General features: G+C 47.0%; 2 protein-coding genes across 6 annotated transcripts; one reads left to right on the top strand and one right to left on the bottom strand.

Annotated features, from left to right (window-relative positions):
- The first annotated feature begins 229,129 nt into the window (after nucleotides 1-229,129).
- Nucleotides 229,130-803,543, top strand: CSNK1D (casein kinase 1 delta). Of its 5 annotated transcripts, none has more exons than XM_069655333.1 (10): nucleotides 229,130-229,665; nucleotides 314,678-314,788; nucleotides 315,251-315,399; nucleotides 353,199-353,427; nucleotides 419,615-419,785; nucleotides 449,518-449,666; nucleotides 460,363-460,534; nucleotides 504,120-504,166; nucleotides 679,127-679,208; nucleotides 803,371-803,543. In XM_069655333.1, exons 1-9 carry the CDS (start codon nucleotides 229,590-229,592, stop codon nucleotides 679,181-679,183), a joined length of 1,161 nt encoding a protein of 386 aa, XP_069511434.1. In that variant the 5' UTR covers nucleotides 229,130-229,589; the 3' UTR covers nucleotides 679,184-679,208; nucleotides 803,371-803,543. The 5 variants fall into 5 exon arrangements, with proteins under 5 accessions (XP_069511434.1, XP_069511436.1, XP_069511433.1 ...); XM_069655335.1 differs by lacking the exons at nucleotides 679,127-679,208; nucleotides 803,371-803,543 and adding exons at nucleotides 565,883-565,945; nucleotides 610,374-612,392 and having other exon boundaries at nucleotides 229,131-229,665; XM_069655332.1 differs by lacking the exons at nucleotides 679,127-679,208; nucleotides 803,371-803,543 and adding exons at nucleotides 565,883-565,945; nucleotides 610,374-612,392 and having other exon boundaries at nucleotides 229,131-229,665; nucleotides 504,120-504,259.
- A 168,788-nt stretch (nucleotides 803,544-972,331) lies between these two features.
- Nucleotides 972,332-1,135,111, bottom strand: SLC16A3 (solute carrier family 16 member 3). Its single transcript, XM_069655329.1, has 5 exons — nucleotides 1,134,552-1,135,111; nucleotides 1,026,506-1,026,757; nucleotides 1,025,136-1,025,279; nucleotides 1,019,214-1,019,978; nucleotides 972,332-975,181 (listed from the first exon to the last, which is right to left on the bottom strand). The coding sequence occupies exons 2-5, from the start codon at nucleotides 1,026,726-1,026,728 to the stop codon at nucleotides 974,895-974,897; spliced, it is 1,419 nt and encodes a 472-aa protein (XP_069511430.1). The 5' UTR covers nucleotides 1,026,729-1,026,757; nucleotides 1,134,552-1,135,111; the 3' UTR covers nucleotides 972,332-974,894.
- Between the last annotated feature and the right edge of the window lie 18,322 nt (nucleotides 1,135,112-1,153,433).

Genomic DNA, 1,153,433 nt, shown 5'->3' with positions numbered 1-1,153,433 from the left:
GATGTGAGGTCATTCTGACCCTTCTTACAGGTCAGTGATCGGAAAAGTCACTGAGTACCAAGGATGGTAAAACCAATAGCCAAAATTGAAAAGGATGATCTCACTTATATCCTTGACAGTGGATCCCCAAGAGAGCCAGTATTGCTCTTTCATATTGCTCTGAGGACAAGAGTATTAGAGAACTGGCTCCAGCCAGACTCCACACCTGCAGTGAATAAGAATTTCACAAGAAAATATAGGGCTGTCTGAATTTTTAACCAGGCACCTGTAAGGAAGGCATGGTATCAACAGTAAGACAGACACAAGTGACCACAGTTCAAGGGTGTTTATTGAACTTTCACAAGGGTGTGATAAACACCTATCTAAACCTAAATCTACAGATGGGAGAAAGCTACGACCATCAAAAAATAATGCAGTCCTAGTGGAGTCAAAATAAAAGGGGCCTATACTAAAACAACTATTGCCAATCCTTACCGCTAATTTACAAATAGTGTGGGGGTAATGTTCATGAAAAAGAAAGAAGTGTTCACAAAATGATATGTCAGGATGTTCGGGCCGTTGGCCTCCCTTCCCCACGTTTTCAGCATGGGGAAAAGGCAGTTCACTCGAGCAAAGCACACATTCTGGCTTCTTTGACACGAGGATACCATTCTATTTCCAGCAACAGAGCATTTTGTGCCAAGTCTCTTTGCTCATTAAAGTCTCTTGATTCAGAGGGCCTGATGTACAAAAATAAGATACAGTTCTCTTCTTCTTCCAAGTATTGAACACAGGTACTTCACCCTGGATTCCCCAAAGCTGGGCTCAGATCCCTGTTATTTTATGATCGTTACTGTGGATCCCCCTCTTCCAGGCTCAGATCCTACTTTAGTTTAGAGAATATTAGTTTTCTCAGGTGACTCACGGCTCACTCCGGATCCCCCTCAGCCGGGCTCAGATCCTTCCTCTTTCAATTAGTCTCCCTCAGCTGGGCTTGGACCAATTGTAGTTCATTTTGGTTTATCGAAGACTTTTGAATGTGCACAGGATTTAGCTTGACCCATTGCAGGACCACTTTGATACAAAACGGCTGTTTTAATACAGTTGCCATTAAGCATTGAGTTGGATACCTAACAGAGACCTTCAAATGAGCGCATATGTGTTGCTGGACCACTCTGTATGCAGTATTTCCCTTGAGCTCCCAAAGTTCATTCCCTCCTTTGGTTTCGAATTATATTTGCATCGCTCATCACATGCGTTTCACACACTGTCCTCTTTGGATTTATTCATACAATGTTGCTGCTTGCAACTTTGGTTCAAACACAAGCTGGTTTGGTATCAGGCTTTTCGACTCACCGGCTGTGTTGTCTTTACTGGTGCTGCTTTGTTGTAGAAGCCAAGGACAGTACCACCACGGCAATCGCTCCTCCCCGCCTTGGTTATTGACGCAGGAGATCCCCGGGTATCTTTGATGCACAGCGTAGGTTTGTTCAGCTTTAATTCCCGGTCTTAGGCTTCTTACTTTCCAAGGTTTGCAAAAGTAATAGTCTTTAAAGGTCAAGGGCATCTCCCTCCTTGAAACCCTCTCTGGTGATGCTGGCTTTCCCCTTGTATTAAGCTGCCATCTTGGAACTGCTGTTTCCTCATGGGCTTTTCTTCTCTGTGTGTGCTTTCGTGCTCCGCCTTTTATCCGTGTGGCGAAGTGTGACGGAAGTCAGGTGTGTGTAATGATCCGTAATTGCCTGACCATTGGATTGGGACATGTCAGGTATACAGCTTTGGTGTTAGTCTGTTGTCGCTCTCGGTGGACTATCTGTGAGAAAATGTGTCGGGAAAGGGGGTGTGTGTTGAGTTCCTAGGTAGAATGGGGAAAAGGTGTTACAGGGAAGGGATACTGTGTTTCACCATCCGGTGCTCCACTTCCACTCCCCGAATACCCCTCATCCAGGTGATCCTCCCACACTGGTCCTTCCCCAGGAACTCGATCCAAAAGCGATGGCCATGTACTGACCATCTGGATTACAGATGCCTGGGGACTAGCGGGTGAGACACCTTCAGGTTTCTCACACACCCCACACTAAAGTGTCTGGTGGTGCAGGCAGCAAAATCATCCTCAACGGCTACGGCCTATCCATCTATCCCACCAGATGGGGATGACCACATATTTGATGCCTTCGGGGGGGGGGGGTTGTCAGTGGAGGAAGTATATATAATATAATGTGTTATTTATAACCCGCTTAATACCCAGAGGTTTTGAAGCGGGGACCCGGGGATTGAACCTATGTTGCTCCATGTCGTCTTGCTTCCAAGGCGAGCGTGTTGCCCCTGAGCTATTCTCCTGAGACTCGATTGATGCAAGTATGAAGTATGGCCCTCAAATCGATTACTGCAACAGTACCGTAACAAACCTCTATGGCTTAGAGCAGTCGCCAAGAATTGGGCAGCTCATGACCAGTCCAAAGTTTGCCCGGGGTGCAATGCTGCTAAAGAAGAATTGTTGCACTTTGTTTAATTGTGCCCCCTTTATCATGATTTCAGAAAGAAAACTATTGTGTAGCTGCTTAAAGCTACAAATTTCATGCAAGCCCTTCCTTCATTGATTTATCTCCTGCGTGCAGAAACTATACCAGTTTCATGGTTGCTTGGAATTTTTGAAAAAATCTTGGTATCGAAGAAAGAAAGAAAATTGCTGGAAGGCAACTTTTAATATGCTTGAAGAATGGTTTCTTTCTGTTTTAAACATTTGGCGCATATTCTGTTTTTTTACTGTTTGACAATGTCTGATGTATTTATTGGTGGTTTATGGATTTTTAATCCGACTAAACTTTGATTAATGCAACTTGTGACCTGGCCAGGTACACCCACACCTTGTTGGACGTTATTGCTTTAGCCGTGGAACACATCCCTGAGGGCGAGGAGAGAGAAGGCTTTTTGAATCTGGTGCGAGATGGCAAGGATGCCATGAGCTAGTCTCTACAATCTGGCTTAGACTAAGCAGATTCAGTCAGCAGAGCGATGGCATCCAGCACAGTCACCAGAAGATTTGCTTGGCTTTGGAAGAGGGCCTTTGCACCTGACGTTCAGGCTCGTTTGATGGATATGCCATTTTATGGCTGCCAGCCTTTCGGTTCAAAGGCTGATGAGAGCTTAGAAAAGCTACAAGCATCTAAAGCTGCAGCAAAGTCACTAGGAGCAGCTATTCGCCACCCTAACCAGACTCTGGTGTCCTCCCATGGATGGAGAGGTCAGCCCTTTAGTCTTTACTCATCAACCACAAGGGGAAGGGGCCAATATCCATAGAGCAGTCAAAGGAGAGCTCCCTGTGGTTTCAGAGGTAGAGGAGGAAAGGTTTTCACTGACATGCCCTCACCCACACCTTCAAAACCCCTCTGATCCCTTCGCCCACAAGACTGTGGTGGGAGACAGGCTGTCTCAGCATCTGGAAAGTTGGCAGGGCAAAACCTCAGATGCTTGGGCACTACAGACAGTGGTCCATGGTTACTACCTTACATTTATGACAAGGCCCCCAGATTGTCCCCCGAGAGTGCACTCTGTCTCTGTGTCGGATCCAGAGCCGCTCTTCTTACGGGAGGTTTTTACCCTGTTGGAAAAAGGTGTGAAAGTTAGTACCTGCAGCAGAGGGGGATCAGGGTTGGTATTTTCCCTATTTTCTAATCTCCTAGCCAGGTCCTCTCTTGGATCAGTTCCTTGACAGTCACGCAGCTTTCAGATTAGCGAAGGACAGCCGCAGCACTTCTTCTTCCAGTAGGCTTCAAGGTTAACCATCAGTTTCGTCTTCAGCTTCTGAATGATTTCCATCAGTGAGAGCCCCCCAGATATACTGTTGATCTCCCATTCACTCTGCTCACACTCGGGCAACCAATCATTCAGAAGGGCATTCAGGCAGCCAATCAGGCTCACAGTGCATTCAGGCCATTCTTCTCCATCCAGACACTCACAACACGGAATGTGGATTTGGACAAGCACTCTGCAATTCAGCAGTCCACACTGCATTCGTGCCAGTTTCAGGCAGGGCTGTCTCAGTCATTGCGTCAAACACCAGACACCAATAACATGAAATGCGTAGTCGTCACAAACTCCGTTCACCCAGGTCCCACCCCGCGGGCATACCCACAACATACAGTCATTGGGAAGGCTCCAGCCAGTCTGGCCTGGACTTCCCCACAATACCATATATGGAACTTCCTCCCAACAGCCAGTCAGGGGGAAGGGACAGAGTCAGGGCTTCCCTGGACTTCGGGAATACAAGGTAACAGGCAATAGAAAGCAAGAGGCCACAGGGGCCATCTGGTTTCCCATCAGGAATCAAGTGATTCCAATGGCAGGGCCTGGGTATCCCAAAATGGAGAATACTCAGAGCACCTGTCAAATCCAGCATGGAGCTGCCACCAGCCCATACCCAGCTCTGTGGGCTACACACAGGTGCCCAAAAACCTACACTAGAAGTACAGGGTCGTATTCCCACCCATGGGTGCCATAAGGGTATCCTAATGGTCTGTTCACAAAACCAAATGGAGGAAGAGCCGCACCGCCGGGGGTCCCACATGTAATCCTGTGCGGAAAACAAGACAGAACATGCATGATAAGGCAATAAAGGGCAAGGATTCAGAGGCCCTGTCCCTCTAATGCATTGCCAGCATCACAGGGTGAGAATGTCAATTTACTGGAAAGTATTGGAACGGGAGTAGGAGAGTTGAATGGGAGGGGACGAGCATGGTAGCTGTGTGGAGTTATGCATTCTCGGCACAGGATTGGAGAGGATGGCTCAACAAAAAAACAGGAAAAATGAAAATGGTAAAGGACAAGTTTCAAGGATTTATACAAGAAAGAAAAATGGTGGGGTGCAAAGAGGGGCTGTATTAGAGGATGTGTGCGCGGGTGAAGGAGCGAAGCAGAGCGGCTTACCAGGGAATAAAGTGTCCAGGGATGCTATGGGAAATAGCAGGGTGCATGGATTGAGCTGCATGGACGGGGGTGCACAGAAGGCCCCTGGTGCAGTGCAGGAATCAGCAATGATATGGATCATTTACCAGGGTGAGCATGGGGGCGCAGTGGCCTGGAGAGACGCAAGGGATTTGAACTGCAGGGACTGCTAGGAGTGGGGTCAACAATTGAGGTGCATAACAGAGAGCTGGGGAGCAAGCATTTACAAGGGTGAACATCGGGGTACATTGACAAATAAGTAGGTATTACATGGATGGGCAGGGGTGAGGGGGTGTTAGTTTGCGGTGGAGTGATCATATGGGTAAAGAAAGGGGTTAGTTGCGGGAGGAGTTGGGGGCGGTACTTGTGTGGATAGCATACGGTGGAAAGAGGAGTCCGGGGCGAGGTCCTCAATAATACTCAATGCATTGACACCACGCAGGCCAGGGCTCTTAGTGGGTAGGATGGTGGTAGCAGCTGAGGGCTGGTGGCAGACGGTATCTCGGAGCAGTCAGTAGATGGGCATGGGGAATAAGGATAAGAGGGTGTAGCTCTAAAAAAACCAACAAAAAAAAGAAATCTATTATGGCAAAGGGTCCAATGTTTACAAGGACCCATTAGCACTTCGAAGAGGTGTTTGTGGGGGAGTGAAGGGGTTAGATGGATCGAAAATGGAGGGAAGGGTTTTTTGGTCAAAATGTGGGGGGTTTAGCAGGTTTGAGGGAGAGACGAGAAAGGACGAACAAAGAGGGCGTAGGGTCCAGAAGGGGTATTGCATAATAAGGGTGCGGATGCTGCGTTACAATGGTTTAAGAGTGGGAGGTTTGGGACAGACAAGTGGTATGAAAAATATTAAATAAGTATTAGATAAACTCAATAAATAAGAAGGGAAAATAAGTTGTTTGGCTGCTAGTGGGATTGAATGGACAAGGGTGCCCTGTTATGGAACAGAACATGGGGCAGACAGACAAAAAATAAGAATATGTTTTGGTTATCTGGTCAGGTGGGAAGATAGGACACCAGGATAGGTGGTAAGGGGTTGGGCTGTAAGAGGATAAGCAGCACAGGAAAGGTTACAGTGGTTGTGGGGATTTTGCCACAAGGGTGATTGAGTGTACAAGGAGGTAGAGCAGGTTTCTGAAGTGCAAACAAATATTTGAGGCAGAAGGTAATGTGATGTTATGGTGATAAGAGTTAGGTATGGTAGTAGAGGAGTGACAGAGGGCAGTAAGGTGCCTTGAGTGCAATTACGTATGGTGTTTAATTTGTCTTTTCTTTCACAGATGCGGCAAGAGTGGTGTTCCGAAGAAGAGTAAAAGGGACTGGTCAATGTATGTAGGGTGTTTGTTAATGCAGGGGTATAAAGGTTTTAGTGCAGTTGGGTATGGTGTTTTTTCCCAAGTGAATGTTTGATGGTATGGATTAAGGGCATAAGGGCTATTAGGATTATTTAAAGAAGTAAGTTGGCCCCGGCAGTCGGAGGCAGTTTTAGTTAGTTACTGAAGGGGCTAGCCGGCTATGATGGGTATGAAAAGTTGCTATCGGTAGAAGAAAGAGCATAGAAAAGAGATTTTGGCATGGCGAGCAATTGGAAGGGTCAGTGTTGGAGGAAAAGAGGGAGCCATCTTAGAGCATAGTGACATACGTACTATGTATGGAGGACAAAAACACTAAACCGCTGATCCAGCTTGTAGGAAGGCATAACAAGCTTGTGCGAGTCCTCAGTAATGTGGTACCATGACACCTTCAGTTAATGATCTTACTCTTACCCATGCCATGAGCCAAGGGTGCTTTCTCAAGCCTTCCTGATCTTGCTATGTTCTCACTAGCCTCCTAATATTTTGTAAGCAACTGCCTGTCTGATCTCCCTCTCTTGTCCCCAACCTCCTCCCAACTCCATTCTTTCTCTTTTTCAACACCCTCCATACTCCTCCGTATGTCCACACACTGGGTGAGGCATAGAATGTTGTGCCACGATGCACGTGCGGCTCAGAATGTTGGGTGTGTCTTTAATGAATGTTCTATTTGAATGACTGTTGGGGACTGAGCTGGTTTGTAAAAGGTGGCCAGTGGGTGTCTCCGTGTGCTATGTGTACTTACAGCGTAAAATACTATCTGCTACTGAAACACATAAATAAAGCCTAAGTACACCTTTCCTGGGGCATGCTGCCAGGTCACTGAACTACCTCAGAACACTTAAGATACAATACCTACATTTATGGCCTAATTCACAGAAGTGTGATTATAATGGCAAAACCCCATTAGAAACCGCGCTGTGAATCAGGGCCTTAATGTATTCACCTGCATGTGCTTTGCCTTTCAGACGTGAAGGGTGGTCCAAGCCTTTAAAAGTCTCACCACTACCTTGGCTTTACTTTCACTATTTGTGGGCATGCTGCGGCTCCATGTTCTCCAGCCAGCTCCGCTCTTTGTGTACTGTATTAGGTTCCCGCTCTTTCTTTACACCCTTTTATATTCCTGTGTGATCCGTGGGCTCATTTGTCAACGTCAGGTGATGTTACTTGTCCTATGAGAGTATTTTCTTACGTTACCTTTTGTAACATTACAGAACCTGTACTCTTTACAGAGCTTTTCATTGACTCCATTAGAAGTTCATTTAGCTCGGACAGTATCTATATTGGCAATCGCAGGATTTAAGGAGCTTGCGGCGCGTCAGTGAAACCATAGTGGGCTATCCATCGCTTACCCCGCTAACCACTATGAATTTGTGCAATAGCTCGTTTTCTAAAACAACCTGTCTATTGGTCAGAATGAGGACTCTGCTAGGTATCTTTCCTGGATGCCTCGGGTGGTTTCTCCTTTTTATTTTTTGTTAAACTTTTAGATTTTCAAGAAAATTACAATAATAAAGTGGAACAATAAGCAAGCCAGTAAGAATAATACAACAGCATATCAGCAACAGTAAACAACCACTATATACAAGTGAAGGGGAATAACTGGGAACCAACACGTTATCCATCTGGCCCCAGAGAAGGGATACGATTCCAAAACAATACCAAAATAGCCAAAGAGGCATCACAGCCGATGGAGACTGGCTGGATGTTGGGAGGAGTAGTTACCTAGAGAAGGTGGGGGTGGGTCTTTTCGATGGTGTCCTGGTTTATTGTGGGACTAAATAGACTACTTGAAGGTGAGGACTGGGTGACCTATGTGCGAGGGTTTAAAGTAATTGTTCTCTAAGAAACATGTTGTTTGAAGGGATTGTGTCCTCCGATGTATTCCTTATCTTGATAGATTACATCCCAGCTTGCTGGCCTCGGAACTTTTTTGAGTAGAGGGCGTAGCGCATCAACGTTCCTCGAGCTGGTGTCCCTCGACAGCCTCGGTCTCGGCGCGACGTCATCGTGCGTATAAATAGACTTGCGCAGCGACCGTTGCTCAGTTCCCTTTTTCCGCGCTTCGTGGGCCTCGGAATCGTGTTGCTCAGTTCTTTCTTCAAGAAGATTCAACTTATTCTTCGAAGATATCATCTATATTCGATGGCTTCCTCATCCGAACCGTCAACCCCACGGTCCAGCTTCAAAAAATGTCGTGATTGTGGGAAGAAAATGTCGTTGACGGATCCTCACAGGACCTGCTTGTGGTGCCTGGGATCGGAGCATCATTGTTCGGAATGCAAGGACTGCATGTCCATGACAGCGAAAGCCTTGAAGGAGTGCAAGGAGAAGCTTGAAAGAGGTAAGACTCTTAAAACTTCTACTCCCTCGTAAGTTTCTTCGGCAGAGTCGAGACATTAGTCTCCTCGCCGTCACAGGAAACATTCCCGCTCAAAGTCTTGAAGCGGTTCCCATCAGTCTTCGAGATCGAAACATTATAAGAAGATTGTAGATCTCCCTCTTCTTAGTCGTCTTCTGCCTCCCCGGAAAGGGTCACCTGCCCCACGAAACACAGCTGTCCAGCTAAGTGGGAGGAATTCCGTAAGAAAATGCTTAATGTCTTCGAGAAAGCGGCCTTGACCCCCTCAGAGACGGCTAAAGGTGGTACCCTGGGTGAAAGATCCAAAAAATCAAAACGCAGCGAGTCGTTGCACCCGGCGAAAGAAACTACCGGAGAGCGTCATGAACCCTCGAGTAAAGGCAGTAAATCCGTGTCATCTATGCCATCGCCGAAGGTTTTTCGACTCATAAAGCTGCGTCATCAACACCTTTGTCGAAGGGTCCGTCGACGTATAAATCGGTTGCATTGATGCCGTCTTCGACGTCCATGTCGACGCCGATAAAAGACAGACGTACAGCTGTCGCTACATCTCAGACAGTAGAGGTGTCGAGGACCTTGACCATTACCTCGAGGATGCCATTGACAACCTCGACGACTCAGAGTAGGATTCTGATCCTCTTGAGTACTTTGAGGCCTCTTCTAACTTTTTCAACGCCCTTTTCAGGTTTGTCGAAGCCTTTGACTTCCACGTCAACAACTTCGACGTTTTCTCAACCGGTGACAACCAATTTGGCCCCCTCTCCTCTAGAAATGGATTTTAAACCATACCCTAGGTCTGATTACTTTAGAGCTTTGTCCTCTATATATGAGGAAGGGGAGGATTCTGACCATGAGAGACCTTTTGGTTTACAAAGGACCACAACACCTATACCAGAGGAATTTATCTCTGAAGAGAACAGGTTAAAGCATGGCGCTTAAATCTATTAACGCCACTTGCACGCTTGCAAGATTCAGCCATACACTTTGGGAGTGTGCTTGATCTGCGGCTGACTGTCTCCCGGAAGGAGTGGAAAGGGAGGCATTTTTAAACATCATCAAAGATGGGAAAGATGTAATGTGCGAGTCCCTTCAAACTGGCATTGATTCTGCTGACAGTATCAGCAGGGCCATGGCGGCAAGTACCACAATCCGCAGATTTGCATGGTTGCGGAAGTCTAGTTTTGCCCCAGATGTACAAGCCAGACTTTTGAACATGCCCTTTGACGGCACTTCTTTATTTGCTAAGAAGGCTGATGACAGCCTGGAGAAGTTATAAACATCCAAGGCAGCAGCGAAATCTCTTGGGGCTGCAAACCGACAGATTCAGAATCGCCCCTCAGGAACCTCCTGGAGTGTAGGTCCTTTCGCTTTTACTCCGCATTCGGAAAAGGCAGAGGACAGCCAGCTGAAAGGGGCCAGAAACAATTCACCATGGTGGACGGGGAAAAGGCTCGAGGAAGGTCGACGCACAGCGCCCTGTACTGAAAAAAGTTCTGAGGCCAGCAAGCTGGGATGTAATCTATCAAGATAAGGAGTATGTCGGAGGAACATCCCATCGAAAGAACGTTACCAGGTAAGAGAGTAACTTGTTCTTTTATCCAGAAACATCTTCAAGGGTACCAAACCTTATTTGAACCTGCCAAAAATGGAATAAGGCAAGACCCACTGGCGGATTGATAATCTGGATAGATGCAGGTTTGGGTTGGAGGACCAAAGTAAAACCAACAAATTTGACCGAACTGCAATGGCTGTCTATTCTAACTGGGGACAAGGAACCACTAAACATATTTTATATCTATACTAGGCCTTCCCTTATACCTGGTCTGGAAACTTCATATTCTCTAAGGGATTTCTTCGGCTCAATACCAAGGGTAACCAATAGGGGGCTATGACCATACTAGCAGGCGATTTCAACCTCCAGATTGAACCAGTGGGGCAAAGAACAGAGAGCGACCATCTTCCTCTGTTCAAATTAGTTGGAAGGCACAAAAGGCAGTAAATCCTGCAGTCCTGAGACACGCAGATGCAATGAGGGTGGAAGGCCATGGCCGTAAAACAGTGAAGTGGTCAAAGCTGATGCAACAGAATGGGAAACAAGATCTTTATAAATCAATAATCCGAAATATAGAATCTATCTGCAACCCTGAAACAGATGACCCACTGGTAATAGAGGCTTTTGAAAATAATGATGAATAACCTATTACCCCATATTTCTGAGCACAAGAGGTCTAGAATGGCTAAAAAGGAAATCCTGGGCATTATTGATATAAAGGGGGCAGAAGATAAAAAAAATAATTGCTGTTGGCCTGACTTGAGTACAAAAAGATGATTGCCATTAAAAAGAATTACCATGTACAGGAACAATGGAGGTCAACGTCCGAGGCACTCCAAAATAAGAGCGTGCTATTTTGGCAGTTAGTAACAGACAACAACTTGAGAGGAGAACTCCTCTGGCCCTATACAACAACAATCCCACTTTGAGACCTTTATATAAAAATGCAATAAACACAAAAATACAAATATGGTGGAGAGGTGTGCATCGATCCTTTAAAGGCACTGTTAAAGAAAGATGAGTACCCGAGTGAGGGTGCAGTGAGTGTCTATAGAGGATGTAGTGCTTTCAATGTCCTCCCAAAAAGGGGGCAAGGCAGTGGGCCCAGACCTTATCTAGTGGACCTGTTTAAGGCTGAAATAGCCATATGGGCCCGGTCATGTGCAGGTTATTCAACGCAATTATCCAGGAGGGTGTGATCCCAGAATCTTGGCATAGGGCCATTATAATTCTCATCTATAAAAAAGGTGGATGGGAAAATCCGGCTCATTATCGTCCCATATCCCACCTGGACAGCACAGGCAAATTGTTTGGGAAAATGATCTTAAGGAAATTGCAATTTAGGGCTGAAAAAAACAAGTTGATAAGTGATCTGCAGGCTGGGTTCCGGAAAACTAGGGGGAACAGTTGAGCATTGCTTTTTATTATATATATTGATACAGAAATATACTGCCATACACTCCTGGAAAGTTTGGGACCGATGGAGACGCCATTAGCAAGTTCCAACACGTACTAGCCATTCCGCATCGAACGGTCTAGTTCTTTTCAGGATGGCCGCCTCCATCATAACTATCCTCCAGGGACAGCGTTCAGTGCGTTGCACCTTTGCTCTGTAAGTGCAGAATGCTAGTTTTGTTTCCTCTTGATTGCTCGGAGCCTCTGCTCCTGTGAATCTGTTTTCGCTGCTCTGAGGCCTTCTAATTCGGCACAGCGTTTCGTACGCCGCACTCCCTCCCTCACTCCTTAGCCCCACCTGCTTTTTTACGGCTCACAGGAGTTACTTTCGTATTCCTTACTGTTACTCTGAGTCCGGGGCTCTGCCTGGAGTCTTAGCTCCTACTTACTTTCCTTTCTTCTTTCTGCCTCTTGCGATCTTCCTGCTTTTACGGTGCTTGCTGTATTACGCCACTCACCCACCTGGGATAGCGACTCCTCGCTCCTCATCTGCATTCTGTCCCGACTCCCGGGAACAGGACTATTAGTTTTTGATTGCTGTAGGGTAACTTTACATATACCAGCTCTTCTTCTGAAGACATTCCATCAAGGACGTTACTGTCTGCATCCATCCCAGGGCAGTCAGGGTTTTTTCAGCCAGGAGGCTTTTTCCCTCAATTGGGGCTCACTTCCAGGGAGACCCCGCTGTCTGGAGTATTCACAACCGACGGCATGGCATCCAGAGGAGAGAGACCCTTCCTGCATCAAAAGAAGAGTCTCGGAAGACCCAAAGGCGCAGGAAGAAAGATACTGAGGAAAACTCCACTGAAGATCAAGGTGAGGAGGAAGGGAGGGAGGAGTCCTCAGATCCTGATAGATACGGTGCTGAAGCACATGAATTTATATGCTGTGGTCCTCAACTTGAGGACAGCCTTTGACTCGGTTTCCAGAGGAAAACCTTGGAAGATACACTCCCAACGTAACGCTCCAGACCACTTGATTACTCATTAGGCTACTCTACACTGACAACAAAGCTTCAGTGCTATATGGGCTGTGAGGGGAACTGACATAAGACTTTGATGTGACGGAGGGGATGCGACAGGGTTGCCCAATAGCCTCAATCCTGTTGTATTTATATATCCAGGAAACTATAGAACCCTGCTTACAAGATGCCAGGATTGTAAGGATAAAATCCCTGCTCTATTTTATGCCGATGACGCAGTAATCTTGGCTACAACCACACAAGGGCTGGCAAAGTCATTGGCACTATTTATGCAAAAGTGTGATGAACTGGAGCTGAATCTGAACCCCAAATAGACAAAATCAATGGTGTTCAGGCCTAGGCTTACCAAAATTAGATCACTGAATTTGGGGGTGAACGGCAACCAAATAGAGCAGGTAAAACATTTTGATTTCTTGGGGATCCGGTTCCAAGAGACAGACGGGTGGGTTGCCCAAGCAAACCACTCTGCAACCACCCTTGACGAGTTTCGAGGGTCCACAGCTGCTTTCCATGCAAGGCACGGGCATGGCGCAATTTCACTAGTGTTAGATATGTATGGGAAACAGGCAGTTCCTGCTGCCCTGTATGCGGCCGAATTGTTGGGGCATGGGAATTTACAAAAATGGACTTCCAATGAGGCCAAATTCTTGAAAAAACTTGTCCTTTTGCCCAAAAGCACCCCCACTGAATTGTTGTTTTTGGAGTTGGACGTAACCCCAGTGGCATCTCATGCATCACTAGGCCCAGCCCTATTTTGGCTAAGACTTTGGAAGCAAGAGTGTTTTCTGAAGTATAGAGAAGCACTGATCCATGCAATGTCCTTGGAGGGAGGGAAATCCCTACAGTGTGTCCGTCATGCAAACAAGACTCTCTGGTAACTAGATTGTGTTAAGTTATGGGAGAACCCCCAAAACCAGCCGCCGGGTATTAGAAAGAACCAAAGGCCATTTGCAAAGGAAAAATCAAGGGATCGATTGGTGACTAGTGCGAGGAAGTTAAGACTGGGCCCAGCTTAGCTCAAGCTCCTCTCCCCCGGCAGGAAATCTTACCAAGATTATATTCACCACCCCCCCGCCTATGAGAAAAGGCTCTACATGCAAGTGAGACTGGGGAATCATTCAAGTGGCAAGTTTCACAACCAAATGTAAAGAATTGAATTTTGACAAGTGTCCACTATGTGGGGAGGCAGAAACAATGACTCACTTTGTTATGTAAGAAAACTGAACATCTGAGGAAAGTGTATTTAAAGCCTGTGTTGAGTGCTTTCAAACTTCATAGAGGCATGATGCAGGGATTCCCGCTCTCACCCTTGTTATCAGTTTACGACCCCCAAACGGACGTATTGGTAAAGAGATTTAACAAGACCCACAAAATGATTCAGAGAAAATTGGTAGACAAGGATGGGAAGGACTGGGATCGTATGATCCCTCGGGCCCCATTTGCAGTGAGAAATACCCCTCAGGCATCCACCGGTTTCTCTATATATATATATATGAGGCACCAATTCCCCTCTCAGACAGCTACCTGATTGCGAGAGCACATGCAACTCGTCCGGAGTCTCGTCTTGTCAAACCCAATACTAGAGGAAGGTGTGTCGACACTCTCCCCCTGAACCCCAGAAGTCGACCCTCCACCCGTGATTGGCACAGATACCTGATATATATATAAATACAGGATACCATGTGGCAGCCAATGGGGGGAAGAGGTTGTGGACGGGGAAGGGAATGTTAGGAAAACCGGATAGAGGGTTAGGAAACGCCTAAATTGGACAGGATGGGGGACGTAACCAGGAAAAAACACTGTCTAACATAAGATAAAGTACCATAGAACCTAACCTAAACTAAGGTCAACAATAATGTCCTCTTAATACAGGCCACTACTGCACCTTACTAATGTACTAGCACCTAGTACCTTCTTGCTACAGGTACACATAATACTCCCATTACATGAAGTACATATATGCAAGCAAGAGATGAAACAAACTCATGGGAGAGTATCCCAACATGAAGAACATAACACATGGCCCGATGGGCAAGCAGTAGCACATTGACACACATAAAACATGTAGGCCCAAGTGGTCTGAGTAACAACACTAAACATAGCACTGTTTCTAAGCCCCCACACGGGGTCAATTGTTATTAGCCCTAGCACACAGAGGCAGGTTGTCCTAATTGCCAGGTATCGTGCCTGTCCATCATACAAACACCAAGGGTCCACTTGAAACCATTGCTAATGATAGTTGCAAAGTTCAATTCTGCCCCATGCAAGTAAACGAAAAGAAAACCCAACCAGCACTTATCTGCGTGTCTGGGAAGCTCAAAAGCCTTCCCAGACATAATATGATGACGCCGTAATTTCTGCGCGAGTCAGACCTCCGCCGCCTTGTGTTCTCCGTGCAGCGTTCAGTGAAAGAAAGCAGAGCGGCAACCTCCGCCGCCTCGCTTTCTCTGTGCCAGTTTCTGGGAAAGAAGGCAGAGCGGCATGGGAACAGCGCGTAGCCTCGGTGCGCTGCTCCACCTTATTCCAATTGCCTGCTTGAAACTGCAGGCGGGCGTACCTCCACGAGATCCTCCGGCATGGCTTTGCCTCAAAACACAAAATAAGCCACACCTGCTGTGCACCGTTGAACCCTAATAAGCTGTTCCTAATTACAAGCTGCGTAAAAGCGCCAGAACTACACAATACCCAGAGGCTGCTGGGAAATGTAGTTTTTGTTTGTCATTATCATGTCTTTTAAGCATTCTGAGGACCCTGACACCTCTTCCTCCTCCACCACCCCAAATTCCTGACGGGTCTACATTCACATGAAGAAAACTCAAGACCAACAAAAATCTACCTATGACAAGAAGGTACATTTAAGATCATTTTCCGGGGGACAGAAAGCATTAGTCCTCTTACCTACCTCTGAAAATAAACTTGTCTTAAAGTGGAATGGTCCCTATGAGGTGCTAGAGCAAACAAGAGCCTGTACCTATACAATAGCCCAACCTAATAGAAAACAAAAGACCCACCTCTACCACATAAAACTCCTAAAAGAGTAGAAAGAAAATCCTTCCGCTACTACGTCATCTATATTGTCGTGTTTGGTACCCAAGGAGATAGACAGCTCTAAAACAAACAAGAAACAAGAAGATTTGAACGACCTGATTACTGAATTCCCCAATGTTTTCTGTGAGAAACCAGGGAGAGTCCATGGTACTTATCATTATATCAGAACTCCAAAAGGAAAAGTGGTCCATTTGAAGCGCCAGATAGACTCCCAGAAGCACAAAAGCAGATAGTAATTGATGAAGTTAGAAACATTTTAAAGGCAAAAATCATCGAGCCCCCTTCGAGTCCATGGTCCTCCCCTATTATGTTGGTGATTAAACCTGATAATTCTTGGAGGTTTTGCATAGACTTCAGGAAGGTCAATGCCCTCTCTGCCTTCGATGCCTATCCTATGCCACTCATCGAGTAGTTAAAAGATAAACTTGGAAATGCCACATTCCTGTCAACCATAGATTTAACCAAGGTATATTGGCAGGTCCCTGTACATGGACATAAGGAAAATACAGCTTTCTTGATGCCAATGGGACTATTACAATTCAAAGTCCTCCCTTTTGGACTGCATGAGGCCCCAGCAACTTTCCAACGACTCATGAACAGGATATTAAAGCCTTACTCTGATTCTCTGTGGGGCCTTTATTGATGACATAGTCATTTATAGTAAATCTTGGGAACACCATCTTTTTCATCTTTCTACTATTATGATAACTCTCTGAGAGGCCAGCCTAAATGTCAATGCATCAAAATGTAAGCTGGCTCAGTCGGCCGTGAAATACCTAGGCTTCTTTGTAGGGAATGGCAGTGTCCAGCCACAGCAAGAAAAAGTGAAAGCTGCCCTAGATGCTCCCAAGACCAAGAGAGCCCTAGGGGCATTCCTAGGATTGATTGGTTATCATCATAGGTTTATCCCAATTTTCAGATAGAACAGCCAAGCTGAAAGACAAACTAAGAAATGCAGAACCCCAGATATTTTGTTAGACTGATGAAGATGATGCATGTTATAATAACCTGAAACCAACCTTATGCCAAAATCCAGTATTAAAAGTAGTAGACGTCACAAAGGAATTTGTTTTACAGACCGATGCCTCCCTCACAGAGTTACAAGAAGTATTATCGCAAATATACAACGGATTAGAACACCCCATCCTATTCACTAGTTGTAAAATCTTCCCACGTGAGAAGAACTACTCTGTGTTGGAATTAGAGGCCCTTGCCACCAAATGGGCAATTATCCATCTGAGGTACTACCTTCTAGGGAGAAAGTTCACAGCAACCACTCACCTTTGGTATGGATAAGTCAATGTAAGGACTCTAACCTTCGAGTCATGAGATGGTTCTTAGACCTGCAACCCTACTTATTCACTGTGGAACTGTCATGATGCCTGCCCCCGGAAGACCAGACCAGGCCCAGCAGCCCCGGAAGCAGGCATCATGCCACTTGGAGCATGCCCAAAAGCCCCAGTTAGGGGCTGTTTGGGTACAGTCCTGGCGCCTATGGCGCCAGGCTCATAAAGATAAAGTCAGTCGTGGTGCCATGGGCGCCAGGCTCATTATTGATAACTTACCTGAACCAGACCATGCTGCATACTCACCTGAGGCAGTCCATGCTGCATGAAGACTCAAGCCAAATGAGGCTTAGGAGGGACTATTTTACTGAAGGGACTATTTTGTTACTTGGGTGGGGCTGTGGAAGAATACTTACCTGGATCTTCTTCCAAGGCTATTTAAACCATGCCCGGAAAGCCACACGTGCTTTGCGTTATTCTGCTTGCTGCAGCGTAACGCTCACCGTGTTTTCAGCAGCTCCAGTCTTCAGCCACGCCCGCTTCAGTCCTGGGACTCCTGAAACAAGAAGAAAAGAAGGATAAAGGTTAGAACAGGAGTTTTAACTTTAATCCTTACCTGAATCCTGATCCATTTCGCCACAGAACTGAAAGACAGAAGTCTTGAAGCATTGCATTCCTACGGCGCCGCGCTGAACTCACCTGCTTGGCGGTACTTGAGCATTCCATCACGCTCTCTCCATCTCGTGTCTGCCCTCCGACACCTAAGGAGACAAAGACAACAAGGTGAGCAAGGGGACTCTCTAAGGCTATACAAGCTACCCCCAAAGGACTTACCTGATTTACCACGGGTGGTACTCACCTCATCTCGGGTCGGCGCAGTCAACTCTGCTTCATCGCCGTACCCCGGCCCCTAAGGGGAAAACCACAATAGACTTACCTGAATCTTACCGAGTGCCATTTGGAAATCTTCGAGTGGATTAATCGGCAACCTGCAAGGAATCGGACAGAGTGAAGAGCAGATATTTGAACTCTTATGAACAATTGGACTTTAGAGTCAATACTGGAACTCACCAATTCCTCTGCGCCAGTGAAGTAACTGGTCATCAACGCGCCCCTGCGGTCGACGCAGGATGGAGAGCTCATCCTTCCAAACCATCAGGTGAGACTAAGGAGGGGACATCAAGAGTGATCTGTGGGAAGACGACGGGAATGGGGAAGGTGGGCTGACACTCAATTCCACGGGTGGTTCATTCCTCTTCTCCTTTGCAGAAGAATATTCTTGCGAGCCAGACAAACTAGGCTGAGCGGGCCAGTCCAGTCAGTCATCTCGGCGCTACACGTCACGCTGGTGGAAATAACAGCGGCCCAGTTCCGGTCGACGCCCCCGTGGGAACCAGGTGAGCGTAACAGGAACACAGAAAAGCTAAAGGACAGAGGAACATTGATTTCTTTTCCTGGTTTTCCTGTGAAACAGATGAGGCTACATCACATAGGGGAAGGGTATGTGAGAAACCAAAGGGTGTCTCACTTACTAGTCCCTGGGGATCTCTCTCTCAGGTGGCCAGGGCATGGCGATCGCCTATGGATCCAGACCCTGGGAGTGGACCAGTGCAGGGGGGGATCACCTGGGTGAGGGTTCTTCAGGGAGTGGGGGTGAGGTGAACGATGTTGAGATGCGTTATTTCCCCCTTACCTGTACCCATGAACCATCCTATTTCATAGGATTCTCTGTTCCAACTCCACCCCCCACCCTTCTACACAAACATTGGGCTGAGGAAAAGGGTGACAGAATAAAGAGGCAATCCCTTACATATTACAGTGGACATGTCCCTCTAATCAAGTCAGGGAAAGCTAGGCACTTGAATTTAAGTGCATACATCTGATACCAATTAGCTTTCCTCACACCTATAAAAGGAGGAACATAGAGACGCACTCTAGTCAAGGTGGAACACGAGCAAGAGCAGAGGTTCTGGGGGAGAAGGCAAACCTACTGGAGAAGAGCAAGGGACTGCAGGACGAGAGCAAAGGGTAGAGAACCCCAGGAGTTCCCTGCAGGAGGTCATTGCCTCCAAAAGGCAGCGAATGACACTTGGAGACGGCTGAATCACAAACAAGAAGGCTGCATTGTGTTTCAAGGATGCCAGCGACCCTCCCGGGTGAATGGCATAGTGGGGAGATGAGGCCAAGCCTTTGATACTAACCTTGACTCGTGAATTGAAAAACTGTAAAAACAAGAAAGAAACGTACACAGCCGGTGAATAGGCAAGCAACATGAAAGACTTGTGTGTGTGTTAAGGAAAGATTGAAATTGCAACATTGTATCGTGCAATTGAAGGTGGCACGCATATGGATGAGACGCGAAGAAAGGCTGACCTGTGAATGAACTTTGAAGTAAGGATAGCTGTGAAACCAGCAATACTGAGTAACGGAGTGGTCCATCGAAAGGAAGTAGCCCACTCGAAAGTCTCTGTGAAAGGAGAAATGTTTGTAGCGATAAAGTGAATTAACTGTATAAGCAAAGTGATCACAATTAACCCTGAAAAAAGGAGAGAGTAAAAATGTGAATATTGAACTTTGGTGCTTATGACCTAGAACTACCCAGAACAAGAAGCACTGGGGCAAACAAGAGTGTGAGCTAAAAGGAAAGTCAAAGTGGTCCTCCGGAGGTCTGTGGTAAAAGTCACACACATTCGAAAGTCTTTGACATCAAGAAACGGTACGATCCTGACTGAGGGAGACTGGAAGCGTAATAGGTTAGGGGAAGGGAACCCCCTTTAAGGATGTGAATTAAGCTTAGCAAAGGGAGGTCCTGCAAGTGTTATTGAAATTTTGCTTTGAAAGGTCTGAGCCCGACTGAGGAAGACTGGCGTGAACTTTTTGTTGAACTGTGTTTTGGAAAGCTGGAAAGAGAGACTTTAACGTGGAAGGCCAATCGGGCCTTGAGCCACGCTTTGAACTGCCTTATGTTGAGAACCTGAACACAATGCGTCATCCTGCCTACGGGGACAACCTTACTAAGTGCTGTCTAATGTGGGGAGGAGAGCTGACTCAGCCATAGTTATTCTATGTATTTCAACACTAAATTTCCTTTGCATACATATTCTCCTTTACATACTTTTTGTAGAAGTGATAGGGGAGTGTTGTGATATAAACCATAGACAAACAGATGGGTTTATATCATATTTAAGTTAAACTGAAACAGACCCCAGCACAGCTTCTCCCTTGACCACTCTCCACCGACTGCTGTGCTTAGAATCCAAAACATGAAATACATTCTATATGATACATTCCATATGGAGTGTTGCCAACAGCACACTCCTTACACAGCAGAATACATCATAACACATCTCCCTTCGTTTAACTAACGCACCCTCTTCTCACCACTGCAATCCCGTTCTTGTTCCATACCTGACCACCACTCATGCGCACCCCACCCTTGAGCACAGCCACCACACGGATGGGATCTGAGTATAGTACATCTCTCTTCTTCTTAATCACTCCTTTCTTTATCCTCACCCAATCAACACACTCCACACTCAATTCTTTTTCTCCTCGTCTCATATTCTCATCACCCACCTCTTTCTTTTCCTTTAAGCTTCTCCTCAATTCATCCAGCACACAATCTGACTCTCTCTTTCCAGCCAAGGATGGCTAACCTTAGTATTGGCCTTGCGTCCCCTCATGAGTTCAAATGGACTCACACCAGTTGTGGAATGGGGCGACGTGCGTAAGGCATATAATCTCTCCTAGATGGCCACTTTCTTGTCCATTCCACATGTTCCAGCCATACGGGTAGCGCCCATAACGCATCTATTCATCCTTTCCACCATTCCATTTCCTTCTGGATGATATAAAGCTGACTGCTTATGTTTCACACCACACTCCTTCATGCATTCCACAAAACCTGCACCAGTGAACTGTGTACCATTGTCCGTAAGTATACTTCCTGGGAAGCATTCTCTCGCAAAAATTCCTGAATGAATTCAACAATACTCTCACCAAAAATCTCCCTTACAATTTTGAACTCGGACCATCGCGCGAACAAATCCACTAGCAGCAGGACATACTTTCCAAGCCCATCTCTGTGCCCTAAAATATCCATAGCTACTTCATCCCACACTTTACAAGGAATGCCAAACTCCACAATGGGTTGACCCTTTGCCTCCACGCCTTTGCCCACTTTAATACATTGAATGCAATTAGCCAATCCTCGTTCAACAGCTCCATCGAACCCCACCATCAGTACTCGCTCCTCAAAATAGCCTTTGTCCTTGTTACGCCAACATGTCCGCTATGAGCCATATCAACAATTTTGTCCCTAATTACCTTGGGAACAACAGCATGTTCTCACCGGAATATGATATCATCAACCACACTCAATTCTTCACACACCTCTCAGTTCGCCTTTTCCCCTTGTTGTAATTCCACCTTTTTGGCCCATACAGATTCCATATAAACCTTTACTCGCACAAGGACCACATCCTTGTTGATAGCTTCCAGCTCACAATTCCTTCATAGTTAACAAAAACCATTTCTGATACAACATACTCTTTGACATCTTCATTACATCTGCCCAACCTGGCCAAACAATGGGCCAGGATATTCTCTTTCCCTGGTATCGCTTGCATTTAAAATCTGTGACTTTGTAATCTCGTAACCCAACTCAACACGTGCCTAGATACTTTGCCTAAACCCTTACTCTCAAATATACCCTTAAGTGGCTTTTGATCCGTTCTTATGATAAACTCAGTACCCCACAAAACATTTCTGAACCTTTCAACAGCCCAATGACATGCTAGTGCCTCTTTTTCCAGGACTGAGTAGTTCTTTTCTGCTCCTCTCAAACCTCTTGAAGCATGGACAATTATCTCCTCCTGTTAAGAATTTTTCACCTGTGACAGGACCATACCAATGCCATTGACACTGGCATCTACAGAAACCATACCCATTCTATGTCTATCGAAACTTCCCAAAAGTCGGGCCAAATCAATTTCTTCCTTTTTATCGTGTTAAACTCCTCCTCGCACTTACTATTCCAAATAAACTCCTCACCTTTCTTAAGTAACTTTCTAATTTCATCAACTTTGTCAGTTTAATTCCTCACACATTTCTGATAGAATTCAATCATTCCCAGACATGAATGCAAGTCCCTGTTTGATTTAGGCCTTTCCACCTCTTTTATTCCACACCCCATACTGCACTTAGGTTTCACGCCATGCACAGATACCTCGTGACCAAGATACTCGACTTTATTCACTTTAAATGTACACTTTTCCTCCCTCAATTCTTTTCCCTTATCTTCCAAAATTATAAAAACTTCCTCCAACTCAGCACACACCAAAACACATCTCTCATCCCTTTGAAGAGTTCATCCATTACTTTCTGGAATACAGAAGATGTGGAAACCAGACCAAAAGGCATACTTCGGAATTGGAATACCCCCTCGTGCGTAATGAATGCTATTAACTTTCTACATTCTTCCTCAAATTCAACCTGATAGGCTGAGGCCATGTCCAATTTGGAAAACACAGATACTTGACCCACCACAGCCAACATTTCTCCCATGTTGGGCAATGGGTGGTGATCTATCATCACACATCTATTCAATTCACGCAGATCTACACACCAATGCAATTTACCCAACGATTTCTTCACAATGACCAATGGGGATGTCCACTCAACCCCACCAGCCCTTTCAATTATACCCATTTGTAACAAATAGTTTAATTCCTTTTTTACACCCTCCGTTAGAGCTAAGGGAACAGATCGTAATTTTTCTGAAACGGGCACACTCCCTTACTTTAACACAATTTGAAGTTGCAAGCCACACACTTTCCCTACTTCCTTCCTGAAAAACTTTCTGTATTTTTAACTCACTGTGGACCCCACATACAGAATCTGGTCGTCGGTAATGGGATCCAGTCTTATCATAAACCTTTTCTGCTTGCGCCATCCCAGTAGCTTCCTCCCTTTCTCGGTCACATACACTTTTCCTTGTGCACACCTCCCTTTGAACTCAAACTTCGCTTCAAAGTAACCAAGTAAGTGAATCTTATCCTGGTTTTAACCCTCAGGGTTGACATTAGGGTCTAACAAATTTTGATTATCACCTTCTATATCTTGCTCAAACATCATCCTAGTCATGAGGGATATTTCCGAACCAGAGTCTGCCGTCATTGATATCTCCCTTTCATTCACCCTCACACTTGCATATGGATACTCACACTTCGCCTCATCCACACCCTAGACCACGTTAACGGTATTAACCATAACATTTTCAACATGGCATCCTTCCCCCTCCTCAGAAGATCCATGCACTTCATTTACATACAACACATTTTTCTGATTAAACTGCAACAATTTGCAAAATGTCCTCGTCTTTTGTATTTCGCACACATAACTCTTCTCTGGCACACCGGAAACATATGCATTCTTCTCTCCTCTTGCTCTATTGTTGGTATCAGTTTCCTTTCGCCACAGGCTTTTCCTTCGTTTTCTTCTTCTGCTTTCTGTCCACTATGCTTAACACCTCAAGTTTACTTTCAGCACTCTTTTTTTCCGACAGCTTCGCAATGCAGGCCAACAAGATTTCAACCCGCTTGTCAATGTCTAGCACTTCATCCAACGTGGGGTAATCTTTCTACCACAGTTCTTCTCTGATCTTATTGCAGTTGTTGTGGATCATTAATTGATCACGTATGTGTTCATCAAATGACTCCCTAAATTTGAATGACAGTGCTAAATTCTCATAGGGCCGTCACATACTCCAACACTCTCGCCCTGCTCTTGTAGACTGACACCAAAATTGTACCGCTATAATATGGTGCTTGTTTTGGGGTTAAAATCCAAGTCCAACTTGAGAAACGCATTGTCTAATTCATTTGCACTAGTTATAGGGCAAAGTAGGAGTTTTTCCAGACCCAGAAACTTTAATAAAGGTTTTACAATTTGTACCTTTTGTGTCAGTGTCATACTTGTGATACCATGCCTTTCCTACAGAAGGGAACCCACTTTTTGCAATATGGCTAGAAAGGCCATTTAAAAAAAAGTTAATTAAAGCCTCTTGACAACAGGTCCTCTGATCTGAGGTGGTCTTCTGGCTTGCCACACTGCCATCTCTCTGCTAAAATCCTCTGTGCCGCCTTCAAAGTTGCAACTTTCCTTCTCCAATTGAAGAAACCCTCTGCTGGCATAAATGTCCTGGCGATCTATCATCCAGTTTCCCCCTTCCCCATAATTCAAAGGTCCTTGAGCAAGTGTTCTTCAACCGGATCGTTAAGTACCTTGAGAATAATCTTTAAAAAAAAAATGTTTTATTAAAATGATTTAGTTAGATTACAAACTTTACATTAAACATCATTAGACAAAAGACTTAATTTCCTTGTCAGTTTCCTAGAAAAGAACAAACATTATGTGCAAGTTAATAAGGAGTGTTCAAAGGTTGTTTTATTAGGCTTCTATGTCTTTATGGGTCATCCTCCTTGTGTTGCAATTGTCCATGGTCTCATCATTTCTTTATGTTGTACTGCTGTGAGTCATAATTGATTGCCAGAATTGAATTGTTCTATATGTGAGTACCTTGTTATTCCCAAGGACTATGTATGCCCATCGTTCGTCACAATCCATCTGTCTGGCCTCTTGTGAGAGCATATTTGCAAATATTTGCCTTTTCTCCATCACTGCCAGGCATTCCATAATAAGATGGAAAAGTGATTGGGCATCATTACAGGTCGGGCGGTCCGGAAATGACAGTGACGGTAAACCCGCCACTACTGTTAATTCCGGACTGCCCGATCCCAACTCCTGCAGGTGGGAGGTGATGTTCCCGCCAGGTCAGACCTGGCGGATTTAACACCGCCCGCCAGCAGGCAGACGTGGAAACACCGGCACCATCAAGAGATGGTGCCGGTGTTTCCACTTCCCCATTCCCATTGAGTCCTCTGGGACTCAATGGGAATGGGGATTAACCGAATTCCGCCTCTGGAATTCCCGGGACACCAGGGTCATAATGCCCTGGTATTTCTGGGAGTCACGGAGGCGGAATGGTAATACGAGTCCGTCGGTAACCAGGCGGTTACCGCCGGACTCGTAATGAGGCCCATTCTCTTTGGTCACGCTGTTTACTAAATCTGCATGAGGCTTCTTCCGCTATCAATTACTTGGAGATCATAAGATACTCACGTGTAGGGAGAATGTTCGGTCTTAATCATAGGAACGTATCCCTCCTGTAGAGATCTGGAAACAATACTAAATATTGAAGCAGTTGGTTAAGCGCTCTTGATGCAATAGTTGGATGAATGTCCATAGAATACTGAGCTTTTTTTAGAGATGGTGCCTATCCAATCATTTAGTTGGATTTTGTTATTTACTTTGAGCGGTCGATTAATTAGAATTTCACTTGTTGCTTCAGCGTTCCTCAATAGTTGTATGCATGTCTTTTTCCATATTTTTATCGCTGGAAAATTTGTTGCATTCAACTTATCACGCAAAATGTCAATTAGAGGGATGCTATCATCTATGAGTGTTTTCCTATATAAATCTAGATGCTTCCAATTGACTATTGATTCCAGAGCTTGTACAGCTAGCTCGTATCTGATTCGTGGCATTGGCTAGGATGCGGGAAGTGACAGTATTTTTCTCCAAAAAATGGCTTCTATTTGGTTCCAAATTTGCCAGGTATAGTATTGTTTACCTCCCGTAGGTCAAATTGGCTATCACTTTTTATCGGTAAAATGGCATCACTGGTTTCAAGGAATATTTTCCATACTTTTTGTGAATTGCCAATCTCTCCTGAAGCCCAACCTGCGTCCTATAAATGACAATGTCATCCGCATTTAACATGTACGGAATATCTGCTTTAGACCATTCGGTGTTAACATTTTTGATGACATCACGCCCTCTTGTCACAGCCTCACCCGGATCGAGGTCTGGGAGTAAAGGGCTTGTATAGGTTCCATTATTTCTTTAGGACATTTCCATGCAGCCAATTTTTCCCATAACATCTGGCGGCTTACCGTATCAAATGCCAGTTGTAGGTCTACAAAGATTGCGTATATAGGAGATTTTTTCCTTAGAGCTTCTTGTTTTAAGAGGTTTAAAAGCATTAAATTGACGTTCATTCCTACATTCTTTGTAAAACCAGTTTGTCTTGGATCAAAACGCCCATTCGTAGTAGCCCAGTCAGATAATCGTTTCAGCAAAATCCCAGCAAATATTTTGCCTAATGGGTCTAAGAGGGCAATTGGACGGTAATTCGAAGGTAGGATCCTATTCCCTTGTTTGTATATTGGGATTCGATTCGCTGTTTGCCATGTCTTCGGTAGCAGGGCTAGTTTTTTATTGATGTCAAATAAGTGTCTGGGCCTGGGGCTCTTAAGCCATTTAGATGTTCAATATAATTTAAAATGTCAGCATGATTCCAGGTTATATTCCAGTTTGTTGAAGGTTTTTGGTTTTCTTCTTCAATTCTAGCATTTTGTTTTCCATACAGGTTCGAGAAGTATGCCACCCAGTCGTCCTCAGATACACCAGAGATCAATCTATCAGCTTGATTTTCGTTGTCATTAATTAAATTCCATAAGTCTCTGGTATTTCTTTGTGATGGTACACTAAGCATTTTCTCAGCATCATTTTGCAATATCTGAGCTTGACAATTTCTGATCCAGTTTCTGTATAATTTGTTTAAGGTGTTTTATTGTTATTAGCCGTTCTTCTGTACTCATATTCAAGGCTGTTTTAACCTCCAATCTTTTTTCTTTTTTTTTTTTTGAACGTTCTGGATGTTATACGCATGGGCATGCTTTACTCTGTTTCTGTATTCCTCCTTTGTTTGATCTAAAGGATGTTAATAACCATTCATAATCCAATTTCTCTCTGTCTGCCAATCTCAAGCTACAAAATGCTGCTTTAAACAATCCTAGCTGCAGGTCGGTTATACGTGATCTATTGGACCCATTGTTCAATTCAAGTTGTGGCAATCGCTTTGTTTGTGCTCGTTGGCCTACCGCTTCCCATTTCATCGTAACTTTATGATGGTCACTCGATTGTGACAGAATCACTTCCAGGGATTGGATTTTCATTCTCATAGTATTGGAGATGTACATATAGTCCAGAAGTGCAGTGGTACCCCCACTCATCCATGTTGTTCTAAGTGGTGTATCTTCTGTTGAACAGCCCTTTAGCAAGTATCATATCTCATTTGTCCATTTCATTTGCCCATATTCAAGCTTTAGATTCCAAATTTCCAGGTGGAATCTTCGTTCCATCTGCATTATATAGATGTATATTTAAATCGCAGCATATTACTACTTCTATCTCTGTGTGTTTTAGCTGTAGAGCATCAACATTTGATAGTACTGCGTCGATGAATGTTGTATCTTGTATAGCGGCTGTGCTCCAGTATAGATTTACCAGGGCAAGTCTTTCAAACTTCCTTTCTGGAATGTATCGTGGTTCATCTATCCTTTTCAATGGGTTTAAGTGTAGTATGGTAATTTGTGTAAATGGATTAGGATTGTAAGATTCCTCTATTCTTAGGTTCGCTTCTGCTTTTATAAACGTTAGAAGGCCTACTGAGGGGCGGCCCTTTGCTCTCGTGATCGCCGGATTCATCCTTGTTATATAACAGTCACATGTTGGTTGTTGTGATATCCATGTCTCTTGTAGACATATCAGATCAAAGGACAGTAGGTCTGAATTGCTATTTCCAAAAGATGAGCTGAACCCCTCGTATTCCATGAACACAAGGAAATAGTCCGGCTTGTTGTAGATTGTAGTTTTCTTTTCTGGTAATTAGTTGTTTTTTACTGTCATCATGTCTTAACGGTGTACTTTTATCCATTGTCAAATTTTGAAATACATGGATTGCTTCTTGACTTGCATAATTTGATGACCTTTGTGTTTTTACTTGTTGAAAGTAGTGATAATTTGTTAGGCCGTGGAATCCCAAGATTCACAATTGACTGTAGCTATCCATTACATAACCCTGTATAAGCTGGGTATGGAATTGTACATCCACTATATCCATTTCACCTTTGAAAGGAAATTCTATTACAAGAATATTTTGAGATTGTATAGTCCGGAGATTTGGGATCGCATGTAACAGGCGCAAGATGTTAGTTCTGTTGAGGATTAAGTCATCATCATTTGCATCTATCCATTCAATCCTCGCCTTATATGCCTCATTTTTCTCCCGACGGTCGATAAAGATTGGCAATTTTATGTCATTTCAGAAGCTCTTTTGTTGGTAAGTAACTGGCTCCTTTCATGTTAGTCTTCTAAATGGGCCTTGGTAATCCCAATTTGCACTATGTTGTTGTCGGTTTATCTGTCTACCAGATGTAGCATCCTGTCTCTGTGTGTTATCTGTAGAAGACCATGTTGTTATTAATATCTCTAGATCGATGTCAGAGATGTCTTCACACGAAAGAATGTCATTTACCGTATTAATGGAATGACCTTGCTCGTATAAATCGACAATGTACAATGATTCCTCCTGTTCTTCAAGTGAGATTCCACCACGTTTGGGTCGAATTAATATACTGTCTCTTTCTACAGTGTATGTTGACAAGTTCATTAGCAGTTCTTGGATTTCTTGATCTTCGCCCTTTTTAGTCGCAGTTTCATCCTTAGAGGATCAAATTTGGTAACAACCTTAGCAGTATTTTTGGTTGAACATATGGGTTTTTGCCTTTGCAACTGTGAAGTGGTCTGATTTGTCGGTAATGTCAGGTTGCGCAAAAAGGCGTGTGAACCCCTCGTTGATGGTTTCCCTTTTTTTCGGCTTTATTGTGTCTCTGTATCTGTCTTATTTTGTTTGTGGGATTATCAATTTTCAAACTGCTTGAGTCAAATATTGCAAAGCTCTCGGTGATGGACTGACTGTAACGCTCACCTGGTTCCCTCGGAGGCGCGGGTCTTGGCTGGGCGGTGAAACCGTCTTCAATGTTAGGCGTAGGGTTCGTTTGGCTCCCTGGTTTGGCCCCCTTCTCACCGAAAGCTTGACTTGGAGGGTGAGATGTCTTAAATAGGTGAATGCCGGGCTCTCCATCCTGCGTCTTGTGCAGGGGCTCTGGGTCCAGTTACTTCACTGGATTTGGGATCAGCCTCTTGATTGCAGAGGGTAAGTAGAGAGTGATGCCGCCGTTAATTGCACGAGCGTATTTTGCATATATCAAAGTCCTTAATGTTCTCTTTTAACGTCCCTTTTCTGCAGGGTTCACTGAGAAGAAATGATGGCGAAAGAATGCCAAAGTTCGTGGAGGCACGTATGTAGAATGAATGCCACAGTACTTTAATGCGCACCTTAATGTCTTTTCCTTTCAGATGGAGAATGATGAAGGCGCCGGAGATGATGCCCAGGTTTGTGCCGAAGAGTGAACAAGATGATTGAGCATATGAAGGCACGCAAGTAGAAAGTCTGTTCTAGGCCTTTAAACGCACCTTAATGTCTCTCTTTTGCCTTGCAGGTGGCGGAGTGCGGTGCGAGCTGACTTTGGAGCGTTCGTCGTACAGGTAAGCCGTTCAGAAACAGAACGTTACTAACCAATGTTCTTTTGTCTTTGCAGGGCTCGATGGCGGAGAAAGAATGCGGCAAATACCTTAAACACTCCGGTGGATCGGGTAAGTTGAAGCGCTGACCTTGACTTTGCTAATCTGTGTTTTTGTTGTTTTGCAGATGCTGCTGAAGACTGAAGATTGGATTCTCATCAGGTAAATCCGGAGATTTCGCGTTCACAGGAGCCGGAATGGAAGATTCCCTGGAGCTGACACGGTGAGCGTCCTGCTGCTGATGCAGAATAACGCAAAGCACGTTGCACCAATCGGGTGTGGTTTAAATAGTGCACAGGAGTGCTTAGGCGTCTTCTTCCACAGCCTCGCCCAGGTAAGAAAAAGAGTTCCAGTTTCCAGAAGAGTTCCAGTCCTAGGGAGTGGTGCCAGCCCCATCCAGAGGAAAAGTAGTTCCTGCCAGAAGAGGATGAAGACATCATCTTGTCGGTAAGGAAGCAGCATGGTCTGCTGCAGGTAGGTCCACCCAAGCACTTCTGTATTTGCTATGAGCCCGGCGCTTCTTGTGCCGGGACCAGTACCCACAATGAGCCTGGCACCACCGGTGCCAGGACAAGGCCCAAAAGGTCCCCAAAGGGACTTGCTGGCGTCTGCAATGAATGTTGTGAGCCTGCTTCCAAGGGCGTTGGGCTGCTCCTGACTCCTTGGAAGCAGTGGTCATGACACTGACCCACTGGATTCACTGTATTCTTCTGAATTGTATCAGCATTCCTTTTTTTTTGGAACATGTTTCTTTTGACTAACTATTCCGCCAGGTTGTTTTGCCTGGCTACTTTTCACCATGTTACCAGCCTCCGGATGATTGTTATTTGTCGTAGAAGGCACTAGTTCAAATCCATCTGTCGCTAAAGTTTGAGAAGGTATACTATTATGCTGTAAAGCAATTTGTCCTGTTCAACATTGTTGATTATCGTGTGTCTGAGTATAGACTGCATTGTGTGGCAGTTGTCCACTTTTCTCACTATGGGCTTTAATCAAAACTTGATTACTCTGATTTTGTACTGATTGCACCTTGTATAATCCTTGTTTCATTCATTTTGCTTGCAGACGTAAATTTTCTTTACGAGTTTACAACATAATTTCTGTTAATGTTGAAGTCATAAAGGCTTTATCTGTTCGGTCGCTTCTAGTGACATCAAAGAGTCGCGACTGCCATTGTAGCGAGACGTCCGCCTTTGTGTCTAGTCTTTAGTAGCAAATGTTCCAAAAAGATTGTCTTCATATGTACTAGGGCTAGCAGGGTAGCGTGATCTTTCAGACATTGTTTCCTACAATTTTATGAAGGGTAGTAGAGCATGAGTCGAAGCTGATATTAGTGCATTTTGTAAATCCAGCATCGTCGTTGGTATTGCTGGGTGTATTTTCTGGTGGTCATTAGAACATTGGCAATGCTTGTAGGAAAACGTGATTGTCTCACTGTCACATCTCCGTTGTTGTTGTTCAGGCAGGATCGGTACTGTATTTCCCTGAGGTGGATGATTAGAGTGCATTCTCTCATGGTTAAAATCATGTTTATATTCCCACTTCCTAGGTATAATTTGTGGAGGCCTGTCTTTAGAATCGTACATCGGGGTTGAAGTCATCTCCCTTTCTCGTGAGTGTCTATCTGCAGCTGCAAGGTTGTTAAATAGCGCATGTATTTTTTCATGGTTCAACGTCAGCGATTCTATTTCTGTTATGTCATAAGAAAGTCTAGCCAACCTCTGCCTTGTACCGGTGTATATTTCGTTTGCAGTCTTAGTAAGTACTGAATCTTGATCAAATTTCTGTTGCCATAGGTGTTTGGCTTGAACTGCTTTTTCACATTTAGTTAAGTGCATAGTTATATAGTTCTCAGTATGTTGAGAATTTGTCACAGTCTTTGGTAATATACAAATCTTGGGGCTTTGAGTAGGCTTGCCTTATCTAATGTGTGTTTCAATGTCAGCCCTTACATCAGAGGACCGCTTTTCTTCTGGCAGAAACACCTCTTATGATATGTCATTTCCAGAAACACCGGAGTTCACATTCCTGCTCATTTCGTGTTCAGGTATATCCTGTTTATCCTGATTACAATGCAGTCTTCTGTTAGCTACTGGTATTTGATCATTCCTCTCTCCATGGTGTAGGATTTCACCTCTGGGGCCAAGCTCGTCAGCGTCCTGCGAAGTGCCTAATAGAAAAGTGTCTGCAAGAGTAGTTTGATTTGCGGCTGGTATCATAGCGGGAACATTTTGTAAAGCGTTAAGTGTAAGTGATTTATGCACGGAAATGTTCGACTCATCATTTATCATCAGTATCGGCCACAACCTGTGCTTGCTCCCGCATGGAGTCCTCCATTAAAACCACTATCACAGTGCAGTTGCGCATCTCCACTTACCTTAGTTATGGAGTGTAGGGCGTGCTTCGGTTTCAAAACAGCACTGACCAGTTTGGATGCTGCGTGGATTGGCATGCACAGTGACAAAGAGTCAGCGCCAAGTACTGATTCCGTCTTCGCTCGCTGTCGCATCTGGGGTCCCATCAAGTATACCATTATAAGGAATTATATAGTAGATGGGGCCTCCTCCTAGCGTCTCCTAAAGACTCCTTAAGACTCAGCACCGATGCGCGCCGCGCGGTGACCCTGGTGCTTTGAGTCTAATGTTCCTTCTCTTTTGGTGAAAGTGGTAAACAAACTCACGATCCTGGTAGCAAAGTCAAACAAGAATAGGAGACAGTATTCTGCATGCTCCAACCTCCAGACTCCTTAAGACTCAGCACCGACTCCCTTGAGAATAATGTCATTGGAGAGCCACTTGAATCTGAATTCCAGAATGAAAACTCCAAGACTGCACTTGTGCAGGTCTCCAATTTTCTTTCTGATGCTCACCACTCCAAACTCTCTTTAATACTCATCCTTTTGGACCTACCGGCCGCATTAAACACAGACGACCACTCCTCGCACCACCTCACTCTCCAGGAGCTTGGGTTTTAGTTTTACAAATGTTCTCTTGTCTCGATTACCTGGAAGGTCGATCCTTTAAAATCTCTTGGAACTCGCAACTGCGATGCAAAGAAATTGCTTGCTGATTACCATTGATGCGACCGCAAACCAAGCCCACTAACCGATCTTTGCAAGCATTAAATTCCTGTTGCAACGCGCTCACTGAATCGAACCTTTTGAAAGTTTCTCTTGGTTCCTGATTTTGATGGCCGCCATTCCTGTTCTAAAATGGCTGCTGCTACTTTGTGCATTTGATTGCTTAGCAACCATTCCCCTGGTTGCTGCATGCTGGCACCGTTATAGGCCACCAGCAGGTCTTAAGCTGCCCAATAGGGAGCCGGCAGACGAACCCCTGGCCCCCCACCAAAGGCCCACACTCAAGGCCCCTTACTGTCTGTGGCGGGTGTGCGGCTGTGCCGTGACCACGCTCACTACATCCCACAGTAAGTCAGTAGGCCTGTTGTCTGGTCAGGATATCTACCTAGGCTAGTATGCCCACCATCACTCAACCCACGCAACCTCATCTACTCTGCGTGTCAGCTGAACATAATCACTCAAGGGCAGCTACCCCGACACACCAACAGACTGCCTGGCTATGTTGCCCGCCATCTGGTCTCCTCACGTATTGCACCAAAACATTGCGGCCAACTATTTACCTGTTTCTCCAACTGCCTCACCCACTCAGTCTGCAGTGCCCCTACCCCGTCACACACGCCTGCGCGACCCAGCTACCTGATGCCTTTGCTGCAACTGCATCCCTTAGAATCGGGGGTCAGCACTATTTGGCTGCTAAGGTCATGCTAACGAGACGCACAGCACCCTCTGTGCCTCCTACATGCTCATACCTTATGCACAGCCACTCGTACTCATCCAATTGAGTGCTCTAGGTATCGCTACCCAGCCTACTTGCCTCAGCACCTGGGCACTAGCCTGTAGTCAGTGTGTTATGCTCTCAGAATTGGCGACTATTACTGTGAAGCAGTGGTCCATGCCCATGGGCCCTAAATTTGGCCTGTTTCACCCTGACTAGCTGCGAATATTATTGACTTTGGCACCCTGCCTATTATTGCGAGTACTGTGAATTTTGCACCCTGCCTATTTTGTGGGTACTATTGACTGCTTCACCCTGCCTATTTCATGAATACTATGATTTTTGCACGCTGCCTATTTTGTGGGTACTATTGACTGCTGCACCCTGCCTATTTCGTGAATACAGTGAATTTTTAACCCTGCCTATTCTGTGAACATTGATTGCTGCACCCCCCCCCCCACCCATTTTGGGAGAACCATTGATTCTCTATCTCACCTTGCCTATCTGTGAGAACTAGTGAAAGGGGCACCCTTCCAAGCCGAGGCAGATTTTATTGTACCACCCTCATTAGCTGTATTCCTCCTTAACTAGCGATGGCCCGAATACCGCTTGATTCTAAGGACATTCCACCCATGCCCTTTCTATCATCCCTTTTAAGCTCCCAGACTAACCTGCACACCCGCAAACTATCTTCCACATCTCACTCTAAAAACTATGTGGTCCACAAATTTCCACTGTTGACTGACCACACAGCTATAGCCAAAGCGCCTCCCTCACGCCCAAGGCCGACCGCTAGCAGGAACCACCTACTAAGCCTACGTACTGCCCATCTTACTACTGCCTATAAACCTAAGGCACACACACCACACCCACACAACACCAACCACACCTTCCCTGCATCCACATTATCTACCGGCCGCCTGGCTCTCTATTTGACTTTCAACAAAACATTATCCACATTCTAAGCAACAACATAAAAAAACACCACCAAATCCTTATTACTAGGAGACCTAAACCTAGGCCGCAATGACCCAAAGGAGAAACAAGCAAAATCTCTCGCCAAAGCGCTCTCGGATTTGGGATTCGTACAGCGAATCTCTAGCCCTACCCACTCTATAGGACGCACCCTAGACTGAGTAGCGGATCATAACTGCAACGCTGACATCAGCTCCAATACCCCCTGCCCCCGGACTGACCACCACCTATACACTTCTCTATTCCTGCCACCCTAAAACCACGACACCCATCAATCCTTTGCCACCTGCCCTCGCTAGAAGCGCACATAAACTAACAAAAAATAATATTCTGCCCTTCCCGAGATTGCGGCCCTTAAGCCCCCATTCTCCAAAGACCCCATGGACTTGGCAGATCTTACAATCAGACTATCAAAGAAGCAATAGATGCTATTACCCCTCTGGAAAAAAAGAAAGAGAATATAAAACTACACTCCAATTCTTGGTACACAACTGAACTTAAAGAAATGTGCTCCCTCAAACTCATAGCGCTCAGTAATTGGCAATCTAACCCACAGGAAACCACCCTACTGGCGTACAAGAAACTTGGCACCCACTACAAAAAAAGCATCATAGCAGCCAAATCCACCTTCTATAACTCGAGAATTACCGATGCCAAATCGGAATCAAAATAACTATTTGCCATTTTTAAGGAACTAGCCTCCCCAGACACCAATACCCAAGATCTTGCAAAAGATCAATCTTGGAGCTCGAGTATCCAGTATGCTATGCGCATGTGTCTGAAGTAGAAGTACCCTGAAAAACATAACACCATCCAATTGTAAGGTTGACATCTGCCCGGCTAATCTCATCAAAGATTGCGCAGATACTAACGCCATTCCTAACCGCATTCATAAATGCCTCTTTTGCCGCCAGCACTGTCCCAGCATGCCTTAAGGAGGCCTGGGTTTGCCCGCTCCTGAAAAAACCTTCCCTAGACCCAGCGTCGCCAAACAACTATAGACCCATCACCACTGTACCCTTTCTGTTAAGAATCCTGGACAAAGCTACCTACAATCGGATCCAACACTTCCTAGAATCTAACAGTATCTTAGGGAAGAGGCAGCCAGGTGTCTGCCCTGGTCACGGGACCGAAACTGGATCTTAAAAAACAACTAGGGGAAATAACTGATTAAGGAAAGCCTGCCCTCCTCCTCCTCGACCTGTCTGTAGCATTTGACTTGGTGTACAACTCGAGCCTCTGCAGACAACTCACTAATACAGCCCAATTCTCAAAGGGAGAGCCATGAAAGTATTCTCAGAGCAAGCCTGTGCAAATTCTACTGCCATACACTGTGGAGTCCCACAGGGCTCCTGCACATCTCCAACATTGTACAATCTATTCACCCTACCACTCTTAAACGACTTGAACAATCTCGACATAGCTTACACGAATTATGCCAACGATACCCAAGTGCTCATCCCCCTCACTGGCTCTTATGAGACGGATGCAGAAGCTTTATGTAAAATCTACACCACTGTTCAAGCATGATGGCAGCCCATGGGCTATACCTCAATGGGGATAAAACAGAGATCCTCATAGTAGGCACCAATAAAACTCTCAACTAGCTAGACAAACAGTACAATCCCTTCAGCATTGCCAATTCCCAAATTCCGGTCTCAGCAGCAGTCAAAACCCTTTCGGTGTACATTGACTTGACGCTCTCAATGACGCACCAAGTCAGCTCCATTGTCACCTCAGCGGCCTTCACGAGGAAACTAATAAATGCGGTCAAACCATACTTATCCGCTGCAAACTGCCTCTCCATCGCCAGAGCCACCATTGGAGCCAAATTAGACTATTGTAACATCTTATTTGCCGGCACGTCCACCAAAAATCTGAACTGACTCCAAGTGATTCAAAATAATGCGCTCAGGACTGCCCTCCCCAAAAGAGAGCAAATTACTAGAGCCAGACAAAAAGCACACTGGCTGCCATTCAAAGAAAGAGGTTCCATGTGTTAATATCCCCGCAAAAATATTGCGATACAAAAATATCACCATATATTGACCCATGGACACTGCGGGGGACACCCATGCAACCCCTGCTTTATTTTAAAATGTGCGGGGTACAGCGCTGCAACCCCCGCTCCCACAAATTATCCCCCCCAAAAATATTGCCTATGATGAACCAAACAGCCATATGTACGGCGATATTTTTGGTGGAGATATTTTGTAGGGATACCAAGAAAGAATACCCTTCAAGACGCTGTCCTTAACACACAAATGTCTTTCACTCACAGGCCCCCCCATCTGACAGAGAAAATCACCAGAGCAACATCAGCCAGACCCATTAGGTCACACCACGCCAACCAGTTAAATGTCCCCACCTTCAAAAGGGCCAAAGCAGGAGGGGCCTGCTTCACGATCCTTGCACCCGGGGGAGTTGCTAGGTCTGGAAAAGACCCGGGGCTAAGCTGATGTCGGAACTGTTGGGACTGGGGGCTAGCTAGTCTTTTGGCTGTAGCTCCTGAGATTCTATCGGGGGGCTACAACCAAAAGATCAGGGGCTATAGCCCCCTTAACCACCCCCTAGCAACGCCCCTGCTTGCACCTAAGTATTGGAACACACACCCCCCAAAACCCTTGGAAACGAGAGATCATATCCAGCCTTCTGCAAATGGCTTAAAACTGAACTCTTCAATTAGCTCACCTGAAGATTTGCTCGTCCTCACGACCCCAGGACTCTCTGCCCTCACAGGATGAAATGGATTCTGCAAATGTTGTTATACGTGTCTTAGTTTAGTCGACTGTATCCCAGCACCTCTCACCATCCCTTGTCTTTTTTTCTTTCTGTCTTATGTTCACTGCTTTTCTCACCTGTCTGGCTATGGTTTAATGTAACTAAGAACCACAGACAGGTGCTCCTGTCATTTTCTTTGTAGCTAGGTTAGCACTGCTGTAACAGCGCCACGATGCCCCCAGGCCTCTTTGTGCGCTCTATAAATTCAAATAAATAAAATAAATAAATAAGGTAGCATTGGCGGCGGTCAAGACTAGGTCTCAGGAGGGGTGAGGGTGATCGAAAGCCCACAATGAACACACACAGGAAACACTACATATTACTCGGTCAGGTGTATATATCAAAAATACATATACATTTATTAAAGGCCTTTTAACTCACACAAAGTAATTCTCAGCAATATTAACAAACCTAACACAACACTACCTAGGAAACATATATACAGTAACTATTGGTCTAAAGGAATATTACACAAGTAGAGATCCACAACCTGCAAAGAAAGGGGTCACACAGTGCGAATATACTTTAGGCAGTCCTTCAACAAATCATACCCTCACTAATGGCCAGTCCAGTCCCTAAGAATTGTGGAGCCTTGCGCTCAAAAGTACATTCAGCGCCGGAGCACTCGACTGTGTGGTTAAGTTCAAAACAGGTCTTCTTCAGGGGGATGTACTCACTGGCGTAACAGGGACCCCCGCAGACCCTGCAGTGCAGGGGGGCCCGCTAGCACATGTCCTGGAGGATCCCCACTTTGTTAAAAAATAAATTAACTTTTTTTTCAAATAAAAAAAATGTTTTTGAATTCACTCTGCATTCATAAAGAAATTATTTCTGTAACAGAAATTATTTCTTTATGAAGGTAGAGTGAATTCAAAAAGAAACTATCTTTTTGAAGTCCGAGGGCTCCCCCTAAACACCCCCATGGCATGGAAGACCCAGGCTGGAGGCCCCCATGTTATGGGGTGGGGGAGCCCTATGACTTTAAAAATAAATAGTTTATTTTTTTAAGTCACTGTGCCTTCATGAAGAAATTATTTCTGTTATGGTTCGGTACTTAACGGAAATAATTTCTTTATGAAGTCAGAGGGACTTCAAAAAGAAACAATGGGCTTCATTATAAGTATGGCGATCCTGATCCAACGGTGCTGGTAAGCTTACAGGCACCGTTGTTTCCAGACCAGCATACTACAGGTCTGCCTGCCGGAGCCACTGTTCCCGACTGGTCAGACCCTGCCGGGCACATCGGCCATGGTAGGAAGACTGTTGCAGAAGCACTGGTACCGTTAACAACGGTGCCAGTGCTTCCATGTTCCCCATTCCCATAGAGTCCTATCGGATTCTATGGGAATGGGGAACTACAATTTACCAGTGCCTGACTTTCCGGGCTGCCGGGGCACCGGGAAGTCAGGCGCCGGTAAATCATTCCGAGTCCGGCGGCCACCCGCCGGTAGCACCGGCAGGGCTACCGGCGGGTTACCGCCGGACTTGGAATGAGGCCCAATTTCTTTTTGAAGTAATAGGGCTCCCCTCAATCTCATGACGTGTGCATGTGTGAATGTATTTTGAAAGCATGTACACTTAAATGTGTACGTGGCTGCCTGTGTGAGTGTATGGTGAAAGGGTGTACACTTAAATGTATGGGTGGCTGGGTGTGTGTGTATATGGTGAATAGTGTGTCTGCTTGTGTTCAGGGGCGCAACAAAACCTACATTTCGGGGGGCTAATCCTTCAAATGTTGGGAGAGGCGCTAACTTCATGGGCAGTGGGGAAGGGACACAGAGCAACACAGGTTCGATCCTCAGGTCTGTGCTTAGAAACCTTTTGGGTATTAAGCGGGTTATAAATAACCTATCATATCATATATCATACGTAAGCTCTGGGACAAGGAAGAGGGACATGAAGGTAATTCTGGGCCAAATAACTGATTTTGGTGTTTGGGGTAGGTTGTAGAAGGGAGAGGGGACGGGATTGTGCAATAACCCATAATGGTTGTCCATGTCCAGGCTAAGCAGGCATGATATGTGGTATTAGTGGCTAGAGAGGCATTTTGGTGCACCCAGTCTAGTAATTCCTCAGTTTAGTATGACTTTTTTTTAACTGCACATTTCTGATAAAGCCGTCCTGCTAAGTGTAAATACCCGACTAGACTGGCATTTGGGTGCTGCCAGTCTAGCCGTTTCTTACTGCTGCATTGTATATTTTTCTTGGCATCTGTGATAAAATGATATAAGTCATTTATAAAATGCCTGTACACAAGTAATTCTAGGCGCGACAAGACAAGGGAGGGAAGATAGAGGGAGGACAAGACAAACAATCTTACTATGCCTTGTGTCATTCAGATCGTGTAAGTGCGAGAAAGAGAAATGCAAGGGGAAAGGGAGGGGGAAGTGCAAGGAAGAGGGGAGGGGAAAACAGGGCAGTAATGCTCTGAATAAGTGCAGCCAGGGCAGCCCGGCTCTGAGAAGTGCAAGGAGAGCAAGGGACTGTAGGGTTACAGTTACAGCCCCTAAGTGCCTGATAGGCCTGGAGGCAGTACAAGGGTGACTGATCAAGTAAGAGCCGGGATTCATTGAGAGACTGAGGGTAGCCAAGCAACCAGTCAGTACAGCAGACAGGTAGGTCAGCTTCTGAAACTTCAGGTGGTCCGCTCAACTTTGAGAAAGGCAGGGAGGCCAGAAGGAATGCTGGAATCAAGGTTAGAGAGCAGATCTTCACGGGTGTTCAGGAGTGTAGTTTCCGTGCCTCTGGCAGCTCTGGAGCTAGACTGATGGTAATGTAGACAACAGGTTCAGCTGGGAGATGGCCAGCTTTTCCAGAGTTTGCCCAGTAAAGGGCTGATGGAGATTGGGCGATAGTTTGCCGGGCAGGTAGGACCGGCAGATGGCTTCTTGAAGAGTGGATTTACAAGGGAGTGCTTAAGGGGAGAGGGGAACGTTCCAGCGAAAGAGTGATTGTTGAAATTGGCCAAGGCTGGAGCAAGGGTGTGAATGGGGTCCTTGATGTTTCTGGAGAAGCAGGGGAGCACCTGTTTGGACGACACTTTCATAGATCGGACTTGTCTAGAAACCGCGTCAGGTGTTGTCAGAGAGAAGGAGGAGAAAGGAGGAGGAGAGGTACAAATGGCCAAAGGGGGACCGAGAGAGGAAGGTGAGAGAGGGGATGGAGGACAGGATGTCCTGAGCTTTAGCAGAGAAGTGAGTGGCAGAGCCATACAGAGGGTCTTGGAGGGCACAGGAGAGGTAGAGACTGCAACAGGATTGACCAGTTCCTTGCAGATTTTAAAGAGTTCGTCCATGTTGTTGGAGGCTGCAGAGACCCAGCCTTGAATATGTGCTCTCTTCTTGATGAGTGTTATTGCTTTGACTGACATTTTGGTGCAACCAGTCTAGGTATGACTAAATGTGGCCTGGCATGTTTTACTGTAATGTTATTACGTGTCTACACTGGTCTACATCGTGCAGCCAGTGGGACATGTTTTCAATGTGGCATGGCATTTTTAATAGAAAAGTGAACTGGTTGATCTCCAACCAGCCCTTTAAGATGAGTAGCAGTACCCTTGAGATAGATGGGGATACAGATTCATACTCGTGCATCAAATAATCAAGACAACTCTATAGTTTGGCAAAGTGTGAGACAAGTTCATAAAACGGGGAGTACAACAAACATCAGCAATCGCTCGATCTTCTCGCTCTCTTTACTTTCAGAAAAAACACAATATTTATAGCAAAAACCTGTCATTGCTGACGTACAACCTGCGCACGTATTAACGTCATTCTATGTGGTAACCTTAAAAACCTAACATGCAACGTGATTGGTTATAGAAGGTAACTTAATATAGGTACTATATCTGTATATGGTAACAGGGAGAGGGGATTGGATAATCAATGTCAGGTGGGGCAAATAAGCCCTCCCTTCAAAATGGCCACTATGAACGTCACTAAAAGTACGATGTCCCATTGGCTCTACTCACTATAGGACCCTAGATTACATGGTCCACTATGATTGGGTTGGCATCCACCCCACTCATACTTTTCCATCTACGACTAGCAGCACGCAGAAAGAACATCCAGGTGCAGAGAAGCTCGTCAGCTTCCCACCAATTATGCTACAATCCATCATCACCTCAGTAATCATGTGTCAATTACTTCTTTGTAGTTTAGCCTTGAGTCTGCTCTGTGCTCTGAGAACTTTTAAGGAGTATGGGCATGGCGTGGATCCATGTGTAGGTGTGAAAGTCTCACTCTTCCAGCCTGCCTTTATCACGTTTTGTTTGTTTGTTTTATTTATTTGTATTGCGCGTCAGACCCGAAGGTATCAGGGCGCGGGAGCATTAAGGTTATTCTCAGTGGTGTCCGGTCAAATGTTCGAATGCAAAGGGTCGAATGACCTTTTGATCGAAAGTAAAATGACCGAAAAAAAGGATCGACATTTTTTATTTATGTATATATTTTTTTAGTTTAGCATATATAAAAAACTTTTTCATAAAAAGAAAACGGGGGGTTGGTCATTCCGGTCATTTTACTGTAAAAAAAAAAAAAAGGCATTCGAGCCTTTTGTTTTCAAACATTTAACCTAGAACCATTCTCAGCTTGGTTACAGTGCTGTACAGTAGTTAACAGATGTATACATGGGTCAGGTTTTAACTTCTTTGGCTACATTAATAGGATTGCCATCTATATTGGAGTTGGCGTATTTGTGATCCAATTTGTTTAAGGTAGGGGTGGAACCAAGGATGATGAGTTCGGTTTTGTCATCATTCAGGCATAGACTGTGAGAGGCCATCCATGCCTGGATGATGAGGTAAACCCTGTTCACCAAGGCCAAATCCTTGTCGTAATCTCCCGTCAGCGGGATGAGGATTTTGGGTATCATCAGCATAGTTAGTGTAGGTGATACCCAGACCATCAAGATCGTCGAACAGGGGCTTCGTGAACATGTTGTACAAAGTAGGGGAGATGCATGACCACTGGGGGACCCCGGAGGTGATGGGGCTAGGGTCAATGGAGGCTGAGGTGGAGAAGACACGCATGGACCTGTTATTGAGGAAAGACTCGATCCAGCCGTTGGCCTCTTGCGAGAAGTGGGCTGCCGAGTCTAGGTGATTGCAGAGAATTTTGTGGTCCACTAAATCAAATGCGGCTGAGAGGTCAAGTAGAAGTAGTAGAGCATTTTTCCCATTGTCTCTAAAGGTATCAATTTGAGCTTTAAGGTCGATAAGTGCGTTCTCTGTTCCGTGTTCGGGTCTAAAGCCCGCCTGACGGATTCCCAGGAGATGGTTAGTTTCTAGGTATTGTAGTATTTGTCGATAGGCTGTCTTATCTAATATTTTAAGCAGGAAGGGGACGGTGGTGATGGGTCTGTAGTTCGTGGGTATTGATGGGTCTAAAGAGGGTTTTTCGAGTAAGGGGAGGACCCATGACTCCTTGAGATTGCTGGGGATGGTCCCTGTGGAGAAGGAGGCGTTGATGAGCTTAGTGATGAAGGGTGAAAGGTTTGATGATTTGTGAAGGGCAGGGGTCGCCTTGGCAGTTTGATGGTTTGAGTCTGAAAATGATTTTTTCCACCTCCTAATGTGGAAACTTTGGAGAAGCTGAAGCGAAGAGGGGGTTTAGGTGTGGAGTTTTAGGGGGGGGGTGTAAGACACGTGGGCTGTGCAGACGAGGGATTCTTTCTTGTTATTGATTTTGACTTGTAGGCCTGCGACTTTGGAGAGGGCATTTTGGACACTAGTGCACCATTGTTTGACTTTCACACAAGTGTCAGAGACTAGAATAGGTGTTTCCAGCTCTTTGATGATAGTAAACAATTCTTTAATGCTAGAGTTAGCTTGTGTTATTCTTAGGTTGGATGACTCTTGTTTGGCGATTATAATTTCTTTTTTGTAGAGTGCAGTTATTTTATTGAGGTTCAACTTATTATTAGCTGAGGGTGATTGTCTCCAAGCCTGTTTGTTTTTACGTTTCTCGAGTCTAAGAGATTTCAAATAGGGTGAGAACCATGTCTTCAGGTGTTTTTGGGTTTGCTTTTCCTAAGTTTTAGCGGTGCAATGGCATCTAGAGCTGATCTTATGATTTTATTGTAGCCATCTACAAGGGACTGAGGGTTGTAGGTAACTGATGGTGAGTTCAAGGTCGGGAGAATAAGGGGTATGAGTTTTTCAGCAGTAATGTATTTCTTATTTCTCGTTGGGATGGCTGAGGCTAGTGAGATATTAGTGGTAGGGGTTGAGACCTCGAGGGAGAAGGTAAAGAGGTAGTGGTCTGACCACAGCTGAGGCGAGATGTCGGTGATGGAGGCTAGACAATTATAGTCCGCAATCCAGTCAAGGGTTCTCCCCTTGTTGTGAGTGCGGAGAGTCACTCTTTGGATAAAACCTAGCTCAGAGAGGGTGTCATTGATAAGGGTGGCCTGAGGGTCTTTAGGGTCTTTATAGCCTAAGTTAAAGTCACCTATGAGGAGGCTCAGGGACGTGTTCTTTAAGTTGTTAGTAAGGGTGGTTGTAAGGTCCTCTTCAAATGAGCCTAGAGGGCCTGGGGGTCTGTAGAGTAGATGAATGGTGAGGTATTGGGAGCTAGCGATGGATATTTTAGCTATTAACAATTCGCAAGATGTGGCACGTGACTGAACACCATGAAATCGGCTTTTCTCTGTGTATTTTTGTATATTTGATTTCATTCTACCAGTTATCTGATGTCTGTGGCTTATCTTGACCTTTCTGAATGGGGTCCTCTATTCTCTTCTCCTTAATTGTATCCAATGTCAGCTTATTTCAGCCAGATAAAACCTTGGCTTCTTGGCATGGTCATCCTTAGCTGAGTTTTGCTCCGTCTCGATTCTCAATTTTCTTACTGTGACACACTCCATTTGAGGCCTTTTGTAACCTTTGTTCAATTCTGCTCATATGCGTAGTGGACTTGCATTCATACATAAATGCTTCTTGAGGTATATACTTGTAAACGTTGGCGCTTGCCACAATTTATTGACTATTAAGCTTAAGCTAGCTTCACAATTTCTTTGCCTCTTGCAGTTACTTTCATCTGTACACGTTCAAACTATCTAAATATCTTCATCATGTATGTGGCATACGTTTTTTCATCTTGAGCCCAAGCTGTCACTTATCCGTATTATCACCTTTATATTTTTTCTTTTCAGTATTCTTAGGTCATTATATATTCTATATGTGCGTCAGTTCGGTTTCTTATGACATCACCATTCATCTTCCTTTATTATCTTCTTTGCTTCTTTGAGTATTTCATTCAAACAACCATCATATTGTCTAGGATGTAGATATGGCTTTCTCAATGGATACCTTACTGTCCAGGTTTTCTTGGGTGTCGGTATAATAATAGGTGCTGTTACACTGATAGGTACTGGGCAGAGCCTATGTGCTGCTCTCTGCTGATTACCTGTTCTTCATACGTCACATACTTTGGTGTGAACTGAATAGGCTTTGGGGGGGCAACATGAGTGGGGGGTGATACTCAATACTTCCTCTTCACTCCCCCCTCTGGGCGATTCATCGACCACTCTCACTTCTTTCTTTGCATCCACTTTTTCTTTATCCTTCACTTTTATTTCGTCCTCTGGATACAGACATTCTGGTCTGAAGAAATGCTTCCTTGGGGTCCATATCTTTACGACTCCCTTTAAGCATCCTGCTGTTCTCACATGCTCATCCTTGTTCCATGTCATCAGTTGGCATGCTCCACTTGGACTGCAATAGATTCATCTTCCCACATATTTCCTGTGATCCCTTGGATACAGGAACTTTGTTCCCTTTGGTGCATAAATGCTGGCCTTCACAAAGTCTCTTATTTCTTCATCAGTCAGGTCTTTGGGCCTCATCCTGACTCGACATCAATCATGATCTTCATACCTATGGCTTTCCTTGCAGTTTTCTGGCATTGGGAGATTATTAATTTGATCACACAGAATCCAAGTAATATCATCACCAACAGGGCTCGTAGGAACTTGAATGCATCTGCCATCAATTGCAGAACGCATGAAAACAGTGCTCCAAACCAACTGTCATCATCAACTTCGTCAACTTCATCTATCATCTCATTCTGTCGTTTCTTTAGCATATCTATGGCCTCTGTTAAGGTCCCATTCTCGTTGTCGTGTGAAGGTATAAATGTGCAACATGATTCTCTGATTTTTGCACAAACGCTTCCATCCAACGCTGTGATCATGTCCAAGACATATCTGTTCTGGAGTGTCATCAGTCTGATTGCTCTCAACTCTTCTCTGATTGCATTGAATCATTCTATACTCGTGTTGATGGTCTGCAGTAACTCCCATCTGGTTATCTGCAACCATTTAGTATTTGCTCCAACCTGAATTATTGGCATTCGGATCAAGCTGAATACTGAAGAAGTCTGACTCAACAGTCTGTGTTCATATGGGATAGCATCAAAAGCTTCTATGGATTTTGCAGAGAAATAATTTTCCCTCTTCGTTCTCTTCATAAGCTCCAAACATCTCTTCTTCCTCAGGTGAGCATCTGCTTTCGGGAAACTGTCAATGTTCACATCACTTTTTGGAATCACCAACGCTGGAACATGGACATTCACCAATGTACAAATACCTCCCCAATTTATTCGGCAATCTTATGTATGCCTGGGATCCAGACGCCCAATAGTGATCCATGATTACTGCCGTACCATACATCATTCCTGGAGCATCAAACACTCGGCCACAATTGCAATTCTCTCCCATTTTTCTTGTGCCATTAATTATGAAACAAAATTTAGGGCTCTCCAATGGTACTATCTGCAAGGGTCCTCCTCTGTCCTCGACCCATGTCAGTAGTTTAGCAAGCTTCGGCCATAGTGGCTTGCATCCATTCTGCACTATGTGTCATGGTCAACAGGCCAAGCTTGCTGACCTTACAAGGTCGCGCACACACACAGGGGCCCTGGGTGGACACAGTCCTGGCGCCAGGCTCATAAAGAACAATAAATAAGACAATTGATTTGGGTCAGAAAGCATCTTTATTATGGACATAGCACCTCATTTCTGGTTCACTGTGTGTTTAACAGTGGAACTTTCATCTTACACAGCAGCCCCACCCCCTGCTATTGGGTTGCCTGGCACGTGCTGGGAGTGGCAGGCAAGCCAAGCCTAGTGGGCGTCCCCACGATCACAGCTATATAAGCTGCTCCAATCCCTGAGACAGACGCTTCACGTTATTCTGCACTTCCTTGCAGTGTAACGCTCACCGCCGCCTGGGTTTCAACTTACCTGGGGAAATCCTGTCATCTACATCCATACTTAGCATCTGGAGGTTCCTGCTCTCACCTGTACGCTTCTTCCTGGAACTGCGGCTCACCTGCAAACATCTCAGAGCGCAGACATCTTCTTCCTGGCATCGCGGCTCGCCTGCAAACATCTCGGAGCGCAGACAGCATCATCTGGGAACCGCGGCACGACGCACTCCATCCGCAATCACAGCACCTGCAAAATAAAAGTGAAATACAAGGTTAGACACTTAACAGACATTAAGTTTAAGGTTGCGCTACCATTAAACCTCACGCCTTCTCTTAAACCTTAACTCACCTGTTGTCGGACATTGAGGTTGCCTCCATCTTCCACTCAGCCGCGTTCCGCGCCTCCACAGCAGCTGTTGGGCCGCATTTCCATCTATTTGGGAGAAAACAGAGAGGAACGTTATTCAGGGAAAAACAACAACATTGAGAGCAATAACATCAAGACAGAAACTAGAAAGGGGAAAAGACCAGAGACATTGAGAGAAAGCAGGTCATTATTCAATTAGTTATTATCTAATTGTGTGCTTCTTTGGCTCTTATTCTTTTGATATGAGCTTCCACAAGCATGTCACGCAGTACTTATGTATAGCTCCTTCTTGCTGGAGGATTCTCAGGCATCTCCCTCAATGATCCGGGCGTTTCCATTTGTACTGTTCAAGTAGGAGAAAGTGCAATAAGCTTCATCCTTTCAACATACCAACTAGGCATGAAAATGCCTCTCAAAACTTCTCTCCGTGTCCTCCTTCCAGGCACTGCCCTGATATCATACGACGTAGGATCAGGTGTGCTTGCAGGTGTTGTCTCTATTTGCTTATTCTCTAAAGCCTTTTGTCTTGTTAACAGTTCAAATTTCTACATTTGTGTCTCAACTTCTTTTGGCGTAAAACTTCTTATCGTTGTTTGTCCAACTCCCCCCATTCTCTGGAATGTGATTCTGAAATCATTGATACTAGACCAGGTGTATTTGTACTCATTATCTGTGTAGGTGTAACTTTCATCAATCCCTTATCAGGTTTACTTTGCCGGCCCTGTCTCAACTCATTTGCTAAAACAAGTGTTGTGTGTGTCATTGCTTACCACGTCCATTTCAAGCTCAGTCACTCTATCATTATTTCTGGAACAGGAATGACTATATCAGGTCTGGGCGGTCTTGTAAGTGTCAGGCGTACATCCTCAGGTGGATGCACGGGCATAACACTTGCACCTATTAAAAAAATACAGATCTAATCATCAATGACAGCAATATGATTATGAAAATAATGCATGCATAGATAATACATCTATATGTCATTTTACAGCATTTGTTTCTTGGGCAATATGGATGTCTCTCCTCCTGAGGGTGAACAGCGCTACTGCTTTGACTGCCCATCTTGATCACCAAAGGAAGCAAAAACTGGTTCTTTCATACATTTTCATTATTATCACTTCCTTCTGGGTTCTGCTGTCTCTGCTTCACGGATCAATAGTTCTGGACCAGTTGTCCTCTGAATCTGAATAATGGACTGTCTCTTGTCTTTGGAAATAGTTCTGTTTTTGTTACGCTCACCTGGTCTCTGCGAAGGTGTTGGGGCACGGTTGCAGCCCTCCTGAGGTTGAGGTCATTTGGGTCCAACTCCGCCCTCTGCGCTTCTGTGGTGACTGGTGGTAATTGGTGATGCTGCTCGGGACTGCTTCTGCATGGAGAATAGGGGGCGTGAGTATGCCAGCTTGTGCGCCTGATCCCCTTCCAGACCCCTTCTCCCAAACCGTAGTACCTGTGGGATGCTCTGTCCCTGGAAAACTCACCTGTTGATTAGTTTTGGCAAGCACTTCGTTCTGCTGCTTCTGGCATGAGCGCTTGTATGAACTGGACCGAGTTCCTTCACTGGTCCCTTGCACGTGGTAGTCCAGTCCTGCTGCGACTAAGTCACTATACTTCAGGTAAGTGTTCCTGTTTGCCTTTGTCTTTCCTCGTCTGTTTTTGTTGTATTGTAAAGTTTGTTGTCTTGTATTGCTGTCCGTTCCACGTTTGATGTTTGCTCTTTTGCTTTCTTCCCTTGCAGGTGATGTTGCCGGCACGGCAGAAGCTGCAGAGCTCAAGGTGGCAGCCGGAGGGAATGAGGAACGAAGCTGCAGCGGTACAGAAGCTGGTAAGTTGTTAACTAGGGGGCGTGCGGGGTTCAAATGCAGCGCGGCCCTAGGATGGATGTTCTAACCTTGTCTTTCTTCTTCACAGGGTCCGAGTTTGTGGATGCAGAGTGCTGTGCTGCGGCGTCGGGATAAAGATCACTGGATGTCAGGAGAGGAGTCTGCAGATGAAGCGATGAAGCACTAGTTTCCTGGAGGTGAGTATGCAGGAGAAAGCCTAGCTTCAAAGGTAAGTAAACTGGTCCAAGCGACAGTGAGCGTCACATTGCACGCGAGTGCACAGTAACGGCAAGCACCGGCCTTAATGATGGAGCAGCTTATATAGCTGAGCCTCTGAAGCCACGCCTACCAGGTTCAGCCTGCCTGCCACACCCTGCCACACCCGATGAGTCCGCACATGAAGACCAGGCCTAGGGAGCCACACCCGATGAGTCAGCACATGAAGATGGTCTCTGGAATAAAGGCTTTCAGCTCCTGGAACGTTCTTGTAAAATAAAAGCACTCCTGCACTGAAATAAAGTAAAAGCACTCCTGCACTGAAATAGTGTTCCTGCTCACATCTCTATATGAGCCTGGTGCCAAAGTCCAGCTAGGGCACCTGTGTTTATGGGTCCGAAAGGGCCATAAGTGAGTCAAGTGACCCATTGCCCCCATCACTAGTTGGTGTGGTCTTTGTGTTATGGGGCCTGTGGCCATGACAGTTTTGCAATGTAATGTTCCAACAACGAACAATGACCTTGGCGAGTCTGTAATACGTGTTCCATATAGACTAGTTCCCAGTCTATACCTCAAATCTGCTTCACTCCAGAAGACATGTTGCTTCCCTGTCAGCATAGAAAAAAGTGTATTTCTTGTCAACACTTCCATGATCTGTCCCTCGAATGAAAGTCTCTACACTCTTCTGTGATTTTGATGAGCTTGAAGCGCAACCTGAATAATGATTCCGTTCAGGATTATACTCAAATGTTCTGTGTTTGCTGGATCTTGAAGAAAAGTCAGGACAACAGTGTGTGTCCCAACAGGATCTGGACAGTCTTCAATTAAGCGAAAGAATAGCATGCTGACAAGCCTATTCACTGCTTCTTCTGATTGGGACATTTGGCTTGTCCTCGCTGTACTCCGGCAATAATAAGAACTGTTCTGTGATAACTGTGAGCAAGTTTGATATTGTTTTCTCGTTATCAGGATCTTGCCAAAACTCTGTTATGATTGTAAGTTTTCCTGCCAATGACAGGTAGGACCTTAATACCAATTCGAATTAGGTCAGTATGTTCCTGGTGAGGTCACTATTGTGTGACACCATAAGTAACAAAGACCCTGTATTGAATGACTCGGGATGCTGTATTCTCTTCCAGTTTACATATCCTCAATCAAAATTCGGCATAGCTTTTCTTATCTTGGGCTTTAGAGTGCCTCAGTCCAAAGTCAACAAGCTACTTGTGGCCCAATGAATACAATTCTCTTCTTTTAACCTGCAACTAGGATGCACAGAGTGTTAGTATTTTTGTCCTTCCCTTTTGCTCAAGGGGAATGTCTAAAACGGAGCCACAACCTTATCACAAAGTTTCTTGCTTTTACACTTGACTGGTCATGTGTCCTTCTTCCTCGTCGTAGATCTCGCCTGCACGTGCAGTGGCTCTTCCCCGTTGTCTGTAGTCTCTTTGAGTTGGAGTGCAGGCAGAGGGGTCTCCCTGATACATGGCTTAATGTCACCAAGGAAGATCCAAGCTCTCCTTCCCTGTAACTTGACTGCAGATGGCGTTATGTCCTCCACAATAAAAGGGCCGTGGAACCTTGGCTCATCCCACCTTTTCCTTGTGTGATTCTGAACTAAAACGGTATCCCCACGGTATAGTTGAGGTACACATAACTCCGGAATCTTGTCTGTTGTAGTATTCCTTCTGTGTTCTGTACTGCCCTACACCCTCCTCATCGCTGCAGCTTCCTGAAATTACAGAAAAACCACATGTCATGCAGTTCAAGTAGTTTAGCATTTCCAATCCTAACACTTCTCCTGTTGGCTGAGCGTCACATCTAGCTCTAGTTCAAGGCATTAAAGGCATTTGCATTCTTCTGCCCGTCACAATTTCATGTGGCGTAAGATGATGGTGTCACGATTCGCTCCCTTCACTCCCATTCCACCACTTGGGGGCATGATTTGGGGATTATTCCCTGCTGGACTTTCCTTCCGAACCTTATGCTACAGTGCTGTGATGAATTGGGAGTGCTAAATCCTTATTTTCCAAGCTACTTTCCTTCCAGATCCATTCCAGGTTTTTGGCAGCCAGCCTGCTGCTTTAATCAAATGACTATGCTTCCCAGAAGACCTGGCCCACTGCTTCATCTCCACCCTTGCAGGACAAGGTTGGATGGAGGATAGGCAACACCTGTGGCTGCAGGTGCAGCAAGCAGCACACCAGAGGCTTGTGCTCGTTAAGCAGCTTTAAAAGCCTCAGTTTGCTTCAGTCCAGCGCTGGTCATTGATGCAGTGTTCCTGTTTGTGACTGGTCCCTTGTTCCTGTTTCTTATCTTTGTGCCTAGTTCCTAGTTTCTATTTCTTGTTCCTTATTCCTGGATTTCGAATTGAATGTGCTTAATTGTGATTTCTGCTTCCTAGATTCCCTTTCTGTCTTCCTCTGTTTGCAGGCAGCATTTGTCAGTGCTTTCCTTTTTGGTGCAGCCCAGTTTGCCTGTGTTCTATATTTCTTTGTCTTTGCCCTTTGCTGCTGTAAACCATAATGCTTTAGTCTTTCCTCTTTATAGATTTAGCTTCCTGCCTTTTTCCTTGGATGGGTGGGGGGGGGGTTTGCCTTTGTAATGTCGTTTTCTCTGCTCCTGTTCCTTTACTTTCTCTTGGAATCCATTCCAGGTTTTCCCTTGCACTTCTGCATTTATTTCCCATTGATTATTAGGTGTGGTGTGCTGTTGTAGCTAGCTCCTGTGTGAATGCCTATGTTTTCCTCACTATTCCTACTTGCCCCTTGTCTTGAGTCTTATGTATTTAGTTATCCTCCCATTGCTGTAATAGCTTTTCTGGGTCCCTGTTTGATCAACAGGGTTCATGGGCTTTGCTGACATTCATGTGGTATTTCTCGTCCTCGCAAGTACTGTTTTTAAGTTCCCTTATTCAATACCATCAAGAGTGTTAGCTCACAGATCCTGCCGTTGCTTGCCCTCTATGTGGGCACCTGTAAAAGCAATTGTGGGTAAGGAGCTTGCCTACTTTCCTTGTAATCATAAGGAGCTTCTAAGTGCATACCCCACATCCCATTTCATATATTTGTATTGTTGCCACACTCTATTTGCACTCCTGGGTTTTAGTATATATGACTTGGTTCCTGTGTGAATGTTGTTTGACTCAAAGCTATTCACTGTGTGATCTTGTGCACATTTCCCTTGCAATAGTCACTTCCTTTGTCCTCACCTGACAGATGGTCAGAACCAGGTTGGTTTCTGAGTGCATACAATACCAGTGGAAGGCAGTGCAACATCCTTTCTTCAGAGTGATTCAATTTGGCTATCCTTTCCTTTAACAAGCCGTTGAACTTCTCATATATTCCATTTCCTTGCGGATGATAGGCTGACGAAAACTTGTACTTTATACCAAGCAACAAGCTGATCTGTTCAAATACTGCGTTAACATAATGAGGACCATTGTGAAGGATCACTTCACAAACTCCATCTGGGAAACACGCCCCTCACCAAGATTTTGGCCGCACAGGTAGAGTCTGGGTGTGTTCATGGACCTGCCTCTATACATCTAGAGAATGGACACACTACAACAAATAGATACCTGTACCCATTACATACTTGAATCATATCGACATAGTCGATATGCAAGTGCTGAAAAGGACCATTAGGCCTTGGGAGGACTCCTCTGATCACATGTAGTGTATGCCCAGCCATACATTTCTGATAGACTATGTAATTGATCATAAAAAAATGCAACATGCTCTGCTATGTTTGGTACAAACCAGTCTTTGGCAATGGTTGCTGCTAGATTCTCTCTTGTTACATGCGCTGGATAGTGTAACTGCTCCAGTGCTATTTTCAATAGGGCTATAGGCATTACTGGTTTACCAGTGCTGTCTTGTCGCCACAAAGCCTCAGAGGGGTTTAAAGAACACCCTCTTCACTTCCAAAGATTTTTCTCTTGATGTGGTGCCTCCCCTTGGAGCTCCATTAACAGAGCATTTAACTTATTACTTTAGCCTTTCAGCTCACTACTTACAATAATAATGTTCTCATGCACATCAGACATTTCCATATCCATCATTATTTCATCTTCAGCTGCCACATGCTTGGCTTCAGCGTCTGCTGCTTGATTTTCACGCTAGATAAAATCTGACCCTTTTGTGTGAGCTGCGCATTTCACGACTGCGATGCCCACTGGGAGTTGTAATGCCTTAATGAGCCGGTCCAATAATGCAGCGTGCTGCACTGGCGTGCCATCCACTCGGAGGTATCCCCTCCTTTTTAGTGTGCTAAGCCTGTGTGCACTGTCGACGTCACATAGGCAGTCACTGTACACTGTTACTTCCTGGTGTTCGTGTCCTTAAATTGTGAGTATCAATGCCACTAATTCTGCAGCCTGTGCTGACTATTGAGAGGGTAAACGTGCACTAATAAGTACTCAAAATTCCAGATTTGCTGTGTGCTTCACCACAGCGGCACCTGTATATCTTTGTCCATCTTTTTGATCGATCCTAGAAGAACCGGCAATGAAGACTATTTTTCCTTTTGCCAATGCATTTTCTTTTACTCTGGGGATCTCATCATAGAATTCTTCATAGTTCGCACAATCATGTATTGGCTCTCCATCAGTAACTGACTCTGCTATAAACATAGATGGGTTCACTATTCTACAACAAACTATTTTAATCTCTGGATTTGATATGACCACTTCATAAGCAGAAGCTCTTTGTGATGTCAATGTACCTTTTGGTTTCTCTAAAATGGCAAATAATGTGTGCTCAACGAATAACGTCATTGGGCACCCCATTACAATGGTTGTAGCTTTCTCTATGGCGAATGCGGCGGCAGCCAAACTTTGTTCACACAGGAAATGACCTCTCATCACTGGGTCTAACACTGGAGTATGTTTTCTGTGTAAGGACTGCTGTCATAACAATACCATCCGTGTGTGAAAACAGGTAGAATGCCTCTGCTTAATTGGGAATCCCTAAAACGAGTGCCGTGCAAATGGCCTTTTTTAGTTCATCATACGCTTCCTCCATGGCCTCAGTCCACACAATTTTTTCTTTCGTTGCCTGTGCTTTCTTTGACATAATTGCATAATCCTAGAAAACTCTGCACCTGTTTCATCATGTGAGGCTTAGCTGTTTTCAAACTATCTTCAGCTCTTTCAGGGGTAACCTTCTTTCCTTCATGTGAAATCAGTTGGCCTATGTACAGTACCTCTTGTTGACAATACTGTAACTTCTCTTTGTCAACTGTATATCCTTTCTTAGCAAGTATAGTCAATATTTCAATGGAATCGCGTCAGCACTCCTCTGTTTTGCTACAAACTAAAATGTCATCCACATATTGCAAAACAACACTCTCTAATGCAATGTTGCTCAAGTCCATCTGCAGGACTCTATTGAAAATCGAAGGGGACTCACAATACCTTTGAGGCAGTCTTGTGCTTTTCAAACGAACTTGTCTGAACATAAAATATGTCAAATTCTGCAAATCTTTGTGCAATCGGATTGAAGAATGCATTTTTCAAATCAATCATTGAAAAATAACGTGCCTCAACAGGTATGTTACATAAGATTGTCGACGGGGTAGGGACTAGAGGGAACTCGGCCTCTACTATCTGGTTTATCGACCTCAAATCTTCTACTAGCCTCCAAGACCCTCCCTTTGATTTTTTAATCAGATAACAGAAGTATTGCATGACGATTCTGACGTCACTAAGATGCCCTGGTCCATCAATGCAGAAATTGTCTTAAAAATCCCTTCATCCACCTCCTTAGACATGGGATACTGCCGTGCTTTTGGTAAAAGTGCTCCTGGTTTTAATTTAATCTTCACTTCTCCAACTGCTTTCAGTAAGCCTACGTCATAAGGGTGTGCAGTCCATACTGAGACAGGCACCCTTGCCATGTCATCATCAAAATATGCAGGACGTTTTTGTGCCGGCATTATTCTCTGGGGCCCCTCTCTTTTAATCATTTTCACCCAACAAATGAGGTTTATCTCAAATGTCACCTCACCCTCACCTAGTTGTTCTTCAAACAGATCATCAACAGTGACGTCAATCAGTCAGTCAAGCGCACCATTGCCTGCATTCATCATCACAACCATCAAGCAAAGCCATCCCTCCTCGCACTATGGCTGCTTGTATTGTTAAGGGAAACACTTGTCCCTTTTCCTCATGCACAGGTATTCTTGGTCTGAACAGAAACTCATCTGGGGTTCTCATTGTTTTGTCTGCAAGGCCTGGTAGCCATGACATTAATATGCGCACTCCACATGCGAATATCTAAGGTTCTAATGGAATAGCTCTCATAGCCATTCGTCCTGAGTATGCTCTAATCATTTTGCACACGTTTAAATAGTGCATTCCTGGAGTTGAACACACTATTCCTTCCTCAGTGAACGAGATTGTCATATTTAACTTTGTCAGTCATCAAATCTCGTCCCAATACATTGACAGGGTCGGTCTCGAATACAACAGTGGCACCTTCATGCCACATTCTCCCATAGAAACGAAGTTCTTTTGTGAAAGGAACATGGCTTGTAGCTCCTGTAAAACCTTGAGTATTCATGGCCTTGCTGGACAAAGAAAACTTGCCTTCAGGTACACTAAAAATGAATGTTTCTTACCCCCTATAGTGACATCTACCCTTGGTTCCTCATGAGGGTTTGGTGTCACTGATAGAATGGAATACATCAGGTCTCCCAGTGAGCTGTCCTAGTCCATATATAATCTTGTCCCACAGTTAGTGAATGGATTCCCTCCATCACTAGTGGCATTTCCTGGTCTAGGGTGTGATACCTGTCCTGTGCCTGTAGTCTGTTGAAGTTGCATCAGGGACTGTTGAGGCAGTCCTTGTGGGAAATTGGTCACAGTGTGCTGTGGCTGTAAGCTTTGCTGCACTCTCGGCGCTTGCTGCTGTACAGTTTGATTCTGCACAAATCCATCTCCACCCTGCTGTGAAAATGCACATCCCCCCTCTTGTAAATTGGTCATTTTGCACCATCTCTTGACTTCTGCACATACGCGCAAGATGCCCTGTCATCCCACACGTCCAACACGTTGGAGACGGTCTGATCATTTGCCCATTTAGCAAATTCCGATTTCCGCCTTGCCTATTCTGAAAGCCTCCCTATTTTGCCATCCCCTTCCTCAGGAACCTCTTCCTCTTGGGCTAAACCCATTATTCCTTTGATCGAACTGCCTTTGGTTATTGACCTGCTGCGCATTGGATCCATCTGTGCCTGTTAACATTGCCCATTCAGTGACATATTTTGACAATTTTTTCTGCACTAATTTGACCTCTTTGCCTTTCCTTGCATCATTATTCTTGTGATTTTTCTCTTGCAGCAGCCTACAATCAGCTGTATTTCTGACCATGGCTTAGCCTCGATTCCTACCAACTTCTTGAGTTGCTTCTGCACCTGTTCTGGCAGCCCTTGACATAATATATGGTAAAACACTGGTATAGATTTCCCCCAACATTCACAAGTTTCCAATACCCATGCGTCTTGAAACGTCTGAATGTAAAGCAACGGATCATCTCCCTCTTTCATTTATGCTTCATTATAGCTCCCATGTCAGAAGTGTCCCGGTATAGTACTCGAATCGCTTTCCATACCGCGGGTCTGCAATTGTTACAACTGCGCTTCGTCATGTGCATTGTTGACTGTAGTTACACCAGGGTAACCTGCACATGCCCAAACATCGTCCACTCTATCACCAAGTATGGCAATCAAAAGACCCTTGATATCCCCTATAGCCAATGTATTACCTCCCGTCATTTTTTCTAACTCATGTACCCATTTCCCAGCTCCAGACGTCACCATTGGGAATTTGTTTTTTAGATTATCTCTAGCCACCTGTGGCCATGGTATATACTGTGGCCTTGTCCCTCCCTTCTCTAATAAGGGAAACTGTGATGCACTAAACTCCTTGTCTTCTCTCATCATTTGTCTACCGCAGGGGTAATACTCCCACATCGTCCTTAACCTGCTTACATGTGGCGGGGAAGCCCCCCCCCCCCGTCCCCCCTCTGACCGTGTGGCAGTCCTTCATACATATCTGACTGTGTCACTGACTCTGGTATGTTAGATGCAGACACGGTTGAATCCGACCATCTTATTCCCTTCCCCATAGAGAGACGTCTCTCGCGACCTCACTCTTTCTCTTTCTTCTCTTTCACAGGCTTCCCTTTCTTCGTCTGATATTGCCTGTGCGCAACTAGTGCATCTTCTCTCATTTTCCTCCTTTCTATTTAGTGTCAGCCTATCTAACGACAGCTCTCTGTCTGCTGCTGCATGAAGCATCCTTAGTATTGTATAACTGAGTGCTTTCAAGGCGCTCATCCTTTCCCTTTGCTTGGGGTACCTTTTCTAGTCCCATTTCGTCATATATTCTAACGATTGTCTCTCCGATACTTCTGGTGTCGAAGTCATCTTCTAGATTTACTCTAGACTTGACTGGTACTGAATCGTACTGGGGAAATAATTCTTCTATATCTTCCAATTCTACCACTGGATCGGATTTTCTAACCTCCCTTTCCAGATACTGGAGATCATGCATTCTCTGTCTTCGCTTGCGTTCTATGTCGTCATCAAATTCTTTACGCTTCCTCGCTTCCTCTCTAACCATGTCTTCCTCTTTTTTCTCTTATCTCATCGTTTATTTGCCCTTTATATTTCCTCACCTCTCCATCTTTTTATTCTCTTCTCTCATATCTTTTGCTCTTCTTCTTCTATTCTCCTTTGTTCTATTCTTTCCTGATCATCATCTGTTCTCTGTTTATTGTCGCATTTTCTTTGTTCTTCCCCCTTTTCCTGTTTTTTGACCTGTTCATCATGATATAACTGATCTCGTTTCTGCCTATCCTTTTTTCTTACCCCTTCCTCTCTTAATGGTCCTTCTTTTTCCTTATCTCTTCTTTCTGATTCATCTTGTTCTCCCCTCCCATCCATCCGTTCTGTGTAAGTGCCATCTCATCAGTTCTATCTTCATCTCCTTTCCATCTCTTTACCTCTCTTCCCGTACCTAGAGATGTACTTGCTTGTGCTTGATCACCTTTTTCCTTTTCGCGTCTCTCCTTGTCCCTCAGGACTTTGGAAGTAATATTTCTTTCTTTGTCTTTCTCTTGGCTTTCATCACTACTTTGCGTAGGTGATTCATATGACGGGTTGCTATATCCCGTGCTGCTTTAAGTTCCCTCAATGGGTACAATCCTTCGTCTTTACTAGCTTTGTTTTTTATTTCAGACTGGGTGGGTGGCAGCAGAAGGCTCTTCACCCCCCTCTTTGCATATATTCAATATCCAATCTAACGGTGGCCCCTCCTCCCGTTCTTCCTGCTACATCTTCCAAGTTCTAAACTAGCCAGGCGCTTGTCTAACTTTTTGCCAGTGTACGTGGCATGTAAATATGTCGTCATGTGCTGCAGTACCGTTTTGGATAGCGGTCCGGCTTGGGACCATGGCATAAACATTTTGTCTGCGGTCCCTTTAACCCATTCCACACTGTTCTGTTTATGCTTAGGTGTGTGTTTCGGCAACTGTTTGCACATGTGCATTAACGGAGTGATGTCTTCCATGTTTGACTCGTATACCCCTTATTCATATAACAATGGTTATTTTTTCCACTTCACACTTTATTCAAATTGTGTCTCAAAAATCAACAATATGAGCGTGCACCAATCGTTGCAAGCTCAAATCCCATTTTTCCAACAATATTTTTTACTTTAATTTTGCTAAAAAAACAACCATCAATCCATGTCATGGAATAATTTCCTTCTACAATCGTGCAATTTTCATACCTTTTTTCACATACAAACTGTTTCCGCCAATGTGTCACAAGTTTACTCAAACATATAAAACAAAAGACAAACTCTGGCCGGCCACATAAATCTTATGCCATCTTCTCTTTCAGACGCATCTTACCCCTAATGTCTGTTCCGACTTGGAACTTAAGCCTATCTCTTTCGGATTGTCTTTAATCAATCTGGTCTCCTACGTCATCCTATTTACAGGACTTTAGATAAAGGCTTCTGCTAGCATTCTTTAAAATCTAGGAACTGGGCGTATACTCTTATCGCTGCCACACTCACGGTAGCTCTTTATATTGCTCAGCCACACTCGAGTCAATATCTTTCCCCTTATATATACATTGCACTCTTATTCTGATGTTATATTTTATCCCGCCTCCCTCCGTTACCTTCCCTTGTTTTTAAGCATGCCTGCTTTGCCAAAACATTCAGTCTTTTTTACTCACCGTTCGCATGTTTTTCATCTATGGACGCTCGGGATCACCGCCTTCGTTTCTGCCTCTCTGTTCCTCTCACCCAATCCACTACTAGTAGATGTGGGAGGGGATTTTGGGAGAAAACAAGGGACCCGTCGCACCTAACCTGCAGGGTTTTTCAATTAATATAGCCACTATCTACGGGGAGCTTCTCGTTCTATCAGCCGTATGGCAAAGGACCTGTGATATTGCCGAGGACCCGAAGTTACTTATTTCGACTGTCGATGGGTATCTTTATCTAATCTAACCATCTAACTCTGCTACCAAGTGAACTGGATGATTTACAAACAGCCCTTTAAGATGAGTAGCAGTACCCTCGAGATAGATGCAGATTCATACTCATGCACCAAATAATCAAGACAACTCAATAGTTTGGCAACTTAGTTTGTTTAATGACAAGTTCACGCTCTCTTTACTTTCGGAAAAAACACAATATTTATAGCAAACACCTGCACACGTACTAACGCCATTCTACGTGGTAGCCTTAAAAACCTAACATGCAACGTGAGAAGGTAGCTTAATATAGGTACTATATCTGTACATGGTAACAGGGAGAGGGGATTGGATAATCAATGTCAGGTGGCTCAACTAAGCCCTCCCTTCAAAATGGCCACTATGAACGTCACTAAAAATACGACGGCCCATTGGCTCTACTCACTATAGGACCTTAGATTACATGGTCCACTATGATTGGGTTGGCATCAACCCCACTCATACTTTTCCACCTACGTCTAGCAGCACGCAGAAAGAACATCCAGGTGCAGAGTTGCTGGTCTGCACCCCAGCTTCCCACCAATAATGCTACAATCCATCATCACCTCAGTAGTCATGTCTCAATTACTTCTTTGTAGTTTGGCCTTGAGTCTGCTCTGTGCTCTGAGAACTTTAAAGTATGGGCATGGCGGGGATCCATGCGTAGGTGTGAAAGTCTCACTCTTCCAGCCTGCCTTTGTCATGTGACTGGACACCGTGAAATTGGCTTTTCCTCTGTGTCTTTTCATATATTTGATTTAATTCTACCAGTTCTCCGACATCTGTGGCTTATCTTGACCTTTCTGAACGGGATCCTCTGTTCTCTTCTCCTTAATTGTATCCAATGTCAGCCTATTTCAGCCAGATAAGACCTTGGCTTCTTGGCATGGTCATCCTTAGCTGAGTTTTGCTCTGTCTCGATTTAAGCTTTGTCCTATGCAGAGATACAGATATCTTGACTGGTGGTCATATATAGGAGCCGGGGGCAGCGTTGTTGTCCTATGCATAGAGCGGATGTTGTGTGGTTTGTTGTGTGGTTTGTGCAGAGTAGTGGACTTTATCTCTAGGGGAAGGGTGGGTTTCTTGTTTTGTGTAGACGTAACATTTGGTATTGGGTCCTGTTCCCTACGCTCTCCAAGGGGTTATCAAGATTTTTGTGGATTGATTCTTGCACGTAGATCATTTGTGTGGAGCTTTAAGGGGAGAGAAATGGTGTTTATAAAGGCAGGGTCATGTGGTCCCTTTTAGAGGAGTCTGAATATTTTTTATAAAGTGTCAACGCTTTGTAGGGATGGTTTTGAAAGGTGGCAGAGCATAGGGTGGCGGATGTGGATTTGTAGAGGGGGATCTGGACAGGTTTTTATAGAGTTTGGGTATTGATGATCTCTTATTAGAAGTGTTGTGGAAGAGGCCTTGTACTGGAGGAACATGTATGGACCTTGGAAGTGGTCTAGGATGGTATTTGCTTAAAGGGTATCGGATTGGATGTTGTTCGATGTTGAAACTTTGTAGATTGGGCATCAATATTGAACCACAGGACCATGCCCGCAGGTTTTTGGTTATGCTTTTTAGAGAGGACCTTGTCAGTGTTTTTGCATGGGGTTTTGTAAGGAGGGGTGCATGATTGGACAGTGTTGAATGCTTTGTAGAGAAACTACTAGGATTGGACCTCTTCAGAAGTATCTTGGAAGAGGCTTTGTAGAGGGGCCTCAGGACAGAATTATGTCGGATCGTTTTTAAAAGGGGCTTTATATAGGGGGCCAGGATTGAATCTTCACAGAGAGGGATTTTGAATGGGGCTTTAGGAAGGGTGTTAGGGAGAATTCTCAGAAATGTGCCAATTACCTCTACCTTAGAGACCCCCAGCAACGTTGCTGGATTTTGAGGGCTTGATTTTTTTTTTAACCTGGAGAGAGTGAGACCCTTTTTCCCACCCTCTCATGTATTTTAATGTGATTTTTGTACTCTGTGTTTCTTTTGATTATGCAGTCTGACAAACTCCATAGGCATCATCTTGTACATTGTGTCACACAGCACCTTCAGTGCAGTGACACAGGGAAGTCTTTCAGATTTCCCAAAGGTTTAAATACCTTCTCTGGGATAAACTACTGTTTCCAAGAGCAGTAAGTGAAATTTACTTTACTTACATTTGTAACTTTCTAGACCCAGCACACACTATCTTACAATAGGGTGCTGGAGGGGTTACTTAGTATCCCCTTTGTCTAGCTTGTCATGTAACATTTTTATGTTACCCTTTCCTCACCGAATGGCTGGTGGCAGTGGTTTATGTTTTACTACCATTATGGGATATTACCGCGGACTGCGTTCGCAGCCACGATAAAGCACCCATGGGTGGCATTTTTGTCAAAATGGCGGGGTCTTTTTTTTTTGTTGCCATTTCTTTGTCGAAAGGTCCTTCTTGATATTTAATCTGTGCGCCAAACCAGGTTTGGTCCCTTTGTTCATTTTGTCTTTGCCAGGCTTCACAAGTGAAACCCGCCTCTGGCTCCAGGGTGTCTGGCAGGGGCAGGATGTGAGGGAGGTGCCCGAAACTCCTTGTGCTTAGTCTCCTAGGAGACCCAAATGCACTCTGTAGTGATTGGCCGGCTGACTGTCCAGCAAGGACAGCCACCCTGGTGGGTGACTGAAGGCTAGGCTGGAATGAATGGAGCAAGCTGCATAAAAGGCGAGGCTTTTTGGGTCGGAAGGCAGAGTTGACCACTGGACGATGGAATCCGAAGAAGAACTTGAAGAGAACGCCTGCTGCAACTCCTGGACCGTTGGTTTTCCTGGTGAAGCCCTGCTGCTGTGCTGAAACTCCAAATTCGTATCGACAGAGAAGCTCCTGCAAGGACAACTTCTCCCTGTGTGCAGCCTTGCTCCCGATTCTTTCCTCTTCCCCTCCCTCCACCCATGATTGTCGGCTCTCCAGTCTTAAATGAACCTCCCAAGGAAGCCCTCTGCCTGGCAGCCCCTCTGGCTAAGGGCCCGAGGCAAAGGGCGGCTCCTACACTAGTGGCTCCAAGAGGTGTCAGCAGGGGAAACCAATGAAGCCAGAAGTCAACAGACACCAACAATAACTGTACGTGTGGTAAGTGCGTGACCCCAGAAGCAAGGAAAGTCCATCTCGAAAGCCAGGAACTGTGGTGTTGCTATTTGAGGTAGACGCGAGGAGCTGAGACACTAAACAGCCACTGATTTGATGATTGCCGGTTGCGAGCGGTGACCGTCCCATTGCAGTGCAGGAGTTCCCAGAAGTCCTCCCTCTTGTCCCCATGACTGAAGCCCAGGAACAGTGAGATCTGCAGAGCTGCACAGGAACAGAAGTCCTCTGCTGCACTTTTTCTTCAATCCAAAGGTACTCTAAAGTCTGAGAGAACATACCTCTTGTTGTAGAGATTCTTGCATCTTCTACCCCTCACAAGTCTAATAGCTTGTGGCCCTACATTGATTCTTCTTTTTCCTCAAAGACTTCTAAAACATTGTACAAAGACTTTTCTGACTTACTTGCAAAGAAGTGCTTCAGCTCATATAGACTTTTGCCCATTGACTTTGGCTTAGCCTGTTCCACTGAACAACTCTTATTGGGGTATCTAAAAGTATCTGCCTGCTTAAGAATATTTGTGATCTCTTGTATGTTCTAATAACCTTTTCCTTTGACCTATTCCTAAGCAATTCTAAATGCAACAGTGAAATATTAATGTCCCCAGGACCATAGTTACTGAAATCACCTGAGGGTGTAGGTTGTGTCTGTGGGCCATCCCAAAAGGATCCTTACTGATTTAGAAACTGAAGAGTGTGTATTTTTGGACTGTATTTGTGTGTTGCTTTATATTGCTCCATTCTGAAGAAGGCTTACTCCAACTGACAAGTAAATAAATTAATAATTGTTTATTCAAGAAACCTTGTGTGTAAGAGTTTATTTGTATACTTGTCACTGTGAATCTCTGTGTAACTCCCCTACAGCTCACATTGACCCCTCTTGAGATAAGCCTGGCTGCTCCACACGCTACCAACCTATGTAGTGCAGACTTATACAGAAGGTTGGGTTTCTATTGCCAGGAGGTCAGGGTTGTTGTAGTGCACCCAAAGGATACTGCATACAATCTTGCCTAACAAAGCGGTATGAATGGGGTATTGCAAAACAGCTGGATTGTACTTTGTTGTGCGAGAGATCTGGATGTGACCTGTTACAGTGGTGGGGTCTGTATTTTTTTTCAGGGAGTCTGCATTCGGGTTTGTGAATGGGACCTTTTAGTGGGGTCTAGCCGAGCCTTTTTGGGAGGGGTTCCTCGATGTACCCTTTTTAGAGGGTATGTGGGTGCAAGGGTGGGGATCTAATAAAACGTCTGGATATTGGAGGGAAAAGGGCTATATGGACTGGAGTTGTGCAGAGTGGGATTTTGACAGGGGTTGTGCATAGGGTTGTCTGGCAAATGTTTAGGAACAGCTTTAAACAGAGGTCTAGTTGGGGGTTTCCAGAGGGAAGAAAGATGAGGCTGGAGCATTGTTCACTGGGGTCAGGATAGGCTGTATATAGAGGTTTGGATGGGGGCACTTCCGAGAGCAGCGTGTAGGGCTATGCATAGGGATTTATATGCGGGTCCGGTGCAGCAAAGGGTATGCAGAGGACAGATTGGTGGGAGCTGTGCAATGTGGTCTCCACATTCCCATGGAAAAAATATTGATTTTTAATAAATATTCCCTTTTTGTTATCGACTGGAACTGGTTGAACATTTTAAGCCATTTTCTGAAGGCTTTGCACCAACCTCATTGGCTAGATCACTCCAACCACCAGCCTAGTTATCGGCCATCCTTGCATGGCTTTTTTTCTAGATTTTTTACTCTCCAGTCATTGTTTTGGTTTTGTGTTTGTATTTGATTAGACAGCAGCTTGTGCTTTTTTTACCTTTTTTTTTATTTACATTTTGTATTTTGTTACTCATTTACCAACATTCAAAATGTAAGCCTGATGCCATGTGCAGATCTGCCTGCATTGCTGCAGGGTACAGTAGAATTTGATTGTACTCATACCAAAAGAGGGGGGGGGTGTAACACACATATACTTAGTGTGTTTTTAAGTAGTAGAACAATAGAAAAAATATTTATGGAAATGGAAGTCTCAGCAAATGCAAATGCTACTTTTTACCAGACCGAAATTCAACCTCTGATTCAACTAGAACAAGTGGAATATTCATCATTGTACATGGAGAAATAGATATTAACTATACAACTGAATATTAATGTTTTTAAAATTATCAATTTACTATTTGTGTCTTCTATTTATGATTTTATATTTATCCTGTGAGATGGCATCACCTTTCGAGACTGAGGAATTGCCATCTGGCAAGGGTGCAAAAGCCCTGGCTGTTTTGATTTATATTGATAAAACGATGCAGGCAATTCCATCTCTGAAAGGGTTATCTTCTGATCATAAGCATCATGACAAAGGCATAGTGTCAACCTGTGACCGGCTGCATCAATAGCCTGATGACAATGCCTGCTTTACAGTGTCATATAGCAGGTTCAGGTCACAGGTGCCCTCTTGACAGCTGAAGCGACATCCAAAGTCACTGCAGCAAAGAGGTGGCATTTAAGGTATGCACCCCTGTTACAAAATATTATCATGAATAGTCCATGCTGGTGGCAGGGTAAACTGTAAAGATAAGCCATGCCTTGAGTTGGGGCATAGTGCATGGCTCTATTCATTGCTGCTGCATCCAATTTTTGATATCACATTTGTCAGTTCCTGTGAGCCAGCTCAGCTGTGGAAGGTGATGTGTATTCTGGTCAGACAGGCTGGTCTTTCCAAGTGACAGGACAGGAACCTAAATGGCAATGACTCTTCTTTGATCTCTTGGTGAGGGTAGGTGACACCTTCCTCCAGAGACAGCCACTCAACAGGAAGCTGCACTGGGCCCAGGAATCTTTAGGAGCACACCCGTTCAAAATGAGCAGTCTCACACTAGTGTGCTGCATACCAAAAGGGCATTTGATCCTATTGTTAGTATAGAAAGGGAGAGCTCTGGGACGGTTCCACCATCTTGTTTTTCTCTGCCTCCCCTTCCTGTCACTACCACTTCCTCCAGCAAAAAGCGTTTTGGGTGTAGCGTCAAAAGGGCAAAGTCCACTTCTTTCAAGAGCAGGAATTGGACCCCTCAAGCAGGCTAGCTTTAGTCCAGTCACCTGTGGACTTTTACCTTGAAGAGAAGGGGTCTCGCTCCACTTTTTAGATTTACTCATAAACGACTGAAGAATTCAATTTGGACCTCTGTTGGCAGAGTTGACTTTCTAGAGCCCTCTACCAGTGAGGTGAAGACTTGAGTATCCAAGAAAGAGACTAGCTCTGTTCCCTCCCCATGCCCAGGGCAAATTGGACATGAACCCGCTGCTGGAACTACACCTGCATCTCTCACAGGACCCCAACTTGGTGGTGGACCCCTGAAGCTGCCTCCCTTGCTGGGAGCTAGAGAACACAGACTGAACTTTTTCCTTTGACCCGAGAGTGGGCCTTATAGCATCAGGAGAGCCAAGAGTCCTGTGTTTCATTGCATTGAAGAGCTCAAACGGGTGCCACTGTATTTTGTACAGTTTTTCTATTTCGTTTTCTTGCAGATGGTGTTTTCATTAAAGTATATATTTTAATTGAAACTTGATTGCACATTATATTTATTTTGAGCTGTGATACTTTTCTGTTTGGATCGCTACTGAATCACATTCACACCCCTCTTGAGAGTATTTCTTTCCCTCGGCCCAGATTACCACAAAAGGCAAAGGATGTGTATCGCTTGACTGTGCTTGTTTTACCGTTATGATTGGGATCGCTGTTGGTTCGTAGAAGTGCATGGGCAGAGTAGGTGGTTGATTCTCTACTCATCCCTATAGGCCTGCGGAGCAGAAGTCATTTTGTCATAGAGACCAAGGAGGTGGGACTGGGTAAGTGGGAGCTAGGAGAGGCCACCACGTATGTAATGCTATGGCACATGGAGGTTTCCCCCCATCTTAAGTCATATCTTGGGTGTCACAACCAACACCTCCTCCCAGTCCCCACTTCATTGAGATTGATCTAATATGGCTCACCAGCAATTCCTTCTTGAGATATGAAGCCAAGTCCCCTGTAGCACTAAATTCAGCAATGTGTTCAGAGGTATACAGTAGAAGGGGAAAAAAAACCTGATAAAACTGGTCTCGAGGTGCTCCCTAAGGACAGCATATATGGAAGATCAACCATTTGCTCCACACTCAATTCACGAGTCCATTCATTCATTCATTCTCAATTCCTGAGTCCACTCATGGAGTGGGTATCTTCCTTGCACACAATTCCCTCAGGTGCATTGTGTAGCGGAGCCCGAGGCAGGCAGTCTGCAAGAGAGGAGAGACATCCAAGCAGTGCATATGTGTTCAACACAAACCTGATGATAGTGAAAGACTGCATCTTAGGAGCTGAAACGCAAGGCTGCCATGAATTGTGATCCTGACCCCAAGATGGTGGACTTCTCATTAGAGAACTCTGGCCCGGGTGGCAGGTTCCTGAGCATAACTGCATTGAGACCTAGCATCTGAGTACATGTGAGATGGATTTACACACACACGCAGATACTGGGAGGAGGTGGAATCGTTTAACCTACAATGATCATTTGCCAGGCTGATGGAACTGACCTACCAATCAGGACTCATAATGCAATAATTAGTGCCAAAGCCACAATATTTAAAACATGGCACAAACCACTAAGCTGCGTGTGTGTGTGTGGGGATGGTTTAACAGAGTCTTTTGTAGCAGGAGAAGCAGAGGGACAGAGCAGGAGGTGCCTATCATGTTTGGTGAGGTATGTTGGAATTCCAGATGTAGAGGTGAGCTCATACGACAACCTTCTCAGAGCTCAAATGTCCTTTGCACCAGTCAAAACAGCAGATTACTTTGCACAGACAACTGTGATGACATCTCACTCTGCCGACAATTCCTCACAACACAGAATTGCCTCATCCTAGTTCGAGCCCTCATATTATCAAAACTTGAGTACTGTAACATCCTGCTACTAGGAACCACATTGACCAACCTTGCCAAATTTCAATTGCTACAGAACAAAGCCTTACGGGCAGCCTTTGGACTTAAAAAGGAACAAACATATCTCTCACATCAGAAGAGAAGTACATTGGCTCCCTATCCAAGCTAGAATTATTTTTAAGACTCTGATCACTACACATAAATGTATTACTAATTATGCCCCCTCCTACCTGAACAACTGTTTATCCCAAAAAAGATTGACTAGGTCTTTAAGATATGGATCCAGCACACACCTGAATGTCCCGAGATTCAAGAGTAAAAGGGCAGAGCACTCCATCTTTCCAGTAGCAGCACCAAAGCTCTGGAACACCCTCCCAAGTCACATTAGAAATGAACTCTCGCACCAGCGCTTCAAGAGGCTGATCAAAACATGGCTATTTGATAAATACGACTAGGCTCTTGCTAGTATGAGTCTAGCTTTCCCTCCAGGTAAATTCCATCCACACTGTGCATGAAATATATGATTGTATGTTCTTCTTCTGTGTGTAACATAATCTGTAACTAGCCAAGCTCCTAAGTAACCTACGCTGTGATACCTCTGGGTTTGGGTGTGTAGCAAATGGAATAAATAAATAAATGGAGTCATCACTGATTCCCTGGCAGGGGTCTCCTCCTGTGTGGCCATGGGATGGCAGCTGCTACCTGATCCTGACCCTGGGGGTGGTATTATGTGGGAGGATCACAAAGGAGGAGATGGCTGTGGGGGAGAGGTGGTGACCCCATTAGGAGCGACGCAGTATTTGTCCCTTACAAGAATGAAAACCTCAAATGATAAGTCCTTGATGACTTGTCATCATACAAATCCCTCTTCTTATCAAACCCAGAGAACCTTTCCTGAAAATCACTCTAATCAAGATACCATTCATGCCTCACCACGTATATAACACAACCTAACATCTCCTGTGTCTAATGTTTTCTTAAGTGAAAGTTCTGAACTAAATCACTGTAGAAATCTTAGACATTATGTGCATTCCAACTGCCATAAGGCCCCAGAGACTGAAACGAGGAAGAGGAGTGAGGAGTTGGTGCAGATTGAAGAAACCTCCAATCTGGATGAACGGACTTGCAGTTTTGGAAAATTACAAGTGCGTGGGATATTTTAAAATGCCATCCACACCAATGTTCCCTCTAATTATTTTTCTCTATGTGCGGAACCGGTTGGCTGCTGTGCGTGCATTATTTTCCATGTGCGCAACGGACTAATGAGGTAAGCCACTTTGTGAGCTACCATTGCAGAAGAGACTTTGAATAGGAATTTCCTCTTCCCAGCCACTGAAATTCTTTAAAAATCTTACAACACTTTTTTCCAAACACATAGGGTAAAATAAAATATGTCATTTGTGATTATACAGAAAACTCATCAACCAGTCCAAGACTTCAATATCTGCCACAGTACCTTGCAAATGCACTTCTGCGGACAGAAAAATGTCGGCCTCATTACACTTTGGTGGTAAATGGTAAAGGTGGCAGTATCCCCGTCACTGCCAATGTTACCACTACTCCAAATTACAATTTGGGGCCTGGAGTGGAGAATTTGCCTCCAGGAAAATCCTGGAGGTAAATCCTCCAACTCGATGCCGAAATTGTCGGAATTTCCGCTGTGGTAATTCCGCCAAAAAAGCCACATTGAGTCCAATAGACTCAATATGGACTCAATATGAATGGGGAATAACACCGCCACCACTGATGGATTAATGGCAAATAAAAGCAATGTGTCAAAAACATGGTGAAAGGAGTTCAAGTGCCACTTAAATTATGTAATTGAAGGGCCAGGAGAACATGCAAATAATTTGTTTAAGGATAATAATTTCATCAGAATAACTGCACCTGAGAATATGATGATCCAAAATTCCTGTGCCTCTGCTTACTATCCACATTATGTTCTCCTGTCGGTTGTGATAACACCTGCCGTAGAGCTAAGAGACATATGCACCATGTATTTTTACTCCCTAAAAAAGGAAAATGTGCCTAACAAAAATGAGAAACAATGAACATATCATTGCGTCAACCCACAAAGCTCCACTGATATTTTTTCGAATTAGTGACCAGTAGAGCCGTAGCATAGGAAGGAAGGAACTCTACTAATATTCATGCCCAATCTCAAAAGGAATTTTATGGGGAAAGAACAGTTTAATAAGCAGAACGCACCCCTATTGGCAAAGCTAATTACTTTTTTACTCCCTGAAAAATCATTTGACTCCAAGTAGGGAGCAAATTTTGATTAGTGTCATGATGCATACCCCTGGGCATCCAGACCACTTCCATCAGCCCCGGGAGCAGGCATCATGTTGCCTTGAGAAAACCCAGCAACCCCTGTTAGGGGCTGTCTGGGTTCAGTCCCGGCACCAGGCTCATATGGGACATCAGTCCTGGTGGCATAGGCGCCAGGCTCATAGGTGCAAACTTACGTGATGCAGACCATGCTGCAAGAAGATCCAAACCCATGTGAGGCCTACAAGGGACTACTTTACCTTAGGGACTATTTTGTTACTCGGGTGTGGTCGGGGAGGAATACCTACCTGGGACTACTTTGGAGGCTATTTAAACCACGCCCGAAGAGCAGCACACGATTGGCGTTATTCTGCATCCAGCAGCGTAACGTTCACCGTGCCAGCAGCAGCATCCAGCCTTCTGCCACGCCCGTCTCGAACCTGGAGCACCTAGAAAGAAGGAAAGAAGCAAAGGTTAGAACAGGAGTATTACCTGATTTCTTACTTGATCCCGGATTCATTGCATCTTCAAACCAGAGGAAAGACTTTGTTTTAAATGCGTCGCATCGCAGCAGCAGCGCCGCGCCATACTCACCGTTCCACGCAGCATTTCTTCGATCCGGTGCTGTCTCCATCTTTACATCGCCGAATCCCGGCACCTAAGGGGGACAAAAAACAACAAGGTGAGCAGAGAGAACAGACGGAGACAATCTCTTCAGCTGCCATATGCTTACCTAATTTTACCGCTGGATGTATTATTCATCAGCACGCCACATCTTCTTATGCCGCACCTGTAAGAAAAGGAGAAAGCAGCAAGTTTAAGCCTTGGCATTATTTACCGGACAGTGTTGGGTAACACAGACTTTTACCGGCATGCTTTCAGCAGTCAATCTTCTTATTGGGTCAAAGTTGCAAGATAAAAGAGGAATTGGGCAGGAGTGAATTCTAGACATTTTGAAATCTTACGAACTATATACTTATGGCTCTTGGCCAGGACCTTTTGGAGTCAGGATTCGTCTACAACTCTTTCAATATCTTCAGGCCAGTGAAGTACCTGGTCATCAACGCGCCCCTGCGTGCTTCGCAGGATGGAGGGGTCATCCTTCAACAATATAAGGTGAGATTGCTGAGAGGGCACAGAGGTGATTAGTGGGGAGGACAGTAGGGGAGCTGTCACTTGAATCCACAAGTGGCTTAATCCATCTCTCCACTTGTAGGAGAATATTTCTACGGGTCAAGCAGACAAGATTAGGAGGGCAGATCCAGTCAGTCATCACTGCACTACGCATCACGTGGGTGGAGGCCGCAGCAGTCCGGGCCTGACCGACGCCCCTGTGGGAGCCAGGTGAGCGTAACAGAACGTGAAGCCTACCAAAAAAAAACCCCACCCAGGCGTTATGGAAACCTCTGAAACCGGTCAACTAGCCCAACTGTCAGGGGAACTTAGGGCAGAGGTGCACTCTGCACGCCAAGAGACTGATGCCCTCAGGAGAGAACTTATTTTGTCAAATGAACGCACTGATGATCTTGCTAGACAACTGCTGCAAAGCCAAGCCGGCCAAACACCACTACCTGAACTCGAAGGGAATCCAACTCCTGTCTCTTCGAGCAATCCTGTGCAAGTGGTTCTACCAGGGAACATTCCTTTAGCTCCACCCGAACGTTTTGCTGGGGACCCGAAAAGGTTCGCCGTGTTCATGAACCAGTGCCGCTTGCACTTTCTATGCAGACCAGGAGCTTTCCCAAACGACCAAGCCAAAGTAGCCTTCATACTATCGTACCTTAGTGGCAGCGCAGCAGATTGGTCAATCCCGCTGGTCAACCAGGATGACCCTCTTCTTCGGGATTTTCAATTGAGCATGGACAAACTATTTGCCAGACATTCACAGGGTCAGGCCCTGGATAACAAACTTTTATCCCTACAACAAGGCACTCAGGATCTGCTAACCTATATCGAAACCTTCAACAGGTTAGTGGTGGAAGCCGGCTGGCCAGAGGAGAAAAGAATTACTTTATTTCATTGTGGGCTTCGGGGTGAACTCAAAGATGTTTTGGCCCAAGTGGTGAACCCACCCCCAGGATTGCACAGAATATATAGACTTAGTAGTCCAGTTAGACCACCGACTCCAGAATCGAAAGGCTGATCGAGCTAAATTCGAGAATCGAGTACTGGTCAAACCACATGTTACCTCCAAAGGAACTGACACATCAGAACCCATGCAGATCAGGGGGGGTTAAGGGACCCCTAACGCAAAAAGAGAGAGAAAGAAGACGACAAATGCAATTGTGCCTTTATTGTGGGGCTTCAGGACATTTTCTAAGGGATTGCCCTATTAAACCATCCAAGAAAGTAGCCGGAGTAGCTGTTAGAAATCAAACAGAGCCTGAATCGGGAAACGACCACGCCCGACAAGCGTAGAGGTCCGCTTGCCGAGCTTGAAGAAGGACACTCAGACCTCGCATCTAATCATACCAATGGTCCTCATTGATCCAAGACTCCCATCACGTATGCACGCAGCAAGGGCATATATCGATAGTGGGGCCGTAGGAAACTATATGGACCATAAATTGGCTTCTAGGATGAATCTATCTCTCTGCAAAAAGACCGCTCCGGATGTCGTCACCACAGTCGATGGAACTGAAATTGCCTCAGGGCCCTTTAACTCATTCCACTACAGAAGTGACATTGCTGGGTCAGGACGGGCATCGAGAGACTATTGTGTTTGACTTAATCAAAGCCCCACAGTTCCAAATAATACTGGGGATACCTTGGTTAGAAACACATAATCCTTGTATTAATTGGTGAGAGAAGAGAATAACCTTCCCGGATTGTGCACACACCTGCTACCTGGAAAAACCCTTGAACAAAGGCCTGGCCACATTCACTACTCCAGTCGTGCAGTTACCTCAGGAATACCAAGAATTCCAGGATGTTTTCCAAAAAGAACAGGCAAATACCTTACCGCCACACAGATCATACGATTGTCAAATCGACCTCATCCCCGGTGCACAACCCCCATGTAGCAGAATTTATGCCCTCACAGAACCAGAAAACCTGCCCCTACGACAATATTTATACCAATACCTTGCTAATGGTTTCATTCGTCCATCCAAGTCCCCTGTTTCCTCAGCTTTGTTCTTCGTGCCAAAAAAGGAAGGTGACCTTAGAACGTGCATAGACTACCGCGCACTAAATCAGATTACGGTTAAAAAAACGGTACCCATTGCCTCTGATCACCGAATTACTAGACCAAGTAAAGGATGCTTGTATCTACACTAAGTTAGATCTCTGAGGGGCATATCATCTGGTATGAGTAAAGAAAGGCGACGAATGGAAGACGGCCTTTCGCACTAAGTATGGATTATTTGAGTATCAGGTGATGCCCTTCGGGTTGTGCAATGCACCAGCAGCCTTCCAGTATTTTATGAACAATGTTTTTCGTGAACTCATTGACATCTATGTTGTCATATACATAGACGATATCCTTGTGTACTCCTCAGAATCAGACCATGTTAAGCACGTACGTGCAGTCCTTGAGAAACTACGGCAGCACAAGTTATATGCAAAATTGGAAAAATGTGTTTTTCATGTTACGGAAGTTGAATTCCTTGGATTTATCTTGACTCCAAAAGGAGTCCGAATGGACTCACGAAAAGGTGGACGCAATTCTCAAGTGGCCATTACCTAGTTCATTTAAAGGGGTACAAAGCATGCTCGGATTTGCCAATTTCTACCGCAGATTCATTCCGGACTTCTCACATGCTGTACATCCCATCACAGCACTTTTGCGAAAGAACAAACGTTTCTTGTGGACCGAAGAGGCTGAAAAGGCCTTCCAAGAGCTGAAAGCGAAATTCACGTCTGCGCCTGTCTTAAAGCATCCACGGCCAGAGTTTCCATACATAGTGGAAACTGATGCATCCAGTTTAGCCATGGGAGCTGTCCTGTCCCAGAAGGATCCTGAAACTGGTCAACTTCACCCCATGGCATTTTGGTCCAGAAAGTTCTCGGCACCCGAGTTAAACTATGCGGTTACCGATAAAGAGTTATTAGCCATCAAATCTGCCTTTAAGGCTTGCCGACACTATCTTCTCGGTGCCAGGCATACCATTACTGTAATCACCGATCACCGGAACTTGCAGTATCTAAAAACAGCCAAAGCCCAGTCATCGCGCCAACTTCGATGGGCATTGTTCTTTGCCGAATTCGATTTTGTGATTACTTATCGACCAGGATGTAAAAATGGCAAGGCAGATGCCTTATCCCGAATAGGAATGGAAGAAGCATATGCGAACCCGGAGCCGGTGCCTATAATTTCTGAACAAAGAATTCTTGGCATAACTACTTTACAGACACTAGAAGAAATTCATTTAAAAATCCCACAACTCTTCTATCCAGCAGCCCTGCAGGACTGGGTAAAGAAAGGCCCGGATTACTCAGTCATCAATGATCTACCCTACTATCAAGGACGACTATTTTTACCACACAAGGAATTACAGGAACTTGTCATCTCCAATTATCATGATACCCTGATGGAAGGTCACCCAGGTATCGCAAAAACAAAGCTAAAATTAAAAGACAATTCTGGTGGCCCACCTGGCGAAAAGATATAAAGTCATTTGTGATGTCTTGCGGTATTTGCGCCCAAAACAAAAGTCAGAAGAAAAAACCAGCTGGCCTTTTACAACCTTTGGATATTCCACCTACACCATGGCACACCTTATCTTTAGACTTTATTTCTGATCTGCCTCCATGTAATGGATTTAACACCATTCTAGTTATCGTGGATCTTTTTTCTAAGATGGGCCACTTTATTCCTTTAAAGGGATTACCTTCTGCTTCAATTCTGGCCAAGGAGTTCCTCGAAAACATCGTTCGAATAAACGGGTTTCCTTCCGTATTGGTCTCTGACCGAGGTAGTCCATTCATTTCACATTTTTTGAAGAAATGTTGCCAATTGGCGCAAATTGACGTAAGGTTATCAACCAGTCACCATCCACAGACCGAAGGTCAGATGGAAAGGACCAACCAGACCCTTGAACAGTACCTATGTTGCATGCTTCACCAGACCGAAAGTAATTGGAAAGATATTTTATGGATTTCCGAATATGCATACAATAACTCTGTACATTCAGGAACCGGACAAAGCCCCTTTTACACCATATATGGACACCACCCTCGAACCTGAGAACTCGATTTGCCTCAGCACTTAGAAATGCCTGCAGTTAGTCATTTACATTCTACTATTACACAAGCCTTCAAGAAAGCAACAGAACATTTAAAGCAAGCAAAAGAGAAATACAAGAAAAATGCTGATCTACATAGAAGTGAAACTCCACAGTACCAAATTGGAGATCAGGTTTGGCTAGCTACAAAACGCATACCTCTGAAAGGAACTCAGACTTTTAATCCTAGATATTTGGACCTTACACCATTAAGGCCATTATCAATCCGGTGGCCGTCAAACTGGAATTACCCTCTAATATGCAAATTCATCCTGTCTTTCATGTTTCACTTTTAAAACCAGTTCAACCAGGAACAAGACTAACCAAACCACCAGATCCTATCTTGATAGATGGAGAACCTGAATTCGAGGTGAAAAACATCCTGGACTCGAAGGTGGTTAAATCAAAACTTTTTTACTTAATCGATTGGAAAGGTTACGGGCCACAGGAAAGGTCATGGGAGCCTAGTGACCACGTTCATGCACCATGATTAGTGGCAAATCAGGATCAAGGGGAGGAACGACTTTGGGAGGGGTCTTGAGGGGGAGTGCTGTCATGATGCATACCCCCGGGCATCCAGACCACGTCCATCAGCCCCGAGAGCAGGCATCATGTTGCCTTGAGAAAACCCAGCAACCCCTGTTAGGGGCTGTCTGGGATCAGTCATGGTGCCTACGGTGCCAGGCTCATATGGGACACCAGTCCTGGCGCCATAAGCTCCAGGCTCATAGGTGCACACTTACCTGATGCAGACCATGCTGCAAGAAGAGGCCTAGAAGGGACTACTTTACCTTAGGGACTATTTTGTTACTCGGGTGTGGTCGGGGAGGAATACCTACCTGGGACTATACTTTGGAGGCTATTTAAACCACACCCGAAGAGCAGCACACGCTTTGCGTTATTCTGCATCCAGCAGCGTAACGTTGACCGTGCCAGCAGCAGCATTCAGCCTTCTGCCACGCCCGCCTTGAACCTGGAGTACCTAGAAAGAAGGAAAGAAGCAAAGGTTAGAACAAGAGTATTACCTGATTTCTTACCTGATTCCGGATTCATTGCATCTTCAAACCAGAGGAAAGACTTTGTTTTAAACGCGCCGCATCGCAGCAGCGCCGCGCCGCGCCATACTCACCGTTCCACGCAGCATTTCTTCGATCCGGCGCTGTCTCCATCTTTACATCGCCGAATCCCGGCACCTAAGGGGGACAAGAAACAACAAGGTGAGCAGAGAGAACAGACAGAGACAATCTCTTTAGCCGCCATATGCCTACCTGATTTTACCTCCGGAGGTATTATTCATGAGCACGCCACATCTTCTTATGCCGCACCTGTAAGAAAAGGAGAAAGCAGCAAGTTTAACCCTTGGCATTATTTACCGGACAGTGTTGGGTAACACAGACTTTTACCGGAGCGCTTTCAGCAGTCAATCTTCTTATTGGGTCAAAGTTGCAAGATAAAAGAGGAATTGGGCAGGAGTGAATTCCAGACATTTTGAACTCTTACAAACTATATACTTACGGCTCTTCGCCAGGACCTTTTGGAGTCAGGATTCGTCTACAACTCTTCCAATATCTTCAGGCCAGTGAAGTAACTGGTCATCAACGCGCCCCTGCGTGCTTCGCAGGATGGAGGGCTCATCCTTCAAGAATATAAGATGAGATTGCTGAGAGGGCACAGAGGTGTGATTAGTGGGGAGGACAGTGGGGGAGCTATCACTTGAATCCACAAGTGGCTAAATCCATCTCTCGACTTGTAGGAGAATATTTCTATGGGTCAAGCAGACAAGATTAGGAGGGCAGATCCAGTTAGTCATCGCTGCACTACGCATCATGTGGGTGGAGGCCGCAGCAGTCCGGGTCCAACCGACGCCCCTGTGGGAGCCAGGTGAGTGTAACAATTAGAGCCCTGCTTGTACCTCTGACATAGGGAGTGAAATGACAGTGCACATAATAAAGTGTATAGTTTTGCCCACCCTTCCGTAAAACAGCCTACATAAAATTAAACAAGGGCATTACTGAGGTTTATTATGGAGCCCTGTTGACGAAAATCATACATACATGCCTTTTAAGTTAATTGCATCATTTCATCAGAGATACAACTGATTGAGTGTCTTCTACTGTAACTATGGATCCCTCTTATGTAATTCTTTGTGATCAGTTAAATAAGATGCAGGGAGATGCTAGAGACTGCACACAAAGAACACATATTTATATTGAAAAGCCCCCAGAAGTTGAGCATAGAAAGAAAAAGAAGGTGCTGTTGTCTCGATGGGTACTAGAATTTCCTATCCTTTAGCAAACACGCAACACATTTCCTTCAGTGTACTGCCGAAATGTCTGACTTGGTCTTTGAAATGTGCTGCTTTGTTCATCACTCGCAAGGAGTGATGATTCCACCCATACCATTCCCCGGCCCCTCCGCTTGCCTCCAATACTAGTTGATAGAGCACTGTAAAAAGTGAGGGATTGTAGCAGTAAACACTCACTGAGATATTTGCAGACCTACAATACTTTGCAATAAAGGCATATTTAAATGCCTAAACATATGATGTGCATTTTAAGGTCATGACTCTGCATGTACACAATTCTTTTGCAGTGCATACAAGATTGTTTTCAACATACCCCACCTTTATAACATTGTGTAGGATTACACAAGTGCTCAGTGAAATTGTTTTTGTATCGAAGCAAGTGATTGTATAATGTGTGATGGTCTATGCCCAAAGGAACTCTGAACACTTGGAAACGATGCAGATTGTGTGAAAAGCATTTTCCTGTCTGAACATTTGGTGCCCTGATACTATGGACGAGTAATCCCAGGCATAGTCCATACCAATTATCCCTGGTAGGCTAAGTAAATGACATTGCAATGCTGCTCTCTTCTTACAGGGTAATGTTAGTAATGCTAAAGTAGGAGACACTGAGCATCACATTTGTCTTTTCTAAATTTTTAAAGGCTAAATTAATATTTTAGTTCTATAATGCGTTAACTTACAAGGGTGCCGCTTCAAGGTACTTGCGTGACATATGTACAAAGAAGAGGAAGTATGGATTTTGGTTACACATCCAAGTAGCCTGCTTACCTGTATCTGATATTTGAGCTGGTAGTTTGATTAAATAGTGTGGGTGACGCTTTTGGTAAGGCACAATGAGTAACAGAAATTCTGGTGCCTGAACATTATTCATGTTACAAAACATATAAAACAAGTGGATGTAGGTACACGTCTGCTAACCTTTTGCAGAGGCAAGAGAGGTAGAGTCAAGGTTGTCCGGTAGTATCTTAATGTACTCTGGGGCCGAAGTTAGAGTCCTAAGGTAAAAGTGTGGTGGAGTCAGGTTTAGGAGTCATGGGTGGGGAGGGAACATTTTTGGTTAATGTGTGCAGGCATATCTTGGTTGGATTCTTCTGTTCATGGAGCCAGTTTTTCTTATTAGTGTTTAACCTCTTGTGTTGTATTTTGCTGTTAGGGATTTTAGGTGCATAGTAGTGTAATGCAAATTAGCAGAGTATCAAGACTATATGCTTATTTTAAGAGAAAGAACATTTCAGGTCATTGCTATGGCTTGTGCCTTATTAAATCTTTTTGAATAGGTGGGAATGGTCTGTGTACGCAGCTAAAAGTCTCCTGAGCAGCACCCAGAAGGAAGCTGGGCAAGCGCACATGCGCACAGCTTAGAGGGAACATTGATCCACACTCAACTGCATACTGAGCAGGAGAAGGAAGCGGTATGCGAGAGGACCACACTGGATGAGAACGTGAAGGCAGACAAGTCCAGAAAGCAGCTTTCAATCATCCGAACTGCTCACCGGCGTGGCGTGAGACCATGAGAGACGCTGCAGGGATTGCTGGAGGACTGACCGAACACTGGCTGCAGTAACAGAGCTACCAGAGACGCAATCAGAATGAGAGGCAGCAGTCTTTGATCCCGGTCGCAGAGAGAAGCCGGCGGGTGAGCTGAAAGCTGCGGGTAGAGCCGGTGGAAGGTATGCAGAGTAATGGAGGCTGTCCCAGAGAGGATGTTTTATTGAGATGATGTGCTACGGGTTGGAAATGCTACGGAACACCAGTGAGTCTACCCAAAGCCATAGGGGTCCACTAGGTGTACCGACACGCATGCAAGCCAACAAAACATATAAGAATATTTCACTACTGAACAAATGAAGTACAAAAGCAGAACTTTAGCAAGTCTCTATATATGTTATACAAGGCGTCACGAGATCGCTGGTTACCTTTTCTTCCTGGGGAGCAAGGTGGTGAGGTTGCCAGTCTGTCAATGGTCCAGCGCAAGATGAAAGTGCAACACAGGAAACCGACCCAACACCCTCCTGACAATAAATGACAGGATTGAGCTGAACCAGCTCCCAACGCCACGGGTAGCACTTCTCTGTATTTACGTGACGTCAGGACAGTGTAAACACTGACAGAGAAGGCCAGGTGAAGTCCACTGCGGTACCAGTTGATCGAAGGACGGATCTTTGGTATATCCAAGTTGTAGAATGGCACAGATACCGGCAGGACACAAGACCAGTAGGAAGAATGGGGGAGGCAGGCCCTCCAAGAAAGAAAGGAAAAGAACCCCAGGACCAGACTCCCTTCCTAAACCTAGAATGGGGCTGGACACAGGGATCCCTGGCAGGGACCACCCAAACACCAAGCCCAAGGACAGTCAGGGAACCAGGAGGACAAGGAACCAGAGGAAGACTGGGGCCCAAGGAAACAGGCAAGGAGGGGGACACAGGGCTAGGGACAGCAGGATACAAGAGCAGGAGCAGAGTCACAGACAAGGCAGGACTCAGGAGCGCATACACGGAGCAAACCGCGTTGAGACGTGTTGCTTCTGGGTCTGCAGAGGCTATTTATAGCCCGGGACCACAGCAAGGCTTGAAACGCAAGCCTCTGCCACTGCGCATGCGTGAAACGTCGGATACTGAAGTTCCGCGCATGAGCCGGGAGCCCAGACCGCGGGACGCCGTAGAGAAAGACGCCAACGCGGGTACAGTCTCCAAGAGGGAGACCGCCGGAGCCGAGGACCCTGACCCCTAGAACAGGTAAGTGGCGCGAGTGGCGCGCGCGGCATGACAATATATGGGATGCCAATATGGGAAAGTTGGAGCAAATATAATCCTAAGCAAGTAAATGGTAAAGAAATAAGTAGAGCAGCAGAACTTGAACAAGTCCCCATATATGGGATATCAATGTGGGGAAACTTGTAACAAATCATACCTCAAGCATATAGAAACACAGTAAAGTTATACAACTGTATAGTGTTAAGAGACAGTGAATTTGAGAAAACGTCCTGGCAATAGGAATACACCAGGCTAGCGAACATTTGGGGAGTGGGAGAGACACCAGAAACTTACTTGGTAAAGGAGTGTACCAAACACAATTTTGCCATTGGTAAGGAATTATTGTTTAAAAGAGACCCACTTGCCATGTTGAAAGAATTATTATTTAAAAGAGACACTTTAGTATAGAATTATTGTTTGATATGATATGATATGGCATTTGTAAAGCGCCTATACACAAGTGTTTCAAGGCGCGACGAGGCAGGGAGGGGGGAACAAGGGGAAGACAGACAACGATCCTACTAGGCCAGGTGTCATTTAGATCGCGCAAGTGCAGGGGTAAGGGGAAGGGGAAAAAGTGCAAGGGGAAGGGGAGGGGGGAAGTGCAGTACAAGGTAAGTAGAATAAAATAAATAGAATAGGGCCAGCTGGTGGCAAGTGCAAGGTAAGTGCAGACAAGTGCTGGGAGGTGGGGCTGTAGGGATACAGAGACAGTCCCGCAGTGCAGGGGTTGCCAGGGAGGCAGTGCAAGTGGAGAGTGGCTGGGCCCAGTACCGAGGTCGGTGAGAGTGGCCCAGTTGCAGATTCAGTGCAGTTTCAGTGAAGAATTTAGCAGGGGAGAGGGAGAGAGAAAGCAGAAGCAAAGAGGAAGGTTTTGAGGTGCTTCCGGAACCGGAGATGGTTCTCCTCAAGTTTCAGGGAGGCAGGAAGGCTGTTCCACAGGGAGGCCCCTGCCGCCGAGAGAGATCTACCCCCAGCTCGTTGCTTCGAGAAGTGGCTGACCCTGAGGGAGTTGGAGACGGATGAGCGAAGGGCTCGGGAAGGAAGATATTTAGGAAGAGAGAGTTGAAGGTATTCAGGCCCTAGGCCCCAGCAGGCCTTGTGGACAATGCAGAGGGTTTTGAACTTAATCCTCCCAGCCACTGGGAGCCAGTGTAGAGATTTCAGTCCTGGAGAGATACGGTCCCTGTGCTTGAGGCCAAGGACAAGTCTCGCAGTCCTGTTCTGGATGAGTTGCAGAAGGCGGAGAGTGGATGCAGGCAGATTAAGATAGAGGCTGTTACAGTAGTCCAGCTTTGAGAGAACCAGTGCTCGGGAGACAGTGAGCTTCTGGGGGAAGGAGAGGAAGGGAAGAATACCTCTGAGGAGGTGCAGCTGGTAGTGTGACTTCTTAGAGACGTCAGATATATGAGGAGAGAAGGAGAGTGTGGAGTCAAAGATGACCCGAGGTTTTTCGCCTTGCAGGTAGGAGCAGGAAGAGGGCCAAGAGAGGCTGGCCAGAGTGCTGCAGGGAAGGAGGGAGTGGGTGTGCCGATGAGTAGAATCTCAGTCTTACTGGCATTAAAGGCATGGTCTAGTAAAAAAATGTATTGTCCCTATGGGTCGGCCATGTTTTTTAAGCCTAACGGGCTCGATTTTATAAAACTTTCCTATGGACCTTACCCGAGTTTTCGTCCATTAAACGCACGCGAAAACAGGCACCAGGGAGCCGCCGTTTTGTGATAATCCTATCACTTGCCGCATTGCCCTGGCTGACCTGCTTCTGCGGCACTAAATCAATTCCCCCGCCCATGAGTCTGACATTATCCAAACATTCATATTCCCCGCCTCTCTCCGTGACGTTACTGTGCTGCGTAGGCAAACGCACCCAGTCGTCGTCTACGCGACTCCACACAGAACCCAGAAACCAACACAGACCATCTCACAGCACAGCGCGCCACAATTCGAAATATGAAACTGTACTTTAAAATCAAACAGCAACACGGTACATTTGGTAAAGTACATTTATTTGACATTAAATGTTTAGAGAATATTCAGCAATTGCCATATGAACTCCGAAAGCCATTTAATTTCTTTTATCTGCATCCGCCATGGTACACAGGGTGTTGCTTTTCGTTAACTTTGGAAGCACGGTGAACTGCAAGGCTGTTCCATCAACTAGGCACTAGTCCATCGTAAAGGTTGATATGTTGCTTCTAGCCACTAGTACAGCGTAAGGGCATGTGGGCCCTTGGCGATCGTCTCATAAAATTGTCAGTGTGCTCCAGTTGTTCACACGAAGCTGCAGGTGTCTACTGTAAAAGCCATCTGCTGGTGTCTCAAACCGATGGCAGTAGCAGAAGGGGAGCAAATACCTGTTATGAAAACAAAGAAATTATAATTAGTCTCGCCAGCCGATCTTCATTATTATTACTCATTTTATTTATTACAGCCGATCAGAAACTATTTGCTTGCAAGTATAGTTCAATGGAGTATGTTCGGCTCTAAAATCAATGCGAAAAGTAACGAAATAAATCGAGGCCAACACACAATGATAAATGACAGTTAGTCTACATACGTGAGGAATGATATGATTTATGATATGGCATTTGTAACGCGCCTATACTCAAGTGTTTCAAGGTGCGACGAGGCAGGTGGGGAACAAGGGCAGACAGACAACGATCCTACTAGGCCAGGTGTCTTTCTGATCGCCCATGGGGAATGGGGCTTGGGGGGGTAAAAGTGCTCTACATGGTTAGTTGAATACAAATTAAATAATAGGGCCAGCTGGTGGCAAGTGCAAGGTAAATGTCGGGAGAAGGGGCTGAAGGATACAGAGACAGTCCTGTAGTGCAGGGAAAAGTGGCTGGGCCAAGGACCGAGATCGGTGAGACCAGTGGACCTGCAGGCCCATGTGCCCACTACGAACACGTTCTCCTTGCTTTTCCTAGCTCTTCATTCATTCATTTATTCATGCATCCATTCATTAAATCTTCATTCTGGTATAAAAGCGTGTAAAGATTTACTTACATTATATTTGAAATTTCCATTGTGTCTCTTCGTAATGCAGTCTGTAAAACGGACCGTGCTCTTGACAACGATTTTTCGTATACTGAACTAAAATGAAACTCGGTCTAGTTTCTGAATTTTCTGCCTTATCGTCTCTTACGTTATTGCGCACCCCCTTCAAATGTAGTTCTTTCGGCATGGTCCCTGTCTCAAGGTCAAAAAACAATAGACCTTTATACTTCCAGTGCGACTTGTGGGCCTCATCTGGGCGCGAGCTGAAAATCAAAGCCGCTGTCCTTCGCATTCCTTATTTGCAACATCACATAGTATAGGCATCTGTGAGAACTTGAAGTTTAGAATCCCTCTATGTAGTGCGCCTCAATGTGCAAATGCGAACTGGCTTCTCTCCCAAATGCCACGGCCCGCTTGGCGCGTTCTAAGTGCTCCAATTTTGTCCCCGTTGTCTGCGAGCTTTGCAGCCCAAATTGAGACATTTAATTTTTGGCGGAAGGTCAGGGAAAGTATAAAGTACCACAGGAGTTGAGTTAAAAGTGAGGTTTATTGGTTGTTTGTTTGTTTTATTATTTGCAATATGCAAGCCTCCCCTCCGTTAACAGTGCGCAACAGTGCGCAGCATTTACATTTACATGAGATGAGACATGAGAAAAATATATGCATACACATATATGAGGTGAATATAGAGAATTCAAAGATGACACCCAGCTTGTTCGCCACCCATGATGCTGAAGGTAGGGGTTAGGGTTACAGGTACACTGTACAATAACATTTATTTACAAAAAGACAATCGTATTGCAATTATTTAAACCGGCATTTGTACTTCACAACCAGCTGTGCTTCGGGTGGGCATGGCACAGTCGCAATGTTCGGTGGCAATGGATCACTGCTCTGCACAGAAACTTCCAAAATTCCATATCTGTGCTTCTCTAACACAGCAACAATAAGGCCTTTCACAAAGTCGAACTGCATTTCATCATAGACTGGTTTGATCACCCATTGCTTACTTCGTTTTGAAAACACCTTAGTGCAGCGAGGCATTCTTACTTTACCCCTAGTCCTAGATTGTTCACGTCCGACATTGCTGTTATGGGCCAAGACCGCTAGTAGAGTGCGATGTTTCATGCCCCGAAAGCTAAAATGCAAGCGCTTTGGCCTGTACTTTAGGCACATATTGTGGAACACCTCCAAATCTCCTGTGTGACAGAATTCTGTCAGTCCTCTCAAGTTTTGTCGAAAACAATCTTCTCAATGGTTTTGTGTGTTGGTGAAGATGGAATCAACCACTTCTTCTTCCGTGCCTCCGCTGGGGACAAAGGGCCATGTTCACATTGGTGGAAATGTTAATTTGCTGTCCAGCGGTGAACGTTGGTACAGTGGTGCATCAGTGACCGCCATTTTTCAAGTAGTATTTCCACTGACCCTTCGCAAGTTTTTGAGCTCCACAAAAGATGTTTGGTGATAGAATGTGACCACTGCAAAATACTTTCAAAACCTTGTTAATTCCTGCAGCCGTGATTTTCTTACTGATTGATTTAGCAAGATGCCATACGTCAAATTGATGATTAATATGTGGGAACTGCTCTCTCATTGTCTTGGCAATTGAAACGTGTCTGTCCGTGGCTATGAGGTCGATGTGCATTCCCCTTGATTGTAGATATTCCACTGATTTTATAAATCCTAGTTTCTCCATGGCCACTGACGATGTACATTGTGTTACCTGTACGACCACCAAACTCACAATTTTCTTACTATCCATGTCCTGAAAGTGGTAGGTGCAGTACTTGGCAGAAAATCCAGGGCTGTCGCACTGTCCATCGCCGGCTAGCCTGAAACGCTTCCCTTCGAATGTACTTGCTAGAGACAATTGTTCAATTTTCCAAGCATCACTAATGGCCGGAAACAGATAATCACGTTTGTATATGTAGTACAGCGATTTAGAAATGAAATGGAGTCCCACAAACTGAAAGAAAGCCTCTAACTTTCTAAAACTGGAGCCACTAAAAAGTGATGCAGCTGCACACAGTAGATTGCCTGCTGGCATTTTCGCCAGCATCGTTTGTGCAGACCATGAGAACCTATGATATAATCGACAGGCGGCATTTATTTTGACGTTACTGCCTTTTATTTGACGAGTTACATTAATCAATGGCTTCCCACATACTTTCCCTGTCGAATACAATGTATTTGCTCTCTTTCATTAGACTGTCATCCTGCGTCAACGTTGTTTCGGCCTGTGACGTTGTGGAGATTTCAACACATTGGAAAGTAATATCGCTGATATCAAGTTCTGATGCGTCTATGGATGCTGCGCTTGGTTCATTCTCTGTCATTTCGACATCTATTACTTCAACATTGATGGGAAAACACAACAATGTCGACAGGTTTTTGGGTGGCAAATTTTTGGCGGGTGTAGATTGTGTGAATTGATCTGCAACTACTTCAGAGCTATCTTCAATACATTCAATAACATCTTCGTGTGGTGGTGCGGTCGCACAGTAGCAATGGTCCAATGCAACTTTGCTGTAGTCTCCAAACACAGTTAATTCATGTTCTGGCCATTGGACATGAGCATCTCGAGCCTGAACACGCCTCGCCTCAATTAATAGTTCCTCCATAGTGTACATGGCCTGGCAAGCAACATCTCTCATTCGCTTCACTGTCTTTGTATGTATAGTTCTGACACCCACGGGTAACTGGAGGAGAGATTGGAAAAGGGATGTTCAGTTTAAACACAAGATAAAGTGTAGTCCAATTGACTGGAAAAAAACATAAAATAGTCCCCAGCACAAATATTTTTTTAATGTTATGAACTGTTTGTAACTAACCTTTGTTTGTTTTTTTTTCTTTGCAACTTTTTTGACTCGACCTTCAACATCTGCACGCTGTAGCTCCGATTCGTTTCCGCATGTCCTCCCTTCCTCTTGCGCTGCAACGACTCTATTTTCTGTATCCGCATAGACAGCACGGAATGAGGCTCCATCGTCTCCCTGAAACATAGTACTTTCATTACTATTTATCAAAATATTGTTAGCATAAAACACATGTGAGGACGAACACACGGGTACATCTCAATAGCCAAACATGATTTAAACATTGTGTGCAACAATCAAACGACAAGTATTCGACCAGTGATGATCTATTTCAATGGAGTTGTCAGCATCCATACCTTTGGCTCTGCATGGACTGCCATGAATGGTTGTATCGGAGAAGAGGCATCCGCATCTCCCTGAAACACAGTACTTGCATTAGTATGGTTTTCAACATTGGAAACATAACACACACTTGGGGTCGACGGCACAGGTACATATAAAGAGATAACCACAAATGATACATTGTCTAAAACAATCAAGGAAAATATAAGTATGCAGATTTCATCGACTTATTTCTGCGATTCCTTTACATCTGCATCATCAAAATGGGATGTTGTGATTGTAGTGGAAGCTCCGTCGTCTCCCTGAAACACAGTACTTGCATTAGTATGGTTTTCAATATTGGAAACATAACACACAATTGGGGTCGAACGCACAGGTACATATAAAGAGATAACCACAAATGATGCATTGCCTAAAAGAATCAAGGAAAATCTAAATATCTAAATTGGATGTTGTGATTGTAGTGGAAGCTTCGTCGTCTCCCTGAAACACAGCACTTGCGTTAATAGGGAAGAAAGTATAGCAAATGGAATCACGTTATATGATCACGCATGATGGAGCTGTCAGTATCCATACCTCGTGCTGCTGAAGAATATCTATGGATGTTGCAAATGTAGTGCGCACTTCCGAAAGCTGTTGCGCTGATTCGTATACGCATGATCCCACTTCCACTTCCCCTGGAATTACTTGAATGTCAGGCTCTGCATCAAGTGTAGGGGTTGACGCTCCATCAACTGCCTGAAACATAGTACTTGCATTAGTGAGGATTACAATAGTGAAAACAAAACACACACCTGGGGTCGACAGCACAGGTACATATCAACGGCTATCCACGAATGAAACATTGTGTAGAACAATCAAACGACAAGAATTCCAGCTCTGATGATGACGCTCGATGGAGCTGTCAGTATCCATATCTCCTGCTGGTGAAGAACATCTAGAAATGTTGTAGATGTGGCGGACGCTTCAGCATCTCCCTGAAAGACAGTACTTGCATTAGTATGGATAACACTAATTATAACTGAAAACAAACACCAGTGGACGATAACTAAGGTGTATATCCATTGGAAAGCACTAACCAAACATTCGGTAAAATAATTACACGATAGAATAAAACTATTACTTGACATGCATAAAACAAGTCTGTAGCGGATTAGCCTAGTAAGATTACCTGATAGGTGCTAGAAGTGGTTGATAACTGCGACCACGTCAAGGATGTAGAATGTTCTTGCTTCAGATTCAAGGGATAGTCAAGAAGTTGTAAAGGTAAATTAATGATTGATAATGAAATGCCAATATTAAAAATAGCCATGTAAGGCGACAGAATACTTGAAAAATGCTCAATACAGCACAGTTCCCTGTTCCCATATATGTATATACATTGTGTTTGTGGGTTCTGAAATCGAAAAAAGAATATATTGATAAATGTCATTATTCAAAAAACTATACACTCATATCAATATCGAAATTATTACAAGGGATAGAACACCTACAATATCAATTAATCCATTCGGCTACCTACACACTACCGCAAGGCATAAAGCTAAATCCGGACACTTGACTCACCGGTGGCGGAATGTGGACGAATAGAGTGGGAATAGCGTTTTCGAGCAATTTCCGTGTCGTTCGCCGTTTATTCTTCTTTGTTACCCAAGATGTTGTGTACATGTCCAAGGAAAAGTGCCGGCTGCAGATGCGGTATCGATCACCCCTCTTGTCCTGTAAGACTTGTTGGACTCTACTTTCCAGCTCATCCAGTGGATATCCGCAATGTCTGACCCATTCTCTTATTCGATCAACAGTTTTCAGGAATACATGCATTCTAGTGCCTTCAGATTTCGTATGGGTCTTCGAAGGGCTACCGCTAATCGAACAGGCAGGCATTGTTGATAAATCTGAAAAGTAAATATCGACATTATTATACAATCTTCAAGAATAAAGATTTGATACAAAAGTAAATGAATCATACAATGATCAATGCAAGGATTGTTTTGGTCGCAGGAACTATACCAGTTCATTATGTGCAGCTTAGTATTTGCATAAGTTGCAGAAATGTATAAATGAAGTGACTAAAATCTGAACATGTGACTCGTCCCTTGAATGTTCTGTCTTGCACGAGAAGGAAACATGCTTACATTATAGACTGGACCCCTGAAGGACACAGATGAAAATAAATATATCTATTGATAGCATAGCAATGGAAACTCAAGTCAATAGCAAGTCAATAGCAATGAGACCAATGAACATAGCACTATTGTGTACTCTACTCGAAAATAGATAGAAATTTAAAAATCTGCGAAATATGACTAGGATACATGGCCTTACCTTGACCAACAAATAGTTGGATTCAGCAAGCAGAGCAGTATGTTGCAGGAGAATAGGTGGGTGGCCACAGGTAGCACACTGATGGGTTTGCTCTAAGTGGTCAGAGAAGTTCACGGATAGCACGACGACGAGCAGATTAGCTTAGATCTCAGTGGTTGCCAGGTAGCACGTTCAGGAGTTGACTTGCAAAGCACAAAGATGTTCTCATGAGACATATCAAGTGGTTTATAAAGTATTAGAAACATGGGTGTGTTTGTGAATGAATGACGTATGTATGTCGTGGTCTTAGGGGGCGGCCTGCTTCAAGGGGAGGCCTTGCTGGAGACACGGGGTCTGAGGAGGCCATGTGAGCAATGGCCCCTTGGCATGGGATACCTTTTGAAGTGTAGATGCAGTTTGGCACCTTGGCCTTTCGCGCCCCCCATGCCAGCGCTCATCCACTGGCGCGAACCGCCTTTGATAGTATATCGTTGCTTATCAATAACAAATGCCACATACCGGAGATTCTTGTGAGCACAGACCCACATTTCAACTGGTGTATTATAGTGGTCAAGACCCTAAGGCCTGTATAATCCGATGGTAATTGTTAGTATAGATATATGTGTGACTTTTATAGAGACATAACCTACTGAAAGACTTTGACCAAGTGTTATTTAGTGCATGCATTATCGAGAATATGTTATGTTAGCATAGATAGATAGTGACCACCCTGCTTCACAGCGACCAGACCTTCACCCATTCGGAGCACAGATGTCTGACGTCCATCCTTGAATGGAGACACACTTGATTCATTTAAAAAATCGAAACAACCGTTGTTAAAATATACGTGGTGTTTTATTTTGTATCTTATTTTCATGACACAAAAATACAAGACTTTAAAGATTATACAGGTCAGGTTGCAGCACAGCGAGAGAAAATCCCCTGTACTGACCGCTGTCACTCGGGAACGTTTCTCTAATGGCACGAACGGCACAGGCGGGTATCACTCTTCGAACGCGGTGTCCAAGCCTCGCGTGGAGCCACCATGTAAAGGAACGATAGGCCACCAGCCTGTACCACCTGTGAAAAGGAATGAAACAAACTGTTTTTAAATGACCAAGATAAGTTTAATAAACGTTTGTTGTCAATGACAATTCTTGTAACTAATGGCATTCTGCACGGACAAATGCTATCTAGACAATGCACACTATTGAACGACTTACATGCTTTACAATGATATGTAGATGTAATTTTGGATATAGTAGAAGAACATGAAATAGGAGTGGCATGACAAGCAGAGTATACTTATTTGTTACTCGGATTACGAGGACGAACAGTTGCGCGAAGTTCGTGCATAAGCACCATCATTATCCTCAACACGACCCATGTGAGGCAGGCTGCCCTGAAGTCTGGTAGCTCGGTGATGCATTGCGGTCGTGGCTCGCCCTCCTGAAAATGTAGGCCAGGCATCCCGAGTTTTCTCGGCAGCAGCAGTTCTCCTCCTCGGTTGGCATTAGCTTGCACTGATTGCATGTGCACCAGGTGGAGACGCCGTCCATGCGACTAGGCCCAGGCTCTTCATCTGTTGATTCATCCTGCCAACTGCCGTCCGAATCCACATCGTTTTCGCGTGCTTCCCTTTCCAGTAGTTCCTCCTCGGTATACTCGGGCTCGTACATGTAGGGCATTATTGTAGCCATTGTGTGGTAAACAAAGTAAAATAATTTACCGAGATGGTACAGGTGTTCACACGGGCTACAAGCAGCGAAGGTAGCTGACCAGAGCACAGAAACGAGTCACAAAATACTCTAAGTAACACAGAGAGAGGAATGGAATCGAAAATCTGCTGCTGTGTGTTGTGAAACGGTTTGTTTATACTTATTGAGGAAAGAGGCGTCCTGCCATTTCCATGGCGACACGTCATTAGCTGAAGCGCAGCGAATGTTGACACAAGACGTGCTTTGGTGTTGGGAAATGGGCGGTACGAGTCTGCTGATGACAGGCACAGGGGCGGGGGATATGATTTAGTGCCGCAAAAGCAGGTCAGCCAGGGCAATGGGGGAAATGATAGGATTATCACAAAATGGCAGCTCCCTGGTGCCTGTTTTCGCGTGCGTTTAATGGACGAAAACTCGGGTAAGGCACATAGGAAAGTTTTCTAAAATCCAGCCACTTAGGCTTTAAAAAACACGGCCGACCCATAGGGACAATAAAAAATTTACTAAACCGTGCCTTTAAGGCAGAGGTCATTGGCGGCACACCATTCCTGGATAGCAGACAGACAGACAGTCAGAGATGAGGGAAGGAGAGGAGGAGGCCGAGGGTAGCCGGAAAAAGAGCTGGGTATCGTCCGCATAGTACTGAAAGTTGGGGCAGAGAGCGGCGATGCGGTGGGAAAGGAGTGCCAGATACTGGTTGAACAGCTAGGGAGAGAGATTAGATCCCTGGGGGACACCACAAGATGTCAGAGAGGAAGGACCCCAGTTGGACCTGGGAGAGACCTGGGAGGGTCGATTGGAAAGGAAAGAGGTCAGCCACGCCAGAGCCTGACCAGTGATACCTAGGTTATCACGGAGACGGTTGAGCAGGATGGCATGGTTGACCGTGTCAAAGGCAGAAGAGAGATCGAGCAGAATGAGAACACGCAGAGTGTTGGAGTCGAGGTTCAAGAGCAGGTCCTCACGGATGGTCAGGAGAGCAGTTTCCGTGCTTCTGGCAGCTCTGAAGCCAGATTGATGGCCATGAAGACTACCAACAGATTCAGCGTGGAGGTTAAGCTGGGAGATGGCCAGTTTCTCCAGGAGCTTGCCCAGGAAGGGAGTGATGGAGATTGGGCGATAGTTAGCCGGGTAGGAGGGGTTGGAAGAGTGTTTCTTAAGAAGAGGGTGCACAAGGGAGTGCTTAAGGAGGGATGGGAAGACTCCAGAGGCGAAGGAGTGGTTGCAAAAGTCAGCCAGGGCAGGTGCCAGGGAGTCGATGTGGTCCTTGATAGTTTTGGAGGAACAGGGGTGAACCTGTTTAGACGAGACTTTCATAGATCGGACTTGTCTGGAAACCTCGTCAGCAGAGAAAAGGGGAAAGGCAGAGAAGGAGGGAGGGGGGGTGGCTGCAGAAGGGCCAGAGGAAGAGCAGGGAAGAGAGGGAGGGAGGTGATAGGAGGAGAGTGAGGACAGGATGTCCTGAGTTTTAGAGATGAAGTGAGAGGCCAATGCAGTGCAGAGGGCCTGGGAGGGGACAGGAGAGGTAGAGACTGCTGCAGGGTTGGCAAGCTCCTTGCAGATTTGAAAGAGTTTGGCCGAGTTGTTAGATGCCGCAGAGATGCGGACTTGGATAAGGGCTCTCTTCTTGGTGAGAACGGAGAGACGGTATTGCCTTTGGAGCAGGCGGCAGGCCAGTTTGTCCGAGGATGAACATGAAGCACGCCATTTCCTCTCTACCACCCTGCACTTGCGTTTTAGGGTGACGAGATTCGAGTCATACCAGGAGTTACATTTGGCTTTGGGCTTCAGGTGGATTCTCATGACGGGGACAAGGATATCAAGAGTATCAGATATAGCAGAGTGGAGCATGGAGAGGGCTGTGTCAGGGTGGGAGTCAGCCGAAGGGGGCCGGGGGGGCGAGAAGGTGGCAGCGAAAGCCTCAACTGACACGTGCTTCATGGGTCGGATGACCGAGAAGGTGGGTGACAGTGATGAGGGAGGCTTTGCCTGTGGGGTAGGGAGGGTGAGGTGGGAGTATAGGAGAAAGTGATCACTCCAGGAGAGAGGAGTGGACAGAGGGACGGAGAGGGGCAGGTCAGAAGAGATCAGAGCATCAAGAGTGTGGCGAGACGGGAGAATAGAGAGTGAGAGAGAGTCTCAGAGGTCACGAAAGAGTCCAGAGGGGGGACAGGAGGCATCCAGGTGGATGTTGAAGTCACCAAGAAAGAGGAGTTGAGTGGTTGAGGACAGGAGTGAGGAGGAGAGGTCAGCCCACTCAGAGAGGAAGGAGGACATTTGACCAGGTGGCCGATAGATAGTAGCCAAGGTAAGGGAATGGCTAGGAGAGAGAGAGAGTCAAGACATTCAAAAGAGGAGTAGGTCTGCGTAGGAGTGACAGTGGCAGGAATCCACTCAGGGAAGATAAGGACTACACCCCCTCCTGCACGGTTGGGCCTGGGCACGGCGGGGATCTTGTAACCGTCGGGTAGGAGTGTGTCAAAGCTGGTGACAGAGCTGGCCGTGAACCATGTCTCAGTGAGACCGAGGACGTCAAGGTCCAGTTCCTTAAGAAGGTGACAGATATCAGAGGAATGTTTGATGGCAGAGCGAGAGTTAAGAGTGGCAATGTGGAGAAGGTTGCCATCCTTGAAGGACTTCTGAGGAGGGGTACAGATCAGAGGTACGCCCTGCGGAGGTGAAGAAGGAGGTGTAGAAGGAGCACGAGAGGGGGCAGGCAGGGAGGGTAGAGGCAAGGTAGCCGAGGACAGAGGAGGGGGGACAGCAGGAGAGGAAAGGAAGTTGATGAGGCGTGGGAAGCGTCTATCAAAGAGGTGAAGGTTGGCCTGAAGGCCTTGGACCAAGATTGTCCCACTAGCGTACACATTAATGATGGCCTTAGAGGAATGGAAGGGAGCCAAGAGGACATCCCAGTGGGTACCACCATTAATGGGAGAAGAGGAGAAAGGAGAGAGCACAGAGACCATATGAAGGGTCCATAGGTCAGGCGAAGGGACTAAAAAGAGGATGTCAGTGAGAGTTTCCTTAGAGGAGGCACTAGTGTAGGTGTCAGCGATAGGGAGGCCTGGGCTGGAGACCAGGATGTCCTTTTTAAACTTTTTCCTACAAGATTTAGTGACGAGAGCAGGATAGTCAATAGAGAAGTAGTTAGAGAAGATAGGCGAGATAGAGAGCACCATAGAGTAGGAGGGAGTGGGGGAGAAGACAGACGAGATGAGAGCACGCAGACAGGAAGTGAGCAGCAAGCTCAAGTTTACAACATTCCAGAAAAACAACAGTAAATGCGTATTAGGTACACAGTGGAGAGGCCACCTAAGTGTGAGAGTCCTGCGAGAGGAGAAAAACCGTAGTTTACCACATTTCAGAAACAACAGTAATGCGTATTAGGTACAGAGGCCACCTAAGTTTGAGAGTCCTGCGAGGGGAGAAAAACCCTAGTTTACCACAACTGTGGAACACAGTGAGGTGTAGACACCATGCGAATGATGTGACAAGGTGTAGGGGCCGAGTGAAGGTGGAGATGGCAGAGTGAACCTGGCACCTGGCGTCCCCTGCAGACACCTGCAGACACACAGGGAGCCGCAACCATAGGAACCGCCATTTGCCTAAGTGACACTTAGCCAAAAGGGCTGCCGGGCAGGGGGCTGCCCAGGGGGGTGGGATTTAATGCAGGAGGAGAGGAAGGGAGGGGGGGGTGTGGGCGGGCAGGGAGGCGGGAAGGGAGAGGGCAGAGGCGGATCAGGAAGTGTGGAGGATGGAGGGGGCGGGGGGCAGCACAAGCGCGCACGGAGCGCCAACAACAAGACTGAAGCAAAATATTAAAACAATGCAAGCTTACTGAAGCCCAACGGGGCTTGGATGGCAGCAAACAGCAAGCCACACAGGGCTACGGGCGACCGCTCTGGCTCAACAAGAAGCAAGCGAGGAGAGTGGTCGTCACGTAGTCCCGGAGGGCCTACGGAGACAACCAATCAGAGGGGGTGGGGGGTGGGCGGGAAGGGAAAGGGCAGAGGCGGTTCAGGAAGTGTGACACTTGCCACCCTGAAAGAATTATTATTTGAAAGGGACACGTTTGCCAATTATTGTTTAAAAAAGTCACTTTTGCCATCCCAAAGGAACTGTTGCTTGAAAGGCACCTTTTGCCATCCTCAAGAAATTGTTGTTTCGAAGAAACACTTTTGCCATTCTACCAAAATCTGGGGAAAGGGAACAACCCTCTGGATCCAAGGAGTTCTCCTTGGTGAAAATTACTTCTATTGGATTTATTTGTTTTGATTATAAGCACTTTTTGCCTAGTATAAGAAGATCTTTCCTTGCACCCATAGTTGAATATTTCTGATGTAGGGTCAGATTACTATTTTTTGGAAACAAGGACAATTTATACGTTTTGACGACTTGACACAGAATGATCTTTAGTTTTAGTTTCCTAGGTAGGGAAACTCTTGTGAGGATAGGGACAGAGAGGCCTTCATCCAAATCTTTTGTTTTAATAAAGATGCCTGATGTTAAGAATATTACCACGTTGTGTCCCCCTCTAATTTCTGACTCCTCACAAATATGTGATGAATCAGAGATGATTCCCCCAGGAAACCTGACCTGAAACCCTTTTCATGTGGCCAGGGAAAGGCAGACACTTTCTGAATATGATCCTGGGGCTGGTGTTCTCTGGGAGGATTACATGGGGGTGGGAAGCACGTCAGGAAGAATGGCAAGCCCCCTTGTATAACTTCCCCCAATGCCCTAACCCTCAAATAGCCTATTGTAAAGTAGAAACTGTTATAAAAGCCTATTTTGATATTGTGGACTTCAAGTCCTGCAATTCCAAAAGTGCTGGGACGAACAAAAGAATTGCAGAGACGCAAGACTGCAAATTGCAGCCTATTAGGAATAATGACCCACACCTGAGGAGGACTGAGAGGCATTAAATGCCCCCTCAAGTGCAGGCAATGAAGAAGAAGAGGAAGAGCAGTAGCAGAAGGTGGAGTAGTTTTCCAACCTCCACGTGGCAGCAGAAGCAGTTGTCAGATGTGATCCGAGATGCCGGGGCCACAGTGGTGTGTAAATTGAATGCCAGTCCTGAGAGGGTCTGCTATGCTTGAGATTGCAGCTGCAGAGTTTGCGCAGTGGAAAACGCACCATTTAACAGTTTTCCCCATTGTCAGACGAGCACCGATGGCAGGCGACCTCTGGATTGCTGTGTGGGAGTCAGGAGAGTTCTGATATTGACAGATGCAGGCCATGTGAAGCCGCGACGTAGATTTTGCTGGGCCACGTAGGGAAACCGAAGCAGAACACCCGGAGGCACTGAGGCGAAAGAACGCGTACGCCAGACCCGGTGATTTCAGTGTTACATTGTGACCGCGGAGTGCTTTATAACCAACTGCTTGCCATGTCCAGGTATCTGAAATTAGATAAACAAAGTAATGTTAAAGAGGAAACTTTTTGAATACCAAACTAATATAAAGTAGGTTAATTCTTCTGTTGTGAACCAAGCTGATTTTAAAAAGGAGCAGGTGGCAGAATAAGAAGTTGATTATCATACCAAAAGTGTGTGATTATAAGGGCAATATCCATAGAAGAAAAGACAAACCATCATTGACAAATTCAAAAGAGAAACAAACCCTGGCGATTAAGAAGGAACCTGAATTGCCCAAGCCAAAAGAAGGCAGTTGAGAATTTCAGTGTTGGTAAAAACTATTGCCCATATGAAAAGGAGGTCCTAGGAGAAAATGGCTTAAGCTCACATTGCCAATGCCAAAGAAGTGTGACAGTGAAACAGAATCCTTATCAGCAGTTGGTTAGTGCGAAAGGAGAGACACAAGAGTAGCATGATGGCTGCCCTTCACAATCACACAGGTGTGAAAGACATTACTAACCTGTTTAAGCTTAACCTTTACCACAGAAGTACTTGCAAGTAGTGGTTTATTCTGGCAGGAGAGTACACCAGAGCAGAGAGTGTTGTCTTAGTAGGCCTGGCGGGTGAGTGGACCAGGTGCAAGCCATTGAAGTACTGTGGTCTGGTTAAAAATCTTGAAGAAGTTGAAGAACCACTAACGTGTTTTTGTGGATTAATGAAAACTCATCCTGACAAATTAATATCATTGAAGCAAGTGTTGTGTGAACTGCTGCAGATGTATGCAATATTTAACATTGTCAAACAAGTGGTTTTGTGAACGGGTGCAGAAATATCCTGACCAAGACCTTTTTGATTAAACCAATGAAGTAAGGAAATAGTCTGTGCTGAGGAAAAGAAGTTGTTTCAAGATCTTTGTCACAAGTGAAAAGAGGAAAACTTTGTTGAACAATTGTGTACTGTTGATTGAATACAAGTTGGAACATTTTGTTATCAAAGTGGAGAAAAAAGAGAACTGAAGTGGAAAGAGCTAGGATTAACCTTTTTGGAACTGTTGAACACAATCCTGCTTGGATCTAGGGGAAGGGGAATTCACCCAGATTAGAAGGAGAAACAGTTGCTGGTGTCAATTTAACTGTTATTTGTTGCTGTTGAGCTGCTATATACTACCTTGTTAAATTGATGTATGTTTAAGTGTGAGGGACAGAAACCTTTTGTTAGAGTGTTTCTGTTATGCTCACCTGGTCTCTGCAGAGGTGTTGGGGCACGGTTGCAGCCCTCCTGGGGGTGAGGTTGCTCGGGTCTGACTTTGCCCTCTGCGCTTATGTGGTGACTGGTCGTAATAGGTGATGCTGCTCTGGACTGCTCTTGTTGATTAGTTTTGGCAAGCACTCCATCCTGCTGCTTCTGGCAGTGACTAATCCACTATACTTCAGGTAAGTGTTCCTGTTTGCCTTTGTCTTTCCTCGTCTGTTTTTGTTGTATTGTAAAGTTTGTTGTCTTGTATTGCTGTCTTGTATTGCTGTCCGTTCCACTTTTGATGTTTGCTCTTTTGCTTTCTTCCCTTGCAGGTGATGTTGCCGACCCGGCAGAAGCTGCGGAGCTCGAGGTGGCAGCCGGAGGGAATGAACAAAGCTGCAGTGGTACAGTAGCTGGTAAATTGTTAACTAGGGGTTGAGCACGGTTCAAATGCGGAGTGGCCCTAGGACGGATGTTCTAACCTTGTCTTTCTTCTTCACAGCGTCCGAGTTCGTGGATGCGGAGTGCGGTGCTGCGGCACCGGGATCAAGATCACTGGATGTCAGGAGATGAATCTGCAGATGAAGCGACGAAGCACCGGTTTCCTGGAGGTGAGTATGCAGGAGAACGACTGGTTTCAAAGGTAAGTAAACTGGTCCAAGTAGCGGTGAGCATCACGTTGCACGCGAGTGCACAGTAACGCGAAGCACCAGCCTTAATGATGGAGCAGCTTATATAGCTGAGCTTCTGAAGCCATGCCCACCAGGTTCAGCCTGCCTGCCACACCCTGCCACCCCCGAGGAGTCAGGCCATGAAGACCAGACCTAGGGAGCCACACCCGATGAGTCAGCACATGAGGATGTTCTCAGGAATAAAGGCTTTCAGCTCCTGGAAAGTTCTTGTAAAATAAAAGCACTCCTGCACTGAAATAAAGTGTTCTTGCTCACATCTCTAGGGCCCCTATGTTTATGGGCCCCAAAGGGGCATATGTGAGTCAGGTGTCATGATGCCTACCCCCGGGGTCCCAGAACAAGTCCAGCAACCCCAGAAGCAGGCTTCAAGTTACTCCAAGCAAGCCCAACAACCCCTGCTAGGGGCTATTTGGGTGCAGTCCGGGCGCCTATGGCGCCAGGCTCATATGGAGAGTCAGTCCTGGCGCCAGACTCATAGATTAAAACTTACCTGATGCAGACCATGCTACAAACTTACCTGATGCAGACCATGCTGCAAGAGCTCCAAGCCAAATGAGGCTTGGAAGGGACTATTTTACCTAGGGACTATTTTTTTTACTCGGTTGGGGCTGGGGAGGAATACTTACCTGGGACTACTTTGGAGGCTATTTAAACCATGCCCGAAGAGCAGCACACGCTTTGCGTTATTCTGCATCCAGCAGCGTAATGCTCACCGTGCCTGCAAGTCTGCATCCAGTCTTCTGCCACGCCCGCCTCGAGTTTGGAGCTCCAAGAAAAAGGGAGAAAGAAGGAGAAAAGGTTAGAACAAGAGCAATACCTTTGATCCTTACCTGAATTCCCAATCCATCGCGCCTTCGAGCTGGAAGAAAGAAGTTATTTTATGCGCGTCGCCTCGCCTGCTGCAGCGCCGCGCTGAACTCACCGGCCTTCGCAGCGTCTTCACATTTCACCGCATCCTCCTGCATGTTCCCGCCGCACTCCGGCACCTAAGGAGAAGACAAGAACAGCAAGGTGAGCCAAGGGAATAAACAGAGGAATACCCCCCATAGACTTACCTGATTTTACCACCGGGGGTACTATTCTTCTTCACGGGTCGGCGCAGCTTCCACTGCATCCTAGCCGAACCCCCGGCCCCTAAGGGGAAACAAAGGGACAGCAAGGTGAAACAAGGGACTAACAAGGGGAACCCTCCTCACCACAAAAGACTTTCCTGATTTTACCGCCGTTGGCATTATTTCCCGAAACTTCATACTTTCTCTCAGCGCCTGAATAAGGGAGAAAGCAACAGGTTACATATGGACATTATTTTATCGACCTGTGTTGGAAAATACAAATCCTTACCAGAACATTACCGGTTGCCACAAGGAACTCTTCAGTAGGGTCAAGCTGCAACCTGCAAGGAATCGGACAAGAGTGAAAGTCAGGCATTTGAACTCTTACGAACTACATACTTACGGCGTCTTGCTGGGAATATCGGAGTCAATATTGTCCTGGAACTCACCAATTCCTTCGAGCCAGTGAAGCTACTGGTTATCTACGCGCCCCTGCGCTCAATGCAGGATGGAGAGCTCATCTTTTCAAATCATCAGAAGAATATTCCTATGGGCCAAGCAAACGAAGCTAGGTGGTCCAGTCCAGTCCATCATCTCGGCCCTACGCGTCACATTGGTGGAGACCGCAGCAGTTCAGTCCAGATCGACGCCTCTGTGGGAGCCAGGTGAGCGTAACATCATGTGACCCATTGCCCCCATCACTAGATGGTGTGGTTTTTGTGTTCTGAGGCCTGTGGCCATGACAGCACGCCCCTTCAAGGCCCCTCTCATGGGTGGTTTCCCCCCAGGCCCTGGTTTAGTGGGGTTATTGCGGTAGAACTGCCTGATTAATCGTGGAGTGTGGACATGCTCACTGGGTTCCCAGGTCCGATCTTGGGGTCCATAACCTTTCCAGTCTATAAGGTAGTATAACTTGGACCGGACCATCTTAGAGTCTAGGATCCTTTTAACTTTGTATTCTGGTTCTCCTTCAACTATTTCGGGATCCGGTGGAGTACCGATCCGCGTACCTGGTCTCAATGGTTTTAGGAGGGAGACATGAAACACAGGGTGGATTCGCATGTGGGGCGGTAATTCTAATTTCCTGGTCGCAGGGTTGATCACAGCCTTGATAGTGTAGGGTCCCAGATATCTGGGACGGAGCGCCCGTGGTCCTTTCAGGGGGATGTTTTTGGATGCTAACCAAACCTTGTCTCCGACTTGGTAGTTGGGAGCTTCCCTTCAGTGTCGATCCACAAACTGCTTCTGTTTCTCTTTGGCTCTGGCTGGATGCTCTGCTGCTTTCTTAAAAACCTGGGTGATGGTTTTGTGTAAGTTCGTTACAGCGGGCATTTCTAATGATTTGAGTGAGTTGAAAACGGATTTCTGTGGATGTCGACCGTACACTATGTAGAATGGGTTTTGTCCCATACTGGTGTGAATGGAGTTGTTATATGCGTATTCTGCTAACCAAAGTATGTCCTTCCAGGTATCCTTGGTTTGTTGCAGCATACTCCTTATGTATTGCTCGAAGGTCTGGTTCGTCCGTTCAGTCTGGCCGTCGGTTTGAGGGTGATGGCTTGTAGATAACCGGAGGTTGGTTTTGGCAATTTTACAACACCTTTTCCAGAATGCAGAGACAAACTGAGTTCCTCGGTCTGATATCAATATTGATGAGAACCCGCGTATCCGGACGATCTGTTCGAAAAACACGGTAGCCAGAGTAGAAGCAGTTGGGAGACCTTTCAGGGGAATAAAGTGGGCCATTTTGGAAAACAGATCTACGATGACTAAGATGGTATTGTATCCGTTACAGGAGGGAACGTCTGTAATAAAATCCATTGATAGCGTATGCCAAGGTGCTGGGGGTACTTCTAAAGGACGTAGCAGACCTGCAGGACTTTGTTTTTGAGACTTGTGTTGTGCAGAGGCGCTTCAGGTTGCGATGAACTGGACAATGTCCTTTCGCCACGTTGGCCACCAGTAATTTTTCTTTATTTTAGCTTGGGTTTTGGCTATTCCCGGAGGCGCTTCTACTAATGAATCGTGATAGTTTGCGGATTCTGACATTTCTTATCGGGATGTACAATCATGTTGGTAGTATGGTAGGTTGTTCATGATCGTATACCAGTCTCCCTTCCCTAGCCATTCCTGTAGCCATTCCTGTTGCGCTGGTGGACTCATCAAGTGTTGCAGGTCAGATTGTAAGTTGTCTAGAGTGGTGGTTGTGGTAATCATGCCTTGGATTCATCCTTCAGGTATGATGGCCACAGGATCTGGTGTAGTGAATGCCTCTTCTCCCTCAGTCATGTGAGACAGGGCGTCCGCTTTTCCATTGCATACTCCAGGTCTATAGGTGATGACGAAGTCATATTCCGGAAAGAAGAGAGCCCAGCGGAGTTGGCGAATGATTGCGCTTTAGCGGTCTTTAGATATTGTAGATTGCGATGATCTGTGATGACAGTGACTGTATGTCTAGCTCAAGAAGATAATGGGCCTCATTACGACTCTGCCGGTCCAGAAAGAACAGTGGTGGTAAAACCACCACCACCGTTCTTTGCGGACTGACTGATTAAGAGTCCTGCAGGCGGGAGGTGTCACTCCCGCCAGGTATGACCTGGCGGGTTTAACACCAGCCGCCTGCAGGCGGAAATGGAAACACCGGCTCCATCATAGACGGAACCAGTGTTTCCATTGTCCCCATCCCCATGGAGTCCTATCGAACTCCATGGGAATGGGGATTTACACAATTCCGCCTCCAGAATTCCCGGGTCACCGGGGTCGTAATGCCCCAGTAATTCCGGGAATCACAGAGGCGGAATGGTAATACGTGTCCGGCGATAACCTGCCAGTTTTTCCGGCTCGGTTTCTGCCAGTCTCGTAATGAGGCCCAATGTCTCCTGGCTTTGAGCGCTGCCTTAATTGCTAGCAGTTCTTTATCAGTGATTGCACAATTCAATTCAGGGGCTGAAAATTTGCAAGACCAGAATGCCAAGGGATGCAACTGACCTGTTTAGGGGCCTCGTTGTGGCAGGACTGCTCCCATTGCTATGTTGGAAGCATCAGTTTCGACCACGTATGGTAGTTCTGGTCGAGGATGCCGTAGAATTGGTGCTCTGCTAAATGCTTGTTTTAGCTCCTGGAAGGCTTTCTCTGCCTCTGCGGACCAATTAAATTGTTTATTTTTCCATAGTAAAGAGGTGATTGGGTGGACGATCTGGGAGAAAGATCCCGGGAATGAACCGGCGATAAAAGTTGGCGAATCGAGTAAACTCTGTACTTCCTTTATGGATGTCTTTGTGGGCCAGTTAAGGATAGTGTCTACCTTGCACATGTCCATGTGTACGCCCCGTGGTGTGAGACTAAAGCCAAGGAATTCTACCTCTGTCACATGAAAGACACATTTCTCCAATTTGGCATATAGCCGGTGTTGCCACAGTTTCTCCAAAACTGCCCGGACATGGTTGTCGTGGTCCTCCTTCGTGGTCGAATAGATAAGAATGTCATCAATATAGACAAGAGCGCAGACATCCAACAGTTCACGGAGCATGTCATTCATGAAAAATTGGAACGCTGCCGGGGCATTACATAGTCCAAAGGCCATAACCTGATATTCAAAAAGGCCATATTTCGTGCGAAAGGCCGTCTTCCACCCATCTCCTTTTTTCACTCTTACTAGATGGGAGTAAGTCTAGTTTTGTATATATCTGAGCATTTTTAACTTGATCCAAGAGCACGGGGATAAGCGGTAATGAGTACCGGTTTTTTATCACGATCTGGTTAAGTGCTCTGTAGTCAATGCAAGTTCTCATATCTCCCTCCTTTTTAGGCACAAAAAAGAGGGGCGAGGATGCAGGGGACTTGGACGGATGAATGAAGCCATTTGCCAGATACTGATGGAGGTAGGTTTTTAGATGCTGGTATTCCTGTTCTGTTAGAGCATAAATCCTGCTGCAGGGAACTTGAGCTCCAGGTACCAGATCAATTTGCCAGTCATACGGTCTGTGCGGAAGTAGGGTGTTTGCTTGCTCTTTTTGAAAGACATCTTGGTAATCCAGGTATTCAGGTGGTAGTGAACTGGTGAGGCCCAGTATGGTTTCTTTCTTCGACGAAACTGAATGACCCATTGCCCCCATCACTAGATGGTGTGGTTTTTGTGTTATGGGGCCTGTGGCCATGACAGTTTCATTCGTTTATTTTAGACAGCGACATACTCGTTTACTGAGACGTTTATCCAACCTTTTGAGCTAATAAAATGGCATCTTTTGAAAAACCTTCACAACATGGTCTTCCTCACATTTCTGACCCCTGACACAACCATGGGGGGAAAATTGAAATGCAGGGAACACATCTTGCCTGGAGCCCTGTGGAAGCACAATATCAGGGTGATGCATGAAGGGACTCTCTGGTGACCACCGAAATGGTGGAACAAGGTTCACTGAGCTCCAAGACATACCGCTTGGGCTACCTCAAGTTGTGCAGGGCGAGATAAGGAGTTTCCATAACGCCCAGGCAGAGATTTGAAGTGAGGTTCTGTTACGCTTACCTGGTCTCTGCGGAGGCGTTGGGGCAAGGTGTCATGATGCCTACCCCCGGGCATCCTGATCAAGCCCATCAGCCCCGGGAGCAGGCATCCAGGTATTTAATAAAACCCCAGCAGCCCCGGTTAGGGGCTGTCTGGGTTCAGTCCTGGCGCCTTAGGCTCATAGACTTTACTTACCTCATGCAGACCATGCTGCAAATTAATCCAAGCCAACTTGGGGCCTGGATGGGACTATTTTTCTACAGGGACTATTTTTTACTCGGGTGTGGTTCTAGGGACTTCTTACCTGGAACTACTTTGGAGGCTATTGAAACCACGCCCGAACAGCAGCACATGCTTCGTGTTATTCTGCATCCAGCAGCATTACGCTCACCGTGCCTGCAGTCAGCATCCAGTATTCAGCCATGCCCGTCTCGAATCCAGAGCTCCTAGCAATAGAAAAAAGATGAAGGAAAGGTTAGAAAACAGATATTATTTCAATCCTTACCTGAATTCCGGATCCATCACTTCTTCGAACTTGAAAAGGACATTATTCTACACGCGTCGCATCGCCAGCTGCAGCGCTGCGCCATTCTCACCAGTCCTCACAGCATTTTTCAATCCGGCGCAGCCTCCATCATTTTCTCAGCCGAATTCCACCATCTAGGGGACAAAAGAAACATAAGGTGAGCCGAGAGAGCCAACAAATACAACCTCTCCACCATAGAGTTACCTGATTAACAACTGGAGGCATTATTCTGTAACAACCGCAACTTCTTACGCTGCACCTGTAAGGAGAGAGAAACCAGCAATTTAAACACATGCATCTTTTGCCGGACAGTGTTGGGCAATACAGACTCTTACCTCAACACCATCAGCAGCCACAAGACAATCTTCCCTTGGACCCAGCTGCAACACAAGAAAGGAATGTACAAGAGTGAACATCGGACATATTGAACTCTTTGAACTTTATACTTACGGGTTCTCGCCTGGAACCTCGGAGTCAATATTCATCCGGAACTCTTCCAACACCCTCAAACCAGTGAAGTAACTGGTATCTACGCACACCTGCATTCCACGCAGGATGGAGAGATCATCATTTACAAACATAAGGTGAGCTTACAGAAAGTGAATATCGGTGGTGATTAGTGAGGAGAACAGTGGGGTGCCATTACTAAAATCCACGGCTGAATCCCTTTCTCCACTTGCAGGAGAATATTTCTACGGGTCAAGCAGACGAGATTAGGAGGTCCAGTCCAGTCTGTCATCTCTGCACTACGCTTCACGTTGGAGGAGGTCGCAGCTGTCCGGGTCCGATCGACGCCCCTGTGGGAGCCATGTGAGCGTAACACAAGGTTGCAGCCCTCCTGGTGGTGAGATTGTTCGGGTCCGACTTCGCCCTCTGCGCTTATGTGGTGTCTGGTGGTAATAGGTGATGCTGCTCGGGACTGCTCTTGTTGATTAGTTTTGGTGAGCACTCAGTCCTGCTGCTTCTGGCAGGGGCGCTTGTATGGTCTGGACCGAGTTCCTTCACTGGTACCTTGCACGTGGTAGTCCAGTTCTGCTACGACAATAGGGAAAACATTTCCATTGGAAAAGGTAAAAGGCAACAGGCATATTACAATAATGAGTGCTATGAAGAACAAGGCATTGAACTACATGTTTTGTCCCCGATGATGTGGAAGCCTTAGCTGTGGAAGGGGGAGAGAATCACCTGTAACATGAGAATCACAAGGTAATTCTGTCAGAGTGTGAACACCATAATGGGAAAAGGTCAGCACCATGGCATTGCAGGGGAGGTGGAACTGAAACCAGGGACCAGTGGGCGGCCACAGAACCACCAGACAGAAGAGCATGAGGAAACAATGAGGCCTTAGTGCTCCAAATGAGGACAAATCCTAAAGATAGCAGTGTGATGGCGTAATGCCGGCAGGACCGGGGAGGCAAAATAGGAAATAGAGCTTGGGGGCTAGGTTAAGGGATTATGAGTGCCTGAGAAAGTCAGTTCCAGGAGAGGGGGCACACAGAAGAACATAGCATGAAGCCCCTCCCTAGAATCCAGCGCAGGGGAAAGTAAAGTAAGAGCAGAGAAAGTCCAAAAGAATGAACCATCCCAATGACCAGGTGCTGAAGGGAGGATGAGGCAGACAAGGCACTGGGAAGCTGCTACTAAACCTGTGTGGAACAAATCAAAATAATCCAAGAGAACCTGCAACAGCCAGAGGGTCTCTAAAGGAAATCCTTGCCAGGCAGAGGCCCATAGGATTTACAGATAAGGATAGGAGGGAGAGCTGCTGACCCAAACATGCATCATGACCGACTAGACCGTGATATATATATATATATATTTTATTTTTAAATACCCATCTTGGAGAGGGAACTCCCACGATGGGATTTCAAGCCATGCAATTCCCGCTCATCCTACAACTTCCAAGTTCTGCTATACATGCGTTTACTATTGCGTGTGATTTTCTTATTTCCTTACAGTTCTTCATTGCTCCTATCACCCTCCAAATCCTTACTCTGCCAAGCCAAATAGGCCACTCTGTGAGTGCTATGAATCAGAATGTAGCTAAGCCACACTGCTACTTGACATTTGCACGAGAGAAAAAAGGAAGGAACCTTCTGGGGGCCTTGGCTCAGAATCTGACAAGAGCCAGGGGATATTAAAGAGAAGTAGGAGAATTACCTGTTTGGGGCTCTAACCCAGCACTGGTAATGACTGCAAAGCCAACAGAGGTGAGAGGTTTTTAACTTTGCCAACCTTTGAAGAGCCTATGGCGCAATCCAAGGAGGGCAACCCTTTGCCAGAAGAAATCCTCCACCTGGATAGGCTGTATCCGGATGTCTCAGTGTACAGCTTATTTGCTATGTAGTGAACAGTTTGTGAAGGCATTTTATTTTCTGTCATAATGTTTAGCAATGTGTTTTACATCCATTGTTCATTTACTGCATAATAAAGGTGTTCTGTGATGAATCTAATGGAGTCATCACTGATCTCCCGGCAGTGACCGTCCCCCATGTAGCCAGGGGACGCAAGCCACTACCTGATCCTGTCCTTGGGGGTGGCTATATGAGGGAGGGTCACATGGAAGGAGACAACCTCTAGTGTCTATTTCCTGAATGACAGGTTTTAATGGCCTGAAGTCAAACACCTTATCTATCTCGCTTCCTCTGGGAGCCATCTATGTAAAACCTAAACTGGTCCACCAGTGCTTTGCGGGTTGTTACAGGTGTAGTTACTTGCAAAGTTTGCATTAGGACCAAACAAAGTGTCAGGATTGTTGGTTTGACAAGCAGAACCCTCTGTGGTCCTGCTGAAGAGTTAATTGTATACTTCATAGAGCACCTGGATTGACGGTTTGATGTGTGGATCACTATGCAGTGTTGTAGTTCCTTTGCATCTCTTTCTCTCTCGGTTGTGTTGCTTGCTCTTTCCTTCTCCACTAGACCTTCTTAGTAATGTAGCCCTATGGGAAAAAGGTGTACCACTGGCCAACATTGTGTACAAAAGATATGGGGCAGAAAAAGGTGATACTACGGTTCATTTAGACAGGCACAGGTGGAAGCGACAAAGGCTGGGATCCTGCCAACTCTCACAATTTGCCTCTAAGGCCGTACTGGTTCTGGAAAACCCTGCTAGGCCTCCTGTCCAAGGTTGAGAGGGGCCTCATCCACTGGCCCTTCCAAAACTATTAGAGTCTGACCATTCTGGGGCATGTGTGTACTCGTAGTCACATGCCATTCTTTTGGCAGAGATAGATCGGATGGATTTAGGGAGTATCACGCCTCACAGGGAAGGATGAGCCCATGGAATTTCACTTCATCCACCCTCTGGAAGGCACATTGGGCAGCGGCTAGACCACCCCAATGCCCTGTGGTTTGGCCCCCTCATAGAAAAGGATGGTTAGCCGCATTTCACGTTGTGGCTTGGATTGTCGAAGGATTCCGTGTACTAACTTGATAAGTGGAGATGTATTGAAATGCTCTGAGATAGTTTTAAATAATTCCTTGAGCTATCGAATAGAAGAGGTTCGGAAGTACTTAAAAAAAAATGTGTTTATTAACATAACTTACAGACATTCTCAAGAATATACTTGTCAATGCACAGATAATCAAGTCTGCTTTCCAATTCCCCATCCCCCCCAAAACTCCCACCCGCTTCCCAGCCTATGCTGCATGTATTGCACCACAGTCTATTCGCTGTTTATTCTGTTTATTAATGTCTATCTACTATCTTGTGTCTAGGGCAGCGAGGTTATGACTCCCGCCTCGATTGTGTTTTGTGTCGTAGCTGACATTTCCTGAAGCACCTGCCTCCAGGAATTCAAGTCTGTGTTTTGCTCCCCTTGGCCTAGGCGAGCTGCTTCTTGCCACACTGAGGTCTCTGCCAATGACCATTTCTGGAGGTCCCTCCACCTCGGCTTTGCTTCCGGACCCTTGTGCGTTTTGCAGCACATTGCTATCTTACTTATGTTTTGCTAGGATATGTGCCAGGTCCTTCAGTTTACTAATATGTTTCGCCTGTTTCAGACGTGCGAAAATGCCGAGCAGGCAAGCCATGGGAGACCGTATATCCAATATTATGTCTGCTTTGGTAAGAATTTGAGCTATGTCTTCCCAGTACTGTTGAATCTTTCTACAAGCCCAGAACATGTGCACCAAATCTGCATTGACAGGTCCGAATTTCGGGATCTGCTGTCCTGTTCAAACTTGCAATTTTCCAGGGGGTTAAGTAAGCCTGTGGGTAATATACCCCTGTATTAGCTGAAGTTTCGCGCTTCTGGACACTTTTTTATTGATATGTTTTCGCTCTTTCCCATTCCCTGTCTGTCACTGGTTCCTGCAGGTCTGCTTCCCAGCTTTGTCGGGTCAGCGCCAGCTCGGTAAGCCGCTAGGACATGATAAGTTTGTATATCCTTGATACTGCATGCCCGCCCTCGGCAATAGCATATAGTGTTTCTATCGTTTTGTTTTGTTTTAATTCGCTGGCCTCTGCTGGCCATTTCTGCTTTTGCAGTATAAGGAAAGAGGTGTGTAGAATAGGTTGCCCTAAATGTAATCAGGTATCTATAGTGAGTGTGCTGAAATCCACAGGTCTCCCCTCCTGTAGCAAGTCACCAATTGTTGGCTCACCCCTGGGTTCCCAGTACTTCTGCACATTTAGTCTGGACTGTGGTTCTCTGCTTTCAGTGCCACCAGTGGGATCTGAGGAGAATATGGTGACTCTTTCCCTAGTAATTCGGGGGGATAGCTCAGCGGCAACGTGCTCACCTTGGAAACAAGACGAAACGAAGCAGCACAGGTTCGATCCCTGGGTCCGCACTTAGAAACCTCCGGGTATTAAGCGTGTTATAAATATGCAACTAAGAAACATATTCCTGTAACAGCGCCTCGATGCCCCCGGGCTGTGTGAGCGCTTTAAAAATGCAAATAAATAAGAGACAGGCCCTATGCCATATCGACTTCCCAAGTGTCAGCAAGAGCTGGGGTCTTGGACTTTTTGGTATCTGGATCCATATTACCTCCCTCAGAAAGAATGGAATGCATGCTGGCTGTAGTAAAGATTGTCCTGAGACTGGTCGTCAGACAACCACCTCGTGACAAACTGTAATTGGCTTGCCACCAAGTACGCCTCGAAGTTGGGCACCTTTTGCCTCCTTGGTCATATGGTTTCTGCACTTTTTTAAGTGCTAGTCTGCATCTAAAGTTGCGCCATAGAAACTCCCTACATGTGGTGTCCAGTTTCTTGAAGAAGCTCCTAGGGATATCATAAGGGACATTGATGAAGTAATGGAGGGAGCTAGGGAGCACAACCATCTTCAGTAGCGTGGCTCTACCCATCAGTGAAAGAGGCAGTTTAGCCTAGAAGTGCATCGATTTCTCTACTCTGTCTACTGCTTTCTGTGTATTCTGTGTGTATTCTGTCTACAGGTCGTGGAAGATTTCAATGTTTCCACCTCCCACCTCACCGGTAGTATTGGTAGTGCATTTTTCCCCTCTGTACCCTGCTAAGGGGAACAAGCATGATTTTTGTTTGCTAGCCGTAATGCCTGAAAGGTCGACGTAGCGCTCCAACACGTCCAATATGTATTGCAGGTTATTCTCTGGGTGTTGTAAATATAAGAGCATGTCATCAGCATACAACGCGATCAAATTACAACTACCATGCGTTTCTATGCCCGCCTGTTTGTATTTCTTTCAGAGATATGCTGCTAAGGGATCTGGGGTCTGGAATCTGGAATAAACAACATAGGGGAACATGGGCATCCATGACTCGTGCCACTTCTAGCACCCATTGGTATGAGATCGGGTTACCAGTCTTTACTCTTGCAACCAGCATATTGTATAGCAGCCGTACCCATTTAATGTATGTGGGCACCATACCAAAACTTTTTGTAGCTAGCAGCCATGGACATCTGACTGTGTCAAATGTTTTGACTTCGTCCAATGAGGCTGTAGCGTAATGGTTTGTGATGTCTCTGGTGTAATCGATGTTATGATGCAACCATCTAAGGTTTTTTCCCGTCTTGATTTAGCAGCAGCAGCGCTCTGTACAACCCACAGTCTGTGTTGGGTTTATTTGGTATCAGCAGCGGGATAATGATGGATTCCCTTAGCAATGGCGGGATGACTTCTGTGTCAAATGCCTCGTTCAGCATTGCTAATAGTGGGTGTGTAACTTCTGTTATGTATTCTTTATAAAATTCACTGGGTAACCCATCTACTCCCGGTATCTTATCAGTTGGCAACCCTCTGATAGTGGCTTCTAATTATTTTATGGTTATGGGGGCTTGCAGCCGCTCAGCTGCTTCTGAGTCTAGCTTCGAGAGGTCTATCTGTGCCAGGGCCTCCACTATCTCAGGGGATTGTACCCTGGCTGTCTCTGTAGATAATTTTTTTGTAATAGTCATGTAAGCATTTATTTATCTCCTTCTGCGTCATACATACTGTTCCATCCTCCTTGTGTATTACCCGTATCATATCTCGCTTCAATTCGTCTTTACATAGCCAGGCCAACAATTGACCTGATTTATCACTTTTCTGCATGTTGTTTTTCTGTGTATTTTTTGTAATTCAGTTTCTCTAACCTATCTTTCTTTCTTGAGATCACTCCTCGATCACCCTCTATGCGTTATCTCTTCCAGTGTGTTTTCCATGTTGGTTAAGTCTCTGTCTATTGTAGCCTGTATTCCCTTTGCTTGGGCTATTGCTATTCCTCTAATTACCACTTTGAAGGCTTCCCATAATGTCCCAGCCGACTCTACACTACCATTATCGTGTTTGAAGTACTCTTGGATGCCCTCCCTAGGGTGTTCACAGAACACCTCATCTTTCAGGGATTCACCCCTCAGCTTCCAGGTAAGGATGCATGCTCTTGGAGGGAAACCACGCCAAGTGACTAGTAGCAGTTTGTGGTCCGATAGTACTCTTGCTTTAAATTGCGTCATTGTAAATTCACCCAGGGTTTCCTCCCCCATGAAAACATATTCCAATCTGGTATATAGATTTTTCAGGGCAGTATGATGTGAATAGCCACGTACATGCGGGTGAATGGTCCGCCATACATCTGACAGGTTGAATGCTTGTAACGGTGTGTCCAGGGCTTTAGCCGAAGGGGCGGGGTGCCCGAGTTTATTATCTGATCTGTTGAATGATGGGTTTAATGTACAATTAAAGTCTCAGCTCCACACTAATGTGCAGTTTCTATGTGGGCTAATTTGGGGGTATAATGAGCGGAAGTAAGCTGCAGTGTCATGGTTTGGGGCATAAGTGGTTATGATACATAATTCCTTTTTTTCTAAGAAGCCCTGTAGTGCAACAATCCTGCCCTCCTTATCCATAATTGTTTTAAGAACCCTCAATGGAATAGACGCCTCTATCCATATCAGTATCCCTTTAGCGGACGCCAAATACGGTGAAACAATGGTGGTGCCTCTCCATCATTTGGTGAGAGCTGTTAATTTCTCATCTGTAAGGTGCGTTTCTTGTAAGAGTGCTATATCTATTCTTTGGTGGCACAAATATGTCATTATTCTGTCCATTTACATGTAGCTATTGAACCCCTGACATTCCATGTGGCTATTTTAAGGTTTCATCATAAGTGAGATTTTTTTTGCGAACCTTAGATCTACTGTTTATAACATGCGGCCTCTGTATGGTTGTATAGGCTGTCTCCCAACTATCACCCCTACCTTAGTTCCCTTCCCATCCCCAACAATTGCCCAGCTCAATACCTTGTGCTCAGGCATTCCTGTTTCTCACTCCCATCCCAGTTATCTTGTCCACTGGTGTCTGGAGTGCAGCAGGCGGATACGTAACGGCTAGTATCCAAATAAATGAAAACCAAGCTTGTGTAAGGACGCCTCCTAGGCGCGCATCGACTTATTAGAGTCTACATTGCTTGCTCCTGTTGTCAAGAAAAGGTGTTGGCGCCTACGTATGGCCTAAATATCCCCATGGTTAGTCCGTTCTTGTCCTGATCTTGCTTCCATTGGCTCTTATGGGATTCTCGCAACATGCACCTCAATGTCTCCTGTTTGTCTATCCGCCCCAGATGGGAGGTTTTCCATGTCCAGCCACTTATGTGCATCTTCAGGGGTATTGTAAAATACAGCGCGTCCCCTGCTTATGATTTCAGCCTCACCGGGTACAGCAACATATATTTGAGATTCGATTCCTGGAGCCTTTTTGTTTTTTTTACAGATGTGAAGTGCATCCTTTGTTATTGCACTTTCAGAGTACCATCTGGGTATGATGTAATGTTTTCCCATGCTCTCTGTATCGTACCACCTCTCCTGAAGTGTTCAAGGATCTTTTCTCTGTCTTTACAATTTAATGTTCAGGCTATTATGGGCTGTGGTGGAGCCACCAATGGTGGTCTTCTGGTTAGGGATCTGTGTGCTCTTTCGCCTGTAAATCCTTGTATGAGAGTGCCTGGGCTGATTTTCTGCAATAGCATGTTCTCAATGAAATTTGTGGGTTTCTCTCCTTCCTCACCTTGAGACATGGAACTCGGGCCTGGGGAGTGCCCTTGGATGCAAGGGGGCGGGGCACCAGGGAAGAAAGGGAAGGGTTGGAGAAGGGGGCCAGTAGAGATAGTATGGGAAACAAGAGAGGGGCAGGCACAAAGATATAGGGAGACCTGCACAGAAACACAAGGGGGGCGGGGGGGTCAGGCACACAGACATAAGGGGGACAGACAGAAAAGCAGAGAGGGACAGGGAGGCAGAGGCTGGGAGATCAGAAGAAGCAGGGAAAGAAGAGACAAAGAGGCTAGTAGACCCACCGGTAGGAAAATAGAGCAGGGTTGGGAAGCAAGGGGACTAGGGGAGATGGCTAAGGCCAGACATGTGGAAGGGTACCTCACAGAAGGGCCTCTGCAGCCTCTGCGCCCAACCCAAGTCAGCACACCACACCACCAGCAGCCAATGACAAAGAGAGTAACGCCCGGCCCTCTCTCCACATGCTCATATAAAGCTGCAGGACCACACCATGTGGTTGCCAGGGGAGATGGGGTGCAGGGCAGGCACACAGTTTCAGGAAGCCCGTCCCATCCCTTCCTCAGTAGGGGAAACTCAGAGCCAGCCCCCCAACCCAGAAACACAACATGTGGTTGCCAGGGGAGATGGGGTGCAGGCGGGCACATGGTTTCAAGTAGCCCGCCCCACCCTAATGGGGGAAACTCAGAGCTAGCCCCACCACCCAATCCAGAAACACAGCATGTGGTTGCCAGGGGAGATGGTGTCACAGGTTTCACTTTTTCTCACCTGTTTTCGCTGCTTTGCGGAATCCTTCGCCTTGGGTTTTCTTCCGTGCTGTTCGGGTGTTGTATAAACCCGCTCGGCCGTCTTCGGATTCCAGTATTCGTTCACCTTCTTCGTCCGGGATCATGGAAACTCCAGGAAGACCAGGAAGGAAGGCAGCATTCGGGGCGGACCGTGTGGAACGCGGAAGGATACAGGTACAAGGAGAGGGGAAGGAAAAGGAGTAAGGAATGGGTTCCAGGAATTCAGGAAGCAACTCAGTTCCAGGAGTACGAACTACAACATACGTCAAGCCACAGCTATCGGTAGCGTTGAGCCGCGCGGAGCCGCAGGGGGGTGGCTAATTTATAGAACGTGCTGCCTAGGACGTAAGGTCGATAGACCGCGTTCCATGTATACGGCCATGTTGGGTGTACTACAGCGAGTAACCCCAACGTGCCAGGGACCAGGAAGACCAGAAGGGGCGTGATCGATGGATCATGACAGCATGCCCCCTTCTAAACCCTGTTCCACCGGGTTTGCCTGGATGTATTAGATGGAACCTTCTGAGCAATCTGGGGGAATTTAGGTTTGAAACTGGTTCCCAGGTACGTTCACTGGGTGGATAGCCCTTCCATTCCACCAGGTATTGAAGTTGTCCTCGCCTATATCTGGAGTCACATATTCGAGAGACTTCGTATTCCAGCTGGTCATTGACAATCACAGGACTGGGTCTAAGATTAGTCTGGGTGGTTTGGATGTAGGGCTTCAATAGAGATTTGTGAAAAACCGGATGTATTTCCTTCCCGGAATCTGGTAGTTTGAGTCGAAAGGCCACAGGGTTAATGATTTCTTTTATAGGGAAAGGCCCATAATATCGGGGAGCCAACTTATTCGGTCTGAGATGTCGGGGCAGTAATTTCGAGGATAGCCATACCTTATCCCCAATAGTGTAAGAAGGCCCTGGTCTTCTCCTTGAATCATGCAGTGGTTTGGATTTGTGCCCTTTCTAGATGTTCCTTGGCTTCTCTCTGTACATTGATGAGTGTTTCAATCCAGGAATCGACTATTGGAACTGGTGTAGGGTGCGGAAGGACTGAAGGTAAGACTGAAGGATGGAATTCTTGGCTACAAAAAAAAGGGCTGTCTTAACGGCCGAATGGTCCAAATTATTGTAGGCGAATTCAGCCACTGGTATTAATAGCGACCAATCGTCCTGGACCTTAGAAGAGAAACAACGAAGGTATTGTTCAATGGTTTGATTCACCCGTTCTGTGACTCCATTGGTTTGGGGATGATATCCCGAGGAAAGGGCTTGTTGGATTCCTAGTATCCTGCAAAGGTGTTTCCAAAACTGAGAGATATACTGTGGTCCTCTGTCCGATATGATCTTGGAAGGAAGTCCATGCAGTCGGAAGATGTGTTCCAGGAAGATTCCAGCAAGTTCTGATGTGGATGGTAATTTATACAGCGGTGTAAAATGAGCCATATGAGTGAACAAGTCAATGGTGGCCATGATAGTGGTGTATCCTCTGGATGGCGGTAATTCCACAATAAAGTCTGTAGCGATGATTTCCCAAGGTCTTGTTGGTGGTGTCGGCTGCAATAAAAATTGCGCTGGTTTCTGGTTGTCATGTTTGTTTTGATTACAGACGGTACAAGATCGAATGTACAGTTGAACATCAGCCTTCATCTTGGGCCACCAGAATTGTCTTTGTATTAGACCATGGGTGCACAACATACGGCCCGCCATGCCCTTTTGACCGGCCCGCAAGGCACAAAGACTTTCCTAATGGAGGGCGGCCCGCGGCCGCCCTCCATTAGGAAAGTCTTTGTTGTCTTCCGGGCTGGTGAAAACACTGGCCCTCATTGGCTCAGCACACACACGCATCACGTCGCTCCTACGAGCCACGTAATGCGTGTGTGCTGCACCAATGGAGGGCCAGCACTACGGCTGGCGTGGTCCATAAGGCTTGATGCCGGAAGGCATTTCAGCCTTGGACCACGCCAGCCGTAGTACGATTCCAGCTTACCTGCCTGCCTTCCAGCACGTCTCCGGTAAGTGGTCTGTTTGTGTTTGTGTGTCGGGTTTGTGTTGCTTTATGTTTGTGTGTGTATGTTGCGGGGGGTGTGTGTCGGATGTGTATGGATGTTTGTATTTGAATGTATTTTGTGTGTATGTTGAGATGCAGGGGTGGGGGGGTGTGTCGGATGTGTGTGTTTGAATGTATTTTGTGTGTATGTTGAGATGCGGGGGTGGGGGGGCGTGTCGGATGTGTATGAATGTTTGTGTTTGAATGTATTTTGTGTGTATGTTGAGATGCGGGGGTGGGGGGTGTGTCGGATGTGTATGAATGTTTGTATTTGAATGTATTTTGTGTGTATGTTGAGATGCGGGAGTGGGGGTGTGTGTCGGATGTGTATGAATGTATTTGAATGTATTTTGTGTGTATGTTGAGATGTGGGGGGTGTGTGAATGTTTGTATTTGAATGTATTTTGTGTGTATGTTGAGATGTGGGGGGGTGTGAATGTTTGTATTTGAATGTATTTTGTGTGTATGTTGAGATGTGGGGGGGTGTGTGAATGTTTGTATTTGAATGTATTTTGTGTGTATGTTGAGATGCGGAGGTGGGGGGGTGTGTCGGATGTGTATAAATGTTTGTGTTTGAATGTATTTTGTGTGTATGTTGAGATGCAGGGGTGGGGGGATGTGTCGGATGTGTATGAATGTTTGTATTTGAATCTATTTTGTGTGTATGTTGAGATGCGGGGGTGGGGGGTGTGTCGGATGTGTATGAATGTATTTGAATGTATTTTGTGTGTATGTTGAGATGTGGGGGGGTGTGTGAATGTTTGTATTTGAATGTATTTTGTGTGTATGTTGAGATGTGGGGGGTGTGTGAATGTTTGTATTTGAATGTATTTTGTGTGTATGTTGAGATGTGGGGGGGTGTGTGAATGTTTGTATTTGAATGTATTTTGTGTGTATGTTGAGATGCGGGGTGGGGGGGGTGTTGGATGTGTATGAATGTATTTGAATGTATTTTGTGTGTATGTTGAGATGTGGGGGGGGTGTGAATGTTTGTATTTGAATGTATTTTGTGTGTATGTTGAGATGTGGGGGGTGTGTGAATGTTTGTATTTGAATGTATTTTGTGTGTATGTTGAGATGTGGGGTGTGTGTGAATGTTTGTATTTGAATGTATTTTGTGTGTATGTTGAGATGTGGGGGGGTGTGTGAATGTTTGTATTTGAATGTATTTTGTGTGTATGTTGAGATGCGGGGGTGGGGGGGGGTGTTGGATGTGTATGAATGTTTTGATTTGAATGTTTTTTGTGTGCTGAGTTGGGGGTGGGGGTTCGGGTCTGTATGGGTGCTTGTTTGAGAGTTTGCTGATTTGGGGGGGTGGTGGGGTTCGGGTCTGTATGGGTGCATGTTTGTGTGTGTGCTGAGTTGGGGGGTGGGGTGTTCGGGTCTGTATGGGTGCATGTTTGTGTGCTGGGGTGGGGGGTTCGGGTCTGTATGGGTGTATGTTTGTGTGTGTGCTGAGTTGGGGGGTGGGGGTTCGGGTCTGTATTGGTGCATGTTTGTGTGTGTGCTGAGTTGGGGGGTTTGGTTGGGGGTGAGGGGGCCATGGGGCATAGTGTTTGGTTGGGGGTGAGGAGGCCATGGGGCATAGTGTTTGGTTGGGGGTGAGGGGGCCTTGGGGCATAGTGTTTGGTTGGGGGTGAGGGGGCCATGGGGGATAGTGTTTGGTTGGGGGTGAGGGGGCCATGGGGCATAGTGTTTGGTTGGGGGTGAGGGACATGGGGCATAGTGTTTGGTTGGGGGTGAGGGGGCCATGGGGCATAGTGTTTGGTTGGGTTGAGGGGGCCATGGGGCATAGTGTTTGGTTGGGGGTGAGGGGGCCATGGGGCATAGTGTTTGGTTGGGGGTGAGGGGGCCATGGGGCATAGTGTTTGGTTGGGGGTGAGGAGGCCATGGGGCATAGTGTTTGGTTGTGGGTGAGGGGGCCATGGGGGATAGTGTTTGGTTGGGGGTGAGGGGGCCATGGGGCATAGTGTTTGGTTGGGGGCGAGGGACATGGGGCATAGTGTTTGGTTGGGGGTGAGGGGGCCATGGGGCATAGTGTTTGGTTGGGGGTGAGGGGGCCATGGGACATAGTGTTTGGTTGGGGGTGAGGGACATGGGGCATAGTGTTTGGTTGGGGGTGAGGGGGCCATGGGGCATAGTGTTTGGTTGGGGGTCAGGGGGCCATGGGGCATAGTGTTTGGTTGGGGGTGAGGGACATGGGGCATAGTGTTTGGTTGGGGTGAGGGGGCCATGGGGCATAGTGTATCTAGGGTCAATAAAATATATATAAGTTAATTATACAGGCGAGATACAATAACTAAATAGAAATAAATTATAACAATGGAAAATGTGTAGTACAAAATGTAAGTTTGAAATGCAAATAAAAATCGTTACCCCTCAAAAACATTCTTTTTCCATGTGTTTAGTACAAATTGGGGGTTTAAAAAGCCTCCTGCCATGCCCGCCTACCGCCCCGCCCACATTTACTTTTCGGCCCACTATAGCCCTCATGTAAGGTACTTTCGGCCCTCTGTCAAAATCAGTTGTGCACCCCTGTATTAGACGGAGGGTGTTGGAAATGCCACGATGACTGGAGTGAAGAGTATCAGGGCAGAGGTTTATTATCTTTTGTTGTAGTTTCTACGTGGGGATGACCAGTTTATTATTTTTAAACAAGTATCCGTCCTTAGTTCTCAGATCCCACTGATTCTTTTCTGAAAGACTCTTCCAGAGTTCGGAAGTCTGAGTTTGCATACAAATGTTTTCCAGGAGATTGTTTGCTTGAGCTACAAATATTGTATGAGGAAACATCTTGGGATATGCCCGATCTCCCAGGGGCTCGTAGTCTGGACGTCGAGAGAGGGCGTCCGCTATTAGATTTTGTGTTCCGGGAACGTGGCAAATCTGGAACTGGTATTGGACAAAGAAGGCGGCCCACCGAGCTTGACGGCTATTCCTACATTCCAAGGCCTGCAATACTTGTAGGTTTCGATTGGTCCGTGCGGACCTGGACGGGATGTTTCGCTCCGAGGAGTAGATGACGCCACTCTGTGAACGCTTGGCGGATGGCTAGCAGTTCCTTTTCCAAGACTGAGTAATGGGTTTCACTAGGAGTTAATGTCCGTGAAAGGTAGGCGATGGGATGTTCCATCCTGTCCCCGAATAGCTGTTTTAGAACGATTCCAATAGCGTAGCTGGAGGCGTCTGTCTCCACTATGAATGCTCGGTTGACATCAGGTTGAGCCAGGATGGGGGCCTGGGTAAACTCAGTCTTCAACCGTTGGAAGGCTTCCTCTTGAGCTGTGGTCCAAAGGAAGGGAGCATCTTTCTTTAGCAGGGCAATGATTGGTTGGACTATCTCGGAAAAGGAAGATGAATTTCCTGTAAAAATTAGCCAAGCCCAGGAAGGATTGGATTTGTTTCACAGAGGTGGGGCTTGGCCAGGATAATATAGCCTTAACCTTGGATTGATCCATACCGATGCCTTCTGGACTAAGGACAAATCCTAGGTAGTGTATGGTAGAAGCATGGAAGATCCACTTCTCGGGCTTTGCCAGGAGCTTGTTTTCGCGTAGCCGTTGTAACACTGTCTTAACATGTTCTTCGTGCTTGGAAGGGTCCTTCGAGAATATTAGGATATCGTCCAGATAGACAATCACGAAAAGAAATAACATGTCTGAGAACACCCGATCCATGAAGCGTTGGAAGACCGCTGGGGCATTAGCAAGTCCAAAGGGCATGACCAAGTATTCAAAGTGACCAAAGGGTGTTCTAAAGGCTGTTTTCCACTCGTCTCCTGCCCTAATACGGATCAGATGGTAGGCACCCCTGAGATCCAACTTGGTGAAAACAACTGCACCCCTTACTGCCTCCAGGATGTCAGAGATCAGGGGTAACGGATAGCGATCCTTAAGGGTGCATTGATTTAGACCTCGATAGTCCAGACACGGTCTGAGTTCCTGGGTGTCTTTCTTAGGAACGAAAAACAGTGAGGCCCCTGCTGGGGATTTAGAGGGTCGTATGGTGGCATTTGCAAGATTTATATCCAGGTATTCTCGAAGGGCTTTCTTTTCTGGCTCTGATAAGATGAACATCCTTCCAAAGGGAATCACAGCGGAAGGTTCTGTTTCTATAACACAGTCTTCTGGTCTATGGGGAGGTAGCGCCTGGGCAATTGCAGATGAGGAAACATCAGAATATTCCTGGTATATCTCCGGAACCCGGATAATGTTTGAGACTGAAATTGTACCTTGATGGTTCGTAGGAGGTCCTTCTGATGGTGTCGGAACAAGGTCCGAAATTATGCAGTGGGACATACAAAACTCAGATCCCAGGAACAAGGAACTCGCTGCCCAATTGATGTACGGGTTGTGTTTTTGAAGCCAGGGCATTCCCAGAACCATTGGGTAATGAGCCGACTTGATGATGTCAAATCTTATCTTTTCTCGATGGTGGTTTATAGCGAGCTCGATTACCTTGGTCTGAAAGGTTATGGGTCCTGAGGAAAGAGGTCTTCCATCAATTGCTTCTACAGGTTGCATGATAGTCCGGGATTCGTAAGGAATATGGTGTTTAAGGACCAATTCTTGATCTACGAACACCCCCATAGCCCCACAGTCCACCAGTGCCAGGATGGGAAATGTTTCTTTCTTGGATGGCGATAAGAAGGCCTGTAAGATTACCAAAGAATTTTGTCCAGGAGAGTTCAAGGATGGAATAGATGTGGAGCAGGCATCTCTCTCCCGAACCTGTGCTCCATTTAGGATCGGGAGCTGGCGTTTCCCGACCGCCGTGGGAGGGCTATTGGGCATTCTCTCACTAAATGGTTATCTGATGCACAATACACGCACAATCCGGTATGGATCCTACGCATCCTTTCCTGGGAGGATATAGGTCCACGGAATGCCCCTAGCTGCATAGGTTCAGACTCGTTGCTAGAAGTAGAAATGCCTTCGGGGTTCAAGGGTATTCCAATGGTGTTCTTCTGGAGTGGTAACTTGCTTTTCTTTTTCTCTGCCCTTCTTTCCTGGATGCGAAAGTCAATCTGTAGGGCGAGATCCATCAAGGCTTGATAGGAACTCGGGCGTGCCACTCTGGCTAGTTCATCCTTGATGTCTTCGTTTAGCCCTCTTCGAAATAGAGTAAAGCAAGCTTCAGAGGACCAATCCGCTTCTTTAGCCAGCTGTTTGAAGCGTGTGACATATGTGAGCATATCCTGGGTACCTTGTTGAAAGTCGAGTAGATGTTCCTGGGCACTGTAGACCTGTTCTGGCTGGTCAAACATGGTCTTAAGGGCCTGTATGAAGTCGTCGTAGTCATCCAGGAGAGCATCCCCAGAGTTAACTAGTGGGGAGGCCCAGGTCAAAGCATTACCGGAAAGATGCGAGAAAATAATGCCCACCTTAGCCCTGGGCGTAGAAAAATAATGAGGCTTAAAAGTGAAGTGGACCAGACATGAATCAAGGAATCCACGAAGGCTCTTTGCAGAACCATCATAGTTATCAACAACGCCGCCCAGTATTACACTCTCTTTCGTGGCGGATTCACGGGATAACACCAATTGCTTTAAGGTGGCGTTCTCTGCCTTTAAGTTCTGCACTTCAGTCGTCAACTCTTGCATACCACGCATAAGGTCCTGGATGCCTGCTTCCATGTCAGTATCGAAATCAATCAGGTGGCGTCTCAATCTGTCACAGGTTTCACTTTTTCTCACCTGTTTTCGCTGCTTTGCGGAATCCTTCGCCGGGGTTTTCTTCTGTGCTGTTCAGGTCTTGTTTAAGCCCGCTCGGCCGTCTTCGGATTCCAGGATTCGTTCACCTTCTTCGTCCGGGATCAAGGAAACTCCAGGAAGACCAGGAAGGAAGGCAGCATTCGGGGGCGGACCGCGTGGAACGCGGAAGGATACAGGTACAAGGAGAGGGGAAGGAAAAGGAGTAAGGAATGGGTTCCGGGAATTCAGGAAGCAACTCAGTTCCAGGAGTACGAACTACGACACACGTCAAGCCACAGCTATCGGTAGCGTTGAGCCGCGCGGAGCCGCAGGGGGGTGGCTAATTTATAGAACGTGCTGCCTAGGACGTAAGGTCGATAGACCGCGTTCCGTGTATACGGCCATGTTGGGTGTACTACAGCGAGTAACCATGACGTGCCAGGGACCAGGAAGACCAGAAGGGGCGTGATCGATGGATCATGACAGATGGGGTGCAGGAAACAGTCCGTCTGTTTGATTGGTTGTCAGGGACAAGTTGCATTTGGAGTTTAATTGTAGGGAGGTTAGCTTGGTGACTCAGGATAATTACAGTGTGTGCTTGTCGGAGCCCACTCTACCCATGATGGACACAAGTGGACTGACAGGGGGTTAAAAGCAGGCCAACTGTCACTGGGTAGTTGAGGAGCGTCTCAGGGGTTTTACAAAACTAAACTACGACAGGGGAGTTGGCAGGCCTTTGGGAGGATTGTGACACCTTTGCTACTGGTCGTGAGCAGGTTGCCTGGGAGTGGACAGGGGAAACTGGTGGAGTTCTTTCCAGGGCTGGAAAAATTCCAATAACCACCTAAAGACACAATGTAAACAGCACAGATGTCGGAAGGAAAAAAGTCTGCTGTGTTGCTCGCTTTTCAGGGGAGCTGGAGCCACAGTGCAGGAAACATGAAAGTCACGCAGCACCCAAGCAAAATACATAACTGTGGAAATATGAAATTCATGCACAGCCATTTCCACAGTTCCCTTCCTCAAGACAACCACAAAGTTCATAAGGTCTCAGGCTTTCCCTTCCTCAAGATTTCAGCTTGTTCAGCTTGCCAACTTGTACTTAGTCTCAGTCTCTCAATATTCACAACCAGTTCCAGGTCAACTCCTTCTGGTTTCTTGATAGTTCATACAGATTGCTTTCTTCTGCTTCATTTCAGCAATATCTTTCATACACTTGGTTTTACTCTCTGTATGTTTCTTTGGTTTCACAGATAAGTTATCCCTAGTTTAAGCGCAGTTGTCGTACCACATGGTCCACCCATTACAGGTCACGCAACTGGTAACCTTAGGCTTTCTTGCCCACACCGGTTCTTCTGCATATGCACCTGTATTCTGGTTCATATTCACTCTGCTTTCTCCTTGCCAGCCTTTTAACTCTGCCACAATGCTTTGTCCTTTTGGCCAGTCCCTGGACTTTGCCACAATATGCTCTTTCATACAGTTCACTGTGTGGTGCTCTCTTTCCTTCACCACATTGCCTTCACACTCTTCAGCAATATTCAACCTTTGCTTTTCTCTGCATTTCATAAGATTTGTTTATTGCTTTCAATATGATGTACGTGTACGTCACATACACTTGTCATCTGTTCATCGATTTGCCAAAAGCTTTTTTATTTAGTTCAGTATTCAATAGTGCAGAGCTTTTAGTCTGTTTCTCACAGTTAATTCATCTCATTCGTATTATTCAACACAACCTGTTGCTTTGGGTTTATTACATTTTGCATATCATCTTTCGTTCATTCAGCATTCACTTTTGCTCTCTAACAGCCCCCAGGAGTGCTCGGGTTCGAGTGTTTCCTCCTGTGCACTCACCGGACCTCCGAACGACTGCTTTCTCGTCTGCTGTTCCACAGACACGTTTCCTTTGGATTGGAACCCCACTCTCACTTTACTCCATTCTTTGTGGGTTGCCAGCAGCTATGCTTACTTCACACGGACGTTGCTGGGAGCTTGCAGCTATCAGATTTCTTCTGTGCCTGCAGCTCCTTCTACGGGCATCTGACCAGTGAGGCTCCCACCACTGTGGTCCTCTCACGGCCTACCTGGGCCTCGGGACCACAGCTCCTTCAGGATACTTGCCGGCGTCCTGACTTATCAGAAGGACCCTACAAGGGCGCCTCCTTCTGCACAGGATTCTCCCATCAGGCTCACAACGCGCGGCCTGGCTTCTCTCCTGCTGGTCTCTCCGTTCTCCTTGTCGGCTCCACCTTTTATACACCTAAAACCATTTGACAGGTTGCAGGTGTGAGTCCTCAGTCTCAATTGCCTGACCATAATTAGTGGATTACTCTGGATTTTCCTGACCCTTACAACAGTCTGCAGACCTCTTCCTTTTATCAGTATTAGAGCGGTGAAATTACGTTAGTTGCCTCTTCCTCGTCCCAGTACTATAATGGTATGAATGAAAGGAAATGAGGGGAAATTGATTGCAATAGCCTACTAAGGCAGGGGGAGGGAAAGGTTGGTTCTTACAAGGAAGAGGGGCACACCATGTCTCACCTGAGGATATCCTTTCCCCAATCCCCAAGGATCCTCCACTCAGGTGTTCCTTCCTCGCATCTCCACCCCAACGGTGAGGATCCAAAATTGATGGCGTTCCCTGGCCACCTGAGAAGAGGATCTAAAGGGAGTAGGTGTGATGTTACCCTCAGTTTTCTCACACAAGGCAAACAGAGGGAAGACACAAACGGTCTTGCTGGCTTTGGATACTGAAAAGGCATTTGACAGAGTCAATTTGTAATTTCTATAGATTGTATTACATAGTCGGATTGGGGCCCAGCATGACCGAGATGATTATTGTGAAATATGCTGCCCGAAAGCTCGGGTCAATGTGAATGGAGTGATTACGGACCCTATCTATTTGAGTAGAGGTACGAGACAGAGGTGCCCTTTGTCCCCTATTCTTTTTGCCCTGATGATGGAGCACCTGGCGGAGCGCATCAGGAATTCAGAGAAAATTTAGGGAATCATGGTAGGGAAGGGGTCATAGAAAATCAGTCTATTTGAGGATGATGTCCTCCTCTCGCTATCGGAGCCCATAAAATCCCTCAAGGCAGTCATGGGGGGACTAGACAGCTATGGATCGGTGTCTGGGAATGAATAGCAGTAACAAGGGTAAGGCCCGGGAAACCCTCCTCGGGGAAAAAAACCTGAAGGATGTTGGTAGAGAGTGTAGCGTTTCCTGGTGAATCGTCCGCTGGAGGAGGAGACTTCAAAGGTCTGAAGGAAGTTCAGCAATGCTTCCCAGGAAATCAAATGCGCACTTCTTAGGCAAAGTCTGTATGCAGTACCCTCTGGGAACACTACAAACAACTCTGACTACAGGTATAGGAAACCCAACCTTTGGTATAAGCTTGTACTACACAGTTTTGGTAGCGTGTTGAGGAGCCAGACTTATCTCAAGAGCGGTCAATGTGAGCTGTAGGGGAGTTACACAGAGATTCACAGTGACAAGTATTCAAATAAACACTTGTATACAAGGTTTCTTGAATAAACAATTATTAATTTATTTATCAGTCAGTTAGAATAAGCCTTCTTCAGAAGGGGGCAATATAATAGTAAAACAAAAAATCACTTAAATGCTATACACTCTTGGTTTCTAAATCAGTAATGTCCCTTTTGGGATGGCCCACAGACACAACCTACACCCTTAGGTGACTTCAATAGCTAGGGTGCTGGGGACATTATTATCTTACTGTTTGCATTTAGAATACTATTAGAAGTTGGTAAAAGGAAAAGGTTATTAGAACAACAAGAGACCACAAATATTCTTAAGCAGGATAATACTTTTGGTTCCCTACAGCAGAGATATTCAGTATAAAAGAGTAGGCCAAAGTCAATGGGCAAAAGTCTTATATAGGATGAAGCACTCTTGGTAGGTAAGTAGGAAAAGTCTTTGTACAATGTTTTTGAAGTCTTTGAACAAAAGAAGAATCAAATGTAGGGCCACAAGCTGTTAGACTTGGGAGTAGTTGAAGATGCAAGCAACTCTACAGCAAGAGGTAAGTTCTCTCAGACTTTGTACAGTACCTTTGAATTGAAGAAAAGATGCAGCAGATTACTTCTGTTGCTGTGCAGCTCTGCAGATCTCACTGTTCCTGGGCCTCAGTCGTGGGGACAAGAGGGAGGACGTCTGGGGACTCCTGCACTGCAATGGGACAGTCACTGCTCGCAACCGGCAATCTTCAAATCAGTGGCTGTCCTGTGTTTCAGCACTTCGCATCTACCGCAAATAGCAACAACGCGGTTCCCAGCTGTCGAGATGGACTTTCCTTGATTCTGGGATCCCGCACTCTGTTGAGGGGGCTCAGGCTCGATCAGTCCTGCTTCTTGGGGTTCCGGAGGATCTTCCTGAAGCTCTAGGCCAGCTTAAAAGCAACACACACAATCTGGTGTTCCTTTCCCTGTCTATACAGTTTCCAGCAGCAACTCTGTGGGAATTTAACCAGCTGTGAGAAGGATGTCCAGGTGGCTTACTTTGGAGTTGATTGGTCCCACCAACTAAAGGGGAGAAGTCGTCCTTCCAGGGGCTTCTCTGTCAATACGAATTTGGAGTTTCAGCACAGCAGCAGGGCCTCGCCGAGCAAACCAACGGTCCAGGAGATGCAGCAGGCGTCCGCTTCAAGTTCTTCAATTCCTTCGTCCAGTGGTCGACTCTGCCTTCCAAGCCAAAGGCCTCGCCTTTTATTCAGTTCTCTCCCATTCATTCCAGTCTAGCTGTCACTCACCCAGCAGGGTGCTGTCCTTGCCGGACAGTCAGCTGGGCAATCACTACAGAGTGCATTTGGGTCTCCTAGGAGACTAAGCATAGGGAGTTTCGGGCACCTCCTTCACTTCCTGCCTACCCCAGACACCCTGGAGCCAGAGGCGGGCTTCACTCGTGAATCCCGCCAAAGGCAAAGCGAACAATGGGACCAAACCTGGTTTGGCGCGTAGAGTAAATCTCAAGAAGGATCATTCCACCAAGAAATGGAAAAAAAAGAAGACCAGGGCCATTTTGACAAAAATGGCACACCTGGGTGCTTTACTGCAGCTGCGAACGCAGCCCGCGGTAATTGCCCACCACAGTAGTTAAAACGAAACCACTGCCACCAGCCATTCAGTGAGGAAAGGGTAACATAAAATTATTACATGAAAAGCTAGACAAAGGGGATACTAGGTAGCCCCTCCAGCACCCTATTGTAAGATAATGTGTGCCGGGTCTAGAAAGTTACAAAGGTAGGTAAAGTCAATTTCACTTTACTGCTCTGGGAAACAGTAGTTTATCCCAGAGAAGGTATTTAAATCTTGGGGAAATCTGAAAGACTTCCCTGTGCCACTGCACTGAAGTTGCTCTGTGACACAATGGAAACGATGATGCCTATGGAGTTTGTCAGGCTCCATAACCAAAAGAAACACAAAGCTCAGAAACCACATTAACATACATGAGAGAGTGGGGAAAAAGGGTCTCAATCTCTCCAGGTAAAAAAATCAAGTCCTCAAAATACAGCAACGTTGCTGGGGGTCTCTAAGGTAGAGGGAATTCGCACATTTCTGAGCATTCTCCCTAACACTCGTCCCCCCCAGATTAAGGGACAGGAGGATTTAATCCACCCCTGGATGAATCTCCTTACTCCATTCGGTCATACTTTCCGGCGAGACCATCAGCATTTTGGTGATTACACCCTGACCTGTGTTTAATGGTAAAATCAAACCCCTGTAGGTTGATTGACCATCTTAACAATTTAGGATGTTCCCCCTTTATCTGAATTAACCATCTCAAGGGTTGGTGGTCTGTTTGAATCACAAAAGTAGATCCAAACAAGAATGGTCTAAACTTCTTCAATGACCACACAGTGGCAAAACATTCACGTTCTATGGTTGCCCACCTTGTCTCAGGTTCCTTCAGTTTCTTACTGATGAAGCAGATTGGGTGTTCCCTGCCTTTCTCATCCAGCTGACTCAGAACTGCACCTATACCTGTATTGGAAGCATCTGTCTGTACAATAAAGGATTGGTTGTAGTCAGGAGCTCTTAAGACTGGAGCTTGACAAAGGGCTTGCTTAAGTCCTTCAAATGCCTTAGTGCACTCCTCATTCCACCTGACCTTCTTGTGGAATTTGGGTGAGCAGATCACATTCAAGGGAGAAGCTATGGTCCCATAGTTCTCTATGAAGTTCCTATAGTAACCTGTGAGACCTAAAAAGGCTCTCACTTGGGTTTGAGTAGTAGGGGTGGCCTAGTCTTGTACAGCTTGTACTTTGCTAGGCAATGGCCTTATTGCACCTCCTCTTACCTCATGTCCAAGGTAGACCACTTTACTCTGATCAATTTGGCATTTGCTTGCCTTTATGGTCAGATTGGCCTGCTCAAGAGCCTGCAATACATATCCTAAGTGGTCAATATGTTCCTTCTAAGTAGGGCTAAATACTGCAATGTCATCCAAGTATGCCATGCAGAAGTCATCCACCCCATTCGGAACATGATTCACCATCCTTTGCAATGTAGCAGGTGCATTCTTTAGACCAAAAGGCATAACCTTAAACTGGTAGAGGCCTCCTGGGGTTGAAAATGCAGTTTTCTCCTTGGCATGGTCTGTCGGAGCTATTTGCCAATAGCCTGAGGTTAGGTCAAATGTACTGAGGTACTTGGCTGAACCAGGTTTTTCCACCAGCTCATCTGTCCTAGGTAAAGTATGGGCATCAGTTGTGGTGACTGCATTAAGGACTCTATAGTCCACACAGAATCTCAACTCTTTAGATTGTGCCTTTGGTACTAGCACAACTGGACTAGACCATGGACTGGTAGATGGCTCTATTACCCCAAGATCAAGCATCTTGTTGACCTCTTCCTTTATCTGGGTTCTTGCATGGTCTGACATTCTGTAACCTCTGCTTTTAACAGGTAAACAGTCACCAGTAAGAATCTCATGCTGGTCCCAAGGGGTCAAGCCTGGTGAGAGTGAAAACAGAGGGGCAAACTGATTCAATATAATTCTGCACTCCTCCTGTTGTTCCAGTGTCTGGTCAGAACAGAGATTGGCTCCTTCTATCTTTCCATCTAAAGGTTGCCTCCTGAGGAGGTCAGGCAGAGGTTCACCATCCTCCTCCTCTTGAGCAGAGGCTAGAAGCAGAGCTCCCAGTTCTGGTCTAGAGACATAGGCCTTTAGGTGGTTGATGTGGAAGACCCTGGGGACCTCCTTAGGGTTGCCTAAGTTCACCAAATAATTGACCTCTCCAAGTTTTCCCACAACCCTGAAGGGTCCAATCCATTTGTCCTGTAAGGCCCTCTGTCTTTTTGGTACCATAAATAGAACTAGCTGGTCTTGAATAAACTCAACCATGTGGCCTTCTGGTCATGCCAATGCTTCACCAGAGCCTGACCTGCTTTCAAGTTATCTGAAGCTTCTGTCATCATGTGCGTCATTCTCCTTCAGTGGCCTAACACATAGTCAGTGACTCTCACTGGCTTGTGGGAAGGAGCACTCTCCAACCCTTCTTTGATTAGGGCCAATGGACCTCTAACCGGATGACCATAGAGAAGCTCAAAGAGACTGAATCCAACCCCTTCCTGAGGGACTTCTCTATAAGCAAAGAGGAGGCATGGCAGTAGAAGGCCCCACTTTCTTCTAAGGGGTTCTTCTAAAGCACCTATCATGCTCTTCATCGTCCTATTAAACCTCTATACCAACCCATTGGTTTGGGGATGGTAGGCTGTTGAGAACTTGTAGGTCACACCACAGTTTTTCCACATTGTTTGTATGTAGTGGGACATAAAGTTGGATCCCCTGTCAGAGATTACCTCCTTAGGAAAACCTACTCTGGTAAAAATACCAAGTAGGGCCGTAGCCAGTGCTTGAGCTGTGACAGTCCTCATAGGTATGGCTTCAGGGTGCCTGGTAGCATGGTCTACCACAACCAAGATAAATCGGTTTCCTGAAGATGTTGGAGGGTCTAAGGGACCAACAATGTTGATTCCTACCCTCTCAAAAGGACCACCACTGGGAGAAGCACCAAAGGTGCCACATCCTTGGCTCCACTCTTGCTAGTTGTCTGACAAGTGTGACAGCTTCTACAGAATGTATCTTCATCAGACCCCATCTTAGGCCAGTAGAAATAAAGAGAAATCCTTTCCTTGGTCTTCTTAAAGCTTAGGTGACCAGCCAAAGGAATCTCATGGGCTAACTGTAGAAACTGAGGTCTCACCTCCTGGGGCACTACAAGTCTTCTGTAGTCTCCTGATGTAGACTCAATAGGTTCACTGTAGAGGAGGCCATCCTCCCGGTACAACCTGTGCTTCCCTGGCTCTTGCCCTTCCGGCTGCGAAGCTGTGTGTTGGCAAAGTCCTTCAAGTGTAGGACACTCTCTTTGACCACTGCTGAAGTCTGCCCTACAGGGGCCACCTTCTGCCAGTAAAGACTGCAGCTCAGGGTGGTCTTTAGGATCCAGGTCTCCAACAGGAGGAAGGTCTTATTCCAGCTCTGTGTCATCAGAAGCTGACTCAACCTCTTCTTGTTGGATCTCACACTCAGCCTCAGCTGGTAGAGGAGTCACAGGTGTGACTTTGGACTGTCCTCTTGGGGATGTCCTGGTTTGGTTCACCGGAGTGCTATCGTTCTTTTTTCCTGAGACCTTGGGTTTCCCATTTGTCTCTTTTGTCTCTTTCTTCCTGGAAATAGAAGTTGGCTTTTCCTGTGGACTGGGTGTTATAGACTCTTCTGTAACAACCCACTGAGAGTCATTTAAAGTAAGCTCTTTGTCTTTCTAGTCTGCGCCTGCTTCCTTTTACTGAGAGGCCTGGGGTGCTTCATACAACTCCAAGAGTGTTTAAGTCATTCCCCAGCCGGACTCTCCCAGGCACCTCACTTTGTACACTAACAGGTATTCTTACAGTCACATTATTGCACTGGATGAGAGCTGGTAGTATTGGAACCATCTGGATATGGCCTCCAGCAAGCTTGGTGGGGCCTTTGGGTGCCTTAGCAACATCCTCAGGTTTGAAAAAGGTTTCATCCACCACTGTGATGCTGACCCCAGTGTCTCTAATGGCAGGGGTCTCCTGAGCATTTACAAGTACACTGTCCTTGTAGTATTAGTTTGTGTTATCTGGTATAAAGTCTACATTCTGCTGTTCCCACAGAACCAGGGATACTAAAGAAAGACTGCAAAGACTCCAATGGGGTCTTCAGCCAATAGTTGAAAGTTTCCACTTGCCATATGCACTTCTCCCTCAGGGATGAAGGCTAAGGAGGCAGTGTGGACCCCTGCCAATTTACCCTTGCATCTGGGATCCCCTTTCATATGGTCAGTTGACCCACAAGCATAACATTTTCCAAATGTTTTGACACATGGGGGCTTCTGCTAACCTCCCCCTGGTTTGGCACCAGAGGTTTCACTGGACTGTCCTGGTTTCCCAGATGGCTTACCCTTCTTATGTTTGTGGCCCTCTTTTGAATTGGAGGTTTTAGAATTCTCTTTGTCATCTTTCTTGTGCTGCTTCCCCTCATCATTTTAATGAGTGACCCCAGAATCCTTGTGAATAGCCCTGTTGGCAACCCACAAGTCAGCAGCTTTTGCTAGCTTTTTGGGATCAATTTCTTTTGAGTCAGCCAAGTGCTGTCTCAGCTCAGGAGAGCAGGCATCAAAAATAGACTCCAACAAAAACAGATTTCTCATTCATTCAAAATAGTTCACTATGTAACCCCTAGCCCAACCATCTACGTTTTTCAAACATTCACACACCCAGGTAGCCCAAGGGTTACCATCAGTCTATTTGAGGGTCCTAAACCTCTTAAGGTACTGGGAAGGAGTTTTCCCAAATCTAGCTATCAAAGCTACTTTTACATTTTCATACTCCAATCTTTCAAGTTCACCCACCTCTATTACAACATCAGTTGCAACCTGGGGGAGCCTAGACAAAAGGCAAGGAATCAGCTGATTCCCTGTGAAACCCTGACTCCCATAGTTATACTCAAAAGCACCCAACCAATCCAAAATATCACGTTTCACCTCATACATACTCACTGCTTCTTTAGGCATGCAAGGTCTCTTTGGACTGAAAGACCTAGAACACTCTGGGATAGAAACATTTTCAAGAGACAATTTCTTCATTTCAAGAGCATGCTGCATTTCCATCTCCCTTAGTTTAATATCCTAATGTTAGGTTTCAGCTTGGATTTGTAATCTTTTGAACACTAAATCAAGTCTCATTTTCTCAAGCGACACACATTCTGGACTCAGTGATGGATCTTGTGGGGTTCCTGTGGCTGAAGATTGAGGCATAAGGGCCTGGTGAGGTAAAGAGGGGCTCTCTTCCTGAGACTCCTCTGGCTATTCTGACTCTTCAACAATATTAGAGTTAGACTCTGAATTATCATCCTCATTATCATTTTCCACATTTCCTGGGTGGGTTAGTAGGTCAGGGACGTCATTTAGGGGTCGCCAGAGCTCGCAACTGCGACTTCTGAGGTCTCCCTTGCGACCTCTGCCCTTTAAAAAAAAAATGTTTTGTTGTAATGCAATCTCCTGGGCTGTGGCCAGCACCATGTGGCTCTTTACTTCTGGAGTGGCTGGCTTGCTTTTTCAGGCCCCTTAAAAAAAAAAAATAATAATAAGAACAGGAGTGCCACAAGTCTAACACTTTCAGCACTGACCCTAAATAAGAAAGAATAGGAATACCAAATAATGTGTCTTTCTGGAATTATATACAATAATTGCTAGACTCATTAAGGGTTTATTTCAGGCACACTTCAGGGGGTGAGTCAATGATTTAGTCTGTTCTTAAACGTCTCAACTCAGCCTTTCTTTCTTTTGAGGTTGATAAATGAGTACCAACACAGGTTGAGTGACATTGGGTGTATATTTTTTCTATAAGGCGCTTAAGCGTAAGTGCTATATAATAACACATCATCATTTGGTCATGGATGTCTGCTTGCATTCACCGTAATTTGGTAATATGGGCGTATACACACTGATCTTAACAGTACATATGGTGATACATTCTTGTATGAAATGTATACATCACATTATAGTGATATTGTAACCATATTTTTCATAGTATACAATGCTATGTGATGCCACTTCCTGTTTTGTCAACGGGTGAAAGGTCATGTTCCATCACTTCCCGCAATATCACTTCGGGGTGGAGTCAAATGACATCACTTCCTGTGATGTCATTAGGGGTCAAGGGTCGTGCGATGTCACTTCCGCTACCACTGTCATTTTGGTGAAATGACATGCCTGTAGTAGGTGTGACAGGCCTACTACCCAGACTTTGATTATTAGAAAATCTTGCAATCAATTCATTTTTCTTTCCTTTAATAGGGAGATTCCGGATTTTACACATTTCTTTCAGTTGATCTACTGTTAAAAGGATCAGGGCTGCCTGCCTGAAGTTATCCGTATTTGGCATGTTACAATTGCTTTTCTAGTGGAGCTTAGCCTTGTGCAGGTTTTTAGTTGACCAAAAGCAAAGTAAATTCTTAGTGTAACAACTCTACAATTTATCCCACTGCTGCCACCAGTGTTAGGCAAAGTTTGTATGCAGTACCCTCTGGGAACACTACAAACAACTCTGACTACAGGTATAGGAAACCCAACCTTTGTACTACACAATTTTGGTAGCATGTTAAGCAGTAAGGCTCATCTCAAGAGGGGTCCATGTGAGCGGTAGGTGAGTTACACAGAGATTCACAGTGACAAGTATTCAAATAAACACTTACACACAAGGTTTCTTGAATAAACAATTATTAATTTATTCATCAGTCCGTTACAATAAGCCTTCTTCAGAAGGGAGAAAGGATGTCCAGGTAGCTTACTTTGGAGTTGAGTGGTCCCACCAACTAAAGGGGAGAAGTCGTCCTTCCAGGGGCTTCTCTGTCGATACGAATTTGGAGTTTCAGCAGAGCAGCAGGGCTTCACCGGGCAAACCAACGATCCAGGAGTTGCAGCAGGCCTCCTCTTCAAGTTCTTCTTTGGTTTCTTCATCCAGTGGTCGACTCTGCCTTCCAAGGCAAAAGCCTCGCCTTTTATTCAGTTCTCTCCCATTCATTCCAGCCTAGCTGTCACTCACCCAGCAGGGTGGCTGTCTTTGCTGGACAGTCAGCCGGCCAATCACTACAGAGTGCATTTGGGTCTCCTAGGAGACTAAGCACAGGGAGTTTTGGGCGCCTCCCTCACTTCCTGCCTACCCCAGACACCCTGGAGCCAGAGGTGGGCTTCACTTGTGAATCCCGGCAAAGGCAAAGCAAACAATGGGACCAAACCTAGTTTGGCGCGCAGAGTAAATCTCAAGAAGGACCTTTCCACAAAGAAATGGCAAAAGAAGATGACCGGGCCATTTTGACAAAAATGGCACCCTTGGGTGCTTTACTGCAGCTGCAGCTGCGAACGAAGCCTGTGGTAATTGCCCACCACAGTAGTTAAAACAAAACCACTGCCACCAGCCATTCAGTGAGGAAAGGATAACATACAATTGTTACATGAGAAGCTAGACAAAGGGGATACTAGGTAGCCCCTCCAGCACCCTATTGTAAGATAGTGTGTGCTGGATCTAGAAAGTTACAAAAGGTAGGTAAAGTCAATTTCACTTTACTGCTCTGGGAAACAGTAGTTTATCCCAGAGAAGGTGTTTAAATCTTGGGGAAGTCTGAAAGACTTCCCTGTGCCACTGCACTGAAGGTGCTGTGTGACACCATGTAAAAGATGATGCCTATGGAGTTTGTCAGGCTCAATAACCAAAAGAAACACAAAGCTCAGAAATCACATTAAAATACATGAGAGAGTGGGAAAAAGGATCTAACTCTCTGCAGGTAAAACAATTAAGTCATCAAAATCCATCGACGTTGCTGGGGGTCTCTAAGGTGGAGGGAATTAGCACATTTCTGAGAATTCTCCCTAACAGCACTCAATGCCTAGGAATTAGACACAAGGCCACGTGAAACCTCAGTAGTATTTGAAAAGGCCACAGAGGACAAAGAATGGATTACATGTGCAGCTCTCTGAATGAAATGCACATGAGCGTCGTGAAGCTTAAAAGAGAGAAACGGTGACAAAGGCTGCGAGAAATGCTGTGTTGTAGTAAGGAAAGAAAAAGTTAGTGTGAAGACCGCGGGTCGTGGCAGCAGTTGCAGAGAATCATGGCAGGAACCGTGTGAGTTCTGATCCGGAGTGAAGAAATGGGGAATGAGTTGTGCTCAAATCCGGAGGTAGGTGGGAAGCAATGAGAGAAACAAAGCAGGTAAAATAGGCAAGGAGAGAGAGCAAAAGAGGGAAAGCCACATAGAAGATGCAGAGGGCGAATAGTATGTAGCGAGGAATTGAGAGAGTAGGAAGACAAGACGGGTAGTTTCAAAGGAGCGTTAGGGTCAAGTTTGAAGCAACGCACCGCATTGGGACGTCAGAAGCGATTTATACCAGGAATTCGTTTTAGACGAGAATGTCGGCGGCCATATTGGAAAACACTAGACTGTGTTTCTGTCATTCTTTCTATTAACCATTCCATCGCCATCTTTGAGTGGGCTTGTAACACAACCTATGCCTCTTCTTCTCCATTTCCTCCATAGTCAATAGCGTTGCATGACAGTTTCACTGCCTAAACCCTGCCTAAACCCCGGGATCCCTTACTCAGGTGGCTAGGGCATGGGCATCGCCTTTGGATCCAGACCCTGTGGGTGGGCAAGTGCGGGAGGATCACCTAGGTGAGGGGGTTCTCAGTGAGTGGGGGAAAAACAGCCAATGGTGAGACATGGTATCCTCCCTTTCCAGATACCCTTGTGATGTCCTATTTTCTAGGATATTCCAACTCCCCAGACCACCCCTTGCCTACACAAACACTGAGCCAGGCCGAGGAAGAGCAGGTCTGAGACTGAAAGGAGTACCACCCATGCAATACACTGTACATGCCTTGTACATGTCTTGTACATGTCCTACTAATAGGATAAGGCAGGGTCAGGCATTTGATGTTAATTGCCAACACCTGGTACCTATTGTCTCTATCCACATGGTTAACAGGTGGAACACTGAGACACACTCTGAGCAAGGCGATGCGTGAGAAGGAGCAGTTCTTTCAGGACGATGGCGCACCAGGTAGAGCTGAGAGACAGAACCAAGGTACGGAGAAACCTTGAACACCCTGGCGGGAGATTACCTTCGAAGGGCCTTGAAGGTTGCACAAGGAAGCCCAGCTAGAGAGAAGAGACAAACCCCCTTTATGTTTTGAGGATACCAGCCACCCTTTCGGGTGAATGGCGGAGTTGGGGAGGTATGGCGATAGTTGTGGTATCAGCCTTGCCTTCAGGAGCAAAGTCACGAAAGACTAAACTGAATTAGCATAGCCGGTGAGTTGATGAAAGCAATAAAAGTCTGGTCTGTGTCGAATGAAACTTGACGGCAACAGTATCCGACGAATGAAGATTCCGCGTGTGCCGATAAGATTGAATGAAAGCAAAGCATTGTAAAGAACTGTAAAATAAAGATACAAAGTAACAGAGTGGTCAGGCAAAAAAATATTGTCCAAATCGAAAGTCCCTGTGAAATGTCTGATGCCATAGAAGCAGCAGGAAAAGAAAGAAAATGAGATGCGAGATTTGAACTCTTAGGTTTGATCCCGGCAGAGGGAAGCCTGGATGTGAGAGATATCTTAGAACTTTGAAATAAGTACTGTGCTTGAAACTACATTTACCAAGAGGCCTTGGTGTAAGAGAGAAAAAGTGACGTTTGAGGAAAAAAGGTCAAAGTGGTCATGCCGAAGTAAGAGCAAAAGCCTCGCAGTTTCAAAGTCTTCGATAGCGGAAGGGAAGTAAAAGGAGGATTGAACCAGACCGAGGGAAGCCTATGAAGGTGTGATGGAATCTTGGGGAAGAGAGCCCCCACAAATTGTAATTGAAAGGTTTGAGCCAGGCAGAGGGCAACCTGTACTGAATTGTGGTAACCAGAAGGAAACAAACATTTGTTGAACTGTATTACAAGTTAAATGGTGACCTGGGCTGGAGTAAGATAAACCCAAGAGGTTCAGCAGATAAAATAGTGATTTTTCATGAAGGCCAAGTGGGACCTGGTCCACGAAACAAACTGCATCTTTGTGTCCGATGCCAGAGAGTGTTGCAAGGTCCAAGTGTACACAGCATAAAGAGTTGCAGCTTAAAATTCTCCATAGATGGTACCGCACCCCTGTGAAGCTGCAGAATTTTAAACCAGGAGTTGATAAGTGGTGCTGAGGGGGTGCGGTCAGGAGTGCTCGGCAACACATAGTATGGCAACCTGTCCTAGACTGGAGGAGCTCTTGAAACGGTGGAAGAGTCACTGCTGCAGATGGGAGAGCTCAGAGGTGCACACATCCCTGGATTTATTTTACTCGGATGCACACAGGAGGGAGAATGGGAGGGCCTTTATATTTAACTCAAGGTGGCTGGAGCCTTGGTATTGGCCGTGAAATCAGTGATAGCCTCAAAGTCAGTGCTCCCGTTGGTAGGTCAGTGGCTGCAAAGGTTGTGGGACATAGTGGCCATGGAAAAGCTAACAGCTCTTACTAGGGGTGTAGGCATGCAGTTCGAGTCCACACGGGACCTGTTGATTGAATGGATGAGCTCTATGGACATAGGTGCTCATTATGAGTTTGGTGGTAAGTGGTAAAGTTGCCAGTAACAATGTTACCGCCAACTTTACCACTACGCCTAATTATGAGTTCCCAAATAGTTGGTGGTAACACTGCATGCAGAGATACCTTAGGCGGAATCACCTCCAGCAGTAATTCTGACAATCAGATGAATAATAGCCAGGGGTAATTCTGTCTGCGGAATTACCTCAAAAAAACAAAAACCCATTACCATTTAATTACCTCCCAAAATCGGAGGTAATTCTGTGAAAAACACATCCCAATTACCACCACCAAAAAGGTGGAGGTAAATGCAAACAGGTGTCACAAATCAAGTCCCAGGTGCACCAGATCCTCTCAGGTGGAGTATACAAGGGCCACCCCAACCCACATCTAAGCAACAAGCAGACGTAGATTATGTGCTCCACAACCTGCTACTCTATATTGAGTTACAGCAGCATGCCAGACCACAGCAGTGAATGAGACATGTACAACCAAGAGGAAGGCAGCGGGGCGCACCAATCCCACGTGTCCGGCCATCCCCATGGGCACTGATAGGCAACTAGTCACCTCATACAGAATGGACCGTCTAACCATCGCAAACTTGCTCACCTTGACACAGGCACAACTGCAGAGTGCCATTACCATCAGAACAGCCACCCACCCCCACTGAAACTTGTGTCCCTTCTACATTTCTGCGGCACATGTACCTTCTAGCACACAGTAGGGGCACTGCATGGCATGTCTCCGCCCACATTTTCTACGGTGCTGGACCAGGTCCGGATGCCCTAATGATGCACGCACACCAGCACATCTCCACGCCAATCACCCAGGCACAGGTGCATGCAACAAAGGCAAGGTTGTACAGCATCGCACATTTTCCCAACACAATAGCGGCATTGGACTGCACCCATGTGGTACTGGTACCGCCCTGGCCAACTGAACAGGCATACCACAACCGGAAACAATATCACTCCATAAACGTGCAGATGACCTGTGATGCCGATCTAACCATCAGTCACTGTTGTGCCCGATATCCTGGTGCAACACATGATGCACTTATTCTGCATTACAGCACCCTGCCGGCATACATGGAGAGGCACAGAGGACAGCACACCTGACTCGTGGGTAAGTAGCACTCAGACTTGATTGGCAAAAACACTCATATGCACATGGGGCACATAAGTAGTAATGAAGTGAATGAAACACACGTACCATGATGCAACGACACCTAGAATAGTCCAGGCACCCTGACTGACCCACACCAGGGCACACACTTGACACATGTGATGAATCAGGGCATCCAGCCATGCTAGCCAGCACCATGCAATCAAGTCAACGTACATCCCATGTAAGCATATCCATGTTCCCCACATGTCATAGTGCCAAACCATAGCTCACCAGTCCATTGCCATTGTCACATCATTGACAGACTACACACGACGGGTGACTCCCACAATGCACATGACTGCAGGGTAGCCATGTAGACCATGCCCCAACAACCCCTATGCACACAAGGTGCCCTGTATTCATCCACCGAGCCCTGCACATAGGAGTATGCACATCATGACCATTTATGTCTTGCAGGTGACGCTGGATACCCGCAGTTGCCCTGGCTAATGACCCCTATGCGAAACCCCACCACACCACAGGAGATGGCCTATAATGATGCACAGAGGAGAACACGATCTTGCATTGAGAGGACATTTGGCCTTCTGAAATCCCGGTGCAGGGGCCTACATCACACGGGTGGTGCACTGATGTACAGTCCCGAAAAATTGGGTACAATTATACTGGTCTGCGCCATGCTGCACAACATGTGCAGATGCAGGAATATGGCAATGCCCACAGATAAGGACAATGACCCCCGACCTCTGATGAGGAAGATGCTGGAGGAGTGGACCGAGCACCCTAGGCCCAACGTGTGGAAGCAAGGAAAGGACGGCTGACCTGCCATGAGCTCATAGAAAATAATTTCTGACACCAGAAACATGACACCCATACATGCATGAATGCATCTGAATTGCATTACATTGATACTACCAACATGAAGAAGAATCAAGTGTGTTTAATACTGGCAATAAGGCAATGACACCCCCCTACTACAACCACCCCCCTCACCCGCTCCCCCAGCAACAACTACCACCCCCACCCCCAACAACAAATACCACTCACATTAGCGCTTGCTCTTATCCCTCGTGTCTGTTGGGTTGTCAGCATTTGTGGCACGCTGTTGTAGGCGCCTGGTCGGGGTGCTCTGCATTGACCCCTCAGTAGGTGTAGCAGACTTTGAGCTCCCCTGCATGCTCCCCATAGATGTTCTAGGCTCAGATGTATGGCTCTGGCCAAGGTCTCATGTGACAATGACATTTGTCCAGCCAGCTCCATGAACCTCTAGCTGGTGAGACACAGGCTTACATTGTATGTGACTGTGTCCCTCAAGGACCCTCTGTATGCAGTAATGCATGGCCTCAGAATGCCCCATGTGTTCCTGAGCTATGTTGTGCATTTCTGCCTGCCTCTGTTCCATCTCGTCCAGACGTCCCATATGGCCTGCAGAGTTGGGGCAGGCACTGGAGGTGGTGTTAGCATTTGCTCATATTCCTCGTGCTGGCCATGACGCTGAGCATCCCTGCTCTGATCGTCTGGTGAGTCCTCCGCATAGCGTAGGGCACGGCAGACATCACGCTGGGATGGTGTGTGCAGTGGTGAGAGGCTGCGCAGAGGGAGGACTCGGGAAAAATTGCAGGTAGCTGGATGCAGGGGATGCACTCTCATAGTGATCTACATCTGTGCTTGCTGTGGTCTGCTATGATTGCTGGCTTTCATCCTCACCCTGACCCACCTGGGTGTCCGCAGTCTGGACCGATGTGGCACTGTCCTGGACTCTTCTTGGGGGCACAGATTGCACACCTGGGTTCTGTGTTGGCCCTGTGGGCTTGTCCGCCGGGATGGCAGGAATGTCTGTCGGTGGCCTGGTGGACTAGTGCCTCTTCTTGGGTGGTACACTCCCACTCCTGAACTGCCTTAGCCTGGCTGCTTGCTGTTAGTGGTTGTTGCTGGTGTCCTGGAAGGTCCAGCCTCCGGGGACATTTTCTGGGTGTCTTGGGGTCCTGTTGGGACAAATTGACATGTGCGTTAATACATTGCTGATGTGCCCCTGAGAACAACATTCACTGCCACTTGTACATTTTCATCACTGTGTGTTGTGCCTCCTGAAGAGCTACCATCATCTGTCGGCCAATGTGTACATGGAATACACTGTGTATGGAAGGTCAGGTATGGGTTGGCCTGCTAGCTTTGGAGGTGCATCAAAGGGATTAGTTGGGCCACCTGGACACTTGGTGGCAGCTATCTGGTGCTGCAGTCAGGTGGGTAGAGTGCATTTGGTCATGTATGGGTCAGGTGGGCATGTTGTCAGATGTGTACTCCTCAATGTGTCTCTACATGGGCCATGTTAGCCGAGGTGCATGTGACTGAGACGCAACTATCAAATGTTGTGCATCCATGGGCATGGACAAATTGCATGGTGGCTACGTTGGCAGACCATGGGTGTCAGGTGAGGGGGGGTCCAGTGGTCACTGGTTGCTGTCAAAGGGGCCTGGTGCCCCACAGGTCTGTTGATTGCCTTCTGCCTGCAGTGTTGTGCAGTCATCATTGCATGTGTCACTGTGGTACTCACCACATTCAGCTTGGCTGCTGGCTCCTAGCTCTGACATGCCCATAACCTTGATCCCGCTATGTGCAGTATCCCACTGACCATCACCTCCCACGGTGTCAGTAGCACGGGTTCTACTGTGACATCTCCAGTGGCAGCGGTCTCCCAGCGGTGATTGACAATGAGGGTCCTGACCCTAGACTTGAGGTCATTCCACCTCTTCTTCATGTTTTCTACGTCACGTTGGACGTCCCCTACAGCCACCACCATGTCCCGGATTTCTGCCCATATGTGGATTTTACACTGTTGGTTGGTCTTCCTATGAGATGGGCCATATAGCTCATCTGGTTGGCAACCACTTGCTCTGCCAACACTGTGAGCTCCTGCTTGCTGAATTTTGGCTTACGCTGCCTCATATCGGGCACCCTGAATTTGGCCTTTCCTGTGTATATGCTTGCCCTTAGGTATGATGTGTGTGTTTGGAGGGGAGTTAGTTCCTGGTCTCCTGAGTAAAACATCGTGCCATCACTACAAAGACCAGAATTCCTTGAGACTGTAATTAAAAAGCAATTGGCAACAGATGAAAAGAAACATAGCCTCCCTGAAGAGAGTTGGAGACTCGAAAGTACTTAGAGGAGCAGAACTACTGTGTATTTGAACTGGCAGTTGGGATTTAACCCAGGTATATTTTTTGAACATTTTGTGGCAGTTGGGATTTAACCCTATTATTTTTTAACATTGCTGGGATCAAACCCTGTTATTACTAGTTTACGGATTAAAAAGACTGGGAACTAGAGTGCGCGCCTGACCTTTTCTTTTTTACTTAATGTTGTAGGAAGCCCGGGTCCTGGAGGCAGCAGCACCGGGGTTGTCATGCCCTCACTTTGAAGAGCCAAAATCATGGTTTTTCCCCCTCCCCCAATTTTGGGTAAGATGTGTGTGTTTGGAGTTAGTTCCTGGTCTCCTGAACCAGTGTTTGGAGTTAGTTCCTGGTCTCCTGAACAAAACATTGTGCCTTCACAACAAAGACCAGAATTCCTTGAGACTGTAATTAAAAAAGCAATTGGCAACAGCTGAAAAGAAACACAGCCTCCCTGAAGAGAGTTGGAGACTCGAAAGTACTTGGAGGAGCAGAACTACTGTGCATATGAACTGGCAGTTGGGATTTAACCCTGGTATATATTTTGAACATTTTGTGGCAGTTGGGATTTAACCCTGTTATTTTTTAACATTGATGGGATCATACCCTGTTATTACTAGTTTAAGGATTAAAAAGACTGGGAACTAGAGTGCGCGCCTGACCTTTTCTTTTTTACTTTATGCTTGCCCTTGGCTGGGTGTCTGGATGGCACTCCTATCTCAAGATATTTGATGGATTGTGTTTTTCAAAATGGGTGCCATGTAAATGACTTTATGACAAATTTCCGTATGCGGAATTACAGCTGAAAGAATCTCAGCGGACCGCCATGGCGTTAACAGTAACTCTGCAAATTATAGACAGATTTACGTCGCTCCACAGGGTTTTCAGTGGTAACTCTGTGAGGCGGATTCACCGTTACCGCCATTGCGGTGTGCGCGCGCCTGCCAGATTGTAATTCAGCAGAGATTCCGCCCCGATGCATAGCGCTAATGGTAAATTTGCATCGGAGGATTTACCAACTAATTTCCGCCAAACTTGTAATGAGGTCTGTAGGAGTTAGGCGGAAATTCAGAGTTAAATCCTCCCAAAAATAGCCCTGAGGAATTACTGTTACCGCCACTTGGTCAGGCGGAATTTCCGCCTGATTACAAGTGGTGGTGGCGGTGTAATTACCCATTTTGGGCTTTTTTGCAGAATTACCGCAGTGGAATTTCTGCTGCAGTAATTCCGCTAATTCTGCCGATTTGAGTGACACTAGCCTTGATGCTGTATTACTGGAGGAGTGCTGGAGACATTTGTGGCATGTACTGCAGCATAGTATTGGAGTGCTATTTGTGCCCACAATCTTTAGCTCTGCACATTCTTACTGTTCTCTATGTCTAGGGCTTGTGGACCATCACAGCTTTCCGAATGCCCCTGGAGTGCTGCAGGTGGACCAGGATTTTGGTCAGTTCAACACTGTCACATTCGAAATCCTCTTTGCATGCAGATGGTGTCCTGGAGATGCTGGGTGGTTGTTGTCTAGCTGCAGTGGGGGAGGAGTAGCTCCAAGAAAAATACCCTGCTTCAACTCTAAAATGCCTCCCTTAAGGGTGTTGGTGGTAGATTACCTGTGCCCGCTGCTACGCCTCCTCCAGCTCTCATTCAGCCCCAAAGGAGATATTTGGTGAATCAACCACTGTGGGAGTTTCTCCATAACTCACGAAAGAGGATTTACTCACTTGCATGGTGCCCTTATAGGAAGATATCGAAGGCAGGATTTGAGAAGAGATCCATTAATCATAATTATAAGTATTCTATTGTTGCGCCGGACATCAAACAGCATACATTGGAATCATTCCGAAGGTATTTATATTTCTTTATTTTTTCTCAATAGTTTATCCAATACTTTGTAGTTCATTTAAGAGCCCTTCGTGGTTAACACGTGTTTCGGCCAACAGGCCTTTTTCAAAACCAGGTTTAGTATTCTGATATGTTATTTACTTTCTCCAAATATTAGTTCACACTTCTGATTGTGCATTTCACACACAACACTGTTAAATAAAAAAGACAGAAGTTCAGGGTAGGTGGAAGGTAGGATTGTTAGGAGAAGAGTAACTAGTCCACATACATGATTGTGTTTACATAGTAATTTCATTAAATGTATTGGAATCTGGTGTGTATCCGAGCTTGTCTAGTTTGTCAAGTTTTAATGTTCAAATGTGCTCCCAAATATCCGGGTTAGTTCCCGTTAAAAATATAACCATTTGAATATTATGGAGCATAAATTACATATTTGATTCTTTAAATGTAGATAATAGTTTCTGTGCCCTGGAAGTGCTTTTTGGCTGTTCGGCTGTAACGGCTCGGCGGTGATGCTTCGACGACTTATAACCTCTTATAACCTCGTGTAAGTTTGCCTGGCAAAATCGCATAAACTGGCAAAGAAAGTGTTGCCACATGTACCTTAGTGAGAATCTTATTCCAACATACGGGCCAGTGAATTAGTTCCTGTCGCTGTCAGTTCTGTCTTTTTTTCTAATTTTAAGGCAGCACTGTGTGCTTTTGTTGCTAATTGTCTTGTGAGCACCAAGGCTCGCTCTACATAAATGGCGAATATTTGACTCATCACTTTTTTACTGATGTTTGTTGTTTAGCATGCAACTGATTTGTTCAGAGCGTCAAGGCTACTGGCAGAGACGACATGCCGCCGATTTATCACGGCAATCACCACAGCGGTTGCAGTTTTTTAAATTTAACCACTTGACACTGATCTAGGTGGTGTGACTCATTGTGCAACCACCGTGGGTGGTGGTTTCTACTCTTGTTCGTCTGTAGTTCCCATCCTCCGGCAGAACACCCAGTTTATCGACTGACTTTGCTGTTGATTATAGCTTGCCCTTAAGTATTGCAGATTTTGAATTTTAGATATTAGCATGCTGTCGGGAATAGTGCTGTCAATTCAATTACTGTGTCAGTCCTTTGGTTTTGTGGAACAAGGGGAGTTCTACCTATTACTTCCATAATAGGTTTCAAAGAATTAACAGTATAATGACATGTATTGCGCACTACACATTGCCATTACTAATTCCTACACCAAGGAAACAAGCATTTAACTCTGAAATAAAAGAGGGTACAAAAGGTGGGGGGGAGGGAGAGTTGCTTACAATTAGTTGCTTGCGCCCACTACTAAATGATGGTGGGTGGGCTCAGAAGTGGAAGATGCCTGACTGAGTCTTCAGCGACAAACTCCACAAATAGGACCAATGCACCTCTTTCAACACTCTAGTGGTACACCTGTGATGAATTAACCCATACAAAAAGAATTGCTATCTATTCTGCATAAGGACCCCTCACTACAGGACAAGTGCTTCACTGGCCGTATTCCTACCGCAGTTTGTCAAATCCATACGCCGCTATTGTTCAAATTCATCATTCATCTTCTCCCAAGCTTGACTCACTCTCTCACTCCCTGCATGAAGTGTATGATCTAGATACAACAGGGCACCAGATGCCTTCGGATAACATGGGTAATCCACCACCAACCTCCTCCAAGACATACTCTGTTGAACGTGTGAACCCCTCAGTTTCTGATGTTTCCATGTTAGCCCCGGCCGTCATGGCTGAACTAGGTAAACGGGTTAGATTGTCACTTGGCCCCTCCACACCCGTCAGCTCTTCTCCCAAGTTCAAAAGACTAAATTTGTCTTTACAAAAACACAATGTACAGTACATGCCGATTGCTGATCATTCGTTCTCTGCTGTATCTAACATTCATAACTCTTGTTCACCTGTGGCCAGTTCACTGAATCCCCTTCCTACCAATGCATCACATGAGTCGAATTTACTGGCTCAGGATATTGATGAACAACATTACACTCCAAAAAAGGGTCCACACCACTCTCACAAAGTGCTTTAAGTCCAAATGTTTCGCTATCGAGCATTAATCTATCTCAAGATCTCAACACCCCCGTACATGTACTCATCTCCGGTGTTGATGCGTATTCTCAATTTACTAAATTTACTAGACAAGGGACATGATGTTACCCACTATGAGATTCACAAAAATTAAGAATTCTTTGTCAGATATACTTGCAAAAATGAATAAAACAGAACATTTTATTTTCGCTCTAGAGACCTTTACTAAATCCACAAAGAACCCTGGTATACAACAAGCATCCCCTCTGCCTCCCGAGCATGTCAAACTGTCAACGCACTTAGTTTTACAAAATCATCTCAAACCAGTGATGTTAATATCTTTGGAACACCGATAAAAATGCCACGTGAGAATGTCGTTGGGGACTCTAATCAAGTATTCAATGACACTCTTAAAATGAACACCAAAGATATATGGGAAAACGTTAATACCAATCTGGCCAAAATCATGGAACTTGAGACGAATATTAGAGTTCTTCATAATATGGCCTGAATAAATCATATTAATTGTAGTCAGATTCCCCAAATGGACAAACCTGCACTAGAGCTAGTTTCCAAGGATCCTTATAGTCTGTCCCCATGGACGGACCTGATAGAACAGCTTGACAAGAACCTGGCCGTGACTTCGCTTAATACAAGAAACAAGTTGCACAAAGTCCATTGACTACAGACCAGTTTTTATTCTCGCAGAACTAAATGGCTTGAGCTCAGAGCCTTGAAGAGAAGAGCCAATAGAAATAGTCAGAATAAGGTGTTGAAAACAAAAAATCAGCCTTTGAGCAAAGTAAAAGGACACAACTCTCCTGTAAACAACGTATGCAATATTTCTAATGAGGATGAGATATTGGACTTGAATCAGTTAAATGAAGAAAGTAAACCCTATCTTCAGGAAAGGGAAGGTAGTACGTCGAAAGACTCACAGTTTGTGCCAATCTCTAAAAGTAAAAGAAAGAAAAAAGCAAGTACTAACAACCCTAGCATTGTGATAGGGACCCTATCAGAGGCATCGTCGAGTTTTATGACAATAGACTCGATGTTCATATCTTCTCGTCTTCTGAGTGAGACCAATGGCACTAAACAAACTCAGCTGTCTAGCTTTTTTCCAATCATAGGTAAAAAAAAAGTATGTGGTTCTCTATCCTCTGAAGATGTGCCTCCAAAAAATAATTCCAACTGTACCATTGCGATAGATTTAGAGCTTAAGCCTAATGCAGCCTCTAATATTGTAAGCGCGCCTATCCCCCAAGTGAGTGTCATGCGTACGGGTTCATGGAAGCAGTGGCACCGATTTCGCTGGGGCGGCTATTGAATGTTCCATCACGTTGTTTTCTTGGTGTGGTAACGGTCTAGTCTTTTTTCATTTCCTTTTGCCGGCGCGCGGCTAGCTGGGAGGTACTTATTCCCCGTCCTCCCGGCTACCCGTGCGTTGCAACGTCGGACATATGCTTCCGCTCTCTCCTGTGTTTGTTCCAATGCTCTGTGTTCTTACTCTACACTCCTGTGTAATCTCTCTCTGCTTCGGTCCTCTGACTATTGCCTTTTCTTACTATCTCTTTCTCGTTCGTTTCCATTCATGGCTGTTCTTTTTCTCTTTGCCTCCTTTCTTTCTTCCTTTTCGCTACAGAGTATCCATTTTTACTTTCTTCCCTGCTTACTTTCACTTTCTCTTATACTTAGCTCCGTGTGATCCTCCGCCTTACTTCTATTTCAGTGGCCATATTTTCCATCTACAGCCACTGTCCAATTTACTGCCTGCGTTCCACCTACCTACCTGGATTGTTCTCCGGGGATTCAATTGACATTCCTCATACCATGCCTGCATTGTTCTCAGGGGATTTAATTGACATTTCACTTAACTTGTCTGGATTAGTACCCTGTGATTACATCTTCCACTCATCTCATCAACCCGAATAAATAAGAAAAGGATGAAACTGGCAGTGGGGTTTTTTCAGCCGAAGGCTTTTTCCCCAAATTTTCACCTGTCTCGGTGGAGGGGCCACAGGTGGCCACTGTGGCTTCCTATCGAGATAGGTTTCCAACACCACCTCAACGCCAGTACAGAGAACCAGTTCACTACAACTCGGATTCCAGTTCCACAGGTGAGGAGTCGGAGGAGGGTAGTGGGTCTGAAGAAATTGAAGCGAATTGTGACAGTGAGGCCTACCACGCATGGGACAGACAAAAAAAGAGGTTGCCTCTAAAAACCAGACCACTGAATCAGATATCGCAATGGTGACTGTCCCAGGGCATCCCAGCTTAACCCCCCAGACCTTGAAAATTCTTGGATGGGTGAGTGACTCAAAAAATCAATGGCTCTACCAGAATAAATCGATCTTATATTCTTAATTCTTTCCGTGAGATCTCTTCACTTAGAATTTGAACTCTCTGACATCTACTGGGTGACACTGTCGTTGGAAAACAACAACCGCATAATATGCCAACTGCATTGCCCCATTATCACCAAATAAATTTGGGAACAACTGGTTGATCTCATGCAACTGGGACTTCATCTTAACTTGTTTAATTCCAAGGAGGAAGCCTATGTGTTTATAGAGACCCATGCAAATGAAATTGAGGCACCAAAAAGGGCTGTGTTAAATAATGAAAACTCCATGCTGCCCAACGACAACATGCTCAACCAACTTTCCTCTCTGGCTAGTACTGTGAAGGACTGGTCTTGGGTTGAACCACTAATGAAAATGTTTCTTTCAATCAAGCAAGCCAATACGCTATCGTAGCCTCAAGTCATGAGATTCAAATCTTGGAACTCTTCTGGTTACAAAAACCTATACTCCTCGTTCAACTCTTTTGAAAACAGCAAAGAAACATGATAATCTTAATTCAGGAAACCATGAAACTACAACACTTTCACCTGAATGGTTACACGACCTTTACTTCGCCTGCCACCATGGGCCCTTTAGGCAGAACATCTGGTGGCTGCCTAAAGGTGGCAAGATGAAAGCTAAAACCAAGATGATTGCATCTTGGGAAGAATTGTTGGTTATAGAACTTATCACACAGGCTACTGAAAACACTTCCTATCTTGTCATTAGTTTATACTGGAATCCGGTGAAGATGTCTCTTAATGCTATTCTAGGACATCTTGACATCATTCACAGTCTCTATGAAATGTGAGTCTGTCTCTTTTACTAGGGGGCAAAGATGGGTGACTCATCTTTCGGGATTGGACATACAATTGGCAGAGATAAGCGACAAAGAACTCAAATTCACTTGGCAAAGAGGTATAAATAAATCTTATATAGATTATTTTTTCGTCTCTACAAATTTGGTTAGAAATTGTGATCATGTGACGACTAGCAAACCTCGTCTAGGTGACCACATGATTATTAATCTCAATGTAAATCTACAGTTCACGACACATGAAACCGCTCCTGTATTATCGCTCATAAAATTTAAGCGTCCTGGTCTATCCCTCCGATGGAACACAAAATTAAGTCGACAATTGACCCGCTCTCTCAGGAGTCAAGTTTTGAGTGAGCATTCAGTACAGACTGACAGGCTAGACCTCCAACAAGTGGAGAAATCTATCAATGATACAATCAAAATTCTCCTTAATAATCTTGCTAAAATAAATTGACTAACAATGTACATAACGTCCACACTTTCAATATAGATGTTGTAAATCTAAAACGGCAGAAAAACAAAAACCTTTGGGCTCTTCGTACTCTATCATTATCAGCTGCTCAATATCTAAGCTGCAAAAATTAGATCAATCAGACTTACAAGAACAAAAACAAAATCAATTAAAATTCTGATAGATATTGCTGATTATCAAAAAACTATTACATTTCTTTGCAAGCACAACACAAAATCAATGTGGGCACTCATTAGGGATGCCACTAATCCTTCTGCTGCTTCAATGGATACGTCTATTTCAGCTAATGTGTGGGTAGAATATCTAGCACACACATATCAAATACCTCTTGCATACTCTCAGGTTTTAAAATTGGTTCTTGACAAATCAACTATGGGGTGCTGCCAATAGAATCAGGAGGACATTCAATGGGCGATCTCTAAGCTGAACTATTCCCAAGCAGCAGGCTCTGATGGCATTCCGTTTTGTGTGCTAAAGTCTGATCCTCAGTTTTGGACTACCATTCTTAAAGTCAAATTTTAACTCATCATTGAATCAAAAAGGATCCCTGAATCTTGGCTCCTATCTATAATCATACCCATTTTTAAAAAGGGCAATCCCTCAAATCCCTCAAACTATAGGCCAATTGCCCTTATGCATGCCTCATCAAAGGAATTGGCTATTCTGGTTCTTAAGGGCCTTGAAAAATATATCCAGGATCATGACATTTTTTCACGCTTTCAGATCGGATTCGGCAAAAACATGGGTACGGCTCTTAACGGTAGTATCCTATCTCACATATTAGAAATGACCAAGAAATATGCCAATGGTCCTGTATACGTGGCATCACTTGACATGTGTCATTCGTGAACATTTTTGGAATAAAATGGCCACGTTTGGCATTCCTGCCAATATCATCCTTATTATCTCGATGTTACATAAAAATACCTGTTATCGGGTACGCATGAATCATGAAGGTGAACTATTGGAAGCAATCCCTACATTTATAGGAGTAACACAGGGTTGCAACCTGGCGTCTACCCTATTTAACTGGTATTTGAGTGATCTCAATGACAGATGGGATCATCATAACATCTTTTCAGTCAGACTAGGCAAACTGCTTCGTATTCACTAGATGGCGTTTGCCGATGATTTCATTTTCTTTGACAAAACGCCATTTGGTTTACAGAGCAAACTTCAAATCTTTTCAAGTAATGTCCATAAATTCAATCTTCACCCTAATACTGAGAAATCTAAGATTGTCATATTTGTGGGCAGAAAAAAAATCAGGCCTATGAAATGGACAATGGAAGGTAACACAATTGAACGCGTGTTGCAATTGCGATACCTAGGATATAATCTATGTGACACTTCATGGATAACCATGTTGAAGAATTCTCTCACGCAAAAACTCAGGCCTTTATTCTCACAGATGAAAATAATTTACTAAAAATATTGTACATTTTCCATTACTCCTGCACTAGAATTTTACACCTTAAAAGTGGAATCCATTTTACTGTATGGCCTGGATATGTGTTTATTGGCCATGTGTCAAATCATGCATCAAATGCAGGGATGCATCTGGAAAGAAACTTTGGGACTTGCCAAATCATTGCCCAATCCCATTATTATACACAAATTCGGGCTTAATTCACTGTCTTCAAAATTCCAATGGAGAGTGTTGAATGATTATTCAAAAATGATTAACCCACCTAAAAATTTGCTCTATGTTGACTTATCTCAGATGCTAAGTGACTCTCATCCCAGGTCCTTGACACAATTTTGTGCGATAATGAAAACAATATTGAGCAATATAGATGCAGATGAATTACATCTCATTACACGTCCCGAATTTGTGAAGAAAAATCTATATTGCTTTGATTGGTCCTGCACCATTTACATACTTAGTAAATACAGTATGTACAGGGAATATGCACGCTTCCTCAAAATAATAACACCACGATCATTATATCTACTGTGTTTCCCATGTGAAAAAGCCTGTTCCTTATATAACAGATTTAGACTCCATCAATTCCATACTAGAGAACGAATGAAACATTGGGCCTGAACAGGTGTTGTACAATCAGCTAGCATTTGCCGATTCTGCTCTTATGACAACCAAATTGGAAACATTGAAACATCTTGTCATCATCTGTCCTTACTTTGAACTTGACAGAATTCGACTATTTGGGAAAAATATTATCGGTGATACTCGTTACTCAAGACATTTTCTCTGGCTAAGATGCATGTGGGGTGAACATGTTTCCCTGATTCTTTCACTTACAGGTTTATTGAATATCATCAACAAAGAACTGATGTCAAGGTTGAATATTTAGCCCTGATCTCAACTATCTGAATATTTTGTTACATGCGTTTGAAATGCACAAGATGAGATTTATTTTTAAAGTTTTTATTTGATCGGCATACTAGATATTTTTATTATCTCAGGAGTCTCGGGAGGATAGCTCAGCGGCAACGTGCTTGTCTTGGAAGCAAGACGACACAGCGCCACACTGGTTCGATCCCCGGGTCTGCGCTTAGAAACCTCTGGGTATTAAGCGCATTATAAATAACCTATCATATAATATTATATCATTATAATAATGAAGGCGACTGTGAACTTCGGAAACTGTTTTTATGAGGTACTTTTAACATGTAGATTTAGGTTACTGCGTGTAAAAGATTTAATGCTATGTAATAATATATTATCTAGCACAGTTGATACTCTTGCACAAAAAGTGCACTGCGAGGAAACTGACGTACAAAAATAGTTTTTATGAAAGTACTTTTAATTTGTTGTTTTAGGCTACTGTATGTAAAAAATAAAATATTTGTCATATTCTTCTTGTTATATAAATTTTGTAAAGGTTTTGTATAAACCGTACGCAAATAAATAAAAAAGAAAATAGTTTCTGTGTTTAATATATCATATTATCTTTGGACTTGTCAAATTAAATTTTCTGGTGACGCTCCACATTAAGTAAAAGTTTTTCCCCAACATTTGTAGGTTTAAAGAATATCGTTTATCCATATAAACGCTTACCTTCTGACAAAAACAACATTCCAGTAGCGTGCCGCGTCTGCTTCACGCAGCGCGGAAGCCCTTTTAAATTTACTTTTATACTCAAGGCCAGCTTCCATGCAGCGTATGTTTCATCACGTGCGCTGTCATGGCGTCCACACAGCTCTCTTCCATCCTTCACGTGACTATTCGTTTAATGCTATTTGTAATTATGTAAACAAATAAGTAAATAAGCAACATGGGTTCAGGTTCCAAACCCCATAAGACATTTTAAATATTGAACCTTTGGGAATTGGACCATGTTTCACAGGTAATTATATAAAGCTTCTAATACTTACAATATTTGATACAAATATGACAATTGTAGCGTTTAGATTAAGATTGCTCTATTGACAATGTTTCTCCCAAAATATATTACAATAGCACACTGTTTTTTTAAAACAACTCAAATAATGTGCAAATCTGCTTTCTTTTTCTGAAATGTCAAAATTATGTATATATATTCAAATGTTAGGCAAATTTTAACCTACATCTACCATTTTGCACCATTTTACACATACGGATAGGTCATTTGTCAATCAATATCCTACTTGTTGACTATTTTTAGACCCAAGTCATGGTTGAATAAATATTCCCATTTCATGGTCTAAACTCTGTTGCATGCATCATGTTGCATGCATCCTACATATTATTCTGGCCTTAGAAGGCATTCGCTATCTCCACCTCTTCTTCCCAATAGAATTTTCCTCAATCCAATAAATCTTATATCTTGTTTCATATGCCTTTGGTGTGTGATTTGCCAATGGGAATTTGGGATCCTGACTACCTATAGTGGATATATGTTCTCAAATTCTTGTTTTCAATTCTCTGATGGTACTCCCAATGTAGACCTTATTGCATACACAAATCAATGCATAGACGACAAATTTCAATTTACAGTTTATGTGTTCGTTAATCTGAATTCTCGTTCCTCTTTGATCAATAAATGTCTGTGTGCTTATGTGTGCAAACTTACATAGGGTACACATACCACATTTGGAAAAATCATTTCCGGTTGGTTGTAACCAGGTTACTGTTGGTTCAATGTTCAGGCTACGTAAGTAGGACAGACTTAATTTATTCTTGAGTGTCTCTGCCCTTTTGAATATAACTTTAGCACTTTTGGCTAGATAATTATTAAGGTATTTGTCCAATAGCAGTAAATGCCAATGTCTCTTTAGAATATCGTTGGTCTTGTAATGATTTCGACAAACTTTTGTCCCAAAGTTAATTTTAAATGCCTCTGGGTCTGTTTCCTTTACTTTCTGCTTGAGTGTTTCTATCCTTGGTAATTCTTTCGCTTTCCTCTGTGCTTTCTGGATACTCTGTCTTGGGTACCTCCTCTTTTAGAATCTACTTACTAGTAAATGACATTCTTCCTCAAAAATGTTTGAGTCGTCACAGTTGCGACCGGCTCTTATAAATTTGCTTACTGGTATATTTCGGATTACCGACTGATGGTGGCAGCCGGTGGAATATGTCGAGTTGACTTCAGTGGTCTTCCTGTATGTACAAATTTGGAGACTTGTTCCTGTTGCATAAATGGTAAAATCTAGAAAATTAATCTCCTTTGTTTTATAAGTAGCAGTGAAGGATATTCAGAAAGTGTTGGAGTAACTTCCAAGATGGCCACCGGCTTAGTGTGACCGCGCTGACGGAGCTCCCCGCACCCTAAAAGGCAAGGAGGTGCCCACCACCCCACCAGCGGGCTAAATTACATTAAAAAATACATTTCGGGTTGCTGTGACAGAGGGAGTTGGAGGCGAGACGTGCCGGCGGGCCGACCTCAGGAGTTTTGGGAGAGATGGCCGGCGGCTCTCAGCAGTCGGGACTCCCTGGACTCGATCCCCGTGGGGGAGGCGGAGCTGCTGAGGCGGACCTCTAGCTGGTGGAGGACCCGGGGGGGCTGCCCCTGAAGGGACTGCAGGTCTAGCGAGGAGAGCTCCGGTCACGGAGCAAGGACGCTGGAGCTGCGGAGAGGCGATGGAGGAGCCGGAGCTGCGCCTTCTCGCAGCCTTCGGCGGGTGCCTCGGAGGGGCGGCGGAGCAGTTTCCTCAGGCCGGCGCCACTGGCGGGAGACTGTCGGTCCCCTGCGCCACCCCCTGCGGAGTCTCTGGGGACTCTGGCAGGATCTCGGGGGAAGGAGGGCCCGGGATCTGTCTCCAGTGCAGGCATTGCCGAGGAGTGAAGGATACGGCGGAGGGTGGTGAGTGCGGTGACTTGGAGCTCCCTCAGGGGGGGTGAAGCTCCCGAGGCCATAGTCACGCCCGGGAGGGTGATGACCCCAGTGGCAGCCCGACAGGCACAGGTGAAGCGGTGAGTCATGGAGAGGCATTGGAAGCAGCAGAGTTTGACTTTTGACAGCCCTGGTTCCCCCGGCCCAGGTATTCGGGGGGTTTGGGGTGTGGCCCTGGGGCCCCCGCAGATGTGAGGCGAGAACAGGAGCGGAAGGACTCGGGCGACAGACCCCGGGCGGGGGGGAGCCCAGAAGGTCGCCCCAACGGTGAAAAGGAGAGTGTGAGAACGAGCGACCCAGTCGCTAAGGCGTGGTCCTTTTACAAAGCGCAGCTTGGGAAACTGGCTAAGAAGACTGTTGTGGGGCTGGAGGGTGCCACGACTACGAAGGCCAAGGGAAAAGGTTGACGTGCCCCTCCCAACGCGAGCAAAATGGCACCCTCCGCTCCTTGTGGTCCCCGCAGGACACTAGAGCAGGAGCGAAGAATGACGAAAAGGGGGCAACGGACCACACCCCCTTGGAATCGTCGCAGGGGACTGCCTTAATGTCAAAACAAGACTTCTTGGGCGAGGTACACAACTTGCAGATCAACCTCGCTAAAACGTTCCAGGACCAATTTCAGCTCATGAGAGCGGACCTGAACGAGGCCCTAGGGGAGATCCGGCAAGAAATGCAACAACTGGGGGAAAGAACTGATCTGCTGGAGAAAGGCCTTCAGGATGTGGATAAAGATACAACCGCCAATAGCGAAGCTATTGAAAGACTAGATGTGGCCACTCGTAACCTGGAGGCACAGGTCTAAGATTTGGAAAATAGGTCCCGCAGGATTAATATCAGGGTGTAACTGTTGCCGGAATCGGTTAAGGACAAGGACCTAAAAGAAGTGACCCAGACTATCTTTGCGGAAATACTGGGAATTGACTCCCCGGAGCAGGTTGAGCTGGACCGGGTCCACAGGTTGGGGAGAGCTCCGAAAGGAGCAGCACCAAGGCCAAGGGATGTGTTAGCGGCCTTTGCCAGGTATGCTCAGAAAGAGGCGGTCCTTCGGATGGCACGGCAGAGGGAACCGATAACATACCAGGGCCAACAGATAGCTCTCTATCAGGATCTGGCGAGCAGCACATTGGTAAAAACGCAAATGATGGGTCCCATCCTGAAGGTACTCAGTGGAAAAGGCATCAGATATAATTGGACCTTTCCGTTCGGCCTAGTGTTTGAATGGGAGGGATTGTCAAAGCGCATTACAACGGTACAGGAAGGAGCTGATCTGCTGCAAATCGATCTGGAGGGTAACCCTGAATGGAGCTCCCCTCAAACAAGCGAGTTTAGGCCTAGGTTGAGCCCATGGAAATGGTCAACTGTGGGGGAAAAAAGAAGGAGGCCTCAGAAGGGGGGCCAAGTTACGTCTTGCAGGGACGACCGGGGATGTGGAGTCGGGAGCTCAGGGGGGGGCCTAAATGTCGGGTGTGATAGGGGTGGTGGGCCTGGTAAGGGTTCAATGGAATAGGAGGGGGGGGGGAGAGGAGCTACTAGCGGTGATCAGACCATCTTGGGATGAATAAGGGCAGAAGTGTCCGTGTGAGGTGCGGGGGGAGAAGTGGGGAGGGGGAGGGGACGGACTCACTCTAAGTTGGGCTTGCAGGGCGGGGGGGAGGTGGGGAGGGAACCACAGCTACCAATGGAAGTGGGCAAGCTTGGGAAGATGGCGGGACGGTGATGAGGAGGGTAGAAGAAGAGGGAAGTCTTTTGCACCCGCTCCGGGAGGAGGGGGGAGGTGTTCCAACGAGCTATCTGTCGGGGGGGAAATTCTGCCGGGGTCGGCCGGTCCGTCCGCAGACCTCCGGGCAGGGAGGCCCCAACTCCTCCCGTATATCGCAAAAGAGATAGAGTATGAGACACACGCAAGAAGCAAGGTGACTCTGCTGTTTATTAGACAAAAAACGGCAGGGATGGGTTAAGGATCGTACGCGTCCGTCCTGACACACACACAATCGTAGGGCTCGCAGGCCCTTTTTACCTTAGTATGACGCGCTACTTGCGTCACCTTGGAAAGTTAGCAAAAAACCTATCGCCACTCTTAATTGGTTGCTCGAGTGGTAGGGTTAGTATAGCATACGTATAGAGAACAATATTAGTGGACAAGGGTTAGTCAGGTGATATATCTGGGTTGTCCCTACAATTAGATACATGAGAATTGTTACATGAAGACCCCTGATGATTGGTTAATGTTAATGGCGTCAGTGATAGGAGCCCCATGTTCTGATTGGTGCACCCGCGAGCTTCCCAGCCTGGGACCATCGCTGTTCCCAGCTCTCGGTGTACCTGTCATTTGCAACAATGTTTCACTATGAGTACGTGCAGACAATGTGAGGACTTATTCATAAGCTGGAAGGCCGACTACTCCCACTGTCGCAGATGTCCATTGAGCGTTTTAATTGTATCTGCCTATGTCTTGTAACGAGGGATCCAGTCGCTTCTTCCTCCTGGGCTTGGCATCCTGTCAGGTTCGGCTTGGTCATGTGAGGTGGGACCGTGTTTGAGGCAGAATTCTGCACAATTAATATTGTTTTTCCACTGTGTGCCTGGTTTAATTTGCAGGTGTGACTTTAACGTTGGTGTGCGGCGTGCGAAGTTGCAACATCGTGCCCTTGATGGTCTGCTTTCGGAATGTGGGTTTGCAACATTGCGACCTTGGCTGTTTGCTTTCGCCGGGCTCATTCTGCAGGATCAGCAACCTGACTCTTGTTCTTTTAACGTCCATGGAAGCTCTTGCTTGCGGCCTACTTAGGCCTGGTGTATAGGTGGAACCGTTTGGTGCACAGGCGCTTTAGGTTATAGTACCATATTGTCTTATGACCAGTATCGTGTCTTCATTATATTTCTCATTGTGGCACCTGGTTTTAGGAGAAGCGTAAGCAAGCTCTTTAGATGAGTTCATGATGCGTCTTGCGTTTCTGCATTTTGAGAGCCTATGTGGAAAATAATAAAGATGCACGTCCGTGAGTATGTCTGTCGCCTACGTCATAGCACTGAGTATATTCTTCGTGTAGATTGGTGCGGGAGTGTCCAGTGTGTATATTTGTACAGGTGTGCTGACCGTTGGCTAGGTCGTCATGGCATCTCTAACGACGTGTAGGTTTTAGTCTAGTTGATCCGCGCAGCAGGTGTCGGCATGGCCAGGGCGGGCTGCTGGGCAGGCAGATGGACACATCCGTATGTTCCTGTACCAGGGTATTTGGTCGTCTGGTAGATGGGCAAACTCTTCTCGTGGCGGGTGCCTGGGTCGTGACCCTTTAGGCCAAGCGCGAGAGGTGAAGGACGGGAGCCTGGTCTTCCATTCTCCCACTTCAGTCCCCCCTCTGGTCGACTTGTCGACCACAAACATATCCTTTTCATTATCTCCTCTTACTCTCCATATCTTAGTTATTCCTCCTAAATGTCCATAGTGGTTCACATGATCTTCAAATGACCAATACATATATTCACAGGTTCCTCCAGGAGTGCAGTATACCCATTTCCCTATGTAGCTCCTGGGGTTTCTTGGGTTCTCGATCTTCACCGATGGTGGGTCCAGATGGTTGGTGATAATCTGGTTGCGCAACTTCTCTCTCTCTTGTATGATTATGCCTGTGTGTTGGCCGTCATCTGCTGGCATCAAGGGGTGCATACCGACCATTTCAAGCAACTCGTCAGTGGTGCGTGCCTTCCGGGCCTTCCAAAATCTTATTATGATCAGTGTAGCTCCAGCCAAAATAGTACAACCAACTATAATTTTCAGTCCATCTGACAGCCAAGATGGCATCCATGACCATAATAGTGAAAACCAGCTCTCATCCTTTGTCACATCTTTACTTTCATCCATCATTTTGGAGTGCATCTGGGCCAATTGTGAAACTGCTTCTGTCAGTGTACCATTGTCAGCATCGTTGGCAGGAATGAACGTGCAGCATGATTGTCCTATCTTTGCGCAAACTCCTCCTTCCATGGCTGTGAGGAGGTCCAATACATATCTGTTCTGGAGTGCTACCATCCTTATAGCTCGCAGCTCCTCTTTTATTGCGTTAAATCCATTTACTGTAGAATTGATGGTCATCATTAGTTCTCATCTAGTTATCTGGAGCCATTTTGCGTTTGCGTAAGCCTGCAGTCCCGGATGGATTATTGAGGAGAAGAACATTGCTGCTCTGCTGAATAGTCTGTGTTCTGGCGGGATTGAAGTGAGTGCCGTTTCCGACCTTCCCCACAGGTAATTTCCTGTCAGAGGTTCTCCTTGTCTTTTCCTTCTATTTAGGACAGTATCATTGCTGTTGTTCCTGTTCCCTGGCCCCTCCTGAGGTGGTGCAGATCTCTTCTTCCTCTTGTCCCCTTCATCCATTTTGGGAAAGTTCGCCACATTCACATGCTTCTGGGGTACCACTAGTGATGGTACATTGACGTGCACCATTGTGCACACACCATTCCACAGGGGAGGCAGTGTATGGTATGCCTTTTCTCCACAGGCCCAATAATGGTCCATTATTACTGCTGTTCCTGCTCCCCCCTCAGGTAACTCCATCACGCTTGCACAGTTGGCGTTGTATCCTACGTCCACCTCTCCTTTATGTTGGTAGCATACCTTAGGCGCAGTCAGCGGCAGTATTGTTATTGGGTCTTCATCCGTCTCTATCCACGTGAGCATGGGTACGTACTTGATCCAAGTCGTCCAACATCTGTGGTTGTGTGCATCGATAGTTGAAATAGTTTCTTTTGTTACCATGTTGCTGCCAATCACTCCTATCTCCCATTTGTTGTCCAGGTACACCTTCCCTGTTATCGTCACCAATGGCCTCTCCCAACATCCTGGTTTACCAGGAACTTCAGTGGCGTACCAATCACATGGTAAATACTGCAGTGTTACTTTCTTTGTTTCCCCTTTTGCAGGACCACTTGTTATGTATTTGAATGCTTCAGCATGTAGACTGCTCTTGTGGTAACTCAAATAGGTCTTGAGGAAGTTGTTTTCATATGGGTATGAGTCTCGTGTTTTCCACACCATATGCACCACTGTCCCTTGGAATCTTCCTTTCGTTTGGAACAGTGCCAAGTATATTATGCATCGTGCTGTCTTTTCATCTATTTCGGTGGCAACGAATGTTCGAGAAGCGCTCATGGCGTATGGTATTAATGAGCAAACGTAGCAGCTGTCTTCTGTTGTCTGCTTACCAATGCGGGTCATGTGTTGGTACCATATGTTGTTTGAGACGTGTGCTGAATCTTGTATATAATTATCAATACCTTTATTATCTGAGTATGTGCTGCGTTGAACTCTATTTTGCTTGTGTGCAATTTTACTAGCATCACCTGACGTAACACCTGTTGCAGCTGGGGATGGGGGTGTATTAGGTTTGGGTACAGCAATAATATTGATAACATAGCTGTACTGCCATACAGAGGCAGCCAAGAACCCAGTGATCATCAAAATCCCTATTATTTTTATTACATATGCTAGTTTCACCGGCATTTTGCTCTTACCTTGCTGCAGTCCTGGCAGCGTATTCTTGCGACGTTAAAGTTGCCCGCCTGAAAATTCTCAATATGCTGGTTATTAAATGTTAGTTGTTGTTTTTTAAGCTCTCCCTATCAAATAGTCATTCAGTGCCCAGGCGAAGAGCTGTTCCCAGGCTAATCTAAGCGATCTATCTCTTAGGATAGGCAAGTATGGGTGGAGGTGGGGCATTGAATATTCTATGGCCAAGAGGAATGCTGTGTAGTAGACACGTACCCTTCTCCTTTTCAGGTACGTTGGCCTTTTCATTTCATATACAAATTGGTGTGACAATTCTTCTGGGTAGTTATCGTCTGAGGGTACCATCTACTCCTGGGCAGTGAATTTGTTAGTTATCTATTTTCTTAGCAGTACAATAATACGCAGTTCCTGCATGTGCGAGAGAAAAGAAAAGAGAGCATTCACGTGTTTACATGTGTACGTGTGCAAGGCAATGTCCTTCAGTTCAGTTATTACTGCAGTGGGGATAGGGGTCAATGGGCAGGGGGTTTGGGCTCAACTGGCGGAAGTATTTTTACTCTTTGAGCATGTGACCATGGGGTGGGCAGTATGGGGATCACCCCTTTCTTCTTCAGTTATTGTCTCTGGGGAATCTGGGGAGTGACAGGGTATGGGAACACTTGGGTCGTTGGCTGTGGTAGAACTCTCTTCTTCCGTTGGTGATGTTGTTGCTGTTCTCCCAATGGACCTGTCGGTGGCGCTGGGGCGGGTCTGGAGTTTGTAGATCTTTACATCGTGTAGGTGGTTCCAGGCACGCTTGTCCTGTAGCTTTACTGCTCTCGTTGATACCTCCTCTACCAGATGGGGGCCAGTGAATCGTGGACTATTCCATTTCCTGTTGAAATTGCGAAGTAGCACGTGGTCACCTTTAGCAATTTTACACAGTCTTTCCTTTTCCAATTCTTTATCCGCGTCTTCTTGTTGATTGCTGTTAGACCCGCCCTGTGTGCGCTCGAGCTGTTGAGACACAAACACTACATTAGTAATCAAAGAAGACACATATTGGTACATTTCATCACCAAGAACACTCGCTGTACTTTCGTGGTCGGTAAATGCTCTTGATGTTGGCGTTAGGGGAAGGCGCATTTGACGTCCGGTAACCACCTCGTGAGGGGTGAGGTGGTGGTCGGACCCTGGTCTATTCCTTAGCTCAAATAGGGCTAATGGAAGGCAATATAACCAACTCTTATTTGTTGTTTGCTGTATCTTTGCAATTGCCTCCTTTAATAGGCCATTCAGGCGTTCACATACACCGTTGGCCTGTGGGTGGTATGCGCATGCAAATTTATGCTTTATGTTCAGCAAGGATGTGATGTGCTGGAACATTTCGTTTGCGAAATGTGGGCCATTGTCTGACCTTAACACCTCGCACACTCCCCACCTGGGGAAGACCTCCCTCACTAGGAATTTAGTTGCTCTAAATGCATCTGGGTGTGAACAGGGCCCTGCTTCAATCCACCTAGAGAATGGGCATACTACTACAATCATATACCTATTTCCTTGACATATGTTGATCATATCAACATAGTCAATATGGAGATGCCGGAAAGGTCCCTCTGGCCGGGGTATAGTACCTCTTATCACCTTTAGGGTATGGCCGGCCGTAAACTGTTGACATGTGAGACAATTACTGATAAAATTTGACACATGAGAATTTAACTTGGGGCAGAACCAGTCTTCCCTAATTCGTGCTGCAATTACTTCCTTGCCTGTGTGGGCTGGATGATGTAGTTGGCTCAGGGCGGTGTTCAGTAGTGCCAATGGTATTACAACCTTTCCAGTGCCACCCTGGCGCCATAGTGCATCGGTTGGTGACATTGTGCATCCTCTTTTTACCCATATTTCTTTTTTGGCCATTGGTGCAGCCGCTTGTAGCTCCATAATCTGTGTGGCTGGGAGATGGGTGTACCCTTCTCTTATCAACACCTCCTTAGCCATTCCCCTCCCTCTCCCTCTCTGTGACTCTGGGGGGTTCCATATCTCACCAAAGTATGCAGCATACTTCGCATGTGCGTCTGCTGCTGCATTCCCCTTCGAGACGTGGTCTTCACCATTGGTGTGTGCGGTGCATTTTACTAAAGCTAATTCTTGGGGGTCATTTATTACTTCAATTAGTTCAGCCAATAAGAGTGCATGTTGCACTGGAGTGCCATCAGCTCTCCTAAACCCTCTTCTTCTCCATTTCGACAGCCCTGAGTGAACAGTGGATGTAACATATGCGCTGTCGGAGTATATGGTCACTCGTTTGTCAAAGCTTTCCTTCAACGCCAAGATCAGTGCAACTAATTCCGCTGCTTGAGCGGAGTAATGCTGTGGTAATTGTACACATTTCATAGCCACACACACCGGTACCTCCATCATTTTTACCACTGCTGCCCCAGTTCTCCTTATTCCATCCCTTTGATCGATAGTTGATGACCCATCAATAAACAAGAGCTCACCTCCCTCTAGTGCGTTTTCGTCAACCTTTCTAGTACATGAGTACATTTCAGTTATTTGCGTACAGTCATGGGCATAATCTCCCTCCTCAATTACTTCTGCCAGGAACCTTGCAGGGTTGACCGTGCTACATCTAACAATTGATAGTTCAGCACTGGATAGTATGATCTCATAACCTGATGCCCTCTGCGTGGTTAGGGTGGACTTAGGTTTATTCAATATCGCAAATAGTGCATGTTCCACAAACAGTGTAGTTGGGCACCCCATGGTGATTGCTGATGCTTTTTCCACCGCAAAAGCAGCTGCGGCGAGACCTTGTTCGCAAGGGAAGTGACCTAACATCACAGGATCTAAGTGGGCGCTGTAAAATGCTACTGGTTTGTAGCCCATGCTTGTTTTTTGAGCCAACACTGCTTTCATTACTGCTGAGTCGCAATGTGAAAATATAAAAAATTGTCGCTCATAGTCTGGGGATGCCAGTACTGGAGCAGTTGATATCGCATCTTTCAATTCATCAAAAGCCTCTTTCATTTCCATTGTCCACCCCAGCTTTTTCTCCCCTTTATTAGCTTCCCTTAACGCCTCAAGCAGGGGTCCTATGTACGAACTGTAATCAAATACCCATGCTACAGTAGTTGCACAGCCCCAGGAATTGCTGCAGTTCCCTCACAGTTTGTGGCATTGGAGTGCTTGAAATGGCCTGCGCTCTTTGTGGTGCAATCTTTCTTCCATGCTGGGATATAAGTTGACCAATGTAAAGTACCTGTTCTTGACAGTACTGTATCTTTTCCATGTCTACCTTGTAACCTTTTTCAGCCAATATTGTCAACATCTTTAATGAGTCCTCTCTGCATGTTCTTTCGTTTGTACTGCAAATTATTATGTCATCCACATACTGCAACACTGTGCTTTCCACTTCAATGTTACCCAAATCCATCTGTATTACTCTATTGAAAATTGAGGGTGATTCGCAATACCCTTGTGGCAGTCTGGTGTGCTTTCCACTTTGTGTTTCTGTAAGTGAAGCTTGTCAGGTCTTGTGAGTCTGGGTGCAATGGTATTGAGAAAAAAGCATTTTTAAGGTCTATCACTGTGAATCGTGATGCTTCTGCTGGAATGCCACACAATATTGTGGCCGGGTTTGCTGCTATGGGATATTCTGCTTCTACTATGTTGTTCAAGGGCCTGAGATCCTGTATGAAGCGCCAAGACCTCCCTTTAGCCTTGCGCACTGGGTATACAGCCGTGTTACTTGGTGATTCTGAGGGGACCAATATGCCATTGTTTATAAGGGCCGTAATGGTTTCATATATGCCCTCATCTGCCTCTTTTGATAGTGGGTACTGTTTCACTCTGGGGAGTATTGCACCTTTTTTCAATTTTATCCTTACTCCCCCTATACTTTTTATGCACCCCACGTCATAGGGGCTAGTAGTCCACAATGATTTGGGTACCTTTGACATATCTTCCTTAAAGAAGGGGACTGGGGTGCAGGCGGGTGCCTCAAGTGCCATTGCAATTTTCTGTGCTACTTGTTTGTAAGCCACTCTTAGCCATATTTCCACACTCATCATGAACACCATTTCACCTTCCTCCTTTTCTTCTGAGAACAGCTCCTCATCTGACACCTGGGTGAGCCTACATCCTTCTGCTAGTGCTATCACTGCCCTCCATGCTCTTCCTTCTCTGTCTTGGGCATGTACAGCAATGTAATCAGCTGTTGCAATAATGCTCTCAATGTCCATTAGAACCACCTTTCCTTCTGGTTCATTAACAGGTGTTTCTGGTCTGAACAGATAGGCTGCTGGCCTCCTCCATGTTTTCCCTTCTATCCCTGGCATCCATGCAAATGCCATATCTGTCCCATACTGGAATAGTTCGCCATCTACTGGCTACGCCCTAATCGCTGTCTGTCCGCAGTATGCTTGCATAATCTGTCGTGCTGTGAGCATGTTAATCCCTGGAGTAGAGCAAATTATGCCGTCCTCAGTAAAGGAGATCGTCATATTCAGCCTGTTCATTATGTCTCTCCCCAGTATATTTACTGGTGAGGCACTATAATATAGAAGTGGAACTGACAGATCATAATCTCCAATAGATAAGGGAATGTTATCAGTAAAGGGAACCAACCCTCTAGCCCCAGAGAATCCTTGGGTGTTCATGGCTTCGCCTGACATCTTAAATTTACCTTCCCTTATGCAAGACCGGGTCGCCCCGGTGTCAACAAGGAATGATAATTTCTTGTCACCTATCGTTACCTCTATGCGTGGCTCCTCCACACTATTAGGTGTTACTGACAGGATGGGACACACCAAGGCCGTCTGTGGGCTGTCCTATTGAGGGTACAACGATTGGCCATTTCCTGTGTAAGGGTTGTGTCCCAAGACCGTCACCCTACCCAGTTGTGTTTGTTGTGCTTGGGGTTGTTGTGTCATCGCTACCTGTTGTTGTGGCGGTGAATATGTCTGTGGCTGTTGTTGTGTTATTTGTTGTTGTTGTTGTTCATTTCCCTGTTGCAACGTCTGCTGTTGCTGTAGGCCCTGCTGTTCCGGTGAGGGCCTTGGTTGTCCCTGTTCACTCCATGATGGTGTTCCTGGTCTAACTCTACACGTGCGTGACATGTGCCCTAATAGTCCACAACTCCAACACACCGGTGGTTCCCTACTCTGCCATGGGAAGCTCCCTGTGTTGTCCTGGTATACTGGTTGTCCTGTGGGGTAGGAATGTCTAAGTCCTCCCACCTGCTGTTGGATGTTATATCCGTATCCTCTCCCTCTCATAATTTCTCCTCTCCCCCTGTTATAATTATAATACCCAGCTCCTTGCATTGGGTGTCCTCCTCCCATGTTGGTTGTGTATGGTTGCAGTGGCGGCGCCTGTTGTGTTACAGTCTGTGAAGGTGGTATTTGGGCGGAATCTTGTGCAGCCACTACTTGTGTGGGGCTTTGGGTCATTGTTGTGGGCGTAGTTATTAGTGCCCCTTCCATTGTGTATTTAGTAAGCTTTTTCTGTACTAGTTTAGCCTCTTCCGTTTTCCTGTCCTCTTCCTTTTGTTTCATTTTTCCTTGCCATGTCCTGCAATGATGCACTATAGTCAGTTGTATTTCTGGCCATGGTTTTGCTTCCATTCCCACTACTTTCTTTAGTTGTTTCTGAACTCCTTCTGGGAGCCCTTGTACTAGTATATGATAGAATATTGCTGGTGTTTTATCCCATTGCTCTCTAGTTTCCATGCGCCACTTCTCTTGGATCTCCTGGATATAATCAACAGGATCTTCATTCTCACGCATCTTGCGGGAGGTAATTGCTCCTATGTCTGATGTGTCTGGGTACTGTACCCTCAGTGCCTGCCATAGTGCATGTCTGCAGTTTGCGAATGGTGCCCCATCATGCGATGTGTTTGTTATTGTTACCCCATGGAATCCCGCTCTCTTCCAAATGTCATCCGCTCTATCCCCTAATATTGATATTAAAAGGCCCTTTACATCTCCTACTGCCAGTTTATGTCCTGCGGTGTGTTTTTCCATTTCATATATCCACTTACCCGCACCTCCACCTCATGATGGGAGCCTGCATTTTATATTTTCTTTATCTGTATGCTTCCAAGGGACATACTGTGGTCTAACCCCTCCTCTCTCCAAAAGTGGCATTAAGTTATGTCTCGTTTCACCCTTTGTGTTCCATAATATCGAGTCCTCACACCCTTCCTCCTCTTCCCTTCCTTCTACATCTTCAATTTCGTCCTTATTTCCCCTGCTCGTAACTCTTTCTTCTCCATCTTTTCCCCTTCTTCCATCATTTCCTGTATTTAATGTGGGCATGTATATTCGTCTTTCCTGTCTGCGACTAGGGAGATCTCTAAGCCGACATGCATAGGGTGTCAGTTCGTCTGTGAAGGGCGCGAGTTTTATTTTGCGTAACGAGCGTGAGGTGGTTGAGCATGTTGGGTGCGATGGGGGAGGGCGTGATGGGGATGGTGCGGCCTCATGTGTCTGTCTTTCCGCTATTCCTTGCTCTCCCTCCTCACTTCTCTCCAGCTCATCCTTTCTCCTACTGATCCATGGTGAGTCTGTGTTGGTCCGGGTGAGGTATAGTTTATCTAAGCTTTCCCTTTCACTTTTTCTTCCTTCCTTCTTCACTCCTTCTTCTTCCTCACTACAAAAGTCAGTCATAAACGGCATCCCCCACTCTGTCTTTTTCCCCTTTATTGTTACTGTTTGTAAGTCTATTAGGTCCAGTTCTCCTTTTTCTCCTTTATCAACCGCTCCCCCTTGTGCTGATGTTGTCGCTACTTCTGTGTTTCTATATACATCCCCCCATGCTTCACTCTCCCTACTCCTATCTTCTCTTTCTCCTTCATTTCTCTCCTCCATCTCCCTACTATTTTCCTCCATTTTCCTTTTTAATTCCTCCATCACTTCACTGCTCATCTGTTCCAATATTCTTTCATCCCCTTTCTTCCTTTCCCATTTCACCCTTTCTCTTTCTACTATACTCTCTATCACCCTCCCTTCTTCGTATTTCTTAGTTGTTTCTGATAGTAATCTCCTCTTCCACATTGCCATTTCTTTTTCCTTTTCTTCTTCTTCCCTTTTCTTTTCTTGCAGCACTACTCTTGATACCCTTTCTGCTGCTGCTTTTACCCTTTCAGCTTCTCTCCTTTGCTCCTCATTTCTTTCCCTTATTTTTTCCAATTCGTTCTTACCTTCTTTCCTTTTCCTCGCTCTCTCTCTCTCCTCCCTCTCGAGCTGCTTTATCAATTCATTCTGCTCATCCCTTAATTTTGCTAGTCGTTCCTCCAAAATCTCTTCCTTTTGTCGTAATAGCTCTTCCCCCCTCATTTCACTCTCCCTGGCATTATCCTCATTTGTTTTCTTTACTACCTCCTTCTCTTCTCCTGTTAATGAACCTCGTAATTTTAATAATATCTGTGCAGCTACCCACTCATCATTTCCTATTTCCACAGTCTGGTCTTCTCCAGTCCTCCCCTCCCCTGCTGGCATCTTCCTATGAGCCACATATGGTGGAGGGCTGTATGCCGGGTTCGAGTATCCCTCAGCCGCCCTTAACTGTCCTCTTTCTATTTCTCCTAATTCTCTTAAAGGGTACAACCCCCCTCCCTCTGTTTTCACTCCCTTTGCTATGGGTATATCGTTGCTCGGTTCCTTTTTTATGTCATCTGATGTATTATTCTTTTCTCCTCCCTCTCGTCCGTTCCTCGTGTTCTTTGGGTCTTCACTCCCCTTTTTCCCATCCTCTCCTTCCTCCTTAATCTCTTTTTCTTCCGGTATTTCCCCCATAGTGAACATTCCATTTGGTCCTGGTCGGGACCCTTGGAACATCCTTCATAAGTTAAACACCTCCACATGGTTTGCCAACTTCTTCCCCTTGTATGTATTGTGCAGATGGTTTAGCAGTGAATGTTGGGCATATGGATCGAAGCTACCATTAGGCGGCCACGGTGTTAGCATTTTGTTATCCGTCCCCTGGGTCCATTCTATGCTATACTTAATCAGTTTCTCCCTATGGGGTGGCAGTGTTGTGCATATGTGTTGTAGTGGGGTAGTGAGGGTGTTCCCCCACCCTCCCGATCCTGTCCCGTATGACATAGTAGCGCTCCACTTGTTACCCTTCCCCTATCTGGTAGCAGTTTATCTCACTAGTAGTTTGCAATATACAACCTTATATCGTTACCTGGCCCCGTAAGTTTGGGGACTTACGATAGTCCGCTAAGCAAAATTATAAAAAATATCGTATTTTACATTAGTATATTTTCTTCTGTCTTTCTTTCTTTATACAACACCCTTACGGCCCCCTGCGGCCGAGGCGCACGTAGCCCCCTGCGGCTGCGTACCCCTTATGACGCTCTTATACAGTCGTCCTATTTTCACGTGCTCCTCCCCCTTCTACACTTGCCGTGGCCGGCGTTCTCCGTGCGCAGCCACGTCCCCCGTTTCGCCTTTCCCCGATCAACTCATTTACCGTTTATCTCCGTTTCCACTCCCTTACCACACTTCTCTTCCCCACCACTCTCAAAACGAAGATGCCTTGTGCTCGCGATATCCTATGAAAGCCCTACTGGTGACGTCACCGATCTCTTCGAGCTACTGGTAAGTTCTTCATATATTCTTTAAGTTCAAAATACGCTTGCAATCTACCCCCGTTAACCTTACAGCTGTCTTCCTGTCACTCCTGGAACAAGGTAATCAAATCAATAATATAATCGGACTGCGCACACTGCGTCGCCTCGCGTGTGATACGCCCCTCAACAGGAGGGCTTAACCAGCCAATTATCTTCCGTATCGGGCAACTAACTAGCTACCGCCTACAGGGAAACGTCATCTACCTATCGAGTTTCTTGCTCGAACAATAGGGATCCTCATCTACTCATTGATCAATAAATGCCAAATCGTAGGAAACCACACACACCCACCTTTACACATAGTCGCGACCTAGGCCAATCAGTTTCTACGAGCGGCCGCACGTGATGTTTTCGTGCTCCGCCCCCCTCTCTCGCGTGACGTAGCCGACTGCTCTCGCACTCGTTCGACTACCATTCATTCCATTGCCAACACTAAATTGTCAAACCTTCGTCGCGCACCTGTGCAACACCTCCCACCTCCCGTATTTAATTCCTCCCTCCTCCCTCACAATTTCACATTGCTTGTTGTGCGTGGCATGCTCACCAAGTTCTCTTGATGCGGGGCCGCTCGACTGCGTGCACCCTTCCAAGCGGCTCGCCACCTCCCTTCGTCTGGACCACGTCTGGACACTCGCCAACCGCGGGCGGGATACTTCTCAACCGGCTCCCGAGGGCCAATATCCGGATTGCGCTGTCCGGTCTTCTCGCAGCTCCGCCGGGCCTCCTCGCAACGGGAGTGCCTGGAAAAAGTAAAAATAAAAAGGCGGATCTTAAACAGATCTCAGCACTGCCTCCAACTTGTCGGGGGGGAAATTCTGCCGGGGTCGGCCGGCCCTCCCGTATATCCCAAAAGAGATAGAGTATGAGACACACGCAAGAAGCAAGGTGACTCTGCTGTTTATTAGACAAAAAACGGCAGGGATGGGTCAAGGATCGTACGCGTCCGTCCTGACACACACAATCGTGGGGCTCGCAGGCCCTTTTTACCTTAGTATGACGCGCTACTTGCGTCACCTTGGAAAGTTAGCAAAAAACCTATCGCCACTCTTAATTGGTTGCTCGAGTGGTAGGGTTAGTATAGCATACGTATAGAGAACAATATTAGTGGACAAGGGTTAGTCAGGTGATATATCTGGGTTGTCCCTATAATTAGATACATGAGAATTGTTACATGAAGACCCCTGATGATTGGTTAATGTTAATGGCGTCAGTGATAGGAGCCCCATGTTCTGATTGGTGCGCCCGCGAGCTTCCCAGCCTGGGACCATCGCTGTTCCCAGCTCTCGGTGTACCTGTCATTTGCAACAATGTTTCACTATGAGTACGTGCAGACAATGTGAGGACTTATTCATAAGCTGGAAGGCCGACTACTCCCACTGTCGCAGATGTCCATTGAGCCTTTTAATTGTATCTGCCTATGTCTTGTAACGAGGGATCCAGACGCCTTCTTCCTCCTGGGCTTGGCATCCTGTCAGGTTCGGCTTGGTCACGTGATGTGGGACCGTGTTTGAGGCAGAATTCTGCACAATTAATATTGTTTTTCCACTGTGTGCCTGGTTTAATTTGCAGGTGTGACTTTAACGTTGGTGTGCGGCGTGCGAGGTTGCAACATCGTTCCCTTGATGGTCTGCTTTCGGAATGTGGGTTTGCAACATTGCGACCTTGGCTGTTTGCTTTCACCGGGCTCATTCTGCAGGATCAGCAACCTGACTCTTGTTCTTTTAACGTCCATGGAAGCTCTTGCTTGCGGCCTACTTAGGCCTGGTGTGTAGGTGGAACCGTTTGGTGCACAGGCGCTTTAGGTTATAGTACCATATTGTCTTATGACCAGTATCGTGTCTTCATTATATTTCTCATTGTGGCACCTGGTTTTAGGAGAAGTGTAAGCAAGCTCTTTAGATGAGTTCATGATGCGTCTTGCGTTTCTGCATTTTGAGAGCCTATGTGGAAAATAATAAAGATGCACGTCCGTGAGTATGTCTGTCGCCTACGTCATAGCACTGAGTATATTCTTCGTGTAGATTGGTGCGGGAGTGTCCAGTGTGTATATTTGTACAGGTGTGCTGACCGTTGGCTAGGTCGTCATGGCATCTCTAACGACGTGTAGGTTTTAGTCTAGTTGATCCGCGCAGCAGGTGTCGGCATGGCCAGGGCGGGCTGCTGGGCAGGCAGATGGACACATCCGTATGTTCCTGTACCAGGGTATTTGGTCGTCTGGTAGATGGGCAAACTCTTCTCGTGGCGGGTGCCTGGGTCGTGACCCTTTAGGCCAAGCGCGAGAGGTGAAGGACGGGAGCCTGGTCTTCCATTCTCCCACTTCAGATCCAGGGGTAGGGCAAGTAGGTGGGCAGAGGAAAAGGCCAGGGGCCTTAATAGAGCCTATAGGTGACTAACGCATAACGTGAGGGGGCTAAATACCTCCCTCAAATGGAAAAAACTGGAGCAATTCACTAGATCCCATAAGCCGGATGTGTTGGCGCTGCTCACCTGCTGCAGCAGGACCAGAGCCGCCTGCGCTTAAAAGGCTTCCCACAGTTACTGTTTGCATCAGGCCCGACAAAGAAAGGGGGGGTAGCCCTGGCCTTCGGGAGAGGGATTAACTTTAGACTCCAGGACATCCTTAGTGATAGGGACGGGAGATATATCATGGTCAGGGGGGAGATAAACGGCTCGTGTTATACCATCGCTTCGGTGTATGGCCCTAATGTGGGTCAGGACCAGTTCCTGCGTGAAACTCTGAGCCCCTTAGAGAACTTTGCGAGAGGGCAAGTGATATTGATGGGAGATTTCAACTTTGCTTGGGATAGGGGGCGGGACAGGTCTCTGCAAGAGAATGTAGGTGGCGGCGCGGTGTGTCCCCAACTAAAGGAAAGATGGGAGGAGCCCGGGTTAAGGGATGTATGGCAAGCTCTTCGGGGGGAGGAGGAGGGGTTTACCTTCCTTTCTGACGTCCACAAAACCGAGTCACAAATTGACTACATCTGGGTGTCCGCTAGCTTGCTGGGAAAAGTGGAAGCTGTAGAGGTGGGCCCTCTGGGGATAGCTGACCACAAGGTAGTTCAGATGACCATGTGTCTTGGGAGGTGATGGCCGGGGGTGTGGAGGTGGAAGTTTCCGGGGGAACTCTTGAGGGATCATGTGTTGAGGGAGGAGATTGGGGCCAAGATCCGGCATTTCTTTGAGAGGAACAATGGATCGGATACAAGTCAGAGTACGAGGTGGGACGCCTTCAAGGCGACCTTAAGGGGGGAGCTCATCGCTATGAAGGCGGAAAGAAGAAGGCAGCTGAGAGGGTTGGAGACTCAATTGGAAAGAGAGGTCGAGGCTGCCAGGGCACGGGTACGAGAGACCCCCTACGAGGAAGGCCTACAGGGAGTATAGGCTGGTGGAGGGACAGTTGGGGATCCTGAGGACTAAAAAAGCGGAAGAGGCCATGTTGAGGGTGAGGCAAGGATTCTACGCCAAGGCTAATAAAGTGGACTCGCTTCTAGCCCGCCTCCTGAGAGGGCAGAGGGAGCAGAAGGTTATATCAGCCATCAAAGATGATGAGGGTAGGAGACTCACAAGGGCTGCGGAGATATAGGGGAGACTAGTGCAGTTTTATGAAGCATTGTACTCTTCACAGGGCCCACACTCGCAGCCACAGAAAGATGTCCTGGGGAACCTGCTCCTCCCGCGATTATCTGGGGAGGAAAGTGAAGAGCTGGGCCGTCCCATCACTGAGGGCGAGGTGCGGGCCGTCATCGCGTCACTCCCGCTTAATAAGGCCCCCGGACCTGATGGCTTCCCGGCCTCCTTTTATAAAACTTACTCTCACCATTTGGTCCTGCATCAAAATTATTCAACACGTTTCGCGGCGGAGGCGGGATCACCCCTACAATGGAGGAGTCCAACATCTCCCTGATCATAAAGCGGGGAAAGACCCGGAGGATTGCACCTCCTACCGCCCAATTGCTCTTATCAACACGGAAGCCAACATTTTCACCAAAATATTGGCGAGGCGCCTGGAAAGGTATCTACCCTCGCTAATTCACCAAGACCAGGCAGGATTTGTGCTGGGAGGGTGGCCCAACTGGTAGAGAAGTCCCGTAAGACGAACACTCCGGTGATCCTCTTGGCGCTCGACGCTGAAAAGGTGTTCGATCGGGTGGAGTGGTCGTTCTTATTTCAGGTGATGGCGAGAATGGGCTTGGGGTCAGGGTTCATAAGCATGGTCGCTGCCAATTATAAAAATCCTACATCTCGTATTCTGGTGAATGGGGAGATGTCTAAGCCATTTAGATTGCGGCAGGGGACAAACAGGGGTGTCCCCTCTCTCCGTTGCTTTACGCAATATATCTGGAACCACTTCTCCAGGCAATACGGGAGGCGGACGACATTCGGGGAATACCATTCGGGGGGGCCCAGCACAAGGTAGCGGATTTTGCTGACGACATGCTGCTTACGCTGACAAATCCAAAGGTGTTTATCAAGGCCAGCATAGAACTGCTTGCCAAATTTGGGGAAGTGTCCGGATTGCGTGTCAACCTACAGAAGTCAGAGCTAATGAATCTGTCCTTAGGGGAGGGGGAAGCGAAAGAGACAAGGGTGCTCTCTCCGTTTAAATGGAGTCCGACTGGGCTGCGTTACTTGGGGTCAGGATAAACCCCTCGCTGTCGGGCTGGTTCGGGGCAAACTATGAGCCCATATTATTGGCAATCAAAAAAGATTTAAGGAAATGGGGTGTCTCGAGGATATCCAAGCTGGGGAGGGGGCGGTTCTAAAAATGGTTATTCTTCCCCGCCTATTATATTTGTTTCAGGCCATTCCCTTATCGGTCCCGGAAAACTTCTTTAAAAAATGAGATGAAGCGGTTAAGGACTTGGGCAACAAGCCGCGTCTGTCCAAGCGCTTACTAACTGCATCTAGGGGTTAGGAGGGACTGGCTTTCCCTGATTTTCGCTGCTATCACGAAGCTGCGCAGCTCAGAGTAATCAGAGAATGGTTTGCAGCGGACTATCTCAAGCACTGGGTAAAAATGGACGGAGCTGTAGCTCGGCACCATTTGGGAGAAGTATTGTGGCTCCCACGGAGGCTGAGACCGCCCCACCTTTACTTAAGCGCGATCACGAAGGGAGTGGTGGATAGCTGGGATAGGGCAGTAGTGAGGCGAGGAATTACGACCCTCCCCTCGCCGTTCACTCTGATCTTTAATAATGGGGACTTTACGCTGGGGTTGGAGGAAGGGGCGTTTCGAAAGTGGGAGAGCAGGGGATGTAGAACCCTGAGGGACATGTTCAATGGGACAAGGGTTAAAATGTTCGAGGACTGCAAGTGGGAGTACGGGGTAGGTGAGCGGGAGAGACACTGATACTTCCAGATTAGGCACTGGGTAATGTCTGGAGAGGTGAGAAAGGCTGCGACCCAGGGATTTACCTCAATTTGAACGATTTCTACTAATGCATGAAGGGTATAAGGGGCTAATATCCGACCTATATAAACAATTAGAGATCACCAGTTTCGAAACCCTCATGGGCGTACATGAGTAACTGGGAACAGCAATTGGGAGTCAGTTTGGGGCATGAGGGCTGGGAGAGGTTGTGGAGACAGATCCCGAAAGATGGCAAAAGCGGTGCAATTACAAGAGGCATGGTATAAGTATATATCCAACTGGCATTATACCCCAGCCCGTCTGCATGAGATGTATCCGACTACATCGGAGGAGTGCTGGAGGGGGTGTGGAGAAGAAGGTACTACAGCTCACATATGGTGGGATTGCCCCAAGCTCTGGCCTTTCTGGAGCGATCTCGCACGGGCCCAAATCCAGGCTCTGGGGGAGTGCGGAGGCCAGGATCCCCGCGAGATGCTTTTAGGTAAGGGTGGACAGGGGGGAAGAGGTGGGGAGGCAAGGACATACCAAGGTGAAAGTGATCTCTATTTTGGCGGTGATGGCTCTCATCGCAGAGAGGTGGAAGTCTCCCTCGATCCCGACAGAACAAGATTGGCTAAGGAAAATGTGGGACATAGTCTCGATGGAATGGGCTACATATGCAGCCAATAACAAGTTGGAGAACTTCTCTGCGGGGTGGGGAGAGACGCTGGCCTATTTGAAAGGGGAATTCAGGGAACAATGGTGCCCTCAAAGACTCAAGCCATTGGATATTTACGGTTAAGGGGTGGGAAGGGGACTGACTGGGGGGGAAAACCCAATGGTGCGTGCTGTGGATAGGATAGGGTTGGGTGGGGAGGGAGGGTTATCTTTGTTCTGTGTTTTGGCTTGGTTGTTTTTTCACGTGTATTATGATGAAAATAATAAAAAGATGTTTTAAAAAAACATTTTTTAAAACGAAAGTGTTGGAGTTGAGTTTTTTTATAAACAATTCCAAATTCTTTTGATTTCCTGTCCAAATAAAAAAAAAATGTCATCATATATCTAGTCCACAGACATCGGTTTGAAAGTCTTGATCCATATAGACCACAGTGTCTTCAAAGAGGCCCATAAATAAGTTAGTTGAAGCTGGTGCATATTTTATAGCCATGGCTATAAATAATTGTAGTTAAAGATGAATGTATTGTGTTGCAAGGTTGCTTGCAACATTTCTATTAGCATGTCCAAATATTGATAATGTGAGGTACAACTTTCCCTGAACGTATATTCCATTTTTTTAATAGCTAGATCATGGTGTATCGACGTGTATAGAGCTTTTACATCAAGTGTGACTAGGAGGCCAGATTATATCCTTTAAAGTTGCAAGTAGCTGTGTATTGTCTTTTAGATATGCTGGTAATTTATAAACCAATGGTCGAATCATGTTGTCTAAAAATTCCGAAATTGGTTCTGTTGCCCAGCTGATCCTGCTTCGGATAGGTCTGGCTTCTGGAATCTGTATATTTGTGTATGAATTTTTGGGAGGAAATACATTGTGGTAGGATTGGATCTTAAACACCAAGAAATCTCTTTTCCCCATCTGTGATCATACCTTGTCTGTACCATTTCAAAATCAGGTCTTCCAAGTGTTCTTGTACTTATTTCTTTGGATCTCCTTGCAAAACCTTATAACAGTTAGGGGCATTCAAATGTTGAATTGCCATAGTTATGTAATCGTGTCTGTCCATTATTAAAATATTTCCCTCTTTGTCCGCTTCCTTTATTACAATGGATCCATCACTTGCCAATTTCTTTCAGAGCTGATGCTTCTTTGCTTGATAGACTATCATTTCCTTTAACTTTAGTTTCATTTTGGCTTTCTATTGCTTAATTAATATATTTGATAACCGCTCTCTGAAAAGTATCTATCACATTATCCAATGTCATCTGGGAAATGAATCTCGATTTTGGTTTTAGCTCTATCATCTCTAAATTGCATGGTATGATATGAAGTTCATGAAAGAGATTCCTAATTTCAAAATCTTCTGGTTCTGCCAAGGAGCTTAATAGATATGTATTTTCAATGTCGCTGACTGTGAGTAAACTTGGTTCTGGTTTCGGTATATGTTTCACAAATGTAGGTGCCTGTGTCAGGGAAAACATTTTTAGCTTGAGTTTGCGAGCGATTTTGAATAGATCAATTTGTAATTCAATAGGATCATAGTATGTTAGCGGCGAGAGGTTAATTAAAGTATTGTTTATCTGTTTCTCTTGGTGACTTTCTTCATACTCGCCCTGGTTATCCTTTTGTTAGGATATTGCTGTACGTTTAGGTCTGTTGGGCTTCCTGCCCCCCTCCTTCCTCTCCTCTGTTGTAATATTTGAAACTATTGGTATTTGAAAATGGACTTGCTTAGTTATTGTATTTTTATTCCCACATTTGTATCTTTTTATTTGGTTCATGTAGACTTTCTTAGCTAAGTGATTCTAACTATTGTTCGGATTTGGTCCTTCCTGATTTGATCCATATCCAAGCTCCCAGATGATGTATTTTGGGTGCTGATCCCTAAGTGTGGGTGAGGTTTTTGATCATATTTGTTTTGAAAAGGATATGTAAGGTCTTCTCTAGAGTCCCTCTCATCTCGGGAAATATTTTTAATTTTGCGTAATTTCACTTCGTCTTGATATTCTTTGAGTATGTCATGCATTTTTTGACAGTTTTTCTCTCTTGTTGTTTCTAGGGATTTCATTTCCACCATTTCTTTCTTAATGGATTCTATTAGATCCAGAGCTCGAACATGCTCCCTAGTCGCATGTTCCACTATAAGTTCTAGCATTACTTTTATCTTTTATTCAAGTTTTCTTCCAATTTATCAGCTTAATCAACATCTTCATCATTGGAAAGGTTTTGAAAGACCAGGACTCGTAGTCCTCTAGGGCTCTGATCAGTTTGAATATAGTTTTTAAGGGAAACCATTTCCCAGTATTTGTTGGTTTCCTTTTTGGATATCCTTTCCAATTTTATACATTTTTTCTCATGTCTTCACGATTGTTTTGCACTGGTTGAAAAGCACGATCCATGCTTCCTCTTGGTGAAAATAGAAGATTTGAAGTATCTTCTTCCCTTGATAATAAATATTATGCCATATTTTTGGCAATCTCATCTGCAAGGTGACTTGTCAAACATAGTTGTACAAAGCAAGGTGGGGTATAGAGACTGTCTTCTTGCGCCAAGGATTGGACAGAATGATTAATGATGTCTGTCGCACTTCGGAATACAAAGAAGGAGTGCCCCTTCCTTCATATGAACAATTGTATTTATAAGTATTCTTTTGCTGTGCCGGACATCAAACAGCATACATAGCAATCATTCCAAAGTTATTTATATTCCTTTATTTTTTATCAATAGTATTATTCAATATTCATTTAAGTGCCCTTAGTGGTTCACACGTGTTTCGGCCAACAGGCCTATTTCAAAACCAGGCTTAGTATTCTGATATGTTATTTACTTTCTCCAAATATTAGTTCACACTTCTGCATTTTACATATAGGACTGTTAAATTAAAAAAACAGAAAGTTGGGGTAGGTGGTAGGTAGAATTGTTAGGAGAAGAGAGACAGTGAAGTTCATTACTAATTAATTGTACATAATCCACATGATTTTGGTCATACATAATTGCATTCCTATCTTTTAGTACTGCTTTACATTAGGGATGTAACGGTATAACGGTATACCGTTAAAGATACCACGAACCACTTAATTGAACAATAATAACCGTCACATTGTTTATACCGTTATACCGTTCATACCGTAAAGTGTGCTTTTCAATCTGATTTGGAAAGGCTGCAGTTAGCAAGTGCTGCGCTCTCTTGGTCTTGCACTGTTGGATGTGCCGTCTGCCAAGTAGTTTCAGTTGGAGCAGTTTTTAATGCCATTCCATAAACCACACGTGCCTGACACAAAATCAATATGTTAGCAATAGGAAGAATAGATACAGTGCCAAGAAGGAAAAGGGTTTACTTTGGGTTGGCGGCTTTGGGGTTTATATATTTATAATGGATAATGTTCTCTAAACATATGGCAATCGGGGATTTCCCTGGTTCTATCATTGAATTTACATATAATAAGTCACACTGCGAAATTCACTCATCTCTGTGGGTATTCCCTGCTGCCATACCAAAGGGTAACATGTCCGTAATTACTGAACACCTTTTGGCCCGCAAGTAAACTAAAGGCTGTAACGTAAAGAGAGTGTGTGCGTGCGTGTGCGTGCGTGCGTGTGTGTGCGTGCGCACAAGCGTATACTACCATCAGCCTCCATTGATCGGTGGCATGCAGGTTATCATCATGTTCATCTTCACCAGTAGCCAGTGGGGGAGCATAAAGCCTAAATGACCACTTAAGAAAAGCTATTCAGTTTGCTTTGCCAGTTGCAGCAGGGCTCCCCCCCCCTCCTCTCCACACGTGCGTTTGTGTTTGGTGGAAGCAAGGCATTTCAGTGGAAAGTATGCTGAAAAGCCCAATTCTGGCCCTGGGTGCCTGGTTTTGTTTGTGATGCTAAATCTGTCAATTTATGACCTTTTAGAAAATATTTGTTAAGATTAGTTAACTCCACCTGCTGTACCGCGATAACCATGATATACCGTCATTTGGCAAGAAGGTTATCGTACCGTCATAAAACTAATACCGTGACACCCCTACTTTACATAGTATCATTGTCAAACTATGCTAACCAAAAGAGGCCCATCCATTAATCAACCATATTTATCAATGCAGGACTGGGGAAGATAAGCCGGGATCTTGCAACAACAGATATTATTACCATGAGGGTGAATGAGAACAAAAACATGCTTCAGGATGATTTGGCAATGGCAAACCCCAAACTCCTGAGAAGCATAATGGAGAGAGTAGAGGAAAGGACATTAAGGCTTGTACTTTGCAATTTCTGACCCACATTGATCAAGCTCCATCAGATGAAGAAATCATATTTGACACAATGCACATAGCTCAAACCGCTTTGGTGTTTCTTCCAGGGACAGTTTGACATAGTTTCATTAGTTTACTGTAAAGGAAAGAATGCTCCGGAAACCCAGAGAACTGAATAAGAATGCATACCAAGGACAGCTTCTCTCTATTCATGAAGATCTGGCTCTTACTATTCTGCAAAAAAGGGCTACTTTCCTACAGATAAGCACAGGGTAGAAAATGTAAAATACAAGTGGTCATTTGTGTTCGGGTTGGTTTACACCTATCAAAACAAGCCCATTAAAGCAACGTGGGATGGGTAGTTTATTAGCTTGAAAGCTCTCCCTTATTTTAGACAGCCAATATACTCATGTGGAGGGTTGTTGTCTTGTACTGAATGGAAAGGTCAATGGGGAAGTGCTGAAACTGACCACAGTTTATGTCCCCAATGTAGGGCAGAACACAAATCTGAGAAATGTCCTTCACAAGGTTCAGTCTTGAGCACCAGGCCCACTAGTGCCCGCAGCAGATGTCAATATAGTGTGGGATATAGCTTTGGAAAGACATGATGATAGATGGAAGAAGCCTGCTCAAGTCTCTAAAGACATCAGAGCAGATTTCAGGGACATGCACCTTAGAAATGTCTGGAGAGGGATTTATCCTATTTCTCACATGTGCATATGAGGTATTAACCCTATCAGCCCTAAGATTGATCAGATGAATCTCTCCGACTATGCCTCAGTCTCCTGTTCTTTTGAACAGGTAATGGGGTGATGAGGCCTTACTCTTGGGCTTAACACCATGGTTACTGAATGATTCAATTGTTCTGCATGAAATAAGGACACTAGTGGGGATTTCTTTTTGATTAATCGTTCAACCCATGCTGACCAGTGAGCGTGTAGGGATGCATTGAAGGCATTTATGAGATAGCAATTTATTGAGAAGGCAAATAGGATAACAAAAGCAAGAGCCCGGGAAGAGGAGCATCTTCTTAAAAAATATTGCTCTTCAATGGGTAGCATTAAGAGGGGGTAGAGGAAGGGGCTCTGTCAGCTGCAACTAGGCCTTACAATTCAAGAAAAATGGACACCTAATTTAAAATAATCAGGCACACTATGAGCTATGGCACAAACCAAATAGAGTGAAAGCTAACTGTATAGTCCTGGTATATAGCGATTTGGGCGAATGGGTGCACAGGGACATGGCAAAGTTCAGTTGGTTTAAAAATGTCTATTTGGCCCTCTACAAGAGGGAGAGCAGTGTTTCCTGTGCAGTCCAGGCTTTTTTATAAGTAGTTTCTCCCCCTAGTTTACCTCCCCTTGAAGCTGCAGTAAAATGTTTATAAGAATGCAGAGAAAAGTGCCGAATTCAAAAACAGAATTGTAAAAAGAAGCTAGTGCACAGCATCTGAAAAAAGACACATGCAAGGAAATGTGGGATGATAGCAGCCCATCTACAACCAGAACTTATGTCCCAAGTAACTGACAAAGCCAAGAAAATAAGTCCTTCCAGTTACTAGAAAGTATACAGCAGATTTTATCAAAGGGAGGACAGTGCAATCTAGGATGAAAAGCACAGTATTTCATAGGGGAGTAAAACTGAATTGGGCAATGCATTGTGTAAGAGACATGCAGAGATATTAAAAAGGGAAACCTATCACTGAAGTTTAATTTGAAAGAAACAGTTATAATATTGCTCTGTTTAAAGTGACAATTGCAACGTGGAAAATAAAATGACTTTTAAATGCATTTGTGAATAATACAGCAATTCTGGGCATAGAATGCAAAATTGCATTCCTTCCCACAGCCACAGCAACACAGCAACTGTCAGGGTTTGGTATGGTTCAGACAAGCGAAACCCAGGCCTTGATGCTTGACCATAAACTTTGATGTGGTTTTGCCTTGTTTCTCCAAAACAGGCCTGGGTACTAAAAACAAATGTTTCCTCTTTATAGCTCCCATTGGACACAGGGCCTAGGCTACAAACTCTTAAAAATGCAACTAACAATCTCTAGCTCTTCAAGAAACAGATCTTCCCAACAGTCCTCTCTTCATATGGGAATGTGATTCACACCTTTGGACACCTGGCGTTTGGCGTAAGAAACAGGCAGATGCTGGACTGGGTCAGCAAATAGACTTGTATATTAAAGAGATATGGTACACACACCTTGTTTTGGAAGTGAGTAGTTGGTGATTGTAAAGAAACGTAATCTATTTATACAGGTGCAGGGGAGCATAGTATGACTCTTGTACTAAAAGTCGTTAATATGCAAATGACCCTGCCAGCTTTGTGCATCAAAGAGCTTTTTGACGCTGGTCCCCCGGCAGCCACATTCTCAGAAGTCATAAATGACACAGCTTTAGGTTCAAAATTAACTGATACCATCTTGATGTTACCAGGCCATGAACTATAAATACCATTCATATTTTGTGCAACCCACTACATGTGAAGGAAAATAAAGACCTATTCAAATGTTCTCACTTCGGCATGTGACTTGACTGCATCAATGCTGCCAGTACTTGATAACCAACAGTTCTATCATATACAGAACTTTGTTTCTAAACACATTTTCTAATTTTTAATTATTTATTTATTCTGTCCTTTGCTGTTCTGTTCTCCCTCCCTGTATCCTGTGAATATGACTGCCATTGGGGTATGTGAATCTTGTTACATTCTCAATTTTATGCTTGTGATTTTGAACATGATTTTGTACTCGTATATCCAATTACATGTTGATCATTCTGTAAATCACTACACAATTATTTTAAATGATGTTGTCAGCCTTGAAAACGACGCTCAAGTCGGCTGGCGCTAGAACACTAATAATGAAACAGACCTAATTGGAACCAGAATCTTATCATATTTATATATGCTAATAGACAATTAAAAAGGGAAGAGGGCGATGCATGTCACAACCCCAAACAGTTGCTCTAATTATTAGGTGTTAGCTGGTACGCCTACTTTGTGAACTGTGCATTGCAGCTTAGTCCGTCTCAAAGATTTACGTGTGGGCAAAAGCGCACAGCTTAGACCCCTACTCGCTATCTCATTGTCTCTTTAACCCAGGGCCTTCTTCTGTGCGAATGAAGCTCATATTCACATAGCAACATGGCTAATTATCTTCTGAACCGTGAAGAGGATAAAGCAGCCCTCTTTGCTGCTAGAGGGAGCACTGATAATGCATTTAGGAATACTCCCGGTATATCTGAGTCCTTAAGACAAAAATTTGTTAGACTGGAGAGGCTTTCACAAAAAGAAATTAACAAGTATTGGGAGATAGCGTCTTTAAATAATTACTTGGATAATTCCAAAATACCGAGAGGTTTGAGAATACTCATATTTCCTAATTTTGAACATGAAGATGATAAGGATCTTGCTGATCAGTGGGAAACTAATTTGAATCAAAGCTCGAGAAATATGTTGGAACTTCTGATTTCACATGCTAAAAGGGAACATACTAGGGTTATCAATCAGATTGATATACTCAAATAAGAAATTTCCAAAATGTCTAACCCCGAAGCAACTAAAAAGAAAAATTTTGAGAAAATGTATGAAATCTTGTCTCACTATCAAGATGAAATTAAATTAAGAAAATGTCGAAAATTCTTTAGGGATGCTAAGGATTACCGTTAAGATAGGGTTTACACATTTCAGTCTAAATATGATGATCCAACATCTCGTTCACGTGGCAGTACCCCCATTGCCTCTGCAGTGAGCTCTGAACCAGATTCGGAAGAAGAAACGACTGGACACTCGGCAGACTCTACAGTGAGTGGCAAGAGTATTTTAGATCAGATAAAGAAATACAAAAGGGGCTCTCAAAGAGCGCTCAAACAAGTAAGGTTTCAATTAGATCCTACACCAAATATTTTAACACAAACCACCATATCAGGAGCAGGAGGGGGGTACGAAAGCATAGGCGGAAACACAGGACCACCAGGAATACTAACTCGCTCAGTTGCGAGGAAACAACAAGGGAGATAAATATCCCTAATGTAGTTGTGAATTTATCTAACAAGTCTTTCTACTGAATTATTGGTCTTCAATAAAGGATTGTCCTATGCACCAACCTCTGATACTGAGTTTGTTGAATTTCAAATAGATTTGTTCAAGTTTGTACGAAAGCTTAAACTTAAGAAGTACTTTGATACTCAGGTCAAGATATATTCACCCAAACCACCTCATAATCCTTTAAGTGACTTTACTATGCAACATATAGATGACACCCAACTATTGTTGTCTCTAACGATATATACTGTTACTGATCATTCATCTATCTGTAAAGATTTAGGGATTCAAGAGAGACTGTTAAAACTTCAGGACCTCAAACAAAAGTCCAGATTCACTCCAAATTTGGGCACAGATAATGGTATCGGGACCTTCTATCGAGCTGTCACACAAGATATTCACAAACACATTGATCGGAACAAGACCAAAAGCACTAACAAATACTATAATCTTAGCCAGGAGGAAAGAGTGTTGTTCAATAGATTGGCTAATGACAATACCATAGCCATTAAGGAGGCTGACAAAGGGGGCAATGTGGTGATACTTAATACTTCTGACTACTGAGATGGCAAACAAACCTCTAGCCACACCAAATTGTTATAAACTTTTACGAGAAGATCCACCAAAGAAGTAGTTAAAAACATGCTTGTAATGATTAACGAATGGTACTCCATGGGTTTTCTCTCTGATGAAGAGAAAAAGTGCTTAAGCATCACTGAGCCAACCGTCCCGACAATATATTTCCCACCCAAGATCCACAAAACATATGACAAACTTCCTGATGTCAGGCCCATCATGAGTGGGATAGGCTGGGCCACTGAAGGGATCTCACAGTATCTAGTCAATGCGCTGAAACAATTAGTTATTAAGATTCCATCATACATTAGAGATACTACACATGTGCTCCAAATGTTATCACAAACCAAATGGCAACAACATTACTTACTGGTAAAATTGGCTGTTTCTGCTTTATACACAAGTATTGATCATACTCTGGCAGTTGCTACCACTGATTACACCTATCGTAATGAATTAGCGTCCCATCGCACACATATCACGATGCTCAAAATGTTTTTGAAATGTACCCTCAACAATAATGTTTTTTGTTTAATGATCATTATTATGCACAGGTCAGAGGAGTGGCCATGCGAGCCAAATATGCTCCTTCTCTTGTTAACCTATTCATGGCTCGAATGGAAGAGACTCACATTTTAAATAACACACAATATAATCATAATATTGTCCCCTGGAAGAGATTTATTGATGATGTATTTATGATTTGGTCTGGTACAGAAGAAGACTTTACACAATTCATAGAGTATATCAACACCAACTCATTTGGCATCAAGTTTACAGGAGAATCCAGTAGAGAGTATATTGACTTTCTTGATCTCAGAATCTTCATAGTGGATGGTATGATCAGCGCAAAGACTTTTCGTAAAGCAACCGGGGTCAACTCGTCTCTGCATTCAACGAGTTGCCATCGGGTATCCACCATACAGAATATTCCTAGGGGAGAATTCTATAGAGCTTGTAGAAATTGTAGTGGAGATGAAGACTTTGAAAAGGAATGTAAGCTTGTATCAGAGAGGTTTAAGCAAAGAGGTTATTCTGCTAATTTATAGCTCAACTAATCAGGTTTTACAATCCAGCTAATCACTCCCATTCAGGGTACAAACAGTAAATATAGATTAATAATGAGCCCAGATGTGCATGAGCCACACGCTTTGTGAGATTATTTAAAATATCAAAATGTTTTTCACTTTAACATATGCATTTGTCAACTTCATTATAGACAAATCTTCAATACATAATATGCAACACCATATATGAATGACGGCTATTTTTTGAGTCATACATTTTTGCATCGTTCCATACTCAATTGCTAAGTACATTAAGATATTAACAATGCGTACCACAATCGACAAGCGCAACGCGCATGCATCGCAAACTAGTGGCTTCTAATCAAGACATGCGCATGTAATCACCGGCTCCCTTCCGAGCATGCGCATTTAGTTGCATTATGACAACCAATCACACTCAAGTAATTAGTGGCATCTTTCCGAGCATGCGCAATCCGTTCTCTTTTGATAACCAATCACAATGCTTTATACGTCAGTCACTTTAGATAAATACGGACGGAATGCACGCTTGCGTGTTTAATACAATCTGTGACAAAGGGATTTAGCCGTCAGAATTGGTAAGTACACTTCATCACGTCAGACGTGGAATGTACTCTTGTTATTCATGATCCCTACCAATACTCCCACTCGTAACTCTGGTTATCCCTTTCTCAATATTTTCGATAGATCAACCAGATTAGTATGCCTAACGGTACCACAGCAACATTTCAAGTCACCGCATCGTAGTAATCGCCTCAATTATCGAACCCAATGTTCTGGCCACATTACATTTGAATTGGTTAGTTTTTTTGGTGTTAATTTCTTTAATGCTAAATCAGCATCTTACTAATATTCCAAACATATTTATTCATTATGCCAAATGTTTGGTTCTGTACTGATTCTTTACACAGGTATCACAATAGTTGTGCATTAGAATACATCTTCACAGCCATGTTTCAAGCAGAGATGATAATTTATCAATCAAACTAAAGAAGATAGGTGAGATGAGCACCACTTCCATATATAAAAATGTCCACATGTTCACGCATGCATTCATTAAGGTGCTCATTCTGTCTTCATCGGTGTGCAGATGTTTTGATTACCCAGTATCTATAGATCAGTTTTCACCACAGTTCTTCTGGTGCTAAAGAGTGATGGGCATGTATACACATTCAAAGGAGATATTTCCTTTTTCACAAAGTACTAGGATAATTTTTGTTCTCACTTCGGCATGTGGCTTGACTTCATCAATGCTGCCAGTACTTGATAACCAACAGTTCTATCATATGCAGAACTTTGTTTCTAAACAAATCTTTAATTTTACATTTTTTATTTATTGTGTCCTTTTCTGTTCTCCCTCCCTGTATCCTGTGAATATGACTGTCATTGGGGTATGTGAATCTTCTTACATTCTCAATTTTATGTTTGTGATTTTGAATATGATTTTGTACTCGCATATCCCATTACATGTTGATCATTCTGTAAATCACTACACAATTATTTTAAATGATGTTGTCAGCCTTGAAAACACACTCAAGTCGAAACACGTGTCAGCTGGCGCTACAACACCAATAAAGAATCAGAACTGATTGGAACCAGATTCTTATCATATTTATATTTGCTAATAGACAATTAGAAATGGAAGAGCGCGATGCATGTCACAACCCCAAACAGCTACTCAAATTTTACATGTGGAATAATATTTTTGTTCATACATTTTTAAGGTAATTTCGTAGAAGCTCATTTTTTTTAATTGTTCAGGTTGGAAAGCTCTAGCCGCAGAATTTAAAGTGGTATTTTTAATAGTTGATTAATTATGCTAACTAGGCAAATGTGGATATTTTTGTGCAGAAATGGCGCAGTTTGTGACTCATATAAATCAGCGTCCATGCCAGCTGTGCCGTTATTCTGAGATGGTAAAATAATTTTTGTATAAAAGTATCAGAGGGTAAAATTTAAGAATCTGTAACACTTGTTGTGCCCAGAATTGCATGATTGGATTTACCTGAGTGCAATCTGATGAACCGATTAGTAACATGGTCACATGAAGAACATGACGTTTCATAAATTACCATTGTTTAATGCAGAACTCTCCAAGATGACAGCACAGCAAGTGGGAGGGAAACTGGGTGAAAAGTTCCATCCCATTAAACTGCCTTTCATTAACCAATCACATACACTGACCCATTAGGTCAGAGAGATTATACCCACCACTAAAGCAATGGGTTTCTAATCTATAAAAAGTCCATAGATTCTGTGTACTCACTTTCTCACTCACTGACCGGGATGTACTGATTGACAGAAGGAGAATTAACAACAACAGAAAGGAAAATGGAATCGATGTATTACCTTTTGGCCCATTTTTTTATTACTAGCATTATACTGTAAGAGAGACCTACCTAGACTGAAAGCCACAGGCCTTTTTCTGTGGAAAAGACAGCAACCAGGTAAAATACAGAAAGAAGGAAACCAGCCTGAGAAGGTAAGCTAACTCCCTCTTGCTGACTGATGACCACCTGTTCCTACAGGTGGAGAATTCAACCAGTCCTTAAGAGGGTGCACAGCCGTCTGTGAGACAGCCAAAAGTAGATACCCTGTAAGTATAAGGTGAAGGGGAAATATAATTACTGAATGTAATTTTACTCTAAAAAGGAATAATTTAATCCCAGCCCTTTTTGTTTTTGAAAATACAGGAGAGGGCGGGGGGGCGGTATATAAATTCACTGTACATTCTAGGAAATTAGTAGATATTTCAGAAGTGTATGTGTTTCTGGAATTATAGATATGATAGAATAGGTTTTATAGTGTGTATGCTGGGAGAGGTCCCTGTCTCCTTCTCTTTGTAATGCACAAACACGGAAGAAGTATTTACAGTGACAAATCCCTGGATGGCTTCACTTGAGCCAGGGAGGTGAGGCACTACCCGAACGTCCCCCTGGGGGTGGTACTTAGTGGGTGGATCTCATGGGGAGGGAAGCCCCCTATGGATTAGTGACAACCTGGGGAGAACATGGTATCCTGATGGCCCACCTAACACACCTTCCAACCCCATTCAACCAAGACTTTTCCTACCGTTCCTAAATATTTTTGCAATTCCACCAATATAGGAATTACTGGGACGAGGAAGAGTGTGGACTCCTTAAGGGACATGTACTGAGATGAGGGAGAGACCCATTTTCTCACTGGAAAATGAGGGAGGAGTGCAGAAGCATAGAGAGCACTCATGAGAACGTAAATGAACAGTCTAGTTTTTCCCATAACCTGATTGGGCAGAACTCATTCAAAACTGAAGAGGCATACCGGGAAGGTGAGAGAGGCCCTCCCTGAAGGAACTGCGAGCATGGGGATCTCTTGGCTCGGCAGAGAACAGAAGCAGCTAAAGGAAACAAAACCGGGCAAGCAGAGAGGTTCTTACCTGGTCTTACCTGGTCTGATGTGCAAGGACCATTTGGTGAAGCAGAGCAGCAAACTGAAGACAAGGGTCCATCGCCCTCTGGTGGCAGCTGTGGATCAGGCATACAGAGACTGGAGACAGGACGGAAAGAGACTGGAGACGGGAACCTGGACTGATTTTCAAGACATCCGCTTTATTCAGGCATCAGAAAATAACAGAACTGGGCTCTCATCAGCCTCTTTTATACATTTTGCATTTGGCACAGTTTTCTATTTCATGATGCAGTTCACTCTCATTTGGTTAGACAATCAAAGACCAGCTTTTTCCCCCGTCCAGGGTTGGTTGACTGAACTGTCACTCACCAGGTCCCTAGTCATAACTACACATGCAACTAATTAAAAAATGTGTGAGATATACTTGACCTTCAAAATTAATCCTTTGATGTGTCAAAAAAGGACATCATCCTTGAGAAAATGTTGGCAGGCAGCACCATGTCTCCCTGTCACAGGAGTCCAAGTATGTGCATCAGCTGTGTGCACTGCCTGTGAACCCAACAACTGTTGCTAACTGACCAGCTGTCTGTACTAATTGCTACCTTTCCTTGAATTACTACATGGCTACCCCCAGCTTGTCAATGTCAAAATTACTGCCAAGAAATCCATACAATATGTCCTCGACTACTGAACTTCCAATGAACTGTTTATGAAAAATAATTCAATGACATCATCATGACTTTGTAAAATTCAACCATTTCGTATTTCTAGAAACTATCTTAGGATCCGCCTGACTATGTCTTATTCTGAATGCCTGGTTATTACAAAATGGTTGCCCGATCTATTTTTGATCAATACTCCTGTTCAGTTTCCAGCTTAGAATTTTGGTATATATGATAAATGTATGCTATTTAACATGCCCTCTGCTGTGCAAGGCATTCTGACCCTAAAAATGTATGTCGTCCTACAATGTGCTTGTTCTGGCCTTTTAAGCACTATAATTCTACTTTTCGCAATACTGGAATTTTTGATCAACCTGACAAGTTATCTGCATTCATTTTGAGGGGGGGCGGGGTGGGGTCTACCTTCTATACAGAATGTCCAGGCAAGCCAAGCAGAGGTATTTGGTGGTTGCAGGAAGATGCGCCTGCTGAGAATCTGCAAGTGCTGTGGAGGAGCTGCAGCAAGCTGGAAGAGCGTAGAAGCCAAGCAAAGTCTGAAACAGAGGGTGGAGAGCCCTGAGACCAACCTTGCAGAGACAGTAGGGACCCTAAAGATAAAAGGGCTACCGGGGCAGATGAAAAGGGTACCAGAGGCCACTGGCAGATGCTGGAGCCACGATACTGAGGCATAGAAACACTTGTGTACAGGCGCATTATAAATGGCTTTTCATCCTTTCCTCTCCTTCCCCAAGAAGCTCACTGTCTCCAGAGTTCTGGTTCTCTCTAGGCTGGACTATTGCAACAGCCTCTTTCTAAATCTGCCTGCAACTGCTCTCCATCCTCTGTAGCTCATCAAGAACAGGACTTGTCCTTGGCCTCAAGGCCTGGGATGTAATCTCTCTGGCCCTGAAATCTCTTCATTGGTTCTGTAGGGTATTTTGTGGAGATTTGGGGCCTGACGGTATTTTATTACCGCTGAGAAATAACTTAGCAATAATCACTCTTTGTATTCAGATTTGGCCATGTGCAACAATAATACAATGGACATGCATTATTTCAGCACCCAGACCTGCATATTTGGTATACGTGGTTGGTGGTATTTTGGTGAGCATAATTCCCTTGTTTTATTTGTGGCCCCAATGTCCAGAATCCCTTATCTTCGCTTAGATTTTTCGTGTGATCACTAGAGAGACCTCAGACCTGCATTCTAGGGAAACCACAATTTCCAGGGATAGTGTTGGTGCGCCACCATGGGCAAACTCACTGACTTATTTACGACAGAGAGCTATATGTGGTAGTCTTGTGGTAATTTCCACTACCTTATATACGGTAGGGAGCTATGTTCAGAGAGTCTCTCTTCCCGTTGGCTCATGTACCTCCAACAAGTTATACTACAGTCACTCACAATTATTCATACTGATTCTGACATACACACATCTGTCTTAAAATGACCATTGCACTGTTTAAAAATCTCCCCACATCATTGGCATTGTAATGGTAAATAGAAAATAAACCACCCGTCTGTTTTCAAATATTTTCTGTATTATAAAATTTGCATTTAGACATAATCTCATTCTTTACAGCAATAAAAGGGAACAATCAAAGCATTTTCAATGACACACTGCAATTATAGTGGCGGAGAACAGAACTTAAATTGCAACATTAGCACTTGATTAAGACACGCACGGGACTTTCATTTTTCTACACTGACTGCATACTTTCGTGCACACACACAGCTCCCCCAGTTAGGTAATTACCTTATCTGTTTAGAGGATTCTCTCTGTGAATGTGGCTCTCTTGGCTTAACTCCAACGAAAAGGGACGCTTGCCTTCTCAAGCCGGGGTCATTGCCTGGAATTCTCAGCTTTTTCAGATAGGACAGCCTCTGCCAGTGGAAATGTAATTCTTTCAGCTTTCCCCAGTCTCGACTGCAGCAGGACACCCCCACAGCCAGGTCTTCTCCCCAGTAGTGCAGAAAGATGTCTGCCTGTCTTTTTCCCTGCTACTGCCCACTAAAACTTTCCTCTCAGCCCTCTTTATGACGTGTTCCAATGAAATCCATCATCTCTCATCCTCCTACTTTTAAACAATAGCTTCGCTTATACATTTGCAATTGTTGCAAATCTGACTTCCTTCCTCCTGCAGTTACTGTGCACAACAACACGGATAATCAGGCAGAGAAGAGAGGAAAAATCTGCACACTCATTTAACTGGTTTTCAAAATATGCCTAATTCTGCAGTAGAGAACACATTTTATTAGTGAGTTATAATAAAATAAGGTTTTATTAGTCAGGTTAATGGTTAATATGTTAGCTGTTAATTTTCAAATGTGTCTCTAGCAATATAGGCATTTCAGGTGAAAAATAGTGTGCATTTTTAAATGAACACGTGTGCTTTTAACTGTAAAAATAGCTTTGCATCTTATATGTTAAAATCGTTTTTTGACTGAATAGCCTGTCTTTCCTTGTTAATCTGCTAACCCATATAGCAATGCACCGCACCCTTGTGGTGGTGCTGCAAAAAAAAAATGCTACTTGTGCAGTAGTGCTGTAATGCTACTTGTGCAGTAGTGCTGTAATGCTACTTGTGCAGTAGTGCTGTAATGCTACTTGTGCAGTAGTGCTGTACTCTGTGCTGTAACATGCCAAATATCCTTACATATACCCTCCTTTTGTTTTTAGAACTTGGCTATAATCCAAGCCAATTCCTAAAAACAACTTGTTCTATTTTTTTTTTTTTACAATATAGCAATCCAACAAAATGAATATTCATGTGCATCAATGAAAATTTGCAATTAACATTTCATCTGAGTCCATCAGTTCATAAAATGTTCCACATTTGCCTTCTCAGTGGAAGTGGCATTACTTTAAGTTTAAATTTTCCAAGTCAATTAAAAACAATGAAATAAAACAATTAACTAAAACAAATAAGTAATATAACAAGTTAAAATAAATAATTAAAATAATAAATACGTGGAACTTCATATGCCGGAACTTTTGCTTTGTCTCTTTTGGTATGTCCCGGCCAGCGATGTTATTCGGTTCATTCGAGTACTTTTTCATCTTGGCAATCTTGAATCCACAGTAGTCATCTCTTTTGGCATTCCGGTTATTTTGTCTTCACCTCCACCTGGAGGCAGGCATCTTTTGGTCTTCATCCAGGGGACTCCAGGACTCCATCGTCTCCCGTGGCCTCTGATCCCGGAACCTCCGATCAAATAATGTTAATCGTCTAAATCAAAATAGAAAATAAACAGATTAAGTACATAGCACAATACTAACTTCATCCTTTTGCCAAAAATAAAACATGCTTGGTAAAAATACTTCGTTTTTTTTTTCTTTTTTCTGAAATTAAACACAAGTTAAAAGAAAACAAACACATATAAAACAGCATTCAATATTTAATACACTTTCTCTCTGCACACCAACCACGAGCTTCCGTTATATGTGCATTTATCTATTTATTTATTTATTTATTTATTTATATTATATATTTTCACATATATTACAGTGTTTATGTGCCATCATAACAATCAACTTTTTTTTTTTTTTTTTTTAACTTCTTTGTCACTGCCTCCTGATCACACCCATCTATTTTCTCAAGGGACTCTATCCGTTTCCACATGCTCAAGCTGCCTGATCTCATGTCTGGGATGGCATGGTTTGATTTGATTTACATGGACAAACTGCTCTATTGCTGTTTCACCTTCATTTTTCAAAATTTTATACACTACAGGAGAGACTTTATCTATAATTCGGAATGGCCCCTGCCAGGCTGCCAGAAATTTAGAATTTTTCTGTTTACTTTTTCCAAAATGAAACTTGTACACCTGATCCCCTACATTGTATTCCTTTACTGATGTCTTTTTGTCATAATATGACTTAGCACTGTCAGCAGCTCTTTCCAGATTTCTCTGCACAAAAGCAAATGCATGTTGCAAATGCCTCCTCAGTTCATCAATATATTCATGAACTGTGGATGCACTCACTAGAGTTTGCTCATGTGTTCTGTATAGTAGGTGTTGTGGTAACACCATTTTCCTACCTGTTAAGACCTCATGGGGGCTAACACCTGATGCTTTGGCAGGAGTCGACCTGATTGCCATCAAAACCAATGGTAAACGCAAATCCCAGCTGGAACCTGCTTCTGCCACAAATTTCTTTAAAATGTCCACAACAGACCTATTGCTTCTTTCAACTGTACCTGAAGACGCCGCCCGATATGCGATATGTAGTTTCCTTTTCACACCTAGTATTTGCCATACCTTACTCATTAGAGTACTTGTGAAATGACTTCCTCTGTCTGACTCAATTCTTTGTGGCAACCCAAACCTTGAGAACACATGGTTCACCAGCAATGTGGCTGCTGTTTGCGCACTACAATCTGGTGCGGGAATGCACTCAATCCACTTTGACATCAAACATACCACACTCAAAATATAGCGGTGTCCCCTGCTCGACCTTTTTAAAGGACCTACATAGTCTATTTGCAAATCTGACCATGGGAGAGTTAGGCCTCTTTTCATCAATGGTGCTCTATGCATTGGTGAAGCAGGTTTAAATTGGGCGCATACTAGACATCCTCTAGTATATAATTCCACATCTTGGGACATATGTGGCCAGTAAGCATAATCTTTTAGTATTTCTAATGTCTTTTGTGAACCTCTATGGCCTGCAGTTATGGCATCGTGTGCATGGTGTAGCATTAGTCCTCTGAATGAAAGGGGTACTACCCACTGTATTTGCCCTGTTATGGACTCTCTAATCATGAGCCCATCCTGTAATCTAATTCGTGTTTTGTTCTTTAATAACACCCTCAACTCTTCTTTTCCCATACAATCATTTTCTGTTAAAGGATTTTTTTCAGGATCTATCAAATGATTATAATAGATTCCCAAAATTTGATCATTCTTTTGTGCCTCAATCAAATCTTGGTCTGGCGTGTCATGACTCCACTGCACCACCGGTTGATCTACCTCCTTTGGTGCTTTAGAACGTGTGACTGCATCAATTTGTATTTCACCCATTAAATAATCAATAGGTAGCAATTCTCCCATCACAGCCCCAATCTTAGCCAGATGGTCTGCCTTATCATTTCCCTCCTTATCCTCTCCTGGTGTTTTTAAATGCCCACGAATTTTTCTCCAGTATATTGTTAAATTATTTTCTGACACCAATTTGTCTATGGCTTGTATCATTTTTCCATGTTTAAGTGGCTTTTTGTTGTATGTAATCATGCCTCTTGCTTTCCAACCAGGCAAATACTCCACAAAGCTATTCCGTGCATAGTCAGAATCAGTCACCAAGACAATTTCACTGAACTTTTTATCAACTGCAGTAGCAATTGCTTTATAGATGGCTGCCAATTCCGCCACCTGACTGCTCCTATCTCCAATCCTCATCCCTATACTAGGAACGCCTTCACATTTCAACCAGACATTTCCTATTCCTGCCACTAATTGTTTATTACTGTCATTTTCAATGTGAAAAGCACAACCATCCACATATACAGTTGGCAAATCCTTGCATGTTTTTTCATCAAAAGCTTTGTGTGGTGATTGTTCAAACTCCTGCAAACTAGCTTCCACATCCATTTCATTTGTTATTTGTTCAGCTGCACAGTCATGTAAGTCAGCTAACCCTTGAGCAATTGGGCTCTTTTTATTTTGTCCATATCTTACTTCTACGGGAAAACCTTGTAATGCCAGCGTCCATGAAGTGATTCTGGATTGCGCTAGATTGCCTGATCTAATTCTTTTACTCTCTAAAAATTGCAAAGGTTGATGATTTGTTTCAATAATCACCTTTTCTCCCTGAACAATGGGGCGGAAATGTTGTAGCGCCCACACAGTGGTTAATAGGGCCTTTTCGCATTCATTAAATTTCATTTCAACTTGGGAAAATGCCTTACTTGCATATGCAATGGTTTTGTGATTCAAATCGTGTTTTTGTGATAACACTGCTGACATACAATGTTCAGAAAAGCCTATTTCTATAAAGAAATCCCTGTCCTTTATGGGGTATGCTAAACATGGTGCCTTTACAAGACATTCCTTCAATCTAGCCACTGCATCAGACTGCTCTCTTCCCCATTTCCAGGGAGTATTTAGTTTAAGCAGTTTAGTCAATGGTTGAGTGATTTCTGCATAATTCTCAATGAACTTTCTGTTATAGCCTGTCATCCCTAATAAACTTTTTACTCCTTTCACATTTTTAGGATCTTTTAATCTTTGTATGGCCTCTATTTTCTTCCTTTGTGGATTTAGCCCATGTTCAGTCACTTCATGCCCTAGAAAGTTCACTTTTTTCTTGCACCATTGTGCTTTTTGCAAAGATACTTTGGCGCCTGCTTTCTGCAATTGGCCAAGCACATGTCTTATTTCATCAAAATGGCTTTTAAGGTTTTCATTTTTTATCAAGACATCATCCACATAAACTATTGTCCCTCTTTCCGCTGCATCCGGCATGGCCTTTCTCAAAAATATGCCAAATTCACTCCCACTATTGATGTACCCGAACGGAGCTCTAAGCCAGGCATATTGAGTCCTGTCAAATGTAAAGGAAAATAGGTGTTGTATCTCCTCTGCCAATGGCACACACCAATATCCAGATGTGAGATCTAACGTGGTAAATACATTTGAACCATGTATCTGAGCTAGGCCCTGATCAATGAATGGTAGTGGCCATCTAGATACTGGTACTCTTTTATTTAACTCTCTTAAGTCTGCACACAGCCGCCATTGACCATTTGGCTTTAACACACCTAAAATAGGCGTATTGGATGTGCTATGAATGGGCCTAATTATTCCCCGTGATTCCAAATTTTTAATAATCTCTGCCAATGATTCTAAACATGCCAGCGGTAGTCTATACTGGCGTACAAACACTGGATTTCTGCTACAACCTTCTGGTAGTGTGGCCACATGTAAATCAGTTAAACCACAATCATAAGCATCTTTTGCAAATACATCCTTAAACTCCATAAATATTTCCCTCAGATTGCGTCGATCCTCATCGCTGTTACATGCATCCGCTAAGGAGATCTGCTCTTCTACCATTCTGGAAAATTCTGGAAACTCTTCTGGTAAAGGAATCTCAGCGCTTTCCTCTAACTGTGTGGCTGTGTCTTTTTGTAGGGCTGCCACTTTCAAATATTTTGGCATATCAGCTTCCACTTCAATGGGCTGATTTCCTGTTTCATTTTCATTTAAATTAAATATTATGCAATCCTCTTGATGGCAGCACACTGTCTCATTTGAATCATAAGGATACACAGAATGAATTTTAAATATTCCTTTGGGCTGAGAGTCCAGGTGTTCTGGCAACTCGCCCTTGGCATCTACATATTTTTCAGGAATATTCCCAATCACCATGTTATTTAAATCTGCCGTATAATGTGATTTTTGTATGGCCATTCCTAATGGGGAGTTTTCCTCTAAATGAATATCCTGACAACCTTTATTATTCACCATGATTTTTACAGATCCCTCACCAATGTCTACCAATGGAATGTATTCATAATCCAGGCCTTGCTGTTTTATGGATTCATTCAGGCATACAAATGCATCAGAGCCTTTCATCTGCTGTCCATTTTTGCATTTCAGTGTTATTGCAAACTGTTTTGTAAATGCAGGAACAATAGTATTTTTCCTCATCTGTAATTCGACTGCATAAGGAACTAGTTGTGCACAATGATAAGCCCTTCTTTTGTCTTCAAATTCAGGCGCCGGCCCACCTAGGCGTGACCATATTTTTTGATTAAGGAAATCTAACACCATACACATTCTGTGCATGATGTCATTGCCCATGTAAAATTCATTTTGTGCTCCACTCACTATCCATACATTATGGTAAATTGCTTTCTGCCCAATGCTAATTTTAAGCATGCATCTGCCTGTAATTCGGTTTTCAAAGTCTGGACTGTCCAACCCAGAAACATATTGGTTTTTAATCCTAAATTTCGGGATTTCTTCCCTCTCCATAATTTTTTGCAACAATTTCTCATTAATGAAACTCCTTTCATGTTCAAGCGCTAAAGTGGCTTTTATTGTTTTAAGATAATCATTTATACCAGCGTGAACCCATGGTTGCTCATCTTCCATGTGTATCTCTGCCAGAGTGGTAATGTGTTTTTCTGAATCTGTTTTAGGAACACTATTCTGTTTGCATGTATTCTCTTTTAAATAGAAACGTAATGTGTGTTCGTCTATGGCAGTCTGCCAATCTTTCCTTGGGTCCAAGTATATTTGTACAGGTAGTTTTTCATTGTCGCTCTGATCTTTGTCTTGACACCTTAATATAACAGTGACACTAGGTATGCAGCTATTCTGGAGATATACCTCCACAGCATCATTTGTTTTGGCAACGGTGTGACATTCTTTTATATTGCTGTTTTGTGATTTTAGTTTCTTAGGCCTCAATGGTTTTTTGGTTAAGGACCACAGCACTCCATTCACCCCATCTATGAGAGGAGACAATCTTTTCAGGCAATCTGTCCCCATCAGAAATGGAATTTCACAAATAGATGTGATCAATACCTCTTGTTTCATTCTGTGCTTTCCTATTTTTATGTCAACCTCAGTTACACCTATGATGGGCACCTCCTCCCCATTAAAGTTATGCACTGGGCCTTGATTTGCCTTCACTGTGATCTGACTCTGTGGAGGCCTCCCTTCATTGATACTCTTTACCAGCTCCTTGGACATAATTGTGGCCTGTGCGCCAGTGTCAATCATAGCAAAGGTGTGGCATTTTTCTTCTACAGTGATGGGTGCATAATATCTGTCCTCAACTTCCTCTAATACACATAAGAAATGTGAATTCTTACTGATTTCAGGGCTCACCTTTCTCAGGTCTTTTTCACTTTTGGCTAAGCACATTGGTAAATGAAAAGACATTTTTCCCTCCTTTTTACCCATTTCTGTGCGAGATATTTTATTCATTTCTCCATGTTCAGAGGTTTTTTGGAGTGTGGCCACCGTTCGCCCATCCATCTGGGTAACATCAGAGACCACATTACAACCTTCCAACTGAACATGTGTCACAACATCATTCAGCAATTTGTCATTTTTTAATTCTGTGCATTTGTGATCATTTAGTGTAATACCAGCCCTTTCAGCCTCTTCAAAAATATGTGGCTCAAAGAATTTTTCAGGTGATTGACTTGTACCCTCCTTGTGAGTATTTCCTTTTTCTGTCTGTGTTTGGTAATTGTTTTGCTTGCCCAGGGAAGGAGCTATGGCATCCCCACTTACTCCCTGTTCACTGGTATTCCCCATGCATGAGTCATTTTTCTTAAATCTGTCCCTTTGTTCTTTTGGAATTCCTAATGTTTCTTTTTCATTTGTGCAAATCTTTACTGTTTTATTTAGCTCTAAGTTAAACCGTACCTCTTTTTTAGAAGTATTTGCACTTTCTGTCACAATTTCATTTACTGGTACTTTCATTTTTAATCCATTAGACATCTCAGAGTCGTTATGCAAAATTATATCAGAGCTATCTGTCATTTTGGCACTGCAGTTATCATGAGTACTTAGTCACTTTTCGGAAGCCCCCCGGTCATTGCTATGGCCATCAGCCCCCTCTTTGGAAGGTTGTTTTTGCGCTGTATAGAGCTTTCCTATTTGCTCAGCTAACATTTTCACTTGGGCCTCAAGGCATTGGAACCTTTCCACCTCTCTAGGATCCTCTTTCTGTGGCCTAGGTCGATATTGGTTGTTTTCCCCCTGATTGGATCTATTCTGATACCTCTCAGGTGATTGATACCGGTTGGGATGGTTTCTGAACTCTTGATTCATTTGTGGAGGGGAGCGGGTTGCACCCATCCTTTGATTATAGTCCCCTGGTGGGGAATCATTGTACTGGCGTGGACTGTAGTTCACGTTTTGCTTCATGTCCTGTTTCTCAGATTGTGGGTACTGGCCCCTATATTGATTTCCATTATCAGTAAATCGATCCACATATCGGGGCCTATCCTGATTACCATATATCATGGTGCTGGGATCAAATCTGCTCTGTGTCCCCAATGACTGGTAGGGACCATCATTTCTTTGATCTTGATTTTGTCTCTGATTATTGTTCATACCTGCCATATCAGACCGGTATCTTACCCGGGGTCTATCTCCTAAATATCTAGGGCTGATGTAGCTCTCTCTATTACTAGGATCATGTGATTGGAATATTGGTACAGTAAATGGCGATCTTTGTTGATTACCCCTTTGTTCAGGTGTCACATTATTTTTACCTTGGCTTTGAGCAGACTCAAGGGACATTTTGGCTGACCTGATTTCCATTACTGTGGCTGAGGGTTCTTTAGATTTAGGCCTAGTATCTTTCATTTTATCACTTTCTCTACCCTGACAATAGAGTACCTCATATAGCTTGGTGCTTTGATGTACAATCCATTCAAGGGACTTGTCACGGTCAAATTCACGGACCAATTGGGATATGATGTCTTTCTGTAGCCCATAGAAGTATGCGGTTTTAAACTCATTGGAATTTGAGTCAAAAGATACATCAAAGCGAGAGAATGCTCTTTTTAAATCTTGTAAAAATTGGCGAGGTGATGTATTAGGTCCAGCAGTAATAGTGTACGCAACTTTCTTTGCCTCCTGCAATGACTGAAAAGGAGAAAAATGGCGCCTAATTTCTTTTTCAAACTCCAGCCATGTCATATTCTGCTGTTCATTTAATCCCCTTATGATGCTGGCCGTCGGGGCATCTAAAGTTAAATGAAAATATTGTCTGTACTGTTCCTTAGGTATCTGGAGCGCTTTAAAAATGTCATGCACCGCTTCTAAGTGATCCTCAATGCAGCATTCACCTCCCTTTTTAAATGGTTTGATCAGGGCTTTAATGGATTTCATTATTTTTATGGGGCTACTTGTTGCAATGCATGGAATTGCACTATTTTGTGATTCAATCCTGTTTTCAGGTGTATGAGATTGGTGGCTGCCCCCAATGGGAGTATCAAATCCCCCAAGGGCGCTGCAACCAAGTTCAGTCACCGGCCCAGTCACTGGGGCACTAGCTCTTTGGGCAGAGCTAGAATTCACCTCCACTCCATTGAATGTGGTGCCCTGCCGCCTCTCCTGGGACCTGGGAATGCACATTTGCTGTTCTAAGTCCTTACACTTTTTAAGGAGTCTGTTGGCTTCATCATGCAAATAATTATTTTCATCACTCATTTTATTAATTGCCTCCTGCATATCGCACATTTGCATTTGGCATTCATTGAACTCTTTACTTCTCTTGTCTCTTTCTTGGATCATTTTAATCATTTCTTGTTCTACACTCTGGAGATCACCTTCTTTTTCGCAATGTTCTTTTTGTAAAATCTGCATTTCTGAAACAACCTCATCTTTATCCTGCCTAATGTGATCCACTAAGGCTTTTAAGTGTGTCAATTCTTGCTCACTATCTTCAAATTGTTTCTTGTTTTTGGATAACTGAGTATCAAAGTCTCTGCATTTTAATTGCATGTCTTTTTGGCATACATCCAATTCTGCTCTCAACATTTCCTGATTTTTACTTGCCCCATCTAATTCAGTCTTTAACCTGTTAATTAGCTGAGTATCATTCTCTTGCATTCGCAGTGACTTGTTTAAAATAAACCATATTTTGCCGCATAGCCGTATTAAACAGTCTTTCTCTGCACTTTTATCGGCTGCATTCAATAATCTTGTAAGGCAGACCTGAATTATGCTGCCTTCTGCAAAAATATTGTCTAGTTTTTCTTTCTGCACCTCACCCTGAATGCGGTTACTCCATTCTAAGGTACTGTTCGAAGACCAATTCCCATGTGCAAATAACTTTGCCTCTAAATATTGCACTAGATCTGAGAATGTGGTTTCCCTTTGTGACATTCTGAAATTCGTTTTTAGTGGCACACTGCTATTATAAAATGGGTTCCCTTTAATGTGCAAATGGCAGTGTGAGACACGCTTGCCACGCCCAGTAGGTACTCTATGATCACTTTCCCGGCCTGCAACGCACCATAAATATGTAGGGTATTTTGTGGAGATTTGGGGCCTGACGGTATTTTATTACCGCTGAGAAATAACTTAGCAATAATCACTCTTTGTATTCAGATTTGGCCATGTGCAACAATAATACAATGGACATGCATTATTTCAGCACCCAGACCTGCATATTTGGTATACGTGGTTGGTGGTATTTTGGTGAGCATAATTCCCTTGTTTTATTTGTGGCCCCAATGTCCAGAATCCCTTATCTTCGCTTAGATTTTTCGTGTGATCACTAGAGAGACCTCAGACCTGCATTCTAGGGAAACCACAATTTCCAGGGATAGTGTTGGTGCGCCACCATGGGCAAACTCACTGACTTATTTACGACAGAGAGCTATATGTGGTAGTCTTGTGGTAATTTCCACTACCTTATATACGGTAGGGAGCTATGTTCAGAGAGTCTCTCTTCCCGTTGGCTCATGTACCTCCAACAAGTTATACTACAGTCACTCACAATTATTCATACTGATTCTGACATACACACATCTGTCTTAAAATGACCATTGCACTGTTTAAAAATCTCCCCACATCATTGGCATTGTAATGGTAAATAGAAAATAAACCACCCGTCTGTTTTCAAATATTTTCTGTATTATAAAATTTGCATTTAGACATAATCTCATTCTTTACAGCAATAAAAGGGAACAATCAAAGCATTTTCAATGACACACTGCAATTATAGTGGCGGAGAACAGAACTTAAATTGCAACATTAGCACTTGATTAAGACACGCACGGGACTTTCATTTTTCTACACTGACTGCATACTTTCGTGCACACACACAGCTCCCCCAGTTAGGTAATTACCTTATCTGTTTAGAGGATTCTCTCTGTGAATGTGGCTCTCTTGGCTTAACTCCAACGAAAAGGGACGCTTGCCTTCTCAAGCCGGGGTCATTGCCTGGAATTCTCAGCTTTTTCAGATAGGACAGCCTCTGCCAGTGGAAATGTAATTCTTTCAGCTTTCCCCAGTCTCGACTGCAGCAGGACACCCCCACAGCCAGGTCTTCTCCCCAGTAGTGCAGAAAGATGTCTGCCTGTCTTTTTCCCTGCTACTGCCCACTAAAACTTTCCTCTCAGCCCTCTTTATGACGTGTTCCAATGAAATCCATCATCTCTCATCCTCCTACTTTTAAACAATAGCTTCGCTTATACATTTGCAATTGTTGCAAATCTGACTTCCTTCCTCCTGCAGTTACTGTGCACAACAACACGGATAATCAGGCAGAGAAGAGAGGAAAAATCTGCACACTCATTTAACTGGTTTTCAAAATATGCCTAATTCTGCAGTAGAGAACACATTTTATTAGTGAGTTATAATAAAATAAGGTTTTATTAGTCAGGTTAATGGTTAATATGTTAGCTGTTAATTTTCAAATGTGTCTCTAGCAATATAGGCATTTCAGGTGAAAAATAGTGTGCATTTTTAAATGAACACGTGTGCTTTTAACTGTAAAAATAGCTTTGCATCTTATATGTTAAAATCGTTTTTTGACTGAATAGCCTGTCTTTCCTTGTTAATCTGCTAACCCATATAGCAATGCACCGCACCCTTGTGGTGGTGCTGCAAAAAAAAAATGCTACTTGTGCAGTAGTGCTGTAATGCTACTTGTGCAGTAGTGCTGTAATGCTACTTGTGCAGTAGTGCTGTAATGCTACTTGTGCAGTAGTGCTGTACTCTGTGCTGTAACATGCCAAATATCCTTACAGTTCCCAGTGGCTGCAAGGATTACATTCAAGACCCTTTGGATTGTCCACAAGGTTTTCTGGTGCCTGGGTCCACCACACCTTCAACTCTCCCTCTGTAAATACATTCCTACTCAAGCTCTTCGCTCCTGCATCGCCAACTCCCTCAGGGTCAGTCGCTTCTCCAAGCAATGAGTTGGGGGTAGATCGCTTTCCTCGGCTACGGCCTCCATCTGGAGCAGCCTCCCTGCCTCTGCAAAACTTGAGGAGAGCCATCTTTGGTTCCGGAAGCACCTCAAGGCCTTCCTCTTTGCTTCTGCCTTCGCTCTTCCTCTCCCCTGCTAATCTGTCTGCTTTGGCACCTGATTTCGGGCCCAGATCCCTGCCCTCCCAGCCACAAACCCGCACTGCCTCCTGGCAACCCCTGCACTTGGGTCTGTATCTGCAACCCTACAGTCCCCTTATCAGACACCCATTGTCTACACCTTATTCTCGCACTTACCACCTGTTGGGTGCACTACCTCCTGTTGTTCTATCAAGTGTTCAGCACTTTTCACTCCCCCTGCATCTCACACTTTACCCCTTCCATCTCCCCTGCACTTGCACGTTCTCAATGTCACTGGGCCTAGTAAGATCGTTGTTTTGTCCTCCCTTGTTTCCCCTCCCTTGCCTCGTCTTTTGTATGGGCGCGAAACAATTACAATTTCATATCATAAGGGAAGCCCCTGGGGGAAAAGCTAATACCCCTAGTGAAAAGGACTTCAATACCAAGATGAGAGAATCCCACAGGTCTGGGACTTTCATCCTTTTATGAAGAGTAATATAAGTCATCTTCATAGACACAGTACCTGGCAGGATAGTCAACCAGGTCTGCAGCCCCGAAAGGAAAGAATCCCACAGGTCTGGAACCGTACCCTTTTATGAAGAGTAACCTAAGTCATCTTCATATGCACAGTACCTGGCAGGATAGTGAACCAGGTCTAATGCAAAAGGACAAGAGAAATGCACATGTTTGGTACTCATACCAATAAGACTCAGAGTTAATGCAAATTGTGAACTTTCAAAGTGAAAGCCAGGCCAAGTGAAGGGAGGCATTCCCCCTGGCAATATTGAACTGTGAACTGTGAAAGCAAAAAGGGAAAAGAAGTTAAGGGAGGGAAGGGGGGGCATTCCCGCTAGCAGTGTGAACTGCATACTAAAGTCTAAGAAGGGCTTTTGGGAAGGGAGTCATTCTGCCCGGCCCTTGTGAACTGTGAAGCCAAGAGACCTTTGGGAGAAGCGAGCAATACCTCCTGGTGTCTTTCACAAAGATTGTATATCGTGTAACCAATCAGAAGAAGGCCCGGGGAACGGAGTCATTTTTTTGGCACTGTGAGAACATTGAGAATAAGACTACCTAGAGAAGGGAGACGTTCTCCAGGACACCTAATAGTGAAGATTGTGAACTGTGAAGCGAAACAGAAGATGACCCGGGGAATGGAGTCATTCCCCTGGTACTGTGGAGACATTGAGAACCAAGTACCTGGAGATGGGAGGCATTCTCCAGGAACCCAATAGTAAAGCAATACTATGGTGAATAAGGAATGATTTTTGAGTTGGAACTTTTTCTTTTGCATTGGAACTATAACCTTACAGCACCACAAGCTGGAACTTTGTTTCTTTCCTCTGAAAAGAACTGAGACTTGCTTGGGGAAGGAAGTCATTCTCACAAGCAAAATTCTCCCTACGATTGGAACTGCGGCTCATTGTCCAGAAGAAGGGAGTCATTCCTCTGGACGAAGAAGATCAACTACCCCTTTCTTATTAGTTACAAGTGTGAGGGATAGAAGTAGGCATTTTGACATGACGGTGGACTCTTATTTATTTACTTGGACATTCTGAGCGATTCCTTAGTTCCTTAGTTCATTAGATGCTGAGAACTCCCTCTTAGAAGTAGGGAAAGTTAAGTTTCCTCTTTGTTTTTGCCTGAATAAAAGTCTTTGCCAATCATCATGCCCCCATTTTGTCAGACTCGTACTTCTGCACCCTTACAATAACTAGAACAAATAGGTTCTGTTACTGGTAGTAAACCAGCGGAAAAGGTTATATGCTGCTAACCATTATCCCAACTTTAAGTTGCCTACTGAAAATGACAAAGGTTCACTTTGGCACATTAATGCAATAGAAAAACCACTAAAGGGTGTCTAGAAAACTTACATTTACTTTTTGCACGCGATTTACATGCATTGATGTCAATTATTTTGTCTTTAAATATAGTTTTTTTCTGGAATGCTGTTTGAGATGTTCATATGTCTATTGGGTAAAGAGGAGGTTTTTATTTTCAATGAACATGAAGTAGAGAGAATTAGATAGGTTGGGATGTTCTGATTTAATTTGGTTTTCTATAAAATTACATCTTTATCCCGAGCCCTCATACACTTTTCAATACATGGTGGGTGTGTCTTCAGGGTAAATCAAAGGTACATATGGCGATGAGTATGCTTTAAAAAGCCTACTTTCAAGTTAATGCTATTTTGACCATTCAAGTGACCAGTGTATTGCCCATTCTTCATTGTATTCACCAGGGACATTGGAAGTTCGTAGATGCATGATTTGTTTACATTCAAATTGAGTTAATTAATTAATATACCTTCTATGCAACCCTACATGTTTATTGTCCTCATAGGAGAGGGCGGTTGTACAAAATCAATATTGTTGAATTGGGTGTCCCAGGTTAATGAAACTAACTTTGTTCAGTAAATAAATATTGTTTATGCTTCATTTGAGGTGGGTGGAAAATTCCCCTGAAATAGTTGTTGCCCGATTAAAACAGCCTCCAAAACAAGTACACTAGAATCCCAAATCAACTAGATAGGAGTTGAATGAAGCATTTCAGACTTCAAGGCTATATCCCCCTATTCTATAAATCTCTTCAGGTGCATTTGCTGGATCCGATTATGAATTTCTTCAATATTTTTACAAAAAACGGAGAGGTTTCCCACATCATTGGAGTCCAACAAACAGTGATCTTCCAAAGGTGGGAAGGGATCGCCTTCTTTTCTCCTCCTATAGGCCAACATCAGTGCTCCATGTTGACACCAAATTATATGCAGTTATTTAGGTTGAATAGAGAAACCATCTTGATACTATCGTTGGTTGGAGAGGACCAGACTGGCTGCATCCTGGGGAGTACAAGAACAAGTGTAAAGGTGCACACCTAGCTATTATACAAAGGAGATTCAGATACACAACGTCAAAACATTTAGGACAAATCAGGGGGCTTGGGACTTAATAAAATCCTGGCACAAAGATTGAACACTAATGCAAAGAACATTTGTTCTATGAGCTACTGATGGTAATTATGGACCCTTTTGCTTTTTTTTGTACAGGGCTTTTATTTTGACTAGTTTGATGAATCCCCAGATGTTGGGGAGCCCCTTCCCATGAAGTCAGGGTGGTGAGGATGCTACCTGATAGTCACCGTGGGGTTGTACTCAGCGGGTGGATTTCATGGGGAGGGAAGCTCCCTATGGGATTAGTGAGGACCTGGCGAGAAAATGGTATCTCCACAACCCACCTTACTCTAGTCCAGTTTCCTCACAAACCCATACCAGTGCCATTCCGACTGCTCCCATGTATTTCTATTATACTTCCTCTATAGGAAGTACTGGGACGAGGAAGAGAAGTATCTACCCAAATAGAGTTCCCTTTCCTAATACCAAGACGAGGATGAATTCATACAAACTGAGCTGTCTAGTCAATATGGACTTGATCAGTGTACAAAAAGTGAGGAAGGAGGAACCAGGAGTCCAGAGAAGGAAGCTCTGGAAAGAAGGCAGACCAGGATCCCACAAATGGAGCATGTCGCCACAAGGAAGGTCCAGTGTCAAGGGACTGCCCAACAAAGAAGTAGGTAGCAGCTACTGGTCCCCCCGGTTAGGATGGCAAACATGCAGAGCAGGAAGCATGGTTGCTGGAAGGATATTTCCCTCACGGACCTGCAACAAGCAGAAGAGGACAGCTGACCGGCGAGGGAACACGGAACCGGGCCAGAAGCATCACCGAAGCCCTGAGAGCATTGCAGACCATGGAGAAAGGCACACAAGTGCAACAAGAGGTGAAAGGGGCCAAGGCAATGGTGTAGAAGCTGGGAACCTAGAGGGAAACAAGAGTCACGGATCGGGGACTCCAGCTCCGAGAATATAAGTTGATCTGAAAGCATCCAAGTTAATCATAGTCTCAGTATATGGCAGGGGAGTATACCAGGTTGACTGAATGTGGTGAGAAGAAAGTGGGAGTCTGGGTACCACACCCATAAAGGCAATCAAGGCCTCTAAGTTAACCATGATAGTCACAGTACCTGGCAGGAGAGTGTACCAGGTGGACTGTATCTGCAATGCTGGGAACTGCACCCATAAAGCATCTTTGTTGATCCTCATAACAGTAGTACCTGACAGGAGAGTAGACCAGGTGAATTCTGCACGCACGTCTGGGACTCGCACCCATTGAAGTATCCTCACCAATCTTAATAGTCACAGTGTCTGATGGCCAAGGGAGTCAGGTTGACTGTGAGTGCTGAAATAAAACAAGGGAAAGGAAGTATTAACCATGACAATGTTTCGTGAAAATTGTAATTGAAAATATCTGGCCAACTGTGAAACTAATTTGGAGACAAGAACAGGGAAAGGGAGCCATACCCCCTGGTGCTTGATGAACATTCTGTGAACTGCCAAGAGAGGAGAGTCAATCTCTTGGCACCACAAGATGTCTGAGACCAGGGGAAGGGAGTCAAACCCTCAAGTGCTTTATGAGCACTCTACAAACAGCCAAAAGAAAGGAGTCAATCTCTTGGCACCACAAGAAGTTGGAGATCAAGGGAAGGAGGTCATACCCTCTATTGTTTGATCATTTGACTGAAATCAGTTCATAGGAGTGCAGGGGACGGGATTATTCTTTGCATCCTGGAAAGTCAAGCCGCTGATAATGTTAGGAAGATAGAAAACTTGATTTTCGTAGAGTACAAGTGCAAGATCCCTGCAGCTCTCATTTCACTTGACACAGAGAAAGTGCTTCATAGGGTGGAATGTAGCTGTCTTATGGTTTTTTTGGATAGGGTACGCTTTGGTGAGGGCTTCTGCAGAGAGGCAGCAGCAATATTCAAGGCTCTGACAGCTAGTGTGTGAATCTAGGATTTCTTCTCAGACACATTTTCATTATCAAGGGGGGGACACCCGGATTGCCCATTGTCCCCCTTACTCTTTGCACTGGTTGTAGAGCCCTTGGGGCAAGCCATTAGAGAGAATGTTTGTATTTTGCGAGAAACCTGAAGGCACTCTCACACCTATTCACCAGGGATCTTCTGTTCATGTGGCCAGGGAAGGGCCATCGCTTTTGGATCCCGACCCTGGAGGTGGACTAACGAGGGAGGATCACCTGGGCGGAGGGTTGTTGGAGATTGGGGAGAGGGTGCCTGAGGGCAAGACACGGCATCCCCCATTTCCTGACAGTGATTCATCTTACCCTCCTTCAGCCTTTGTAGGATATTGCTATTCAGATCCTACTTCTTCCCCTGGAGTCAGCCGAAGCATTGAGAAGAGGAAACTGACCCCAGGAGTAATGAAGATTAACTATAGGAAACACCACTATAGTACTGAGACAAAGAAGAGGGAGCCTGAAGGCTATCGAACTGAAGGCCAGGCAAGTCCTGTTAATTGGGCTGATTGTGGTCAGACAATTGAACCTGCGACTTCATACCTGCAGCCTGTTAAAGACTTACAGGTGTATAAACGGTGGTGTCCACAAACAGCAAGAGGAAGGAGAAGCAGATGCCAGGAGAGATCGATAAGCTTGTGGAGTGAGGGAGGAGCAGGAAGGCCAGCACAGCCCACGAGTAACCGGTGGAGAATGGAACGCTGAGACGCTGGAGAAAGACACAGTAAAGCAGAGTGTAGTGTGTGGCAAGGGAGCCATGTCCCCAAGGAGCTGGGAGAGCGAGAGAAGGGGAGCTTTGGAAGCAGACGTCCTTATGCTGTGGCTGAAAGGTGCTCGTTCCCTGACTGGTGGCAACAGTATAAAAGTGTCTGGGGGGCAGGCAAAGAGATCCTGATCGTGCAAACCAAAGAAGCTGGGAAAGAAACGTTATGCGACCCCTGGTGCGCATTTGAAGCGTAGTGAAGCTACATTGTATCGGAGTGGTTGCATGCAGGCAGCACGTTCTCGAAAGCCTCCGATGAGAACCGAATGGTGAAATAGACTAATGCAGGGCCAACAGTGGGCTAATGAATAGCAATGTTTCATAGTGGTCACGTTTAAGGAAGAATAAGTGTTCAAAAGACTCTGAACAGTTAAAGGACAATTCTAAAGCAATGCAAACTAATGAAATCATAGAAAGAGTTTTCTGCAAGTTAGCAGCCGAGGGAAGCAATGAAGCGTGACCAAAATACTACATCGAAGGTTTAAGCTGTATTTGAATCTTGCATATGGCAATAACCCAACAATCCTAAATTATGGGATAAAGTGCTTGGGTAAGGGCAACTGTTGCATGAACTGTAGTAGGTGGATCATGCGACCTGTCAACTGTGGCTAGACCAGGGAGCCCCAACCAAATAAAAGAAACTGTACAAGCACCCAAGAAACTAGAAAGAGTGAATGTTGGTTCTGAATATAGGCAACAAGCTTGGGGAGGAACCCTGAGCCCCTTTTGGAACATTGTGTTGTGAACAGAGCTTGAAGCTTGGGGAAGGGAATCCTGGGTTTCTTGTGAACCCTACCCAGTGCACATTGTGTTGCGAATCTATGTTTAAAAAGAGAAACTTAAGCTCCTACTGAATACTGTGAGATTATTGGTGGAACAAGACTACAAGCTTGCGGGAGGAACCCTGAGCCTTTAGATTATTGGTGGATTAAGGGTACAAACCTGGGGGAGGAACCTGAGCCCTTTTTTGGAACATTGTGTTATGACCAGTGCTTGAAACTAGGGGAAGGAAATCCTAAGCTTCTTGAGAATACTATCTTTTGAACATTGTGTTGTGAATCCATCCTTAAAGCTTGGGGAAGGGAAACCCAGGCTCTTTTGGAACTCCGTTTTGATAACAGTACTTGCAGCTTGGGAAAGGATCCCCGTGCTCCATCTGGTGGACACTCTCTTTTTGAACAGTATCCGGAACTTGGGGAAGGGAGCTACAGATTGCTCCAGACTTTAATTTGCCTGTGTTGCTTGATTCTTCTACCCTGCTCCCCATACTCCCCTCCAACCTACTTCTGCAGGGATCTGGCCTGATACCTTCTGGTTTTACCATCACCGTCTTGTGGTCAATGCTAGATTTGACTTTTATGAACTTCATTGACTCACGGTGCATCACCCTTTCGCATGGTGGCCTTGAATCATGCTGTTCCCTTCTTCATCTTGCATCCAGGCTTGCAACATTGTGTTACTACTGACTTCTGCAATTGCATTTGCTCTCCCCTCTTGCTTCTCCACAGTTTATGACTGCTTACTCTATATTCTCTCCTCCTCTCCCTTTTCCTATCTCCTCCCCTTACTTTCTTGTATGCACTTACACTATCAGAATTGTCCCTGGAGCTAGTATGATAGCAACCTTGTCTGTCTCCCTCCCTCCCCTTACTTTTTTTTTTTCCTCCCTCCGCCCCCTCCAGCACTATCTGAAATGTCGTCAGTCCTAATACAATAATTGCTTGCTTTGTTCCTCCCCTCCCTTGCTGCACCCCTCTCCCTCACCTTTTGTTTTCTCTGGCTCTACCAGAAAGGTCATCATGCCTAGTACGGTAGTCGCCTGTTTGTTCCCATTTCCTTCCCACTCTCCCCCTCTCTTCCTTATCTATGTTTTAGCTCTTGCACTATCTGAAATGTCGTCAGGCCGAGTACGATAGTTAATTTCACATCCTTACTGTTCATGGCCTGTAAGAATGTAATTGTATTTTCCCTTGTTTCCTCCCTTGCCATGAAGCGCTTTGAAACACATTGTGTATAGGCGCTACATAAATACACTATCATATCATATCACTATTTTGAATTGGAATATCCCTGCACTACATTTAGGCATTAGACGTGAGGGAAAGCATATGATATGATATGGAATTTATAATGCACCTATACACAAGAGTTTCAAAGCGCAAAAGGTTTTGGCACAAACAGACCTTTGTTTTGGACTTCTGGACATAGACATGCCTTAGTTTCCTTAGGTAGGGCAATCCCCACCATAGTTATAGGGAAGGTTAGCTGTTACACCCATCCTGACATTTTAATAAAGGTTTTCAAAACGGTTACATATGTGGTCTGTGTTATCTCTTGATACCATGCCTGTCTCACATATGGTACCAGAAGTGGGATGCAGCTCAACCGAAATAGATTGGGGAGCCTGTATGTTACTAATAGTATTACCATCAGAGGGGGAAAAGATAATAGTAAATGTTGAGGGTCAAGATCAAATATTGGTCTTCAAACAAGCCATCTCCCTGAAGTCACATATTCATGTCAGGGATCAAGACTTATATTTCCAATCCCAACTTCTTCTTGACACTCTTCCTCTTTCTACGTACCATTTAAAACACTGGGCCTCATTACGAGTCCGGCGGTAACCGAGGCGGTAAAACCGCCTGGTTACCGCCGGACTCGTATTACCATTCCGCCTCCGTGTTTCCCGGAATTACCGGGGCATTACAACCCCGGCTTCCCGGGAATCACGGAGGTGGAATGGTGTTAATCCCCATTCCCATTGAGTCCCATAGGACTCAATGGGAATGGGGATCATGGAAACACCGGCAGCATCTCGTGATGCTGCCAGTGTTTCCTCGTCCGCCTGCAGGCGGGCGGTGTTAAACCCACCAGGTCAAACCTGGCGGGAACATCACCTCCCGCCTGCAGGAGTGGGGATCAGGTGGTCCGGAAACAACGGTAGCGGCGGGTTTACCGCCACCGTTATTTCCGGACCGCCTCATTTGTAATGAGGCCCACTGTGACCATATCTTTTTTAAAAAATTAGAAAACCCCAGACGTTCATAAGGCCTAGTGTCTTAGGAACCTTTCTGACAGGAAAAGAAATCTCATGCATTGATTTGCAATCTTCTTCAGTTAAGCTATCCCAAGCCATCTTTGATTTATCTTGTTTAAATACAGATAAACATAAACAAGAGATCGAAGTAGACTTAATTAATTTAGCATTTATGTAGCACTACGAATCCTCAAGTATCTGAGCGCTGTTTATTATTACCCACGGTGTGTTGTGCTCCTTTATTGACCTCAGAAGGATGAGAGGCTGAGTTTGGCCCTGCCAGGATTTGAACCTGCGTCAGCAGGCTCTGCACAGATGTCAAAGCGCATGCTCTACTTACTGTGCTATCTCACGATTTAGAAACCTTTCAGAATCAGAATCTGAAGGAGGATCTGATAAGAACATAACTGATCATCCTAAGTTGGCATCAATTGAGGAGGCCTTAGCTCGACTAGCAAATCATCAAATACATGCAGACGATTGGCCACAACAGGGATTTAAAAAATGATTAGCTATTCAGGTGAAACCCCACATTCCACAAGGAATTCTACAACCCTAGAAGGAAGGAGAGGATTTAGGAAATAGTTTCCTACATTTTTAAAGATTAGCCACCCAATTAGAATTTGGAGATGAATTAAAACTGTTATCTGGGTCCGTTACTAAAAGAGTAACTTCAAACCAGTTGTTAAATCTTCCCGGAATAGCTGCTTTCACTGAAATTAAAGATGGTCTATTACATAGGGTAGGACGAATAGTAATTTTTACCGCCAGACATATCAAATTAAACCCCAGAGAAACTTCTGTGGAACTCAGAGAATGAATAAAGAATACCATGTCTTTGTGGATAGCTAAAAAAAACATACCTGATGTAATTGAGATATTATTCATCGAACAATTTGTTAATTCTTCACTTACATTCCTACAAAGGGATGTTTGTTTGTTTGTTTGTTTGTTTATTTATATAGAGCTCCAAACCCGGAGGTATCTAGGTGCGTTACAAGTTACTTATAATTACATGTTACAAGTCATTAGAAATCAGATACATGAAGAAGCAGTTACATGACAATATTTACATAGACAGGTTTACATACATTAAATCTTAAATGTACATAACAAATATACAAAGCTATACAAGCAACATAGTCATCTAGAAAGAGCAAGAGTGGCCGTCTGATGCCGGTTATAGATCCCGAGCAAAAAGCCAACTTTTCGGTTTTTTTCTGAAGCTGAAGAAGGACGGGTCAGATCTTAAGGCTGTGGGCAGGGAGTTCGACAGCTGTGCTGCCATGACCGGGCAGCTGCTTCTGCTTACTTTCTTAATATTGTATCTGGGGACCTTAAGACAATGCGAATGCAAGGTCCTGGTGGGATGTGCAGATATGTTTTTAGTGAATTTATTCACTAGACAATTGGGGGTAACGGTTAATGCTTTGAATTGTATTCTTTCATTAACTGAGAGCTAGTGTTGCGTCTATCCTCTGAGATGTGTTGCATTCTCGGAATACTTAATGCAGTTCTTAGAACATCATTTGGTAATATTTATAATTTATTGATATTTTGTTTACTTGGTCCAAGACATAGTGCGTTACAGTAGTCTAGTTTCGAGAGAACTATCGCTCTAGCTAAAGTAATGCAGCTAGATGTAGAAAGGAACGGTTTGCAGGCATGGATTAACTTACATGTATATGCTGTCACGAAGCAGTGGCATTGACTTGCCTTTGTAAGTTCAAGGCTGAGTCTAGTTGGAAGCTCAACGTTTTTACATCCTTGGCGACTTTAATATCTATACCGTCAATGTTAAATAATTGAAACTGAATACTTAGTTTGTTAAGTCTAGCTGGTGCTCCAGTGAGCAAGAGCTCAGTCTTTTCGTCATTCAGACAGAGGCTGTGAGAGGCCATCCATGTCTGAATGACGAGATAGATTTTATTCAGCAGGTCAGAGTCAGTGTCATGATCGCCGGACATGGGTATGAGGATATGTGTGTTATAGGCATAGTTAGTGTAGGTGAACAAATGCAACATTGTTATCCAAAGCTGTAAGAGTGGCAATACAGCTTCAGGGTAGCTACTGGAACCATGAATGTGTGATTGAAGCTGGGCAATGGAGCTGGGTGCTTGTAAGAAGATTAAGTCAACAATATGTACTGCTGAGACTGTTGGAGTTCATAGAAAGCCAGTCTGGAAGCAGAAGCAGGTTATGCTGGTGGCAGTAAAACAGACAGAAGAGGCAAAGAGATTGCCCTTTTCTTGTAGTATAGGAAGGAAGAGTGCCTTGCCTACCTGTGGAGGTCAAAGAGTCTTGTCTTTAAATTGCCACACAATTATAAAGTACAGAGTTGAAGCAGAATTACCAGAACTGTGGTTGTGTATAATACTGTGGGTGAATGTTACTCTAAAGGTGTCTGAAGATGTGGCATACTGTGGAACAATGAAGCGTGTTCCCACTGTATCAGTAGTAGAAGGGTGGTTGTCAAGAGGAAAGCAACTCCCTAAGAAGAAGCATCCTGACAATTATACCAAAGACACTGCAGAAGTCGAAAAAACAAGGAGAGTTGTTGTAGCAGAAGCTGTTCCTTTATTCTTTGAACTGTGGCAAAAGAACCTTGGAAAGAGAATATCCAGGTTTAGCATTGGTGCTCTTTTCTTGGCTTGAAGTGGAAGGGGAACTTTTCAACAGAAAGCTGAAGAACAGTTACCAGTGGATTTTGGTTTGGCGAACTTTTATTTCATTTGGAACTTACAAGATATGGTTCAAGAATGTACTTTTCTTTTTGTCATACCTTTTAGACCCTGGTCGCTTCAGTCCTACTGGAGGATTATGCAGGGATTTGCGGGCACCATTCTTCCAAAATGGTGCTCTGCAGTCCTGTGCAGTAGTGGAATGAGCATTGTAGTCATTCTGCAGTTACCGGTTTCAGCACAAGCTGCGCTTACTAAATCAGAACGCGAACGCTGTTCAACGCGACTCAACGCACTGTAATGCTTTACCCAGCTCAGCGCTCTGTTTTCCATGGTACTCTGCCTCTCTCTCCTTACTGGTCGTACTCTGTTCTCCCTTCCAATTCCTCCTTCCTTTTGGAGGTTCCTTACCTGGTAATTTGCCTGCATTCATCTGGGACTCTCCTTCCTTGAATCTGCTTGCTGCCTTACTTCTTCTGAATCCTGTTCCTTTGGACGTTGGTCAACAGGGCCCTGGACTCACCCTCTGTGCTGCTCTACTCAAGTTTTTACATCCTTTGGGAAGGTTTTTTCCTAGGTTTATCTGGCAGTTCCTCGGGAGGTCACCTAGCCTGAGGTTTCCATACAGGCGGGGTAGCGTCTGGAGAGGCTCGCCCGGATCTGCATGACACCCGGTCCAAACGGACCATCTGCCAAGGAAAGGTCCAAAAGATGCCTTCGATAAAGAAGCCACAGGTGAGTCAATCTGTTGATTTCGAGGACCCTGACACTTTTTGAACATTTGGAGCAATTGACTTTGAACAATCGTGGGGAGGAGAATCTACCCAGGACAGGTGAATGTCATCCAGATCACTGGTTGTTGGTTATTAATTCATTTCATCCTTTAATCTCCTAACCACCCGACCATCTACCATAGCCCTACCCACGGCACCATCCTGCCCTACCAGAAATAAAAAGAACATGACAGTGGACAATATCATTCCTGCTATCCTCCCAACTCTAAATGCACTGCCGGACAACTTAGACCCTAGTGCACTAGTTCACGAATACAAAAAAATCATGCTTGACACTATGGACAAAATGCCCCACTTAAATTGCGAACAAGCAAACCCAAGGCCCATTTAAATAAATGGTTCACGCCTGAACTTAAGGCCCTACGCCTTACTAAGAGAAAAAAAGTGAATCGACCTGGAAACTATGCCCAACTGATGAGAATACGGCTAACTTAACCTCCATCTCTTTGCAATATAAACATGAAGTCTGCCTAGCAAAGCGAAACTCCTACAATGATCGCCTTGCCAACTCTAATTCGAGTATGAAGGAACTTTTTTCCATACTGAAAACTTGAGTCCCCTATTGCTACACCAGACACTTGTACCAAGGATCAGACTTGGTGTGCAGATATCCAACATGCATTAGCAAATAAAATAAACACTCTCCAAAATACAATCCAACTAAAAAAAGACTTGCTAAACCTTCCTAATCAGCCTCAGTCACCGCCTAATGTTATCCTCAACGACCAAACTAACAAATTCTCCTTCACCAAAACCACCACAATAGAGGTAGAGAAAATCATCCTCTCCCTTAAACCCTCTAATTGTAATGGTGATATCTGTCCAGCACAGATAATAAAAGACGCTGCCAGAGATTTATCACCTTTCATTTCCAAACTCATTAATGCCTCCTTCTCTAAAGGCAATATCCCTGCCAACTTAAAACAACCCTGGGTGCTCCCGCTTCTCAAGAAGCAGTCACTAGACCCTCTTATCCCTACCAAAAACCGTCCAATTACCACTGTAGCATTTCTATTGAAGATACTGGACAAAGTGGCCTCCATACAAATTCAAAAACACCTTGAACTACATACGTTACTGGGAGCTAGACAATCCTATTTCCATCCATTACATGGAACCGAAACAGCCCTCATTGATTTAAAGACCCAAATAGATGAACTGAGAGATCAAGGAAAGACAGCACTCCTCCTCTTACTTGAACTCTCAGCTGCATTCGATCTTGTGGACCACAAGGTCCTCTGTAGACATTTGGACTCTGCTGCTCACTTCTCCACACAGGCTATCAGATGGATAGAATCCTTTCTGAGCAAGAGAACTATGCAAGTTTTTTCCCCTTCGGCAGCAGCAGGCCCTACGCCGATCACATGTGGAGTCCCCCAGGGCTCCTGTGTCTCCCCAACCTTATAAATATATTCACCAAACCTCTTTTCGATGATTTGGACCAACTAGGTATCACCTACACTAACTATGCCGATGATACACAGATTCTCCTCTCGCTTTCTGGGGATCATGGTATGGACAGGGAGCTGGTGAATAGAGTGTATCTTATCATTCAGGCATGGATGGCATCTCATGGTCTATGCCTGAATGATGATAAAACAGAGCTGATCATTCTGGGCACACAGGCCAATATCAACAAATTAGGCCTGGACTACTCCGTGTTCAGTATAGATGGCAATGTCATTAAGGTCTCTAGTGAAGTAAAAATGCTTGGTTTTTACCTTGATTCTACCATGTCATTCACTAAACAGGTCAACTCTTTAGCATCAACCACAGCCTATACCTGTATATTAATAAGAGCAGGTAAACCCTTCCTATCCAATGATAGTTGTATGATCCTGGCGAGAGCCTTAATACTTTCCCGACTCGACTACTGCAATGCCCTTTACAGTGGTGCCAACAAAACCATTACCCAAAGGCTTCAAACTCTACAAAACAATGCCCTTAAAGCTGCACTTCCCATAAATAAAAGGGAGCATATCTCCTCTATTAGGCGCCAACACAAATGGCTTTCTACTGATGACAAAATCCATCTAAAAATGATCTCCCTGACTCAACAAGGCTATCAATAATGCGGCTCCTAGCTACTTGACGGATAAAATAAAGAGAAAAATATCTAGTAGACCGACAAGAACTGTCAACTCCAACTGTCTGGTAGTACCAAGATTTAAACTTGCCAAAATTGGTGGCATCAGTTTCCCTGTGATAGCTGCCAAACTGTGGAATGCTTTGCCACATAACCTGAGAGTAGACCAACCATTCTCACATTTTAGAAGGAACTTTATCAAACACATCAACTCTAATAATTTGTAGTCACCCCTTAGATCCCTCTGTATCCTTAGCCTATCTGGACTGTGTATATGTATTATTTGAAGTCAATCAACTTTTGTATATAACCTAAACACAGATTGTAAACCTTTCTGCATCCTGTATATTAATTGTTTTTAACCATTTGCCTATTACGCATATGTGTAAATATGCAAACTGTACATCTCTGCACCATTGTAAATTCTGTAACATTGTAAATTCCAGATTCTTGTAACATTGTAAGCTTTGCATATTCTTTTTCTGCTGCGCCCGGTTACCTTTGGGTCTGGCGCGCATTATAAATTAATAAACAAACAAACATTTATGTTGCTTTGATTTACTTTGAATGTTTTGTTGTTTAGTGTGAGGGCCCGTTTTGTTTATGCTAGGAGTAATCCCTTTAGACCTTAAACTAGGTAGGGAACTCCTCAGTAGAGTAGGTTTAGTTAGGATTTATTTGCACTTTTTGTCGTTAATAAAATGTCTAATAAAGAGAAAAACACAAGCAGTTGTCCGCCTTGCCTTACTGGCCCCTCACAGCAGTGAACTCGGTGACAGGGCCCTGTGTGCATTCAGTTGTCTGGGTTGGCTTCACCAAAAACAACCATTTGAGTCCTACGTATGAAAACCTCTCTCTAATCCACCTGACAAAGCTGGTCACATTTTCCATGACAGAGGAACTCTATCAGGAGGGATAGCTGGGTACCAGTGCATCAAAGGCAGTCCTGTCAGTAAAAAGGCAAAATCACACCCGGGCGCCGATTAGTAGAGACTATTTAAATGTAGCAAGACTAGAGGAAGGGGTGGAATTAGAGCAGCCCAGAAGAGGACTCCCAGCATAAGAAGGGTTGCACTATCATAGACTTCTTATCCCCATCTCCACTTACTACAGACAGAAGACTCTGCGTATGACATCAGAAGGCAAGGGATCTTTGTTACAGCAGTAAGGAGTCTAGACGTATAGAACACTTGAAGGAATCCAATCCACTGTGACCTGTTGCCTATATAATTGGGCTGGGAAAAAGCAACCTCTTAGTGGTATGCTTTGTGAGAAGTCAGAAACCAGAGAAGGACACAAACTGGTAGCGTTTTCAACATCGGACATCGTTATTAAAAGAAAAGGTTTGGATAAAAGCTCTCTGTCTCTATCCTAAAGAATGTTTCCCTGCCTAGGAAACTAAAACTAAACATCAGTCTGTTTCTCGTCGTCAAAATTATTGTGTCCAAAACAGTTCTGACCCTTACACTAAAAATGAACAACTAAGAAGTGTAAGGAAAAAGTGACTCTGACTTATGTTTAACCAAAATGTTCAAAGGTGAAACAAATAAACAAATCCAACAAAATATTATTTCCAAAAGAGAAGTCATTGGATCGAAAACGGTAGTTCCATTGCCCTGGAATATTTCAGGTAGAATGGCAAAATGTCTTTTCCCAAATAATGTTTCTTTAAAGAGGGCAAGACTGCCTCTTCCAAGTAACAGTGTCTCAAGGCTAGCAAAAGTGTCTCTTTTACACAACTGTTTTTTCAAGGATGGCACAAGTGTCTTTTAGTTTCCTATGGTTCCCTGATATACTCTCCTGTCAGGTATCTCCATACAATGTCTCCTTCTTTCATAATCTTTCAGTGGACTCCCCAGTATACTTTCCGCCGGGTCTCCCCCTCTGGGTTCCAAAGATGCCCTGGTGTACTCTTCTGCCAGGTATCATTCTCTCAAAAGTGTCACTGCCTGATATATCCCATTTATCAGGTCTTCTTTCAGCGTTCTCTGTATATCCTAGTATTGCACAGTTGTACTCCTGCACTGTATATCCTTCATGGACTCTGAATATAACTAGTCCCAAGCTTCCCCACATGGACCTCTCTCATATGAACACTTGTTCAAGGTCTGTTCCTTAACTTCTTCACTAGTACTTATTTGATTATAGCAATGCTTGCTCCAACTTTCCCCATATGAACTTCTCATCTATGGAGACTTGCACAAATCTTGTCTTTCAACTTCTTCATTAACAATCATCTGCTTATAATCACATTTGCTCCAGCTTTCCCCATATTGCCATTTCGGGCATGAGGAATTGTACACATTCAGTTTTCTTAATTTACTTGGTCGATATTAAAAAAAAAATACCTTTCAATTGTCTGTGTACTAGTCGGTACGCCCCGAGGTTCCCAGTCTCTCTGGGCCAACTCACCGGTGTGCCATGGCATTCCCTGTCTCCTGCATGCCACTGCGGTTAAGTCACAATGCAGGAATTGCGTCCCACACCTGCCAGACTCGCTTTGAGCTCTTCCCTCGGTCTCATTTCAACTCACCGGTTAAGTGGCTGCTTTTCTGTTTGCTCCCATCTTGCACAGCTTCTTCTCTGCTGCTGGTCCCCTTGTGGCTTCATGTTGAAGCCTGCCACGCTCATCTCTGTCTCTTGCCACTCTGGTGCAGGTTGCTGATAAGCGGCAACTTGGGAGCACCTGCCTGCTTCAGCCCGGTCTGCTCCCAAGCATCTGGCTTCACTGGCATTTCTGCCTCTCCGCCCAAGCTGCGTCGCCTCTCTCCAACTTCTGATTTCCAGTGAAAACCATCTTTAAATTTCCAACGCAGCGGATTGACCTTGCAACAACTAGTCTACATGTTTTGCTTAGGGTTTCGTTCAATCCACATTAACTCCTTCTCCCTTTTCCTCGTCTCAGTACCTGAGCCACTATGGGAGTTGAAGTCCATAGGATTAACAGGCCTTCCAATGAGATTTTGTTTGTGATATTTACCTAATACAACATCCTCAGAGATAGGAGATGTGTTTTGTGAGTAATGTACTCCGCAGGATTCATCACAGCTTCTTCCAGTACACTTGCAGAAGGATTTGTCTGGAACCTGGTTGGGAGTACAGTGTCCTCCAAATTCCTCTGCCAGAAAGATGAAGACCAAGATCTTCTAGGAAGAGGCAAGCTATTTCCTCTAACCATCCCAAGGGAACATTTGGGGTGACCTGGTGGCTTGCCGAGGCCTCCTGCAGCTGAAACCATTAGTAGCATGGAACCTGCTCCCTAGAGGTAATGGAACCCTGCAAGTGCTCTCTAAGACCTTCCTGGATGTAGATTGAATTCTTATCTGGCCTCTGGCGATCCTAGATGGAGTCCCCCAGCACCCAGACGTCCAGCACCAGCTCTGGGCCCTGTTTTCCAGCTTTGATCTGTTTACACGCCAGAACGATTGTTCTGAGATGCTTTTTGTGCCACTGAAACACATGTTGCTGCTTTTGACAATTGCTGCTTTTTCTATCTGCTGATGAGCTACTGAGTGAAACAATTGCCTGCACTCTAACGTTTGTGGCAATTGCTATAGAAGAATTGCATTGCATCGTCTGATCCTTTAGAGCCGACTTGACAGAGTTGAGATCCTGACTCTAACCCAATGCTGCCTGGTTTCTTCATCTGAATTCAAGCCGATCACTGATACAGGACCGCACCGCATCGTTGGTCTGCCTCAAGCCGACCTGGCCCTCTCGACGTCCGCGATTCAGTGGGAATCACTGACTAAATACCTCTTGACAGGGTTCAAAATTGCTGGGAGCTGAGAGTTAGCTACTGCTTCTAGCCTTGGAGAGCCTTGTTAACTTTGAACCAGACGCTACCAGGAGCTACACTGGGCTCTGCAGGCCATCTGATACCTCACAAACCTATCTATGTCTCATTTACTTTTAATATTTTAGAATATTCCTAATTAAGAATTGGGACACGTTTGAACATAATGGATCATACATAATGGGCAAAAGGTTTGCCTCTCCTGTGGGGTGTGGTGCATTGTGTTCACGTACCTGGTTCCCCAGTGTTAGCTCTCGCTTACTGCATGATGCTGACACCAAGGAACTGGTTTTAACGCCTGCTTATCGAATCATAATTCCCGGCCCTACTTGATGCTGACTCAATCCACCTAGAAGTCTGGTTCAATGCTGCTGAGCACTGACACACATTTAAAATGCATTTGAAGTGGCTCTGTCCCTGTGGTCAGCCTTAAGTGCCTCTAAACTATAAGACCCTGGTGGTGTGAGAAACCTGAAGGTGTCTCACCCACTAGTCCACAGGGATATGTCATCCAGGTGGCCAGGACATGGCCATCGCTTTTGGATCCTGTTCCTGGGGGTGGACCAGTGCGGGTGGATCACTGGGGTGAGAGGTTTTAGGGGAGTTGAGGTGGGACACCAGATGGCGATATGCTGTATCCGCTTCCCTGTAACACATTTAACCCATCCTACCAGGTAGGATATTTAGGAAGTCAACCACCCGCCCCGTTCACAACATGAACACTTTCTCATGGACAGCTCACTGTGAGAGAAAACAGACTAACAGCAGAGCCGTATACCTGACATGTCCCAATACAATGGTCAGGCAATTCCTGATCATTACAAACACACCTGACTTCCATCTGCATGGATAAAAGGCGGGGCAGAAAAACACTTTGAATGAGGCAAAGCACACGAGGAAGTAGCAGTTCCAAGATGGCAGTTTAATACTAGGTGAAAGACGGCAAGACCGAAGAGGATTGAAAGGAGGGAAGTGCCCTTGACCTTTTCATCGAAAGACTGTTTTCATGAGCCATCGAGAATAGGAAACATAAAACCAGGAATCACAGCTGAAGAATCCTGCATTGTGTGTTGGAGATACCCGGGCTGTCCTGAGTCAATAGTCAGGGTGGGGAGAACAGTTTGCCGCTGTGGTACTGTCCTTGGCTCCTACAACAAAGCAGTGCCTGCTCAGTCTGCACAGCCGGTGAGTTGGGGAGACTGATACCAGACCGGTCTGTGTTAAAGCCAAGGTTGCAAGCATGACATTTATATGTTTTTCAAATTATGTGATAAGTTGCAAAGGCATGAAGCAATGCCTATGTTGAGTTTTGTTATGAAGATTAGCATGAAGTAAATGTCTGATGTTCATGAGTTTTACCTTGCATATCATTTGTAAATTGTCCAAAAAGCTTGTAGGTCCAAATGGCTGGAACTTGTGCTCACTTGCGGTTCTGCCTTTGAGGTGATGAGACGCTCCATGAGGTTGCATGCGGGTTCCCAAATCAAGGACCTATATGTTTAAGGTTCCAGCCATTGGACCTCTTCAGTTCCATTGGAAAATCGATCCATCAGTGGCTTGACAAATTTTGGAAACATTGTAAACCCGGAGATGTATATTGACTATCATCTTTTGTTTCACTTGAGTTGCATCATCCCAATAATTATGATTTTCGGCACCATATGCGGACCAATTTAGATTTGAGACCTACGATCAAGCTCTGGAATCATCCAATATTTCATCTACGAGAACTACTGGGTCATTGATTTGTACATGAATTCTAGTACAGGTATGTTTTCACTCTAATTTGTACTCCACAGTGCGCCCTGACGAAGGCGACTACTAGCTCACCTGATTAAACTAGATAGATTTCTGTCGCCGAAACTGTAATGACATTTTAACATCTTGTATGTACAGTTGGCACTAAGCACCTTTTGCATTAAGCACTTTATTTTGCTTGCAGTACTTTTTTTAGCATCTCTATTACTGAATGATACCTCAGAATATGAGATGGATATGTATGACCACCATTAATATTTGGTCAACAAATGTGTGATCTAAATTGCTGTTACATATGTAAATGTGTTTGATACAAGAATTGTTTGTACTAATATCGACTTATAATGAATTTTTTAATGTTGATATTTCATTATTGTATTTTATGTAATTTTATAGTGTTTTTTGAAATATTAAAATATGAAGTTGTTGGTCTTATCTGTCCACCTCTTTTCCATGATTTGAGTACTTTCTACTAACCCAGTACTCATCCATGTGACCCCCTTCTTGGTTTTTGTACATTTTGCTCCCTAGGTCCATGGTATAGGGGACACCCATCTTGTTTTATTTATTAGTAATAAACTGAGCATCAATCTTTTTTGATTTTTCCACTGTATTTTCTGTACACAGCTAGGCAGTGCTTGCCAACTAATGATATGCTGGCAGACAGTCTTACAAGAAGTAATAACTGCATTAGAATGAAGTGCAATAGATTAGAAATTGCATAGGCAGGACCCCCCTCTTTGTTTATAAGGTTGTAAGCTGCAACACTGTATAATGAAAGCTGAAGAGAACTGTGTATGAAGCGTATATGGCAGTGACACAATTAAACAGAGGATGAGTGATTGAACTTTGAAGCCAAGATAGGGTACCATAGATAGAGTGGACCGGTACCACGTGGGTACTCATTTGAAAGTCTCTGTTAGGTATCCAGCTGAAAATTGGCAATTGGGAAAGTGATCAAGAAATTGTGAAATAGAAGTGGTCCTGCAACGGGTCAAGTGAAATCCTGTGCACATTCAAAAGTCTTTGATATCTGCCGAAAAAGTATGTATATGAAGTTGGTCCGAGCTGAGGCAGTTCAGCTAAAAGCTTTTGGTATAAGCAAGTTTGTTTTAAGAATTACAATTGAAATTGGTCTGAAGCTGTCGGAGGGAGACTAATTGTGTTAAAAGGGATCGGAGCCCGACTGAGGGGGATCTGCGCTAAACCGTGAGTCACCCAAGAAAGAATTTCCTATTCTGAGAACATTGTGCAAAAAGGATCTGAGCCCGGCTGAGGGGGATCTGAGGTGAATAGTGAATCGCCTGAGAAATCGAGTTCTTGTGAGAACCTGAAAGAAGAAAGGAACATATTGTTTGTTGGTTGCATCAGACCCTCTGAATCAAGAGACTTTGAGAGGCAAAGAGACTTGGGCACGGAAGGCTGTGATGCTAATGACTGAACTGAATCCTCATGGTAGAAATGGCAGAGACTGTGCTAAGCTCCAGTGCCCTGCCTTATCCCGTGCTGAAAACATGGGGGGTTGGGGGGGCAACGGCCTGAACATCCTGGCATTTCATTTTGTGAACTTCTTTCCTTTTCGTAACATTGTTTCCCACACTAGGTAAGGATTGGCAATAGGTTTATTAGTATAGGCCGTTTTATTTTGACAAGACACCATTAGGACTGCATTATTACTGCAGGGATGCCACCAACGTTGCATGTTCTCCGGCGTCTCAGCTGCAGCTGGAGATACCGTGGCACCCTACCTCCTCTGCCAGTAAGATGTGGTGGGGAGGTGGCCAGCCTTCATTCAGGTACGGATGGGGTTGGGATGGGCTCTCTCACGGGTTTCCTCCCGCCCCCTGTTGACAAGACCACAGAGTTGGCCCTGTCACACTTCTCATAACCTGGGTGAATTTCCCTTCCCCAGATCTGAACATGGGTTTTATCCACAGTTCAAAGAAAACAAGGAAATCTGTTTTAACACAAATTCTAATACAGTTTCAAGGGTTTGTATAAAGTTCCACTGCTTCAATAAAGTATCTCCAGCAATCATAAGTTCCCAATCCTCATGGAAGAAGAATTGTCTCGCATTGTTTTTCTTCCCATATGCAACAACAAATGTCTTCTTTTGGGTTTAATAAATAAATAAACTATTCCAACTCGTCCTGGAGTAAGAACAAGGTTCTCCTTTATAGTAACAACAAATGTCTTTGTCGAGATGGTTTACTTCAAACTTCACTTCAGGAAGAATGATTACTTTTCTTCAACAGGTTTTCACAAGGCACAAATCAATATGGGTTGCTTATGTTAGAACCACAGTTCAGCACTTGCATTAACTACTACCCGTCTTGTGGCTCTTATGGGCAATGCCTCTTGCCCTACGGGTTTACTGGCCTGCAACAAGAACAGAAAAGTGCTTCAGTGGTAACTTACAACTTATTTATACTTCTTCAGCATCAAACTTTAAACATATTATGGGCGTAACAAGAAACCAGATTGGTGCTGTTCAAGACTTCTTGGCAACTGTGCTCCTCTCTCTCTGGATAATCTACTCCAGAAGCAGTGTCGGACTGGGACAAGAAATAGGCCCGGTCACACAAAAAAAGTAGCCCACCCCTTGCCTCAAAAAGGTGGCCTGCCCCTTGCCTCACGACCCTTGACCTCTGATGACATCACCAGAAGTGATGTCATTTGACCCCACCCCAAAGTGACATCCTGAGAAGCGATAAAACACAACCTTTCACCCCTTGACAAAATAGGAAGTGGCATCAAATAGTATTGTTCCTAAGTACACTAAATTACTGTGAATCCAAGCAGACGTCCAAGGCCAAATGATAATGTTATTGTATAGCACTTACGCTTAAGCTCTTTTTTTATAGAACAAATATGCATACGATATCACCCAACCTGTGCTGGTACTCATTTATCGACCTAAGAGGGATGAAAGGCTTTTTGAAAAGAAAAAAAGAAAATTTGGAGAAAAAAATTCAATTTTGTTTTCTTCCAAATTGGCCCGGCAAGGCCAGAAACCGTCCCCCACGCCCCAGGGACGATTTCAGCCCGGCCACGGGCCGAAGGCCGGGGGCCAAACCGACCCTGTCCAGAAGGGCAGCCTGTTTGCCACCTTTCTTTCCCCTCTGTACCAACAGCCAAATTCTACTCACTAGATAGTCTCTCTTCATGTTTACCTTGGCTTTGAGAATGTAGGTTATCACTTGCAGATTTATATTTTGTAGCACATAAACAGTAAGCTCTATAGTCATTAAGCCTCTCAATAGTCCCCTCTTGCCTTGAGTACTGTTTGTTACACTGGTTTTGCTGGTTTGGGTATTGATCTTAAGCTTTTGGAACAATTACAGCTTTCCCGTGGGGTTTTTGGCCTTTCCACATTCTCATGTGCTTATTTATAAAGTCCCTTGCTTTTAACGGGCATACCTTTTGTTGATTTTGTATAGTTCAGTATTCAAATGAATGTCTATTGTTGCTTTCACTCACTCGTGAGTGAAGCAGCCTGTTGTGAACATGCAGGCAGTGTTGGAGTGCTCCAGAGTCACTTAAAAGTTGTGAACTCATTGTGTAAGTCGCTTGTGTATGTTCTGCTCGGTGTTCGTAGGACTTCAGGCTCTTCAGGTCTTGAGGCTTCTCTCGGTTAGGTGGACAGCCTTCTCTGGTCCTCCTCTGCTTACGCTACTGACGGTTGGAGCCTTCTCTGCTCCGGAGAGGGTCAGGTACAATCCAGCCACCCTAATCCTCACAAGAGGAAACACTTCCCTCGCTGCTAGTGCTTCCCGATCCGCAAACTCTGCACAATTAAATATTATCGGGCAAGCGTCTCATCCTCACGCTTCCCGCTGCGCAACCTCTGCAACAGGGAGAGTCACAGGCAAAGAATCTAAGGACCTGCCATGGCTGCTGGCGATTTCCTGTTGTCCCGGCTTCCCTCTCTGCTGCAACTACGGCTCATGTTGTTTCTTTCTCTTCCACAGTTCTACTTCTCTCCCTCTCCCTTTTAATGTCTGCACATGAGGAGGCTTTTTCAACCTCCCAGTCCCCTTCAGGTGTAGGTCAATTACAAAAATTAAGAGATCACTCCCGCAGCAGTTCCTCTGTATCCCTCTTCCTCGTGCCAGTACTGGGGGAATTTTGGGACTTGAAGTCCCTGGCAACAAAGTGAGCTTTTCTAACTCTTTTTACTTGGCAAGAAGCCATTACAAGACTAGCACTTTGGAGAAAGTTGAATTGGGGAACCTCCCCATCTTCCAGACCTGTTTCCTCCCCCATGTGATCCCCCTGCAGAACACCAACCACAGGGTCAGGAAGCATGTGCCTTCCCCTGGCCACACGAGGAGGGTCCCAGGTCAGGATTTGGGGGGGGAATCATTACTGATTCATCACAGTGTTCTTTAACTTGCACACGTTTTGCCACCAGTAACCAATGAAAATTGCGTAGAACCAGGGAAATATGGGCACTACGAGGAGTAGATGTAGCTGCACAGGCCGTGGAATTTTTTTTAATTTGTAGGAATCAGATAGGGTAGACTGGCTGCGCAAGAAACAACGCATTACAATAATCTAAGGCCGACAAGGCTAGGGAAGAGACCAGCTGTGCCTGAAGCTGAGAGGGTAAAAATGATAGAACCTTGCACAAGGTTCAGCCTAAGCCAATTAGTAGATATCCACTCTCCCACAGCCTCCAAGTCTGTCCTAAGCCTGACAGCCGTGTCTGGTACCGCCAAATCAAGGCGGACCAGGATCTGTGTATTGTAAGCATAGGCATAGCAAGGGGGAAATAGCTGGACCTTGAGGAACAGCACAAGAAAGGGTAGAAGGGACAGACCAAAAAGACAAAAGGGAAAGAGACTGGGAGTGGTCAGATAAAAAAAGAGAAGAACTAGGGCAGCACTACCTCTGAGAGGCCGGCTCCAGAAAAGTGACTCAGCAGGACAGCTCGATCGATGGTATCAAAGGTGGAGGACAGGTCAACCAGAATCACTGCCCCTGTGCCACCTAAGTCATGCAGTCGACCGAGTTCGTACACCACTGAGACCATGACCCCATCTGTGCCATGGCCTGGCCCAATCACTGATTGAGATGGGTGAAAAAAAAGATTTCTCGAGAAACGTGGTAGGAAGAGGACAGACCAAAGATTCAAGCACCTTCATCAGAAACGGAAGCAAGGAAATAGGCTGAAAGTTGGCAGGCACCAAGGAGTCAAGAGTGGGTTTGTTCAAAAGAGGGATTACCAAGGCGTGCTTGAGAGAGGCTGGGATGTGGCTGTTTTTTAATGAGTCATTAACTGCTTGTGCAACTAGCAGGGCAATCTGGACTATTACCTCCTTTGGAACCCATAAATGAATCACATCAGTAGAGGAGGCTGATTTCACCCTACACGTAGCCACTACAATTTCATCCAGAGCGAAGACTGGGAATATATCCCAAGTGAGGCCTGGCGGAACAACCATTACCTCAGGTAGAACAAGGGATGATTGTGACTGAGAGACCTGAATGTTCTTACGAATGTCTACAATTATTTTCATGAAAAATAGTAAGAGTCTCACAGAGATTGCGATGCAGACACCCCTTCAGAGGGGACCGAGATCAAGGAGCGAACCAATTAAAAAAGTTCCTTGGGACTGATAAGAGACATTTCCACTTGTTGGGAGTAAAGGCACTTTTAGCTTCTCATATGGCTTTATGGTAATGGCCAATAGGATGCTTAAAGACTTTCCTGGCTATAAGAAAGTGATGATTGATGCGCTAAGAGCGCGCCGCCTGCTGTTATTGAAGTCAGAGAGTGCGAAGGCAAACACTAAACCACGGTTCAGATGTCCCTGCTCTAGTTTTCAATGCTTTAAGCAGAACGGCACAGTCACCAATGGAGATAAAGGCGTGCTCAATCGTGCTCAGGTTGAGGGAGGAACAGTCCGCACAAAGGGATCTCAGTTGGCTCACAATAGATTCCCATGGCGTGGATGGCCAATTACGACCCAACTGCTGACAACCTCCATGGCAGCAGTAGCTAAGGTCTGTTTCCAATAGAACAAAATAAGGAAATGATCAGAATAGCAAATGGTAAAATGGAGTGGATATGGATTACTGCACTAGGGGCAAATCTAAGATCATGAGTATTACCCCTCTGATGAGTAGGGCCCATCACCAATTGTGGGGGGAGCAAGCTCTTTTATAGCCTCGAAGAATCTCGTAGCTGCTACATAGGTAATACTAACACAGTAGACATATTGAAACATTGGGTGATCGCATGTACTCATTTTGTCACCGCTAGGTCGTCCTGTTTTAAGAGTAAAATTGGTGACAACTCTGAAGCATCACTGAATTTGTTTTGGAGCAGACTAATGTGGGGGACACATGTTTCTCTAATTTTAGCTTGGAATAACTACTTGAATATTATCTTGTATGTTTAATTGTTATGACTTGTATGCAAGCTGTTTTATTTCTTTTTTGCTTTTGTATATTATGTCGTTATATGTTGTTTAAGGTTTCCTGTAAACCACAAATGCAACAATAAAAAAAAGGCAGGGTAAGAGGGGGCCACAGACCACTAAAATATATGCCGTCTGAGAGGAGGGGGGTGAAGTGGTAGAGCAGCTCTCTCATCCATATAGTGTGATTAAATGGTATAACACTACCCGAGAACTGATTCTTAAAGATAACAGCCACTCCTTCTGCCCAGTGGTCAACAGTCAGGTCTACATGTAAGAAGACAAAATCCGGGGGCAGCATCTGAAACAACACTGGGCCAGAGGACTCACATAGCCATGTTTCAGTAATCAAAACAAAAGCAGGTAAACAGTTGCTCGTTAAATCATTACAATGGGCAGAGTGACCAGCCAAGGGGCGAGCGTTCAGCAGAACGCGTTGTAGCTGTTGTTGGGGATGAGAAGGAGCACCTGCAGAAGACGTATTAGCCAAGAAGCCCCTAGGGAACTGAGTAGAAGGGGTGGGGGAGGCTAGGGCAAGAAGCCTCCTGCGTGGGAGGGTAACTCTATTGGCACGTGCACACACCGGGACTCTTCGCCCATCCCTCCACACGTCTGCAGGCCGGACTTTCCCAGACGGGCTTGCCATGGACCATCATTTGAATTTCAGAGCACCACTGTTGCAATTTAGATTGAGGGGCACCTGCCCAGCTTCTCCGCAGGTATCATCGTAAGGCATTCCACAGCTTAGAGTTAACGCAGAATAATTGGTAGGAGATCGTGTAACACTAGTAGCTAGCTAGAAGACCAACATACCATCCGCAGGGCCAGCTTCAGATGCGTGGGTGTCCATTTCAAAATTATTTTTAAGCACCCTTGCCTATAGGCTGGAAAAACCTGTCTCAGGCAGCTGTGTGGTGCAGAGATGATAATGTCGATATTCCATAACACAAGCCCCACCTTCAACTTCAGGCATGTCCAAACACATTCACTGCACCACCCTAAAAGCTCAAAGCAGGATAAAACACAACACCCCTTAAAGAGGGGTGTCTTGGCTGACAAGAACACATTGAAACTGACACAGCATAGGCTTGTCAGCAATGATGCTTCCTTGAGGAATGGGTGCATATCATCAGGCCCACCGCGGGCTTAATTCTGTAGTAAAATTCTAGTTAAAACAATGGAAGAAGGGTTGACAAGCCGCGGGTTATCACGTTTATTTGCCTCTGCACGGGAGAATAAAGGTGGGCATTGTGGATCGGAACCCCTAAATTGCCATTTAAAAAAAAGCCATTACGCGTTGTCAGTCACACAGCAGCCAGCTAGACCCCACCCCAAGCGGCAGTGACCCAATTCAATTGAAAGAGCTGAACGGCTCTGACGCCAGGCCTGATCGCCTTAACAAGTGCTGCTTGCGAATCTGACACCCAGTACAAAGTCGTTTACCCTCTTTGAAAGACGTAATATGTGCTGCTAATCAGTTTGGCAATACACCTTTTAGTCCTGTTCAAGTATTTCCGCATTTCCTCCAGGGTCGCGGCCTTAGTTGATGATGTTGTAGCGTCCCTGTGGCTCCCGTAACCGTTGGAGACCGCTACCCCGGGTTCGGGTTCCCCCCCATAACCGGGGTGGCGGGTCTCAATCGGTATCCTAGGGCTAGCACCCTGAAGCAGGCTGCCTGGCGCGGCGTCTCTGCTGCTGCACCCCAGGGCCCCTGTTATGGCCCCGCCCGGCTGCCGTTGCCAGGGGAAGTGACGTCACAGAGTATGGCTGACCGAGGTCCGGGTAGAAGGAACTGAGCTGGCTCAGGGGCAGCGGCTATCCGACGGAATCTGGAGCCAGTCGAGAACGTAGCAGGGCAAGAGGCGGCTGAGCATACGCCCCGGAGCCTGGGCAAACGGCCGCGACAGTTATCGAGTGCGGGGACGGACCAACGGCCGAGCTGGCCATGGGGACACCCGGGGCCTGACGGTGGAAGTCGGGGGCCGGGGCGAAGAGAAGCGAGCACTCGGAGAGAGGGGTGCGGACATCCGGGAGCAGCGGTCAGAGGCTACTGGGGTCTGTGGACCGCTGACGCGGGTCAGAGTTCAACAGCGTCCAGGGAGGAGTCAGGAGTCAGTGACCGGAGAACCGAGCCCCGGTGACAAGTAGCGGGGATAACGGCCAAAGAGCCGCCGGGGAGCGGACCAAGGACTCCCGGCACTATGGAGCTGCGAGTCGGGAATAGATATCGGCTGGGCCGGAAGATCGGCAGCGGCTCCTTCGGTGACATTTACTTGGGTGAGGAGGTGTAGTGGCAAAGGGTAACGCAGGTCCCCCTGGGACTCCCTTCCCACCCCCGCTTGGGGGCTTAATAAACACCTTTTGGTGGGCGAGGGTATGGGGTGCATCTTCCATGAGTGGGTGAGAGATGCGGGCAATGGCTTGTGTGTATAGACCACATAGTCGGGTGTACAACGCATAGCTTTTTATGGGTACAGTGGACCGACAGTTTTGGGGAGCACGGAGCATTGATGCGAGGTGAATTCCAAGTGTGCAGTACACGCCTTTGATGTGAATGGCAGAGCTTGTGTGGGCAGGTGTCAGCGGTGGGCTGATTTCGGAAGTACACAACGGTGGGGTTGCATGGATTCATGGGTGTTCAACCAATGGGGTATCATATTGAGAAAATTGTGTGACGGTGCGCAGTGTCCGGTGTGGCGCTCCCTTGGAGTACATATACTTGTCATTAAGTGGCATGATGTGTACAGTGCAAGGGGGGGGGGTGGGAGTTGTCCTGGCAGAGTGTGGAATAAACAGTCTTTAGGGTAACATGTTGAGGGTCGTGCGAATCACAGAGCCTTGCTGTTCCAAAGTTCGAAGTCATGAGGGCCGGGGGTAGCGTTTGTGCGCCGGTGTGTTGCGTGCTCTATCCAGCCTTGAGCGTGGTTCCACGGGCATTACAGAGCTTTGTCACGGGATACCATGCGCCCTGCAGCTCCATTTAGGTTGTAGGGTGTTACAGCATTGTTTTGGGCAGTATCGGAGACTCCGGAACCTTTTGTGTGTGGATACTTGTGCTGATGTCATATGAACTATAGACGTTTGAGGTTGATAATGTAGCTATGTCAATGTCATAGATATGAAGCGACATTTTCAATCTAATGTTCTTTGGTGTGTAGACCTCGTTATACAAGGAGGTACAACTACCTGAAAGATCAGGCTTGGTCCCAGCGCCAAAAAAGCAAAAGTACATCCCACAATGCTGGGTCTCGTCGCTTCTGCACAATGCCACATGCAATCCCAGACATGTTTCAACCGTTTTGGGCGTTATGAGTGATGTGTGTAGTAGGCGCAGCAAGCTTGAGTTGTGACACATGTCTGGGCTTACCTGTGGTTCTTCAGGCAATATTGCAACACTGAAAGGTAGTGGGTGGTAACCCTCCAAACTAATCGGACAAAATTGGCACTTCCTCCGGTTAGCGCCTTCCATTCTATCATTTGTAAGCTCTAGTGCCATTACAAAGGGTGAAAGCTAAATGGAAATCGGGCATGGGCAGTCTAGAAACAAAAGATGTGGTCTAGCAGTCCAACCTTTGCAGCGTGAATGCTTCTTTTTTTTTTTTTTTTTTTGTTTCTCCTCTCAAGTCTTAATACAGCGTAGCACATTATTCTGGTGTTCACTACGTTTCCAAGTACCCCCACGTTTGGCAGACAATTAAAATAAAACTACAGCGAGCTAAAGGCATAACATTTTCGTGAATGACTGACTTGGAATCTTTATCTTCTTGTCCTGACTTAGCCTCTAAACCACACCATTCGTTCCTGGCCTATCTTTAATTTGATAACGCCCTGTTTATCTGTGTTAAAACTAGTTCTTTGCACGCATTTGCCTGATATAACGCAATGTTGGTGAAGTGGGGAGGCCGGGAATAGATATCGTGGTTCCATGTTGCCAGGGTATCTAGACCGCTACATTTCCTCTTGTTATGATATGGGCAAACGTTCACTGTCCACTAGCATTCCAGTGGGGTCTCCAAGGGCCGACACACGCAGGCAAAAGGTTTTGTTGAGTCTGTTTTATTATTTTCACTCGCTGAAGTGTTTTGCCAATACCCTTTTGGAAGAAAAAAATGCCACATTTCCACTGACCACACTAACCTTATTCTTTTGGCAGACTCCCTCCTCTGTGACTCTAGCCACCATGGCATTTTGTTGACCAAAAAAAGGATATCTTTTTGGCAGACTCGAAAAGACTGGGCTGGAAACTAGAGGTAGTTTGGTGTTTCTTTGAGAACCATAAACACTGCAGAGATCACCTTCAATTGATGTGAAAAAGGAACACCACCCGAACGCTATCAGAGGCCACCACGAAGTCTAAAATGTCCCCAGTATGCTTGCAATCGATTCCCATGCTCACCTTCATCAAGAAATGGCTTCCTTTTTCACTCAAAGTGGGGGCTTCCTTATTCTTTCACAAGTGGGGGATATCACTACCCACCTAGACGACTCCCTCTCATTCCAATCCCCTGTCTCTTTCACACCTGTCTCTGAATATTCACGTATAAAATTGGTCTCCCCTTGATTACCTACCCATGCTCAGTAGTAGTCTTCCTGAAAAAGCATCTGTGGGCCCTGGCCTCACTGCTCATTTTTCTCTGCAATTTGTCGGTCGGGACTGCCCAGCCCGGCTCATCCCCTCACTTGAGTAAACCGCGGGGAACTTGTAAGACTTTGTGTGTGATTCCACTCGATAGCCAACCTGCCTTTCATGGAGCAAGGGCCCCTGATCAGTTGCCGAAACTCTTTCTTTTTCAGCAACCATCCTTAAAGACCACTGGATGTAAAGTAACCCTCTTTAAAATCAAGGAAGACATTCTGAACGCTTTGGGCTATAACCACCAACCGATCTCAACCTTATTGTCATTTAGGTGGCCACAGACAGTCGACCAGCAAACCCATCTCAAAAGCCTTAGAACAAGGCACAGGAATGTCCTCCTTGCTCAAAAACCGGTATGCCTGTGTATCTATGGCCCAGCACTCATTGAAGCTTGGCTAGCAATGGTTAGGGGTAACCCACGGCTCTGCAGTAAACATTTTCCATGGTAAAAAGCAAAGAAATGCAGTGCTGCTATGGTTTAGGGGGCTTGTGATTGCCTGGTTTAGGACTAGAGCAAGTATAGGAGTTAGGGTTGGTGTAAAGCTTTTGTTTGAATACAATGGTTAATATTGAAATTGGTACTCCCGTTTTATAAACAAAAGTGCAAGAGTCCAACACGCAAAGTAGTTAAATTTACCTAAGCATGTGTGTGACATGTTTTTATTCCAATGACGGTTCCATTAAATCGCTGTGTTTGTCACTCGAGATGGATTGTGCGTCGATCGTTTTTAATGCAAACAAATCAAATAAAACCACCTAAATGTGTTTCAATTCAATGTCGAGGCTGGTTAATGGAACATATTAGATGCAGTCAATCATTTTTATAATCGATGTAAAATCACAAATGATTGTACATGGTTATTGTGTCAAATCCAAAAACCATATGACGGAAACGAAAGTAAAAAATGGCACCACCAAATGGTGTGAAACTCATAGTGAGTAACCAAGGACATACATAAATGTTGTGGAAAAGTAATCTCCAGGATATGGAAGGATGAAAAACAAGAGAAGCTGTTAATATCGTTGTGGAGTTCACTGGTGAACTTCTTATTCAGAACATTATTTTATACAGATAGGAATCGCTAGTAATCGTAAGGTCATTCATTCAATGTTGGTCTTAATGTGCAAGGTATATCTTGATAACATCCTGTGATTAGTGTACCACGGACACATCTTGTCTCGTGGATAGTTGAGTCTATTCTGGTTGAAAAAAAGAAAGATCAGAGATCAACCCTATTAGAAATACTGTTGCTGGGGCCCCGTTATTTATTTGAGCTGATAAATAAAAATCCCCCCCCCCGTGTAAAAAAAGAAATTGGTTTCCAATTTTAATACATATTCAAGGATGAGCAGTATGCAATAATGGCCTATCGAATTGGGGGAAACCGACAGAACCATCCAAAAATGGTCCAAAATCTCCGAATATATCTCAGAATGCAACTACCAGATCAAAAAACATCAACAACAAATGGAGAACGCAGCAGCAAGATTACGTCTAAGACTTACTGAGAACACGGCACACCAGCACTGAGCACCCTACATTGGCCACCGTGTCAAAAAACACATTTGCTGCATAACGCTTTGCATAAAACAGTGATCCACGGCCAGGGAGCAGATGTCCTACAGAGAAAAATGTCCATCTATAAAAGCAAGCCGAACACTAGGGTCCAGCAACAACATTCCCCTTCCAACCTAAACAATACTCAAAGCAGACATTTTGGGGGTACAGCGTTCTCCTACATAGCAGCAAGGATATGGAACTTGCTCCCATAGGAAATACGAACAACAGAAGATCCCTTAAAGTCCACAAAAATGTTGAAAAAATTGCTCTTTAACTTACTAAGCTAAATGAGGGAATATCATCGAACAGAAGCTGCCAGCACATCACAATAGAAACGCCAAAAACAACTGAAACCTGGTCAATAGAAACCTGGCCACCCAAAGAAATAAAGCATTCCATCAAAAATCACCACATAATATTATTAACTCAATGGGTCAACATAACCTTATACAAAATGACTCGGACGACTCCCCACTAACCCTACTAAGAAATCTCTAATGCTCTGCCCACTGCTCAAAAACGGAACAAATCGCGCTCTCACTTCAGCCGCAGAGAGAAAAAAAAACTAAACTGCCACAAACTACACACACTCCAACATCCAACAGGGAACTAAACAAATCATGCCATACACCCTCATGCATCAAACGCCACAACGTCTACCAACTAAAAACAAACCAGCAACCGTTGTTTTTTTTCTGAACTGAAGCTACCAACAGCACATCAAAGCTCTCTAGCACTCTTCCCTTTAAGCCATTCCAACCCCCTCCCTTCCTTTTCAGATCTGCCAGAGTTCCCGGAGACCACGAAAATGGCAGCAGTGCATTGTATTAATCGCAATCAAGTTTGCTAATGGAATACTACATTTGTTTTTCTTTGTTTTTTATCCTTCCATATGCTGTTGATTACTTTTGCACATCATTTACGTACGCTTTTGGTTACTCGCATATTATGATTTGTACACCATTTGGTACAATTTTTTTATTCGTCGGATCGTTTTTGGATTTAATATAATTTCTGATTTTTACATTGGTTTGTTATAAAAATGATTTATTGCATCTTGTCATCCTTGAGAACGGTTGGGTTGAAACGCATCTAGGCGGTTTCATTTCATTTGCTTGCTTTTTGTTTGCATTAAAGTTTTACACACAATCCAGCTCTTTGGAGTGATGAACAGTGATTTAATGGAACCTGAATTGGAATACTACCATGTCACATGTTTTAGTATAGTGACTACTTTGCGCAGTGGACACATAGGACACTTGCAGTTTTGTTGACATACGTGGTGATATTAGGGCATCACCGCCCACATCCTGTGTGCACACAGCAAAGACTTTCAGAGAGGTACTTGCTCTTGGCACTTCAAGAGACACTTGAGCCAGGGCCCTTCCTCATTTTGAATCAAATTTATTAACTTTGCAAGAATGAAAGACTGAGTCGACCGTGCCAGGATTCGAACCTGACACCTACAGATTTCTGCAGCGAGTGCTGAACCCTCTGAGATGTCGTTTTACCTGCTATGGGCAATTGTTAGCGTTGCGGTCAGGGTAATGCTATGCCCTTTTTGGCGATCTGGTGATGGTTGGAATTAAGGTCACTGTTTCTTTTCCATTTATTTGGTGTTTTTCATAGCTTTAATTGCAAATAAAATGCTTTTGCCCGCTGAAGGGTTATTAGGTAAGGGTTTTTTGTAGGACAGTGGTTGTACTTGGGGCAAGCATTTTTTAATGGAATTAGGGTGATTTGTGAATGTTTTGTTAGAGATTGTGGGTCATTGTTAGGGCTACAACCGTGTACATTTATCTTTTTGTTTTGTATTTAAGAATAGCTTTTTTTGGGCGATTATTACTGGCAACATTATCCCTCTTTGCATTGCTTGTACTGAATCACTACGTTGTGAACTACTTTTTGCCTATTGGGGGCATTTTCGCATAGAACCTGGAAAAAAAGTTTCTCTTCCCAGAGGAGTCATGAAAATCACCTCCCAGTTTCAGAAAAAACTGTCCTCTTTAGAATGGCTTGCCTCACCTGATCCAACTCCTGGCTCTCACCTAGTTATTATTATTATTAGTGCTGCAGGCTATTCGAAGACCCCTTTCCACCTTGGGTCCCCAACCCATAATTTGGTGTAGCCGCCAGGAAATTAAACTACTGTGGTAGGCATGTTAGCTAATGTATTATTTTCTGCCTTATCCTTCTTGCTCCTGTCCCATGAATCCAGTCGCTGATGACAGCGGCTGGATTGGTAGGAAATTGTCCTGCTGTTTCACACCTTCCCTAACAGAGGGAGTTTCAGGGCTGCAGTCCACTCAGTCCTCCAGATAAGATTTTGAGGTGGGAGTATTTTACTCCCTATTTTTAAACTTTGAGGGTAAATGTGATTTTAAGAGGGTAACAATTACTTTTTCTCTTTTGCAAGAGTAAAATGTATGTGACATCCAGCCGACGTGTGCAAAAACTATATGGAAATAATTACCATTAAGCTTTTCTGCATTGTGACAGAATACACCTTTCATTATTTCTCTAAGGTCTGGCCATTTGATCTCTCCTGTATATATTTAAATGTGGAAATAAAAAAACCTAGCCAATTACACAGTAAAGCAAACCTGAATTGTTTTGAGGTTCGATAGCAGAATTGTCTTTTGATGTTTAATGAAAGTCTTAATTTCCTGGAGTCATTATACTACCTAATGGTATGCCAATGTTATGATACAACAGTGCAGAGAGGCACAGGCTCCATGCTAAATTCTATATCTAATCTAATGGTCAAATATATAGCGCTTTTGGCAAAGCGCTGTACATAGAACATATTTATCACAATTATCATCAAACCAAAGTCAATACTACTTTATCAACCTTGAGAGGATGAAAGGCTGAGTGGGCCTGGCCAGGATCCAAACCTGTCACCCACAGATCATGCACAGATTGCAGCAACAATTACTCAACCGTCTGAGCTATCTTATTGGCTAACACCCTTCAGAGGTCGGTTAACTATCGACTGAGGTATAATCATCACAATACCTAGATGTTGGACGAACCGTTCATGAAGCGCTATATAAAGTTAAATGCCTATCTGGATTATCACAGGGACAGGTTTTGCTGAGTTTCTATTTCAATTACCAATGTAACTTTCCTTTGTTTTTGAACAGCGCTTGCACTTCTTGGAGAGTCGGGTTTTAAATGTAGCCTTGAAGATTTGAGAGGCTAGAACACCTGTGATTGATGTAATGACAATCACTCACCCTTGAGCAAAGACTCTGCTGCCACTGACCATTTATAGTAATGTTCCCCATTGACTGCAAGTTTGAATGGATGTAAACTATACTGTCATCATTTTACACACTGTTTTTATAATTAGAGTGTAAATTTAAGTGTTAAAATGATCTGCCTCTGCATGATTATGCACATAGCACCGGAACTCTGAAAAATACAATTGTGCAATACTGATTTGCGTTCACCGTAAAAAAAACATAATTTGCTATTAAAATATGAATTCTCAATTGAAACTTAGTTTTCCATCTTATTAATCATACAATCCTAAAATTTTAGGAAAGTATGCACAGTGCTTCTGAAGCTGAATGCTGAATGGAAAAAAACCATTCATTTTTTCAGTGTGCAGTTTCTTTTTTTGAAAGGCTTCAGAGAAATACATTCTGTTTCAGAGGTGGCTTGCAATTACATCCATGTAGATAAAAATCAAAGGAGCCTTCTGGTTTCTGTCAAGTAACCTGACCTTTGCACTGCCCTCTTCTCTAAACCTGTGTGTAAATTTGCACAGGGAAATAATAAAGCAGTCATATTTACAAGATTTTCATGCGTAAAAAGGCCTGGTACGCACCTTATTTGGAGCCCTGAGTCCACTAGATTCTGTTAAATGTCCCTACCCTCTCTCTGCCCACTGACCTCACTTACACTTGGTTCCTAATGATGGTGACCGCAGCTCTACTCTCCTGGGCTCATGCTATAGTGGGTGTCCTCTGCTACCTCCCACCAGTGCTACAAAGCAGTTCTCTGAATGCTGTTGCTAGACCAAAACTGCAACATCAGCGGCAGTTTCGTACTACTCAGTTGGTAGTACTTGTAATGTGTGTGTGTGTGTGCTTGCGTAATGAGCTTATGGATGCCACTGAAGCATGAGGCTTGTTGGCAAAGACTACATTTTTCTTACCATACCAAGACCAATCCCAAGAACTTAATACTGGGACTGCAGTTCCAGATGTCTGAGAAGACCGACGGAAGTGTTTAATGTGTGAAACGTGAATTCAGTAGGCAGCAGGGCACATAGGGAGGATCGAAGTAGGTGGTGATAGATGGGGGTTGCTCAATCTGCATGTCCGATTTCTTGGCCATGTATTGAGAGGAGGGTCCAATTGTGAATGATGACTGCAAGGGTTGGACGTGAAGTTGCAAGCTTGTACCTTGAAGTGTAGTGCATAATGTGCATTTATGTTTGTTGACAAGTTACTCTTTGAGAAATAAACACTGTGCACCCCGAGAACTGCCATTTATGCTTTTCGAGTAGTTTAATGTTAAAGGTGTTTGTACCGCGCACTGTCGCCACAGTGGTCCCCGGGTGCTCTTGCAGATCTGAAAAGGAGAGTGTGAAGAATGGGGGGAATTAGTAGGGTGTAGTGGGAATGGTAAAGTGAGAGTTGTGATGTCCTGTTGGCAGATTCAGTTCGGTTTGCACTGTTCGCAGAGCTTAAGTGCGATTTTTCGGGTCTGTGCAAATTCCCATGTGCAGTTGTGCCGGGTTATGTGTTGTTGATATGATAGTTTTTTATAACGCGCGCTTATACACAAGTGATTCAAGGCGCGACGAGGCAGGTGAGGGGAAACGGGGAGGACAAAAGACAACGATCTTACTAGACCTAAGTGCATGATAGGGGGAGGATGGGAGAGTGCAGTACAAAGGATAAAACACAAGTAGTGCAGACAGCAGGTGACAAGTAAGGGGACTGTAGGGATACAGATATAGACCCAAAGTGCAGGGGTTGCCAGGAGGCAGTGTAGGTGTGCAACTCGATGGGCAGGGAGCTGGGCCCGAATTCAGAGAGTAGCCAGGTGACCAGTGCATGTGGGGGAAGTAGTGTGGATTGCTGTGCTGAGGGGTGGTTGTGAGTTTCTGTATGAGAAGTGTATGTGAAAAGTTGAGAATTGGGTTACCAGGTTTTCCTTACCTCTTTGCGTTTCTGTGATCAACAACTATGATTATCTTGTGTGCTCGGAATTGTAGTTTGTCCGCCTAGTTGTCGGGCCTGTTGAGTAGTGTCAGTTACTCCAGTGGTATGTGTACCTGGCTTATGCTGGCGTGTCCTCCCCTGCCCCCCACCCCTGGGGGTTGGATGTTTAGGTTGGAGAATTCGGGTCCTTGCTCATCCTAAGTGGGGATCTTACCTACGTAGGCTTCCTCTGTGGATTAGTGGTATGTGGATATGGGTGGTCCACACCCGTCTTCCCCTACACCCCCCGCCACTCCCCATCCCCTCCTCCCCCCTGCCGTCTGGTTAGGGAAGATTCATTTATGGGTCATGGTTTGCTCCCTGGGATTCTTGTTTCCTGTTGGGTCTATGCTTCCTAGTAGTTTCCTCCTATTTCTCGGGCAAAGAGCCAAGTTTTTAGTAGTTTTCTGAATTCAAGATGATCCTTTGTGTTGCATATGTTTTTTGATAGCTGATTCCAGATTGAGGCCAGGTGAGAGAAGAATGTTGCTCCACTTTTTCTTTTATTGTTTGGTATTGGTTCTGAGCGAATGTCGTTGCTTGGTGTGGGAGATCTTGTCGGATGGTAGATGGCTATTTTCTCCTTTAAGAACTCTGCTCCTTGGCCGTGGATTGCTCTGTGTTATGAACATAGTTTTTAATTTTATTCACTGTCTTATTGGTAGCCAGTGTAGCAGTTTCAGTGCTGGGGTAATGCGTTTTCTTTGCAGTATTTTGAGCAGCAGTCTGGCTGCAGAGTTTTGAATGCCCTGATGGTTTTTTTAAGTCGTTCTGGCATTCCTGGGTACAGGCTTTTGGCGTTGTCTGCTCTGGCGATGATGGTGATTGTTTTGTGGGTGAAAGAGAGGAATGGTGGGATCCTTTTCATTGCATGTAGGAGCAAGAAACATTTCTTTTATTATAGCATTTACTTGTGACTCAAGTGTTAGTAAATAACTTGGGAGTCTTATGGACAATGAACTATCATTGAAGGAGTCAGTGTTCCCAGTTCAGTCGGCCATGGGATGTAGTGATTGATTTCCCCGCTTTTGGATATGATCATTATTTCTGTTTTGTCTGGGTTGATTTTGAGGCTGTTGGTGTTCACCCAGCTGTATTATAGGTACCCATTATCGACATGGCAGTGTTTAGAGTTGGTCTTCTGCAATTAAGCACGATTAATGTGAAATGTCTGCAGGCACAACTGCATCCGCAAGTAACAGTTGCGGGGCGAAGGGTGGCTGTATTCCTCGGCATGCCCCTTAAAAGGTTAAAATGCTAAGTGATTTGAAAAGGGGGGGGGTGCATAAAGCTGCACAATGTTCGGGAAATAACTTAAATTAATGGTGGCCATTTTAAGATGCATTTTTCACTGCTTCTTTTAGAGCTGATAGTACAGTTTGCACATTGTCGCACTTGGCAAGTAAGAAATGGTATGCTGTACACATATGGAGAATAGACGCTGATGCCAGAAGACAACAGACTTTATGCCAAGCCTGTAGTGTACGTCCTTTGTGGGTTCATTCAGGGTTTAGCATTCTGCCACTTTTAACGCAAGGAGGCAAGAGTAATACTAGGAAGAAGCATACAGGTTAGTAGTCAAAAAGCAGAGAGGACTGAATTTACCACTCATAGCGCAGGGTGCAGAATCCTGCCCCTATATGTCAATTTTTATTGCGGTTGGCGTTTGCCCCAAAAAATGACCTTTGTCCTCCAAGCCAGAGTGCCCTGCAAACTCAAAAAAGGCCCTGCACTTTCAACATTCTAGGCACAGGGACAGGCCAATGCTTGTTTTGGCAACTGTTAGCATTGTGTAAAGTGGTTCATGACTATCTGGAGCCTTTCCTAACAGTGTTGTTCCCTACATCCCTTTGCACAACAGTATGGACTACACTTTTTGTCATTCTGTAAGTTCACTGGGGTTGTCAGTCTTTTTCACCCCTTTCACCAGCCCACCATCATTTCAGCAGTAGGCTTCTAATGTGACAGTTGTTCGGCTGTAATGGATAAAGCTTATGGGGCGAAATGACATGTCTCGACGACTTGTGTAGACCCTTAACAGCACATCTGTCACTACTCAAAGCACTAAATTCCAGTGCTGTTAACGAACACCCCAATAGTGTCAGTATGCGTTCTGCGTTTCCTATATCTGAGGGTGAAATACTTCGGATTCACATCGTTCAATGTCGCCAGGGTACAGTACCACTCAGTACACTATGTCCATAACCTAAGACCATATTGGTTGTTCACCAGGCGTTTAATTCAAGCCAATCAAGTCAAACTGTTGTATTTATTTGCTGCTTGGTCTACACCCCTTAGTAAGCCAGAACACAGATCCTAGCAGAATATCTGCAAAACCACTCTCTGTATGCCACCGCCATATGGTTGGAAAGGCCTTTTGCCATTCTCGCCACAGGTAATTGAATTGCAGGGTTCGAAATTGAGATTCAATGAGCATCTAAAACCAGCTCCTGGGTGTCGGGCATCATCCACTAGGTAGGAGCTACCGCAGGGGAACCAGGAGCTACCGGAGATGCTCCTTTTTAACATTTTGTCCATTGTGTTTAAATGTCTATTCAATGTGTTCTATTTGGCTTTGGCTCATATCGCCAATAATGTTGCTACTGTGAAAGATAAAGGAGAAGGGGAGTTGGGTGGCAGTCTATGGCGTTGGCTTTTTTACTAAATGTAGCCGTTGGTTTGAAGCTCTACTATGCTAGAAGCAGAAGTTGAATAGCTTCCAGCTCCCCTCAACTTCGAACCTGCATTGCACATTGATGCTCCTAAATTTTACGCAGACCAAGCCATATTTTTGTGTGGCCTACTCTACTTCTGATAACCTTCTTTCTCCTCCCTGTGGCGATTATTGCAGATAAGAAATAACATCTGGCCAAGCTATTCATCTTCGCCACTGACATTCTACCTATCCACAACACAGCCATGGAGGACCGAGCATGTTTTTTTTTTTTTTTTTTTTTTTTTTGAAATTCTTCAAACGGATTGTCTAATGCTGCAAATAACTGCGACCAAAACGATCTTGTATTCTAAAAAATCTGGTTGACTTGGCTGCCCTTTGAAAAAGAACAAACAGTGGATGCGTGTTCACTAATTCTGATTTTAGTTGGAAATCAAAACCAGGGTTAGCCAGGTGCAAAATGTGCACTCACCACTGGCTTGTGATGATGAACCTAGAAATGCTGTGCTGTATGTATGTAATTGAGGTGACGATTTATTTTTTATGGATGGCTAGTAGCTTGCAACTTTCATTTCCCCCTGCAGTAAGCATCGTCAAGGAGGCTAAAATATAATCCGGCATTTGTCTCCAAACATTTACTTACTACACCATACAATCACCAGCATGATTCCCGTCCCATCCTCTCACCCAACCCCTGTTCCATATCCAGTGTAAAAAGTGGGTATAAGGGACCATGATGTCTTGACCCATGTGAAAAAGGATCTTCCTTTGAAAAATAACTAGCCTGATCCTTGTGGTGAGGGCGACCCAATAAGATGATGTAACCAACTTAATGGATGTGGATCCTGACTAGCACTGTCATTTAAAAAGTCTTCAATGCCGTGTAAGGGTGAAGGAGTCAAACACAATGGTGATTGGCAAAGACTTTTATCAAAACAAAAATAAAAAGCAAACCTAGCTCTTCCTAATCCTAAAAGGGGTTTCCTTGCCTCTAATAAGGAATTGAGGAATCAGTCAATGTCCAAGTAAATATGGGCTGTGGTTCTTCTTGTCCAGGAGGAGGACTCCATTCCTCTGGACAATGAGCCATCGTTAAATCGTAGTAGGAATTTTGCATGTGAGAATGACTCCCTTCTCCAGGTCTCGGTCCCCATCCAGGGAAACAAAGTTTCAGCTTGCGGTGCTGTAAAGTTTCAGTGCCAATGCAAGTTCCAGCTCAAACATCATTCCTTATTTGCTTCACTATTGGATTCCTGGCGATTGTGACGAGGTTATGACTCTCTTCTGCGGGTCTTATGATTGGTTTCACGATGCACAATCTTTGGGGAAGACACCAGGAGGAATTGTTTCCTTCTCCGGAGGTGTCTTGGCTTAAGGGCTGGGCGGAATGACTCCCTTCCCCCAGGTACTTCAGGCTTGCACAGTTCAATATTACTAGATGGAATGCCTTCCTTCGTCTGGCTTGGTTTGCACTTCAAAAGTTCACCACTCGCACAAGCTCCCAATCATATGGGTGAGGACCCCAGACCAGTGTATTCATCTTCACTTTGTACAGTAGTCTTGGTTCGCTTTGTTGCCAGGTACTGTGACTATGAAGATGACTTGGGGTACTCGTCATAGGATGTGGGTCACGGATCCTTGGCAGTCTCTCCTCTTGGTGCTGCAGTTCCTTTTCGCTAGGGGTTTTGGCTTTTTCTCCAGGGGCTTCCCATATGCCTCAGTATCGTGGCTCCAGCATCTGCCAGTACCCTTCCTCCCGCCGCAGGAGGCCCTGGTACTTTTTTAACAAACGGCCCACTCGTATGGTAGTAACATTTTCCAAAGGTGTTAAACCAGCTGGCAAATGTACCTTGTATAAGCAAGCTTCTCCCGATAAAAACTGTTATGTTACTTGGCATTTATATAGCGCCTTATGTATCAATGGTATGATCTCAAAGTGCTGGTAGGTTGGAAAGCCCTTGGGAACCGTAGTTCAAGTCAGTAGAGGGAGAGAGTCATAAGGTGCGTGGGTGCACCGGATATGTGTGCAGCCGGTGTGGCAGTTGCACGATAGCTGCTTCTTAGCGGTAGGGGTGGTGGTTGGGAGGTCAGGTATATGTGTTTATTCTGGAGGGATGACTCCCAGACTGATTTGTGGCTGTGTTAGGCCTGAGGAGACGCTTAAGCTAGCGGTGTGTGCTCAGCTAGCTGTGTTTAATTAGGATGATGATGATGAGGAGTATGTGGCGGCTGTTAGTATGAGAACAGCTATACTGAAAGTGTCATAGTATCGCTGTGTTCTAGTTGAGTGGTGGTGTATAGGAGAGAGTAAGCGTGTTAGTGTGATATGGTGGTTATCAGTAAGGCGCTTGATATTGAGCACTCCATCTGTATCATCTATTCTATCCGTTTTATTTACTCTGTCTGTTCATTCCACTTCGCCTGTTCATCCATTTTGTCTGTTTCATCCATTTAATCTACTAGTCCTTCCATCCACTCAACCCATCATCCACATGATCTACTCCATCCATTCCGTAGACACATTTCAACCTTCCCCTCCGTTTAATGTGTTCTATCCGTTTCATCCTTCCTATTCATTTGATCCGCTCCATCTGTTCCATCCACTCATAGGTTCTATCCACTTCATCCATTTCTTCCGTTCCCATCTGTTCCAACTTCCATTCGTCCTATCTATTCCTTTTGTTCCATCAATGCCATCCTGTTCCATTCATTCCAACCAGTACGTCCACTCAGTTCCATCTGCTCCATCCATTCCATCTGTTCGTTCTGACAAGTAGACTCAGTCCAACCAGCTCTCTGTTTCATTCACACTATCTGTTCCATTCACTCAATCCGTTTGTCCGCTCTATCCATTCTGTCCACTACTTTTGTTCCATCTACTCCCTCCGCTCAATTCATTCACCCTTTCCATCTATTTCATTCCTTTATACATCCGCTCCATCGTTTCCATGCGTTTGATCTACTTTTCCAATTCGTCTACTTCATCCGTTTGTTATATTTCATCTGTTTGTTATATTTCATCCGTTCCTTACATTTCATCTGTTCAGGATACTTCTTTATTCCCCCTCTTCCGGTTCCCTCCACTTCTTCTTCCGGTTCCCTCCACTTCTTCTTCCGGTTCCGTCCACTTCCGGTTACGTCCACTTCATCCGTTCCATCAGGACTCTTCATGATGGCACTGTTCGCTGGGTTCCTTTGAGGGGCCCAATGGATAAATGCAGGGCCAGATGCTTCTGTTCTCGTGTCCCCTCCGCCCCCTGTTAATGAAGCAGGGGTGGAGCCTCATCCTGTATATAAAGAGTGGACTGGCACACATTTAATGACCAACAATGGTTTGGCCTTCCTGACACCTAGTTCAAACCCATGGCCCTGTGCATCACTATTGGTGAGCCTTTGGTGGGATATCACGTCTTGACACACTTGTGTATAGGCACGTTTCATATGATAAATCAACCTTGTTTGGACCCTGTTTGTTTTGCAACACAAGATTGACGGCCAATTCCATCTAATGAGGAATGTACTAAGTTTGGCAAATGGGCTAAAATTGAGGAAGCCATAAGCAGACAAGCCTTCTTTAAAAACATGTTTTACTTTTTTTTTTTTTTTTTTTTTTATTGAAGCTTCCTGTTGGAGTTGTTTAATAAAATCCCTCACTTGAGTTATTAGAAATGACAATATAGTGCATATTTAACTCCCTGAGGGCAACTGCCAATGAATTGGGTTATTGCTGAATTTGCGCTACCAATTGTCGACCTGCTTGGATCTTGCCACATTGATACTGTCACTTGGGTACCAACTGACGATATGTCGCAAACACTTTCTTGGCTCATCCAGTATTGTGATCTCCTGGCCTATTGATGTCCTGTTAGAGTGGGGCACTACAGGGGACAGTCAAATTACAGAAGGGCTAACCTGCTTTCTTCATTTAAATTGGGGAGAAACTCTCTGGCGATCGCAACAATGAGTGCTGGGTCCCTGATCAACTTGGAGCCAGCAATCATTGATGGACTGGGGGGTGGTACCAACGTCTTGGGCGATTTTGTATGTAGGAAACTGATGGTATGGTGCCAGAAAGAGGTGACTAAAATTGTTCATAAAAAACAGGCCCGTTGGTTTAATAAGCAGGTAAAATTATCTTTGCTTGCTGAACTAAACGGAAAGGGGACAAATGGAAACGTGATTAGATTAGCTAGAGCAAACTATAAGCAGATAGTAGTAGAGCGCAAGCGAGAGCTGGCTGTGGAAGCATGGGGCAATCGGGTGCCGGCTGCCAAATCCAATGACCCTTTTTTGTTTTGGGATTTGGTCTCTTTGGGGCTCAAACATAAAAGATTGGGCGACGGGTTAGAAACCAACGTTGCGGATTGTATCGAGCACTTTGCCCCCCTTTATAAACTCCTCTGTGGCATTTGGCGTGGAAAACATTGACTGTGAAGAGGCACCTGCGTTGCTAGAATAAGGCTACGGAGCGAGGCAGGGCAATTTGTGTCGTTCTGAATCGAAGAAGTAGTAAATGCAATTGTTCATCAAAAACTGTCGTTCGCCAGGATTGTACAGCATTCTGACTGACATGGTCAGAGAAGAGGTAGAATTGTGGGCCTGTATTCTGTTTTAATGCCATGTGTGCAAAGGTGCAATTTCCGTCCTCGTATAGACCAATCTCACTTCTTGACTCTCGTTTAAGATCTTTGGAAGAGTGCTGCTGGGCAAAATCTAAACTCCAGCGGTCAAGTGAGCAAACCATAAACCTTTTTTGTTTGATTTTCGCTAATTCACTCTAAGGTGCAAACCTATATATCTTGCATTCATGGCCCTCAGCACAGCCTTTGATAAGGTTAACAGGAAAAACTTGTGGGCTGTGTTTGGGTCACATTGTTGCCCGGTGTGGATCATGTACTTGTTGATTGGTTTGCACACAAGTACCCACGCCTCTGTGAGAAGTGGTTCCTCTGGCCATTGTACTGCTTAATTTCAGGTCCAGGCTAGAGTACGACAGGGATGTGTAATGGCTCCTGTCTTTTTTTTTCTCTGTACGCTAATGGGAGGCCCTGATGCAAGCCACCAATGATGTGCCGAAAATGAACGGGAAGCTATACCCGGTCTCGGCATACGATGACGCAGCCCTGATCGCTCGTACGCCAAGAGATTTGCAGGACCTTGTTGCAGCGTACACAGACTTTGACATCATTGGATTTGAAGGTTAATGCTGGCAAGTCGACTGCTATGTCTTGCCATTTGAGTAGGAAGAGCTCAGAAATAGTAACCATATTTACAAAGGGTGTAATAATTCAGAGGGTCATGTATTTTGACTACTTGGGGGGGGGGGGGGGGGTACGTCTCACTCCAAACTTGAAACCTGCGGCTCATATTGAGAAGCAAGGGCTCGGGTTCAATCCGTCTGTGGGAGGAGTCAAAGGGGGAAGGGAGATTTGTCGATGTGCAGTTCTAAGCCACTAGACTTGATAAACACTGTATAAAAGCAAAGCAAAAGCAGTTGAACAATATGGAGCGTCACTTTGGGGCTATGGGAATATACGAAACATCTAAGTCTCTCGGAACTATTTGTTAAAACTCGGCGTCCCTCAATCGTCTACAAATGATGGTACTCATACTGAGCTAGGGATGCTGTTCTTGGGTGATGAAATGGAAATGGAGCCAATCTTGCACTGGCTCAGATTATGGGCAAATCCACAAGCTGGGGTAATGCACTCTTTGGTTTAATAAAATAAACTGATACCAAGAGGTGGATCTAAGAAAGTCCCATGGCTGTCACAGGTAAGGGAGTGGCTGATAAAACTGAATGTTGAACACCACCTACGAATCCTATGCTAATTACCAAAGATGTTGCGACCCAGCTCAAGCATTGTTTATTTGTATGTCTGGGAGAGAACATGGAAATGGAGAAGGGCACCAAATGAAATCTGGCAATGTTTTCAATAGATTCAATGGAAAACTATCTATTATGGGCAGGTGATCCTGGTGAGTGAAACCTCTTAACCCAAGCACAATTTAATTGCCTTCCAATAATACCCATATTGTCCCGATGGGCAGGGAGGGCAAGGTGTGTTCCTTTGTGAGGCAGTGGCGGATACTCTGCATTTTGTGCTTTTTTTATTATTTTGTTTTGGCCCAGTCTTTGACATTAGAGCAAGAACGCTGGTTCAAATCTTTAGAGACAGACAATTAGCACAATGCTGACTGGCCTTGTTAAATCTTCTCTGGGCAGAAAACCTGTTTGTGAGTTGGTCACTGTTATCTTTTTTTGAGACAAGCAATGGCCAGGAGAGCATTTGTGTTTCTTTTATTGCTAGTTGATGGGTCCCAATACCGGTCTAGGTCATAATAACAAACTGGGTAGAGGCATGTGATTGTGTGCAAATTAAGGAAACTGGTTGGAGATGCAAACATTTTAGTAAATTCGTGTAGTTGTTGTTTTTTCTTATTTATCTCCGTATTGATGATGTATTTTTAAACTTGTTGTATTGGCACGCACATACAGAGTTTGTAATTTAGTATCTGTGGAATATTTTTACGGTCTTGAGCTTTTTATTCTTTTAGGGCAATTTGCCGCAATAAAGTGATTTGATTGATACTTAAGGCCATCGGATGCCTTAATACTAAGGCGCTTGGGAGTAAGTTGCCTGAGAAGACTTTAAAAAACGTAACCATGGACTGGGGCCGATTTGCGAACATGATTTCAATAGTAAAAAGCAGTTTCCAGAATACTGCACCCAGGGATTTCCTGTACAAACTCCTTCTACATATCCGTAGAAACTATGTTCTAAAAGATTTATCACTTATCTCTGCTTTTATATAGGAGGCTGGTGTGGTATTCCTTCTAACAAAGGCTACGTTTTCTTTGTCAACTTGCCACCGAAACTTGTCATGTTCTCACGTCTTGTTTTGTGCTAAAGGCAAATTATATAATGGGATATTCCCGATAAGTCAAGATGACAGCATTGGCTCAGACCAATTTCGGAGTGTTAATTGGGGCGGAGTCTCTGGTGATTACCTCTGCAGCTTTTAATATTTGGAATGAGGCGCTTGTTATTTTAATCTGCACTCTAGGAACATTGAGGCATTTGGAGCTACATACATGGGCGTTTGACTTTTATTTTTATAATTGTGACATTTGATATGCGTTATATTTTCTAAATGTACAGTTGTATTGGATTTGTATAGAGGATGGATTTTTATAGAGGATTTATGAATTGTTAGCTGATGTACCTTTTCTTTGATCGGACTGTAATTATTGCAAATTTTTCTCTTGACTATTCAATGCAAAAGGTTTATGTATAAACCAAACATAAATTAAAAACCTTATACAAACCCAGTGATTGTCAGTCGACGGCCATTCTCTGAATGAAGACGCTGCATCTAATCCTTTGCAGTCTCAACCTTGTGTCCGACCTAACAGTCCTTTTTTGCCAGCGTGCATTATCTCAAGATTTTGACATCTGCATTTAGTAATGCAATAGGCCTGCGTAAAGGGCATCGTTCAGGGTGCTTTCACGGCTTTGGCATCGCGGGGATGGTAGCCTCCATCATGGTGTGAGTGATGCTTTCTTTATAAACATCTCTGCTGTAAGAAGGTCCAGGAACCCAGACTTCTCAAGGTAGGGAACACTTGAGAAACCGTCTGGCTCATGTTCCCTTCTTTGATAGTTTTAAACTTCTCGTCTGTCTTCATTGGACTCTCAAGTGCATCTCTTTGCTTGGCACTTATCCTAGGTAGGTCTTTCTTGCCTGCAAAAATATTCCTGCTGGTTCTTCTCCCTGTAGCGTTTGAGAAATGTATTTATTAAACACTCTAGTTGAACAGATTTATATTCACTCAGAGTAGGTTGTCATGGTGGAATTATAATCCCCATGGAGCTCTTTCCTTGAACGGAGCTACTTTACCGATCTGTGAGATATGTCGATCCTGGAGCATGTTGGGTGGACACAGGAATAGTTCTTTTGAGAGGAATCCTGTTAGAGCTTGGGATTTCAGTGCTGCAATCTTCATAGTTGCCTAGCCCCTCACCATCGCCCCCTCCTGAGATAGACCTCATGTATCCACCAAGACAAGTTCATCCAATTTCAGATTTCCGGGTAAGATCATTTCCCTCCTACCTCGGTTTGTTGACCAAGTTGGTTTCACACAGTTAACCCCATGATAACTTGACTGCTAGCAAGCCCCTCTTCCCCATACCCAACTTGCCATGGCCCGATTTTGTATGTTATACTGAATTGCATGTTTTTATTAATTCTGCTTGATGGAGGTTATCGGGACAATGGAATTATTCACCAAAGAACCCGCTTCCACGTCCTTCCTAGCCGAGATATGACTTCTCTGGTTTTTGCTGGCAAAGCATCCGCATACCCCATCCAACAGGCTGCTGTTTTCCCCCCACCCTACACAATATTCAAAACCACTTTCACCTCGACACGCTAGGCATCTTGTACACTAATGACGCACAGATCCTCATCCTCCTCTCGGGCAACTGTTAGGACTGATTTACTTTATTCTAGCCTGGTGGACCGATGTATAGAAGGCCAACCTATATTGTGTTGGGGACAACTCTGGGGCGCTGTAGCCAAACCAGTTCAAGATAGCAAGGCAAGTGGTCTAGGCTAACTCTCGAGGTAGTGAGCTTCTACGGGGTCCACAACGAGCACACACAGCAAAGCAGTCAAGGAACTCACTTAGACAAATGGGTATAAAAATACTTCTTTACTTATGGCCCAATAACAGTGAAAAATAACTAACGGGTAATATTATCACACAATACTACACATTTGATGCATATATACAATTACTGGTGTAGGGCAAAATGCATATCAAACCCCTGAAAAGAAAAGTGCAGATTAGTATTTGCACTACTAGTCCACAGAGAATCGACCCTAACTTCAGAAGTCCAACCCCAAGTTGTCTGGGGCCTTGTGTCTCAAAGATTCCACAAAGTTTGTGAAGCAGGAAAAAAATGAAGGATCCAGTGAACAGTACCAAGTGTCAGGGGACAGAATAATCTTAAGTGTTCCCAACTTTCGGAGTGTTTGTGTGAACTAGCAATGGCAACGCCATAGGTTTTAGAAAGGTTTTATAAAAGTTACCAAACTTGTAAAGGCAGTTTTAGGGGGCAGGTAAGTATTGCTATAACTCACCACGTACTCTGATTCTTCATGAGATTTGGCAGGTCGGTTGAAGAAGGTCCGATGGCGCTTTTCCCGACAGGTTGGAACAGATCTCCGATCTGTGTCTGATGCTGGTGCAAGGACTCTCAGTGAAAGAACTCAATGCAGGGCCTCTCTCAGGACAGGAATGGATGCAGGTAAGCAATTTCGGACGACAGCCACCGATGCACAGTGACCCAAAGGGATTCACTTGCCACAGTAACTTTCCCTCCTATCTATGGTCCTCCTGATGTAAGGACCACGAAATATCGCAGAGATGAGTCTTGTTGCACAGGCGGAGGATCCCTCAAGTTCCACACCTCCACTCTGAACGGCGATATCTGCAGTACAGTAGCACAAACTCTGAGCTGGTCAGCAATGGGGTAGTCCTGGGGCACATCCAAACCCTCTTCTTTGTAGGACTCAGAGCTGACATTGAGAATGGATGTTCCGTCCACTCCGAGGGTTGCAGCTCCTTCGCAGGAGTAGTGGAGATCCTCCACAGGACGAGGCTCTACCAAGGCAACAGCAGACGTTGGTCGCCAAGCCTTCTTCCGACGGGTACAGGGTCTCCTCGTAAGTCTTGTAGCTGGATAGGTTTTTTAGCTCCTTCAGTTTCTTCCAGGATCTCTCTAGAGTGGGTGCAGGAGTCCTCCTCTTATCCAAGAAGCCAGGCAAGATCAGCTGCCCCACTAGCCAATGACAGATCTGGCCCACACACCCACCCCAGCAGTGGTTCATTCTGGACAACTGGCAGCAAAACTCATTCATTCCACCCAGACACACTGGCACCAGTATGTGGATTGGGACCAGACAGTCCCAGTTCACTCCAGGCAGCAAACGCACACATCCGTCTAGTAGGCCGCCAAAAGCCTCTGCTTTTTCTGGGCACTGGAAGTCCATATAGAGAGTTTCCTGGCCTCACATGCCAGGGAGAAGGCTAAAAAACAAGATGACCAAAGGACAAGCGCATAATCTCGTGGCATGGCCATGTTTGACCGTTAACCACAGTTGGTAGCCAAACACGGTAAGGCTAAAATGAAAAGCACTACAAAATTGTAAAAAGTCACTGCCGCCACCAGCCTGTGCCTTTAGCACACCTAGAATAACCAAAAATCCCCAGAGTGTTCGTCTAGGGCAAAACAAAGTGTTTCCCACTGTACTGCATTGTACAATGACACAACGTTACCACAAGTGATAACGCGTTACTAAAAGTAGTAACAAAGTTCAAGAGTTAGGAAAATACTGTTTCCCAGTACTGACAGCCTGAAGGACATGTCAGTTTCCCCATAACAGATGAGCAAAAAAAGAACAGGTCAGATACCAAAAATTAAAGCAAAATGTTTGGGGGTCCATAGAACTGGAAGGAAAGGTGCAGGGCCGATTCCTCTTTACTGCACAACAGCAACCACATACAGGACTTGCTCAGGGTTCACCCCGTTTATGAACCATCCAAACTTGGATGGCCACACACCTCAATGATAAAAACAAAATGTTTCCTCATTGCACCCCTGTTGGGCCTAGCTGTGCTTCCCCAGGCTTCCAAAGCATCCCCATAGTCACTGCAGTGAAAACCCTTGGGGTATACTTGGACTCCTCTCTAAACATGACGTTTCAAGTAAACTATATTGCCTCGACATTGGGATGTGCCACAAAGCTCATCACCAGCTTGAAGTTGCTCATGCCCATATGTGATTCCAATGCAAAAGAGCCGTGGCCGCAAACCTGTGGAACAACCGAACGCTGAACCTGCATTCTGAACGTTCCAACCGTTCTTTCTGAAAACTTCAAAAGACTTACTTGTTTAACTGTAATACCTCTAACTACATGTTCTGTAACCCGTGCCTAGATGCCCCTGGGCTGTGTGCGTTCTACAAATGAATAAATAAATCTGCTCAAAACTTATCGCAACTCAGTGGCAACTTGGGCAAATAACGCAGAATAACGAACTGCATGCAGCGCTAGACCTTGGGAGATGTGTCCACACCCCTTTCTTACTAAAAGTCCTGGATAAGGTGGACACATATTTCAGGAATTTCTGAAAACATTGGGTGCCTTACACTCAAGACAATTGGGCTTTAGAGTGTGCTATGGCACTGAGTGCTCTATTAAAAATGAAATCTGAAATGCTTCAAATCATGCACAACGGCAAGGCGGGGCTGCTGATTTTGTTAGATCTGTCTTCGACCTTGTCGACAATGATAAGCTGTTTCACAGATTGATGAAAGCAGGTGGCCACTCGGCCAAGGCCCTGACCTGGATCAAATCATTTCTGACTGGGCGCTTGTCCAAGATAGAATGTGGTAGTGCAGGTCCGTGTGACGAGCCGTTGAAATGTGGTATCCCGCAGGGCGCCTGTTTGTCCCCTTCCCTTTTTAATGTGTACTGCCGCCCACTCTGCGACCTGCTGAACTGGCTGGGTGTACATTTTACCAACTATGCAGATGGTTCCCAGCTTGTCTATGACTTGAGCGGCAAGTACACAAAGGACATGGAGCTGATCAACAAAGTGTATGCCACAATTTAGAAGTGGATGTCCAAAAATGGCATTGTGCTAAAATGCCATTAAAACTTGAGATCCTGCTATTTGGCTCTTCACATGCGATTCAAGTTGGATACCCAGTATGCTGCCTTTCCTATTGAGCACCATCTTATTAAAACTGTAGGCTAGGTCCAGACACTGGGTGTCATTTTTGAATCTTCCTTGAGCTCAGATGCTAATATGAAAGCGTTGCTAACAAAGCCCAAAATGTACTTAGGCTTCTGAGGTTGGTGAAACCTTATGTTTCGAACGCGAACTGCACCACTCTCATGTGTGTCCCAATAATGCCAAGGATGAACTACTGCAATGCCTTGATGTTGGGGTCTAGTAAAAATAGCCTTGGGCTCCTCAAGTTTTACAAAACGATGTGGTTCGCATTGTTAATAACATACCCAGACACAAACCCATTTCTGCTTAAAGAAGGATCCTCCACTGGCTTCCTGTCGAAGCTTAGATCCACTTTAAGGCCTTGCCAATTGTTCAATGTCTATATGGCCAAGCCCCTGGTTACCTAAGCGTGTTACACGGTTCATCACTCAGCCAGACTTGCTAGATCGAGGGTCTGTTTATCTGTCTTTAGGATTAAGTGTGCAAGAGATTTGGGCAGATACTTCAACGTTCAATCTGCCACCCGTTGGAACAAACCCCCTAAAGAAACTGTCTGCTGAAAATAACCTGCTGAAATTTAGGAAGGGGGTGAAAACGAATTGAGTAAATCCTATCTCCCTTACCTCTGACCCCCCCTCCCTTATTTCTCGTTCTTTCATGCTTTACTTCTTTTCCCTGATGCCTGCAGGCTCCATCGCATTACACATGTTAAAATAAAAAACAGCCGCTTTGTCAACCTGCCTTTTTTTTTTTTTAACTCCGTCCTCTTCAACAAAGGCAGTATTGGGCTGGAAGAATTATCCTTGGCCTCAAGCTCTGGGACCGTATCTCCAGCTCTAAAATCTCTCCAGTGGATCCCAGTTGCTGCAAGGATCAAATTCAATACCATTTGCATCATCCACAAGGCTGTCTGGGCCCTGGGACTCATCTACCTGCAACTCTTACTAAATACTCTCCTTCCAGATCCCTTCGATCTTCTGTCTCCAACTCTCTGCTGATTTAAAAGCTTTTCCAAGCAGAGGGCTGGGGGCAGATCTCTCTCCTGAGCTAGCTTCCTCCTTTGGAACAGTCTCCCCCTCTTCCTGTCTTGAACTGGACCACCACAAGTCCCACTAACCACTCCAGACCTTTCTCTTCTCCCCTCCCCCTTCTCCTGTGCTAACCATTCCCTCAGTCACTGAGATTGTCATTGGACCCTGGCCTTCTGCCCAATCGACCCCACCACCTCCCTCTGCACTGCCCTCCGGGTCCACACCCGCCTGCGGGTTGGTTTTGCCTCCACCTGCACTGCACTTTCCAGTTGGGCGGTAGACCTCTCTTCACTGGGGATGTCTCCACCATGCACTTACCTTTTGCCTCCCCAATGGGCACCTCTGGAGACCCCCCCCGCACCCCCCTGATCCTCCCCCCAGGGATCATAATTGCACTTACTCCACCCCTCCCTTTTTCTTTTCACTACAGTTGCACGCTCCGAATGTCACAAGGCCTAGTAGTACCGCTGTTCCTTTCCATTTGTTCATTGTCCTTTTCATTGTGTATTCACTCCCTTGTGCCTTGCGGTGCTTTGTAACACTGTCCTGATGTATAAGCACCTTTTATAAATATCCGATAAAAAAAATTGCGTTGAACGAGGAGACCTTTTTATGTTAATCGTTGGTGTCGGTTTAATTTAAAAAAAAATAAGGTACAATGAATTCTGCATTGGGCTTTTTGATCACAGGACTTCGGTTGCTTCCATGTGCTCACTTCACAAAGCCTTGCGTCAATCGACCCTCAAGATGTGGACCGCTGTGGTTTGCACTAGGCTGAACCAGATTCCTCTCCAGGCCCGACACAAACCTTGGAGTCTCAATTCTCAAGTGTTTCCAAACTGCAACCTATAAAGTGGGAGGCAAGGAAGACCTGGAGTATTCCCTCATTGTAAATTCATTCTATTTGCAAAAAAGATGCTGTTGTGTGGGAAGCAAATCTAATCTCAGATGTGTTCAATTGTTCAGGGTGATTTCCAGCTAAGCAATGCCAAGAAAAGGCCCTAGTAAATGCGAGAGCTTGTAGGAACTTTTGGATAAAACATTTTCGGAGTGGTAGTATTGATGATGTTATGAAAGGCGGGTTCAGATTCTATATTTGAGAATGATTAATGGAGAACATTTAAAATACAATTATTGGACTTGCTTATATAAAAGCTAGCATTTCTTTTGTGGGCAGTGGGAAGGAGGTGCCCCAATCAAAGCTTCCCTTTCTGTTTATGCCGTAGCAGATTTTCTTCTGTTAGGGCCATCAGTAATTTGTACACTCCGATGCAGAGATTAATGCTGTATGCCAGAGAGAATAATTGTGTTTTTTTGTATACTGTTCATCTTTAATTTGCTACTTCGTGAAGTTTGGAGACTGCTTTGGTTGCAAATACACAACACAGTCGGTGGAACCTGAAATCTATAAATGTAGAGGTTGGGGATGAGGAAAGATTAGGGAAATGTTCTCTACTATACAAGCAGCCGGCGTTTCAAGTATAGTAGGATTGTGGTGTAGTCATAGAAAGTGTGTATTGTTAAGTCCCATGATATCAAAGTTAACTGGCAAGTACTTGGTAAGTTTCCATTCTTTTCAACTGTCAATAAATTGTCCACTTGCTTCCAAACTAAAATAGATGACTGGTAATACTGATCACTAGGCTCTGGTACAAAGCACTATGATTCAGAAAATGTGTAGAGGCAATATGGCCACTATAAATGGACTTTGGCAAAATCTTGCCCTCCCAAAAGTCTTGTCCCTAGTGTGGTCATTCCACTGTAGCCCTGTCTGTATCCCACACGTTCCACTCTGCATTGTGGTGTGTCATGGCGAGTTGATCATCCTCCAGGACCTTTGCTTGTCAAGTGCAAGTGTCCTTAAAATTATTGAACTGCTTGTTCTTTTATGTGTTTGGTTATCGAAAAGGCTGGTGAAACTGGTTAAATACAGTTGGAATGACACCTACTCCACTATTGCTTTTCAGAGGGATTTACAAGTGGTTTCCTGCAAACCTATTCGGCAGAAGCTGCTTTGCTACATGAATGTGATCGATTTCAACCCACTGTGTAGATGTTTGAAACTGGTGCTTGGTGGATAAGTAGATTTGGCTTTTTTCTAGCACAGAGCAAATGGCTCCTGGGATGATGATGGAGTTTGCTTTCTGCTAATCCACTATTCCTGTATAACCTGGGCTTTGAAGATAGCCCATACTTAGTCCTGGGGTCTGCAGAACCTTTGGTAGCAGTCTATGTGACCAGAGAATAACGGATTGGGATGAAGTCCTTGTCTATGAGCGAGAGAGCATAAATAGGTGGCGACACAGGAGAGGCAAGAGGGCGATTATGGAGATCGTTGTGATTGCGACCTCTGTAGTATTGCAGCTGTTATTTGTTACTAGTTGGAGAAGTTATTTTAAGTAGCCCAATGTGGCCAAGACATGTTGGTGTTCTTGGTGGAGCAGATCCGGGTGTTGTAGACAATCAATGTGCAGTAGACCATTCAATAATACAGTGGAAGTGGTTTTGCTTTGGTGGAGGGCCGTGCACGATCAATGGGCTGTCGCCATTTAACCCTTGCATTTCCTTCACCGATTTCCATGGAGATGTATCCGAGCTATAACCGATAAGATAAACGGGCGCACCTCTTGAAAAATCTCTCACAAACATCCAAACCATATCAGACATGCAATACCCTTATAGAAAATCGCCAACTACTGGACCAGGCACAAGTTGGCTTCAGACCCATGAGAGGTACAGAAATAGCAATTCCCTGTATATGGGACGACCGAAAGACCAACGCAGACTCCAACACAAACTCAGCATTGATACTAGTCAACCATTGCATTTCTGCAGCTTGGTAGTTCATGAATTCAATACAGTAAGGTTTGTAATTCTACCACTGATCCTTTCTAGTATAACATTTACATGACCAGACTAGTGCCCCCTCTCCATAGGTTTGAGATTTGGTTCTCATTTATGAAAAATGTCTGAACCAGTTCCATTTCTATACCGTGTCCATCAGTCCATTTTTGTCACTTATTTTGTGTCACTCGGCACATGTTTAATTATTATTTTTGCAAGTACATGAACTTTCAAACCATATCTTTGCAATTATATGCAGCTCAGTATTCTGCTTTAATAAATTCAGCAGATACCTTGTCATTAATGATTTACTTCAAACCACTTTTTAAGCACATGTACTTTTTGAAACATATTTTGGAAACGTGGGCAACTTTGCAATGTGCCCCTTTCGAATTAAATGGGGACCATTTCACTATTTTTATTTTTATTTTTTATTTTTTTTACTCCTGAGGATAGCGGATTTCAACACAGGCGTTTTATTTCCATGATGATGCCTGTGTTCGCGTCCATCGACAACATGCATTGCTGGGGGTAACTGCTACATTCTAAGCGCGCAACATTAAGATTTCGCCCGAAACCCAGGACAGCGCGACTTCGTACATGTGTTCTCTTTTACAAAGATGCCAGCGCTTACTTTCATGAATAACACGCAGTGCTGGTCATCATTCACATCTGAGGCGCTTCGTTAGAAGGTTCGTCTCAAGCTATTAAACATAACGTGCACTCTGATGGATAGAAGGTTGTTTTTTTTTTCCCCCCCACCCTATCAGAAGGTGCCACGTCATCAAACAAGGAATTCTGTGTCGACATCCACTGATACAGGCAGCACTAGCGGCCAGCGCCGCATACAAAATGAACCTTTATAGAGGTCTCGCCTCAAACTAAGAAAGTAGGATTCCATTTTATACATGCGTTCGTTCTTATTAACATTACACAACATTGGGGGACACCGCCTCACTCTAGGCGAAAAAACGGAAGGCTCGTCCGAACCTACCAATCACAACGTGCACACTGACAAAGAGGAGGGTGCTCTTTTCCCCATCCTAAGAGTGGGTGCAACGTCGCCCAGCAGGAAATACATTACAGTATCCGGCCGTTCGGCAGACCTCTTTTATACCACAGCTTCATCTAGGCTGCACGGGCAGATTTCGTAAGCTGCATTCTCAGCAAGTATACAAGGGTTTCTTTCTAAATTTTGAATGTACCCACGGCAGAATAATGTTAGTCGATACTAGGTTTTGCTATTTCAGGCCTTCGAGACTATAGGGGATCCTGACTGCAAGGTGGAGGTTTATACTGCATATGTAGTGATCAGACTTTCCGTTCAGAAAATTGCAGGAAGTTAATTTATTTTCACCTGCATCTACTAATCGGAATTCATTAATTTAACAACCTTTGCTGTATCTCTACAGTATTAATTCGAGTCATTTATGTTTAATCAGATCACAGACTGCTATACATTGCTGTCCGGCTCTGAGCAGGTCTAACACCTGATGCAAGTTTAAATCAGGACATTTGTGCACACTACTGATTGATTTTTCCAGGTAGGACATTGCTCCCTTAAGCAAATGTATTTACCTTTATATCACTCTAATTTAGGTGATTACAACACAATGGTTTTATTTCATTCATTCATACAGGGAGCATCTGTTTGCTGTCCCCAGACCCTTTGAATTTGATGAGCTACGCCCACCTGCCATGGCGTGGATCTGTGTCGAGTAATTTTAGTCCGCACACTCCCCCTAGTATTGGGTAAGGTCTGTCCCGGACTACCAATTTTTTTTAATTTTTTTTTTTATCGTGAGTCTGTTAAGCATAAATTGAGTTATATGCTTTGTTGCCTCCTGGCCTTAACTCAATTCATTGAGAGCAAAGAGAGAACATTAGAACAAAACGTTTTTCAATTTCATGAATACTTATTGTGTATTTGTCTGCTTCCCCTAGGGACCATTCCTTTTCATTTTGCCCCGAGGAAGGTGTTTTTCAGATTTTGGCCCGCCGAAACGTGAATCGAGTACTTGATAGTCGGAACGTTTTTCTTCACGTTCCTTGACTTTATCATGTCTTGGACCTTCCAATATTACTTTGGATAATAGTAACTGAATAAGTTCACGTAAACTGTAGAAGTTCAGGTAGGCAGACCTGTTATTTGACATTTTTTGTTTGATTTTTCAGTATTCATGTACTGGCAAAATTTGGCATCTGACATTCACTGTTCTTTTAACATTTATGCTGCAAATATTATATTCTTTCGAGGTTTTTATGATTTTTTTGTTTGTTATACCTGAAGTTGTCGTCTTGATTGTCAAACATTACATTTCTTTAAGGTTTTCATGATTTCTTGCTTGCTATTATGCTTAATGAAATACAGCACTATTTCTTATCAGTCTTCTTTTTGTTCTCTCTATTTTTCCTTATGAGTGAGTTTCTCTTATGAGTGAGTTTTGCTCAGAAGGGCCATTTAATAAGGATATCTTTAGATACCAGTCTAGAATAAGTATGAGGATTTATTTTCTGAGTTAGTATACAGCTTTTTGGATTCTTTTGTTTATTATACTAGTCCCCCACCATAGCTGTACCACTGTATAAGGGGCAACCCACATTTTTAGTCTATGGATCCTTGCTAATGTCATCTCAAATATCAATCCCTCTAACTGTCCATGGTCCACCACTCTGCATTATACTTCGAGCTAGCTATGTCTGGGAAAATAACCTGATGATCTGTTGGTACAACTAGAATTTTGGTGTTGTAGTTCCAGTAGACTTATCTGCCAGACCATGACTCCCTTGTTTATTCCCTAATGGAGGAAGCGGCCCTTGAAAAACCACTGGAACAGAAAGTTGATTGCACACCTCTGTAAAAGCTGCCCTGGATCTGGTTTCCCCATTTAGGCTAAAAACAGATAACTGCACAATCCAACTGTTGATAGTCCTACCATGACAATTTTTTCGTATGATCAGACGACGAGCTGTAATAGAATGGTGCAAATCAGGTCTCGCAGAGAATCCGTGTTAAGATGGATTTCTGAACTCTAACCTGGAGGGCTGAGATTTCAGAAGGCCAGCCTAGTTTCTTGGAGCAGGTTAACTTCTGGACAAGCCAGACCAATCAGGGTAGCTATGGCAGGCAGTCAAGACTAGGTCTCAGGAGGGGTGAGGGTGACTGAAGGACCTCAATGAGCACACAAAGCACTTACAAATTACTCCAGACAGGTGCTATATAAAAAAACACATTTATTAAAAGGCCTTTGTAACATAGACCATAGCAAAAGAATCACAGTAACACTAAGTAAACCAACACATCACTATCTATATAATGTATATACAAGACCATTGGGGTCTAAAGGGTTAAATGCACAAAATAATGTCGACAACTTAGATGGGAAGGAAACGGGCAGTGCAGATAGTCTTTAGGCCCCTTCGACATCGACAACACACCTAAGAGGCAGTCCAAGCCCTAAGAAGAGGGGAGCCTTGTGCTCAATAGTACATGCAATGCAAGCGCACGCGGTTGTTCAATGGGCAAAATAGGGTCTCTTCAGGGGTCTCTAGCAGCTCGGTAAGGTGGCTGAGGCGATGAAAGTTCCCACTATTCAGGGAGGATCTCCACTTGAAAGCAGAGGCAGTTATAGAGTGCGGGATTGAGTTGCTAGTTTGCACTTGCAGTGGAAAGGAGAGGGGCCACCGGTTACTGTTACTCACTTGTCCCAGGCACACTTGGACCCAAACTTCGCCCTCTCGGTCCACTTGGGTTGCAGGGTTGAATGTGGCAAAAATGACGTCTCTGCAACTTTCAGTTCCTGGGATACAGCGATGATTCCCCAAACGGGACAGTGGCAATTACTCTGCTCCGGGTGGATTAATCAACCCAGTTTCACTGCAGCAGGCTTCAGGGGCAAGATGGTCACAAATGCAGCGTACTTGCAAAAGACGTTGCCGCGGCAGGGCAACACGGTAACCGTGTTTACTCCGGTCCTGGCGCACTTGTCTCACTTCAGACCTGGGAATGCCAAGTGTATGTAATTCGGTGTGAGGGTGCCGGGGACACAGAGCTAGCAGTATACCAAGTTTCGAGGGCCTCCTCGAAACGACGGCCGAGTCGGAGCAAAGGTCCTGCATAAGCTGGTTAGCCCACTGGTTAGCCCAGGGACACTTCTGAGAAAGCTTACTTGCAGGTTTTGGTGAAGGTGCTGAGAATAGTTGGTCCCACTTTTCCAATGGGTCGAAGCGTCTTTGCAGACCTTATAGAACGACCAGCTGCAGAGGAGAGATCTGCTCACAAACGCACACTCCATACGTGGACCAATAACGGACCACGGTGGTCCCAGTCATTCTTGGCACCCAAGACACTCTGGCACCCAGGATGTGCATTGGAACCAGGCGTACCAGCCCACATCCTGGAGGCACACACACACACAAGGCATGCAGAAGCCCGCGAAAGCATTGGATTTCGCGGGAAAGTGCATGACCAAATAAGGACTGACCCGGGTCGACTCGACCTGGGGAAGCTGAAGGGGCAAGATGGCCAAAGGACAGGACAAAGAACCTGTGGCATGGCCATTTTGAAGCCAGGCCACCTATTCGTGCCAAACGCTATGAACGTAGTTAACCTGGCAGGAAAGGGTTAAAAATAATGTGAAAAGATAGCTGCCACCAGTCCTGTCCATGACACATCTGCACAGTTCATAAAAAGTCCAGCGAGAGTATCTAGGGCCTTTGAACAGTGACTAGAGACCCAAGTGTGCTATATGGTAAGATACATTGCACACTTGTTACATGTTGCACAAAAGTTGCAACACAGGAAGGATTAAGGGGAACTTCCCAGTACTGGCCGTCTTAAGGGCATGTCAGTTTGCCCATAAAAGTGAGCGATAGCCCAGAGGAGTGCAGCTGAAGGCTGTGCTTCTCTGGCAAAGTCAGTCAATGCTGTCTAAACAGCAGCAAAAAGTTTGGGGGTGTACACATGGAGTGAAAATTACATGCAATTATGAAATCTTTCCTAACAGTCAGCAGGAGTTGACCATGGCACATGCCCAATACAGAGCAGCCCTAGTATCTTGCAAGAAGTAGATGCATAACTAAATCTTCCAGCTACCATTTCCTCCAAAGAGGAGTTCAGTCTATTGCGCACTTTTGAGAGAGGGCATGTCATTACCACTGGTCCCCCTGCCATCGGAATGGTGTATAAGTTAATGGATTGTTTGCAGAAAAAGATCAGGAACACCATTGAAGCCAAGATCCTGTCTCACCAGCCTCATGAGACTCTTCCCCAATCCTGCTGGTCTTGATTCCACTAGTGAAGTGGGAAAAATTGGCCAAGGGCTTAAAGCTAAACATTGCTAGTGAGATATGTCATGGCAACATTACTAAAAGAATGCTGTTTGTGCCTGGTACAGGTAATTGCTGCAATTGTAAATGCTACTTTTGCCACCGGTCTCATAACGAGTGATGAAAGAAACCTGTATTACGCCCATCATCAAAAAGATTTCTTTTGATCCGTTCAATCCAGCCAATTATCGTCTCATTACTGTCAGTTTTCTAGTGAACATTTTGGACAAAGTTGCCCATTTACAAATACAACACTTTGTTACAACCTACTTGGGACTTACCAGTCGGGCTATCGCCCTGTGTATTGCACCAAAAATACTATGTTGGATATTCAGTGAAGTATATGACACATTAGATGAAGGCAAGGCTGGGCTGCTGATGTTTTTAGATCTCTCTGCCGCCTTTCATGTCCTAGATCATGACATCCTTGGGTTGCGTCTTGCCTTGGACCTTAACCTTGATCAACTAGCTTTTAATTGGTTCAACTCTTTCTTTCCCACGAGGCAGGTCCACATTGGTAGTGATGTACCACTTCATCTAAAGCTTATCCAACTATGCGAGGAGTCCCCCAGGATGCTTGTTCTCCCCCCCACTGTAAATCCGTACAGACCGCTCCATGATCTGCATTAAAGAAACCCCCTTTTCCAAAACTATGCTGACCTCCCCAAAATGGTGTTCAAGCTGACTGGTGATATGACTTTAGACATCTGCCAGGTCAACAACACCTTAACTCGTCAGCAGCTGATGAAAGGTAATTGGCTCTGCTTAAACGACCAGAAAACTGAGCTACTACTGACAGCCCAAAACACAATTAGTAAATTGGGCAATACCACAATCGTTATTGAGCTCTTACTCTATCAGAATAATGAGGAAGATGAAGTCCTTGGGCCCTTTCCTAAAGTTGTAATTGAGCATCAATGCTTGTGTCTCTGCTACAATTGGTGCTTACCATTATTACCGCCGCTTGTTCGGGCAAATTAAGCCTTTCATATTAGTCCAATACTGCTCACCAGAGCCATTATCGGAAGTAAATTAGACTATGGCAATGCCCTACTGATGGAGGCACCAGCTTAAAAAATTAATAGACTTCAGGTGGTACAGAACGCCAGGATTGTGGCCAAATTTGACAGGTGATCTCATATATCGCCTACAGTATATATAAAAAAAAAGTCTCCGGCTGCCCATTGCACAACGGATCAAATTCAAGACTCTAACCATTCATAAATGTCTGTACGGCGAAGCACCAGTCTATCTTAAAGCTCACAGTGGTATAAGCCTCCTTGCGTATTGCGTTCCTGCTTGTGGCAGTTACTAACGAACGCATTAAGCGCACCTAAGCAGGTTGCAGATAATTTCAGTTTCTTGTGCCTACATTGTGAAACTACCTTTGGGTGTAGTTTCTGACCCAATCCTTACATTCTTTAGTAAAAGTTTGAAAACCTTCAGGTTCTATGAATACTTTACTTGATTATACCGGAGTCTGTGATTAAACTTCCTGACGTTCAGAATCTTACTGGGCTGAGTTTGTTACTGTTCTATTTTATGTCCTAGCGCTTTGACACCCACAGGCTTTAGCACTCTATAAATAAATAAAATGCAGGGCTATACTGAAAATATTCAGCTAAATGCAATGCAGGCTACAGTGAGAATATTAAAGAGAGGCGAGAGTGCACAGCTTTTTTAACTGGTCTTTTCTTTTTAATCTGATAATTCTTGATCCTATGGATTATATATTTATTAGTGGGGTGCAGCCCACTGTCTTGTGCCACCGTGTGGGGCACAGGAAATGAACATGGAGAGAAAAGACCTAGTCATGTATGCCTTCAGTGTGGGCCGCACACCCCAGTTTCCCACTTGGGATTTAGTCAATTTCTTTCCATTTACTTGTCAAAAAAATATTCTTAATTTAATTTTCAAAATTAGAGCTTTTTAAAGTTCAAAACGTTTTGTACTTCATTGGTTTAAGCTTCACCAATGAAGTTATTGCTGAAGGATGAGGCAAAATATGAAACCCGTACGGCTAATGCATTTCGGAGTTTTCCTTCTTCAGAGCCAGGGTATTACTGTGTTGCACACATTATAATTATTGCAATATCAACCTTCAATAGAGACGTCACATTATCAGGTTAGAGTTCAACAGTGCACCGTACGTCAAGAGTACACAAATTATGCAAAATCAAACATGGCGCCTACAAGGACAGATATTTAACAAAAATGCGAGAACAAAGAGAAAAGAAAATGTTCCATCATTACATGTGTTTGTAGCATAGCATACCCATACTTATAGGCCATGACATTCTACTTTGATTAACCGCATATTTACTTCAATAAATTCTAATTTGCGTAATTACATATGTGCTTCAATAAATAACTGCATGACACCATCGCATTCAGTTGCAGTATAACCTTATTTTCATGCGCAATGTCTCCCGTATTGAGAGAACGCTGCCTAGCATGAAGAGAGCAATTGTATTGGCTCCTGCTCTCGTTAATCTTACTAATTCACTTAGTGTATCTTGCGATCTTGGATCGCGTGTGCGTTTTCTATCCATACGTCTTACCTGGAGTGCAGCTTCAGCGTCCTGCTGTGTCTACTGCGAACGGCGTATGCTGCTTGCGGTTCGTGTGGTTGTCCTTAGCAACGTGAAATAAACAATATGGCCGCCCATCTCTGAGGTAAATTGAATCCGAGGATCAATACCTTTCAGGTAAATCGTAAGTCATCAAGTGATTCTCTTGTTCCCTGGCAGATGCCAAAAATGTCGTCTATGTAGCGTACCCATTTTTTCAACTTTTTTTTTTTTGCATCTGAATATCTGGATCCGGATCTTGAATTTCCCAGTTAACCAAACTGTTTTGATTGTATGATCAGCCCTGTGCACAAGTTACCATAGCTAACTTTTATTTTATTTCTCGTCTAAAATGAAACTTTTCCAGTGCATGCTAATGTGTTACTAACTCCCACTGTTTCCCAACTGACTGTTGACCTTATATATGCAGGGTGTTCCTAGTCATGGAAACTGGTGCCAGCCAGGCTATCTCTCTCGTTCATCTGGTTTGTGTGAAATTTCCCACAAACCAGGCTCCTTGACTGGTGCATATTGTGCCTACCTGACAAGATCATAGAAAATGTCTGCCCTGAAAATTGAATATAGCGACAACACTTTGCTCTGCGATAACCAATTGCTTAGACTGCTCAGTGCGTGGGAAAATATTAGTTATCCTAATGCTTCTGCGGCCGAAGATAGTCAGCCACCAACAAAACATTATTGACACTGAGCAGGGTGTTTCCCTTCCTCTGGATTCTTAAATAGGATAGCAAAAATGTCTCTTGAATTAATAGTTCCTTCATGTCTTCACTGGACTCAACAAAGTTCTTGTTTAAGCATACATTTCTGTAATGGTCTTTCTGTAGATTTTATTATAACTTTGCATATTTCCTGATGTACTCCCCTGCCAGCAATCTTTAGGCAATTTCAGCTGCCTGGTGTACTCACCTGCCAGGGCTACTTATGCGTTTCAGAGATCTTTAGTTGTACCACAATGGCATATACCGTGTTGTGCCTAGTATATTTGTCTATGGTAACATTTGCTCAAACCTCTACCCCCACTAGCATTTATATTTGATTGGGGTTTGCCTTTGTACTTTGCTTTGACTGCATTCAAACGTACTTTGGGTATTTTCTGCATCAGCAATTTCGTACCATTCAAACATTTGTTGGCGTGCTTGTTAGATTGCCCCAGGTCCCCGCTGCTTTGGGCAGACTCGCCAGCTATTTCCAGTGGCACGCGCTTTTGCGTGATTATTCCTTCACCCACGTTCCACTTTGGAGTGTGGATGTTCTGCGGTCACACGCCAGCTTTTCTTTTTGGCTCAGACTGGAGAATGCTGTTTCTTCGAGCGGCCTGCCACCCAGACGTTCCTACGCGAGACCCAACTTCTCCACGACCCTTCTTGCTCACATGAAGCATTCCTCCTTCTGTCCTGCGGCCTTCTCTGTGGCGCCACACTTGTCCCTGTGTCTCGTGTTCGTGACCTTTAGCCTGGGGTTCAATGTCTTCTCCCGCACTGCTCTCTCCAATAGTGTGGTTGCCATCTTTAAATGTCTCGTGCACTAAAGTATTGGAAAAATAACCAGCCTGCGTGTTGTACTTTGAGCTCCTGTCAATTTGCACAAACTCCTTCATCCTCCTCCACGTCTCAGTTACAGAGTTATGGGAGTTTGAGTCCATGGTTTTCATTAAATGTCTTTTTGCAGAGATTTCACATAAAGGCTCATTATAAACAAAAGATGTTTTGGGTCAAAGGTGGGGGCAGGACTAGAACGACAATAGGCCATGAAGTACTCTGGTATTGGAGGGTCTTCCTCATGGGAAAGGGGGATTACTGCATTTTGTCCAATGAAGTCAACACAGTTGTCTCCTCAAGGTGAAAGTAACACCCCCTGGAGCGTCTACTAGAATATCAAAATGTCTTGTTTTTGCAGTAGTGAGAGCATGTATATTTCACAGAATACTCTGACACATTCTTTGATTACATCCACAATCCCCAGTGCCAGAATTTCCATTGAGAAAACTACATTTAAATGTAACCCCCAAATCAACATAAAATTTGCATGGACAGACGATTGGTGTGTAGTTCCTCTCTACCAAAATATCACATGGAGACCTCGGCAGTCTGTAGACTGTTTAAACCTAAGACCTTGATAAACCTTCAAAAAGGTGGACGGCCTATGTTATGCAGATGGCAAAGGTCCTAGCTACATGCTCAGAAGAACTCCAAATAGTCACGAGGAGGAGGAACACGTCTCCAAACACGAGCAATTGGATCTTACACGTCCACCAAAAAGGAAGGAAACTGTAGAGTTTGCAAAACTGCTCCCCATAACCCTTCCCAAACCTCCACTGAGCAACCAGAGGGACGGTCTGCATGGAGCTACCACATGAAAGACAAAAGGCTGAAATAATCCTGGATGACAGTGATTTTGTCATCTTGGGTATGTCTTTCCTGAACAGAAAAGGAAAAAGGTAACTGCATAGCCTTCGACCAAAAGGACACTGACACACGTCACCATGGCCACACAAAATCACAAACCTGCCGTTGAATCAGACATGCAGCCTCACAAAATAACACCATGCACGTTGTTGGAGACAGTCATACAAGCAGGACGACATCTACGCAAATCTGTTGAAAACTTTGACACCCTTCCAAGTGCCTGAAAGGCTGGAAAGAGTAACCCATTCCTGCTCAGCACGGCAAAATACATCTAGTGCCTTGAGGTCACCAGATCTACAATCGCTTTTGTGACCAGGAAGAATACACTTTCAAACACACAGTAGTTCCAGAGGCAAGGCTCCTACCATGACAGGCGGCCAAAGTGAAATGCCACGATGGCTCGACGACTTCCCTCTTCCTGGAGAGTTAAGGGGGCGAGGAGAAAGGCAGCTCGGAGTGAGCTGCTGAGTGAATTTGCAGACTGTGGCAGACCCTGAGTCTTTCTTCAGTGGACATCGTTTTCCCAGCTCACCTGAACTGCACCTGCCTCTTCAAATAGCCACTCCAGCCGCAGAGCGGCCGCGGAGTGAGCTGCTGAGTGAAGTTGCAGACCGTGGTGTGACCGCGGTCTTTGAGGACAAATGGTTAATACAGACTTACAGCCTCGCATAGACGAGACAGACAGGATGGGCCCTTTCTCTGTGGGACAAACGGCAAGAGAAAAACCGCAGCAATCACCGCCTCCATCTAGCGGCCTCAAAGCGGATGCAGGTATGGCGTTCCTTCCCTCCCCCTTTCCGGAAGATGTAGGCGCTGTAAAGTGTCTCCCTGTTCCTGTCTCTTCACCCTCCTTACCCCTTCCTCCATTGCTTTCCTCTTTCCCATCCCACTCCCTTCTTCCTGCAACCTCGCCTTGCCCTTTTTCCCCGCTCCCCCCACTATCCCCTCCCCTCCCCGCCTCACCTGCTCGCTCGCTAGCTCCGAGGCCGAAGTCCCCCGACGGGTGCTCCGACCGTTGAAAGAAACCCTAGCGGGAAAAACAAACACTAAGAGGCTGGGAGAAAAGCCATCAGCGCCTAAGCGAGTGCCGAAAGTGACTTTTTCATCGGACCCACCCGAGCTCACTACAGACTTCCAACCAAAAAATACGAGGTTGTCAATGAATACCTACAGCCGCGGGGAATTCATCTGAGGCTGGAAATGATCTCAGCATGGCACCGTTGCTGGGAACGCAGAGCGAATATCTGCAAGGAGAGATCTTGCCAACGACTCTCGCTGTGGTGGCTGGTTCGATTTCCCAGTCTGTGTGTATCCCCCCCTCAGGAGAGGGGCCTCAGACGATACGCAAACGGACTGGCCACTTGAATGTGGCCGTGTGCACACTGATCACAGAGAAGCTGGATGAAAACTCTGATCGGGACGAAAGCTCCACTGTGTTATGCCCCCAGTCGACTATCACTACCGAAGATAAAGCACCTCAGCACATAAGCCCCGTGAGAACTGAACAGGATGAAATGATACATCCAATGAAGGGCCCAGCGGAAACTGTTTGTGCTGTTAAAGTGCACCGTGTTCTAACATTAGAAGAGCGGGAGGGCTGCACAGAGGAGGTTCATACAACACTAACCGGCGTCAACAGAAATAACGGAGAGCTACAGAATTGTAAAAGATGCCATAGAAATCCAGCTGTACATGATCCTGCTCTCTGCAAGCACAATGATGAAATCAAATCTGCTAATGAACCTGGCACTTCTAGTGAAAATCCAGAAAACCTTGCAGTTGCTTGTATGCAAATGGTAATTTTACCAAAAAAAAAAGAAAAACAAGAAGTCCAAAATGAGGAGCAACATAAACTACTCCCAACGACGACCACGAAAACTCACTGTTAAACCACAACAAGGTGAGAAGAAGATTGACCTCAAGACTCGAGGTCCCCCCAAAGATTGGACCAACCAAGCCCTTTACAGTGACAGCTCTAAATGACTGCTTCAGGAAAAAGACAGAGACCCGTCTAAATCCTCAGCAGGAGCTATCGGATTGTGAAATCCTAGAGAGCCTGGTCGACGCAGAGGTTGATTTTCCAACTATGATATGCCCCGTAGAGGAAGTCACCACAATCTCGAAACCTTTAGAAACCACTTTACCCGCGACCCCGGCGGCTGTTGTACCGCCACTCAGATGGCATTACTCAAATAAACCCACACTGATGGTTGAAAATGTAGATCCTCAGGAAGGGACTAGGGGAAAAAAGTAACCAAGAAAAATTCCCTGGTGAAACAAGAAATGAAATTGAGAGTACTGAAGAGTGGTGCCCGAAACAAAAGTCAAGTCCTAGTCTGCAAAAAATCTCTCCTGAACACTGCTACCATGCCCCAGATTCACGAAATGAAGAGCCGAGGATCGTGGAGAGCCCTGGGTTGCAGGCAGTCTTGGTTCAATCTCCAAGGACAAGAAATTCTGCGTGGACAAAGGAACCTGATCAAAACAACTCTCAGAAAGACAATGACAATAAATTGACAAAAATACTGCCGTCGATCTACACTTCAATACCTATGCGGAGACTTAGCGGATCTCAACAGTCCCCTCCGCAAAACCCTGATCAACAGAAGTTGGACTTAACAACCATAATGTCCACAGTAACGATTGCAAGGACACCGTTTACCAAGCTCTATGAGAGCATTAATGACACGCTCTGTGACCAGGTATCCATGCTGGCCTCAATGCAGTCAAAATTACAGTACCTTGAAGGCTCCATTATGGGGTCCCAAGGATCTGAAGATGTCAAAAGAGCTGAGAGGAAAAGGCCGGCCGAATCCGGCTCTTGCTACCATCTACCTGAATCTCGGCCATCTGTGGATGAATGTTTAAACCGACGATTGCAAGACACTAATGCTCCACCGGCAACTTTGTCTGCCACTATACATGAGACAACTGGACCGTCATCTCAACAGGACAGAGACCTTGATATTTCAATATGCAAACAAGGAGCTGAGCCTTTAGACACCATCATTGCCATACTAGAGGAGGAAGATGAATATCCAGTGTCCACTCAAACTATGGTCATAGAAGCTGTCGAAAAACGAGCACCAAATCTCTTTTCCTATATAAAGACTGCAGAAGGTGCGCGAAGAACTAATAAAGGCCTTGACACAAATCCTAAGAACTTTACATATGGCATATTTACCCAGCAAAAGTCGATCGTAAATCGAAACCCCAAGAGGGACGACATGTCACAAGCTACATTGGGCTCGCAAATCCAGATGAGGCAGCCCAAGGATGCTGCCAAGAGAGAAGGCCCCCGTGCCAAACCTAAGAAGTTAGCCAGCTCGCACCAGAATCGTGCGTTGGAAAAACAAAACCACTGCACAAAGGAAACTGTCCCTGTCCTTGTTGTTGAGGAGCAGTCAGAGTGGAGTATTCTGACAGTGGATGAGATTGGGTTTGAAAATAACCCAAAAAAACATCAAAGGGATTACAGACTCCCCTAAAAATGAACCACCAAACAAAGTACAAATTTACGAACTCTGTTTCGCGGTCAAAGTCCCCCGAGCATCCCCAAAGACATCAAAAAGTAGAGTCCGTGGACACTACAAAACCAAAGTCCAGGGCCCCTGAGGAAAAAAGACCTGATAGGGCGTGCAGAATAAGTACAAACATATGGAAAAGGAATAAATATTCCCATACGTCAGTCCACTCTCGGACACGGGATGAAAACGATGACCAGAACAGACTGGAAAGCCTAGTAATGAAACAGGAAAAAAGGCCTCAGATTCATATCTGCAATATATCTCTCAGGTGAACAAGAAGCAAAAGGAAAAGAGCAGATCGGACCCTGATCATGATCGGAAAACTGAATTGAAGCAAATTGTGAGTGACTATACGCTAAGGCTGAAAAATATCAACTCAAAATAGGACGGCCTGACCATGAACAGAACTAATATCATCAAAATCGTAACCCAAATTCCAAGCCTGAAGAATATCCAAAATAAGGATTTCTGGATGGTGGAGCCAAGTACGTCAGGCAGAACTGACTACTCCTACATACATCTAAATTCCGAAATTATCAAGCTCCATCTAATGAGAGAATCTGACAAACTGTTGTCAGTGGGTTTCGAACTATCGGAAATCAGATGCTCTAACAAACAAGAAGACCCAGTTAAAAGAACTGAAAGCGAAATAAGTGAACAAAAGGACACCCTGAAGACGACCAAGGACAATCGCATCCGCTATATTAGGATGTCTCACGCTCGTCCTTCACAGTCCGCTCAATTAACAAGCAAATCAGGAACCCACAGCCCCAATCGGGGAAAGAGAAGGACCTGGGAAAAATCTCCGGTCCGAACGCAGGCGGGAACAGATTGATACCCGGAGCAAAAGGCCCCAGCAAACCTCTCGAAATGACCAAGGTCGAAGCAGCCAGGGAACACCAGGGGCAAACCAAGTTGAACCTTGGACCTGGCCTAAAGCTGACTCCAATTCAAGGAAAAAGCATTAGCAACGAGTCCCAGAAAAGAAGATCCAGCTACAGATATGCCAGGAAAAGGTCACAGAGAAGCAAACATCCCAGCTAAAACAGCTAAAATTGGGCTGCTGGAATACAAGGGGCTTTGCCCATCTCACCAAGGAAACCAATGTCAACCTTGGCAACTTTGATGTTCTGTGCCTGCAGGAGACCTGGTTGACCACCAAACCCCAGCTGGACGGGTTTGAAATAATATTTACGAGTGCCAAGAAAGGTCTAACAGGACGTCCTTCTGCTGGTCTAATCACAGCGATCAGAGCCGGATCAGGTGTGGACATTTCTGAAATCCTCCTGACACCGAACTGGATCCAGGCCTCAATACTTACAAGAAAACTCTTCTCTACTGACCAACACGAAAGCACAGTTCTCTTAATAAATATATATTGGAACCCTGAGACAACGGCGAATGAGGACTTCACAAATGATCTTCAAAATGTCCTGGATGAAGCCCAGCAAAAAAGGAATGATTACAGTACGATTTATAAATGGTGACTTCAATGCCATATGTGAAGGGATTGGAAACCGTTCAAAACTGCAAAATCAAAAATCCCTAGCAAGGGATAGAGGGAAACTTCTTGAACAGATAATGTCTGATAGGGACATGTATAATCTTCACTGGCAGCGTTCCAAAGCAAACCTGCCGATCACGTCATGTCAAAGAGGTGATCAAAAAGGGACGATGGATCATATATTTGTCTCAAGAGACATCTTGCCGGAGATCCATTCCTTCGCAATCAGACCTACAATCTTTAGCGACCACAACCTCCTAATCATAGAATTCTGGGCGTCCAGATCTCAAACGTTCTCGTGCCCTCTGTCACTTGAGACAGCGGAGAGGGGCAAACGAGTTAAGATCTCTGAAAAAGGGCTGCTTGAACTAGAAACCCAACTGACACGACCCTGAATTAAGACCAGGGCAAATGCAAGAAAAAAACGGGATCGACCTGGACTATATACCCTTATTAACCAGATTCCTCATGACTACAGCAAAAACATCTACTTCGAAGAAAGATCATCCACATTCCTATAGCAAAGATCTGGTAGAGAAAAGGAAGGAGCATAGAAGGCTAAAGAGACTATCAAAAGGTGCCATCTTCGGAGAATCTGGCAATTTGGTCAAAGGCAGTGCGCGATTACAGAAGCTGGCTCTTGCACTATCATCATAAACTATACCTGAATGACTCGCAACAAATGTTGTCTGCCATCTGTGGAAATAAGCCAAAGGAATTCTGGAAACTGATTAAGGGTACACACAGTAACATCAATGACAACATCCAGAACAATGTGGGCGAGGCCCGCTGGATTGATCACTTTTCAAAACTATTTGCACCAATCACGGATGAGAATCAAATCTCCTAGTAGAGAATGCCACAAAATGAATACCCCGTGGACCATCCCTGATGACAAAGATTCAATCCTAAACAAACTCAAGAAATTGAATAACTCGAGGGCTCCCGGTCCTGATGGTATCAGCAATCTGGAACTTAAAAAACATCCTGAGCTGTGGGCCAATATCATGAGCAAGCTTTTCTCAAACTGTAATCGGACTAAGGAAATTCCACCGACCTGGAAAAAGGCAAACATTGTACCTATCTTTAAAAGAGGCGCAACTGTTGATCCATATAAGTACAGGCCTATTGCCCTATTAGATGTCATGGGTAAAGTTTTTTCGTCTCTTGTACTGGATGCTTTCCAAAACTGGTCTCGCTCCACCAATGCAATGGACCCCTTTCAGAATGGTTTTATCAGAAATTCAGGGACAACCACCAACATCTTGCTCATGAGCGCACTGAAGGCAAAAGTTCTACAAGGTGGCCTTCCGATCTACGTTGTCTTCATTGACCTGGTCCAAGCCTTTGACCAGGTCAACAGGCAGCGCCTCTGGGCGAAACTAGAAGCAAAAGGTTGTCCAGACTCAAATCTTAAACCCCATAAAGGCCCTACATCAAGATACCTCCATACGAGTTCGCCTTAGTGCGGACGGACGTCTATCTGAGGAGATCAGGACAGCACGAGGAGTTAAACAAGGCTGCCCTTTGGCTCCTTCTTTATATAACTCCTATATTGCAGATTACAGGGAATCAATCCACATGGTAAGGCATTTCCCACCCTCACTGGGAGGTGAGAAGATCGATCGTCTACTATATGCCGATGACATCATCCTGATGGATTTGACGCCCGTAGGCGTTCAACACCAACTGGATAACTTGGTAGCCTATATGTCAGAAAATAATCTCCGACTAAACAACAAGAAGACAAAAGTGCTCATTTTGGGAAGGCCCTCAAAGAAGAAACAAACTCTCCTGGCACTGCGATGGTAAGAAACTAGAAACGGTCCATGCCTTTAAATATCTTGGAATTACAATCAGCTACGACACGGACGAAAAGACAATGCAAGAAACACTCTGGCTAAAGATAAAAAAATCTCACAGCCCAAGCAAAGGCTGTGGACAAGAAACATGGTCGTTTCTCGATCACCCCTATCTTGAGATTTTTCAAGTCAAAGGTGGTTCCTGCCTTGATATATGGCATGGACGCAATGCCATTGGTTCCGAACACCATATAGGAGAAACTTAAGTTTTTTCTGGCGAAACGTCTTAGGCCTGGCGACATCTACACCAATTGCATTAATAAGGAGAGAACTTTGCATATCATCATTGCTAGCAACAGAAATGAGCCACCTTGATGCTTTATCGCAAAGTCATCAATAGCCCTGAAGCACGAGTGCTGGACCTCATACGAAAAGAAATTGTTGGCGGTGACAACTGGATGCTCACAAAATGGGAACAAACAAATCTAGCAATCTTGAAAAAATTGGATCTGACGATCGAGACACTAATTCAAAATCATAATAGAGTATCAAAAAAACTGTTCGAAAAATAAATAATAATAATTCTAAAATAAAGAATAATTCTTCCAAAAGAACATGAGTAATTTGTTCGCTATGCAGCAAGATTATTTTTATTTCTGGTGCTAGCTCAGTACAAGCACAATTTTCACAAGTGCATTGGTCAATACGACCCACAACACTTCAACTTGCAGAATGGTAATGCATCAAAATCACTGGCAAGGATTAGGCATGGTGGTCATGAAGCAGAATCTGCAGTATTGAATCATTTACCACTGATCTGCAACAATTCAAGCATGCAAGGGATTGCAATTTTAACCCTGCTGGAGCGTTGGCAATAAAGGACCATGGGGTTAGGTTTCAGTACTGGGGTGCAGGTGGTGGGACGATTTGTCAGAATTATCATTTAGCACTGGACTTTTACAATGACTTTGTAAAGCACTGCCTGCGAATGGGCCTAGGCAGCAAGTAGGGGGATTAGCCATATTTGTAAGCAGTATCTATCTGCTTGGATTACCCTGAATGATATCTTTCAGGATTACTAATAATTAAACCTTTGGTAGATCAGACATTTGCAATCTATTACCAATCTAACTACCCCTCACTTTCGTCCCAATAGTACCTCACCCTACACTAAAGTGGCTATTCAGCCCCCATAGGCTTGCACATCATTGCAACCACCCTCCCAAATGCCCCATAGACACATTCTCTCAATTCACCCCCACTATCCGTAACCCAACAAAGATTAAACCTACTCATTCGTTCTACAGACACATCCACTTTCTTTATCAATCTCCTCACATGCACATCTCCGTATCCGCCACCTCAAACCCCTCCCCACCTTCAGTGTCGGGCATCTATAAAATGATTGTGCGTTTTTACCAGTATTGCTTTAACATGACATATCCTACATGCACAGCACCACTCGCTAAACACACAAGCCCCATCCTCCCATAGGCATCCCTATCAATATCATTCATCACCTTCAATCTAGTAGTTTTCAAGCCGATCAGGCACAGAATCACACCACCATCCATACTCCCACAGGTGCATGTCCATAGAACCTTCACACCACCCTACTATCAGAAACGCAGGTGAAGAAAATGAGCAAGGGGAGCAGAGGAGAGAGGAAAAAGGTCTAGTGGGTAAATTGCCAACTTGGTAACCAGAAAGTCTGAGTTGTAATCCATGGTCTCACTTTACAAATGGAGTTTGTGAAAATCACTATCCTCTACCTCCTTGTTTGCTTATCTGCTACATGTAGGCATGTTAAAAATAAATTGACCAGCAGTGCAACCTGCTTGTTTTTGTTTTAAAAATCAAAAAGATCTATCAAGAAATGAGGGATGTAATTGAATGGCTACAATGTAGTTGGATATAGACTGAACTCCTTGCTGCCCCTTTTGGCCAAAATGGCGTGATATTGAGCACATAAATTTAGCTTCCTGTTCCCAACTGAATTATCGTCAAGTGAGGGAATGCTTACAAAATAAACTGAACCACCAGTTCCACGTTAAAAAAAAGATTTTAGAGCATATGAAACTGGGCTGTGCAGCCTGGTAGCAAACTGGGCTGCAGAACCGGAGCATTCCAATTCTAACCCATGTTCCTCATTTGACCGTGAGCAATTGCTGAACAACTATATAAAGTCAATATTATACCAGTACAACTTGTGAGGAGACGTATGTCTAGTGGCTAAATCGTATTCTTTCTTGGTACCACCTAGTCTGCATTAGTCATCAGCGTCGTTGTGATATAGCAATTTTGCTAGCCTTATGTTTTGTGCAACCATTATAAACTGCTTTACAACCTCTAGAATGAACCATTATTGATTTAGTAGCTGGGTGCTGGTAACATTATGAATTACTCTTTATTAACTTCTTGTAGTCTTAGGTTTACAATGCATGTTCAAAAGTATGTACAGACCGTTCATCTGGATTGAATTATATGCTGCATTGTCATGGGATGATGGTATTAAAGTAACGGGGATTGTACGAATTCTTGTGTTCCTTAGGATTGTCGAAGAAAAAAGTCTCGCATTTCAATGGTGACCTTAGATTGTTTGAGCTTGTGCAAATGGTTCCCCGTCTGCTTTTAATTTTTGTCGTTAATAAATAAGGGTCACTGGACACTAATATTAAGTACACAGTCAAATAAAATGGATGGCAAGGAGAGAAAATGAAGGCGATATAAACTGCTAAACTGTGGGTTTTGCAATTGGGATGACTGGATCCCAATATAGGCTTCGCTTATTGACCAGTGGTTTGATCCTGCGCAAATAACTGCATCTTCCTTTGTTTCGGTCCACTTGTCTGCCAAAGGCTTTGTTTTTCCCCCCCAAGTTAAATATCAAAATGTCTAATGAGCAACGAGCCTGTCCATGTTTGACTTTTTTACTTATTTTTAAAAATTAATCGCTGTCTATGACGAGGGGCAGAGACATGAATAGTGAACCCTGTCATCCTTTGAAGTGTTTCTCCTCACACTAGGCCTGTACTCGTTGGAACCAAGAATCCTGAGTTACCAGCAAACGATTACCTACAGTATTTGAAACACTTCCCACATTGTCAAATTTACCACAAATTTGGTTCAGTCATATTTTGCTCAGCTGGTTCTGGAGACCCCACTTCCACAGCAGGTTTTTTCCCCCACATGGGGAAAGCAAAATTACCTAATGGACAAGAAGCCGGACTCCCTTGTCTTGTCGCGCCTAGAAACACTTGTGTTCAGGTGCGTTATAAATGACGTATCATAGCATACCTCTGCAGCATATAACATTTTGCATTGGCATTGCTGCTGCACTGATCGCAAGCTACAGCCTTGCCCAATGGGACTTGATTAACCTATTTCGCACAGGAAATACCATTTTAATTCTAGGCCAAAATACTATTGTGCCTAATGGTATGTGATGAACAACCTCATACAGAAAATGTCTCGAGCTTTTTTAAGGCCAGGGCACAAAATTATTAGAGGGAAAACTCTCTAAAGGCAGCTTGGACGTTGCAGAAACTGCAGGAAGGCTAGCTGAGGGAGAAGCAGTTTTTAAACCCATGCATGGCTCGGAGTCAAAGGGCTTAGACTGGAGATTCAAGCTTTGCGGATTGACCAACTAGTTTATGGTAATCTTCTATTTGGAAACCTTTGAACGTGGCACTGGAGAAAAGTAAAAAGGAATAAGGCCGCCTAACTTGCAGATCCACACGAGGCTCATCAAGCGGAGGAAAAAGAGTGCAGGCAACACACTGTGTTCAGCCCAAATGCAGACAAAACCACAATAGTCCTTTTACACAGTATAGCAATCGGCAGCCCTACACACAGAGGATAATGGGCAAGAGGCAGTAGGTACCCCTCTTGAGGGTTAGTGTCCATACAGTGTGACTGCACTTCTCACGGGCACCCACTTGAGGTGTAATAGCTGTGAACGGAGACAGCATTTTTTAAGAATATCTGTTCTCCCTAGACTGAGGGGTAACGCCAGATAACTAGGTCAAGTGTAGAGAAACTGCTCGCATCAGGAAAAAATACAACGCACTAGGGAGAAAGGCCCAGAACACCTCTTGCAAGGAGAACACCGCTTTATTTCCACAAGAATAGAAATGCGCCAGCAATGTACTCTGCGGCCACGGAACGTTCTGGGCAAATCGGTATGAGCAACACTTTATGAAGGCACACAGCATCATCAGTGACGTAAATTACATAATGTACAATTCCAAATGGCTGGTTGGTGTGACCCTATACATAGGCTACCTGCTCCATAGGGGATGCCAGGCCATTGGTCCCAGCCCCTTCTGTCCATCTTCCCTGTGGGCTCCGCCTTGCGCATCATCCGGTATGAAGGTACACTTGTTTTTTTTAGGCGAAGAAAATCCATGCAGACTCTACCTGCTATTGCAGACAAGGGCTAAAAGGATATTTCGAGGTAATTGTGCCCATCCAAAGCTCCCCAGCCTCGTTTTAGCTATGTTGTTTTACCTCTAACGTCGCCTTGCAGCACAAATCTTGTGACCTATGGTGAAGGCAACTGGTCCCTGCCTTCCGATTGATCTTGATTGATTGGGGGCAGGGCAATCTAACAGTTATATGGTGGTGGCCTGGGACTGACTGGTACCTTGGAATGCTGGGGAATCTTGAGACAGGTGCTTTTGGGTGCCATTACTTGGAGCTGGAACAGGAAGGTCGAAGGCTTGTGCCGTCGTTCTCGTGGGATTGCTTTTCGCAGAGAGCTCTCGACCTTCTTGTGGCCTTGCAGGGCGCATTCCTTCTGGGATAAGAAATGTTGGCAACATGAAACAATGATGGGTCTATGAAACTCTTCAGCTCTGGCCTGTCTCACTGGTGCCCAGGCTACGAATTCTTCTTGCATGCATACACTTAGTTTTGTTTTTCTCTTGCCTACCGACCGGGCTGCAGTGGAAGCCTAGGCCTTGATATCAATATGGCTGCTACTATACCTAAAATGGCGTTTGATTTCCCATGTGCGCTAGAACAAAAACAACCTCCATCCTCACCGCACTATGGCCCTTGCCACCACCCCCCACCCCCATTCCTCTGTCCCTTCACCGACTGCACACTTTCAGGCCTCTGCCTGATCTGAAGGCGCTGCGGGTCCTGGGACGATCGCCCACCCTATCCAACATTCCCCCTTTCGTTAATGCACATTAACAAACTCCCATGTGGTTCCCTCATCCTTCTCACCTCTTATTTCCCTTTCCAATCTTTCAGCTTCCAACTATGGAAGTGACCCATTGGTACCCATGCCATTTTATGTATGGACCATAAACTTTCCCCTGTCTGTGCATATCGCTCAGGGTACATGTCATGTATATACATCCTCCATCCTCTGCTAAATCTGCTCAGTGTTGTGTAGTTCTCGGGGTCAGGTGGGGAACTGGTGGTACTTGGGAGGGGGGGGGGGGGGTGAAGGCACTGCTCTATCACAACCATGATTGGCTTGTTTGGGTCATAAGTCTAGAACTACACTTTTTTATTATTTTTTTTTTTTTTAATTATTTTTTTTTTAAATGTGTTTTTATTAACATTTTTAACCACGAAATTTACAATACTTGTTACATTCACAGTATTCTTTCTATAATGTTTTCATGTAACAATTATATAGAAAATATAAAGAGGAAAGAAGTGCGAAGCAATGTTAAACTCGTCTTGTGCTTTTGATTTCCCTCCCTCCCCCGCCTACCTTTCCACTCATCACATTCCTTTCGGACAAGACCAAGGATCAGAGTGCCAATCGACAATTGGCGTTACCGTATTACTTTTGCTCTACAAGTTGCCACACAAAGAAGACAATACAGAGCTTGGGGTAAACAATTGACAGATGGCGTGGGGCACTGCCCCTAGTTCCACTACTTAGCTAGGATGGTAAATGAGTCTAATTCGTCTGTGGACTCCCAATATGCGGTGTAATATTCTAGGAAGGGCAACCATATTTCAATATTTCTGCGCGATTCGTTTATAGCTGCCGTAAGGCTTTCCATCTCGTATATAGCGTGAGCTTTTATTAACCATTCCCTCTTCGAGGGTAGTGCTATTGATTTCCATTTAATGGTCAGGCACACTCTAGCTGCTAGTAAGAGATTGCGTGGCAGATACATTAGTAATTCGCATGTTTCATCTTCTTATTCCACTCCGAAGAAAACTAGTATGGGCGTTGGGTCCCTGTGGACCCCATCTATTCCTCGGATCCAACCCAGCACTTCCCGCCAATATACCTGAACCTTGTCACATCCCCACCATTGGTGCCAGTAATCGCATCGTTCTCCGCACCCCCTCCAGTAGTAGGGCGATGTCCCGGGGAACATTTTGGAGAACCTAATGGGTGTGTAATGCCATCTCATCAGTAGTCGAACATTGTGCATCTTGTATTGCATGGAAACCAGCGACGACCATACCGCTCTACATATACCCTTCTATAACTCTGGCTTCTATGGCTAAGTCAGCTTCCCATTTCACCTCTGACGGTGGGTGATGACAATGACCCCTTGTAATTAGTGATTTGTACATCTCCCCAGGTGTCGAGAGGCCTCATATCGAAGAACTCAAGATTTGCTCAAACGGTGTCAGAGCGCTTAAGGGAGTTGCCCCACCTAGCATCGTGCAGGGCGCTTCTCAACTGGAGAAAGGACAAAGGGGAGACATCCACGCCTTGCAGGTCAGCCTGCAATTCCTCTCTGGTAGTAAACACTTCATTCTTCCACAACTGTCCCGCCCGGCTAAGACCCGCCTCGTACCATGACTGGGATTGCTGGATAGCACTCCACGAGTTTTGAATGGGTGGAGACCAAATGCAACTCAGGGGCGAGGGCCAAGTTGTGATACCCTGCATGACCCGGGATGGGCACCAGAGAGACCACAACACCTTAAGAGTGGGGTGCTTTTTAATCCTCTGTGTCATGGCTGACAATGGGACTCATAACCACTCTCCTAGGGTGACTGGAGCGAAAATATCGTTTTCTATTGCCACCCACTGTTTTTCGGGGTTTTCCCACAGGTGATCCGGAAGTACTCGAAGCTGTGTTGCTCTGTAATATTCCCCTAGGTCTGGGGAAACGCCTACCTCCCTCTTCCTTGGGTTGGATCAGTGTGGAGTATGGGATCCTCGCTCTTTTATCAGCCCATAGAAATCTCAGTAGTATGCGCTTCACCTCTGCTAGGAAGGACTCCGGGACCAGAACAGGGAGAGACTGGAATAAAAATAAGAATCGTGGGAGGACATTCATTTTAATGGCATTGAAGCGCGCCGCCCATGACGTGGGAAGTTTGCGCCATCTAGAGATGTCGTTTTGGATAGCTACCCACAGTGGAGTGTAGTTGGCTTTAAAAAGGTCAGGCAGGGAGGCTGTTATATTAACCCCTAAGTAACGGACTGAGTCAGTTTGCACCTTGAAGTTCCAGTTTGACTTTAAGCGCAGTGCCAGATCGGTGTTGTCTTTTAAGGGGACAGCTATGGTTTTCTGTAGGTTAACCTGGAAGCCCGAAAGGGCCCCGGATCGTAACAGCTCCTGAAATAAAGCGGGGATGGAATTAGAAGGCTCGGTCAGGTATAAGAGAATATCGTCGGCGAACATTGCCAGCTTATATTCCTTGCCCCCCTTCCCCCCCCCCCCACCCCTCGTGGGATCCCTCTAATCCTTGGGTTGGACCGAATGGCCTGGGCGAAGGGTTCAACAACCAGTGCAAAAATATGAGGGGAGAGTGGGCAGGCTTGCCTCGTACCCCGAGTAAGGTTGAAGGAACGCGATGAGACACCATTAATTGAAACCTTAGCTTGGGCAGACCGGTATAATGCTTCTGCCCCCTGTATCCAGGCAGCTCCCAACCCCACCCACTTCAGGACAGCCCTCAAGAAAGGCCACTCTACCCGATCAAAAGCCTTCTCGTGTGTTCGAATTTCTTTTGTAAAAGGCTGGCATAAATCCATCCTGCCTTGAGAGCTGAGATTGCTCCCTGCACCTCTATTGCAGTGATCGGGGCGTTGAGCATATCTAGGTGTTCTGCAGCGATAGGCGGACGTGGCAGGCCGGCTAGGTATTCCTCAGTATTAAGGTGAGTGCCACTGGTCTCGGCTGTGTATAGTTCGAGTAGTAGTTGGAGAAGCGATTTACTATGTCTTGGGGATTCGTGAGTGGGACTCCTAGTTCTTCTTTAACTTTGTAGACTGCTCTATCTGCCCTCTGTTTACGAATTTGCTAGCATGGTGTGTGCTTTGTCTCCTTTTTCGAAGAACTTCGGTTTGAGGTATTTAAGTTGAGTGAGGGCCTTGCCATTCCATATGTCTTTTAGTTCTTCTCTCATCTTCCTAATTTTCATTATGGTGTCGTTGTCGCTTACGGGGTGCTCCCTAAGGGTGCGTACCAGGCGAGTAATGTCACCTTTCAGTTCCCTCTTTGAGCAGCCGGAGCCTTTTCTTGGCTGCTCCTTCTGATATTAGGATGCCCCTTATAGTAGCCCTCCCCGCTTCCCAGACTGTGTTCAGCGGCATACCATCTGTGTCATTAATTTCAAAATATTCTGTGATGGCCTCGGAAAGGGTCTCCTTAAAAATTGGGTCCCTGCATAGCAGGTCATTACACCGCCACTGGCGGTCCGGGGTAGGGAGTGGGCCCAGGTCTAATTCTAAGGTGCATAGGTCGTGGTCTGACCAAGCCACTATTTGGATGGTTGTTCCCAGGATATCGCTCTCATTTTCAGCTCCCAGCAGCAGGTAGTCAATTCTGGAGAAAGAGTGATGTGCTGGTGAAAAAAAGGTGAACGATTTTTCTCCCGGGTGAGTTACGCGCCAGGTGTCAAGTGGTGTTCCCTTAGCTGACTCGAGAATCTGTCGCCTTGGAGTGTGCTTGGGGGTAAGGAGTTTTGTCGTGCAGAGTGCCAATCCCATTCACGGTCTATGACCACATTAAAATCTCCCCCGCAAATCAGTGTGCCCTCCCTCCATTTTTCAATGAAATCAAACAGGGGTTCAATGAAGCTCGACTGCCCTTGGTTAGGGGCATAGGCAGCACACAATGTGATGGGACGTGTTCTTGGTATACCTTTTGAGTGCAACATATCTCCCGTGCGTGTCCCTATGTATATGGTTTACCTGCATTCCCAAGGACTTACGTAATAGAATACCCACTCCACCCTTCTTCTGCGGGCCGGATGCCCAGATTGCGTCCCCTATGTCTTTTCCGAAGATCCTTCTCTCTTCGCCATTAATATATTTTGATTTCTGTATGAAGAGGACATCTAGTTTGGATTGTACAAACTGTCTCGCTAACATTGACCTCTTTTGCGGGGAGTTCAAGCCCTTGACGTTGAGGGAGACAAAGACTATGCCTTCAGAGCTAGCCATATTCTGAAGTGAAGGTAGCGTTCTGTCCCATCGCTTGCCTGACCCCTTTGTCCTGTGATAAGGTTAAAAAACAATTGCCATGTTTCATTGTGTGTATGTATAGAATCTTTATATGCCGAGAACTTGGTGCCGTTAATGGATAAGTGGACCCCCCTCCCCTTGTGTGAAATGCTGTTAAGTGCATTTTCACTGGGAAAAAAAAAAGCCCTCATTCAAAAAGGGCCACTCTAGTTATAACCTTAACCATTGTGCAAGGAAGAGGCAATACGTCCACGTGTGGACTAGGGAATAGTGAGCCCTAAGAACTTAACCCAACCCGTGGGTCACAACCCGCACAAACTATCAAAAACATCAGCGGGGCATTGTGATAGCCATTTCAGCAGGAGTTGGAGGACAATAACATAGCGCGCTTAGGAGGTACAATGTAGGCCGTTCAAGGAGTATTCAATCGTTTATATTTCCATTTTCGTTGCGCACGGCCTCTTCTCGGGGGCTTATCGGCTAGTTCTCGGCGCGAGCCCTTTGGCTCCCTTCGGCCTTCCGCTTCTGAGTCCTTGGCTGGGCCCTGTAGATGGCGACTAGCTTGATCTGCTTCTTCTACTGAGGTGAGCCTGTATTCCTCACTGTTGTACTCAAATGTGAGCTAGTGGATAGCCCCATCGGTACCTCACGCCCTTTTCTTGGTGCCAAATCATGAGGGGACGGCACCCTCTTTTTGCCAGGGTCATCGGAGAGAGATCCTGGTATAGCTTCACTGTCGAGCCACGGAATTCAATCGTGTCTTTTATTCTTGCTTTTTGTAGGATGTCCTGCCTTTTGCGTGTGGTAATGAAATTTAACGAGGACCGAGCGAGGGCTTCTCGTTGAGCCACCCGCCCTGTGCACTCTGTCGAACTCGAGCTTCAGGGAGTTTGTTTCATCATAGAGAGACAGAATTAGGGACTTTACTATGCTCTCCAGGCTTGACTGGGTCTCGCCTTGCTCCTCCTCCAGTCCGATTATGCGGATGTTGGAGCGTCGCTCCCGATTTTCGAGGTCGTCGGCCCTTGATTCCATGTCTCGTTCCTTCTGATCGAGGTCCAAGAGCCTGGCTTCATATTGCATAGTCACGATATCTCCTGATTGTTGGTTGTTCTCAACTGCTCCCAAGTGGTCTTCCACTTTGGCCACTTTCGTTTGTAGGTCAGATACTGTTGCCGTGAGGCTGTTATTGATCTAATTTCTCCGAGCAGCAGGCGGATGTCGGACTTAGTCACACTGTCAGTCGTTGCCAGGGATATCCGAAGTGCTTTGGGCTTCTTCTGCTTCCATGATTGTGTCAGTGCGCCTAAACCACCTCAGGGCCACTAGGGTTTGTGGCTCCAGCCTTATCACCAGCGGAGCCCCTGGGCGTCTGTAGCTGTAGGAAGGGACGGCTGGGTCAAGGGGGAGACTCTCCCTTGTTCGTATTGCTGTGCTCAATTCTTCGGTTAGTGCATTCTGCGGCTCAGTGGTTAACTACACCGAACTTCATAGCCTCCTACGGGTGTGTCCGCCTTGGTACGCTCCTACTCCCCTCGCCTCCCCTCCAGGCACTTCTCAGGTTGGTCTAGTTCACTGCTGCACAGTTTTCTTGGCGTTGTGTGGGGTGCTTAGTTTATGGAGGACCGTTGATGGTTCTAGGGTCAGCCACGAGGCTCTGTTGGAGGTAGTGGGCCTCCGCAGTGCTACTCGCTCAATGGGTCCCGTGGTGTGGGGGCTGCACCGTTCTACCAGTCCAGAAACCAGCCCGTTGGACTGCTCCCAGTGCTTACTGCAAGTCCTGGACCATGGGTATGGTAATGTTGTGCCCCTGTTGCTTGAAAAAATGTTTGCCCCTCCCGGCAGCCGTGAGGAGCTGATGCTGCTGGAGTGAGATGCCGCTTGGAGGGCTGTGGGCCTCTTGTCCCTGTGTGTGGCAGGGCCAGTATTTTCGTGAGGGGCTGGGCAGAGAGTTTCAGGCCAGGCTTGTCTGCGGCGTGAGTCCTGCTGGGGTGGAGGGGAGGGGCAGCAGCGCCTCCCCGTTGTCGGATGGCCGTGTCTTGATGCCCGCGGGGGGACGAGGACAGGAGCCGTGGAGCAGGAGAGCTCCCGCATGTGCTGAGGCGAGGGGGGAGGAGGGGCCTCCGCTTGCGGCTCTCTCCTGGGAGGGAGCACAGTGCTGTTTCGGCGACGAGGGGGCTGAGGGACGGTCTCTGTTGGAGTGGGGGGGGGGGCGGGGCAGCTCCTTACCCCCGCCGGGCCGCCCGCACCGCCTACTGCCTGCCTGGTTGCCTTATGTCCGCCGGAACTGGCCGGCAGATGCACCCTGCCAACGGTGTCCACGTTGCTGTAGCTCTTCGCCGGAGGCCAGGGGTGCCTTCTATATGCCGGGTGCAGGTCGCTGCTGTTCGGCCAATTCTTCCGGTGCAAGCTCTCCCCTAACATGCACGGCGCGTAGATCAGATGGCGGCCGCCATTTTCCTTCCTAGAGTCCGGGCCCTCTCTCACGCTTGGGGGGCTCCCGGTAAAAAGCTAATATCTGCCTTTCCCCACAATCCTTTCCGCTGGATTTCGCTTGTGCGGTTGCCAAATCGCTTTATCTCACTTTCCTTATAATTTTCCTGCTTCAGCTCCTCTTGCACTGCCCAAGAATATAGCATTTTGCGAGCTTGAAGAGGGAGACGGTGGCTTAGGCGACCATCACGTCTGCGCCCCCTGGTGGTCTCCCAACTACGCTGTCTTTTGTACAACGAGGTGCCTACTGTACCCCAATTGAAACATCATTGCACTGCTTTAGCACAGCATCGATGTCCAAGCTGGCAGGTGCAGGAGATCACCAACACCATCACAGGAACCACATCTTCATGATAGCCCCCATCCAGGACAGTGCCCACGAAAGGTTTGTTGAACTAATCGGTCTCCAGCATCTGTTTGCATGTGAGTGCTGAGGACGAGCAGGGTCCGATTACGTTGCTAAAGTACCCTTTCTCTGCGTCATTAGAAGATACGTAGGTGCAACATGAATTGCCAATCTTCCTGCAGACACCTTCCTCCATGGGCGTGAGGAGGTCCAACACGAAACGAGTCTGCCGGATTGCGCGCGCATTTCCATCTTGATCGCATTGAGGCCCTGTTCGGTGTCATTGGCCAGCTGGATCACCTCCCACTGCACAATTTGTAGTCATTTGTCATTCGTGGTGGCTAGGCAAAACATTTAACTACTTTGCTGTAGAGTCGATATTGATCTGGTATTTCTTAAAGCAATTTCGAAGAGCTTTGCGGTGGATAGTTCGACCTTCTCCGCATTTCTTTTTCTCCTTTTCTGGCAGAGTACGGAATATGGGCTTCTGCCGTGGCACTGTTGGGGATGTTGTACGCTGGTGCAGATGTTGTGGCCGACAGCCACCTGGTCCCATTATCAAACGTTCTACAGGGACCACCAGGAGTGCTGTGTAGTGATACCAGCGAGTAGGTGCCCCTTCATAATGGTGGGAGGTGCAGGAATGCCTGCTGGCCACACACCCAGTAGTTATCCATCACGGCTGCTGTCACTTTCTTGAACTATGGGATGTATAATGTTTTGTTGCACTTACTGTTGGTCCCGGCAAAGCCGCTTCTTCATTGTAAAAACACAGTTCCTGCTTTTGTACTTTCACTGGGTTTTCCAGTGCCTCGATCCAGGTCAGTTTTGCTACTTGCTCATTCACATACCCGCTCCACACTGTGTTGGCTTTTTCGATCACTTCTCCAAATCCCCAGCTATACAGCTCATTGTAGTTTCTTGCCATCTGCTTGCCACACACCACACGCCTTCCAATTTTAGATAGGGTGTTTGCAGGCACTGTATTCTTTTGGGATGGGATTTTGGGCACATTGCTGTTGATCAGTGTCCATTACTTTGAGTTGCGTGCTTTATGGCTGGAAAGTGCTTCCCAATGTCAGATGGAGTAAACATTGAGCCTCCACAATTGGATTTTCCTGTGGCAGTAATACCTCGTTGGGCCCCTGCCGCGTGTGGAATCGCCCACGAACGAGCAGAACTTCCATTTACTTTTGTTTTCCCAACTGAGCTCATGTCTGCATACCGGCTATTACTTGACTCTGGATGGTGCACAATTTCTATTGTATCTAACCCAAGTCCTTGGTACTGGTCATTCTCCAGCATGGGGTCTGGCATGGATTCACATGCTCATGAATATTCCCCCGCCGTCGGGCCGGGAATCCTCGGTATAGAAAAAAATCAGTATCCGTTTCGTTTCTGATCTGTCTTTCTTAGTAACCAATCACTGGTCTCTGGGTCATACTGCCCCCAGCCAATGACTGCCCTCTCCCTAAGCCCCGCCTCTGGCAGCCATCCTCAGATTTTTACCGCACGTTCAAGTGTTGGGAGTCCTCGTGCTGTAGCTCTTGAGCTTTTGCTGCGTTTTCGCGCTTTTTCAGAGTTTTCTACGCCCCTCAAGGGTGAAGATTTCGTCGAGTTACGCTTTTGGAGGATTCCAGAGGTTCCGAGGCCTACCCCGGACATGGCCCAGGAGAAAGGAAGCTCAACGCCCGGGAAGCTGTTCAGGACCTGCCCTGGATGCCAGCTTCAGAATGTTTTCAAGGAGGACGAGCATTCGTTATGCCTCTACTGTCTCCATGAGGACAAGACGCACACGGAGAAGGACTGTGCGTTTTGATGTCGGAGCGGACCATAAAGGATCGCCACCTCCGTCTCGCCAACTGGCTGGAAGGGAAGAGCCCGTCATGCGAGAAGAAGAAAAAAGTCCAAACGGTCTTCTAAGTCCTGTGAGGGCGCCCCGGCGACAGGGGCCCAACAAAAGGCCAAGCACCGCGAGTCCGCGGGCACCGGGAGCGCCGAACGGTCTGGCTCCTTGGCTGCCAGGCAGGGCGCATTCTTCCGGCGCCATCAACCACGAGCCAACGCTCTGGCTCGGGTAAGAGGAAGTCCGAGAACCCGGCGAAGCTTCTGGAGAGGCCCTGGTCGATCTCGAAGATTCCGGCAGAAGGGGAGCGAGGCTCGGACCCCTCCCCTCCCCCCCAGGTGAAGGCCCCAGGCGTACAGAAGGTGACGATGGCCTTAATTCACCCTGCTAAGACCTTGATTGAGGATGTTGCAGCGGCCCTGGCTCAGCCTGTGGAGGCTACGCCAGTGGAGGTGACCTCAGGACCCAGAGTCTCCCTGCCACCGCGGAGGGAGTCTTTCAGGCCCATTGAGAAGACCCCCACAAAGTCATTGTTGGAAAAGGTGGGGGAGGGGCAGGTGGCCATCGTGGATACGGACACGACCTGTAAAGAAGAGCTCATCGAAGTCGTGGAAGAGGCCCAGCCCATCGGGAGGGATCCCGACGAGGGCGACGACGAGAGCGACGGTGTCGCCGACGAGGTTCCTCAAGAGCCCTCGCGCCCGCCGTTTCCGGCGCCGCAGGACACTTCGGCGGCCATTTTGTCAGCGATTCAGTCCTTATGCTCGGAGATAAGGACAAGGTTGCCCCTCCCCCCGACGGAGGTACCGGAGCCAGACCCGACGGGGGAACCGGAGCCGGGACCTTCGGAAAGTCCACCCTTTGTGCCTTCGGGCGCACCCTACCCCAGATTCGGTCGTCTCTGCGGTGGCAAAGAAGAAAGCTGGGGGGGCATCGGCCTCGACATCAACTTCCCCGCCGGACGGCGAGGGCAGGAAGCTCGACACGATGGGACGACGGGTCTTCTCATCCGCAGCGACGACTATCAAGGCGGCCAAAGCCCTGGCTATCGTAGCCTGCTACGACAGGTAGTTGTGGTTCAAAATCGCCCCTCTGTTGGACTTCCTTCCGGATGCCAAAAGGGCTGAGGCCCTTGAAATCCGACAGGAAGGCGAGATTGCTTCGGACCACGCCATCACGGTGGCAACGGACATCGCCGACACCGGTTTCCGTCAGTTGGGCAACAGCGTTTGCATGAGACGAGGATGGCTCAAGGCGACAGATTTCCGCCAGGACGTACAAACCAAGGTTTTGGACGTGCCCTTCGACGGGAACAACCTGTTTGGGAAGGCCGTTGATGAGTCCCTTCAGGCCATCAAGACAGACACGGAGACTGCCCGGGCACCGGAAGTGCTCCAACAATGACGGCCGTCCTTTCGGAGCTCCGGAGGCAGACAAGGTGCCCCCAAGGGATCCGGCAGTGGCTCCTCCACGTACCGCCAAGCGGCAAGATCTTCGTCCCAGGAAGCCTACAGGGGACGCGGCAAGCCAGGTGGTGCCCGTCGTCGAGAGGGAGGTCAAGGAGGCAAGACAGCCTCCAAACAAGATTGAACTGACCGTGGGGTCGGGCCCCCGCCGAAGCACCCCGGTGGGAGTCCGGCTGGTGAGGTTCGTCAGCGTGTGGGAGTCCATCTCCACCGACCGTTGGCTGCTGGATGCCCTGGCCCAAGGCACGCCCTCGAGTTTCAGAAGTGCCCTCACGTTCCACCCGTGGCCAGGAAGGAAAATCACGTCCCTAAACTACTGTTGGAAGTAAGGGCAATGCACAAGAAGAGTGCCATCAAGCTCGTCCCGAAGAGGCTTCTGGGCTCCTGAGTTTACTCAAGGTACTTCCTCGTAAAAAAAGAAGACAGGAGGATGGCGCCCCATCCTGGACCTGCGACGACTGAACAAGTACATCAAGGCACAGAAGTTCCGGATGGTCACCCTCCAGCACGTGCTGGGACAGCTGGAGGAGGGCGATTTCCTGTCGTTGTTGGACTTGGAGGATGCGTACTTCCACATCCCCATTCTAAAAAGACACCGAAAGTTCCTCCGGTTCGTGGTCCAAGGGCGGCACTACCAGTTCAAGGCCCTCCGGTTCGGATTGAAGTCGGCACCCAGGGTGTTCACCAAGTGCCTCGCACCGGTGGCGGCGCGGCTGCGCCTACATGGGATCCAGGTCTACCCCTACCTGGACGACTGGCTCATCCGGGCAAGGACAAGGGAGCTCGCCGTGGAGCACACTGCGAAGACCGTCCAGCTGCTCACGGACCTGGGATTCTCTATCAACTTTCCAAAATCCCACCTGGTTCCTTCGCAAGTCGCCCTGTTTCTGGGAGCCAAGCTCGACACAGTGGCGCGGCTGGCCTCGCCGTCGGAGGAAAGGACCAGGACCATTCTGGGCAAGTTGCAGCGTCTGCTGGCCACGGACATGGCCAGGGTAAGATCTATCAAGTCCCTCCTCGGGATGATGTCCTCCTGCATTTATCTGGTGCGCCTTTGCAGGCTTCGGATGCGCCCCTTACAAGAGTTCCTCGACGCCCGCTGGGTCCAGTCGACAGGCAGCTTCGAGGACAGGATCCCTCAACGAGACGTTCCGTCAGGCGATCCGGTGGTGGGGTACCCGCTCTAATCTGTCGGCGGGCACAGACTTTCAGATCCCAGCTCACCAGGTGACGGTGACGACGGATGCCTCCCTGGAAGGTTGGGGAGCGCACTCCGGAGATCTTCACTCGAGAGGCCTTTGGCTCCTGGAGGAGAAGTCACTCCACATCAACATCTTGGAGCTCCGCGCAGTGTTCTGGGCCCTCAGGTCTTTTCTTCCGTCCCTCAGGGGCAAGGTGGTGAGTATCTTCACCGACAACACCACCACGATGTTCTAAATCCAGAAGCAGGGCAGAACCAGATCCCCTGCCCCATCCAAGGAAGCCCAGGATCTGTGGCATTTGTGCCTTTTCATCTGGCAGGAATAAAAAACATGATTGCCGACTCACTCAGCAGAGAGCTGCGCTCGTGCCACGAGTGGGAACTACGCCAGGATCAAGTGGATCGACTCTTCTGACAATGGGGCGAACCCCAAATCGATCTCTTCGCGACAGCGACGAATTCAAAGTGCCAGAGGTTCGCCAGCAGGTTCCCCCAGCCAAGGAGCATGGGCGATGCTTTCTCGGCCCCCTGGGACGGCCTATTTCTTTATGCGTTCCCTCCGCTGCCGTTGCTGCTCCGGCTCATCAACCAGCTCAAGAGGTCCCGGTGCAGGATGATCCTCGTCGCACCGGCGTGGCCGAGACGGATTTGGTTCCCGGACCTTCTGGACTTGTCAACGTCCACACCAGTCAAGCTGCCGACGGACGCAGATCTTTTCTCCAGAGAACGAGGCACCATTCTTCACCACAACCCGAGTCGCTGAACTTGCAGGCTTGGCTCCTGCAGCACTAGAGTTTGGAGGGTACGACATCCCGGCCGACTGCAGAGAGGTTCTTGCAAAGGCCAGGGCGTCCTCAACTCAAGTGCTACGGACATAAATGGAAGAGGTTCTCGGTCTGGTGCCGTGCACAGAAGATTAACTCTCTGCGGATTACGGCCCCTCAAGTATTGCCGTACCTACTGTCATTGGCCAAGGCTGGACTAGCTCACGCTTCCATCAAGATACATCAGGCCGCCATCTCACGATACACCAGAACTACGGGACGGGCGTCCTTGTGGTCTCATCGACTGGTGAAGGAATTTATGAAAGGATTGTTCCGATCATTCCCGCCGGTGGAGGCCCCTTCCCCTTCGTGGGAGCTCAACGTGGTGCTGACAAGGCTCATGGGGTCCCCATTTGAGCCCATGCATTCGGCACCGTTGAAATTTCTGTCGTGGAAGACAGCGTTTCTCGTGGCCATCACCTCCGCACGACGAGTGGGAGAGATCCAGACCCTATCTTGCAAGCCGCCATACTTGACTTTTCACGACACGAGGGTGGTGCTGAGGACGCACCCCTCCTTCATGCCCAAGGTGCCGTCGACTTCCACCTCAACGAACCCTTGGTGTTGGCAGTTTTCTTCCCGTCTCCTTCGTCGCCGGCTGAAAGGACTCTGCACTCGCTGGACGTAGCTATAGCGCTGAAGTTCTACGTGAACTGCACGAAGAGTTTCCGGAAGACATCACAGCTGTTTGTGAACTTTGGGACTGTGAATCAAGGGAAGGCTCGCTCGAAGACTTCCATTTCCAGATAGCTCTCCGGCTGCATCATGCACTGTCACCGGTTGGCAAACCGACCGCTGCCCGGCCGTCCGAGAGCCCATTCGACCAGAGTGATCGCTGCTACCACAGCGTTCCTGTCTGGTGTGCCCCTACTGGACATCTGCAGGGCTGCGATGTGGAGGTCGACGCACACCTTCACAAGATTCTACTGCGTCGATCGGGACTCCAGGGAGGAGTCTAGGGTCGGCTAAGCAGTGCTGCGCAACCTGTTCGCTTAAGGTGAGCCTGGTGAGGAGGTAAGAGATGCTTAATGTTGAGTTGTTGTATTGCTTAATGTTGAGCCTGTTGCCACCGTGGTTGTGCATGTGTGTACTGCTATGTATTCTCTTATTCATGAGCATGTGAATCCAGGCCAGACCCCATGCTGGAGAAGGAACAAGTTACTTACCTGTAACTGTTGTTCTCCAGCATGGGTCTGGCATGGATTCACATGCGAACCCTCCCGCCTACCGCTCTGCGGCTCTTCACTTGGTCATACTGCCACTTTACGTGCTACCAAATCTGAGGATGGCTGCTAGAGGCGTGGCTTAGGGAGAGGGCAGTCATTGGCTGGGGGCAGTATGACCCAGAGACCAGTGATTGGTTACTACTGAGAAAGACAGATCAGAAACGAAACTGATACTGATTTTTTTTCTATACTGAGGATTCCCGGCCTGAAGGGGAATATTCATGAGCATGTGAATCCATGCCGGACCCATGCTGGAGAACAACAGTTACAGGTAAGTACCTTGTTCCTTCTTGGCCCTTCTAGCTTGTCTTATAAAACATTTTGGGCCTCTAGAATGTGAAACCCAAGAAAAGAAAGTACTTTTGCTATAACATGAGTATATTTGCGAAATACCCATAGGTTGCTATGTGACATGTGCATCATTAGCAGATGCATTAGGTTGTAGATCGTGGACCGCAGTATTTGTTTCAGCCACACTTGCAACATTGTCATATATTAAAGAACCATTAGTAAAAGATCAATTAGTAATAGTTGCTTTTCTTGGCCCCCTTTTTTGGCCCCCTTTTTTATGACCACCCCATATAAAGCTACACCATAAATATATTCCTAATCCAAACCTAGAAATAGCAAATATACCAGCTACCCAATGCATTATGCATTTGTACGTGGGGAAAACGCTTCTAAGTATCTTTCTGAAAACAGGAAGTTGCTTTTTATAGATTGTTGGACCCATGTACATCCATTGTGACGTAAATCGATGAGGGAGACAATAGAGGGGGAAACGATGGAGAGCGTCTCTCTGTGCAAACAATGCATAGCAGAGGTTTTAATTATCGCAAAGGTACGCTCATTGTAGAAAAAAAGTCAAAACACATCCAAGACATTTTTACCAGGAGAAGACTTTCTACTGGCAGGAACTTCACATGAACGGTTTAGTACATAACTGCATTTCGGCAGGGAGTGTGGCCTGGGGTGCCTTGTGAACATCAGATAAATGCACCCACAAACCTTTACTGAAAAAGGAGTGGCATAGACTGTCCGCCAGTGATGGCGAGCCTAGATATAACAGCCCCTTTTGAGGTAGTTCTTTTCAATTATATGTTTGTCAGGGAAAATCTGGAGAGGAGGCAGGGAGATGCAGCACTGGTTGTCGCTTCGGTCCTTGGTGGCACGATCTGTTGACATACGTTGGTTAGGCACTCAAGTAGCTATGAAATTCGTCCCCTAAAACAGATGCAGCCCTGTGAGCATCAGATGCTCTCCTGATTGGAGATGGGGCTGTGTGCATGCATTGTCCCGTTACCACCTCCTGTAGTGATAAGTGATGATCCTTGCAGGGCTGCTTACGCATGCTAAATAGGCCGAGAGGTAAGCAGTACACCCGATTCTTCTCTAAGGTGGTGCAAAGATTAGGCCACTTGCTCTTTAGAAGACCGTTTACACTCTATCCCATTGGCCTGGGGGTGGTACATTGTACACATCCGATGCTTAATGCCCACTAATGCAGTGATCACTTTGAAGAGCTCATTGAAAGTCTGTGCTGTCGGACCATAAAACCTCGCACACACCCCATTGAGGGAAAACCTCTGACCAAAAACCTGTCAATCATTTTGCATCAGGGTATGCACAAGGACCAGCCTCCACCCACCGTGAGAAAGGACACACAACTATTGGGTAGCGTGACACGTTGCACCCTTCACCCATATCCGCATAATCGTAATGGAACTCATGGAATGGCTCAGTAGGGTGGGGCAGGGCACCTCTAATTGTCTCAACGTGAGACCAGTACTGTATGTTGGACAAGTAGTACAGTTGATGGCCATTTTAGTAATTGCCACCTGTAAATTGGGGACAAACCAGTACTCCTGTATATATGTAGCAATATGTTATGACACATGGGAAGGGTGGTGCAGCTGGTCGAATGCGACCAGCAGTAACTTGTGTGAGATACCTGCTTTACCCAATGTTTCCTGTTGCCACATAGATCTGTGGGGGACTGCTTGCATCCCCTTTTCACCCATAAATCTTTTTCCTCCAATGGGGCCTGTCCCTGAAATTCAATTAGTTGTGCAATCGGTAAGTAATTGTAGGAGTCTGTTGTAGTTCCTTGCTCTGTGCTACCACTGGATACTTTGAGCCACTTGGCACCAGTAAATACACTGCTTGATTGGCCACCGCGTCTGCGTCCACATTATCCAGTGAGACCTATTCTGTGTTGGTGTAGGTGGTGCATTTGATCACCGCCGTTTGAGAAGCCTGGGATCGTGCATTGATTAATTTATCCAGCAGTGCAGCATGCTGTACTGGGGACCCATCAGCCCTCCGAAAACCAATTCTTTTAGTGGTGACATTAATCTGAATCAGAATAAATGGTGACACAGCACCCTTGAGATGCTAGAAGAGGCCTCAATAAGTGCTATTAGAGTGCCTCTTAGACCGAATAGTGCATGGGTAGTCTTTTCTGTACCAATACCTCAGAGATCGCAGGTGGACCGGTGCTGCTCCAGTATGCCACAAACCTGTTCCCTGGTCGATTGTTGCTGACCCGTCAATGAAAAGCAAGTGGGCTGTCCCTTGCTTTTGGGATGTCGTCCTCTTCTCCCTCAAATTTCAAACAGTTGTACATTGCAAGGTCTTCTTCTGTGCACGGTTCTGTCCGAAAAGTGCCAGGATTGACACTTGCACCTCACTATTTGAATGTTCGGGCTGGACAGGATGATCTCATACGCGGATTCTCGCTACGTAGTCTGGGTGGACTTGGAGTGTTCCAAGATGGCGAACACTGCATGCTCGACATAGTGTTAAGGAGCACCCCATGACAATCGTGGAGCTTTTTGCAAATGCAGCCGCAGCAAGTGCTTGTTGGCATGGGAATTGGCCTTGCATCACAGAATCTAGCACCCCGCTGTAATAGGTCAATGGCTTGTGGCCCATCATGCTTTTGTGTGAGCACTGCAGTCATTAGCTGGCCATTGGAATGTGAAAACAGATGAAACATTTGTGTTTAGTCAGGAGTACCTAGCATTGGGGCGGCAGTGGAAATGACCACCTTCAAATCGGTGAAACTGGCAAGCATGTCTTCTGTCCATTAAATCATATGGTCTGTTGTCTGAGCCTCTTTGAGGCCCTGCTACAGGGTCCTTATGTACGTAGCGTAATCTAGGATCCATGCGTTGTTGATTGCACAACCCTAGGAATTTCTGCATCTCTTTGACAGTATTGGGCTGGTGTGTATGGGGTATATTTTTCTTATGGACAGATATAAACTGGCTCAAATAGAATACTTCTTGAAGGCAATGTTGCAACTTCACCTTGCCCACTTTATACCCCTTGTATGCCAGCAGCTGCTGGAGGGTGATGGCCCTTTCGGCACTGCTGCTCACTGTCGCTACACACCAGCAAATTGTCAGTATATTGAATGATGGTACTGGGCACTTGAATGTTTCCTAAGTCTGCATGCAATATTCGGTTGAAGATATTGGGGGTGGGGGGAGGAGACTCAAAGTGCCTTTGGGACAGTCTAACGTATTCCCCCATGTTTGAATGCAGTGAGGTCCTGCGAATCAGGGTGCAATAGTATAGAGAAAAATGTGTTTTTAAGATCTACCACAGTGAAGTTGGCCGCCTCCTTGGGAATGCTGTATAGTATCATTGCAGGATTTGGAACTACAGGAAATTCTGCCTGGACAATGATTTTAAGCATACTTGAACATCTTATACTTTACAACGAATATTTACACCCCATTATAGGCAAATATGAAACAAGTTAACATAATAAAACCACATAAAACAAAATAAACAGAATAATACAAAGTGAAAGCCCTCCTTGAAATTACTTGGAACTGACAATCACCATTCACTTTGAATTAATTTATGCAGAATTCGAGCCGGGGAAAATTATATTAAGAAATTGCACAATTGCAAGTTATATAGTCATTCTTGGATTAGAAAACAGACGATTCCATATTTGCACAGAACTGGTGCCACTCTGAACCAACTCTCCCCCGAAGCATTTCACCCTGATATGTAATGTGGGGCATTCAATGATGAGATGTTGTAATGTTTCACATTGTCCATTAACTTTACAGTGACGACAGAAATTCTGATCCTTCGATATTACCTTTCTTCTAGACAGGATCTCATATTGATTGAATCTGAATCTTAGATATTTCTGTTGTCATGCACGTGACGGGAATTTCAGCAGATACTTTATTACCCCATACCTTTTGATGCCAAAAGCCTCGAGGTTAAAGTCTTTAAGTTTTGTGCAAAGTTCCGTGTTGAAAATCCAGTCTGCTTGATAAATTTTATTTTTGGCATGATCCGGATTAGTCAACAGAAACTCAATCGATACTGAGGCATCAGCAGCCGCATTGAGCGTGTGACTCAATGCGGCTGCTGATGCCTTGACATACCAACTTTTGCAGTTAATAGATTTTGGGCTAGTACATTTAGAAAGGTAGGCCTCCCTAAACCATCCAGCATTTTCCGTAGAAGCGCACACTGCTTCCATAATACATGGACATATGAGGAGACCAGACCCAGTTCATATCGCAGCATGGCCAGTGGTGTACCTGGGGAGAGTGATAGAACTTTTGTCCAAAATCTAGCTTCTAAGCTATCCCAGAATTTGCGGTTTTGTGGTACTAAAGCCTCGACACCATATAGCAGAATTGGAATTACTTTGGCCTTATAAAAGAGCACAATGTGTTTCACGGTGAACTTCCCATATCTTCTTTGATTTCACAATCTAAAATCATGTTAAGAACTAAGTTTAACCCTAATTTCAGCTGTCATGGTACTTAGGGTTTTATTGTGCTCAATATATGCTCCGAGATACTTATATCTGACAACTTTAGTTGGTACACAATTTTGGAGGGACCACTCCAGATGATATTTTTTTGTAAAATTATTACACACTAAAATTTGGGATTTGGCTGTGTTGATCACAAGGTTATTTGATGTTGCATATGAACCTAATTGATTTAACATGTTTTGTAGGCCTATGGGAGTGCGGGATAGTAATACCAAATCTGCGTATAGTAAGTAGGCAACCTTTCGAGGCGCATCAACTACGTAGTTCATTAGTGCAGGGCCTAGATAAAAAATGAAGTTAAATAAAAATGAGGCAAGAGCACAACCCTGCTTCACTCCTCTATATGTTTGGATAGCTGGTGATAATCTTCCGCCCATATTTAGTTTAACTCGCATAGAGGTAGAGGAGTGGACAATGTCTCAGAGGGCGAAGGCCCTGCATCATACTCGCATTCCCCTTTTGCTGTTTTAATTGGATAGATGGCAGCCGTGTTTCATGTGGAGGTGGATGGCACTATTTGCTGATTCAGAAGGGCCACAATGGTGTCCTGCAGAGGCCCTCTTCTGCCTCGTTGGAAAACGGTACTGTTTTCTCAGGATAATGTCGCTCCTGGTTTGAGTGTTAATCAGGCCGGTGCAAACCCCATGCAAAAGCCCTACATCGTGAGCATTAGTTGGCCATAATCTCTCTGGGACCTGCTGTAAGTCAATCGGTGAAAGAGTGCGGGTGACGAGGGCCATCCATGAACACTGCACCTTTCGATATTGCACCATAGTGTCACAAGGGATGCAAATTGCTAACGCAATCTACCCACCGTCAACCCGATATTCAAACAATTCTGCATCTGTCACTTCTTTGAGGTGCACCGTTGGATCAATGCACAGTGCAGTAGTCCACTTGCACCCATCAGTCAGTGCCCACAACAATCCTTTTAGCCGACACAACCAGACCCTGTAAATCTACGAAGTTATTGTACCTGCCACACGCGCTGGAGTTACCACGGGTTGGAAGATGAAATCTGATGGTACCCGCTAACACACCTTGCCAATCTGGGGCACCTGGCTACCCTTTGAATTCGGGTCCAGATCCCTGCCCACCCAGCTGTATACCCGCACTGCCTCCTGACAACGCTTGCAATTGGGTCGATACCTGCAACCCTACAGTCCCCTCACCTGCACTTATTAGACACCTGGTGTTTGCACTTAATGCTTGCACTTTCCACCTGCTGGCCACACCTGTTGTTTTGATCATGTGTTCTGCACTTTCCTCTTCTCCCCCGCCCCTCGCACTTTACCCCTTCCCTCTACCCTGCACTTGCGCATTTTCAATGTCACTGGGCCTAGTAAGATCGTTGTTTTGCCCTCCCTTGTACCTCTCCCTTGCCTCGTCGCACACTTGTGTATGGGTGCAATATAAATAAAATGTATCGAGCAATACTGTAATCCCATGCATAAACCTGCCTGGGTCCACGGGGATGCTGGAAACTACCACCACCACTCTTCTGGCCTGTATGATAACCATGGCCCTTAGGGCACACATGCCTGGGGTTGCACATACCACCCAACGGTACGTGAAGGAAATGGTCACGTTCAGATGCTCAACGAATCTCGTGCCAACAAATCTATCGGGGAGGACTCTGAATACAGTATGGGTGTACGCACCACTTTTCCACCTATTTATATAGCTTCCTCTTCTGTGTAGGGAACCGCTGTGACTGTGAATATCTGCATGTCAGAATTTCACCTGATAATGGAAGGTCTCCCTCACTGATGCATGATTTAGTAGCACCTGTGCTGACCATAAAGATGAACTGCTTATTACCTATCTCAGCACCCACCAAGGGTTCCTCGTCGGGGTGGGTAATCCTGGACTGGCCTGGGCATGCAAGAGCTTTCTGTGGGCTGTCCTAGTCAGGATAGGTGTTGTACCGGGGAATGTGAAGGGGGTTTCCTTCCATGACACTGCATTGGGCCTCCGTACAAGGTGGCCACACCCCCCAAACACTTATCATTAAATCCGCGCGAGCTGCAGCCTGCTCCGCAGAATTAGTCTAGGTGTTCGCCGCCACTTCCACTGCTATTTTAGCTAACCTCTTCTGCACTTGTTTTGCTTCCTCTGCCTGCAACCTTTGGACCATTTATTTTTCTCGTTCTTTAATCCTTTTGCAATGGTGTATTATTACAGCTTCTATGCCCGTTATCTTGTCAAGCGCTTTATTAACTTCCTTGGACAATCCCTCTTAATAGACTAGGAGAGGAACTGATTGGTCCCAGTTGTCGCCCATTTCCGCTCGCCACAGCAGTTTTTTAAATGTACTGAGCAGCAACTTCATTGTCGGCCCGTGGTGTACTGCATTATGGACTGCAAGTCCGGTGTGTAAGGGTACGGCCTCCACAGTGCCCCACACCTGCACTCTAATATTATTCAATGGGGCACCATCGTGCCTGTCATCATGTAACTTCACTCCTGGCTACCCTGCCTTTATCCACACTTCCCCAGCCTGGCCCCCCCCCCCCCCCCACCCCCGACAATTCCAAAAAGTAAACTCTACATGTCTCCCACCGCCAAAGGTATTCCTGCGGTCTGCTTCTCAAATGCATATATAATTTCCCAGCCATGCAGTAAGTGGCGGGAGACTTTTGAGCAAATACTTATCCATCTCTGCCCACGGCACTTAATGCGCCCTCCCAGGTTCCTTGGACAATAACTGCAGTTGTGCCTACTCCCCACCTCGCTTTCCGTCCATCACTTCTCTTTTTCCTTGCTACTGCTAGCCGCCCAAACTTGCTCCTCAATCGCTCGCCCCGCAATCTTTCTACCCCTGCCATAATTTCTGGAGCGCCTTGTGCCTCACATTCCTCGTCCTCGAATTCTTCCACACTGTCCCAGTCTCCTTCCTGCACCTCTTGATATGCTTCCTGTCCGACCTCACTGTCCATAACCTGCGCTTTCCGCCCCTCCCATGCTTCTCAACACACACATCCTTAATAGCAGTGCTGTCTTGTCCCGCATGTCATGGGGATCGGGGAAGATGAGGAGCCATTGATCCTCAGGAGGGTCTTGGGAGATGCATAGTAGGCCATTACCATAGATTGGAAGGTTGGGCCAAAGACAAAGGCCCCCAGGGGGAGCTTCATGAATGACCAGTCTACTCTATTGAAGGCTTTGGTGGCATCTAGGGCCATCAGTGCGAGTCCCTGGGTGGTACGGTGGGCGATGTCAACCAAGTTCAGGGTTCTCCTAATGTTGTCCCCTGCTGCTCTGTTCAGGATGAAGCCCGTTTGGTCGGGATGGATTAGGGTCGGGAGAATGTGTGACAGCCGGTTGGCCAGGATCTTGGAATAGAGGCTTGCGTCTAAATTCAGCAGGGCAATTGGCCTGTATGAGGCTGGGTCCCTCGGGTCCTTCCCGGGCTTAGGGAGGAGGATGGTTGTGGACTCCTGCATCGATGTAGTCACCGATCCAGTTTCCTTGAATGAGTTAAAGAGTGTTACAATGGGGGGGATCAGCTGGGGTTTAAATATCTTGTAGAATCTCGGGGAGAAGCCGTCTGGGCCTGGGGCCCGAGTTTTGAGGGCTTTAATGGCTTCATCGACTTCCTTGTCCGTGATTGGGGCCTCTAGGATGTCCCTCGTTGCAGTGGGTAAGCGTGGCAGGGCCGCCCCCATAGGTATTCCTCCTGTTTGGATGGGTCCTGTGGGGGCGCAGTGAGTTAGGTGGTCCACTGCCAACCGTTGTTTTTCTAGTTCGGCGTAGTGCGTCCTCCCCTGCGGGTCACAGAGCCCCGTGATGGTGTTGACTCGTCTCGTTTTGGCCAGTTTGGCTACTAGAAGCTTATTAGCTTTATTGCTTTTGGCATAGTAAAATTACCTAGTCTTGGCCATCAACTGTGCGGTGTTATCAGCGTAGTGGGCCTCTAATTTCTTTCTGGCTATGCGGACAGCTCGGTGAGTCTTGGGGGACCACCCCTTCTTCTGAGCCTCCTCTGCCAATTGCAGATCCTCTTCGAGGGCTTGCCGGGTTTGTCGGTGGCTGCGGTGGAATGCCACCACTTGGGCAATCAGGGCTCCCCTGATCGCTGCTTTCATCGTATCCCAATTATTTGCAAGTGAAGTGTCCGTCGCAGGGTTGTCCTCGAAGTTTTTATCGAGGTTGCGATCCTGTCCCTAACCAACATGTCATTCAGGATGGGGTCGTAGAGTGATCATCTGCGTGTAGAGTCGGCTCTAGGGTCCTGGGTTCGAAGTTCCATGACTATTGGTGCGTGGTCTGACAGGATTATTGGACCGATGGAGAGGGTTTGGGGTGAGATTAGGCGGAGGTCTATCCTTGAGAAGGATCGGTGGACGTGGGAGAAAAAGAAGTCCCTCTCGGTAGGGTGTAGCACCCGCGATGCATCCACCACCTCCAGGGTTCTGAACAGATGCAAGAGGCTGAGGGCTAGGGAGAAGTCGCCCAGGGAAGGTGGATGAGATTTATCTTTGGTGGGGTCCGGTACTCCGTTAAAGTCCCCCCCCCCCCCCCCAATTATCGTCTGGCCTTCCGTGAAGCCCGAGTGTCACGAAGTCCAGAATCCAAGGCGCAGGAGCGACGCAGTACCAACCACCCCCACTTTGGTCGTGGAGCCCGCAAGTCAGAGCTTACACGGGTTTCCTGGACCAGAGCAGGGAAGGAGGGTTAGGGTCTCGATGATTGGATAGGTAGGGGGAGTTAGGTAAACCGGATTGAGGGTGAGGTAGAGGTTATGGGTGGGAATGGGGAGTTCTACTGGGAAAGTTTGGTTGCTGCTCACTTTGTTCTGGTGTTCTCAGCCCTTACTAGCTACTTGTACATAAGCACCAATTTGCACATAAGAACAGTTTAACTCGGCCTAACCCTAAGTCATCGGAACAGTACAAGAACTAGCATGCAACTTAGCTCTGGTCTTCTGTGTCCTGTCCATGAAGAGCAGTCACGTCCTTGGCACGTCTGAAGGGTTGTTTTCAAGGTCCAAGCTAAAAGAAATTAACAAGCATTAGAACATGCCCTCTATTACTCTCTGCATTCACCTCATGCAGACTCACTCACACAGACACACTCTCTAATGCCTCTCTCAAGGCCTGTATAGTGCTATTGCACTATGCTGCGCAAGCGATCTCCTTGCAGATCCCTGCAAACATGTTCGAATGCACAAGCAGTCTTCCTGCAGACCCTCGTGATCGATTTGTGCCCTAAAACTGTGGCAGGTGTCTCCGGTGCTGTGTTTTCGCCTCACGGATATGCTTTGGTCTCCAAGAGGCGGAAACACCCCGAATGGCTAAACGCCCGTGCACAGGTCAATGTATCCCAAAAGAATGCCGCCGGCACATTGAGCGCCGAAGTTCTAAAAACTTAGCTTTTCGTAGCTGTGCAGGGGCTCTGGGGTGGCAAGCATTCGCCCGCCTGCACTTCCCCCTCGATCCCTTTGGGCCCTGAGCAAAGAGGAGTACTTATCTCGTGTGGGCGAGGGGCCGGGCTGCTGCTCGGGTGGGGCTGGGCCCCTCGCGTGTAGTTTTGCTGGAGCTCCGGTCCACACGTCTTGTCGGCATGGAGTCTCAAGCACAAGCCCCGTGCTCGGGGCTCTGCGCATGCGCGATGGGGCGGCCGCGCCCTTCCTGGTTCCTGATTGGCCCAAAACGTCCCTGGGCATGCTGGGGATTGTAGTCCTTTGGCGCCGGCTGCTGGGAAACGCAGTCTTTAGTCCCTTTCTCCTGCACATAGGGCAAAGCAGCCTTTTGTATGGTTGCATCTTAGTTTGTCTCTCCCCTCCAGTACCCAAAACAGCACCCACAACACCCCTACGCCTAGCCTGTCCTTGTCTCTGCCTACCTGAGTCCCTGACAGTACTCCCCCTCCCACAGAAGGCAGTTGTTCCGGGTTTACTAGGATAATTCTTGTGAAAAGCACGCAGCAACCTGGGGGCATGTACATGTTGGGAGGGTTCCCAAGTGCGTTCCTCAGGGCCATACCCCACCCAGTCAATGAGGTAAAACACCTGGCCCTTTTTATCTTGTTTAGAGTTTAATATTGCTCGAACCTCGTACTCTGGTTCCCCTTGCACCACAACGGGAGGTGGTTTTCTAGCTATTGTCCCATGTGGAGCGGGTTTCAGGAGGGAAGTGTGGAAAGTGGGATGTACCTTCATTTGGGGAGGTAAGGTCAATTTAGCTGCAACAGGGTTCACAATTTTAACTATTGGGAATGGACCCAAATACCGGGGTTGTAATTTCCTGGGTCCTTCCATGCGAAGATTGCGAGTGGATAACCACACTCTATCTCCTACACAGTAAAGTGGGCTGGGTCGACGACGCTTATCTGCATAGCGCTTATATGCGTCCTTGGCCTTTGTGAGATTCTCCTGCACCTCCTTCCAAACCTGCTCTATGCCCAACCGTTGTCCAGCCAACGTAGGCAATTCAAATCCTGAAACTGGAATGGCCACTGGGAGGATCCGTGGATGTCGCCCATAAAGGCAGTAGAACGGAGTCTTTTTGGTGGATGCATGTGTGGCGTTATTATATGCCAATTCTGCCAACCAAGTATGCTGGACCCAGGTTGTCTCCCTACTTGTGGCAAAACACCGTAAATATTGCTCTAGGCATTGATTCACGCGTTCTGTCTGGCCATCTGTCTCGGGATGGTATCCGGACGACAAGCGGACTTCCATTCCCAGAATCCTGCAAAACTCACGCCAGAAGCGAGAGGTGAACTGTGGACCCCTATCTGTGACCACACAATAGGGTAGGCCATGAAGGCGGACTATGTTTTGCAGAACGAATTCGGCAATTGCACCAGCAGTCGGGACCCCCTTACATGGGATGAAGTGAGCCATTTTCGAAAAGGTATCCACAATTACCAATACAGAAGTGAATTCCTGAACTTCGGGAAGATCCACAATAAGGTCCATGGTGATCGTATGCCATGGCACCGAAGGGGTCGGTAGAGGACGAAGGAGTCCAGCAGGTTTTTGGTGACTAGCTTTATTTCGAGCACACACCTCGCATTGAGACACATACTGCAGAACATCGTGCCGCCACTTGGGCCACCAGAAATGTCTAGCCACCAACTCCTGAGTTTTTGACTTTCCCGGGTGTCCTGCCAATGACGAATCGTGGCACCAAGATAAGGCCTTTTCCCGTAGTTGCTTAGTGGGCAAGTACAAGGCTGACCCATGGTAGGGGAGTCCCTCAACGAAAGTATTCTGAGGATCTTGTTTGCACCACTGATGGACGTCCTGCATAGTGAGGTCTTTTAATACGGCCTCAAAGAAATCAGAAGTAGCTCCAACGATACGTGTTGGGGGAATAATAGGTTGTGGTGTAATGCCTGCCTCTCGCTCTGCTGACTCGGGATATCGTGACAATATGTCTGCCTTTCGATTGTTGGCTCCGGGTCTATACGTTATGATGAAATCAAACTCGGCAAAGTATTGAGCCCATCGCAATTGGCGCGGGCTCAACGTCTTGGCGGTTCTTATAAACTGGAGGTTACGATGGTCCGTTATGATCGTGGTGGTGTGACGTGCCCCCATCAGGTAGTGTCGCCACTCACCAAGAGCTGCCTTAATTGCCAACAATTCCCGATCGGCAATGATATAGTTCTGTTCAGCTGGGAGTAGTTTCCTTGAGAAGTAGGCCACGGGATGTAGCAGGCCTGTCTGGGGATCTCGCTGGGACAGGATAGCACCTAGAGCGTAGCTAGAGGCGTCGGTTTCCACTACAAAAGGTCTAGACAAATCCGGGTGTTTCAGTACCGGGGCGTCGGTGAAGGCCTTTTTGAGCTGTCGAAACCCCTGGTCGGCCGATGTGTCCCACTCAAAAGGGCAGCCTTTACGGAGAAGCTTCGTGATTGGAGTGACCAATGCTGAAAAGTTCTTTACGAAGCGTCTGTAGAAGTTCGCAAACCCCAGGAATGACTGAATCTCTTTCACACTGGTAGGGGGAGCCCAATCCAAGATTGCCTGCACCTTTTTCTTGTCCATTTGTACGCCGGTTGGGGTCAGGAAGTAGCCTAGAAATTCCACGGTGGTACAATGGAACTCGCACTTCTCCAGTTTTGCATAAAGGTGGTATTCTCGCAGCTTTTGCAAAACGGCGCGTACATGTTGAACATGTTCCTGGAGATTTTGAGAATATATTAGGATGTCATCTATGTACACTACCGCACATACGTCTAAATATTCTCTAAGGACCTCATCCAGGAAGTGTTGGAAGGCAGCGGGGGCGTTACAGAGACCGAATGGCATAACCTGATATTCGTACAATCCGAACTTGGTCCGGAAGGCGGTTTTCCATTTGTCTCCCTCACGCACCCGCACAAGATGGTAAGCGCCTCGAAGGTCCAACTTGGTGTAGATTGTCGCGTCCCTAACTTGGTCCAAAAGAACCGGGATGAGAGGAAGCGGATAACGGTTCTTAATGGTTATCTGGTTCACTCTGCGGTAATCTATGCAAGTCCGGAGTTCTCCAGACTTCTTCGGTACGAAGAACAAAGGGGAGGACACTGGTGAATTAGAGTGGCGAATAAACCCATTCTTTAAATTCGTAGCTATGTACTCTTGGAGGTGATTGTTTTCTGCCTCCGTTAGGGCATATATACGACTACACGGTAGAGTAGCCCCAGGCTCCAGATCAATTCTGCAGTCAAAGGGCCGATGTGGGGGTAATGATTCTGCAGCTTGTTTGTTAAACACGTCCATGAAATCTGCGTATTCCTGGGGTATATTTTCGGGACGCATTTCCTGCTCAACCGAGACGTTGAGAGCACACACTGAAGGTGTACTTTCTTGCCGGCAATGTTCAAGACAATGCGGTGAGTCCAGACTGATTGACCCTGTGGTCCAATGAATTTGGGGGTTATGCTTTTTTAGCCACGGTAATCCCAAAATCAGCCCAAATTGCGGGGCGGCAATGATATCAAAGGCAATTTTTTCCCTATGCCAAGCTCCGCATTGTAACGTCACCAAACAAGTGTTATGTGTTATGGGCCCTGAGCAGAGAGGAGTGCCGTCAACGGCACGTACAGGTTCTGGGTCTGCCTTTTGCTGTACTGGGATACCTAAGGTAACCACGTACTGGACATCAATGAAATTACCTGTCGCTCCCGAGTCCACAAACATAGTGACCTGTTTCTTTTGTGTTTGGAACTCCAAACAACCCGTCAAGGTGACATGCGTAGCATAGTTCGAAATGCCTGCCATTGGGGCCCTACTACTCAACAGGCTCGATCGGGTGACCCCCACTACCGACGAGCCGAAGCGTTTCCCTGGGTCTTGGGCTTGCTTGGGCATTCACGAACAAAGTGCCCAGCCTTGCCACAGTACATACAGAGGCCGTCCTTCCTCCTTTGTTCCTTCTCCTCTTTAGTGAGGGGACCTCGAACTGAACCTATCTGCATCGGTTCTTCCCCCTCAGATCTGGCCGCCACCCCCCGGGATCCCCTATACAGATCCAACCGAGGCATGGGTCGCGAATCTCCCTTTCGTTTATCGCCCCGCCTTTCTGCCATTCGGTGATCAAGCCGTAAGGCCAGATCAATCATCTCTGAACAGCCCCTTGGCTGTGGATCTACCTGGGCAATAAGGTCTTTGATATCATCCCTCAAGCCTTGATAAAAGAGGGACATCCGCTTATCACGGGGCCAGTCGGCTTCCGCTATCAGCCGATTGAAATGAGTGACGTATGTCACTAATTCCTTAGACCCCTGCTTGAGGCTTAACAGTTCCCGATCCTTGCAAAGGGTGGCGGCTCGCCGGTTAAATATTTTCTCGAATTCCGCCAGGAATTCATCCCAGTCATAAAGAATGGCATGGTCTTTTTGGACTAATGGGTTTGCCCATGCCGCAGCGTCCCCTGTGAGGTACGAAATTACAAACGCCGTTCGGGACTGAACAGACCGAAAGGCTGCAGTCTTGGTCAGAAAATGGAGACGACACTGAGTAATAAAAGTGGTAAACTTTTGTGGGTCACCAGCGTAGCGCTCAGGAGGTGCCAACGGAACTGTTGCCTCCGGACTTACGTGTACCTGCACCGGAGTGGGCGGTTGGGTAGGTAAGGGCGCTGTCTGAGCCGCTAAACTGCGCACCTGTGCGGACAGGGTGGCGTAGTCCTGTCTGGACGCTGCCAGTTCACCTTGCAAGTCCTGCAGGGCTTTGGCTATTTCTTCCATGGTTTCAATGGGGGCTGGCCACGTAGCTCGGGCACCTGAATGTTACGTGGGCTTGTGCTTCTGTCACGAAGTCCAGAATCCAAGGCGCAGGAGCGACGCAGTACCAACCACCCCCACTTTGGTCGTGGAGCCCGCAAGTCAGAGCTTACACGGGTTTCCTGGACCAGAGCAGGGAAGGAGGGTTAGGGTCTCGATGATTGGATAGGTAGGGGGAGTTAGGTAAACCGGATTGAGGGTGAGGTAGAGGTTATGGGTGGGAATGGGGAGTTCTACTGGGAAAGTTTGGTTGCTGCTCACTTTGTTCTGGTGTTCTCAGCCCTTACTAGCTACTTGTACATAAGCACCAATTTGCACATAAGAACAGTTTAACTCGGCCTAACCCTAAGTCATCGGAACAGTACAAGAACTAGCATGCAACTTAGCTCTGGTCTTCTGTGTCCTGTCCATGAAGAGCAGTCACGTCCTTGGCACGTCTGAAGGGTTGTTTTCAAGGTCCAAGCTAAAAGAAATTAACAAGCATTAGAACATGCCCTCTATTACTCTCTGCATTCACCTCATGCAGACTCACTCACACAGACACACTCTCTAATGCCTCTCTCAAGGCCTGTATAGTGCTATTGCACTATGCTACGCAAGCGATCTCCTTGCAGATCCCTGCAAACATGTTCGAATGCACAAGCAGTCTTCCTGCAGACCCTCGTGATCGATTTGTGCCCTAAAACTGTGGCAGGTGTCTCCGGTGCTGTGTTTTCGCCTCACGGATATGCTTTGGTCTCCAAGAGGCGGAAACACCCCGAATGGCTAAACGCCCGTGCACAGGTCAATGTATCCCAAAAGAATGCCGCCGGCACATTGAGCGCCGAAGTTCTAAAAACTTAGCTTTTCGTAGCTGTGCAGGGGCTCTGGGGTGGCAAGCATTCGCCCCCCTGCACTTCCCCCTCGATCCCTTTGGGCCCTGAGCAAAGAGGAGTACTTATCTCGTGTGGGCGAGGGGCCGGGCTGCTGCTCGGGTGGGGCTGGGCCCCTCGCGTGTAGTTTTGCTGGAGCTCCGGTCCACACGTCTTGTCGGCATGGAGTCTCAAGCACAAGCCCCGTGCTCGGGGCTCTGCGCATGCGCGATGGGGCGGCCGCGCCCTTCCTGGTTCCTGATTGGCCCAAAACGTCCCTGGGCATGCTGGGGATTGTAGTCCTTTGGCGCCGGCTGCTGGGAAACGCAGTCTTTAGTCCCTTTCTCCTGCACATAGGGCAAAGCAGCCTTTTGTATGGTTGCATCTTAGTTTGTCTCTCCCCTCCAGTACCCAAAACAGCACCCACAACACCCCTACGCCTAGCCTGTCCTTGTCTCTGCCTACCTGAGTCCCTGACACCGAGAGGGTGGAACCCAGGGAATCTTAGAAGCTTGCTTGTCCCGAATTGGGTGCATAAACTGAAACAAAGGTATACAGAGCCCCCATCACAAGGCATTTGACTGCCACGAAGCGTCCCTCTGGGCACAATATAGAGTCCAAGATCTGGGGGTTGAGGCCTTTTTTAAAAAGGATTGCTGTGCCCCCCTTCTTGGATCCCTCTGAGGCGAGGAATTGGAGTGGGTATAGGCGTGAGCGAAGGTGCCCGAAGTCAGCCGGGAGGAGGTGAGTTTCTTGAAGCATTGCCACCCCGCCTTCCTCGTCCTGGAGTTTCTGTAAGATCGATTTGCGATTAGCGGGGGAGTTCAGCCCGTTAACGTTTAGGGAGAGGCACTGTTGTGTCTGAACTTCTCGGGATGCGGATCCAGCTATGGTGAGCTCCGCTGGGAGGGGGCCGGAGGGAAGATGGTCAGACGCCATCATTGGTGTAGGATAAGATTGAGTTGTCCCGCTCTTGGGGTTTTAACGGGAGCCCCCAACTGGGGGCTAACTTTTTAACTGGCGGGGTGGTCGACATTGAGAGTGCGGCCAAACCCCTGGCCAACGGGGCCAGTTGAGTAATTAAGGTAACTTGGATTTCCAAGGACATAAAGGTGGAACGTACCTTGCAATGGGCATGGGCCGTGAGTGAAGCCCGCCGTATTGAGCGGTGACATCTTTCGGCAGCGTCGGAATAGGCGAGTTGTTGTAAGGGGGGGGGGGGCAGGACCCACAGCCTGATGGTGCGGGATTGATTCCCATTGTCAGACCCGTGTGCCCTTCACCTCTTCCTGTTTCGGGAGGCTCTTGACCAGGCGGACCGTCTGGGCTGTGGGGTGGGGGCGGACTCCTGGTTTTCTGTCGCTTCTGAGGTCGTTGGTGCGGCCCCCGTGGGGGAGGAAGGGTGCATAATTTTGCTGGCATCCTTCAGGTGGGCAATTCTCCCCAGAGTGCCCTTGTATGTGAATTGCAGGGCTGTTGGGAAGAGCCATCTGTACCGGATCTGTCGTTCTTGAAGGAAAAGGGCTAAGGGTCGCGGTGCTTTCGGCTTCTGAAGGGTTAAGAGCGAGAAGTCTTGGTAGATCTAGAGGCTCGAGCCCAGAAAGGTGAGCTCGACATTTGAGCGACTGATGGCGTATATGGCCTCTTTTGTGGAGTAGAAGTGGACCCTGGTGATGACGTCTGGGGAAGGGGAGGGGGGTCTGATTCCACCCCCCGGCGTGGGCGCAGTTTGAGCGACTGATGGCGTATATGGCCTCTTTTGTGGAGTAGAAGTGGACCCTGGTGATGACGTCTGGGGAAGGGGAGGGGGGTCTGATTCCACCCCCCGGCGTGGGCGCAGTTTGAGCGACTGATGGCGTATATGGCCTCTTTTGTGGAGTAGAAGTGGACCCTGGTGATGACGTCTGGGGAAGGGGAGGGGGGTCTGATTCCACCCCCCGGCGTGGGCGCAGTCTGTGGGTGCGATCCTTCAATAGTAGGGACTTGTCCAGGTCCGGGAGGAGGGCCTGGAAGAAATCTCCCTCGTATTCAGCCAGTTGTTTGTCTGAGACTGAGGTGGGAACGCCTCGGATCCGAAGGTTATTGTGGCGGACCCTGTTCTCCAAGTCCTCCTGTTTGAACTCCAGAATTTCGCACCTATCCTGAAGGGCTCTGACGTATTGCTGGATTTCGCCCAGAGTTGTTGTGTGGTCCTGCGTGTCGTGCTCGACCTCTCCCAGTCTCTGCTCCATCTCAGTGACTCTGTTGTTGGTTTGCTCCAGGTTGGTGGAGAGATCTGTCATGCAGGCTCTGAATTCGGCCTTAATGTCCGCCATAAACGCTAGTAGGTCGCCTCTGCTGGCTGGGGGAGGGGGGGGGGTCGCCCTCCTTTTGGTGGTCCTGCTGGCTGGGTCCGGGCAAAATCTGGTTTCCTCCCCTTGTTTGAGGCCATCAACATGGTGGCTATGTCCGCATTTTTGGTCACTTTTGTTTGTTTGGACATGGTGCCAGGAGTGGGGCGGGTGTAGTGTTGGGCGGCAAGATTGTGTTCTGCCTTGTGATCTGCCTTGTGTCCAGCCTTGAGGGCGCTGCCCCGGGCCGGGGAGCGCCGGGTCCGGTATCCGCCAGCAGTGCCCCCCCAGGAGACAGCAGCCAGCTTTGGGAGCGGAGGAGATGGGCCGGGGCGCCCCAGGAAGAGAAGATTCCCGAGAGGAAAAGGACCTCGGGAGCCCACCACAGTGTTCCCTCTGCCTGGGCTGCTGATTGTGAGCTCCATGGAGGGCCCGGGGGGGGGCCTGAATGGCGGAGGCCCCCGCCCGGCGGCTCCGGATGTGTCCAGTGCAGGGTGGCCGCAGGTTCCCAATGAGGCAGGGGAGCTTGATGGGGTGGGACTGGACCAACGGGAAGCACCACAGGGTCCTCGCAGCCCCCCACCCCCCTGGAGTCACCCAGGATTGTGGTGGTGCTGGCGTGGGGCCCCCCAGTCTGCTGGGGGAAGACGGGACCTCCGCTTGACTTCTTCCTTGGGTAGAAGGTGCAGGGTGGGAGGGTGGTGCTGGGCTCCCCCGATGCTGGAGGGGCTGGGTCTGTGATGGGACAGCCCCCCCCGGCGAGTGAGGAGGGGGGGGAAGCGATGTTTCCAGGGGAGTGAAGCCAGGCTGATGGTGGGCCGGGGTGCCCCTGGAGTTGGGCCCAAAGGCCTGCAGGGTCTGCGGTCGGCGGCTCTCCCCAGAGCAGCCCACGGGAAAGCACGGGAGGAGGAGCCAGGAGCCGGGAGGAGACCAAAATACCTGCCGGCGAGGGCTCAGGCAGGACGCGCCACAGCCCCCACTCTTGCGGGTCCCGCCCGGCTGGTCGCTCCCCTCACCACGAGGGGCCGTCTCCCGGGTCTGCGTTGGAGCAGAGGGCTGATCTCTGCTCCGGGATGGTGCGTGGGTGTCTTCCCCCTCAGTGCCGGTGTACGGCCGATGCCGTGGGGCCCTGGATCAGGTAGACTGGAGCTGGAGTCTGTCGGGGGGGGTTGATCATCATGTGCCGGGCCCGCTTACAGAGCCCTCAGCGCAGCCTCCGGGTCCGCGGGCTGAGTGCACCCGCCATTTTGGAATTATGTAGGCGTTCGGTGCTGTGAGGAGGTGACAGTGTAGCCGGGTCCCTGGAGAGCATTATGCTCTCAGCTTTGGTCCTTCAGTGCCCCATATGTTCCGGCGGCCCCAGATGTTAATGGGGCCCGACAGGATCTCAGGAAGCCGCATTTTTAGGGCTAACGCGGCGGGCTTCGTACAGCTGGCATCAGCGGAGCAGCCGCATCGATGGCGCTCCAAGCCACGCCCCCCATGTGGGTCTTTTTCCTGTGTCCTTCCAACTTCCCATTAGTGACCAACAAAACCCATTCTTCCAGCAAGTCCATCCATATCCTATTACTCCTAATCTTGGAGCTTCTTCCATCACTAGACTAAATAAGCTGTTCAAATGAAGATCACTAGCCATTTTCATGTGTCTCCCTTCTCAATCTCCCACGGGCCAAGCACTCCTCAATATGATTACCAAATTCAGTACTAACGCTTTCATTCCCGTATAATTTAATAATCAGGATAGTCAACAATCTATCTGCAGCTTTGTATTTCACTGCAGTAGCCAGGATTACTGGTGTATTATTAGAGATGATCTTTATCGACACATTTTGAGTTTCTAAATGCACATAGCAAACCTCCCACTGGACGACCCATTTTAGGTATTAGGTTCCAAATAACTGGCCCAATCTAGCCATATCGGATTCAACAGCCAAGTCTCTTGTTAAATCACACTATCACTCATGGAAAATATCTTGTTCTGATTTTCATGCTTCATAAAGCAATTGAAGCCTCTAGTATTCCACACTGCTAGTCTTTAGTAGTTTTCCAATGTCAGAACTCGCCTTCCCCAAACGTTTCCTGTGCTAACTTAGCAGATAGAGATGTGGGCAAACTGGATGAAATATTGTAGTTTGGAGACATCTGCCAGGATAGCAGGTCAAGTAAAAAGCAACAGGGAGATAAGATAGAAAGTCAAGGAGTTTGGGATCACCTGATGAGTTTAGCACCAGTTGGACAGATTATGCAGCCAGCAGGTCAAAGACCCAGGTTTATAGGTTTTCCACCAAAAGCGTTTGGTTGTGTGATCATGTACATTCAAAAGTGTTCACTCGTCAAAATGTTGCACCTTCTCTTACAAATTAAACATAGTTGACACTATGAGATTTAGATGCACTAACCTAAAGTTTACATAAATGGAGACCATGCAGTGTTTTATTGTAAAAATACTGTAATTATGCATTAGGTGTAACATTTTTAGGAATGTAATTGCAGGACTTTAAAATAATATATGGTTAACATGTATTTGTCAAACAGAATATAGTTAGCTTAATAAAAGTATCATCTTGATTACTTCTACCCAAAACTTTCTTTACATTTCAAATAATTGCAAAGCAGAAGCCCCACATAGGCCTTTGGCACTTAAAGAATTGAGGAGATGATTACTGCAGGACGCACTTCATTAGCCCATTTGAATTTGCAGTGAACAGAGAAAAGGGGGTGGGTAGAGCCCTCAGGCCAAGAGAAGAAGGCAGGGTGAACTGTGTTTTGATTGAACAGGGTAATTTAAACCACCAGCTCTACTACCCACATGCCAATTCAATTCGCAAACCTACAGAAATAAATGGCAAATTGCTATGCGACGCGACACTGCTTTTTTTTGCCTTGTGTTCCAAAGTTTCACACATTTAAATCAAAATAGTCCCTCCACAAGAGCTTGCTCTCATTTGTGGAGGGAGGGGGTGGGGTTGGGGCAGGAATGTATTCGGTACATCAGCAATGGTTATTTAGAAATGTAGTTATCAATTACTATTTTAATTGGGTGTAAGAGGTAAATGCCAATCTGTTGCAATATTTATAATTTGCTGCCACAACCTTTTGAAATAGTTTCTACCATATCTTAGGGGATCTCCACGGTGCTATTGGATAGTTAACTGAAGTACAGTATCTACGGCAGTTCTCGTGGGTGTTAAGGGTAACCCCTTGTACGCACAGCTTTGCATTTGTTTTGTGGTTTTGGGTATAGATTGCTCTGATGTTGCAAACTTGCAATGTGAAGGTTTGTATCTTGTCAATAGGTGTACTTGTTGCTGACATGATTCCAATTTTCTCTACAGGAACGGACATTGCTGCTGGAGAAGAGGTCGCCATCAAACTGGAATGTGTAAAAACCAAACACCCACAGCTCCACATAGAGAGCAAAATCTACAAAATGATGCAAGGAGGAGGTAATGTTTAAAGCCATGTTTATTATACGCTTAATAGTGCAAATCTACTAGCATGCATGATTTTAGGATGTTGAGTAGGATATTTTTGCTTAATTTATACAGAACATAGTTTTCCAGAATGTAGACAAACCAGGTGCTTGGTGAGTTATGTTGTGTGTATGTGGATAATTAAAGGGCCAGCGGCCCTCATTTTACTCAATGTTTACCCCTACTATACTATTTGCAAAAACTGTGATGGCAGCAAATCTAAATGCAATGTAAGATTTATGCACATTATATCATCTTGTTGTTCAGCAGTAGCGCCAGCTGACTGGGAGCAGTCCTATTTATTATAAGGGCACACTTTTAGATCTCTCCTGCTTATCAACTTTGATCACTGCCATGATGTGTTTACACAGCAATTATTTTAATGTGAAGTCTTTACTATGCTCTGCACCAATTTGACTGTATTTCTCTTTTTAGTTGGTATCCCAACTATAAAGTGGTGTGGTGCTGAAGGGGATTATAATGTTATGGTGATGGAGCTCCTTGGACCAAGCCTCGAAGATCTCTTCAACTTTTGCTCCCGGAAATTCAGCCTGAAAACTGTGCTTCTCCTTGCTGACCAAATGGTAAGCAATCTGTGTGGTGTTTTACTTCTGTGGGTGCCTCATTGAAAGGTGCCACGGTGCTTAAATTATGATAACTTCTTATATAATGCAGACCCAGCTAGATCAACCGCTCTTTACCAGTGGGTAGGAAGGGACAATTTAGTGATAATGCATATCCGAGAGTGTGGATTGAGGTCACTGTAATCTCATGTAGTAAAGCCAGTAGGTGGGGTTGCTTAGGAGTGATGGAATTACTCTGAAGAGGTGTTTTATGAATTGGGAGAATCTGGGTGAGTTAATTCTGGAGGCACGTGTTCTTCCCTCTGCTCCTGGCACATACTGAAGCATTTCTTCTACTTTTGAGTTATTATATTTCTGATTGTCCAGCAGGCCGCAAATGTCCCATTCACTCGAGATTGGTGAGTGAAGAATGAATCTGGGCAAGTCAGGATTTATGTACATGTGGAGAGCTGGCAACTGGGCGAGTGTTCATTCTACATTCTCCACAGGCTTTGTGTTCTGCCCGGTCATCATGGTACACAACCGAATCTTGCTGGGATTGCTTCTGCAACCTCACGGGATTGCAGGTGCAAGAGAGCTTCTGCACAGTGCTGATGAAAGGTAGGCTGTGGCAGAGTCTAGCCACTGAAGACATTATATAAACCCCATATACCCAATTGGCATCCAAGGTGCACTCTATACTGAGAACCTTCAATGTAAATATCTCCAATTTGTATTATCCACAACAGTTGTCTCAATGCTTAATCTGAAAACTAAACTAATGCATTAATCTCTATTATAAATCATACACTGGCCACTTTGTCTCCTTGAAAAGTAATGTTTTTCTTTCCAATATAAATCTTAATTTAAATACCAAGTCATGCATAACTTCATAAATTCGATATAAGACTTCATGAAAATTAAATGATCTTACATCTGATTATAATAGCAGAAATCTTCTCATCTGGCGCTCTACGTGTTTCGGATATTCAATCCATAATCGGGAAATAATCTGATCAGTCAAGGCCTAATTGTAACCATCCTTAACGTTGTGTCCTTCAGGGATTGTTCAAACTAGCACTAACCTTTTGCTGTATTCCTCACATATATTCCTTTTTTCTATCCACCGGACATGTACTGAAAAAATTATTCCTGAAATAAATCTGAATATTGTAACACAATGCAATACTGCTTCACCAACTTGGGAGATAAATATGACCTACCTAGTCGAAAGTAGCTCCTCTATTCCAATGATCAAGCCCCAGCAGTAGAGTTAACTACATCATGTAGTAACAATATTCTGCACCTATTTGGAGGGTATAAATCTGGCTTGAGGTGCTCTGTGAAAATGATGTAACCGGTTTAAAACTGCACTTTAAAGGTTCCTGCAAAGAAAAGAAAAATGGCAGCAGAGTCAATCGGGCAATGCTTAAAAAAGATGGCTCAAAAAACGCAGTTCCCTACCTACTAATTCTCACACTGTACACTGCAACATTACCTGTTGCAAGTAGAATTGTGAAACCGAACATAGGCTTGCCAGGTGTGCAAGCTTTGTTTTTGTCCCGTTTGTTTGAAGAGCGCCTTGAAAATGCTCCAGTCGGTGGCTTCCATAAATCCATTAACGCTTAAAGCGCATCTTTTGTACAGAACTTTCCAATCCACTTCTCTCGCAGTCAGTGAAGATTGCTTGCCCTGGCACACCCCCTTCAAACTAGTGCTCCGGCTTCCTGGATTACCAAACCAAATAAAGCAACGCCCAATGTGATTAAATGCAGTGATTAAATATGTTTTTACATACATGAAATGTGCAATTGCACTTTATTGTATATTCAGATTTGCAAATCTCAACAAAGATGGTGAAATATTTTTAGTAGGAGCAAACAAAAAAATACTTTGCTGCAATTATGAAAACATAAAGGCCCATTCCGCAACAATTCCCCCATACACTTGAATGATTTGCATTCAACATTTTCCAACATGCAATTCTGCATTTTTCGTGTCAAAATCTGCTGTACTGGATAATCTCCAAATGGGTTGTACTGGTGTTGACCGCATACATTGCACAATCTCAAGCCAGCCTAGTTTTAGCATGGAGCGAAAAATAAGATGCAAGTAGACGATGATTTGCTTAAGATAACACCATTTAGTTAAGTGGGAAACTGGGATTTAAGCCCAAGCTTCGTCCCAGCAATGATCTCTCTGGATGGTTCTCTTTCAAGAGCAATCTGTATTAAGTGAGCCCCTTTAAAATAAATTATGTTTTGGTCATTTCAAATGCCACTTCCGCACCTCTCCTTTGTTTCCTTTCGGACTGTATAGCTCTCTATACAAGGCCTCCATTCAAAAATGTCTCTTCTCTGTCAATCTTCCTTTCTCGTTTCTGTCTCACTTTCACTTTTCAATCCCCATCACTTTTGTCTCCTGGCTTCTTATACCCTTTTCACTCACACATTCACTTCACATCCCTTCACCTTTCTATTCCCCCTCCCTCTCTCCATGTCAGCCCTTCGTCCCCTTCTTCCCTCCACGCCTTATCTGCATCTCTCCCCTGATTCCCAGCCTATTTTTTTCTCATCCACATCTCTATCCCTCACTTTCTATCTCGCGCTTCGCTTCCTCTTCCTCCCATCTCATGAGTCTTTGCTAGTCTCTACACACCTTCTCTTCCTCTTACATCACCTCTATTGTTTTGCAAATGCTTTGAGCTTACAGCTTTGATGTTAAAACACCCGAAGCCAAAATTTAAAATGTTTCATGGCCAAAAGTCAGTTGGGTGGCAATCCAAGGCACTTGAGAGAGAGCAAATCCAAGACTGGTAAGGCTGGCATTCAATAATGATCAGTCACGTGCATGACAGATTCCAGTTTTGACACATCTGAATGGACAGACTTGCTAATAAAATATAACCTATATAGTTCAGATTTGCAGTGATCATGCATACCTTGACTACTAGAGGCTTGAACACTCTTTTCTGATCAGCTGATGGGACATATGCAGCGTTATTACCCAGATGCGTCTTTAAGCCTGCTCTACAGAACTTGGCACCTTGTCTTTTGGGCCATCCTGTGCAGAGCATTTACTCCATACCTCGCAATGCATGTCCTGTGTAATTGAAGCAGTGGAAGATGACATGGGACCACCAGCAGGCCTTTGATTTGCCTAACAAAAGTGATCTCAAGGAGATCTTAGTCTTGTATTTTAAAAAGACATGGATACGCTTCTCAAGTATGGATTATGGAATTCTCAATGAAATAACTGTGATTAAAGACTTGCTCTGTTTTACAACTGGGATATTATGTATTGGTCATGGCTGGTGCAGTGACTACACTATTGACATTTCTGTGCACTCGTTAAGTAATATCAACCGCTACCCTTCTTTCACAAATTGAGGCGAGTGACTTTTGTTTGGCGAGTTGCTTGGAACATGAAAATTTGCACGCGTATGGTAAGGGGTTGGCGTATGTTAAGGGGTTGGCTTCTGATCATTGACCGCTTGCAATGCCCAGCTTCTCTTCTATTTGCTTTTGTAGACTTTGCTCTCAAGGCTGGGTAGGTGTGATGCAACACGTATGAAAAGTAGCCTAGGTGTGTAGTGGAAAGCGATACAGGTTTATCAGGGGTTGTGTGAGGTCATTAAATATGACTTGGAAATGGGTATGGCATCCTTAAGTTGTTTTTGTTGCAAGATCTGGGTTTTTGAGGACCGAAGGCCTTAGACGGTTGCCTAGACATCAAGGTGTGGTGGGAATGGTCTTGCTTTTGGAACAGCAAATGTGACACTACTTGGTTTGGCCATTCTTTGCGACTGCCTTTGTTTAAGGATTAGTTCTCTATGAAAAAATGTTGATTACCTGTTGTGGTGAGAAGCAATCTGTTGCCGTGTTTGATAGCCATGAGTGATGTGAATGTTTGACGTTGGAGGAGGAATATGAATTCTGTTTTTCTTTTGGGGTGAGCTATAGGTGCCCTGTGGAAGCCCAGTATTGGATCATCTAGAGACAGACTTTCATGTAGTAACTCTCACCGACTGTCTGTGTAGGTAGGGCGTCAAGCTACCTAGCGAAACCTTTTCTGCAGTGGCTTAAATACAGATTGCGCATCGAATAGAATGTAAATAGTTCAAAGATTTTGCAGCAGGAACTGCAGTGTCTTATACCTTTTTTATAACCAATGTGAAAGAAGGAGCAGACTATAGCCCTCCAGATCTCCCAAACCGGTGCACCCAACAGTAAATTATACTACTAGTTGAGTTAACCAGACCAGGGGAAAAGGGGAAGTGGAGAAAATAACAAACGGTCGGGTAACACTGGAGTTCTTCACTTCAACACGCCTTAGAACTCTGGATGGATGGATACCTGCAAATGACACAGCAATGGTTGGCTTCTTTACTGGAACTCACTAATCATTTCCAATATGTACCTCCACATGACCTTTAGTACCTGACTGTTTCTTTACTGAGAGACTCTTGAAAAGGGTTTTGTCCCTTTTTGTCTTCTCTTGCTTTCCACTCCTGAATCCATTATGACTTAAACTCCTCTATTGGTATCTGAGAAACTTCTGTGTTGCAGAACTACTTCTGTAAACTGAAAACTCTTGAGCTTCAATCAAGTACTTGCAGAACTCTGCTGTATTGTTTCTAACCCAATCAATTGATGCTTCAATGGCTTTTGCTGTGCTCTGTGGAAATTCTTTTGTCTTGCCTTGAGTTTACCAACTAATGCTCCTCAGGCGAATCCTAATAGTCTCTATGTGCTAGTTATACACCTTTGCCTGTTGCCTTGTGAGAAATGTTCCTTGAAACTAGATGCTTCTTACCTTTTTTTTCGGAAACTATTTAAGTGTGCTTTTCTTTCTATAGAACGTTACTGATTTAATTTTCACAATAAAAGAACTTGCGCGTGCTCACTCAACCTGTATTCGCACACCGCCAGTGGATCATGTTGAATGAAGTGACTGCTGCCTTCTTAAAACAGCTGCTCTTCGACACCGCCGAAACAAATCTCCTCAGCGGTCCGACGAGAACTGTCATACGTGGCCGCAGCGGTCTTCCTCGACATGCCGTCTCAGGCTGCGAGGTCCTTTCCTCGAACGCTGTCAATACGTGATGCGTTAATTACTGTTTAACAATCACGGCAGGGCGCATAGCCTTCTAGAGTCGCGCACAAAACGCACACACTCCGTCTCAAGCGGGCACATGAACAAAGAACAACGTTCATTAATATTTACACTATGTATTTTCTATCCCAAAAACTCAATTACATTAGTTGCAGGTAAACAGTCTGACTTTTCTTCTGAGCTTGTAACTAATATATTCTTAGACTGAGCTTGCTTTAAATGTTAAGACGACATGAATAAACTTTCTTTAACTTTGCTTTTGAGATACTTCAGTCACTTATCTGAACTTTCACATCTTAAACTCTTTCTGATGATTGGTTACAGGTATTTTGCTGATTCTTCTTTAGATTTCTTCAGCGATTTCCAGAGCTCTTTAGCGCTGTGACCATCCTTGAACTAATCTTGAATGAAGGGCAGTTTAGAACCTCTCCTGAGGTTCCAAACTGCGTCACAGTAGTCCCACACCAATCACTGCTGACCAGGAAGTGTTCCATCAAGTGTTGGGACAATAGTTGCTCAGATTAAGGAAATATCTTTTCCACACAAACTACAAAATTATGAATGATACCTAAACTGGCACCTTCTGTTACTCGGGGACCTGACGGGCTCTGAAGAGTGTTCCTGTGAGAATATTGCATCTCCTTGTGGGAAAGATAAGGTGCTGTGGTTACACGTCTGGAGTTTGTGAGACTGCTTCGATTCACATGATTTGCATAGTACGCCATCTAGTGATTGGCTTGAAGTGTACCATCTGTTTTGACAGGGCCGTTCCTGTGTCAACATCCCTACCCTACGTGTACAGGTACCCATAATCCCTCGCGCATCCTTTTCCCCACCATCAGTTGGCAGTAAGCTTTGTTGCGCAGAGAAACGGCAACGCCATTGCACGCGGATTGCGTAAATCGACATTGAGGCAGTCTATCGAGCGATTTCTTCAAACTGACTTAACTGCGACACAAGGCGTGTACGGTAGGGGAGTGGGGGTTTATGTCCTATATTTGTGCAGTGCCTACTGCCATTGGTATGGCCTCGAAGCGCTGCAGTAAATTTATGCATAAAAGAGCATAAATCAGATGGATTGTCAAGTGTATACAACTTGAATGTTTACTAGTAGAAAAGAGAATACTTTTTAAACCCAAGACACACTCCACATGTAACGGCTATAGGGGGAGGCTGCAAGGGGGGGGCTGGGTGGGTGGGGGAGTACTCTGGCTTTTATAGCCAATGTACCACTGGAGGATATCTGCAGTGGAGCTCAGTTCACACACTGTTGTGTGGACACGCAGGTAAGGTCAAACTCGCAAGTGGTACAGGCAGTACTTAAACAGCTCCTGCTTCAAGTACTGAGGGAACAGATGCAATCTGTAACACGTGTCTATTTATTTGCATTTATAAAGCGCACAAACTGCCATTGGGCATCAAGGCGCTGTTCCAGAATACTCACTTGGATATAGGAAGAAAATGGGTACAATATTTTAGTATGCAGGTACAGGAGATTAGGTACAGACATGGCTCATATTCCATGGTTACAGGGGAACAGCGGGGCAAGTGCAGATTACTTGAATAAAGTGGTTTTCAGTGCCTTTCTGAAGGCCATGAGGGAGGTTTCTGATCTCAATTTGAGTGGTAATGAGTTCCAGGATTTTGGTGCTAGCACTTCAAAACTTAACCCGCCGGCTTTGGCTCTGTTGAAGGCAGGAATTGAGTGTATTTATTTTATTTGCTTTTTTAAAGCGCTCACATAGCCCGTGGGCATTGAGGCGCTGTTACAGGAATATGTCTCTTAGTTGCGTATTTATAACACGCTTAATAGCCGGAGGTTTCTAAGCGCGGACCCGGGGATCGAACCTGTGTTGCTTTGTGTCGTCACGCACGTTGCAATTTTTTAATCTGTTCATGTTTTTGGCTGAGGTGCCCAGGAGGACATTGCAATAGTACAGTTTTGCACCTATTGTGGCCCTGGCAATTTTGAGGCAGTTCTCAGCGGAGAGGTGGCGTTTTACTGCATTGATAATTTTGGTTGCGAGTGTTGCTTCAGAGGAGACATAGCTCCCTTGTCTATCCATAGATAGGGTTGAGCCCAGAAAAACCCCTAGGGTTTTTACAGCAGTAGAGACTTTGATTACAGTGTTCTCTATTTTGAAGTTGCCATATTTTCTGTCTAATTTTTTGAGGATTTCCTTGGTCAACCAATAAGATCTCAGTCTTGTCACCATTGAGACAGAGGCCATTTGCTGCCATCAAAGCTTGGATGATAGCATAAGTGTTTTGTAGTGTTTTTAGGTCCTGCTCGTAATCACCAGATAGTGGGAGAAGGATTTGTGTATCATCGGCATAATTGGTGAACGTTGTGCCGAATTCCTCTAGGTCGTTGAGTGGTAGCGTGAACAAGTTATAGAGCGTAGGGGAGGTGCAAGAACCTTGTGGTACGCCACAACTAATGGGGGATGGAGTGGCTGATGCCTGGTCTGAGAAGACCCTCATGGCTCTGCCCTCCAGGAAGGATGTAATCCAGGTGGTATCCTCAAGGGAGAAGTGGGCAGTGTCTTTGAGGTGTTTTTTTTTTCCAAGACCTTGTGGTCCACCAGGTCGAACGCTGCCGACCGGTCGAGAAGCAGAAGAATTGCAGATGTGCCCTTGTCCATATTTCCTAGAAGTTGGTTTTTTAAGTCGAGCAGGGCTGACTCGGTGCCATGCCGAGGACGAAAACCCGATTCTCTTTCCCAGGATGTTGTATAATTCCAGCTAGGCTTGCATCTGTAGATACGCAGCCTTGTCCAGAATTCAACAGGAATGGCACAGTGGTAATGGGCTTATAGAGGCGAATGATGCATTAATAAAGGTTGTAATGAAGGGTGTCAGTGCTTCAGAACAGTCTTTAATTATGTTTGCTGGACAGATGTCGCCTTTGCATAGTGGTTTTATGTTTCATTTTTAGTATGACTTCAAGAATGGTTACTTTTCTAAAGGTAAACAGCGGTGTGGACTTGGCATTAAGAAGGCTAGGGGGAATTAGGTTTAGAGGCAGTGTGTGTTATGCGGCCGCGATTTTTGGCAAGTTGTTAAAATTGGCTGTGATTTTTTTATTGCTTTATTTTTTTGGGAGTAGGTTGATTTTGTCCAACATAGCATGTTGTATGTCATTGCACCATTTCTCATCCTTAATGGTTTGATGTTTGAACAAGGGGAGCGGGGGAACGACCAGCTCATTGAAGATGGCAAATAGTTCTCTGGATTGGGATTTAGCATTGTCAATTCTAGTGTTGTAGGCAGAGGCTTTTGCTGTGGCGGTGGAATTTTTGTATTGCTTAGCAATTGATATGTAGGAGTCACGAGTAGGCCGAAGGGCAGGATTGCCATTTGTTCAGTGTCTTTTGTATTTTTAGGTCGAGTAACTGATTGTACCAAGAGTTAACGTGAAAGATCCTTTTTCACTTTTTTTTCCTCTAGTGAGGCAATGGTGTCAACTGCTTCTTTTATAGTGGTATTGTAGAGATCGACCAATTCTGTAGGATTGTTCGAGAGTGCTAGTGCAGATGCTTCTAGGAGAGGAAGGATTCTTTGGTGAGCAGTGTTTTTGACCTAGCTATGGAAGCTGACATGGGAAGGTTTTGTAAGGATGCAGCTCTTGTTGGGATGTTGAAGTGGATGACATGGTGGTCTGTCCATGGGCATGGGTTGTTGGAAATGATATCGACACCGCAGTTGTGGTCTGCTAACCAATCTAGTATGCGTCCTTTGGTGTGAGTGGGAGAGTCCACTTTTTGAATTGATTCTAGATCCAGGAGGGATTTGGCGAAGGCTTTGCTATGTTTGTCTTTTGTATCATTGAAGCTGAGATTGAAATCTCCTAAGAGGATGGCTCTAGTGTTAGGTTTTAGGTCATTACTTATGAGGTGTAGAAGATTGGCTTGGAAGTCCAATAGAGGGCTGGGGGGGACGGTAGATTAGGTGCATTGTCCTAGTGTTGTTGGGAGAGAATTAGATTTTTTCAGAGAGCATCAAAATGTTATGTGGCAGATTTAATTTGTGTTTCTTTGACTATAAGGGCAACCAGTGGTCGAAGTGTATGAAAAGAAGTAGTGGAGCTATGGTCTCTGCTGGTCTGCCCCGCTCCCCAAAAAACACCATTCCTGTGCCCCCTCCCGAACACAATCCAAACCCCCCAAAGAAACACACCTACTATTTATGGGAATGTGCAGTGCACGGAAGTGCAAGCTTCAACTTCTTCCTACACTTTTATTTTAAAACTAAACCATTTCAGAACGGTTTCTTTTTAAAATAAAAGTATAGGAACAGTGAAACTTAAAAATAAAAAGTATGGGAGCACCGCTCCCGACCACTTCGACCTCTGAGGGCAACCCCTCCTGTGTAGATCTATCTTGGCAGCTAATGATGTACCCAGGGGGTAGGGACTGGCATATAGCTGGTCCGGAGGCTTTGTGTAACCAGTTTTCTGTGTTGGCTAGTACGTCTAACTCCAAGTCAGAGATCAGGTCATGGATTACTGTAGTGTGGGCTTGCATTGACCTGGCATAAATGAGTGCAAGTTGGAATTGTGCAGTCTTATTGTTGCTAGGTTTAGGTTTGGCAATGTTCAAGGAGTGAGTGGTGCTTGGTTCCTGGGTTCTTGTCGTAGGGGTGTTTTGTGTGGGTTGGTGTGTGTGGTGGATTTTAGCTGGGAGTTTGTGCCTAGTGGTGGGTGCTTTAGATGAGCAGGATCCTAGTCTTTGGTTCCTTAGGTATACGGGTGGCGTGAACGAGTGGGTCTGTGCTCCTGGTGTGGGCTTAGATATGGCATTACTTGGGAGTTTGGGAGGAGTGACTTTGGAATGGGCAGTGTATGGCTCACTTATAACAATTGTAAGTGAGGGCACGGAGGAAGAGTAGGAGGAATCATGTGAGCAGAGGGGCATGATAGGGTGGTGTGTGTGTCCATGTTTAGTGAATGGTTGTAAGTGTTGGATAGTGTAGCAAGTTATTATAGTGGGCAGTGGGAACAAAACAGTGTCGGGGCTAAACGGATAGGAGGGTTTGTCTGGCAGCCAAGTTGGAACAGTAGTGGCCTGGCTAGTGTGCACGTTCTGGAGCTGTAAGGCTATGGCAAGCGTGCATAGAGAGTGGTGGCAAAGGTAGACTCTAACCTTATTCTAGCTGAGCAGCAACACAGTGGTGGCTCAAAATGACCCAAGATTATTAAAGGACTAGCATACAAACAACATTTCTAGCACAAGTGATTTGAGTGGACGTTACTACTGAGCAGATGCACAGTGGTGGCCCAAATGAAAGCAAACTAGTGTAGATGGTATAACATTTAGGGTAGACTAGGCACTAGTGAGTTGTGCTAGTTAAGTTAAAGGCATGGTACACAGTAGTTCGATATAGGAGTTAACACTAGTAGAGGCAGTACAGCTGGTAGAATGACAACTGGAGTAGGTTAGATACAAATCGGAAACAGTACAATAAATAAGAGTTTCCCGCTGTATGAGAAGTCGCTAGATAATGCTGCAAGCAGAGAAGTAGCCCACTACTTTGAGTGCGCATGCACACACGAGTCAGATTGTCTGCGAATCGGGCGAGTTCAGTGAGAGGCAATTGTTGAGGATAGGTAGTCCCAACCACGTTGCTGTGTGGGCGTCCGTAGTCCGCTTGGGGGTGGTGAGGTAGAATCGGTTAGGTTTGTATCAGCAGCAATTTACCAACCCCGATGTACGGAATCGGGGGCTAAGTATAGAGAGGAGCCCCTTGCGCCCTGTGGCAAACGAGAACTCTAACGTGCATATCAAAATGACAGTGGAAACGTTTTTAAGCAACAAGCAGAGTGCTTACACATTTAACGAACATTTTTTTAAACACAGACCCAGGGAGCCCTGTCAATTTGGGAATGTTAAGGTAATTTTCCAAATCTAGTGTGGCATTTTGGAAGAGGGAGTGGAGGGCTTGCTTCCTGGTTGGAGTGACAAGCGGCAGACCTGTGATTTATGATTTAAGAACACACGTTATGTTGACAATGGAGGTCTTTTTTTTATGACAAGGATTGGGTGTTTGGTGTGGCTGAAACGTCACCAGTGACAATGGCCAGCCAATGTTTGTATTATATTATAAATAATAATAATTTGGCTTTTAAATAGCGCTACGAACCCTCGGGTATCTGAGCGCTGCTTATTACCAGTAGCAGTATGTGGTGCTCATTTATCGACCTCGGAAGGATGAAAGGCTGAGTTTTGCCCTGTCGGGTTTCGAATCTGTGTTAGCAAGCTCTCCATTGATGTCAAAGCGAGCGCTATACTGGCTGTGCCACTTGACCTTACCTTACATGCAGGCAGTGTCTTTTATGACGAGAGGTTCTGCTAGAGGCACAGCTAACTGACTTACACTCTCAAAATATTTTAAGTTAAAAGCAACACTGTCGATATGGCAATGTTTCTCCCTTTCCATGAGTTGTTTATGGATACAGTTGGAGAGCAATGAGCACCCGGTCATAGTGGGTGATGGTTCAAACGAAAAGCCTGGTCTTGATCGCTTTGTGGAAGGCTAGGTGGGATGTTATTCCTCTGAAGTGAGGTGGTTACCTCATCCCCAGCATGTACTCTCCACCTCTTCACGGCGTTCCTCCTGCCCCTTGCTCAGCCCGCCGGTAACAGCCTCCGGCTGCTTTCTTCCTCATTCGCTTTCTGCATCCATGCTTCCCACGGCTCCAACTGGGCTTGGCTGCTTCGCATGGGTCTCTGGTAGGTGAACAACTGCTTTCTGACACCGGTGAACACCCCGGAGCCTTGCACTGGCTTCCTGCTGTGTTCTCTTCTCTGCGCTTCTTCCAGCCAGTAGATTGCAAAGAGGGGAGCACTGTACTCTCGCGAGCAGTCTCCCGGATGTTCTTGCGTTTGATTTAAATTTCTCCAGCATTGGATCTTTCATGGATTCACATGCTGTGAGTATTTCCCCATGCTCACTTTAATATAGTTTTCCTATGGAAAAAATACCTTGAGTATTTGTATTTATTGATTTATAAAGCGCCTTACACCAAAGCGCTGTAAGTGTCCCATCGACATTGTTATGGGTACTTTTGGCAGCACCAATAAAGTGCATACTCAGCCCCCGCAGCTTCCCCTCAGATTTCAACCGTCTTCCAAACCATTGGGATTCCTCGCCCATCTCTCCCGAGAGAATTCTACTTTTTCTTGAAAACATTTTTTCTTCAACATTTGCTTTTTCCTGTCTTTCTGCGCTGAAAAAGCTTGGTTCTGACCGTGTTATGGAATCTTCGGGACCAAAAAAGTCCTTGTTCAGGCCATGTGAGACCTGTGGCCTAAAGAACATATATGAGGGGGACAGGCACTCGGAGTGCCTTTTATTGTCTGTACCGAATCATTTGGCCGAAGAATGTGATCTCTGCGAAGGGTTCTCGCAAAAGACCCTTAGACAGAAATAGACGCCCAATGAAGGGGCCTACCTGGCGTTGGAAGTTGGCTCATCACGCAGTGGCTGGGCAACCCCTTTCTCAGACAGATCAGTCACTGCAGAGACCAAAATCTGAAGAACCGCTGACCAGAGGGGGAAGAGGTTAACATGGCGACATCAATTACTGACAGTATTGGCTCCATTAAAGTCTCGACACCCGTCAACGACTGCATCAATGACGTCTACTTACCTCAACCATTCTGTCGACGACCACCTCGTCGACAATGAAAAAATCACCAGCGAAAAAGCAGCCTGGTACGTCTACTGGGCCGGAATGTTCCGAACTAGAGACAGAGGTTCTGTTCCCAAAGGCATATTAAAGAATGCAACTGGGCCTACAGTACTTGAACAACCTTCTTTTGGAAAGGTCCCCAACCATATAACCTGAGGAGATTCTGCAACATGAAATTACATCGGATTTCGAGGCACCTCCTTATGATGAGGCAGTTTTAGAATCTGATCCTGAGGAAGAGGTTCACAACCACCTTTTCCAGATCTGTGTTGGGCCTGCAGTGGACATCGCACACACCTTCCTTAACGTCCACATTCGTAGACTTGGGAGGTATCCCATCACAATATCCTCTCTTAAATCTTCATTCCTTACTCTCTATGCAGGTCCTCTACACTCTTCAGTCTCCTGGCAACTGGATGCACGACTCCCTCTGCCTAAGGCTCCAACAGTTCAGCGGTTAGGAAGCCCACAGGTTACACCTTGTCAGAAGGACACTTCTGATTCTCTTCGGGACTAGGGTGCTCGCCCTCGAAGGCAATCCCGGGCCAGACCTCCTCCCCCGTCTCCATGCCCTCAACTGAGAGAACAGGAAGGTGAACTGGTTGACACGGATCCGGACACTGCTCCACAGGACATGCTTTCCACCGTCTCTTCTCCGAGGAGAGCGAACACTTGGAACACGGACCCTGACCAGAATGCACCAGGTAGTCCAGCCCAACCATCCCCCTCCTGGACGACATGTGAGCATTTCACTCCATGATGGCTAAGGCCTGCCAGGAGTTCGGCCTGATTCCAGAGGAAGAAAAGGATTGATGGCTTCTTATTTGATCACATGGGGAAAAAGGAGAAAGGCTGTCTTTTCAATTCCAATCCTGGATCATGTATGGTAGGAAGGCCTCCGTACAATGTAAAACCCATTTACAGAGCCAGCGGTGAAAGGTCGCTTGGAACAGACTTGTGTTGGTTGCGATGTTCTCTAATCAGCTGCAGCTAGCCGGAAAGCGGGCACACAGAAGTGTGCCACTCCCCCGGACAATGATAATTGCAAATTAGATGCCTTTGGGAAGAAGGTTCTTACTATGCGAGTGAAAATTGGGAAAGCAGCAACTTCTTTAGCCATTGTTGCAAGATACGACCGGGAAATGTGGCATCGGTTAGCCCCACTATTGGACAACCTGCCAGAACAGCGAAGGAAGGAGGCTATGCATTTGGTGCGAGAGGGAGAAGAGGCATCAAATCATGGCATACATTTTGCTGTAGACCTAGCCGTGACCGGCTTTAAACAAATTAACAATGGGCTGGTTCTCAGGCGCCAATCTTGGCTTCCTGCACAGATTGCTGTCCAGTGGTACATCACAAGGTGGTGGATATGCCATGCGAGTGGCGAGAATCTTTTGGGTGAAGGCTCTGATTCGGACACATTGAGGTTGCTTACAACTCTGCAAAGCAAAAAATCCTTTTGCCCCTTTCATGGAGTATCAGGAAACTCAAGATTCTCGGGCTCTTGGGACAAGAGATACAATAAATCCACATATTTTTCATAGGGATACAAGCGTAACTTCCAAGTCACCCAACGCAGCAGAGACTACCTGGCCCAAAGGAAGGGGGGGGGGATCTTCCTCCTCCCAAAGAGCCCGTCAAAACAAAACGCAACAATGACTGCCACAAAGGCAGTCAAATACAAGGCAAGGTGGCGTTGCACCTGAACGAGTGGCGTTCAATAACCACAGACAGATGGATACTAGATGCTACCCAGTACGGCTACTTGTTGGACTTCAAACATCCGCAATTTCCCATTCCACCCATCAAGGCGTCTCAATCACACCTTGACATCTTGAGACGAGAGGTACGTCTCATGTTACCAAACAGGGGACATTGAGGATACCCCTCTCAGCAAGGGAAAAGGGCATGTATTCAAGATTCATGGTGGTCAAGAAACCAAATGGAAAGTGGCGCGCGATTCTAGACTTTCGGGTGCTAAGCAAAAACAAAATTTCAAGATAACGTTGCAAGACGTAAGAGCAGTGCAGCCCAAAGAATTCTTAGCTTCACTAGTTCTCCAGCATGGGGTCTGGCATGGATTCACATGCTCATGAATATTCCCCGTCGTCAGGCTGGGAATCCTCGGTAAAGAAAAAACCAGTATCAGTTTCGTTTCTGATCTGTCTTTCGTAGTAGTAACCAATCACTGATCTCTGCGTCATACTGACCACAGCCAATGACTGCCCTCTACCTAAGCCCCGCCTCTGGCAGCCATCTTCAGATTTTTACCGCATGTTCATGTGTTGGGATCCTCGTGCTATTGCTCTCGAGCGTTAGTGCTATTTTTTTCTCGTTTTTTCTCAAAAACTTCGTTTTTTTCGGTCAAAAGAGCCTCAAACTCCACCGACTCTCCATCTGATCAACGGGGACCCGTGTCGGATTCGTCTACGCCCCTCAAGGGTGAAGATTCGTTGAGCTACGCTTTTGGAGGACTCAAGAAGTTTCTCAGGCCCATCTCGGTTATGGCCCAGGAGAAGGGAAGCTCGACGCCCGGAAAGCTGTTCAGGGTCTGCCCTGGATGCCAGCTGCAGAATGTCTTTAAGGAAGACCAACACTCCTTTTGTCTTTACTGCCTACATGAAGACAAGACGCACGTGGAGAAGGACTGTGCGTTTTGCGGCAACATGTCGGAGCGGACCATGAAGGACCGCCATCAACGTCTCGCCAACTGGCTGGAAGGGAAGAGCCCGTCCGGCGAGAAGAGGAAGAAATCCGAGCGGTCTTCTAAGACCTTTGAGGACGCCCCGGCGACGGGGGTCCAACATAAGGCCAAGCACCGCGAGTCCGCTGGCACCGGGAGCGCCGAACGGTCGGGCTCTACGGGCGCCAGGCAGGGCGCACCCTCCCCGGCACCATCAACCACGAGCCAACGCTCTGGGTCGGGTAAGAGGAAGGCCGAGCACCCGCCGAAGCTCCTGGAGAGGCCCCGGTCGAGCTCGAAGGCGGAGGGGGAGCGAGGCAGTGTCCCCCCCCCCCCCCCTCAAGGAGAAGGCGGTGAGCGCACCAAGGGTGGTGAAAGCCTTAATCCATCCGGCCAAGGCTTCTATCGAGACAGTCGCGGCGGCCCTGGCTCAGCCTATGGAGGCTACGCCTGTGGTGGCGACCTCGGGGCTCAGAGTCTCCCTGCCACCGCGGAGGGAGTCCTCTTTTATGCCCATCGACAGGACCCCCGTGAAACCTCCAAAGGAGAAGAAAAAGGGGGGGCAGGAGGTCGCCGCGGATTCGGCCTCAACCTCTGAGGAAGAACTGATCGAGGTCTTAAGCCACGGCGTTGGCGTGGAAGAAGACCAGCCCGTCGGGAGGGATCCCGACGCAGGAGACGACATCGTCGAGGGTACCGACGGGGCCCCTGACCGCCCGTCGGATTCCCCTCTGCCAGTGCCGCAAGACAACTCGGCGGCCATTTTGTTGGCTATACAGTCCTGCTCAGAGATAAGGACGAGACTGCCGTTACCAGTGGAGGAACCACTCCCGTCGGGGGACCCGGAACCAGGCCCTTCGGGCAGCCCCCCCTCCTAAGAAAAGAAGGATTCACCCTCCACCTCCTTTTCAGCCGTCGCGCCCCGTTCAGCCCTCCTCCCCGTCCACGACTCGAGGGGATGATACAGGGACTGACACGGCCGCGACGGGTACGGACGACGAGGTGTACGACGAGGATCTGCCGTCGTCTCCTCCCACCCGGGCTTCCCCGCCCGACGAGATTGGATCTTTTCACTCCATGATCGCCAGGGCATCCAAGCTCTTCCAGCTCTGCCCTGAGGAGAAGAAGGAAGGTTTCCTTTATCAGCGGCGCGAGGCCAAGAGGAAGACGGTCCTCGCGGTACCTCTACTGGATGATATTTGGGATGAGGGCCTCGCCCTCCTCAAGAACCCATCCACGACGCCGGCTAGAAGAGACCGGTACGAGAAGAAGTACCGGGTCCCGGACGCGGCCCCCTTGTGCCTCCGGGCTCAGCCTACCCCGGACTCCGTCGTCTCCGCGGCGGCCAGGAAGAAAGCGGGGGGGGGGGTGCGGCCTCCACGTCGACTTCCCCGCCGGATGGCGAGGGAAAGAAATTGGACACGATGGGGCGCAGGGTCATCTCGTCTGCAGCGACGACGATTAAGGCGGCTAACGCCTTGGCTATCGTAGCCCGGTACGACATGGAGCTGTGGTACAAGCTGGCTCCCCTGCTGGACTTCCTACCGGACGACAAGAGGGCGGATGCCCTGGAGATCTTGCAGGAAGGTGAGGTGGCGTCGGACCACGCCATCACTATTGCGACGGACATCGCCGACACTGGATTTCGCCAGTTGGGCAACGGCGTGTGCCTTAGGCGGCGTGGATGGCTCAAGGCTACTGACTTCCGTCAAGACGTACAGACCAGAGTCCTGGACATGCCGTTCGATGGGAACAACCTGTTTGGGAAAACAGTGGACGATTCCCTTCAAGCCATTAAAGCGGACACGGAGACGGCGGGCTCAGGGTTCTCCAGCAACGGCAGCCGCCCTTTCGGAGCGGCGGAGGCAAGGGCGCCTCCAAAGGTTCCGGCGGCGGATTTTCCACCTACCGTCAAGCGGCCCGTTCGTCGTCGCAGGAAGCTTACAGGGGACGAGGCAAGTCAGGAGGACCCCGCCGTCGTCGCCAAGGAGGTCAAGGCGGCAAAGCCTCGTCTAAGCAGGATTGAACCGGCCGTGGGGTCGGGCCCCCACCGAAGCACCCCGGTGGGAGGCCGGCTGGCGAGCTTCGTCAGCGTGTGGGAGTCCATCTCCACCGACCGTTGGGTGCTGGACGCCCTAGCCCAGGGCCACGCGCTCGAGTTTCAAAGAAGGTGCCCGCGCGTCCCCCCTGTGGCCAGGAAAGAGCTTCACGTCCCTCAGCTTCTCCGGGAGGTAAGGGCGATGCTAAGGAAGGGCGCCATCGAACTCGTCCCAAAGAGGCTTCGGGGCTCCGGAGTTTACTCAAGATACTTCCTCGTGAAGAAGACGACGGGAGGATGGCGCCCCATCCTAGACCTACGACGGCTGAACAAGTTCATCAAGGCACAGAAGTTCCGGATGGTCACCCTCCAGCACGTCCTTGGTCAGCTGGAGGAGGGCGACTTCCTGTCGTCGTTGGATTTGGAGGATGCCTACTTCCATATTCCCATACTAAAGGGGCACCGAAAATTTCTCAGGTTCGTGGTCCAAGGGCGTCACTATCAGTTCAGAGCCCTTCCCTTCGGTCTACGGTCGGCACCCAGGGTATTCACCAAGTGCCTTGCACCAGTGGCGGCGCAGCTGCGCCGAGAGGGGATCCACGTCTACCCCTACCTGGACGACTGGCTCATCCGAGCCAAGACGAGGGAGCTCGCCGTGGAGCACACGGCAAGGACCGTCCAACTTCTCACGGACCTGGGATTCTCGGTGAACTACGCCAAGTCCCACCTGGTACCCGCGCAAGACGCACTGTTTCTGGGAGCGAAGCTCGACAGTGTCCCTTCTGGCCTCCCCGTCGGAGGAAAGGACCAGGGCCATCCTGGGCAAGGTAGAGCGGATGTTGGTTTCCGATGCGGCCAAGGTGAGGTCCATCAAGTCCCTCCTCGGAATGATGTCTTCTTGCATCTACCTCATTCCCATGTGCAGGCTCCGGATGCGCCCGTTGCAGGAGTTCCTGGACGCGCGCTGGATCCAAACGACGGGCAGCTTCGAGGAGAGGATCACCCTCGACGAGAGTTTCCGACGAGCGATCCGGTGGTGGGGCACCCGCGCGCATCTGACGGCGGGCATGGACTTCCAGACCCCAGGCCACCAGGAGACGGTGACCACGGATGCCTCCCTGGAAGGGTGGGGAGCGCACACCGAAAATCTGCACGCGAGAGGCCTTTGCTCCCGACGGAGAAGTCCCTCCATATCAACGTCCTGGAGCTCCGTGCAGTGTTTTGGGCCCTCCGGTCCTTCCTTCCGTCCCTCAAGGGCAAGGTGGTGAGGATCTTCACCGACAACACCACCACCATGTTTTACATCAGGAAACAGGGCGGAACCAGGTCCCCAGCACTGTCCAAGGAGGCGCAGGACCTGTGGCATTGGGCCGTCGCCCAAAGGATGTTTCTGGTGCCGTTTCATCTGGCAGGGATAAAAAACACCATCGCCGACTCACTCAGCAGGGAGCTGCGCTCCTGCCACGAGTGGGAACTACGGCAGGATCTAGTGGATCGCCTCTTCCGACGGTGGGGCACACCCCAGATCGACCTGTTCGCGACGGCGACGAACTCCAAGTGCCGGAGGTTCGCCAGCAGGTTTCCCCAGCCGAGGAGCATAGGCGATGCTTTCTCGTTCCCCTGGGAGGGCCTGTTCCTATACGCGTTCCCTCCATTGCCACTACTGATCCGGCTCATCAACCAGCTCAAGAGGTCACGGTGCAGGATGATCCTCGTCGCACCTGCGTGGCCGAGGCAGATATGGTTCCCGGACCTTCTGGACATGTCAGCGTCCCCGTCAATCAAGCTGCCAGTGGACACGGATCTGCTCTCCAGGGAAGGAGGCGCCATCCTCCACCACGACCCGAAGTCGCTGAACTTGCAGGCCTGGCTCCTGCAGCGCTAGAGTTTGGAGGATACGACATACCGGCCGACTGCAGAGAGGTTCTTGCAAAGGCCAGGGCGTCCTCGACTCTTAAATGCTACGCACACAAATGGAAGAGGTTCTCTGTCTGGTGCCACGCACAGAAGATTAACCCTCTACGGATTACGGCTCCCCAAGTACTGCCGTACCGGTTGACGCTGGCCAAAGCTGGACTGGCACACGCGTCCATCAAGACTCATCTTGCTGCGATCTCCCGATACACCAGAACCACGGGGCGGACGTCCTTGTGGTCTCATCGTCTGGTGAAAGAGTTCATGAAGGGACTGTTCAGATCGTTCCCGCCGGTGAAGGCTCCGGCCCCGGCGTGGGAGCTCAACGTGGTGCTGACCAAGCTCATGGGACCTCCGTTCGAGCCTCTGCACTCGGCCCCGTTGAAATTCCTGTCGTGGAAAACAGGTTTTCTTGTGGCCATCACCTCCGCACGACGGGTGGGAGAGATCCAGGCCCTTTCATGCAAGGCCCCGTACTTGACTTTTCACGGCACGAGGGTGGTGCTCAGGACGCACCCCTCCTTCATGCCCAAGGTGCCGTCGGACTTCCATCTCAACGAACCCTTGGTGTTGCCTGTGTTTTTCCAGTCGCCTTCGTCGCCGGCTGAGAGGACTTTGCACTCGCTGGATGTGGCTAGAGCGCTGAAGTTCTACGTGGACCGCACGAAGTGTTTTCGGAAGACGTCACAACTCTTTGTGAACTTTGGACCTGTCAATCAGGGGAAGGCTCTCTCGAAGGCTTCCATTTCCATATGGCTCTCCGGCTGTATCATGTACTGTCACCGGTTGGCAAACCGACCGCTGCCTGGCCGTCCGAGAGCACATTCCACCAGAGCGATCGCAGCTACCACGGAGTTCCTATCTGGTGTGCCCCTGCTGGACATTTGCAGGGCTGCTACGTGGAGGTCGACGCACACCTTCACGAAATTCTACTGCGTCGATCGGGATTCCAGGGAGGAGTCCAGGGTCGGCCAAGCAGTGCTGCGCAACCTGTTCGCCTGAGGTGAGCCTGGGGAGGAGGTAAGATTGCTTAATGTTGAGTTTGATGTGATGCTTAATGTTGAGCCTTTGCCGCCTCCCGTGGTTGTGCATGTGGGTACTGCTATGTATTCTTTATTCATGAGCATGTGAATCCATGCCAGACCCCATGCTGGAGAAGGAACAAGTTACTTACCTGTAACTGTTGTTCTCCAGCACGGGTCTGGCATGGATTCACATGCGAACCCTCCGGCCTACCCCTCTGCGGCTCTTCACTTGGTCATACTGCCACTTCACGTGCTTCCAAATCTGAAGATGGCTGCCAGAGGCGGGGCTTAGGTAGAGGGCAGTCATTGGCTGTGGTCAGTATGACGCAGAGATCAGTGATTGGTTACTACTACGAAAGACAGATCAGAAACAAAACTGATACTGGTTTTTTCTTTACCGAGGATTCTCAGCCTGACGACGGGGAATATTCATGAGCATGTGAATCCATGCCAGACCCATGCTGGAGAACAACAGTTACAGGTAAGTAACTTGTTCCATCTCAAGGACGCATATTTTCATATACCAATTCACCCAAAGCACTGAAAATACCTCCGGTTTGCAGTGGGCAACAGCCATTTCCAGTTTTGGGGTCTCCCTTTGGCTTAAAATCAACACGCAGAACATTCACCGAGTGTCTGGATCCTGTAGAAGCTTTCCTCCGGAGGCAAGAGCATCACGTTTACCCTTAGCTGGACGACTGGTTGGTTTGGGGAACAACTTACCAACAGACGTTGAGTCTCAACAGCACAGGGGTTCTACTCCGCTTGGGCTTCGCCATCAACTACAGCAAATCCTGCTAGACTCCCTCAAAGAACTCGGTCTTCGAGAAAGAGTAAAAAAGCTCCTAGCTCTAGCAGGCTCATTTACACCGAACAAATCAATCACGATCCGCTCTTACATGGCTCTCTTTGGTACCATGTTATCATGCGTCCCTCTGATTCCAAACTGCCAACTACACATGCGCCCAGCACAGAAATGCCTCTCATCCGGATGGTCCCAGATCCAGGGCTCCTGGTGGGACAGGGTGGTAGTCTCCCGGCTGCTGGCAGATGCCCTAGAATGGTGGACACTCCCCTACATCACACGGGGCATGCCTCTGGTGGAGCCAGACTTCCTATACACTATCATGACAGATGCCTCACAAATGGGATGGGGTGCTCATTTAGACCAGGTCAAGGGCCTGTCGTCACCCCCGGAGACCTCGCTGCATATCAACGTCCTAGAATTGCGGGAAGTACACTGGGCTTTCAAATCTTTTTGTGCTTCTGCTGAAGTGCAGCTTGGTTATGGAAGGGAGTACAGCTTAGTGGGTAAATATATCCCATAAGCCCCAAAAACAATGCCATCAGTTCGCCAGCAGGATCCCAAGTCCGAACTCCCGGGGAGACTCCTCCTCCTTCCCTTGGAACAGAATGTTTGCCTACGCATCCCCTGCCCCTCCCTTTCCACTTATAAGAAAAACTAAACAAATGATTCACTAAGCTTCCTGCAAGATCATCCTAGTGGCCCCGTTCCGGCCCAGGCAGACCTGTTTCTCTGACCTGCTTCACCTGGCAGTGGACGATCCGCTTCACCCAAGATCTCAGACGGATCTTCTGTCTCATAACAAAGGGATATTACTTCACAACCCAGACTGCCTCAAATTGGTGGCATGGCTCCTGACCAATCCGAGTTTGGAAATCTAAATATCCCTCAAGACTGTCGCCGCATCTTGGCGGCCGCAAGAGTCCCATCCACATCATCTCATATGGCCGTAAGTGGAAGATTTTGTGCTTGGTGTACACCACAGTCTAATATACAGCCATTAAACATAACGCTTCAACAACTCCTTCCCTATCTTTTGTCTTTGGCAAAAGAGGATTTGTCGTTGGCTTCTAGCAAGGTACACCTGTCGGTGATATTCAAATTTACATGGAAAAGGACTTATCTGCTTGGTATTGGGAAACCCACCTTTTGGTATAGGTCTGTACTACACAAGTTGGTAGTGTAACTGAGCAGCCAGGCCTATCGCAAGAGAGGTAAATGTGAGCTGAGAGCTGCAAAAATGAAATCCGTAAATACAAGTAACACTTACACTCAAGGTGTCAGTTATAAATATTTATTTTAATCATTTTTAAATGAGCATTCTTTAAAAAGGCAATTTGTTGTAACAATGTAAATGGGCTTTAAAATTACTTTTCAGAATCAACACAAGTTGGTGGATAATATTTGTATATGCTTCTTACACAATTCCTACACCCTGGGGCGACTTCATTCACAGTAATGGCCTTTATATATCCCACTAGTAAACTTTGCAGATTCTGAGGTTTGTAGAAACGAAAGGATTAGCGAAGTAAATATGAGGACAACTAAATTCTAAAATGAAGTCTAGATAAGCCTTTCCCAGCAGTACCTGTACACAACAGGCTACCACCGTCTAGTGACCAACAATATCAGTCAATGGAGTTAGTCACGCTGCCAGGACAGCCAAAGTAATTTGGAACAGAGTCTATGCATCTGATGCACTTCTTAGATCAAAGTCTTGCACAAAGATTAGAGAGGTTCAATAAAAATCACTGTAGGGTCACCAGCTGTAAACTTGTGAGAAGGGAGTTGGAATCAACTCGAAAAGAAGGTAAGCCAATGCAGTTCCCTAGTGAGAAAAGCGCAGCTACAGGCAGTGAGGAAAGTTTTATGGTCTTCAACTAAAAGAATGCATCGAAAAAGAAATCCATCGAAGTAAAAGTACCAAATGTAAATGCATCAAAATGCTATCTTTTACTTTTAAAAGTACATATCCATCGGAACTTGTCTATCGAATATAGAAATGGACAAGTTTCGATGGATATGTACTATTAAATGTAAAAGATAGCATTTCGATGCATTTACTTTTCACGTTAAAACTTTACATGGAGCTGTCCAGTGCTGAAATCTTCAAAGTATTTCGGCACTGGCCAGCTTCATGTAACGTTTCAGTGTTGATTATTTTGGGGGTGGGGGCACCCCACCCCAACTGTAAACGAAATCCAATGAAATGTATTCCATGAAAGTGGATTTCGATGGAAATGGCTTTCAATTAATATAATTCGTTGGATATTAATTCGATGAATCTAATTTCGATGGATAGTCTAGATACCGAAGGAAAGTACCTCAAGCCTAAACAGTACCTCTGGTTATAGAAGAAGAGTGGTCCAGCTGGATTCTGTCTTGCTACAGCGGTGCAGACCGACGTCTGGAGGGCTCCTTCAGCGGTACTTGAGTTCATCGGCAGCTACGGGCTCTTCGGTTCAGCAGCAATTTGCAGTTTCACCACTTAGCAAACAGCACCAATGTGGATCACAGATACTAGTTGGACTTCCTTCACTCCTTCGGTCCTGCTCTCTGGTGAGGGGACTCTGGATCTGGAGGTCCTGCTTCTGTAGGGTCCTTGGGGAAGGGGGTGGAGGGACGGGCTAATGGAGCTTCTAGCCGGTTTCTTTACCGCTGCATGCAGACGTTTCACTTTACTATGGACGCTCGACCCCCTAGCATTGGGCTTCCGAAGTAACACAAACCGAGAGGCACATCAAGTCGGGGATACTGGTCCAGTGGAGTGGTCTCTGGGTTAGTTGGTCCCACTAACCCTTGGGGAGAAGTCGTTCCATCCGGAGCTTCTCTGTCGAGGTGAAAAGGGAGTTCAGCACAGCAGCAGGGCTTCACCGGGCAATTCAAAGCTCCAGGATGTTGCAGCAAGCTTCGTTCAGTTTCTTCATCTGGTGTTTCTACCGGTGGTCGGCTCTGCCTGTAGTCCCAAAACTTTCGCCTTTTAAGCAGGTTTCTTCATTCATGCACAGCCTAGGATGTCAATCACTCAGCAGTTTGGCTCTCCTGAAAGGACAGCCAGCCAATCAGGACTAGTTGCGTTCAGGCATTACTAGAGACAAAGGACAGGGGAGTTTCGGGACCCTCCCTCACTCCAGACACAGGGGCGGGCTTCAGTGCTGAAGCCCGCCAAAGGCAAGACCAATAAAGGGCTCAACCCTGTCTCAACGCACATAGTAAAACCCAAGAAAGACCTTGCAAGCAGAAACTGGCAAAAAAAGACCGTGGCCATTTTGTAAAAATGGCCACCATGGGTGCTGTACTGCCACTGAGTGTTCAGCCTGTGGTAGAAAAGCACAATGGTAGGAAAAAGTAAACCACTGCCACCAGCCATTTAATGTAGTGGGGGTAACAATGTTAAATGAAAATGTAGGATAAGAGGCTACTAAGTAAACCACCCCCCGTGCCCCTCTCCCAACTACCCCCTCTTCCCCCCAGCACTCCACACAAGATGGGGTGCTGGACCGACAAAGAGAAAAGGTAAGTAAAGTAAAGTAAATTTCACTTTACTGTTCTTGGGAACTGAAGTTCACCCAAGAAGACCTATTTAAACCTTATGAGAAATCTAAATGATTTCTCCGTGTCCCTGCACTGAAGGTGGTGTGTGTCACCGTACAAAAAGCAGATGCATATGGAGTTTGTCAGACTCCAAAAACAGTGAAAACACTACATCCGAATCGGGTAAAAACACATAGTGAGAAAAAGTTCTCACTGTTTCCAGGGTTCAAATTATAATGTCCTAAATCAATCTAAAGAGCTGGGGAACTCTAAGGTTGAAGGGATTTAGCACAGAAATACGAATTCTCCCTAACACTGACATGCTGCTGTTTGGGAAAGGCCCCCTGACCAGAATGTGGACGCTCAGATCAGTAGATTCCTACCTGACATGAGGGTTGCCACTAAGATTGGCCGCTGGTATGTAGATCGATTTCTCTTTTGTCCTGGCTCTCCCTCCTTCCCAACTGGTTCTGGTACGCCTGCATCTGCAAGCAGGCCGGAAAAAGCTGCTGCAAAAGATAGCTGCTATCACTTTAAGAAAATTGAAGGTGTAGGGCCTATGTCACGCGTGCGTTTTCTCCGCGCGTCGAGCCCACACCTTTTACCCCTACATCACCAACGTTCCACACCCAGTTCCTGTTAATCCACCTACTGGGCTGGTTGAAATTTTGCTGCGCTCTGCGACTCCCTCCTTTTTGTGGCATTACTTTTTGCAGTCCATCCCTTTTTTCTTAGTGGTAATTTAATTTTTTTGCTGTGTCTCCCTCTGACACATGCCGTATACAACCGGATTCACAGTGCATCCATTGTCGGAACCAATTTGCGGCCGATCCCCAACATACCACCATTTATTTCCTCGGCTTGAGGACAATTTGGCTCAACCAACTCAAGTCCCAGCATCTCAATCGGAACCACTGCTGGTTTAAACCAAGTGCCTATATCTGTGGTTTTTAACATTTTTTATAATCCAATCAGTCTATCATGGTTGACTCTTGTACATATCCTTTTAGGTTACAAGAGTCCCAACCTAATCCTTCTCAAATGGCAAATGACATAATCTATATGGTTCTATTAACCATGCTCTCAGAGACTTTCTTATAAGTTCTGGCTCAACGTATTAGACGATGCCTCTTAATATACCGCCTCAGGGAACAGTTCCCACTTATCCAACCAATTGCTGTCAGTCGAGAATGAGGACACTGCTCCTTCGTCCAAGAAACAGAATGTTTCCAAAGATACTGACACAGATACAGATGACCACACTGCTCCGTCACCATCGAAGGGGTTTCATGAGATTGTATCAAAAGCCATGCAAGCCTTGGAAATCGTTCTCAAAGATAAGCCTGAACCGGCTGGTCTTTTTGGCAAACTGCCATCTCAGCAGTCTAACAATCCACTTCCCATGGAGTTATCTCTTCGAGCAAGCATTAGCACGCTGGGGTAAACCTCATTTGGATCCTCGTGTCTGAAAAGATTTAGACACCAAGTATAAAGTGTCTAAGGAAGAGCCTTTTGTACTTATGGGAAATCTTCCAACACAATCTGTGGTATTTTCAGCTGCCCTAGGCACCAAGGGCAAAGGCCCTTCTCCATCTTCGGTTCTAGATAGGAATGCAAAGACTTAGGAGGCACAGTGTAAAATGTCTTACACTAACGCTACCCTGCAACTTGGGCAAGTAAATGCTATAGTTTTTGCAGGATTTAATATCTTTTTAATTGGGAGAACCTGGAGCGATTTACTGATCTGCTCCCTCAGGAGGCCGCTGATGAGTTTTCCTTTTGGATTTTAGAAGGTAGAGAGGCGGCTATCCAACATCTTAAAGTTAAGGACCTCACTGATGCAAGAGCAGTCACTAATGCAGTCTGCATGCATAGACATGCCTACTTATCGTCCTCTTCACTACACCAGGCTAGTCGAGAGAAAGTTCTTGACCTACCTTTTGCCAGCAAAACACTTTTTTATGAGGTCCTTCAAAAATGTCAAGCCAGTGTCACTGCTGCTAAAACTCTTAACTCAATTCCGGTGAAACAACTGTATCACCAAAACTTTCAAACCACGTCCTCGATGGAATAGTGGTCCTTCATCCACAAAATCCTATTCTTCTAAGAAAAGATATAGACCTAAATCAAAGTCTGGCCCCACCCCTTCTTCCAATTCTTTAAAGATTAAAAGAAGTTTGACTTCCTCCCGGGATGTACACATCTTCTGCTCCAATTAGCAAGGAGCATGCATCCCTGGTAGCAGGAAGGATTTCCAACTTTCTTCTGCATTGGGAGAACATCACTCAAGAGGAATGGGTTTTGAATATTATTTGAGTTATTGTTTTGCCCTTAATGCTATTCTCCCATCCTCTCCACTGAAGTTCCAAAAATCATCCCCAGAGCTCCTGTTAGAGATCCCAAAGCTTTTATGCTTGGGAGCGATAGAATTGGTTCCTCAAGAGTAAGTAGGTCAGGGGTTTTATTCCCGTTTCTTCATAATCCTGAAGAAAACCTTCAGGTTTTGGCCAATTCTAGATGTCTCAGATATCGACTTGTTTCTGTTAATCGAAACCTTCCATATGGTTACCATTCCTCAGATCCTAACCTCGCTCCAATTCAAAGATTGGATAGCATCTATAAATCTACAAGATGCTTTTTTTCACATTCCCATCTTCAAAGATCAGTTCCTGAGGTTCACCATAGGAAAGTCTCATTACTAGGTCACATGTGTGCCCTTCGGACTCAATTCTGCACCCAGGGTATTCACAGCATTGTTTTGAACAGTGGCAGCTTACCTTCTGTTAAACACAGCACATCTACATCCATACCTGGACTGGCTTCGGAAGGCCCAGTCTCCTAAGGAATTGCTTAAAAAGATGCATTTAACATGCCACTCTTTTCAACCTAGGGTTTTCAATAAATGTGGCAAAATTCAAACTCATCCCTTAGCAAAGTATTCAATTATTAGGAGCAGTAATAGATACTATCTACAGAAAGCAGTCCCTCCACCGGAAAGAGGGGGGTAGGAATTCAGCAAGTCGTCTATATTCCAAACACAGCAGCTTCTAACAACTTTGTGGTTTCAAAAACTCTTGGGGCTATTGGCCTCTGGTCTAAATCTAGTTATTTTTTGCAAGGCTTCGTATGAGAACCATTCAGTGGCATGTTGCCTGCAACTGGAACCAACTACTACATTCTCAGGAAATACAGATTAAAATTCCAAAATATGTTCAGAACTCTAACATAGTGTAACCCTCCAGATAACCTGTTAATATGGTCTCCTTTTCAGCCTCCCTTCAAATAGTTATTACAACAGACTGATCCGAGTACAGTTGGGGAGCTCATTGTTAAAGTCTAATCGCACATGGCCTTTGAAAAAAGGGACCACATAATGTCCTGGAACTTAGAGCCACATTGTTGTCTCTAAAATAATTTCTTCCCTCCCTTCAAGGAAAGGTGGTAAATATTCTCACAGACAATACCACTGCAATGCTCTGTGTCAACCAGCAGGGGCGGATATTCCTTCCCTTTCCCATTTGTCTCATTGCAGAGAAGATTTGGTATTGGGCCATTCAGAATCACATTTTCTTGTTGGTGTCCCATCGAAGGAAAGAACGTCCTAGCAGACAAACTAAGCAGGCTACAGTCTGGTCCGCACAAGTGGGAGCTGAAACTCAGTAGCGAAGACGATATTTCAGACGTGGGAAATCCAACAGTTAGACCTCTTTGCCAATCAACACAACACTCTTATGTCCTCAGTTTGCACCACAGCAAGGTCAGGGTCTTCAGTCCCTGGGAGATGCCCTTCACCTGGAATGGTCCAACCTAGCACTTTACGCTTTTCCACCTCACCCATTGATACACAAAACATTGCTCAAATTAAAGATGTCACAGAATCTAACAATGCTTCTTATAGCTTCGTTCTGGCCTCGTCAGATTTGGTTTCCAGACCTCCAAATTGGATCTCCTATCATCAAAAGGGCAGGTTCTTCATCCATCCCCTCAATTGCTGAACTTGAAGAAGGCTTGGTTCCTGATGTTGCCGTCTCTTGCTTACAATTGTCAGAACAAAATCTAACCATCATGTCAGCTTCCAGGAAAGCAAGCAAGCAATATCGTAGCAAATTTACGATTTGGGCCCTGGACGGCAACCTTAATCTTCTAGAGGCTTCCATTGATAATGTCCTGTCATGTCTCATCTAGTGTCTACATGTGTCAAAGTAGACACTTGCAAACATTACCTAATGTCTATTGTCGCATACCTAAACAGAGAGCAGAAGCTCTCCATTTCTCCCTCCCCTTTGTCCCCCCCACTATATCCCCCCTCCTTTGTCGCCTCCCCCCCCCCCCTTCTCAGCTATTCATAGGCACTTTGAGGGCCTTCTATATTTACATCCCCCTGTTCGTGAACCTCCACCTCAGTGGGACATTAACATCGTTTAGTCAGCTCTAATGTAAAAACCATTCGAGCCTATGACATTTTAAATCGAGAAATCTGTATTTTTGTTTTTACTAGACCGCATGCTTTTGCGGCCGAGGCGACATTACATAATCTAGATGTTGTAACAACTCTAAAATTGTTTTTAGAGAGAACCAAACTGTTCAGGAAAGCAGACAAACTCTTCATTATGTATGGTGGTCCACCTCTTGGAAATAAGGCAGCTAAAGCTTCCATCGCCAGATGGGTTGTCTTGTGTATCACGAAGGCTTATGATATGAAAGGGCTCGCTACTCTGTGACTTTGGGCTCATTCCACAAGAGCCAAGGCAGCATGCATAGCCTTTACTAGGCATGTACCCTTTGCAGAAATCTGTAGATCTGCTACCTGAACTACCCTGCTTGCCTTTTGCAAACCCTATGCTATGGATACATCCTCTAGAAATTATGCTAAATCTGTCCAAGTTTGTTTGAATTACATATATGCCATCTCCTCCATCCTTATTTGAAGGCTCTTTAGTCTAGTCCCAACCACTTGGGAAGGAGGGAAGAGCCAGAACGAAAGAGAAATGAAAAATTACCTTCATGGTGATTCAGGTTCTTAGTCCAGGCTCTCCCTCCTTCACAACACCCACCCTTCCCTCCCCTTTAGTAAGCATATACTTAAAATCCACCGCCATCGGCGGAATCCAGGAAATAGGTGTGGAACGTTGGTGACGTTAGGGTTAAGGTGGAGCCCACCGCGCGGAGGACGCACGCGTTACGTAAGCCCTACACCTTCAATTTTCTTAAAGTGACAGCAGCTATCTTTTGCAGCCAGCTTTTTCCGGCCTGCCTGCGAATGCAGGCGTACCCCAACCAGTTGTAAAGGAGGAAATGCCTGGACTAAGAGAACCTGAAACACCATGAAGGTAACTTTTCTTATAATTAATACCTTTATAATATATTATGTATAAGATGTTATAATATTGTTATATTGTTTTTTTAAATGTGGGTCACTTTTTCCCATACGTGCCTGGCTTTGGTTCCTTTCTTTGCCCCAGTTTCTTCTAAAGGCTGCTGGTGTCCTTCCTGGGCTGGTCCTTGTCTTCCTCTCGGTCCCCTTTCACGACTGGACTGGCTATCCTGTGCTTTGAATATTTCTGGGTATCTGGACCAAGAGTAGTTTGAAGGAAGGTATGACTGCAAACACTTAGAGGTCTCTGGGCTAAAAGAGTGGTAACTCTACACTCTGTCATCGTACCCATTTTGCTGGACAGTTGTTGACTGGCTGTCCCGGCTTGTCCCTGGAGCTACCGGTTTGTTGGGGTCGTCCTACATTCTGGGATCTTCTCCATGGTTAATTCTGGCTAGTGTATGTTCGCCCTGGGGACATAGGTGTTCTTTTAATGTCTGGTTTGTTGCTGGACCTGGATGCCAAGTCCAGATTACCAGATTCTGTCTCCAGTCTGGTAAAATTTCCTCTAATTACAGGTTCTTCCACATTTTCCAGGCCGAATCCATATGCAAGCATGGTGCGAGTACCTGTCTTTAGATCCTGATATACTTTGGAATACTCTGGGTCCTGGAGCAGATAGATGTTGCAGGATGCCTTCCGCTGTGGTTCACCATTGACTTAGTGGCCCGATTTCTGCTCTGCTTCCTTTTTCTCTCTGGTTGGCTGGGTCTCAAACCTGGAACTGGAGTTCAAGGGGTTCTCCTTTGGAATTGGTTGCGCCTTTATCCACACCTGTGGAGTACAACACGTACTTCTCCAGCATGGGGTCTGGCATGGATTCACATGCTCATGAATATTCCCCGTTGTCAGGCTGGGAATCCTCGGTAAAGAAAAAAAATCAATTTGTTTCGTTTCTGAACTGTCTTTCTACTAATAACCAATCAATGGTCTCTGGGTCATACTGCCCCCAGCCAATGAATGCCCTCTACCTAAGCCCCTCCTCTGGCAGATATCTTCCGATTTTTACCGCACGTTTAAGTGTTGTGAGTCCTCGTGCTTAGCTCTAGAGCTTTTACTGTATATTGTTTTTTTCAAAGAGTTTACTCTTATTTTTTTGGTTAAATCGAGCCTCAAGCTCCACCGATTCATCTTCCGATTAACGGGGACCCGTTTTGGAAATCTTAACGCCCCTCAAGGGTGGAATTTCGTTGAATTTCACTTCTTGGAGGATTCCGGAAGATCTTTGAGGCCTACGTGGCCCAAGACAAAGGCGACTCGACGCCCGTTGGATCCAAGCTGTTTAGGATCTGTCCAGGATGTGGACTACAGAACCTCTTGAGCACTCCCGGTACCTCTAGTGCCTGCACTCCGACAAGTCGCACGTGGAGGAGGACTGTGCTTTCTGCAAGAACATGTCCGTCCGGACCATTAAGGACTGGCTGGAGGCGAAGAGCCCAGCAGCAGGTGAGAAGAAGTATGAGCGGTCTTCTAAGACCTTTGAGGGTGCTCCGGCGACGGGGGCTCAACAAAAGCAAAGCACTGAGTCTGCGGGCACCGGGAGCGCCGTTGGTTCAGGCTCCTCGGCTGCCAGGCCGGGCACATCGCAACGCCATCAACCATGAGCCAACGCTCCGGCATGCAGAGGGAGTGGGACAATCCGGGTAAGCTTTGGGAGAAGCCCCCGTTGGCCCCGACGGAGAAAGCCAAGGTGGCCCTCCCCCGACGGTGAAGGCCTCAGACATGCCTAAGGTCGTGAAGGCCCAGATTCATCCGGCTAAGGCCTCGATTGGTGAAGCCCGCAGAGGAGACCCAGTGGAGACTTCCTCCAGGCCTAGAGTTTCCCTGCCATCCTGGAGGGAATCGTCTTTCCAGCCTATCGAAAAGACCCCCGTGAAACCCCGGGCTGAGAAGGAGAGGGGGGCGATGGACCGAACGGACTCAGTTAGCTCCTCCGAGGATGAGCTGTCTGGCCTCTAGGCAGTCCTCGACAAGAGATTCGTCGAGGTCAGGGCCTATGGGAAGAATCCCGACGAGGCGGACGTGGAGAGCGAGGGTGGAGCCAATGAAGAACGGCAGATCAACAAGTAACCAGACACCACGCCTCTCCAGATGCTCCCTTCACAACCGATGCCACAGCCGACAGACAGGTCAGATGACCTTTTTCTGGCACTGCACACCTTGTGCACAGAGATAAAGACAAGATTGCCTTTACCTCCGGTGGACAATCCAACGGCGCCTGGACCGTCTGGGTCCTCCAGCCAAGCGGAGGTGAGTCCATCCTCCCCTGCCCTTCCATCCCCTCCACCGAGGGATGAGACGGAGACACTGATGATGGTGGCGATGACTCAACAGATCTCCCATCGCCCCCTCCCCAGACTTCTCTTCCTGACGAAATTGGCTCCTTTCACGCCATGATCGCCAGGGCATCGGAGCCTTTCCCGCTATGCCCCGATGAACCGAAGGAGGGGTTCCTTTATCAACGACGAGAGGCCAAGAGGAAGACAGTCCTCTCAGTCCTGCTGTTGGATGACATCTGGGACGAAGGGCTGTCCCTTCTGAAGAACACGTCCACAACCCCTGCGAAGGGAGACCAGTACGAGCCTAAGTACCGGGTCCCAGACTCCGTGCCCATGTGCCTCAGGGTGCAGCTGTACCCGGACTCGGTGGTCTCTCCGGTGGCCAAGAAGAAATCGGCAGGGGCGACAGCATTGACTTCCACTTCTCCGCTGGACGGCGAGGGGGGGTGGGGGAGGAAGAAGCTAGATGCCATGGGACGTCATCTCATCAGCAGCGATGACCATTAAGGTGGCCAACGCTCTCGCTATCATGGCCCGCTACGATGGGGAGCCGTGGTTCAAAATCTCCCCCCTCCTGGACTTGCTTCCAGACAAGAGGATGCAAACCCTTGAAATCCTGCAAGAGGGCGAGGTGGCGTTGGACCACGCCATCATGGTAGCCACGGACATCGCCGACACCGGTTTTCGCCAGATGGGCAACAGCATTTGCCTTCGCCGGCACAGTTGGCTCAGGGCCACCGACTTCCATCAGGACGTACAGACCAGGGTACTGGACATGCCCTTTGACGGGAACAACCTCTTCGGCAAAGGCAGTGGACGAGTCACTGCAGGCCATCAAGGCAGACAGACAGCCCATGCCCTGGGCATGCTACATCAGCGACGGTCGTCCTTTCGGACCTCCGGAGGCAAGTCTCAAGGTGCCTCCAAAGGATTCGGTGGCAGCGCTTCATCGTACCGTCAGGCGGCCCGCTCTTCGTCGCAGGAAGCCTACAGAGGCTGTTACAAGGCCGGTGGACATCGCCGCCAAGGGGCCCAAGGTGGGAAGGCCTCGGCGGAGCAGGACTGAACCGGCTGTTAAGTCGGGATCCCACTCGAGCACCCCGGTGGGAGGCCGGCTAACGAAATTCATCAGCGTGTGGGAATCCATCTCCACTGACCGTTGGGTGCTGGATGTCCTGGCCCACGGGCACACTCTGGAGTTCCAAAGGAAGTGCCCAGACTTTCCACCGGTGGCCAGGAAAGAAGACCACATCCCACAACTACTTCTGGAGGTACGAGAGATGCTGGCAAAGGGCGCGATGGAACTCGTCCCGAAGAGACTCCGGGGTTCTGGAGTTTACTTGCGGTACTTTCTCGTCCGAAAGAAGACTGGTGGCTGGCAGCCTATCCTGGACCTCCGCCGCCTCAACAAACTTAAAATCCCAAAAATTCCAGATGGTCACCCTTCAGCACGTGCTGGGACAGCTGGAAGAAGGGGACTTCATGTCGTCGCTGGACCCGGAAGATGCATACTTCCACATTCCCATACACAAAGGATATCGAAGGTTTCTACGCTTTGTGGTCCAGGGGCGGCACTATCCGTTCAAGGCACTGCCCTTCGGTTTGAAGTCAGCACCAAGGGTTTTAACCAAGTGCCTGGCACGGGTGGCGGCGCGGCTGCACCTGCAGGGGATCTACGTCTACCCCTATATGGACGATTGGCTCATCCGAGCGAAGGCTTGTCGACCACACAGCGAGGACCGTCCGCCTGCTTAAACTGGTGTTCTCGATAAACTTTGCGAAGTCCTGCTTGGAGCCATCGCAGGACGCCCTGTTCCTGGGAGCGAGGCTGAACACGGTGGTGCGGCTGGTGTCACCGTTGGAGGAGAGGATAAAGGCCATCCTGGGCAAGGTACAACAGCTGTTGACCATGGAAGTAGCCAGGGTGAGGTCCATCAAGTCCCTACTCAGCATGATGTCATCATGCATCTACCTCGTACGACTGTGCAGGTTGCAGATGCGGCCGCTGCAGGAGTTCCTCGACGCCCGGTGGATACAAGTGGCGGGAAGCTTCAAAAATAAGATCTCCCTCAACGGGACTTTCCGTCAAGTGATCCGGTGGTGGGGCACCCGCGCGCATCTTGTGGCGGGCATGGATTTCCAGACCCCAGCACATCAGACTGATGACGGACGCCTCCCCGGAGGGATGGGACGGGCACACTGGAGATCTCCACGCAAGAGGCCTTTGGCTCCCGGAGGAGAGGTCACTGCACATCAACGTCCTGGTACTTCGGGCCTTGTTCTACTCGTGGACGAGTGGGAGGGATCCAGGTCCCCTCCTGTTAGCAGCCGTACCTGATATGCCACCAGACGAGGGTAGTGCGGAGGACGCACCCCTCCTTCATGCCCAAGGTGCCGTCGGACTTCCATCTCAACGAGCCCTTGATGTTGCCTGTTTTCTTCCCATCGCCTTTGTCACCGGCTGAGAGGACTTTGCACTTGCTGGATGTGGCTAGAGCGCTGAAGTTCTACGTGGATCGCATGAAGAGTTTTCGCAAGACATCACAGCTGTTTGTGAACTTTGGCCCTGTGAACCAAGGGAAGGCCCTCTCCAAGGCTTCCATTTCTAGATGGCTCTCCAGCTGCATCATGCACTCACTGGTTGGCAAACAGACTGTGGCCCTGCCGTCCGAGAGCCCATTCGACTAGATCGACCGCTGCTACTACAACGTTCTTGTCTGGTGTGCCCCTGCTGGACATCTGACGCACACCTTCAAGAAATTCTACTGCGTCGACCGGGATTCCAGGGAGGAGTCCAGAGTCGGCCAAGCAGTGCTGCGCAACCTGTTCGCTTGAAGGTGAGCCTGGTGAGGAGGTAAGAGATGCTTAATGTTGAGTTGTTGAAATGCTTAATGTTGAGCCTTGCCACCTCCCGTGGTTGTGCATGTGTGTACTGCTATGTATGCTTTATTCATGAGCATGTGAATCCATGCCAGACCCCATGCTGGAGAAGGAACAAGTTACTTACCTGTAACTGTTGTTCTCCAGCATGGGTCTGGCATGGATTCACACGCGAACCCTCTTGCCTACCCCTCTGCTGCTCTTCTCTTGGTCCTACTGCCACTTTACATGCTACCAAATCTGAAGATGGCAGCAAGAGGGGCTTGGGTAGAGGTCAGTCATTGGCTGGGGCAGTATGACCCAGAGACCAATGATTGGTTGTTAGGAGAAAGACAGTTCAGAAACTAAACAAACTGATTTTTTTTCTTTACTGAGGATTCCCAGCCTGACGGAATATTCATGAGCATGCCAGACCCATGCTGGAGAACAACAGTTAGTTAAGTAACTTGTTCCATATTTAACATTGCTTTCTAATCCATGATTGCCCCAGCCTCAAATGAGGTTCTTGTATTGCAAAGCAATCGGCCTGTGCTTCCCCGACCATTCAAAGCTACCTTTGGTGTGAGAGGATTGTTCGTGTATTATTGGATCACTTTTTTTCTCTATCTGCTGCCTCGCTGGCACGTTCTGATTGATTTTTGTTGTCAAGTTGGTTCTGTTAAAGTTTTGACATACTACATTGATAGTATGCGTCTGTGGTAATCTTATTCGATTACTTCAGTTTCCAGTGGTCGACTTGCCTTTCACCTCAGAAGCCTCACCTTTTTATACAGTTCAAACTCGCAGTCTCTCAGCAATTTACAGAAGGGGGCAGGGGCTGTCCAATCAGGACAGCCAGACCCACAGCTGGAGCTGTTCCATTCAGACAAAGGGGCAGGGGAGTGAAAATCTCCTCACACTTCCTGCCTGCAAGACACACTGGAGCCTAGGCGGGGACACACAGGGGTTCACGCCAAAGGCAGACTACACACACACACACACACACACTTCCTCCTCCCAGTACAGTAGAACAAGGGCCGACAAAGAACAACCACACTAGTAATGGTGAAAAAAAGGAAGGACCCACCACATTAATACTTTGGTGACCCTATTGTGTATAACTGGGGCGATGGACATAGCCTGCGGTCGAAAATTCACGCAATTGTTGGTAGCACACATCCACTGCCACCAACCATAACTAGGAGATTGTTGTTGTGACATGACTCGTATAGAGAAGGGGGGTACTAAGTATTCCTTTGACACTCCATGGAAGGTGTGGTGTGCCAATGTCTAAAGTTTGAGGAGAGCTACTATCCTTGAGAATTGTAGTTACTATAGGATAAAGAAAATAATCTGAATGGAAGACCCCCAAGATTCCCGAGCCACACTGCCTGTGTGCTGCAATAGTAAAATACTTCTTCCTTAAAAGGAGATATGGAGGAAAGTAGACTCCATAGGACAGGAAAACAAAGTCAAGAGTTCCAAAAGACGGAGCCCAGAAGAATGAATGAGTGGAAAGAGGTTCCACTCTTTTAGGATTAAAGAAAAAGGTCCAGAAGTCCAGAAAAAAGTGCTCGGGGGTGGGGGTTGGTGGGGGCTTCTCACTAGGAGAGGGATACACACCGGTGAGCGATCATGTGTGGTAGTCCTAATAATCTGCAGAGGGGCTGGTTTCAGACCCCTTAGTAAGAGAAACAAAGGCAACATGAGGTACCTATTCGTGCTTGATTCTGTTTTCTAACCTATTTACCACACTGAATATTTTTGCTGTTATATTTTTGTAAACGTGTACCTTCACTCCCTTCCTCAAACTTCAGGTGAATGAATAAACGACAAGTGAGAATGTCTGAGCTATCCATGATGGGGCATTCGCTGTATACCCCCATTAAAAGTTAGTAAGTTGCAGTGCATACAACAGGAATGGCAGTGCTGTTTAATCAACCTTCAGTTTAAATTGGTAACGGTCTGTTTAAATGCTTAGTTAATTCACTGTTTCCACAATCCTTTTTGTTTATTTCCTTGTGGGTGTGGGCCAGAGGAGGTGCCTGTCTTGCTACTTTACTCAAGATAAAATGTCCTATCTGATTTTAGACGGTTAGTTCTGTAGGGTGGTTGTAGAATTTGTACATGAATGCAATTTCAATATGAAGGTTGGAGGTGACTGTTTGCTGTTAACCGCCCACATTGATTGTAGCATTTATTTCAATTCAATACATTTGTCATTCGTGACTACGTAGTTTAAGTAATGACTGTTTTACATCCCTACTTGGCTGTAGTTTTGTTAAGGGAGGTTATGCTGCTGGAAGAAGCGAAGTTGGTTGCCCATTTTGGTGTTTGTTTCTTATTGCATGTCAAAGAGATCGTATCAGAAAGCTGAGGCAAAACAGAAGAGCTGGCGCCTCAGTTTAGAGCGATGTTAATCTTGATATTGGTGTTTGTAATAGTAGCCATAATAAAAGCAAGGTCAGCATTGAATCTTTCACATGCTCTTTTACCTTTAGATAAGTCGAATTGAATACATTCACTCTAAGAACTTTATACATCGAGATGTGAAGCCTGATAACTTCCTCATGGGGCTGGGGAAAAAGGGCAATCTGGTTTACATCATAGACTTCGGCCTGGCAAAGAAGTACAGAGACGCTCGAACACATCAGCACATTCCCTACCGTGAAAACAAGAACTTGACGGGAACTGCCCGCTACGCATCAATCAACACGCACCTGGGCATCGGTGAGCAGAGCGCATACGTATTGTGTGGAGTAAATGTTGGACCATTCTGGGTTTGTACTTCGCATGTTGCCAGCGATCTGGTTTGTGGGCGCTGCACTTTTGCACAACTAGTGTTATGGGGCTTACAGGATTTGGTCAGGGAAAGTGGAGGAGATTAGAAGGGGGCTTGTGGCACTCAAATTGCACGTGGTTTGCAGCATGAACCTTTGCAAAAATGTTTACTCCTACGTCCCGTCCCCTTTCCTCCATACTTGTTGGACATCTCTCTGTCCTGTGGACGAGACCGGAGCACTTTGTAAAAAGCATCCACATTTTTTTCAAAAGTGTCCCGCCTCTTTCCTGTGCGGGGCCCGGCACGCGGCCGTAACCCCGCCCACCTTGGCTCGGCCCTGCGCATCGCCCAACAGTCCTTTTCTCCGCTCGATCGGGGCCGGACGCACTTGCATCCTCGGAAGATTTTCTTCCCTTTTTCCCTCTCTGGCTCTCGCTAGCGTTAGTTTACTAGTCTGTCTTGCAAATTAAGACTTTCCAGATTGTTCATCGTGTCACCGTCGCTTCGCGAGGGCGGATCCCCATCCTCTTTGTTTAGAATGTTTGGGTCCGGAACACCGTTGGGACTCCTGTTTTTTTACTGTGACTCCCTTTCGGTCCGGGCACTTCAACGTCGGTTGGAGCGGTGGGAAGAGGTGTTCTGACGAACTCCTCCTTCGCATTTTCAGGCGTTCATCGACGAGAAGAAACAACGCCCGGTAAGTTCTTTACTTTTCAGAGCACCTCAGCCGGGGGATACCTTTCCGGGTTCCTCTCGGTCCGGGAGGGGCGTTGATCGCTCTGTCACCGGGGTTCGTCCTGAGGTGCTGTTTGGGCCTAATAATTCTACCCGAGTTTTCTCCGAGGGTCTCCGTAAGGGGCCTGTGAACACCAGAGTACGCTCCGAGGCCCCTCCTGTGGGGGCTGTTTGTAGACCCAGTTCTACTGAAGCATGGGGTACCGGAGCTCGCTCTTAGGCCTCTGTCGGCTTCACTCAAAAACAAGACCGGGGTGCGCCCCGAGGCCTTGGCTGGGCTGGTTGTTACCGAACAGATGTTTTAGGCCCGTGCAGATAAGGCTGTTACCGGGCCTGGGTCCGAGGTCCCTCGTTCGGAGGCTAATGCTACCAACAGTTCTGAGAGGTCCTTCCTTCAAAGGCTAATTTGGCGGTTGGTATGTCTCAAAAACATTCCAGGCCTCATAGTACCGGCTCTGCCGAGCTTCCTTATGTTAAGGCTAAGATTAAGACCCCTGATCCATCGACTGGGACCCCTGACTCACTTCCTTACGTGCCGCAGTTCCCCATAGATGAGGACAAAATGGCGCCCGTTCTCGCCACGACCACGGTGGCCATTTTAGGTGCTACCCCTACAACTACGCCATCGGCCTCTGGTGTAGGGCGCAGTCCCTTGGGTGAACCTAAGATCCCTTGTGCGCATCCTTGCCGGTCTATGATTGGAACGCCCGGTTGCCTCTTCCGCATAATGTTTTGTTGCCCGTGGGGGTGGCTCCTTTGATTTATGTGGATACGTCGGTGGAGGGGTCGGTGTGGCACCCTTCCCCGTTACATCCCTGAATTTGTCCACCTCATGAGAGGCCTCCTCAGGTTCCGAAGCAATCTCCTGAGGACGCTTTTTTCGGTACTTTTCAAGCGCTTATGCGCACCGACCCCATGAGGGAATATTTCAAGGGGCTTTTCAAGGAGATATGTCCACCTGCGCCTCCGGCTCCACCTGTTCCTCAGTGGTTCCGCCGGCGCCTCCCTTGACTGTGGTGCCTTCCCCGGCTCTTCCGCCTGTGCCTCCATTGTCCCCAGTGGACAAGGCAGTGCCTGACACGGCTCAGCAGGATCCTGACCTGTCAGATGACCCTCAAGGCGATCAGGACAACGAGGACCTTCCCCGCTCTCAGAGCCTTTCATGACCGGGTACTGGACATGATGAGTTTCTTATATGTTCCGGTGCCCGAGGTACCCGCTGCGCAGGAGGGCTTGCTTTCTGGGGCGTTCACCCTGTCTCCCTTGGAGCGTACCGGCCTGTTCCTGCAGAAGGACGTTCTGGCAGAGGTCCGAAGAGTCTAGGAAAAGCCACACTCGGGACTTTTTGTCAACAAGAAGATTGACGCGAGGTACAGGCTGCATTCTTCAGAAGTGGTGGCCCGGTCGTCTTGTCCGCCTCCCTCCTCCACAGTGGTGGCTCCGGCTACGTTGCAATCCAGACCTGCAGCATCCTCTTCCACGACGGCTACTCGGGTCTTGGGAAAGGAGGACAAGGGCCTGGACTCCCTAGGGAGGAAAATCTTTGCCAACTCAGCCTTGCAGCTCAGACAGGCCAACGCTGAGTTGATATTGGCGGGAGCTAACCTGCCGATGTGGAAAGGTCAGTCAGAGTTTGAGGAGCACATCCCGGTCGAGGTTGGAAAACTTCATAGGAGGCCTTTCCGATGCCAGGGTCTTGGCCCAGGATCTCCTGGAGGCTGCGGCTCACCACGTAGACCCCTCGGCTCGGGGCCTGATGCTTGGGGTTGATACCTCATGGCAGGCGTGGCTGCATGCCACTAAATTTTCTAAGGAAGTGCAAGACAAGGTGTTGGACCTTCAATTCGATGGTAAGGAGCTTTTTCATTCTACTACTGATGTAGAGCTCACCAAGACCAAGGATAGCACTCAGACGGCTAAGTCATTGTCTGTTCTGGTCAAAGCTCCTTTCAAATCCCAGAGACCGTTGTCGCAAAGTCGACCCTCCTCTGGTTTTAGGGGCTTCCTCGACCGCAAATCTCGCAGAGTGGATACTCTGAGTGTAGACAACCACGCACGCAGTTTTTCTCCCGCTCCTCAGCCTCCTCATCAGGTTCAGGTGGCACAGCCACCGATAAACCTGCCAAATGAGGGTTTTCAGCGCTCGCACGAGACCCCGGTGGGAGGATGCATTGCGTCTCATTGGGTGGCGTGGCAGAGCATCACAGAAGACAGATGGGTCTTGTCAGTCTCTCGAGCGGGCTTCCGCTTACCTTTACCCCCTACCCCACCCCTCGACCCTCCTTTTCAGCTGTCGGGCTCACCCTCCCTCAAGGCCGAAGTTCAGAAACTTCTGGACCTCAGAGCTGTGGAACCCGTTCCCCTTGGGGAGCGAAGGGAGGGCTTCTACGCCCGGCTGTTTACGGTGCCCAAACCCAACCTGTCTGGCCTGCGCACCATCCTAGACCTTTCCCAGTTCAAACTTTTCCTACCCCCAAGAGAAATTCAAGATGATCACCCCCAGCCAGAAACGCTCCTCCTTACAGATGGGCGATTGGCTCAGCGTTGAGGATCTTCAGGACGCGTAGATGCATATCCTGATTTGGAACCCACACAGGAGATATCTCTTTCGGAGAGGAACACTTCCAGTTTCGAGTGCTTCCTTTTGGCCTCAGCTCTGCACCGCGTGCCTTTACGAAGATGTCGGTGATTGCGGCCTATCTTCATCTCCATGGTATCCATGTGTATCCGTATTTGGACGACTGGCTCTTACGCAGCCCTTGTCCGCTAGCAGCAGCGGGCAATCTTCAGTCTCTCCTTCAGCTCCTGTTCCATCTTGGGCTGTCGGTGAACTGGTGGAAATCTTCCATGACGGTCTCGCAGACCTGATTTTCCTGGGTTTTCGCTGGAACACGATCGACTGCAGTGTACCTGACCGGGGACAGAATGGCGGATCTGTTAGCCACGTGTCAGATATTTGCGCAGTCGGAGAGCATGTCGGCCTGGTGGTTCCAGAGGCTTCTCGGCCTCATGGCCTCGTGCGTGCTGGCTCTTCCTCTTGCTCGTCTCCAGATGAGACGGACCCAGATGGCTCCTCGGAGTTCATGGCGTCAGGCAGTGGATCCGGATTCCATGCGGATAATGATTCCGGATTCCATGAGAGTGGACCTGGATTCGTGGTCATCCCTCAGCAATCTGTCTGGGGGCGCAGGGTTTCAGGACCCGGTCCCCATGGTGACGATCACGACCGACTCCTCCCTTCTAGGCTGGGGTGCGACGTTAGATCTTCAGGTTTCGGACCTCTGGTTGCCTCAAGACAAGCTCCTGGACAAAAATAATTTGGGGCTTCTGGAGATCTTTCTAGCGCTCAGGGCGTTCAGGCCGCTCATCGTCGTCAAGGTGGTCCGCATAAGAACGGGCAATGTGGTGTCAATGTATTACATAAACAAACAAGGGGGAACGAAGTCTCCCCCCCCCCCCCCCCCGTCCCCCGCCCCCGGGAATTTGGGAGTGGGCCGTGCTTCATGGTGTCTGGCTGCTTGCAGTACACATCCCGGGCCAGCTGAATGTCACAGCCGATGCCCTCAGCCGGCGGACAGTGGTCCGCTACGAGTGGGAATTGAAGGCAGAGGTCCTCTCATGGATTTTCTCTCGCTGGGGCACACCGGAGGTGGACCTCTTCGCTACGGCGGCCAACAAGAAGCTTCCTCAGTATGCCTCCAGAGGGGGGCTGGGAGCCTCCTCTCTGGGGGATGCTCTCGAGATTCCATGGCACAACATGAGCTTGCGCCTTCCCGCCTCTAGTTCACTGTGCAATTTGGAAGTTGAAGAACTCAGTGAACTGTTCCCTTCTACTCATAGCCCCGTGGTGGCCGGCCAGGTTTTAGTTCTCAGAACTTCAACACCTGTCGGTGTATCCGCCGATCAGGTTACCAGTAACTCCCGATCTTCTAAATCAAGGGGGACAGATGTGGCAACCCTCCCCACAATTGCTCAGCTTGGCGGCATGGTGCCTGAGTTCAAGTCTTTAGAGCATCTGAGTTTGTCTGCGGATAACATGCGCATTATCCAGGCAGCCAGGAAACCCTCGACCAGATCTCAATACAAGAGTAAATGGCTCAGGTTCTGTCATTATTGTTTGGAGAAGGAGTTGGATCTGAGGGTTGCCACGATTGACATGGTGTTGTCCTTCGTGTCCTCCCTAGCAGAGTCAGGGGATCATGTCCTGTCATGCAGGACTTATTTCTCAACGGTTTCCGCTTACCTTTCTACAGACCTGTGTTCTTATTCTATAACTAACCAAGTGGTGAAGAGGCATTTTGCTGGCTTGACACGCCTCTACCCTCCGGTTCGTAATCCGCACCTGCCATGGGACCTAAATGTAGTCCTGACAGCGCTGTGCCATAAACCCTTTGAACCAATGGCTTCGGTGGACCTCAAGTACTTGTCTTGGAAAGTGTCCTTTCTGGTCGCCGTTACGTCAGCAAGGAGAGTGAATGAGCTCCAGGCATTGTCGGTGGAGCATCCTATCTTGGTCTTTCACAAGGACAAGGTAGTCCTTCGGACAAACCCGGCTTTTCTACCGAAGGTGGTGACCGAATCCCATCTGAATCAGTCGATCTCCCTTCCGGTATTTTTTCCGAACCCTGCCTCAGAGGCGGAAAGGGTTTTACACTGTCTTGATGTCCGAAGAGCTCTTAAGTTCTACCTGGACAGGACTTCCGAGCTTAGTTTTTCTCAACTTTTTGTGACCTTCGGTAACCCTAAGGGCAAGCTGGCGTCTAAGGCAACTATTTCTAGGTGGATTGCCGCATGCATCAGAGTCTTTCACCTTCCAAGGGCTGAAACCTCCTAAGGGTATCCATGCACACCTGGTGCGGCGCAAGGCAGCCGCGGTTGCTTTTCAGAAATATATTCCCTGGGAGTCCATCGCTAGGGCAGCTACTTGGGCCTCCCCATCTGCTTTCTGTAAACATTACTGTCTCGACATGAGCTCAAGAGCTGACGCTCAGTTTGGTCAGGCTGTGCTGAAGAACCTTTTTCAGTAAGGGGTATTTCCATCCACCCGTAGTTCCTGTAAGGAGTGCTTGGGAATCTCCCACAAGTATGGAGGAAAGGGGACGGGACGCAGGAGTATTAACAGGTTACTCACCGTAGTGACCACCTTACTCCTAGTCCATAGTCCCCTTTCCTCCATACGCCCGACCGCCGTCCCCTCTAATAAGGTTCCTCTGTTATTGCTAATGGGTCTTTGACCTGGCGATAGAAAAGGACTGATGGGCGATGCGCGGGGCGGGCCAAGGTGGGCGGGGTTACGGCCGCCTGCCGGGCCCCGCGCAGGAAAGCGAGGAGGGACACATTTTTTAACAAAATGTGGATGCTTTTTACAAAGTGCTCCGGTCCCGTGCACAGGACGGAGAGATGTCCCACAAGTATGGAGGAAAGGGGACTATGCACTAGAAGTAAGGTGGCCACTACGGTGAGTAACCTGGTAAATCGTCTATTGGTTGGAGGTTGTGGACCTAAAATTATTAGTTAACACATGGGCATAGATTGCAGCATCTACCATACCCTTTTCTCTGCATCCTCATCGGATAGATTTTTGTCCTCCATCCTTATTTGTTCAGTTAACTGGTAATCCAGACGTCACATAGGTATTCCAGATGTCTTGAGTCATTGCATTTCCCTGAACACACGGCTAACCCAGGTACACGCCCTTTGTTACGTTGACCATTTGGCATGAAGAGCACGAAAACACCCATGCCCTACTGCCAATAGCCCATTATAGGTGAAGCAAAGGATGGAACCCTTAGCCTTAAATAAATCATCAAAACTTCAAAGGGTGGTCTTGAAAACTATATACATTACAACAAGGTAATTGGATCAAAATTCGTCAAACACGAGGAAAGAAGTTGTTTTGTGCAAAACAGGTTGTGTCCTGCAGCTATTCCCAATAGTTTGAAATTTTTGGGGAGATTTTCTTTTTTTCCCCTGCTAAATCAAAGACCGTCTAAGGTTTTTGAGACGTGACGTCTAGGTTCATTCTGTGTTTTTGGTGTCATTTAAAGATGTCCTCTTTTTGTCTACGGTCGGCGTCTCAGACTTGTGCACACTTCAAATTTGTCACCCAAAGTCTAAATCCTCTTGCATTTCTCTCCAGGGTAACACTGTTGCAACTCCTAAATATGCTTGGGTTGCCTCTAATACAGAGGATTAAATGCTAGCACCTCAGTATCCAGGTGTAAGCATATGCTGTGCATGCACACAGTTGTCTTCAAAATTAATGTGTGCAGTGGTATACTGTCCAAGGTGGAAATCTTACTGAGTGAAAAGTAATTGACTGGTTTGACATTTAAGTCCCCAATAGCCGATTCACCACCTGATATTAATCCCTACTCCAGTATTGGCATGTTAGCCAAAAATATTTTATCCACATGAATACAAGAGGTTGAATTTACCAACATTCAATCTTGCTTTTTTCTTTTAACCATGGGTGTCACAAATGTTTTGAAATAACAATCCGTAAATGTTAGATACAGTGCATAGATAAATACAATCATTCGGTGCAAAATGACTTAATGCCACTTTGTTCAATTGTTTCAAATGTGCTATGGTTCTCTTCCTTTTCAACCAAACCGATGGACACATTTTGAAACAAAATAAACAATTTCCAGATTTTCTGTAGACCTGAAAAAGTAACATTGCATTGCTGGTTGTGTTAGTATTGAACAAGCTGAACAGGGGTTTTAGGTCCCTGGCCCTTAGTTGCTTCGTGTCCACACACAATAACATAAAATGGAGGGGACTTTCCACATTCTTACTACAGCAGGGGCAGTCTCCAACCTGGTTCCCATCCCACTTGCTAGTGTGTGTCCTCAGCGGGAGGCAGCCCATTTGAAACCTCATATAAAGTGCAAAGGCAAAAGCCAGAGTTGTTATATCAAGGTTTTCTTCATAACCTGAGCAACTCTTAAACTCCAGATACACCGGCCAAAGAGGAGCACATTGTCACCATCCTAATGCCCTTTAGTCCAGTGTATGCAGCCTATGCTTTTTTGTGTCCCCATTTATGCTCCTCGGATATTCCCAATACAAAGTCGGACCCAAATTTATGAGACACTTTCTGACCTGGCTAAGCCACTGGATTGTGTCATGTCCCACCAAAGTCATCACATGTTCAAGGGCTTCACTATATTTCCCATGTTCTGGCCTGCCCCAGATCCTGGCCCAATAGAACACTTAACTCTTCTACTCGAGAGTTTGGAGCACTTTGTGGCAACAAAATGCTTTTCAGGTACTTGTTCATGGCAATGGTGAGAGAAGTATGAAAAGTGAGACTACACACGCAGCTGGAACATAATATAAACTTAGATATTAGGTTAAATGTAGCTCAAGTTCGAAATACTATACAAGTAGGTATTTTTTAATAAATTAAGTTGTCAGCCGACACGTGTTTCGACAAGCGTCTTGTTCACGGCAGAAATCCTAGAAGAGAAAGAAATATAATCAAGGAGTGTCCCACTAGTTGGGGTTGTTGCGATGTATCAAATTTTTAATTAACAGAAAGTGAAGCTGAAGTCTGTATGCTGATGGACTTGTTGCGTGCTTTCAAATTTCATATAGATGCCTGATGCGTGCTGAGAAGACCGTTCAAAATGGCATGTCAAGCCTGATCGCTGTATTCTTTAGGGTTACATCCCTGATTGTCAGTATGAGTCTGCTCGTGCTGTATCTTCATATCCCCAATGTCAGCACCATATATTGCTTATGTCTTTGTGCACTATACATTTCAAGTGTAATGTTGTTTTTATCCCTCGGCCACTTCTCTCTCCCTTTACCTGGATTCTGGAACAATCACACAGGTTCTGTTTCACACTACTAAGGCCCCACCATGTTGTCATTTATCTTTTTACTCACTTAGACAGGTGAGTTTTACACTTTCTTCTTGCCTATTTTTGTGATAAAAGCTTAGATTCCCATCTTCCATTAAATGGGGGTGTTGGGGTGATAGGACAGTTTTTCTGAAGTCCACCAAGTAAGACTTTATATGATTTATCCCTTGGGCAATACATACACTACAACTTAGTATAGGCCTGAACCACTCAAGGTACTGGTAGGTGGCAGAGCTGCCAGGCTTATCTTAAGAGGGAGGTGCAAAGAACTTGTTAGGGAGAGCTCTCATTTCGAATGGATTGTCCTCCACCGTATTTTCCTCATCTTTAGATATTCGTATCCCAGCTCTGCTGCTTCGGAATCTTTTTTTTCACCAGAGGGTGCTGTGTTCGAGGTCACGGAGTCAAAGTCCCTCGAGAGTCGCCATTGAGCGTGGATGTCATCCGCTGTGTAAAGGGCTTAAGCAGCGGCAGTTAACTCAGTTTTTTTTTTTCGACGCAACAGCTTCGTGTTACGAACGGCGCATCAGATTTTTCCTCGACGATGTCCTCATTTACTCCCACCACACCCAAGACGGGGTTAAAAAAATGCCAGAAGTGTGGTAGGAAGATGTCGATAACCGACACCCATCAGAATTGCCTCTGGTGCCTCAGGCCAAACCATCTAGTTGACTAGTGCGGTTCCTGTCAAGCCATGTCCAATAAGGCTCTTGGGTAACGTAGAGGTAAGCTGGCGATGGGGGAGGAAACTTATAAGTCTTCTAAAAGACAAAAGGATTTGGATGAATCCAGTCAAATCTCGTCATGAGTCGGAGGTCGAAATCTTCCTCCTCTTCGACAAAAGTGAAAAAAGCGACTATTTGCCTTGATTTAGTTATCACATTTGATATTTTGTTAGGCTCTATTGGTTCCATTTTTGATTGCCTGTTCTGAATTGTACTTATTTTTGAATAACTTAAATAAAGAGTTAAAAAAAAAAAAGAAAAAAGCTCATCGCAGGTCTTCCCTCCTCGTCATCCCTTGAGAGGAGAGTAACTTAAACATCTAAGCACGATTCCCCAGAAAAATGGGAGACCTTCAGGGCTAATATGCTTAAAATATTCGAAAGCAGCACAGACCCCCTTGAAGTTGCACGTGTTGATCATGCCTCTACTCACTCTAAAAGTGACAGAGGAAAATCAAGATCTAAACACGCGAGAGTAGAAAAGTAGTGTCTTCAAGGGAAAGTTCCCCAACGCCTTGTACTAAGTCAAAACCTCCGGTGCATAAATCGGGGTTAGCGGAATCTATGTCGAAGCCTAAACTCGACAGTCGACGACCATAGCATCGAAGCAGCTGATGAAAATGACGTTGACACCTTTGGCTGTATCGAAGCCTTCTTCGACACCGTCGAAGCCAGCGTCTTCTCTATAGACTCCTTTATCGAGGCCGCCTTTGATTCCAACACCCAAGTCGACACCATTGTCCATACCTAGGTAAAGAAGGTGGAATTGACCTGAAGACTTTCCACCCTCAACCTAGACAGGAATTTTTGAGGTCCATGTCTTCCATATATGAAGAACACTCCTCTGAAGAGGATGTCCCTTCAGCTAGAGTTAGGTTTGGAACCAGGGAGGACCCTGAAGAACTGGTGGACCCAAATTCTAAATTAACAGATCTTCGACTGCCTCCAAAATTTTAGACACTTCAACTGACGTGGACTTTGAAAGACCAGACCCTACAGATCATGCTGATCCTAGTTACAGGAAACTTATAGGAAGGGTCATTGATTTTATGGGTTGGAAAGCCGCCTCCCCAGATTTCGACCAGGATGACATGACTGACATCCTGAGTGAAGGTCCTTTTTAAAAGATCCTGCTTTGCCATTCCATAAAGCACTGCAAAAAAGGGTGATGGTTAATTGGAATACTCCTGATTCAATTCCAGCAGTGAATAAGAAACTTGTACCAAAAATATAGGCCATCTTTATCAGATCTGGTGTATTTATCTAAACATCCCTCCCCTTAAAGTCTAGTGGTTCAAGCTGCAACCTCCACTAGGCAATCGGCTTACCCATCTATACCACCAGACAGGGATGATAAAAAAAAGTAGATGCTTGGGCCCGGAAATTTTTTTTTTTTTTCCTTCCTTCGGGCAGCATGGCCCTTAAATCGACTGTTACTTGCACATTAGCAAGATTTACATATACCCTGTGGGACTGCATGTCATCGGCGGCTGAACGCATCCCTGAAGGTGAGGAACTGGATGGTTTCCTGGCGATAGTAAAAGATGGTAAAGAGGCTTTGGCGTAATGCCTTCAATCAGGACTGGACACTGCAGATAGTGTAAGCAGGTCGATGGCATCTAGCACGGCCCTTCGCAGATTTGCATGGCTAAGGAAATCTGGCTTTGCATCTGATGTGCAATCTAGATGACTTAATATGCCCTTTGACGGCTTGAGGTTGTTTGGCAGCAAGGCGGACGAAAGCTTGGAGAAGCTGCAGACCTCCAAAGCGGCAGCAAAATCGCTAGGTGCCGCTATACGGCAACCTCTACAACACTTACGCAGGCTCATCTTCCTGGAAGAGTCGCCTTTTTCGCTTCTATTCCTCTGTTGGAAAAGGGAGGGGTCAGGTCAGTCAAAGAGGCCAACAGAGAAAACCCTTTCGTGGTGGGAAAGGTGCTAGATCAGCAGCGGCTACTACCTCCTCAGCCACTGCTGCAGCCTCTGCAAAGCCACTTTGAGGTCTTCACCCACAAAACCCCAGTGGGAGGCAGAATCACTCGGTATCTGGACGAATGGCGGGGCATTATGTCGGATGCCTGGGCACTAGAGCTAGTGACCCATGGATACTGCCTTCCTTTTTATCAAAGGCCTCAAGATCATCCACCGGGAGCCAACTCTGTAAAAATTGTGCAGGAGATTTTAACCCTGCTAGAGAAAGGTGCAATAGAACATGTACCTGTAGCGGAGAGGAACAAGGGTTGGGACTCCCCCTATTTTCTCATCCCCAAGAAGGACAGAGGATTGAGACCCATCTTGACTTGAGAAGCTTGGCCAAGTTCCTCAGGAAGGACAAGTTCAAGATGGTGACCCTTTCTCAGATCCTCCAGGCTCTTCAGCTTCAGGACTGGCTGGTTTCATTGGACCTTTAGGATGCTTACTTTCATGTGCCAATCCATCTCAAGCACAGAGTACCGGAGGTTCGCAATTGGGTGTTCTCATTATCAGTTTCGGGTTCTACCATTTGGGCTGACCTCCGCCCCAAGGGTTTTCACCAAACTGATGGCGGCAGCAAGTATCAGAAGAAGGGGGATTCACGTCTACCCTGATCTGGACGATTGGCTAATCGGGGCGAGTTCATCCGAACGAGCCCAGGAACATCTGGCCTTGACCTGCCTCTTACACAGATTGGGCTTCTCCCTCAATTACAGGAAGTCACAAATGATTCCAAGCCAAAAACTCCAATTCTCGGGGATTGGGTCCTCCGACGTATTCCATATCTATGACAGTAATCGCCACAGCTGTGCTGCTTCGGAAAATCTTTCGGCGTCCTGCGTTGATGACATCGATACGCCGCCCTCGAGGACCTCTTCCGATGGCACTGGATGTTATAAGTAGAACGCACGACGCTCGTAGCCTCAGTTTCGTTTTTTCCCGCGAACGTGTTCGCTTCGGAGATCTCGGTGTGCCTTGACTCTTTGGCGTTTGTTCTTTATCGGTTCTTCGAACCTGTTCGTTTGTGAAGTTATCCTTCGTGATTTCTACCTAGTCTTCCACCCCGCGTCCGGGCTTTAAGAAGTGCAGGGACTGTGGGTCCAAGATGTCGGTGACGGACTCGCACAACGCCTGCCTCTGGTGCCTCGGGGCGGCCCATGACACGGATGATTGTCGACTGCCAGTCGCTTACGTCCAAAGCCTTGCGGGAGCGCAAGAAGAAACTGTCGGTAGATGAGGTGTCCAAGCCACGGAAGTCGAGGTCTGCGGGGCTTTCGACGGACGATTCAAGGGGCGACTCTCCACATCGTCGGAAGTCCAGTGGGTCTCGGTCCCGGAGTAGGTCCCGCCACTCATCTGCATATTTGAGGCACTCCTGGAAGCGCCGTCATTGGTCGCCTTCCCCGTCCTCATCCGAGGACTCCGTCGGCGGGTCGCTTATCCCACCAAGCATGCGAAGCCGGAGGAATGGGTTTCCTTCGGTATGAAAATGCTAGCGATTCTCGAATCGTAGGGCACTGGTCCATCCGCGCCTCCGAGTGGGGTCGGGCGTGAATGGTCGAGACACTGCTCATACGCCTTCGGACTCGGGTGGTCGGCACGATTCGCGGGAAAGGTCCCGCTGTTACGCTCACCTGGTATCCACGGGGACGCCACCCAGCCAGCTGGTCGCTGATGGTTCCCCTGTGGTCTCGGTGTCAAGTGAATTGTGCCTGGAAAATGAAGACTGTCGGGACTGGGCGACCAAGGTAAGCAGTTTAATCCCCCACCCCCTTATATTTCCAGGTTCTCTTCTCACCTGGTTGCCGGAATCTGCGGGCTCTCTGGGCAGGGGCGCGTTGGCTTTTGTGGGCGCTGGCGGTCCAGTTACTTCACTGACTGCGGCCCTTGCAGTGTCTTTCAGGTAGGTCTTATTGCAATTAATGGCGTCGTATTTCTTGCATGCCTTTTGTCTGTTCTAATGTCTTTTTATCTCCTCTAGGGGCGTGCAGTGCCCACTCGGAGAACTGGATGTGCTGGTTGTCACCGGGAGATGATGGCGCGCTATAGCGCTGTGATGCGGTAAGGAGGCGCTTTGCGTAGCGCAGCGATGCTTTGTTCTCACTGACCTGTGTTTTTCCCTTTTTGTAGGTCGTGGAGAGTACCCAGCGCAGATCAGGTTTCCGGAGCAGTGCCGGTCGAGAAGTAACCAGCCAGGTAAGTCTTTAACAATAATAATAATTAGGCATTTATATAGCGCTACGAACCCTCAGGTATCTGAGCTCGGCTTATTATTACCCACAGTGTGTGGTGCTCATTTATCGACTGAGTTTGGCCCCGCCGGGATCGAACCTGCGTTAACAGGCTCTGCACAGATGTCAAAGCGAGCGCTCTACTCGCTGTGCCACTTGACCGGTTAAGTGCTTTTATGGTTGTAATGGCTCTAGTACCTCCGTTTATGTCTTTTTCCTTTTCTCAGGTCCCTCAATCCGGGCGGCGAACTCCTCCAACGGAGATGCCCAGGAGCTGTGAGCAGAGATGGATGAAGATTGCAGTTAAGATTCTGCTGCTAACAATGTTTCTTTGTCTTTTCTGCAGGTCCGGAATTCGTCGGGTTCGCGAGAAGCTGGACACGGTGAGCGTCACGTTGCTAGAAGCAAAGTAACGCAAAGCGCGTGTTCTTGTTCGGGTGTGGTTTAAATAGCCACTGTAAAGTAGTCCCTAGGCCACCACACCCAATGCACTAGACTGCATATCTTGGTTCTAGGAACCCAGCTATGTGGATGCCTCCATGTTTGCTGAAAGCCTTAATAAAGTAGTCCCTTAAGCAGATGCCTCTTCCCAACTGATGAGCCTGGCGCCAAAGTCTTGCCTTATTAAAGATCCGAGCCCTGATTCCACCTGGCTTGTGGGCTTGCCAGCGGGGGTCAGGGCTGAGGGTCGTGACAGCACTATAAACCCCCCCCCCCCACCCAAGACCCCCACTTTCCCCCCTCCTCCCTACCTCCTCCCAAGGTGTCTTCTGCCTGGTCCAGGTTTGGTTGGGAAATTTTGATGAAATGTCTTGATCAGACGTGGTGCATGAATATTTTCACTGGGTTCCCAGAGCGCTCATACAATCTAAGGTTGACAACTGTAACAGCCTTTACCTAGGGGCTAACCAAGCCATAATTAATACACTCCAAAACGCAGCATTAAACATCCCTAGGAGAGAGCACATCTCCCCCCATCAGAATCTCCTGCAAATGGCTTTCAATTCAACAAAAAATCGACTTAAAAACTCTCTGCCTCACATACAAAGCACTAAACCACCTCACCCCCCTATCTTACCAACAAACTCTCCTTGAAGCCCAACACCAGAATAACCAGATCCGCCAACACTCTCTGCCTCATGGTGCCCAGATTCTCCTCCAAAAAAGCTGGTGGCTCAAGCCTCTCGGTCCTTGCCCCTCAACTTTGGAACTCCCTACCGCTGAACATAAAGTCTGCCCCCTCACTCCATATGTTCAGGAAGCTTGTCATTGGTTGGCTACCGGACAAACGATAAACTAATCCTCAGCCCGCCTAAGACCATGCATACTGTATACTGCACATACTATTCAAATGTTTCAATTGTTTACCCTAATTACACTGACTGTATGTATTGTATATTACCTCCACAGATTGTATAAGTGGAAATTCTACATATACTGTGCCTTCTGTAACTTTTCTGTAAGCGCCCTTTTACTCCAGGGTCTGGTGCGCTATATAAATAAAATAAATAAACAAACTTGATAGTCTGGAGCCTTTTTCCGATGCTGATCGGCGAAGTGCTTTTGTTTTTCTTTAGCATGAATAAGATGTTCCTTTGCCTTTCTGAACGCTTGAGTGATGGTTGTATGAAGAGTCTTTACTGCAGACATTTCCAAGCTGGCAGGAAGGTCCAGTTCTGACGTACGTGGATACAGGGTGTAAAAGGGAGTTTGGCCTGTGCTAGAATGTACGGAGTTGTTATATGCGTACTCGGCTATCCACAGTAAATCCTTCAATCTCTTAATTCATGGTGCAGCATGCACCGCAAATTCTGCTTGAGGGTCTGGTTGGTCCTCTTAGTTTGGCCGTCTGTCTGGGGGTGGTGACTGGTGGATAGCTGGACGTCAATCTGAGCCATCGCACAACATTTTCTCCAAAAATTGGATATAAAGTGGCTGCCTCGATCGGAGACCAGAACTGATGGAAAGCCATGCAGCTTGACAATGTTTTCCAGAAATACTCCTGCTAGATTGGATGCGTCCGGGAGGCCTTTAAGAGGAATAAAATGTGCCATCTTTGAGAACAAATCCACGATTACAAGAATGGTGTTAAAGCCTTGACTTGGTGGCAGATCCGTGATAAAGTCGAGGGAAAGTGTGCCATGGAGCGGGAGGGATGTCCAGTGGTTGTAGGACACCTGATGGTTTCTGTGATTTGTTTTGTGTGCAAACGCCGCAGGATTGAACATACTGGACACTATCCTTACGCCAGGTAGGCCACCAAAATGTCTTCTTTACCTTGGCTAAAGTTTTAGTGATTCCAGGGTGTCCTTCGATCAGGGAGTCATGATAACCTGAAAGGATATGCTGTTGCAACTCCTTCTCGGGTAAATATAGCCGATCTCTAAAGTAAGGTAACTGATCCTTGATGCAATACTGCTCGCCTTGAGTTTGCCATGCAAGGAAAGCATCCGGGTTCATTGACGAATTTTGTCTCGTAATTCGGCTTGTGATAAGGCTGTTGTGATGCCCAAGAGTTTGTCTTCAGGTATGATGGGTACTGGGTCTGGAGTTGTATGCACTTTTTCATCAATGCCCATTCGAGATGAGGCGTCAGCTTTCCCATTCTTGACCCCAGGTCGAAAGGTGATTACGTAGTCCTATTCGGCGAAGAGGGCCCACCGTAACTGGCGTGAAGACTGGGCTTTGGCTGTTTTGAGATATTGCAGGTTCCGGTGGTCAGTGATCACTGTAATGGTGAGTCTAGCTCCCAGAAGATGGTGCCGCACGCCTTAAAAGCGGACTTGATGGCTTGGAGTTCTTTGTCCGTGATAGCGTAATTTAGTTCCGGAGGTGAAAACTTTTTCGACCAGAAGGACACAGGATGCAGCTGGCCGGTTTCTGGGTCCCTCTGTGACAGGACCGCTCCCATCGCCATACTGGAAGCATCAGTCTCTACGACATAAGGGATGTCTGGACGCGGGTGCCGCAGGATTGGAGCAGAGGTGAACCTTTGTTTTAGTTCCTGGAAGGCTTTCTGCTTCCTCAGTCCATGCAAACTTTTTATTGCTTTTTCGTAGCAATACCGTGATGGGGTGCACAACCTGAGAGAAATCTGGAGTAAACCGGTGGTAAAACTTTGCAAAACCTAACATGCTCTGTATTCCCTTCAGAGATGTTGGTGATGGCCACTTTAAAATTGCGTCCACTTTATGCACATCCATTCTGATGCCTTTCGGCGAAAGGATGAAACCAAGGAATTATACTTCAGTGACGTGAAAAAAAGCATTTTTCCAGCTTTGCGTACAAACGATGTTGGTGGAGCTTAGTGGGGACTGAACGAACATGCCTGACATGATCTTGTTTCGAGGCGGAGTAGATCAAGATGCCATCTATGTATACTAAGGTGCAAACAATAATCAATTCTCTCAGGACATCATTCATGAAATATTGAAACGCTGCAGGAGCGTTACACAAGCCAAAGGCCATGACTTGATATTCAAACAAGCCATATTTGGTACGGAAAGCGGTTTTCCACTCATCTCCGCTTCTGACCCGGACCAGGTGGTATGCTCCCCGAAGGTCTAATTTGGTACAGATCTGGGCATCTTTGACTTGGTCTAGCATTTCCGGGATAAGAGGCAAGGGGTAGCTGGGCATCTTTGACTTGGTCTAGCATTTCTGGGATAAGAGGCAAGGGGTAGCGGTTCTTCAGTTATCTGGTTTATTGCGCGGTAATCAATACAGGTCCTCAAGTCCCCTTCCTTTTTCGGTACGAAGAACAAAGGACTGGCTGCTGGAGACTTAAATGGGCGGATTAATCCGTTTGCGAGGTACTGGTCCAAATAGGTTTTCAGGCAAAGGTTTTCTGGCTCGGTGAGCGTAAATCCTGCCGCAAGGGATTTGTGCCCCAGGAACAAAGTCGATTTGACAATCATAAAGCCTATGCAGCGGCAACGTGTTAGCCTGGTCTTTTTGGAATACATCCTGAAAGTCACGATATTCATCTGGCAAAGTATTAGTTATTGCCAAGGTAGAGGCTTTAATACTGGAAGCTTTGGAGACACAGGAGTCTGGTTTCGGGTCAGGAGAGTAGCAGGTTATGGAGCAGTTGCTGCAGAAGGTTAATTTTCAGGCCCGCCAGTCTTATCAGAGGGTTGTGAGCAACCAACCATGGCATCCCTAGTATCAACCGGAATTGAGGTGCCTTTATTAGATCGAACGAAATACACTCCTGATGCCCATCCTGGCACAGCAAGGTTACTACTGCTGTGCACTGGGTTACTGGCCCGGAGGCGATTTCCGTCCAATCCACGGTCGTCACCTTGTCCCTGGTAGATTTAGAACACAAAGGGTGCCCCATCTCTGCTGCCAACTCTTGATCTATATAGTTCCCAACGGCTCCGCTGTCGATGTACGCTTCTGCGGCATGCATCTTTGACGATTGTTGGTGATTTATTAAGATATCGGGTATCGCAAAGTGTGAGGTCAGTGGCTCTTTCTCATCACTCGACAAACTGACCTCTACGGTTGCCGAGCTTGGTAGTTTTCCAATTCCTTACCTTTATCCTTTTCTGTGGCCCCGATTATTCTCCTAGGGGGTTTAATTGGGCAGTCTTTCAGGAAATGTCCTGGTTTTCCGCAATACAAACAAAGTTGCTGTTTTCTTTTTGCCTGCTCTTGTTTTGTTAATGGGTGTCGTAATCCTCTGATCTGCATGTGTTCTACGGTGTTGTCGTTTAGGCCGAACAAACTATTCGTGAGTGTGCTTTGCACTGGACTGCTTTTCTGTCCTGCAAACGATGATCTAGCTGCACGACTAGATTTATGAATTCGGTACAGTCTCTGGGAGGATAAACTACCTGGGCCAAGACATCCTTTAATTCGCCTCGATGGAATAACGTGGTTCTTTTGTTCTCTGGCCACCTGGCTTCAGCCACCAGTCTATTGAAGGTTGCAATATATGTTAACAAGTCTTGGTTTCCCTGCTGGAGGGATAAAAGTTTGTTATCCACTGCTTGTTCCTGGGTATGGCAAGCAAACGGTTTTTCCATCTCTCTCTGAAACCCCCTATAGTCCTGTAACCACGGATAGTTATGGGTCACCAACGGCACCGACCAATCCGCTGCGCTTCCACTCAAGTATAATGGGATGAAAGCTACCCGAGCTTGGTCATTTGGAAATGCCCCAGGGCGACAAAGGAAATGAAGGCGATACTGATTTATAAATGCTGCATACTCCTGTGGGTCCCCTGAAAACCTTTCTGGTGGTGCCAGGGGAACTGTTCCAAGCAGCGTGATCTGAACTGGTGTGGGGGCCTGAGATGGTGGAACAGGAATTTGCATCGGTGGATTTCCCCCAGGCAGAGGAGTCTGCCCTACTTGCGATTTCAAAAATTGTCTGCTGATTTCGTCGGTGCGCTCCCTGGTCACTAAGTCTCTCCGGAGTGCATTAGTCTCTTGTCGGGCTGAATGAACCTCAGCACGAAGGTCCCCCAACAATTGGGCCAATTGGTCAATTTCTGATGTTTTCATGGCGCCCAGGTGGATTATTTATGTGAGGCTTTGCGTTCTGTTACGCTCACCTGGTATCCACGGGGACGCCATTCAGCCAGCTGGTCGCTGATGCCCTTCCTGATGGTTCCCCTGTGGTCTCGGTGTCAAGGGAATTCTGCCTGGAAAATTAAGACTGTCAAGACTGGGCAACCAAGGTAAGCAGTTTAATCCCCCACCTCCTTATATTTCCAGCCCCTCCAGGTTCTCTTCTCACCTGGTTGCCGGAATCGGTGGGCTCTCCGTCCTGCTCTCTGGGCAGGGGCACGTTGGCTTTTGTGGGCGCTGGAGGTCCAGTTACTTCACTGACTGCAGCCCTTGTAGTGTCTTTCAGGTACGTCTTATTGCAATTAATGGCGTCGTATTTCTTGCATGCCTTTTGTCTGTTCTAATGTCTTTTTATCTCCTCTAGGGGCGTGGAGTGTCCACTCGGAGAACGGAATGTGCTGGTTCTCACCAGGAGATGATGGCGCGCTATAGCGCTATGATGCGGTAAGGAGGCGCTTTGCGTAGCGCAGCGATGCCTTGTCCTCACTGACCTGTGTTTTTCCCTTTTTGTAGGTCGCGGAGAGTACCCAGCGCAGATGGGGTTTCCGGAGCAGTGCCAGTCGAGGTAACCAGCCAGGTAAGTCTTTATGCGCTTTTATGGTTGTAATGTCTCTAGTACCTCCGTTTATGTCTTTCTCCTTTTCTCAGGTCCCTCAATCCGGGCGGCAAATTCCTCCAACAGATGCCCAGGAGCTGTGAGCAGAGATGGATGAAGATTGCAGGTAAGATTCTGCTGCTAACAATGTTTTTGTCTTTTCTGCAGGTCCGGAATTCGTCGGGCTCGCGAGAAGCTGGACACGGTGAGCGTCAGGTTGCTAGAAGCAAAGTAACGCGAAGCGAGTGGTGGTGTTCGGGTGTGGTTTAAATAGCCACTGTAAAGTAGTCCAGGTAAAGTAGTCCCTAGACCACCACTACCAAAGCACTAGACCGCATAGCTTGGTTCTAGGAACCCAGCTATGTGGATGCCTCCATGTTGGCTGAAAGCCTTAATAAAGTAGTCCCTTAAGCAGATGCCTCTCCCAACTGATGAGCCTGGCGCCAGAGGCTCCGGGACTGGCCCCAAGAGGGCTTCAAAAGTGGAAGTCTGGCCTTATTAAAGATCCGAGCCCTGATTCCACCTGGCTTGTGGGCTTTCCAGCGGGGGTTAAGGCTGAGGGTCGTGACACCCGCTCGGACAAGAGGAATCGTTCTAGTCATGCCCATTCCAGGTCCTGGTCCTCGACGTGCTTGTGAGCACCTGTGGTGTCTTTGAAGAAGACATCGACGCCTGTGGCGCCGAGGTCGTCGACTGACTCTTTCGAGGCTCCGCCTCCGAAGAGGTCGTCGACTCGGCGCCCAGGCTGTCGAGGGACACGTTCGGGGCTCCGCCCTCGAGGCCTGTGTCGACACCGTCGATGCTGTCGGCGCTGCGTTCAACGCCGATTCCCCCGACGCCTTTCGAGGCTGTTTCGACAGGGGTACCCCGGGGCACGGTGGAGCCCCCTAGAAAGGCTCTGGCCAAGGTCCAGCATGGCTTTGTTCCCCATTCTGTGCCCTATTACGTCTGGACACCTCTCCGGCGGTGGAGTTTTTAGGCCTAAGCCTGGCACTCATGCGGGACTCCTCGTACCGGTGCCTTATGTCTAGGGTCACCGAGTACTTGGGGTGGTCTGCTCCCCCAGGGGATTTTCTTCAGGATGACCTTACGGATATCCTTGACCAAGGTCCACCAACTCTGCAGAGGAGGGTGGCGGCGGCTTGGTCTGCTCCAGAGTCTCCCGGCAGTGGGCAAGTCTTTGCCGCGAAAATACCGCCCAGCCAGTAGCGACCCCTGCTACTTGACCAAGCACCCCACTCTGGAGAGTTTGGTGGTGCAGGCGGCTACGGCCCCAGCAAAGCAGGCGTCGGATCCTACCATCCCTCCTGATAGGGACGACAAGCGTTTTGATGGTTGGGCGAAGAAAGTGTTTTCTTTAGTGGGTATGGCGTTTCAGGCGGCCAACTCAGTGTGTGCCTTGTCTCATTTCACGCACTCTGTGGAACGGTTTCCTTAGCGGCTGAACATATTCCCGAAGGGGACGAACGGGATGGTTTCCTTGCTATGGTCAAGGATGCCATGTGTGAGGCCGTTCAGTCGGTTTTGGACATGGCAGATTGCGTCATCTGGTCCATGGCGGCGAGCACCGTGATACGCAGCTTTGCGTGGTTGCAGAAGTCGGGGTTTGCTCCTGATGTGCAGGCCCGGCTCCTCAACATGCCCTTTGACGGGGGAACATCTTTTTGGCAGCAAGGCAGTTCGACAACCTCCACCTTTCCGTCCTAGGGGACAGCAATGGAGGGGAGGTTCCTTTCGTTATTACTCGTCCTTTGGTAAAGCGAGAGGAGCCGCCAGTCAAAGGGGCCGCCGTAGGAGTGCCAGAGGTGGAAAACAAGGTACTCGAGGTGCCAAGGCCGCTCTGGCAGTTGCCTCTTTGCCCTCAGGCAACGTCGCAGCCACTTCAGCTCAGTCATGAGGCCATGTCCCATGGTTCGCCGGTTGGGGGAAGGCTGGCGCAGCATCTTGTAGAGTGGCGTGCCATTACTTCAGATGTGTGGTTTCTGGAGATCATAGCCCACGGCTACTGTCTTCCCTTTCCGACAGAGGCCTCACGACAATCCACCGGGAAATCTCTTTGAAGAGTCCGGATCCTCTCCTTGCGCAGAAAATTCAATCCCTGCTGGAGAAAGGCGCCATAGAAGTGGTGCCTGTAGCGGAGAGGAACAAGGGATGGTATTCCCCTTATTTTTTGATTTCCAAGGAAGACAGGGGGTTGAGACCCATCATAGACTTGCGCGGTTTGAACAAACTCCTTAGGAAGGACAAGTTCAAGATGGTTACTCTCTCTCAAGTCCTCCAGGCCCTTCAACTTCAGGACTGGTTGGTGTCTCTCGACCTCAAGGACGCTTATTTTCATGTGCCGATCCAACCAAAGCACAAGAAGTACCTGAGGTTCGCGGTTGGCGACTCGCACTTTAAGTTTCGGGTCCTCCCGTTTGGATTGACCTCCGCCCCGAGGGTCTTCACCAAGCTCATGGTAGTGGTGGCAGTGCATTTCAGGAAAGGGGGGGATTCACGTCTACCCCTACCTGGACGATTGGTTGATCAGGGCGCGCTCTCCCGAGCAAGTCCTGGATAATCTGTCCATCACCTGCCACTCCCTCCACAAGCTGGGCTTCTCCCTCAACTTGAAGTCCCATTTGACACCAACTCAGTGGCTCCAGTACATCGAAGCAGTGCTCGACACGTCCCTGGGGCATTGTTTTCCTCCCCAGGTGAGGGCTCATCACATTCAGCAGATGGTGCACAAGTTTCAGCTTGCCCAGAGTCTCCCAGCATTCAAGTTCTTGAGATTGCTCGGCCTCATGGCATCCTGCATTCTTCTGGTGCCAGACGCCAGGTTGCGTATGAGATCTTTTCAATGGGCACTCAAGCTCCAGTGGTCTGTCCTCCGGCAGGATGTCGGACCCTGTTCAGGTGCCGTCCTCGGTCACCCAGGACCTTCTGTGGTGGGCCGTCGAAGGCAATCTGATGAAGGGGGCTCATTTTTGGCTACCCTGGCCGGAGGTGACGATTGTGACGGACGCATCCCTCACGGGATGGGGAGTTCATGCCAACGAGTTGACTGTCAGCGGTCGTTGGTCTCCGTCGGAGTCCAGACTCCATATCAGTCTGTTGGAGCTGAGCGCCGTCGGGCTTGCCCTGAAGGCTTTTCTGCCGACTGCGAGGAAAGAATGTCCTGATCCTGACGGACAACACAGTGGCCATGCACTACCCCAACAAAAAAGGGGGGGGGGCAGGGTCACTTCCTCTGTGCAGGGAGGCGATGCAGCTCTGGTTCTGGACAATCCAGCAGGAAGTTTCGATCTCGGCAGTTCATCTGGCCGGAGACAAACGAGACGGCGGACTCTCTGAGCAGGCAGAGCGCGATCTCTCACGAGTGGGAGTTGGCTCAGGAGATTCTCCTGGAGATCTTAGCCCTTTGGGAGACGACCCCTCAAGTGGATCTCTTCGCCTCCAGTGTCAACCGGAAGTGCGAAAGGTTCTGCTTGCGGGGAAATTTCCTTCAAAAGGAGCCTTAGGAGACGCGTTCGTGGTGGAGTGGTCTTACCCACTGCTGTACGCGTTTCCTCCAGTCCCTGTCATCCCGCAAGTGCTGCAGAGGTTACGAATGTTCGGTTGCTGGATGATCCTCATTGCTCCGGCGTGGGCCCGGAGGACGTGGTACCCAGACCTTCTCGACTTGTCCATCTGCTCTCCACGTCGTCTTCCCTACCGAGACGATCTGCTCTCACCGGAGGGGGGGGGAAATCAGGTTTTCCATCCAGAGGTCAGATCCCTTAACCTTCACTCTTGCTTTCTGAAAGGTTGAGGTATAAGGATTGGGACCTCCCTGAAGACGTGATGGAGGTGTTGCTTTCGGCCAGAAGGTCCGCAACGAAGTCCCTGTACCGTTGCTGTTGGCGAAAGTTCTGCGACTGGTGCAGGGTTAAGAATGTGGATCCTTTTGCTTGTGACATTCCTGTGGTTCTGTCTTTTGTTTTCTTTAGCCCACAGGGGCTTGCAAGTGGGTACGGTTAAAGGTTACCTGGCGGCGCTGTCCATATTTAAGCGCTCGTCTGAAGAGTGTTCTTATTTTAAAATTCCTTTAATTTTTCAGTTTCTAAAAGGGCTCACTAATGTATTCCCTCCGTCACCTTTCCAGGTGCCTGTTTGGGATTTGAACCTTGTCCTCAAGATTCTGATGGGTGCTCCGTTTGAGCCTTTGCATTCTTGCCCTTTGAGACTGTTAACTCTTAGAACTGTATTTTTGGTTGCGGTCACTTCCGCTCGCAGAGTGAGTGAGTTACAGGCACTTTCAGTTAAGCCACCCTTCACTGTATTTCATAAGGACAGGGTTGTCCTTAGAGTGCGTCCTTCCTTTCTTCCGAAGGTGCTGTCGGAATTTCATTTAGGGCAGAAGGTTGTTCTTCCGGCATTTCATCCCGCACCACATCCTAGTAAGGAAAAGGAGAGGCTCCATAGGCTCTATCCTAGGAGAGCTTTAAGCTTTTATATTTCACGCATGTCCCGGGTCAGAGTGGACGATCAACTCTTCATTGGTTACGATGGTAAGCGTTTGGGACAAGCTGTGACTAAGCAGACTGTCTCGCTGGATTATTCTGGCTATTTGTGAGTGTTACCGCTTGGCGGGTAAGGACCCACCGGTTGGCTTGCGGGCCCATTCTAACAGCGGTATGGCTGCCTCTACTGCCCTACAGAGGGGGATTCCTATTCGTACCATCTGTGACGCAGCCACCTGGGCTTCGGTCCATACTTTTGTACATCACTACTCCCTCGATTCCATTCGTGGGCAGGATGTGGCCTTTGGCAAGGCGGTCCTTTGCTCCTCAATTTGATTGGGAATTCTAAATTTCTTTTGCTAAATTCTTTTCCCACCTCCTTGCATTGGTACTGCTTTGGGAGTTTGTCATAGATATGGAATACGTCGGAGGACCCAATCCCCTCGAAGAACAAGTTACTCTCTTACCTGGTAACGTTCTTTCGATGGGATGGTCTGACGACGTATTCCATATCGCTCCCTCCCTGCCTTCCCAGCTACAGAATTTCTTATGCGATTGCAGCTTACGTTTCCGCAAGGCTTTGTGTGGTCAGACTGGCAGAAGACTGGTGCCACAAGTTCTGGGGGAAAAAACTACAACTGAGGCTATGGCCGTCGTGATCCTACTTAGAACATCCAGTGACGTCGGCTGTTGGAGGAGGTCCTCGAGGGCGATGTCATCGACGCAGGACGCCGAAAGATTTTCCGAAGCAGCGCAGCTGTGGCGATTACTGTCATAGATATGGAATACGTCGTCGGACCATCCCATCGAAAGAACGCTACCAGGTAAGAGTAATTTGTTAATCGGGGCAATCCTGGACACTTCCTCAGGGAAAGCCTCGCCTCCCGACGAGAGAGCTCACCATATTCTGCAGATGGTAACAAAGTTTCAGAATGTCCAACATCTTCCGGCATTCGACTTTCGAAGGTTGCTAGGCCTCATGGCATCCTGTATTTTTCTGGTGCCAGAGGCCAGATTGAGGATGAGATCCCTTCAATAGGCTCTCAGGACTCGATGGTCCCAGTTTTCGGGGGAGATGTCAGATCTTCTGCAAGTCTCGAACAAAGTGACTCAAGATCTCCTATGGTGGGCTTTCAAGGAGAAAATCCTCAAGGGGGAACCTTTTTGGTAACCATGGCCGGAGATGACGGTAGTGATGGTCGCCTCCCTCACAGGGTGGGGAGCCCACACCAACGATCTGACAATCAGCGGTCTTTGGTCTCCAAACTACACATCAACCTTTTGGAGCTGAGGGCAATCAGACTAGCGCTGAAGGCCTTTCTGCCCTCTGTACAGGGAAAAAATGTCCTGATAATTACCGACAACACAGTGGCCATGTACTACCTCAACAAAAGAGGAGGCGTAGGGTCACTCTAACTGTGCAAAGAGGCAATGCAGCTCTTTTTCTGGGCAATGCAAGAAGGAATCTCTCGATCCGCAGTTCACCTAGCCGGAGAGCTGAACACGGCGGCGGACGCTCCGAGCAGGCAGAGCAGAGTCTCCCACGAATGGGAACTAGCTCAGGAAGTCCTTAAAGAGATCAGTGCCCTTTGGGGAACCCCTCAAATGGATCTTTTCGTGACCAGAGCCAACTGGAAGATCGCACTGTACTGCTCAAGGGAATTTCCACCAAGAGGAGCTCTAGGGGACGCGTTCGTAGTGGACTGGGTATTTCCACTACTTTACGAGTTTCCTCCTGCCCCTGTGATTTCTCAAGTAATCAGGAGGTTGAGAAAGTTCAAGAAAACCATGATCCTAATTGCCCCGGATTGGGCCAGGAGGACGTGGTACCCGGACCTTCTGGACATGTCCATCTGCCCTCCAATACGTCTTCCGTAAAGAGAGGCTCTTCTCTTACAGGAGGAAGGTCGGGGTCTCCATCCAGAGGTCAAGACACTCAGCCTTCACACGTGCTTTCTGAGAGGCTGAGATGAGGATTGGGACCTCCAGTATGACGTAATGGAGATTTTGCTTTCGGCCAGAAGGCCAGCAACAAAATCCCTGTACTGGTGTCGTTGGAACAAGTTCAGTAACTGGTGCAGGGATAAGAATGTGTATCTATTCCTTTGTAATACTCCAACAGTACTTTCATTTCTCTTACACTTAGCCAGTTTGGGGCTGCAAGTTGGTACTATAAAAGGATATTTAGCAGCGCTATCTATCTTTAAGCGCTCCTCGGAAAAGGCGTCCTATTTTAAAATGCCTTTAGTCATTCAATTCTTGAAAGGGCTGACAAATGTATACCCCCCGAAACCCCTGACACCTTTTGAGGTGCCCATCTGGGATTTGAATTTAGTCTTAAAATTTCTCATGTCTCGTGTGAAAAAGGCTCACTTTTGACTTCCTCTGTCCATGTCGCGGCGTCTGGGATTTGTGTCCTGTTACTCCTGCAAACGTTATTTCGCAAGGGCAGATCCCCACTCGTTGCCTGGAGTGCTTAGGCCTGGAACACCGTTGGGATTCGTGCTTCTACTGCGACTCGCTCTCTGTCCGGGCACTCCAGCGTCAGCTTGTCAGATGGGAGTAGGTGTTACAATGCGTTCCTTCACCGCATCTACAGCAGTTCATTGAAGAAAAAAGGAAACCACCAGTAAGTACGTTCCTTTTCAGGGCACCCTGGCCAGGGGACTCCTTCCCAGGGTTTTCTGGGTCTGGGAGGGACTCAAGCGGCCCTATTACCAGGGATCTCCCAGAGGTGTCGCGAAAGGGATCTAACCGGTGCTCCAGTGTTTCCTCCGAGGACCCCTGCAAAGGGTCTGTCAAAGCCAGTTGCTCTTCCGAGGTTCCCCTTTTAGGGGCTAAAGCTAGGCCCAGTACTTCTGGGGCTGTTGTCACCGGGGTCAGCCCCGAGGTTTCCACATCTGGAATTAAGTGTACCAAGTCTCGGCTCAAGGTCCCTGTCAAGGTGACTAAACATACCAGTGTTATCCCTGAGGTTCCACTTCTTGGGGCTATATCTAAGACCAGCAAGATTGAGGGGCCCGTTTGAGGGCTCTGGCTTCAGCGGGTGACTCTAAGCCTTCCCACACTCAGAACTGTGGTGGAACCAATCTTGCTGAGGCGGCAAAGAAGCAGTTCGGGCAACAGAAGTCTTCTAGTACAGGCTCTGCCGAGGTTCGCTCACTTTGCGCTAATTCATCAGCAGTTCCTAGGGTGTCTCAAACACTCTAGGTCTGCTAGCACCGGCTCTGCAGAGGTTCCTTGTCACAAGGCTAAAATGGAACATAAGACCCCTGACTCCCCTGTGGGGACCACGGCCTCACTAACACCTGTGACGCAGTTAGCCTCGGGCGTTGACAAAACCCAGCCGTCCACTGCGGCCATTTTGACTTCCTCTCTTACACCAATGTTCATCATGGCTGGTGCGGAAGGGCCCATTTTTGCGACGGCAGTTTTTTTCATGTTTTGTGGATAAGCACCCTTTCTGCCCTTCAATGGATTGGCGTGCTGGGACTCCGCTGCTGCATACAATATTGCTCCCTCCTCCGTCCGTGCCGTTGGATCCATTTGGTGGGCGACCATCCTGACAACCATCCTCGTTGCGAGTTTTGGAGAGGATTCTCAGAAATGTGCTAATTCCCTTCTACCTTGGAGACCCCCAGCGCTTTTTGCTCGACTTTTGGACTTTTAATCTCTAACCTGGAGAGAGTGAGACTTGTTCCCCACTCTCGTGTATTTTTCTGTGATTTGGATTGTTTTGCTTTGGAATTTGGAGTCTGACAAACTCCGTAGGCATCATCTTTACATTGACACACTGCACCTTCAGTGCAGTGGCACAGGGAAGTCTCTTAGATTTCCAAAAAGTTTAAATATCTTCTCTTGGTGAAACTGTTACCAAGAGCACGGAAGTGAAATTGACGTTACTTACATTTTGTAACTTCTAGACAGAGCACACCCCATCTTACAGTAAGGTGCTTGAGGGGTTACTGAGTATCCCCTTTGTCTAGTCCCTCATGGAACATTTTTGTTAGTCTTTTATCTTTGATGGCTGGTGGCAGTGGCTTATTTTTTCCTACCGTTTTACCGCAGGATGCAGTTGCAGCTGCAGCAAAGCACCCATGGGTACCCATTTTGTCAAAAAGGCCTGGTCTTCTTTTTTCGCCATTTCTTGTTGGGAAAGTCATTCATGAGACTTACTCTGCATGCCAAAACCAGGTTTGGTCCCTTTGTTTGTTTTGTCTTTGGCAGGATTCACGAGTGAAGCCTGCCTCTGGCAGGGACAGGAAGCGAGGGAGGTGCCCGGAACTCCCTGTGCTCAATCCCCTTGGTTACTGGAATGCACCCAAAGGTGATTGACCGGCTGGCTGTCCTCCAAGGACAGCCACCCTGCTGTGTGAGGACAACTAGGCTGCGGGTGAATGGGAGAAACATGCATCAAAGATGAGGCTTTTTGGCTTGGAAGGCAGTCGACCACTGGACGAAGGAATCAAAAGAACTTGGAATGGATGCTTGTTACAACTCCTGGTCCGTTGGTTTGCCCGGTGAAGCCCTACTGCATTGCTGAAGCTCCGAATTTGCCTCGACTAGAGAAGCCCTCCAACGGACGACTTCTCCCCTTGGGTTGGTGGGACCATCAACCCCAAAGCGATCTTGGCTGGACATATTCTCTGAGCTGGCTGTACTTTCATTGCTCCCGCAGGAACAGATTGCCAGGGAGAGGAACGCTTGAATCGAGTGCATCGTTTTCAAGTCGGACCCGAGCTCCAGAAACATCCTTCGGACTCCCATGAAGCAGGACAGACCAGGCCTGAGCCACCTCAACAGAGTCCTGGACCCCAGATGCAAGTAAAGTCCATAAAGGTATATAAGAACGGCAGTGGTGCTGTTTGCGAGAGCCGTGAGGAGCTGTAACCATGAAGTGCTGCTGATCTGAAGTTTGCCCATTGCTGTCGCCAACCTTCCATTCGTAGTGCAGGAGTCTCCAGACGTCCTTCCACTTGTTTCCACGACTGAGGCCCAGGAACAACATGATCTGCAGACCTCTACAGGAACAGAAGCCAGCTGGAACCACTTTCTTCTAACCAAAGGTACTGTAAAACGAAGTCAGTACTTGGGTGACCCTGTTGTGCACAACCGAGACTCTCAACCACAGTCTGCAGTAAAAAATAACACAATAGTTGGTAGAACACGTCCACTGCCACCAGCCTTAACTTGAGTGTTGTCTGTGACGAAGTGGCAGGAGCCGAGAGAAGGGAGATCATAAGTATCCCCTTGGCACTCCACATAAGGTGGAGAATGTAACGTTTCAAGAGAGATGCAAAGTGTCTCTCTATTCTTAAGAACAGTAGAAAGTAAGCAGAAGGTAAGAATCTCAAAGGAGAACCCAAAGGGTTTCCAGCAACACTGCCAATAAGGAGCTGCGTGCTGCAAAAGTAAATACAGATGACTTAAGAGATATGGAGGAAAGACTCCATAGGAAAAGTAAAACGGAGAACAGAGTTCCAAAAGGTAGAATCCATAAGAATGAATGAATGAGTGGAAAAAGATTTCGCTCATTCAGGATATAAAGAAAAGGGTCCAGGAGTCCACTAGATGTGGGGATGAAGCAAAAAATGGTGAAGCACCCTAATAGGTTTTGTTGATGGTGATCGTGTGTTGTGCATGGTTGCCAGTGAGGTGAGAAGGATCTGGGTGTCATTGTAATTAGTATAGGAGAAAGAGAGGACGTCAAAGTAGTCAGAGGGGTTTGGTATAAATATTATATAGTGTGGGGGAGTTGCAAGATCCTTGAGGGAATACCGCAAAGGATTAGTGATGGGATGGCCACCATGTTCCCTGCATACACACGAGCGGTTCGGTGTGCTAGAAAAGAGGTGACACAAATGGTTGTTTCTGGGAGCGAATTGGCAGTGGTGGAGGCAGAGAATTTGGTGGTTGACCCTGTCAAATGCCACTGACAGGTCGAGCAGGAGTAGTAGGGCTAGGTTGCTGGAGTCGTGGAGGTCGTCCATTTGGTTTTTTGGTTCGAGGAGCTTGGATTCAGTGCTTTGACCAGTGCTCTAGAAGGATTGGCGTGGGCCGAGGATGTTTTTGAGGTGGTTTTGTATTTCGATATAGACAGCTTGTTCCAGGTTTTTAGTAGGATTGGAACGATGGTGATTAAGCGGTAGTTTGTGGGAATAGATGGATCAAAGGAAGCTTTTTTGATTAGGAGGGGGAGATCAGGCTTCCTTGAGTTTAGGTGGGATGATAAAGTTGGATCTGAATGAGCAGTTGATTAATGCAGTGATGATGGGCGTGAGGGCTGCCACACAGTCCTTGATGAGCGGGCCAGGTGGTTCCTTACATCGTGAGGCCTTGATGATATTGGTGATCTCGTCTTCCATGACCGAGAGGCAGCTAAACTGGGTGGAGGTGGGGATGGGACACGGTTGGCTGACCGGTCCGAGATGTGAGGCTTTGCAAGGAAGACTGCTTGCTTCTCTTGAATTTGTCTTTGGAGATTTTATTTGTGAGGAAGTCTTGGATGTTTTGTCACCAGTTGGCGTCTTTGTTGAAGTTAGCCGTGGGTGTGGCAGGGGTCTCCAGTTCGTGTAGGATGGGAATTTGCTTGGGAGATTCTATTAGAGAGCAGTATCTTTGGCTGTGTATATGGCCTTCTGGTATTCTTTAGAGAAGTTAGCAAGGCAAGTTCTGTTCGTCACTGTGGGGGATTCCCACCGGCTGACTTCTAGGGTGCTCTTTTTGGCTCGCATGAACTGAAGGCTAGGCATGAACAAGGGTTTGAGTGGAGGGTTTGACCGTATGCGGTTTGAGCGGGGCGACTGGGCAGTGGGATTGGAGGGGAGGGTTTCACGGGTGAGCTTGCGATCTGCAAGTAGCAGTGTGTTAGGCAAAGTTTGTATGCAGTACCCTCTGGGACCACTACACACAACTTGGACTACAGGTGTAAGCAAAACCAACCTTTAGTATAAGTCTGTACCACACAGTTTTTGATAGCGAGCTGAGCTGTCCGGCTTATCTCAAGAGGGAATGTGAGCTTGTAAGGGTGGTACACAAAGGTCTACAATAACAAGTATTCAGAGAGACTCTTAGACTCAAGGTTTCTTGGTAAAACAATTATTAATTTATTACACAATCATATACTAAAGGAGGCAACCAATATCACACAAAGTATGCTACAATATTGATTAAGCATTTGCATTGAAGTACGAGCAAAAAGGCATACGTTGATAAAAACGAACATTGCAGTTACTTTAAACAGTGAATATAGTTTGAGTTCACCAGAGGAGTTGATTCAATGCAAGGGGTAGGCCAAAGTCAATGGGCTAGTGTCTTGTATAAGTAAAAACGGTTCTGGTATTTAAAGCGGAAAAGTTTTTGCCACGGTTCCTAGAAGTAGTTTACGGAAGAAAGTTTTGTATGTCTAGTCACACGCTGACTAGGCCTGCAAGTTGCCAAAGTTCCACAAACTTTAGCAGTGAGAGGTAAGTGCTCTCGGTCGGGTATTCACAGTACATTTATATTGAAGAAAAAGATTTAGCTGAAGACCTCTGTTTCTGGCAGTTCCTGCAGATCTCGCTGTTCCTGAGCCTGTCGTGGGGACAAGAGGGAGGGCGTCGGACTCCTGTATGGGATGGATCACAAAGCTGTCAAATTGGCAAATCTTCGGTAGCTGTTCTTAAAGCACAGAAGCTGGTGTCCTTCTCCCTGGTTAATCCTAACCAGCTCCGAGAATGGTATGCAGGTGGCTTACGAGTAGATTGGTCCCACCAACACAAAGGAAGAAGTAGTCCTTGAAGGGGCTTCTCTGTCGAGGTGAACCTGGTGATTCGGACCTGCAGCAGAGCTCCACTGGGCAAACCAACATTCCAGTAGTTGCAGCAGCCGTCCTCTTCCAGCTAGTCTTCGGTTCTTTCGTTCCGGTGGTCGACTCTGCCTTTCAGTCCAAGAGACTCGCCTTTTAAACAGTTTTCTCCTATTCATTCCAGCCTAGCTGCCACTCACCCAGCAGGGTGGCTGTCCTTGCCAGACAGTCAGCCTGCCAATCACGCCAGAGTGCATTTGGGTCTCCTTTGAGACTAGGCACAGGGAGTTTCGGGCACCTCACTTAATTCCTGCCCACCCCAGACACTCGTGCGCCAGCGACGGTCGGCAGGCCTGAAGCCCGCCAAAGGCATAAAAGCGAAGGGACAGTTTGTCGCGCAGAGACAAACTCCAGAAGGACCTTTCCAAAAAGAAATGGCGAAAAAAGACTAGGACCTGTTTTAAACAAAGGGGGCTCAGACACCATCTTGAAAATCATGGGTCCTGTGATTTTTAGCTACCGGTGTTCGCGGTCAGGAAAACTCATGGTAGTTTGTTGTAAAACCACTGCCACAAGCCATTTCGATTGGAAAGGGTAGCATTTGACTGCTACATGAGTTTCTAGACAGTTACTAACCCCTCCAGCAATCTATTGTAAGATGGTGTGTGCATGGTCTAGGAATTTCAAAAGATTAGTAAAGGGAATTTAACTTTACATTCTCTGAGAAACAGTCTATCCCAGAGAAGGTATTTAAACCTTGGGACAGCCTAGAAAGGCTTCCCTGTGCCACTGCACTGAGGGTGCTGTGTAACACACATGAAAAGATGATCCCTATGGAGTTGTCTTAAAACACCATGATCAAAGAACACAAGAGTAAAACGCACAGCAAAATACATGAGTGGGGGGAAAAAAGGCTCACACTCTCTCCAGGAAAAGAAAATCAAGTCCTCAAAATACAGCAAAGTTGCTGGGGGTCTCTAAGGTGAAGGGGGAATTAGCACATATGTGAGAATTCTCCCTAATACAGTGGTAGGAGGCGCTCCTTGGTGAGGTTGCAAGCGCATTATGTGATTGCAGGTGGTAGCAGGATGGTGGTGGTGGTGGTCTGTGGAGGGCATAATGGTAGAATGAAGGTGATAGTGTGGTGGTCAGACAAACGGTTAGTGGTATTGGCTGTGATGGTGGTAGTGCATTGGAGGTCGGCAAGCCAATCTAGTGTCATACAAATTCAGGGAGTCTGGCTGGTAACACGTGTGAATCCTAGAGAGATCAAGGAGCTGGCAAGATTGATGGCATTGTTGCCTGTGGGTCGTTAAAACCTAGGTTCAGGTCACCCATAATGAGTATTTTGGAAGTAGGTTTGACACTGCAGTTTATAACTGCCAGGGTCCGGCTTGCCAAAGTTCCGCTGGAGCTGATGTTGGCCCCACAGACCCTCACAGAAGTTCCTCTCTCAACCCTTAATGTGATAGCTGAGAACCCCAAGAAAGGCAAAGGGTATGTGGAGAAAATAAAAAACGAGATACTGCTGCCTTATGACCTTCCGGTAGGCTCTGGTGTCTGTGGCAAAACAAATATGCTTGGTTACTTATGCATTATGTACAATTCTGTTCCTTAAATGTTTTCAAACACATGCTCACTTATTTACCTGCTTAATCTCTGCTATGGCATAGAGGTTCAAAAATGTTGAAAACCCAACAAAAACTGTCTTGGTTCTCTTTATGAAATTTAATAGTCGTTTAAAATTATTAAAACTTGACTGAAGAGAGTTGCCCTTTGTTACAATGCAACTTGTAGTCTTTTTAAAACTCTCTAGTGAATAGCTCCTGTAAGTGCTCAACAGTCTTGGGTACTTAGCACACTTGCTTCCTAAAAAAGGAATTCCTGTATCAATTCCTGCAAACGTGGTGCCTTAGATATGGAATCTGAAATGTCTAATCTCGTATGCTTCAATGAATAAAGATTTCTCTTCCTTTATTGCTCCTGGTGAGATAGTCCTCTTTCTACTTCCATGAAAATGACTTTGTATGCATGCTCTCTAAAGACGTCTGTGTGAAGTTTGAATGGTGTCACTCTCCTGCAAGCCTGTTGATTTGAAATCTCCTTTTAAGGTAAGGGTTGTGCAAACACAGATATGTCTTACTCCTATGTCCCGTCCCCTTTCCTCCATACTTACGGGACATTCCTCCGTCCTGTCGGACGGAATCAGAGAACTTTGTAAAAAGCATAACATTTTCCCCTCTTTTTACGCGGGGTTCCACATGTGGCCGTAACCCCGCCCTCCTTGCCTCCGCCCAGCGCATCGTCCATCAATCCTTTTCTCTGCTCGATCGGGACTGCATGCACTTGCATCTTTGGAAGATTTTTTCCAGTGTCTTCCACTTCTGCTCCGGCTTAGCTGTCTTGTGGCATTCAGTCTATGCCGGTTCAGTTAGATTTTCCTATTTGTTCTTCCTGTGAGCGACGCTTCGCTAGGGCGGACCCCCATCCTCTTTGTTTAGAGTGTTTGGGTCCGGACCACCGGTGGGACTCGTGTTTTTACTGCGATTCCCTTTCAGTCCAGGCGCTTCAACGTCGTTTAGAGTGGTGGGAGGAGGTTTTTCAGTGCACTTCCCCTTCGCACTTTCAAACTTTCATCGACGAGAAAAAGAAAGACCCGGTGAGTTCTTTACTTTTTAGAACACCCTGGCCGGTGGACTCCTTCCCAGGGACTTCCCGTTCCAGGAGGAGCATCAAAAGCTGTTACCGGGGCTTGCCCTGAGGTGCCTTCTAGGCCTAAAAAGTGTACCAGAGTTTTCTCTGAGGGCCTCCGTAAAGGGCCTATTGACACCGGATTACAATCTGAGGCCCCTCCTGTGGCGGCTGTTTGTGGACCCAGTTCTACTGAGGCGGCGGGTACCAGAGCTTGCTTTGAGGTCTCCTTGACTGGAGCTTCCTGCAAAGACACCGGGGTACGCCCTGAGGCCTCTGACACAAACGGCCCGTGCCCTGGGCACGCTGCAACAGCGCCATCCGTCCTTTCGTTCCTCTGGAGGGAAGTCAGGCAGATCGGAAGGTTTCGGCAGAGGAATGTCTTTGTACTGCCACCCCTCCCATTCCACGACCCACGATTCCTGCAAGGGTCGTTTCAAGTCCTTCTAAGGTGGCCGCTGTCGTTGTCAAGGCTCCCAAGGTGGCGCAGAGGCCTCAGGCGTCGGCCCCCCCATCCCGGTGGGAAGCCGGCTGGCGAACTTCATCAGCGTGTGGGAAAACATCTCCGCTGATCGATTGGTGCTGAACGCACTTGCCCATGGACACACTTTGGAGTTGGTGTCCACGAATACCACCGCTGGCTCTGCAGGAACAACGCATCCCTCAGCTATGGCCATGTTAAAAACGGGTGCGATAGAGCTTGTTCCAAAACCGCTCCGGAGTTTACTCCAGATACTACTTAGTAAAAAAAGACACTGGGCTGGAGGCCCATTCTCTATCTATGACTCAAGTACATCAAGTCCCAAAAATTCAGGATGGTCCCGCTGCAGCACATGCTCGGCGAACTGGAGGAGGGAGACTTCCTGTTCTCGCTGGATCTAGAGGACGCATAACGCGTCCCCATATGTGAAAAGCATTGCAGGTTTTTACACTTCGTCGTACAGGGGAAGCACTACCAGTTCAAGGCCCTGCCCTTCGGACTGAAGGCAGCGCCCAGAGTCTTTACGGAGTGCCTGGCACCAGTGGCGGCCCTTCTGATACTACAAGGGATACATGTGTACCTATACCTCTACGACTGGCTCATCCACGCCAAGTCAAGGGAGATCGCTGTTGATCACCCGGAGAGGACCCTCCGGCTTCTGACAGATCTGGGGTTCTCCGTAAACTTTCTGAAGTCCTGCTTGATTCCACCACAAGACGCTTTGTTCCTGGGGTCCAGGCCCAACACAGTCTCTTGCCTGGTGGCTCTGTCGGAGGACAGGATAGCATCCATTCTGTGCAAAGTGCGACGACTGTTGGCTCTGAAGGTCGACCATCAAGTCGCTGCTCGGCATTTTGTCATCTATCTACCTGATCAGACTGTGCAGGTTGTGGATGCACCCCTTCAGGAGTTCCTGGACGCTCGTTGGATCCAGGTGTCTGAAAGCTTCGCCGACAAGATTGTCCTCGACGAGGAGTTCTGTTGAGCGATAAGGTGGTGGGGTGTGTGCTCTAACATCGCTGGGGGCACGGATTTCCAGAGCCCCTCCTTACCAGGAGACAGAGTACCGGAGGAGAAGGATCTACAAATCAATGTCCTAGAACTATTTTTGGGCCCTCAAGTCTTTTCTTCCATCCCTCAAGGACAATCTGTGGTGGTATTGTCCGTGAAGAACCTCAATGTTATAGCTTAAGAAGCAGGGGGGGCACCAGATCCCCAGCGCGCTCCAGGGAGTTTCAGGACTTGTGGCACTAGGCCGTCGCCCAGGGGATGTTGCTCATTCTCTTTCACCTGGCGGGAGTCAAAAACACTGTTGCTGACTCAGCAGGGAGCTGCGCTCTTGCAATGAGTGGGAGCTTCAGCAGGATCAAGTGGACAACCTCTTCCTCAGGTGGGGCAGATGCCAGTTCGCTCTATTTGCGGCGGCGACCACCAAATGGTTCACCAGCTGGGGAGCATGGGGGGCGCGTGTTCTCTTTTCCGCGGGAAGTCTTGTTCCTGTACACGTTCCCGCTGGTGCCTCTGCTACTACAACTGTGCCGGTGCAGGATGATCCTCGTCACCCCGGCGTGGCTGAGCCAGATTTGGTACCTGGACCTGCTCAGCCTGTCAACGTCACCTCCAGTCAATCTACCAGTGGTTGCGGAACTGCTTGCAAGGAGGTGCAATCTTGCACCACGACTCAGGATCGCTGAACCTGAAGTGCTGGCTCCTGCAGCCGTAGAGTTCGTGAGTCTGAGCTACCAGCGGACTGCACCAAGGTCCTTGCCAGAGCTTTGTCGACTCTTAAGTGCTACGGGCACAAGTGGAAGCGGTTTGCGATTTGGTGCCGATCGCAGAAGATCAACACTCTGAGGGCCACGGCCCCTCAGATCCTTCTGTATTTGTCTTTGGTTAAGGCGGGGTTGGCACACGCCTCCATCAAAGTGAATCTGGTGGCTATCTCTTGCTACACCAGGTCTCTTTGGTCACACCGTCTCATCAATGAGTGGGAACTCAGTTTTACTGACCAGGCTCATGGGGGGTGGGGCCTTTTCAAGCCTATGCATCAAGCTCCTCTTTCCTTTCATGGCAGACTGTGTTTCTCATGGCCGTAGCCTCTACCAGGATGGTGGGAGAGATCCAGGCCCTGTCCTGCAAGCAGCCTTATTTGACTTTCCACGAGACTAGGGTGGTGCTGTGGACGCACCCCTCCTTCATGCCTAAGGTTCGGTCAGAATTCCATCTCCACTAAACTTTAGTGTTGCCTGTGTTTTTTCAGACGCCTTTGTCGCTGACTGGAAGGACTTTGCACTCACTGGATGTGGCTTGAGCGCTGAAGTTCTATGGGGCACGCACACAGTTTCCGGAAGAGGTCACAACTTTTCGTGAACTTTGGTCCTGTGAACCTTGGGAAACCTTTGTCCAAGACTTCCATTTTCAGGTGGCTCTCCGGCTGTATCACTGTCACCGGTTGGCAAACCAACCGCTGCCTGGTCATCCAAGAGCCCACTCCACCAGAGTGATCGCTGCAACGGCATTCCTGTCTGGTGTGCCCCTGCTGGACGTCTGCAGGGCTGCTACATGGAGGTCTACGCACAGTCACGAGATTCTACTGCGTCGACTAGATATCCAGAGAGGAGTCCAGCGTCGGCCAAGCAGTGCTACGCAACCTGTTCGCTTGAATGTGAGCCTGGTGAGGAGGTAAGACATTAAGCTGGTCACTGTAAAGACCGGGGGGTGGGGGGGTCTGTACTTCCGCTCTCTATATGGTAGAGGAGAGGCACAGAAGACCCTTGCCAAGATTCTCTATTATTGGTAACTTAGTCGAGCAATCAAGGCCTAGCTTCTCAGGAGGTGATGCAGGCTGGTTCTTAAGTACATTGTAGTCCCCAAGCACCCACAAAGGAATGTCCACACACTGTATCGGTTAAAAAAGTCTTTATATAATATTCAAGGTCACATACACGATCACAATAACTCACTTTGTACTCCGAAAATCAACAATGGTAAATATACACAGTTCTAAAGTGGTACCACTAACGTTATCAGATCTCATTAAAGTGCATACGGTCAGAATGACACACAGATCAAAATAAAGAGGAAACCAGCAGTAGCGAGAGGAAGGAAGGCAAGATGGTTGAACAATTGGCAGAGTACTGGTCACTACCGTTAAAAACAGTTGTGTTGAAATCCCCCCCCCCCCCCCAACCTGGGCAACCTGTAGAATAAAGATACAAGCCCAGTCCATATATTGTTCTCAACAACCTTCCCAATAGTTCTGCAACCCCAAAGTACCTGGCGTTGTAGCGTTCCTCGTTTGGGAATCGACTGCCCTTCTTGAGTGTCCTTCCTTTCAGGCAGGAGTCACAGGTCGTCGAACGTCCGACAGAGAACAGGTCGAGCTACGACGGTGAAGTGGCAGCTTCGTTCCTAGCAGTGCTCGCCGACGGGGAAGCGTAAACATCCTGCAAGGAAGAGGCGTGCGGGGCACCTCTGTTACGCTCACCTGCTATCCACGGGGATGCCACCCAGCCCTGGTTGGATGATTTGCACACTCGAACCCTCTCCCGGTCCCTTGGTAAGGCCTCTGGTTAAAGATGGGTCTGCAATATAGGAGAGCTGGATTCAATACCAGATTGTCTTTGTTTTCCCACCTCCCTTTGCCCCAACTCCTTCCCCCTTGGGCCTTCTCCTCACCTTAATATTGTGAATGGTGGATTCTCCGTCCTGCTCCTCGTGGCAGGGACGTGTAGATGTGGGGGGCGAGCAGCGACCAAGTTACTTCACTGGTGCAAGCCCCACTGTGGGAATCCAGGCCTGCTGCGACTCTGTAGGTTTGCTGCTTTACAGTGTTAATATGCAGTTCTTATGTTCCTCTTAGTTCGAATAATGTCTTGCTTCTTTCCTTTTAGGTATGGCAAGGTATTTTGGTGTTGTCATGCAGTTTGAAGATGAGCATGGGCTGGTAGGCAAAAGCGCGGTGTGCGCAATGCTGTCCATTGAGTAAAGCGCGATGCACGGCACTATTTTGCCTTTTATATTGTGAACCTGTGTCTTTTCTCTCCTTGCAGGTTGCGATGTACCTCACCGAGCGCTGTAATGTTCCAGCAATGATACTGACCAGGAGATGACTACCCAGGTAAGAATTGTGTTGCTTTCTTCATTCGGGAGGAAACGTGAGGAAACGCTTACTAATGCTGTATTCCAGGATGCATGCGGTGCCGGATGATGGAGTTCGTACCTTCAGGTGAGTGGAACAGAAGTCCGCGATGGATTGTAGACCGGATACTGTTCCAGGTAAGTTTCGTAGTGTTCTTTCTTTCTCTTCGCAGGTCCTTGGTTTCAGATAAGCTGGCATCAAAGAACTGGATACGGTGAGCGTTAGGCTGCCCACAGCAGAATAACGCAAAGCATGTTCTGCTGTTTGGGTGTGGTTTAAATAGTCTCAGGTAAAGTAGTCCAGGTAAAGTAGTCCCAGGCCTGCCACACACAAAAGACTAGACCGCATAGCTCAGTTCCTTGTAACTGAGCTGTGTGTGTGCCTCCATGTTGGCTGAACATCCCCCCAAGTTAAATAGTCCCAAGTAAATAGTCCCATTCTAATGTTGGTCTTCATGATAGTTATGAGCCTGGCGGCAAAGGCGCCAGGACTGACTCCAAGAGTCTTGGATGAGGTTTTAAGGCCTTTGAACTGGCCCTAACTGGAAGGCTGACTTGCCAGTAAGGGCCAGGGGCAAGGGTCATGACACCTCGGTGTCGATAGTTCTGGACCGCAAAGAGTTTGAAGAACTGTGGCCGAGCAAGGGCGTCGAGTTGTCGGCGTCTCTGTGGTCTTTGGGTGGCGGGAAACCCACCGGTGGATGCTCCTCAGCACGTCGACAGGCTGTCTCCGGCAGGATACAGCGGCGATTATGCGGACGAGGGCGTCCTTGGATCCAATGAAGTTCTTAGCCAAACGGGAGCACGGCGGCTCCAGTCGGCGACGGCAGTTGTCGACAGTGGCAGACAACAGTCCGGGTGCTTCTCCTTGGAGTTCAGCAGCAGTCCCTGTTTCGGGTCAGCAGCCTGTCGAAGGTCTGTCTACCAGGGAGCTTTGGCAAAGATCAGCTGGTGCACGATGGTCCCTCAGAGCTCGGGAAGAGGGCGCCTTACCAGGTCCTCTCTGGGTCAGTCCTTGGAGGCACAGCAGCTTTCAGATTGCGAAGGAGAGCAACAGCAATTCTTCTCCTCCAGCAGGGCTCAAGGTCAAGCTTCAGTTACTCGTAGTGGACTTCAGCTTCTGAACACGATTCCTAGCAGTGAGAGGTCCCCAGATATGTTGATCTCCCATTCATTCCGCTGGGTCACACTCAAGCATCCAATCACGACTAAGGGCATTCAGGCAGGCAGCTAATCTGGCACACGAGGTATTCAGGCCATTCACTTCTCTCCAGACACTCACAACAAGTTATGGGTATTGGGACAAGTACCAAGCCATTCAACACTCCATACTGCATTCATATCGGTTTCGGGCAGGGCTGTCTCAGTCATTGTGTCAAACACCAGATACTAGACACCCACAACATAGAATGCGTATTCGACACACACTCCATTCGCCCAGGTCCCACGCACAGGCGTACCCACAACATACGGTCGTTGAGAAGGCTCCAGCCAGTCTGGTCGGCACTTCCCCACACTACCATATACGGAACTTCCACCCAACAGCTAGTCGGGGGTAAGGGACAGAGGCAGGGCTTCCCGGGACTTCGGGAAGATCAAGGTAACAGGTGATGGAAGGCAAGAGGCCATGGGGGCCATTTTGTCTCCAACAGGAATCTACCGATTCCCTTGACAGGGCCTGGGTATCCCAAAATGGAGGACGCTCAGGGCACCAGTCATTTCAGCACGGAGCTGCCACCAGCCCGTACCCTGCTCTGTGGGTCACACACAGGTGCCCAAAAACATACACTAGGGGCACACGGTTGCACCCCTACCCATGGGTGCCATAAGGGTTTCCCATGGGTCTGTTCAAACCGAGAGAGCTGCACCGCCAGGAGTCCCACACGAACTCCTGCGTGGAAAACACGACAGAACACACGATAAAAAGCAGTAAAGGACAAGCATACAGAGGCCCTGTCTCTCTGATGCATTTCCAGTTTCACAGTCACCATCAAGACAGCCTTACTAGTCTCTTACCTCGGCTCGCAGAGTCAGTGAGATCCAGGCACTGGTCGCCTCTGAACCATATACCACCTTTCACAAAGACAAGGTAGTCATGCGGACGCACCCGGCATTTCTGCCCAAGGTTCTATCTGCATTTCACTTGAACGAATAAATAGTCCTCCCTACTTTCTGTCCTGATCCCAAGGATGAAGCACAGAGTGCTGCACTGCCTGGATGTCAGGCGTGCCCTAAAATTCTACTTGGACAGGACCAAGTGCTTCCGCAAGTCGGACCTGTCACTTTCAGAGGCTCGAGACCAGGCTATCGGGCCTCCATATGCTGCTGGATGGTCTCTGCCATCAAGGAAGCGTACAAGGGCCAGCACAAGCTGCTCCTGGCTAACATGCATCCCCACGCAGTCAGGGCCAAGGCAACGGTGATCGCATTCCAGCGCCATGTCCCTTGGCAAGTCATAAGCAGGGCGGCCACTTGGGCCTCTCCCTCAGCTTTCTGCAAGCATTACTGTTTGGATGCCGGCTCTAGACCGGATGCGGCTTTCGGACAGGCGGTTCTCAGGACCCTATTTGCTTAAGGTGGTCTCTTCTCCACCCTGGGGCTACAATCAGTTGTAATCGCTTAGACAGTATGGAGGAAAGGGGACAGGACGTAAGAGTAATTATAAGAAGTTAATTGTCACAAATCACCTTCAGTGCAGTGACCCAGGGAGGTCCTTTAGATTTCCCAAGGTTTAAATACCTTCTCCAGCATTGGATCTTTCATGGATTCACATGCTTAGAATATTCCCCGTCGTCAGACTGGGAACCCTCGGTACACATATATAGTCGTTTCCTATAGGAAAAAACCTCTGACACTTGTGTGTCCTATCCACATCCTCTCTGGGGCCGTTCACGCATGCCCCGTAGGACGTAGCGGTATAAAAGCCCCGCCCCCGCGGGTCCCGTCAGATTTCAACCGTCTCCAAAGATAGTGGGATCTCCTCGCGTAGTCTCTACTTTCTAGGTTATTGTTGAAATTACTCGTTTTTGATCGAAAGGTTATTGGTTTTACCAGGATGTCGGGCAAACCGCTCTTCCGCCCGTGCGCCACGTGCGGATTGAAAAAGGGTTACGAGGGGGACGGCCATCTAGATTGTATATATTGCCTCCACCCTCACCATTCGGCAGACCAGTGCGAAATATGTAAATGTTTTTCCCAGAAAACCCTGAAAGATCGGAGTCGGCGACTGGTGTCGTGGTTAAATGACGGGGCGGGAGCATATCCTCAGTCGGAGGTTGGCTCCGTGCGCAGCGTGGCCTCGGCGAAAACATCGGGGGCCCCGCGCCGTTCAGCCTCGTCGGAACCACCGGCAAAGAAAACTCGACCGGCGGAAAAGGATGTTACACGAGGCCACTCTTCCAAAGACTCTTCAAAAGAATCTTCAAAAAAGTCTTCATCGTCGAAAAAACATGGAAAGGAAAGGCCAAAATCCTCCTCGGGCGATCCTCATAGATCTGCCACGAGTAGAGTCGGAAAAGCGCAGGGAGAGCTCTGTGAAGGCGGGACCGCCTAAGCCACCTGCAGGCCCACCGTCGACGACGACGAACCAGTCCGTGTTCTCACTGCTGCTAACGCAGTTGGTTTCCCCCGTCATCAACCCGCTGACGACGACGGCGACGATGTCCTCGTCGACCGAAGTTCAGGCCTGGAGAACAGAGGTTTTTGATCTGGTGTTGCCGGACACGTTGCTGCAGGAACAAGCAGCGTCGATTTCCTCGAAGGAAGACGGCTTCAGGATTGCGGGCCCGGAAGATCTTGGGCTCCGAGCCAAGTCACCGTCAGGAGCAACCTGGTCTCAGGTGTTTGCCCAGTTTTCAAACTCACAATCGGCCCTGTCCATGGAGGTCCTGTCCTCATTGCACTCGCTGCTGAAATCGTTGGATGAAAGGCTTCCACCAGTGAACCCGTCAACGCCTCCCGTCGACGAGCCAGGCCCGTCACATCGTCCAACCCAAACGACCAGAGTTCCGGTGACTCCAGTGGTCCACGAGGAGGGTGAGCTTGTCGGACTCTGTATCTGACCGAGGATCGGTATCGGATATCTCCCTGTCTCCATTTAGGGATCCATCCTGGGTATCGGATGTTGAATTGGAAACACCAAAGAGCCCCACTCACCCGTCTCCACCAGACGATATTGGCGCTTTTCATTCAATGATGGAAAAGGCATGCAAGGAATTTGGCTTGGTCCAGCAGGAGGAGAAAAAGGACTGTTTTCTGTTCGACCATATGGGTAAGAATAGACGTTCAGTATTCTCAATACCCATTTTAGATCATGTCTGGAAAAGAGGGTGTTCAAACCATGCGTCGCCCGTTTTCTGAACCGGCCGTCAAAGGCCGCATTGAAAAGAAGTTTAAAGTTCCAGACTCTACCCCGAAATGTCTTTCGTCCCAACCTACACCTGACTCAGTGGTGTCGGCCGCAGCGACAAGGAAAGCGAGGGCCCAACACAAGTGCTCTACCCCTCCGGATAATGAGGCAAGGCGCCAAGATGTGTTTGGTAAGAAGGTACTATCCGTGGGTGCTACAACTGTGAAAGCAGCCAACTCTTTGGCTATTGTCGCCAGGTACGACAGGGAAATGTGGCACAGACTAGCCCCTATACTGGACCACCTTCCGGAGGAACATCGAAAAACGGCTATGTCTCTGGTACGAGAGGGCGAAGAAGCGTCGAATCATGCAATTAACATAGCGGTGGACCTGGCGGAGTCGGGCTTTAAACAAGTAAACAACGGGGTTGTTCTAAGACGCCAGGCTTGGCTTAATGTCATGATCTCTGCTTCCAAAAGGTCAGGGTTTTCCCAACTCCCTTGGAAGCAGATCCATAACCCAGGTTCCGAGTGCCAACCAGTCCCAATTGGGACCTTTTGGACCCAGTCCTGGCGCCAGTGGCACCAGGCTCATAAATATGCCCAGTCCCAGCGCTGGAAGCGCCGGGCTCATAATGCTTGGGTGGACTTACCTTCAGCAGACCATGCTGCTTACTTGCCTGCCAGTTGAGCCTCTGATCCTCTTCTGTTTGGAACTACTTTTCCTGTTGGATGGGGCAGGAGCCACTCCCTAGATTCAGAACACTGGAACTCTTCTGGAAAGCAGGAACTCTTTTCTTAGGCGTGGCTGTGGAAGGAGACACCTAAGCACTACAGGAGGCTATTTAAACCACACCCGATGGATGAATCTTGCTTTGCGTTATTCTGCATCCTCTGCAGCAGAACGCTCATCGTGTCTTCTGCATCTGATCCTGGGCCTAAGGAAAAAGGCTTACCATCCTGAATCCAGTCTTTAGCAACACCTATAAAGACAAGAAAGAACAGGTTAGCATTACGGTCTTCAGTGACAGCTCTTCACTTACCTGGTCCATCGGCTGTCACCAACGCCTTGCGCTGTATTCCGGCATCTGAAAGACAAAGGCTTACCTACTCTTCGTGCGCTCCGGAGGTCTTCACACTGCATTCCGGCATCTGAAAGACAAAAGCTTACCAACTCTTCGCACGCTCCGGAGGCCTTCAGCGCTGCATCCCGCATCTGAAAGACAAAACAAGGTGCGTTTAAAGACATTGGGGAACTTTAATACTCACGTGCCATTACTCCTTTCCACATCTAACCCAGTGGGTATTCCGGCACCCTGCAGCCGCTCCGAACTTTTACCTGCACAATAAAAAGACAGAGCGCATCGTGAAGCAGGCAACAAGCGCTTACTTACGTGCTTCCAGGCGCTTCTATTCATCACACGGGCTCCATCTTCAACTCACTTCAGCCCGTCATCCGCCATCGCCGGAACCCTGCAAAACAAGAGACATCATTACTAAAGACTTTAAAGACATTAGAATTACTCGAAACTTACCGTTCGTGCAGTAAACGACGGACAGCAGTCCTCTGAAGTCAAGAGGCCTGCTCCCCTTATCCAGTGAAGAAACTGGTTACAGCACCCTGCCCCGAGGCAGATGGAGAGCACAGCGTTCACTTACCTAAGGTGAGAGCGTTAACCTTTGGGGTTCTACAGGAGAAGAGAAAGGGAAGAAGAGAGAGACATTCAATAACCCAGTTCCTTAATCCCATATTTTCTATCTGCAGACATCTTACCCTTCAAGTCAGACATACAGTGCACAGAGGTCCAGCCCAAAGAGCCAGCCGTGTGTTACACATCACCTTTGAAGATACGGTATACGCCCAGTCAAGACCGGCGCCTCTACGGGAATCAGGTGAGCGTTACACTTAAGTGCACCAACTTCAGGCCCGAGGTGCAGTATAAAGTATTGGACATGCCCTTCGAAGGTGACCTTCTTTCTCCAGCATGGGGTCTGGCATGGATTCACATGCTCATGAATATTCCCCGACTTCAGGCTGGGAATCCTCGGTAAAGGAAAAAAAAAACAGTATCAGTTTCGTTTCTGATCTGTCTTTCGTAGTAATAACCAATCACTGGTCTCTGCGTCATACTGACCACAGCCAATGACTGCCCTCTACCTAAGCACCGCCTCTGGCAGCCATCTTCAGATTTTTACCGCACGTTCATGTGTTGGGATCCTCGTGCTATTGCTCTCGAGCGTTAGTGCTATTTTTTTCACGTTTTTTCTCAAAAACTTCGTTTTTTCGGTCAAAAGAGCCTCAAGCTCCACCGACTCTCCATCCGATCAACGGGGACCCGTGTCGGATTCGTCTGCGCCCCTCAAGGGTGAAGATTTCGTCGAGCTACGCTTTTGGAGGACTCCAGAAGCTTCTCAGGCCCGGACATGGCCCAGGAGAAGGGAAGCTCGACGCCCGGAAAGCTGTTCAGGATCTGCCCTGGATGCCAGCTGCAGAACGTCTTTAAGGAGGACGAACACTCCTTTTGTCTCTACTGCTTACATGAGGACAAGACGCACGTGGAGAAGGACTGTGCGTTTTGCGGCAATATGTCGGAGCGGACCATGAAGGACCGCCATCAACGTCTCTCCAACTGGCTGGAAGGGAAGAGCCCGTCAGGCGAGAAGAAGAGGAAGAAATCAGAGTGGTCTTCTAAGACCTTTGAGGACGCCCCGGCGACGGGGGTCCAACACAAGGCGAAGCACCGCGAGTCCGCTGGCACCGGGAGCGCCGAACGGTCGGGCTCTACGTGCGCCAGGCAGGGCGCACCCTCCCCGGCACCTTCTGCCACGAGCCAACGCTCTGGGTCGGGTAAGAGGAAGGGCGAGCACCCGGCGAAGCTCCTGGAGAGGCCCCGGTCGAGCTCGAAGGCCCCATCGGAGGGGGAGCGAGGCAGTGTCCCCCCCTCAAGGATAAGGCGGTGAGCGCACCTAAGGTGGTGAAGGCCTTAATCCATCCGGCCAAGCCCTCTATCGATACTGTCGCGGCGGCCCTGGCTCAGCCTGTGGAGGCTACACCAGTGGTGGCGACCTCGGGACTCAGTCTCCCTGCCACCTCGGAGGGAGTCCTCTTTTGTGCCCATCGATAGGACCCCCGTGAAATCCCCGGCGGGGAAGAAAAAGGGGGGGCAGGGCGTCGTCGTAGATTCGGCCTCAACTTTGGAGGAAGAGCTGATTGAGGTCTTAAGCCACGGCCTTGGCTAGGAAGAAGACCGGCCCGTCGGGATGGATCCCGACGCAGGTGACGACGACATCGTCGAGGGTGCCGACGGGGCCCCTGATCGCCCGTCAGATTCCCCTCTGCCAGCGCCGCAAGACAACTCGGCGGCCATTTTGTTGGCTATACAGTTCTTATGTTCAGAGATAAGGACAAGACTACCGTTGCCGACGGAGGAACCTCTCCCGTCGGGGGATCCGGGACCTTCTGGTGCTCCCCCGCCCAAGAAAAGGATTCACCCTCCACCTCCTTTTCATCCGTCGCGGCCCGTCCAGCCCTCCTCCCCGTCCACCCGAGGGGATGATACGGGGACTGACACGGCAGCGACGGGTACGGACGACGAGGTATACGACGAGGATCTACCGTCGTCACCTCCCACCAGGGCTTCTCCGCCTGACGAGATTGGATCGTTCCACTCCATGATCGCCAGGGCATCTGAGCTTTTCCAACTCTGCCCTGAGGAGAAGAAAAAGGAAGGATTCCTTTATCAACGGCGCGAGGCCAAGAGGAAGACGGTCCTCGCGGTGCCTCTACTGGACGACATTTGGGATGAGGGCCTCGCCCTCCTCAAGAACCCTTCCACGACGCCAGCTAGAAGAGACCGGTACGAGAAGAAGTACCGGGTCCCGGACGCGGCCCCCCTGTGCCTCCGGGCGCAGCCTACCCCGGACTCCGTCGTCTCTGCGGCGGCCTGGAAGAAAGCGGGGGGGATGCGGCCTCCACATCGACTTCCCCACCGGACGGCGAGGGAAAGAAATTGGACGCTATGGGACGCAGGGTCATCTCGTCTGCAGCGACGACGATTAAAGCGGCCAACGCCTTGGCTATCGTGGCCCGCTACGACAGGGAGCTATGGTACAAACTGGCTCCCCTGCTGGACTTCCTACCGGACGACAAGAGGGCGGATGCCCTGGAGATCCTACAGGAAGGTGAGGTGGCGTCGGACCACGCCATCACTATTGCGACGGACATCGCCGACACTGGGTTTCGCCAGTTGGGCAACGGCGTGTGCCTTAGGCGGCGTGGATGGCTCAAGGCTACGGACTTCCGTCAAGACGTACAGACCAGAGTCCTGGACATGCCGTTCGATGGGAACAACCTGTTTGGGAAAACTGTGGACGATTCCCTTCAGGCCATTAAAGCGGACACTGAGATGGCCCGGGCCCTTGGGGTTCTGCAGCAACGACGGACGCCCTTTCGGAGCAGCGGAGTCAAGGGCGCCTCCAAAGGTTCCGGCGGCGGTTTCTCCACCTACCGTCAAGCGGCCCGCTCGTCGTCTCAGGAGGCCTACAGAGGACGAGGCAAGTCTGGCGGACCCCGCCGTCGTCGCCAAGGAGGTCAAGGCGGCAAAGCCTTGTCTAAACAGGATTGAACCGGCCGTGGGGTCGGGCCCCCACCGAAGCACCCCGGTGGGAGGCCGGCTGGCGAGCTTCGTCAGCGTGTGGGAGTCCATCTCCACCGACCGTTGGGTGCTGGACGCCTTAGCCCGGGGCCACGCGCTTGAGTTTCAAAGAAGGTGCCCGCGCGTCCCCCCCGTGGCCAGGAAAGAGCTTCACGTCCCTCAGCTTCTCTTGGAGGTAAAGGCGATGCTCAGGAAGGGCGCCATCGAACTCGTCCCAAAGAGGCTTCGGGGCTCCGGAGTTTACTCGAGATACTTCCTCGTGAAGAAGACTGGAGGATGGCGCCCCATCCTAGACCTGCGACGTCTGAACAAGTTCATCAAGGCGCAGAAGTTCCGGATGGTCACCCTCCAGCACGTCCTGGGTCAGCTGGAGGAAGGAGACTTCCTGTCGTCGTTGGATTTGGAGGATGCCTACTTCCATATTCCCTTCCTAAAGGGGCACCGAAAATTCCTCAGGTTTGTGGTCCAAGGGCGTCACTACCAGTTCAAAGCCCTCCCCTTCGGACTACGGTCGGCACCCAGGGTATTCACCAAGTGCCTTGCACCGGTGGCGGCGCAGCTGCGCCGCGAGGGGATCCACGTCTACCCCTACCTGGACGACTGGCTCATCCGAGCCAAGACGAGGGAGCTCGCCGTGGAGCACACGGCAAGGACCGTCCAACTTCTCACGGACCTGGGATTCTCCGTGAACTACGCCAAGTCCCACCTGGTACCCGCGCAAAACGCACTGTTTCTGGGAGCGAAGCTCGACACAGTGTCCCTTCTGGCCTCCCCTTCGGAGGAAAGGACCAGGTCCATCCTGGGCAAGGTACAGCGGATGTTGGTTTCCGACGCGGCCAAGGTGAGGTCCATCAAGTCCCTCCTCGGAATGATGTCTTCTTGCATCTACCTCATTCCCATGTGCAGGCTCCGGATGGGCCCGTTGCAGGAGTTCCTGGACGCGCGCTGGATCCAAACGACGGGCGGCTTCGAGGAGAGGATCACACTTGACGAGAGTTTCCGCCGAGCGGTCCGGTGGTGGGGCAACCGCGCGCATCTGACGGCGGGCATGGACTTCCAGACCCCAGACCACCAGGAGACAGTGACCACGGATGCCTCCCTGGAAGGGTGGGGAGCGCACACCGAAAATCTGCACGCGAGAGGCCTTTGGCTCCCGACGGAGAAGTCCCTCCATATCAACGTCCTGGAGCTCCGTGCAGTGTTCTGGGCCCTCAGGTCCTTCCTTCCGTCCCTCAAGGGCGAGGTGGTGAGGATCTTCACCGACCACACCACCACCATGTTTTACATCAGGAAACAGGGCGGAACCAGGTCCCCAGCACTGTCCAAGGAGGCGCAGGACCTGTGGCATTGGGCCGTCGCCCAAAGGATGTTTCTGGTGCCGTTTCATCTGGCAGGGATAAAAAACACCATCGCCGACTCACTCAGCAGGGAGCTGCGCTCGTGCCACGAGTGGGAACTACGGCAGGATCTAGTGGATCGCCTCTTCCGACGGTGGGGCACACTCCAGATCGACCTGTTCGCGACGTCGACGAACTCCAAGTGCCGGAGGTTCGCCAGCAGGTTTCCCCAGGCGAGGAGCATGGGCGATGCTTTCTCGTTCCCCTGGGAGGGCCTGTTCCTCTACGCGTTCCCTCCTTTGCCACTGCTAATCCGGCTCGTCAACCAGCTCAAGAGGTCACGGTGCAGGATGATCCTCGTCGCACCTGCGTGGCCGAGGCAGATATGTTTCCCGGACCTTCTGGACTTGTCAGCGTCCCCGCCAATCAAGCTGCCGGTGGACGCGGATCTACTCTCCAGGGAAGGAGGCGCCATCCTCCACCACGACCCGAAATCGCTGAACTTGCAGGCCTGGCTCCTGCAGCGCTAGAGTTTGGAGGATACGACATACCGGCCGACTGCAGAGAGGTTCTTGCAAAGGCCAGGGCGTCCTCGACTCTTAAATGCTACGGACACAAATGGAAGAGGTTCTCTGTCTGGTGCCACGCACAGAAGATTAACCCTCTACGGATTACGGCTCCCCAGGTACTGCCGTACCTGCTGACGCTGGCCAATGCTGGACTGGCACACGCGTCCATCAAGATTCATCTTGCTGCGATCTCCCGATACACCAGAACCACGGGCCGGACGTCCTTGTGGTCTCATCGTCTGGTGAAAGAGTTCATGAAGGGACTGTTCAGATCGTTCCCGCCGGTGAAGGCTCCGGCCCCGGCGTGGGAGCTCAACGTGGTGCTGACCAAGCTCATGGGACCTCCGTTCGAGCCTCTGCACTCGGCCCCGTTGAAGTTTCTGTCGTGGAAAACAGCGTTTCTTGTGGCCATCACCTCCGCACGATGGGTGGGAGAGATCCAGGCCCTTTCCTGCAAGGCCCCGTACTTGACTTTTCACGACACGAGGGTAGTGCTCAGGACGCACCCCTCCTTCATGCCCAAGGTACCGTCGGACTTCCATCTCAACGAACCCTTGGTGTTGCCTGTGTTCTTCCCGTCGCCTTCGTCGCCGGCTGAGAGGACTTTGCACTCGCTGGATGTGGCTAGAGCGCTGAAGTTCTATGTGGACCGCACGAAGTGTTTTCGGAAGACGTCACAACTCTTTGTGAACTTTGGACCTGTCAATCAGGGGAAGGCTCTCTCGAAGGCTTCCATTTCCAGATGGCTCTCCGGCTGTATCATGTACTGTCATCGGTTGGCAAACCGACCGCTGCCTGGCCGTCCAAGAGCCCATTCCACCAGAGCGATCGCAGCTACCACGGCGTTCCTTTCTGGTGTGCCCCTGCTGGACATATGCAGGGCTGCTACGTGGAGGTCGACGCACACCTTCACGAAATTCTACTGCGTCGATCGGGATTCCAGGGAGGAGTCCAGGGTCGGCAAGCAGTGCTGTGCAACCTGTTCGCCTGAGGTGAGCCTGGTGAGGAGGTAAGATGCTTAATGTTGAGTTTGATGTACTGCTTAATGTTGAGCCTTTGCCACCTCCCGTGGTTGTGCATGTGTGTTACTGCTATGTATTCTTTATTCATGAGCATGTGAATCCATGCCAGACCCCATGCTGGAGAAGGAACAAGTTACTTACCTGTAACTGTTGTTCTCCAGCATGGATTCACATGCGAACCCTCCCGCCTACCCCTCTGCGGCTCTTCACTTGGTCATACTGCCACTTCACGTGCTTCCAAATCTGAAGATGGCTGCCAGAGGCGGTTCTTAGGTAGAGGGCAGTCATTGGCTGTGGTCAGTATGACGCAGAGACCAGTGATTGGTTATTACTACGAAAGACAGATCAGAAACGAAACTGATACTGGTTTTTTTTTCTTTACCGAGGATTCCCAGCCTGATGACGGGGAATATTCATGAGCATGTGAATCCATGCCAGACCCATGCTGGAGAACAGTTACAGGTAAGTAACTTTCTCCTTTTGGAGAAAAGGTGGATGAGGCCCTGAAAGGCATGAAGGAGGACTCGGATACGGCACGCTCGTTGGGTGCCCTTCAAAGTGGGAAAAATGTTCGATCTTTTCTTCCCTTTAAAGGGGCATCGGACAATTCAAGATTCTATGCATCCAGGGATAGATCCTTTGGCAGATCAGCATACCCTTCCCAGGGATATAGACGCGCCTCTCAAAACTCAAGCCGGCGCAGAAATTTCCAGTCATCCGTCGACGAAGGATAGGCCGGTCGTCTCTTGAACAAACAAAGACCAGCAATGACGGGAAGCGCACCGTTCTGGGAGGAAGAGTGTCAAGCTGCGTCAAAGAATGGGAGGACATCACAACAGATCAGTGGGTGTTGGACACAGTGAGGTACGGACATTCGCTACTATTCAAATGCAAACCTCCAAAATGTCCACCGGTATTCCTACCCCAACCACATCTGAGCGTTTTGCTGCGGGAAGTAGCACTTATGTTACAGAAAGGTGCTATAGAAGTGGTTTCTGCATCGCAGAAAGGCCAAGGGGTATACTCGCGGTGTTTTGTGGTAAAAAAGCCAAACGGAAAGTGGCGTCCCATTCTCGACCTGCGCGACCTCAACAAGACCTTACAGAGCCAAAAATTCAAAATGCTCACGCTGCAGGAAGTAATCAGGTCAATTTAAGTGGGAGATTTTTTGGCGTTGCTGGATCTACAGGACGCGTACTTCCACATACCTATGTGTCAAAAACAGAGTTTCTGAGGTTCATGGTAGGTCGGACACACTACCAATTCGCAGTGCTTCCGTTTGGTCTCAAATCCTCCCCAAGAACGTTCACAAAATGTTTGGCACCCGTGGCAGCCTGGCTGAGAAAGAAAGGGCATCATGTATACCCGTACCTCGACGACTGGCTTGTGAGGGGATCCTCCTCGGCGTCGACCAACGACAGCGTACAGGCTACCTTACAGCTTCTGCAACGACTGGGGTTCGCAGTGAACTTCGAAAAGTCCTCTCTAAGGCCATCAAAGAACTTAAAGTTCTTGGGAGCTCAATTCGAAACCCAGTCGGGAATAGTGAAACCTTCCCTAGACAGAATGTCAAAGATCAATCGACTGACGAGTCAACTACGTTTACATGGCACACTCTCAGTGAGAAAGTATGTGGCGATCCTAGGTTCCATGGCTTCCTGCATCCATCTAGTAGCCAACTGTCGATTGTTCATGAGGCCACTTCAGGAATTCCTAGCGGACAGATGGAAGCTGGCCACGGGTCGGTGGTCAGACAGGGTAACCGTCGACGACGACATCATCCGAGCCCTCCAATGGTGGAAAAGCGTTCACAACCTGGACAGAGGGGTACCTCTACAAGAACCAGAATTTCAGCGAACCATCATCACGGACGCATCCCTGACAGGCTGGGGAGCACACATGGACAACTACCAAACCCAGGGCAGATGGTCCCCGACCGAATCACTCCTACATATCAATGTACTGGAACTGAGGGCAGTGAGATGGGCCTTGAGGTCATTCCTTCCACATATCAAGGGGTTGAGAGTAAGAGTGCTGACAGACAACACGACAGCCATGTTCTACTTGATAAAATAAGGCGGCACGAGGTCCAGGACCCTGTCCGGGGAGGCTCAAAAGGTATGGCATTGGGCTTTGAAACACAACATATCTATAGTGGCTCATCATCTTCCAGGAGTGAAGAACGTACAAGCGGATTCCCTAAGCAGAAGCATGGCCCAGATACACGAGTGGGAGATGGACACCATTCAGCTGCAGAAAATCTTCAAAAGATGGGGTCACCCCTCAGTGGATCTCTTCGCAACGAAGGAAAACAAGAAATGCGAGCAGTTCGCGAGCAGATGGCCTCAGAAAGGATCCCTAGGGGAAGCGTTCTCATTTCCATGGACAGACAAGTTCTATACGCCTTCCCTCCGTTTCCCCTTATACGGAGAACTGTACAGTGGATATGCAGATACAAATGCCGGGTCATTCTAGTGGCACCGTATTGGCCGAGACAACCTTGGTTTTCCGACCTGCTGCATCTGTCGTTGGAACAACCGATAACATTCCAGAAGGTTCCGAATCTCCTGTCCAGGGACAAGGGAACGGTGTGGCATCACAATCCGGACAGCCTCAACCTGACGGCCTGGCTCCTGACTTTTCGGAATTTGGCACTTTGAAAGTTTCGTCGGATTGCCGGAGAATTCTACAGGCGGCTAGGGCTCCTTCCACCAACAAGTCATACATCTGCAAGTGGCGAAGGTTCTGTATGTGGTGTCAAACGCAACATGAAATACGGCCTTTAGAAGTAACTCCAGACAAGTTTTACCGTATCTTCTTCACCTGGCGGAGAGTGGGTTATCCTCGTCATCCATAAAGATGCACCTGGCGGCCATCTCAAGGTTCACGAGGAGGAGACAGTCCTCTCCGTTATTCAGCGACAGACTGGTGAAACATTTCATGAGGGGTCTTTTTCGAACTTTTCCCCCAACGAAGCGGTTCCCACCAGTATGGAGTCTAAATGTGGTGTTGGCGGCCTTAATGAAGCCACCTTTCGAGCCAATGTCCTCTTCATCCATGCAGTTCCTGTCATGGAAGCTGGCTTTCTTAATTGCCATTACATCAGCTAGAAGAGTATCGGAGCTACAGGCATTGGTCATAGACCCCCCATATATGAGATTCTTTAAGGACAAAGTGGTGCTATCAACTAATCCTACTTTCGTCCCGAAAGTTCCGACGGTCTATCACAAACACTCGACCATTGTCCTCCCTACTTTCTTTGCGACCCCGTCATCGACGGCGGAAAAGGCTCTTCATACTCTAGATGTGAAAAGGGCGTTGAAATTCTATCTGCAAAGAACACAAGAACTCAGAACTACCAGACAGCTGTTCATCGCATACGGTCCGTCGACGAGAGGAAAGGCAATTTCCAAGCAAGGACTGGCTCGATGGGTCTCGTCGGCGATTGCTTTTAGTCACTCCAAGGCCGGGAGACCCCTACAAGGGCACCCTAGAGCCCATTCCACAAGATCGACAGCCTCTTCCACGGCGCTGTGGGCAGGAATTCCTCTGACAGACATCTGCCAGGCGGCGGCATGGTCAGTCCCACACACGTTCACACGCCATTACTGCCTGGAAAGGCAGCATGCGGATGAAGTACAGATGGGAAGGGCAGTTCTGCGCCATCTGTTTCAATGAGGTAAGCCAAAAACGGTTAAGCTTTTGTCTTTTGCCTTGTCTATTCTGGTTCTTTAGTGTCTGTTTTGAGCAATATATATATGTATGTATGTATGTATGTATGTATGTATGTATTATGAATATGTATATATCAGAAAATATGTTGCTGCTTACATGCCTATATATTAGGTTTTGGGGTGTTTTTTGTGGTGTATGTTACATTGCATTCTCACCTCCTTCTTTTAGGATACTGCTATACAATCTATTCTAAGCATGTGAATCCATGAAAGATCCAATGCTGGAGAAGGGAGTAGTTTCTTACCTGTAACTCCATTTCTCCAGCGTTGGTATCTTTCATGGATTCACATGCACCCACCAGCCTCCCCGGAATGCAATGTGCAAGATATGTGCATAAGCAGGTTCTCCTTTCTACTTTGGAGGGGCCGAAATCTGACGGGACCCGCGGGGGTGGGGCTTTTATACCGCTACGTCCTACGGGGCATGCGTGAACGGCCCCAGAGAGGACGTAGATGTGGATAGGACACACAAGTGTCGGAAGTTTTTTCCTATAGGAAACGACTATATATGTGTACCGAGGGTTCCCAGTCTGACGACGGGGAATATTCTAAGCATGTGAATCCATGAAAGATACCAACGCTGCAGAAATGGAGTTACAGGTAAGAAACTACTCCCTTCTAAGGGATCAACTATTTCCCAGCACACTGGAGTGAAATTGACTTGACTTAGTCCTGTAAAATTCTAGACTACCATGATTTACTGTGAACTGTTCGGAGCTCCGGTAACGTTAAATCGCGGGAACCATGTTTTTCAAAATGGCGCTGAGCCTCCTTTTGTTAAAATTGTCCCCGGTCGTCTTTTTTTTGCCATTTCTTTGTGGAAAGGTCCTTCTCGAGTTTTTCTCTGCGCGCCAAACCAGGTTTGGTCTTTGTTCATTCGCCTTTGGCGGGCTTCAGGAGTGAAACCCGCCTCTGGCTCCAGAGTGTCTGGGGTAGGCAGGAAGTGAGGGAGGTGCCCGGCTTAGTCTCCTAGGAGACCCAAATGCACTCTGTAGTGATTGGCTGGCTGACTGGTCGGCAAGGACAGCTTCCCCTGCTGGTTGAGTTCCAGCTAGGCTGGAATGAATGGGAGAGAACTGAATAAAAGGCAAGGCTTTTGGCTTGCAAGGCAGAGTCGACCACTAGATTATGGAACCGAAGAAGAGCTTGAAGAGGACGGCTGCTGCAACTCCTGGACCGTTGGTTTGCCCGGTGAAGCCCTCCTGCAGATCCGAATTGCCAAGTTTGCATCGACAGAGAAGCCCTGCAAGCACGACTTCTCCCTTTTGAGTTGGTGGGACCAATCAACTCCCAAGTAAGCCACCTGGACACCCATCTCAAGCTTGTTAAATTTCCTCAAAGTTGCTGCAGGAATCTGTAGCGCCAGGGAGACGGACACCAGATAGTGTGCATTGCTTGTAAGCTGGCCTAAAGCTTCTGGAAGATCCTCCGGACTCCCACGAAGCAGGACTATCCAAGCCTGACCCCCCTCAATTAGTGCGGGACCTCAGATGTGAGGAAAGTCCAGTTTAGCAGCCAGGAACCACGCTTATTGCAATTTGCTGTACTGCAAGGAGCTGAAATGTGAAACAGCCACTGAAAGTAGTTTGTCTGTTGCCAGCTTTGAAGGTGCCAATACAGTGCAAGAGTCCCCCGACGTCCTCCCTCAGTGAACAGTGAGATCTGCAGAGCTGTACAGGAACAGAAGTCTTCAGCTGAATCTTTTTCTTCTTTACTAAGGTACTATAAAACTAGCCTAAGAGAACTTGCCTCTTACTGTGGAAGTACTTTTAACTTCTGCAACTCGCAAGTCTAATCAGCTTATGGCCCTACATTTGGTGGTTCTTTTTTATCAAATACTTGTGCAAATACTTTCCATTTACTTAAGTGCTGCATCCTAGGCAAATACTTTTTCCCATTGACTTTGGCTTAGCTGATTGAATTGAATGACTCTTCTAAGTGCTTTCTGAAAGTATTTGCCCTGCTTATGAATATTTGTAATTTCTTGTGTTCTAATAACCTTTGCCTTTTACAAACTATTGAGTATTCTGTATGCCAACAGTAGGGTATTAATGTCCCCAGCACCCTTGTTACTGAAGTCACCTGTGAGTGTAGGTTGTGTCTGTGGGCAATCCCCAAAGGGCCTGGTCTGATCCAGAAACTAAGTGTACAGTATTGAATTATATTTGGGTTACTAGTCTATTGCTCCCTTCTGAAGTAGGCTTTATTTCGAGGGGATTGGGTCCTCCGACGTATTCCATATCTGACATGTAATCGCCACAGCTGTGCTGCTTCGGAAACTTTTTTCTGCGTCCTGTCTCGATGACGTCGATGCGCCGTCGTCGAGGACCTCCTCCGACGTCATCCGATGTGATAAGTAGGACGCACGTCGCCCATAGCCTCAGTTCCGTTTTTTCCGCCAACGTGTTGCTTCGTGAATCTCGGTTTAACGCCTCGACTCTTTGGAGTTCTGTTCTTCGAACCTGTTCGTTTTTGTGAAAATCCTTCGTGTGAAGAGGTCTTCTACTTCTTGAAGCCCGGACGCGGGGTCGAACACGAAGTGCGGGGAGTGTGGGTCCAAGATGTCGGTGACGGACTCGCACGCCGCCTGCCTCGGGGAGGCCCACGACACGGATGACTGTATCAACTGCCAGTCGCTCACGTCCAAAGCCTTACGCGAACGTAAGAAGAAGTTGTCGGTAGGTCGGGTGTCCAAGCCCCGGAAGTCAAAGTCTGTGGGGCTTTCGACGGATGATTCGAGGGGTGACTCTCCTCGTCGGAAGTCTCGTGGGTCTCCTTCTAGGAGTTGGTCTCGCCACTCCTCAGCCTCTTCGAGGCATTCTCGGAAGCGCCGACCCCGGTCGTCTTCCAGGTCCTCTTCGGAGGACTCTGCCCGGCACGTCGCTTACCCCACCAGCCGTGCGACACCAGAGGAATGGGCTTCCTTCGGGAAGAAAATGCTGGCGATTCTTGAGTCGCAGGGTACTAAGCCGTCCGCGCCCCCGTGTGGGGTCGGTTGTGAGAGGTCGAGAGACACAGCTCGCAAGAGTGGTCGGCACGAGTCACGGGAGAGGTCCCGTTCGGACAAGGGGACTCGTTCTCGACGTACCCGTTCCAGGTCCCGGTCCTCGATGCGTTCGAGACCGTGTACACCTGTGAGGTCTTCGAGGAAGACATTGACGTCTGAGGCGTCGAGGGCGTCGACGGGCTTTCTCGAGACTCCGGCTCCGAGGAAGTCGTCGAAGCCGTCGACGCTCAGGTCGTCGAAGGACACGCTCGGGGCTCCGGCTTTGAGGGCTGTGTCGACGCCGCTGATGCTGGCGGCGCTGCATCTGACGCCTACGCCGATTTCCTCGACGCCGATCCCTGTTCTCTCAACTCCGGCGCCGATTCGCTCAACGCCTTTCGTGTCGGAGGTACCCCGTGGCACGGGGGAACGCCTTAGGAAGGCTCTGGTTAAGAGCAAGCACTCTCGGGTGCCTTCTTTTCGCCACCTGGAATATATTTCAGAGGCGGATGAGGATTCTGATGGCCTGGTTCCTAGTCAGGTTCCAGATGAAATTGTCTCGGGCCATAGTCAGTTTGACGATTTGAGGCAGTCACTGCATGATGCCAGTGGACTGGACACCTCTCCGGAGGTGGAGTTTTGTAGGCCTGAGCCTGGCTCTCATGTCGATTCTTCGTACCGGCGCCTTATGGCTAGGGTTTCTGAGTACTTGGGATGGTCTGCTCCCCGAGGGGAGTTTGTGCAGGATGATCTAACGGACATCCTTGATGTTGGTCCCCCAACTGACCCGGTACTGCCGTTCCATATGGCTTTACAGAGAAGGGTGGCGGCGACTTGGACTGCTCCGGAGAGTCTCCCGTCGGTGGGCAGATCCTTGTCGCGAAAATACCGTCCAGCCAGTAGAGACCCCTGCTACTTGACCAGGCACCCCACTCCGGAGAGTTTGGTGGTGCAGGCGGCCACGGCCCCGGCAAAGCAGGCGTCGTACCCTACCATCCCTCCTGATGGGGACGACAAACGTTTTGATGGCTGGCCGAAGAAAGTGTTTTCTTCTGGTGGTATGGCGCTTCAGGCGGCCAACTCCATTTGTGCCTTGTCTCGTTTCACACACACTCTGTGGAACTGTGTTGCGTTAGATGCTGAAAATATTCCCGAAGGGGACGAACGGGATGGTTTCCTTGCTATGGTCCAGGATGGTAAGGATGCCATGTGTGAGTCCGTTCAGTCGGGTTTGGACTTCGCTGAATGCGTCAGTAGGTCCATGGCGGCGAGCACCGTGATACGCAGGTTTGTGTGGTTGCGGAAGTCGGGGTTTGCTCCTGATGTGCAGTCCCGGCTCCTCAACATGTCCTTTGACGGTGAACACCTTTTTGGCAGCAAGGCTGACAAGAGCCTTGAGAGGTTGCAGACCTCAAAAGCTGCAGCGAAGTCGTTGGGCGCTGCAGTTCGCCAACCTCCGCCTTTTCATCCTAGGGGACAGCAGTGGAGGAGTGGTTCCTTTCGCTATTACTCGTCCTTCAGTAAAGCGAGAGGAGCTGGCAGTCAAAGAGGCCAACGCAGGGGTACCAGAGGTGGACGACAGGGTACCCGTGGTGCCAAGGCCGCTCGGGCAGTTGCCTCTTTGCCCTCAGGTAACGCCGCAGCCGCTCCCACTCAGACATGAGGCCATGTCCCATGGTTCGCCGGTTGGGGGAAGGCTGGCGCAGCATCTTGTAGAGTGGCAAGCCATTACTTCAGATGTGTGGGTTCTGGAGATCATAACCCACGGCTACTGTCTTCCCTTTCGGCACAGGCCTCGCGGCAATCCACCGGGGAACCTCTTTGCAGAGTCCGGATCCGCTCCTTGCGCAGGAAATTCAAGCCCTGCTGGAGAAAGGTGCCATAGAACTGGTGCCTGTAGCGGAGAGGAACAAGGGATGGTATTCCCCTTATTTTTTGATTTCGAAGAAAGACAGGGGATTGAGACCCATCATGGACTTGCGCAGTTTTAACAAACTCCTCAGGAAGGACAAGTTCAAGATGGTTACTCTCAAGTCCTCCAGGCCCTTCAGCTTCAGGACTGGTTAGTGTCCCTCGACCTCAAGGATGCTTACTTCCATGTGCCAATCCATCCCAAGCACAAGAAGTACCTGAGGTTCACGGTTGGCGACTCGCACTTTGAGTTTCGGGTCCAGCCGTTCTGGTTTAAACCTCCACCCCAAGGGTTTTCATCAAGTTCATGGTGGTGGTGGCAGCGCATCTCAGGCAAGGGAGGATTCACGTCTACCCCTACCTGGACGATTGGTTGATCAGGGGGAGCTCTCCCGAGCAAGTCCTGCATCATCTGTCCGTCACCTGCCACTCCCTTCACAGGCTGGGCTTCTCCCTCAATTTAAAGAAGTCCCATTTGACACCAACACAGCGGCTCCAGTACATCGGAGCAGTGTTCGACACTTCCCTGGGGCAGTGTTTTCCTTCCCAGGTGAGGGCTCTTTACATTCAGCAGATGGTGCACAAGTTTCAGCATGCCCAGACGCTCCCAGCGTTCGAGTGCTTGAGGTTGCTTGGCCTCATGGCATCCTGCATTCTTCTGGTGCCAGAGGCTCGCCTGCGTATGAGATCTTTGCAGTGGGCACTCAAGACGCAATGGTCGCAGTCCTCCGGCAGGATGTCGGACCCGGTTGAGGTGCCGCCCTCGGTCGCCCGGGACCTTCTGTGGTGGGCCGTCGAAGGCAACTTGATGAAGGGGGCTCCATTTTGGCTTCCCTGGCCGGAGGTGACGATCGTGACGGATGCATCCCTCATGGGATGGGGAGCTCATGCCAACGGGCTGACAGTCAGCGGTCGTTGGTCTCCGTCGGAGTCCAGACTCCATATCAATCTGTTGGAGCTGAGGGCCGTCAGGCTAGCCCTGAAGGCTCTTCTGCCGACTGTGCGAGGAAAGAGTGTCCTGATCCTGACGGACAACAAGGTGGCCATGCACTACCTCAACAAAAAGGGGGGGGGTAGGGTCACTTCCTCTGTGCAGGGAGGCGATGCAGCTCCAGTTCTGGGCCATCCAGCAGGAAGTTTCGATCTCGGCAGTTCATCTGGCCGGAGACGAAAACGTGACGGCGGACGCTCTGAGCAGGCAGAGCGCGATCTCTCACGAGTGGAATTTGGCTCAGGAGATTCTCCTGGAGATCTTCGCCCTTTGGGGGACCCCTCAAGTGGATCTCTTCGCCTCCAGTGTCAACCGGAAGTGCGAAAGGTTTTGCTCGTGGGAATTTCCTCCAAAAGGAGCCTTAGGAGACGCGTTCGTGGTGGAGTGGTCATTCCCGCTGCTGTACGCGTTTCCTCCAGTCCCCGTCATCCCGCAAGTGCTGCGGAGGTTACGGAAGTTCGGTTCCCGGATGATCCTCATTGCCCCGGCGTGGGCTCGGAGGACGTGGTACCCGGACCTTCTCGACTTGTCCATCTGCCCTCCACGTCGTCTTCCCTACCGAGACGATCTGCTCTCACGGGAGGGGGGTTCAGGTTCTCCATCCAGAGGTCAGATCCCTCAACCTTCACGCTTGGCTTCTGAAAAGTTGAGGTATAAGGATTGGGACCTCCCTGAAGACGTGATGGAGGTGTTGCTTTCGGCCCGAAGGCCAGCAACAAAGTCTCTGTGCCGTTGGCGTAAGTTCTGCGACTGGTGCAGAGTTCAGAATGTGGATCCTTTTACATGTGACATCCCCATGGTTCTGTTCTTTTTACTTTCTTTGGCCCACAGGGGCTTGCAAGTGGGTACCATTAAAGGTTACCTGGCGGCGCTGTCCATCTTTAAGCGCTCGTCTGAAGAGTGTTCTTACTTTAAAATCCCTTTAATTTCACAGTTTCTGAAAGGGCTCACTAATGTGTTCCCTCCGTCACCTTTCCTGGTGCCCGGTTGGGATTTAAACCTTGTTCTTAGGTTTCTTATGGGTGCTCCGTTTGAGCCTTTACATTCTTGCCCTTTGAGGCTGTTAACTCTGAAAACTGTGTTTTTAGTTGCGGTTACTTCCGCTCGCAGAGTGAGTGAGTTACAGGCACTTTCAGTTAAGCCACCCTTCACTGTATTTCACAAGGACAGGGTTGTCCTTAGAGTTCGTCCTTCTTTTCTCCCGAAGGTAGTGACGGAATTTCATTTGGCCCAGAAGGTTGTTCTTCCGGCATTCTATCCTCCTCCGCATCCAAGTAAGCAAGAGGAGAGGCTCCATAGGCTTGATCCTAGGAGAGCTTTAAGCTTTTATGTTTCACGCATGTCCCGGGTCAGAGTGGACGATCAACTCTTTATTGGTTACGCTGGAAAGCGTTTGGGGCAAGATGTGACGAAACAGACTTTGTCTCGCTGGATTATTTTGGCCATGTTAAGGACCCACCGGCTGGATTGCGGACCCATTCTATCAGGGGTATGGCTGCATCTACTGCCCTGCAGAGGGGTGTTCCTATTCGCAACATCTGTGATGCGGCCACCTGGGCTTCAGTACATACATTTGTACGTCACTATTCCCTCGATTCCATCCGAGGACAGGATCTGGCCTTTGGCAAGGCGGTCCTTTGCTCTGCTATTTGATTGGCTATTCTAAATTTTGATTCTAAATTCTTTCCCTCCTCCTTGCTCTGGTACTGCTTTGGGAGTCTGTCATAGATATGGAATACGTCGGAGGACCCAATCCCCTCGAAGAACAAGTTACTTTCTTACCTGGTAACATTCTTTCGATGGGATGGTCCGACGACGTATTCCATATCGCTCCCACCCTGACTTCCCCGCTGCAGAATTTCTTTTGCGATTGCAGCTTACGTTCCGCAAGGCTTTGTGTCTGACTGGCAGTTGACTAATGTCACACGTTCTGGGGGAAAAAACTACAACTGAGGCTACGGCGTCGTGTGTCCTACTTATCACATCGGATGACGTCGGACGTCGGAGGAGGTCCTCCACGACGGCGCATCGACGTCATCGACGCAGACGCCGAAAAAGTTTCCGAAGCAGCACAGCTGTGGTGATTACATGTCATAGATATGGAATACGTCATCGGACCATCCCATTGAAAGAACGTTACCAGGTAAGAAAGTAACTTGTTCAACTGACTGATAAATAAATTGTTTATGCAAGAAACTTGAGTGTAAGAGTTTATTTGAATACCTGTAACTGTGAATCTCTAACTCCACTACAGCTCACATTTCCCCTCTTGAGATGAGCCTGGCTGCTCAACACACTACCAAAACTGTGTAGTACAAGCTTATACCAAATGTTGGGTTGCCTGTACCTGTAGTCCTAGTTGTTTGTAGTGTTCCCAGAGGTACTGCATGCAAACTTTGCCTAACACCCACTCCCCGGGCATCTTAATAATGTAGTCACAACATACACATCTTCCACTTACAATTACATCAGCCCCAATGACCTCGGAGCACTCTTCTTGTTGCCGGTCTCATCTGCATCTATAGTTTGTTTCCTATCGCCTCCTGTGCAGTCTCCGCCGTCAGTCATCTTCACTTCTAGTTACTTCCCATAGCGCAATAAATAACAGTGCTGCTCAATGGCACATCTATAAAAAGGCGACCCTTTTCCGCCTCTGTATCTTCCCTCCGCACCGCATACCTCCATTGTGCTTCCTGTTTTAGGTGTGCGGCGTAGAAGGATCCTTTCCTCAGACTGTGGGTTTCTCACCTTCTATGTCATACTAAACTCTTCTCTTCCAGGGTGCTCACCCGTGGCGTTCGGTGATGCGATCCAGGAATACTTTATACCCGCAGAGGCGACACGCGCCAGCACTCAACGGCGTCCTTCGCCATCACAAGCTGCTATTATGCGCCGTCATCAGTTAAAGCTCCGGAACGGAGTGAAGCACATCTCCAACCGTTGAACAGCTGGTACTCTGTTTACCTTCCACATTTACGTGTAACCCACAACTCCCATGTTACTTTCACCACTTAGCATTTCGCTGCTGCTTTATGCCCACGACGTTCATGTTGCCGAGGCTTCATGAGTCAACTCAAATCCCTTCACTGGGGATTTTCCTCCCCCATGCGCTTTAATTTTTCTCATTTTTCCATAGAGGTCCGCACAGGACTTTCTTAGGAGTTTCTTATCCCATTATGGAAGTTTACTCTTCTCTCTTCTTGGCGCCTTGGGTATTAGTGCTACCCCTGCACTGGGCTCTCCTGCTTGCCCATTCCCCCTCTTTATGGGACGGGCATTCTTTTCCCTATTCTTTGTGCCCTGTGGTTTCTCCTGTGATATTTGGACAGCTTGTACCTCCGCCCCTTTTTCCCTGGGTGATGGGACTTACTTTCTTCCTTGGGGGGCCAGTGGTGGTTCCTTCTCCTCTTCTTCGTCTGCTCCCCACTCATAAGTCTGCTTTTTCTTCTGTTTCAGCATGCATGCTTTTGATTCCACTCATCCTTGTCGCCATTGAAGTAAAGTAACCTCTGTAGTCTTCTTGTAGGTTCACTTAGGGTTTATTACAGGTTACATTAAGATCTTACAATAGAGGACACCACTGGGACCCATCACCCAGGTAGACCCAGCATCAACTTGACATTGCAGAACCTTGGCATGCATTCACAGACCAACATTCCACATCAACACAAACATTCTCATCCCATGCATTCACTAACCCACTATACAACAGTCCCTGTAACAAAATTGTTAGTTTTAGTGGGAAAGGGGATACATTGCATCTCCCCAGCACTCCACATAAGGTGGGGTGTGCTGGTTTCACCAAATAAAATATAAAGGGGATCCCAAAATCCTTTCTACCATTGGGAATTGTCGTTCTCTCAAGTTTAGGCCGAGAAAGTTAAGAGGAGCCCCTCGGCAATCCACCAACAGCAGGCACCTATTGCCAAAATGTTATCAAAGCGGATAACTTTTAAAAGACACTATGGCGAGTCTAAAAAATGACACCTATAAAGAGTAAAATATTCTGTGGGTGTGGAAAAAGGGTCCCACACAGAGGTATAAGGAAAAAGAATCCACCAGTAAAGCAAAAAAGTTCTGGGGTTGACACAAGTCAGGAAGATTTACAATTACTATGAACATCTTACCCAACAGTCGTCTTTGAAGTATTGGCTCTTTAAGACTTTTATGTAGCCAAACAGTATAGATGGCAGGATTATTCAAAGCGTGAGAATCTGTTAAAATAGCAAATTTCACAAATAGCGTTGAAGTAAAAAAATTGTTGGGCTCTGCATCTGAAATGGGTTTCATGTTTAGAGGCACCCTGAGTGTCTTAACGGTGGAGCTGAATTAATAACTCATTCTAAATGGTGCTACCTGCATCTTTTGCCTCAATTCTATTTTTCAATAGTTCGATTAGGCATGAACAGACTACAAGTGCATCATAGCGACGTGTGTTAATGGCTTTCCATCACTTGTTTGCATTTGTATGTGGAAATAAAACATCACTTTTCCTTTTCTTTCAGCCATTTTCCTTGTCATTAGGAATGTTCTCAACAATCCATTCTTTACTAATTTGAGCTGGCTTCTCTTCAGGATGCTCCACACTAGGCCATGATCCATTTTCACCTTTAAAACATGCAGACACTCCCATTAATACTGCTGACATGAGCATCTGCATCCATTTTAAAAAAAGAAAACAGTTTAAGGGGAAGTAAATTACTTGGTGATGCATGTTAAATAAAATGTTGCTTTGACCAGCCCTTAGCCTGCTAGGCACAAAAGATTGCTTAATCAAGAGACCTTTTTTCTGCTTTTTTCAAATAAATATTGAAAGCAAAGTAAGACATCCGTCTGTAGTTATGTTAAAGGTATTTGTACCATGCACCATCGCTAATGAAATTGGTCCACATGCGCATCTGGAAACAAAAAGAGGGGATGGGAGGGTGGGTTAATTGGTTGAAGAGGGAGTAGGAAAGTGAGAAAGGTGATGTCCTGTTGGCAGCTTCAGTTTGGTTTTCACTGTGTGCTGAGCTTTGGTGTGAATTATCAGATCGATACGTGTCCTTGTGTGCTGTTGGTGCGAGTTGTTGCGGTGAAGTGCGTGCGGTTTGCCAATCGAAAAGGTGGTTGTGTGGATTTTTGTGTGAGTTAAGTATGCATAAGTTTGAGCTTTTGGGGTAGTGGGTTATGTGTAAAAATAAATTAAAACAAATGTTTAAGAAGTGAGAACTGCTGATTTTCTGTTAACTTGCACTGCGCACATGAATGTTGCTCACTTCAAATCTTATGAGATTTATTTTATTTTTTTAGAACAATCTCGACGAGATGATTTGGAGTCATTGGGCTATGTGTTAATGTACTTCAACCTGGGCTCCCTCCCATGGCAGGGTCTGAAAGCTGCCACAAAGAGGCAGAAATACGAGCGTATAAGTGAAAAGAAAATGTCCACGCCAATCGAAGTGCTCTGCAAAGGGTATCCTTGTAAGTCCTGTTTTCTCTAGTTTTGTTGTCTGTAAAGGCACTTGCTCATATTAACACCACCTCATTTCGTAAGTAGTTGCACAGCATATATTGTGGTATAAAGTGAATGATAGTTTGGAATGAAGGATTGGCAGATTGTTTTCTAATGTGAACGTATCCTACCTGCCGTGATAATGGTGAATGACTTGCTTAGTGGAGAAAATTGTGAACAAACCTTGCCGTCCATTCCAGACAGATCTTGCAACATTTAATCTGACCTGGAGCCCATGTTTTTGGTATACTCGTAGTACAAGAGGGCATCTGAGCACTAGTGCACAGCATGGATTTCTTTTAGGGAGATTTTTCCACAGATGTGAGGTGTGAGATCTGTCGTAATAGTGAACACAGTGTGCGCACCAAGGTAGATCAAATCATTCGGAGGATGGGATGTGCTTACAGCCAGTACAGTAGATTACATAAGACACTTCATCTACTGAATTATTTTTATAGTTTTACGCAAAGTAGTTCAAATAAGCACTATAAACCAACCCACACAAGTTACTGTATATTGTAAATACAGGTACAGCCTTTGCCTCTCCTAAAGTCAGTATGAGGCTAACAACCTGTTAACCGAATATCCTGGGGAGATGGGGGAGGGGTAGATTCATAGGCAATAGATAAGTGACCTGCGCATAGTCCGAGAATAACAAAATTCCAAAATGTGGGTTGAGCACCGATTCAATACCTCTCAATATCTTGCGGATTCAGCGCCTCGCAAACTGCACTGATGCAGAACGAATATCTCTGTACTTTCCTTGCTTCCTCGGTCCTGGACTCTGTTTAGGGGAACTCTGGTGAGGGATTTCGTGATTCAGGAGTGTCCTTGGGAGCCTCTTGGCGCTCCTGGACACTCGACCCCTGGCATTGGGCTTCTGCAGCATTGGAGGGGCACAGCAAGTCGGGGATTGCGCCAGTGGAGTTCTTCTCGGGGTTAGTTGGTCCCACTAACCGAAGGGAAGAAGTCGTCCCGTCCGGAGCTTCTGTCGATTGAAAGGAGGTCCGCACAGCAGCAGAGCTTCACAGGGCAATTCAACGTCCAGGAGGTTGCAGCAGGCTGCTCTACACAATTTCGTCTTTGGCGGTTTCTTCCAGTAACTTCTAACCAGAGCTGTTCGTTTGTCTTTGGCGCTGAAAAAAAGGTGCCAAAAAAACAAAAGGTTACTGAGCCCCTCGAGTGCTGCTGCAGAAGCCTGTCAGACGTCCTCCCTTTTGTCACCATGACTGGGACCAGGAACAAGTGTCTGCTACACTGCAACAGGAAGGCATCCTGCTGTAACAAATTCCTCAGTTCAGTTACTGCGGGGCCTGGGTAAAACTCCCTTTTGCCAATTGTGGTGCTGCCCAGCTTGGTGAGTGCTATTTTGAACACTTTTTAGTTGACCTCAACTCATTTGCACTGGCCTCCCAGCTTGTGCTTCTTCAAGGTGGCTCCTCTTGAGCTTCTGTGATGTTTTTTTTTTTTAAAAACATTTCTCTATTGAACTACTCACTATTTGAAAACATTTTCTAAGAGCATCAGAACTTTGAACTGGCCCTTTGAATTTGGCTAACCTGGCTACCTAAATGCCCCCTTCTGAACCTATTGGCTTTGGCAGTGCTTGTTCCCTTACAGGTTTAATTGTTGATCACTATTCTTGCTGGAATAAGACTGCCTACATCCCTCTGGGAGAATCTTTTTTTAAGTACAAAGTATGTTATGCGCTGATTAACTTTTTCCCTCCTTAAAACTCAATATTGCAATGGTGATCACAAGTGTTATCACTGACCTCAAATGACGTCACTCATTGTGCTAGAATATATATAACACATGAAAAGTTACTCACCTGCTTTATTGCTCTAGTTGAATTGAATTCTTAATTTGGGATTAATGTTACTATTAGTTGCTGTTTTTTAAAGATGGTCTAATTATATATATATATATCTATATCTCCTGTGGAATCTGCTTAGATCACATGCTGTGCTTAGGCCGACATCTAGTGGAAGCTGCGGAGTATTACAGTTTGTTTTTCAAAACTTGAAAATGGGCGTCGACCCAGGGCGTGCCAGTAATACTATCCCTAGTGTGACGTCCACTTTACCCAAGATCCCTCACGCGTGTAGGATCCTCAGATTGTTTTTTTCCGCCATACTGGTCGGAAGCATTTTGCGGAGTCCCCTGGCCTTAGCCATACTTTTGCTAGAATTTAAAATAATCTATTGACATCCTTCCCCACCCCAACGTCGAACTTCGACACTCTATGCCGGCTGGAGAAGAAATCGACCGTCGGCTGCTGCACAACGGATTTGGGCCTCGGAAGGCCGCTGGCCTCGGCCCGGGCCTGGTAGGCCGCTGGCCTCGGCCCTGCAAGTAGGGAGAGTGGGGGGTGGTACATACTCTACACTCTTGGTTTATAGGTACACCTTATACATTTCCTACACTTAACAGCCCGCTGCCTCAAGGTGCGTATGGAGGGTACCCCTTTTCAATTCTGCCCCAAGTGCAATCGCAAATACCCTTGGGTCGACGGGCACGCCACGTGCAATCTCTGCTTGCCGAGGGACCACCCCGAAGCGAACTGCAGAGCTTGTAGTAGGTTTAAACCTAAGACACTTAAGGACCGTTCGACGAAGCGTTGGGCCCACCACGCCAGGCAGGCGACCATGGCAGCGGAGGGCGCCTTCAGCGATGGCAGCGACGCCGTACTTTCGGACGGCGAGGGCATTACGGCGTCGAAAGACAGCCGAGCGCAGGTCCCCGACCTCGGAAGGTCGTCCGGCTGGGCGGCTATGGGGAAGACCCCCGGCGACACAAGCGCTTCACATACTACACACACTAAACACACTAAGTCCAACCGAGACTCGACGACATCGAGTTCTCGGAAAGAGGCACAGACAGAACGGTCCGATTCGGTGTCCTCTGGGCGCTCTTAATCAAGATTGCTGCATGACTCCAGGCAATCATCCACTCTTGCCAAGAGTGCCTCGCTCCCTAGGCTAACAGAAGTTCGATCGTCGGAAGACGAAGACGACTTCCACCCCCAGGCCGCGCTCCAGGCGGGAGTCGGAGCCCGCAATTAAAGCCAGCGAGGCCCACGCTCGAAGGACAGGGACACTTCTCCCGATCCTCGACGCCAGGCGTCGAAAAACTCTGGAGCCACTAAGGGACAGGGAAAACATTTTTCTACGCACGGGGAGGGGGGAAAACAGCAGAAGAAACTACCTGTACATTCTTCCACACCTGTGAAACACTCCACCCCCCTAAACAGACAGACAAGCCCAGGTCTGCTGATAGGTCCACAACCAGTAAAGCTACTCAAGATAAATCCCATAGACTTGCTGAGAGAGTCATTCCCAGTTCCAATAAATGGTCCAGTGAAGACATAGATAGGGTCATGTCAAGAATGTCTTTGGCTGATTTTTATGATAAAAATCCAGAACATTTTCTCTCGTATGATCCACAAGGGGCCACACCCTCGGGCTTGACTGATCCTATCCCCCCGAGTAAGAAGGCCCGGTTTGAAACTCCGATGAGGTCCGAACCCTTCGAGGTACAACCTTACGCAAGACCATACTCACGGTATCAAGGAGAGGCTTCCTTTTGTGAAGACCAAGAATTTGGGTTGATAGAAGAGCAAACCGGGACGGGCTACTATGGGGATGAGGACCAGGAGGAAGAAGAGGATGACCCGGAAACATACAGAGTAGATTCCCCGGTAGAGATCGAAGCCCCGGTTACCGACTCCCCGGTCGATAACCAACCCCTCCTAAATGAGGTTCTCGCTCGCGCAGCAGAACATTTCCACATTGACACCCACGGTGTACAGGAGGAAAGGGACTTCGCAGAAGAGTTAGTGGGAGAAAGGAGGCCTGTTGCCCAGACCATCCCTATCCTTAAATCCAAGAATTGGATTGGGAAGAATTGTGTTTTTTTTCTCACTCATATTTAGGACACCATACAAATACATGCATTGAGGATCCATAGTTAACAGGGAAAAACAGGCCTAGTCAGGACTGCTGATAAGAGTGGGGAGTATGATATTTATGGAGTAAAAAGGCAATCCTCGTAATGTTTTTTGGATAGTAAAAATATATTTTTACTCTAAAATAGGTACCTTTTTTGCAATTCATACTCCTTTGCACATAGAAATTCATGCAAATTAAAAGATTAGTTTTTACCACTGATGCAAACATATCCATGGAGCTGTGCAGGAGAAGCATGGGGGGTTTACTCGTACGTGACATTAGGAATTGTTTGTCCCTGTTCAAAACCTGTTTTTTATCCAGTAGTCAAAATACTATTTTGCATATCTTCAATACAGTACAGAAAAACCAAGGAGAATTTTTGTCACATTCTCAGAAACATTCGATAACAGCAGTGGGTCCTGGGGACTAGGGACATCCAACATCAGCGAGAGCGGTGACTTTATGGGAAATACTCGTTTTCTTATCCAGGAGAGCGGACAGGGGCTGCAAGAGGCAGTGGTAACATTCTTTACCCACAACACAAATCCAGACAAGTAGAGGCATTGGTGGATAAGAAAACCAAATTTGGCACCGGAACAAGTGGTTTTGAATCTTTCTTCTAAAAACATGATGCCTCAAGAAATAAGCATGCTCATGAAAGGGCTTTGATTTGTCCCAACCTACCAGACGGATTTTGCAAATTTGAGAATGGAAATATCTGCGAAAAATAAGATTGGAATTTTTCTTTAAAAACCACACACATGAAGAAGAGGGCAGAAATACTGCCTGAAACCTAAATCCACCTTTTATCCCCCCCAATGAAACTATGTCCCGAGATTATTAGTTTTCGAAAATCGGATTTGGTCAGAACTCAACCTAATTGAAAAAAAGAAAATACTGCCAAAACCTGCCATTAATAGAGAGGAATGAGCAGCACTGAAAACGTGGCACTACAATCGCAGTTTTTTTAGTTTTTTATTTGATTTAATATTTAGAGATTTGATTATTTTTGAGAACACTAATGGGAATCAGTCAATAGGGTCCAAGTTACCTTAAAATACGCTGAATTAAATATTTTAAAGGTCAACCTTAAGAAACCCACACAGTCAGAATTGCATTAAGGTTTATCCACACTTTCAATACGAATTCCATAGGGCCAACCCTTACAGCCCCCACAAGAAACATGAGAATGAGTTCTTTATGACAAGCAAATACTGGGGCCAAAGACGGTAACCTTAACAGTCTTTCTTAAAATGCAATTGGACTCCTTCCAATAGATCACCCTATACAAAGCGCAAATCGCTGAGCCGTACACACCAACAGAGTTCATCTTAGATTTCTTAACATAAATGTAATGAGCTGGGCCTTACAGTGCTTGGCAAGTTTAAGAATTCCCTGAATGTCCTTTGACATACACGCCAATTGTTTTTCTAGATTATTTTTCCTGTTTAGGCCATATGAAATCTCTTACCAATATCATCATAAGATTTTACTCTACCAATGATTTCATGGTTGGTTTAAAAGTATATGATGACCAATTACGCATTAACAAGTGGATTTGAAGAATTCATTTTAGGCCCAGATTTACCACATATGCAGTAAAGATATGTATAAAGGTTTGTAGGGAATATGACGGCCAGACTAACAAGACGCCATTATCTGCAATCGTCTAGTAACACCTGCAAAGCTTTGTCCGCTGGGGTGGGCCTGTCAATCCTGCGATCAGATCTGTCCACCTTGGGGTTCATTACACAATTGAAATCCCCGCCCCAAATAACCGCGCTTCCCACACACATACTAAGGTTGGTGCACAGAGTCCTGAAGTATGCCGCCGTGTTATGGTTGGGGGCGTACGCATTTACGATGCATACCTCTTTATTCTCCACCAGCCCTCTCAATATAACCGTCCTCCCGTCAGTTTCCGCCACCTCCTGTAGTAGCTGAAACGGGACATGCAGCGCCACCCAGACAAGCACTCCCCTAGCATAAGCAGAGTATGACGAACCCACCACAATCCCTTTCCATTTTTCCCCCACTAACGCCAGCTTCTCCCGCGTCAAATGCATCTCCTGTAACAATGCAACATCTATCTTTTGCCTTTTCAAATACAGCATGACCTTATTCCTCTTCATATAACTGTTAAGTCCCCTGACATTCCCAGTTACTATCCTGAGATCTCCCATAGCGCACTGATATCTTCCTCCCCCATTTCCGACCGAACCCTCCTGGTCATGCTATGCAGATACAACCGTTCAGCTCTTCCATGTAGGCTCATGTTTAAACTTAAACTCCCCGAAACTATGTACACCCCAAACTTCCCACCTCCCTTCCCTCCCCCCACCCAACCCTTCCCCACCAACTCACCCTCCAACTGTTGCCCAGCTCCATCCCTGGATCTCTGGCACCCCCACATCTAGCCCCGTCCAGCACAAACTTATGCTCAGGGCTCAGTAGGGTAAAGTCGCCCTAATGGCCACTTAACTATTAGTATTTCGGGGGTGGGTTGCTTCCATCCTATTGCTCCTATTTCCAAAATTATTACGCATTGTGTTAACCCTATGCAGCTTCCAATTACATTTTACCCACTATATTCCAGTCCATGCCGAGCACAAGGCCCGAATCCTATCCAGTGTGCAACCAGTCTTGCTTCCCGGTATAATCTGGTACCCCCTCCCACTTACCCCCCCAATGTCTGTGGCACCAATTTTTCAGTCGTCCTGTTCCTGCCGGTCACGGTCCACTTCTTGTTCCGGGCAGCCTTGCAGATCCAGCCACGTTACCACCTCCTCTGGAGTGTAAAAAAAAAGTGCTCTGCTCTTATGTAGCACCTTCAGCTTTGCCGGGTACAGGAGCATGTACTTGATGCCTACTGCTCGCAGTCTCCTCTTGACGGCCACGTAGCTGTATCTCAGTCTCTGCACCAGCATCGTGTAATCCGGGTATGCTGTAATGTTGGCGGATGCTTTCTGTATTGTTCCACCTTTACGGAAATATTCCAGGATCTTCTCCCTATCTCTATAGTTGAAGCTCCTCGCGATGATGGGTCTCGGCGGAGCCCCAGGTCATGGTTTCCTCATTAAGGCACGGCGCGCCCGCTCCACTGTGAATCCCTGCGAAAGCTTATCTGCTCCGATTTCTTGTAGGATCATGTTTTCCACATCGTTTGTAGGGTCTTGGCCTTCCTCCCCCTCCGGCAGGCTGACCACCCGTATGTTATTTCTCCTCGCTCTTCCTTCCGCTTCTTCCACCCGATTTTCAAGGTTAGCAACCTGCTGTTTGAGCACATGAACTTCCATTGCATTATTTGTGCTGACATCAGTATTGGTCTTTACGGCACTCTCCTGCCCACTTGTTCTCTCCGCCAGCCCCCTGACATCTTGCCGTAACCGGGTAAGTTCAGTCCCTACCGCATCAATTTTGCCCCCACGGCTGTCTGTAACTCCGCCATTGCCGCGCCCCAGTTGGTGCTCAGCTCCGATATAGCCTCCAGGATTTGGTGCTCATCTCCTTCTGTGGCTTCTTCAGCAGTAGTCGTGGCCGTGCTCCACTCCGATGTTGTGGGGGTCCTCTGCGTTTTCGCGAAGACCTCCATTGTGGGATGTTTGGTCTTGGTTCTCAGACTTTTCACCGACATGATGCAACCTTGCCCACGTGTCTGGTTCTGGCCCGGTGCTTCTTAGTTGGTGTTCGAGTCGTTGGGGTCTCTGTATATCAACCTACACCAATTGTTACACGTGAAATTGTTATTCGGGTTGATTGTAACTTTCCGCGTCACAATTTCCTCTCAGTGTCCATGCCTGTTATCAGCAGGGTGCCGTCTTCTGCATCTTCGATGCTTCTTTCTGGTCTCTGCGCCTGTCAAAGGCTGGTGGTACATACAAGGTGCATATACTCATTTGCTGCGTCTGCGGGCCGCAATGGTCGATCTAGGCAGCATATGCGTCCCAACCCTTACGAGGCCGCTTCACGGTCCACCAGTGTAATCCTTTGTTCAGGATCGGTCACCATTTTGTTTCGGGTGATACAGGTCTCGGCGCCACTTGTTTTGTCCGTATTTGCTCTTCCACTCCTCGGTGCGGCTTCGGGTGCATGCTCATCGCTTCCAACCTATTGTGGGAATGCTGTCATTCCTCTTGTCCGTTTCGTGTATACATCGTCCCGGTCCAGTGGGAGCGCCGAGGATGTGCCGCCTACCTCTCAACCAGGTGGCCCAACGCTGTGTACATCCTATCGTCAGTCCGGGCTACTTGTAAGCTTCTCTCCGGTAGTCGGCCACTCACTGTTCCATCAGCCGCTGCACGCCTGCAGCCCAATCACTGCCCGCCTGGCACCCGATTTCAAGTGCCGCCGGGGGTCTCTTTGTGTTGGCACGCCGCCATCTTGGTATCAATTGCACCGCACCCGGATCGGGACACAAAGTGGCCTAATTCCCTCTGCTGTGTCCACTTTCTCCCGCCGATACGCTCATCTGCTGCCTGAGGTATTCACCCAGATACAGTTTCTTTTTTCTGCTGGAATCAGCCGTCAACACATGCGGTTTGCTTCGGATCAATAGGTCGGATCACGGAGCTCCAAGGAATCTACTCCATGGCTGCTTGGCCACGTCCCGCCATTTAATATATAATTTATTTTTAACAGACCAGGTAAAAAAAGAAGAAAGGCCAACAAAGGACACAGAGGAAGACAGTCTAAAAAGGATAGAAGTGAAAATGGACATACTAAATGACAATTTTAACAGTTTAAGGCAATTTGTGGAGGAATTTGTGAGAGGAAAAATATGATATCACTGTCCCACCTGTACCTGCCCCCCCCTCTCCATTTCCCAGTGAACCATCCCCAAACCTTCAAGAAGAAAATAAACGTTTTGATGAAACATCCATCCCTTCATCCCCTCACAATTAATCCCCTCACAACCAGCCTGTGTTAAACCCTAGTTCCCCTATATTCGTTTCAGTATCTGCTTCCCCCTGTATTTCTCTTGATTGATGTGTGTGTGTGTATTTGAAATTGTTTTTATGTTAGTTGTAGTGAAATGGTGTGAGGCAAAACATTTTTTTTAAAAGAGTTAAAATGTCCATGGACAACGCCTCTTCGGGCTGGCCGTAATCAATATAGTATGGATGTTCGAGAGGCAATACACCTACCCGTAGCAATCGCAACCAATTTGGACCCAATGTTATAACGCAGCAGGTGTCCAATTTGTCCGCAATTGGACACAATGGGGGCGTCCTAAGGACATTAGACTGCTCCGTACTGGTCACAACCAACATAAAACATGTTCTTAGAACACACCAGGTGTCCGGGTTTGTCTGTAAATGAACAAAATGGGAGTGTCCTAAGCACAGTATACCTATCCGCACCGTCCGCAGCCAAGATGGAAATGTCCGCAGAACAGTCGTGGTGTCCAGCATGTCCGTAGTCAAACAAAATGGAGGTGTCCTAACGACACTGCACCTGGCCGTGCAGTCAGCAGATCATATATGCCCATGCGCACCACACCCATAAGTACTGCGAACATCGCGCCTGTCCCTAACTGTCCGTCTCACTTGTGTCGCACTTTTAATTACTTTCAGGACCCGAACACTGTCCGTAGAACACCCGCGCGCATGTCCGCTACTCTGCATTTGGTGTCCAGAGGGCAGCCATTTCCTTCGCGGATGTGTTCACAACGTCATCATGTGACTGCACCCACGCTGAGCGTGTGTACTAATTTGCGCAGTTTGTCTGCTTCCGCAACATTTCAAAAGAACTTATACAAACATGGGAAATTATTTTACAGTAGAAAATCACAATTTCACATGTCCCATACAATGGCCCAACCTTTCAAATTATTTTTTAGAATTTTTGCAACGCTTTTGAGTGATCGATATGGTCACGAGCCGCACCCCTCGACCCCTATAAATGGCCACACCCCCGAGCTCATCTTCATTGTGCTTCTGGCTATAGCAGATTGAGTTGTGCTGCCTTTACTGCTGTAGCAAACATTAGCCGAGTAATCCTTATGGCATCCATGGCTGCTGTTGCTTCATTAGCCTCAGCACCACCCCCAAACCCTCCACCACCACCACCTCCCCAAGAGCCTGCAGAGGGAAATACGGGTGAGGATGTAGTCAGCGAGGAAGAAGATGAAGAAGGAACAAGTTACTTACCTGTAACTGTTGTTCTCCAGCATGGGTCTGGCATGGATTCACATGCTCATGAATATTCCCCGTCAGGCCGGGAATCCTCGGTATAGAAAGAATAGGTATCAGTTTTGTTTCTGATCGGTCTTTCTCAGTAATAACCAATCACTGGTCTCTGGGTCATACTGCCCCCAGCCAATGACTGCCCCTCCCCTGGCAGCCATCCTCCGATTTGGTAGCACGTGAAGTGGCAGTATGACCAAGTGAAGTACCGCAGAGGGGTAGGCGGGAGGGTTCGCATGTGAATCCATGCCAGACCCATGCTGGAGAACAACAGTTACAGGTAAGTAACTTGTTCCTTCTCCAGCATGGGGTCTGGCATGGATTCACATGCTCATGAATATAAGAATACATAGCAGTATACACATGCACAACCACGGGAGGTGGCACAAGGCTCAATATCAAGCAATACAACAACTCAACATTAAGCAACTCTTACCTCCTCACCAGGCTCACCTTAGGCGAACAGGTTGCGCAGCACTGCCTGGCCGACTCTGGACTCCTCCCTGGAATCCCGGTCGACGCAGTAGAATCTCGTGAAGGTGTGCGTCGACCTCCACGTAGCAGCCCTGCAGATGTCGAGCAGGGGCACACCAGACAAGAACGCCGTAGTAGCAGCGATCGCTCTGGTCGAATGGGCTCTCGGACGGCCGGGCAGAGGTCGGTTTGCCAACCAGTGACAGTGCATGATGCAGCCAGAGAGCCATCTGGAAATGGAAGTCTTCGAGAGAGCCTTCCCTTGATTCACAGGTCCAAAGTTCACAAACAGCTGTGATGTCGTCCGGAAACTCTTTGTGCGGTCCACGTAGAACTTCAGCGCTCTAGCCACATCTAGCGAGTGCAGAGTCCTCTCAGCCGGCGACGAAGGCGACGGGAAGAAAACTGGCAACACCAAGGGCTCGTTGAGGGGGAAGTCCGACGGCACCTTTGGCATAAAGGAGGGGTGCGTCCTCAGCACCACCCTCGTGTCGTGTAAAGTCAAGTATGGAGGCTTGCAAGACAGGGCCTGGATCTCTCCCACTCGTCGTGCAGAGGTGATGGCCACGAGGAATGCTGTCTTCCACGACAGAAACGTCAACGGAACTGAATGCATAGGCTCAAATGGAGCCCCCATGAGCCTAGTTAGTACAACGTTGAGCTCCCACACCGGGGCAGGGGCCTTCACCGACGGGAATGATCGGAACAATCCTTTCATAAATTCCTTCACCAGACGATGGGACCACAAGGACGCCCGTCCTGTAGTTCTGGTGTAACGTGAGACGGCAGCCAGATGTACCTTGATGGAGGCGTGAGATAGGCCAGCCTTGGCCAAAGACAGTAGGTACGGCAATACTTGAGGGGCGGTAATTCCGAGAGGATTAATCTTCTGTGCTCGGCACCAGACAGAGAACCTCTTCCATTTGAACCCAAACCTCACCAGAGCAGTCAATCCCAGGGTTGAAAATCTTTTGAGGGTAGCACAGTCTGACCCTCTCTATATAAGAGGACATCTGAAACCAGACTCCCTAGTTGTCACCAACACTCGTAAGAGGGCTGGCACTCCCTTGTCTTCGTCAGAAGCTCCTCCCGACAAGGAGAGCAAAAAACTATACGGTTTCGGCAGGAAGGTAGCCTCAACGTCCGCCTTTCAAGCAAGGATTGCTAACTCCACCACACCGTTGGCCAGCTACAACTGCCATCAGTGGAAAGAAGTCGCGGCTCTCATAGCCTCTGCTCCTGAACCATTAAAGGGCCAATTAGCTCGTATTTCCGCAGAGGGTAGAGCCATGTCTGGTTGCATTTTGAAAGCAACCTTTGACGCCGCGGACAACGCAGGCAGATTGATAGCAGAAGGTACTGTTATCAAGAGACATGCATGGTTACGGCAGTCTGGTTTTAAGGCAGAAACTCGGGCATCATTGTTAGACAAACCGGTGGAAGCCGATCTGTTTGGTAAGGCGGTCGAAGACGCACTGAAAAATGCCAAGGACGAATACGAGACACTCAAATCCCTTGGCCAGTTAACCAATAAACCCCCTAACTAGAGAGGGAATAGTAATTTTCGTCGCCCACACGGCCAAAATTCCCAGAGAGGATCTAACTATTCCCAGGGGCAGGGTACACAGTGGAACAACCAACAGTCTACCCAGGGTTACGGCAGAGGTAATAAGAGAGGTCGTGGTAAAGGCAGAGGCAGCCCCAGCAAGGGAGGCGGCACGCCCCCACCAAAGCAGTGACGCTCAGTTCAGGGCCCCTTCTCACGCAACCCCAGTAGGGGGACGCATTTCAAACTTCACCCAGGCTTGGGAAGGGATTACATCAGACAGATGGGTGCTGTCAACAGTATCCACGGGATATTGTATAGAGCTACTGCAGCGTCCCCGGAACCATCCTCCACGACAGAGTACACTCCTTAGAACATCAGAAGATTCTCCTCGAGGAGATCGCCATTCTTCTCCAGCATGGGGTCTGGCATGGATTCACATGCTCATGAATATTCCCCGTCGTCAGGCTGGGAATCCTCGGTAAAGAAAAAACCAGTATCAGTTTCGTTTCTGATCTGTCTTTCGTAGCAATAACCAATCACTGGTCTCTGCGTCATACTGACCACAGCCAATGACTGCCCTCTACCTAAGCACCGCCTCTGGCAGCCATCTTCAGATTTTTACCGCACGTTCATGTGTTGGGATCCTCGTGCTATTGCTCTCGAGCGTTAGTGCTAATTTTTCGCGCTTTTCACAAAAAACTTCGATTCTTCGGTCAAAAGAGCCTCAAGCTCCACCGATCCTACATCCGATCAACGGGGACCCGTGTCGGATTCGTCTGTGCCCCTCAAGGGTGAAGATTTCGTCGAGCTACACTTCGGAAGACTCCAGAAGCTTCTCAGGCCCGGTCTCGGAGATGGCCCAGGAGAAGGGAAGCTCGACGCCCGGAAAGCTGTTCAGGGTCTGCCCTGGATGCCAGCTGCAGAACGTCTTTAAGGAGGACGAACACTCTTTCTGCCTTTACTGCCTTCATGAGGACAAAACGCACGTGGAAAAGGACTGTGCGTTTTGCGGCAACATGTCGGAACGGACCATGAAGGACCGTCATCAACGTCTCGCCAACTGGCTGGAGGGTAAGAGCCCGTCTGGCGAGAAGAAGAAGAAATCCGAGCGGTCTTCTAAGACCTTTGAGGGCGCCCCGGCGACGGGGGCCCAACATAAGGCCAAGCACCGCGAGTCCGCTGGCACCGGGAGCGCCGAACGGTCGGGCTCTACGGGCGCCAGGCAGGGCGCACCCTCCCCGGCGCCATCAACCACGAGCCAACGCTCTGGGTCGGGTAAAAGGAAGGCCGAGCACCCGGCGAAGCTCCTGGAGAGGCCCCGGTCGAGCTCTAAGGCAGAGGAGGAGCGTGGCAGTGCCCCCTCCCTCAAGGATAAGGCGGTGAGCGCACCTAAGGTGGTGAAGGCCTTGATCCATCCGACCAAGCCCTCTATCGAAACGGTCGCGGCGGCCCTGGCCCAGCCTGTGGAGGCTGCACCAGTGGTGGCGACCTCAGGGCCCAGAGTCTCCCTGCCTCCTCGGAGGGAGTCTTCTTTTGTGCCCATCGATAGGACCCCCGTGAAACCCTCCGTGGGGAAGAAGGGGGGGCAGGGCGTCGTCGTAGATTCGGCCTCAACCTCAGAAGAGGAGCTGATCGAGGTCTTAAGCCACGGCCTTGGCGTGGAACAAGACCAGCCCGTCGGAATGGGCCCCGACGCAGGTGACGACGACATCGTCGAGGATACCGACGGGGCCCCTGCTCGCCCGTCGGATTCCCCTCTGCCAACGCCGCGAGACAACTCGGCGGCCATTTTGTTGGCCATACAGTCCTTATGCACTGAGAGAAGGACGAGGCTACCGTTACCGACGGAGGAACCTCTCCCGTCGGGGGATCCAGAACCGGGACCTTCTGGTGTTCCCCCTACCAAGAAAAGAAGGATCCATCCTCCACCTCCTTTTCAACCGTCGCGCCCCGTCCAGCCCTCCTCCCCATCCACCCGAGGGGATGATACGGGGACTGACACGGCAGCGACGGGTACGGACGACGAGGCATACGACGAGGATTTTCCGTCGTCGCCTCCCACCAGGGCTTCTCCGCCCGACGAGATCGGATCTTTCCACTCCATGATCTCCAGGGCTTCCGAGCTTTTCCAACTCTGCCCTGAGGAGAAGAAAAAGGAAGGCTTCCTTTATCAGCGGCGCGAGGCCAAGAGGAAGACGGTCCTCGGCCTCTGTTGGACGACATTTGGGATGAGGGCCTTTCCCTCCTCAAGAACCCTTCCACGACGCCAGCTAGAAGAGACCGGTACGAGAAGAAGTACCGGGTCCCAGACACGGCCCCCCTATGCCTCCGGGCGCAGCCTACCCCGGACTCCGTCGTCTCCGCGGCAGCCAGGAAGAAAGCAGGGGGGGGTGCGGCCTCCACATCGACTTCCCCGCCGGACGGCGAGGGAAAGAAATTGGATACTATGGGACGTAGAGTCATCTCGTCGGCAGCGACGACGATTAAAGCGGCCAACGCCTTGGCTATCGTGGCCCGCTACGACAGGGAGCTCTGGTACAAGATGGCTCCCCTGCTGGATTTTCTGCCGGACGACAAGAGGGCGGAGGCCCTTGAGATCCTCCAGGAAGGTGAAGTGGCTTCGGACCACGCTATCACCGTGGCGACGGACATCGCCGACGCGGGGTTCCGCCAGCTGGGCAACGGCGTTTGCCTTCGACGTCGTGGATGGCTCAAAGCTACGGACTTTCGGCAGGACGTCCAGACCAGAGTCCTGGACATGCCCTTCGACGGGAACAACCTGTTTGGGAAGACGGTGGACGATTCCCTCCAGGCCATCAAGGCGGATACTGAGACGGCCCGGGCCCTTGGAGTCCTGCAGCAACGACGGATGCCCTTTCGGAGCGGCGGAGGCAAGGGCGCCTCCAAAGGTTCCGGCGGCGGTTTCTCTTCCTACCGTCAAGCGGCCCGCTCGTCGTCGCAAGAGGCCTACAGAGGACGAGGCAAGTCTAGCGGACCCCGCCGTCGTCGCCAAGGAGGTCAAGGCGGCAAGGCCGCGTCCAAGCAGGATTGAACCGGCCGTGGGGTCGGGCCCCCACCGAAGCACCCCGGTGGGAGGCCGGCTGGCGGGCTTCGTCAGCGTGTGGGAGTCCATCTCCACCGACCGTTGGGTGCTGGACGCCCTGGCCCGGGGCCACGCGCTCGAGTTTCAAAGAAGGTGCCCGCGCGTCCCCCCCGTGGCCAGGAAAGAACTTCACGTCCCTCAACTTCTCCTGGAGGTAAAGGCGATGCTCAGAAAGGGCGCCATCGAACTCGTCCCAAAGAGGCTTCGGGGCTCCGGAGTCTACTCGCGATACTTCCTCGTGAAGAAGAAGACGGGAGGATGGCGCCCCATCCTAGACCTGCGACGTCTGAACAAGTTCATCAAGGCGCAGAAGTTCCGGATGGTCACCCTCCAGCACGTCCTGGGTCAGCTGGAGGAAGGAGACTTCCTATCGTCGTTGGATTTGGAGGATGCCTACTTCCACATTCCCATCCTAAAGGGGCACCGAAAATTCCTCAGATTCGTGGTCCAAGGGCGTCATTACCAGTTCAAAGCCCTTCCCTTCGGACTACGGTCGGCACCCAGGGTATTCACCAAGTGCCTCGCACCGGTGGCGGCGCAGCTGCGCCGTGAGGGGATTCACGTCTACCCCTACCTGGACGACTGGCTCATCCGCGCCAAGACGAGGGAGCTCGCCGTGGTCCACACGGCAAGGACCGTCCAACTCCTCACGGACCTGGGATTCTCCGTGAACTATGCCAAATCCCACCTGGTGCCCGCGCAAGTCGCACTGTTTCTGGGAGCGAGGCTCGACACAGTGTCCCTTCTGGCCTCCCCGTCGGAGGAGAGGACCAGGACCATCTTGGGCAAGGTGCAACGGATGTTGGTGGCCGACGCGGCCAAGGTGAGGTCCATCAAGTCCCTCCTCGGGATGATGTCTTCCTGCATCTACCTCATTCCCATGTGCAGGCTCCGGATGCGCCCGTTGCAAGAATTCCTGGATGCGCGCTGGATCCAGACGACGGGCAGCTTCGAGGAAAGGATCAAGCTCGACGAGAGTTTCCGACGAGCGATACGGTGGTGGGGCACCCGCGCGCATCTGACGGCGGGCATGGACTTCCAGACCCCAGCCCACCAGGAGACTGTGACCACGGATGCCTCCCTGGAAGGGTGGGGAGCGCACACCGAAAATCTGCACGCAAGGGGACTCTGGCTCCCGACGGAGAAGTCCCTGCATATCAACGTCCTGGAGCTCCGTGCAGTGTTTTGGGCCCTCAGGTCCTTCCTTCCGTCCCTCAAGGGCAAGGTGGTGAGGATCTTCACCGACAACACCACCACCATGTTTTACATCAGGAAACAGGGCGGAACCAGGTCCCCAGCGCTGTCCAAGGAGGCGCAGGACCTGTGGCATTGGGCCGTCGCCCAAGGGATTTTTCTGGTGCCGTTTCATCTGGCAGGGATAAAAAACACCATCGCCGACTCACTCAGCAGGGAGCTGCGCTCGTGCCACGAGTGGGAACTACGGCAGGATCTGGTGGATCGCCTCTTCCGACGGTGGGGCACACCCCAGATAGACCTGTTCGCGACGGCAACGAACACCAAGTGCCGGAGGTTCGCCAGCAGGTTTCCCCAGACGAGGAGCATGGGCGATGCTTTCTCGTTCCCCTGGGAGGGCCTGTTCCTCTACGCGTTCCCTCCCTTGCCTCTGCTAATCCGGCTCGTCAACCAGCTCAAGAGGTCACGGTGCAGGATGATCCTCGTCGCACCTGCGTGGCCGAGGCAGATATGGTTCCCGGACCTTCTGGACTTGTCAGCGTCCCCGCCGATCAAGCTGCCGGCGGACGCGGATCTACTCTCCAGGGAAGGAGGCGCCATCCTCCACCACGACCCGAAGTCGCTGAACTTGCAGGCCTGGCTCCTGCAGCGCTAGAGTTTGGAGGATACGACATACCGGCAGATTGCAGAGAGGTTCTTGCAAAGGCCAGGGCGTCCTCGACTCTTAAATGCTACGGACACAAATGGAAGAGGTTCTCTGTCTGGTGCCACGCACAGAAGATTAACCCTCTACGGATTACGGCTCCCCAAGTACTGCCGTACCTGCTGACGCTGGCCAAAGCTGGACTGGCACACGCGTCCATCAAGATTCATCTTGCTGCGATCTCCCGATACACCAGAACCACGGGGCGGACGTCCTTGTGGTCTCATCGTCTGGTGAAAGAGTTCATGAAGGGACTGTTCAGATCGTTCCCGCCGGTGAAGGCCCCGGCCCCGGCGTGGGAGCTCAACGTGGTGCTGACCAAGCTCATGGGACCTCCGTTCGAGCCTCTGCACTCGGCCCCGTTGAAGTTTCTATCGTGGAAAACATCTTTTCTTGTGGCCATCACCTCCGCACGACGAGTGGGAGAGATCCAGGCCCTTTCCTGCAAGGCCCCGTACTTGACTTTCCACGACACGAGGGTAGTGCTCAGGACGCACCCCTCCTTCATGCCCAAGGTGCCGTCGGACTTCCATCTCAACGAACCCTTGGTGTTGCCTGTGTTCTTCCCGTCGCCTTCGTCGCCGGCTGAGAGGACTTTGCACTCGCTGGATGTGGCTAGAGCGCTGAAGTTCTACGTGGACCGCACGAAGTGTTTTCGGAAGACGTCACAACTCTTTGTGAACTTTGGACCTGTCAATCAGGGGAAGGCTCTCTCGAAGGCTTCCATTTCCAGATGGCTCTCCGGCTGTATCATGTACTGTCATCGGTTGGCAAACCGACCGCTGCCTGGCCGTCCGAGAGCCCATTCCACCAGAGCGATCGCAGCTACCACGGCGTTCCTATCTGGAGTGCCCCTGCTGGACATATGCAGGGCTGCTACGTGGAGGTCGACGCACACCTTCACGAAATTCTACTGCGTCGACCAGGATTCCAGGGAGGAGTCCAGGGTCGGCCAAGCAGTGCTGCGCAACCTGTTCGCCTGAGGTGAGCCTGGTGAGGAGGTAAGATGCTTAATGTTGAGTTTATGTGATGCTTAATGTTGAGCCTTTGCCACCTCACGTGGTTGTGCATGTGTGTACTGCTATGTATTCTTTATTCATGAGCATGTGAATCCATGCCAGACCCCATGCTGGAGAAGGAACAAGTTACTTACCTGTAACTGTTGTTCTCCAGCATGGGTCTGGCATGGATTCACATGCGAACCCTCCCGCCTACCCCTCTGCGGCTCTTCACTTGGTCATACTGCCACTTCACGTGCTTCCAAATCTGAAGATGGCTGCCAGAGGCGGTGCTTAGGTAGAGGGCAGTCATTGGCTGTGGTCAGTATGACGCAGAGACCAGTGATTGGTTATTACTACGAAAGACAGATCAGAAACGAAACTGATACTGGTTTTTTCTTTACCGAGGATTCCCAGCCTGACGACGGGGAATATTCATGAGCATGTGAATCCATGCCAGACCCATGCTGGAGAACAACAGTTACAGGTAAGTAACTTGTTCCTTCACTTGTATTAGCTAGAGCAAGCCGCATTTTATGCATCGTGCGGAATGTATTTTGCAGTGAGGCCTAAACATTCCTGCCATGCTCCCATCTTCAACTTTACCACTGAGCTCCGGGGGGTAGCGTGGGGGTTGTAGTCACAACTGTCATTCCTTCACAACGGCCAATGCACACTTACTATGGTGCTCACTTCCCCTGTCCGAATACTGTGCACAGGAAGTAAGCAGCACACCAATGTGCTGCGTCATTGCTAGGTGCAGATCCAGCGATCCTCACCCATTTTGGGTGGGGGAAGGGGGCCACCCCCTTTCCATTATGAAAATGACTGCTGGTTTCGGGTGCCTCCCCTAAAAACACGCCTATTTATTTTTTGCCACTTACCTAGGGGCAGATGGGCACATTAATGTGCCCATCTGCCCCCAGGGTGGACAAAACCTACTGCTGCATCCATTGGGCCGCCCGTCACAAGTTTTCTGGTGCCCCCACCCCCAAATGGATGGGGGGGGCATCTCATGTTCCCCTTACTAGGGGCAGAAATCTGCTCCCAGGAAGGGCTACATGAGATGCCCCCATGATAACGCGTCCTTGGCACTTAACGGGTTAAAGCCATGAAGGCTGACTGACACAGCTAGGTCTCTCTCAGCCCTTCAAAGCAGGAGGTCCTTTCAAGGAGCCTCAGGCAATGCAATAGTCTCAGCCTTCAGAGACAACAAGAGCTTAATGAGTGGCAATTAATAACGAGCGACAGATGGGTGCAAGATGCAATCTAGTACAGCCACTTGTTAGTTTACAAGCGCCCGCAAATCCGATACCCCCTACAAAGGTATCATACCCACATCAGCAGGCCATCAAAAAAGTTCCTCTGTCAGCAAGAGGTAGGGAGGGGCACTGGTACTTTGTCAAAAAACAGTGGCACCCTATTTTGGATCTACGAAGACTAAACGAGAACATAAAAAAATAAATTCAAAATGGTAACGTTCCAGGTCATCCTAAAAGCTGTTCAGCCCCAGGATTTCCTTGCGGCCTTAGATCTCAAAGATGCATACTTTCATGTGCCAATACATCCAAGGCACCAAAAGTAACTTAGATTCGTAGCTGGTGAAAGCTATTGTCAATTTCGATACTGCCTTTCGGCTTGAAATTGGCACCCAGAACATTCACGAAGAACCTGGCACCAGTAGCAGCCTCCCTCCGAAAACAGGGCCATCACCTCTACCTGTACTTGGACGACTGGGTAGTTCGAGGCATAACGTACCAACAAGCCTTCTCTTCTCTAAACCACAGACGCTGCTCCAACAATTGGGCTTTACAATCAATTATACAAAATTTTGTACAGTTCCCTCAAGGAGTATGGTTTTCCTGGGTGCTAGATTCCTTATAGACCATAATCTGGTCAAACCTTCTGCAGAAAGAATCAGAAGATTGTTAACTCTAGCGAACTCATTCATGCCAAACAAGCTTGCCACAGTCTGCACATGCATGACTCTAATTGGGACCATGTCCTCTTGCATTCCTCTTATTCCTCACTGCCGCCTGCACATGCAGCCAGTGCAATCGTTTCTGGCTGCCAGATTGTCTGACTGGGAGCCCCAGGTTTGGGACCAAGTAACCATCTGTCAAACACACCGAAATGGTGGACATACCCCTGCAACATCGCGGACGAAATGCCACTGAGAGAACCAAAATTACCATCTTACCATTGTAACCGATGCCTTCCAGGTGGGTTGGGGGGCCTCATTTGGATAAGCAACAAGTCGAGGGTCTCTGGTCCCCCAGGAAAGCTGTCCTACACATCAATGTACTGCAATTACGGGTAGTGCACTTCTAATCAAGAATTTGGGGTTTCCGTCCTCGCCGACAACACAACCAAAATGTCTACCTACGGAAGCGGAACACGATCAACCTTGTCCGAAGAAGCGGACCATCTGGCATTGGGGTCATCCGGCACAACATTCTACTGCAGATCTGCCACTTGTCGGGGATGCAGAACAAGCAAGCAGACGCCCTCAGCAGGGACTCCGCACAGGCACACTAGCCGACTGCACAGTATTCAGAAAGCCAAAATGTCCTCACGGTGGGGGTCATCCCCCTCTGGACCTATTCGCCAGCCCAGACAAGCAGTGCCAGAAATTTGCCAGCAAGATTCTGCATCCCGACTCTCAGGGGGACGCATTCTCGTTCCCTTGCAACGGCAGGTTGCTTGCATGTTCCCTCGCATCAGGAAAATGATGCAGATTATACACAAAGGTTGCTGCAGAATAATATTGGTAGCCCCATACTGGCCCAGGCAGACCTGGTTCTCGGGTCTCCTTCAATTGGCAGCGGACGATCCAATTCATCTAGGATCTCATGCCAATCTCTATCCCAGAACAACCGGATGATCTTTCATCACGACCCAGGCTCTCTTGTTAACAGTGTGTTTCCTGACCACTCCAAATTCTGTCATTTGAATACCGCTCAGGACTGCCGGCGCATTCTTGCAGCAGTTAGAGCTCCTTCCACCAACCTTTCATATATAGCTGAAAAGGGAAAAGATTCTGTGCATGTTGTGCAGAGCAGCCTGACTTCTAGCCGCTAGCTATTATCATCGGATCCTTCCGTATCTGCTATAGTTAGCTACAAAATGTTTGGCGATCTCTTCCATCAAAGTATCCAGAGCCTGTTCTGACCCTTTCTTCCATCCAAGACGACTCTGACCTTAAAGCTCGTGAGACTCCTAGTCTTGAGAAACCGCATCGATCGACATGCTGCGACCTCGCTGGGCTGCAAATCGCCAATGCCGGGGGACCTGGAGCCTGAGTGCGGTGCATGGTCTTCCGAAGTCTGATTTTCGCTGAAACTTTGGACTCCTGCTGACCTTCAGAGACACTATTTGAATTCTTTAAATCCACTCACCTAATTACAGGACCGGATTAGCAAGGATAATCCAACTAGCAACAACCATCTTTCATCTGGTACCTGTAAAAGGGCACCAAAACCAGAGCCGCGAGAAGCACCAAAGACTCCTTTGTTATTTATCTGTAAAGCGCTTATACACAAGTGATGTACTTTAAAGTGGGAAGGGAACAAGGGGCTTTAGTCGTCATTCTTAGTCCTTGAAGATTCTGAATGAGTTAACAGTAATAACTAGCATACTGGGCGGTCCGGTTCAAGACGGAGAGAGCCAGGTAGGCTGTTTCAGAAAGAGGCGCCAGCAGAGGATAAGGATCTACCCCCAAATGCTCCTCACCCGCACAGAGTTGGAGGCTGAGCGGAGGGATCTGGAAAGAGTTTGTTTAGGAGGAGAGCATTGTAGATGGTAGAGGACCCCGCCCCAGAAAGCCTTGTGGCCTATGTAGAGGGACTTTAACTTGATCATTACAACCACTGGGAGCCAGTGAAGGGATTTCAGTGCTGGAGAGATGTGGTGCCTGGGCTTGTGGCCAAGAATAAGTCTTGCGGTTCTGTTCTGGATAATTTGAAGAGGTCGAAGAGTAGAGGTGGGAAGATTGAGAGAGACTGTTGCAGTAGTCCAGTCTGGAGAGAACCAGGGCTCTGGAGACAGTGAGCCTCTGGGGAAGGTGAGAGGAAGTATAATACCTACCTCCGAGGAGGTGCAGCGGGTAGTTGGAATTTTTGGCCATGTCCGAGAAGAGGCAAGATTAGAGTTGAAGATGACCCCCAGATTTTATGCCTCACTAGTGGGTGAGGGTGCACGACCAAGGGTGGTCGGTCAGATTGAAAGTAGGAATACGGGAGCAGGGGTCCTTTGAGGACGATCTGTAAGGCAGAGCTTATTAGCAGCACACCAGGACTGAATTGCGGATGTAGTCCGGGATGAGCAAGGAGGAAGAGGCCGAGGGTAACCTGAAGGAGAGATGTGGCATCCGAATAACACAAAGTTGGAGGTGAAGGCAGAGTCCATGTGGGTTAAAGGGACCATGTAGACATTGAAAAACCAGGGAGATCTTTTACACCCCGGGGGGACACCACAAGTAGAGAGTGATAGTGGAGAGAAAGGAACAGAGTTCTACCTGGGAAGGACGGTGCGAGAGAAGGGATGCTAGCCACGCCAGGGCTTGATCAGTGATGCCCAGGGTCTCACGGAGACGGGAGATCAGGATGTTGTGGTTTGCCCTATCGAAAGCAGAGGAGAGGTCAAGAAGAATGAGGACAGAGGGAGAGTTGGTCAAGGTTTGAGAGCACGTCTTCATGGGTGTTCAGAAGAGCAGTTTCCATGCCTCTGGATGCTCGAACGCCAGACTGATGGTCATGGAGACAACTGTGTTGGGAGCCTTTCCTGTCGACTACTGAAAGTTCCCACCCAGTGTTTATTCTTTTGTCACCACAACCAAGAATCCAGGTACCAGGAAGGCGTCGGTCTGAAAGCTCTTCTTCACTGCTAAGGTACTGTGTTGACTTGGGTAATAATTACCTTGGGTTTTGTGTCGATCCTGTGTGGATGAGTGGGCGAGTTGTGTTTTTGGGAGTTCATTCGTAGCGTTCACCCAGGCCTAATGCTGGGACGCATCTAGGGAGTCTTCCACGAAGTCACTGAACACTTTCTACTAACTTTGAAGTTTGTATGTACTTGTTGAAGGAGATGTCCTCTGGAACTAGGACTTTCCTGCATCCTGACCGGACTACTGTTAGCTCCTAGACCACTAGGGTCCCTCTTCTGCCTCTATCACTCATACCCTAGAATAAAAAGTATAAACATCTGCCTTGGAAAGATGTACTTAACTGTATCTCTGAAATAGAATAAGTTACAAAAGTGTCAAAGTTCTTACTGACCTGTGAATTGCCTAATGATATTCTTAAAAGTATAAGGTTATTTACTTATCTTGGAATTGTATTCCACTTTTCTAGAAAGTAACTGATTTGGTGTTTTATCATTCTTGAAACTGAATAATTGTAAAAGCTTACCAATGGGGATTATTCACCTTGAATAGCTGTTGCCATTCTAAAAGTGTACTATTGGGTTTTGCTTACCTTGAACTGTTTAGTGCATTTCTAACTCCGTCTTACTGAGTTGTTAATTTGAACTGTTGATTGCCTTTGTGAAAAGTCTGCTACAGTTCTAGAACTGACTATTGCTTTAATAGAAATAGTTAGTTTGACAAATGGGGTTTTACTCCCTTTTATAGCTGCTGACATTCCAAAGTGTAACATTGGGTTGTGCTTACCTTCAACTGCTTAGTGCATTTCTAAAACAGTCTTACTGAGTTCTAACTTATCCATGAGTAGCTGACTACCCCTCTAAAAAGTATGAGTTACTTTAACTGTATCCATTCTTTAAGAAGATTAAGTCACATGCGTTGCAAGAGACTGAGGACACTGGATTTCTCAAGTGACCCGATGTAACCGGGTAAACTAAGCAGGCAGGCAACATTGGGTTGCAGTTCTAAAGCATCCTGTTTCCAGAGCACTTGAGTGCAGGTAACAAACCGATCCTGAGGAGTGTTACAGAAGTCAATCCGCCAGGCACCTTTAAGGAATCCTTTGTACGTTAAGACTCCTGGTCTTAACTGCAACCCCTGGCCATAGACTGCATCTTTCTGTTACTGGAAACCTAGAGGCAGGGAATTGCACTGCTGCACCATACCCTGAAGTCAGCATTTTTGTGTTTTCGTTCAACACCACATCAAGTGGATATTTGATTGTCGAGTTACCTACATTGCCCCATCATCCGCACCTGTTTAGGGCCATGATCATTTTGCGCAGGCAACTTTTCCTGATACGCTTTTGATGTCAAGCCTGGCCTGTTTTTATGCAAGTGTCCCCATTGCACTGCACTGAAGATGCTGTGTGTAATCTAAAAATACAAAATGGCCAAAGGGAAACGGTTCCCCAGTACTGATGGTCTGAAGGACTGATCTGTTTCCCCATAAATGAGCAAAAGGCAAGAGAAGTGAAGCTGAATGTTTCACCTCCCTTCAAAAAGTCAAGACCGGATTAAAAATGGAGAATAAAGAATGGGGTTCCTTAGGAAACTATGGAGGTAAAGTTGCAATAGGAAAATCGTTCTTAATACCGACACACAAATAGTTTACAGTAATTCGAACCACCCTGCCACTTACTAAGGATTGCCCTGGACTCCTAAGCCACCACTAGGTGAATCCAGGACACCCACCTAAGCAAGAAGGGTCTGTTCCTCCCACCCCACTAACACAGGGCTGATGTGTCCTACCTGGCAAAAAGGTTGCTATGTTGTATGATTCAAGAACAATTTGTATATTAAGGATTATCAATGGACACTACTAGGGTCTCAAAGCTTTGGATTCCATGTCATCGGTTATTATATGTGGGTTAGGGGCCTTTCAATAAGCCAACAAACACTGAATTGGAAATCGATTTACAGATAACCTATTTGTATCTTCCCTAAAGTATGAGTGTGGTGATACTGTTGCAAAGAAAATCATCACACACTCCTAAAAGTTATTTTTTCTTCTACATCCAGTTCATTCGCTCAGACCTCTCTGAGCTGATAGAAATTCAGGTCTAACACCTACTGCAGTTAGAGGCTCCTACAACCTGAAAAGCAGCTGCAACAGATCAAATGTATATTTTGTTATGGCATGCGCCTCCCTACCCATATTGGTAATATTTGTGTTGTCTATAATATTAGATAATCACTAATGGTTCTTACTGGAGTGTTAGGCAAGATTGTATGCAGTACTTTTTGGGTGCACTGCAACAACCCTGACCTGGCAATAGAAACCCAACCTTTGGTATAAGTCTGCACTACACAGGTTGGTAGCGTGTGGAGCCGCCAGGCTAATCCCAAGCGGGGTCAATGTGAGCTGTAGGGGAGTTGCACAGAGATTCAGTGACAAGTATTCCAACTAAACTTACACACAAGGTTTCTTGATAAAAACAATTTTAATTACTAATCAGTTAGAATAAGCCTTCTTTAGAAGCAGGCAATATAAAACAGCAAACATACTTCAAAAATACACACTCTTATCTAAATCAGCAAATACTCATTTGCGATGACACACGGGCACTACCTACACCCTCGGGTTACTTCAATAGCTAGGGTGCGGTTGGCATTAATAGATCACTGTTGCATTTAGAATATGCTTAGGAGTAGTGTTAAAGAGAAGAGTTCAGAATGGAACATGTATTCAGTTATTCTCCAGCAGTTAAGTACTTTCAATACAACCCCCAATGCAAAGTCAGTTAACTCCTGGAAGGAAGGCAAAAAACGCAAGCAGCAGAGAGGAGTCATTCAGGGAGACTAGGCCAGCCAATGTTAAGGTAGCACTTCTTGCAGGTAAGTAGAAAGTCTTTTCCAATGTCTAAAAAAGTATTTGTAGAATAGAAGAAAATCAAAGTAGGGGCCACAAGCTGATTAGGCTTGTGAAGTAAAGAAACTGGCAGCAACTCTTCACATGCAACCATGCAAGTCTCCAACGAGGAGAAGTGGCTTCACAACAAAAGGTAAGTTATCTTAGACTTTACAGTACCTTTAGGTTGAAGGAAAAAGTGCAGCAGGTTTCTGTTCCTGTGCAGCTCTGCAGTCGCTGTTCCTGGGCCTCAGTCGTGGGGACAAGAGGAGGACTTCTGGGGACTACTGCAATGGGACGGTCACCGCTTGCAACCGGCAAAGTGGCTGTTCCCTGTTTCTGCACCTTGCGTCTACCGCAAATAGCAACACTGCAGTTCTGGCTGTCGAGATGGGCTTTCCTTGCTCCTGGAGTCCCACACTCTGACGGGCTCAGGCTCTGTCAGTCCTGCTTCCTGGGAGTCTGGAGGATCTTCCTAGAGCTCTTGGCCAGCTTAAAAGCAACACACACAAACTGGTGTTCCTCTCCCTGGCTATCAGGTTCCAGCAGTGACTGCAGTGGATACTCGACTCGACCAGCTTTGGCGTATGTCCAGGTGGATTACTTTGGAGACGATTGGTCCCACCAACTGAAAGGGAGAAGTCGTCCTTGCAGGAGCTTCTCTGTCGATACGAATTTGGAGTTTCAGCACAGCAGCAGGGCAAACCAACGGTCCAGGAGTTGCAGCAGGCGTCTATTCCAAATTCTTCTTCGGATTCCTTTGTCCAGTGGTCGACGCCTTCAAACCAAAAAGCCTCGCCTTTTATGCAGCTTGCTCCCATTCATTCCAGCCTAGCTGTCAGTCACCCAGCAGGGTGGCTGTCCTTGCCGGACAGACAGCCGGTTAATCACCACAGAGTGTATTTGTGTCTCCTAGGAGACTTCACACAGGGAGTTTCGAGCACCTTCCTTACTTCCTGCCCTCGCCAGACACCCTGGAGCCAGAGGCCGATTTCACTCATGAAGCCTGCCCAAAACAAAACTAACAAAGGGACCAAACATGGTTTGGCGCGCAGAGTAAATCTCAAGAAGGACCTTTCCACAAAGAAATGGCAGAAAAAGAAGACTGGGGCCATTTTGAAAAAATTGCACCCATGGGTGCTTTACCGTGGCTGCGAACGCAGCCCGCAGTAAAATCCCATAATGCTAGTAAAAAGTAAACCAACTCCAGCAGCCATTCAGCGAGGAAAGGGTAACATAAAAATGTTACATTAGAAGCTAGACAAAGGGGATACTAAGTAACCCCTCCAGCACCCTATGGTAAGATAGTGTGTGCTGGGGCTAGAAAGTTACAAATGTAAGTAAAGTCAATTTCACTGTGCTGCTCTGGGAAACAGTAGTTTATACCAGAGAAGGTATTTAAACCTGTGGGAAATCTGAAAGGCTTCCCTGTGGAACTGCACTGAAGGTGCTGTGTGACACCATGTAAAAGATGCCGCCTATGGAGTTTGTCAGACTCCACAAAAAGAGTACAAAATCACATCAAAACACGAGAGAGTGGGGAAAATAGGTCTCACTCTCCAGGTTAAAAAAATCAAGTCCTCAATGTTAGGCAGAATTGCATGCAGTACCCTCTGGGACCACCACATACAATTGGGACTACAGGTGCAAGTCAAACCAACCTTTGGTATAAGTCTGTACCACACAGTTTCTGGTAGTGAGCTGAGCAGCCAGGCTTATCTCAAGAGTGATTGTGAGCAATGCAAGCAGTTACACAGCGGTCTTTCAATCCCAGTGGTTCAAGTAGACACTTATAGTCAAGCTTTCTTGGTAAAACACTCATTAATTTATTACACAATCCTTTGGAAAACATTTCACTAGAAGGCGGCAACTTAATATTATAAACAAATGCACTTCAATGCAAAACTATAAGATTTTGCAACAGTTAGAGCACCCCTGAAATAGAAGCAAAATAGCAGTTCAGTTACTTAGAAGTGAGCAAAAAGAGCAAGGTAAGTAGAATAGATCACATATACTTTTAAAACAGTGTAAATAGTTTCAGTTCACCAGAAGAGTTCGATTCAAGTCAATAGGCCTATGCCAAAGTCAACGGGCTAGTGTTCTGGATAGGAAAGAGCATTTCTGGTATCAAACGATAAATTCTTTGCAAGAGTTCTTAGAAGTAGTTTAGGTGAAAAAGGATAATTTGTGGGGTCACAAGCTGATTAGGCCTGCAAGTTAGGAAGGTTTCACAAACTTTCACTGCGAGAGTGGCGTTCTCTCAATCGGGTTGGCACAGTACCTTTGTATGAAGAAACAAATGCTGCTGAAGTCACTGGTTCCTGGCAGTTCCTGCAGCTCTCGCTGTTCCTGAGCCTCAGTCGTGGGGACTCCTGCACTGCACAGGATCGTTGAAGAAAGCAAACAAGATGGAGTCACTTCAGTTCCAGTAGCTGTAGATTCAAGAACACACTCTCCCTGGTCCCTCTCCCTGGTTAATCCTAACCAGCCTTGAGAATGGTATCCAGGTGTCTTATGAGTTGATTTGGTCTCACCAACTCGAAGGAAGAAGCCGTCCTTGAAAGAGCTGCTCTGTCGAATGGAGTTTAGCAATTCGGACCTGCAGCAGGGCTTCGCCGGGCAAACCAACGGTCCAGGAATTGCAGCAGCCATCCTCTTCCAGCTAGCCTTCGGTTCTTTCGTTCCAGTGGTCGACTCTGCTTTCCAGTCTAAGGGACTCTCCTTTTAAACAGTTCTTTCCCTTTCATTCCAGCCTAGCTGTCATGCACCCAGCAGGGTTGCTGTCCTTGCCAGACAGTCAGCTGGCCAATCACGCCAGAGTGCATTTGGGTCTCCTAGGAGACTAAGCACAGGGAGTTTCGGGCACCTCCCTCACTTCTTGCCCACCTCCGACGCCAGAGGCGGTCTTCACTCCTGAAGGCCCGCCAAAGGCACACTAACAAAGGAACCAAACCTGGTTTGGCGCGCAGGGACAAACACTAGAAGGACCTTTCCAAAAAGAAACGGCGAAAAAAGACCTGGACCCGTTTAAACAAAGGGGCTTAAGGCGCCATCTTGGGAAACATGGCTCCCGTGATTTTAAGATACCCGTGTTAATGGTCGGGAAAAATCATGGTAGGTTTTTGTAAAACCACTGTCACCAGCCTTTTCAATAGGAAAGGGTAGCATTTGACTGCTACATGAGTATTTAGACACAGGGGATACTATGTAACCCCTCCAGAACTCCGTTGTAAGATGGTGTGTGCTGGTTCTAGGAATTTGGAAAGACTAGTAAAGTCAATTTCACTTTATATTCTATGGGAAACAGTAGTTTATCCCAGAGAAGGTATTTTAACCTTTGGGAAGTCTAAAAGACATCCCTGTGTCACTGCATTGAGGGTGCTGTGTAACGCACATGAAAAGATGATGCCTATGGATTTATGTAAAACACCATCTTCAAAGAACACAAGTGTAAAACACACATCAAAACGCACGAGTGGGAAAAAGGCTCACTCTTTCCAGTTAAAAAAAATCAAGTCCTCAAAATTCAGCAAAGTTGCTGGGGGTCTCTAAGGTAGAGGGAATTCGCAAATTTCTGAGAATTCTCCCTAACATGCAGTTTTAATTCACCCAGTGGTTCTAAATAAATACTTTATTCAGGATCATTTGTTTCCTGTTTTTTGGTGCATGATTATTTTTAAGGCTGTAGAATTTAGATGTTGGTGTTGACTTGAATTTAATGAAGCCCAAAAATGTTATCAATTGGGATTTATTAACTTATCATTTTCTTTACAGCGGAGTTTGCCACATACCTCAACTTCTGTCGATCGTTACGATTTGATGATAAGCCAGACTATTCTTATCTGAGGCAGTTGTTCCGCAATTTGTTCCACCGACAAGGCTTCTCTTATGACTATGTATTTGATTGGAACATGCTCAAGTTTGTAAGTACCTTTTTAATGGCGGTGTCTTCAATGTTCCACATAATGTAGCTTGCAAATACTGATAACCAGTCAAATATGCTGTTGCTAACCAGTTTGTCTGAATTGCATAGTTTTATAATCCTGGGGCTGACTGGTTTTCCACTGCGTTTCATGAGACTGTCCTATGCATATTTAGTTTAGTGCGACAACAACGAGGCCGATATGTATACTTCCATGGCCTTTGGGCCGTTCTCTGAATTTGCTTGGGGCCCTTCCAGGAATAACATGTGTACATTGGTAAATTATTCACCTTACATTTTTTGTTAGCTTTAGTAATTGCATCAGTGCTTCTGCACAAAATGTTGGGAAACACATGTGAATGTCAAGCATAGTTAAGAATATGCATTATATTATACCGCTAATGAATGTTAACAATGGTTCTTTTTGGTTCCCTTGTCTCTTGCTCATTTTGTGGGGAACCTGGCTTGTCCTTCAGACTCAGTACTGAGAAACCTTCTCTTTTTTGGATTCTTGTATTTTTAAGGGCAATGGGATACTTTTATCTTCCTACATTTTTATATTTGTTTTTTTTTCTCATGGTTAAACCATGTACAAATGTATTTGAAGATGTTAAATCTAGAAGATTTTTGGAGAAACTAGCAGCGTATCACTATAGCCGGTAAACAAATGCCTATTGATGCATCTGCTACTCCAAGCAGAGTTATGGGGGAGATCCTTATCCTCAGCAGATGCCTCCCTCTGGAACAACCTCCCTGCCTTTCTCTGTCTTGAACCAGAGCACCCAAAGTTCCAGAAACTCCTCTAGACCTTAGTCTTTGCTGCCTCCTTCTCTCTAACCCTCCAACCCACCTCCTTTCCTCCTTCTTGCTCTCTACACTCCCTGCTCAGTATTGCGACTGGCTGCTTGGTGCACCTTCAGAGTCTCTCGGGTCCCTAGCTTTCTCGCCAGCCTTCCTGCACTTGCCTCCTGGCTCTGCTCTACCACAGCACTTCTACACTCGTGTACTTTAGTTTACAGCCCACTGTGGGTCTGCCGCCCAGCACTTAACCCATGGTCGGGTGGACTGATGGCACTTGTTCTCATTACCCTCCCCCCAAGTACTTCCATTTAGACGACACAACCTAAATGTACCACGCCTAGTAATCGCGTGCCGTGTTCTCCCTTGCCTTCCCCTCCCTTGAATGGTTGCGTTTTGAAACACTCACTGTATGGGCCAAAATGTGACAGTGTCTTAATCTTTCCATGGGTTTTAACTATTTGTGTATATATAAAGACTAGCGACCACATGGAAACATACTTGAGCACCATGGATGGACCGATATCCACAGAGCATTATATCAGAAAATGCAACTTGGCATTTTACCCTTAGTTAATTGCACAGCTCAGTGGAAACGTGGTGGCACAGTCCCCTGCCCATTTTACCAGGACATATCCGAGTCTTTACAGCATTTACTTTTCAGGTACCCGATGTATGTTGTTCGAAGAAGAAACCCAAATCACCTCATGAAAAGTAGGCATTTATTCTACAGTACTTGCCGAAGAGGTTTGTAAGAAAACCAGTTCAATTGATATAATTAATGCTGTTTTGACATATATGGAGAGAGCATGGTGGAGGAGGGAGAGACAACACGGTTTAAGAGGAGACAGATGAGGTCGGAGCAGTTTGTGGATTAGAAATTCACTCAGCAATTGACTTGTCACGGACATAACGCATTGCCGCTTCATAAGTGAAAGCGATGTTGACAAAAAGACGAGCTGCGAATGTACGAAGTACGATCGATCAACGTGAGGCTTAATTTCCGTTGACAAAAGGTTTTGAGTGGTCTGACATAGATGTTGGGACCCTCCCCTATTGTACCGTGGTTAATTGACACTTTTGGAGTGACACGGTCAAGAACTATGTTTGAAGAATATTCAAAATTGTAACTTTTGAGTGTCACTGAGGGTGAAATAGAGAGCTAAAGGGTACAGATGGTCCCCCTGATGAAGTTCTTGAGCACTGTATTGAACTGAATTGTTGGACGAAACATGTTGGGCAATTGAGTAGTATTGTGAGCTAGTGGCAATACATAAATAACATTGCAAATTCAGTTGTGATTAAACCCCCGAGTAGCATAATGAAGGGTATTATTATACAGAGTAGAAAACACGAGGTATCCAGTATTTAAAGGGAACCTGTGCGCTACCGACCATTGTGCTTTCTTTAGGTAGAGCCATGTCCTTTTAGGTACTATACACTATTTAGTTTTGTATAGGCAGGAGGTTACAAGGTTGAATAGAACACTGGGTTTTGTATGGTACTGTATGGTTTTGTAATTGTATTTTATGATATTTGTATAAGGTTTTTTAGGAATTTGTTACAATTTTACATTGTTTTAGATACTGTGTGATGCATATGTAATAAAATTGTGAACTACTGTTTTTGGTTTAGTTTTGTCAAAGTTTTTTTTAAAATTAGTACTTATTTGTTCAAAGTACTAAGATATAGTGACCTGGGTAGGACAAGGAAGGGTAACAAGTAGACGTGATTGATCCTTGGTCCAAGGATTGTCCAGTATTTTTTTGTGTAAAGAGTCAGGTCAACACATCGGTAAATGGCTTAATGTCTGTGGGGTTGATGTATGGAGGAGGGAGAGATGCCTAACCATTGTTTTCCTAATTGGTGTATAGAATGTGTATGTTTTGCTGCTGGAACCCACTCCTCCCTAGCGATCTGATTTTCGAGAGAGTTCTCTTTATAATACTAGGATATGCTGATTTTTATCAGCATACAATTTTACAAATGGGCAGATCCACTACTGCAAGTCTCAAGTGAGAACTCAAGCTACAGACAAGAGGTAAGTACCCCTTAGTCAGCACAGTACCTTAGGTTAGAAGAGGATCCAGCTGGCATCTGTTCTAGTTGCAGTTTGGCAGATCCTGGGTTCCTGAGCCTCAGTCGTCTGGACAAGAGGGAGGATGTCTGGAGGACTCCTGCACTGCAGTTCGAAGGACGTCTGCGGCTATGTGCTCTTTTTAGTCCAGCGCCACTTCACGGTTTCAGGTACCAGCAAATAGCACCACTGCGGATGTTGGACACTTGATGGGCCTCCTTCACTCCTGGAGTCCAGCACTCTGTTGAGGGGACTCGAGCTTGGGTTGTCTTGCTTCAGGAGGGTCCTCGGCAACTCCTTGGAGCTTCTGTCCGGCTTATGCACTCGACTACAGATTTCTCAACTCCTGGCACTCAGTTCCAGCAGCAGCAAAGAAGTACAGCAAGTTGGGAAAGGTCTTCCAGCAAAGTTCATCTTGGGGTTAGTTGGTCCCACCAACCCAAGGGAAGAGGTCATCCTCTCCAGAGCGTCTCCAGGAGGATCCAGCAAGCTTCTCTTCATGATTCCTTCAGATGTTTCGTCTAGTGGTCGACTGTGTTCTGTTCAAGAATCCTCGCCTTTGATGCAGGTTGCTCCCATTCATGCACAGCTGTCACTCACACAGCAGGGTGGCTATCCTGCAAGGACAGCCAGCCAATCAGCACTGGGTGCATTCAGGTAACCAAAGAGACTATGGACCGGGAGTTTCGGCCACCTCCCTCACTTCCTGCCCTGCCAGACACACTGGAGCCAGAGCTGTGTATGAAAAGGTTTGACTTCCCTAGAACTACTGTTAGGTGTTCCAAATAAGGTTTATGCTTTGGTCTGTGAACCTTCAAGCATAGTGTTGTGTTTGTATAATTGTGATTACATATAATGTTAAAGTACTTATTTCCTCTAAGATTTATCTGGGCCTACTTGTATTTAAATATACCATTTTATTTTTACAATACATAGTGTTTCAGTGTTTTCTTTGGACCATTTGTATTACAATTTCATTTGTACCGATTCTACAGGCCTCTCTTCGCTCCTAAGATAAGCCTGGCTGCTCTGTCTACGCTACCAACAAACTCGGGTGGTACAGCTTTATACTAAGAGTGGTGTCTTGTACTGTCTCAGTTGAATGGTTTTGATGAGGTTGGGTAGAAATTCAGAAAGACTGCCTTAACACTTCTTAAAAGATGATCTTATGTTCAACCAACCAGAGCCTTGTGCTCTAATAACTCTCATTCACTATATGAACCTCGCTTTTGCCAAAAAAGGTTTGGCGGCACTTGCTTCGAGGTTTGTGCGCCCCAGGAATGGAATGCACTCCCTTCTGCTTGCAAACTATCTATCATCCTCAACTAAGGTCTTTAAAAAGGCCATCCAAACACTGCTCTTTAACTCTGCTGATTATGATTCTATTTTTTGTTTGCTGTCTGATTGCCTCCTTCTGATCTGTCACTTTTGGTCTTGGTTTGCGCACTGAGGCCCAGGGGCGTATAGCACATTAAAGAATTAAAATAAAGGTTCCGGGGGTCTAGAAGAATACTTGGATCCCTTAACCAACACACATCGGATTACTTACAAATGCTTTTCAAAGCCCACTGCTTACCGAGTTTGAGACTAATGACAGTTGTACCGAATTATCGGTACGACGGCCCAACTCGCGCCCAGACAGTTATACAGTAATTGTATTTAGTTAGCAAAACCACAAAAGATAGTCTTTTAGGAAGGAAAAAGGTTGGTTAGTTAAACAGTAACAGAGCTTAAGGTTCTAGAGGTGTTATCTCTGCTAACTAAACCTTCAGAAGTCTCTTCCCTAACTGTATCCAAGAGTCAGATTGGAGAGGGCTCAAAGGCTTACGAAGAAGCAGAGCAGCAAATGTTCCTGTGGATACTTGCAGTCTCTAGTTAAGGATGCTACCACAAAGGTGGAGACCATGTTTAAGGACTCGCAAAAGGGACACAAGCTGAAAGCTTGAGTCTGAGGTAAGAGTGGACAGATGCCCTGGACACATTTGTGCACTCAACAATCTGGAGTGACTTCTTGGTTTAAGGTAAGAAATACCTTTTCACCCTACTGTACCGTAGGTTATAAGAAATGTTTGTGTCTGGATTCTCTTCAGTGCAGCAGCGAAGGACCTGGTCTCCAGATTTCTTGGTCTGGTGACGAAAGGCAGTACACTAAACGGGATGTCTCGGCAGCATTCTCGGGAGAGAGGTGTCTGACACAGATTTCTTCAGCTTTTCTGGTCAGTCTGTGCTTTTGCACCGTTTCTGCAGCATTAACAAAGGACACTGTTCGCCCGGTCAATCTTTTTACATTCATGGAGTCCTGCACTCTGGTAAGGGGACTTGGATGAGCCAGATTGTCTCTGGAGGTTCACCTGGAGCTCAGCAAATGCAGATTCAGCCTCGGCAAGATGTTGCACTACAAATGGGTCGGAGGTCTCCTGGTATTCGCGGTCTGCATCTCTGGAAAGGCTCTGTACCTCGGGTGATGTTTCAGATTGTAGTTCATCTCAGGGCTGTTTAGTCCCAACAGCCAAAGCGAAGTGGTCCTCTTCACAGTGCCTGTGTTGCCTAGAAAACTGGGTCAGGACAGCAGTTGTTGCTTCAGTGTCTTCTAGTGGTTGACGTGCCTTTCACCTCAGGAACCTCGCGTTGTATTCAGTTTCAGCACACAATTCTCTGCAATCTTGCTCAGCTGTTTATAGAAAGGGGCAGGTGGCAGCTCAATCAGGACAGCCAGACCCCCAGTGGGCACTGGTTCCATTAAAGCACTCGGGCAGACAAAGGGCAGGGTAGAAAAAAACTCCTGCCCCACTTCATGCCTGCCCAGACACACTGGAGCCTAGGCGGGGACACCCAAGGGTTCTTGCTAAAGCCAAAAAACACACACACCACACACACACCACACACACACACCGCCCTCCCATAAGGGTAGAAGGGCTGACAAAGAACCATGCTAGAAATGGCGAAAAAAGAAAGCAAGAAGCCACCATTTTATTACATAGGTGACCGTATTGTGCACAACTGAGACCGTGAATACAGTCTGCGGTAAGAAATAGTACAATAGTTGGTAGTACACATCTACTGCCACCAGCCATAAATCGAGGGTTATGTGACCAAAAAGTCACTGGAGTACAGAGAAGGGGTCAGGGCCACTAGGTATCTCCCCTTGGCACTCCACATAAGGTGATGTTTGCCAATCTGAATATAAAAGTTTAGGAGGGATATAAAGTATCCTTCTATCCTTAAGAACCATAGTAAGGATAAAGGAAAAAAGCTCAAAGGAGAACCCAAAGGGTTCCCAGCAACACTGCCCATAAGCAGCTGTGTGCTCCAAAAAGGCAAATGGATGCTTTAAGAGATATGGAGGAAAGTAGACTCCATAGTAAAAGTGAAACACGGAGAACAGAGTTACAAAAGACAGAGCCCATAAGAATGAATGAGTGGAAAAAGGTTCCACTCCTTCAGGATACAAAGAAAAAGGACCAGCAAATAGTGCTGGGGGACTCACTAGGGGAGGGGATGAAGGATCAAAATGATCTCGAACAGTGGAAAAGTGGTCTAGACTAAGTCTTGTGAGGTGGTGTGCTTTTAAGGGGCTCCAATGAGCACACAATGGAAAGTCAGGGAACACACTTGCAATCAGCTATAAAAATGCGTATTTCTCCAGCATGGGGTCTGGTATGGATTCACATGCTCATGAATATTCCCCGTCAGGCTGGGAATCCTCAGTAAAGCAAGAATCAGTTTCAGTTTTGTTTATGAACTGTCTTTCTACTAATAACCGATCACTGGTCTCTGGGTCATACTGCCCCCAGCCAATGACTGCCCTCTACCCAAGCCCCTCCTCTGGCAGCCATCTTCAGATTTTTACTGCACGTTCAAGTGTTGGGAGTCCTCGTGCTATAGGTCTCGAGCTTTGACTGCGTTTTGCGTTTTTTCGAAGAGTTTACTCTTATATTTTTGGTCAATCAAGCCTCCAGCTCCATGGATTCTACTTCCGATCAACGGGGAACAATTTCAGAATTTTTCTACGCCCGTCGAGGGTGAATTTTCATTGAGTTTTCACTTCTTGGAGGATTCCGGAAGATCTTTGAGGCCTAGCGTGCGTGGTCATGTCCCAGGACAAAGGAAACGCGACGCCTTTTGGATCCAAGCTGTTCAGGAGCTGCTCTGGATGCGCATTACAGAATGTATTTAAGGAAGATGAGCACTCTCGGTGCCTAAACTGCCTTCACAACGACAATTCACACGTGGCGAAGGACTGTGCGTTTTTGTAAGAACATGTCCCAACGGACAATGAAGGATCGTTGCGTTCGACTCACCAACTGGCTGGCGGGGAAGAGCCCAGCAGCAGGTGAGAAGTTTGAGTGGTCTTCTAAGACCTTTGAGGGTGCTCCGGCGACGGGGGCCCAACAAAAGGCAAAGCACCGTGAGTCTGCGGGCACTGGGAGCGCTGATGGTTCGGGCTCCTTGGCTGCCAGGCAGGGCGCGTTGTCACCGATGCCATCATCCACGAGCCAGCGATCTGGCTCGGTGAAGAGGAAGTCTGAGAACCCGGGTATGCTTCGGGAGAAGCCCCAGGTCGATCCCGACAGCGACTGCTGAGGGGCAGCGAGACAGCGACCCTCACCCTAAGGTGAAGGCCTCGGGCGCGCCCAAGGTCGCGAAGACCCTGATTCATCTGGCGAAGGCCTCGATCGAAGGAGTCATGGCGGCCCTGGCGAAGCCTGTGGAGGCTACCCCAGTGGAGAAGACTGCCGGGCCTAGAGTTGCCCTGCCACCCCGGAGGGAATCATCTTTTCAGCCTATCGAGGACCCTGTGAAACACCAGGAGGAGAGAGGGGGCGGGGTGAGCACGGTAGCCATAACGGACACAGATGCCACCTCCAAGGATGAGCTGGCTGGCGTCCTGGACAGGAGGTTCAAGTAAGTCGGGTCCTACGGGAGGGATCCCGATGAGGCAGACGAAGAGAGCAACGGTGGAGCCGACGAAGAGCTGTGGATGAGACGGAGGACCCCACTCCCCAGCCGTCGCAGCCTATGCCACAGGACAACTCAGGATCAATCTTGATGGCTTTCCAGACCCTGTGTACGGAGATGAGGACAAGGTTGCCCAGCGGACGATCCAGACGTCTGGACCGCCGGGAAACCCACCAACCAAGCGGAGGTGAATCCATCCTACCCCTCCTTTCCAGCCTTCACCTCCTTCCCCTTCACTGAGGGATGAGACTGAGACGGATGACGATGGTGGTGACGACTGGATGGATCTCCCATCACCCCCTGCCCGGACCTCCCCTCCCGACGAAATTGGCTCCTTTCATGCCATGATCGCCAGGGAATCAGAGCTTTTACAGCTTTCCCCCAAAGAGCAGAAGGAGGGTTTCCTCTACCAACAGTGGTGGGCCAAGAGGAAGACCTTCCGCTCAGTACCGTTACTGGACGACCTCTGGGACGAAGGACTCGCTGCTCAAGAACCAGTCCATGGCTCCTGTGAAGAGGGACCGGTATGAGAAGTACCGGTTCCCAGATTCCGCCTGATGTGCCTTAGAGCTCAGCCGTCCCCGGATTCAGTGGTTTCCGCAGCGGCCAAGAAGAAATCTGCAGGGGCGACGGGGATCAACTTCACCACTGGACGGTGAGGGGAAGAAGCTGGACGCCATGGGACGACGAGCCATCTCGGTGGCGATGACCATCAAAGCGGCCCACGCGATCGTGGCGCGCTACGACTGGGAGCTGTGGTTAAAGATCGCTCCCCTCCTGGATTTCCGGCCACATGAGGGCGGAGGCCTTTGAAATCCTACAGGAAGGCGAGGTGGCGTCGGACCACGCCATCACGGTGGCCACGGACATCGCCGACACCGGGTTTCGATAGATGGGCAACAGCGTTTGCCTTCGCCAACACGGTTGGCTCAAGGCCTCTGACTTCCGTCGGGATGTTCAGATCAGGGTACTAGACGGGCCCTTCGGGAACAACCTGTTCACAAGGCAGTGGACGAGTCACTGCAGGCCAAGGCGGACACCGAGACAGCCCGGACCTTGGGTTCTCTCCATCGACGGCCGCCCTTTCGGACCCCTGGAGGCAAGTCTCAAGGTGCCTCCAGGATTTGGTGGCAGTTTCTCGTAATACCAAGCAGCCCGCTCATCGTCGCAGGAGGCCTACAGAGGCCGCAGCAAGGCCGGAGGACGTCGCCAAGGCGGCAAGGCCTTGGCGAAGCAAGATTGAACCGGCCATGATGTCGGGGCCCCCACCCAAGCACCCCCGGTGGGTGCCGGCTGGTGAAATTTGACAGCGCGTGGGAGTCCATCTCCATCGACCGTTGGGCGCTGGACGCGATGGCCCACGGGCACACTCTGGTTAAAGTAGCATCGCTCACCCACAAATGCCTGAATAATGCTGCCCCACGCTATCTGGCAGACAGAATATGCAAACACAGCCCCATCAGACCCACCAGAACCTCCAATGCTAATCTGCTCACCGTCCCCAGGTTTAAACGCACTAAAATGGGTGGCAACAGCTTCCAGGTGAAAGCACCCCAACACTGGAACTCCCTACCACCATCGCTCAGAACTCCCCAACCTTACTCACTTTTTAGACGCAACTACATCCATTGGTTAAAGAACACGAACCACTAACACCTCTAACACCACACGGCTGCTCTCCGCGTTGCATGCTTTAAGTGAATCTGTAAATTTGTAATACTAAACTTGTATATATTTGTAATTCTTTAAATACATCTACTGCATTCTCTCCTGCCAAACTGTACACATGTTCCTTCATCGTCACACTGTAATTATGTAATGTAAAGTATAATTATGTAATGTAAAGTATAAGCATCCTGTAACCAAGCTTTGAATCACCTTGCTGCTCATGCGCCCTCATACCCTCGGGTCTGGTGCGCAATACAAATGAATAAACTAAACTAAACTACTTTGTTGCCACTTTTAGTGACGTGTTATAACTTTGGGACCTTTTTATCCTTGTACAATGCATCTTACAATGCAGTACAATGGGGTACACTGGCCACCAGGCCAGAGTATAGAAAATCAGTCCTAACGCTGGAGACCTAATCCATGGAAGTGGCATCTGTACTTGTGTAACTGAACGTGGGTTGAATATGGTTTGTATTGTTAGACTGCACCAAATGCCATTAGAAGAATGTTTGTCCTATCTGTTTGAAGTATTGTTTTCTTTTACTTCCTCCTGGGTTAATTATGTGAATTTCACCCAATCACATTTAGTTTCCTAATCCGAATACCTTGCTTATAGCGACTACTTTTGGAGACCTAAAAAGTGCCATTCCTCATTGGTATACTATGCTGATAGTAAGGGGCTCCTTTTGTCCCTCTAAAAAGTCGACTTCTAGAGCTTTTATTATGAGTCCTGGGGATGGCTGGACTAGATCGAAAAGTAAACTTTGCTTCGGGTAAAAATGTCTGGTATATGCCTTTACAGAATACTTAAGTCCCTTTACATACTGAACAAATCTAGTTTCCTGGACATAATTTACTCCCATTTATATAACGGAAAGACTGTAAGGGGCTGTGCCTGGAAGTGGGCAATCGCAGGCTTCCTTCGTTTAACAATAAGGGAGCCTGAGATTGCTCACTTCCAGGCGAAGTGGCTGCCTTGCTAATGTGCCTACGTTGTCAAGTGACTGAAGTGCTAGTACAGCTGTTAACAGTTGAGGAACATCAATTGTTTTTAAAGAATGTATCCTCACATGCTTGTTTTGGAAACTGTATTATGGGATCAGTGTTTCAGACAAGTAATTTTGATTTGAATTTTTATTTTGTTCTTGAATGCTAGCCGCCTCACTTGTGTATCTGTGCTGTTATTTTTAAGGGTGCCAGCAGAGCAGCTGAAGATGCGGAGCGTGAAAGGAGAGAGAGAGAGGAAAGATTGAGGCAAACTCGAAATCCTGCCGTTCGAGGCTTACCCTCCACTGCTTCCGGCAGGTTGAGGGGGTCCCAAGATGTAGCTCCTCCAACTCCCCTTACCCCAACCTCGCACACTGGTGAGTTTGCAGCAGTATCGACTGTGCTTTCTTCAGCCAAAAAAGTTCCTTAACTTGGGTTCTCCAGCAATATATGTTTGAACAGATTTACGTGTTCGGATTGCTCCCTGTCGGCATTCTTTTATTTCTTTGCATAAATGAACAGCAGCATTAAATCGCATTTATGCATTCGTATTTATTTGAAGAACGTGGATGTCATTCTAGATCAGAAATAACATTTATAGATGGCGGAAGCATTCCCCAGAAAGGGTGACTGGACACAAGTGGTGAGCCAGTTTGAGAGTGTGAACAAAGTGGGACATAAACAAGTGAGAAGAGAACTGCATTAAAAAAAGCCAATAAAACTGTAATACTCTGTACATACCATTAGATGGCGGAATATGCACAGCATGTAACTCAGAACTGATATAAGCACCAGAAACACTATTACTGTTTAACATTTTTTGTATATGAGGGATCATGGGTACAATAGATGCAGTGCTCCAGATAATATTATGAAGTGGGAATATTTTACTCCCTATTTTTTTAAAGCTGGGAGTAAAATTATTTTTTTATGGAGTAAAAATGTATGTCCAATTCCCAATGGGAGTATTTATTTTTATAGACGTGTAAAAATGTAACTGGAAAACGGAAATGCTTTTGAATTTATTTCTTTGCACCAAGTTATTCATGCACATTAGAAGATACAGGTTTACTTCTTTCCATCAGACAGTTATAATGGTTTCTTCTTGTGGTACTACACGCACTATTGGTCCAAACATATCCCTGGAGCTGTGAGTAAATGCAGGGGCACACATCGGTTTCCAATTTATTTATCCAGAGTATTTTTGCTCCTTATTTTACTTTTTTGGGAGTATTTGCCTATTTTTAGGGAGTGAAAGTGGCTGATGCACCCCATATCAGTAGGGCTGTCTAGTAGTCGTTTAAAGTCTTAGAACAGTATATTGCTGTTACTTGATACTTCATTAAGGATGAAAGAAGCAAAAACCACAGCCAAGATCTGGAATTGTGACCTGCAGAGTGCACATTGATTTTTAAAGATTTGGCGCATTGACCCACTCAACTATGTGCCTCTGATCAAATATTACATCATGACACCAAAATTGCTTATCCCATGCTACCTGGTGGAATTAAATATGCAATATCCACAGGTTGGAAAAAGGTTGTGCCATCTCTCTAAATGATGTGCATAAATATATTCAAAAATGGAATCCATTGATCAAATATCTTAATGCCTCCTCAGCGGAGTCTTTAATTTGCTACTTCAGTTTTAGTTTTGTCTCAATGTGTCTGTCTGTTCTTGTGTGTTCTTGTGGTCCTTTTTAAGTTTCTCATCTATTGATCCAATGTATTCTTCTGATACAGCTTTGCAAATTAATTTCTAATGACTTCATCAATCACGTTGTCTTTCTTGCACTTCTTGAAAACTTTATACGCTGCTTGGTTGCTTTCTAATTGTTCAATTTACTTGTTTATCTTGGATTATTTGACTGGCAATTTTTACAATTGTTAATCGCTGAATATTATATTCTGTATTTGTTCATTATAAACACTTAATAAAAATGACAGCAAAAGAAAATGTAAGCCCAATTCGCATTAGGAGTAATTTAAAAGCGAGTAAAAATGCTTTAACTGGAAAAATGTTTTTGTAATAATTATTCTTTTGTTCCTAGTTATTCATACGCACTAAAAAAAAATACATGTTTACTTCTTCAAATTGGGCAGTAATAGTAGTTTCTTCCTGTGGTACTTTGTGTACTACTGGTACAAACATATCCACTTAGCCGTGTGAGTGAAACCAGGAGCACAAAGTATACTATTTTATTTTAAGTGAGTATTTTTATTTTTTGGGGAGTATTTGCCTATATCTAGGGAGTAAAAGTGGCCGAAAAACCCCTTATCTATAGGGCTGAGTAGACTTCACTCTATGGATAATATTACAAACACGCCCAGTCGACGTCCCTTTTTTGAAGTTTGAAAACATATGCAATACTTTTCACTACCACTAGATATCGGCCTATGCGAACCATGTGAATCTAAGCAAATACAAGCATCAGATAAGATTATGCTAAGTAAAATTATTTGTAAAAATTGTACTGAATTATATTATTACTCATCACTTGAGTGTTCAAGTTGGGAGGGTCAGGGGGGTGCTAACATGGAAAACGGGGAAGACACTGAGCGGTTAATCAAACTCAATCAAGGTGTGAGGTAGCTGAGCAGCAAGGCCTGGTCCCAGGATGGGTGTGGGAATGGTCTATGGCTTCATTGAGTCCACACAGAGCAACACCAGTAATTCCATTTGGAAAGTATATTAAACTTCATTAATTAGGCCTTTAATTTACATACTAAGCAGGTGAAAATACTAGGCAAATATTGTCACGCAAACCTTACAAAACAGATTTTTGAGGCTTGTGGATCTGCTTAGTATCACATACTGTGCATAGGCTGACATCTAGTGGTAGGCACAGTGAATTGCATTCTTGTTTTCGAGTTTAGAAAAGTAATGTCGACTGGCCGTGCTTGCAATACCATCCCTGTGTGACGTGCATTGTATTCATGAGTCTTCATGTGTCGACCTCCCACAGATAGTTTTTTCTGCCATTGTGGTCCGTCGCATATAGAGCTTGTAGACTTCCTACTAAGATTGCAATTAAAGAATAATTCATATTAATTTCGTTATGTCGCCGGTTGTTTTCGACAATCAATCTTCCTACGTCCGGCGACTAACGTCTCCTTCTCGCTTTCGGGTGCAGCCTTCACCAGGCTATGGCCTTGCAGTAGGGAGAGTGAAGGTGGTCATTCCCCAAAACGCAGAACCCAAATTCAGAATAAATGGACACACCCCAGTAGGGAATGAGACCAGGAGAAAGATTGCAAGTTGAACAAAGTTTGTCAGGTAAAAGATGCACACAGAGGACTCTGCTGCTCTGAGAGCGCTCTGCCCAATAATACATGAACAGTGCATTATAAAGCGAAAATACGTCATGACATACAGTGTGAAACTAACAATCGTTCATTGGTGGGCCCCTATGGCCTATTATGTAACCATATGCAGTGCCCGATTGCCAGGGCATCCAAGCTTTTCCAGCTCTGCCCCGAAGAACAGAAGAAGGAAGGCTTCCTCTATCAACGGCACAAGGCCAAGAGGAAGGCGGTCCTCGCGGTGCCGTTGCTTGACGATATCTGGGACGAGGGACTTGCTCTCCTGAAGAACCCGTCCACGACGCCTGCCAAGAGGGATCGGTACGAGAAGTAGTACCGGGTCCCCGATTCCACCCATTTGTGCCTTAGGGCTCAGCTGACCCTGGATTCGGTCATCTCAGCGGCGGCCAAGAAGAAAGCGGCGGGGGCGACGGCTTCAACTTCAACCTCCGCACCTGACAGTAAGGGAAAGAAACTGGACACCATGGGACGAGTCATCTAGTCTGCGACGACAATTAAGGCGGCCAACGCCCTAGCGATTGTGGCCCGCTACGACAGGGAGATGTGGTACAAGATCGCTCCCCTGCTGGAATTCCTACCATACAACAAGAGGGCAGAGGCCCTGGAGATCCTGCAGGAAGGTGAGGTGGCGTCGGACCATGCCATAACGGTGGCCACGGACATCGCTGACACTGGGTTCCGCCAGTTGGCCAACGGTGTTTGCCTTTGACGGCTGGGATGGCTCAAGGCAATAGATTTCCGCCAGGACATGCAAACCAGAGTTTTGGAACAACCTGTTTGGAAAGCCAGTGGATGAGTCACTTCAGGCCATCAAGACCGACACAGAGACGGCTCGGTCCTTGGGAGTTTTGCAGCAACGACGGCCGCCCTTTCGGAACTCCGGAGGCAAGCAAGGTGCCTCCAATGGATTCGGCGGTGGCTCCTCTACGTACCGCCAGGCAGCATGTTCCTCGTCGCAAGAGGCCTACAGAGGGCGTGGAGGCCAGGGCGGCAAGGCCACCTCCAACCAGGACTGAACCGGCCGTAGCGTCGGGGCCCCCACCTGAGCACCCCGGTGGGAGACCGGCTGGCAAAGTTAGTCAGCGTGTGGGAGTCCATCTCCACTGACCGTTGGGTGCTGGATGCCCTGGCCCACGGGTGCACTCTCAAATTTCTAAAGAAGTGCCCCGCATTCCTCCCGTGGCCAGGAAGGAAAATCACGTCCCTCAACTGCCGTTAGAAGTAAGGGCGATGCTCAAAGGTGCCATCAAGCTCGTCCCGAAGAGGCTCCGGAGTGTACTCAAGATACTTACTCGTCAAAAAGAAGACGGGTGGTTGGTGCCCTATCCTGGACCTGCGCTGGTTACACAAATACATCAAGGCCCAGAACTTCAGGATGGTCACCCTTCAGCACATGCTGGGATAGCTGGAGGAAGGAGACTTCCTATCGACGCTGAACTTGGAGGATGCTTACTTCCACATCCCCATTCTAAAAGGACACCAAAAGTTTCTCAGATTCGAAGTCCAAGGACGGCACTACCAATTCAAGGCCCTGCCATTCGGATTGAAGTCGGTGCCCAGGGTATTTACCAGGTGCCTAGCACCAGTGGCGGCGCGGCTGCACCTGCAAGGGATCCATGTTTACCCCTACCTGGACGATTGGCTCATCCGAGCAAGGACAAGGGATCTCGCCGTCGAGCACACAGCGAAGACTGTCCAACTGCTCACGGATCTGGGATTCTCCATCAACTTCCCCAAATCCCACCTGGTTCCGTCGCAGGTCGCACGGTTTCTAGGTGCCAAGCTCGATACAGTGGCATGATTGGCTTCTCCGTCGGAGGAAAGGACGAAGGGCATCCTGGGCAAGGTGCAGCGCCTGCTAGGGTGAGGTCCAGGTCCCTTCTCGGCATGATGTCCTCTTGCATCAACCTGGTGCGCCCATGCAGGCTGCGGATGTGTCCTCTACAGGAGTTCCTCGACGCCCGTTGGATGCAAGCGGCGGCTAGTTTCGAAGACTAGATCCCGCTCAACAAGGTCTTCCGCCAAGCAATTCGGTGGTGGGGCACCCGCGCACATCTTGCGGCAGGCACAGACTTTCAGACCCCAGCACACCAGGAGATGGTGACGACGGATGCCTCCCTTGAGGGATGGGGAGCATACACCTGATATCTTCACGCTAGAGGCCTTTGGCTCCCAGAGGAGAGGTCACTCCACATCAACATCCTGGAGCTCTGAGCAATGTTCTGGGCTCTCAGGCAGTTTCCCCCGTCCCTCAAGGGCAAGGCGGTGAGGATCTTCACCGACACCACCACCACAACGTTCTACATCTGGAAGCGGGGAGACCAGGTCCCTGGGCCTATCCAAGGAGGCCCAGGATCTGTGGCATTGGGCCATTGTCCAGGGGATGTTTCTGGTGCCCTTCCATCTAGCAGGGATAAAGAACAGCATCGCCGACTCGCTCGGCAGGGAGCTGCGCTCATGCCACGAGTGGGAACTGCGTCAGGACCAAGTGGATCAGCTTTTTTCCGACGATGGGGCAAACCCCAGATCTACCTATTTGCAGCGGCGGCGAGCGAACTCCAAGTGCCAGAGGTTCGTCAGCAGTTTTCCCCGGCTGAGGAGCATGGGCGATGCTTTCTTGTTCCCCTGGGACAGCCTGTTCCTGTATGCGTTCCATCCCTCCCCCACCCCCCCTCCCCACGTTGGTTGCTACTGCGATTCGTCAACCAACTCAAGAGGTCCCGGGGGAAGGATGATCCTTGTCGCACTGGCGTGGCTGAGGCAGGTCTAGTTCCCGGACCTTCTGGACTTGTCAGCGTTCCCCCCCACCCCCCAGTCAAACTATCGACGGACGCAGATCTTCTCTCCAGAGAAGGAGGCGCCAATCTCCATCACGACCTGGGGTCGCTGAACTTGCAGGCCTGGCTCCTGCGGCACTAGAGTTTGGAGGGTACGATATCCCGGCGGTCTGCAAGGAGGTGCTTGCAAAGGCCAGGGCGTCCTCAACTCTTGTGCTATGGACACAAATGGAAGAGGTGCTCTGTCTGGTGCCGTGCACAGAAGATTAATCCTCTGCGAATGACGGCCCCTCAAGTGCTGCCATATCTGCTGTTGCTGGCCAAGGTGGCGCTGACTCATGCCTCCATCAAAATACATCTGGCGGCGATCTCCCGCTACACCAGAACTACGGGACGATCATCTCTGTGGTCTCATCGCCTGGTGAAGGAGTTCATGAAGGGACTGTTCCGTTCATTCCCGCCGGTGAAGGCTCCGGCCCCGTCGGAGCTCAACGTGGTGCTGACCAGGCTCATGGGGGCGCCTTTCGAGCCTCTGCATTCGGCATCGTTGAAGTTTCTTGTGGCCATCAACTCCACACGAGTGGGAGAGATCCAGGCCCTATCCTGCAAGCCTCTATACTTGACTTTTCACGAGACGAGCGGGGTGCTGAGGACGCACCCCTCCTTAATGCCAAGGTGCCGTCGGACTTCCATCTCAACAAGCCCTTGGTGTTACCAGTTTTCTTCCTGTCGCCGGCCGAGAGGACTTTGCACTCGCTGGATGTAGCTAGAGCGCTGAAGTTCTACGTGGACCGAACAAAGGGTTTTCGGAAGACATCACAACTGTTTGTGAACTTTGGACCTGTGAACCAAGGGAAGGCCCTCTCGAAGGCTTCAATTTCCAGATGGCTCTCCGGCTGCATCATGCACTGTCAACGGTTGGCAAACCGACCGTTGCCCGGCCGTCCGAGAGCCCATTCGACCAGAGCGATCGCTGCTACCACGACGTTCTTGTCTGGTGTACCCCTGCTGGACATCTGCAGGGCTGCTACGTGGAGGTCGACGCACACCTTCACAAGATTCTACTGCGTCGACCGGGATTCCAGGGAGGAGTCCAGAGTCGGCCAAGCAGTGCTGCGCAACCTGTTCGCCTGAAGGTGGGCCTGGTGAGGAGGTAAGGGTGCTTAATGTTGAGCCTTGCCACCTCCTGTGGGTGTGCATGTGTGTACTGCTATTTATTCTTATATTCATGAGCATGTGAATCCATGCCAGACCCCATGCTGGAGAAGGAACAAGTTACTTACCTGTAACTGTTCTCCAGCATGGGTCTGCCATGGATTCACATGCGAAGCCTCCCTCCCTCCTTCCCCTCTGCGGCTCTTCACTTGGTCCTACTGCCACTTTACGTGCTAGCAAATCTGAGGATGGCTGCCAGGGGAGGGGCTTAGGGAGAGGGCATTCATTGGCTGTGGGCAGTATGACCCAGAGATCAGTGATTGGTTACTACTAAGAAAGACAGATCAGAAACGAAACTGATACTGATTTTTTCTTTACCGAGGATTCCCAGCCTGACGGGCAATATTCATGAGCATGTGAATCCATGCCAGACCCATGCTGGAGAACAACAGTTTCAGGTAAGTAACTTGTTCCCTATCCTCCGTTCACTAGTCCCTTCACAGTTGTTAGCTAATTGCAGTAGCTTGTAGCGTGTGAGCTGCAGCCATTTTGCATTGGCTGCAGCTTGCACTCTTGAAAGTAGAAAAAGGTAAAGACTGTAACTGCCCAAGAAAACAGGCGGTACTCATCCGGGATAGCGGCCAAATCGTCAGAACCTTTCCTTGAGAAGTAGTTACACTTTTTTTTTTTTTTTTTTTATTTGTATATAGTTCAATGAACCTTTACAAAATAGAACATTATTACAAACAAAAATTTCAAATAACCAAACAAAATGCAAAACATCTCCATAAAACTGATAAAAGTAGAACAAAGCTTTAACACAATTTTCAAAGGAGAACAACCCAATAACAAACAAATTTAACACTGAAATAACAAAATCTCTTTCTCAATTACTTTCAAGAACTCTACTAAGGCAAAGATTAATGATCTCTCGTTTCCTTGCATCAGTCGAGTCCAAAGAGATATCATACAATCTGCATAATTCACATTTATAAATCGTAGAAAAAGCTTAGTCCGTACATCTCTAAAATATGGGCATTCTAAAATCAAATGTTTTAGCGTTTCCTTCTGTTCACTACACCTCGAAAATCGACACTTTGTGGCGCCCGAGTTAGTTCCTGCAATTCCCCAGAATTTTGTTCGTTCTAGAGTATGAAATTGATTTAATCTAAATCTCATATAATACATTCTGGTTTTATTACATGGAAATAATGCTATATAATCACAACAGCCATCTCTTTTGTGTAGGAATTTTGCATATTCCTTATAGGTACTCAAATTTGATATTTCCTCTAGAGTTTTACACCAGTCGTACGCAAATAATTTATGTTTAACATAGTTAGGACGTATAAGCAAATCATCACGATCAGTGCCCAAATTGTTTAAAATTTTAGCCATGGTTTCAAGGTAGCTAGTAAACTAAGTGGATGAGCAACCCTTAGTAAATTCAAAAAGATCCTGATATAAAGAATTATCAGGATAGTTAAGTATTTTGGAATAGTTAGAGAGAGCCCGCCAGGTAAACCTAGTAGATAAAGAAATCAATCCCAACTCATGTCTAATAACACAGTTCGGGATTGATATAGATAAACATAAAGCTCTCTTCACTAAAGTACCCTGTATGGAATCAAGTTGCTTGTGCAAATTACCAACATAAATATCCATCGCGTATAAAAGAATTGGCTCAACCTTTAATGTAAGAAACTCTAATAACGGAGTCATTGAAAACTTACACAACTTATAAAAGATAAATTTCATCTGACTTAAGAGTGGTCTGGCTTTCAACTTTAGATATTCCACCCATGACTTTATACTATTCACATTGCTCAAACGATATCCTAAGTAAATGGATTCTTGTAATTCGCACAAACGAGTCCCCCCTATATTCCAGTTGAACTTCTTAAGTTTCTTATTTGATTTAAAAATCATTATGCATGTCTTGGATGAATTAGGTTGTAGATTATGTTCATACGCAAACTTTATGAATGTATTTATCTTAGCTTGAAGACCAGCAGGAGTTAGATCAAAAAAGATAAGGTCATCTGCAAAGGCTAGCCAGTGTATTCTTAGTGAGCATAGCCTTGCTGGTAACATCAGAGTGGATTCCCAAAGTTTATCTATATCAGAGAGATAAAGATTGAACAGTAGTGCAGCAAAATTGCAGCCCTGTTTTAAACCAAGATGAAGTTGCACAGATTCAGTTAGCGAACCACCCTGAGTTAGACGAATTCTACTAGATGTATTGGTATGGAATTTCTTAATCCAATAAATCAGATATTCCGGAATTCCCAACTTACGCATTTTGGTCCATAATACATTCTGCACAACAGTGTCAAACGCAGAAGACATGTCAATGGACGCAATGTAGATTGTGCTCAATTCATTATTATTCACTCCGGCAATCAGATGTTTCATTATAGTGGCATTTAGGGTTGTTCCCATTTGACGTCTAAATCCCACTTGGCATTTCGAATAGGTCTTATAAGTTGCTAGATGTTTATCAAGCTCATAGATAACTAAAATAGCGAACACCTTTGCCGCCGCGTCTGTTAACGATATCAGTCTATAATTCTCGGGCAGTCTAGGATCACCTTTTTTATACAATGGGATAAGAATGGAAGTGACCCATGAAGATGGAATAGTGCCACTCATTAAAATATCGTCAAACTTAATTTTTAAGATCATACTCCAGAAAATCGGATCGGACCGATATACGCACGATGGGATCCCATCGGGGCCAGGGGCACGAGAATTAGATAATTTTTTGATAGCCCACATAATATCAGAGGTAGTCCATACAAATTTTATGTCAGTGTTTGATAGCTCTACATCATCTTGGTTTTTAACAAAACGAACTGGTAGTTCATATTTTTGCTTAACATAAGCTGTCCAAGTTTCAGCGTTAATTATAGATCCATTACGTATATCCGCCGTATCCCCTTTTTTAAGGGCAGCCCAGATATCGCGGGAATTTCTACTACAAATAGCTTTGATCATATCACAATTTTCTTTGTTGTATTGCTCTATGTGTACTCCCTTCACTTTAAATTTGTATTCTTGGACTATACTCTTCTTTTTTAATGAATAAAGTTTATCAGGAAGATTCGCTAATTCAAGCCTTCGTATATCGCGATTTCTAGTTTTTTTCAGTATTTTAATCTTATAATTAAATCTATGTTTGTGATTTGTCACAAAAGAAGCTTGTTTTATTCCAAATTTATTAAGAGCTTCTTTAATGCTATCATTGATCATCTGATTTAAATATTCTATAGAGTATAATTCCGGCATTAGAAAATTGACCACATGTTTTAGATGATTTGATACATACTCTACTAGTCTCTTGCATAAGGTAGGATTCCATCTAAGAGATACATTTTCTCTTTTAATCTCAATGGCATGCATACACTGATTAACATGCCATTGATTCGTAACAATAGAAGTATTAATGGTAATGGGAGCATGATCGCTATAGATTATATCCCCAATTGTAACAGCATCAATGCATGATAGCAACGAGTCAGATACACAAAAAAAATCAATCATTGAAGTAATATTGCCCCTTTTCCAGGTATATTTGTTTGAATCCATATCCAACTTCACAAATGACATACCCCAGTCATCGAAATAATCCCGAAATATAGTTCCTCTCTTAAAGCTGTTTGAATTTACCTGTTTATGGTCTTTATAATACACTGGTGATCCAATACATTGTGAATTAAAATCGCCACCGATAATAGTATCATATTTAGAGTAAAATGTTGACGCTTGTCAAAACAACAATCTATGTCATCGAGTATATCCGACAATTTGTATTTCAAATGATTGCAATATACATTCATTACTAGAATAATCCCTGTGTCAGATTTGTTTAAATTTAAGAAGACCGCTAGAACATGTATAGATGAATATACCAAGGTTATATTACAAGCAATGGAATTATCGACAAATTGTTAGCCCACCAAAAGGTCTTCCCTCAACCCCTTTACTGGCAGGAGAACAATATGATCGATAGTCAGGGATAACAAGTGGTTCAATTTTCATTGTTTCTTGGAACATGAAAATTGATGGCAATTTAACAAGAGTGGAAAGCCAAGTCTCAATATTTTTAAAGCCACATGAGTTCCATGACAGTACCGTAAGTACTGTCTTATCCTTTACTTATGAAGTAAATAAGTTAGGACTTGCCGCAAATACCGTTTTTAATAGTGGTTCAATCCACGCCATTTCACCATTGGTACGAGCAGTCGTCAATAGTTGTGAAATACACATTTTTTGATATCCTACGCTCGTCGTCAAGTCTCAGTTTATATTTTGCTCAGAGGATACGGTTTTTTGATTATCAAATAGAAATTCTCCTGCCAACTTTTCATCATTGAATGTGAATAACGAGAAACCCATTTCATGTAGTTCCGTTCTAAAGGACCAAATAAGTTTCAACACATATTCAGAAAATAAATGACATGTCATACGGTAATTGTTAGTTGGAGCCAAAGAAATACAATCAATATCACTAGACGCAATTATTCTCAATGATGGAATTGTATATAGAAGATCCAAAAAAAATCTCCTATTAATACGTGCATCACCTAGAATTTCTTGCTTACCTTCCAGGCCCAATATATTAATGCATTTCTTACTATTTACCATAGTGTGACAGGGCAGATGTCCGGTATTTTTACCTTGTTCCAGTTGCAAATTATCCACATTAGCATTTGCTAAACCATTAGACCTTACCATATGTTCATCTAAATTCAACACACTTTTCAAATTATTTAGGGTTTCATTATGTTGTAGTTACTCTAGTTTTCTTCTCCTGGCCATTTTGCTTTGTTTAATTTGATGTGCCATGTTCCCCTGCAGTGCAACCTTCATGGCAGTGCTATTTTGAGGCACCACACGTGCAGGGCTGTGCAAGGTGTCGAGGGCACACACTCCAGTCTGGCGGAAGCTGGGCATATGCTCTGGATCCGCAGGCCCACCACAAGTGCAGCCTTGTGGTGGGCCTGCCCCTTGTGCCATCTCTGCATTCTGCAAAACCTTGGCGCAGCTTTGGTTCAAACCCCACCAGTCCTTCATCACGACATTTTTTCCCCTCATTTGTCGCCATACCACACTGCTCCCTCTATCTGCATCAGCAGCCTAGTATGACTCCAGGGGTGTCACTTTCCTTCTGTAGTTGTCCTTTGTATCCTTTGTATCCTTTGTATTCTTTTATGATCCTCCATTTATAATCCCTCTTCATATTTTTATAACTTTATGCTTTGTATTCTGATTTTGGAGCATTTCTGTTAATTGGACAGAATACTTAAATATTTCCCCTTCATCCACCCAGTGAACCGCTACTTTCATTCCTTGGAACAAACTTTGAGTTCTACAAAGAGACATGGGCATCTGGCATCCAGCCTCCTCATGGGGCATAGCTTGGGGCAGAAGAACTTTCTACATACCACATGTGGAATGAGAGCACACGGAACATGTGCCATTTACTCTCTCCCTTCCCACATGCAGCATCTCATTGTACCAGACATGGCCTGTTAATGAATGTCTTTTTCTTGGTAGGCAAAGTTTGAATGCAGTACCCTCTGGGAACACTGCAAACTCACTACAGGTATAGGCAACCCAACCTTTGATATAAGCTTGTACTCCACCCTTTTGGTAGCGTGTTGAGCAGCCTGGCTTATCTCGAGAAGGGAAATGTGAGCTGTAGTGGAGTTACTAAAGATACAAAGTTACAGGTATTCAAATAAACTCTTACACACAAGGTTTATTGCATAAACAATAAATCTGTCAGTTATAAAGCCTTCTTTAGAAGGGAGCAATATACTAGTAACACACAGATATACTTTAATACTTTACACTTTGAGTTTCTGAATCAGACCAGACCCTTTTAGGATGGCCCACAGCCACAACCTACACCCACAGGTGACTTCACTAACAAAGGTGCTGGGGACATTAATATCTTACTGTTGGCATTCAGAGTACTCTTAAAAAGTTGGTAAAAGGCAAAGGTTATTAGAACACAAGCAATTACAAATATTCATAAGTAGGTAAAATACTTTCAGATAGCAATTAGAGTCATTCAATTCAATAGGCTAAGCCAAAACTCAATAGGCAAAAGTCTTTGTATAGGATTCAGCACTTCAGGTAAGTAAATGGAAAAGTCTTGGCATAGGTTCTTAGTCTTTGATAAAAAGAAGAATCAAATGTAGGGCCACAAGCTGATTAGACTTGTAAGTTGCAAGCACTTCCACAGTAAGAGGTAAGTTCTCTTAGACTTGTTTTACAGTACCTTGGTAAAGAAGAAAAGAAGCATCCGATTTCTATTCCTGTGCAGCTCTGAATATCTCACTGGTCCTGGGCCTCAGTTGTGGGGACAAGAGGATGACGTTGGGGGACTCCTGCACTGGGACTGTCAAAACTGGCAACCGGCAAACTTCACTTTCAGTGGCTGTTTCGCGTTTCTGCTTCTTGTGATACAGCAAATGGCAATAAGCGCGGTTCCTGGCTGTCAAGGTGGACTTTCCTTACATCTGGGGTCCCGCACTTGACTTAGGGGGGGGTCAGGCTTGGTCAGGCTTGGTCAGTCCTGCTTCATGGGAGTCCGGAGGATCTTCCAAAAGCTTTAGGCCAGCTTAAAAGCAAGGCACACAAATTGGTCTCTATCCCTGGCTATAGAGTTTCCTGCAGCAACTCTGAGGAAATTCAACCAGCTCCGAGATGGGTGTCCAGGTGGCTTACTTTGGAGTTGATTGGTCCCACCAACTCATAGGGAGAAGTCGTCCTTGCAGGGGCTTCTCTGTTGATATGAACTTGGCAAGTTGGCACTGCAGCAGGGCTTCACCGGGCAAACCAATGGTCCAGGAGTTGCAGCAGGCTTCCTCCTCATACTCTTCTTCGGTTCCTTCGTCCAGTGGTCGACTCCGCCTTGCAAGCCAAAAGACTCGCCTTTTATTCAGTTCTCTCCCATTCCTTTCAGCCTAGCTGTCACTTACCCAGCAGGGTGGCTGTACTTGCCGGACAGTCAGCCAGCCAATCGCCACAGAGTGCATTTTAGTCTCCTAGGAGACTAAGCACAGGGAGTTTCGGGCACCTCCCTCACTTCCTGCCTACCCCAGACACTCTAGCGCCAGAGGCGGGCTTCTCTCAGCCTGCCAAAGGCGAAAAGAACCAAGAGACTAAACTTGGTTTGGCACGCAGAGAAACTCTCTAGAAGGACCTTTCTACAAAGACCTGACGAAATAAGACCGGGCACCATTTTAGCAAAGATGGCTCCCGCGGTTACTTTACCGGAGCTGCGAATGCTCGCGATTAGTTCAAAACGAAACCATTTCCTCCAGCCAGTCATTTGAGGAAAGGGTAACATATAATATGCTACATATGAAGCTAGACAAAGGGGATACTAAGTAACCCTTCCCGCACTCTATTGGAAGATAGTGTGTGCTGGGTCTAGAAAGTTACAATGCCAAGTAAAGTCAATTTCACTTTACTGCTCTGGGAAACAGTAGTTGGTCCCAGAGAACGTATTTAAACCTTGGGAAATTTGGAAGACTTCCCTGTGTCACTGCACTGATGTTGCTTTGTGATACAGTTGTAAAAGATGATGCCTATGGAGTTTGTTAGATTCCATAACCAAAAGAAAGTGTATCGAAATCACATTAAAATACATGAGTGAGGGGGGGGGAGAAAGGGTCTCACTCTGTCCAGGTAAAAAAGTAAAGTCCTCAAGTCCAGCAAAGTTGCTGGGGGTCTCTAAGGTGGAGGAAATTGGCACATTTCTGAGAATTCTCCCTAACAGTCTGTTATCGTTTTTACAGCACACTCCTCTTCTGCTGCTCGTTTTGCCGGTTTCAGTAAAAATGTCAATGCAGTTACAAAATGAAAGGACATTTCGGTAATACTCCTCATGTTGTGCTTTAGGAGACCATCCCTTTGTCTCTGTGAACGTCTGTAATTTGGACCCAGCCGCGCTGTCCCCCTAGCTTGACTGCTGTCGGTGTCGGGTAGATGACTGTTTGCGGACCAGTGAAACAATTCGCTTTCTACTTCAGTATATGGTTTTTGATGAGCACTTGGTCTCAAGAAAAAAGAGAGGTTCTGCTTTAGGAAATAGTTTGTTCGCATCACTTGATTGTTGGCATGGATTTTTAGGCCTTTTCTGTAATATGTATGTAAGGGACTTGGTAAGTTCTTTGAGATACTGATCAAATGCCCCTCCCAGAATACCAGAAGTAGAAACAGCTTGAGATTGTACGCAATGGTCGATTTGGTGCATGCATTCCCTGCCCTGTAACAATCTTGTGAAGGGACAAGTGATTATCTCCTCCAGGTGTATTCTGCGGCAAGCAGTGCACACATGATTTTTCAAGCATTTGCATAAGCTTTGCCTGTCGCATTTTCAGCAGTCCATTAATCTTCTTTACCAAATTGTTGGCTTGAGGATGGTAAAGCATGCATAGTTTGCCTGATTGCCAGGAGAGTTGTAATTACCTTAATGAAAACTGTCATGATTCATGCCCCTGGTCATCATGGCCAAACCAGCCTTTCGGCTGGGGCCAGGTTACAGGCTTCCATGGTGGCCTCAAGGGCCACAAAACACCATCAGGGACTCTCTTGGAGCCAGTCCTGGCGCCTTTGGCGCCAGGCTCATACTGTTATGTGAAGGACAACATTTGGATTGGGACTTCAGTTAACATGGAGGCACTCGCATAGCTCAGTTGCACAGAACTGATCTATGCGGTCTAGTGTTTGGGTGTGGCCGAGCCTGGGACTACTTTACCTGGAACTACTTCACTTGGGCTATATAAGCCACACCCAAACAGCAGCACATGCTTCGCGTTATTCTGCAGTTAGCAGTGTAACGCTCGCCGAGTCCAGTTCTGATCTCCAGTGTTTCTTGCATCCTGCCACGTGCTGAATACTGTATCTGGAAGAACACCACCATTATTCAGCGCTTTCCTGTAAGTAGCAGCCTGGCTTTGGTCTTGAATCTTCCATCTTCAAACTACCACCAGCTGTTCACCTGAATACACGCGATCCAGGGATTCTTCATCACGACGCTGCATCCATCTTCAGAACACTGCAGCAACCTGAAATAGACAAGAGAGACATTAGTGAGCACTCGCACACGCATGGGCAACGAAAACCACTTACCAGGTGCAGTCTCTCCTTGATCTCAGAACATCACAGCGGCCTGGAACATCATAACGACCTGCAAAGGAAGCGGCGCAGGCACAGCTTAACAAAAAGAAAAGGTAAGAAGGCGCCACGCACCGTGCATTTACTTACCTTGCTGGGATTCTCATCCTATACAGCACGGCAACGCCAAAACACTCCAACTCATCTGAGGGAAAGAAACTAGAGACATTAATAACAACAAAGACTGTACAACAGTAGTACCTATCTCATCAAGCAAATCTGAGTCACAGCAGGCCTGGATCCGAACACGGGGCAACGCACCTGTGAAGCAACTAGGTCGCAGAACGCCCACACCTCCAACACGCCTCTGCGCAGAGAAGCAGGACGGAGAGCAGACCACATCTAATATTAAGGTGAGGAGAGAAACTAGACTTGGGAGGAATTTGAGGCTGAGGGAGGTGGGAATCCATCCAAGAGAGACGTTAAGCCTTATATCCAGTTCTCCTGTATTGCAGGCGCTCTCCACGTTGAACACATTATCAAGGGATAGGGTTCGAGAGTGCTAATCTTCCAGCCAGGGCTGAGTCGGGTCCCCGTGGATATCAGGTGAGCGTAAATAAAACATTAGCTAAGTGCTGCCCATTATCGGAGCGAATTTCATCTGGAATTCCCCACCTTGGGAACACCTCCCTCACCAAGAATTTTGTCGCAGAGCGGGCAGCGTTATGGGCACAAGGACCTGCCTCAAGCCAACGTGAGAATGGACACACCACTACCAGCAGGTACTTGTATGAAGTAATCCTCTTGTATATCTAGGTAATGAAGTAATCCTCTTGTATATCTAGGTAATCAATATGCAAGTGCCGGAAGGGGCCCCTCCAGTTGCAGCACAGTTCCCTGTACAACTCTTAAAGTATGACCTGTTGGGTACTTATGGCACACCATACAATTGCACACATACTCGCATTCATACAGATTTGGCACAAACCAGTTTTCACCTATCCCTGCAGCCACATGCTCTTTAGATATGTGGGAAAAATAGTAATGCTGTTCCAATGCCAATTGTAACACTTTCCTTGGCATAGCCTTTCCTGTGCTATCATGTCACCAAACCAGATCCTTCAGATACAGGGAGCACCCTCTCTTCCACTGATCTTTTTCAGCATCTGATGATTCCCCTTGCTGCTCAAGTATTTGTAAAATTTGAATTGCATTAAAACAGTCTGGCAATGCATCGATCGCTTTGCTCATTTTCAGTACTGCTATTAAGGGTACCTTTCCTTGCCAGGGTACAGCGCATGTGATCCGTCTGGCAGATATGCCACTTCTTTTACTGCTCTTTCGTTTCCTAGTGAGCTAAAGTCTTGCCCTCCTGTATGGGCTTTGTATTTTATTAATGGCAATTCTACTGGGAGTGGTAACACTTCCAGTAGTTCTCTCAACAATGCAGCATGTTGATCAGGTGTGCTGTCAGAACTTGTTTAGTGCGGTGTAAAGTCTTTTCACAAACATTTTTCCTCGATGTTTCACTGAAAAACTTTAATTGAAAGGTTTTTTTTCTGAGATTTTTTTCAATGAAAAAATCTTTCACTGAATTCTTTTATCATATATGTATATATGTTTGGGTGGATAACATTTTGAAAATGTGGGTTCGGGGTGGGACCCCAGATAAATTAAATTATTATTTGGGGCTGTATTTAAGGGTGGAAAACGGGGATTTTGGGAAGGCCCTCAACCAAAAAAATGTTTAAACAAATTTCTGTAGATTTTCGGCGAATAGTGTTAATCTACATTAGGTGAACATTTTTCAAAGAAATTCCGTGAAAAGACGTAGAACCGTTTAGTGCTTCAATTAGAGCCACTAATTCAGCTGTTTGTGCAGAGTAATGATTTGGTAATCCTGTTACTCTCCCGTCCCCTTTCCTCCATACTTGTGGGACATTCCGTCCTTCGGGACGGGACCGGAGCACTTTTGTCAACAAGCATCAAAAATTAAATTTTTGTCCTTTTTATTTTTATGCGAGGTACACACACGTGGCCGTAACCCCGCCCTGCGCATCGCCTTTCAGTCCTTTTCTCCGCATGGTCGGGGCTGGACGCACTTGCATCGCTGGGAGTTTTTTCTTTTTTGCTCCCATTGTCCTTCCTTCTTGCTTCGGTTCCTCGGTTGCCAGTCCTCAGTCTATGCCAGAGCGTCTGGGATTCGCTTCCTGTTATTTGGGCAGTGTCGCTTCACGGGGGTGGATACTCATCCTGTTTGGAGTGTTTAGGCCTGGAACATGGTTGGGACTCGTGCCTTACTGCGACTTCCTCTTCCTTCGGGCACTCCAGCTGTGTCGTCTTCGGTGGGAGGTCGTGTTCAGCGCGTTCCTCCACCGCATTTGCAGCTTTTCATAGACGAGAAAAAGCGCCCGGTGAATTCTTTAATTTTCTGGGCACCCTGGCCGTGGGACTCTTTCCCGGGGTCCTCTACGGCAGGGAGGGGCTCTAGTAGCTCTGTCAACAGGTATTTCCCCTGAGGTGCCCCAAGGGCCTAACGGGCATACCAGAGATTCCTCTGAGGGTTCTGACAGACTTGCCAGTACGGACATCGTTCCGAGGTTCACCTTCACGGTGCTAAGGTTAAGCTCAGTTCGGCTGGGGTGTTAGGATAGCAGGGTTCACCCTTAGGTCTCCGTATCTGGAGCTCTCCCCGCTGATACCAGGGCACGCCCTTAGTTCTCCTCTTCTGGAGTTTTCTGTACTGAGTTCTGACTGGAGCCCCCTCTTAAGGGAGCTTTATGTACCAGGTTGAAACCTGAGGTTCCTCTTGTGGAGGCTAACGTCTGTACTGACAGATCTGAGACGCCTTCTCAGAAGGTCTTGTCAGTGAGGTATTGTTCTCAACTGTCCCACGCTCGGGGTTGTGGTGGTACCGGTTCTGTCGAGGGGGCAAAGGGGTTTCGGGGGGAGTCACGGACCGCATTACCTCTGGTACTGGCTCGTCCCAGGTTCCTCTGTGGAGGCTAATTTTGAGACTGGTTCGGTGATGTCCACTAAACATCCGAGACCATCCAGTACCGGCTCTGCCGAGAATCCTTGGAAGGCTAAAGTGTTAAGTCCCCTGAGGAGACAATTGCCTCAGCTAGGCATGTGATGCAGTTCTCTTCAGGTGGCGACAAAATGGCGGCTCAACCTACATGGCCTATGGCAGCCATTTTGGATACCCCTTATACCTACGCTTAACGTCTGGTGCTGGGGGCATTCCTTTCAGGGCTCGGTAGCCTTTTTTCATACCACGTGGAGTCGAATGGCGTGCACGGGCACCACTGCCTCATGCTGCTGTGCACCGCTCCACTGTTCTATGCGGACCCGGCCGGTGGTGGTCCCTCCTTGCGTTTTTGAGGGTAGTCCCCTTACTAGCGACTCTTCCTCTCCCAACACCTAAGCTCTCGGCTGAGTTCATTTTTTGAGAAGTTTCAGATGCTTGTGCACTCTGACCCAATGAGGACGTATTTCAAGCGTCTATTCACTACTGTTCCACCACCGGCCCCGGCTGTTCAGATTCAGGTTCCGGTGGTGCCATTCCCTCCACTGCTTCCTTCTGGACCTCCTCATTCCTTTCTCCTCTGCCCCATTGTCTCCTATAGAGAAGTCAACGGAGGACCGGGGCAATATTTTTGAAACCTGAGGCGGTAGGTGTAGTGGACCAGTTTCCGTTCCCACCTCGTTGGATGAGCCTGAAGCGGATGAGGACTGCTATGAGCAGCCCCGATCGGTGAGAGCACTACATGACCAGGAGGGGCTTGTGTTACCAGGGATTCCCCTGAGGTGCCTTAAAGGTCTAATGGGCGCACCAAAGTGTTCTCCGAGGGTCCTTCAGAGGACCTGCCAAAACCGGACGGGGTTCCGAGGTTCACCATTTCAGTGCAAAGTTTTAGCCCAGTTTTGTCTGTGGCTCTGGATACCGGGGTTCACCCTGAGGTCTCCATTTCTGAAGCTTTCCGCAGTGATACCGGGGTACGCCCAGAGTTCTCAGTTCCTGGTGCTTGCACGCCGAGTCAGAGCTCGAGCTCCCTTGAAGGGAGCTATATGTCCCGGATTAAAACCCAAGGTTCCTCTAAATACAGTACCGACAGAGTTGAGGGATCCTCTGAAGGTCCTGTTGGTAGGATACATTCCTCAACCGACCAGCGCTCGGGGTCGTGGTGGTACCGAGTCTGTCGAGGGGGCAAAGAAGGCGGTCAAGCAACATGCCTTCCAATACCTGCTCGGCCGAAGTTCCTCCACTGGAGGCTAATCCTGGAACAGTTCCTAGGATGTCTACTAAACACCCTAGATCTGCCAGCACCAACTCAGCCAAAGATACTTGTTTCAAGACTAAAGTGTTAAGTCCCCTGACTCCCCTGAGGAGACAGTTGCCTCATTTTCTCCTTGACGCAGTTCTCGTCATTTATTGACAAAATTGCGGCCGAACCTCCTTGGTCCTCGGCCATTTTGGATACCTCCCTTACACAATCTTTCATGACGTCTGGTGCTGGGAGCATTTCTTTGGAGCTGAGCAGCTTTTCTACACTATATGGACGACGGAAACCTGTTTATCAGTCCTGGCGAAACCTTCAGCTAAGGCCCCTTATACACAGAGGTCAGGGTCCCAGGTTCGGTCCTTCTCTGGATTGAGGGGGTTTCAGGGTCACCATGCGTGCCAATCTGAAGCTTCGGTTGGTGGCCCTGCCTAAAGCAGCAGTGGCAAGGTGGTTGGTTTTTCTCTCAGCAATCAGCCTCCTCTACAGGGACAGGTAGTCTCCCTGCTGACAAATCACGCAAGTTATTTTTTGTGGGTCTCACGACTCCGGTGGGAGGACGGATCTGGTTTTGTCCGGAAGGGTGTCAGACAATCACCAAAGACTGGTGCGGTTTGTCCATCCTTCAGGCTGGGTTTTTTCGCTTGCCTTTTCCTCAGAGCAGAGGTACAGAAACTTCTATTCCTCAGAGCGATGGAACCTGTTCCCCCTCAGAGCGGGTCATTACGCCAGTTTTCTTTTCTTTCAGTGCTCAAACCCAACCCGGCTGGTCAGCGCATGATCTTCGATCTTTCCAAGCTTCTCTTCGGATGGGTGACTGGCATTCTGATGTGGAACCTGCATGTGTAATATCGGCACTTCTACGTGGGAGCAGAACACTTATATCCAGTACTCCCTTTTTGGTCTCAGCCCTGAGAGACGCACCATAGTTTCCTCTGAGGGCCCCCGCAGTGGGTCTGCTAATACCGGATCTTCTGAGGTTCTGTTCGGAGACTTGGCTCGGGGCCCCTCTCGAGGTGGCTATATGGACCAGGGTTGAACCTGAGGTTCCCCTTCCTGGGCTAAATGAGACGCCAACAGAATTAAAGGTCCCTCATCGGGGTCTTGGCTGTAAGGTATATCCCTCAGCCTTCCCACTTGCACAGCTGTGGCGATACCAGTTCTGTTGAGGGGGCAAAAGAAGGTGGTCGCGCACCACAGGCCTTCCACTACTGGCTCTGCCGAGGATCCTCCAGTAGAGGCTAATTCTGGGCAGCCCCTAAGGTGTCGAGTAAACACCCTAGATCTGCCAATACCGGCTCTGCCGACGTTCCTCTTTTCAAGGCTAAGATGGCACGCAGGGCTCCTGACTCCCCTGAGGAGACTATTGCTCACTTGCTTCTGTGACGCAGCTCGCCCAAGGTGTGTGGAAATGGCGGGCCATGGCGGCCATTTTGAATACCTCCCTTACAGCAACAGGGTAGTTCATGTTCTCAATGACAATTAGGTGGCAATGTTTTACTTAAACAAGCAGGGCGGCACGAGCCTCCTCTCCTTGTGGATCCTGCCATGCAAAATTGGGCTGGGCCATCCGGCATATTGTTTGGCTCCAGGCTGTACATATCTCGGGTCACCTCAATATGGCCACAGATTTACTCAGTCCCCAGTTGGCATCTGTTACGAGTGGGACTTGAACAGTATTGTCCAACATTTTCCATCAATGGGAAACTCCAGGACCTCTTTGCAACTTCTTCAAACTAACTGCCCATAGGTCACTCTGTAAGCCCAGGAGCACATCGAACTGCACTCTTCTGTTCAAGGATCCTAGGTGGCCAATCAGATTATCCGTTTCTGAACTACAGCATCTTTCGGTACTCCCTCAGATTGCCGACCTGCTTCACCAGAGCATTCACCAGATGTGGCACCCCTCCCCACAATCGTTCAGCTTGGTGGCCTGCGGCCTGAGTTCAAATCGTTAACACAGTTCGATCTATCCGAGGACGGTGTGCGCATATCCAAGCGGCCAGGAAGCCCTTTACGAGGGGTCTTTACAGGAGAAAATTACTCCGGTGTTGCCATTGGTATTTAGCTAAACAGCTAAATCCCAGGTAAGCTTCGGTTGACCCAGTTCTATCTTTTGTGTCTCATCTGGGCGTTTATGGCGTCCATGTTCTGTTATGCAGAACTTATTTATCCGCTATTGCGGCCTATCTGTCCGTGTCAGTGGACAGCTGTTACTTTTCATTGACTGATCCAGTCATCAAAAGGCATTTTGCTGGTCTTTTCATCTCTTCCCTCCGGGGCGTTATGCTACAAGCTATTTGAATACTCAGCCACTATCTATCTTTAGTACCTTTCTTGGAAGGTTGCCATCTGTTCGCAATGACATCGGCAAGGCGAGTAAGTGAGCTTCAAGCTCTTTCTGTGAAACATCCGTTCCTCCCTTTTTACAGGGATAAGGTTATGCTTCGCTCTCATCCTTCCTCCCTGCCTAAGGTGGTTGCCGATTTTCATTTGAACAAGGCTGTCTGCTTTCCTGAACTGGCATCCCATGCTGAGAGTTGTACATGCCAGGCGAGCCCTGAAGCTTTACTTTGATAGGACTAGTAAGCTCAGAAGCCCCTCACAACTTTCTCACATTCTGAGACCTGAAGGGGAAACCAGCTTCCAAAGCAATTATTCCCTGCTGTATGGCCTCCTGTTTTTCAGTAGCCTAAAGCTTTCAAGGCCTTCATCACCGAAGAGTATCCATGCTCATCTACTCTATGGCAAAGAGACTGCTGATGCCCTCCAGAGTATGTCCCTTGGGAGTCCATCGCCAAGGCAGCTCTGTGGGCCTACCCATCGGCTTTACCTGAGCTCCAGGGCTGATGCCCAAATTTGCTAGGTTGTTCTTAAGAACTTATTCCTGTGAATGCGTTTTCCATCCACCCGTACTACCTACGTAGTGTGCTTGGGAATGTCCCACAAGTATGGAGGAAAGGGGACAGGACGTAGGAGTATAACATAGTTACTCACCGTAGGGACTACCTTACTCCTAGTCCATAGTCCTCTTTCCTCCATACGCCCGCCGTCCCCTCTAATTATGGTCTCAGACCTGGTGATAGAAAAGTACTGAAGGACGGTGCGCGGGCAGAGCTCAGGAGGGCGAGGTTATGGCCACGTGCAGTACCCTGCATAAAAATAAAAGGACAAATTAAATGTTTAATGCTTTTTGACAAAAGTGCTCCGGTCCCGTCCCAAAGGATGGAATGTGCCACAAGTATGGAGGAAAGGAGAATATGGACTAGGAGTAAGGTAGTCACTACGGTGAGTAACTTTGTTATTGTGAGTACACTATTAACTCCTACCCCTTTTTTACTCCCCTTCCATACCCCACTACTGCACACCCCGATTGCCTTCGTCCCTTGTTTGATCAATGCTAAAACTCCCTTCAGTGAAGATCATGTGACCCCCCCCACCTTCAATCACTTTTTCCTTAACTAAAGTGTTACCTTCGCTCCTGTCAATGCACACTACAGAGTCACGCACATAGTTGCCTTCTATTTTTCTGCAATGAACTCTGCTTGGTTTATTGTTCTGCACCTCACCACTTCTATTGCTCGGTTGGATAGTATTACCTCATACCCTGAAGTCCTTTGGGTAGTCACTGTTGATTCCGTTTTCTCCAGTATAGCAAATAATGCATGTTCCACCTACTGTATACCCCATGTTTATTGTGGAAGCCTTTTCGATAGCAAATGCAGCAGCGGGACGTGTCCCTGCATCACTGCATCCAATGACCCACTGTTAAAAGCGAGTGGCTTGTGCCCTGTTAGGGAGAATTCTCATTTCGAATGGATTTGCCCTCCCACATATTCCTTATCTTAGATATTCGTATCTTCCAACTTTGCTGCTTCGGGAAAAAAATGTCGCCAGAGGCTGCTGTGCTCGAGGTTGCAGCGTTGATGTCCCTTGAGGGCTGCCGTCAACGTCATCCGTAGTATAAAGTGCTCGAGCGCGCCCATTGGCTATAGTTCAGTTTTTCCCATAGCTACTGCTTCGTGTCACGAAAACGGTACTTCAGGTTTTTCTGCAAAATGTCTTACTCGTCGAATCCTTCCACGCCCAAAACTGGATTTAAGATATGTCAGAAGTGCGGGAATATGTCGATCACTGACCCCCATCGAAATTGCCTCTACTGTTTTGGCCCGGACCATCTGGTCAACAAGTGCGGTTCCTGTCAGGCTATGAACAACAAGGCTTTTAAAGAACGTAGAGATAAACTGGCGGTGGGGGAGGAATCCTCGGTCGCCTTCTTCGAGAGATAAAGAATTGAGTGAAAAATACGGGCGTAGGTCGAGGAAATGGAGATTGAGAAGTTGTTTGAGGAAATCTTCATCTAAAAAATCAGATAAAAGACACAGATCTCCTTCGGCCTCTTCCTCGTCGGCTTATGCAAGGGTCAGCCCATACCCTTAAAAACATGTTTCCCCAAAAAATGGGAGGCCTTTAGGGCTTTGATTTTCGAGAATCCGGCCCAGACCTCCTCGAAAAAGCCGCATGGAGACAATGTCCCATCTCACTCCAAAAGTGACCGTGAGGTCAAAGACCAGACGCGCGAAATCCGACAAGTCGTTGAGAGTGTCGTCAGAATAAATTTCCTGACACCTCGTAAAGAAAGATCAGACCTACCGGTGCATAAATCGGAGATGGCGACTAACAAGATGGCGCCGGGAATCTACCCGCCATCAAAGTCTGTCGAAGGATACTTCGCATCTGTCGAAAGCGCTCTCGAAGCCGACTTTGAAGTGGCGTTGACGCCTTCCTCGACTGTATCGAAGGCTCCTTCGACTTTGTCGAAGCCAGTGACGATGACTATTGAGTCATCCAGAAATATATACCAACTGCGGCAAGACTTTTTCAGGTCTGTCGTCCATTTATGAGGAGCATTCCTCTGAAAAGGACATTACTCCAGCTGGAGTGAAATTTGGGACTAGAGATATCCCTGAAGAATTAATAGACCCTAGATCTAAGATAGATGACCTGTATGAATGCCTACAAACAGCCAGTGGCCTGAACTTCTCCTGAAGTAGATTTTGATGGATCCGACCCTGCAGACTCAGTACAGAAATTTGATGGCGTCATTGAGTTTATGGGATGAAAAACTAGTTCCTCTAATTTTGTTCAAGATGACATGACAGACATCCTTAATGAAGGCCCTCAAAAGGACCCTGTCCTCCCCTTCCATAAAACATTACAAACAAGGGTCATGGCCACATGTGAAACCCCAGATTGTGGCCCAGCTATAAATAAATGTTTAGGTAAGTACAGGCCTTCCTCTTCTGACCCAGAATACCTAGCAAAACATCCCTCGCGTGAGAGCTTGGGATGCAGGCGGCCACATGTACTAGGCATTCGTCCTACCCTTCCAATTTCCCCCCGTATAGGGACGACAAAAAGATTGATGCCTGTGCCCAAAGGTTTTTTTCTTCGGGCAGTATGGCCTTAAAATCGACGAATGTGACTTGCACCCTTGTAAGGTTCACTCACACCCTGTGGGATTGTATGACAGCAGCAGCTGGACACCTTCCTGTGGGATTGTATGACAGCAGCAGCTGAACACCTTCCTGAAGGCAAGGAACCGGAAGGTTTCCTTGCAATCAGAGATGGAAAGGAAGCTATGGGGGAATGCCTCCAATCAGGATTGGACACTGCTGACAGCATAAGCAGGTCCATGGCGTCTAGCACAGTCCTGCGCAGATTTGCTGTCATGATCTCTGCTTCCAAAAGGTCAGGGTTTTCCCAACTCCCTTGGAAGCAGATCCATAACCCAGGTTCCGAGTGCCAACCAGTCCCAATTGGGACCTTTTGGACCCAGTCCTGGCGCCAGTGGCACCAGGCTCATAAATATGCCCAGTCCCAGCGCTGGAAGCGCCGGGCTCATAATGCTTGGGTGGACTTACCTGCAGCAGACCATGCTGCTTACTTGCCTGCCAGTTGAGCCTCTGATCCTCTTCTGTTTGGAACTACTTTTCCTGTTGGGTGGGGCAGGAGCCACTCCCTAGATTCAGAACACTGGAACTCTTCTGGAAAGCAGGAACTCTTTTCTTACATAGGCGTGGCTGTGGAAGGAGACACCTAAGCACTACAGGAGGCTATTTAAACCACACCCGATGGATGAATCTTGCTTTGCGTTATTCTGCATCCTCTGCAGCAGAACGCTCATCGTGTCTTCTGCATCTGATCCTAGGCCTAAGGAAAAAGGCTTACCATCCTGAATCCAGTCTTCAGCAACACCTATAAAGACAAGAAAGAACAGGTTAGCATTACGGTCTTCAGTGACAGCGCTTCACTTACCTGGTCCATCGGCTGTCACTAACGCCTCGCGCTGCATTCCGGCATCTGAAAGACAAAGGCTTACCTACTCTTCGTGCGCTCCGGAGGTCTTCGCACTGCATTCCGGCATCTGAAAGACAAAAGCTTACCAACTCTTCGGCGCTGCATCCCGCATCTGAAAGACAAAACAAGGTGCGTTTAAAGACATTGGGGAACTTTAATACTCACGTGCCATTACTCCTTTCCACATCTATCCCAGTGGGTATTCCGGCACCCTGCAGCCGCTCCGAACTTGTACCTGCAAAATAAAAAGACAGTTAGAGCGCATCGTGAAGCAGGCAACAAGCGCTTACTTACGTGCTTCCAGGCGCTTCTATTCATCACACGGGCTCCATCTTCAACTCACTTCAGCCCGTCATCCGCCATCGCCGGAACCCTGCAAAACAAGAGACATCATTACTAAAGACTTTTAAAGACATTAGAATTACTCGAAACTTACCGTTCATGCAGTAAACGACGGACAGCAGTCCTCTGAAGTCAAGAGGCCTGCTCCCCTTATCCAGTGAAGAAACTGGTTACAGCACCCTGCCCCGAGGCAGATGGAGAGCACGGCGTTCACTTACCTAAGGTGAGAGCGTTAACCTTTGGGGTTCTACAGGAGAAGAGAAAGGGAAGAAGAGAGAGACATTCAATAACCCAGTTCATTAATCCCATATTTTCTATCTGCAGACATCTTACCCTTCGAGTCAGACATACAGTGCACAGAGGTCCAGCCCAAAGAGCCAGCCGTGTGTTACACATCACCTTTGAAGATACGGTATACGCCCAGTCAAGACCGGCGCCTCTCCGGGAATCAGGTGAGCGTTACATTTGCATGGCGGCGGAAGTCTGGCTTTGCACTGTATGTGCAATCCAGATTACTCAATATGCCTTATTGATGGCTTGAGGTTGTTTGGCAACAAGGCGGATGAAAGTTTAGAAAAGCTGCAAACCTCGAAAGCAGTAGCTAAATCACCTACCGTCTCTAAGACCGCCTCAACAAGACTCCTACTCAGTCATCTTCCTGGAGGAACCGTCCTTTTCGATTTTACTCCTCATTTGGTAGAGGGAAAGGACAGGCCAATCAAAAAGGACAAAAAAAGAAATGTCCTCGTGGTGGAAGAGGAAAGTGTTAGATCAGCCCCAGTAGCGGCAATTGTACCCTCAGCCGCTGCTGCAGCCGCTCTGAGGCCTTGACCCACAAGACCCTGGTGGGAAGCAGAATCACTCTGTATCGGAAAGAATGACGGGGCATTACTTAAGATGCCTGGGCACTAGAAACAGTGGCCCGTGGCTGTCTTCCATTTCAACAAAGGCCTCGGGACCATCCACCGGGAGCCAGCTCTATCAAAATTCCAGACCGACTCCTTGTGCAGGAGATTGTAACCCTGCTAGAGAAAGTTGCAATAGAACATGTACCTGTAGCGGAGAGGAACAAGGGTTGGTACTCCCCTTATTTTCTCATTCCCAACAAGGTCTGAGGATTGAGACCCATTTTGGACTTTTGGTCTCAGGAAATTAGAACAGTTCAAGATGGTGACCCTTTCTCAGATCCTTCAGGCTCGCCAACTCCAAGACTGGTTGGTTTCATTGGACCTTCAGGATGCTTACTTTCATGTGCCGATCCATCTCGAGCACAGAGTACTGGAGGTTCGCGAATGTCTGTTGTCATTATCCGTTTCGAGTTCTCCCATTTAGGGTGACCTCCGCCAGGGCGAGTTTGCACCAAGCTGATGGCTGTGGTGGCAGAGAGTCTCGGGAGGGGGGGGGGGATTCACATCTACCCTTACCTGGACGATTGGCTAAGAAGGGCAAGTTCACCCTAACAAGTCTAGGAACATCGGACCATGAGCTGCCACTTCTTGCACAGACTGGGCTTCTCCCTCAATTACAAGAAGTCACAAATGATTCCACTCCAAAAGCTCCAATTTATCGTAGCAGTCCTGGATACTTCCTCGTGCAAAGCCTTGCCTCCGGGGAAGAGAGCTCACCACATTCTGCAGATGGTAACAAGGGTTAGAAATGCCCAACATCTGCTGGCCTTTGATTTTCTGAGGTTGCTCAGCCTCATTTTCAGTGTCCAGAGAAATGGGATTGAGAATTAGATCCCTTCAATGGGCCCTCAAGACTCAATGGTCCCAATTTTCGGGGGATATGTCAGATCTTCTGCAAGTCCCGGCCAGAGTGGCTCAAGATCTTCTATGGTGGGCTTGCAAGGAAAATATCCTCAAGGGAGAATCTTTTTGGCAACCATGGCCGGAGATGGAAGTTCATACCAACCATCTGACAATCAGCGGTCGTTTGTCTCCATCGGAGTCCAAACTAAACAACCTTTTGGAGCTGAGGGCAATCAGACTAGCGCTGAAGGCCTTTCTGCCCTCTGTATGGGGAAAGAATGTCCTGATAATGACGGACAACAGTGTCCATGTACTATCTCAACAAGAGTGCGTAGGGTCAATACCACTGTGCAGAGGCAATGCAGCTCTGGTTCTGGGCAATGAAAGACTCTCAGTGGTTCACCTAGCTGGAGAGCACAACAGAGGCGGATGCTCTGAGCAGGCAGAGCAGTTTCTCACGAATGGGAACTAGCTCAGGAAGTCCTTTAAGAGATCCTCGCCCTTTAGGGATCCCCTCAGGTGGATCAGTTCGCGACCAGTGTCCACAGGAAGTGCAAACTGTACTGCTCAAGGGAATTGCGTCCGAGATGAGCTCTAGGGGACGCGTTCGTGGTGGACTGGGATTTTCCACTCCTATAAGCGTTTCCTCCAGTCCCTGTGATTCCTCATGTAATCAGGAGGTTGAGAAAGTTTAGGAAATCCATGATCCTAATTGCCCCGGATTGGGCCAGGAGGACGTGGTACCCTAACCTTCTGGACATATCCATCTGCTTTCCAATACGTCTTCCACAAAGAGGATCTTCTGTCACAAGAGGAAGGTCTGGTATGCCATCCAGAGGTCAAGACACTCAGCCTTCACGCATTGTTTCGGAGAGGCTGAGATACAAGAATTGGGACCTCCGGATGACTCAATGGAGATTTTGCTTTCGGCCAGAAGGCCAGCAACAAAATCCTTATTCCAACGACACCGGTAAAAGTTCAGTAACTGGTGCAGGGATAAGAATGTGGATCAATTCGAATAATCATACAGTACTTTCTTTCCTTTTACACTTGGCCAATTTGCGGCTCCAAGTTGGTACAATAAAAGTATTTCTGATGCTTGTTCATCTGCTTAAAATCACATGCTGTGCATATAGTGATAACTGCAGAGTATTGCATCTTGTCTTTCGAGAATCGAAAGGGGGCGTCGACATGGGCGTGCCTTTAACACTATCCCTACGTGACATGTAGTGTACCCAAAATCCCTCGTGTGTCGAGGTCCCTCAGATCGTTTTTTCCGCCCAGTGTACTGGTCGCCTTATGCGGAGCATGTCCAGAGACATTGTTATGGTCATCCTCGACCTTTGGCCGTATATTAGTTATTGAATATTATACTACCGGCCCTTCCATCGACGGCTGTTTCCAGATCTTCGCCGAAGACGGTTCCACGGATCTTCGACGGACAGTGTTCCGGTCTTCGCTGCCGACCGTGTGGCCGGCCTTCTGGCCGGCCTACACAGTAGGGAGAGTGGGGTCGGGGTGGACATTTCCTTTCCTAAGAATACCTTTCCCTTTCCTCTTTGTTCCCCCGGTCTTTTCGTCACTATTTATTTCCTCAGCTATGGAGAGGGCTCAGTTTAGGTTTTGTCCTTATTGTTAGGCCAAATTTCCCTGGAAGGATGAACACGAAGTGTAATCGGTGTTTGCCCCTTAATCACGACGAGACTGTTTGTGCGGCTTACAAGCTCCTGCGTCAGAAGACACTGAAGGAGCACCATGTTAAGCGTTGGGCGACCTACGGAATGTCGCAGGCTGAGTCTGGTTCTCCCACTGCCACAACCGCAGATTGTGACGAGGGGCTGAGTGACGAACAGGCCTCCGATTCGGAGGTGATTGACCTCTCGGCGGAGCATTCTCGCTCTCCGTAGTCTGTCCCTGGCAGCACTAGGCAAGACTCTGGTCCTGCTATGGGGACTGTACACCCCGGTGACAAAGACGCACACGCTTTACACACTAAGAACGCAACCCCAGGGACGTCTTCGACGAAACAGTTGAAGCGGTCCATAGTGCCAACGGGCACACCAATAATTGTCCGGATCGGCAGCCCTCTCGGCAACCGCAGGTGTGCCTTGCGACTGGGCCCTCTAAATTGAATGCCGCTGCCCCCAATATTCAGGAGTCAGTCGAGACGCATCCTAAGAAAGCGTCCACGGCCGAGAAGGCCCTAGTTCTGCTGAAAGTAACCGCGCAACCGCAAGCCTAAACTTTACAACTTCCCGACTCTGAGGTGATTACCAAAAGCATCGCTAGGATTAATTCGGCGGATGGTCCGAAGCAACGGTCCGAGACTCAAGGACAAACTCATGGATTCGTTGAAATCCAGGGATAGGCCGAAGGATTCATTGTAACCCACGGAGAGGCCCAAAGACAAACAAAAGGACACACGTCAACTGTCGGTCCCCCAAAAGGACTTTTCGGAAGGCACTGGAGGGATTTCTTTAACGTTTGGCGACAGATCCATTACAGGAGCCCTTTCCATCCCTGGACCTCTCTGGTTCATCTGTTTGGACCAGGGAGAAATTTGAGGGATGTATGGAGAGGCTAGAGAGGTTTGTAGAACGCTCTGAGAAATCCATGGCCAAAATACCTAGAGGAGTGCCCCCCCCCCCCTTCTCTCTGTGGCTAAGCTTTATAAAGTCTTTGACTCTTCTCAAGAGGAAGAAGACTATATTTATACCTCTGAGGAGGAGGTTCTTGTGGACCTATTCATCAAGATGAAGATCCCTTTGCTGACACTGAAGACGTTTGTTTGGACTCCACAGAGGGTTGGGGATACAGCCCCGGCCCAATTGATCTTCGGCCTTGGCCGTCGCCTACTCCAACACCAGAAACGGATGGCTTGTGTGCTTGGATTCCCCCCACATCCCAACCTCACCCACTAGACAAGCCTCCCCGGTCGACGACCAAATGGCATACACGCCATATTAAGGGAAGCAGCGGAACATTTCCATATTGCTAGCCAGGAGGCTGTTCCAGAAGCTGATTTTGTGGAGGACATCCTAATAGAAAAACCACCGGCCAGCCAAGCTATTCCTGTTAAATTCGATCAAGAAGCGGTTGGCCACTTCTTTATTGACGCCTGCCCTTACTAGAGCAGTAAATCCTAGGGTAGAAAAATAGTTTCGACCCTCCCCCTCTGATCCCCTTTACATCAGGGGTCATGCTACTCCAGATTCACTTGTAGTAACAACAACCAGGAAGAGAGCAGGGGTTTGCCTTTCAACTGGGGAGGCACCCCCTGATAAGAGTGTAAAAGGCTATATGCTGTAGGGGAAAGGGTCACGGCAGCTGCAGCTTTTTCCAATTGCATCGCTAATAATACCTTTTTGGCCAGCTATTCGATGCACAATGGACAATGCTACAGGAGGGCCTTCAAGAAGTCCCTGAACCGCTGCGAGCTTGTCTGCTCTCCCGTTGGCTGAAGGCAGGCATGTTAATCAGAGTATCCTTAAAAATACTTTGGATGCGGCAGTGACAGCTGGCAGATCCTTGGCTCAAGGTACCCTCCTACAGAGGCACACATGGTTACGCCACTCTGGTTTTAAACTAGAGACTCGAGCCTCATTAATAAATAAGCCAGTGGAGGAGACTAATTTATTTGGAAAGGCGGTTGACGAAGCACTCGAAACTGCTAAGAAAGAGCATGACACCCTCAAAACCCTGGATCATATCACCCAGACTTTTCCGAGGAGGGGGAGTGGTTCTAAATGTTACTTTCGTGGTCCACGTTTCCCTCGGAACCAAGATGGCTCGGGAAATAATTGGTCCTCTACCCAAGGAGCCTACACCACCCTGTATCCCCAAGAGCCAAACGATGTGACAAAGGAAGGGGTCGGAATTCTAACCCCGAGGCTCCCCGGCCTCAGTCCAAAAATGACCCACAGATCCGGGTCTCCTCTCATGCCTCCCCGGGGATAAGTACAGGCCAGTGGGTACTCAAGACCGTTGCCCATGGGTACTATAGAATTCGGCCAGTGCCCCCAATTCAGACCTCCACTAGCAAGACGCCTGACGCCAGAACATCTGTGTCTCCTGCTACGAGAAGTCGAGACCCTGTAGGAAAAGGGCGCCATAGAAGTCATGCCTTTTCTACAGGTAAACAAAGGTGTTTATTCAGTGTACTTCCTTGTACCCAAAAAGAACCTCACCATGCCCCCTGTACTAGATTTGCACCCAGCAAACAAATTTGTCAAACCCCAAAGTTTTGCATGGTCACTCTGCAGGAAGTCATTCCCCTGATCACACAGGGGGGATTACATGGCAACATTTGACATGAAAGAAGTATACTTTCATATTTCAATGTTGCCGGTGCACAGAAAATACCTCTGATTCATAATACAGGAAGCACTATCAGTTCAAGGTACTACTCTTCGGTATAGCTTCGGCACCAAGGTTGTTTACAAAGGCAGTGGCAGCAGCACACCTGCACATGTTATCCATCCCAGTTTATCCTTACCTCGACGACTGGCTCATAACAGGGGATTCTTACGAAACATGCCTATCAAATACCCAAAAGACGATGGACCTCTTACTCAGCCTGGGATTCTCCATCAACGAGAAGAAGTCCAGCTTAAACCCCAGTCAAGTCAAGCAGTTCCTAGTCGCTCTAATTCGAAAAAAGGACGGCCTCGTCTTCCCCCTCCGAGAGGGTCCAAAACATGCTGTTTCAGATCCCTCAATATGTAGCCAGTTGAGAGGTGACGGTACGCAAGGCTATACGACTGTTATTTGGTTTCTCACGCGCACTTGCGCATGCGTCCAATGTAGGAGTGGCTCAACAGCCAGTGGTGTCAGGCCAGTGGATAATGGGACCATCTAGTGGTTGTCTCGCCAGCCCTCGTTCTCTCGCTGCATTGGTGGTCGAGGGAGAACCTCTTGAAGGGAACATCCTTCACCACCCCCGCAGTGGAGGCCACTTTCACTACAGACGCATCTCTCACAGGCTGGGCAGCTCACCTGCTTCAACAGACAGCGCACAGTTTGGTCGTCAGACATGGCATCCAATCACATAAACCTGTAGGAACTGTTAGCAGTATTCAAAGCACTGAAAGCTTTTCAAACTCAACTGCAGGGGAAGACGGTCCTGATCCTCACAGACAGCCCCACAGCCATGTACTAGCTGAACAAACAGGGGAGCACTCACTCTCCAGGGCTGTCCAAACTGTCCCAGAACATTTGGAAGTGGGCCCTCAAACACATGTTCCTGTTATTATATGTTCCAGGGGAACTCAATCTTCTGGCAGACGTACTCCGCAGAGATTTCCCACTACCCGGGGAGTGCAAATGGCGATTACACGAAAACAATCTCCAACGTTTTCGTAGAATGGGGCTTCCCAGAGATCGACCTGTTCGCAACTCTGGAGACCGCTCAATGCCTAGATTACGTCTCCAGGTACCCCCAGAACCGGTCCAAGGGGAATGGCTCTGGATCACATGGTCAGGGAAATTTGTTTACACTCCCGCAAACCCCTGCACCCCGACTCCTCTACTAAACAAGATGGGGCACAAGATGCACCAGGAACAACCAGTCACCAGGATATTGGTGGCCCCCATGTGGGCCTGCCAACCCTGTTTATCGCTCATCTGATGGAGATGTCTGTCTCCACCCAGTGAAACTACCTTGCCCGTACAACATGTCTCAACACAAAGGGGAGACACTTCACCCATGCCCGCAAACATTGAACTTTTGAACTTGGTGGCCTGCCTCCTGAGGTCATAGAATTCGGACACCTACAACTCCCTCAGAGATGCATGGACATACTTAAGGAAGCGAGGAAACCTAACACCCGATATTACTATTCAAGTACAGTTCTCTTCACTAATGCAGGGTTTATGGCTTTTAATAGTCTAAGATGATGCATGCATTTCTTTTTTAACATATGCACTTTCGGCATCAGCACTCATAGATGCCTCCATGGTCATACCCAGTGTCTTGACCTTTCCTACAACCGGTATTGGGAGTTCCTTTATTGAAGGATTCGTATTGAGGGGTTAGTTTGGCTCGCGCTTGATGGGAGCCAATGATCACTAGCTCTGTTTTCTTGGTGTTAAGGCCTAACCAGTTTTGATACATCCATGATTCAATGTGGTTGTATACTGATGTAACTGAATTGCTGTCCTCTGTGTAGTTTGCACTTAGTTCCAATACCAGCTGGATGTCTACTGCCTAGTTGGCGAAAAAGACCTTGATGTTGTCCAGGAGTTCAGAGTAGTCTTAGGTAAAGGTTGAATAGTAGAGGAGATATGCTGGCTCCCTGTGGGAATCTGCAAAGAATGTCAATTGTGTAGGAGACTTTATCACCCCAAGTAACTTTAGATTTTCTATTGGAGAGAAAGGAGAAGAGCCATCCAATTGCATCCTCTGAGCAATTTATTTTTCAAATGCACAAGGTCAAAAGCAGCGCTCTGATCAAGTAGTATAAGAAAACCAGTCTTCCCTTTGTCAACGATATTCAGCATGTGGGTCTAAAGGTCCAGTATCGTAGTTTCCGTGCAGCACAGAACCCGGATTGTTGGTGGTGTAATATGTTGTTGGACTCCACGTAGGCTTGTAGTTGGATGGTGGCGATCTTGTCTAGCACCTTCAAAATGAAATTACACTTGGTGATGCGTCTTAGGTTGGTAGGATCTCGATCATGGTTGGACTTCTTTACTGGAGGTGGTGACTGTCTTTATACTTATAGGCACAACCTTGTCCCGGAATGATATGTTGACAATTTTCATAAGTAGCGGTGCGAATAGGTCTACATTCTCTAGTATTATTTTGGGCGGTATGTTTTCTGCACATGCAGTGGGCTTCATGGTAGCTAAGATTTTCTGTATGACTTCTAAAGATGTTTTTTGGAACTTGAGATGTTCAATGGGGTTAGATGTGGCCCTTTTAGGTGATTGTACTGGAGCGGTCTGGTCAGTTTGAGCTCTTGATATCATGTCCCTGACCTTTTTGATTTTATCGAAGAAGGCAGTTTGGCCTCTCAAACTTCCTGTGAGGGCGTAAAAGTGGGTATAGTGTTGGGTTTTTCTGTGGATTTCAGGATTTTGAATAATTTGCCAGAAGCACCGCCGGCGGATTTAATTTGATTGTTGGACATTTTTCTTTGCCTGCCGAATACTTTCTCTGTAGGTTTTTTTCCGATTCTTTCCAGCTATCCTTGTTTCTGGAGGTTGGTTCTTTAAGCCATTTCCTTTCTCGATTTCTTTTGTTTCTTTAATGACGTGAGGTCAGAATTGAACCAATTTTGCTGGTTGTTTTTCGGTCAAATGAGTTTGTATGTTAATGGCGCCTTCTGGTCGACTAGCACCCTTGCGTGGTGCAGGAAGGTGTCCAGGATGAACTCGCAGGTTCTTCTGTGCTGTCCATTAGGGTATATTTGAGAAGTTGATATAGTTGCGTTCTCTCAATTTTCTTAAAGTTGTGGCTTAGTCTTCTTGGGGCACATTGAGGAGTTTCGGTTTAGTAGACCGCAGGGTGAGAGTGAAGGATATTCTGAAGGGGTCAGACCAGATGCATGGAGTTGTCATATAGTCGTCGGTTTCAAGGTTATGGGTGGCCACCCAATCTAGTTGGTTACCATAGGACGTGGTGAGGGCTGCATTCATGACCTGGTAGCTAATACTGTTGAGAGCCTTGCTCTCAACATGCGGTGGAGGACTTCCTGGACAACTTGGATCTCTCAATAAACACACAAAATCAAGTATTGGTGCTGAATGGGGAGGGGAGGATAAACAGAGAAACCTATCCTGGAACTTGAGGGGCTGTTGCCTTGAGGTATTTAACATGCATCTAGGGCCCTTCGTATGCAACAAAAAGGGGAGGATAGACCCAGTAATTGACTTCAATGCAAAGTTCATGGCAGCTAGAATACAGCTTCGACAGTTTGTTCGACTACAAATTTGGCATTCTCATTTCTTCCAGTTTTAAAGCTGTTTAAACAGCAAATGGTGCCAAAATTAATTTTTGGGGCACAAACAAGGTATGAGGAAATCGCATGGTTAAAACTGGAGGCGAAACTCTGGAGAGGGGTTTGCGTCTCCCGTCATCAGTGCCACTGGAGGAGATATTGTATGAATTAGGGCAGCTTCCTATTCAAACTTCAATTGACAGGGGAAAGTTGCACATTTGGTAAGTATTTTGTCCTCTCCAGTTGCGTCTATATAGCCGGACCGATAGCACAGCGAGTAGAGCGCTCGCTTTGACATCCATGCAGAGCCTGCTGATGCAGGTTTGCATCCCGGGGAAACTTCTGAGGTAGATAAATGAGCATCACACACTGTGGGTAATAATAAGCAGCGCTCAGATACCTGAGGGTTTGTAGCGCTATATAAATGCTAAATTATTATATGAGAGACTTAGTGAAGCATGGCACAAAGGCTTGTGTAAGGTTTTGATGGAATGGGAGGTAGATTGTCTGCAACTATTGTCAAAAATAGGTTTTATTGCAACGCCACATGGTGAAGCAGAAACTGTTTAGATATGTGTGGATTTGTCTAAGCGAGAACTTATTGAACTACCAATGCTTTGGAGATCACTTAGTTTGGACAATTAAGAATTACAGTAACGTTGCCCCCTATTTGAAAAAGAATCCAAGTTTATTTAGGGCTCAAATTTTGAGACTAAAGTTACTTATTGCCAACTAAGGAGGTTTTGGGCAGACAAAGGTTATTAGGTATCAGAGACTTTGTCAGCATTGTGTTCGGGGGGTAGAGGCCCCAAACACATGTGTGCAATATTCCGCTTTGTGAGTGTCAAGGGGGCATATTATGCAACTGACCAAGATCTGTGGATTAGGATTTTAAAGACCAATGAAATGTCACTGTCAATTAGGCTGTTCTTTTTTTAAAGGCAGGTTTAGCAGTTTTTCTGGGATATGTATGCTCTAATATGCTATTAGATTGTAATTAAGAGTGGTACACTTCATGTTTTGTTGAATCTTAGCTACTTAGCTTACCTTGGTGGAAAAGAATGTGTATGTTTTTAAGGAATTTGTTAGATTTGTGAGAATGTGTGAAAAGCGCAAATTTGTACTGCAACGCACAATAAAAAAATTAAAAGGATAGAATAGGTCCTCCCCATATATGCCTACAACTGAAGTTGAGGTATCTGACCAAACCCTTGAACCGGATTAGTAAGAAGGGTTGCCAGAGGTATTCAGTCCCCATGATCACCTAGAACTGCATACTTAACTTGCACAAGGGGGGACCGTCTAATGAAGAATTCGGTCCGGATTAGTGTGTTCATCTCTGAAAGCCCCCTGTAAGCCCTTAGGAGAGAGGCCTGTTCCCAATCCGAGGGAGAATCCCCTGGGAAATATATGATCTATTGGAAAGGTGGGTTAGTGTAGTGTGAACAATTAGTCAACTGGAGATCATAGGAGGTTGGCGGTCCCTTAGTATGCAATACCCTTTCTCCTTCAGTTCACACATGAAGTACCACTTGCATGTCATCTTGGGACCAAGAGGACTAAGGAATGGTTATCGATGCATTTCTACTTGCTTAAAATGGGGGTTCAAGTAGGAAGTCACTCCAGGAATTGCACAACTTGGCAGTTGAATGGCAAAAAGTGGAACAAAGATCAGTGCTCCACTGGTACCACTTCTGTAGTGGGTGTACCATTGAGTGCGTAGGGATTGAGGTTCCCCTTGATCCGCCAACATCCTCTCGCAGCAGGTTTATCCTGATGATTATTGACCATGCCATCTGATATCCTGAAGCCACCTCACTCAAAACGGTAACTAATGCCAGAGCATTGTTGGGCATCTTTGCTAGAGTTGGCTTCCCTTAAGAAGGTGTGTTAGACCGAGAAACAAACGTTGTCTTTGTTGGGGAGAATTCTCAGATATATGCTAATTCCCTTCTTCCCTAGAGATCCCCAGCTTTTTTTGCTGGACTTAAGGACTTTTAATTTCTATCGTGGAGAGAGCGAGACCTTTATCCTACCCTCTTATTAATTTGACATTGTTTATTTTGATTTTGGAGTCTGACAAACTCCATAGGCATCATCGTTTTACATTGTGACACACACAACCTTCAGTGCAGTGACACAGAAGTGGCTCATATTTCCCAAAGGTTTAAATGCCTTCTCTTGGATAAACTATTGTTTCCAAGAGCAGTGAAGTGAAATTGACTGTTTACATTTGTAACTATCTTACAATAGGGTGCTGGAGGGGTTACTTAGTATCCCCTTGGTCTAGTTTCTCATGTAACATTTTTGTTACCCTTTCAAAAATTAATGTCTGGTGGCAGTGGTTTATTTTTTCTACCATGGAGTGTTTCTATCTCGGGCTTCAATTGCAGCTGCTGTAAAGTACCCGTGGGTGCCCATTTCGCCAAAATGGCCTGTCTTCTTTTTTCGCTATTTCTTGTTGGAAAGGTCCTTTTTGAGATTTACTCTGCACGCCAAACAAGGTTTGATCCCTTTGTTCGTTGTCTTTGGCAGGGCAGGAATTGAGTGAGGTGCCTGAAACTCCCTGTGCTTAATCCCCTTGGTTACAGAAATGCACCCAAAGGTGATTGGCCGCCCTGCTGTGTGAGTGACCGCAAGGCTGCGAATGAATGGGAGAAACCTGCATAAAAGACGAGGTCTTTTGCTTTGAAGGCAGAGTCGACATGCTGCAACTCCTGCACCGTTGGATTTCCCGGTGAAGCCCTGCTGCAGTGCTGAAGCTCCAAATTCACTTCGACTAGAGACGCCCTGCGAAGGACGACTTCTCCCCTTGGGTTGGTGGGACCAATCAGCCCCAAAGCAAACTCATCTGACATCCTCTCGTAGCTGGCTGTACTTCCATTGCTGCTGCAGGAACCGATTGCCAGAGAGAGGAACATCAGGATAGAGTGCATCGTTTTAAGTCTGACCCGAGCTACAGGAAGATCCTCTGGACTCCCATGAAACAGGAATGACCAGACCTGAGCCACCTCAGAGTGCTGGAACCCAGATGCGAGGAAAGCCCATAAGGTATCCGAGAACCGCAGTGGTGCTATTCGCGAGGAGCTGAAACCGCAAAGTGCAGCTGATCTGCAGTTTGCCCATTGCTGCCGCCAACCTTCAAACTGTAGTGCAGGAGTCCCCAGACGTCGTCCCTCTTGTCCCCACGACTGAGACTCAGGAACAACAGGATCTGCAGACCTACAACTGGAGCAGAAGCCTGCTGGAACCAATGTTTTCAGACCTAAGGTACTGTAAACTAAGGGGTTCTTGCCTCTTGTTGTGTAGTCTTGATAGCTCGCAGTTGAGACTTGCCTTGGTTGCCTTTTGCAGAGTTGCTTGCAGCTTTGCCCTTTACAAGCCTCCCAGCTTGTGGCCCTACAGTGATTTCATTTTCTACAAACATTTCTAAAACATTGTGAAAGACTTTTTACTTACCTTCAAGAAGTGCTTCAGCTCCCCTTGACTTTGCTCTATTGACATTCGCTGTAATGACTCCCTGAAAGACTCTCCTCACCTCTGACTTTGTGCTTAAACTGTCCCTCAAAAAAAGTCACACATTCTATGACTTGTGTAGCTGGGAAAGGGTTAATTTACTTTGCATTGGGGGTTCAAAAGTACTTACCGGGTGAAGAATATTTGTTGACCATTGTTTTATTCCCTCATCTTTTCCTTTTGAGACACACCTCAGTATTGCTTTAGATGTGCCAGTGATATATCAATGTCCGCAGTGTCCTAGTTATTAGTCACCTCAGGGCGTAGGAAGTGTGTGCCATCCCAAATGGGTATCTACTGATTTAAAGAAACTGAGTGCATTTTGAAGTACATTTGTGTTACATATTTGCCCCTTCTAAAGAAGGCCTATTCAGCTGACAAATTAATAAATAATTGTGTAAGCAAGAAACATTGAGTGTTTATTTGAATACCTGTCACTGTGAATCTGTTACAACCCTAAAGCTCACATTGACCCCTCTTGAGATGAGCCTGGCTGCTCAGTCACTCTACCAACTTGTGCAGTACTTGCTTATACCAAAGGTTGCATTAACTATTACCAAGAGTACAAGGCTGGTGCAATCTCCCACAGGATACTGCATACAATTTTGGATAACAGTCTTACTATATGCAAGCCATGTGGAAGTATTGTGGATGTCCTATACATCTTCATCCACTTACCATCCACATACAAATGGTCTAGTAGAGCGATTCAATAGTGGGACCTTCTCCCCTGCATGTTTGCCTACAGAGAGGCCTTTCAAGAGGATGATGGCTTTAGCACCATTGAACATCTTTTTGGTCACCCTATCCGGATACCCTTAGCCATAATGAAGGAAGGGTTGCTCCCCCTGTCCACCATACTTCAACTACCACAAATGTGGTAGATTGTGTTATGACTGAGGAAAGAGGATGGCACGTCTGATGGATTAGTCCAATGGCTATTTGAATGCTGGTCAATCGCTGGGTAATCACTAGTATGACCGGAAAGATTTGTTCATTTGATCCCAGGCCAAGAAATCCTAATCGTGGACCATATAAGGCCTAGAGCCTTACAGAACAAATTGACAGGTATTTACGAGATGGGTGCAAGAATTTGTGAGATGAGCTTTTTAGTGGACCTTGTAAGACCTAATCAATCTCCCAAAACGTTCTATGTAAATAGGCTGAAGGCATTCATCCTAAGGGTTGAAATGGGAGCCCTGCTTCTGGTTTCAGATGGGGGAAGAAGAGGAATCCGAACCCATCCTTGACCTGTTTCCAGGCATTCCTTCTGTTGGCTCCATTGAGGGTGTGAAAATGTCCCCTCAATTTATTCTGCAACAAGGTGAGGTGAAAAATTTGCTTAGGCAATATTTGCCAAGAGGATTCATGTTCCTGGTATTTTTAAAGGGCTGTTCATTTCTATATTGTTGTACTTGGATGTCTAACTGAAATTGGCGGTTTTCTGTGTAGACCACTCTCCCCATTGAGTTTATTGGGTTTATGTATACTGAAGTCTCTCGTGTTCACCATAATAGGTTGGCCTCCCCGAATCCACAGGCTTTATGCAGGGACCGAAACTGAGATTGGATAAGCAGGAGCTCCAACTAGCTCCTGGGTATCCATCATTAACCAGTGACCAGGAGCTACCACTGGAGATCCAGGTGCTTGTGCAATGCGTTCAGCAAATCAAACTTCCACATAAGATGCCAACTTATATGTCCCTTATTTATGACCTATCATGCTTTAAATGTAATTATATAGATGTGTCCTAATGGTTATAGTTTGTCCCATATAAACTGTTAAATTCAAATAGGTGGGTTTGTTCGGCATTAGTTGGCCTGGGGAGCCAAGAGTGACTTCTGGTGTTGGTGTCAAGCTAACCAGGCTCTTCTAGTCTATAAGCAAGAGCTCCATGGCTCCCAGCACCCCTCAATTTCAAACCTTTATGGGTTGCTTTGTAAATCCATCTTAACACTGAGGAATACCAGTCTTGGGCCTGAGGGCACCAAGCCTGCCAGCACTTCCTCAAAGGTCTGCAGGAGTACCGAGCAGCGTCTCAAGGGTTCAATGACCTCTCCTGGAGGCTCTGTACCTTTGTCAGAGAGGCCCCACATTCCTTGTGGTTCAGCCTGGGTGCCTACAGATGAAATGATAGCTATGCCTGACAAAGTGACGGATAAGTGCAAAGGCTCTGTTCCTCATGTAGCAGAGTTTCAGCACCTGTTGCCAGTGGAATCTTCCCCTCAGGAATTGATAATCCGAGGGGGGGGGGTGGGTAAGACAAAGGCGACTCTCATTCAACCCACACCTCAGTCAGGCACAACATTTCTCCCTGTCTGGAGGTGTGGGTGCCCTGTACAGCATACTGAGAATCCTTACGTTACTGAGGCGTGGGCTTACCAATCCCGACACGCTACTTGAATGACACCCACTGCAGCTTGGATGCTGCCTTCGGTGAAAAAATAACTCCTGCCACCAACTTGTCTTTAGGCACATTTAAAAGCAACCAATAAATCCCAATTGTTGTCTAGGGTGATACAAATGTATCCCCTTTTCAATGCATTGGATGGTATGTCTGCAATAGTAAAAAGTTACACAAACAGGACAAAGTGCAAAAATAAACGCGTGAAGTTTGGCGGTCCATAAAATATGTAAGAAAAGTTACTCCCGGAGAAAGCATTCCTAAGAAGGGAAAGCAGCTAAAAGAACCTTGTCTCAGCTGGGTTAGCTTGGTTGATGTTACCGTGCTTTCAAGAAAATTGCTTGTTGCTAAGCGGGGCTTTTGCAGAAGCCAAATGCATATTTTAATGTCTAAGGTAGTAACTGCGTACTAGGCTAATATTTTTGTTATAGAATATTTGTAGGGCAGTCACATAGTGTTTGTCAGGCACTTTTACCAACCATTATTGTGGTGATGCAACAATGAAATATACTTGACTTTTTTACCTTCTGACCACTCTCCCAATAGTTGAAAGATTTTGTTGAGAATGTGTACACACACGTTTAACTTTTACTCTTATTTTGGAAATAGTCCCATACCACCCACTACTATTGCAGCTGAGTCGTTAAATCTGTTGTAAAAAGTTATTAATACAAAAAGACATTCCACTTTTCATAAACTGTTTAAATGTAATGATGGAGTGTTCACAGGGGGTGTTATTTGAGGCTGTTCACATTACTGGTGCCCCATTAATTGTGCTCATGTGGATTTGCCATTTGGAAATTAACTAAATGGGGACATTTCTGAGCCCAAACATAAAGTGAAGCCATATGCCACGCATGCAACAACTGCAGAACTACTGTTACAGCTAAATAGCCAGTTTATCAGGATATGGTTGTGAAGTGGATCAGGACTGTTTAGCAGTGTCATTGTTTTTTCATTTCTTTTCCATGCCCAGCTAACACATCTCCTCGGCCAGTCACCGGAGTGGAACGTGAACGGAAAGTGAGTATGAGATTGCATCGTGGTGCCCCTGTCAATATCTCTTCGTCTGATTTAACTGGCCGACAAGATACCTCTCGCATGTCAACCTCACAGGTACAGGATGGGCACTTGCGGGCGGGTACTGGGCGGGAAGTGCTTGTTTAAATCTGACAATGTGAGCGGTGCATCGAGATATAACTATAACTATTGTGATTTAAGTTTTAGGTGTTCAAAAATGGAACTGTTTATTTGGACAGCTTCCTCTTAAATCATTTCATTGCATATAACAAAGGTGTTGCATTCAGCACAGATCCTAGGTTTCGTCTATCTGCTCTTTCCGATTCCAGTGAATGGTCCGAGTCCACTGAAAGCTTATTGTCCTTTGTGTTGCTTGAAACATTGTAGTGTCCTACAGGTAGCCTGCCTATTTGCTGACTGCTCTGTTGCTCCTGTTGTGTTGTGGGAAACCGTACCTTGGACAACACTTGTTCACTTTCGATCCCCTGTGCTCCCTGCGGTTTCCCAAGATACTTCTCAGTCATGAAGTATTCTGTGTAAAACGGGTCATTTCGATGTCGAAAGCGGTTGTCGAGGTTGATTGCCCGGAGCCAAATGAAAGGTTTTATAATTTGAACAAACTCCACGTGTGGTGCCTAACCTTATGGCAGAAACAAAAGAATCAGGACGTTGACACTTGAATAGGTACTGTACATGTAATCATAGGGATCGTGTTGGAGGAATGCCCCTGACGTCTGTTTTTGACTTGAAAACAAAAACCTCATGTAATACTCTGCACCAAACACTAGATATTGGCCTATGCAAATCTTGTGATTCCAAGCAGATAGAACAGACTATTACTGGGTAAGTAATGTTTGTCATATGTTTGTCATATGCATGAAAGGAAGTAGATTGGTCTGTTTTTCGCTGCGCTTGTTCTCGGGGCTCTGCAGTTATCACGTGGTTCTGTCTGGGTCTCGAGCAGTACACACCTTTGCCTGCCATTTAACAAAAGTAGCCGAAACGAAGCAAGACCTGCCGGTAAGCGATGCATCCAATGTATTTGGGCCCTCCTGACTTTTGGCCATTTCAGTTACAACCGCAGTGCTACAGTGTGTCCTTGGGCAGGTTTCTTTTTCACCATTTTGTCAAGGTTTGTGGTAGAACATCCTGCTTACTTACCCAATAGAGCAACCTGCAGCGCTCCATATTTTGACTGACTCGCATAATCCTTAATCATTGACTATGCGTACCAGGGATCATGATGGTTGTAGTAAAAAAAAAAAAAAAATCTGGAGAGCCATAGGTTGCAAACCCCTACAATAGCCAAAGCTACAAATGGAGCATGCCATTGTTCGTGTGCATGGAATAAACCATTCTATTTAGGTAGCTTCCAGCATACTCCAATTACTTGGCTGGCTCCTGAGTCTTTAACCATAATCTAGAGCATAAGAGATTGACGTGAAGGAAGTGAATGGCAAATTTCTGTGACTTTTGAACTACTCCGAGAAGGTCTAGTCCCAGTGGTTGGAGTTTGTTATGAGCTCTTTGTTGCATAATTCGAAGACTTTCTTGAAGAATCATTTATGAAGTTCTTCTATGCTGAGTCATTCAGATGTTTAAGATGAAGAGAAGGTTGAAGTTGGGGGATTTGCAGGATGCAAGAAGCAACTGACTTTTTTAGCGAAACCCCAAGCACAGTGAAATTTGGCATCTTGCACTTGTTTTGAGCCTGCCATTCACATTTTTGCCCTTTTTATTTTGGAAATCTTTATTACATCGTAATACAATACTTTTCACAGGTCTCGTTATGAAAGCTTTATAAACAGTAATTATTCCCCAATTTTTCCACCCCCTTACTTTTTCCCACCCCCTTCCCATGGCAACGCGTCGCTGTGACTCTACAGCTGCAGTGCCTCAATTCCCAAGAATTTCTATAGCTTATCAACTCCCAGATCTTTTTTTCTATATTTTATTGCCTTGTCTGCAGTATCCCCATGGGTGTCGCGCCCAACCAGCACGTCTACAGACAGCAGTGTCTTGGACTCTCTGCTCCGTCTTTTCCATATATCTTCCAAAAAAGCAGACCATTCCATTTCCTCGGATGGATGTATATCATGAAGTCCTCTGGTGAGCGAGGATGATATTGTCTTGCTGTTGGGAGAATTTTCATTCCTGTGACAATTCCCTTCAACCTTAGAGACCCCTAGCTCTTCTGCTGGACTTGGGGCTTGTGACTTTTTCCACCTGAGTAAGGGTGACTTTTTTTTTCTCACTCATGTGTTTTACTGTTTTATGGAGTCTGACAAACTCCATAGGCATCTGCTTTTTGTATAGTGACACACAACCCGCTCAGTCTTCAGTGTGTCTGTACAAGCAGGAAGTCAGGGAGGGTCCCGAAACTCCCCTGTCCTTTGTCTCTAGGTGTGCATGAGCAAAACCAGTTCCTACTGGCCGGACAGCCACCCTGCTGTGTTATTGACAGCATAGGCTGTGAATGAATGGGAAACCGCATAAAAAGCGAGGTGTTTTTGGGGCTAGAGACAGTCGACCACTGGAGAGGAACATCTGAAGAAGGGACGAGATGCCAGCAGCACCCTTCAGCGAAGCCCTGCAGTTGTGCTGACCAAGTTTTCATAAAGATTGGGAAGACCCGTACGGGACAACTTCCTCCCTTAGGCTGGTGGGACCAACTAGTCTCAAGACAAGCTTCCATTTGGCGCAACACCCGACGTGCTGTGCCTCACCAGAGCTGCAGAAGCCCAATGCCAGGGGTCCTGTGACCATTGCCAAGTGAATCGTCTTGCAAAGTTAGAATCCGGCCAAATCTTCGTGGGCATCCAGAGGACCCTACAGAGACTGGAAATATTGATCCAGTGTCCCCTCACCAGAGTCGAGGACCGAGGCAGCAATCTTCTTCGAACCAGAGATATTCGTTATTCATTGATGCTGAGGAAAAGGCGCCTAAACACTGAAGTGCCACTGAAACAAAGGAAATCTTTAGCTGAGGAGTCCCTCTCCCGAGTACTGCCGCAGTAGCCCGCCAGGCGTCCTTCCTTTCGTCACCACGACAAAGGTCCAGGAACAAGGGTCTGCCAAGCTGTAGGAAGGAGGAATCCAGCTGGAACTTTTTTCTTCGAATCACAGGTACTGTGGGGTTTGGGGTGTTCACCTTTTAGCCATAAGTTGTGCTCCTCATCTTGTGAAGTGCTTTTGTTCCGCTTTTATGTTGATACCAACTCTCCTGGACTGGTCTAAATAGATTGTGCTCTCTACAAAGTAGCTGACTTGAGTTACTGTGATTTCTGTTGAACTTACTAACTTTGTCAAGACTTTATCTAAGAAGTGCATCAGAACTATTGACTTTGTCCATGGCTGTTCTAGCTCCCTAAAGACACTTCTCTGAACCTACTGACTTTGGCAGTACTTGTTCCCTTACAGGTTATAATTGTTGACACTATTATTGCTGGGATAAAAGTTTACTTGCCTAACTTTAGGAGATAATATACTTTCAACAGTTGGTAAAGCAATTATAAAGTCTTATTCTAACCTTTCCTTCCCTTACAACTCAATGACTGAATTGGTAACTGAAAATAAGTGCAATACTGACCATAACTGAAGTCACTCCATGTGCTGGAATATGTGTTTGCATAAGAAAAGTATTTAACAACTTTTGTTATGTTATTTGGACTTATGCGCCGGAGCCCACAGGCATCGGAGCGCGAGAATGAAAAAAGCAGACATAATTAAGAAAGATCTACACCAGAGAGGGTTCAACCAAAAACAGTTTTGATTCCCTTTTGAAACTTCAGGAGATCTGCTTCAGCATGAAGGGACAAAGGCCAGGTTGTTGCACAAAGGGGCAACCTGCAAAACAAAGGACCTGCCCAGCCCTCTAGCTCTTACTCCTAGGGGTCGAAATGCAGAGTCCTTGACAAGATCTAGTAAACAGTTGGCGTAGAGATAACAGTTTCTATATGATGATTAGGGGCCTGCCCATTTATGCACTAGTGTCAAGGCCTTAAACTTAATACGAGCCTACACAGGGAGCCAATGAAGACTTCTTCTGTGAAGCGAAATAGGTTCGTGTCTCGGAACATTCTTCACAATGCGGACCCCGTCATTCTGAAGTACATGGAGTCGTCTGAGGTTGTTACTGCTAGAGCCCAGCATGAGGACATTACAATAGTCCAGCTGGGGCATCATGAGGGCATGTACCAAAGTAGCGCAGTTTGCCTCAGAGACATAAGGTTTAACTAACCTTAAAAGCTGCAGTGTATACTGTGCCTTGTTCACTACACTCCCGGTGTTAGCATTTTATTGTCTCTTACAAACTGAATCCAAGGAGGTTACTAGTGGATAACTCCTTTTTAAAGAATGCTTATTTAAACCTTGTGTATAAATGTTTCTGAGACTTGTGGAATCTGCTTCGATAACCTGCTGTGCATAGGCCGACATCTAGTGGAAGCTGCTTGATTTTCGAAAAAAGGAGCGTCGAACTACGGCATGCCAGTAATACTATCGCTAGTGTGACGTCCACTGTACCCATGATCCCTCATGCATGTAAGAACCTCAGATTGTTTTTTTCCGCCACACTAGTCTGAAGCATATCGCGGAGTTACCTTGGCTTTAGCCATTTATCAATATTATTACAAAATGTCCTCGTGTGCTCCCACCCTACGCTGAAGATCGACGTTGGTGAATCAAGATTGAGGAAATCAGCCGTCGAGACTACACGACAGACTTTGGGCCTCGGCCCTATGCAAGTAGGGAGAATGGGGCTTGGTCATACATTAGTTTCCTACATGTAATTGCCCTCTGCCAATTAGTACCATATGGAGAGTACTCCCTTTAAATTCTGCCCAAAGTGTAACAGGAAGCTTCCCTGGGTAGACAAACACAATACGTGTAACCTGTGTCTCCCACGAGACCATCCCAATGCTACCTGTAGAGCTTGTAAACTCTTCAAGCCCAAAACACTCAAAGACCGCTCGACGAAGCGCTGGGCCCACTACGCCAGGCAGCTAGAGGCCACGGCAAGGGCACAGGGGTGACTTCAGACACCCACGCGCAAGCCCCCAACCTCGGAGGACTGACCTGCGGTTCACTTATGGGGACAACACCCAGCGGCAAGAGCGCAACACACCACTTCCACCAAGCACATTAGCCCCAGCCGAGATTCGACGCGCATGTCGAGCGATCAGCAACAGAAGGCATCGAGGGAGCGGTCCACCGATTGTGGCCTCTGGGCGTTCCCAGTCACGTTCGCCTCACGACAAACAACCGTCCACGGTTGGGAAAGGTGCCACATTACCAAAAGTCATTGAGGCCCGGTCGTCAGAAGACTAATACGACCGCTTCCCCCAAGTAGCACGTTCGACGTCTACTTCCGAGATTCAACGCCCCTCTTTCAAGACTTCAGAATCTCGTACCACCACCTCCGAATCTGACGCCAGGCATCAAAGCACTCGGAAAACCCTAAAGGTTCAGGAAAATATTCCTCTAGTCATGGGAAGGGGGAAAAACAACATTTAAAAAAAACTCAGAACTCCAGGTTCAAAAGGAAAAACAAAACAACCCTAAATCTTTAGGAAAATCCAAGGTCCCTGACCCTGTCACCAAGGGAAAGATTGTGTACTCCTCATGATATGGGCATGGATGAGGAACCACAGCAAGAGAGGGTTATTCCCATTTCCAAAGAATGGAACTCAGAGGACATTGATAGGGTAATGAGAAGGATGTCCTTTTTTGTACAAAAAGGACCCCAATTATTTTCATAGCTATCAAAATACACCAGCTACCTCTGCCGCTTTGGGATCCAAGGACTCTTAACCCCCCCTACTCTTAACCCCCCCTACTAAAAGGCTCCGTTCTGAGACTCCAGCGCAGGGCTTGGTTTCAGACCCTTTAATAATTCAGCCTTACCATCCAAAGTCAAATGATGAGGAGACAGAAACACGGATGCTGGATGACCAGACAGGGGTTGATTACTATGGGGATGATGAGGACCAGGAAGATGAGGCGGAAGCCTACAGTCTTGACTCCCCTATTCTGAAAGATCCCCCAGAATCACCGGTTGATGATCAACCACTACTAAATGAGGTACTAGCTAAAGCTGCAGCCCATTTTCAAATAGACACACAGGGTGTCCAAGAAGAGGGATTTCGCAGAAGAAATCCTAGGGGACAGGAGCCATTGCCCAAGCTATCCCCATATTAAAATCAATCCAGCGCAGAATTGATCCCTCGCTGGTAACCCCTAATCTTACTCGTGCAGTTAATCCACAAGTGGAAAAATTATTTCGGGCCGATCCCTTGTACATAAGGGGTCAGTTAAAACCCGACTCATTGGTAGTAACCACCACCAGAAAGAGGCCGGGCACACCACTAGCTTCTTCAGAAGCACCCCCGATAAAGAGAGCAAAAGGATATATGCTCTGGGGAGGAAGGTGGTATCCACGTCAGCATATCAGGCACGTATTGCTAACACTTCCACTCTGTTAGCAAGCTATATCTGCCACCAGTGGGAACAAGTAGCTGCTCTAATAGCCTCTGCACCTGAACCACTAAAGGGCCAGTTGGCCCAAATTGCATCAGACAGAAGATCTGTGTCTGGATGCATCCTTAAAGCAAACTTCGATGCAGCAGATAATGCAGGAAGATTAATAGCAGAAGGCACAGTAATAAAGCGCCATGCTTGGCTAAGACAGTCCGGGTTCAAGCCCGAGACCCAAACCACCCTCATAGACATGCCGGTAGAGCCGAACGTTCTATTTGGGAAAGCAGTGGAAGAGGCACTAAAGACAGCTAAGGACGAATACGAGACCTTAAAATCTCTCGGCTAACTGACAAATAAGCCCTCAGGTCAAAGGGGAAATAATAATTGTTGTCGCTTTTGTGGCCAAAGCTCCCAGAGGGGTTCCAACTACTATCAAAATCAAGGAACCTCATGTGGCAACTATCAATCCCATGCTACACAGGGTTTCACCAGAGGTCAGCGCAGGAGCCGCACTAGGGGTAGAGGCAGCTCCGGTATTGGGTGGCGTACCACCTCTAAACAGTGATGTTCCGCTCCGGGTCCTTGCCAATGCATCCCCAGTAGGGGGGTGCATTTCCACCTTCACCCACACATGGGAAGGGATCACTTCGGACAGATGGGTGCTGTCCAGTGTCCGCAGGATACTGTATAGAGCTACTAGAACGCCCCCGCAACCATCCTCCAAGACAAAGTACACTCCTTGGAGCACCAGAAAATCCTTGAGGAGATCGCCATTCTACTTGCAAAGGACGCAGTAGAACTCGTCCCGGGCAACCAGGTAAACAAGGATGTTTATTCAACCTACTTCCTTGTGCCAAAAAAAATTGAACGATGCGCCCAGTATTAGACTTGCGCCCTGCAAACAAGTATGTCAAGCCACAAAAATTCAGCGTGACTACACTCCAAGAGGTAATCCCCCTACTAAAAAAGGGGGATTACATGGCAACATTGGATATGAAAGATGCCTATTTTCAGATTTCCATGTTCCCAGCGCACAGAAGATTCTTGCGTTTTTCCGGTCGCCAAATAAGGGTACGCAAAGCAATGTTTGCTAGGCATGATGGCATCTTGCATTTACCTGGTTCCCCACGCCGCCTGCGACCCATGCAGGAATGGTTGGCGAAACAGTGGTCTCAAGCAAGTGGTCAGTGGGACGATCCAGTGGCCGTTTCGCCAAAACTAGTACAAAGTCTTCACTGGTGGACAAGATAGAATCCTACAAAGGGGAAACCCTTTTACGATCCAGAGATACAAGCTGTCGTCACAACAGTCTCCTCCCTGGCAGGGCGGGCAGCTCATGATCTTCACCACACAGCTCAGGGTCTCTGGTCACACACAGTGGCTCAGAATCACATCAATCTGCTAGAACTTCTGGAAGTCTTCAGAGCGCTTTGGGCATTTGAACCCCTCTTATCCAACCTGTCAGTGCAAATCCTAACAGACAGCACGGCGGCGATGTTTTACTTAAACAAGGGGGCACTCGTTGGCCAAATCTGTCCAAGCTTGCCCAGAAAATTTGGAAATGGGCACTCATGTACCTGTCATCACAACATGTTCCAGTGGATCGCAATTCACTAGCGGACGCTCTGAGCAGAGGAACACGAATGGCGACTACACAAAGACGTCGTAGAAGAGCTCTTCTCTCAGTGGGGTTTCCCCACTATAGACCTATCCGCCACAGGCGAAAACAGACAATGCCCAGACTTCATCCAGGTTCCCCCAGCCAGGCTCCAAGGTGAACGCTCTATGGATGAATTGGTCATTGATGTTTGCCTACGCTTTTCCACCAACCCCTCTGATGAGGAAGGTGGTCAACAAGATACACAGGGAATCGATGACGCTCATCCTAGTTGCTCCTATGTGGGCGAGACGACCATGGTTTCCACACCTACGCAAACAGGCGGTGTGCGACCCCATCAGACTCCCGTGCTGGTACAGCCTACTCTCCTAGCACGAAGGACAAACCATGCATCCTCAACCCAACTCGAACCTGGCAGCATGGCTCCTGAAGTCCTAGAGTTCGGCCATCTCAATTTACCCCAGAGATGTATGAATATCTTAAGAGTCAAGAAAACCTAACACAAGGCACTGTTACTTTGGTAAGTGGAAAAGAATTAATATTTGGTGCCAGAATAAACAAATCAACCCAATTGATTGTACTCCTTCCACTATTGTCACCATATGCTCCACCTACTGGACACAGGGTTAGTATTTAATTCACTCAAGGTACACCTGGCGGCGCTGCCAGCCTACACCACCTCCCATAACTAGGTGTCATGGTTGAAAGTGCCAGTTGTCAAGGCCATTATGGAAGGGGGTAAAGCGACTCCCACCCTCCAATTTCTAACCCACCCCCAGGTTGGGACCTTAATGTGGTGCTTGCTAAACTCATGGGACCTCCCTTTGAACCCATGCATAAAGCTAGTCTAAAGCACCTGATTTATAAAACTGCCTTCTTCGTAGCCATTACATCTATAAGGGTCAGTGAAATTCAAGCTGTCAGTGCAGGATCCTTTCTTTACTGTTCATTAGGATAAACTGGTTCTATGCACTCACCCTAGGTTTTCACCGGAGTTAATTTCAAAATTCCATGTTAACTAGTCCATTGAGCTACCGGCCTTCTTCCAAGAGCCCCAAAACTCTGCTGAGGTGAAACTCCACACACTAAATGTGAGGAGAGCGGTCCTCTACTATGCAGACAAGACCAAACCGCTAAGAAAGACAGATCAACTGTTCATCTCCGTAGCTCTATGCAGAGAAGGCGATCGCGTCTCTAAAGGTGCCATCTCTAAATGGATAGTCAGATGTATCCAACTGTGCTACTCCCTTTCAGATAAAACACTGCCTTTTACGCCAAGGGCCACTCTACAAGAGGTACTGGGGCCACTCTGGCTTTCATTGCAAATGTACCCCTTTGACACCATTTGCAAAGCAGCTAAATGGAGCTCTATTCACACCTTTACTCAGCACTACTGCATTGACACTCATTCCAAGACAGATACTCAAGTGGGACGAGCGGTTCTAAGACATTTGTTCGCTCATGACCCTTCTCACATCCCACCTCCTCCTTCTAACACTGCTCACTAATCTATGCACAGCATGTGATGTAAGCAGATTCATCAAGCCTCAGAAGGGATACATTACTCACCTTAATTGTATTTCTGATGCTTGTTTCTGATGTTTGTTAATCTGCTTAGAATGACATGCTGTGCATAGTCCAACATCAAGTGGTCACTGCGGAGTATTGCATTTTGTTTTTCTTAGTTGAAAAGGGGACGTCGACAAGGCATGTCTGTAACACTATCCCTATAGTGACGTGCATTGTACCCACAATCCCTCACGCATCAAGGTCCCTCAGATTGTTTCTTTCCGCCCAGATATTGGTTGCCTTAACGCGGAGCTCATTCGGGAGAAATTGCAAAACATTTACTCGACCCTTTGGTCGTTATTTATTATACATTACATTAGATCCCCCCCCTTCGGCGAAGTTGTTTCCCCGCCAAGTAAGAACTTCGACGGCGGTGACTTAGGCAGAGGAGATCCTTCGGCGCTGCCGAACATGTGGCCCGGCCTCGCCGGCCTAAGACAGTAGGGAGAGTGGGGGTCGTGGGACATTTCTTTCAAATGCCTTTCTCTTTCACCCCCCTTTCCTTCAGGATCGTTATCACTTTTAATTGTATCCTCAGCTATGGAGAGGACTCAGTTTAGATTTTGCCCACGCTGTAAGGGCAAATTACCATGGAAAGATGAGCACAAGCGGTGTAACCGTTGCTTACCACTCTACTACAACGAGGACAGCTGTGCGGACTGTAAACCTCTTCGCCCGAAAACTTTAAAGGACCGCAGGGTCAAGAGGTGGGCAGCCTACACTGTCTAGAGCTGATTCCTTACCTGCTGAGTGTGACGAGGACAGTAATAACCCGACCTCCGTTTCGGAGGTTGTAGACCTCTCTTAAGGAGCGTACCCACTCCTCAGGTCTGTCCCCGGCCCCGACAAGTTCGGCTCGCGCCCTACTTATGGGATGAACACGCCAGCGACACTGACGAACACAGAAAACATAAACCTAAGCACACAACCCACGGCACTTCTTCGTCAAAGAGGAAGAAAGCCCTAGCGCCAACGGAGACGCCGGGCCCACTGGCGTCCTCCACCGACCGTAAGGGTTGCAAGCCCTCCCGCCAGCGCGACTAGCGACTGGGCTACCTGCAGACAAGGGCGCTACCTCAAACGCCAGGCGAGGCCTCTCGTAAGAGTGCAACCGTCGCTGAAAGAGACTCGGCACTGCCCATCACAACGCCAGACGAACCCTCGACGGAGAAATTAATTGTCGAGTGCTTGGCTCGTATAGTTTCCGCTGACAGCCAGAGACGGACTGCGAGTGATATGCCGAAACCCACTCACAAGGCCAGGGAGACGCTGAGAATGCCGGAAGGGAGGTAGGGACCGCTCCCGCCATCGAAGGAAGGGCCTGCTCCCGCCATCGAAGGAAGGGCCCGCTCCCGCCATCGAAGGAAGGCCCTAGCCTACGAGAAGGTTTCTCAGAAGGCGAAGGAACTTTACCCTCCACGTTATGGGACAGATGTAGACGGCTACAGGCAGAGGAGCCTCCTTTTTCGCCTCTGGGTGCCTGCTCTGGGTTACCACATTGGACATTTGAGTGATTCCAATCATGTATGGACAGGCTGGATAGATTTATGTCCACTCCTGAACATACAACACCCAAAAGGCCAACGGAAGTACTTCATGAGGACCCCAGGGCTAAATATCCTAGACTCTTTGACCCCCTGCAAATGGAGACGAATACTTATGACCTCACCGAAGAAGACTCTCACTTCCAAGGGGATGATGAGTTCTTAAATAGTGAAGACCAACAGAACCTCAAGGTTTTGTGGAAAACCCTGACATAGGTGGGGTGGGGGCTTCGAAGAAGACCCAGATGAAGGTGGCTCACAGCCTTGGCAGTCCCCAACAGCGTCTACAGACCCTGAGGAACCCGTCACCTATAGATGACCGACCAACTTTCAACGCGCTACTACGGAAAGCAGCAGCGCACTTTAAAATTGAGACTGGGGAAATTACTCCCGATATTGATTTTGTAGAAAAAATCATTAAGGAAAAACCTCCCACTAGCAAGACCATTCCCCTCCTCGCCTCAGTTAAGAGACAAATCATCTCATCGCTGTCTACACCTGCATTGGTTAGAGTGGTCAACCCTAGAATTGAAAAACTGTTTACTCCCTCTCCTTCGGACCCATTTTACATTAAGGGTCACTCAATACCAGATTCCTTGGTGGTAACTACCACAAGGAAAGGGGCAGGGGTTCCGCTATCAACTAGCAAAGCAACCCCAGACAAGGAAGGAAAGAAACTCTACGCACTGGGTAAGAGAATTACAGCCTCGGCAGCTTTTTCCACCAGAATTGCCAATAATACCTTACTGGCAAGTTATGCTGATGCCCAGTGGGGAAAGTTACGCCAAGACCTTGAGGAAGTCCCTGAGCCCGTAAGAACTCGCCTGTTAACCACTGTAACAGAAGGATCTCTGGTTAACCAGAGCATCATTAAAAACACACTTGATGCTGCAGAACCGGCTGGCTGTTCTTTAGTCCAGGGGATACTTCTGATGTGTCATGTCTGGCTCCACAACTCAGGTTTTAAGCCAGAAACCCAGGCGTCACTCATTAATAAACCAATAGAGGATTGTAACCTCTTTGGGAAAGCGGTGGACAACGCACTGGAGACGGCATAAAAGGATTTCGACACCCTAAAGACTTTAGACCAGATCTCAAGGCCTCCCAACAAGCGAGGATTCGGCAACAAATGCTTTTTTCGAGGCCAACGTCAACAACAGCAGTACACTGCAGGCAACTGGTCCTCTACTCAGGGAACCAGTGGCCAATACACTCAGAGGACAACGCTGTGGCAAGGGTAGAGGTCGGGGCACCACTCCCAGAGGTTCCCCGGCTACCAACACCAAATGACCCGGGTCCCTTACCATGCATCGCCGGTCGGGGGCCGGTTAACATCTTTCCTACCTGCATGGGAGGTAATAACATCAGACCGCTGGGTATTGTCAACAATACCCCGCGGTTACTGCATAGAATTCAGTCGATCCCCCACATACAGACCACCAAGGGGACGACACCTATCACCGGAGCACCTCGCCATCCTTCAAGAAGGGGAACTGCTGCTACTAAAAGGAGCCATAGAGTTTGTGCCTCCATCAGAGGTAGCGGAAGGTATCTATTCAGTGTACTTCCTTGTAACCAAAAAGGATTTAACCATGCGCCCTGTATTAGATCTGCGCCCAGCGAACAAATTTGTCAAACCTCAAAAATTTCGCATGGTGACCTTACAGGAAGTAATCCACATGACAACATTAGACATGAAAGATGCATACTTTCATATTTTAATGTTGCCAGCGCACAGAAAATACCTTGGGTTCATGATAGAGTGCTACAATTCGGCATAGAGTCGGCGCCGAGGGTATTCACGAAAGTACTGGCAGTGGCAGCGGCCCACCTGCACAGGTTGTCCATCCCAGTATACCCTTACCTCGACGATTGGCTCATAACAGGGGATTCTTACGAGACATGCTTCTCAAATACCCAAAAGACTGTAGACCTTTTGTTCCAACTGGGCTTCTCCATCAACAAGAAGTCGTCCAGCCTAGACCCCAGCCAGATCAAACAATTCCTAGGGGCTCTAATTCGAAAAAAGGACGGCCACGTCTTCCCCTCCAACGAGAGGGTCCAAAATATGCTGTTTCAGATCCCTCAATATGTGGCCGGTCGAGAGGTGACAGTACGCAAAGCAATGCGTTTGCTAGGAATGATGGCGTCATGTATATATTTGGTACCTCACGCGAGCCTGCGCCCAATGCAAGAGTGGCTCAACAGCCAATGGTGTCAGGCCAGCAGACAATGGGACGATCTAGTGGTGGTCTCGCAGGCCTTGGTTCTCTCGCTACGGTGGTGGTCGAAGGAAAACCTTGTAATAGGGAAACCATTCGCCACCCGCGCAGTGGAAGCCACTCTAACCACAGACGCATCCCTCACAGTATGGGGGGCTCACCTATCCCATCAGAGACTGCACATGGAGTTTGGACTCCGAGTGTAGCGTCCAAACACATAAACTTGCTGGAACGGCTAGCGGTCTTCAAAGCACTGAAGGCTTTCCAGGCACACCTGCAAGGGAAGACAGTGATGGTCCTCAGATACAGCACCACACCCATGTACTACCTGAACAAGCAAGGGGGCACGCACTCTCTAGGACTGTCCAAGCTGTCCCAGAACATCTGGAAGTGGGCTCCCAAACACATGTTCCCGTGTCACAACATGTACCAGGGGAACTCAATCTGCTAGCAAACAAACTCAGCAGAGACTTCCCTCTGCCCGCAGAGTACGAATGGCGGTTACGAGAAGACGTCGTCTTTGACCTTTTCACACAATGGGGATTCCCAGAAATAGATCTGTTCGCAACTCTGGAGAACTCCCAATGCCAAGATTACGCCTCCAGGTACCACCAGAACCGATCCAAGGGAAACGGTCTCTGGATAACATGGTCAGAGAAATTTGTTTACGCTTCCCCTCCCCCCCCCCCCCAAACTCCCCATCTCAACAAAATGGTGCACAAGATGCACCAGGAACCAGTCACCATGATACTAGTGGCCCCAATGTGGGCCGGCAGCCATGATTACATCACCTGATGGAGAAGTCTCTATCTCCACCGGTGAAACTACCCTGCCCGTACAACATGTCACAGGGCAGGGGCAAGGCGATACACCCATGCCCACATACCATGAACTTAGCAGCCTGGCTCCTGAGGTCATAGAATGTGGACATTTACAGCTACCTCAAAGATGCATGGACATTCTTAGGGAGGCTAGAAAACCGAACACTCGTTACTGCTATTCTAGCAAGTGGAAGAAATTCGTCATCTGGTGTAGAGGTAAGAGCATCAACCCCGTTATCTGCTCTCCCACACAGATTGTTCTTTACCTGACTCACTTATCAGACTCAGGATTGGTCTTTAATTCTATTTAAGTTCATCTAGCTGGAATGAGTGACCTTATTCTCACACTCGTGTGTTTACCTGATTTGGGGGTTTGGCGGGGTTACCTCGAAGCCTCTCATGTAACATTTTTTGTCACCCTCACTACTTTAAATGGCGTGTGGCAGTGTTTTTAATTTCTTACCATTGTGCTTCTCTACTGCACGCTGAAACAAGGGCTGCAGTATAGCACCCATAGGTGACCATTTTGTGTCAAAGTGGCCCCGGTCTTTTTTTCGCCATTTTCTGTTTGAGGTCTTTCTTGGGTTTTACTCTGTGCGTCGAGACAGATTTGAGCACTTTGTTCGTTTTTCCTTTAGCAGGCTTCAGCCCTGAGGCCTGCCTCTGGCACCAGTGGCTGTAAAGGCAGGATGTGAAGGCGGTTCCCGAAAACCCCCTGTCATTTGTCTCTAGGAATACATGAATGTGACCAGTCCTGATTGGCCCACCAAGGCTGTGCATGAATGGGAGAAACCTGCTTAAAAGGCAAGGGTTTTGGATCTAGAGGCAGAGTCAACCACTGGGAGAAACACCCGACTAAGAAAACGTGAATCAAGCTTGGTGCATCCTCCTGGACTTTTGAATTGCCCAGTGAAGCCCTGCTGCTGTGCTGAATCTCACTTTTCAATCAACAAGAGAAGCTCCGAAAGGGACGTCTTCTTCCCTTGGGTTAGTGGAACCAACTAACCCTCAGACTAACTCCACTGGACTGTCTTCCCTGATTGGCTGTACTTCGCTGCTGCAAGAACAGAGTGCCAGGGGTCGAGAAATCCATAGACTAGTGCAACGTCTGAAATCCAGCTAGAAGCAGCAGGAGTCTCCCAAGGACCCTCCTGAAGCAGGACGACCAGATCCAACATCCTCTCACCAGAGTGCAGGACCCAAGGAGTGAAGGAAGCCCAACTGGTATCTGAGATCTGCGGTGGTGCGGTTTACCGAGTGCTGAAACCGCAAAGTGCTGCTGAACCGAAAAGAGGTCGTAGCTGCCGACTACTTCCAAATTGTCTCTGCAGGTGCCCTCCAGATGTCCTTCCTCTTGTCCCCATGACTGATGCTCAGAAACACCAGGTCTGCATTGCTGCAACAGGACCAACTCCAGCTGGACCACTCTTCTAACCAGAGGTACTGTTTAAACTTGGGGTACTTACCTCAGTCTTTTTAGCTGTGCTCCTCTCAGTTAAGACTTGCATTGGCTTACCTGTAGAATTGATTCCAACTCTTCTTTCCACAGGCTTAACAGCTCTTGACCCTACAAGGGATTTCTACAAACTCGCTAAACCTTGTGCATGACTTTTATTTAAGAAGTACCTCAGCCCATAGACTGCTCCCAATTGACTTTGGCTGTGCTGGCTCCCTGCAGACTTCTCTAGCCCATTGACTGTTGATGCTGGGAAAGGCTGGTCTAGACTTCATTGGAAGATTTTAGTATAGTCGCATGTACTGAGAACCTGTTTAACCTTTTTCCTTCCTTCAACCTTTCCTTTCTGCAACCTCAGAATCTGCAAAGTATAACCAGTGGGATATATAAATACCCTTACTGTCCTCATTATTAAAGTCGCCCCAGGGTGTAGGGATTGTGTATGAATCATATCTAAAGAGTATCCACTAACTTGTGCTGATCCTGAAAAGTATTTTAAAGTATATTTGATTGCTACATAAATTGCCCTTTTAAAGAATCTTCATTTAAAAATTGATGTTAAATAACTAAAACAGAAACCTTTAGTGTTACTTGGCTACGTGTAAGTACGAATTTCATTGCTATAGCTCACATTTACCCCTCTTGAAATATGCCTGGCTGCTCAGTCACACTACCTAATTGTGTAGTACAGACCTATACCAAAAGCTGGGTTACCCAATACCAAGCAGATAAGTCTTGTGTAATCTCACACAGTGTGACTACACCAATTCTTACCGAACATGGCCTTACAGCTTGTGCTTTCAAATGGTGGCTCCTTTTGAGATGTTTTGATTTCTCTGTTGAACACTGAATATATAAGAACCTTTTTCTAAGAGCATCAGAACTTTAACTTTGCCCATTGACCTTGGCTGTCCTGGCTTCCTAAAGGCCTCCTTCTGAGCCTATTGGCGTTGGCAGTGCTTGTTCCCTACAGGTTTTAAATGTTGAACACTTTAATGCTGGGACAATAGACTGCCTGCATCCATTTGGGATAATCTAACTGTTCATCATCTGTTCTGATCTAACCATAAATAACTCAATACTGCAAAGGTGATGCCAATATAAATGTTATACTGAACTGAACTGATGTCACCTCTGGGTGCTGGGACATGTGTAACATATGATGAATTACACACCTGCTTTATTCACTTTTCGAATTAAATCCTACCTTGTGATTAACTGCTTTTTAAAGAATGCTTTCAATATCTTTGTGCATAAATAATTTATATACAAGTGTGTACGGGTTTACTTGCATACTTGTATTTATTGATTTCATTGTACAGCTCACATTCCCCCTGTTAAAATAAGCCTGGTTGCTCAGTCACACTACCAACCTGTGTAGTAGAGGCCTATATTAAAATGTGGGTTACCTAATACCAAAAGATGAGGCTTGTGTAGTCCCACACCAGTTGGACTCCACTAATTCTTACCTAACACTCGTTAACCGTAAAGTGTGGCTGTGTTCAGACAACTGATTTATCTACCTTAATGTTGGCATCAACCATGTGTGCTGATTCTCTTGCTCCAATTCATTTGGTTAGAACACTGAAGCTTCCAAACCAACCTTGCTTCGCTGATCTTAAAGCACTGTGCTTAAAGTGCAGGCAAGCCGAGCGTAAATGGTTCTTCAGTTACCATCAGATTGACAGGTTGGCCTTTCATAGAGCATCTATTTTATCATTATTCTATTCGCAAGGCTAAAGTGCCGTTTTTCAGGAGAAGGTAGAACAAGCTTTAAACCAGCCAAGGTAGTAATTCTCCATGGTGCGCTCACTGTCAACCAATGCTAATCTCTCATCTAGTGTAGTTACCTCACCGGCTCTATGCCACTCTTTTGTTCATACAAAAGATTGACATCCGCACAAAAATGTCTGCGTCTGAGCTTACAGTGGGTGCTCCTGGTGGGTTCACTTCTATATTTAGCTCTTCTCGATCTTCTCCTTTTTCCTATGAAGCTTCAGGAGACTTTAATTTCACCCTTGCCCTGTCAGTTTCGGGAAGACTTTTATTTATTTATTTATTTTTTTTGTTTTGTTTTTGGGTAGCTTCCAGTCTGGTTTTCAGCCTGATCGAAAGACGAGAATTTTCTTGTCAGCTATGGATGATCTCGTGTGGCTGTCCGATCAGGGTCGAGTGGGGGGGACGCTAATCTTAGTTCTTTCAGCAGCCTTTGATATGGTGGACCACGCCAGCCTGTTGAACTGCCTTGTCTTAGCTGCACTCTCTGGCCTGGTACTGTCATGGCTTTCCCCCTCTTTCAGATGGTGGACTAATTCTATCTTTTTTCATTCTTACTCCACCTCTTTTCTGTGGTGCCTTGTCCCCAATCCGTTTTAATGTGTATATGCAACCGCTGGTGGGCCTCATTCACCCCCACAGCTTTCGTTGCTACTCCTATGCTGATGACGCACCGATTTTAGTCCAACTGAATCTCCTGCAATCTGACCAGTCATCCTGGCTTAGGAGTTGCCTGGAGGCAGTGGGGCAGTGGATGAGTGCCAACCTGGGTAGAGGCTGCCCTGCGGGACACAGTTAAGAGGAGGACTGAATCAGAGGAAGGGGAGCAGTGCAGGAAATATAGCAGGAAAGAGGTCGCCAAAGAAAACCAGATACGGGAGAAGCCTGGAAAGTTCAAAAAAGGTTGAAGGAAATGAGAAATGGAGAAATGAGTGGAAATGGAGGCAGAGGCCTGGATAGGTAATAAAAGGAGGAAAGGAGCGAAAAAGAATGAAAAACTGCAAAAAGGGGTGAAAAGGAAGGCCGAGGGCACATAGCGGGAAGGGAACATGTGGCCCAGACACAAGATGGACTGGAGCTTAAATGAAAGTCTGAAAATAAATGAGTCTGACGCGACCTTTGGCATAAAGGAAGGATGAGTCCTTAGAATCACTTTTGCTGGGTGGAATGACAAATATGAGGCTTACATGAGAGCCTGGTTCTCCAGCTCTCCTGGCGAGGCAACAGCCACGAGGGAAGCGGTTTTCCAAAAAAGAAACTTCAAGGGAGCTCAATTCATAGACACAAATGTCAGCCCAGTGAGCTTGGAAAGTACCAAATTAAGCTCCCAAGCAAGAGCTTGCACTGATGGAAATGTCCTGAAGAGGCCCTAAAGGAACTGGCAAGTCTGTGACCACATGGAGAGCTTGCCCGGAGTCTGGTGTACTGGGAGATGGCGGTCAGCTGTACCTTGATTGATGCATGGGCCGGAGCGCACCATGGAGAAATCTTATTGGACAGGCACCATACTGAAAGGCATCAGTTTGTGCTTATAACAGTGTTAAGGGAGTTTTCCTAAAGTCCACTTGAGGTAAGACTTAATAAAACTATTCCTTGGCATACAGGTCCCAACTTAGTAGAAGTCTGTCCTATTCAAAGGATCTTGGTAGAACGTCAGAGCAGCCAGCATTCTCATAGGTGGAAGATGTGAGTTGTAGGTAATGCACTGGACCCAGTAAATACCATAGTTGAAAGAAGCATTTAAACTTTAAATGTTATATTAAAAATGTACTTCTACAGCATGGGGTCAGGCATGGATTCACATGCTCATGAATATTCCCTGTCGTCAGGCTCCTAACAACCAATCACCGAGTCATACTTCCCTCTAACTAGCCCTCTACCTAGGCCCCTCCACAGGCAGCCATCTTCAGATTTTTACAGCACGTTCAAGTGTTAGGAGTCCTTGTGCTTGGCTCTCAAGCTTTTACTGCGTTTTTTGCTTTTTGGAACTGTTGTGCTCATTTTCAGTCAATCGAGCTTTGTGCTCCATCGATCATCCCTCTGATTAACGGAGACCCATTTTTCAGATTCTTCAGCGTCCCTCAAGGGCGGATTTCATAGTTTATATGCCTGTATCCAACGCATAAGGAGAAGGATTGAGCGTGTTGCTGTGAACTCTCGAAACGCACTTTCATCTTCGTAAACGGCTGGATTGGCTAAGGCCTCTGCACCGGGTGGTTTCCAGGAGCATGCCAATCCCAGAAAGCAGAGCAGGCTTCTAGGTCCTTTGAGGCACCCCTCCCGTGGGGGGGTCCAACCAAAAACCAAGCACTGTGAGTCTGCTACCGTCGGAAGCCCTGTTGTGATGGGCTCCTCGACATTTCCAGCTGCATCGGTCTCCAGTCAACGCTCTGGCTCTTCATCCAAGAGGAAGTCTGATCACCTGGGCAAGTTAAAGGTGGCCCCAGAGATGACCAAGAAGACCAAACTGGGTATGGCGTCCAGCCTACCCTCTGCAGAGAAGGCTGAAGGGGACGGAGCCTCTGACCCGACCCCTAGGGAAAAGGCCAATCAGGACAAGGGGTCTGGTCTGACCGTGAAGGCCCAGGTGCACCAGACGAAGGCAGCGCCTTCCATCGAGATGGTGGTAGCGTCACTTTCAAAGGCCGCAGGGGTGGACCTGCAGAGCGCCTTTCCGAAGGCAAGTGTGTCCATCCCTCCCAGGAGGGAGGCTTCTTTCCAGCCCATTGAGAAGACCCCGGAGAAGAGGATGCCGATCATCTCCCCGAGACCATCCCCTCTGGATGCGAAGAAGGGGGGGGGGGAGCTGAAGTCCTCCAGGGCACAGATATCTCCTCGGAGGAGGAACAACTAGTCTACCTCCAGATCATCCATGAAGATGATGGCAACGAGGGAAACGCCCGAGACATGCCCCACAACGAGGGAGACTATGAAGATGCTGTAGAGAATGGCGACGGAGGGCCTCCGGGCGATGAGGGCCCTGGACCTGCTCCTACGCCCCAGCTGCCTATCCCAACGCTACAGCTGCCACCTCGAGATCTTTCAATGGACATTCTCTCCACCCTGCATACACTGGTATCCGAAATACAGAAGAGGATGCCGGCGATGCTGCAGCCTGCTCTCCCAGCAGCACCGGTGCCGACTGCCACACTGAGGACTGGCGGACAGCCATCCAAGAAGCTGAAGAGGCACTTGCTGCCTCCTTGCCACCCTTCGCCTCCTTCTCTGTCACGGCCCCACAGGTGAGACTGAGTCGCACACAGCGACGACTGGCACGGACGACTATGACGGCGGGCTGGGGGCCCTCGTGTCACCTCCGCTCAGATCCTCTCCGTCGGATGAGATGGATCATTCATGCGATGATCTCCAGAGCATTAGAGCTCTTCCAGCTCACTCTGGAGGAGATGGATGGCCTCTTATACCAGCTTGCGAGGCGAAGAGGAAGACCATCCTTTCAGTCTAACTCTTGGAGGACATTTGGGATGGACTGGCGCTCATGAAGAACTCTGCGTGGGGATTGGGTCCTCCGACGTATTCCATATCTATGACAGTAATCACCACAGCTGTGCTGCTTCGGAAAATTTTCGGCGTCTGCGTCGATGACATCGTTGCGCGGTCTTCGAGGACCTCCTCCGATGGTCAACATCACCCGATGTGATAAGTAGGACGCACAACGCCCAAAGCCTCAGTTCCGTTTTTTCCACGAACGTGTTTGCTTCGTGAATCTCGGTACGCCGAGTTTCTGTTGTTCATCTCGGTTCTTCGAACCTGTTTGTGTACGATTTCTTCGTGAAGATGTCTACCTCGTCTTCCACACCGCGTCCGGGCTTTAAGAAGTGCAGGGACTGTGGGTCTTAGATGTCGGTCACAGACTCGCACGACGCCTGCCTCTGGTGCCTCGGGAGGCCCATGACCCAGATGACTGTCGACTGCCAGTCGCTCACGTTGAAAGCCTTGCGGGAGCGCAAGAAGTTATCGGTAGGTAAGGTGTCCAAGCCCCGGAAGTCGAGGTCTGCGGGGCTTTCGACAGACGACTCGAGGGGCGACTCTGTGTCGTCGTCGGAAGTGCAGTGGGTCTCGGTCCCAGAGTCAGTGTCGCCACTCCTGTCTCTTCGAGGCACTCCCGGAAGCACCGTCATCGTCCAAGGGGAATCGTTCTCGGCATGCCCGGTCCTCGATGTGCTCGAGACCGCATGAACCTGTGAAGTCTTCGAGGAAGACATCGCCAGAGGTCGTCGACGGACTCTCTCGAGGCTCCGCCTCCGAGGAAGTCGTTGATGCCGTCGGCACCCAGCATGTCGAGGGACACGCTCGGGGCTCCGCCTTCGAGGCCTGTGTCGATGCTGTCGGCGCCGCATCTGTTGTCGATGCCGATTCACTCGCCGCCTTTCGGGGCTGTGTCGACGGGGGTACCCCGTGTCTCGAGGGAACCACCTAGGAAGGCTCTGGCCAAGGTCAAGCATGGCTTTGGTTCCAGTTCTGTGCCTTCTTACCGCCATCTGGAATTCATTTCAGAGGTGGATGAGGGCTCTGATGATGGCATGGTGCCTGACACGATTCTCTCGGGCCATAGCCAGTTTGAGGACCTGAGGCAGTCCCTGCATGATGCTAGTGGGCTGGACACCTCTCCGGAGGTGGAGTTTTGTAGGCCTGAGCCTGGCATTCATGCTAATTCTTCATACCGGTGACTTATGTCACGGGTCTCTGAGTACTTGGGGATGGTCTGCCCCCCCAGGGGAGTTTGTTCAGGATGACCGTACGGATATCCTCGACATTGGTCCACCAACTGACCTGGTACTGCCCTTCCATATGGCTCTGCAAAGAAGGGTGGCAGAGGCTTGGACTGCTCCGGAGAGTCTCCTGGCAGTGAGCAAGTTTTTGCCGCGAAAATACCGCCCAGCCAGTAGTGACCACTGCTACTTGTCCAAGCAGCATACTCCGGAGAGTTTGGTGGTGCAGGCGGCTACGGCCCCGACAAAGCAGGCGTCGTACCCTACCATCCCTCCTGATAGGGACGACCAGCGTTTTGACGGCTGGACGAAGAAAGTGTTTTCTGCAGGGGGTATGGCGCTTCAGGCGGCCAACTCCATTTGTGCCTTGTCTTGTTTCATGCACACTCTGTGGAACTGTTTCCTTGGCGGCTGAACATATTCCTGAAGGGGATGAACGGGATGGTTCCCTTGCCATGGGTCAGGATGGCAAGGATGCTATGCGTGAGGCCGTTCAGTCAGGTTTGGACATGGCAGATTGTGTCAGCCGGTCCATGGCGGTGAGCACCGTGATACGCAGGTTTGCGTGGTTGCGGAAGTCGGGGTTTGCTCCTGATGTGCAGGCCCGGCTCCTCAACATGCCCTTTGACAGGGAACATCTTTTTGGCAGCAAGGCTGATGAGAGCCTTGAGAGGTTGCAGACCTCCAAAGCTGCAGCAAAGTCGTTGGGCGCTGCAGTTCGACAACCTCTGCCTTTTCGTCCTAGGGGACAGCAATGGAGGGGAGGTTCCTTTCGTTATTACTCGTCCTTTAGTAAAGCGAGAGGAGCTGCCAGTCAAAGGGGCCACCGTAGGAGTGCCAGAGGTGGAAAACAAGGCACTGGAGGTGCCAAGGCCGCTCGGGCTGTTGCCTCTTTGCCCTCAGGCAACACCGCAGCCGCTTCAGCTCAGTCATGAGGCCATGTCCCATGGTGCGCCGGTTGGGTGAAGGCTGGCGCAGCATCTTGCAGAGTGGCGTGCCATTACTTCAGATGTGTGGGTTCTGGAGATCATAACCCATGGCTACTGTGTTCCTTTCCGGCAGAGGCCTCGGGACAATCCACCGGTAAATCTATCGTTGAAGAGTCCGGATCCGCTCCTTGCGCAGGAAATTCAATCCCTGCTGGAGAAAGGCGCCATAAAACTGGTGCCTGTAGCGGAGAGGAACAAGGGATGGTATTCCCCTTATTTTTTGATTTCCAAGAAAGACTGGGGATTGAGACCCATCATGGACTTGCACGGTTTGAACAAACTCCTCAGGAAGGACAAGTTCAAGATGGTTACTCTCGTCCTCCAGGCCCTTCAACTTCAGGACTGGTTGGTGTCTCTCGACCTCAAGGACGCTTATTTTCATGTGCCGATCCATCCAAAGCACAAGAAGTACCTGAGGTTTGCGGTTGGCGACTCGCACTTTCAGTTTCGGGTCCTGCAGTTTGGATTGACCTCCGCCCAAGGGTCTTCACCAAGCTCATGCTAGTGGTGGCAGCGCACCTCAGGAAGGGGGGATTCACGTCTACCCCTACCTGGAAGATTGGTTGATCAGGGCGTGCTCTCCCGAGCAAGTCCTGGATCATCTGTCAGTCACCTGCCACTCCCTCCACAAGCTGGGCTTCTCCCTCAACTTAAAGAAGTCACATTTGACACAAACTCAGAGTCTCCATTACATCGGAGCAGTGCTCAACACGTCCCTTGGGCAGTGTTTTCCTCCTCAGGTGAGGGCTCATCACATTCAGCAGATGGTGCACAAGTTTCAACTTGCCCAGACTCTCCCAGCGTTCGAGTTCTTGAAGCTGCTCGGCCTCATGGCATCCTGCATTCTTCTGGTGCCAGAGGCCAGTTTGCGGATGAGATCTTTGCAATGAGCACTCAAGCTCCAGTGGTCTCAGTCCTCCGGCAGGATGTCGGACCCTGTTCAGGTGCCGTCTTCGGTCGCCCAGGACCTTCTGTGGTGGGCCGACAAAGGCAATCTGATGGGGGGGGGGCTCCATTTGGGCTGCCCTGGCCGGTGGTGACGATCGTGACGGACGCATCCCTCACGGGATAGGGAGCTCATGCCAACGAGTTGACAGTCAGCATTCGTTGGTCTCCGTCGGAGTCCAGACTCCATATCAATCTGTTGGAGCTGAGGGTCGTCAGGCTAGCCCTGAAGGCTTTTCTGCCGACTGTGCGAGGAAAGAATGTTCTGATCCTGACGGACAACACGGTGGCCATGCACTACCTCAACAAAAGGGCGGGCAGGGTCACTTCTTCTGTGCAGGGAGGCGATGCAGCTCTGGTTCTGGGCAATCCAGCAGGAAGTTTCGATCTCGGCAGTTCATCTGGCAGGAGACAAAAACGAGACGGCGGATGCTCTGAGCAGGCAGAGCGCGATCTCTCACGAGTGGGAGTCGGCTCAGGAGATTCTCCTGGAGAGCTTTGCCCTTTGGGGGACCCGTCAAGTGGATCTCTTCGCCTCCAGTGTCAACCGGAAGTGCAAGAGGTTCTGCTTGCAGGTATTTCCTCCAAACTGAGCCTTAGGAGACGTATTCGTGGTGGAGTGGTCATTCCCACTGCTGTACGCGTTTCCTCCAGTCACCGTCATCCCGCAAGTACTGCGGAGGTTGCAGAGGTTTGGTTCCCGGATGATCCTCATTGCTCCGGCGTGGGCCCAGAGGACCTTCTCGACTTTTCCATCTATCCTCCACGCCGTCTTCCGTACCGAGATGATCTGCTCTCACGGGAGGGGGGTCAGGTTCTCCATCCAGAGTTCAGGTCCCTCAACCTTCACGCTTGGTTTCTGAAAGGTTGAGGTATAAGGATTGGGTCCTCACTGAAGACGTGATGGAGGTGTCGCCTTCACCCAGAAGGCCTGGAACAAAGTTGCCGTTGGAGTAAGTTCTGCGACTGGTGCAGGGTTAAGAATGTGGATCCTTTTGCATGTAAAATTCTCATGCATCTGTCTTTTTTTGCTTTCTTTGGCCCACAGGGTCCTTCAAGTGGGTACCATTAAAGGTTACCTGGCGGCGCTGTCCATATTTATGCACTCGTCTGAAGTGTTCCTATTTTAAAATTCCTTTTTAATTTCTCAGTTTCTGAAAGGGCTCACTAATGTGTTACCTCCGTCACCTTTCCAGGTGCCCGGTTGGGATTTGATCCTTGTTATCAAGTTTCTGATGGGTGCTCCGTTTGAGCCTTTGCATTCATGCCCTTTGAGACTTAACTCTGAAAACTATTTTTAGTTGCGGTCACTTCCGCTCGCAGAGTGAGTTACAGGCACTTTCAGTTAAACCACCCTTCACTGTGCTTTCTAAGGACAGGGTTGTCCTTGGAGTTCGTCCTTCTTTTCTTCTGAAGGTGGTGTCGGAATTTCATTTAGGCCAGAAGGTTGTTCTTCCGGCATTTGATCATAGTAAGGAAGAGGAGAGGCTCCATAGGCTTCATCCTAGGAGAGCGTTAAGCTTTTATATTTCACGCATGTCCCGGGTCAGAATGGATAATCGGCTCTTTATTGGTTACGCTGGAAAGCGTTTGGGACAGGCTGTGACAAACAGACTTTGTCTGGCTGGATTATTTGGGGTATCTGAGACCCCCCGGTCGGCTTACGGGCCCATTCTACCAGGGGTATGGCTGCCTCTACTGCCCTGCAGAGGGGTGTTCCTATTCGAAACATCTGTGATGCAGCCACCTGGGCTTCTGTACATACTTTTGTACGTCGCTATTCCCTCGATTCCATCCAGGGGCAGGATCTGGCCTTTGGCAAGGGTGTCCTTTACTCCGCAATTTGATTGGGCATGCTAAATTTCTGTTTTCTAAATTCTTTTCCCACCTCCTTGCATTGATACTGCTTTGGGAGTCTGTCATAGATATGGAATATGTCGGAGGACCCAATCCCCTCGAAGAACAAGTTACTCTCTTACCTGGTAACGTTCTTTCGATGGGATGGTCCGACGACGTATTGCATATCGCTCCCTCCCTACCTTCCCCGCTACAGAATTTCTTATGTGATTGCAGCTTAGGTTTCCGCAAGGCTTTGTGTGTCAGACTGGCATAAGACTGGTAGCACACGTTCTGGGGAAAAAACTAGAACTGAGGCTACGGGCGTCGTGCATCCTACTTATCACATCGGGTGTCGTCGGCCGTCTGAGATCCTTGAGGACGGCGCGTCGACGCAGACGCCAAAAATTTTCCAAAGCAGCCCAGCTGTGGTGATTACTGTCATAGATATGGAATACGTCGTTGGACCATCCCATCGAAATAACGTTACCAGGTAAGAGTAACTTGTTCTTCGACAGCAGCAGCGAAGAGGGACCGCCTAGAGAAGTACAGGGTGCCGGAGCGGCCTGTCGCTCTGCGCTTAAGTGCTTGCAGGCCCAACCTTCGCCAGACTCAGTTTCTGCAGCAGCCAAGTAGTAGTAGTCTGGCTCTACGTCTTTGGCAGCATCCACCCCTCCTGAAATTGAAAGCCATGGGAAAGCGAGTTATCTACTCTGCAGCGACTACCATCAAGGCTGCCAACGCCCTCGCGATCGGAGCACGCTACGACCGGGAGCTGTTTCAAGCTCGCACCTCTGCTGGACTTCTTCCCCGACGATAAGAGGTCAGAGGGGTTGGAGATTCTACAAGAGGGCGAGGTGGTGTCGGACCACGCCATCAGAGTAGCCATGGACATCGCAGACGCGCGTTTCCACCAGATGGGCAATGCCGTTTGCATTTGCTGCCGTTGCTGGCTCAAGGCCTGTTAAGGATTTCAATCACGCAATACACCCGGGTCTCAGCTTAGCATGCAATGCACAAATGAAATATTTATTGTGTCTATAGGTTCAATATATATCACACCCCTTCTCAAAATACCCCCAGGTCACAATGGACCAGGAATCAGGCTGGTTGGTAAAGGTAATATTTATTTAAAATTCAATCAAACATATGTTTTAATATATGGGGCAGCGATCACCAATGTGGTGACAATATAAATCAGAAAGTAGGTAAGGCAGTTGAAGACACTTATAGCAACACAGAATATAAAACACAGGGAAAAGACGGCTTGTTGAAAAGATAGCGCTTAGGTTAAGATTTCTCCCAGCAAATTTCTCAACTCACAAAGAAGCAATTCTACACAGATGTAAGTAAGCAGCAGGTATTCAGGAATATAGAACAGTGTATAGGGTTTGAATACAATCTTCCCTCCCAAAACAAGAGAAAAACGTTTTGAAGATTTTGCACTTTTAAAATGACATTTGAAAATGGCTTAGGCAAACAATGAAAAGTGTGCAAAAATCCTTAAATTTATATAAATTCCTATGGGAGCAACACTGAAAAGATCCTAACAAACATAAGCTGCAAGATGAGCCACAGTACACACTTTGAATCAGAATGGAAGTTTTGAAATACTTTGAATGGGAAAACACACGTGTAAAACTTTTGCGAAATTGCGAATTCCCAGCTAAATTCCATTATGCGATTTTTGGATTTCTTTATTTTTTTGAAGAAAAACTGGTCAGATACAGGACTCGGCACATCCATTTTGGGCTGTTCCTGTCCCTATTTGTAAAGTGATGCAGTGGTGAAGTCGGGTACATGGGATTTTTCTTTCTTCTCATGAAGAACACGGGTTTATTCCGGTGTAAGTTCTTCTTCCCTCAGCGAATTATGCAACACGCTCTCCTCGCTGGCTCTGGTTGGAATAGGAACGATACCCCCGTCTTCTCTTGTGCTTTATTTTCTGGTGTGGGGGCGACACTCCAGATTTCTTTGGTTTTTCCTTCGGGGTCCCCGAGGAGGTTCTCCTTGGTTGTTTGTTATGATTTGTGCAACTATAAAACGGAACACAACCCAGTTATGAACATTTTCGCACTACTGCCTCCAATAGGGATGAGAGCCGTGGGATATACATATGCATTCATTGACAATTTACAATATTCCCTGCATGTATTTAATGAAAATTTAAAATGTTCCTAGGTTTCATCATTCTCTCCCTCTGGCTTTTCTGTAGGCTCTTCTATTTGCCGCAAAGTATGCCTGGGATGGCAACTCTTTAGCTAGTTGATGTGGACCCACTTGTTTTCTTCTGTCAGGTTGCCCTTGGGGATGCAGCTTCTGGAGGCGACTGGTGAGATTTTGTCCACAATTTCAAAAGGTCGCCGTGAGCTGGGCAAAAAAAATGTGCGCTCCTTGGCTTGGTTCCTTTGGAAATTGTACAAGTAGACCCTGTCTCCTACTTGATATTCCTTTTTGGTTGTCTTAAGGTCATAGTGGGTCTTCATATGTTTAATGTATTTTAGTTATGCTGTAAAGCGCTTTGGTGTAAAGCGCTATATAAATAAAGATACAAATACTGTCTGCAGATCTTTCTAGATTCCTCTGAGCATACGCAAAAACATGTTGAAGGTGTTTTCTCAGACTCTCAACATACTCCTGAGTTGTGGAGGCATTTATCAATGTATGCTCTTGGGTCCTATAGAGCAGATGCTGGGGTAGCACCATCCTTTGTCCAGTCAGCTCAAATGGAGACATTTTAGTTGCAGAAGAAGGGGTAGATCTGATGGCCATCAGGACAAGGGGTAACCGAATATCCCAAGTTGGTCCAGAGTCTGGCACAAACATTTTTAATATGCTCACAATGGTTTTATTGTACCTACTAGAGGTGATGTTACTACCTCGGTCTGACTCAATCCTTTGGGGTAGTCCAAAATGCGAGATTTTATTGATCATCAGGTCAACTGCTGTTTCTGCCTTGCATTTTGGGGCCGGTAGACAATCCACCCATTTAGTAAGCAAGCATGGTATGGTTAACATGTAATTGTTCCCCCTGGAGGAGCGAATCGCGGGCCTGATGTAGTCTACTTGTAAATCTGACAAGGCAGTGTTTATCCCCTTCTTTTGGAGGGGAGCATGGGGTGTGAGTGATGTTGGCTGAAATTGTGCGCACACAAGACACCCCTTCAAGTATTGGTCGAGGTCCTGCCCCATGTGTGGCCAGTATGCAATCTCTTGCAAGATTTCTAATGTAGTATGAAACCCCTGAATACCGGCTGTGGCTGCATCATGGGTGTGACTTAGCATCAGGCTTCGGAATGAGGTAGGGACCACCCACTGGTCACAGCCAGATATGGATCTCCTCGCCAACAGTCAGTCTTGGATTCGGAACATTTTTGGACATTTCATCAGCACTCTGAGTTCCTCTTTCCCAATGCAATCGGTATCCGTCAGGGGAAAGTTCTCGGGGTCCTCAATGTGTTGCTAAAACGTACCAATTATTGGATCCCCTTTTTGAGCTGTGATTAAATCGGCATCTGGGGTCTCCTTACTCCACTGGGCAGTTGAGAGTTCATTGTGAGCATTCTTCTGGGACCTAGTGACAGCAGTGGCCTGGGCTTCCCCCAACAGGGACTCTATCTCATGGAGATTCCCTTGGATGGCTCCGGTATTGGCCAACTGATCAGCTAAATCATTTCCAGTTTTGTCTGGTCCCTCTACTTTGGCATGACCCTTGATCTTTTTCCAGTAGATGGTCATCCCACTAGAGGTTACCAGATCATCAATATTTTGTATGAGCTCACCATGTTTTAGTGGTTTGTTAGCAGATAGCATGCCTCTGGTTTCCTAATTAACCAGGTGCTTGACGAACCCGTTCCGGACATAATCTGAATCAGTGATTATGACCAGTTCGCGGAGTTGGTGTTGGACAGCAGTGAGGATGGCTTGATGAACTGCCATCAGCTCTGCCACCTGACTACTACGGAGACCACTTTTGTACCCAGCGGAGGGTTCCGGGGCATTAACCCAGGCATTCCCCACGCCAGCCACTAGTTCCTTTTCCCCGTTGTCAACATGGTTGGAGCACCCATCCACATAGACAGTGGGCATTCCCTCACACTGGTCTACTTCATTGACTTTATGCAGGGAGTTCAGGTACGCCTCCATGTTTTCCTGGATTTTAAGACTTTCGTCCTCGATAGTTTTCTCTGGCACAATCCTGTGAGTCAGCCAGACCTTGCGCGAGGGGACTCTTCTTGTTTTGGCCATATCTGACCTCCACAGGAAAGCCTTGCAGTGACAGAATCCAGGAAGTAATTCTGGAATTACTCACATTTCCGGCCCGGATTCTGTCACTTTGAAGATATTGCAGAGGCTGGTGTGGAGTCTCCACTAGGATGTGTTCCCCCTGGATGAACGGGTGGTAATTCTTCAATGCCCACACCGTTGCCAGGAGTGCCTTCTCACAATCATTGAATTTTTGCTCCTCAGAGGAAAAAGTCTTCCTTTATTGACCTTGTCATGCTTTTGGTATAATACTGCGGTCAAGCATGTATTTGAGAACCCTGTCTCCAAGAAGAACTTGTATGTGACAGGGTAAGCTAGACAAGGCGCTTGTGAGAGGCTTCTTTTGAGTTGCTTTACTGCCTCAGCTTGTTCTGGACCTCACTCCCACTTGACCCCCCGGCCCCCTTTAACAAACGGATCAGGGGTCTTGTGATCTCTGCGTAATCCTCAATGAACTTTCTACTGTAAATAGTCAGTCCAAGGAGGCTCCTTAGCTCACGCAGAGTTGTGGGGTCTTTTAGTTTCAGGAGTGCTTCCACTTTCTTTTCCTGGGGACAGAGACCCTCAGGAGTTATCCCATGCCCAAGAAATTGACACGGGTCCTGCACCACTGTGCCTTTTGGATAGATAGTTTTGCTCCGGCAACTCTCGACTGTGTCAGAACATAACGGATTTCCGCTATGTGTTCCTCCACAGTTGAGCTTTTGATCAGAACATCTTCATAGGCCAGGTTACCCCTTTCACCCAAGTCGGGCATGGCCTTGTGTAAGAAGATATTAAATTAATTGCCGGAGTTGATGTATTCGAAGGGAGTCCGGGTCCATGTGTACTGCTGCCCCCCGAAGGTAAAAGCCAGCTTGTATTGGTTCTCCCTACTGACAGGTACAGTCCAGTACCCAGGTCAATGGCAGTGTATACCTTTGACCCCTGGATTTGGGCCAGCCCTTGGTCAATGTAAGGAAGAGGCCATCGGGATGTGTGGACACGTTGGTTTAGCTCACTTAGGTCAGCACAGTCTCCACTGGCCTTTCGGTTTTAAAATCCCCAGCACCTGATTATTAAAAGTGCTGTGGACTGACGAATTATCCCACGGGACTCAAGGTTTTTAATTATTTCTGAGGTACTCAATGGATGCGAGAGGCAAGCGGTATTGCTTCACAAAAACTGGAGTCATGCCAGGGTCCATGGGAATTGTTGTGTAGATTTCGGTGCGACCAGCCGTGAGTCTACCGCAAAGAGATCCTGAAAATCTAAGAAAACTTGTTTCAACTTTTGCTTTTGCTCCAGAGTCTCACAGGCATCAGCTAGGTTGACTCTCTTCAGCCATCTGCCTGAAGCCCGGAAATACTTCTGGTTTGGCTATCTCAGCGGCCTCCTCCAGCTGGGTGCAGAAGTCCCTGGTTTAAGTATTGACCTGGATTGAGGGTTTCAGGTAGGGAAGGCAGTCCTTGTTGACTTGGAAATTCACCTCATCCCTCCTGAAGTCACAGGTCACCTCTTCCTTACCACAAGGGCAGGAAGAGTACACCAGGAAATTTCCCCCATGCCGGGTGAAGATCCTGTCTGGTGTTGTCATTGTCGCTATCACTGTCAAAACAGTCATTGGGGATTGGTCATATCAGTTCATTACCTAAATCCATGGAAAAATGTCGGTCATCAACCACCATTCCAATAAGGGTGCCTGCGCCCAGAGTGATACTCCGAAGGTCGCTGTTATCCACCAATATTGGAATGGTGTTGTGTTCTGTATTGACTAATGGTGTTGGGTTTAACCCCAACCCTTGCTGTTGGAGATGGGCGTTGAGGTGAACATATGCGTCAGGATTTTGCAGTTTGTCTTTTTTTAAAGAAACATTTTTTTACTTTAAGTGAGAATAGTCTGGTCCGTTCTGGGATGGTGACTTCCTCTCCAATTTGAACTGCATACGGCAGCAATTGGGCTGACCGAAATGCCTTTTCTGAATCATCAAAGTCCATGGGATTACCGCCTAATCAGGACCAGGCTTTGAAGTTTATCAGGTCCAAACTAATGGCAAAGCGATTGAAAATGTCACTGCTTGAATAAAAATGCACCAGGGACATCTTGCACGACCCAACAGTTATGCACTATACTTTTGTTGCCTATCGAAATTTTGAACCTACACCTGCTAGGCAGGAGATGTTTAGAATTGGGAGTTTCCAGGTCCATTTCCCATTTGTCTATCAATTTAAATGTGGGAATGGCTGGATCTTTAGGGAGTTTTTGGAACATGGCTTCGCTGATGAAACTCTTACCGTTGTTCACGCACACTCAGGTGAGAATAGATTCCTTCCCCTCATTTAACTGAATAGGGATGTATAACTGTTCTCATCTTCTGAATGTCCACTAAACCTTAAGCTGGTTTCTCATTTTGGACTATGGAAGTGGGATTTTCTGATTGTGAATTAGTATAGAATTTCAGGGTATTTCCTTCTAGTGTGGAATGCCACTTGAAACTGGAATGAAGGTTGATTTTCAGAAATGGAGAGGAATTCCCATCACCAGTTTGTTGTCCTACTGCAATTACCGTCACGTCAGGGATTTGGTTGTTTTGAAAATGGAACTCAATATGATCCTGTTTTTGTTCAACCATGTGGCATGTGCCATTTAAACTAACATGGTTGACGCTATGTTTTAACTTTATTGGTCGGTTAGTCTGGGTCCAGAGGACCTTGTTTACACAGTCTATTAGGGGAAACAATCTGCACAGGATATCATTCCCCAGTAAACCTGGTGTGCCCTCCGGAGTCACGACTATGATCGGGTGTTTGACCTTGTGTCGCCCAATTTTAATTTCCAAATCCGCAAGTCCCCTCAACAGGAATTTCATTCCCATCAAAGGTCCATTTCACATATTGGATGCAATTGAGACTATCTTTCAGATGAAAAGTATCCATCTCTTCGTACAATTCAAGGTGTTCCCAGACTGAATACTTGGCATTTTTGTGATAGGGAGTTATAACACTCCTAATGGCCTTGATCTGCTTCACAGGATCTTTTTTGCATAGCCCTCTTGATTTTATTTGCCTTTTTGTTCTTAGTTACCTCAGTCCACTCCTCCTAACTGATCTTTTGGTAGGTGGTATTTTGAAGATCCAAGTCCACTGACTCTCCCCTCATCTGAGTCCTCCTGGTCAGAGATATTAGCCCTAACATTTGGGGATCTGTATAGAGACGCCCGTCCATCAATTTCTGGGAGGCGCTGATCTGTCAGTGCCATTTTACAAATTCTCGAAGTCTACCATGGTTCATATGTGCCAGTGGACATGAAGGTGGTGGTACCGAAGGGGTTAGAGTCCCTGAGTACAGGGATCCTGATGTGAGGATCAGGGGTTTCTCTATCCCTCTCTACCTTTTGTCTTTCAGCCCCTATTCCCTGGTGATATGCCAAAATCTGAATCTTTTGTTCCTCTATCAGGGCCTTACTGCTCTCAATAATTTGCTATTGCATTGCTATCTGTTTGTGGAGCACATCATTATTTTCACAGAGAGCCTCATTGTCTCTGCGCTTCCTGCCTGGTTTGGAAATACTGGGCCAGTTTCTGCTGCAGGAGACTCACCTCCCGAGTTTTAGCATCATTAGTCTTGGTGTTCTTTTCCAGAGCTTCCTCCACCCGCCTGGTGTGCTAGTAGCTTCTCATATTCTGTTTTTACTTCATTGAGCTCCTGGAGGGCAAGCTTTCTTCCCTCTAGATTGGTTTTTAATTGGCTTACTTCCTGGCCTAAGCCGTCCCTCTCCTGACTTGGGGTGCCCCTCTGTTCAGCCAAGTCGTCACTTTGTTTTTTAAATGCACTGGATTTCTGGCGCTCCTCATCAAATTCCTCCCGAGTTCCTCCTGAGAGTGGAGGTCTTTAATAATTAATTTATTATTTTCCTCTTTCAAGGATTCTATGTGGCTTTGTAAGGTGACTATCTGTTCTGCGCATGCTCTATTATAATGTAACTGTTGCACCAGTTTCTGTTGACTCTTTAAAGACACTCCTCTTTCGGTGCCTGTAATTGGGTGTCTTGCTCTGCATTCTGCTGTAGGAGAGCCAGATCTTTTAATTTTGTCAGATACTGCCTAGATTCTGTCTGATTCTTGGCTCTTAGTAGCATTTGCTCTGCAGTCTAGATCAGTCTGGATCTTCTCTAGTGTTTCCACTTGATTCTTTGCCAGAACTGTTTTCTGCATGCTTTTCCTGCATCACTCCTATGTGGAGGTATAGGTAGGGCGCTGTTATGGCAATTTTACTCTGCTCCTCTTTCGCTTTTGGGGCCATGTACAGTTCACTAAGAGCTTGGTGTAATGGGCCCTTGTCCTGTCATGTATCCAGGTCCATGGCAGTGACCTGTTCTTTGATTTCCTGCAGCCAGACCTGTTCATTCTGTTCTGGCCACTCACCCCTGACAAACAGTTTGTGCATGAGGTGTTCCCTAGCCATATTGATTTCTACTGGGATCGCCATTTTGGAACCATCAATTTCTTTATGAATTATTTTAGGGTTAATTTGCATTTACCAACAGGCCTGATTTTGGAGTATTTATTTTGAGAGGTCCTTGCAGAGCACACCAACCAAACAAGGTGTCTGTACCCTGCAGGTTAGTCTGCTGTTTTAGACTGTCCCGGGTAATCACGGCACAAGCCCCCAAATCTGTTTAGGATTTCATATCGGGCAATACACTTGGGTCTCAGCCTAGCATGCATTGCACAAATGAAATGCTTATTTATTGTGTCTATAGGTTCAATATTCTGAGTGATATACCACTCATATCACACCCCTTCTCAAAATACCCCCAGGTTCCAGTGGACCAGGAATCGTGCTTGTTGGTAAAGGTAATATTTATTTAAAATTCAATCAAACATATGTTTTAATATATGGGACAGCAATCCCCAATATGGTGACAATACAAATCAGAAAGTAGGTAAGGCAGTTGAATTCACTTATAGCAACACAGAATATAAAACACAGGGAAAAGACAGTTTTGGCTTGTTGAAAAGATAACGCTTAGGTTAAGATATCCCCCTGCAAATTTCTCAACTCACAAAGAAGCAATTCTACACATAAGCAAGTAAGCAGCAGGTATTCAGGAATATAGAACAGTGTATAGGGTTTGAATACAATCTTCCCTCCCCAAACAAGAGAAAAAGGTTTTGGAAATTTTACACTTTTAAAATGACATTTGACAATGGCTTAGAAAATCAATGAAAAGTGTGCAAAAATCCTTAAATTGATATAAATTCCTATGGGAGCAAAACTGAAAAGATCCTAACAAACATAAGCTACAAGATGAGCAACAGTACACACTGTGAATCAGAATGAAAGTTTGGAAATACTTTGAATGGGAAAACACGTGTGTAAAACTTTTGCAAAATTGCGATTTCCCGCCTGAATTTCACTATGCGATTTTTAAGAAAAACAGGTTGCAGTTTTTCGTTGGAGATATAGCTAAAGGTCTTAGGTTTAAGTCAAAGTTGAAATTAAGTCTTTAGCTATTAAATTGAGGAAGTTGTGCAAGTTTGAATGAGGTGTTTTTAGAGAAAAATAGAACCGAGAAAAACAGAAAATTGGTTTTAAAATGACAGGTTGATTTTATTTAAACTAGATTAATGGCTAAGAAAAAGAGAATGCCACCCGTGAATCTCCACTTACGCACGGCCGCTTGTAACCCTTCACGTGGTGGATACCCCGTTCTTTATGGGAATTATTTTACTTACTCAAAATCACTAATGACTTATGTTCAAGAAAAACAAAAAGGAGAAAATATCACTAACACTCGGAATCACAGATAGGGTTGCAAGCATGTTCTGACAATATTATAGGTTAAGTTAAAGATGGGATAGGTTATATATTGGGATAGGACAAGGCAATATATGCTATGGTTTACTATGATTCCTATTGATACTTACAGTCCACTTTAAGATTTGGACCGTCAGGGTTCTGGTCATCCGGATCGGGTCTACAGACAGCAGGGCACTTCTGGCGGGATAGGTCAGTGAGGCGGTTCTGGTCAATTGGACTGGCACCTCAGACTGGACTGGATTGGATTGGCCCTTTTGGTTGCTGGACACTGTAGATCAGTGGGATAGCGAGGTTCAGCAGGCAAGCCTTAATGGTAGCAAGCCGGACTGGATCAGAATTATTTCCCTTAAGTTTTGGGATGGTTTCAGGATTTGGGCCTAGCTGAAGAAGAGTTCAGCAATGCTGAGGCCTTGGGTTGGTGGTGAAATCTGGAATCGGGAAAGAGATGAAGAATTCAGGAACAGAGTTAGGAATCGGTGTATTGTGAGGTTTCCTTATTTATCCTGCCAAATGACATCACTAAGTTTATGGTGGGGCAGACTTGCAACCCACACCCACAATGCTATGATTGGTCAACACACTGTCACGATGCCCGCTCCCGGGGAGCCGGCTCAGGCCCTGCGTCCCCGAAAGCGGACATCAAGTCCCCGGGGAAGGTCCCAGCAACCCCTTATAGGGGCCCTTTGGACAGCAACCTGGCGCCTGTGGCGCCAGGCTCATAGAAAACGTCAGTCCTGGCGCCATAGGCGCCAGGCTCATTATGAAAGTGTTTGGGTGCACCTACCTGATGCAGACCATGCTGCAGAACCCCGGCCTCCTTGAGGCCTGAAAGGAACTACTTTACCTGTGGGACTCAATTTACCACCCGGGCGTGGTCGGGGAAGGATACATACCTGATTGGAGGAAGGACACATTCTAGGAACTTCTTCCAAGGCTATTTAAACTACACCCGATCAGCCACACGTGCTTCGCGTTGTTCTGCATCTAGCAGCTGGACGCTCACCGTGTCTGCTCCTGCATCTTGACTTCTGCCACACCTGCCAGCATCCTGAATCACCTGCAAAGGAAGGGAACAAGAGAACAGAAGAAGGAAAAGGCCTCACCTGCTAAATCTGCATCCCAGAGACATTTAGCCGACAATCCTGAAAAGGAAGACATTTATTTTTAAAAGCACATCGCATCGATCGCTGCAGTGCCGCATTCTACTCACCTTTACAGGGCGCCTCCATGTTCAGCAGCGACCATCAGGATTCGCAGTCGCGTCCCCGCGCCTAGGGAGAAAAAGACAAGAACAAAGGTGAGAGAAAGAAGGGAAAAGGGAAGCTAAAACTCCATGTCAAGACTTACCTGTTGGGTCATTCCCTTTTCATTTCGGGTCCGCGCCACATCCAGGCATTTTCGGACCCCGGCCCCTAAGGGGAAAAAGACATCAGCGTTAATGAGTGAATGACAAGACATTACCAAAACACTCATTAAAGACTTACCTGATTTCCACAAGGATTTCACCGCTCACCTCGGGTCGGTGCCTGTTCCCCGGCATTCCGTACCCCGGCCCCTATGGGGAAAAAGACACTAGCATTAGAACATTAATGCATGGACACAAGGGGAACCACTTATAGAAAACTTACCTGGAAGCCAAGCAAGTTTGGTTCTCACCCATCCGAAAATCCAGTGACGTAACTGGATACCAACGCGCCCCTGCATCAGAAGCAGGATGGAGAGCTCGTCCTTCCAGACCCTAAGGTGAGACGCTACGGGGAAGCACAGAAGGGTTTTGAGGAGGGTGAGAGGGGTAAGTGGGAGGCCGATTGCATTACCCCGCAGACAGTTAACCCCATATTCTCACCTACAGAAGGATACTTCTGCGAGTCAGACAAGCCAGATCTGGGGCCCGGTCCAGTCCGTCTTCCAAACCCTGCGCATCACCTTAGACGAGGTCACAGCAGCGCGAACCAGGCCAGCGCCCCCGTGGGAGTCAGGTGAGCGTTACAGAACGCGAAGCCTGCCTACAAATTCCCACCCAGGCGCTATGGAAACTTCAGAGACTGATCAGTTGGCCCAATTACTGGGGGAATTACGGGCCGAAGTACATGCCGCTCGTCAAGAGACTAATGCCCTCAAGAGGGAATTAATAATATCAAAGGAAAGAACTGATGACCTGGCCAGACAGCTTTTGCAAGGTCAAGCTGGACAAACTCCTCTACCCTGTTCCGGAGGGAACCCCGCTCCTGTGGTTCCCAGTAACCTGGAAACATGCCGCTGGCCCCACTTGAACGCTTTGCTGGGGACCCCAAACGATTCGCCGTATTCATGAATCAGTGTCGTTTGCACTTCCTATGCAGACCTGGGGCCTTCCCTAATGATCAGACCAAAGTAGCCTTTGTATTGTCATATCTCAGCGGCTGCGCTGCCGATTGGTCAGTTCCACTGGTTACTCAAGATGACCCGATTCTCCGTGATTTTCAAGGATTTCAAGCAAGCATGGAAAGGTTATTTGCTCGACACTCTCAGGGGCAGGCTCTGGATGACGAACTTCTATCCCTGCGACAGGGCAATCAGGACCTCCTATCCTATATTGCAACCTTTAATAGACTAATTGTGGAAACGGGATGGCCAGAGGATAAAAGAGTCACATTATTTTATCGAGGTCTACGCGGAGAACTTAAAGATGTCTTGGCCCAAGTTGTAAATCCGCCCCAAGAATGCACAGAATATATAGACTTAGTGGTCCAATTGGATCACAGACTTCAAAACAGAAAAACAGATCGGTCCAGGTTTGAGACCCGGGTGTTGGTCAAGACCCATGCTAACCCCAAGGGAGTTGATGTCTCTGAGCCTATGCAAATTGGAGGGGTTAAAGAACCCTTAACTCAAAAGGAACGTGAAAGGAGGCGGCAGTTAAAATTATGTCTTTATTGTGGGAACTCTGGACACTTTCTACGAGATTGCCCGGCAAAACCGCCCCGAAAAGCGGTAGGAGCCGCTGATAAAAACCATGAAGACTCTGTTTCGGCAAACGACTCAGCCCGACAAGCGTAGGGTTCCGCTTGCCGAGCTTGAAAACTAACTCTCAGACCTTGCATTTCATTGTGCCAATGGTTCTCGTAGATCCAGAAAAGCCTAAGCGGTTGCATGCAATAAAGGCATACATCGATAGTGGGGCTATTGGAAACTATGTGGATCGTGAATTGGCCTCTAGGATTAACCTCCCTCTCCGTCCTAAAACCAGCAAAGATGTCATCACCACAGTCGATGGAACTGAAATTGCCTCTGGACCGGTAACACATTCCACTACTAGGGTGACTCTTATTGATCCTGACGGCCATCGGGAGGCAGTTGTGTTTGATGTAATAAGGCTCCACAGTTTCAGGTTATTCTTGGAATTCCTTGGTTAGAGACACATAATCCTCGAATTGATTGGCGAGCTAAGAGAATAACCTTCCCGGATTGTGCACAAACATGCTACCCAGAAAACCTGAAGATTAATCTAGCATCTGTAACCTCTGCCTCCATGCAATTACCTCCGGAATACCAGGACTTTCAGGACGTCTTCCAAAAGGAACAGGCCAACACGTTACCTCCTCACCGATCGTACGATTGCCAAATCGATCTGGTGCCCAACCCCCTTGTAGCAGGATTTATTCCCTTACCGAACCTGAGAACCTGCATTTGAGACAATATTTGGATCAATACCTCGCCAATGGTTTTATTCGCCCGTCAAAGTCCCCGGCATCCTCGGCTTTGTTCTTCGTGCCTAAAAAAGAAGGCGACCTTAGAACTTGTATCGATTACCGAGCCTTGAACCAAATAACGGTTAAAAACCGTTATCCTCTGCCTCCGATTCCTGAACTCCTTGACCAGGTGAAGGAGGCTTGCATATACACCAAGTTAGATCTCCGGGGGGCATATCATCTGGTGCGAGTAAAAGAAGGCGACGAATGGAAAACAGCCTTCCGTACAAAATATGGATTATTCGAATACCAGGTAATGCCTTTCGGGTTGTGCAATGCGCCTGCTGCCTTCCAATTCTTCATGAATGATGTCCTTCGGGAACTCATCGATGTTTGTGTTGTCGTCTATATCGATGACATTCTAGTGTACTCCTCTTCGGAATCTGATCACAGAAAACACGTTAGGGCAGTTCTGGAAAAACTGCGCCAACACAAACTATTTGCTAAACTGGAGAAATGTGTTTTCCATACCACAGAACTTGAGTTTCTCGGTTTCATCCTGACACCCAAAGGAGTCCGAATGGACTCAAGAAAAGTGGATGCCATCCTCAAATGGCCATCACCTAGCTCTGTAAAAGGGGTTCAAAGCATGCTCGGCTTTGCCAATTTCTATCGCAGGTTTATCCCGGAATATTCACGCATAGTACAACCCATTACTGCACTCTTGAGGAAAAATAAACGTTTTGAATGGTCTGAAGAAGCCGAGCAGGCCTTCCAGGATTTAAAAGCTAAGTTTACCTCCGCACCTATATTGAAACACCCACGTCCAGATCTCCCATATGTCGTCGAAACTGACGCATCCAGCCTAGCCATGGGAGCAGTTCTGTCTCAAAGAGATCCTGAAACCAACCAACTGCATCCCGTAGCATTTTGGTCCAGAAAATTCTCGGCACCAGAGATTAATTACGCAATCACTGACAAAGAACTGTTAGCCATAAAGTCCGCTTTTAAAGCCTGGCGGCATTACCTGCTTGGCGCTCGACATACCATCACGGTGATCACTGATCACCGGAATTTACAGTATTTGAAAACCGCCAAAGGCTCAATCATCACGGCAGCTCCGATGGGCTTTGTTTTTCGCTGAATTTGATTTCGTGATTACCTATCGACCTGGCTGCAAGAACGGCAAAGCAGACGCCTTATCCCGAATTGGAATGGGAGAATCTGATACAAACTCAGAACCAGTACCAATAATTCCCGAACAGAGAATTCTAGGCATGACTTCGTTACAGACGCTTGAAGACATTCAAGTCAGAGTGAAACAACTCCTGGACCCTACAGTCCTACAGGATTGGATACAAAAGGGATCAGACTTTACCATAGATAATGGTTTACCTTATTACCAAGGACGCTTATTCCTACCGCACAAGGATTTACACGAACTAGTTATTGCAGGTTATCATGATACATTAATAGAGGGACACCCCGGTATTGCCAAGACAATGGAAAAGGTGAAACGACAATTCTGGTGGCCCTCTTGGCGAAAAGATGTTAAATCTTTTGTGATGTCCTGTGGTGTTTTCGCCCAAAATAAAGGTCAAAAGAAAAGACCAGCCGGTCTCCTTCAACCCCTAGACAAACTGCCAGCACCCTGGCACACCCTATCAATGGATTTTATTACGGACTTGCCTCCTTGTTCGGGATACAATACCATTCTGGTAATTGTGGATATGTTTTCCAAAATGGCCCACTTCATTCCTTTGAAAGGTTTACCTTCAGCTTCTGTCCTAGCCAAAGAATTCCTCGAAAATATTGTTCGGCTACATGGATTCCCATCTATACTAATCTCTGACCGGGGAAGCCAATTCATTTCCCACTTCTAGCGCAAATGTTGTCAAATGGCACAAATCGATGTAAGATTATCGACCAGTCACCACCCTCAGACCGATGGTCAGACCGAGAGGACAAATCAGACCCTTGAGCAGTACTTACGGTGTATGTTACAGCAATCTGAAAGCAACTGGAAAGACATTCTTTGGATAGCCGAATACGCATATAATAATTCGGTACACTCTGGAACTGGCCATAGTCCTTTTTATACCTTGTTTGGACATCACCCTAGAACCTCAAACCTCGACTCACCTCAGAACCTCGAAGTGCCCGCAGTAGAACATCTGCATTCTACCATTACCCGAGCCTTCAAAGAGGCAACCACGCATTTACAACAAGACAAGAGAAAATACAAGGAGAATGCTGACCTACATCGGAGTGAAGCACCTCCGTATCAGATTGGGGATCAAGTGTGGTTAGCTACCAGACATTTACCGCTCAAAGGGCCTCGAACTTTTAACCCAAAATATCTGGGACCTTATTCTATTACGGCAATAATTAACCCAGTAGCGGTTAAACTTGATTTACCAGCTAATATGCGAATTCACCCTGTTTTTCATGTGTCACTTCTGAAACCAGTGGTCCCCGGAACCGACTCCAGAACCTATTCAAATAGATGGGGAACCCGAATTCGAAGTGAACAACATTTTAGATTCAAAAATGTTTAGGTCAAAGCTTTTCTAACTAATTGATTGGAAGGGGTACGGACCTCAGGAGAGGTCGTGGGAACCCAGTGACCATGTGCATGCACCTCGATTAGTCGGGAAATTCCACCGACTCTTCCCAAACAAACCAAAACCCCCGTAGGGAACAACCTTGGGAGGGGCCTTGGGGGGGGGGGGGTGGGGGAGGGGATGGGGGGGAGTGCTGTCACAATGCCCGCTCCCGGGGAGCCGGCTCAGGCCCTGCGTCCCCGAAAGCGGACATCAAGTCCCCGGGGAAGGTCCCAGCAACCCCTTATAGGGGCCCTTTGGACAGCGTCCTGGCGCCTATAGCGCCAGGCTCATAGAAAACGTCAGTCCTGGCGCCATAGGCGCCAGGCTCATTATGAAAGTGTTTGGGTGCACTTACCTGATGCAGACCATGCTGCAGAACCCCGGCCTCCTTGAGGCCTGAAAGGAACTACTTTACCTGTGGGACTCATTTACCACCCAGGCGTGGTCGGGGAAGGATACATACCTGATTGGAGGAAGGACACATTCTAGGAACTTCTTCCAAGGCTATTTAAACCACACCCGATCAGCTACACGTGCTTCGCGTTGTTCTGCATCTAGCAGCTGGACGCTCACCGTGTCTGCGCCTGCATCTTGACTTCTGCCAAACCTGCCAGCATCCTGAATCACCTGCAAAGGAAGGGAACAAGAGAACAGAAGAAGGAAAAGGCCTCACCTGCTAAATCTGCATCCCAGAGACATTTAGCCGACAATCCTGAAAAGGAAGACATTTATTTTTAAAAGCACATCGCATCGATCGCTGCAGCGCCGCATTCTACTCACCTTAACAGGGCGCCTACATGTTCAGCAGCGACCATCCGGATTCACAGTCGCGTCCCCGCGCCTAGGGAGAAAAAGACAAGAACAAAGGTGAGAGAAAGAAGGGAAAAGGGAAGCTAAAACTCCATGTCAAGACTTACCTGTTGGGTCATTCCCTTTTCATTTCGGGTCCGCGCCACATCCAGGCATTTTCGGACCCCGGCCCCTAAGGGGAAAAAGACACTAGCATTAGAACATTAATGCATGGACACAAGGGGAACCACTTATAGAAAACTTACCTGGAAGCCAAGCAAGTTTGGTTCTCACCCATCCGAAAATCCAGTGACGTAACTGGATACCAACGCGCCCCTGCATCAGAAGCAGGATGGAGAGCTTGTCCTTCCAGACCCTAAGGTGAGACGTTACGGGGAAGCACAGAAGGGTTTTGAGGAGGGTGAGAGGGGTAAGTGGGAGGCCGATTGCATTACCCCGCAGACAGTTAACCCCATATTCTCACCTACAGAAGGATACTTCTGCGAGTCAGACAAGCCAGATCTGGGGCCCGGTCCAGTCCGTCTTCCGAACCCTGCGCATCACCTTAGACGAGGTCACAGCAGCGCGAACCAGGCCAGCGCCCCCGTGGGAGTCAGGTGAGCGTTACACACACCCACAATGCTATGATTGGTTAAAGGCGCAGTTACCGCCTTGTTTTTTGCTGGTAGGATGACAGAAAGGGTTGTCATATATTTTGTGACTTGGGAACCTCCCACAGTGATTTGGACCACATTTTAACTTTCCCACACATACATATTTATATAATTATGCCCTCTAATAAAATTGGACACATACTTTACATATTTTGTGGGTTACATTTACATCCAACTTCCAAGTCGGTGGGACCTGGTGTCTTTCTATTGAATTTTAGCAATTTTAATCAAAGGTTTGGCCTAACCATTCCTAATTTGGTACATATGTGCAATCACCCCTAGAACATGGGTACATAATTAGATTTGCAGCATTAATAGTTTCTGCGCAATTAGTCCTTTTTCATAACTTCAGTTCCTTACGCAGTAAGAACTCCTACCAAGTCTTCAAATGGCTAGCATAAGTTCAGATTTATATGCATGTATTTTTCACTTGTTTACTTATTTTGGCTGCCAAGTTAAATGTCATGAAGTTCAGTGGCAAATAAGCATTTTAAATCCAAAAATCACAAGTCCGTTTTTTTTTCTTCCTTCACAAGTGTGAGCAAATGGCCAGTCCTTTGAAGTTCAATGAGAAGGCTCCTCCAAGAGAATGGAACGGCCTGCCCCTCCCCTGTAGAGATGAGTGTTGAAGCGTGTCATTGACTTTGCCTGGGCCACAGACGAATTTCTAATGAGTACTTTGTCATGAGTGTGCAAGGCCTTCCAGCAGCAATTAGTCCTTTCCTGCTAGCATTGAAGTGTCCATCTTTCCCAGGCTGAGGACTGTCAAGGCAGAATTGTTTTTTTAAAATAGTTACTTAACTCCAACCTGGGTTACTTTAAGTTTTACCTACATCTTTCATTTAAACACATAAAATGAAGACAGTTTATGAAAATGCATTAAACTGAGTTCTTTTAAATCCGATTTTCCTATGCAGCTTATATATTTGATTCAGTATTATTTCTTCCCTTGAATACTGGGATTGTTTGCAGTCTGGATGCATGTATCCTGCCTTTGTTTAAAGTTTGTCTGCACAGCTGATTTTGTTACATGTTGCAATTTTAGCCGCGTTTTTCCCATGGAGCTGAAAACGCATGTTCCTGGGCAGCTTTTTCCTTAGATACTTTTCATAACTGCTGTCAGTCAATGAGGCCCGGTTCCTCTGAGCCCTACTAAATGATCCTGACATTTCAGTACCCTTTTTAATCTCAATGATTCAATGGACATAAATGGATCTAGCACCAAAAACGGCACTTCTGAAGGTTGCTAAGCTAACATTTTAAAGGCATTTTCGCTTTTCAGCACAATTCTGCTGCTCTGCTCCATATTGAATGTGGCACAGCCCATTGGCATGCTCCTGCAGTGATAACTCTGTTTTCACCCCCCCCCTCTTGACTGTGTGGCAGGGTGTACAGCTTTTTCCTGGTTGTGCACAAACACATTTTTGAAGATTTTGGCACGCACAGGAGTCGGCGCATCCATTTTGGGCTGTTACTTTCCCCATTTGTTAAGTGATGCAGTGAAGCACATTGGAATGGATCAAAATATCCCACAGGCCACCAACTTTCGACAGGAGGTCCAGACAAGGGTTTTGAACATCCCCTTGAGACAATCTTTTTGGGAAGGCTGTGGAGGAGTCCCTACAAGCCATCAAGGTGGGCACGCTACAGCAGCGAATGCCGTCCTCTCAGTCCTCAGGAGGAAAGTCTCCCCGATCTTTGATGGGTTACGGCGATGGTTCCTCTTCTTACCCTTAACCCTACTGCTCCTTTGCCCAGGAAACTGACAGGGGCGGCTCCAAGGCCTTCAGAGGACGAAGCTGTCGTCGCCAGGGTCCCCAAGGCGGCCTGTTGACCTACAAACAAGAATGAACCTGCCAGGATGTCGGGCCCACACCAGTGCACCCTGCAGGGAGGCCAGCTGGCAAACTTCGTCAGCATGTGGAAGACCATCTCCACCGACAGTTTGATGCTAGACTCTCTTGCCCACAGACACTCTAGACTTCCAGCGAAAGTGTCCCCAAATACCACCGGTGGTCCGGCAGGAAAAACACATCCCTCAGCTGCTGCTGGAAGTTCGGGCCATGCTAAAGAAGGGGGCGATAGAGCTAGTCCCAAAGCGGCTCTGGGGCTCTGGATTTAATTCAAGGTACTTCATTGTGCGAAAAAAGACTGGGGGCTGGAGGCCAATTCTCGATCTGCGACGACTAAACAAATTCATTGTTCCAGAAGTTCCGAATGGTCACTCTTCAACACGTGCTCGGACAGCTGCAAGAGGGAGACTTTGTCGTTGTCTTATCTGGAGGATGCGTACTACCACATCCCCATTCAGAAAGGACACTGCAGGTTTCTGCGCTTCGTCGTTCAGGGAAAGCATTACCAATTCAAGGCCCTTCCTTTCAGGCTGAAGTCGGCGCCCAGAGTCTTCACCAAGTGCCTGGCTCCGGTGGCAGGCTATCTGCAACTGCAAGGGATCCATGTCTACCCTTACTTTGACGACTGGCTCATCTGGGCTGAATCAACGACCTCCCCGTTGACCACACGGCGAGGACGGTCCGCCTACTGACGGATCTTGGGTTTTCAGTGAATTATGCAAAGTCCTGCCTGACGCGCTGTTCCTGGGATCCCGGCTCAACAGTGTCATGCCTGGCGTCGCTGTCGGAAGAGAGGGTAGCTGCCATCCTGGGAAAGGTGCAACGGCTGTTGGCCCTGAAGATCGCCACGTTGAGGGCCATCAAGTCTCTACTTGGCATGATGTCCTGCATTTATCTGATCCAGCTCAACAAGGGTTTCCGTCCGGCGATAAGGTGGTGGGGTGTACGCTTGAATCTGACCGGAGGTGCAGATTTCCAGGCCACACTGCACCAGGATACGGCTGGAGGAAAAGACGTTGCATATCAAAGTTCTGGAGCTACGAGTGGTGTTTTGTGGCCCTCAAATCATTGCTGCTGTCCCTCAAGGGTAAGGTGGTGTGGGTCATCAGACAATCCACTACAATGTTTTACATCAGGAAACAGGGGGGCACCAGATCCCCAGCGCTCTCCAAAAGAGGCGCTGGACTTATGGCACTGGGCCATCGCCCAGGGGATGTTACTCGTTCCATTTCATCTGCCAGGAGTACAGAACACTGTTGCCGACACTCTGAGCAGGGAGCTTTGCTCTTTCCCACGAGTGGGACCTTTGGCAGGACTGAGTGGAGAACCTTTTCCTCAAATGGGGCAATCCCCAGATTGACTTGTTTGCGACGGTGACTAACACCAAGTGCCGGAGGTATGCCAGCAGGTTCCCCCAGCAGGGGAGCACAGAGGGACGCGTTCCCATTCCCTTGGGAAGGCCTCTTTCTCCAGCATTGGATCTTTCATAGATTCAGATGCTTGAATATGGTGATAAAAATATTTATTATAAATATTTTCATATACACACATTGCTACATAGCAATGCATTTACATAGCCCATTATGACCTATGAGCCATTATATTGTTTGGTCCCTCCACCTCACTTTGGTCCTTCATGACCCCAACCAATGAGTTGGCAGGGCTTAAGCTCAGCCCCAGGCAGCCATCTTCAGATTTTTCACCGCAGTCTAATTGACACAGGGAATCCTCAAGCTCTGAGCTTTTTTCGAATTTACTTCAAATGTCAGTGGTGTATATATTTATATACTCTACCACATTCCCCTGGGTAGGTGCTATCACCACTGGTTTTTGGGGTTTTCAAAAAACTTTATTTTGACCCAGAATTCATCGAGTGAACTTTCCCTTCAGATGGCTGACTATCAGACTACCAAGAAGCCTTCCCTCTTCTGGAATTGCACAAGGTGAAAGAGAAAGGTAGTTTACATGAAAGATCCCCATGATCATTGTATATACTGTTTTTATCCTCATGACATCCGAACATTTCACATTTCCAAGTCTTTCAACTAAAACCCTACAAGACAGGCATAGAAGGCTTCTCCTGCATTTAGAAGCTAAGGAACATTCTTCTGATGAGGAATCTGCGAAGACCGCCCCAGTTCACTCCAGCTAGATGGCTGAGAAGCAAACTTCTAAAAGGGCTTCTTCAGTGGAAAGGAGCTCCTCTCCCACTCCCAAGAGGAAGCTGGAAATTATACCTTTCCTTCCTCCCCTGGACTCTACAAGCCATAGGATGGAGCATTCTACGGCAAAAACTACCTCCTAAATTAAGGAGGAGTTTGGAAAAATACAGGGGGGGGGGGGTGGAGGGACAGTCGTCCACGGAGAGGCAATCTAATAGCAGCAGTAAAGGTAGAGGCCCGTCGTCCACCAAGCAGTCGACGGCATCCTCATTGACGACCACCACACAAACCGCATCGTCCACGACTAAGTCCTCGTCGGCGAGTTTATCGTCCACGAAACAATCGACGGAGGCTCATCACTCGTCCACGAAGCACTCATACACGGAGAAGTTACCGTCCACGAAATCTTCTTCCATGCATTCGTCGACGGATAAAGGCAAGCCACCGTCCAAGGATCTGCCGTCGACAAACTTCGACCATGGCTCTGTCGCCGGCACAAAGAGTTCAGTTACCGACGGAAGATGTAGGGCCCAAAACGGCCCTTGCTGAAGCTACTGTTACACCAACCAATGAAGACCGTCTCCCTGAGTCTTTTGAAGCGCAGCCTCAGTTTGTAGACGCTCTTGAACCACAAGGAACGCAATTATATCCCTTAGGAGAAATGCCAGAGCTGCCTAACGTCATCCTGCAAGAGCAATTTTCAGACACTGAGTTTGTTGAGGAACACTGTCTTACACCTAAGGAACACAGTCCTCCTTGGCAACCTACTACAGAGATGCCTGCTGATCCTTATGATCCTGTGCTAATGTTATCAATGCAAAGGATCATTAAAGAGTTCAACAGATGACAAAATTAAAAAACGAAGGCAACTGTACTGAGCGAGTCTAACCCTCTGCAGAGGCATTTTTCACCTCAGCAAAGCACACCAAGATATTCACCTTCCAGGATTAGGCCACAAAAAAGGGTGCGTTCAACCGAGCCACTGCGCAGGTCTAGTAGCAGGACACTCACCGACAAGATTCCCTTCTGCGGCATTGTCGAACAGGACAAGGTCTCCAGCTAGAGAGCCAACGATTGTACCATCCTGTGTTTTTCGGTCTCAGACTGGCAGGAAGATCCTTTCAGAGAGTTTTCTGAGCCGGACGAAGGCGAGATCACGCAAGAACCGAACACTAGTGAATGGGAAGATTACATTGTTGAAAAGCCCAGAAAAAGATTCTCCGGACGGCTCGTCACCGCCGGATGATCTAGTCTCTTTTCATACTATCCTCGGCAAAGCTGCAGAATTGTTCTAGTTACAGGTCACATCAGAGGAGGAGAAGTCGGTGCTCTGAGCACAGGGACAAGCGTAGGAGAACTGCTACTACCATTCCTCTCCTCGACACCATTTGGGAGTACGGTTCCAAGATATTAGCCACACCCTTATCCACTCTGGCTCTAGTTTCCAGGCCAGAGTAAAAGTACAAGGCTCAGGAGTCTGCTCCTCTTTGTCTTTGAGGTCATACAAAATCGGACTTGGTTATCACAGTAGCAGCTAGGAAAAAGTTGACCAATCGAGCATCACCTCCCAGCCTCACCGGACAAGGACGGTCGCAAACTAGAGGCTATGGGCAGGAAAGTGTCCGCATCAGCATCGCTTACCATCAGAGCGGGCAACGCGCTGGCCATGACGGCGAGATTCGACCGCGAGCTTTGGCTCCGTATGTCCAAGCTGGCCAAACAGCTACCCGTAGAACTCCAGGAGGGAGCCAGGCCGATTATCGCTGATTGGGAAGCATCTTCGGATCACATGAATGACGCAGCAGTTGATGTGGCGGAGTCAGGTTTCCGCAGATGGCCCACAGCACAGTGCTGAGAAGACCGGCCTGGATGAAGGCTACCAATTTCAGACCTGAGGTCCAAGCGCAGATTTTGGATATGCCCTTCGATGGTCAAGAACTTTTGGGGAAAAAGATTGATGACCACCTCAAAGGAATCAAAACTGACGAGGCACGTGCCATCAGTTCCTTGAAAGACAAAGACGGTTGTTTCGTCCATTTCGAGGTTCATCCTCGAAGTACAGAGGTTTTAACCACCCTTCCTACGGCCAGAAGTCGCAAGGAAGTTCATACCACGACTCCAAATACCAATCTTCCAATAAGTACGCCCAGAGAGGAAGGCAGGACGCCGCTCAATGGAAGTCGCAGAGCAAGCAAAACTGACAATCTAGCTTCTTCCCCTCAACGTCACACCCCAGTGGGTGTAAGGGTGTGCCAGTTCTACTAATGCTGGCAGTCCATAACATCAGACAAATGGGTGTTACAGGTGGTGTGCGAGGGACACACCTTGGAATTTCTAGACCAGCCCCCTTCCTTACCCCCGGCTCCGCGCAATGTACATATGTTAAAGCAAGTCATGTCCGAAATCCAGAAACTGCTGCACAAAGCAGCGATAGAGCCAGTACCTGACTCTCTAAAGAGGAAGGGTTTCTACTCCCGTTTCTTCCCCGTCAAGAAGAAAAATGGTCAATGGCGACCCATCTTGGACATGAGAGCGCTAAACAAATATATTAAGCGCATCAAATTCAAGTTGATAACTCTGCAAGGAGTGCTCCCTTGGCTAAACATGCACGATTTCTTGGCCACTCTGGACTTGGACGCATACTTCCACGTACCGATCCATCCAGCACAGAAAATTTCTCAGGTTCACTGTGGGCGATCTTCATTTTCAGTTTCGAGTGCTCCCATTCGGTCTGAGATCAGCACAGATAGTGTTTACAAAATGCCTAGCACCAGTGGCTGCAAAATTCAGGAGGACAGGAACAGAAGTCTTTCCATATCTGGACGACTGGTTGATAAGAGCGAGTTCGCCTCAAGCGCGCGCTTGGCAGTTTCAAAGACAATAAATCTCCTAAGAGGGTTAGGTTTCGCCATAAACAAAGGGAAATCCTGTCCAGTTCCCAGCAAGACAGTTTCCTTCCTGGGAGCCGATCTTGATACCAACATTTCCAGTGTGAGACCGTCGGCAGAAAGAGCATCAGCAATTCTCCACTTGACTTTTCGTTTCTTAGGGAGAGAAACGACATTGGTGTGCTCTTAAAAGTCCTTCCTGGGCATGCTGTCCTCATGTATATTCCTCATACCAAATTGCAGGCTTCGCCTGAGGCCTGTTCAGGAGTCACTGGACCACCAATGGAAGCAAGCTCTCGGTTCGTGGGAGAACCTAGTCCAGATTCCTACAACTCTGCACAAGGCTCTTCGATGGTGGAACACTCCGCAGAACCTCTTACAGGGAATGACGTTTCAGGCACCAACGTCGACCCTTCTCTTGAGGACGGACGCGTCTTTTGGGCTGGGTCGCTCATCTTGGGGACCTACAAACCAAGGGCTCCTGGTCACCCCAGGAGTCGCAACTCCACATCTGTGTTGGAACTCAGGGCCATTCAGTGGGCACTGAAAGCTTTCCTTCCGGTAGTAGCGGGGCAGGTAATCACTGTACAGACAGACATGACCACAATGCACTACACAAACAAGCAAGGAGGCATAAGGTCAGATCTTGTCTCAAGAAGCTGAACTACTATGGGCATGGGCCCTGCATCACATAGTCCAAATCAAGGCGGAAAATCTTCTGGGAGTGGACAATGTCCTAGCGGACAAGCGGAGCAGGGGCTACACGTCTTCTCACGAGTGGGAGCTGGACGAGAAGGAAGCCCAGCAGATTTTCACCTTATGGGGCCATCCACATCTCAATCTTTTTGCCAACAGAGCCAACAAGAAATGCAAAAAGTTCGCCTCCAGGTACCCAGAGAGTCGGTCAGTAGGAGATGCGTTCTCAGTGGATTGGACGGGGAAATTCCTGTATGCCTTTCCCCTCATCTCCAGGATAGTACGCAGACTAAGAGAGCAGACGTGTTCTATGATCCTAATTGCACCGGACTGGGCACGGCAGGTCTGGTACTCGACCATTCAGCACCTTTCCCGATGGCCCCCGATTCGCCTCAAGGCGCATCAGTATCTATTGACCAAACAGAACCGCAAGGTCCTCCATCGCGATCCAGCGAGACTGTGAGCAGCGCAAACTGATGAATCTCAATCTGCCTGCGGAATGCTGGGATATAATCAGGGCCTCAAGGGTGCCTTCTACACGCATCACTTACACTAGGAAATGGACTAGTTTTTCCAAGTGGTGTGATACATATGCTATTGATCCTCATCGCTTCGGTTGAGCAAGTACTTCCCTACTTATTGCACTTAGCCAAAGCAGGTCTTTCGATGTCTTCAATCAAGGTCCACCTGTCAGCCATTATGGCATACACAATGGCCCTGGAGACGCAGTCCTTACTCTCCTTTCCGGCCGTTAAGGTCTTCCTTAAAGGACTTCTACGTACATACCCGCCTATGCCCATGCCGGTTCCAGCCTGGAGCTTGAACACTGTGCTAACAGCCCTCCTGGAGTCTCTTTACGAGCCCATCCACAGGTGCGACAAAAAAGTTCTTGTCATGGAAAACGGCTTTCTTAATAGCCATTACTTCGACCAGGAGGATCAGTGAGTTACAAGCCTTATCTTCTGAACCTCCCTTCACCTAGTTCCGGAAGGACCTTGTCATTTTAAGACCACACCCCAAGTTCCTTCCGAAGGTAGTATCGGAAATGATGCTCGCAGAATGCTGTCTTACCAACTTTCTTCCAGAATCATTCTTCGGAAGCAGAACGAACATTACATTCTCTGGACATAGCAAGAGTTTTAAAGTTTTATTTGCAAAGGACTAGAGTTCCGTTCTTCAAATAGGCTGTTCATCGCCTTCTCTAGCCATACAAAGGGCCAGCATATTTCCAAACAAGGTCTGGCACGCTGGGTCTCCTCTTGCATCACCCACTGCCATCAGACGAAAGGCGACCCCCCTTTCCAAACCGCCGTCCGCACACTCCACCAGAGGGAGAGCGGCGTCAACAGCATTCCACGCAGGGGTGGCCCTGAAGGACATATGCAGAGCCGCCACGTGGAGCACTCTGCACACGTTCGCTAAACACAACTGCCTGGCTGAAGATAACATAAAAGAAACTGCAGTTGGACAGGCAGTGCTCTGCCATCTCTTTGCATAAGGTAGGACCAACCTCCTTTTCCCACCCTTCCCGGAGTATGTAACCGTTGCATTGCTGCATGGTAAAGGTTTGATCAGAAATGTTTTGCTTTCTGTTCCACTCAAGTTTGTCGTGGAAAACTGCTTTTCTCATCGTCGTCGCCTCTGCACGAGTGGGTGAGAGCCAAGCCTTCTCCTGTAAACCACCTTACTTGACTTTTCACGAGACAAGGGTGGTGCTGCAGACGCACCCCTCCTTTATGCCCAAGGTGCCGTCGGACTTTCATATAAGAGAGCTCTTGGTGTTGCCTCTGTTTTTTCAGACGCCTTCGTCGCTGGCTGAAAGGACTTTGCACTCGCTGGATGTGGCTCACACGAAAACTTTCCACAAAGCTGAGAAGTTTTCTGAACTTTGGTCCTGTGAACCATGGGAAGGCCCTGTCCAAGGCTTCCATTTCCAGGTGGCTCTCTGGCTGTATCACCTACTGCCACCGGTTGGCAAACCGACTGCTGCCTGGCCGTCAGAGAGGCCATTACACCAGGGTGATGGCTGCTACAACGGCGTTTCTAACTGGTGTGCCTGTCTGATGTGCCCCTGCTGGACATCTGTAGTGCTGCTACGTGGAGGTCAACGCACACCTTCGCGAAATTATACTGCGTCGACTGGGGTACCAGGGAGGAGTCCAGAGTCGGCCAAGCAGTGCTGCGCAAACTGTAGGCTTGAAGGTGAGCCTGGTGTGGAGGTAAGAGATGGTTATGTTGAGCTTTGCCACCACCTGTGGTTGTGCATGTGTGTACTGCTATGTATTCTTTATTCATGAGCATGTGCATCCATGCCAGACCCCATGCTGGAGAAGGAACAAGTTACTTACCTGTAACTGTTCTCCAGCATGGGTCTGGCATGGATTCACATGTGAACCCTCCCGCCTACCCCTCTGCGGCTCTTTACTGCCACTTCACGTGCTACCAAATCTGAATATGACTGCCAGAGGCGGGGCTTAGGGAGATGGCAGTCATTGGCTGTGGTCAGTATGACGCAGAGATCAGTGATTGGTTACTACTACGAAAGACAGATCAGAAACGAAACTGATACTGATTTTTCTTTACCGAGGACTCCCAACCTGACGACGGGGAATATTCATGAGCATGTGAATCCATGCCAGACCCATGCTGGAGAACAGTTACAGGTAAGTAACTTGTTCCTTATTGCATTGCCTTAGTCAAGAGAGGAGGATATCTAAGAGTGCTATAGACTGCGTTTCCTCCTTTCTCTGTAATAGTGTGTGTAGAGTCAAACGGGTGGACTGTTTAAAACAAGAAGCAATAGATGAGCCATCCATGCGAGGGCCGTGAACGCCTTCACTCTTTAAACTGATCATTTAGCCAGATCTTGATCCAATAGTTCAGTACTGCCATTCATCCCCAGATTATCTTTCACCTAGACTAGGATGATTATCAAGAAAAGCTTTGCATTTCTTCTATCTTTACTCAAGTTACGAAAAAGATGACTGGCTTGGTTTTAACCAAGGGGAAACAGAAATGTTATGATGGCCTCCTCTACACTACGTAAGGAGATGACTATCTATCCCAAGGTTCCTTCATTATTTTTTTTTCTAAATCCCTGCCCTACGTAAGTCCAAGAGTCTTGTAATAGTGCTAGCATCCTGTTTAATCACAGACACACACTTGTTTGGTGTCATCTCAGTAAACCATTACCTAATGGCGCTAAGGCAACATAGACCTCTGATATCTGAAGAACATAGTGTTACCAATGCCCAGTCTTTTTATAAAGCCAACAATTGACTATTGCTATTCACTCTATGCCTGGTCTGCTAAATATGTTTTACAGCAGTTACTCAAACACTGCAGGCTATATTGTTCCAAACATTCGGCAACTAGATCATATATCACCTATGCTCGAAGCTACATTTGCGAACAGTTAAATCTAGAGTAGATTTCACACTGCTAAGCTTCGCGCCTCACTCATTGGCCAAGCTATTTGATAGTTAAAACGTCTTCAGTGGTGTACATCTTCGCATTTGCAGTAGGCTGCTACACATTGTACTGTCATTGCATGTTTTTGCAAGGCATGGGTCTTATTCAGAGCTGTATATCATAGCCACAAAATGATGGAAAAATACAGAATTATCAGCTTGTCAGGAACACAGTCAAGAGTGAAAAAATACAGTTGAGCAAAAAAGATAAACTTTCCCCTAAATGTGATTTGGTTGCGCATATATGTCCATTTGGGTTCTAGCGCCTAACTTCACATGCGCATGAATATTCCCCGTCGTCAGGCCGGGAATCCTCTGTAATCGTTTCACGTTCTCTTATAAACGGTCTTTCTCCTTTAAACCAATCACTGAGCTCTGGGTCATACTGCCCCCAGCCAATGACTGCCCTCTACCTACGCTCCTCCTCTGGCAGCCATCTTCAGATTTTTACAGCACGATCAAGTGTTGGGAGTCCTCGTGTTTTGCTGCGTTAGCTTTTCTACGTTTTCACGCTTTTTTCAATAAAACATTCTATTTTTGGTCAATTAAGCCTGTGTGCTCTTTGGCTCCTTTGATCAGAAAGCAGGGATCTGTTTGTCAGTGTCTTTCAATGCCCCTCAGGGGAAAGAATTGTCAAAGTTTAATCGAATTCCAAAAGGCCTTGGGGACCTAAACTGCACGGCGGACCATGTTGGAGGAGGAGAGGCGCTCCCTCTTCAAGCTCTGCTCCAGCTGTGGATTGAGAAACAGGTTTGTGGAAGAGACACTTCCAGTGCCTCCATCTCCATGTGGACCACAGGGAAGCCGATTGTGAAATCTGCCTTTGTTTTATCAAGCAAACCGGCAAGGATCGTCACAGTAGGTTGGTGGAATGGCTCAACGCCAAAGCCTCTACCCTGTGTGACAAGCAGGGGCATGCCTCACTTAGGACCGCCCAGTCCGAGGAGTGGTCTTCTAAGTCCTTTGAGGGCTCCATCTGTGGGGGCCCAAGAGAAGGCCAAGCACTGCGTGATCAGCTTCACCATCTGCCTCCATTGCCAGCCTTGATCGAGCTCCTCCTCAAAAAGGAAGTCGCCCAACCTGGAGGACGACTACTGCATGGGACCTAGTGTGCTGTCTATGCCAGCTCAGCCGAGAGATGTATCCCTGTACATCCTTTCGACCCTACACACATTGTCAGAAATCCAGAAAAGGATGCCACAGGCCCTGGTCCCTGCGGCTCCGGATCAGACTCGGGCTAAAAAAAGGTAGTGCCATCAGACGCGCCCTTATCAACCACCACCCTAGTGTCTGGTGCCCTCCCCCCGATGGACACAGGGACGGCGATGACTGACAACAGTGACATTGCTACAGTGACATTGCTACAGCGGATGGGTCACGGCAGGCGGATTGCCGCAACCGATTGCATCCCCACCGGATGAGGTGGGGTCGTTTCATGCCATAGTCGCCAAAGCTTCCAAGCTTTTCCAGCTGACGACCGAGGAAACATTCCTATACCGGAGGCGCAAGGCCCAGAGGAAGACTTATCAGTGCGGTACCCCACCTGGACAACGTGTGGGAGGAAGGCCTAGCCCTCTTGAAGAATCTGTGCATGGACCCCGCCAAGCTGGGTAGGCTGGGGCAGACTGTCAGCGGCTGCGAAGAAGAGGTCGTGGACATCGCCGACACTGGTTTCCGGCAGATGGGGGAATGGGGTCTGCCTCCATTGTTGAGGCTGGCTGGAAACCACGAATTTCCGCCAGGAGGTCCATACAGAGGTACTGGATATGACCTTCGTGGATAACCTCTTTGGGAAGGCCATTGACAAGTCCTTGCAGGCCGTCAAGACCGATACAGAGACTGCTCGAACCCTGAGCCCTCCAACAGCACTGCTCTTCATTTTGTGCCTTCGGAGGAATGTCGGGCAGATCGACTAAAGGTTTCTCACTGTCATACCATCAGCCTTCCCAGTCTACGATTCCAAGGCCTTCGGTGGAGGTGGGCTGCTCCGTTGTCGCTCCCAAGGTGGAATGCAGTTGCAGAAGCAGGACTGAACTCGCCAGGATGTCGGGCCCCCACCCATGCACCCCGGGGGGAGGCCGAATGACTGGATTCGTCAGCGAGTGGGAGAAGATCTTCACTGACAGATGGGTGCTGGACGCTCTCGCCCATGGACATATCCTTGAGTTTCAACGCGTGTCTGCGGATCACTCTGGTGGTCCGGCAGGAGCAGCACATCCATCAACTCCTGCAGGAGGTACGGGCCATGCTATGAAAAGAGGGGCCATGGAGCTAGTTCCAAGACGACTCCAGAGCTCTGGAGTCTATTGCAGATACTGCTTAGTCAAAAAGGACTGGGGGCTGGAGTCCCATTTTTTTAGACCTGCAGCATCTCAACTACCTCCAGTGCCAAAAATTCAGGATGGTTGCGTTGCAGCACGTGCTCAGCCAACTGGAGGAAGGCGACTTCTTGACGTCGTTGGACCTGGAGGATGCCTACTTCCATGTCCCCATTCACAGGAAGCACAAAGTTCCTACGCTTTGTGGTACATGGAAGGCACTACTAGTTCAAAGCACTCCCTTTCGGCCTAAAATCCGCTCCAAGGGTGTTCACGAAGTGCCTGGCACGAGTGGCAGCCCATCTACGTCTACGAAGGATACACGTGTATCCGTACCTTGGCGAATGGCTCCTCCGGGCCAATTCACGAGGAGGTAGCTGTCGAACACAGCTGCTGATCTGGGGTTCCATCAATTATTCAAAGTCCTGCCTGACACCATCGCATAACGCACTGTTCCTAGAAGCCAGGCTCAACATGGTCTCCTGCCTAGCGTTGCTTGCCCTCGGAGGGAGGTTAGCGACCATGCTGGGGAAAGTGTAACAGCTGTTGTCACCGAAGACCGCCACAGTGCTGACCGTCAAGTTGCTGCTCGGCATGTCGTCTTCGTGCATTTACCTTATCCGGCTCTGCAGGTTACGGATACAACCTCTTCAGGAACTCCTGGACGCTCACTGGATACAAGTGTCTGGAAGCTTCGCAGCCAAGATCTCCTCTCGACGAGGAGTTGATATGGTGATGGGGTGTAAACTCCAACATCGCCCAGGGCACAGGGTTTCAAACCTCATCCCCCTCGCTCCCCCCATACTAGGTCACCTGGTGGGATTCAAGAACACCATTGCAGACTCGCTCAGCAGGGAGTTGCGCTCTTGTCAAGAGTGGGAACTTCGGCAGGACGAGGTGGACCGCATCTTCATGAAGTGGGGCAGGCCCCAGATTGATCTGTTTGCTACGGCGGCGAATGCCAAATGCCAGAAGTTTCCCCAGCAGGTTCCACCAGCTGGGGAGCATGGGGGACGTGTTCTCCTTCCCATGGGAAGGCCTGTTTCTGTACGCGTTCCCTCTGTTGCCTCTCCTGCTGCGAGTCATCAACCTAAACAGTGCCTCCTCTCCCTGGCATGGTCGAGGCAGATTTGGTACCCGAACCTGCTCAGCCTGTCGGCGTCACCTCCGATCAAGCTGCCGGTGGTCGCGGATCTGCTCACCAGAGCAGGTGCAATCTGGCATCACGACCCAAGATTGCTGAACCTGAGGGCTTGGCTCCTGCAGCCCTAGAGTTTGGATGATACGAGTTGCTAGTGGACTGTAGGGAAGTACTTGCCAAGGCCAGTGCGTCGTCGACTCTTAAGTGCTACGATAACAAGTGGAAGTGTTCCCTAATGTGGTACTGGTCGCAGAAGATCACCCGCCCTGAGGGTGTCAACACCGCAGGTTCTTCCATATTTGTTGTCCTTGGCAAGGCGGGGCTGGCACATGCCTAATATCATGGTGCATCTGACGGCTATCTCCCGCTACACCTGGACTCCGGGAAGATATTCTCTTTGGTCCCACAGTCTCGTCAAGGAGTTCCTCAAGGCGCTGTTTGGCTCTTTCCAGCCGGTGAAGGCCCCTGCCCCGGTGTGGGAACTTAATGTGGTGCTAACGAGGCTCATGAGGCCCCCCCCCTGACCCCCTTCGAGGCTATTCACCAGGCTGCTCAAATTTCGCTTGTGGGAAACTGCTTTCCTTGTGGCCATCACCTCTGCCAGGAGGGTGGGTGAGATCAAGGTCTTATCCTGCAAACAGCCATTTCTGACTTCAACGAATCCAGGGTGGTGCTGCGGACGCACCCCTCCTTCATGCTGAAGGTTCCATCTTAATAGCACCTCAACGAGCCTTTGGTGTTACCTGTGTTTTATATGAAACCTTCGTCACTGGCTGAAAGGGCCTTGCACTCGCTGGGTGTTGCTCATGCTCTAAAGTTCTACGTGGCAGGCGCAAAGAGTTTTCAGAAGACTTGTCAACTGTTTGTGAACTTTGGTCCTGTCAACCATAAGAAGGCCTTATTCAAGGCTTCCATCTCAAGGTGGCTCTCCGGCTGCATCAAGTACTGTCGGCAGACTGGCTGTTCGGGAGCCCACTCCACCAGAGCATTCATTTACTAAGAATTGTGTGTCCCAGATCAAGTGAGATGTAATTGTTTTGGGTATAAAATCCTTGTTCACATTGTGTCGGGTACTGAGCATCATTCAATTAAGTATCTTTATTTAGTAGGCATATCCTTGTATAAAGCACTGATTGCGTGACAGTAGTGAAAGATGTAATTTCTTTAAAATGTTAATCCATTCGGGAATCCTTCCTCACACCGTCCTTGTTTGTAATTTGTGCCCCTGTATGCATACTCTTAAAAACGTTTAAAGGACATCTCGGCACGTCCTATTCTGGCAAAGCCGGTCAGATAGCACAGTGAGCAGAGCACTTGTTTATGACTTTGTCCGTAGCCTGCTGGCGCAGGTCTGAATCCCAGCGGGGCCAACTAAGCCCTTCATCCTTCCGAGGTCGATAAATTAAGTACCACTCAGTGGGTAATGATAGCAACTGTTAATACAGCGCTCTGATGCCCTCTGGTGAGCTAGTGCTATATGGAAACTGGTATCCTCCTTTCTCTGAAAGTAGTGTTCATATAAAATGCTTGCCCAGACACCGCAAATAAGGTTCTATTGCCTTCTTTGGTGCACCTGTAATTAGGTTAAATTAGAAAATAACGGTCTATACCAACCTAAAAAATGGTTCCTGTATTAGGTCAGTGTAGTGGCCATGGGTCCTTATACAGTGACAATCTGGAGCCCTGTATTATCCCTTAAACATCAGAATACAGGATGTCCATCTACACACTCATAGGCTCCAAATAATAAAAAATGCTTTAGCCAGGATTCTGCTTATAATGGATTGTAGAGTGCACCTGCATGTTTCAGAATTCTGCACTTTGTCATCCTCTGGTGTCTTAGATTTGATGCTTATTGTACCACAGTCATGATAGCCCAGTGGCTTTTCAGAGACCTGTGACGATCTCAGAAATGAGCCTGGGAGCCACATTCGCTTTTTGTTTGAGTCTTTCTTTAGATACTCCCCTAGAGAGATCTATCTTGATCACCACATGTTTTGGCTTGGGCTGGTTGCAAACATTTGGAAGGATGGAGGGCAACATGCCAAGTATGTGAATGCCTTCCTGGTCTTTATGGTACTTCAACCTTGCTCTCACCTTTCCAGCATGTACGTCAACATTCCCTTTGTGCATATGCTTTCTTCCAACCTTATGCAAGGGGTGGTGGTGGTGGAATGAAGCAGATTGCGTGGTGTAGGTATGTAGAAGGGGACACCTATTTTAGATGCTCTTGCTAATGGCATCTTGGTGATGTCCTGAAGGCCATTTTCTTCTTATTGATGTGCAGTAGGACCAGTCTGGTCAAGCTATTCAATGTGCAATTCTGTAGTGTCGGGTTTGGTTGGTCCTAGTGCATCTGCTAGTGTTTCTTGTCATAAATGGTGTTTTGGCTGCTTCCAATATAAGCAGGATACAACCCAAAAGTAGTGTCTGCTTTTTATCCATTTGTATTCTTGAAAATTCTGTATTTTGTCCTGTTGTACTGCATTAGTAACTATCTTGAGAAATTAGAGGTTAATGTGCATTAAGTGGCAAAAACAGTTCAGTCATTTTGCACCTAGAGCCAGCTTCCTTTCCCAATCTTTTGGAAACAGACTGCCATCTTAAGCAGCACTGAATAACTGAATTATTTACTAAAACATACTTGTCTGTATTTGCTGTACCTTGCCTTCACCTACTGTAAACGCACATACGTGACAATGCCATGCCCTTGGTTCAGCGCGTACTTTGCTGACTCTTTAAAATAGTTTTTAAGCGCCACCTGCACTGCCACCCCCACATGTTCCATACAAGTCTCTATCCTTTCTGCGTTTGTCCCCGCACGACCTGACCACATGCATGGGTCCACTACGTGACTGGCTTTGCCCATACAAAAACATGCATTCCTTGGCTTCAAGCATGCATTGCTCACCCATGTACATCTGTGTGCTTCTGGCCCTGCAAATTTTCTTCAATGCAGCTTACTTTGCTCAGTCACTCAAGGCACTGCCTCTGTCAATAAACAACCCACCCATAAACTGTTAAATTACACCAACGTTCCCAGGACTTTAAGCACACTTCATCTTTTTCCCCTGATGACCCTCCTGCCTCCTCCTTGGTAATTATTTTCACATATTCATGTGCCCATGCCCTCTGTATTCAAACCCTGTTCTCAGCTTCCAAACATGGCTAGCTGTTCCCATTCATGCCCCCTCATGGCTTTGTGTACAGTCGCACCCTTTAGAGCGTTCAGAGTCCTCTGTATTAAAAGAATATGTATAAACTGACAAAAAAAGTGCTTACTATCTTTAAAAAGCCACACAATTTATTTTTGTGCTTGCTCTTAATTGTGAAATCCTGATTCTTTGGACAGTGAAATTGTTATAAATGGCTGTCTCCCCTTCCACCTCCTTACTTCAGAATAGCGTTCCCTCTGAGCATGATGGCAAGTAGCCGCTCGTCACCTTACAAGGCCTTCCCTCGGTGAGTATGATGTCCATCGTGTCTTCTGACACCTTGTTTTAGTGGCTTTGTGAGCTTAGCTCATAGCATAGACTTCATGGCACTGGCTGTTAGAATCACCTGGATTCCCATTGCTTATCTATTCTCACACCCCCATTCAACACAGCAAATTGTACTTTGAGGATTAGTTAAGGTCCACGAAATGGGAATAATTTGTGATGATATGTTCTTATGGTGATTGGTTTGGGGTGCACTGCCCAGCAGAAGTTGGAAAAAAGCTGAGGGTGCATGTGTGTGAAGGCCCACATACCAGATAACTCCCAACCATCAGCTCCATTCTCTGCATGGGACGGAGAATGATCATCCTTGTCGACTGCATATTTATTTTGCTTGCTAGTTGTTTACCATTTGCAGCATTTCCATTTTTGCTGGTTTCCCTCTTTGCTCTGTTCCGAGGGTTGGCTGCCACTCTTGTTAGGTCATTATCAGTGGGCCCTCACCACTTGTCTGTGGTGTACATGCTGAATGCTTGATCTGGTAACTATTCTTTCTCCAGCATTGGATCTTTCATGGATTCACATGCTTAGAATATTCCCCGTCGTCAGACTGGGACCCCTCGGTACACATATATAGCCTTTCCCAATAGGACACAAAAGTGTCTGAAGTTTTCCTATCTAAGTCCTTTTAGGACCCGCCTACGCATGCTCCGTAGGCCGTCCCCGTATAAGAGGCCCGCCCCCGCGGTTCCCCTTCAGATTTCAACCGTCTCCAAAGTAGTGGGATCTCCTCGCGTTGTCTTACTATTTTGTACAAGGTTGCATTACTGGAATTTGAGTACATAAAATGTCCTCCGTGTCGGGAAAAGCGCTGTTCCGCCCATGCGCGACGTGCGGCTTGAAAAAAGTTTACGAGGGGGACGGACATATGGATTGTATATATTGCCTCCACCCTCATCATTCGGCGGATAACTGCGACATATGCAAAGGGTTTTCTCAAAAAACCCTCAAAGACCGCAGTCGACGACTGGTGGCATGGCTGAATGATGGAGCGGGGGCACACCCCCCTTCGGAGGTAGGCTGCACACAATCGGCAAAAACATCACGCCGCGCTACCTCGTCGGAACCACCGGCGAAGAAATCTCGACCGACGGAAAAAGAGTCGTCTGGAAGTCACTCAACTAGAGACTCCTCGTCAAAGAAATCATCTTCATCAAAGGAAAGGAAATCCTCCTCGGCGATCATCATAGATCGACCACCAGTCGAGTAAAAGCAAGCCAAGTGTGGAAAAGGAGGGACCGCCAAAACCACCTGCTAAGTCACCGTCGTCGACGGCGGCCCAGTCATCGGCCTCCACCCTGCCACAGGTGGCATCCACCGTCCCACCGACAACAACGACGTCGACGATGGCCTCGTCGACGGGGGTTCTACAGGAGGCCTGGAGGCCTGAAGTTTTTGATCCGATCCCCCCAGATACTATACTACAAGAACAGGCTGTGTTGCTGTCCTCGGAGGACGAGAATGAGAGAATAGCTGGCCCAGCAGACCTAGGGCTACGAGTGGCTGACAAGTCGTCGACGAGGGGATCCGTTATACCGGTATCTGCCCCTCTTCTCAATCCTCAATCTGTTTTGTCTTTGGAAATTCTGTCCACGCTTCAATCGTTGTTACAGTCGTTGGACCAGAGACTACCTCAGGCAAACCTGCCACAGTCACCCGTCGACGAGCCGGGCCCGTCCCGTCAACCTACGCACGCCAATCTCAGCACTGGCACAAGAGGAAGGTGAGCTGCCAGATTCGGAGTCTGACAGGGGAGCCATGTCGGATATCTCATCATCCCCCTCCAGGGATCCAACCTGGGAGTCAGAGGTGGAGTTGGAAACCCCTAGAAGCCCAGCTCACCCGTCCCCTCCGGACGACATTGCGTCATTCCATTCTATGATGGAGAAGGCATGCAAAGAATTTGGTTTGTCCCAGGAAGAACAGAAAAAGGACTCTTTTTTGTTCGACCACATGGGTAAGAGAAGGTCTGTGTTCTCGATACCAATACTAGACCATGTATGGAAGGAGGGGTTGCAGACAATGCGTCACCCGTTTTCAGAGCCGGCAGTGAAAGGACGTCTGGAAAAAAAGTTTAAGGCTCCAGAGTCTACCCCCAAGTGTTTATCCTCCCAACCAACGCCAGACTCGGTGGTGTCGGCGGCAGCGGCGAGGAAGGCGAAGGCCCAGCACAAGTGCACGACGACTCCTGAGAACGAAGCGAGACGCCAAGATGCCTTTGGCAAAAAAGTGCTATCCGTGGGAGCGACCACAATAAAGGCCGCAAACTCTCTGGCAATTGTTGCCAGATACGATAGGGCGATGTGGCACAGGCTAGCTCCATTGCTTGATCATCTTCCGGAAGAGCATAGGAAGGCAGCAATGTTACTCGTCCGAGAAGGTGAGGAAGCCTCAAATCACGCAATAAACATCGCGGTGGACCTCGCTGAATCAGGCTTCAAGCAAGTCAATAATGGGGTCGTATTACGTCGACAGTCGTGGCTTAAGTGTAACTACTTCAGACCAGAAGTACAATACAACGTTTTAGATATGCCCTTTGAGGGAGACCTTTTCGGTGAGAAGGTGGACGAAGCCCTAAAGGGAATGAAAGAGGACTCGGACACGGCACGTTCATTGGGTGCCCTCCAGAGTGGCAGAAACTACAAGTCTTTTCGTCCCTTTAGAGGGGCTTCAGGTAATTCAAGATTCTCTGCATCTGGAGACAGATCCTTTGGCAGATCTGCTTACCCCTCCCAGGGATACAGACGTGCCTCCCAAATGGCAAACCGTCGCCGGAACTTCCAGACTTCCAGAAAAAGACCATCATATCCGTCGTCGAGAGACAAGCAAAATAAAGATCAGCAGTGACATACAACACACCGTTCTGGGGGGAAGAGTTTCAGCATATGTCGACGAATGGGAACGAATAACGACGGATCAATGGGTGCTGGATACTATAAGAAACGGACACTCTCTACAATTCAAACACAGCCCTCCGCAAATTCCACCTGCGTTCACCGCTCATTCCCATCTGAAGATACTGCAACAAGAGGTAACACTCATGTTAGCAAAGGGCGTGATAGAATTAGTTCCAACATCACAGAGGGGTCAAGGAGTCTACTCAAGATATTTCGTCGTAAAAAAGCCGAACGGCAAATGGCGTCCCATTTTAGACTTAACGCGATCTCAACAAATCTTTGAAGAGCCTAAAATTCAAGATGCTCACTCTGCAGGAAGTGATCCGCGCCATTCAAGAGTGGGATTTTCTAGCGTCCCTGGATTTACAGGACGCGTATTTCCATATTCCAATGTGTCGGAAACACAGGAAATTCCTAAGATTTATAATAGGGCGGAATCACTACCAATTCACGGTTCTTCCTTTTGGGCTCAAGACCTCCCCCACAACGTTCACGAAATGCCTGGCTCCAGTAGCGGCCTGGCTAAGGAAGCAAGGCCACCATGTATACCCATACCTCGACGACTGGCTGGTAAGGGGATCCTCCCCAGCGTCGACCCACACAAGTTTACAAGCCACCATGCAGCTTCTACAACAGCTGGGATTCGCCATAAACTTCGAAAAATCCTCTCTGCAGCCATCGAGATCGCTGGTATTCCTGGGGGCACAGTTCGAGACCCAGTTAGGGCTAGTGAAACCTTCTCTCGACAGAACCTCAAGACTCAATCAACAAGCATGCCGACTACGGCGAAACACCAAGATCTCAGTGAGAAAATACGTTTCGGTCCTAGGGGCCATGGCATCCTGCATCCATCTGGTGGAAAACTGTCGCCTATATATGAGGCCAGTCCAGGAATTCCTCACGGTCCGATGGACGCAGACTCAAGGATCATGGTCAGACAAGATAACCATCGACGACGACAAGCTGCTTCGGACCCTTCAGTGGTGGCAGAGTTTCCACAATCTGAACAACGGCGTACCCCTACAGGAGCCGGAGTTTCAGCGAACCATAGTCACGGATGCGTCCCTAACCGGATGGGGAGCTCACATGGGTGCTCTCCAAACGCAGGGTCGCTGGTCTCTAACGGAGTCACTCCTACACATAAACGTGTTAGAACTCAGAGCAGTACGATGGGCCTTGAAGGCATTCCTACCACACATCAAGGGCTCGCGAGTACGAATACTGACCGACAATACAACGCCCATGTTTTATCTGAGGAAACGAGGAGGGACGCGATCAAGAACTCTTTCCATAGAAGCCCAGAAAACATGGCATTGGGCATTAAAGCACGAAATTTCCATCGTGGCTCATCACCTTCCAGGAGTGAGGAACTCCCAAGCAGACTCCCTCAGCAGAAGCATGGCCCAGATACACGAGTGGGAAATGGACACAGTTCACCTGATGAAAGTGTTCGAGAAATGGGGTCACCCCCCTCTGGACGCCTTCGCGACCAAAGACAACAAGAAATGCGAGCAATTCCCAAGCAGATGGCCTCAAGAGGGCTCCAGGGGGGAGGCATTCTCCTTCCCATGGACGGACATGTTCCTCTATTCTTTTCCCCCGTTCCCCCTCATACGGAGGACAATACAGTGGATACGCAGATACAATTGCCGGGTAATTCTAGTGACACCATACTGGCCAAGGCAACCGTGGTTCTCCGACCTGCTTCACCTGTCGCTGGAACATCCCATAGGGTTTCCGAAAGCCCCGAACCTACTATCCCGGGACAAAGGCACGGTGTGGCATCACGACCCGGACAGTCTCAACCTTACAGCCTGGCTCCTGACTTTTCGGAGTTCGGTGCTTTAGACGTTTCGGAGGATTGTCAAAAAATTCTGCAGGCGGCTAGAGCCCCTTCTACAAACAAATCCTACTCCTATAAGTGGCAGAGGTTCTGCGAATGGTGTAGGGGACAACAGGGCCTACAACCGTTGTCGGTAACGCCGGAACAAGTTCTACCTTACCTGCTCCTCTTGGCGGAGAGGGGATTATCCTTCGCATCGATAAAGGTGCACCTGGCGGCCATCTCGAGGTTCACAAGGAAAAGGCAGTCGTCTCCTCTATTTAGCGACAGACTTGTAAAACACTTCATGAGGGGTTTATTTCGAGCTTTTCCCCCGGAAAAACGTTTCCCCCCGACTTGGAGTCTCAACACAGTGTTGGCAGGCTTAATGAAACCGCCTTTTGAGCCTATGGCCACGTCCGACATAAAATTCATTTCGTGGAAGTTGGCATTCTTGATTGCTATCACATCAGCTAGAAGAATCTCGGAACTGCAAGCGCTGGTCGTAGACCCGCCATACCTAAGATTCTTTAAGGACAAAGTAGTCCTGGCAACTAATCCTATGTTCGTCCCAAAAGTTCCGACAGTGTATCACAAACACTCGTCCATTGTTCTCCCTACTTTCTTCGCCACATCATCGGCAGCAGAAAAAGCTCTTCATACCCTGGACGTTAAGAGGGCTCTGAAATTTTACCTACATCGTACACAGGAATTCAGGTCTACTAGACAACTGTTCGTCGCATATGGTCCGTCGACGAGAGGAATAGCAATCTCTAAACAAGGATTGGCTCGATGGGTCTCATCGACGATTGCGTTTTGTCACTCTAAGGCCGGAAGGCCACTGCAAGGACATCCTAGAGCCCATTCTACAAGATCGATGTCCTCCTCAACAGCTTTATAGGCAGGAATTCCGTTGACGGACATATGCCAAGCTGCGGCATGGTCAGCACCCCACACGTTTACCCGCCACTACTGCCTTGCCAGGCAGCATGCGGACGAGGTGCAGATGGGAAGAGCTGTCCTGCGCCATCTGTTTCAGTAAGGTAAGCTCCACGCTGTGGAGAATCCGTTGTCTACCTTTTTAATGACAGTTTATTTTAGGTGGGTAAGGTTATATGCGGTAACTTATTCCTACTGTACATATGCATTGTGTAGTATGTTGAGGGTATACTACATTACATTCTCACCGCCGTCTCAAGTGTTACTGCTATACAATCTATTCTAAGCATGTGAATCCATGAAAGATCCAATGCTGGAGAAGGGAATAGTTTCTTACCTGTAACTCCATTTCTCCAGCATTGGTATCTTTCATGGATTCACATGCGCCCGCCAACCTCCCCGGAATGTAATGTATTTAATTGATAAATTTAACCCTTCCTACTTTGGAGGGGCCGAAATCTGAAGGGGAACCGCGGGGGCGGGCCTCTTATACGGGGACGGCCTACGGAGCATGCGTAGGCGGGTCCTAAAAGGACGTAGATAGGACACAAAAGTGTCGGAAGTTTTCCTATTGGAAAAGGCTATATATGTGTACCGAGGGGGTCCCAGTCTGACGACGGGGAATATTCTAAGCATGTGAATCCATGAAAGATACCAATGCTGGAGAAATGGAGTCACAGGTAAACTATTCCTTTTTCTTCCATCCATGCTTGTGCAGTAGAAAGAACCATTTACTTTGCCGGTTCCCTCGCGCTTTCAGGAGGTATGATGTTGCTCATCTACTAAAAAGTGGCATTTTTCCCAACTTAAGAAGGGCTCTTGGACCTCCTCACTTGCTAGAGCATTCACATTAAGACTCTCCAAGCACCTCGTTTGTCACAATCCTGTGGCATGGTGTAATGTTAGATATCACTGGCGGGTTCTCTACTAGTTTCTTTTCTGGTGGCTCTAATGAGACTTTAAGACTTCCTAAAACCAGCAGCAGGGCTTCCTAGTGGGGCGCTGCCCTTACGTATCCAAAGGAACTGTTGCTGTCCTCACACCACCCTCTAGTTTCACTTGTGGATCTGGGGCTGCCGGCGCACCACACTTAACCATTATGATATATTTCCCTGCCTGTAACTTTGTCTCTTGGCCATGAGCCAGGCAACAGAGTGTAAAAGAAAAATACCTTTCCCGTAATGCCCCTCAGAAACAAAATCTACACCAGATCCGGAAACTGAATTAGCAACAGGGTAAACCTGGCAAATACCCAATTGCCCTTAAGCCACAGAAGAGATCAGAAAATCTGTTGCAGGACTCAGACACCGAAATTGTACAGACCATCTACCCTCACATGGACTACATCTCCTACAATGTCATTCTCTCCGAACCAGAAAACCCAGAATTAATCATGCAAATTAAAGTATCCATTCCAGGACAGGGAGTCTATAGGAACAATCCTCAAGGACAGTAAGACCATGGGGATATGTAAACTCCCCTAAAGCCCCCTAACATACTTGGCTTTCCAACAGCAGGGCTGCAGGATATCCTCCACACACTCCATGCACAGTTTCAAAACCGCTCTCACCTTATAGGGTTAATCCACCCCCTTTAGCCTCATTCTTAGCATCAGGAAGTGAGTGACCCCATACCTCACAGCCTTTAGGGGCACAGCTGCAGACCAAATTCCAGTCATGCACAGAGGGCATGTTACTATGCCAGCCCAGTTCAGTGTGGTAACTGACTGGAGTAGGCAGCTAGAGAAGTGGTAGCAGGAGGTAGGAGGCGATCTCTACAGGAGAAAGAGATTATAAGAATCAAAGTGGTGGGAAAGGGTGAGGAAGTAAAACCAGGAGCAGAGTGGAACTCTATAGCAGAGAAAAGGTGGGAAGTACTAAAACCAGGAGTAGACTAGCAGGAGACAAGCGCGAAGGAAATGAAGAACGAAATAAAACCTAAAGTGGATTTGAAGGATGGCGTACACTTGAAAGGCATGAGGAGGTTCCAGCATGTGGTGGCTAGTAGGGATTTCTTACTTTCTCCTGGCTGGCCCAACGAGATCTCTTGAGACCCCCAAGGGCCCTTCATAACATGAAGCACTGATTTAGTTTTGAGGTATGGCACCCCAGAAAGTCTGCACCTAGGCTCAAAGTAGTAAAATAAGCGCTTGGTACATCCTGGATCATGTATTTATATGGATGAGTGGGGTCACTTCTCTGGGACTTTCTAACCGTGACAACAAAGACTTCCAAGCCTAACCACTCAGCCTGAGAATTAGAAAAACAGACATTTCTGAAAGGCCATCTTCTATTTTATTTCTTTCAGGAGGATCTAGCGCTTGTGAATCTGCATAGATTCACATTCTTTCTCCAGCATTGGATCTTTCATGGATTCACATGCTTAGAATATTCTCCAGCATGGGGTCTGGCATGGATTCACATGCTCATGAATATTCCCCGTCGTCAGGCTGGGAATCCTCGGTAAAGAAAAAACCAGTATCAGTTTCGTTTCTGATCTGTCTTTCGTAGTAATAACCAATCACTGGTCTCTGCGTCATACTGACCACAGCCAATGACCGCCCTCTACCTAAGCACCGCCTCTGGCAGCCATCTTCAGATTTTTACCGCACGTTCATGTGTTGGGATCCTCGTGCTATTGCTCTCGAGCGTTAGTGCTATTTTTTCGCGCTTTTTCACAAAAACTTCGATTCTTTCGGTCAAAAGAGCCTCAAGCTCCACCGATCCTACATCCGATCAACGGGGACCCGTGTCGGATTCATCTGTGCCCCTCAAGGGTGAAGATTTCGTCGAGCTACACTTCGGAGGACTCCAGAAGCTTCTCAGGCCCGGTCTCGGAGATGGCCCAGGAGAAGGGAAGCTCGACGCCCGGAAAGCTGTTCAGGGCCTGCCCTGGATGCCAGCTGCAGAACGTCTTCAAGGAGGACGAACACTCTTTCTGCCTTTACTGCCTTCATGGGGACAAGACGCACGTGGAGAAGGACTGTGCGTTTTGCGGCAACATGTCGGAACGGACCATGAAGGACCGCCATCAACGTCTCGCCAGCTGGCTGGAGGGTAAGAGCCCGTCTGGCGAGAAGAAGAAGAAATCTGAGCGGTCTTCTAAGACCTTTGAGGGCGCCCCGGCGACGGGGGCCCAACATAAGGCCAAGCACCGCGAGTCCGCTGGCACCGGGAGCGCCGAACGGTCGGGCTCTACGGGCGCCAGGCAGGGCGCACCCTCCCCGGCACCATCAACCACGAGCCAACGCTCTGGGTCGGGTAAGAGGAAGGCCGAGCACCCGGCGAAGCTCCTGGAGAGGCCCCGGTCGAGCTCTATGGCAGAGGAGGAGCGTGGCAGTGCCCCCTCCCTCAAGGATAAGGCGGTGAGCGCACCTAAGGTGGTGAAGGCCTTGATCCATTCGACCAAGCCCTCTATCGAAACGGTCGCGGCGGCCCTGGCCCAGCCTGTGGAGGCTGCACCAGTGGTGGCGGCCTCGGGGCCCAGAATCTCCCTGCCTCCTCGGAGGGAGTCTTCTTTTGTGCCCATCGATAGGACCCCCGTGAAACCCTCCGTGGGGAAGAAGGGGGGGCAGGGCGTCGTCGTAGATTCGGCCTCAACCTCAGAAGAGGAGCTGATCGAGGTCTTAAGCCACGGCCTAGGCGTGGAACAAGACCAGCCCGTCGGAATGGGCCCCGACGCAGGTGACGACGACGACATCGTCGAGGATACCGACGGGGCCCCTGCTCGCCCGTCGGATTCCCCTTTGCCAGCGCCGCAAGACAACTCAGCGGCCATTTTGTTGGCTATACAGTCCTTATGCTCCGAGATAAGGACGAGACTACCGTTACCGACGGAGGAACCTCTCCCGTCGGGGGATCCAGAACCGGGACCTTCTGGTGTTCCCCCTACCAAGAAAAGAAGGATCCATCCACGCCTCCTTTTCAACCGTCGCGCCCCGTCCAGCCCTCCTCCCCGTCCACCCGAGGGGATGATACGGGGACTGACACGGCAGCGACGGGTACGGACGACGAGGCATACGACGAGGATTTTCCGTCGTCGCCTCCCACCAGGGCTTCTCCGCCCGACGAGATTGGATCGTTCCACTCAATGATCGCCAGGGCATCCGAGCTTTTCCAACTCTGCCCTGAGGAGAAGAAAAAGGAAGGCTTCCTTTACCAACGGCGCGAGGCCAAGAGGAAGACGGTCCTCGCAGTGCCTCTGTTGGACGACATTTGGGATGAGGGCCTTTCCCTCCTCAAGAACCCTTCCACGACGCCAGCGAAAAGAGACCGGTACGAGAAAAAGTACCGGGTCCCGGACTCGGCCCCCCTATGCCTCCGGGCGCAGCCTACCCCGGACTCCGTCGTCTCCGCGGCAGCCAGGAAGAAAGCGGGGGGGGGGTGCGGCCTCCACGTCGACTTCCCCGCCGGACGGCGAGGGAAAGAAATTGGATGCCATGGGACGTAGAGTCATCTCGGCGGCGACGACGATTAAAGCGGCCAACGCCTTGGCTATCGTGGCCCGCTACGACAGGGAACTCTGGTACAAGATAGCTCCCCTGCTGGATTTTCTGCCGGACGACAAGAGGGCGGAGGCCCTTGAGATCCTGCAGGAAGGTGAGGTGGCCTCGGACAACGCCATCACCGTGGCGACGGACATCGCCGACACTGGGTTCCGCCAGATGGGCAACGGCGTTTGCCTTCGACGTCGTGGATGGCTCAAGGCTACGGACTTTCGGCAGGACGTCCAGACCAGGGTCCTGGACATGCCCTTCGACGGGAACAACCTGTTTGGGAAGACAGTGGACGATTCCCTTCAGGCCATCAAGGCGGATACTGAGACGGCCCGGGCCCTTGGAGTACTGCAGCAACGGCGGACGCCCTTTCGGAGCGGCGGAGGCAAGGGCGCCTCCAAAGGTTCCGGCGGCGGTTTCGCTTCCTACCGTCAAGCGGCCCGCTCGTCGTCGCAAGAGGCCTACAGAGGACGAGGCAAGTCTGGCGGACCCCGCCGTCGTCGCCAAGGAGGCCAAGGCGGCAAGGCCGCGTCCAAGCAGGATTGAATCGGCCGTGGGGTCGGGCCCCCACCGAAGCACCCCGGTGGGAGGCCGGCTGGCGGGCTTCGTCAGCGTGTGGGAGTCCATCTCCACCGACCGTTGGGTGCTGGACGCCCTGGCCCGGGGCCACGCGCTCGAGTTTCAAAGAAGGTGCCCGCGCGTCCCCCCCGTGGCCAGGAAAGAACTTCACGTCCCTCAACTTCTCCTGGAGGTAAAGGCGATGCTCAGAAAGGGCGCCATCGAACTCGTCCCAAAGAGGCTTCGGGGCTCCGGAGTCTACTCGCGATACTTCCTCGTGAAGAAGAAGACGGGAGGATGGCGCCCCATCCTGGACCTGCGACGCCTGAACAAGTTCATCAAGGCACAGAAGTTCCGGATGGTCACCCTCCAGCACGTCCTGGGTCAGCTGGAGGAAGGAGACTTCCTATCGTCGTTGGATTTGGAGGATGCCTACTTCCACATTCCCATCCTAAAGGGGCACCGAAAATTCCTCAGATTCGTGGTCCAAGGGCGTCATTACCAGTTCAAAGCCCTTCCCTTCGGACTACGGTCGGCACCCAGGGTTTTCACCAAGTGCCTCGCACCGGTGGCGGCGCAGCTGCGCCGCGAGGGGATTCACGTCTACCCCTACCTGGACGACTGGCTCATCCGCGCCAAGACGAGGGAGCTCGCCGTGGTCCACACGGCAAGGACCGTCCAACTCCTCACGGACCTGGGATTCTCCGTGAACTACGCCAAATCCCACCTGGTGCCCGCGCAAGTCGCACTGTTTCTGGGAGCGAGGCTCGACACAGTGTCCCTTCTGGCCTCCCCGTCGGAGGAGAGGACCAGGACCATCTTGGGCAAGGTGCAACGGATGTTGGTGGCCGACGCGGCCAAGGTGAGGTCCATCAAGTCCCTCCTCGGGATGATGTCTTCCTGCATCTACCTCATTCCCATGTGCAGGCTCCGGATGCGCCCGTTGCAAGAATTCCTGGATGCGCGCTGGATCCAGACGACGGGCAGCTTCGAGGAAAGGATCAAGCTCGACGAGAGTTTCCGACGAGCGATACGGTGGTGGGGCACCCGCGCGCATCTGACGGCGGGCATGGACTTCCAGACCCCAGCCCACCAGGTGACTGTGACCACGGATGCCTCCCTAGAAGGGTGGGGAGCGCACACCGAAAATCTGCACGCAAGGGGACTCTGGCTCCCGACGGAGAAGTCCCTGCATATCAACGTCCTGGAGCTCCGTGCAGTGTTTTGGGCCCTCAGGTCCTTCCTTCCGTCCCTCAAGGGCAAGGTGGTGAGGATCTTCACCGACAACACCACCACCATGTTTTACATCAGGAAACAGGGCGGAACCAGGTCCCCAGCGCTGTCCAAGGAGGCGCAGGACCTGTGGCATTGGGCCGTCGCCCAAGGGATTCTTCTGGTGCCGTTTCATCTGGCAGGGATAAAAAACACCATCGCCGACTCACTCAGCAGGGAGCTGCGCTCGTGCCACGAGTGGGAACTACGGCAGGATCTGGTGGATCGCCTCTTCCGACGGTGGGGCACACCCCAGATCGACCTGTTCGCGACGGCGACGAACACCAAGTGCCGGAGGTTCGCCAGCAGGTTTCCCCAGACGAGGAGCATGGGCGATGCTTTCTCGTTCCCCTGGGAGGGCCTGTTCCTCTACGCGTTCCCTCCCTTGCCTCTGCTAATCCGGCTCGTCAACCAGCTCAAGAGGTCACGGTGCAGGATGATCCTCGTCGCACCTGCGTGGCCGAGGCAGATATGGTTCCCGGACCTTCTGGACTTGTCGGCGTCCCCGCCAATCAAGCTGCCGGCGGACGCGGATCTACTCTCCAGGGAAGGAGGCGCCATCCTCCACCACGACCCGAAGTCGCTGAACTTGCAGGCCTGGCTCCTGCAGCGCTAGAGTTTGGAGGATACGACATACCGGCCGATTGCAGAGAGGTTCTTGCAAAGGCCAGGGCGTCCTCGACTCTTAAATGCTACGGACACAAATGGAAGAGGTTCTCTGTCTGGTGCCACGCACAGAAGATTAACCCTCTACGGATTACGGCTCCCCAAGTACTGCCGTACCTGCTGACGCTGGCCAAAGCTGGTCTGGCACACGCGTCCATCAAGATTCATCTTGCTGCGATCTCCCGATACACCAGAACCACGGGCCGGACGTCCTTGTGGTCTCATCGTCTGGTGAAAGAGTTCATGAAGGGACTGTTCAGATCGTTCCCGCCGGTGAAGGCTCCGGCCCCGGCGTGGGAGCTCAACGTGGTGCTGACCAAGCTCATGGGACCTCCGTTCGAGCCTCTGCACTCGGCCCCGTTGAAGTTTCTATCGTGGAAAACAGCTTTTCTCGTGGCCATCACCTCCGCACGACGAGTGGGAGAGATCCAGGCCCTTTCCTGCAAGGCCCCGTACTTGACTTTCCACGACACGAGGGTAGTGCTCAGGACGCACCCCTCCTTCATGCCCAAGGTACCGTCGGACTTTCATCTCAACGAACCCTTGGTGTTACCTGTGTTCTTCCCGTCGCCTTCGTCGCCGGCTGAGAGGACTTTGCACTCGCTGGATGTAGCTAGAGCGCTGAAGTTCTACGTGGACCGCACGAAAGGTTTTCGGAAGACGTCACAACTCTTTGTGAACTTTGGACCTGTCAATCAGGGGAAGGCTCTCTCGAAGGCTTCCATCTCCAGATGGCTCTCCGGCTGTATCATGTACTGTCACCGGTTGGCAAACCGACCGCTGCCTGGCCGTCCGAGAGCCCATTCCACCAGAGCGATCGCAGCTACCACGGCGTTCCTATCTGGTGTGCCCCTGCTGGACATATGCAGGGCTGCTACGTGGAGGTCGACGCACACCTTCACGAAATTCTACTGCGTCGACCGGGATTCCAGGGAGGAGTCCAGGGTCGGCCAAGCAGTGCTGCGCAACCTGTTCGCCTGAGGTGAGCCTGGTGAGGAGGTAAGATGCTTAATGTTGAGTTGATGTGATGCTTAATGTTGAGCCTTTGCCACCTCCCGTGGTTGTGCATGTGTGTACTGCTATGTATTCTTTATTCATGAGCATGTGAATCCATGCCAGACCCCATGCTGGAGAAGGAACAAGTTACTTACCTGTAACTGTTGTTCTCCAGCATGGGTCTGGCATGGATTCACATGCGAACCCTCCCGCCTACCCCTCTGCGGCTCTTCACTTGGTCATACTGCCACTTCACGTGCTTCCAAATCTGAAGATGGCTGCCAGAGGCGGTGCTTAGGTAGAGGGCAGTCATTGGCTGTGGTCAGTATGACGCAGAGACCAGTGATTGGTTATTACTACGAAAGACAGATCAGAAACGAAACTGATACTGGTTTTTTCTTTACCGAGGATTCCCAGCCTGACGACGGGGAATATTCATGAGCATGTGAATCCATGCCAGACCCATGCTGGAGAACAACAGTTACAGGTAAGTAACTTGTTCCTTCCCCGTCGACAGACTGGGAACCCTCGGTAGCTTATAAAGCCATTTCCCGTAGGAAAACATCTACGTCGTTTTGGGCCACGCACGCACGCCCCACTAAATGCCCCGCCCCCGCGGCTCCCTTCAGATTTCAACTGTCTCCAAAGTAGTGGGAGCACCTTGTGTAGTCTATTTGGTTAGGTTGTGCTGTTGCAGTTATTCTCCTGATGTCGGGGAAAAGCGCTTTTCCGCCCGTGCGCTACGTGCGGTTTGAAGGTGTACGAGGGGGACGGACATATGGACTGCATATACTGTCTACACCCTCATCATTCAGCAGACAAGTGCGACATATGTAAGGGCTTCTCCCAGAAGACTCTTAAAGATCGGAGTCGCAGACTTGTGGCATGGTTGAACGACGGAGCGGGGGCATACCCGCCTTCGGAGGTGGGATCCACGCGCAGCGCAGCTTCAGTATCAAAATCTTCAGGGGCCCCGCGCCGCTCAACGTCGTCGGAACCCTCAGTGAAGAAATCGAGACCGGCGGACAGAGAATCATCGGAAGGCCATTCCAAGGACTCTTCTTCGAAGAAGTCCTCTTCATCCTCATCTTCAGCGAGGAAAGACGAAAAAGAATCTAAATCCTCCTCAGGCGATCGTCATAGATCGGCCTCGAATCGAGATGCAGAGAAACACAGGTAGAGTTCGGAAAAAGCGGGAACGCCGCATAAGCCTGCACGACCACCACCGTCATCGACGGTAGGGCAGTCGTAGACTACTTCTCTGCCGCTGACGCAGTTGACCTCAACCGTTCCTGGACCGCCCACGACGTTGATGACGGAGCCGACTATCGCTTTGTCGACGGAGATCCCGCAAGAGGCCTGGCGTCCAGAGGTATACGACCCAATTTTGCTGGAGACACTTCTACAGCAAGAGGCCTTGTAGGTGTCCTCGGGAGACGAGGATGTGAGAATAGCTGGCCCTGCAGACCTGGGGTTTACGAGTTACCAAGCCCCTCTCAGGGAGCATTCCGGGTTCTACCTCTCTGCTCAATCTGCAGTCACTTTCGTCATTGGAAGTCTTGTCCACACTGCAAACATTGCTGAAGACACTGGATGACAGACTACCTCGAGCAACTCCGGCCAGGTCGGTCATCGAGGACCCGGACCAGTCTCGTCGACCACCGCCTTCAACCCTTGCGGCAGTGCCGCCGTATGCAAACCTCTCTGCCCCACGCCGCGAGGAAGGGGAACTGATGGATTCGGACTCGGACAGCAGAGCCTCGTCAGTTGTCTCCCTTTCCCCCTCCAGGGATCCAACCTGGGAGTCCGAAGCAGAATTGGAAACCCCGAGGAGCCCGGCTCAGCAGTCTCCCCCAGACGATATTGGGTAATTTCACACCATGATGGCCAGGGCTTGTACGGAATTCGGGCTGGCCCAAGAAGAAGAGAAAAAGGACGGTTTTCTTTTCGACCACATGGGGGAAAAGGAGAAGGTTGGTGTTTTCAGTGCCCGTCCTGGATCATGTGTGGAAGGAGGGACTACAGACCATGCGCCACCCTTTCTCGGAACCAGCGATAAAGGGTCGTCTAGAGAAAAAATGTGAGGCCCCGGACTCTACTCCCAAGTGACTTTCCTCCCAACCAACTCCTGACTCAGTGGTATCGGCGGCGAGGGCCCAGCACAAGTGAACGACCCCCCCAGAAAGTGATGCCAGACGACAGGACGCTTTCGGCAAAAAGGTGCTGTCGGTAGGTGCTACCACAGTGAAAGCGGCCAATTCTCTAGCCATAGTTGCCAGATACGACAGGGAGATGTGGCACCGGCTGGCTCCTATACTGGAACACCTTCCGGATGAACATCGCAAAGCGGCTATGTTGCTGGTCAGTGAAGGTGAAGAGGCTTCCAATCATGCCATAAACATCGCAGTGGACCTCGCGGAGTCGGGGTTTAAGCAGGTGAATAACGGTGTGGTTCTCCGACGGCAGGCATGGCTAAAATGCACAAACTTCCGACCGGAGGTGCAGTACAAGGTACTGGATATGCCTTTTGAAGGAGACGACCTCTTCGGCGGGAAGGTGGACGAAGCCCTGAAGGGCATGAAAGAGGACTCCGACACGGCGCGTTCCTTGGAGGCCCTCCAGAGTGGTCAGAGTTTCCGGTCTTTGCGTCCCTTCAGGGGAGCATCGGGGAAATTCCAGATTCTCGGCATCGAGGGACAGATCCTTCAGTAGGCCAGCATGCCCCTCGAAGGGATGCAGACGAGCTTTGCAAGCGGCTAAACGTCGCCGGGACTACCAGGCCCCAAAGAAGAAAGCAGGTTACTCGTCGACGAGGGATAAGCAGACCAAGGACCAGCCATGACGGGCATCGGAACGTTCTGGGGGGCAGAGTATCATGTTACATCAACGAATGGGAGTTTATAACGGATCAATGGGTGTTGGACACTTTAAAATAAGGACATTCCCTCCAATTCAAAGGCAACCCTCCGCACATTCCACTGGCGATTGTAGCTCAATCCCATCTGAGCGTGTTGCAGCAGGAAGTAGCACTTATCCTACAAAAAGGTGCTATAGAATTGGTTCCGTCGTCGCAGAGGGATCAAGGGGTTTATTCCCGATACTTTGTGGTGAAAAAGCCAAACGGAAAGTGGCATCCCATCCTAGACCTGCGCGAGCTAAACAAATCGTTGAAAAGCATAAAGTTCAAGATGCTTACGCTCCAAGAAGTGATCCGGTCAGTTCAAGAAGGAGATTTTCTGGCGTCTCTGGACCTGCAGGACGCGTACTTCCACATACCGATGTGTCGGCGACACAAGAAGTTCCTAAGGTTTGTGGTAGGGCGGACTCACTACCAGTTCACAGTACTTCCCTTTGGACTGAAATCTTCTCCCAGAACGTTCACGAAATGCTTGGCCCCAGTGGCAGCCTGGCTGCGAAGGCAAGGCCATCATGTATACCCGTATCTCGACGACTGGTTGGTGAGGGGGTCCTCCCCTATGCCGACGCACAGGAGTGTGCAGGCCACCATGAGCCTCTTACAACGGCTGGGGTTTGCGATAAACTCGAGAAATCCTCCTTAACACCGTCAAGAAGCTTGGTGTTCCTGGGCGCACAGTTCGAGACCCAGTCAGGGTTGGTGAGACCATCCCTCGACAGGATCACCAAACTCAATCGATTGGCAGGTCAATTGAAAATCAATACCAGACTGTCGGTGAGAAAATGTACATCGATCCTGGGCGCTATGGCGTCCTGCATTCCTCTGGTGGGTAACTGCCGCCTGTTCATGAGGCCAGTGCAACAGTTTCTGGCGGACCGATGGACGCAGACTCAAGGCCTCTGGTCAGACAAGCTGACCGTCGACGAGCTCCTCTTAGCTCTTCGGTGGTGGAAAAGCGTCCAGAATCTATCCAAAGGAGTACCCCTACAGGAGCCGGAGTTTCGGTTAACCGTAGTGACGGATGCGTCCCTAACTGGCTGGGGGGCACACATGGGCACTCTGCAAACACAAGGCCATTGGTCTCAGAGGGAATCTCTCCTGCAAATCAACGTTTTGGAACTGAGAGCAGAGCACCGGGCCCTGAGGGCGTTCCTGCCGCACATCAGAGGGTCCACGATGAGAGTTCTGACGGACAACACCACGGCAATGTTTTACTTGAGAAAGCAAGGCGGCACACGATCCAGAACCCTTTCCATCGAGGCTCAGAAGGTGTGGCACTGGGCTCTGAAACACGATATATCCATCGTAGCTCATCACCTTCCAGGGGTAAGGAACGAGCAGGCGGACTCGCTCGGCAGAAATATGGACCAGATTCACGAGTGGGAAATGGACACTGGTCAATTGTCGAAGGTCTTCGAGAAATGGGGGCGGCCTCCGCTGGATCTCTTCGCCACGAAGAGGAACAAGAAGTGCGAGATGTATGCCAGCAGGTGGCCACAGGAAGATTCGATGGGAGAGGTGTTCTCCTTCCCGTGAACGGACAAGTTCCTATACCTTCCCTCCGTTCCCTCTGATACGGAGAACTCTGCAGTGGATACGCAGGTACAGGTGCCAAGTCATCCTGGTGGCACCATGTTGGCCGAGGGAGCCGTGGTTTTCCGACCTGCTTCACCTGTCAGCAAATCATCCAATAACTTTCCCGAAGGTTCCCAACCTCCTGTCCCGGGACGAAGGAACAGTGTGGCATCACAATCCAGGCAGTCTCAATCTCACAGCTTTGCTCCTGACTTTTCAGAATTCGGTGCCTTGAACATTCCCTCGGACTGTCGGAAGATCTTACAAGGTGCGCGGGCCCCTTCCACCAACAAGTCCTACAGGTGTAAGTGGAGAAGATTCTGTGCGTGGTGTCAAGGACAGACGGGAGTGCAACCTCTGAAGGTTACTCCGGAACAGCTTCTTCCATATCTACTACACCTAGCAAAAAGTGGATTGTCCTTTTCATCACTAAAGGTTCACCTGGCGGCCATCTCTAGGTTCACAAGAAGGAAGTCATCTTCCTTGTTTAGCGACAGGTTAGTGAACCACTTCATGAGAGGTTTGTTCCGGACATTCCCTCCGGTTAAACGTTTTCCACCGACGTGGAGCCTGAATATTGTGCTAGCAGGGTTAATGAAACCACCATTTGAGCCAATGGCCACATCGTCGAAGTTTTTGTCATGGAAAGTGGCTTTTCTAATGGCTATAACATCAGCTAGACGGATCTCGGAGTTGCAAGCATTGGTCATAGACCCTCCTTACCTCAGATTTTTCAAGGACAAAGGGATTCTGTCAAGTCCTCGTTTCATCCCGAAAGTTCCTACAACTTACCATAAGCACTCATCCATTGTCCTGCCCACCTTCTTCGCGACCCCTTCATCGGCTGCGGAAAAGGTCCCACATACCTTGGACGTCAAGAGAGCTCTAAAATTTTACCTTCATCGAACTCAACAACTTCGATCTACACAGCAACTCTTCGTTGCATATGGCCCTTCGGCAAAAGGAAAGGCAATTTCAAAACAGGGACTAGCCCGATGGGTCTCGTCGACGCTTGCCTTCTGTCATTCAAAAGCGGGGAAAACCGCTACAAGGACCTCTGAGAGCTCACTCAACCAGGGCGACTTCGTCGACGGCGTTGTGGGCGGGGGTACCACTGACAGACATTTGCCAGGCGGCAGCATGGTCAGTGCCTCACACATTCACCCGCCACTACTGCCTCGAGCGACAGCATGCGGACGAAATACAAATGGGAAGAGCAGTCTTGCGACATCTGTTTCAGTAAGGTAAGCCCTTTTTCAAGAAGGGTCTATGCTGATTTGGATATATATATGTATGAATATATCTATCAATATTAATGTGTGCTATGTATACTATTATAGCTTTATATGGATATTGCTCTGTGCAATTACTGTGGCAATCTTTAAAATCGAATCTTATGTGAACGTGATTCGCTAAATGCAGGATTGGTTGGGTACTGGATTGTATTCACACCACCTCCCTTTTTCAGGATCACTGCTGTGCATTCTATTCTAAGCATGTGAATCCATGAAAGATCCAATGCTGGAGAAGGGAATAGTTTCTTACCTGTAACTCCATTTCTCCAGCATTGGTATCTTTCATGGATTCACATGCGCCCGCCAGCCTCCCCTAAATGCAATCATCTTGTAGTTCTTGGTTTCACCCCATTCTACTTTGGAGGGGTCGAAATCTGAAGGGAGCCGCGGGGGCGGGCATTTATACCGCTACGTCCTAGTGGGGCGTGCGTGGGCGGCCCAAAACGACGTAGATAGGACACGAAAGTGTCGAACGTTTTCCCTTGGGAAACGGCTTTATAAGCTACCGAGGGTTCCCAGTCTGTCGACGGGGAATATTCTAAGCATGTGAATCCATGAAAGATACCATTGCTGGAGAAATGGAGTTACAGGTAAGAAACTATTCCCTTGCACAGGCCGACATCTAGTGGTTGGTGGCATATTACATATTGTTTCTGCCCTGCATGTACGGGCGGGTACCCATGATTGATCACGCGGTTGTGTCCACTGATTGTTTTTTTTCTGCCACCAAGGTAGGATTCTAAATGCACTGTCAATCAAACAACTGCAGATGCATACATAACCACGCTAAAATTCACATCTGAAAGAAGGGACTAGAGCGTCAGGGCAGCAAAAGGTCAAAAGTCTGGACACGTTGAAAGAGCAATGCAGTGGGGATAGTGGGGTGGATAACATTGCTCATATTTTTCAGTAACATTAGAGATTGCCTTTAAGCCCCATTGTGCATTTACAGATATTTAGCACGCTTGTTTCCAGCCATCCCAATTGAGAAACTGTTTAAATTTTGTCCACACAAATACTTTGAAGGACACACACACAAGCACCACATGTGTAGGAGCTGCCTTCCCAGGGACCACAGCGACTGTCGGGGTAAGGCCTGTAGGCTCTTTAGGCTGAGAAAGCTAGAGCGTCTAACCAACAAGGTGAGCAGCATGCGCTGTGCAAGCAGAAAATAAATTGGGGGAGTCGACCGTTATCACGGAAGACCTCGTGGCAGATGAAACGTCCAGCAATAATTTTAGTGAAGCCGGCGAGCAAGAAATTGAGGTAATGTCCAAGGTTTCGTCGCAGCCGGTGCCATGGGGCCGACGTCTGGTCGTGCTGTGGAGACCACCCCCGGCGTCCATAAGGCTGCACAAGACCCAAAAGGCTGGACAAATGCACACATTCGTCTGTCTCCTTCGTGACACAACGCCTAAAGTAAGTCCATCGAGCGGACACACTGGGCGGGAGACACACACATCCCTGCCCTACTTGCACCCCTGGTCAAAACCAAGACCAAAAAAGGCAGAAGCCAAAATGTTGAAGTCTACAGGATGGAAACTAACTCGGAAAGATTCAAATAGAGGTCAGAGAGCCCCTCTGCAAGAAAGAACACAGCATGATAACCTGTTCTGTGGGAATGTACCCACTCAGTCTGCAGCCACATATTTTAGCTCACTGTACCTTTCACAAAAGAGGAATATCCATTTGCATGTCAGTCTCTGTCCCGCCCATGTAAGCAGTCCAGCACCAAAATGTTAGGCAATTCTCCTTTCAACACTAGTACCAACAGCAACCACAGACATGTGTTTCAGCCTAGTCTGGTCTCACAGTGAAGTGGAGCTGTGCCTCTCTGAGCACAGTAAGCAAGAGATCCACGTCTGGATAACCCTAGGTAAGCAGGATGACCGACCCAAAGTTCTTTTTAAATTCAAAAAGAGGTCATCGTGCCCCTCTGCAAGAAAGAACGTGGCACGATAACCTGTTCTGTTGGAATGCACCCACTCAGTAACCAAGGAGGAAAACTATTTTCATATAAGTCTCCGAAAGATGTCAAGCCCAAGAAAACACAGAAGACGCACCACACACACTGTAGGTAGGCAAACACACACAGCTGTTGAAAGGAAGTGCACCTCATCTTCTGCCATGTAGAGATAGGATGCCACATGGGTAATAGAGAACACACACAGGACAACCATCACAGGAGACTCAATGGTCTCAGAGCAGATTGTCTACTCTTATTGGGGAACGTTGAATACTTTGTGGATTTCTGTTACTGTTCACAAAATGGAAGTGGGACTCCTTTTAGATAGAACTACTAAGAAGACTTAAATACTTCCTCAATCTACTCAAGAGAATCCAGATGAGGAAGTGTTGGGCACGATTGTATGCAGTACCTTGTGGTAGACTGCACCAGCCTAGTCCTCTTGGCAATAGTTAACCCAACCTTTGATATAAGCATGTTGTATTTAAGTTGGTAGAGTGACTGAGCATCCAGGCTTATCTCAAGAGGAGTCAGTGTGAGCTGTAGGGTTATAACATAGATTAACAGTGACCAGTATCCAAATAAACACCTTCAAGCTTTCTTGATTAAACAATGATTTATTAAAGTCAGTTGAAAAAGCCTTCTTTAGAAGGGAACAAAAATATGTATGGATTGGCACACACACTTTCTACACCCTTAGGTGACTTAAATAACTAGGACACTGTGGACATTCATACAGCACTGGCACATTTAAAGTAATAGTGAGGATGGTGTCAAAAGGAAAAGATGAGGGAATAAAACAATGGTTAACAAATATTCTTCAGCAGGTAAGTACTTTTTTGAAGCCTCCAATACAAAGTAAATTAACCATTTCCCAGCTACACAAGTTATCTAATGTGTGACTTTTGTTGAGGGATAGTTAAAGCACAAAGTCAGAAGTAAGAGTCTTTCAGGGAACCAGGACAGCAAATGGCAATTGAGCAAGAGACTAGGCGAGCTGAAGCACTTCTTGCAGGTAGGTAAAAAGTATTGCACAGTGTTTTACAAATCTTTGTAGAAAATGAAATCGCTATAGGGCCACAAGCTGTGAGGCTTGTGAGGGGGCAAAGTTACAAGCAACTCTGCAAAAGCAACCAAAACTAGTCTCCACTGCTAGCTAGCAAGGCTACACAAGAGATGAGCCACCCCTTAGTTTTACAGTACTTTTGGTTTGAAGAAATTGGTTCCAGCTGGCTCCTGTTCCAGTTGTAGGTCTGCAGATCCTGTTCCTGAGCCTCAGTCGTGGGGACAAGAGGGAGGACGTCTGGGGACTCCTGCCCTACGAATTGAAGGTCAGCGGCAGCAATGAACAAACTTCAGATCAGCGGCACTTCGCGGTTTCAGCTTCTCGCGGCTCTCGCAAACGGTACCACCACGGTTCTCGGATACCTTTTATGGACTTTCCTTGCATCTGCGGTCCAGCACTCTGTTGTGGTGGCTCAGGCTTGGTCAGCCTGCTTCATGGGAGTCCGGAATATTTTCCTGGAGCTCGGGTCTGACTTAAAATGATGCAATCGATCCATCGTTCTTGCAGCAGCAATGTAAGTACAGCCAGCTCCGAGAGGATGTCAGGACGCGTTTGCTTTGGGTTTGATTGGTTCCACCAACCCCAGGGGAGAAGTAGTCGGTTGCAGGGCTTCTCTAGTCGAGGCAAATTTGGAGTTTCAGCAATGCAGCAGGGCTTCATTGGGCAAACCAACGGTCCAGGAGTTGCAGTAGGCATCTCTTCCAAGTTCTTCTTCGTATTCCTTCATCCAGTAGCCGACTGCCTTTCAAGCCAAAAGCCTCACCTTTTAATGCCGGTTTCTCCCATTCATTTGCAGCCTAGCTGTCACTCGCACAGCAGGGTGGCTATCCTCCAAGGACAGCCAGCCGGCCAATTACCTTTTGGGTGCATTCCTGTATCAAAGGGGGTTAAGCACCCCCTCACGCTGGAGCCAGAGCCGGGCTTCACCAGAGAATCCTGCCAAAGACAAAAAGAACAAAGGGACCAAACCTAGTTTGGCGCACAGAGTAAATTTCAAGAAGGACCTTTCCAACAAGAAATGGTGAAAAAAGACAGGGTCATTTTGACAAAATGGGCACCCATGGGCATTTGCAGCCCATGGTAGGAAAAAGTAAACCACTGCCACCAGTAATAAATTGTAGAAAGGGGAACATAAAAATGTTAAATGAGAAACTTGACAAAGGGGATACCAAGTAACCTCCTCCAGCACCTATTGTAACAGTGTGTGCTGGTTCTAGAAAGTTACAAATGTAAGTAAAGTCAATTTCACTTCACTGCTCTTGGAACCCGTAGTTTAACCAAGAGAAGGTATTTAAACCTTTTGGCAATGAGTAATTCCCTGTGCCACTGCACTGAAGGTGCTGTGTGATGCAATGTAAAAAGATGCCTATGGAGATTGTCAAACTCCAAATTCAAAAGAAACTCAGTCCAAATCACAGAAAAATGCATGTGTGAAAAGTCTCTCTCCATGTTAGAAATTAAAAGTCCTAAGGTCCAGCAAAAAGAGTTAGGGGTCTCTAAAGTAGAAGGGAATTTGCACATTTCTGAGAGTTCTCCCTAACAGGAAGACCTAGTATAGGAGAAGGAAATCTACTCCAAAGAGATTATTGAAGAGGATGAGAACACAGCCATTGACCCAGATGACTATACTATACCATGCCATCCCCAGAAATAAATTAATCTCTTACCTTATCACCTCCAACATCAGTGTTGTATGCTGATTTATTAAAGAGAGCAGCAAAGAGATTTAACATACAGATTGAAGAACCACAAGAACAGACTGATTTCATTGAGGACGCCATGAAGGAAGGAAAGAAAGTCTGCCTCATAGGCTAATCCTTTATTAAAAAAGTGTAGTCAAGAGAATTTGCCCATCTTTGACTAATCTGGTGCAGGCAAAACCCATTAGTCCCAGAACTGAAAAGTACAGATCAGTGTTTACTAACCCACTACATATTGGGGGCTAGCACAAGATAGATTCCTTAGTAGCAACTACTGCTAGGAAAAGGGGGGGAACCAAATTCCCACCAGATAAGGAAAGCAAAGATGTATACTTTTGGGAGGACAATAGAAATTTCGACCTCTCATTGGGTAAGAATCACAAATTCAACAGCTCCTATGGCAAGATAAGATTGGGACCAATGGGACAAAATGGAACAACGTACAGGTTAGTTAGCAGAACCAACTAGATCAGCGATGTTAACAGTATTATCAGAGGGGGACAAATGCATCCAGCGCAGCGATTTAAAAACTCATTGGATGCTGCAGAAACAGCAGGCAGAATAAGGACAGAGCAACAATCCTAAAGAGATGCGCTTGACTTGGAGATTCTTGCTTTAAACCTGTGACACAGGCCAACCTCCTGGAAAAACCAGTCTAGAATGATTGCCTATTCGGGACAGATCAAAAAAGAACATGATACCCATAGATGTTTTTAAACCAGATTTCAGGGAGATCTTCCCACAGAGAAGGCATTTCGGAGGTAGGCGGCCCTTTCAGAGCCAGTCCTACATGATACCTAGTCAACAATTGACTTCAGGGTAGCCCCACCTTTGAAAGCAGCCAGTCATGGAACAAGTGGTCCGTCCCCCTCCCCCCCGCCCCTCTGTGCCATACAGGTAGAGGAAAAGCATGCGACGGACGACAGGCCTGTAGAGGAACAGCTCCTGCCAACCAAGGACTACCCAATAGCAGTCCGCTCCCATCCAACCACGATAGGGGGTCACATAAAAACATCATACACCCCACTATGGAAGGGTATAACTTCAAACAAGTGTGTCTTAAGAACTGTAAGAAAAGGGTACTGCAGCAAGCTTTTTAGAGAAACTGCAATCATCTAACCAAAAAAAGAAACCTCCTCCCGGAGCATCTAATGTTACTACTGGAGGATATGCAAGAACTGCAAAAAAGGAGCAATAGGAGTAACACCAGCACACGAAGTAAACACAAGAATATATTTGGTTTACTTCTAGTGCCAGAAAAAGGACTAATATGAGACCAGTGCTAGATCCAAGACCTGCAAACTGAAGCATGAAGTCATATCCCTACTAAAGGAGGGACACTTCATGGTGAAGGCGACATTAGGTCTGAAAGATGCATACTTTCATATTTCAATGTTCCAAATCCAAAGTCCTAGAGAAGTCCTTGCGCTCAAAATACTGAACAAACACTACCAATTCAAGGTACTGCCTTTTGGAATTACTCTTTACCTTGTGTTCATTACCATACATAAAAACAAGGTGGTTATGAGAACACATCCTAGATTCTCCCCGAAATGTATTTCTAAATTCCATGTAAACCTGTCAATTGAATTGCCGGCTGTCTTCCCAGAAACCCACAAAGTAGAGGAGAAAGATGTCTTCATACCGTAGATGTGTGAAGAGCAGTAATGTACTATCTTGACAAAACCGAGGTCATACGGGAAACACAATTCTTTGTGCCCATCACAATAGGAAGAGGGCAGGCAATTGCCAAGGAAGCTATGGCAAGGTGGATTGTTAAATGCATACAGATGTGCTGCTCTATAGCTAACAAAATATTGCCTTCCACACCGAGGGTGTACTCCACAAGAAGTACAGGAGCAACCCTTGCTTTCCTAGCAAATGTACCACTGAAAGGCATTTATAAAGCAGCAACTTGGAGCGCAGTATAAAACACTACTGCGTCAATGCTGTTGAGATGGATATCTACAATCTAGCCTGGTGGACAGATTTTAGAAGGCCCCCCGTGTTATAGTTAACATGTTAACTCTGTTAGCCAAAACCGATCATGGTAGCAGAGGAGAGCAGTCCAGGCTATTCAGGGGAGTGTGTGAGTGGGGCCAGCGGTGCACAATGAGTTCACACAGTGAAACGCACAATAATTTGTGTTATTGTGTATGTTTATCAAAAACCAGTGACAATATTAAACTTTGACTAAAAATGTAGATGGGTAAGAACAATTTTTATATTTGTTAGGCACAAAGCACACACTAGAAAATGAAGCAAGCAGGTGATACTGCACAACACTCAATTATATGCATATATGCAGTCACAATTGGTTCTTAAGAATGCATTCAATCACTTATTCAACAAACAGGAAGTGGAGTAGTGACCTGGTAGAATGGAACCAAGTAACAAGAAATAAACCTGAACTTTAGAGGTCCAATGCCTATGAAGAGTGAGGCTTGTGCCCAAGAGTCACAAAGCTGCTTCTCAGAAAAAGGGTTTTGTGTAGGAAGTTCTTGGCAAAATGTTCCAGAAGATATTCAACAGTTACTGGTAGGTAATATTATTTCTGATGCTTGTTAATCTGCTTAGAATCACATGCTGTGCATATGGTACGACATCCAGTGGTAACCGCGGAGTATTGCATCTTGTCTTTTGGGGACCGAAAGGGGACGTCGGTATAGGCGTGTCTGTAACACTATCCTATTGTGACGGTTAGTGTACCCAAAATCCCTCGGGCGCTGAGGTCCCTCAGATAGTTGTTTTCCGTCCAGATAACTGGTCGCCCTATTGCAGAGTTCTTACAAGAGACATTGTTTATCTTTACCGAGTCGTTAAGTCACTTCGGTCACAAGAACATCTTCGACGAAGACTACGGGGGATTAGTCTACGGCTGTGCATTTCAGCGCCTAAAATCCGGCAGCCGGATTTTCCACGTGGTCGGGCCCTCTGGCCGACCTATACAGTAGGGAGAGTGGGGTCGGGGTGGCCATATTGTCGGTATGTCTTTCCTCCTTCCCCTCTTTTCCCTTTTGGTCTGGTCATCCTTCCCTTTAGCTATGGAAAGGACTCCTTTTAGATTCTGCCCTAAGTGTAGGGTCAGATATCCTTGGAAGGACGAACACAGGGCGTGTAACGCCTGTCTCCCCCTAGAGCACGACAAGAAGCGGTGTGCGGCCTGCAAACTCCTTTGGCCTAAAACCCTTAAAGAGCGCTGTGTAAAGCGGTGGGCCGCGTACGGTATGTCAGGGGTGGAACCCCTGTTCCCCCACCGCACCCGATGAGTGATTGTGTACCTCGGATGACCAAACATCTGTTGCAGATGTTATATACCTCGAGGCGGTCACTTCTAGGTCTGCCACGCCCGTCCCCGACCCTTTAAGGCCTGACTCTGGTCTTGCTACAGGGACAACACTCGGCAACAGGGGCGTACAAACGCATCACACTAAGCAGACAAACCCCTACACCGTTTTCGTCGTCTTCGTCGAAAAAGGTGAAAGCGCCAACAGGGCCGCCCGAAAACTTTGTCAGTTTCCTCGGATCGTTCAGATCCAAAGCTTTCCCCGCATCCGCAGCAGCGTTTTGCGACTGGGCAATCAAAATCAAGTAAGGGCGCTCCTCCAAAAACTTCACATGTCGAAGCGCGGAAATCCGAAGCTTCGACGGTCCCGAAGGCCGCGGTAGGCCCGAAAACTACAGCTAGGCCGCTACCCGGAAAACCGACCGCTAGGCCCTCTAGCGCCTCGGAAGGTAGTACACCTACCGATAGACCACTGGACCTACTGTCTCACACCGATTCGGCGACTATCGAAAGCAGCATCGAAAGAATAACTGCGGCGGTGGGTCTTACCCCGGTTCCGCCCTAAGACTCTTCCGCGCCGTAGAGCGGAGAACGCCGTTCTTCCACCCGTAGGCCCGCTTGGGTCCACTAAATGGACTCCAGAGAAGTTCGAAGGGTGTATGGCTCGGTTGGAGAAGATTATCAGTTTTTCTGATCATCCTCCCCCAAAAAGGTCTTGGGTAGACCCTAACCTCCAATTTCCTTTTCAAATTCACGAAGATCAGTCTTCTGCCTTCGTTCAGCAGGAAGACTTTGTCCACATGGACTCAAATAGGGACTTTTATAATGAAGAGGAAGAATCTTCATTCCTACTAAGTTATGAGGAAGAACAGGATACTACAGACAACTGGGAAGAAACCCAGCAGGAAGGTCAGGACCCATGGACACAGCAAGATCAGGACACTGATGTTTTGTGCCTGGATTCTCCTCCGTCCACTCCGGCTCGCCAGGCCTCACCTGTAGATTACCAAATGGCATTCAACTCCATGTTGAAAAAAGCAGCTGAATACTTTAAAATTTCCACTCAAGAGGCTGTGCCTGAGCAGGATTCTGTAGGGGATATCCTTAAGGAGAAGCCTCCATCTAGCCAGGCCATCCCCCTCCTTAATTCTATTAAGAGAAGGGTGGCTCCCTCATTGGTATCACCAGCTCAAACCCGGGCAATGAACCCAAGAGTCAGTTATTTTGCCCTTCCCCTTCCGACCCTCTATACATTAGAGGGCACGCTGACCCAGATTCATTGGTAGTGACTACCACTCGGAAAAGGGCAGGGGCACCCCTTGCCATGGGGGAATCGCCGCCGGACAAGGAATCCAAGCGACTGTATGCTCTAGGCAAACGTGTCACTTCGGCGGCCGCATACACTACGCGGATTGCTAATACCACACTATTGGCAAGCTATGGTGACGCTCAATGGAACTTGCTCCAGGAAGGCCTCCAAGGGGTTCCTGAACCCGCCAAATCAAAGCTTCTCTCCATTGTAATGGAGGGAAGACCAGTTAACCAGCATGTGATCAAAAACACCTTGGACACTGCGGAAACAGCAGGCAGGTCTCTGGCCCAAGGGACCCTACTTAAGACACGCTTGGCTGCGTACCTCAGGTTTTAAACCGGAAACCCAAGCCTCCCTCATCAATAAGCCCATTGAGGAATCTAACCTCTTTGGGAAAGCGGTGGATGAGGCCTTGGAAACAGCTAAGAACGAGCATGAGACTGAAGTCTGCAGCAGATCACACAGAGGGGTAATAACTCTCGGCAGTCCTTTCGAGGGTCAAAACAACTACGGCACGGGGAACTTCAACACAGGGCAAAATTCAGGAAGCCCTGCATACTACCTTTGAAGGGGTCAGAAACGCAGCAAAGGCAGAGGTAAAGGCCCCAATCCCAGAGGAGCCAAAGCCTCTGGTCAGAAATGATCACCAAATCCAGGTCCCCACCCATGTCACCCCGGTCGGGGGGTGATTAACATCTTTCCTCATGGAACGGGAGTGGATAACTTCAGACCAGTGGGTCATAAAAACGGTCGCCCATGGGTACTGCGTGGAATTCGCCGACCTCCACAATTCGGACTGCCGCGCTCACGGCGCCTTTCACCGGACCATCTGCAGATCCTGAATCAAGAGGTGGAAGCACTGCTGGGAAAGGACGCCATAGAAGCCGTCCCTATTCAGGTAAATAAGGGTATCTATTCAGTGTACTTCCTTGTACCCAAAAAGGATCTCACAATGCGCCCTGTTCTAGACCTGTGCCCAGCAAACAAGTTTATAAAACCCCAGAGGTTTCGCATGGTAACACTACAAGAGGTGATCCCATTGCTGAAACAGGGGGACTACATGGCAACATTGGACATGAAAGATGCATACTTTCATATTTAAATGTTGCCAGCACACAGGAAATATCTAAGGTTCATGATCAAGGACAGGCATTACCAATTCAAGGTACTCCCATTTGGCATCACCTTGGCGCCAAGGGTGTTTACCAAAGTCCTGGCAGTGACTGCAGCACACCTGTGCAAGACTGTCGGTCCCAGTTTACCCTTACCTCGACGACTGGCTCATCACGGGGGACTCATTCGACGCATGTTTTTCGAACACCCAAAAAACAGTAGATCTCCTCTTCAGTCTGGGTTTCTCAGTCAAGGAAAAGAAATCGTCTAGTCCCCAGTCAAATAAAACAATTTCTGGGAGCTCTAATTCGGACGAAGGACGGTGTTGTCTTCCCCTCAAACGAGAGGGTTCAGAACATGCTTTTTCAGATCCCTCAATATGTAGCCAGTCGGGAGGTGACGGTGCGCAAGGCCATGCGCTTGCTAGGAATGATGGCGTCATGCATATACTTCGTTTCCCACACGCGGCTGTGCATTTGTCCCATGCAAGAGTGGCTCAACGGCCAGTGGTGTCAGGCCAGCGGACAATGGGAAGATCTGGTAGTTGTCTCGCCAGCCCTCGTTCTCTCTGCAGTGGTGGTCGAGAGACCTCTTGAAGGGGAAGACCTTCACCACCCCTGCAGTGGAAGCCACTCTCAGTACAGACGTATCTCTCACAGGGTGGGGGGGGCACATCTGCTTCAGCAGCAGGGCACAGAGTTCGGTCCCCTCAAGTAGCGTCCAACCATATAAACCTACTGGAGCTATTAGCGATGTTCAAGGCTTTGAAGGCCTTTCAGGTGCAACTGCAAGGGAAGACCGTGCTGGTTCTAACGGACAGCACTACAGCCGTGTATTACCTGAACAAACGGGGGCACTCTCTCTCCAGGGCTATCCAAGCTGTCACAAAACATTTGGATATGGGCTCTCAAACACAAGAGGTTTGTTGTCCCAACATGTTCCAGGGGAACTCAATCTTCTGGCAGATGTGCTCAGCAGAGATTTTCCTCTTCCCGAAGAATACGAATGGCGGCTACACAAAGACATTGTGTCCAACGTCTTCGCAGAATGGGGCTTCCCAAAGATCAACCTGTTCGCAGCTCAGGAGAACGCCCAATGCCAAGACTACACCTCCAGGTACCCCCAGAACCGATCTAAGGGGAACAGTCTTTGGATAACATGGTCAGGGATATTTGTCTACGCTCCACCCCCCCACCCCCCCGAATCCCCGTCTCAACAAGATGCACCAGGAACCAGTTACCATGATACTGGTGGCCCCCATGTGGGCCGCCAACCCTGGTTCGCTCACCTGATGGAAATGACCCTCCCCACCAGTGAAACTACCCTGCCCGTACAACATGTTGTCTCAGGACAGGGGGGAGACCCTACACCCATGCCCACAAACTCTGAACTTAGCAGAATGGCTCCTGAGGTCATAGTTTGGGCACCTACAACTCCCTCACAGGTGCATGGACATACTCGGGGACGCTAGGAAACCAAATACACGTTATTGCTATGCCAGCAAATGGAAACGTTTTGTTATCTGGTGCAATTCCAAGGGCGTCGATCCCATCGATTGCTCACCCACACACATTGTGCTGTACCTAACCCATCTGTTGGACACTGGGTTAGTCTTCAATTCCCTAAAGGTTCATCTGGCTGCACCACATCACAACAAAAAGTGTTGTGGTGAAACATACCAGTGATTAAAGCTTTTATGGAAGGGGTTAAGAGGATTTATCCTCCCATTTCTTGGCTCCAACCGACTATTGAGAATGGAATGGAATGAAATGATCAATCCAGCTTCTTCACAAACTTTGTAATGGAGGAGCCAGGACCACCAGTAAGCATTGCAACTACTCACTGCCTGTTAAAACGGATTTCTAAACTTTGGCCTGGTGGAAAGATGTTTAGGAGGCCACCCTTATTGTGAGCAGGGAGCATCTTCTGGGAGTTTAGCCAAACCAAGGAAGGTAGCATAGAGAGACCAAGGCTGAATCTCAGGAGAGGTAAGTGGGGTCAGTGGTCCACAATGAGTCCGAACAGTGAAATACCAGGGATTACACTTGGACAGTTATAAAAGTAACACATTTATTATAGGACCAGAAAACACATAAGTGACTGCTATTATCACAGAAAACTAAACATGTATACAGTTACTGTAGTTGGTGCAGAACAATTCAATTACAACCCCCACTATCCTCCCCCTGACAAACCCATAAAGGGAAGACCAATGGTTAGAGAGCGCACTAACTTTCCACAGGATTTACAAGCTCTCCTTATAAGTCAAACCTTAAGTTCCCACAGTTATGCACTGTTTAATAAGTCAGGAAAACGTAAGGAGAGGTTCTTAGGGATGTGGAGATGGCCCCAAAAGTTAGTTAAAGTAGTGTCTGGCACCAGCATGTCGATTGGGACCAGACAGTCCCAGCCCAATTTTGAGCCCATACACACATGGCATGCAATAGTCTGCGAAAACAGCTTTTCTGGACAAATACTTGATCATAAAAGGGAATTCCTGACCTGAGAAGGTGGAAAGGAGGCCAAAGAACAAAATAGAAAAAGCAAAAAAACCTTGTGGCATGTCCATCTTGGGACACTATGCACAATAAGCCAAACGAAGTAAACACGAATTGGCTAACTGAATGTGTATCAAAAATTATCAAAATACAACTGATGCCGCCACCAGCTTGTTTTTAGGCACATTTAAAAACAACCAAAAATGTCTGGTGCCAGTCTAGGGTGATGAGAAAGAATCTCCATTGCAATATATTGAAAGATGCTTCGTGCAATATGAAAAAGTTTACCAAACGGATAAGTCAAAAGGGAAACCTAGTTTCCCAGTACTGACAGTCTGGAGAACTAGTCAGTTTCCCCATAACAAATGAGCAAAAGGCCAGGCTTCACTTCTCTGTTAAGTCAGGATAAGGTGTAAAAGAAAAGCAAAATGTTTAAGGTGTCTGGAGGGAAAGTTGCTTAGAAGAGAAACTTTCCCAACAGTGAGGAAGACATGCAGAAGGCACCGATTCAGACATCTTCAGGACACTTCACCAGATGGGTGAAGGTGAATTCCAGTGACTGTCGCCGCATGCTGGCGCCATCAGGCATCTTTCCAGTCACAGTTGAAGACCATCCAGAGCAGGATCCCTTGACGCTGGGAGGCTCATATTTGGCAGGAAGTCGACTTACACCACAAGCTGGTGACTACTAAAGTTTGGGCGGTGAATGTGGAATAGTGATGGTTCTCGCAAAGGTAGCGCACTGGAGAGCTAGTCAGTCCAGGGATACTTTTGAAGGCACAGGACGGCTGTATCCTCAAACATGTCGAGACTGGTTGGTCCCGCCAAGTCCAAGGGTTGACGCACTGCTCAGGACTTTTCTAGATCAGGTAGTCCAGCAAGGTGATTCACCGGGCCATACACAGGAAGGGATGTTGTGCCTCTTCGGGAGTCGTCCGCAGATCTTCAGTCCGCTGCTCTTATACATAGGATACTTGGCTCCAACGCTGATCTGAAGAAATGGCTGCAGGAGCCCTTATCCAAGAAGCCTGAAAGCAAGTCCAAGCCCATCAATGATCTGCACCATTGAAACAGCCAGGGGTGGTCCAATCTGGGACCACTGTGGGTTTCACTCAAGCCACACAGAGTTTCAGGCGTAACGTATATGGAACGGGACCAGACAGTCCCACCCCCTTCCTGAACCATGCACACACAACGGTATCACTAGTCCACGATGATGGAGACTTTCCCAGGCATGTGCATAACTTTATATGGGAGTTACTAACCTGACAAGGCAGGAAGAAGGCCAAACAACATGGTCCAAGAACAAGGGAAAATCTTGTGGCGTTGTCATTTTAGGGCATGAACCAGTTCGTAGCCATATGCTGTAAACACAAATGTGCACACTAAAAATAAAACAAATTGTTTGAAAAAAAGTTTGCTTTCACCAGTTTGTCTGTGGGCACATAAAGTAACTAACATTCCCAAGTGTAAAAGACTAGGGTGATAAAAAGTATCCTCACTGCAGTTGCTTCTAAGATGCTGTGCATTTTTAAAATGTTACCAAAATGTAAAAGGTAAAAAGACAAAAGGGAAGTCTAGTTTCCCAGTATTGATAGCCTGATCAGTTTCTTTTCCATAACAAAATGAGCAAAAGACCAAGGGAGTGAAGCTGAAGGCTTCATTTCCCTGTAAAGTCAGGACGGGTTCAAAACAAAAGCAAAACGTTTTGAGGTCCATAGAATATGGATGTAAAGTTGTCAAAAGAGCATTCTTTCCTAACCCCTATGAAATCAGCACATTACTGGTAAGTAAAGTCATTCTAAAAACATACACCAATTTGGTGACATCAAAATGGGTTACTTCACCCACCTGGTAAAGAAATGTATACTAGCTAAAATTGGGCGTGTGGTGCGTTGGAACAGTTTTAAAAGCTTTAGGTGGGCTAGATAAACTTAATGCCACAAGATGAACACTTTCTTCTGAAGTCAACTTACAACAGTCCCATTAGTCTTCCAGTTAGTTTTTCACGAATTGATGGGGCAGTCTACAAGGCCATGAGGCGATAGAAGACTACTCCTAACCTAGGCTTCACTGACTTTGGCTCTGTAATTGTTAGGCAAAGTTTGTATGACTCTGTAAACACTACAGACCACTCTGACCACAGGTATAGGAAACCCAACCTTTGTTTTAAGCTTGTAATACACAGTTTTGGTAGCATGTTGAGTAGCCAGGCTTATCTCAAGAGGGGTCAATGTGAGCTGTAGGGGAGTTAGAGATTCACAGTGACAAGTATTCAAATAAACACTTATACACAAGGTTTCTTGAATACACAATTATTAATTTATCAGTCGGTTAGAATAATCAGTCAGTTAGAACAGGCAGCGTCCCAGCTGAAGGGCAAGAGCCAGGGAAGCACAGGTTGTACTGTGAGGCTGGCCTCCTCTACAGTGAACCTATTGAGTCTACCCCAGGAGACTACAGAAGACTTGTAGTACCCCCGGAGGCGAGTCCTCAGTTTCTAAAGTTATCCCATAAGATTCCTTTGGCTGGTCACTTAAGCTTTAAGAAGACCAAGGAAAGGATTTCTCTTTATTTCTACTGGCCTAAGATGGGGTCTGATGTAGATAAATTCTGTAGAAGCTGTCACACTTATCAGACATCTGCCAGGAATGTGGCACCTTTGGTGCCTTTCCCAGTTGTGGGACTCTATTTTGAGAGGGTAGGAATCGACATTGTTGGTCCCTTAGACCCTCCAACATCTTCAGGCAACTGATATATTGGTTGTGGTAGACCATGCTACCAGGTATCCTGAAGCCATACCTATGAGGACTGTTACTGCTCAGGCAGTGGCTAAGGCCCTACTTAGTATTTTTACCAGAGTAGATTTTCCTAAGGAGGCTATCTCTGACAGGAGATCCAACTTTGTCCCACTACATGCAAGCCATGTGGAAATACTGTGGAGTGACTTAAAAGTTCTCAACAGCCTACCATCCCCAAACCAATGGGTTGGTAGAGAGGTTTAAGAGAACTATGAAGAGCTTTAGAAGAACCCTTTAAAAGAACCCTTTAAAAGAAAGTATGACCACCTTCTGCCATATAGAAGTCCCTATAATCTTTGCTTATAGAGAAGTCCCTCAGCAAGGGGTTGGTTCCAGTCCCTTTGAGCTTCTGTATGGTCGTCCGGTTAGAGGTCCATTGGCCCTAATCAAGGATGGTGTGAAGAGTGTTCCTTCCCACAAGCCAGTGAGTCACTGACTATTAGGTCCCGGGAATGAGACACATGATGACAGAATCTTCAGATAACTTGAAAGCAGGTCAGGTTCTGGTGAAGCATTGGCATGACCAGAAGGCCAACATGGTTGAGTTTACTCTAGACCAGCTAGTTCTAGTTATGGTACCTACAAGGCAGAGGGCCTTACAGGACAAATAGATTGGACCCTTCAAGGTTGTGGGAAAACTTGGAGTGGTCAATTATTTCGTGGACTTAGGCAACCCTAAGGAGGCCCCCAGGGTCTTTCACACAAACCGCCTAAAGGCCTATATCTCTAGACCAGAACTGGGAGCTTTGCTTCCAACCTCTGCTCAGGAGGAGGAGAGTGAGCCTCGAGTTAATCTCTCTTCTGATCGGACACTGGACAGGAGTGCAAAGCTCTGATAAATCAGTTTGCCCCTCTGTTTTCACTATCACCAGGCTTGGCCCCTTGGGGCCAGCATGAGATTCTCACTGGTAACTGTTTACCTGTTAAACGCAGATGTTACAGAATGTTACACCATGTAAGAACCCACATAAAGGAAGAGGTCAACAAGATGCTTGATCTCTGGGTAATCGAGCCATCTACAAGTCCATGGTCTAGTCCATTTGTGCTAGTACCAAAGGCACTATGTGGACTATAAAGCTCTTAATGCAGTCACCGCGACTGGTGCCCATCCTTTACCTAGGACAGATGAGCTGGTGGACAAACTTGGTTCAGCCAAGTACTAAAAATAATTCACAAACAATCATCCTAGGTGACCTTAACTTAGGTCTTGGTGACCTAAAAGATCCCGTGGCAACTGACCTGGAGAATGTTCTAACTGACCTCGGCCTCAACTTATACATTCAAGAACCTACCCATATCAAAGGTAGAACACTTGACTGGCTAGCTGGCTCCAACTGCAATATTAAGGTTCTTAATACTCACACTCCCCTGCTAGGGCCCCCCCTCTAGACACTGCTAATGCCAAACCATTTGCATTCTCACCGCTTACCATTGCCGAGGTAGAAAATATCATCATGAGAATTAAACCATCCAACTGCCAAGGTGACCCTTGCCCAGCCCCTATTATTAAGGACTCAGCGCATGATCTGGCCCCATTCATTACGGCCTTCATCAACTCCTCCTTTAAAACAGGTATTGTCCCGGACAACCTTAAGGACGCTTGGGTGATCCCACTGTTTAAAAACCATCCCTAGACCCAATCATTCCCACTAACTTCCGACCTATCACCACTGTTCCGTTTCTGCTTAAGATTTTAGACCGTGCTGCATACCTTCAGATCCAAAACTATTTGGAATCCAACAACTTGCTAGGTCTACGACAATGAGACTGCTTTAATAGACCTAAAAACCCAAATTGAGGTATTAAAGGATCAGGGGAAACTAGCAATGCTACTACTTCTCGACCTTTCAGCCGCATTTGATTTGGTCAACCACCAGATCCTTTGCAAGCACCTCCACTCTGCTGCCAACTTCTCATCCTCTGCTGCGGCCTGGATCAAATCCTTTTTGAGCAATAGATCCATGAGTCTTTGCCCCATCCGCAGCCGCGGACCCTTCCCCCAATTCACTGTTGCGTACCTCAGGGATCTTGCTTGTCACCTACACTCTGTAACATTTTCACGAAAACACTATTTGATGTGCTTGACTATCTGGGTGTCTCCTACACTAACTATGCGGACGACACCCAGACACTCATTCCCATCGCAGGTGATTATCTAGCTGACACCAAGGCCCTTAACGACGTCTACCTGGTCATCCAAGCTTGGATGGCCCAACATCAGTTGTGCCTAAATGACGACAAGACGGAGCTCCTGATCTTGGGCACTGCACAACGCCTGAGCAGACTAGAATCGTCTTATCAGTCATTCACTATAGACGGTAACAACATTCGAGTCTCAAAAGATACTAAAACGTTAGGTTTCTACCTTGACGCTACCCTATCATTAACCCGACAAATGCTGTCAGATCTGCTTCTGCATACACATATTGCAGCCTGCAGACCATTTCTTACCACCTCCAACAGTGTCACATTAGCTAGAACCCTCATGGCAAAAATTGATTACTGAAGTGCTCTTTACCTAGGCACTAGCCAAGAGAACCTGAATAAACTCCAAACTACCCAAAACAATGCCATTCGTGCTGCCCTTAACATTCCCTGCAACCACCATATCACAGAATCTAGAACTAATTTAAAGTGGCTACCTGTCAAGCAGAGAATTTCACTTAAAACACTCACCCTTACGCACAAATGCCTGGCTAATAAGGCCCCTAACTACCTCGGCAGTCCCACTGTCTAGCGATCCCTAGATTTAAACTGCAAAAAGCGGGGGGCTCAAGCTTCCCTGTTCTAGCTTCCAAGCTATGGAACTCCCTTCCTGCTACAATCAGAGCTGAAGACTCTTAACACATTCAAAGCCAAAACTAGATCTTGGCTTTTCGACCAGCTTTAAGTCCTTCTCGGCGCCTTTGTCTTACATACCCTGACCTGCTGACCTCTGTTATTACTTAGCGGCACTGAAACCACTGTAATATATGTAGATAGAATCCTTGTTAAGTCGCCTATTTCTTTTTGTGTAAATTATGTAATGTTATCTCTGTATATATGCATATCTGTAACCTTATACAAATTGCGCCCTGATGCCTCCGGGCCTGATGGTCTGCGCGTTATAAATAAAACAAATACAAAATACCTCAGTACGTTTGACCAAACCTCAGGCTTTCAGAGCAAATAGCTCTGACAGACCATGCCAAGGAGAAAACTGCATTTTCAACCCCAGGAGGCCTGTACCAGTTTAAGGTTATGCCTTTTGGACTAAAGAATGCACCTGCTACATTCCAAAGGATGGTGAATCATGTTCTGAATGGGATGGAGGACTTCTGCATGGCATACTTGGATGACATTGCAGTGTTCAGCCCTACTTGGAAGGAACATATTGACCAGCTAGGATATGTATTGCAGGCTCTTGAGCAGGCCAATCAGACCATAAAGGTAAGTAAATGTCAAATTGGTCTACCTTGGACATGAGGGAGGAGGTGGTGAAATAAGGCAATTGCATAGCAAAGTACAAGCTGTACAGGATTGGGCCACCCCTACTACTCAAACCCAAGTGAGAGCCTTTTTAGGTCTCGGAGTACTATAGGAACTTCATTGAGTACTGAGACCATAGCTTCTTTCTTGAATGTGATTCCCTCAACCAAATTCCCCAAGAAGGTCCGGTGGAATGAGGAGTGCACTAAGGCATTTGAAGGACTTAAGCAAGCCCTTTGTTAAGCTCCAGTCTTAAGGGCTCCTGACTACAACCAATCCTTTATTGTACAGACAGATGCTTCCAATACAGGTATAGGTGCAGTGCTGAGTCAGCTGGATGAGAAAGGCATGGAACACCCAACCTGCTTAATCAGTAGGAAACTTGAATGTTTTGCCATTGTGTGGTCTTTGAAGAAAGTTTAGACCACACTTGTATGGATCTACTTTTGTGATTCAAACAGACCACCAACCCTTGAGATGTTTAATGCAGATGAAGGGACGAAAAATCCTAAATTGTTAAGATGGTCAATCAGCCTACAGCGGTTTGATTTTAACATAGAACACAGGTCAGGGTGTAATCACCAAAATGCTGATGGTCCCTCCAGAAAGTATGACCGACTGGAGTAAGGAGATTCATCCAGGGGTGGATTAAATCCTCCTGTCACTTAGTCTGGGGGGGGGGACACGTATTAGGGAGAATTCTCAGAAATGTGCTAATTCCCTCCACCTTCGAGACCCCAAACAACTTTGCTGGATTTTGAGGACTTGATTTCTTTAACCTGGAGAGAGTGAGGCCCTTTTTCCCACTCATGTATTTTAATGTGATTTTGAACTGTTTCTTTTGGTTATAGAGTCTGACAAACTCCATAGGAATCATATTTACATTGTCGCACAGGGAAGTCTTTCAGATTTCGCCAAAGTTTAAATACCTTCTCTGGGATAAACTACTGTTCCCCAGAGCAGTAAGTGAAATTGACTTTACTTACATTTGTAACTTTCTAGAGCCAGCACACACCATCTTACAATAGGGTGCTGGAGGGGTTACCTAGTATCCCCTTTTGTTTAACTTCTCATGTAACATTTTTATGTTACCTTTTCCTCACTGAATGGATGGTGGCAGTGGTTTTGTTTTAACTGCTGTGGTGTGCATTTACTGTGGGCTGCGTTCGCAGCTGCAGTGATGCACCCAAGGGTGCCATTTTTGTCAACATGGCCCTGGTTTTTTTGCCATTTCTTTGTGGAAAGGTCCTTCTTGAGATTTACTCTGCACCCCCAACAAGGTTTGGTCCCATTGTTCGCTTTGCCTTTGGCGGGATTCACGAGTGAAGCCCAACTCTGGCTCCAGGATGTCTGGGGTAGGCAACAAGTGAGGGAGGTGCCCGAAACTCCCTGTGCTTAGTTTTAGTCTCCTAGGAGACCCAAATGCACTCTGTAGTGATTGGCTGGCTAACTGTTCCGGCAAGGACAGCCACCCTGCTGGGTGACTGACAGCTAGGCTGGAATGAATGGGAGAGAACTTAATAAAAGGCGAGGCTTTTGGCTTGGAAGGCCGAATCGACCACTGGACGAAGGAACCGAAGAAGAACTTGAAGAGGACGCCCGCTGCAACTCCTGGACCATTGGTTTGCCCAGTGCAGCCCTGTTGCTGTGCCGAAACCCCAAATTTGCATCGATGGAGAATCACCTGCAAGGACCACTTCTCCCCTTGAGTTGGTGGGACCAATCCACTCCAAAGGAAGCCACCTGGACATCCTTCTCGGAGCTGGTTGAATTTTCGCAGAGTTGCTGCTGGACACCGTATAAACAGGGAGAGGAACACCAGATTGTGTGCGTTGCTTTTAAGTTGGCCAAGAGCTCCAGGAAGATCCTCCGGACTCCCAGGAAGCAGGAATGACCGAACCTGATACAAAGGTACTGTAAAGTCCTAGGGAACCTCTCATTGTAGAGTTGCTTGCATCTTCTACCACTCAAATGTCTAACTAGCTTGTGGCCCTACATTTGATTCTTCTTTTCTTCAAAGACTTCTAAAACATTGTGCAAAGACTTTTCTACTTACCTACCAGAAGTGCTTCATCCTATAAAAGAATTTTGCCCATTGTCTTTGGCTTAGCATGTTGTACTGAATGACTCTTCTTAGGAGATCCAAAAGTATGTGCCTGCTTAAGAATATTTGTGGTCTCTTGTTCTAATAACCTTTTCCATTTACCAACTTTTAACAGTATTCTAAATGCAAACCGTAAGATATTAATGTCCCCAGCACCCTAGCTGTTGAAGTCACCTGAGGGTGTAGGTTGGGTCTGTGAGCCATCCCAAAAGGGTCTTTGCTCATTTAGAAACTAAGAGTGTACGGTGTTGAAGTGTATGTGTTACTTTTTATATTGCTCCCTTCTAAATAAGGCTTATTCTAACTGACTGATAAATTGTTTATTTGAATACTTGTCACTGTGAATCTCTGTAACTCCCCTACAGCTCAAATTGACCCCTCTTGAGATAAGCCTGGCTGCTCAGCACGCTACCAAAACTGTGTAGTACAAGCTTATACCAAAGGTTGGGTTTCCTATACCTGTAGTCAGAGTTGTGTGTAGTGCACCCAAAGGGTACTGCATAAAAACTTTGCCTAACGGTAATGAAGCTACTTTTAACTTGAGGGCTTTATGGCCAGTGCATATCAATGGGAATCGAGGCATGCAAAGAGATTCATCTCAACCCCCGGACTCAGACTTGTAATACCACGGGACATGGATGCAGTGTGGCTATGTGCAGTTACATGTCAATGTCCGACCTAATGCAGGCTAAAACACGTTTGTTGCATCTTCAAAGACGTGGAATTTTGCATTCATGGGTGGGATCACCCTTTAAGCCATCCATGGCAAGTCCCCGCTGCATCTTCAGCTTGTTCTAATTTATTTGAATTTTTGTTAACCGTGCCACATGGCTGCAGGCCTCAGGGCGCACACAAAACAAAAATGCAACAAACTCAGTGAGTTAACACAGAAGTAGGGGTCAGAATTGCGTAAAAAGGTGGGATCATCCTACAGGGTAAGATAGCCGAGGGTTTAAATCAATCGTGCCTCTTTCCTACCCCTGTAACTGAACCCTCCCATGTTAAGCAGCCACCTTCCCCGTTGGCCCCACAAACAGCGGACCAAGTTCAGTTCCTTAGCGTATGCAGCACAGATGCTGCCCTCTTCCGGTGCAGTCTTCTGTGGGCAGCGTTTCATTGGCAGCCTGTTCATGGGTGATCAAGGAGACGCAATCCAAACAGAAAGGATGGATGAGGCTAATCGCAGGCTTTGCTATAGGTACCTCACAGCTTGCATCTTTGGATCAGGCTTAGTGATAACGCGATTGCTAATCCATGCAAAGCATCTGCAACCTACAGGCTGTAAAAGAGAATTGCCATTTTCCTGTAACAGTATTTTTGCAGCTTCTTACCAGTTTTAGATTTACATGGGCTCGACTTCCCCCACAGGTGGGTGTACAGTATTAGGTTTTTTTTATAGGTACGTACATGTGGCTTCTGAGCACATTTTGAGTTTTACTTTGGTCTAGTATAGCTGATGGCTATATCATGTACGTGTGTATTTTCTTATGTATTTTAAGAACATTCATGAACATAGACTATTTGGATCCTTGTGGGGCTACTTCATGAAAGTCCTATTACTGATCCACCCCTGTAAACACGGAACAAATAGCTTCGTAAACAAACTATACTATCCAGACCATTTACTAGTTGTACAATACCAAGCACGTGAATCTAAATACAATGCAAACTCTCGGAACATACCATGGCCTAGCAGACCGAGAGGGCGTGCTCTAATTGGTAATCTTCAGTCCACATTCATTTAGTAATTCTGCCTCTCCGGGCCCTATGGGCAGATGGGTGGTGGGGGGGCGGGTGGGGGTTGGATTGCTCCAAAAGCCATCACAGCTGTTTGCTCTGTCCTGCTTTCTGCTGGCTCGTTTGTTTGGGGCTGCTATTCCATCTTTCTGCCGGAATTTCTCCCTGGCACAGCCTTTCTGTGCTCCACTTAGTCGGTTGCCTGCCCTCTTCTGCGCGTTTACGACCCCCATCGCACAATCTCAGTGAAATGTATGCGTATTTACTCTTTTTTTTTTATTTCTCAAGATCTCTCGTGCACCGAGGGTGCTAATGGCGATAATGACAGTCGGCTCATGCAGAGCTATATTTTCCTCATTAGTGATTAAGAGTTAAGCACTTGCAGTCCATAAGGACAAACAACCGTACCTCATGACTGTGGTGTTTAAGGGCAGTGGGTTGGAGGTGTTGAAGCTGGTGCTTGTGTTTGGCACACAGAGTTCATGCGTGGCTTGACTGCACAGTGGCTTTCTTGTTTTTTTGGGGTTTTTTCTTTAAAAAAAAGGCTTTGCACAAAGTGTGCCAGTACTGCTGCCCAGGTTATCAATTCCCCAGGCACTATAGAAAGCAGTCCATTGCATTGTCACATGTGGGCCCGGTTTATGGCAAGATTCGGTAATTTAAGGCCACTCCTATTTGAGATGGGAGTGGGTGGTGTTCTTCCGCATTCATGATCAATGAAGCAGTGTGTATATAGTGAAAGATCTGTAAGGCATGTTTGTATTTGTCTAACCACGACCACAAGCCCTACTGTTTTAAATCTGCAATTTAGGTTGTCCCTACTTCATATTTTTGTCGCATTTGATAGTAGAAACCATGCGAAGTTCCCTAATTTTAACATCACTTGTTTTATGAAGGGTATAATTTAGTCCTTGGACATTTTCGTTCGCACACTCCAGTAATTTTACAGTTAACTGCAATTTACCTAACCTCTCTAAACCCACTGTGTGCCGTTTATTGTATGGCGCAGTCACTAAATTGCATGTTCAAATGCTGGCTATTGCTTGATCAATTTCTGTACCCATCATTTCGAACGTTTATTACTGTATAATGTCACATTGAGGTTTTGGCAGTTATTTCTTCTTTGGAGGCCAGTTTGTAAAATCATTGTGGTGGTGTTGGGTACCACCCTCCTAACCTTTTTCTCAATAGTCTTTTTGTTATGCCTGGGCCTATCTGTGCTTATTGGATCAGCGAAAGTCTGACTTGACCAGGAACTATAAGCGTGTACATGTGCAGTTTTTGAAATGTGCCAACTACCAGCATTTAGCCAGTTTCAAAGTGATCAGAATAATTTTGGTAGCTACAATAAAGAAACGTGGACACAGTAATATTTAGGTTTAAGCTACTAGACCGCACATCCTCAATAACATTATTTTGCTGGTTATTCAGTGGAAGGCATTCATTTTCCCATATCCGGCTAATCTCTCATTCGCATCATTATAATGTTCCTGCATTCCACGGCATTCTTTTTCCTCAATTGCCTCAAGGTTGTCATGCCTTGACATTTCTAATGTCTACTTTTGGAAAAGTAAGAAATATATTTTCTTGCAGGCATTGTTGAGCTGACTAGCTAACTTTCACGGGTGCTTTAAAATGCTTGGCTATCTGAGAGAACAAACCTTTGAGCATGGCTTCAAGGTGTCGCTTTCCTCCCAGCTACCACCCAATATCTGATCACATTTCACTTGATAAATCCTAGCATCACATTCCAACAGCTAGCCATCACATCAGAACATCTTGTAATCCAGATAAAAATGCATGTGGTAGGACAGGAAACATGTGTTGTTTGAGCAGAACCTTCTTTTGTGGGCACTGCATAAGTGACTGCTTTGATTTTTACTGATTTTAACGTGTTCTTTGACTCACAGATCCCTGGCCGAGTAGCTCCTAGTGGTCTTCAGTCTGCTGTACACCGATGAGAGCAGCTCTGCCACGGAGAACAGACCGTGCATGGCTGATCTAGTATCTTACCAATGGCTTTACAAGCAAAATAACAGGACCGAACAATGCACCTGGAGAGCGCCATGCCTTTTACAAAGATGCTCAAGGGACAATGGACAAAATAGCAGCTGCCATCACGGGAAGCTTTGACCAACCTTGATGCCCTAAAACGAAACTCTGTAGCAAGAGGGCTGCTAAAGAGGCATCCAGCATCGTTTTCCGCCGAATACAGAATAGCCATTTTAGTTCTCCACGGGCGGTAGATGGTAGCCCTTTTTATTGTTCTACTGGAACTATAAGTCTTTTACTTGGTTTAAGAGTTTTATATCATTTTGCTAAAGAATTTGAGCTTCTCTTTTACTATTCAATGTAAAAATCTAGAATTTGAGAAATCTGAAGTAAAGCTAAAATGACTTGAAATTTCTGGTAAATCATTTTACAGGAAGGGGAGAGTTTGTGAACTGAAGCTACCGGATTTTATTTAAAATGTTTACTTTTGTATGATCTACTTTTTCATATTTTTATTTTAAAATGTCGTCTTTATTACTTTGCATTTGGATTCTTCTTTAATTTTTGCAGTGGACTACCACAGATTGATGGAATCGTTCTTTTGCTCTTCTGTTCAAACATGAGCCCTCTTCATTGCGTCGCACAGTGCTGAGTAGCACGGACATTCTTTAAATAAACAGTATGTATGCTGTCCGTGGGATGCATGGGAAGAATTTAGTGCAGTTTCTGCACATCTTCGATTCTCTTTTAGTTTCAATGAAATCCTTTCCATAGAGTGGTGTAAGTGACAACCCATTCTAGTTGGTCAGTTTTTGTCATTCTGCAGTTTCAATGTATGCCCAGGGAATGTATCCCCTCGTTACCAAGATAAGTCAGGGCTGTTAGTTTGGTATTGAGTGCCAAGAACAAAGATCAGGACTCCTAAATAACGATCCTTCTCTGTGAAAGAGTGCGATTGGGGAAGACTCAGTGAACCTAATAGTATGTTCTACTATGAATCTAAAACCTGTACAAATGAAATTGCCTATTGGTATGTAATGTCAGTGTAGGTAACGCATGTTGAAAGTGAAGTACAGAGTTCTCAAAGTTGGGGACAGTAGCAGAAAAGTGATTCCAAGAAGTGGTACGCATTTGCAGAAATCCAGAGAAATTCCCCAGTCTAAAGAAATGGCTAAACACGCTCTCCACCGCATAACATGTGTCATGTACAGTTTCCATTTTGGGGAGAGCACTCTGCAATGGTGCATTATGGCTTTCAAAACCATAGTTTTTTCACCCTGCATACCAAAAGGTCAAAAGTTTCCTGAAATTATCTTACTGATTAGTAACTTGTGTTTTACAAATGTGTATTTTTTTCTATTGTTCCAGTGTTTGTCTGTTTACTGGCCTTTTCCTCACTTCGCACATTGAAGGCACAAATGAATACGGTCTGTCTTTTTCATTCTGTCTAAATATTTCAGCGTGTCACCTGTGTCCCTATGCGTGTGCAAGTTTGGGCTGGGATGCTGTTTGAGTGCAACAGAAAAATACTTTGGTTAGTTGGGAATTGTGCATTGATCCTTCATACAGAGTTGTGTTAACACTTTAGGCATGTGCACTAGCGTCGAGCGTGCTTTCTTTGTAAATATCTGTGACGTATGAGGTTACCCTCGCAAGAGATGTAAGGCAAACTTTAAATTCCTCCATGTAGTCAGATACTTAGATATGTGCTGTTTGAGTGGGCTCAAATGCAAGTCTAGAATTGTACTTGGTTGTGGACAGGTTGTGCCCTTCCACAATAGCTGAAACTCCACCTTTGCCACTTCCAGAAATGTAGGTAGAATGTATGTATAAACCTGTGTACTGTATTGGTAACTGATATCTCGAATAACCCATTTGTATTACCACTGTATTTGTGTACCTTAACAATTGTGTAAATAAATTCTTAATGACTTCTATCAGGCTTGATTTTTATTGTTTAAATGCTAATCCTTTAGTTCCAGTAAAGCAGTGTCCTTTTACATTAATGATTAAAGTCTTCGGATTATTTATATACTGTCCATGGTCATGCCAAATAGCTCAAAGCTTCGTAATGTTGTTGACTTGAGTGTCTGTAACCAGAATTGTGCTGACTTAAACGAGAGGTCCCGCAAACCCTTTCATTCTGTATAGTCACATTTCTCTGTGCTCAATCCACAAATTACCTGTGAGAATTGTAGTCGGAATTTGCTGACAAATGTATTTGGTTACCCATTTTTTGGTTCCAGCTGTGAGGATCAGATGGTGGATCTTTAACTGTGGGTTCCTTTGGAAATCATTGTAAGCCTTTGTGCAAGCTTTACAGTTGTGGAAGTCTGTAATATTTTGTCCATTTCTATAGGGAGGCCCCCATCAAGAATTCAACAAAGGAATGTCACTGAAGCGGAGAACCATCCTGGTAGAGGCTGCATGAAGGACAATTTTGTATGGGTTTTGAGCTAAACGCTGCATGGCAAGATTACACTGGACTTTCCCAATACGTGAAAAACATACCCTTTTGAGGATCTAGTGCTTTGCCACTTTGGGTGCACCATGGCTATGCAATGAACTTTTACTGAGCTGCAGCAATATACTGTTTTGCTTTTACTGTCCTGTCCACACCAGTTACCCCCACATCCAGCTACAATTTCATGTATTTTGCTTCTGCTTACCAATGTTCTGGCCTGCAGCAGCAGTCTTTAGTAGGTGGCTCATGGCAGTGACTGTTGGTTATCTGTTGATCCAGAGGGTAGAGCCCAATATTGGTAAGCTACTAGCTTTGATGCACCAGAAGAACTTGTGGAGGTGCTGTGAATAGTTGTGGCTGGTGAATGTTTAATTGGAGGAGCGTAAACCTTTCCCATGGGGGGAGGAAGGTTCGCTCGTGGGAAACGTGTTTGTCTTGGAAGCAAGACGACGCAGCACAACACATGTTCAAATCCCGATCACACGCTTGGAAACCACTTGGTATTAAGCACATTAATATAATTGTGCGCACGCGTAGCAACGAAGCCTGATTGAACAGAGGTTGGTTAGTGAGTTCCCCTTTAAGAATACTATTAAAATGGTGTGTTTTAATGCACACATTGTTCAAACCTGGAATGACCCCTTTTCCTTGCAGGCCACTCATCGAATCCCTTTGCAGCGAACAGATGTTACTGCATTTTACCGCAAATATATAGAAGGGGTTGTTGGTTTAGGCATTTATAAAGGTTGGGGTGTGTGGGGGGGGGTTGCAGGGGTGTCTGTCTCTCTCCCCCACTGCATTTGCATTAAAATAATTCAGTCAAAGGTTATTTGATTTGAGGAAATGGCATAGACCTGCAGATGCCAAGTAATCGGGAGCATTTGCCAATGCATTTTCATGATGCCCATATCCTGCAAGTGTAAAATCTTCTTGATGAGTTGTCCAAACATGGCCATGTGGGCTGTACGAATACATGCCTGTTTTGCCACGTAAGATCATACTTTGATTTGCTTTGACCAAAATGCCAGCAATGATACTAAGACTGTTAGGCATAATCCTGTGCAGTTCCCTTGGGGAACACTACAAAAAGATTGACTACAGGAGTAAGCAGTAAACCCAATTGGTAGCAGTCTGCACCACCCAGATTTACCTGGTAGCTGTGGCTGACCAGTCAGACTGCTCTCAAGAAGAGTAGGGCAGTATATACAGTATACACAATAGGGCTGAAAACACAGTAGAGCAAACAAACACTGACCAGAGCTTTGTATAAAAAGTATATAATTATTTATTTAAAACACACTTTAGGCAATATACTAGCAATCAAAAGCAAGTTAAACAGTCAGGTAAAGTATACACACCTCCCTTGATAACTATCAGACAAGTCAGAGTTAAAACCCCACGATTTGTTAAACAGATGTGAGCGCATAACCTGATGGCACTCCAATAGTTCAGTTAAAGGGAGAGAAAAAGACAGAGCATAGAAATAAAATCGGTCCCAACACTTTTAGGAGTTCTAGAACCAAAGTTCATAATCCCGGCCCACTTTAAATGGGGCAAAGCGAAATGTGCCCAGGACCACACGGTTTAAAATGCACTAAAAGTCTTTGCAGAATGTTCAAAGGAGGTTGGGGCGGTTCAAGAAGGTAAAGTTAGAAGGTCTGGGGCCAACCCAGTTGGAAAGCCAAGGATTTAAGGGTCACCTTGGTCAAACCGAAGAAAGGGAGGCCAGGCAGGACACAGTACCTTAAACAGAGAAGAAGCTCCAGCGGTGGCAGTTGTTCCTGGCAGTGGTTGCAGTGCATTGTTTCGACCAGGGTAAAAGTGGATCTCGTAGAGGAGGAAACGAGGAGTTGTTGCACTCCACAGGGATGAAAACAGCCGCGGAGTTCTTCGATAAAAGGTGCGTTCCTTTTATTTGCGGTCAAAGTGGTGAAGCTTGGCTATCCGGCCGCCGGGGTGCTTGGCACGGGCGATTCGACCAAGAGACGTCTTTGGATGGTGAAAAGGGCGAACTGGTTGGTTCCCACCAGCTCAGAGGAAGAAGACTCGTCCAGCAGAAGTTCTTCTCTTGTTGTTGGAAAGTGGTGAGTTTGTTGCAGCAGGGCTCCACCGGTGGTGTTGTTGCAGATGGCTCAGCTTCTTCCCTCTTTGGATTCTTAGGTCCTGTGGCGACTTCTGAAGTTCGAGTCCCAAAGGCCCTGCTTTTATGCAGGAAAAACCCCCATTCAACAGCCTAGCTGTCACTCAAGCATGCCAAGAGCACTGGCCCAATCAGAACAGAGTGCGACTTGCGTTGCTAAGGCAACGCAGTCCAGGGTGCCAATTCCCCTCCCCACCCATCCTCTGGAACCCAGACAGTGTGGCACCATTTGGAGGGCTTGGAACAAAGGGCTCGACCTTAGAGTTACAGAGACGGACACGAACGCCATTTTAGAAAAGAGTTCTGGCAAAAAGACCCAACCGTGAATTTAATAAATAAACAAAACGGCGGTATCTTTAACATTGCATCATAAAGTGGTGCGTTTAAAATCAATGGGAAAATCCCATAGAGAATATTCCGGTGGAATATTTTGCGTGGTAACCACTTCCACCAGGCAGAAACTCGACAAGGGGGGGACTGGACAGTGCCCCCTTGAAAACAGACCCAGGGGCAATATAATTAACCCCTTCCAGTACTTCCACAATATGATGGTTTGTACTGGTTCTGTTCACAATTTAAGACTAGTAAAGTCAATGGCGACTTTACATGCCCTGGGAGACAGTAGTCAGTCCCAGGGTATGGAGTCTGTTTGGGGATCACTATGACACTCCTGTGTTACTGCACTGAGGGTGCTGTGTAACACATACACAAGAAAACAGATGATACCCTATGGAGTAAAAGACCCCATAGCCTAAAAGTACAGAAACAGACATACCTCAAATCATGCCTAAGAGTGGGAGTAAAAGAGTCTCACTCTTAGCAGGAGAAAAAAACAAACCCCAGAAATCCAGCAATGCTGCTGGGGGACTCAATAGGTTTGGGAAATTAGCCTTATAAGAGAATTCTCCCTAACAAAGACCCTGTCCATGTGGACAGTATACGCTAGGCAGAAACCAGTGCAAGAACTTACTCCTGATGGCTTTGGAAATAATACCAGTAACAATTACCTTCCACGGTAAGAAAACCTGTCCATACTGACTGTACAAATGTAGGCCATTATGGCCACGTATGAATGCTCATTTTGATTTTTCCCATAATGCCAGCATTATGGACCTGCCACTGTATGAAAACCTTCCCATGCAGGTGTGGATCACCCACCAATCTCCGCCCTTCCCCATAGCAGCCCTGCAACTGCTTTTCAGTTCACAAACCTGCCTCCGTTCACATCCCACACTCCATTCTCCCATTCAAGCTTTCTTGCACACATTCAAATACACGCACACAATCCATCACACATTCACACTCCATTCCAACACCCACACATAAACTGTCCCTCAAATGCGGAGACACACAAATTCTAGTACTCTGAGGCACGGATTGAGCATTTCTGGTCAGGGGTTCGGAGCTTCCCAACAACCGGTTTGCATTTCGTTTTCTGGAGTTAAAAGGTTTGTAGTCCAAAGGAAATAACGGGGCAGACTCCATAGCTAGGCTGCAGTTACATGGTAAAGGAAGAGTAGTACCACATCTACCATGTGTACTTCGAAGAAGCAAACCACCCTAGGTAACATCTAAGGGAATCCCATTACAGAGCTCCAGCTACAGGTTTTGGGATCCCTTCAGCCGCTTAAAGATGGATGCAAAACGCAATTCAGTACAGTTAGGATGGATTTTTAGAACTACCAATAGTTGGGGGTTCTGGGACTAACCTAGTGGATGAGCAGGCACTTGTCACACATGGTTTTACCATACGCTCCTGGTAGTGTAGGCTGAGCAGTAAGGCAGACTCTGATGAGGGGTGTGATATGTGGATACAATTGGAACTAGCCAAGGAATAGAGGACCACATGCAGGTAAAGCTAATCTATAAATATAGATTCACTTTCTGTAGCTTTTGTAGCTCTTCACACTTCCATGCCTTGCATAGACAGCTATCTTGTGGTTTTTTTCAGGGTAGTACACGTTCCAAAGTCAAAAGGGTGTTGATGGAGCAATCCTGTCACACTATTGCTACCTTTTCAGGTACCATGATCATTCACACATTGACTTCATCAGATTATTCTTATATGCGGCCCACCTTTCCTCCCATTTGGGGAGGAAGGTGGGCACATATCCCTAAGCCGCTATAAGCCACAGACACTATTACTGGGAATGTAATGTCTGCCTTCCGAGGCTAGCTTTGTGTAAACTAGCTAGAAGAAACAGTAAAAGATGTTGGGTTAGCTGAAGGATCAGTATACCCAGTCTCATCAGAGTCTGTGCTTGTGCTTACACAATAGTGTTGGGTTAAAGTATGTATTGACCTCAAAGTGGCTAATTTTCAAATGCATCCAAATGGACGTTGGCAGTGAAAGCTAAGGCCCCCTCCTCCCTCCCTGTACTACTAGTTCAGTGAGCTTTAGGAGTGAAAGGAAGAGGCTAACAGAGTTGAATTCAAGAGGATAAACGGGGCGGTACAAGGGTTGCAGATTTGATAGTTGATGTAGTTGCCTGATTTGAGATGGTGGTTCTGGTCTATGCAGATGCAGTTCCAGAAGACCCCCTCCCAAGCTGGACAAGCAAGACACTTGGATTACCACTGCTACTGCCATGGCTGAGGACACTAGGACATGGCAGGCAAGGCGGTGAATAAATCCAGTTTGGGGTCTGCTGGTTCAGGTCTTTGCGGTGGAGCATAGGCTACAGATAACCACTTCTTCCAGGTGTTGAGCAGCTGCTGCAGGCGGGAGGATCTTGGGGCCACAAACTGTTCTGCCATGCTCCAACACAGGTCTGTGCCTCTTCAGTTTATGTCCAGCTCCCAGGTAGATCTAGCGCCACTTCTGAAGGGCATGGGACAGTTTAGGCCCACCGATTTAAGGGTGGGTGGATATGAAGCAGAGAATCGACAATGATTGCCTTGGGCAGTGCTGGTTGCTTCTGCTGCAGTTCTCTGGGGTCGTCTCCGCGCTATCCTCATCTGATTCTTGGCTCTGGTCGATGACTTTAATAATGGCTCAAGACGCTCTTACCCAAATTGCGGGCTAAGGGATGGGAAGGATCTGCACCATTGGATCTTTTATGGATTCACATGCTGTGAATTTTCCATGTTAGGTTGGGAATCCCTGGTTACCTTGACTTAGTAATTTTTCTATGGAAAAACCTAACACGTTGTGTCCCATCGTCGTGGATTCTTTTGGTCCAGACCAATAGGACATCAAGTGTATAGCTCCGCCCCAGCAGCTTCCTCTCAGATTTCAACCATCTTCTGAGCTATTGGGATTCCTCGTTTTCGTCTCTCCTGAGAGAAAATTGCCTTATTTAGAAAATTTATATTTCTTCAAGTAACTCCATCCTGAGCAAACGACGGCTATGTACACAGTCCCATTTATATCCAAGTAGACCTCGGGACCAAAGAAGTCCTTGTTTAGACCTTGTGACAGTTGCAGCCTGTGTGTATGAGAGCGATAGACCTACGGGATGTTGCTGGAGGATAGCTCGGGAGCAACGTGCTCGCCTTGGAAGCAAGACGACATGGAGCACCGCAAGTTTGATTCCCCCAGGTCTGCGCTTAGAAATCTCTGGGCATTAAGTGCTTTATAAATATCATCATATACGGGTTTTTCACAAAAACCCTTAAGGACAGAGACCGTCGCCTAATCGGAAGTGGGGTTGTCATGGAGTGGGAGAGCTACCACTCCCTCTGACAAGAGGTCACCATCGCAACTGAGATCAAGATCTGAAGAGCCGGTGGTAAAAAAAAAAACAGTGAGGCCACGGGTCACCATAAGACCAAATATTCTTTCCCTGTTGAAAAAGCAGCTAGTGGTGAGGGGGTCCCATATTGGGCCTAAGCACTCAGCCAAAGCCCTGTCGACGAAGACACCATCAGAAAAACTGAGTGATAAAGGCTCACGCCTGTCGACAAAACTCACGTCTGACCCGTCCAGGAGATGATCTCTGTCAGACAAACAGATCCAAATCGGCTACGAGGACACTTTTGTCTTTTTTTTTTTTTTTGGAGGGGGGGTCCCCCCAAACACCTGTTTTTGGTGTTAAAACCCATTTTTTTACCTATACTAAAGCAACAAAAAAAATATAAATTTAAAAAAACTTCGACCCTTTTGTTTTCGGTCAAATTGACTCGACCCTTTGGTCATTCGATCATTTTGGTGTCGAACCTTAGACCGGACACCAGATATCATGCCAGAAGAAATTTTGCAGCATGAAATAAAATCGCATCAGATTTTGAGCCGCCGCTAGAAGAATATCCAGGTGTCGCTGACTGACCCAAGGCCCATCTAGAGAGGAAGACACACCTCTAGAGTTTCAGCCACCTACGCTACCATCAATACCTGCGGGACTGGGCGGTATGAATCCACAATACCCCTTTATAAACCCACAATCCTTGCTTTCCCTGTAAGTGCTTACAACACTACAATCACTGATTGGGCAGCTTGATGCCAGGCTTCCGCTCCTGCAGGCTCAGGCGATTCGGGCATACGGAGAAGGCCAAGTTAAGCTGCAGCATCAAAGGGACCCAAGCCATCCCTTTAGAGTACAAGACACTTCCTAGATTTCAAACACCTCCTAGGCCTCCGCCTTCACGAGGATATAGTCCACATAAAAGAGAGCAAGAGGAAGAATGGAGGGGCGTGGCTAACTAGCCATGGGAATAAGTCATGCTAGTAGAGGAGCTCCTGCCGATCAGTAAGGATTCTAATTGAAACTATGCTAAAAACTGAACCTAAAATCCAGCAGTGCATGTGCAGGAAGTTCGCAGCAAGAATGGTGAAGTGAAGACACAGAAGTTTGTATGTAATAAGCTCAGAAAGAGACTGTTGCAGCTCGAGGAAGACAGAGCTAAGATGGCGCCGTGTTGAAGACCAAGGGACCGATCAAGGGGACAAGAATCATTGTTCACAATCTGGCTCGGTGCACACTGCGTTGATGCGGACAATCTGCATTTCGTCACAGCAAAATCGCTGCGTGGACGTGTGTTCCATATGGTAGCGGGTGCTTGGAGGAACAAGTGCAGTTATACGGACGTGCAGCGCAGAGGAAGATGGGGATCACAGAGAGGATTAAATAAAGAACGTGTGCCCTGTTTGGGCGCTGAAAAGACTGGATGCGAACTGGCCTAATTTGTTGGGTGAACAGCTGATCAATCACAGTGCTGCAGTCATGTCATGGCTACGGTAACAGAGAAACAAAGAAGCTGACTCGGGAACTGCGGGTGTAATGGTTTGAACGCTCCAAAAAGAACGCGATCAGCGGAGCTACTGGAGCAGCAGTGGATACAGTAGCCGGCCATTAGGAAGGTGTAAAAGCCCTCTGTGCCGCGTAAACACTGGAGAAAGTAGCAGGAGACACACTGCGCGTAGTACGAATGTCAGGCGAGATGGAGTTCTGAGAGGCGCTCATTGATGCCTGACAACAGCCAGCACTGTACGGCCAGGTGCAGACATTACACAGCTGCCAGTTTGTAGCATTGCAGGGAGAGGACGCACCGCGTGGTAAGGAAGTGGTCTGTGTCTCTGACAGTAACAATTCCAGGCCAGTACACATTATGAGAAGCAGATATTCAATTGAGGAGTACTAGTCAGTGGATGCCACACTCTCCGACAAGAAAAGGCAGAACTCAGACGAAGCTAGAGGTGGTGAAGCTTGGCAGCTATACACACATGTAAGGGGCACAGCAGCCCAGAGAAAGAGAAGCTGTGGTGGGAGGCTACACTGTGATTGTGCTATACCCTTCCAAGGCTTGTGCATTGACTGACCTGGCATTGAAGGTTGAAGTGAGGAGTAATTGGGTGAAATTGCAGCGCACCATTGGTGCCACACCGGGCTGCCACATAAAATGGCGGACGGTTTGGTGCAGTGATTATAGGGCATGAAGGAGGACAGTGCACATGAGCACACAATGGCTGCAAGTGAAGGGCCCCAGGAAGAGACTTGGAGTGGGACGGTAAGAACAACCACCCAGGAAGGTGGGGCAGTCAGATGGCGCTCACCTTCAGAGGCCCTCGAAGGGACCAGGCACAGCATAAGACACCTGGAGATCAATCAGAGCCTGTGCACAGACTACCATTGCACCACAGAGCAGAGAGAGAACAGAAGAACCGCAGTGTTGGAGAATGAAATGGCGTCCAAGCCAAATAAGATTAAGGGGAAAATCTTCTATAGCTATTTTTACAAAGCAAGAGGAAGAATTGGTTGACACAGACCTGAACACTGGTCTGCCAGATACAATCTCCACCGCCTCCTAGTCTCCAAGCAGAGTTGACACGTGGGACAGAGATGAGCCTGAGCAAGACGCACGAGGTAGTCCTGCTTAATCTTCATCTCCAGGTGACATTGAGGCTTTTCACTCCATGATGTCTAAAGCATGCTATGAGTTTGGTTTGATTCCGGAAGAGGAAAAGGATTGTTTCCTCTTCGACCACATGGGTAAACGCAGGAAGGCGGTGTTCTCCATACCCATCCTGGATCGCGTTTGGTAGGAGGGCCTCCGTACTATGAAGCATCCATTTTACAAAACCAGCAGTTAAAGGTAGACTGGATAAGAAGTTTAAGGCACCAGAAACAACACCAAAATGCTTTGCTTCACAACCTGCTCCAGAATCAGTGGTTTCAGTGAGAGCAAGCCGCAAGGGTCGTATGCAGCATAAGTATGCCACTCCTCCGGATAACGGAGACAGTCATATGGATGCCTTTGGAAAAAAGCTTCTCACCATTGGGGCAACAACTGTCAAAGCAGCAAATGCCCTTGCAAATAGTTGCTAGATACGATCGAGAGATGTGGCATCGGCTGGCTCCTATATTGGAACACTTGCCGGACCAACAAAGGAAGGAAGCCATGATGCTTCTGCGTGAAGGGGAGGAAGCCTTGCATTAATATTGCTGTAGAACTCATTGAAACGGGGTTCAAACAGATTGGCAATGGGGTAGTTCTCAGGTGGCAAGCATGGTAACGTTGCACTGATTTTTGGCGGGAAGTACAGAACAAGGTCATTGATATGCAATGTGGAGGGGGAAATATGTTAGGGGACAAGATAGTTGAAGCCCTTGAAGCCATGAAGGCAGATTCAGATACTGCTTAGGTCTCTTACAGCCCTGCAGGGCAGGCAGTCCTTTAGCTCCTTTTGAGGTAATTCAAGCTTCTCATCCTCTAGAGACAAGAACTATAGTAGCCCAGGATACTGCTCTCGGGGCTACAAGAGAAATTACCAATCCTCCCCGTGCAATAGAGAATACCATGAAGGGCAGCGACAGCGCGGATCAACCACCTCTCAAAGAGATGGGCAAAATAAGGCACAACAATGACTGCCTCAGGGGCAGACAGGTGGTCTTCCTCAACGAGTGGTAAACAATAACGAGGGACAAGTGGGTGCTAGATGTGATCCAGTATGGCCACTTGTTGGAGTTCAAGCGTGCACAAATCCTGATGCCTCCCGTTAAGGTATCTCACCCGCACCTTCAGGTTTTACAGGAGGAAGTACGCAAATGCTAAGAAAACGAGCCATCAAAAGGGCTCCTCTTTCAGCAAGAAGAAAAGGAGTATACTTCAGGTACTTCGTCAAAAGACCACACGGGAAGTGGCGCCCTATCCTGGACTTGCAAAGGCTGAACCAAAACATCAGAAAACAGAAGTTCAAGATGGTAACACCCACGAATATCTGGTGGCGTTGGATTTCAAAGATGCATACTTCCACGTGCCAACACACCGAAAATACCTCAGATTGGTGGTTGGCAAAAGCCATTGCCAGTTTCGGGTACTTCCTTTCGGCCTGAAGTCAGCACCCAGGACAGGATGTTCACGAAATGACTGGCACCTGTAGCAGCCTTCCTCTGAAAATAGGGCCACCAAGTCTACCCGTACTTGAACGACTGGTTGGTTCGCGTTTCAACATATCAACAAGCCTTGTGTTCTCTCAGACAAACTCTGCTCCAACATTTGGGATTTGCAATAAATTACACAATCTTGCACAGTTCCTTCTAATAATGTGGTGTTCCTGGGTGCTCAATTTCTCATAGATCAGTCTTGTTGGACCCCCATTGGACAGGATGAAATAATTGCCAATCCTAGCAAACTCTTTCACGCCAAACAAGCTGGTCATGGTCTGCACATGCATGTCTCCTAGGGACCATGTCCTCCTACATCCACCTAATCCCCCACTACAGGCTGCCCATGCGCCCAGTACAAAGGTTTCTGGCTACCAGATGGTCCCAAATTCCAGGTTCCTGGTCAGACAAAGTTACCATCACTCGGACTCTGTCAAGCACACTAAAATGGTGGACATACCCCTGCAACACCGCAAAAGGAATGCCCCTGGTTGAACCCAATTACCTTCTCAAGATTGTGAAGGATGTCTCCCTGGTGGGATGGGGAGCTCATTTGGACAAGCACCAAGTAAGTCCAAGGCCTTTGGACCCCCAAAGAAGCCGTTCTCCACATAAACGTGCTGGAACTGCGGGCAGTACATTGGGCTCTGAAATCCTTCCTCCAGCTAATCAAGAATGCAGTGGTTCGAGTCCTCGCGGACAACACGACCACAATGTTTTATCTGCGCAAACAATGTGGAACACGGTCAAACACTCTGTTCCAAGAAGCGCAGACCTTTTGGCATTGAGCCATCCAACACAACATTCTTGTTCAAATCGTCCACCTGCCGGGGATACAGAACAAGCAAGCAGACAACCTTGCAGAGATTCATCGCAGTCGCACGAATGGCAACTGCACAGCATCCAGATATCCAAGATTTTCTCAATGTGGAGGGGTGGGGGGGGGTCATCCCCCCTCTAGACCTTTTTGCCACTCACAAGTGCAAGAAATTTGCAATCCGGATTCTGCATCCCGACGCATTCTTGTTCCCACGGAATGGCGTGTTGCATATGTGTTTCCCCAATTTCCTCATCAGGAAAACAATACAGAATGATACGCAAGGGTGACTGCAAAATAATCCTGTTGGCGCCCTACTGGCCCAGGCAGACCTGGTTCTCGGACCTCCTGCAGTTGGCAGTGGACAATCCAATCCATCCAGGATCTCATGCCAATCTTCTATCCCAGAACAGGCGGTCGGCTCTCTCAAATTAACAGGGTGGTTCCTCACCACAGCGAATTCGACCATTTGAGCATCTCAAGACTGTGGGTGTATTCTAGCAGCTGCTAGAGCACCTTCTACTAACATTTCGTATAACTACAAATGGAAAAGATTCTGGGCATTGTGTGTGCTTCAGCCCAACCTGCATCAGATCCTTCCCTGCTAGAATTAGCCAAAGAAGGTCTAGCGATTATATTAAAGTACACTTATCAGCAATTTCTAGATTAACAAGAGAAAGATCTTCCCCTCTACAGTGACCGACTGATCAAGCACTTCTTAAAAGGTCTTTTTGTACATTTTCTCCAAAGAAACAAATTCAATCTGTACAGAGCCTGAACCTGGTCCTGGCAGGAATTAAGCCCCTGTTCGAACCTATGTCTAAAACACACATTTCTCACATAGAAGGTGGCTTTCTTAGTGGCCATTACTTCCTCTAGATGCGTTTCGGAGCTGTAGGTTTTAGTAGAGCCCCGTAACTACGATTCGCAAAAGAAAAGGTGATGCTCTCCACCAATCCACATTTCATCCCAAAAGTTCCTCCGGAGTTTCACAAAAATGCAACCATAACTCTACCTACATTCTTTCAAAATGCCACTTCACCAGCGGAGAAAGCCCTACACTCTCTGGACGTGAAGAGGGCATTGAAATATTATCTAGAATGGACAAAATCCTTCAGATCGACTAAACAGCTGTTTGTTGCCTTTGGCCCTCCAACAAGGCATTGCAAGATGGATTTCATCTACAATCTCCTTCTGCCACTCGAAGGCCAATACGAAGGTACAAACAGTGCCTTGAGCACACTCTACAAGGGCCACAGCTGCCTCTGCAGCTCTCTTGGTGGGAGTTCCCATCAGAGACATTTGCCAGGTGGCAACATCGGCAGTACCCCACACATTTAACAGGCACTACTGCTTACATCAGCATGCTGACGACATGCAGATGGGACAAGCAGTCCTTCAACGGCTGTTCCAGTAAGGTAAGCCCCGCAGCTTCCACGGGTTTTCCTTTCTCTACCTGCGTATGTATTCTTCTTGCATTAACGCAGAAAATGTGAAAGTATCTAATCTGTTTGCCTGGTTTATCACCTCCTAACATGTATACTGCTATAAAATCTAGTCACAGCATGTAAATCCATGAAAGATCCTATGATGGAGAAGGGAGTAGTTTCTTACCTGTAACTCCATTTCGAATGGATTGTGTCCTCCAACGCATTCCGCGTCTTTGACATGTAATGTCCACAGCTGTGCACTTTGGAAACTTTTTCGGCAGAGGGCGTCCATGTCCTTCGACGACCTGCGTCGAGGACGACGTCACAGGATGTTATAAATAGGACGCATAGCACCTGTAGCCTCAGCTCCGTTTCTTCCGCGAACGTGTTAACTTTGTGAGACTCGGGGCGCCTTGTGTGTTTTCTTCATTGAAGATGTCTTTCTCTTCGACCCCTCCGAGTCTGCAGTCTGGTTTCAAGACCTGCTGGGACTGGAAGTCTAAAATGTCGCTCCCCGACCCCCACCGCATTTGTTTGTGGTGCCTCGGCGAGTCGCACGACACCGACGACTGCTCGAAATGCCAGTCGTTGACTCCAGGTAGGTAGGGGCTCGAAGCCTGTTAAGTCCCGGACTTCCAAGTCCAAGGAGGTTTCTACCGATGACTCGAGGGGCGACTCTCTGCGGCGGAAGGATTCCCGGGGATCTCGGTCCCGGAGTGGTTCCTGCCACTAGTCTTCTTCGTCCCGGCGCTCATGGAAGCGCCGTCACCAGTCACCTTCCCCGTCCTCGGAGGATGGTGCCTCGAGGAAGGTTCTCCAGCATGGGGTCTTTCATGGATTCACATGCTCATGAATATTCCCTGTCGTCAGGCTGGGAATACTCGGTAAAGAAATAATCAGTATCAATTTCGTTTCTGATCTGTCTTTCTTAGTAACCAATCACTGATCTCTGGGTCATACTGTCCCCAGCCAATGACTGCCCCCTCCCTAAGCCCCGCCTCTGGCAGCCATCCTCAGATTTTTACCGCACGTTCAAGTGTTGGGAGTCCTTGTGCTTTAGCTCTAGAGTTTTTGCTGCGTTTTCGCGCTTTTTCAGCAGATTCTCATTTTTTTCGGTTTAATTGAGCCTCCAGCTCCACCGTTTCTACTTCAGGTAACGGGGACCCGTTTCGGAATTCTTCAACGCCCCTCAAGGGTGAAGTTTTCGTCGAGTCTACGCTTCTTGGAGGATTCCGGAAGATCTGCGGCCTACCTCAACGGACATGGCCCAGGACAAGGGAAGCTCGACGCCCGGATCCAAGCTGTTCAGGTGCTGCCCTGGATGCGGATTACAAAATGTTTTCAAGGAGGACGAGCATTTGCAATGTCTCTACTGCCTTCATGAGGACAAGACGCACGTGGAGAAGGACTGTGCATTCTGCAAGAATCTTTCGGAACGGGCCAAGCAAGATCGTCGTTCCCGCCTAGCCGCCTGGCTGGAGAAGGGCACAGCAGGTGAGAAGGCGAAGAAAAAGTCTGAGCGGGCTTCTAAGTCCTGTGAGGGTGCCCCGGCGACGGGGTCCCAACAGAAGGCCAAGCAGCGCGAGTCCGCGGGCACCGGGAGCGCCGAAAGGTTGGGCTCTTCGGCTGCCAGGCAGGGCGCGACTTCCCCGGCACGTTCAACCACGAGCCAGCGCTCTGGTTCGGGGAAGAGGAAGTCGGAGAACCCGGGTAAGCTGCTGGAGCGGCCCTGATCGATCTCGAAGGGACCCGAGGGGGAGCGAGGCGCTGACTCCCCCCCCCCCCCCCCCCCCAAAGGCGAAGGCCCAAGATGCACCTAAGGTGGTGAGGGCTTTGATACAGCCGGCAAAGGCTTCTATCAAAGTGGTTTCTGCGGCCCTGGCGAAGCCAGCTGAGACTACGCCAGTGGAGACGGCCTCTGGGCCCAGAGTATCCCTGCCACTGCAGAGGGAATCCTCTTTCCAGGCCATCGTTAAGACCCCCGTGAAGACCCTGGCGGAAAAAGAGGGGGGGGGCGGTGGCCATTACAGACTCGGAATCAGTCTCTGAGGAGGATCTGGTGGAAACCGTGAAGGGCCTCAACGAGAGGTTCGAGAAAGTTCGATCCCAGGGGAAGGATCCTGCTGAGGAGATCGAAGATAGCAACGACGACGAAGGCCCGGTGGAGCAACCGTCCCTCCCGTCGCAGCCATTGCCAGAGCCTCAGGATAGCTCGGTGGCCATTTTGTTGGCAATCCAATCCTTATGTACTCAGATAAGGACAAGGTTACCACGGACCCCGATGGAGGATCCTGAGCCAGGACCGTCAGGAAGCCCCCCGAAAAAGCGGAGGGGAGTACATCCCGCTCCACCCTTCGTGCCCACAAGGCCTGTGGACCCGTCATCCCCCTCGCCTGACCCTCGGGATGATACGGCGACGGATACGGGGATGGACGACGATGGTGGCGATATTAGACATTCCTTAATTGCCTCCCCCTCGGGCCTCACCGCCAGACGAAATTGGCTCCTTTCATGCCATGAAAGCCAGGGCGTCCAAGCTCTTCCAACTCTGCCCGGAGGAACAGAAGAAGGAAGGCTTTCTTTATCAACAACGGGAGGCCAAGAGAAAGAATGTCCTGGCAGTGCCGTTGCTCGACGACATCTGGGACGAAGGGCTGGCTGTCCTCAAGAACCCTTCTACGACGCCCGCCAAGAGGGACAGGTACGAGAAGAAGTACCGGGTCCCCGACGCCGCCCCCTTGTGCCTCAGGGCCAGCCTACGCCGGACTCGGTCGTCTCGGCAGCGGGTGCGGCAGCATCAACTTCCACTTCCCCGCCGGACAGCGAGGGCAAGAAGTTGGACTCCATGGGACGATGGGTCATTTCGTCGGCGGCGGCGACGACTATTAAGGCGGCCAATGGCCCGTTACGACAGGGAGCTTTGGTTCAAGTTAGCTCCCCTGCTGGACTTCCTACCGGACGACAAGAGAGCGGGGACCCTACAGATTCTTGAGGAAGGCGAGGTGGCGTCGGATCACGCCATAACGGCAACTTTCGCCAGGACGTTCAGACCAGAGTGTTGGATATGCCGTTCGACGGCAGCAACCTTTTTGGGAAGACGGTGGATGAGTCGCTCCAGGCCATCAAGACCGACTCCGAGACGGGCCGGGCCGGGCCCTAGGGGTACTTCAACAACGACGGCCCTTTCGGAGCTCCGGAGGCAGACAAGGTGCCTCCAAGGGATCCAGCGGTGGCTCTTCTACATACCGCCAGGCGGCCCGCTCCTCGTCCCAGGAGGCCTACAGAGGTCGCGGCAAGCAAGGAGGATCCCGTCTTCGTCGTCAAGGAGGCCAAGGCAGCAAGGCCTCCTCCAAGCAGGACTGAATCGGCCGCAGCATCGGGCCCCCACCGAAGCACCCCAGTGTGAGGCCGGCTGACAAAGTTCATCAGCGTGTGGGAGTCCATCTCCACCGACCGTTGGGTGCTGGACACCCTGGCCAATGGGCACTCGCTGGAATTCCAAAAGAAGCGTCCTCACATTCCTCCTGTGGCCAGGAAGGAGAATCGCGTCCCTCAACTGCTGTTGGAGGTAAGAGCGATGCTCAAGAAAGGTGCCATCGAGCTTGTCCCCAGGAGGCTCCGGAGTGTACTCAAGGTACTTCCTTGTCAAAAAGAAGTTGGCCCCCCATCCTGGACCTGCGTCGGTTAAACAAGTACATCAAGGCACAGAAATTCAGGATGGTCACCCTCCAGCAAGTGCTGGGACAGCTGGAGGAGGGTGACTTCCTATCATCGTTGGACCTGCTGAAGGATGCTTAATTCCACATCCCCATTCTAAAAGGACACAAAGTTTCTCAGGTTTGTGGTTCAGGGACACCACTACCAATTCAGAGCCCTACCGTTGGGATTAAAGTCGGCACCCAGGGTATTCACCAAGTGTCTGGCACCAGTGACGGCGCGGCTGCGCCTGCAGGGGATCCACGTCTACCCCTACCTGGACAACTGGCTAACCCGTGCAAGGACAAGAGAACTCGCCGTCGAACACACAGTGAGGACTGTCCGGCTGCTCACGGAACTGGGATTTGCATCAACTACTCCAAATCCCACCTGGTTCCGTCGCAAGTAGCACTGTTTCTGGGAGCGAAGCTCGATACAGTGGGGCAATTGGCCTCCCCGTCGGAGGAGAGGACGAAGGCCATTTTGGGCAAGGTGCAACGCCTGCTAGCCTCGGACGTGGCCAGGGTGAGGTCCATCAAGTCCCTCCTCGGGATGATGTCCCCATGCATCTACCTTGTACCCCTTTGCAGACTTCGGATGCGTCCGCTACAGGAGTTCCTCGACGCCCGCTGGTTTCAGGCGACGGGCTGCTTCGAAGACAGGAACCCTCTCGATGAGGCGTTCCGTCGGGCGATCCTATGGTGGGGTACCCGTGCGCACCTCATGGCAGGCACAGACTTTCAGACCCTGGCGTTTCAGGAGACTGCGACGGACGCCTCCCTGGAGGGTTGGGGAGCCAACAACGGAGATCTCCACACAAGAGGCCTTTGGCTCCCGGAGGAGAGGTCTCTCCACATCAACATTCTGGAGCTTCGAGCAGTGTTCTGGGCGCTCAAGTCGTTCTTTCCGTCCCTCAAGGACAAAGTGGTGAGGATCTTCACCGACAACACCACCACAATGTTCTACATACGGAAGCAGGGAGGCACCAGATGCCCAGCCCTATCCAAGGAGGCCCAGGATCTGTGACACTGGGCCGTCGCCCAGGGGATGTTTCTGGTTCCCTTCCACTTGGCAGGAATAAAAAACACCATCGCCGACTCACTCAGCGGGGAGCTGCGCTCGTGCCACGAGTGGGGAACTACGCCAGGACAAGGTGGATCGGCTCTTTTGACGATGGGGCAAACCCCGGATCGACCTCTTCGCGACGGCGACGAACTCCAAGTGCCAGAGGTTCGCCAGCAGGTTCCCACAGCCGAGGAGCATGGGCAATGCTTTCTCGTTCCCTTGGGATGGCCTGTTTCTATACGCGTTGCCATTGCTGCTCCGTCTCATCAACCAGCTCAAGAAGTCCAGGTGCAGAATGATCCTCGTCGCACCGGCGTGGCCGAGGCAGATCTGGTTCCCGGACCTTCTGGACTTGTCAACGTCCCCACCAGTCAAGCTGCCGGCGGACACGGATCTTCTTTCCAGAGAAGGAGGCGGCATTCTTCATCACGACCCGGAGTCGCTGAACTTGCAGGCCTGGCTCCGGCAGCACTAGAGTTTGGAGGGTACGATATCCCGGCTGACTGCATAGAGGTTCTTGCAAAAGCCAGGGCGTCCTCAACTCTCAAGTGCTACGGACATAAGTGGAAGAGGTTCTCTGTCTGGTGCTGTGCACAGAAGATTAACCCTCTGCGGATTACGGCCCCTCAAGTACTGCCGTACCTACTGTCGCTGGCCAAAGCTGGACTGGCTCACGCCTCCATTAAAATACATCTGGCTGCCATCTCCCTATATACTAGGACTACGGGACGGGCGTCCTTGTGGTCTCATCGCCTGGTGAAGGAATTTATGAAGGGACTATTCCGATCGTTCCTGCCGGTAAAGGCTCCAGCCCCGGCGTGGGAGCTTAATGTAGTGCTGACCAGGCTCATGGGGGCCCCATTCGAGCCTATGCATTCGGCGCCTTTGAAGTTCCTGTCGTGGAAGACAGCGTTCCTCGTGGCCATCACCTCCGCACGACGAGTGGGAGAGATCCAGGCCCTATCTTGCAAGCCTCCATACTTGACTTTTCACGACATGAGGGTGGTGCTGAGGACGCACCCCTCCTTCATGCCCAAGGCATGCTCATGAATAAAATTATACATAGCAGTACACACATGCACAACCACGGGAGGTGGCAACAGGCTCCACATTAAGCAATACAACTCAACATTAAGCATCTCTTACCTCCTCACCAGGCTCACCTTAAGCGAACAGGTTGCGCAGCACTGCTTGGCCGACCCTGGACTCCTCCCTGGAGTCCCGATCGACGCAGTAGAATCGTCGGACGTCCACCTCAACGAGCCCTTGGTGTTACCAGTTTTCTTCTCGTCGCCTTTGACACCGGCCGAGAGGACTTTGCACTCGCTGGATGTAGCTAGAGCGCTGAAGTTCTATGTGGACCGCACGAAGAGTTTTCGGAAGACGTCACAGCTGTTTGTGAACTTTAGGACTGTGAATCAAGGGAAGGCTCTCTCGAAGACTTCCATTTCCAGATGCCTCTCCGGCTGCATCATGCACGGTCACCGGTTGGCAAACCGACCGCTGCCCGGCCGTCCGAGAGCCCATTCGACCAGAGCGATTGCTGCTAACACGGCGTTCCTGTCTGGTGTGCCCCTGCTGGACATCTGCAGGGCTGCTACGTGGAGGTAGACGCACACCTTCACAAGATTCTACTGCGTCGATCGGGACTCCAGGGAGGAGTCCAGGGTCGGCCAAGCAGTGCTGCGCAACCTGTTCGCTTAAGGTGAGCCTGGTGAGGAGGTAAGAGATGCTTAATGTTGAGTTGTATTGCTTAATGTTGAGCCTGTTGCCACCTCCCGTGGTTGTGCATGTGTGTACTGCTATGTATAATTTTATTCATGAGCATGTGAATCCATGCCAGACCCCATGCTGGAGAAGGAACAAGTTACTTACCTGTAACTGTTGTTCTCCAGCATGGGTCTGGCATGGATTCACATGCGCACCCTACCCCTCTGCGGCTCTTCACTTGGTCATACTGCCACTTTACGTGCTACCAAATCTGAGGGTGGCTGCCAGAGGCGGGGCTTGGGGAGGGGGCAGTCATTGGCTGGGGACAGTATGACCCAGAGATCAGTGATTGGTTACTACTAAGAAAGACAGATCAGAAACGAAACTGATACTGATTTTTACTTTACTGAGGATTCCCAGCCTGACGGGGAATATTCATGAGCATGTGAATCCATGCCAGACCCATGCTGGAGAACAGCAGTTACAAGTAAGTAACTTGTTCCGTACGTGCCCTACGAAGTCCTCTACCCTGGGCGAATGGGCGACATTCAAGAAATCCATGATGGTGATTTTTCAATCGCAGGGCACTTGTCTGGTCGCGCCTTCTGACGAAGCCGGCCAGGATCGGTCTCGTTCCGTGGCTCGAACACCTTTGGGGCTCGGGTTTGCGACATGACACACATAGGGAGCTGTCCCGTACGGACAAGGAATCTCGGGGTCGCAAGAAGTGTGTCTCGGTCTCAGTCCTCGTCCCCAGCGAAACTGCAGCTACAGATGGAGGGCTTGATGCTGGTGTAGACTCGGTCGGCACTGTTTCCGTCCGACTCGGACATTGACGCTTTGCCATTTTACCAGCCCACGGCGCTGTCAGCACGTGTCAACATCGATGCCGAAGCCTTCAGCGCTCCCGGCGCTGAGGTTGTCAACGCTCTCGACATCGAAGCCTTCAACGCTTTCAGCACCATCAGGGATTTTTTCTGAGTGTGTGCCTTTGGAGTTCCCGGACATCGGTGATCCTCCGAGGAAGGCAACATCGAAGTCTGTGTGGCCAGTTGTGGCCTCCAGGTCCTCTTCTGTCACTGGATCTGCATTTTATCTCCATCTGGCTGACATTTACGAAGAAGAGGAGAGGTCTGAATTTGAGGACTCTGGTGTACTTGGATGAGGAGTCCCCAATTTTATGGTGAGTCAGTTGGAGGAGTTGAGACAGTCCCTCCATGATGTCAGTGGGTTGGACACTTCCCCGGAAGTGGACTTTGGTAGACCTGAGCCTGGGGCTCATGCGGAGTCTTCGTACAGAAGGCTCATGTCGCTGGTCTCGGAGTATCTGGGCTGGTCCAGTCCTCCTGAGGATTTTGTGCAGGATGATCTGACAGACATTTTGGATCAAGGTCCGTCCTCTGACCCTATTTTGCCATTTCATCTTACCTTGCAGAAAAGGGTGGCAGCTGCTTGGCAGTCCCCGGAATCTCTTCCGGCTGTGAAAAAAAATCTAAGAAATACCGCCCTGCTGTTAGCGACCCCAGCTATTTATCTACTCGCCCCACTCCTGAGCGTTTGGTGGTTCAGGCGGCTACGGCCACCTTGAGACACGCGGCATACCCTACCATCTCTCTGGATAGGGATGAAAAGCGCTCCGACGGTTGGGCCCGGAAGGTATTTTCTGCTGGGAGTATGGTCTTGAAATCGGCTTAGTCCACGTGTGCCTTGGCAAGGTTTTCACACACACTGTGGGATTGTTTCCTTGGCGGCTGAGCATATTCCCGAGGGGGAAGAAAGGGATGGATTCCTTGCTCTCGTGCAAGACGGCAAGGATGCCATGTGCGAATCCCTTTAGTCGGGTTTGGATACGGCCGACGGTGTTAGCCGATCCATGGCTGCAAGCACGTTATATGCAGATTTGCGTGGTTGCGGAAGTCTGGGTTTGCTCCGGATGTGCAGGCCTGTCTTCTCAACATGCCCTTTGATGGAGCACATTTATTTGGCAGCAAGGCTGACGAGAGCCATGAGAGGTTGCAGACCTCAAAAGCTGCAGCGAAGTCTTTGAGCGCCGTGGTGCGTCAACCTCCACCTTTTCATCCTAGGGGACAACAGTGGAGGGGAGGTTCCTTTCAGTACTACTCCTCCTTTGGTAGTACGAGAGGGGCCACCAGTCAAAGGGGCAAGCGGAAAGGTACCCGTGGTGGACTGGGAAATCGTGGTGCCAGAGCCACTCCGAGCAGCTGCCTCTTTACCTTCAGGCACTGGCAAAGCCGCTTTTAAACAGTCATGAGACCATGTGCCATGGTTCGCCGTTTGGGGGCAGACTCTCAGCATCTCGAAGACTGGCGGGCTATTACTTCAGATGCGTGGGTGTTGGATACCTGGACCCACAGCTACTGTCTTCCCTTCCATCAGCGGCCTCACGACAATCCACCGGGGAAACTCTTTGAAGCTTCCAGGTCCGCTCCTTGCGCAGGAAATCTTGTCCCTGGTGGAGAAAGGCACTATACAACTGGTGCCTGTAATAGAGAGGAACAAGGCATGGTATTTCCCTTTTAATCCCAAAGAAAGACTGGGGTTTGAGACCCATCTTGGACTTGCGTTGGTTGAACAAACTCCTCCGGAAGGACAAGTTCAAGATGGTCACTCTTTCTCAAGACCTCCAGGCCCTTCAACTTCAGGATTGGTTGGTGTCTCTGGACCTCAAGGATGCTTATTTTCATGTGCAGATCCATCCCGCGCACAAGTACCTAAGGTTTGCGGCTGGCAACTCGCATTTTCAGTTTCGGGTCCTGCTGTTCGGATTGACCTCCGCCCCAAGGGTCTTCACCAAGCTCATGGTGGTGGTGGCAGCGTACTTCAGGCGAGGGGGGGAATTCACGTCTACCCCTACCTGGACGACTGGCTGAGCCGGGCGTGCTCTCCCGAGCTAGCTTTGGATCATCTGTGTCACCTGCTGCACCCTCCACAGGCTGGGCTTCTCCCTGAATTTCAGGAAGTCTCACCTGACACCATCCCAACATCTCCAGTACAACAGGTCTGTGTTGGATACGACCTTGGAAGTGTTTGCCTCCCAAGGACAAGTTTCAACATGCCCAGAGTCTCCCGGCTTTTGAATTCTTAAGGTTGCTTACCTCATGGCTTCCTGCATTTTTCTGGTGCGAGAGGCCAGGCTGCGGGTGAGATCCCTGCAATGGGTCCTGAAGATGCAGTGGTCGCAGTTCTCCGGCAAGATGACAGATCTGTTCAGATCCCACGCTCGGTCTCCCAAGACCTTCTGTGATGGGTGAACTAAGGGAACCTGATGAAGGGGGAACCGTTTTTGCAACTGTGGCCGCAGGTGACTGTAGTGACGGACGCTTCCCTCACAGGATGGGGTGCTCATGCCAACAACTTGACCGCCAGCCATCGTTGGTCTCCGTCGGAGTCCAGACTCCACATCAATCTGTTAGAGCTCAGAGCCATCAGGCTAGCCCTGAAGGCGTTTCTGCCCTCGATACGGGGGAAGTGTGTCCTGGTCATGACAGACAACAGTGGCCATGCATTACCTCAACAAAAAGGGGGAGCAGGGTCACACCCGTTGTGCATAGAGGCAATGCAGCTCTGGTTCTGGGCGATCCAGCAGGCAGAGCAGTCTCTCACGAGTGGGAGTTGGCTCAGGAAGTCCTTCAGGAGATCTTCGCCCTTTGGGGAACCCCGCAAGTGGATCTCTTCGCCACCAGTGTCAACCGGAAGTGCGAGAGATTATGCTCAAGGGAATTTCCTCTAAGAGGAGCCTTAGACGTGTTCGTGGTGGATTGGTCATTCCCACTGCTGTACGCGTTTCCTCCAGTCCCCATCATTCCTCAAGTGTTCCGGAGGTTCAGTTCCCACATGATCCTCATTGCTCCTGATTGGGCCAGGAGAGCGTGGTACCCGGACCTTCTGGAAATGTCCATCTGCCCTCCACGTTTTCCCCACCAAGAGGATCTGCTCTCGCTCTCTCTCTCTCTCTCTCTCTCTCTCTCTCTCTCTCTCTCTCTCTCTCTCTCTCTCTCTCTCTCTCTCTCTCTCTCTCTCTCTCTCTCTCGGGAGGGAGGAAGGGAGGGAGGGAGTCCGTCAGGTTCTCCATCCAGAGGTCAGGACTCTCAACCTTCACGCTTGGTATCTGAAAGGTTGAGGTATAAGGATTGGGACCTCCCAGATGACGTGATGGAGGTGTTGCCTTCGGCTAGATGGCCTGCAACAAAATCCCTGTACCGTTGGCGTAAGTTCAGCGACTGGTGCAGGGAACACAATGTTGATCCTTTTCAGTGCTTTCAAGTGGGAACCATTAAAGGTTACCTAGCGGCGCAGTCTATCATTAAGCGCTCGTCTGAAGAATGTTCTTTAAGATTCCTTTTGATTTCTCAGTTTCTTAAAGGACTGACTAATGTATTCCCGCCGTCTCCTTTCCAGGTGCCGGTTTGGGATTTGAATTTGGTTTTGAGATTTCTCATGGGTGCTCCGTTTGAACCTTTGCACTCTTGTCCTTTGAGGTTACGGTCCTTCAATTCAAGACTGTGTTCTTGGTTGCGGTTACTTCCGCTCACAGAGTGAGTGAATTGCAGGCACTTTCAGCTAAGCCACCCTTTACTGTGTTTCACAAGGACAGGGTTGTACTGCGACTACGTTCTTCTTTTCTACCTAAGGTAGTCTCTGAATATCATTTGAGTCAAAAGGTGGTTCTTCCATCTTTCTTCCCTCCTCCTCATCCTGGTAAGGAAGAGGAGCGTCTCCATCTGTTAGATCCTAGGAGAGCTCTTAGCTTTTACATTTCTAGGATGTCCAGGGTCAGAGTGCGGGGTGTTCCTGTTAGGAATATTTGTGATGCTGCTACTTGGGCTTCAATCCATACATTTGTAAAACATTATTCCCTGGATACCATTCATGGTCCGGATATGGCCTTTGAGAAGGTGGTTCTTTATTCCGCAATCTAATTGGGTATTCTAAATTCTTTTCCCTCCTCCATTTACTGGTGCTGCTTGGGGAGTCTGTCAAAGATGTGGAATGCGTTGGAGGGCACAATTCATTCGAAGAACAAGTTACTTACCAACTGCTAACGTTCTTTTGACTGGATGTTCCTCCATTGCATTCAACATCGCCCTCCCAGCCTGCCCTTCAGGAGAATTTCCTATGCGATTTGCAGCTTCCGTTTCTGCAAGGCTAAGTGCAGTCCAGCAGGCATCAGACTGGTGTCACACGTTCTGGGGGGAAAAAAATTAAACTGAGGCTACGGGTGCCGTGCGGCCTATTTATGACATCCTGTGACGTCATCTACAGTGGCCCTCGAGGGACATGGACCCGATGCAGGACACCCTCTACCGAAAAAGTTTCCGAAGTGCACAGCTGTGGACATTACATGTTAAAGATATAGAATGCGTTGGAGCATCCAGTCGAAAGAACGTTACCAGTTGGTAAGTAACTTGTTCTTCGAATGGATTGTGTCCTCCGACATCTTTGACATGTAATGGCAACAGCTGTGGTGCTTTGGACATTTTTCGGCAGAGGGCGTCCTGCGTCGATGGCGTTGGGTCGATGTCCCTCAAAAGCCTCTGTCAAGGGTGACGTCATTGAATGTTATAAGTTGCATGCACAGCGCCCGTAGCCTCAGTTCCATTTTTTCCGCAAACGTGTTTGCTTCGAGAACTCGGCGCGCCTTGTGTTATCTACTTCAATAATGTTTTCTACCCCGTCGAACCCGCGGTCTGGCTTCAAAAAATGTCGGGACTGTAAGTCCAAGATGTCCATCACGGATCCGCCCCATATCTGCTTGTGGTATCTGGGCGAGAGCCACGACACGGATGACTGAAGTGCAAGTCAACTGCCAGGGCCTTGCGGGAGCGTATGGGGAAATTGAAGGTAGGTCGGCTATCCAAACCCCGTAAATCCAAAAATACTACTGGTCTTTCCACTGATGGCTCGATGGGGGACGCTCCCCGTCAGAGGGAGTCCAGGGGATCTTGGTCCCGGAGTGGTTCCTGCCACTCGTCCTCGTTGAGACGCTCACGGAAGCGCAGTCACTGTTCGCCTTCCCCGTCCTCGTCGGACAATGGCGCTGCGAGGAAAGTGGCTTGCCCCACTAAATCCTCTACTCCGGAGGAATGGGAGGCATTCCGGGAGAAAACACTGGAGATTTTTCAATCTCAGGGCACTGTTGCGTCCGCGCTTTCAGTTGAAGCCAGCAGGGAACGGTCTCGGCACAATGCTTGCGTGCCCTCGGGCCCTGGCAGTCGCCACGTTAAACATCGGGAACAGTCAAGGTCTTGTTCGGATATGGCTCCGGTAGATCGCCAGAGACGTGCCTGATCCAGGTCACAGTCTTCATCCCCAACGGAACCATCGAAGTCTGGAAAGGTGTCGAGGAAGGCGTTAGCGCCGTGTCCATCGAGTGCGGCTTTCGGGGCTTTGCCCTCAGTCAGGCCCTCGGAGCCTTCGACGCCGAAGCCATCAGCACCCTCGACACCATCAGGGCCTAAAGGCCAGAATTTGCCTTTGCAGGCCCCTGTGGCTGTGGATCCTCTGAGAAAGGATCTAAGACTGTGAAGCCTATTCTTGAATCCAGGTCTGCACCTGTACCTAGGCAGGAGTTCTTTCATTCTCTACAGAACATAAATGAAGATGAGGAGAGGTCTGATGTGGAGTTGGAGCCTTTTGATATTCCTGGTGAAACACCTGAAGCGCCTGACATTGTCTTTTCTGTGGACAGTCCGATGGAGGATCTGTGTCAGTCTTTACATGATGCCAGTGGCCTTGACACACCTCCTGAGATGGAGTTTGGTAGGCCAGAGCCTGGGGCTCATGCTGAATCCTCCTATAGGAGGTTGATGGGAGATAAGGAGTACCTAGGGTGGTCTGGCCCTCCAGTTGAATTCGATCAGGATGACCTGACTGACATTTTAGATCAGGGTCGTCCACGGACCCAGTGTTTCCTTTTCACATGCTGTTACAGAAAAAGGTGGCTGCTACTTGGAACACCCCGAAGTCTCTTCTGGCAGTCAACAAGTCATTGAGCAAGAAATACCGCCCATCCAGTAGTGACCCCAGCTAGGTACCCACACACCCCATTCCTGAGAGTTTGGTGATTCAGGCACCCACGGCCACTTCAAGGCAGGTGGCATACCCTACCATCCCTCCTCATGGGGACGACAAGCGATTCGATGGATGGGCAAGCAAGGAATTGCAGCTGGGAGTATGGCACTGAAATTGGCCAACTCCACCTGGCAACATTTTCGTGCACTCGAATTCTTTCTGGCGGCTGAGCATATTCCCGAAGGGGAAGAAAGGGATGGGTTTCCTGCTATTGTGCAGGATGGCAAGGATGGCATGTGTGAATCCCTTCAGTCTGGGTTGCACACGGCTGATCGTGTCAGCTGGTCCATGGCTGCGAGCACCGTGATACGCAGGTTTGCATGGTTGTGGAAGTCTGGGTTTGCACCGGATGTGCAGGCCAGTCTTCTCAACATGCCCTTTGATGGTTCTCATTTATTATTTATTACATTTTTTATGCGCCCAGACCCGGAGGTATCACAGCGTACTTACAGACAGTGGATAAATACAATCTTGAAAGATGAAAAACAGTGGAGTCACGTGGAGGAGAAACCAAAACATTACATGTGCAAGGTTGTGGGGTGTCTGGTCTAAGTGGGTGGGGTCATAGTTCTCATTAGTATTGGTTGAATAACCACGTTTTCAGTGATCTTTTTTTGAATTGTGGGTAGGATGTCTCGTTTTTTTAGATTAGTAGGTAAGGCATTCCAATGTCTGGGGCCAAGGACTTTAAAGCTACTACCTCCCGATTTGTCTCTTTTGTATCATGGGATTTCGAGGTTTTCGTTGTTGTTGGATCTGAGTAGTCTAGTAGGATTTTTCTTTGCAACTGTATTGAGGAGGTACTTGGGAGCTTTGTTAGCCATGCATTTATGAATGATACTTGGGGGTTTTTAAAAGTATCCTGGCTTTGATAGGGAGCCAGTGATTGTCTCTCCTGATGTTTGAGATGTGTTCGGATATTTTTATGCCTAGTGCAGCTCGGAGAGCTTTGTTCTGCATCAGTTGGAGTTTGGCTATATTATAATTAGAGGTGCCAAGGAAGAGGATGTTGCAATAGTCGTGCTTGGATAGTATAAGCGTTCTTGCTAACGTAACGCAGTTATCGGTTGTAAGGAATTTGCGGCTGAGAGAGATGAGTTTGGATGTGTAAGATGTAGATGATGCTAAGGTTTTGACTTATTTGGACATCGTTAATGTGGCGTCTAGGTAGACACTGAGTGTCTTGACTTGTTTGAGTACTGGGATTGCGGTGCCATCAATGATGAAGGAAGTGTAGGCAGGCTGAAGTGACTCAATTTTGGAGGAAGATCCTAATATGAGTAACTCAGTTTTGTCGTCATTGAGGCAAAGGCTATTGTTGGCCATCCAGTTTTGGATAAGTGAGTAGATTTTGTTGATGAGCAAGGAATCTTGCTCATCGTTGCCTGTTAAAGAGGATGAGGATCTGGGTGTCATCTGCAAAGCTAGTGTAGATGACACCCATAGCATCCAGAGCTGCAAAAAGGAGCTTGGTGTAGGCATTTTAGAGGGTGGGAGATGGGCATGAACCTTGCAGGACGCCTACAGGAACTGCTATGGGGTCTGCAGATTATTTGCCAATGGACACTCTTGAGGTCCTGTCTGTGTCATGATGCCTACCCCCGGAGCACCAGGCCAGGCCCAGCACCCCCGGGAGCAGGCATCACGCCCCCGGGTAAAAGCCCAGCGGCCCTTTATAGGGGCTCTTTGGACTCTGTCCTGGCGCCGTTGGCGCCAGGCTCATGTTGGACATCAGTCCTGGCGCCATAGGCGCCAGGCTCATAAGGGGAAGTGTTTGATGCACTTACCTGAAGCAGACCATGCTGCATGAAGAACCAAGCCAAATGAGGCTTAGGAGGGACTATTTTTCCGAATGAACTATTTGTTACTTGGGTGGGGCTGTGGCAGAATACTCACCTGGAACTTCTTCCAAGGCTATTTAAGCCACGCCCGGACAGCCACACGTGCTTCGCGTTGTTCTGCATCCCAGCAGCTGAACGCTCACCAGGTCTGCTCCTGCACCTGGACTCCAGCCACGCCCGCCTCGAACCTGGAACACCTGTAAGGGAATAAGAGAAGAGAAAGGTGAAAACCAAGAACTTATTCAACCTTCTTACCTGCATCCGGAATTTTCACGCCAGCATTCCTGAAGGAAGACTTCCATTTAAAAGCACCGCGTTGCTCGCTTCAGTGCCGCGCTTCACTCACCTGTTCCCGAGACGCCGCCCGGCTCCATCGCGGCTCTCGGCACCGGTCGCCACATCTCTGCACCTAGGGGAGAGAAGAAGAGACAAAAGGTGAGCAAGGGAACACAAGAGGAAAGCCGAATTTTCAGCCATATTACTTACCGGCTTTTCTTGGTGAACCATTCCACATCTCGGGTCGGCGCCGCATCTTTGGCAGGTACCGCACCCCGGCCTCTATGGGGAAAGGACAAAACACATTACTGGGGAATTATAAAGACATTTAGAGGGGTCGCCCTCATCACTAACTCACCTGATTTTACCACCAGCAATTTAACCCCTCAACGCATCGCCTTCGTTCTGCACCTGAAATTAAGGACAGAAAAAAACAACATAAAAGGAGGCTCACACTTGAACTTTTACATCTTCATACTTACGGCGTATCGCTCAGAAAAGTCAAGTGGATTTGCCAGCGCCATTCTGAAAACCAGTGAAGTAACTGGACGAACGCGCGCCCCAGCACCAGAAGCAGGATGGAGAGTTCATCCTTCCAAACCATAAGGTGAGCTTAAACCGGGGGTTTTTGGAGGAAGTCGGAGAAGAACGAAGGGGGAAAGGGGAGAGCAAGCACACTATTCAGCAGACAGTTAATCCCCTTTCTCATCTGCAGAAGGATATTCCTACGGGCCAGACAAGCAAGATTTGGGGGTCCTGTTCAATCGGTGGTCCGAATTCTGCGCATCACGCTTGAAGAGGCCACAGCAACCCAGACCAGCGCCTCCGTGGGAGCCAGGTGAGCGTTACAGTCTGCTAGGAAGGATTTGATCCAATCAGTGGCATTGTTGGACAGTTGAAAGTTATTGGCTAAGGTGGTGCAGAGTTTGTCGTGGTCGACCAGATCGAATGCCGCAGAGGGATCCAATAGCATTAGTAAGCAGTTTTCCTGCTTCTCTGGTGGCATCCATTTGGATCTTAAGGTCGAGTAGGGCTGTTTCCATACTGTGGTTAGGACGGAATCCTTATTGTTGGTCCCCCAAATGTTGGTAATGTTCTAGATGGTTTTGTATTTGAGAGTATGCTATTTTGTCGATTATTTTCAGAAGAAATGGGACTGTGGTAATTGGTCGGTAATTAGTGGGGATGGAGGGATCCATGGTTGTTTTTTTTTAGTAAGGGTGTTACCCAGGCTTTCTTAATGCTGGTAGGGACTGTATTAGAGTTAAAGGAGGCGTTAACAAATTCGGTAATGATGGGTGATAGAGTGGGGGCGCAGAGTTTGACTAGATGGGATGGGAAATGGTCTTCGCAGTTTAAGGCTTTGAAATGGCTATTGTCTAACACTTTGTTTGAGACTGGGGTGAAGTGGAAAGGAGTGCATGGAGAGGTGTTGGTGGGGGCGGTGGCGATTCACTGTTATGGTAGGGAGTATTTTTTTCTGGTAGAGATTTTTTACTATCAATTTTGTTTTGTAGCAACAGTATTTTAGAGGCTAAAGCGTCTTTTATTGTAGTGCACCATCCTTTGCTGGCGTTGTTGGGTGCTATGACTTGACATGGGTTCTCTAGTTCTGAGGATGGAGAGCAACTCTTTATTGTCGGAGTTGGCATTGTTGATGCGAAGGTTGAAAGCATTAGCTTTATGGGAGATTATAGCTGATTTGTACTTTTTATTCGCTCCTTCAAAGGCCTTTGCTGATTCAGGGGTGTTAGATTTTCTATGGAGGTGCTCGAGCAATCTTTTTATGCGTCTATGGGAGACCAATTCTTCGTTAAACCAGAAGCAAGATGTTTGTCTGGTTTCCGTGATTTGATGGTGATGGGGGCGAGTGAGTGAATAGTGTGGGTAAGGCTTGGTTGGTAGCATTCTGCTAGGTAGGCAGGATTGTTGGTATTGGGAATTATGTTGGCTAAGGCTGTGCTGAGGACGGGGAGAGGTTATCTCTTGAGATTTTTGATGTTTCTAGTTTCAAAGGGGTCTAGTGACTTGGGGATGGTCTGTTTAGTGGTGTTATGTTCCAATGAAAAGCGGATGACGAGATGGTCTGACCAGTTTACTGGGAGGATAGTCAATAGTAATTTGAGAGTTGAGTGCGAGGATCCAGTCCAGAGTTCTACCTTTGGAGTGGGTGGGTTTATTGATCATCTGAGTGAAGTTCATGTCTAGTATAACTGCATGGAAGGCAGATGCGTCATGATCTAGGGGATAACTAAAGCCTAGGTTGATGTCTCCAAGGATGATGCATTTGGTTCTGGGCTTGATGATGGGAGTTGGCAATGAGGGGATGTCCAGATTAGGGTGAGTATTTTTATTTGGTGATCTGTACGCTATCAGGATATTGGTGGTAGTTTTGGAGTTGGAGGTAAATTTAACTAAGAGGAGTTTGTAGTCCAGTATTTGTTCCACTGGACACGCTCTGATTTGCAGTGTGGTTTTGGCTTTGAGGGCAACTCCGCCTCCTTGATGGTTGATTCTGTCTGCCCTAAGGATGCTGTATCCTGATGGGATAGCAATGGCTAGGAGTGGGCCTGCGACGGGGTGTAGCCAGGTTTCGGTGACTACCAGAATGTCAAGTTGTTGGTACACTATGAGGTCATGGATTTCTATGGCGTGTGCTCCAAGGGAGCCCGTATTAATGAGTGCGCCTTTGACCATGGAGGTAGGGTCTTGAGGTGGTGTATTTCCTAAGTTAGGTGTCTGATTAGAGGTTTTGGTCTTTATTAATGGTTTGAAGGGTTTTTTGGAGAGGTCTTTGACTTGGTGGTTATTAGATGTGATGTTGGGTTTGGTAAGAGTATCTGAGGTTGTGGGCTTGGTAACTAGGTGGTTGGTTCTGGTTCTGGATCGAAGTCTGGTGAGTCTGGCGAGGCCCTCGGAGGGTATTGTCTTATTATTGGTCTCGATAAATGGGGGGGAAAGGGGGGAGGGGGTCTCCGAGTTGTAGCTAATGGTCGGAATGGTAGGTACTGCTAATTGTGTAACGTTATCCAAAATATTTTTGTGTGTAGTGGAAGTGGGGAATTGTGGGGAGGGAAGGAAGGAATGGGGTGGGGCAGGGGACTGGGTGGTGGCGTAGGCATCCCAGTCTAGCTAGTCCTTCATTGACCTTGATGAGTGGCCTCCTGTGCAAGGCACAGAATGGGGCATTATGCAGTAGGGGAACATTATGGTGGTTAGCAGAGTCAACATTATTTGGGAGGATTTAGTAGGTGAATACATATGGTAAGTGATGCAGAGGAGTTGGGTCAGTACAGCTAATGACCGGCAGCATGAAAATCAATTTACACAGTTGGGCTGGTGCAACTAGTGACTGGTAGCATAACAATCAGTTTACACAGTTGGGTTGGTGCAACTAATGGCTAGCAGCATGAAAATCAATTTACGCAGTTGGGCTGATGCAACTAGTGACTGGCAGCATAACAATCAGTTTACACAGTTTGGCTGGTGCAACTAGTGACTGGCAGTATAAGATTCATGATTGTATTGCCTAGAGATATTATGGCTTATGCGGCAGTGGAGCAGATACAGGGATACTTGTGCATATGGCGAGAGACTTTACAGGTTGCTGTGGTACAGGGGAGGAAGTTTGACGAGGTGTACTCACAAGCAATTGTTTGGATGTCCGTGCTCAACTGTAGAAAGAAAGCAGTGCGAGATTGTTTGGATCTGTGGCAGCAGCAGGGCCTAGGGAGCAGGTGATAGGACCGGTATTATGGCCATGTGCCCTTTGTGCCCTGTGGCAAACGGGGCCTTTTTCCACGCGTGCCTTCTCCTGCATGGGCCGGCTTCTGCCTGCCGGCGGGGGTAGTTATGGGAAAATGTATACAAGCGTTGCTTGGCAACGGATCACGGCCTCACTGTGGTGCCGAGCATGAGATGCAGGCGGCCATTATTGAAGCAGGCATGCTTCAAAGGAGATTGCAAATGCCGTAGTGAAGATTATCATTGGGAAGGCACAGGGCTTCCTGCTCTCGATGGGTGTGCCGAAAATACAGGCATTCTGATGGCTGATCACTTCGTGGACAAAGGCATCAGCTGATTGATGCTCTTGTAGCGCTGAGGGAGGTAGCAGCGGGCTGCAGATGGAGGGAGCAACTGGGTAGGGCTTTGTTCGGCAGCAAGGCTGACGAGAGACTTGAGAGGTTGCAGACCTCCAAAGCAGCTGCTAAATCTTTGGTTGCAGCTGTGCGTCAACCTCCGCCTTTTCGTCCTAGGGGACAGCAGTGGAGGGGTGGTTCCTTTTTGTTACTATTCTTTTGGTAGTACGACGGGAGCAGACAGCCAAAGGGGCCACCGTAAAGTTCCTCGTGGTGGACGGGGAAGAGGTGCCAAAGCCGCTCAAGCAGCTGCCTCTTTGCCTTCAAGCATTGCCGCAGCTGCTCCCAAACAGCTATGAGGCCAGGTCTCATTGTTCGCCGTTTGGGGACACTGTCTCAGCATCTCGAAGAGTGGCGAGCCATTACTTCAGATGCGTGAATTCTGGAAATAGCCCACGGCTACTGCCTACCCTTACTAAGTCGGCCTCACGACAATACACCGGGAAGCTCTCTTTGAAGATTCAGGATTCGCTCCTTGTGCAGTAAATCTTGACCCTGCTGGAGAAAGGCGCTATAGAACTAGTCCCTGTGGCGGAGAGGAACAAGGGCTGGTATTCCCCATATTTTCTGATTCCCAAGAAAGACGGAGGACTGAGACCCATCTTGGACTTAAGTTGCTTGAACAAGTTCCTCAGGAAGGACAAGTTCAAGATGGTCACCTTCTCAGGTCCTTCAGGCCCCTACGACTTCAGGATTGGTGACACTGTACCTACAGGATGCTTATTTTCATTTGCCGATCCATCCAAAGCACAGAAAATAACAGAGGTTTGCGGTTGGCAATTTGCACTTTGTTTCGGGTACTGCCATTTGGGTTGGCCTCCCCCCGAGGGTCTTCACCAAGCTCATGGTGGTGGTGCTAGCGTATCTCAGGAGGGGGGGTGGTTCACGTCTACCCCTCCCTGGACTGGCTGGTCTGAGCGCATTCTCCCAAACAAGCCTTGGATCATCTCAGCCTCACCTGCCACTCCCTTCACAAGCTGGGCTTCTTTCTCAATTTAAAGAAGTTGCATATGACACCTTCCCAATAGCTCCAGTACATTGGGCTGTATTGGAAACCACCCAAGGTGAGGGCTCATCACATTATCCAGGTTGTCAACAAATTTCAACATGCCCAGTCTCTCCCGGCTTTCGAATTCTTAAGGTTGCTCAGCCTCATGGCATCCTACATTTTTTTGGTGTAAGAGGCCAGACTGAGGATCAGATCCCTTCAATCGGCTCTCAGGACGCAGTGGTTGCAATTCTCGGGCAAGATGTTGGCTCTCCTTCAGATTCCGCTCAGTCTCACAAGATCTTCTGTGGTGGGCCAGCAAAGGGAATCTGATGAAGGGAGAGCCTTTTTGGCAACCGTGGCCAGAGGTGACGGTAGTGACTGATGCTTCCCTCACAGGATGGAGAGCTAACGCCAACAAACTGACCACCAGCGGTCGTTGGTCTCTGTCCGAGTCCAAACTCCACATAAATCTTTTGGAGCTGAGGGCCATCGGGCTAGCCCTAAAGGCTTTTCTGCCGTTTATGTGAGGGAAGAGTGTCCTGAGCATGACGGACAACACAGTGGCCATGCAGTACCTCAACAAAAAGGGAGGTGTAGGGTCACTCCCGCTGGGAGGGTGCGGGTTCTCCATCCAGAGGTCAAGACTCTCAACCTTCACGTGTGGTTTCAGAAAGGTTGAGATATAAAGATTGGGACTCCCCGGATAACATGATGGAGGTGTTGCTTTCGCCAGGCATCTGGCAACCACATCTCTGTACCATTGCCGTTGGCGTCAGTTTTTTGCGACTGGTGAGAGGACTCAATGTCGATCCTTTTCAGTGTTCCATTCCGATGGTTCTTTCTTGCTTTCTTTAGCCCACAAGGGTCTTCAAGTGGGTACCATTAAAGGTTACCTGGCAGCGCTATCTATTTTCAAGCGCTCGACTGAAGAATTTTCTTATTTTAAGATTCCTTTGATTACCCAGTTTCCAAAAGGGCTCACAAATGTGTTCCCGCTGTCCCCTTTTCAGGTGCCGGTTTGGGATCTGAATTTAGTCTTGAAAATTCTTGATGGGTGCTCAGTTTGAAGCTTTGCACTCTTGTCCTTTGAGACTGTTGACCTTCAAGATGGTTTTCTTGATTGTGGTTTCATCTGCTCGCAGAGTGACCGAGTTGCAGGCACTTTCATCTAAGCCACCCTTTACTTTGTTCCACAAGGATAAGGTTGTACTGAGGGAACGTCCGTCCTTCCTACCTAAGGTAGTGCCTGAGTTTCATTTGAGCCAGAAAGTGGTGCTTCCTGCTTTCTATCCTCCTCCTCATCCTGGTAAGGAAGAGGAGAGAGTCCATAGGTTGGACCCTAGGAGAGCATTGAGCTTTTATATTTCTAAGATGTCTCGGGTCAGAGTGGACGACCAACTTTTTGTGGGGTTCACTGGACACTGATTGGGCCAGGCTGTTACCAAACAGACCTTGTCCAGGTGGATTATCCTCACCATTGCTGAATGTTAGATTGGCTGGGAAGGACCCTCCTGAGGTTTTTCAAGCTCACTCCATCAGGGGCGTGGCTACATCCACATCCCTGCAACGGGGAGTTCCTGTTAAGAACATCTGTGATGCTGCAACAGGGTCTTCTATCCACACCTTTGTCAAGCATTACTCCCTGGATACTTTCCATGGTCAAGATATTGCCTTTGGTAAAGCAGTGCTTTATTCTGCCATCTGATTGGGTATATCTAAATTCTTCTAACTCCTCCAATCACGGATACTGCTTTGGGAGTCTGTCAAAGATGTGGAATACGTTGGAGTGTGTTGAAAGCGTTTGAGAGATCCATCCCATACAGCACCCACCCCCTCAGAAGCCCCCATAACTCCCCCCCCCCCCCCCCCCCGGAGCGCAAGACCTCACTGAGCAGGTGAACTGACCTTTCCTGAAACCTCTTTGGGATTTTGATCAAATCCTGCTACCTGAGGACCAACCCTCCAGTTCCCTCAGAATCAAGTGGCCAAATGTTTTACTTTCTGCATCCTGCGGGGTGATAGGGCAGTAATTCCCTGGGCCTGCCCGGTCGCTCCCCCTTGAAAATCAGAATAATTATCGATTTCCAGGATTCTGGAAAACTCCTCGCCCTAAGGATCTCTTCGAAAAGTACCATCAACAGCCTGGCCCATGTGTGTGCATTGTTCTTCATAATGGCATTAGTCCGACATTAGGTCCAGAGGCCCTGGAAGGAGAAGATTTGGCAAGAATCAAGTTGTCTGAGATCTCCACCGACCAAGGGGTATCCCCCATGATTGGAGTAGTCTCCTCTAGAGATCTATTATAGATGGAGGTGAAGTGAATACTCCAATTCTTTTTGCCCACCATATTACTCTGGACCAGTGATTGCATAGTTATAAATGTTGCCAGACGGTGTCCCTGTAATTCCTCACCGAATGTGGTTGGGATTACAAAATAAAAACACAAGAAAATGACTGGGAGTAACTTCTTAGATTCAACAAAGCCTCCATAACATGTGAGCTGCACAGACTTAAAAGACCTCACCAAAAGTAGCCAAGATACTTTTAGTAAATATTTCTCTTTTAGCAAATCCCCCCCTCCCCTCCACCCCCCCCCCCCCAACCTCCCTCCAACAAGGCCTTTTGCGTATTTTGTTTTGGGTAAACTGATCAGCCCTTCAAACTATCGGTACTGGGGAAACTTTCCCTTTTGCCTTTTTAACTTTTTGGGAACAACAGTGAACACAGCCTCTTATTGTGCAGTGATGATAATTTTGTATCGCCCTAGTCTTTTACACTTCTGATTTCTGGTTACTTTTATATGTGCCTAAAGACTGGTGGTAGCAATTTCATTTTTACAATTTGTGTGTATTTCTACTGTGCATATTTGCATTTGCCGCCTCTGGCTACTAGACGTGGCTAGTGTTGTAAAATGGCTGGGCCATGAGATTTTTCACTTTTCCTTTGGCCTTTTTTGGCCTTATTCCTGCCTTCTCAGGTCAAGAAATCCCATATGTCGTGCACTTGACCACTGCTGCTTTTGCGGCCTAGTGATGCCTTTGTGTGTGCTTGGCGTAGGAAGGGGATTGGACTGTCTGGTCCCATTCCACATCAGTTGTGCCTGAAAGTCTAGGTGTTGTGGCGTGACTGAAACCCACAGTTGTCAATGATTGGACCACTGCTGGCTATTTGAATTGTGCAGATTATTACCATTGGTGGGCTTGCTTCCAGACAGATTTAGGATAAGAGGGCTCCTGCAGCCATTTCTTCAGATCAGCGTTGGAGCCAAGTATCCTGTGTAGACTAGCAGCTGACAAAAGATCCGTGGATCAATCCCGAAGAGGCCCGGCATCCCTTCTTGCATTTTGGCCCTGCTGGACTACCTCATCTGTGACGGCCCTGAGCGGTGCTTGAACCCTTGGACTGTTGGGACCAACCAGTCTCAATGTGTTCTCAAGGATCCAGTCGCCCTGAGCTGGATCACCCAGTGGTTTGACCAGCTCTTCAGTGGGCAACCTTGGTAGAACCTTGTTCTGAGTTTTCAGGTGGAATTTCAGTAGTTGCCAGCTTCTGGTATAAGTCGCCTTCCTGATGAATTTCAGCATCCCAGTTTCATGGGGTCCTGCTCTAGAAGGTCTTATTCAGCTGCGACTGGAAGGATGCCTGCAGACATCTGTGTGCGGTAGCCATCTCTGGAACTCGCTTCCCCCCTCCACCCCGTGTCTGCTGATGAGATCTGCATCTGACTTCTGCATTTCGTGTTCACAAAGGGATGCACTGTACTCCTGGAACCGACCTGGAAGAATCCTTGCACCCTGTTAGGGGAGTTTTCCTAAAGTCCCCTGGAGTTAAAACCTCAAAACTATCCCAATGGTATAAAGGTCCCCAACTCTTGGCATCAGTCTGTACTACTCATGGAACCTTGGTTGAGTGGCAGAGCAGTCATGCTTATAATAAGAGGAAGATGTGAGCTGTAGGTAAGTACACTGAACCTAGTTAGTAAAGCAGATCAAAACAACGTACACCAATTAATGTATATTAAATTCTGGCGCTTGTGGATTTGCTTAAATCACATGCTGTGCATAGTCCACATCTAGTGGAAGTCGCAGAGTATTAAAAGAATTGTTTTCGAAACGCAAACGGACATTGACCGGGCATGATTAGTAATACTATCCCTAGTGTGACGAGTAATTGTACCCATGGTCCTTCACGCGGTGAGGTCCCTCAGATTGTTTTTTTCCACCATAGAAGACGGTTGCAAATGCAGAGTTCTCTTCTAGGCTGATGCTTTTCATTTACTAAAGTTATATTGGGAGAAGGTCTTACTTTCCTTTATTGTTAGTCTCGCTGCATGACTGCTCATCCACTTGACTCCTGATGAACACCCACAGCATCGATGACTGATGGATCGACGCCCAGACTTGGCCTTGCAGGCCTCTTCGGGCTTTGGCCCATTACAGTAGGGAGAGAAGAGGGAGGTTCTCTATACTGACTCCTTTTAGAGAATGTTTATCCCATTATCCCATTTCTTCTATTTTTTGCCCTCTATAGCCAGGACCAAGATCAGTAATACGATGATATTTATAAAATACAGTCACAGGCCCGCAGGACCGTTGCAGACTCGCCAGTTGGCAACCAACTACAGTATAACAAATTGTTACTGTAGGCGGCGAAACATTTCAACATGGACACTGAGGAGACACAAGTCGATGAGGACTTTTTGGAAAACAACCTGGGGGACAGGAAGGTAGCTACACAATTCATACCTCTCCTGCAGTCAGTCCAGAGACATATTCTACCATCACTCATAACACCTCATCTTACAAGTGCGGTCAACCCAAGGATAGAAAATCTTTTCAGGCCGCACCCATTGACCCCCTGTACATTAGGGACCAGCTCCAACCAGATTATCTGATAGTTACGACCACCAGACAGAGGCCAGGCACTCCCCTGGCGTCAGCAGAAGCCCTGCCAGACAAGGAGAGTAAAAAGATTTACACGTTTGGGCGAAAGGTAGCTTCCTCTGCAGCGTACCAGACAAGGATTACTAACAATACAACCCTGTTGGCTAGTTACAGCTGCCAGTAAGCTGGAACTACTACAAGCCGTCCCGGAACCACTAAGGGCCCAATTGCTTAAGACTGTTTCAGACCGCATGCAAATCTCAACCTGCATCCTGAAAAACACCTTCATGCGGCGGACAATGCAGGACACATCATAGCCGAAGAGACGCTCATTAAGCGACATACCTGACTTAGGCAGTCGGGGTTTAAGCTAGAGACCCAAGCAATCCTCCTGCACCTGTCAGTAGAACCAAACGTCCTGTCCGGAAAGGCCGTAGAGGACGCCCTAAAGAGTGCCAAGGAAGAGTATGTCCCTTGGGCAGCTGACTGACATACCTTATTCCCAATGGGGTTCCCCAAACAGTGAACACTGTTCTCGGGCTACTCTCAGGGAGGACAGTCCTCGTTCTGGAACCAGTCTCAACGCCCACGTTCCTCATCCAGCTTTCACAGGGGGAATAAGAGGCAGAGGTAGAGGCAGCTCCTCACCAGGGAGAGGTTCAGCCCCTCCCAAACAATGACACGCCATTTTGGGTCCTGTCCCATTCCACTCCAGTAGAAAGCCGACTCACTCAATTCACCCATGCATGGGAGGGGATAACATTGGACAAGTGGGTGTTGTCCACCGTGGCAGGTGGGTACTGCATCGGGTTGATTCAGAAACCACCATACCACCCGCCAAGACCAAAATGAACAGCAGAAGAGACAGCCATACTGCTGGAGGAAATAAAGGTGCTGCTCGAGAAAGACACAATAGAAATCGTCCCGGCAAACCAGGTAAACAAGGGTATTTATTCAACATACTTCCTTGTGCCAATGAAAGGCCTTACCATGCGCCCAGTACTAGAGCTGCGCCCTGCGATAAAATGTCAAACCACAAATGTTTTGCATGACCACACTTCAGGAGGTGATTCCACTCCTGAAACGGGGGGACTTCATGCCAACATTGGATATGAAAGATGCATACTTTCATATTTCAATGCACCATGCACAGAGAAAATACCTGTTTCAAGATGGTGGGAGTACACTACCAGTTCAAGGTACTCCCATTCGGCATGCCCTAGGCACCAAGATTGTTCACCAAAGTTCTCGCAGTAGTGGCAGCACACCTGTGCAGAAAGTCCCTCCCGGTATACCTTTATCTGGATGAATGGCTAATCACTGGGGAATCTCCTTACATTTGCAAGTTAAATACACAAAAGACAATAAACCTCTTCAATCTGGGTTTCTCTATCAACGAGATAAAAATCAAGTTTAGTCCCCAGCCACATAAAGCAATTTCTGGGGGCTGTCTTAAACACAAAGGAGGAGCTTGCATTCCCCTCAAACGAAAGAGGACAAAATATGCTGTTGCAGGTACTTGGTGATCATCCATTACGAAAGGACAATGCAACTGCAAAAATTATGAATTAGGACAAATTGCTCTTACCATAAATCTGTTAATTGAGAATTCCATATTGAATGCGGTCTTATTTCTTTAAAGAGTCCAGGGTTTGAATCCCACCTGCAAGGCATTAGTTATGTCCTACAAATCACTGTGTCAAGTCAGAACCTCTGTAAGAGAAGTCGAGAAGACCTTTGAGAGCACATCTGTGAAACTGGCGTCAGAAGGTCTGGTAGGTCTAGCTACCACTCAAGCAATATTCCATTTGCTTTTATAATTTTTGGTTGAGACATAGCACTAATTAGAGCTCCTTCAAGAGGTGCTGGAGCAAATAGCATACGTAGAGGAGACATGCCAAAAATGATACTTTTAGGAACAACAGCGGATACTGAGGAGTTATCGCATAGACTTAACCAAAATTCTTTAACTGTAGATACTAATACTTCGCTCTTATTGAGTTGTTTAAGAAAAATCTACTTTCCCATAATTCTGGTATCTGGATACCTTTTAGGTTTGTAGGGGTGGACCTTTAATCACCTTAACCCAAAACAGGCCACCACTTTAGAAGCGGGTACACAGTTTTACATAAAGCAAGTTTATTGTACAAAAACTCCGGGGAGCGGTTAGATGGTGTTGCAGCACCAAACTAACCCAAGTCTCAACAGTACATTGGTTGGCAGTTTATATACTTTTTGCATTTAAAACCCCCCCAGATACTTTTATTAGCCTCAATCCTCCAAATATGGTTGGACAAAACCTCTTCAAAGAAATCCCATCTTTCCCCAATTCTTCCATTTTCATTGGTTCATTATTATCTTCAGATCATATTCAAAACACAACGCTTCTCAGGATTCGTTATAGTAGTTCCTGACGTAGGTGCATGGTTTAAACAGTATTGAAAACATAATTAATTGCTCGTAATAACTGGCCTGATACGTTTAACTTTATGTATGATTGCACATGGTCTCGCTTACATATTTGAGCAAATAGAGGACGGTCTGCTTATACATGATTTTCCTTGAACTATAGATAGCCATCTTCATTCCACAGACTTCTGGCGCCTTAATCTAATATATTCTGACACATTTAACCTCCGATGACCTGGAAACGCACTTAACCGTCAGACCCTGGCCTCCGGCCTGGTTTACTACCACCAAACAAATGATGAATCCCCTCTAAAGATTTTAATACAAGGGGCCAGATAACATCTGTTCCCTTGCAAGCACTGTGAACCTTGCCCTGATCGTACAACCTTATTACTAGGAAACCAATTATCTTTCCCGTCAATGTTCCTGCTACTTTTAGAATGCCTGTGTAACAACTAATCATGTAAAGCAAACCACCCCATTGTCTGGGTTTGTGTGGCATTCACTGCTTTAATATTGTATTTTTGTACGTGGGTGAAGATCTAATATGTATAAACTCTAAATGATCCACCACATTTTATTCCACTTGGCACATATGGCTTTGCAACATTGGCCTAGTTTTGCTGTCATTCCCCTCCTGCCATCAGTATGGTGTGCGCAACATGATGTCCTCACAATAAAAGGAACACTCCATGACCACCCCAACAGGTTCCCCACCCATCTGTGCCAGCCCCTTTCTCAGCTGTGGTACAAACCCCTGCTGGTTTGTTATATACATGACAGTTTCCATCTAGCTGTTGCTCGTCAGTTTATCTCCCACCTCCCAAGCCTAGTTTCAAAATCTCCACCTGATAACCATTCTACCACAAACTGTGCCCTTCACCCACTCGATAAAATCCTAAACCTGTCAATTCTCAGATATGTACTCTTCGCCCTTAGCCCCGACTCTGTAACCAAATGTTTTGCCACTGAAACATGACACGTTATCCGTGCCCAAGCCATCTCCCACTTACTTTGCTACCATAACAGTGCTGTGTATCAAACTCACCTGCACTGGCACACCTGTGGCCTTCTGCACAGTTGAGGTTCCATTCACCTTAACCTGCCTGAACAAACCCATCTGCACCACCCATGAGGGGCGACTCTCCGCATCATCGTCGGAAGTCCAGTGGGTCTCCTTCAGGAGTCGGTCTCGCCACTACTCTGCTTCTTCGAGGCATTCCCGGAAGTGCCGGCATCAGTCGCCTTCCCCGTCCTCTTCCGAGGACTCCGCCCATCGGCAGGTCGCTTATCCCTCCATGCAAGCGATACCGGAGGAATGGGCTTCCTTCGGGAAGCAGATGCTAGCGATTCTTGAATCGCAGGGCACCGGTCTGTCCGCTGCAGCTGACGTCGATGCCGATTCGCTCGCAGCCTTTTCTGTCGACGCTGGCGCCGACTCGTTCGGTGCCCTCAACGCCTTTCGAGGCGGTGGTGTCGGAGGGGCCCCGTGGCACGGGGTTCGCCCCTAGAAAGGCTCTGGCTAAGGTCAGGCACGGCTTTGGTCCCCAGAGGTCTTCCTCTCCCCACCTGGAGTACATTTCAGAGGGTGATGAAGGCTCTGATGACGGTTTGGTTCCGGTTACAGTTCCAGATGAGCTTATCTCGGGCCATAGCCAGTTTGATGATCTGAGGCAGTCGCTGCATGATGCCAGTGGACTGGACACCTCTCCGGAGGTGGAGTTTTGTAGGCCGGAGCCTGGCACTCATGCCGATTCTTCATATCGGCGCCTTATGTCTCGGGTCACCGAGTACTTGGGTTGGTCAGCTCCCCCAGGGGAGTTCGTTCAGGATGATCTCACGGACATCCTTGATCTTGGTCCCCCCACTGACCCGGTTTTGCCGTTTCATATGGCTCTGAAGAGAAAGGTGGCGGCGGCTTAGACTGCTCCGGAGAGTCTCCCGGCAGTGGGCAAGTCTTTGTCGCGAAAATACCATCCAGCCAGTAGCGACCCCTGCTACTTGTCTAGGCACCCCACTCCGGAGAGTTTGGTGGTGCAGGTGGCTACGGCCCCGGCAAAGCAGGCGTCGTATCCTACCATCCCTCCGGATAGGGACGACAAACGTTTTGACGGCTGGGTGAAGAAAGTGTTTTCTTCAGGGGGTATGGCGCTTCAGGCGGCCAACTCCATATGTGCTTTGTCTCGTTTCACACACACTCTGTGGAACTGTGTTGCATTAGCGGCTGAACATATTCCCAAAGGGGACGAACGGGATGGTTTCCTTGCTATGGTTCAGGATGGCACGGATGCCATGTGTGAGGCCGTTCAGTCAGGTTTGGACTTGGCGGATTGTGTCAGCCAGTCCATGTCGGCGAGCACCGTAATGCGCAGGTTTGCGTGGTTGCGGAAGTCTGGGTTCGCTCCTGATGTGCAGTCCCGGCTCCTCAACATGCCCTTTGACGGTGAACACCTTTTTGGCAGCAAGGCTGACGAGAGCCTTGAGAGGTTGCAGACCTCCAAAGCTGCAGCGAAGTCGTTGGGCGCTGCAGTTCGTAAACCTCCGCCTTTTTGTCCTAGGGGACAGCAATGGAGGGGTGGTTCCTTTCGCTATTACTCGTCCTTCAGTAAAGCGAGGGGAGCTAGCAGTCAAAGAGGCCATCGTAAGAGTGCCAAAGGTGGAAACAAAGGTACTCGAGGTGCCAAGGCCACTCGGGCAGTTGCCTCTTTGCCTTCAGGCAACGCTGCAGCCGCTACCACTCTATCATGAGGCCAGGTCCCATGGTTCGCCGGTTGGGAGAAGGCTGGCGCAGCATCTTGTAGAGTGGCAAGCCATTACTTCGGATGTGTGGGTTCTGGAGATCATAACCCACGGCTACTGTCTTCCTTTTCGGCAGAGGTCTCACGACAATCCACCAGGGAGCCTCTCTTTGAAGAGTCCGGATCCGCTCCTTGCACAGGAAATTCAAGCCCTGCTGGAGAAAGGCGCCATAGAACTGGTGCCTGTAGCGGAGAGGAACAAGGGATGGTATTCCGCTTATTTTTTAATTTCAAAGAAAGACGGGGGATTGAGACCCATCATGGACTTGGGCGGTTTGATCAAACTCCTCAGGAAGGACAAGCTCAAGATGGTGACTTTCTCAAGTCCTACAGGCCCTTCAATTTCAGGACTGGTTGGTGTCTCTCGACCTCAAGGATGCTTACTTCCATGTGCCGATCCATCCCAAGCACAAGAAGTACCTGAGGTTCGCGGTTGGCGACTCGCACTTTCAGTTTCGGGTCCTGCCGTTTGGATTGACCTCCGCCCTGAGGGTTTTCACCAAGCTCATTGTGGTGGTGGCAGCGCATCTCAGGAAAGGGGGGGGATTCACGTCTACCTCTACCTGGACGATTGGTTGATCAGGGGGAGCTCTCCCGAGCAAGTCCTGGATCATCTGTTCGTCACCTGCCAGTCCCTTCACAGGCTTGGTTTCTCCCTCAACTTAAAGAAGTCCCATTTGACACCAACGCAGCGGCTCAAGTACATCGGAGCACTGCTCGACACGTCCCTGGGGCAGTATTTTCCTCCCCAGGTGAGGGCTCTTCAAATTCAGCAGATGGTGAACAAGTTTCAATTTGCCCAGGATCTCCCAGCGTTCGTGTTCTTGAGACTGCTCGGCCTCATGGCATCCTGCATTCTTCTGGTGCCAGAGGCTAGTCTGCGGATGAGATCTTTGCAGTGGGCACTCAAGCTCCAGTGGTCTCAGTCCTCCGGCAGGCTGTCGGACCCTGTTCAGGTGCCGCCCTCGGTAGCCCAGGACCTTCTGTGGTGGGCCGTCGAAGGCAATCTGATGAAGAGGGCCCCATTTTGGCTGCCCTGGCCGGAGGTGACTATCATGACGGACGCATTCCTCACGGGATGGGGAGCTCATGCCAACGAGTTGACAGTCAGCGGTCATTGGTCTCCGTCGGAGTCCAGACTCCATATCAATCTGTTGGAGCTGAGGTCCGTCAGGCTAGCCCTGAAGGCTTTTCTGCCGACTGTGCGTGGAAAGAGTGTCCTGATTCTAACGGACAACACGGTGGCCATGCACTACCTCAACAAAAAGGGGGGGGGGCAGGGTCACTTCCGCTGTGCAGGGAGGCGATGCAGCTCGAATTCTGGGCCATCCAGCAGGAAGTTTCGATCTTGGCGGTTCATCTGGCCGGAGACGACAACGAGACGGCGGACGCTCTGAGCAGGCAGAGCATGATCTCTCACGAGTGGGAGCTGGCTCAGGAGATTCTCCTGGAGATCTTCGCCCTTTGGGGGACCCCTCATGTGGATCTCTTCGCCTCCAGTGTCAACCAGAAGTGCAAAAGGTTTTGCTCGCGGGAATTTCCTCCAAAAGGAGCCTTAGGAGACGCGTTCGTGGTGGAGTGGTAATTCCCACTGCTGTACGCGTTTCCTCCAGTCCCCGTCATCCCGCAAGTACTGCGGAGGTTCGGTTCCCGGATGATCCTCATTGCTCCGGCGTGGGCCCGGAGGATGTGGTACCCGGACCTTCTCGACTTGTCCATCTGCCCTCCACGTCGTCTTCCCTACCGAGACGATCTGCTCGCACGGTAGGGGGGGGGTCAGGTTCTCCATCCAGAGGTCAGATCCCTCAACCTTCACACTTGGCTTCTGAAAGGTTGAGTTATAAGGATTGGGACCTGACGGAGGTGTTGCTCTCGGCCAGGCGGCCGGCAACAAAGTCTCTGTACCGTTGCTGTTGGAGAAAGTTCTGCGACTGGCGCAGAGTTAAGAATGTGGATCCTTTTGAATGTGACATTCCCATGGTTCTGTCTTTTTGCTTTCTTTGGCCCACAGGGGCTTGCAAGTGGGGACCATTAAAGGTTACCTGGCGGCGCTGTCCATATTTAAGCGCTCGTCTGAAGAGTGTTCCTATTTTAAGATTCCTTTAATTTCGCAGTTTTTGAAAGGGCTCACTAATGTTCCCTCCGTCACCTTTTCTGGTGCCCGGTTGGGATTTGAACCTTGTTCTTAAGTTTCTTATGGGTGCTCCGTTTGAGCCTTTACATTCTTGCCCTTTGAGGCTGCTAACTCTAAAAACTGTTTTTGGTTGCGGTTACTTCCGCTCGCAGATGGAGTGAGTTACAGGCACTTTCAGTTAAGCCACCCTTCACTGTTTCATAAGGACAGGGTTGTCCTTAGAGTTCGTCCTTTTCTTCCGAAGGTGGTTTCGGAATTTCATTTGAGCCAGAAGGTTGTTCTTCCGGCGTTCTATCCTGCTCCGCATCCTGGTAAGGAAGAGGAGAGGCTCCATAGGCTTCATCCTAGGAGAGCGTTGAGCTTTTATATTTCGCGCATGTCCCGGGTCAGAGTGGACGATTAACTTTTCATTGGTTACGCTGGAAAGCGTTTGGGACAAGCTGTGACGAAACAGACTTTCTCGGATTATTTTAGCTATCTCCGAATGTTACCGCTTGGCGGGGTAAGGATCCTCCGGCTGGCTTGCGGGCCCATTCTACCAGGGGAGTGGCTGCGTCTACTGCCCTGCAGAGGGGAGTTCCTATTCGTCACATCTGTGATGCAGCCACCTGGGCTTCAGTACATACTTTTGTACGTCACTACTCCCTCTTCCATCAGAGGGCAGGATCTGGCCTTTGGCAAGGCAGTCCTCTATTCCGCAATTTGATTGGGCATGCTAAATTTGTGTTCTAAATTCTTTCCCACCTCCTTGCTTGGTACTGCTTTGGGAGTCTGTCATAGATGAGGGAAGGCAGGGAGGGAGCGATACTGAATACGTCGTCGGACCATCCCATCGAAAGAACGTTACCAGGTAAGAAAGTAACTTGTTCTTCTGTTATAAATGACAGATTGTAGAACATCGCTTTTTTTCTCCAATATCAATAACACGTATTGGTACCAGAGAAGGTTGCAAAACCATCCACATTACCATGCTTCATTTATAATTAATCCTCCCCATGTAGATGTGGTGTTGTGGGTTCATCTCATATTTAAGGCAAGGTAAGTTGCATCAGTATACAGCTTTGTTTAGTGAGGCTTTGCAATTAATTTAGAACGGGCAGAATATTGATTCGTCCACACTATGTATACTACTAAGATTATGATTTTCTGAAAGGAAACCAACTATCCCCCCAATTCCCTAGGATGATGAGTGTATCCAATTTGAATCTCTCTCTTCAGCACATAGGGCAACATTACAAGTTTGACGGTAATTTGGAAGTAAATCTGTCTCATTACCGGCAAACTCGATTGCCACAATTGCCACTTGATTGCGCATATTTACTGTGTGATTGCAAGTGGTAGTAGGGCAGTGTTAATCCTCATTTTCAGTCTCCATGGTGATTTTGGCAGAATTACGACTGGCAATATTTCCTCTGGCTGATTTTTGGCAGTAACATGAAAGATTGATCTCCCTTTTTCTTGCTGTAGGAAAATCCTCCACCCTATCACCAAGCTTGTAGTATGGTGGTGTGGTAATGCAGTTTTAATGAAATTAACGCCGCATAACCAGTGTTTTTACCTGCACCGTCAATTCTGTAATGCTGCCCGGAGTCATTGGTAAAATGCTACTGTTCATTTGAAATTGCATCTTTTCTATGGAATTGCAAATAACCCATACTCCCTTTCATCCCGATATGTCTTTTTAAAATATCGTTTTCACAGGTCAAAATATATCAATCGTGGAAAGGTGGAATGCTCTATCCCATTCCACAAATCCAGTGAAAGAAATGCATGGCTTCAATTTATTTGACTGATTTACACAGTCACCCTTACCTGCTAAGCCACTGGGTTGTATTCCTCATTAATTGGAGACCTTTCCTAATACCTATTGGAGAAACTAATTTTAAAGATTGAGGTTAAACTTATTCCCTGCAGCCGAAATAATGAGCATTGTCAATAATACAATTATTCCAGCAACTTGTCAATATTGCAAAAATTTCACTTTAATTCAGACATTAAGCAGTGAAATGTCCCTTCTTACGAAATCGGAATCTGAGGATTAAAATATTTCAGAAAATTCTACATAATGAAGATTGGATTAATGCAGAAGAATGTTAAATTCATAGATTGGATTAAATGATTACCCTAGAATGAACAAATTATTGGAGTTAATACCCGCAGGATAAATGTAATGGAATTATCTCGAATCAATATCTGTGTATTTTATGTTGTAGTTGATGCCTTATTGAGTATTGTACATGAAGGTTATTGCTTGATGAATTGAGATGTATTATAGTATAATGCCTGTGTAATTGGTTTTATTTAATGAATTAATAGCGAACTATACAAACCCTTGTATGATTTTTCTTATTTCTGTCTTTTACTCTTCTCTTTTAATATTTGTAAGGTTTAATTTCACATTGTAAAAATGATTTACAGATTGACTTTTCTGTGCCCTTGACTAACGCATGTTCTGTCATTACATTGGCTGATTCAAGGCCTCTACATCATGTCCTTTCTGTCTTTTTATATCTGGTAAACCTAGACAACGCTAACGTCTTGGGCTTTTAGTCCCAAGCAGCCCACTAATCCTAGTTTTAAAACAATAAACAATGTCTCTTGCTTTTTTCTATGTATCCCTCACAGATCAGGGATCCACATTCACACACGTTTGGGGTATATTGTCCTCTGCTCTCCTCAATCCTGTTGAGGGTTACCTGCTTTGAGTTTTGATATAGAGTAAGCTACTTTTGGCTCATCAAGAGGTGAAACAGTACACCTGCACAGTATGTTCGTTCATGAGAATGGTACATGTTTTTACATTGCAGGGTCCTGTATTCAGCCCAAATGAAAGCGGTCTACCATACACAAAACTGCCGAAATGTGGACACCTTTACTAATGTATTCATTGCTTAGTAATGGATATCAGGAGCAGCATGAACCAATATGTTGCACATTACTGTAAATCCAAAATCAGACAGTGTGTTCTGTTAATCAATGTGTTATCTAGAATTACTGTATGTCAGATGGAACCATTTTGAAGGACACAACTAGTTAAATGTTTTTTGATAACTAGAAGTGTTAACTAATTACTTCCTTTGTTACTTTTCTGTTCCCATTACCACAACCCTTAACTCTCCATTTATAAATAACTGGCATCCCTCCTGGACTTTGCACCCAGGTCTACTGTACCTTATGGGTTATTTCTCTCATCCATTTCTTCATGATTTACAAATTGTAACATGTTTTTAAAAAGATGAATTGCATGCTTAAACTGTAATACTACAAATGGTTGTTTATGAATAAATTGTGTTTTATTCACACTATCAGTTCTTAGCCATATTATACAGGTGGTCAGGGGGTGACTTGATTCTCGAGCCACAAAACCAGAATTCATGCTTCTAATTGAGTATTAAGACTCTGGTGGAAGACTTGTGGTGTTAATTTGAAACTAATACTCATTTTAAAATAAAGGTGAGTATCAGAGGTCGAAGTAGGTGGGAAATAAAGGGAACGAATGACTAATGTTCTACTGTTATCCAATTTGCCGAGTTAGCAGCAACCTGCAGAGTTAAGCTAACCTGTATGTTTCTTGCTTGCTTAATTACTAGACTTCAGTCCTTGGTTTAAGTGCCTGCTCTTCAGTGCACTGCGTTTCCTGAACCCCCTTGTATTGGCTGAGTTGGCAGCAACCTACCATTTCTGTAACTATTTCCTGATATTCCTAGAATGAAAGGATTCTGCGTTTCTGCGTGGCAACTTCCCTTCCCTGCTAGTCTCTGATACCTGTTCTGGTAGGTCAGAAGAAGGAGGCAGATCAGTATTTGTCATGATAAACAAGTAGTTTATTTAAATTATAATGAAAAGGCCTTTCGATCTCTATTCTATGGGTTTCCCTACCTAACAAAACTAACTAGGTTTCTCGTCAGTAGTAAAGTCCAAAAAGTAAACAGTCTGTCAATCTCAAAGCTAGTCCATCCTGACCCTACTACTAAGAGAATGACTCCCTTCTCCTGGATAGGCTTTCCTCAACCTTAGGAGCTTATTCTTAATAGTTTGTGGCTTTTTCTTGGATTCATTTGTACAGTTCCTGTTCGGGGACATTGCCACCTTTCTGGTGTCCTTCTTTCTTCCTTTTTACTTTGTCCATTTGCTGTGTTTGGGATTTTATCCCCTTGTATTATGTTTTCTTGAAGTGTTTGCATTCTTATTGTTCCTTACTTCTGCATAATCAATACATCTCACATCACATTCATCTTGTTCTGACAACCTGCTCTTCTCCTTAAATCGAATGCAGCTGTCCAAGCAACTGTTTTCTCCCCTGTTCAATTCCTGTCCTTTTATACTGAGTGAGACAGGTTTGACTGTGATTTTCCTTATTATGGGTATTAGAACCTCCATTGCGATGAGTAAACTGGGTCTCTGAGTTATTCTCACTTTTATAGGTACTTGTCCTCTCACTGGGACGAGTCGGTTGATTGTTGTAGTGGTCTGTGCTCTTTTGAACAAATATTCTTTCTCTGGCATGAGTAGGATGAATGCAGTAGTTATTCTCACTCTTACAAACGCTTGTCCGTTCAGTGGGATGACTAGGCGGAGTGTTGTAGATATTCTCACTCTTACAAATACTTGTCATTTTACAGGGACAAATAGGCTGTGTGTGTGCTTGGTCCCAGCATTCCCGCCTGCCTCTCCTGTTACCTTCTTGTTCACGGGCCAGTGTCACCGGGTCTTTCCCCAGGATTGGAATGACACTTGGAGTCTGAACTTTTACTGCGTACATTCCCATGCTTCTTGGTGCTTTTTTGTGGCTGGCAGGGCCAGCGTAGTAATGGTCTTGGCGTTGTTCTTGGACTGAACAGTCCACCTTCCACTGGTCATGCCAGCGCTCGCCTGGTTCTCCTTCGATCTGGGTTCTCTTTCCATGCACGGCTCTCCGCTCTCTCTGTGCCTCCTTGTTACACCCAGAGGCCATATCCTCCTGACCGAGGATTGTCCTGTTCTCCGCAGCTTCTATGTCTTGGCTGATTCAAACTTCCCTGGTTTCATACACTTTCTGTAGCCCTCCTTCCCTTGTTATATTGGCTTTTGGGGTCTTTGCCATGGCAGCATCAAAGTCCCTTTTCTTTCTGCTGAGCATTCTTTCTTGTTCTTTCGTTCTTCATTAAGGTCATTTGGTTGGTTTCCAACCATTGAGCAATCTGCATTACTCGCTCTTCCCTATTCTTCTCAGTATTTTTATCAAACATTTCTTACATTTGTATGTGTGGTGAAATGTTACAATAACAACCAGTGGTTTGTTCTAATGTATTTCTCTGACTCCTGATTGGTGCTAATGGCCTACCAGGAAGGGTTCCAGGGAGTTCCTCGAGGGAACGGCAGTCCTTGTCCCCTAAAAGGGAGTCCCTCCCTGTGAGGTCCCACATAACACCCCCGTCGGGGGAGTGTTTAATATTCGGCTCACCTTCCTACCCTCACAAGGAAAGAATCCCATCTGTGTAGAAGTTGCGAATTCCTGTGATTCGTCACGCTGTTCTGATTTTCTCTGTACCAACATTCCCATATGCATTCTAAGTTAGTGCTTCTAACTTAGAGACTGTAGACAGATTACGTCCAAAGCCTCTGGCAACAGACTTTGTTTTATAGGATGTTTAATGGTCCTAAGTTAATGGGCCGAAACTAAACAGGCGAGTGTTTCTGTGTATATGTGTGGGTTTGGTGTGTGTTGTGGGAAGGCAGTAGGATGGGGTTTGACATAAAAACCAGCAGGAGAGGGTGGGGTGGGAACGTTTTAGGGGGGAGGAAGTCATATTGCCGCATATAAAAGCCAACACAAAAAAGGCCGAAAAAAATCAGTCTTTTTTGTGTTCAATATTTTAACTGCAGTAATATCACATTTTAATTGGGCGACATATAACTCGGGAGAATTTTCCACCCAACGCAAATCGGGCACACACTATTATTATTTGTTGAATAAAGTTGTTTTTATGCACCTGGGACACCAATTTAAAAATATTGATTCCCTACAGCCTCCTTCCCCTATCGGAACAAGAAAAAGACAATGTATGTATCACTAAAATAGAAATCAGTAAATCAATTTATTTATAAACAAATTATGCATCTATGCAATTCCAATTTCTGTAGTGACTACAATGAAAAAAGATCAATACACTGGTCACATCACTTTCCAATGTTAGCTTTATCTTAGTTATAGGCCTTCACACACACATCACCATATATACATTTTGTTTACCCTGGGTGCACATGCTCCATTGATCGAAAAATGCATGATAAAGCTTTCATTTGTTAAAAACCAAATTAAATTAGAACTTCCAATCTAAGTTTCTCTACTTCCCCTTTTTCTGAAAATAGATTTCACCTCCTCCCCCGCTCAATGGACATGTCTGAATTTCAAACAGTGTTCCTGAAAACTCAATTGGAGCAAGCTATTTAACATTCCTGCAAGTTAATCACTTACAAAATGAAAGCGTATGTTTGCTACATTCCCTTCAGTGGTGTTTCTATTGCATTCATGTGTAAACGTTTACAGGTGGGAAATGGGTTGCAGTTAATAACACTTTCCCTTTTATCTTGAGCGGTCCAACTCTTAAAACAGGATTTTGTTCGGTGATGTAAACAGGAAATGAATTAAATTACCTTATTTTTCTCAGTATGTACACAGAGAGATATCCTTTTGGCTCCCAGAATATTTCTTCTGTGTTTGATCACTACATAGAGGAGGAGTCAGGAGATCTCTCAATATACTCACTATAGGACCCAAATTATCAAATATTGAGTTCCAGAAGCACATACACTTCTGAAATATTCCCTAAGTTCTCAGGATATACAGCCAATTTATGTACACCCACCATGCTTTAATCCATTCCCCCTTAGACTATCACTTCCCTCAGAATTATTTCCCATTAAAATGATAACCGCATGGAATTATTATTTTTGGCATTCTCACAGACAAGTGGACACCCTCTTAATGACTGGTTCAATTCTGCCCATCTGGAACATGTGAGCAAGATGGTGTCAGCTTCCTTCTACAGTCTGATTGCCTTCTTCCTGTATTTGGGTCCATCTGTTGTCTTTCCTACTGAAGGAGACATAGGCCGCTAAGGCCAGATAGGCCTCTGTTGCAGTGTACATCTTGTAACTAAAAATGGGTACAAAAGGAAAGCAATCTATTCCATTCTCCTTTCTCTTATCAATTCTCCTTTATTTCCTTCTGTTAGTCAGTGAGAGAGCGAGTGCCTTCCCCCTACCCCAGCGTTGAAGGGTTTGGACATTTATAGATCAAAATGTACTCCCTTCAGAGGGGTGTATCATTTCTCTAATCTAATTAGGCAGTCTGGTGGGAGTTACTTGCAAACCCAGTTTCCCTCCCGTTTGATGTGATACCATCTTAGAGATTTCTACAATAAAACATTGCAATTTTCTCAAACACCATGTTCCGCACATGTGATAATGTTACTAATCAGTTCATCAGATTGTGCTCACACAGGCGAATCGAATTATGCTAGTCTGATCTCGGCACAACGGGTGCTGTATGTTTTACACATTTTTGTCTTTTGTACTTTGATACTTTTTACACAACAATTCCATTGCCAGCTCAGACTAATGGCCTAACTTGCTCGACTGATATGTGAATCAGTGACATGGAAAGTCTCTGCGAGAAAATATCCACATTCATCTCATTTACATAATGAAATAAACATTATACATTCAACTAAGTTTTTCACCCTGAACATTTTATAAAAAATGTAAGTCTCTAGAACCATTAGTTCAAAGGTTACATGCACAAATATGCCATATGTAAATTTTAATGGGATGAATCCAAATCTGAAATGCTAAACCATCCCCTGCCTGAACACAGAACAGCTGGTGTCTTAATGTTAGTACTTTAACATCTGTGCCATTTATGTTTGCTGAAAATGCATGGTGCATTGTTCTTTGAATTGCAGAGCTGGCAGGTACATGTGTGACTAATTACAGCCCTTTTCTATTATTTCAGTCAGTCTCCAAGTCTTTGCTGATGCAAATGTTCTTCCCCCTGAAAGAGCTAGCTAATGTGAAGGTCAGATTATTGTAGAGGAGACCACTGCTCGGACCCTATATATTGTAGATTTAAGAATGTTTGGCCTAAGCTCAGTGACGGATGGAACTTGTAAACGGGGTGCTTTTGCCTTTTTTGTATCTTTATTGCAAGGCTTACAGATTGGGTATTTTCGCTAAGTTTCGTTTTTACGGGGGATCAGTTTTTAAACGGGAAAAATAGTTAAAGCACAGCACAAAACAAAAACTGACTTCCCCCTTCTTGGTCCAAAAAGATTGCGAATATTGGTGCTACACAAAATGAATCACAAAATGTTTTATCTGACACTTTTGTTTTCCAATTTTAGGAAGTCATCACCATGAAACATCAGAAAATCCTGTATTTTCCTCTATAATTCCAATTTTATTGAAAACACATAAAACTGTTTTTTCAAAAACCAAAATTGTCGTATTAAATCAACAATCCTTAAACTTACAAAGCCATATAGTACACCACATTAACCGAACTGAACATAGTGATAAACAATGACAAACCAAAAATTGGAGTGTACATAGAAACATAGGCATACATTGTAATGCTCTATCAATTATTGGTACATCCAGATATTATTATAGAAACAATTTTCAACACAATACGAGGGAGTAACTATTGCAATCTTAATCCCTCTTTCTTGGCATTCTCTTCACACTTTAGTTGGAGAAAGAGACTATTCACATTACAATTGGGTTACCTATCATAACCGTGTTTCTAACGAAAGACAAAAGCTGCATTTTCTATTTAAACGCAGAAAAACACAAAACCGCCTTGCAGATTCTGTGGGATCTTTTAAGATAGTCGACGTGTTTCGCCCACTTTCCCAAATGAATACTATCTCTAATATCCTATGGCGTTATTCTGCTGGCCTTCTTCAGGACAAGGACATTTCTTTCAACATTGTATTAATCTTCAATACCCCAATGGTATAAAAACGGACAACACTATAAAAAAAAACAGGAAAAGACAGATTTTATGAATTGAGGCGGGATTCTGACTCGATTTTTAAATTTCACACACATATTCAGAAACATTCCTATCATTACAGAGTTTAATTCTGTAAAACCGTTCTATGCACCAATTACAAAGATTCTGCATTCAAAAGATTGAGACCGGAGGATTGATGCCAAAATGGCAATGAAGGATGGAGAATACATTTCCCAGTTGTCTTATAAAAAAGACACTCCCTAAATATTTATAGTATTTGCATTTGCTTCATTTAAAAAAAAAGAATAGCACCAACAAAACTTTACCTCGTCAGTGTCTTATACTGATACTTGATTGTATTTTTCAATTTTTCGAGAACTCAGGTAATTATTCTTCATTATTTTGAGGAGAGGTGGATGCATACACCTTCCATATTCAGACTTGGCTGTATCACATGTATATGTCTGCATGATGACACCAATTATGCATTAATACAAATATATATTTTAACCGTGAGCTGATCACATCATCCCAAAATAGGATTACACAAAGTTAGTGGGTGTAACTTCCTTCATCTCCCTTTAAAATTTTTATTTAAGAAAAGTTTTGCCAGGCTGCCTATCTAACCACAACTACGGCATTCTTTTTAACTTTCAAAACAATTTCTTCGATTGTCTAGATATATACACAGTATCATTCTTAATATAGACTTACTTTTTTTCTTTTTTTTTCTTTAGATACTGTGAACCAATTTTCGTGTGTATTCGCCATGTCCCGCGCTGAAATATTGAGCCCGGGATCCAAGCGGTTGTCTTTTTATATTCTACACAATCTGCTGCAGAAAACGACAAGGTGTTACTTCAGAGGGACACTTTTCGATTTAATTTAGCTTTCTTTATTTAAGTTATCCTATTGTGTCACCCAGAGAGTCCAACTAGCTAAATGTAGCTTTCCTACCCTCTGGTTATCACACGTGCGCCTACAACTGCTGAATTTCTCCATGAGTGTTATTTTGACAAACCAAACGTAACTGAATTTTTGGATTGCTTACCTTTTCCTTTCAAAAACTCCACATCTCGCGATTTCAGCTCTTAGCATCTTGCAGACTCGAATAACCAACCAAGGCTTAAGAGAGGTGATCTTATATACTTTCTCCCGTCACGTGATATTTGAATGTATCACATGAATTTTCATCCATGATTTTGAGTACTAGTATTTTTGAGCAGCCATATTGAAACTAGGTTGTTTCAATATGCTGTTATAAATCCCATTTGTTTTTTTCTTTTTGTTTTACTGAATTTCTTGTTTATACTTTGACTTTGATTACATGCACCCGTAGACATTGCATGCATTCGTTTATGATGGCATAACAAGGTATATTTACTAAACCGCTTACCCGATATGCCTGGTCTATCAAAAGTCAACTGGACAGGGTGAAAAACAATAACTGGACTTTTTCCCTGTCCATTGGACTTGTACTTCTTTATTAATTTCCTCATACATCCAGTGATCTTCATAACTCCGGATTTCATTTTTCTTTTTATGATTTTGTTCCGTTTGATACATGTTGTATTCAAACCCAATGTTTAAATGTTTCTGAATATTTGTGTGAAATGTAAAAATCGTCCGAATCCCACCACAATTCATAAAATCTCTTTTCCTGTTGAGTGTTGCCCATTTTTATACCATTGGGGTATTGAAGTATTGAAGATTAATACAATGTTGAAAGAAATGTCCTTGCCCTGAAGAAGGCCAGCAGAATATCGCCAAAGGATATTAGAGATAGTATCCATTTGGGAAAGTGGCCGAAACATGTCGACTATCTTAAAAGATCCCACAGAATCTGCAAGGGGGTTTTGTGTTTTTCTGCGCTTAAATAGAAAATGTAGCTTTTGTCCTTCGTTAGAAACAAGGGTGTAATATGTGAATAGTCTTTCTCTAAAGTGTGAAGAGAATGCCAAGAAAGAGTGATTAAGATTGCAATAGTTACTCTCTCATATTGTGTTGCAAATTGTGTCTATAATATCTGGATGTCAATAATTGGTAGAGCATTACAATGTATGCCCATGTTTCAATGTACACCCCAATTTTTGGTTTTTCATTTTTTATCACTGTGTTCAATTCGGTTAATGTGGTGTAGTATGTTTTTAAGGACTGTTGATTTAATACCATTTTTTTGTTTGAAAAAACAAATTTGTTTTCAATCAAATTCTAATTATAGAGAAAAATACAGGATTTTGTGATGTTTCATGGCGATGACCTCCTAAAATTCGAAAACAAAAGTGTTAGATGAAACATTTTGTGATTCATATTTATCAGCAATATTAGTATTCTTTTTGGACCGAGAAGTCAGTTTTTGGTCTTTATTGCAAGGCCAGGCTCAGAACCTACTCCAGGCAAAGTCATAAACGTTTATAGTTGAGCTTCAAAGCCAATGGTCTCACACTTCCTATTAGAAAGCATCCCCCATGTTTAGTAGTTTGTTGGTTGATGTTTGAATCTTCGCTTTCCAGGCAAAGAGGTTTTATTCATCAATGCAGCTTTTAAAATTCGTTCCTTTTCCCATGTTGTAATTGTCACTTTAAACAAAAAAACGTTATAACATCTTTGCAATCAATGTCCTATTAACATTTATATCTTTTAATGTCTCTGCAGGTTTCTATATATAAAGCTGCTTTGTAGTCCTGTAATGAAAAATGTACACAATGAAGGGCCCAGTTCAGTTTTCATTTTTCTATGAACTGCTGTGCTTTTCATCCCAGATTGGATTGTTTTTTTCGAAAGATTGCTTGATTCTGCCATGTGGCTGAAAAGAGTTCTTTTGGTGCTTGTCTTTTACTTTGGACATATGCTTGTGTTTTAGATGGGCTGCTAACATTGTACATTTTTTAATTTTTTATTTATGAAATATTTCTAAAGTGCCTATACGGCAAAGAGTCTGTCCAGGCGCAACAAGACAAAAGGGGGAATGGGGACAAGGGAGATAACAATAACGGTTCTACTAGGCCTTGTTACATTTGGATCATGCAAGTGCAGTGCAGAGAAGTGCAAGAACAGGTGGGAAGGAGGGGGTGGGGGAACTGCATAGAATGCAGAAGGGGCCCAAGGGCTCAGCAAGTGCTGAGGGGAGCCCATGGGGAGAAGTGCCAGGGGTTGCTGTGGGTGAGGACCACCAACTAAGGGGCATGGGTGAATCAGGAAGGGAGGCACAAACCACCCAGCCTGGTTATGGAGGGGGCCCGTAGTGGCAGTGCTGATATGGGGGATTGCTGGTATAGACTGGTCAGTGAGGCCTGGTAACATGTAAGACTCATAAGGGACCAGGCTGCCAGTTGCAGCGGCAGATGGGGACGTTGGCTCCCATGTACCATTTTTCAGATGCTGTGAGCAGGCTGCAGCCCACATGTTTATTTTTAAATGTAAAGATTTGATTTGCATCCTCCTAGTTTGCATTGATTTCCATACATAAACTCCGACCTTGCTCCTGCTCCTTCCGGCAATAAAAGGAGGGAGGGCAAGGGATTTTTTATTTTTATTCTGGGTTCTTTCTAGGTAAATATGGATGATTCTTTCAGTCTCTCCGTTTTGGAGCACAATAGAGGTTCTTTGTCTGGCTCTTCTTCCCTCACTAGTTTATTATTGGAAGGATGCTTCACCGTCCCTCAGGCCCTGGAAATAAATCTCCAGTTAGTGCGCTTAAGAGTGTGGTAGAAAGGCTGATTTAGTAACACGTAGAAACAGTTCTTTTTAAATAATAAATCAATCCTATCCTGCTATTTTCACATTTGGTCATCAATTGTCCTTAATACTAATAATTTCATCCAGTCATTTTCTTGCACTCTAATGTTGATACATACCAGTTTTTATCCCTTTTTACTCCTTTCCTTTTTCTGTTCTAAAGGTTTCATTCTTCAGAATGTTCTTCAACCCTAAGTTCAGATGGCTCCGCAGTCGTTCACAAACTGGACGAGGATGACTGCTTGTCAACTGATTGATGCCCCTTTTTCCCTCAAACAGATCTTCATTTTGTATGCAGATTTTATAGGCGACAGGAGTACTCTTATCAATGATCTCAAAATTGCTTCGCCAAGAAGATAACCTTTTCTCCGTGGCTTTGTTCCTTTGAAAATTATAGATACCTCATACTCCTTTTGTTTTCTTGAGGTTGCAGTACATCTTCACCCCTTCAGCAGACTTCTGCAGATTGCATTGGCCATATGCAAAAGTATGCTGTAGGATGCTTCCTCAAATTCTCAATGTATTCATGAGTAATGAAGGCGTTTATTGATGTCTGTTCCTGAGTTTGGGAAAGCAGATGTTGAGATAATAGCATTAGTTTTCTTTATTATACATGGTTTAAAATATTGAACAGAAAAATCAAATTATATACAATAATTCCATAATATTTCTATTGACTAAAATCAATTAATAAAATATGCATAATCAAATAAAATATAACATTAATTTCCCTGATATACTAATTGCATATCTCCTAACAATCTACTAATAACTATCACCAGTGCAATCTGACTGCCAAGTAGAAGTTTATTACAAAATTGACCTGATTCAATATGTGTGCAACATTATGTCAATTAAAGTGCTTTGTGCGTCGATGGTGCAAATTAGGAGAAACAATTATTATATGCTTTATGCTCTCCGTTTCTTGAGTGGATTTACAAAAGTGAAACAGTGACAGATCCATTGGTACTCTGTTTCGAATACACACAGTTTTGTTTGTAGCAGGTTAACTCTAAACCTCATAGTGCAACAGCCATTTTGAAGTATGAACTTTCATTAAGTATGGGGCCACAGTACCCACAGTTTTATGCTTCAATATTAAGTGAGATAAGAAATGATAGCATTTGAGGAGCATGTGTCAATACAATCTTTGTTTAATGCTTTTCTAACAAAATTAGTATTATAAATGTGTGTCTGGCAACTTGTAAATCCATTAGAGCATTACAACATTTTGCCATAAAAATGTTGAAATTACATCAAGGATTAGATGATGATTCCGCTAATAATTGCAGGCAAAGTGACTTTAATGGCGGATCAAGACATTTTCTATAAAACTGCAATTGTTTCCACTTGACATGCCCCTTCAATGATTGTAAACCGAATTCAAAGCACAAAGTGGCAATAGGGACACAGTTGGGAATTGACAAGTTCCTCCTCTACAAATTAGCCACATGTTTGTCCAAATCGCTGGGTTCCCTCTGTTGCATTATTTCTAATCCATATGTCAGTTTTGGAATTACTTTTCCCAAGCAGAATTTTATAATTGGCACCAGTGAGAATCTCCCATATGTTCTTCATTTGCGCAGATTAAATATTCACTGTCCTGCCTAAAGACTCAACTATGAGGTATTTATTAGGTGTGAAATGATAAGAAAACCTAAATAAACCAAGTTTCAAATACTATTTTTCATTCAGTCATTAACTCAAATGGAGACATCTTGGTGGCAGAAGAAGGTGTAGACCTGAGGGCCATCAGGACAAGTAGCAATTTGATGTCCCACCTTGGTCCAGAATCCACCGCAAACTTCAACATAAGAGAAATGTCACTGCCAGCATGTTTTGTTTCCTCTGAAACAATAAGTGAATGGTCCAATGAAGTCTACTTGCAAATCGGACCATGGTAACGTCATACACCTTTTCGGTATAGGTGTGTTGTGTGCGGGAGAATTCAGTTGGAACACACATGAGACACTTTTAAATATGTACTGAGATCCTGGCCCATATGTGGCTAGTAAGTAACTTCTCGCAGTATCTCTATAGTCTTTTGAACTCCCCTTTGACCAGCGGTAGCTGCGTCATGGGCATAGTTTAACATCAGATGTCAGCATGAGGTAGATACCACTCAATAGTCCTATCCAGATTGGAGTTTCCTCCTCAACAGTCCATCTTGAATCTTGAACAACATGTGAAATTTCATCAAAACTCGGTCTTCTTTTCCTTGATAATCTGGTTCTGTCAGAGGAAAACTGATTGGATCTTCTAAATATTGATAAAAATTTGCCAATGCAGGAGTCCTCCTTTTGAGCAGTGGTCAGCTTATCAGGAAGATGCACCCTGAGAATACAGCCATTCTTTTCAATGGGACCGAATATTTCAGCTTATGTCTGAACAATTTTAAACTCAAAATCACATGTTTTCCTTATCTCCTCGTAGCCACATTACACATTGGTGATGTATTGGATATATACACAAATATGATTAGAATGATAGTGTGCGGGGGAGCTGGCATTTTATGATTTTGAAGTACTTTGCTCTAACTCATACAGATATGAAGTTATGTCAAAAACTTTGGCTTGCATCCTAAATTTCGTTTTAATGTGATGAGATGCATTTCTTTAAAATTGGGGATTTGAAAACGCAGGTCTGGGCTTGTCCTATGTTAATTATTAATAGCTGACAGAGGCTAATTTTGTTTCTTCTTCCATTAACATCTGGTGGATAATTCTGTGTCAAAGATAACAATTTAAATGCAATTGGCTGCATTTGAGGCACTGGACCTGATTACAAGTTTGGTGGTATTTCTGAATTACCGGCAGATTCCAAGTGCCAGTAAGGGTAGTGCCAGTAAGGGTAGTTACTCCTCGTTCCATGGAGTCCCATGTAACTCCATGGGGGGAGTAGCCAGTATTACCGGCTGGTGTTACCAGTGCCGGTAATACTGGATTTTTTAGTGGTGGGGTGCCGGAATTACCTGCAGCTCTGAGCTGCAGTTAAATCCAGCAACCCTACCAACAAACTTGGAGTGTGCGGGTGCGGTAACATGCCGGTATGGCGTAATACCGGCACATTATTACTACACCTGTACACTCATAATGAGGCCCACTGAATCTGAAAAACACAGCTTCATGTTATGTGGTCAGTTTAGTTTGTATTTCTTCACAGGACTATATTGCAGGCCCTTCTGGAATCTATTTAAATGCATTTTTTAAAGAATGTCTCTTTAGATGAGCTGATGTGGGTGGGAGCAGCCCATTACTAGGAGTATGGTATTCATTTGTAGTGCAGGACAATTTGGTTCTTTGGTAAAAGATAAATAGGTCCGTTTGTCTTCTGATGGCCAAGCAATCTCATGATGCCTTAAGCCTTTCCACATCAACAATGTATTCTGGGTTGAACAGAGGTTTAGCTTGAAACAAACTCACTGGAGACTCTGAGAAAACACGCATTGGCCACACAAAAATAAGAACTGCTGTCTGGCCATGCAAATAAAAAGTAACCTATGTGTATAATTTCGAATAACTATAACACTTAATACATTTACAGGAGGCTCCTATTTGCATTTATATGTGTGTCTCAGTATTTTTCTGAATAGTCCACCTGGATTTGACTGCTGTTGGAAAAAGAAATGCATGGTGTTTTGGTTTATGAAATTGCAGGTAAATACATTGGCTGGTGTGGTTTTCAAACAAGGAATTTCAGTGATATAAACTGAGCTCTCTAAATACTTGACTCTGTTTTCAAGGTAATGTAAAAAGGTGCTATTTGTAGGGAACGAAGATATATATTGTTTAGGTAAAATGTTGCTCTGTATGTCACAGGCTCCATATGTCTTGTTTGTAGAGTTATGTGAAGTTTCAAACAACAAATGATCAGGGCGAGCCCGTAAACACAGTAACCCTTAAACAATACAATTTAGATTTTCTCAAAAACAATACATTTAGTAGTTCATACAATTAAACCATGTCTATAGATCAGTGAGTACTGACACATTCCCAACATTTAACATACACTGTGATTAATGGTCATAGTGACACATAGTACATATATAGAGTTTATGGTAACTCATTTGTATAACCCCAGAGGTTTAAACAGGAGAAGAGTGTGTACAGGTTTTTACAACAACATATTAAGTGCCTGGTCTCTAACAGGTACTGTGCGGTATAAAAGTCGACACAACTGTGCTTCGGCCTAGAGCCTATCCCGTTGGCTACAAGTTAGTTGGCCTTCATCAGGACGGGGAATTGCTGTCTGGTCTCAGGCTGACTTGTGTGGTGGTGTTGCGGTTACCGTGCCTCAATGCTGAAGCACGTCGGATCAATGAATTAAAGGATGCCAGTGGCATTATGGCTGACGATCCACCAGCAGTGGGTGTCCATCTAGGAAATCTAGAATTAGACATAGAAGCCAGCAGTCAGTTGGTCCCCTAGCCAGTGGTTATCATATATGCACACAGTTCTGAGGGAACAGGATAATGCACTTACCCCACTGTAGAGTGGTATTGAGCATGAGGAATCTTGTGCAGGCACCTAATAGTGTCCAATCCTGGGGGGTGTCCTATTGTGATCCATGTCTACCAACACCGGCTGATAATTCTAAAAAATGACTTAGGAGAACATGAGCGGTTCGTTACGTCCAGTAAAATATTTTGACCCACCAAGGAGACATGAAGAATCCTAGTTTCTTTGTCTCATATCTGATGCAACTCATGCACCTTGCATGTGGGTGTGATCGAGATCGTCCATGCTAATATATATTGCAGTTCCAATGGTAATGTGGAGCTGCATACCTGGGCACAGGGCAGTGTTGTCCTCGCCGTCCCAGCGCGTGCCGAATGCTGGGGTGTTTTAGTTAAGAATTATCATAACCGTCTATTGACAAGGGGGGATAACGTTTAATCTTACCTTCGTGTGTGGAGATACAGCTGATCTGTGCGGCCATGCTGGTCTGGTGGAGTTGCTGTAAAAATGTTTGGGGGGGGGCATCATGGCAATCGCAGATAGTGCGACGCTCTTGCATGCCGAATGGTGGCGGCCATCTTGGAATGTGCCGCTCTGTTATTCGAATCGGCGCTGCGCAAGTGAAATAATCAATAAATACGAGTGAGTTGTTCTCAAATCACCCCGAGAATTAGCCCCTGTGTAAATGGAAGGGTCGTCTCCAGAAAGAGAGACCAGGGACTGCTCGGTGCAGCTAAATGGTCCCCCGTGGCCAGGCGTCTGTATAGCCCATATGCTGAACTACTACTCAAGTGTTTGGTGCCCCGCTGATATCTAGAACAGTCAAATGACTCCATTGTAGCATAACTCCACCCAGTGGGTGCCTTGTACTGGACTTTGTGCAGTGGTGAACCAATGATGCATACATGATGGTGTGCAGCATATCTAAATGACTACTGTGTTAATATGGCTCTAGTCACTGGGAGGTGGTTCTGGGACCCATGACGCCGAATTGGACTGCGGGCAAGAGTACATGGATCATAAAATTACATCAACCTAGAATTCTCCATGTCTCCTTTATGGGTCAAATTATTTGACCGGACATGGCGAACCACTCATGTTTTCTTGTGTCATTTTTTAGACTTATCAGCTGGTGTTGGTAGACTGGGATCACGAAAGGACATCCCTCCGCATTGGACACCAGTAGGTGCCTGCACAAGATTTCTCGTGCTTAAAACCATTCTACAATGGGGTTAAGTGTATTGTCCTGTTCCCTCAGACCTTTGTGCATATATCGTAACCCCTGACTAGGGGACCAACTGACTGATGGCTACTATGTCTAATTCTAGATTTCCTAGATGGATACCCACTGCTGGTGGATCGGCCATCATGCCACTGGCGTCCTTTAATTCATGTAACCGACATGCTTAAGCATTGAGGCATGGGAAGCGTGCCCCTTTGAAGGCCCTTTTTGCGACATATTGAGCACTTAAAGAAATGTCCTGTACACAGACCCACACTCCTCCATAATATATTTGCCTTTTAGAACACCACCACAGGAAATTCAGCCTGAGACCAGACAGCAATTCCCCTTCCTGATGAAGGCCAACAAACTTGTAGCCAACTGAATAGGCTTTCGGCTGATAAACAGTTGTCGACTTTTATACCGCACAGTACCCATTACAGAGGACGCGCACTCACTATGTTGTTGTAAAAACCTGTACAAACTCTCTTCTCCCATTTAAACCTCTCGGGATATACACATGAGTCGTCAAACTCTTTATAAGTACCATGTGTCACTATCGCTATTAATTAATGTATGTTAAATGTTGGGAATGTGTCGGTACTCACTGATCTGTGGACATGATTTAATTGTATGAACTACGAAATAGTGTTTTTGTGAAAATCTGAATGAAATGGTTTTTTCAGGGTCACTGTTTACGGGCTGGCCCTGATCATTTGTTGTTTGAAGTTTATAGTACCTGCGGCGATCAGGGAAAAGCCAGGTACCCCTATTTTTTGTACGAGTTCTGTGAAGTACCAATATTCAGATGCATGTGGACAGTTATATATAAAAGTGGCTTTCAGGATACTTTTGTATGTGTTTATACTTCGGCAGAACCCAGTCCTTGGGCTTTCTCATGCTTTCACCCAGGGTACAAAAGTTTATTTCCTTTTAATTTTTATGAAGCGCCACACGCCCATAGACCTCAGAGAGCACAGCGCTCAGAGCTGCAAGCTAATAGCCAGCCATGAAGTCACTAGCCACCTCAGTTCTATACATGCACACATTTCTTACTTACCAAGATTCAAAGCTCCCTAGTACTGGCAAGTGCAAATGTTGCACCCTGCTTTGCCCATGCAGTTCTATGAGTGTTCAATTTGTGGCAAAGTCCAAGCCATATAATAATAATAATTTGGCATTTATATAGCGCTACGAACCCTCAGGTATCTGAGCGCTACTTATTACCCACGGTGTGTGGTGCTCATTTATCGGCCTTGGAAGGATGAAAGGCTGAATTTGGCCCCGCCGGGATTCAAACCTGCGTTAGCAAGCTCTGCATGGATGCCAAAGCGAGCGCTCTACTTGCTGTGCCACTTGACCCGCTATGATGGGTGTTGTATGCTATGCAATAAGGTAACTACCCATATTGTACAGGCATATCTCTTCATGGTAGTTGAAGGAAAATACAACGCATGTGAATGCAGCAAGATACCATTCCAGCACCTCTCGCTTTAGATTCATCCAGTCTCCAATTATCTTTTCCCTATGTTATGCTATTTTGGCAGGAACATCGCTGGCATCCATGACTTTACATAGATATCTTCCTTATACATCTCTATTGAGAGACATCCTAGGTATGTTACACTTACAGCCTCTGAGACTAACTGGATGCTGTTCTGGATTAAATCCAGTCTTATCGGTTATTAAAATGATCACAGATGTTAGCTAGAATTCCCCTACACCTATTTGGTTACCATGTATTCAAAAAATGCCCTGTGCTAACATTGTCTTATCTAGATAAACAAATAATACGTATATGGATGTTCAACATGCTGTTACAATGTCTTATATCATAATGTAATACTGTGAGCTCAAACATGAATTATATCACATGAATGCTACAAATGACCTTCAGTGACAGTGTAACGTTGTCAACTGTAAACATGTAAATGATTGATAACAACACGTGCGGTTGTAATGGATTGTAGAAAAGTGACAAACAGAACGTGTTTTAAACAAGGATGATCATACATGGGCTGCTTTAAAATGCGGCTAACTCTCCAGCATACCGATGCAGATTGGGCTCCAATATACCTTTTAGATTAGTCTCTACAGACCAGTGCAAATTAGGCTCCAACATTGTCTCCCACATACCACTGCCAGCACCAATATCTACTCTCTAATGCAAGTGAAAGGTTACATCTGCGGCCAGCCAAAAGCAAGAGATGCTGTCCGCAGGGTGACCTAATGGCGAATGCTTGTTCCCATTGCACTGGGATCAAAGCAGAAGCAACATTTTCATCATTGTGTTGGTTTCATTGTTCTGCTGACTTATTAATAACAAGGGCGAATGTTTGTTTTGATGCTGTGTTATTTCTAAAATGCGAGGTACAATTAGGCGTGGCAAAAAAAAAATTGCAAGACTTTATTTTTTCAAAATGGATCCACTGTGAGCAATGTTTGTGGACCTAATAGAAAGAGCCAAGGTATTTAGGCTATTGGCCATATGCTATCCCCTTTAAATGAACTCTTTATTATAAAGTGTCTGTTTTATTTTTATTGCCAGAAAATGTCAAGTATTGACAAGAAGTTTGATGGGTTGACCGGAGAGTTCATTCTGTGAGACCTGGGTTGCTGAAGCGATGGAGGTAGGTGGCAGCTCCAGAGCCCTGTATGGTGTATCAGAGATATTGCTTTGCATGTATTGTGATTCAATCTGCCTGGCGACGAAAATCGGTTGAATCTTGAATTCGGAACCCTACTAATTTCACCACAGCATTCAAGAATTTGGCAAATTACTTGAGTCCACAGTCGGAGAAGAGCTTGTCAGGGCCATCAGGTGTACCTAATTCTTTTTGTACAAACAAACAAGCTACGGTTTCAGTCACTGGTAAATTGGTCAAAAGCCCAAAGGGCCTCATTACAAGTTTGACAGTATTTTGGTGGTAAATCTGCTGGAATACCGCCCACAGAATACTGTTACAGCCACTTGTTCCAGTGGAGTTACCACGGGATTACAAGTGGTGGCAATTCCCCATTTTTGGTATCCACAGGATTCAGTGGGTATTTTAGGTGGATTTACCACACCTGGTAAATCTGCCTGTTTTTGGAGGTAAAGTGAAAGATTACCTTCCGCAACAAGCTGGAGGTGAATGCACCAATTTTCCACCAGAAATCATCGCAGGATATACTGCATGGAAATGCTGTAAATCTGCCACAAATGATAATTTGACGGTGTGAGAAAAGTGGCGGTAATGCCACCTTTTCCAGCGCCTCCACGCCTGTAATGAGGCCCAAAGTGTTCTGCCTTTGACTAGATGTTGAGTACTGTCTTGAGGCCTGTATGTTGCAATCCTAGAGCATTATGTAATCCTTGCTCCTTCCTACTTTTCTTGTGTTAAGATCTCCACTGATTTGTCTGGCAGAAAAGAGGATGAGGGAAAGTAGACCCCCTAATTAAGGTGAGCCATGGGTTGCCATTCTGCCTGGTCCTCTGCACCTAAACAGGCCATACGCTGCAAACCGCTTTGTAGAGTAACTTGATGGTGACATGCTGTGACAAAGTCCCCGGCCTGACCTCCCTGTCAAAGGGTAGGTTTCCAAGGGGACTGTGTGCTGCCACAAACCAGATGATGCTAGGTCCATTGGTTGTGTGCGCAGGATCCCTTGGCTATCCCCACCATGTCAAGAGCGAAAGGCATGAGCTCATCACAGGAGTGGCTATCCTGGAAGGTCGGTCACACCTACACGCTTGGCCCACCATGTACAGATACAGAAACGAATTCAAGCTCACATTGACTGAGCCGGTCCAGAACCAGGTGATTTATGATTGGTTATTTATTACCCGCTTAATACCCAGAGGTTTCCAAGCGCGGACCCGGGGATTGAACCTGTGTTGCTCCATGTCGTCTTGTTTCCAAGGCGCGCATGTTGCTCTTGAGCTAACCTACCGAGAATGCAAGGAACTACCAAGTGCTCCACACACTTACAGCTAATAGCAGTTGCCCTAAGATAGTCCACCCCGTGGGATGGGCAAGGGTGTGTTAGACAGAGAGAAGACCACCCAAGGGGAGGAACGAGACAATCGCAAGATGCTATGGGAGAGAAAGACTGGCGTAGGTGGCTGGAGAACCGGGACCCTGAGGCGGAGGGAGGAGAGGTAAGAGGTCTAGGGTGTAACATGAAAAGACTATAGGGCAGCCTCCATTCTCCCTGTGGCTCCAGACCTTGTTTGAAGGCCAGATCCACCGCAGAACCACGTGCAGTGCCTGCAAACCGGCTCTAGTCTGGAAATGACTCTGGTGGAGGCCTCCCCTCCTGGGAGACATAGAGGAACGATGTGGGCACCCCATAAACCTGACACTGAGACCCATGCAGAGACAGACCCCTGAGAAGACCATAGAAGAAGTGTCAGATTGCCAAGCAGTGTGTGAAGCATGCTTTCACACACTTACACTGGCGCTCAATAAATATAACATCAGACTGTGAATGTGAAGCAAACTTTCGCACGTTGTCAGTGTTCTGTCATAATTGCCTATTTTCAAGCAGTTGTTAGGTGCAACATTTCTAAGCAAACACAAACCTCAGCGTGGTGCATGCAGCTAGACTGCAGTCACAGAGAAATAGAGAGTGCACTGCCCATTGTTTTACTACAGGTTGGTAGCTAGCGTGGCACTCTTCACACTCGGAGGTGAGACCTTTTCACTAGGATTGCCTGGAAATTCAGGTGCCCGTGTACTCTCTTTAGCACCCTTCCTCCGATTGGCAGTGGCGGCAAACACGTGGCCCTGACCGGGAGAGGGGGGCGAAGGCAGAAGCAAAGAGGTATGTCTTGAGGTGCGTCCAGAACCGGCTATAGTTCTCAAGTTTTAGAGTGGCAGGGAGGCTGTTCCAGAGGGAGGCCCCAGCCGAAGACAGAGATCTACCCCCAGCTCATTTCTTTGAGAAACGACTGACCCTGAGGAAATTGGAGGTAGAGGAGCAAAGAGCTCGAGAGGGGAAGTGTTTTTGGAGGGATAGCTGACCCAGGCCCCAGAAAGCCTTGTGGACAATGCAGAGGGTTTTGCATTTAATCCTTGCATCCACTGGGAGCCAGTGGAGAGATTTCAGAGCTGTAGAGATACGATCCCAGGGCTTGAGGACAAGGACAAGTCTTGCAGTCCTGTTCTGGATTAGTTGCAGAGGGCGGAGAGTAGAGGCAGGTAGGTTTAGAAAGAGGCTGTTACAATAGTCCAACCTAGAGAGAACCAGAGCCTGGGAGACAGTGAGTTTCTAGGGGAAGGAGAGGAAGGGCATAGTACCTCTGAGGAGGTGTAGTAGGATGTTTGACTTTTTTGAGACATCAGAGATGCGGGCAGAGAAGGAAAGTGTTATGACCCCAAGGTTCTTAGCTTCGCAGGTGGGGTTAGGGGGAGGGCCAAGGGAGGCCGGCCAGAGAGTGAGGGGAAAGGATGGAGAAGGTGTGCCAATGAGGAGGATCTCAGTCTTGCTGGCATTCAGACAAAGATCATTGGCGGAGCACCAATCTTGAATTGCAGTAAGGCAATCAGAGATGAGGGAGGAGGTGGCTGAGGGCAGCCTGAAAATGAGTTGCGTGTCGTCACCGTAGCACTGGAGATTTGAGCAGAAAATGGCAATGCAGTGAGCGAGAGTTGCCAGGTATTGGTTTAAAAGCCAGGGCGAGAGGTTAGACCCCTGGGGAACACCACAGGTAGAGAGGGAGACAGATGATAGGAAGGACTCCAGTATGACCTGGGAGGGTTGATCAGAGAGGAAAGAGGTCAGCTAGGCCAGAGCCTGATCGGTGATACCCAGCTTATCACGGAGATGGTTGAGCAGGATGGTATGGTTTACCGTGTCAAAGGCAGACGAGAGAGCGAGCAGGATGAGGACAGAGGGAATGTTAGTCAAGGTTGGAGAGCAGATCTTCACAGATGTTGAGCAGAGCAGTTTCCGTGCTTCTGGCAGCTCTGAAGCCAGATTGGTGGTCATGGAGACAGCCAACAGAATCAGAATGAAGGTTAAGCTGGGAGATGGCCAGCTTTTCCAGGAGTTTGCCTAGAGAAAGGGAGTAATGGAAATTGGGCGATAGTTTGCCAGACAGGAAGAATCAGCTGTGGGTTTCGTGAGAAGAGGGTGCACAAAGGGGTGCTTCAGATGGATGGAGAAGGATCCTGAGGCAAAGGAGTGGTTGCAAAAATCAGCAAGGGCCGTAGTAAGGGTGTCAATGTGGTCCTTGAAGGTTTTAGGGGAACATGGATGAACCTGTTTTGATGAGGCTTTCATAGATTGGACTTGTCTAGCGACCTCATCGGGGGAGAAAAGGGGAAAGGATGAGAAGGGGGGTGGGAGGGTTGCTGAGGGAGCGTCAGCAAGCACAGATGTAGAGGGGAAGGGGAAGAGAGGGTGGACATGATGTCCTGTTTTTTTTAAAAGTGAGATACAAGAGCATTGCAAAGAGCCTGGGAGGCAACAGGTGTAGAGAACTGCAGCAGGGATGGCCAGCTCCTTGCAGATTTTAAAGAGTTTGGCCGAGTTGTTGGATGCCGCCAAGCTACGGGCTTTAATGTGGACTCTCTTCTTGGTGACAGTTGGTATTGCCTTTGGAGCAGGCGACCGGCCAGTTTGTCAGAGGATGAATAAGAAGCCCTCCATTTCCTCTCAGCCGCCCTACACACATGTTTAAGTGTAGCTTGGTCGGAGTCATACCAGGAATTGCACTTGGCTTTGGATTTAAAGTGGATCCTCATGACAGGGGCAAGAGCATCAAGAGTATCAGAAATTGAAGAGTAGAGAAGGGATAGGGCTGTGTCCGGTTGTGAGTCAGCCAGAGGAAGGGGGGGGGAGAAGGTGGCAGCGAAAGCCTCAACTGACATGCACCTCATGGGCCGGATGTCTGAGAAGGTGGGTGTCGGTGTAGGGGTAGGCTTGGGGGGGGGGGGTTGAGAGATGAGAGGAGAGGAGGCAGTGGTCACTCCAGGAGAGAGGAGTGGTCAGAGGGATCGAGCGGGGGAGGCCAGAGGAGATCAAGACATCAAGTGTGTGACCTGCCGAATGCGCCGTGCCAGAGGGGGAGGATAGAGAGAGGGAATCGCAGAGGTTGCGAAAGAGCAAAGATGAAGGACAGGGAGAATCGAGATGGATGTTGAGGTCACCAAGGAAGAGGAGTTGTGGTTGAGGCCTGGAGGGAGGTGGAGAGGTCAGCCCACTCGGAGAGAAAAGAGGTGATTTGATCAGGGGGAAGATAGTGGGTAGCAACAGTAAGAGAGTGGCTAGGAGAGATTGAGAGTCTACAGACAAGGCATTTGAAAGAAGGGTAGATCTGAGTGGGAATGATAGTGGCAGGAATCACCTCAGGAAAGATCAAAGTTACACCACCTCCGGGCCGGGTGGATCTGGGTGCAGAGAGGATCTTGTAGCCATCAGGGAGGAGTGTGTCAAAGCTCGTGACAGAACTGGCCATGAACCATGTCTTAGTAAGACTGCCGACATCAAGGTCCAGTTCTTCGAGGAGGTGGCAGATGTCAGAGGAGTGTTTGACAGCAGAGAGAGTGGCAAGATGCAGAAGGTTGTCAGCCTTGAAGACCTTCCGAGGAGGGGTACAAATCAGAGGTACGCCTTGCGGAGGAGTGAAGGTAGCCTGAAGTGGGGCAGAGGAGGAGGAAGGAGTGGGCAAGGTAGCCAAGGAATGAGAGGAAGGGACCCCTGGAGATGAAAGGAAGTTGATGAGGCAAGGGAAACGCCTATTGAAGATGAGGATATTGGCCTGGGGACCTTGGACCATGACAGTGCCATTAAGATAGACATTAAGGATGACTCTGGAGGAGTCTAAGGAATCCATGAAGACTTCCCAGCGAGTGTCACTATTAATGGGAGAGGAGGAGAGAGGACAGAGCACAGAGATCATATGCAGGGCCCATAGATCCTGCGAAGGAACGACAAAGAGGATGTCGGTGAGGGTCTGTCTGGAAGAGGCACTGGAATAGGTATCAGCGATAGGGAGACCTGGGTTGGAGGCCAATATATCTGTTTTAAACTTCTTCTTTCCAGACTTAGTGAGAATTTTGAATCACTTGTAAACGTGCACACAACTAACTAAATTGTATCCTGGCGCAGATGGAACAAAACAGTGAAAAACAGAGAGCCAAGAGGACCAACTGAATCTATTGAATACAACACAGACTAAAAAGTAAGCCAGCTCTAAAACTCATCAAGGAGTTAGCTTTTCTCAGGTATAATGGGAGACTATTCCACAATCTGGGTCGGTCACCGAGAAGCACCGTTCTCCTCTAGAACTGCACTTCATCCTAGGAATTACAAGGAGGAGTTGATCCTCCGACCTAAGGGTACGGGTGGGTTGGTATCGTTTCAATTTGTTAGATATACTGGTACCATCTCATGCAGGCATCTATAAACCAGACAGCCAGTCTTAACTTTAATCCGCTCTTCGACCGTCAGCCAATGTAGTGATCGGTGGAGACCACTCACTCCAGCATTTTGTGCTTTCTGAAGACGATTAATTTGATTACTCAGTGCTCAAGCCAGAAGTCCGTTACAATAATCAAGATTTGAATTGACCAACAACCCCACCACTGCCGCCCGATCTGCTTTAGGCACATAGGGTAGAGCTTGGCGCAAAAGGCGAATGTTATAGAATACGGACTCCACCTTGGCTGAGACCTGGGCATTACATCCCAGATCACTCTGCCAAATACAGCCCAAATTCTTTGCCTTGGTGAGTATTTAAGGCTGGCTCCCAAAAACTGAGGGGGACATTTTCCTCCATCAAGCTCATGTTTAGGTCCAAACAAAATCACCTCTGTTTTCTTTGGGTTCAATTGGAGCCAATTTTCCTCCATCCATGTACCTATCTCCTCTAGACATCTGGTAACCAGGGCAAGAGCATCCTCTACATCATCAAGCCTGATGTACAGCTGAGTGTCATCAGCACAAGAATGAAACCGGAGATTATATTTTTCAGGATATTCATCAAGGCACGAAGATAAATATTAAGCAAATGTGGGGAGAGAGCCGATCCCTGTGGCACACCACAACACTGAGAAAGGATTTCTGAAAGACACTTTGCTGACGATATATAAGAAAAGATGTAAACCATTGAAGTGCCCCAGGGCCCACATTAACCAAATTATTTAAGCAATCTAACAGAATGCTGTGGTGCACCGTATAAAATGCGGCTGAGAGATCAAGCATTACAAGCGGGGGAAAGTTTCCCCGCATCCCCTGCCTGCAACATATCATCCCAGACCGCCATCAGTGCAGTCTGTGTCCCATGTTATGGATGGAAACCAGACTGTAAAGGATGGAGTAAGCAGTGTTCTTCAACAAAATCCTGTAGCTGTTTAGTAACTACTTTCACTAGGATTTTGCCAGGCCATGGGAGACCCACGATAGGGCGATAATTGCCATAATCTTCCAGACCCAGTCCAGCTTTTTTCAGCAAAGGAGTAACAATCGAGACTTTCAAAGCATCTCGGACTAATCCCTGGGCGAGAGAGAGAGGTTGACGAACTTAGTCATAAAAGGTGTAAATTCCAAACAAAGTCGTTTAGCAACCAAAGCTGGCAATGGAAAGAGAGAATTGTTTGTGGGTTTTAGTGTAATATCCTCATCTGAAAACTTGCCTAAAACTAAACTGAATTCTTGGTCCCGCATGATCTGTAGTTGGACTGATAGCCTAATGTTCCAGGATTTTATCTCGATTTCTAAGGGACCTGATGTTGTTTTGAATATTCAGAATTTTGCCTCTGAAAAAATTATTTAAGCCATTAGCATGATTCACAGATGAGGTCTTCACTGGTGCATATGTATTCGGATTAACAAAATCAGTAATGGTTTTAAATAGTTTTTGAGGATGATTTATTGCAGTTGAGATTTTAGTCGATAAAAAGTGACTTGGCTGTAAACAATGCTTTTTTATAACTAATTAAAGCTGTGTTTGCCTGATTAAGGTGTTCAATTAATTTTGAACGATACCATCTATTTTCATGGTATTTGTGTTCCTTCTTTAGCTCCAGAAGTGCTCTGGTGAACCGGGGTTTAGAGAGTTTCTTGGAGACCATATTTTTCATAGGTGCATATTTAGTGCAAATAAAGCGCATAGCTTGAGTACCTTCTTGAAAAAGGGTATTAGTCATTAGACTGAATACAATTAGTCAGTACTGTGCAGAGTTCCGTGCCAGGTATGGCATCCAAATCTTTTTTCCCCCATCTGTTTAATACTTGAGGAGACTTCAGAATGGGCCTTATACTGCTCTGTCTTAATGTGAAACAGCCTGAGATAATGGTCTGTCCAGTGGATAAGGGAGGGTATCGGCCAAACTGATCCCTTTTCCTCTTGCTAGCAATAAATCAAGACAATGACCTTTTATGTGGGAAGAGGCAGCAGCCAATGATATAACCTCATGTTGTGCTAAGACTTGATGTAATAGTCTAGTGTCAGGTTTTGTTAAATCATCTAACCATATGTTGGTCACCAATACACAACAAATCCTTATATTTACTGCCTGTAAAACTAAGTCATCTAAACCCTTCAAAAAGAGTATAGCTGACACGGGAGGCCTATATATTAATAAAATATGTACAGAGTGCTTAGGGTTCAAAGAAAAGGATAGAGTACCAATCCCTGAGGAGTTATACCAGTCTAGGCGCCTTAAGCAGTCAAATTGTAAATAGGAACAGTAGATAATAGCTATCCCTCCACCTAGTTTACTTGCCCTATTAATATACTGAATAGCGTGGGCCACCGGAACCAATTTGTGAAAAACTGAGTGAGAAGTATCAAGGAACCAAGTTTCAGTAATAAAAATACATCCAACTTGTGGGCCTCAATTAAAAGACGGATCTCTTCTGCATGTGCAATACCTGATCTGGTATTCAATAATCCTGCTGATATCGACAGCTGATTAGTTACATGCATCAATGTACTGCCACTCACCACTTTACTTTTTTCAATTCCTAAAGCACGTATTTTGGAAAGAGCGCGCATAGAAAGCGACCCCCTGTCTGCATTTAAATCCAGGAGTGACTTCTGAGAATACCTAACACATGACTTGTTTAAGAGATTCATAATACCATTAAGAGTAGAACTTCCAGCCCCAAAAGGTGGCTAAGTATAAAATTGAAGCATTACCTGCAACTAGAATAATTTGAAGAAAATGCGGCAGCGTTACCCGCCAACCGCCCTGGCCGAACTGGCCGAACTGGCCAAACAGGCTATGCGTCAGCGCTTTGCGCTGACGCGGGCCAATTGAGGCCTGGGACGCGTGAATGTCGCATCAATAGAAGGCGCAGCGCAGTGGGTATGCTGGGAAATTAAGTCAGCCAAGGCACCTGGCGCGGGGCTGCCGAAGTTCAGTATTCTTTATTTTTTTTAAACTATAAATTGTTAACACAGAAACAAGTACTTAAAATATAGCCTATAATGCTATTTACTTAAAATTACAATTTTATTTTCACAAAACCAATTACAGTGCTAAAGAGAGCAATACTCGAATATATATTTTCACTTAAGATTCGCTTCACTATTAAAACTTTTCTTCTTGCAGCAGTTAACTCATAAAACATTCGACATTTGCAAAACAGTGTACCCGCATTCAGCCAGGACCAAAAGCGGGACGCGAAGGGAGGGATAGTTGATAGAGAAGCTGTTGGAATAGATGGAAGAAACAGAAAGCGCCATGGGTGGGAAGAGAGCGGGAGTATGCAAGTACAGCAGTATGGAACAGTCTAGTCTCTGGGCTAGCAGGTTACAATCAATGGGCAAAGTTAAATGCAAAATACACCCAAGTTTGACTTTCATGTTACATGTATGGCCCTGTTAAGGAAATGTCACATACCACATGTCATACCTGCACACGTCTGCCAACCACCAGCGCTGGTCATTGCTGGCTCCGAGATCCGGCATCAGATGTCTCCCCGGATCTCAGACCCCGGCCTATCTCAGCCCTGACCAGGCTTTACCGAGCCCCCTGCTTCGCTGAGGGAAGATGGGGGCTCGGTGATCTAATCTGCTCTGTGCTCCTTTCCCCAGCCGTCATTTGCATGTTTGCATGCTAGGTTTGCTTGGATATACGTTAAAATAACGAGAAAAAAAAGGCTGAAAACACTGTTTTTACAACAACAAAAAATATATTGTACAATGAAATTTTTTTCCCCACCTTTTTTCTAAATGTAATGCAGTGGGAAACCCTCCACTCCCCACCCCCCCTGCAGCTTCCACTCCCACGTCCCCCAAACTTAATTTGTTCCCTAATTTAACCGACTGTCCTATTTGTTTCGAATAAAAATGTGCAAAAATTCCGAAACATTTGATTACAAATATTCGGTGTGTTCTGCCTCGTTATTTTGCCATTCGTTTTTTCCAGACTACACTGTTGCTGGGCCCTTTTTTCTTCCGGCCTGAAAGGGACACCACAGGAACCAATGGGCCATGACTATCACTGGGATGGAGGCCATCACTTTTAAAAGTAGGCTTTCTACATGATGGGCACTCAAGTGTAAAATGCACATTTGGAAAACAAAGTAATTTCCAAACTCAAAAATGCTGCTTAAACTTGTATTTATTGGTTTTCTTGGAAATGTTTCTTTTTTTGTCAGACTACGACCCAAATACCCTGTAATTTCTGTGCTCTTTACTTTGTGTTTTATCACAGGTTATATTTATAAAGATGTTACATGCTTGTTAAATTGCTGAACTACAAATAAATGCTTCTGTTGTGCTGACAGCAGTTATTAAGGAAATGTAAGTGTGCATTCACAGGTGCCAACTTTTGATTTTCACTTTGAATATAAGCAAGCGACCAGCCCAACCCATCCCCTGGCCAAGCACATTTTATAGCACTTGTATTTTATAAGGAATTGCAAAATGTCATACGATTAACAACCAGGTTTTACCTCTCAGCAGCAGTCTCTCAACCTGCTGAGCTACCATGGTAGCCTTCTACTATAGAGCGTATCTATGGATCTCTTAGTGTACAAAATGACTGCATTACCAACAGTATTTTGGGTGCACCACTAAAATGGAAGTGATTTAAAATGGAATTGTGGCGTTTGGAAAGAAGCAGCATGAAAGAAATTGCACCATTTTTAAACCATTATTTGAAAGTTTCCTTTGAGTGGATTTCAACTGCCACTTCGGCCCTCTCAGAACTCCACCTCCTCCTCCAAACTCCGCTCCCACCAGAGCCCTTGTGGATCCCCTTTAGATTTTTTCCATTTCCACCACTGCCGACCACTAAGCTAAAGATTGGCCCTGGTGGTGACCTCTGGTACCGCAGCTGCCTGGCTAACTGCTGCCCAGCTTGCTGCTGCCTATTTTAAAATTGCATCTGCTCCGCCGCATCCCCTGCCATGCAGTGCCACTCTCACCTGAGTGAGAGTGGCACCTCAGCCCTGCTCATCGGTTTGATGAACTCTGAATAACAATGAGAATTGCAGTCAGTCAGCCTTCAACCAGTGAGACCTTCTTGCCATCACCGTGACTGGGCGCGCACCCTGAGTCTGACCGTGAAAATCAAAGAATTTAGTGAAGTTGGCAAGAAAAGGCACCGAGCAGATTCTGTTCATGACATTGCAATTAAGGCAATAAACACCGTTCTGGAAAAATAATCCCGGGGCTCAGCGCTTACAATCAAGTCGTGAATTTCCTCAAGTAAGGCTCGCCCCATTCCACAGAAAGGTGGAGCCAGAGGCCTCGCAAGCTTGCAACAGACACGAAGCACTGCAGTGAGTGTCGCTACTCCCTCAGGCCTGCTGGAATGCCCAAGCCCAATATCACTACATCAGTTACATATGCGCAGTATTGTTGTTTTTATAAATTTTTTTCTATGTGCTTAAAGTTTTGTAAATTAAACCTAAATGCAAAATAAATAAAAAATAAATCAGTGAAAAGTACTTGTTCCTATCCCCATGACCCCAGCACCCACGGCAAAGTCTCGGGAGTGGGCAACACTCAGACCACAGAGATGTATTGACAGACTACTTCTAGCAAAAGCCCAAAACATCATAACTGTCCCAGTGGCTGCCCAGCCAGTTCAACCATACGCAGGATGTGTTATGGGGCACTGCATACCCCATACGATGTTCCGTGAGCCCCCTGCTACAGACTCACACACAGAGACGTCCGCTCGGTTCGGGCTCCCCGATCGTTTAAAGCAGCTCACATTAAAGGGCAGCACCACGCTCCTCCTTTTCCATGAGGACAAACAAACATTTTAACTATCACAATCAAACATTACTTAGTAACCAACTTAACCAAGTCAACCCACACAACTGTATCCTTCAAACCCCTTTAATCACAGCCACCCTGGGTCGCTCAAAACTATTGTTCCAAAACATTGTCACTGAGGCAAACCGGTTTCCTTCACCCTGTCCTGAGGGGGTACCTCCTGTTCGCTCCGGGAGAGGAGTTCCACCAGTAGCCGGCAGGTTGACAGGAGATCGAGGGAGGGGTCCGGCACCCCCACCCTCATCGGGTACGTCCACAACAGCCTGGTCCTGGGGTGCATCGATCCTAGGCTCCCCCAGTCGTTTAAAGAAGCTCACATTCCTTGTGACCGATGCCCGGCTATCCGAGGTGGTCACCATGGACCCCTTCACCACAACCACATCCAGTGGCTCAGGTTCGTATGTCAGGGATAGCTTCCCATGTGGGTGCCTGTTTCGAATTAACACCTCATCCCCAGGCACAAGGTGCTGAGGTCGGAGGCCTCTCCTCACGTTCTCCTGCTCGGTCCTCAGCCGGCAGTCTTGCTCCACCTGCTGATCGTTGATGACCCCCAGGTCTTTTTCTCCGACCTCGGGCAGCAGCCCCCTCGGGGACCGCTTGGAACAGCGCCTCATTGATCGAGCACAAGGTTCTGGGGAGTCCATGAGCAGCAAAGACCTTCTCCATAGCCACCACCACATGTTCAAAGGCTGCGGACTCGATGAATTCGACTTCCGGGTATCTGGAGTATTCATCCACCACCACCAGGAAGTGAGTGCCTTGCATGGTGGATCCAAAGTCCGCATGGACTACCTCCCAGGGGCGCGTGCCACAGGGCATGGCCTCAATGGCGGGCTCCCTCTGCGGGGGATGCTGCCTGGCACCACACACAAGGCCACATACTTGTCAACTTGGCGCTTCAGCTCAGGGAACCACACCTTGAGGTATAGGCGGGCCTTGGTCTTGGCGGCCCCTTGATGGCCCTAATGGGCCAGACCAATCACCTCTTGGACTTTGGCCTGAGGGACCACAATCCGATCACCCCTCAGTAGCAGCCCGGTTCCAGAGAACGACAGCTCTTCTCTCACTTTCCACAGCTGCTCGAGTGCCACCTTTGCCTCTTGCCTGTGCCCTGCCAGCGATTCCAGCACACTCCTCCAGGACCCTTGCTGCATGGCTGTTCTTAGAATGCGAAAGCATTCATCCTGTGCCGCTGCTGCCTCCAGTTGAACGTGGTCGTCGGCTTCTTCCGCACAGGTGTCCATCTTGCCATCAATGTCTCCCTTCGGATGGCGAGACAGTCAGCCGCGTTGTTGGAGCCAACGTGTTGTTGGAGCCAGGCCGGTAGACCAGCGAGACCCCAAACTCCAGTAGCGCAAGCATCCATCTTCCGATGCTCGTTGGTGATTTTGAATGACCCGGCCAGGATGAGGAGCAGGGGCTTGTGGTCGGTCACAACTGTCACTGGTCTGCCCAGAATGTACAGTTGGAAGTGCCTGCACCCCCACAAGACAGCCAGGGCCTCCCGCTCGATCTGGGAGTAGCGCTGCTCAGTCTCAGACAGCGCCTTGCTGGCATATGCCACCTGGCGGATGCTGGAGACGGGCCCGATCTGCGTCAGCACGGCCCCCATGCTGAACAGGCCGGCATCCACAATTATCTCCGACTGGAGGGCAGAATCAAAGAACGCCATTGTATCTTCTGCTGTGAGGGCGCTCTTAATGTCCTTGAAGGCCGCTTGCTCAAGCGGTCCCCACTGCAACACGGTCTCATTCTTGGTGAGGGCCCATAAGGGCTCGGACCATGGATGCCAGGTTCTTGATCAAGCGGCCACAGTAGGTCACCATGCCCAAGAAGCTCCTGACTTCTGATACATTTTCTGGTGGGCGTGCGTCTTTGATGTCCTTCACCTTTCAGGGATCGGGAGATACTCCTCCCTCCTTAAACATGAAGCCGAAGAATTCAATGGTTGTCTTCAGAAATTCACATTTCTCCCGATGTAGCGTTGGGCCCAACAACTGCAGCCGGTGGAAAGTCTTGGCCAGCTTATGTAGATGGTCCACTTCAGATTTAGCAAACACAAGAATATCATTGCTGATGTTCAGTACGCCGTCAAGGTCCGCCAATGCACTTCATTATATTTTGAAAAACCTCAGCTGCCGAAGACACCCCAAGTCTCTTGTACCGGTACAGGCCTCGGTGGGTCGTGAATGTTGTGATGTACCTGAATTCTGGGTGTAACATGACCTGATGGTACCTGTGCCTGAGATCAAGCTTCGAAAAGAATCGGGCCCCCTGCAGCTCGGTGATAATATCGTCTATGCTTGGTGTTAGGTGTAGCTCTCTCCGGATCGCCTTGTTGGGGACTCTCATATCTACACAGATCCTCTCCGAGTCAGGTTGCTTAGGTTTTCTGGCAACCACAATGGGGGACATCCATGGTGTCAGGCCATCCACTTTCTCGATGATATCAAGGTTAACCAGGTTGTCCAGCTCTTTGTCTACCAATTCCCTCAGGGGGAAGGGCACCTTCCAGTGCTTAAGGGCAATGGGCTGCACCGATTTGTCGATATGCAGCCTCACTGTGTCACCAGCCATATGCCCAATCCCTTGGAACAGTTGGGCATACTTGTCCAGTAAGGTTTGAATGCCCTCCACGTATACTGAATACGCAAAGTTTACGATTCCCAGGGCTTCCGCGCAGCTCAGCAGTGTGTTGGTGCTGACAGGCGTCACATAGAAGCGTGTTTTTATTCTCGAACCACCATGCCCCACCTCTGCTACAAAGGCACCATTCAGGGGGATTGGCTGGGAACCCCCGAACGCGAACATGCAAACCCTGGGGGCAGTGAGCCTCGGGGGGCATTCCATGGCGTAGTAGTGTTCTCTAGCCATCATGTTGGACGCCCCAGTGTCCACCAGCACAGGAATGGGAGACTTATTAACTACCACAATGCACCGCAGTTGCCTTCTGCTCTTGGATTTGTGGGCCTCTACGCTGGATACAAAGAAAATGTTCTCTTCTTCGTCTAGTTGTGCACCCTCCTCACCCTGATCAACCTGGGTGACATTGGGTGGGCGAGACTGTCTAAAGTAGCCAGACCGCACTGACCTCTGGGCACCATCACCGGCAGGGACGCTCTGCCTACCCGGGCGTAGTGGTCAGCCAGGCCGCACAGACCGCATGTTCTTCCTGCCGCTGGACACTCTGCAGGGTGAGGCAGGTCATACCCATACTTTAGGCATGCCTCCCCCGGCTTTCTGCCCCTGTCGCAGAAGATGCCAGTCAGCCTCCTGGCACCTCTGCTGCCCCGCCGGGGTGTGCACCTGCTTCCATCTGGACGCACGTACCTCCGATACTGCCTGGCAGCGACCCAGCTCGAGGATGCGGGACAAGGTAATCCCAGGTTCTCTCAGCACCTGTCTCTGCAGCTTTCCTGATGAACATGCTTGTATGAGCTGGTTCCTGAACATGTCGTCAGGGTTGTCCCATGCACATGCCACCGACAGCCGCCTGAGACGGCCATAGAATGTGTCCACCGTCTCATCCTCCTTGTGGAAGGTGGAGAGCATCACAAAGCACTCATAGTCTGTATTGGCCAGGGGCCGAAAATAATTGTGGAGAGTGGTCTTTGCTGTGCCATAGGATGCATCTGCAGGCTGGAGGGAGTCAAATATTTGTGCACTGCAGGTGCTGCGGCGTACAGTACTGTCACCAACTTGCTGTCATTGTTGGTTTCCATTGTAGCCCTAAAATACATGTCCAATCGATCAATCCATCGCCTCCACCTAGGCCCCAGGCTGGATGGAGGACCAGATGCATCAAATTCAGGGATAGGTTGAAGTGCCGTTGGGGGCCTCCTCTGGGCCATGGCTGGAAGTGCAGGTGGCAGCTGGCCTTGAGGCTGTTGTTGAACGGATCACTCATGGGACAAGCGCACAAGCACCCCTCCCTGATGACACAGGGGCCGCAACTCATATGACACACGTGCCTAATTGGGCCACCTTGATCTCCAAAACTTCCACACCAGGACACACTAAGGCACACCAATGCACGCCTTCTTGATCTTCAGATGTCCACACCAGTTCCAACTCCGGGCGTAGACTATGTAGAAGTAGTACAGTCAGAGTAGCTGGCCACAAAAGGTGTAAATTAGCCCAAAGTCAAGTAAGGAGTGTCCATAAATGGAGCCAGGGAGGTCTAGGGCACATACATGGAATAGCAGGTACCCCCCCCCCCAGCACCTCATCTTCACTTGATGAAAATCACCTTGAAAATGGAAAAAAAACAAAATTCCAGGGTTGTGTGGGCAGAGATAGCTGTACGCTATTCAAATATATCCAAAAATTAGGCTTGGATGGCATCCGTGGGCCCCTCTGGAGTGCCTCGATCATCCCGTGCCTCAGAGACAAAATGGCTGCCGCCGCGTGGTGTACACCCTCTCCTCGGCATGGAACGAGTGGATTCCGTCCCTTATTCCGATACAAAAATTCACTTTGCATTCACCGCCGGCCCCGGATGTATTACCGGCCTCGTCGCCACTGTTGTGGGGCACTGCATACCCCATGCGATGTTCTGTGAGCCCCTAGCCCCCTGCTACAGACTCACACACAGAGACGTCAGCTTGGTTCGGGCTCCCCGGTCGCAATGACCATCAGGGCACGCCCCATTATTTAAAGGCACGTGGCGGAGTGCAATGTCACTCCGCCGCATGCCGAAGCCCTTAAAGGGGCAGCACCACAGGGTGCACCAGCAATGCAGTCTTATGTTTTCGTTTTCTGAAGTGTATTGAGCACTAGTTGCACTTTCTGCACGGCAACACTTTCTTAAATTGAAATATAGGAATGTCCAGGATTAATAGGCGTGTCTCTTTCCATTTTATTGGTTTCAGGGAGCTTTATCCAATGCTTAAAATCCAACGCGGGAGCCGAGATCTCGCGAGAGTACTCCAGAAAGAGCTGGAGACTCGCCGGACTGGCAGCAGGGACCAGGAGGAAGGTCGTGCCTCAGCACTCCTCCTGGAAAGCGCTGAGAGTACTACTGAACTGCAGCCTGAAGCTCAAGCAGGTTCCCCTACACAGAGAGCGAAACTCCATGGCTGAAAGTAAGCCTTGTGGGAGCTCTGGTAGATAGGAGTTTTGAATACTAATTGTTGCATCCCCAGTGCGGTGCCACTAACGGCACTGCTATAATTGACACTAACGGCACTGCTATAATTGGACTGAACTGTGTGTGTCACTCCCTTAACTGAGAGTGCCTGTTTCCCTGTGTTTATACAAGGTGTCCAAATCAACACCTATACCCTCATCCAGTGTCCTGTGCTCATAGGGGCCACAACACAGCGGGTTAAGGATATGCAATTCTATGACAAGACAGGAGGCTCGCATTATGATTTACTTTCTTTTAATTCTGCCATACCAGCACTTCAACTTAACTTTAACTGCGGTCTTCTGCGGTCACTGTAACATTGTTCTGGAGGCAAAAATGCCAGAACTCTTTTGCGAGTTCTGCTAACATTCTGGATTTCGTTCCACCTAACTTGTTGATGTAGCGGACCGCTGAAATGTTGTCCATCTTGAGCGGGACACAACATCTTACTCTGTCCTTCGTGAAGGCCTGCACTGCGAAGGAGCCTGCTAGAAGCTCGAGGCAGTTTATATGGAGACGTAACTCCTCGTCGGACCATCTCCCTCCTGTCTGAATGTGTTCGCATCTCGCTCCCCAGCCTGACCTGCTTGCGTCTTCTATCTCTATCTATACATTTCTTGGGCTCTTCTACATTCCCATAATACACACAAATAAAACGGTACTCATCTGTAGTATGGCAGCCAAAAGAAAGAAGAAAGGATCTAGGGGTGAGAGAGTTTATACCTCGAGCTGGACTCTGATTGGTGCAAGGACAGAGGTCAGAACTACAGAAGGCCTCAGGAGGATGGGAGTTGTAGTTCTGGAACTCATTTCAAGTGGTTCAAGGAAATGAATCTTGTAACTTTATTTGATTCTTTTGTTTTTTCTGAGAAAAAAAAAGTTAAGTTGAAGTGCTGGTATGGCAGAATTAAAAGAAAGTAAAGCATAATGCTCGCCTCCTTGTCTTTAATAGAATGAAGACTTTCCTTAGCTGATAGCGTTGGCAATCTTTATTGCTTTTAACGTCTGGCCAGGCTGTAGCCCCTTCTGAAGGGACCAGGAACTAGACTGTGCATATCCAAGAAAAACACAAGAGAAAAACCATTACAACATGGCCACCAAGCACCTAACCCTCGTAGCAGCAGAATTTAAGTCTCTTCTCGCTTTTGGGACTGGAAGAGGATGATAGAGGAGATGAGTAGGCTGGGGAAAACATGAGGCGACTGGTAGGGTAGTTGTGACAGTGTGGTAGGTGTGGGATGGCGTTGTGGGGAATGGAGGGGTCGGGTCCGTCATGATCCATGGCCAGACTGCCAATCCTGATTGGCTGCAGGAATTCAACATTCTACGGCTGGTGTTAACAAAAGCTGTGAATGTATCACACTAGTAACATGAATGGACAGTGGAAATTATCTTTTTCTTAAAATGCTTGACATTTCAGGGGTGCAGACCTCTGCCAAGTTACGAAACCAAGGAATGCATATTATGTTGCTTTTTGAAGTTACATTTCCACAACGTATTTGCTGTACATTTTTGCTTTCATCAAGGCAACCATTTTTGTTCAGCTTTGTTCATGTTTTTTTTGTTCCGTGAGGAAATATTGCGTTCTTACATGACATTGTTGGGTGTAGCTCGACTGGAAAGATCTGGCTACAGAGGGAAAAACAGTACTTCTTGGGATACAGCAATGCCTCCTACTAGAAGATCTAAATATTTGGGTAAATAAAGAAGGTAACCAAATGGAATAATAGTTCACATCTCTTGTGTAATTCCCCACTCAGATTTGACAGCTCACTCTTGCTATTAACTATTTCTTCAGGAATTCAGGAGACTCGCAGCCTGCTATGGCCTACGACTTAAGTGCTACTCTTGTCGAGTATCAGTCAAGGTCACAGTATTTCGCTCGTTTTCTCAGTCTCATCATAAAATGTTCCATGTTTTCGCCTTTATCTTGGGTAGTTGGATGGAAAATGTCCCTTAATCTACGTTTCTCAGCGGTGCAAAATAATTATTCAGTGAGTCAATTACACCTTGAAATGGGTTGGTATTATTTTCTGGCATTTCGAATACAATGGGCCTCATTGCGACCCTGCCGGTCCGGAGAGAACGGTGGTGGTAAATCTGCTGCCACCGTTGTTTCCGGACTGCCTGATTCAGAGTCCTGCAGGCGGCAAGTGTCACTCCTGCCAGTCTGACCTGGCGGGTTTAACACCACCCGCCTGCAGGCGGACATGGAAACACTGGCATTGTCATAGACGGAACCAGTGTTTCCATGGTCCCCATCGGGGATGGGTATTTACAGAATTCTGCCTCCAGAATTACCGGGTCACCGGGGTTGTAATGCCCCAGTGATTCCGGCAATCACGGAGGCGGAATGGTAATACGGGTCCGGCGGCAGCCTGCTGGTTTTTCCGGCACGGCTACCGCCAGACTCGTAATGAGGCCCAATGTCTCTTACCACCGGGCCAAGCGAATGCATTAGAATTCCCCTTAAACAGCGTTCTTCCCAGACCCCTGTCGCACCAATATATATGTGTAGCTCCTTGAGCCACCTGGCCCATCAGGGCGTCAAGCTACTGGTGTTCAAGATGTCGAAATGTTGCATGGCCTGCATTTTTAATGAGTCAGTACCACTCTCTTCCCTGGGGGCAGGAGTGCAGGGAGGGGAGCTGGACTGAGGGCTTTGAGAGCTGATATCTGCCTAATTTCCTGACATGTTGGCGGTGTCCAGTGATTATTAAACTCTCACCTTGTGCTGTAGAAGCAATGTGGCACTGACGGTTGACTTGTTCTGGGCCTGTGCAGAGGCCTCTTTGCAACGATGTTGCTGTAAACTGTGCGGTTCTTTGGCAATAAACGGTCCTTTTATCCTCGTCGCCATTGTTATAATCTTGACGGGCATTCATGCAAGTTATGTCAGACTCTGTAATATAACAGGAAACAATAAGGCTCACAGAGACAATGGGGTTGCGTGCAAACTTCTTGAGCGCGAACTGGCGTGCGGGCGGAAACTCCACCCACATCAACAAGTGGGCAGCAACCCACAAAACATGACAATAGAAAGAAGACATGTCTCCTTATGGGAAGAATAATAGAAAGAGGACATTACACTCCCCCTTTCCAAATCTGCGAGGAAGAACCCATGACCATTACTTTGCATTTTAAAAATAAGTGCTATGGAAGCAAAAGGTAAGCATTAATAGCATTGCTTGTCCAGAGGGTAAAGCATGGCTGTGGGAACCAGCATACATAGCAGGCGATAGTGGGGTACTTCCTTATTCAGCATGTTAGCTGACATCGGATAAGTTACTCTTCTCTGATCAATTTAGCTTTATGGCATAACACAAAAGCTCACAGCCTAGAAACAACTACTTTACAAAGACGTTATTTATAAGTAATATTTCACTTATGTTCTGTTACTAGGATTTATGCTGTGCACCCCAGCCATGTGCATGGTCTCCTGTACTCTGGTGGATCTAAAAAAGGTGGGAAAGGGTCAGGTTAAAGGTGGGGAGGGAAAATGCTTTATAGCGTTTGTTAGGATTGGTGTTTGCACTGTTTGATGAGTGAATGGAACCTTTGAATAGAGAATGTGCAGATGTGGAACATAGTGGCGAGGCGGTTGGAGGAGATGAGGGTTGACGTGGAGGTCGTTGTTCAGAGAACTAATAAAGAAAATTCTTAAGTAATGACAATGGTGTTGCCGCCTCTTGTATGGATATTTATGTAAGGAAACATTACCTCAACAACTGGCGAGAAGCTTGATTGGAGCGACAGCCTCTGGATTGCATGGGCAGTGCAAGACGAGCCTTGCGCTCATGACCGGAGCATTGTGCAGCCCAGTTGGGTGTGTCTTGGGTCAGAGCAGTGGGCAAACGCTGCAGCAGACACAGTAGGAGTGTGAAGGTTGCGGGCACGGAGAGCCTTGAAAGTGCCATGGTGAGAAGTGCCGCACCGTGACAGCGTGAGCGGCGACCGCTAGTAGTGGCGGCCATCTTGGAAATAGGAACTCTCCGAAGGGCTGGTTGGACGCATTGAGAACCCTAGTGACCATCTTAGGGTCACCGATCTCAACCCCACAGGAGGCGATTATAAGGCAAGGCTAACGTTAAGAGGGAAAGTAAAGGAAGATAATTGTACAGCACTGAAGCGGAAATAAACAGACACTGTACAACGCTGTATGAACTTACTGTTACAGTTGAGAAACATCATATCATTTTACTGATAATGAGTTGGTGGCAGAGTTATGGCGAGTGTACCTTGTCACTTGTGTGTACCGTCTCCTAGAGAGCCGAGTGTTAAATGGGCTGATTTGAAGGATTGGTTTATAATATATGTGTTGGCAGTTTTTGACCCATATTATTCAAATGAAAGAAAGAAAGAAGGCTTTGTGATTTCACTTGTCTGGGCATAGCTGGACAGGGGGTACTCCGAAGTTTACCAGACCCAGTTGGCATGGGAGACCAGGGGTAGTTTGATGTAAGCATAGCAAAGTTGGACAGACACTATGAAGTAAACGAAAATAACATCTTGGCTCGTTATCATTTTACCATCAGGAAACAGAAAAATTGAGAAACCATGGAGGTGTTTGTTACAGCACTCCGAGGTCTAGCAATAAAATGTTTTGGCCATTGGGGAGGAAGGATAGCTCACGGGCAACGTGGGTGTCTTGGAAGCAAGACTACTCACCGCAACACCGGTTCGAATCCCCCCTCCCTCGCTGGTATTAAGCGTGTTTATAAATGAAAAATAAAAAATGTCAAGAGGAGCACATGAAGGAAGTATCAACAATAAAGTTTGAGAAGAACTCTGGAGGGAAAGAGACCCGAATCTGGATGGAGCCATTGAGATTGCAAATGATATTGAACATACGGAGTGTGGTTGTATTTAATTCTTTTAAGCCCTATAAACAATGCTAAAATGGTACAATCAATCAATGCATCAAAATGAAATTTTAACCAAAAACGAGTGAATTTGGACATAGTAGAGAGAAGATGGGTTTTGACAGTAGTGTGAAAGAGTGTAGGAACGGATGGCTCGAAAGTATACTTGTATGGCATTCCAAAACCTGAGTGCAAGAAGGCCAAATGAACGAAAAAACGGGACTGAGCGCAAGGGGGTTTAGAGGGTTCCATTTCATTTAATCGTGGGATGTTTTTTCACTGGTTTTTTTACAGCAGATGTTTTTTCCAAAAAACTCATCCACTTTTTCATTTTTTTATTTTTGTGGGGGTTACCCCCCAAACCGCCCAACCCCTTTAATTTTTTTTATATTCCCGTACACCCACACCCAAATTATATAAACATTTTTAACCCCCCCAAAAAGTTCAATGAGGTTTTTTTGAAAAAAAATCCACTGCAAAAAAACCCACGAAAAAACATCCCTGCGATGAAAGGACGTCGTACCATTTAGGGACGGATAGAAGGTGCTGGGATTTAGAGTGGGGAGGATGGGAGAGGATATAGATAGAAACCAAGGAGCATAGATAACGCGGCGCAAGCTATGGCATCATGGAATGAGGAGTCTGACAAAATGATGGTATAGTGATTGCTATTTATTTTCAAGTTTGTTTATTGGCATTTATCGTAACTTAATGACATATGGCGAGTCAACTGTGCCATTTCATGCAATACCTTTGATGTTATACATTGAGCTGTAAAAGCTGAATCAATAAGAAAGTAAAAAAAAATTTCAAAAAAGATTGAAATAAGAAAATGAAAAAGGGAGAACTTTCCCAACAATAACATAACATAACTGTCTCCTTGTTTAGACTTTGTTGCCCAATTAAGGGGTCCTCAGCAGGGCGTGGTGCAGGGGAATGGGGGGGTTTAGAGTACGGCAGTTTCCTTGGGTATTTAGGGGCCTCCCTTGTGGGTTTCCAAAATCCTGTAGTATTGCATAGTATAGTGATTGCTATAAACCTTTATTAAAGCAAAAATCAAACTTACCTATCCCTAACTGGAATTGGTTTCCTTACTTGAAAGTCCAAATCAAAAGTTCTTTCCTAGTCCAAACTCCTATTCTATCCCTACCACTTAAACAGAAATCCCAACCTAGGAAAACAAGTTCTTACTACAACCCAGGAGAATGACTCACTTCTCCTGGCTATGATTCTCTCAAGATGCAGCGTTCACAACATCACGGAATGTTCCAGTGTTCTCAAATGAAGGAAAGGATCTAACATCAAAACCAAATGAGACACATTTCCACTATATCCAGGTGGGGCTAGGAGAATGAATCACTTCTCCTAGCTTGTTCCGCAGTTCTCAGTAATCCTCTTTAGCAAATCTCGTAGTTCCCTCCAAGGAGGTTTCTCCTGCTCTCCACTTTCTCTACTTTTTTTTCACTTGCCCCACTGGGATAAGAAAGAGGCTTGTCGATTGGCCCTTTAGTCTTTCGAAGTCAGCATGTCTGGTGCAAGGTTGAAACAAAGAGTTATTGTCCTCTTTTGGAAAATACGTTGTGCCTTGTTGGTTTCAAAGGGACACTGACTCTTGGGGGGTTCCGGTGTTGTAGGATGGAAAAAAAGCAATCTCTTGTGTAACTGTAATGCGTAAAAAAGTGTATCCTCTGTCTCACAGACATGTGCTCAGGAGGCTGGCGGTCCCTGGGCTGTACACCAGGAGGATACGGTTCTCGCCAATTGTGCTCTCAAAGACCCCTGGGTCTGTGAGTTGATCTTCTCGAGGACAACTTCTAAAGGATCAGCTCTGCGGTAGGCCAGTGCTGCAGGTTTCGGCTTTGTTCTTGGACCGCACGCTCCATCTACTGCAGGTCACCAAACCACCACAATTATGCTGGTTCTCGGTCTACTGCCAAGATACTCTGGGTGTCCACGCTCAGTCTTTTCCACTTCACTCAACCTCTTCTTTATTGGTACACCTTTGTATCACCAGGTCTCCCTTTCTCAGGCTGGCAGGGCGCTGGACCAGTTTCGCCTTTGCTCACCCTCTCACTCGCCCTCCGGTTTCCACCACCTTCTACTACTACTATTATAGACACCCCACTGACTTGCAGTAGGCCTTCTCCACGTTCTACTGCTACTGCCGACATCCCCAACGGTCGTAATTTCCGACGAACCACACCCTGCACGTCAGCCCCTTTCTCTGTACCTGCTCGTCTTTGATTTCCGTTTCTCCTTTCGATCTCTCCTTCGCTCTCCCCGTCGTTTGTTTCTGACAAGTTTATATAACATGCTCCACCCCAGCGTAATATCCGTCTCATTGGCTGTGTGACCTCTCTTCATGCTTTCCAATAAGGGTTGGATGTTCGCCTTCATCTCAGTTGCTGCTACTGCTCTTAGTTAAGAAACTCACTGTTTTTGACTTCAGTGACGTTATCCAGACTTCAGGTGTCTTTGCTTGTGGTGATGTTGGGAGGTATGTAGGACCCCTTTCCAGATCAGCGTCCTTGTCCCCAGGTGGGAAGTCCCACCCCATAATCTTCTCCCTCATTTTACCACCCATAGTTGAACTGTTGGTTAGCTGCCTTACCACCCTAAACTGATAGGGAAGTTCGCCCACCCCCACCCCCGCCCCCTGGGGAGAAGTTACATCATATGAAGGAGCGTCACAAAGCCTATGGATGCATTTAAAGGTGGTACAAGGGAAATATAATTGAAGACGAGCATGGAAGGCTAACCAGAAAAGCTAAAGAAGAGCAGATGAAACTAGAAGAGTGAAGAGAAATAGAGCCAAAGCTGTGAACAGAAGAGTTAAAGATAGAGCGCAAGGGGGGCCAGATGATCAGCAGGAAGAAAAAGAAAAAGACGAGAGCAATAGTCAAGATGGGAGAATATAAGAGTAGTAATTAGCAGTTTAGTAGAATGGAAAGTGAAGAAAGAACACATTTTTATAATACTGAAGAGATGAAAGTGACAAGATCATGCAATGTTGGAGATATGTGAGGTGAAGGAAAGAGGAGTTGAAAAGGATGCCTAAGTTGCAGGCAGAAGAAGAGAAAGGAAGTAGAACAGGTGGAAAAGTGATAGAAGATGGACAAATGGGGGAGACAGTGAAGGCTGGAAAGCAGAGAATTTCCATCTTTAAAATGAAGAAAACAAGAGTGCATCCATGCTTGGATGGAATTATATATTCGGAAATAACTGAATGCAAAGGATCAGAAAAGGAAGAGGGGGAGATAAATAGTTTGGAGTCAGACGCATAGAATTGTGCCAACAGCCAAAAAGAAGAAACAAACACAGAGAGGGGAGCAGTGTATAAAGAAAAAAGGAGAGGACATAAGACTGAGGGACTCTGTGAGTAAGAGAAAATGAGGGGAATTAGAGCAATCAGAGAGATAGGACCTAAACCAAGACAGAGTGGTGCTAGAAAAACGGAGTGTGTGAAAAGCCGAGAGTAATGTGCAGTCATCCAGTGTCAAAAGCCGAAGAGAGATCAAGAAGAAAAAGGGTAGGAAAGAATTTAGAGTGTCTAGCAGATAGCAAAGAATTATGGACAGAAGGAGGCACTTTTTCCGTAGAGTGGAGTGGGTGGAAGCCAAATTGAGCATTTGTGGGAGAGAGTTAAGATCGAGAAAAGGTTAAACCTGAGTGTTAGACAGTGTGATGAATCGGACAATATCATTACTCCTTTCCCTGAGATTACCCCCTCTCCCATGTGGCCAGGGGATGGCAACCGCTATCTGATCCTGACCCTGGGGTGGCTATATGAGGGAGGACCACCTGGGGGGAGGTGACTCTTGGGGAGACCAGATGATATCATTGGAGAAAACCACATGAGTGTGATTCCCTTCCAGGGATGTTTCATCAGTCCCCCATGGTTTAATGGGATATTGTTACACTCACCCTCCACCTACTAATAGATCAATTGTGATTAATCCCCAAACTTCCATTAGGGAGAATATGTTGACAGCTAGGATGAGGAAGTGGCAGGGAGTAGTCAGGATCACTTCCCAGGAGGCTTATTATCAACGTCATTCAGAAAGCAACTCCATAATGACTGACATGAAAAAGAACCGAGAAATGAGGATCATGAGGAACACAGCAGTGTAGTTGTTGGCACATCAGTAAGCAAGCCGGGAAGGCCAAATACAGCTCGGCTGCAGCTGATTATGAGAAGCAGAGAGGAGAGCTGCAGACGCCAAACTGCCTCGCACCCTGGAATACTGCTGAGCCCCATGTTGAAGGCAAGCACGCTGTGGCAGGCGACTTAAAGGTGAATCCGATATGGGAACGGAGAAACCATTTTGCGGGCAGTTCACTGCTGAAAGAGGTAGAGAAGCGGGAACTGCGCACCGCTAAAGCCGACACGACGAGTGTGCAGTGCTTAATGGGGTGCATGCAAAGCCAGTACACCACAGCAGGGGAGAGTGCAGAAATAATGGAGACAACCGGCAAGCCCTGGGAAAGAAAAAGGGTTACCAGGTTGCCGGAAATTATATTTTGCTCTGCAGAAGCAACCCGAAACAACTGGTGAACCTAAAAGGAACAAGTGAGTTAACTGATGGCCAAATAAAGTTTTTGATTAGTTTTGGCGAGCACTCCGTCCTGCTGCTTCTGGCAGGGGCGCTTGTATGATCTGGACCGAGTTCCTTCACTGGTCTCTTGCACATTTTTAGTCCAGTCCTGCTGCGATTAAGCCACTATACTTCAGGTAAGTTCCTGTTTGCCTTTGTCTTTCCTCGTCTCTTTTTGTTGTATTGTAAAGTTTGTTGTCTTGTATTGCTGTCTGTTCCATTTTTGATGTTTGCTCTTTTGCTTTCTTCCCTTGCAGGTGATGTTGCTGGCCCGGCAGAAGCTGCGGAGCTCGAGGCGGCAACCGGAGGGAACGAGGAACGAAGCTGCAGTGGTACAGTAGCTGGTAAGTTGTTAACTAAGGGGCGCGCGGGGTTCAAATGCAGCACAGCCCTAGGATGGATGTTCTAACCTTGTCTTTCTTCATCTTCATAGGGTCCGAGTTCATGGATGTGGAGCGCGGTGCTGCAGCATCGGGATCAAGATCACTGGATGTCAGGAGATGAGTCTGCAGATGAAGTGATGGAGCACCGGTTTCCTGGAGGTGAGTATGCAGGAGAACGCCTGGTTTCAAAGGTAAGTAAACTGGTCCAAGCAGTGGTGAGCGTCACGTTGCACGCGAGTGCACAGTAAGATGAAGCACCAGCCTTAAGGATGGAGCAGCTTATATAGCGGAGCTTCTGAAGACACGCCCACCAGGTTCGGCCTGCCTGCCACACCCTGTCACCCAATGAGTCAGCAAATGAGGATGTATCAGCTCCTGGAAAGTTCTTGTAAAATAAAAGCACTCCTGCACTGAAATAAAGTAAAAGCACCCCTGCACTGAAATACTGAAATAAAGTGTTCTTGCTCACATCTCTATATGAGCCTGGCGCCAAAGGTGCCAGGACTGAGTCCAGCCAGGGCCCTGTGTTTATGAATCATAAAGGGACATGAGTCAGTCAAGTAACCCATTGCCCACATCACTAGATGGTATGGTTGTTGTGTTCTGTGGCCATGACACAATCTTGGGGTTCAACACAAACCGGTCGTGTATCGGTCTCCCCAACCCACCGTCTGTGTTGTTTTCACTGAAGTGGCTTTGTTCTTGATGCCAAGGACAGTACCACGGTGGCTGGTGATTCTCCCCACCTTATTGACGCGGGAGAGACCGGGTATCTCCGACACACAATGCAGGATTCGTCAGCCCGTTTTCCTGGTCTTTTGCTTTCCAATCTCAAGGACCCATGAAAGAAACGGGTCCTTATCGAAAAGATCAAGGGTACTTCCCTCCTCGTAATACCTTTATGTTTCGTCGTCTTTCTCCTCTTGTTAAGCTGCCATCTTGGAACTGCTGTTTCCTCGTGTGTTTTGCCTCGCTCAAAGTGTGCTCTTGTGCTCTGCCTTTTATCTGTGTGGGAAAGTGTAATGGAAGTCAGGTGTGTGTGATGGTCAGTAGTTGCCTGACCATTTTATTGGTACACGTCAGGGATACGGCTCAGGTGTTAGTCTGTTTTCCCTTAGAGCGAGCTGTCAGTGAGAAAGTGTTCATGTTGTAAAAAGGGTGGGGGTAGAGTTCCTACATATCCTACTTGGTAGGATGGGGTAAACTTGTTATAGGGAAGAGGATACTGTGTCTCACCATCCGGTGTCCCACTCCCCGAAGACCCCTCACCCAGGTGATCCTCCCGCACTGGTCCACCCCCAGGAACTGGATCCAAAAGCGATGGCAGTGTCCTAGCCACCTCGATGACAGATCCCCAGGGACCAGTGGGTGAGATACCTTCTGTTTTTTCTCAGATGATATCAGAAGTTTATGAAGAAGGTTCTGATGATGCTGATGAAGCAGCAAGGAGTGTTAGTATCCTCGTGAACGTGGTCTCAAGGAAATTGAAGATGAAAAAAAAACATGCTAACGTGCAAATAATGTACAGATTTCAATGTCTGTCGACAGTGGTGCTACATGCTAATAACTCTACAAGTGTGGAGAGACAAATTTGGATGTTGTACATTGAAGGAACCAAGCATAAAATCCAATGCATATGGTAAGGTTCCCATTGATATTGTGGGACAGCTTAAAGCAAAGCTTTAATTCAAGGGCAGAATGGCCAATGGAATTGTATATGCAGCAAGCAAAGTAGGCAGGACCAGGCTGAATTGGCCATCATGTTAGATCCATGTCATCCAAATAAGGTTTTGGTGGTATGGGATGCCTTGATATAGTATGCCAGCAGAACTAGCAGAAGTTATGATGCATCATTGTGGTTTCTGGAGGCTTTTGAACAAAAGAAGGGCGTCTAAAGTTAAGGCTGATGCTGTGTCATTGTCAGCCAAGGTCTGTTCTGTTTCTTTAGTTCTGAGGAAGGAACTGGAGTTGGAACTGAAGTAGATGGAGGCTAATGGAGTAAGTTAGATTATTGAGGCCTCAGAATGGGGAGCCTTATTGTGATAGTCCGGAAAACCAATGGTGCAGTGAGACTGTGTATCGATCTCAGAAATCTCAACAGGAATGTGGTAGCTCAAAAGTTTCCAATCCCAAGTATTGATAACCTGTTTATGAATGTGTCGAGAGCACAAGTGTTTTTGCTTTTGCATCGAAGGTCTGTGTACCATCAGGTGGAGATTCATTCAGACTCTATGGATCTAACTGCATTCATCTCACCGTTAGTTTTTTTCCAATGTAAAAGCATGCCGTTTGGACTTGTGTCTATGGCCAGTGTTTTTCAAAAGGTCATGTATAAGTTGTTGGGGCGTGAGAGTGGCGTAATGTTCTATCAAGATGATGTGCTGATATGGGTGTCGAATGAGAGTGAGCATGATGCAAGATTGAAAAGAGTGCTAGGGATTTTGAAAGACGCTGGCCTTAACATAGCCTTTGAGAAATGTTATGTTAGTGCATTTGTATAGTGCCTTATGTACCATTGGTATGATCTCAAAGCGCTGTAGATTGAACGCCCTCAGGCACCGTGGTAGGTATCAGTTGAGAGAGTAGTGTAGCATATAGTGCTGAGTGCACATGGTATGTTTGCAGCCGGTGCAGGTTGTGTGTGTTGGCTGCGTTCTAGAGCTAAGTGTAGTGCGGTGGATGTCAGAGGTCAGTGTTAATTGCGCAGCATGGAGGGTGATCTTCAAATCCGCATTCTGGCTGCCATGGGGCATGTGCAGACGATTATGTGTGCTGCTAGGCTGATTTGTTCATGCGGTATAGCTGCGTTCTACCAGGATGTTGAGGTGTTAAATGAGTGATGTATGTATATGTGCTGCTAGGCCAAATTTATTGAGGGGTGTAGCTGCATTCTATTGTTTGTTGGTGTAAAGTGGACGGTGAGTATAACAGTAGGAATGAGTGTATGCGTTTACCGGTGGATGGGACCATTGTATTCAATGAATATGGCATTAAGTACGCCGGGTAGTCTGTGCTGGAGGTTTGTGATAATGGATTTCATTCAGGAGCTGGCTTCGGGGGGGCTAGTTCTGGTTCCTTTATAGAAATGTAAGCTGAGTTGGTAGGTGATTGGTGGGTTATATCAGATTTCTTGAGAGCGATTGACCAAGCACAATTGTTTATTTCATGCCGGTACAGGGCTCATTAGTTAATCTTCTTGGGTAGATGTCGGCTCCATTGATACTATAGTAAAAGCAATGCTTTGGGGGCTGAGTTCGGTGCGTGTAGCTTTAGCTCTATGGGTATGAAACTAATCAATCTCCCACCGATTTCAATGTCATGACTGCACTGCTTTTCATGGTGTGAGAGTTAAATTATTAGTTGGCGGTATTCCATGGCCCACATGTAAAGTTTCAGGTCAGTGCTTGTTCTTGTTCATCATGGGCTTTGGTCATTGTGGATTGGTTTGTGGCATTTTTTAGCGAATCATTAATGGATGTGAAAAGAGCCATGTTTTTATTGCTTTACGGAAGGCCATGTAATCCTGAGTGTGACGAATATGGGGAGGTAGTGAATTCCATAGGGTTGGTGCCAAGGCTGAGTCCCTCCCAGTCTAGCTGAGTTGGCGGCTGGGATCCTTAGTAGGAATGCTGTGCTGGAAGTCATGGTGTGATGGGCGGTAGCATATAGTCTTCTCTTAGAGGTATGATGGGCCAGACTTGTGTACTGCTCGGTGTGTTTTGTATAGGATTTTGAAAGTGGCTCTTCGACTAATGGGAATCCAGTGGAAGGTGCGGAGATCAGGTGAGATGTGGCCTCTTTGTCCCAGAGCAAGCAGGAGTTAGCAGCAGAGATATGGACTCTTTGGAGTTTAAGCTGGTATGAGGGGGCGCCTAGGTGCATGGAATTCGCATAGTCCAGTTAGGGAATGACAATTGACATAATAGAGGTCAATCTGTTGGGGAAGGAGAGATAAGGGAAGATATGTCTCAGTAGCCTGAGGGGGTAATACCAGGATTTGGATACGTTATTGATCTAGTGGGACCGGGTTAGGCCCAAGTCGAGTATGCATCCAAGATTTTTGACTGTGCTGATGGTTGAGGGGGGAGTGCCGAGGGAGGGTTGCCATGGGAGTGGTTGAGGGAGTAGATCAGTGTTGCCATACCAGCATTTCAGTTATCCCCGGGTTCAGGAGGAGGTGGGTTCTAGTCATCCATTGGTCAATATCACTGAGGCACGCTGCTAGGTCTGGGGGGTGACCAGAGCTTGTTTTGGGGATTCTCCGGATAATTTGGGTGTCGTAGCACGTGAAGTTGTGTGAGCTGGTGATCTCTGGGAGTTGGGTCATGTAGAGGTTGAACAGGAGTGCAGAATGGCAAGCAAATTGGTGGACTCAGGTGTTCACTGGGCGAGCAGGGGATGTAAATGGGAGAAGGGTAGTGAGTTGTTTTCTGTTGCTGAGGAAAGCAGCAATCCAAGAGAGAGCCAGGTCTCGGATTCCAAGGGAGTGGAGTCGGATGAGAAGGATTGAGTGGTTAATGGTGTCAAAAGCTGCAGAGAGATCAAGGAGAATCAGAGCGGCACATCCTTCAGAGTCGGAGGTGACTTTAAAGTTGTCCCAGATCGAGATCAGTGTGGTTTGTGTTCCATGTCGGGCTCGGAAACCAGACTGAGCAGGGTCCAGCAGGCCATTGGATTCAGCGAAAAGGTTGAGCTGATAATAGGCGGAACGGGCGATGTGTTTTGCTAGGAATCTGGTGTTGGAGATGGGCCTGTAGTTGGATGGCTGGAGGGGGTCGAGGCCTGTGTTTTTCAGAAGGGGTTTGGCGTGCACAACTTTAAGGGGATCTGGGAAGGAGCCAGAGGTGAAGGAGTCGTTGAATATGGACCTAGCTTGTTCTCCAGCACAAGTGAAAGAGAAGATTTCTTTGAGGAGGGGGGCCGGGCAGGGGTCAAAGGGCGATCCGGCATGTCTGCTGTTGGAGAGTAGTTTGTGGAATTCTGCACTCGAGATCGGCTTGAAGGAGTTGAAGGACGGTGCTGCAGGAAGGGGGGGATCATGAGCATGGGGAGTTGGTAGGGTGGAGAGGTTGGAGAGTTTGGTATTAAGGCGTGGCAGTCCTGACAAGTGCTGTTTTGTAGAAATGTTGGGAGAGGGAGTCTCAGAGCGCTTGTGTGGGCGTGGTAAGGGTAATAGTGCAAGTGGGTTTCACAAATTCAGACATGACACTGTCCAGCTCTTTACTGCTGTTGTGGCAATTTGGGATTCTTTTATTATAGTAGGTCTTTTTGGATTTTCGGATCTTGGTTTTGTAGTTACGGTGATGGGGAGCGAACAGAGATTTGCTACAGGGAGTTTTTGTTGCATGCCATTTGCACTCATGGGAGCGGTTGTGTGTTTTGATAGGCTTCAGGAGGGGTGTGATCCATTTGGGGATTGGTCCATTTCGGGTGGGTCATGAAGAGTTGAGAGGGATGAGTGAGTCATTGAGCAGGAGTTGAATGCTTCAATAGGTAGAGGTCTGTCTGTGGTTGTGAGTGAGCGCAGCAGGGCTTCAGCTAGGTAGGTAGTACCTTGACCATGTTCCAATATTTGTGGTCTTTGGGTGTGATCGGGCGGACGAGGGGTGGTTGGGTAGGTGCATGGATAGAGAAGTGTAGGGCTGAGTGATTGGTCCAGATGATGGGTTTGGGGGTGGACACCGAGACGAGTTAAGAGGAGCTGAAGATTGCATCAAGGGTGGTGTGGCCTCTGGTGTTAGTGGGACCAGTAGAGTGCCAGCAGAGGTTGAGTCCCTCTAGGCAGTCGACCAAGGGTTGGATCATGGGGTTTTTAAGCCAGATGTAGAAGTCGCCCGGGTGGTTGACCAGAATGGTAACTAGAGAGTCAGAGATCATTTGCAAAGCGTCTGTCGTATCCCGGCAGCCTGTAGATGAGTATGAAAGTGTGTGAGGCCGAGAGGGAGAGTCGGAACAGAAAGGATTTGCAGTTAGCTGTGGATGGCTGGGTTTCGATGCGAGGTGGATAAGTTGGATTTGTGGAGTATGTCAATTCCAGCGCCTCTGGTCGCTCTGTTGTGGTGGATGAGAAAGTAGCCAGGAGGAAAGGCCTTGTGTGCAACTGGTTTATAGTCTCTGAACCATGTTTCAGAGATAAAGACGAGATCAGGGTTTTCTTTGGATCGAAGGTCGAAAATGTTGTGACGGTTTTTGGCCACAGAGCGTGCATTGAGTAGGAGGCAGGTGACTTGGTGGGGCTGGGGGGGATGATTAGTGGTGTGCTGGGTAGGTCCTCCGCTGTGTGGGGAGGAGGCATTGTGAGGGGTGTGGGTGTGATTGAAGTATGGCGTCAGAGTGTGGGAAGGTTCTGGGGATGGGGGTATGGATGTGTGGTGGTGTGGAGCTAGAAAGGCTAGCGAGGTAGAGGTCTGGTGAGAGCGTGACCAGGGTTTGGGGGTGGGGAAGGGTTCTTTAGGGTAAGATTTAGAAGAGTGCTAGAGATATTGAAAGAGGCGGGCCTTATCATAGCCTTAGAGAAATGTAGTTTCACGAAGGACAGGGTGACCTGCCTGGGTCACGAGATCACAAGACATGGGATAAAACCAAAGCATGACACAGTTCTGGTGATCAAGGAGATGCCTGAACAAATAAATAAGATATACGTGGCAGACATGGTGGCTTTTCTAGGTCTGGGGGAGTTTTACAGCAAATTCATAAGAGGTTTGGCAGATAAGACCAAGAACATGAGAGGGCTTACGAAGAAGGGAGTCTTGTTTCAGTGGTCTGAAACATGTGCAGATGAATTTAGATAGATGAACTGTTGTTTGATGCACGCTCCATTGTTGCCATGATTTAAGGAGGAGCAGAGAATGTTGGTTTATAGGGATGCAAGTGATTCTTGTTTAGGGGCTGTGCTGATGCAAGAGGAGAAGGGTGAGATGTAGATGTATATGATAGCGTTTGCCTCCAGAACGCTCTCGTGTGTGTAAGCAATCAACAACAACTTTAAACAACATAAACATGCAAAATAACAAATTAAATGTTACAAAACAACAAGTGTTTGTTACAAACAATTGCTTCAAAGGAAAAATAAACTTTTGAAAAGTTCCTAAGAAACAAAAGTTCACACAAAGAAAATCCATTGGCAACAGTTTCTTTTTTGCTTGATGAAGATTCCCTTTTTCAGTTCCACAAAGAAAGCAACAGCATCAATGGGGTTCCTGGACAAACTCCTTCCAGGAAAAGATGGACAAATTTGAAGAAATAAGTACCACTTCTGTATAACAACAACTCTGCTGCATACAACGTCTGCGGCGTCATTTACATACAGTTTGTCAGGATGCTTCAGTTGTAGGTTTACTCTCTCTCCAGCAACTATTTTCTACTAATGATACTGTGAGAGCAGGCTCCATTGCCCCAAAGTTGCCTTCTGCTTCTACTAGTTTTAACTGTTGCTGTCTGACCAGAAGGTTGATAACCACATCTCTGCTTCTGCTACTGCAACTTATAAGTTTAAGCAACTCTTCTTCGACCTTTACAGGTTGGCAAGGCACACTTCTCTCTTGAGTGATAAGAAATGGCAGCCTCTTTTCCTTTCCTTGTGTCTTGCAACTACCACACAGTGTCTGCAACTCAACATTTTAGGCAACTTCAAAAAGACTTCTTCGACCTCTACAGGTTGGCAAGGCACCCTTCTCTCTTGTAATCTAAGAAAGGGCCTCTATCCCTTTCCTTCTGTCTTACCGCTACCACAAAATCTGTCTCCATCTTCCAGACTATTTCTTCTGTACTGGAATAGTCTACACTCCTCAGATTTTAAATATAGATTTTTGAACAAGTACCTAGCCCCCTTCCCCAGCTATATACCTTCCTTATCTTTCAATAGTCATTCCCAGCTATAGTGCCACTTTTAGCCTTGGATAACAGTATCACTCTTGCACTAGAGGACTCTGGTTTAACAGCTTCAGCAACTTAAAAGTAACGGTATACAGTTCTTAAATGAGCTGGGTTCACTTTAACAGGGATGGGTCTGTTGGCTTAGGTAATACTTGTTCTCTGTTCTGCTTCAGCCACTTCTGCAACTTTTACTTTATTGTTCAGTATGCTACAAGATGTCAGTCTCCTAATGGAAATGAAATTAGGCACACTTGATTTAGTTTTAACCTTGAACTGCCACTTCAAACGATGTGCATTCCCACCTTTCGGTCAGCTTTAAGTTTCCAAGGTATTGAGGAAATACTGTTGCATGCACAACCTCTTCAGACATCAATTTGGGCTTGTAACATCTCAGGAAAGTCAATTCTGCTTTGTTTAAGTTTACCAGCAGTGTTCTCCTTGCTAATAAGAGCCATGCGACTGATAGGCAATCATCTACTTCTAACCATGGGGAAAAGAGATGCTTTTACTATGCGTGAGGACTTCAGATTGTTAGCATACGCACATGTTCCAATTCTCTTGCTAGGAAGCTTACCACTTCGTCAAACAACTTTTACTCGCTTTGAAGTATAAACGAGTGTGAATAAAGCTGGCTGCAATCACCAGCAATGTGTTTCTGTAGATTTGGAGTATGGAGCTTCCCTTTTCCATTCCCACAATCACAGCGACTGCAGGCTGCCTCTGCTTCCCGGCTTGGTTTCTACTACTACTACAGCGACGGGCATGCTTGGGGCCCACATCCCTTTGCTGCATGGGTGTCTCCGATCCGGCCTCATCAAAGGAGTCTTCCACTCTTCAGTGTCCCTCGGCTTGCTTCTGCACATGGGCCTTGGGTGGATGCACGACTTCAGCTCTGCAGTCACAGCAATTAGGTGCACCTGGAAAGACTGCCTGCTTCTTCCAGCCCCTTCCAATGCTGCCACAGTCAAAAACAGTATTTGTGAGCACAGGACCAACGCAGCGCCTGCAGGTGAAAACTGCTCTTCCTCTGCTCCGGCTCCCCTTCTGTAGTCACACTTTTTTGTGAACTACCAGCCTCATGCTCTGCTCCTTCTACTTCTGCTACTGCCAACCTTCCAGCTCCTGCTCCAGCTTCTTTCTACTGCTCCTCCTTGCTGCAGCCTTTTATGCCCCTCAGGTGGGTTAATTGGTTTCATGTACAGGCCCTAATTGCCTGATCTGACCAAAAGCTATTAGGCTTGCCTGTCTGACTTTGGTTTCTGCATGCCTCTTCAGACGACTTCTTCTTCACAGTCCCTGAGGGATTCTGGGACATGCAGTCCACTTGAGAACGATTCAATGTCTCTACTTCTTTAAAAGGTTTCATACTGGATTGTCCTCCTTTGATGGTTTTAATAAAGGAGTTGGAGGGTTTAACCTGTTTAAGAGTTAGATGGTACAGTAAAAGGCACATAGTCAACGTTCCTATTGGTATACCTTTGGCATTGTGGGAGGATAGGCGAACTTCTGGAGAGGTAATAATATCTTTGGACATTTTAATCCTAGATTTTACTGACTTAGTATATACCATAGACTGACATTCTTCAATAACCTCTCTTGGAATGATTTTACCATAATCTGAGGATCAAAACCATGCCTGACTCTGCGAAATCACCCCACTACCCTGGGCCCTGCTGTGAGAAACCTGAAGCTGTCTCCCTAGCTAGTCCCCGGGGATCTGTCATCCAGGTGACCAGGACACGGCCATCGCTATTGGGTCTGGTTCCTAGGGGTGGATCAATGAGTGAGGATCACCTGGAAGGGTGGTCCTTGGCGAGTGGGAGAGGGACACCAATGGGTGGGACGCGGCATCCCCCTTATTTCAACACCTTTTCCCCATGCTACCAAGTAGGATATTTCAAAACACTCCGTCCCCCCACCCCCCTTTTCCGACACGAACACCTTTGCACAACATGAAAGACAACGGACTAACACCAGAGCCATTTACCGGACATGTCCCAATACAAGGGTTAGGCAAAGTCAGGCAGTTGACTAGAATCACACACACCGGACTTCCCTTTCCCTTCCCCACAGGGATAAAAGGTGGAACATGAGAGCACAGGATGAGCAAGGTAGACTGCACGACATGAGGGCTAACTCAGCACGGCAGTTCAAGAGGAGGTGAAAGACTGCAAATACAGAGAGGGTGGCAATGAGAGAAATAACCTTGCCCTTTCTGATTAAGGCCCATGAAACCTATGCAGACTGAAACATAAGACCACGAACAAAGGCCAGCGTTTGTTGCAGCAGATGTCAACGGTACACGAGACCCTCCTCCACTGATAACCAAGCCGGGGAGAGACGCTGGTCTCCGTGGTACCAGCCTTGACTTGAAGAAGAAGGCTAAGTGGTTCATCACAGCTGGTGAGTCGAGGGGAGAATCGATAAGAAACCGAACTGTGCTGAATGAAAAGTAGCAAGCAGATCATCTGAACTTTTGACAGAAATAAAGAAACTATTGAGAAAGGAGGGGGAAAGCCAGCAACAGGGGTCCGACACCACGTGGGTGCTCACGCAGGAAACTGTGGGCGATTACCCGATGGTATAGACTACCATAACCAGAAGGCCTTGGCAAAAGGGGAGAAGAGGTCAAAGTGCTCATATAGGGGTCTCGTAAAGTCCTCTGTACTGTCAACAGTCTTTGACCGACAGATGATTGTGAAAGAAAGGTGAATGAATCCTGCTTGGTGAATTCAGTGCTTGAACAGAGTGTTGTAAAAGTTGGGGAGAGTGAACCCGGCAGAGGGAAGCCGACAATCAGTAATGTTGATATCGATTCAAAACCATTCACCCATCACCTTTTTAGTTCTATATGTGATAATAAACCAATATCTGGGGAGATAGTTATATTTGGCAAAATCCACCTGATGTCATTTTATTTTCAACTGGTTTGTAGTGAATTGTGCAACTGTCAGAGCTTTTGCATATGAGTCTGGGGGTGGATGTCTCACCCATAGCAAACGGATGGGGCCATCACTGAAGACCTCCTTTGTTACCTACTGAAAACGCTTGACATGTACATGACTTACCCCTAAGTGGTTCAAAGGAAAGGTTAGCCAGCACAATAGGGAAGTCACACCAGGGAGCTACTGACAGAAGCCTTTTTGATCTAAGGTAGACCGGGGGAGGATGGAGTTTATTGTTGTCCAGGAAAGGAGTTGTAGCTAAGAGAATGGTTGTACCATGTTGAAACTTCCTAGGAGACACACGCTTCCTGCCCCCTTCCCAACTTCCTGCTGATAAGGCACTCTGGGTGCTGACATCAGAAGGCACACATCTGCTTACAATAGCAGAGATTGGTCCGTTACTGAAGGCTTGGAATGGATGCATCTGCTGTGGCAAATCTACGATATAAATTGGTGATAGCCCGACTCCCACCTTAGTTGAATCATCTTGGGGCTCAAGAAGAAGGGGTTCTATGCAAACTTATTGGGGTATAGTCTGCCAAAAGACCTCAGCCTTTGAGGTGAAGATAAAGCTCATCAAGGAAGGAGCAAGTCTTTTCTCCCAGCCTCCCTAGTGGGACATTTGGAGTGACCTGCGGTTGGACAAGGTCTGCATGCCGCTGAGACATTCATGCACAGTAGTCTGCCTACTGTAAGTGGCAGCCTTGTAAGTGCTCTCTTGCAACCTTCCCACACAGGAAGAGCAAGAGAAGAGCTTGCCTAATCCTTTGAGTCCCTGGACAGAGTCCCACTACAAACAAGTATCAAAGGTATAGGTGTGGGCTCTGTTTCTTGCCTTGAACCTCTTCCAAGATGGCTCAACCACTTCTGAGTCACCTTGAGCCACTGCAAGACCCATAGAGCTGACAATCTGCACTTTTTGACTCTCTTCCATCCATTTTCGAATGGCTGACTTGACCTTTCCTGCCTGTTCCCCAGTTCCTTGGAAGTGACTTCTGCTATCAAACCTCACTGCATCATTGGATCCAGCGCCCAACTCGGTCATCTCAATGCCAACTCGACCCATTGGAAAGAGCACAAATAACCTTCTCGACGCCAGCTCGACCCATTGGGAAAAACATGACTGAACAGTCTTGGCGCCGACTTAAATCATTGGAAAGCATCTACAAGCCTTGTTTTGTGCTGGTGAGCCTAAAGAACAAGACTGAAAGGTATCCTTACTGCTTATGTCTCCCCGGCCTGGTTTTAAGGACTCTAGTGACAGTTAAAACTCCACGCTTTACCTTTTAAGGACATATGCTTAAAATGTGAACATTTCTGCAAAGACAATTGACTGCAATCCCCTGTCTTCATACCCGCAGTGCTCCTCTCTTTACAAAAGTCTCCATATTCTGTATATTCCTTTAAAGGGGTACTTGTATTGTGTATTTGTTCCCTCTGTGCTCCTGACATTAGCTCATCCTTCTTTTAATATGCCATAAGCCATTATTCAACTCTTCCCTCTTCATCATATCAGTGTTCTGGCTCACTATCAACCCACTGGTTCTCTCAACTCCTTCTTCCCATATCTATTGGCTTTGCTAGTTAAAAATGTCATGTCTCAGTAAGTAAACATTTTTAGACTGACAGCACCGACAGGGCCATTATGCCACATAAGACACTCATTATGTTGGCATTACTCTTGATGTCAGGAAATTATGCCATGCTACAGAATCAAAACATGTACAGATGAGCAGCACCAATGTAGACCAGAATGGCCACATGCATATACTCATGCCACAGTAAGAAAACATGTCCAGACTAGTATCACCAATGAAGTGAAGTGAGACTCTCCTCCACAAGTCTCCCATTTACCCAGGAGGGTCGCTGGCGTCCTTGAAACACAATGCAGCCTTCTTGTTTGGGCTTTGGCCTTCTCCACGTGTCTTTCACAGCCTTTTGGATTAAACAACCACTTACAGGGAACACCTGGTGTTCTCCACCCGTGGCTCTCGTCCTTCGGTCCATTGCTCTGCTCCAGTGGGTAGTTCTGCTCTTACTTGTGTTCCACCTTGCTGAGAGTGTGTCTCTATGTTCTGCCTTTTATCCGTGTGAGGAGAGCTAATTGGTATCAGAGTCATGGCACTTAGAGTCATGTGCCTAACTTTGCCTGGCCCAATTAGTGGGACATGTCCAATGAGATGTGTAAGAGTTAGCATTGTTACTCGGCCCAGTGTTTGTGTAGAAAGGGGGGGTGGCGGGAGTTGGGACACTGGAGAATCCTCCGAAATAGGAGGGATAATATGTACAGGAAAGGGGGGAATACCGCGTCTCACCATTGGTTGTCTCACCCCTACTCCCCAAAGACCCCTCACCAGAGGTGATCCTCCCACACTGGTCCACCCCCAGGGTCTGGATCCAAAGACGATGGCCGTGCCCTGGCCACCTGAGAGATCCCCGAGGACCAGTAGGTGAGACACCCTTTAATTGTTTATTTATACAGCACTTATACAAAGGTGGAGTGCTTCAAAGCGGAAAGGGAACACGGGAATACAGTTGTCAATCTTAGGCCTTGAAGTTTCCGAATGATCTAAACAGAAAAACTAACATACTAGGCCTGATGACATTTCTCCTAGTGCAAGAAGTGTTAAAGTTGCGACCAAGCTAGGGAGGGGAACAGAAAGAAGGGTGGGGGGGACAGGACAGACAAACATACTAGTCCTAGTACATTTAGGTATTGCATGCGTACAGACAGAGGTGCAGGGAAGGGGGATTGGGGGAACAACCGCTTCAGTCCAACAGGGCCCTGGGTTAAGTGCAGAGAGGTTGCCTCGCTCATGGAGCATAAACTGAAAGGTGCAGTAATGCTGTACCTAGTACAGTGGCCCGAGGCAAGTGCAAAAGACTGGGGGGGGAGGAGGTCTGGGACCTGTAAGGCTCTGGAGGTGAACCAGGCAACCATTCAGCAAAAAACTGAATTGAGTAGGGAGGCGAAGGAGGGAAGAGAGAAAAAGACTGGAGGTTAGCAGGAGAGAGGGAGAGAGGAGAAAGAGAAGAGGAAAGTCTTGAGGATTTTCCAGAATTTAAGGTGCTCTGACTCAAGACTGAGAGGCAGGGAGGTTTTTCCAGAGGGAGGTACTTGTAGAGGATAAAGATCTACTCCCAAATCTGTTTGTGAAACCGGTTCAACCGCAGAGAGTTGGTGGAGGACGAGCGGAGGGCTCTAGAAGGAGAGTATTTAGGAAGAGAGCATTGTAGATAGTGCAGGCCTTGGCCCCAGAAAGCCTTGTGAATTATGCAGAGGGTCTTGAACGTGAACCTTACAGCCACGGGGAGCCAGAGAGATGCGGTCCCTGGGCTTGAGGCCAAGGATAAGTCTTGCGGTTCTGGATGAGTTGTAGAGGACAGAAAGTAGAAGTAGTAAGAATGAGGAAGTGGCTGTTGCAATAGTCCAGCCTAGAGAGAACCAGGGCTATCAAGGTGGTGAGCCTCTGGGGGAAAGTGAGAAAAGGTAGAATACCTCTGAGGAGGTACAGTTGGTAGTGGGACTTTTTGGAGATGTCTGAGATATGAGCAGAGAAGGGGAGGGTGGAGCCGTAGATGACCCAACGGTTTTTAGCCTCATTGGTAGGTGAGGGCACAGGGCCAAGGGAGGCTGGCCATTGTGAGAGTGGGAAAGCAGGAGCAGGTGTCCCAATGAGGACGATCTCGGTCTTACTGGCATTCAGGCAGAGATTGTTAGCAGCACACCAAGACTGAATGCGGAAAGATAGTCATGGATGAGCGAGACGGAGGAGGAGGCTGTCGGGAGCCTGAAAGAGAGCTGTGTGTCATCCACATAACACTGAAAGTTAATGTTAAAGGTAGAGATCCTGTGGGCCAAAGGGCCATGTAATTGGAGAACCGGGGGACAGGTTAGATCCCTGGGGGACACTACAGGTAGAGCGAGTGATAGAGGAGAAAAAGGACCCAGGTTCCACCTGGGAGGGCCGGTCAGAGAGAAAGGAGGCGAGCCACGCCAGAACCTGATCTGTGATGCCCAGGGTATCTCCGAGACAGGTGATCAGGATGCTATGGTTTACCATATCGAATGAAAAAGAGAGGTCAAGAAGAATGAGGACAGAGGGAGAGTTAGGGTCAATATTTGAGATCAGGTTTTCAGAAGAGCCATTTCCGTGCCTCTGGATGCTCTAAAGCCAGACTGATGGTCATGGAGACAACCGACAGATTCAGTGTCGAGGGTAAGTTGGGTGATAGCCAGCTTCTCCATGTGTTTTCCCAGAAAAGGGGTGATGGAGATTGGGCGATAGTTTACCGGGATAGACGGGTCAAAAACTATGGTTGGTTTCTCACAGTGCCTAGTTAAAAATGCCATTCCACAGTAAGGAAATATGTTCAGACAAGCTGCACCAATGTAGACAGTACAGCCGCGTAAGGACACTCATCATGACGGCTTTATCCTCTAAGTCAGTAAAAATATGCCCGACGCCAGTAAGAAAATATGTTCACAATGGTTCCACCAATGTAGGCCATTGTGGCCACATACGAACACTCATCATGCAGGCTTTGCCCATGATGGCAGTAAAGAGTTCCATGCCACAATAGGAAAATAAGTCCAGACTCGCTGTGCTGCACAAATTGACCCCTCTTCACCCCCAAAGAAGAGTCCTTTTCACAGCCTAGTACCCATGCATTCATACAACAAACACTCATTCACATATGCACCCATACAGCAGTCCTGCATGTTCTCATTCGCCCACGCACCCAAACACACACACTCTCATGTACACGTGCACTTACAAAAACAAGCACTTGCGTGCACTCATACATCCATACATACATTTTATTTCCTGCCTGTAGCCACAGTCCAGATACCGTCTTACATGATGGCCTTCCGGCTCCTGCACAGCTGGAACAGGAACCAGGGTGAGCTTCCTGCGCATGTACGGCGGAGCAGGGGCACGTCCATCTTGCTGCCCCATTGCATCGGAATGTGTGGGGAAGAGCAGGAGCACTGTTTGAACATTCAGCACTGCAGTACCCCAGCCTGCACCCACAATGCATCAAGCAAGGCGGGGGAAGCAAATTGTCCCTGGCCTTGCATGGCCTATTTGTCATGCCGACTAGGGCACTGAAAACAATCAAAGGCAAGCCATGTGTCCCTGTGCAGTTAAAGCCAGCCCGGGAGCACTCCCTAATCTGGCATGCAGCTGAGGGAGCACTTGGCTCATCCATTATTGGTAGCTGGTGGGCACCCGTTGTCCATTATGGATGAGCCACGCCTGCTCCCTTCCTTTCCCTCTGTAGATTTAGATGGGATTCCTGCACCTGCATGAGGAGAGCTGAGCGTGCAGCCACGGCTGTTCAGTGGGACGGCCACACTTTGACGCCCCATTCAACGGGACAGTAGCTAGCTATAGCATATCCTATACACCCTCACACGTCATCATGTGGTTTCACCCCAATGAAGTGAAGGTAGTGAATAGAGTGCTTTCCTGTCCCTAGGCATAGAACAGGGGCAACAAGGATCCTTCTATTCTATCTGTGGTAGGCCTGGGAGCCAGACCCCCTCCAATTCTCACTTCATCCCCACCCCTTTCGTGATGTCATGTCTCCAGATGAGCTTGTTCAAATGAAAAAGACTCCTAGACTTGGGGGGCCGGAGGGGCACCTTGTTTGCTTGTACCAGAGCTTAGCCTATTGAAAAGCAGGCTTAGTACCATACTGCTTTTTTTTGTAAAATGATTTTATTAGCCATTTGTTACATTTCTACATTAATTCATAAAGCAACTGATATCTATGGGACACCCTCAATCCTTGACTTTGTCAATGTTAGCCATCTTTGGTGTTGGGGGAATGAATAATACTGTCAATAACAAACTGCATAAAATGCTTTGCTGCTTTACCATCCATGCACAAAATGTAATCCTAACCAATACTTCACCTAATATAAATGTCTGTCACTTAAATGTAGTGAAGTAAGTCTTAGGGCCTCATTACAGGCTTGGAGGTAAGGCAGAGGAAACACCTCCAGCAGACTGCCGCTGGTGGTAATACCGTCGAAATCCCCATGGAGTCCTGTGGACTCCGATAAATGGGGACTAACACCGACTACCACCCCTTGTAATCTGGTGGTAATACCGCTGGACCAATTCGTGGTAATGGTAATACCGTTTGGTGGTATCTGGCTGTATTTTATTTATTTTATTTTTATTTATTATATTTATTTGGATGAAAGCGCTATATAAACAAAATAAATACAAATACAAAATATTATCGCTGAGATACCACCAAACCCGTGATGAGGCTGTCAGTCTGAGCGACTGAGCCAGCTTAAAGGCCCCGTCCCACCTCATTCTCAGTGTTGTTACTCTGAGCTCCCAAGAAGCAATGGGTTTCAGCACATTAAGCTGCATACTTCTGTATTCCATAATTGGGGATGCTTCCATGTAAAGTGATCCACCAGATCCAGAGCCTAGTCTTCCTATATTTTTCGGTACATGCAATACTTTGTTTTTCTAGTTTTGTGGTAGGATAGATTTTCTTGCTGTGCCTCCGCTGTCTTTTTTGGGCATGTAAATCTTGCTGCCCACTGCCTAGAGTATAACATCTGATTATCCTCACTGGGCCTGAATCTTCTATTTTTGGTATCCACTCCTGCCAAAATGTTTTGAGGTCTGAATCCTGTGCCTCTTTCAGGAAGCCGAGCAGCCTGACCACATTACAGCTACATGTACGTTCTATTTTTTCCCCCAAGTCTGCATGCAGTAGCCGGCTGGTGATTGTCAACGCTTTTTGTTTTCCTCTCACTGCGCAGCACAGTCGATACGCATCCTAGTCTCTGGGGTGGTATTCTTTTCAAGTGCTCCTCTTGTCATACTTGCCATCGAAGGGCACTGCGCTCTTCTTTGCATCCAAGAGGTCCAATATTATGAACTTAAACGGGGCGAGCACTGCTGCTCATCACTCATTCTTAACACTCTCTACATGGCCTATCGTATGCGGATAATTACGCCCCAATTCCTCTTTTAACATCGGTCTTATTTGCATTCGTTTACATTTTTCTATGATCCTGAAGTGGGCGGTGTTGGGTGATTATTTGTTTAGTTCGATTGGGGCTCAGAAATGACGGTTTCCTACTTTCTACCCCTTGTAGTTTTCTATTGCGACCTCTCTGCATTTCCCCATGCCCAGTGGTATTGCCCCATGACCTGTGACATCCCTAGACCTTCGTGCAAAGGGGATCCCAAACAGGTCCAATGAGGGAAGTGGGTAAGAATACACACAAATGGCAAAATGCCACATGTGCCCTGTATCTGGGTGTCCTCCCACCTGCGCTTTCCAGCCTCTCTTCCCATCTATCCTCCCTGACTTTCGTTATTCCAGCACTCTCGGCAGTCTTCCCCATCATGTGGCTCCTAACTGAGCCATACCTACATCAACACCTGACTTCAGGATCCCATTCAACCCTTGTCTGACTTCGAAGGTGTCACTCCACTTGCCCCTCTGAGCTTTCGTTGATCCTCGCTTCGCAGAGCAAGCTTCATGGCTCCAAATTGAACCTTCTATCCCCGCTCAAGAGACTCTCGGCACTCCTTCTGTGCATCCCCTGCTGCTCCTGGTTCCTCCCTGGGTGTGTGTGCTTTTCACTGTTCTGCACATTCTTTGTATCGTTTTTGCCTATTTACTTACTCTGTTGGGCTTCTTACTGGTCCACATCACACCCCAAATGCTATATGAATACTGCTCTGCCTGTCTGTGCCCTTTTTGAGAGAGCTAAGCATTTGCTGCCATCTCAGATGTACCCCAGCAGCTCAACCTATATTTCTTTCATTGATGCTCATCAAAATAAAGGTTAGGACGGTGGTAGTGGTTCAGATCATGTTCTCCCTCCAGGTGGGAAAGTGCCTGTGAGCTGGGGAAGGGCATGACCAGTTCAACGTCCTCTCCCTTTTCGAGGTCTATCCTACGAGTCTTCACCAAGGACATGGTGGTGGCAGTCGCTCCTGGATCCAGTGAACTCCACACCTATCCCTACCTAGCCAAGTTGCGCTTTGAGCTTCTTTTTCTCCATAACGTGTTTATCATTTGTAGGAGGGGTTGAGATGGAAATGAGCCTATCCCACCCCCCTAAGCGCTTCCAGGTAAGGCGAACACCATATGAGGGGATGTAACGTACAAGGGGGGGACTAAGCCGCACGATCAGGCAAAATGTAGAGCCACTGTAGCGCTTAGAAGACGATGCACGGCCCTAGAAAACCCATAGCCCATGACTCCATTTTGCATTAGGCCCAAAACGGAGAAGTTGCAGACTCTCGCTGTTCACGTTCCTTGCTTCCTAGGCCTAATTTTCCAACTCTGCAGATCCCCGTTCCCATGGAAGTTCACTTCCCCCTCATCCCTCGAGTGTTGCAAACATTTTCTATCTTTCAAAGGAGTGCGCCCTGCAAGAGCGTGAGACAAAACAAGGCACTGCACTGCGTTCTTTCATCTCCACTAAACTGCCATTAGGCCTCTAACCCCCACCCAGTCAGTCCGGAGCCAGCCCCACACCACTGACCCAACCCCCACACCTTTGCATTCCCTGATAAGCAAGGGACGCCCCTGTCCACAGAAGATCTAAGCATGCATGGCTGCTTTTCTTTCAAGCATGAAAACATATCCCTTGTAACACAAAGAACATGGAGGGATAAATTAAAGATCAAAACCCTGGATGGAGACCTTGAGCGCGGGAACTGCAGTATCAATGAAGCCCTGAGTGTGTTGGTCAGCGTGACTGTATTTTATCCTCTCTTCCCCCTGGCACCATTTCCCGTGCCGCACCAGGTGCCTGCCGCAATGAGTTAATAACCATTTAGACAGAAACAATGTTTCGAGGGGATTGGGTCCTCCGACGTATTCCATATCTGACATGTAATCACCACAGCTGTGCTGCTTCGGAAACTTTTTCCTGCATCGATGACGTTGATGCGCCGTCGTCGAGGACCTCGTCCAACGTCATCCGATGTGATAAGTAGGACGCACGACGCCCGTAGCCTCAGTTCCGTTTTTTCCGCGAACGTGTTGCTTTGTGAATCTCGGTTAACGCCTCGACTCTTTGGAGTTCTGTTCTTCTCGGTTCTTCGAACCTGTTCGTTTTTGTGAAAATCCTTCGTGTGAAGATGTCTTCTACTTCGTCTTCGACCCCGCGTCCGGGCTTCAAGAAGTGCGGGGAGTGTGGGTCCAAGATGTCGGTGACGGACTCGCACAACGCCTGCCTCTGGTGCCTCGGGGAGGCCCACGACACGGATGACTGTATCGACAGCCAGTCGCTCACGTCCAAAGCCTTACGTGAACGTAAGAAGAAGTTGTCGGTAGGTCGGGTGTCGACGGATGATTCGAGAGGAGACTCTCCGCGTCATCGTTGGAAGTCTCGTGGGTCTCCTTCTAGGAGTCGGTCTCCCCACTCCTCGGCCTCTTCGAGGCATTCTCAGAAGCGCTGACACCGGTCGTCTTCCAGGTCCTCTTCGGAGGACTCTGCCCGGCTCGTCGCTTACCCCACCAGCTGTGCGACGCTGGAGGAATGGGCTTCCTTCGGGAAGAAAATGCTGGCGATTCTCGAGTCACAGGGTACTAAGCCGTCCGCGCCCCCGAGTGGGGTCGGTCGTGAGAGGTCGAGAGACACCGCTCGCAAGAGTGGTCGGCACGAGTCACGGGAGAGGTCCCGTTTGGACAAGGGGACTCGTTCTCGACGTACCCGTTCCAGGTCCCGGTCCTCGACGCGTTCGAGACCGTGTGCACCTGTGATGTCTTTGAGGAAGACATCGACGTCGAGGGCGTCGACAGGCTTTCTTGAGGCTCCGGCTCCGAGGAAGTCGTCGAAGCCGTCGACGCTCAGGTCGTCGAATGACACGCTCGGAGCTCCGGCTTCGAGGACTGTGTCGACGCCGGCGGCGCTGCATCTGACGTCGACGCCGATTTACTCAACGTCGACGCCGATCCTCTTGGCGCCGATGCCTGTTCTCTCGACGCCGGCGCGATTCACTCGACGCCCTCGACGCCTTTCGAGGCTGGGGTGTCGGAGGTACCCCGTGGCACGGGGGAACCCCGTAGGAAGGCTCTGGTTAAGAGCAAGCACTCTCGGGTGCCTTCTTTTCGCCACCTGGAATATATTTCGGAGGTGGATGAGGATTCTGATGGCCTGGTTCCTAGTCAGGTTCCAGATGAAATTGTCTCGGGCCATAGTCAGTTTGACGATTTGAGGCAGTCACTGCATGATGCCAGTGGACTGGACACCTCTCCGGAGGTGGAGTTTTGTAGGCCTGAGCCTGGCTCTCATGCTGATTCCTTGTACCTACGCCTTATGGCTAGGGTTTCCGAGTACATGGGATGGTCTGCTCCCCCAGAGGAGTTTGTGCAGGATGATCTCACGGACATCCTTGATGTTGGTCCCCCAACTGACCCGGTACTGCCGTTCCATATGGCTTTACAGAGAAGGGTGGCGGCGGCTTGGACCGCTCCGGAGAGTCTCCCGGCAGTGGGCAGGTCCTTGTCGCGAAAATACCGTCCAGCCAGTAGCGACCCCTGCTACTTGACCAGGCACCCCACTCCGGAGAGTTTGGTGGTGCAGGCGGCCATGGCCCTGGCAAAGCAGGCGTCGTACCCTACCATCCCTCCTGATAGGGACGACAAACGTTTTGATGGCTGGGCGAAGAAAGTGTTTTCTTCTGGTGGTATGGCGCTTCAGGCGGCCAACTCCATTTGTGCCTTGTCTTGTTTCACACACACCCTGTGGAACTGTGTTGCGTTAGCGGCTGAACATATTCCCGAAGGGGACGAACGGGATGGTTTCCTTGCTATGGTCCAGGATGGTAAGGATGCCATGTGAGTCCGTTCAGTCGGGTTTGGACATGGCTGAATGCGTCAGCAGGTCCATGGTGGTGAGCACCGTGATACGCAGGTTTGCGTGGTTGCGGAAGTCGGGGTTTGCTCCTGATGTGCAGTCCCGGCTCCTCAACATGCCCTTTGACGGTGAACACCTTTTTGGCAGCAAGGCTGACGAGAGCCTTGAGAGGTTGCAGACCTCAAAAGCTGCAGCGAAGTCGTTGGGCGCTGCAGTTCGCCAACCTCCGCCTTTTCGTCCTAGGGGAGAGCAATGGAGGGGTGGTTCCTTTCGCTATTACTCGTCCTTCAGTAAAGCGAGAGGAGCTGGCAGTCAAAGAGGCCAACGCAGGGCTACTAGAGGTGGATGACAGGGTACCCGTGGTGCCAAGGCCGCTCGGGCAGTTGCCTCTTTGCCCTCAGGTAACGCCGCAGCCGCTACCACTCAGTCATGAGGCCATGTCCCATGGTTCGCCGGTTGGGGGAAGGCTGGCGCAGCATCTTGTAGAGTGGCGTGCCATTACTTCAGATGTGTGGGTTCTGGAGATCATAACCCACGGCTACTGTCTTCCCTTTCGGCACAGGCCTCGCGACAATCCACCGGGGAACCTCTCTTTGCAGAGTCCGGATCCGCTCCTTGCACAGGAAATTCAAGCCCTGCTGGAGAAAGGCGCCATAGAACTGGTGCCTGTAGCGGAGAGGAACAAGGGATGGTATTCCCCTTATTTTTTGATTTCGAAGATTGAGACCCATCATGGACTTGCGCGGTTTGAACAAACTCCTCAGGAAGGACAAGTTCAAGATGGTTACTCTCTCTCAAGTCCTCCAGGCCCTTCAGCTTCAGGACTGGTTGGTGTCTCTCGACCTCAAGGATGCTTACTTCCATGTGCCGATCCATCCCAAGCACAAGAAGTACCTGAGGGTCGCGGTTGGCGACTCGCACTTTCAGTTTCGGGTCCTGCCGTTCGGATTGACTTCCGCCCCGAGGGTTTTCACCAAGCTCATGGTGGTGGTGGCAGCGCATCTCAGTCAAGGGGAGATTCACGTCTACCCCTACCTGGACGATTGGTTGATCAGGGGGAGCTCTCCCGAGCAAGTCCTGGATCATCTGTCCGTCACCTTCACAGGCTGGGCTTCTCCCTCAATTTAAAGAAGTCCCATTTGACGCCAACACAGCGGCTCCAGTACATCGGAGCAGTGCTCGACACTTCCCTGGGGCAGTGTTTCCCTCCCCAGGTGAGGGCTTTTCACATTCAGCAGATGGTGCACAAGTTTCACCATGCCCAGACGCTCCCAGCGTTCGAGTTCTTGAGGTTGCTCGGCCTCATGGCATCCTGCATTCTTCTGGTGCCAGAGGCTCGCCTGCGGATGAGATCTTTGCAGTGGGCACTCAAGATGCAATGGTCGCAGTCCTCCGGCAGGATGTCAGACCCGGTTCAGGTGCTGCCCTCGGTCGCCCAGGACCTTCTGTGGTGGGCCGTCGAAGGCAACTTGATGAAGGGGGCTCCATTTTGGCTTCCCTGGGTGTAGGTGACGATCGTGACGGATGCATCACGGGATGGGGAGCTCCAGACTCCATATCAATCTGTTGGAGCTGAGGGCCGTCAGGCTAGCCCTGAAGGCTTTTCTGCCGACTGTGCGAGGAAAGAGTGTCCTGATCCTGGCGGACAACACAGTGGCCATGCACTACCTCAACAAAAAGGGGGGGGCAGGGTCACTTCCTCTGTGCAGGGAGGCGATGCAGCTCGAGTTCTGGGCCATCCAGCAGGAAGTTTCGGTCTCAGCAGTTCATCTGGCCGGAGACGAAAACGTGACGGCGGATGCTCTGAGCAGGGAGAGCACGATCTCTCACGAGTGGGAGTTGGCTCAGGAGATTCTCCTGGAGATCTTCGCCCTTTGGGGGACCCCTCAAGTGGATCTCTTCGCCTCCAGTGTCAACCGGAAGTGCGAGAGGTTCTGCTCGCGGGAATTTCCTCCAAAAGGAGCCTTAGGAGACGCGTTCGTGGTGGAGTGGTAACTCCCGCTGCTGTACGCGTTTCCTCCAGTCCCCGTCATCCCGCAAGTGCTGCGGAGGTTACGGAAGTTCGGTTCCCGGATGATCCTCATTGCTCCGGCGTGGGCTCGGAGGACGTGGTACCCGGACCTTCTCGACTTGTCCATCTGCCCTCCACGTCGTCTTCCCTACCGAGACGATCTGCTCTCACGGGAGGGGGGGGGTCAGGTTCTCCATCCAGAGGTCAGATCCCTCAACCTTCACGCTTGGCTTCTGAAAGGTTGAGGTATAAGGATTGGGACCTCCCTGAAGACGTGATGGAGGTGTTGCTCTCGGCCCGACGGCCAGCAACAAAGTCTCTGTACCGTTGGCGTAAGTTCTGCGACTGGTGCAGAGTTCAGAATGTGGGTCCTTTTGCATGTGACATCCCCATGGTTCTGTCCTTTTTACTTTCTTTGGCCCACAGGGGCTTGCAAGTGGGTACCATTAAAGGTTACCTGGAGGCGCTGTCCATCTTTAAGCACTCGTCTGAAGAGTGTTCCTACTTTAAAATCCCTTTAATTTCACAGTTTCTGAAAGGGCTCACTAATGTGTTCCCTCCGTCACCTTTCCTGGTGCCCGGTTGGGATTTAAACCTTGTTCTTAAGTTTCTTATGGGTGCTCCGTTTGAGCCTTTACATTCTTGCCCTTTGAGGCTGTTAACTCTGAAAACTGTGTTTTTAGTTGCGGTTCCTTCCGCTCGCAGAGTGAGTGAGTTACAGGCACTTTCAGTTAAGCCACCCTTCACTGTATTTCACAAGGACAGGGTTGTCCTTAGAGTTCGTCCTTCTTTTCTTCCGAAGGTAGTGACGGAATTTCATTTGGCCCAGAAGGTTGTTCTTCCGGCATTCTATCCTCCTCCGCATCCTGGTAAGGAAGAGGAGAGGCTCCATAGGCTTGATAGGATTATTTTGGCCATCTCGGAGTATCACCGCTTGGCGGGTAAGGACCCACCGGCTGGCTTGCGGGCCCATTCTACCAGGGGTATTGCTGCATCTACTGCCCTGCAGAGGGGTGTTCCTATTCGCAACATCTGTGATGCAGCCACCTGGGCTTCAGTACATACATTTGTACATCACTATTCCCTCGATTCCATCCAAGGACAGGATCTGGCCTTTGGCAAGGCGGTCCTTTGCTCTGCTATTTGATTGGCAATTCTAAATTTTGATTCTAAATTCTTTCCCTCCTCCTTGCTCTGGTACTGCTTTGGGAGTCTGTCATAGATATGGAATACGTCGGAGGACCCAATCCCCTCGAAGAACAAGTTACTTTCTTACCTGGTAACGTTCTTTCGATGGGATGGTCCGACGACGTATTCCTTATCGCTCCCTCCCTGCCTTCCCCGCTGCAGAATTTCTTTTGCGATTGCAGCTTACGTTCCGCAAGGCTTGGTGTCTGACTGGCAGTTGACTAATGTCGCACGTCCTGGGGGAAAAAACTACAACTGAGGCTACGGGCGTCGTGCGTCCTACTTATCACATCGGATGACGTCGGAGGAGGTCCTCGACGGCGGCGCATCGACGTCATCGACGTAGGACGCAGACGCCGAAAAAAGTTTCCGAAGCAGCACAGCTGTGGTGATTACATGTAATAGATATGGAATACGTCGTCGGACCATCCCATCGAAAGAATGTTACCAGGTAAGAAAGTAACTTGTTCATTAATGTGTCCCAAACCTTCACCATGAGGGTGAGCCCAGCTGACCCACGTGGATCCGGACCAGCGGAAAAAAGAGATGACCAATTACTGCCTGGCATCCCCTATGGAGCAGACTCATTTGTAGGGCTCCAATCAGTGGTGCCCATTTGTACTGTATAGCATGACGCGTGTGGGGTTTTTAAGCCCCTGATTGTAACTGTAAGAGTTAAAGCACTCTCGAGCAGCAGAGTCCTTTCCTGATATTTGTATTCTGTACAATTAAACCTTGGTATTCTGGCAATGCTATCTCCTGGCCTATTTCCATAGCAGTGTGCGTAAAAAGGGACTTCAGAGGTGATGGATTTTCTCTTCGATCTGAACTTGTCATTCATGTGAAGTCTTTGCTAGTTGGTGAACCAGTTCATAGGTGATCTGATAGACAGAGTCATGGAAAAGACTTTGTTGCTCCTGGATATATTGTTGCCTTTTAAAAGCAGCATTTACCAGGAAGCTCTGTGGCCTATAGTGTCTCATCAGTCCATGTGACATTCTATGTATGCAGGTATGCATCTTAATTTTGGGTAGACCTGGAACAAGGAGCACTCTCGAGCCCATTTGGTCCCCATTTCTAAGCACGTTTAGCTTAGCTTCACTCAGTGGTTCAACGAGGATAAGTTAGTGTTCCCTTCCACCGCCCAGCTCGAGTGGTGTCGCTGCCCTTTTATTCTTAATAGTAGAGATGGGGAGCCGGTCTAGACTCCCTGCAGGTTCACAATGTATGCGTCATTTGGAAGAAGGCAATTTCCCCCCTCAGGATCAATGTTCGTGAGTGTATATAAACTTAATTCGCCAAAAAAAGAGGTATGCCATTAGGTATGGCCCACGTCAATTACTGACTAATCCAGCTATTTGTACACCTCACTCTATTATGTTGGGTCACTAGGTATGCTATATTTACATTATTAGAAACATGGGGGGCTGACTGTGATGTTGTGCCGATGGTAGCACAGCCCATCACTGATGTTGGGTTGGGCGGGGCCGCATTCAGGCCAAAGGGAAAGGAAGTGATGCGGACTAGGGAGGGGGTTCCTGGCTCTGGGAAATGTCATGTTAAACTGGAAAATAAAGAAGGTGTACACACGTAGCTGGTGTCCTGAGCAATCATTGGTGACAGAGTGGTCCTCCGTCGCCGTACCAAGGTCGCAACGCTACACTGACCGGTTTCTTAAGATCAGTGCAATAATCAGCCTGTCATTTTTCATACTTTGCCAACTGAAGGAGACCCTTCCATGTGTCCCTAGAGAAATGCATGATTGGGACCCTCATTTACACAAAGCTTTATTATGCTAATACCATTTCTGTAGGGTTGACCGTGAGGTTCGAAACCCCACTCATGCAATGTTCAAAATGTGGCAGTCCGATTGTTTTATGGTCTCAGTAGATTTGATTTTTTTATCATCTTGACCACAAGAACGTCACTGGTTTCCTGTTGAAGACCAAACAGCAGATCTTAAGCACAATGCACTTGTTAAGTGCCTGCATGGACATGCTCTAGACTACCTGACCTATACAATGTGCCCTTAAGTTCCAGAGCAAAGGCATATATACCACCAGAGTTAGTTAGGAGAGATGTTTTGCAGGGGTGCAGCGTCTTTGACTCTGGACTTCTCTATCTGACTGGCTTTGTCTGCTCCCACACTCAACACTTTTGTGGAGGAATCTTAAGGCTGATCTCTTCAGTTCAGTCTGAGGTTCATTTTATTTTTCCCTAAGATATTGTGTCTGGGGGCAATTAAGTTTGCTTGGCATGCAAGAACCTTCCGCTAGGCATACGTATTAAAATCAAATTAATATCACCAAAGATAATGATCTATTTCCACTGTATGTCTTTTGGATGAATATGCCAGGAACTCATCCATGAGATTTCAGTCCAAAAGAAACTGGCCAACATTTACCACTGGATGTTGGAGAAGATCAACCTTCTTGGCTGCACTTTGGACCAAATCCCTTCTTTATCGTTGTACTCAGCCAATCCCATTGCAATGTGTGCAATCTGCAGACTCGCCCTTATGTCTTTTGGGGGTATGCAGGAATGTTGGCAAGCAATGCTTGTTGTTTGAGTGTAAAGATGTAGATGCATTTTGATTTTCTCCTTCACTCATGTCCCCCTATTTGTAGACTACATCAAGATTGGGATATAAGAGTTGTTTCGTTTGTGCATGCTTATAAGCCTCTCGAAGGTATGGCTTCTAGTGATGCCTATGGAAACTTCATGCTACCAGCATTGCAATCATACAAACCAAGTACAAAATGGTTCTCCAGATTCATCAGGCCTTGCTCCTTAAGGTCTCATCTGATTTTCGATAGAATCAAGCGGTGCAGTTCCTGATTTGTTTTTATTACTAACCTCTGCTCCAATGTAGACAGGACTGCATGTTGTGTTCATCAAGCAGCCCCTTGGGTTTATATGGGATGTATTAGGTTGGTCCATTGTTGTAGAAATCTATTTGTTTTTCCTGTGGTGGTGCTGATCTGTGAAAATCAGTATCCGAGATTGCTATTTTCACTGGGTTGCATCGTATGTACTGGAATATTACCTTTAGAGTTTTCTTTTGCCATGCAGGTATTTATGCTTAAAACATTATGTCTACTGTAGTACTTGGACTACGGTGTATACTTTTCTGAAAGCACTCTTTGCTACATACCAGCTCTAGAACGGATGCACCGCTCAGCTTGGCCAAGGCATTCTGCGAAACATCCTTTGATGTGCTCAAACCCCTCTTCTCAATTCTACTTATGCGTATAATCCTGATAAATAGAGGGAAAGGAAGTGGATAGTGGAGACTGAGAAGGTCTGTGGGGCACATGGCGTGGCTACTTCTCTTCTCGTGCTATGGATGTGCGCCCAAGGCTGTATTGGAAGGACCTATGGAGAGTGACGGGCTAAGAGTGTCGCTCACTTGGATTGGAGATGAAATCTAAGTGGGCTGCCATTCATGAGAAATCTGTGATAGCATTGTTTGCAGTCATTGACTGGTGTCCCAAATGGGATGCAGGTTATTATGAGTTCAAAAAAAGCACTTGAACAAAAATGGGAGAAATGGGACTGGTGTAGTAACTTTACCCATTTGCAAAAATGTAAATGATATGCTCACGTGCCTGTGATGATATACACTCATGAGAATTTGCAACCCTGCTTGACACTATGTCCTTCTAGGGATCTGGGCAGATTTATCCTTCAATTCCGTATAAACAGGCCTTCCATTGTCAGTAACGGGCCCTGTGTTAAAAAGACCTCTGGAAAAAAGGAGCTGTCGTATGTGTAAGAATAAGGAGGCATTAGAGTCTACTAAACATGTCCTTATGGAATGTCCGAAATTGGGACCAACTTACATGCGATATCTTGGGGAATACGTTCATCACCTAGAATCAATTAAAGGTTTACGCTTGTGGAGATATTGTATGGAAACCAAGAGTAGCACTTTACAGAGTTTGGCTGACCGTGATGCAAAACCTTAATTAGATTAGACAAAACATACAGTGCAGGAGTTTTTTAATAATCGACAGAAGATTTTTAGGTTGTAATTATGTATTAATTTGCATCTTTTACAGTGCATTGTGTGTGACTTATGAATTGGACTGTTTTATGAATTGTTGTCTTTTATCTGAAATGTGTAAAGTCTGAAACTATAACATATTATAACAACATAAATAAAAATGTGTTGCTTACTATGGTCAGTAGAAAGAAGGAGGAGGTCGGGTGTAATGTGGTCAAATTGCAACTTTGAACGGAAAACCCAGTAATAGAGTGTAAATTAGGGAGGAGGATGTGTAGGGATATAAATACTTAATATGGTTCAGAAACTCTTTTCAATTTATTCAATAATCACAAAAATGACATAAATTCATTGCATATACAAAAGGTTAAAAACACCTACAAACAACATAATTCCAATAACACACTGAGAAGTGCTGTTGTGACAATGTCATATCCTGTAGAATAGTCTGCTAATAGTTGCAGATCAAATCACCTATGATAGATAATAGACTCAAAGACCCTAATCTTTGAAAAGAAAGTGCTCACTGAAATAGGGCAGATGGAAACCAAAATGGGCCATGCCTTTAAGAACTTTAACAAAAAAGAACAAATTGCAGCCAGATCATTGGCTAATAACAAAGCGATCCTTATAAGAAAGTCGATAAAGGCAGGGGCATTGTTGTGCAGAACAAGTCTGACTATGTAAAAGAGCGTCTGAGATCATTTCTAGACACCAATAGTTATGAGGTTCTTGCAACAGACCCAACGCAATCCCTAAAAAAAAAAAGTATAGAGCTTAAGGTAAGTAAAGCCGAAGAAAGGGCTGGATTAGAAAGCAAGAAGCCTCTTTTCTTTGCAAGGAAGATCCCGCAGTCCCTACTTTCTACTGTTTCCCAGAGATGCACAAGACCCTGCAAAACCCTCCGGGTCACCCCATTGTATCTGGGATACATTCAGTATTAGAATCTCTTACTCAATTTGCAGATTACTACCTAAAAGGTTTCGTAAGTACAATTAAATCATTCCTAAAAGACACCAGTGATGCCGTCAGGAAGTTCGAGAATCTCAAACTACATACTAAGAATCACCATTTGAAGTTCATTATGAACCACAGTATTGAGGAAGTACATTTTTTAGATATTACCATCTATCATACAAATGGCAAACATTTGATTAGACCGTTCCAGAAGCCTACTGATAAAAACTCTTTGCTTGCTTGATTATAATAGCCATCATATTAAACACCTCTGGGATAAGCTCCTGTTTGGACAATTTCTGCGCATCAAAAGAAATAGTAGTACTAAAGAGGCTTTTGAAAATGAGGCAACGATCTTGTCCAGAAAATTAAGAGACAGAGCCTACCCCAAGAAAGTGGTTGAGAAGGCAGCCAAAGAGTCTAAAATAATCATTGGGAATCATTATTGGAGAACCACCCCAAAAGGCCAACTGACAACCGACTAGTGTATGTGTCCACCTTTACCATCTTTACACAATATTATATGCAAACACTGGTGGATCTTTGAAAAAGTAGGAATACATGTGGAATGCTCTATATTTGCATACCAAAAGAGTACTTCGATTGGTAACATTGTGAGCAGTAGAAAGTCTAAAGAAAGCAAAAAACCATGCACTCTCTTTAATGCCGCCTGGGGCATGAACCCTATTACAGGGCAGTATCCGTGTGTAAAATGCAGGGAGTGTAAACTAACTAGTAAATCAAAAATGGTGGATATTGGTTTGGGAAAACCCTGGACATTAAACACGTTCACGAATTGTAATTCAGAGCATGTGATCTATTTGGTCACATGCCCTTGTGGACTAAATTACATAGGCAAGACCAATAGAAAAGTGAAGTCACGCATTATTGAACATCGCAGCTGTCTCAAGAATAAAGTAGAACAGGCCTCCATGGTTGAACATTTCATAGAGAAACACTGTAGGTGGGAGGACTTCCACTGGACAGTGTTGCAAAACATTCATAGCCCTAATATAAAAGAAAAAAAAGCCAGACTATTCAGGAGAGAACAAGAACTAATTTTCCTCACTCAAAGTGACACTAAAGGCCTAAACGATGAGGTAGAGTGGCATAACATTAAATGAGGTATTTGGAAGGTATTGTCTACTGTTTGGAAATTTCTGCAAACTATTGCAAGCCATAACCAGTCACATCACATGAAAGGCCATAGGGTCTCATGGGTTGTGGAACCCACCATCTTCCATTTTTGGCCTCCAATTTTGTAAGTGAGTCCACCTTTTGAGAGTTTTTTTTAAAATTAGGGATTCTAATTCGGGGTATCACGTGCCCTCCTTTTTTCAATTTAGTTAGGGCACCAAGAGACAGGATTTTCCCTGGGCCCTTCATTCTTCATTCGTTTTCTCCACATTGTGGCCGCGATATTCTCCATCTTAAGATTGCTGCTGCGTTTTCCAGCTAGCATAGTATAGCATACAAGTTTGGTTTCGGGCGCAGCTGTTCGATTTTAAGTTGCACACCGGCAAATCAAGTGCCTCTACACAGGACCCTGCCAGACTGACCCGTGAGGCACTACATCTCACTAAAGGTAATTGTGGTCCGATATTATATTGACTGCATGCTTTATCACTGCAGAGTGTAGTATGACCCTGTAATATTTCACTATTTGCAGCAATGCTAATTGCTTGCGTTTGCTTTGTTTTAGATATCCGAACCGCGGGTTTCCACTTGTACGTATGCAGTAAACCCCTAAGAGATTTAGTCTGCGAATTATCCATGGGGCTATAAATGGACTGATGCAGTCCAATCGTAGTTTAGCCTTCATTTCACCTTAACACTATCATGCATATCTTTGTACCATCAAAATAAACAGCCTAAGTGAGAGAAGCCACAGCTACATCCTTTCGTCTCTCCCCAGGCTTGCTTTAAAGTCTGGGCAAGTCTGGCAATTAATGATGCCATAAGGAGAGAGTAGTGCAATAAAATCCAATAAAACAACCCCCCAGTGACCCACTGTTACAAGAAGGGATACTTCTGGCAGAACCATGTCGGTGAGTGAACGGGTCTGCGATAGAGACTAACATGCAGTGAAAAAATGAAGAAATAATGGTTCTAATACACTTTTTGTGTATTTTCTATAGGTGGAAGTGAGTCTTTTGAATTCTGATGTGATTAATACACAGCTCTAAACATGAACCGCCAAACAAATTCTGAGAGGTAATGGTGAACATTTCGTAGGAGGTTTGGGTAGGGTTTCTTTTTTTTCCTCCCCTCCCTCTTTTTTTCTCTTTTACAGGGGTCATTCACTTCGCCCTGAAGAAGGCGGCTATTACAAACACTCAGAAGTTACGCTTATTTAATTGAAACTGCTAGATATTTGCCCCCGAAACGCACTTTGGACAAGGGGGAACCAATGCAACAATATTAAAGTTGACAAACCTGGACTCTTGGAGACACTGTCAACCGCTATGCTTTGGACTTATTTAGCTGTAGCGTCAGCAAAGAATGTCCTTTTTTGAGTAAATAACTAACAGATACCAGAGCTTAATAAATAGTGGACCTAACTTACTGATGAATAACGAAGGATAGCACCAGGGTGAGTTATCACTTTGTGTTGGAGAGATCCAACTGTCGCTTTTTGCAAACAAGTCGAATTAGAGACCTGGTTTGCTTGTTTGGCTCTTCACAACCTTTTTTTATATTCACTTATTTCAATGTTTATGTATTGTGAAAAATTAACCCAAATCAGGCAAAGAATGTTTTTTTGTGTAAATAACTAATAGATACCATTGCTCAGGTAACAGCGGACCTTACTTCCTGGTAAAAACCCAAAGGGTTAAACCAGGGTAATTTATAATTTACTGGAAAAAATTGTTCTAAAACCAAGTTCTTTTTCAAATATAACCACATTAATTTTATGCTCAACCCCTCTCTGTGTGTTTCTTTTCGGACTACCTTTAAAGGGTTTTTGTGTTTGATTCATTCAATCTGGAACACCAAGGGTCCCCAACTGAATTTGTTTGAATATGATCATTGTGGGTAGGACCCTTTGGTAGCAGTACTTCCCCTCTTTTGTTTAACCTCTCTATCCACCCAGCATTTTAAGTACCGCCCGAATGGCTATTTTGTATGTCTGTCTTTTTACAGTTTCGGGGAATGCACAGGTTCGGAGGAGAGCAAAAAGAATGACCCCTCTTCGGTCCCAATCTATACAAATTAATAAAAATAACGGTGGAGTGAAAAATACTGTTGTATTAGAGATTAGTGACTGTTAAAAGGGCTCCTGAAGAATGTTCACCACCATTAATTAGGACACAAGTACCGAAACATGTTAAGCAGAGCAAGAGATTAGTCTTTGAGTCCATTTTCTATCATAGGTGATTTCATCTGCAAATGTTAGCAGACCAATATTATGCACTATATGATATAGTCACAACAGCACTTTTGTAGTTTTCAGTGTGTTATTGGAATGATGTTGTTTGTATGTGTTTTTTGCATAAATCATACGTACAGAAATTAAGCAGAAGGCAATTAATTCAATGGTGAATACAGTCACTTAACAGCCAAGTCCGCCCTAACTGATTTGATTTATTAGATCACGGCAAGCTCCGAGAGGCCCTAGACACAGCTGGAAATTGCTCTAAGGAAGCTATCGATTGGATTTCATCCTTCTTAGAGGATAGAAATTCTAAAATTACATGCACTCATGCCCAGTGGACTGTGGCGTTCTACAAGCAGCTAGTTTTTCCTCCTTGCTTTTTAATCTGTATATCCGTTGTCTCTGCACCCTTCTCACTCATCTAGGGATCTTCTTCACCAATTTTGCAGACACACAGCTCATCATGGAACTGTGCGGGAACCATGCTACTGACGACAACAGATTATCAGAAATCTATAATACTATAGAAACATGGATGAAATCACACTGGATGTGCCTTAAAAGCACTAAAACAGAGCTCATGACATTTGGCTCCACAAAAGCCTTAAAAAACCTAGGCCCTGATTACACATCGTTTTGCATAAAAGACTCGCCCATCACGGTGTCTAACAAAGTTAAAACACTCGGCATATACCTACAATCATCTCTAGGTCCCAAAGCACAAACCGCCTACCTAAAACAGAACTGTCAATATTACCAGAGGCTCCTCTGCCACATTAGACCACTTCTTGACACCAAAAACAGTGCCACACTAGCCAGAGACACCATCTTGTCACGATTGGACTACGGAAACGCCTTATTACTGGGTGCCAGTAGCAAGCAGTTGCTTAAAGCAATGTCAAATCATCCAGAACAACGCCGTCCGGGCCATTGTAGGAAAGTCCAAACGCTAACACATTACAACAGACCGAAAAGACCTACACTGGCTGGAGATCACTGACCGTATCATTTGCAAATCATTGACACTGGTTCACCGCTGCCTTAATGGAACAGCTTCAGTATACCTGAAGAAAGAGTTCAACTGGTACGAGCTAGGACGAAGCTTGAGATCTGCTAAACAAGGATTGCTCAAGCCTAGTCACCCCAGAGCAAAACCTACAGGTCTAGGCAGAGCATTTCCTAGCAAGGCCATATCCTACTGGAATGAGCTACCTCAGAATCTCAGGCACGAAAGCAATTTGCTTTTGTTTAGGAAACAGTTGAAAACCACGCTATTTAAGTAATAAATCCCTTATCACTTACTTTCTGTGACCATGTAGAGCCTGATCCTTCCTGTTTTCTGTTCTGTCCTGTCACACCACCGTCACTGTGTCTTTGTCGCGCCCTGATGCCTGCGGGCTTTCGGCGCGTTATAAATATATAAATAAAATAAACTGTGGATGGGGGTGTTCTACTGGTGGTAAACAGAAAGAGGATTCAACTTGGGAATCCTCCCGTCCCCTGCACACTTTCAAATGTTTGGATTAATCCAATACAGTTGTTTAAACTGCGTTATATGCATTGTACATACATTTGTTTCTAACACATATGGTCAGACACAGGAGTGTGAGATAAAAAAATATATATCTTTATAGTCAGGCTGTATTATTTTCAGCAAGAATTATAGTTCAGACAAAGATTATTTACAGTGCATAGAAACAGTATCAATAGATAAAGCTCTTATAATGTTGCATGGATTACAATGCATATTAGAACATGTTACATTGTTTCAATTCCCTATTTTTTAGGGACAGATTAATGTTCTAAATACAATTAATGCCATTTATTTTTTAACTGTATACATTTAATATGACATGAACAGTCTATGCATTGTGCTTACAAAATTTTCTTTACTGAATTTATGCTTTCCTTTTACATTAAGAGTCCAAGTGTGGCCTTATGAAGAAGAGGAGAACTTCCTCGAAACGCGTCGCTAATCAATTTGGACTCCATTTTTCTTCAATTTGAGCTTTATCTATTGATACTGTTTCTATGCACTGTAAATAATCTTTGTCTGAACTATAATTCTTGCTGAAAATAATACAGCCTGACTATAAAGATATATATTTTTTTATCTCACACTCCTGTGTCTGACCATATGTGTTAGAAACAAATGTATGTACAATGCATATAACGCAGTTTAAACAACTGTATTGGATTAATCCAAACATTTGAAAGTGTGCAGGGGACGGGAGGATTCCCAAGTTGAATCCTCTTTCTGTTTACTGTTTATTGTCGGGGTCTTGTGCCATGACCTCAGTTTTCCCCCCCGCACCTAAAAGTTTATACAACATAATCCTCGAATCTCTTTACTAATCTTACTTACTATAGGTGTGCGCCTCTATCTAAACCCTTCGCGGTGTTCTACTGGTGGTCACCGTTGGGGGGGAGAGGCAGTTGAAGGGGGGAGAGAGAAGGGAGAGAGAGAAAGAAAAAAATAAAAGGGGTGGGCTTTTTCATTGCTCGTCCAACCATTTACCCCAGACCTTTTGGAACTTGCGTGGGCAGCCTCTTGCTGTGTAAATTCGCTGCTCCAAAGAGGCACACCTGGTGACCTTGTTCGACCATCGGAGTAGGTTCAGTGCTGCAGCTGATCCCCAGTTTGCTGCGATTAGTCTCTTGCCCGCCCCCAGTGCCACGGCCGTGAACTGTTTCTCATGTTTAGTGAGGCCCAGTTCTCCCCATATCCCAAGCAGTATCAACTTTGGGTCCAGAGGTACTTGGGATCATACTGTTGCAGAGATCGTGCGCGTGCACCCCACCTAGAAGGACTGTACTATTGAGCACTCCCAGATTATGTGAAAAAAGGTGCCCCTTTCGCGTTTGCATCTAAGACAGGCTTTCGCCTCCTCCCCACTCCATCTAGCCAATGTGGTGCGGGAATAATAGGATTGGTGCAGTATCCTGAGCTGGATCAGGCGAAGTTTCGCCTCAATAACGATTTCGCGAGGGAACATCAGGGCCTCCACCCATTCCTCCTGCTCCAGCCTGCCCATGTCCCTTTCCCATTTCCCTTTGTGTAGTGAGCTCTTTGGTGCCGAAGGAGTTGAGGGCCTGGTATAGCGTGGAGGTGACCCTGGAGGGGATGTGCTCCGCAAGGATGTTTGTTTCCAGGGGGGAGCAAGCCGGGACCTCTCCCATGTCTGGGAATTATGAGTTCATGATGTGGACCAGTTGCATGTATCTGAAGCGGTCACCCGGGTCCAGTTTAAAACGTTCCTTGAGGGTGTTCCAGTGTGTGTATCCCGCGTTTTTCCCAGTTTCCCAGGCGGCCCATTTTACGAATTTCTGGAAGATGTGTATTATGCCAGATAGGCTGGGCCAATGTAGGCCTAGAGCCCCAGCCTACGTGTTTGTGTGCTTCTTCCCATGTACGGTTAATATGGAGTGACATGCGTGGGGTTTTGGCCGTTTCCTCCCGGGGGTTGTACAGTACTTGGAGGGGGAGAGCGGGTGCATGCCGGACAGTTCCATGTGAATGTGGGGGAGTGCGCTGTCACCGTGCAGCGCACAGTGTTGCGAGAGCGATTCTGGGTTGTTCCTTCCCCACCCCAAAAGGAGACTCTGTATGTATCTGTCAATGGATTTAAAGAATCCTGCGGGAATGGGCAGTGGGGCATTATGTAGAACATATAATAACCGCGGGAGTGCCAACACCTTAAATAGTGCGGCCCTACCCATTAAAGACAATGGTAGGCCTTGTCAGTGGGATATGTCTGTTGTGAGCTTCTCAAGGACCGGTTACAGGTTCAGTTTGAGGAACTCCTCCAGCAAGGCGCTAATCCGTATACCCAAGTACAGGAAGCCGCGGACCGAAACCTGGTATGGACAGGGGTCAGGAATCGCACCCATTCCGTCCTGGATTGGGAAGAATACCTTTTTATGGGTGTTCACTCTGAGGCCGGAGAACCCTTGGTAGTCCGTGAGGATTCGGGACACCACTGGGCATAAGACCACCGGATTGCTGAGATAGATGAGGAGATCGTCGGCGTACAACGAGACCCGGTCTTCACTCCGCCCGGACCATACGAATCCCGACCATCCACCGTCCCCCCCCAGCCTGATCTGAAGTGGCTCTATTGCGAGGAGGAACAGCAGGGGAGAAAAGGGGTAGCCCTGCCAAGTCCCTCGCCTCAATGGAAATGTTTGTTTGTGTTTTTAACGTTGTGTATGTGTGATGAATTTGTCATTTTTGTGATTATTGAATACACTGAAGACATGTTTTTAACCATATTAGGGTATTTATATTTATAGACATCCTCCTCCCTAATTTACACTTTATTACTTGGTATTCCATCAGAAGCTGCAATTTGACTACATTACGCCTGACCTCCTTCTTTTTTCTATTATTCAAAGTCTGGATAAAGGTCAGGTCTATACAAACCTAAATATAGGTGTGGTCCGGAGTTTTCTTTTATTATACTGGTTACTATGGTCAGTTACATATTGGAAGTAGAATGTAAGCTGGTTATCAATAAATGTTCAGAATGCTGCCCTGTTTCTCTATGTTGGCATTATCATATATGTCTAAAACACTTGCGCATTATGGTTTGATAGAAGAAAACAAGCTACCCACCTCCACATCTTTTTTTTTTTTATCTTACTCGTCATTTTCTTCACTGGTGACTAGCCTTCATGCTCTGTGTGCAAGCATACGGCAACCTCTCATACTAACAATCACATTTTAACTTTATAATTTGAGATCCAGACAAACTGCACAGTGAGGATGCTGAGCGTACTAACATGTTGGGCATTATCAGTTTGCAAATAGCTCTCCAGGGACTAATTGCCTTCTGGAGAATTACCGCCATTTTATTTTTGTATTACCCATGTTTCAGGTTATGGCATCATAATTATTATTATACTTATTTAAAAACCACTTAACACCAGAGATTGGTTTCTAAGCGCGGGATCAGGATTCGAACCTGTGTTGCACTGCATTTTCTTGCTTCCAGGACAAACGCGTTGCCACAGAACTATCCCCCCTCACCTATTCCAATTCCAGTTTTGTTGATTGGCTAGATAGCAGGAAGCTGTGAAAAGAACAAAGGAGAAGTGTACAATTGTAGGCATCTTCTGCAGTTAGAGCCTGGATTACACTCTTTCTGATTTTATAAAAAGAGAAGAATAACATGCTCTGCTAGGCATTGTTGTGGCATTAACACCCCGGGTAACCAAAGTGGTAACCTGGGGTGCTAAAAAAAGGATTTTCCTTCCTACAACAGGATGCGTGCCTCGGCCCGTTGTACGAAGGAAAATCCTTTACCAACATGGCCACCATGGAAAGTTAAGGCGGAGCTCCGTATGGAGCCCCTCTTCCTTTTCCATGGCGGCCGTTCTGCGCAGACAGGAAGGTACGGCTGCGGCGGAGAATGCTGCTGCAGCCGCAATAAGGTAAGATGGTGTAGGAGGGGTTACAAATAAAAAAAGGGGACGGGGTGGAGGGAGACGGCCGCCAGGCGGCTTGGAACATGGGCTTACACCCAGGGCCGTCATCAGGGGAGTGGAGAACGGGGGCAAACTGCCCCGGGCCTCGCACTTGCGGGGGGCTTCACGACTGCCTCTCCTAAGGAGAAGGCAGCAGTCACCCATATCCTTTATTCACACGGCAGACTGTGCTGTCTGCTCTCTGCCCCTGCAATGATTTTGCTGTTTTTTGCGAAGCCGTTTGGCTCCGCAACAAACAGCAAAATAATGGGAGACAGCAGGGCTCAGAAGTGAGCTCTACTGCTCCCGTTATTCAGATGACAACGTGGACATGCTGAATGACGAGAGAGGACTCCTCTCCTGTCAGTCAGTGTGTTCATGTTGCTCAGCTTGACCACGCTGACTGATGGGAGAGGAGTTCTCTCTTGTCAGGCAGCATGTGTAGGCTGCGTGGATACATTTGAAGGGTGAATGGAGGTAAGGTAAGTGTTTTTTATTTTAAATTAAATGTGTATATATGTGTATTTACATTAAATTAGTATGTATGTATGTATGAATGCATATGTGCATGTTAATGTTTGTGTCAATGCTGTGTTTGGCTTCATGTATGTATGCATGCATGAATGTATGGAGTTGTATAACTGGTGGATGAATGCATGGGTGAAAGTGTTTGATGTGAATGTGTGTTCAGCCCCACCCCTAAATTTAGCCGTCCTGGGGGCGACTTCATTAAGGGGTGGGTTCATGGCATCAGAGATGCACCTAGGCTAAAATATCAGGTGCGTGGGGGGTTGAGGGGGGGAGAATAACACTTCAATGTTGGGAGAGGTGATCACATCAGAGGCTGTGAGGGAGGGGCAAACTTCCTTGTGTGGGGGCATCTAACATCTTTTCACATTTGAATGAGACTATTCTGGTGAAGCTTCAATGTTACAAGCAGCTACCTCTCGCCTTCATTTCTGAAACGTCACACTTAAGGACTGCTGTGAGAATGAGATGTCTCATGTCACCACTTCCCTTCTAATCACTCCACTAGCATGCAAGTGCTAACCCCACATCACAATTTCAATTACCTTAAAATGTATGCATATGAATGCAGGTGCTAACAGCAAAATGTTTTATGTTAGTAATTGCAGGGCCTTTGTTAACAGTGAGCCAAGGCACCATTTAACATTTGTGTTCTGTTTGGTCTGTCCACAGCTCTGTCGGTCAACCCGGCAGGGGCTGGATGACCGTTTTGAAAGCGGATAGTGAGTGGGGCCAATAAACCCATTGCACTTTCGGTCTCCCCCCTGAGGGATGGCATCTGGGATTTTCACCTTTTACAGTTGAAATGGGCCCCCAAGTAGCTGCCCCCATGTTGGCAGTTTTATGACACAGAAATCTACTGATAATCAGCCTCATTATTTTGACTTCAATATTGATTTAAGCACTCCACAGGTGCCTTGGACCATTGTTCCAATCAGTAATGGGTGCCCCAAACATCAAAAATAAATGGGACCCCACCAGCCCTGAAACATCTTTAGCCAGCCCTGCTCCCATTTCCCTCTGAATTCCCTGAGCACAGCTAGGAAGATGAAAAGCTATTTCCCCTTCCCTTTGGCCACTAGTCGTACCTTTCACCCCAATTCGGCTGTTTACTTTCATAGTGCTATGCTAATCTCTGGAGAGGTGGGCCATCTAAAAGCTGACACCAGAATTTAAGACTTTGGCTTTATCAAAGTGAGTCTGTTGATATTGCATGGATAGGTTTTTGTGTTCTACATGTTTGATGCTGCTCCTTAACGACTGCTACGGGCTGGTGACGCATCGATAGAGGCCTTCTGCCTCAAAGTGGCCAGAGGTTGGTGCCGCCCATGCAGCCAGGTTTAGTCAACAAAACCCAACATTTCAGGAAGGGCCTAGAGCCCGATCTGCTCAATGGTGTTGCACCACTGCATGTCATTTATTTTGTTTGGGTTATTAGGTGTGCCACCAGTAAGCCAAAACTATTGCTTTAGCGAACATACACTGGTGGAAATAGACTTTTTTCTGGGGCATCCCTCCTACCGCAGTGAGAGAGGCCGGGCCCAGCGAAGGGAGGATTAGGAGGATTAGGTGGGTGTAGGGCAGGTATTTTAGTCACCCCATGAACATTTGCCTCTTCCTCTCAGAGGATTTATCGTCAGCAAAGTTCAAAATCTGCACCCCTTTTAAACCTAAAAAAAACACATCAATATTTCCAGTACAGTGCACCATTGACAAGGGATTTCACAGGGCTCCCGCTCAGACCCTCATGTGGTCTTGTGGGGAAGTGTCTCACTTTGGAACCTAGCGGCCACGGTTTAAATCCCTGCCCAATATAGTTTAAAGCACGAACACACCAGAGCATTCTAAAATAAACATATAGTGCACACATTTCCCAGATTGTGGAGCTGTATTTCCAATCTGGTAAGTAATTATTTGCTAGATCGTGGATCTGGGAAGATCCGTCCCAATGATAACATTGAGTACAGATAGGAAGAAATGCAATATGAGGAGGGACTTGTAGATGTTGTTTAGTTATTTGCTCACTCATTGACTTCTCATGGCCATGATAATCCCTATGGCAATTCTCACCCAGTTCCTGACCTCCCCACCCAAAACACTGCCTCACTGGAACTCTTTAAGCTAGCTTTAAACACGCCTTGCCATCAAACGTTGCGCTCAATGTGCCTGCAAGTGTTTTCTGAGAGTTCATGACTTCATTGGAGTTGTAAACACAGAACTGGTTTAATAAAAATGTCTTAATCAGGTCTGCCTTTGGCCACTCGATTTTAAAAACACCCTGCGTGTCTTTTTCGCTGAAGTCCTGATAAAAACAAGCACTGGCAAAGCCAACAGTGTTGCCTTGTGTATAAGTGTTAAGCATTGCCAGGCACTGCTATTAGCTGCTCAGGTACTCAAACCATTTTGCAACGGCACTATTAATGGCCAGCTAATACCAATACAGAAGTGTCTTCCCCATGCCTACACGAATGCCAAAACTGTTAGCATTGCCAATGCTTTTTTTGCTTTCCCCTTGATGCACAGGACTATGCATCAAGGTTAAAGCAAACATACTACTTGGCTAAGTTGACCCACATTGAATGTAGGCCATTCTAGCCAGTAATAACACTTATGGTACACAGTTAGCCTGGATATACTTTCTGTGGCATGGCATTTTTACTGGCTGGCAGTCCGTACATGGTAACAATGGCATATATTGATGCAGCCTGCATGGACATACATGAGAACAACCAGCATGAATATATTTTTATACTAGCATATCTTGTGTGGAAAGGTGGCATGAAATGTATTGAAATATGTTCCTGTGCACGGTTTGTGATTTGCAACTATTGGGATTTTCTATGTGCTTCCATACAAAACCAATTACAAACTGTATGGATTTCTACCCAATTTTGCAAAGAAAGTGCGGTAAGATGCATAATTTTAACCCAATGTTTCAAACATTTTTTTGGGAGTGAGTACCCCTGCTCAGGCAACCCATGTTTGGTTTGGGCTCCCTCACTGTGCTTTGTTGATCCTGCCCAATTGGCACAAACGTTTAAGCCTCTTAAGTTCAGAAATGTACCAGCCCCCACTGTACATCATTTGTCACTGTGTATGATGTGTGTTTTAATGCGCACACAGGGGCAGTGTGCTCCTTAATGATATGATATGGCATTTATAACGTACCTGTACACAAGTGTTTCTAGGCGCAACAAGGCAAGGAGGGGGAAACAAAAGCATAGGACAAAACACAGATCTTGCTAGGCCTTGTGTCATTCAGATCGCGTAAGAGCAGGGAAGGGGGAGGGGAGATGTGCCGAGGGTGGGTTAGGATGCAGAAGTGCAGGAACAAAGGAGAAACAAGAGTGCAGTAAGTGTGGGTACTCATAAGTGCAGCCAACGGGTGGAGAATAAGTGCAAGAGAGGGACTGTAGGGTTACAGATACAGACCACAAGTGCAGGGGAGCCAAGAGGCAGTGCAGGATTGCAACAGGACAGGCAGGGACCTGGGCCCGAATTCAGAGCTTGACCAGGTGACCAGTGCATGGATCAGGCAGGTGATCAGCAAGGGAGAGGAAGAGAGAAGGCAGAAGCAAAGAGACAGGTCTTGAGTTGCTTCCGGAACCTGAGATGGTTCTGCTCAAGTTCAAGAGAGGCAGGGAGGCTGTTTTCAGACGGAGGCCCCAGCCGAAGAAAGAGATCTGCCATCAAATCTTTGCTTGGAAAAGTGTCTGACCCTCAGAGAGTTCGAGGTCGCGGAGTGGAGAGCTCATCCCATCCTATATATATTTATGCATATGATACAAAAGTTAGTCCGACATAAGCCTTTCTTCAGTAAAGAAATCTAACTTTGCTGTATTTGATTTGGAGTTGTATTAATAAACCATATTTGGAATCCTGCACACAAACTCAAAGGGAGATTTCTCGAATCTCCTCTTTGCGGAGGTGCTGCCGCTGGCTGAGTGCAAAAAATTGTAAGGGGGCCTCACCAAAAGTTTTGCCCCGGGCCTCGCCACATTTTCTGACAGCCCTGCTTACCATGGGTGTAATTTTAGGGGGTGCGGGGGTGTTTGTCCCCCCCCAACTTTCATGGCACACTATTTTATCCCCATCCATTTGAATGGGGCACTTTTTCTTCAGAGGTCATATCCCCCCAACATTTTCAGCAGAGTTTCTCCACTGCTGCTTACACCAGCAGTTCAAGCCTGCGTTCCTGGCTCCCCCCGCCAGGGTGCTGATGTCCTTGAACTTGAAGCTTTGGAAATAAGTGTCAATGTTGATAATCTGATGCAGTTGTTAACAGAGACAAGATCTTTACGCAGAGCACTGGATAGTTCCACCTTGCAGAAAGTTGCTTCAGCATGCTGGCATAAAGGCTGTGCATCTGTTTTTGCCTGGGGTGGGAGGGAAAGAGAGAAACAATGGGGTCTAGTGGAAGATATACATGTTTATAAGTTATGAAAAGAGGGTCGATGGAGATGGATTTACTGGCTTGTGTGGAACAGCTTAGGTGTAGACCGCTTCACAGGCTCTGCTTCTGTTGAGGCTGGTTTACAGGCTCAGGTGAAGGCAGCCTTGCGGGCTCAGGTCGGAAAACTCACAGAATCAGGCAGAGAACACCCACATATGTATGTGAGGATAGATTGTGGCGTGAAGATGTGATGACTCAAAACAAAGGCTCAGGAGGGAATGGCTAGAGTCCTGGGAAGGGACGGCATGGGTGGGAATGACCCACACTCATATTGGAAGAACAGCTGTGCTGGGAAAGGGGGTATTCTAATGGTTGTTGGCTATCGATTGGGTTTCTGATGGTGCTATTGGCAAAGCCTAGCCTGGGGAGATCGAAACGTTGGGGTAATAAGGGCAGATCGGTGACGTGACCCTCATACATCCTGCCACGTGCCCCTTCTTCTCTGGCCTTTGCTCTGCCATTTTGTATACTATCTAACTCCTGCATCTATTGCTTAGGCAACTCAGAATAGGTACGAACCATATATTATTCCTTCTGACTTTGTTGTTAGCATTCCAAATGATATGCCCTATGTCACCTCTGGCAGCTGGGTCCTGCTGCCCCCTCCCCCTACTGTGCCTGACAGACCAGGAGTCAGACATTAGAACAGGAAAATGGAAGAGAGAATGAAAGCTGGAATTTCTGATTTACCTGTGCAAACAGAAATGTCAATATGACCTGCCAAGAAGAGTGGGAGGTCGGCTTACTGCATAGTACAGAAGCAAGGGAGAATGTGGCCAGCACGAAGCTCGCCCATGCATATCCAACTCTCTACGTGCAGCACAAGGCATATCCAAAAGAGAGCGCATCACTGCTGCTAGAAAGCATCCCACTGGCTCCCCATAAAGGAGAGGATCATCTTCAAAGCCCTGACCCTCACCCACAAATGTATCCACCTCTCTGCACCAGCATATCTGTCTCAATGAATCCACCCTGCCGCCTCCACAAGACCAATTAGGACCCCCTATGCCAACTTGCTCACTGTACCCAGGATAAAAAGAGCTAGAGCAGGTGGCGCCAGCTTCCCCTACCTAGCCTCCCTGCACTGGAATGCCCTCCCCACTGTCCTGCAAGCCGAACCATCACTCACTGCCTTCCGTAAGGCCATGAAAACCATCTTGTTTGCCTAATCACCCACCTTCAAATATGACGTCCATCCCTTCCCCGAGATACGGCAAATTGTGTACACTTTTATGCATAACATGTATAACATCCATGCTCTCCAATGCACTGAAAGTATGCTTACTGTAACTAAGTCTCGTACAAGTAACAGCACCACAATGCCCGTGGGCTGTCTGTGCGCTATATAAATGTAAAAAATAAATAAATTATATCCGGGTAGAATGTTGAGGAACATGCCTCTCTACATGCTTTGTTTGGGGAATTGATTTCATTTGCTTCACTGAACTCCCAGGAGCAATGTGAACAGTTGCTGCAGATGGTGGTTGGCGGGTCCCTGCTGCACAACACTGGCTCAAGAAGGGAGTGGGTGCCTGAAAGCATAGAGGCAGAAAAATGACATGCCAAGTAGAGTGGGTGGGTGGGGCTAGAGAGATTGGTGCTAGGTTCGGTGGGTTTCGGTAGAGAGTGAGGGTGGTTGGGGATACAGAGAGTAGTTGGGGTGTGTACGAGTAGAAAGAGTGGAGGTATGGTAGAGAGTGGAGATAGGTTAGGCAGGTGGGGTTAGACGGAGTGGGGTGGGAGGGGTAGAGAGTTTGGGGTAGAGATGTTGGGGTGTGGGGGCTCATGGTAGAGAGAGTGGAGGTAGGGAGGCTGGGGTAAATAAAGCTGTGGGTAGGGAGGGTGAATGTGGAGGTAGAGAGTTGGGATAGTACGGGTGGGTGTAATTAGAGTGGGAGGCGTAGAGAGGGTACAGGTAGTGAGAGTGGGGGGTAGCTGAGAGTGGGGGGAGGATTAGAGACGGTGCAATCAATAAGAGCAAGATAGGTTGTGATTGAGAGGGTAAGAAATAAAGCGAAAATGTGAGGGTGAGAGGGTTAGAGAGTGGGGGTGGGTGGATTGTGGTTATAGTTGGATGGGTGGGGGTAGAGAGTGTGGGGTAGGGTGTGTAGGAGTAGGGTGTGTGGGGGTAGTGACAGTGGGGATAGGGTGGGTTGTAGAAAGGTGGGGGTACAGTGGGTGGTAAACAGATGGGGTAGGGTGGGTGGCTGGGGTAGAGAAAGCAGTGGTCGTTTGGGTGGGGGTATGATATGGCATTTGTAAAGTGCCTATACACAAGTGTTTCAAGAGATTGGGGTAGGTTGGGTGGGCTTGGGTAGAGAGTGGGTGGATGGGGATACAGTGAGTAGTTGGGTGGGTACGAGTAGAGAGAGTGGAGGTATGGTAGAGAGTGGGGTAGGGTCGGAGGGATAGAGAGAGTGGGGGTAGTGTGGGTGTGTGTATAGGGAATGGGGGATGTAAAGAGAGTAGGACTAGGGTAGGTGGGTGGGAGTAGAGAGATCAGGGGTAGGGTGGGTGGTTGGTTTTAGAGAGAGTGGTGGTTGGGTGGGGGTAGAGAGTGAGGCGAGGGTGGGTGGCTTTGGGTAGAAAGAGTGCAGGTAGGATGGGTGGGGTAAATAGAGCAGTGGGTAGGGAGGGTGAATGTGGCGGTAGAAAGAGTTGGGATAGTGCGGGTGGGTGTAACAAGAGTAGAAGGAGTAGAGAGGGTGGGGGTAGGGAGAGTGGGGGGTAGAGAGATTGGGGAGAGGTTTAAGGAGGGTGCAATTGATGAGAGGAAATAAGAGCCAGAAAGGTTGCGAGAGGGTAAGAAATAAAGCGTAAATGTGAGAGAAAGAGTGAGAGGGTTAGAGAGTGGGGGTTGGTGGGTTGTGGAGATAGTTGGACAGGTGGGGGTAGTGATGGGTTGGGTGGGTTGTAGAAAATTGGGTGCAAGGTGGGTGGTAGACAGATGGGGTAGGGTGGGTGTGTGGGGTATGGTGTGTGGGGACAGTATGGGTAGGTGGAGTAGACAGGGTTGGGGTAGGGTGGGTGAGGGTAGGGTTGGTTTGGTTAGGGTGAGTGTAGAGCGTGGTTGTAGGCTGGGTGGTTGTGGGTAGAGAGAATGGGTGAGGGTATAGGGGGTTGGGGTTGAGGTAGAGTTAGGTGGGTGGGGTAGAGTGGCTGTGGGAAGGGCAGGCAGGATATAGCGGGTGGGCATAAGGTGGGTGAGTGGAGGTAGCGCAGGTGGGGATAGAGATGGTGGGGGTAGGGTGGGTGGTTCGGGGTAGAGAGTTTGGGTGGTGGGTGGGGGTAGTGAGTTTGCAGAGTGGGTGGGTTTTCGTGATGTGTGCAGTGTGGAGGGTCATGATAGAGAGAATGGAGCTAGAATGGGGGTAGGGTGGGTGGATGTGGGGGTAGACAGAGTTGGGATAGGGTGGATGGTTGTAACGAGAGTGGGGGTAGGGAGAGTGGGAGGAGTAGAGCAGGTGTGGGTAGAGAGAGTAGGGTTAGGGTGTGTGGGGGTATGGAGAGTGGGAGTAGGAGAGTGGGAGTAGGAGAGTGGGAGGAGTAGAGAGGCTAGGGGTAGAGGGTGGTTGAGGGTAGGGAGTGTGGGGGTAGAGAAAGTGGGGGGAGGATTAGAGAGGGTGGCAAGAGGAAATAAGAGCAAGAAAGGTTGTGAGTGAGAGTGTAAGAAAAACAGTGCGAATGTGATGGAAAGGATGAGAGGGGTAGAGTGTGTGGGTGGGTGTTTTGTAGAGATAGATGGATGGGCGGAGCTAGAGAGAGTGGGGATTGGGTATTTGGGGGTAGAGACCAGTGAGAGAGGATCACCTGGATGGGGGGTCCTTGGGGAGTGGGACTGGGACACTGACAGGTGAGACACGGAATCCCCCTTCTTTCAACACCTTTTCCCCATCCTACCACGTAGGATATTCTAAAACACTGCCCCCCACCCCCATTTTCCGACACAAACTCTTTTGCACAACACAAAAGACAATGGATTAACACAAGAGCCGTTTACCTGACATGTCCCAATACAAGGGTCAGGCAGAGTCAGGCAATTGAGCATAAACGCACACACCCGACAGCCCTTCCCCTTCCCCACATGGATAAAAGGTGGAGGACAAGAGCACAGGACGAGCAAGGCGGACCGCACAACGTGAGAGCTAACTCAGCACAGCCATTCAAAAGGATGAGAAAGACAGCACATACAGAGAGGATGACAAGGAGAGAATGGGCCTTGCCCTTTAAGACCAAGGCCTGTAAAACCTCCACGGAAAGAATCATAAAACCGCAAACAATAGCCAGCGTGTGTTGCATAAGATGTCAACGGTACACGAGACCCTACTCTGCTGATTACCAAGCCGGGGGGAGAGACGCTTGTCTCTGTGGTACCAACTTTGATTTCAAAGAGAAAGAAAGCCAAGCGGTTCATCACAGCCGGTGAGTCGAGGGGCAAGTCGATAAGAAACCGAACTGTGCTGAGCGAAAAGTAGCCAACCGCTAATTTGAACTTTCAAAGGTTTAAAGAAACAATTGATAAGAGGGGCAAAACCAGCAACAGAGGAGTCCGGCACCACGTGGGTGCTCACGCAGGAAACTCTGGGCAAGTACCCGATGGTAGACACTACCGTAACCAGAAGGCCTAGGGGTAGGGTGAATGGGAGGGGTAGAGAGGGTGGGAGCAGTGTGGATTGGTGGTGGTAGAGAGTGTGGGGTTAGGGTGGATGGGGTAGAGAATGTGGAGGTGGGGTGAGTGGGGCTAGAGGTGCTGTTGCTTGTAGAGAGATGGGTGGTTGTGTGTAGAGAGAGTTGGGGTAGGGAGGTGTGTGATGGTAGTTGGTTGGGGCAGGCAACACGAAGAACAAAGCAGCCTCGGGAGGATTCGTCAAAAGTAGCCCAACCAAAACCCAGCCATCACACACAATGTCGTGGGTGGGGCAAGATGGATGGGTTTTGTTTGGCTACTTTTGATGAATCCTCCCGAGGCTGCTTTGTTCTTCATGTCGTTTTCCCCCAACCAACTACCATCACACACCTCCCTACCCCCACTCTCTCTACCCACAACCACCAATATCTCTCCAAGCCACAGCAGTTCTACCCCCACCCACCCCAGCTCCACATTCTCTACCCCTATCCACAGATGGGGCTACATTGAATTGAATTGAGTGTTGCTGGCAATATGTACACTGGGATTTTGTTCGTTTATTCTTTCATTTCATCTATTTTGTAGATTTAACAGAATTATGGACATTGGCAGGTGCTCAGGTTTGAATGAGGTTCAACATTTTGAAAGAGCTTAATAGCTCAAAATGTTGAACCTCATTCAAACCTAAGCACCTGCCAATGTCCATAATTCTGTTAAATCTACAAAATAGATCAAATGAAAGAATAAACTAACAATGCCATGCGCATCATCATTTTCTGTTCTTTTTTTTGGACTGCTGTGTCTGTCCTGCTATATTTTGATTTCATTGTCTATTATGGGTTATCATGTCCTGCTCGTTTATTTTATTTGCACTCAATCACTGGTTGGTGTGATGTATGGTTATGTTGAACATGGAAGGTCACCCTGAAGCTGGACCTGATCTGAAATGCATCGTGGATCTCATTTCATGTGCACTGTCCTCCTGAAATCAAGGAATAAACACTCTGCCCATTATTTTTCTTATTTTTATTTTTTAAAACTTGTGCTACTGTGTTTGATTACCAGTTGAATAGTGAGAAATACATGTTTAGAAATATGCATTTAGCTCCATGAGCATACGAGGTAGAGCATGCGGTTTCCTAGGACGGATTTATATAGCTTTCTTGCTTCGATTGCTGGTTGCCATGACAGCCAGATATTGTCAGTTTAGAACCCCTATTCGCCCCTCTTTCTACTAGAACAATGGTTTCAGCTATTTTGTAGCGCAAGCGCTGCAAACATTCCCCAAAACCAAACCGTGATACTGAAGGCCTGCAGGAAAAGGGGCCACTGTGGCTACCGACGTAAACCAACAAGCACACACTGCTCTCAGAACTGTTGGTAAAAGCTGTATGACCATCCCCACTGGCACTTCACATTCTAGTGTTGGTCTGTGTACAAAATAAAAACGTTCTGCCAGCCAAACGGCATCTCATTGGTTTAATTCAACTGACCTTCTTACCAAAAGCAAGGAAATATTTCTACATACCTTCAAGCAGGGCCCATGTTGGCTTAGCCAATCCTTTCCAGGGGATAGATTACCTATCCTGGTGCCCCTCCTTTTCTCAGTATTTTTCCATCAAGCGCTTACGGTTTAATCATCTTCCACCAGAAACTGCCAGTAGGTAGGCTTTCATCAATTGCTAGGGCCCAGCCTGACCAGCGCAAACATAGCCACCAAGGACCTGTATTGGAACACAAACATGAATTCCACTCCTTAAAAAAGGCCTGCTTTATTAAATCGTGTGGTGTCCTGAGTTAGAGCGTTTTCATGGGTCCTTAAGTCTTTATCATGGACCTGTATTTATGTAAAGAATAGTACTTGTCCTCATAAGGTTTCATATGCTTTTAAATCTTATATTTGCAAATAAACTACAACAGCGACGCACAAGAATGCCCACACCGCTAAACAACGATGAATAAAGATACCCGCCTCGGTCACTCCTAAAATGGACATGCACAGAACCCAAAGAACGGACCCCAAGACAGACCATAAGACATTATGAGTAATAGCCAAAAAAGGAGGACACTATAGACTGATCACATACTCAGACCTAGACGAAAGCCCTTAAATTACTTATCCACTGCCTCCCGGCCGTACCATGTCCAAACTCCTAGCAGACACATTTAGATAGAAAGTTTGTAAGAGACCACAACACCTGCTCCAACAGCCAAGGAGAATAGACACCCAATCCACAACACTTACTCCATCAGAATCAGAACCCTTACAGAGCGCGTTAGAATAGCACAAGGAGCGCGTCACACAAACCCAAAACCCTCCCAGGTGTAACCCCTTTGCCCATCCTGACGAGATTGGGAGGATTAGCGAGCCCCACACTCGGACAGAGTTCTGAATGTTAGCATGTTAAACTTCATATAACCCACTAACAAAAAAACTCAGCATTTCTGCAGACTTGTCTCACTCAAAAATCTCACACAACCATTTCTCGCACAGCAACCCGCACGCACTTCACAACACTGCAACAACACATAAGCCGCACCAACAGCACACAAGGACTGACATCGATCCGATACTCGCACCAAGGCTTAGCACCCGGTGTAGACCGAGTGGAAGCTGCCAACAGAACACCACTCCTCTCACTATCCTACTCCCGCTTCACCTACTAATGCATCCCACCTTCTCGTTTGCAAATGCACCAGAGCACCTGGGGACCAACTCCATTGGTGACGGTGCGCGGTACAAATACCTTTAACATTTATAGTGAGTGAGTGAGTGAATGGGCGAGTGCAGAGACAGTGAAGAGGAGATATGGATGACGTGCTGTAGGCAGATGTTTTAAAAATGCCATCAGGCAGACTTTGAGACATAGCACTGATATGTTTGGGTCACAGCTACTGGCAGTTTATATCCAATTACAGATCAGTGGCTGTGTAGAGGACTCTCTGCCATGTATTGCATGCAGGCCATTTGTAAGATGGGGTAGCTATCCTGCAGCACCTCTCTGCATGAGAGTTCAGTGTGGCTCTGAAACTGGCTGACAATTGGATCACAAGAATGTGTAAAATAAGCACAGGCCAATGAGGTGTAAGCTTTGGTAAACGTCACTCGGTGTGGCTGAAGCACAAGGCGCGACCGTAGTGAAGTACCGTGGAAGTACCGCTTAGCCGCTGGACCCGCTGAGCTACTTGTCTCCCATTACCAACTCTCAAGTGCTCATTTGTATTGCTTTGTTGCTTAGTTTACTAAGCCCCACCCACCTTTCACAGAATCCTATATTAACAGCAGTCCGCGCGCACCAGCCTACTCGACTCTGTAATTGAGCATTCTAAGCGCTCATACACTATTTTTCTTCAAACAAGTCCAAATGCGCGAAAAATCCTGAAAGGTCATGTAACCAACCAAAGAAAACGAAAAACATGAGCAAATCGTCTCAATCTTCCAATTCTAACACTAAGCAATTTATAAAGCAGATTTCCCTTCCTAAGAAGCAAGCTGCCAAAGCACTAACGGCAGTTATTAAGAAATATGCCAAGATTGCCAAGAATAAGAAAAGTGCTACGACCTGCGCCAGTATGTGCATTGAATCTTATTCTCCATTAAATTAACTGATTGATGTAGCTGTAGGACTCCACAATGTAGCCCTTAGGCCTCCTTCGAGCTTTGAGCCACTTCACAACTCGATATCTAAACCTATTGGTGCCATTGCTGTCGCTCCCCCCAATAACCATCAACTTACTATGGAATCGAGACGGATTGAAATTCGCAAGGAGGTGGATCGCTACATGTCTTCCAAGCGTCCCTCTGCCATTGACAGCCAGAGTCCAATTCTAGCTCCCTCTGCAATTGACTTGGCTAATTTAATTATTAATCACCAACACAAGAACCCCTGCGTATCCACTGACTCTATGCCGGATCGGTCCTCGGCAGCCAATATAGGTGGCACTTGTGCTATCGTTCCCTCTAACTTCCCTCAGGATATCAGTGACTCAAGACGGGTAGAAATCTGTAAAGAGATATATCGATATGTCTTCTTGCCACCATCCAGTTCCTGGTGTACTGAGTGGAATGTCTGCTGCAGAATCTCAGAACTGTGATGCATCTGCGACACTAGATCCTAAGCATTAACACTGAGCTGCTAACATAACATAATCTTGTGCTAAAAATCATCGTAATCATCCGTTACTTCTACCCTCCAATAACAAAATAGATACACGAGTCAATAGTCAACACTTACAATACCATTGCTTGATCTTGAAATGTCGTCCTGCCCCATATTCACTCTTTATTTATTTTATGTATTGCATTTATTTTACGCCCAAACCCAGAGGTAGCACAGCACAGATTACAGAATACTTAGTCCTGGTCGTTACATTCACATCAATAGAGCAGTAAGGCTTACAGTTTGGTTTTGTGTTACACCTATGACAATCACTGAGGTGTAGATAGCAAGTTGACAGGCAGCTTAAGTAGCTATTGTTACACAAGGCAGGTAAAAGGGTAGGGAGCAGTGGGTCCATTAGCAGTTGTAATTATTACAAGGGACAAGGATCAAGCATATGGTTAGTATTTGTCGAAAAGCCAGGTTTTGAGGAGTTTCTTGAATTAGTTCAATGAGGCTTCATTTGTGATGTTGGCTGGGAGTGTGTTCCAGATTCTAGGGGCCTCTACGGGGAAGGTGGATCTAGAGTTCTTGAATCGTGGGATGAACAGATGTAGGTGGGCATTAGATCTAAGTGTTCTGGTGGCGTTTTTCTGGCTTAGGCTTTGGTTGAGGTAGCTGGGTGCAGCGCTTGCGATGCATTTATGAGTTAGGGTGAGAGTTTTGTGAATTATTCTTCCTTCGATGGGAAGCCAGTGTGCTTCTCTTCTATGTTGTGATCTCTTTTCTTTATGCCTAGTGCTGCTCTCAAAGCTTTATTTTGGATTAGTTGCATTTTATTTAGGTTTTATTTTGAGGTGCCCAGTAGCAGTATGTTACAATAATCTATCTTAGATAGTATAAGGGCTCTGGCTAGAGTAATTCAATTTTGTTGTGTAAGAAATGGTCTACTTAGAGTGATAAGTTTAGCCGTGTAAGCTGAGGAAGAAGCAAGGGCGTTTGTGTTTACTCATGGTGAGGCTGGAATCAAGATAAACTCCTAATGTTTTCACTTGCTTAGAGATAGTGATAGGGGTACCATCAATTTTTATTTCCGTGTATTGTGGGGAGAGCTTTTCTAGTTGGGTTGGAGAGCCTACAATGAGGATCTCAGTTTTTTCTCCATTTAAGCAAAGGCTGTTTGCTGCCATCCAGTTCTGGATCATGGAATACATTTTATTTACCTCAATGGTATCCTCTTCAAGGTTTCCTGATATGGGAATGAGTATTTGTGTATCGCCGGGAAAATGTGTATAAATTACTCCCATTGCGTCTAATGCTGCAAAGAGTAATTTAGTTTGTGCGTTATAAAGTGTTGGGGAGAGGCAGAAGCCTTGGGGAACTCCGAGTGGGACTGAGATGGGGTCTGCTGCTACATCACCTATGTCTACTGTGGAAGTGCGGTCCGAGAGGAATGAGTTGATCCAGGTAGTGGCATCCTTAGAAAAACTGAAGTTTCTTGCAAGCATTTCACAGAGTTTTTGATGGTCTACTAAATCAAATGCCGCAGACAGGTCAAGTAGTAGCAGTATGCATAGTTGACCTGATTCCCTGACAGCGTCCATCTGATTTTTTAGGTCTAGTAATGCTGTCTTAGTGCTATGGCCTGAGCGTAAGCCCGACTGTCTTTCTCCTAGCAAATGGTTATTTTCAAGGTGGGATTGTACTTGAGAATATGCAATTTTATCTATGATTTTGAGAAGGAAGGGGACCGTGATGATGGGTCGGTAATTGGTGGGGATGGTGGGGTCTAGTGTGGGTTTCTTAAGGAGCGTGGTGACCCATGCTGCTTTGATGTTAGGATGGTGTTGTAGTTAAAGGAGGCATTAACAAAATTGGTAATGGTAGTTGCTAGGGTGGGGGCACACTCCTGGACTAATTTGGTAGGGAATGAGTCTCTTTTACAATTAGGTTTTAATGAGGCTATAGTTTGGAGTAGTTGCTCTGTGGTGACCGTAGTGAAGTGGAATTTGGGAGTGTCCGAGTTGGTTTCTGCTGTGGGCAGGGCAGATGGCTTCACGGTGGTGGCTAGTATTTCTTTTTGTGAGTTGATTTGATTTTGCAGGGTGGTTATTTTGGTGGCCAACGCATCCTGATTGTTGGTACACCCATTGGCGTAGGACATGGGGGAATGGGGGGGACAAATCCCCCCCACAATTATAAGTGGGGGGATATAATAGCTTTTATCCCCCCCAGATTATTTGTGTATGTGCTGTAAAATACGACTGCACCCTGCACTGCAGGCTGCAGTTGCCATGTAAGCTTGCAAAAGTTAAAGTAGAGTCTACTTTTACTTTTGCAAGCTTACAGTAGGCTGTCTGCAACTTCTGCTGCTGCCCCCCGCACTGGTGTAACGGGCCCCCCCCCGCAGCCCCCACGGTGCCAGGGGCCCCACCAGCGCATCTCCTGGGAGGTGGCCTCACTTGGAGAAAATAAAATTAAAAATATATATATATTTTTTTTTAAATAGTTTTTCTTTTTGATTTCACTTTTCATCCATAAAGAAATAACTTCTGTAACAGAAATGATTTCTTAATGAAGGCAGAGCGACTACAAAAAGAAACTTTCTTTTTGAAGTCTGAGGGATCCCCCCCCCCCACCCCATGCAATGGAAGACCCTAGACCGCAGGCCTCCATGTCATGGGGTGGGGGAGCCCTATGACTATAAAAAGAAACAGTATCTTTTTGTAGTCACTCTGCATTCATAAAGAAATTATTTCTGTTATGGTTCGGTCCTTAACGGAAATAATTTCTTTATGGAAGTCAAAGTGACTTTAAAAAGAAACAATTTATTTTTGAAGTAATAGGGCTCCCCTCAACCCCATGATGGGTGCATGTGTGAGTGTAAGGTGAAAGGGTGCACACTGAAATGTACGGGTGACTGCCTGGGTGTGCCTGCATGGTGAAAGGGTGCACACTTAAATGTATGGGTGGGTGCCTGGGTGTGTGTGCCTGTATGGTGAAAGGGTGCATACTTAATGTATGTATGGATGGCTGCCTGGGTGTGCCTGTATGGTGAGAGTGCACACTTAAATGTATGAATGGCTGTGTGTGTATATGGTGAATGGTGTGTGTGCTTGCGTTCAGGGGTGCAACAAAACCTACATTTCGGGAAGGGCTAACCCTTCAAATGTTGGGAGAGGTGCTAACTTCACAGGTGGTTGAGGAAGGGCAAACTTATTTGTGTGGGCATCTAATTTCTGTACACATTTTAATGAAACTATTCTAGTGTAGCTTCAATGTTACAAGCAGTTAACTCTCTCCTTTAAGGTTGAAAGCTCCCACTTATCGACTGCTGCGAGAATTGAGTGGCCTCCTCTACCCTTCCAATCACTCCCTGGCATGCAAGTACTAAACCCACATCACAATTTCAATTGCCTAAAAAATGTGGCATTTGAATGCAGGTACTAACAGTGAAATGCTCTATATTAGTAATTGCTGGGCTCTTGTTAACAGCGAAACCCAGGTGCTGTTTAACATCTTTATCCTGTTCTGTCCGGCAACTGCTCTGAAGGTCAGCCAGGTTGAGTCAACATAGCCCAACATTTCAGGGGGGCGGGGGGCGTGGAGGAGTGCTGAATCCCAGTCAACTCAATGGTGTTGCAACACTAGTCGTGTTTAATGCCTTGATTACTTATCGGTAATCTTCATTACTCCTAGCCCTATTCTTCCTCGTCCCAGTACTTGCGTATGAGGCACTCTGCTTCATACACAAGTACTGGGATGAGGTAGAGGTACACAGAGGTAATGCCTGACTAAGCTACCTGTAATATTCGTTACTCCTAGTCCCACTCTTCCCATCCCAGTACTTACCTGTGAGTCAAGGAGCCTCATATGTAAGCTCTGGGACAAGGAAGAGGGATGTGGAGGTCATTCTGGGCCAAGGAGCTGATTTTGGAGGTTGAGGTAGGGGTGGGAAGGAGAGGGGATGTTTGTGGGGGGGCAGGATTGTCCGATAAATTATAATGGTTGTCCATGTCCAGGCTAAGCAGGCATGATAGGTGGTATTAGTGGCCAGAGAGGCATTTTGGTGCAGCTAGTCTAGTCATTCCTCAGTTTGGTATGACTTTTTTTTATAACTGGGCATTTCTGATAAAGTGTAATTACCTGGCCAGACTGGCATTTGGGTGCTGCCAGACTATTAATTTCTTACTGGGGCATTGTATATTTTGGGCATATGTGATAAAATGATGATATAAGTCATTTATAATGCGCCTGTACACAAGTGTTTCTAGGCGCGACAAGACACACGAGGGAAGAAAGAGGGAGGACAAGATAAATGACTAGGCCTTGTATCATTTAGATCGTGCAGGTGGGAGAAAGAGAAGTCCAAGGAGAAAGGGAGGGGGTAAGTGCAAAGGAGAGGGGATGAAAAAACAGGGCAGCAACGCTCTGAGTAAGTGCAGCCAAGGCAGTGCGGCTCTGGGTAGTGCAAGGAGAACAAGGGACTGTAGGGTTACAATTACAGCACCTAAGTGCGTGGTAGTCCCAGAGGCAGTGCAGGGGTGACTGATCAAGAAAGAGTCTAGACATAGTGAGACTCTGAGGGTAGCCCAGCAACCAGTCGGTACAGCAGACGGGTAGGTCAGGTAGGCCAGCAGGGGAGGGAGAGACAGAAAGCAGAGGAGAAGAGGAACATATTGAGCTGCTTCCGGATATTCAGGTGGCCCGGTTCAAGTTTAAAGGCATGGTCTAGTAAAACATTTTATTTAAAAAATAGATAGGCAACATTAAAAAAAAACCTAGCATTCTCTTTTTTAAAACTTCCTATGTAAAATTTTGAGCTATTCAAGCTCAAAATTCGCAAAAGCAAGCACATGGGCACATCCATTTTGTGAAATGGATGCCCTCCTGTGCTGGCTTTTGCTTTTGCGGCACTAATGAACGAAAAGCCAGCCAGCTGTAGTAAACAAAAGCTACCGCTGGGTGGCTTTCCCTTCATTAGTGCTGTACGTGGAGGACGGGGACCGGAGATCAGAGCAGGAAAGCTGCAGCTGAATCTCGGTAAGTGCTATTTATTTTTTTTAAAAAAAATAAGCACTAGCTGGGGGTTTTTTTCTAAGTTTTCCGGGCTGGAGGAGCCCGGAAAACTTAGAAATATAACCGCAGCTTTAAAAACATTGTATTTATGTTTGCGGTCGCTTTTGAAGCGACTGCAAACATAAATACAACGCTATTGTGTTGGAAAACGCTGCGGTTTTTCTTTCCAAGTTTCTCAGGCTCCTCCGGCTCGGAGGAGCCTGAGAAACTCGGAAAGAAAAACCACAGCGTTTTCCAAAACAACCGCGTTGTTTCTGCCTGAATCTGCTTTCCCATTTGGGGCTCTCGGGCTCCAGAGCCCCAAATGGGAAAGCAGGTTCAGACAGAAACAACGCAGCATTGCGGAAAACAACCGCGTTGTTTCTGCCTGAATCTGCTTTCCCATTTGGGGCTCTCGGGCTCCCCGGAGCCCGAGAGCCCCAAATGGGAAAGCAGATTTAGGCAGAAACAACGCACATTTAGCATTTCCCATTTGGGGCTCTCGGGCCCCCCGTGGGGAGCCCGACAGCCCCAAATGGGAAATGAGCTGTAGGCAGAAACACTGCGGCATGTAAACACAACCGTGTTGTGTTTCTGCCTCCCTTGGCTTTCACTTTGGGTCTCCGGTGCTCCCCTGGGGGAGCACCGGAGACCCAAAGTGATAGCCACAGCAGGCAGAAACACAACGCGGTTGTGTTGGAAAACGCTGCGGTTTTTCTTTCCGAGTTTCTCAGGCTCCTCCGAGCCGGAGCAGCCTGAGAAACTTGGAAAGAAAAACCGCAGCGTTTTCCAACACAATAATGTTGTATTTATGTTTGCCGCAAACATAAATACAACGTTTTTAAAGCTGCAGCTAGTGCTTATTTTTTTGTTGTTAAATAAATAGCACTTACCGAGATTCAGCTGCAGCTTTCCTGCTCTGGTCTCCGGTCCCCGTCCTCCGCGTACAGCACTAATGAAGGGAAAGCCAGCCAGCGGTAGCTTTTGTTTACTACAGCTGGCTGGCTTTTCCTTCATTAGTGCCGCAAAAGCAAGCACAGGAGGGCATCCATTTCACAAAATGGATGCGCCCATGTGCTTGCTTTTGCGAATTCTGAGCTTGAATAGCTCAAAATTTTACATAGGAAGTTTTAAAAAAGAGAATGCTAGTATTTTTTTTTATGTTGCCTATCTATTTTTTAAATACATTTTTTTACTAGACCATGCCTTTAAGAGGGGCAGGGAGGCCTTTCCAGAGGGAGGCACCTGCATAGGAGAGAGATCTACCCCCCACTCTCTGCCTGGAGAAGCGTCTAACCCTTAGAGAGCTGGAGGTAGCTGAGCGAAGGGCTTGAGAAGGAAGATATTTTATTGTATTTGTATTGTATTTATTTGGTTTATGTAGCGCGTTACACTAAAGAGAAGAGAGCATTTGATGTAGTGAGGGACCGGGGCCAGAAAGCTTTGTGGACAATGCAAAGGGTCTTGAACTTGATCCTTGCAGCAACCGGGAGTGTGTGGAGAGATTTCAGGGCTGGAGAGATATGATCCCTGGGCTTGAGGCCAAGAATAAGTCTTGCAGTCCTGTTCTGGATTAGTTGCAAAGGGCAGAGAGTAGAGGAAGGCAGGTTGAGAAAGAGGCTGTTTCAGTAGTCCAGCCTACAGAGACAGTGAGCTTCTGGGGGAAAGTGAGAAAGGGAAGAGTCCTTTTGAGCAGGAGCAGCTGATAGTGGGACTTATTGGCGATGCCCGAGATATGAGGAGAGAAAGAGAGAGAGTAGAGTCAAAGATTACAAGGAGAAGGTAGAGATCATGTGGGCCAAAGAGGCCAAGAAGAGGTTGAAAAACCAGGGTGAGAGGATGGAGCTCTGAGGAACACCACAGGTACAGAGAGATGTGGGGGAGAGAAAGGGACCAAGTTGCACCTGCGAGCGGCAGTCCAATAGGAAGGAGGTCAGCCACTCAAGGGCCTGATCCGTGATGCCCAGGCTCTCATGGAGTCGATTGATCAGGATGGCGTGGTTGACCGTGTTGAAAGCAGAACTATCAAGGAGGATTTGTACAGAAGGAATGCTATAATCAAGGTTAGAGAGCAGATCTTCACAGGTCTTCAGGCAGCTCTGAAGCCAGACTGATGGTCATGGAGACAACCAACCGATTCAATGTGGAGAGTAAGCTGGGCAGTTTTTTCCAACAGTTTGCCCAGGAAAGTTGTCATGGGGATTGGGTGATAGTTTGCCAGGCAGGTACGAAAAGGCAGATGGCTTCTTGAGGAGTGGGTGCACAAGTGAGTGCTTAAGGGGAGAGGGGAACGTTCCAGTGATGAAAGAGTGATTACAAAAATCAGCCAAGGCTGGAGCAAGGCTATCAATATGGTCCTTGATGGTTCTAGAGGAGCAGGGGAGCACCTGTTTGGACAACACTCTCTTGGCTCGGACTTGACTAGACACCTCATCAGATATTGTCAGAGAGAAAGAGGAGAAAGGAGGAATAGAAGTAGAGCTGGCCAAAGGGGGGGCCAAGAGAGGAAGAGGGAGAGGAAGAGGATGTGGGGGACAAGATTTCCTGGGTTTTAGCAGAGAAGTGAGAGAACAGAGCCAAACAGAGGGCCTAGGAGGGAACAAAAGATGGAAAGATCGTAACAGGACTGACCAGTTACTTGCAGATTTTAAAGAGGTTGGCCATGTTGTTAGAGGCCACAGAGACGCGGGCTTGAATGTGTGTTCCCTTCTTGATGCGTGTTATTGATTTGAATGGCATTTTGGTGAAACCAGTCTAGGTATGTCTAAATGAGGCCTGGTATGCTTTACTGTAATGTAATTACGTGTCTACACTGGTCTACATTGACATGTTTTCATTGTGGCATGGCATTTTTAATAGCAAAGCATTAATGTTCCTGTGCACTGTTGGTGACGTGCATGTATTGGATTGGTGTTAACCTACAAAACCATTGCAAACACTCTGGCTTTTTAGCCAATTTTTCTCAGAAAGTGTGCTGTATATTGCATTAAAACACATATTTATATCTTTCTCCTAGTGCAGAGTGTGGCATACCCCTTAAACAGCACATTTGTGCGTATTGCGCAAGCGTGATAATCTAGGCCGGCCCAGAGTATGGCACGACCCGTGATTTGTTGCTGAGTTGGGGGGCCTCTGAGCATGGCTCGCAGGGGGGCCCCCACATTTTGTGTTACGCCACTGGCCCCGTGCCTGCGCATAATGAATGTGCCCAGGCCGGGGAACAAACAAACTGCACGTGCCCTGCCTGGGCAGTGCACTGCTGCGCAGTCTCAGCCTTCGTTTTTCAGAACGAAGGAGAAGCCAGGCAGCGACGTGTGTGGCAGTGACTCTGTGCATGTGACAGCGTGTGTGTAATCGAGTGAGAACAGGCTGAGCAGGCAGCAGCTACCGTAAAGTAAGTCAGTCAAATCCCCCCCCCCCCCCTCCTCTCCCAGGTGCAGGGCGGCATGGAGAGGGAATGTGCAGCTGTGCCAATGTCAGATATAGTTTCTAAACACATGCAGCGCATTGCAAAACTGATCAGGGAATCCTGGCCTCTTAATGTTTAATTAAGAAGCCAGGATTCCCTAATCAGTTTGCAACGTGCCGCATGTGTTTATAAACTGCATATCTGACATTGGCAGTGGATTTATTTGGGGTGAATTCAATGTGCCAATGTCAGATATAGTTTCTAAACACGCGCAGCGCATTGCAAAACTGATCAGGGAATCCTGACCTCTTAATGTTTAATTAAGAGGCCAGGATTCCCTGATCAGTTTGCAACGTGCCGAACGTGTTTATAAACTGCATATCTGACGTTGGCAGTGGATTTATTTGGGGTGAATTCAATGGGCCTATGTCAGATTTACAGTTTCTAAACATGCGCTCCATGTTGCAAAACTCATTAGGGAATCCTGGCCTCTTAATATTTCAATGAAACATTAAGAGGCCAGGATTCCCTGATCAGTTTGCAACGTGCCGAACGTGTTTATAAACTGCATATCTGACGTTGGCAGTGGATTTATTTGGGGTGAATTCAATGGGCCTATGTCAGATTTACAGTTTCTAAACATGCGCTCCATGTTGCAAAACTCATTAGGGAATCCTGGCCTCTTAATATTTCAATGAAACATTAAGAGGCCAGGATTCCCTGATCAGTTTGCAACGTGCCGAACGTGTTTATAAACTGCATATCTGACGTTGGCAGTGGATTTATTTGGGGTGAATTCAATGGGCCTATGTCAGATTTACAGTTTCTAAACATGCGCTCCATGTTGCAAAACTCATTAAGGAATCCTGGCCTCTTAATATTTCAATGAAACATTAAGAGGCCAGGATTCCCTGATCAGTTGTCAACGTGCAGCACATATTTATAAACTGTATGTGAGACGTTGGCAGTGGCACACTTTCATGAATTGAAAAAAACCTGAGGGCCTGCCAGTGCTATCCTCATGTTTTTCAATTCATGAAAGTGTGCCCCAGCCCCTACCAAAGAGGAACATCACATTTCGGAACAGCTCTTTATTCGCTCTACTGATGGGTAGCCAGGGCTCACTTTTATGTTTCTATACAAATGCCACAACACCAATTAACATATTATGTTTTGCCTTTTTTAAGGAGTAGGGCGTGACTATTATTTTTGCTGCTTACCTCAGTGCCCCTAAACCGTCAGGTTACTTTGAGATTGTCTCTAGTTTATTTCCTTAGAGTTGGATCACGCTGACTGTACTTGATATGTTTCTCTGCAAAAAAAACATTACAAATTCTATGCATCTATAACTGTTTCCCAAAATGGGACCCGGTTCCCCAGCTGGAGGTGACATCTATTGCAGTGACACTCTGTCCTTCTTCACACTCACTCAACATGCTTAGCATACACGGAGCAACAAGAAACTGTTAGAACATTTACGATTGAGGCATTTCGTTACATTGTACACTGCCAACAGTGTCACTTCTAGGTGATCCCAAGTAAACAAATATAGAAAATAATGCACAGTCAAGGAGCGGGGGGGTCACACGATTCGCCCAGGATCACACAATCTGACGAAGACTGGATTTTCTCCAAGATGTCCCTGTACCCCAGGCCTGGCTTGAAAGGTGCAGAAACTGCCTGAGATAGCCTGACATTGTATACGAAATCCTCATGAAACCATATAAAGTAAAATGAGGTTATGAGCCAATCTCAAGGGCCGCTACATGGGATGTGTGCTCTTTTCCATAGTAATGTCTAAGGTAGGCAAGGGAAAACACTTGATGTATACTCTAATATCAGTAGGCCTCACTTAAGGCACACCCCTCAACCTCTTCCCACCAACTCACACCTGCTTGAAGTTTGGATGGTACCACATCTAAAGCTTGGTCTCTGACATGAGGACTACCTGCATTTCGCTAGTTCAAACCCAGCAGCAGGGTCCACATAACCTTTTATAAATTCAGTGTTGTTCAAATGAGGGTAATAATACCTGTTCTTACATTGCTAGAATGCATGAAGCGCTATGACCAAAGTGATATTATATTCCATAAAACAAACTATTACCAGCACAGACCTGAACTCTGTCCTTGCCCAAAATAAACCATTTGTTGGTGCCTACCCTGCACATCTCTTAAAAGAAATCAAGTGCTAATTTTCTTTAGGTCTTGGCTAAGCTTCACCCTGTTTTATTAAGCCTGGCTGTTTCTGTCAGTGTACTTGAGTGGTCGCAGTGCGATCAGATTTTGAGGGTAGAGCCTCGGCAGTACGTTGACTTAGTGACTTCTGTGTCTGTCCCCCCTTCCAAATATCTATGCTCCTGACTATTTCTTAAGAGTTAATGCTTGCAGGTATCAATAGGCCCTTTTAAGGTCATGGATCTGGGATGCCTGTTCCAGTTTATTCTGAGAAGCTATATGCAGTGGTTGGTCATGCAAGGCGTGCAAGAGACAACCTGTGAAATGTAAGCCAGGATATCGAGGGTGCTCTGAAGACTGAGTTGAAAGTGCTGAGTAAGTGTACAGATGAATGTTGTGTGGGGGTGCTGGACATGGGGGAATGGGAAGCGAGGGACTGGGGTGCAGTAGAGTGTGGGACTGCAAAGTGAAAAGAGGTAGAAGGGGGCAGAGGACAGAAAAAGAGAGGATCAAGGGAGAGGAGAGATGGGAACAAGAACAGAGTGCAGATGAAAGATAGGCATGGTTTGCAGCATGGGGTGACCAGTGTGTGCAGGGGAGAGAGGGGTGCAGGAAAGACTAGAACACAGGGAGAGTGGTGTAGGGCAGAAATGGCATAGGAGGTGCTTCGGGTTTTGCAAATGAGTGAGAAGTACAGACAAGTGAGAAAGTGCAGAGGGCAGTGTGTCAGAGGAGTGACTTGGTGTGGGGTGCAGGGAAGGGACTTGGGAGAAAACGGTGTACAGCAGACGAGAATGTGGAGTAGAGAAGGGTACAGAGGGGAGATTTGTACAAGGAAGAGTGGTGCCTCGCCTCATGTTCCCAGATAAAGGGTGGAGTCACTAATGTGTCTTCTTCTAACGCTTAATCCATGCAACGAGGCCTGCACGAGGATGATTAGAAGTTGTTTGATTAAATAATTGCAGATATGTACAATACACCATATCTGACTGCACATTGATTGGGCCTGATAATACACAAAGTGGCCCCCCTCTCCCAGGTGCAGGCCGGCATGGGGAGGATTTATTAGAGGGAACCTGGGAGCTCGGGCTTGGCGCTCTCCCACTGCCCCAGTGTCATCTGCGCTCCTGTCTGGGTCCTCTCCAGGAAGAGACAGTCACGGCAGGCTGTTCATGCATCAACTCCCTTTTCACTCAATCCTACCTGCAGCCCAGGTCTGAAGTCAGGACTAACCTTAAATGAGGTATATATTCACCTCTGACCTGTCCTGTAGTGGAAGCTGGTACCAGGGTGCGTGGCATCTTGCCTTGCGACACAGCATTATGCTATTTGGGCTATCTAAGCAACTTTCATGGGTTTTTGGTGGATGGATGCCACGCAGGCCTCAGACTCATTTTACGCCATAACCTATTCCTTTAAAAAAACACTGGAATTATCTATAAAGGGCACGTAAAGTGCCAGTTCTGGTTTAGATAAAGCCACTGATTTAGGGATGTTTACTACAAAGCCCTGGGTAGTTTATAACTTAATTGGAGCTGGGAACATACTACTGGTGTAATCCAGGGATGCCTTCATCCACTCCTTTTCTCCTTAAGTGTATATTGCAGTTACACTATCTGAAATGTCGTCAAGATGATTGATAGTTATTCTTCACATTCTTAATTGTTTCAAGGACCTGTAAGAATGTAACTATATTTCTCCCATGCTCCCTCCCCCTCGAAGCGCTTTGAAACACATTGTGTATAGGCGCTATACTAATAAAAAATCAATCAATCAAAAATCAATCACTCTATTAGCACTATGCACTTTATTCACTAAAGCCCTGCTAAAAACCAGCAATGGCAAGTGTTTGCTTGTCTATACATATTGGGCATTTGCCGGGCACAGCTATTAAATGTCCAGGTACTTGCACCATTTTCCAGCTGCTACCATCAGTGGCGATGCTTGGCAAGGGCCTTTTCCATGCGTACATTAAAGCCCAAAGGGTTGGCGTTGCCAACGCTTATTTTAAACTAGGGATGCAACTGCATTCACCACAAGCTGAATAATGAGTTGTAGACAAGTTTTAATAGAGGCCACCATAAGCTACCTGGGTGACCTAGAAAAAAATAAAGCAGAGCCTCGAGATTCAAAACAGCACGTGTTCCGCTATCCATGTAAATCCAGTGAATACCCTGGTGCTGAGGTGCGATTGCAGCCCATACACTGCTGTAAAGGGGCACACCCATGTTCCATCATTGAGGGTTCAAGTGAAATAGGATAGGATGGCTTGGCGAAGCTCCGTAAAGCATCTGCACTTAAAGCGCAGGTGAGAGTATTACAAAAGATCTCTCTAAATGTCCATCGCTGGGAGGATTTTATACTCTGAACTGCTTTTCTTTTTCTTAATTTTCTTCACTTTTCTTTTCTCTTGTTTTATACAGTGATGATATATGTAATTTAATACCTACTGCTATTTTGTTTTTGTGAAAAGTCGAGTTCTTTGACTAAAATTCAACAAATAAAAAATGTCCCCAAGGTGTCCCCTGTCCCGCCCAGATTTGATGGGTCTTCTACGCCCCTGGGTACACCAAGCTTTATTAACTTTGGTTATACTCGGAGGGGCTTTTCGGGTTTCTAGTTCCTTAATGATTGCAAATAATTCTTTGCTATTTGAGGCAGCATTGGTGATGCGCATGTTTAAGGAATTTGCTTTTTGGGTGTATACTTACTTCATCCTTGTATAATTTAGAGATACGCTGAACTTCATTTTTGGTGTCGCTGGTGGGTTTTTTTCTGTAGAGATGTTCTAGTGATCTTCTAATTTTTCTGAGTTCTCTAAGGTTATTGTTAAACCAGGTTTTACTTCTTTTGGGTTTAGGTTATTTAGGTTTGAGTGCGGCTATTTCATCTATAGCTGTCTTTAGGCAGGTATGGTAGTGCAGAGAGATGGCTTCCGGATTAAAGTCTGTTGGTTGCTGCATGTTGATTAGTTTAATCAATAGTGGTGTAAGGTTTTCCTGTGTTAGTTTCCTTGAGTCACGCATTAATGTGGGTAGAGCGATGGTGGCAAGTGGGGTGGGGTCTTTACGTATGATGATATTAAATCTGATGAGCCGGTGATCAGTCCAGATCATTTCTAAGATGTCTTCTATAAGTCTTGTGGAATTTAGTGTCAGGATCCAATCCAGGATCCTGCCTTTAGAATGTGTGGGAGCGTGGACCATTTGTTTGAATTGCATTATGAAGAAAGCATTGTGGAAGGCTGAGCCTTTAAGGTCAGTTTGGTCATTAAATCCTAAATTGATGTCTCCTAAAAGTATAAACTTAGTATTCGGTTTAGGAAAAGAAACGATGTGCAGAGGTAGTTCTAGGTCTGGATGGTTGGTGGAGCTGGGTGCTCTGTATACTAATAGAAAATTGAACTTGGTTTTGGGGTTGGTGGTAAGCTTGAGGGTGAGAAGTTCATAGCCTGCTAGGCTTTCTGTGATGCATTCACTAAATTGGAGGGAGGATTTAGCTATGATAGCGACTCCACCTCCGGTGGTCTCCTAATGATCTAATCTGAGCAATGTATAATTTGGTGGTAGCGCTAGTGTGATTAGTGGGCCTGACGCTGTGTGGAGCCAGGTTTCAGTTAGATCTAGGAAGTCTAATTTATGTTCCACAATGAGGTAATGTATATCAATGGCGTGGGCTCCTAAGGATCTAACATTGAGTAGGGCGCCTCTTAAAGATTCTGTAGCTGGCTGGGAGTAACTAGTGGGAGTGATAGAGGCTGGCTGGGGTAACAGGTAGTGAGTTCTCTGATGTTTATATTTGATATTGGTTTCCTTGTGGTTGTTTTGGGGTTTGGGGAGTGGTGGGTGTGTGGGTCTAGGAATGGGGTGCCTATGATCTCAATAGAACTTGTGTGCTAGCAATATTTGCAGATATTCCTAGTTTGGAGGACATTGAACAAGTCGAGTTCCCTGACGGTTCTGATCTTACCTCGGCTAGGCTCTGGATCAGATCAGGAGTGGTGTTTAACACTATTTGGAAAGCCAAATCAGATCTCTCTGCACTAGGCTTCATACTGTTCCATGATTCTTCCTTTAAATCCACAAGTCACATTTCAGATTGCAATAAACTTTGAGACAACAACACAACTATTCTTCAAATCAAACACTTCAATCTCCACTCTTCCCACGTCTAGAGCAAATTATTCAATTAGGTCTTCTCCTAGAATATGCAACTGCCAGACTTAATCTGCGTAACAATCCACTACCCAACCTCCTGTTCATTTTCCGTGAGCTAGTTGGAATACGCGGGGCTTTATGCATTTACTAGGCAACCTAGACAATCAATTAGACAACTACGACATTATCGGGCTACAAGAAACATGGCTATCCGGCACCCACTTGTGGGACGATCATGATATTGTCCTCTTTCCTGCTTACCGGTCTGCTAAAGGCAGACTCATGTCCGGATTGCTAGTGGCAGCAAAACTAAGTTCTGGCTTTACTCGTCTCGCTTGGGCCTCTCCTAACAATCATATTCAACTAGTCAAGATTCAATCTACTCATCACTTGATTGCTTTGATCAATGTATACTGGAACCCTGTGAGTATATCCACTGATTCCTTCTTCCAGGATTTGGAGACCATGTTTGAGCTTACTTTTCAAACCCCTGCAATCACTAATTTGATTCTTGCTGGTGATTTGAATTTACATTGTTTGTCCGCTGTCCCAGATTCACAAACCTTAACGAAATTGAGGTGGTTCCCCTTTATGGATGAACGGAATATGGTTATGATGAAAGGATCCCTCCTGGGTGATATGCCCCCACAAACTACGTAGAAACAAGGAGATCAAGATATTGATATTTTATTTCTATCGCGCTCGTACACAAGTGTTTCAGAGCGTGACAAGGCAAGGGAGGGGAACAGGGGAGAACAAAACAGAGATACTAGGCCCAGTGACATTGAGAACGCGCAGGTGCATGGGAGAGGGGAAGGGGAAAAGTGCATGGAAGGGGGGAGAAGTGGAAAGTGCGAAGCAGAGGAGAAACAGATAAATAACAATAAATAAATAATAAAGGCAACAAACAATGGTAGTGCAGCCAGCAATTTGCAAGTGCTAGGTTTAAGGCAGCAGACAGGGTAGGTCTGATAAGTGCAGGAAGAAAAAGGGGGGGCTGTATGGGTACAGATACAGACCCCAGTGCAAGGGGTGGCCCAGAGGCAGTGCGGGAGGGTAGAGGGGTGAGCAGATACCTGGGCACGGAGGACAGCGGGTGGCCAGGTGCACGGTGCCAAGAGAGAACAGATCAGTAGGGGGGAGCGAAGGCAGAAGAAAAGAGGAAGGTCTTGAGGTGCTTCCTGAACCGGAGATGGTTTTCCTCAAGTTTTAGAGTGGCAGGGAGGCTGTTCCAGAGGGAGGCCACAGCCAAAGACAGAGATCTACCCCCAGCTTGTTTCTTTGAAAAACGACTGACCCTGAGGGAGTTAGAGGTAGAGGAGCGAAGAGCTCGAGAGGGGAGGTATTTGCTGAGGGATAGCTGAAGGTATTTTGGACCCATGCCCAGAAAGCCTTGTGGACAATGCAGAGGGTTTTGAAGTTAATCCTTGCATCCACTGGGAGCCAATGGAAAGATTTCAGAGCTGGAGAGATACGATCCCAGGGCTTGAGGCCAAGGATAAGTCTCGCAGTCCTGTTCTGGATTCTATTCTGGATCAAGAGTAGATTCCACATTATTCGCCCAAGCTGAAACTATGAGCGTCATACACCAGTCGGGTAGTGATCACGAAATGCTCACTCTTAAAAGGATTTGGAATATATCTAGCCATCACTTAGAAACAATTATAAAGGCTCTCTTAGTCTCAACAATGGACAAAATCAATTTAGATGGACTCCCTTGTCTTTACACAAACTGAATAGTCGGGTAATGCAAGCTTACACCCTCTCATCCAAATATATTGACCTAAACAGTGCGCAGTATCGGACTGTACTTCAAATGTTTAAATGCAATCTACTAAATCGGGAAAAACCACCTGTAGAAACATGCACACTTATGATGCCCAACTGAAAAGCAGGAAAACGCTGTACCGACGGGAAGAGACTACCTCTTCATCTCACAGTCGCCTCTCAGAGCGATGCCCTTGCAAATATAAAAACCAGAAACAAAAATTGGTTGCGCAGTGGAAAAGTCCATCTATATCAAAATGATGTGGAGTCCTTGTTGAAAGCAATTGGTAAAAAAAAACTGCTCAAATATGGTCGCTGCTCAACCATACCAACTCTGCATTTCAGAACTCCACCCAGATCAACGGAGTGTCTAAACTGCCTTGGATTTTGCATTTCACAGATTTGTATGCATCACCTCCGAGTACACAAACCACCTCGGCGTCTTTCCATCATGTTTTTCATTTACAGATCGTGGAGAGTGACATGTTGGGGAGAAGTTGGACCCCCACCAGGGCTTATGGGGGTCCCAGCTATGGGAGGCCCCAACACCTCCCATTTTGCCCAAATAAATGCAGCAGAGTTCCAAGCAAGCAGCAACATGCTCCAAACTGCGTTTATTTCAGGGCAGCAAAAAAAACACAGAGGGCTTCGTGCACAGCGAAAATCTAGGCACCGTCTCCCCTGGGGCTGGCTTGCAAGCCAGCTTTGTAACACACTGTAGGCTGACATCACAGAATTGGACCAGCTCCCAGAAACCTATCTCATCCTGAGATTGGCTGCTAAATGATTGGTCACATATAGTCCCCTTATAGGAAGCCTGAACATTGGACATTTGGACCCTGGTGTCAGTGGGCTGTCTTGACTGCTCCTCCCTCATTACCTAATTCTAAAATTGTTGCATTGAGAATTTGTTCCCATTAGTTTTAGTTTGAACAGGCTTTTCGCCCCTGGGCCCTCAGCGTTCATTGGCCAGAGCTGAGCCATTCTTGTTACAATTATGTTTCAAATGATGTGTGGGTGTTGCAAAAATGCCTTTCATTCCCAGAGAAAAAACACTGGGCCCTGGGTGTTCTGCTCCGACTTACTCGTATTTGTGAAGAATTAAAAATGCTTGTCTGCCAGAGTTCACTGTCGTTCAAAGAAAGGAATCTTATCTTACTATAAGACCTTGAGCGGCTCCTAGGTTTGCGAGCTGCATTGCTGAAGTCAGCACGAATCCCCACTGCGTCTGGTGTTCAGTGAGACAAGTGTACTTTGCTGTAATTTTCCTGAAACATGGCTTTACACTGTGCCATTTGATTAGGTTACTTCATATGAGCATCTGCAAGCCTTTAAACAGGAATTCTTGTGTTTTGTAGATTCTGGTAGTGCTGCATTGAGGCTAATGTAGATTGCAGTGTTGGTGAAGTGGGTGTCTTTCAGCATATTTGTCACCCATGGGCGCACTGGGGCCTGGTGCAAAATGATAGTGCGTTCATTATTCTTCCGGCTGTTCTTTCTGTTGATGTGCCTGCGGTGAGGGGGCAGGAGTTTGATCTCGATTTTCCCTCTTTTTAGTCCCCCCTCTGGTCGACTTGTTGACCACACCACCAAGCAACATTCATCATCTTCCGGTCGGCATATCTTTGTCAATTCTCTGAAGTGTCCATAATTGTTCACATGATTGTCGATGACCAGTACATGTAGGAGTGTTCTCCTTCTGCTTTCCACCCCACTCACTTCCCTTCGTACTTCCTCCGATTATAGGTAGTGTCCACCTTTTTTACTGCTGCAACCATGTCGTGCACCGCTATCTTCTCCCTTAGTCCGGCTCTTCCTTTCATGATGTCTTTTATTTGCATTCCGATCGCTTCTTCTGCTGTTATCTCGCATCATGCAATGGATCTTGGTCTTGCACAATGATGCTGCGCTCAATACTAGTGCTTCAGTTATCTTCAATCCACCAGCCAGTCATGATGGCATCCATAACCATAAAACGCCAGCCAGTTCTTGTCTTTCTCTGTTCATGACCATGGAAACGCTAGCCAGTTCTTGTCTTTCTCTGTTCACATGTGTTTTAATGCTGAACCGCATTTTGTGTGCTGGTACTTCATCCAATGTTGCTTCTGTCTCTGTCGAGAAGTAGTTCCCCTAGTCTTTTCACTCCTCTGTCTGTTTCTCTTCTTCCATTGTTTGGGCTTTTGGTGTTTTGTTCAGTCATCTCTTCTTCCTTCGGTTGTTTTCCATCTTGCGGAAGTCGTCAGGCCTCACATCTTCCTTGGGCATCACCAACAAGGGCGTGCTGATGTGCACCAACGAACAGTGTCCTCCCCAATTCGGTGGCAGTTTCTCTTGATCTTTATATCCATATGCTCAATAGTAGTCCATAAGCACTGCTGTTCCTGCTCTCATCTCCCTACTTGTCTCAACCTTCTTGCATCCAGCATGTTCGTCCACTTCTTTTCACTGTTGTGCTGGTAGCATAAGGCCAGTGCTTTCAGAGTGTTTATTGGCATAGGTCCTTCTTCATTCTTCATCCAAGTCACCGCCTTCGCACTCTTGTCCCACTCCGTTAGGCACTTATCATATATATATATTTTGTTTCTTTTTTTTTTCTTGCAGCTTGCTCACTGGTGCATTTGCTAGTTGTTTCTTTTCTCTCTGGCCCCTTTGCTGCATACAGTTGTTCTTCAATGAATGAGCTGCCAGTAGTTGTTCATCATGGGTAGTGTCTTGATGTATTCTTCTTTCATAGGGGATTGCCTCTTTTTACATCAATCTCAATGGTGCTGTCTTCCTTTGCAATCTTCTTCACGTTTGGAACACTTTGAGATACATGGGCGTCATGCTTTGCTGTAGGCATTTCTGTTGCAATCAATTCTCTCAAGGCACTCAAGGCATAGGTGATTAAAGAGCAGTCAGGATAGCTCTCCCCAGTGGTGTCCCTACCAATTTTGTACATGTGTGCATGTTGTTGGTTACTTCTGCTATGTGTGTGAGGTGTATGTTTTACTCCCTTTGTGTCTGCAGTTAAACTGTGCTTACCTCTCCTTACTTTGGCAGCAGTCTTTTCCTCACCCTCTGACACCGTAGGTCTTCCTGCTTGGGTTAGGGAATGTTAGTAGTGGTTTCAGCGGTAATACTCACTATTACATGTGATTTTTAAATGACCACCCCCATTATTCCGTTCATCATTGACAGTCCCATCATGAGGATAAGAGTCCTTATTGGCTTGCCCATAACCACTTGCGCTGCTGGGTCCTTGCAGCTGATGAGATGATAAAGTTGCCCGCCTGAAAATTGCAAGAGAGGCGTTAATACGTTAGTTCTAGTTAGTAACCTCAAGCTCTGCGAACTAAACAATCACTGAGGGCAAAAATGAAACCTCCCCCCGGACATTTCTTGTTGAGTGTTTCTCAACGTGAGTCGGACAGTATATGCACTGTATTCAAGTTGGAGAAAAGTTTGGGCTATGTATTCAATGGAAGCAAGGACATATACTTCAGGGAAACGTACTCTAAGGGGTCTGGGTTTTCTGATAGAGTAGGAAAATTGAGTGGGAAAGGCTTCATAATGGTTGAATGAGTAGTCCTCAGGGTGATGAATGGGAGGTAACATCAAGGAAATGTCCTACATAATTCTAACAGCATACATACGCAACAACCTGCATGTGCAAGGAAAAGAGAAAGAATAAAACAGTGTTAACAATCAATGTCGGTTTTGTAAAAATCCTGCCCAAAGGGAAACATTAGAACATGCCTAATCTATTGCCCACTATTATCCATTACGCGAAAGAAGTGTTGTGAGTGGAGAAAAGGGCGTGGAAGCTGTAAAGCTGTTTTTGCTGTGTGTTTATTTCATTTTACTTTACTTCATTTTTCATCTGACTTTGCCAGCGCTACGTGTGTGCCTTTCCACTTCTAGGCACTGCACTACTCCTTTAAGGAGACTCTGGCTGAGTGGACACACCTGCAGGAAGCACCAGATAAAAGGCTACCAAGCGGCCCTTGTGGCGAGAAGCCCGTGAGTGGAGAAAAGGGCGTGGAAGCTGTAAAGTTGTTTTTGCTGTTTGTGATGCTTGGTGAAAAAACCCTTTGAAGTATCTCTCCGTGCCTCCTGAGCACACCTCTTAACAATGGCTCTAACAAACAGACGGTAAGGCTAATGCCACCCTAAGACACACTTAGATCACTTGTAATATTGAGCAATTGGAGACTGTTGGAATTCGTCTCCTATTATCCTTTTTTTATTATCATTTTTTTAAATTTTATTACGGTACACACTGTCTCTCATAGCGCGGTGCTATTGTGTTGACATAAATGGAGTCGGATTGTGTTCACCCAGTATCTTCACTCATTACGAAGATTTGTGACTCTTGGAGCGGCCTGTTGTTGGATTTGACGCGATTAGTCTCCATCTGCGCAGGATGGCTTTAACCCCGAGCCATTAGAGCCTTGAGGAAAGTTAACATAACTTTCCGCCGGTCTGTGGGGGGGAGAGAAGGACTAAGGCAGCTCCCCAAGCCATCTGGTGTTCCCCGGACGGCAGTTTTATTGTACCACCTGTACGGGGCTTCTTACCTTGTATTGCATTAACAGCTTCATAGATTATTAAGGGGCTGCAAGGTTTCCTCTCCCCGATTGGTGGTTATTATTTATGTATTTATTTTTTATTCTTCAGTTTTACGTTTTTTTTAATATTGTTTATCAGTGATGTTATGAGCTCCACTGATCTATATTTTCATTGTTTCTTGTAGAATTGTACACATATTGCTTGCCTATTTTATGCTTCTAATACTTTTCCTACATTTTTTTTTTAAAAGGGTGATTTTAGGATATTTATTCATCTTAAACTGGCATTCCCCCCTGTTTAAATTGTAAAGGCAACTTTTTAGACACCAGGCCATATTTCTTATAACTATTAGGGAGCCTTTATATTTCCCCTATGTTTAACTAATACTCCTAGGATTTCTACTGTAGAACTAGGCCAGCTTTAAGAAGTGGTTTTGGCGCTACTGAGGAACTAATAACAAAGGGGCTGGAAATACAACAGCCCGCTTCTTTGGTGGAAATGGGACCTAATGAGTTACCCCAAGAAAGTGAGCTGGCTGCTTCTACCTCTAATGCCAAAAACTTGGAGGGGGTAGAAATAGGAAACCTTAATCAGACAGCGGTTGGGATCCCCCCGATGAACCCACCTGCATCTATCACATTAAACTTGAATGCTGTCCATATACACCCAGGGAAAACTAATACCTTGCCTAGCGAAGTTTGGCGGGGAAATGATGGCTCATATATTAGTAGACATGAGTTGACTGATGCTGAATGCTTACAGGAATGTGTCCCTAATATTAGGAGGGTGGTACAATTCCATGCATCCATACCACGACAGGAGATAAACTTAAAAGGAACCCCGAAGGGGAAGTTCCAGTCTGGTTTTGTCTCCTTTAATGGTGGGGAGGCGGAAAGCAATATAGGAGACCATACTGTAGGCAAGACCCCTACTGCTACTGTGTTTGTATTTGGTACTGATAATGATGTTAGCAGGCAAGACCCTCCCAATATTGGGGGTTGGAAGTGTCAGATGAAAGATGCTTCCACCGTGGGCCAGCAAAGAACCAAACATAGAGGATATGGGGAAGATATGGATGATTCATTTAACCAAATGGCTGATGCAACGGGTGACATTTTAAAAGAAATTATTGATTTAGAGATGCCCTCTAGACCTTCTCATTCGAACTGTAAGGCTTTAAGGAGCCTCTCTGAGGGGGCAACGACCGCAGATTTCTCTAAAATTACTAAAAACAAAACTGCTATAGATCTTACAGATAAAGAGGTGAACAAAGACACAGGGAAAACATGTAGAGAATTCACACATGACTTAGATAAGGGTGCTGTACTAATAGAAGTTAAAGAGGGTGGAACACAAACCGAGCCGTGGGGAAGATCAGAAGAACAGCCGGATAAGGGGGTTAAGCCACGGGACTTTGAGCGTAACTCAAAGGAAACTATCCATCACTCTAAGAACTTAATAGAGCAAAACCTTTCTAATAACCGTAGCAATGGAGACCCTATTTTTCCCCTTCTTTCTAATTTACATATTAGTTTGAATCTGGCACTTAAAACTCTGGGAGAGACCCATGAAACTTTGGGAGGGGTCCTGGTGGGACAACAATTGGCCTTTAATGAATTAACCCTCTGACTGGCCTTTCTAGAGGGGCTTGTAGAGGGTAAAACTAAAAATGATATAAACCCCAAAGAGGTTGAAAGACGAAGGGACGAACAAAATTTAAGGATGTCCGTGATGGACGCTAAACTTAATACTCTTCTCGAATTTATGATCACAGGTGATCGGCCATCTACGTCCTGTAAGGGGGGAAGAGTGGAAAAAAACGTATGTCCGGGTCATAACATTATGGAGATCTCTGACGAAGGTGGGAGGCCTAAGGTTTTAGACAGCCCATCCCACTTGTTGGAGGTGATGGAATGTATGGAGGCGATTGTAAGTCAAGATTTACCCCCTGAATCACCCAAGCCTGGGCTTACTATAAACAAGGGTAGTGAAGAATTGGTTGAAGTGCGCCTCCTTCCTCAGACAAAAGGGTTTAAGTGCAAAGAAAAATCTACTCACTCTAGGAAAGAGGTGGTACAGCGAGAGGAGATAATCTCTGATCCATTGACCTTATCAAACCAGAGTAAAGAAGTCTATGACATATCTGATTATGATATCAATGAGTTTCCACAGTCACCGGTGCGTAGGAGGAAAAAAGGAGTTAGAATGTCCAAAAAAACTAAAGATATGCCAGCCGTGAAAGTTAAGGCCAGAAACTCTGATCTTAAAGCGGTTAGAAGCATATCTTTACAAGAGGATCGACCAAATGCGCCGTCTATTGATAAAAACCCCAAGAGTCATAACTTTGTACCCCCGGAAGTAGAGATAAGTGGGGAGATACTGGCTGATAAGAGAATAACTACTGATGCTGAGGTGGAATCCATAGAGGATAGGGAATCCAATCGACCAAGGATAGTCCAAGACCGTCCTCAGACCAAACAAACTAAAATGACGGCCTTTGGCAAAATAGTCAGCACTAAGCACACCAGACTATCTACTGGTCTTCAACAACCGGGGGTCCTCAACTTGAGCACTGAGACTATAGCGCCTCTATTGGGAGAGTCATCCGTGGCAGGCTTACAGTTAGATGAAGCACAGGATATGATAAACAAAAACAGGGGGGTGGTCGGTACTGAGATAAACGGGGTGGCGTTACAGGCATCAATAAGATACCAGGTGATAACAAGAGTGAGATAATTCCCTCCAAGATAGACATTCCCATTCTGGACAGGAGTAAGGGGACACCGGTCCAGGAGCAGTCGGTTGCCGTGAGTAACACTGGTAACATTATTGGTTGGATAAACATTAATAAATTAGATAAAGTATCCAATCTAAATAGGACCAACTTACTAAATATTTTTAAACAAATCCCCCTACTTCGTTCTATTACTATGGATGACATAGACGCTATCTCTCTCCCGACCCATGATAATCTCTGTATGGTATGTAATTTCCATTAGGAGATATTGGCGGAAATGGTAAGAACGCAAGAAAAAAATCTTGAATCGCTGGGATTTCAACTGCAGACACTTGCAAGTGTCAAAGAGGCCGACATTTTCCTGGCATATAAGGAACCCGTTTTGAATCCGGCAGGTCCGATGATTAATATTACCTCCAATTTGTCTAATCCCATTATAGGTTCCGCTCCTGTGTTGACTTTGTTATCCAGTTTATTAGGCAATGGCCAGGACTGCTCCTGGTTACAGCCAGCCCTAAAAACATTAGAATCCTTGAGACAAGGTCCACGAAATGCGTGACAGGACTAAGATACGAGTGATTTCTTGGAATATATGTGGTAGTGTAAACCTTAAAAAATGTCTGCATATGAACTCTATCAACACCTGTCCTGGGATCTATATTTTTCAAGAAACTATGATGGTCGATTGCCAGAGCCTAGAGGGTATGCACACTTTTTCACACCCTGCCTCTAGGGGGACAATGGGTCATCTCAGTGGGGGCCTAATTATAGCTGTAGATCGCAATGTGGGGCTCAATGGTAGGGTGGTATGTAGTATGGACTGGCTCCTGGGTATTGCCTTGGATATAGATAAAACTTCTGTCCTATATTGGTTTTGAACCTCAATTGGAATCCTTTGAAGGTACCCATTGAGACAGTAGAAGAGTCCCTTAGTGATATACTAGGGGATTGGTGCAAGAAAGGGCTAGGCCATCGCATTGTGTTAGGAGGGGATATTTAACTCACTGTCCGCCGCGATTATGGAATGGAACGATAAAGAAGCTATCCCTAAGATCCTCCACTCTAATCTTGCCAGGGGGATATGGTGGTCCAGCTTTTTGGAAAGTTGGAATTTGACTATGTTGGACCACCCTAACTTCACAAAAGTACCTAAATATACATGGAGTAGGGGTTCCTATAGTTCCATCATTGACTTTGTTTATGTATCTAACGGTCTGAAGAATGCTTGCGTAACCTATCGCACATTAATATAGACTTGGGGGATCATATCCCCTTAGCCTTTATGTTGACTGTGGGTCTTCAGACAATCCAAATTAGACCTGCTCTTATTGGTCTTTCCTTGGCAAACCAAGGAAGATCGGTTAATTGGAATCATAACACCATTAAAAGATTTAACACTCTCCTTACAGAATCCTTTGCTAAAGCAAACAGCCGTGAGTTTGGGGAAAGTGATTTTTTATTTGGAGGTAATCTGTATAATAACATAATGCTTACATGTGCATATAAAATCAGCAAAGTGGACAATAAAATGAACGATGAACCTAAGAGTTTCAGATGGGATAATAGAATCTATATCTCCAAAATCAACAAAGGAAGGGACTTGCCGGCCCTTAAAAAACAGTCCCTATTGCCTGTTGAGTTCATGGTTTTAAAGAAAAAGCTAATCATGAAACATAAAAACTTTGTGAAATCACTGAGGATGGATCAATATTTGCATGCCCATTAATTCATGATGGAGAGTCTCTGTAAGGCATGGATGGCAAATTCTGGTCAATAGTTAATAGAACTTTAGTCCCCTCTAAGGACAGCCAAGACTGTCCCATTCAAGCTGCGGCTTGGACTACATTCTATTCTAATAAATTTGCTCTTCCACTGAAATTTACATCAGAGACTAATATGGAATTGGGACCTCCTGTCAAAGGTCACTGTACATGGGACCATGAGGACATTGGATGGGCGATTCATAAACTGAAACCGTCTAGAGCCCCTGGCCCTGATGGCATTCCGCCCTTTGTTATTAAGGCTTCTCCTGACTTATGGGCCTCTCTTTTAAAACCAATATTTGACCACATCTTTGATACCCACATAGTACCAGAATCCTGGGTCAATCTATTATAGTGCCCATACATAAAAAGGGGGAGGTCACAAAACCAAATAACTACAGGCCCATAGCACTTATTGATGCGGCTAGCAAAGGTTTTGCCATCCTGCTCCTAAGGGACCTTAATACAGTGGTTAGACACAATTCATACCTTAGCAAATTTCAAGTTGGTTTTAGGGAGGAGCTGGGAACTTGAATGCAACAATCCCGGCTCATTTGAGAGATTTGGTTCATCAAACCAACGCTGGAGATGTGTTTATAGCATCACTGGACCTCTCAAATGCTTTTGATGGAGTTATTAGATCAAGATTGTGGACAAAAATGCTGGCTTTACAGATCCCCGTAAGCTAGTTCAACTTCTCGCTTTACTCCACTCTAATACATCTAATAGGATCCGTATGACCAGGGAGGGTGCCTTGTCGGGGGCTATAGCAACTTTTTTGGGGGTCAAGAAGGGCTGCTCACTGGCGCCTATTCTTTTTAATCTGTGCGATGTGGAGGGGGTGTGGCAGGGACCTTCGATCTCACTGGCAAGATTGGGGAGGATGGCGATTGAGTGGATGGCCTTTGCTGATGATTTCATCCTTTTTGATCGTTCCCCTGTAGGCCTTAGAAGGAAGATGTAGCTCTTCTATCACTACGCAGTGGCTAATAACCTTATGCCTAATGCAGCAAAATCCCGGATCCTGGTTTTTAAAAATAAAAAGAAAGTTACAAACATATAGGTGGACTATGGGTGATGAACCTGTAGACCAAGTACAGGCTATTACATACTTGGGGTACCATCTTACAAACAGGGCCTCTATGAAAGATTGGAAGCAGAGTCTCGACGAGAAGGTCTGTAGACTTAAGATCCAAATGAAATTCTTGAGATCAAAGGTCTGCATATTCTCTCTGTTACCAATCAGGCGTTTTTATCTAGCTAAATGTGAGCCAATCTTAATTTATGGCTTAGATATTTGTACCGACGACATGAGCCTGACACTTAATATGATTCAGGGAAAGCTGTGGAAGGAGCTTCTGGGCCTATCGATGGCGGTCCCGAATGCAGTTATTCGCCATGAGTTGTGTCTCATCTCTCTTAAAACGAGGTACCTCTGGAAACTACTCTCCCTGTATAAGAAAATAAGTGATCCTCCTAAAAACTCTCTCTTTGAAACTCTAAGGGAGGTGGCTAGAGTTGAAACTGTTCCCTCTATGACTAAGTCCTGTGATAGAATGAACTCTATACTCCTGTCCTTAGGACTTACCGTAGAGGCTCTTATAGAACGACCAGGCTGGGTGAAGAGGCTCCTTCTTAGGGCTGATTGGGTGGAAACAGTTGAGGGTGTTAATTATTATGTTTCTTACGAAGATTATTCCAACTTTTGCCATGCAAGGGAATGCTTGGGCAGGTTAAGTTACATGTGCTTCAGGCTCAATCAGTTTTCGACCCTTGAGAGGACAATCCACTGGGGTACTAATAACAGTCCAAGGTCGGACTCTTCAGATCTGAGATGTCGTTTTTGTGGGGACCCCAAAGCCCAAGAGACACTTAAACATTTGGTGCTTGGGTGCATGTATTTTGAGCCTCTATGCTCCCTGACCCTGAAAGATCGATACAAGAAAGACCTGGAGTGCTCTGTAAATCTATTTTGGAATAGATGTATGTGGGGTTTAAACATATCTCTAATTGTGGCATTTAATGCATTTTTGCAGGGCTTAACTATTGGTTTAGAACAAATGAATTTGCTTATTTGAAACTGCACTGAAGCACACTTTGGAACTAAATGCACTTTTTTTATCCCCTGTGCTGTATTTTTTAGACAGGCATATGTGTACTTTTATGAAATATGGATGTCCTTCTATTATCGATTCTATATATACATGACTTTTTATTATGCTATGTCTTTTCTCTTAGATGTGAATTTGTATATGTTGTGTAAGGTTTTCTGTAAACTAATGACGCAACAATAAAAAAAAAAAAGTGTTTCAAAAATTTCTTTGAGAATCAGAATGTGTATACCCAGAAAAATATGTGGCAATGTATCTTTACAACGACTTCCCTTTCAGTAAAGATAGCCAATGTACAATTTCTGGATGTAATTTTTCCTGATTCACAGTAGTACTGTACTCTGCTTTTCAATATCATCATTTATTATTAATTTGCTTGGCTTTTGAATGAAGTTATTTTGGAGGTGAAATGACCTGTAATGGTTTTATATGTTGTTATTCTCTGCTCTGTTGTGTGGTCATGATATTCATGTAAATAGTATGTAAGATGAGTTTATATTTTCTAAACACACTATATTGTATTGTTTTGATTTTATCAACCAAACAAATAAATAATAAAAAATAAAACAGTGTTAAAGCTGTCGGGTGCACAAAATATCATTTGAAGCCTATGTCAGCATGCTTTGCACACTGGGGTGTTGGTCCCTATTCTAGCTGCTTGTGTGCGTTGGACCATAGGATGGCCAGGTTTCCCTAACTCGAAAGTGTTTGTGTTGTCTTGTAGTTCATGAAAATCTGTTGCGTTGGCCCTGTTAATTGTTGCTCCCGCGTTGCCAGGGTGGCCACCACTTTGTAGGGCTTGATGCCTTACATATCTAACAAAGTCTGTCAGGAGGGCAAAATGTCCCACTCTAGTCCCTAGCCATTGTAATTTAGTTGTCCGTTGTCTTCAGGCCTGCCCTGGGTCCTTTGTATCTGGCGAGAAATGAAAAAGAAGCGCTTGAGACCTGAGAATTGACATATTCTTCAATTTCTTGACCTAACCTCTCTACACCACTATCACACTATTCAGTGTCCTAGTGGGAGGAGCCAAGGGTAAATGTATGCACCGTCCTGTCACCACCTGGTGGGCGTTCAATGCCGGTCGGATCCGAACATGTTGCACAATTCTAAATTTACTTGGAAAATGGGTAGACAACCACTGTCCTGTAGCTGTATCCTTAACACATCTGGATCATCTGCACTTAATTTAGGTGAAGATACTCATGACACACTTGGATCATATGCACGCAATTTAGGTGGTAGTTTACAAATGGGCCTTTGAGTCTTTGTATTTACTGTACTTTACTTTAATGCCCTTTGTCCCAGGGCATTACACGCTGACAAGCTAAACAGGGAAACATCAGGGTAATAAATCCGTCATATAGGGTGGCTGTGTCTCTAAACTAAGAGGATCATGTTCCTTAATTTAAGAGAATTGCAGGGTTTTTAGATCTTTCTTCTATGGCTCCTCTCACAACTTCTCAGGGCGTGCCCCGCAGTGAACTGCAGGCACTTTAAGCTGGTACTAATGATATTTGCTACCAAGCATTCGCTACCTGTCCCTCCCCCCTCTCCTTTTATTTATTTATTTTTCCCCTCTTTTTCTTTCAGTCCCAACCATCACAATTTACTCCCATGTCCTGTATCCAACCACATTTCCACTTGTTAAACCCTAGTCTATTAACTACTCATTTATTTAAGTCAAGCATTGTATTACTCCACTACTTTCATTACTGTTGAAGTTAGTCAAAATATTTCTCCCATCAAGATCTACTCCCAAATTCTAATACAACCATTATTCTCCAATTCGTACAGCAATGACCTCTTTCCCTACGTGTGTTAGCTAATGCATTTGTGCCAGTTCTGTGTTCAAAATCGCTAGTGGCATTACTACTTGCACTGTGTTATTTTGTCACCAAAAGGTGTCTGTAGGGAACATGGATCATCCACCCCTTACCCACAGTTCTCTCCTCCCGGGGTGCAGCTCCCCGCAATTCCATGATTTGTGTCTCTGGTGTATTGTTGTACCCCACTCACATCACCATGTTCCTCACTCCTCTCAGGGCAGTGTCTCTCCTCCAGTTTTCTGCGCTGTGTTCTAGTACCAGTGTGAGAGCCGCTAGTTTTTCTGTGCGTGTTTAATAATTAGTTGGCAATCGTGTGCCCCTAACCTTCTCACTTGTCCTACCTTCCCTGAGTCTCACTACAGCTTTTCCTATCCTCCTGACACCACCAGTCTAATCGATTCTTCAAGACCCGTCAATGAAATGCATGCCTCCCCCCTCAAGTGCACCGTCCTCCACCGTGTGTGTCTCATTGAATTGCTCTGTGTATCTATTTGTGTGTGCATGAGCCCAGTCTCCTTGCTGAAAGACGTGTGCTCAGAATGTAGCTGAATTTACTCTCTTTGCAATGCACTATCTTTATGCACCCCCTCTGTATCGTGCACCCCCACAATGACATGTTCTTGAAACATGTCCCAACTGCCCGCAGATTCATCACTGTGGTGGCTCTCTCCCTTCCATATCGCATGTAAGCTGCTCCACTCCCACCTGAGCCTATTCCATGGCTGGCTGTGCTGTCTTGTTCGGTCCTTCTCTCCTCCTCCCATCTCTTCCTTTCCCATTCCAGTGCCTTCCCTGCTCTGCCTCGCTACGATTGGCTGCTTATTCATAGCCAACCACAAGCTACCGTCAGGCGAGAGCCGGCCTGCGAAGTAAGGCCAAGAAAGAAGGCTCCCCCGCTGACAGAGATGACCGAGCGTGCCGTGCTGCGGTCTGCGCCTAGTCCCTAAACCCTGCAACCTGCCTTCAACTTGGACTTCCCACAGGTACAAGCAATACTGTAACACAAGACTCGATTGCTGCAGCTTCACCCCCATGTACCCCTACGCCGCACTATTACTTCATAATATAGCCACTCTCTGCGATCTTACTTCCGGCTGCTTTTCAAGCATATGGACCTTAATTAATATATACCGCCACAGGCACTATGCCTTACTGCTAGACTGTACACTGCATCCCCCTCTCTGTTTATTCACACAATGAGCCACCTGCACGATTATCTGTTCTACGCTTCATTTCCCCCACCTGCTCTATGCCTCGCCTACTTACACACTGCCCTTCAGTAGTGACCTAGGGGCCTGTAACCGTAATTGTTTGGATGTACTCAGCAAATGCACATGCCTAACTTCTGTCTGATTGTCAAATATCATATTATGGTTCTCCCAAAGAGAGAAGAGGTCTTAAACCCAACCCCTGCTTATATGAGCCTGCTAATTGAAATTGCTGACCGTACCATACTGTGACATCTAAAATTATGTATAGCCAGATAGCTGCACCTAGTTTTGTTAGATTCTGTCAGACACTACTGCATACAGCCCACCAATAGCATTATTATAGTATATCTGCACCCGGTCTATCCGAATTTGCACCTGGCCTGATAGTCGCATTTAGCCTGCCTGTACTTGCCTTTTAAATTGTATTCCAACAACTGAATTTGCACCTAGCCTGCCCCTACTCAGCCACTTAGCATGTTCATCCTAGGTCTCGCTTACAACTTACCCTGGCCACCACTGTACATTACCCTCTCCATCATACTAGGAGTACAAATACCTGACCACTAAAGCCAACGCCCTGAGTCGCTGCGCCACGTCCTATCCCACCCATCCCACCTTACCCATCATGCTCGACACACAACAACCTAACACAGGACTTAAAATGAACCAACATCAAGATAATACCACTATGCAAAGGCCTTGCAATACTGTAGACAGAAACCTTAGACTATGCGCTCGCCTGTCCAAACTGCATGAGCCACCAGCTAAGAAAGTTGAACTACTAAATCTCCAAAAAAAACAGTCACCCTTGAAGGGTACTGCAGAACCCACCAGGAAACACTCCAATCCCAATAGACCTGTACTAAACGGTATTAAACAGACCGCTAAAGTTAGTCATAATACTACCTGCCCTAACTTAGAAAGCCACAAACCTTATCTCAAAGGAGCTCTTATAAACGCCAGGTCTCTAGTTGCACACACAACAGAGATATCAGACATCATTCTCTCAAACAACCTAGACTTCCTGGCCATCTCAGAATCTTGGCTACATGATGCGGCAGGCCCTGCCCTATCATTAGCAGTCCCAGACAAATATACAATTTTACGAGCGGACAGACATACCTCCCGAGGTGGAGGCCTAGCAATCATAGCTAAGATCAGCCTAGATATGAGAATTATCACAACCACCACTATGAAATCCTGTGAATGCATCACAGTCAAAATAGCCATCGCTAACTCCCAAACTCTAAACATCATCCTTATCTACAGACCACCAGGTCCTATTGGAACCTTCGGTGAAGACATCTCGACTTCCCTGTCTAATAACCTAATAAATACATCCCAAACAATAGTGCTAGGGGACTTCAATCTAGGCTACAATGACACCAAGGATATCCAATCTACAGCGATTGCCCTGACCTTGAAAGAGCTGGGATTCTCCCAGAAAGTTAAATTACCCACCCACAATAAAGGTCGTATCCTTGACTGGATAGCAGAACATAATTGCAAAATAAATATCACGGATTCCGTACCACAGATTTGGACTGACCACCACCTGCTATTATTCACAGTGACGACCAACCTTGCTACTGCACAGCCCTCACTTGCCCCACCCATGCCTACGAGGAACAAAAAACTCATGACAGTGGAAAATCTGATGCCCGTCATATTACCTAGATTAAACTCACTGCCAGACATTATGGACCCTAATGTGCTAGTTGAACAGTATAATGAAGCTATGAACTCAGCCCTCGACCACATAGCCCCGCTCAAACTAAGAAATAGCAAACCGAAAAAACACCTTAACTCTTGGTTCACGCCTCATCTAAAAAATCTCAGGCTGACCAAAAGAAAACTTGAAACCATTTGGAGACTGTCCCCTTCAGTCGAAAATAAACTCAACCTTTCCAAAGCCTCCTCCCAATACAAGAAAGAAATCCTAGTATCCAAACAGGAAACCTATAATACTAGAATATCTAACTCAAAATCTAGTGTCAGAGAACTGTTTAGCATTCTGAAAGAATTGGAAACTCCCGTTGTACCTCAAGACAACTGCACCAAGGACAAAAAATGGTGCTCAAGCATACAACTTGCCTTAATAAATAAAGTAGCTAATTTACAAACTAAAATTGCTCTCAAGAAGGCATCCCTAACGCCTCACATTCCTCAGAGCTTAGCGACACCACCACAACCTATTCAAGAAGCCCGATTCTGCTTCTCAAAGGTATCGACCATTGAGGTAGAAAAGGTCATTCTGGGACTTAAACCGTCCAACTGCAAAGGCGACCAATGCCCAGCTCAACTTATCAAGGATGCTGCGAGAGAACTATCGCCATTTATAACCAAACTTATCAACTCCTCCTTTACCACAGGCACAGTAGCGATTAACCTAAAAGAATCTTGGGTACTGCCTCTATTAAAGAAACAAACCCTCGACCCCGCCATTCCCACAAACTTTAGGCCTATCACAACTGTGCCCTTTCTCCTAAAAATTCTAGATAAAGTGGCTTACATGCAAATACAGAACTTCCTAGAATCAAACCACCTACTTGGAACCCGCCAATCAGGATTCCGCCCGCAACATGGAACTGAGACAGCATTAATAGATCTTAAGGCTCAAATAGACGAATGTAGAGACAATGGCCAAGCAGCCCTTCTCCTCCTCTTGGACCTATCAGCGACATTCGACTAAGTTGACCACTCAGTCCTATGTAGCCACCTTGACTCTGCAGCCCACTTCTCAAAAGAGGCGATAACTTGGATCAAGTCATTCCTGAGTAACCGGACCATGAGAGTCTTCGCCCCATCAGCCTCAGCAGACCCGATCCCTATAACATGCAGTGTACCACAAGGATCCTGTGTGTCACCCACCCTCTACAATGTTTTCACGAAGCCCCTCTTTGATGAAATGGATCATCTGGGTATCGCATACACCAACTATGCAGACGATACCCAAATCCTCCTCCCGCTCTCAGGAGACTACGCCAGGGATCTGGCCCTAGTGAACAGAATCTATAGCATCGTTCAGGCATGGATGGCCACACACGGCCTATGCCTGAACAATGATAAAACCGAGCTTATCATCCTAGGCACCCCAACCTACATATCCAAACTCAGCCCTGATTATGCCAACTTCATTATTGATGGAAACAATATAAAAGTTGCTAACAAAGTGAAAACCCTAGGATTCTACCTTGACGCTACCATGAACTTTACCAAACAAGTTAACTCACTAGCCTCTGCTACAGCATACACATGCAAACTTATCAGCGCTAGTAAACAATTCCTGTCCACAGACAGCTGCATTAAACTTGCCAGAGCCCTCATACTTTCCAAATTGGATTATTGGAATGGACTTTACATTGGGGCTAACAAACAGACCATCCACAAAATTCAAATCCTCCAAAACAATGCCTTCAGAGAAGCACTCAAGATTAACAGAAATGAGCATATATCCGCTATAAGAAGAAAACACAAATGGCTTTCCACCTCTGATAAAATTCAACTCAAGATCGCCTCCCTCACCCACAAATGCCTCAATAATAAAGCACCACCCTATCTCATGGACAGGTTATGCAAAAGAACCTCTTCTAGACCAACAAGAACGGCTAACGCAAACTGCCTCCAAGTTCTGCGCTTCAAACTCTCCACTATCGGAGGACATAGTTTCCCAGTCAAGGCTGCGCAGCTATGGAATTCCCTCCCCCATGACATCAGGGAACCTCAGCCCTTCGCTAACTTCAGACAGAACCTAACTAGGTGGCTGAGAGCCAATGACATCTAACGACTCTAACCTGCATAACCCGTAAATGTCACACTACACACAACTGTGTATCTTTACATTATGACCATGTAGGAAACATTTACCCTGCTACCCTTGTTCCTTGACCTTGTCCTTACCTTGTACATACCTGCATATTGTAAGATTGTTGATGTCTGTATTTTTTTTTGTATTGTAAATGTAAATGTATTTTTTTCCCTATCTATCATGTACTTGTAACTAAGTTCAGCATATCCTTGTCTGTTTGTGCCCTGATGCCCCAGGGCATGGCGCGCCATATAAATAATAAACTAAACTAAACCCACTCACTGGCTGCTTTTATTGCCCGCTCATCCTCCTGCTTTTTGTGCCCATTCCCTTGCCATTCTTTGTAATTGCAACTTTCTCTGTTCCCTTTCTGCTAGCTCATGTTTTTCTTGCTCCGCTATCTCTCTCCTCTTCTTTTCCCTCTATTTCCCTTCCTCTCTTCTCTCTCCACTTTTTCTCTACCCTCTCCCTTTCCTTCAGTTCCCTTTCTATCCCTTCTCCACGCTTCTTCCCCATAAGCTCCCGCTCTTCCTTCCTCCTCCATTTACTGTCTTCCCTTTTCAGTTCCTCCATTCTCTTCCTGTCTCTCACCTTACTCTGCACCTTCATTACCTGTTCCCTCTCCCTTCTCTCTTCTCCCTCTATTTGTTCTGCCCAGTCAAGCCTTTTGCTCTGCTCCTCCCCACTCGCTATTGTTGTGGTCACTCCTCGCACCTCCCCCGTTGTCTACCCTTTAATTTTGAAAAACAAAATGTGTGCTGCTAGTGAGTTGTTCTGCACACTCCTGTTTGTTCTCTTTAGTGTATGGTGGTGCTTTGCATGTGAAGGTTGAATATCCATCTGCTGCCTTCAGTTTTCTCATGGGACACATTCCTTGCTCGCCATCTGTGTCACCAAATATTGCACTCCTGGAGGTGCAGAAGGGTGAGATCCCTCTTCCCTCAGCTCGTGCTGGTCCAGCATCTGCTGACGCCTCGCCACTTTCCTTTCCTGCATGCGCCACAGTTCAACTATAGCCTGGCTCTTTTTCAGCTTCTTTCCCGTGTAAGTGCTATGTATGTGTGTCATAAGCAATTGCTGCATGCTTCTGGAGAAGCTGCCTGTGGGCGGCTATGGTCTTATTTATTTGTCTTCAGTACTTCTGAAACATTGTACACTATTTTTTACTAATGTATCTTTGTGTCCTACATAACGGTTGAAGGGGAGTCATTTCTCTATTATGTGATACCTTTTACCTCACCTCAAGTTGAGAATTTCGATAGTCCGCTGTTCAGGGAGCAAACGTTAGAAGCTAATTTAACTTTTTTTCAGTTTCTATGAGCCTTCTTGGCTCTGTACCTTAGCCAGTGCACTCCACGTGCTACCCATCTTCACCAAACCATTGCCTTCTCCGGCACACCCCCACAATCTTGCGCATGTGCCTTCCACACACCGCATCTGGGTCACCTCTTCTACCTCTCCAAATCCACACCACTAACTCCTCACCATCAAAAATCTGTATCCTATGCATCAATCTAAAGGTGACGTCACCAAACTAAAATCACAGTACAAATGAACAGACAAATGCGCCTACACAGAACAATAACCCATTACTTCCAATCCCATAAAACCCCACAATCCCCACAGCTGTCTTCCCACCTCACCTGGAGTGGAGTATCCATTAATCATTTTCAAATATAGTCTGTATGCACACGCTGTGTCGCCTTGCGTGTGATACACACCCTCACCTGGGGAACTTAACCAGCCAACTATCTTCCACAATGTGAGGCATACTCTAGCTATCTCCTGCGGGAATCGGTCTTCTATTCCCCGATCTAAATCACTCAATTAATAGGAATCCTCATCTACTCATCGAACTACAACGCCGACTCATAGGAATACCACAACCCCGTACATGTATTCGCCATCCAGACCAATCAGCGGGGCACTCCGTCCAACATGTGGGCAATCGTTACCCCACCCAATAAGCTCATCAACACAAGAAGGGACTATCTTTGCTCTATTCCCTACTACAACTCACGTGCCGATCACCACCAATAGACCAAATTTTGTGACAATGTAAAACCACCCGCCACCCTTTTTACAATTCTTCCCCACCCACATCTGTCTTCCCACTCACTATGGTGGAGTAATCTCTTTATTCTCTTGTGTTTGTTTTAAACTGCACCCGCTGCGTCACCTCACGAATGATACGCCTCTCTCTGGGAGACTTAACCAGTCAAACACCTTCCGCAATCTCACCTGCCCTTAAGCGGGTTATTTCCAAGTGGCCCCCGAGTCCTTTACCCGGTAAATGCGTCTTCCGGTGGTCTTCAGGTGCAGGCGAGGGTCACACAGCTTCTTTGGGTCGGCGACAGGGGGGCAGGCAGTTCAATGCAGGGCTTGTGCAGGCAGTGCCCATCCACGAAGGGCCTTACAATGAGCCTCAGAGAGGGCACCAACTTGTTGGGGAGAAGTTGGACCCCAACCAGGGCTTATGTGGGTCCCAGCTATGGGAGGCCCTAACACCTCCCATTTTGCCCAAAGAAATGCAGCAGAGTTCCAAGCAAGCAGCAACATGTTCCAAGCTGCGTTTATTTCTGGGCAGCAAAAAAAACACAGAGGGCTTCGTGCACAGCGAAAATCTAGGCACCGTCTCCAAGCCATCTTTGTAACGCACTGCAGGCTGACATCACAGAATTGGACCAGCTCCCAGAAACCTATCTCATCCTGAGATTGGCTGCTAAGTGATTGGTCACATATAGTCCCCTTATAGGAATCCTGATCATTGGCCATTTGGACCTTGGTGTCAGTGGGCTGTCTTGACTGCTCCTCCCTCATTACCTAATTCTAAAATCGTTGCATTGTGAATTTGTTCCCATTAGTTTTAGCTTGAACCGGCTTTTTGCCCCTGGGCCCTCAGTGTTCATTTGCAAGAGCTGAGCCATTCTTGTTACAATTATGTTTCAAATGATGTGTGGGTGTTGCAAAAATGTCTTTAGTTCCCAGAGAAAAAACACTGGGCCATGGGTGTTCTGCTCTAACTTACTAGTATTTGTGAAGAATTAAAAATGCTTGTCTGCCAGAGTTCACTGTCGTTCAAAGAAAGGAATCTTATTTTACTGTAAGACCTTGAGCTGCTCCTGGGTTTGCGAGGCGCATTGCTTAAGTCAGCACGAATCCCCACTGCGGCAGGTGTTCAGTGAGACAAGTGTACTTGGCTGTTTTTAAAAAAAACATTTTTTTATTTGTTTAGTTGATACATCAACTTTTCAAATACATGATTAAGATAATTTATAATGACAATTACATTTTAAGTATCTAAATTCATCATATTCCAATCAGGGTAGATTCAACCTAGGTAAAAAAAAAAACATTAAAAAAAACAATAATATATCTCTTTGCTTAGCTAGGCATGCACAACATGGTTAACCATTGCATTATTCGGCGCAAGCCAAAGCAGGTAGAACAATATCCAAAAATTACACAATTGCAATCTGTATTGCCATTCTTAGATTAGAAAATAACTGTTGCTATAAACAATGCCAACACTTTCTAATTTGCAATCCTCACGCGCATTTGAATCACTCAATAACTCCTTGAAAAGGATTAGTGCATCCTCCATCCATCAGAGACGGTTACCACCTGCATTTACCACAAGACACCCTTTTCTAGGTTGTTTTGCACTAGGACCAGGGGTCAATTGAATAACCCATTCCATTGCCAACATGTTGTGATCGCTGGCATCAGAGGAAATGACATTGAATTTTTACACCTCTGGCCACAAAGCCTTATTCACATATATATAGTCAATGATGGAGGCCAATTTGCCTTTGTGCCATGTTGGCCGGGGAGGAATGTCTGAGGAAAAGGCACCATTAAGTAAGTTAAGCCCTCTAAAATGTATCAAACTTTTCCATCGTATTAATCTCTGATCATTTGATCTACTAATACCATCCATGCACTTCAAATTTAAATCACCAGCCAGTATGAGAATTTTAATCTGCTGTTCTTCCGCAACCAGATCTAGTAGGAAGTTTATGGGCCTCATTACACGGTAGGCGGTAAGGGTTTACCGGTACCGGTATTTTACCGGTACCGGTAAATCCTTACCGCCTTACTGCGAGGTCCCTTTGCGGGTTGGGGAATTTAACACCTGCTTTTTGCAGGCGTTAAAAATCCAACCCGCAAAGGGACGAGGGAGCTAATTACGGTACCGCAATTAGTGCCTTCCCCATTCCCATTATGCCCTATGGGGCAAAAATGGCAATGGGGAAGGGCAATGGAGGAAGGAGGAATTACCGCCTTCCCAACCTCGGAATAGGGCGGTAATTCCCCTTTCCTCCAAGGCGGTACCGGTAAATTACCGGCATGAACCATGGCGCTAATAGTGCCATGGTTTACCGCCTACCGTGTAATGAGGCCCATATCTTTAAAAAAGCATTCATCACTCAAGGCAACAGGATTCCAGTAAATGTTTAGAATAGCAAAGCCAGCAATGTGTGTGTCAACTTTAACTAGCATCATGTATTTATTCGGCGTCGCCTACAATGTTGAAAATACACCCCACTGTCTTTTTACAGCAATTAAGAGCCCTGACATAGGTCTTCCCACAACTGTCTCAATGGCTGGATTTAAATGCACTTCATATCCTTCCCAAATCGGCGGAACATATAGCCATGTCTCTTGCAAGAGGACCACATCATAATTATTCAAATGTTGTTGATTGTTGTTTAGCAGATGCTTGCGTCCTCTCGAGTTCCAACTAACCAGAGAGAAGGCATGATTAGATAGTGCTGGACCTAGTTATCTCTGCTGTACATTGCAGTGGCAACTGCATAGCTTATCTGAAGGAATCAGTTTATCTACTTTATGGGGAGTTGCATTTGTTAGATCGATGTTCCTGCCAGAGGTTACAACCTCTTGCGTGTTAGAATGATCAATACTCAAGACAAATCCTAATTGAAACATGGAATCCTTTGCCTTCCATATTAAATTCTGCACTACCCTAGAATGCATCCATATTTTTACTGCATTTAAATGATCATTGTTGACAAATTCCACTAGTGCCAAGTCGGATGACACAATGTCTTCCAACTGTTGTACGTCTGAGAAAATTGCCATCACAGCCCCATGATTTAAATCATATTGTATACAAGGTAATGGTCTGCATGCTAATATTAGACCAAATGGGGCGGGGTTTTGCTTGTGTTTGACAGGTGACACTTTTTTTGATGTTTCAATTCGGGAGTTCTCTGTTTTACCCGTTCGCAAGTTGGGGGAGTTGTCTAGTTTGAGATTTCCCAAAGCACTCTCAATTAGACAAATGACTACTCCAGATAAATTACTCAGGGACTGTGAGTCCTCCACTTGCACACTCCTAGTTTTTTCATGGGGGCATTCTTTTTGGCCCAATATTACGGGTTCCATTTCATGGATATGCAGCGCTTCATGTGTCTTTAACGCCATTTTTGAGTGGTCACCCTCTATCAGAGTTTTCTGAATAGTCATATTCTCCTTCATCGCACTACCAGCTACAGATACTGGTTGTGCTAAGTTGCATACTGTCTTTGGGATCTCAATAGGTGATTGCGTTCGGCCAGACATGTATGCATCCACTGCCAGCCTTATTGCTTCTTTGTTCTGGCTGTAATCCGTTGCTTTATTTGAAAATTTAATCTGTACTTTGCCATTAGTCATACTGCTAGTATCTGCACCGTCACTGACTGGGCTAGATGTTGCATCTATTTGTTTGACCATTTTAAGTAGTTCATCTAATGGGGGGTAATTTAACGCATGTCTAGCCTGAAAATTCAGAGAACCCATTCACTTTTTCGCAAGCATTTGCATCACATATTCTTCTTTGATTGCCTGGGAAGCCAGCACCTTATTATTATTTTTTTTTTTTGGTAAGGTGATCGATTTTAAAAATTGTTTTGTTATCACACCTCCCGTGTGTTTTATGCTTGCTATGTTTTTCGATAACTTACCAGTAGAGCTCTCCACCACTTTTTTTTGTTTTTTTGTGTTTTCCTTAACATTTGGTTGTTGACAATTATCTGTGCCTGAAGACATTACACTGTTACTGAGGTGCGCCGTAGCAGAAGAAAACATGGGATAGTAATTTTTTTGAGTGCCCGCAATTGTATTAGTATGCGGTTCGATGCTCAACTCCTGCGACTGCGTAATACAATTTAGAAAGGGATCATAAATTATCGAGTCAATACATGGCAAAATGGGCCTACGCTCATTTTGCTCATCATGACTCAACAAAGTTACTTCACCAAATTTTTGTCTTGTATTTTTGTTAGTTTGACAAGTTACAGAACGCACAATAGTTTTGGGTGGCATAACAGTTGTTCTCCGTTGCTGCACTTCAGACCTCATCGTCTCACAAACTGCTAACACTTGTCTCATTGCTATCTCTTGGGCAGTTATTCTTTTATCAACTGTTTGATATAAACCCCCCCCCTGCTTGTACGCCAGATTCATAGCATGCATGGCAACATCTATCGAGGTTTCTATATGCTGTGTGCATGCTGATGTATTTATACCATGCGTATTAGTTTGTGTCCTATTGCTTTCTCGACCTGTCATGTGGGACACAGTTTCTATTGTTGATTGCGATGCCTCAGTAAACATCATCGGGGATCGTGATCAATTCTCAGATAACATTTGCTTTGAAAACACAGAATAATTAAGATCAAGATCAATTACTGCTACATCCTTCGCTAGTGAATCTATATTTATACAATCCATAGTCTGAGTGGAAGCAGATAGAAAATCACACATTGCAGTATCCGTAATAGAATCATCAAGATTTGCGGCTTTTACGGGCCGCTCCAAGTCAAGATTTTCTTTTGAAATAGCCAAATTACTTATCAACACTTGAGTAGAAATCTGGGCGGGAGTCCAGACCAGCTTGTGGGCATGCGGCTCGGTCATTAGTCAGCCTGGTTTTGGCTCTATGAGCCGAGAAGGACCCACTGCAGAACATCCGTATGTCCATGCTATGGGAACCCCCCTTGGCTCCTTTACTCCTCACCGGCGTCGAACTCGTTGAAGAGTGAATTTTCAGACCCCCATCCAAGCGGTCAGTTAACAAGGCAGGCATACCTGTCTTTAGTGATAAACTCCTCATGGCAACCGAGTTTACTGGATCGACGGACCGCGCTGCTTAGCACAGTTGCCTAGCTTGCGATGCAGACGCCTAGACAAACGTTCGAGTTGAAGTTGCCAGGAAGTACACTCCTCCCCCTCCGAGGCGAAGAGGCTAAGAGGTTTGGTGCGCGCGGGATGCAATTATATAGGCGGGGTCAAGAAGTGGGCGTGGGTTTACTAAAAAAGGCAAAAATAGGTAACTGTAATTATATATACTTTGTGGATTAAAGTCTATAATGCTTGATTATACGGTGAATTACCGTTAGTCCACAGAGAAGTTCAAGGCATAGTCCATGTAGAATCTTCACAATACAGAGCAGTAACAGAGCAGCAGCGAGACGAGGCCAAGAGGCACTTCCTGGCACTTTGCTCGGTGCGCGCGCGCTGAATGCCAATTATATAGGCGGGGGTCAAGAAGTGGGCGTGGTTTTACGTTAGTCCACAGAATAGTTCATCCAAAGAGAAGTTCAAGGCAGAGTCCGTGTAGAATCTTCACAATACCCAGTAACAGAGCAGCAGCGAGACGAGGCTAAGAGGCACCTCCTGGCACTTCGCTCAGTGTACTTGGCTGTAATTTTCCTGAAACATGGCTTTACACTGTGCCATTTGATTAGGTTAATTCATATGAGCATCTGCAAGCCTTTAAACAGGAATTCTTGTGTTTTGTAGATTCTGGTATTGCTGCATTGAGGCTAATGTAGGTTGCAGTGTTGGTGAAGTGGGTGTCTTTCAGCATATTTGTCACCCATGGGCGCACTTGGGCCTGGTGCAAAATGATAGTGCGCTCATTATTCTTCCTGCTGTTCTTTCAGTTAATGTGCCTGCGGTGAGATGGCAGGAGTTTGATCTCGATTTTCCCTCTTCAGACATCTTGTACTTTATCCAAAAACGAAGTCAATCAAGAGCCCCTGACCCTGATGGTCTATCCAATGCGATGTTTAAGCAGCATCCACAAGCTTGGACAAAGATTATTTTTTAAATCTTTAAGCACGTAATTTGAACGCAGCTTCTACTGCTATCCTGGAGGCATTGAGTCATTGTGCCAATCTTCAAGAATGGCGATCAGCAATCTCCTGAAAATTATAGACCGATAGCACTTCCTGACGCCCTGGGAAAAATATTCGCCAGATTTATCTTAAGAGACTTTACTGACTGCACTGTGAAAACACATCATTGAGATTTGTTTCAAACAGGATTCATTCAAGGGCCGGGCACTAGCATTAACCTTTTGACCTTAATGGTCATGAAAACACACTGCACCCAAACAAAACTGTCGCTGTACCTAACCTTTGTAAACTTTGGATCTACCTGCGACTCTGTATCGAGGTAATTGCTAGTAGACCAATTAAAACGTGCCGAATTTCCTCTTTCTATAATAACACTTATCTATCTTTTGCACTCGGAAACAACAATTCAAATTCAACTCACTCTTGCTGGTCTTATTCCTACTCATAGAGGCCTCAAGCAAGGCTGCATTTTGGCCTCAGCACTTTTTAATTTTTTTATTCTTGACATGCAGAAGAGATTTTCAAATATAATTTCAGATGCTCCCAGATTAGGCACACAGAAAACTACATATCTCTGACACCAGTCGCAGTCTGCACTGGCTCCCTGTTGCTCACAGAATATCACTCAAAACCCTTGCACTTATTCATAAGTGCCATAGCCAACATTGCCCCTGAATATTTAGCCAACCGCTTTACCTCCCACACCTCTACCCGCCCTTTGAGATCTGCCCAAGCCCACTTCTTGTCCATGCCTAGATTTAAGCTGCAGAAAGCCGGTGGGTCTAGCTTCCCAGTCCTTGCAGCTAAATTATGGAACACACTCCCTAACTCAATCAAAGCTGAACCTTCTTATCATTCATTCAAGAGCAAAGCCAAATCTGGCTCTTTGAGCAGGATCAAGCTGCCACTTGGTCACTTACAATTTGACCCAAACCGGCAACTTGTACCATATTGTACATTTACTGCATTACCTATCGTATTCCTATGTAATCCTGTTGAGCTGCACTTGTACATTATTGTACTCTGTTTTTACTATGCTTATTGTACCATGTAATGTTTAATTATCTGTAACTTATGTACCCTTCAATAAATGCACCCAGATGCCTTGGGGCCATGCTGAATCCCACTCATAATTGTGCTTCCACCTGGCGGTCAACAGCCTTAGCATTTCTAGCTGATGCAGACATCACTATAGATCTTTTGCTAAACAATCCAACGAGAGCCAAACTCAAATTACATCAATATGATTGGATCAAGACGCAGCAAAAAAGTAACTCATATCTTGATTTTAAGCTCAATCTGTTTGGCATTAAAAAGCTGCGCATTCCGGCGAATTATCTTATCAAGAGTCCTTCAGTTAAGTTTAGAATCTCTTATATTAGATTCAGGCTCAAATTATGGCCGACCAATCAAATACTGGCACGAGGAGGCCTCATTGATAAAAATGACAACAAGCAGGTTTTGTGAACTTGACAATTGTATTGAGACTCTACAGCATTTACTCACGGAATGCTGCATGCTTAAAGACAAACCCTGTACTTATTTCACACCTTGTTTCATAGACTTTAGAATATTGGATACTACTGTGTTGTGGAGACTCTTTTTTACCTCTACCTGTATAACTGTTAGAATAGCCACAGTCAGTTAGATTCTTGGAAGCACTAAAGATGGAACATTTCTTATTGCAAGGTGATGACTAAATGGCCTCATCACAAGTTGGCCGGTATCCCGGCAGTATTACCCCCGGGGCTATTAGCGTTACCGCCAAACCCCCAGTGCTATTAGCGCCGGATCATGGGTTTGGCGGAACAGTAAGTCCCCATTCCCCATTGGGCCCATTCGGGAATTCCCTGTTCCCCATTGGGCCCAATGGGGAATTTTCAGCGCTACTACCGCCGGCAGTATTAGCGTGCGGTAATAGCGCTGAAATTCAGTATACTTACGGCGGATTTGCCCCCAGCTCAGAGCTGGGGGTAAATCCTGCCTAACCCGTGATTTGGTGGACCCTTAAATGTGGCAGTAATAGCGTTCGTGCCGCATTTAAGGGCTACCGCCAAACTCGTGATGAGGCAGAATGTCTAATTCCTATGTTGTGATCTTATCATGAATTGACACAACAAACTAAATCGACTAAGAATAAATGTTTGCCCTGTTACTCAATGTATCACTGTTTTTCAGTTGAGGCTTTTAAAAAAAAAAATGATTGGTTATATTTTTGTTGTCACAAGTTGCTGTTACCCAAGATCTCAACTTGGTGTGTCCTTTTATCTTTTTTTTATTTGTCTTATCTGTTTTAAATTGTCTTAAATTATTCTAAAATGTTTTGTTGATTCTTATCCATCTTGATGTAAATGTTAAACATTCTGTAATATCTATAAAAATTGAAAGGTTGAATTTATTTTAACTATATCAATAAAAAAATAAAGCAGCAGGAGGAAGCAAATAAACTACCCTTGAGTCTTTCTTTTCTTTCCTTTAGACTCCTGTCTGCTGCTGAGCAGTTCTGGATGGTGGAAAGGGCCCCTCCTTCGATGGTTCCTATCCTGACAACAGAACGATTGCACGGCCAGCTGTTTGGGACACGACATGTACCTTCCACCTGTGTGTGCTGTCTTATAGTGAACTAATAAATACCCTGTAGCATTCTTTTCACCGAGATTGTAGACAGCCTATGTGCAGCGGCCTTCAGTGAAGACTCTGTGACAGATGTGGATGACCTAGGAAATTGCACAGGTACCCGGGGAGTGCTCGCTGAGAAGGTTGCTTGACTGTGAGGTTTAAGATTGCGCGTTTTCTGTAGCCTCAGCTCCCACACGTGGCCTTTGCAGCAGAAAGACACCAGCCGAATGTTTGACTAATTCTGAAGCACTAATCACAACATCTGGGAACTGCGACATTGCTCTGGGAATTTGCCACTTAGTTTGTGGACTGCGCCTAATGGCACGCTGGCACTTCCGGGTCATCAAATACTGCATTGTCTGACCCTCCTGGTCCTATCAATCCGTCTTACCATCAGGGTGAAACATTATGGCGGTGAGGGGCAAGCAAATGCAATACTGTGGGGCGTAGTGTGGTGTCAGTCATCCCTTGAAGCTTGCAAGGTTTATTTATCTATATATATCAAGTCAAGGTTTATTTTCGAAACATTTGCCCTCTTCCTTAAAATTAGATATCAAATAAGGGTAAACCTCATTCAATATGCGGTATTGAACAGCCACTAAAATCCTTATGAAGCATACAATAGTGTGTGCTACAACCATGATAAAGTTACAAAACAACCAATGATACTTATGTAGGCCATAATGTCATACACCTTTTAAACTTGTGTTAGGCTTTTTCTCGTGGTGACTGCCTTCGAAAGATTAGAAAGCATGGCATTGCAGACTCTGCTCTTAAATGTTTAATTCTTATTAAAGCTAGCACACATCCTGCTCTTATACAATTGTACAGAGGCCAAAATGAATAGAGTTTCAACAGTACTTTCATCATATATATATATATTTGCATGCAGCATTAGATATCTCCTTCTAATGTAATAATGAAAGATCTTAAGAAGAGAGAAAACTAGTTTAAATATTACAATTTTAAAGACAAAGGACCTCATCACGAGTAGGGCGCTAATTACCGCCAGATCACGGGTTTGGCGGAATGGTAAGTCCCCATTCGGAATTTTCCATTCCCCATTGGGCCCAATGGGGAATATTCAGCGCTATTACCACCGGCGGTATTACCACCGGTGGCAATAGCACTGAAAATCTGAAAAGTCACAGCGGGTTTGCCTCCAGCTCAGAGCTGGGGGGGTAAATCCGCCAATCCCGTGATTTGGCAGATGCTTACGTGTGGCGGTAATAGCGTTACCACCGCACTTAAGGGTTACCACCAAACTCGTGATGAGTCAGCAAGTCTGGAGTTTATCTGGCCACTTACCTGACCTTTATTTAGTGGGTAGTTACAATGCGCATATGCGGCAAATGGTGGATCAAAGCGCAACAAGATAAAAGAGCAGGGGGGGCAGGGATGAAGAGAAACAGAAATGGTCCTACTATGCCTTGTATCATTCGGATCGTTCAAGTGCAGTAACAAGAAGTTTGGGGGGGAACCGAGGGGGGAAGTGCCCATCAGAGCAGAATATGCTAGTGCTAAGGAGGGAAAGGAAGTGCAGGTCAGAGTGGCGAGCGTGCAATTGCTAGGGGCCGGGGGGCCCATGGGATAGGCAAGTGCTAAGGGGTGGACAAGTGCCAGGGGAATGCAGACAGTTCAGGGGAGAGAAGGTCCACGTGCTTAGTGCGAGGGACGGGACTGGATGGGCTCAAAAGGGGTGCAGGCCCAGCCAGTCTAGTGCACAGGGAGGGAGCCCAGAAGGACAAGTTAAGGTTAGGGGTGGGGAGGGAGGGGAGACCAAGTGCAGGGGCAGTCTAGTCGAGCAGGGCCTGGTGCCCTGTATGGATCAGAAGCCACCAGGAAGCCAGTCAAAATTTAGCAGAGTGCAGGGACGAAGAAAGAGAAAAGGAAGGTCTTGAGAAGCTTCCAGAATTTAAGGAGGTCCGGCTCAAGTTTGAGAGGGCCAGGAAGGCCATTCCAAAGAGAGGCACCTGCGGAAGAGGGAGATTTACCCCCCACGAGAGATCTAGCCCCCCTCTCTGCTTGGAAAAGCGTCTGATCTGCAGAGTGCTGGAACTGGAAGACCGAAGGGCTTTAGCAGGGAGGTGTTTAGGGGGAGAGAGTTGGATGTAGCAGGGTCCCAGGCCCCAGAAAGCCATGTGGATGATGCAGAGGATCTTGAACTTGATACTCGCAGCAACCAGGAGGCAGTGGAGAGATTTTAGGGCTGGAGAGATGCAGTCCATGGTCTTGAGGTCAAGGATAAATCTTGCAGTCCTATTCTGGATTTGTTGAGGGGGTGGAGGGAGGATTTAGGCAGATTGGGGAAGAGACTGATGCAGTAGCCCAGCCTAGATAGGACCAGAGCACCAGGGGACTGGAGCGCAGCGGACCAGAGCTCTCTAGAAGACGTAAACCCTTAGTGAAGGCTTTTCTATAATAGAGAATATTTGCTCCTTTAATAGATTGGAAACTAGGGAATTTCTGGGCACATGTTCCCAGACAATGTAAAACTTGCGGATTGTGTAAAAAGAGGAAACCTTGCAGCGCTCGCTACTAATATGAGAAAAACAGACGAGAAATGACATCCCTCCTTTTGTAAATATGGAAGACTTTTAGTACCGTACTCAAAATGGTCGGCAGATATCTTTGATATGACACGACTACGGATTTTGGCAATGCATTCTACAAGCTATTTATGAAAAAACTATTACACTTGAATTAACACTAAATTATTTTCACATACATGTTTTTAACACAAACACGATAATGTGTTTGTGAATGTATCATTGTATGCAATGTTATTGAGATTTTGATCATTATGATTATGCCTAGGGTTGTATTCACACCAACCCGCATTATATACACACACTTACAATCAGTTATGTCATCTTCCAGTTAGTCTTCAGGGGCAGGCTATTGAAACGACAGTCAAATGATCTCTTTCGGGTAAACGATTATCTCTCCCCTCCTAGACTGGTCTGGATGTTTAATAGGCTCCAGTAGATGGAATACTTATTTCAAAAGCTTCCCGGCAAGGATCCTTATGTGTAAAGTGCATTCTAGAAATGATGTTCTCTTTTTGTTCAGCGGATGCAGCAAACAGTACTAGGATTCCAGCCCAAGCCTTGCACTGTCAATCATAACATAGCTTGGTCATTCAGCCTTATGAGCACAATTGAGTCCATCATCCTTAGAATAGATGTCTATGATCCGAGTACATCAAGCTTAGCATAAGTGCCATTGATCCGAGTCCATTGAGGTTAGTATGAGGGCCTGTGATCCCAGTCCATCATGATTAGCATAAATGCCTACGATACGAGTCCATCAAGATTAGAATAAGTGTCTGTGATCCGAGACCATCAAGATTAGCGTAAATGCCTATGATACAAGTCCATCAAGTTTAGCATAAGTGCCTATGATCCAGGTCTATCAAGATTATCATAAATGCATATGATCCGAGTCCATCAAGATTAGCACAAAGGTGTATGAACTGAGCCCATCAAGTTTAGCATAAGTGCCTATGATGCCAGTCCACCAAGATAAGCATAAGTACCTGTGATACGATTCTATCAAGATTAGCATAAATGCCTGTAATCTGGGTCCATCAACATTAGTATAAGAGTCTATGATCCGAAACATCAAGATTAGCATAAATGCCTATGATACCAGTCCATTAAGCTTGGCATAAGTGCCTATGATTGGAGTACATCAAGATTAGCATAAGTACCTATGATACGATTCTATCAAGATTAGCATAAATGCCTGTAATCTGGGTCCATCAACATTAGTATAAGAGTCTATGATCCGAAACATCAAGATTAGCATAAATGCCTATGATACCAGTCCATTAAGCTTGGCATAAGTGCCTATGAGCCAGGTCTATCAAGATTATCATAAATGCATATGATCCGAGTCCATCAAGATTAGCACAAAGGTGTATGAACTGAGCCCATCAAGTTTAGCATAAGTGCCTATGATGCCAGTCCACCAAGATTAGCATAAGTACCTGTGATACGATTCTATCAAGATTAGCATAAATGCCTGTAATCTGGGTCCATCAACATTAGTATAAGAGTCTATGATCCGAAACATCAAGATTAGCATAAATGCCTATGATACCAGTCCATTAAGCTTGGCATAAGTGCCTATGATTGGAGTACATCAAGATTAGCATAAGTACCTATGATCTGATTCTATCAAGATTAGCATAAATGTGTATGATCCGGGTCCATCAAGATTGTCATAAATGTGTATGATCCGGGTCCATCAAGATTAGCATAAATGTGTATGATCCGAGTCCATCAAGATTAGCATAAGTACCTATGATCTGATTCTATCAAGATTAGCATAAATGTGTATGATCCGGGTCCATCAAGATTATCATAAATGTGTATGATCCGGGTCCATCAAGATTAGCATAAATGTGTATGATCCGGGTCCATCAAGATTATCATAAATGTGTATGATCCGGGTCCATCAAGATTAGCATAAATGTGTATGATCCGGGTCCATCAAGATTATCATAAATGTGTATGATCCGAGTCCATCAAGATTAGCACAAAGGTGTATGATCCGGGTCCATCAAGATTATCATAAATGTGTATGATCCGAGTCCATCAAGATTAGCACAAAGGCGTATGATCAGAGCCCATCAAACTTAGCATAAGAGCCTATCGTAAATTTGCATTGATGTTCATCCAGATAGAAATAAATGCTCAATGAAGTATCATCCACCAAATATATGAAGCCACTTACAAATATTATGCATAAAGCAAAGTTGATACCTAGAATCATCCCTTTACTTGCAGGCTATTCCCATTGGCTAGAGGCCAAACACCAGCCCATGGGGGGACTGTTGCCAATCCTTTAGCTCAACATACTTTAAATACTATTTCCCCTGGGAAACACCTTATTTATGTGCATCTCACATGGTTGCACCATTAATCCGGCTCCTTCCCCTCGTGCTATCCAGCTACATTGCGTTGGACTTCATAAAAATAATCCTTATGCCGCTATCATCAAGGAGTGCAGAACAGTTCCAATCCGTTTTGAAAAACGTTGCTGGGCTATCATTAAGTATGACGTCTGCATGTAAGAGAGTTGGGAGACAATCAGCAGATCTTGCTAAAATCCGATTGTTCAATCCGTCAATGCAGAGGAGAAAAAGCAGGGGAGCAGACCCACATCCCTTCCCAATACCCGCCTGCTTAATGGAAAGGAAGAGATCAACTCTCCATCAGACCCAAATCGAGCATCAGTAGTTATGTGCCTCGCTATCAGGATATGCACCAAATGGTTTTCCGCAGGCAACATCAACCAAAGAAAAAGCAGACATTGTGGCTCATTACAAGTCATCCGGTACCCCGTCGGTAATTTCGATGGGATAACGGGGGACTACTGTACTGTCTCTGCTGCCCAGTTTACCAGGATATTATGGGTGGCGGAGACACCGGCAAATCCCCATTCCCATGGAGTCCCAAAGGACTCCATGGGAAACTCCCAAAGGACTCCATGGGATGCTAATGCCGCAATCACAGGTACCGGTAATTGCGGCAGATGGTGGTAGGTCAAGCCTGCTGGTAGATCAAAGCCCCTACCGGCAGACTTGGAGTTTGCCTGTCTGGAAATGTGCCAGTAAAAGTTGTTACTGGCACCTTGTTTACGGACCGGCATCCCTATTAAGTCCATGAACGTCATATACAGGCCATATACAGCTCTGCTGCTAACCCTTGGGCCTACTAGGAAACATTCAAGTGCAGATGAAGTGCCTTTTGAGTGGAGCCTAAAATCCCCTCAAAACCCATATCACATGTCGACATAGGGAAGGAGGAACATGACTACTCCAATATCCGATTGGGAATTTTCTCACTGAAAGATTTTGCAGAAGCATCCATTTATTTATTTTTTATTTATTTGCCTTTTTAAAGCACTCACACAGCCTGCGGGCATCGGGCCGCTGTTACATGAATGGTTGTGTAATTGGTTTTTTTTGTCTTAGTTGTGTATTTATAATGCACTTAAATACCCAGAGGTTACTAAGCGCGAACCCGGGGATTGAACCTATGTTGCTCCGTGTCGTCTTGCTTCCAAGGCGAGCACGTTGCTGCTGAGCATGAGGATAGCATTTTGGGTTTGAACAATAATCCTTTTTATGAAGATTGGACCAGGAAAAGGTCCTTTTCCTCTAAGGAAAAGGTCACCTTGATTAACTGCGAGTTAGAGGAGCGGGTCTCAGAGTTGTCCATTATCCTGGAATAAAACCAGGAGGCAGTCAACAGAGCCCAGAATTTTAATCTGAGCCTAGATCATTAGTGTTGTTATCACATCAAGAAAGGTTAATGGTCTATTGCTTGGCAGTCTGTTTCATCTCTATATGCAGTAGAAGCAATGTGATTAAGCATTGCCAGACCATTAAATAGTATCTCATTCCCGTCATATAATTTAGGAAAACGCTCAACCCACTCAGGTGGGATGTGTGCATGGGTAGATGTAGGGATAGTACAGTCCCTTAAACCATTTGCTGAGATTGTTGAAGATTGCATTCCCCCTTGCATTTCCTCTGAGTTCAAGCTGACACTTAACTAATGCGCAATTTATATCCCCATCTCTGCCAGAATGGATTTTTGTATCTGGTAAATAATGTTATAATGTGGCTAGGAGACTGGCATTCCTTGGTAAATGTACCTCTGTTTTGAATTTTGTAGGCCCTTTAGCATGATCGTGCCTGGATCTCAGAGGTTTTGTGCATAAGTGTCTAAAACGCCAGCATTCTCTCATCCAAGCAGGTTTCAATTTCGTGGGAGGCATTATTAGCAATATTTTCAAAACCAGATACGATATTCAGAGTGGACCATTTAAGAGCCATCATTTTGTCTCTTAGTTCGCCTACGCTATGTTTTCAGTGAGTTCATCTTAATGAGGATTCTGTACTCACTACAAATGCGTACATTAAAAACTGCGGTTTCTCTCAGTTTGATTGACAATAATCATGGCCAACACAATACTCTTCAGGGCAGATAAAAAAGTAATCAATTATTAATTGGGGTCTTTATTTTATCATTTGTAGAAGCACACCTAGTCCGCAGGCATCTGGGTGCTGGTTACAGTAAGACAGATAAGAAACAGTAGGGAGACGAGGGGGAACTAGTGTCAAAAAAAGAAATGTCTGTTGAAGAGATGAGTTTTGAGCTTTTTTCTGAAGATGTCATGTGATGGTTCATTTCGCAGATGAATGGGTAGCTCATTCCAGAGTGTAGAGGCCTGCAATGGTATGCTAACACCGCCTGTTGTCTTGCGCTGGAACTTGGGGATGGCGAGGCAGTGTTTGTAGGTGGATCTTATGGGCCTTGCTGGCGAATGTCTTTTAACCCTGGTTGCGAGGAAAGATAGGGCGTTGTTGGAGAGGTAGCAGTGAGTGAGGGAGAGGGCTTTGAAGTTGATACGGTTCTTAAACGGTAGCCAATGGGCAGATTTTCTCCCTTCAGTGATGTGGTCGCGCCTCCCACTGTCAAGTGCTGCACGCAGTGCGTTGCTTTGGATTGATTGAAGTTTGCTCAAGTTTTTGCCGGAAGTGCCACGAGTTGCAGTAATCAAGTTTTGAACAGATACTGGCACGTTCTACTTCTAATCGGCTTTCAGTGGAGAGGAAAGGTCGGCAGGCAGTGATATGTTTAGTGGCATATGCTGATGTAGAGGCAATATGGTTGATGTGGCACGTCATGGTGAGGGAGGCATCCAGATAGACTCAGAGGGTCTATACTGTGGTAAGAACTGGAATAATGGGGCAATCGATGGTGAAAGCTTTGTATTCCTTAGGCAGCTTAGCCAGGTGTGAGGTGGGCCGATGAGGAGCAGTTCTGTCTTATCATTTAAACAGGGACTATGTGCGGCCATCCACATTTGAATAGATTCGTAAATAGAGATTATGCTGAGCTAATCTTGTAAGTGATTGCCGGAGAGGGGGACAAGGATCTGCGTGTCATCGGTGTAGTTTGTGTAAGATATACCTAGCGTATCCAAGAGGTCGAAGAGGGGCTTAATATATAGATATACAATGTAGGGAAGACACAGGAGCCTTGTGGTACAGTGCAAGGGGTAGGTGTGGGGTGTGCAGAGACTTTGCTAGCGAAGACTCGAGAGGTTCTTTCAGATAGGAAGGAGGCAATCCAGTTTGCTGCGTCAGGAGAGAATTGGGGTGCTGGTGTGAGGTGGTGGCAAAGTGTTTGGTGGTCCACCAGATCAAATGCCGCAGAGTGGTCTCGGAGTAGGAGGAGGGGGAAGTTTCCATGATCGTTGGCATCATCTAGCTGGTTCTTGAGATCCTGCAAGGCGGTCTCGGTTCCGTGCTTGGGGTGGAATCCGGATTGACGAGTGCCCAGGGTGTGATGGATTCTAGGAATTCCTGTATTTATAGGTAGGTGTGACTGTCGATTATTTTTTAGCAGGAATGGGACGGTGGTGATGGGTTGATAGTTTGTGGGGATGGCGGGGTCAAGGGAATGTTGTTTGAGTAGCAGAGAGATCCAGGATTCCTTAAGGGCAAAAGGTATGGAGCAGGATGCAAAGGAGGAGTTGATGATTTCTGCAATAAGGGGGAGTAGTGTCACATTTACCTGGTAAATCAGATAGTCTCCTGTTCAATGCAGGTAGACAGTGCTCTCTAGGCATGGTTTAGAGTCTACAATATGATAAAAATACATCTTCAAATGCGGCTATAATGAATGGACTGCCTGAGCAAGCAGCGGAGAACACTTCCCTCAATTAAGGTTAAGACATCATAGACGCAGCACATAAAGGGCGCATGAGCCAGCAGGTGGTATGCACCTGTCTATCAAACAGGGGTGTTGTTGGGTCTGGAAAAGATCTGGGGCTGTACTAATGTTAGGACTGGCGGGACTACTGGTTGTAGCTCCTGAGTTTCTATCCGGGGCTATAACCAAAAGACCCAGGCCTATAGCCACCTCAGCCCCCCTGCTCCCCAGCAACGCCTCTGCTATCATACCAGTCTTTCGTCTGTCTTGGGTAAGTGGATCAGGTCCCTGAATAGAGTAAAGTGAAACAGAAATGGGGTGCAGGCTAGCCAGCAACTCTGCTGCTCAAGTGCTACAAGGAAATACAAACGAAATCCGGTACAATCAGAAAATACAAATGAAGTATTTGCCAAATGCAAGCAAAGTCCACACAATACACTACTACTTCCCAAGACTCACTGTAACTATAGCATCGCTGTGAGCTACTTAATATTGGAAATGGGTGTGATGTGCTAGTGGTGTAGTGTATTGCATGCAGGGACACCCTTATCTTGGAGACACAGTGCTTATTTTTCACACATTTACCATGTACAGTATGTATTATCGACATGACTTCTTCGATCCCTGTCTATTAAAAGACTTACTTAGCTCCCATTTTAATTCTATTGTGGACTTGTCCACATTATTTTTTCTTCAGTGCATTTGGTAGCACTAGAGCCACCTATATGGCCCAAATATTGCTATAGGCAAAATAGAGATACGGTGTTAGGAAGCATATTCTCTGGTTGGCATGGCAACTAGCAACCTTTGTGACATTACATGGCCTTATTACCAACCATGCATTGATCTGTTTTCTGCCGCTGGTGTCACTGGCAAAAAGCTCCCTCAACAGTCTCTTCTCATGGTGACCTGCGAGGAAGAGAAGGTCACCTACTGGGGGGCCCTGCCACTGCTCATTCTGGTTCCCCACACCCCACTACCGGTTTCCTTTCGTATCCCATATTGCTCAGGACGTCATTTAGGGCAGGTCTCCCTTGCTACCCCTGTGGTCTCCCTTGCTACCCCTAAAAAAAGCTCCTGGGCTGTTGCCAGCACAATGTGGCTCTTTACTTCTGGAGTGGCTGGCTTTCTTGTTCAGGCCCCTTAAAAAAAAAAAAAGAACAGGGGTGCCCCAAGTCTAACACTTTCAGCAGTGACCCTAAATAAGAAAGAATAGGAATACCAAATAATGTGTCTTTCTGGAATTCTATACAGTAATTGCTAGACTCATTAAAGGTTTATTTCAGGCACACTTCAGGGGGTGAGTCACTGATTTAGTCTGTTCATAAACACCTCAACTCAGCCTTTCATCCTTCTGAGGTCGATAAAGGAGTACCAACACAGATTGGGTGTATATTTTTTCTGTATAAAGCGCTTAAGCGTAACTGCTATATAATAACACATCATTATCATTTGGCCATTGACGTCTGCTTGCATTCACAGTAATTTGGTAACATGGGCCTATACACACTGATCCTAACGATACATATGGCGATCCATTCTTGTATGAAATGTACATCACATTATAGTGATATCGTAACCATATTTTTTGTAGTGTGCTAAGTAACAATGCTATCTGATGCCACTTTCTGTTTTGTCAAGGGGTGAAAGGTCGTGTTCCATTGTTTCCCGTGATATCAGTTTGGGGTGGGGTCAAATGACATCACTTCCTGTGATGTCAGAGGTCAAGGGTCATGTGATGTCACTTCCGCTACCCCTGGCATTTTGGTGAAATGACGTCCCTGATATTGCTGCTGTACAGAATGCTAATTCCCCCTACCCCCTATCAAGGTGCATTGCGCTGTGGAGCACCGGCTCTAACTCTCTGCAGCCCCTACGCCACTAAACAGTGCCATCCTATGGGTCTAGCCTCCCTCTGTCACCCATAAGCAGTCCACGCAGTTTCTTCTATGTGAGGCACACACACTTCCGGAAGTTTCACACAGTAGTCCAGGTGAGCTGAGCGATTGGTTTACAAGGCATTTAGGCAGATTAGATGTTGTTCTCTGCTCATGCAGAACAGCCTACGCCGGATATCCAACTGCTGACGCTTGGCAAATGCTTACATGCCATCTGGTTTGCAGACGCGTTACTGTTAGGGTAAGTCTTGTGACAAATGAAATGATCAGAGAGCCCAGTATGCATTACCTGCTGAGAAGGGATTCATGCCGGAATCAGTAACAGACAACAGACATATTTAAAATGTACATGTCTGTGGTCAAAAAGTTGATTTGTGATATTATGCAAATTTCCAGAAGACCCCATCAGTGATATTCGTCCCACTGACCTTTCTCAAAAGTGATTTATTAACAGAATGGGTGTGATTTTTTTTTATCACAGATTGACTTGTTTTTTGTTCTGAGTGAGTGATTAACAAACCCCAGAGAAATGAATTTACCATATGTAGACTGGATGCAAACAATAGCATCTGGGATCACGCTGAATGACCTCAATCACATGCTTTCAGGATCTCCTGCTGTGTTGCTTCGGTCACACCCATCACTGTGGCCATGCCCAACATTCAGGCCATTTCCTCTTGCCAGAGTATGCCCTCGCTTTAGCAATGTACTGCCTGACTGTCTGGCTGCTCACTGCCACACAACTTCAAAGAGATAGAGGGCGCTAGAGGGCCAACCAAGATGGCCGATTCCTAGTGAGCTCCCACAAAGCCTAAATTAATCTGGTACAATCATCCGTAAATTTTGGTTAATCAGACTCGACCACCCGTGCCATTAGACCCTGCTCTGTCACCCCATGAGATTTGGGGCGAAATCAAAGATACGGAGACCCTAAACACTGCCTCCCCCCCTGCACCCGCACCCGAGAGAAACACGCAGCCCTGCAGGGTGCCCCTGCGAGCACAGACAACCAGGATCGCAGTTACAGCTCCGAGAGGGAGATCTGCCTATCCCTTGCACGAACCTCGGGAGACGGCGCTGCTGGGAACACCTATCGACTCCGGGCTGAGGTCGGAGTGGACTTCCCCCTCCCCCGACAGCTCCCGCCCTCCTGCCGAAGCAACAGCGGCCCAGGCCAGGGCGAACACTCAGGGTCCCACGCAGCCCATACGGGAGCCGAGCGACGCCTGCTCACCAGTGCAGGGCAGACGCGGGACAAGAAGCTGTTCCATGCCGCCTCCCGGCTCCTCCCTCCCCTCACGCCAGCTCGGGCCAACGCGGCGTGGAGCACCAGGGAGCCGGACAAAAGACCACAGAGCGGAGGCGGAGTGCGGGAGCCCCGTTTCCCTCCCCGCCTTTTTTGCCCCCCGCCCGCACAGAGAGGACCCGGCACAGTGGGAACAAGGAGGATCCAGCTGTGAAAGTGGGCCCAGCAGTCTTACACTTTCAGCAGGTACGGAGCACGCTGGGGGGGAAAGCCTATCGAACTTTCTGCAGCCCTGCACAAGCCCCCCCAGCGCAATCAAGCCAGACCCAGCTCCGCCATAAACCAAGGCGCTAAAAACTCATTCCCCCCCCCCTTGGGACCTTACCTCCCACCCCCCAAGGCCCGAAACTGGCGCATGAACTGCATTAGTCCCGGCGGAGACTACCACGCAGACCCAGATACTGCAGATAAGCACCAGAGAGCCGCACCGATGCCAGCTTCACCCCGGGCAGCGGCGAGCAGCTGGGGCAGTGGACAATAAAGAATAGCTACCCCTCATTCCTATCAATCGCCCGGCTCTGCACGGTGCAATGATATGGCGATAGCCTTGGGGCAGCGAAACACCAGAGAGGAACCGGTGAGACAGAGAGAGAGCAGAAACGAACGCCCCGCACGTAACCTACCTCAACCCTAAGGCACTGTGCAGGCAGAGGGAGATCACCTCAAATCCACATATCCCCTTTCGGAATCCTCTCCTCATCTGAGCGCCAGCCGCAGGTTCTTTGCCGTTCTCCCCCCCTCTCTATAACCACCTCTTCCAGCGGGACTGCTATTCCACCCAAATCCTCTACGCCGGACTAACTCCCCCCCTCCGCACCCCACCACCAGAGAGAGGTGCACTTCAATCACCCTCACCAGGCTCCTACCTGGCAGAGTTACCAAGATCAACAAGCCCAATTGAGGACGAAAGTTCAGATCTCATCTCCGAGCCCTCCAAGCACGCCTGCCTCTGCGAACCACCTCAGCTAAGAATAGACAAACCCCATCTCCTGGAGTCAATCAGCAGCGCAACAACCACCACAACACCACAAACCACGCGGCGTCTCCCGCCACTCCACCTGAATGGGGAAAACAGACAGGTCCCAAAGGAAGCTTACCGGAGCACTCCCTAAGAGCCCAGGCCAGGGACCCTCAACCAGCAACATGGCCCAGATTGAAGATGGAACTTCCAATGCAGACATTAAGAGCCTCTTACTAGATCTCAAGGTCGGCATTGGGAGCCTAATTAATAAAATGGACGGGCTCTCCTCGAAGGTAGATCTCCTGAAGCACAAAATGGACACTAACACAGAACGCCTCAAAGAAGTCGAACAAGGAGTGTCAAATCTCGATGACAGCACAGCAACCCTGGCAGCTAAAGTCAGTCACCTGAAATCCCAAATGAAGGCGACATCACCAAATGCGAAGACTTGGAAGGTCGCTCGAGGAGAAATAACATTAGAATTATTGGGGTGAGGGAACAGCAGGTGCCATCTAAAATGGAAGACTTTGTCAGAAAGCTATGCACCACCCTATTCAGCTGCGAGGCTCTCTCACACATGTTCGTGGTAGAGAGAGCCCACAGGATTCCATCCTCTAAACCCGTCCCAGGGACACCCTCTAGACCCGTAATCGCCAGGTTGCTCAATTATAAAGATTGAGACTCCATTCTCCAGCTGGCCAGAGAAAAAGGAGAACTGCACTATGAAGGAGACAGAATACATTTTACCCAGACTTCTCCCGGCAGTACAATTACAGCGGAGATCCTTCACCTCAGTCAGACAAAGGCTCAGGGACAATCAGCTCACCTACTCCATGCTCTTCCCGGCGCGTCTCAGAATTCAACATGAAGGGAGTGTCCACTTCTTCCAAACACCGGAGGAAGCCAAAGCTTTCCTAGACGGCCCCTGGCCAGCCCCCAACCAAATAGAGCACAGTGAGAAAGAGCACAAAGGAACCCACCGTAACCAACGCGTGGACGACGGCACTTACTTGCAACTCACACTGTGGCCTAACCAAAATAAACATGGGAGTTGAACACAAAGGCCGTGCAACTTGGGAGGTCCATGGTACCCCTTGCACAGCAAAGTTAAAACACAGTTCATTGTTAATGGGTAGGGAAATGGGAGACGGACACGCACCGTTCAGGTCCAGTCTCGAACGGCTTAAGCAAACGGGCCAGTTGGGGGTTGCCCGTGTAAGGACGGAAGCCAGAGAATGGAATAGGGAAAGTGCCACCAGCCCGTTGCCTCCCCTCACCCCCCCGGGCCACAAGCCAAGCCTGATCCCCCCCCTATGGGATGTCGCCAAAGCCTCCAATAAGCAGTAAATCACACCCCATACCAAACCCCGCGTCTACTCAAGACAAAGGCAGTAGCACCAGCCTAATCACCTATGCCAGTCGCACAATTCAAGGTCGCCACATGGAACATTAGAGGAGGCAACCTCCCCTCTAAAACAAGACGGATCCTCCAATTCCTAAAGAGGCACGAAGTTGATATCGCCTTTATTCAGGAGACTCACTTACTCCCTGAAAAAGACACCATTGGGCAAAAAGCTGGGGGTGCCACAGGTGGTACTCCTCCTATTCGTCATACGCCAGAGGTGTGGCGATCCTCATTAACCGTCGAATTGGCTTCAGGTTAATCAATGTTGAGAAAGACTCGGAAGGCAGATCACTATTGGTGAAAGGGATTATCGCTGGAAGAGACATCATTCTTGTCAACTCTTATGGCCCCAACGTCGACGGAGCGAACAACTTTGACTGGGTACTTACACACCTCTCAAATCAAACGGCAGTAACGATCATCTGGGGAGGTGACCTTAATACCGTCTTAGACCCTGTAAAAGACAGGTCGCGAAGCACAACCCTACCGACCCCCAAGGCCAGCCTCCAAGTACAAGAAATCTGCAGAGCCTTCAACCTAGTTGACACCTGGAGACACAGCAATAGGGAACGGCGTGATTACACTTTCCACGCATCAGTCCACAACTCAAATTCCAGATTAGACTACTTACTGGTATCAGCCAACGGCCCCCTCCAATGGGAACAATGTGAAATTCTACCGAGAACCTTCTCCGATCACTCACCGGTGACCCTTATCTGCAACCCAGCTACTACCAAATCCCGCCTGCTGCAGTGGCACTTCAAGCCTGGATCCCTACAAGACCAAGTTTTTGCATCCGAACTCCGTGAGGAAATATCAACTTTTTTAGACACAAACCTGGGCACGGTGACTTCCCCAAGCACAATCTGGGAAACACTGAAGTGTTTTGTGAGAGGGGTTTGCCTTGCCAAGGAGAACGGAATCATTAAGTTGATCCGGCAGGAACTCAACTCTAGTGAAGGGAAATTGAAACACCTTGAACTCCAACTCTCCAACAAGAGCGACCCACGCACCCAAGCAGCACTTAAGGAAGAGCAACTAAAATTCAAGACCATTGCGGAATGAGAACTGACATTTCTAGGCCGTAACAGCCAAGTCTGCCAATACGGCGAAGGCCATAGACCTGGAGCCCTCCTCGCGAGGCTGATCAGAGCCAACAGGAAACCAACAATGGTCGAGAGGATACACTCTAAACACGGCATAGCGGTGCACACTGATGAAGAAATTGCAGAGGAAGTCCAAACCTTCTATCAAGACCTATACTCTTCTGAATACACCTCAGACTCAGACGCCCTACATAGGTATCTCCAAGACACTGAGCTCTACTGGGTTGAAAGAGAACTATGTGAACCTCTTAATGAACTCATAACACCAGAGGAAATAGTAGAAGCCATTAAAACCCTCCCAAACACCAAAGCCCCGGGACCTGACTGTCTAACCGTGGAATTTTACAAGGCCTTTGCGGAAACTATAGCTCCTTTACTTGCGGAGGTATACTCCGAAGCACTAGAAACAGGCTCCTTGCCACGATCTTCCCGCGAGGCCAACATCATCCTTTTACATAAGACAGGTAAACCCCCAGAAGAGTGCGCATCCTATAGGCCCATCTCCCTTCTCAACCTCGATAACAAAATTCTAGCCAAAATCCTACTACTACCGGGCTACAGGCTACTACCACTGATGCCGGCCCTCGTGCTCGCGGACCAGGCAGGATTTGTTCCCGGGCACTGTATGGCGTTCGCATCAGGAGGCTATTTGCTATCACCGAGGCCCTCGACCCCACCTACCAGGCCGTTGCGGTCCTACTCGATGCCGACAAGGCATTTGACTCTGTGGAATGTGTAATAATAGTAACTCTGTAGTCTTCTTTAGCTTCTTAACATATTTTTATTACAGGTTACAGCAAGATAGCTAGAACAGAACCACTGGGTCCCATCAGCCAGGCTTAACTGAAATTAGCTGCAACCTTCTCCCATCATTCATCACCAAACATTCCACATGACCTCACCAGCTCATTAGATACAGGGAAAAGCACTTCACAACACATCTCCTTCCTTTCCAATAACAACACACACATATAAAGTACACCACCTACAAGAACTTCACAACACATCTCCTTCCTTTCCAATACCACACAAACACGACAAGTGCATCAAAACCCATCCCCCTCCTTTCCAATACCACACAAACACGAGAAATGCATCACAACACATCTTCCTCCTTTCCGTAGGCAACACTAACACGGGAAACACAGACACGGAAACTCACACGAAACATCCATATCATGCACCTTTTTATTGAGGGATGTAACTCAAATTTTTCTGGGATGTTCTCCCTACGGTGGCTTCGGCTTAATACGTCACTACTCTGGGACTGAATCCCTACACCATCTTCAGACTTAATGCACTGGGAAGGCGCTACCTTCCTCTATTGGAACGGGATCCCTACACTGACTTCAGACTTAATACTTCTCTACTCTGAGAAGGGAATACCTACACACTAAATGGAACACTATCCCTACACTTTAATGGGATGCTATCCCTATACTTCACTTTAAACGGGACGCTATCCCTACACTTTAAATGGGACGCAATCCCTACACTTCACACTGAATGGGACGCTATCCCTATACTTCACTTCAAACGGGACGCTATCCCTACTCTTCACTTAACTGGGACGCTATCCCTACACTTCTCGCTAAATGGGACGCTACCCCTAAACTTTAATGGTACGCTATCCCTATACTTCACTTTAAACGGGACGTTATCCCTACACTTTAAATGAGATGCTATCCCTACACTTCACACTGAATGGGACGCTATCCCCACACTTCACTTAACTGGGAGACTATCCATACACTACACTTAACTGGTACGCTATCCCTACACTTCACACTAAATGGGACGCTATCCCTACACTTTAATGGGACGCTATCCCAACACTTCAACTTCACTTTATGTGGGACACTATCCCTACACTTCGATGGTACGCTATCTGTCACTTCAACATTGGCCACTCACTTAAAGCATATACCATTTTGCATTTAAATATCCATATTATTATAAATCTGCCAATATATGTAGTCCTAAAAGTCCATGCTGCTTTACTGCAGCTACTTTTACTGTTTGCACATTCCTTTAACATTCTAAAAGTTCATGTTGCCATGTAACGTAATCCTAGAATTCCACAAGAGGTTCCTTCTATCTCACTCATGCACTCTTCCTTACCTCTCTTACATCATGCACTTATGACTCTCACACTTTAGAACATAAAGGTATTCACTAGAGTCCATGTTAGTCCATTTACAGCTGCACATCCTCAAAAGATTATTCTATGCTTGTAAATCTCATAGACACACTCTCATTACCATCAGCATCACGTACCGTTCGTGCACTAGCAGTCTACTGAAAAGCTACATCCGTAAATTTAACACTTTTCTTCATCTTCTCCCTTACTATTCACATCCGTTAGTGAACTGAATCACTCTGCGGCAGGAAGCACTTTTATTTTTCATACTTTGCCAGGCTCCAACAGGCAGTAAGCAACATAGTCTTCCTAACTTACCATATTGCACAGCACGAAGCTCCCTGGACATAAATCTCCTTGTGCCCATTGATCATAAAAGTCATCCCCACTTCCTCATTTCATAACATTACGGCATTTCACATTGTGGAGGTGTATCCACTGGCTTCCAGCAATCCATTTCCTACACAAGTAAACAGAACGTGGTGGGTGCGCTTTTTTTTCTTTTTCTCCTGATGTTAGAAAACAAAGTTTCCACTAAGCAAAGGTGATGCCCCTTCATTCCAAGCGCTTACGTAACGATCATATCTTCTGTGTAGAATGTTGGTGTTCAACATTCCTCACGATCGCCAACTCCCCTGTACAATGGCTGACGTCATCATTAGGAAACTATCCACAGAGCCTCTCATATCTCCTTACACCAACCGTCGCCACGGCCATTTCCACCCAGTGCTGGGGATCTGTGCAGTGAGTGCCCTTTCATCTTTGTCAGAGTCATTTTTATAATACGGGCTCATATCAATCTACTGCCCACTTACATCCAGGCACTTTAATTCGGCAGTTAAGAACATCTCCAAACGCTACGCTATTAACACTGAACAAGGACTGAGACTAGCAATTATGCTCCAATGTCCTTTCTTCCTATGACCACCAACCAGGGAAATCTCGGAATCTTTTACATTCACCAGCGCTGTCCAGAAATGCTGATTCTGGCATCTGCTTCCGGTGCACACATGGCCCCCTATTCATTTCCACTTATATAGGCAGCCTTGGATTTCTCTTGTCACACTTGGGCAGCATTTGGGCATCTTACTCTTGTCTCTCCCTTCCTTATGGACCCTGGTTTTCTCTAGTCTCTAAGGGCGGATTGGTCTTCCCCCTGCTTATTGCACTGGGTTTCTCTTCCAACGTTGGGGAGCCTGCTCTGTTCCCCCTCTCTCTCTGCGCAGGTGCTTCCGCCTTTACCTTGCATTGGGTGATCGCTGAGACTTTCTCTACTTCTCAATCCCCTGCGCTCTGCACCCCTGGGTGATGGGACTTACTTTTTGCCTTTGGGGGGGCAGTGGTTCTTTCCCTTCCTCTGCTGCTCCCCCCTCAGCAGTCTTCTTCTTTTCTTCTTTTTCTTGATCTGCAGGTGTCGACTCAGTAGACCTCGTTGCCAGTGTAATTATAGTTACTCAGTGTAATAATAGTAACTCTGTAGTCTTCTGTAGCTTCTTAACATATCTTTATTACAGGTTACAGCAAGATAGCTGGAACAGAACCACTGGGTCCCATCACCCATGCTTAACTGACATTAGCTGGAACCTTCTCCCAACATTCATCACCAAACATTCCACATGACCTCACCAGATCATTAGATACAGGGACAAGCACTTCACAACACATCTCCTTCCTTTCCAATACCACACAAACACGACAATTGCATCACAACACATCCCCCTCCTTTCCAATACCACACAAACAGGAGAAATGCATCACAACAGAATGGCCCTTCCTGTTCGCCGTACTTACTCAGATGGGCCTAGGCGCCCGATTCATTAAACTCGTTTCCCTACTATACAAGGACCCCCTGGCTACCATACTGATAGGATCGGCGAGATCCTCCCCCATTAGGTTGCAGCGAGGCACTAGACAAGGAACTCACTCTCTGCATTAATTTTTACCTTAATAATGGAACCATTAGCGTCAAATCTACGATCCCAACAACTCCACGGGGGCCTCATCATAGGCCCACACAGGCTGATTATATCCTTGTACGCCGATGATGTGGCGCTATTCGTACGGGATCCAGCAGAGAATCTTAACCCAATTATGCGTGAAGTGATCAAGTTTGGAGCAATATCAGGTTTAAAAATTAACCATACGAAATCAATTATATTCCCACTCACTCCAGCTACCAAACCATTCCATGACGATTACAACTTCGCTTGGGAGACCTCAAAGGTGCGCTACCTGGGGATACTGATGTTGTTAAACTACCACAAGGTATTCCAAGACAACTATGAAGCGGTAGCAAAAACTCTGCAAGAAAAAGTAAACCGCTGGAAATCACTCCCACTGGCCTTATGAGGCAGAGCCTCCCTACTCAAGATGGTGATATTGCCAAAATTACTATACCTATTCTCCAATATCCCAATTTTGATCTGACAACCCTTTATGAAAAAAATTAAAAGCATAGTTCTCAACCTACTATGGGCCGGTAAACCAGCCAGAGTCGCCCATTCGACGCTGATACTCCCTGTATCTAGTGATGGTCTTGCCCTTCCTGACTTGGAAAGATATTTCTGGGCGGCCCAGGCACAATTCCTTAGCTTTTGGTATGACTTCATCAGACCACACGTGCAAATAGAATGAGCACTGGCACGCCCAATCTATTAAGGGCCGTGATCATAAGTCAACTCCCAGTGCCTACTAACACGATGAACGTGGTCCTAGCGACATTCGGGGTATGGGAAAAGCGTGCACGAAAATACAATGTTCAGGTGAGATATTCGCCCCTCCTTCCAATCAAATTAATTCCAGGAATCCCCTTAACTTCTGAAAAGGTCTTCCATCAATGGGTTGAAAAGCTACAAATAAAATCACTTGGTGACCTGTTCAGTGAAGGCTCCTTTGTCACACCCCAACAAGCAACTGAAAGGGGAGGGAACACACCCCTAGATAAGTTTATCTACTTTAGAACCAGGTATACCCTACAGGCCCTATTCCCCACATTCCCGCAGCAACCTCCAACTTGGCAGCTACTACACAACGTGATCAAGGCCCAGGGCGAGGGCAGGCTAGTCTGGCAAATCTATAAATCCATCCTATCAGACACGGTTTCCATCGATACTCGCACGAAAACCAGATGGGAGAGGTCCCTTCAGCTAACAATACCAGACGAAGAATGGACACACATTCTAAAACAAACCCAAAAAATAGCCCTTAACTCCCGCCTAAAGAAAAAACACTTTAACTATCTGCACCAGACGTATTTCACCCCCCAAAAGAAGAACAAACAACAATCAGACCAATCAGCGAATGTGAAAGATGCGGATATGCATCTGCAGACTTCGTCCACCTTGCCTGGGACTGCCCTAAACTTACCCCATTCTGGACACAAATCCTCCAGACCACATCAGCAATAATAGGAGAGGAAGTGCAACCCATCCCAACGGCAGCCCTGCTCGGGATGATGAAGCAACTTTCACCTGGAATAAGGAAACTGGCAGGACTACTACTGACTCTGGCACGAAGGAGAGTGGCCATGTCATGGGGCAGAGGACCTACACCATCAGTGGCCCTCTGGCGTAAAAACATCATGTACTGTAAAGACGTTGAGTCTGAATTTATCAGAACACTTCCCCAACACGCGTGCCCCCCCCCCCGACATTTGGGGGCCCCTAGTGTCCTTTTTAATTAATGAAATAGACGAGAACTCCAACACAGTCCCTAACATTCTGTTTTTCATCCCACCAAGGTTCCGAAAATTGGCGGCTGTCTAGCCAACTCGCTAATGATAACATTACAACATTAACTTTGGTGGTCCGGGGGAGGCAGAGGAGGGGTCGGGGGCTTAGGGAAGGCACTGGGGTTACTCACCCTTGATAGGGATGTGTGTTCTGTAACTGTTCTTTTTTGTTGTTGTAAAAGCTCCAAAAATAAAGTTCGTAAAAAAAAAACCTTCAAAGAGATGCAGATAAGCTTTATAGTACATAACTTGAACTTTATTTTGGGTCATTTGTGCTCTCGCTCCCCCTTGTCTGATGACTAAACATCAGGATGCAGTGTGGGTCGATGGTGGCAGGGGCACATGGCACGCTATGCTACTTTTTTTTCGATTGCCTCCCTGTCAGATATCGCACCGTACACCCTTCCCCCTGACGCCCCCACAATACTCCACTACCACCCAACTACTCCACGCATGGCACTCCAGTACACCACACCCCATACTACCACACTCCACATTTTAGACCACCACACTTCACACCACTACACCTTTCTAGCTACCACCCCCACTCTTAACCCCTTACTCTCTTCCACACTCTGCAGACTGCAACCCCATTCCCCTGCTCTATCTTCAACCCTCTCCACCCCTTACTCCCCAGTCTGCCCCATCCCCACTCTGCCCTCCCTCTCCAGCCCACTCCTGCCACCCACTTTAACCCTGCTTTCTCTCTACCCCCTACCCCACTCTGCCGAGGCACCACTCTTCCCCCTGCACACCCCTGTCCCACACCACTCTACTCCCACCAACCCTTCCTCGCCCATACTAACCCCTCCACCCACCCTGCCCTACCACCCGAACATCCATCCACCCTTCCTAACCCCCCTTGCTTCTGTAGCCCACCCACCCTCCCTCACCTTCACTATCACACACCCCCACCATTTCTCACTCCCTCCATCTACCCTTCTTCACTGCCCTCTAGCCGCACCCACCATTTCTCACCCCTCTCACCTATCCACCCTTCATCACCCATTCTATCCACACTCACCCCCTCTTCCTGACCCCCACTATGCACACCCACCCACCAGCCCTTACTCCCTCCACCTCTCACCCTTCCTCACCCTTCTAACCGCAGCTACCATTCCTCACTGCCCTTTACCCCCACCCTCCATTCCTCTCTGCCCTTTACCCCCACCCTTCCTCACCCCCCTCTACTCCCACCCACCCTTCCTCACCCCTTCTAGTCCCGCCTACTTTCTCAACCTCCTCTACCCTACATGTCTCACTGATCTCTACCCCACCTACGCCCCTCTCTTCCCCACTCAACATTCCACACCCCTCTCTACAGCCACCCACACAGCCTTTCACACACCATTCTACCCACACCCATGCACCCTTTCACAGCCCTCGCCTCACTCACCCACCTACACTTTACACCCCTCTCCATGAATATATCCACCCACCCGTCCACATCCTACTCCAACCCCACCCACCCTTCTTTAGCCCCCGTCTCACTCCTCTCTATCCCCATACACCTTTCCTCACCCTTGTCTATTCCCACTCTGCATCGCTCCTCTAGATCATCCTCCTCTCCTTCCTAATTCACCCTACCTCCCCACTCTCTACCCCCACCAAACCCCACCTCGCTCCGCACTACAATCCCAACTCTAACCACACCTTCCCAACCTCACACCTGCCACCCTACACCAACCCACCCTACCTAACCCCTGCTTATCCTCAATAACCAGCACAGTATAGCTCGCCTATGCCGACCACCATTAATCTTACCTCATCCATGCCTACCATGTTCACCCCGAACTACTGTCTCCCACCTTAGCTCACCCACACGCCCACCCTTAAAAGCACCCTACTTACCTTAACATTTCCATAGTGTCTGCTAACATGTAACATTAGTAATACACATAGAAAAAAGACATTGGTGCACTGCAGTGAAGAGACCTCTTTCTACTATGTCTATTACTAATGTTATTTGTCTACAAGCCCCTAATGTGTACGCATGCTTGGAATTACAGGCTGGCAGAGCCCAAGTAGTAACTTCATTCTTACCTATACATTTAAAATCCAGTAAAAAATTGCAAACCAGCCAATGCTTGTTCATGTTATTATGATGAGGATGCCTTGTATCACAGTGAAACACCCATTGGGGATTGTGTGCTACCGTATGAGTGAGAAGCTCCAAAACATAATAAGTTATTCATGACAAACCTCTTAAGATTTCTTATTACCATGCAAGAATTACGAATTAAACTCTACAATAAATACTGAAATCAGTGCATGTATCCTTTTTTGAATACACAACTATTGCGGCAGCCGGTGCGAACATGGATCATATTAAGATTAGGCAGCTGGGCGTCTTCCCTTTTCACACAGCTGATGCTTTCCTGGCTATTTGCCTGGCAAGCAGAGGTTCGGGTCTATTACTGCCACCTTATCTCATAGCATCTTGTGGACAGGCTCATGTTGGCACTGCCAATAGAATAGCATTCTTTCTAGTGGCATGGCTATTTTGTACACCACAATGACTTTTTATTAAAAACAACCTTGGTGTAATTCTCTGTGCATGCCGGCTCCCAGTTTTGGGAGAGAAGAAACCCTGGAGCAACCATTTCCTCACATTCAAATCCAAAAGCTGTCCGAATGAGTACATATGGTTCATGGGTTCTAACACTTTAATGTTAGGGTGAGTGTTGCAATATAGGCATGAGTACCAATATCTCTGTGCACTCTTTACTTAGTGATTCAAGTATACATCCCTTTTATCATAGACATATTTGTAAAATATAAGTCTCTGTGGTAATTCTTATGTTCCACAATGCTCTACAATGTTGTGCAAAACGGTCAGGCACCTCCATTGGTCCTTTGTATTCCTTTAAAGAGAGTACAATATAATCGACTGGACTGTCCTATATATGCCAGGCAACAATGAGCTACACCTTGATAAGCCCAGTGACAGCAGCCACGCCTGAGTATGCCAGGCAAAAGTGGGTCTACACCCGGATATGGCGGGTGACAGTGGTTGATGCTGGTGAACTTCTTCTTTCACAAACTCAGGAGTATGGTTAGCAAACAAGTCAGATGTAAAATGGCTATATATACTGCAACTTCTACTATTAGGCTGCCTCTTGGTGCATGGCTTTGGGAGAGATGGGGAGTAAGCTAGAGGAGAAGGGGTATGCTGGGACAAATCCTGAGGTGGTGAAAGACGCAGGGCATAACAATTTAATTGCTGTGTTTCGGTATTTTCTTACGTTGTTTATGGTGGTGAGTGAGTGCAGTCACACAAAACGGGTAAGGCGAAATCCCAACACAATAAGAGGAAACTTTTTGCCATTTTTAGTTTGGCCTATTTAAAACTCACTCTCCCCCTCACAAAGTGCAGTGTAATGGGGCAAGTAGGGAACAGGAGCATGTGCAGGAGAAGGCATGTGGGGGGAGGATGGCTGTTAGGGTGTGAAACTACAGGGCGCAGAGAGTTCAAGAGGAAGAGTACAGTGAGCTGCATTTAGTGAGGTCCTTTGGGACAAGGCCATTGATGGATTTAGAGACGAGTAGCAGGTATATAAAGAGAGAGCAATGTTGCATGGAGAGCCATCCTGCATGGTGGGAGTAGGTAGAGGTAGGGGAGGGCCTGGTTGAAAAGAGTGCACGTTGCAAAATTGAGGACTATGTTTAGGGTAGCAAAAGAGTAGGGGTGGAAGACCATTAACTAAGCTTATGCATTGCTCAAGTTTGCTGAGCACTAAAGTAGAGATAAGAGTTTGAGTTGTGCGAGAGGTGTGGACAGGTTTTTCCAATGTTTTCGAGGTTGAGTCTGGCTGAACTGGAAGTGTCTGTGATGAACTTGTAGAGTCTCCGGTTGCTCCTGAAGAGAACCCTAAGGTTGAAAACCATGGGTGAGGGGGCAATGAGATTGGGGGGAACGATATGAGGTAAGTGAGGATGTCATTGGAGACAGGGAGAACAATGAATTACATCTTCGTAGAGTTTAGCATGAGGCAGCATTGAGCCAACCAGTTGCGGATGCCAGTTAGGCAGATGGTTATGCATTTGGAGACTTCAGCAGTGACAGAGGGGAAGCAGAAGACTATCTGAGTATGGACAGTGAAGAGGTGATACAGAAGCCAAAGGAAAACATTTGTTTGCTGAGGGAGGTGGTATATAGGGTGAAGAGAAGTGGGCCCAGACTGACCCTTGAGGAACTCCCCTGATAAGGGGTGTTGGGAAGGAGTTGTTGGGAGAATAGGACACACAGTCAAGTACAGGTTACTTGAAACCAAGAAGGGATAGAATTTGAAGGCAGGAGAAATGACCCAGAGTGTCAGAAGCAGCAGAAAGGTCCAGAAGGTTGAGAATGGAGGAGAGGTGAAAGTGGCAAGTGAACTGGCAACAGGGATGACCACTGTCTCGATTGATTGTTTGGACCGGAATCCAAATTGGCATGGGTCAGCAAGTGAATATACCCAGAGAGAAAATTGATTATGTGGTTAGAAACAAACCTCTAAAGGATTTTCGAGGAGAAGAGAATGAGAGACAAGTCTGTAGAATGAGGAGTTGTTTGCATCAGCAGTTGGTTTCCTTAGACGAGGTATGAATATAGGTGTCTTTTTATCAGGTTACGATAGGTAGGCGCTACTTGAGCCAGAGAGGTTGAATAATTCAGAGTGCTGGGCAACGGTGATGGTGCAAGTTCCTTGCCAATTTGTGGTGCAAAGGGGTCAACTGGAGTGCACGATGGGTTTGTAGAGTGAAAGATTTGTAGAGGTTCAGTGAGAAGGTGAGGGAGGAGTGAGATAGACAGTAGAGTGTGGGGCAGATGGGAAGACAATGAGAATGAAAGGATATATTCGTATAGCAAGCCCCTCCTCTTCACAATGAACACAAAGAAAAGACTGTCCAAGCGAGAACCGTGTTGCTCCATCTTTCCACACCGAACACTCTGCCAGAACTCTGCCACACTTGACTGTTGCCAGAGTGTTTGGTGTGGAAGGAAGGAGCAGAACGGTTCTGGCTTCGACAGTCTTTTCTTTGTGCTCATTGTGAAGAGGAGGAGCTGACTATACGAATACTCTGGACACAGTGGAGCACTGGCAGTGTTCGGTGTTCTGTGGCTCGGTGCGATCGTGAGCTGTCATTCCTGTCTCTCTGGAATGACACATGGTGAGTGCCCGCCCCTGTTATTTTATTATTACTTACGTTTCTTCAGCTAATGCGAAGCCGAACATGCTGGGAAAAGTAACGTCAAAGTCCCGGAACAATAATTTAAGGAAAGGCAAGCCTTACAGTAAATCGGGTGCAAGTGGCCCAGCATGGCCGATAGACATTATCCAACTTGAGATACGACCAGTCGAAAACAACCATGACATGGGAAATCTCGACCTACCCCAGAAGACAAATCGTGGAAGAATGACTGCGTTCTATCGCCAAGAACAAAGAAAAGGACTCAAAGCTGGGGGTAAGAACGAGACTCTGCACATCACAACAGGGTAAAAGGCCTCGAGCTCAATGAACATAGATTACATAAAAATAGACAATTATTCATTGCCAGCCCTTTGTTATTCATTGCAGGAGGCAGCAATGGGAGTTTCAGACATTTCATTTGTTCAGGACATTGATGGCGCCCATAGACCCGGCGGTGCATCAGTCACCCTGATGCACCACCCAAGTGCCTTCTCCAGCACCGTTATCCACTCAAAGGTTATCAGCCTTGCCAAATATGTGTGAAGCCACCTGTAACAACTTGACCCAAATCACCGAGAGCACAATATCCAATCTGGGAGTTTCAAATTATCTTATTGAAATTGTGCGGTGCAATGCACGAGGACATAAAAGAACAAAGTACAATGATCACCGGTTTACTGTAAACTAAGGCAGTAGAAATGTATCAGCAAATGAACAGGTTCCTCCAGGAAACACTGTCATAATAAACTCTCAGGATAATGTAGAGGCACGAAAGGGCACAAAATGAGCGGAACATAATCGAGAAGGTGCATAACGAAAGACACTTGGCAAAACGCCTCAAAAAGGGGTGCCCACAATAATATAAATCAGCAGAGTCCCCAGCATGATGACCCTTTAAACTCAACGAGCAATTCCATACCGTCGTGTAAACCTAAGAAGGCCAAGAAAAAAGAGACGCAGTGAAACATAGATTATCGAAAAGTATTGGTAGCCGGATTAGCTGGCTGGCTAGCAACAACAGGACAAAAGGTCAAGCCATTGAGGGAGGAACCGGCATGTTGGACCCAAGTGCACATAAACAAAATCTTGCATGTGAGGATTTAGGAGAAATCCCAGACAGGTTGAATCCAGCCAGTCAAGATATGGGCGTTGACCCTCATATGGCATTACCTAAACCGCGTGACCTAGAACCTCCTCGTGGGGAAGTGCCGAACCCCACCATCACTGCAATCGGCTATCTACCATCAAACGCCGCTAAGAAAGGGTTCGACAGGTCAGAATTATTACACCTGCAGCTATATATGCCTACACTGAGGGTTTTGAATTCGAAGGTTTTTGACTTTGTTGAACCAAAAAAATGTGTAGGGGGCGTCTTTGCAAGAATGCAGTGTAGCACATCGTAGGGATATGAGCTTGACAACAGTAAACACGTCGGGCTCAGTAACATTGAATGTAAAAATTGCCAGAAGTGCAGGACATCAGAAAATAAATTCTGTAGAAAGAGCCCCCTGGCTGGAAGTCCAGAAACGAACGAAGCCGCTCAGGGATGGGAATGGCTCAAAACATTCTTAACTAAAAAAATGGGAGGACCCAAATCAAATTACAATATAGCAAGTTGGAACACAAGGGGTTCTGGCAGTGGCAGATTTAAGGCAAAGGGCCCTGTGGGCAGAAATTACAGAGGGCCCCAAGTGGCCGGGTCATGGAGGCGGAGCCTAGAGTGGGAGGAGTTGCACAATGATGAACTTTAGGGATAAATGATTCATTTTTTAAAGTTGTGTTTTTAAAAAAAAAGAATTCTGTGTTTGGGGGTGTAACTTTAGCTAGGCAGAGAAGGGCCTCCTTGCAGGTCTTGCTGTCAATGGTGGTGACTGGCAGGGCCGTCACGAGGGGGCTGCAGGAGGGGCAAACTGCCCCAGGCCTCGCGCCTCGGAGGGGCCTCGTGAAGCCCTCTCCTCCAGCCCCTGCCTTCTCCCAGTTGCTCTCCCTCTCGCCTGTCTTCTGCGATTCAGCGTTGCTCCGAACTAACTGTAGCAGCAGTTACCTGGACTCTGCTGAACTTTTCTTCTGTTCAATGCGGCGCCAGTGGTCGAAGTGGGCGGGAGCGGTGCTCCTCTACTTTTTTTTTAAAATATGTTTATTTTAAACCAAGGCAGGACAATTTACATATCACATTGTATAGAGATTTCACACCAATAAACATTCTCTTTCGCTCGAGTTCTCCCTCCCTCTCCCCCCCCCCCTTGGACCCCATCGCCCCCCCCCCCGGTCCTCACACTCCGCAGGGCTGATCGTCGCCCCCATCCCTCAGGTGGGCCCTTGTTCTCTTAGAGTCCATTGCGTGCTGAGGGGTTTAAATGTTAAGGCGGGGAAACGTTGGTCGTACTCCAGCACAGTGGCCCATAGGTTCTGGAAGCGGTGCAGGACTCCCGCCCTTGCCACGTTCACCTTTTCCGCAATCAGGATATCCCAAAGTTTACCCCACCAATGGGCCACGCAAAAGGCATTGTGTCACTAATTTCGCTCTGTTTCCGGAGCGTAGGTAGACCCCCGGGGTCGGGACCTCCAGCAGGACCGTCTCGGGCTCAAGGGGGAGAGATATCCCCGTAATGTGTTCGATCGTCCCCAGGCACTGTTCCCAGAATCGCTGAATCTTTGGGCAAGCCCACCACATATGGAAAAAGGAACCCGGCTGGGAGAACCCCCTCCAGCAAGAAGGGTCCACCCGGGGGTTCATGTGGTGTAATCTAAGGGGGGGTAGTACCATCGAAGCAACAGCTTATATGAGCATTCCCTGTTGGTCACACAGGTAGATGAGAGTGGGTGCGGGTCCAAATGTCTACCCAGCATTGGTCCTCGATCGGATGACCCAGGCCGGCCTCCCATTGGGCCATAGCTCGTGTTCTTGCGCTCAAGGAGTCCCCCAAGAAGCGTCTGTACAGGGTTGAAACCCTACTCCGGGATGGCAGGTCCTTCAGAGTTAGCTCCAGAGCGGTGAGAGGGCGGACCGCCGCCAAGAGGGTCTGGGGGTGAGAGCACCAGTGACGGAGTTGGCAGTATGTAAATCTATCTCTTTCCTGAAGTTGAAACCTCGCCTTACATTGTTCAAAGGTGCGTGGCGTGTTTCTGGCGTATAGCTGCTCCAGGGTCTCGAGGCCTCCGCTCCTCTACTTTTTTAAATAACATTTTACCGTTCCTATACTTTTCTTTTAAAATAAACCATTCCAGAATGGTTTTGTTTTAAAATAAAAGTGAAGGAAAAAGTTAAAACTTGCACCTTCAGTGCAGTGCAATGAACGTTCCCTTAAACAGCAGGCAAATGTGTTTGGGGGGTTTGTAGGTGGTGTGGCAATGGGGTTTGTAGGGGGTGGGGGCAATGTCAGTAGGGCACATAGTTCCACTACTTCTTTTCATACACTTCGACCATTGTGTAGCTGGCATTCGGAAGAAAGTCGAACAGCTCTTCTTCCCGATTCAGTTAAATGACGGGAAGGAGTCTGTCCTCGCCCGAGTTGACTTGAATAGCGAAGAAAACTTCATCAGCTTAGTATTATTCAAGAAACTCCCAAAAGACCAGACCCTACCCGAGTCAGTTTATCATTGGGTATGGGGCCTGGAAATTCCCCATTCCAAACATCTTCTGCTTAGCAGTTGCATGATCAACATTTCTAGAGGTGACAAAAGCATAGAACACAATTGTTGGGTCGTGCAAGGTGTTCCTTCCGCCTTTTATATGGGCAGTCACATCCTCAACAGACTCGAGATTAATTTGGATCCCAGTTATTGCCATGCCCGGTCCCAACTGGAGAGTAAATCTCAGGTCCCTGACAGTCCTAAAGAAAGCCTTCTGGTCAGCCCCAGTGCTACCGTAGGAGATTGAAGTTAATGGAGAAGAGGTCACCATCCCAGGCCTCGCCTACAGAATCTGCATCCCCAAAGGTGACTTGACAGAAGAGAAGTGGGTCCACATCAATCAGCTAAAGAGTTGCCACCCCAGGCACACTTTGCGACAAATAGAGGAGCCTACTGAAAACCCAATGGGGGATACATCTGAAACATAGGAATATTTCAATTGTCATAGAATGCATGCGTATCCCACTGCTGTCACCCTGATTAGGGGCAGTTAGCGGGAACATTGTAATGACCTGTTTGTGCTTAATTTCTAGATTTGCACTGATTGCACCGTCATTACCAAGGAGGACCTCCTCGGGGGCCCAGAAGGAGAAACCCAAGGAAATCCGGGGCGTCGCTCAACACCAGAAAAGAAAGAGCCAAGCGAAGGCTGGCAGGTATTGTTCCACATTCCAACCAGAGGCAGCGAGGGGGGCGTGTTGCATCGTTCGCTCATACCCGACTGAACCTGCTTTTTCAATAAAGAAATCTCACTTGCCTGACTCCCCCATGACTGGAAGTCCAGAAGAAGTCGGTGAGGGGGGGTGTAGCATATATTGACCCACTCAGCTGTGCTTTACCAGTTTACTATGCTGCATTGGCGCAAGAACCAGCAATATAGCTTTGCTGGCACCTGGGCGCGCCAGGATCTCAAAATTGTGTTTTTACAACCACCAGAAAAATGGCTGTATCACCCTGACGCACACATTTCAGGTGGGGAGGAACAGAGTACACATTGCAGGAGTGTACCGGTGTGCTCTGCAACATTTAACATGGAATTAAGTGAAAGAGGCAGCATTGCCTTGCTGAAAACCCCAAAATTTCCTTTCAAAACGAAACATTTTTCACTCTTTGTAAAAGCTGCTTTGATACTAAATCCATCCATTTACTATGAAACTGTTGTGATTAAAAAGCCATGCCATGCCCAGGATCATCCATTGTGTCTCAGCAAAACCGGGCCTAATTCCTGAATGACAGCCCCTGTCAAAAGTAACTTTGAAAAAGTAACCAAGAACTCTGCTGTTACACGCACAGGAAGGCACGCATATTTCTCCACAATGTATCAAACACGAGCTGTCTTCAAAAGAACTTTAACTATCTGAGCCTGGTCAGTTTCATATACCAGTGTTCAGATAAAACTCATGCATTCAAAGAAAAATGACTTTAGCTGCAAGGACATTGTGGAAATCTGAGTGAGCTGCCCAAAACCGAATTAAAGAAAGAAATGTCAGTTTGCACCACGTGTGAAAATAGGCTGCTTACAAAATAAGGAAAAACGAATGCCTGTGTTTTAAAACAGTACACTGGTAAATACAAGTTTTACTTGTCTTTAGAAATACAAAGGGGTTGGTTACTGGGGAGAATATATCACATGTGTTATTTGATGTAACAGGCTTATTTAATTCTGGATATAAGGTCAAAAGTGAAAGATGTTAAACCCAGGGTGGCTTGAGCTACCAAGTTGAAAAACAGGTTTTCTGCTTGGAGGAAGGCTCTCTCTCTCTCAGCAGCTCCTGGCAACTCCCTGATAATTACAGGGTTGGACAGACTTTCGTCTCTATTGAACCCACGGACAATGGAGCTCCCAGGGCAAGGATGTTGGAAGTGTGAAAGGGCAATAAAATCTACACTCAAGCTGAAACCCTCCATCCTGCTTGGAAGGAAATGCCAGTGGTGTCAGCTGACAAGAAAAAAAAAATGGTCTAACCCCTGCCATTTGCTTTTAAAGATTATTTCATGAAGAAACTTTAAAGACTTCTATCTCTGCAGCAAGACTTTGAAAAATTGTGAAAACTTTCCAGTTTAAAATTGATTGTGTGTACTTTATTTTGAAACTTGCTAGAATGTCGTGACAAACTATGGACAGAAATGGTGAAATATTGAGGATTTAATGAAAAGTATAAATGTTGCAAACATACATTTTTTTTACATACATCCCTCATGACAATTCCCACATATGTATAAAATTATGGAATTTTAGGCCGAACTTTTCATGCCTAACATGATGAAAAAGTAGTAACCGCCCGAAATAAGGTCTCACAGATTGCAAGATTGGGTGGCTGTACTTTACATTCAATATGTAACCTGTGTATCTGACTTACTAAGAGGTTGCAACTGCAGAAGTATGTATTTTTGGCAAAATCGGATTTTCAGTAAAATAAATGTGGGAGTTTCTAGATACAGTAAAAATCACCTCATAAACATGACATCCTTTTCCTGAAATCCAGTCAGCGAAGAGCTAGGCGGAGACTTCTACCCTTGTCCTATCCTATCTTTAGGGGCGTGGGTAGTGAATCCTGCCCCTGTCATATACTGTAATGATGTCATCTGGCATTATAAATAAGGGCCCCTGACTAGGCTCAAGACACACTGATTCCTGACTGATTCCTGATTTCCTGCCCGGCATCCTGTCTATTCCTGTCTTCTTGCAATTATCCATCTAGAATCCAGATCCCAACCACAAGGCCAAAACTGTGCTGATCCTGCTTCAGTTAGGCCTCAAATTCCAAAAATCCCAATAACCAAGGGGAGCTGTGGTGTTTTGGGAAAGCATTGTGAACTTAACCTGGCTTGCTGCTCACTAAAGGAATGCCTGCTGCAAACCTATTGTCCAGCTGATCTGTAGTATCCAGTAACCAGAGGTGACCAAACTGCCCAGCTGACTCGCCAGGAGCTTTGTCTTGTCGTGACCAGAGCGCTGACTGTCCAAGATACAGAAACTAAAAAGTGAACTTTGAGTATCAATAGGAACCGTAGAAAACCAAAGCCTAACTTGCCATGCCTTGTCCTATCCCAATCTCTAAACCATCCTATCCTTACCTTAATAACTTGTAACATTGTCAGAATACCTATTGCAACCCTGTCATTGATTTATCTTGCTAAAACGCCATTTCTTTAGTCATTTTTATCTTGTCTTGTAAATCCTAACCTATCAATCCTATTTCAAGTGATCAGACTGGTTCCGCCAGGGCGGGTGTAAAGACTGGTAGTGGGTGTCTGTACTTCCGCTCTCTATATGGTAGAGGAGAGGCACAGCGGACCCCAGCCAAGATTCTCTATTCGGTAGCAATGGACGAGCAATCAAGGCCTAGCTTCTCAGGAGGTGATGCAGGCTGGTTCTTAAGTACAGTGTAGTCCCCGAACCCTCACAAAGGAATGTCCACACACTGTATTACTGAAAACACAGTCTTTATATAATTAATATTCAAAAGTATGTACACGATCACAATAACGCACTTTGTACTCGGAAGTCAATAATGATAAATATATACAATTCTAAAGTGGTACCACCAATGTTATCGAATCTCATTAAAGTGCATCAACGGTACGGTTAAAATGTCACACAGATCAATAACGAGTAAACCAGCAATAGAGATAGGCAGGAACGTAAGATGGTTGAAACAATAGGCAGAACACTGGCTCCTACCTCTAGGCGCAGTTTTGTGTGGAGATCCCCCCACCTGGGCAACCTGTAAATAAAGATATATAGCACAAGCCCAGTCCATATAATGTTCGATAGTCTTACTTCTTCCTGTTAAGGTTTTACCCCCCCAATGTACCTGGTGGAGTAGAGTTCTCCGACGATGCATCGACCGATCCTTCTTGAGTGCCTCCCTTTCAGGCAGGAGCCACGGATCGTCGAGAGGTGTCGGGGAACTTGGCGTTCGGTGTCGGGGAATCGACGGCCCTTCTTGAGTGCCCTCCCTTTAAGGCGGGAGTCATGGGTCGTCGAACGTCCGACGGTGAACAGGGTGAACTATGGCAGGGAAGTGGCCGCTTCGTTCCTAGCGGTGCTCATCGACGACAGAGTGTTGGCGTCCTGCAAGGAAGATGCGTGCGGGGCACCTCGGTGACGATATTTCTGGACCGCAAAGAGATGATGAAGAACTGTGGCCCAGCAAGGGCGTCGAGTCGTCGGCGTCTCTGCGGTCTGTAGGTGGCGGGAAACCCATCGATGGATGCTCCTCGGCGCGTCCTCGGTCGGGCCTCCTCCAGCGGGAGACAAGCGGATGCCGATGCAGACGAGAGCGTCCGTTGATCAGTTGAAGTTCTTAGGCAAACATGAGCACGGCGCTCCGGACGGCGACGGCGGTCGTCGACAGTGGCGGACAACAGTCTGGGTGCTTCTCCTTGGAGTTCCGCAGCAGCCCCCGTATCGGGTAGGCAGCCTGTCGAAGGTCTGTCTACCAGGAAGCATTGGCAAAGATCAGCTGTGCACGATGGTCCCTCGTAGCTCGGGAAGAGGGCGCCTTACCAGGTCCTCTCTGGGTCAGTCCTTGGAGGCACAGCAGCTTTCAGATTGTGAAGGAGAGCATCAGCAATTCTTCTCGTCCAGCAGGGCTTCAAGGTCAAGCATCAGTTAATCCAGTTACTCGTCGTAGTGGACTTCAGCTTCTGAACACAATTCCTAGCAGTGAGAGGTCCCCAGATATACTGTTGATCTCCCATTCATTCCGCTGGGTCACACTTAAGCATCCAATCACGACTACGGGCATTCATGCAGGCAGGCAGCCAATCAGGCACACGAGGTATTCAGGCCATTCATGTCTCTCCAGACACTCACAACAAGTTATGTGTATTGGGACAAGTACCAAGCCATTCAACACTCCAAGCTGCATTCATACCGGTTTCGGGCAGGGTTGTCTCAGTCATTGTGTCAACCACCAGATACTAGACACCCACAACACAGAATGCATATTCGTCACACACTCTATTCACCCAGGTTCCAACCACAGGAGGTACCCACAATGTACATCACCGGGAAGGCTCCAGCTAGTCTGACTGGGCCTTCACAACAACAACACCATATATGGCACTTCCATCCAACAGCCAGTCAGGGGGAAGGGACAGAGTCATGGCTTCCCAGGACTTTGGGAAAACAAGGTAATGGGTAATAGAAAGCAAGAGGCCACCGGGGCCATCTTATTTTCCATCAGGAATCAACTGATCCCAATGGCAGGGCCGGGGTATCCCAAAATGGAGGATACTCTGCGCACCTGTCAAACTCAGCATGGAGCTGCCACCAGCCCATACCCTGCTCTGTGGGCCACCCACAGGTGCCCAAAAACATACACTAGGGGCACAGGGTTGTACCCCCACCCATGGGTGCCATAAGGGTATCCCACGGGTCCGTTCACCAAACCAAAAGAAAGAGAGCTGCACCGCCAGGAGTCCCACATGAACTCCTGCACGGAAAACACGACAGAACACACGATGAAAAGCAGTAAAGGATACGGAGGCCCTGTCCCTCCGATGCATTTCCAGCATCACAGCGGGCACCGGGGAACTAGGGCTGATTCCGCAGATCGACCCTGGAATTTACTGTGTCTCAATCTGGTGGTCTAGCCTGAATGCTCTTGCGTAGTGTAAAACTGTCCTTGTCAAAATGTATTTCTTTGCCTTTTTCACGCCTTCAATTTCTCAAAAACGCACCTCACTAGATCTTGCATAACTCACTCAATTTACCAGCTAGAGACTTCATTTCCATTCCATATTGTACCTAGGACCCATAGCTACCCACAACCCAAAAATCGCATCACAATATTTCACCCGTTTTTATTAAAAACTGTTTGGTTACTTTCAGGCGGGAATGAGCATTTTTGCAAAGTTTTACACCTGTTATTTTTACTATCAATTGTTTTAAACCTTCCATTCATTTTCGAATTGTATGCTTTTGCTCAATCTATTGCGTATGATTGCTTGTAACTTTCCAGTGTTGATCCCTTACAGAATTGTACTTAGTTAAGGATTTTTGCACACATTCATTGTTTTATTCAGCCATTTCCGAGTGTTTTAACATTGCAAGGGTTCAGATATGTTTTGCTCTCTTGTTTGGGGAGGGAAGGTTGGATTTCAATTTTGTTTTATTCCTCATTCCTGATTACCTGCTGCTTCCTTATATCTATTTAGAATTGATTATTTGTGGGTTGAGGAATATTGCAGGGGGAAATTCTAACTTGATTGCTATCTTTCTAAAAATTTAAAAGTGTCTCTACTCCCTTGTGTTTTTGTAGTTCTGTCAATAGAAGGTTAAACTAAGTGCATTGCTTACATTCATATTGTTCTTATCACCCCATTGGTGATTGCTGCCCCATATTAAAATGTGTATGATTTCTTTTGAATTTGAAAATAAATAAATATTACATTTTATCAACCAGTCCCTTGTGACCCGGGGTATTTGAAAAGGGGGTGTGATATGAGTGGTGTACCATCTCAAATATTGAATCTAACATAAAAGATAAGCATTTCAATTGTGCGCTGCATACTGGGCTGAGACTAAGGTGTGCGTCGCCTGATTGAAATCCTTAACACCACATGTCGGCATGCCATCCTATACATATTTATGCATATAATACAAAGGTTATTTTGACATAAACCTTTCTTCAGTAGAGAAACGTAACTTTGCTGTAGTTGATTCGCAGCTATAGGAATAGACCTTATTTTGGTTCCTCCACACAAAAACCAAGGGGAGATTTCTCATGTCTCGTGTTTTCTGTGGCGCCGCTGCTGGTCCAGTGCGAATAATCATAAGGGGGACTGACCAAATGTTTTGCCCCGGGCCTCACCACACCTTGTGACAGCTCTGGTGACTGGTGAGCCGGCGCCACAGTATTTCACGCAGATCTTAAATATTTCTGAGGGGTAACACGGTTTTGTACCGCAAGTTCGTGCAAACACGGTGAGAGAAACCATGTCCCTTGAGCACCCCTCCCCCCAATCCCCAGTCGATGCTCCGCTGCTAGCAGCAGTGGCCAGTAATGCATATCTGATTGTGTGGCTGCTTGAAAAATATGTATCACTAACAGGAAAACAGCTTTTATGCAGGCCTAGATCCTTTTTACAAAATGAAGGCGATATGAAGAAATACAGATTAGGACACATTGACGCCTTCCATAGCCCACGGGGGCCGATTTTACTGAGAAAAGACTTGGCAAGTGTGCACTATGAAATCGTGGCATGCTTTCTATCAATTCCTTGTTTATTGTGTTGTTGGTTGTGTGCATGAGACAGTGAATTCAGATTCAGATGGGCAAAAACACGTACCTTTGTGGTGGTCAAACACTGACAAGGTGCTGAAATTCATGGCTGTCTAGTTCAAAGTTGTCCATTAACCCAAGCAAATGGCATGCCATCCACTGGGTTTCTGGCGAGGCGTCCAAAATGTTGAGGTTAAAAGGGATATGGACTGGCACCAGCAGCCACCACGGCCCCTCGCAGGTGAAAGCCGAAGTCCCTCTGCTACGCCTGGCCACTGGCAAGGCAAAGCCCACGACGCTTGCCCCAACATCACGTGAAATCATGCTGGTGCCCACAAACTGTTACATTGTTACAGTCCCGCTGGCGCCACCTGCCCAGTACTCACTCTACCCCCATGCTGTGCTTAACATAACTTTTTTGTAACCTTCTCTCTGATGCAGCCTGCTGGCATGGGCCGCCCGTGAGTGTACCTGAGCAGTGAGAGCACAGATCACTACCACACGGGAAGAACACACGGCCCACACTGCAGCCTGCTATAGAGGGAGGGAGGGACTGAGTCGAGTCAATGGCACACTCTGCGCAGGGCCCCATGAGCGGCGCCGCCGGGCCCCCAAGTGCAGCCGCTATGCTGCACACCAGCGCCGATCCTGTTCCAGCTCTGGATTAAAGTACAATCTGATGAATGTGCGAAGGGAAAGGGCGGGGCAGGGCACAGGGGCCCGCTATCAATTTGTCTGCCTGGCGACTGTTAAATCCACCTCTGGGTTCTGGCCATTTTGTAATGCCACAATAATGGCTCATTGCCCTTGCTGACTAAATACAATGGGCCTCATTACACGGTAGGCGGTAAGGGTTTACCGGTACTGGTGTTTTACCGGTACCGGTAAATCCTTACCGCCTTACTACGAGGTCCCTTTGCGGGTTGGGGAATGTAACGCCTGCTTTTTGCAGGCGTTAAAAACCAACCCGCAAAGGGACCAGTGGAGCTAATTACGGTACCGCAATTTGCGGTACCGAAATTAGATGTCCAATCAACTGGTCGAAAAAAAACTGGTTGACTGCAATTTGGTCGAAAACCAAATGGTCGAATTTTTTTTTTATTTATATATTTATTTTTTGGGTTTTCGTTTAGTATAAAAAGGGGTTTTTAGAGAAAAAAAGGGGGTTGGGGGGGACCCCCCCAAAAAAAAAAGGGTTAAAATAAAAAAAAAAAATTCGACCATTTGGTTTTCGATCAAATTGGTTCGACCATCTGTCTGGTCGACCAATTTTTTTCGACCAAATGTCTGGCAACCCCGTAATTAGCGCCTTCCCCATTCCCATAAAGCCCTATGGGGCAAAAATGGGAATGGGGAAGGGCAATGGTGGAAGGGGGAATTACCGCCCCGCCAACCTTGGAATGGGGCGGTAATTCCCCTTTCCTCCAAGGCAGTACCGGTAAATTACCGGCATGAACCATGGCGCTAATAGGGCCATGGTTTACCGCCTACCGTGTAATGAGGCCCAATGTCTTCATGCTGCAGGGAACCCGGCTCTGCTCCACTATTTACATTGCAGCATGTCACATTTATCAATAAATGCCAGAAAATGCCCCGTCCCCTCCTGCGGTCGACCCTATGAGGGTCTTTTCATTGGACTAAGCTCGAAATGAGAACCCTGCAGAGTTACACCCATAGGAGCAAACAACTACGTGTTGGCGATACAACTGAAATTGGCGAGGCACCAGAGTCTAAAAGCATGTTGATTGTAAACATATATATATGTTCCACCGGACATTACTAATCTGGACCCCATATGGGAATATCTAGACGAGACCTACAGCAACTGGCCGGGAGTAACAAATAATTAGATAATTTTACTTGGTGGTGATCTCAATACACAGTGTGTGGATGTTGAAATCTGTGCCCCCTACAAACACATCCGCGAGAAATGTGTTATGTTGCAGAAAGGAGGAAACCACAAAGGAAGAGAATGGTTACAAAACCTAAAGGACTGGGACATGGCGCTGTTAAATGGCAGAACAAGGAGGGATTCCCTGGGGAAATATTACATAGGTAAAAGGAAGGCTTGCCTAGATTAGGCCTTTGGCAACAGCTCGTGCTTAGAGAAGGTCCCTGACCTAAAGGATGTATCAAATGACGTTAGTGATCATGCCATACTTTGAGTTGACAATGTTATGGGCGGTCTGTAAGACCACTCCCCAGGGTTGCAGTGCTATTGAAACCAACAGGGGACCCAAACAAGCTGGACCCTCCCACGACATTCAAACAAAGTACTGTGTCCATAAAAAGAAGTAAACAAGCACCATTGTGTTAGCCACTTGCACTTACCTTATTGGTTGCTCCTGTCCTTAGTAGCCCTAGGTGGGCACATTTGACTTTCTAAGGTGAAAGAAAAAGAAAATGTATCCTTCAGCTGTGCCCAGCAAGTAATGGCGCAGCCCACTAGATGACTTACAATAGCCAGCGTTTTGGGACTGAAGGGGACGACCTGAGGGAGACCTTGAAGCTGAGAGGGCTGCTGTAGGTCTGTGTTTGCCATTCAGCTGCTGCAAACCGCACTGTGTGCTGTGGCCTTCTCCTGGAGGACCAAGAGGAGAGAGACACAAGGGCACCCCTGCTGCAGCATCACAGGAGTCCTGAAGACTCTGGCCTCTCCCTCAGTAATGGACAAGGTGGAGAAAAGTAAAGGGCAGCTTCCCCTCTGGTGCCTTGACCCCCACTTCTTTTCCTCAGTGTATCCGGTCGAGAAAAGAAAATAGAAAGAAGTAAAAGAAGGTGCTGTTCCTGCCCCAAGCAAAGGCCTAGCGTGGGTGTCCTCGGGCAGTGTTGCACCCGTTTAGGCAGAAGAAATACATCTGTCACTGTGTCCTGGGCCACTTCCTCAATCAACAGGGTCGGTATTCTTATAAAGCACAGGCTCCCCCTTTAGCATGACATCTATATCTGTGAATATATGTGTATTGTAGAATAATCCATTTGAGCCAAGCCACACATGCCACAACACCGCCTTGTAACCATTGCTGGAAGAGCACCTCCAGTTCAGAGCCCCATCAGCAAATTATTTTGGATATGGCTAATAGGTAGCATGTGTGACATGGCTCAAATGGATTATTCTACTTTCAGATGAAGCATTTTTTCAAGCCTTATGCAACCCCGTAACATGCTGGTGTTTGCTAAATAAATATATATGTATGTTTTTTCACTGAAAAAACTTTAGTTAATAGAGAGTTACGATATGCTCACCCACCTCCTCCTCTACAAAAGACCTTGTCCTCAAGGTTTGCAGCTACTATATGAAGTCTAGGTGGTACAGTTATGAGGGTCTCTATGCAGCGTGGCTGGATGGTTATAACTTCTGACTGAATGCATGGGACAATACTGGGGCCTGTACTTACAGGACTACCAGTTTTTTTCACTTCACACTTCCCCAGGAGCGCCAAAATTCAACATTCTCACCGGTACAACTTCCTGGTGAGAACTGCGTGTATCCAGTGGTCGATTATGAGTTGGTTCTGGGGAGTCAGTGGGGTCCAGCTTTGTATTCGGGGCAAGTCTGTTTCGACACTGTCTGTGTTTTGGAAGGTATCTTCGCGGGCAAGAAGAATTGATTCAATGTCAGCCACTGAACTCTCCCCTCATCCAGTCTGGGAGTTTACAGGATGGTCTGGCATAACTCGACTTTCCTGACATGTTTCATGAAACTATGCAAAATAACTTCCCTTGGGTTCTTTGCATTCCCATCCTCTTCCTCTTCAGACTCTGGGTGGGATCTGCGATGAAGATGGGTAGTTCCTTAATTCTTGATTTCATTATCTTCACTGGTTTTTCCTCACTCTTTGTCACTATACTCTTGTGGTGCAATACTCCTGTACATCGGGTTGGGTCTGCGATGGTTTCTTCAATGGGCGTGTCCGGTCTACTACTGATGGAAGTAGTGGCTTCAGCATCTTCCGGGTCCATTGCTGCATTGTCTAGTAGCAGTAGGAGGTGGTTTTGGTGAAGCGTTTTGTGATGTGATTCGTTTCCTTCATCCCTGAGTCTATAGACTGGCAAACCAGTTGGCTGGTAGTCGATAATGTATGGCTGGGATGCCCAGCAGTCAGCCAGTTTGTTTTGGCCTCTTTTTCCAAGGCTCCTCATGAGGACACGGTTACCGGGTTGCAGGTCTCTGATCCTTACCCTAGCATTGTACCTCCTTTTGTTGTTTGTGATGTTGCTCTCATTCGCAACTGTTGTGCTTGGTTCAGTTGCTCTTGTAGGGCTCGTACATATTTGCTGTCATTTTTAGCACCAGCCCCATCCGAAGACGCACCAAAGCACAGATCAATGGTAGTCAGGGATCTCGTTCAAATATGAGATGGCATGGAGTGAAGCCGTTTGCTATCCATTTTTGAGCAGTTGTATGGATGGACCAAGGTCGCAATGTGTTGCCTCCTTTGGAACTTTTTCTGGTGGCCAGAGGGCCTAACATTTCAAAAAGCATGTGATTAAATTGTTCAGCCTGGGCATCCCCTTGCAGGTGGTATGCAGAATGTTCTTGTATTTTTTATGCCAATTAATAGCATGAGTTATTTTATCGTGCAGGATTCAAAATCAGGCTGCTGGTCAGAATGGAGCGTGACAGGCCAGCCATAGTTGATGAAAATGTTCTCCCAGTGTGCCTTGCTGATGGAGATGTCCTTTTTGGTCCTTCGTGGAGTAATCCTGCGCTTATTATGTGAAGCCATCTGTGATGGCCAGGCTACTTTATTTATTTAAATTATTATAAAGCACCACATGGCCATGGGCCTCAGAGTGCCAAGAAAACAAGACAGGACACAATAACAAAGCATAAGAGAAGAGTCAAACCAGACAATTCAGCAGGAGAAAAGTGGAGGCATTAGTCTGGATTGAGGTTGAAGAGATGTGCTTTAATAGCCTTTTTAAAAGAAATGAGATTACTCGCAAGACACATAGGGGCAGGAAGAGAATTCCAAAGAAGAGGCGCCTGAACGTCAAAACTGGTCCCACCAAAGCGAGCAAGTTTGAATCTAGGTTGGACAAACGTGGGTGCCAAAGAAGAACAAAGGCTTCTGGTATGGATGTTTAACTTAGCAGGATCAGACATTCAAGCCGGACATGAATGAGAGGGGCATTTAAATGCCAGAGTCAGGACTTTGTGTGATTCTTTGCTTAATGGGAAGCCAGTGTAAAGCTTTCCTTGATACAGAGACGTGTGCACGACGAAAGAGACCTAAAGTCACACGGACCGCATTACTCTGAGTAACTTGCAGGGCTTGAATGTTAAGAGCAGTCTGGAGTTAATAAGAGCACGGTGGTAGACAGCCAGGCACAGTTCTCAGCAATGATGAAGGGGCGAATATAGTGTATACGTTTGGTAATTAGACCACAGGTCTAGCGGATGTAAGACACATGAGGCTTCATAGATAATTCTTCGTCCAACACTACTCCCAAGATTTTGTCCTTCTTAAAAACAGGAATAGTATGGCCCGCGATTTGAAAGTTGGAGTACTCGGTGTTAGCTTGCTCACACCTGCTTTAGAAGCTTGATCAGAAGTTCGTTTTTTTTGCAGTTGAGTGCTAGTGAGTTACAGACCATCCAATCCTGGATGCCGTTATAAATGATGTTTAAGGCACAAAGATCCTGCTCGTAATGTCCATTGAGCTGAAAGACAACGTGGGTGTCGTCAGCATAGTTGGTATAATGGACACCCAGGGTGTCCAACAAGTCGAGCAGGGATATTAAACAGGAGCAGGGATCAGCAGGAGCCTTGGGGGACACCATATGTTTGGATGACAGGTAAGGAGTGATCATCCCCAGAACAAACCTGAACATTCAGAGGTCCCAGAAAGGAAGCTATCCAATTGGATGCTAAAGCAGAACAGTGGGCGACCTCTCCGAGCCTAGTCACTAGCAGTGCATGATGTACTAGATTGAAGGCCACAGAGAGGTACAGAAGCATCAGCAGGGCAGTATGACCTTTGTCTGCTATGCCGGCCAAGGTGGACATGAGGACAAGCATGGCGGTTTCTGTCCCGTTCTGTGCACTGTAGCCAGACTGTCGCAGGCCCAATATGTTATGTTCCTCAATATGTTTCTGAATTTGGAGATATGCTAATTCATCTAAGATTTTAAGGATAAATGGCACATTAGTACTGTCCAGTTCTAAACCCAGGAAGTTGACACAGACCGAATCCATAGGTCTAGACTTCTGAAGATGTTACAGTACAGCTGTCGGGCAGACAGGCAACATCCTGAAGATGCATCAGACACAGGTCTTGCAATTGTGGCATACATCTAGGCCAAACCTGGGCCAGTGGAATCTGGTCCTTGTCAGATCTACGGTGTATTCTGTTCCCAAAGGGCCTTGATGCTCTTGACGCACATAGTGTGGCTTGGCAGAGCTGACTAGGAAGCATCAGGTGATGAAGTAGCCTGACTTGAGTCTTGCTTTCCTTGAATAGAACGCCTCTCTTAATCATCAGAGTCTTCCATTTCTTGGCATAAGAGCAATGGTCTGCACCATCACCAAGGCTCAGAAGTCATTCAGCCCCTTTCCCCTTCGCCTTCAGGATTTCAGCAATGGGAGAGTTGTCTAGTTGGGCCTGCAGCAGCTTGCTTCTTGACAGATGAGTTTGCTCTGGCATGCTTAGGCTGGTGGCGTCACAGTATCCTGTAGGGCCTCCAGCAGCAGTCCCGCCAAGACAAAGTATCAGTGGAGCCTGGTCTGGATGTGTGTGTTCTTCTGTGGCACAGAGTGCTCAATGTACAGGCTCTGGAATGTCTTTGTCATGTTCAGGGTCTTCCACCTCAGAGGAATGAGGCAGGCTAGACAACGCATCAGCGTTGCTATTGCTGACTCCTGGGCAATACACTTTTTGGAAGTTGTATGCTTATAAAACAAGTCAGCGATGACCAGTGGCATCCAGCTTGGTGGCCTTTATGATGTAAATGAGCGAGTTCATGTCAGACCGCACAGTGAATCGTGCCCTGAAAAGGTAGTCATGAAGTTTTTATTTCACTTTCCACGTGAGTGCCACAAATTCCAGCTTATTTACTAATGGTTCATGTGGTGCATTGACTTTTATGGTACAGGACTTTACATAAACCAGCCAGATTGGCATATATGTGTGGGACGTAGGGTGGCTGGGGGTCGCGTAGGCCAGTACCGGATCCTCTGTGAATGTATCTTCAAGTGGACAAGTGCTCTGTCAAACTATTTGGTCCATCGATGACTGAAAGGCTCTTGTGGATGGCTGAGTGCCTCGCAGCTGGACATGGAGGAGGGGCTTTTCTTTTGCAGAGTGGGGTAAAATTTGGTGAGGTAGGTCGATCAGCCGCCGGGTTATGGTGGCAAATTCTGTAATGAACATCTGATAATTGTTGCAGAAACCATGTAAACTCTGCATTTCACTCAGATTCTGCAGTCTTGGCTAAGTGTGGATTTACTTCAATTTTGGCAGGATCCACACTAATGCCCTCTGCAGACACCTCATGGCCGATGTATTTGACGCTGGTCCTACAGATATAGCACCTTCAGACTTTGGCAGCGAACACAGTCTAGGGTGTCCAGGAGTCTCTGGTTGTGCTCTTTGATATCATCCAGTTAGGCCAGCACCTCCAGTAGATTCATATCTCCAATGGTGCAGACTATTAGAGGTTGGAATATGGCTAGGGCAACAATAATGCCTTTGGGCATCCTTCTGACTTGATAAAATCCTAGAGGGCAGATGTAAGCTGTATTTTCCTGGTCTTCCAGGCCAATGGTTATCTAGTAGTAGCCGCTTCTTAAGTCCACTGGCACTCAGTAGGACAATCAACAACCGGGTGGTGTACTAGTCAGGGATGGTTCAATTGATCAGACTGCGGAAGTCGATATGCAAGTGCACATTACTTTTCTTTCTAGCTACTCCAATTGGAAAGGCATAGGGGCTGCATGACTCTTCGATGACTCAAGCTTGCATCAGCTTCTCCATTTGGTGCTGGACATTCTTCACATCAGTCACCTTGGTCTCTCCTAGATTGGGTTGTCGTCTTTCAGCAGGATGTGGTGCTCCACTACATCTTCTTCACATAAGTCCCAGTCACTTGTCAGCCTTGGGTGCTAACTGTTCACGCAGGTGATCTTTTTTTCAGCCTGACCAAAGCTAATCCTTTGGGGGATGAATGATATGACGTGGCTTTGGGTGATGCCCAGTGTGCTGTAATTGAACCATCTTCATACCTCCAGCCAGGTGGATTACTTTGAGAGATTGATAATAGGACTTTTGATGTTTTTCAGTGCTCTGCCATGATCGGTGAGTATGATCGGTTGCACCAATATATACCTCCTGACATCTCTACACCCTTGTGAGCTTCCATCACCAATCTACTAGGCCCGCCATGTTCTTCGAGGCAGATGTGTCCCTGTACTATCACAGTCTTGCCAAGTAGTATATCAGCTTGCTCGTGATTGGTGGTGGTAACCCTTCATGTCGCAGAAGATTCTGCATGCCTCTCTTGAGGTAGGCCTGTTGGCATGCACGATTCATGTTCAGAGTTCAGGCAAACTGAGGGCCAGCCATTTTTCTGCAGAGCTGTACCAACAGCCCAAACATGGCAGTTTTTGCCTATGACCAGCAGCACCTATGAGTTTTGGTTCTTCGTGGTGAACACCATGCCATCGTGTTCACGGTTGGGCTCACACCAGAAACTCAGACCAGTTAATCCCATGTGAGAGGAATTTTCATTTGGGGATATTCATGGTATCCGTAGGTGGCATCTCTGACTTGCATTAAGTTAAGTCCTTTCAGAGGCTCCAAAGGTAGCTGGGTCATCAACTGCTGGTGATAAAAGGACTCATACACTATCATGACCTGAGACGAACTGATAAGCAGGAATTTGGTCTGTCACCCTTCTATGTCCACTGGAACAGACATGGCCGGCCCAATGAAGCCAGCTGGGATGGTATGATTGATGTAACGATTGGTGTCAAACCTGGCGCAGGTTAGTGGTCATTTGACATTGATGTTGCAGAGCTCATGGACTTGATGGAGATGGTCTGAAGTCTGTCTTGATTGAACCTTATTCTGGAGCCTGATGGTCTTGGCTCTAGGAAGTTTAGTCTTCACCAGTTTGTGTGGTTCCATCTTTATGGAGTTTACTCCTGGTGTTGAGGCTGTAGGTGTTCCTCCCCTAGCACCTCCTTGTCATTTGCAGACATCGCTCTCACTGGTTTAGGTTGGAGAGCTTCAAATTGGGATGCCACTTGCGCATAGACGCAGTCCCTCTCACACAGTTAAGTAGAATGGTCTTTAGCTCCACATCGGTGGCAGAACCTCCCCGGTGGAACTGTTGCAGAGGAGCATGAGTGTGACCAGTGATATACTTGATATTTTCTCTCCCTGGATAGTGAAAATGCAACCCTGTCGCGTTCAATGCCTGAGGGATTGTTCTCCAAGCTAGCGAGTTTATCTTGCAGTTTCTTCACCATCTGCTGAAGTCCTTCTAGCTGCTCTGTTGGGCAGTTACAGTTTCTGGGGCTGTTGTCCTTCCCTGGACAGAATGGCTCTGTCCTGTAACAACCCCAGCTTCTTCTTCCAAGACACTGATAGACCTCAGTAGCTCTTTGCATGCTGGTAGATTATTGGGTTTCTCAGGCAGACACATTTGAAACAATTGAACTCCTTAGCTTCCCATAGAACCTGCTGTTAGCTTACTGCGTGTTAGCTTGACAATTTCCAATCCTTTTCTTTGGTCAGCCAGTCATAGAATTTGCTCAATCCTCACCAGGTACATGGAGAGATTCTCCCCAGAACTCAAGGTGGTAGCATGGACCTTCAACATGAGGCCATCTTCGAGTTCAGTGGTACCAAAAGCTCCTTCTAAAGCTTCTGCTGCATGCTGCGATGTAGGATCTGTACATTAGGCCTAGAGGGACTGTACCGTCTGTAGAGCTGGCCCCATAATATCTTCACAACTTGCCATCCTTTCTCATGGTCTGAAATGTTCCAGTCTTGCAGCATATGTTTCGGAAGAATGGTCATAAACACATGTAGGTCCCTTGCTCTGATGTGAAGGATGGCATAGGGTGTCTCCCTGTGACTATTCCTTTGGCTTCTGCCACAGTGACTGCAATGATAAAGGCATACTTATGTGATCTTTCGGAGTCATGGCGGAGTAAGCCCAGCCAGGTAGCCTATCAGCAGACAAGGCAGACGATAGTTGATTCCCTTTACTGAATCTCAGTGTGCAGGGTCTTGCTCACAATGGGATTACACCCATAGCCCAGCATGTAGCATGTGCTGTCCCGACATAAGATACGCCATAGACTCTTAACTTTCCCTGTGAGTGGTTGCAGGGGACCTGTCAATGCAAGAATGTCATCAGTGGTGGCATTAACAAAGACCTCCCCCACCAAGAAACACACCTAAAGACATCCACTTTCACCCAATGGAGTGAACAGTCCTGGGCAATCTTGTGTTTTTTAATGGAATATCTCAGCCAGTAGCAGGAAATTAGAGAGAAGCAGGCAGTATTGAGCTCTGGCTGGAATCTGAGGCTCCGGGGACTTTTGATAGCCTCGATTTTAGCAGCACCTCCAAAGTATAGCGTGTTTTTTCCTGGTTTGGAAAGTGTTGCTACTAGTGATCCCTGTATATGGTATGGGATAGGGTAACCGGGGGGTGACACAGGAGATGGGCACAGCACTCCAGTCTTACACAGTGATTGAAAGTGAGGCCTAAAGAGAAAAGTATCTCCAGTTCATACCTGTGTTTATATTATGCCTTTGTCAGGAGCGAATGCAGGAAAACTCACGGAATCCTCACCCGTAGAAACAAAAAACCACCCGACCCTCTGATAAAGGGTTTAGTTAATGCAATAAGAGCCAGGGAGCCCTTAACAACATCTCAATTCCCAATTGTTTTAAATCAGCGTCTTTTCCAGTTAAATATATGTGAATTATTAATATAAATAACAAATAAATTACAGCTCCAATTGTGGGGTGTTATTTGTAATAAATGGGCCTCATTACGAGTTGGGCAGTATCCCGGTGGTATATCCACTGGAATACAACCCAAACGAATTACCGTTACCACCACTTGGTCCGGTGGTGTAATTTGAGTCCATTGGATTTCCGCCACAGTAATTCTGCCGATTCTGCAGGGTTTCCTGGAGGCAAATCTTCCACTCCATGCCCAAACTTGCAGTTACAGTTACCGCCAACTTTACCAATTTCTGCCAAACTCGTTATCAAGCTGAATATAGATCCATGACCTACAGTTACAAATAATTAAGACAGTGGAGAATAAGCAGCCATTCAGGAAATCTGTGCTCTCAGACAGGTAGATTACCTCATAATATCTGTGAAATTCTTCTGATTTTTCTGAAATGGAGTTAATCAGTTGTCCTTCCTAATTTATAATCTCCCCTATTTGGTTACATTTTATCTGTGTTGTCAATATGCATGCTAGCATCTTGCTAGTCTTGTTGCCCGCTTGATAAAGCACTGTTTAGTTTTTAATAGGATGTATTTGGCTTTAATCGAGGATTAAATATTAATCTGCGCTCTGGAGTTTGGTACAGCCCTAAAACCTTTTTGCACCCCAGTCTCCCTATATTTAGATTCATGCCTCTGAAGTCTACCTGTCAGGGTGTTCAATTGCAATCTATGAACCCTGAGTCTGGTTGACTTTTCAATCGGCCTCTAATAGTTGCATACAAGGCATCCCGTCTAAGTACTACTGTGGTCTGAGAGACCTGATTTTCAGTGAAGAAATTATGGATGTCTTGTGCTATCTCTTCACTAATAACAGGATCCCTCACTAAACCAGGTTTCAAGTTTTAATATTTTGGTTGCTTGTCCTAAATTAGGAAAACTAATAATACCATAATACTGGGGCATGGTCTGAGAAGACTATGGGCCTCATTACAAGTTTGGCAGTCCAGAAATAAGGGTGCCGGTAACAACGCACAGACACCCTTTCTGAACCGTCAAATAAAGAATTTGCCAGTAGGGGCATGCAACTCCCGGCAGGCCTGACCTGCTGAGAGTCAAGGGCCTTCCAGCATTGTTTTCACTGAAGCACTGGCACCGTTAGCACAGACTCCACAGGAATGGGGATGTACCATTTCTGCCGCCTGCCATAATAATCTGGTGACACCGGGAAATCAGGTGGTGGAAACAGTGAACAGTGTTACGGGGATGCCGGTAACCCACAGCCTGCCAGGGGGTTTTACCGGCAACCCTGTAATGAGGGCCTATATCTCCTATGCTGATATATTAAAATAATGTAACCTTTAGCAAATGCTCACTCAAGGTCTTACAAAGGGCTTCATTCACTTATCTAAGGAGTGCTGTGTCTTTTCATTTCTTTCACCCTGCGCACCCCGTTGGCAGCACTGCGAGCGTTGCTCTTGCTGCAGTAACCGCTTCCTGGAGGGGGCGGAGCTGAACTCCGACACGTGTTTGGTCACGTGACTTCACCCAGCAGTGAAATCGCCGGCACAACCGCCCGTGAGGCGGCTTCATTCACTTATCTAAGGAGTGCTGTGTCTTCATTTCTTTCACCCTGCGCACCCCGTTGGCAGCACTGCGAGCGTTGCTCTTGCTGCAGTAACCGCTTCCTGGAGGGGGCGGAGCTGAACTCCGACACGTGTTTGGTCACGTGACTTCACCCAGCAGTGAAATCGCCGGCACAACCGCCCGTGAGGCGGCTTCATTCACTTATCTAAGGAGTGCTGTGTCTTTTCATTTCTTTCACCCTGCGCACCCCGTTGGCAGCACTGCGAGCGTTGCTCTTGCTGCAGTAACCGCTTCCTGGAGGGGGCGGAGCTGAACTCCGACACGTGTTTGGTCATGTGACTTCACCCAGCAGCGAAATCGCCGGCACAACCGCTCGTGAGGCGGCTTCATTCACTTATCTAAGGAGTGCTGTGTCTTTTCATTTCTTTCACCCTGCGCACCCCGTTGGCAGCACTGCGAGCGTTGCTCTTGCTGCAGTAACCGCTTCCTGGAGGGGGCGGAGCTGAACTCCGACACGTGTTTGGTCACGTGACTTCACCCAGCAGTGAAATCGCCGGCACAACCGCCCGTGAGGCGTTAAGCCCTGGAGGCAGTAAGGGCTGGAGTCGCTGTTGTGCTGTTTGGCTGTGACCTGGGCAACTGGCACGAGCTAAGTTCCTGAGAAGTATTGTTGCCTGTTAGCACACAGTGTTGAATTTTTTGTTTACTTCGAGAAGGTTGTTACATCACGTTTTAAATTTCCTGACTCAACATTAGGAAAGGTGTTTCCTTTTTAAGTTGACGTTTTGTAAAAAGTATTTTTAAATTTGGTGTACCTCCTTTTTACAATGGCCAATGGCCTGCGAAGTGGGCGTTGCATTGAGGCAATAACTAACATTTTAACATCTTCCAGCATTGACTCTATGGTATGTAAAGGTCGAACTTCATATCATGAAGCGCCATTAATTGACATGGTAGATGAGAATATTCCTATTGTCCCTGAGATTTGTTTAGATACTGGTAACTGCTCTATTCATGCAGCCCAAGTGCATGCTACTTCCTCTGTTTGTATGTATGCCCCAACAAAGGTTGAGGAAAAGGAGATTGTAGATGTAAATATGAGTGATAGCACGATTCGATCGGATTCCTGTACCCCTAACAAAGTGCAATTTAGCACTACCTTGCAGAAGATGGCTGCATTAAATGCACAAGTCAATCAAACTATTAGTATGATGACTCCATTAGTATACGGTACAACAAATTTGGGCACCATAGGAAATACTAATAGGAGTTATCGTACTAAAATAGATGATGATGTATCGGATGAGGCACCAATTGGAGCAATTCCGCGCACGCTTTCATTCTCGCCTGATCAATTTAATGTTTCAAATAAATTACCAATTGATGATCTTGGAGTAGGTACGAACAGTGTGCGCGAAATTGAAAATCAATCCCCAACCCCTCTTCCGGTGATCACTAAAATTCTAGATCTTCTTGATAAGGGTCACGAGCTCACTCATCTTGAATTAAAGGAAACTAAGGCCATTTTACACTATCTTTGTTCCAAAATGGATAAAATCGAGGGGTTTATCACTGCAGTTGACACCCTAAGATCCATTCAATCTGAAATTAGCGGACAAGGCCATAGTAATGAAGAGGCAGGGAGGCATGATATATGTGTAAATAGCTTGAAACAGTGCAATCAGGACGCATTAATTGAACCTGTGAAATGTAAGTGCGACAATGACCTGAAAGAAATTAAGGCATCAGTCGATGCACTGAATTTCACAATTGCAACTCACTTCTCCAAAATGGAACCTTTAATGCGGTTCCCTGATAGCCCATCTGCTCTCCTTGAAGAAATTGAATTACAAAAAAAAATAGAGACTGAACACTGCGTTACTGAGGAACCTTTTACTTTTATGTCCCGTCGAGTTAAAAAAAATCACTTGCGAGCCGTTAAGAGATATGCCAAGCGTAGGAAGGAAGCACTATCCCATAAGAAAGACGGACGTGGAAAGGATACTTACCCAGTTCCTAGTACAGAATTAACCGATGAAGAACATATTGATGTAGAACAACTGTCCAAAGAAAGCCAAGATGCTCTTACCCCGGCTACTAATTCTTCGGAGGAAGTAAGTCAAAATGGTATTATTACCAAGTCACTAATGATGGGTGCTGCTCCTCTTAAGATTGCTAATCTTAGGTCTGGCATCATTAATCCAGTGAATAGTACATCTGAGAAAATTACGAATTCTAAACCTCTGATCAAATCAAAATTATGTGAAATGTCTCTAAAGGTGTTAGAAAATCAGGACAATGGATGTGTAACAACTCTAACCGAACCTATTATTGGCTCTGTAGTAAAAAGTAACTTAAGGGACTTTTTCCCGATTATAGGGAGATGTCGTACGATGAAAAATAACATTATTCACCCGGGCCCTCATGGTAGTGATAATTCGATTTCACTAACTAGGAAAACCTTCAGTGAAGTATGTTTGAGGGATGTGACTACTGAACTCTCTGCGAACAATATCTCCGAACAGCCCAAAAACAAACCCTTAGTTGCTGTAAATGGCGTTGGTAAAACAGGGAAGGTAGAGGTAGATGAAATAACTAATACTATAGAAGAGGAGGTGAATATGACTAAGTCGGTAATTGCAGTAAATGGCACGGGAAAAAGAACTACATTGGTTGAGGCATCGGCCGTGCTTTATAAGGAGAGTCCTAAGTTCAGTTGTTCCGATCAAGCTGGAGCAATTGGTAATGTAATGACTCCAAATCGTATATTTATACATGGCCCTGCGCAAAGCAGATCACTACCACAAAATATGAATACCAATCCTCTCTTGTATAAAAATGGTGAAGCCTCTGTAGCTCTGAGTAAAACTTTCTATGTGGACAATCAGAACACAAACAATTATAGCAAGATCTTATTAAAACAACCTAATAATTTATTAACCAATCCTGCTGTGGAAGCAGTAATTCCAGTTGTCTCAGCGTCAATCCCAGACAGGCCCTTGCAGTCAGATGAGATAAAGGAATACATCATAGGATTTGAAGGAAATGCTGAGGAACTGGTAGATAAACGTATTAATCGTTCATTTATCTTCTCCCTTTTCTCAAAAATACCTCAATTGAGAATGGTTAAATCTAATGATATTACCAGAGTCTCCCTGGCCAGAATCAACAACTTCAGGGCCCTATGTTATCTTAGTTCTGAGGCAGTAATGAAATTTATTTGGTTCAATCGGGAGGAAATAAAAAGAGAGGGCTTGGTATTACTTACCTTCGGATCCGAGGATGACGCTGCTCTATTCCTAGATCCACCGAAGGTGATCGATGGAAATTGTATTGATCTGACCTTACCCATTGTTAAAACAAATATGGGCTCTGAACTTGATTTGGCTGAGATTCTGAAAGTTGTAGCTCAAACAAATGGCCTTCCTTGGTTGGAACCCATGCTTTTGGCCATTTTGTCTTCTAATACTACCTCATTACCTATAAAACCAGTCACATAGCTATCTAATCACAAAGAACTTAAAATCATATCCTGGAATTCGTGTGGCTTTGTGAATTTAATGAACTAGCATCTCAATCTTATCAGCGATGAACGACCAACGATAATCATAATCCAAGAGTCGATGAAAACAGAACCCCTACTAATCCCTGGTTATATTACTTTTAACTCATTAGCTAAGAGACATTCATCAGGCCGCCCATCTGGGGGCTTATCGATTGCAATAAACACTTCATTTAAAGTTCAACCTAATTTAGTTTGGAACTCTCCGAGTTTATTAGGGGTTCATCTTGACATACCCTCAATCAGATATTCATCATTAATTATCATCTCACTATATTGGAATCCTGCCAATTTAACTATTGATGAGATGTTTGATGACCTTGAAGCATGCTTAGAATTTTCCGCTAGTATGTATCAGAACTGTGAGATCATTCTTGTTGGCGATTTTAATTGTGACTGTAGAAATGTGAACGAAACTAGTCTATCTAAATCCGCAACCTCAGCATGCATTAGAGGAGCCAAGTTTAGAGAACTCTTAACTGATTGGGACATGGATCTCTTGGTGACATACGATATGAAATCAAAAATTACATGGGAAAGAGGAGTTAAGAATTCAATGATAGATTTTATCTTTGTATCTCGTAATCTTATAGCTTACATGGCCCCACTAGTAATAGATCCTATATTGATTGGTGACCATGCTCAACTTATAACATCATTGAAATTGAAATGTCAATTGCTAGGAGCAAATAGTTCACTAACAGCAGTAGAAATTGATCGCCCTCAGCACTCAATCAGGTGGAACAATGGGTTGTGCGATCAGATTGTTAAACACATATCTCGAGAAACACTGCGAGTTGACCAATATGGTGCCAATTTAAGAACAAAACTATCTGATAGGGATTACTCCAAAATAGTTGACACCGTTTTGCTCAAATTTTGTAAAAACCGCAGCAGTGTGAAACATATTCATATCTACGATCAGAAATGCAAACTGTTGAAAAGGGAAAAAAATAAAGCCCTAAGACAATTGAAATACAATGATTTAGGTACTGAAAGACTCAGAGAAAGGCGGAATCAAATCATGTCTCAGTATAAACAAAACTTAAGGTTCGCCCGAACCTCAAGACATAATGAGGAGAACTGTACTCTAATCCGTGCCATCACGTCACATGACACCCGAGTAATATGGCGTACTCTAAAAGCTGACCCAAAAAATGCCGTGCTATCTATGCCGAATTGTATTTCTGATCAGACATGGCAGATGTATATAACTGCCAATTATCAACTACCTCATAAGTTCCAATTTCTTCCTGGTATATTGCTAGACTCTACCAGGATCCCTCGGTTTAATTGGAGCATTAGTGACATAATTTGGGCGATCTCGAGGTTGTCATATTCTAAGGCTGCAGGACCAGACGGGCTTCCCCCTTGTCTCTATAAAGCGGATCCTGCCATGTGGGCAGAAATTATAAATACCAAATTCGAAACCATCTTCAACTCTGGGGAAATTCCATCATCTTGGTTAACTGCAAACATAGTCCCCATATTTAAGAGGGGTGATCCTTCCTGCCCTGAAAATTATCGCCCGATTTCCCTAATCGATACTGAGGCTAAAATCTTTGCGATTTTACTTCTTCACGATTTGGAGAAAATTATTGAGACCAAGGGTCTTTATTCTAAATTTCAAACGGGTTTCAGAAAGAATATGAGTACCACTCTAAATGCAATCATCCTTGCGCACGTTATTGCTGGAGCAAAAAATAAGAACTCTAATCCGGTATATATAGCAATGATTGACATGAGTGCGGCCTTTGATAATGTTGTCCGCAATTTATTGTGGATGAAAATGTTGGCTTTCGGAATTCCAAATGATTTAATGTATTGGATTATGAAATTGCACACCAATACAACTTATAGAATAAAAATATCACAGGACGGGGGCACCACAGCTCCAATAGGAACAGCACTGGGTTTGAAACAGGGCTGCAACCTTGCAGCAACCCTGTTCAATCTATACATGGCAGATCTGGATAAGAACTGGGAAAATATGAACCTGTTTTCTGTGAAGGTTGGGAGTATATCTTTGCAATGGATTGCCTTTGCAGATGATATTATCTTGTTTGACCCTACTCCTGTAGGTTTACAAACGAAATTAACACTCTTTGAGGAATTTGCAAAGGATCACAATTTGACTCCCAACCCGGCAAAGACTGCCATCATGAAATTTGGAGTGAAGCAGAAAAAGGGCAGTTTTAGATGGCATATTATGGATACTCAGATTTCTTGTATTAACAACGCTATTTACTTGGGGTATCATCTCTCTGATCAGAATTCCTTTAAAGTATGGACAGACATTATCAAATGCAAAACCAGGCCACTCCTTTCGCAAATGAAAAGGATTTATACCCGGTTTTGCAAATTTTCATTAACTCCGTTAATTGAATTTATGTCCTTGAAGACTGAGAGTGTCATTCTTTATGCACTAGACATTTGTTTGTGTGATATGTCTAATATGTTGGATTGTTTACAAGGTTCACTTTTAAAAGCAGCAATGTTCTTGCCAATGTCCATTCCAAATGCCATCATCCGTCATGAATTGGGGTTGGTGGCACTATCGTTTAGATGGAAATGGAGACAGTTATCTCACTTTGCAAAAATGAATTATCCACCGACTAATTCATTATATGCGGATTTGAATAAGATGCTGGGTACCCACTGTCCTCTTTCTTTTTATAATTACCAACTGAAAATGCAACAACTTTTAAGTGAAGTGAATATTACAGTGAATGATGTTCATCTTCGCCCTTGCTATGCTAAAAAAAAACTTTTTGATTTAGACTGGTGTGTAACTATTGATCGGATTATGACATATAAATCTTATGAAGAATACGGTGCCTTTGTTAAGCAGCGCATCCCTCGCTATGCACATATCACTTTATTCCCCTGTGAAACTACCAGGAAGGCATATATTCGATTTAGATTTAATCTTTATCATACTAGAGACAGAACTAAGAACTGGCGAACAAATGCCACCACATTTGCTGTGGGATGTCGATTTGATGAATGTAATGAACCACATGAAACATTGAAGCATTTCCTACTCTATTGTCCCCATTTTAAAAAAATTCGTACAGCAAGATTTATGAAATTTGTTGATATAGGGTTTGAGGATTGCCTCGAGTTTTTATGGTCTCGTATGATGCAAGGAGCTCACAACCGTCTAATTTATGAATTAGTAAGCTTTTGTAAGCATATAGAAAAAGAACTTATTTTGAGTGGAGAATGAAATGCTTAGATGGTAAATTGATTTGGTATATTTTCTCTTGCACCTGTATTTTAAATTGTATTTTAAAGTATTGTGTGCTAATGCTAATGTAAAATAATGTAATTTTAAATGTTTAAATTTTTTTCTTTACATGGTTTTTAACTTGTTCTTTTGCAAAGGTTCTACTCGAAATTATTCTTGTAAATGAACTAAATGCAAATAAAAAAAAAAAAAAAAAGGAACTCATTCCGGCCCGTATGGGGGCTGTGTATGGATGCTAGGACCCCATTCAATTTTCCATTCACAAATTAGAATCTCCCTCTTTGTCCTTTTTGCAGGCTATACAAGAAAAGAGAGCGCCTGATTAGAATTCCCACCACCACTGTTTGTTGTTAGCTTACAAAAAGTATTGAAAGAGGGCAAATTTGGATCAGATGACGTCCTTCTCTGTAAGGTGGGTCTTCTGATGGCATACAATGTCCGCTTATGCATCTTTTAGCTTCTGGAATAACTATACTTTTTTCTTTGGGGAACTGAGAGCCAGAACATTGTATGCCATAATCCCGAACCTTGCCTGATATGTGAGCAGCTGCTAAACGCCGCTACATTGTCTAAATATTTTATAACTTTGAAAAGAGTATGTGGTTGGGTCCCCTCTCCAAATCCCAACCACCCCTCCCATGATTACAGTAAACCTAAGCTCCATGATACAAAGGGCATATATGCATCTCCCTTTTTGAAGATTTCCAAGGGTGTTTAAGGCCGGATAAGGTGCCAGCCATCCCTCCTTAAAGTCAGAAAAGGAGTATTAAAACAATAGAGATGGAAAGATACCCACCACATCCCAGCCTGGCCCCATTGTGATGCCCACCCACCACAAAAATCAATAATGTTGCCCACCAAGTAATTTATTCAATATGCACGTCTCGGCACAGAGTTTTCTTATGAAGCTGTCAGATGATAGCCCCAAAGGCCTCCAACCTCCCTATCTAGAATAAGGGCCCATCTCCCGACTCTGCATGCTGCAACCCAACACAAAGTCCTTTAGTTAGCATATCTCTATTATATGCTACAGGCTTGCATTCAATAAGGTCCCTAAGCACTTGTTCGACAGTCATAGTGTTGAAATACAAAAGTTTCGACACAAAAGGATCGGAAAAAAAAACATTTGTGTGGTTCCGACCCCCCAAACATCCGTTTTTCGGGCAAAAAACAGTAATTTTACTATATGTACCAAAAAAAACATTTACATTAAAAAAAATGCATTCGAATAATTTTTTTCAGATCCTTTTGTTTTGAACGTATTGTATTTTGAAACTATGAAACTTTGACTGGACACCATTCAATAAATGTGCAGTGCAGCATAGACTGATTCAGGTCTCAGTGGTCGTTGCTGCAGCCTTCACACAATCGCCCAGTTTGCCTCTCCATCAGTGCACTGCTCTCCGCCAACTTGTTTCCGGAGGTTGTATCTCAAAGTCTTCTTGCCAATCCACTCGTACTAAGGATACAGCACCGTCAAATGTAGTACATTGGCTTTGCTTGGCACCTAGTTAACGAATAGGCAAAAATGAAAAGACCATCTGTAATTGATCTCCAGTTGTTGAATGTATTCAGTAATTGGCTGAAATCCCTATCTCGTTTGCAAGGTCAGTGAGACAATTGGGCCTCATTACAAGTCTGGCGGTGCGGAAATAAGGGTGCCGGTAGCAAAGTACTGGCACCCTTTCTGGACCGCCGGACTACAAGAATGTCTGCAGGGGCCCCTGCAGGCATGGTTTCCAACAGTGATGGTGCTTCTGTGTCCCCATTCCCGTGGAGTCCTATTGGACTCCACGGGAATGGGGACTTACAGTTCCCACCGCCTGACATCCCAGGTCGCCGGGACTTGAAATATCCCAGTGGCACCGGGATATCAGACGGCAGAAACAGTGTTATAAGGTCAGCAACAATCCACCGGTAGCACCAGCGGGTTACCCCCAACCTCATAATGAGGCACAATGTCTGGAAAGAGGAATCATTTGTGCCCTTGATATGAGATTGTTCCAATACCTCTTTATGCTTGGAGGAGACGTTGCTTGGTATTATATCAGGGAAATTTCATGTTTATATCCCAGGGTGGAACACTTGGCACATTGCGGGGTGGTTCCACTCTGGATATTCTATCTAGAGTAATTCTTTCTTTGGCAATGATGGTGGTTTTGAAGAGTGTTCGTGTCCAGTCACTCAGGTCCGCTCCCTCTGCGTCAAGCCCTGAATTCTCAGATTCTTCCAGCGAGTAATGATATTAGGAGGTTCATAGTCTTTTTGTCTGCCAATGAGTTCTCAGTATCTGCCAGCTAAGTATATAATTGCTTTAGGTCCTTGGTCACCTCCAGCAGGGACTTGTTTAGTTCCCCCATTGCTCTCTGAATTTGTTTCATTGATAGCATAATGTCCCTTTTCAGTGACTATCAGCACTCGGGGTTTTGTTTGGTTGAAGGGGTACTTGGGGAGGTTCCGCAACAACCCCTGAGGTTCACCGAAGGTCTGTCGGTCAGCCCTTCTGCTCTCAACAGGCCTAGAGGTGTCTACATCCGGGGAACCAGAAAAAGTGTGGATTCTTGCATTTCTTCCGGGTAGATCTGAACGCTGTCATAAATGGGGAGTAACATCGGAGGCATAGACCGGGTAGGGCCTGAGCAGGCGAGGCCCACCCAAAATGTCTAAATGCCCACTCAGCAGTGCTGTGTGGGCGTTTACAGATGTTAATGTACTGCAGTGAGCCCAACTACATTAGCTTCAGGCCCCACTTTTTAGACAATCCTGGCTATGCCTATGAGTAACGTTTCAGTCTACCCCCTTGCTCCAGTGCATGCCGAGTATCAGAGGAAAGATGAGGGCATAGTCAACGGAGTGTTTACTCTCCTTCATATATCCCTCCACATGTGGGTGCCCGGTGATCCGCTGAGGTGGGACCTGAAAGGTCAGACCTTTCTCATCGTACATTAGCCTGGACTTTGTCAGCAATTATCCCTGGCCCCTGCAGGAATCAGGTTTATGCCACTGCTTGTGAGATGGGTCTCTCCTGCCCCTCCAGGCTCTTGGATGCTGTTTTGTGTCACATTCTGGGGTCATCAGATGCCCTTCACACCCGGTCCCCCAGCCACCGTTTCTCACTGAGAGTACGGGTTGAGGGGGTCCTGTCTTCCCTTACTGAGGCGCAGTGCCGGGTGGCCTCCTCTGTCTACCACCAAGTGAAGGGGGCCTGGCGAGCTCTCAACCTTCCCTATACTCCTGGAGGGGCCTGTAAAGGGAATCCACCCCCCATACCGGTCGCTCTGTCTACCCTGGAGTCCCTGCATCGGGATCGGGCACTGCCCTCCTCTACCATCTGGAGCCAATGCAGAGGTGGTCGTGTGCTGTTTCTCCAGCGCAGCTGGTGATTCACTAGGAAGCAGCCATCTTTGCCACCGCTGCCCATGCCTCCCTCACCACCACTTCATTTTCACTTGTGTGGCCACTTTTTATAATACGATATGGTTCCTGTTTTTCCGGCCCAACTTTTTCATCAATGCAGATCAACTTTCCAATTAATGTTGTTAATATATATGCATGTAAATATTTATAGGGAAAACTCATCTGTGGAGCAAGACAGCTCTGTACAACATGTGGGGGGATACAATATGAAGTAGGGGTGTAGGGGTAGGGCAAGGGGAATATCGGTTCAACAGGACCAATGGCTCACAAGAGAGTCTTCAGTTCCTTCTTAAAGTACATTACATTTATGTTGCTCCAGAGTATTACATATGTTGTTTTCTTGTTTTATCCTTTTTGCATTTTTTTTGTAAATTCTTTATTTTTTTGCAAGCAAACTGAACCAACATGTCCCCCTGTTGGGCATGGTCTTCATTAGAAACATAACAGTGCAACAACTTTTTCCAGATTTGAATCCCCTTCCTTAGGGAATCTCTGCCCCCCTCCCCGTCCCCCTTCCTCCCCAAAGTCCAAAGACCCCCCCTCCACCGCTGGAAGCAAGTGTCCAATCAACATTTGTATTTGGTACGTGGCTTCTCGTGTTACTATTGGCAGATTGTTGGATGAGAATATCCTTCCTGTCTCTCAGCACTGCTTAGTGGAAAACGTATGTGACTACAGGTTTTGGTGGGGGCGAGCCGTATTTTTGCAGAAACTAACTTCATTCTGTTCCCCTTGACGGCTGTACATCATGTATGGCCGCATTTATGTTCTCCATCTCATAGATGTTTTTCGCCTTTAGTGCCCATTTTCTCTCAGTAGTTAACCTGGGATTCTTCCACCCTATGGCAATACATGCTCTCGCCACCAGGAGCAGAAAGTGCGCCATGTGTGGCAGATGCTTCTATTTACCCTCTATCTCCTCCACCCCAAACAGTGCCAGTAACGCTAACATGTGTCTCTCCACCCCGTCAAGTTTTCTGATCCAGTCTAGAACTTTGTTCCAAAATCTGCTCACCTCTGGGCATGCCCACCACATATGCCAGTATGTGGCCCTCTGGCCACACCCTTTCCAACAGGACGGTTCCACTCCAGGGTACATTCTAGAGAGGCGGTGGGGATCATATTGCCACCTGTATAGGAACTTTAAACCGTGCAGCTTTTATTGACACACACCTGATGTCCTATGTGCATTAATGCACAGGGTTCTCCATTGCCCTTTGTCCAACTCCCTGCCAAGATCCCATCCCCATCTCCTGCGGTGCTGCTCCTTCTCGCCTCCCCCTGCCTGCAGCAATGCTTGGTATATGCTGGAGTTCAACCCCTTTGTCGTTGTCTTTTCGCTCAATATCCATTTAATTCCTGCCAGCTCACTCTGTAACTCCCCTTTCCATTTCCTCCCCAGTAACACCCCCTTCAATTGCAGGTAGTGGAACACTGGGAGGTTCCCCAAGCCTAATGCCCTTTCAAGCTCTTCTACAGTGATGAAGGTGTCTGCCTTGACCAATTGTCCCACCCTTTCCAGCCCTGCCCAAACCATGCCTGAAAGCGCAGCGGGTCCTGCATCTCATCTATGATGGTAGGTGCCCAGATATGACTCAAGGGCGACGGACAGGTTTTTACCTCTTTCATCTCTCGCTTCATGCTCCAGAGTTTCCATGACGACCCTAGGTGTTTTCTCACCTTATGCGGCACCCTGCCTAGTGGCCACAACCATTCCCCCACCGTTACCGGCCATAGTAGGTGATATTCCATGGCTACCCAATGCTTTCCCTCGTCTACCCATAGATGTGGGGTCAGAACACCAAACTCCCCCCACCCCTCTCTTTGGGCTGCAACAGGGTCACCCTTGCTACTCTTTGTAAATGCACTTGCCATATTAACCTCATAATCTTCTGCGTTAACACTTTGAAATGCTCCTCGGGCATTTCGATTGGTAGCATATGGTATAGATATAGCACCTTAGGGACTACAGTCATCTTGACCGTGTTTAATCAGAAGAACGTAACAGAGGACAGAGTCTCGAGATTTGTGAAGAGATTATGGGGGTGAGCAGGGTAATTCACCTCATAGAGCTTCGACATACCTCTCGTGATCCAAACATCCAGGTACTTTAACACTTTTTGTTCAATGGGCATGCCATATCTACCTAGATCTTCGGCCAACTGTTCTGTAGTCCGACCAAAGGGGAAGATGACCGACTTGCCACTGTTAACCTTAAAGCCCGAAAGGTGCCCATGTTCCCTGAGCACATGGAGTGTCTTTGGTATCGACTTGTGTGGGTCCTTTACATGCAGGAGTACGTCGTCCTCATACATTTCCAGTTTATATTCCCTCTCCCCTATCTTGACCCCTACGATGTCCCACTCATTCCTTATCCATATCCCCAGGGGCTCTACTGACCACACAAAGAGTAGCGGCGACAGGGGGCAGGCCTGTCTGGTACCTCTCGTTAGGCAGATCTCTCTCCATGACCTCCCATTACCCCCACCTGGGCCGTAGGGTCTCTGTCTATGGCTTGTATACCCTTCAAGATCTTGGAACCAAACCACAGCTTCCGCAAAACTGCAAACGAAAATCCTCACTTTGCACGGTCAAATGCCTTTTCGGCATCCATGCTCAGCAGCACATAGTCCTTCTCATTTTCCCTTGCATACTCCATTACATTCAATGTTTTGCGCATCGCGTCAGCTCCCTGCCTTCACGTGATGAAGCCCACCTGATCTAAGTGGACCAGGTATGGCATCATCCCTTCCAACCTGGTAGCCAACATTCTGGCATAGATGCTCTTGTCCAGATTCAGGAGTGATATCGGGCGATAAGATTGGCAACATTCTGGGTGCTTGTCCTCTTTCGAAATCACCGAGATCAGAGCCCTGCTGAAGGAGGGCGGGGGCATGCTATCCCTGTTCCATTACATTATTATATATCTTGACTAGATGGGGGAGGAGTTATCCCACACATTTCTTATAGAACCCTATGGTGCAGCCATCCTCCCCAGGTGCTTTCCCACTTGGTAGTCTGTCAATGATCCCCTGGACTTCCTCTAATGTGAATGGGCTGTCTAGCAGGGCCACGTCACTCTCGTTCAACTGCATGTTTTGCTTTTGCTTGGCCAAATGAGGAGAACACTTATAGTTAAGTTTCCACGGCACCTGGCAAAACAAGTTATTGGACTCAGATAGGCACGAAATCACACTTAGACTAATTGTTATAATAAATGATAAAAATGGCTCGTTATGGGGCCTTTATTCACAAAAGATATTACACGGCCACGGCGGACATAGAAAAATGCACTTCTGGCTATTTTACTTTAGTATAATATTGGTTTTGGGTTGTTATACGGGATATTAATTACAATCAACGCTGTACTAAGTAGAACATATAGCACAGTTAAAATGTTTGATTCTATATAAGTAGCCCATATAGCACATTTAAAATGTTTAATTCTATCGCTATGGGGGTGATATGCTGCGGTGGTTGTGACCAGCTCCTAGAGTCTTGGGTGCATGGTCCAAGGCCGTAGGCCTTTATTTAGACCCTCACATTTATTACTTTACAAACCAGAGTACTGTGCAATTTGCTCAGTTTCTGAGTTTGTTGCTTAAATCATTGGGTCTGTGGGAAAAAAAATCCATGATGGATTAAAAAAAACGTTTTTTTGTTATGGTACAGTACATTTCTTTCTTTGTTTTTAGTGTTTACTTGTTTCTGGCTAATGTTCTATCTGTTGGTTGTTGCAGATTGTTAGATACCTGTTGTCGAATTGTAACTGATTATAGTTTTTTATTTATATTATTAACTTGCTAATATACCTGTTGGGTTGTTGCAGATTCTTGGGGCAGTTAGATACATGTTGGTGTATTCTAACTGTTTATTTCTTTTTATAATTTAGTGGTATTGATTTATCTGTTTGGTTGTTGCAAAATATTGGGGCAGTTAGATACCTGTTGCCGTTTGTTTGCTTGTTAGTTTATTTTATTTGTAGAGCACACCTGACCCAGAGGTTTCTGGGCGCGTAGGTTACAGTAATAGTTACAAGGTTCAATTACATAGTAATACAGATAATGCATGCAAATAGCAATAGGCCAAGCTAGATTGGCGCGGGAGGTAGGGTAAGAGAATAACAGATATAGCAGATATGTACAATAGGAATATAAGTATGGTTGAGGACGTAACTAGAGGGTGAAGTCAGATTAGTTCTTGTTCTTGTTCAATAACCAGGTAATGACGTGTCTTCTGAATATTTGAAGTGTTGGGCAGGTTTTGATGTCCTGTGGGAGTGTGTTCCACAATTGGGGGGCTAGAACCGAAAAGCTAGATCCACCAGCTTTTTTAAAGCAGAACCTGGGCACTGTCAGGCAGGAAGTGTTAGTGGATCTGGTGATTCTGGTAGCTGGTTTCTGTGTGAATTTGTCTGTGAGATATGGTGGGGATAGGTGGTTCAGGGCTTTGTACGTGAGGCAAAGGGTTTTTAAGTACATTTTTTGTATAGAGATCAATTTGCATAACATTCTTGTGGTGGAGATATGCTCTCTTCTAGGAATGTTGAGTGCGGCTCTAAGTGCATTATTTTGTAGAACCTGTAATTTATTGATTATAGATTTGTTGGCACCTAAATAGAGGCTGTTGCAATAGTCCAGTTTGGACTCTATAAGTGCTCTGGCCAGTATAAGGCAACTGTTCAAGGAGAGAAATGGTCTGCAAGCTCTAATCAGCTTTCCCGTGTAGGCAGTGGCTGAGGCAGTCATGTTTACTTGTTTGGTGAGATTAGTGTTGGCATCGAGGTAGAAGCCAAGGGTTTTTACATTTTTGGCAATTTGGAAGTTGTTACCATCAATGGGGATGCTGTTATAGTTGGGACTGAGTTTGAGCAGGTTGTTAGGTGAGCCAACTAGGAGAAGCTCAGTCTTATCATCATTCAGGCAGATGCCATTTGTGACCATCCATGCCCCAATGATGGTGTAGACTTCATTGATCCGATAGACATCAGAGTCTTATGTCCCTGATAGTGTTAGGAGTATCGTGTAGGTGACACCCAGACAGTCCAGTTTGTCAAAAAGGGGCTTTATAAAAAATATTGTACAAAGTGGGTGATACACATGAGCCTTGAGGGTCTCTGCATGTGATGGGAATTGGGTCAGCCGCCGCTGTGGGAGAGAACACCCGCATGGTTCTGTTTGCGAGGAAGGATTCAATCCACGGAATAGCAGCGTTGGAGAAGTGTGCTGCCGATGATAAGTGGTCACATAACATTTTATGGTCCACCAGATCAAAGGCAGATGATAAATCTAGCAGTGGTAGGATGTCGACTTTGCCTTTGTCTTTAGGGTCGTCGTATTCTAGCTGTTTATTTCTTCTTATAATTTAGTGGTGTTGATTTATCTATTTGGTTGTTGCAGAATTTTGGGGCAGTTAGATAACTGTTGGCGTATTCTACCTGTTTATTTTTTTATTATATTTTAGTGGTGTTGATTTATTTGTTTAGATGTTGTAAAATCTTGGGGCAGTTAGATACCTTTTGGCGTCTAACTGTTTATTTCTTCTTATAATTTAGTGGTGTTGATTTATCTGTTTGGTTGTTGCAGAATTTTGGGGCAGTTAGATAACTGTTGGCGTATTCTACCTGTTTTTTTGTTGTTATATTTTAGTGGTAATGATTTATCTGTTTGTTTGTTGCAAAATCTTGGGGCAGTTAGATACCTGTTGGCGTATTCTAACTGTTTATTTTTTGTTATATTTTAGTGGTATTGATTTATCTGTTGGTTTGTTGCAAAATCTTGAGGCAGTTAGATACCTGTTGGCGTATTGTAACTGGTTATAGTTTTCTAATTTTATTAATGTTTATGCACAGATTAGTTATTACATTTTGGTTTTAAGAATATTAAATAAGCGTTTATAAGATTTGCTGGTAATCTTTGCTTTAGAGTAATGGTATTATCATTACATTCGAACCATCCACAATTCTTTTTTATATATGCAGTGTAGTGACCTGCATTGGTTGTGGCTCCTGCATGGTAGATTATACCTATTGTTGTGAAGGTTTTCTTACCAAGTGATACTTGACCATGTGTGAATCCAGTCAGCTTGCAGTTGTTTTTGGTACCATCTGCATTGTAACGTAAAAGCATGAGTATTACATATTTACTATGTGTTTATATTTGTAAGGTGGAGCGATTATCTGAATTGCACGTGGTACATAATCTGTCATGGTTTGCATTTTGTACAAGTTGCTGAAATGGAACTGATTCACCGTTAGGTATGGATACATACACAAAACGTTCATTAGGGATTTGGTCCTGTGCCATCTTGTTGCACAGAGTGCATGTATGTTTCCATATGTTTGAAATCTGAAAGATTTCATTTATAGGTATATTTTGGTTTTCCAGCACTTGTAGTAAGTACATTAAACATTCTTGTGGATCGTCATGTGAGTTTATAGTGAATTTCACCATTCCAGCACAGTAGTCCAATTCTTGTCTTATTCCATGAACACTGTATGTGTTGTCAGGATTGTTGGTTGCATTTCTATGAAGGACTAACATTTGCAAACACAATTGGTCTGTATTGTGTAAGTAAATGTTGTCAATAATTTGTGGCAATTGAATTAGAATATTTATTGCTACATTTGCTTAGCAATTTACACCAGTTACATTTGAAAATTTGAATGGACCAGATAATTCTGTGTGCAAGCCATTTCTTCGGAGTGTGTGTTGCTTCTTTGAAGAAGTACCTGAGTTACTTTGAGTAGCACATTCTTCTTTGGTTGTAGTAATTGATGAAGTATTAGCTTCTTTTATTTTTTTGGAGGATTTGCAGTGAGATCATGTTGCATTTCTGTTTGAAGTCGTTTTCTTCTACAACGTTTTGCTTTTTGTGGAGCAGGATAGGTTTTTAGATGGGGCTGTACAGTGAATATAGTCTATTGTATTCTAAAATTCAAGGAATATCAGCGTTTACTTTACTTGCATCAAAGTTGATTAGTAATAGGCCGTCAAGTGTACGTAAGCGTGATAGTGCTACGTAGCTCATTGTCATGATGCCTACCTCCAAGGAGCCAGGTCCGACCCAGCAACCCCAGAGGCAGGCATCATTTCCCCCAGGGGAGTGCCAGCGGGCCCAAGCTGGGGCCCTTTGGACGCAGTCCTGGCGCCTTAGGCGCCAGGCTCATGTTGGACCTCTGTCCTGGCGCCTTAGGCGCCAAGCTCATAAAGCTAGACATGTGTTCAAGTGTTTTAATGTGCACTTACCTGATGCAGACCATGCTGCCACATCCAGGCCCTCTTGAGGCCTGAATAGGAACTACTTTACCTGTGGGACTACTTTCCACCCGGGTGTGGTCGGGGAAGGATACATACCTGATCGGAGGAAGGATACACACTTGGAACTTCTTCCAAAGCTATTTAAACCACACCCGATCAGCAACACACGCTTCGCGTTGTTCTGCTCCTCGCAGCTGGACGCTCACCATGTCAGCTCCTGCATCTGGACTTCAGCCACGCCTGTCAGCATCCTGGGTCACCTGCAAAGGGAGAAAAGAGACCTACCAGCTAATCTGCACCACGGAGACATCACCGACGATCCTGAAAGGGAAGACATCATTTTCAAAAGCATTTCGTTACGATCGCTGCAGCGCTGCATTTCACTCACCTTTCCTGGGTTCCTCCATCTTCAGCAGCGATCATCCGGATACACAGCCACTTCCCAGAGCCTAGAGAGAAAGACAAGAATAAGAGGTGAGAGAAGGAAGGGAATAGGAAAAGCCCAGTTTCCTTCTAAGACTTACCTGTTGGGTCATTCCCATTTCATTTCGGGTCTTGCTGCTTCCAAGCAGGACCCCGGCCCCTATGGGGAAAAAAGACAAAGACATTAGATGAGCGAATGCAAAAACATCACCTGAGCGCACATCTAGGACTTACCAGATCTTTACTGGAACTGCACGTTCCACTTCGGGTCGGCGCCATATTTCTGGCATTCCGAACCCCGGCCCCTATGGGGAAAAGACATCAACATCAGCGCTTTGTTGCAAGAAGTCTCCAAAGGAATCTTCATTCATCACCTGAAAAAAGACAATGAACATTATTATTTAAAGCTTGAACTTTTGAACTTGCAACAGAACTTTTACAGCGCCTTACCAGTATAATCAAGCTTACCTGAACTCCCATCCAACCTCAATCCAGTGAAGTAACTGGGTTCAACGCGCCCCTGCGTCAGAAGCAGGATGGAGAGCTCGTCCTTTCAGACCCTAAGGTGAGACTTCACGGGGAATCGTGGAAGAGTATCGTGGAGGGTTGGAAGAAAGTGGGAGGCTTGAGCATAACTCAGTCAGTAGGTAATACTCCCTTTTCACGCACAGGGGAATATTCCTGCGAGCCGGAGAAGCCAGAGTAGAGGGCCCTTCCTGTCCATCTTCAGAGTCCTGCGCTTCACCATTGAAGAATTTTTTACAAAAAAGGGGAAGCCCCCTGCGTGTTCAGTGAGAGTTTGGGGCAACACAAAAAATAAACACGGGGTTGTAACTCTCACTATCATAAGACCAAACAATTTATGGTCTAGGTTAATATATTAATTTTCCCAAACAATGAATGTTCTGCTTCTTGAGAAGTCAGAAAAAAAAAATACGAAACTTCCAGAGTGAACAATTAGGGCAAACTACATGTATATATTTAGTCATACATATTGTTTATTAATGTAAACAAAAAAAGGGAAGTTTAAAATGTTTTCATTATACATTGAATTTAAGTAAAGAGTAATGGTTCTGAACAGTAAAAACAAAGAGGTGATGGCTGGAAGGTTTAGAATTAATCTCAACCACTGGCAACGCTCTGGGCAACCCTCCAGACCACCGTTCTTCGCCTGCCAAGCCATTACAGAAGGGAAAGACCATATGCAAATCAGGCTTGGCCCCACCCCAAAAGGGGCAGTCCAGCCCGAACTGCTAGGCCACATCCCCTCTGCACGAGACCACAAGCATCCCCAAACATGTTTCGCCCTTGTTGGGGCTCATCAGTGAGGAGTAGCTTGGGTCTCTAGGCCCAGCAGGCACGGGACCCACGTCTGGGCATACCCGTCCCACTCGGGGTGACATAGCAAAAACAAAGAGGTGATGGCTGGAAGGTTTAGAATTAATCTCAACCACTGGCAACGCTCTGGGAAACCCTCCAGACCACCGTTCTTCGCCTGCCAAGCCATTACAGAAGGGAAAGACCATATGCAAATCAGGCTTGGCCCCACCCCAAAAGGGGCAGTCCAGCCCGAACTGCTAGGCCACATCCCCTCTGCACGAGACCACAAGCATCCCCAAACATGTTTCGCCCTTGTTGGGGCTCATCAGTGAGGAGTAGCTTGGGTCTCTAGGCCCAGCAGGCACGGGACCCACGTCTGGGCATACCCGTCCCACTCGGGGTGACATAGCAAAAACAAAGAGGTGATGGCTGGAAGGTTTAGAATTAATCTCAACCACTGGCAACGCTCTGGGCAACCCTCCAGACCACCGTTCTTCGCCTGCCAAGCCATTACAGAAGGGAAAGACCATATGCAAATCAGGCTTGGCCCCACCCCAAAAGGGGCAGTCCAGCCCGAACTGCTAGGCCACATCCCCTCTGCACGAGACCACAAGCATCCCCAAACATGTTTCGCCCTTGTTGGGGCTCATCAGTGAGGAGTAGCTTGGGTCTCTAGGCCCAGCAGGCACGGGACCCACGTCTGGGCATACCCGTCCCACTCGGGGTGACATAGCAAAAACAAAGAGGTGATGGCTGGAAGGTTTAGAATTAATCTCAACCACTGGCAACGCTCTGGGCAACCCTCCAGACCACCGTTCTTCGCCTGCCAAGCCATTACAGAAGGGAAAGACCATATGCAAATCAGGCTTGGCCCCACCCCAAAAGGGGCAGTCCAGCCCGAACTGCTAGGCCACATCCCCTCTGCACGAGACCACAAGCATCCCCAAACATGTTTCGCCCTTGTTGGGGCTCATCAGTGAGGAGTAGCTTGGGTCTCTAGGCCCAGCAGGCACGGGACCCACGTCTGGGCATACCCGTCCCACTCGGGGTGACATAGCAAAAACAAAGAGGTGATGGCTGGAAGGTTTAGAATTAATCTCAACCACTGGCAACGCTCTGGGCAACCCTCCAGACCACCGTTCTTCGCCTGCCAAGCCATTACAGAAGGGAAAGACCATATGCAAATCAGGCTTGGCCCCACCCCAAAAGGGGCAGTCCAGCCCGAACTGCTAGGCCACATCCCCTCTGCACGAGACCACAAGCATCACCAAACATGTTTCGCCCTTGTTGGGGCTCATCAGTGAGGAGTAGCTTGGGTCTCTAGGCCCAGCAGGCACGGGACCCACGTCTGGGCATACCCGTCCCACTCGGGGTGACATAGCAAAAACAAAGAGGTGATGGCTGGAAGGTTTAGAATTAATCTCAACCACTGGCAACGCTCTGGGCAACCCTCCAGACCACCGTTCTTCGCCTGCCAAGCCATTACAGAAGGGAAAGACCATATGCAAATCAGGCTTGGCCCCACCCCAAAAGGGGCAGTCCAGCCCGAACTGCTAGGCCACATCCCCTCTGCACGAGACCACAAGCATCCCCAAACATGTTTCGCCCTTGTTGGGGCTCATCAGTGAGGAGTAGCTTGGGTCTCTAGGCCCAGCAGGCACGGGACCCACGTCTGGGCATACCCGTCCCACTCGGGGTGACATAGCAAAAACAAAGAGGTGATGGCTGGAAGGTTTAGAATTAATCTCAACCACTGGCAACGCTCTGGGCAACCCTCCAGACCACCGTTCTTCGCCTGCCAAGCCATTACAGAAGGGAAAGACCATATGCAAATCAGGCTTGGCCCCACCCCAAAAGGGGCAGTCCAGCCCGAACTGCTAGGCCACATCCCCTCTGCACGAGACCACAAGCATCCCCAAACATGTTTCGCCCTTGTTGGGGCTCATCAGTGAGGAGTAGCTTGGGTCTCTAGGCCCAGCAGGCACGGGACCCACGTCTGGGCATACCCGTCCCACTCGGGGTGACATAGCAAAAACAAAGAGGTGATGGCTGGAAGGTTTAGAATTAATCTCAACCACTGGCAACGCTCTGGGCAACCCTCCAGACCACCGTTCTTCGCCTGCCAAGCCATTACAGAAGGGAAAGACCATATGCAAATCAGGCTTGGCCCCACCCCAAAAGGGGCAGTCCAGCCCGAACTGCTAGGCCACATCCCCTCTGCACGAGACCACAAGCATCCCCAAACATGTTTCGCCCTTGTTGGGGCTCATCAGTGAGGAGTAGCTTGGGTCTCTAGGCCCAGCAGGCACGGGACCCACGTCTGGGCATACCCGTCCCACTCGGGGTGACATAGCAAAAACAAAGAGGTGATGGCTGGAAGGTTTAGAATTAATCTCAACCACTGGCAACGCTCTGGGCAACCCTCCAGACCACCGTTCTTCGCCTGCCAAGCCATTACAGAAGGGAAAGACCATATGCAAATCAGGCTTGGCCCCACCCCAAAAGGGGCAGTCCAGCCCGAACTGCTAGGCCACATCCCCTCTGCACGAGACCACAAGCATCCCCAAACATGTTTCGCCCTTGTTGGGGCTCATCAGTGAGGAGTAGCTTGGGTCTCTAGGCCCAGCAGGCACGGGACCCACGTCTGGGCATACCCTTCCCACTCGGGGTGACATAGCAAAAACAAAGAGGTGATGGCTGGAAGGTTTAGAATTAATCTCAACCACTGGCAACGCTCTGGGCAACCCTCCAGACCACCGTTCTTCGCCTGCCAAGCCATTACAGAAGGGAAAGACCATATGCAAATCAGGCTTGGCCCCACCCCAAAAGGGGCAGTCCAGCCCGAACTGCTAGGCCACATCCCCTCTGCACGAGACCACAAGCATCCCCAAACATGTTTCGCCCTTGTTGGGGCTCATCAGTGAGGAGTAGCTTGGGTCTCTAGGCCCAGCAGGCACGGGACCCACGTCTGGGCATACCCGTCCCACTCGGGGTGACATAGCAAAAACAAAGAGGTGATGGCTGGAAGGTTTAGAATTAATCTCAACCAATGGCAACGCTCTGGGCAACCCTCCAGACCACCGTTCTTCGCCTGCCAAGCCATTACAGAAGGGAAAGACCATATGCAAATCAGGCTTGGCCCCACCCCAAAAGGGGCAGTCCAGCCCGAACTGCTAGGCCACATCCCCTCTGCACGAGACCACAAGCATCCCCAAACATGTTTCGCCCTTGTTGGGGCTCATCAGTGAGGAGTAGCTTGGGTCTCTAGACGTGGACCCCTTGCTCACTATTCTTAGAGAGGCACAGATCCACCCTACTGATGAGGTTCAACCAGACCGAAACACGTGTCTGGGGTTTCTGTTGGTACTCTTGTTCAGAGGAGAATTGCCTTGCATTTCGGTGCTGGACTGCCCCAGGGCAGGACAAAGACTGATATGTTTGGGATATTTCTTCTCTGTGAAAGATAGTGAGCTAAAGACTCTGGGTAAGTCCCTCGTAACCAGGACTAATGTCTGGCAGAGGGACTCCCAGGACCCCCCTTGTTAAATCTGCATATTTAAGTAACTTTGGGTCTCACCCTAAGTTACTAGGGGAATCCAGACGTGGACCCCTTGCTCACTATTCTTAGAGAGGCACAGATCCACCCTACTGATGAGGTTCAACCAGACTGAAACACGTGTCTGGGGTTTCTGTTGGTACTCTTGTTCAGAGGAGAATTGCCTTGCATTTCGGTGCTGGACTGCCCCAGGGCAGGACAAAGACTGATATGTTTGGGATATTTCTTCTCTGTGAAAGATAGTGAGCTAAAGACTCTGGGTAAGTCCCTCGTAACCAGGACTAATGTCTGGCAGAGGGACTCCCAGGACCCCCCTTGTTAAATCTGCATATTTAAGTAACTTTGGGTCTCACCCTAAGTTACTAGGGGAATCCAGACGTGGACCCCTTGCTCACTATTCTTAGAGAGGCACAGATCCACCCTACTGATGAGGTTCAACCAGACCGAAACACGTGTCTGGGGTTTCTGTTGGTACTCTTGTTCAGAGGAGAATTGCCTTGCATTTCGGTGCTGGACTGCCCCAGGGCAGGACAAAGACTGATATGTTTGGGATATTTCTTCTCTGTGAAAGATAGTGAGCTAAAGACTCTGGGTAAGTCCCTCGTAACCAGGACTAATGTCTGGCAGAGGGACTCCCAGGACCCCCCTTGTTAAATCTGCATATTTAAGTAACTTTGGGTCTCACCCTAAGTTACTAGGGGAATCCAGACGTGGACCCCTTGCTCACTATTCTTAGAGAGGCACAGATCCACCCTACTGATGAGGTTCAACCAGACCGAAACACGTGTCTGGGGTTTCTGTTGGTACTCTTGTTCAGAGGAGAATTGCCTTGCATTTCGGTGCTGGACTGCCCCAGGGCAGGACAAAGACTGATATGTTTGGGATATTTCTTCTCTGTGAAAGATAGTGAGCTAAAGACTCTGGGTAAGTCCCTCGTAACCAGGACTAATGTCTGGCAGAGGGACTCCCAGGACCCCCCTTGTTAAATCTGCATATTTAAGTAACTTTGGGTCTCACCCTAAGTTACTAGGGGAATCCAGACGTGGACCCCTTGCTCACTATTCTTAGAGAGGCACAGATCCACCCTACTGATGAGGTTCAACCAGACCGAAACACGTGTCTGGGGTTTCTGTTGGTACTCTTGTTCAGAGGAGAATTGCCTTGCATTTCGGTGCTGGACTGCCCCAGGGCAGGACAAAGACTGATATGTTTGGGATATTTCTTCTCTGTGAAAGATAGTGAGCTAAAGACTCTGGGTAAGTCCCTCGTAACCAGGACTAATGTCTGGCAGAGGGACTCCCAGGACCCCCCTTGTTAAATCTGCATATTTAAGTAACTTTGGGTCTCACCCTAAGTTACTAGGGGAATCCAGACGTGGACCCCTTGCTCACTATTCTTAGAGAGGCACAGATCCACCCTACTGATGAGGTTCAACCAGACCGAAACACGTGTCTGGGGTTTCTGTTGGTACTCTTGTTCAGAGGAGAATTGCCTTGCATTTCGGTGCTGGACTGCCCCAGGGCAGGACAAAGACTGATATGTTTGGGATATTTCTTCTCTGTGAAAGATAGTGAGCTAAAGACTCTGGGTAAGTCCCTCGTAACCAGGACTAATGTCTGGCAGAGGGACTCCCAGGACCCCCCTTGTTAAATCTGCATATTTAAGTAACTTTGGGTCTCACCCTAAGTTACTAGGGGAATCCAGACGTGGACCCCTTGCTCACTATTCTTAGAGAGGCACAGATCCACCCTACTGATGAGGTTCAACCAGACCGAAACACGTGTCTGGGGTTTCTGTTGGTACTCTTGTTCAGAGGAGAATTGCCTTGCATTTCGGTGCTGGACTGCCCCAGGGCAGGACAAAGACTGATATGTTTGGGATATTTCTTCTCTGTGAAAGATAGTGAGCTAAAGACTCTGGGTAAATCCCTCGTAACCAGGACTAATGTCTGGCAGAGGGACTCCCAGGACCCCCCTTGTTAAATCTGCATATTTAAGTAACTTTGGGTCTCACCCTAAGTTACTAGGGGAATCCAGACGTGGACCCCTTGCTCACTATTCTTAGAGAGGCACAGATCCACCCTACTGATGAGGTTCAACCAGACCGAAACACGTGTCTGGGGTTTCTGTTGGTACTCTTGTTCAGAGGAGAATTGCCTTGCATTTCGGTGCTGGACTGCCCCAGGGCAGGACAAAGACTGATATGTTTGGGATATTTCTTCTCTGTGAAAGATAGTGAGCTAAAGACTCTGGGTAAGTCCCTCGTAACCCGGACTAATGTCTGGCAGAGGGACTCCCAGGACCCCCCTTGTTAAATCTGCATATTTAAGTAACTTTGGGTCTCACCCTAAGTTACTAGGGGAATCCAGACGTGGACCCCTTGCTCACTATTCTTAGAGAGGCACAGATCCACCCTACTGATGAGGTTCAACCAGACCGAAACACGTGTCTGGGGTTTCTGTTGGTACTCTTGTTCAGAGGAGAATTGCCTTGCATTTCGGTGCTGGACTGCCCCAGGGCAGGACAAAGACTGATATGTTTGGGATATTTCTTCTCTGTGAAAGATAGTGAGCTAAAGACTCTGGGTAAGTCCCTCGTAACCAGGACTAATGTCTGGCAGAGGGACTCCCAGGACCCCCCTTGTTAAATCTGCATATTTAAGTAACTTTGGGTCTCACCCTAAGTTACTAGGGGAATCCAGACGTGGACCCCTTGCTCACTATTCTTAGAGAGGCACAGATCCACCCTACTGATGAGGTTCAACCAGACCGAAACACGTGTCTGGGGTTTCTGTTGGTACTCTTGTTCAGAGGAGAATTGCCTTGCATTTCGGTGCTGGACTGCCCCAGGGCAGGACAAAGACTGATATGTTTGGGATATTTCTTCTCTGTGAAAGATAGTGAGCTAAAGACTCTGGGTAAGTCCCTCGTAACCAGGACTAATGTCTGGCAGAGGGACTCCCAGGACCCCCCTTGTTAAATCTGCATATTTAAGTAACTTTGGGTCTCACCCTAAGTTACTAGGGGAATCCAGACGTGGACCCCTTGCTCACTATTCTTAGAGAGGCACAGATCCACCCTACTGATGAGGTTCAACCAGACCGAAACACGTGTCTGGGGTTTCTGTTGGTACTCTTGTTCAGAGGAGAATTACCTTGCATTTCGGTGCTGGACTGCCCCAGGGCAGGACAAAGACTGATATGTTTGGGATATTTCTTCTCTGTGAAAGATAGTGAGCTAAAGACTCTGGGTAAGTCCCTCGTAACCAGGACTAATGTCTGGCAGAGGGACTCCCAGGACCCCCCTTGTTAAATCTGCATATTTAAGTAACTTTGGGTCTCACCCTAAGTTACTAGGGGAATCCAGACGTGGACCCCTTGCTCACTATTCTTAGAGAGGCACAGATCCACCCTACTGATGAGGTTCAACCAGACCGAAACACGTGTCTGGGGTTTCTGTTGGTACTCTTGTTCAGAGGAGAATTGCCTTGCATTTCGGTGCTGGACTGCCCCAGGGCAGGACAAAGACTGATATGTTTGGGATATTTCTTCTCTGTGAAAGATAGTGAGCTAAAGACTCTGGGTAAGTCCCTCGTAACCAGGACTAATGTCTGGCAGAGGGACTCCCAGGACCCCCCTTGTTAAATCTGCATATTTAAGTAACTTTGGGTCTCACCCTAAGTTACTAGGGGAATCCAGACGTGGACCCCTTGCTCACTATTCTTGGAGAGGCACAGATCCACCCTACTGATGAGGTTCAACCAGACCGAAACACGTGTCTGGGGTTTCTGTTGGTACTCTTGTTCAGAGGAGAATTGCCTTGCATTTCGGTGCTGGACTGCCCCAGGGCAGGACAAAGACTGATATGTTTGGGATATTTCTTCTCTGTGAAAGATAGTGAGCTAAAGACTCTGGGTAAGTCCCTCGTAACCAGGACTAATGTCTGGCAGAGGGACTCCCAGGACCCCCCTTGTTAAATCTGCATAATGGTTCTGAACAGTGCCATGAAAATATACACATAAGATATTCAGACAAAAACTTAAACAAAGGGAAAACAAAAGAGTGACCACTTGAATGGTTAATGTTTACAAACAGGATCATTCAAGATATAAATGCAGTAAAGGGTAAAGAAACAAAGGAAAAAAATACTTTCATATTAAAGCAAACAAAATGCACAATTAAAATCAATGTTTGAAATACTGAATCAAACTTTCTTGTGGACAAAGGTACCTATCCTTTGTATGTACTCATGATCAGCATTTGATCATGTTTTGAATAAAGCTGCCTTCACCATTGAAGAAGCATCAGCACTCGAAGCCAGACCTGCGCCTCCGTGGGAATCAGGTGAGCGTTACAGAACGCGAAGCCTACCCACAATTTCCCACCCGGGCGCTATGGAGACTTCCGAGACTGACCAGCTGGCCCAGCTTTTGGGGGAATTACGGGCAGAGGTGCACTCAGCCCGCCAGGAGACTAACGCTCTCAAAAGAGAACTGATCTTATCTAAGGAAAGAACTGATGACCTAGCCAAAAGGTTATTACAGGCCCAGGCAGGGCACACTCCTTTACCTAATTCCGGAGACATTTCCACATCAATGGGTTTGAGTAACCCGGTACAAATTAATCTACCTGGACACATGCCTTTGGCCCCGCCTGAACGTTTTGCTGGGGATCCCAAGAAATATGCCGTCTTTATGAACTAATGTCGTTTACACTTTCTATGCAGACCCGGAGCCTTCCCTAACGACCAGACCAAGGTAGTCTTTATACTATCTTACCTCAGTGGCAGTGCTGCCGATTGGTCTATTCCATTGGTAAATCAGGATGATCCCATTCTCCAGAATTTTCAGGGCTTCCAGGCCAGCATGGAAAGATTGTTCGCTCGACACTCTCAAGGACAGGCCCTTGATAACGAACTGCTATCCTTACGACAAGGTAATCAGGATCTTCTATCCTACATAGCCACCTTTAACAGACTGGTTGTGGAAACTGGATGGCCAGAAAGCAAAAGGATCACATTGTTTCATCGAGGCCTGCGCGGAGAGCTTAAGGATGTTCTAGCTCAGATAGTAAACCCACCCCAGGTCTGCGCAGACTACATTGACTTGGTGGTTCAACTTGATCACAGACTTCAAAATAGAAAAGCAGATCGGTTCAAGTATGAAAACCGAGCACCGATCAAAACCCACGCTACCTCCAAGAGTACCGACGTATCTGAACCTATGCAAATCGGTGGTGTTAAAGGACCATTAACGCAGAAAGAACGAGAGAGAAGGCGGCAAATGCAACTTTGTCTGTATTGCGGGACTTCCGGTCACTTTCTTCGAAATTGTCCAGTTAAACCACTTAAGAAGGTGGTTGGAGCTACTGATAACGAATTAGTGACACCTGATTCGGGAAACGACCTAGCCCGGCAAGCGTAGGGGTCCGCTTGCCGAGCTTGAAAACTAACTCTTTGACCTCGCATTTCGTCATGCCAATGGTGCTCGTGGACCCAAAACAGCCTCAGCAGTTGCATGCCATAAAAGCATACATCGACAGTGGAGCTATTGGAAATTACATAGACCGTGAATTGGCTTCCAGGATTAAGCTTCCTCTCCGCCCGAAAGTAACCCAAGATGTCATTAGTACAGTAGATGGAACTGAAATAGCCTCAGGGTTTGTAACGCATTCCACTCTTGAAGTGACACTGGTGGGTCAGGATGGACATTGGGAAGCAATCGTGTTTGATGTGATCAAGGCCCCACAATTTCAAGTAATTCTTGGAATTCCTTGGTTAGAAACACATAATCCCAGAATTGACTGGCGAGCAAAAAAGATAAGTTTTCCTGATTGTGAACCAACTTGTTATCCAAGAAATCCAGCTATGGGTCTAGCCACAGCAACTTCCACCCCTGTACAGCTACCGTCAGAATACCAAGAATTCCAAGACGTTTTTCAGAAAGAACAGGCTAACACGTTACCTCCCCATCGGTCTTATGATTGCCAGATCGATCTGGTACCCAATGCTCAACTACCTTGTAGTAGGATTTATGCTCTTACGGAACCTGAGAACCTGCATTTGCGTCAGTATTTAGATCAGTACCTAGCCAATGGTTTTATTCGCCCGTCCAAGTCTCCTGTCTCTTCAGCTCTGTTCTTCGTGCCAAAAAAAGAAGGCGACCTTAGAACGTGTATAGACTATCGCGCCCTAAATCAAATAACGATTAAGAATCGTTATCCTCTGCCCTTGATCCCTGAGCTTATCGACCAGGTGAAAGACGCTTGTGTGTACACCCAGTTAGATCTCCGAGGAGCTTATCACCTGGTGCGCATAAAAGAAGGCGACGAATGGAAGACTGCATTCCGCACCAAATTTGGGCTCTTCGAATATCAGGTGATGCCCTTCGGTTTGTGCAATGCACCTGCCGCCTTTCAGTACTTTATGAATGATGTTCTTCGGGAACTTATCGATGTCTGCGTCATTGTTTACATTGACGACATCCTGGTGTACTCTTCTTCAGAATCTGATCACAGAAAACATGTTAGGGCAGTTCTTGAGAAACTGCGCCAGCACAGACTATTTGCAAAACTCAAAAAATGCATTTTTCATACCACAGAAGTTGAGTTTCTCGGATTCATCCTGACACCTCAAGGAGTCCGAATGGACTCGCGAAAGGTGGACGCCATCCTCAAATGGCCATCTCCAAGCTCGGTGAAGGGAGTTCAGAGCATGCTCGGCTTTGCCAATTTCTATCGAAGATTCATCCCGGAATTTTCCCGAACAGTCCAACCCATCACCGCTCTTCTAAAGAAAAACAAATGCTTCGAATGGACTCTTGAGGCCGAACAAGCCTTCCAGGACCTGAAAACCAAATTCACCTCTGCACCTGTATTGATGCACCCGCACCCAGATCTCCCGTACATAGTGGAAACCGATGCTTCCAGTTCGGCCATGGGAGCTGTCCTGTCGCAAAGAGACCCAAAAACTAACCAACTACACCCAGTGGCCTTTTGGTGCAGAAAATTTTCTCCTCCTGAAATCAACTACGCAATTACCGATAAAGAGTTACTGGCCATCAAATCTGCTTTCAAGGGTTGGCGTCACTACCTTCTCGGGGCAAGACACACCATCACCGTAATTACGGATCACAGAAATGTACAGTATTTAAAGACGGCCAAAGCTCAATCTTCACGACAACTCCGATGGGCTCTATTCTTTGCGGAATTTGATTTTGTAATTACCTATCGCCCTGGCTGCAAGAATGGAAAAGCAGACGCCTTATCCCGGATTGGCATGGAAGAACCTAATTCGAGCTTAGAACCTGTACCCATCATACCTGAGCAAAGAATCTTAGGCTTAACTTCATTGCAATCTATTGAGGATATCCAAACGCAAGTAAAACAACTTCTAGACTCTTCAACCTTACTGGAATGGAGTCAAAAGGGTCCTCATTACACCGTTAAGGATGACTTACCCTACTTCCAGGAGCGGTTGTTTCTGCCAAGTAAAGAATTGCAAGAACTTGTTATTGCCCATCATCATGAATCTTTAATGGAAGGACACCCTGGTATCGCTAAAACGGAGGAAAAAATCAAACGCACTTCTGGTGGCCTTCTTGGAGAAAAGACATAAAGTCTTTTGTACTGTCTTGTGGAATTTGCGCCCAAAACAAGGCTCAAAATAAAAGGCCAGCCGGCCTACTTAAACCCTTGGATATTCCACCGGCACCATGGCACACCCTTTCAATGGACTTTATAACAGATCTGCCTCCTTGTGCTGGTTACAACACAATCCTTGTAATTGTGGACCTATTCTCCAAAATGGCCCACTTTATCCCTTTAAAGGGTTTGCCTTCAGCTTCCACCTTGGCCAAGGAATTCCTGGAGAATATAGTTCGCATGGTAGAAAATATAGGGCGCCTGGCGGAGTCCTGATTTACCCAGGTGGGTATATGTACAAAAAAAGGAATAATCAGGATGAAGAAGATCCTACAAGTAAGCCAGTTGTGCCGTGCATGTATGTTTATTTTACATTGACACAGTCCTTTTTTAGTTCATTCAACAATTTATTTTACAGGTCTTTCGATAAGCACAAAAGTTTTTTGGCATCAAACGGACAAAAGTGATTGTGAACGGTGGTAAGACGGGTTAAGTGTCAACCTCTGATGTATTGAGGTTAAAACTCCACACTGAAGTACATTCCCTGTATAGATGTGATAGAGAAAGAACTATCAAGCAGGGAAAGTATACCTGAGGCTTGAAAATGGCCCCGGGGTTAGTTCACACAAGGTGTACACAACAGATATTTACACAACATACACAAGGGGGAAGATACAGTTGTGTCACGGGGATCGACACAGGTGTGTTTCGGCCAAAACATGGCTTGATTGAAGCCGGTCTATATGCTGGCCTTCGTCAGGAAAGGCACCATTGGTGGTGCTGTCCGTTGATTCTGTGGGTTTAAGAGAGGCAGTGAGGATCTTCAAAAAGGGGTGATTTAATTAATTTAGGATAGTATTAAATACTGGCCAAATTTGGCCATGGTGTTACATCTCATGGTGCAACTGAGAAACGGCTTACCTGCTGCTCCGGTGGCAGTGGCAAGCTGGGAAATATCCTCACGTGGTTGAAGGATAGTGTGTGCGTGATTGCACTTAGGAATATGCCTGAGAGTGCTTCAGGCCGACATCTCTCGGGTTCCCGCTGACTGTGAAGGGCTACAGTGGGTCCCAGATCTGAGAGAAAGAGAATATAGGATCAGAATGCATGATCCTGGATAAGGATTCAGAGGAGTGGATTCGATGATGGTGAGAGAATCCTACTCGGGGTAGACTGCCCTCGAAGAGCATGGTGGTGGGCGAGTACGTGCCTATGAGGTGTAGACGTCTGACCAGTGGTTCAGGTGGTCTGTGATGAGTACATCTCGGTGAGCAGGGTGGCTCCCACGGGGGTAGAGTCGTTCCGGTGCAGCGGTGGTCCATGGGGGTGGAACTAGCCGCATGTCGAAATCCTGTGTGGCTATCGGGAGTGCGAGAGCGCGCATCGAGTAGCGCTGAGGTCTAGGCAGGAAAATGACCGGTGAAAAGACTGAAATCGATGCAGTGAGACCGAGTTGGGAAAAACGGCACGAGGGGTGTGGAGGACTTAGAGTGCCTGAAGGTGCGCGCATGAAGTGGCGCTGAGGTGTAGTAGGGAGCACTATATTCAATGCAGTGAGATCGTGTTGGGATCTGGGGAGTGAGAAAAGGCACGTGGGAGGTGCGAAAATTCGGGTAATTAGGTGCCTGTATGTGGCGGTGTGGACACCTGAAATGCCTACTTTTAGTTAAGAGTGGAGCCCGGCAGCAGGGTATAGTGAGTGCAGACTGGCAAGCCAAGTCAAAAAGGGGCGCGCTCTGGTCAACAATTAAAAAGCTAAGGTGCTGTTCCCTGGCTAGCTTACCGCAGTATGTCTGGCGTACCTCTGTATACGGGGTCCTCAGCTCGAAATTAAACTGTGAGGAGAATGCTGGCTGCTGTGTAAATATACATTTTACAGGCTAGGCGGCAGCCAATCAAAAACGCGCATTGGAAGTACCCAATGGGTACAGGAAGGAGTTTGAACCAATCGCGTGTTGTCAAGAAGGTGGAGCATAATTGAACTACTCGAATGGTGGAGCATCATGGGAGGTGTGGTCCCAGAAACGGTGCTTGCAGGCTAAAGCAATGCTGAATGGGATGCACTGAATGCAGAATGTGGAAAAGGGTATGTAGAAAAGGCAAACCGGTTGGCTCTGAGTCTGGTAGCATTTCATAATAGCTCCATAGAGACACCTATTGTTTATTAATTATTACCAGCGGGAAGTGCGTTGTAAATATACATTTTACAAGCTAGGCGGCAGCCAATCAAAAACGCGCATTGGAAGTACCCAATGGGTACAGGAAGGAGTTTGAACCAATCACGTGTTGTCAAGAAGGTGGAGCATAATTGAACTACTCGAATGGTGGAGCATCATGGGAGGTGTGGTCCCAGAAACGGTGCTTGCAGGCTAAAGCAATGCTGAATGGGATGCACTGAATGCAAAGTGTGGAAAAGGGTGTGTGGAAACGGGCAAACCGGTTGGCTCTGAGTCTGGTAGCATTTCATAATGGCTCCATAGAGACACCTATTGTTTATTAATTATTACCAGCGGGAAGTGCGTTGTATATACCGGTGCATGATCTGTCCAAACTGCCTATTGTGAGTGCTGGCATAATACAGGTAGAGAGGTCCACTATACATGCTGTTGAGTGCATACGCATCCATTCATTGTACGGGTCCATAAAATAAAAGGTTAATTAGCATTGGACATATATGCATGTCATATCACATGTCACCCGTGGTGGTAATTAATACATGTGTACACTTGGTGTTAACGGGAAATGCATAAGTACTGATTGCCAGATGTCAAAACAATTGGTGAAAAAACCACAGTCCATGTGAATACATGTGTACACTTGGTGTTACATAGGTTCTGATTGCCAGAGATTAAAACAATTGGTGACAGTAATACAGTTGTTAATGTATGCAAGCTGAGATATCTATATAGGTTGCCCCTGGTGTCCCGAAATGATAAAAGAGGGTGAGGGTTTTTTTTTGTTTTTAGAAATGTTTCCATTCAACGGTTATATTTAAACCGTGACGTACGGTGTCCAATTTGTGAACCCATTTCTGTTCCAGTTTTGTCAGAATCAAATTGATATCCCCCCCACGACGTTGTGGTTGGAGCTGTTGCAGCACGGTCCATGAAAATTGTTCATGAGTATGGCCCTTTTTGGTGTAGTGTTCAACGAGTGGTTTGTCTTGGACTGAGTTCTTTATGCAGGACCTGTGTTCATTAATCCTTTGTTTTACGGGCCTTATTGTTTTGCCAATGTAGACCATGTCGCAGGGACATTTGATGGCGTAGATAACACATCTGCTCTCGCAGTTGGTGTGGTTGTTCATCTTCCATGTGAAGTCCTTGTGTGTGAAGGTCTTACTGTTGGTGGTGTATTTACAGGCGACACAGTGTCCATAACTGAAGTGACCAGTAACTGGAGGGATACTCCATAGGGTTGCAGTCGTTTTCGTGGGTTCCAAAAATGTGTGTACAAGGGTATCCCTCAGGTTCCTGTTTTTCTTGAAAGCGAACAGTGGTTTCTTCGCTAGGCTGCCCTCGTTCTTAATCAAATGCCAGTTTCTGTTGATGGTGCTCTTTATGAGATTGCTGACCGGGTTGAAGGTAGTTACACAGACAGTCCTGTTGGTGGGATTTTTTTCTTTTGCTGTCAAGCAAATCGAGCGGTCGGTGTTCTCTGCTCTCTTCCTGGCAGTCCTGATGGATTTTTTCGGATAGCCTCTCTGTCCTAGGCGTATTTGAAGTTGTTTTGCATGATGGAAGAATTTCTCTCTGTCGGTGCAATTTCGACGGATGCGAAGAAACTGGCCGTATGGGAGGTTGTACTTTAACCCTTCTGGGTGGTAACTCATGAAATGTAGCAAGGTTTTTCTGTCGGTGGGCTTTCTGAAAAGTTCTGTTTTCAACCTATCTCCAGATCGATAAATATGTAGATCGAGAAAGTTGATTGCTTGGTAATCCCACTCGATGGTGAACTTTATGTGGGTATTCAGTGTGTTCAGCCATTGATGAAAAGCCAGTAGTGATTCTCGATTGCCTTCCCAGATCAAGAGCACATCGTCAATGTAGCGGCGCCAAATTTTGATGTGTGATCTGTGAGGGTTGTTGTTATAAATGTTATCTTCCTCATACTGGGCCATGTAGAGGTTTGCGACGTCTGGTACAAAGGTGGCCCCCATACTAACGCCTTTGATCTGTTGGTACATTTGTTGGCCGAATAGAAAAAAGTTTTCTCCCATGGCTATTCGGATACATTCTATAAGGAAGTTGGTGGGTATGGTGGTGGTGTCGGTTCTTCTTTCAAGGCAGGTCGCCAGTGCTTGTAGTCCTTCCAGTTGTGGGATGGAGGTGTATAGTGCCTCTACGTCCATGGTGACAAGGATGGAATCAGTGGTGAGATGTATGGCGTCCAGGATCTTAATGGTCTCAGTGCTGTCTTTTATGTAGGAAGCCATTTTTCCGATAAAAGGTTTCATAAAAAAATCTGTGTACAACGAAAGGGGTTCTAGAAGAGAGTCACAAGCAGAGACAATAGGTCTTCCTGGGGGTTTTGTTGCATGCTTATGGATTTTGGGTAGTATATAGAATGCTGGGATCCTGGGGTGCGTTTTGTTTAAGAACGCCCGTTCATCCTGACAAATCCATCCTTCGTCTTCGGCGTGTTTCGTTAGGTTGCCGATTTCCTCTTTTAGGCGAAATGTCGGGTCCGTGTTCAATTTCTTATATGCGGTCGTGTCACTGAGTAGACGTTGGCACTCTTTGTTGTAATCTCCGGTGTTCATGATCACAATACCTCCACCCTTGTCGGCTGGTTTTATGGTGATGGTAGTGTCTTGGTTAAGGTCCATTAGAGACTCTACCCCCGTGGGAGCCACCCTGCTCACCGAGATGTACTCATCACAGACCACCTGAACCACTGGTCAGACGTCTACACCTCATAGGCACTTACTCGCCCACCACCATGCTCTTCAAGGGCAGTCTACCCCGAGTAGGATTCTCTCACCATCATCGAATCCACTCCTCTGAATCCTTATCCAGGATCATGCATTCTGATCCTATATTCTCTTTCTCTCAGATCTGGGACCCACTGTGGCCCTTCACAGTCAGCGGGAACCCGAGAGATGTTGGCCTGAAGCACTCTCAGGCATATTCCTAAGTGCAATCACGCACACACTATCCTTCAACCACGTGAGGATATTTCCCAGCTTGCCACTGCCACCGGAGCAGCAGGTAAGCCGTTTCTCAGTTGCACCATGAGATGTAACACCATGGCCAAATTTGGCCAGTATTTAATACTATCCTAAATTAATTAAATCACCCCTTTTTGAAGATCCTCACTGCCTCTCTTAAACCCACAGAATCAACGGACAGCACCACCAATGGTGCCTTTCCTGACGAAGGCCAGCATATAGACCGGCTTCAATCAAGCCATGTTTTGGCTGAAACACACCTGTGTCGATCCCCGTGACACAACTGTATCTTCCCCCTTGTGTATGTTGTGTAAATATCTGTTGTGTACACCTTGTGTGAACTAACCCTGGGGCCATTTTCAAGCCTCAGGTATACTTTCCCTGCTTGATAGTTCTTTCTCTATCACATCTATACAGGGAATGTACTTCAGTGTGGAGTTTTAACCTCAATACATCAGAGGTTGACACTTAACCCGTGTTACCACCCTTCACAATCACTTTTGTCCATTTGATGCCAAAAAACTTTCGTGCTTATCGAAAGACCTGTAAAATAAATTGTTGAATGAACTAAAAAAGGACTGTGTCAATGTAAAATAAACATACATGCACGGCACAACTGGCTTACTTGTAGGATCTTCTTCATCCTGATTATTCCTTTTTTTGTGAATATAGTTCGCATACATGGTTTCCCTTCCATTTTAGTCTCGGATCGTGGAAGTCAATTTATCTCACATTTTTGGACGAAGTGTTGCCAACTAGCACAAATAGATGTGCGGTTATCCACCAGCCACCACCCCCAGACCGACGGACAAACCGAGAGAACCAATCAGACTCTCGAGCAAAATCTTCGTTGCATGTTACACCAATCCGAGTTAAATTGGAAAGACATCCTTTGGATCGCAGAATATGCATACAACAATTCAGTGCATTCTGGAACCGGACAAACCCCCTTTTATACTTTGTATGGTCACCATCCTCGGACCTCTGACCTAGATCCACCTCTGACCCTGGAAATGCCCGCAGTAAATCATCTGCATTCCACAATAACTCGAGCCTTCAAAGAAGCTGCAACTCATTTACAGCAAGCCAAGAAAAAGTATGAAGAAAACGCTGATTTGCACCGAAGTAAAACTCCTCCTTACCAAGTAGGAGACCAGGTATGGCTAGCAACTAAACATTTACCCCTCAAGGGCCCGCGAACCTTCAATCCCAGATTCATAGGACCTTATCCCATCAAAGCTATAATCAACCCAGTGGCCTTTAAACTGGATCTACCGTCCAACATGCGTATTCATCCAGTTTTTCATGCATCACTTTTGAAGCCAGTACAACCAGGAACCCAATTGTCCAAACCTCCAGATCCAGTTCAAATTGAAGGGGAATTAGAATTCGAAGTTAAAGACATTTTAGACTCCAAGGTGGTAAAGTCGAAACTCTTCTATCTTGTTGACTGGAAGGGATATGGACCTCAGGAGAGATCGTGGGAGCCTAGTAACCATGTCCACGCACCTCGATTAGTACAAAGGTTTCACCGGAGATTTCCGAACAAGCCCAAACCCCCGGAGGGAAGAACCTTGGGAGGGGCCTTGAGGGGGGGTACTGTCATGATGCCTACCTCCAAGGAGCCAGGTCCGACCCAGCAACCCCAGAGGCAGGCATCATTTCCCCCAGGGGAGTGCCAGCGGGCCCAAGCTGGGGCCCTTTGGACGCAGTCCTGGCGCCTTAGGCGCCAGGCTCATGTTGGACCTCTGTCCTGGTGCCTTAGGCGCCAGGCTCATAAAGCTAGACATGTGTTCAAGTGTTTTAATGTGCACTTACCTAATGCAGACCATGCTGCCACATCCAGGCCCTCTTGAGGCCTGAATAGGAACTACTTTACCTGTGGGACTACTTTCCACCCGGGTGTGGTCGGGGAAGGATACATACCTGATCGGAGGAAGGATACACTTGGAACTTCTTCCAAAGCTATTTAAACCACACCCGATCAGCAACTCACGCTTCGCGTTGTTCTGCTCCTCGCAGCTGGACGCTCACCGTGTCAGCTCCTGCATCTGGACTTCAGCCACGCCTGTCAGCATCCTGGGTCACCTGCAAAGGGAGACAAGAGACCTACCAGCTAATCTGCACCACGGAGACATCACTGACGATCCTGAAAGGGAAGACATCATTTTTAAAAGCATTTCGTTACGATCGCTGCAGCGCTGCATTTCACTCACCTTTCCTGGGTTCCTCCATCTTCAGCAGCGATCATCCGGATACACAGCCACTTCCCAGAGCCTAGAGAGAAAGACAAGAATAAGAGGTGAGAGAAGGAAGGGAATAGGAAAAGCCCAGTTTCCTTCTAAGACTTACCTGTTGGGTCATTCCCATTTCATTTCGGGTCTTGCTGCTTCCAAGCAGGACCCCGGCCCCTATGGGGAAAAAAGACAAAGACATTAGATGAGCGAATGCAAAAACATCACCTGAGCGCTCATCTAGGACTTACCAGATCTTTACTGGAACTGCACGTTTCACTTCGGGTCGGCGCCATATTTCTGGCATTCCGAACCCCGGCCCCTATGGGGAAAAGACATCAACATCAGCGCTTTGTTGCAAGAAGTCTCCAAAGGAATCTTCATTCATCACCTGAAAAAAGACAATGAACATTATTATTTAAAGCTTGAACTTTTGAACTTGCAACAGAACTTTTACAGCGCCTTACCAGTATAATCAAGCTTACCTGAACTCCCATCCAACCTCAATCCAGTGAAGTAACTGGGTTCAACGTGCCCCTGCGTCAGAAGCAGGATGGAGAGCTCGTCCTTTCAGACCCTAAGGTGAGACTTCATGGGGAATCGTGGAAGGGTACCGTGGAGGGTTGGAAGAAAGTGGGAGGCTTGAGCATAACTCAGTCAGTAGGTAATACTCCCTTTTCATGCACAGGGGAATATTCCTGCGAGCCGGAGAAGCCAGAGTAGAGGGCCCTTCCTGTCCATCTTCAGAGTCCTGCGCTTCACCATTGAAGAAGCATCAGCACTCGAAGCCAGACCAGCGCCTCCGTGGGAATCAGGTGAGCGTTACACTCATGCCTTCTTTAAAGACTGTGTTCCCAATATCTAGCAATGCTTTATCTAGGGTAAGACCTTGTGATTTGTGAATGGTTACTGCGTATGCTAGAGTTAGAGAAAATTGCTCTCTGCATACATACATGTCTTTGAAAAGAAGGAATCGAGCTGTTGAGCATCCTATTCTTTTTACTTCTGATAGTTTGTCAAAGAGAATATTGACAAACTGAATGTTGTCACTTGAGTATGAGCATTACTCTACAGTTTAAAGATAATTTTAATATGTTCTCCAAACCAGCTGTGTTTTCTAAGGTATTTAGTCTTGTTGTGGCTTGTTTACACATGGTTAGTGTCATACCATGTACGTCCAGTTTGTCTGTGGAGAAAATTTCTGTTATTGGTTGCATTTCTTTTTTCAACATTGTTTCATTGAACTTGGAACAGTTTGCAGAGTTGGTATCAAGGACATACAAGTGACATTTTTGTGTGCTTATTGTTCCATCACATCATTAGCACATGAGTTATGGCCATAAAGTGCATGGATGTGCCGGGTTTTTAATATTGCTTGTGCTTCTTGAGATAGTACACCAACTCTAATACTTTTTAAAATGTTGGCGTAGGTGAGGTCTGCAGACTGGTGCATGTTTTCTGTTAATTCTCTGTATTGGAAATGTTGCCAAAGGTTAACATTTCCTATGCTGCCAACAGTTTTACGGCAGAGTTTGTGTCCTAAGGGTTTAAAAATAGGTTCAACTTTCACTGGTGTCAATTGAAGATCTCCGAAAACAAAGATGTGTTTTCCTCCAAAGAGCTCTTCATACTTTGTTTTGAGTACTTCTTGTAATCTGAGGTGAATCAAAGCCAACATTAGATTGGAGACCATGCTCACCTCATCTATTAGAAACATTTTCATTTGTTTTAACACTCTGCGTAATTTCATTGCAGCTTTGGTAGAAAGTTTGTAATATTCTAATTTGTTTTGGTGTTCTACTGGAAGGAGTAGTAATCAGTGTAAAGTGACACTGCCTATGTTGTAGGCAGCTAAACCTGTGGGGGCAGTTACAACAGCTGAAAGTTTGTTGTTTGTCAATTGTTGAAGGAACTTGCTGATGATTTTGATTAAGAATGTTTTTCCTGAACCAGCTTCACCACTGACATATAGTAGTATAGGTTTGTAATTTTGTCAGGTACATTCTTTATTTTCATGTTGTACACCATGTGCAATTTCTTTTGTTACTTCTTGAAAAATGGTATGCTGCTCTTTGTTTAGTTTTGATTGCAGTACAGTTAAGTCTTCTGTATCTTCTTCTTAGTGGCACATGGTGTTTTCTACTTCTTTCATAGCTAATTCTGCCTCGTTTACTATTAGTGGCTGTCCCAGTGGTTCTTAGCTTCCTGTTACAGAAGGTTGACTACTGTCGGGAGTGTCTTTATCTAGTTGGGCCTGGAGTTCTTCTTCTTGTTGCTGTTCATTGTGCAACATTGTTTTGTACTGTGTAAAGTTTACATCGGTTATAGTGCTTTCATTTGCTTTGAAAGCGTCTTCATAAGACGCATAGATACCTAGTATCTCTTCTTCTTTTCTCCATGGTTTAAAAGGTTGTAGCAGGGACATGTAATATAGTTCTTTGTGTTGAGGAGTTTTTAAGGACAATTTCATATGATTAATTAAGCTTCTTTTGGTAAGTTTCACTAAGCTGCCTACACAATTTGTCACTCTGTATCTACCCTTATTTTCATCGGGTTTTATATTATTTTTGTATGTGAAGTTTTGGGCTATGTGGTATAGACACATGGCTTCCAAAGTGGTACTTCTGTTTGGGTAGTATGTGTCCAGTAAATTGTTTTTCAAAATGTCTTGGCTGTTGGGATCATTTTTGGCTATTGTTTCTATGTCGTCGTATGATTTGAGAACTCTTTCTCTAGATTTAGCAGGACCAGGACTTAGCCATACTATATTTTCAGATTTTCCATATAAAGCAGTACCGGTTAAACGATCTGCAGCTTCATAGCAGCCACATTCTCATTGGGAGAGCCTTTTTATGCCTGGGCTGTACAATTTCTGAGACAGTGTTTTGTCCGATGATAGGTAATCTCAGAGGTCTTGCAGCTCTGTTTTTTCTGCTTTGGTTAAGTAGGCTGTAACATACTGTGCAACTGCAGTGGAATTGTCTGCAATGTACTGCACATCTATGTTTGCATTCCATAAGAGGGCAATGATTGCATTGTAATCATTGATATATTTTGCTTCTTCTGTTCTTTTATGTAATATGTGTTCTTAGGTGATTTTCCTTTAACACTATGGGCCTCATCACGAGTTTGGCGGTAACCCTTAAATTAAATAGCGGCAGTCGCGCTATTACCGCCGGATTTAAGGGTCCGCCAAATCAGGGCTTCGGCGGATTTCTCCCCAGCTCGGAGCTGGGGGGAAATTCGCTGAAAATTCGTGCTATTCCCACCGGCGGGAAATCCGCCGGCGGTAAGAGCGCCAAAATTCCCCATTGAGCCCAATGGGGAATGGGGCATTCCCGAATAGGCTCAGTGGGGAATGGGGAATTCCATTACCACCAAACCCGTGATCTGGCGCTAATAGCGCCAGGGTTGGTGGTAGGGCTAATACCGCCCAACTCGTGATGAGGCTCTATGTCTAACTGAAGACATGAAGTTGTTCACTTCACCTGTTTCTGTAACTGGTCTAGGGAAACCATAGCAGAATTTGGTGTAGTATTTCCCTTCGTTTTTGTATTTGCAACGACAATATTTCCCACATTTGTGTCTTTGAAATTGTACAATTTGTGCATGAAGATCACTATTTGTTGCTTCTGATGGAATTTCACAAGTGACATTTTTTTCGATAATCAGTATAACAGTGGAATCACTGTCTTGACCAAATTTAGGAGCATCTTTAATCCATAAAAGCATGTGGCTATGTGGTGCTCCTCTGGCTTGGTATTCTTTTCTCCAAAAGAAGTGTTGCACTTCTCTGAGGGGAGGAACAGTTTTATTACAAATAAAGTGTAGCATAGCAATGAAGCGATGATGGAAATATCTGGAAACATTAACAGGATCTAGACAGCAAAGTTCTCCAGGTGTTAGTATATCTGTTTGTTCTGTTTTTGTTTGCAATGCATAGGAAATCATGTAAATCTTCCCATGCATATTCTGCACAACTTAATGTAATAAACCAAGTGGGTGGGCCAAGGTTTCTTATCATACAACGTACATCTCTGTGACGTCTGAACCAGTACTCTTTAGTAAAGGCTTGATTGAAAAACCTCATCTTTTTCTTGCACTTTTTGTAGGAATTGCATAGCTGACATATTTGGAAATTGGGTACCTGATTTCAATGTGTGTGCAACTCCGTAGCATAGAGTTGCTAGTTCACTTTCAAAGAGTAGGTGGAATATGTATTCCCAGATTTAGACAAAATGTGGATCTTCAGAATACATTTGTAACAAGCGGTATTCTGATGCTGTTATCTGAATGGGTCTATCATCGTACCTTCCTCTTTTTCCAGTAGGAAAGAGTAGAAGAAAAGCATGTGCTTCTATACTTTTTTCCCATATGCTGATTGGTGAGCCTTTGGTTTGTCGCATTTGGTACGTTTCTAGTGCATCATCTATGGTGTCATTAGAGTGTAATGGATGAATTGTATAATGGTCTAAAATATTGCATAGTGTAGCAAGTTTAAATTGACCAGTTTCTGGTAACTCTTGAATTATTTTAGTGGTTTCCTTCAATATTCATTTCTATGTAGTATTCATTATTGTCTTTTAGATATTGCAAGGCTTGTCCAACTTTATGTAAGTCTACGAGTTGTTGTCAATTTATTTGGTCTTTTGTAGGTACACCATTTACTAAGACAATTAAAGATCGCCCTATTGGACATTGCACTCCCAGAGGGTTCACATTTTCTTTCCGATCTAATGGTAAATAAACTACTTTGCCACAAATGCCTTTCACTAATTCAGAGGGAGGTAATTTTGCTGTTTTTGGTTGAAGGCGTATTATTGCTTGAAATGGGTGCACTGTTTGAATTATGATGCTCTCATATAAATTGAGTTGTTGCAGGGGTTTTGGTAGTGGGAATAATTCCAAGTTATTTGTGATAGCACCTGAAGGAGTTTGGTTGTTGTCAGGTTTTGTAGTGCAGTAAGTGCAAAGTATTTAGGGGTCAGTTATTTCATATTTGGTTTCTGCTATAAGGTACAGAGCTAATTCAAACCATTTGGAATCTTCATTGTCTTCTATTTTGTGTGTTACATCTACAGTTTTTGTGTTACTTTTATAAAAAGTTCTGCGGCAACACACACACATGGTTTGGTACTTCAGCGGATGTACTTTTACATTTTTGTATTTCTTTTTTGTATGTGTGTAGTAGAAGGTTGCCATCTGTACAATTGTTGCTAGTCTGTTGTAAAGGTATTGCATTTTGTAAGTGGCTTTCACTTCCAAAATATTTTCTATGGATATGCTCTATTTCTTCAAGTAGGTCTTTGGCTGTAGCATGTAGAAGATTGTTATTTAAATTGGCTAGTGCTAAAGCACGACTTTTAGCATAGTACAGTTTATAAACTAGATTTCTTATAGTTGAATGATCTGTTGATATCATTTGATGTGATGGAAGGTGCTTTTGCAAATAGGTCCTGAAATGCAGGCTACTGAATGTCCTTGTAGTCCTGTGTATTTGCGCAGTGGACAGGTACCCATATTTTGTAGAAGTTTCATTTTGATTTTGTCTTTGCCTTTCACATACTGATTGAGGAACTGGCGTAAAGATTTGAAAGATTTTTTGGCAATGTTACACATTGACGTGCACGGCCATTTGTATACTGGGTGTTCTAGTTCAGTTGAATGGAGAGGTGATACTGAATTTTCTGGGGACATTTTTGTAAGCAGCATTTCTTGTTCCTTAATGGTATTATTAGGTTTTTCATAGCCTCTTCCACTGCTATGTATGGCAATTATGTTTGTCTGCTTTTGTTTCTATGCTTCTTCATTGAAATAGGGTTCTGTGCTTGTGGTGAGACTCTATTCACCTCCACAGATATTTAAGACTTAATTTTTGTTGACATTCCGTTTATTGAGAAGTCTTTTTTGTAATTTAGTAGTTAGTTTTGTTAGTGGTTTCATTCTGTTTAACACTAACTTCCCGTTGAGAAGGATTGCACTGTCTATCAAAGCTTCTAAAATTAATTTTCTACAGTAGGTTTTAAGGGTTGTGCATGATTTCTCTCCTGTTTTCATAAGATTTTGAAGGACTCTGTGGCGGAACAGTTTTTCTAAAATACTTTTTTTGGAATGGTTACTTGCCACTACATCAGGATTTATAGGAACAGTGTTAGCAGTAGTAGTAGCTGAATTGTTGTTAATCGCTTTCTGTTTTGTTTTACATTTTGGAAGAGGAGGGAAAGTTTTTGTACTGGAAGCTTGTTTTGTTTGACTTAATTACTCTATTTGATCCTTTGTTTGAACTTTTTGTACACATTCTGCTAGAGATGCTTATTTTGGACACTTTTATTTTCATTTGCTCTACTTCTGCGTTGCTTTCTAGAGACTTGGTTCTTGGTAGGCATTCTTTGGGGTCTGTTGAAAAAAAAGAAGGTATGGGTTGGGCTGTTCTGCAATGTATGTGTGCTGTGTGCATGAGTGTCTGAATATGATGGTAAGGATGTATGTGGTGGTGTGTGATTGTGCATTGGGAGCTACAAGTAGAGGGGAAGGCTATTCTTGTATTTGTGTGTTACTATACTTGGGTTCAGATGACAGTACAAAGTAAACTAGTTGTGAGGTGAAGCACTAATACTAAATCTTATGGTATAGAATTAAAACAGTTCTTTGTTCTGTAATACTAACATTCTAGGGGCTGAGTTACGTCATTTGTGCGTTGAAAAACGGGGATTTGTGTACCATTCTGCCTCTCAATCCCTGTTTAACAAATGGGGATTTGTGGGCAGAATGGTGCACAAATCTCTGTTTTTTGGCGCACAAATTCCATGAATCAACTGCACAGTGAGTTTGAGTAACAGTAAGAATATTATGGTAGTATTGTACTTCCTTTTTTTGTCTGGAACCAAAATAAGGGTGTCCTGAGGACACTATACCTGTCCGTACTGTCTGCATGCAAGATGAAACTTTTCTTAGAACACACTAGGTGTCCGGAATGTCCGCAATTAACCAAAATGGAGATGTCCGAATGACACTATACCTGTCCACACTGTCCGCAAACAACTCAGAACTGTTCTTAGAAATCACTAGGTGTCCGGAATGTCCGGAATTAACCAAAATGGAGGTGTCCTAAGAACACTATACCCGTCCGTACTGTTCGCAAACAAGTCAGAACTGTTCTTAGAACACACTAGGTGTCCGGAATGTCTGGAATTAACCAAAATGGAGGTGTCCTAAGAACACTATACCCATCCGTACTATTCGTAAGCAAGATGGAACTGTTCTTAGAACACACTTGGTGTCCGGAATGTTTGCAATTAACCCAAATAGAGGTGTTTTAAGGACACTATACCTATCCGTACTGTCTGTAGAACATCTACACACATGTGCACCACACACCAAGTCCTACGAACATCGCCCCTGTCCGTAACTGTCCTTCTCACTTGTGTCGCACTTTTAATTGGTTTGAGGACCTGAACACTGTCCATAGAACACCTGCGCGCATGCGCACAACCGTTCATGTGCATTTGGTGTCCTGCGGCCACCAGTTCCCTTTGCAGACGTGTTCGCGGCATCATCATGTGACCGCACCCACGCTGAGCGTATGTCCTGAATTGTGGACACTGTTCGGGACCGCAAACATTTTAAAAGTACTTTTATGGACAATCCAAAGTATTTTACAGTAAATATTCACCATTGCGCATGTCTATGACAATGACCCTGCCTTTCTACATACTTTTTGGAACTTTTTTAGCCTTTTTGGGGTGTGCGATCTGTCTGCGGACAGCACGGGTGTCCGCGGAGCATGCACCTGCATCCTTATAAAAGGCCACACCCCAGAGCTCATCTTTATTCTGTCTTCCTACTATTGAAGATTACCTGCTTTTGTCCATGGTTGCTGTTGTTCCAGCTAGTGCTACACCTGCCTCAGCACCACCCCCACCCCCTCCACCACCACCACCTCCCCAAGGGCCTGCAGAGGGGAACAGGCATGAGGATGTAGAGGAGGATGAAGAGGATGAAGTGGTTGAGGTAATGTGAAGTCCCTACTACCAACATTTGCTGTGAGTCTTTGGTGTGGCGGTTGTTTACCATTCATGGTGACGTGCCAAAAGCACATGCGAACAAGGTCACCTGCAACCAGTGCGAAATGGTACTGAGTCATGGGAGGCCTGGTTCGTACAGCTTTAGTACGATATCTATGAAGCGAAACCTAAGGTCGTTTCATGGTGGGGCAGTTCGCAAGGTTGTACCTTATGATCAACGTAGTAGGTTGAGTTCTTCTACCACATCCTCCGTTTCTGCTCCTGTCACCACAAGAGACACTCTTGTGGGACAGCGCATTCCTCCAGCTGCCTCACAGACCATTCACAATGCTGTTGACCCTTACCTTTCCAGGGTCACACTATTGTGTATGTACTGCAACGCAGTACTCTGCAGGGGGGGAGAATCTTCAAAGTGCTTTTGAGACTGCGGTCAAGGAGCACGAGAAGGCTCGCTACCTACCTAAATAAGGCCCACCCTACATCTTCCTCTCTCCACCTGCCCTTTCTTATCCCCATGGTTGGATTCCCTTCCTTACCCTCCTTTCCCCTCCTCTCCTAGTATGTCGTTTCTAAAAAAAACCAAAAAAATATAAAACAACAAAAATAAAAAAAGGCTCTTTTCAGAGCCGCCTTTCACAGTTTAAAAACAGAAGTGGCAAATAAATGGAGCTGGGCCCTGTGCATTTTTTAGAAGTCCATGGACAGTTCACGAACATCTAAAATTTTGGGGTGCTGCCCTATCATAACCATTGCACTTTTCTCTGGGAAGAAGTGGTGGCTCTAAAAAGAGCCTTTTGGTGGTGTTTATTTGTGTTTGAAAAACTTAAAATGGACAACACCTACTGCAAAATGGATGGCTGTAATTCCAAAAAATGTCGCAATGCATTTTGTAAATTTCTCAGAAAAATCTGATTGCCAGCATAAGTAAGATGGACTCCATCTCTGCGAAAAATGTATGTGGGTTAAGCTCACCTGGTATACATGGGGACGCCACCCAGTCCTGGTTGGGTGATTTGCACTCTCAAACCTTCTCCCAGTCCCTTGGTAAGGCCTCTGGTTAAAGATGGGTCTTAATATTGTGAAAGGTGGATTCTCCGTCCTGCTCCTTGTGGCAGGGGCGCGTAGATGTGGGGGGCGAACAGAGACCAAGTTACTTTTCTGGTGCAAGCCCCCCCTGTGGGAATCCAGGCCTGCTGCGACTCCGTAGGTTTGCTGCTTTACATTCTTTATATGCAGTTCTTATGTTCCTCTTAGTTCGAATAATAATGTCTTGCTTCTTTCCTTTTAGGTATGGAAAGGTATTTTGTTGTTGTCATGCAGTTTGAAGATGAGCATTGGCCGGTAGGCGAAAGCGCGGTGTGCGCGCTGCTGTCCGGTGAGTAATGCGCGATGCGCAACGCTGTTTCGCCTTTTATATTGCTAACCATTGTCTTTTCTCTCCTTGCAGGTTGCGATGTTCCTCGCCGAGTGCCGTAATGTTCCAGCAATGACACTGACCAGGAGATGACTACCCAGGTAAGAATTGTGTGGCTTTCTTCATTCGGGAGGAAACGTGAGTAAACGCTTACTAATACTGTCTTTCTTTCTCCTCTTTCCAGGTTATGGTATTCCAGGATGCATGCGGTGCCGGATGATGGAGCTCGTACCTTCAGGTGAGTGGAACTGAAGTTGGCGATGGATTGAAGACAGGATACTGTTCCAGGTAAGTTTCGTAGTGTTCTTTCTCTCCCTTGGTTCAGGTAAGCTGGCATCAAATAACTGGACACGGTGAGCGTTACGCTGCCCACAACAGAATACCGCACAGCATGTTCTGCTATTTGGGTGCGGTTTAAATAGTCTCAGTTAAAGAAGTCCAGGTAAAATAGTCCCAAGACTGCCACACCCAAAGTAGACCAGGTAAAGTAGTTCCAGGCCTGCCACACCCAAAAGACTAGACCGCATAGCTCAGTTCCTTGTAGCTGAGCTATGTGTGTGCCGCCATGTTGGCTGAACCCCCCCAAGTTAAATAGTCCCAAGTAAATAGTCCCATTCTAATGTTGGTCTTCATGATGGTTATGAGCCCGGCGCCAAAGGCGCCAGGGCTGACTCCAAGAGAGTCTTGGATGAGGTTTTAAGGCCTTTGACCCGGCCCTAACTGGAAGGCTGACTTGCCAGTGAGGGCCAGAGGGAAGGGTTATGACAAAATGCTATGAAACATAATATTTTCATTGTGAAAAGAGGACATGCCAACATCACTTAGAAAGGCACAAACAGCCTTATTGACATTGTGCCTCGCTTTCTCCATTTGTGGACCAAATGAAGAAGAACACAGCCACATATGGAGATTTTGGGGTGGAGAGGCATGCAAATGAGAATGAGTAAAGCAAGGGATTGGTCAGTAAAGTTAGTTTAGTGGGTGTGTTTTGTAAGGAGAGAGTTTGTCAGAAAGTCTTTTTCCTGAGAGAAGAACAGATAGCTATGGCTGTGTGTTTCAGAAAAAAGATTATCTGGATTTTGGGAGACTCATGGATACACTGGTTGGAGGTGCATGCAGAACGCTGTGGAGTATCTGCAGATCTTGGATTCCCTTATGTGGAAGTGCACTGGCATGGAGTGTGTGGAATGAAGTGGCTGGACTTGGTACCTCTCTGTGCTAGTTTGGAGACAGAGCATCATCCAGACATAATTATAATTCACTGTGGAGGGAACAGTTTAGGACATGTGTCTGGAATGTCATTGCAATTTGCAATGAAAGAAGGATTTGGGAAGGTTATGGATATGTTTCCAAATTCCCAAGTAATTGTTTCTTGTATTGCGCAGCGACAAATGTGGCTGCGTTCTTCTTCATTTGGTCCACAAATGGAGAAAGCGAGGCACAATGTCAATAAGGCTGTTTGTGCCTTTCTAAGAGATGTTGGCATGTCCTCTTTTCACAATGAAAATATTATGTTTCGTAGCATTTTGTCATGACCCTTGCCTCTGGCCCTCACTGGCAAGTCAGCCTTCCAGTTAGGGCCAGGTCAAAGGCATTAAAACCTCATCCAAGACTCTCTTGGAGTCAGCTCTGGCGCCTTTGGCGCCAGGCTCATAACCATCATGAAGACCAACATTAGAATGGGACTATTTACTTAGGACTATTTAACTTGGGGGGGTTCAGCCAACATGGAGGCACAAACATAGCTCAGCTACAAGGAACTGAGCTATGCGGTCTAGTCTTTTGGGTGTGGCAGGCCTGGGACTACTTTACCTGGACTACTTTGGGTGTGACAGGCTTGGGACTATTTTACCTGGACTTCTTTACCTGAGACTATTTAAACCACACCCAAACAGCAGAACATGCTTTGCGCTGACTGTGTCCAGTTCTTTGATGCCAGTTTACCTGAACCAAGGACCTGCAGAGAGAGAATGAACACTATGAAACTTACCTGGAACAGTATCCTGTCTTCAATCCATCGCCGACTTCAGTTCCACTCACCTGCAGGTACAAGCTCCATCATCCGGCACCACATGCATTCTGGAATACCATAACCTGGAAAGAGAAGAAATAAAGACAGTATTAGTAAGTGTTTACTCACGTTTCCTCCCGAATGAAGAAAGCCACACAATTCTTACCTGGGTAGTCATCTCCTGGTCAGTGTCATTGCTGGAACATTACGGCGCTCGGCGAGGCACATCGCAACCTGCAAGGAGAGGAAAGACACAGGTTAGCAATATAAAAGGCGAAACAGCGCCGCGCATCGCGCATTACTCACCGGACAGCATCGCGCACACAGCGCTTTTGCCTACCGGCCCATGCTCATCTTCAAACTGCATGACAACAAAATACCTTTGCATACCTAAAAGGAAAGGAGCAAGACATTATTATTCGAACTAAGAGGAACATAAGAACTACATATAAAGACTGTAAAGCAGCAAACCTACGGAGTCGCAGCAGGCCTGGATTCCCACAGGGGGGGCTTGCACCAGTGAAGTAACTTGGTCGCTGCTCGCCCCCCACATCTACGCTCCTCTGCCACGAGGAGCAGGACGGAGAATCCACCTTTCACAATATTAAGACCCATCTTTAACCAGAGGCCTTACCAAGGGACCGGGAGAAGGTTCGAGAGTGCAAATCACCCAACCAGGACTGGGTGGCGTCCCCGTGGATACCAGGTGAGCGTAACCCACATACATTTTCCGCAGAGATGGAGTCCATCTTACTTATGCTGGCAATCAGATTTTTCTGAGAAATGTACAAAATGCATTGCGACCTTTTTTGGAATTACAGCCATCCCATTTTGCAGTAGGTGTTGTTCATTTTCAAGTTTTTCAAACACAAAAAAACACCACCAAAAGGCTCTTTTCAGAGCTACCACTTCTTCCCAGAGAAAAGTGCAATGGTTATGATAGGGTGGCACCCCAAAATTTTAGATGACCGTGAACTGTCCGCGGACTTCTAAAAAATGCACAGGGCCCTGCTCCATTTATTTGCCACTTCTATTTTTAAACTGTGAGAGGCGGCTCTGAAAAAAGCCTTTTTTTTATTTTTGTTGTTTTATATTTTTTGTTTTTTTTTAGACACGACACACTAGGAGGGGAGGGGAAAGGAGGGTAAGGAAGGGACACCAACCATGGGGATAAGAAAGGGCAGGTGGAGAGAGGAAGATGTAGGGTGGGCCTTATTTAGGTAGGTAGCAGACCTCCTCGTGCTCCTTGACCGCAGTCTCGAAAGCACTTCAAAGATTCTCCCCCCTGCAGAGTTCTGCATCGCAGTACATACACAATATCGTGACCCTCGAAAGGTAAGGGTCAACAGCATCGTGAATGGCCTGTGAGGTAGCTGGAGGGATGCGCTGTCCCACAGGAGTGGTGACAGGAACGGAAACGGAGGATGTGGTAGAAGAACTCAACCTACTACGTTGATCACAAGGTACAAACTTGCGAACTGCCCCACCATGAAACGACCTTAGGTGTTGCTTCATAGATGTCGTACCAAAGCTGTACGAACCAGGCCTCCCACGACTCAGTACCATTTTGCACTGGTTGCAGGTGACCTTGTTTGCATGTGCTTTTGGTATGTCACCATGAATGGTAAACAACCGCCACACCCAAGACTCACGGCGCGTGTTGGTAGTAGGGACTTCACATTACCTCATCCACTTCATCCTCTTCATCCTCCTCTACATTCTCATGCCTGTTCCCCTCTGCAGGCCCTTGGGGAGGTGGCGGTGGTGGATGGGGTGGGGGTGATGCTGAGGCAGGTGTAGCACCAGCTGGAACAGCAGCAGCCATGGATGCCAGCAGCTTTCAGCAAAGGCAGTGTAATCTTCAATAGTAGGAAGATAGAATAAAGATGAGCTCTGGGGTGTGGCCTTTTATAAGGGTGCAGGTGCATGCTCCGCGGACACCCGCGCTGTCCGCAGACAAATCAAACACCCCAAAAAGCCAGAAAAAGTTCCAAAAAGTATGTAGGAAGGCAGGGTCATTGTCTGGGACATGCGTAATGGTGAATATTTACTGTAAAATACTTTGGATTGTCCAAAAAAGTACTTTTTAAAAACAATTTGTGGTCTCGAATAGTGTCCACAATTCAGGACATACGCTCAGTGTGGGTGCGGTCACATGATGACTTCACGAACACGTCTGCAAAGGGAACCGGTGTCTGCAGGACACCAAATGCACATGAACGGTCATGCGCATGCGTGCGGGTGTTCTACGGACAATGTTCAGGTCCTCAAACCAATTAAAAGTGCGACACAAGTGAGAAGGACAGTTACGGACAGGCGCGATGTTCGCAGGACCTATGGGTGTGGCGCACATGTGTGTATATTATCATACAGACAGTACAGACAGTTATAGTGTCCTTAAAACACCTCTATTTGGGTTAATTGTGAACATTCCGGACACCAAGTGTGTTCTAAGAACAGTTCCAACTTGTTTGCGAACAGTACGGACGGGTATAGTGTTCTTAGGACACCTCCATTTTTGGTTAATTATGGACATTCCTGACACCTAGTGTGTTCTAAAAACAGTTCTGACTTGTTTGCGAACAGTACGGATGGGTATAGTGTTCTTAGGACACCTCCATTTTGGTTAATTCCGGACATTCCGGACACCTAGTGATTTCTAAGAACAGTTCTGACTTGTTTGCGGGAAGTGTGGACAGGCATAGTGTCATTAGGACACCTCCATTTTGGTTAATTGCGGACATTCCAGACACCTAGTGTGTTCTAAGAAAAGTTTCATCTTGCATGCGGACAGTACAGAGAGGTATAGTGTCCTAAGGACACCCCCATTTTGGTTAATTATGGACACCTTAACTGCCTTTAAAAGAAATAAGACACATTATTTCTTTATTATATACAGATATAACATTTATGAAAAAAACGGGGAAGCAGAAACTGTAACGCTCACCTGATTCCCGTAGAGGCGCCGGTCTTGACTGGGCGTATATCGTATCTTCAAAGGTGATGTGTAACACACGGCTGGCTTTTTGGGCTGGACCTCTGTGCACTGTATGTCTGACTCGAAGGGTAAGATGTCTGCAGATAGAAAATATGGGATTAAGGAACTGGGTTATTGAATGTCTCTCTCTTCTTCCCTTTCTCTTCTCCTGTAGAACCCCAAAGGTTAACGCTCTCACCTTAGGTAAGTGAACGCTGTGCTCTCCATCTGCCTCGGGGCAGGGTGCTGTAACCAGTTTCTTCACTGGATAAGGGGAGCAGGCATCTTGACTTCAGAGGACTGCTGTCCGTCGTTTACTGCACGAACGGTAAGTTTCGAGTAATTCTAATGTCTTTAAAGTCTTTAGTAATGATGTCTCTTGTTTTGCAGGGTTCCGGCGATGGCGGATGACGGGCTGAAGTGAGTTGAAGATGGAGCCCGTGTGATGAATAGAAGCGCCTGGAAGCACGTAAGTAAGCGCTTGTTGCCTGCTTCACGATGCGCTCTAACTGTCTTTTTATTTTGCAGGTACAAGTTCGGAGCGGCTGCAGAGTGCCGGAATACCCACTGGGTTAGATGTGGAAAGGAGTAATGGCACGTGAGTATTAAAGTTCCCCAATGTCTTTAAACGCACCTTGTTTTGTCTTTCAGATGCGGGATGCAGCGCCGAAGGCCTCCGGAGCGTGCGAAGAGTTGGTAAGCTTTTGTCTTTCAGATGCCGGAATGCAGTGTGAAGACCTCCGGAGCGCACGAAGAGTAGGTAAGCCTTTGTCTTTCAGATGCCGGAATGCAGCGCGAGGCGTTGGTGACAGCCGATGGACCAGGTAAGTGAAGAGCTGTCACTGAAGACCGTAATGCTAACCTGTTCTTTCTTGTCTTTATAGGTGTTGCTGAAGACTGGATTCAGGATGGTAAGCCTTTTTCCTTAGGCCCAGGATCAGATGCAGAAGACACGATGAGCCTTCTGCTGCAGAGGATGCAGAATAACGCAAAGCAAGATTCATCCATCGGGTGTGGTTTAAATAGCCTCCTGTAGTGCTTAGTTGTCTCCTTCCACAGCCACGCCTAGGTAAGAAAAGAGTTCCTGCTTTCCAGAAGAGTTCCAGTGTTCTGAATCTAGGGAGTGGCTCCTGCCCCACCCAACAGGAAAAGTAGTTCCAAACAGAAGAGGATCAGAGTCTCAACTGGCAGGCAAGTAAGCAGCATGGTCTGCTGCAGGTAAGTCCAACCAAGCATTATGAGCCCGGCGCTTCCAGCGCTGGGACTGGGCATATTTATGAGCCTGGTGCCACTGGCGCCAGGACTGGGTCCAAAAGGTCCCAATTGGGACTGGTTGGCACTCGGAACCTGGGTTATGGATCTGCTTCCAAGGGAGTTGGGAAAACCCTGACCTTTTGGAAGCAGAGATCATGACAGTACCCCCCCTCAAGGCCCCTCCCAAACCGGGCTTCTCCGGGGGTTTTGGCTTGTCAGGAAATGTTCGGTGAAATCTTTTGATTAGGCGAGGAGTGTGGACATATTCAGCAGGTTCCCAGGATCTCTCTTGGGGGCCGTAGCCTTTCCAGTCAATTAGGTAAAATAGTTTAGATTTGGAGATCTTGGAGTCCAGAATGCTTTTGACTTCAAACTCGAGTTCTCCATCAACTAGGATAGGTTTTGGAGATTTAGTTAGTCGGGTTTGAGGTTGCACGGGTTTTAATAGAGATACGTGGAAGACCGGATGTATCTTCATGTGCGGGGGCAAGTCCAACTTGACCGCTACTGGGTTTACTATGGTAGTGATGGAATAGGGACCAAGGTATCTTGGGTTGAATGTGCGTGGCCCTTTTAGAGGTAGATATTTGGTGGATAACCAGACTTGATCCCCTACTTGATATTGAGGGGCTTCCTTCCGATGTTGATCTGCTCCTTTCTTGTATTGTTCTTTAGCCCTTTGAAGGTGAGAAACAGCTTCCTTAAAGGCTTGGGTGATTGTAGAATGCAGGTAGTCTACTGCTGGTGTTTTAAGATCTTGGAGGGGATCCAACTCCGAGGTTCGAGGGTGACTGCCGTACAAAAGAAAAAACGGGGTTTTCCCAGTTCCCGAATGGACAGAGTTATTGTAGGCATATTCGGCTATCCAAAGGATGTCTTTCCAAGTTTTTTCAGTTTGTTGCAGCATGCAGCGTAAATACTGTTCCAGAGTTTGATTGGTCCTCTCGGTTTGTCCGTCGGTCTGAGGGTGGTGACTGGTCGATAGTCTCACATCAATTTGAGCCGACCGACAGCAACTTCGCCAAAAATGGGAAATAAATTGACTACCTCGATCCGAAATTAGAACCGAAGGAAAACCGTGCAGTCGGATGATGTTTTTGAGAAATTCTCGGGCCAGAGTTGCTGCTGTTGGCAAGCCTTTGAGCGGAATGAAATGCGCCATCTTGGAGAATAAGTCCACGATTACTAGAATCGTATTGTATCCGGAGCATGGAGGTAGATCGGTGATGAAGTCCATAGAAAGCGTATGCCAAGGGAGAGGTGGGATGTCAATAGGGCGTAAGAGGCCTGCTGGTCTTTCCTTTTGACTCTTGTTTTGGGCGCATACTCCACAGGACATTATAAAGTCTCTGATATCTTTTTTCCAAGACGGCCACCAGAAGTAGCGCTTGATCTTTTCTGAGGTCTTGGCCATACCGGGATGTCCTTCCATTAAAGAATCGTGATAACAAGAGATTACTTTTTTCTGTAAATCTGTGCTGGGTAGGTATAATCGTTCTTGGAAATACAATAAGTTGTCCTTTACTGCAAAGTCCTTTCCCTGCAGATGCCAATTCTGTATGTCTGCTGGAGTTACAAGTTGCCTGGCTTTATCCTTAACTTCCTCTATGGATTCTGTGGCGATTACACCCAGAATTCTTTGTTCGGGAATGATTGGTACAGGTTTAGGGTTGATCAAGTGTTCTTCCACTCCCATCCGAGAAAGGGCATCAGCTTTACCGTTCTTTGTACCAGGTCGATAGGTAATTATGAAGTCAAACTCGGCAAAGAATAATGCCCAACGGAGTTGTCTAGAGGATTGGGCTTTTGCGGTTTTCAAATATTGCAGGTTTCGGTGATCCGTAATCACAGTAACGGTGTGTCGGGCCCCCAGCAGATAATGCCGCCAAGCCTTAAAGGCAGACTTGATAGCCAGAAGTTCCTTGTCAGTAATCGTGTAATTGATTTCAGGAGGCGAGAATTTGCGGGACCAAAATGCCACGGGATGCAACTGATTGGTTACCGGGTCCTTTTGTGATAGAACTGCCCCCATGGCAAGGCTTGAAGCATCAGTTTCCACGATGTAGGGGAGTTCGGGGCGAGGGTGTTTTAAGATTGGTGCAGAGATAAATTTAGTCTTCAAATCCTGGAAAGCTTATTCCGCCTCGGTAGACCATTCAAAAAGTTTGTTTTTCTTTAACAAGTCAGTGATGGGCTGGACTATTCGAGAGAATTCGGGGATAAACCTGCGGTAAAAGTTAGCGAAGCCTAACATGCTTTGCACACCTTTTACGGAGGATGGTGATGGCCATTTGAGAACTGCATCGACCTTCTTTGAATCCATACGCACTCCGCCAGGTGATAATATGAATCCCAAGAATTCAACTTCAGTCACGTTGAAAACACATTTTTCCAACTTAGCGAAAAGTTTGTGTTGACGCAATCTTTCGAGGACCATTTTCACGTGTTTCCGATGTTCAGATTCCGATGAAGAATAAACGAGGATGTCGTCAATGTAAACAACAACACACACATCTATGAGCTCTCTGAGGACATCGTTCATAAAATATTGAAAGGCGGCCGGGGCATTGCAAAGTCCGAAGGGCATGACCTGATATTCAAATAGCCCATACTTGGTGCGGAAGGCCGTCTTCCATTCATCGCCCTCTTTTACTCGTACCAAGTGGTAAGCTCCTCTAAGATCCAGCTTTGTATATATGCATGCTTTTCTGACTTGGTCCAGGAGTTCAGGGATCAAAGGTAACGGATATCTATTCTTAACGGTGATCTGGTTCAGGGAGCGATAATCTATACAAGTTCTAAGGTCTCCTTCCTTTTTTGGAACGAAGAACAAAGCTGAAGAAGCAGGGGACTTGGAAGGACGAATAAACCCATTTGCCAGGTATTGATCCAGGTATTGTCGAAGGTGAAGGTTCTCAGGCTCGGTGAGGGCATAAATTCTACTACAAGGAGGAGTAGATCCAGGTATCAGGTCTATCTGGCAGTCATAAGACCTATGAGGAGGTAGAGAGTTAGCCTGATCCTTCCGGAAAACATCTTGGTATTCTAGGTATTCGGGAGGTAACTGGGGAGTCTCTGAAGAAATTGCTGCCAGTGCAACACCAGGTGGAGGGTGACAAGTAGAGACACATTCTGGAAACTGGACCGTTCTTGCTCGCCAATCGATCAGAGGATTGTGTTTCTCTAACCAAGGTATTCCTAGAATAATCTGAAACTGAGGGGCCTTGATCACATCGAACACGATCTTCTCATGGTGTCCATCTTGACTTACTAGCGTCACCTCTTGAGTGGTATGCGTTACTGGCCCGGAGGCTATCTCCGTACCATCCACCGTAGTAATGACGTCCTTTACAGCCTTGGGACAAAGAGTTAGATTCATCCTCAAAACCATTTCATGATCCACATAATTGCAGATGGCACCGCTGTCGACGTAAGCTTCAATTGCATGTAATCGATCCGGATTATCAGGGCTAATGAGGACCATAGGTATCACGAAATACGAGGTCACGGAACTGGTTTTCACGCTCGGCAGGAGGACCTCTATTCTTGTCGGGCGAGGTCGTTTGCCTGCTCAGAGTTTGTAACTTTGGTAACTGCAGCTCCTACTGCCTTCTTGGCAGGTTTCACCGGACAGTCTCGAAGAAAGTGCCCTGAGTTTCCGCAATAGAGGCATAATTGCAACTGTTTTCTCCTTTCCCACTCCTTTTGTGTTAGAGGACCTTTCAGACCCCCTATTTGCATGGGTTCCCCGGAGTCTACTCCTTTGGAAGGAGTTGGCGGTTTGGAAAATACTCGAGCATCAAACTTGGAACGATCGGCCTTCCTGTTCTGCAGTCTGTGATCTATTTGAACGACTAAGTCAATATAGTCCGAACAATCTTGTGGGGGATTCACTACTTGGGCTAACACATCTTTGAGCTCTCCACGTAGACCTCTATAAAACAGCGTAATCCTTTTGTCCTCAGGCCATTGAGTTTCCACTATCAGTCTGTTGAAAGACGCAATATAAGCCAAAAGGTCTTGATTACCTTGTCGCAACGAAAGAAGCTCATTGTCCAAGGCCTGCCCCTGTGAATGTCTTGCGAACAGTTTTTCCATACTGAGCTGAAAAGCTTGAAAATCAAGGAGGACCGGATCATCTTGATTTACTAGAGGGATCGACCAGTCTGCCGCATTGCCACTAAGGTACGAAAGCACGAAAGCTACTTTAGCTTGATCAGTTGGAAAGGCTGCTGGCCGGCATAAGAAATGCAACCGGCACTGATTGATAAATACTGCAAACCTCTTTGAGTCACCAGAAAATCGTTCGGGCGGAGCCAGAGGTACATTCCCAGGTAGGTTGATCTGCACTGGATTCATAGAGGATGTAGAAGGAAGATTTCCCCCAGATGCGGGTAACGGGGTCTGTCCGGCTTGTGACTGTAGCAATTGTCTAGCGAGATCATCTGTTCGCTCCTTGGAAATAATCAGTTCCCTTCTTAGAGCGTTCGTTTCCTGACGGGCTGCATGCACTTCTGCCCTTAATTCCCCAAGTAACTGGGCTAGCTGGTCGATATCCGAGGTTTCCATAGCGCCTGGACGGGAGTTTTGTGGTAGGCTTTGCGTTCTGTAACGCTCACCTGATTCCCGTAGAGGCGCCGGTCTTGACTGGGCGTATATCGTATCTTCAAAGGTGATGTGTAACACACGGCTGGCTTTTTGGGCTGGACCTCTGTGCACTGTATGTCTGACTCGAAGGGTAAGATGTCTGCAGATAGAAAATATGGGATTAAGGAACTGGGTTATTGAATGTCTCTCTCTTCTTCCCTTTCTCTTCTCCTGTAGAACCCCAAAGGTTAACGCTCTCACCTTAGGTAAGTGAACGCTGTGCTCTCCATCTGCCTCGGGGCAGGGTGCTGTAACCAGTTTCTTCACTGGATAAGGGGAGCAGGCCTCTTGACTTCAGAGGACTGCTGTCCGTCGTTTACTGCACGAACGGTAAGTTTCGAGTAATTCTAATGTCTTTAAAGTCTTTAGTAATGATGTCTCTTGTTTTGCAGGGTTCCGGCGATGGCGGATGACGGGCTGAAGTGAGTTGAAGATGGAGCCCGTGTGATGAATAGAAGCGCCTGGAAGCACATAAGTAAGCGCTTGTTGCCTGCTTCACGATGCGCTCTAACTGTCTTTTTATTTTGCAGGTACAAGTTCGGAGCGGCTGCAGAGTGCCGGAATACCCACTGGGTTAGATGTGGAAAGGAGTAATGGCACGTGAGTATTAAAGTTCCCCAATGTCTTTAAACGCACCTTGTTTTGTCTTTCAGATGCGGGATGCAGCGCCGAAGGCCTCCGGAGCGTGCAAAGAGTTGGTAAGCTTTTGTCTTTCAGATGCCGGAATGCAGTGTGAAGACCTCCGGAGCGCACGAAGAGTAGGTAAGCCTTTGTCTTTCAGATGCCGGAATGCAGCGCGAGGCGTTGGTGACAGCCGATGGACCAGGTAAGTGAAGAGCTGTCACTGAAGACCGTAATGCTAACCTGTTCTTTCTTGTCTTTATAGGTGTTGCTGAAGACTGGATTCAGGATGGTAAGCCTTTTTCCTTAGGCCCAGGATCAGATGCAGAAGACACGATGAGCGTTCTGCTGCAGAGGATGCAGAATAACGCAAAGCAAGATTCATCCATCGGGTGTGGTTTAAATAGCCTCCTGTAGTGCTTAGGTATCTCCTTCCACAGCCACGCCTAGGTAAGAAAAGAGTTCCTGCTTTCCAGAAGAGTTCCAGTGTTCTGAATCTAGGGAGTGGCTCCTGCCCCACCCAACAGGAAAAGTAGTTCCAAACAGAAGAGGATCAGAGTCTCAACTGGCAGGCAAGTAAGCAACATGGTCTGCTGCAGGTAAGTCCAACCAAGCATTATGAGCCCGGCGCTTCCAGCGCTGGGACTGGGCATATTTATGAGCCTGGTGCCACTGGCGCCAGGACTGGGTCCAAAAGGTCCCAATTGGGACTGGTTGGCACTCGGAACCTGGGTTATGGATCTGCTTCCAAGGGAGTTGGGAAAACCCTGACCTTTTGGAAGCACAGATCATGACAGAAACTGACACAAACACAGGGGAATTAGGGGTTTGGAGAGGATGGATGGGAGGGGATGAAGGGATGGATGTCTCATCAAAACGTTTTTCTTGGTGTTGAGGGTTTGGGGATAATTGACTGGGACATGGAGAGGGGGAACAGGTGCATGTGGGACAATGATATTTAATTTTTTCTTTTATGTGGTCCTCCACAAAATGTTTCAAAAGATTGAAATTTTCCATAAGCATGTCCATTTTTTGTTCCATGTGCTGCAGAGTATTTTCTAATGTCTCTTTTGGTGTATCATTTTCAATGTTTGTATGGTCTGTTAAAAATATATATATATGTTAACTACACATAAAGTAATGGTTATTAATTTTCTTTTATAGAGAAGTGTGTACCATTAGTATCACTGTCTTCATACATTTCCTCACGTGGGAAACTTTCCTCAAGCCATTCCAAAATACTGGATGTTTCTGTGTAAAAAACATATATTACTTTTAGTGTACCAAAAACAGAAAGTTTAGAAATATATAAGAAAAATGAAGTTTACTTACTAGTTTCTGGTAAGTTGTGTTCTTACTGTTGTGTAGGTCTGCTGTTGCTCCTAGCTGTGCAGTTTTTGTCAGGCAATTATGTTAGAGGCATATCTTTTTTGTTGTGGTATATTCCATTTTTAGTACATATGGTATTTAAATGCATGGTTGATGTGTTACATATATAGGTTCCATTTCTTATTCATTATTACATATAATGTGTTTCTGTATTGCTTTTTGAACTTTTTCAGTGTTTATATAACATGATAGAACAATCTAAGATACCCCCTGAGTTTTTGGGTATTGTTGATGTTGTTCGCGTCCGTCCGCGGACATTCGCACAGTCTGCGGACATCAAAATCACTAGCAGGGGGTTCAGCATGTTCTATATTATATGTATATAAAGTAAGGGAATCCTAGTAAACATCTATCAAATTCACACTATGTATATGTATATTCAGTAATAAATCTTTGTGAAAGGGACGTTATATGGTTCCAGGTAAAACCGAAAACCCCCTGAAATTCGCCAGTTATGGTAAGCTAACCAACCATAACTCGTGCCACCACCGTGCATTGTTAAGACTAACACCCAGGACATCAAAGATGACATCACAAACGTCCATTTAACAAAGATTTTTTACTGAATATATATATATATATATATATATCAAGCTACAAGCAGTAGCAAAACACGTAATTTATTTGCTGGCTCTCCGTTGTTTGCATGCTGGGCGCGGGTTTCCAGCAATGACTTTAATGCTGTTTAAATAATAAAATGGACATTTTAAAATATTATATTATGCTGGACTGAGATGCTGTCTTTCCATTGAACCGTAACCTTCATCACCATTCTGTGAGTATGGCTCGTCACTCCACCGATCGATCGGTGGAGACATTTTGGGATATATATGTATATATATATATATATACTTCGCATACATAAACAAATATATAATCAGATATATGAAAACATTAAAAAAATTGCATCACTGTTAGTAAGGACAGAGAAGACACCTTCATCTTGGCCAATTATTTTTTTTTTTTAAACTTTTATTTTTTCCGGCAGAGGTTCACAAGGCACACACAGCAAGGCAACATATTTATATGACATATTATACTTGAGCAACACAGTAATCATAATACAGTAGACATAGCAATAGCACCAGGGCGAGTCTTAAGCAGAGGATATAGGGTCTCATGGTGTATGGGGTGTCCCTTGTGAGGCAGGGGGCGAGTCAGTTGTGGGTGTAGTTTCACTTTGGTTGTTAAGATAGGTGTTAAATTCAACCCAGATGTTCTTGGGGCGGGAGTGGGCTGGGAGCGTGGACAGGTATTCCTCCTCGCAGTTTCGTGACCAGGTAAGCAAGTTCAGCCATTTCTTAAAGGGCGGAGGGGAGGAACTTTTCCAACTCTGGAGTATGCATTTCTTGGCTATCATACAGCTTATGTTTAAAAATTTAGCCAGACGTCTAGTGTCCTCGGTTTTCCAGACTCCGAAAAGAACTGCTAAGGGATCAGGGTCGACCACCGATTCGATAATCTCGGTGAGTATATTTAAGATGCTATCCCAGAAGTCAGTCAGTCTATTACATGACCAAAACATATGTAGATGGTCAGCTCCCTCTACTCCACAGCGCGGGCAGGGGTGCACCATGGTGCGAGTGAACTTCGAAGTCCTGTGCGGGGTATAGTAAAGCCTATTTAGGAGTTTGTATTGCATGGCCCGGTGACGGAAATTGAGAGAGACCTTTTGGGTGTGTAGGCACATTTCCTCCCAGACCCCATCGGGTATTTCTAGGCCCAGTTCAGTTGCCCAATCGTCGCGTGCCCTGAGCACTGGGATCGGGGTGATGTCTTGTAGGATCTTATACAATGAGGAGACGACGCCGCGAGCGCCGCCCGAGTTAGTGATGTATGCGATCGCCGGATTATCAGGGGGCTCATCTGGAAATGAGGGCCATTTGGTGCGGAACGCAGCTCGGAGCCTATAGTATTGGAGGGTCTCTAGAGCGGATCTGGTGTGCCCCTGTTTCCATGTTTGAGGATCAATGAACCTGCCTTCCGGATAGAAGTCCGATAATGCCTGGTACCCCAATGCGCCCCAGTGACGGGCAAGAGCAGTGTCATGCGTGGGTTCCAGGCCCGGGAACGCCCAAACCGGGAGCCACTTATAGTAAGGGAAAGGGCCGGATGTCAGACACAACAGGCGTGCCCAGGCATATAGGGTCGCGCTGATAGGATCTATGGGGGAGTCAGACGTATAGTGCTGATGCAGTATGAGGGCCATTATGTTAGTGCCGGCGGCTGCCAGTCGTTCCAATTTAACATGTGGGCGGGCAGGAGCACCGGGGTACCAATGAGTGGCGTGTTGGGCCTGGGCCGCAATCCAATATAGCAGCAGGTCCGGAGCAGAGATTCCCCCTTGTTTGTATGGAAGCACCATATCGGTCCACTTCTTGCGTACGGCACCGGAGTGCCATAAGAACTGTGCGCATAGTGCATGTAGTTTAGAGAAATATTCCATCCCAGGCCACACGGGTATGTTGTTGAAAGTATAAAGGAGCTTAGGCAGCAAAATCATTTTAATGAGGGAGAGACGACCTGTCATGGATACTGGGAGGGTGCGCCACCGTAAGAGCTTGGCCTCGACTAACTGTGCTACAGCTGAGTAATTATTGGCGAGCAGGGTGGATTTGGTTAGAGATATTTGAACACCCAGATATTTAACACCATCCGGAGACCAACGGAGGGGATATTCGGTGGTGGGTTGTGTGGTGGATTTAGTGAGAGGGAAGATCTCAGACTTCGAATAGTTAATTGTAAACCCGGAATGGGTGCCAATGCGAGTGATATCCCTCAGTATAGGGTCGAGATGGGCCGAGGGTTCCCTGATATACAACAGAACATCATCAGCGTATAGAGAGATGATTTCAGGATCATCGACCAATCTTATTCCTTTGCGGGCGTGGCGTGAACGGACATAGTCCGCCATCGGCTCTATCACTAGTGCAAAAAGGATCGGGGAGAAGGGGCAACCCTGTCGGGTGCCCCTGGAAAGTGTGAAGAGGTCAGATGTCAGGGAGTTAGCTCTTACTCTTGCAATGGGGGAAGTGTATAGTAACTTGATGAACCCGATCATGTTCGGGCCTACGCCCATAGTTTCAAGTACCAGCCACATATAGTTCCAGGAGACCATGTCAAAGGCTTTTTGAGCGTCCAGAGTGACTGCTACAGCCTGGACTTCCTGGTCTATACGGGACATGACGTTGAACAACCTTCTGATATTGTGAGAGGTAGACCTACCGGGGACGAAGCCTGCCTGGTCCTCGTGAACCAAGTGCGTCATGATGGGCAGAAAGCGGTTCGCTATGATCTTAGCAAAGATCTTTGTGTCAAGGTTCATAAGGGAGAGAGGTCTGTAAGACCCACATTCATCATCAGGTTTACCAGGTTTGAGCAGCACCGTGATGACTGCTTCACGCATGGAAGGGGGAAGGATGGAGACGCGTAGTGCTTCGTCCCAAACCTCGAGCAGCCTAGGGGCCAGAATAGCGATGTGCTCTTGGAAAAACTCAGTGGTAAGCCCGTCAGGACCCGGGGCTTTACCTTTGGGTAGGTCTGAAATGGCCGTCACTATCTCGTCCAATGTAATCGGGAGGTCCAGTTGGTCCCGGGTATGAGAGGATATCTCAGTGGTGGGGATCTGGTTCAGGAGCTCGCGCATGTGTTGTTCGGTGTGTTCGGCAGGTTGGGAGTAGAGGGATCTATAAAATTCTGCAAATATGTCTAATATACGTTGGTCCGCCCATTGTGGGTTGCCATGTTGATCTTTGATGGAGGTAATCTGCGTCAGGCCAGATTCCCTTTTTACCAGTGTTGCCAGTGTTCTCCCGGGTCTGTCCCCCTCCCCATACTTCCTGGCGGCCTGTGGGCGGCTAAAGTATTGGACTTCGTTGGTAGCAAGTGAGTTATATATCTGAAGTTCATCACTGATTTGGGCAAGTGTACCGGGGTCAGCAGCCGTGGAGCATTGCAGCTCCAGTTGTTTCAGCTTCGCTTCAGAGCGCCCGAGGGCAGCTCTTATTGCTTTCAGAACCCCAGCCTCTCGGGAGATAGACATTCCCCTAATATAAACTTTAAAGGCATCCCATCGCACCGCGGCTGATGTATCTTGAAGAGAGTTGGACTCAAAGAAAGATTCAATGTCAGCTAATATTTCAGCCTTGAAGACAATATCTTTGAGGGCCTCGGATTTAAAACGCCAGGTGCTAAACGTCGGGATGGGCATCCCCAGTTCCACCGAGACTGTAATTGGGGCATGGTCTGATAGTGTGCGAGGCAGGATCCATGAGCCCCCAACTCTGCCCATAATTTCCCTTGACACCAGGAACAGGTCTATCCTAGACGAGCTGTCATGCACAGACGAGTAGTAGGTGTACTCCCGCCGCTGGGGGTGCAGTGTCCTCCAGACGTCACAGATGTTCAGTGTTTGTATATGGCTGCGTAACTGACGAGCAGCACTGGACAGAGCTCTGATAGCAGTTCCCGTTCTGTCCAGGACAGTGTCCAGAATAAGGTTCAGATCTCCTCCCCATATAATTGGTACTCCCGCGAAGCCCAGCAGTACGGTGGCCACAGCGTCAAAGAATTCAGGAGAGTCTATGTTTGGGCAGTAAGTGTTGACTAGAAGATACTCTTTATTAACCAGAGTGCAGTGTAATATGACATACCGTCCCTCAGGATCTATGTAGCTTTTATGCAATATAAATTTGATTGATTTGTGGATCATGGTAAGTACGCCCCTAGCCTGGGAGGAGTAAGAGGTGAAGAATCTGGCGGTGCCCCATGATGGGGCCATGGTCTGTGGGATGTGACCATTGCAGTGTGTCTCCTGTAGAAATAGTACCCTACAGTTATGCCTATTAGCATAGGCCATGATTTTGCGGGCCTTGGTGTGATTACTTAATCCCCGGATGTTCCAGGACATTATAACGGTAGACATCTCATTGGTAAATATCTAATCGCATAATACACGCCTCAGTGAACATCCCATGTCCAGTGACAGTGTGAGCCCAAGAAGTTGGGATTGACAATGCACTTGCTGCCTTTCAGTACGCGCGCCGCGAAACCCCGTGTGCCTTTTTGAAATAACACCCCATTCCCGCCCGCCACCCTCACCACCGATCCAAGATTAGTAGTGTGAACATCACCCTCCCCGAACTGTGCGCAGCTGAGCCATCCCCAACTTGGCTCAGACAGTCCAAAAGCCCAACAGGGGCTAACCCACAACAGAGGTGTATCCAAGAACAATGCACTCGCAGTGGGGTGCGCCGTTGCCGTGCAGGCACGCTTGGAACCAGATGGTTCCGTTACAAGACGAGCAGTGTCGGCGGTCACGCAATGTATGGTCCCGCCTGTTTAGGTGGGAGACAGGGGTCAATACATGCGTCATAGCAATACGGTTACAATACAAACATTTACAGCAGTCTCGTGGTGGATGCCCCCCTCATCGCCAATGGGACACAAGGGCTGTCGCAGAGGCATCAGGGCATTGCAATGTGAGTAACAAGTGGCGATGATTATTATTAAGGGGCAGGCCGGATCAAAAATGAGTTGGCCCCATAGAGTGTGTCATCGAGGTGACCATTGTAGTGAGCATACCAGAACTATGTGTAATGATGAGTACTGATTCCAGATTAGTAGGGGGTGCCAGCATTGCTCAGTGTGATCCCTAGGCCTCATGTAAACAGAGCACCTGAAAGGCACGGGGCACGGCTGCGCCCCAGTGGGATGAGTTGACACCACGCAGCCGTCAATTCAAGCATAACAATAACAAAGGCAGCATGTGCAGGTCGGGGCATGCCACTGCAACGGGCGGATTACTGGGTCGGACCCCAGAGCCCAAGGGCACCCTCCCCGGTCAGTCAGGGCCAAAGGCCGGGGCGGTTGGTAGTCTCAGAGTCCGGCAGAAAGGAGTGACCAACACTTGCCCTCGGGAGCCAGGCCGCGACATAAATGCATGCAGTAGCAAACCACAACATCACAGTAAACAGAATCATGCTGCCAGTAACATATCACCCATCAAGGATCAGCAAAGTCAGTAAGATCCGTTGGGCCACACAGTGCGTGTTCAGATGCCACCAGCTTGGTCGTCCTCCGGATTGTGGAGCGGTATTTGCATTTCGATGAATTTTACCGCCTCCTCTGGAACGGTGAAGAAGTATAACTTGCCATTATGGGTAATCTTAAGCCGTGCGGGAAACAGGATGGCATATGGTACATTGCGCTCCCTGAGCAGTTTCTTGACGCCGAGAAATTGACGTCTCTCCTGTTGCACCGCCACAGAGAAGTCCGGGAAGATTCTAATGGTATGGGCCTCCATTCGTAGGTTACCCTTCTCCTGCGACAGGCGGAGGATGAGGTCCCTGTCGCGGTAGTTGAGAATCTTGGCTATTATGGGCCTAGGGCTGTCGCCCGGTTTGGGTCGTGGTGATAGGGCCCGGTGAGCTCGCTCCACCGTGAAATATGGGGAGAGGGCCGGGTTGTCCAACAGGTCCTTAAGCAATTTCTCCACGGCGTCTTCCATCCGGCCTTTGAGAGCATTCTCGGGGACCACGATGATGCGCATATTGTTCCTGCGGGAACGTGATTCCAAATCATCGCATTTCGCCCTTACACTCCTCATGTCACGCGACAAGGAAGCCACAGTGTCTTGGAGCGTGTGTATGGCATCTTCATTGGTGGAGATTCTGTTTTCGGCCTCCGTGATTCTAGATCCCGCCTGATCTACACGAGTTTTAAGTGAGGCAACGTTTGCATTGATGTCGTCAAGCTTTTCGTGAAATGAGGCGAAGTTTTTGGCCATCGATTCCATTAGAGTGGTAAGATCTGGCGCCACAACCCCAGGAATAGTGTCATTATCAAGCTCCTCTCGCGGGGGCGACATGTGGGCTGCTTCAGCTCGAGGAATCGCCTTAGCAAATTTATCAATGGTACCCCCTTTGGCAGTTCCCCTGGAGCGGCCCGACATTGCAGGAAATAGGGGCCTGGGTGCTGAGTAGTCGCGCCGCGGGGGGAGATGGCAATGAGGAGGAAGCGAGCCTCTGTGCAGTGGAGGGTCCGCAGCAGGTGTAACAGTGTCAGCAGATTAAACTAGGCGTAATGAGGGCAGCCAGTTATTATGTGACATGCAGCTAACCGACCATCCAGTTGGTTGAATCATGGAGGGGTCCCAACCTAAGGGGGCCCAACCGCACAGCCACCGGAAGGCCCTCGTAGACGTGAGCAGCTCAATGGGTTACAGCCCCGCGGGGATCGAAGTCGTTATCAGGCAGTCCGTGGGGGGAGGGCTCCTCACCTGTAGGCCGCGGCTCCAAGCGGGAAGAACTCAGCACAGGAGCGCCGCCGCGCACCGAGCGGCCCAGCAGAGTCGGAGCGCCCGCACGTGGGGCACCCGCAGGCAGTCAAAGCGGGATCCACGCCACGGGTCCAGAGAACAAGGGAGGGCCGCGCAGGCCTCCGCAGCGACCCGGCACGCTCCCCTCAATCGGCGCAGGGTCGGAGCGCCCCACCGGCAGGGCGAGAAGCCGCCACACGCCACACGCGAGGGGCGGGAGTCCCCGGCAGCCCGGGTCCAGTCGAGAAGGCTGCGGATGTGAAGCGGGCGAGTTTCCGGATCAAGTGGTGGGTCTGGAAGCACAAGTTCCGGGGCATCAAGCGGGGGCTCGCAGCGGTCACCGCGACACCCCACGGACCCAGAGTCGGCCACAACGAGGCACAGCGTAGTAATCAGTTGGGGGCCTTAGGGGGTCCGATTCGCTTCGGGATTAGATGTGCAGATAGCCCAGGCAGTCAGCAACGCAGGGGGCCAGATGAGGCTGAAGGATTATGGCAGGAACGGCCGGTGTTGCCGGATAATCAGCGGCCAGGCACGGAGCTCCAGAGCTAAGCAGCCATTTTGTAGGCTGCTCAACAGCGCCCCCCCTCATCTTGGCCAATTAAACACTGCTCAGTCCCAGAGCAGGTAGGCGAAGAGATCACCCGTACTAACGGGGTCTGAGGCAGAGCGTCCTCCCTCTCAGCGAGACTGCATCACCCGGGGTCCAAGTTCTAACTGCTTGCCACAGAATGCCCTCTTCTCTTTATTGAGGCATGTTCCCGCCCTTCTCAGTTGTGTCTACCCTCGGCCGAAGAGCAGATCACAAGTGGAAGGGGCAGAGAGTGGAAACATCCAGTCAGACGTGAAAAAAAAAACAGCACCCCTCTCCTTGCATTAATTCCCAGAACCTCTTATCATGCACCTGCAGGACGCTACACTCCCTCCACCTATTCATCCTTCAGTGGACAATACAATAACTATTCTCCACAGTAAGTCCACTCAGCAACAATATGTATGTGGCTATGTGACCTTGCTCTGCTTTTGCTACTTAAATGCTTGTTTATTTTCCGGGGCCCGCTGGGACGCAGGCTTTTATTACAGTGATGGGAGATGAGTGTCCAAAATGGCCACACATTGACACCATGTTGTTTTAGCTCGCATTTCGCACAAGCATTACACCCACCATATCTATTTCTCCCAGAAATCTCTCTAGGTCCACCTCCCACCACCAGGTGTCACTCGCATAGTCATTGCTCATACTATTAGGCAAAGCACTCGGTCACTCCCTTGGGTGTATTGTCCAGCCTTCCCATATCATCCCAAATACCTGCTACCCATCTCGCCGTTCTCTGAGCTCGGATCCGGGCTGCCAACATCGCATCCGCCTTGTCATTCTTCTCGTAATACTTTTCTTTAAGGAATTTTAGTTTTCTATTTATATCACTCCTGCTCAGCGCTTTTAACCCCATTTGCTTCTCTTGCAAATTTAGGAGTTCATCGTCCCCATAGGACCCCTCACCATGTATAAACTCCTCCAAACTTGTGATCTCCCTATGTAAAGAGTCCTCCTTTAACTTTTGCTCCTGCTTCATTCGTGCCCACTCATGTTGAGAAGCCCTCTCCAGGTTACTTTCCCCGTTTCCCACACCGTCCCTACACTCACTTCCACCAGTGTCATTGATGTGGAAATATTTATCTATATCTTGACTTACACTCATGGCGAACAGTGGGTCCCGCCATAATGAATCATTGCAATGCCAGTTCGAGTCAGTTTTACTCAACCCTGCTACGTCTATTGCCATGTAGACCATATCATGATCTGACCATCCCACTGGGTGGATTTGGCACTGGCGGATTCTGGTGCCTTGCTCCCTGTTTACCAGCAGGTAGTTTATCCTCGTGTAGGTAGCATGTGGTGTTGATTAGAAATTGTACCCCTTTTGGAGTGGCAGCCCCTCTCTCCACAGGTCTATTAGGCCCTGACCCTCTGTGCTATTCCCGAATTCGTCTACTCGCGTCTGGTGTGCCCACTCTCCCACTGAAACTCTGTCTATGTTTGCGTCTGCCCAGGAGTTAAAGGCCCCTCCCAGAATTGTCAATTCCCCATGCAGCGCCATCACTTCATCCAGCGCATGTGATTAAACTCCCTCTGGCCTTGATTTGGAGAGTACACCGACGCTATTACCACACTAATCCCTTCCAACACCCCTTGAAGGATTAATAGCCTCCCGTTCATCCATTCGGACACTGTCGTGTGTGAGTCTCAATTGGTTAGGTAATGCCCACCCCTCCCTTTTTAGCTGCACAGGAGGCCCAGTATACATTATGCCCCCATAGTAAAAAAGGGAGATGAGGCGCTCTCTGGTTGCCACTCAGATTTACCTGCTAAAGCAACAGTTAGTCTTCTCCTCCAAACGTTTTCTTGACTCTATCAATCATCAGGGAGGCTGTTTTCCTTTTCAGGTGTGTCTGGTTAATTCTCATTAAAGTCTCTAAGGATTCTGGTACATATAGTCACACCATTTTTCAATGCTGGTGACTAGGAACCAACTCTCCTCCAAAGCACAAATGTTACCCTTAATAGGGGGAGGGGGGAAAACCATGTTTATGGCTCTCAATGGTAAGGCATGATGACCCTGGTGCTGCTGCCTCTTGAGCCCGGGACTCTTGAAACACTGTAAAAAATGGAGATGAGGCGCGCACTCTGGTTCCCAGTCAGATTTACCTACTAAAGCAGCAGTTAGTCTTCTCCAACAAACGTTTTCTTGACTCTATCAATCATCAGGGAGGCTGTTTTCCTTTTCCTTTTCAGGTGTGTCTAGTTAATTCTCATTAAAGTCTCTAAGGATTCTGGTACATGTAGTCGCACAATTTTTTCAATGCAAGTGACTAGGAGTGTGTGAGTCTCAATTGGTTACGTAATGTAATGCCCACCCCTCCCTTTTTAGCTGCACAGGAGGCCCAGTATAAATTATACCCCGACCCTTCAGCGGGCGTTCCTCTACCTTCCTTTGCCTCGTTTTTTGCATAAACAATATGTCGAGGGCTGCATTGCGCAATTCCCATATTACCAGGGCCTTGACATTCAAAGTGGCTATTTTCAGCCTGGTCACCCCCTCCACTCTGCAGTCACACCTTCCACCCACCACTGTCCATGTTCCAATTGTCTCGTGTCCCCACCCACTTGCTTTGATTTCGGTGCCACAGCCTCTACACGGCAACTCTTCACAGTACTATAGAAGCGAAAATCTTTCATCTCGGCTTCCCCATCAAACAGAATTCCCAAGATCACCTTGACTTTCGACTGTAGGCCCAGAACCCCTTCTCTATCGCCCTTCTTCGCGCCCAAGATCCCATTGTTGCACATACTTTCTCTGTTCTCTAGGTCATCAATCTTTAGGCTTGAATGTCTCCTCTGATTGATTTGACTATTTCCTGTGTTACTGCTCCTGGGGCATTCTCCATCGCTACTTGATGACATTGCCTTGCTTCAGGACCGTAAAAAGACTGGGGTTCTTATTCTCCTTGATCTCTCCGTGGTTTTTGATACCGTGACCATCACCGACTCCTTCAGTGCCTCCATGAAGCCAGAATTCAGGACGTTGCCCTGAAGTGGTTTTCATCTTTTCTTTCTAATCGAACTCAGAATGTTTCTTTTCCTCCTTTTACTTCTTCTCCTTTCACTCTGACTTGTGGGGTCCCGCAGGGTTCAGCTCTTTCTCCTCTTCTCTTTCATCTATACAGTGGCGTCTGGTGACTTTGAAAGGTGGTGGGGCGTAAATGTTCCCGGGCGGAATTTGTGAGAGAGAGAGGGCAGCGAGCAAGGCCAACCCACATCGAGGGGTGTGCTGATGGGATCTCCCCGTGAATTTTTTTGAAAAATGGCTTCCAAAATGTGTAATGTACTGTCCTAACCCACATAAGTATGACATAAAAAGCATTAGGTTTGCCGTTCTGGAGAATGGCCACTGCAGTTAACTCCTTCTCAGGCTATGGGAAAACCGAATCCCAGAAGGTGCACCATGGAGGGTGAAATCCAATGTTCTTAGTTTCACAATTAACCTGGACCGGTTGAATTTGCTCATCTAAGATGTTTTGGATGGTCTGTAAAGAGAACGTGAGAGACTGATATGAGAAAGGGCAACATAGGCTTAGAGAAGTATGAAACTTCAAACCTCATGCAGCACAGATAAATGTTATTTATCAGAATCTTCATACCTCACAGCTGTTTAATAAATTTAGTTTATCAGAACAAGATTACATTATTCTGGTCTGCACGAGGTGGGAAGATACATCAGCAAATCAACAAATCCCAAGGGACCTGCTCCCATGCGCACCTCATGAAGATGGCTCTGCCTTTAATTCTTCTACATTAGTCTCTCCAGATTAATCAGGTAAGTCAAATTTCACTGCATTGAACACAGAGGAAAATCAACCCTCTAGGGTGCACTGGTTCCAGGCTGGATGACGATGCGTAGCTTCTCAGTTTTCAAAATACACCTGAAAATGACCTTGTTAAAAGAGACTTTTTCATTGATCTGCTGGGCTGGCCTCACGTATTCCTCTAATCTCTTAAATTGAGAACGCCGATTTTTCATCAGGAACATACTAAGTCCGAGACATACTAATTTAGTGGTGTAATGATCATTGGGCAGATTAGGCTTTAGTTCCCCCTCCCTCCTTCAAAATGTTTGGGAACGGAGACAATGTATTCACAGAAGTCCTTAAATGTCTGGTTTCTGACGTGATTGAGAGAGAGTGAACTGCTTGTAACATCAAAGCTGCACCAGAACAGTCTCATTAGGAGGTGTAAAGAAGTTAGTTCCACTAGAATGGTATTTTTTATAAAAGGAAGCACACACTCACTTAGGGTATATATCCTTTAAGACCACAATTATTTAAAACATTTAAAAAGGAAGAATCAATTCCAAACTATACAGTTTGCCCAAAGGAACGGCAGTGCAGCGTGTGCATTGACCTGGCGCCTAGAACTGAAATCATGGCTCCCTTGCCCCGCAGGGGACGAATGCGTGCGTGCACACGTCAGACAACAACCTTTCTTCCGGAAGTGTACACAAGCGTGCAATCAGCATGTTCAGGTGGGTGGAAAGTACCTGTGCCCTCTTCCATCTTCATGTGTGGCAAGAGGCAGTGTGTCTTGTTCATGAGGAAGGGGGGTGAGGCAGCAGGGCATGAGGCATCAGGAGAAGTTAGTACATTTTATTCGAGGTGTGGGTGCAGAGGCGGTGAGCTGTGGGAAGGGGTAAAGAGGAGGCAAAGGCAGTAGGACTTTAGAGCAACGCAGACATAAGGAGGCTCAGGGCGGGAGCTGCAAATGCAGGCTCGCTGTCGGCTGAGGCCTAATCGTGAGTGGTAACTGAGCCTGACCTGCGGGTGTGCGCAACTTTACCCACGGTGGGCGGACATTCCACAGGTACAGTGCACCTGCCCGTAGGGCCAGTAATCAATACTCGTGGATTTTGTGCGCGGCGGACATTGCCTGCCATTCCCTCAATGAAGGGCACCCTGTTCCCAGAGAGCATGGCCTGCAACAGTACCTCTGCCTGTTGTGTCTGCACATTTGTACTTTCAGTTGGACTGGTTCAATTCCAGTTAGGAATAGAGCCAGGGGGCGAACATTTCCCAAATGCAAAGAACATTATTTCAATGTATTTACAGCAGTGCAACCAATGTTTGCTCATGGCCTAGAGTTACGCCCAGTCAGCTTAAAAAAAAGACATTAGAAGAATGTTCTGCCCTTTTACAATTTTGTATACTAGTCCTGTGTACTTGTGCAAAGTTGTTGCATTGCGTTGCCCTGTTATGCTACCGTGCATAGATGCAGGCGTTGCCCTGTTATGTTACCGTGCATAGATGCAGGCGTTGCCCTGTTATGTTACCGTGCATAGATGCAGGCGTTGCCCTGTTATGTTACCGTGCATAGATGCAGGCGTTGCCCTGTTATGTTACCGTGCATAGATGCAGGCGTTGCCCTGTTATGCTACCGTGCATAGATGCAGGCGTTGCCCTGTTATGCTACCGTGCATAGATGCAGGCGTTGCCCTGTTATGCTACCGTGCATAGATGCAGGCGTTGCCCTGTTATGTTACCGTGCATAGATGCAGGCGTTGACCTGTTATGTTACCGTGCATAGATGCAGGCGTTGCCCTGTGATGTTACCGTGCATAGATGCAGGCGTTGCCCTGTGATGTTACCGTGCATAGATGCAGGCGTTGCCCTGTTATGTTACCGTGCATAGATGCAGGCGTTGCCCTGGCTGTTATGTTACCGTGCATAGATGCAGGCGTTGCCCTGTTATGTTACCGTGCATAGATGCAGGCGTTGACCTGTTATGTTACCGTGCATAGATGCAGGCGTTGCCCTGTTATGTTACCGTGCATAGATGCAGGCGTTGCCCTGTTATGTTACCGTGCATAGATGCAGGCGGAATGTAGCACACAGAAGCGATATTATTTCCCAGAATTCCCTGGAGACAACGACAGAGCATCTTCGCAGCTATTAAATATACTCATGGTGCTTCTCACTTGTATAACTCATAATGTATTTTTTTTTTTCAATTTCCCCTGGGCTGTGCTGCCAAGATTTAAAGCGCAGAATTAGGTGTTCGCTTTCATGACTTTGATGATAAGCGCTGTTTTCTGTTGCAAAACCTGCACTTTATGAAGGCCCAGGAAAGAGGCGTTTTCTCTGTGTCAGGCCGTTCAGCATTTTGGAGATCGCATGAGTTATTTGAACGTTAAAGGCAAACACGTCAAGCTAAGCTGTGAAGGGGCCCGGGAGCAGCTAGGGCAGAAAACCTGTTATGGATTGAAAATGAGGGTTCCGTTACTCAACTCAATGCATCGACCACTCGATGGATGGATGGATGGGTGTGTGTGTGTGTGTCTCTCTCAGAGTGATCCCATCTCAACCATGTTTAACAGCATCCTTTAATTTCAGGTCTATGAATAGCCCCCCTAACCCTCTGCAGCAGATTGTGTGTCGGTCACCCAGACCGCACTGAGATCTTGTGTGGTAAGGTCAGCACACTCACTGTGCTCCACTTGCCCCCATTCATTAGGCCGGTTAACAGGCAGCTATTCCAAAGGTGGCCGCTTTCTGGACACCCCTGGCACGGGTTCTCCCCGCCTGACCCATCTCTCATATTAACAGGATGATTTTCGCTTAGCAGTAAGATGGAAGCCACACGGTGCTGTTCTTTTGAAGATGCAGGAACTGTGCCGTGCAAGCCTCTCTTCAGAGCTTTGCTGGAACGCCGCTGGACTGGTGGCCTCCTCTGCGCTTTTCTAATCTCTGCTTGTGAACTGTGAGTACATTCGCTAGTCTGCGATACCCTGCAAGAGCAGATTGCTTCCTGCAATATTGTTTCCTGCAGCCGCCTTTCGTTTCCATGCTTGCTGTGCTATTTTAATTGCGTGCATTGTCTGCTGCTCTGTTTTAAAGATGCATGCTCCCAACTTCCAGCCAATGTGCCTGGCTTGTCGGTCAGGCTAGCTCTCCTAGACACACTTCCATCCTCTCTGGCACCCTGCAGGCGAGAGCAAAGTAGGGCACTCTCTGTCCTAGGGTATATACGAGTCGATTCGTGCACTCATTGATTTCCAATAAAATATAAAAGCTTTACCCCAAATGTGTAGTCTAGGCTCCGACGCCATGCACTTCTCCAGGCAACATTTACATCTTCACAGGCCTAACATCACACCTATCTGGGCTGAATACAATTTCCAAACACGCAACAATGCTGGAAGCTCAAGGCATCCTTAACGGTGGAGTCACTTTGCTGAAAATGTTGGGGGGACATGACAACTGAAGAAAAGATGCCCCAGCCAAATGAATGGGGACAAAATGGTGTGCCATGAAAGTTGGGGGGGGGACAAACACCCCCGTGCACCCCTAAAATGATGCCCATGATTCTTAACCATAGCCCAACAGAGTACTATGCCGCCCGCGTAAAATAACAAATTACATTCATGATAACGTGCTTAAAACAGCACGTTCAGTTGGCACCACGACAGTACCTCCAGGGCGTGGGCCATAGTTCTCTGTGCTACACCGCTAGGCCCGAGCTCTTCATAACTGCAAATTCCAAAACCCAATTCTGAACACAAAATTCCCAAAATACCCACACTCCATGCCGGTTCCATAGCAATCGAAACGCCTCACTGCTAATGACGATTTTCTGGGCTCTTGTGGACAATGGGCCGCAACCGCCACACCTTGTGACTTCCTCTGAAGAAAGGAAAACTGCACCCTGCAACATGGGTATGCATCAGCCTGCCTCGACCGTTGCCTCGGAACACGGCAACTCGTGACCCCCTAAATGTCATCATTTGTTCTCCCTACTCCGAACAGGGTCCACATCTCAGTCAGACAAAGAGCTCTCCCCTGTGCTGTTGCCCCATATCCATGCGAGGCTCCCTTCGGGGAATATCACCCCCAGATGCTCAAACTGAACGAGGCCACTCGGGCCAATCCCTCATCGCCAGGTTTGCCACAAGCAGCACCTGCACCAGTGCTCGTGTTGTGCTTGAACCAAAACTGCTCCGACAGCATGGAGCTCCTGAGCCCCTCCTGATCAGCAGGCCAAAATCTGACCCAAAGTCTGCTCTCCTATCATGGGAATACATGAGACATCAATCATGTCTCATTTATTCCCCACTCGGCTCTTTATCTGCCATGTTTTTTCCGACCATCACGTTAATTTCACTGTAAACTGCCCTGCGGCCCTGCCCTGGTGAATGCAGGGCCTAGCTAGTAGTTGTCGACAACTGGGCCCTGCTAGGCCCTGCATACGCCGGGCAGGCCCACAGGGCTTCAGGAAGGTCCGGGATTACTGTGTGGGCACAAAAAGTAATACATAGTAGTAGACTGCTGTACATGCCGGAGTTGGCGAGGGTTAGGCCGAGGTGTGTGCAGCACGTGACGTGAAGTGGGCCAGCTATTCACAGCTATCTCTGAGTCCTGCAGTCATGAACAACTGGTCACGAAGTGAGAGAACTTGGAAGGCACACGCATGCGTGCGCCCATGACCTGAACCCCACCCACAGTCATGAATGTCATTGGCTGGCAAACAGCCAATGACATTCTTCATTAACTGTTGCTAGCCTAAGGTCAGATACTGGTGCGCTCTTTGCGCACCGATTATAATACTGGCGGGCCACCCTTCTAGCGCCCCACCAGCCTCCGGATTGTGATGTTTACATAGAGAGTGTGGGGCTACGAGCTCCACGCACTTTACAGTGGAGGAAAAGCTCCGTAAAATGGGATGTGCCCCTCTGTGTAAGGGTGGCAGGCCAAGACACTCAACATTGCAGAGCGGCAGATAAATTATTTATTTAAAATAAATAATCTGCCGCTCTGCAGCATTGATTTGCCACACGCTGCACACTGAGTCCTGGGGGCATTGCTGGGGGAGTGGCGCCCCCCCACCCCGCCCAATGTAAGCGGCCGCCACTGAATCTATATATGTTGGGTCTTGCAAAACTTATCTCTAGTCACAACATTCATTTCTTTTCATATGACGATGACACTCAAATTTTCTTTCGTCTTAATTCCTCATCTACCGATCCCCCTTCTAAACTAAAGAACTGCCTTTCTGCTGCTGCTGACTGGATGTCAGAAAATTGTCTAAAGCTCAAAGGGGACAAAACCAAAGTTCTCCTGGTTCTTTTCTATTTCCCCCGAGTCCCCCTGGACCTCAGAATATTGGCGTTCGTCTCTGCGGCTTTGTCCTGAACCTGCTCTTATGGTTAAGAGCCTAAGCATAAAAATCCTCTCCTCTGGTTCCAGGTCAGCCCAAAGTGGCTGCCATCCATCAAACAGGCTTTGCCACACTTAGAGTCTTAGGTTCTACCATTTCTTTCTAACAATGCTCGGGCCAAAGTGGTCACGGCCTCTATTATGGGATCGATTGACTACTGCAATGGGATCTACTTGGGCCAGCCTGAATTTCTCTACCATCGGCTCCAGATCCTCCAAAATTCGGCAGTCCATTTGGCTCTAAAAGCCCACAGACTGGCAAACTCCCGGCAACTTCTTCTCCAGCTTCATTGGCTCCCGGTAAAAAATGCATTGAGTTTAAGGCCTTGTGCCTTGTTTACCGAGCTATTCATGGCAATCAAGCTGAATTCCTACAATCTTAATTTGCTCGGTACAAACCCAGTAGAGATTTGCGCTCAGCTAATCTCTCACTCCTGTGCATCCCCCGATATCATCACTCTCAAGCCCAGAGGAAGATCATTCTTGGTCCTAGGTCCCACTCTGTGGAATGGTCTCCCAGCAGAATTGCAGAATACAGCCGAATTCCTGCCTTTCCATAAACACTTAAAAAGGTTTCTGTTTTAAATGTTCTTCCTTTGATATCTCCCACTTTCTTTCATACCTTGCTCCTTGATGCCTTCACTGGTCTTGTTCACGCTGTATCAAGTACCCATACAATACAATACAATACAATTCTGGGCCTTCTGTATCTGGCACTGCCCTCTTAAATGCCCCCAGCTTTTTAGCGGCCTCCTTTGATAAAATGGGCCTTCCAGGCCCTTTACTGTCAGGGCCTCTCCCCTTGTGCCACTCTCCTCCAGGTCTCCTCTTTTCCCAGGCCAGGTGTCAGGGTGGGTGCTGGGGGGTAGTCCTGTCTCTGCTTACCTCTTTGCTCATGGTCCGTGGGCTGCTCCTCAAGCCCGTGTGCGCGAGCACTCTTCACTGTGAATTTCAAGCCTGTTTTGTCCCGCTCCGCAGCCTCTAGCTCACTCCCCAGCACGGCTCCTCTGCCGCTCTGGCCTCACTTGCAGCCCAACAGCGCCGCCTGCCTTGTCTCCGGCACAGCCATGCCAGCTGTCGTGGGCGGTCCACCACTTCCCGTGGCCTCCCCAGGGGATCTCCTTCGATGGCAACTCCTTTCAAGGAGGGAAGCACCCACCAGGGCATTCAGGCGGCAGGCTCCGCCAAGACGTGCTAAGCTGCCGTTCTGGGTCCAATCTGCTCCGAGTGTGGGGGGGGCCTCTGAGTGACAATGTTTCATCGTTATGTTTCTGCGTGCATGCAAATCTACACAAAATAACACAAACTAACCTAAATGAACACTTATCCCATGTACCATAAATATTGTTATATTTGTAGCAATTTGCGAAAGTGACAGAAATGACAATGATGACGTGTCCAGCCCCGAGTCAGTGGTTTGGCGCGCGAAATTAGAACATCACTAATGTGATTGGCTAGAGCATGCAAGATGATTTTCAGCAGGATCACTGTGGAGGTTGGCACTGATGTAAGGAGGGTGTTGCCACCATCCATGGGGACTCAAGAGGGCTTGGACAATGGTTCTGTAGTCTTCAATAGGCATACAATGCTTGATGTTTTACAGTTAAGTGAGTGTTTTTTGTTTTCTTGGTCAAGAGGTTGCCATCAGTGGTGAATCCAAGTGAATTTGTGATGGGGTGAGTTCTGCTCAAAATCCATCATGCCAATCAGCCAATTGTAGATGTCAGTGGGTCTTGTACAATTTCTGTCTGCAACCTTGTAGAAAGGAATGTCGGTGAGATACCAGTGTATGTCATCTATGCTGAACAACGCTATGTAGCAGTGGGTCTTTCTAAAGGAAGTGATTCTCCAGAGGTGAAGGCAGAGGCATGCTGGCTTGAGAGCAGGAGAAGAGCCCCACAAGGCCAAGCTGCGTAAGTAGCGGGCTGCAAATACCAGATTGTAAGAGTCAGGAGCTGACCGTGGACACCAAGGAAAAGACGCTAATGCTTGGGAAGTTGCTGGATAATCTCTATGTTCATCACTTCAAATCTCCTTTTTCTTCCTACCAAGTTCTTTGAGTTTGCGGAGCACCTTTTCTTCTTCCCCTATCCTTTTTGACGGGTTCCTACTAAAATACTCATCCTACAGCCACGTCCCCTGACACAGATGCACTTTTCCATTCTATCCCCCTATCTATTTTTGGCCCTTCCCGAAATTTGAAATTGGTGCATATGTTATTTATCGATGTACCAGATTCTATTAAACAACATATCACTGCATGATGACAGAAGCACTGACTCAGAGAGCCAAGGTTAAGGCTTGCGAACCACCAGAGAAACTGGCAATGTAGTGGAAAAGCTGACTAAGGTTGTGGCACCACAGATGAATGTCAGAGAGTCTATCCAAGTAAAAAGAGGGAGGCATAAAGACACGAGTGGTGCATATAGAGGTTGTTGTGAAAGCAAGGAGGTGTGCTGAGGCCCATTTTGGGGGGAGACTACAGAGAGGAATTAGCTGACAACACCAGAACTGAGAGGAAAGTATTTGTAACTGTGGGAAACAGGGCCAAGTGGTGCGTTCACGCATGACGAAGGCTCATGAGTCTCAAACATTAAGAGAAAGAAACATAATGCATATTGGGACACATAGTACAAAGTCCTGAGTAAAGAGACTCGAACAATCACTCAATAAGTACTGGGAATTAACAGTGAACTGCCCAGGCCAAATCAGCCAAGCATTAAGAGACGGAGAACTGATGCATGTGGGGACACACAGTTTCAGGGAGAGGTTGCTGCAGCCAAATCAGTGATAGCATTCATCCATGCCCAACCTTCAACGACAACTAATTCCAAGGGGACTGCAGTAGCTTTCCTGACGCTGTCGCCGTACTCGCCACACTAACCAGGTCTCTCGAGAATTGATATGCACAGTTGCTTCATCTCAGAAGAGAAACAACTTCTTCTGCCATATCATATCTTGGTGGCTCAGTCTCTGGAGCTGCCAGGCTGGAATTCTGTGGATGGAGCTGGAAAGTTATCACTGTTTCCTGGATCTCTACATCCCTCTAAGATCAAATAAGATTCCGGATTGGAGCCCATCAGTTGGAACGTCTTTGAGGGTTGTAAAGATGACTGATGAAGTTATGGAAAAGACTGTCTCTACTCCGCAATTCAAGCTTTGGAAGATCACATACATAATTTGTTGGAAAAGGTTTCAGTCATGTAATAGCTGCGCCCCCCCCATGTAGTCTCTTTCTCTTAATGTTTGCCCAGCTCAGCCTGAACTTGTAATCCCACGGCATTGGAAACAAGGATAACTGTTTGCCTGATACTCTCTTAACTAATAGATCGATATGCCAAATCCAACCCCCTCAGCAGATGAAGAAACAAAAACACAGACGATCATAACAAAAACAGTACCACTAAACCAATAACACCACCGGCCTAAGATAACAATATGGCCTCCATCCTAGAGAGAATATCTGGATCAAAAATGTGGTCTGCCTGATCAAGGTGCATAAACTAGCCCATGGTTCATCGGAAAAAGGTGAGTCACAATTGAATAAATGCTGCCATTGGGTCAGGAATGTTCAAGGATGCTGTGTCATAATTCCTAGAGGTATAATAGTTGCATCACACCACGCCGACTCAGCATACACGACTTACGATTGCATTAGCCTACAGTTAGTGACTAGTCAATTAGCCGGAGGCCTTTTGGCCATAGAACCTTTTGCCCAAAGGTTTCTAGATCAGGTTACTCACGCCCCCTCCCCCTCCCCCTCTTCCTTTCACACTGGTTGTGCCAATATCACATAGTAAACCTGTGAGGAATGCCCTGAACACCAGCTTTCCTAGCAATGTGTCTCTGCATAGGCAGAACATCCCAGTGATTTTTGATAATTGTACTGCTGAGACTCCACAACGACAGAGGGCGATGGGAGCATAGCCAGTATGAGCACTGTGGAGCGTGTGAGAAACCTAGGGGTAGTCTCCCATGTAGACCGCAAGAGTCCTCTATTCAGGTGGCCAGGGGAGGACCATTGCTTTTGGATCCCAACCCTGGGGGTGGCTAGGCGAGGGAGGATCACCTGGGTAGGGGAGTCTGGTGTTGCGCTCAGGAGAGTACCCTAGGTGAGACGCAGTATCCAACGGGACGGTAGGGGAAGAAATCCCAGAAGCCTTTGCGGGTTTTGCAGGTTCCAATGTCCCAAACCCAAGAGAGGGACAAACATGTAATTCCAGAACAAACCCCGGAAAAGGGGAAAGTAAAATAAGGCAAAGACATAACTTCCATCCCAACACCTCTTTGTCTATCCCTAGCTCTGATCATGGGAAGTGTTATACAGACCAATGGTCTGATGTCAGGGTGTTTAAAATAAGGAGTAATCTGACACCAAGAAAATCACCTTGTGGGTACAAAACCAGGGCCTGGGGTTTTCCCCTCTCACCTTTGCCAATCGCCTTTTAATAATATAATTTGTAAATATCAACTTCCATCTTGTTTGGTCTGCCACATTGTAGGGCCTTTCAGGCAGCCTTCTGCATGTGCCTGCTCCCCCACCATTGGCTGCTCTCTCACTCATCAGCCAATCATTGGCGAGACCCGGCCCTTCCTCAAAGGCCCACATTGAGGTCCTGGAATTCTTTTTATCTCCCTCTTTCACCCTGAGAGCAGCGAGCTTATCATCGCGCTGCGGCGCGCATCTTTTTTCACCATCTGCCTTCTCCGGAGTTCAATACTGAAGGTAAGCCATTGTGTGACTCTGTCTTTGGGCGCACTGCCCACTGCATCATCCTTTGAAAACCAAGAATTATTACATTTTCTTTTGCCATTTTCTGTCGTGAGATGGCACGGGCCATGAATTACAACAGAAATCCTGAGCACATTGAGGTTGAGGAGAGCTTGCACCCTCCAAGCCCACTGAAATGAACAGGACATGTATTCACTTCCCTGATGGTTAGTTCCCTCAACTGCACCACTCATGCTCTACATCCACACCTGTGACTGTCCCACCCCTCACTCCATCACATCTGGACTCCCACTCTCAAAACCTTCTAAAAATTGAACTTCGCTGTGTCCAGTGACTGCACTGTGTTTTCATTCTGTCCCGCTACAATCAAACCTAACTGTGCCCAGTGGCTGCATTATGTTTTCATTTTGTCCTGCTAAAATTTAACTGAGATATGCCCATTGGATGCACTGTGTTTTAATTCTGTCCTGCTAAAATTGAATTTAGCTGTGCCCAGTGGCTGAATTGTGTTTTCATGCTGTCCTGCTAAAACTGAATTTAGCTGTGCCCAGTGGCTGCACTGTATTCTGTGCCCAGTAGCTGTATAGTGTTTTCATTCTGTCCTGCTAAAATTGAACTGAGCTGTGCCCAGTGGCTGCACTGTGTTTTCATTCTGTTCTGCTACAATCGATCTTAACTGTGCCCAGTGGCTGCACTGTCTTTTTATTCTGTCCTGCTAAAATTGAACTTAGCTGTGCCCAGTGGCTGCATTGTGTTTTCATGCTGCCCTGCTAAAATTGAATTGAGCTGTGCCCAGTGGCTGCACTGTGTTTTCATTCTGCACTGCTAACATTGAACCTAGCTGTGCCCAGTGGCTCCACTGTGTTCTGAGCCCAGTGGCTGCATAGTGTTTTCATTCCGTCCTGCTAAAATTGAACTGAGCTGTGCCCAGTGGCTGCACGGTGTTTTCATTCTGTACTGCTAACATTGATCCTAGCTGTGCCCAGTGGCTGCATAGTGTTTTCATTCCGTCCTGCTAAAATTCAGCTTAGCTGTGCCCAGTGGCTGCATTCTGTTTTCATTCCGTATTGCTAAAACTGAACTTAGCTGTGCCCGGTGGCTGCACTGTGTCTTCATTCTGTCCTGCTAAAATTGAACTGAGCTGTTCCCAGAGGCTGCACTGTGTTTTCATTCTGTCCTGCTAAAATCGATCTTAGCTGTGCCCAGTGGCTGCATTGTGTTTTCATTCTGTCCTGCTATTATTGAACTTAGCTATGCCCAATGGCTGCATTGTGTCTGTGTGCACTACCCCCTGTCTCCCTCCCCTCCTTTGCCCCCCCCCAATTCCCCATTCTCCTTGTGCCTCAGTACTTCAGACTGGTAAGTGGCCCCCCACCACTGCAGCTAACTACGTCGCTCTCTATCTCCTCTAACTGCTTCACTATCTCTTATCCTTCTCCTATCACTAAATCTGTCAGGAAGAAACTTAGGAAGGACATACTGGGCTCCAACCCAGGCGTTCCTATTGCAGACACCTATGTCACGGCTTCCGGCAGAGAGACTCTCACAGACATCCTCTTTTTCGTTAACGCACCTGACCTATGGATTCGCTACATGGTCGGCTTTCTCTCTCGTATCGCCTCTTCTCCCATTAATGGTGGCACTCGCTGGGAGCTTCTCCTTGACCTCTTCCCCATTTCGGAGTCATCATTAATGTCTATTTAAATGGAACCATCATGGTTCAGGGTCCTCAACCCACATTTCTTCTCTTTGATAGCCCTCGCCTCTCTAACCTTACCTCTCCCTGCCTTCTGTGCCTACTTACTCCTCTGCACAAACTCCCTTGCCCACTGTACCTTCCTCCTCCTCTGCACAGGCTCCCTTACCCACTGTGCCTTCCTCTTCCTCTGCACAGGCTCCCTTGCCTTTCCTCACTGTCCTGGCTCCCTTGTCTGCCTTGGCTCCTCTGACATCCTCCACTATCCCTCTGGCCCTCTTGCCACCCCAGGGGGGACCACCGTACTCTGCGCCCCTCACCCCATCGAAGAACTTCAAAGATGGGAAGCTGCTCCACATTGCCACGCTCAACAATCGCTCCGCCGTCAAACACTCATCTGACATCTGCAACCTCCTCGAACTCATGGATCTTGATGTGCTCGCCATCACAGAGACATGGTTCAAGGATAGCTCTGTCACGAACTTTGACACACCCCTGCCTGAAGGATACAAGATCCTCTCTGCCCCCTATGCCAAAGAAGACAGGTGGTGGAGTGGCGCTGATCTTCCCGGAATGGATACTTGTGTCCATCATCCCTACTCAGGTCTACTCCTCCTGCGAGTGCCTAGTCTGCAGGCTCTCACTCTTTCTGAAATCTTCTCTCCTTCTGGACAACTTTTATCGACCACCAGGACAGTCCACTCTCTTCCTCTCGGAATGGGCTGACCTGGCCTCCTCTCTACTTTTCTCCACCTCCCAACTCCTCGTGATGGGTGATCTCAACATCCATCTGGACCCCCCTGTCTTCAGGATCTTTCCACAACCTATGTGCTCTCTCTCCCTCTCCTACCTTCTGGCTCCACGCAAACCGTGGGCCACACTTTGGATGCTCTCTTCTCTACTGACATCCCTCTCTCGATCCCTCTCACTAACCTCTCTCATTGGACTGACTACTCTTTTCTCTGAACATACCTGAAGCCTCCCCCCCTCTTGCAGCGGCTCACCCGGCACGGCCACTCGGCTTCAAAGTCACCTGACCCATGAGAAAAGTGACAGTGGCTGCCTTTGCCTCCACCTACTCTCCTCCCATTCCTACGGCTGATTCCCACCCTGACGCAGCATTTGCTAACCTCAATCTCTCTATCTCCAACACTCTTGATACTCTTGCCCTAGTCATGAGGGTCTGACTGAAGCCGTCCAAAAAGTGCAACTCTTGGTATGACGCCGAACTGGCTGCCCCAAAACGCAAGTATTGGGCAGCTAAGTGGAAACGGAATTCGTCGGGCGGACCCTCTGACAAACTGGCCGGCCGCCGCCTTCAAAGGCAATATCAACTCTGCAACCGCTCCAAGAAAAGAGCCTTTATTCAAACCTGCATCTCCACGGCATCAAGCAACATGGCCGAACTTTTCAAAGTTGTAAGGAAATGGCCAACTCTGCAGCAGCCTCCTCATCTGTCGCACACACCCAGGACCTTTGCTCGGTCCTGGCTGCACACATCATCACAAAAACCCAAGACATCCTTTCCTCCCTCCGTCCACGCCACAGCATACATCAACACCAGAGACTCTCTTGGCCCCCCTACACTTCCCCTCTCTTCTCTCTCACCCGTCTCACCCGTTGAGGCCGCCAGACAAGTCCGGTCTATGAAGGCTGCATCCAAACAGGTGGACCCTGGCCCCTCCAAAACCATTAAGGACAACATTGACTCCCTCGCCGCAGCATTGGCTGATCTCTGCAATCTCTCCTTTCCACTGGAGTTTTCCTGACTGCTCTTAAACACTCCCTTGTGCACCCTCTGCTCAAGAAACCCTCTGCCGACCCCTCCATTCTGGAAAACTACCACCCTATCGCCATCACTCCTTTCCTGGGCAAACTCCTGGAGAAGTTGGCTATCTCTCAGCTGACCCTCCACACTAAATATATTGGTTGCTTCCACAACCATCAGTCTGGCTTTACAGCCTCCAGAGGCACGGAAACTGCTCTTCTGAGCACCCATTAAGACTTTCTCTCAAACCCTGACACTAACACTCCCTCTGTCCTCATTCTCCTTGACCTCTCCTCTGCCTTTGACACGGTTAACTACAACATCCTGATTGCACGTCTCTGTGAAACCCTGGGAATCACAGATCAGGCTCTGGCGTGGTTATCCTCCTTTCTCTCTGACCACCCATCCCATGTGGAACTCGAAGCCTTTCTCTCGACTATCGCTCTATCAACCCGTGGCCTCCCGCAGGGATCTAACCTATCCCCCTGGTTCTTCAACGTCTATATGGCTGCCTTGGCACGTGTTATTGCCCTCTAACTTCCAGTGTTACACAGATGACACACAACTATCTTTCAGGCTACCCTCAGCCGCCTTGGCCTTCTCGCTCATATGTGACTGTCTGTCCGCTACTCAGTCATGGTGTGCTGCAAATGACCTCTGCCTCAAAACAAGTAAGACTGAGATTGTTTGCATTGGGACCCCTGCTCCCGCCTTCCCACTTTCACTCTGGCCGGCCTCCCATGGCCCTGCGCCTGCACCGACCTGTGAGGCTAAAAACCGTGGGGTCATCTTTGACTGTACTCTCTCCTTCTCCTCTCACATTTCGGACATCTCTAAAAAGTCTAACTATCAGCCACACCTCCTCAGAGGTACTCTATCTTTTCTCACTTTCCCCCCAGCGGCTCATTGTCTCCAGAACCCTGGTTCTCTCTAGGCTGGACTACTGCAACAGCCTCTTCCTCTACCTCCCTGCTTCTGCTCTGCGGCCTCTGCAACTCATCCAGAAGAGATCCACAAGACTTATCCTTGGCCTCAAGCCCAGGGACCGCATCTCTCTGGCTCTGAAATAGCTTCAATGGCTCCCCGTGGTGCAAGGATCAAGTTCAAGACCCTCTGCATTGTCCACAGGGCTTTCTGGAGCTTGGGACCTACCTATCTGCAACAATGCCTACCTAAATACTGTCCCACCCGAGCCCTCTGCACATCTACCTACCTCCAACCTTCTGTGAGTGAGCCGGTTCTCCAAGCAGAGATTTGGCGGGAGATCCTTAGCCTCAGCAGGGGCCTCCCTCTGGAACTGCGTCCCTGTCACACTCCATCTTGAGCCTGTTCTGGAAACTCCTCAAGACCTTCCTCTTCTCCTCTTCCTTCTCTCTCCCTCTACCCTGCTAACCTATCTCTCTGCTCTCTCCCTCTCTCCCTCCTTTTCTGTACAGCTTGCTGACTGGCCGCCTGGTGTACTGCAGAGTCTCACAGGTCCCTGGTACCCCCGCCAGTCCTCTCTCGAACTCGCCTCCGGGCCCTGCAGTCGCCTCACATCACTGCACTAGAGAAAGGACCCAAGAGAGTGGCTCTCTCTGCAATTACCCCAGTCTCCACCGACTGAGTGCACTTGGAACCCCCCAGGACTTGTCCCCCCCACCTCCACCTCCCCCTCCCTGTAACTGTCTGTGCACTTGCACGATCCGAATGTACCATGCCTGAAAATCGTCTGTCTGTTCTCCTGTCTTCACTCCTTAATGGCACTTCGTAAAACTGCAGAATCGTCATCGGACCTATTTTCTGTTGTCTCATCTGTTAATTGTATTATATGCACTTACTTTGCCAATGCAGGCTATTATCGTCTCAGAATTTCAAGGGCTCTGAATGACTGTTGTTTTTTCCCCATGTTCCCACCCTCCTTGAGCGCTTTGAAACACTTGCCTTGTGTTTAGGCGCTTTATAAATAAACATTACCATTACCCCTCCCCATTTCCAGCAAGTACTGGGACGAGGAAGAGGTGATCAAGAGCGAGCTGCAGAGGCATACTTGACCAGAGAAGCCACAAAGCTGGGAGCTGTAGAAAGAAGGATCCGAAGGAGAGCAGCGTGCCGCAAAGCTGGCCCGGTGTTTGAGAGGGGCTGCAGCGTGGCTGGGGAGCCACTTTTCCTGAGAGCCGAAGTGAGGCAGCTGCGACACTGCTGGTGGTGTCCGTGCAATTGCTTGTTCCGTTGGGCCGTGTGCGGAACCCAAGGGTATCTTTGGGGCAGGTGGTGAGACCCTGACCTCGACCCAAAGCATCCCCGAGAGACCTCTCGCCAGCGCTATGTTACCCGGTGAGTTTTGAATAAGAGAAAGAGAAACTCAGGAGCGTGCGAGTGGCTGGAGAGAGAAAGGGAGAAAAGCAAGATTTGTAAAGCATCACGGAGTGGAACGCAAGGACAGTTTTAAGAAACACTAAGAAAGAAGGAGAAAACGCGCTAGTGGCACAGAAGGAAGAAAAAGGTACATTCGCAGCAAAGAAGTAAAAGGGAAGTCCAGAGTAAAAGGAAATGGTGCGAGCGACCTGGAAAGAGGGAAAGAAGTGCAGGTGTACACAGAAGAGTGAAAGAAGTGTGCACGAGGCACAATAGGAAACAGACAGTGCAAGTGTGCATGACAGAAGGCATGGAGTGTGCAAGGGGCACAGCACAGAGAAAGAAAAGACAGTGCAAGTGTGCTTGCCAAAGGGAAAGGATTACATGAAAGTGGTGCAGGAAGCACCTGAAGATAAAAAGTATAAAGGAAGACAAGAGTAAGAAATAAAGAGAGGGGCACATGGTCAGAGTGGTCGCGCTTAGGAAAAGCAAAGAGCCTGGTGTTTTCGAAAGCCTCTGATTCTACCCCATGAAAGGATTGTATGCGAGAAAATTGTATATATGGAAAAGGTACATCCTGACCAGCTGAATTGAAATTGTATGTAAGGAAAGGATACATCCTGACCAGCTGAACTTGTGTTTGGAACTAGAGGTGCCTAAGCTTGGGGAAACCCTGAGAGGCCTACCAAAGCTGAATACTCATTTTTGGAAAACGAGAGGCATAAACTTGGGGAAGAGCACCCTGAGAAGCCTACAAGGAATTGTGATATATTTAGTTTTGTTTAAAGCTGGGAGGGGCCTGTGCTTGAGGAAGGGAACCCTGAGAGGCCTACCAAAGAAATCAAAGTGCATCCTGATAAAACAGACTTTTGTGTTTGAAAGCTGGAAGCGGTCTGAGCTTGGGGAAGGGAAGTTGGAGACTTTTTGTTTTTCTTTATAGTGTTGAAAGGATTGAAGCGTGGGAAAGGGAACCCTGAGAAGCTTCAAAGGGAACTGTGTTACATTTCTTTTGCGGATTTTGGAACTTGAACAAGTGGAAGCTTGGGGAAGGGAGCCCCCAAGGAACTCAAAGACACTGAAGATATTTGAAATCACTGCAGGGGCTCTGTGAAGAAGGTCTTAGGAACAGCTCTTTTGATTGAACTCATTTTTGTGACATTGACCAAACTGCACCCAGTGAGAAAACCACCTTAAACTAACCTTGGTTTTCCATTTTTTTGTTAAATCACTATTTTCCTTTTTAAAGACTTCCTATTACATTTTTGGAAAGAGTGAGGGCAAGCATAGGTTTAGACACAGACATACTTTTATTTTGGACTATTAGACAGCGACGGCCATTAGAAACATCGTTTGAGGGAACCATCCCTTTAGAGTTCGGGCCAGTCAGGCATTACATCGACCCAGGAACCTTAGTAAATAAAGGTTTTAAAATGAACACCCTTGAGTCTGGGTCTCTCTTGATACCATGCCTTTCTCACAAGCGACATATAATTCCCCCATCAGATCTAGACGAACCTGACATAGTAACTAATACCGTCATGAACCATTCTAAGACCCTGAGACTATAAGCATTGAATTAAACACGCCAGATAGGGAAGACGAGTGACAACCAATTCATCACAGTATTCGATGTAATATGCTTTAAGGCGGCATGGGCAGTTGTCCTGGCGTATAGGCAAATCTATGGTTTCATCAGCATCGAAGCTACACTAATGGTCAGGCTAGAGGGGGTTGCAAACTGGGGTAAACCCTGATTTATTTCTATGTTTTCAGATCTTGCAGACAAAGGAAGGATCACATTGTTCTCCTGCTCAGCACACTCCAACGTGAGTCTCTTCACACCACTGACCCCAGTGTGCTTGCTGACCTCTATTCCAATACTCAGACTGCAGCCATTGACACCATTACCCGGCTAGTGCCATGCAAATCCCATGCATAAACTCTTAATTCACACCTGACCTCCAAGAGCTCAGTGTACAAAAAAAGGTTAGCTGAATCCAAATGGAAAAAAATCACCCACAGATGCCAGGAAGTTAGTGTTCACTACGGCAGCAAAACACTACAAACAAGCCATCCGTCTCGCCAAATCTACCACTTACAATGCTAGAATTGCCAATGCTCAGTCCTACACCCATGAGATCTTCACCATCCTTAGGGAACTAGAAGCCCCCTAAAATCCCCCCACCTCCCGCCACTATTACTACAGATGAGACATGATGCACCAAATTTAACAAAGACATGCGTGCCAAAATGGACACCCTTCACAAAAAAATCAACCCCAAGCAATCGACACTCAAATCCTCTCAGCAGCCTTCGGAGGCCACCCCGCACTCCTGCTGCAGCCCCTCAAGACCCTCCTATGTTACGCCGCACCAGTGTCTTCGAACCTGAAGTCAAAACCATCCTAAAGTTTCTGAAACCGTCAAGATGCAAAGGGGACATATTAAGGACTGCTCAAAGGCACTGGCACCTTTCATTGCCTCCTTTATCAATGCCTCATTTTCCACCGGCGTGGTCCTCACTAGCCTCAAGGAAACCGGGGTACTCCCACTCATTAAAAAACCTTCACTAGACCCCACGGTTCCAAACAACTACCGCCCAATCACAACTGTTCCTTTCCTACTGAAAATCTTGGGCAGAGTAGCCTATATGGAATTTTAGCATTACCTGGAAGCTTACCACTTCCTGTGTATGCGCCAGTCGTGGTTCCACCCTGGCCATGGCACAAAATCAGCACTGCTTCACCTGAAGAACCAGCTCGATGTGATCGGGGATGAGGGCAAGCCCGCCCTATTGCTACTCCTTGATCTGTCGGCAGAGGTTCGAACTGGTCGACCACAAGATCCTTTGTCACCACCAAACCGCTGTAGCCAACGTTTCACCTGAGGCCTCGACGTGGATTGTAGGATTGTAACTGCCTTATATACTGACTTTTAATACATTCTTTGTAACTGGTATATTTTAGCGTCTTGATGCCATTGGGTTTAGTGCTCTTTATAAATGGAAAAATAAATACAAATAAGTACACTCACTTGCTACTGAAGCATTATTATTTCAGCTTAATAGTACCATTCACCTTTTAATAACTATTGTTAGGACAGAACAAAGTGCACAGAAGGTATGAAAACTTTGCTAAGCATAGAACACATATTAGATTAATGGTCCATGACCTTTAAAGATCCTGTGAGTGCCATGGAGTCCTATGAGTGCCATTAAAGATATCATGGGTGCAACAAGCTTAAACTGTCAGCCAATTGAAAGCACAATTGATCTTTTCAATGAGGAATACAGGCTATTGGAAATACCAGAACTCAATAACTGAGCCCTAGGAAATGAACCTCATCATGCACTAGAGGTAACAACTCTAGCACGGACGCAGGCATAGTGCATGGAATGGTCGATTGACCGGTGCATTGCCAGTGAATCCAACATCTAAGGGCCATAAAAGCTCCACACACATCATTGATTACATTTTAACTCACTTATGTGAATAGTTATCTTTGTCCAACTCCATGCCTCAATGAATCCTGATGGGTTTTCATGATGTCCCTCATTAATATTTACGAGGACCAATTTGCATACATTTAGAATTATTGTATGCAAATTTACCTCATGCATATTAATGAGGGATATCCTGAACACACGTCAGGATTCTGGCTACTGAGGCATGGTTATAACAGGAGTGGAAGCGACCACAATCCTTTGATGCTAAAGATCGATAAGGTCACTGATGGCCAGACTAGCAGCTCTGCCCCGGATGCTGGGCTCCATCTCAGTACTTCTAACAACCATAGGATGATCAACTTGGGACAACCAGTACTAGTACATGACTTGCAGGTTATTAACCAGTATTCAAACAGGTATTAGGATCTGATGACATCACTCCCTTTATAATCTGGCAATCCTTGTAGATATTACTAATCTTTTCATGGCCAAACCAGGACACAGCAGCAAATGCAAACGACCCGGTTCAATAAAGAATGTTGAGCAGAAAAGCAAATCTTGCTTGATGTCATCAAAAGCAAATGAGGCACGGACTGGGAAGCCATTCAGACAGCTAGGATCGCATACAAAGAGCAACTGATTCAGAAGAAGAAATCACACTTAGACAGCAAATGGGAAATAGTGTTGAAGGCTGCATGACCTCAAAGGACTTTTGGAGAGTGGCATTGATGGACCCAAATATAAGTCAACCTTGTCATGTTCAGGTTTCTAGTTTATGTAGTTTATCCACATCGTTACATGGAAGTTGAGCTAGGGTGGAGGTGGGACTCAAGGGAGGGAAGTGACGTGAGACAGGGAAAGAGGCAGTCTGAATAAAGTTGGAGTTGAGACTGGGCGTCTTTCCCTTGTGGGCCTCCATTATTTAGCAGCGGCGCTGCACATTCATCCAAGTCACTCTAACACTGGCGACGACAGTGGCGGAACCGGCGAGGTCCATCCGAGTCATTTCTCGCTCGACATGACAGCAGGAGGCGTGGCCCACCTCCTCTGCCTGCACAGATCCGGGCACTGCAGCAATGATCTGTGACAACAGTGAGACTGCGGAGTGTAGGCGGTACTCACAGCAGGCTCTAACCCGGGCCGCAGCAGTGATTTCTTCAGGCTGCAACAGCTGCCGCAGCACCCCCTGATGGCTGCACACAATATAAGTGCAAGTGAAGACCCAAACCCTCCGGGAAGGAGGTTTTTCTTTCGATCGACAGGCCGAAGAACACCATACAGAGGAAAAGCGTGGTGTGGCCGAACACAGTGGACAGGAAACACACATGTGCTGCCAGTGCAAACCAGTGTCCTGCCTATAAAAGAGACCCACAATAAAGGAGAATGTCGGAAGAGGCTATCCCCAGCACAGTGCCTGCAAGGCTTTCAGAGGAATTTCCGCATTGCCAGGATGAAACTACACTGCAGCAACTACCTCAGACGTTTGATCTCGGGGACACAGGTTATCTGGGATCCCGGTGGGTCAGATGGATGGAAGACTTTAAGATATATGTGGGGGTAATGGGCCCTATGGATGAGGAAAGGAAAAAGAGCATCCTTACCTTGGCAGTGGGGGCTGCTGTGAGAGACGTCCTCTATGAGCTGGTGGATGAGGAAAAAGCAACATACCAGGAAATTCAGGAGGCGCTTAACAAGCATTTTGCCCCACATACCAACGTAGACTACGAGAGACACATCTTCCACATGACAATGCGAGAGAAAGGGGAAACCATGACTATGTTATGAGGCTGCGCATCCGCATGAAGCACTGTGCTTTTCATCGATATTCTAATGTTGAAGCCTTACGCTCCCAGGTCCTCATGGGGTGAGAATCCGCTGAATATTCAAACGGAAATTACCCCAGAAACAGAGGACCCTCGACGACATACTAGCTATGGCTCACACTGACTCGGCAGTTACACAATAAGTGGTTGGCCTAGGCCAGGTGAAGATATCTTCAGACACCAAAGATCAGGATAACGTCAGGAAATTGACACCAGCTCAGCACGACAGACCTACACAATCAACAAAATCGTGCTACAGGTGCAGTTACGAATTCCCCAACAAAGGCACGTGCCCAGCAATTGCCCAGAAGTGCGCAGCATGCTGGTGTGATGACCACTTTAGGGCAGTCTGCAGAAATGCCCTGACACTACCTGTCTCGAAAACTTCCCTGAGGACCAGCAGAGGCCTTCCCGCTCAATGACCAGAAAACAGGAGAACAAGCAGCGGGAGAAGAAGATATCACCCAGCGGAGGCCGAGAACTACTGCCAAACACCTAGAAGATCATTCCGGCCCCCTGACAGGAGAACCTCTCACAGACCCCGGAGGAATGTTTGCTACGTAGAGATACGATCGCAGTTAGGGAGTGATTCCTCCTCTTCACACGACAGTCAAAGAAGGAAAGGATATGCATAGGCTCTAGGCAATGAAACTCCAAAAGAACATAACCCCATCCTAACACTCCAAGTACAGAACACGCCAACATAATTCCTCATTGACATTGCAACCGTCAACGTCTTGAGCAAGGAGGCCCATAATCGCCTGCCTCATCAGCAGAAACTGTGGCCCTCACAAGTCGACATCTTCCCTTATGGCTCCAACACACCTCTATTCTCAAATCGGCCTAATCCACAGTGGGGGATTCACATCTCCATGGAGAAGTGCTTATATTATACAAAAAGAAGTTCAATAACTCACAAGTGCCTGTCTAAATGGATATCCTGACTGGCAGTCAATACCATTCCATATTTTTTCATTGACATATACTTCAAATTTTATTAATTACATATAGTGGAATTATTGATCAAAACAATCATAAAAAATGATCATATCACATAAAACAAATACAAAAGTAGAAAAGCAACACAAGTGTATCTATATTTCATATTCTTTGATGTATTTAATAGGTTCCCAACACACCTCTGCCATGCAAGGGCATTTTTATGACAGTCTGCGCACTCAAATCGCATACGGCTCGTATATAACTGTATGTCCTCTCCACACAGGCCAACAGCAGATGCATCTTGAGCTTCAGGGCGGGTATTGAAATGGGACATGTCCTCATCCTATACAACATGATGGCCCACAAATATATGGACCCTGAAGGAGGTATCCTGAAAACATACCCAACTGAGACTCCACATTGATCCGGAGGTCAAGCCCGTTGCCCAGCATTACAGCGGTACCCCGATAAACATTCAAAAGCAGGTGGAAGAAGAACTGAGACGCCTACTAGACCTCCACATCATCGAGCCGGTGGTGGGACCTACCCCCTGGGTCTCCCCGATTGTGCTGGTACCTAAGAAACCAGCTGAGGGTTCCATTTGTTTGTGCGTAGACATGCGCCCCCCTAACATGGCAATACAACAAGAGCAACACGAGGCTCTGAGAATAACGGACATAATCCACCTCCTCTATGGTGCAACTGTATACTCGAAGCTCATCCTCAACAAGGACTACCATCAGCTGGAGCCAACATAGGAGTCCCGATACATCACCACATTTGTAAGTAACATGGGGCTCTACCGCTACAAACGTCTGAACTTCGGCATATCATTGGCGGCGGACATCTTCCAGGAGGAGATCCACCAGGTGATCAAGCACGTGCCAGGGTGTCTAAATTACAGTGATGACATCCTGGTATTTGGGAAATCAATCCAGGAGCACAATGACAATCTACAAAATGTGTATAGGGCCGTAGAAGCAGCGAACGTCACGCTCAATAAAGAGAAGTGCGAATTTGGAAAGAGAACCCTCAGGTTTGTAGGGAAGGAGCCAAGTACCCCCACCTCAATCACCTGGCCCATATTGCCCATATGTTAGGAACCAGGGTGTGAAACATGTGCAGAACCATTGAAACTACAGATACCTAAGAGAATCCTGGAAGCAAGATTCCCATTGAGAAAACCATTCCTGCATGCAAAATAGTATGATGGTCGTTTGAATGAAATTCTGGAAGAAACAGGACAAATGAATGAAAGAGCAGAGACTAGAGAATGCAGATCTTCTATAAGATATCAAGAATGTATCGAAGATAAGTGACATTTCGGGCTTGAGAGAAAGGGGTTTATGTTACAGAAACGTTGAAGATATCAAGTCATTTTACACATGTAAATACGCAAAGAACCGCAAGCAGACGAGGTATTCTTGAGGTTAGCTTTATAGTGAATAGATTGCGGCATGCACCAACATGTACATATATATGTTGGAGTCAGTAAAGAGTAAATGTTTCCACAACGTACAATAGCAGAGCTGAGCAAATCAAGGAAGGCCTCTTTTCCAGTATGTCGCAGTTAGAAAACAAGTGAATTAAAGGCAAATCTCAGAAAGGCGATGCTGGATGAGACAAGAAGCCAAGGCTGTATCAGGCTGGGGTGAGCTGACATTGGATATAAATCGTGTGAAAGAATGAAGCTCCTGTTCAGGAGGCATGGACAAAATCAAGAAGACTTCAGAGGTCTATTAGAAAAATAGACTTTTAATACACTAGGAATTCGATTTCGTGGTCTTCAGTCATGTGTGGAGAAGAAGTTGGACAAGCATGGTGGTCACACCTACGCACAAGTGCAGAGCGTGCCTTCACTCCCCTAAATTCTTCATAGCACAGAACACTCCCAAAGACAAGTTCAAAGTCCTAATTGACAGCAGACCACTGTGGTGACGATGGATGAATATGCTAATTGGTTTGAAGCTATGGTTAAGACGAGCTTGCCAGCACCTGGACGCTCAGCCTGCGTGCTGCTAAACGTAGGTGGGAAGGTACTGATGGAGGTTAGAAGCCAACCAATGATAGAGGACCGCATGATTAAGGGTCCTATAGTTGTATAGCCAATGGGACTTCGTATATTTAGTGACGTTCATAGTGACATGTTTTAGAGTAGGGCTTTGTTGCCCCACCTGATGTTGAAAAGCCTATCACCTTCCCTCACCCACGTAGACGCGTATGGATCGTATACTTAGATGATTCCTTAGACCCTATCATACACGCCACTATGTTTTTGTAGTTTGCCACGTAGGATGATGTTAGTAATATGTGGGTTAACGTCACCTATGACGATTTTCTGTTATATAAGTAAGCTTTTTTTGCATTGAGAGTTTTTACGCTGAGATGTCCGTTGATGTCCGTTGTGCTCCCTGTTTTAGATAATTGATATTAAAACAGCTATCCTTTTGCCAACTACCAGAGTCATTTTGATTATTGATGTTTGAATAATTTCTGCATCCCCATCTATCTCAAGGGTATTGCTACCTCATCTTAAAGGGCTGGGGACACCAGTTCACGTGGTAGCTGAGAGGATGGTTAGATATCCATCGACATAATAAGCTTTTGAGGCCCCGGAAATATTGCACGACCTCTGAGATTCGGCTGAAAGGACGTAAGGCTCTCTGTAGATAGCGGTTTAGTGTAATGCAAAAGTCTTGCAAGCCTGGTTAGACGGGTTCCTTGTTTTCATGCAAAATCCCCTCCGGGCGTCTACAGGACGCTGAGCGAATGGAAAGTTGGAAAGGCTACTGATGAGGCATACGATCCAGAGAGTCGTAAGTTGAAAATTTGAATGGTGAGTAAAAACTGAGTGAGGTGGCAAAAGTGTGAAGCAGTGGGTGAAAAAAAGTGATATGGGAAAAACGAGTAACGAAGGGAGATTGGGGTAACGTAACTTGTGAAACAGTGAGTGTTGAATATTGAGTAAAATTGACTTGAGGGAGAGGCCAAGCAATTAAGAAGTATCGTAAGAGGCCACGATAAAAGAGTATGCCCTAGATATATGCATTTTAAAGAACAGTCAGAAGGGATCCACCTAGAGCCCTTTACTGGTGACGTAGGAGACGAATCGTGTTTAAAGACAAATTTGAAGAGGCTGATTCACACTCCGATCGGAGTATATTGTAGGGGCTAAGACAGTCTTGGAGAGTAGACAGTGAGAAATATATGTGCCCGGTCGAGTGTGTCTGTTTGTTTGTTTTATATGAATTATATATGGTGAAAAAACAATAGAGGAATTGATATACGCGAAAGAGAAAACACAAGAATTGTGAACCAATGTTCACTATTGGTTCTGAAATTGATGGTGTTTAGTGAAAATATAGATAAAAGTAAAAATTGTGATATAGAGGGTTTGGAGACTGTGATGAGTGGTGCACGCTCATATTAATTTGTTTTTCTGAAACTTATCTTTTTGCAAAGTGTAAAGGTGAGGATTGCCAGTCAAAGAGTGACGTGTCAAAATGGAGGATATTACTCTGCTTACACATCTTTGCAAGCAGCTACCCAAACACGCACCCAAGCTTAGGCAGTACAGTGCAGAATGGGTTAAAGGTACAGCAAATAAAATGTTCATGCCATGGCCACAAGAGGGATCACTATCGAAGGCAGTTCTGCAGCATATGATGACATATTTGCATGCTTCATATACAAGGAAAAAGTTAGACAAGCTTAGAGCTCTGGAAAATGTACCAGGAGGAGAGAGAGGACCCGCCTCCTGGAGATTGAATACTTAACGTATGCACAGAGGGGGGTGAGGAGCCTTCCGCTCCACCTGCCGCACCTGAATCAGACGGCCATAGTAAGAAGGATGACGGGCTGTACCCATTAAGGGAGCTCAAGGCAGGAAGGGGGTATGGTACCCGGCATATGAGTCGCCTGCGCAAAGCAGCGACGAAGGCCCAGAGAAAACTATCGAGAAAGATGTACTCTATAAGATCCGATGGACAAAGTGAGACACGACAAAGAGAAAAGTGAACAAACAAGTACATCTCTAGATATAGGATGAGAAATAAAGAGATGGAAAGGAGAAAAGGATAGGACTGATGAGTTAGTGCTTATACAGAACAAATCGATGGGTGGTCAGATTATGCTCAAACTCGATTATAAGAGCATTGAGGACGTACGGCAAAGGCAAGATCAAGATGAGCAGGACAAAAAGGATAGAGAAAGAGAGGAAAGATTGAAAGACGATAGAACAAAAAGAAAGGATAAACAGAGACGGGAACAGTTGTATCAAGAGGAGCAACTGAGAAAACAGGAAAGAGCAGAGGAGCAGAGAAAGTATGATAACAAAGGGATATCGAAGAACAAGAAAGACTAGAAAGGAAAAGAAGGGAGGAAGAAGAACAGACATTGAGAGATAAAAGAACGCAAAGACGCAGAGATGAAGAAATACAAAGGGCAAATGAGAGAAGGGATACAAAGATAGAAGAAGAAGACAGGATAAGAGAGGAAGCAAGGAAACAAAGAGAATTTGATGACGAATTAGAACAAAAGAGAAGGCAGAGAGCATGCGATGTTGATCGCATGCAAAAGGAGGTAATGGATCCTAATCCAGTAGTGGCATGGGAAGATTTAGAAGAGTTCTTCCCAACACATGAGCCAATAGCAGGTCCGTCCAGAGCAAATCTGGAGGATGAGTTTGACTCTAGAAGCATTGGGGACGCAATCGATAAAGTCTATCATGAGATGAAGACGAAGTACTGCAGGGGAAGGCTAAAAATTATCGATCCGAGAGTATGCAGCTGTACGACATGGAGGGAGCCTCATGTAGTTTTGAACCCAAGGAGCGGTCTTTAGATAGACTCATTCTGAATAGAGATGATGAACAGAGGAGTCACACGTGTTCGGGACAGGATATGGCAGACGAGGAAAGAGAACCCGTTCATGGGGAAGAAGGTAATGCAAATGGCCTGAAGGGTGTTTTTCAATGGATAAGGAAGTAAGATGGTCGGATTTAGACCTCCCTATATCTCGGACGTCAGAATCGTTGACACGGCTAAATCAACCAAAAGAGCGATCCCATGGTCAGAGGGGGGAGTCGCCACCATATGTGAGCAGGCTAAGGTCACTGCCAGGTAGAAGGCGGTGCAAAACCATTGTCCCTGCTATGGACAGGCAAACGATGAGTGACGAATGCAAGTTTGGGATTTCACAGTTTTGTTTGTTAGAAGAGGGAGGAGCAAGGCCACAATATATACCTTGGCCGCAAATGAATAAAGATAATTTAAGGTGCAAACTCTCAGGTTTAACTTCTGGCGCTGGGGAGTGGATAGATGAATTAGAAAAAATGACAGGCGGAAACACGTTAGCTATAGGGGACATTAAGGGTCTCCTAATTGCCATCCTTGGAGAGAGGGCTGATGATGTTTGGTCAAGAGCAGGATATTCCAGTGTTACTACGATAAACACTGCTCATGATGGAGCACCGTTCAATTACTGTAGGGCGGCAGTCTTGAAAGCGCTTAGAGTACTATATCTGGACACATCAGACATGGGAGCTATAATGCTGAAAAAGATGCAGGAAGGGGATGATCCTCTTGTTTACATTCAGAATGTCCAAGAGCAGTGGAGCTTGGTGACCCGGGAGGCTTGGGGAAAATCTATACCTGTATTTTATCATATATTGTGCCAAGGGCTGCCAGACGCAGTACAGAAGTAGCTGAAGAAATTGGTGGGCATGGAAGAGAAGCCGTGGTCAGAAATAAAGCTGACCATTGCGCATTATTGCAGGCTTTTTGCAAGGAAAGAATAGAAAGAAAGACGATGTTAGGAAAGGCGAAGAGGCAAAGTTAGTGCAGAAAAAACTATCCAAGTACACCATTGAAGGGGCATTGTTGACTAGTGGAGATGGGTCAAGTTCACAGCAAGCAGCAAACATGTCGCAGGTGAATAACCAAACATAGTTTGAACAAAATAATAGTGGATTTGCACCGCGGGGAAGGTTTTCGAGGTAGGAGCTTCCAAAATAATCAGGGAAACTTCCAGAATAATCAAGGTGGGTTTCAAATCACACAGAACGATAATCAAGGCATGCAGGAGGGGCAAATGAGAAGACCTCAGCCTACAATCTGGACATGTGGTATGACAGGGCACCTTTCTCGCGCATGTAGAAGTCAAGGATTTGTGCAGAATGGGCTATTTTAAAGAGGGGGACTGCAAACCCGCCTGCATACTGAAATCAGAATGAAGATGGGTTCACTCACAATCAAAAGATGCAGCAGACACAAGCACCGAGAGTGCAACAAGACTTTCAAACACAGCAGTCATCAATGAACCCACCACAAGGGCAGTGCCAGCAGGCACCCATGCAGATACAAACACGGGACAATGAATGTCTCCTAGAATAGGGGGTGTTGATGGAGAGAATCCTTTCACAGGTACGGGAATGAGACTGTATACACAATAGGACAGCCTTCCTTTTACTGACACACTACCAGTCTCTATAGAGTGTGACATGTCTGTGCCATTATTATATTCAAGACAGACACCTGTCAATATATTGGGTCAAGATTTAATGACCAAATTGAACATGACGATTTTGTTCACTGATGAAGGCATGGTTTGCTCAACACCAGGAATGTATTATTTGAACGTAAGTGAGTTTGTAATGGCATTTGCAGGACAGGTAGCCATACGAGGAGTGCCATTAGAACCAGATGTTTTTCACTATGTAGTACGCATTCTGTTGACATGGCTGCCAGGCTTGGTGGGCAAATCTGTGAGAATACCTGACAAATTTTAATTCAGGCCAAAGATACCTATGATGGAAGAGGAAGGACGAGTCGTTCCTTTAGAATTACCAGAAGCTATAGTACGAGGAGAATTAGCTATGATTGATGGAGTTGATTATGACGGCAGACAATGGTGCGCCGTGATTGACATTGGGGAGGGTTACAGACTAACAGGCGTCACGTATAAAGACTTGTTTAGAGATCATCCATCAGATGATGAAGTCATCTTTGAAACAAGTATTATATATTGGGTGAGAGCAATTAAGCGTGAAGTTCCTCAGAAGATGATGTTAGCGCAGAAATGCCCTGAGTATTACGATGAAGACATGGCAAAGATGCGTGTTTTATTATGGACAAAAGGCCCCTGTGATGTAGGCCTATTGAAGGGGGCTGGGGAAGTAAAGATTAAATTAAAACCAGGAGAAATTTTACCTCGAGCATGACGACAGTATCCCATGTCTCGAGAGGCAGATGATGGTATTTCTAAGATGATATCTGCTATGATGGCACAAGGGGGGTCATTCCGAGATTGCAGGCAGCCATGGCTGCCTTCAATACTGGGTCCGGGTCCGGTCTGGCTGAATGGGGACTTCCAGGGTCATTCCGACCCTGGAGGACCCGATAAGTCCCCATTCAGTAAACCATTCCCCATTCCCATTTGAGCCCCCATAGGGCTCAATGGGAATGGGGAAGGCGCTAATTACGGGCCCGCAAATAGCGGGCCCGTATTTAGCACCCTGGTCCCTTAGCGGGACCCGCTAAGGACGTGTGATCTGACCACATGTCCTTTGCGGTTCCCGCTAAGGGACCTCGGAATTGGGCGGTAAGGGTTTACCGGCACCAGCATCCTTACCGGTGCCCATTAACCCTTAACGCCCAACTCAGAATGATCCCAGGGTATTTTTGTGATGTCAGAATCACAGTGTAATACCGCAATCTATCCAATCAAAAAGTGGAAAGGGTGGTTGTGGAGTTTAATCCAAGACCTTCGCCAAATTAACCAGACTGTAGAGGCTGAGTTCCTTCTAGTTCCTAATCCGGCGACAATCTTATGTAATATACCTGTTGAGGCACGATATTTTACTGTGATTGATTTGAAAAATCCGTTTTTCTCAATCCCATTGCATAAAGACTCGCCAGATCTGATATCATTTACGTTCAGACAAAGTCGTCTGAAAAGTACTCCGTTACCACAGGGGTACTGTGAGTCACCATCTATTTTCAATAGGGTCCTACAAATGGACTTAAGCAATATTGATTTAGAAAGTTTTGTGTTACAATACATGGACGACATATTGGTCTGTAGAACCTCAGAGGAAGGGTGTAGACGTGATTCAGTTCAGCTGATGATTATCCTTGCAGACAAAGGATATAAAGTAGACAAGGAGAAGTTACAGTACTGTCAGGAGGAAGTGCTGTACATAGGGCAGTTAATCTCGCATGAAGGTAAGAAGGTTACTCCCGAGAGGGCTGATGCTATATTAAAAACAGTAAAGCCAGTCACGATAAAGCACATGCAGAAATGTTTGGGACTATGCAAGTATGTGAGCGCATGGGTCTTTGACTGCAGTTCATACATAAGGCCCTTGTTGCAAGTGCTGAAAAAAGCACAGGCAAATCAGGAAAAAATTGTTTGGAATGAGACAATAGAAGAAGGGTTTGATGAATTGAAAAAAGCAATTTGCACGGCTCCAGTTTTAGGGATTCCCAATTATGCTGAGGAATTCTTTCTATTTTTGCACACGAATGGCAGTGTTATGACAGCTGTACTCACGCAGAGAACCACGTTGGGGTACAAGCCCCTTGCATATGACAGTGGGATTTTAGACCCAGTCATGAGGGGTCACTTCCCTTGCAAACAATCTTTTGCAGCCGACGCCTTCGCCATTGAAAAGGCTCTCAGTATAGTAATGGGATGTTCTATGACATTATTTGTTGAACATGCATTGTTTGCCATTTTGGAAAAGCTTAAAGGCACGTTGACATCAGACGGCTTCTGCCTATGTGGTGACCATATCGATTAGTCAGATGCAGAATAGTGAATCCTGCCATGTTTGTAGCTGGACCACTGGCAGAAAGTGAGCATGCACATGATTGTTTGAACTATGAGGAGTTCTATGATGAGCTCCCAAGGGTGAAGGAAAATGCTTTGGCAGCTGGGGAGATTCTCTTTATTGGTGGTTCTTCTAGAATCAATCAAAATGATGGGCAAAGATATACAGGTGCCGCTGTCGTAAAGCACCTGGCCAATGGAGAGTTTGAAGTAGTGACAACCGTCTCACTTTTCGGCACAAACTGCAGAATTAGTGGGGCTGATTGTTGCGCTCGAGAATCACGCAGACCAGGAAGTAAGAGTGTACAGTGACTCTGCCTATGTGACGTCAACAATGCACGCAGGGCTGGCACATTGGAAAAGGAGGGGCTACCTCAGAATGGACCGCACGCCAGTGCAACACGCAGCCTTATTAGACAGACTCATTAGAGCATTATAGCTCCCAGTAGCCATAGCAGTCGTAAAGTGTGCAGCTCCCACAAAAAAGGGCAGATTTTATTTCGTGTAGAAATCAAAAAGCAGATGAGGAAGCGAAACGTTTTGCTTGTTTGTTTGTTTGTCTATTTTATTTGTAAGGCGCAGCAAACCCAAAGGTAACGGGGCGCAATGAATACAAGATTACATTAGGCTTAGGTTACAGCGTGCATAGTATTATACTAATCAGGAAAACAACGTAACATAGTGAATGATACATACAGTCGAAATGGTGAAAGATACATGCTTACATACAATAATGGTGAATACAGTTCGGTATTCGAGAGTGGTTATCAGCAAATGTTAGTTCTATGGCATAGTATTATATGCAAAGTAGAATGCATAAAGTCAGATATCATGGTTCTCAGCCAGTTCAAAGTATTGCGTCTGAAGCTGAAGTAGGATTGATCCACTCTAAGTGAGAGTGGGAGTGCGTTCCAGGTTTGTGCAGCTTTGACAGGGATGCTGCTACCTCCTGATTATTTAAGCTTAAATCTAGGTATATTGAGGCAGAAGGAGTTGTCAGTTCTAGATGGGCGATTGGAGTATTTTCTGGCTATTCTCTCCATTAGGTAGGGAGGTGCAGCTTTGAAGAGGCACTTGAATGTGAGAGAAACTGTTTTTAGCAAAATTCTGTCGATCTTCAACCAGCGATTTTCTCTCCTTAGCTCAGATATATGCTCTCTATTTGGAATATTTAGAGCAGTTCTAAGAGCATTATTCTGTAAGATTTGAATTTTGTCAAGAATGTACTTACTAGCATAGAGGGCATTGCAGTAATTCAATTTCGAGTGTATAAGGGCATAAGCTAGGATGGTATAGCTTGATTTGGAGAGGAATGGCCTATGGACCCTAATTAGCTTGCACGTATAGGCTGTGGATGACGCCATGGTGTTTACTTGTTTGCTCAAGGTTAGTGTAGAGTCAAGGTGGAAACCTAGTGTTTTTACTTCCTTTACAACATTAATTGTATTTCCATCAATGTTGAAGGCAGAGTAGTTGGAGTTCAGTTTTTTCAGGTTAGTAGCGGTTCCAAGATTCAAAAGCTCAGTTTTGTCATCATTCAGGCAGATGCCATGGGCTGCCATCCATGCCTGAATGAGGAGGTACATTTTCTGCACAAGAGGTGTGTCTTCAAGGTAATCGCCCGAGAGGGGTATGAGGATCTGGGTGTCATCTGTATAATTAGTGTAGGTGACACCCAGACTTTCCAGTTTGTCGAACAAAGGCTTTGTAAATATGTTGTACATAGTTGGTGATACACATGAGCCTTGTGGTACGCCACAGGTTGTCTGAATAGGGTCAGCTAATGCTGACAACGAGAAGACTCTCATGGTCCTATTATTTAAAAAGAATTAGACCCATGCTATTGCGTCCTTAGGAAAGTGAGCCGCCGAGGCCAGATGTTTGCACACAACTTTGTGGTCCACCAAGTCAAAGGCAGCCGACTGGTCAAGGAGGAGTAGCAAGGCCGTTTTCCCTTTATCCTTAAGCTCGTCAATTTGACTTTTGAAGTCGATTAGTGCCATTTCGATGCAATGTTGTGGCCTGAATCTTGATTGGCAGACACCTAAGAGATGGTTGGTTTCGAGGTATTTCTGTATTTGAAGGTACGCTACTTGTCAAGTATTTTAGTAGGAAAGGCACAGTTGTAATTAGCCTATAGTTAGTTGGGATAGAGGGGTCCAAAGTTTGCTTTTTTAGCAGCGATAAGGCCCATGACTCTTTTAGGTTACTTGGAACAATGTTTGTTGAGAAGGAGGCATTATTTAGTTTAGATATAAATGGCGCTAGGTCTCTAGCTGCATCTTTAATTATTTGGGCAGGGCAGTTGGTCGCCCTGGCATCGTGACAGTTTCAAGGAGGAGATAATTTTTTCAACTTCAAGAATGGATACTTTAGAGAATCTGAATTGATTTTGCGTGTTAGGTGAAACATTAGGACTTATAGATTGCGTATCAAAGCTGGGCAATGTAGCTCTCTTATCAGCAATCTTGTTTTGGAGTGATGTTATTTTATTTGCTAAGGCGTTCTGTATGTTAGTGCACCAGAGTTTGTCCTTGGCAATATTGTCTGTAGGAGGAATAGGTGCTTCTATTTACACACAAATAATTCCTTAGTATTGGAACTTGCTTTGGAGATTCTTTCATTGTTTAAATCCTTTTTAGTATGGATTATTTCTTTTTTATAGTTGACGGCGAAGTTAGACAGGTTAGTCTTATTTTCTTAGATGGTGTGCGTCGCTATGTGGTTTCCAGTTTTCTTTTTTTTGGTCTAAGGGCTTTTAGATGTGGTGTAAACTAGGCATTCAAATGTGCTCTCTATTTACTTTTACGCATTTTGATAGGAGCTATAGAATCTATAGCTTTAGACATAGTACTAGTATATGCTTCGCCTAGAAGGTTAGGGTCAGAGGCACTCGGGAGTGAGTTTAAGGAAGGAAGGATATGCGGTAGTAACCTATCCGCCGTTATATTTCTTTTATTTCTGGTGGGGAGGGGTGGAGCTATAGCTTTGTCTTTGGACATTGTCTATTTATTGCTAGGGTGCAGGCAATCAGCGAGTGGTCTGTCCAAGGTTGCGGCGTTATAGAGGTTATAAATGTTTCGCAGTTCATGTCGGCTACCCAGTCTAGCGTCCTCCCTTTGATGTGAGCCAGCTGGGTCACTCTTTGGGTGAGTCACTGTTCTGCAAGAGTATTAGCTAATGTCTGTGCCTGTTTGTCAGCAGGATCATTGAATCTGAGATTAAAGTCTCCCAGTAATAGTAATTGTGAGGAGTCTTTGGTATTGTTTGCAAGGATGCTGGAAATAACCTCCTCAAAGGTGCCAATAGGCCCTGGAGGTCTGTATACTAGGTAGATAGTTAGGGTACGTGAGTTAGGGATGGGTACTTTGGCAGTGAGGATTTCACAGGATTTAATTGAAGGTTATGGGACTAGTCTTATTGCAAGGTTTGATTTAGCAATGAGGGGTAAGCCACCCCCTCTAGTGTCAGTTCTGTCTGCTCTAAGAATTTGATAATTTTCCGGGACTGCTAGGGCAAGTGCTGAACCGGCTGCGGCATGTAGCTATGACTCTGTGACGGCTAGAATGTCAAGGTCATCTAAAGCAATCAGGTCTGCTATTTCCGTGGCATGTGCCACTAGAGATCTGGCATTAATTAGTGCACCAGTGATATTAGTGGAGTTTTTTGGATCCTTTGCATGTACAGAAGTGATTATGTAATTTGATACGCCTGATGTGAATGAAAGCATGGTGGTAATGATGAGTGTGCCAAACTGTTACAATAATTTGTAGAGAAATCCAAGGGGAAACGCCCCAAGATGAAAAAGACTTGTGGATGCAGAGAGGGTGTTCTTTAAACCCCTCTGAGGCATTGTGGCGATAACACGGTACTGGTAAACCAGTGATGCCTGTAGTCTTACTAAGGGTGATGTTGGAACAGCTACACTAACCTGCACATGTTACTAGAGAGAGCCTCGCTGCAACAATAGAGGAGGATTGGTTCATTCCAAATATAGTAGAAAATGTTGCATTTTATGTAGTAAAGTGAATTGTATGTCAAATATTTACTGCTGGGCACACATTGCGCACAATTAGAGGAGTTAGTCCGAGACTTAATGGTCCCTTTCAGCATTTACACACTGACTATGTCGATATGCTGCAAGTCTGTAATGGATATGGATATATGATTGTAGTAATAGGCCCCTTTTCAAGGTGGACTGAAGCTGGACCATGTACACATCCAGGCGCCACCTGTGCAGCCAAGACTTTGGTACGAGAAGTGTTTTCTAGATGGGGAATATGTGAAGTATGGAGAACAGATAATGGTCCTCATTTTGTCGATGAAGTCTTTGAAGAAATAAGTTTGTTGCTTAGCATAAAGCACAGGTTTTCATCAGCGTATCACCTGCAGGTGAACAGTGTCTGTGAGAGACAATGGCCTGCTTAAGGAGACAATAGCCAAATTAAAATTGACTCTGAAGAAAGGATGGTTGCATTGCCTAACACTGGCCTTGTATGGGTTGAGAAATCAGCTAGGTTCAGACCACCATTTTACCCCTCATGAGATAGTGACAGGCAGGCAAATGAGGACACCACTCACACCTCCGTCTAGAACTAGAAGTGATGCCCAGCCAACAGCAGAATTCTTAGGAAAGAAGCTACGTGATTACCTTACGTGTATGACTTCAAGTATCTCTGTCATTTCAGATCAGCTCAAGTGAAAAGGGTGTAGGGCAACGCAGAACACAGAAGGAGATGCTACACCAACAGGAGACGATCAGCTTTGTCTTCCCAAACCTTTCTCCAGAGATGCAGTTCCAATCCGCAACTTTACTAGAAGGTGGCACAAATCTCGTTTTAACGGCCTCTTCATAGTAGAGGACATTACACCGTGTGCAGTCAAGGTGCAAGGCAGACGCGCTTGGATATTCCTCAGCGATGTAAAGATCTATACTGGAGAGCCCGCATCACCCACACTCCCAACCCCATCGGAAGCAAGCATCGGGGAAGAACCACAGTGCGTGCAGACTAGGTCTGTGACGAGGAAGAAGGACACAGAAGCTGATGAATAAAGATAAAGAAATCATTGGACTGTGGCTTGTTTCAGGACACTCCTTTCAGTCATTTAAAAAGGAATTAAACGAAGATAATTGTTCTTGAGCCACAGGAATTTGTTGACATTGGACTGAGACCTGTATAAGTCTTCATCATAAAGGAGAGTATGCCAGATCTGGAGTTCCTTTTCAATGACGGGAAGAGGGAACAGTTCCCTGATTCCTTTTGGCACTAAAGTTCTTTCTGAAGGTGCCTATGGTGGTGCCCAATGACAACGTCTCCCGGATCGTTCTTGTTGTTTGCTTGTTCATCTTGCGCGCTTATCCTGCATTGGTGGGGAGAACTACTAACATTTGTTTATTCTTGCAAGATCCAAAGAAGGGTCCAGTTGTGAGAAGATCGCTTGCAGCTATCATTGAACAGATCCTTCAGCTTCCTGACTTCAGTAGGGGAGACACAAATGCCCCTGTCACTGGATAATGCGCATAGACTTGCCAGTTTGGTATTCTGCTATGTGATAAAGGAATGTCCACATCTTGTTGGGAGACAAACCGATGTCCGAACATTCCTGAGAGATCTGAGAAACAATGAAGCTCTCAATGAAATATTGAGGGACATCATAAACAGAGCGAATGGGTACTCTGAGAGAACACTAAAAACTGAATGAGACTTTCGAGGAAGAAGATTCAAAAGTCTACTGATTAAGGAACATTTGTTTCATTCTAAAAGAAAATCTTCATGTCGTCTGCCAAGTTATGACATCCACTGAGAATTCGTGTTCATTGTATAAGCCAGCCAGCTGAAGCTGATCGAGGAACTTTTTCAGCTGACTCAGCAGATTCCAGAAGCAGTGTATAATGTTGCCCCATTAAAATTATTTATTCCTTCCTTTAATGTATAATGGGCAGCATCAGTAGCAATTTTGTTATGGCAGATCACGAGAGACGCCCAAGATGGGCAAAAAGCGATTGCTATAAATGGGCTTGTTTGTGTACAATTTACACCTGCATTGTGTTCATAGTGCTACTGCTCTCACTTACAGTACACAGGGCTTACTATGAAGAGACACGTGAAGTAATGATTCCTGTGTATACTCTTGTGCAGGAGAAGGATGCAGACATGGCAACTACTAGGTATCCAAGACCTTATGTAATTGTCCGTACTTTAGAGGTACACACAAAAGCACCTGATCCTGTGATAGATGAACCTAGGTTACCTTTTGAAGAGAGGTCACGTATGGAGGTTATAGTAGACTCTTTATGGCCGTCATTTGCTGCTACTAAAAAAAGGCAGTTGGATATGAAAAGTCTTCTAGAACTTTTTCCTACTCAAGTAGCACATGTAAATGCACCCGGTCCACTGATTAATGAGTTTATGATTGGTCCAGTAAGAAGAATGAGGCCCAAGAGAAGTGCTAGGGAGGATGATCATGAGCTAAATGATTACCTGGACAGTACTGCACATTTGGAGAATAACATTTAGTATTAGCATACGAAGGAAGTAGGAAGAAGAACCTCAAAGGAGGAATGCTCTGTATGTGCACTTCTGCCTTATAGCATGGGGAAGTCTAAAATTTTCATAGCTATTGAAGTAGATGTCCAGACTGCACATTGTCTATCACACATAGCACTTTTCCGTAGAAGAGGCCAGTTCATGGGTCGAGATGCCTATCTCAAATGGGCAATTGAATGGACCAATCCAGATGAAGATGATTATGTGCAAGACACAAAGACAAGAGACCAAACTCATACCAAGAATCACATGATCAGATATTAAAAACCTGGAGTGAAAGGAGCTGGAATCAGATGGGAAGTAAACAAAAGACTTGAGAGTCCAGGAGAAACTGAAGAAGACATCTGACATTGGAAGAACAGAGGCCAGATGCAGATTTGGGGAACAGTGTTATCACCAGATGGCTGGGAAGAAGTGGTTATCTGCAGAGCCTGGATGGTATATGATTGTCCAGAATCAACTGTGTGGCATGCACAGGTGGTGTGCAAACCATTGTGGCCGAAACTTGCTAAACTACTGACATGGGTCGAAGACAGAGGAGGACCCTTGCAGATAGTGCCTTTGAAAGGTTCCAAGCTGTACTTCAGAAATAATGGCACAAGAAAGGTTGGGGAGAACCGGAACTGTAGTCAGATCTTTGATGCACCAAGAATTAATCTTGGAACCGCAGTGATCCTGGATCAGTATTGGGCATGTGGAGCCAGAGCTTACATGAGATTGCCTAAAGATTGGGGAGGAATATGCACTTTGATGAATATGCATGTTCCGGCATTGGTGATTCCTAAAAGTGACCTGAATCTTGATACTTTCCCGAAAGCAGATGCTCAACTGAGGAAAAAGAGATCTGTGGAGCTGATAAATCGAATGAAGAGGGAGAACTATTTCTCTACTAAGTAAACAGAAGCCTTTGATTCCATCCCGTATGAACACATACTGTTCAGCCAGACTTCATCAGTATTCACGTTAATCTTCATGCCGAGAATCCAGGTTGGAGCAAATACCAAATGGCTGCAGATTACCAGATGGGAATTGCTGCAGACAATCAACACAACCATAAAGGGATTCAATGCTATCAGAGAAGAGATGAGAGCCATATGACTGATGACTCTTCTGAATAGATATGTCCTAGACATTTTCACAGCAATGGATGGAGGTGTTTGTGCAAAAATTGGAGAATCATGTTGCACTTTCATACCTTCTCATGATGATGAAAATGGCACCTTGACAGAGGCCATAGAGATGCTAGCTAAGCTACACGTCCAAATGATAGACGAAGTGGAAGACATTGCTGATGACAGCTGGTTTGGATCACTCTTTTCTTGGGTTTCCTTAATGGATGGCAGATATGTTCAAGTTCCTTGGAGCCCCGATCGTGTTAGTATTGCTTGGATTCTGTGTGATTGTGATAATCATCACACAGTGCAAAAAGACAGCAAAGAAAGCCATAGGGATTAAAATCATGATCGATGTTGAGCCAGGATGGAAGGCCAAAGATCTAACAGATGATGAAATCAGAGACTTTGTGAAGGCCAGTATCCATGTACCTGAGGGGACAAAGTTCCTGTATCCAAAGAACCACAAGAAATATGTGGGAAGATGGATCTATTGCAGCCCAAGTGGACAATGCACGCTCATGACGTGGAACAAGGATGAGAATGTGAAATCAGCTGGATGCCTGAAGGGAGTCATAAAAATGTGTATCCCGAAAAAGCATGTCTTCAGACAAGGATGTCTAGATGTGAAGAATGCTGGGAGAGTGGTCGAAGAATCGCCCAGAAGGGGGGAGTGTAGAGAAGGAGCTAATTACCCCCACCTCAATCACCTCGCCCATATGTTGGGAACCAGGGTGTGAGACACATGCAGAAATATTGAAACTACAGATGCCTAAGAGAATCCTGGTAGTAAGGCTGCCATTGAGAAAACCATACCTGCATGCAAAACAGTACGATGGCTGCTTAAATGAAATTCTGGAAGAAACAGGACAAATGAATGAAAGAGCAGACTGGTGACATCACACGAAGCAAGACTGGCGTGCATAGAAGAGATGCTGAGACTAGAGAATGCAGATATTCTATAAGGCATCAAGAAAGTATCGAAGATAAGTGACATTTTGGGCTTGAGAGAAAGAGGCTTATGTTACAGAAACGTTGAAGTCATTTTACATGTGTAAATACGCAAAGAACCACAAGCAAAGTATTCTCGAGGATAGCTTTATAGTGAATAGATTGCAGCATGCGCCAACATGTACATATATATTGGAGTCAGTAAAGAATGAATGTTTCCACTACGTACAATAGCAGAGCTCAGCAAACGAAGGAAGGCCTATTTTCCAGTATGTTGCAGTTAGAAAACAAGTGAATTAAAGGCGAATCTCAGAAAGGCGAGGCTGGATGAGCCAAGAAGCCAAGGCCGTATCAGGCTGAGGTGAGCTGACATTGGATACAAATCGTGTGAAAGAATGAAGCTCCAGTTCAGGAGGCATGGACAAAAACAAGAAGATGTCAGATGTTTATTAGAAAAATAGTATTTTAATACACTAGAAACTCGATTTCGTGGTCTTCAGTTACGTGGGGAGAAGAAGTTGTACAAGCATGGTGGTCACACCTCTGTACAAGGGCAGTGCATGCCTTCACTCCCCTGAATTCTTCAGAGCACAGAACACTCCCAAGGACAAGTTCAAAGTCCTAATTGACAGCAGACCACTGAGGTGATGATGGATGAATATGCTAATTGGTGGGAAGCTATGGTTAAGACGAGCTCACCAGCACCTGGACGCTCAGCCTACGTGCTGCTAAACATAGGTGGTAAGGTACTGACAGAGATTAGAAGCCAACCAATGATAGAGGACTGCATGATTAAGGGTCCTATAGTTGTATAGCCAATGGCACGTCATATATTTAGTGACGTTCATAGTGACATGTTTTAGGGGAGGGATTAGTTGCCCCACCTGATGTTAAAAAACCTATCACCTTCCCTCACCCACGTAGACGAGTATGGATCGTATACTTAGATGATTCCTTAGACCCTATCACACACGCCACTAGATTTTTGTAGTTTGCCACATAGGATGACGTCAGTTATACGTGGGTTAATGTCAACTATGATGATTTTCTGTTATATAAGCAAGCTTTTTCTCAAAATACATTGAGAGTTTTTACACTGAGATGTCCGTTGTACTCCCTGTTTTACATAATTGATATTAAAACAGCTATCCTTTTGCCAACTACCTGAGTCGTTTTGATTATTGGTGTTTGAATAATGTCTGCATCCCCATCTATCTCAAGGGTATTGCAACTTCATCTTAAAGGGCTGGCGACACCAGTTCAAGTTCTTTGGCCACATATCCTCCGACCAAGGCATGAGGCCGGACTCAGAAAGGTCAAGGCACTGCTACTGGTCGCGCTACCTGGAAAACTTTGCGACAGTGAGTGCTCCACTGAGAGAGCTGACCAAGAACAGCCATGAGTTCACCTGGACTGCCGAATGCGAGGCTGCCTTCACAGACATTCGTGCTCGAATTGCCTCGGCTTTGGACATGGCCTACTTTAGCTCATCCAAAGACACGGAGGTGACGGTAGACACCAGCCCCATTGGATTAGGGGCGATATTGGTGCAATATAACCCCAGAACTCCCCATATCAAGAAAGTGGTGTCATACGCCAGCCACAGCTTCTCCACAACTGAACAAAAATACTCGCAGGCAGAGAAAGAAAGCCTGGCAGTAGCTTGCGGCCTGCGGGCATTTCCATCTTTTCTTATTCATTAAAGCATTCACAGTGGTCACTGACCACCAACCCCTCTTTACCATTTTTTGGCAACCCCCAGAGCTCGGATGCCCCGTGGATGGAAAGGTGAGGCCTCCAGGACTACAAGTTCTCTATCCTCCACAGGCCGGACAAGGATAAGAATCCAGCCGACTACCTCTCCTGTCACCCCACTGGGCTGTAGGTCCCAGAACACTCAATCACTGATGCAAATCTGCAATACATCATACACCAGCTTAAACCTTTTCCGATAACGTGGAAGACGCTGCAACAAGAATCTGCAAATGTCCCAGTACTGGCCATCCTCGCCCAGTGCATCAACCAAGGAAAACTGAAGCATGCAAGGGAACGAACGAAACACCTCGAGGAATCGCTGCTGGGGGACGTAAAAGCAATGCTGCTAGTCCAAGAGGAACTCACCACTACAGAAGACCACATAATCATGAAGAGCTGTCGCATAATCCGGCCCAAGGCATACTGAGGAAATAAGGTGGTGTCTGGCGGAGAGGTCACAGACGATGATGGTGAGTGGATCACGGACGGACCCCCACCCGACTAAACCCATAAGACTCATTGAAGAGATGTGTTAGCACTCAACTCTATGTTTAAAAAGGGGGAAGGTGGTCATGTTCGAGTTTCTAGTTTATCCACATCGTTACGTGGAAGTTGGGCTAGGGTGGGGGTGGGACCCAAGGGAGGGAAGTGACGTGGGACAGGAGAAGAGGCAGTCTGAATAAAGTTGGAGTTGAGACCGGGCGTCTTTCTCGTGTGGGCCTCCATTATTTAGCAGAGGCACTGCGCATTCATCCAAGCAGCTCAACCGCCCATCCTAGAGTGGTGTGCACTTTAGCAAACCCATGCTAGAAGCATGTTTACTGGTAAGTAAATGCTGTAGATAGAAAAAATAGAATATTTTCTTCTAGCACAGAACATCTGAACCAGCTATCCATTCATTCAGAACAGACGAGCAATAGTGTCGGCTTCACAATAGATGAGTTGGAAATGGCCATCTGTACATAACACTCCAGGCCCAGACGGCGTGCCAGTAGATATCTTGAAAGGTGGATTAGCCATCTGCCCAAGTCCTCCATCATGGGCAAAGGCTATAACCTTCCCAATCTAGAGCAAAGGAAGAAGGGACTCTCCATTGAACGACAGTTGGTAAGAACTCTGGGAAGGCCATGTTGCTCCGTTTCAATGAATTCATGTCGAAGGCTAATATTAACACCCCATTACAAGCAGGCTTCCAAAATGATGGGTTCACCACTGGACACATGTTTAGACTCTGTATTATAATGGAGAAATATGTGACCTCATGGAAACAATGATTGTATCAGTTGTTTGTAGAGCTTCGGAGAGTGTTTGACCCTATCCCCAGGAAACCTCCATGGCACACATTAACAAATTTGCAAATTCTAGATTCAATTCTTAGGGCAGTTATGCTCTTACACAACAACAGAAAACCCCCACGAATCTGCTTCCCCTTTCTCAGTCTAAATGGGTGGTAGGCAGGGGTGCCTGGTATTTGACGATTTTGGGGTAAGGTTCTCCCAAAGAAGTAAATGGACATGTCGGATAACTAAAAGCTCAATATCTTAAACCAGAAAGGAGGGGGAGGGGTGTGGTCTCTAGAGTTCAAAATAAATTAAGAATGGACACACAGCAATCATGCCATTCCTGGAAATATACAAATTGCAATCCAGTGAGTATCATTTTTACGGAGCAGAACTATTGGGCACGGGACAAACTAAACTAATGACTCACACTGGATAAAAACTTCAAAAACAGTCCCAGGATCTTCCCTCTTCCACACCCGCCATAACGGCACATTTGTACTTTTCTTTTTGCTTCTTCCTTCATAAATTGGCTTCTGTGTGTTCACATGATTTTACCGGCTGGACCAGACTTCTTGTTGATTCTGCATTAAAGTGATTGGCAAAGGTTTAAATAAACTAAAGGCCTAAATACAAATAAAACATTTTTTTTCAAAAATGTCACATTTGGAATTAGATGCCGATCAATCGCTGCATAAAATGTATTATCTACTGGCTATCTAGGTCTATACTAATATGTTGTGGCAAAACCTTTAAAAACAGGAAGGCAGTGTGTGCCTACTCTGGTTTGACCATCTTAGTAAAAGCCAGGGACAACTAGACCTGTCCCACTATTGGAACGATTCGGGTAACAAAAATAGGGATCCCATCCATGTAATTAGAGACGGGCTTACTTTGCATAGTCTGGATTGTCGCTTGGACAGCAATAATGGAAGCAGGTTGGCCAATGATTATTTGATGTCTTAGACTTATATTGGCTACGCAGCATACCTGGATGTAATATCCAACCACACTGTGCGAACCCTGTATATTGAGTTCCGATTTGGAACACTGCCAATTGCTGCATAAACGTGGTGTTGGAATACGGAACTATTAGACATTGTCCAACTTGTGGTGCAATTAGTGAATTGGTTCAACAGTTGAAGAATTTGCACAACCATGGCTCGCCACATGCACCAACACATAGCTACGCAGGTCCCATTGTCGTGCTGACGTTGTCCGCTAGTTACAGAGGGCCTGTAGGAGATGATCTGGACCGCTAAAAAGAAGGCAACATAATGATGTCATGACAGGAAGCCTAGATTCATAGCAACACCTGTATCGGTCTGCAACAACATTGCCTCATTTATAGTTATGAGTGAACGTATTTGTTGAGGCAATGGCTCATGTGTAGACACGAGTTAACAATGTATCGGGGCAAGTGTATTCTGTGAAAGAAACTGTGATATTGTGATGCTTTTATGTTTTTAAATCGAAACAACACTCCATCATCTTGTTATATTTTGCCACACTCTGAAAGACCACCGTACGTGTCTACTGGGAAAATTCCTTCTGGAGACTACAACACTGGACGCTGAAGAATGGTGGAGTATGTTAAATATAGGGGCAAAGCGAACACTGACCTTGGCTTTACTCGCCTTTCTAAAGACTGTCCTAGAAACTATGGAAGGATCTAAAGCGTGATCTGGGATATAATGGAAAACTGGGCAGTGGTAATTGGGCGGCTTTAGAAGGACCAGTAGACATAACCAAACCAGACCCCACCTGGCAATCTTGAATTACGAATAATTGTCTTGTATACTGTGTTTTCGGTTTGTTGTCTAAATTCGATTTTGTACATAGTCAATACAAGGCTGGTTATGTATTTGTTCAGTTGATAAAGGTTTGATTTTCCAAACTACCTGCCAAAAAAAATCTTTAAAATTTGTTAAAAATAAAGCTAATTGACTGTTTGATCCACAAACCATGGAGGCATACGGCCTTGTGTGACATGTAACGTAAGCTAGTGTCCAGCCCCATGCCCAAGTAGGAAGCCTCTTCTTACCTTCTTTCCTCGTCTTCACATGTCTTTGGCTGTTGAAACACTCGCCAACTAGGAGGTAAAGCCCGCCGCCTGTTACTGCCTTCAGAGTACAAATGCAAACCAGCTTCTAAAGTCTGGGTAAGTCTGCAGATTACTTTGTGTATCCAACAATGGCAGTTTTTGGTTTGAACATCACCTCGAGAAAATGTCTACACCTGTTGAGCCAGACCTAAAGCACCACCAGTGCCTTTCTCCAGATAATGACCATGGAGGACATCCGTAGAGCAGTTACTTCCTGAGTGTTCTGCAGACATCACGCTCTATGCGCATCATTGATAAACGCGTCTCCTTTTCGCCAGGAAGTCCTGTGTGTGTGTGTGTGTATATATATATATATATATATATATATATATATATATAAGAGGGGTGAAACCCTGCACAGCCCCCCCACCTTACACCTATACATTTTTATTAACTTTACCCCCTTGCCCCCCACATATACATATGCGAATAAATGTGGGTCGGACTTTTGGTTTTAGGACTTTTCTACTTAGGTAATTTCATCCTAAACCGCTTTTCCACATATTGAGAATAGAGAAGAGCAAGACTATCAGAGTAAGTAATCCTTATCCTTATTGCAAAGTCATTACTCCTAGCCCAGTGCCTTTTCCATGTCAAACCACCTTCAGTATCCTCTCGGGTCACGGATCATGCATCCCATTCGGCTAGTTCGAAGAGTAAACGGAAAGGTGTAGGAATGTGTAGGGGCAGAGGCAAGGTAACCTGGAACTCATGCATGTGTCATGTGGATGCAGTTCTAACCTGGAACTCATGCATGTGTCATGTGGATGCAGTTCACGTCATTGGTTCAACAGCTGTGTGGCACACATTGTGCACCCTTCCAATAAGTTGCAAGTCATCCACAGATTGCAAATAGGAAAGAGCCATGGGCTTTGTGTAAAGGAGTGAGCATAAAGGGAACGCCATCCGTTTTCAGTATCTCAGTCTGAGAAGAGTGCACATCATCTCTTAGGCTCAGTATCAGGAGTAACACTATCATACCAGTAACACCACTAATAAACCTTTCCAGTAACACATTAACACTATCTTCCCTGGGGCAAGGAGCAGCCTTTCTGAGGTTACAGAACGTCAATTTGACTTTGACAACTGCTACTTAAGAGTTCTTCCAATGGCCAAACTTTCTGAATGTAATTTGCATTTGCTCCGCAGTATCTTTGCTTAGAAAAAGGTTTATGTATTACTAAGTGGCCTGAAATAATCCAACCCCAGGCATTCCCACAGGAGGCTACTTGACCAAGGCTTCTGAGTTGACACCCCCAGCCTACCATGGGTCCATAGGCTGCATTTTGGATTACACTCTCCCTCAGGTGCTATAAACCCACGCTGAGTGGGCCGCACTCACTAACAATTTAGCCCCGATATACTATGAGCCATAGCCTACAAGGCCATACCTTCCGCCCTGGTTTCCATGAGCACTCGCCAACATTCTGATAGCGGCCACGCTGCGGAAGCCTCTCAGTAAATGTTCTCCAGGACAGGTTCGATTTGTGCCTTCACATATGAACCCTTTGTAGTTCACAGGAGTCTTCCTCCCGACCCCCACTCTTAAGTGCTAAGGCTGAGTATGCTCATCTTATTCATATAGGAATGCATAATAGCCCAGCTGTTCTGCCAGCATTGAGTCATACCAATACAACATCACAATTTCCCACATCAGAAAACATAGCACAAGCCTCTTTCTGTCCCTTTGCTGCTTGGCAATGTATTTAGGTGCGAGTCTTTCCTAAAGGGATTTCAATCAGAGGCCTTTGTCATTAATTTGGCAGTTTGCAATAAAAAAAAATGGCAGTGGTAAGTGGTATTTGCCATTGGATGTTGAAAACCGCCCATTAGAGATAGAGAAAACCTTTTACCACTGGTGCTAAAATTACCCCTGCTATTAAATACAGTCACTCCAGTGATAGCTTCATAACCACCGGAAATCCCCATTATAAAAGAGAATAACACCTAAAATGGCGGTCAATAAGACGGGAATGAGTGTAGGCCAGGGCGGGTCCCTAATGATGATGTAGGAGTGGCAAGGCTCTTGTTCTTGAAATGAATGCATGTTAGGCATAAGTGTATTTCTTTTTTATCAATGGTGGTACATCTTCTGTCCTGGCTGTATTTCTTTAACTTGCCAAACCTAAAAATGCATGTTCTTACCAATTGTGATTCCCCATCAGTAGAAATTAGCTCCAGCATTAATGCACACTTGCCACGCCGCAGGCATTAATTACTGAATGAGTAACTTGGCGCAGTGGTAATTTACCACCAGAAAGGGTTCTCGTGTGATAGGCCGCTTGATGTCTGGATGAACGGGGATGGGACAGAACGTCTCTGGGCTACAGAACCTGTCGAATCTGCTATTCTGCCATTTCCCTCCCCACCCCCAACCAAAAATCTGGGTTTCAGTTTTTATTGTAATTGACAAGATGCTAATTTTTGACAACGGAATAAATATTTATTCATTTTGCAACAATTCACTGTAAAACGTGTCAACAAATCACAATAAAGTGCGTTCACAGGAAAACGAGACCACCATTAGACAGACGCGCATAAGACACGGGGCACGCACGCACGCACACACGTCACAACACACGGCCGTGACGGCAACCTGGTGTCGGAGTTGAATTAACCCTTTCACCGCTGGCTTTCCTAGGTGTACATTAGGATCTCTGGATCTGAAACCTAGGTTTGGCCCTGGTTTGAGCATGTTTTCCTGTCCTTTTAAACCTACTGAATCAGTATTTCTGTGTGACTTGGTTGATTATCTGGGGCCAAATTGGCTTGGGGGGGTCATTTTTTTTATTTTTAAAAACGTTAATGGTATAGAGGGGAGCACTAACATTAGCACTTAATTATTGTTGGTACCCCGCGGTGCAATTTTTCATATTTACAAACGGAGCTTGAAAGTAAAGTGTAAAAGCAAGCGAGATCGCCTTTACGCTCCTTCTTTCGTAAAAGAGTCTGAATGCTGCCTGCCTCAAATGCATGGCCGGCAGCATTCACAATGGAGTGCCACGGAATCCGCCATTTTATAGCAGGCGGATTCCGTGGGAATCCATTCCTTTTACGCCTGCATGAAAATCTCATGCAGGCCCAAAAGCACGTGCCCCTGGGAAGGCACTGCAGGGCTGCAGAGCGGAAATGCAAACTCTGATTCTGCACCTGCTCCACCTCCAAAGGGTTGTAAAATGCCTCGGGTGTAAACGCAAAGCCTAAATGGATAACTCACTGCTTTTACACCTTACTTTTGCACTCCGAGGCTTAGAAAATGACCCCCAAAATGTACAAACACAAACCTGGCGGGCATGTTTTTAACAATTTCATAAACATGGTCAATTTTCAAGCTGTCATTTGTATTCTTCATGTCAATATTTATTTATTTATTGTAATTTGGTGTCCCCCCCAGACCAGGGTCAGTTGTGCTTTTCTGCCAGTTGCTCTCCTCCGCACTTAAAATCCCCGCCTAGGTTATTCATATGTCCTCGTTGCCATTCAACCTTCCAGCTCACTAGCGCCTAGTTGGAAAAATGATTTTTGTGCGCTATGCAAACGTATAGCATAGCCTAGTATGAAGACACTGGGTAAAACTGTTAGTTAAGACTGTGCATAGGTAACCCTGACCAATGGGATGGCGCCTTAGCAATGGCCAATGCAGCCTAACGTGCTCCCAAATGTCAGGTGAAAATACTGAATTTTTTTTTAAAAAAATGAAACTAAACTGCCTGTGAATATTTTTGTAAACTCAGTAGGAAATCCCCAAATCTATGCTAGGGAAGTGCACAGGTGTCTGCTTTCTTTGGCTGGTGCGTCAACGCACACTGGGGCGCATGCCCGAATCCGTTGGTACGCGCCTTCGCATTACGTCACCAACAGGGCCTGCATTGCTTTGGAAGTTGCTACCTAAAATAAGGGACCAGTCAGTCCTTCTTTGCCTGGTGATGGACCTATTGGGAAGGCAGCGGCTCTACGGTGATGGAGTCTCTGACGTCACAGAGGCCCCAAGCTCAGAGTTTGCTGTTATCCCCACTGCCCGAAACCGGCACTGGACTGAGGTGGCATAATTACATACTGGCAGCAGTGCTGTTAGGTTTGCAGCATTATACAAAGCCCACTAACCAAATGATTGAGCTGCCAGAATGTATACAACACCGGGGTCTGGGGAGGTGGAGGGGCGGTGGGGATGGAAGAGGCCTAACGATGTTCTCACAGTATTCAATTACTGATAAAGATTCTGTCTTTGGCATTGTTCTTCTGTACTTTTGTTGATTAGGTTTTTTTCTGTCTAACTCCAGCTAGACCCGGAGTTGACCATCTTGGGGGCAATAGTATTGACCGGGTATCCTGGCCACCTCCAGCTGTCCACCTTTTCCCTTAAAATTTGACCAAGAAACATCACTCCTCTGGGACCAATGGTGGCCCCATGCAATGCCGGGCATCAGGGTTCCTCCGACTACTACATGTCTAGAAGCTACACACCGGCACGTACAGAAAAGACTAGGTGGACTGTAGGCACACAGAGAACACTCAGAAAATCTGATTTCCAAAAAGAAAATAAATGCACGTTGCACGTGCACACGACATATAAGTAGTAGATAGATTAGGGCTGAGCCAGGTGACACCTTTGCACAGGAGTTTTCTGGGGGAAGGGGCGTGGGGGATTTATAGGGGGAGTTATAGGTTTCAAGGCCAGGTTAAGGCATAATTACCGTGGAGGTCATGAGCTTTATAGGGCACTCAGCTCACCCTACCCATAGCCATGTCCGTTTGCCCTCCCAAGAGGATATAGAAAGGCAGAGTACCTTCAGGGACACTTCACTTCAACACTCACATGTGTAACTCCATCTGAATTCTGGACTGAACTCAGTCCCTCCGCTCCGCTACTCTGTGCACCCGCCTCATATTTTCAGGACATTTCGGAGCCGTGGGACCAGTGACTCAGCCCTGAACTAGTCCTATTAATAAATAGTGTTGGAGTTACGTGTACGTTCCATGCCTATCACACACAAGTTTCTGGGCTAGTTGCAACTTCCCCGTTCTTCTCAGTCTCTGCCTTCAGAAAATGTTCAACTTCACCAGAGTCCAAGTTGGCGTTCTCAGGCGTCTTCTCGTCACTTTTCTTCAACTCCTCGATCTCGGCTGCGGCTTCCGCTGACTTGGGCTCCTCTCCCTTTTTCCCTAGACAGAAGAAGTTTCCTAATGCCAGGACCAGGGCTGAGGTGACAACTTCCGTTCCAGCGATGATGAAAACAAAGAAATATTTCCCGGTTGCATCCAAGACTTTACCTGAAATCCACAAAACACAGTGGTCATTATTAGTTTAGAACTGGTCTTTGTAATGCAGAAAAGATTCAAAATACAAATTTGTAGTATTTAACCTGCAGAATAAATTTGTTGAATGGTTAATACAAGGTTTGGCATGGAATCATATCCAGCTACTGTGATACAAGACAACATTTATTAAATAGTGTTAGAAACAATTAGACACAGTATCGGTCCGTTCGACAGCAATGAATGATCGAAATTGTGAGAGTGGTAGTGTCAAGAATACCAAGGACCTATATAACACCTACACCCACATAGATGAACTGGCATGAAGTTGTTATCCAGTGTGGGGATATCTTTATTCAGCCCAGTATGTCCTGGTGTGCGGACGGACCACAATGGGCGGTGCATGGACGGTTCCCTGTTTATGTTTATGCTAAATCGATACTTGTTATATGAAATATTCTCACAACGCAGCAGTTAACAAATTAAGAACAGTGGAAATGTCTGAACTGCACACCCATTTGGTTCACTTACTCTGAGGAAATTGAGCGGTTTATGCACAAAACAATCTTAGAGATAGGTCTTAATATCAAAAAGATGTTTTCATTATGTGTGTTTTTGAACCATAGTTTATATCATGCAAATCCATGCATTTCAAAAATAAATTTCAATTCTAAATGTCGTGATGTTCATCTCTGAGAGCATATCCTCCCATTAGTTAACAGGAGGGGCTAGCCAGAGAAATGAAATGAAGAGTTTTAAGCTATCGTATTGCACCTGACCATGCCAGGAGAAAATCTGTTTTGATCAAGTTAATTAAGGCATTCAAAATATTCATCCATAAAGATAATTGGAGCGTATCAGTACGGCCGTTAATATAAACAAGTCAAACATAAATGAAATCAGTACTAGAGTTAATACAGACAGTTCATCATTTTACAGCAACTCGGTTAACCAAATCACACCCCAATATATTCATTGTATTCATTGCATTTAAACAAAAGGACAATGTGTTATATAAATAGAACAATAATACCAGGATGGTATAATGGGAGAGCCCATAAAGACCAACCATGGCTTAAAACAGGGGTGTAGAATGGCATCAATACTATTTAATCTGTATGTGTCCGATCTTGAAGAAACTTTGAATAGTTGTCATAACTCCCCCACTCCCCCCTCAAGATAGGAAATAACTTGGTCGGGTGGCTTACACGGTTATATTTTATATTCGATCGGACATCCATTGTGTTGCAGCGTTGCTGGGTGGCTTTATATGATCATTCTAAATCAAATGATTTGGTAATCAATTTGAAAAAACTAAAATAATGATTGTGAACGACTGATCAGAGAAAAGATCCAAGAAATGTGTCTGGAAAACTAATGACCTTCCCATTGGAGTAGTAAGAAAGTATAAATACTTGGGAATGGAGATCTATGATAACCTTGATATCAAATTGATGACAAAAGATATAATTGTTAAACCCACAAATAAATGTAACACTGTTAGATCATTTGTAACACAAGGTACAGGATATTTAGTGGAGGGCCTAATGAAACTTTTCACTACTTGTATTGTTTGCAGTGCATTGTATGGACTGTAAGTCCTGACAAAAAAAATAATCAATATGGCTAAGAGCATTTGAAGGTAAATATCGCAGAAAATACTGGGGGTTTTCCCTAGAACACCTATGGAAGCCTGTGAATTGGGTCTTATCACTTTGGATACCAGAAGGAACATTCACAGAACTATTTACTTTATGCAAAGTGAAAAGTTGGATAGTATCTATGGTTTTTATAAAGGTATGTTAAGTCTGGAAACATTGGTGTGATGCAAAAATGGTTAATTGACATCAGAAATTGTAATGCAGGAATAGGTTTTATTGCAGAATCACCATTTAATAGAAGCTTGGTAATCAAACAAATTTTTAAAAAGGCAGAATAATGGGAATGTATGAATAACATTGAATTTTATCAAAGAAAACAACATTTTGTAAATATACAATGCAAGGCTTTACTAAGAATACCCATTTTGATTACATTTACGTGGTATGATATTATGTTTTGACCAGCTGCCTACTTTGGAAAGATGGGGGGTTGGACTAATATCCCTTACGATCCACGCCTTTGCCGAATATGTAAAGAGAAGGTTGAATCTGCACGACATACTCACCTTATGCCCTAGACTGTCTGAAATTTACTGAAAAGGCTATAGTAATATTGTTGCTGATTTTTAATAGTATTGGCACTAATCAATTTTGGTCACACATTTTTTCTACCACAAACTCAAAGTTGAATTATGCGGTCTATTACATTTGGCAGCTGGAAGAAGGGAAATATAGTAAATGAAATTAATAGTTTACGGCTCTTATAGGACATTTTATAAATGTATTTCTTTTTAGATAATAATTAATGATTTTATACAAATTTATATTGAGGCTGTGGAATGAGGTATATGAAATGTATTTTATAATGGGATGTTTAATGTTTATTGTTTTGTGAACTATATCAAATGTTGTGTGTGAAGGATAATTAATGAGAATGGATTTTATGTGAATTGATGTCATTAATTTAGAGTTAATGCTATGTTTTACCAATAAACCTAATACAAAAAACAAATAATGGTAATACGGTGAAGAAAATAGTTAATTAATTTTTGTGACCTTGTGTTGCCAATTTAATTTTGACAGCATTTGAGACCTGACACCAGCTTACAGTCTCTTATCTGAGGTCCAGATGTAAACCGGGCCCAATATGTCACTGAGTCAAACCTAAGGTCAGTGGCAGTGCTAATCTATAGATAAACTGATGATGCCCATGTAATCAATTGTATGGTGAGACCACTAGGTTTTACCCATCAGCCACACTCCAAGATGGCATAAAGACAGTGGTTCGCTATGTCCTGTTCAGTCCTGTTTGCGAAATTGCATGAACTACCTTCAGGTGGACTATTGAAGACTTCAAACTAATAATGAGATGGATTGTTAGGACACTCACCCGGGAACGGAAACGTCCGTATCCTTGTGGGCGGGGAGATGCCTGGCGGTTATACCCGCGGTATCGTCTTCGCTCATTTGGGGTGCATGCGTTCATACACGGTAACGGCAGGGAACGGGCTTGTGGTTCAAGCCTCGTTTCTAGGAATATCTTGGTTCCGTGCATGCGCCGACTCGGATTGCGGGTCAAGCCTCGCTTCCATGCCGAGTCACTATAAAAGAACTTCCTGGTCTTGTACTCGCCGCGTCTCAACGCGGTTTGGTCCTGACCTCCCGCTCGCTACTGGATTACCTTGTTCTACTTGGTTACTCTGTTTACCTTCTTGTTTCCTTCCTGTTTCCCCTGCCTTCCTGTCCTGTTGGTCTGGTTCCCTGGTTGGTGGTCTGGCTTCCCTGGGTTGGGTTAGTCTGCTCCTGGTCTGTGTTCCTTGTCCCTACCTGCCTCTTTTCCCCTCCTACGTGCCCACCTTTCCTTGCCTGGTTTCTTCTCTGCTTTGTGCTTGGGTACCAGTGCCTCATCGGTGCCTTACTCTGCCTTTTCTGCTTCCTGCAGTTGCTGCCACTCTACGATCTTGGCAGTCCTCTTCCACCATCTTCGAGGGAGTCTCTGCAGAATAAAACCACGCACTCAAGTTTGTTGTTAACATCTACTGACCTTCCCTGTTCAGTGCTCGCACTGTTCCGGCGCCACGTAAATCCAGGGAAGTGTCCATCCGTGGCGTCAGGAAACGGACCCATTTTCAATCCTGCAAATCAGGACGGGATCTGGGCCGGTTCTTGGCGTTACCTTGTCATCCTTCGTTCTACGATCAACGTCCTGGCGACCCCGGCACGCAAGCCTTCAGGAAACACAGGTACGCAGCGTTCACGGGACGCACATCTTGACAGATTGAGACGCCTAACTGATTCGGACCCAGATATGGAGGAATCCTCTGATCTTAGAGATGAAATCAGATCATTAAGGGCTGAAATGACAGCACTTCGCCTAGAAAACGAGACACTACGTCAGATGATGGTGCTTAGGACTGGCACCACAACTCAGGCTGATTCTGCCTTGGCACAGACGACACCCATGAAGTTTGATGGCGATTCTAGAAAAGTGGCCGAATTTTGTAATCATTGCAGGATTCATTTTTTGTTCCGGTCTTCCCATTTCACTGATGAGAAAGCGAAGATTGGGTATATCCTAGGGAATCTAACCGGAAATGCGCTAGCATGGGCAGCTCCTTTGGTATCCTCAAACAGTCCCATTCTGAGTGATTTCGCCGCTTTTGAGAAAGCGTTCTTGGAAGTGTTCCAATCGCCTAATTTGGCCGCTACCGCACAGAATCAATTGATGGATTTGAAGCAGGGTTCAAGTGATCTGATCACATACATCGGTCGGTTCCGTCAATTGGCGGCGGATTCTCAATGGCCTGAAGTAACACAAAAGACGCTTTTTCGGCGAGGCCTGAGGGAGGAGTATAAGGATGAACTTCTTCATATTCCAGAACCAGATACCCTACAGGTATTACAGGAACAGGTTCTTCGAATCGATCACCGTTTGGCAGAACGGAAGGGAGAAAGACGTCGGTTGGAGAGGACGTACCCCAGGTCTTTTCCATTACCTGCCGGTGCTTCAAGTAGATCTGAGACGGGTCCGGAACCCATGCAATTGGGGGCGCTCAGAGGACCTTTGTCCGCGATGGAGAAGAAACGAAGAAGGGACTTGAACTTATGCCTGTATTGTGGTGCCTCCGGGCACTATTTGGGTACCTGTCAGTTACGACCACTCAAGAAATCGGAAAACTAATAGGCCTGTCGTGTATAAGGAAGGCAATGACAGGCCCACCATTTAAACCAGTCCTTCCGGATACCGATGGTTTCTTACTGCCCATGTCACCCGCACCCCTTTTGGGACTCCAAATTAAAGTACTGTGGCAGGACAAGTCGACTTCAATCTTGGGTCTTCTAGATTGCGGAGCATCTGGCAATTACATCGATGTTGAGTTCGTCAAGAAGAACCAGATACCTCTACTTAAGAAAGATCAAGCTACACCGATTGAGGTCATTGATGGTACGCCTTTGTCTTTTGGTCCCATTCAACATCACACCAGAGTTCTGCAGTTTTGGCTCAATGAACATCAGGAAAGGATATCTCTGGATGTTATTAAGTCACCATCTTATCCGATCGTGTTGGGTTTACCTTGGTTGTTGTATCACAACCCTAGGATTGATTGGGTAACCCGTACACTGACATTTAATTCAGATCGTTGTTTGCTGGATTGTTCCTCTTCTGGGTTATCTGTTGGGACATCCACAACTGCCACACAGACAGAGGTGAATGGAATATCTCATGTATGCCAGATATCTACTGTACCATCTGAATATGCGGACTACTCTTCTGTGTTTACGGAACCAGGGGACATCCCTCTGCCTCCTCATAGAAGTTTTGATTGTGCCATTGATCTGTTGCCCAATTCTGTGATTCCACATGGACGAGTATACTCCTTATCTCCACAAGAGAGAACAGCCTTACAAGAATACTTAAACGACTGTCTTCAGAAAGGTTATATCACTCCTTCCAAGTCTCCTGCAGGATTTCCGCTGTTTTTCGTCAAGAAAAAGGAGGGCACTTTACGTCCCTGTGTGGATTATCGGCAGTTAAATGATCTTACTCGGAAGGACAGATATCCGTTGCCTCTCATACGTGACATCCTGGAATCCTTGCACTCTGCCTGTATATTTTCTAAGTTGGATTTAAGAGGGGCATACCATCTGGTACGAATCAAGACAGGCGATGAGTGGAAAACGGCTTTTAAGACACCTTTGGGGCACTATGAATATCGTGTAATGCCTTTCGGACTATGCAATGCCCCAGCCGTTTTCCAGCGTTTGATGGATGATGTATTTTCAGATTTATTCGGAATTTCAGTATGGGTATATCTGGATGATATATTGATTTTTTCTAGAGATAAAAAGGAACACGTTTTACGTGTCAAAGAAGTTCTCAGCCGTTTACGTCAGAACCATTTATACGCCAAGGCTGAGAAATGTCTCTTCAATCAAGACAAGATTGAGTTTCTTGGGTACGTGATTGACCGTTCTGGCATACAAATGGATCCAACCAAGTTGCGGGCAATTCAAGAATGGCAACAACCTAATGATGTGAAGGCCCTTCAGCGATTCCTTGGATTCGCCAATTTCTATAGGCGCTTTATACCAGGTTTCTCGAATCTCACAGCTCCTTTGACCAGCTTAACCAGCAATAAGACATCGTTTAAGTGGAATGAAGAAGCTACTAAGGCGTTTGACCGTCTCAAGGAAGCTTTTAGCACATCTCCCATTTTACATCATCCCGACGACAGTAGACCATTCATTGTGGAAGCAGATGCATCGAGTTTTGCTGTTGGATCTGTTCTGCTACAGAAGGACCCGCAATCTGATGTTGAATTCCCAGTGGCTTATTTTTCCCGAAAATTAACGTCAAGCGAACGGAATTATGCAGTGATCGAGAAAGAACTTTTAGCTATCAAATTAGCTTTTGAAGAATGGCGCCATCACCTTTTGGGAGGCCGATTTCCTGTGGAGGTCCGTACCGACCATAGAAATTTACAGTACCTACGATCTCTTCAATGTCGCAATTCCCGTCAGGCCCGTTGGGCTTTTTTCTTTTCACATTATGATTTCACAATAACATATATACCCAGTGCTCGAAATCTGAAAGCAGACGCATTGTCTCGCTCTTTCGAAGACATCAAGCAAGACAGCCAGAATCAGTTACTGATAGCCCCAGAACATTTTTTGTTTTCCGTGTCTCATTGTCTGGATACGTTCTTACAAGAAACATTGGCAGACCCCTACAGAACTGAACTATTGAAATTACCCCAAGTTAGGGAAGACGAGGGCTTGCTCTTCTTCAGGGGGAGACTGTATGTACCTACCGACTCTCTTCGGACAGCCATTTTGCAAGCATTCCACGATTCAAGGGTTGGGGGCCATCGGGGCATACGTGCAACTCAAGAGCTTGTTGCCAGACAGTTTTGGTGGCCAGGATTGGCTAAACAGATCAAACAATACGTGGAATGTTGTCCAGTATGTTCCCAAGTAAAGATACCCAGAAGGAAGCCGCTCGGTCTACTCCAACCAACCGAGACACCACCATATCCTTGGCATACCATAGCCACGGATTTTATAGTGGAACTATCACCTTCCGAAGGCTTCACATGCATAATGGTAGTGGTTGACTGTTTCTCCAAGATGGCTCATTTTGTTCCCTTTGTTAAAGTTCCCTCTGCAAGTTCCATGGCCCGAGCATTTCTGCACGACATTTATCGGTTACATGGACTACCCGATAAGATCATCTCGGACCGTGGTTCCCAGTTCATCTCATCTTTCTGGAAGCAGCTGTGTCGTCACCTGGGCATACATCGGGCACTCAGTTCCGGCTATCATCCGCAATCCAACGGACAGACGGAGCGGACAAATCAGACGTTGGAACAGTACTTGCGCTGCTTTTCCAACGCCTCTCAGACCAACTGGGCGTTGCATTTGGACTTAGCTGAGGTGGCTTACAATAACTCTATCCATTCTGCTACGGGATTAAGCCCCTTTTTTTGTTCCTATGGACTCAATCCAAGACTTTTTCCATTTGCTCCTGTACGACCAAGCACGGTTCCCTCTGCTGATCAGCTGATTCAGGAGATCCGAAGACTGCATACTCAGGCGACTGGTACCCTGGCTAAGGCACGTGAGGACATGAAGGCTCAGGCAGATAGGAGGCGTACCCCTGAACCTGCATTTGGGGTTGGAGGGAAGGTGTGGCTTTCTTCCAAGAACTTACCTGTTCGCAACTTACCTATGAAACTTGCTCCCCGTTTCCTAGGGCCCTTTCGAATTACTAAACAGATTTCCCCGGTGGCTTTCAAACTGGAACTGCCCCCATCTTGGCGGGTGCATCCCGTTTTTCATGTCTCCTTGTTTAAACCTTATCTGGATGACCCCTATGGTCGTTCGGGCTCCCGTCCTGCGGCCATTGAGGTACAGGGTGTTCCTGAATATGAGGTCCGGGAAATCTGTGACTCTCGTTTCCATCGGGGTCAATTGCAGTTCTTGGTGGATTGGGTGGGGTATTCGGCTTGTGACCGCACTTGGGAACCTGTTGGGAATGTCCATGCTCCTCGTTTGGTGCGAGAGTTCTATTTGCGCCATCCTTGTAAACCGGGGGCCCCTGGTCTTTCTGGGAGGGGGCATGGTGTTAGGACACTCACCCGGGAACGGAAACGTCCGTATCCTTGTGGGCGGGGAGATGCCTGGCGGTTATACCCGCGGTATCGTCTTCGCTCATTTGGGGTGCATGCGTTCATACACGGTAACGGCAGGGAACGGGCTTGTGGTTCAAGCCTCGTTTCTAGGAATATCTTGGTTCCGCGCATGCGCCGACTCGGATTGCGGGTCAAGCCTCGCTTCCATGCCGAGTCACTATAAAAGAACTTCCTGGTCTTGTACTCGCCGCGTCTCAACGCGGTTTGGTCCTGACCTCCCGCTCGCTACTGGATTACCTTGTTCTACTTGGTTACTCCGTTTACCTTCTTGTTTCCTTCCTGTTTCCCCTGCCTTCCTGTCCTGTTGGTCTGGTTCCCTGGTTGGTGGTCTGGCTTCCCTGGGTTGGGTTAGTCTGCTCCTGGTCTGTGTTCCTTGTCCCTACCTGCCTCTTTTCCCCTCCTACGTGCCCACCTTCCCTTGCCTGGTTTCTTCTCTGCTTTGTGCTTGGGTACCAGTGCCTCATCGGTGCCTTACTCTGCCTTTTCTGCTTCCTGCAGTTGCTGCCACTCTACGATCTTGGCAGTCCTCTTCCACCATCTTCGAGGGAGTCTCTGCAGAATAAAACCACGCACTCAAGTTTGTTGTTAACATCTACTGACCTTCCCTGTTCAGTGCTCGCACTGTTCCGGCGCCACGTAAATCCAGGGAAGTGTCCATCCGTGGCGTCAGGAAACGGACCCATTTTCAATCCTGCAAATCAGGACGGGATCTGGGCCGGTTCTTGGCGTTACCTTGTCATCCTTCGTTCTACGATCAACGTCCTGGCGACCCCGGCACGCAAGCCTTCAGGAAACACAGGTACGCAGCGTTCACGGGACGCACATCTTGACATGGATGAGGTATGCTACCCGAGATGAACATCATGAGATGCAATATGTATAATAATGAGAGGGATGAGGTATGCCACCAGTGATGAGCATCATGAGATGTAATATGTATAATAATGAGAGGGATGAGAAATGCCACCAGTGATGAACATCATGAGATGCAATATGTATAATAATGAGAGGGATGAGGTATGCTACCCGAGATGAACATCATGAGATGCAATATGTATAATAATGAGAGGGATGAGGTATGCCACCAGTGATGAACATCATGAGATGCAATATGTATAATAATGAGAGGGATGAGGTATGCTACCCGAGATGAACATCATGAGATGCAATATTTATATTTATTATTACATTAATTTTTTATAACATAATTTATTGTAAACAAATCTATTCTAAAAAATCTTTTTGTTATTAACATACATCCCTAACATTGTTTCTTTTTATAAACCAGATTCAATTTACTCAGATCGATTGAAACAAATGTGTGTGCACATTTAATGTTTAAGCTGAAGTCAACTTCATTGTGTAACTTCTGCCCATAAGGAACATTTTGTATGCTAATGTAACCTTGGCTCTCCTTTTCGCGATGGGGCCTTTCGCGAGGCGCCCTCTTACTTTTTAATATTTATGTTGCTAGCTCGGCGGAGTAATCTCGCCAACCCTTACTGCCCCATCCGTGACGCGCATGTCCTCAAGGTCCATCTGTTTGCCCGCTATATCCACTAACCACACTACTGGTTGCCGCAACAGATGTTACACTTGGGTAGTTGGAAGCTCAGGGTTGAGCTACTCAGCAAATCAATGCCCAGTCTGGGTCCAACTTGAGCACGCCGCATGCGCTTGGATGCCAACTTAAGTTCATCTATCATTGGGTCCCAGTTTGCTTTGTTTGTGAGATGCAGTCAAAGGGCTTTTAATCGGGAATACAAGGCAACATATTTAAAAAGTCATGTGTTGTGGCTCTGTGGGGCCATGCTACATTCATAGCTTAGCGCAACATACTGAAAATGGCTCCAAAATGATCTAAGCACTGGTGCTGTAAAGGCGTCACCATTACTTGTGTGATCGTTTGAAACCTCTCTTTACTGGCTACAAGTGATGATCAGAGTTGGGGGTCTCCTATTGCCAAGATTGCAGACAGAAAACGCAAGACGGGGTGTCTCTTCCCTCCACTCTGAGGTACTTACTGTTCTGTGGATCTACCATTGACCTGTAAAATCTGCATTGCAAAAACCTGAATGATAGCTTTGAATTATAACCAGGAAACATGCATTCTCGATCCACACCTCCCAGCTTTGGAATCTCAAGCTCGTCAACATTAGACTCGAACCCACCCTTATGCAATGCAGAATGTCGCGCAAGACCCTCTTCTTCAAGAAGCACCTTCTTCAGGCACCATAGACACCCAAAACACCTCCACTGACCAACCCAAGCCAACCCAACCCTGGCCTGCTTCTGTTACTTAACTGTAATGCAAGATTATGGAGCCCATTTGTAAGTTGTGCCCCCTTACCTTTATCTTGATGACCTCCAATGTACAGTGCTCCTGGGTAGGGGTAGAGGTCCTGCCACACACCTGCCATAAAACCTGCAAAGTGCATTTCTAATCTAGTCTTAGACTAGTTATAAAGATAAGATTGTATACATCGGAATAATAACCTCTGGCTCACCTGGCATTTACAGTGCTTGTAAAGGCTGGTTGATTCCAAACACCTGAATTATAACCCCTTGGTTAGGGCCAGTAAGCGTACACCTGTCATATTCTATACTTAGACTAGATCATACAAAAAAATCACAAAACGTGAACGACGGCACTAGAGGGAAGAACATTGCCTGCTATTTACTATACCTGGAAAGACTGGATCACAAACACCGTGCAAATAACTCCTGGGATAGAGAGGGGAGGCCTGTGCAGCTGACATATAAGGTACATGCTTCACCAGCACCCAATTCATGTGCACAGGGTTACTGAAAGTACACCTCCATAGCTGATGAGGGAGGGGGCCGGGGGCCTGCTACCCTGAGATCTTGGTTCCATCAAGGGACTCAGCGAATGATCAGCCCAGACAGGGGCTTGGACCGTCTATCTGCAGACCAGCAGCTTATACTGGACTTTCAGAATGAAGGTTCTAGACTGGGCCTTGCTACCCTCGATTCACAGTGGGAGGAGATGAGAGTATTTCACGAGCCCTCAACGCCTCTACCGGACATTCTCCCATGTGTGAGCGGAATGCTGAGGAGTTTTCCAACTAGAAAGAGCCCAGAAGCGGCCCCAGGTAAACCAATGGACTCTGCATTCAGGCCGTTTGAGTCTTTCTTTACAAGAATACAAGAAATTGTATTGAGGTTTCTGATAGGGAAAGTTGGCAATCATGCCTGCAAGTAGTGTGGGCGAGCTCAGAGTCTTGCTGGTAACGGAGAATTTACCTTTTCCAGACAAAGTGGCTCTAAGTTTGGATCCCAATTTTACAATGAAAATCAAGTCAACTTTCCATGTGCCGGGAGGTCGTACTACTGTCATTCTTCACTAATCCCGTGACGCTGGAGGGGGAATCATGGCATACTTTGGATGTGTTAAGGTCTCTCTCCATAGACATCCAGTGGACTACCACTCTTGAGGACCACAGAACCTATTACTGTCCTTTGGAGGTCAAGCAAAGGGAAGGAAATCATTCACATTGAACATCAGTGGGTGATAAAGTTGATCATCATGGAATCTTATGCTCAGGCTGGTGACCCTTAGCCTGAGATTGTGCAAGAATGTTCCACAAGGGGCATGGCAGCATCATAGGCAGATGGCCACGGGGCTGCCATGGAGGACATTGGTAATGCAGCTGCTTGGGCATCTCTGTCCACCTCTGGTCCATCGTTGCAGGCTGCAGATGGCTATCTCTCTCTCAGCTGCCTTTGGGGCTAGGGTGCTGGCATCTACTCATTGAGTGTTGGTGATTTGTGCCACTGTCCTAAATAAACCGTGTTTTGTACTAGTCCTTTCTGGCTGGATTGGCTTTTTTGCTGTCGCCAGGATACTGCTGCATAAGCCTTCAATGAGTAAGGGCTGTGGTGAGAGGTAGGATGAGAAGTAATGTTTCATTACATCGTGTAATGTCCATTGCTCCTTATCTTTCCAAATCACCTGAGACCTTGCAATCCCCCCCCCACTCCGCCCTGGGACTGGTGTGGTCCGCATGAGCTGAAGGACTCAGGAAGTGGTTAAACAGGGATAGGCTTATATACATGGGAACGGAAAGGATTGGCATAAGCTAGGGTAGGAGGTTCTCCGGGGGCAGAGCCCTACAGTGAGTAAGGACTGCAGGAGTATTAAGGAGTAATGGACATTACTCTACATAATAGAACAGTCCCTAACCTTAATCTCTCCTGAAAAGTGCTCCTCTGGCCCACCTCACCAGCCTCATGCGCACACCGGATCACCGCCCATGCTCCATGGTAGTGAAAGAAGGGCCCCGCTCAGACCCTCAAACTCCATCTCCGCTTCAGCCATTTCTTTTCACTTCCCCGCCTCCACTGGCCACGGCCTGTTTTTATTTTTAACGTTTCCAATGCCTCCCTGCCTCTACAGGCCACATACTGTTTTATTTTTCAAGTTCACAATGCCCTTAGCACTTGGGGCCTTAACAGGGATAATAATGCCTCTGTCTTGGGCCATTACCGGGTGGTAACATCCCTTAGCCCTCGCTTCACACAGGCCTATTAATATGGCCCTGTGGTAGTTACTACCCAGTGTTGGCCCTGGCAATGCAGCAATACTGCTCAATGAGGTGGGGCACCTGCCTTGGGTGGTAGTTCAGGTGCTTCTGGCTTGTAGGCTCCCTGTACTTGACATCTTGTGTCCTATCCATCGTCAGAATCCTGGTTTTGTATTTATCTTGTGTCTGTTTTTCAAGCCCTTAATAGAACAGTAGACATTTTAGTTGCATATGAGGAGGTTTAACACACATTCTCCAGGACTTCTAAATTAAGCACTGAATCACTGCGAATTTACCGTCTTTCACCAGTTTTTGCCCTGCCTCTACCCGGTCCCTGGCCAACCCTCTGATTTGGTTTACAAGGGCAGACACCTTCCCTAGGGAACTGCCAGTAACGGAAACTAGGTGTCCCAGCAATATATCGATTAAAATGTCTGGCTCCTGGAATGATTTGCGGCGTTCTTGACTACTGTGCTTATATCTATCCAGAACCTCCATAAAGAGGCTCAAAGAGAAAACAGATTTATCAGTGCCCTCTTCCCCCAAAGGCGAGGGTGAGCTTGGAATGACGGTGCATATGCAGAGGCCTATGGGCAGGATGTTTGCATCCTGTGCGAGATCACTCTCAGATCTAGATGCAGTACCTTCATGTGCTTGTATGTCTGCTGAGGGATTTCCAGCTGGCGAATTGCAGCTCAGGTGCTTCTGTTGCACTCACTCATGAGTTTGCTGCCGAGGGCTACGTGCGCAGAGAAGGGCGGGTTCCCGCTCGTAGCTCGGTGGATAAACAGGTTCCGAAACGATGTTAAGTATGTTACTGATGGTTTCATCATCCAAAGCCTGAGTGGCTCATATTGACTTGGCACTAGAAATAGACCAACGCAATAAGGACATTTGTGGTTAGTAAAGCTCAGATGCCCCGGACGTCTCCCTCAAAGCTTCCCGTCCGGGTTCAGAGCCAATGAGTTGTGTGTATACTTTAGCCGAGTTCATGGAGAACAGCCTTCGCCATGATATCAGGTGTTATTCTCACTTGTTGTCGAATCGAGTTCTATCGTTGTTCATCCTCGTGGTGACTTTGACTGGAATATTTCACAGTATAAAGGAAGGGAATCTCAAATGACTTGGGTTTGACCTTTAAGAGGTACGCCTCTATACGATCCTGTGAATACCCTGGATAACCTGCACATAGCACCGGCTAAGCATAGGATCCACTCTTTTTTTAATTAAATTCCTGTAGGTTTGGAGAGGCACCAGTTGCCATCACTCATTTATACTCCATCTTGTACAGATACAAACCCCAAGAAGTGGATTTAAGGTATGGTATAGAGTTGCTATTATTTTAAGTGCTTTGGGTCATGAGCATTGATGACCTATTTGGGCTGTTTACACCTGGGTCTGATGGGATATTATTCTCAGCTTGTAGAATCCAGACAAGGTAGCTAAGACGAGCTGCCTTCAGAACATGCTTGACAGCAGACAGTCCAAGATGAAGGGAAGAATCTTTAGCTACATATTATTTTAAGGTTAGATAACTTTAGGGGTTACCTGTCTACTTTGCAGGTTGGAGAACAGTTGCAATACAGTCCATAGGGATTGAATATATCCACTTGGATCAGTCGATCCCGATTTACACCTGGTGAATGAACAAGGGTTGGACCATGATAGATTACACCAGTGGTGATATTAGCATGTATAAACATAGGAATACCCCGTACTAAAAGAGTGTATTCTCTATTCTTTATTTAAAGTTATAGATTACCGTGAAGGTTCTGGAAAGAAAAACAGTGTGAATTCTTGCTCCTGAAGAAGGGACAGAGATCTTTTTTTCCTTACTTTTGTTAAAAATCTATTTTTGGTTGAATTCTTTGGACTGTACACATATTATGTACTAAATGGTAAATAACGTGTACATCATTAATGCTCCAACTCCCCTTAAAGAAACTTGCTTTTTGCAAAATAATGTGTGATTGAATTTATTCAGATGACATCTTAATACCGTTGAGTGTTGTGCAATAATACTTGGTGTGCAGGGGGCGCCAGTGTTCCACAGCCAGTTTCTTTACTGCATTTATAATATTCCCAGAGAAGATGGACGCCTACCTTGCCCGCTCACTGGCCAGAGCAGGGTACAGTACATTTTGGGTGTAAACACATCATGGCGGAGTACCCGGGCAGCATACAGGCTTGTGCACCTCATGGGCTGCCTGCCCTGCACCCCTAGTCCTGCACGGGGCGCATGACTACTTTTCCCTTCTAGGGAGCCCCGCGATTTCAGGACCATGATTTTATAATTCTGCCGCCACTTCTGCCAAAGACCATTGATCTTTGCATCTTCTGTTTCTGTGCTGCTTTGAGGTCCTGCTAATTGTGCCACTCTGCCATCCTTCCATGATACTCTCTTCATTTGGAGGGGTTGAAAGACACAACCCAATAGGCTTTAAAACAAGTGCTTCTAGCTCTCATGATAGAGCTGCGAGGTAGAAAGCTACTTAAATCCCTCTAATGATATCATGCTAGTAACAATACTGATGTAGCCACTAACATATAGGAAAGGAATGTGTGCTGTGCTCTGCTTGCATGGCATAACAACTAGTAGGCCGCAATGCTATGCCAAAAATACCTTTTGCAGTTGGCAACAATTTATACATGGCCAGATCAAGGATTTCAGAGGCTTTTTTTGTAGCAAAAAGACATGAAGAGCTGCTGTGAAAATGTCAATAAAAACCGATTTGCATTTATGTTGAAATCGTCACCTAAAGTAAATGACATGAAAGTGAATGACATTTGATACTCCGCGGAATCATCATGGGAAGTTCCAATACAATACAATGTGATGCGTTGAGTCAGGCTCCAGACAAATATACTGTGTGATGTGCAATATATGACTGGTCCATAAATGTTACTATTATTAATATGCTGTGCATGGAGCCATACAGTGAGTGAAATGCATTCATAATAGCACACAGGGCCTCATCACAAGTTGGGCTGTAGCCCTTAAATGCGGCAGTAACGGTACTACCACTGCATTTAAGAGTTGGCCCTATCACGAGTTGGGCGCTAATTGGGCTGTTTTACCACCAGCTTTTTTCTGGAGGTGAAAATCCCATTTAGCGCCCTGTATTACCGCCGGCTGTATTAGCGTGCATTATTAATGGGAAATGGGAATTTACAGTTAACGCCCAACCTGTCATCTGGCGTTAATACCTCCCAACTCGTGATGAGGCCCACAGTGTTTACTGAATCGCTTCTTAGGACTGCTCATCAATGAGTACAAAAGGTTTGCCCAGGATCACACACTTTAGTTAAGTGGTGAAGCTAGACTTGAGACTAGTCTGCCACTTAGGCACTTTTCCACCTATTTGCTCAGGTCTAGTTGGTACAAATGTATGTTAAGGTTGGGCTTTGAACAATATTCTAATAGAGAAGATTTGAAAAGGATACGGATTACATTACAAGCCAACCTGACACATATATAAATCCTTATAGAAACATCTTAAGCACAAAGAGTATGGTAGTAGCTTTATTTGCCAGCTCTTTTGGAAGGCTTCGGGTACCAGAAAGCAAGGCAATGCAGAATTAAAAATGCCGTCTGGGTTTTACAAAACTACTTTAAAAACTAAATCACACAACAAAAGGGAGCATAACGTGTGATAAGGTCACCTGCTTATAGTCACTGTTACACATGCAGCTTTCTCACCCAGCAAGCATTATATTCTATTATTTGTTCAACTTTTCTTTGAACGCCAAGAAGAGAAAAAAAAAAGCTCATTGGCATAAGTGAGCTAATGCAAAATCAAGCCTGGGAGGCACATCTGCACTATAATATGGAATTGTTAATCCGATGAGCGGAGCACTGAAAGCTACCATTAAACCATCTATGAGCAATGCATTTTTTATGCACTGTGACAGATATGAGGATATCATCCCTTTTCCTCTAGGGGGAGACTTTTCCCACGGGGCCAGGCCAGTGAGTCCACAGTACAATAAACCCCCGGGGGCGGTGCACAGTGGTAGGATATCCCGGGAAGAGAAGGCCCCTATGAGAGTAGGGACAATTGATTTAACTAAGGGTTATTGGCAAATACCAGTGAATCTGTCAGATAGGGAAAAAGCCGCCTTCTGCACTCCGATGGGACTATTTCCATTCAAAGTATTGCCCTTCGGGTTACATGCAGCACCGGCAACCTTTCCAAGGTTATTGGGCCGAGTCCTTCGGCCCTTTCCAATTTTGGATGATATTGTTATTCACAGTAGGACCTGGGAGGAACAACTAAGACACCTTCATGAAGTCGCCCGGGCCTTAAGGGAGGCCCGTTTTACTGCTAACCCAACGAAATGCCATTTGGCCCAATCAGCTGTGAAATACCTAGGGTTCTTTGTCAGCAATGGGCTCTTACAACCACCAGTTAAAAAGGTTAGAGCAGTATAGGAGGCTCCCATACCTAAAGCAAAACGGGACTTAAAATGTTTTCTGATGGATTATTATAGACTTTTTATCCCAAATTTCTCTTCTATAACCTCATGTCTCACTGACAAACTCAAAAACCTAAATGAGACAAAACAGATCAGGCCTGCTTCAACAGTCTAGAAAGTACCAAATTTCACCAAAGAATGTATACTTCAGACTGACACCTCAAAGATGGGCCTAAGAGCTGTTTTGTCCCAGGAATATGAAGGAATAGAACATCTGGTATTGTTCATCCGCTGCAAGCTCTTCCCCAGGGAGAAGAATTACTCAACAATTGAATTAGAGGCTCTTGCCATAAAATGGGCTGTGGGATATTTAAGATACTATGTCACCCGTAGGAGATTTCGGTTAATTACCGATCATTCACCCCTTAAATGGATGAGCCTACATAAGGATACAAACCCCATAATTATGTGCTGGTTTCTTGATCTCCAACCTTTTTTGCTTTTGTGTAGTACACCGGAGGGCAAGGAGAAAGGTAATGTTGACTTTTTGTCCTGCTTCCCATTTGGAGAGGGAGAAACCAGTAGCATAAGGGGAAAGGTATTTTCCCAGGGGGCCACTGTGGTGCATTTACAGTACAATAATCCCCCTGGGGGGGGGGGGGGGCGGTGCACAGCGGGTGGATCACCTGGGAAGGGAAGCCCCTTATGAGAGTAGAGACGATCATCTTCAGGAGACGCGGTATAACCCTGCTGAAAGTCCTTCAACCCTTTTTCAGGAATTACATTCCTCTCCCTTCTGCCCTGATAGGACTGATATGTTCTATTGTGAAACCAATCCAACTAGGTGATTCATGCAGAATAAAGAGCTAACCAATATTAACTTTGACTTATTCCATTTGAAACCAAATGCTGAAATGAGGAAGAGGACTGCGAGGATGGTCACTCGGGTAAACCGAAATGAGCAGTCTAGTTCTTTAACAAATCTGATTAGTGCAGAACAACCTCTTTTCCCAATGCAGGAGTTTAAATGTGGCACAGCTGAGAGCCAAAGGAGAATCTCTGCAGGTAACGGTGACCGGGGAAGCAACGCTGTCAGCTGGAAAGCAATGTATGGAGTCCCGGGAACCGACACAGAGAAAATACGTCATTTTCCGGGGAAGAGAAACAACGAAGGTAGCCTGAGAGCCGGCTACTCTGAAGCTGACTTACCGAATAGACGCAGGATCATCTTACAGTGTCCACAGCAACGCCAGGGTCAGAGTGGACCACGAGACGGAACCGGTGCGCCGCAAACAAACAACCTAACCGAAAGCAAAAACAAGGGATACTGGAGCCTCGAGATGGAATCCCACCGCCCAGAAGATGCTAATTAAAAACAGACGTATGCAGGCTGGTGGGGATTGACAGAAGGTCCAGAGAAGCTGGTACAGAAAGGTGCGAAGGAGGGTCAGAAAGTATTGTGGGCTGAAACACTAAAAAGAATAAGGAGAAGCAACGGGGAAGATACCCTGGTCATTAATAAATGCAGTACAAGTGAATACAGGAAAAAGGGAAAACAGCTTGGTAGGAGAGTTCACCAGGCTATTATAGACTACATTTGCTAGTCTGGGACCCGCACACACACGTGAAGCAGACAGCATAAGGGAGTCAGAGGCGTGAAAGCAAGATTGGAAACCAGTAACGCTACGTTTGGCAGGAGAGTAAATCAAATGAACAAAAGGTTCCATTGCGACCAACGGCAAAAGTGTCTGGGACCCTAATCAGAGGTAACAGGGGCTGGAGCCCTATACCAGGAACAAAGACAATATAGGAGATAACTGGAGCTTGGCAGCAGAGTATACCTTATATGGGATAACTGGAGCCTGGCAGGAGAGCATACCATATATGAGATAACTGGAGCTTGGCAGGAGAGTATACCTTATATGGGATAACTGGAGCCTGGCTGGAGAGCATACCATATATGAGATAACTGGAGTTTGGCAGGAGAGTATACCAAGACCCCTGAAGTTCTGCGAGTCTTGTATTCACATCCAAATAAAAGGTTGGAACCAAAGGGGGTTAGAACCCTGTGACTGTGGAACGTGTTGTACTTTTTGGAGAATCCTTTGTGTTTTGTAATGTGAAGAGACTTGAAAGACATTTGAATGTTTTAGGTCTAGGGGAAAGGAGCAAAACACTGTTTTCAGTCATTTGGAAGCCCGACTTGCTGAGAATATTTATGTTACCGTAATGAACACTACTTTCTTTGGAGCAAGGTCGCCCTGCACAATTTTGTTAGTTTGTAGTGTGAGGGACAGAGATTTGGGGACAACTCGGGGCAGACTTTTCTTACTTGTGTACATCGTGGCTGTTTTCACTAGTTTCTTTGATTTAGGGAAATTCCTCTTAGATATAGGGTTAGAGAGGCCTTATCCCCAACCTTTCTTGATTGATAAGTCTATACCCAAAAACATGCCATCCTTGTGTCCGAGCCTTACTTGTGGTACCTCACAGCAGACTTAATTGAATCATTCAAATTTAATCCCTAACGAAAATAACGCCCCTAAATGTTCAGGTTCAACAGTTTGCAGTTTGGCAGTAAAGTATGTCCCGCCGAACCCACCCACACAACTCATCTTAGTATATTACTATTTCACAAATGTACTGGCCTTTCCTGACAGTCGCCTTTTAGATTGCAGATCCATGTGAGTTATGTATCTTATGTTATATCAGAAAGAAACTCCGGAACTTCCCCCTTCAGTCCTTGGTTTCACCAGAGTTCCGGCATTTCATGACATTGTGAAGGCAATTGAAGTAATGCTAAATGGCCATGTCTACAGATGCAAATAGTGCCAAAGTTGAGCTGTCCACAGGAATGATTTGATATGTTCATAAGATGAAATTCCTAGTCAGAGGAAATGCTGCCTCTGGCTGGCCTACTTACATCTTTATTTTAGCAATATAGTCTATGCTGTAAACAGGATCAAGGCTTTACGGTCTCAGCTAGACAATAAAGGGATGGCTGTGGTATAGGTAGCCGTGGTGCATGTTGGAACGAATATGGTCATAGGTAGCCCTATTTCTTATTATTTTCTTTTGCAGAATGTCTGAGGGCAAAAAGAAAAGGTGGTCTTTCTTTCAAAACCCTGCTGAAAAAAGCAGCAAGGATGAGCCTTCAAGCAAGCAACATAAACACGAAACTGTTTCTAAAACAGATGATGTCAAATATAATGCTAGTTAAGAATTAGAAAAAGACACATGAGGAGACTACCATCACTAGTGTCCTCATCCATACAGAAGCCAAGGTAGCAAGCATTCCCGTCCGGGAGAGGGGCGGACGGTGTCACTGATGTAGACAGTGAAAATAGTAGTTACAGTGACTAAGAAATGCCAAGCATTTCAGCAACATTCAGCTCTGTTAAAGACAGACCTACTCCCTAAAGGCTGGAATCTGGACCAGAAACAATATTTCCAAAGCAAGGACCCATGGTTGATAGTTACAGCACTCGCCCCTGAAGGACTTATTTGTTATCAAGTCAATAGTTTTGATGCAGAGAAGACAAGCAATAAAATATCCTTATGGAAGTAGATCGCCAAACGTGCACTAAAAAGGCACAGCTCTGAAAATATTGGAGCTGGCAAAAGAAGAAACTATGCTGAAAGTAACTGCAAGAGCAGAAGCAAGGCAAATATCAACAACTGCAAAATATTCCGTACAGCTTATAATGAAGCAAAGTGGTTTTTGATTTTGAAGCCGAGAAAGGCTTCCAGCAATTGAGTGGACTGGATATGCAACACATTTTACATGACAATGTGGTTTGCTCAAATATACAGCAAAAGATGTCATCAGAAATGAAAGATGTTTGCCTAAATAAATGCCCTTTCCCCTAAAGTGAGTCTTTTGCTGGATGAGGCAACCGCCTTAAGTACAAAATGTGATTTGTGTGCCTATGTATACAGCCAGAGGGCATGGAGTCTCCAGCACATAGTTGTGTTGAACTCATAGAGCTGGGGGACGTGTCTGCTGATGGCATGCTAAATGGTTTGCTGTCTGCGCTCCAATAAGGACCCAATTAACATTAGACAGTGTTCCCTCATGAAGCGTCTGGTGTCAGTCACTTGTGGTGGAGCATCAGTAATGCGGTGGAACAGTGCTGTAAAAAGGTTGAAAAAAAGACTTGCTGTTACTATCATAGCCTGGCACTGCTCAGCACACCACTAAGCATGTGCAGTCAAGGATGCCATAAAATAATTTTTTTTTGCCTTGTTAGACAAATGATATTCTCTTTTTAGCGCATCTGTAGAAAATCGTTTGCAGCTAAACAAATGTGCAGCTTTCAGCTTTGTAAAATAGGTAGAGTGTTGGATACTCGTTGCCTCAAGCTACAGAACTGGGGAGGCTGTTTGGAATGTTTATCCTGCCCTTCGCAAACACTTTACATTGGCAGCTGGTCATGGTACAACACGTAACATACACAGAGCCTTGTGTAGGCACCTAACGTCTGTGCAGTTTGCTGCTAATCTTGGCACTATGGCTGATGCACTTCAAGAGTTAGCAGAATTGTCTCTTAATTTACAAACATGTGATTTCACAATTATTGATACACATCTGACTATTTTCCAACGAATAGCAGTTTTTGAGGCAGTGGAAGCAAGGAAAATATTCTTATCAGTCCGAGAAGGCCGTACAAGAAAACATTATCCGAGGGGTGAAGTCGCATGAAGGAAAGTCGTGAGACAAAAGAATTGAGCATTGACAGTTTCTCAGTAATCTTGTAGAAAATGTACGGGATTGTTTGTTGTCTACAGGAGGCGCTGTTACTGTTGAAAACAAAGTCAGGTGTGAGTACCTAACAAGTGAAGTAAAGGTTTTGTACAAGCTGAACCGGCCAAAGGAGTTACCTCCCATGTATGAGTCTCTGTGTTAATGATTTGATGGTGGTGACACTCGTCAAACAAAACAGGCTTACAGAGAGCAAAGAAGTGAACAAACCCTACAAGAAGCTTTCGACAGCTGTGAGCAATATTGTCATCTCAACTGCTGAGTGTGAACAAGGAATTTCTCAAACGTATCTCGGATGCACATCGACAAGAGCATCTCTGCATACTGACACCATTTCACCCTTGTTGTTCATTAACCCTGTTGGCCCACCAGTAATGAAGTGAATCCCACCCCCTGAGTCAATTCATGACGAAGAGCTGCTGATAACACTAGAAGTAAGGAACAAAAAGAAGAGGTTGTATACAGGTCCAATTTAGGGACCACGTTGCAAACACTGGTGCGTGTGTACTGCATTTATTAACTGTTATTTGCATTTATGTTTGCTTTGTTTATTTATAACTTTCACATGACTCAGGCAACTCATTTTAGCCATGCTGACCTCAAATAGCTACTGGCGAATTGTGATTGTAAAAATGTATATACTGTTTTCTGAAATGTTATAGGAAGATTAGAGATTTCACGCCCTGGCTGTTGCTGGGGGGCGGGCATGGGGTCTAACGGCCCGCCTGCACGAGCTCCGGCTGCAGGCTGTTAAACCCCATGTCCACCCCCCAGCTGTGGTGTGAAAGCTATTTGCTCCCTGGGATTTACCGGGGGCGGATAGTTTTCTTTTTTCCCCCCTCCGAAGGGAGATGAACTCAGCGCAAGCCGATCTCCCATTGGAGAAAAAAGAATGTTTGGAACAATGCCAGCAGCCATGCCATTAAAATAGAAAAGGGACTAGGTCCCTTTTCAGATGATGGCGGCCATGGAAAACATGTTCCAAAATGGCCGCCATCATCCAAAAAGCGACCGAGTCCCTTTTTTGTTTAAATGGTGGCGGCCAGACGGGAGGAGCATCAGGGATATTGTGAATATTCTATAATGCCCATTTTGTGCATATTAATGATGAATGATGAGTGAATGCAAATATGTTGGAGCAGATTAGTCTGCGTGTAAACTGCGCCACTTTCTTCAGTGTTCATGTGCAATACTGTTGTGTGCTCTTCTTTTCTCCAAGTGTGGATCAGAAACATATATGGTAGTCACTTTTGGATACTGACTGTGAAAAGTGGCACATGCGCTAGGTGCGCAAATTCAGAGCATCCCCCACACGTCTGCCTGTTTCAAAGCAGAGAGTACGTAGCACACATTATTTCACCCAAAAAGAACACATTATGATTGAGGCCATCAGCTCTTACACTGCGGCATGGCTGCTTTTGACAAGTATATTTGGATCACTCAGCCTGTATTGCTTTCTGTGTTCACAGTAGTGAGGCCACTTCTCTAAACCATGTACTGGTTACAGAGAGAAGAGAAACACCACACATGATTAGAGACTCACAGACATGAGAACTGCATTGCTGTCTGCGTCCTTGATGTGGGATTTGGTTTTCTTAGGCACAGGGAGATGGTCGCTACTAGGTCTGGATTGGACCTGATAAAGGTCAAGACTTGTACTCAGCAGGCAGGTTCTTGTTAAAAGGAACATATACCAATTTCAAATCCTAATAGCAACCCATTGAATGAATGAAAAACCTAAAGAGACAACATATCAGTGTGAGCAATATTGATAGGAAAAGCTTGGCACACCATGCTGCCAGAGGTGCCGTACTAAAGAATGAAACTATGCAGCAGCCCCTTGGTTTTGTGGATAACCTAATTTTGACCTTGCTTCGAAATGCCACTAAATATACCACCATGACTGACCTCTGGAACGTAAAACAGCTTTAACTCATTCAGTAGCATTGCCACAAGCAGACTTTCAATTAGCATTTGCTTTTCACATCAACATGGCTGCAGGCCAGAAAGGTTGATATAGAAATAACATGATCACTGTCCATGCAGCTTTTCAATAGCAGTGGTGCATTTCTACAATGTAATGTTCATACAAATCCTTACAATAAATCAATGTCGACTGCTTTCTTTATTTTCGAAATTATATTATTAAAAAAAGAAAGATTCGGAGATGAACACAGAAGGGCAATTTTGTTATTCATAACTAGGGGGTGAGTCCCCCGCATTTGCGTGCCAACACCTGATTGGGTAAACACATTTAGCGTATGCTCTTCCTTGGGGGCGGCAGGTGTGAAAAGAAGGGTCTTTACCCCTAGTTTGTGGGGTATCAGGTAATATTATCCCCACCAATAATATCGGTCGTGGGGTAAGGCCATATGCGATATTATTAGTGGGGATAATTTATGGGGTTATTGGGACCGGGGTTTGCAGGGCTGTCCCCCGCTCCATTAAAAAAATTATGGGGTTTGCAGGGATGTCCTCTGCAGGTTCAATGGTTTAATATTGCCGATAAAATATGGCGATATTCTTGTATGGCGATATTCTTGCGGGGATATTAACACGTGGAACCGACAGTGGCTCCAGAGCAGACAATGTTAGTGGCCCCGTGTGTGACTTCTCCGTTAACACAAGATGGTTTTGGCAAAGATGGGTGAGTTGCAATGATAAGTGCATCGACATATCAGTGATGCTCTGTAGAAAACATTATAATACATCGCTATGAGTTGTGGAGCAGGTGTCCTGAGATTGATAGAGAAAATGGGTGGGAGTGACCAAACTTTTAAAGCTCAAAGGAAAGTATTTTCACTTTCTAAAAGAGATTATTTCAAGATCTGTTAAAGACAAGCATGTAAAATGAGAGAAACATTTTTTACCTGCCAAGATGATCCTAGACAGGCACCCAACATTCAAAGTCTCCAAACCTAAGGATGAAGAGTGTGTGCATCATACACCATTTCTAACACTCTGGGCCTCATTCCGAGTTTGGAGGTAATCATGGTGCTATTAGCGCCATGACTACCTCCAATACCGGTACCAAGTCCGCCCTGGTTCAATGGGGACTTAACGGTCTATTCCGACCTTTGCGGGAAGAATAAATAAGATAAATAAAAGCGGCCAGATGGTGGCAAGTGCAAGGTAAGAGCAGACATAAGTACTGCTAGGGGGACTGTAGGGATACAGAATAACAGTCCCCATGTGCGTGGGTTGCCAGGGAGGCAGAGCAGGTGTGAAAAAGGCGGGTTGTGGGCCCGAGATCCAAAAGGGTGGCCAGGTAACCAGTGCAGTTTCAGCCAGGAATTTCAGCAGGGAAGAGAGGGAGAGAAAGCGGAAGCAAAGAGGAAGATTTTGAGGTGTTTCCGGAACCGGAGATGGTTCTCCTCAAGTTTTAGGGAGGCAGGAAGGCTGTTTCAGAGGGAGGCCCCTGCGGAAGTGGGAGATCGACCAGCAACTCATTGCTTGGAGAAGCGACCGATCCTGAGGGAGTTGGAGGCGGATGAGGGAAAAGCCCGAGAAGGAAGGTATTTGGGAAGAGAGAGTTGAAGGTATTGTGGGCCCAGACACCAGAAGGCCTTGTGGACAATACAGAGGGTTTTGAACTTAATCCTTGCAGCCACTGGGAGCCAGTGCAGAGATTTCAGTCCAGGAGAAATACGATCCCTGGGCTTGAGGCCAAGGACAAGTCTTGCAGTCCTGTTTTGGATAAGTTGCAGAGGGCGGAGAGTAGAGGCAGGCAGATTTAGATAGAGGCTGTTGCAATAGTCCAGCCTAGAGAGAACCAGGGCTCTGGAGACGGTGAGCTTCTAGCGGAAGGAGAGGAAAGGAATAATATCTCTGAGGAGGTACAGCTGGTAGTGTGACTTCTTAGAGACGTCAGAGATGTGAGGAGAGAAGGAGAGTGTGGAGTTGAAGATGACCCTGAGGATTTTAGCCTTGCAGGTGGGAGCAGGAAGAAGGCCAAGAGAGGCCGGCCAGAGAGCTGCAGGGAAGGAGGGAGTGGGTGTGCCGATAAGTAGAATCTCAGTCTTACTGGCATTTAGGCAGAGGTCATTGGTGGCACACCACTCCTGGATAGCAGGCAGACAGTCAGAGATGAGGGAAGGAGAGGAGGAGGCCGAGGGTAGCCTGAAAATGAGCTGGGTATCATCCGTATAGCACTGAAAATTGGGGCACAGCGTGGCGATGCGGTGGGCAAGGAGTGCCAGGAATTGGTTGAACAGCCAAGGAGAGAGGTTAGATCCATGGGGGACACTACAGTTAGAGAAAAAGATATCGGAGAGGAAGGACCCAAGTTGGACCTGGGAGGGTCGGTCGGAGAGGAAAGAAGTCAGCCACGCCAGAGCCTGACCAGTGATACACAGGTTATCAGGGAGACGGTTGAGCAGGATGGCATGGTTGACCGTGTCAAAGGCAAAAGAGAGATCAAGCAAGATGAGGACACACAGGGTGTTGGAGTCAAGGTTGGAGAGCAGGTCTTCACGGATGTTCAGAAGAGCAGTTTCCATGCTTCTGGCAGCCCTGAAGCCAGACTGATGGTCATGAAGACAACCAACAGATTCAGTTTGGAGATTAAAATGGGAGAGATGGGCAGTTTCTCCAGGAGCTTGCCCAGGAATGGAGTGATGAAGATTCGGCGATAGTTAGCCGGGCAGGAGGGGTCGGCAGAGGGTTTCTTAAGAAGAGGATGCACAAGGGAGTGCTTCAGGGGGGATGGGAAGACTGCAGTGGCAAAGGAGTGATTGCAGAAATCAGCCAGGGCAGGAGCCAGGGAGTCGATGTGGTCCTGGTCCTTGATAGTTTTGGAGGAACAAGGGTGAACCTGTTTCGACGAGACTTTCATAGATCAGACTTGTCTAGAAACCTCATCTGCAGAGAAAAGGGGAAAGGCAGAGAAGGAGGGAGGTGGGTGGCTGCAGAATGGCCAGAGGAAGAGCAGGGAATAGAGGGAGGGAGGCGATAGGAGGAGAGTGAGGCAGGATGTCCTGAGTTTTTGAAATTAAGTGAGAAGCCAGTGCCGTGCAGAGGGCCTGGGAGGGGACGGGAGAGGTAGAGACTGCGGCAGGATTGTCCAGTTCATTGCATATTTTAAAGAGTTCAGCGAGTTGTTAGATGCCGCAGAGATACGGGCTTCGATATGGGCTCTCTTCTTGGTGAGAACGGAGAGCCGGTACTGCCTTTGCAGCAGATGGCAGGCCAGTTTGTCAGAGGATAAACATGAAGTGCGCTATTTCCTTTCGGCCACCCTGCACTTGCGTTTTAGGGTGACGAGATCTGAGTCATACCAGGAGTTACACTTGGCTTTGGGCTTCAGGTGGATTTTCATGACAGGGGCAAGGATATCAAGAGTATCAGATATAGAAGAGTGGAGCATGGAGAGGGCTGTGTCAGGGTGAGAGTCAGCCAAAGGGGGAGGAGGGGGTGAGAAGGTGGCGGTGAAAGCCTCAACTGACACGCGCTTCATGGGTCGGATGACCGAGAAGGTGGGTGGCAGTGATGGAGGTGGCTTGGCCTGAGGGTTAGGGAGGGTGGGGTGGGAGGATAAGAGAAAGTGATCACTCCAGGAGAGAGTAGTGGAGAGAGGGACATAGAGGGGAAGGTCAGAGGAGACCAGAGCATCGAGAGTGTGCCCTGCAGAATGAGTCGGGCCGGAGGGGAGAATGGTGAGTGAGACAGAGTCGCAGAGGTCGCGAAAGAGTCCAGAGGGGGGACAGGAGGCTTCCAGGTGGATGTTGAAGTCTCCAAGAAGGAGGAGTTGAGTGATTGAGGCCAGTAGTGAGGAGGGGAGGTCCAGCCACTCAGAGAGGAAGGAAGAAATCTGACCAGGTCGCCGATAGATATTAGCCGCAGTAAGGGAATGGCTAGAGCAGAGAGAGAGCCGGCAGACGAGGCATTCAAAAGAGGAGTAGGTCTGTGTAGGAGTGACAGAGGCAGGAATCCACTCATATATGGAATCAACATATACAATTGTTGTTTCATAATTTTAATGCTAACATGTTTAATTCACCCATGAAAGGTTTCATGCTTGTCTAGACAGAATAGACATTAATTATTTGCTGAAAGAGCAAACGCAGGCCTCTTATATAACACCTATTACCTATGTTTCTCTAGATTTAAGGAGACTCATCCAAATAGTGTTGCAGAAACTGCATTTAGTACGAGGTACTAAGGGTCTTCTTGTTGCTTAGAACACATCCTGCCCCATCTTAAAGCCTTGTTTTCGAATGCAAGACTTTTTCACTGCTCTTTGGCAACCGCAGGTGGATTCATCTGCATGGTGACGTAATAAATGACATGACACATGTAGGAAAAGATATGATCATGTGTGAACTAAAATCCTTTTTGTACTTTCTCCTAGCATGTTGTCTGCTATGATGACTGCAGAGAACCACGTGTCGGTTTCATATAGCACATCATGATGGATTCACCCAACTTCTAAGAGCTGCAACGATATGTGTTGTTATCCACTTTCCGGTGCTGCTCAGTGCTCAGTGTATCACTGTTGGAAAGACGCAGCAGGCCTTCCAGAATCCCAGCCTGCGTCCGGCAGTTGTCTGAGATGAGCACTTAACTTACTGCGTTATCAGGTTGGGCCCTTACTCTTAGATCACGTGGCATTCTAGATGGGCAACTATCAGCAATGGGAATATAGTCAGCTGAGGGTGACATCTGGTAGACAATGGAAGGGAAGCAGAAGCTGTCTAAAATGTCAGTGAGAACCCACACATTAAATGAACCCTGCTGGTGGTAGTGGGCCAGCTACAGCTCTATGCTGAATGTGCCCCGCTGAGCACCCCTTTCTTACCACAAGCTTGGCTTTTACCATTGTCCAGCAGTGCAGGGCTGCATAAGGGAGGCAGATGGATGCATAGACAAGTTAGGCCAAAAAGAGAGATGGGGTCCTGCATCCCTCCCCGCCCTATTCACCCCTCATCAGCTCCCTCGATTGTCACGCTCCTTCCCTCCAGAGACCAGAGGAGGCAGACAAAAAGCTATAAAGCCTTATGGTGAGGTCAAGTCAGTGGACTATGACTGTCACTTTCTACTGGAGTGATGTCATAGAATGAGGATACAGCCTTTAAACATGTTTTTATGAACTAATGGTTTCCTATCTAAGCCATACAAAACAACTTAACTAAATGACATCATCCATCAGAATGTAATGCTTGTGTCTTGCCACATTATATTAGCCTGCCCACAACTATATGGATACAATAAGCACTAATTGCCTTGGCATTCAGAGCAACATAGCCGAGACTGCAGCAGCCCTTTGATACATTTCTATGTGTAAAGGTTAACAGCTTAGAAAGATAAATAGCCTTAATATACAAGCCACAAATGCGACAAAGAGACAAGATAATTAAATGCATAGCAAATGAAAATACCGTTACAGGGTCACGGGTATGACACTATGAAGGGGACCCTTCTTATTCTGGTGTAGGCAGCCTACTAGGGCAACACCAGAGCCAGATCTATCCCAGAGGTGGCATAAGGGCCTGATAGAGAACCGGTAACTGGCTCCCCGGTATCCCTGAAGATGTTTATGCTATTGGTGCCCCTTTTTCTGATCCGCTAACGATCATCTTCTGTTCTGGACAGGTCTCTTTCTCTCCTCTTTTAGGTGGTTCACGAGAGACTACTGTGACCAGGGGGGCTATGCAGCGTGTGTCTGCTCTTGGCCCCCCGTTACAAGGGGGTCGCGCTCCAGCTTGGCTCCTCAGCTGGGCATAGTGATTGCTGCAAGGTGCTTGAAGTCCTCCGGGCAGGGTCCCACTCTAGAGCTCCCCCCCTGCACGCAGGCCGGGTAATGGATGTGCACACAGCCTGGTCGCCGCTCGGACAGCAGGTCAGAGGCTCCACCTCCCCCTCAGAGATGCCGGAGCTGGCTACCGGGTGATCGTGGGGCGGCAATGACAGGGGGCCCTCCCGAGAATGCTGCACACATCTCGCTTATTGCCAGGTTCTGGTTGCTGGGAATGGGTTCAGCGCCTCGCCAGCGATCAGGCGCAGAGCACCTGACCCTCCCCCCACCCTGTCTCCAACGGGCCCGGGGAAAACACCACAGGGGTCAGTCCTTTTCCGCATGTACAGGTAGCAATCTGCACCAATATTAATTTCAAAGGTTGACCCACAGCTTCACATCGATGAAAGCTGGCTCAGGATCACAGAGCAGGGCCACAGAGGATATTACCAGGATATAGGCGTCGTTGCCAGAGCCTCTCAGGCAACGGCCACTTTAGTAAGCCGCACAACAGCGCCCCTCCCCACCTTAACGCACTATTAACCAAGATTATTTACACTATATAAATATATATAACACCAAGAAGTTTGTGGTGGGTTTGAAGAGGTTGAGGTCCCTCAGATTGTTTTGTTTCTGACATGAGGTAGCATGAAGTGTAGCGTGAGTACCTATTTAATAAAGCAGAAAATAGCGATGGAGCAAGAACATCTATACACCTTCGACTCCAGGAGGGGAGGAAGGGTGGGCGCATGTGAATATAAGCAGATACAAGCATCAGAAAGACAATTACGGTGAGTAATGCATCCCTTCTAAGACTTGTGGATCTTCTCACATCATACACTATGCATAGATTAGCGAGCAGTTTCTTGAGAAGGAAGTGGGTTGTAAGTAAGCACAGCAACAAATAGATGTTTTAGCACTGCTTGTCCCACCTGTGAATCTACTTTAGAATGTGTGTCAATGCAGTAGTGCTGAGTAAAGGTATGTAGCGAACTCCAAGTAGCTGCTTTGCAAATACGGTCTAGGGGGATGTTTCAATGAATGCTACAGGAGCTCCTGTACCTCTGGTAGAGTGAGCTCTTGGTGTGAAAGGCAGGGTCTTTTTGATAATGAATAGCATAGTTGTATGCACTTGACTATCCATCTGGAGATATCGTTCTTTGAAATGTGATCCCCTTTCTGCCAGTTGCTATGGAAACAAAGAGTTGGTTTGTTTTCCTTATCGGCTTTGTTTTGTTTATGTAGTACAAGATCACCCTCCTTACAACTAGTGTATGGAGGTTCCTTTCATCTGAGTTAAATGGATTTTGTAAAAAAAAGTAGGTAGTTCAATGGATTGGTTGACATGGAACTTGGATATGAATTTAGGTGAAAACCTAGGATGTGATCTAAGGACCACCTTGTCCTTCTGGATTATGAAAGAAAGGGTCTTGTACAGACAGTAGCTGTAGCTCACTAACCCGTCTAATCGAAGTGATGGCTACTATAAAGGCAGTCTTGTTGTTTAAGTGTTTTAGGCTGGCTTTGTGCATAGGCTCAAATGGCGGACCCTGTCACGACCCTCAGCCCTGATCCCCACTGGCAAGCCCATTGGCCAGGTGGAATTAGGGCTCGGATCACTAATAAGGCCTGGCATCCTGGCGCCTTTGACACCAGGCTCATCAGTAAGGAAAGACATCTGCTTGAGGAACTACTTTATTTAGGCTTTCAGCCAACATGGAGGCATCCACATAGCTTGATTCCTAGAACCAAACTATGCGGTCTAGTGTTTTGGGTGTGGTGGCCTAGGGACTACTTTACCTGGACTACTTTACAGTGGATATTTAAACCACACCCGAACAAGACAACACGCTTCGCGTTACTTAGCTTCTAGCAACATGACGCTCACCGTGTCCAGCTTTCTCACGAGCCTGGTGAATTCTGGACCTGCAGAAAAACCAAGAACATCGTTAGCAGCAGAATCTTTCCTGCATTCATCATCCTTCACTGCTCGCAGCTCCTGGGCAGCTCTGTTGCTGGAGTTAACCGCCCGGATCGAAGGACCTGGGAAATGGAGAAAGACATCATTAAAGGAGGTAGTGGAGACATTACAACCACAAAGCGCTTAAAGATTTACCTGGTTGGTTGCTTTCCGGCCGGCAAAGCTCCAGAACTCCATCTGCGTTGGGAACTCACCGCGACCTACGAAAAGAGAAAAGCACAGGTCAGTGAGGACAAGACATCGCTGCGCTACGCAAAGCGCCTCCTTACCGCATCATAGCGCTAAAGCGCGCCATCCTCTCCCGTTGAGAACCAGCATATCCAGTTCTCCAAGCGGACACTCCGCGCTCCTAGGGAGATAAAAAAAGAGACATTAGAACAGAGAAAAGGCATGCAAGAATTACGACGCCATCAATCGCAATAAGACCTACCTGAAAGACACTACAAGGGCAGCAGTCAGTGAAGTAACTGGACCGCCCGCGCCCACAAAAGACAACGCGCCCCTGCCCAGAGAGCAGGACGGAGAGCCCACTGATTCTGACAACCAGGTGAGAAGAGAACCTGGAGGGGCTGGAAACACAAGGGAGGTGGGGGAAAACTTACCTTGGTCACCCAGTCCTAATATAGTCTTCATTTACAGGCGGAATCCCATCGACACCAAGACCACACCAGGGAATCATTGGGAAGGGCACCAACGACCAACTGGCTGGGTGGCGTCCCCGTGGATACCAGGTGAGCGTAACAGACCCATGAGTTTTGAGAGCACAACATTGAGGTCCTAACCCGGTTTAGGGTTAGAAATGGGAAGATAGTCTCTTTACTCCTTCCATAAAAGCCTTAATAACTTTCCAAGACACCTTGTTTTGTGGAGTGGTGTACACGGACAGAGCCGCTTGGTGTACTTTGATGGAGTTAAATACTAGGCCAGAGTCTAGTAGGTAAACCATGTAGTGTAGAATGTTGGAAGGGGAATATTCAATTGGATTTAAGGATTGTGACTGGTACCATATTACAAACATTTTCCATTTGTTAAAGTAATAGTGTCTGTTGTTGGGTTTGCGTGCCTCCTTTAGGATATCCATACACCTTTGAGGATGCTTTAAGTGCCCGAACTCTATGGCTGCTAAGTTCATAGACTGAGGATGTGGATGGAGTGTTGTCCCCCATGTTGGGATAGCATGTTGTAGGGCACAGGGGTTTGGTTGGTTTGCACATCGCCAGTTTGAGCAAGTGTGTAAACCATGGTTGTCTTGTCCACATTGGAGCTATCAGGATTAGCGTGGCTTGTTCCTGGTGAATATTGTGCACTATTCTGCTGAGGAGTGGTGTTGTGGCGGGGGGGAGCGTAAGCACATTTTCCTGACCAACCCATCCACAGGGCGTTACCCTTGGACTCTGGTTGGGGAAACCTGGATGCAAAGTCTGGGCATTGTTTGTTTTGGCTTGTGTTGAACAAGTCTAAAGGGGGATAACCCCACAGAGATAATACTTTGTCAATAATATTTTTGTTGAGCTGCCACTCATGTACTTCTGGAAGAACATTTCTGCTCAGAGAATCTGCTAGAGCATTGAGTTCCCCTGGAACCTGTTCAACGACTAGGCACATGTTCCGTTTTAGTGCCCACTTCCAAATTGTTTGGGACAGTCTGGACAGACTTGTAGAGTGTGTGCCTCCCTGTTTGTGTATGTAGAACATGGCAGTTCTACTGTCTGGCCTAGTAGATGCTCCTGGAAAGATTGCAGAGCCTTGAGAACTGCTAGAAGTTCTAGAAGGTTGATGTGGTGTTGGGCTGTAGTGTGTGTTCAAGGCCCATGAACTGCATGGTGAAGGAAATGGGCTCCCCATCCAGGGAGTGAGGCATCCGTCGTTAGTATCGGTTGAACTGGGGGATTGCAAAAGGGTTTTCCTTTCAATAGATTGTCTTTGGAACACCAGCAAAGAGGCTGTACCAGGGTTCATGGAACAACCACTAGATTGTCCCATTGTCTGCTTGTCTGAGACCACTGCTTTGCTAATCACTCTTGCATTGGGCATATGCGCAGCCGCGCGCGTGAACTCGGTAGATGCATGAGGCCATCATCCTGAGTAGGCGCACTGCTTTGGGTACGGTTATCTGGCGACCGGCTAGATAGGAGGGGAAGACTAGACCTTCACTTGTCTTTATAATTGCACCCAGGAATTGTTTTGTTTGACTGGGATGAGACTTGATTTTTTCTCGTTCATGGAGAAACCGAATTGGAAAAGAAGGTTGATTGCTCTGTAGGTGTTGAATTTTCAAATTTGATGAGGGGTCTCCTCTGTTTTCAGCCAGGCGTCTAGATAAAGGTACACGGGGATGGACTCTGCTAAGGTGCGCTGCCACTACTGCTAGCACTTTTGTGAACACCCTTGGAGCCGAGGCTATGCCAAAGGGGAGCACCTTGAATTGGTAGTGTTCTTACACAATATGGAAGCGCAGGTATTTTCTGTGCACTGGGAACATTGAAATATGAAAGTATGCATCTTTCATATCCAATGTTACCACGTGTAGTCCCCCTGCTTTAGAATGGGAATCACTTCCTGAAGGGTTGTCATGTGAAATGATTGTGGCTTGACGTGTTTGCTGTGCGCAGCTCTAGTACAGAGCACATTGTTAGGTCTTTCTTTGGCACAAGGAAGTACGTTGAATAAATACTGTTATTTACCTGGGTGGCTGGGACGATCTCTATGGCGTCTTTCTCCTGCAGGGCTTTCACTTCCTCCAATAATATACGCATCTCTTCTGGTGTCCGTCATTTTCTTGTGCTTTGGCAGGTGGCTGGGTTGCTTTTGTAGAAGTTCTATCCAATAGCCAACCGCCACGGTGGACTACACCCACTTGTCTAACGTGACCTCCTCCCATGCGTGGGTGAATTGTGAGATGCAACGTCCTACTGAGGTGGCATGGAGGGGCCCTGGAGCGGGGTGTCACTGTTTGGGTGGGGTGGAGCCTTTGGTTGAGGAGGCTCTAGCTCTGCACCTTTTATAGCTTCTTTGAAAATTCAAGGAGGATTGTCCCTGTGAGTTTCCCCTGGATGATGATTGGTTACCCTGACTGTAACCAGAGCAGCGTGGAGGGCCCTGCCCACGAAACCTACTTGTGTTGGAATACCCCCTTTGCACAAATGGCTTGTTGGACAGCTGCCCAAGATATTTTCGGGTGCCATACTCTTCTTTGGCGCTTTTAAGGGCATCCTCAACCGCTTTACCGAACAGTGCATGTGGTTCAATATGCATGTTGAGTAACGTGGCCTGTGTTCGAAGTTTAAAACCGGAATCCCTAAGCCAGGCATGATGCTTAATGAACGTGTCTTCAGCTATGATAAGGCCTGCATTGTCCGCAGCATCCAGGTGTTTTTTTAGGATCTCGTTGGCTACCTGCTTGCCTTCGGTTACAGTGTATAGGAGCTGAGATTTTATGGGCTCTGGGACTGTCTCAATTTGTAGTTGCAGTTTGTCCCACTTATGGCAAATGTAGCTAGCCAAAAGGGTAGTATTATTGGCTATCCTAATCTGATAGGCAGCCGAGGAAGCCAACTGTATAAATCGTTTTACTCTCTGTTTCTGGTGGAGCCTTTGCAGAGGCTAGAGGTGCGCCTGCCCTTTTCCTAGTTGTGGTAAACACCAGGGAATCGGATTTCAGCGGACCCCTGATGTGTAGAGGGTTGGCAGGGGCCATTCTGAACACCTTCTCCATGCGAGGATTGACAGCTCATGTTAGGTTTGGTGTTAGGAGAGAGGGTTGAATGCATCTCTGAATAGACTGCATGAGGGGAACGAATTGTGTTGTGAACTTCTTGTCTCCAAGAATGTCTTCTACAAAGTCCTTATCAACTTGGGCCTCCTGGGTGTATATGTTGAAATGTTATGCAGCTTTGAGTAGTAGCTCATTGTTTTATACCGGGTTGTCGACTGGGGAGTCACCCACTGGTTGATCTTGATGGTACGGTGACTGGATAACGTAGATGTTGTCATTGCCGCAATATTGGTCTTGGTCACCCTGGTGCTGATCATACTGGTCCCCTTGATCTTCTTGAGAGCCAGGATCATGTGAACCTCAGGTGTCTACAAAATATAATTTCTGAGAAAGGGTGGGGGAGCTGAGGGATAGCCTGTCTCTGGGTGGAGATGCTGGGCTGAAAAGTGTCCAGATGTGCCTTCTTGGCTGCTGGTTCATTCCTAGCTACTACTGTGTGTGATGTGAAGGCTAAACAGTTCTGCAGGGTGCCTGTCAATTAATGAGCTTGGAAATATTGAAGTGGGAGTGTCCTGTAAGGGTGTAGGCTAGATGGTAAAGGTGTCGAATTTTTTGTGGATTTCAACGTCTTGGATTTTAAAACAGGGCCCAGGATGTGTTTCTTAATCAGTTCTCTCATTTTTGAGGTAGTGGAAGGGGTCGTCGAATCGCCTTTCGGTGCATACCTTTCGGCGTGCGAAAGGGCATCTGTTTTATGAGCGGTGTCAGTAACGGACTTGTGGTCTGTTTCGGAAGTCTGTCATGTGGTGAAGGTGAGCGTGATGGCCCAGATGACAGGGATGTTTTCAAGGACCTTTCCTTTGACACTGCGTGGCTTTCAACGATCGACAGCATGGTCGACGGTCGGCCGTGGGATGTGTGCTTGATGTGGTGTGAAGTGTGCGTGCTTGAGTCGCCGGGTGTAGTTTCCGTAACAGGACGGCTGGCCTGCTTAATGGAGTTGGGGGCTTGCAAGTGGGAGTTTGTCAAATCCGGTTCGCCCTCTGCTTCACTTAGGGCACTGACGTTGCCATCATGGAAGCTCCTTCCACGACAATGGAGGCCTCGGCCTGAATGGTGTGGGCAGCCCAGCGTTTTGTTCAATGGTCCTTCAATGTCTTTGATTAAAAGAGCTTGCAGGATTTGCAGTTCTTATTGGGGTGAACCCGTGGGAGACTGTGATTACACACACTGTATGTGTCTACCCAGGGGTACTTCCTATTGCAGGACGGACAAAACCTAAAAGGTGTATTTTCCATGATTAGTGGAAAAGGCAGCATGGCGAAGAGAAGGAAATGAGAGGGAAGAGATTATGCTTTCTCTAAAAGGAGAGGAAAGTATGGCCTCCCCCCCACTCTCCCTACTGTGATGGGCTGAAGTCCAGGTGAGGCCTGTGTATGCCGCTGTCCGTGTCCATTGAGACGATTGTTCGGTCATCGTCGACATTGGCTCCGTCTGTCGAAATCCGCTGCAGATGAGCAATGGGCGGTTAGTGAAAGAATAGTAAGAAAATCTATAATAAACTTTTCCTAATCAAAGGCATCAGCCTGAATCACTCCGCAAACTAACGTCTGACTACAATGGCGGAAAAAAACAATATAAGGGACCTTGACACATGAAGGACCATGGGTACAATAGATGCCACTCTAGGGTAGTATTACTGACACGCCCAGTCAACATCCCTTTTTGAGTTTCGAAAACAAAATCATGTAACACTGCGTGACTACCACTAGATGTCGGCCTATGAATAGCATGTGATCTAAGCAGATCCACAAGCCTCAGAGAGAGAGAGGAAGCGAGAGACAGTAGGGTGGGGGAGAGTAGAGGCAGGAGTATTTTGGGGAGGAGTGAGATCTTGAAGGAAGTGGATAAGATCATAGGTGACGAGCCTAGGGAAAGAGGAGTGAGGTAAAGGTTGCTAGATGGTCATGTGGGGGAAAAGGGCACCAGGGAAATCAAACTACCCCACTAGGTGACCTAGGAAGCCCCGATGGGAGTCAGAGAGATACGCCCATGGTCTTTAGGACCTCTCTAGGATATGGTTAGACCAGACCTAAGGGATAACCTGGCTATAGTGAATTTGCATTGCAATAAGACATGTTGGAATAGGACGACAGGGCTAGGGAGGTGGGAGGGAAAGGTGAACAGGAACCCCACCTAGACTGTGAGCCCCAATTGCCTGTTTTTGTAAAACCTTTTGTTGTATTAATTAATGATAACATTGGATTTGTCTTGTGACTCATTGAGAACCTTATTAACCTAGGGTTTGCATTTGAGGAAGTATTGAGATGGGTGGCCCACAGAGAGACTATAGCTGGAAGAGATCTCATGGTGAATGGCCCAAGATCTACCGCATGGTAAGCCTGTGAAGCCAATCTACCTTTGATCTTCATCCCTTAAAAACGTGGCTATAATATGATATTCACTGTGGTATGATTTGGTAGGTTGCTGATAATTCCATTTTAAAAGTCCTACGAAAATCCAAGGTGGCAATGAGTCACGGTACACATCCCTCTGCTTAATCATGTTGACTCATTTAAACCTTAAATTGGGCACATTTGAACAATGTTGCCCATTAAAGACCATTGTTCAATGAAATGGGCAGATTGCTGACTTTCAGAGAGAGCCGGTGTTAAAATGTATATGGTGTGGGCCGCTTTTTGCAAATTTTTCGCCAGCGTTCCCTTTTCAACTTGACGTTAATCTGGTGGGTGAAGTTATGGGCGCAAAGAACAGCATAACTAGAGACCAAAGGCTTTGCTTTCTACGTCTATCCAGGGGAGCAATCAAGCAATATGTCATATAATATTCCAATATAAAGTGCCTGGAACGCTGAGGAGGCTCTTTTTAAAAATAAATAGGCAATTTTATGGACAAGTCCTAGGTTTTATCAATGTTTACATTTATGATATTTTCTTTTAATTGAGGCAAGATAAAATATGTATTACATCGACATTCGGGCCCCTCCGAAAGCCCACTACCAAGGCGACTTCCTGCCTGGCCCTGTCAGCCATTACACTATCAGCCACTGCTCCCTGCAGCAAATGCCCCATCACCATGCCTGACCAGCCCTGACGAAAAGGAGCAGACCCTGCAACCCACACAGGAGGTAAGCACCAAAGTGCATCCTCGCCACTCAACCCAGATGATGCCAGAACCCACTCCGTGGGCCTGCACTGCAGCCCGGCCTGGGAAAGCGAGTTCCAATCTAATATGGCCGCCGTCGTAACTCCACAGATGCCTAGGGCCAGCTGGCCCGCCTATATCATTGCGGATTGGCCGCACCATCATTCTTTTGTGCCTGTGAGGGAGCGCCAGCAGGCAAAGCCGGCCCCCTCCAAAGGCCCTCTACTAAGGCTACTTCCTGTCTGGCCCTGTCAGGCCGCTGGAGGCGAGGGGCCTGTTATTTTCCTGGAGCAAGCAGAGGACCATTCGGGTAACCAGCTGCTAATCCCGGCCCCGCACATGTCCAATTTACTAGTGGATCCATTAAGTCTTTCGCCCTCCAGCTTCCTACCTGATGCGCTGCCGCTTCACCTGTCACCCAAAAACCCCCCATGCAACGTGGTCGCGGTTGAAGCCGCTCCACTGAACCAGTGTTCCCTTTGGGAACGAAACATACTCCTGACTATACGTACTGCCAGCATACAACCCCCGTGGATTACCCACACCATTACAGGAACTCCACGCCCCGGCCCTCAGGTCACAACACGCCTGCGCACACGCGCCTCTGCAATCAAAATAGGTTTCAGGATGCACGCCTACCCGTTCACTGCTCACTGCCCAGGCCAGGTTCACCCTATGCGCACCACACTTGCGACCCCCTCATCAATGCCAGCCGTAAGCTCACACTTTCAACAGAGGTCGACAGATGCACTTCAAATACTCAAGCTCCAATCACCTTGTATGAGCCCACACCCATTGCTAACACTTCGGATGGACCCTGTCTACCGGAGCCCAATGCTGATATTGGGGATGTGTCCTGCCTACCTGAGCCCACCGTTGATACCATGTATGAGCCCTGCATATGTGAACCCACTGCTGATACCATGTATGAGCCCTGCCTACCTGAGCTCACTGCTGATACCATTTATGAGCCCTGTATATGTGAACCCACTGTTGATACCATGCATGAGTCCTGCATACCTGATCCCACTGTTTATATCATGTATGAGCCTTGCCTACCTGATCCCACTTCTGATATTATGTATGTACCATCCCTATCTGAGCCCACTGTTGATCCCAGTGCTGATATTATGTATAAGCCATGCCTACCTGATCCCACTGTTGATACCATGTATGAGTCCAGCCTACATGAGCCCACGGCTGATATGCTGCATGAATCGTGCCTACCTGAGCCTGCCACCATTACCTGCATTACCTCTGCGCCCCAGAACCAGCCACTATCACGGCATCTGTCCCCACATCAAAGCAGACTGCCACAAGCCCTCTAGAGCCAGAGCATTCTACCGAGCCGAACCCCCTAGTCTTAGCCCACAACACAATGTCCCCTGGCCCTATGAATTACATAACTGCAACCGCAACTAATAATAGCCCTAGATCAGCCAACATCCCTGGAGGTCTGATCAACTCTAGATACCTCCCAGCACATGCCCTCGACATCTCAGATCGCAGCACCTCCAACCAACTCGACCTACTAGCCGTCATGGAAACGTGGCTGCACGCAGCCGCCGGCCCGTCCCTCTCACTAGCTATCGCTGAGGTCTATACCATTTTCAGAAAAGACAGACCTCTTGCCAAAGGAGGAGGTGTGGCCCTTATCGCAAAAATGCACATGACCATTAGAGAATTGCCAAGCCAAACCATCCATTCAGGAGAATTGCTCTCGATCAAACTCTTGTTCCTCGATACTGCCTCACCATCCACATCATATACAGACCACCAGACCCAGCACAGTCCCTCAATGAGGGCATCGCCATTCCTTCTCGCTAACAATGCTAAATCCTCCTCCAGAATTATCACTTTGGGCAACTTCAATGTAGGCTTTAATGACTCGGCAGATGCTAACGCACTGGCTATAACTAACATGATTCAATCGCTAGGATTCACGCAGCACATCACCCACCCCACGCACAACAAAGGTTGCACGCTAAACTGGTTGACAGATATGAGCGGTAGGACACACATCACCTCCAACTATCCTTGCCAATGGTCTGACCACAACGTCATCACATTCTCTATCCCAAAATACACTTCACCCAAAGCTCTACCGCAACTGGCCCCTACCTTGCGTTCAAGAAATACACACATCACCCCAGAGAATATTCTCCCAATGTTACACCATATCACAGACATCAAGACTCAGCCTGCGACCCCAACCTTATGGTAGAGCTTAACAATAATACTCTCCTTCTAGCTATAGACAAAGTCGCTCCACTGAGCACAAGCAAAACAAAACCAACAGCTCACCTAAATTCCTGGTAAACACCAAACATCAAAACTCTACGGTCCACCAAGCAAGCTGCAGAGGCCACTCGGAAAACCAGGCCTTCAAAAGCTAATAATAACCAGTTCCTCACAGTAGCAAAAGCTACAAACAGGCCATTCTCCAAGCGAAGAGTTTTACCTACAAGGAATGCATAGCTAAAGCCAAAACAGGCACAAAAGAAAATTGCCTCAAGGACACCACATGGTGCACGAATATCCAAAAGGCACTCCTGGACAAAATCACCCAACTACAAAACAAAATTGTCTCACCAAAAAAAAAAAGGCTCCTACTGGATACTCCAGCTGACATTGACACCTCGCTCAAACCCAACAAATTATTTGAATTCAGACCAGTCTCGATACTAGAAGTCACCAAAATCATTAAACACCTGAAACCCTCGAGATGCCAAAGCAAAATCTGCCATGCCCCCTTTTTTTAAGGACTGTGTAGCAGAACTCGCCCCTTTCATCACATCACTCATCAACAACTCCTTTATACAAGGTGTCGTCCCAAACAAAAGAGGCCTGGGTCCTCCCGCTCCTAAAAAACCCTCACTAGACCCTAACATCCCTACCAACTACCGTACCCTTCCTCCTCAAAATCCAAGAAAGAGCAGCATACTTGCAAATACCGGGACACTTTGGGTCGAGCAACCTCCTCGGCCTACACCAGTCTGGCTTCCGTCCAGGACATAGCACAGAATCAGCACTCTTAGATATGAAAATCCAAATGGATGAGAACATAGATCATGGGAACCTAGCCATCCTACTCCTTCACGACCTCTCCTCAGCAATTATAGTGAACCACAAAATCATATGCCAACATCTCTCTTCTGCAGCCCACTTCTCTACCAAAGCCATAGCCTGGATCGAATCCTCCCTATCCGATCGCACAATGAGGGTTTTTCCCAACCTAGTGACTGCTACTCTAGCCCCAGTCCTTTGTGGCATGCCCCAAGGCTTGTGTGTATCACCAACACTTTATAACATTTTAACTAAGCCCCTGTTCGACCTCCTGGACGAACAAGCATCTCCTACACCAACTATGCAGACGATGCGCAAAACCTCCTGCTTATCCCCAGGAACTACAACAAGGATACTAATGCCCTCAACAAAATATATCAAATCATCCAAGCATGGATGGCACAACATGAACTTTGTCTAAATGATGATAAAACAGGACTCCTATTCCTAGGAACCAAATCCTGACTAAACAAATTGGATGGCGACCACAAATCTTTCACCATAGATGGGAACCCCATCACCATCCTGAAGGAAGTGAACACCCTAGGGGTCTATCTGGACTCCTCGCTCTATCTAACTGGACAAGTTAATGCAACGGCCTCCGCAGCAGCCTACAGAGCTAAAAGCACTGATGCCTGCAGAGCATTCTTAACGTCAGACAACTGCATCACACTAGCGAGAGCCCTCATTCAGCCCAGTCTAGATTACTGCAATGCCCTCTTTGCAGGCTCCTCCAAAAGCAATATCAAAAAACTTCAAGTCATCCAGAATAATGCCCTAAGAGCAGCATTGAACATCCCAAAGAAAGAACACATCTCTGCCGTCAGACGCAATGTCAACTGGTTACCTGTCCAAGAACGCAACAGATTCAAAACTCTTTCTATCATGCATAAGTGCCTAAATAACACGGCCCAAAGTACTGCTCCAACAAATTTGCCAAACCCCACTCTGACAGACCCACCTTGGCCACTACCTGGCACCTCCTCGCCTCTCCCAAATTCAAACGAGCAAAGGTAGGGGGCCGCAGCTTCCCAGGCGCGGCTGCCAAACAGTGGAATGCCCTCCCTCTGTCCCTTAGATCTGACCCTTCCTTCTGGTCCCTGCCTATAAAATACTTAAAACCTGGTTCTTCACACAAGACGACTCATAGATCACACTGTCAAGCTCTCTTCCTGTTCCTCCCATTTCTGTTCATTTGTTTCATTACTGTATTCTACCTCATGTATGTACTGCAACTAGCGCCCAGATGCCCTCGGGTTCGGCGCACTCTACAAATGCCAAATAAATAAATAATCAACAAGGGAATACATTTTAGGTTGACTGGAAGAATTTGACAGTATTAGAATAATTTTAGATTCTATGTATGCATTATAACATGTGTCATTCATATATGAAAACTGGCACATACAATTGAATTGTATGACTGTTATTGTTCTTTGCATATGTTTTATACATGATTTAAGGAAAAATACCAAAATGAACATTAGCACCCTTGGTGGGAGGAGCAGCCAATCAGGTTCCTTGAATCGCATGCTGAAACTGCCAGTCTTAGCTTGAGTTCCATAGAACCCGAAGGCTGCTTCCCCTGCCCCGCAGCACCATCTTCCCCCATCCTCCCTTATCTTTTTTATTTCATGTTCCTCCTACCCCACGGACCTCTTTCATCGGCAGCCCCTCTGCGACTCTGCTGCCGTTCCGTGGCCACCATGTAAATGGAAGAGGGGCTCCGTATGGAGGCCAGCCGTCCATATCCATAGTGGCCATCTTTAGACAGGATTTGTATTCAATGAACTGAACGCTGCATGCGTCCCGTTCAATGCATGAAAATACTTTCTTTTTACATGCCGGGTTCCCAGGGTGCTAAAAGCCTTAAAACCCTCCTCAGCGGGCCGGATCGGGTCTTATCACACATGGACCCTTGTTTAAAGCCCTTGTTTCGTTCAGGCCTTGAAATCTGACCCTGGGCCAATAAGACTCGAACCGCCCACAGGATCGGGTTTTAACGCTATATTGTTGGCCGATTCACTCTTGTGATATCCATTGATGGTCTTGAGTTATGGAAAGGTATTATGAACTTGTAGAAACGCATCACATTGTTCCCATGAGTAAGGTTTTAATTACCCTCAAAAATGATTATTTTCGGCATGGTAATTACAGAATTCATGTGTGTATATATATATATGTATCTTACGCTTTTCTACATGAATCAAAAATACCAAATAAATAAATGTCAAAAACTGAAAAACTGACAGTACTAAGAGCATTTCATCATTACCTTCAGTCTTGTCTTCATATTAACAGGGAGTTTAGGAAGATTAGGACAATTGCCTTGCACTATTAATCAGAAACAACCAAATTGTGTTGAACGTTTACCTGCTGAAGGGGGACCAACCAGCACTGCACACGCTTCTGCCAGAAGCACCAACCCGATGGCACTGGAGAACCTCTTTGTTCCAACAATGGCCATCAGGACCTCGAATTGCAGCGCCCCCACCATCCCGTAGGAGATGCCAAAGAAGATGCAGAAAGCCACCAGCCCGCCGTACGAGTCAGCCATGGAGCTCATGAGGTCTGTGAAGCCATTGAACAGCATTGCAAAGCTGAAGAGGTAGACGCAGCGGGGACGCACCCATTGCAGGCCAGCGATGACTCCGCAAGTTGGCCGGGCAAAGATGTCCACAAACCCAAGGATGGAGAGCAAGAAGGCAGCTTTCGTGTCTTCCACGCCCATATCCTTAGCTGAGCTAACAACGAACACAGGCGGCACAAAGAGGCCGAGCACCATGATGGAGGCTGCAATGGTGTAGATGACAAAGCCCCGGTCTTTGAAGACGCTGAAGTCGAGAAGTTTCTTGGGAGCCTTCTTTTCGGTTACTTTTGCAACCTCGGATGTCTTTGGAGGTTCCAGAGGCCTCATCAGTGCTCCACAGGCACAGCAGTTGAGAAGCAGCCCCCCAAGAATAAGAAAACCACCCCTCCAGCCATAGTGAAATTGGAGCACTTGACCCAGTGGAGACAGGGTGCAGAGGAACACTGGGCTTCCTGCGGCGGCAAGCCCGTTAGCTAAGGGCCGACGCTTGTCAAAGTATCGATTCAGCATGATCAGTGAGGGCTGGAAGTTGAGTGCCAGCCCTAGGCCTAGAACAAAATAGATATGTTAAGTATCTGAACCAATATTCATTGCAATCAAACAGCATAAGTCAACCAAACTGCCCTTGACTCTCCTCCCACCTCCCTGCTTCAAGGTATTTAAAGAGTGCTCTCTCCCACTTCAGCTCACATGATGTCTCAAAGTTCTTCACATCTCTGTCCTAGATCCTCATTGATTACAACTCTCACTCAATTTCATCGTAATTTCCCAATACCCTCCCATCCGCCGCGCCTCACTATCTCGAGAGTATCTCTGCCCGCATGCTATTTTGATGTGGGCAGAGATGCTTTGGGTTCCTATGTGAATATTTTCTGAAACTGCAACAAAGTAAGCTTATTCCAATACATAAAAGCTGTCTGCCACACACAGACATGGCAGGATGCATTTTACAATTCACTTTGACGGGGTCCGCCTGGATCTTCATATCACAATTACAGCATCTGTCTAACCAAGTCCAGAAGACACGGAGGTGACTGCTTGTGTATGGTGGCCTGCATGCTATTTTTGAGGCCAATCAAAATTACACTCCTGTTTGAATTGTGCCTATTTTAAAATATTACTGTTAATGTCTGTAAGGCTTAGTAATTGTATATGTTACCTTAACTATTGATTTCAGATGGGCACTCAGGGCCTGCATTCTCAGCCCTCTACTGATGATGGTGGCGATTCATGACATTAATTCTAAAAAATATAGGGTTATAGTGGAAATATAGCAATTATTCCTGGTTTAAAGGGAAAATCTGGGCTTGTACGGAACATTTCTGATTTTTATGGCAAATCTAGAGATGTACTGATAATTCCCGATTCACAAGATGAATCTGCGCCTATACGGATTATTTATTTATATATTTATAGCAGCGCACATAGCCCGGGGGCATCTAGGCGCTAGTTACAGGGTCAAGGCAAAGGTCAATAGTACAGTGGTAATCAGTTGAAAAGGTGGCTTTTCAGTTTCTTTCTGAAAGTCTGGCAGGAGAGATCCGCCCGTAGGAGGGTTTGCGCCTAGAAACACGTGTGTACAGGCGCGCTATCAATGCCATATCATGTTATATAATAAGTGCAGAGGGAGATTTTTCCAAAGGGTCGCAGGCCGGATTGGGAAACTAGCTACTCCTGCTCTTTTGCGGTTATCTCTCAGAGTTTCCAGGCGATGTTTGTAGACAAGGGCCTCATCACGACTTTGGCGGTAACCCTTAAATCCGGCGGTAGCGCTATTACCGCCGGATTTAAGGGTCCGCCAAATCAGGACTTCGGCGGATTTCGCCCCAGCTCCAAGCTGTGGGGAAATCCACCGAAAATTCGCGCTCATACCGCCGGCGGATTTCGAATGGGCTCAATGGGGAATGGGGATTAACATTACCGCCGAACTCGTGATCCGGCGCTCCAGGAGTTCGGCGGTAGGGCAGATAGCGCCAGCGTTACCGCCCAAGTCGTGATGAGGCCAAAGTGCTGTAGTCTTGTGGGGGCTTGTCTTGTGTATGAGGTTGTTTGGTTCATGTTGGCTAAGAATTGGTGGGTGATAGAATTTTAAATGTTATTCTTTCCCTAACTGGGAGCCAGTGGAGAGATCTCCTTGTTTCAGATACGTGGTCGTGTTTGCACAAGTCGGTGACTGCTCGAATGGCAATGTTTTGGACCACTTGCAATGTATTCAAGTTTTTCTCTGAAGTGTCACAGAGTAGGGAGTTACAGTAATTCAATTTAGACCCAACGAGTGCTCGGGTGAGAAACACTTGTGTACAGGTGCGTTATAAATGACTCATCATATCATATCATGTTGGTGCGGTTATCAGAGGACAGGAACGGTTTGCAGGCGTTGATCAGCTTAGTGGCGTAGGCAGAAGTAGATGCAAAGTGATTCACGTGCCACGATATATTGAAGGAGGCATCAAGGTAGACCCCCAGAGTTATTACAGCAGGTACAACGGGGATGTTGTGGCCATCAATGGTGAAGGAGTTGAAGGAGTTGTCAAGCTTGGCGAGGTGTGCTGGGGAGCCAATGATCAAAAGTTCTGTTTTTTTGTCGTTCAAACTGAGACTAAGCATTGCCATTCATGTTCGTACAGTCTCATAAATGGCATTTACCGTTGATGTGTCTTGGGAGGGGTTGTCAGATAGGGGGGATGAGGATTTGGGTATCGTCGGCACAGTTTATGTAAGAGGTTGCAGAGGGAGTCTAGGAGGTCAAAGAGGGGCTTAGTATAAATATTATGCAAGGTAGGAGAGACGCAGAGCCTTGGGGTACACTGCAATTGATGGTGGTGGGGTTGCTGATGTGTCACCGGCAAAGACTCTTGAAGTCCTGTTGGACAGGAAAGATGCAATCCATTTAGTGGCTTCAGGGGAGAAGTGTGCTGAATTGGTGAGGTGATGGCAAAGGGTGGTGTGGTCAACCAAGTCGAAAGCTGCTGGTAAGTCAAGTAGAATTATATTGCTATATCTAGCAGCTTTGGCAGTGTGGATGCTTCCTTTGTAATTCGTTACAGCCTCAGTAAGCCAGGCTTTGCTTGTTGTGCCAGGCATTTTCAGCCAGGCAGCTTCAGTTGCTCTTTTCAGTGTGCGTAGGGCATGGAGATCTGAAGTGTACCAGGAGTTCTGGTGTTTGTTTGGTGTTGCCTTGCAGGCTTTGAGAGGAGCCAAGGCGTTGGTAGCGTTGGATGGATGGTGTTGTAGTGGTCAACCAGTGTATCTACCTACTGTACAGTAGGCAACAGGTGGTTGACCTGGTGAGTTTATGAGTGCTGGGAGCCAAATGGGTGGGTGGGGAGTCGCGGCTAACGTCTTGTCCGGGTTACGTTTGCTACTCAGGATGGGAATAATGTAGGTAATGATATGGTGGTCAGACCAGGGGCATGGAGTGTTGGAGAGCAGGGGTATGTTGCAACCGTGGTCCAATATCCAGTCGAGCGTCTGACCATGGATATGCGTGGGCTGGAGCATGCGTTGGGTGCAGCATAAGGCTGATATGGATTTAGCTGGTGTGGCAGCCTCAGTGTAGGATGGGTCTCCGAAGCTGAGGTTAAAGTCTCCAAAAGTGATGAGTTGGGTTGATGGCTTAAGGTTGGCAGACATGAGTTGGTTGAGGTAGTCTTGAAAATTGAGTGCAGGGCCTGGATGGTGGTAACTCCTGATTTATTAAAAAAATCTTGGTATGTACTGAATGAGTATCATTTATCCCTATATGAGGATCTTGTGGTACAAACAGCTCTACCATCCTTTGACAGATGATGACCCCTTCCAGCTCTACCATCCTATGCCACATGATGACCCCTTCCAGCTCTACCATCCTATGCCACATGATGACCCCAGGGCCCCTTCCAGCTCTACCATCCTATGACACATGATGACACCAGGGCCCCTTCCAACTCTGCCATCAAATGACACATGATGACCCAAGGGCACTTCCAATTCTACCATCCTATGACACAAGATGACACCAGGGCCCCTTCCAACTCTGCCATCAAATGACACATGATGACCCCACGGCCCCTCCCAGCTCTACCATCCTATGACACATGATGACCCCAGGGCCCCTTACAGCTCTACCATCAAATGACAAATGATGACCCCAGGGCCCCTCCCAGCTCTACCATCCTATGGCACATGATGACCCCAGGGCCCCTTCCAACTCTACCATCCTATGACACATGATGACCCCAGGGCCCCTTCCAACTCTACCATCAAATGACACATGATGGCCCCAGGGCCCTTCCAACTCTACCATCCTATGACACATGATGACACCAGGGCCCCTTCCAACTCTGCCATCCTATGACACATGATGACCCCAGGGCCCCTTCCAACTCTACCATCAAATGATACATGATGACCCCAGGGCCCTTCCAACTCTACCATCCTATGACACATGATGACACCAGGGCCCTTTCCAACTCTGCCATCCTATGGCACCTGATGGCCCCATGGCCCTTTTTAACTCTACCATCCTATGATACATAATGACCCTGGGTCCCCTTCCAACTCTACCATCCTATTACACATGATGACCCCAGGGCCCCTTCCAACTCTACCATCCTATGACACATGATGACGCCAGGGCCCCTTCCAACTCTATCATCCTATGATACATAATGACCCTGGGTCCCCTTCCAACTCTACCATCCTATGACACATGATGACCCCAGGGCCCCTTCCAACTCTACCATCCTATGACACATGATGACCCCAGGGCCCCTTCCAACTCTGCCATCCTATGACACCTGATGGCCCCATGGCCCTTTTTAACTCTACCATCCTATGATACATAATGACCCACCATCCTATGATACATAATGACCCTGGGTCCCTTTCGTACTCTAACATCCTATGACACATGATGACCCCAGGGCCCTTCCACCTCTACCATCTTTTGACAGATGATGACCCCTGGGCCCCTTCCAACTCTACCATCCTATGATACATAATGACCCTGGGTCCCCTTCCAACTCTACCATCCTATGACACATGATGACCCCAGGGCCCCTTCCAACTCTACCATCCTATGACACATGATGACACCAGGGCCCCTTCCAACTCTACCATCCTATGACACATGATGACCCCAGGGCCCTTCCAACTCTACCATCCTATGACACATGATGACCCCCAGGGCCCCTTCCAACTCTACCATCCTATGACACATGATGACACCAGGGCCCCTTCCAACTCTACTATCATATGACACATGATGACCCTGGGTCCCCTTCCAACTCTACCATCCTATGGCACATGATGACACCAGAGCCCGTACCAACTCTACCATCCTATGACACATGATGACACCAGGGCCCCTTCCAACTCTACCTTCCTATGACACATGATGAGCCCGGGTCCCCTTCCAACTCTACCATCTTTTGACAGATGATGACCCCAGGGCCCCTTCCAACTCTACCATCTTTTGACAGATGATGACCCCAGGGCCCCTTCCAACTCTACCAGCCTATGACACATGATGACCCCAGGGCCCCTTCCAACTCTACCATCCTATGACACATGATGACCCCAGGGACCCTTCCAACTCTACCATCCTATGACACATGATGAGCCCGGGTCCCCTTCCAACTCTACCTTCCGATGCTTCTAACATATGCCAGACATCCTGAGAGCGTTGCCTATAGGCCAGGATTGGTTTTTCCCATGTTTCTTACCTGTAATTACGCCAACACACAGGTAGAGTTGAAGGATACTCGTGCAGAAGGACGCCAGGACCATTCCCAAGGATGCGAAAAGCCCACCGACCATCATGACGGGTCTACATCCAAATCGATTCACGCACACGCTGCAGAGGGGGCCTTCAGGAGAGGGACAGAAGAGCGGGTTCACATTTTAAAATGGCAGTAGGGTCCACTCTTCCACATGCGGCAGCTCAGCACGTGGAGCTACAGCGCATTCGATGTCCATACACAATCTTAAGGATTTCGTTGCAACTTTGTGTACATTCCTGAGCGACTGAATGTAGGTTTTTTAGGGAGGAAAATGTAGCGTTCTCCAGAATGTTATTCTGCAACTTTGTATAAAAATAAAACATAATGCAATAATCAGCAATGAGTTCATGACTAGCCCCCGAAAACACTGCGTGTGAGTAGCTATTGCTTCCCTCATTCCATCCTGCCTGATTGTCCAACCACATGCTATGGTTGTTCCACCGAGTGAAATCGAGGGGGGGGCTCTGGTTAGGGGGTGTTGCCTAAGGACACGGCCCCTAACGAGAGCCCCCTCCTCAATTGGGGTCGGATGGTAAAAGAGGTGGAGCTGGGGCACACTGGCATTATTACCTTTGATGCGCCCAGACCCTCCTTTTAAACAAAAGAAGGGGCTGGGTGCCACAGCTCGCACGCAGCAGGCAGTGCTTAAAGCGGGCTCCTTGAATGAAAGGGCTGCCTGCTGCTGGTGTCTCCGTACTCGAAACAGAAGGAGGGCTGGAGGGCCCAGTCTCTCCTTTTGTTTCGGAGCAACTAGTCAAACCCAAGCTTCATGCTGGGTATGACTAGTTAATCGGGGAAAAAGGAGAGTTTGGCTGTCCAGCCCTCCTCCTGTTTCGAGTGCATGGACATCGGGCAGTCCGCACTGCACAATCAGACCTGCTCCTTGCAGGTGTCAGTACTTCGGTTTAGAAAAAAGAAAAGTGCTGACATCCTCAGGCACCCTCTACACGGGCTGCCTGAGGTATCGGCTAGCTGGGGCTAGTCGGGGTGGGCCGAGCCCTTTCTAGAGAATGCGGGGCCTGGCCCGTCTGGCCCCAGCCCACTCAAAGCCCTGGGTGTCCCTGTTGTCCTACGGTGAGTCCTTGTGCAGGCTTTTTATGCTCTCAGTGCTTGTCAGTTGAGCAAAATGTGCCTTTCTGGGTGGACTGCTCTGTGGTTAAGCGCTAGCCCCAGGCACAGGGGCAGCCTGCATTTTCAGAAGCCAGCCTAGCATCTGGGGGGTTCTCACTGCAAGGTGTATCCCCCTCCACTTCCTGTCACGCCCCTCTCCGCCCGCCAATGGGTTTGCTTGCCCTCCTGGGAAGGCTGCTGACCTGTTCCATACAGCATGGCCAGCAGGATGGAGGAGATCCAGGCGGTGTCGCTGTAGCCCACGCCGAACTCGCGGATCAGCTCCTTGAAGAAGACGCTGACAGCCTTGGGGAAGGCGTACGAGAATCCCGTGATGACGAACCCTCCGAAGAGCACAGCCCAGGCCCAGCCGCCGTCGGGGGCTTTCACGCCCGGGGGGCCGTCGTCCACCACCACTGCGCCCATGGCAGCTCCGGCTTCGCTTTACCGCTTTACTGAAAGAGAGACAAGGAGAGCGCCCATGTTACGGGAAAAATGGCAATGCTGCTTACATGGGCAAGAGCAAAAAGCGCTGTATGCAGCAGGCGGGTAAATGGATTCTGAGGCCAGTCCTGGAGTGTTTGTTGTCCAAGGCAATCATATCCAAATGCACCAAACCGCCCCCCCCATGCCTCCAACCACTGCACCACAGGGCAATTCATCTCTCATGAAAAGTCTGATAAGCCCTGCCTTGCTTTGAATTTATTAAAACATTTTCCATAGCGCAAACATGGCTAACATGAGCATCAGAGCGCTTCACAAAAACATATACAATATAGGGTCAATGCAAAATTAGAATAATATGAAAACAAAATGACTAATACAAACATTGCATTCACTGGTCTGCCTACCTCAGTCACTAATCAACCTACTCTTTTATCTCAGCCTGCCTCACTTTGCACCCAGCCTCATTAACCGGTTTGCCTACCTAAGTCACTAGCCAACCTACCTCTTTTTTCAGGCAGCCTACCTCACTCACTTTGCACCCAGCCTCATTCACTGATTAGTTTGCCTTACTCGCTGGCCACCTTGCCTCACTCACTGATTAGTTTGCCTTACTCGCTGGCCACCTTGCCTCATTCACTGGCCATCATGTACTGGCAACCCTGCCTTGGTCGGTGACCTCACTGCCTCGCTCACTGGTCAGCCTGCGTTACTGGCTGCCACCCTGCCATATATATATATATATATATATATCAGCCAAAATGCTTCACTCAATGGTTACCCAACCTCTCTCAAAGGGCCACCCTGCTACACGCACTAGCTAGACTGCCTCACTCACTGGTCAACCTGCTACACGCACTATCTAGACTGCCTCGCTCACTGGTCACCCTGCTACACGCACTAGCTAGACTGCCTCGCTCACTGGTCACCCTGCTACACACACTAGCTAGACTGCCTCGCTCACAGGTCACCCTGCTACACGCACTAGCTAGACTGCCTCGCTCACTAGTCACCCTGCTACACGCACTAGCTAGACTGCCTCACTCACTGGTCACCCTGCCTCACTCTTGTTCCAAGCTGCCTCAGTCACTATATGACCCTGCCCCATACATTCCCAACCTCCTGTCACTCTACTACACATCCAGTCAGGCTCGGACTGGCCTATAGGACAATGCCCGAATGCAAAACAGTACTGTGGGCCTGTTGTTTTTGGTTAAAGTGGGGCACGTTTTTGGCACATGTGAGCCAGTTTGATGAGTTACTTCACCATCGTGCTAGTAGTTTTGACAAGTGTTACTGAATAAATATTCATGAAAATGCATAAATTGCAGCAAATGTAATCAAAAACCTCCCCCTTGGGTACTACTCAAACAGTCTGTCACAAAATGAATGAATTGCTGTTTGCAACTGTGGGCCACTTTTTCATTGGTGCCCGACACAATGGCATGCCCCAGTCCGACCCTGGCATCCAGTGCGGAGACACTGGGCTGTCACTGCTGTTGCCCGTTCCTTCTAGGGTTGGTCATTGCCTTGTCATTAGGTGTTGGTCTCTGCCTCATATGGAAGCGAGGATGCATTCCTCACAGCGCCATCTTGAAGTGTAGTGGAACGGAACAGAGATGAGCTCCAGTTTCCTTGGAAGTGCAACAGCACCACTCCAGACCTTGCAGACTAGCCCGCGAGTGAATCTTAGTGAGCACATTTTAGGGTTTTTAATAACAACAAATGCTTGAAATGCTGCCAAAAATAATTAAATCACTTCTAAAAGTTGTGGTTATCAACGTCCTAAAACCATTACAAATATTGTAGGGCGTTCAGTCAAACACTCTGCAAATAATTCCTGTGCACAATATTTTTCCAGCATTTGGGGATCATGACAAGTTCGGCCATGCATTGAATTTTTGGTGGTAATTTCGTTAATGCCACTTTTGTTGGAGGTAATGGAACTTCTGCCGGTTGTACCGCTCTGAAGCAGGCTGACTTTTAAGGTGACGTAGAGGATTTGCCCTCAGCACAGAGCCGGAGGTAAATTCTTCCCTTTTGAATTTACCTCCAACCTAGATATGTAGTCCTCATGTTTATACGCCGCTTTCAATTAGTTGAACTTTTATTCCTAATTGTAGAAGTTTTTTTAATCATAATTGTGCCTTACAATATCTGCTGTATTGGTTATATGCCTTGTATGCTTTCTTATTCAAATAAAAAAGATTCCAACTTTATAAAAAGAAAAGAAAAAAGAAATTACCTCCAGCCTATCGCTGGAGGTTAATTCTCCTCTTTACCTCCCAAATGTACCAGGTTTGCTGCATCTGAATTATCTCTCAGAGTAAATCCGACCGAATCCCCATGGAGCCCTATGGACTCCAAAAATGGGGACTAACCCCTCCGTTATCCCACTCGGAATCCCGCTGGACCGAGCGGCAGTAACCGTAAACGTGCTTAGTGTTTCAAAATGTTACCATATTCAATTCAGCGGCCTCCAAATGTGAGAGTGTAATTACAGCGTGCCTACTTGCTTCTTTCCCTGCGATTGGGCACGCTACCACTGCCAGCTGCATCATAGCCAGTCCTAGTGCACGCTATACCGCGAATGCACCGTGCGCTGTTGTTACTGCTTGACACGTTCTTTTTTTTATTTCTTTTTTTATTGTTATAGCTGATTAATCAACTTTACAATTTTTGATAACATAATTAAGAACAACATTTATAAATACAAATAAAGCTGACAATATAAAATTATAAACCAATTCCAAAACATGGTTTGCCTCAATTCATAAGATGTTTGCACTGGGGCACCAATGGGGGCAAGAACGTTCTCCCTTTGTTATGATGAAAGAAAAGGGCAGCCAGGATTTGCTCCATATGTAGTTGTCACGTTTTTCCATGAGGCATTGAACCAGAGAAAGAAAATGGAGCAAATAAAAGGGTTGGTCATTAAGGCCTTGAGAATCAAGGTAACTCAATCTTGCTTCAATTATCAATTTGGGAACTGTGTTCAGGTAAAACTCTATTTTCTCCATTTCACGGCATGATTATATTAAGCAAACTCTATTAAGTTGTTATGTTATGGGGCATTTGTGCAGCACCTTTCACCATTGGTTTGATCTCAATGCGCTGTGGGCTGAACGCCCTCGGGGACCGTAGTGCAGGTCAGTGGAGAAAGTAGAGTAGTAAGTAGTGCGTGTGTGCACTCAGTGTGTGTGCAGCTCAATTGATTTTCGTGGATTTTGAATCTTTTATGTCAAAGGTTTTAGCTATCCAATATGATATATCTACCAAAAAGCTTGCCCCACCCCTTTTGATGGTGACTCGTCCTACCGACTTCGCCTTTTATCTTCAGAGTGTACATTTTGAAGCAGTTGCCCATTGAGCGGGCTCTGAATCCTCCTGCTAAGATAGAAGATGTCTTGCCTGCTCTAGTGGCCTGCCTGCTTGCCAACGGGTTGGCGGTTTCTGCTACACCTGACCTTTTCCCAGGGAGCGGTACCCGCTCTTTTAAACAGGAAATCAGTTTCACCTCTTTTAAAAGAAAACATTCATTCAATCAAGCGCCTCTGAAAACTGTAACACTGTATTTTTGGACTCCCCAGGATGTCCAAAATCCCCACAAAGAAAGTTACCATGCAGCTGCAAAACTCTGTGGAAAATTCCAAGTTTCTAGAAACGCTGCTTTCAGGATGTTGCCTGAAACTTGGCACCGACTTCACTGTAACAATGGTACGGGAGGACGGTTTGGTGAACACTGATAAGGGCCACTTGTCACTGCTGGTGATGTTGCACCTCTCGGTAGGGTTTGGCACAGTTGTTTTGGGAGGATAGCTCGGGGGCGACGCGTTCGTCTTGGAAGCAAGACAGCGCGGAGCAACACAGGTTCGATTTCTGGATCCGCGCTTAGAAACATCTTGGTATTACGTTCGTTATAAATAACCAATTACTATTATCCATGAGATTCTCTTGCCGCGTTTCAGGACATCGGTCAGTTTGCCAGACATAGGTGTTCTCGCTCCATTCTGTCTCATAGATCACAGATGTTCAAATTAGCTTCTTTCCTTTCAGACCTCTCACCCAAGCACTCTGTCGTCCCACGGGGCTCCTCTCCCATGGCCCCTCTTTTTTTTTATGTTTACATCCAACATCCATAAAATTTGGACTTAAGCATCTTTCATACTCAGACAATGCTGAGGTGTATCTTAACGTTTCTGACCCCAAAGATGTTCTTCTAGGCTTGCCGTCCTCCTTGAATGAAGTGAGCGAGTGGGTAGTCCTACACACACTCCAGCTGAGTTCTCCAAAGAGTGACGCAATCTTGCTGGGACCTTGGTATCTGGTTAGAGGGCCTTCTCGTTTCCTAGGATGCCCAACCAGTGGTTGAAGGGAAAAACAAACAGTAGTGGAACTGTGGACTTCGTTGAAAAAAGGTTGTTGCGTGCTGCGTGGTAGGGGTCTGCGGCTCGGCTGCCAAAATTGCAAGTCTGCAGAAGTGAACAACTTTACAGTGTACGCTGTTTGAAGAAGCCTCAATCTTAGCTAAACTGACTCCATATACAAAAATAGTTACCATTGTTTCATGTGCATATTGCTAAGTTATTTGTCTCTCACAGCACAATCTTTTAATATGGCTTTCAAGACAGTATCATTGTAAACCTTGGATGGTCCAAAGTATGTGGTCAAGTGCGGAGGTGGTTAAAATCCCTGCTTCACAGTTCAACCAAAGCGGGTGATCCAGGGGGAATAATGTCATCTCACTCTAAATTAAATGCACACATGGGAGTCCTTTTATAAGTGATTACATTAACACTATTTGAAACAAGCATTGGCCATGCCGACAGTTTAGGATTTTGTATAGGCATGGGAAAGGCACTTGCCATGCACAGCCGTAGTGCTATTAACTGGTCTTTGATTGTAGCAGGTGCAAAATGGTGGGAACACCTGGGCATCTAATAGCATTGCCCTGCAAATTCCTAATACTTATACACAAGCCAAAACTGGCTCTGTCAATGCTTGTTTTTTACAGATGTTCAGTGAAGTGTTTATAAATCAAGTGGCTAAAGTCAAACCTGGGTGAGACATTTGTATTACACCAGTGGGACGTTTACATTATTAACTCAGAGAAGACTGCTTTGAAAAAACAGTGGCAGGCACTTGGAGCCCAAAGTGTGATGGTAAGTCTTGACTAAAGCAAGCTCAAAGAGTTCCCATGAGATGGTGCTTTGGTCAGGGAGGGGTAGGAACTGGGTGGGAATGGCCGTAAAGAATGGCATGGCCATGGGCAGTGGCTTATAGCTGGCTCTGCCACCTAATAGGCCAAACTAAAAAAACACCCTTACAATGGGGAGGATTTACGATGTTAGGGATAACATGGTGTGCCCTCATGCTACTCTGTGTGGTGGCCCAAAAAACCATCTCCCAAAGCTGCATTATTGCTACAGTGGGTCTCTTCCTCAGTCCCAGGCAGATTCGGTCTCGCAAGCTATTTGTGTTGTGAGGGGAACTCCGGCGGAACCAACATTAGTTTCCTTCCCTGTTGCTGACAGTCACTAAAGTTGCATTATTGTTGCACTGGACCCTTCCTCAGTCCCATGCAGAGTCCGTCTCGCAAGCTATTTGTGTTGCGAGGGGAACTCTGACAGAACAAACATTATTTTCCTTCCCTGTTGCTGACAGTCACTAAAGTTGCATTATTGTTGCACTGGACCCTTCCTCAGTCCCATGCAGATTCAGTCTCGCAAGCTACTCGAGATGCAAGGGGAAATCCGGCAGAACCAACGTTAGTTTCCTTCCCTGTTGCTGACAGTCACTAAAGTTGCATTATTGTTGCACTGGACCCTTCCTCAGTCCCATGCAGATTCAGTCTCGCAAGCTATTCGAGATGCAAGGGGAAATCCGGCAGAATCAACGTTAGTTTCCCTCCCTGTTGCTGACAGTCACTAAAGTTGCTTGGGCCTTTCAGAGCTGTGCCCCAAAGGAGAATGAGTGCCATTCTTTTCTATGCCACCTTATACTATATCATTGAGTCTTTTATAGAACTCCTACCATTGGCACGGATTCTAAGCGCTTCAGAATCTGTAGAAGGTGCACTAGGGACTGCTTTGTTACAATCTTGATGTGTGCAGATCTTGAACGATAAAGCTTTCTCTGGGATGTATGGTTTAGATAATTTATGAGCGATTTGGAAAAGTGGTTAATGTGTGCTCCAGTTTGCTCATGCAATTGTTTGTATGGTTGTCTGTGGTGTCTGTCTGTGGTGTCTGTCAGAACAGTGCTTAAGGAGTGTGGAGAGTTCTCTTGATGGATATGTGGTAGGCCAGTGAGCTGTTTAGGGTAATGAGTTGTGTGTCGAGATGTACTATCGGTTCGGGTGGGAGGTAGAAATTCGAGGAAGAAGTCAAATTGGTAGTAGATCTGTAATCCTTTGCCTGATACAGTGACGATAACTCCATATCTTTATTCTATTCTCTTCTTGGTCTGCTGTTATTAATTTGTATTCTTTTATTTGTATAAGGAATTTAATTTTATTAATTGAAAGTTAATGTGATCTTTTATGTATATTGATGAATTTTCCTTTTTTTAATTAACTGTGATTACACTTTATAATGCTCTGTGTATTTCTCGTAGTATATATGAGTATATATATATATATATATATATATATATATATATATATATATATATATATATATATATATGAGATTAAGCTTTTCAAAGGAAAGGCAGCGAGTGGAATGCACTCCAGAGAGCAGCTGCAACAGGAGAAAAATATCCTCTGGCAGCACGTTTTCTTTATTAATATAAATGCATCAGGAAAGGGAACCAAAAAAGAACGACACGTTTCGCGGTACGCACACCGCTTGATCACGTAGGTTTACAAACAACACAGATGATGGACTGCAATTTATCCCCTAACAACTCTCTGATTGCGCATAGAGAGTGTCTACCTGCTAGAAGCCACTAATTCAACATGTTTTGCAAGGCAGCCATCTTGGAACAATTGGATGGTATATGTTACTCATAGGAAAATACAGACAACTTCCTCTAACATATACGACATGGATGAAAGTATTAACATGATTTAAAATGCGTTCATAATTTCAAAATCCATGCCGAAAGGGCAAAAAATAATGCCACTTAAAATAAAGCAGTTACACAAAGAAACCATTTGTTTCTCAAATTCCGTTTTTGTGTGTGTCCATAATCCATTGACATTGCATAAAAGGAGGAAGTAATCAAATATTGCTCCTGGCTGCCTAGTGACAATCAAAGGCAGTAGTAGCCTTTACAGGGTGCAGATCGGCTCATGTGCCTTTGACCTGCTCAAGCATGGATGTGCTTCGCTATATGTATGATACCTGATTGTTAAATGCTGTGATTGCGTATAACATACAGCAGGCTAGGATAATACTTAAACGGAATGCATGTAGGCAATAATACCTATTTGTTGGGGTTTGTGCAAAGATGCAAAAGATAACGATTTTGGATTCATGTGCAAATAGCATTTTAGCAGCAAAAATATATATTTACATAGCAGCGATTGAATAAAGTGCATAGTGCTCTCCGTCCATGCATGTATCTCGCCTATGAATATAGGGCTCTGTAGTCAGTAATTTAGTATATGGATTTTAGTATCCTATTTATATAAAGTAAAGAATATCTCTATTAATTTATATTTCTCACAGAGTCTGAGGTAAATGCATGGGCTACTAATTTGTTTTTTATAAGAAAACTAGTGCGGAAAAAGTTTTCCTTTTATAAAGTGTTAAGTGCGTACAAATATTGCTTGATTGTAAAGTGCTAAGTGCATAAAACATACAAATTCATAAAATGACCTATACGTCATATTAATAAGAAGTTGACCCATATACATGCATCCTAATGTTTAAAAGAAGGGAAGTATTACAAATGTATTGTAAAAAACTTTGGTGTACAGTCCATATAGAATTATCACCGATTTAACACAGTAAAGCAGGTAAAATCCAGTCCAAAAGTCTCTGTGTTGTAAAAGCCACTTAAAATAAGTATCAAAACCTATACAGTTACATGTTAAAAACAATGGTTTAAAAGCACACCAAAACTGTGAGAACAGAGCCCCAGACCGTTATTATATAAATATACATATAATAACACCATTATCATCAAAGATTTAAGAAGTATGAAAATGATAAATATGTGATAATCAGAGACACATTGTGCATTTCATTGCTCAGGGCATGGCACGTATTATTTGTGTACCCTAGTCTATACTTGGAAAGAAAAAAGCAAGCCTATGAGACCTGGTCAGTGCAAATCTGAGACAATATCTACTAGAACCTCATGTGCCCAGGAAGGTATATAGTTCCTCATCAAGGTTGTGACCCCTGGGTTTTTTTGTCTCTAGATCTAAAATACATCTAGTTTCTAACTGGCATAATGTTAATTCACGATTGCCTCCTCTAAGTGGTTTGGTGATAGTATGTATACCAAAGAAGGTAAAACCCTCTAATTTGCCTCCATGTTGATTCTTAAAATGAAGGGCCATAGAGTAAGTCGGATCAGCATTCTTGATTGCCCTGATGTGCTGTAGTACCCTTAATTTAAGTTGTCCTTTGGTGCTACCGACATACCACTTGTTGCATGGGCAGTTTAACACATAAACCACATATTCAGTTTCACAAGTAATTCTAGACACAATCTTAATGTTCTCTCCTAAAATGGGATGTAAATAACAACTGATGTTAACAGCATAGGTACATGCTTTACATTTAGAACATTTTTGGAAGCCCGGTCTTTTGATGTTCATCCAACTGGCTCCTGATTGGTTAACTAGAGGACTCATGAAGCTGGGTACAAGAGTATCTTTAAATGAAGGCTATCTATGGAATGTGATGTTAGCTTTAGGTGCCAGTAACTCGCCAAGATGTTCATCTAGTTTTAAAACATGCCAATGTTTTTGTATTGCTTGGCGAATATTTTGGGCCCTGTTACCAAAAGTCAGAATCAAACGTGTGTCTGCATTGTCCGTGATCTTCGTTTGGACTGAATTAGAAACCAGTAGCAGGGAACGATCCATGTCCCTAGCTTTTAAAAATGCTCTTTCCAGTACTTTGATTGGATAGCCTCGATTTTTGAATCTCTGAGCCATCAGGGCACATTCGCTGTCAAAGATGTTGGTATTAGAACAGTTTCTACGTATGCGTATAAATTCCCCATACGGAATGCTCCATTTTAAGGCTGTGGGATGGCTGCTCTTTGCATGTAATGGAATGTTTGAGCTGGTGGGCTTTCTATATAGGCTGCTAAGTTCGCCATTGGCCACTGAAACTGCGATATCCAAGAACACTATGTCTGTCTTGCTATGACTTTCTGTGAATTGAAGGTTGAGCTCGTTAATATTTAATATCCTCACAAAGTCTAGCCATTCCTGATCGCTGCCATCCCAGATCACAAACAGATCATCAATGTATATATATATATATATATATATATATATATATATATATATATATAATGTGATTTGTGTTAAAGTTTATAACTATATACACAATAAAACAATAATAACATTTTAAAAAGAATGATTTGAAGTGCTTATTGTTACCCTATTTCTCTCAATCTGTGAAATGTCATTGCAAGGCTCCTCCGCCCCTGCAAGCGGGAGAATGTTCCAACGAGCACTGTAGGCAGCAACAGCACACAGACAATAGAAACATTATTGTGTGTGATTTCTATTGCCAAGGGAGCCAAGGGCCAGAGTAGTGATGCACAAAAGGACCAATTCACAAGGAAGCTAAGGAGCAGAGGAGAGCAACTCAGCAGAGCAGCCAATGACTGGAAGGGCGAGGACCAGAGCACCCTAGGTCCAGAGAGGCAACGGGCAAGAGGAGAGTGACTCAACGGGGAGCTATGGACCAAAGGGTTGACAATCCAGAGAGGCATCTCACAAGGGACTTGGGTTGCCCGATGGCTCCAAGTCATGAGGGACACCCTAGGACACTCTTGGAATTTTCTTTAACCAGTGAAAGAAGTGTGCCGAAAAGTAGTGGAACTGTGACTCCGGCAGGGGACAGAGTAGGAAGGAAAGGAGCAACGCGCAACACATTTTTCAAGGCTAGCAGTCAAATGAGTTGAAATAGATTTCAGCTTAGCTGTAACTGCTATCCAGTGGTAAAGGGGAGAAGTGTGTTTAACTTCAAAAAGAACAGTTCTGGAATGGTGGAAATGGTTGCAAAAAGTAGTGGAGCTGTTAAGAGTAAAACATAAAAGTAGTGTAGCACCACTCCCGACTGTTCCCGCTCACTTCGACCACTGGCTTTAACCTTGGTTTTCCACAAACCCATTATTCACTTGAAGGGCTTGCTGCCAGATGCTTACTGGCAACTATTGGGCCTCATTACAAGTATGGCGGTGCAGGGAAAGAATTGGCAGTGACAGAATTACAGCCACTTTTCTCACATCGCCATACTACGAGTTTGGCTCTGCAGTGGGGAGGTAAATCCTCCCACTTTACACCGGCAGTATTTCCCCCAGAAATGCCCCCATACAGTCCAATTGACTCTATAAAAATGGGGATTAACTGAGACACCGCCACTTGCAATCTGGCGGTAATTCCGCCGGACCAAGTGCCAGCAATAGTAATTCCGTTGGACGGTATTCCAGTAGTGAGGCCCATTGAGTTTAAAGTACGGGTATGTGCTTGCCCAAAGTATCACATTTCTGTTTTGCTCAATTACTGTTATTTATACATTGCATTTTATTTTTTTTAAAGGAGGCGTTAATATTATAAAATGAGCATGAAAGTGCCACTTGTCAGAGCTGTAGTGACGTCACGTTTTATGCGCTTTGCATGTAGGAAAATGACTTTCTTACCTACTGATCCCGTAGAGAGCCCTATGCAGTTCTAATTCGATTCATGACAATCTGTTTAAGCTGTTTGTAATTGTTTGTTTTAGTTAAGTGATGACTCTCAGATAACATTAGCAACCATCTTCTAAAGAGATATGCATGTCAAATACTTTCTTGTTTAATTTGCATACATGGTTGGATCAAATATTTCTGCTTATCAAGATATTGTGTTTTTTTAATTTTATTTATTTAGTGAAGATTTCTATGGCGCCTATACAGCAAAAAAGTGTTTCCAGGCACTACAAGACCAAGGGGGAAGGGAACGGAGGAGGATAAAAGCAACAAGAAAGAGTCCTACTAGGCCTTGTGACATTCGGATCATGCAAGTGCAGCAACATGAAGTGCAGGGGGGTGGAGGGGCCGGGCGAGGGGGTGGATCTGCTGAGATTCATTGTCAGGCTTTTCTGTATTATTCCAGGCATCGCCTAGTCAGGCCCTGATGCAACAAGGGCCAATGAAAATATCCAGCCAAGGATCAAACCCCATCCTGCCCCTCTACCGCCGCTCTCCCTGCCACCCCAATCCCTCCTTTTTGGATGCAGCCAGAGCAGGCCGGGCTGAAGATCTGTGGGGGCCCATTTCAACATAATGGTTGGGGCCCCCCTGCTTAGTGCGAAAACAGTCTGAGGCACCCTTGAGGGGCATACATTACAATGGCAATAAAGATGAGGTTAATGGCCGCCCGCCCATTATCACGAGATGGTCAGATAGCAGGGAGCTTAAACACTAAGGGCCTCATTACACGGATGGCGGTAATGGTTAACGGTCACCGTTAATGGTAACAGTGACCGTTAATCGTTACCGCCTTACTACGAGGTCCCTTAGCGGGTTGGTGCTTTAACGTCTGCTTTTTGCAGGCGTTAAAAACCAACCCGCTAAGGGACCTTGGTGCTAATTACGGCACCGCAAAATTGCGGTGCCGTAATTAGCACCTTCCCCATTCCCATTATGCCCTATGGGGCAAAAATGGGAATGGGGAAGGGCAGTGGTGGAAGGGGGAATTACCGCCCCGCCAACCTTGGAATGGGGCGGTAATTCCCCTTTCCACCAAGGCGGTGCCGGTATTTTACCGGCATGGACCAAGGTGCTAATAGCACCTTGGTCCATGTGCTAATACCACCATCCGTGTAATGGGGCCCTAAATGCCCACTGAAGAGCTATAAAGCCACCTTTGTAAGCAAGTGGCTTATGTGGAGGAACCAGTGTTAGAAGGCAGTGAGGTGATAACACTTCTGTGGATCCCGTGGGGAGAGAAAACACAGCTTGTAGCGAGCGCTGCAAAGTTCAGATTTTAAGCCCTTGAACTGAAATAGAGAAATGAATATATTGCTGTGTTACAAGACTGCTGATTGGCAACAGTTGCTGGGTGCCCCCTCTAACTCGAGGCCCCTTTCATTTGAAAAGGTTGAAAGGCACGGACGCCGTCCCTGAGCCAGAGTACCGTTAGTTCCTTTCCTCCACTTCCACCGCCGCGGTTCACATCGTGCACATCATCACTGGCAACACACAGTCAAAATTAGATGCAGCTGTAAAATATTAGCGATTAATCCAGGTGCGAGGCAGTCACTCAGCATGAGGCTAAACGAGTTCACAGTAAAATAAAAAACGGTGTAAAGATCTGCACATTGACCGAACCGCGGGGGCAGGAAGAGGATCATGTTTATCTATTAGGGGGAGCCGGGGAGGACGTGGGGGTATCATGCACGGCCGCTGGTACTCTGCCACCGATAAGCCGTCTCTGGCACAGCAGCACAAGGCCCGCCCGTTCCCAGGAGCCCGGAGGCTGTGCAGGCTGCGGCTGTCAGTTACGCATGCGGCCAGAGACCAGGCTACACCCAAGACAAGGCCGGTCCGGCCATCTGCAGGCTGCAGCTGTCAGTGAAGCCAGTGAGGTCACGGCTGTCAGTGAAGCCAAAGACAAGGCCAGTCCGTTCAGAGGAGCTCGGAGGCTCTGCAGGCTGCGGCTGTCAGTTAAGCCAGTGAGGTCACACCCAAGACAAGGCCAGTTCGTTCAGAGGAGCTCGGAGGCTGTGCAGGCTGCGGCTGTCAGTGAAGCTTAGGGCCAGAGACCAGGCCACACCCAGGACAAGGCCGGTCCGGCCATCTGCAGGCTGCAGCTGTCAGTGAAGCCAGTGAGGTCACGGCTGTCAGTGAAGCCAAAGACAAGGCCAGTCCGTTCAGAGGAGCTCGGAGGCTCTGCAGGCTGCGGCTGTCAGTTAAGCCAGTGAGGTCACACCCAAGACAAGGCCAGTTCGTTCAGAGGAGCTCGGAGGCTGTGCAGGCTGCGGCTGTCAGTGAAGCTTAGGGCCAGAGACCAGGCCACACCCAGGACAAGGCCGGTCCGGCCATCTGCAGGCTGCAGCTGTCAGTGAAGCCAGTGAGGTCACGGCTGTCAGTGACGCCAAAGACAAGGCCAGTCCGTTCAGAGGAGCTCGGAGGCTCTGCAGGCTGCGGCTGTCAATTAAGCCAGTGAGGTCACACCCAAGACAAGGCCAGTTCGTTTCGAGGAGCTCGGAGGCTGTGCAGGCTGCGGCTGTCAGTGAAGCTTAGGGCCAGCGACCAGGCCACACCCAAGACAATGCCGGTCCGGCCATCTGCAGGCTGCAGCTGTCAGTGAAGCCAGTGAGGTCACGGCTGTCAGTGAAGCCAAAGACAAGGCCAGTCCGTTCAGAGGAGCTCGGAGGCTCTGCAGGCTGCGGCTGTCAATTAAGCCAGTGAGGTCACACCCAAGACAAGGCCAGTTCGTTCAGAGGAGCTCAGAGGCTGTGCAGGCTGCGGCTGTCAGTGAAGCTTAGGGCCAGAGACCAGGCCACAGCCAAGACAAGGCCGGTCCGGCCATCTGCAGGCTGCAGCTATCAGTGAAGCCAGTGAGGTCACGGCTGTCAGTGAAGCCAAAGACAAGCCCAGTCCGTTCAGAGGAGCTCGGAGGCTCTGCATGCTGCGGCTGCCAGTGAAGCATGTGGCCATAGACCAGGCCACACACCCAAGACAAGGCCAGTCCGGCCCGGTCCTGGAAATTGCTGAAGGGAGGCTGAGCGCGAGAGAGGAGAGGAAGCACCCGATCCTCCGCACACTCGCACCTAGTGGCCCTGAGCGTCGGGCCGCCATTTTAAAAGGGTTATCACAATAAGGTCCAACTCATACGAAGTGCAAAGTACTTTTATTTTTTAAAAGTAACCATTCTGCTACAGTCGCTTGTTAAAATAAGACTATAGAACGGTGTAACTTTAAAAAAAACAAAAAAAAAGCATTGGCAATGGCAACAGTTTGTGCTTTTGTGTAGGCACGGGAAAGGCACTGCCGTAGTGGTATTAAATGCTCATCAGTGTAGAAGTTGCAAAATGGCGCGAGTACCTAAGCATGTTTATTTATATATTTATACATTGATAAAGCGCGCTAAGCCCTGAGGCATCAAGGTGCTGTTACATGACCAGTTACTCAAGTGAAGAGTATAACAAACAGAGCATTCATTACATGTCCGACATCATATCCCCACGGAGGAAGCCGAAGCGTTCCAGGTTAGGCGAGCAGCAGTGTCTTTAGCGCTTTACTGAAGGTCCCGCAGGGTAGGCGGGAGTAGATTCCAATGTTTTGCAGCAGCTGCTGGCAAGCCTCCAGCTTTAGCCTGTTTACATTTGGGCTGGGCGATGCGGTAGGCACAGGCCGGTCTGGAAGAGGACGTTTTGGTGATTTTGTTGGTATAGATAAGGTGGGGCATCTTTGGATAAGAGTCTGTGCGTGATGGGGAGTGCTTTGAAGAGGATCCGCTCACGAGTCGGGAGCCAGTGGGCTTTTCTTCTTGCCGTGGTGATGTGATCGGCTTTAGGGATGTTCATTGCATCTCTGAGTGCGTTATGCTGAATAACCTGCATTTTCTGAATATTAATAGCTGTAGTACCTGCAAAGAGGGCATTACAATAGCGGAGTCTAGATCCTATCGTCGCTCGGGCTATAGTCAGGCAGCTGTCGGGGGAGAGGAATGGTCTGGAGGCATTGATTAATTTAGGCTGCAGAAGAGACAATCGGGCAACTAGCTGTGATAGTGATAGTGTTGCATCCAAGTACACACAAAGTGTCTTCACAAAGAGTGAGATTGGTATTGAGGTCCCGTAAATTTTAAAGAATGAGTATTTGGAGTCCAGCTTCTTGTGTCTGGAAAATGCCTACTGCTTAGGCACAAGCCAAAATGGTTGGCTTTGCCAAAGCTCGTTTTTAACAGGACTTCATTAAAGGACACGTAGAGTGCTTATAAATGGAGTGGATGAAGGCAGATCTGGTTAAGACATTTTGATTACACCAGTTGTGCATTAACAGCTTCGATTAAGTTATTAACTCTCAGAAGATTGCAACAAAAAAACACTGACCTGCTGCTTAAGTTCAAAGTTCGATGCTAAGGCTTGAGTAAAGCGAGCTCAAAGAGTTTCTACGAGGAGGTGTTTTGGGTGGGCAGGAACTGGGTGGGAATTGCCATAGGAATTAGCATGGCCATCAGCAGTTAATGGGTGGATAAATAGGCAAAAACACCTACAAGCTTTGTTTCCCTCCACATATGCCATTTCTCCCTATCTGTACTCTAATGCAATAGTTTCAGATTATAAGTGGCAAGCACCACCGAATAGCTCAAGCTAAAGCAAGCATTGGCAATGCAAACAGTTTATGCTTTTGTGCAGGCATGAGAAAGGCTCTTGCCAGGCACAGCCGTAGTGGTAGTAACTGACCATTGATGTTAGCAGGTGCAAACGTGGGCAAGTACCTGGTCATCTAATAGCAGTGCCTGACAAATGCCTTATACCAGTACACAAGCCAAAACTGTTGGCTTTGCCAATACCTGGTTTTAACAGGACTTCAGTGAAGGACATGCAGAGTGCTTACAAATGGAGTGGTTGAGGACCGACCTGGTTATGATATTTTTATTAGACCAGTAGCACGTTTACAACTCCAATTAACTCTCAAGACACTGCTTTGAAATAATACTGGGAGGCACTTTGAGTGCAAAGTTTGATGGTAAGGCTTGATTAAAGCGAGCTCAAAGAGTTCCCATGAAGTGGTGTTTTGGGTGGGAACTGGGAGGGAATGGCTATAGGGTTTGACATGACCATGGGCTGTCAATGGGTGGGCAAATAATCAATGCTATAGTTTTGGCTTATAGTTGTTGCAAGCTCCACCTAACAGCCCAAAACCGCGCGTCCCTGATCAACAGGGGGAGTGGTGGTGGGCATGATGCTCCACATTCAGGGGGCTAAGGGTGTCCTGGGAGGCATGGCGCCCCGGGCGGTCGCCCATGCTGCCCTGCCCTAAGGCCGGCCCTGCATGCGTGGGGATCTTTCTCCTAGCTATTGCCTCTGCGCATCCCATCAGGAAGGGTCTGCAAGTGTTAGAAGGCCTCTTGCAGCAGGCTCCCTGGGCCGCCAACCCTTTGCTATTCACGCTGTCTTTGTTTTCATCAATGCACCGCTAAGGGGCAGTAGTGTAATGGCTGCAGAAGACACTGTGAGAAGCCTAAGGGTAGCCAGTTCCTCTCAAAATATGAGCTCTGCTTAAGTGTTAAGGTGGATTGTTTTATGTGAAAGAGGAGCCATAAAGGACAGTGTCATCCAAAATACAGAAACGTATTTGCCAGTTCCCCAGCTAGCATATTCAATGAGCCATGCAAAACTGGGGGCCTTTTGCTTTCTCATCCTTGCTTGACCCATTGGACAAGCAGGCTGGGGAACTGCATTCCCAAATGTGTGAAGGGGTGGCTCCTGCCCCCCCCCCCCCCACACACACACATTGAGGTCCCCTGGAGGAGCGGTTTCCAGTGCCCTGGTCTCATTGCTCATACCAGGAACTAGGAAGAGCCTCCACCTGCTTCCTGGTTCCTGTCTGCATGATTCCCAGGAGGCTGCAGGGATTCCAGAACTGGAGGGTCAGGTGAGAAAATGTGTGTGCATGCATGCAAGGCATTATATGTATGTATATATCTGTGCGTGCATGCAGGGGGCTTGTGTCTGTGTACGTGCGCTTATGAATGAGAGTGCAGTGTGAACGTGTGAGCGTGTAAACGAGACTGCAGTGTAAATGCTCTGTGGGTGCGCGTGTGCATGAGAGCAATATGTGTATGTTGTGCTAAGTGACTGCTTGTGTGAATGGGTATGAATGGGTGCGCGAGCGGCGGGGGAATGCGGCTGTGGCAGGGGATCATTGGAGCAACCTGTATGGACGTTTTCTTACAGCGGCATGGCATGTTTTACTGCTTTCATGGGCAAAGGCCATGCTTTGAAAAACTCTTCGTATCCCAGCTTTCTCAGAAGCTGCTGGCACCTTGGCGCCTTTGAAACGTATGCGCCAGTCTTCTTGCCCTTCAGCTCCATGGTTCGTCCCTGACCTTTCCATTCTTCGATCTAAATTAGGCCAACCTGATCGCAAATGGCATTTTAACTATGGTCCCTTGTTAAAGGTCAACTTATTATTTTTTTTAAAGCAATTTACGTATCATGAAGCTATAAAAGCTGCCAAACTCTCCTATTATGCAGAAGCCATTTTGTCGCGGCTAACAGTCCTCAGAATCTGTTCCAGGCAGTGCGAGATTTAATTTCCCCCAGTCTCCCACCGGCTGCACTGGCTTCTCAGACCCTGTGAGGCAATCTGTCCCATTTCTTTGTCCACACAATTGAGACCATTGGGTCCAATATTGGTTGCACCGATCGTCCGGCGGCCATTTTAGGTCCCTCCCCGCTGCCTTTGCCTTCTTTCAATTCATTTCAGCGCACTGATCGCCTGGAAGTCGCACAGGCCACTCTGCGTCTTAAAGCTGCTGCGTCTGCGGACCCTATTCTAAACCTATAGTCTGTCATATTAATGGGATACTTGCTGAGGCGAGTCATTCTACTCTTGCTTATGGTCAGACTCTAGAATCGTTAAACTGCGCTTTGGTAATACCGCTTTTAAAATAATCTTCGCTTGCTGCCTCTCGTTTCTGTAACTATCAGCCTATTTCTCTCCTCCCTTTACTTATGAAGTTATTGGAGGCCTTGGTTACACCTCAGTGAAAGTTGTTTTTAGAAGCCTCACACATCTTAGACCCTTTTCAACTTGGCTTCCATCCCCTAATGGGTACAGAGTCAGTTTTAGTGTCGGTGGTTGATGACCTGACCACTATCTGTGACCAGGGTGGTGTGGCGGGCCTGATAGTGCTGGATCTCTATGCCGCCTTCGACACCATCGACTATGCCACTCTCCTGGTCAGGATGTGGGAAGTTAGAATCTCAGGCCCCGTACTTGATTGGTCCCCGGCTTTTCTATCATCCCATTCTCAATCTGTTTCCTTATTTCCTTTTAAATCGTCTTCCGTTCTCATTTGCTGTGGGGTCCCCCAGGGCTCGGCTCTCTCCCAGTTGGTTTTTTAATATCTATATTCCGCCTTTGGCTAGCCTTATTCACTCCCATGGCTTCCATTTGTATCTATATGCTGACGACACCCAGCTGCTCTTCAGGCTTGGACCTGCTGCTGAGGGGATGGCCCTAAATTGGCTTAACTCAACTAGGAAAAGACTGAAATGCAAGTGGTCGGCCCTTCTTCTTCTTCCTCTCTAAGGACCTTTGAATTCTGGCCATCTACTTTGGGTCCAGTCCCAGTCCAACTAGTAAAAAATCTTGGCTTCAAGATCTCGGCCTCACTCTCACTTGTTGCCCAGATCCCTGCCACCTGTAGCGCAGGCTTTTTTAAATCAAAGCAGCCGGAGAAAATATTTTGTTACATTCGTGCCAGCTTTCATGCTCCTGTCGTTGCTGCCGCTATTAATGAAAGCCTGGACTTTTGCAATGCCAGTCTGTTGGCTCAGCCTGCCTATTTGTTATATCACCTGCAAATGCTGCCGGCTGCTTAGTCACAGGTCTGCCTATTGGTTAGTCAGCATCTCAGCTCGTCTGAACCTGCATTGGCTCTCCGTTTTGCGGCGCGAATTCAGTTCAAATCACTCTGTATGATCCATCGCCACTACTGACCGCAAAGGCTGCTTATCTTACCAAGAGAACAGTAGCTTGGTGTCCTGCACGCACGTTGCGTTCTGCCTCATCCGCTTTTCTTCCTCGCTATCGTTTGGAACGCTGTGGCGGCTGCGTCTTTTCTGTGGCTTCAATCCTATCAAGGTCAGCCTTAAAACGTATTTGTTCATTTCATTTCTTTTGGCTTCGCTGTCTGCATCTTTTTAGCGCCATGATGCCTTTGGTGAAAGTTTGCGCTATACAAGATTGAAATAGAAATAGAAAGCCAACTTGAATGTTTTTAAATGTGGGGGATGGAGGACTACGTAGGGGTAGTCAGCATGTATGTTTTCTTACCGTGGCATGGCATGGCATGTTTTACTGCTTTACATGGAATACTGGCCCACATTAGTGCAGCCAGTAGTGATGTTTTCATACAGTGTCCTGGCATGTTTTACTGGCATTATGGGCAAAGCTAACATGAGTATTTTCTCATGTGGGAATGATGCCGTATAATGGTGCAGCTGGCATGGACGTGTATGGGCAAAGTCAGCATTACAATATTTGCTATACACTGGAATAACACTGGCATATATTGTGGGAAAAAGGCATAATGGACATGTGCTGGAAATCGCTCTTGTGTACTGTTGGTAACTTGCCATGTATTGGATATGTTCATGTGGTACCATATAAAAAACGGTATGGTTTTTTACCCAATTTTTCACAGAAAGTGTGATGTAAAATGCAAAGTTTTAACCCATTATTTTAAAAATGTTGTCACAGGGCTGGCCCCCGGTACCGCACCCGTGGTCAGTTCGGGCTCCCTCGTCACTCTCGGCTGCTACTGCATATTAATGAGACATGCCTACGCCCCTCCAATCAAACGTTCCCCAGCCACCTCCTGGGATTCTAGCTGAAGAAAAGGGGCACTGCTTTGCCCGCATTATAGCTTTGGTGGCTTTAGAATTTCCACACGGAGCAGACGCTTTACACGCAGAGGTGCAGGTAGATTACTGCAACTACCGTCCCCTCCTAAACAAGCGGGTACATACCGGGGGCTAGTGCACATGTATGTAGAACTCCGAGGGCTTGTGCATCCTACATGTATGTGTCGCGACAGTAACGTCTACTGTGCTATAAAACAGTCTTCCCAAATGCTCCTTCAGACAATTTAAAAATGAATCTAAGTGCTTTAACTAAGTGCTTTAAGGTGTTTGCAACTTTTCATTGAAAATCTTCACCCTTTTACAGCATTAGGGTAAAGGGTTCAGTATGGTCTCAATAAAACCCTTTATTTTTGCCCCCATAGCAAAAAGTCCTAAGTCGGCTCCCATGATGCCAACTCACCTGATGCAGGGATCTCAGAGTGCCAGCTCAGTGGGCTTCAGACTGTCCTATCTCTTGCCACAGGTGGTCTCGCCACTGTTTCCCAGTGGGTCAGAAGACTGATTTCATACTGTTCTCTGTGGTCTTCAAATGGGCTCGCTGGCTCGCCCCGCGGTATCTGGCTGATAGGGTCCTGCGTAATTTTTAATTTAGAATTGTTCATTTATAATGCGCTTAATACCTGGAGTGGTTTCTAAGCGCAGGATCTGGATTTAAACGTGTGTTGCGCTGCGTTGTCTTGCTTCCAAGCAAAACGTGTTGGCCCTGAGCTATCCTATAAAAACCTCTAGACCACTAAAATGTAAAAAAAAATAGTCATCTATTGTCTTTGACCCCTTGAGATAGTAATAATTGTTTTTTTATATAGCGCTTTAATCTAAAGCGCTTTACATAGGATATATTTACATACATTACTGTTACCACCCAATAGAAATGGTATTCATTTATCGACGTCGGGAGGATGAAAGGCTGAGCTGGCCATGCCAGGAGTCAAATCTGCGACCTGAAGATCAAACACAGATCACAGGAACGAGCGTGTAACCCGCTGAGCCATTTTACCGGTGTAAAGCCAGAGGGGATCAGTGGTTTTCTGTGCAGCAGCTTAGCGTCTGGAACTCTCGTCCTCACGCGCTTCACGCTTTGTTCTCCGCGCATAAGGTCCGAACATTGTCCCTTTTCGTCTCACTGGTCCATGATGGTCACTTGGTAAATGCGGTCTGTGCCGAAGGGCGGTTTTCAAGAAATGAGATCTCGTGGTAGCCCCCCACCAGAGCCCCACGATCAGCACAGGCCAAACAACTGCAAGTACCAAAAATGGATTGCAATGCCTGGGCAGGCAAACCATTGGCTGCAATCACTGCCTACATCGGGAATACCCTCATATAAGACTTTCCCTCAACCTGATGCCATCCAGAGCGAAGCTTCAGGCCCATCTGAGTGCTTTCATGGATGTGCCAGCAACATCTACACATCCAGGGCGAAGCTCCAGGCCCATCTGAGGGCTTTCATGGATGTGCCGGCAACATCTACACATCCAGGGCGAAGCTCCAGGCCCATCTGAGGGCTTTCATGGATGCGCCGGCAAGATCTACACATCCAGGGCGAAGCTCCAGGCCCATCTGAATGCTTCCATGGATGCGCCGGCAACATCTACACATCCAGGGCGAAGCTCCAGGCCAATCTGAGGGCTTCCATTAATGCGCCGGCAACATCTACACATCCTGGGCGTAGCTCCAGGCCATCTGAGGGCTTCCATGGATGTGCCGGAAACATCTACACATCCAGGGCGAAGCTCCAGGCCCATCTGAGGGCTTTCATGGATGCGCCGGCAACATCTACACATCCAGGGCGAAGCTCCAGGCCCATCTGAATGCTTTCATGGATGCGCCGGCAACATCTACACATCCTGGGTGTAGCTCCAGGCCATCTGAGGGCTTCCATGGATGCGCTGGCAACATCTACACACCCTGGGCATAGCTCCAGGCCATCTGAGGGCTTCCATGGATGCGCCGGCAACATCTACACATCCAGGGCGAAGCTCCAGGCCCATCTGAGGGCTTTCATGGATGGGCCGGCAACATCTACACATCCAGGGCGAAGCTTCAGGCCCATCTGAGGGCTTCCATGGATGCGCTGGCAACATCTACACATCCTGGGCGTAGCTCCAGGCCATCTGAGGGCTTCCATGGATGCGCTGGCAACATCTACACATCCTGGGCGTAGCTCCAGGCCATCTGAGGGCTTCCATGTATGCGCTGGCAACATCTACACATCCTGGGCGTAGCTCCAGGCCATCTGAGGGCTTCCATGGATGCGCCGGCAACATCTACACATCCAGGGCGAAGCTCCAGGCCCATCTGAGGGCTTCCATGGATGGGCCGGCAACATCTACACATCCAGGGCGAAGCTTCAGGCCCATCTGAGGGCTTCCATGGATGCGCTGGCAACATCTACACATCCAGGGCGAAGCTCCAGGCCCATCTGAGGCTTCCATGGATGTGCCGGCAACATCTACACATCCTGGGCGTAGCTCCAGGCCATCTGAGGGCTTCCATGGATGTGCCGGCAACATCTACACATCCAGGGCGAAGCTCCAGGCCCATCTGAGGGCTTCCATGGATGTGCCGGCAACATCTACACATCCAGGGCGAAGCTCCAGGCCCATCTGAGGGCTTTCATGGATGCGCCGGCAACATCTACACATCCAGGGCGAAGCTCCAGGCCCATCTGAGGGCTTCCATGGATGTGCCGGCAACATCTACACATCCAGGGCGAAGCTCCAGGCCCATCTGGGGGCTTTCATGGATGCGCCGGCAACATCTACACATCCTGGGCGTAGCTCCAGGCCATCTGAGGGCTTCCATGGATGCGCCGGCAACATCTACACATCCAGGGCGAAGCTCCAGGTCCATCTGAGGGCTTTCATGGATGCGCCGGCAACATCTACACATCCAGGGCGAAGCTCCAGGTCCATCTGAGGGCTTTCATGGATGCGCCGGCAACATCTACACATCCAGGGCGAAGCTCCAGGCCCATCTGAGGGCTTTCATGGATGCGCCGGCAACATCTGCACATCCAGGGCGAAGCTCCAGGCCCATCTGAGGGCTTTCATGGATGCGCCGGCAACATCTGCACATCCAGGGCGAAGCTCCAGGCCCATCTGAGGGCTTTCATGGATGCGCCGGCAACATCTACACATCCAGGGCGAAGCTTCAGGCCCATCTGAGGGCTTTCATGGATGCGCCGGCAACATCTACACATCCAGGGCGAAGCTCCAGGCCCATCTGAGGGCTTTCATGGATGTGCCGGAAACATCTACACATTCTGGGCGAAGCTCCAGGCCCATCTGAGGGCTTCCATGGATGTGCCAGCAACATCTACACATTCTGGGCGAAGCTCCAGGCCCATCTGAGGGCTTCCATGGATGCGCCAGCAACATCTACCCAAGAATCCACCTACTATTGGTCTTCTGGCAATGGCACGTGTTGCCAGTCCAGCAAAGGCTCGCTGCCAACATGGCCTCCTGCATAGGATGCCCAGCCTGCTGCAAATCCAAAAGCGCCTCCAAGGGCCGCAGAACGCCCAGGAGCTGGACACGTCATGTCTGCACCCTGCAAACGGGTCTGCGATGAGCAGATCTGGGAATAAACCCAGATGTGCTCGACGTTTCCAGGCACACGGAGGCCATTACCGCCGCTGCCAGCCAGCGGTACAGCTGAAAAGCTGCCCAGTTCCAGGCGTACTCCTGGTACAGTGGCAATGGCAGTGATATTTCTGGAACACTGCCCTTAGCATGCAAGCAAAACATTTGGGTTTATTTTTGAAAACGTGTCCTTAGTCCGTTCCACTGACAACAGGTGTCGAGTGCTGGTAGGGGGCTGTAGGGGGCTGTAGGGATACAGAAACAGCCCCAGAGTGCAAGGGTTGCCAGGGGGGAAGTGCAGGTGTGCAACTGGCGGGGAGGTGACCTGAGCCCAGGAACAGTGGGTAGCCAGGTGACCAGGGCAGTTTCAGTTTCAGCCAGGAAATCAGCAGGGAGAGAGAAAGCAGAAGCAAAGAGGAAGGACTTGAGGTGCTTCCAGAACCAGAGATAGTTCTCCTCAATGTTCAGAGGGGCAGTGAGGCTGTTCCAGAGGGAGGCACCACCCGCAGAAAGGGATCTACCACCAACTTGTTGCTTGGAGAAGCGACTGACCCTGAGGGAGTTGGAGGTGGATGAGCGAAGAGCTCGAGGTGGAAGATATTTAGGAAGAGAGAGTTGACGGTATTGAGGCCCCAGGCTCCAGAAGGCCATGTGGACAATGCAGAGGGTTTTGAACTTAATCCTCACCACCACTGGGACCAGAGCAGAGATTTCAGTCCTGGAGAGATACTATCCCTGGGCTTGAGCCCAAGGACAAGTCACGCAGTCCTGTTTTGGATGTGTTGCAGAAGACGCAGAGTAGAGGAGGGCAGATTTAGAAAGAGGCTGTTGCAGTAGTCCAGCCGAGAGAGAACCAGATCTATGGAGACAGTGAGCTTCTGGGGGAAGGAGTGGAAAGGAAGAATACCTCTGAGGAGGTGCAGCTGGTAGTGTGACTTCTTGGAGATGTCAGAGATGTGAGAAGAGAAGGAGAGTGTGGAGTCGAAGATGATCCCAATGTTTTTAGCCTTACAGGTGGGAGCAGGAAGAGGGCCAAGAGAGGCTGGCCAGAGAGCGACAGGAAAGGAGGGAGCGGGTGTGCCAATGAGGAGAATCTCAGAGATCATTGGTGGCACACCACTCCTGGATAGCAGACAGTCAGAGATGAGAGAAGGAGAAGAGGTGGCTAATGGGAGCCTGAAAATGAGCTCAGTGTCATTTGCATAGCACTAAAAGTTGGGGAAGAGAGCAGCAATGCGGTGGGCAAGAAGTGTCGGGTATTGGTTGAACAGCCAGGGAGAGAGGTTAGACCCCTGGGTAACACCACAGGTAGAGATAGAGACATAGGAGAGGAAGGACCCAGGTTGGACCAGGGAAGGTCGATTGGAGAGGAAAGAGGTCAGCCAAGCCAGGGCTTGATCAGTGATACCCAGGTTATCACAGAGACGGTTGCGCAGGATGGTATGGTTGCCGTGTCAAAGGCAGAAGAGAGAGCAAATAAGATGAGGACACAGGGGGTGTTGGAGTCAAGGTTGGAGAGCAGGTCTTCACAGATGTTCAGGAGAGCAGTTTCCGTGCTTCTGGCAGCTCTGAAGCCAGACTGATGGTCATGGAGACATCCAACCGATTCAGTGTGAAGATTAAGCTGGGAGATGGCCAGCTTTTCCAGGAGTTTGCCCAGGAAAGGAGTGATGGAGATTGGGCGATAGTTAGCCGGGCAGGACGGGTCGGCAGAGGGTTTCTTAAGAAGAGGGTGCACAAGGGAGTGCTTCAGGAGGAAGGGAAGACTCCAGTGGGAAGGGAAGACTCCAGTGGCAAAGGAGTGGTTGCAGAAGTCAGCCAGAGCGGTATTCCATTCCAACTCCAAATATTTAATGGAGAGGGTGGCAAAACAAGCAGCATTTAGTGAACACCGCCTGTTTTAGTGTTACCTGCAAGCTCGCAGTGAGGCAGTGCCCTAAAAAGAACACTTGGTGTTGTTTATTTGCAAATTGGGCCAAAACATCCCCTGGAATTTCCTGGGGAGTGAGGAACTGGTGGGTTGCAACGTTTCTTTGCCAATGATTCATGTTCGCCTGCACTTGCGCAATCTCAATGTCACCTGGCCTAGTAAGATCGTTGTCCCTGTCTTCCCTATGTGCTCCTTCCCCTGCCTTGTCGCGCCTTGAAACACTTGTGCATAGACGCGTTATGAATGCCATATCATATCATTTTGTGCAACAACATTAAGCGATCATCACTTTTGACATTCCAGGATGTTCTTTGTCACGCCCAGGATAGAGCACTGATCTAGACATGTTAATTCTGTCTTCTATGTCTAAAGTTAGTCTAATGGGATTGTAACCCATCTTTTCCCTGAAATGTGTTCATTTTAATATTCATGAGACGAGTACAAGGATCTTCTTAAATGTCTCATTAACCGACACATTTTGTCAGGTACGCGTGCTACTTCTTTTTGTTCTAAGTTGCTGGTGGTTGGTCATTGGCTGCTTGATTCAGCCAGAGACAGTCCGGGCCTCATTACGAGTCTGCCAGTAACCTACCGGTGCTACCGGTAGCCTTACCGTTATCAGCGACCGATATCCCAGTGTTACTAGGATATTACAGGTGCCGGCAACAGCTGTAATATCCCATTCGTTAACGGTGCCGGTGCTTCAGTGATTACTCTGCTGGTAGGGGCCTGAACTCCCAGCCAGTCGGTAGTTCACTGCCCCTACCGGCAGACTCAGAGTGAGCTGGTTCGGAAAAGAAATGCCAGAGCCGGTACTACCAATGTTTTTGCCTGCCTTTTTCCGTACCAGCTCACTCCTAATGACGGCCTCTGTGCTTAATTGTTACCGCAATGGCTTGAGTGAAGGGATAGAGCATTTCATTGGGTGGAAGGATTCTGTGTCTCACTCTTTTTCCTGGAGGATTCTGGTGCCCTTCCCTATCAATGAATGCACTACTCGCATGTGAAGACCAGCGCAGCGAAAGACACTGTGCAGTTCAGTGCAAGAGACTTCGCAACAACTGAGCAGTAACTGGCATCAGTTGTGCCGAAGCTTTGGTGCGCAGCCAGCATACGCGGCCAATTGTTTCGAATGGGTCTGACCTCCCTCCTGAGCTAATGATTTCACTGGAAGAGGTAGAAAAATGAAATCAGTAATCTTCAGGATCAGGACCGAAGGTCTTCCCCCTCCACCTTCTTGTAGGTTAAAAACTGTGTGATGGGTGGAAGGTCTTCCCCCCACCTTCTTGTAGGTTGAAGACTGAATGATGGATGGAAGGTCTTCCCCCTCCACCTTCTTGTAGGTTGAAGACTGACTGATGGACGGAAGGTTTTCCCCCTCCACCTTCTTGTAGGTTGAAGACTGAGTGATGCGCGGAAGGTCTTCCCCCTCCACCTTCTTGTAGGTTGAAGACTGACTGATGGACGGAAGATCTTCCCCCTCCACCTTCTTGTAGGTTGAAGACTGCGTGATGGACGGAAGGTCTTCCCCCTCCACCTTCTTGTAGGTTGAAGACTGAGTGATGGGCGGAAGACCATCCCCCTCCACCTTCTTGTAGGTTGAAGACTGAGTGATGGGCGGAAGGTCTTCCCCCTCCACCTTGGTTGAAGACTGAGTGATGGGCGGAAGGTCTTCCCCCTCCACCTTCTTGTAGGTTGAAGACTGAGTGATGAGCGGAAGGTCTTCCCCCTCCACCTTCTTGTAGGTTGAAGACTGAGTGATGGACGGAAGGTCTTCCCCCTCCACCTTCTTGTAGGTTGAAGACTGAGTGATGGACGGAAGGTCTTTGCCCTCCACCTTCTTGTAGGTTGAAGACTGAGTGATGGACGGAAGGTCTTCACCCTCCACCTTCTTGTAGGTTGAAGACTGAGTGATGGACGGAAGGTCTTCCCCCTTGATGGACGGAAGGTCTTCCCCCTCTACCTTCTTGTAGGTGGAAGACTGAGTGATGGACGGAAGGTCTTCCCCCTCCACCCTCTTGTAGGTTGAAGACTGAGTGATGGGCGGAAGGTCTTCCCCCTCCACCTTCTTGTAGGTTGAAGACTGAGTGATGGACGGAAGGTCTTCCCCCTCCACCTTCTTGTAGTTTGAAGACTGAGTGATGGACGGAAGGAAGGTCTTCGCCCTCCACCTTCTTGTAGGTTGAAGACTGAGTGATGGACGGAAGGTCTTCGCCCTCCACCTTCTTGTAGGTTGAAGACTGAGTGATGGACGGAAGGTCTTCCCCCTCGATGGACGGAAGGTCTTCCCCCTCCACCTTCTTGTAGGTTGAAGACTGAGTGATGGCCCAGAGCTTTTCCAATCCTTGCAGAAATCTGAGCGTGTGTGCGAAGATCTTTAAACTTTCTCTAGAGATCGGATGTGGGTGTTTAATGCATCATCTGCTCACTGTCTTGCTAGCCTGTGATAGTAACGCATCATTCTCCGTCTCTGTGTTTTTGTTGTAGATAAATATTTTTTTTGCTTCAAAATGTCTTTTTGTGCATTTTACACAAAAAAGTGTTGTAATTCATGTGCTTTAAAATCGCATTAGCACTATAGCTATAAACGATTCCTGTGACTCTAATGAGTGCGGCCACAGTGAGATCAAAAACAGACTTAAAAGGTGGGCCACAATTAAAGGTTCATGGCAAACTGGTCTTGTCCATTAGGCCAGTCCGAGGCTGGCGTGTGAGGAGTGTAGGAGCATCCGGGAAGGTGAGGGAGGCAGGGGCTTTTCCTAAGAGTCCTTGCTGATGCTACAGAGCAGTTTGTGCTTAAGCAGATGCGCTACTGCTGAAGTGTGGCACGGCAGTACTGGAACCATAGTATCGGGGAGCCAGATCGCACCAAGTATACACAGACTGGATCCTGCCACGTATGTAAAGTAATGGAATAAGCAAGGGGGCGCTACTCAGAACTAATCACTGACTGCCATAATGATTCAAAATATAAGACGAGGTAACAGAGGTGAATAGTGGACCAATGGGATCAGAAAGCGGGCAATAAAAAAGCAACAGCTTGCCACAATGTACCCCCTCTTCCCACTCTTGGGTCCTCCGCTATCCATCCAATGAATGCACTTTCTAGACAGCACAAAGAGTCAGTCATACTAGACCACTGTTGCAAGTCCTTCTCCGATGGCCTGCTATTGTTGCAAAGCAATACACCAATGGATATCCGATTACTCAGTTCATTGCTGGAAGCTAATCGCGCTGTAAAACGCCATCTGCAATACATGGAAGCGGATGGCAGAGGAGGACCGCAGGGCCAATCTGGCCAGACCATTTATAACATCACACAATGACTTTGTAATGCATGCTCGGACTTGTGGGAGTATCCGGTGTCTTAACCAAAATAGTAACCAAACTTCCCCGTAAACATGTTAATTGTAAATTGGCAGCTACCAACAGTACCTCCGTCCCGGCATGCACTCTCGTCTACCCATTTTGATAAATAGAAGTGTTACAGTGCTAGTCTGCATATACTTTTTAATATGGCATGTCATTTGTTTGCTTGCCATCAAGGTTAATGTAAACATGATATGTGTTATTACTTGGCTAGACTGGCCTACATTAATAGGGCCAGTCTGAATTCACTTTCTTACTGTAGCATGCTATTTTTTACTTGCCATCAAGGTTAAAGCAAACATGAGTGTTATTACTTGGCTAGACTGGCTATTATTGCCTCCAGCCTAGCCATATATTATTAGTGAGCATTGTGTGACTAGAAATTATAGAAACCAACTAGCTTCTTGAACCTCTTGAAACACCCTGAAACTTGCTTTTGCCAGAATCTTTGTTTGTCAATTGGTTAATTGACGTCAGTGTTCCAACTTCTTGTTTTAAAACCACGGATCTCTTTGCACAAGTGCTTTCTAGGAGTATCTGGTATGTGTGATCCGAATCAGTGATTACTCTATGTCCTGTTGAGATGTATCCTTTTGCATAAGTCCTTTCTAGGAATATCTGGTATGTATGTACGTGTGCTCAGAAACAGCAAGTGAGGAATGCTGCCTTCAGTGCACGCTGCACTGCATACTATGTTAACAGAAATTGCAGCCAGCAAATTGGCTTCAACGGAATACAGGCTTTATCTGCAGATGAAAGCCTGCATTCCTGTATTCCATTGTTTCGCTGAAGTAAATTACAAATTGGTTATTGATATTGATATTTTATTTATATCACGCTCATACACAAGTGTTTCAGAGCGCGACCATGCACGGGAGGGAACAGGGGAGAACAAAACAACGATCTTACTAGGACCAGTGACATTGAGAATGCGCAAATGCACAGGAGAGGGAGAGGGGAAAAGTGCATGGGAGGAGGGGGAGAAGTGGAAAGTGCAGAGCACAGGAGAAAACAGATGAATAATAATAAATAAATAAATAATAAAGACAACAAATCATAGTTGCGCAGCCAGCAAGTGGCAAGTGCTGAGTTTAAGGCAGCAGACAGGGTATTTCTGGTAAGTGCAGGAAGAAAAAGGCGGGGGGATTGTATGGGTACAGATACAGACCCCAGTGCAAGGTGTGGTCCGGAGGCAGTGCAGGATGATGAGCAAGTACCTGGGCTCGTAAGACAGAGGGTAGGCCAAGTGCACGGTGCCGAGAGAGAATAGATCTGCAGGGGAGAGGGGGGCAAAGGCAGAAGCAAAGAGGTGCTTCCGGAACCGGAGATGGTTCTCCTCAAGTTTCAGAGTGGAAGTGAGGCTGTTCCAGAGGGAGGCCCCAGCCGAAGTCAGAGATCTACTCCCAGCTCATTTTTTTTTAAAACGACTGACACTGAGGGAGTTAGAGGTAGAGGAGCAAAGTGCTTGAGAGGGGAGGTATTTGCGAAGGGATAGCTGAAGGTATTTTGGACACAGGCCCCAGAAAGCCTTGTGGATAATGCAGAGGGGTTTTGAATTTAACCCTTGCATCCACTGGGAACCGATGGAGAGATTTCAGAGCTGGAGAGATACAATGCCAGGACTTGAGGCCAAGGACAAGTCTCGCAGTCCTGTTCTGGATTAGTTGCAGAGAGTAGAGGCAGTTAGATTTAGAAAGAGGCTGTTACAATAGTCCAACCTAGAGAGAACCAGAGTTTGGGAGACAGTGAGCTTCTGGGGGAAGGAGGAGAGGGGCAGAGTACCTCTGAGGAGGTGCAACAGGAAGTTTGACTTTTTAGAGACATCAGAGATGTGGGCGGAGAAGGAAAGTGTGGAGTCAAAGATGACCCTGAGGTTCCTATCCTCGCAGGTGGGGGTAAGAGGCGGGCCAAGGGAGGCCAGCCAGAGAGCGAGGGCAAAGGAGGGTGAAGGTGTGCCGATGAGGAGGATCTCCGTCTTGCTGGCATTCAGACAAAGATTGTTGGTGGCACACCAACCTTGAATGGCAGTTAGGCAATCAGAGATGAGAGAAGGAGAGGGGGTGGCCGAGGGCAGCCTGAAAATGAGTTGAGTGTCATCAGCATAGCACTGGAAAATGGAGCAGAAAATGGCAATGCAGGGGGCAAGAGTTGCCAGGTATTGGGTGAGGAGCCAGGGCGAGAGGTTAGACCCCTGGGGCATACCACACGTAGAAAGGGAGCTAGATGATAGGAAGGACCCAAGTTGGATCTGGGGGGTCAATCAGAGAGAAAAGAGGTCAGCCAGACCAGAGCCTGATCGGTGATACCCAGGTTATCACGGAGACGGTTGAGCAGGGTGGTATGGTTGACTGTTTCGAAGGCAGAAGAGAGGTCGAGTAGGATGAGGACAGAGGGAATGTTAAAGTCAAGGTTGGAGAGCAGATCTTCACAGATGTTCAGGAGAGCAGTTTCTGGGCTTCTGGCAGCTCTGAAGCCAGACTGGCGGTCGTAGAGACAGCCAACAGAATTGGAATGAAGGTTAAACTGAGAGGAGTTTGTCCAGAAAGGGAGTAATGGAAATTTGGCGATAGTCGGACAAGAAGGATCAGCTGTCGGCTTCTTGAGAAGAGGATGCCCAGGGGAGTGCTTCAGAGGGGAGGCAAAGGATCCTGGGGCAAAGGAGTGTTTGCAAAATTCGGCAAGGGCCGGAGCGAGGGTATCGACGTGGTCTTTGATGGTTTTAGAGGAACAGGGATTAACCTGTTTTGATGAGGCTTTCATAGATCGGACTTGTCTAGCGACCTCATCAGGGGAGAAAAGAGGAAGGGATGAGAAAGAGGGTGGGGGGTGTCTGAAGAGGGTCAGCATGTGCAGACAGAGAGGGGAGAGTAGGGATAGGGGAGGAGAAGGTGGACAGGATGTCCTGGATTTTTGACATAAAGTGAGAGGCAAGGGCATTTCAAAGAGCCTGGGAGGAAACAGGAGGGATAGAGACTGCAGCAGGTTTGGCCAGCTCCTTGTAGATTTGAAAGAGTTCGGCCGAGTTGTTAGATGCCGCAGAGACATGGGCTTGAATGTGGACTCTCTTCTTGGTGAGGACAGAGAGTCGGTATTGCCTTTGAAAATTTACTTTGAGGAAATTGCAATGCAGCGGTAAAAAAGGGTGCATGTCTATTGAGGTGTAAGGGCTATAGGGGAGTGCGTGGGGAGACGGTCAGTAGGGGAATAGTTGGAGGCCCTAAAAATTGGAAGATAATTTAGTTCTAATTTCCGCAAAGTAAATTACGACTTAATATTTTACTTAAGTGAAATAACCTGCGTCCATGCTGTCGACCGGTGCCTTTGTCCCGGGCACTCGCTATGTGGGCCTTCCCCCGTTTCACCACTCCCCCTGAGCGCTTCTTTCCAGAAGACCACCACCTCACCTCATGGGGACCCGCTCCCCTGCAGCACCCTTCTTCTTCCTCTTCATTACAGCTCTAGTCTCCAGCCTCTGAAATCACGTCAGCACTGCTCAGGCTATGGGGTGCTAATGGCAATAATGCCACATCCTGAAGGCCATTAATAGGTGGTAACTTCCTTCACAGCCCTCGATTACTGTGATAATGGCCCTCGTAATGCAGTTTATTGTTTATTAATACCCGGCGAGTCCTCAATCAGAATGAAGCAAGCATTCTGATTGGCCCTCGGTGGGGCATTACCCGGCCGGGAATCCCTCGGCCGGGATTCCATGGTCATTGTTCCCGGCATGGGGCGTGTCAGCCCCTCAGCCACTGAGAAGACTCGAAGCAGGGCTATCCCCGCTCCAAGCCTCCACACGGCTGAGAAGCTGCCTTTGCCCCCAGCCGGGGACTCAGGTATGTAGTTTTTTTCCCCTTTCCTCCCACCTCCCCACCCCACTTACCTTCTGCGCCCTTTGTCCACGGTAGGCAGCGTGGCAGCCTCCAGTCGTGTAGAGGCTCGGAGCAGGGCCATCCACGCTCCAAGCCTCCACACAGCTGGAGGCTGCCTTCGTCCCCTGCCAGGGATTCAGGTACGTCTATTTTTTTTTCCTCTCCCGCGCCCTCCAAACCCCATTTATCACTTCTGTTCCCAGCGCGTCCGCTCCCGATGGCCGACACGAAAAGGGAAAACGGACTCAGTTTTTCCTTTCACAGCGGCCATTTTCTTAGTCTTTTTTTTTTCTGTCCCGTTGAAGGATAGAAAAAACTGCTTTTAGTACCCCGGTCACGCAGATCTTGCGGGCCGGGGCACTAATAGCAATATGCCCCTTGCGGTGGGGGCATTACTGAGTCAGGTAATGCCCCGGGGCCCACAGTTATAGGCCCAAGCGAATGCCCCGGCCGCTCGGGGCATATTGCTCAAATAATAATTCAAATACGCTGAGTTGTAGAACGCTCCTTTCAGCCTGCTGGCTGGACTGCGCACGCAGCCGCTGTATTCGTATCCACTGAGGATGAACACGCTGGCGAGGCTCGTGCGCGCTCAGCTGGCGTGTTGTCCTTCACTGCAACAGTCTGGTAGAGCATTAATAATAGCTGGCTGCCAAGCTGATTCCCTGGCATTCCAGAATGGCGTTCGGTTGCCTAGTGTCCTTTGTTTGGTCTGCACGGGCGAGTCCAACATTGGCAGCTGGATTTATTGACTGTCTGCGTCTTCTGCCAGCCTGAAAAAGGCACAGCAGCTGCCAGTGTGCCCAGGGCTTTAGATGGGCCATAAGACGTTGTGAAACAATATTTGGGGGGGGGGGGGGGCGTGCCCCATGAGGCTTTCTATTACAAAACATACCCGAAATTAAAGGGAGAAAAGCTCTATTTAATTAAGTTGAGATCAATATAATATAATTAATCAGAAGTACAAAATATCTATTGATATTCAAAAATGTTCAAGAACAAGTCAGTGCATGTTCCAGTGCCTGTCACGTGGTTTCGTGTGTTTAAGGCGCTGCGCAGCATTGCGTGTCGCGTGCTGGGCAAAGCACCCTCCGCCAAATCGATAGTAGATCTTTGATTTCACACTCACTGTTCCAGACCACCTCTAAAAATCTGAGAAAATGTGCCCCCCACGTTGCTGCTGATTGAAAGAAAGCATGTGACAATGCGACAAAAAAGGTGGAAGGCATTTTGTGACAAAAAGTGAGGTTTCCCTTTTTAGCAGCGCTCTGCCGTCATCAGGGAACGTGAAGCATGCATGGGTCGCGTCGGCTGCTTGTGCGTGTCGATGCACCCAGGGATTGACCTATAAACCCTGCTGCCACAGAGACAGCACTTCCGGAGAGGAGGAGGGATTCCATCTGTGATTGGCTGGTCCCAGCAGGGCTAAGTCTTGAGGAGGAGTTCCAACCCCTGGGGGCGGAGGGGGCACTTAAAAGTTGAGGAAAAGAGTCACAGGCGGTGCAATTTCTTGCCAACTTGGTGCCCAGGGCAAACACTACACTGCTCCCCCCTGACTAGCACATGTCACTGCCAAACTTCACCTCTGTACTGCGCAAAAAAAACACTCCCGATATCAATAAATCATTGCTAAACAAATGAAGCTGGTTTCATTGCATTGTAATTGAAGTACTTTACAGAAGAAATCTAACGTGAATACACAGCTGTTGCTGCCCAAGTAAATGGTTCTTCTGTCACCTGCTCTTAACGAAGGCCATGCCTGAATGGAGTTTCAAACTGCCCGTACTGGCACACTGTGGTGTGACCAGCCTGCCGCGGTCTGAGGGCCCACTGACCACTGGCCCTGTATTGCAGGTGTTCTGTTCGAACCACCTCACTTGTATTTCGCAAGGGGCAACACTAGACTAACCATATGAATTGTTTTTTGATAGAAGGTTATCATTCCAGGGTAGACAGTCTGGTGCACTCCTATTGTAGTCTCTCAAAACACCCCTATTACAAATAGCACCAATGAGTGTTCCTGTCTGCTATGCATTAAATCACAGAGCATTTCAGGACTATAACTATGATCAGAAATCTCTATATTTGATAAACAAGCTTGCATGTGTGAATCAGTAAATACATAACAGACACAAGGCTTGGTGCTCACATCACTGTTCACAACACTCACCCTAACATTACAATATTTGTAACTAGGGACCATACATAATCATTCGGACATCTTAAGTTTTTGGATGTGAGGTTAAAATGGCTGCAACATCAGCCACTCAATTGGGAATAGCGGCTCTTTTGCTTCTTGTTTCTGGAGGGTCACAGTCTGTGCATGCCAAGTCCCCAATACAGAAACATCTTTAGGGAATTATATATATAGACCAGAACAGATACCTTACAAGAGACACCCAAAAAAGATGGGAAAATGTACAGAAAGGATAGTATTTCTTACAACCATTAGCCTGACCAATAATAAACTGAAGAAGCGTTTTAAACAAAACCGGGTACTGATTTGTGGTATAGTGCCTGTAGTTCCTCAGCCACTACCTCCTCAACATTGCCCTTTCCTCAGGGGTTATTTCTGCAAAAAAGAACAGGCCCATGCTTTAACTAGCAGAGCTGCCATTAGCATCTTGTATTAGTGCTGGCCTGCTGCTAGTGAAAATCATGGTTTGGCAGTGTAGAAAGGGCATTTGGCCTAGTGGATGTAGAATTTGAGGCAGCTTCTTTGATCGCTATATGTGTATAAGTGTGGGCACAGTATGGCACACTCTTTAAAGCTAAATACAAAAACCATTCCAGTGTGCTATTGTGTTGACACGAGACACATCAGCCAAAAACAGTCTTTTGTGCTGTTAAATAGAGGAGCAGCATAGAGACGCCTTAACAAATAGCAGGGGCGTTGCTAGGGGGGGGCAAGGGGGCTATAGCCCCTGAACTTTTGGTTGTAGCCCCGGATAGAATCTCAGGAGCTACAGCCAAAAGACTAGCTAGCCCCCAGTCCCGACAGTTCCAACATTAGCGTAGCCCCGGGTCTTTTCCAGACCTAGCAACTCCCCTGACAAATAGGGTGCTGACTTGTTGTGAAGCATTCTGCAGGTCCCTCACTGAAACCCTGTCTAAGGTCTCCTCCCAGGTGGCCAGGGGAAAGCAGACACTTCCTGATCCCAACCCTGGGGTTTGTGTACTGTGGGGGTCACCTCGGTAGAGACAATGCCCAGGGTAGTGGGGAGATTCTGTGGGATGCGACGCAGTATTTTCCCTCTAACAGGGAGACTCTTACCACTGTACCAGAAGAGGTTATGGCCGACTGTCATTTTAATGGCTCTCAACCTAATTTGAAATCTATGGTGGTAAATCCTAAGGTTTTAACACCAACGCAAATTATACCAAAGGAAAAAATTCTTTTGGTTGCTAAAATCAAATGCCCTCCTCAATACCAAATGTACACTCAAGAAATGGCAGAAATGCTGTCTTCTCTAAATCATTTGCGCCCAACAAAGTTAAATCCTACAGCCCCTCTGCTATAATTACTAAGGGAATGAAATCTACCCTTAAAAATACTCAAGAAGTAGAAAAACCTGACTTTGATGAAGTGAACCAACACAGGCTCGAATCCAACCACTCGCTGGTATTAAGCGCATTATAAAAGAACAATTGTAATGATAAATCTATACACACTGTGAACTATTATGAAATTGCATTCGTTCATGTGGGAGTGAAAACGTAACTTACTGTAATTGTGCAAATGATTGTGGGTATGTAAATAGGTTCTGTCTTGAGAATCAGAAAATGCCATTATATAACCTGATAGCAGGGGCACCTGATCTGCCCCCAATGCATACGATTTATGCAACCTGCTCACATTTCACAATATGCATACATTTTTGTTGTTGTTCATGAACTAGACTTTAGTGGTTGGATGACCCCTGAAGGAAGGGTTGGAAAGAAGGGGGGATATTTGTGGCGGGGCTGCAATTAATTTGAATAGGAGGAGGATGAGGCTGTTAAAACTGAATATCTATTTTTTGGGAATTCTAGGGACGCTTTGTAAGGCATCTTAACTTTTTGCTTTTTCCCTGTTTACATTTTTGGATCACATATCTGATTTTGGGGGTCGATGGGACATCTACGCAAGTCCACCTGCCATTGCAACCCCTTTCGGCTCAGTATGAGAACATGGCCCTGGGTTGTCCATAAAGCTCCCACACCCAAAAGTGCTTCTTAAGAGCTACTTTTTTGCCGTACGAGGTGATTATACAACCTTACATTGGTTTTAGGGAGCAGGCTGGTGTCAGCTGTTCTTTAGTTTTGGCTTCACCAGCACTGCAAAGCATTTCACCGCATTGGTAGTGCAACATACCGTTTTGGTAGCCATTGGTTACCAATGCCTTTTCTTTCTTAAGTCATGCTCTAGGCTACGTTGTTTTCGTGGCTTCCTTTTTTCACCCACCGATAAGGTAGGCTCAAAATGCCCATTCTGGCCATGTGAGCCCTTTGTGAGACCACATGGTAGCCTGTATATTGGTTGGTATCTACTGGTTTAGGCCGCTGACTGGACATATCACATTCTTTGGGGGTGGTGTGGGACGAGTGGCAAATTCAAGGGTCATCTTGATGATTTGCCCCCCTGACTCTTTATTTCTAATCCCATGAGATTACTGGGTTGGCTTTGGCTAGTCCATTTGTATGTGGACACTTAAGGGGCAACCATGTGCCTAAGCTCTGTCTTGCATTGGACATTTTGGAAGAGCAGGTTGACTTACCTGCTGGAGGATTTCCTGCCAATTACCACTGTCACCACAATTTAAGGACCACACCCTGGCTGGATGCTGTGTCCTACGGGCTAATCACCAGTTTGGGTTTTTTGCTTCTGGGTGTCCACCCTAAACTTCCTCTAACTCCCCTGCCTCATCTGCTCTTCAGTGCCGCCCTGCGACCACTCCACCGTCGTCTTTTTGTGGACTGTCTTCTGTGGCTGGGCACACTTGTGTACAGGCGCGTTATAAAAAACATATCGTATCATATCACCGTCTCCTTGTCCCCTGAGCCGCCAGATCCTGCTTGTGGGTTCTGTTGGTGGTCTGTTGTCTTCCTTGCAGTTCATTCTGCTTCTGACTTGAGGGGTCCCTTGTGGGTGGCTTCTTATGCTTCTTTCTGTCACTGGCCAAGGGTTCCAGTCGCTGGGGAGTAAAATCACGTGAACCGCACCTAGGAGAGAAGCTCTGTACTTACCGTGTTGTTTCACCTCGTAAGACCTTTGGAAGCACGTTTCCACCCCATTGTCCCATTGATTAATATTTGGGGTGCTGCATCACTTTTTGGGGCTTCTGATTCTTAAACCAACATCTGGATCTCTTCAGTGAGATCTGCTCTGGGCCTCTCTGGGGTGGTTTGCCACCAAATCCACACCTCTGTAGTAGAATTGGGATTTAACTGCCTTTTCCCCCATACGCTCGGATTGTATACAAGCGTTATTCTGATTAATTCTACTGGAATTATTTCTTAAATTGAAATGCTTCTCAAGTGACTTTTGGGGTACCTACCTGCACCTGGACATTTTTCCTACATCCTGTTCGGGTCCAGGGATTTTCAGGCCAAAGACTTAATTTTAGTACTTGCCAGTGATTTGAATGTGTTTTCAAAGCCATGCTCTGTACTCCTTCAGCTGTGAATGCATAATTAGACACTGTAACTATTTCTGTTGATCGTGTAGTTATTTTTCCCTGGACTTTACTGCATCGTAAATTGTTGCCAAAGTGTGTCTAGATTTAAAGGTGGCATCTGGCCGTCGTTTGTAATAATACTATCTCCCAGAGGTGTAGACATACTGTGGCTCTGTGTTAGCACCAGGGATCCTGTGTTCCTCTTTCAACTATGCTTTAATCCCTGGTGGCCTTCTCTTCCCACCCATTGGGCCTCATCACGACCCAGGCGGTAAGTTACCGCCTGGGCCGTGACTTTACCACCATGGCGTAAACTACGTTTACGCCATGGTGGTTGGCGGACTTACCGCCCCATTCGGACCTTGGCGGGGCGGTAAGTCCCCAATCCCCATTTACCCTTCCCCATTCCCATTTTTGCCCCATAGGGCATAATGGGAGTGGGGAAGGCGTTAATTACGCCACCGTAAATTACGGTGGCGTAATTAACTCCATGGTCCCTTAGCGCCATGGATTTTAACACCTGCTAAAAGCAGGTGTTAAATTCGCCATGGCGCTAAGGGACCTCGTACTCAGGCGGTAAGGGTCGGCGCTGTTTACAGCGCCGTAAACCCCTTACCGCCTGGGTCGTGATTGTCTTAATATGTTGCCTGTCTTTTATCAGGTAGTGGGCCTAACACAGAATAATACAGGAGGGGGAAGGGAGTGTCTATTATGAACATGTACTATTCTTTTTTACAGACAAAAGGTATTTTAACTGTGTCTTATAAAGTCTGGTTGCCTCCTCTCCTTTCCCACTGTCACTTTATGCTGTGTGCCTGTCTTTAGATAGTAGAACCGCCCTTTAAAATAGGGGTTTACTGTGTGTATTGTGTGTATGCCACTAATAGAGAAATATATGTGGCACATAATGAATGTTTATATGTGTCAGCATCCCAGTGTGGGGCGTTATCCGTGGATGTGTGTGTGTGTGTGTGTGTGTGTGCTCTAATTGTACCTCTGCGTCCACCTTCCTGGAATTAAGCCTGAATGCTCGGCCTCGCTACCATTTTAAGAGGAAATTAGGCTTTCCTGTCGCAGACGTTCTGCCCCACTTTAAAGTGAGTGGTTGTACATCCCTCAAAAGGCGGTTGTACACAACCTGCCTTAACATGGTCCTTTTGCAGACATGCTGAAAAACAGTATCATTTTACTGCCAACAGAAATAAGAAATGTAATAGCAAACATTAAGACCATTACACTTATTATTATTATTATTATCCACGAAACCAAGAGAAGACCAGAATCAAGTATCTATGTCCATGGATCATGGAAAACCCGGGGACAGATCACTGCCATGACAGTCGTGCATGACAATGGACAGCTCTGGTAGCCTATCCTTCAGGACTGACCGTGATTCATGGACAGACCATGGGACAAAATACCATGGACAAACTTCAGGAATGGAACTACCCGTCATAGATTGAACAACTGAAGAACCAGGGAAGGCAACATACGCAGCCACTCCTTCAGTGGTAGCAGAGACTACTGAATGGTCAGATGTTAGTCAATGGCATGGCATGCTTGGGGACCCGTGGTCTATCTGTGGCTTTGGAGTTTGTGTCTGCCCGCTCTGCACTTTGCTGTCTCTATGCAGCAGGGTGAATGAGAGGGGTTGGCAATGACAGTGAGTGCGATTGGGAAGGGCTGCTGATAGGGTGATCACCCATCACCCCCTTTGGGACCTCCCTCCTGGACACTCCATCACGTTCTTGCACTGTCCCTGGGACAGCTGAACGGTGACCAGCAGGGAGAGTTCCTGGCTGAAAATGCTGCACACCAGAACGCCCCAAATCGCCCATACATATGCCACTGTTTGCCAACTGGACGTCAGAGTGTGAGGCAGGTTTGAGACACGCCTTTGTCAGAGGATGCTGGCACAAAGACATGCACCCTTTCCCAGATGGCATCCCTGGAACAGATGGGTACTACAGCCTGTGAATGGCCAAGGGGAGCTCCACTGCCTGGCCAGGTCACTGCCTGGGCATCAGCAATGAGTGATGGAGGCCCTGGATCCTCTGATGACATTGAGGTGCTAGGGGATGCAGACCGATGCCCACCCTAAGCGGGGCAAACCGATCAGGTTCTGTGCACTCATCGTTTGTTCCCAGCACAGCATGGGGTGCACCTGATATCAGAAGAAATAGAAACGTGACGCGGACCCTATTTCCCAAGTGGCAGAAGTTGCCTGGAAATCTGCTCCTTCCACATGCAGTGGTAATGAGTCATGAAGCGGATTCTTTGGCTCTAACCAATTAGTGAGCAGCTGAGTCCCCGCGGAAATGCCAGCATGAGGGTAGCGTGCTCCTCATTCCCCGACCGGCTTCAGCGGCAGTGCTACTGCTGATGCGCATTAGGGAATTTCACTGTCTTCGAGTATGCGCCCTCATATGGTTGGGTGAAAGAAAGAAGGTTGCTCCATGACTTAGCCGGGGAAACGGGCTGGTATCACGTTGTGGTTGCATGCTGTGGCAAGCACCGGCACAAACACCACGGCCTTTACAGCATTGATGAGCCCTACTTGAAAAAAGGCATGACTATGTGAGAACAAATGTTATTGATAGCATAGTTCTGTCCCAGGTCAATCACGACTGTCCGGGGAGCTTTGGGCTTGTTCCTTTGCTCATGGTACTGGCCCCCAATTAGGCACTGGGATCCTTCCTTCCCCCTAAACCAGACGGATTCGAGGCTCCATGAGGCAGAGCCTTAGAACTTGTTAACCCTGTCGGCCTCCGTGGAGGACGTTCACTCTTTCGGGATTGTTGGATACATCAGACAAGCCCGGGGAGACGACTAGACCAAGGCCAGAACGAAACAACCAGGACAAATATACATAAGAAACTGTGACTTACAAAGATAACATTAACATAAGGGCGCACATGCTTCAAACAGATGAGTACTATATACATATGCAAAATTGTATTATTAAGCGTCACTGGAGGGAGTGGTGAGGTCAGGGAAGGCGGATGGGGGGAAGAACCGAAGCGTGAGGGGGCACAGGGAGGGTGTGGGACGGTGAGGTTGAGTGCAGAGGAGTAGTGGAGGGTACGAGATGGTGAGTAAACTGAGATTCAATCAGACAAGTACTGAGGAGAAAGGCCATTGGTAGCTTTGTAGACTAGGAGAAGGAACATGAAAAGGGCATGGCAGCGCATGGAGGGCCAACCAGCATGTTGTCATTATGCAGAAGTGGGGAAGGATCTGAGTAGGTGGTACAGAGTGCAAATAGCAAAGTTGAGGACTTTGTCTAGAGGCAGGAAGGAGCAGAGAGGAAGGCCAAGAAATAGGCTTGAGCAGTACTCCAGTTTGCTGAGCACAAGAGGGGAGATTAGAGTTTTGGTAGAGTGGTTATTAAGAAAAGTGTGAATTCTTGTAATGTTGAGGAGGTTTTAATACGAGCAGCAGAGGCAGTGGTAGCGATGAATTGTTGAAGTCGGATGTTGCTGTCAAAGCGGAGCCCCGAGCGACACCGCAAAATATTCAGAGGGGAAGGAAAGGGGAGGGGAGAGATGGCATTGGAAGTTGGGAGAAAGATAACTTATATTTTCAAAACACTCAGCATGAGGCGGTGGCAAGGCATCCGGTGATGAATACCAGTGCGACAGTTGATAATCCATTTCGGGATAGCTGGAGTGAAGGACAGAGGTAAAGAGGGTTCAGAGCAGAGCTCTAAGGACTGATCCTTGGGGAACGCCAACAGGGAGAGGTGTGGGATCAGAGGTTTGTGATTTTAAACCCAATGTCCTGGAGAGTGAGACAGTGATAGGAGTGGTCAACAGTGTTGAAAGTGGCAGGCGGTCCTAAAGGATGTGTTTAGTAGAGAGTGTGGAGCAGGGAACATCGGAGAGGAAGTTGGAGACATGCATGAGTGCAGTCTCAGTGGAGTGGTCACTAGGGAAGCCAGAGTGAAGTGGATCTCCAAGGCCTTTATCCTCTAGGTACTTAGTGATCCTGTTGAAGACCACCTTTGAATAATGAAAAAGGTTGCTGCCCTGGAGGTAAGCTGGCCTTCAGTGTTAGATCGCTCGCTGATGCTGTTGTGCAGTGTTTCGCCTTTGATATACACCACTCGTCTTGCCTGTGGCTTCATAATGTCCCGTATCATGGGCTGTAAATATAGGGTATATTTCCTGTAAACCCAGCCTCTTTCTTGATCTTTCCCCACATTGCAAAACTGTCCTCATCCTTGGTTTCAAGTCCTCCCTGGAAGGCAGGGGTATTTAAAGCCTGGGGGAGGTGGGCCTTTGACTAGCATGGCCCCCTCTCTTGGTGGTCCTGCATCACAAACAGTCCCATGAAGACACCATTTGAGGGCCACTTTTTTGAAAGCACCTGTGTGCTCCCTGAAGACACTAAACTCTTGCTGTTCTATATAGTTCCCTTTTGTATTATTTTGCATTTGCGAAGCAAGTAATTTGACATCTCTGTTGCTTACCTTATCCTCCCCTCTGCTGTGTTCTTGCTCTAACAAGTGATCCAGGGACACCAGCATTGTGACATCACAGGAGTGCTTTAAAAGTATCATCCTAATTGGCTTGCACGCGGCACCATGCTGTTGCTAGAGACAAGTGGCTTCAGTGAGCGACATTTTATGCAGCCATCTAAAGCTAGCCTGAACATGACCTTGGGTGTTGGGTATGATATGATATATCATATGATATATCATATGATATGATATGATCCCTAAGATCCGTCCTGGCTCCCTGCAGTAGAATCCTCCACAAAATCAGCTAGAATTGTTATACATCAAAGAAGCAAGTAACCCGTTTCACCTCCTTCAGCAGAGAACAAACAAATGTCTCTCTCGGCAGTGGAGTCCATCTCTTCTCAAACGCAGTCTTACACAATCCAGAGGCAAAACACTTCCTCGTGGTCAACACATAAAGTTAGACCCTATTGGCTTTGTCAGTATTTGTTCACAAATGAGGCCATCCTTACTGAACAGACCTTACTATGCAAGCCTGGTCAGGGCTGGACTGGGAACCAAAAGTGGCCCTGGATTTTTTTCTCAAAGCGGCCCCATATTTCCCCAAACGAGCCAGCACAGCGCGTGAGCCCAGCCCTTATATGAGGCGATTTGAAATATCCCCCAGCAAAATGTTCAATACAATGAGGCAAAATGAATGCATCTAAAGCATGTTTTAAACATATATGGATTAAAAAGTCACGTTTTAAATAAGTTCATGATCTCACAAAGTAGATGATAGAGGGACTCTAATTTGGCGTAGATTACCACCCCCCCCACCCAGGCTTCACATATCTCACCTTGCTAATGCGTGGTGCACGTATCGCTTGCACACGTGTCGGGAGAGAAACCCGGCAAGATGACGCACAATGCACGCAGTAACACTCAAACCAAACACATGAACTGCCTCCAATACTGTACCCGGAAAATATACAGGTACCCCAGCCTACCTGAAAAAGAGAGCCCCACCCTTTAGACAAGTGTTGTATTTATGCATCACCGTAGGAGGAAACACACCACTGGCACTATGGGATGAACCTGGCACGCCTGCAATCTGTTTACAGCATACAATGGACTCCATACCTTAGGAAACCGCCCCACTTTACAAGACCTAGTCAGAATGCTATTGTTTGTCTTCTTCTCTGTTCCCCCACACTGCACCTCACCTCGTCCCCAACTCCCCATCATTCTTGTTCGGCACTTGCACGATCTGAATTGTCTCACGACCTAGTAGGAACGTTATTGTTTGTCTTCTTCCCACTTCCCAGCCACCCTTCACCTCCTCTACCCTCTCCCATCATTCTTGCTATGACCTAGTAGGAACGTTATTGTTTGTCTTCTTCCCACTTCCCAGCCACCCTTCACCTCCTCTACCCTCTCCCATCATTCTTGCTATGACCTAGTAGGAACGTTATTGTTTGTCTTCTTCCCACTTCCCAGCCACCCTTCACCTCCTCTACCCTCTCCCATCATTCTTGCTATGACCTAGTAGGAACGTTATTGTTTGTCTTCTTCCCACTTCCCAGCCACCCTTCACCTCCTCTACCCTCTCCCATCATTCTTGCTATGACCTAGTAGGAACGTTATTGTTTGTCTTCTTCCCACTTCCCAGCCACCCTTCACCTCCTCTACCCTCTCCCATCATTCTTGCTATGACCTAGTAGGAACGTTATTGTTTGTCTTCTTCCCACTTCCCAGCCACCCTTCACCTCCTCTACCCTCTCCCATCATTCTTGCTATGACCTAGTAGGAACGTTATTGTTTGTCTTCTTCCCACTTCCCAGCCACCCTTCACCTCCTCTACCCTCTCCCATCATTCTTGCTATGACCTAGTAGGAATATTTTTTTTTCTACCCTGTTGCGCATCCTCCCTTGTCTTGATGTGCCTTGAAAACCCAATTTTGCTGTATAGGCGCATTATAAACACCCAATAAATAAATACATAAATAAGACCAGCATGACACGCCTGTAAAGACATACATACAGCGAGGAGAAAGGACAGTCGACTATGGAATATTCAGCAAACAACACAGAAATATTTTGTCTTCACCGGAAAAAGAAAGAAATTAAACTCAACCTGAATACGGCTACCCCCACTCCCACATGACCAGGTGAATTTACCTTTTTTCAAAGGTTCTTACACCCTAAAACACTGGCAAGCTCCTCCAGAATGTAGCACGGGCCATGGAAATGTCATGGATCTCCCGGGGTCCCTCCCTGGGTCCCAGGGAAAGTTCAAACTGTTCCTTCATCATTTACAATTACTTTACAATGCTAAAAGAATAAGTTGGAGGAGTGTGAGCACGACCGTGAGTTGTGTCAGCGGGAGTGTGTGTCTGAATGAGGCTCTTGGCCTGCGGGAACCCTGGAAATGTTTGCAAGCAAAGATTAGGTCTGGCGGCTAGTGCAGTCCATTAGAAGCTTGGCGGGTGGCGCAGAGGCGGGCAGGCTGGCCCGTTGCTCGGGGAGTCGCTGCAGTCTCAGTGTTTGTGGGCTCTGCCACTAGACTCCGACAGGGTGATGTGTGAGAATCAGACAGGAGGAGCCAGTGTCTGGGGCTTTAATTTGGCATTGCCAACACTGCAGAGCACGGAGGCTGTACTTTAATTTGCACAGTAGACAACAGATAAGACTGATACTTAGTTCTGGCACGTGTTGGATTTATATGCACCTAATGTTTGTCAGTGAGGGGGCAACATGATAGAAATTAAATATGCACAGAATGGACTGATAGTGGAAGGACACTATACTTCTCACCCAACAATGGTGAAATGAAATTCACTACATGACATACCCACATGTTTCGCTCCCCTGAAACACTCTATAGATGGCAAAGTAACAAAGTGGAGTTGAAGGCACATGTAATGTACTTGCATGATGCAATTCGCTGATCCATGAGTAATCCTGAGAAAGTTGCCTCTGTCTATGAGACCCCGGCATGTGACTCACATCCCTCAGATTTACCATCAAACCGTGAGAGTGCCAGTCCTGCTGATATTTTTTTCTTCTCTATGTAAATGCATTTCCATCAGAAACTTGCATATTTTAGAAGTGCAGCTTCACTTCAAAAGGGACAGGGGCAATACTCGCCAGTAGGGCTATAATACTTACACATAAGAGTGTTAGAGGCAAGCAGCAACTGACGCAATGCACAATTACTCCACACGCCCAACCTGGCTTACTTAGCATACTCGCACACAACCCACAATATCTGCCGTGTACAGGTTTTAAGCCAACAAATATCACCCAAAAAACCATATGCAGGACACTAGTCCAGCACTCTGCCAAGACAAATGTTTATTTACAAGCTGAACAGCTACTACATTTTAACACGTTTTCCTGAACGAATATTCTCTAAAACGAAGGCCCAGGGATAACAAGGACTCAGGAGGAGCCTTGGGCAACTGCGGGACTAGACACAAGGTGCCCAAAAGCATATGGCAGTATATGGATTTTTGTTGTTTTGTATTTTCTGTAAGAAAATAAAATGCCTACGGCCTACAACTTTTCCATACACCTAATTGGTCTGTGATTTATTATTTAGGTAGGGATCTGGTAAGAGGAGCAAAGCGAGCCCACACATTTTAAGAAAATACTCTGCCTTGGGTACTGCCCAGTCTGTTACAAATGGAATGAATTGCATTTATGACTGTGGGACACTTTTTCAGTGGTGCCTAAATGCCCAGGGAGTGGATTGATGGTGGCCCCTGGGGGCAGTGAGAGGGTGCTGGGTTCAAATTCTCCATCTTCCCCTTTTTGGAGGACTTTCTCAATTATGGGGCGCCGTGGAGTAGGGGCAGTGGTTAAACAGGCACTTTACTGGCCTAGAGAGAGGAGTGTAATTGGGGTCGAATTGGGGCATAAAATTGACTCGGGCACCAATGAAAAAGTGGACACAGCTGCAAAAGGCCAGTTATTTCTTTGACAGACTATTTGAATTTTACCCAGTCGACTCGAGTCGAACCCCGTATTTTGCAGCCCAGCCCTGACTAACTGAGCAGGGACTCGGGAGTCTGAGGTGATTTCGTTTGGAATGGGGGGTGGTGCTCTTAGGTCTAGTAACTTGCCCTTGTCTTTTTTTTGCTGTGGGCCTGAAACGTACAGAGAATCCGTCTGCAGTGCCTGAAGCATGCAGGTGGCAGGCGCAGGCGCAGCTCGCCTCGTCGTCGCTGAAGCACTGGCACGTGTGGCGCCGTACACGTGCATGCGAGCACATGAGGGCACGTGCGGGTTAATGCGTAGGCGGTGCCTCCCCACAATGCGCAGGTGCTCGCTCCACTACATCCCCCAGGCTGGCTCAGCCTGGATTGGTGATGGTGCCATGATCTGCCCATTTGATTATTTATGTGTATCGTTCCTCCAAGAAAAGAGGCCCGATGCCCCCAAGGCCTACTGGGGAAATAACGGTGCCCTGGTGGGCCAGTCCAGGCCTGAGCCCAGTGCTCTCCTGGATCCTATGACTTGTATGTCAGGATGGATCAGTCATTGGGGCTCTGCTTCTCCAGGCCTGGGCTTACAATCTGAAAATCATTGGTGTTAGTTGCGCAGGTCATACTTCTTCAATTGAAGTGAACATAGACTACAAATCCAAAGATGCACCAGCTTGCTAAATAAAATCCAGGAACTAGAAATGTCTTTTCCTTGTGATGGTAGTGCTGAAAATATAGAGTAGAAAAGACAGGATGCCCAAAATGTCAAATAGAAAATCTAGAAAATACGGAATACACACACACACATTTTTTTTACTCTAAAGACTCAGTGGCTGCCAGTTCTGGAAATTGAAACCATTTTTGGGGGGAACTGTTACCTCTTTGGTTGGGCGGGGCCAAGGGGTGTGGTTGCGCAACACAGTATCTCTTCATCGTACCCAATCCTAGCGATTTGCGTAAAAGCAAAGAGCATTATGGGAACCTTATGCAGCACTGTTTGTGAGGCGTTGGCAGTTTCCAGTATACCGCACTCTGTGCCGAATCTTCTGAAAGCTTTCTTCTCGTTTAAGTCCAGGATCTGCGAGAGACGTGCTGGCCCCTTGGTGAGCCATGTGCCGTCCCTTGGGTCTGGGCGACGGAGCCGCGCTCCGGTAAGACTTTTTTTCCCAGCACGCAGTTCCGTCTTGTTCTGACCCATTGCCTGCACTGGAGGCTGCATGAAAGGGGAAGTGTGGTGATGGCTGCAGGAACAGTTTGCAGGGTAAGCAGGGGTGCTGCTAAGTCTGGAAAAGATCTGGGGCTATGGTAATGTCGGCACTGTTAGGACTCGGGGCTAGCTAGCTTTTTGGTTGACCCAGGGCTATAGCAACTCCAGATCCCTCCCGCCCCTAGCAACGCCTCCTACTTGGGTGAGAGTATTTGTGGCACAGTGGGTAATGGTTATTCTCATTTTAACAAGTTGGTCAGTGGCTAGTACGACAGGGTTACATGGACCATTCAATGCAAACCACCAATTCCTTGATAGGTTATTTACTGACTGTGTAAGCCATTCAATGCAGATGTTCTGCTCGTATTGTACGACTTGGGGCTGTACTCTCTGATCTTTCCATAGACCCTCCGTGACACTGCGCCATCTGGCCAGCGCCCTGCCCTTGGCCTGCCTCTCACGGTGCTCGCCCGCTCAACTCACGGGGTGGGGGAGGGGGGTTTCTGCGGCAGATATATCACCTCTCAGCCTTTGACAGAAAGGCGGCTGTCGGCCGAGTGTTCGACGTGGAATCACTCATGGGCTGAGACGAGTGCCCTTTCCATGACATTTACCCCACACACTCCTGAAAGAACCTTTGCAGAAATTATTTCACAGGCCCGCTCCTAAAATAACCGCGCCCTGTCAGCTGCGTTCGTTCCTCTTTTGGCGCCTTGTACTTTACGTGCGCACGTTCAGCTCCGGCAGTCCTCTTTCTCTGTGAGTTGTGCGTCTCAGCGTCACCTGTTCTCATAGCCTGGCAATGCAGTCTCTGCGGCTTCGGATTGCACTGGAAGGGAGCCTCCATTCGGCATGAAAGCAGCCCGCCCCATGCACACAGGAATATACCTGATACTATTATGATATCCCTAGTAATGACCCAAAGCGTGGCCTCCAATTAGCATTAAGTGGAACTTCAATCCAAATGCACACACTCGCCTTCAGCCCAATTCCTTTCCAGTTTTAGCTCGCAGGTTTCACTTAGCACCAGAGGTGTTGCTAGGTCTGGAAAAGATCCGGGGCTACGCTAATTTCGGGACTGTCTGGACTCGGGGCTAGCTAGCCTTTTGGTTGTAACCCCTGAGCTTCTATCCAGGGCTACAACCAAAAGACCCGGGGCGATATCCCTCTTAGCCCCCCCTTAGCAAGGCCTCTGATTAGCTCCACCTAATGATGCAAAAAGATTGGCCTAGAGTAGGAGATATGGCTTTGAAAAGGCAGAAAAAAGTACTTGGGTGTCGTTGGGCTGCTCATTTTTGACTCCACTATTAGTTTTAGCTCATAATAATAATTTAGCATTTATATAGCGCTACAAACCCTCAGGTATCTGAGCGCTGCTTATTATTACTCACGGTGAGTGGCGCTGATTTAACAACCTCAGAAGGATGAATGGCTGAGTTTGGCCCTGCCGGGATTCAAACCTGGGTCAGCAGGCTCTGCACAGATGTCAAAACGAGCGCTCTACTCGCTGTGCTATGAGACCAGCTGTACAGTTGGCGCTTATGCAGCATCGTTCCTTTTGGCTCATGGGTTTTGCACCAGCTCCCTGCCTGGGTACCACTGGCTTCAGTCCCTGCCTTATCCGTAAAGCCTATCTGAACAGGGGGTCGCTTTAGCTCAGGCAGGGGATAAAAGAAATGCACCCCCCGCCAGACATTTTATATAATCAGGCTCTAAAGGTTTGGTTGTTGCCACCGTTAGGAAAAAGAAGCTAGGTGGCAAAGTACTGGGGCAATGGCACCTACCCTCTGGAACGATCTCCTGGATCTGTGGAGAATCATCTCCACTCCTGCAAAAGACTGTAGACTTTCTTCTTCAAGAAACCCTTTGGTATCGAATCTTGATCATTGTTGCCTTGGGTCGACCATGCCCGTGAACTCCTGCAAAGGACTGATGGATTGTCCAGCTGGATTAGTCTATCCCAGAGACGGCCAGATCCATGTCGCACTTTGAAGACACCCCTCATTAATATACATGAGATGCATTTGTATACAATGATTCTAAACGTATGCCAATTTGTTCTCATGAATATATAATGGATATCCTGAAAACGTGTCAGATTTCAGGCCCTAGAGTTGGACAACCTTTCCCAATGCAACTCGCAATGCTCTTCTCTCTTGCCTCTTCCTCTTGCACTCAACTGATCTGAAAGTTTCCAAAGCATGTGGAAGATCGGGTGTCCCCATTAATTGTGGCGCAGATAGATTCATTTTGCATCATAGGTGACATTTTCACACCATTGATGGTTTGGGACTTTAAGTGACTCTTTAACCACCATTAGCTCTGGTCTGTGACAGCTTGCCTAGCACTTCGTTGAGTATCGGCCCAGAACACCTGAACTCGTGACAGGCCAAAGCTCTGAATTAACCACTACACTTTCATACAAGAGCTACATGGAACTATATAGAGTGTCATCTGCACTCCATCTTTAAACTAATGAGAATAAGTAACAACTCTTGTTTAACTTATTTTACATCATATTCCATTCCATATGCTAGGCTGCCATCAGTGTCCCCTTCCTTTAGCTACCTATGATTAAAGCTGATTAAAGCCATTGGCCTTGCCTCACTGTCATCAAATCCTTGATCTGTGATAGGTGTGAACACTCAGGAGATCAAGGGGGGCTGCACACTACAAGAAAAGAGCAGCGTAGACCAACTAACTCAAAGTTATTTCGGGAAATTCTTAGAAATGTTGTAAAGAAAATGTTGGATAGGGACCCGAATAAAAACTGCTAAACTGTCCAAGCAAAAGATTTTGTCTGGATCCCAACTGCAAAATGAGAAACAACTAGATTCTCTTCTTCCTCTCCCCTCTCACGTTCCTCATGTTTTCGCCCAAGCATTCATCTTTTACTCGTCATGTACTGGGCCCTGGCTCCTCATTCAGCTGGCTTGGAGAATCCAGGATTCCGTCCTGAAACAGGAACTGTCTTACAAACCAGCGTGGCAAAGGCCCCCCAAAATACTAGGGCCCATATCGAGCACCTCACGAGTCCATCACATGACCAATCAGCGCATTGATCTAGTCCCCAGATCAACAGGCCTGGAAAATGTCATCACTGTGAATCCAACTACACATACTATTATCGTCACTAAGGATGCCGACCTCCAGTTATCACGCATGCACCCACACAACCATATCCCACCAGCCGGATCCTTGTGTCTTGCCCCTCTGAATGTATGCGTTTTAGCCTTTATTTGCTCATTCCTGTGACCATTTTCCCCCCAATTTTTCACGCCTTTCCTATCTCCTTTTCCGGCTGATTCTAAGTCCACACTTCCCCCGTCATGTCAAATGTTTGATAATGCCTGTGCGGTGCTTCATTTTCAGACAAGGTTTAGGCACCGTACGACCACTAATGTCATGATGGGCACAGTATAAATGCCATATAACATAACATAACATAACATAACATGTGTGGCATTTTACCAGCACTTATGCATGTGTGGGATTTACTAAAGCACTAACCTAACTGAGAAGCAGTGGAGCTCTTTATAAAGGGGGTGTAGCCAGGGGGTTACACGTAGAAATGGAGCAGAGATGTGCACAGGGAGCCGAGGCGGGGGAAACTCCAGAGAGGAAGAAAGGCTTGACTGGAGCGATCAATGATTTGCGAGATCTTCTTTGAAGAGTAGGGTTTTCAGGTCCATCCTTAGGTGTCGCGTAGAGGTGGCCAGTCTTATCTGCATTGGTAACTTGCTCCAGAGACAGGGTGCGACGCAGGAAAAGTCCTGTTTCCTGTTTGTTGCGTGCTTGCAGTTCTTTGATTCCAGTTCATTGATGTTTTGGTTGTGACTGCTTTGTAGGTGATGCAGGCAGCCTTGAACATAATGCATGCTTAAAGGGGTAGCCAGTGCAACTGCTTGAGGATGGGGCTAATGTGTTCAAATTCCTCATGCTTCAGCGTTCTGGACGACTTTCAGAGGGACCAAGGTGACATATGGGACTCCTGTGAGTAGGGCATTGTCACTGTCCAGGTGGGAGATGACCAGTACTTGGACAATTGGTCTGAAACTCAGGACATTGATGAAAGGTTTGACTTTTGGGAAGATTGCATGCTTGTGCTTGGGTCTTCTTGGCAATGTGTGTTTTGAATGAAAGATCACAGTCGATAGTACAGTCGAGAGATTCTTCATTGGACGAGGTGTGCATCCATCAAGATTCATGTCAGCCAATTCTGCACTGGGCATGCTTGGTGGGATTTCTTAGAATGTATTTTTGTCTTTGTAGGATTGAGCTTCAGGCTTGGATGAGGGACAGGCAGGAATTGGATCGATAGATATTCATACAACTTATCGGTAGGTTACGCTGTGTCTCATCTCTATATTGGCATATCTTGATGTCTGTGTTGTCAATGAGTTACCCAGAAGTTCCCTGTAGAGGTTGAAGATGACAGACAGGGTGGTGCCTTGCGGAACGCTGCAGGTTACTGCAAGGCGATATAATCTGTTTAAACCCATTTGAAGGAGTTGGACTCTGTCTGAGAGGTATCAGGTGAACCACTGCAGGACTGTTCCATCGAAGCCCATGTGTGAGGCATAGATGCTGAGTAGGGCTTCATGGTCAATGTTAGAAGGCAGCAGAAAGGTTGACGAGGATGCGTAAGCAGGAGTCCTCTTTGTGAAGGATGTGTTGAGCATTATCGATGCACTTGGATTGTGGTAGTCTCTGAACTGCATCGTGGCCGTAAACCAGAATGTTAATCATGTAGGAGATTGGGTTGAGTGATCCTTTTGTGTAACTAGATGGCGACAGTCTTCTTAATCACTTTGCCAAGGAAGGGTAGATGTGCAATAGCATGATAGTTGGTTAGGTGATCTGGGGAAAATGTGGGTTTCTTCAGCAGTGGGACGATCTGCACCATTTTCAGCACCTCTGGGAAGGTCCTGTGTGTGAGGGATGTGATGGTGATGCTGAGAACTGGTGTAATTGCTTCACCTTTGATGACCTTCACAATGGAGGATGGGATAATGTTGTCTTTGTACTTAGTGGGTTTGAGGGATGAAAAACTGTTGGGCAGGTCTCCTGGAGTAATTGTTCTGAATTTGGTTGATCTTGGTATGTTGAGACCTGGCATTGGTGAAATGTCTGTGGTGTGTTTGGAGCATTTAATGTGTTGTCATGTTGTATTATCATGTCTCTGAAGAAGCTGTTGATGGCTTTGAATTTGTTAGTAGATTGTGGTAATGCACAGTCCGGCAGAGGGTGGATGCACTGCTTAATAGCTTGCAAGAGAGCTCTGCATTTGTTGGATGCTTCCATGATGGCTGTTGTGCAGGAGTGTCCTGCGTGTTGATTGAAGGTTTGTGAGGGTGACGTGGTCTTTTAGTTGGAGAGATTTTCTCAGGAGCTTTTCTTTTCTGCAGATGGTGTTACTGTGTGCACCAAGGTGCCAGGATCTTATGATAATATGTCGAGGTTTTAGTGGTGCATAGGGGATTGTGGTCTCGGTTAGAGTGTGATTAACTGCACTGAGCTGGACATTGGTACTCTCCAACGGGTCGAACGTGGAAGCCAAGGTGATGAGGTTTCATTCCAGTGCATCCATGAGCAAGGTTTGAAACAGTGCAGGGGTGTCTGGTTTTTCGGGTGAGCCCTGATGGGGTGGGGTGTGTAGTGGAGCGGTGTGTGTATGGCTATGTGGCTTGCCCAGTTCAAGGGTAGACATACAATGGCTGGAGTGGTGGTAAATGGTAGGTCACGTGTGTTGCCTTTTCTGTGGTTTGATGACCTGCTTGATGTCCATAGCACCAAGAAGTATCGGTACTCTCTCTGGTTCTCCTGGTGGCTTGGGTCCCGGGCAAGTTGAGGTCTTGAGGGAAGACATTAGTTGTGTTTTTGACGGATGCGGTAGTGATGTGGTCTGTAATTGTATCTTTAAAGGCCTTGTTGGTTTGGGGTTTTCAATAGAACAGGTGGAAGGTATCTGTCTGTGCTTGTATGAGTGGGATGTGGCAGCTGAGGAGTACATATCATGGAGGGTACATGTCCATAAGGGCTTGTGGATAATGTCATGCCCTCTGCCATTCTTCCTTTGGTGGTCATTGTGTTGGTTGCTATAGCCTGTGGAGATGAGGACATCCAGGTGGGGGGTGAACTATGTCTGTTGGACTGAGTGTATCTAGGTTGTGCACCTAGTGAGATTACATAGCTTAGGCTCAAAGGGTGCGCTTAGAGGTTTTGGATCATAGGGAGCGCTTTGGAATCAACCACATTGTTGAATATGTATGATATGCATCATGCTACAGAGAGTGTACACTGAAAGGCAAAAGGGAGGAGGGTGATACAGGCGGTGTATAGGGATGCAGCACTCCTTTCCAGTGATGGTTCTCTTTCTACCATACATACAGCACTGTTTCGGCCCGCTCCTCTCTGCCTAGTATCTGCATGGAGGCCTGTGCAACCGTAGGCGTTCAATTTAGCAAGGTCAAAACAGTTGGCTGTGCCAATGCTTGTTTGTTTTCCTTATAAAAGATGCATAGTCAAAGATGCCACTCATCAAATATGGATTTCTGGGCTGCTAGTGGATTGCCCCACTCTACCCACAATACCCTCAAAGGACCAGAAATACTTCAATACCATCATGTTCAACAAATCTCTCAGCTAACAGCGGGCTCTGATTGGACGCCACTCCCTCCCTAAAATGGATAGGAAAGGACTAAATATTATGGTAGGACTCTCCCTCACCGCCTACCACCTCTTACTAAATGGGACCAAGAAGACCCTCAGATGCTCTTGCTCAGAGAGTTTCTGGGATGACAGCAGAATGTTAACAAAAGTGTGGGAGCCCTCTACTGTGAAGGGTTCACTTAGCTAAAACGTGGCTGTAGACCCTCCTGAGTGGGGTACACTCCATGGAACAGTTTATTTGAACCATGTTCCTCCTCAGTAGAGGGGCTCCCACACGTGTGTAAGAGATAGCCGAATGTGATAATATTGAAAACTGCATCGATCCCCTACGAAGCAGTCTCGAACAGAATACCAACATACTTGGTGGCTAAACGCCACACCTTTTCAGACTCTTGTGCCTAACGCTGCAGAAGCAATAAAAGGCTGGAGTCTATGCTAGCCCCTAAAGAGAGGCCCTTCTCCTGCCACGCCGCGACCATCTGGAACTCAGTCCTGTCAGAGGCTCGAAATGCCCCCGCCATCCTCCAGTTCAACAAAACACCAAAAGGGTGACTCTCATTAAACCTGCCTGACGAATACAAGCCCCCTTAACCCTTCCAGTAACTATACTACTGTGCAAAATGATAAGCCCAATGCCGGCATCCTCCCGTTTTCAACCGCTCTGCTGCTCTCGAGCTAGGTTCACGCTATATGCAATACAATTAAAATAAAGAATTCCTACAGGGGATGGCAAAGACCTAATGACCACTCTGTTTCTCACTGACACGGGAGGGTGATAGAAAACCGACGCAGAATGGGCTCTATCACTCACCTTAACCATGAAATCTACACAGCACAGACCCGATTCTGAATGAACAATCCAAAACCGGTCATAAGTACCCGGCAATTGACATAAGGATGTGCCCCGGAAATTCCACAGTGCTTTGGGTGAAAATAGGTCCCTTGTGCACCCCCTTCTTAAGAAACCCTCTTCCAACCCAACTTCCCAGCTAACTATCGCCCTATCTCTATCACTCCTTTCCTGGGCAAGCTCCTGGAGAAACTTGCCATCTCCCAGCTTAATCTCCATGCTGAATCTGTTGGTAGCCTTCATGACCATCAGTCTGGCTTCAGAGCTGCCAGAAGCACGGAAATTGCTATCCTGAACATCCGAGAGGACCTGCTCTCGAACCTTGACTCTAACATTCCATGTGTTCTCATTTTGCTTGATCTCTCTTCTGCCTTTGATACTGTCAACCATGCCATCCTGCTCAACCGTCTCTGTGATAACCTGGGTATCACTGGTCAGGCTCTGTCTTGGCTGACCTCTTTCCTCTCAAATCGACCCTCCCAGGTCCAACTGGGGTCTTTCCTGTCTGACATCTTTTTCTCTACCTGTGGTGTCCCCCAGGGCTCTAACCTCTCCCCCTGGCTGTTCAACCAGTATCTGGCACTTCTCGCCCACCGCATCGCTGCTCTCTGCCCCAAATTTCAGTGCTATGTGGATGATACCCAGCTCATTTTCAGGCTACCCTCGGCCTCCTCTTCTCCTTCCCTCATCTCTGACTGTCTTTCTGCTATCCAGGAATGTTGTGCCGCCAACGACCTCTGCCTTAATGCCAGTAAGACCGAGATTCTACTCATCGGCACACCCACTCTCTCCTTCCCTGCAGCTCTCTGGCCGGCCTCTCTTGGCCCTCTTCCTGCTCCTACCTGCAAGGCAAAAAACCTCGGGGTCATCTTCGACTCCACACTCTCCTTCTCTCCTCCCATTTCTGACGTTTCTAAGAAGTCACACTACCAGCTGCACCTCCTCAGAGGTATCCTTCCTTTCCTCTCCTTCCCCCAGAAGCTCACTGTCTCCAGAGCCCTGGTTCTCTCGAAGCTGGACTACTGTAACAGCCTCTATCTAAATCTGCCGCCTCTACTCTCCGCCCTCTGCAACTCATCCAGAACAGGACTGCGAGACTTGTCCTTGGCCTCAAGCCCAGGGACCGTATCTCTCCAGGACTGAAATCGCTACACTGGCTCCCTGTGGCTGCGAGGATTAAGTTCAAAACCCTCTGCATTGTCCACAAGGCCTTCTGGGGCCTTGGGCCAAATTACCTTAAACTCTCCCTTCCTAAATATCTTCCTTCTCGAGCACTTCGCTCTTCCGCCTCCAACTCCCTCCGGGTCAGCCGCTTCTCCAAGCAACGAGTTGGGGGGAGATCTCTCTCCGCAGCTGGGGCCTCCCTCTGGAACAGCCTTCCTGCCTCCCTGAAACTTGAGGAGAACCATCTCCGGTTCCAGAAGCACCTCAAAACCTTCCTCTTTGCTGCTGCTTTCTCTCTCCCTCTCCCCTGCTAAATCACTGAAACTGTACTGAATCAGCAACTGGGCCACTCACCAATCTCGGTCCTTGGCCCAGCCACTCTCCCCTGCACTGCCTTCCTGGCTACCCCTGCACTGTGGGACTGTCTCTGTATCCCTACAGCCCCCCTTCCCAGCACTTGTCTGCACTTATCTTGCACTTGCCACTAGCTGGCCCTTATTATTTATCTTGTTCATTACTAACCCTGTACTGCACTTTCCCCTCTCCCTTTCCCCCTTGCACTTTTCCCGTCCCCCCCACCCATGCACTTGCACGATCTGAATGACATCTGGCCTAGTAGGATCGTTGTCTGTCTCCCCTTGTTCCCCCGCCCTGCCTCGTCGCGCCTTGAAACACTTGTGTATAGGCGCGTTACAAATGCCATATCATATCATATCGCCCATTTGCTCACCTGTGACGGACGATCTTAGATGTTGACACAACAGATGAATTTTGCGTTTACAGTGATACTCTAGATACTGTTAGATTCGGCTCCTCACAGCAAAAGAGCTATTTGATCAAATTGCAAACAAGACACATCCAACCCTGAATTTTTCTGGAATGTTTTATGACGTTCCATACTGGGAGCCAAAGTTATGAGAGGTCCCAAAAATTGCTTTTCTCCCCATAGGGATTTTTTGCTCTCACCTATAGCTAAAACGGCTGGCCTGATTTACACCAGTCTCGGGAGGATAGCTCATGGGCAAGTGCTCGCCTTGGAAGCCTTGTAAGCATACGACACGAGCAACACAGGTTCAATCCTGGGGTCTGCCCTATAATGGGTGGAATGGACAGGGTGTCCCGGCACTGCATGCCATGCGGTACTACCCATACTCAATTGAAATGCTACATTTGTACTTTTGGGTGGTTTTAACTTGTGGCTTGGGGGTGGCTCCGATCCTATTGCCATGGGCCTAGAAGCTTCGCTCTTGGAACTGCGATTCATTCAGTCAGCCGGTTAACAAAGCAACCCATGTTAAGTGTCTCACCCTGGACTGGGTGGCTGCTTGCAACATATTCTTGGCTAAACTCACATATTCGCTTGTCTATGGTCGGATCATAGCTTTGTTCAGTTTGACTTGCCACTCCCTAAGACAGCAAGGCACTTGCCAAAGAGTAGTACATGTATAATTTCCAGAAACTTAGGGAAACATTCCCCAGAAGCCATGGGAGTCTTCATTGCAGCATTAGCGAGGAATGTAGCAATTCTAGACTCAACTACTGAGGTAGCGAATTTAAATCAGGAGACCATTACCAAAGCCGTAAATAGAATTGCTCCAATGAATACGAGACTTTTAACATGCAAAAAAGTGAACACATGGCATTCACCTGAAGTGCAGAGGTTAAAAGTTGACAAACGTAAATTCTTGAAGACCTGGAAAAATACCGATCTTAGCGAGGACAAGGACGCTTATACAAGTCCAGCCAACCTTTACAAAATGGCCATTATAGAAGCTAAAAAAACAATGCACGATACCAGAATATCTTATGCAGAGCAGGACTCATATGAATTATTCAAAATCTTGAGGGAATTAGAGAATCCTTGTTTGAAAGAAATGTGGGGGGGCATCAAAGATGGTGCATGTGCACAGCAATCCAAAAAGCCATGTTTAACAAACGCCATAAAATCCAGGTAAATATCCATTTGAAAAGTAAAACATTGAATTTGCTAGAAGTAGGTGAAAACATAATGAATTGACCTGGAGAGGCTTCTCAGATTGAAGTGGAAAAATAGTTAAATTATAGAACCATAACAGAAACAGAGATGACTAACATTGTCAGGGGGCTTGAAGCAACTAGTTGTAAAGGTGATGGCTGTCCGGCTCTCACAGTTAAGACATGTCTTCCATCTTTGATAGGGACCATAGCTACATTTGTCAATCTATCGTTCAGGGAGAATCATGTGCCTGTGGGGTGGGGGGGGGGGGGAGTTATAGAAAGCATGGATCACGTTGCTTTTGAAAAAACAAAGCTTGAAGCCTTTGTCCCTGCAAACTAGAGACCGATCACCAACATGCTTTTCCTGCTCAAGATACTCGATCGAGTGGCTTACGAGCAGGTCTTGATGAAGAATGACATCCTTAATAAATGGCAGTCTGGTTTCAGGCCTGGTTATGGCACAGAGACAGCATTGTTGGACCTTAAGTCATCCATGTTAAAATCGATTGACATGGGTCAAATGGTTCTACTCATGCTGCTGGACCTATCTGCCACTTTCGATTTGGTGGATCACTCCTTATTGATCGAAACAATGCAGAAGGTAGCAACATTCTCTAATAGTGCCGCAGCCTGGGTGAAATCTTTCTTGGAAGACAGAGGGGTAAGAGTATGCAGTAGCAATGCAGAAGAAACCCGGAACGACTGTTCTATGGCGTCCAATCAGGGGCGTGCCTTTCCCCGTCACTGTACTACATCTTTACTGTACCACTCTTCCAACTGCTCGAGGATAGGGGAGTTTGTTTTACCAATTACACAGATGACACGCAATGCGGAATCCTCCTTTCCGGAGTATATGTGGAAGACGTAAAAAAGGTTTACAAAGTGTACAGGTTAATTCAGGCTTGCATTATCCAAGATGGCCTCTCACGCTTAATGATGAAATAACGGAACTGATGGAGGTAGGCTCTGGGCCTATGATACACAAGCTGGACCCGTGTACCAGCACTTTCTGTTGACAGGGTGCAAGATCACTACCCAACAGAAGGTGAAGACACTGGGGGTATACCAGGAGCATACCCTGAATGTGTGGGCACAGGTGAATAGCTTGATGTCCGCATCTGTCTATCACATTAGACCTTTGTCTCAGATACGTCTGTATTTGTCAAAGAAAAGCTGCGCTACCGTGGCCAGAGCCATCATGAGCACAAACATCGACTACTGCAGCAGCTTACTGGGAGGAATCAGTACGAGGGGCTGTGCCAGGCTGCACATACTTCAGAATAGTGCCGTTAGAGCAGTTGAAGGATTAAACAGAAGAGCCCATGTTTTTGAGGCTAGAAGAAATCTACGCTGGCCTCCCATAGAGGCTAGAATATCCTCCTGACCGTACCACACACGTGTCTGACAGGGAGGAGCCCTGCATATCTGACAGGAACCCACAGGAGAAAGCCTTTGGTGAGATGAAGCAGATCCAATGAGACCAATGCATTGGTGGTGCCCAGCAGTAAACTGGCCATGGTCAGCAGAAGGGCCTTTTTTGCAGCAGTACCCATGGCATGGAACGCGATCCCGCCAGGACCTTGGAGGGATTGAATCAAGGGAAGTGTTTAAAAAGAAATTAAAGACCCACTTGCTTAGGTAGTGCCCTTGGGCTTCTTTGTATACCCGGCTTTCTGTCTGGCAGCTGACTTGTGTATGTTCTCTGGTTTTCATATTTGTTTAATTGTGCGCCTGTATGCCTCCGGGCCCTTGGTGTGCGTTACAAATTCATTAACATAACAAGGGTGGTTTTCTGTGCCCTTAAGCACATGCTTGCCCCAGTCGAAAGAAGCATGGTGAATTGCCTCGGCATTGCTTATGGCAACCAGGAGGTACTAGCACGATGGCAGTAGGCACAATCAGAAAAGAGAAGGGTGCCAAACATTGCAGTCAAAATGACCTTCAAAGTACTTGGCCGTAGCAGCCACATTCTAAGCATTACCCTCCGGTTTGCCGCCACACTTGACAATGCTATTCTAGTTAAGTACTTGTGTGACGTTCATGTGGGTATCTATCCATGAGAGATAAGTCCAGCTCCGGACAGTGTGTGGCCAGAGGGGAAGGGGGCAGAGCCTATCTCTCGTGTACACCTATGTCTGCAGCGCTAGTTCCTTCCTGTCTACAGTCAAGGGCCATAAGCTGAGTCTGCCCCTTTTTAACTTGGGCTACTAGGTGGTGCCCTATCGACCCAGTCTATTGCATTAGAGTACAGATAGGGAGAATATGAAGAGGGATGCACAGCTTGTAGGTGTTGTTTGGTTATTGGCCCACCTAATGACTGCTCTTGGCCATGCTATTTCCTATGGTTATTCCCACCTAGTTCCTGCACTTCCCCAGCGAAATAACCGCCTCTGTTGGAACTCTTTCAGCTTGCTTTATTCAAGCCATACCATCAAAGCTTCCCTCGAAGTGATTGGCAGTGTTTTTTCAAGCAGTCCTTTTAGACTTAATAACTTAATTAAAGCTATAAACGCAGTACTGGTGTAATAAAAAATGTCTTAATCAGGCCTGCTGCCTTCAGCCACTAAATTTATAATCACTATGCGTGTCATTCACTGAAGTCTTCTTAAAAACAAGCATTGGCAAAGCAAATGTGTTTTGATTCTGCGTAAGTATCAGGCATTTGCTAGGAACTGCTATTAGATGCTCAGGTGCTTGCAGATGTATACTAATTGACTTTTTCACAATTGATCGTGGGAGAATTGACCTTCTGCCCAATTGATCGTGAAATAAAGGTCAATTAGGACATATATGTGGGAGGAAACCCCCCACTCAATCCAGAACCCCCCACCCAATCCCATTATATTATTTATTACTCAAACCCACCCCACACATGTATATATATATATATACAATAAAATAAACGTAAAGGCCAATTGTGCGGAAGGTCAAGTAGGACCACTATTATTAGGTCAATAAGGACAAAAGGACAATTGTAAAAGGTCAATTTGGGTAATACCGTACTCGCACCATTTGCACCTGCTACCATTATTGGCCAGTTAATACCACTGCAGCATTGCCTGGCAAGTGTCTTTCCCATGCCTACACAAAAGCCCACGCTGTTGGCATTGCCAATGCTGGTTTATGGCATGCACCCACCTTCATCTAACCTCCTGCGCGACCGCGACTTCACAAACTTAACGTTAAATACTGAGTGAGTCTGTGAGAGCACATGATCAGTGGCTGGCCCTCACTCCTGCCCACTCGGATTAACAGTCTCACCCTCCAAGCAGCAAGGGTTTCGAGGCCCCTTTCCTTGCAGTGTTTTTTTTGTTGAATCCTTTTTTTTTTTTTTTTAGCAAAAACTGTTTATATTTGTTACATTATTTTCTATACAAGTTGCTTTTAACTTTCACAAACACTAAGAAAATAGAGATGTTCTGTGTGCTACCGGAAGCTGACCCTCAAAGTTTTCTTTCGATTGTTTTGTCTGCTTTTTCTATAGCAAGCTGGTATGTAGTCCCACCTCCTAGAGATTCCTAGTACCACGTGCAACCCCTGTTACAGCACCTACAAGGGAACCTCTGAAGGGGTGGCATGTGTACTGCAGGGCCAGCCTCGTTTGAATGGTCTGTGCGCTGAGTGTGGTGGCAAGATTCTGATGCATACTTCCCAACATTCTGTGACCAAAAAGATGTAGGATTTTTCAAGTTTGAAAAATAATAATTCCCATAACAATGACATCACAGGAAAATACAAAACATATAGACAGCACAACATGGAAAGATGTTGAAATGTTAAAAATGTATAATTCTGAATGCTAACACCAAATTGTCGCCAGATGCTGTGTGATGGTGTTACACTCTGCCACTTGCTTTCACTGCTGGTTCACCTAAGGGTTGTACCGGCAAGAGTGCAGGACAGGACGCAGCTGTCGGGTCAGTGGATTGGTCAGAGTGCAATCAAAGTAATCACCTAGCAGTCCACTGTACAGACAGACCTATTAATGTTGCATGCTCTGTCCTGGAGCCTGCCTGACAGTCACATAAATTACTTGCCACTGTAAAAAGCAGTAGGATCTGACACTGAAATCTGTAGGCGGAAGGGCTGCTTCAAAAGCAGTAGCCTACTGCCTAAATCTGTACGGTTGGCAAGTATGGTGATGTAGGCAATCACCCGACACATCCTTTACATGTGTTCTCCCACCAGCACCGATACCAGAGACTCATCATCTACTTCCGGGTTATAACAGAGTTCGTGTTTTAGTTTTCTATATTAACAGACAGCTTGTCTGGTTGGAAAAAAAGGGTCTTGTTTGGCATGTGTAGTACACGCCGGTATGGGTTATCATTTTATTCTGGCGATTATTACATTTCTGGTCAGAAATTGTATTGCAGGGGCAGCCAAGTTCCAAAACATCTTCCCTGAGCACAATGCCACGTGATATTATTGAGTCTTCGTCACGTGATGTCATTGCCTGTGTGGTCCTCTGTATGCTAATTCGTATTTTTGGACAGAGAATGTTGGCAACTACGTCATTCTTTTACAGTGCTGTGACAGGGGCGCACTCTGCAGAGGCTCACCTTAGACAGCAGGGAGGGTGAGTGGGCCGTGGACCCCGCCTCACCTTGGGAGTCCCCTTGGCAGGTGCCTCGTGCTGCTACTGGATAATCTGGCCCGGCTGTCAGTCTTTATGCCTCGGCCAGCTCTGGCCTGGCAGCTGTCCGCAGAAGGCTGCCCAATCCTGGCTAAATGGACTGAGTGGATGACAGGCCGTGTTAGCGTAAACCTGAGCTGCGCCGGGCGTCCTGATCAGCAGAGCGGACGCGCCTAGAAAGCCCCCAGCATGGAGGCCTGAAGGCTCTGTGCAAGGCCTCAGGCAGCCTCCAAATACACCACCTGCGCCTTGCTGACGCGGCTCAGATCTGGAGGTGAACTTCCAGCGACGGCTACTAGGGGGCGCTGTGGAATGTGTGACTTGGCTCAAACGGACTATCCTACTTTCTTATTTCAGGTGAAAGTTTCTTTTTCAAGCCTTTTGAAAACCCACCATAACTATATGGGTGTGAGAAAGAGGAAAAAAGAGAGAGATACACAGAATGTCCTTTATTAGAAAAAACAAGCAAAATAATAAGTAGTTAATTACACGTTCCTTCTTCAAAGTGTCTTTATTTGTACTGTTTACATTAGGGTCAAGGTAAAATGAGTTCTGCCATCGCTTCTTTTTTACCTCTTCGTTATAATTGCAGGTTATTTTTAAACGGGTTATTACGTAGAACCGTTTGGGTGAGGCTGGCTAGAGGGGGACTCAAAGTCAGACCCTCAAGAACCGATGCCACTCCATCTTTTGTCAGGATGGTCGCACAAAACACATTTGAAAACATTGGCTGTTAATAGGAGTTATCTAGGAAAACCTAGAGTGGGTGGGCACAAGAACACCCCGATTGAATACCCTTGACGTGTCCCTCTTCGGGGTGCATTCCCCCCCCACGCCCTAGGAAGATTGGTATCGCTCACACTGTGGTTCTTCCAGTAGGCTCCTAGTACTGGTAGAGCCAACCAGACTGATAGGCCCTTCGTCAGCTTCGTTCCTCCTCGCGATAACAATGAGCATCACTGGTCCCCAGTGGTCGAAGTGAGCGGGAACGGTTGGGAGCGGTGTTCCACTACTTTTATTTGTATCTGTTTACAATTCCTCTACATTTTACGACCATATTCACATATTCTACACAGAGGATGTGTCCCTTCATGTCCTTGTGCAAGTGTAAAGTTGTAATAGTAGCCTTAGTTACAAGTCACTTAGACTACTGCAATGCCCCGGCCGCAACACCTTGTTGCATGTTGCACCATGCTTCCGCCTACCCTCTCCCCTACTGAGACCACAGTTCCACTACTTTGTTTGGCACACTTCTACCACTGCCAGTCCCAGGGGAATCTCTGAAAGAACCATGATCCTCTCTGCTGTCACAAAGCAAGAGAGGGCCGAGGAAAGTGGGAGAGGCAAGAACCAAGAGGCAGGCCTAGGCTGCTGGCGGGATTTTGGGACCTGTGCCTTGCAGTCCCAGAACATCCATGTCTGTCCCGTTCAGGTTCTCTAGGGTTCCTAGTGCACCAAAGGTTTACCAGAGTCTTCCCTCCTAGCCCCGTACCACCCATGACCCTTGCTCGGTCATGCTTGATTCTCCCTCGGTTCCCCGTACCACCCATGACCCTTGCTCGCTCATGCTTGATTCTCCCTCGATTCCCGGTACCACCCATGACCCTTGCTCATCATGCTTGATTCTCCCTCGATTCCCCGTACCACCCATAACCCTTGCTCGCTCCTGATTGATTCTCCCTCGATTCCCCGTACCACCCATGACCCTTGCTCGCTCATGCTCGATTCTCCCTCGATTCCCCGTATCACCCATGACCCTTGCTCGCTCATGGTTTATTCTCCCTTGATTCCCCGTACCACCCATGACCCTTGCTCGCTCATGCTTGATTCTCCCTCGATTCCCTGTACCACCCATGACCCTTGCTCACTCATGCTTGATTCTCCCTCGATTCCCCGTACCACTCATGACCCTTGCTCTGTCATGCTTGATTCTCCCTCGATTCCCCGTACCACTCATAACCCTTGCTCGGTCATGCTTGATTCTTCCTGGATTCCAGACTTGTCACCAGGTCGCTCGATACCTTTGGGGATATCACCCCATCATTTTGCAGCCCAAAAACTCAAAGCCCAAAATGCAGAAAATGTTGCTGTGCATTTCAGCGTAATTATATGTGGAGAGTGGGTTTGGGTAATATATAATTTAAGGGGAGTAATGGCGGGAGGCTGCGGGGGGTGGAGCTCCACACGCATATAGTTGTGCTGAAAGGTGCAAAAATAAAAAAGTAATTCAACATTTTGGGATTCAGGATTTTTGTTCCCGCAGGAGGTGTCTCGATTGCATTACGGCCACTGCACTCTGAACAGTCGTCCCAATTTCTGACTGGTCAAGCCCATCAAATCCCGAGATCAGCTGACCCGTGACCTAAGTCTCTGGTCCTTGCAGCAGTAGAGAGATAAGGGTGCCTTTTTCACCAGTCGCCGCCAGTGGGAACCCACAAGCAACTGTTGTGGGGATTGCATTCCGGAGCCAAGTCCTGAACTGCGGGAGCACCATTCAGTTCTGGGCCCTACATGTCACAGACACCATAACTGCTGAACCCATATGCATGCAAATTGTATTGGCCGAACCCTTACCCTCGCCAGTAAATAAGTTAGAGCACAAGTTTGTCAAGTGTTGGCAATAAAAGGCCGTAGGATTTTATTGTGCAGATATGCTTATGGAATAACAATAATCACATATCCTAATAATATCATACTTTTGGGCAAGGGGTCCTGAGGTTACCCCCTCTGGCCCGTGCCCCCTTATTGTCCCACGACTGGTAGTGGTCACCGTACAGTGCCCTTCTTCATTTTTTCTTTGTTCTTCTCCCTTCTTTTGAAGGGTGGGTTTTGTGGTAAAGAAGCAAAGATTGGAGGACGCTGAGTGCACAGCGAACCTCCTGTTTGTTTGGGTCTCCGTTCAGGGTCCACAAACAAGTAGTGTTTTCTTAGAGCGTGCTGCTCTTATTTATAAAACCCAACGGAGCCCTGGGTCTTTGATGTGCATAGTGGGGGAGATGTAGTCCAGCCCCCAGGCCGGTGTAGCTGACTGTCTAGGCCCCCTGAGGGGTGGGTGGGCAGGTCTTTGAACCTGCGCCCTGCCTGATTGTTACCTTCCTGGCGCTTAGCACCTAGTTGCTTCGTGAAAGGGCGAGGTGATTGTTCACACCTCACCCTTCCCTTGCTTTTGTGCGTCAGAGACTGCGTGTCTCTGTGTCCGTGGGGGGAGAGGAGCAAGCTTGGGGGAGGGGGCTGCACCTCTCCCTGGCATGCCAGAGGGGAACAGCAGTTACCCTGCCTCGCCTTGGGCGGCCCTGCGGCATTGCCCATAATTTCTGAACCCATATGCATGTAAATTGTATGGGCCGCACCCTTACCCTCACCAGTAAATAAGTTAGAGCACAAGTTTGTCAAGTGTTGGCAATAAAAGGCCGTAGGATTTTATTGTGCAGATATGGTTATGGAATAACAATAATCACATATCCTAATAATATCATACTTTTGGGCACCAGGTCCTGAGGGTACCCCCTCTGGCCCGTGCCGCCACACACGGGCAGGTTGCCGGCTGACCGTGTTCCCCCGAAAGTATCTCTACTGGCAACCCCTGGAGGCTAGGGTAGCTGTAATTTCTCGAAAGAAATGTTCCATGCCCTGGTTTGATAGGTGGGTGCCGTCTTTAAGAAAAAGATCTGGGTCACCCAAGGTGATGGCCGGGTGTTTTATGAAACCCAGGCCTCTTGCTATACAGAATTTCTCCAGCCCCCTGTTCAGTTTCCTTCTAGAAATGTCTATTGATTTGTAACAGTTGGCCCCCTGCCATTTCTTTCTGGGCAGGATGGCCGAGAAGTAAATTTCTGTGTCCCTCCAGTTGTGAGAAATGCCAGCTAAGGAGGAGCAAATTTCTTCAAGTAGTTTTCTCCTTCCTGTGGTCACCAGGTCGTTGCCCCCTAGGTGCACTATCAGGAATTCTGGCTGGTCTCTGTATGCGACCAGCTCTGCTAGTGTGTCATGGATGTCGGCCCAGAGAAGACCTCTATATCCCCACCAGGAAGCTATGGTGTTCCTAAAGGGTGGGCCCTCTTTGGTTTCTTCTGCCTATCGGCCTGTCCTGAAGACGAATGAGTGACCGACTATCCATGCTGATCGTAGTGGTGTCCTCTCCCTGTCTGTTGCTTCTGGAGGGATAGAGAGAAAAAGAGAGGGGGGCTATATTAGCTGTGGTCTGATGTATCTTTTGTAGCAATCTGACTTCCATCCCCCTATGTTTTTTAGCTGTTGTGGTGCTAGGCCTACTTGCCATGCTGAGGTGGCGGCCGATTCTAAAGGAGTGGGTGCCAAAATCGTTTTGGTCCCATCCTGCTTTGCTGATTGCCTTCATCAGCACCCCTTTAAATTGGTAGCGGCTTAGTGCTGAGGCATCCTTGTGGATTAAAAACCTCCCCCCCACTCTTGGCCTTTGAGCGTAGTAAAGGTTGGTGATGCACACCGGGCAGTTTGCTGCATCATCAATACAGCAAATGTTAATGGTTCTTTTGGCCCCCGTTTTGGACTGTTGGATGTCTATTCTGATGCTGTCTTGTCTGACCCTGGCCTCCATGATGCCTAACCCATTGTTGGCTTTGGTGCTGGAGGCGATGAGTTCCCCTCCCCGGAATGCCCCGAAGTACGCTAGACAAAATTCAGTTTTGAATAGCATGGTCTCATACGGGTGCCAGCATATGGCCTCCAGTTGCTCTGCTATCTTTACTAGCTTGTTGAAATCTAGGGGGCGGCGGGCGTCTACCTGAGGTCCCTCTGTTCTGCCCCAGCCTTTCATGGCGTAGGAGATCAGAACGTTCTGGGTGAGGTCTGAGTCTCCCTGTATTTTTGAAAAATATGAAATTGCTACCAGGTGTCTTTTTTCCCAATCTCTCTTGTAATCCTGATCATGCGCCCATTAAAAAAAATATTTCTATGTCTTTAATCGTTATTAATTCTACATGGTTTAAACCTGTAGCTTTGAATACTGTTTCTAAGCACTTACTGTACTGAGCTGCGGTAGTGCTTGCCAGTGCCTTCTCTGCCATCTCTGTTAGGAACCCCATGCCAGGGTTTGTGTTCTCTGTGTATAGCGTGTTGTTGGCACCTGTTTTTGAGGTGCCTGGTTCTTGTTGGGCAGCCCGGCCTGGGCTCTCTGGCGCTGGCTTTGATGCCATTTTTCTTAGTTTCCCATTATTGACCAGCATTCTGCTGGTATTGCCGTCATCTGTTTTTGGGCGTGTGGTGCTAGCTCCCGGAATCTTGGCCACTGAAAGCGAGATAAAGCATCTGCAATATTATTGTCTGCTCCAGCGATGTGTTTTGCTTTGACCACAATGTTTTCCTGTAGTGTGACTGCTGCAATGGCTCGTAGTACTTTCAGCACTAAATGGCATTTGGTAGATCTTCTGTTTATGGAGTCTACCACTAGCCATGTTGTGACACCAGGCCAAGAGTTCTGTGTTAGCTAGCTGTCTGCCCCAGATGTGTATGGTTAGCCAAATTGGAAATATTTCTAGGAGGGTGATGTTTTGTGTCCAACCTGCCGTTTGCCATGATTTGGGCCAGTGTGCTGCCACCCATTCTCAGTCAAGTATGGCTCCAAAACCCCTGCTCCCGACTGCATCAGTGAAGAGGACCCTTTTTGTCCATGTATTCAATGGCGTGCACCAAAGTGAGGTCCCGTTGAAGTTTCTGAGGAAATTCCCCCAAATTTACAGATCTTGTAAGATCTTTTACCTCTTTGCCTAGCCGGATGTGTACGTGGGGTTTGGTTTATGATTTGATTTTTAGTTCTAGACTTCTAGAGAATATCTTCCCCTGGGGAATTATTCTGGCTCCAAAGTTGAGACTTCCTGCCAGTGACTGGATTTCTTTTACTGTGCCCTTGTCTTTTGTTGTTAGGCCTTGTATTTTTTCCAATAGTTCTACTATCTTAGTTTTTGGGATTCTGCATAAGCCTCGTGCAGAATCTATTTCAATACCCAGAAAGATTATGTTGGTGGCTGGTTTGGTCGTCTTCTCTGTTGCCAGGGGGATGCCCCACTGTGCGGCCATCTTTTCTAACTTGGCCAGGGCTCTACTGCATTCTTCAGAATTTGGTGGTCCCATTACCTTGAAGTCATCGAGGTAGTGTACTACTTTGGCTCCTGGTCTCTGTTTTTGGAATGCCCATTGGAAAAAAGAGCTGAACTACTCAAATAGGGCGCAGGATACTGGGCTTCCCATTGGGAGGCATCTGTCTATATAGAATTTGTTTTTGAAAGTAAACCCTAGCCATTGCTGAGAGTCTGGGTGGACAGGCAGTAATCTGAAGGCGGATTCAATGTCTAATTTATCCATAAGGCCGTTCGTACCACACTCCTGTATGAGTCTTACTGCTTCTTGGAAATGTGTGTAGGATACCGCAGATTCTGTGTGCGGGATGCCATCGTTCAGTGATTGGCCTTTTGGGTAGGACAGGTGGTGGATTAGCCTCATTTTTCTGGGTTCTTTTTTGGGGACCAAACCTAGTGGGGAGACTATGTACTCCGTGAAAGGCATGGAGTCCCAGGGGCCTGCAATCCTGCCTAGTAGCAATTCCTTCTCAATTTTGGTCTCTACTATTTCCAGGTTGTCTATGGCTGATTTCAGGTTTTTTGGGATTTTTTGTGTCCCTGTTCCCTTGAAAGGGATGATGAAACCCTTGGTGAAACCTTGCAGGATGCCTTGCTGGTTTCTCTGTCTGGGTAGCTCCTTAACACGTCTCTAAAGTTGTTAGGGTCGATGGGGGTTCTACCTGGTTCCAAAAGTGGGGTTGGTAGGGGGGGTTCCTGCTAGACTTTTGCATTTTTGACTGGAAGTCTGGTGCAATTGCTTGCTGCATGGTCACCGTTGCAGTTAGTGCACGTGTGTTTGTACCAGCATTCCTTCCCCCAGTTGCACAGGTTTTTTCCAAAGTTCCTACATGGGATATTGGCTTTGGAGGAGTGATTTTTGTTCTGCCTGTGGGCATTAGACTTAGCCGCCCATGGCTGGTTCTTCCGAAAGGGGTGCTCTCCCTTCTTGTATTTTTCATTTTCCGAAGGTTTGGGGCCCTGTGAATTTCTGTTGTTTTTTGGTATTGCTTGGGTGGCCTCTTCCTCTGATGGAGGCTCTGCGTTTAGCATGTATAAATCATTTTGTACCTCGTCCCATTCTATGGCTGGCCCCTCTGACATACTCCGCCTGAATCTAATATCATATGCTAGCCAGGTTTTACCGCTTTGTGCTATGTTTACTTCTCTGATCTTGTCCATGTATGCTCATAGTTTTTTACCATTCTCTGGGAATTTTTCCTCATAGATAGTTGCCAGGATGGCGAAAAATTGTAACCGATTGTCCCAGTTCTGTTCTACCTGGGCGTTCCTAGCTATGGCTTTTTCCTCTATCTTTTTGAGATCCCTAAAAGCATCTCTCCCTTTGTGTTGGGCTTCTATAAGTGAAAAGATTTCGATGAACTCCTTTACCCATATGGCTTCTTTGATTGTAATGTCAATGTTCCATGCTAGGCATCTTTTGTATCTGTTCAGGATTTCTGTTTGGAAGGATTTCAGCTTTAGGTCTAGTTGGTTGGGCGCTGCTGATCATTACCATGTCTGATGGGTTGTTGCTGTTTCCCCCTGTCTGCCCCGGTGTGTTTGCACTGGGGGTTGCCCATGCTTTCAGTGCACCTGTCCGATCTGGTGTTGCCGCTGTTGGCGCAAGTGGACCTGTGGCGGCTGCTGTTGGTGCTGTCGTCGTGTGAGGCAAGGGTGCTGTTGAGGGTGGTGACATAGGTGTTGTTGATATTGTTGTGGGTGGTGGGGGGTCTACAATGATGTCGAGTTTGAGTGGTGTGGTGGGGCTTGGGGGCCCAGACCCGCCTGGGGAGATTAGCTGTTTACCCCTGATTTCAAGCAATAAATGTTGCATTTCACTCATGTTTTCGCATAATTTTGACAGTTTTTTGTTTTTGTTACCTTTTCCCATGCCCTCTGTCGACTTTCTTTTCTTTTTTGGTGGTGGGTCGTCCTCCTGGCCTGGTGGCAAGATTACCCCTTCTTTTGGTAGGCCGCATATGTTTTCCCTGACCCAGGCCCAGCCATAATGTTCGGCTGCCACAATTGCTGCCAACAAGTGGGGTGATTTGGGTTTCTGTGGTGGGGTTGTGGGTTCCTGTGGTTTTCGCTTGGGAGCCATTATTCTTTGCCTGTTTGAGTAAAATAATTGTAAATACTTTATTCCCTTTTGAAATTTGTGTGATTACCCAACTGTCTTCGCGAACACATGACTAACCCTTTAACAAGTATCATGGATTCTGAAAACTCATTGATTTGTGGCCTGGCAGTTATACTGTTAATTTTTATTCCTCCTTAGTTTTGCGCCTGCTTAAAAAGGCTTGTTGTGGCATGACACGTGGGTCTGCAGGTGCTTTATGCTTTCGGCACCTTTGCGATTAAAACACAACCCTTAAAGAGTAAAACCTTCACGTGCTCCTGCATCAAGAAACTATTGGCCTGCTGTTTCATACTCCGGCCGCCACTAGTGTTCCTGTTAATCTTATAAATTCGCTACAGGTTTGTAAATCGGAATAAATGTTGTTTCTAGGCATTAAAAACCAGCCACGTTACCATAGACCATGTTGCGTTGTGTTGCCTTGCTTCCAATGGAAGCAAAGTCAATGGAGTTTCCCCCTGCGGCGTCCACACCCCCTTCTATCAAGCTGGGTCGGCCGCATAAGTAACGGGCCTGTTGTTTTGCGTTGCCTTGCCTCCAACAGAGGCTTAGTCTATTTCATTAGGCTGCGCAATTATGAGCAGCGGGCACCGCTGCATCTGCCCGGCGCCGCGGCTGACTTACTTGAAATAATGTTGCAATGTCGCTGCGGCGCCGGGTTCCTTTCTTCACCGCTTCACTTCGAAGGCTCTTGCTGCAGCTTCACGACTCCCTGGTCTTCAAACCATCCCGCTCTGTTTTACCGAGCACAGCTGGGCCTCCTTATGGTGTGGGTGATATGTTTGCTATTCTTCCACGCAACGGCGAAGCGTGGAAGCCGGGGATTTCAAATTAACAGTACAATGTTCAAAGCAGGAAAAAATGACGCTGCGTGTATGGCAAACACGAAAATAAAGAAATACATGATGCTGAGTGCACAGCAAACGTGAAAGATTGCAAGAAGCAAAGATTGGAGGACGCTGAGTGAACAGCGAACCTCCTGTTTGTTTGGGTCCCCGTTCAGGGTCCACAAACAAGTAGTGTTTTCTTAGAGCGTGCTGCTCTTATTTATAAGACCCAGTGGAGCCCTGGCTCTTTGATGTGCATAGTGGGGGAGCTGTAGTCCAGCCCCCAGGCCGGTGTAGCCGACTGTCTGGGCCCCCTGAGGGGGGCAGGTCTTTGAACCTGCGCGCTTCCTGATTGTTACCTTCCTGGTGCTTAGCACCTTGTTGCTTCGTGGAAGGGTGAGGTGATTGTTCACACCTCACCCTTCCCTTGCTTTTGTGCGTCAGAGACTGTGTGTCTCCGTGTCTGTGAAGGGAGAAGAGCAGGCTTGGGGGTGGAGGCTGCCCATCTCCCAGCCTGGCAAATGGTAACAGCAGTTACCCTGCCTCGCCTTGGGCGGCCCTGCAGCATTGCCCAGTCTGTTTCTACACACTTTCTTTCACTGCCATCATGCTTCTCTTTACCTCCCTGCAGCTGCCACAGACCCTTCGAGGAAGCCGCACTCCACCTTCTGTCTTAGCTGCTACTCATTTCATCGCATGCTCAAGACCTGGTGAGTTGTGGTCGTTGAGGATGGGGGTTCGGCGGGATTGTATTTGACCTGTGGCTGTTTGTCCTGTGTGAGAAGTGTTTGGTGCTTGTGGGAGAACTCTGGGAGAAAAGAGCAAGGGTTGAGGGCCCCTGCTCTGACCACCTGACGAACGCCTGACAAACTCCTTGTGCTGCCCCCCAACGGACACTTCTATTCATGCCTCCCATAATTCTTAGCATGTAGCTTATGCTAATGAGTGGAGTTTCCAGACTGCCCCCTTTCTGTTATCTTCCAACTCACAAAGGCTTGTTTCATTGCACATGGGATACAATATATACATGTGAAAGAAGAGAGGGATAGAAAGAGGGGGAGAGAGAGAGAGAGAGAGAGAGAGAGAGAGAGAGAGAGAGAGAGATATTGTGAGATTGACAGTGGCAATGTGAGATTTCTAAATGGCACCTTTATGCCGGAGGCCAGTGGTAGTAGGGCAGGGTTGCAGACTGAATCACCTTGTAGATCCTACTTCCCTCTGATTAACCAATATCCCCTCTAAGATCTCCTACCACCTTATTCTACACACACAATTCCCCCACAGACAGCCACCACAGTCTGAGCCGTTACCACATCAATGATAATCGAGCCATGACTAAGCTCTCCTCTTTAGCCCTATCACACGCTCCCATATCAGCGGCTAACCAGACCCACACTACTACATTCTATCTCAGATCTTGGGCTCTGACCGATGGACAACATACTCCCAGGTTATTTCTCTTGGCACACAGGAACCGGGTACTTCTGACCTGCACCTATCAACATACGGGTTTCGCATCTTCCTCTTTCACTGCCCCATTAATGCCACCCAACCCCTCTTTCCCTTACCGAGCCATGCCTGGCGTGGCCCTCAGAAGTGGCAGAAGGTCGCCTTACAAGACCATCTTCATAGTGGCAGGAAGTGGTAGACAGCGCTTTCCAATCCTTTGAAAACTTGGGGTTCTTCACCAAGGAAAGGATGATGGGAGGTGGCAAAGTATGCCAGCACCCTAGTGTCACTGGTGGCAATCTGGCATGTTGCCTGGTGGCATCTCTCCCATACTGAGCAGTATCCTTGCAAAGTGATTTACTTCCTACGATGCTGGACTGCACAGAGTCACAGAGTTGTGTAAATGGCAGAAGCGTGCAATGCAAATCACATGTCCCATCATAAACATAGCAAAGCCTTGGTGGACTGAGTAGAGAATGGCCCATTGACAGCACCCTTGTATAATGAGTGGCAGGTTGGCACATTGATCATCACCCCTCTCATATTGGACAGCCCTACCTAGGCACTTGGCAGCACACTTGCACACTGAACTACACCATGGCAAGTAATGGGTAACATCTTGGGCAATCGAGCAGCCCTGTGGCCTACGGAACCGCCCTCGGACCTTGAACATAGTGAGCCTATGTATGGATGAGCACTTGTACCTATCGAAGAATACACTGGACCTTTGGAAAGTGCCTTTGCGTATTACTAAGCAATACCCAAGATAAAGTGAGCAGCACCACTGCCATATTGAGCAGCAACCCTGGTGTACTTTGCAGCACCAAAGTCATGTCTAGCCAGGTTTCTGCTTACTGAACAGCATTTGTGCATTGCATGGTGAGCAGCACTGAGGCATATTATGACACCCTCTGATGTAATGGAAGCACCTTGGGATAATGAGCAGCACCTCTGCCATATTGAGCAGCAACCCTGGTGTACTTTGCAGCACCAAAGTCATGTTTAGCCAGGTTTCTGCTTACTGAACAGCATTTGTGCATTGCATGGTGAGCAGCACTGAGGCATATTATGACACCCTCTTATGTAATGGAAGCACCTTGGGATAATGAGCAGCACCTCTGCCATATTGAGCAGCAACCCTGGTGTACTTTGCAGCACCAAAGTCATGTCTAGCCAGGTTTCTGCTTACTGAACAGCATTTGTGCATTGCATGGGGAGCAGCACTGAGGCATATTATGACACCCTCTTATGTAATGGAAGCACCTTGGGATAATGAGCAGCACCTCTGCCATATTGAGCAGCAACCCTGGTGTACTTTGCAGCACCAAAGTCATGTCTAGCCAGGTTTCTGCTTACTGAACAGCATTTGTGCATTGCATGGTGAGCAGCACTGAGGCATATTATGACACCCTCTTATGTAATGGAAGCACCTTGGGATAATGAGCAGCACCTCTGCCATATTGAGCAGCAACCCTGGTGTACTTTGCAGCACCAAAGTCATGTCTAGCCAGGTTTCTGCTTACTGAACAGCATTTGTGCATTGCATGGTGAGCAGCACTGAGGCATATTATGACACCCTCTTATGTAATGGAAGCACCTTGGGATAATGAGCAGCACCTCTGCCATATTGAGCAGCAACCCTGGTGTACTTTGCAGCACCAAAGTCATGTCTAGCCAGGTTTCTGCTTACTGAACAGCATTTGTGCATGGTGAGCAGCACTGAGGCATATTATGACACCCTCTGATGTAATGGAAGCCCCTTGGGATAATGAGCAGCCTTCTGACTCAATGAGAGGTCTGCCAGATTGAGCAGCGCCGGTTCGCTGAGCATAACCCTGTCACGTTGATCAACATCCTTTGCATATGAACGAGCAGTCTTCTGGGACTGGACTAAGCTTTACCTGTGTCCCCCCCATTGTTGTTGTTTTTATTTCCTATATATGGTTTGGAATGACCTGCCGCCACTGCTGTGCACGCCTGCATTATTCCATGTCAATCAGCTTGTTGCGTGAGCTGCACCGGTTCAGTGTGGCGCTGCGGTTCAGAAATGTCTGTTGTCCAGAGAATGTAACCTGGTGGTGGGAATTAACCAAAGATCAGAGAGCATTTTTACAGAATAATGTCGCAGAAATGTCCATCAGTCATTATATGTTGAACAGGCCCACTTAATGGTACAGTTTGCTAGAATGACATGTGAAGAGAGATGACTGCCCTGCCCCAGTTTGGCAGAGCTCAGGGCTTCCGGGGGGCAGCAGTGATTGTGAAATGGATGAATGGCGCTCCTCGGCAGGACATTTGCAGGACCGAAGCCAGAGATGCCCCCTGGGGGGCTAGGGAGGGCAGTGCATAATCAGGGATTCCACCCAGCTACTGCCTGAAGCAATCTCACGTCCATCCCCATCGTCTCCTCTGTTCCTCCACCCCTGGGGAGGGTCAATGAAGCTGGCAGCGCCCCCGCCCCTCGTGAAATGCTTGTAAAACCCGTTACATTGCCTAGGTCCTTTTTGCATGAGGAAGGGGAGTGGGTGCAAGTGAATTGGTGTACCCTGTAGATGGGGCTTACACTGGACTGGAAAGGGTTGCACCATACCTCAGGTACTTGGAGGTAGACACCTTGCTAGGAGTCTGGAGGGTCTTCATCCAGTGTTGGATTGGCTGGTACCAGCACCGTGACCCAAAGATAGGCTTATCCGTTGCTCGTAGCTCTGCAACCCTGTGGAGGCTCACCACGTGCCTACTGCCTAGAGTCCGGCCTGTACGATCAGTGTTTACCGCCAGTCTGGCCCATGAGAGGCTTCCGATCCGGAGGTGCCATGTACCTGCTCCTGAGAAGAAGCAAAGGCCCCTGACACTCCCTCCGAAGCTGGTGCGTCGGCGAACCCCACCACTGTGCAAGGGTCCACCTCTCTGGAGCACCCACATGTGGGGCCTGCACGCTCTTTGTCGTACCTTGAGGGTGTGCTTCTGTCACCCTGGCTCTTGACTAAAGCATGGTCTCTAAATCTCCAGCCACTTGCACACTGTTCTTGTTCAGAAAGTAGAGCCGTCTGGACACTGTCCTGCCAGTGGCGATTTGGTGCTGCATTTTGCCTGGTAAACTATAACCAAAAAAGTGATGAGTGGAATGTTTTGAATACATCTGAACCGCTGGCACTGCTCTGGGCAACCTTCCACACCACTGTTTTTTTAGCCCGTCTGCGCCACTGCAGAAGGGGTCCAGCCATATGCAAATCAGTCAAGTATTGCCACCAATGGGAGCAGCTCTGTCCAAACTGCTAGGCCAGGTCTCCTCTACACAGAAACACAAGCAACTCCAGAAATGTTTCAGCCTTGTTGGGCCTCATCAGTGAGGTGAAGCTTGGTTCCCTGTGGCGCAGAGAGCAAGGGACCCACGTCTGGGCACACCCTCTCTCACGCAGGGAGACACTCTATAACCAAAAAAGTGATGGGTGCAAGGTTTGGAATAAATCAGAACCACTGGCACTACCCTGGGTAACCTTCCCCACCACCGTTTTATATTTCATTGATCTCACCAAACTCCCACCCAGTGCTTTCTGCACCGTAAACCAACTCCTTTTCTGCATAGCCCCTAACTACTCCGGATCCTGAATGCAGCCTAGAGATTGCCTCTCTCTACTCGGGATCAGGAAGGCGAGTATAGTCGGTAGTGTTTCCGGGCACACTCTACTCCTCCCCTCCTCTACTCTATCACCCCCCGATGCTCGTGGTGCTCTGAAGACCTGTTTTCATCAGGCGCTTGATAAAACACCAAATAAGTCAACTGACCAATCACATGCGTTTTTCTTCTGCTGCTTGCGGGGCCGGAGCTATTGCAGTTTTTGCCATTGCCCACAGCGCTCACGGGGGAGAAACTCTTAACTAACATTTGTCGAGGGGGGATGCTTCAGTACTTTGCAAGAGAAACTGTTTGTTTTGGGATCATTTTTAGACAGGGCTTTAAGTGGGGTAAGAAATCGAGGAGGGGCCCTCATTTGGGGGCGTGGCCTGTGGGAGGGGCGTGGCCTAAAAAGTAGGCAAATCGTAGGGTATACACACAAATATATATAAATGTTATATATTTGTGTGCGTACCTTACTATGGTTTGTGTACTATGCAAGCCATCTTTTCTAAACATAGAGATATGTAACATATTTCTACGTTTATAAAAGATGGCTTGCAAAGTACACAAACCATAGTAAGGTACGCACACAAATATATAACATTAAAATATATTTGTGTGCATACCCTACGGTGTGCCTAGTTTTCAGGCCATCTTTTTTTAAAAAAAGATTTCGGGTTTATAAAAGATGGCTTTGAAAGTACACAATTCAAGCCATCTTTTATAAAGCTTTGACTACGGACAAAATTGTCCGTCGACAAAGCTTTATAAAAGATGGCTTGAAATGTGTACTTTCAAAGCCATCTTTTATAAACGTCGAGGAATCCCCAGGTTCGCCGAGGGTTAAAGACGCCTCGGCGACCTGGTGAAACAAAGGGACAGCAACTGCCTCTGGTGACCTCTCGCGCGAGGGGTCACCAAAGGCAGTTACTATGACCGACAGAAGTGGCAGCCAGTCACAGCGTCGCTGTGGCTGGCTGCCACTTCTGTCGGCTCACCTGACTTCATGGCAGGCGCATCTCCCGTCGCGGCTGCGGCCGCGACGGGATAATGCATTCCGCCAATGTTGCGGTTGGACGGGGGCCCCGGCAGGGCCCCGGCTCAGTCCCACTTTTTGGAGACTGCCGGGGCCCGGCCCCGGCAGGCCCCGGCCCACTTTAAGCACTGTTTTTAGATGAGCTACATATATTCACCATTGATATTGCTGATTACCCATATCTGCGTTAAAGCATAATTATGCGGCTGAAAGTATATATTTTTTCATGACAACCAACTTCCTCGCTATTTATTCATCTGAATTACATCTGTGTGATCTGCAGTAAGCTGAGCCCTAAGAACCACCTCCTTATGCATACAGCCTGAGATTTCAGCCTCGCTACCTTCTAATTGTGAACCAAGTATTCCTGAAAACTGCTTGCTTAATGACGGGCTGACGGTCCACCCGGGTTCCTGATATACACGTATGGCACCCACATCTACTCCGTCACACAATCCTGCAATATTGAGCAACACCTGGCATAAGGAGCAACCACCTGATGCTACTGGCAACACATTTATTTATTGAAAGGCCCCTGAAGCTATTGGCTGAATTTTAGAGTTTTGTGTCAATGCCAAATTTTCTGATTTAACTATCTGCACATTCGCTCTCCCTTCTGCCACCTTGTAAGTAGTGGTCGAAGTGTACGAAAAGAAGTAGTGGAACTATGTTCCCTGCTGCAACCCCACAAACCCCATCGCCACACCCCTCCCTCCACACACAAATACAAACAAACCCCTATGCAAATGCGCCTGCTGCTTAACGGAACGTTCAGTGCTGTGCACTGAAGGGCAAGTTTCAACTGCTTCCTACACTTTTATTTTAAAACGAAACCGTTCCGGAACAGGAACAGTAAAACGTAATTTAAAAAAGTAGAGTAGCACCGCCCCCAACCACTCCCGCCTCCTTCGACCACTACATTTTAGGGGACGACCTTTGGAAGGTGCGGAGCATTCATATGTTTTCCAGAGCAGCCTAGAGCTGGATTAAGGGGTGCACAGAATTCATAAAGTTACTGGAACCCCAAGAAGGTGGCTAACACACGACTCGTGAGTTGACAGAAGATATTGAGCTGGGGCCAGGACTATGTTGTGAACTAGAAAACGGAAGCCTGCCCTCTCTGAAAAAAGTGCTTCCCAGACATCCGCTCCGCGGCCCTCATGGGCCCGGGGCCCTAGAATACTCCATAGAACCTGGAGGACACTAATGTTGACTGCATGAACTCTGTCTTTGTACGTGGCACTGGCGTGTCCGTAAGCACCTCTGAAGCAGACGAGAGTCTGTTGATCTATATAGAACAACGAAACAGGCAAACACAGTGGAACTTGTCTCGGGAGGATAGCTCAGCAGCAACGTGCTCGCCTTGGAATCAAGCTGACACGGAGCAACACAGGTTCGATCCCCGGGTCCACGCTTAGCAACCTCTGGGTATTAAGCGCGTTATAAATAACATATCATTGAAATCCCATAATTCGGCGGCGCGGAGCCGTTACTTGTAGACGTAGACGGGACCCTGTGGTTACATTTTGCCACTCTGTTTGCACGACTGATTGCAAAAGTGCATGGCAGAGGTTGGGGTACAAGCATGTACACCGCCTTTTGCCCTGCACTTTTGCACTCCACTGTGCAAACTGAGTGGCAGGCAGCATTTACAATGGATCCCTATGCGGTCCGCCTGCTATTTGTGGGCGCATAATGCTGGCGGACCCTGTAGACACCCACAGCATTTGCGCTGGCATGAAAATCCATGCCAGTGCAAATGCTGGGAGTATTTGTATGGTGGAGAGGAAAGGAGTGGCGGAAAGGCAGGTTGGGTTCCGCCCCTCTTCTCCGCCATACAAGGCTACACCTTACATTATGGCGAAAGTGAGCCATAGTGTGTCTTTCCCACTATTGCATAACAGATGGAGAAGGTAGAGCTTTCTATTATGTAACGTTACACTTCTTGTTGAGTGCACGACAACCACCTGTTGGCCTTTTAGGCATTGCTTGTGAACTCAGCCTGGCTGCAAATTGGAATGGTATGCCTTTATTTGATAGGTGTGGGTCTTTGTGTCTATGCTGGATGTTGATTGGTGTCCAGTCAACCACCCATTCCCAGACTGGATCCTTCTCTTATTCGAATGAGCTGTGCTACTAGAGGAAGTGGCAGAAAAGGGAGCTTCACCACAGCGACATGCAAAAATGGGCCTCAGCTGCAGTTAACGACCGTTTGGCGAGTTGTCTTTAAATCTTCCAGCAATGATCTTTCTTGTGTTATGTTGTTGGGTTTTTTTTAAGGCTATCCACTGTCATTTATTTGCACGGTCTCTTGATGCTCTGCTAGACCTGGAAAACAGGGGGCTGGGTTTGGCTACTGGGGGAAGCCGGGAACATGCAAGATATCTTTGCTGTTGTGCGCATGCGTGCAGCTCGGAAGTACCCGGATAATGTGCGTGGGTCTGCTTCGACGTAGCGAGTGTCGAAAGTACTTCAGGTGTCTGTTTCGAGAGGGGAGCCTCGCGCGTTGTGCTACATATTTTGGTGAGGGAGCTGTAGCATTCCTATTTTTAATGTCTGTTGGGAGGGGTGTTCAGTTGCCATTTGCAGGCTCAGACTGAGCTGTGGGGCAGTAGGGCAATGCCCAAGCCCAGCCCAAAATATTGTTTAAAATGCAGTACCTGCAACATATTTGACCCAGAACTCACCCATAGGTAGTATTCAACACTCTGTCACAAATAGTAATGAATTACCATATGAAAGTAGGTAATATGGTAGGTAATATTTCTGTGAGGAACTGGCACCTACCCATGGTGAAGAAGTCCTTTCTTTTTCTGATTTTTATAAATTAATACAATGATGCAGTAAATTACATCTCAGAAAAGGTAATCTACTCATCAAATCCCCCTTTCCTAAACTCCCTGATAAAAGCATAGTGTACATCTGTGCCCTGCTGGATTAGTGCCCTGATCTGCAGCTCATGCTTGCCAGTGGCACAGGGCAGGTTCAAGGGTCACAGGTCTCCTCTTGACAGCTGCAGTGACAGCCAAGTCTCTGTAATCCTCCAATGTGGCAGCTTCTGATGTGACTGTCACAGTAGACAAATTACTACACTCAAAGAAAAAAGGCTTTAGGACTGAATTGCAGTCATTTACTCAGAGAATACTTAAGAGATAATATTATAACACAGGACCTTCAAATCCAAACTGCCCCAGTGTTGTTTCTGGATGACGAAGAATACAAGGTGGGCTTCAGTCAAATAGCCACAAAGCGCTCTAGGGATTTAATGCTCCATACCATTAATACGCAGCTAAACTGACATAAAAAATCAAAACAGAACTAAAGACCTATGAGGAAACCTTTTTAACTAATTCTTTAACTTCTGCCGCCCATATCAAACTAGAGCCTATCAACCGAGAGGCGGAAGAATTCAAAACTTCCAACCTGCAGAAAAAATCTAATTAATTTAAGAGGGACATCAGCTTATTTTCAAAGGGGAAGGTTTACCCATATCTCTGATTGGATTATAAACCACCACAGAATTACTATTGTTCACAGGGACAACAGAGAAAAGGGTGGGTAACCTTCTCTGACACAAGCAGCTCTTCAGCTGATGAAACTGGAGCTCCCGCTGGAGCTCAGGGTACATCTGAACAGCCCAGCACATCGAGGCAATCTTTTTTAGGCCGGGCCAGCCACGCGGACACCGGACACCTCGAGGCGCAAATGACTTTCAGCAACAAGGCAGGCTGAACACCTTCAACAGCAGGAGGAAGCAATACCCCAGGCGAACAGCGCCGTTTTCAATGTATCCGGTGCCCCTCTCACTGAGGGTTTAACATTTGTTACGACACAAGACATGTCATTTATGCAAACTGAAATTGAACTGAAAAGGTTATTTCGTACCATTAGATTGAGGGCTTTATTTCAGAATAAAAGGGACATAGAGGAGGACAGCTCCAATGCTGACTTTAGGCCAAAGTCCATGTTTACACCCAGTGACTCAGAGATACCACCAGATATTGTGGCCTTTGAAAACTCAATACTTGGAGCATTGCCTGCCATTTTCTCGGACACAGGTAATTTTGGGCAATCCAGTAACCTAAGTAGAGAGGAACACCAGACCCTGAAAAAGCTGACCATGAGATCAGACATTGTGATATAGCCCACGGATAAGGGTAGAGGCATTGTAATTATGAACAGCCAACATAGTACAAGCACTATTAGGTAATCTTGACTACTACAAGCGGATCAACACAGATCCCTCCTAAGAATTGAGACATAAGCTCTTAGAAGTTTGTAATAAAGGGATAGAAGAGGGTGTACTATCCTTCAAGGAGGCTGCCTATTTGACCCCAAGTGAGCTTAGCTGCCCTATGATCTATGCGTAAGATACACAAGAGTACCTCAGACCCTCCAGGTAGGCCCATCATCGGCCTATGTGGTTCTATTTTGGACCCAGCAGGACAATATGCGGATGGATTCCTGCAGCTCCTGGTGGCCCAATATAGATCATACTTTAAAGACACTACTGACGCCATCCATTTTCTAGAGGGCACTCTATTCAATTCTGAGACCAGTATCTTGGTGACTCCAGATATCACGTCACTGTACACAAACATCCCTCAAGAGGAGGCTATGGTGATCGTGGGAGAAAGACTCAATGCCAGACCTGGGCCTCAGCCTATACCAATTTCATTCATTTTGGAACTTTTGAAGTTGGCTCTCTGTGAAAACCTTTTCCCTTTTGAATTTCAGTATTATTTACAAAGGAAGGGCACAGCCATGTGTGCATTCTTTGCCCCCAGCTTGACAAATATATATATGACTCACTTTGAGGAAAACCATGTGCACTCAAACAATCCATATGGAGCCAGTATAACACAACGACAACAATGTATTGATGACATTTGTTTCATATGGTCAGGCTCTATGGGTACATTGAATGAGTTTGTGACTTGGCTCAATCAACAGAACCTGAACTTGGTGTTCAGATGTATCTCTGCGAAAGATGTTTTACCATTTCTGCACCTGCCTATGAGCCACGGGGCAGGGTATCTATACAGCAAACTGAATAGAAAGTGACGGATCGCAGTACATTGTTGTTTTATACAAGTCAGCATCCTAGAACACTGAAGGACAACTTGTCCGTTGACCAATTTCTGTGATTACGTTGTAACTGCTGCCTGGTGGAGGTCTATACTGAACCGGCCCAGATATTAACATCTAGACTACTGAGAGAGGTTACTCATGAAAGGCAATAAAACATGCAGCTAAAAGAGCTAGGTTTGCCAACAGGGTACGTTCTCTCTTGGCACCCCGCGAACGGGACGCAACACAGGACAGAATCGCATGCGTCATGACTTTCTCAAGGCATACTACCTGTTTAAAAAAACTTGTGAACAAATATTGGCAACTTGTGACTAACACAGGATGTATAGCAAGCAAGCCATTGCTTGCCATTAAAAGAGGAACAAATCTCAGAGATAAGCTAGTTCATGTAAAATTCGGCTTCACAAGGGAGAACATGGTGCAAAACACCATCCAAGCAGCTCTGATATCCCAGAATGCACCTCTTGTTGGGCAGCACCCTTGCAGGAACTGCACTATATGTGCACTGACTACTATCATGAAGGTATGTGTCCATGTTATATTCCATGGGACACTCAACACGTTCTCCACCTGCAACACAGCGAATGTGATCTATGGCATCAAATGCTGTTGTAACTTTCTATACATAGGTATGACGTTTAGAAAGGTGGCTGTGAGGATCTGCGAACATCGCATCAGGATTAGGAACCAGGTCCTCACAGCCCCTCTAGTGCAACACTTTGTGGTGCCCCATGATTTTGTGTGGTTCGTCCTAGACCAACTTAAGCCAGACATCCATGGTGTCCCTATGACTAACAGTCGATTGACATTATAACAAAAATTGATTCACCGACTTAGAACTCATGAAGTGGGACTAAATGATGGGATACAATGGTCAGCCTGATATAGACTGGTCATGTGACATGTTCTTTTCCTGTTGCAGAAACCCACTCACTAGTTTCCTGTTGCAGAAACTAGTGAGTGGGTTAGACCTGGCCTTGTGTATGAGCATGAGCACTGGGACACTCCAATGTATAATTGCAATCACTGCTAAGGCAGTAATCACACCAGGAACTGAAATTTTACAACTTGACGGGGGCTGCATTCTACTCCACTCCAAGATGGCGAGTCCTCCACCGGCAGCACGTACGGGGAATAGATCACATTATTAGCCTGGGCACGGCTGCGCATTTGAATGGGGATTGTCAAAAATGCTGCATTCATTGTGAGTTGAGCCAGAGGGTGGACGCAGCAGGACAGCAGAGCACGGCCAATCCATTGCGAACGGCAGATCACCGGTAAGTGAAAGATGCACCAACGCCCACTGAGCTTGACTTTTATGGGGGGCGGGCATGACCCTGGGAAACTGAGAGAGCCAGCTTTCTCCCATTCAGACCTTTGGCTCTTCCATGTACTTTCCTTTTATCCCTCTCGCAGAAAAGCAGGCCGGGCACATTTGGTGAACCCGTCTCCACGCCCAACGTCGCTGGCGCGGAACTATAACAGGATTCCATCACAAGACATAAACATGGAACTCTCAAAGAAAGGGAAGCTGTGCACTCCCTTTCCGCGTGGTAAGAAACCTCACACTAGCACCGCAGATGTCTGTATTCCTTGAAAGGATGTCACATTATGCCACATGTTCTCCCCTAACACAGATTGGTTGTTGACCCTGACTGCGCCCTATCTGATAGAGCTAGGACACCAGGCGTGAGTGCGAGCTGGACAGATGTTCAGACCTGGTAAGAACAGCATCTCTGTTGAGATCTTTTGACACTTGTGTTTAAGTAGACACTTAAATAGCTGTCATGGAGCTTGGGGGAGCACGGTCGGACGACATGAGTGCTCCTCTGGGGGTGTATAGTGGTGCACATGAACAGGTGACAGGGGCACAGGTTGTGTGCTTTTATTTGTAAACAATTGTTGCTAAATGGGAGACACAGCATGCAGAATCGACCTGCATGTACTTGCATTCGTGAAACATGTACAGTTGGTCATTTTGGTTGACAATATGCAATTCCTTTTTCTGCAGAACTCTCCCCTGCAAGAAGTTGTTTTCTGTGGCCCTGATGGAGGCAGGGGTCCTATGAAAATGATATGACCTCCTAGCCGAAACTCGAGTTGGCCTATACCAAGTGATCCATCTATTGAAACACTGTTTGTCTTCTATGAACTGCCAGGCCCGAAAGGTGGATACATTCAGCACGGGCTCAGGAATCGTTTGTTTTTCTCTTTTGGCTTTGAGCCAACGCCAGACAGGATTAATCGCGGTCACTTTTGTTGTTGTTAAATGTTGTTCAATTGTGTTCATTTTACATGTATGTAGCATTGTTAAAGTATGACTGTGGCATAGGCAATGACTGAGGCCTGCGTTATTTATGTAGGTACAGGGTTTTGTAGAATATAACATATGAATTCGTTTGTTTTTTTCCTGTATTATTTTGTCATATGTGGGTATATAATGATGTATTTACACAGCTTTTGCATAAAATAAATAATTTTTTACAGATTGCTTTCAGGCTATGTACTAATGTAATGAATTGTTCTGCACGGCCTTATACCTTGATGGCTCTCGGTTGATCCCCATTTGACCCGTGTACCTGCTACATTGAGCTTGGGAGGACCACATGCATGTGTTGCGTGAAAGCCAAGTCTCTGCAGAACTGGGACTGCATTTAAGTAATGCACCCATGTTCCCAGAACCACATAACTATGAGAGTTACTATCCTGGTGGCATTTTAAACTGTAAAGGTAAGCCATAACTGAGCTTAAGCCTTATGGTATGGTTGCTCTCATAATTTTCCAAGCCACATCAAATTAATATCACACGTGTTGGCCCTGTGAGTCCAGCTCAGCTGTGGAAGAATTATGTGTGTTGCCCCCAGTCAGGCTGTCTCCGCTGCTCCCTGCAAGAATGTAGCCATTGTGGTTGCCTCCATTTCTTCCTGTGTGAGGGCACACAACACCCTTGTCAGTGAGACAGCCACTCCACTGGAAGCTGTCCTGCAAACAGGAATTAAAGGCACACCCTTCACAAAAGGAGTAGCCTCACTGCAGGGTGCTGCATACCAAAAGGGCCATTGATGCTATGAACAAGGGAAGGGGCTGGGTTAGTGTAGGGAGAAGGAGCTCGGACCAGTTGGAGGAAAGGTCCACCATTTTGTTCCTCTCTTCTTCCCTTCCCCAACACTTCCTTTAACACAAAGCACTTTGAGTGTGATGTCAGAAGGCATTGTCCACCTGTTCCACAAACAGGGACTGGACCCTTAGAGCAGATGTTTGTTTGTTTGTTTGTTTATTTTATTTGTATAGCGCTCCAGACCCATGGGTATATGGGCGCTCAAGGTTGTGGTTACAGGCATAGGTGAATACATTTGAACAGTTGTACAATAATTATACAGTTTAAGAAATACAGTTAATGCAGAAGGCAGACAGTTAAGCATTAGTGTGATAAGAGCTATAGAAGCTAGTAATAGCAGATACAATGGTGAGTGAGTGCTAGTGTAGGAGTGAGGTGTCTCGAAGGACCCGCAGTAGTGTTGGTTATTTATTTAATATCCAGGTGATGACCTGGGTTCTGAAAGGTTGGAAGGAGGGGATGGATTTGATGTCCAGTGGAATCGTGTTCCAAAGTTGGGCGGCTAGAACCGGGAAGCTGGTTCCGCCGGCTCTTTTAAGGGTGTATTTGGGCACCATCAGGTGCAGTGAATTGGTGGATCTAGTGATTATGGTAGCTGGTTTCAAGGTGAATTTATTGGTAAGATAAGGTGGGGCTAGGTGATTGAGGGCTTTGTAGGTGAGGCAGATGGTTTTTAGATCCATTTTTTGTTGGATGGAGAGCCATTTACATGTTATTCTAATAGCCGAGATATGCTCTCTCCTAGGAATATTAAGAGCAGCTCGGAGTGCATTATTTTGGAGAACCTGCAATTTGTTGATTACAGATTTATTTGCGCCTGCATATAGGCCGTTGCAGTAGTCCAGTTTGGACTGTATAAGTGCTCTGGCTAATGTGAGGCAGTTGTTGGTGGATAGCAAGGGTCTACAGGCCCTAATGAGCTTAACTGTGTAAGCAGTGGCTGAGGCGGTCGTGTTGATTTGTTTGGACAGTTTAGTGTTAGTGTCTAGGTAGAAACCAAGGGTTTTTACACTCTTCGCGATAGGAATAGTGTTTCCATAAATGGTGAAGCTGGTATAACTGGGGCTAAGTTTCAGGATGGTGTTAGAGGAGCCGACAAGGAGCAGTTCAGTCTTGTCATCATTCAGGCAGAGGCCGGGGGTGGCCATCCATGCCTGAATGATGGAGAAGATTTAGTTGATCCGGGTGACGTCTGCGTTGTAGTTGCCTGAGATGGTGAGGAGTATCTGGGTGTCATCTGCATAGTTGGTGTAGGTGACACCCAGACGGTCCAGCTTGTCGAATAGAGGCTTTGTAAATATATTATACAAAGTAGGTGAGACACAAGAGCCTTGTGGGACACCACATATAATGGGAATTGGGTCGGCCGCTGCTGAGGGGGAGAAGACGCGCATGGTCCTGTTATCGAGGAAGGATTGGATCCATGTGACCGCGGAGTGGGAGAAATGTGCTGCCGATGACAGGTGGTTGCATAAGATTTTATGGTCCCCCAGATCAAAGGCAGCGGAAAGGTCTAGGAGGAGAAGGATGGCCGCCCTCCCTTTATCTTTGAGTTCATCGATCTGGCTTTTGAGATCAACAAGGGCCGTTTCTGTTCCATGTTGAGGACGAAAGCCAGACTGACGAATTCCCAGTAATTGGTTTGTCTCAAGGTAGTCTTGAATTTGTACTTGGGCCACTCTATCAAGAATTGTTAGTAAGAACGGAACGGTGGTAATAGGTCTATAATTGGTAGGTATAGACGGGTCGAGAGTTTGTTTTAACAATGGTAGAACCCATGATTGTTTCAAGTTGCTTGGGACTGCGTTGCTAGTAAATGACAGGTTTATTAATTTGGTAATGAACGGGGATAGATTCCTAGCTGCACCTTTTATAATCTGAGCGTGGCAGCTGTCTCCCTTAGAGTTCGAAGGTTTCAAGGATGCTATAGTTTTTTGTACTTCTGGTATGGTTACCTTTTTGAATGTGAAGCCTGAGCTGATGGGAGTGGGCGAGGGTAAGGTTAGATTAGAAGTTGAACCATGGATGAGTTGTTGTTGTTTGTTTTCAATTTTGGTTTGGAGCCCCGTGATTTTGTTAGCAAGGGCATTCTGGATACCTGTGCACCCGAGTTTATCCTTAGTGCAGGTGTCTGTGGGAGGATTAGGGTTTTCTAATTCTTTTAGGATGTTAAAAAGCTCTCTCGTGCTAGAACCTGTCTGAATTATCCTGGAGCTAAGAGATTCTTTTTTAGCACGTGTAATCTCATTTTTGTAGAGAGTGGTGAGATTAGTAAGATTAGTTCTGTTTTCTAATGAAGGAGCTGTTTTCCATAATGTTTCTAGTTTGCTTTTTTGTTGTCTGAGTAGTTTGAGCTCAGGGGTGTACCAGGCGTTCAGGTGAGATTTTGGTTTTCCCTTGCGCATTTTTAGTTGGGCAATGATGTCGATAGCTTTAGACATGGATTTGTTGTAGGAATTGACCAACAGGTTCAAGTCAGCTGTGGCTGGTAGTGCGTTCAGAGTAGGGACTACCAAGGGTATTAAGGCTTCAGCTGTGATGTTACTCTTGTTCCAAGTTGGGCTGGCCGGTACAATAAAACACTTATTGGTCACTAGGTTGCTGATATTAATATCTAACAAGAGGAAGTGGTGATCCGTCCAGACAAGGGGTAGGGAGTCCTTAAGGGTAATGTTGCAGCTCAGAGCAGCTACCCTGTCCAGAGTCCTACCTTTCGAATGGGTGGGTTGGGAGCAGAGTTGTGGGAGGCCATGCTCAGCTAGTGCAGTAGCCAGGGAAGTAGCTGGGGTGTCATGAGGGTCATGAGATCATGAGGTGCTTTTGTCCAAGCACCTGTAGGCTTTTGCTTGTAAATGTAGGGGTCTCCTCTTCTTTGAAATATCTTTGGACTTCAATCCTTGAAGATTTCATTTGGACCATGTAGGCAGAGTAGACCTTTCCAAAGCCCTCCAGTTGTGAGGCATAGACAGGATATACAAGGCAGAAGCACGCTCTGTCCCCCTACCATCCCCTGAGCACTTTGCGGTGACCTGCTGCTGGACCAAGGCCTTCCTCTTTGCCACCCACACTGGTTCCCAGGACCTCACCATGCTGATGTATTCCTGCAGGTGTATCCCAGGCTCTGCTGTATTTAGAAGCCAGAGAAAAGAACTACTCTGAGAGCCAAGACAGCCACGATTCCTGCCGTTTCATCAGCAATCCACTGCAAACTGTGATTAGACACCTGTACAACACTGTTGGAACCAAAAGGACCCTCCAGGAGCTGCCTTTGGCAATCGCAGATCTTGTAAATGTTGTCCATCCATGCTCAAACCAGTTTGCCACCACAATGCACCTTCTGAAAGCACATTGCAGCTTCTGCTCGAACAAAGAAGCATCACTGCACCTGCAGTGCTCGGACCACCAGCCGTTTCATCACTGCTCCAGTCAACAGTTGAACTGACCGTGGTGTTCTACTTGAACCATGACCTTCAAGCAACAGTTCCAAGATGCCAGGTTCGCCGTTGTCAAACCACCAAGACACTGCAATGGTATTATTACCTGATTACTGCTCCCCTGGTCTATTTTGGTCCCAAGAGACTGGTTATGATATGATAGGTTATTTATAACGTGCTTAATACGCAGAGGTTTCTAAGCGCGGACCTGGGGATCGAACCTAAGATGCTCTGTGTCGTCTTGTTTCCAAGATGAGCATGTTGCAGCTGAGCTATCCTCCTGAGATAGTTCACTTTAATCCCTTTTGCTATAACAACAAATCCTTTTTGAAGAACGTGGTGATTTTTATTGACTTTCTCCCTCTGTTTCATTACCCAGAGTGCTTCATCTTGCTGTCTTACAAATTCTGTGTTCTTTCTACAGGGGTGAGTTTTTGCAGTGTTTTCTATTTAGATATTTTCGCATAAGTTGTGTTTAATTAAAGTATTTATATTTTTATAGACCGTTAGTTGGACATTCGTTATTTTGGACTGTAAGACTTCGCTGTTTGGGTTGCTACTGTCAATTTCACACCCCCGTAACGCTTGGCCCACGTTATCATGTAAGGCTAAGGATGTATATCTGTTAACTGGGTGTGTTTTACCTTTATGATTGGGTTGACTCTTAGTTTGTAGAAGGGTGATGGCTGCGTAGGCGCTTTAGCCTTTACTCATCCTTGTGCTCCTGTCGGACAGAAGTCAATTCGTCACAGTTACCCAGTCTGATTGTATGTCCCAATCCAAACCTGCTTGGTGGGTATTTGTTTAGTGCATTGAGCATAGAATGTGAGGATTTTAGTAAGGGGAGCATTCAGTGGGGGCTGCCATCCTGTGTGGCCATGCCAGCATGCTAGTTGTAGTGCAACTAAGGTAGGGTAATTGTGGGAAGGCGTGAGACACCTTGGTGTTCCTAGCAGCAAGACAGCATGCCGAACCAGGTCCTAAAAGACAGGGGGAAGACATATGGAGCAGGCGGCAGTGGTGCATCTACGAGCAAAATCACAGCAGGGTATACTCACAGTGGGATAAGTGAGAGCAAAATCACAGTGGGACAAGTGGGAGCAAAATCACAGTGGGACAAGTAGGAGCAAAATCACAGTGGGACAAGTAGGAGCAAAATCACAGTGGGACATGTAGGAGCAAAATCACAGTGGGACAAGTGGGGGCAAATAGCAGTGGGAAGAATCATAGACAAACACTTTGAAGCAGAACTGTGGTGGGCATGCGGGCAGGGGTATAATCAGTAGGAAACCCAGGAGATGGATAGCCAATGGGCATCCAGAGGCAGTGCAGTGTAATGTAATAGGTTGAATGGTGATCGGGTTGGTGTGGGGTGCAAACAATGAACGAGCCTTCTATGGTAAGGCATAACATTGCATAGCACCCATATAACAGCAGTGCTTGCTGAAAGGGGCGTGCATTTTGGGCTTTTCCCTAGAAAGCTTTCCCTCTGGAACCCATAGTGACCCTCTTCCTGTCACCGGCGAAACCTTCCCCTCGGTCCATCCAAGCTAATCTTCCAGTCATGACACGAGATTCAGCCCCCACGCCCTCCATCCTGTACATAGACGAGTCCCTACATGACAGGCCAGGACAAGGTAAGCTCTATACCACTTCTTTATCAGCTGACATAATTTTATTGATGTGAGCAAAGGAAGGCAGAGCTAACAATTTGTAATCAATGGCCCAGGCACCGAGCATGCTACCACCTGCCAGTTTCTCACTCCCCTTGCCCAGGCACCCTGCCCTAACTTTCTCACTGGCATTAACCTCACATGTCACCCAAGAGCCACACACATAGTTTCTGTGTGTAATCTATAGGTCAGCTTTAGGCCTCTATCTTAATGCTGTATTTGCTTTCATTGTGAATGCAACGTATACTATGTTCAGACCACAGACTATTGGAGACCTAGGTAGTGCAGCAAGGCACCGCCACGCTGCGCAACCAAACAAGTGGTGTTGCATTGCGTTACAAATGCCCCCATTTGCATATTGAGCAGCATTGCAATCTTATTAGCAACAACCTAGAAACAAGGATTGACAATGCCAATAGTTTTGTCTTTTGTGTAAGCATGGGAAAGGTTTTTCCAGGAACTGCCGTAGTGGTATTAATTGGCCCTCAATGGTAGCAGCTGCAGAATGGGGCTACTACCTGGGCATATAACAGCAGTGCCTGGCAAAGACCTAATACTTATACACAAGCCAGAACTGTTTTGCCAAGGCTTGTTTTTAACTGGACTTAGTGAAGGACACATGCTGCTTATAAATCGAGTGGCTGAAGGCAGACAAGGCTACGATATTTTTATTACACCAGTAGCGTGTTTACAGCTTCAATTAAGTCATTGATTCTGGAAAACACTGGCTGGCACTTCAAGCACAACGTTTGATGGTAAGGCTTAGAAAAGCTAGCTCTAAGAGATCCCAAGCGGATGTGTTTTGGGCGGGGAGGGGTGGAAATGGTGAGCGAGCTGGTAAACTTGCCTTTGACCATATGGCACTGACATTGTGGAACTCTCTTCTGCCTGACTTAAGACGAATTAAAGCCATCCTGCCTTTCAAACGTGCCCTGAAGGCTCATATCTTGACGTTACTGTCGATGTTAATGGATATTTATACCGCGCACTATCACCACCGGAGTGGTCCCCTGGCGCTCTGGCGGATGGACCTTTCTGTCTTGATATTGTTGGAATTTTTTATTTTCATATTACTATTTTGATAGTCTGTCATTTCTGTTTTTTGCTCGTCCTGTGTTTATTTTGTTGGTTTGTTGATGTTTGGTGTTTGTTGATTATGCGCCCTGATGCCTTTGGGTTTGTTGGTGCTCTATAAATAAGTTAAATAAATACAATAAAATAGGTATTTGCATGGCCATGGGCAGTCAATGGGTGAATGAATAACCGAACAGCACCTACTAGCTGGGTGCCCCTCCTCATATGCCATTTCTCCCTAGCTGTATTCTAATGCAGAAGTCTCAGCTTATAATGCACCACCTAATAGAGAAAACTAAACATGGCAGACATTGGGATAGTATTGCAATTTCGAGTATATGACGTATGCCTCATGGTTTAGTGGTACATAAAGTGTGATGGGGTTATTTCTCCAAGGAAAGTACTTGAAGCTGGTCTTACATCCCTCGACACACCATATGATGTGGGTATTTTCCCCACATTTCACAGGAATCCTTCCTTTCCCCTATAGATTGTGACGCCTGTTTTACAGATGCCGCCGGGTCCCAGTCTGGTTTTGGTCCCGGGCCCTCTTGGTCTCGATGAGGGGTCCCACAGAAGGAGCCACTCGGTCCCTACGACACTGATGGGCTTTTCGGTCTCCTTCACACAGAGGGGCCTCTCGGTCTCACTGAAGGGCCTCTCTGTCCCTGTCACACTGAAGGGACTCTGAGTCTGCCACGCTGAAAAGTCTCTTGGTCTGGCACAGTAACAGCAGGCCTCTCAAACAATCTGAATGGCGCTCATTCCTTTGACAGAGTCGAGGCTTCTGCGTCACGCTGGTGCTGACGCACCTCAGTCCGTGATCCTGTCACACGATGCGGCCTTTCTAGGCCCATCGCAGCGCCACGGCCTGCCGTCTTTACCCTCTCGCACAATGAATGCTTCTCAGACGGGAGTCAAGCGGAAGGGGCTCTCGGCCTCTCAAACACACGGAGGGCCTCTCGGGCGGTCCCTCAAACACAGGGAAGGCCTCTCGGGCGGGCTGTCAAACACAGGGCGGGCCTCTCGGGGGCCTTTTCGGGCGGCCTATCATAAGTTACAATGGTCCTCTCGGTCTGCCATACTGAGGGCTTATCGGGCGTCAAACTGACGGCCATGGATGCCATCGTTATACATTTGCATGGGGACCTTATTTGTTTCACATAAAGAGAACCCAGGGATGGAGTGTTTTCCATGGACTATGTTCTCCCCTCTCCCCCCCAGTGTCCTCATCGCTAGCAACCCTGGATTTTACCCGAGGGTACTAAGGGCCTTACTCTCCGTGTGGTAAAGCACACGCGGATAACCACCTAGAACAGCTCTCAGAATGTGGCGCTGTTGCTTAAATCGAACCCACTGCCCTCTCTCACACTCGCTCTCGCCGTGTTTACTCTACTCCAGCCAAAATAGCGCCTCGAAACACTAGGTGCATCCCCCCTACTGCAACTCCCCCAGATCGCGTTGCCTAGCAACACGTTCATTTGGCCCAGAAGGCTCGAGGAAGGCCCCTTCCTGTTTGACCCTGTTCGCCTCTGGAGCCGTGGAACCAGTACTCTTTACCTGCATTGTCTGGACTCAACCCACTGTGAGTGCATTGTCTGGACTCAACCCACTGTGAGTAAAGCATAATACCCTTAGTCGCCTAGTCTACCCACGGTCCTCATGGGAATGTCTACTGCTTATTGCTAGCATAAACACACAAACTTGGCGAATTCACTCTTGCTAACTTTTTGTTGCTCATGTGTATGGTGCGATTGCTACCGCCCTTATGCGCCATATCGCGCTGCACTTCATTAATGCCGTTGCAACCGTGTTGTGCCCTTTGGTCGCTCATAGACCACAGCAATTGTGTTGTGCCCTTTGGTCGCTCTTAGACCACAGCAATTGTGTTGTGCCCTTTGGTCGCTCATAGACCACAGTAATTGTGTTGTGCCCTTTGGTCGCTCATAGACCACAGTAATTGTATTGTGCCCTTTGGTCGCTCATAGACCACAGTAATTGTGTTGTGCCCTTTGGTCGCTCATAGACCACAGTAATTGTGTTGTGCCCTCTGGTCGCTCATAGACCACAGTAATTGTGTTGTGCCCTTTGGTCGCTCATAGACCACAGTAATTGTGTTGTGCCCTTTGGTCGCTCATAGACCACAGTAATTGTACTGTGCCCTTTGGTCGCTCATAGACCACAATAATTGTGTCGTGCCCTTTGGTCGCTCATAGACCACAGTAATTGTGTTGTGCCCTCTGGTCGCTCATAGACCACAGTAATTGTGTCGTGCCCTTTGGTCGCTCATAGACCACAGTAATTGTGTTGTGCCCTTTGGTCGCTCATAGACCACAGTAATTGTATTGTGCCCTTTGGTCGCTCATAGACCACAGTAATTGTGTTGTGCCCTTTGGTCGCTCATAGACCACAGTAATTGTGTTGTGCCCTCTGGTCGCTCATAGACCACAGTAATTGTGTTGTGCCCTCTGGTCGCTCTTAGACCACAGTAATTGTGTTGTGCCCTTTGGTCGCTCAACACAGCAGACTTAGCAGCTACTCTGCCTGCACACTACCCAAAACTAGAACTCTAGCCATCCATCTAGATACAGGACTCTCACACATTATACAATGCTCCTTATACTATCCTATCTAGTATACCTGGCCTCCTCACTCGCCCTATTGGAACGACTCATCATGTCGCCTCTTATAGCAACCACAATACAACAATCCACCATACAATGTAACATAGCCGACAGAAACCTAAGACTACGAGCAAGACTACCCAGAATCTTTGATCCGCTCATCAAATACGAAACTAACACCATTCGAGCCAAAAAGGAACCCACTCGCAAACCTTTCACCCACAACTACATTAAGCACAACAATTACCAAACAAACAAAGAAACAAATGCCACTCCTAATGCAGCAATAAATACTGTTACACACCCTAACCGCACACCTAAACTTAAAGAAGCCTTAATAAACGCTAGATCCTTAGTCGCCCATGCCATAGAAATATCTGAAGTCATCTCGACAGAAGACTACGACTTCCTAGCCATTACAGAAACTTGGCTGCATGAGGCATCAGGCCCAGCACTATCCCTAGCTGTGCCCAACAATTATACTATCCTCAGAACGGATAGGTGCGGAGCTCGAGGTGGCGGACTAGCCATCATTGTCAAAACTATACTTGGGATGAGACTCACCCCCTCACCAACCATTGAATCTTGTGAGATAATGTCCACCAAGACATCAACAGCTAACTCTCAAACTCTTAACCTTCACTTGATATACAGACCTCCAGGTCCTATCAAGAATTTCATAGATGACCTAACTACCATCCTATCAGAAAACCTCAAAGATACTACTCAATCAATACTACTAGGTGACCTCAATATTGGCTTCAATGACATCAACGACTCACAAGCCACAGCAGCATCCAACACCCTAACAGAACTGGGATACACCCAAAGAGTGTTTGAGCCCACCCATATCAAAGGGAGAACCCTTGATTGGATTGCTGACCACAACTGCAATATATCTACTCTCACCATCTCACCCCAAATTTGGTCAGATCACCATCTTATCTCATTCTCCTTGGACACCGTCACCCCTAAACTGCAACAACTGTGTGCACCACCCGCACTTACCAGAAACAAAAAAAACATGACACTAGACAAACTACTCCCTGGCATCATGCCCACCTTGGACGCTTTACCTGATAACCTTAACCCTAACAGCCTAGTGGAAGAATTTAACAACATCATGAACAAAACCCTTGATGACATCGCACCACTCAAGCTCAGAAACAGCAAACCACAGAGCCACCTGAACAACTGGTTCACCCCTCTCCTAAAAAATCTGAGATTAGAAAAAAGGAAATGGGAAAATACGTGGAAAATTAGCCCCACTCCAGAAAATAAACTAAAACTAGTTAATATCTCCTCTCATTATAAAAAAGAAATCATCTTAGCTAAACAAGAGACCTACAATAACAGAATTACACAAGCTAAATCAAGCACAAAAGAACTGTTCGCCATACTCAGAGAACTGGAAAACCCAATAACACCTCAAGATAACTGTCTTAAAGACAAAAAGTGGTGCTCTGAAATCCAGCAAGCTCTCTCTAACAAAGTCCGAAACCTTCAAAAGAAAATAGAACTAAAACGCGAGACCTTAGCATCCAATATATTACCGCCTACTAAGACACTTGCTAACTTCAAACCCACTACGCAATTCCACTTCTCCAAAGTCTCCATACTAGAAGTAGAAAAAGTAATACTCGGCCTAAAACCGTCCAACTGCAAAGGAGACCCATGTCCAGCACAACTCATCAAAGATGCCGCACGAGATCTAGCACCATTTATCACTAAGTTAATTAATGCCTCCTTTAGCACAGGCATTATCCCCAGTAACTTAAAAGAGTCTTGGGTGCTCCCACTCTTAAAAAAGGCTACTTTAGACCCCACTATACCCACCAATTATAGACCCATCACTACGGTACCGTTCCTTTTGAAGATACTGGACAAGGTGACATATATCCAAATCCAGAATTTCCTGGAACAAAACCAACTATTAGGCTCCCGACAATCTGGCTTCCGCCCTCTTCACGGCACAGAAACTGCACTGATTGACCTTAAAGCCCAAATAGACAAAGTACGAGATTCTGGAAAACCAGCACTCCTCCTGCTACTAGACCTATCGGCCGCTTTTGATTTAGTGGACCATAAAGTCCTATGTAACCACCTAGATTCAGCAGCACACTTCTCCACTGAGGCCATAGCATGGATACAATCCTTCCTTAGTGACCGCACCATGAGGGTTTTCTCACCTACAGCAGCTGCAGACCCCATCCCTATTACCTGCGGTGTGCCACAGGGATCGTGCGTTTCACCAACGCTATATAACATATTCACTAAGCCCCTGTTTGATGATTTGGACCATCTGGGTATCACGTATACTAACTACGCTGACGATACCCAGATCCTCCTCCCACTCACGGGGGTTTACGAAAAAGATCTAGCACTGGTGAACAAAATATACAGCATCGTTCAGGCATGGATGGCAACCCACGGCTTATGCCTGAACGATGATAAAACTGAGCTTCTCATCCTAGGCACCACACCCCTCATCAATAAACTAAGCACAAATTACTCTTCCTTTATCATAGATGGGAACTGCATACAAGTTGCTAAAGAAGTTAAAACATTAGGGATCTACCTTGATTCTACCTTATCATTTTCCAAACAGGTAAATTCCCTAGCTTCCTCAACAGCCTACACATGTAAGCTCATTAGAGCAGGAAAATAATTCCTATCCCAGCACAGTTGTCTAACACTAGCCAGAGCCCTTATCATCTCTAAACTAGATTATTGTAACGCACTGTACATAGGAGCCACTAAATCCATCATCAACAAAATCCAGATACAGCAAAACAAGGCCCTCCGAGCGGCTTTGGACATCCCCAGGAGAGAACACATTACAGAAACAAGAAGGAAACACAAATGGCTCTCCACCCATGAGAAAATCAAACTTAAAACTGCATCTCTCACATACAAATCTCTACACAACAAAGCCCCTCAATACCTTAAGGACAGATTCACCAGATCACACTCCACAAGACAAACCAGACTTGCCTACACCAATCGCCTCCAAATACCTCGCTTTAAACTGACCACCATAGGCGGAGCTAGCTTCCCAGTCAAAGCTGCTCAATTGTGGAACGAATTACCCACTACCGCGAGGCTAGAACATTCTCCTTCCAAATTCAGGCAAATTGTAATTAACTGGCTGACGACAGCTATTGCTAATTGAAATTATGATAATGCTCACGCCTGTTTTGCTACACAGCATCTATACCATATGATTGTAAACTTGTATCGTAAACCTGCATCTGTAACTTGTAATTATCTGTAACATGTAACTGTAACCTGTAATTTATGCTCTAAGCTGTACATCTTCTTACTTCCTGCGCCCTTATACCCCAGGGTCCGGTGCGCATAATAAATACCAAACAAACAAACAAACAAACTATACAATCCTCGGTATATAAACAAAAGCTGGCTTGGTTAATTTGAAATTAACGTACTTTAAAGTAACATATAGACGCAGCAAAGGAAAAACGGTTTTGTAAAGGAGAATTCCTTCATGTTCTCATGTGTAGGTTCATTGCCTAAAGTGCACTGATCTAGATTTTGCAGTCATTAAAGTATGCACTGCTAGTTCGTCATCTATTTCTTCATCATTTTGCGCTCCCCTGAAAGTGTGACTAGCGCTATAACTGCTGGACCCATATGCAAGCCACTTACCTTAGTGCTTTTCATAACAGTGGTTGTGGGCTGCCGGAACCCTTTCCCTCCCCAGAGAAAAGTTAGACCACATGTTTGTCAAGTGTTGGCAATAAAATGCCATAGGATTTTATTGTTACAGATATGGTTATGGAAACAATAACAATAATCGCATATCCTAATAATATCATACTTTTGGGCACCGGGTCCTGAGGTTACCCCCTCTGGTCTGTGCTGCCACAACCTGGATGGGTTACCGGCTGTCCAGATTTCCCCCAAAAGTTGTTGCTTGCTTTGTCCTAGCTGCTTTGTCTGTTCCCCTTAGTTTGGCTGTTCCTTTGATCGTGCCTGGTGCCGTGCTGAATATGGCCCAGTTTGGGGGAGCTTTAAGGCCCATACGCTGTCTTGTTTTATACTTCGATTCCCAATTTATGCTAGTGTTTTGCGCATGTTTCTGGGGAGCCCTGCTTGGTTCCCTGGATTTCCAGTGTTTTGCTCATACGTCCAAACAGTTTAAGTAATCTGCTAGCTTGGCTGCTTACTGGCCCCGGCCTTTGTGGGTGCGTTGGACTGTATATCTATAAAAAAAAACGTATAGTTTTGGGCTTCTGGAAGCGTGGCCCGACCCTTTGTGGCGTTGGCCTGATTATTTATCTTAAAAAACCTTTATTAAGTTTTGGAATGTTTTTAGAAGCGTGGCCTCGGCCCTTGCAGCTTTTAGCCTGTTTCTCTGTGCTGGGAGGTGTTTTGTCCACCCGGGGTGGATTTGTGGACGGGGTTGGGGGAGCCCTAGGAGTAATTGTTCAAATTGGACCCTCGGACATGTTTCCAATGGTTGAGGCACCTTTATCTTATATGTGTGGGTAACTCTCCCCTGTGCCCCGAGGCTTAGTAACAATTGTGGGGTTTCCTGGGTTTTCTAAGGGACGGTCCACCCCTGTTATATTCTTATTTGTTAGCAAAAGATTGCTTTGTACCTGCCTTTACGCTCCGAGCTACATTGCAGCTCCCTGGCCCTCGCCCTCGGGCGTCTGTTGGCCTGTTGTATTGCGCTATGTGGGGCTTTTTTTCCCCTCTGCTTTTAAATTTTGCTGAACCTGTTTCCCAGTTCCGTGTTTGCTTGTAGCACTCTGGCCCCTGCCGTCAGGCATTGGCCTGTTGTGCTGTGTGGTGTTCCGACCACACTGCTTATTAATTTAGTTTGAAACCATTTTCAGGTTCGGTGCTCTTTATCGCACCATGGCAATGGCCTTCTGGCGTTGGCCTGTTGTGCTATGTGGTGTTTTTCCCCACTGCATCCTGATTTTGTTGAACCCGTTTTCCGGTTCCGTGCTACTTGCAGCACTTCTCAGGCGTCAGCCTGTTTTGTTGTGTGGTGTTTATTCCCCACTGCTTATTATTTTTGTAGAACCAGTTCTTGGGTTCAGTGCTACTTGCAGTTTTCAGGCCTGAGCCCTTGGTTGTTTGGATTTTTGCCTTCTTCTATTTCTCGCTTGTATTTTCCTCTGCGTATTTCTGCTGCCTGGTAGGCTGTGTTACCTTATTCTCTGGCATCTCGGTGTACTGTCAGCCTGACTTGTGATGCTACCCATGTGTTAATAGTCTTTCCTTGTGTCTTACAATATACATCTTTTTCTCTTGTATGTTCCGCTACCTCTTTTGTTTTCCTTCCCTATTCTCTTCTGGACACACATGCATCACATGTTTGGTTTTTGTTACTTATGTTGCGCTACAGACCCTCAGGCATCTGAGCGCTGCTAATTTCCCACGGTGTGTGGTGCTCATTTATCGACCTTGGCGACAATGAAAGGCTGAGTTCGGCCCTGCCGGGGTTCGACCCTGCGTCAGCAGGCTCTGCCCTAATGTCAAGGTGCACGCTCTACTTGTTGTGCTATCTGACTCTCTGTACCGTTTTGGAGGGTGTGACTATATTTTGGAAATATATCCTCTATCTGTTACCTTGGCTGCCCTTAGCGGCAAGCCTGGGTTTTTATTCTGGCCCCTGGTTTGTGCTTGTTTGTCCTGTTACCTGTGTTGATGCTGTTTCTGTTCCAATCTCGGCCACATCAAGACGCTGGGGAAACTGGTCATCCGCTTTAAACTTAAACAAAGTCTTTTCCCATGTGTTTCACAATGTCGTTCGTGTAATTCCCCAAATATAACATTTTACGTATGTTAGCGTAACCTAAAACTTTCGCTTTGACTTTTGCCCTTGTAAAGAACCCATTATTTTAATATTTTTCTCTATCACAGAGTGGATTCGAACCCTCGACCTTTCCTGTGCCAACCACATGCATTTACTGACTGCGCCACTGAGACTGTCGGCTGTTGTAATGCGTATTGCAACTTGTGCCGTGGTAGCTTGTTCACATTAGTTTGTTGTCTATGCAAGGTTCTTTCCTTTGCTGTCTGTTTGCTAAAATTCTTCAGCGTTTGTGGATGACACGTGGGGCTACCAGTGTTATTTGTTTTTTCGTTTGTTCGCAATTGTACCCATTCCTTGGGGGATCCAAACTCACAGTCTTGTGATCTCGGGCCCTGCTTATTTTGTGCTGTGCCACTCTGTTATACCTTGTCCGTAAACTGGGTAACGTTGTAACAAGAGGGAGAGCCCTACTGGCGGAACCTTGGGCTGGGTACAAGTATGTATAACTAGGGGGTTGGTAGCCGCCGGAAAAATTAAACCATTCTTGATTTGTAGAATGTTATGCTACTTATGGGGAATTGTGGTGGTGTTAAAAATAATCACCAGAGAGTATTTTTCTGTTAAACAACTGCTTAACATTGCTTTCTACCCTTATCCTAAAACTCATGTTGAGTATTGACGTGGATAAATCTGTTGTTGAATATTGCCTCCATTCCTTGATTATACATAATGACTATGATTTATTCTGGTGTATGTATCTATTTTTTGGTTTTTTGTTCATTTGATCTTCATTTATAACATATGTAAATAAATATATGTCCCCTGAAGTAAGGGGTTTACAATAATTGTTATGATTTGTTCTAATATATACTGTTAATTCTTCACTAAGTGAGTATATTTTGCAATATGTGCATGCTGGGAAGCAGGTGATTTTTTTTAACACCACCACAATTCCCCATAAGTAGCACAACATTCTACAAATCAAGAATGGGTTAATTTTTCTGGCGACTACCAACCCCCTAGTTATACATACTCGTAAACTGGTTATCTTGCGCTGCATGCATCGAGCCCTGCTTATAATTGGCCTGTGTTGGCCCTGACGGGATCCGAACCTGTGTTTGTAGACTCTGCACGGGTGTCCACGCGAGCCCTTATTTGCTGTGCTATGTGGCTGGCTCATGCAGTTTGTTTAATTTATATCATAATAACGCTTCCCCGGGGATTCGAACACAGGGCTTTGTGATGTCAAGCCCCACTCCTTAACCGCTGTGCCACTGGTGTTGCGCCTCGCTTCTTCGTTCCTGCACCAGCTTTTAGCAAAAGGGGGGTGGGTCTCAGTGAACGCTTCGTTCTCGTCTGCTTAAATCCTTGGGAATCCCTCTGTTTTCATTATAAACACTTTTCTTGGAGGTGATAATGTTTACTATGGCAAAATTATTGTTACATTTAGCAAATATGCGCGTCTACTGTTTTCCGAGTGTTCCGTGTTAACTTGCTTCTGAGGGTTTGTCTAGTTTATGACCGGCAGAAACCAGTCGTTGCTTTGCAACCCGGCGCAGGGGCACACTTACTTGGAAGGTGAAACTGACACACCGCCTGCGCCGGGCTGCCTGATTGTTTTCTTCCGCCGCTCGCTTGGCTAAAACACAGCGTCCCGCTTTGTGGCTTTGCTGTGTCCTCCGGATGACACTCCTTGTGCCGCTCTCCCAACGGAAGGAATATTCTTTGAACAGGGCAATGTTCACTTTGGAAAAAAGACGCCCGTGAAAAGGCGAACATTTTATGAAAATTAGGGCTGCCAAGGAGGAAGTTGCCGAGCAAACGGCAAACTTCCAAGGCAAAAGAAAAAGAAGAAAGAGAGTGGAGGATGCTGAGTGAACAGCGAACCTCCTGACTGTTTGGGTCCCTGTTCAGAGTCCACAGACAGTTTGTATTTTTCTGTGAGCTGTGGAGCTCTTATATAAGATCCAGGGGTAGCCCTGGGTCTTTGATGTGTAGCTGTGGGGGCTGGCCCAGCCCCCAGGTCGGCAGTAGCCGACTGTCGGGCCCCCCCGAGGGGAGGGCAGGTCTTTGTACTCCTTCCTGCCTGCTGCTGGTTTCCTCATGGTGCTTTGCACCCTGTTGCTTTGTGGAAGGGTGAGGTGTTGTTCACACCTCATCCTTCCTGTGCTTTGTAGTGAGGAGAGACTGCGTGTCTCTGTGTTGTGGGGGAGAGGGGAGCAGGCTTGGGGAGAAGACAGTGGCCCCTCTCCCCGGCTTGCCGGATAGTACCAGTAGTTACCCTGCCTCGCTTTGGGAGGCCCTGCAGCATTGCCCACAACTAGAGGAGACACTGCATATGTTATATTAGTATTAATCTACTGAAACTAAATACATTGGACAAGGCATCTGAGTACAAACGTGCCACCCATTTACCTCCAACATGTAGAAAACTGAACGTAATCCAACCTTTTCTGATAAAACACCCAAGCAGAAAAACTCGGAATACACTTCTTCGTGCAAGGTTTAATTTATTATCTACAAACGAAATTTTACATTCAAGAGGTCTTTCACCATCTAACACCTGCCGCTTTTGTAACGACCCCGACCAACCAGAAACATTACGTCATCTTTTGCTATTGTGTCGTGGTACAGACAAATTTAGATCCCCATATATATTGCACCATCTAAAGAATGCCTACCTGAGGGAAGAAGATCTTTGGTAGGAACGCTTAATAGGAGGCTTGAGACCTTCCTGGACCATAGCAGCCACAAACATTTTGGACCAGATCTTTCTACAAGCACCACTACAGCCTCCCCAGAATGGGTTAACACAAACAGATTGTGGGGAGTGATCCTCTTCTGTCCTGTTCTGTTTGCCTTCGTCCTCACTTTTACCATCTGTGTTTCCACTCTGGCTTTCATTGTTAACCAGTTCTTCAGTTTCATCTTCTATCTTTACTTTTTCTACTACTATTTTTGCTTTTACCTTCGCTTTTACTTTTGAAATCTTACGTTACCTTCTTCATCTTCTTGTAAAAATAACTTCGGTGATTATATACTCGTAATAAAAAATAAAAAAAATATATATTTTTTTTTTTACTGAAACTCCTCTCAAATATGTGTTCTAATGTAGCATTACATGGTCTTGTGTAGCACATCGCCCCCCTTTCGGTGACCTATCACAGCAGCAACCGTAACCAAGAACCACAAGGGTGCACACACATTGGAAAACAACCAATATTTCTTGTTATGGTGAATATGTCCCCCAAAATGTTTTCACTATAAACTAGAATTCGTGGCTTTCCCAATGCTACACTGTAGTGTAGTAAATGATGAGTTACTTTCTTTTAGACTTCACTGTGACTGGGGACTGCTACGTTTGTCAAATAAGAAACAGTGAGATCAAACGACTGCTCAGGATCACACACTTTGCCTAAATGACGAAGCCAGGATTTCATGCGAGTCTGCAATTTAGACACTTGACCACACATCTAAACTGCTGTATCTGGTGATCTCTGCTAATGTTTGACTTACCTGGGCCAAAATAACAACCTGCCTTTTAGGGGTGGCTTTAAAATTACACAAATCACATATTAATCTACACTGTAATAGAAACATGTTGAAGAAAAAGAGTTTAATGGAAGATGTATTTTCCTTGTCTGTGAGCGGCCTGGTGGGGTGCCGGGATGTCACTGGCACCTTTCAGTGTCAGGGAAGTAGCCATTACTCAGGCAACAGGTAGGGGGCGGCCTGGTGGGGTGCCGGGGTGTCACGGGCACCTATCAGTGTCAGGGAAGTAGTCATTACTCAGGCAACATGTAGGGGGCGGACTTAAGGGGTGCCAAGATGTCACTGGCACCTTTCATTACTCAGGCAACAGGTAGGGGGTGGCCTGGTGGGGTGCCGGGGTGTCACGGGCACCTATCAGTGTCAGGGAAGTAGTCATTACTCAGGCAACAGGTAGGGGGCGGCCTGATGGGGTGTGTTTCTGCCCACTTGGCCCCATGTAACACAGGACTCTGTGCCAACACAGGTAATGCTCACACCCACAAACACACCAACAGCACGCCTGTCCCGAAGGCCATTAATCTTGCTTCTGTGGCTGCCCCTAGCCCTTCCAAGGCCAGGAGACTTCATTATTGTGGGTCGGTGGTGCTCGAGCCCCCTGCTCCCATATAATCTAGCGCATATACTGAGGGCCACCTGGTCCATCTTGCTGGGGGCCTCACAGCCTCCTATCCTAACGAGGGCTTCTCTGCTTCGCCATTTAGGTCTCTAGACCTCTTTGCCTCGGTTTTGATTCCTTCAACATCTTACTTCCGTCTGTTGCCTCGTCCTCCTCCATCAGTCCCTACTTCCATCTCCCCACCTGTTCCTACTCCAGCCCCTTACTTCTATCTCACCACTTGCTCTACTTTAGCCCCTCACCTGCCCTACTCCAGACACTCACGTGCGCTACTTCAAGCCACTCACCTGCCCTACTCCATCCATTCAGCTGCACTACTCCGCCACTCTCCTGCCCTACTCCAGCCATTCACATGTGCTACTCCAGACACTCACTTGCCCTACTCCAGCCACTCACCTGCCCGACTCCATCCATTCACCTGCCCTACTTCTCACCTGCCCTACTTCAGCCTCTCTCTCGTGCACTTCTTCAAGCCACTCACCTGCCTTACTCCATCTCCCCACCTGTCCCTACTCCAGCCCCTCATCAGCCTTACTTACTTCTATCTCACCACTTGCTCTACTTTAGCCACTCACCTGCCCTACTCCAGCCACTCACGTGCGCTACTTCAAGCCACTCACCTGCACTACTCTATCCATTCAGCTGCCCTACTCCAGCCACTCACCTGTGCTATTCCAGCCACTCACCTGCCCTACTCCAGCCACTCACTTGCCCTACTCCAGCCACTCACTTGCCCTACTTCAGCCACTCACATGCGCTACTTTAGTCACTCACGGCGTCACTCCAGCCACTCAACTGCCCTACTCCAGCCACTCACCTGCGCTACTTCAAGCCACTCACCTGCCCTACTTCAAGCCACTCACCTGCCCTACTCCAGCCACTCACATGCACTACTTCAAGCCACTCGCGTGCGCTACTCCAGCCACTCACTTGCGCTACTCCAGCCACTCACCTGCGCTACTCCAGCCACTCACCTGCGCTACTCCAGCCACTTACCTGCCCTACTCCAGCCACTCACCTGCCCTACTCCAGCCACTCACTTGCCCTACTCCAGCCACTCACCTGCCTGACTCCATCCATTCACCTGCCCTACTTCAGCCCCTCATTAGCCTTACTTACTTCTATCTCACCACTTGCTCTACTTTAGCCAATCACCTGCTCTACTCCAGCCACTCATGTGCGCTACTTCAAGCCACTCACCTGCACTACTCTATCCATTCAGCTGCCCTACTCCAGCCACTCACCTGTGCTACTCCAGACACTCACCTGCCCTACTCCAGCCATTCACCTGCCCTACTTCAGCCTCTCTCGGGCGCTTCTTCAAGCCATTCACCTGCCTTACTCCATCCACTAACCTGCCGTATTCCAGACACTCACCTGCCCTACACCAGCAACTGCCCTGCTCCAGCCACTTCCCTGCCCTACTTCAAGCCACTCCCCTGCCCTACTCCAACCACTCACATGCACTACTTCAAGGCACTCGCGTGCGCTACTCCAGCCACTCACTTGCGCTACTCCAGCCACTCACCTGCCGTACTCCAGCCACTCACTTGCCCTACTCCAGCCACTCACCTGCCCTACTCCATCCACTCACTTGCCCTACTCCAGCCACTCACTTGCCCTACTCCAGCCCCACCCTGCCATATTCGGGTCTGTCACTTGCACTACTTCCTACCCCTCACCTGCCTTACTCCTGGCCTTCGTCTGCCCTGCTTCCAGCCCTACAACTGCCTTCAGTTCCCTTCGGCCTCTCATTTACACGCCCTATAACATCACACAGAGCCGTGTCAAGGGGCGATGGGGTGGTGCGCTTACACAGGGACGCCGCAAATAAAGTGCACTGGCAGCCCCTGACACTTTACATTGTGTGAGCTGGCGGCGCCCTTTACATGACACCTAATGTAAAGTGTCAGTCAATGACTTTCTATTAGAGAGTGACAGGGGCGCAGCGTGATTCTTGAGTGGGTGCTGCGCTGCGCCACCGCGCCCCTGTCGCTCACGAATAGAAAGTCATTGACTGACGCTTTACATGACAGCGTCACATTGTGTGAGCCGGTGGATATGCCCCGAGTCCACACCTGCTGCAGCTTCTCGATTCAACGCGGGCACGCCACCCCCATCCCGCACACTGACACCTCACCCCCCAGGACCGGGGCTTGTCTAGTCGTTCACTGGACGACTGTGGAATCAGACACGATATACGTTGCAATCTCGGCTTCCCAGAGTTAGCGCGTTGTTTTCTCCTGGCTAGACTGCTTTATGCATCCCCACGTCCCAGAAGGATGCTTAACGCCTGGTGCGTAAAACGGGGCCGCCCTGGAAGTCTCGGGAGCTCAACTACTGCGTAGGTCACGCACTGTTCCGTGCCGGCCTCCGCCTCCCCCCAGCCCCCCCATGTCCACCCCCGTCCCCCACCGTCTGACCTTCCTTCACCTTCACCGAGTATTTGCATTTATTGAGCGCTATACGCCAACGCGCTGGCCGAGTTCCCCCCCACCCCCAACCCCCTCCAGGCTATGAGTACCCTTCCCCCCTCTTACCTATCAGTAAGTATTGAGGTCCGGGAGCTGCTGGTTGGGTGCTTTGGCTTCTGCGTATTGAAGGTTCGGCTCAAGTCACTGCCAGTCACAGGTCCCTGGAGCTTCCCCGCTTCAGGCCAGCATGTAGCTGCGTGCGTTCAGCCCCTGGGCGCCCCCTTCTCCCTGGTGCATCCCGGGTGCACTCGGACCGGCAGGTGCTGTGTGTGTCCTGCGTGCTCTGGACGCCGTCTCTGGCTACTGCCAACCCAGGGTCCAGAGATGCGCCCGGCTCCCCGGCGCTCCTTGCCCTGCAGTTCCCGGCTTCTCTGCACCGCACTGAGTGCTCTGCGCCTCAGCACCCCCGGGTGATGATTGCCGTCTCCTGGCGTCTCGCATCCGCCTGCACCCACGGTGTCTAGGGCGCACGTCCGCAGGCTTCCCGGTGCATTCAGCCCTCTGCGTGCGTGTGATGCCTTCTGGTCCCTCGGTAGCGCTCGGTGTCACACCCCCTCTCGCCCCCCCTCCTCCCCGATGCTTTCTGAAACGCACGTCCTCCTTCCGCGTCATGAGAGGAGCCGCCGCCGTTCGATGTGTCCTAGTGCTGGAAGATCAGGGGGGGGCGGGGAAGGTGGGGGCCGGGCCGGCTGGTGCACCTGCCACTCCCGTCTCCTCCCGCACACGCCGCTCCCTGAGCCAGAATGCATTCAGCCCTGATCACTAGGGCGCCAGAGATCCCCTGCCCCACCCCCAGCACCAGGGGGAACCTCGCTCCTGGCCCCACCATCAAGGTGACCTGCGGTCCTGACCCCACCATCAAGGTGACCGCCGGTCCTGACTCCACCATCAAGGTGACCCGCAGCCACAAGGATCCCACCAGCCCTGACCCCACCATCAAGGTGACTGCAGCCCTGACCCCACCATCAAGGTGACCTGCGGTCCTGACCCCACCATCAAGGTGACCCACCAGCCCTTACCCTACCATGTTATGTTATGTTATGTTGCACTTATATAGCGCCTTATATACCATTGGTATGGTCTGAAGGCGGTGGTAGGTTGAACACCCTTGGGAACCGAAGTCCTGGTCAGTAGAGGGAGTAGAGAGAGTCCAAAGGTGCGTGTGCGCACCAGGTATGTGTGCAGCTGGTGCGGAATTCCTGTGGCAGCTGCTTCCTAGCGGTAGGTGTGGTGGCTAATAGATCAGGAGTATGTGTTCGATCTGGCCGGAATTATCCAGACCGAGAGTGGCAGCGTTAGGCCTGAAGAGAACGCTTGGCTGGGGGTGTGAGACCATCAAGGTGACCCTCAAACACAAGGGTCCCACCAGCCCTGACCCAACCATCAAGGTGACCTGCGGCCCTGACCCCACCATCAAGGTGACCCTCAGCCACAAGGGTCCCACCAGCCCTGACCCCACCATCAAGGTGACCTGCGGTCCTGACCCCACCATCAAGGTGACCCACCAGCCCTGACCCCGTCATCAAGGTGACCCTCAGACACAAGGGCCACACCAGCCCTGACCCCATCATCAAGGTGACCTTCAGCCACAAGGGTCCCACCAGCCCTGACCCCACCATCAAGGTGATCCTCAGCCACAAGGGCCCCACCAGCCCTGACCCCATCATCAAGGTGACCCTCAGCCACAAGGGTCCCACCAGCTCTGACCCCACCATCAAGGTGACCCTCAGCCACAAGGGCCCCACCAGCCCTGACCCCACCATCAAGGTGACCCTCAGTGACAAGGGTCCCACCAGCCTTCACCCCACCATCAAGGTGACCCACCAGCCCTGACCCCACCATCAAGGTGACCTGCGGCCCTGACCCCATCATCAAGGTGACCCTCAGCCACAAGGGTCCCACCAGCCATTGACCCCACCATCAAGGTGACCTGCGGTCCTGACCCCACCATCAAGGTGACCCACTAGGCCTGACCCCGTCATCAAGGTTACCCTCAGCCACAAGGGTCCCACCAGCCTGACCCCACCATCAAGGTGACCCTCAGCCACAAGGGTCCCACCAGCCCTGACCCCACCATCAAGGTGACCTGCGGTCCTGACCCCACCATCAAGGTGACCCACCAACCCTGACCCCGTCATAAAGGTGACCCTCAGACACAAGGGTCCCACCAGCCCTGACCCCAGCATCAAGGTGACCTGAAGCCTTGACCCCACCATCAAGGTGACCCACCAGCCACAAGGGTCCCACCAACCCTGACCCCACCAACAAGGTGACATGTGACCCTGACCCCACCATCAAGGTGACCCTCAACCACAAAGGTCCCACCAGCCCTGACCCCACCTTCAAGAAGACCTCCGGTCCTGACCCCACCATCAAGGTGACCCTCAGCCACACGGGTCCCACCAGCCCTGACCCCATCATCAAGGTGACCCATCAGCCCTGACCCCACAATCAAGGTGACCCTCAGCCACAAGGGTCCCACCAGCCCCACCCCATTATCAAGGTGGCCTCCGGTCCTGACCCCACCATCAAGGTGATCCACCAGCCCTGACCCCAACATCAAGGTGGTGACTGGTCCTGACCCCACCATTAAGGTGACCCTCAGCCACAAGGGTCCCACCAGCCCTCACCCCACCATCAAGGTGACCTGCGGTCCTGACCCCACCATCAAGGTGATATGAGGTCCTGACCCCACCATCAAAGTGACCCACCAGTCCTTACCCCACCATCAAGGTGACCCTCAGCCACAAGGGTCCAACCAGCCCTGACCCCACCATCAAGGTGACCCTCAGCCACAAGGGCCCAACCAGCCCTGACCCCATCATTAAGGTGGCCCTCAGCCAAAAGGGTCCCACCAGCCCTGACCCCACCATCAAGGTGACCCTCAGCCACAAGGGCCCAACCAGCCGTGACCCCATCATTAAGGTGGCCCTCAGCCACAAGGTTCCCACCAGCCCTGACCCCACCAAAAAGGTGACCCTCAGCCACAAGGGCCCCACCAGCCCTGACCCCACCATCAAGGTGACCCTCAGCGACAAGGGTCCCACCAGCCCTGACCCCACCATCAAGGTGACCTGCGGCCCTGACCCCACCATCAAGGTAACCCTCAGCCACAAGGGTCCCACCAGCCCTCACCACGCCATCAAGGTGACCTGCGGTCCTGACCCCACCATCAAGGTGACCCACTAGCCCTGACCCCATCATCAAGGTGACCCTCAGCCACAAGGGTCCCACCAGCCTTGACCCCACCATCAAGGTGACCCTCAGCCACAAGGGTCCCACCAGCCCTGACCCCACCTTCAAGGTGACCTGCGGTCCTGACCCCACCATCAAGGTGACCCACCAGCCCTGACCCCATCATCAAGGTGACCCTCAGACCCTCAGACACAAGGGTCCCACCAGCCCTGACCCACCATCAAGGTGACCTGAAGCCCTGACCCCACCATCAAGGTGACCCACCAGCCACAAGGGTTCCAGCAGCCCTGACCCAACCATCAAGGTGACATGTGACCCTGACCCCACCATCAAGGTGACCCTCAACCACAAAGGTCCCACCAGCCCTGACCCCACCATCAAGGAGACCTCTGGTCCTGAGCCCACCATCAAGGTGACCCTCAGCCACACGGGTCCCACCAGCCCTGACCCCATCATCAAGGTGACCCATCAGCCCTGACCCCACCATCAAGGTGACCCTCAGCCACAAGGGCCCAACCAGCCCTGACCCCATCATCAAGGTGACCCTCAGCCACAAGGGTCCCACCAGCCCTGACCCCACCATCAAGGTGACCCTCAGCCACAAGGGCACCACCAGCCCTGAACCCACCATTAAGGTGACCCTCAGCGACAAGGGTCCCACCAGCCCTAACCCCACCATCAAGGTGACCCACCAGCCCTGACCCCACCATCAAGGTGACCTGCGGCCCTGACCCCGCCATCAAGGTGACCCTCAGCCACAAGGGTCCCACCAGCCCTCACCACACCATCAAGGTGACCTGCGGTCCTGACCCCACCATCAAGGTGACCCACTAGCCCTGACCCCGTCATCAAGGTGACCCTTAGCCACAAGGGTCCCACCAGCCCTGACCCCACCATCAAGGTGACCCTCAGCCACAAGGGCCCCACCAGCCCTGACACCACCATCAAGGTGACCTGCGGTCCTGACCCCACCATCAAGGTGACCCACCGGCCCTGACTCCGTCATCAAGGTGACCCTCAGACACAAGGGTCCCACCAGCCCTGACCCCACCATCAAGGTGACCTGAAGCCCTGACCCCACCATCAAGGTGACCCACCAGCCACAAGGGTCCCACCAGCCCTGACCCCACCATCAAGGTGACCCTCAACCACAAAGGTCCCACCAGCCCTGACCCCACCATCAAGGAGACCTCTGGTCCTGACCCCACCATCAAGGTGACTCTCAGCCACACGGGTCCCACCAGCCTGGACCCCATCATCAAGGTGACCCATCAGCCCTGACCCCACAATCAAGGTGACCGTCAGCCACAAGGGTCCCACCAGCCCCACCCCATTATCAAGGTGGCCTCCGGTCCTGACCCCACCATCAAGGTGATCCACCAGCCCTGACCCCAACATCAAGGTGACCCTCAGCCACTCGGGTCCCACCAGCCCTGACTCCACCATCAAGGTGGTGACTGGTCTGGACCCCACTATCAAGGTGACCCTCAGCCACAAGGGTCCCACCAGCGCTCACCCCACCATCAAGGTAACCAGCGGTCCTGACCCCACCATCAATGTGACCTGAGGTCCTGACCCCACCATCAAGGTGACCCACCAGCCCTTACCCCACCATCAAGGTGACCCTCAGCCACAAGGGTCCCACCAGCCTTGACCCCACCATCAAGGTGATCTGCAGTCCTGACCCCACCATCAAGGTGACCCACCAGCCCTGACCCCACCATCAAGGTGACCCTCAGCCACAAGGGCCCAACCAGCCCTGACCCCATCATCAAGGTGACCCTCAGCCACAAGGCTCCCACCGGCCCTGACCCCACCTCAGCCACAAGGGCCCCACCAGCACTGACCCCACCATCAAGGTGACCCTCAGCGACAAGGGTCCCACCAGCCCTGACCCCACCATCAAGGTGACCTGCGGCCCTGACCCCACCATCAAGGTGATCCACCAGCCCTGACCCCAACATCAAGGTGACCACCAGCCACAAGGGTCCCACCAGCCCTGACTCCACCGTCAAGGTGGTGACTGGTCCTGACCCCACCATTAAGGTGACCCTCAGCCACAAGGGTCCCACCAGCCCTCACCCCACCATCAAGGTGACCTGCGGTCCTGACCCCACCATCAAGGTGATATGAGGTCCTGACCCCACCATCAAAGTGACCCACCAGACCTTACCCCACGATCAAGGTGACCCTCAGCCACAAGGGTCCCACCAGCCCTGACCCCACCATCAAGGTGACCCTCAGCCACAAGGGCCCAACCAGCCCTGACCCCATCATTAAGGTGGCCCTCAGCCACAAGGGTCCCACCAGCCCTGACCCCACCATCAAGGTGACCCTCAGCCACAAGGGCCCAACCAGCCGTGACCCCATCATTAAGGTGGCCCTCAGCCACAAGGTTCCCACCAGCCCTGACCCCACCATCAAGGTGACCCTCAGCCACAAGGGCCCCACCAGCCCTGACCCCACCATCAAGGTGACCCTCAGGGACAAGGGTCCCACCAGCCCTGACCCCACCATCAAGGTGACCTGCGGCCCACACCCCACCATCAAGGTAACCCTCAGCCACAAGGGTCCCACCAGCCCTCACCACGCCATCAAGGTGACCTGCGGTCCTGACCCCACCATCAAGGTGACCCACTAGCCCTGACCCCATCATCAAGGTGACCCTCAGCCACAAGGGTCCCACCAGCCCTGACCCCACCATCAAGGTGACCCTCAGCCACAAGGGTCCCACCAGCCCTGACCCCACCTTCAAGGTGACCTGCGGTCCTGACCCCACCATCAAGGTGACCCACCAGCCCTGACCCCACCATCAAGGTGACCTGAAGCCCTGACCCCACCATCAAGGTGACCCACCAGCCACAAGGGTTCCAGCAGCCCTGACCCAACCATCAAGGTGACATGTGACCCTGACCCCACCATCAAGGTGACCCTCAACCACAAAGGTCCCACCAGCCCTGACCCCACCATCAAGGAGACCTCTGGTCCTGAGCCCACCATCAAGGTGACCCTCAGCCACACGGGTCCCACCAGCCCTGACCCCATCATCAAGGTGACCCATCAGCCCTGACCCCACCATCAAGGTGACCCTCAGCCGCAAGGGCCCAACCAGCCCTGACCCCATCATCAAGGTGACCCTCAGCCACAAGGGTCCCACCAGCCCTGACCCCACCATCAAGGTGACCCTCAGCCACAAGGGCACCACCAGCCCTGAACCCACCATTAAGGTGACCCTCAGCGACAAGGGTCCCACCAGCCCTGACCCCACCATCAAGGTGACCCACCAGCCCTGACCCCACCATCAAGGTGACCTGCGGCCCTGACCCCGCCATCAAGGTGACCCTCAGCCACAAGGGTCCCACCAGCCCTCACCACACCATCAAGGTGACCTGCGGTCCTGACCCCACCATCAAGGTGACCCACTAGCCCTGACCCCGTCATCAAGGTGACCCTCAGCCACAAGGGTCCCACCAGCCCTGACCCCACCATCAAGGTGACCCTCAGCCACAAGGGTCCCACCAGCCCTGACACCACCATCAAGGTGACCTGCGGTCCTGACCCCACCATCAAGGTGACCCACCGGCCCTGACTCCGTCATCAAGGTGACCCTCAGACACAAGGGTCCCACCAGCCCTGACCCCACCATCAAGGTGACCTGAAGGCCTGACCCCACCATCAAGGCGACCCACCAGCCACAAGGGTCCCACCAGCCCTGACCCCACCATCAAGGTGACCCTCAACCACAAAGGTCCCACCAGCCCTGACCCCACCATCAAGGAGACCTCTGGTCCTGACCCCACCATCAAGGTGACCCTCAGCCACACGGGTCCCACCAGCCTGGACCCCATCATCAAGGTGACCCATCAGCCCTGACCCCACAATCAAGGTGACCGTCAGCCACAAGGGTCCCACCAGCCCCACCCCATTATCAAGGTGGCCTCCGGTCCTGACCCCACCATCAAGGTGATCCACCAGCCCTGACCCCAACATCAAGGTGACCCTCAGCCACAAGGGTCCCACCAGCCCTGACTCCACCATCAAGGTGGTGACAGGTCTGGACCCCACTATCAAGGTGACCCTCAGCCACAAGGGTCCCACCAGCCCTCACCCCACCATCAAGGTAACCAGCGGTCCTGACCCCACCATCAATGTGACCTGAGGTCCTGACCCCACCATCAAGGTGACCCACCAGCCCTTACCCCACCATCAAGGTGACCCTCAGCCACAAGGGTCCCACCAGCCCTGACCCCACCATCAAGGTGACCTGCAGTCCTGACCCCACCATCAAGGTGACCCTCAGCCACAAGGGCCTAACCAGCCCTGACCCCATCATCAAGGTGACCCTCAGCCACAAGGCTCCCACCAGCCCTGACCCCACCTCAGCCACAAGGGCCCCACCAGCCTTGACCCCACCATCAAGGTGACCCTCAGCGACAGGGGTCCCACCAGCCCTGACCCCACCATCAAGGTGACCTGCGGCCCTGACCCCACCATCAAGGTAACCCTCAGCCACAAGGGTCCCACCAGCCCTCACCACACCATCAAGGTGACCTGCGGTCCTGACCGCACCATCAAGGTGACCCACTAGCCCTGACCCCATCATCAAGATGACCCTCAGCCACAAGGGTCCCACCAGCCCTGACCCCACCATCAAGGTGACCCTCAGCCACAAGGGTCCCACCAGCCCTGACCCCACCATCAAAGTGACCTGCGGTCCTGACCCCACCATCAAGGTGACCCACCAGCCCTGACCCCATCATCAAGGTGACCCTCAGACACAAGGGTCCCACCAGCCCTGACCCCACCATCAAGGTGACCTGAAGCCCTGACCCCACCATCAAGGTGACCCACCGGCCACAAGGGTCCCACCTTCCCTGACCCCACCATCAAGGTGACATGTGACCCTGACCCCACCATCAAGGTGACCCTCAACCAGAAAGGTCCCACCAGCCCTGACCCCACCATCAAGGAGACCTCTGGTCCTGAGCCCACCATCAAGGTGACCCTCAGCCACACGGGTCCCACCAGCCCTGACCCCATCATCAAGGTGACCCATCAGCCCTGACCCCACCATCAAGGTGACCCTCAGCCACATGGGCCCAACCAGCCCTGACCCCATCATCAAGGTGACCCTCAGCCACAAGGGTCCCACCAGCCCTGACCCCACCATCAAGGTGACCCTCAACCACAAGGGCCCCACCAGCCCTGACCCCACCATCAAGGTGACCCTCAGCGACAAGGGTCCCACCAGCTCTGACCCCACCATCAAGGTGACCCACCAGCCCTGACCCCACCATCAAGGTGACCTGCGGCCCTGACCCCACCATCAAGGTGACCCTCAGCCACAAGGGTCCCACCAGCCCTCACCACACCATCAAGGTGACCTGCGGTCCTGACTCCACCATCAATGTGACCCACTAGACCTGACCCCACCATCAAGGTGACCCTCAGCCACAAGGGTACCACCAGCCCTGACCCCACCATCAAGGTGACCCTCAGCCACAAGGGTCCCACCAGCCCTGACCCCACTATCAAGGTGACCTGTGGTCCTGACCCCACCATCAAGGCGACTCACCAGCCACAAGGGTCCCACCAGCTCTGATCCCACCATCAAGGTGACCCTCAGCCACACGGGTCCCACCAGCCCTGACCCCATCATCAAGGTGACCCATCAGCCCTGACCCCACAATCAAGGTGACCCTCAGCCACAAGGGTCCCACCAGCCCCACCCCATTATCAAGGTGGCCTCCGGTCCTGACCCCACCATAAAGGTGATCCACCAGCCCTGACCCCACCATCAAGGTGGTGACTGGTCCTGAACCCACCATCAAGGTGACCCTCAGCCACAAGAGTCCCACCAGCCCTCACCCCACCATCAAGGTGACCTGCGGTCCTGACCCCACCATCAAGGTGACCCACCAGCCCTGACCCCGTCATCAAGGTGACCCTCAACCACAAGGGTCCCACCACCCCTCACCCCACCATCAAGTTGACCCTCAGCCACAAGGGTCCCACCAGCCCTGACCCCACCATCAAGGTGACCTGCGGTCCTGACCCCACCATCAAGGTGACCCACCAGCCCTGACCCCATCATCAAGGTGACCCTCAGCCACAAGGGTCCCACCATCCCTCACCCCACCATCAAGGTGACCCTCAGCCACAAGGGTCCCACCAGCCCTGACCCCACCATCAAGGTGACCTGCGGTCCTGACCCCACCATCAAGGTGACCCACCAGCCCTGACCCCATCATCAAGGTGACCCTCAGCCACAAGGGTCCCACAACCCCTCACCCCACCATCAAGGTGACCCTCAGCCACAAGGGTCCCACCAGCCCTGACCCCACCATCAAGGTGACCTGCGGTCCTGACCCCACCATCAAGGTGACCCACCAGCCCTGACCCCGTCATCAAGGTGACCCTCAGACACAAGGGTCCCACCAGCCCTGACCCCACCATCAAGGTGACTTGAAGCCCTGACCCCACCATCAAGGTGACCCACCAGCCACAAGGGTCCCACCAGCCCTGAACCCACCATCAAGGTGACATGTGGCCCTGACCCCACTATCAAGGTGAGCCTCAACCACAAAGGTCCCACCAGCCCTGACCCCACCATCAAGGAGACCTCTGGCCCTGACCCCACAATCAAGGTGACCCTCAGCCACAAGGGTCCCACCAGCCCTGACCCCACCATCAAGGTGACCCTCGGCGACAAGGGTCCCAACAGCCCTGACCCCACCATCAAGGTGACCCTCAGCGACAAGGGTCCCACCAGCCCTGACCCCACCATCAAGGTGACCCACCAGCCCTGACCCCACCATCAAGGTGACCTGCGGCCCTGACCCCACCATCAAGGTGACCCTCAGCCACAAGGGTCCCAAAAGCCCTCACCCCACCATCAAGGTGACCCACCAGCCCTGACCCCAACATCAAGGTGACCCTCAGCCACAAGGGTCCCACCAGCCCTGACCCCACCATCAAGGTGGTGACTGGTCCTGACCCCACCATCAAGGTGACCCTCAGCCACAAGGGTCCCACCAGGCCGAACCCCATCATCAAGATGGGCGACTGGTCCTGACCCCACCATCAAGGTGACCCTCAACCACAAGGGTCCCACCAGCCCCACCCCATCATCAAGGTGGCCTCCAGTCCTGACCCCACCATCAAGATGACCCACCAGCCCTGACCCCAACATCAAGGTGACCCTCAGCCACAAGGGTCCCACCAACCCTGACCCCACCATCAAGCTGGTGATTGGTCCTGACCCCACCATCAAGGTGACCCTCAGCCAAAAGGGTCCCACCAGGCCGAACCCCATCATCAAGGTGGCAACTGGTCCTGACCCCACCATCAAAGTGACCCTCAGCCACAAGGGTCCCACCAGGCCGAACCCCATCATCAAGGTGGTGACTGGTCCTGACCCCACCATCAAGGTGACCCTCAGCCACACGGGTCCCACCAGCCCTGACCCCACCATCAAGGTGGTCTCCGGTCCTGACCCCACCATCAAGGTGGTGACTGGTCCTGACCCCACCATCAAGATGACCCTCAGCCACAAGGGTCCCACCAGGCCGAACCCCATCATCAAGGTGGTGACTGGTCCTGACCCCACCATCAAGGTGACCCTCAGCCACACGGGTCCCACCAGCCCTGACCCCACCATCAAGGTGACCTGCGGCCCTGACTCCACCATCAAGGTGACCCTCAGCCACAAGGGTCCCACCAGCCCTGACCCCACCATCAAGGTGACCTGCGGCCCTGACCCCACCATCAAGGTGACCCAGCAGTCCTGACCCACTATCAAGGTGACCTGCAGCCCTGACCACATCACAAGGTGACCCTCAACCACAAAGATCCCACCAACCCCAACCCATCAAGGTGACCTCCCGTCCAGACCCCAGCATCAAGGCAACCCTCAGCCACAAGGGTCCCACCAGCCCTGACCTCACCATCAAGGTGACCTGAAGCCCCGACCCCACCATCAAGGTGACCCACCAGCCACAAGAATCCCACCGGCCCTGACCCCACCATCAAGGTGGCATGTGGCCCTGACCCCACCATCAAGGTGACCCTCAACCACAAAGGTCCCACCAGCCCTGACCCCACCATCAAGGCGACCTCCGGTCCTGACCCCACCATCAAGGTGACCCTCAGCCACACGGGTCCCACCAGCCCTGACCCCATCATCAAGGTGACCCATCAGCCATGACCCCACAATCAAGGTGACCCTCAGCCACAAGGGTCCCACCAGCCCTACCCCATCATCAAGGTGGCCTCCGGTCCTGACCCCACCATCAAGGTGACCCACCAGGGGGCGTGGCTAACTAGCCATGGTGTAGGATGTGTCTTACTGAAGCTGCTCCGGATGATCCGACGTTGATCCGAAGATTCAGCCTAAAAAATGACTCATGTACTCCATAAATGACTGCAAAGACGTCGGAAGAGGTGCCCCACAACAACTGAAGGAAGCATGGTAATTGGGTGAAGCAGCACAGAGAATTAGAACTTTTAAGATTGTCGCTCCGTAGAAACAAAGACACACAAAATGGTGGACAACAAAGGGACCGAAGCCGCGACCGCAGAAACAACTGAGCCGTGCTGTGGAGATTAAGAGGAAGACTGGCTTTTGAGATTCGCGCGGCACCGCCCCTTGGTGCCTGCTCGATTCCAATGTTCTGAGCTGCGTTTGTTTACAGAACACACCGCCGAATCACATTGCAGTCAACTATAGGACCCGGTGTGGTGGATCGAACTGTGCGGCGGATACAGTAGCCGCATTCTGAGAACCTTTCGCTACAATAGGCGGTGAGCCTCCAGATACAGATGGAACGTTCCGGGCGACCGCAGAGCTGACGGAAAAGATACAGTGCCATTTCATATGAATAGCAACAAAGGAGCCGCGCTGTGTGTGAAGTGCCAGTGCGGCTAGCTGGATACATTCTTGCCTGCAATTACACACAGAGGCGGAGGCAAGATACTGAACGAAATGGCTCCCTGCCATTGTGCACAAACGTCATTCTCGGATTGAACTGTGTGGCGGACGCAGCAGCCGCGTCACGAGAACCTTTTGCTACAATAAGTAGTAAGCCCTCAGACACAGGTAGCACGTTCAGGACGACCGCAGAGCCGATGAAAGGGATACAGTGATATCTCACACAAACAGCAGTGTAGGAGCCGCGCTGGGGGAGAGGAGCCAGTGCGGCTAACTGGATACATTCTTGCCCGTAATTACGCATGAAAACTGAGGCGAGATACTGAATGTGACAGCTTCCAGCCACTGTGTCCAACAAATAAGTACCCTGCACAAACGAAACCCTACAATAGTGCCTAAAGAATACGGATACCGAATGCCAGGGAAGGAGAAAGGATCTTCTCGCTCTGCTGGAGACATATGCCTAAGTGACTAATCTGGTAATGATGCCTCATAGGGTAAATGGGCGCATGGAGCCACGTACCATATGAACCTTGAGGTGCAATGGTGGTAAATACAGAAGTACATCTAATGGCCCTAGGGAACGAATGAGCTGGCCATTGACTCTCACGGCTGGGGAACATGGCATGCAGGGTCGAGCCAGATTACTGATGGTACTTGTGGGACCTGTGCGAACGTCGAACCGAGCGTACAGAGCATAGAGCGCCCAGAATACAGATGGCCCTGCCAGGAGTCAGAAGAGGCCTATAGGAAGTAGTAGTAACGGTTGTAGACGTGGGAGAATACAACCCACTTGAAAATACAACTTAATGCATATGAACACACACTGCAGCTCTTCGAGGGCAATGCCCCCAGGCCTGGACTGTCCTCGTGGTGCCACGGCAGAACGAAGAGACTGAACTGGCACACTACAAACAAGCTAAGACTAGACATACAGTCAGGATTGCAGGATGTCGGTGAAAGGAGCTAAGGCCAAGAGTAAACAACCCACGATGGAAGCCTTTGCCAAGACACAGCAGACTCCTACTGCATCGGCACAAAGTGCCGCAACTGCATCCGTGGAAGGTACTCCGGCAAAAGAAAACCACTTGATCCTAGCGGCTATAACGGAGTTGAAAACCTCATGGGGGATAACAATGGCGGACCTACGAACTTCCCTGGAGACCAAAATAGATGCAGTAGGAATAGAGGTCACCCTGCTGCGACAAGATATCAGGGCGCTGGCAGACAGCACGAGTAGTCTTGAGAGTGCGGTGAAAACCAACAAAGAAACAAGCACCAGTAACACAAAGGAGGTTCACATACTAAAGCAGCAGGTGGCTAACCTCGAGAATCATGTGGAGGAAGCTGAAGGAAGGGCGAGATGGAACAACATCCGCGTGGTCGGTCTGCCGGAGGGGGAAGAAGGCCAGGACCCCACGGACTATGTGGAGAATATGATCCTGCAAGAAATAGGGGCCGACAAACTCTCACAAGGATTTACAGTGGCGCGAGCACATAGGGCCCTGATGAGGAAACCGCGGCCAAGGGCCCCCCTCGAGTAATAATTGCAAAGATCCTGAACTATAAAGACAGGGAGAAGATATTGGAGTACTTTCGTAAATGTGAGAACGATAGAGAGAGCAACGGCGATCGTCACGGCTTATCCTGACTATACAATGCTAGTGCAGAGACAGCGTTACAACTATGTGGCGATCAAGAGAAGACTACGCATGGCTGGAATCAAATATATGCTTTTGTATCCCGCAAAGCTAAACGTCTTGCATAAAAGCAGAGTGTTCTTCTTTGATACCCCAGAGGAAGCGGCGGCATGTTGGACTTACAGGGCTGGCCGGAACGAGAGGAGGAGCAGGTCCACTAGGAGCACGATAAGTGATGGGGATAGTTCATGCATAATGAAACGATACATGGGGGGTATCCCAATAGAGACTATGGTATAGATAACAGTGGAAGGGTACAGATGGTTAATGCTGAAATCACATTATGATACTCTTGAATTTGTTGGACTTGTTGGACTAGAATATAGAGTATAAAGCACATAAGTAAATTGGGTAGTATTGAGCGTGGTGAATTTGAAGCGAATAGGAGCAGCAGGATGAAGGCACCCTACCCCCCAGGAAGTAGTAGTAAGACAGCCATTAGGGCGACTTTACCCTGCTGAGCTGCGAGTACAGGCTATTGCCAGAAAGGGCTAGATGCGGGGGTGCCTGAGATCCAGGGATGGAGCTGGGCAACAGTTGGGGAGGGCATTGTTGGGTCAGGGAAGGGAGGTGGGGGGGCGATAGGTTAGGGTGTTTGATGTGTATTTTGTTAAGGGGTATTCAAATTGGGAAACAAGCCTACATAGAAGGGGAATATACTGGGATTTGGACTGCACTGGTGAGGGGTGGGGTGGGACTTTGATAGGCCATGGGGGATCTTAAAATAATCACTTGGAATGTCAGAGGGCTCAACAGCTATTTAAAGAGGAACAAAGTTATGCTATACCTCCGCAGACAGAAGATAGACATAGCCCTGTTGCAGGAGACTCACCTGACACGGGATAAGATGGAGATGATCGAGAAGAAATGCAGGGGAACTGTTGTGGGCTCATCATATTCGGCTTACTCTAGAGGAGTAATCATCTGGGTGGCGCCACATGTCCCGTTTCAATTGTTACACACGATAATGGGAACGGACGGACGGATGGTCATAATGAGGGGATTGGTGGAAAACAAGGAGATAAGCATCATACATACGTACGCTCCAAATCAAAACACAGCGGCATATTTCAGAACCCTATGTAACAATCTCAGCATGTGTGTGGCGAGAGCAGTGATTTGGGGAGGAGACTTTAATTGTGTACTAAACCCTAAGGTGGATAGGTCAGATGGGAAAATGGATAGACCCGCCCTAGCTGCCAAGACATTGCAGACACTGCTGGATGATTTTGGGCTAGGGGATCTATGGAGGTCACACCAACCCCAGGAGAGACAATATTCACACTACTCCGCTCCTCAGCAACTACATACTAGGTTGGACTATTTTGTTGCCACGCCAGAGATAGTAACAGAGATCACACAGACAGAATATAAAGCAAGGGTCCTCTCAGACCACTCGCCATTGATCCTAAAATGGCAATATCGACCCCCGAGAGCGAGGATCCCGACATGGCGCCTCAGAGCAGAGGTGTTGAAAGACCCTGTTTTCAGGGAAGACATGAGAGAGGAGATTGTTAACTATTTTGAGACCAACACTGCCAGTGTGGACTCGGTGGGTACACTCTGGGAGGCCTTTAACGTTGTGATGAGAGGGGTAGCCATGGCAAAGTCCAAAGGTTCGCAAGTTGGGATCCTGGCTGAGCTACAGCAGACGGAAGAAGAATTAGAAAGAGCGCTGAGGAGAGAAGATATTACCAGGGATGACACTGAATTAATACTCAGGCTGCAACAGAAATGCGCTGGGCACTGGGAGAGGCTGTGTAACCTTAACTATAAAAAATACATAGAGAGACAGCATGCAGGAGGGGATAAACCAGGAAGGATCGTGGCATGGCTATATAAGAGGGAGACCCCCAGGCCCACGATTAGAACAATAATAAAGGAAGATGGGAACACGGTGGACACCCAAGAAGGGGTTAATCAGGAGTTTGCAGAGTATTACAGGTCATTATATGGAGATGGTGGGGAGAGTAATCACATGGAGATAGTAAATACATTGGAGAATATAGGACTGCCACAGATTAGTGCTGAGGAGCGAGAGGAGTTGGATGCACCGATTACCTTAGAAGAATTAGAAGAGGTGGTGCGGCAGTTGCCCACCTGCAAGACCCCGGGGGCTGATGGATTCCTAAGTGAATTCTACAAAATATTTAAGGGAGAGGTGCTCCCTCCACTTTTAGAGATGTTGAATGAGGCATATGAGATTGGTAGATTGCCAGAGTCCCTCAGAGAAGCGATTATAATACCACTCCCCAAACCCAACAAACCTGGACATAGATGCGGTTCGTATAGACCTCTATCGACGTTGAATCAGGACAGTAAAATACTCACGGCCGTGCTGGCAAATAGAATGAGGAGGGTGATTGGTAAATTAATACATCCCGACCAGACAGGGTATGTTCCGAATAGGAACATATCCAACAATCTCAGGCGACTTCATCGAGTCATTGAGCATGGAAACGAGAACGAAGATGAATTGGCAATTGTGTCATTGGACGCAATAAAAGCCTTTGACTCGGTCAGGTGGCCGTGGCTAAGGCGGCCTTGGCTGGTTATGGAATAGGGCCTGGATACTTACAGTGGGCAAACATTTTATATAGTGAGCCGTTGGCTAGAGTTAAAACGGGGGCAGTGATATCAGAAAGATGGCAACTCCGGAAAAGTACTAGACAAGGATGTCCATGGTCTCCTATGCTTTACATACTGGCCCTAGAACCCCTAGCGATATACCTGAGGCAGCAATATTATATGATAGGCATTGCCGTGGGAGGGGAACAGTACTTAATTTCTCTGTACGCGGATGATATGTTGTTGTATTTGCGATACCCGGAGGAAAATCTCCGATACATCCTGGAGGTGATGGAGAAATATGCAGGGCTGTATGGTATAGCTGTGAACCCCCAGAACTCTTGCATGCTCCCACTGAGTAGATACAAAGGGATCCCATTAACACAGCAACCGGTGTTGCAGATACCATGGGAAGTTAGTACATTTCCATATCTTGGGATAGATATATACCATACGGTGGAAGAGGAGCATAAGAATAATACAGAGGTAGCAATTAAGAAAATTGCAAGAAGTTCTGGGTGAAGCTGCCTTTGGCAATGATGGGATGGGGTGCAATGTTAAAGATGGTGGTCCTACCCAGGCTCTTGCATTACTTTGGGAATATACCACACTTGATAGCGAGGATGTTTTTTACGAGATTGGATGGTATGTGTAGAGATTTCCTTTGGCATGGAACACGAAACAGAGTGGCCCTCTGGAAATTATAAAATCCATATGGAAAAGGGGGTGTAAAACTGCCTAATTACGAAGTTTATCATATAGCAAGCCAGCTGCAGTTTGTAGCTAAATGGCTGTCAGAGGAGGCAACCTCAGAGTCCAGGCTGTTCCGACAGGATTGTGCTCCACTCTATTTAAAAGACATTATGTGGCTGCCTAAGGCAGAAATGAAGGGGCGTCCAAAGATGATGGTACTTGGGTGGAAGGTGTGGCGCAGGGCATGCCAGATGATGGTGAATCCGCTCCCCTGCTCCTCACAGGTGCCACTAGTGGTGTTAGCGGGTAAAGAAAGGCAACTGAGGATGACGATTAGGAATCACTGGGAACCTGTGGGGATAGCAGCAATGGGTGACATATGGCAAGAGGGTACTATAATGGACTTCGAGGTGTTGACGGATGAAACTGGGTTACACACGGGCCAGTACATTATGTATCATAGAGTGGTGCGGAGAATCAAGATGACATGGTCCGAAGTGGTACTAAGGGAGGAGCCAGATGCCACCATAGATACAATATATGACATAGCAGAAGGGGGACATGAGATTTCCAGAATATATGAGCTGATGATGACCAAAGTGGGAAAAGAGGTAGTACAACTGAGACAAAATTGGGAAGCGGAAGTGGGTGTCCTGATGGGTGATGAGATGTGGGAACGGGCCCAAGGGTATCACAAAAAGGTGTCTAGGAACGCATGACTGCAGCAGATGCAGCTATATATATTACGCATAGAGCATATATGACACCTCAGAGGATAGCCAGATTCAAAAATGCGGGACGACAAGCATGCCCCAAATGTGATGAGGTAAATACTGGAATGGTACATATGTTTTGGTCGTGTCCAATCATTGAGCATTTCTGGGGGGTTGTGGCGCACAGATTGAAAGAGAAGGGTATTAAGATAGTGACAGATACGGTGTGGGCCTGTTTGATAGGTGGGTTTCCTAGACCAGGTAAGTTTAAACATGTGAGCAAATGAAAAGACTTGGCTTATGCACTTGCAAAGAGGAGAATTGCCATGGGGTGGAAGACATGCCACAGCCCACGACTAGAAGTGTGGTGGAAAGATTTACAGAAATGGGGTGAAGCAGAAACCATGGTATGGCAAGAAGCGTGCAGTGCTGGGGGGGAAGAAGAAACGGAAACCCTGATGGCCTGGAAATTACTAGTGGCAGAGTCATTTGGGCCAATGCAAGACCCAATTGAACTCACAGAAGAGGAATCCCTACCGCAAGATGCAGAAACAGAATACGAGAGGAAGTAGGCTCGAAAAGGGGGGTGGGCTGGGAGGAACAGTGGACATAACGAAGCGATACATAATTGGAATGTTATTATATGCACTGCAAGTTTGGTTTGTATTGTTTGTTTGAATAAACTAATACAAATGTTTTAAAAAATAAATAAATCAAGGTGACCCACTAGCCCTGACCCCATCATCAAGGTGACCCTCAGCCACAAGGGTCCCACCAGCCCTGACCCCACCATCAAGGTGACCCTCAGCCACAAGGGTCCCACCAGCCCTGACCCCACCTTCAAGGTGACCTGCGGTCCTGACCCCACCATCAAGGTGACCCACCAGCCCTGACCCCACCATCAAGGTGACCTGAAGCCCTGACCCCACCATCAAGGTGACCCACCAGCCACAAGGGTTCCAGCAGCCCTGACCCAACCATCAAGGTGACATGTGACCCTGACCCCACCATCAAGGTGACCCTCAACCACAAAGGTCCCACCAGCCCTGACCCCACCATCAAGGAGACCTCTGGTCCTGAGCCCACCATCAAGGTGACCCTCAGCCACACGGGTCCCACCAGCCCTGACCCCATCATCAAGGTGACCCAT

Source organism: Ambystoma mexicanum, chromosome 3q, assembly GCF_040938575.1.
Source record: "Ambystoma mexicanum isolate Mex_15411 chromosome 3q, UKY_AmexF1_1, whole genome shotgun sequence".
Classification (NCBI taxonomy): domain Eukaryota; kingdom Metazoa; phylum Chordata; class Amphibia; order Caudata; family Ambystomatidae; genus Ambystoma; species Ambystoma mexicanum.
Note: the sequence above shows the minus strand (reverse complement) of the source record. Positions and strands in the feature narration are given on the sequence as shown.

Excerpts from the sequence above, each read along its gene's own strand:
- SLC16A3 (XM_069655329.1), bottom strand. The coding sequence starts at position 1,026,728 with ATGGGCGCAGTGGTGGTGGACGACGGCCCCCCGGGCGTGAAAGCCCCC. Across the intron at positions 1,019,979-1,025,135 it reads GTGTGTTGGCGTAATTACAG|GCCTAGGGCTGGCACTCAAC; the intron begins GTAAGAAACATG and ends ATTTTGTTCTAG. Across the intron at positions 975,182-1,019,213 it reads GGTTGGTCCCCCTTCAGCAG|GTAAAGTCTTGGATGCAACC; the intron begins GTAAACGTTCAA and ends TGTGGATTTCAG.
- CSNK1D (XM_069655331.1), top strand. The coding sequence starts at position 229,590 with ATGGAGCTGCGAGTCGGGAATAGATATCGGCTGGGCCGGAAGATCGGC. Across the intron at positions 314,789-315,250 it reads CAAAATGATGCAAGGAGGAG|TTGGTATCCCAACTATAAAG; the intron begins GTAATGTTTAAA and ends TTCTCTTTTTAG. Across the intron at positions 419,786-449,517 it reads GCTCTGCAAAGGGTATCCTT|CGGAGTTTGCCACATACCTC; the intron begins GTAAGTCCTGTT and ends TTTTCTTTACAG.